This window comes from Desmodus rotundus, chromosome 2, assembly GCF_022682495.2.
Source record: "Desmodus rotundus isolate HL8 chromosome 2, HLdesRot8A.1, whole genome shotgun sequence".
NCBI classification, from domain to species: Eukaryota; Metazoa; Chordata; class Mammalia; order Chiroptera; family Phyllostomidae; genus Desmodus; species Desmodus rotundus.
In genome coordinates this window covers 138192911-139178823 of record NC_071388.1, presented here as the reverse complement: position 1 = coordinate 139178823, position 985913 = coordinate 138192911, and the positions used below count along the sequence as shown (strand labels likewise).

The following is a 985913-nucleotide window of genomic DNA, read 5'->3' as shown; positions in this document are numbered from 1 at the left end:
TGAATTGTGCTCCTGGTTAAGTGAACAGGTGTGGCGGGCTCTACCAGGACAGCGCCCATTCCGCTCTGCTCTTCCTGACCTCACAAAGTCTTCTTCAAACAGAAACTTACGGTCCTCTGAGGGCAGTAGTGAGCTGAGGAAGCTCTCCCCCAGCACAGGGGGAGGGCCTCAAACAGACTCAGAGTTCCTTGGCCACAGTTTCTTCGGACGCTTCAGGGAGCCACACCTAAGTGGCCCCTACGGCACAGCAGAGAGAATAGAGAAAGTGGAGAAGGATCTGGTCCATTCAGGCAACAATGAACAGTCTCACTTTGACTTGCTTGAGCCTGATAGAAATCAAGGCCAAAGCACGTGAATTACCCCATAATCCCATTTTCTCTCCTGAGTGATCAGAATCATTTTCTGAACACTCTGCTTCTCTCTCTTCAGCCCACTCCTGGAGAGAGTTTCTGTCACAGTCTCTACTGCCAGTAAAAAGTGTAAATTGATGCAATTATCTGGATTGTTCAAGGAAAAAAAGCCTTAGAAATTCTTCTGCCTGAGTGATCTAGGTAATTGCTTCAATTTTCACATCAGCTCCTGTCTTCAGCAGTCGCTGGGATAGCCATTTAACTCCAACGCGGGGTCTGCGGGCAGTGTGGGTTTAATCACTCCTGACTGCCCGGGCCCAGCTCCATTTCCACACACACCAAAAATAACTGGCTCTAGTGAAGATTAAAAACCAAATGAACAGATGAAATGTTTTTAAAGATGCTGAAAACTCCCTTTAAAATGCAGAAATAATCTATTGCCATGGAATAGAAAATCTGAATGTTCTTTAAAATGTATCTCCTTAGTTCAATATGTCCAGATAACCCAGCCCAGCAGGGAAAAGGCAGAGACCATCATCCTCCTGTAAGACGACAGCAGCTGAGCTGACGGAGAGGGCCCTTTCTTCTCTGGGAGAGCTCACCCACGCACTGAGATTCATTTTATTAGATTAGACCTTGAGTGGTAATGCAGAAAAATATTCAGACTCTAGGCAAATAAGACCGAGAACCACTGAGTTTGAGGAGGGGGCGTGGAGAAAAGCCAAACTCTTTGTCCTGGGGGTGGGGAGGGGCACCTGTGAATGAGCACTGGCAGTCGTGGGGCAGCACGTGTGTACCAGGCAGCCGGCCTGGGCGGGAGCAGGAGGTGACAGGCACAGAGGCCCCCTGCCCTTCTCAGGGCTGGCTCAGCACAATCCCAGTGTGACCTGGATGCCAGTGATTCCCTCACCTTCCAGCAACTGTGTCTAAGTCCATTCAGGCCCCATTGGGAGATAGAATTCAACATTGGTAAAATATCATCATCATCATCATCATCATCATCATCTACTCCCAGGTAATCATTAAGAAGTAATGGAAACTTTACCAAAAATGTACCAGGAATCACAGTGGCCTACTTAAAAATTATATCTTAAAATACACTTCCTGTCTTCAAAGTCCCATATCCATCATGCAGCCACAGAGGGTCCCTCTGCTTCCTGATACCCCATATACTCCTCTCTCCAGGTCCTGAGTTCCCCTGCACTCTCCCTCCCTGATGTAGATCCAATTGGCAGTGCCCCAGCCTGGTCCCAGGGCCATAGCCCCAGACTCATCCATTTCTGTGCTCAGCAAACACAGAGTCTCCTCTAGCAAGCAGCTCCATCCTCCAGACACTGTGAGAAAGTAGGATAAATAGAAACATATTTTCTATTACCCACACGGAGAAATATAGCTGCATCCTCAGCAAATCAATTTCTTGTAAACACGTTAAATAAAGACACTGAGACTTCCAAGGTTGATGCGGTTTCCTATAGAGATTCCCCTTTACTTTTCAAGGCAGTAAATGAGATGAGGTTTTCTGCAACAGAGGCCGAAGAAAGCACCCAAAGACTGGGAGCCTTTTTTTCAACAATTGTGTTAGTTATCAATTGCTGTGTAACAAATTACCCCAACACCTAGTGGCTTAAAACAACATGTGCTATTTTACCGTGGGTCAGGGATCCAGGCACTGCTTAGCTGGACCCACACAGCACAGGCTCTCTAGTGCAGCCAGTGCTGCCTCCGTCTCAGGGCTCGCCGGGGTGGTGGTGGGGGGGATCCACTTTCAAGCTCGCCCATGTAGCTGTTGTCAGGATTCCCTTTCTCACTGATTGTCGGTGAGAGGCTAGCCTAAGCTCCCTGTCACGTGAGCCTCACAAGAGCCACAGGCATCATTAGAACAAAGGAGACAGAAAACAAAACAGAAATCACAGTCTTGTATAGCTTAATCTCGTCCAATCCATTTTGCTATGCTCCATCAATTAGAGGCAAGTCACTAAGTCTGGCACACATTCAAAAGGACTGGACTGCATTTGGGTATAAATATCAGGAGGCAAGGATCACTGGGGGCCATCTTAGAAAGCTGTTGGTCACAACAACCAGCAAACGAGTAATCGCCATTTACGAATCACTTACGTTGAAATGGGGCAGAGTAAAGGAGTACAACTTTGGAAACAGACCCTTCTCTCAAAGAGCTTCTCTCTCGCTGGGAGATAAGATAAACAGAAATTATAAGACAAATAACAGCCATGCTAAGGGAAAAAATAAGTCAGCAATCATCAAAGGAATGAAAAGTGACATTAAACTTCACAAAAATAATCTATACATTAAACATCATACACAATAAAATGAAACAATCAGCTAAGGAAGGTTTTGGTGTCATATATAGCAGAGTAGATATCTTTAATAGAGAATTCTTACAACTCAGCCCTGGCTGGTGTGGCTCAGTGGATTGGGCACGGGTCTGCAGACCAAGGGGTCACCTGTTCAAATCCCAGTCAGGGCACATGCCTAGGCTGCAGGCCAGGTGCCCAGGAGGGGATGCATGGGAGGCAACCACACATTGATGTTTCCTTCTCTTTCTCCCTTCCTTCCTCTCTCTAAAACTAAATAAATAAAATCTTTTAATAAAAAGAATTCTTATCACTCAACATGACAGCTGTAAATTCACAGTAGAAAAACTAACCAAGAACATAAAAACTCAAACACAAAAGAATTACAAATTACCCTTAAATGCATGAAAAACTCTTCAGCCTCATCCATAACCAAAGAAACACCTCTTCAATTGGCAAAGATTACAATAATAATGTCCAGTACTGTAATGTATACTAAGAAGACAGTCTTCTCTTACCCTGCTGAGAGGAGGGTAGATTTGTATAGTTTTCCTGGGAGGGAACCCTGAAATCGAACCCTGAAAAGGGTACAGGTGCAGACATCCCACTGGAAGTGACAGAGGTACCAGGCATGCAAGTACTTGTATCCTCCGGGGAAAAAAGTGCAAAGTTGTGTATGGAGGCATCTGGGGACTAAAATGTCAAGCCATTGAGAGCCTGGGAAAATGGGTCATAGTGTCTGGGTGACATGGAAATGGCAGTGGGAAGTCACTGGAAATTTTTAAATAGGGGAGTAATCAGTTGAAAGAAGAGTTCTCAGCCCAGTTAGAAACACCTTGAATGAGCTATTGGGTTGGTCAAAATGTTAGTTTGGTTTTTTTCCTAAAATGACTCTAGTAGTACTTAATAATCTTTAACTCCATTCAAAACAATTTTGTTAGATTGTATTGTGACAGCTGTCATATCAGCATGCATTTAAAAAAATACTTGCCAAAATTGGTGAATTTTTGTGTAGCCATTTTAATACTGAAGATGGAAAAACTTTTTGGCATATTATGCTTCATTATTTCAAGAAAAGTAAAAACGCAACTGCAATGCAAAAAAAGATTTGTGCATTGTAGGGAGAAGGTGCTGTGACTGATCGAATGTGTCAAAAGTGATTGGTGAAGTTTCGTGCTAGAGATTTCTCACTGGATGATGCTCCACATGGGGTAGACCAGTTGAAGTTGATAGCGATCAAATTGAGACATTAATTGAGAACAATTAATGTTCTGCCACGCAGAAGATGGCCGACATACTCAAAATAACCAAATCAATAAAATTATTGGTAAAAATGAAAAGTGCGTCTTCTATTTTATGGAAAAAAATACAGAATTTTTGTTTGCTTAAGTATATTTTACTGATTATGTTATTACAGTTGTCCCAATTTTCCCACTTTTGCGCCCTCCACCCGGTACTCCCATTTCCTCCAATAATCTCCCCCTTATTCATGTCCGTGGGTCATACCTGTAAGTTCTTTGACTTCTCCATTTCCTATACTGTTCTTAACATCCCCCTGTCTATCATGTACATACCAGTTATGCTCCTTAATCCCTTATGGACTTTTTGGCCAACCCAATATGAATCCAGGGACAGAACTGGGGGACCCACCAGTCTTTCCATGGGGACTCTGACCCTCCCCCTCTGGCTTCACTCTCCACCAGAGCCAAACAGATGGTCCCCCTTACTGAACGGAGACTTATGCATAAATCAGCCTTCGGGCTCCTTTGATCTTTTACATTTGAGGCCTGTTGGCCTATGAATCTGATATCACCTCCCACAGCACATGGAACTGAACATACTAAGGGGTTGCATAATCCATGGTGTTTTACTTAGGATTCTTTGGGTTGCAAGCAACAGAAACTACTTGAACTAGCTCAAGCAAAAAGCAGAAGGGGAGTTAATTATAATTCTTGAAGAAATAAGTCTGGACTGCAACTGGGCTCAGAACTGAACTGGAATCAGGGACTTGAACGCTGTAAAATTTCTCTGTCTCGTCTTTGCTCCTTTCTGGGCACACGCTTTCTTCTTTTTCTCTCTGCACAATGTGATCCTTGGTTTTTCCAGGCTCTATCACGGAATATTCAACTCTGCCAGCTCAAAATTTGTGTCCAGCAAGGCAGAGAATTATGAAAGCTCTGTCTGTCTCAGCCCTGATCCCAGTTTCTGGGAAGGACCCTGATGGGCTCAGCTCAGCTAAGGCACCTCTGCTGGACCAATCGGCTCTGACCAAGGACAACATCATGATCAACAGTCACGGTCGTCAGATGTAACCCCTTAACTAAGTGGGTTTTGGGGTGGAGGGTGGCTGGCTGCACAGGTCCCAGGAAAGGGAACGCCCTGGAAAAACTACCATGGTGTTGATACCAACGAAGCTTGGGGAGTAAAGGAGGCCACCTCCTTTCCCTGCAGAATTCTTCCCAAATGGATGCTGATGCAGCAATATCAAATCTGTGTGCCCTCTGTAATATCGCTCATCTCAGATGCTACTGGAGTCGAATGCCCCTCCCTGCCACCCTCTCCCCCAGGGGCACCCCGCACCACACACACATAAATTGCCTAACGACAGTCAGGAAAATCCAGGTCTAGCAGAGCCCTTGTATGGCCATTGGCCAGCCTGCCACCAACAGTCTCTGCTCTGGAAAGCCAGCTGATACATGGGTCCAGTGGGCTTGTGCATAGCTGAAGACTCTGAAGGTGGCTTTATTTTTTTCCTTAAATGACCCATTTCCTTTTGAGAGGAGAGAGAGTAATTGAATGCAAGGAATTGACTGGATAAGACTCTCTAAGTACCCAGAAAAGAGATGAATCTGTGGTAGCCCTTAAGGAGCCCAACACTGTCGGCACTAGCGAAGCTTGCAGGCTCTGGTAGTGTGAGCAGGGCCACAGCCAGAACCCTTTTGACAAATGATCCTCCAGCCCTGTTTGGAGGACTTCTTACTCCTACAATACCTATGTGGGCAACATCCAGCCTTTTGATTCTAATTAATAAAACTAACTGTTGACGTGTCTTTGTCTGCTTTTACTGATAGTCATCTGGCTATCTCAGCAGAATACTAGCACCAGTCTCAAAACTTAAAGCCCAGGACCCACTTTTCTCTATTTAGTCCATACTATAAGCACTCAGGGATATATATACGCACACACACATGAACATACACACACACACATGAACACACACACACACACACACATATGGTATGCAAGTGTACATATCACATATCACATATATGTGATACACATGTGATAGATATCTTTGTTCTAGTGTTTTGAAAAATGCATTCATTTATCTCACAGATATATATATAATGCCTACTAAGTGCCAGGCACTGTTCTGGGTGCTGAGGATACAATAGTGACAAGATAGATGTGGTGTCAGCCCTGTGTACAGGAGGAGGTAGACAATAAGTAAGTAAGTATATGACATGGTATGTCACACAGTAATAAGTAAAATGAAGGAAAGTAAAGAAGGGTAAGAGGGATGGTGGCTACTATTCTAGTTCAGGTGACCAGGAATTGAAAGAAGTTTGGAGATATTGGTATGCTTCAATCCTTAAGCTCTAACAGAGAAGCAGTGTGGGAAAACACACACACATACACACATCAAAAGATTAAAGAAAGCCCCGGCCCGTGTGGCTCAGTTGTTTGGAGCGTCATCCCGTAAACTGAAGGGTTGTGGGTTTGATTCCTGGTCACGGCGCACACCTAGGCTGCAGTTCCATCCCCGGTCGGGGCACATGTGAGGGGCAATGGATCAACATTTCTCTCCCTCCCTTCCCCTCTCTCTAAAAAAAAAGAAAAAAAATTGAAGAGAAAGAATGGAAGGAGGAAGAAATGGAGAAAGGATGTTAGGTAGCCACTGCCATTTAACAAACCACTGCAAAATGCAGTGGCCTGAAACAACAGCCATTTACTATTTCTCACCGGGTCTATGGGGCCCTGGGCAGCTCTGCTGAACGAGGCCAGGCTCAGTGGCCCCAGATGGGCTCTCTCCTATTTCAGGGGCTCGACTGATTGTCAGCTGGTTCTAAGATGGTCTTCGCTCTTCTCTGTGGGACTCTTGCGTCACTCCAGGGGGTAGCCCAGGAATGTTCTCAAGGCAAGGTAAAGGTCTAAGAGTGAGCAAGTGCAACTGTGCAAGAGATTAAGCAAAAATGTGTGTGTGATTTTCAAGCCTCCACTTGCAGTCTTTCACTAATGCTGGTCAAATCAAGCCACTCGGCTGAGACCGGAGACAAAGTGAGAATGGACTGCAGTGTTACACAGCGAAGGGTGTAAATAAGGACAGAACTGCATTCCCCTCAAATTCATGTGTTGAAGTTTTTACCCCCCCCCCCCCGCTATGACTTCTATCTGGGGTTGGGTCTTTGGAAGTAATTAAGATCAAATGAGGTAGTAAATGTGAGGCCCTAATCCAACACATTGTGGCCTTATAAGAAGAGGAAGAGAACCCTGGCTGGTCTGGCTCAGTGGATTGAGCGTTGGACTGCAAAGCAAAGGGTTGCCAGTTCAGTTCTCAGTCAGGGCACATGCCTGTGTTGTAGGCCAGGTCCCCAGTAGGGAGCACATGAGAAGAAACCAAACACTGATGTTTCCCTCCCTCTCTTTCTTCCATCCTTCCTCTTTCTCTAAAAATAAATAAATAAATCTTTGAAAGAAAATGAAGAGAGATCCCTGTCTCTTTCCCCACCACGTGAGGACACAGTAAGAAGGCAGGTATCTGCAGCCAAGAAAGGAGCTCTAATCAGAACCTGACCCTGTGGCACCTTGATCTTGGACTTGTCAGCCGTGGAAGTCTGAGAAATACATTTGCATTGTTTGAGCTCCCAATCTGTGGTATTGTGTTAGGGAAGCCCAAGCTAAGGCAGGCATGGAGGCCAGTTTCTACCACAAGAAAGGGCTGGAGAAGCAGGGAATCTAGAAGGAAGGGAAGGAGGAAGGGAGAACGGTTTATCTATTTTAAAAAAATGTATGTAGTAGAAAAAATGAGTAAACTCCACTTTCCTTCACCAAAAGGTGGGTTGTGCTTTGTGACCATCGGCAGCCTCCTGGAGAGCGGAAGGCAGTCAGAAGGTGAAGAGGTTTGGGACCTGGAGATGGAAAGACGCTGGGACCCGCTCACTTTATTCCAAAATCAAATAGAAATGCTTTGGAGATTTTTCATGCTCGGGACAAAACACATTGTTGCGTGAAAGGTTCTGGCTCTGCCTGGAGGACTCTCAGTGTAGCCGACTCCCTACCTGCAAACGTCAGGCGAGCTTGAGGTATCTTCGTAAATGCAGACTTGTGACTCATTTCCTTCCTCTTACCGCCTTTTAGGTGACCAGACATGTTTTCAACAGATACTAACACCTGTCACCAGCAGGCAGAATATTGGATTTCAGGTAGGATGTATTTATTTTATTGCTCACACACATCACTAAGTCCAGTGAATTCTTTGCCTAAAATATCTTTCCTGTGTATCCTTTAAAAAAAAATGTCTTTTAACATCATTCAAGCCCAAGCCTTTATAACATCACACCTAGACTACTGCAGTAGCTTCTTAACTGCTCGCTCTGCCCCTGTGCACTGATCGCAGCTTGTCCTTCCAACGGGCACTGTAAAACTTAATTCTATTTATCATTCCATTAACTATAGCCAATGTGGTAGGCAACAAACAGAAATGGGAGGCATAGCTGTAGAAAAAAAATTGGGAACGAAATTATACGTAATTACAGAAAAGGTGATTAACATCCCCTAACTCATAAGTGTTAGCTAAAAAGCAAATAGAGTCCAATAAAGTGACCTGATGAAAAATAAATAGATGAAGTCGCCCATTTTTCTGTCCATCAGGAGCATTCAGCTTTGTAAGGGAGATGAAATGCCACGAAAGAGAGCTCGGGATGTCACACGGAGGTGGAGAGCAATGGAGCCTTTCCTTGGGCAGACGGTAAGGAGGGGAAGGGCCCAGGTTCTGGAGCTGGACTGCGTGGGTTTTAATCCCAATTCCACTTTTTCATTCTTGAGCAACTGGGCAAGATTCCTAACCTTTCTGAGCCTCAATTCCTCATCTGTAAAATGGGCATGAGAATTGTACCATCTCGAAGGTATATGTGGATTCATGAGATAACACAGTGTTAGAGCAGTGCCTGGCATAGAATAAGCACTATAGAGGGTTTGCTATTATAATCTATATATTTTATCATTATTAACCCTCAGTCACACTTTGTCACCTGCCCTGAAAATTTACCCTAAGCCCCAAGTCTCATAAATTCTTTCATGAAAACAATTCCATTATCTCCTAACCTTCATTCTTTGATTAATATAGGGGTTTGGTGCAAGTCCAAGGCCCAAACACTGTGCTAGCTCCTCCATTACTATTGACCCTTCCTTAGCTGAGGGCATTTTCTCTGAAAGCCATCAAAATCTGCGGCAATACAATATGCAGCAAGGACAACATTTTTACTATCTTAAATTCTAAAACTGTTTAGTTCCTTGGAACTTGTCTCTAGCACCTTCATTTAGAAGAGGATCTTCGCTTTACATTCCTTTTAAAGATTTTATTTATTTGCTTTTTAGAGAGGAGGGAAGGGAGGGAGAAAGAGGGGAAGAGAAACATCGATGGGTGAGAGAAACATCCATTGGTTGCCTCTCACACTCCCCCTAACTGGGGGCCTGGCCCACAACCCAGCATGTGCCCTGACTGGGAATTGAATGGTTGACATTTTGGTTCACGGGACGGCACTCAACCCACTGAGCTACTCTGGCCAGGGATACTTTATTTTTGCATTATTGAAATTTCTACTTGCACGTAATTCTAGGAACAAAAGAAATGCCTCTAAAAACAGCTTATAAATAACAAGAGCTGTTTATTTTTATTCTCTTAATTATCAAAGTTTCAAAAATATTTGGATTCAGGTCTCAGTTTGGGCATGCCGGGTACAATGTCTGTTGTCCCTCCTTATTCCAAAGGTTTTAAAATAATGTAATGGATGTAGTTGGATAGTGTTGCCATTGGAATCTAAAGATGAAGAGTCATTGAAAGTATCTGTTAGCTGGAGGCAGCAAAGCAGGCAGCAGGGACTCCAGGCTAAAGTTGAGTGAGATAGATTACCTAAGGTTATGTTACTCTCTTTATTTATTTCCCCTCAGTTACCCCTAGCTTTCAAGAACTGTTAAAAAAAATCTTCTAGCCTGTTCTTAGCTGTGCCAAATGGAATTAAGGGAAGAGTTTTATGCTGTATGTTCTCATACTTGGGCTGAACCCTCAAAAGTAAAGCAGCGGTTCCTGAGGCCAGCCTAGAGGCAAGAGGAGCAATTAGCAAGAGGTCCCCAGGAGAGCAGTGAATCTCAGAGCCGGAATGAAAGCTTTGAGGTCCATCCAGCACTTGTCACTTGGTGATTCCTCCCTCATCACCAGCCTTGGAGGATCTGGGCTAGATTTTATTAGGCTAGCCATCTGGTTCCTTTCAGTATAAACCCAAGTAGCTTTAATACAAAGGGGGATGTTATATCATTTATCACGGCCACAGGGAGTTCGAGGCAAGTATTATAAGAATTCAAAGGCAAGAGAAGCCATTTCTAGCTTTCAAAAGGTCATGTGAGACTTCCTAAGGGAGGTGACATTTGAGGGAAAAAATGGTGACTTAAACACACAAGGATGTATAGTCTTTATAAGAAGGTAATTCAGGAGTGATACAGCAGCTCCAGGAGGTGACAAAAGACCCAGTATTCAAAGCAAAATGTTTTCTGTTTCTATTCTGCCATTCTCACTGTGTGTCTTCTGTCCTCAGGATTGACTCATTGTCCAAGACCACTGCTAGCGCACCAGCCATCAAGACTGTATTCCAGGCCACGAGAAATGTACAGGATCACAGTCCTGACTAAACATTTCCCTTCATGTCACTAAGATGCAGACAGTACTTCCACTTACAACTCATCAACCAGAACTCATGCACACAACCACACCTCGCTGCAATAGCCTCTGAGCTGGGCAGACTGCTGCCTAAAATAACACTGGGGTTCTGTGCCTGAGGAAGAAGGGGAAATGGATATTAACACTCAACTAAAGTTTTGAAATTTTTGAAAGTTCCTAAACAGGAATTTTGAAAGTTTCTAAACAAAGGAACGACATCAACTAAAATGTCCCAAAGAGAATGACCTGATCAGGGGTGTAAAATGGATTGGACCGGAGTCCACTTCCAAGATGGTGGCATGGGCAGTCTGCAGTCCCTTCACCAGTAAAACAAGCAAAGCTAGTGAACACCACGTTAAAAACAGCCATTTGACGTCTTTGGAAATTCTCCTAAGGGCATACAGCAAATGAAGAAATATTTAATAAAGGAAACCTATGTGATAAGAACAGCAAGCATCTGTGGCATTTGAGCCACGACCTACTCTCTCCCCCTCCCTACCCCATCTCAGCTTGATGGAAGCTCTCCTCCAAGCAGGTGTGATCAAGAAGACACATCTCCCCTCTCCCCTCACCTCCCAAACAATGGTTCCTATATCTCACTAAGAGAGGCAGGCCACCAGCATTTCTCATCCCCTCCATCTCCAAGTTAAAGAGGTGAAATTTCTGGTGAGTGCTCTTCTTTCATCCAGCCTAACCCACAGGACAGAGGTTATATCCACAGCATGACAAACCAAGAACGCTGAAGCCTCAATTACCTTCATCCAGGCTTGTCCACTTGTAAGGTGGAAGCAAGCCAAGAAGGCCAGAGGCTGCCATACCAATCCATGCTCAGAGCGGTAACTTGGAGATTTTGCCCAAGGGAAGAGGCAGCCCATACAAAAGGAAAGCTCCAAGGCATGCACACTCTCTCTCTGTCTGTGTTTTTTTTTTTGAAAGAACTGACTTTATTTGAAACCGTGTAATAGTTCAAGCCTAAGATGTTCTGGGAAAAAAGAGCCCCTTTTAATTAAGAGCAATAAGCTAGCCCATAGGTTAGCTAGTTCGCCAGAGAGGACTGAAGAAAGGGACAGTTAAAAAAGAGCCCTTCTGGAGTCAGACCAAACCTCAAAGACTGGCTGAAAGACTAGCCCTGGAAGGATTCTGCGAAGATGGGAGACTAGGAAGCACCAGAAATCTGTCTCCCAACCAGGACAATAATTGCACTGGCAGAAGCTTTCTGATGCAGCTATTTTGGAACTTTGGAGACTACTGAAGGCCTGTGACTTTCAGGGGAAGGCTTGGATGGTAAATTACAGTTAATTTCAGTCAACTTCATCTCTTAGCACAACGGCAGCTATCCATCACCCCAAAGGCAGGCTGTTGTGCGCATGCTCCTGGAGGAGCTTGCATACAGCTTTCGGCAGCTAGGGTGGACAAAGAGGATGATGTACCTCGAATATCAGGGATCTGTGCTCTGAACACTGATTGCTGCTTCTGATCACAGAGGTGCAGACAGAGAGGCTGTGACCATTGTTGCATCTCTCCCCATTGTTGCAAGCAACCCGCCTCTGGCTGACATGACTTCCAGATGATTTAAAGGACCAGTGCTTTTCCTCTATCTTCATTTTTCTCTTTTTCCCAGTTTTTGAGCCAGACATTGAAGACTAGAATATTTTAAGACAAAGTCATATTCAAGGAACATTAGAAAGTCATGGCACATGCCCAGAGAAAAGCATAGGCTCAGAAAACACATGAAAAGACCGTAAGTTTATGCCTCAGCCTGACCTTGAACACAGAGATAGCCTACAACAATCACAAAAACAAAAAGAAAACTTAGCAAACACTGGGGAAGGGAGAAAATCTGATTTTCAGACTTACCATATATTATTTGATTTAAATGTCCACTTCCAAAAACAGCAACAAAAAAGTCACAATACATACACTGAAGTAAGGCTATACTTTCAGGGATCATTTCTCTAGTCTGTTACAAAGAAGTAAGAAAGTATGGTCCCTGCAAAGGGAAAATATAAACCAATAGAAACTGTCCTTAAAAAGAACCTGATGGCAGATCTACTAGAAAAAGACTTTAAAACAGCTACCTTAGCCCAGTGGAGGTCACAGCTAATCTGAGAGACACAAACTCTTTTTGTAAATATTGTTACATATATCAGGTGCATATGCATTTGTACGTGACTAATATTAAGCTATAACATCAGTCATGACCTTGAACTTTTGTGCCTGATATATGTAACAGTTTTTAAGAAAAGAATTTGTTTGTATCTCTCAGATCAGCCACGACCTCCTCAGGGTTAAAGATGCTCAAATAATCAAAAACAAACGTGGAAGAAGTAAAAAAACCCATGTATGAGCAAAATGGAAGTATCAGCTAAGAGATACAAGCCCTAGCCCTGACAGTGTGACTCAGTTGGTTGGAGCATTGTCCCATACACCAAAAGTCACAGCTTCAATTTCCAGGCAGGGCACATGCCTAGGCTGCTGGTTTTGTCCCCGGGAGGGGCACATGCAAGAGGCAACCAATTGATGTCTCTCTCTCTCTCTCTCTAGCATTGATGGTTCTCTTTCTCTTGTTCACCCTCCCTTCCCCTCTCTCTAAAATCAGTGAGCCTGTCCTCAGATGAAGATAAAAAACAAATAAATAAATGAAATGAAATAAAAGAAATACAAAACCTAAAAAAGAGACCAAAAAGAAATTCTGTAGCTGAAAAGTATAACTGAAGTGAAAAATTAATCAGAGGAATTTAAAGGCAGATTAGAGCAAGCAGAAGAAAAGACAAGAAAACTTTAAGATAGGAGAATAAAAATTACAGAGTTTGAGGGGCAGAAAGAAAAATGATTGAAGATAGTAAACAGAGCCTAGGGGACATGTGGGACACCCTCAAGCTGACCAACATACATTGTGGAAGTTCCAAAATGAGAAAAGAGCGTAAAGAGTAAGGAGAGTATCTAAAGAAATAATGGCTGAAAATCCCCAAATTTGATAAAAGGTGTGAATATAAACATCCAAGAAGCTCAATGAATTCCAAGTAGCATAAAGTGAAAGGGACTCACACTGAGACACATTATAATCAAACTGCCAAAGAGAGTGTTTTGAAAGCAGCAAGAGAGAATGATTTGTCACATACAAGGAATTCTCAATAAGACCACTAACAGATTTCTCAATAGAAACATTGGATGCCAGAAGGCACTGGGTGGATATATCCTAAAAAAAAAAAACTCAATAAAGAATCCTATGCCAGCAAAATTGTCCTTCCGCAAGTAAGGCAGAAATTAGCTATTTCCAGATAAACAAAAGCCGGTGGAGTTCATTGCCAATAGAACTGCCCTGCTAGAAATTCTAAAAGCAGCCCTGTGGGTTTCAGTAAAAGGACATTAGATGGGAACTTGAAGCCATATAAAAAAAATAAGGATCTCGGTAAAAGTAAATACATGGGCAATTATAAAAGTTAGCGTTATTGTAACAATGGTGTATAACTCTATTTTTTGTTTTCCACATGATTTAAGAGACTAATACATTCTATTTTATTTTTTAACATATTTTGTTGATTAAACTATTGACAACTATTACAGTTGTCCCAGTTTTTCCCCCTTTGCCCCCTTCTACCTGGTACTCCCCCCATTCCCTCAGGCAATACCCACTTTAATTCAATCCATGGGTCATGCATATAAGTTCTTTGGCTTCTCCATTTCCTATACTGTTCTTAACAGTATTCTCCTGCTTATTCTGTAACTACCAATTTGTAGTTCTTAATCCCTACAACTTCTCCCCAATTGTCCCCCTTCCCCCCCAACTGATAACGCTCCAAATGATCTCCATGTCTATGATTCTGTTTCTGTTCGAATTGTTTGTTTTGTTAGGTTTTTAGACTCAATTGTTGATAGTTGTGAATGTATTTCCATTTTGATATTCGTAGTTTTGATTTTTTTTTCTTAAATAAGCCCCTTTAACATTTCATATAATAAAGGCTTGGTGATGATGAACTCTTTTAGCTTTACCTTATCTGGGAAGCACTTTATCTACCCTTTCATTCTAAATGATAGCTTTGCTGGCTACAGTAATCTAGGTTTTAGGTCCTTGCTTTTCATCACTTTGAATACTTCTTGCCAGTCCCTTCTAGCCTGCAAAGTTTCTTTTGAGAAATCAGCTGACGGTCTTATGGGAACTTCTTTGTAGATAACTCTCTGCTTTTCTCTTGATGTTTTTAATATTCTCTCTTTATCTTTAAGCTTTAACACTTTAAATATGATGTGTCTTTATGTGATCCTCTTTGCATCCATCCTGTTTGGGACTCTGTGATTCCTGGACTTATATGTCTATTTCTTTCACCAAACTAGGGAAGTTCTCTTTCATTATTTTTTCAAATATGTTTTCAATTTCTTGTTCCTTCTCTTCTCCTTCCAGCACCCCTATGATTCAAATGTTGGTATGTTTGAAGTTGTCTCAGAGGCACCTTACACTATCCTCATTTTTCGGGGGATTTTTTTTATTCTTGCTGTTCTGATTGAGCGTTTTTTTCTTCCTTATGTTCCAAATCATTGATTTGACTCTCGGCTTCATCCATTCTACTGTTGATTCCCTATAAATTTTTCTTTATCTCACTTAGTGTAACCTTCATTTCTGCCTGGGTCTTTTTTATGCTGTTGAAGTACCCGGTTAGTTCCTGGAGCTGTTTCTTAAAAAATTGATGGGATGGGGAGAACCTGAAGGAGGGGAGGCTATTGAAATTGTCCAGATCAAAGACTGAACACCTGAACTGGAGGGCAGAATGAGAATGGGCACCTAGAGGAGGGAACAAATGCTGGTCCTGGGGTAACAGAAGAGGAACTACTGTGTACTAGTGATGACAGAATTTAAAAATCCATCTCTGGCAGTATTTTAAAGGTCAAAAAACTACAAGAATCTCAGAGACTGCTTAAAAAAAATCTTGCTGGAAATACAAGAAAATGTCAAGGATCCACACACACTCACAAACCATACATTTAAAATAATTCACTGCATGGCAAATGGCAACACTGGAAGTATACTGGGGGGGGCATGGGGACAGTGTGCCTTATGAAGAAAAGGAAAAGATGGCTCTGGTGAAGAAAACAGAAAAGATCGCCAGTTGAGGCATGTGCTCATTAAGTCATCCACCAAATACTGATGGAGCATCTGCCATGATCCATGCTTTGTGGATAAAGCATTGCTTAAGACTCTGTCCTCAGGAAACATCATATAGTGATGAGTGCTATGTAGAAAATTAAGCCAGTTAAGAAAATAAATTCAAGTGATGGTGTAAATGAAGCTGATGACTCTGAGGAGGTGGCACTTCAGGAGCTGAGACTTCAATGATACAAAGGCGTGAGCCCTGTGGCAATGGGGAGGGAGAACATCTCAATCACAGAGGCTGTTAGAGGCCAGAACAACTGGGATAGTGTGAGGAAAAGCAAGGCCAGTGGCTGGAGCACAGTAAGCAAGGTAGGGAGCAACAGCAGGCCAAGAGCCATGGGAGCTACAGTTGAAGGGGTCAGAGGGTCCCAGGTAAGTCGCTAGCATCATAGGCCATAGTAACAAATATTCAGGGGGAGTTTTGAGTTTATTTTACATGTAATGGGAAGCCATGGAAGGTTTTAACCATGTGAGTGACATGATTGGATTTGCATTATAACAAGATGTGTGAAAATGAGGGGTATGAGGTATGTGTGGAAGAAGGTTGTTGTGAGTTGAATTGTGTCCCCCCAAAAAGATGTGCAGAAGTCCTAACCCCCAGCAATAGTATCTGTCACTATATTTAAAAAGAGCATCTTTGTAAATATAATGAAGTTATGATGAGGTCACTAGAGTAAGCCTTAATCCAATGTGTCCTTAGAAAAAGAAAGAAAATTTTACATGATACACAGAGAGAATGCCATGTGAAAACACAGGGGCAGTGGGGCGAAGTGGGGCGTGGAGATGGAGGCAGAGATGGCTGTGCTGCCAAGCCGAAGTCCACACCTGGGGTTTTCAGAAGCTGGAATTGGCAAAGAAGGATCTTCCCCTATAGCTTTCAGAAGGACCGTGGCCGACGCTTTGATTTTGGACCTTTTGGCTCCAGAGCTGTGAGAGCATACACTTGTGTTGGTTAAGTCCCTTGTTTGTGGTGCTTTATTACAGCAGTCCTAGCAAATGGATGTTCAGGGAACAATCGGGTGGTTCTTGCAGATGTCTGAATGAGAGAAGCAGGCTCTTGGACAGGGAGGGGTGAGAAAAAATCTGATTCCTGACATCCACGTATTTTGGAAGCAGATCTGACAGGAATTTGCTGATACATCATTGGGTTGCAAAAGAGAGGAATTAGTTGGCCAGAGGAACCCTTTTCAAGGATCTCTAAGACCAGTAAGTGTTTAGAATTCCTCGATGGTGATAGGGTCTGGGGGGTAAACTCAAGACAGAGGCTGCTTTGCCCCTGTCTCTGTGAAACAGCTTTATGAAACTGGCTAGGCTAGACTACAGTTAGACCAAACTGAACCAGCCTCGGGTACATCACTGTGTCTTGAAGACACTCAGGTGTCACACTGGAAACCATTGGGCCAGGGAGTAAGTGAGGGTGTGTGAGAGGGCTCCTGGGTGTGCAGGGGTGCCACATTTTATTCACCTGAAGGCCACCCCTGGCTATGATGGGTGTTTAATTCAAAGGAGCTCCAGGCAGATCCTGCTTCTCTGTAGCAGCCAAACACAATCAAAGCCAACACCCATGCATCAAGACCCCTGGGAGGCCTGCGAAATTGATAGAGTTTTTGTGTGTGTTCAGTGACAGTGGTGGTGGTGTACATGCGGAAAGGTTTCTGGGAAGGAGGACCAGGCAGAGCCTGTCCATTGTCGGGTAGTCTCTACATGCCAGCATTTTGCTACTCATCTTACAAGTATGATCTAATTTATCCCCACCACAGGATGCTGAGGGCCAGAGATTTGCACAAGGACTGAGGCCCCAACAATGAGGGTAAACTATCGCCTGGAAGAAGCATAGTATTGTCCCCATTTAACAGATGAGGAAACTGGAGCTCAGAGAAGTTTAGAAACGTGTCCAAGACTACACAGTAGTAGCCCTGGACTTCAGACTCAGGGCTATTTGGCAGAAAGCCTCGGATCTTCCCATTAGGTTGTGTAATGAGGTCTTTCTTGCTAGTCAAAGTGCAGCCCATGGACCAGCAGCATCAGCCTCACCTGGAAGCTTGTCCAGACTGCAGACTCACAGGTCCCAGCCAGACCTACTGAACCAGAACCTGTATTTTGACATGATCCCCAGGGGAGTCAACTCATGTTAGAGTATGAGAAGCACCACTCTGCTTGGCTTTTAAAAGGCCTTTGATAAGTGTCCCCTCAAGAGTTCAACTGCCCTGCTTTATGCATGAGGAAGCTGAGGGTCAGAGAGGACGAGTGAGTTACCCAATGTTCCTGACTTGATGCTTCTAGCAACAGTGTGAACCATTCCTGAGGACCCTGGCCAACACGGTGCTGAGAAGACAGTCGGATGATGGGAGCTGTCAACCAAGAACAACATTGAAATTAAAGGGAAAACACTGTCTACACAGCACAGCAGAAGGGCAGCTGCAGCTTCCCAGTCCCTCACCTAGACCTGCTCTAGAGTCCCTTGTAAGAGTTATACTGACTCTTCCACATCCCAACTGTGAGCCCCTTGAGAGCAGGGATGTTCTCACTTCTTTCTTTGCATCTTAAATACCTGCATATAGGCTGTGCACACAGTGGGTACTCATATTTGCTGATGTTGCTGATATACCCAAGGAATGAGGCTCCGATGAGAAGTGGTGAAGTGTACACAAAGCCTGCAGAGTTGCCTGCGGGCAGCTCCCCCAGTCTTCACTCTCCCATTCACCTTCCTTCAAGATTTCTTTACAAAGCATTAAACTGCCTCAGCAACTCTTGGGCTTTTCCACATTCTTTAACAGGAGTGCTAGCAAGTGTGCCAGTACTTTACTCTCTTGCATTGAAAACCCATTTTCTCTTCAATACCATTATTACTACTGAAACTGCCAAGGCACTTTGGCTCTCAAGTCTAATGGACATTGGGCAGCTGAGCCCTAGAGGATCAGCAAAAATCCTTTCTGGACACAGCTGGACACCGGTGCCCAGCCTGCTCCATCCCCTAACCCTCAGGCTCTGCTTTCACCTGCTGCTGGCCCCTACCCACTGCCTCCTTGCAAACTCTGCCCACTTCCAGACCACAAACAGCATGACCAGCAGGCAGTGAACTACCCAGGAGGAGCTTCCACCTCCGTGAGGTCTCTGTGGAGTGAAGGCCAGACCAGGATGACCAAGGAGATGACAAAGCCAAGAGTACCAAAAGGCCTGGAGAGCCACAGACCCAGCCGCCCTCTACCCTGCTGGAGTCAAGGATGACCCCAGGCTCTACCTCTGGCTGCAGGCATGTTATGTGCCTGCACCCATACGTGAGCCTGCACACAGGGAGCCATGATGAGGGCTTAAGCCCTCTGCCTGTGTGTCCAGCCCCATTTCTTGTTGCTGCTCTTGTTGGCTGTCTCTAGAGTGTTCTGGATGCTGACTCCCGCTGCTGGCTGGAACCCTGGTTTTTTTTTCTCTTGCCTCCTTTCTGATCTCAGATTCTGGACTCAGCTCCTTGGACTTACAGAACTTCTACATCATTGCCTAAGTTTCCGGGCTTTCCTACAGCAACCTTATTACTCTGGCCAGTTCTCCCCCTTACCAACTAACTTCCCAGGTTCAAGCCCAGTGGGTTGTATAATCCGTCCCCATTCAACTTCTTGGCCAGTGATTGTAACGCAGGAGGCTGCCACGCATCCCCAGAGGCATGTGTACTCACATCACTAACAGTCATACTTTGGGGGACAGAAAAGAAAGAACAGATACATGGTCATTCAACTTGAGGAGCTAATAAAATAGACATGCCTTGAAAAACTTGACAAGGCACAGCCATGTACACAAAACGATAACACAGCCCCTGCTGTTGCGCTTCTGTCCACTCATTTTTGACCCAACCCAGGAAACCTGACTCAGCTGCAGGGGGAGTCAGCAAGCCTCTTTTCACTTTATTCTTAAGATGCACAGAGATGGTCCATGATCTCTAGTGATTTTAGACCTAAAATAGATTAATGAAGGCCAGTTAAATAAAAACCATTAGGCCAAAGATGAGTGGCTAAGATGTCTGACACCACAGACTGGTCAGCAGGTATGTGTGGGGACAATGTGAACCAGTCCCTGGCCATTGACAAGTGAGGCCATGGGAGTGCCACATGCAACCTGACATGGGTGAAGGAAAGCTACAAGCTCCTCTTGACCAGAGATTCAACACGCCACCCAACCCCCCAGTCTAGGCAAACTTCAAATCAGGTGGGAATATCAGCCATGGCTCACTTGCTGGGAGACAGAACTGGCTGAGGAGAAGCGGGTGGAAAGGAGCACTTTAGGACATTGGCCTATCATGACGAGGCTCAGAGGGAAGTGGGAAAGGGAGACAAGTGAACTGGGAGGGCCTGGCCAAGCGAGAAATGATGAGCTGGGGCACAGGGCCAGGACAAAGTGCATCAGGATGAGAGTATTGAATGGAATGCATAAGTCATGAGCAAGATGCAGCCAAAGTAGTGGACAGAGAAGCCTAGTGGTTAAAAGATACGAGATGGAGTAAAGACACTCCCTGAGTGGCAATCTTGGCTATATAATCTTAGCTATGTGATCTTGGCTTTGTTAACTCACTTCTCTGAGCCTCGCTTCCCTCATCTGTAAACTAGGAATGATGCTGACATCTGTCACACATGCTTTCAGTGCCTGTGCTTTCAGCCACAGCTAGTGTGGAAGGTTCTCTGGGGGCTCACTCTCCAGCTAACAGCTTTGCAGGCAAGGAGCAGATCAGGTGCTCCTCAGCCTGTTGGCCTAAGTCTCTGTGCCTCAGGCCCTCCTCTGAAGAAGCAGGATCCTGCTTTAGAAGTGCAGGGAAGTCAACATCCTCATCAGCACCCTCGGTCAAAGGCAGATGGGAGCCCATGGGCCAATGGCCTAGTTGGGGGACAATTAGTCTTCCCTGCTTGGGACAGAAGATATGGGTGGGGGGTGGGGAGTGTTCAGTGGGTTTCTTAGTGATCCTGGGGAATCAAGCCTCTCTTGCCTATAGCAGCAATCTCCATAAATTCTCTGGAGTGACTTCCCCTCCTTCTCTTCCTCACTGTCCCCGCCTTCTCCCTCCTGCTTCCTGGGATGACTTTCCCATAGACAAGCTCCACAACATCCTTGTCTCAGGCTCTACATTTTGGAGATTCCAAACTAAGACAAATACCTTCCTCCTGAGGTGGCCATAAGGGCAAAAGGAGAGTCTATGTAAAGCTCTTGGAAGAGAAAACAAAAGGACCCAAGCAGTGAGAAAGGAAAAAGCAGCACCTGTCTCCTGTGATGTGGTCTGACTCTCAAGGCCAGCCTCAGTGATCTCAGAGCTCTTCCGATGGCCACAGCTGGGGCATGTCATTCTCCTGAGGAACAGGCACCATCTCATGGAGCACCAGCACTGGCACGTAGAGGGTCTCAGGGAGCACCAATGTCAGATGCTGCCACTATGATGCTATTATAAAGTGAGATAAAAACAAGGTCATGGTACAACCCACAAAATACCAAACACTTTCCTCTGTACCTCCCCCTCTCTCCCTCCCTCCACTAGTGCTTCTTTACAATTATGGCTTTCACTTCACTCTGCTCTGCCCTCTCTCTAGATAAGATTGACTTCCTTGTACTTCCAATCATAGAATTGCCCCACTTCCTGACAACATCCAATTCAAAGCAAATCCTTGACCCTCCCCCACATAACCCAAGCAAAGTCTGCATCCTATCCCAGTTCTTTCTCGCCCTCTTCCTGTGACACCCCTGCCAGCAGAGATGTGCCTGAAGCCCAGGAAAGAAAGAAAGGCCAAGAGGAGGTGAGGCCAGAAGACAGGTCCTCCCTCACCCCAGACTGTTTCACGCCTGCTCAGCTATTTAGCAAGCATATATTGGCACCTTTTGTGTGGAGTGTTGAGCAGCTCAGGGCTGGTGCTGAGTGCAGACAAACCAATCCAAAGACACAGTCCTCACCCTGGAGGTTTTTATGACATAATGGAGAAGAGAACGAACACTTGCAGGGAGTAGTGTAGCTCAGTGTGGGTATTTGAGGAACTCAGTTTCCCACCCTTTGCCATTATGCATCTTTATACTAGGCCCAGGGAAGCCACAGAGCCTGTGTGGCATTGTCTTTTTTTTTAAAAAAAGACACAAAACTCTACCAGTAAACATTTTTAAGAATCTCTTTTGGAAACATATTCTGGACATCTCCTAGGATATAGAACTTCTCTGATGATCAAGTTTAACACCCTCAGTGATAAGTCATATTAGTTCATATCCTTGAGGTGCTGTGGTAAGAACGGCAGTTCTCAAGGTGAAGTCATGGGTTGTGCTTCCTCCCACAACCAAAAGAAGGACAACAAATTGAACAACAAAAAACAACCAGAACTAACAGAAATCGAACTGTATGGAAGTCCAACAACCAAGGAGTTAAAGAAAAAACATTCACCCAGACCGGTAGGAGGGGTGGAGATGGACAGCTGGGCAGAGAGGACTTGCGGCAAGGCAGCAGCTGGAGGACCAGGGTGGGCAAGGCGGTGGCATGCAGACTGGCGGTCTCACATTTGTGTGCAGAAAAACAGGGAGGAACAACCAGGGAGCAAGACAGACCATGCAAACCAGGGTTCCAGTGCGGGGAAATAAAGCCTCAAACCTCTGACTGAAAACACCTGTGGGGGTTGAGGAGGCAGCAGGAGAAACTCCCAGCCTCACAGGAGAGTTGCTAGAGAGACCCACAGGGGCCTAGAATGTACGCAAACCCACCTACCCAGGAATCAGCACCAGAAGGGTCCAATTTGCTTGTGGGTAGCTGGGAAGCTACTGAAAACCGTCAGAGAGTGGAGCAAGTGGCATTGTTCCCTCTCGGACCCCTCCCCTCCATGTACGGCGTCACAACACAGTGACGTGGATTGCCCTGCCCTGGTGAACACCTAAGGATCCACCCCTTATATGTAACAGGTGCCGTGAGGATGAAAGAACAGTTCAAAGCTCCAGAAAAAATACAACTAAGTGACAAAGAGATAGCCAACCTATCAGATGCACAGTTCAAAACACTGGTTGTTAGGATGCTCCAGGAACTCACTGGGTACTTCAGCAGCATAAAAAAGACCCAGGCAGCAATGAAGGTTGCATTATGTGAAATAAAGAAAAATCTACAGGGACATGAAGGAAACCAGGGCTCAAATAAATGGTTTGGAGCAGAACGAAGAAACAAACAATCAACCAGAACAGAATGAAGAAACAAGAATTCAGAAAAATGAGGAGAGGCTTAGGAACCTCCAGGACATCTTTAAGCATTCCAACATCTGAATCATAGGGGTGCCAGAAGGAGAAGGGGAAGAGCAAGAAATTGAACATTTATTTGAAAAAATAATGAAGGAGAACTTCCCCAATCTGGCAAAGGAAATAGACTTCTAGGAAGTCCAGGAAGCTCAGAGAGTCCCAAAGAAGTTGGGCCCAATGAGGAACACACCCAGGCACATCATAATTACATTACCCAAGATTAAACAGAAGGAGAGAATCTTAAAAGCAGCGAGAAAAGGAGACAGTTACCTACAGAGGAGTGCCCATTTGACTATCAGCTGATTTCTCAAGAGAAACCTTGCAGGCAAGAAGGGGCTGGAAAGAAGTATTCAAAGTCATGAAAGGCAAGGATCTACATCCAAGATTACTCTATCCAGCAAAGCTATAGTTTATAACAGAAAGGCAGATAAAGTGCTTCCCAGATAAGGTCAAGTTAAAGGAGTTCATCATCACCCAGCCCTTATTAAATGAAATGTTAAAGGGACTTATCTAAGAAAAAGAAGATCAAAAATATGAACAGTAAAATGAGAACAAACAGCTATTAACAACTGAACCTAAAAAAAAAAGAAAAGAAAACAAACTAAGCAAACAACTAGAACAGGAACAGAATCACAGAAATGGAGATCACATGGAGGGTTATCAGTGGGGGAGTAGGAGGGGGATAGAGGGGGAGAAGGTACAGAGAATAAGTAGCATAAATGGTAGGTAGAAAATAGAGAGGGGGAGGTTAAGAATGAATAGTATAGGAAATGTAGAAGCCAAAGAAATTATATGTATGACCCATGGACATGAACTAAACAGGGGGTATGTGGGTGGGAGGGGATGTACAGGGTAGAGGGGAATAAAGGGGGGAATGGGAAAACTGTAATAACATAATCAATAAAATATATTTTTTTTAAAAAAAAACAGCAGTTCACATCCACAGGCTGCCTTTCAAAGAGCCGTAATCCCATCTAATCATGAAAATGGCATCAAACAAGCCCAGATAGAGAGGCATTTTACAAAATATATAATCAATAGTTCTCAAATAGTTCTGTCAAGGTCAACACAAGGAAAGTCAAAGAAACTGTCACAGGTGGGAGGGGTCTAGAGGACTATGATGACTAAGTGTCATGAAGTGTCCTGGGTGGGATCCTGGAACAGAAGAAGAACATTAGTAAACTTTAAGTAAATCTGAATAAAGTACAGACTTTAGCTAATAATAACGTGTCAAATATGGTTCATTAACTGTGACGAGTACACCATAGTGGTGTGTTACCAGCAGGGGACACAGGAACTCTCTGCACTGTCTTTGCAACTTTTCTGTAAACCTAAAACTATTGTAACACTAAAAGTTATTATAATAATGCTGACAAACCAATAAACTTTCAGTGTTGCATGTTCTATGTACAATTTCCCCAAAAGTGCATGCTGTTTGGGTCCGTCCTTCCTGCCATCTAAAACATAGGGGTGTGCGTGTGTGCATATGTTTAAAGGGCGATTCCTACACTCGGACTTTCTGAAAGTCAGCCTAGCCATGGCATGGCCGCACAAGTGTGTACATACATCAGAATGTACCAGGTCGTACACTGTGAACGTGTTCAGTTTACTGTCGTCCATTACATCTTCGTAAAGCTAAAAAATATTAGTCCAATCTAAATTTTGATGCCAAAATAAGTAAACTAAATTACTTATGACCTCAGAGTATTTTTTGAAGAAAAAATCAAACAAACAAACCTTAGCATCTCATGGGTCTTTTCCACAAAAATCGAATTAGCCATGTAAGAGTATGAGCCTCAAATTCCAAATTAGAAGTTTCAGCAAACCTCCATAATGTGAATGTTCCACCATTGGAAGAACAGTCTGGTGTGAGAAGAAGTTTAACTCTCTGTGCCACTGAGAGTCGGGGACTGGCGATAAAGAAGTGCAGGAGGAGGGAGTCAGGTCTCTGTTCTCCCAAAGCGCTGACTCCGTCTCCACAGCCTCACCAGCCTCTGACTTGGCCCAGATGCTCTAAAGGGGGCGTTCTCCCACGGGGACTTCCTGGGGCTGGGTGGTGGGTGGCCTTCTCCCGACTTTGCTCTGAGGCTTTCCAGACCCTCACTGTCTACTGGCTTTATTTAAAATCCCTCATCTTTGAGCTGTTGTCATTCAGCTATGCCACCTCTTCCTGCCTTGACTGTGACCGTCTACAGAGCTCCCACACATTTAACGAGGGCCTGGACACTCAATTCAGCATTGTACTAACAATGAAAATGATGGTATGAATGACACAGTTAATGGGCACCAGCCACATTGCTGAGCAGTACACAAATGACCCTGTATGAAGCATATGTGTTATCCTTACACAACCCGTGATGTGGACACTACCATGGTCTTTGCTTCAGAGATGGTGAATGGAAGCTTCGCACCGTCGTTCTGGCTATTGGGTGTCCTATCGGTGACTTCTACACCATGGTAATCTGTTTCTCTCTAACCCCCTCGCCTCCGCTCCACTTCAGCGGGGCCCACTGTGTCCTTGTCCTTATCCTGGCACTTGTAACCGCTTCCAGTCGCTCCAATTCTCCTTTATTTGTGTGCGTTCAGTGAACATCTGCTGAACACCTACGAAGTTCCAGGCTAGGGCAGGAGATGCAGGGGCCACGCAGGACAGAGGGGTTGGGGACCCTTCTCTCCACCTGTGGCAATAGCCTTTCCTGCAGCCACCTTCGTGGCTCCTTCATTCCCACTAAGCCCTCTCCTCACCCTCACCCTCCAGCCCCGGAGACTCAGTTTCCCCAAGTGTGACCCCTGCTCTATGTGGAATTACCTGGGGTGGCAGTAAAAAGTGACCCATGTCTCCTGCCCCAGGAAACTGAGTTAGAAATTCAAAGCCAACTAGTGCTTACATGTGGCTGAAACTTCTCTTCTCTTTTTAATATTTTAATAAAGTTCCATAAACTAATATTTTATATTAAAAATTCAAATAATATCAAGTATATAAAATAAGATGAATGTCAGCCTTTATTTCCCACTGAAATCCTGCTCAGAGTAAACAGTCTGGGCTTCTCTTGTTCTTTTTCTTTCCTTTTTTTTTTTTTTTCCATGTACAAACACACAGGGTCTTCTTTATACAAATAATCATTAACTAAATTACGGGCACAAGAAAGGAATTAACTAAGCACAAGAAAGCTATTTAACCGAGTTGTTCCTTTATTCCCCTCTGCCTTTTACTGAATTTTCAAGGTACCTCTATCTTTTCCCTCTCTTAATTATTTGAAAATTATACAATTTTATTTCTATTTATGTTACACTTAAATTTTGACAGATATATGTACGCATATTTTTTCCTGTCGATGTTGAGAATTAATCAGCATCCATAACATCTATACTCAAACAAGGTAATACTGTTATTAAAACTTTGTCTCATACCCCTTTTAAAATGTTTATTATGGAGATTTCCTAATACAGACAAGAGTGGGCCAGATGGTAGAATGAATTCCTCTGTACAGCTCATCAGCTTAAACATGAGGAGTATGTACCAGCTCATGGCCAATCTTCTCTCACCTATATTCCCATCTCCTTGCTGCTCCCATATTATGTTGCGGTATATCCCACATATCATATTATCTCCTCTGCAAATTTTTCTATATCTATCTCAAAAAGTATAAGGACTCCTTTTTTATATATAACTGCAATATCAATATCACACCTAAAATAGGTTAATAATATTACCAAATGTCTCATAGATATCCAGAATTCCAATTGTCTTATAAATGTCATTATTTTTTTTCTTCAGCTTGTTTGAATTGGAATTCAAATACAGTCCACAGTTTAAATATTGCAATTGGTTGATGTGTGTTTATAATCTCATTTCTTAAAATATTTTTTAGCATTTTAAGAAAGATTTTATTCATTGATTTTTAGAGAGAGGGGAAGGGAAGGAGAAAGAGAGGGAGAGAAATATTGATGTGAGACAAACATCTATTGGTTGCCTCTTGCACATGCCCCAACCAGGGACTGAACCCACAACCCAGGCATGCGCCCTGACTGGAACTGGTGACCTTTCATTTTGTGGGACAACACCCAAACAATTGAGCCACATTGGTCAGGGCTATAATCTCTTTTAGTCTATAAATTGCCTTCCATTTTTTTCCTTACAATTCATTTGTTAAGAAAAACAGATTTTCCTGTAGCTTTCCAAGTGGATTTTGCTGAAGGCATTCCATGAGTGCTGTGTAACAAGTTCTTCCTTTTTCTGCATGGGTAAGTCGGTCTACAGGCTTGATCAGATTCAGGCTAGGTATTTTGGGCAAGAAGAGATGGCAGTGTGTGCTTCCCTCCAGAGGAACGTAATTGTCTGGTTGTTTTTCTTTTTGTTATGTTAATAACTAACAATGCTCCCAGATCCAAAATTGTGATATTCAAAATCCACTAAGCCACTAGTCTTTCTTTATTTATTAGCCAAAATACTTCTATAAAAGTAAACTTCTCCTCGTCTTTGCGTTACCTGGTGGTAGAATGAGTAAAGAGAAGGCAGAATAAAGGCTTAGTTCTTTTGTTTTACTTACACTTTTCAAAATAATGGCTTGGTTTCCCAGCATCTTCCGATGGTGACCAATTGGGTTTCCTTTTGTTATATTGCTGGGTTAATATTATCATATGCTCATATACTTACACATACCAGTAACTGATGTGCTTCAATCTGCTGTGGTCATCATCCTCAAACTGTCCGATCTTTGACCAGGTGGAACCTCTTCAAGTTTGCTAGACAGTACTGGCTGGGTGAAGACAACATCATGTTTTAATGGTTAGCCTCTGGTAAATATACAAGTTCAAAATCCACATGGAGTTTTTTGCCCTGTCAAAGATTCTATTTGCACAAGCCTTGGAGAATGGAAAGCGTAGAAAGCAGATCACAGTCCCCTGTGGAGGACACACACCCTTGATTACTATTACAAATAAACGTGCTTTACACCTTCTCTCAGGCACAGGCACCTTCTCGGATTCCAGCAGAACAGCTGGTGCTGAGCTTGGTCACACATTCATCCACCTTCCAGTATCCATTCTTTGCGCCCAACCACCCAGGATCCCTGGTGTGAGATTTTATTATTTATTTTTCTCCAACTACTTCTTATCGATGTATATATAATTTACATACATTAAAATGCACAGGTCTAATTGCACAAGCTGATGGGTTTTGACAAATGCACATCTCATGTATCTGTCACCCCAACAAGAAACAGAACATTTCCATCCCAAAGAAAGGTTCTCATACCTCTTTCTAGGCAATCCCACCCACCCACCCAGACATTACCCCTGATTTGTTTTCTATCACCATAGATTGGAGTTGTTTGGTTCAGATTTCACATGAATGGAATCAAACAGAAGAAACCCTTCAGTGTCAGGTTTCTTTTTCACAACACAATGACTTTGAAACTTATCTGAGTTGTATCAGTAGTTCATTCATTTTTAAGGCTGAGTAGCATGCCACGGTTTGTTAATCCTTTCACCAGTTGGTAGACATTTGGGTTGTTTCCCATGTTTGCCTATAAATGAAGCAACTGTAAACAGTCATGTACAAGTCTTTCTGGAGCCATATGTTTTCATTCCTTCTGGGTTTGATTGGAGTTATATTGTAAGTATATGCTTAAGTTTAGGAAAAACTACCAAACAGATGTACAAAGTGATTGTACCATTTTACATGCCTACCCACCATGTTCCAATTGCTCCACAGCCTCAGCAACACTTGGTAATACACTTGGTAATACCACCTACAATTCCTGCTATTGCCATGGTGTGATCTCTCATTGCAATTGTAATCCGCATTTCCCTAATGACTTCATGACATTGAATATTTTCATGTACTTACTGGTTGATCCTATGTCTCCTTTTGTGAAGTGTGTGTTCAAGTCTTTTGATCCTTTGTTATGGGGTTGTTTATCTTTTTATCACTGATCTGTGGAAATTCTTTCTATATTCTGGGCCTCCCCTACTGGATATATGTATTACAAATATTTTCTCCTAGTCACTGGCTTGCCATCTCATTTCCTTAGATTTTGTTTTTAATTGTATTTTTCACTTCATTTCTACGCCCCAGGATCTTTCCTCAATTGCTCACCCAAGGTCAAAATAGGATGTACTCTTTATTGAGCACTTTACTCTGCTGAGCTCTCTGTACCCACTGACTTCCCCTCCTACCCGCCACAATTCTGGGAGGCAAATAACGTCCACGACATTGAATCGCTGGGGAAACTGAAGTTGAATAGCCTTCCAACATCACCAAGCCAGTAAGTAAGTAGCAGGGAGGCCTCAGAGCAATGGCGTTCAATGCCGGCTGCACATTTGAGTCACTGGGTGAAGGCGATGCCAGTGCCCCAGGCCAGACTCGGGGATTTTGAATTATTTGGTGTGGGAAGAAGTTCAGACATGGGTTTTTAAAAATGCTTCCCCAGGGATTCTACTATTCAGAATCTCTGACTCAAAATGTGTTCTGTTTCCTGCTGCTACTGAAGATTGCCCTGCCCGCCAGTGCAGAAAGAGTTAAGTGACAGACTGTCGTGGGGAGCCATCTCTCTTGCTTCATTTACAGGCTGCGTGAAGAGTATGCATGCCCGACTGAGGCAGTTTTTGCTGTGCAGACTGCAGATGATTTGGGTTTTAATTTAAGGAGCTCTTTAAAATCTGTTCTCTCCTCCACCCCCTCCTTCCCAGGAGGCAGCATATTCAGACACCAGTGCACAAAACCAGGTCCAATTTGGAAGGCTGCAGCAGTCTGGGGAACCATCCAATGTGTCCTTGCAGACAGGCAGTCACAACTCGGAAATGACGACTGCATCGGGGTTTCAATGTTGCATGCAAATTGACAATTTTCAACTGGCTGTCATTTAATGAGGCTTCCCCACCTCTCCAAGGAAAGCCGGTACCTAGTGGGGGAGGGGCCCAGCTTTTCTTTTCAGTATTCCACTAGTGTGCTGTGGCTTTCAGAAGCTGAGCTGGGATTCCTGAAAGACAACATCTTTATCAACTGGCAAAGGACAAAGAGCCAGGGAGAAAGAGGTTTCTCTAAAACCAGACCCTTCTTGATTTTTCTCCCTGTGATACAGCTCATAGCAACGAGCCCAGAAAATCCTTATTTGTTCTGGTATCAGAACCCTGGTGTCACTCAGCTGAGGGAAAGAGAGAGGAGAAATTTAATGTAACTGTTCTGTGGAGCTTTGGAAATTACCATCATAGCTTGGTTGTCAAATGCACACAGTGTGTGTGAAACAGTATCGGATACCTGCTCCTGGCCAGGAAGCTTTCACAGAGAGGATATCTCAGACTCGCTGAGGGGAAACAAAGTGGCTCACATCAGGACAGACTCTCGCCCCAGAAAGCTCAGTGCCATGCTTTGCAGAACCAGGATGCCTGAGTTTCAGGAGAGGTGGCTGGGGTCATGGCCACCTCAGGTGGTGGCTGATGCCTGGAGCACGACATCTAGAGCACTGGTTTTCAAAGTGTGGTCCCAGGGCCCATGGCATTGGCATTCATGGGTCCCATCTCAGAACTACTGAGTCAGAACCTCTGGGGTTAGGGCCTAATGACCTGTGTTTAACAAGCCCTCTGGTGATTCTGATGCAACCTTGAAGCCTGAGACCCATTCGCTAGCCCAGACTCTTGACAATCATTCTTGGAAAACTTGAGCCCTCCTCAGTAACAGGCAGGAGGCAGGTGAGGAAGGGCCCTGCTTCAGGCCTTTCCGGTCATTTCCTCCAGAGTAGAATGGATGGGAGTGGGGTTGGAGGGGTGAAGGTGAGAACAGCCAGAAGCAGAAGCGGAGCAGCTGAGGGGGCAGAAAAGCAGCTTCTCCACCTTCACACTGTGGCTCCAGGCAGCTGGGGCCACTTTTCTGCAGGTGTTCCCTGCGGAAGGAGGGTGCCTTCCAGTGCAATCCAAACTAGCTGCATGAGTAGGATCCCGCCCTCTGCTTGAAGGACACCAGGTCTGCAAACATATCTGGAAGGGATCCAGGACAGTGGGAGGGAGGATTTCGGTAACAACAGTCTCTTCAGCCCATAGATACAGGGCCCTGTCTGGCCCACTCAGGGCAGTGTGGATCCACCCCTAACTGGTTGCTGTCTGTAACCTGCACACCTGGCTATGGAAATAGGAGCTTAACCAAACAGGACAAAGAAGAGACATGAAGGAGATTGCCAGCGCTGGGGAAGGGGAGGAAGGTAATGAAAGAAAAGATGAGCCCAGAACAGAGGGGCCGAAGGGAACCTGGGACTATTTTAATTGGGTGTTATAAAATATGCAGACATGGCAATGGCTGTCGTGAAGCCAGAGTTGTATAATAATACACTCACAGTTCCCCAGGAGCAGGAGACCTGCTGCACCAGGCAGGGAGGCCACACGCAGAAGCCCTGGAGCATAGGAGGCAGAGGGAGTAAGGAGAAAATGTGGACAAGAGCCTTTACGATGGTTTCCACGAGAAGGAGAGGAAAGGCAGGCTTCGAATTGACTAGTCTGAATCATTTTGGCAGGCGCTGGGCCACAGGGTTGTTCCTAGTTGGCTGGTTGTCACAAGCACATGTTTCACGACATGTCTTTCCTATAAGTCAGCTGGGAGACTGCTCGGCTTGCTGCCTACAGAACCACCCAGCACCGAGGGATGGTCAGAAGTCACACAAAGTTACTGTGCTGTTCACTCAGCCTTTACTGAATGCAGGTTCACTCAAGATAGAACATCAACACACATACAATGATATCCTATTCACACTCAGACAATGTTGGAGGAATATAACACACACACAGCAATCAATGAGGGGTAACACACCCAAATCCCAGAGCCTCAGCCAAAGGGTCTGGGAGACAACACAGTGAGCAAGAGAGACCATCAGCATCTTGCAAGGAAGAGCCAGTTTCACAGGTTGGAAAGGGTATGGTCTTGATCCAGGGGAGCAGAGCCTTCGGTGGCCGATGCCAAGGGAGATGAGCGTGGCGTGGAGCAGCTCTCTGGCGTGTGGAGCTCGGCTGTCTCAGCGGTGGTCTGGAGCCTGCCTCAGTTATACCCTTGAGGGTGGTGGACTCCACCCTTCTCAGTCTCTTGATAAGTATCTTGGCTCCCCTGAAGGAGTGTGGGGAGTATGCCCAGGAGCCTCTGTGGGGGGTCCCGCTCTGCAGACACTGCTGCTCTGGTCACGTGTGCAAGTATTTTAGGTGTGCTCCTTGCCAGATATGTTGGTGTGACTTAGGTAGTTTCTTTCTTGAACCAAAGTGTCATGACTGACTCGCAACGACCTTGGTTGACATGATCGATGCCATCTTGTTTTATATACTTCATCGTATCTTGACCAGACCAATGCCACTTTCTTTGTCCTGCTCTCCACACTGGTACCTGGCCCTGGGGTGACTAGGGCAGGGAGACAGTGGCCCCGGGTGTGAGAGCCCCGTAGAAAAGATGGGGGGAAGTGGGTTCTGCATTGGTTACCTTGTATATGAAAAGCACGCTCGCAGCAAGTTATTTGCTAGCTCCAGGAATTGGAGGCAGTCCCTCCAGGGTCAGAGCAGCAGAATACAAAAAATAAGACATGGCAAATACACAGGATGATAAAGTAAGATCCAGAAAGTTGGCCTACTTAATCAAACCTACCATTTTCCCTAATCAGCTACACCTGTGCTGTCCAGCCCTGTGGCGCCCAGGTGCCTGCGGCTATTGGGCACTTGAAATGGAGCCAGTGTGACTGAGGAACTGAACTCCATTTGTACTTAATTTTTATCAGTTATACATTAAAAACTGAAGCAGAACAAAATAGTCTCCCATTAAATGAATTTAGTAAGAGTGTAAAATATCTACTTATCTTAACATTGATTACATGTTGAAATTAAAATATTTAGGATTAATATTGGATTAAATAAAACATATTATTAAAATTAATCCCACCTATGCCTTTTTACATTTTTAATTGTGGCTACTAGGAAATTTTAAATTGTAGATGTGGCTTCTATTAGACATTGCTAGCCCATATACTTACCAGTGATGGGTAGCAAAACCCTAAAACAACAAAATAGCAGTTTGCCCTGAGGGGGGCACTAACAAAGCAAACACAGTGTGTGCCTTCCTTCTGTTGGGGTTGGCACGTGCTCTTCAGGATCTAGGAGAAAGGGGTAGGGTGGGAGGGATGTGGGCATGGCTAAAAAAAAAAAATCCCCAAAACTCATGCTTAAGCAATTTCTTGAGAGAGAGAAATCTACCTTAGATCCTGCAGTCCGGCAATGGCCCTAAGGCCCAGAAGCAATCTGCATTTCCTAGCTGCCACAGCCCACAAGGGCTGACAAAGCCTGCCTGACACCCCCAGCTCCCCTTCCTCCCCCCAGACTCACCACTCCCGGGATGGCCGGGACTGGCAGAGACAGGAAACAGCAAAGAACAGCAAGTGAAGAGACCAGGTTGAGGATTTCGAATGGCCTAGTGCCCATCATGCTAAGTGCCTGATACCAAGCAGCCCTTTACCCTGGGTGTTCTTGGCTGGCGGCCAGCACTGGGAGTGTGCATGACTCAACAGATATCCTCAAGGTTAGACTTTGGGGCATTGTGGTTATAAATTAGTACAAGAGGTTTCTTGGCACTGGATCCAAGAGTCCTGGTCCTGTGTCAGCAGTGAGAAAGCATCTCAACTAATTGGGAGGGGTGGGGGGAGTGGAGGAAGGCAGGGTGGAGGGGGCGCTGGTGAAGGGCCAATGCTTCTGGAGCCAAGGACAAAAGCAAAGCTGCTCCCAGGCTCACTGACGGGAATCCTGCTGGTCTGAGCAGGGCAGTGGTGGGGGTCGTGTGTGGAAGGCGGACCTGGCAGAGCTTCGGAGGACCAGGCACCACAGCTAGCAGCACTCTGCACCCACACACTTTTGACAAGGGGGTGAGGAGCGCTGGCCTCCATGCAAATGTCATCTGAAATTTTGGGTCACATCTTCTGGTAAGTTAGGGGTGGGATCCCTAAGTGGAGGGCTCTCTTAAGATGGAAAAGAAAACTTCAGATGTCCAGAAGAGGACTATCTCAAAAAAGTGGACAGCTTTCTCTTTCCCACTGGAAAAAGTAATCCAATTCAATCCAACAAGTTACTGTATGTGCCAGGCACTGGTGTGAGAGTGTGGTGAGCTTAGAGGCGGAGGAGGTCCCCATGCAAGTGTTGTGAAGGAAAGTGAAGAGGAAGTAGCCTCATCGGAGAAGGCTCATCAGAGAAGGCCTCCTCCAAAAACACAACACAAAAATACATGAAAAAGGAATCAAAATGGTACACTGCAAAAAACCAGTTAAACACAAAAGAAGGCAGTAATGGATAAAATGGGGGGAAAGAGGTATGACATACAGAAAACAAAGAGGAAAATGGCAGAAGTTAGATCCCCCTTATTAGTAATTACATTGAATGTAAATGGATTAAGCTCTCCAATCAGAAGGCAGATATTGGGAATTGATTAAAAACCGATAATCCAACTATACGCTATCTATAAGAGACTCACTTTAGATCCAAATACACACATTGGTTGAAAGTGAAAGGAAAAAATAATTTTCAGCAAATGGTCACCAAAAGAATGGTGGCTTGGCTATATCAGAAATATGAGAAAAATGTTAGATAGTATCAGGAAAAAATAGGCTTTAAGTCCAAAACTGTTACAAGAAACAAAGGAGGATATACATGAAGAAGGCCAACTCATTTAAAGAATATAATATTATAAACATAAACACACCAAACAAGAGAGCCCCCAAATATATAAAGCAAATATTGACAGAACTAATGGAGGAAATAGACAGTTTTATGATTATAGTGGGAGATTTCAATACCCCCCTTTCAATAACGACTAGAACACCTGGGGAGAGATTCATAAGGGAAGAGAGGACTGTAACACACTATAAACCAACTGGACTAACAGACATCTGTAGAACGCTCTCCCCTCAAAAGCAGAAATACACATTTTTTCCCCAAGTGCACATGGAACATTCACCAGGATAGACCATATGTTAAGCCATAAAACAAGTTTCAATAAATTTAAAGCCACTGAAATTATACAAAGTGTCTTGCAGATTAGTATAAAATGAAACTACAAATCAATAACACAAAGAAAACGGGAAAATTAACAAATATGTGGAAATTAAACAACATACTTTTGAATAATCAAATGGGTCAAAAAGAAATCACAAGTAATCTAGAAAATACTTTGAGAGTAAGGAAAACAAACATATGATACACCAAAACTTACGGATGTAGCAAAAGCAGTGCTCAGAGGGAAATTTATAACAGTAAATAACTACATTTTAAAAAGAATAAAGATCTCAAATCAATAACCTAACTTTACTTCTTAAGGAAGTACAAAAAGAAGATCAAACTAAACCCAAAGCTAGCAAGAGTAGGAAGTAAAGACATGAATAAAGATAAATGAAACGCAGACTAGAAAAATGATAGAATCAATGAAACCAAAAGTTGATTCTTTAAAAAGATCAACAAAATTGAAAAAACTTTTAGCTAGGCTGACAAAGAATAGAAGAGAGAAGACACACACAAAAATTAGTAAATTGTAAGGGCATTAAAATTCAATATAAAAAGGCAAAAAAAACATTTAAAAGATGAATAGAGAACTTGAGTAGACATTTCAAATATAAAATTGTCAAAAAGCACATGAAAATATGCTCAGTTTCATTAGTCATTAGGGAAATGCAAATCAAAACAATGAGATACCACTTCACAAACACTAGGATGGCTATAATTAAAAAAAGAAAAATAATAAGTGTCAGCAGGCATTTGGAGGAATTGGAACGCATGTATATCGCTGGTGAGGATGGAAAACGGTTCAGCCGCTGTGAAAAGCGGTTTTGTGCTTCCTCCAAAAGTGAAACATAGAGTTACCGTATGACCCAGTAATTTTACTCCTAATTAAATACTCAAAGACATTGAAAATAGGTACTTAAACTCCTACATGTACACACATGTTCACAGCAGCATTATTCATAATGGCCTGAAGTGGGAAAAACCCAAAACAAAGACATCAATGAGTGAATGGGTAAAGAAATTGTGGTATATACAAATAATGCAATATAATGTGGCCATAAAAAATAACAAAGCACTAGTAGTACATATACCACAACATAAATAAACCTTAAAAACATTATGGTAAGTGAAATAAGCCGGACACAAAAGGTCGCATATGTTTTCATTATTATAGAATATCGGGAGTAGGTGAAGCCGTAGAGACAGAGACTGATGCCTGCAGGGAGCAGGCCGCTGTGAGTAACCGCTTAATCCCGTGGGGTTTTCTTTCAGGGTGTTGAAATGGTGTTGAACTAGGTGAGATCTAACTGCACAACACTGAATTGCACAGTAAATATCACTGAACTCTTCACACTAAAATGGTTGATTTGTTGTTATGTGAATATTATCTCAAAGAAATGTGTATCTGTAAAATTCAAGCATTAAGAAAGAAAAGGTTCTGCGTTAATGTCAGGTGAGATGGCATTTAGACCAAAAATCACCAAATATGACAAAGGAAGATATTCTAAATAAGATGATTTAAATTTGATCCTTAAAAATAAAATAGAAAAGAATAAGCAGAATAACTTAAAAAAAGAAAAGCAATGATTGGAGACTATCTCTCTGATATTTAAAATACTTTAGCCCTGGCTGGTGTGGCTCAGTGGGTTTGATGTCATCCCACAAACTGAAAGGTCGCTGATCAGGTCCTGGCCAGGGCACCTGCCTGGGTTGTGGGCCAGGCCCCTGGTTGAGGGAGTGCAAGAGGCAACCACACATTGATGTTTCTCTCCCTCTCCTTCTCCCTTCCCCTCTCTCTCAAAATAAATACATACATACATACATACATACATAAATTAATTAAAATAAAATACTATAAAGCCCAAGAATTAAAATAATAAGTTGATAACACCAATAGAACAGGAAAAAACAGAAATGGACCCAAATATATGTAAGAAAGTAGAATATGACACAGGCAAGACATCATCAATGAAGGAAAAATGGACTTAGTGACAAAAGTTTAATACAACTCTGGATAAAAATAAATTTGAACCTATATCTCATCATTTGCCAGGATAAACTGCAAATAGATCAATGTTTAAATATAAAAAATTGAAATGATACAAGTCTTAGAAGGTAACAAGAGGGTAAACACTTCACAACTTTTGAGTGGGAAAAGCCTTTTTAACCATGACTCAATAACCAAGGCATTAAAAATTGATATACTTGACTACATAAATTTTTTTAAAACTTGTGTGATGAAAACATATTAAGCAAAGTCATAAGACATATACTTGCTATTCCTACCAGAGAAAGTGCTAATTTTTCTGTTTCATAAAGTGTTCCTAGAAATTAAGTAAAGGACCAATAATTCAATTTAAAAAATTGCTGAAGGAACATAAAAGTGCCCCTTAAGTTTATGAAAAGATAGATACTCAATCTCTTTCATTATGATTCTAAATTAACCCCCCACTAAAATGCCATGTTCACCTCTCCGATGGACCACAATGCCGAAGTTTCAAAACACGCTATTGGTGAGGCTGGTGGGAAGGGACATTCAAACATGACTAGTGGGAGCGCAAAACCCCGCAGCCTCCAGAACGCTGTTAAAACCTACTCACATTGCAAACAGCCTCTGACTCATGACTTCCACTTGGGGAATCGACTTCACGGAGAGACCTGGACACACAGGAAGTGACACATGTACCACTTGTTCGCAAAGCCCGTGTTGACAAACAGCGGGCCGCCAGCCACATCTGGCCGGCTACCGGTTCTTTGTACAGTGCGTAAGCGCAGAGTAAGTTTTACATTTTTAAGTGGTTGACAAAAATCCAAATAAAACTAATATTTTTATGGCACATGAATATTATATAACATTTACATTCCAGCATCCATGCAGCTTTAAATTTCAACAATAAAAATTTTGTGGATAATTTTCTCTTGTGTTAAATAAATATCAACATAATAACCTTAACTTCTCCTATTGGCTCAAAGACTAAAGTACATGTTTGCTCTCTGGCCCTTTACAGAAAAACTGCCACCACCTACATTACAGCACTGTTTACAGAAACAAAAGAGGGGAAATAACCCAAATGTTCGGCAATGTGGGCATAGTAATCAATGGTATGTTCACAAAATAGAATTCTATGCAGCTATAAAAAAATTCTCATTGCAATGATAAATATTTCTCAAATATTATTTTAAATAAAAAGGTACAAAATAAAGTATGTAGTTTGCTCCATTATGTGCAAGAAAGAAGGAAAATAAGAGTATGAGCAGATGACCTAACAGACACTTCTCCCAAGAAGACACACAAATGGACAACAGATATATGAAAAGATGCCCAGCTTCACTAGCTATTAAGGCAATGCAAATCATAACTACAGTGAGATACCACCTCACACCTGTTAGAATGGCTTTTATCAAGACAAGTGATGACAAGTGTTGGAGAGGATGTGGGGGAAAAGGAACCTGCATTCCCTGCTGGTGGGAATGTGAACTGGTGCAGACACTATAGAAAACAGTATGGAGAGCTCTCAAAAAATTAAGAATAAAGCTTATGACCCAGCAATCCTTCTTCTGAAGAATCTCAAAACATTTACTTGTAAAGATATATGGGCCCCTATGTTTATGGCAGAGTTATTCATGGTGGCCAAGACATGGAAAAAACCCAAGTGTCTTTCAACAGATGGCTTGTTACATACTAGAAGTGGTACATATATACAATGAAATACTACGCAGCCATAAGAAAAGAGGACATACTGCCATTTGTGACAACATGGATGGACCTTGAGAATATCATTCTAAGCAAAATAACTCAGACAGAAATGAACAACAATCATGATTTCACTCATATGTGGGATATAAAACAGAAGCAACAAATGAGCAAACCAACAACAATCTCATGGACATACAGCACAATGCAATATAGAGATGACGTACAACATTGTACACTTGAAACTTATGTAATATTAATAACCAATGACACCCCAATAAATTTAATAATAATAAAAAAGAATGAGTATTTTGTGGGGTTTTTTTTTTGCTGTATTTGCATTGAGAAACACTATGGAGACAAACCAGAAATTAATAAACATGGAAATATGGCTAGCTGTAGAAGTGACAGGGACAGGCATGGGAGACCCCTTAGTGCAATGTTTTAATTGCTCAATCCCTGCACCTAAAAACAGTGTCGGGTATATGATAGGTTTTCGATGAATATTTATTGAATGAATGGATGAATGAATGAATAAGACATTCTGTATGGACTTAAAGTGTAGAGCTTGGGCCAATGGGTGGGAATTAGATGAAGCCTGCAGCTCAGCATCAGGGAAATCCAATAAATCAGTCAAAGCAGGAATAAACTGCATTGGGATGTGGAAGATCCCGAAGGATCACTTGTTAGTATGTTGATTTCTAAACCTGAATATATTAAATTTTTTTGAGGGGGGTCAGTGAGTCAGGAAAAGCAGGTTCCTAGGACTCACTTTATTTTATTTTTTTATTGTTTATACTATCACAATTGTTCTTGATTTTTCTCCCTTTCCCCACCTCCATGCAACGCCCCCTTCTCCCCTTTCCAAGTCAATCCCCACATGGTTGTCCATGTCCATGGGTTGTGCATAAATGTTCTTTGCTTAGTCCCTTCCCCGTCTTTCATCCCGCCGCCTCCAGCAGCTGTCAGTCTGTTCCATGTATCTATGCTCTGCTTCTATTTTGTTCCATTAGTTTATCATGTTCATTAGATTCCACATATAAGTGAGATCGTGTGTCATTTTTCTTTCACTGACTTATTTAACTTAGGTCCAGCCATGCTGTTGCAAAAGGTAAGAGGTTTTTCTTTTTTACTGCTGCATACTGGCCCATTGTGTAATGCACCACAGCCTTTTTATCCACTCATGTACTGATGGGCACCTAGACTGTTTGCAGATCTTGGCTATTGTAAATAGTGCTGCTATGAACGTAGGGATGCATATATTTTATTGTATTGGTGTTTCAGGATCCTTAGGGTATATTCCCAGAAGCACAATGGCTGGGTCTAAAGGGAGTCCCATTTTTAATTTTTTGAGGATACTCCATATTGTTTTTCATAGTTGCTGCACCAGTCTGCATTCCCACCAACAGTGCACTAGGGTTCCCTTTTCTCCACATCCTTGGCAACACTTGTTGTTCGTTGATTTATTGGTGGTAGCCATTCTGACAGGTGTAAGGTAATATCTCATTGTGGTTTTAATTTTCATTTCTCTAATGATTAGTGCTGTTGAGCAGCTTTTAATATGTCTATGGGCCATCTGTGTGTCCTCTTCGGAGAAGTATCTATTTAGCTCTTTTGCCCATTTCTTAACTGGGCTGTTTGTCTTCCTGGTTTTGAGTTGTATTAGCTCTTTGTATATTTTAGAGATTAAACCCTTGTTAGACACATTACCATTGGCAAATGGGTTCTATTGTACAGTAGGTTCCCTTTTCATTTTGATGATGGTTTCTTTAGCTGTGCAGAAGCTTTTTAATTTGATGTAGTCCCATTTGTTTATTTTCTCCTTTGTTTCCAATGCCCTAGGAGATGTATCAGCAAACACATTGCTACATGAGATATCTGAGATTTTACTGCCTAAGTTTTCTTCTAGGATTTGTTATGGTTTTGAGACTTATTTTTAAGTCTTTTATCCACTTTAAGTTTATTTTTGTGTATGGTGTAAGTTGCTGGTCTAGTTTCATTTTTTTGCATGTATCAATCCAGTTTCCCCAACATCATTTATTGAAGAGACTGTCTTTGCTCTGTTGTAGGCTCTTGCTGTCTTTGTCAAATATCAATTGATCTTAAAGGTGTGGGTTTATTCCTGGGCCCTCTGTTCTGTTCCATTGATCTATATGTCTGTTCTTATGCCACTACCAGGCTGTTTTTATTACAGTGGCCTTGTAGTATAATTTGATATCAGGAGTTGTGATACTTCCAGCTTTGTTCTTCTTTCACAAGATTGCTGAGGCTATTGGGGTATTTTTTGGTTCCACATAAATTTTTGGAATATTTGTCCTAGTTCTGTGAAATGTGCCATTGGTGTTTTTATAAGAATGGCATTGAATGCATAGATTGCCTTGGGTAGAATGGACATTTTAAAGATGTTAATTGTTCCAACCTATGAACGTGGTACATGCCTCCATTTATTTATATCTTCTTCAATTTCTTCCTTCAGTGGCCTATACTTTTCTGAGTACAGATCTTTTACCCCTTTAGTTAAATTTATTCCTAGGTACATTTTTTTGTTGCAATGTTAAATGAAATTGTTTTCTTGGTTTCTCTTTCTAATAGCTCATAATTGGTATATAAAAATGGCATTGAGAGTTCTGGCCAAGATGGAGGCATAGGTAGAAACGCTTCTGATGTATTCAGACGACCCTGTGGAGGTCATGGCTGATTTGAGAGATACAAGCAGACTCTTTTCTTAAATATAGTTACATATATTGGGTGCATAGGTTCGAGGTCATGACTAGCTGCATGTTTGTACATGACTAACAAAAATTGAAGGAAATTCTAATGACCACAGATACGGCTCCCTTGACAAGCAGAAAAAGAAAAAGATGTGTTAGGTGCTATGCTTCCAAAACAAGTCGCTTATCAAAATAAAATTGGAAGTGGTCTGAACAGTATTTATTCCTTGAGCACAGAAACATTGTTTGCAATGACTGTTACAAACATTTTGCAAAGTCAACCATAGATGATTCTGATTAATTAATGTTAAAGACATTTTTTGGTTTTATTTTTTAGCAATATCCATGTTTCTGTTATTTGAAAAGTTTTTATTCTTTATGTTTTCATATTTATTTGCTTAATAATTTCTACATTATAGCTGAAAATCAATTAAAATCGTGTATTTTATTTGCAGTGTTTTTAATTTTTTTCACATTTCAGCACATACTAGTAATGAATTTCTCCCTTGGAGACACATGACCTACACTGCGCTTTTTGATTGTGACCTCCATAGGCTTAAAGTCCACCATGATTTTTAAAATATCTTTAGCTACTTCTGCATTGAGTACATAAATGTTTATAAGAGTTACATCCTCTTGTTGAATTGATCCCTTTAGTATTATGCAGTATTATGGTCTTTGTTTTGAAGTCTATTTTGTCAGATATAAGTGTTGCTACACCAACTTTTTTTCATTTCCATTTATATGGAATATTTTTTTCCATCCCTTTACTCTCACCCTGTGGAAATCTTTTGTTATGAGGTGGGTCTCTTGCAGACAGTGTATATATTGGCCATGTTTTCTTATCCATTTGGCTATTCTATGTCTTTTGATTGGAGCATTTAATCCATTTAAGGTTATCACAGATAGGTAGTTATTTATTTCCATTTTTTATTGTACCTATGATTTTCTCTCTATATATTATTTGTTGTTTTTAAAAAAGATCCTTTAACATTTCTTATAATGCTGGATTTCTGGTAATGATGTTTTTTAACTTTTCTTTTTCTTGGAAGCTCTTTATTTGGCTTTCATTTTTTTAAAAAGATTTTATTTATTTTTAGAAAGAGGAGAGGGAGAAAGTGAGGGAGAGAAACATTGATGTGTGAGAGATACAATCAATTGTCTCTTGCACGCCCCCAACTGGGACCTGGCCTGCAACCCAGGCATGTGCCCTGACTCTATCAAACAAGCAACCTTTTGGTTCACAGGCTGGCGGCACTTAATCCACTGAGCCATACCAGTCAGGGCTATTTGGCCTTCAATTTTAAATGATAGCTTTGTTGGGTAGAGCAATTTAGGCTGCATGTTCTTAGCTTTCATCACTCTGAAAATGTCCTGCAAATCTATTCTGGCTTGTAGTGTTTGTTTTGAAAAATCAGCTGAGATTCTAATGGGCCTCCCTTGTATGTAATTGACTGTGTCTCTCTTGTTGCCTTTAAAATTCTCTTTGTGTTTAAACTTTGCCATTTTAATTATGACATCTCTTGGTGTGAGTCTCTTTGGGATCATCTTGATTGGGACTCTCTGAGCTTCCTTAACTTGTGTGACCTCTTCCTTCACCAGGTTAGGGAAGTTTTCCATCATTGTCTCTTCAAATAGGTTCTCTATGCCTCACTCACACTCATTTCCTCCTGGCACTCCTATGATGTGGATGTTGATAGACTTGATGTTGTCCCAAAGGTCCATTAGACTTTCCTTGTTTCTCTTGAGTCTCTTTTCTTTTTCATTTTCTCTTTAGATGGATACTGTTATATTGCCCTCTAATTTGCTAATTCGATCCTCTGCTTCATCTAACCTACTGTTGATTCCTCCAAGAGAATTCTTCATTTCGGATATCATAATCTTCATTTCTGCCTCGTTCTTATTTATTTATGGTTTATATATCTTTTTAATGCTTACTCTCTCTTTAAGTTCTCACTGAGATCATCCATTCTTCCCTTAAGGTCTTGGAGCGCCCTTCTAATCATTATTTTAGACTCTGTACCTGGTTTTTGTGTTGTTTCCATTTCATCTATATCTTTTAATTCTTTTTCTTGGAATTTCTGTTGTTCTTTTACTTGGGACATTTGATCTCTGTGTGTTAGGTAGGTGTGCTATATTTCCAGAACCTGCTTTGATTGTTTTATGATAAAGGTGTCTTGTTGGGGTTGCACAATCCATCACAATACCTGAACATTGTGGTCCAGGAAGGTTTCTTCTAGGGTTTTGTGTCCCCCTTGATGTAGTTGCATCTTAAATGCTGGTGGCTCTTTTGTGGGTAGAATTATCCCTTCAGGCAACTGTGAGAGTAGCCCTCAATCTCCAAGTGTGGGATGATGTGCAGTGGCTGCCCTGTGATGTGGTGCTGCTCCCAGCAGGGTCTGGAGCCTGTAGGAATCCCCCTTTGGGTGTACTGATTGTGTGGCTAGTTGGTTCGAGCTTTCTTGTGGGCTGAAGCCCACCATTAGTTTTGTTCCTTCTAGGTCCAGTTTGGATGAGGGTCAGATACAGGTCACTGTCAGATGCTGTGTGTAATCGGCCCTAGGCCTCCTCTCTGTAGCTACCATGCTGTTCACTGCTTGTGTCTGTGTCTACTGGACCTGTGTGTGCCTATGAGGAGCCAATCTGTGTGGAAGAGTCAGCTGCTTCCTGATTGGAGCTGGTGGCACCTCTGTATGAGAGCTGAGGCTCCCTCAGGTCCGCCTCCACCTTTCAGCCACTCTTCTTCTCCCTAAGGTTAGCTGGTCTTCCTCCTAGGACTGAATTAGAATCTGTGAAGTTGAGCCCAGAAGTCTGCTTTTTGTTTGTTTGTCTGTTTGTTTGTTTTTTTAAGGTTCTCAGGAAACCGTGATGTAGCCAGGCCTGGCACTGTTCATTTACTTATTTATTCAGGAACTATTTACTGAGCCTCTGTTTACATGCCAGGCTGCTGTAGGAGGTAATGAGGACAGAGCCAGGAATAAGACAGGCGCTGTTCCAGCTCTTAATGAGACTGGAAGTCTAGGAGGAGAAATAGGCCACAAGCAAGTCATGAACAAATAATAGATAGTTTCAGGTAGAAATATATGCTATGATGAAAGTAAAACAAACAGTAAACGAAAGTGAACTGATAGTTTAACTGTGGAATTTAGAAGGTTGGGAAAGGTCCCCTGAGGATGTGTTTCAGCTAGAAACTGCTTAAGAAGGAGCTATAGTCATGTGAAGATACTAATTCCAGAGGGAGCAGAGCACAAAGGCTGTGGTAGGAACAGTTAATGGGTACCAGGTAGACCAAGAAGGCCACTGTGGCTATAAGAGAGGACAGAGGTAAATCAGATCTGAGAGGTGGGCAGGGAGCAGGTCAACAGGGGCTGTGTAGGCCAGGGTAGAAAGCTGGGTTTTTATTTTAAGAGTAATGTGAAGCCCTGGAGTTTGGGAACCATGTTAGGGGGATTCAAACAACCCATCTGGCAGATGCAGGAGTTGGAACCTAGACGCTGGTTGGCTGATCTGTCCCCATCTTCCCCATTGGTACATGTATATGCTTTTTTCCCCACAGGGTCAAGACTTAAAATTTTACATCTCTGACAGTGCCCAAAGGTGTCTTAGACAAAATGAGTGGTCAACAGTTGCATAACATAATAAATTCAGGTATTCTGAAAATTAGTAAATAAAATCAAAAGAAGATATTTTATCCAAATTTCCATCTCTGTGATCTCTGGAGATTTTTTAAGCATTATTACCAGGAGCTCACTACTACAGTAATTTACCTCTTTTCAGTGACATTGATACTTCGCAAGATATATCTAATTTAAATACTTGCAAATAAGTATCTTTAATCCAATGAACTTAGGCTGAATTAGTGAATATATATATGCAAACTTTCTGAAAAGTTGGTTTGCAATAAAAAAAATTTGTTTAAGCAATGTCTACTGACTTGTAATAATCTCAAATACTACCCTAAATGCAAATGGGCATTAAAATATAAGTTTCAAGGCATGCAGTGTTTAGTGGTCTCTAAACCCATGCAATATGTGTAACAAACAAACCCTCTAAGTGTTCATTAGTAGAATGGCCATCAATACTTTCAAACTTAGAACTTAAAACTAAGAGCTAAAAACCACTTAGATAAGCATTTGTTGGACCAAGTTCATGAATGTTAAGAAATTGCACAGGATTGGCAGCCTTCTTGGGTTAATCCCAGGTCAGGCACCATCGAGCTCTGTGTCTGGACAAGCTTCTTCATCTCTCTGGGTCCTAGTTTCTTCCTATGTAAAATGAGAGAGTTAGATGAGATCATCAGTAGGGCTCCTTTTTAGTTATAAAAACTCTATGCGATCTATTCCCAAGACAGAATAGAAAAGGGCAAAGCTTTTGAGAAAAGGGTTGTTCTCATTCACAAACACTGACACAAATTTCACCCTCAGTGATGGAGGCTGGGGACAACAGCACTTTCTAAAGCATCCAGGACAGAGTGATTTACAGATGAATAAATCAATCCCATCTCAAGCCGCATTTGGAAGAGAACTGGTGTGAAATGTCAACAGTGGGTACAAATGCTATTTGCATTTTTGGGCAAGCATCTGCTGTGTAGTGTGAGCAAGCATCCTCTCTCCGAAAGAGCTCGAGCGGAAAGCTTCGCTAACACACTACATTCCTGATAAGTGTGTTGAAATCTGATTTTTTTTTTGACAAAAAGGCCCCCAGAAAGCGTAATGCATGAGGAAGTATTGATTAGTTGCAAATCCCAGATATAAGCCGTGCAGCAATCATTAGAGATATTACTAGCTCACAAACACAATGACAAAACCAGGAGCTAGACAATCTGCTCCCAGATTCTCTTATACTTGAGCACAACTGCTAATTCTGTATAAATATAAGCAGAAAAAAAGCTTTTAGGGATCTTAAAACAAAGCCTATTTTCTGCCACTATCCACCTACAACCATCTGCTAGAGTACGGCTTAAGGAAGATTATGGCGACCTCCTAAAGAAAGCTTCACAAGGAAAACGAGTTTCTGACGCTACAAGTCAATCATTTTAAGCCTAACTGAACTATTTTAGATTTAAGCCTGTTTGGTTAATAAGTCCAAGAGAAATAAAAATGTGTATAGTGATCAACATGTTTTGCTTTAAAGTAACAATAAGAAATATAAAAAGGAAATCTCCTGACTCTCTTTGATAGCACTGTCATTTTGTTTTTGCATATATATTGAACAAATATTTCAGCAACTACCACGTGCCAGGGTCTGTGCTGAGCGCAGGAGATCTAACAGAGAACAAGTCCCTGCCACCGTGAGGCTCATGGACTAGTAAACAAGTAATTAAAATGATTTGCTTCATATCACTGACAGATGAGGGGCTGAGACAGCGAAAAACGGAGGAGGAAGGCCAGAGAACAAACACCTCTCTCAAGAAGGGACACTCAAGGCCTAAAAGATGAGGCATAGGCATAGAGAACTATTCCAGGCAGAACAGATGTTCCCACACAAAGGCACTGAGGTAGGAAATTGTTTGTTAGAGTCAGCACCTAGATCCCCCAATGGGGATCCAGTGTGGTGAGGTGAGGAAGTAATGGGAGGAGTTAGGAGAGGAAGGAGATGATCTTAGTCATGGTAGGAATTGGGATTTTAAATATTTTATTTATTTATTTCCAGAGCAAGGGGAAGGGAGGGAGAAAGAGAGGGAGAGAAACATCAAAGTATGGTTGCCTCCTGCATACCCCCAAGGGGGACCTGGCCCGTAACCCAGGCATGGGCCCTGACTGGGAATTGAACAGCGACCCTCTGGTTTGCAGACGGGCGCTCCACTGAGCCACACCAGCCAGGGTGGAATTGGGGTTTTAAATGTAAATGGGAAGCAAGGGAGAGGTTTTAGGAGACAATTGAGATCATCTGACTTTTAAGGGCTATTTGCTACGCTGTAATTGATTGGAAATGGGCAAGAATGGAAGTGGGAAGGTGTCATGAGGCTGGCGCAGTGCAGGAGATGGCTGTGCCTGGACAAGGTGGTGGTAGCCTGAACAAGGAGAAAAGTGGATGGGCCCAACATATATTTCAGAGCTCATGTCAAAAGATTTGTTGATGGATTTAACAGGGTGGAGGGGATGGTGAGGAAAGGGAGGAGTCGAGATGACTCTTGGGCACGTGGTGGTGCCGTATCTGAGATGGTGAACACAGGGGAGTGGTGGTGGGACGAGGAGGTGGTGGTAACAGATTTGGGAGCGTGTAGGCGACAGACTGTTTGCACGTGGGTAAGTATGCGCACGTCTGTGAGACTTTCAAGTGTTGGTGTCAACAAAGCATTGGTATGGGAGAATGAAACTCAAAGCAGAGTTCTGAGATAGAATATACATTTTGAAAGCACCAGGATAAAGACAAATGTATTTCAATCTACAGCAGGGAAGGTATAGAGAGGCCAAGAGGTCCTTGGAAAGAGAAGGCGCCCTCGCGCTGCGTAAACGGTAGGCAAGTAAAATTTCTCCTAGAACAGCTTAAGGACAGTAATTTTGTTCTTGTGGACAAATGCACAGTAATAAATATACAACTGGACAGGGTGTACTGATAGCCATGGTCTAGAGAACTTGAAAGCCTCTAACACTGGGAATGAATCAACATTTGAAAGTTGGGCGATGAGACCACAGAGGGAACTGTTCCGTCTCTGAGCTCATTGATGCTCTGGGAGTGATTTGGGAACTGACATTGCTTGGAATGGGAAGGTCTGAGGTACGCTTATCAATTGCTGTAGAGAATTTAAGTAACCATAATTTTATTCCATGGGGAACTGCGAGACAATTATTATTTTTTTAAAACATATGATCTCAAAACCTTAGAGGATCAGGGAAAAGCATTTGTTATGAAGAATTCTTCCTAATGAGCACTATTTCTAGTGGCCATGGAGAGGCATTCTCTGTATTCCTTTGGAGCTAATGAGACTCAGGGAAATAATTTAGCCCTCCTTATTGTTCAGCTAAGGAAATAAATTCTGAGCTTTCCAGTAAAGTTACTTGTCCACTGTCACAACCAGTAAACAGAAAAATTAGACTAGTCATTCGTGACCTTAGCTGCAGTAAACAAACACCATCTGGTGAGTCTACAAACAAAAACACAACCAACCAACCAACCATACAGGCAAACAAACGAATGAACAAAAAATACTGGTATCCTGACTCACTTGAAGACTCAGCCAGCCTGGGATGAGACCCACACATCTGTACTTTTACAAGCTCTCCTTCCTAGGTGCTTCTGAGGGCGAGAAGTGCTGGACAGGACTTCAGTTCAGGACTTCTGATCCGTATCTTCACTCCACTTCCTTCCTCACCGCTAAACCCTCATCACCTGTACTCCTTACCAACCAAAACCACTCATTTCTGCCTACTTGCTCTCTGCCTCTGCACAATTCTCCCGAAGGAGGTTAGGAAACTCCCTGGATTATCAGATCTTCCTCCTCAGTTGCTGTCCTGTGTCTTCCTTGGTGCCACCTGCCCCAGTTGGCCCTGGCCACACAGATGCTGATGTTCTCTGTTCAGTTTTCTTTTCAGTCTCCTCTTTCTCGGACTGATCTCACTCACTCATTTCCACGTTTTTGTGCTGACGATGTGCAGGCTTATCTCTGGACTGGACCTCACCTCTTGTCTGACATCACCTGTGTGTGTGGAATTTATGATTCACAAAGCAGCACAAAGTTTGCACTAGAGAGTAGCTCAAATTGTTTCTTTATAGGGGAAGACTGGGGAGTGGTAGTGGGATGGAGTTAATCCATTTATTGAGATGTGGCAGCCACCCCCTGGAGTGGCCTATATTCCCTAGTATCTATACCTCCTGTCCCTTGGTGTGTGGATAAGACCTGTGTCTTGCTTCTAATAAATAGAATAGGGCAAAAGTGAAAGTGTTTTTCAGATGCCATTAAGGTCCTTAATCCATCAGTGGACTGCGTTAATGAAAGCAGATCTGGTTGCATGGGCCTGACCTAATCAGATGAACCCTATAAGAGGCTCAGGACTTCCCTGAAGCAAGAGACTTGCTTCACATGGCATAAACTCTCTTCCCTTGCCAGCTTTGAAGAAGCAAATGCTGGGACTTCTACAGCCACAAGACATGAATTCTCTCTACAACGTGAGGGAATTGAGACGTGACTGCTTCCTTACTGAGCCTTTAGATGAAAACACAGAGCTGCTGCCACCTTGATTTTGGCCTTATGCTAGACTCCTAACCCACATTATGTGTTGTTTGTAACAATTTATTACTCAGCAGCAGATAACTAATGTTTTACGTTAAAGTCTGAAATCCTGCATCTTAGCGTTCCCTAACTTGTGCTGACCAAAATCTACTCACAGCAGTGAGAAGAGCACATGAGAGATAGGCATTAGTAAGACAAGGAGCTGTGTGTGACCATGACCTTCAGCAGCCCTGGTACAGAGCAGTGTTCGTCCATACACTAAAGACAGGTTTTCAACATTGGCAAATAGGAAATGGCATTGCTTTAGACTCTGCCATTGATCAAATCAAGTTTGCATATGGAAGGTGAAATAATTTTCTTTTTGTGACTGGAGTTGGTCTCTTGTTCAGGCAGGGAGAAGTAACTGCAGAATCCTAGGCTTTCCTGAGAACAACAGTGTTTATTATGAGGCGGGGTCAATGTTTTGAGATATTTTATCATCACTTGACCCACAGCGTTGCTCTGATCAGCCAGCCAGTGAAGGAGGGATTTTGTTCAAACACTCAGTAATAGGACAAGGGAGACTTCATGAGAGTAACAAAATGTCCTTAAGTACAGACAGAACCCTTTATCTTGATATGACATACAAGATCCCATTTCAAGATAGCTCGAGCCTAAAATTCTATACCAAATAAATTGTTACTGGAGAAATATGTGGCTTAGTGTCACCTTCCTCTTCCCTATGTTAAAATGTCAAGCTTTGCAGTAAGCCACAGCCAAAAAGGTTAACCCCGTGTTTGAAATAAATAGTTCCCTTTAGACATACGAAGACATGGCAGGAAAGTCTGATTTGTTACTGATCTTCTCGAATGGTGCCGGTAAGTCAACGGCTGGACTTATCAACAGCAGAGGTTGTAATTTTTCTGGGAAGTAAGGGAGCTCACCAGGGAAATGAGAGGGAGAGACTGAGATTTGATTCCTGCAGCACCAGAGCTGGCAGAGATGTTGGAGGTTACTGACTTCTACCCGTTTGTTCCATGATACGAATTCAGTAATATGAAGATGATAAAATCACCGGCCAATTAAGTGGCACAGAAGGTATAAAAACCCGGCTCAACAAATCGATCGTCTACTGCCCGGCGTTGCCAGTCTTGTTTCCCCAGTCACGCCTCCTCTGAAAGATGTAGTTCTCGTGCCCTTCTCGGACTTGTCACTGAAGCTGGTCAGAACTATTAGCTCCACATGAGCTCAGCTGCCCGACAACTCTCCATACTCGTCAGCCTTGATGACATTTGTGACTGGAGAAAAGCTCCAGACTGACTGTGTCTGTCTTAGGTCCCACATCAATTACTCTGGTGAGAGAGCAGTAGCACACGGGCCACACAGAAACCCCACCAAGCTCGTCCATGTGGTCTCCTTTTGTAGATGGGGAAACCAGGTTCAGAAAGGGCAAACCTCAGCCAAGTCCTGGCCCAGATCCAGCTCCCAGGGCCCAGTGCTGGGAGGGTGCACTGATGGGCTTGGGTTTGGCGGGTGGAGGCCTCGAAGCCACAGTTGCATCTAATGCACTCAGTCTGGGAAGTGAAAAACAAACACTAATTGCCTGGTGGTCTAACAGTGGGGGTGGTTGTTTTCTAAATGAAATTTAAAACTCTGCTACAGATGCTCCCAGTAAGTGGACTGAGAAATACAGTAAGTACTTCTTTGAAGAGTACTTCTTCCGCACTAAAGATGAATACAGTGGTTTAAGTGTTGACTACCTAAGTTTAATTGCTGGCTCCACAACTGAATTTATCATCAGTCTAAATTCTAGATTTGCCACATCTCCAGATACTGCACAAGTGAAGAGTATGTGACATAGGGCGAGTTATTTAACTTCTCTAAACTTCATCTTCCTGATGTGTAAAATAAGAAAAATAATAGTACTTCGCACAACTGTTGTCAGGACTAGATGAGAAAGTCCCTGGGAGAGAACTCCGCAGGCTCTGACACCAGCAGCTCTGTTGTGGTTAATGCTGAAGACATCTTCTGTCTTAGGGGGGAAAAAGTCACAATTACTTGAGATATCCTTAAACCTTTGAAATTCAATCTGCCAAGTCAGTTAAGGGACAGCAAAACACTTCAGTCAAAAGTGTATTACTGATCAATAAAATTTGCTCAAATACAGCATTATATAATAGGGAGAAGTTTCTGAATTGTTAGTCCTCCTTACTGCGCACCCCCGAAAAAAACAACTTTGGTAATAAAAAACATAAGCATAGTTCCGAATACTGTAATCCCTATTTTTAAAAAAGAATGTGTGTGTATATATTTTTTACATGTGTCCTCCAGATATTTTTATTCTTCCCTTAGTCTTTTGCAAAAGAAAGATGTGCCGTAACACACTGTGAAACATCCTTGGAGCTCTCATCATAGTAACTGGTCACGATGATCTTCCATTACCAGGAAAGGAAGGGCACTCACTCTTGAGGAAAGCAGATGACTAGTTTGTAAGTATTTTTATCCGTACTGAGTTGCAAGATATCCCAAGCACACGAGAGTTACCCCTTCGTTTGAGGGGTAAAACAAACCAACCTACTATGCACTCCATCAAAAACCATTCTCCAAGGACTCTAGGACCTTAACTGATCTACAAGTACCAACACTAGTTTCTTCAGAGAACCGAGAGAGATAGTGGTATTGTCCAGGGGAGGGCCCGTGCAAAAACAAACTATTCTTCGATTTAACATGGTGAAAATAAGTATCTGTCACGTAAGTTTTTAAAGAACACTGGAAAAATGTGTGTGCAGTAACCGAAATGCCACCTGTGAAACAGTTACAACCACCAAAATAAGGAAGGCTTATTTTTCTATTTTACTTCAAAGGAACACATAAATTGGTCATCAGTCTGATAAATTCTAGATTTGCCACATCTCCAGATACTGTACAAGTGAAGAGTATTTTTGTTTTACTTAAAATTATTTTTAACACGTATATCACATAAGGCAAATTCACTTCATGCTTTGCTTCAGTAAAATGGAAAAAAAAGCTTTCTCCAAAATTGGCACTAAAGTTGTTTTAAGTTCTTAACAGCAGAGTTATATACACCCAACTATGAGCAGAATGAACACAGTCATAATACATGTCAAATCAAAATTATTTGCTTTATATCATCGGCAATGAGTAACTCCAGAGGTAGTATGGCAGAAATGAGCATGGATCCTACCAGGTCACAACCAATGAAGAAATTAAATTTATTTTTTTTCTCTGGTTTGCCCATAAATTGCTTCACACATTTAGGATCTGAATAAAAACCACTCTCAGCAGAAATCTTGGCCCATTAGTTCAACTGACACATCAATTTACAACTTTTAGAACTGCAGATATAAAAAATGTAAAGTATAAAATTATGTAAGTTTGAAATGGTTTTAATCATATTCATTAAAAATATTTACATTTCCCAGTACTTACTTGACAAAACGCCCTTGCAATATAATTCTACTCTAAACTTCTATTTATAAAATGAGGCTCATTTATGAGATTTCAATGAATGTTATACTACAAATTACTTACATTCTGTAAAATATTTCAAGAACTTTTCATATCAAAGGTAGTTTATATTGGATTATCTGAAACCCAATAGTGCCCACAGATGAGCTGCTTATAATTCTTTTCATTAATGCTTGGCAAGCACTGTGAAAATGAAAAGTGCCATTAAGTGCTATCATCTCCCTTAAATTTTTACTTATATTGTGTGCACATTGTGAAATAAACACATATGCAGCATGTCCATGTTTTGATATGTATTTTTTATTTCCCTGCAGTTTTCACTTATCAAGAACAAGTAACAGGGAAAGTTGTCTGAACTAGTGCATAAACAAACATTCTGAAACACCACTACACGTATCTAATTTACAAGAACCGTATAAAAAAAGTCACTAAAACACTACACTATGAAGGTGTCCAACGCTTACAGTCAGACTTTTTCCAACCCGTTACTTGCCTTGTAGCCACAGGAAAACTCTCCAAAATTGAAAAGACAATCTTGTCACAACCCCCACCCCCCCCAACACCTGGGATGGCTCGATATCTAGACTTCCAATAATTATTGCAATGATATAATGCAATACATACCTGGTAAAATATCCTTTATGTGGTGTGTTACAGTTTTAAAGCCAGTTAAAATATGCAGTCTTCAGATAAAATGTAATCCTTGAAAAATTTCCATGTCTGCACAGTGTAAATGTGCTAGATGCATAATTTTTCCTAGTCCATTTGTTCTGTGTAATTATTTTTTATAAACTGGTATTATAAATAGAAATATACATTCAAAATATATGGAAAAGTGAGTTACTACATTAAATTTGCATGTATCGATCCATCCCTTTCCCCTGCACAGTAATAGAAAATACTATTTTGCCTTGAACTTCATATTTGACAGTGAAATGCCACTAAAGTATTTACCAAAAAGTCCATCTAGTCAAATTGTGAAACAAAATGAACCAAGTGAAAACTTTACAGTTCCTTTAGAAAAAAATTACAAGAATTTCATTTCCTAGCTATGAATCTTTAACTTTTTAGACACAAAGTTGGATTTATTTTTACAAGATACAAAATGTAAACATGGCAAAATAAATAGTTAAAACAAGTGATGCAGGATCCCATTTCATGCTCATGATCCCATTAAAGAATTATTTTTTAAAATCCATTCAGTTGCAAATTCAAGTGCAAAAGCATGATGATGAATATCTACTATTCAAGTAACAGAAATAATATTGATGATACAAATAAACTATTTTACAAGGTAGTGATTTCCCCAATTTTACAAAATATACATCATATATCGATTACACATCCGATATACTGCAGTCCGGTTAGGTCCACGGTTAGCCTCTGTGATCCGCAGAGTCTCGCCTGTTGCGTTCAGCCAGAGTATGAATGACTGCACACCATCAGCACAGGTCAAAGCCACATGTTTTAGGTTATGTCACCTCCATAGCTACTGTTGTCTCTGCTATTCCATTTAAACCCAATCTTTCTGGTTCATGGTTCTCTCTGTAATCAGGCAAACAGTAAAATAAACATTAACACTCTCTATTTGCAGATACATTTTTATGTCCTACAAACATGTACTTCCCAAGAACATTTCCCATTTTTACAATTTCTATATAGGAATGAGAAAAAGTTTCCTTCAGCTAAGAAATCCTATTAATTCCTAATTCCTTGATTATAACTATTTACTTAGGAAAGAGTAATTTAACATAGTATTTTCAGTGTAAGCCAGTGATAAATTCCTTACGCAATATATAACAGGATAACCCAAGATTTTTACAATAGACGGACTTTATGATGCTCAAAAACAAGGATCATTAGGGGTACAATATTAATTAAATTAGTTTCAACTACAGTTTAATTTTACAGGTTTAAGGCCATGCAGTTAATAAACCATGCAAATCAATATTTTTCTGATTCACTGTTCTCATGTATTATAGTCTCATAAAAAGAATGTAAAAAATATTCAGAAATACATTATCCTAGGTTTAGTTAATCCCAGAATATTCTAATTTTATACCTAAAATAGAATAATTTACTTTCCCTTGGCACTTAATGTTGAAGAAAACAAAAATTTTGATTTGAAAAGGAAAGCTCTGACCCGGAAGTTAGTAATAACTCTGATCATCCGGGCTGTCTAGACTACAAAAGGACTGAGAGAATAACTGAAGCTTCTAAAATAGACTCTTTGATAAATTTTTTCGGCCTGATGGTTCCCAATCTGATGTAGTATTCTCCTGATGTTTTTACAATTCTGGTTAGCATTTAAACACCCTACTAGTGACCTTAAACAAATAACCCAAGTCACAGCACTTTACATTAAGCAGATACTAAGTAACATCTGTTGAAAAGCGAGGCAATCAACAGACATTATTTGAGCAGTAAATAAAAAAAGCATTTTTCCTCCCACAGAATAGCCAGCAGAAAGAGATAGAATGATGCTTGAAACACACGCACACACACACCTTGCTATGCTGCTGATGGCACTGCTAGGAGTAACCTTTGGCACTCTGTCCATACTGGCAGCAACTGTGGCAAGTTTTAAGGCTGTTGGCGATGGTGCTGAAGTCCGTGTGTTGATATGCACATTGACTGGAGAAACAACACTGACGTTATTGAGGTGCACTGCATTTGTCAGGCAAGAATTGTTCATGGGAAGTGTTGGAGGACTGCTTGTGCACAATGCTGGGATTAAGTGGTTTGTAGTGGTGTGGCCAACTGTCCTTACAAGTTGTACAGCTGAAATCCCTGGGCTGGATGATAAAGCCATATTGGTGGAGTACAATGTTTTAGAGGTTCCTGAAGGAGAAAAAAAAAATCCATTCATGTCATAAGACATTCATTAAACTCTTAAAAAATGCCATATGATCTCACTTACATGTGGAATCTAATGAACAAAATAAAGTGATGAACAGAAGCATAGGCTTAGACACATGGAATAGCCTGACAGCTGTCAGAAAGGAGGGGGAGGGGGGAACTGGACAAAAGGAGGTGAAGGGATCAGCCAAAGAACAGATATGCGTACCCACGGACACAGACAACAGTCAGGTGATGGCCAGAGGGAAGGCGGGGGCAGGGGCTAGGTGGAGGTGGGCAAAGCAGGAAAAAATAGGCACATCTGTAATAGCATAAACAATAAAAATGAAGGGAAAAAAAGCAAGCATCTAAAAATTGCACATGCTGAAATGCTTGCTTAACAGTGTACAGCATTTAGCAAGTACTTCATAAATTTTCATTGTTCAATTAATATAAAAAATAAAGGCAAACATTTGTAATCTAAGTAAATGCCAGAGGAACCCTCCGCATGACAGCCTCTCCAAAGACAGCTTCTGATCAGTAAGTACAACATACGTATCTGTTACAACCCCAAAGACAAACACACTCTCTTTCTACTGGCCTACATAAAAGGACTTTGTAAAGTATTCTACTGCCTCCATATTTGGAAACTCTGTAATAGGACAGAGAGGTCCATGCTGGAGGTTGAGGGAAGGTGAAAATGATAGTTGGATTTCTATTAGAATGTATATATGAAAGAATATCAGTAAGAAAGGGCAATCAGAATTGTGGATGCAAATAAAAGCAAGTGGAACATCCTAAGGTCTGAGCTGTAGTTGAAGGGTGTCAGGAATCGCAAGTCTTTGAGGACTCAGGGTAGTAAGAAGCAGACAGTATTTCACAGCAATGCTGTACTTGAAGAGACGGAGTCAGAGAGAGCAGGCCTATGAGTACATAAAAGAGGGGAGGTGAACCTGATTTCAACCTTATTGACCATCCTGCATTGTATTTCGCCTTATTATCAATGTATGGATAATCCAATGGTGATGGTTAGTGATTAGCTTGACACATTTCCTAAATGTGGCTAAAACTAGGTAGGCTGAAGAGTCACATAGGTAGTATCCAGTGGGTGTGGAAGGAAATAGAAAGCAGGCTCTATATGAATTCTAGAACACATCCACCTATTCCACCATGCATTATCCACAGAAATTCTGAAGACTGACATTTTGTACATTTCCTCTTTGGATATAAAAACCAAAAACTATACTTCAAATCAGTGAGTTACAACTGTGAGCTAGTAACAAACATGTGAAACCACAGGCTTACCTGAAGGCTGGACAACACCGTTTATATTGTTGTGGCCGGTGTTCTGTTCCTTGGCTACCTCACTGCGACTTGGAACAGGTGCACTGACCACTGCAGATGCAGCAAAGTGGGCGCTGGCTGAGTCAAGTGTTTTAGACATACAGTCAGAGGTGCTTGAGCCCTATAAAATGAACAAAATTAAACCCAAGTTTTTAGAGGTGATTCCATGAACATACTAACAAATGGGCAAAGCCAAGATTTCCTATGGAACAGTTACAAGTGTTTATTTAGATGAAGAGATCTAGGACTCCACAGACTATTTTTGGCATATGAAGCAGGGAAGTGACTAAAAACTGGGAAGCAACTATTTCTAAGAAAGAAGTAGGGGATTAAAACCCCAAACCTTTAATGCTGTATAATTTTCCCCAATAAGTGTTAATGAATGCCTTTTAATTTACTTGACAATCTCGATACTATGAGCAAAATAAAAATCACAGATGCCAACAGTCATTTTTGTTTCAATGTAAAAAAACACATCTTGGCCTAATCTTGCAGTAGGCTGAAAATACTTTAGGCTGGTTACCCAAGAAACTCAGAAAAAGCAAATAAAAAGGCAAGTTTAATGGCATTTACTCTTGTTTCTGTATAAAACTGGTAGCTACTACTAACAGCCAACAGCGCTAGAATGTGGGACAGTCCCAGGCCCACCAGGGTGTCATAGGAGTGTTGAGGGGTCGTAGGGTCACTGGGATTTTCATGTTGCTAGACTCGGGATCTCCAAGGTCAGTGTGCCGACCCTGTGGTGATAAACTGAACTCCTCCTATGGCAGACGCTGGCCTGAGATATAACAAAACTGTGTTGATCTCAGTTATTATTTTAGAATTATGAAACAACAAAATTTAAGACTTAAAACACTAGGGTTTATGTTTTTCAGGTGGCTCAAATTTGAAATAAACTCGATTACAGTTTTGTTTTTAGAGGCTTAAACAAGAGAAATTTATTCTCATACAGTTCTGGAGGACAGAAGCCCAAAATGAGTCTTACAGGGCTCATGTGAAGGTGGTGAAAGCTTTCTCTTCCGACAGTTAAGAGTTTTATAAGGTATTTTTATTTTTATCCATAGTGTCCTCATTTAATGGTGCCTATGGAAAATCTCATCTGGTGGCATTTTTTTTTCTTCAGGAAAGTAAGATTCAAGGAGGCAACGGGCTATGCTTAGAGTTACTGAACAATTAAAGAGAGTTACCTTTCAGCTTGGGCACACCCACATGGAAACAGGGTTAGGAAAGTTAAAACCTTGGAAAAAAATTTGAGGGGACAGTAGGTACGAGAGATAATGGTTCTTTTTAAAAAAAATCCTCATCCGAGGGCATGCTCATTGATTTTAGAGCAAAAAGGTAGGGAGGGAGAGAGAGAGAGGGAGAGAAACACTGACGTGAGAGAAAAACATGGATTGGTTGCTTCTGACCGGGGACCGAACCTGCAACCTAGGCACGTGCCCTGACTGGGACTCAAACTGACAACCCTTCAGTCCATGGGACAACAGTCCCACCAACAAGGCCACATTGGCTAGGGAGGGGGTAATGGTTCTAAGAGTATATAATGACTTTTACAAATTCTTAATAACCATTCAAAACATTTTTTCCTAAATTAAAAATATCATATTTGGCTCTAGTGCTCCTCTCATAAAATATTAACTAGTCACTTAAAATTATATAAGTTAACTAAAAGACAGTATTGATTTTCAAAGTCAAGAGTGGCAATATCAAGACTATCTTCTCTGATGTGACTAAAATTGAACAAAACTACATAATTATGAGAGAAAGGAAGAGAAATAAGCATGATTAAAGACAGGTTTACCTGTGCTTTTGGATGTGTCTGTTGTGAGGAATGCTGAGATTGCTGTTTCTGCTGAAGCTGAGCAAGCTGCTGCCTTTGCATTTGAACTAACTGCTGTTGATGTGTCTGAAACTGCTCTTCTGTGATACCCCCTGTTACTGATAAAGGACATTAATTTCAGAAATAAGTATGTTTAAAGTATTTTAACAAGTAAAAATACAACACAAAATTATTCCATAACTAAGATGAAAAGCAATTACAAATTACAATATACATCATTAGCAAAGAACCTAATAAAAATGACAGCTCTTTCAGCAAGTAGCTTAGGCTAGTATCCATGATCTTATGCTAAGAAAAAGTTCCTCTATGTGGCTTTTATTTTATAACACAGTTCTAATACGAGAATTCTACCATTTATTCATATTCTCAGTAGCTTTGCAATCACTCTTAACTCTCTACACTGTAGTAACTGTAGTAATTGTATAATGAGAAAAACTTAGATTAGTGCAAATAAAAATAACACCAAGTTATAGTCTTAGTTAAGAAGATAGGACCATCTGCAAGATGTAAATGATTCTGGCTGCTGGCTTTCATCTATGACACTCCAGTGAAATACCTTTTCTGATTACAAATCAGAGTGCAAGACAAAGATCTTCATCTAATATAACCATAGACCACAGATCAAGCTAACAGATTACATGCCTAAAATGAGTCCTATCTATAAAACCATGGGCTAGAAATCAGTGAGGTGTTAAGAAAATTAAGGATACAATGTATCCCTGGATGTAACTGATTATGCTGTAACCAAGTGTATTAAAAGTTAGTAATTTGAAATAAAAGCAAGACATCTAAAACTTTTGTTGAAAAAGTTATCTAAGAAAAATTTATAATAGGAAATATTTTCCCCAAAGAAATGTATATTAAATCACATCGGAATACATGTACTACTAGGGAAATTTTGCTCTATTTTTCTTTATTGCTTTCCTCTCGCCCAACTACTTCACTCAATCAACAAGTATTTACTATCTACTGTGATGCAGAGTGCTGCATTAGCAGGTAAGAATGACCACAGGGAAAAATAAATTAAGAAGAGGGTCTACCCTGTGAAGTCCCACAGGATAGTTGGGAAGCAAAGATACATATAAAGAAATACCACCTAATATGAGTCAAACTTTAAATGCAATTGAGAAATCTAATCAATATGACCTAAAGGAAGTTCAGCTAAGAGATACACCCTTAACCTAGCTCACTTGACTAACCCCCAAAAGTATTCTGTTTAGTAGGACAACCGATCGGAAATTATAAAAAACTGTTTTTGAAGATTCTATTTATATTTATTTTTAGAGAGGGGGGAAGGGAGGGAGAAAGTGAGGGACAGAAATATCATTCTGCAAGAGAAATGCTGATCAGTTGCCTCTCACCGGCACCTGGCCCGCAACCCAGGCACGTGCCCTGACCAGGAATCATCCAGCCACCTTCCAGTTTATGGGACGACGCCCAACCCACTGAGCCACAGCAGTCAGGGTAAGAAATTTAAAAAAAATTTTTGTGATGGTAAGTTAGATATAACAAGTTATGTGTAATATAGTCTACTTTCTATAAAAAGGGAGTTAGGCATCAGAGATGGATAAAGCTTTAGATATGCCTTCATTTCTGTTCCACAACAATTTAAATTATCATTAGAATTAGGCAATGAGGTGAAAACAGTTCTTACACAGTAGCAATTTTATTTTTAGAGAATTAGAAAACCTGGGGCCATCATCAGGCTCATTTTAAAATTTTAATATTACCTGTATTTTTGAAGTATACATTAATTATTTTACTGAATTACCAACAAAATCAAATCTTTCTTTGCCCATGTTAAATTCACTGCAAGTGTTATATTTTAAGTGAGAAAAATAATTTTAATTCTAAATTTACAATCTTCGAAATCAAATGAAAATGTGAAGTATTTATTCATGAATTTCCAGATGTTTGAAAACCTTGAGAAAGGTGAAAAATAGTTTATTAGATACAAAGGCAGGAAGGAAAAATTAACCGCCCCCCCAAATCTGTTTAAGTCCTACCTGTATAAGGAATATAAAAATTAAAAAAAAAAAAAAAAAAAGACTTGGAATCTGGTGTGAACATGGTCTACTCCCTCAAATCCAGCATTATGTTTTTTTAAGACTTGGGCCCACAGAGGCAAGCATTAGAACACATCAGAAAAAAGGTCATAGTTCCATGAAGATATCTGTTTAGGAATGAGATACAGGACAGGGGCCCAGCTTTGGGTGGGTGGTGGTGGCACAAAGGAGAAATGGGCACATACAAACGAGAAACCTTGTCTGCTTCTGTTGCTTAGGACCAACCCAAGTTCTTTCCACTAGTTGCTCCTAAACTGCTAGCTTAAAAGTGAAGTTCACACTGGTCATAAATCTACCCTACCCTACCCCTCTAAGCCCTATCATTTTAAAAGTAACAACAAATCTGAATGTTTGTGAAGGTGGCAATATTTCACCATTCCAGATGGATGGGGAAGTGCTCCTTTCCCTAAGTAAAAAGTTATGCAAATCTCCCTGGGGAACACGTTCTAATAGACAGATTCACGGTGCGGCAGAACTAAGGGCTGCTTGAGTGTTGTTGGTAGGGTAATAAAATGGGTGTAAAAATTTATAGTTTTAATTTGAACATTTCACTTAAAATGTCATATGGTGTGCTTGAGTGTGATATTGTTATGTTACAGAATAACAGGCTTATGATTTTGTAATAAAAAAGGGGTGTTATTTGTGCCAGACCCTGTGCATATTACAGAATTTTCCCTTATATGTAAATGTCATTCTGTATATTAGTAACATACTAACGTTTCTAAATATTTTGTGTATATAACCAACAGTCTGTTCTCCACTAAAGCCCCTAAACTTTCAGGCTGTATCTTCTTTATACATGGCTCATTACCTATCTTTGATTTATCAGTTTGCTTTAATCCTCAGATGAATCCAGGTACCTCTTCATAGGACTCTAGTCACAATCCTTGGAATGTTGATTGTTTTTGGAGTTTCTAGGCATTCCTTATTTCATCTTTTCAGGCATGTGGTTCCTGTAAGGTGGTCTGCTCGGCTAACCATTTATCACCTTTTCCTCCCAACAGTAATTCATCAGAAACATACTATAGGTATTGTCATGTTGCTAGATTATACACTGATATAATAATTCTAAAACCCTAGATCACTGTTTTTTAAAACTTGGATCCAGAGAGGTATTCTTAAGTATGTGTGAAATCTCTGTAAGTACTTGTTAGCTTTGTATTGTTGTTTCACTGATAAACTAAAAAGAAAAATCTAATAGAAACACATTCTAAATCTACTGTATGACCTCACAATATGATTCTGTGCTTGTGCCTCCCTCTGTAAAATAATCTTAGCTGTTAATGCAGCATTTCTCAAAGTGGGCTAAGATGATGTATTATTGGGAAGCCATGAATTTTAGACCAAGCCACTAGTGGCATTGGGAAGCCACTAGTTTAGACCAAGTTTCCATAGTTTAATGAAGAACATCTAATGTGGTAGTAAAAATTATCTAAAAGTCAACATGAATATATTATCCAGCTTTTCTTCATCAAGCAGGAAGGTCTTAAAAGTTTTAATATATACTTTATTGAAGGAATGCTGACTACATGCAATTTTTGTGAAGACAGATCTGGGGCCTGTACTGGGGGAGGGGAGGTGGGGGTTCCTATTTTAAACCTTCCAGGTTGAAAGTCCACATATACCACGGGAGCTACCCTGAGGATAAATATTCTATTCCTTGAAAGTTGTATAACTTCTCCAGGACTATACGCATCCTATAATGTAATTCTCATAGCTGAAGGCAAACTAACAAACTGCAAAACTATGGGGGTAGGGAGGGTGGCGATGGGAAGAGTTCAGGGTGGGGGGTGGGGAGGATGGAGAATAAAAAACAAGTAAGATGTGATCATAAAGAAAATGAACTAAAGAGTCTTTTAAACTTCTGATATTTAAGCTAAATAGTTACAACAGAAATTTCAGTAGTATTTCCCGTAGCTAACTAAAATCTTTTAATTCCTCAAGTCTGAATCCATCTCAGCTTTGGAAGTCACCTTGACTCAAAAATAAATCATGAGTTCTGTAACTAGTTGTTAAAACATAGTTGTACCTATCCTAAAACTTTTATACTTGCAAACAAACATTTTACAGTAATTTAAGAAAGGAAGACAAATGGAAAAAAATTAAAAACCAGGAATTTCTCTTGTAAAACTGTCCAAAATGTTGATATTTTACAAATTGGTTTGCAAATTTGAAGCCGGTCCAAAAGGCTGCTGGTGTCTACTATTCAGTATACTAAACACAGGAGGAAAAAAAAAGTTGATTGCAACCATGCATTAGGTCAAAATGCAAAACCAAAATTAAGTGTAAATTAATGCAGCCCTTCAAATCTAAACAAGCAAAGCTACTTTTAGATATGAATTACATTTTCTTGAGGTTTGGATTTAAGGACATCTCAAAAGAACACTTAAATAAGACTGCACTTTCAAATGACTACAAACTTTTATCATCTATTTTTATAAAGAATGTAATATTTGCCATGTAGTGTAAATTCCTTGAAGGTAAGGATTGTTGCTCTGTAAAACTCTGCAACTTTTAAACACTTAATATAGTGCTTTGCATATAAGATATTCTAAAATAATTAATGTATGAAATTAACAGTCCTTGGTTATTCACTGGCCATGCTCAGCACAATCTGTCTTTCCTTTCTCTGTCTTGATTCTATTCTTTGAGAATAATTTTTCAACAAAGAAAACATATCCTTGTTTCATTCAATAATAAACAAGACACATCTCTTTGCTTTAAGATGAAGTCTTTAGTTTTAGATCCTCTAATACCTAGGACATACATTTCAATTTGTTTTTTTAAGTCCTTTATGTTTGATATAAAAAATAAGAATTAGAATATGTTTAAGATACAGGAATTGACTTGAAATATTAAGGAATTATTAACATCACAAAAGAAAACCTTTTTCACCACTACCCCTCAAGTTCAACTTTTTAAAAAAATAATTACTGAGGAATCTGTGATACAATATAATTGTCAAGTGCATTATATTTCTATTTATGATTAAATCATTTATTTGCTGGATTTCCCAGTTGTGAAACAGAAAATTCAGTACTTCTAATTTGTCTAGCTCAGTGATACTCTGCCAGGCAAAAGTCAGGGCCTGGGTCAGTCTTGGTCCTCTTAAAGACACTCATGCTCTCAAGACCAAGGCAACTAAGAATAAGCAGAAAGCAAAAGTGTTAAAAGTCACACAGATTTAAAAAAAACAATTATAGGAGGATTCAACCCTTTTGTATATATGTCCATGACATATAAAAATACAACTTTCTAAAAATACCTACATCCTTTGCTTTAAGCAGATGAAAGAAAGAATTTCTACCAATATTTATTGAACTATAAGTGAATCCACTTAAAATGACCTAACCAGAACTAAGAAAACTATGTAATGAATATAACTGGTACAAAAGAATACTTAAAATTGCCACCACTTTTTGATTATTTATAAAAATGCTGTTAAAAGACTTGTTTCCTTATGCCTTTATATACCTGTGCCTAGTATTTTGAAACAAAAGAAATTTGTTAAAAACACCCCCCTCCCCCTTTGTGCTTCAATGACTAGAGTATCACACTTAGCAGAGAAGAAAAACTTCAAACCCAATTCTTTACTCTAGTAACAAATAATTATATACTTGAAAAATTTAATTAAAACATTGATTCTAATGTAGCTTAATTGTTGCTTAAGCCCTGAAATTTTTCAAGGAAAGATAAATGGTACAATGTTGAGAGTAGTAAAAAACATAAGACAGAAAATAATTACATAGACCAAGAAAACTATTTTTTTCCCCCCGAGTAGCGGAAAGGCAAAAAAGAAAAAAATCTTGGTGTCTACGATGTTATGATTTTTTTAACATTTGTGATTCAAGTTCTTTGAGAAATGCATATTTTATTATTGTAATAGTATTTTAAATACTTATTTTATGCTAATGTATGGTAGTATCATTAAATTCTAGGGCTGATGAAGTTATTGAAGTTACATTAAATTTTATTCTGGATCAATACATTTAGAGTATCTATGCTATAATAACATATGCAACAAATGCACATTTTGGGGAAAAGAGTTAAGTCAAATAGATCTAACATTAACTGGGGATGTATAGTAGAAAAGCTGTGTGTTCAAGTTGAGAAGGAACATATTAAAATCATTTTTTTGGCTTGGTATACACTTGTAGAGTAGAAACTCTTTCTATGGTAAAAATCTAATTAGAAATGCCTATACTGGTATGTTTTCAAACTCCCTTTTTGGCAAAAATTATTTTTGAGTAATTTTTGGGACAGGAATTCCTGTTCAGTTTAATAATTTGAACAATGTCTTGAAGTTGGCTGAAAAAATGATCGACCTAATATTTGATGACTTCCTACTATCTTTAGATTTCTTAGAATCTCACCACCTCAAAAATCAAACTAAGTATTTATTCAGTTTAGCTTCAAAAGCTCATTAAACATCAGACTCATGAACTTTATAAAATGGGATGCTATTTTTCTTCCTAAGTTCATTTAGAAGATAATTAACCAACTAATTTAAAGAAATGATACGCCCAACTTCCAATCATTAAAACAAATGCAATTTCCCATTACAACCTTTAAACAGATAATGTCTAGGTCATGATTGAAAATAAGCAGTTCAGTAACTGAAAGACTGAACATTACTGAGACCAAATTTCAAGTCAAAATGACTTAAAATCACTTTAAAGAAGTTTAACATAATTTCGCATACTAAAATGTACCATCCAGGAAATCATTTAGAAATAGATACCTATTACAGAAAGAAAGGATATCAATAGTATAAGTCAAGTCACATCTAGTTTTGTCTCTGGATACCATGCATAATTTGCAATGCATACATTATAAAGGCATTTACTAATTATACATACTTGTGTACATGTGATTAAAGAGAAGCTATTTACAGAAGGAAGCAAATCAAAATTACATTTAAGATTCTCTAGAAATTATACATTATTTATAATGTACATGTCATAAAAATATTAAATTTATTTAAGTACAATGTCTCTTAAAGTAAAAAAATAACTTTCCAAACTCAGAGAGGTAAGTTATCAGATAAAAATTAAAACTACTCGTAGAAAGCCTCTTAAAATATCTTTTTTCAGAAGAAAGCTTTCAGTGGTACTCTCGAATAGCAACGCCTATTTTTAAGCAAAGTTTATGCTTAAAAAATAAAAATTTTCTTTAATCAAGGCAGACAGTATTGTGGTCTGGTTGCAGCTTATAACCACTTTGCCCATAGGGATCCCTCTGCATTCTGCTGACATATTCACCATGGTAGGCACACTCATTCAATATATGTCGGTAGTTTCATAGGTATCAGAACATTTTGGTTAAAGTGCAAACCATGATAATTAGGTTTAGTATCTTAGGCTGGGAAAAAAATGTAGTAGGCTAGGTAAAACTGCTGTTCTCAGTGGGATTATGAAAATAAACCTTCAAAATTTACCCTGTGAGTTTTTGGAGTAGATAATGAAAATTAAGGCGAAAAGAATAGCAGGATATACCTTCAACAAAGTGACAGCTTACCTGATATGCCATTCTTGCTGGTGTTCAATAAAGCTACAGATGCTGCAGAAACTCTTTTATTGTTCACAGTCTGCCCTGGTTTTCTTGAGGTACATTCTTCACTATCACTGTCCTGTACATTTAGTAGCCTTGGCTGGAAACACTGTAGTCGACATGATCTGATATTGCTTAATATTTCAGAAAGGGACAGTCTATTTTCACAATGTTTACTGGAAGGATTGGTCCGTGAGAAATTAGAAGAAAAGTCTATAGTTTGGGAAGAGCTTGACAAACCATTCAGCATTTCAGGGTCTATCTGTTTCAGGACTGGGTCATGTTCTGTGGATATTCGGTCCATTATGACCCTGAAAAGCAATATACAACCAAATATTATCTGGAAGAACTTAACATTTTCCTATACATTTCTTTCCAGCTTGTAAACAAAATCCAGGTCAAAATAAATAATTTACCTTCCACCTCTGCCAATTCGCCTCCTTGCAAATCCTATACATCTTCTTGGGACTGTCAGTGTTGTAAGGCAATGCCTGTATCTCAACTTATCCAAATCTGTCAATTCTGAATTTTCAAATGAATGGTTAACTTGGTCCAAACGAGGCTGCAAAGAAAGAAAAATAATTAAAACTCATGGAGTAAATCAGTAATGAAGAAAAGCTAAATCATAATAAAAAGTAACCAGAGCATTAATAGAACTATTAGAATTTAGCTATGAACTGTAAAATTGGAGTTTAAATAATATCAACCAGGTAAAATTTTATAAAACTGGATAAAGTACTCACTCACCAAACTAACTCAAACTGAATTTAGTTTACAAATATAAATACATTGAGGGTATATTATATTTTTAAAAGAAATATATCTTTAAAGAATGAAAATGGCTTTTAACATTTATGTAAAAAAACAGAGATAGTAAGGTTAGTAATTTATAAGCTTCCTATTGAGATAAAGCAGAGGAAATTTTTTCTGGACCAAAAATTGCACTTTTAGCATGGGTCAAATTGACACTTCCTCGCTTTTAAAAACATACAGTCCATTTCTTTGCCTTCTTATTCCCTTTATTATTCTACTTTTTTGTGCTTTACCACTTTTGCCCTTTTCATAAAACTTTCCCGCTTCTATCATCAGCATAACTTGTAAAAACAACTCCTTACCTTTCCTACATTAAACACAAACACACATCCTGAAAAAGTTGTATGTTTACTGTAGTGCAACAAAACGAACAGTGTCCACAAGCCGTATATCAAAGTCATCCTTATAAACTCTACAGTTATACTTTATCTGAAAACCCAAACATTTGGGAGTGAAGGTCATTCCTTGATATTATGCTGCACCAAAACTTGACTTAACAGCACAAAGTAATTTCTCAGTGTGTCAAAAAGTTATGAACACAATCAACTAGATAAAATAATGCCAAGAGGATAGTTTAAAAATGATTTCTTTATTTTTTGATACTTACCAGATATGTATGTACAAGATGGGTCTCCCTAATAGTAAATTTCAACAAACACTTCAAAGTCATCAAGGGTTCAATGAGAGATTCTGGGCTTACCTAACTCTAGCACTGACACAGTAATTTTTGTGAATGCTGAGCTATAGCTGAAGCCCACAGTAAACTAGATGTTTAAAATATGAGTCATCAAATTCCAAGTGAAGGATTCTGATATCCATTGAAATAACTCAGTACCTTTGAGCATCTTTTATTGGTATCTACATAGGGAATATTAAAGTACAAATGCTGATGGATTTCCCATTTTTAGATCAAGTCTAAGTCACCTTGACAAGAGTTACCTGTTAATTCCAGTTCACAAAAACACCACAAAAAATAAAGTTCTTACAGCATAATACTGGCATCCTGCTCGCCTCCTGAAAGCACAGGGACCATCAGGATCATTATCTTCTTCAGGTTCTGATACTGGGGATGGTACCTGAAAAATGAGAAAGGAGACATTCTATGTTGGAGTTATCAAAAGTCAATAGATAAATCTTTGTAATAGTCTAAAATTAGAATCTGACCATCAACAGTAAATCACGCACGATTATACACAGTAGGGAGTGGACTCCCTAAAACATTTAAAGAATAGCAAAAATTTTCTACGGTTAGAAAATGATTCTTTGTAATAGATTAGTTCTTGCAGGTAAGTTCACATGGCATTGCTTATGTGCTTCTGAACACGTAAGTGCTATAGACTTAAGAATTAATAGTTTTTTATGTCCCACTTATAAACAATGTATGTGGCCATAAATACTTTGTTATGATAATTATGCTTTACCTACAGGTAGGTGTATTTTTTTCCAGTAGCTTCATCTCTTGGTAATAAAGGCAAAAGCTAGGAAATTTTTTTAAAGCTTATAAATAGCCCCTACCCCAAAGCCATAAAGGCCATGTATTTTACTCAAAAGGGCATCCTTTATTTCCCCACTCATTTTTTAAAAATCACTTTTTTAAACTTAGCAAATCAGAAGCAGAACATTAGAAAAGGAAAGACTTGCTAAAAGGTAGGCAGACTGGTTGCAGAGAGAAGTGATAAACCCACAACTTGACAGCAAAAGAATAAATGAAGACCTGCCACATATTAAAACTTTTTGCCTGGGAGCTTGTGATACCAGGTCAAATCTGTATATAGTCTGAGTGGACTCTTGGGGCAGAACCCATACATTACAGCACACTTTATAAATGTCATCCAAAACCAGGTACATGATATAGAAATATACTTGATATGGTAGGGAAATAATGTGGTCCAGAGAGATTTCTACCCACAATGGTTTAAAAAAAGTTCTAGTTGCCTCCCAATTCCACTTTGGAGTGCACATCTCTGTTTCTGACAACACTGGCTCATACACATTTACTTGCAAAGTTTTGAACCTCACAAATCCCTCTCTTCCTATTTTGAGAGGAAAAAATGTTTTCTCCACATTATTTCCAAACTGTGGTAATTACCACTGAGTAGTGGGGTCATCCAGGGAAGAAAAGCATTTGTTTGAGGTTCCAATATACCTCCATCAGCCCTATGGGGGAGACACAGAAACAGTAACCTGGGGCTGGTTCTTCTTCACAGGGAACCAAGCCCCAAACCTAAAACTTGAAAGGAAATCCCAAATGTGAATTTATACCTTGGTTCCTTTGCAAATCATCTACCTCTTCTAAAGTACATGTAGGAAGTATCACAAGGTCTTAGAAATTCTTTGCAAAAGTATACCACCCTTTCCGCCTAACCACCATTCCCTAGGAGTGAATTTCAGGATTTAGTCTGAGATACAGGAAGAGAGAGCCATTTTAGGAAAACCCAAAGCAAGATCAAGAAGAGACAGGTTTTTCAGTTCTGCTCTGCTGCAAATCCATTGGGTAAGTCTGGTTAAAATGTTTGTTCTCAAGCCTTCTTTGCATTTGCTTATTGGACAAAGAAGCAGCATATGATTAGTCTATTGATTTTATATCAATAAAATGTTGATTTTATAAGAGCCACATTCTAAATAGCTGCCTCAATGAATAATGTCCAACTATAGGTAAATACTTACTTTAGCAACATGGGGATACCATTAAAAAATTAATGAGGATTGTCAATGACCTAGTACAAGGACTCAGAGGAACCTAAAAGTTTCAAAATGCAATCTTCATGTGGTGATGAGAGTGGTGGACTATGTGAATAAACATAAGAATTTAGAAAAGAAATGAAGATACCGTAATTCACGAGAAATATATGACTAGTACAGTAGGTTGAGTGTGCCCTACTATCAGGGTGGCTGGACCGATTCTAGCAATAAGAAAAAGGTTTCTACGGGTCACAGTATCCCCATGATATCATTCTTAAATGTACAGTAAAACACTGTAGGGTCTCATTATTACCACCAATATAAAGCTATTATACGTATATTTATCTACCATGTCATATTTTGACTTAAAATTCTTCAGTAATTTCCCAATATGTATAATGCAGATAGAAACCACCTGTTATCTGGGTAGTACTTCAGGCATCATTCCGTTCACTCTTTCTTCCTTTTATTGTTTCATATTCCAGCAATGCCAAATTGCTAGCAGTTCTCTCTAATACACTGTTTTCTCTGCCTAGAGCCCTTCCCTACACCTTTTATCTGAACAACTAGTACTTATTAGGACATTATTTTCCTTATTCTTTCGAAATGTTCATTTAATTAATGTTTCATGACTGTTTCAAGTCCTGCCTACGTCTACTTGGCTGATCCTCTAAGTCCTTTTCAAGAGCATACTCAATCAAACACATCTTTGTGCACCAGTTACAATGTACATGAATGCTAAATTATCATCTGGGGTAAAAAACTAAATCACTGACGAAAGAGTAACAATGTATTATCTAGCCTAAGGACACATTTTATGGAAATTCTAGATTTTACACAGTTACAATACAGGCTTTGTAAGCAGTCTTACTTCTAAACATATCTGTGACGTTGGTTTTTAGAAAACTTTTTTTCTAAAGCAAGTGAAAGTCAGAATGTTAAAATATGATAAACCTGATTTGTTATGGTAGTCTCTTTAGATTGTCTATACAATATAGGAAAAAAAAAAAACCCCGATATTGCCAGAACAGGTGCTAAATAATTAAAAACAAAAACAACTGATCCTTTAAAACATAAAATAAAGGTCTTGTTTTAAAAGCAGAATTTATAAAAGTAAAATGAAGATGTTAATTACTAACAATTTTCTATAAAACTGTTGCAGTATAAACCAAAGAATTATCTTCACAAGTTAAAATTTGAACCAGTTCTTCTGAATCTTGTTTGTAATCAAATAGTTATTGACAAACAAATTAGCAAAATTAGCATTAAATTGTAAAATACAATGCTAGTAGACTATGGTAAATAGGGGATTACTCTTGGTAAATATTTACAATTATGTATTAAATGTCTTAAAACATAAATAATCTTTGGTTCACTGATTCCATGTCTAATAATCTATTTTAAATAGAGGGAAAAGATAGAGATGCTCATTTTTATGAAAAGGAAAACTGAAAACCATCCAAATTCTTCGTAACAGAATAAATTCTATTCTACTGATAGAAAATAACAAGAAATAAATACCATTTCAGCAGTTAGATAAATGTGGAAAATGTTTATGCTATATACCATTAGGTGAAGAAAACAAGAATCAAAACTCGAAGATGTCAATTATGTTTTAAAATATAGCAATATAAAAGACTAGAAGGAAATGTTTTAAAAATAGTTTTAAAACAAGCACCTGTGGAAATTCATCTTCATCTGAGCTGTGAAAGTCATATTGCTTAATGTCACTCTTATTGATCACAGGCAATGTCTCAGGAGTGGGTTGCTGAGATGTTATCAAAGCCTCTGCTTTAGGCTTCTTTGGGTACTTCTTCTTTTGACGAACCACATCAGAAGCCTCTTCTTTCAAAGACAAATGATGAGGGTGCTGTTTACATGACGATTTTTCCCCCAAAGGAAGAAATGAAAATCATTTTAGAAATCATGAAAAACTATACTGCTCTTTGAAAAACAAACATTTTTACCCAGGAGGTAATTTTATTTACTGTTTTTGTTATGTAAAACTTATGTGATGATAAATTTTAAATGTTTGACTTTCTATAAGGTATGATAAAAAATAATTATAGTATTAAATTTGCTTTATATATTGTTATTAATACTTGTTAGAGATTTTTAAAAATTGCTCTATTATTGTGCAATCCAGCATTTAAAACGTATTTCACATTAATTTTAAATCATGTACTAATGATGAAAATTAATGACTTTTTATTTTTAAAATAACTTGAATTAGATTATGAATTCATTAATTCATTTCTACTCTTATTTCAGATTTTTAAAAAATGTCAATTTTTTTGAGGAAAAAAAGCTTATCAGTTAATAAAAAAACTTAACTTTTTAGAGTGTATAATTATTGTCTCAATTGAACAATAATCAAACTGTTCTCAAGTACCCCAGAGCTGTGTCGGTACTTCAGAGACCATCAGGCAAGAAGACTGGCTGATATGGTGGATTTCTACCTCATCCCATATCCCCCAACGCCTCTCCTCAACAGAGTAGCTCTGTTTCTGTTTTAATATATCGATATTCATTTTATAAAAGGGACCTACCACTTTGAAAATGGCTGTTCTAAGCACCAAAGTACATGCAATAAGAAAATTGTAAAAACATTTAGGAAGTTATATATTTTCCCATGTAGCCCAGATTTTTGTTAAAACTACTTTAGGGTCAAAATGGTACACACATGAAAATGTTGCTTAAATGCCAAATTATTTAGTGAGACATAATGGTTTCATACAATGGGTATAGTTACAACACCAAAAAGAAAACCTCAACTTCTTAGAAACTACCTGTACTTTAGCGGAGGATGTGTGTGACAAAGTAAATATAGTTAACTATGTATAATATGGTATAGCAACAATGGATGCAACCGTATTTCTAAAAGTAGGGTTTAAATAGGCTGAGTGTTTATTCCTAGAGATGATCTAAAAAAAGAATCAATATATAATAAAGGCTAATTCTGTCAGTAATTTTGGGTTGAGATTTTCATATTCTATGTCTACCAATCAAATACCTGAAAGTAGATTTTAAAAATGACATTTATTGCATTGTAACGCTGTAGCTGGCGAGGCAAGTGTGACTTAAAGGGAATCAGGTAGGTGGGCTAGATGCCTGTGATTAATAAGAAAGAACTCCGGTGTTTGAACTGATATGAGTTGAGTAAAGGAGTTTCCCTGCTCCCACATTCTTCCTTGATCTTTAAGAAGGAACCCATGAAAAATGAGGATTGTGTACATTTTTAAAAGATGAATTTTCCACAAACACCCTAAGTCACTTTTATATCTTGATATACAATAAAGCTCTATCATCCAATGCTTAGTTAATACCTATTTCTTATTTAAATCTAAGCTCCTAAAATTAAAGGTCTTATTAATTTTTATATCTATTGAATACTTTAATTAATGTGCCAAGTGAATACTGAATAAACATAATTCTTTAGTCTAAAAGACTAAAGTAATCGTTGTATCTGACTCATCACTAGGAAGAAATTGTAATCTAGAAATTAGAAGACTTTTTCAAATCACAAAGGATAGAGAGCAATGGATAACTGCTGGTTTGGCAATGATGAAGACAACAAGAATAACTTAATGGTCTCAATGAAGAAAGCTTTTATTTTAGAGTTTGATGCCTGTCAGTACAATGCAGGACTTGTTAAGGCTAGTGGTAATAATTAAACTCTAACCGTATACTCTACAGAAGCAGTATGCACAGTGGAAAGCACATCATCTTTGATGTTAGACCTGGACTCGCACCTTGAATCTGCCACTTATTAGTTATTTGATCTAGAAGTCACAAAGAGTAAAATCTATCTCAAAGGACTGAGTCATACGTATGTAAAATTCCCAGCAAAGTGTTGGCAAGTAGTAAGAACTAAATACACGACTACTTTTTTCTTTAACTCAACTCTAGTAAGACAACTTCATAAACCAATAATGTGAGATCAATTACTACCATACGTGCTTTTTCCCGGAAGATATTCACCTTAGTTTTACATTCTTGGACTTTATGATGATTTCCGTTATGAAGAGTTGCTGGAGTGGCATATAACTCTTTTTCTGATCGATTGATTTTCACTTCATTAAGGATTTCACCACCATAGTCTCCCAAATGATATCTTGAAAAGGTAACAAAATGTAGCACAGTTCAAAAATAAAGAAAAACCATGGCTAACTGGATTGGAACAATTAATTGGAACACAACTAATCAAAAAGAGCCAACAATTACATGATCCTTAAAAGAGAAGATTTGCAGGAATAAAGAAACTCATAACTGAGATTTAGTAAACAAAACAAACCAAAACAAACAACCCCCCCCCCCCAATCTCTAAGGTACACGGAAGACAAATTTCTCATATATTTTATATTTTGAAGCACTGGGAAATGATGCTTAGAATGCTAATTTCAGGAATCACATAAAATTCTGTTAGGTTTAGTACAATTTAATTATGCAGAAAAATGACTATTACATTAGAAAACACATTTTCAAAATGCATTGAAACAAAAAATATTTTCTACCTAGTCAGAAAATAAAATCAAGCATTCAGTCCCCTCAAATTCTGATTAATAGAAATTTTAATAAAAATTTTGGACAAAATGATCTCTAGGTTCTTTTCTAAATACAATTCAATGATTCTGCAAAAAAGCCCCCACAAAACTTAAGTGTATTAGAGGATCTATATTACATGCAAAAATATTGCCCAAGTGTGTACTCCAAATTATAATAATCTGATTTAAATAAAAACTAGTAACCACAATTCTTCAAAAAAATGTAGATTTTGTTGGAGAATCAATTTCAATTGTTTTAAATTTAACAACAACAACAACAACAAAAATCTCTCTCATCTGGTTATATTTTGCCCATCATTTGGCTAAAGGTGCCACTAGTATGTAATTGTAGCAATGTTACCTTTTTTCCACAACTTCTAAGGTTAAGTGCAATAATTCTCGTTTTGTTTTCTCTCTTCTCTTAATCATTTCCAAAATTGTTATGGCTCTACTAAACTCTCGTCTCAGTTTCAACATCTTTTCATAAGAGGCTTCATCATTCTTGCGATTCTATTGAAAATAATGACAATTTAAGAATAAACAATTATTCCAATTATCCACATTTCCAGCTTCATTCAACAAAATCTTATCAGACTCAAATTCATTGTATAAAAGCAAAATGTTAAAAATGTTAAATGTAAAAATGTTAAAAAATCATCTAAACAACTACATTAAAAAAAAAACTAACCATGAAAATAGTATAAGTAAATATCTCTCACTAAATATTCAGGAAAAAATGTTGCCCACTATTGAAAAGATGGAATGACATAAGAAGAGATAATTCCAACGTAACCAAATTTGTAAAAGTCTGCCTGAAACAAAACCTAGTGAGTAAATCGGAAAACATAGTTCATTCATATTTTAGAGCAAGGTATTTTCCAATAACAGAAACAGTTCTGTCAAATCAAAGTTGCCTAAAAATAGCCAAAATGGGTCTCACACTACTATGTGAACATGCACAAGGACAAGCAAAGCTTCACTTCAGAAACTCAGATATAAAACAATGTGGGACATAAAGCACCACAAGGAATGAGATTACCATGATTTAGTGTAATAACACCTCACTACAGAGTAGAAAAACGAGTTAGTAAAAATTCCGAGTTTCAGAGTATTGTTCAGAAGTTTCTACTCTGAATTGTGTAAGGAATTTGAACAGACTTAAGAGTAACAGTCCTATTTAATAACCAGGAAAGGCTCAGTTGAAATTAGCAGTATCAACCTGCATACAAAAATTACTGTTAATATAAAATATTTCATTCAAACAGCTACAGAATATTTACTTTATATTAGGCAAGGCACTATTTGTTTTAAAATAGACCATTACCACTCCTCATTTTACATGTCCAGACAGACCGAACACTTAAGCAATCTCTCCATCCTTGAGTTAATAATGCAATATGACATTAAAAAGAACTTGAAGAAAGTCAGGTATCATACTGGAGGATTATAAACAAGAAAACTTGAGAAAAAGTTTTACTTTTTTTCTTTTGTGTATAGTTTCTTGTATTTTAAATTAACCAGCACCAACAAAATGTCACCTAAACAAAGTCCCACTAAGGTGCTGCATATCAACTATTAAGAAACTTTATGTTAGTAAGTCATCCTTTTATCAAGAGGAAATTAATTTCCCCCCTTCATTAGTATGCAACGAAAGGCAAAATCTAAACCCTAATTTTAAGCATTGGTGTTTTTTTGGTAAACAGGCAGCAATAATAGCTTCCAATTGAAAAAAATTAACGTTACCAACAGCAAATATTAAAGTGTCAACTCTGTGCAGGATATTGTGCACGTCTCCTATCCTCAGAGAGCTTAAAGTCTTATAAGAATGAGATACATATAGATTTAAAATATAAAACATAATATGAGGCTACAAGTCAGTTGACCAATATTGAAAAGAGCACCAGAGCCTTCAGATTGCCTCCCTCTTCTTCACTAAGGGTTCCTCCTCTTGGACTACAGGCTTCTGCCCTGTTTTACTCCTTTACTTCCTGCTCTCTTTAGGCCCAAACAACCACCTTTTCCTAATTTTTTTCTTTCCCCAGCCCAGTTTTCTTTTTATTTTGAAATAATTTCAGATTTACAAAAAAAACCCCTACACAGGATAAAGAATTTCCATATATCCTCATCCAGGTTGCCCAGATGTTAATATTTTACACTTCTGCCTTATCTCTTTCTCTATGTATACAGGGCAGGGCCAAAGTAGGTTTACAGTTGTGAGTATGCAAAACAGTTTATTCTTTTATTATTACTTATTAATTATTGTATTATTTTTCCCTACAAACACAAACCTACTTTTGCCCCACCCTGTAAATATACATATACATGCGCATACGTTCGGTATTTATGTACATGTGTATTGTTACAGACTGTATACTTGTGTCTCCTGAAACTTCCTATGCTGAAATTCTAACCTCCCAATGTGATGGTTTGTGGAGGTGGGATATTCTGGAAGGTGATTAGGTTATCAGTGTGGATCCTTAGGAATGGATTAGTGCTCTTATAAAGGAGACCCCAGAGAGCCCTCTTGCCCCTTCTACCACGTAAGGGCACAGCAAGATGACCATTCATGAACCAAGAAGCAGGAGGCCCTGACCAGACACCGAATCTGTTGGTACCTGGACCTTGGACTTCCTAGCCTCCAGAATTGTGAGAAATAAATGCCTGTTAAGCCACCCAGCTATCTAGTCTATTACATCTTAATTACAGCATCCCAAATGAACTAAGACACATACACACATATGTATATAAACATGTATGAATTATTAACAGTGGTATTTTAATGATTTTTTGAGAAAAACTTAAGCTATAGTGCCCCTTTATCCCTCGACACATTAAAGTGTATTTTCTAAAAACAAATGTCCTCTTACATAACCACAGTAAATTATCAAAATCAGGAAATTAACATGATATAATCCTATTACCTAACTTACACATTTCATTTATATTTCACCACCCACTAATGTCCCTTACAGCAATAAATATAATATTACATATACTTTTATATACTTATATAACTGTTGCTATAAAGAGTATTAAGTGGGACAACAGTAATTTTTATTATTAAAATTCATTAAAATGGAGTAAATTCTTTTTTCTGTCTAGGATCTGATTTGGGATGAAAACTGCATTTAGTTGTCATGTCTCTTTAATCACGTATAATTTGAAATAGTTCTCTGATTTTGTACGGTGATCATGACCTTGAAATTTCTGAACAGTAGAGGACACTTATTTTTACAGAATATTTCACAATTTGGGTTTCTTTGAGGCTTTTCCACAATTAAATTTGGGTTATATATTTTTAGTAGGACCATACCAGAAGTAATGTTATACCCTTCTCTTACCATATCACAAGTTAAATGATACCCATTTGTCCCATGAGTACTGATGTTAACTTTGATTACTTGATCAAGATGATTGTCTGCCAGGTTTCTCTAGTCAAATTACTGTTTTTCCTTTTTTTCAATTAAAAAGTATGCCATAGAATTTTGTATCTTATTTTTCATCAAATTTCCCCCTACTAGTTTTATATCCATTGATTCTAACATTTGCCTGAAACATTATTACTGTGGTGGTTGCCAAATGCTGATTTTTAAACTGCATCATTTCACTGACATTTATAAGTTGGAAATCTACTATAAGGAAAAGTATTCCCTTCTCTTACCTACTGTCTGTGTATCAATCATCCATTCACCCATCCATTTTTATCAGTATGGACTCATGTCACTTATACTCCATGAGTTATCCATTACTCTCATTTAGACACTCAGACTTTCTCAGATTTGCTCAGTGGAGACCTCCTTCAAGCTGGCTCCTGAAGCCTTCTGTCATGACTCCAACATGCTTCGATCTTCAATCACATTCTTATTTTCTGGTATAGCACAATGTTCCAAGCTTATGTTTATATTTTTCTAGCCTCAGACTAGGAATCAATCATTTTTCTAAGGATCCCCGGTTCCTTTTTATGAAAAATGGTATTTAAAATCACGATCTACATGCAAAGCATGCCCATTGCTACCGAGTCATTGTTTCTAGACCCTATCAGAGAACAAAGTTAGGAAATATGTATGTAATATATGTATGCCCATAAACACGCACAGATGTATATCTATGTCTAACTATATCAATTTATTAAAATCCATGAGTTCATACTGATACCTTTCTTACATGCTTTTAAGATGACCCTACTCCCTGTATTCAAACCCACTCATTCCCTTTGCCCATCCTTATAGCTGTCTCTGCTTCATTCCTATTCCAGGAACATACAGGTCTGACCTACTGCCAAATCTCTAGGGAAAATGGTTCTCAAACTGCTACACTTTAGAATTGACTAGATGCTTTTGTAACCAAGGATAATTCACAGGTGATTGTTATGTGCAGCCAGACTGCGAACCACTACAGTGGTTCCTATTTGAGAGTTTCCTGTTTGTCTTGCTTCTTCTGGGCCGCAGAGGGGGAGGAGAGAAGGCACAGTTGCATCTCTGGGGTTAAACATATAAAACGTATATGCTGATTCAAGGCTTTCCAATCAGTGCATTCAGACTTGCTGATGCCTTCAGATTACCTCATTTAAGAACATCCTAAAGTACTTACACACTTCCAAATTATTAGTTTGGTGAATTAAAATTAAATTCTAGACTACCAAACAAATATTTTAAAAGTCCCTTATTTTGTCTTTGCATAATCTATACAAGTGTTTTTAATTTTGTGGAAATAGAAAAGGAAGCAGAGAATCTTTATTAGCTGCATTCATTTTTGCATATCTCAATGCTTGCCCACTTCCTATTTACCCCGGAGGATGGGAGTCGGGGGTTCATTGTTGACTGCTTTCCCAACTTTCTCATTTTGAAAGACACAAACATTTTTAACCAGCAATATCGTGCAAGAAAGAAGGGGAATAGTTTTTATTACTACAACTAAAAACAGAGAGGAATAACAAGACTAGTGGAAAAGAAAATATACTACCTTGCAGAGGAAGACGAAAATAACAGGTAAGAGAAGGGGTAGGAATCAAGAGCGTCAGGAAAAAGCTGGACTAGTTAGTTATTACACAACAGTGAAGCATCTAAACACAGGGATCCATTACTACCAAGTCTCAATATCCACTGGTTAGAAAACAGTGATTTAATCTACTGAAGAATGAAACACATTTAAACATTTAGAATATTGTTTAAATGCCAATAAATATTTCTAATTTTAAATACTTCATACCTACTCACTAAAAGTCAACCAACAGTACTTTTCCTTCAAGACATTGCTAAAAGCCTGTTTTGCAATATATCTAAATTTTCTTTTAAAAAGCAACTGGCAGTTCAAATTTTTCAATCATTCAGATAACCCTTCCTTCCTCATGTCCAATGGTCTATATTTGTAAAGTTTTACTATATTTACAAACTCACCACACTCTCTTCTTTTCTAAGACACTAAATCTTCATAAAATATCTTAGTTTCCTTAGCTAAGAACTAAAACTCCAAACTGAAAAAACTCAGCCTTGGTTAGGGAATGTCACCTACACTTGGGAAATCCTAGAAAGAGTTATATAAGCTCTGATTGTTAACCAGTAGGGGAGCTTCTCCTAAAATACACTATCCCTGACAGCTGTTATACTTCCCCGCCGTTATACTAACAGCTGACAAGGACAAGCTTTCAATGTTAGAAGAAACAGGATTCCACAGAAAACATCTTGCCTCCAATTATAATTCCTCATGGTTTTTACATTTATATGTTCTTACTATTTTACAATGCTAGAGAATGTGTTAGCATGTGTGTGGTTTACTGTTAATTATGAGAAATGGAAGATAGTGAATAACTACTCTGAAATAATGCTTTCTTCTATACCGTATCATTCCACAGCATGAGACCTTTTTCTCTTAAAATTCTGGCTCACGCTGCTTCTGAAAGCCAGATGGGGACAAGTTTATCAATTTGAAATCTGACACAACTGACAACTCATAAAAAGATTCCTCTGTGTTACTTATGACTATTGGCAGAATAAGGTTGAAAATGAACCTTCCCCTACTTCCCATGACTGTACAGTAGCTAGAAGCTGTAAAGTCCATTTTTATTTACAAGGATCAGAATACGGTTTCAAAGGAACTATAAGCTCTTAAGCTTCCCAAATAAAGGATATATATAGAATGTATATATATTACTGAAGAAATCAAAACTTCCAAAGTACACAAAGACCTGTGATTCCTCATATCACTTCAGCTACATGTCTAAAATGGTTATGATCAGTAGATTTATAAAGGGTATGGGATTAGATAAAAATTGTACATGACTGGTCAGTAGAAACTACTAAAGAGCAAAATTTCTAACATAAAGCTCAACAATATCAGGAGTGCCCCTTTTTGTTCAAAATATTCAAAAATATTCAAGTTATTAGCAGAAAAAAATACTGGTCTTAAATACTATTAAGCTATATTCAATTAAACCTAATTTGCACATTACCTTTCGAGTTTGCATTTTCTCCGTTCTCCTCCGAAAGGCAACATAAGGGTCGTTGTTAGTAGAGCCATCTCTTTTCTCTTGTTTTATCTGAGGAATGAGGGACGGCCCCCTGCAGTTTTTACGTTTCCTCACCCAGTAGTCATATACTGCTTTAATAAGGTAATCATCTTCATTTAGCAGCAGTTTTGCTTCTTGAAGTGTTACAAGCTAAATTAAAAAAAAAGAAACACTAATATCAACTACAATGTTTGAAAAAGAGAAATCAAAAAAGTTAAACTATACCTATGGAAAAAATGTGGTAAGTCTAACAATTATGATCAGATACCATGATAGCAGAAAACACAATTCAATTCAATCAAACGAAAGATTTACTACTAAGGAGCTTTAACTGAAAATTTACATTCCGCCCTGAGAGATAGTGAGTACCACCACTTAAAATATTTAATAATCCTGGATGAATGATAGTTGGGAAGACCACAATTTGTGCCTCAGGTAAATCTTGGACTGGAAGACATCAGAGGTCCTTCAAAATTCTGATATTCTATGTATGATTCTACATATTTGAGGATCTACTAGTTTTTAATAGTCTCTTCTTTTCTGTGTTTATCAACAGAAACTAGAAGATAGAGGTTTCTGTTTATCTCTTCAAAATAAAAGATAAACATAGAGTGGGGCAAAAGTAGTTTAGAGTTGTTTGTATGGAAAATGATACAAGAATGAACTGTTTGGCGTACTCATAACTGTAAGCCTACTTCTGCCTCACCCTGTATGCTCTAATTTATTCCGACTAAATACATAATGCTTGTTTTGAAATTGTAAAAGGACAAACTGTTAGCACGTTTCCAGAAATTTCAATGCAATTTTCAATTTCTGTTACCAATTACACATAAAAGCAATTCCTCTATACAAGCTGGTTATGTACTAAAGTCTTTTTTCTCAACACTCATTCTGCTAATGACATTGTCACATTTGTTATGTGACAGCATCCTAGAAGTATTCCTCTAGGAGCTCTGACATTGGTATCTCAGGGATCTGCTCCTTTATCAATGCAGCCAGTATAATATGAACATATTTCAAACTAACATTTGTAAAAATTTCCTTGGTCACATCTGTTTCCTTGTTCTTTGTTAAAATCGAATAGAACAATCAACTTCAGCAGAATAGATTTGGGGTTACACATATCTATTTACAGCATACTTTAGAAAAAGATCATGGAGGAGTTTTAGGAAAGCCTCAATGAAGTGATATTATCTCAATTTTTTTTAACTTGTATCAATTTAGAGGTTAAGGTTAACTTCAAAACAGGTTGAGATAGATCCTAAAAATGTTTCCCTAAGACTTAGAAACGAAGGGGAAATTTTCTCACTCAAATTATAAGATCAACATTTGAACTGATTTATTGGGTTTTATGAAACCATCTGAAGAAGGCATGACTCACCCAATAAATTTCTCCTATGATCTGATTTATATTGGTATAACTTCATGGAATAAATGCAATGATCATTTGGACTTTCAGTCCTATGACAGTGATTACTAGGGCTAATTAGTTGATATGTAATTTTGTTGCCAAGATAGTCTGACCACAGAAGGAGAATACACTGATAATGAAAACTCAAGTATTCTAGTTTATATAACAGTTACATTTAGTGCATTAAAATTGTAAGTGGTCATTCTTCAGTTTATTCACTGTCTCAGTGGAGTCAGCTTAACAGCATTTGAAAGCTGAGAAATTTGGCCTTTAAAGTGGCTGGTCAGAGCCTAGAATGAGACCAAGCCAAAAGAATAAAAATTTCCAAACATCAACTTTATTACTTTTTTAAAGGAATTTATTTAAGGGGGGGTAGAGGCAAGGGAGGGAGGTGGGTTTGGCTGGGGAGTGGTGGTAGGGTAAATGCAGACAACTTTAATTGAACAACAATAAAATAATTTAAAAAAAAAAAGTATGGGAAATGGAGAAGCCAAAGACCTGGGGGTGGGGGAGAGAATGCTGTTGGGATGGGAGTGCAGGGTGGAGGGGGAGAAAGGGGAGAAAAAAATGAGACAACTATAATAGCATAACCAAAAATATTCTTTAAATAAAAGAATTTATTCTTAGAGAGAGGGGAAGGGAGAAAGAAAGACAGAAATATCTACATGAGAGAGAAGTATCGGTCGGCTCCCTCTCCAACCTATCCCGACTGGGGACCAACCCCACAATCCCAGGCATGTGCCCTAACTACAATTGCACTGGTGGCCTTTCACCTTGCGGGATGAAGCCCAACCAACTGAGCCGCCCGATCAGGGTTCCAAATTCTGCTTTAATGGGACTCTTTCCTACTGTTAGTTGAAGTTCTCTGGAATGGTGACATATACTCCCAAAGGCTACAAGAACAGTAGTACAATAAGAATCAAGCTTTGGCCCTGGGTGGTGTAGCTCAGTGGACTGAGTGAGGGACTGTGAACAAAAGGGTCACCGGTTCGATTCCCAGTCTAGGGCACATGCTTGGGTTGTAGGCCAGGTCCCCGGTAGGAGGTGTGTGAGAGGCAACCACACATTGATGTTTCTCTCCCTCTCTTAAAAATAAATAAAATCTTAAAAAAAACCAAAGAATCAAGCTTTGTAGATCTAACAAAATTCCACCTTGCGCCGATAGCATCATAGCATCACTTGCAGCTCTCACGTGCTGTTCCAGCACCAAGGGAAACAATGCTGTGATTATGCTACATGTGCTTCAGTTGTTTGGTCATTCTGCTTCTGATAAAATTTTACAACCTTTACTGATTAAATAAAAAACTTAATCTAACCTTAGAGTAGGAAGGGTGGGATTCTTCCCATCGACCTGCAGAGCAGTGGTGAGAGTCTTAGAAAACAATACTATGAAAGTAACACTGCTTCCTATCCCCTTGCAGGGGGTGTTAGGGGACTAAAACACTGCCTCAGATTTTCTTCTCTGGTGCTTCTTGCTCCTGCTATAAATATTCTTCTTCCTGGTTGTTAAATATCCTCTCTGTATCTCAGGTTGTAAGAATTCAATACACAATTTACAGCTAAACATCCTGACATTTCTTTCCATTGTTAACTGTATTTTCTTAGTCGACTGCTGTTTTTATGTTGTTACACAGTACAATTTTATTTTATTGAATAATCTTAGTTTTAATCATTCTGTAAAAATTATCTGTAGCTACTCTAAGGCCACTGGTGTCACTGTATCACCACGATCAAGGTGACAGCATCAGTCTGAACAGGCAAGAACTATTTGCAGATAAAGTAGTCCCAAATTATGTCACACGATTGAAAACCTACAAAATTAGAATTCTACTACTTCTAAACCTCAGAAAAAGTTCTGCCATTTAGCATTTTGTCAACTAGAAAGTAGTACGAACCAGTATTTAACTGGCAAAGCATGTGGGGTAAATTTACTATCCCCAAGGCAACTGAGTTATTTGATTTACTTAACTTTGGGGGCTTGGGGGTGGGGAGATTAAAAATTATGCTACCATATGGCCTTTTCTTCTAGACTGCTACTAGAGCCAGGAGGACAAGGATCATTTAGTGTGTTTATAAATAAAACTCATGATTTAGCAATTTCAATAAATACATGTTGACTATACAAATGAATTAATTACATGTAAAAATTAATGCTTTCTATACATAAAATAGCCAATTAAGCAATAAGTAGTTAATAATTAATTACTAGCAGCCCATCATTGTGTTATAGGTTGTGAGGAAGATAAGTTAAAAAAAAATTAAGATAAATCCACTACCTAATGAAACATTATAGCAAAAAAGGTAAAGATAAATACAAATTAAACAATAAGAAACAATGTGAGAACTTTGGAAATGAGTATTAGTGAACTAAGATGCAGGAGAGAGTTACAAGAACACTATCTGGGAGTGCCTGCAGAGGTAGCTTACCACATAAGAATAAATTCACAGGACAGATACCGAAGAAAAGAGCAACAAATGAGATGCAGAGGAGCAATGGAAGAGGATGAAGACAAGAATTAGTGCATGTGGAGGTCAACAGCATCCAATACTACAGGGATATTAACCAGGATACAGGCTTAAAAGAGGCTCTTGGATGACAGTAAGAAGGTCACTTCACTGGTGGACCTTGTATAATTTCTATAAACTGAAATGGATCGTGGTGGCTAATCTTCTGAAAATTGTGACAGAAAAAGGAAAGACATAAGGTGGTAGCTTATTAAGGAAGACAGGGTCAACTACAGGGACACTTGGCACATTTTTGGACAAAGAGAAAAAGATTGCAGAAATGAGAGAAGAGACAACTGAAAACTAAACATTCAAGGAATATGAAGGTACATGAAGAAGAGTTGGAATTAGAAACTTAGGGACTAAAGGTATAAAAAACAGATGATTCTGAGTTTTGCAAGTCACTGAGAGATAAGGAATACACTACAGCATCATCTGGAGTTGAAAGTAAATGAAGTTTTGGGAAGGTTAAAGTTGACAGGTCTATGGAACATCTAAGGTGGAAATGCCAACAGGCAGAATGAAAAGAAAAAAAGAAAAAAAAGAAAATCCTGAAACCTGAAAAGGATGTCAAGAGTAAAGGTGTATGTGTGGTTACACCCACAAAAAAAGCTTGCTGAGGTGTTATCACCCCAAAATGCATAGGTTAAGAATACCAAGAAGAGAATTTCAAGAAACCCTGATGTTTTCAGGAGCTGGAAAAAAAGTTGGCAAAAGAAAATAAGAAGGAATGGTCATAGAAAATAATAAGAAAAACCAGAAGGGAATGATTTGTATTCTAAAGATCAAAGATGCCCTGGCTGGTGTGGCTCAGTGGATTGAGTGCTGGCCTGCAAACCAAAAGGTCGCCGGTTTGATTCCCTGTCAGGGCACATGCCTGGGTTGTGGGCCAGGTCCCCAGCTAAGGCTGTGTGAGAAGCAACCGAGATGTATCTCTCACACATCAATGTTTCTCTCCCTTTCGCCCTCCTTCCCCTTATCTCTAAGAATAAATAAATAAAATTCAAAAATTAAAAAAGAAAAAAAAAGATCAAAGATAATGACAGTCAAGAAATAAGAGATCAAATTAGACAAAAGGAGGGGGACCAAAAATAATCACAGCATTTAGCAAAAGGAGATTTCACTAATGACTTCATTACAGTAACCTCTACAGAATGATGCGGACAAAAGCTTTGCCCCAGTCTATCTTTTGTGTCTTTCTTTACTAACCTAGTCAGGACTGGTTTAATCACAAACCTGATTCCTTGTCCTTGAATCTGGTACTATGCTATCCTCCAGTAAGGAAAAATAAAGAAATCCATGAATCCACACAACAGGGACTGGGTATGAGGACAGCCTTTTGGTATCTTTAATCCTTGGTTATATTAACAGGACCACTACCTTGTTTCTATGACAAAACCTTCACCTTCATTCATCTCCACTGCTGAAAGCAAATGCATGCTCTCATGCTCTGAGTCTAGCCAGTTTATTTAGGGCCTAGAGAAGCTTGTCACTGAGCAAAGAGAACTCAAACAGGATAATGCTGATTATATGTGTATAGTTTATTGCATTGTTTCCATGCTTTTTGTTTATCCTGCCCCTACTAAGAAAATGAGCTCAACAAGGTGAGAACTTCTGTCACTTCTCCGGTTTACCTGAGCACTAAACAAATATTACTGATTGAATGAAAGGAAGTAAATTACAGAACAGAGAGATGAAGGCTTCTGATGATATAATTTCAGAATAATCATAGAAAACATTAGAAATACCAAAAGACTGATCAAGCCTAAGATTGCTAGGAAAATTTGAAACTATCTGATGCCAGAGATCAAAACCCTAGAAAAACTGTGAGCATTAACTATAATGAATATCAATTTGATAAAACAAATCTTGATAAAAGACATTTTCTCAAAAAGCCAATTAAGTTGAATTTTACAAAATTCAGTTTTCAATGTACTTCTTTGGATAGTACACTAAATACTACTTTCTGTCAAAATGGGGGTAAAACATTGGTAGGAAGGCTAAATATGCAACAAAATAACTTTACAAGGCAAAAGTTTTTAGAAATGTTCTGAAAGTTGGTAATGCCTCTGGAATTCAAAGGACTTAGGTTGCGAGGTGAGGACAATTAAAAGATTTGCATGGGTCAAAGAATGAAAAGTTTTAACTATTTTTTTTATAATTTTAATTTTTTATTGTTATTCAATTATAGTTGTGTGCCTTTTCTCCCCATCCCTCCACCCCACCCCAGCTGAACCCCCCTCCCTCCCCCACCTCCACCCTCCCCCTTGATTTTGTCCATGTGTCCTTTATAGTAGTTCCTATAATCCCCTCTCCTCACTGTCCCCTCCCTACTCCCCCCTGACCATTGTTAGATTGTTCTTAACTTCAATGTCTCTGGTTATATTTTGTTTGCTTTTTTCTTCTGTTGATTATGTTCCAGTTAAAGGTGAGATCATATGGTATTTGTCTCTCACCGTCTGGCTTATTTCACTTAGCATAATGCTCTCCAGTTCCATCCATGCTGTTGCAAAGGGTATAAGCTCCTTCTTTCTCTCTGCTGCGTAGAATTCCATTGTGTAAATATACCATAGTTTTTGGATCCACTCGTTTGCTGATGGGCACTTCGGTTGCTTCCAGTACTTGGCTATTGTAAATTGTGCTGCTATGAACATTGGGGTGCACAGGTTCTTTTGGATTGGTGTTTCAGGGTTCTTAGGGTATAATCCCAGCAGCGCAATTGCTGGGTCAAAGGGCAGTTCCATTTTTAGTTTTCTGAGGAAATTCCATACTGTTTTCCACAGTGGCCTCACCAGTCTGCATTCCCACCAACAGTGCACTAGGGTTCCCTTTTCTCCGCATCCTCTCCAACATTTGTTTGTGGATTTGTTTATGTTGGCCACTCTGACTGGTGTGAGATGGTACCTCATTGTGGTTTTCATTAGCATCTCTCTGATGGCTAGTGATGCTGAGCATCTTTTCATATGTCTCTGGGCCCTCTGTATGTCTTCCTTGGAGAAGTGTCTGTTCAAGTCCTTTGCCCTTTTAATTGGGTTGTTTGTCTTCCTTGAGTGGAGTCATGTGAGTTCTTTATATATTGTGGAGATCAGGCCCTTGTCTGAGGTATCATTGGCAAATATGTTTTCCCAACCATGACAGTTGATTCTCATTAACTGTCTATTTTTAAAAGTTTATGTCTATAACTTCTTACTACATTAATCATAGCATATTAACATACCACACAGGTATACCAACAATTATATTTTTTATTGTTGTTCAAGTACTCTTTCTCCATTTGCCCACCTCCACTCTCCCCCACCCTACCCTCAATCCTACCCCTCTTTAGCTTTGTCCATGGGTCCTTTATACGTGTTCCCTAACGATCTGTCCCTTTCTTTCACCGTTATCCCCTTTCCCCCGCCCCTCTGGTTATTGTCAGTTTGTTCTTCATTTCAATGTCCCTGGTTATATTTTGCTTGCTTGTTTGTTTCGTTGATTATGTTCCACTTATAGGTGAGATCATATGGTATTTGTCCCTCACCGCCTGGCTTATTTCACGTAGCATAATGCTCTCCAGATTTATCCATGCTGCCTTGAAGGGTAGCAGCTCCTTCTTTCTTTCTGCTGTGTAGAATTCCATTGTATAAATGTACCATAGTTTTTTGATCCACTCGTTTACGATGGGCATTTAGGTTGCTTCCAGAACTAGGTTATTGTAAATTGTGCTGGTATGAATACTGGGGTGTATAGGTTCTTTTGGACTGGTGTTTCAGGATTCTTAGGGTATAATTCTGGCAGAGGAATTGCGGGGTCAAAAGGCAGTTCCATTTTGAGTTTTCTGAGGAAATTCCATACTGTTTTCCACAGTGGCTGCACCAGTCTGCATTCCCACTGTGCACTGGGGTTCCCTTTTCTTCACAACCTCTCCAGCACTTATTTGTTGCTCTGTGTATGATGGTCATTCTGACCGCTGTGAAGAGGTATCTCACTGCGGTTTTAATTTGTATCTCTCTGATGGCTAGTGATGCTGAGCAGCCTTTCACAAGTCTCTGGGACCTCCATATGTCCGTCTTTGGAGAAGTGTTTGCCTATTTTTTAATTGGGTTGTTTGTCTTCCTGGAGTGGAGTCCTGTGAGTTCTTTATATATTCTGGAGATCAAACCCTTGTCCAAGGTATCAATGGCAAATATATTTTCCTATACAGTTGGTTCCTCAACAATTATTTTTAAATAGTTTATTTTTAAAATCTAATTATCATATCAACACATGTTCATTATAGTAAGTTGGAAACCAGAAAAACAGATAAAAAACACAAAAATCACCAATAATTCTACTACTTAAATATAACTTTTGTTGGCCATTCTGTTGGACTTTCTTGTTCTTTTATTCTATGCACAAATACACACATGTAAAGGCTTTAAATAAACCTCAGAGTTTTCCACTTACACAATTCTATATCCTGTTTTTGAAACCTAACATAAAATGAGCAATTTCCTGTGGCATTAGATGTGATTCAAAATAATGATTTTAAATGGCTTTATGATATTCTACCATAAAGACAACTTATAAGTTATTCTGAACTTCACTACTGAAAAATCTGATATTTTCACTAACTTTTTTCTTGATAAAAATTCCTAGAGGTAGGATTACTAAATCAAAAGGTATAAACCATTTTATACCTGACATTTTCTGCCTAAATGCTTTCCAGAAAGACCACACCATTTTAAACTCTCTATACCATATAAAGGCTGTCTCACTAAGGAAAATTAATTATTACTTTGTGAATAATATTTCCTTCACTTAAAATTTTAATATATGCATAAGTAAAATTAAAATACATTTAAAATAATTAAGAGTACTTTAATATAAATCTGAGCAAGATTTGGTATGAGCTATATGTCTTAGAGAGACCCTATCAAATAAATTTAGCTACTGAAGCACCACAAACACAGCCCAATGAAAAGGAACAAGATATTATAATGTTGTAACTAGTGTATTTTAATATCCAAACAATAAAAAAGTCAGAACACTACTTTTCATACTCTCATTCAAAGAAATTATGCTTAAGTATTCACTTCAAGAAATACTGTAAATAAAAATTCTAGCATGTCAGGAAAAGAAATACAAAAGACAGTAAAATGCAATATATATAAGTCTAAAGAACATGTAAAATAAAGCTACTAATTGGATTAACTGTAAGACAAAAGACATTTTTACAATGTACAGTACCTGATTAGAACTGGCTTTTTCAAGTCTGTCAATCATAATTTCAAATTGCAAAGGCTTAATTTCCATCTTTCTGTTAAGTCTATTTAATAAGGTCTCATCTTCTGAATCCATATCATAATCTGGTTGCTCATTGTCTAGATTGAAGGCTAGAAAAGGAAAGAAAAAGTTTTCAAACTGAAGAGAAAATATAGATATACAGTGTTTATATTTGACCACACAATACTCCTAAACTATAATGCATTTACCAAAGAGGAGCTCATGAGCAGACATCTAAAAATTTGCTTCAGAGTTAAAGGGAACAATGGGAACAATTAAAATTTTAATTCATATGTAGTTTAAAGTTTAATAAAAGCAATAATGAAAATTTATTTTTAAAAAGTTCACAAATATATGCTAAAATATAAAATAGCAATTAAAAAAAGATACATCTTTATCAACACAATAATTTGGTAGCATAATGAGAAGCTATGAAACAAAACTACCAAAATACAAAATATAATGGAAATGGCACTTCAAATCATTAAGGATAAAACAGATTATTTTAAAAAGGAGTGGGCCCTGTGCAGCATGGCTTAGTTGGTTTGAGCATCATCTGTAAACCAAAAAGTTGAGGGTTCGATTCCTGGTCTGGGCACATGCCTACATTGCAGGTTCTGTCCACGGTCAGGGCACGAACAAGAGGCAACCAACTGATTGATGTTTCTTTCTCACATTGATGTTGCTCTCCCTCTTTCTCTCTCTCAAATCAATAAGCATTCCTCAGGTGAGGAAAATAAATAAATAAAGGGAGGAGATCGTATGACAGACTAATGTCAGACTAGTTATCTTAAAAAAAATTAAGTTTGATTCCTCATACTCTTAATACCAATACATGATAAATTAAAAACATTTTGTAGTAAAAAAACATAAAAATACAAGAAGAAAATGCAAGGAAAAAATGTTGTATGGGCAGGTACTAGATCAAAAATCATAAAACATTAAGTAAATGCAAATACAATAACGATAGTATATTTTACTCATCAAAAGACTAAGGTCTAAAACTTGATGATAAACTACTTTGCAATAAATGGGGAAAGAAGCCTTTTTAAACACTGTGAGAAGGTAATTTATAAACTGGTATTCCGTATTTAGTTCCTATGCCTAGAATTTTATCTGATAAACAGGGACAAAGACATTTAATCAAGAGCATTAGATGTGACACTGTAAGAAGTAAAAAATATAAAATGAGCAATGAATTGGAGAAATAAATGATGGTTTGTACATAAACTGAAGCCCTGAGAATGAATGACAATGATGTATGTATACTTATATGAAATGAAACCAATCTTCATAAACATTAAATGAAAAAAGCTAAGGTACAGAAAATAGTATACAGTGCACTAAGTTGTTTTTAAAAGGGTAAGGAGTGTGAGTCTGTGTGTGTGTGTGTGTGTGTGTGTATAAAAATAAATAAATGCACAGAATATTTTAAAAGGATACTGGTATTACTTCTCCAACTTCTGGAAGTGGAACATTAAGTAGGAGTTCAAGGATAATAAAGAGAATTTAAAATTTTTGTTTGTTCCTTTTATACTATCCTCTTTATTTTAAATATAAAGCATTTTAAGATTTAAAAATAGAGGATTTTAAGCATGTATATGCATTAATTTTTAAAATATAAAGGAAGAAAATGAAAGGGCCACAAAGTATGTATTGAAATCACATGTCAAGATTTAGCACCAGGCAATGAACAATTTAGCACCAGGCAATGAAAGAGATACCAATCACCAAGAGGCGGTTTATTTAAAGGCTGCCTCCCTATCAGTGCATAAATGAGTATCTCATATTCATACTGTGTGAAATGTCCAGCTATTCTCAGATGCAACATAACATTCTTAAAGGTAGTTTGTAACACAGTAACAGATGTGTATATCCATATAACTTTAGTAAAATCAGCCCCCAACTACAGATAGTACTGGTGGACATAAAATATTTAAAGGCAAAAATAACTTATTACAAGGCAAATGACTATATCTCAAAAATCTGAACTGTGGCTAATTGTTTAATAAAACTGTACCACTATATAAAAACAAAAATAAATTTTAGCTAACACTTACAACCTTATATAGCATTTAATATGGGCCTAGCAGTGTTTAAAGTGCTTTATACACACTAAATTACCACAACCACCCTAAGTGGTTGGTAGTATTTTATCCCTAATGAGTCTTATATTCTAAAATCTGTAAAAATTTTATTGTATTTAACCTGCATTACACAGCACAAAAAAATGGTTTGTACATAAACGAGGCAATGAGAATGATTAATAAATCAGAGGAGTTATAGTGATTCATGAAATGACGATGCAGATTATTTTGTAACTATAACTGATTCACTTAAAATGGTCCTGAAAATAAAATTTTCTTCCTTCTCTTGATATACAGTTTTTATTACTGAAAATAGCAGTAATTTACAAGTATGCTTTAAAAAAATCCAATCTGCATCAAATTCAATGACATGATGTGGACCCTTAAACCATGTAGATCACTAAAAATTAATGTATATATTTTTATATACATTGAAGCAATTAAAGTATATAAGGTGATGTTGTATTTGTAAATTCACGAAGTGACAGTCAATGATCTGCCTTTAGTCCACAGACCAACAAATAATAAAATCAGGTTATCTAATACAACTAGAAGACATTTTAGAGGAAGATAAGTTTAAAAAATGTTGAGTAGATATACTGAATTTCTAGGTTAAACACAAGTTTTTGAAAGTTCAAGGTCAAGGCTATATACGCAAATTTTGTATGACTATCTTTTACACACCTACCTATCTCACTCACCTCTTGTTCCTCCACCTCCCATCTCTGGTTCTATGTTCTTATTCTATTCTTACAAAAGGCAGTGCCCTAGCTTCTGAGGCAGGGGAAGGGGCAAGAAAAGCTAGGAAATAGTTAGAGAAATTAATAGTGAGAATTCATAGGTGTTACATTATGTTAAATCAGAACCAGGGCAAAGACTTGCACTAGCACTGTAAGTTTTCTGATGTTATCATTTCTCTTTTTATTCAAAAACTATACAAGAATTCAATTACACATTCGGGTATCCTAATGCTTCCGAACACCTATACGGTTTCATCTGTACCTCTCTTTATCAGAGATTACATTGATTACCATCTCTATCAGACAAAAAATATATATACATTTTTTTAAAGCAGTGATTGTATACAAATACCCAGGCCCTGACTGGGAATCGAACTGGCAACCCTTTGGTTTGCAGGCCAGCACTCAATTCACTGAGCCGCGCCAGCCAGGACTCAAAAAATTAAAATTTAAAACTATAGGACTTCTGGTCGAAATGGAGGCATACGTAAACATGGCTTGCCTCTTCACACAACCACATCAAAATTACAACTAAACTATATAACAACTCTCACTGAGCACCATCAGAAATCGAGTTGAATGGATGTCCAACTACAGGCTTAAAAAAACTACATTCATCCAGATTGGTAGGAGGGGAGGAGAAGTGGAAACATGGAATGGGCTGGTCCCACCCCCACCCATGTGTGGTGGATAAAAACTTGGGAGGGATATCTTGGGAGTGAGGGGTCCCATCCCCACACCAGGCGCCCCCCTACTGAGGGTCCCAGTGCCAGGAAAATAAGTCCCCAAAACTTCTGTCTGAAAAAACCAGCAGGGATTGAGCCAATGGAAGAAATTTCTGGAGCTCCAAACAGTTCTTCTTAAAGAACCCACACAGGACCTCACCAACTCAGGTACATCCTCTCTGAGCTCCAGCACAGGGTAGCAGCTTGAAAGGCACCAGTGGCGTACGGAGAGGAACTGAAGTATCTGGCATCAAGGCTAGACTTAGGGGACAGCTTTCTCTCAGACAGAAAGGCAGGCAGAAGCCACTGTTCCTTTTCTGAACCCTCCCCCTACAGAACCACAAAGCTGGCAGGCTGGTGCCATAGCTGAGACTCCATCAACCCGGCTAACACTGTTTGCCTTGCCCTGGAGATCCCCTGTGACTCTGTCCCACCCAACTTACAGGCCCACCCAAGCTGTTAACAGTGGCCTTCCCATATAAATGACTAGTCTTGGCTCATGCTTCACAACTTCCTAAATTCTCTCAAACAAGCAACAGCTGGCCTCAGCAAGTCCCTAGGCCTTGTACCTGTCTTGTTAAGTGGCCCAAGCCCAGGACTAGCAGCAGCCAGCCTACATTCACCATTTAGCTTTGCCTGGGAATCTCCAGGTCCAGCACAAGTAGCAGCTATTTGCAGATTGCTTTGTAGCTTATACAGAGTGGCCACAGGAGGAACACAGGTGGGGGCTGACCTTGGACTGCACCACCTGGGAAACCCCAGAGCCTGCGCACCCAGTAGACAGCTACAGACTATGTTAAAGCACCGCCACCCTGCCCCTGCATAATCGATCCTCCATGGAAGACGGAGATTGGTGGCCAGTGGTCACGGCCAATCTTTATAGCTGACTGGCCTAGGTAAGTCCCATGCATTGACCTGCCAACAGCAATCAAGGCTCAACTATAAGAGGACGGTGTACTCAGCACACATAAAGGGTACATTTCGAGTACCCAGCTTGGATGAAAGGGGAGGCTGTGCCACTGGACTCAACAGAACACCTATTACATTACATTAGGCCATGCTACCAACACAGGGAGTTATAGCTACTCTACCTATTACTTAGAAATACAACAGAGAGGCTGCCAAAATGAGGAGACAAAGAAACATGGCCCAAATGAAAGAACAGAACAAAACTCCAGAAAAAGAATTAAACAAAATGGAGATAAGCAATTTATCAGACGCAGAGTTCAAAACACTGCTTATAAGGATGCTAAAGGAACTTAGTGAGGACCTCAACAGCATAAAAAAGATCCAGTCAGAAATGAAGGATACACGAGCTGAAATAAAGAACAATTTACAGGGAAACACAGTAGAATGGATGAAACCGAGAATCAAATCAATGATTTGGAACATAAGGAAGCCAAAAAAAAAAAAAAAGAAAAGAAAAAAAGAAAAAGAAAAAAAAAGAAAAGAAAAGCAATCAGAATGAGAAGAAGAAAAAAGAATAAAAAAAAAAAATCAAGGACAGTGTAAGCAGCCTCTGGGACAACTTTAAGAGGTCCAAAATTCACCTCGGAGGGGTAACTGAAGAGGAAGAGCAAGAAAATGGAAATCTATTTGAAAAAAACAGTGAAAGAAAACTTCCCTATTTTGTGAAGGAAATAGACATGAAAATCCAGGAAGTACAGAGTCCAAAACAAGATGGATGCAAAGAGGTCCACTCCAAGATACATCATAATTAATATTCCAAAAGTTAAAGATAAAGAGAGAATCTTAAAAGCAGCAAGAGAAAAGCAGTTAGTTACTTACAAGGGGAGTTCCCAGAAGACTCTGAGGTGATTTCTCAAAAGAAACTTTGCAGACTAGAAGGGACTGGCAAGAAATATTCAAAGTCATGAAAAGCAGGGACTTATAGCCAAGATTGTTCTACCCAGCAAAGATATCATTTAGAATAGAAGGGCAGATAAAGAGCTTCCCAGACAAGAAAAATCTAAAGGAGTTCATCACTACCAAACCATTATTATATGAAATGTTAAAGGGACTTATTTAAGAAAAAGATCAAAACTATGAACATTAAACAGCAATATATATATATCAACAATCGAATCTAAAACTAAGCAAACAAAAAGAACAGAGACAGAATCGTGGACACGGAGAGCATTCTGATGGTTGCCAGATGGGAGGGGGATTTGGGGGATTGGGTGAAGAGGTGAGGGGATTAAAAACTGCAAATCAGTAGTTACAGAGGAGTCATGAGGGTGTAAAGTACAGTACAGGAAATGGAGTAACCAAAGAACTTACATGCATGACCCACGGCCAAGAACAAAGGTTTGGGGATTGCCTGAGGGAGCAGGGTGTGCTGGGTAGAGAGGGGCACGGGGGAAAAACCGGGACAAACCTAATAGCATAATCAATAAAATATAATTAAAAAGCTGTAAGAGCAAAAAATAAAGAACAGATTTCTCAACAGCAACACTAAAAGTTAGAACACAACAGCATAACCAATATTCAAAATTGTGAAGGATAAAGGTTTTCAACCTAAAATGTTCCACTCAACTAACCTATCAATCAAGTACCAGGCTAAAATAAAGTTAATTTCACACATACTTGGCCTCAAAAAATTCACCTTCCACACATCCTTTCTTTAAAGCCACCGAAGATTGTGCTCCATTAGAATGGAGTAAATCCAAAAGGAAGAAAGCATGGAACCCAGGAACTGGGGAAATAGACACACGAGAAAAGCAAAGAAATTCCTAAGATAATGGATGATAATCAAGCAGTAAGCCTAAAAGCAACCAGTCCAGAATACAGACGCAAAGTAAATGGTTCCAGGAAAAAAAGGGTCCATAAAGGAAATAAAACTGACATTATCTGTTTAAATACATTAAGAGAGTTATACACTTCTGTGGGAGAATTTGTGGTGACTTAATCAAAGGTACATGGAAGAGGAAGTAGGTATAAAGTTATCTTTGAAAATAAAAACTGAAACAAAAAAAAGGACATATAATCATTGTTAAGCTGTTAATAGTTGTAGAATAATACTGTTTCAGTTGTTAGTATTTGCAGAATGGTAATACTGTATACACTAGATACTGATTTAGTAATTTAACTAGAGCCAAAATATGGGACAAGGAAAGTGTGTTGAGAAGTGAATTTTAAACAGCCAGTAATCAAGAGGTAATATATTTTTAAAGAGTTTTAAAAGATTGTTATATTTAAGCCCACTATTTAGAAATGTGAAGGTAAATACCGAGAGAAAGGATTTGAAGTTAGTTACCTCTCAGAATGGAAAGGAGACTACCCTTCTTAGGAAAAAAAAAAAAGAAAAATTTCAACTAAGCCTATTAATGTATGTATCGCTTTGATTTTTGTTTTACACTTGAAAGAATGTAATTTTTAGCCTTTTGCGGGTGGTGGTGAACGCAGAGAAAATGTTATGAATGCCTTGGGCGCTGCCTGCCCACGCATAAGTGCCACACACTGCCCCTCTACTGAAGGCACATCTCTGCACCTCACCACGTTGTTGCCAAGTCCCACTTCTGGTACTTTGTGTCTCAACTGAGGAGGAAGAAATCTCCAGGAGAAACTGTCCACTTTGGGCAGATGTTCGAGAACTTTGGTTATCTAGCTGTGCTGGACTCTCACAGTGGGACACACAACATGTACCAGGAGTACTGGGACCTGACCACAGCAGGCTCCAGTCACCCAGTACTAACCAGACATGGGGGCCCTGGACACCCACTTAATCCAGATCATAATGGTGGAGGAGATGGCAGACAGCAAGTGCCATGAACCGGCAGTCAGGTAGTTCCATGACTCCAAGATCAAGCTCCTGTTGCCCCACTGGGTCGGTCCTTCATTGCCAGCACAAGCCATGCTTTACCACCAAGAGGCCCAACACTACCTTTTAGATGCATGGCCTCCCTAGCCCCTTTGTGTACCCAAACTCCTTGGGAAACCTGGGGTGCTCAGATAAAAAAGAATGCAATTTTAAAAAATGTAAAAAGGAGAGAGACAATAAAAATGTTTATGATGGGAGCAAAGAGGTGAAAAGATACCATTTACAACATGGCCCATGAAGACCAAAGCTGTGAAGTAATAGAAACTAGAAAGAAATAAGTAAAAGAATTTCAGTTGCAGGTTACAGGCATTAATAGTCATTACACTAATTCTACCTTTTTGCTTTAGTTATATGAATGATCACCAACCTTACAATCAAAAGTGCCTATTTAAAACATTTTACCTCTTGCAAAAAACCATTTCCATGAGGGCTAATACACTTTATTTCAAGATTTTAAGTTTTTAGCAGAACTTTGTTGTTCTTTTGATTTGTTTTTGGCCCTAAACATTTCAGTTAGTTTTAAGTACTTAATAAAACCCTAATTCAGTTGTTGCTTGAATGTGCTGTAAATTACAGTTACTCATAATAATGGTTAAAACACTGATGCAATTCCTACTATATCTAAATGTATGCATTATATACAGTTTTTCTAATCCCCACAAAACACTGAAAGGCATGGTACTTGTATCTTCATTTTGCATTCAGTGAAACTGAGATTTTAGAGGTGTTTTGTTACTTTGTACCAGGTCACATAGATAGAATTTGAACTCAAGTCTGTTGGATTGAGAAGCCCATACTACTTCCCCTTTCCTCCAACTTGCCTAAAAGGAGTGTGTTCACAACTTCTCTTAGTCTGTGATTTTTTTTTTTTTTGTGGCACAGAAATTTAAAATTTTAATATAGTGAAATGTATCAATCTTTCTTGTGATTTACAGTTTTTGCTCTTTGCCTTAAAAATCTTCACCTTTAGGTCATAAAGTTATCCTCACATATTTTTTCTAAAAATAGTTGACATTTTGCTTTTAATACTGTGTTGGCCAAAGTTTGTTTTTTCCCTCCATAAGATGGCTCCAGTAGCATATAGTTAACTTCATTTGAAACAATTTTGTTAGACTGTACTGTGACAGCTGTCATATCAGCATACACTTAAAACATCAAAATCAGTGAATTTTTGTGTAGCCATTTTAATACTGAAGATGCAAGAAAATCCACGACATTTTTGGCATATTATGCTTTATTATTTCAAGGAAGGGAAAAATGCAACTGAAAAGCAAACAAAGATTTGTGCAGTGTATGGAGAAGGTGCTGCAACTGATTAAATGTGTGAACAGTGGTTTGTGAAGTTTTATGCTGGGATTTCTTGCTGGACGATGATCCATGGTGGGGTAGACCAGTTGAAGTTGGTAGTGATCAAATCAAGACATTAATTGAGTACAGTCAATGCTCTCATGTGGGAGATATCCAATATACTCAAAATATCCAAATCAATAAAGTTACTGGTGAAAATGAAACATTTGTCTTTTGTGTTACAGAAAAAACCATATGGACTTTTTGGTCAACCCAATATTTACTCCTTATTTTTATATTTTCCATAGGGATAACCACTGTCCCAACACTATTTATCAAATAGTTCAATTCTTTCCCCACTGATTTGTAGTGGCTCTTTGGTCAGATATCAAATTTCTACCTATGTGTGGGTGGGTGTGTTTTGAGCCTCTCTTTTCCTTCACTGGTATACTTACCAATCTTTGAATAAACGATTAATATCCCAAACCATAAAACTTTTAAGAAATGGTTACTGTAAGAGGAGGGAAGAAACAGAATGTGTGACACAAACACCCAAGGAATGGCAACTGAACACCTTTGATTATGTCTTATTTTACAGATAGGACTTTTAGAACTATATATTTTACATAATTATGAAACAAAATAATATCTTGGAACAAAATCCCTAAAAATAAAAATTAAATGGATCAAATAAACTGAATTTTAATTTGGGTTCTATTGCAAGTACCTTTAAAATACAATAAAGTAACATTTCTGATGAAAGATACCCTAAGGACTAAAGGCAAAAACCAACCAACCAACCAACGAACCAACCAACAAAAACTTCAAATTATTTTCAGTAATTATACAGTTGATGTAAGTGTTGGCATTATTATTCTGAGACTCTTGTGGGGTAAGGTGAGATAAAACATGGGAATATGTGGATGTTCTTGAGAATTAATAGAAGTGGAAGAAAGTTTTTAAATGTATAAGGTCAAAACCCTGCAGTCTTGAATTAGAATAAGAAGTATTAGTATAAACTCATGATACATTTTAGCTTTAAAAAATTTCAAGTATGTACATATTTCCTAGTGAGGTCGGCTAAAAGTCTTAGAGACAATGGCCAACTCGGCAGCAATGAACACCCTCAGTGCCCTGAATGTAGTTTCCAAGTATGATTTCTCACTAAAAGGAACATGAGCTCTCTGGAGAAACAGGTGCTTTCATATCTGAGCCAGGAAATATAGCAGTGGGGCAAAAGTATGTTTGCAGTTTTAAGTATATGAAACAGTTTGTTATTGTATTATTTATTTGTAGTACAACTGTTAATCTCTTAGTTTCCTGGTATGGTAGAGTCATGTCAAAAAGACTCAGAAGTTAACCTGAATAACATTTTGTGAATATGAGTATCAGTGAGAATAGTGAATTGCAGTGAATTGAAACATAGTAAAAATGTATAAATCCGTGATTCATAGTAATTCTAAAACAAAACGAATAAACACCTTCCGTCACCTTAAAGAGCAGTAAGAAACCATCCTCCATCAGGAAGCACATAATTTTTGGTTGTCTCGCCTTTTATGATGTTGGCAACCATTAGTGATCCTTGATCCATTAATTCATTAGGGGTTGCAAAACAGTGACATTCTACCATTCCTTTTTGTTTTATTACTTTACCTGGAATACTTGTATAAAAGAAACACTCCCCTCTTCAAATACTTAAGAGATCCTGAGATACAGTTCATAGAAAAGGTGAGATATATGCTCAATTCCCAATTAAGAGTCTTCAGAAACTGATTAACCAATTGTAATAATATATGGAAGTTTCCTGGATCCCAATTCAAAAATATTTCTAAATTTTTTTGTATAGCCAAACTGCCCTATTTTCTGGGTCCTAATTCGAAATAATCAACTTTTTAAAAAAGGAGATAAAAGAGACAGGGCAATCACATTTAAAGGACAGCTAAGGAATGCGCACACTGACTAAATATTTTATGCTATTTAAAAAAATGCTGTTTTTCTTTTAAGGAGTGGTGTGAGACTGGTACTGTGATTATGTTTAAAATTTCCCAGTTGAAATCATGTTGGATTGCCGTATGATCATGGGGAAGGGGATGTACAGGAACAATACTGGCAATGCTGAGTGATGAGTACATGGAAATTCATTGTATTATTCTTTCTACTTGTGAATGTTGGAAAAATTTACATAACAAATGGTTTTAAAAATATATAAATAACCTCTTTTAAAAAATCTGTAAGAAAATGAAAGAAAAATGAACCCAAAGATAGGAAGAGGTAATTGACATAAAAAGATGTTTAGCCTCATTTTAATTGATGAAAGGCAAATTAAATCAGCAAATACCATTTCGTACCCATCAGATTGGGAAAAATTATAGTTTGACAATAACAAGTCAAAAATGTGAAAAAACAACAACTCTCATACACTAATGGTACATCCACACTGTGGAATTACACTAAGCAATACGTAATATCAAACTAATGATACATACAAGAACTTGGTGCCATTCACTGCTGCATTACTCATAGGAGCTAAAAATTAGATAAAAACTAAACATCTGTCAATAAAACAGATAAACTGACATGTTTACACAGAATTTATTTATGAAATGAAAAATTATGTTCACACAAAAACATGCACATGAATGTCCACAGCAGTTTTACTCATAATAGCCAAACATGGGAAACAGCCCAATGTCCTTCAACCAGTGAAGGGTTAAACAAACTGGTACATCCATACCAAGGAATTATATTAAGCAATACATAATATCAAACTAAGGATATATAGAACAACTTGGATAAATCTCAAGGGAATTATGCTGAGTGAAAAAACCCCAGTCCCAAAGGGTCTCAACCTTTTTGTTTTAGATTCTATTTTTATAACATTCTTAGAATGACAAAATTAGAGGCGGGGAACAGATTAGTGGCTGTAAAACAAAGCCAATAAAAGCATCTATCTAATAAATTTCTTGTCAGGGTTAAATTAAGTAACTAGTGCATATCATAGTGATCAGTATAGAGTAAAAGTGCTCAATAAAGGTAGGCTGCAATTATTACTCGATGCTACTCCCTTAGTAGATCAAGACTATTCTGTAATATAGCGTAAGGGAAAGTAAAGTACAATATAACTTTATAGGAATTTTTTGTATTAAGGTCCTTAATCATCAGGGCATACTGAAATCATGTTTTTTAGTTTCAATACTTTAGAGAAGCCCCAACTATGACTAACTGAAAATAATAGTTTACTGTTAAAAAGGTACTTCTTCCTGTTTCTGTAAGGTTAAAATGTAACATGTAAGAGCTGCAACATCTATTTTTCTGGCTTATTTCTTAAGATTGATTTGTAGCCAATGTGCTTTTCATTTATAAAACTTAAACTCACAAATGCTTTGATAGAATCTGGAGAAACTTAAAATTTACTCCTACATGTATGACAGGAACAGTTTACAAAGTGAATCACAAAATGCCTGGGCTAATACTAATTCAATTTATCAGGTAGAGAGCTGGGCACAGTGGATGAAGCCATGAATCCCTGTCCTAGAGGCTTTGTGGTCCCTCATTTTAAGTATAACAGTATTTATTTTTACTTGGAAACACCCATGGATTGGATAAGAACTTGGTGATTTTTCTTGTGGACACTGGGCTTAGAACATTGTTCATCTTCTAACAAAGTGCTAGCCTACATCCTTTGAATTACCATATCAAGTTTAGGGTTCCCTCCATCCTCTGATTAGAGGAGCAATTTGGCTACATGTCACCCTTCTTTTTGGCTACCTACAATAACAAGCTTAAGTTGGGTACATACTTCTGAATTTTAGTTTTTCTGAAAGGGACTTGCACCACTGCTGGATATTGTATGCTACTGATGAGACTAAATCAGTTTCCCTTCCAAACAAACAAACATTTTAAAACAAATTTGTAAATAACAATCTCTCACGTTCTTTTTTTCCTACCAGGTACCATGCAGTATTGTTTCAGAAAAGAGGAAAAAAGAAAGGCCATTCTGCTATCAGAAAAGAGAGTGACCAGAAAATACACTATCCACATTCACAAACACCCATGGAACATGTACCTCACATACCAAGAGATCTGAAAAATTCACCATGAAGGAGATGGAAACACCGTATGTGTATCCTGCTAACAAGCTCAAGAAAGCTGTCTGATTAAAGGAACAGGAATACAGCTAGGGTATTTAGGTATGTCTGTTCAGAAAACATCATTAATATGAAGATTTGCCAGATAAGCTCTCCACACCCATTTATGTACATACCTGCAATTTCAAAAACTTGCAGAGGGACAGAACAGCAGTTTATAGCAGAGGGGCTTAGCATTTCTTCCTTTTACCCAGCATACTGTAATGGGCATCTTTTAAGACGAGGGTCATGTATGCAGTCTATAATGCATCCAGTAATAAGCTGGTCTGCACCAAGACCGCAATGAGGAACAAGCATGTGTTTATCAACAGCACGCAATACCTTGCAATGGTACAAGTGCCACTAATCACGTGGGGCAAAACTGACTCCTGAGGAAGAAATTTAAACAAAAACAGTCAAAAAATGTAAAGAGAAATATGATTAAGAATAAAAGTTTCTGAAGGAGTTCCTCCCCCAGAGCTGGGAAAGTTTCTTGGGAGCGTCACTTTAAGGTGGCTAAGCCGGCAGCTTTGTGCTGGAGAACAAACTGGAATTCCATCTAAGGAAGATCAAGCCCCAGAGAGGTCGATCTCCTCCCTCCCATCTTAGTTCAGGTAATAAAATAGTCTATGAAAACAACCAACCTCCCCCACCAAAAAACCCCCTCAAGAAACAGTTAATATGATAAAAACTAATTCTTTACAATTATAAAAAATTTTTTATAAAGGACACATGGACAAAATCGGGGGGATGGTGGGGGTGGGGGAGGGAGGTGGGTTCAGCTGGGGTGGGGGGGAGGGAAGGGGAGAAAAGGCATACAACTGTAATTGAATAACAATAAAAATTAAAAAAAAATTTTTAACAAGAAAAGGCTGTCAAATTCAGCTTGAATACCTCCAATAAAGGAGACCACAAACTGTTTGACCCTTCTTAAAAACCCCGACTTAATACCTGTCAGACACATTCTTCTCTCACACTTCTAACAAAGACATTTACTTCGAAATTGAAAGTTTTCACATAAAAATTCATTCTCTCTGATTTGAAAGAGCAACAAACTATAAGCCAAACTCTGAGATTTACAACTGTTTTACAAATGGATAAAGGGATGTAATCAAGAGAACGGCAAGTCCTGATTTTAAATGCTTTTTAAAATCATCAAAATTACTCCATTTTTATTAGGAACATTTTTTTTTTTTTTTTACCTAAAGTTGCTTGTCTTCTAAACAGGAATTAAAGAAAATAAAGAGGCCACAGACACCAAATGCAGTGAGGGTGGAGAAAATATTTACTATACTTTCAGAGTTTTCTCCTTACAAACTGTTTTTTTCTCTTAAGTCCAACATGTATTATAGAGGGTCTACAATGTGCTAGGTACTAACAAGAGAAAGGATGCACGGGGGAATTCCAATCGGCAGGATCTTTGAGCTCCTTGAGTAGATACCATGAGCAAAGCTCTCCAGTTAAAAAAATCTATGGACAAGAAATTACCGTTGAAATTAAATGGTGGCAGACATGTCCAGGGATATTGTGGGGATTTTGTCCCTTTATGAATCTTGTGATAGATGAATGTGTGGAGATGGCCACTAGTGGGCAACAGAACAATACTGGAATGGTGGCAATGCGAGGAAATAGTGTCAACGTGTTAGAAGTCTTGGACCAAGCATAAAGAATGGCTGTCTGTGTTCACTTGAGAAATCAATTGCTTCCAGAGTCCCTTCTCCATACCACCTGTTTTACTACAATATAAAATCAAGCTGTGTATATTTTCACATTGAACTTTTTGTAAAATAAATTTTTGTATTGGTTTAAAAAAAAAAAAACATGCAAGGGGATGCCCAGAATAAGTGCTTCTGAGTTAAAAAAAAAAAAATTTAATCTGTGTGTCAAGAGGAAAGCTAGAATAAACAAAGATATGCTGGGAGATTCAGACTCCAATTAGTTTTACCCAAATTATATAGTAGCTCTCTTTCCTCTAGTAAACAGAGTAAAAAATCTTAAAAATTAATAGTTCCTAAGGGTTGTCCAAATCAGAACCCAGATGTTCAATTAATCACATGATTCCCTTTCCTCATGTTGATGGAAAAACATCAGGTGTGGGGGGAAATTATATAACTAAAGATGGTCATTGAAGCAACATATAAAAAGTAAAAACCTTGCCCTGACTGGTGTGGCTCACTGGGTTGGGTGCTGTCTGGCAAAGTGAAAGGTTGCCGGTTTGATTCCTAATCAGGGCCCACACCTGAGTTGTGGGCCAGGTCTCCGGTTGGGGGCATGAGAGAGGAACTGATCAATGTTTCTCTCCTTGTCTTTCTCCACCCTTACCCTCTTACTAAAAATTAATAAGTAAAAATTAGTAAGTAAAAAAATAAGATTTTTTAAAAAGCAAAAAAAATCTCAGTGTCATAAAATAAAACTTGGATAGTTTTCTTTTTAAGTTTTTTCTTATTCCTGGAATCCATTTTGACTTTTTCCCTTTTTCAAACCTCCCCTCTCCTCCTCCCTGTCAACTTTTTTCTTTCTAGTGTAACACTACTGGATTCATTCTTAAAAAAGAAACCATACAAAACAAAAAAGCAAGTTAAAGTGAAGATCAAATGTATCAGTTAATTTACATGTTAATAAAAATAATAAAAGTTATATAATGCAGAGCTAGAAACACCTTATTTTACAGATCAGAAAACTATGAAAGGTTAAGAACCTGATGAGTTGAACACGAGTTTCAGGGCTTTGACTCAGAGCTCAATATTTTTCCCATTACATCACAGATGTTAAATATTAAATTAAATTCTAATCATTATAGCAGTCATGAAAACTTCTTTGAATATCAAAGGGAGCAAACATATAGATAAATCAAAATATTGTTTTTGTTTGACTTTGGACTTAAATGTTCAAACTTATAGATTACATTTAATAATCAAAGATAATAAAAATTAATCTACAGATAAAAATGATCAGTTCACAGAAATGCAGGTAAAAAAGCTACTGCGAACCTAGTGCATCAGTTACTCTAAGATTTCTTAAAAACATGTTAAATATGAAAACCAACAACTATTATAGTTTCCCACTTAAAATTATTTCAAGTCCAGAAAATTTCTAAGATTTATCTAAGAATTATCAAGGATAATTTTTTAAATTGATTTTTTGAGATGGAGAGGGAGGGAGACAGAAAGAGAGGGGGATGGAGGGAGAGAGAGAGAGAGAGACATAGATTTGTTGTTCCACTTATTCATGCGTTCATTGGTTGATTCTTGTATGTGCCCTGACCGAGGATTGAAGCAGCAACCCTGGAGCATCTGGACAACGCTCCAATCAAATGAGCTACCTGCCAGAGCTCAATGATTCTTTTTTAACACAAAAAGAAGCAAAAATCCATCTTTACACACAGCTGCTACTATTTTCATGTATCTCTGAATTTCCTAAACATTTTACTTCTGCAAACTATTAGCCAATATCCACTCCCTTTAATGGAGGTAACAAAATTAGACAGAGACACAAGTACACCTTGTTTGTGAAGGCTCTTCTTTGAAAGTATTAACAATAGCACCTTCCAAGAGTGCTGTTCACTTAAAAACTCAATGGTCTATCTCATCTTCCAATTCTGCACTTCCTTTCTTATATAACATAATTGTGTTTATTAATTTAATGAACTCACTAACAACCCACACTGACTTTACCTCAAGTACAACGTGTATAACAGACTCCCTTCTAAATTAGAATAGTATCAATACTATAAGGCAGAGAGAGAGTGGATGCCAGGGCATCACAGACAGAGCTGCAGGAGCAAAGACAGGGAACATACTTAACCACAAGAGACACAAATTATCAATAATGAGACTGGATTGGAGGCTATACGACCCAAATCAACCTTCAAAATGAACAAAAATTCAGAACCATATGTCCACAGAAGCTGTATGCACATATATAAGCGGTATGTGTGTGTGTATTTTTTTTTAAAGGAGAGTTGAAGTCTAGGGATTTGACAAAAGTCTCTCCTTGACGTGAGATCATCGAAGCCTTTAACCCAGTGTTTCTCAAACTTTAGCATTCACCACAATCATTTGCATGGCTTACTAAAACAGATTACTGAGCTTGATTACCAATTTCTGACTTAGTAGATGTGGACAGGAGCTTGGGAATTCACATTTCTAACAAGTTCCCAAGTCATGTTGGACAATGTTTTGAGAAATACTGATCTAAACCCAAGTCTTTGCTCTTAAAATATTATAAACTTTACTTATGCCTAATGTGAAATACATTGACTGAACTTTTAAAGTTTGTAAATCTTTTTCTCAGGCTTCAAGTAAGTTTGAAAATAGTTACTGACAAGCAAGTGTATTTCAAAGTTCAGAAGCAACCCAAGCACCATCTCTCCTTTGCCTGGAGCTCTCCAAGGTTCTGATAGACTCCAAGCCTAGCAGTTCTTAATATTAAACCAAGAGAGCATTAATGTTCAAAGTCAAGATCATGAATCTTGACTTTAATTCTCTGAGATTTCCTACAGTTATGAGACTTGGCCAGAGACCTCCCTTAAACTCCCTCCCAATGTACAAATGCAGAGGAGTCCAAGGCTACTTTCCACAAGATCACATAGTGATCCAAGCCTCTTTACTGATTACAAAAAAGCCCCAGGTTTATACTATAATAAGGATTATTCTTAGTGTTTTTGCTGACCAGCAGACATTCCTCTCCCACTTTGAAGAATTAGTATTTTATACAAATAACAAGTACTACCGGCAAAAATTAGTACCAGTGATGACAACTACTGAAACCACAGATCATGAGAATGGATAAGTATGGGTTGGCCAAAAAGTTTGTTTGGTTTTTTCTGTAAGATGGCTCTAGTAGTGCTTAGTTGTCTTTAACTTCTTTTGAAATGATTTTGTTAGACTATATTGTGACAGCTGTCATATCAGCGTGCACTTAAAAAAAAAAACCCTCATCAAAACTGGTCAATTTTTGTGTAGCATAAAAACTGAATTTTAATACTGAAAGTGGAAGAAAATAAATGACATTTTTGGCATATTATGCTTTATTATTTCAAGAAAAGTAAAAATGTAACTGAAAAGCATAAAAAGATTTGTGCAGTGTATGGAGAAGGTGCTGTGACTGACTGAACGTGTCAAAAGCGGTTTGCAAAGTTTCATGCTGGAGATTTCTTGCTGGACGATGCTCCACAGTTGGGTAGACCAGTGGAAATTGACAGAGATCAAATCAAAACACTGAGAATAATGAACATTCTACTATGTGAGAAATACCTGACATACTCTAAATCAATAAAGTTATTGGTGAAAATGAAAATTATATTAGACAGGACCTAAGGAGTGCAATAGTGAATAGTGAATAGTGAATGCAATAGTGAATAGTGAACTTAAAAAAAAATGTGTAAAGATAATGATCCTTTTATTCTCCCTCTAATTATGCTTTTTCTTAAGTCTTCTTTAGATTCTTCCTCCCTCATTTTCTAACAACTCAACAGACAACTGGACAAAAAAACCAGTAACAGTTCAAGGATAAAATTGCTAATAGCTTGTAAACATAGAAAAGACACTCAACCTCATTCATAACAAGAGTCCAAATTAGAACTATACTAAGAAAAATTAAGAGTAAAGTCTGGGTTTTAGTTAAGAATAATGTACTAACACTGATTTCCTATCTTTGACACAGGCACCACAGTAATACATGATGAGAATATTAAAGAAAACTGAATTGGATAAGAGGTATACAGGAACACTATGAACTCCTTTTGCTACTTCTCTAGAAATCTAAAAACAATTTTTTTAAGGATTTAAAAGAAATACTATACCAAAGTATATCATCTTCCACTTATGAGACTGGTAAAAATTAAAAAAATTCAAAACCAATCTTGTGACCCAGCCCGAAACACTCTCACATATTGCCAGTGGAAGTGCAAAATGGTATGACCACTATAGGGCAACTTGGCAATTTCTGTAAGAAATAAGATATACTCACACCTTTATGAAATTGTTTATTCATAGTTATTCACTGAAGCACTATTTGTAACTACAAAAGACTAAAAACAATCCAAGTTTCCTTCTATAGGCAACTAGATAATATAATGGCATATCCAAACAAAGTACACTATTATGGAGCAGTAAAAAAGAGTGAGGACACACACTAAATGCTAAGATGGCAGTTTCCAGATTATACTCTTATTTTTAAAAAAGGTGCCAAAAAGTACATGAAATAGCATGCTAAAAAGGAATATAAAAATATAAAGTCTTATGTGCTTGAATTTGCATAGCAAAACCCTAAAAGAATATATGGACTAATAAAAGTGGTTACTTATATAAGGGGTGGGTGACTGGAGTGAAGAGTGGACAGGAATGAGGTTGTTTTTATATACTTTTTGTTTTGAAATCATCTGAATGCACAATCTATTTAAAAATAAAATAGAAGCATGTTATTCTGTGAGTCTAAAAAGGTTTTGTTTTTAAAATAATATTCAGGGTCAGTGATCCCTAGGTACTATCTGAGATTTTCCTCTACTTTCTGTTCAGACCACTTACTTTCTCATTCATTCTCAACCAATCATTTAACAAATGCAGAATGAGGGTAAAAAGCCTCACTTAGACATCTCGGTGCAGGAAGTAGCTAACCACTACAAGCTAATTCTATAATTATATATGATGTGTGCAAGAATACACATTCTCCTCTTGTATCTAGTATATTTAATAGTATAAAAATAATTAATAAGTCACAGAAAGATAACATACCTCCATAGCCCACTAAATAATCAGGAATTTAAGAGATTAAACAGCAGTATTCTTATAAACAGATTAGTTTTAATATTAGCAGAGTACTGAACGGACAAAGAAGTAAACTCCGTATATAGAACACATCAGATGTTTTGAAATAGAACTCTTAACAGAGCTGCAAAAAACCAAACATACAAAAAATAAAGTGGAGGGCAATGAATAATTAATTTCCTTTACTAAAGAGACTCTTTACTAAACATTTTGCCAAATGCTCTTTTCAAAAACCAACCCTACTGCAGATATAAAGTATCTCACTTAAAAATACATTTAGGATTTCAAAACATATTAGGAAGTTACAATAATCAAATCAGTTTGGTACTGGCATAAAGACAGGCACACAGACCAATAAAACAGAGCCAAGAAATAAATCCTAGCATACATTACCAAATGATCTAAAAGGGTATCAAGACTACACATGGAGAAAGGATAACCTCTTCAAAGAATGGTTTTGGAAAACTGAGAAATTCATATGCAAAAGAATGAAGATGGTCCATTATTTTACATCATACACAAATACTAATAGTAACTCAAAATGAATTAAAGACCTAAACATAAGACCTGCAACGTAAAAGTAGAAGAAAACAAGAGGGGAAAAGCTTCATGACATTAGGTTTGACTATGATTTCTTGGCTGATACCATAGCACAGGTACAGAAGCAAAAATAGGCAAATGGGACCGTGCCAAACTTAAACTTCAGCACAGCAAAGGAAATAAGCAGAAGAGTGAAAAGGAAAATAACAGAATGGGAGAAAATAGTTGTGAAACATATAATAAGGGGTTAACATTCAGAATACATAAAGACTCCTACAACTCGAGAACAACAAAAAAATAAGCAAAGGACTTGAAGAGCAGTTTCTTTGAAGAACTACAGAAATAGTCAACAACATATGGAGATGCTCAACATCACTAAATCATTAGCGTATTACAAATTAAAATTACAATGCAGTATTACCTCATGCTCTTTAGGATGGCCACTATAAAACAACAACAAACCCTGACCAGTGTGGCTCAGATGGATGGGCATCATCCCCGCAAAGCAAAAAATCGCTGGTTCGATTCCTGGTCAGGGCACATGCCTAGGTTGCGGGTTCAGTTCCCAGTTGGGGCATGTAGGAGAGACAACCCTTCAATGTTTTTCTATCACATTGAAGTTTCTCTCCCCCCTCTCTCTCCCCTTCCCCTTCCCTCTAAAAATAAATCAATAAAAAAATTTAAAAACAAACAAAAACAACAAAAATTATATTTTGTGTTAATGTGGAGAAACTGGAACTCCTGTGCACTGTTGGTAGGATGATAAAATGCAGCCTCTGTGGAAACAGTATGGAGTTTCCTCAAAAATTAAAAACAGAACTAACACATGATCTAGCAATCAAATTTCTGGGTATATATCCAAAAGAACTGAAAACAGGACTGCAAAGAGACATGAACACCCATGTTCACTGTAGTATTATTTACAACAGCCAAGACATGGAAGCAATCTAAATGTCCCCAACAGACTAATGGATAAACAAAATGTGGTGTATATATATATAACAGAAAATCATTTACTCTTAAATTTTTTTGTCAAAATCAATGAACCTTGAGGACATATTAAATGAACTAAGCCAGTCACAAAAAGACAAGCACCACATGATTCCACTTACATGAGGTTTTTAACGTTGTCGTATTAATAGAAACAAAAAGTAGAAAGTGGTTAACGGATAAAGATCTGTTGTACAACGATGTGTATAATTAACAGTACTATAACAGACACTTAAAAACTGTTTAGAGAGAAAATGTATTATTTTTTACCACAATAAAACAACAGCAATAACAACAAAACCCCTATTTTAACCTGAAACAGTAATGAGGAAACAGACAAACCTAACTGAGAAACAATCTACAAAATAATTGGCCTGTACTCAAAGTGCCAGTGGCATGAAACACAAAAAGACTTAAGAACAGGCTGAAGAGATGTGGCAACCGAATGCAACATACCATCTGAGTTTTCCTTCACCTATACAGAATATCATTCAGACAACTATTAAATGGGAATAAAGTTAAGATTAGATGATTAAATCAATGCTAATTTACTCATTTTGTTAACTGTGTTGTGGTTATGTAAGAGAATCTGTTCTAAAGAAACATGAACTGAAGTACTCAGAAATAAAGGAGCATGACATCTCTAAGTTAGGGTTCGGAACAAAATATGGGGGAAAAGAGAGAGAATGACTGAAACAAAGGGTATGAGAGTAAAAAGAAAGGGAAAGAGAGAGAAAGTAAATTTTATTCAATGTTAACAGTGAAATCATAAGAGAATGGTACAGAGAATTCTTTATGCTATTCTTGCAACTTTTCCATAAACTGAAAATTAGACCAATTTAAAATATTTAATTAATATGTTAAAACAAAAAGTAAATAAAAATAAATGTGTATGTATTATATATATATTTAAGCAATTTTCTCAGAACTCATCTCTTATGTTCTAATTTAAATACAAGCCAATGCTAAGACACAGATATGTAATACAGCTGTTCTCAAAGACTAAATTCTGTATTCCAGAAAATTAGATAACTCATAAATATTCCAATGTTTCTTTAATATTATCTGTCACTAGAACAGGGCCAGAAAAGTAATTAGAGAGAGAGTAATCAAAAAGATGAAAAATGTTTCTTCCTCCTAGACAACTGTCTAATAATGTAATATTTAATTATAATACAAAGTGATTGACTCAGGAAGAAGGGGTGAATTTGAAGCAAGTATCTAACTCATTAACTATATATAATATTATTCCTCCAGTGCTATCCACGTTCTCTTCCAAACAATCTACCTGACATTATAATTCTACATCCTTCAGCAGTAGGATTCCTGAATTCCCAACATAAATAACATCTTGGCCAACGTTTCCTGCTTCAATATCTTTAATGCCTAAAAATTCACCAGAGATGTTGCCAGTAAAGGTAATCAATAAGTAACAGTTTTCCTATAGAGTGTGAAATTCTTGCCTGAGGCTGGAATAAGATATTGACTTTCTTTATATTATCAAAATTGGGCCCTTAACATAGGTCAATTAACACTAATGAACAAACAAATAAGCTGCAATAAAATATTTTCCAATTCTTAAAACTACTGTCTTAAAAATCTTACATTTCAGAATGCCATATAACACCTACTCAGATCATTTTGCCTTCACCTCAGTGAAGCCCTGGCCAGGTACTCAGTTGGTTAGTGTCATCCAGGTATGTCACAGCTGCCAAGGCTGCAGGTTTAACACCCACTCAGGGCACATACAGGAAGCAACCAATGAATGCATAAATAAGTGGAACAACAAATTGATGTTTTTCTGTTTCTCTCTCTCTGCCCTCTTTCTCTATCAAATCAATCAATAAAAAAGGAAAGTGAGACTTTTTTTTTATCCTCACCCAAGGACATGCTGCTTATTGATTTTAGAGGGGTGGGGGGGGGGGGGAGAGGAAGAGACACACTGGTGTTAGAAAGAAACATGGATCAGTTGCCTCTCGTAGGTGCCCCCACTGGAAAACAAACGTGAAACCTAGGCATGTGCCCTGACTGGAATCAAACCATCAACCCTTCAGTCCAAGGAACAACGCTCCAATCAAGCCACACCAGCCAGGATGAGACCTTTTTTAAAAAACGTTCTAACAATTTATAATCAATAAGCCATGATTTTAATCCTTGAAGAGCATATCCACAAATAAACCATTTGAGAAACTTCTCTGAAGCTGCCCTCAAAACGAAATTATAAATGACATAAGAAAAATCGGCCTAATATTTAACAGTAAATAATGTCCTTTAAACCAGAGTTGTCAAACTCATATTCACTGGGGACCATATCGCCTCACAGTTGCCTTCAACGGGCCAAAATAATTTTAGGACTGAATAAATGTAACTACTCCTTAATTCTTAAGGAGTTGAAATTACCTTTGGCCCTTTGAAAGCAACCACGAGGCTGATGTGGCTCCTGGTGAAAATGAGCCTGACACCCCTGCTCTAAACCAAAAATAATATCTATGCTATTGACCATACCTGGCTCTGAATGATTTCCCAAAATTAAAGTAAGGCCATTTTATCAAAAGGCAAAATATTTATTACTATTGAGGACAGTTAAAAAATAAACCATAAAAGTTCCAAAATAGACTTTGAAGTTTTTATAAATATCCAAGAATGAAAAAGACAAAGCCACAGAGGCAAGCTTTGTTATCAAAAACTCTAAAAAAAATTAACAATCTGTTTCATCAGAAGAAATTTAAGTTATTATATAATATATCAACTTCAAAAAATATACAACCAATGGAAAATTAAAAAGACAGTGAGCTCTGGCCAGTGTGGCTTGGTTGGTTGGAGCTTTTTCTTGTACACTGAAAGGCTGCAGGTTTGAGTCCTGGTCAGGGTACACTGGTTGTGGATTCAATCCCCGGTGGAGGCAGTCAATTAATGTTTCTTTCTTTCTTTCTCTTTCTTTCCTTCCATCTTTCCCTCTCTTACTCTCTCATTGAAAAATGTCCTTGGGTGAGGGTTAAAAAAAAAAAAAAGACAATGGAATGGAAAAAAGTATATATAGGACTTCCAGTTTCCAGAAAGACATGAAGAGCTTAGAAGTTACCACTCTGCCTTAACAAGTAAATAGTTAAACTGAAAAATCAACAACTCTTTTTACATGCATCAGGGAAGTGAGGCCCATAGGGCAAATAACTGCCTCCAAAATTGCAGACAGGTGAAAGACAGAAATCACAACTTACCAGAGCAGATACTCCCTGGGAACCAGTGCCAGAGTAGGAAAATGTGAACTATAATCAACAAATTGTTGGAAGCTCAGTGTGGACAAGTCTGAGAAAAATTCCAGCGGGTCCCAGTCATTGAGGTGAATGGAGTGGGGGTGGGAAGTGGCACACTTCAGTGAGTTTTTTTCTCTAGGAGCTCTATCAGGTCCTCACAGTGAATATTAGAGAAAAACTGCCCTCTTGCTTCAGGCAGGAGGAAAAGAAAAGGATCCATGTGAAATAGCCAAAGCATTTTGTTCTTAACAAAGTGGGCACTCAGGAGAAACTACTTTACCAGAGCCTAACCTTTGGGATTTTTATCAGTACCTAATTGAGTTGAGAAAAGGGGGAATACCCAACTCCAATCCCCTCTAGCCATCCTGTCCCATCTAAGGTGCAGGAAACTGAAAAGCACTGGTCAAGTTCATAGTTCAGGGCCAGGGGATACCCATAAGACTGAGACCTAATAATAAGTGTATAGAATGCTTCCCTTCCACCCATACCTTACCACTATATTATTAAAGTCCTATGTGTCTCAGTTCCTTTTGCCCACGTCATTGTCACTTTTCAACATAAAATTACAAGGCATAATAACAGGCAAAAAACATAGTCTGAAGAGGCTGAACAAGCATCAGAACCAGAGTCAGATATGGCCAGAATGTTGGAGTTATTAGATCAGAAACTTTAAAAAAAACAAACAAATCTATGATTAATGTTAAAGGCTTTAATGGAAAAAGCACAGAGACGGAAATTCTAAAAAAGAATCAAAAAGAAATACAATATGACAACAGAAATTTCCTAAACTGAAAAGACAAAAAGACTTCAAAACAAAAAAAGAAATAAAATACCCAAGAACTGTAGGACTACTATAAAAGGTGTAACATAGATATAATAGGATTACCAAAAGGAAAAGATGGACAGAAAGGAATTAGCTCCATCACCTGAGGCAATAATGACCGAAATATCCCCCAAATTAATGTCAGACACCAAACTGCTAATTCAGGAAGCTCAGACAACACCAAGCATAAAAAATGCCCCCCAAAACTATTTCTAGGCATATCACATTCAAGTTTCAGAAAATCAACTATAAAGAAAAAAATCTTGAAAGAGGTCAGGGGTGAGGGGGGAACATCTCACCCATAGATAGGAACAAAGATAAGATTTAGATCTGAGTCTCCAAAGAAACCATGCAAGCAAGAGGAAAGCACAGTGAAATAATTAAGTGTTGAGAGAAAAAACTCACCATCCTAAATTCTGTACCCTATGAAATTATCCTTCAAAAATGAAAAATAAACAAAGACCTTTTGAGACAAACAAAAATTTAGAAAATTTGTTACCAGTAGACCTCCCTTACAAGAAGTGTTAAAAGTTTTTCTTCAGAGAGAAGGAAGTAATATAGGTCAGGAACTAAGATTTACTTAAAAAAGAGCTCTGAATAATGATTAAGTAAAGGTAAAATAAAACCTTTTATTTTTCTTACTCTTAATTGATCTAACACATAACAATTCTGTGCAAAATAATAATAACGATGTATCTGATTATATATGCTTATACATAAGCCAAACAAATGACAGCAATGATACAAGTAACAAGCAGGAGGCATCAAGTATTTTGTTGTTATAACATGCTTGCACTATCCAAGAAGTGACACAGTGTTATTTGGAAGTGACCTTGGATTATTTGTAAATGTATAGTGGAAACTCTAGGGCAACCATTAAAAAAATTTTGGTTAAATTTTTTAAAGTGTAATTGGTATGCTAAGAAGGACAGAAAAATGAGCAATAAAATACTCAATTAAATTCAAGGCAACAAACAGAAAATAGTAACAAACATGGTAGATAAAAATCCAACTATACCAATAACTGTTTTAAACATCAATGGTCTAAATACAGCAATTAAAAGAAACTGTTAGAATGAATCAAAAAAAGACCCAATTCTTATCTACCAATAAGCCCACTTTAAATATAAAGACATATAGATTAAAAGGACAGAGAAAGATATACCCTGCTAACACTAATTAAAAAATGGGAGTAGCTATATTAATTTCATAGAGAACTGATTTCAGAGCACGGAAAGTTATCAGGGATAAAGAAGAGCATTATACAATGATGAAGGATCAATACTTCAAGGAGATATAACACAACCACCTGCAAAGAAATATTGAGCAGTTTTTTTTCATAATTGCCCCAAACTGGAAGCAATCAAGCAAGATGTCCTTCAACAGGTGAGTGAATAAACAAAATGTGGTATATCCATACAATGGAATATTATTCAGTTATAAAAAGAAATGAAGCCACAAAAAGACATAGAAGAATTTTAAATGCATGCTGCTAAGTGAAAGAAGCCAGTCTGAAAAGCCTAAGTACTGTATAATTCCTACATATGAGACATTTTGGAAAAGGCAAAACTACAGAAACCACAAAAAGATCAAGAAATAACAAATGCTAGTGAGAAAATGGAGACAAAGGAACCCATGTGTGCTGATATTGAGAATGTAAGTTAATATGGCCACTATGGAGACAGTTTGGAGGTTTTCAAAACACTAAAACCAGAACCACAAAATGACCCAGCAATCCCACTCATGGGAATAAAACCAAAGAAAACAAAAATACTACGGTGAAGAGATATCTGCATCCCCCAAGTTCATAGGAGATGTATTTACAACAGCCAAGACCTGGAAATAACCTAAGTGTCCACTGACGGATGAATGGCTAAAGAAGTTCTGGTATATGTATACAAACAATGAATATTATTCAGCCATTACAAAAAAGAAAAAAGAAAAAAGAAAATCCTGCATTTGTGACAACATGGATGAACCTTGACAGCATTATGCTAAGTGAAATAAGTCAGATATAGTATGATCTCACTTAAATGTGGAATCTTAAAAAAAAAGGCAAAAACCAAATTCACAGAAAAGAGATCAGATTTGTGGTTACTGGAAGTGAGGAGATGGCAAACTGGATGAAGACAATCAAAAGATACAACTACTAGGATGTAATGTAAAACATGACTATAGTTAACACTACCATATGATATATATGAAAATTGTTAAGAGGGTAAATCTTGAGAGTTCTCATCATAAGGAAAAAACATTTTTTTTTGGTAACTGTATGAAGTGATGGATGAAACTCACTGTGGTAATCATTTCACAACATTTGTAAATCAAATCATTATACTGTGCACCTTAAACTTATGCAGTGCTTGTGTGTCACCGTATCTCAATAAAATGGGGCAGAGGAAAGCAAGAATTCTGGAATCTGATTGCCTAGTTCAAATTCTGGCTCCTCTATTTAAAAGGCCTTGGGAACATGCTCCTAAACCTCTCTGTATTTACAACAGAGATACAACAGAGACACAACATTCTATATCTGTAAAATGAAATAAATAATTTAACCTATTTCATACAGTTTTCATAGGTATGAAGTAAAACAGACTACTAAAAATATTTAGCAAATCATTAATACTAAATATGTATTAACTATCATCAGATATTATGGAACCATACCTAAACATATTTCATTTCCACATTCCACAGACAGACAATTAGTTATGTTCAATTCTGTTCTCTCATCATCTTATCTAGTCAATTACAAAATACTGCCTAAAATTGTACAAAATGTGGTTCTCTAAATCTAGACCTCATTGGCTCTTGCCTAAAGTTTTGCAGATGTGGTTATGGTTTTGTTGGAGGTTGGTAGAGGGTAGAAACATGTCAAATTAACAGTAGTTGTTCTAATATTATTTCATTTTATTTTTCAAGTAATCATGTAAAATAGGTATGAATTTTTTCCCCCATTCAACAGAAGTATCTAAAACTCTAGATTAGCCAGATACCTTGACTCAAGTTGATCTGGCTCAACTTGTTAATGACTACGTAAGTACCAGCACTGGAATGTCCCATTAATATCAAGTTATACACACTTTGTTTCTTAAGCACTCCAGCAATTAATACCCCTTGGGAAGAAAAAAACCAAAAAACCAAAAAAACCCTCTTGGAGAGCATTTCCTCAGGAAAACTGAAGTTATAAAATGCCCTGAAAGGACATAAATATTGGCATCTTACAAACTTTATGATGTCTCAAAAAGATTATGAAGTTGGATCAGGTGAGATTGTAAATGTCTCTTAGTTAAATTAGATTATATTAAAAACTTCTTTAGACACTAGCTCTTAAAAAAATAAATTACTAACTTCTTAAAAAAGCCTAAAATCTTAATTTTCCTTGAAATGAAAATTTTATTTTATGAAGACAGATTTCTAGTTTACTTATATACAAATTCATATTTTACTAATATCACAAAAATACAAATAACATTGGTCCTAAATTACTTAATTATAGTACTGGCTTGCTTTCCTTATGGATTCCTATTGACTACTGACAAATACAAAACTAATTCCTTATAATATTTTACCGCTGAAATACAACTTTTATCTATGGTTACCTCTGTGAGATAAGATTATTAATTTTTTCTGCAATGAGCATTTTACTTTTCATTATAGAGAATAAATGTAAACTTCTCAAAAAAGAAACCCACCACCACCAAATCCTGAACACCTGATTTTCTTAGTTTTATCAGAAAAACAAAGGATATTCTTGACCCAGTGATGAGAAATAACTACTTTTGAACAAGGTCCAACTGGGAGTTGGGGTGGAGTGGCTTTATTTAACCTCCATGGGGAGAAGGGTCTTATATTCCTACAATTTCGATTAGTTTGACGTTACTAAAAAATGTCAGTGAGAAAACAATTCTTTTAATCAGTCAAATATTACCATCTTGGATTATTAAAAAAAACCCCACACAACTCATTCTAAAGGCTTTTTTATCCTTTCATCTTGTACATTACTTCCATTATCTATTTAGCTTCCTCTGAACAATCATGAGAGGTACTGTTAATTATATTTTTTGAAACAGAGAAAATACAGCCCACTTGACCAAGGTCCTATGCAGTCCAATTCATTCCACCCAAAGCAAACTTAGCAGCCACACTTAGTTGGAGGTTTTAGAAATAAATCAGTACCTACTACACAACCCTTTCCTAACTTGGGCCTCCCTCTATTACGGCTGCAGGATTATCTTCAAAGATAGGTTGGATTTGGAGAAAGCCAGGACACCCAGAGGCACTAGAAGAGATTCTGTAGCTCAGCTCTGTTAGTTACCGGAGCACAAAGGTCTTGCCTGATTCCTTACTTCCTGTGTGTGTGTACACCTGTGCACATGTTGTACATGTATGAAATGAGAATATATTTTTTTAAAGGCTCAGCCCAAATTGTTACCCTAGTGGCTTTCTCCCCCAATATCTTTGATTGGTACAACTTAAAAGGCTTTTTACAAAAAAATTAGATCTTAGGCCTTTCTAAATGCTAAAACTCACTCCCTTTCACTGGAGCTCCACACTATCCTAAGCAGAACTGTAAAATCTATTTTTATTTGTTTTTATAACTCTCATGGCTCCCTTTTCTTCAAGATTTTCCCTCTTTCTAGCACATCCCCTCATCCCCAAGCACAGTACTTTTCACTTATTAAGCAACCCTGCTAGGCCAAAACAGAAAAATGTCATAGCAGGTGTTTGCTCCTGACTTTCACATCTAGGACTCCTTTTTCTATCAGCAGACAACCTATCATCTATCCTGCAATTTATCCATCAAAAAAAAAAAAAAAAAAAAAAAAAAAGGAGGGAGAGGGAGCAATCCTTTACTCCACTGATTCGTTTATCAGCCACACATGAATGGTAATGGGTTTCTGTTTAATGTGCATCGGTATTTGCATCTTATAACAATGAGGTATAACTGAGAAGCAGTAAGAGCCAGAGGGCCTGGGTTTGAATTCCGACTCAGTTGCTACCTTCATTACCTTGGGCTCTTTATGTAATCTTCCATTAAAAAGGAGCTAAAAAGTGCTCGCTTTGGCAGCATATATACTAAAATTGGAATGTTACAGAGAAGATTAGCATGACCCCTGTGCAAGGATTACGAACAAATTCGTGAAGCATTCCATATTATTTGATAAAAAATATGAACAATAAAATGACAACAAACTCTCAACTATCAACAACTGAACCTAAAAAAACAAAAACAAACTAAGCAAACAACTAGAACAGGAACAGAATCATAGAAATGGAGATCACATGGAGGGTTATCGGCAGGGAGGGGGAGGGGCAAGAATGGGGGAAAAGATACAGGGAATAAGAAGCATAAATGGTAGCTACAAAGTAGACAGCAGGAGGTTAAGAATAGTATTGGAAATGAAGAGGCCAAAGAACTTATATGTATGACCCACGGACATGAACTAAGGGGGTGGGTGAATGCTGGTGGGAGGGGTGGTGCAGGGCACAGGGAAATAAAGGGAAGGAAAACAATGAGACAACTGTGATAGCATAATCAAAATATATTTTAAGATGGAGGTAAAAATATTAGCTGCCTCATAAGATTTCTTTGAGAAGTAATTGGCATTAAATGTAAAACACAAATATGATGTGAGCACAATCAGAATATGTTCAATATTTCATTATGCCTTTTTCCCATAACTGTGGAAAGAAAACTTTAGTTTTCTATTAAAATTCAGAAAATAAGCATATGAGGAAATATTTTTATACATAGGCAGCCCTTGAATTCTATTACTGGCATCAGATGGAAAGAAAATTTAGTCTTTTATGGCAGACAGAGAGACAGAGAAGATTCTAAAAAGGTGCCAACTCTCAGGGCAGTGTGGTGTCACTGAAGAGTCTTCCATGGAGATGCTAGATGAATGTGTCGAAGGCCTATTTCTAGTAACTCTTGTTAGCACAATCAGGTGTGCTGCTGGGTTGCACCATAGTATCTTTCTTATTATGCCCCACAGAAGAGTTCTGAATGCTTCAGGGCCAGCAAACATGGATTGAAATATGCACCTTAAAACCAATATCATGCCCTGGTTGGTACAGCTCAGTGGATTGAGTGCAGATCTGCAAACCAAAGGGTCACCGGTTTGATTCCCAGTCAGGGCACATGCCTGAGTTGGAGGCCAGGTTCCCAGAAAGGGACATGTGAGAGTTCCCCTTCTTTCCCTCTCTTTCTCCTTCCCTTCCCCTCTCTCTAAAAATAAATAAATAAAATCTTCAAAAAAAGATAACACCAACATCACTTTTTTTGCTTTGTCTATTAATTATATCATGCCTAAAATATGTACCACTGTACATCAAATTTATCTCTTACTATAGTGTTTTTTTCTCCCTGATTTCTTTACTGTGGTCTTTAATCTACTGCACTGTGTTTATTCACAGTCACCTCAAACAATTTTTTTTTCATAGTGGATATAAATAAATGCATTACAGAACTAAGGAGCACTCTCCTTGTATCAAACTTCTCTTTTGCCTCTCTATCCCAGACTCTCAAATGATTATTTTGCTTTTCCCCAAAATAACCTGGCATTACCTTAATATTTAATATTTTCTGAATTCAGGGGTTCCCCCTCCTTCCTGGGTTAGTAACTACCCAGATAAAAGTCTACCATTTGGCCCACACTCAGCTTTATACAAAGGCAGGAGGGTCAGCCCACTCTTGAGAAGAGAGGAAAATACTTAAAGCTACCTAATCTGAATGCAGATTGCCTTCAGTGCCAGGCCTTGCTCACTGTCCCTCTTGTAGCCCCTCTCTCATCACCATGACCTGGCACCCAGCTTCACCTGGAATGTGTTCTCTACAAATCTGATATAATCTGCTTTTTTACTTGTGATTCTGTTTGTCTAGTATTTATTAAATGTTTGATGTCATTTCATGGGACTTGTGATCAATTTGACTTCTTAATATATATCCAGTGAGTTTTACAAGAAAATGACATCCCTAGAATGCATCCTCTTCACCAAGAAGTTTAATTGTATAAAACAAAACAGTGCTCTTCATTTGGGATGTTTTTCAACTCTTTCCAATCAAAATATGTTTGTCTCACCAGGGACAAGGGTCAATTACCATCATTTTTGTTTAATGAGAATAGCAAAGGACATTCCAAGGATAATGAAATTGAAGTTGGATGTTAGGGCAGCATCTATCTGTCTCACGCTTGCTGAAAGCCCAGTGGACTATTCAGGTCCACTTTACATTGAATAAATGGGATTTTTTTCTTCTTTTTCCAGCATATACTGGTCTGCTTTATCAGAGTGAGAAGGAGCCAGCCTCCAGTGTACTGAGGTATACAGTAGAGTACACACACACACAGGCACTTTCTCAGGGCTTAAGATCTTGGCCACAGATACGAAAGAACAGAATTCAATTTCCTTTGCTAGAGTTGCTTTCACTGTCTAACAGATAAGAGGGTGCTACCCCACCTATCCTTTCAGCCAAGAAGCAGTGAGATGGTCTACTGATTTGTGTTTGTATGTGTAATGCAGTGAGGGGAAGCGAAGCTTCCTACCAAAATAAGAAAAGTAGTACTGTTATCAAGAACCACCTAACTGAGTTAAAAACTAGAAAAAAATTAACTTCAGAATACTTATTAAACAATATCTCAAGTTCCATCATGTTCTAAAATCCTGATACCTAATGTGAACTGTAAAAAATTATTATTAAATGAAAGAGGTCATGGGAGGTCAAAATAAATAACTTAATACAAAGTAAACAAAGTTATTTCCTTAAGAAGAAATGTTTGAATGGACTTCTACGCAGCAGAGAGAAAGAAGGAGCTTAATACCCTTTTCAACAGCATGGATGGAATTGGAGAGCATTATGCTAAGTGAAATAAGCCAGACGGTGAGGGACAAATACAATATGATCTCACCTTTAACTGGAACATAATCAACAGAAGAAAAAAGCAAACAAAATATAACCAGAGACACTGAAGTTAATAACAATTTAACAATAGCCAGGGGGGAGTGGGGAGGAGACAGTGAGGAGAGGGGATTACAGGAACTACTATAAAGGACACATGGACAAAATCAAGGGGGAGGGTGGAGGTGGGGGAGGGAGGTGGGTTCGGCTGGGGTGGGGTGGAAGGATGGGGAGAAAAGGCATACAACTGTAATTGAATAACAAAAAAATTAAAAAAAAAAACAAGAAGAAATGTTTGGATCCTAAACTTTAAGTGAAGTTCTTAAACTCCAAAAGGAATTAAAGAATTATAACATCTGTGTTGAGGTACCCAAAGTAAATCTGCTGTACTGTAGGTATAACTTAACTGTAAGTAAAATGAAGGTAGCATTTTCTACCCACATAACACAAACAATTGATCAGTGTGTAGTTACCCTAAATGAGGAACAGTCTGAGTATCTTGGGTCTTCTGTGTGCTTCCAAGATGCTTCCAACTTGGTAAGAATACCCCAGTGTGTTGTGATTAAGTTCCCCAGAATACAACATGGGTGACTACGAAGAAAAAGAACTAAAAGGGACAGGAAGAAACAAGGTTTCTCTCACATCCCTACAAAACTGCAGTCATTCCACTCCCAACTCCTCCTTGGCAGACACTTTTTGCCCTAAAATGACACTGTTGGTGAATAACAGAACTCACTCTTAATTTCTAACTTGGATCTACACAGTGGGTCTCTCAATTTCACTGTACACACTAATAATTTTATTCTTATATTTGCTTCTGTACACAATTTTGAGTCCTATAAGCCTAGTGTCTGAAAAATGCCATGATGTGTATGCTTTTGTCTTCAACCATCCATTCACTCATTATTTATTCAGCAAATAATTGCTCACATAACCACATGCTAGGTACTATACTAGGAAGTGAAATTAAAAGAAAAAAGCTCTCCTGCTCTCAATGAGCACTGTGTCTATTGAGGCAACAATCACAACTGAAATGGTCATTGCCACACTGAAGGTATGCACATGACACAGGAGGACTTACGGTAAACAAGTGCCAAGGGCTTAAAGGGGTCAGGAAAAGGCTCCTACAGGTAATCCTGGAGATGAGACATGGAGAACAAGTTATGTTTCAACAAGTGGATGAGAAAAGTAGAGGGTTATGTGAAGGCATAAAGGCATGAGAAAATAAGGCATAAGTCAGAGAATTGCAAGTTGCAAGGAGCTCATTATTATAGCTTAAAGTATGAAGAGTTACAGGAAGTGGAAGAAAAAAGTGTATTGAGACTGTAAGGATTATGTAGTGAATGGGGTGGAGTTTCTGTTTCTTAGGAGCTTAAACAGAAGGAAACAGCCCCCAACAGTTCATTTCAATAAGGTTGGTGTCATAGTGGAAGACCACACAGGGAACCGTAGCTGGACAGGCACAAAGAAGGGTCTTAAACATTATATATACAAAGATACTAAAATTTTATCCTATAGGTATCAGAGAGTGTTGAAAAAATTCTAAATGGGTAATAATTACAATAGTGGCAGTGTGGATAACGGACTGGAAGGCATGGAGACTACAGCAGAGAGACCAATAAAGAGGGTTCTGTCAAAGCCCAGGTAAGCAATATGATGGGCCTGAACAAGGCCACCCTACTGTGGCATTTTGTGGTATCTTTCTCTAGCCAGGCAAACGGGGACTCTTTCACATCACTAAAAGAAGAAAAGAAAAAATCCAGAGCAACATTATCTGAATTCCTTGTATTTAAGGGTTTAGAGAAAGTTATATTAAAAAACTTTTTAAAAAGCCTTCCTAGAAAAAAATTTTCAATTATACAAGATTAAGGTTTACTATAGATAACCTTAAAGCCAATAATAGGCACACAGGCAAGAAAGGGAGGAATATCAATTTGGAAAAAAAGTAATACACATTGAAAATGAAAATAAGAGATTATATAATATAAAAACATGAGAAACTTAAAAAATATAAATAGAAAGAATAAAAATTACATGTATTGTATGAAATTGTATAGCATGTAGAATATATATGCTGATAAACAAAGAAAGTTAAATTAATTTTCTATTATTTTTATTTCTTTTTTACAATAGAATAAAATGAAATTTAAAAAAAAAAAACAAATTAAAACAAGATTAAGCAAACTGTAAGTTTACTGTATCCAATGGGTCTGACCCAGGGAAGTTACACCAAATTTCCTGATTCTTGGTTTCTTAAAGTGGTTTTTACAAATAGTCCTGTTGTCTGGATATACTGTTATTTAAAAAAAAAAATGGATACTTTGGTTTGAAAGATTGTTAAAATTCCTACTGTGAACAGCTAAATACTTCCCGATACAAAGATAAGGCAAATTCAACAAGCTAAAAGGATTCAAAATCGAAGAACACAGAGGAAACCTACAACAAATAATTTTTCCATGTGTGTTTCTCTTAAATGCTTCAGAGAAAAAAAGTCTCTGGAAAATGGTTGACACCTAACAGCCTTATGAAAGCCACTTAAAAACAATTTCATCAGTCAACAAACATGCCATTTATTGAGCATCTATACGCCATGCACTTTACTCTAAAGATACAAAGAGAAAATAAAAGAAAGTCTTCTGTTCTCAAGGAACTTACAGTCTAAAAGGAGAGAAAGAATGGCTGCAAATAACTGCAATGATAAATAATGAGTCTTCTAACAGAGGTTATATACAGGATACTCAGATAACCAAAGAAGAGAGACAGAATGAGAAAAGTCAGGGTAAGCTTTATAAGGGAGTCAGGGAGTCTTAAATGAACTTTAGGAAGGGAAACAAGACTTGAATATTGAATAGCAAGAACATGTAAGGAATTGTGAAATGTTAAAGTAGGCAAATATGTATAATTTTTAGTTAGTCCCTATGGTACAGAGTCAGGGAAAGAGCAACAGGAGATGATGTTAACAGAGCAGTCAGGGAATAAATCACAAAGTACCTTGTACTCAACATAGAGAATTGTCCATTACCAAGTTCTGTCAAATCTAAACTGTCATCAATTAATTACAAGATGCACCACGACTTTATGTACAATAAGAAAAAGAAAAATTTGTGGTGGAGTCTATTAAGAAGTTTGCTGAAATGCTCCTGCATAAAGCTGCACTACCAAAGGGCAACAACTTCAGTGTAGGGTAAGAAACAACTGTCTGCGCAGAAAAGAAAAGAAAAGCACTTTGTATTTCTCCACTAGATGGGGTGGGGGGACCCTCCCCAGAGATTTAAACTCCAAGCAGGTGTGTAGTCTGAACTAAAGCTACCAGTGTGGTCCAAAAACAAACAAGCAAAATATTTAAAATAGTCTCAGATTAGTAGAATCCTCAGATGCCCAGCAGAAACAAAGGTAAATTCTCTTTAGATAAATCAGAACTCAATCCAGGAGAATAGCAATTTAAAATGCAATCTCGTTTTAAAGATAACAAATGAAAAAAATGTGCATCTTAGAATCAATTTAAAAATAGATCTCACAGCCACAGTCTTTTATCTGGAGATGTTTCAGAATTACTTGAGAAACTTTAAAAAAAAATTCTTATTACCAAGCTACACACCAGAGATGCTCAGACAGGTAGGCCTAACAGAGCTCTGGAATCTCTACTGTAACAAACTACTCAAGGGGTATGTGTGTTAGACACTATCAGACAAGACACTAGCATGTCTCTGTCAGCTGAAAACTGCTACTGTAGACAATAAAGAACAACAACAGGATTTTAAGCCAGAGCGACAAGTCAGGAAGATCACTCTGGTACTAATGGACTCTGTGTATAGATAGATTAGAAGAGGGTAAGCATACGAGATGGGGTGGAGGGGGTAATTTAATAGTTATGAGATTAAATTTAAGCAAGAGATGGAGATCATTTAAATAGTAACAATGTAAAGAAACCTAAGAAAGTATCAAGGAGGCAGAATTAGAATTTTGTAGTAACTAGATGAAGGTAGGATCGAATTCTAAACAATTTCAGAATTCACACCTAATTGGCATTATAGACATTAGGCTTTTAAAATAAATCTTATTTAGACTTGGTAATCCATCAACTTGTAGCTGTATAATAAAGTATAGGTGCTATACAAAATCCTACACTACATAAACATCAAATGTTCCAAATGCAACTAACACTCAAAATCTCCAAGTTCAGATATAAGCAGAGGGATTTTATTCTTTAAAGTTTTACATACATTTCTATCATCAGTGTATATAAATTGAAAAATTAAAATCTCTTTGGGCAAAAGAGAGAAAGGATTTTAAATTACAAACAGAAAATAATGAATTAGCAAACTTACGCTGAATATGAATGAACTGTTTTGGTTGTTTAAACTCTCCTTTGTACAAGCGATTGTAATAGTTGACGTTGCTCTCTGCCTCAGGAACTGGAATGACCATGCTCTCTTTTTTTTCTCTAAACACTTGCTGTGCTGAAATAGCTCGTTGTAAATGATGTTCCTGGAAAATGTAAAGTAAGCAACATAAGTTATTTTAATAATATTACTTCAATGCAAAATTATATTTAAATTTTACTGTTTAATAATAGCAAAGTGCTTTAAGAATCAATTATAAATACTTCCTTTGCCGCAGACCTACAGAAAACACTGCTACCACTTTTCTTTAATACTTGTGTTCACACTGATGTCACCTTAGATGATTACAATTTTAATAAGTAGCATTTTTTTTAAAAATTAAATATATACATATTCACAAACTTGTATTTAACATCTTAATTACAAGAAAATTGATCCCTTGTTTGCTAAAGTAATTGAAGTAAGTGTCTGTCACCAGTAACAAATTACAAATATGCAAATACAGGAAAATAATTTTTATGACAGATTTTAAGTTCTTCTGCATTTATGTAACTTGAAACTTCAACAGTACAAAATTCTGGATAATTCTAAGAAAGATGAAATGATGTGCAAGAGACAAAAGTTAAACAAAAAGTTCCTATATAATAAACCCAGATTCTAGTAACTTTTCATTACCTCCAACACTTAATGCCTACTTTTCTCCCTTGACCCACTGTGGATCATTCCTAACAAACCAGCTTTACCTTATGGAAGGAAAATTAGGTTAATTACTCTCCAAGAGATCCCCTTCAAATTCAGATTCAAGGTTAAAAATCAGGGTAGCTCAGCTGGTTAGAACGTTCACCCATTATGCCAAGATTGTGGGTTCGATCTCAGGACGGGGTTCATACAAGCAGCAACTAATGAATATATAAACCAAAAAAGGTTTATCTTTGCCTTAAGAAAGCCCTGTGCATTGTTTCTGTGCTTGTAGGTTAACATACTTTTGAAATTCCCCTTTTAGACCCCTCCTAAAGGGTGAATAATCTTAACCATCCTGTAAGCCACTCCTCACCTTGCTTGTGTCCACCTTCATGTAATCTTCCGCACATTCCCTCCTTAATTTCAATGCATAAAAGAAGCTACAAAGCTGTTATTCTCTGGAGCATTTGAGATCTTGCTCCCCTGAAGATGTCAGTTTGGCTCATGTAAACTGATAAAATTCTCTACAGGTTTGGACTTTTCTTACATCGACACATATAGGGTGGGGCAAAAGTAGGTTTCTAATTGGGAGTACGAAAAACAGTTTCTTCTTGTATTATAATTTTAAAGTATTGTATTTTCCATACAAACAACTGTAAACCTACTCTTGCCCCATTCTGTATTCAGGTAATTTTCCTCTATGCTAGTTTGTCAAGTGTTTGTATTTTTTTCATGAAAGAATGTTGAATTTTGTTAATGCATTAATTGAAATGATCATGTGGTTTTTGTCCTTGATTCTTTTATTATGGTGCAATATATTGATAAATTTTTATTCTTGCATTCCAGGAATAAATCCCACTTGTCATGATATATAGTTACCATATTGTACTTTATATTCCCAGAATTTTATTAATCTTGTAACTGTAAGCTTATAACTTTTGACCACCTTTACTCATTTCCTCCCCCCTCCACTCTCCTCCTTCTTGTAGTATTTTTGTCTTATTTTGGTATCAGGATAATACTGGCCTCATAAAATGTTTGGAAATTTTCCCTTTTTCTTAATTTTTTGGGGGAGTTTAAGAAGGACAATTCTTTTTATGTTGGTAGAATTCTCAGTGAAGTCATTTGGTGGTGAGCTTTACTTTGTTGAGAGATATTTGATTACTGATTCAGTATCCTTAGCAGTTATAGGTTTGTTCAGCTTTTTTATTTTCATGATTTTGTCTTGATAAGTTGTATGTTTCTAGATACTTATCTTCTAGATTATCCAGTTCATTGGTGTGTAATTGTTTATAGTAGTCTCTTACTATTCTCTTTATTTCTATGGCATTAGTTTTAATGTCTCTTTTATTTCAAATTTTTAGTATTTGCGTTAATGCCTTAGTTCATGTAGCTGAGGGTCTGTCAATTTTGGGTTTTGTTTGTTCTTTTTCTAGTTCCTTGAAGTACTGTTTTTGCTGCAACCCTTAAGTTTTGTTATGCTGTATTTTGTTTTTTATTTGTCTCAATATTTTCTAAATTCCCTCATGAAGTGTGTTGTTCAATTTTCATATATGGGCAAAAGTAGGCTTACAGTTGTATGTTAAAGTTTACTCTTTTTAAAAAAAATTTTAAAGGTTTTATTTATTAATTTTTAGAGAGGGGAACGGAAGGAGAAAGAAAGGGAGAGAAACATCAATTGGTTGCCTCTCACATGCCCTCAACTGGGGACCTGGCCTACAACCCAGGTATGTGCCCTGATCAGGAATCAAACCAGAGTCTTTTCTGTTTGCAGGCCAATGCTCAACCCATTGAGCTTCACTAGCTAAGGTTAAGTTTATTCTTGTATTATTTATTAATTATTGTATTTTCCATACAGACAAGTGTAAACCCACTTTTGCCCACCCATGTATAATAAAGGCCATATATGAAAAGCCTACAACTAATATACTCAATGTTGAAAAACTAAAAGCTTTCTTTTCAAAATCAGGAACAAGGCAAGAATGCTTGCTTTTACCACTTCCATTCAACACAGTACTCCAAGTACTAGTGAGAACAATTACCAAGAAAAAAAAAGGTATCCAAATTGTAAAGGAAAAAGTAAAATAATCTCTGTCCACATATAACATGATGTTTTATGTAGAAAACCTTAAGATTTCATAAAAACCTATTAGAATATGTATACAAGGTCAACAAAGTTACAGGACAGATCAACACACAAAAAATCATCTCTTTCCATACACTAACAATGAACAATCTATGCAGGGAATTAAGAAAACAATCCCATTTACAGCAGCATTAAAAAGAAAAAAAAATACTCAAATAATTTAACCAAGGAAGTGATAGAGCTGTACATTAAAAACCACAAAATACTGCTGAAATTTAAATAAGACATAAGTAAAAAGGAAAGACACCCAGTTTTCATGGGCTGGAAGACACAATTCCAAAAGCAGAACTACCATATGATCCAGCAATCCCACTTCTGGATATACATTCAAAAAAATTGAAAGCAGGATCTTGGAGAGATATTTGCACACCCATGTTCATTGCAGGTAGTCACAACAGCCAAGTGGTAAAAGCAACTCAAGAGTTTATTGACAGATGAATGGATAAACAAAATGTGGTATACTTATATACATGCAATGGAATATTATTCGGCCCTAAAAGGAAGGAAATTCGGACACATGCTAGAGCATGGATAAACCTTGTGGACATTTTGCTAAGTTAAATAAGTCAGCCACGAAAAGACCAGTACTACAAAATTTCATTTATATGAGGACTAAAATACTCAAATTTTAGAACACAAGGTAAAATGTTGGTTGCCAGGGGCTGGAAGGAGGAGGAAAAGGGGCAGTTGTTCAATGGATAGAGTTTCAGTTTTCTAAGATAAAAAAAGACGTGCTAGACATCTGCTGCATAACACTGCATACATATAGTCAATACTACTGTACTGTACTACACTTAAACATGGTTAAAATAGTAAATTTTAGGATATGTGTTTTTCATAAAAAAAAAAAAAACCACTCACTGATTACCTGGCAAAAGTAACCCAGAGCAACCTACTCTGACATATTTGAATGAAACTATTTCAAAAATAATTTTAAAAATCCTCATAGATTCCAAACAACAATATCAGTAATATTAATTACTATAATAACTTAAAAGGCCAAAATAATCAGATTACAGTAGACTTTAGAAACAACATATAATAAAAACATCAATGAAGCAGCACTTTTAGGAACCTCAGTGAATGAAAAGTGTGAACTAAGGACTTTTCATCCAGGTAAGTTGTCCTTCGAGTATCAAGGATAAAGAAAAAACTCAGAGAATTCTGTAAGAGACTTTTGAGGAATCTATTAGAATAGCATTGTTCAACAGAAACATAAGCCACAAATGTGACTTTTAATAACATTTTATTTAAGCCAATATATGCATTCAAAACATTCTCATTTCAACATGTAATCAATTTTAAATATGTATGGAGATATTTTATGTTTTTATTTTATATTTTTATTCTATACTGAGTCTACAGACTCTAGTATGCTTTTTACATGTATAGAACATCTCAGTTCAGATGAGCCATATTTCAAGTGCTCAATAGCCACAAATGACTAGTGGCTACATACTGGATAGTGCAGTCCATTTTCACATTGGTTTCCTACAATCAAGAACTGGAGCCCTAGCTAATATGGCTCAGTTGGTTGGGTGTCATCCTGCAAAACAAAAGGTTGCCAGTTCGATTCCTGATCAGGGTACACGCCTAGGTTGCGGCTTTGGTCCTGGTTGACGAGCATTCGGCGTGTACAAAAAGGCAACCAATCGATGTTTCTCTTTCACATCAATGTTTCTCTTCTTTCTCCTTCCCTTCCCTTCTCTCTAAAAACGGCCCCCCTCTCCCTTCCTCTCTTCCTCTCTCTCTCTAAAAGCAATGACAAAATGTCTTCAGGTGAGGAAAAGAAAGGGAGGGAGGGAGAGAGGGAGGCAGGCAGGCTGAAAAATTTCAGCAAAACTGTGTAGACAACACACACACACTCACACACATCAAAGACAGTGAAAAGGCTGGAAGACTAATGTTCAAACACCTGCCCACTGAAGTGAAAATAATGCAACTAAAAATGTGAAAATGAAAAGAAAAAAAAAACCCTCTTAAATACCAAATGCAATCTTTTCAGAAAAGAGAGCAAATAAATAAATAAATGAGAAACATAGCCAATATAACAAAATTTTTAAAAATTAAATACTATGAAAGAGCTGAAAATTTCAGTCATATCAATAAATATAAATGGACTTTACTCATCTATGAAAACAAGATTTTTAACTTGTCTCATAACTCAAGAAACACACACAGACAGTAGTTTGGAAGGAATAAAATTAAAGGCACAAATGAAAAGTTTATCATGTAATGAACGACAATAAGAACAAGAACTTAATATCAGACAAGCAGAATTCAAGCCAAAGAGCAATAAGCATGACCTAAATAAAAACCGCAAATTGCAACAAAGATTTTTAGTATCTAGATATCATTTATGAATATCTACACATCAAATAACTCAGCAACCATTTTTTATGAAGCAAAGCTATAGGATACGCAAGGACTAATAGATAAGACACACTAATAATCAGTAACTTTAACATAATACTCAGCATAAGGCAAATCAAGTGGACAAAGAACAGGCAAGGACCTGTGCAACTTAATAAAGATCAACTTTATACCCGATAACCCTTCTTCTCAAGTGCCAGTAAAACTTTCTTAAAACTGATCGTATATTAGTTAAGAATTACAAGGAGAGGATATTATAAATGGAATGGAAGGTATAAGGAAGAACTGAAAATTCTGACCATATATGTACCCTTTGTATGGTTTTGAATTTTAGAACCAAGTTAATGTCTAAAAATAATTAAAATCAATGAGGATGTGAAGAACGCAAAATAGAATACAAAGAGAAACAAATAGAAACCTCAGGTATTAGAAATGAATATTCATACACCTACGATGAAGGGGATGGGAAAGAAAGGAATTTCCTTTGGAAAATAATGATGTGACGGTCATCTGTAAAAACTTCAAAGGATTGCTATGATGATTATATAAGTTAACATGTTCAGAACAGCCCATGGTGCACTATAAAATATAAAAGTTTCTTACTTTTATTAAGCATAAAAACTGTACAACATTCAAAATAGTGGAATTTTAAGATCAAAACCAAAAAAACTTAGAAATTTGATAATTAAAAACCTTTCTCAACACTCATTCATAGCAAAAATTTTCCTGAGAGGAAGAATGAAATGTCCTTAAGCTGATGAAGGGAAAGCAGCTACAAAAAACCTACATCTAACATCATACTTAATTGTCAAAGACTGAATGCTCTCCTCCTAAGATCAATAACAAGCCAATGAAGTCTGTTCTTACCACTACTAGTCCACATTTTAACAGCAATTCTAACCAGTGCAATGAGGAAAAAGAAATAAAAGCATACAGACTGGACACAAAAAAGTAAAACTATCTGCATATATGATCATGTAGGGAGAAAACCCTAAGGAGTATCTCAGCAGAGCTAAGAAAACTAAAAGGTAAATTAAACAAGATTACAAGTCAATATTCAAAATTCAGTTTTAGCCCTGGCTGGTGTGGCTCAGTGGACTGAGTGTTGTCGGCCTACTTATCAAAAGGTCACAGTTTCAATTCCCAATCAAGGCACATGCCTTGGCTGCCAGCCAGGTTCCCAGCTGGGAGAGTGCAAGAGGCAACAGATTGATGTATTTTTCTCACATCAATGCTTCTCTCCCTTTCTCCCTCCCCCCTCTCTAAAAATAAATAAATAAAATGTTTTTAAAAATCAATTTTTACCTATGTGCCAGCAACTGAAAATGGAAAAAAAAAAAAAAAGGCTGTATTATTTACTAGCATCAGAACTACATACTTAGGATTTAACAAAGTATGTGCCAAACTTGTACGGAAACATAAATGGAGAGATTTAACATATTCATAGACTGGAAAGTTGAGTAACATTCATAAAAAGCTTTTCTCAGATAAATTTTCCCCTAAATTGATCTGGATCAGTGATTTCAACCTTTTTGATCTTATGACGCACATGAGCAAATTACTAAAATTTTGCAGCACACCAGAAAATAGATTTTCTGCCGATCTGACAAAAAAAATAGGTATAATTTTGATTCACTCACACTGGACAGCTATTGTGTTGGCTGCTATCATTTTATAATTTTACAATCTAAGGGAAAAGAGGTCACTTGTCCTGACTAAATAGATACTGCATGTTTTAAAAACTCTTGTGACACACCAGTGTGCTACAGTACACTGGTTGAAAATCACTGATCTAGCCCTGGCCACATGGCTCAGTTGGTTGGAGCCTCATTCTGTGTACCAGAAGGTGGCCAGTTCACGTTCCAATTAGGGCACATACCTAGGCTGGAGGTTCCATCCCTGGCTGCAGTACGTACAGGAGACAATCAATCAATGTCTCTCTCTAAAAACTAAACATGTCCTCAGGTGAGGATTAAAAAAGATCACTCATCTAGATAGACACTCATCATAACCCCAATCAAAGCCCCAATAGGCTTAAAAAAACAACCACCCAGAAATGGACAAGCTGATTTTAAGATTCATATGGTAAGGGAAAAGAAATACAATGGCAAAAACAATCTTGAAAAACAATAAATTTCAAGAACATATACAATTTGACTACAAGCTAAATTAATCAACAACAGTGTGTGGTTACTGGCATACAGACAAACATGTAATGCAATACAGACAAAAGGAGACTAGAAACAGACCTACAAACACGGGTAATGAATTTTAGACAAAGGAGCCAATTAAATGGGGGTAAAGGACAGTCTTTTCAACAAATGGTCTGGACTGAGATGATAAAAAAAAAATGAGCCTAATGTTCTTACCTCACACTATACACAAAAGTTAATTCAAAAGAGATCACAGAATTAAACATAAAGCCTAAACTTCTAAAACATCTGTAAGAAAATACAGGAGAAAAATCTTAAGTGACCTTACATTTGGCAAAGATTTTTCAGGGTATAAAAAACACAAATTATAAATGGAAGAATTAATAAACTGAAATTGTTCAAAATTAAAAACATGCTTTTCAAAATAATTTTTTAAAAATATATTTTACTGATTATGCTATTATAGTTGCCCCATTTTTTCCTCCCTTTTATTTCTCTTTGCACTGTATGCCCCCCACCAGCATTCCCCCCACCTTAGTTCATGTCCGTAACATGTCCATGGGTCACACATATAAGTTCTTTGGCTTCTCCATTTCCCATACTATTCTTAACCTCTCCCTGTCTATTTTGTACCTAATATTTATGCTTCATATTCCCTGTACCATTTACCCCACTCTCCCCTTCCCCGCTGATAACCCTCCATGTGATCTCCATTTTTCTGGTTCTGTTCCTGTTCTAATTGTTTGCTTTGTTTTTGTTTTTGTATGTTTAGGTTCGGTTGTTGACAGTTGTTGAATTTGCTGTCATTTTACTGTTTGCATTTTTAATCTTCTTTTTCTCAGACAAATCCCTTTAACATTTCATATAATAAGGGCTTGGTAATGATGAACTCCTTTAACTTCACCTTATCTGGGGAGCACTTTATCTACCCTTCCATTCTAAATGATAGCTTTGCTGGATACAGTAATCTTGTATGTAGGTCCTTGCCTTTCATGACTTCGAATACTTCTTTCCAGCCCCTTCTTGCCTACAACAGTTTCTTTTGAGAAATCAGCTGACAGTTTTATGGGCACTCCTTTGTAGGTAACTGTCTCCTTTCCTCTTGCTGCTTTTAAGATTCTCTCCTTATCTTTAATCTTGGCTAATGTAATTATGATGTACCTTGGTGTATACTTCCTTGGGTTCAGCTTTTTTGGGACTCTCTGAGCTTCCTGGACTTTCTGGAAGTCTATTTCCTTTGCCAGCTTGGGGAAGTTCTCCTTCATTATTTGTTCAAATAAGTTTTCAATTTCTTGCTCTTCCTCTTCTCCTTCTGGCACTCCTATGATTCATATGTTAGAATGTTTAAAGTTGTCCCGGAGGTTCCTAAGCCTCTCCTTTTTTTTCTGAATTCCTGTTTCTCCATTCTGTTCTGGTTGAATATTTATTTATTCCTTCTGCTCCAAACTGTTGATTTGAGTCCTGGTTTTCTTCCCATCAGTGATGGCTCCCTGTACATTTTCCTTTATATCACTTTTCATAGCCTTCACTTTCTCTATTTTGTGACCATACTCAACCATTTCTGTGGGCATCCTGATTATCAGTGTTTTGAACTCTGCATCTGATAGGTTGGCTCTCTCTTCATCATTTAGTTGTTTTTTCTGGAGCTTTGATCTGTTTTTTTCATTTGGGCCATATATATATTTTTTGTCTCTATACGCCTTTTACATAGTAAGGGGCCAGAGCCTTAGGTATTCACCAGGGTGGGGCAACCCACATCCCTGTGTTAGGTCACTGTTTGTATACGGGGGAGGGGTCTGAGAGGGAACAACGCCACTTGCTCAGCTCTCAGCCAGTTTTCAGTCGCTTCTGTCGCTACCCACAAGCAAAAAATTGGGCCCTTCTGGTGCTGATTCCTGGGTGGGTGGTTTGTGTACATTCTAGGACCATGTGGGTCTCCCCAACGAACTGTCCTGTGAGGCTGGGAGTTTCTCCTGCCACTTCAACCCCCAGAGACTTTTATAGCCAGAGGTTTTGAGTCTTTCTTTCCCTGCACTGGAACCCTGGGTTGCATGGCCTGACTTGCTCCCCAGTTGTTCTTTCTGGTTTATCTGCACGTAAATATGGGACCGCCAGCTCCACCACCTGCTGCCTTGCCCGCTCTTCCAGCCATCACCCACGAGTCCTCTCCACCCTGGCTTCCCGTCTCCACCCCTCCTATTGGTCTGGATGAATGTTTCGTCTTTAACTATTTGGTTGTCGAACTTCCATACAATTCGATTTTATGATAGTTCTGGTTATTTTCTGTTCTTAAATTTGTTATTCTCCTTCTTTCGGTTGTACAAGGAAGCAAAGTATGTCTGCCTATGCCTCCATCTAAGCTAGAAGCTCTAAATAAATAAATAAATAAATAAATAAATAAATAAATAAAATACTTTTGAATTTTATTGTTGTCCAAGTCGTTTTCTGTCTTGCCCCCCACCCCTCCCCACTACCCCAGCCACCTCCCACCTCCCTCTCCTTTCCACCCCCCCTTGTTTTTGTCCATGTGTCCTTTATAGTTGTTCCTGTAAACCCTTCCCCCTTCTCCCCCCATTATCCCCTCCCCTCTTCCCTCTGGTTACTGTCAGTTTGTTCTTAATTTCAAAGTCTTTGGTTATATTTTGCTTGCTTGTTGGTTTTGTTGATTATGTTCCACTTACAGGTTAGATCATATAGTATTTGTCTTGTACCGCCTGGCTTATTTCACTTAGCATAATGCTCTCCTTCTTTCTTTCGGCTGTGTAGAATTCCATTTTGTAAATGTATCATAGTTTTTTGATCCATTCATTTACTGATGGGCACTTAGGTTGCTTCAAGCACTTGGCTACTGTAAATTGTGCTATGAACATTGGGGTGCATAGGTTCTTTTGGATTGGTGTTTCAGGGTTCTTAGGATATAATCCTAGCAGTGGAATGGCCAGATCAAAAGGTAGTTCCATTTTTAGCTTTCTGAGGAGATTCCATACTGTTTTCCACAGTGGTTGCACCAGTCTGCAATCCCACCAACAGTGCACTAGGGTTCCCTTTTCTCCACAACCTCTCCAACGCTTGTTTGTTGCTTTGTTTATGATGGCCATTCTCACCGGTGTGGAGTGGTATCTCATTGTGGTTTTAATTTGCATCTCTCTGTTGGCTAGCAATACTGAGTTTCTCCTCATCTGTCTCTGGACTCTCGGTATGTTCTCCTTGGAGAAGTGTCTGTTCAAGTCCTTTGCCCATTTTTTAATTGGGTTGCTTGTCTTCTTAGAGTGGAGTCGTGTGAGTTCTTTATATATTTTGGAGATCAAACCCTTTTCTGAGGTGTCATTGGCAAGTATATATTTCCCATACAGTTGGTTCTCTTCATTATAATGCTGTTTTCTTTAGCCATGCAAAAGCTTTTTATTTTGATGAGATCCCATTTGTTTATTTTTTCCTTTATTTCCCTTGCTTTAGAGGACATTATCAGTGAAAATATTGCTGTATGGAATATCTTACATTTTCCTATGTTCTTCTGAAGGACTTTTATGGTGTCACAACTTATATTTAACTCTTTTATCTGCCTTGAATCTATTTTTGTGTATGGTATAAGTTGGTGATCAAGTTTCATTTTTTTGCATGTATCTGTCCAGATCTCCCCACACCATTTGTTAAAGAGGCTATTTTTGCTCCATTTTATGCTGCTACTCACTTTGTCCAGTATTAATTGAGCATAGAGACTTGGATTTATTTCTGGGCACTCTGTTCTGCTGCATTCATCTATGTGTCTGTTCTTATGCCAGTACCAGACTGTTCTGAATACAGTGGCCTTGTAATACAGTTTGATAACAGGTATTGTGATCCTCCTACTTTGTTCTTCTTCCTCAAAATTACTGTGGGTATTTGGGGTCATTTATGGTTCAATATAAGATTTTGAAGTGTTTGTTCTATTATCTGTGAAATATGCCATTGGTACTTTAATAGGGATTGCATTGAATCTATAAATTGCTTTGGGTAGTATGGACATTTTGATGATGTTAATTCTTCCAATCCATGAACATGGTGTATGCCAATGATAAATTTATACACTGCCACTTAAAACTTCTTGAAAAATAATTTAGTATTTGGAAATACTTATACATTAAGTAGAAAAAGCAGAAAACAAAATTGCACACTGTAGATAATCTATATCAAATAGAGTAAGCCGAACAAATAGATGACAGGTGATGGGATACTAACTGCAGATTTAAAAAAAAAAAAAGGCTGGAGAGAAATGTGCTTAAATATTAGATAGTGAAATTATAAATGGTCTATTTTCTTCTCTACATTTTCTACAATTTATTCAGAATATGCATTACAGAAAGCAACCAGTGCCAATCTTTAAAACCATTTAAATTGATCTGGTATCCCTTTCAGAATAAAAGAAAGGAAAAGATGAAGGAAGACAAATAAAAAAAGATTCTAGGTAAGTCCTTATCCTATCTATTTAAAACCGCTTCTCATTCTCAGCCCTGGCAATATATTAAAATTACCTGGCAGGCCAAATATAGACTGTATGGGAGGTAAAAGCAGCAGCAGAAATCAGTTAAAAGGCTTCAGCATTTCGCTTCCACTCCAACAAAGACAAAATACATACAAAAATATTATTTAGCCATAAAGAAAAATGCAGTACTGGTGTATATTGCAACATGGATGAACTTTAAAAACATCATACTATGTAAAAGAAGGCCATGTATTATATGAGTCTATTAATAGGAAATGCACAAAAATAGACAAACCCATAGACAAAGAATGTATAAGAGGGGGGACCCAAAATAATCCCCTAGGTTTATATTCTGGAGGGTGGACCCCTTGTTGTACAGGCTTCCCCTGCTAAGTGACTGTTTTGGGAACCTATCTGTATTGTGTACTGTATCTCACAATACAGATAGGTTGTGAGAGGCTGCGTTCAGCTTCAGTCAATTTTTTTTTGAAGACAACGCATTTGCCCTTTTCATGATGGGTGATTTAGGAGCACACCTGCCACACTGCTTTGAGTGTTCAGCAACTTTCCACCAAAATCAGCATTACCCTCATGTCCCACCCTCCCTATTCACCCAACCTCACACCCAGCGACTTTTCTTGTGACATTTTTTTGTTTCCCCGGCTGAAAAAAAGTCTTCAAAGGGAAACATTCTGCCCATGTGGAAGAGATGAAACAAAAAATGGCAGAAACACTGAAAGGCATAAAAATTGAGAAGTTCAGAAACTGTTTTGAGCAGTGGAAAAAACATTTTGACAGGTGTATTGCATCAAATGGAGAATACTTTGAAGGTGACTTAAGTTTAAACATGCAAGAACAAATATTCAGTTTTTTACTTAAAAAATTCCAGGTTTTCGGTCCCCCCTCAGTGGCTGTTGTAGCGTGATGCAATGGTGGGGGCAGTAGGAATAAAGACTGACCTATAAGAAACTCCATAATGGGTCTGGGGTTTCTTTTTAGGGTGAAGAAAGTATTCTTAAACAAAATAGTTGTGACCAAAATAGAACACTGTGAATATACAAAAACCCCAGTTATATACTGTAGTATGATGAATTATGTTATGTAAATGTTTTTTATCACAATCAAAAAATTGCCAAAAAATAAAAAAAGAAAAGAAAAAAGGATGATGTGACCAGGAATGAATTCAGCCTTCTACCTGAAGCAAAAACAAAAGTGACAAAAGAGTTGATACATGGTTTTCTAGACACTGGACATCAGGCAATAAAAGACAATGATACTTGAAAGAAGGCAAATAAACCAGGTGAGCCCTATGACAGCCTCAGCTTACGGTACTGAAAGAGTTTCCAGGACATGGAGCAAAAGAATAAACTGAGGCAGAGCCAGAAAGACTTCATGTATTGCAGAGATAGGAATAAGAGTCCACGAAGACTAAGGCACTTCAAAGTTCTTAGGACAGCATACCAAAGAGGAAACAACTACACAGAAAGAGAAAGAGCCTGGGAAATCTGCAGAGTTTTCTGGTGTGTTTAAGAGAGTACGGGTCAGCACGTGCGTATGAAGAAAACTACCTGATATTGGAGAAAACTACCCCAAAAGATTAGAGGGAATAGTGCCTGTCACTCATGGTCACAAAGAGCACCTGCTCCTAACAACCAGACTGGGAAAAAAGAAATGCCACATACAGAGGAACAAAGATACAGATGACAGCATATTTCTCATTAGAAACAATGCAAAAACAAAACAAAACTGGAATACCATTTTTGATGAGTACTAGCAGAAAAAACTGTCAACCTAAAATTCTATATCCAGAATATCCTTCAAAAAAGCAGGGCAAAAATCAGAGATCTGTTGTACAGCAATGTGTATATACTTAACAAAACTGTAATGTGCATTTATAAATGTTAAGAGGACAAATTGCTACGTGCTTTACCACACACGTAAAAAGGTGAAACAAAAACATTTTTAGGCATACAAAAGCTGAAAGTATTCATCACCAGCAGACAGGCATTACAAGAAATGTTAATAGAAGTCCTTCAGTAACAAGGAAAATGATACCAGATGGAAGTCTAGACATAAGACAAATTGATGAAAAGCAGGGATAATAATAACTACAGGGGTAAATATATACACGCTTTTCATATTATTTTCAAGTATTTGAAAAACTGGCTGTTTATGTATTGTAGGGCTTATGATATATGAAAAATGTATGAAAACAAAAGCATAAGGACTGGGCAAGGACAAATGAAAGTGCACTAATATTAAGTTCTTATACTGTACATAAGTGGTGTATCACCTGAAGGTAGACTGTGATGAAATAAAAATATACATTATAATCCCAAATCACAGGTTCTCAACTTTAGCACTACTGACATTCTGGGGAGGAATTCTTTGTTGTGGGAGGCTACCCTGTGCCCTGTAAGATGTTTAGCGGCATCCCTGACCTCTATCCACAAGATGCCAGTAGCATGCCCCAAGTTGCACAAATCAAAAAGGTTTTTAGATATCACTAACTGTCCAACAGGAAATAAATCAGACCCCACTGAGAATCACATTCCTAAAGCAATCACTAAAGTAACAAAACTAAGAACCATTGCTAATGAGCTAAAATGGAATCATAAAAAGTACTCAATCCAAAAGAAGGCATAAGAGGAGGAAAAAATAAAGAACAGAAGAAACAAATGGAAAAAGAGTAAGATGAGAGAAAAAAACCCAACCTTTATCAAAAATCCTGTTAAATCTCAGTAAAACAGTAATAGAAGGGAACTTCTACAACTTAATATAGAATATCTACAAAAAGCTACAACAGCCTAGGTACTGGCGAGAAACTTGAAGCATTCCCATTAAGATCACTTACGAGGCAAGGATGTCCCTTCTTACCACTTTGTTTCAACGTCATACTAGAATTTCTAGCTAATGCAATGAGACAAAAAAGGAAAATAAAAGGTATACAGATTGGGGGAAAAAACATAAAACTGTCTTTGTTTGCAGATGGCATGATCATCTTTGTAGAAAATATGAAAGAACTGACAAAAAAAACCCTCATGGAACTAATCAGTGATTTATAGCAAGGCTAAAGGATTCAAGTTTAATATACAAAAGTAGCCCTGGCTGATGTGGCTCAGTGGATTGAATGCTGGCCTGCGAACCAAAGAGTTGCCAGTTCAATTCCTGGTCAGGGCACATGACTGGGTTGTGGCCAGGTCCTTGGTGGAGGGTGTGCTAGAGGCAACCACACACTGACATCTCTCCTTCTCTTTCTCCTTCCCTTCCCCTACCAAAAATAAATAAAATCTTCAAAAGTAAATCACTTTCCTATATACCAGCAATGAACAAGTGGAATTTGAGATTAAAAGCAGTACCTTATACATTAGCAACACCCAAAGTAAAATATTTAGGGATAAATCTAACAAAATATTGTCATTATCTATGAGATAATATCATAAAATTCTGAAAAACAAAGTCGAAGAACTTAAATAAATGAAGAGATATTCCACATTCACGAAGGGGAAACCCAAAACTATCAAGATGTCAGTTCTTCCCAATTTGATCTACAGGGTGGGGCCAAAGTAGGTTTATAGTTGTTATGTGAAATAGTTTATCCTTGTATTATTATTTATTATTTTATTATTTCCCATATAAACTGTATACTTGCTTTTACCCCACCCTGTATATAGATTCAATGCAATCCTAATCAAAATCCAGCAAGTTTTTTTGTGGATATTGACAAAAAAATGATGCTAATATACATGGAGAGATAAAAGACCTAGATTGGCCAACACAATATTGAGGAAAATGAAAAAAGTTGGAAGACTGATACTACCTACCTTCAGGACTTATAAACTACAGTAATTAAGACAGTGTGGTATTGGGGAAAGAACAAATAGATCAATAGAACACAATAGAAAGCCCAGAAATAGACCCACATGAACAGACCCTCTTCTATACAGGAGCAAAGGCAATGCAATCCTGCAATTCTTTTCAACAAATGGTGGTTGAACTAGACATTCACAAGCAAAAAAAAAAAAAAAAAAAAAGAAAGAAATGTCGACATAGACATTACAGCCTTCACAAAAATTAACACAAAATGGATCACAGACCCACATATAAAATGCAAAGCTATGAAACTATAAGATAACAGGAGAAAAGCTGATGACCTTGAGTATGGCACTGAGTTTTTAGATTCAATAGCTAAGGAACCATCCATGAAAGAAGTACTTTATAAATTTGACTTCATAAAAATTAAAAATTTCTGCTCTGCAAAAGACAATGTCAAAAAAATAAGACAAGCCACAAAATTAGAAAAAATGTCTGGTAAAGGACTGTTATCCAAAATAAACAAAAACTCTTAAAACTCAGTAAGAAAACAAACAACGTGATTTTACAAAATGGGTTAGAGACCTTAACAGACATCTCACCAAAGAAGACAGGCAGATAGAAAATAAGCAGAAGAAAAGATGCTCTATCACCAGAGCAGCTTACTCCAAAGCAGCAAAATATGCATTCTTTACAAGTGCACTTGGAATGTTTTCTAAGAGAGACCACATGTTAGAATACAAAACAAGTCTCAATAAATTTAAGAAAAATGAAATCATATCAAGCATCTTCTCTGACCTTAACGACTACAGAATGAACAGGTTAGCAATGAAATCAAGGAAGAAATCAAAAGGTACTTTGAAACAAATGAATATGAGAACACATCAACTCAAAATCTGTGGAACACAGCAAAAGCAGTCCTATGAGGGATATTCATAGCATTACAGTTCTGTCTCAAGAAACAAGAAAAATCTAGTCTGTCTGTCCTAAAACTCCTTCTATTTTTCTCTTTTAAGGATATAGGAAATTGTATGTAGAGCCCACATAGATAATCTAGAAAAAGCTCCTCTTCTGAAAATCCTTTATCTAATCTCATTTTTTGCCAAAGAAGTTAATGTTTACAGATTACAAGGACTGACCATAGACATATCTTTTTGAGACCATTTTGGGTCTGCCCCAAAGGTTACCCAAACAATAAATGGCAGAACTGCAAATGAGTGGAATCTGGTAACTTGAAACCAAAGCCTGTTGTTCTCTATTTTCTTTTTTAAACCTTCACCCCAGGGTATGCTTTGATTTTTTTAGAGGGAGAGGAAGGGGCAGAGAGGCAGAGAGAAAGAAAAACATTGATGTGAGGAAGAAACATCAATTGGTTGCCTCCTGTACACTCCCAGACCAGGGATTGAGCCTGCAACCTATGTATGTACACTGACCGGGAATCAAACCCACAGCCTTTGGTGCACTGAACCATGTTCCAACCAAGTGAGTCACCAGGCCAGGACAAAGCCTGTGTTCTTTGTAATAACCATTTTAAACTTTATCTATGCTATAGAATAAAATTAGAAAAATTTTTAAAAGAAACAAGAAAAATCTCAAACTAATTTTATACTTAAAGGAACCTGAAAAAAAACAACAAAGCCCAAAGTGAGTAGAAAAAAAAAAAGTATCAGAGCAGAAATAAAGGAAAGAGCCTAAAAACCAAAACAAAACAAAAAAACAAAAGACGAATGAAATCAAGAGCTCGTTCTTTGAAAGATAAATAAGACAGACAAACCTTTAACCAGGCTCATCAAGAAAAAGAGAGAGAGGACCCCAAAAAATAAAATCAGAAATAAAAGAGGGTAAGTAACAAATGACATCAAAGATATATAAAGGATTGTAACAAAATATTATGAACAACTATATGCCAACAAATTGGACAATATGGACAAAATGGATACATCCTAGAAACATACAATTCTCCAAAACTGCTTTAGGAAAACCAATGAATCTGAACAGATTACAAGTAGTAAAATTGAAGCAGTAATCAAAAACCTCCCCCAAAACAAAAGTCCTGGACCAGATGGCTTCACAGGTGAATTTTACCAAACATTCACAGAAGAACTAACACCTACCCTTCTTAAACTATTCTAAAAAATTCAAGAGGGAAGACTCCCAAGCTCATTTTACCAGGCCAGCATTATCCTAATTCCAAAACCAGGTAAAGACACTACAAAGAAAGAAAATTATAAAGCAATATCCCTGGTGAACAAAGATGCTAAAATCTTCAACAAAATATTAGTAAACCAGATCCAGCAACACATTAGGAAGACCGTACACCATGATCAAGTGGGATTTATTCCAGGGATGCAAGGTTGGTACAATATCTGCAAATCAATTAATGTGATACACCACATAAACAAAATGAAGGATAAAAATCACATGGTCATATCAATAGATGCAGAAAAAGCATTTGGCAAAATCCAGCACCCATTTATGATAAAAAACTCTCAGCAAAGTGGGAACAGAGCAAATTCCTCAGCCTAATAAAGGCCATACATGACAAGCCCACAGCCAGTATTACACATACTCAATGGGCAAAAACTACAAGCATTTCCCTTAAGATGGGGAACAAAACAGGGATGTCCACTTTCACCACTCTTTCAGTAATGGAAGTTCTAGCCATCAGACGAGAAGAAGAAATAAAAGGCATCCAAATTGTAAAAGAAGAATTAAAACTGTCATTATTTGCAGATAACATAATAGTGTACACAGAGAACCCTAAAGTTTCCACCAAAAATCTACTAGAACTGATAAATGAATTCAGTAAAATAGCAGTATACAAAATAAATATCCAGTGCATTTTATATACCAATAATGAACTATCAGAAAAAGACTAAGGGACTAAGGAACTAATAAAACAACCTCATTCATAATTGCTTCAAAAAGAATAAAATACCTTCAAACAAATTTAACCAAGAATGTTAAAAACCTGTACTTGGGAAATTATAAAATACTCAAGAAAAAAAATGAAAAAGATACAAGTAAGTGGTACCATATACCGTGTTCAAGGATAGGAAAATTTAACATATTAAAATGTCCATACTACCCAAAGCAATGTATATATTCAGTGCAATTCCTACCAAGATACCAATGGTGTTATTTCACAGAATCAGAACAAATATTCCAAAAATTTATATGGAACCACAAAAGACAGCAAATAGCCACAGCAACCTTGAGAAAGAAGAACAAAGTTGGAGGAATCATGCTACCTGATATCAAACTATAAGGCCATAGTAATCAAAACAGCATGGTAATGGCCTAAAAACAGACAAATAGACAAATGGAACAGAATTGTAAGCCCAGAAATAAACCCATACCTTTCTAGTCAATTAATATTTGACAAATGAGGTAAAAACATATAATGGGGTAAAGATAAGTCTATCCAGTAAATGGTGTTGGGGAAATTGGACAGATGTATGCAAAAAAAAAAAAAAAAAAAGAAAGAAAGAAAAAAAAAGGAACTAGAGAACCTTCTTACACCATATATAGGGATAAAAGCAAAATGAATTAAAAACTTAAATGTTAGACTTGAAACCATAAATATCCTAGAAGAAAAATTTCAGACATTGCTCATAGCAACATTTTTTTCTGATATATCACCAGAGGCAAGGGAAACAAAAGAAAAAGTAAACAAATGGGTCTAGATCAAGCTAAAAAGTTTTTGCAAGGCAAAGGAAACCTTCAACAAAATAAAAAGACAACCCACTAAATGGAAGAACATATTCACCAATAATACATCTGATAAGGGTTAATATCCAAAATTTATAAAGAACTATAAAACTCAACACCAAAATAACAACGACAACAACAACAAAACCCAATCCAATTAAAAAATGGGCAAAGGACCTGAATAGACACCTCTCCACAGAGTATATACAGATGGCTAATAGACATATAAAAAGATACTCAATGTCACTAATCATCAGGTAAATGCAAATTAAAATCACAATGAGACATCACCTCATATCTGTCAGAAGGCTATCATCAATAAATCAACAAACGACAAGTGCTGGTGAAGATGTAGAGGGAATTGGGAATTCCCTAATGCTGATTAAGGCCATGACCTTCAACATTAACACTAATTCAGGGAGGTGACAGTAATATCAATGTAAATTAATCTTAAATATTCATGCAACAAAGGAAATAAGCAGTAGAGAAAATGTGAAACAGGCAAAATAAACTATTGGTATTTGGCTTTAAAAGCATTGATATTCAGGTTGATTAACAAAGTCATTTCTGAATTTATTTTGCATTCCTTGAACAGTAAGAGTAGATAGATAACCCTTACAGAAATATTCAAGATACCCTAATATGAAAATAACCAAAATTAGATAGCTGGTTATAAAAACACCAACAATAACAAAGGCTAGCAAATGGACTCATTCACCATATAAATTACTCAAAAAGAAAGATTATCTCTTACCCACAAAAAAAATTGTGTCAAGCTACATAGCTCTATACTGGAAAATGCTTGGGAAATAATTACTTCTAAAACTACCATATTTGAAATGGGCAACAGGCAAAAATTTATTGCCATTAGTAAATCACTATGAAGCAATCATCTGAAGAAGAGCAGAACACTCAGGATTTATTAATATTATGTCGGAATTTTAAAAGTAATACTGTATCTCTTAGCCCCATTTGAGAATGTCACATAAATAAATGAGTCAAAGCCATAAGGCATGTTAAAGCAAAATAGAAGAACAAACAACAACAAAAGTGCTCTAAAACAGAGCTTCTCAAATCCTAATGTGCATCTGAATGACTCAAGTATCTTTTTAATTTTTTAAAATGCACATTTTGATTCATTTGGTGTATAATGGGACCTGAAATTCAGCAATTTTAAATAGCTCCCAGGTAATGCCAAATCCACAACACACTTTGAGTAGCAAGGCACTAAGCTATGGTATCTTTTATGGTATCATAAAAGGTATCTTTACGGTATAACTGAAAAAGTCTGTTTTTTTTTTTAAGTTAACCTGTTAGATATACATACCATATGATCAAGCCTTTTCACCCCCAGGTATTTAACTTAAACAACTGAATGGAGAGGCACACACACAAATGTTGATAGCAGCTTATCTTTAATAACCAAAAATCAATCACCAGGCAAATGGATACACTGGTACAGCCATAAAAAAGAATACTACTCAGCAATAAAGAGCATGTATTATTGATACATACTCATATTCATTGAATCTCAAAACAATTATGCTGAGTGAAAGAAGCCAGACCAAAAAAAGAATATACACTGTGCCCTGGCCAGGTGGTTCAGTTGGTTGGAGCAGTGTACTGAACACCAAAAGGCTTCAGGTTGGATTCCCAGTCAGGACACATACCTAAGATTGCAGGTTTGACCCCAGGTCAGAACACATACGAGAGACAAGAGATCGATGTTTCTCTCTCACATGGAGGTTTCTCTCTTTCTCTCTCTCTGCCCACCCCACTCCCCACTTCCTCCCTCCCTAAAATCTGTGAACATATCCTTGGGTGAGGAAGAAAAAAAATTTTTTAAGAATATATACTGATTTCACTTATATACAAGTCTAGAAAATACAAACCACTAATCTACACTGACAGAAAGCAAGACAGTATTTGCCTACAGAAGGTGGAGGGTCTTATAACAAAGGATGGAAGTGATATATATGTTCATTATTTTAACTGTGGTAATGATTTCACAGGTGTATACAAATGTTGACATTTACCAAATTGTACATGTTATGTAAGTACGTGTACTTTATATCACTTCATTAAAATCTATTTTAGAAAGATAGCTTTCAAATACAAAATTCTGGCTAAAATAACATCACAACTTATAATAGATAGATTCTAATTCTTTGAAAAATTCCATGTAATACTGTGACACTGTGATATATAACAAGAAATGTATGTTTGGTCTTTGTCCTCGCTCCTGGCCCAGAATTCCTAAAACACTTATAACCTCCTGTAATAAGAGTGATAAAGGTACCTTGATATTCCTAACAAACCCCTTTAATGTACACCAGAGTTTATGTGAATGAAGTGACTTTTTGGAAAGTGCCTAAGGGGCTAGTTTCCAGGAAAACCAATCCTGTGATTAGAAGGATTGGAACTTTCGGTCCCACCCCGTTGACCTCTTGGGAGGGAAGAGGAGCTGCAGGTAGCAAATCAATCACCAATGGCTAATGAGTTCATCAATCATGCCTATGTAATGAAGCCTCCATAAAACAAAACAAAACAAAACAAAAAAGGACCAGGTTCAAAGAGCTTCCAGTTTAGTGAATACAAGGAGGTGCTGGCAGTGTCCATGCTCTCTCCCCCATACACTACTCTATACATTTCTCTCTATCTGACTGTCCCTGAGATATATCCTTTTTTAACAAACCAGTAATCTAGCAAGTAAAACATTTCTGAGTTCTGTGAGCTGCTTTAGCAAATTAATAAAAAATAATGAGGGTGTCACTGAAGCCTCCAATCTATAACCAGTTGGTCAGAAGCACAGGTGACAATCTGGAATTTTGATTGGCATCTGATGCTATTTCCAAGTATATAGTGTCAGAATTGAGTTGAACTGTAGGATAATCTGCTGGTGCCAGAGAATTGCTTGGTATGGGGGGGGAAACATCAGAATAAATGTCAGAATCAGATATCCACAACAGTATGCCTACACAAAGAATAAGAGCCTCCCTCTTTGGGGGGAGGTGACAGTGAAAAGTGATTCAGAAGGCCTTTAGAATCCTTCTCAATTCCACATAACCACTGAAAACATGTGCTGTAGAGTAGGTAAGAAAGCCAGTGGTGATCCAGTAATAGAAATAACAGGAAACAAGTCACAGGATATAAATTAACATAGAAATTGATAGCTTTTAAAATACATGCAATAGCAAGTTATAAGGTATAACTTCTTTATAAGGTATAAGAGAAGATGACATTTATGATAGCAACCAAATAGGTAATTCAAATTCCTAAGAATAAGCTTAACCAAAAATGCACAAACCCAGTAAGAAAACCGCTCCTGAAAGATATGTAAGTACGCTTCAACAAATGAAAAGATAAACCATGTTCTTGGATAGGAGGTCAACACCACAAGGTTATCAATTCTCTATAAGCTAGTTTATGAAGGTATGATGAATCCCAATAAAAGCACCAACTTTTTTTCTGGAGAATAATTACAAAGTTCATATGGAAAAATAAACAAGAAATTATAGTAAGAAAAACTGGAAAAAAAAGAGGAGTAAGAATGGGAAAAGTGACTAACTCTACCAGATATTTTTTAGAATGGTAAAAATAGAAAGATAAAATAGTGAAATGATTAATGATTAAAACAGTAAATTTTTTGCACAATGGAATAAAAGAGAAACTTAAGAAATAAGCACAAACGCCTAAAAAAACTCAAGTAGGATGAAAGTGGCATCTTAAACCAGGGAGGAAAGATATTTTTAAATGGTGTTTGGACATCTGAATATCCTTTTGTATGAAGAAAAAAAGATCTACAGAGCAGTACACACTAGAAGAAACCATACAAGTTCCAGAAGAAAATTTGAGATAATTAAGGACCTGAGAGAAGGGGGAAAACTCCTTAACAATAATTTAAAAACTAGAGCTCTGACTGGTGTGACTCAGTTGGTTGAGTGTTGTCCCACAAAGGGAAAGGTCGCTGGTCTGACTCCTGGTCAGAGCACAAGCCTGGGATGCAGGCCGATCCCCCAGTTGAGACCAGTTTGAGAAACAACCAATAGATGTTTTATCTCACACATCAATGTTTCTCTCTCCCCCTTCCCTCTCCCTCTGAAAATAAATAAAATCTTTTAAAAAAGAACCATTTTCTAAGAAGTGAAAACTTTGTATTTTGTTCTTTTAATGTTCTATTTAGTGCCATGTTTTTTGCATTTTTTAAAATGACTTCATTGTTTATGCCCTCCCTGCCACCAAGTGTAGTGCTGCAGTGCAGTTTAATATTCCTAAGCCTTACAGAGAAAAAATGACATGTTAGATAAGCTTCATTCAGGCATGAGTTACAGTGGCTGTACGTTCAATGTCAGTGAATCAATAATATATATTATATAAAGTATCTTTAAACAAAAACATACATAAAAACAAGGTTATGTTACCCCTTCATTGGTTCATGAAAATACACCGAGACCAGAGGCTCACAGGAATCCAACCCCGTATTTCCTCTGGGATCAATGCTTCAGCCATCTACTGTTCACGGAACTCTACAGAACATAGCTACAGCAAAAAATGAAAATCCACTGTGTATTTGTTGTGTGCTTGCATGCGTGTGTCAATGTGTACTTTGTTTTGGTTACACAGACATACACACAATAGCAAAGTCAAAAAAGTCTGAAAGCCAATAAATAGAGTATGAGAAGAAACTCTGAAAGGAGTGGTAAAATGGTGAGGCAGACAGGAAGGGACCATGGGCACACATGCTACTCATTTTCTTCTACTTAGAGTCAGAATCACCCCTAGATTGTGATTTGGTTGATAAATCTAGAGCAAAGGCTACACTTGTACTTTAGAAAAGTATCACAGATATTCTGATGCATGGTCTAGATGAAAACCACTATTCCTCCTCCTGAACTGGTAGCTCTCAAAGAGGGTTTGCTAGATAAGTAACATCAGGATCACCTGGGAACTTGTTCAGAGTGCAAAATTGTAGGCCCCAACCCAGACCTACTAAATCCTACACTCTGGAAATGGTGACCAGTGACCAGTGTTTTTAACAAGCCTTTCAGGTGATTCGGATGAATGCCACAATTTGAGAATCACCAATCTAAATCTTTTGTGTTTCTTTCAGCGGTATTTTGAAAGCCCTTATGAATTCTAAGATGGCTGAGGCTATTTCAAACGAAGCTGAAGGGTAACTGCTACTGTTATCCTACTAAAGCACCTATAATGTATAGGAAAAACTTCTTCGAAGTAGTTTCTTTACGGAGAGTGACCCCTGTGCTTTAAACCAAAGTAAAATCTACACATTACTTGTATAATAATCAAGCAGCATGGTGTCTTTAGGCCATCCTCCATAACAATTTCTTTTCTTCAGAACTCCTTAAACAGATACTGTTCTTAACACGAGTATGCTAGTCCTAAAAGGTGAATCTCCACTAGACCACATCTTTCAACTTTTCAGCAACTCTCCTGGGCATCACACACTTCCCAATATGAAAAATAATGACATGTGTCTATTAAAAAAAAAACAACTTACGGCATTGTGGCACATGGACATAATTTTAAAACTAATTTGTAAATATTAATCCAATAGTATATTATACTCAATTAGCTATTACATAAATTCATATATACTTTTGTTCAAATCATATCCTTCATGTCACAAATTTCCAAAATATCATTTTTATCTTCCACATAACACATTAAACCTCACATGGAGTTACCTGTGTACATCTCTTTTCTATGGGGCCGAAAGCTGCTTAAACACAGGTATCACATTATCCCTCTTTCTGTGTCTAAAGTACACAGGAGGTATTCATCATTCTTTCAGCAAATACAGGGTCCAGCAGAAGTAACTCCTGCTTGAGTATGGTTGGTAGGGTAATAATATAAGTTTAATAATTGAGTTTTAATTTGAACATTTCACCTAAAATGTCATACGGTGTGCTAGAATGTGATATTGTTATGTTACAGAATTATAGGCTTATGATTTTTTAATAAAAAAGGGCATTATTTGTGCCAGACACTGTATTTAGTGAGCAGCTATGGTATCTCATTCACTGTATCAGATGACAGACACAAAGGTACTACAGACAGTTCCTGTGTTCATAGAGCTATTTACTAAATGAATAAGCCTCACAAACAACTACAGTGAAAGTCAGAGTGTAGTTGAGATGAAGATCCAGTTGACCAATGTTATGCATGCTACTTAAGTTGCTATTTAAGGCCATATATGATTGTTAGGGAAAATACAAAGATAAGTCACTTAATAGTTAATCAGACTTTAATGTTTTATATATAAAAAAGTAAATATAAGTGTGAACAAGCAAGGCTTATGACTGTAGATTAAGAAATTACAAGGTCTCGGGCTTCTGGCCAAGATGGAAGTGTAGATAGATACACTGTGCCTCCTCACACAGCCTCAGAAGGACAACAACAATTTTAAAACAAAAAACAACCAGAACTGACAGAAAATCAAACTGTATGGAAGTCCGACAACCAAGGAGATAAAGAAGAAACGCTCATCCAGACCAGTAGGAGGTGCAGAGACGGCAGCTGGGGCAAAGAGGACTTGCCGCTGGTGGACCCAGCGAGGTGGCAGACTGTGGAATGGGACAGGCCGGGCTGCAGCTAGCAGCACCCACAAAGCGGTGGCTGGCGGACCCTACAGCCCCACATTCACACAGAGATAAACCGGGAGGAACGGTGGGGGAACGCAACCCTGGGCTCCAGCGTACGGAAATAAAGCCTCAAACCTCTGATTGAAAACACCCCTGGGGGCTGAGGCAGCAGCAGAAGAAACTCCCAGCCTCACAGAGAGGTCGTTGGAGAGACCCGCAGGAGCCTACAGAGTGCACATGCCCACCCACTCCGGAATCAGCACCAGAGTGGCCCAATTTGATTGTGGGTAGCGGAGGGAGTGACTGAAATCCGGCAGAGAGTGGAGCAAGTGCCATTGCTCCCTCTCGGCCCCTCCCCCACAGCCCCTCCCCCACGTACAGTGTCACAGCGCTGCGACCAGCGTTACCCCGCCCCAGTGAACACCTAAGGCTCCACCCCTTTACAAAACAGGCATGCCAAGACAAAAAAAAAAATTGCCCAAATGAAAGAACAGATCAAAGCTCCAGAAAAAATACAACTAAGCAACCAAGAGATAGCCAACCTATCAGATGCACAGTTCAAAACACTGGTAATCAGGAAGCTCACAGAATTGGTTGAATTTGGTTGCAAATTAGATGAAAAAATGAAGGCTATGTTAAGAGAAACAAAGGAAAATATTTCCTTTTTCCAGGGAACCAATAGTGATGGGAAGGAAATTGGGACTCAAATCAACGGTGTGGACCACAAAGAAGAAAGAAACATCCAACCAGAAAAGAAAGAAGAAACAGAATTCAAAAAAATGAGGAGAGGCTTAGGAACCTCCAGGACATCTTGAAACGTTCCAACATCCAAATTATAGGGGAGAAGAGGAAGAAGAGCAAGAAATTGAAATCTTATTTAAACAAATAATGAAGGAGAACTTCCCCTATCTGGCAAAGGAAATAGACTTCCAGAAAGTCCAGGAAGCTCAAAGAGTCCCAAAGAAGCTGGACCCAAGGAGGAACACACCAAGGCACATCATAATTACATTAGCCAAGATTAAAGAGAAGGAGAGAATCTTAGAAGCAGCAAGAGAAAAGGACACAATTACCTACAAAGGAGTTCCCACAAGACTGTCAGCTGATTTCTCAAAAGAGACCTTACAGGCAAGAAGGGACTGGAAGGAAGTATTCAAAGTCATGAAAGGCAAGGACCTACATCCAAGATTACTGTATCCAGCAAAGCTATCATTTAGAATGGAAGGGCAGATAAAGTGCTTCCCAGATAAGGTCAAGTTAAAGGAGTTCATCATCACCAAGCCCTTATTATATGAAATGTTAATGGGATTTACCTAAGAAAAAGAAGATAAAAAATAGAACAGTGAAAATGACAGCAAACTCATAGTTATTAACAACCACACCTAAAACAGAAACAAAAACAAAAACAAACTAAGCAAACAACTAGAACAGGAACAGAACCCACAGAAATGGAGATCACATGGAGGGTTATCAACAGGGGAGTGGAGAGAGGGGGGAAAGGTACAGAGAATAAGTAGCATAAAGGTAGAAAATACACAGGGGGAAGGTAAGAATAGTATAGGAAATGTAGAAGCCAAAGAACTTATATGTATGACCCATGGACATGAACTATAGGGGAGGAATGTAGGAGGGAGGGGGTGGGCAGGATAGAGTGAAGGGGGGAAAATGGGACAACTGTAATAGCATAATCAATAAATACATTAAAAATAAATAAAATTTTTAAAAAATTATAAGGACTCACATATCACCCACTTATAAAATGAACACAACAGAAGAAATATTTGCCTGCTTCACCAAGTAAAAAGCTCGTGTTTAGAAATTTTCTAGGATGTGCACACATACATACATACACATGCTAACAGCAGCTGCCTTTGTAGTGTCTGGGGACACAGGGAAGGAAGGACACTTAGTTTTTATGCATATTATTTTGTGTTACTAAATTGTTATCTTCAATCATGTGAGTCTATTATTTTTCGATTTTAAAAAGCTAGAAATGTTGAAGTATCAGGGGGACCAATTTGTAAAGTATATGACTGTCTGATCACTATGCTGTACACTTGAAAGTAATACAAAATATAGAATGTAAACTGTAATTAAATAAGAAAAAAAACTAGAAAATGTCTTAGACATAAAAATAACATTGTATATAGCAGCACCTCTTTTTTATAATAATGGGGATAAAATCTGTAGCCTAACTATATATTTGGGACAAGATAACACAGAATTGGGTTGTCATTTGGGCCACAGAAATTCTCCTGAGGGGTTCTGAACCAGTCACAGACCCCAAAAACATTCATAGAAAAACCTCAGGGATCCATGAACTTGAATGAGAAAATAATCCGTTCTCTAATTTCACTCACTTCTAACATATTTAACATTTCCTTCAATTACTAATGTATGCAGACCACAGTAGTGCTAGTAATACTTAACAAATATGTAAATTAAAATTGTTTAATATTGATAACTACATTTCAATATAATTGGTTTATGTGATTTCATTTTATGCATTCAATTAGTCATTCTGAGGAGTTTCACCAGACAGCCAAAGGAGTCCAAGTCACAAAAAAGGTTAAGAAGCCTTGGATAACAGTTCTCAAATGAAGTGCAATAGCCCCCATCTGGAAATTGAGGGAGGAAACATTTTGAGTTTATTCCAGTTAGAATGCTACCAGAAATTAGTGGGAAGTAGACTGGTAAGAAACTTCCTGATAAGCCAGACCCAAACAACCCACTACAAACTGAATGTCAAAAACATCCCAATTGAGAACCATCTCAAGAATCAAATAAATGGCAACAGTATCCTCTTCTGTACCATGCTTTCCAAAGTTTCCAAACTTAAGTGTTTATCCCAGAGTTCACTGGTATAGTAGAATGTTTCTCTTCACTTGCTTCTCTAGTATATACCACACACTGAACAGATTTTTATCACTAACACCAGTTTTCCCCCAAGACCAACTAATCCATCTCATCTTAAAAAAAAAAAATCACTTCTAAGAAACAAATACAATGTTTAACTATCAATTACTCAAGACACAATTATTACTCTAAAGGTTGGCTAGATTTAGTTCTCCTGGCTGGTAATTTTCAAAGTCTTTAATTTTTTAAATCAATTTGATCGTTAACTTCTTTGCCAGGAAACAGAGATGGAAGGAGGAAAATAAAGTATCAATTTGCTAATGTCTGACAGATGTAAAAAATATATTTAATTTTTAGGAGAAAAAAATGTTAAAGTATACCACAGAATAATGTATGGAGGTACTCTGTATATTTTACTCTTCCGTATTCCTTCATATTTATTATTCCGTATAACTAAAAATTATCACTAATTTAAAAAACATCAACTGCCTGTAGAAAGTCTTAAGTCTTTACAAAAAAGTTAATCTTTAAAGTTATCTTTTGAGATACTCATTAAACAAATGAAGAAATATTATTTAACGAGATGAAGTAATTTATTTTGCCCAGAGGGAAAGTGACAGAGGCCAGGATTGGAACCTAAGTCACAACTTCAAAGTTCCAACAACTTCATCAAATTAGTAGTACCAACTAAGGGTTGCTTGTCAACTGACTCCCCAACCAACATTACCTACCACCTTTGCCCACAAAAAAGGGGTTGGCGCAATAAGAAAGTGGAAGTAAAGATACGAGGACACAAGTTAGAGAGCTAGCTGATAAGACAGGCTCTTTTCCTCTCTGCATAGTAATACTAACTCAGAAGAAAAAAGAAACCTAAAGGCATATGTGTGTGTGTGTATATATGTGTGTGTATATATATACACACACACACACACACACTGCTAAAAAGAACCTGGAAGTGACTGACATCTTCTTCTAGCATAAATCCCACAAGAAACAGTCCTACATGATGAAACAGACAAATCTGAGGTTGTTCCATTTAAGTGTAAACAAGGCAAAAAAAAAAAAAATCAAGGATCCGTTTTAAGGTAAGATCATAATCATGATGGACCTTCTGCTATTTGCATTGGTCTCCTTCATTGGCTTATTACTACCTATTATCCTTTCTTCTTCAGGTGGTTCCCTATGCGTCCATTACTGTTTTCCTACCACAACTCTACTTAAATTGAAATAAAGGTGTAGTGCTGTGTTTTTAACATTTCAATACTTTAAAGGCCACTCAGTCCAATTCTATTTCACAAATGAGAAAACTAAGGGCCAAAAAAAAAGTTAAATAACTTCTTTGAGGTCACACAGAATTCATCCCCTACTACTTTGAAAATTAGTTAAGTGTGAAGGGTTTGCTTTTTTTAAAAAAGGATTCCAATCTCATTAAAAAATGTGATACATACAAAATATTCTAATCTCATTAAAACACCTTACAAATTTAAGGTTTGTAAGAACACACCAAGTAAACAATTCACTTTGGGTCAAACTATGGATTAAAACAATTTAACTCCACAACTTTTGATTATGTTAAATACCCACTAGAAGATCTCTTAGAGCAGCTCCCTGGTTAAAAGCTCCATTCTCAGGAGGGCAACCCTTAATAGCACACGTACACTAACTCCCCCTGTTCCTTGACTGGTAGACTTAGAAGTAGACAGATACCTGATGCAAGCCAAATCAGTAACACCCTCTATCTCAGGAATCTGGAATTTTAAACTGGAAAAAAATATAACAATGATGATAATAGCTAGTATTTATTGAATGCTTACTGCATGCCACAAACTGTCCCAAGCACACTACAATCCATCCTGCAACAACCCCATGAGATTTTATAGATCTCATGGGGTTGCCTAAGGACTCAAACCCATACAGTCTGTCTCCAGAGCAGACGTTCTTAACCACTAACCTGTTCTACTTCTCAAAAGATTAAGAATTGTTAGAATTACATCAATGTCACTTACTGTGGAAGGGCCCATAGCTGCCCTGATTTTTGTCCTTCCCAAACCTTGACAGTTCATGCCTTCCTTGGTGTTTGTGAGACAACCTCCAGGAATGTTAAAGAAGACAGATTTGGCTTTTGTTACTTGAAACCTAATGATCCCACCTGTCAAATATTTTTAGGCTTCATTTTTAGAGAGTAGATACAGATGAAATCTAAACTTACACCACAGACAGATCGTTCCTTTGATTTTTTTTTTTAAAGGAATGTGTTTAAGAAGGCATTCACCACCAAGTTTATTTCCTAATATTCCCTGAAGAAAACTTTTAATGACTCCTGGATGCCTATGGAATAGTAAGTGATAGAACAGTAGAGATGTAATAAACTTTAGATATCATCTAGTTCTCAACACACATTTTACAGATGAAGCAGTACAATGGTGAAATTAAGAGCCCTGGAGTCAATCACCAATAGAGCCTGAGTTCAAATACCACCTCTACCATGTTCTAGACTAGGTAGGAGTGTCCTTGAGCAAGATACTTAATTTCTAAAGCCTTCGTTCTTCTTCTAGAGAACAGATAATAGCACCCACCCATCCTAGAGTATAATGAGCTGTAAACCATCTACTGAGTTTATCAGCCTGGCACATGCTCAGCACACTCACTAACACACACTCAATAAATGGTAGTGAGATGGTAGTGATGACCAACCTGAGGCTTAGTGAAGCTAGGCAACTTTCCCAGATCATATGGCCACTAAACAACAAAACTAAAACTTAGAAAACAGATTTCACACTTGTACTTCCATTCTTTCTTCTATACCATCCTACAAACTGCTGGGCCTAATCAAAATTATCTATAAAATTCTACGTTTTTCAACCTAGTCTGTACTCCAACAATTTTTTTCATTCAGTCTGTTCTAAACATATCTAGTGTTGAAAATATAGCAGGAAACAAAGGAAAGGAAAGAAGTAAAAGCCATCTGCATGGAATTTTTTTGGGGGGGGAAGAGAGAGCGAGCCCTAATGCTAAGAGAATGACATGCTCAGAAATGACAGACTGCTATCCTCCTCAAGTTTGTATCATCAGTAGGGGAAGGATAGACAACAATAGATTAAAAGCATTTAACATGGAAGAATCTTCCTTTAGTCTATGTAACATCCACAGAACTAGATTTAAATATTCCTGTACTAAATATTTGCGTCAACATACACCATACAACCAAAAGCCCAAATTGTTAAATCTCCCTCCAAGGAACTTTCTCTATACATTCCAGTAAGTTTTCTCTTACTCCTCTTAACTACAATGACATTTAACTTTTTCTAGTGTTCTTTTAATGTCAGTCTGACTTAACCCAGTTGTTTTTGCTAACTTTCCAGATACATTTTTGACCTCAATGACTCATTTAGGTGCCCTCAAGTGAAGATCTGTATCATATTCTCCTTTTTATCCTAACAGCACTTCAGCACACAGCTGTGCACATACTGATATACAGACCCCTTTAAAGAGTTTCCCAATACCCTACTTAGGTAACACTTGGAACTTAGATGATACCTGGCTCACGTATGCTTTTGCTGAAATAATAAACACTTAATCTTTTTAAAATATCAGCTTACAAAATTGCATTTTATACCCTCTTTAGAATTGCTCCCGCATTATAAAACATGAAATATATTGCATTAGAGCCAAAAATAACTCATGGTAAAAAGAGTGAATTTCCACTCTATCACTCAAAATATCACTTAAAATATCAAGATAATAACAAAAACTAGACAACTAACATATGAAGGAGAAATGGCAATTTAAATCAGTTATGGTCTTTGTTTTTAAAAATAAACAGAATCATACGGTTCATGTTGATTTTGGTTCACTCTAGTATGAAGAGATCTTACACAAATCTAAACACATCTATGAGAGAGGTAATTAACACAAGATAAAGACTAATATTGCAACCATGCCTGTGTGTAAAAAGTTCTATATTTAAATACGTGTCTGACTCAAAAGGAAAGGAAAATTAGTATTGCAATATACACAGTACACCCAAGAAAGAAACCAAAAAGAGTCCCTGGAAGAATAACTTACTCCAAATTCTGCTAGTGAATTACACACAAACACACTCACGGTGTTTACAAAAAGAGCTCTTGACATAGAAAAAGAAATAGAAGCTCATTCAACACTCAGCAAACCCATGTTACGTGTCAAGCACAGCTCCAGGAGATGAAATATATTAAGGAACAAAACATGTAAAGATCCCTGGCATTACAGAGATTACATTCTATTAGGAGAAAATCAAAATCATAAAATAGTTTCCCGCAAGTTTATTGTATGCTTAGGAGAACAAACACTCAGATAAATATACCGGCGCCAATAGGAAAAACCAAAATTAACAGACTTACAAGAGAGAGAAAAAGACAGAAAGAAAATTTGAAAAGCTAAGCACAAAAGTCAAATTGATGAAAAACTATACTTAATAATTTTTTATTTCAATCAAATCAGTATCATCTTTCACGGTTCCCAAACTGATAAAAAGTACATTATTTACTAAAACTATAATCAACTTAACAGTTTATAAGGTAATTTGGGGTTCTGTAAGAAGTCAATGTGAAGCATAGTGATTGAGAATGGGCTTTTGTGACAATAAAGGCCAAGGGTCTGAGTTCCACCCCTGCCAGTTACTAGTAGTGAGACCCTTCAGTTTCTTCATCTATAAGACAGAAATAATATTTCAAAGGGCTGTTACAAGGATTAAATGAAAACCAAAAACTAGAAACAATTCAAATATCCAACAGATAGATGGATCAATACACAGGGGGTAAGCAAAAGTAAGTGTACAATGTGGGTATGCAAAAGTTTATTCTTGTATTATCATTTATTAATTATTGTGTTATTTATTCATATTACAACTGTACAACTGCTTTTGATCACCCCTGTATTATAGCATATAAATTAATTGATACTATTCAGTAATAAAAAAAAATGTACTGATACAAGCATTAAGGGATGAATCCTTAATGCATTATGCTGAGCAAAAGGAGCCAGACACAATAAAGTATGTATAGTTTCATTTAAATGAAATTCTAGAAAAAGCAAAACTAATCTATAACAAAAAAAAGGAAGTGGTTGCTTAGAACTACTGGTGGAGAGGGACTGACCTGCAAAGGAGCACAAGGGAACTTTTTGGGTATTTAAAATGTTTCTGTATCTTGATTTTGGTATTTTCATCAGTGCACACATTTGCCATAATTCATCAAACTCAATGCATTAAATGAGTACATTTTATTATATGTAAATTATACCTCAAAAAAGTTAATATTAAAAAGGATCCAGTAAGATAATAATGTAAAGTTTTTGGCACAGTATCTGTTGCACAAGAAGTATTCCAAAAATAATATATATATTAAAAACAACTACCACTATATAAACTCATGGAGAAGTGGCAGAACCACTGATCACCTGATCCCTCTGGCTGTTTAGATTCTAAATAAACATAATGTTAACTAACAGTTTTGACCAATACTAAGTGCAATGAGGAGCACTACAGAGACCAAGTTACAGAAAGACGCCAAGTGGCAGATCTTAGGCAAACAGCAATGAAAACAAGAAAAGTAAAAGATGCCTGCATGTCCAAAAGAGAAGAGAAAGCTAAGAGAAATATACAATCTACCAATAGACTGCTACCAAAATAGAATACCAATGTCACAGAACACCTAAGATTTATCACAGCATTATTTACAATACCCAAGATAAGGAAGCAACCTAAGCGTCCACCGATAGACAAAGTAGTGACACACACACACACACACACACACACAAATACTACTCAGCCATAAAAAAATGAAGTTTGCAACAACATGGACAGACCTAGAGGATAGACTAAGTGAAATGAGTTAGACGTAAAAAGATAAATACCACATGATTTCACTTACTGTATAATCTAAAAAAACAAAATAAACAATCAAATGAAACACAAACAGACTCACAGATACAGAGAACAAACTGATGGTTGCCAGAGGGGAGGGCTTTGGGAGGCTGAATGGAAAAGGTGAAGGGTTTAAGATGAACAAATCGGCAGTTACAAAACAGTCATAGGAATGTAAAACTACAGCATAGGGAATACACTTTTTTGGGGGGATCACTTAGTAAGTTACTGTGTCTAACCACTATGCTGTATGTATATAAATCTCTAACCATTGTGCTGAAATTAATATAATACTTAATGTCAATTGTAATTAAAAGATTGTTTAATGAAGATTAAAAATAAAATTACAAAAAAAGAAAAACCTAGATTACCTCATCTAGGTATTATAAAAATGTAACTCAAAACTGACTCACTAACTATACAAAATTTAATGATAGTCTAATAGCTACACAGAGATAGCCCTGAATTTTATTCAAGGAGGGGTAAGTCCATGAAGGCTTTAAGTGAAGTCAAAGGATACTGCCAACCAATCAAAAAGAGGGCCATGTTCATACTGTGGGCTATTTAGAAATGTCAAGCAACAATTATAAATCCATACGCCAAGGTTTTCCTTGGTGTTTTTTGTTTGTTTGTTTTACAAGTCTGTGATTAAGGTAACTAATTAGAAGCACATTGACAACTGCAGTTGAATTGAAATACTACTCAAATGAAACATTTATGAAATTTATACTTTACTGCTGTTTAAAATGCTTATCAAGGCAGAACATTTTTTTAATGAGCAAGTAATTCTGCTAAATAACAAAAATCCTGTACATAAGACCAGCTGAACTAAACTGGCTGTCACTCCTGAAAGCACAAGTCTTCTGACATATATGCTAATTAAAAAAAAAAAAAAACAAAAAACTAGTACCCCATTTAGACATTCTGGGAAGCAAAAGACTTTAGACTACATATTAATCTACACTGTCAGGGTTGGTTTAGTTTTGTTTTAATTTTAAGAAGCTCCACTTGTAACATTAACCAGGCAGAAAGGGCAGGGCAGAGAGTCAAGAAGTCCTGGGTTACAGCTCTAGTTCTATCAGAATTTGGATTTCTTCTTCCTAAAACTGGGTAGATGGAGCAGACTTCTTTAAATAGTTCAACTTTAGTGCTGATGCTCCAGATTGAAAAATCACACATTTTACTGAAAAAGTTAATAGTACAAAACTGTGATAGGGTTAAGCATTTACTTTTACTCTATCATTAAAAATTACTAAACTGAAAGTTTTCTTCCTAAATTCAGATAAAATACCAACACATGGGGCAAACCAAGGACCTAAAGCAATAACTAAATATAACGATCACTGTTTGCAAAAAGCATTGATAACATACATTCCAGGGGCTGTTCATTCCAGAACAGGTTTCTAGATTCAAATTTTCCCCAAACCAAGAAATAGGATCCAAGTAGGTACAAAGAGTACAGGGTGGGGCAAAAGTAGGTTTACAGTTGTGAGCACACAAAACAGTTAATTCTTGTATTATTACTTATTATTGTATCACATTCCATAGAAACTACTGTAAATCCTGTACTGATACTTTAAGACTTATCAGCCATCTTTCTTTTGGGGTCAAAACCCATAAAGTAACATTAACATAAATTTAACTTTATGGAATCCAAAGTTGTGTTGTTTAAAGTTCAATTCAATTAATTCTTGTACATACTACAACTTTCTTATTTTAATTATCTTTCCCATGGAAAACCGAGCCAAGTTAGAAATAAATTTTATTCAAAAAATAATTCTCACATAGGACATAGTTCTAAACTTTCAGCATAAATGTTGGGTTTTTATCTTATTTACTTATGAGGAGTTGAATGTTCATCCTAATAGTGCAGCCATATTTATATTCTACTGAAAGTGCAAAACTTCCAAGTAATCAACCACCAGAGAAATGTGATTAAATCACAGCACAAAACAGTAGTACAGGGTAATATAATGAGGTCAGAACTCGAGCAGCCAATCAAAGGCATAAAAGCATTTCCTGCAATATTAACAGTCAAAAGAGAAAACCAATCACAGGAACCTCAAGCCTTCTGTTGACAGTCACAGAAGCAAGAGAACCAATCCTCGAATACCCAGCGTTGACAATAAGGCGGGACCGTAGGTTCATTGAAGAAAATCTGGAGGGTGCAGTTACTATAAACTTCCCATGCAAGGAACACCATCCAGAGTCATAAACACTGTCAACCCAGATGAAATTCAACCGTATGCAAAATTTAACCCATCACGCAGAAAAAGCAGCATTTTTGCCAAAATGCGCTGTATTATCAAAAATGCAACGGTCAATTTTAGATGTACTAGGTCCTCAACTTCTAAAAGACTCCCCCCCTCTGATAACAATTCTCGGGGCGGCAGCATGGGGACAGCACACCGCCAGCAGCTCCTTGCTGACCAACCCTGGTGCCTTTCCAAGGCTGCGTGCTGAGCGGGCGCCGTCCGACCTCTTCGCAATGCTCTCCTCGGAGCACAGAGCTAGCGGGTTCCCGGCTCTCTAACGCTACAACCTGCTGCGGAGTCGCGCAACCCACCCTCCCTCAACGCGGTGTCGCAGCGCCTCATCCCGCCGCACCACCGAGGGCCGGGGAACGAGAACTACCTTGCTAGCAGGAAGACGTTTGTTGTAAAAAAGCGCTTTAGTTTCCACAAGTTATTTGAAAGATACCCCAATGCAAAATTAAATTTAAAAGTGAAAAACAAATCTTTCCTGGCCAAAAGATCCCTCGCTCACTAGTTAACCCATTGTCGGGGGTTAAAATACGAGGTAAACAGAGGCCCTACGCCAAGTGCGGCCAGAACCTTCCCTGCGCCATTCCTGGCTGCCGCTTACGGCAAGGCCCCCTTACGGCAGCGTAAGCGGAGCTGCGAGCTAATCACAACACTCGGACGCAACAACATGGCGGCCGCGGGCGGGCGCTGCGCCGGCAGAGAGGGTTTACGCTACTCCGCCGGCGTAGGGTCTCATGCGTTGGAGCGGCAGCGGCGCCCTCCAGCGAGCGTAAAGCGCGCTGTGAATGGCAAGGCCCGACTGACAAAGGGGAGGGGGGAGGAGAGAAGGGGGGGTAATAAACACTCGAGTCCCTACCGATTCCTCCTCCTTCTCCATCCCGGTGGGCATCTGGGGCACGGCCCGGTTGATGGAGACGCAGTCGTTGAGATCAGGCATGTCCTTGCCGCGGTAGATAGGCAGCGGTTTGGCGGCGTCCAGCGCCCGCGCTCGGAAGGAGAGTTTACTCATTGTCTCCCCGCCTTACAGGAACAGCCCGGGCGGCGGCGGCGGGGCGGGTGGGGAGGGGGGGAGGACTCCCGCCGCCTCCTCCACCTCCTTCCTCAGTGCAGCGCGGCCGGCCCGCTCCTCCTCCTCCTCACTGCCCCCGGCCACAGCATGGGCGCCCACCCGCCCGAAAACAGCCCCCTGCCGCCCGCGGCCGCTTCCACACACTAGATCCTCCGCTCGCCCGCCCGATCCGCTCCCTGCGCCATGGCCAACATGGCGGACATTACCACAGCGGCGGCGAGCGATCCCGGCAGCCCGCGCGAGAGCGCGCCCCCGCCGCGGGAGCGCGCCTCGCCCTTTCCCTCCCTCCCTCCTTCCTCTCCCTTCCCCTCCCTCGCCTGTCCACCCACTCTCCCCGCGGCGCAGCCGGCCCGCGGGAGCGTGCCCAGCCTCGGGCGCCTTGGGCACCTCGGGGGAGAGGGGGCGGTGGCGGCCCTCCGATCGGCGGCCCGCGCTCTCGCGGAGTGGCAGGTGCCAGGTGCGCAAGTTCACCCGCGCCCCCCAGCGTGCGCCTCTGCCTCCGCGGCCCCGACACCCCGCTCGCTGGGCGCCCGGGAGGAAGACGCCGGGCAAAACAGCCCCGCCGAAATGCGCGAGGGCGCAGAAGTCTGAGAGCGGGAAAGGAAGATGACAGCCGGGGCTATCGCAGCCACCACCGAACCTGTGTTTACAGAGTGCTTATCTCCAAGGCGCCCCGAGCGCCCGCCGGTTTGCATCCTACCACTCGCACACCCCCCGGAGGAGCCAAAGGTCCCTTCTGGCTGCCCGGGGAGGCGCAGACCTGCCGGGTTTCTCCCGCCGCTAACACGCGTACGCAGTCCCTACCATCTTTCCCGCATCCTCACTTTAGTACCTGAACCAAAAGACCTCTCCCAGGTGAGGCGTCCCTGCGCAGCCGCGCCTTCGCCTTCGCGGGGAGGACGCTAAGGGCAGCAGGGAGACTTAAGGTTTGGGGCTGCCAGGCTCAACACGTGCACTTGAACCTGTCACCCAAACTTTAGAGTTACTTAGGTGGTAGATATTCCTCGAATTTCAAAAATACTAGAGTTTGAAAAGTTAAACCTAAAGTTCAACCAAGGCAGCAACATTTCCGAGGTGTCAGATACGTGTAAAGAATTGGGTACTGTGGAAGAAGAAAACAAGCGTGAGATAAAGTTCCTGCCCTCATGGAGCTTTCACGGTAACGGAATGACAGGATGGTTGGAAAAATCAGTAACAGTAAGAGACGTGAACGGTTGAAGAACAGGCAACTGGAAACATAAACAACAGCAGGAAAACAAAAAAACCACAAGGCAGTAGAACGTGATTAATTAGATTCACTACCAAATGCGTTGTAGCGGCAGTAATTGCCAGGAGAGCCCCGGGAAAGGAGACATTACCGTCACGTTAGCCCGCACCGGCTAGAGAAAGTTCCGAAGGGGAGGAAAAATCAATATACCAGCGAGTGTGAACATCAACCTCGTTGCGCCTGGTTTCTTGGTTGTTCTTTAAGCATTACAGCTTTCTTACAAAATCCCTGGAAGAGTGCAACACATTTTACCATTTTCTAATAATTGCTAAATTATTAGCAATTACAAATTTCTAAAAAATGACACTCTCTTCTTCCATTTCCTCCTCCTTCTCATCCACTTCCTCTCCCCTCTTTTCCTCCTCCTGTTCCTCCGTTCTCCCTCCATCTACCCCCTTGAAGGCAAAACAGTGGCTATGGGCTCCTGGCAGTGTCTGAGCAGGCTAATCCGCTCGGTCCAGCGGGACTTGCAGCGTTGTCGAACTGGAGTTGAGTGTTTGCCATCCACTTTGTTTGGGGAAACAATGGAGATGCTGTGACTCACTTTTTGTACGCAGCACCTTCCTCAAGCTTGTGGGCCTGGCCTGCTCTGACTTGCTACCCTCTGGAACAGTTCCAGTTCTCTCCGAGGAAGAGCAGGATGCTGTCGGGAGGGGGTCAGCACTGTTCAAGCCTGGAGATGGTTGAAGAAGTAAGTCATCCAGAGCCTTTATCTGGGTGCCCAGCACTTTTCAGGTTCAGAAAGGATAGCTTTCTTCTATTCCCTATAATTATTGTTACTTTTTCTCAAGAACGGAAATACTGAGTATTTATAACATACCACTCACTAGAGTAGTTTTATATATCTATGTATCTCAATTGAGTTCCACTTAATTCTCATTATAAGCCAATGAAGAAATATTATAATTTTACTAATAAGGGAAATGAGGCTCAGATAATATGCCACTAATAACTCACAAAACTGGGTTCAAAACCAGGTCTAGCTTGACTCCAAAACTCCTCTTTTTCTCAGCAGTGCCACCTTGCTGTCCAATGGCTGATAGAGTGCATAACCCACGGTCTAAAAATGCAGTATCTTCAACAAGGTCAGGAACAACATCTGCTCTGTTAATCACTGTATCCCCAGTTCTATGCCTCACACATAACAGAAACCTAATATACATTTGCTGACTACTGCTATCCCCTGAAGAGACTCTGATACTGGCCCCACTTCACTCCAGCGTGGAGTTCATCACACCTTATTGGCCTGTTGCCAGACCTAGTCATTGCTGCCAATATTTCCTCTTACGGTCCACCCTGCTCTCCAACTTCCTACCTGTGAGCACAGGAATTTTAAAACAAAGCAATTCAAAGAAACTGTTTAAAATCTGAAATTTCATGATACAAATGGGTTTTTGCTATAGTTTATTTTTGTTTTGCTGTTCTTTTCTTTGATCATGTAACAGATTTCTTCTCCAAATCTCTATTTTCCTTTTGCCCTGTGGGCAATGATTCTAGATCCGGGAATAAAACAGTTTGAGGCAGATAACACAATACGCTTTTCAAGTGAGACACAGCCTGTGTTTTTGTGGCTTCCAATTAATTCAGTGCCCAAATCAGAATGCCCCTGTTCACATTTGGAAAGTAGCTTTTATTTGTATACAAATAATCTTTTTTCATAAACTTTATTTCTGATCTATTTGTTGAATACTCATATATTTGTTAGTGCTAAAAACAAAAAATATCTTTTCAACTCTTGAAGTAGATTCTGTTATACAATGTCTGTATCAAAACCTGTTGCAAATGATTGTGCAGCCTAGTAGTTTAATTTCCATGTACAATGCACTGAGTACAGTCATTCTAAAATCATTCCACTTCAAATATGCTCTGGGCCAATTCAAAATGACACGCATTTAGCCAAGCAAATGTCATAAATAAACACCCAAGAATTGAAAGAGTTATAGCCGTATCAAAAACAAAATCACTGTCTAAATGTAGTCTAAATTAGAATAAAGGTCAAGTAACTGTAGGAATTGAGATTATATTCCGATTTCCGTCTCCGCGTACTCTGAGCAGGATAGGCAGCTTCCAAATAATGAACAGATTACTTTTTGAAAGGAAACTTAAAACTAGCAAATACAGTTGCTATTCAACTACTTCAGAGTTTTGTAAATGTTCTTTCTAATTGGCTCCCTATTTCAGCAAACCCAACTGAAAGTTAATTGGGTTGGTATGTGAACTGCGTCCCCACCCCATGCGCTTTGTTCCTAGGAATGATTGCAGTATCAATAAAGCTTTGTTGTTTTCCATATGTATTCTGAATGTGGGGTCTGCATTCATTCCAATCAACAGGAGTCAGCCCCCTAGTTGCAGTGCCCTTTCCTGAGGCAACTCTGAATCTTTGCAACATAGGGACAGAAACTGCCCTCAGAGATGCCATGCCAAACATCCACTTCCACCTTTGTATTTGCCACAGTGAGAAAACCAAATGCTGAGCAAAAATTGTGGCTGTGGCTCAGTCTCTTCACAGCATCGCTCCTCTCAGACCTGGTTGGAATCACAGGGTGCCACCTTGTGTATAAGCTGACGATTTACTTCCCAGTTCCACATAGGATCCAGATAGACTAAAAAATAATCAGACCCAAAGCTCTGTATTTTATTAAGCAAGGAAAAATGAGAGAGATGTAATAGAAGGAAACAGATTTGAAAACACCCAGCTTGAGAGGGTCCACGACACTCCATATTGAATTACGACAGCCTGGCTCATTTATTGCCCCACCCTGGCCAGAAAACACACCCAGTGCCCCACACATGGAATAGATCGATGCCTGTCACTCAAACTTTTGAATTGGGAACACCAGAAATAAGTAAAGCTCTTGTGGCTGAGCTAATAAATCTGAGCAGGACAATTATCTGTGTCCAGACAGCAAGCGAGCTATGTAGATTTAATTTTAGGACTTCAGATTTCTGAGAGGCACTGGGTTCCATCGAGGTAATGAATATGATCCTACTTATTTCAATAAGGTGTGAGTTTGAAACAGAGAAACAAGATTGTTGAAGCAAAGGCCATGGGAGGTAAAATAGGATCCTTTCCAATCCAGCTACCTTGCCCTTGAAAAATTCCACACTTCTCTAAATTCAGCACAGCTGCCATTCAACTGAAGCCTCTGTTACATTCATGAAATTGGATGGACCTTTCATATTATCATCAGTAGGGAAGTGGAGTGGAGAGCCTGGGGCTTTGGGGCTACAGGTGCACTTCTGTTGGCTTAGGTCTCCTGTAACATCTACTCCTGGTTGCCTTCCCTGGCCTCCTCCACCAGGCATCTTTTCTCCTCGAGCACCTCTGAAAGGTAATTTGGAAAGTGGTGTTTCCATCCCTGTGGAGGCAGGTTAGCCTCAGTGATGTGCTAGCACATCTCAGACAACTGAAGCAGGCTCAGAGCACCGAGCTTGGGCTCGCTGGGGTCCCAAGTGTTAGCAGAGAGGAGTTCATTGTTAGGAACCTTGGGTTGCTATTCTAAATGTTGCTCCCCTCTCCGACTTTTAAAAAACCTCTCCCACCACCAAAGGACTAATGTTCATAAACACAGATTTGTGCATTGAATGTGCAATTGGAATCCTGAATTTTAAAAAATTGTTGAACTGATTTAGTAACATCCACACCTTATTGACCTTATCTTTGTTGTTCCCAAGAACAAAACGGTCTGTTTCCTGAGAAAAGGTTCTGGTATTAGCATATTGAGAGCCCTAAACAAAAGCTCCTGACATTAGCATCTTGAGAGGCCCCTAAACTCCAGAGTGACTTGTCAAGAGGCAGAAAGCGAAGTACCTTTATGTCTCCAAATGAAAAGTCAGAACAACTTGTCTTTTGTCAGCCATTAAAGGTAACTGACAGAAGAAGAAACTAAACTATTGAAATAAGATACACTAACTACCTAGATATTTACTGCCTCACCCACACCCCTTACCTTGTTTCAGAAAGACTTTTAGGTGACTTTTTATCTTAAAAAAATTTTTTTTAATCCTCACCCAAGGATTAGGTTTTTTTTATTGATTTTAGAAAGAGCAAAGGTGGGGGTGGGGTGGGGGGAAGAGAGAGAGAGAGAGAGAGGGAGAGAGAGAGAAACATCAGTGTGAGAGAGAAACATTGATTGGTTGCCTCCTTCATGAGCCCAGACCAGGGATTGAATCTGCAACCTAGGTATGTGCCCTGACTGGGAATTGAACCCACAATCTTTTGGTGTATGGGATGATGCTCCAAACAACTAAGCCACCCAGCCAGGGCAGCCAACTTAGGTGACTTTTGAGAGTAGCTAAAATGTGCTAGGATAGCATTTGGGCTCTGTATTTCCTAGTCATGTGAAAATAGGAAACCTTGTCAGCTGCACAATGTCCATTAGATAAAATGACTGCTCAGGAGATTTACAATTGTTCCTGTTTCTAATCAAATATCCAAGAGATCATAAATACAGCAACTAAGGTGGTATGACAGACATCTCAACTATCCTTTCGGTAGACACAAAAGGGGCACCCCAGGGTTGTTTCTTGCAGTGACACTGTATAGACTGGTGGCCTCCTATGCAATCCAGCACAAACAATTCTGCAAGGATGAGATTGGACTGGGCGTCTGAGGCTGTGAGCCCCACACCATGCAGATCCAGGAGGGTGAATGGACTCCATGGCCTCCGAGAAATCCTCCCTGAATAGTGTTTTTCTCTCAACTGTCACTTGCTAATGTGGCTAAGAGCTCAAAATTGTGCTCTATTATAATTGTCTGAAGTGCAGCTCTTCTAAGGGCCCAATTAAGAGCAGATCCATATGCCTGAAATGACTGTGTTGTGGAGGACAGAGTTTAAGTCCTTTTCTGGAAAGGAGCTTAACAAGGACTACTGCCTGAATAGAAAGCTTCCCTCCTGCTCTTGCAGTGGGGCTAAGGGTTTATCTACTGGTGTGGCCACGAGGTAATTTGGCCTTGGCATAAATAAGGTGTGCATTGCTATCTTAGATTAGATAACAAGGTTGGGAGTGAGGGGAGAGACAAATGGTGTTCTTGCATACCGCATATACGCGAAGGTTGCTCCCTAGTTAGTGGCAATAGGTTCCAGTTCTGATCCTGCTTCCAGTGCTTATATTGTGCCTTTACTTAGAGAGCAGCCCCATCTCTAACCACTACTTGCTATAAACAGCTTTATAGCCCTGTGTCTGGGCTGGTTTGGAAGGAAACTGAGCTTCAGAGTATCCTCTTTGAAAGGAAGAAGACATCAGCTCCTCCTACTCAAAGCCAGGTAGGGGAAGCTTTTGTACCAAGCCTCCCATCTTCCACCCTTAGCTGCTCCAGCAGTCCCTCAGAGGCCTGGACATTCTCCTCTCGGGCTGGTACACAGGCCCATGACCACAAATGACCCAGACCTGTCATATTTTGGTAACTTAACACAGGCAAAGGGATTCTACAGTGAATGTTGGTTTGAAGGCTCATTTTCTGTATCACAGGGATGCCCTCTGTAAAGCTTGGAGGCAGCTGTAGCTTGTTTTGGAGCTTGCTGCTTGAAGGTCCTGCTGACTTTTTTAGTCCTTTCTTCTACTATTTCTCTATTTCATGGAAATTAAATGGCCTAAATAGTATATTTCAACCATGTATGCGATAGCTCCAGCTGTTTAAAATGTGCCTGAGTGTCTAACCAAAGAAAACATTTGAAACCTATTTTAGGCATAGAGACAAGTCTGGATGGAACATTCTATCAAAATATTCCCTCTAGTGAGGGAAATGAGATTGCAGGGAAAGGGAGAGAGGTAAAGAGAAACCCTTACTTCTCACTTCACAAATCCCTGTGTAAAGTTTAAATAATAATAACAATAATTCTAGAGAGAGAGTTTGAAAAAACTCATTAAAAATTGAAGTGGGAGAATGGAGCTCCCCTGGGCTTTGAAGAGAGACAAAGCTTGTCTCCATGTATTCTATGACCCTTGCAACATTGTTTAACTCTGTAACTGAGAAAAGGATATAATGTGCCTATCTCAGAGGCTCCGTGTGAGGACTGAGTTAATACGGTACAACTTGGCTAACAGCTCCTGGGAAATAATATAGGCCCAATCACCATTAAAACTACTGTTTCTGTTTCCTTCCCTCTGCCTTTTTTTTTTACATGGCTTGTGGTGATTAGAATTATATAAAATTAGAACCCTAGCACATATAAGATGAAACCTTGAGTTTCTACTCTGGTTTATGGTTTATTTTAAACACTTCAATTTAGAATTAAATGGAACATTCTTCCCTCCCCCCCACCCCCACCCCCAATAACACCTCATTCCTTGGCCCTGTTTGGTTCTCAGGCATGGGGTAGAACTATTATTATTCAAATTATCATGGGCGTAGGGCTCTGCCAAAGAGATGACATTAGATACTTCATGATGAGAAGATCTAATCTTTATTAAGAATGGACACACTTATATCTAAATGCCTAATCAGACTCTTTGAAAATTCCGATTTGTTTTCCATTTTCTAAAAGTCCTCTTCAATGACTATGATAAGATGAATCCCATGACTTTAAGACCCAGATTTGAGGGGAAGGGTCCTGCCTTTCCTTCCTTCCTTCTTTTCTGTCACTCTCCCTCTCTCCCTCCCTCCTTCCCTCCCTCCCTCCCCTCCTTCCTTCCTTCCATTCTCTTCTTATTTTAGGAAATTCTAAAGCTAATTTTTAACAGCTCAAATTTCTGTGTGAACAGCAACATGGTTAGCTCCTATTCAAAATCAGAAAGAGATACGCTACTTACCCATGAAAAATCCCATCAGAATCCATGAGCTAGCTTGTGTCTGAGTTTGTTTGCCTGTAAAATACTGCTACCACATTGACAAATGAGATTGTAAAGGATCTTAGTAGGAGACCTAATATAACATAATGGTAGGCTTTCCAAAGGAATTTACAAAAGATTTTTAAAAATAATGTTAGCCACCCTAAAGAGCCAGACATCTTTAGAGTCAAATCTGGTGACTAAAAGTAAGTGAGCCATTCGAGTAAAATTTTTTCTGGTCAGAGAGGAAGGAGGTAATGACTCTGGTTTGCTCGTACCATTGGTAAATTATCTCTGAAAGCCTTTCCTAAAGAGAGCTCTAAGAGTGCAGTACACTTGCCCAAATCTCCACTTTGAAGGATCACACCGATTTGGATGTGTGAATTACATGTTGGCATGCTTATTAAGCCAGGCCCATCACGTACTGACCTTTTCTCCTCTTTATTATTTGTTGATATCATTTACAGGAAAATATTGGAACATAAGACTTGGTTTACTAACATTTCCTGACTCCTGAAAGACGAGAATTTTCTTCAGACAAGAGTTTAGCCCAAAAAAGAACAATAAACATCGTGCTCAACACTGTGTTCTCTGACATTTATTTTTTAATTATTTGTACAAATTTATGAACAGCTCTGAAGGCAATCTGTTTGGATTAAGATACAGTGCTCAAGCTTGATTTTATTTGGTAATTTCAATATCTTTATGCAGATTTTTGTCACTTTTAGAATCACTTTACCTTATTAGAAATAATTTGGCATGATAGGAAATAGTAAGAAAAGAGGGAATAGCCCCCAAATACTTAGAATTAAGAACGTCAACTTCCTTTCCATCACCAAACCAAGTATTTGTCTCCCACCCTGGAAGCTCATGCTTACTCTCAATAGTACAGCTAACATCCCCGAACAGGCACAATTACTGACTTCTCCTTTGCCCTGTTGCTTGATCTGTAGTAATAAGTTCCCAGGGTGGCTGCACAGTTACATACAATGTGATCACTGTCACAGCAGGCCCAGCTAGACATGGATTCACAACATGATCTCTTACCCAGTAGGCACTGTTCGGTATGGTTAGACGTGATCACTGCACAGCGGGCCCTTTTCAGTATGGACTCTTAACACGGCCGTGACTAATACGCCGGGCAACTTGCAGGCAACCAACTGCAGCCACCGTCCTGTGGGAGCAGCTTGGTGAGGACATGTCACGTGATACCTAACTCCACGGGTGCACTCAGGTGCAGGCACCCTGCACAAGGCCATTCAGCACAGTGGGTTCTGCCATACAGACACTTGACCACAGACACGGTGGAAACAGATTTGGCCCTACAGACAACATGTGATAGAACCTCCCATGGGACTGCTAACACGGCAGGCTATATTGTGACTTTAGCCAAGTCAGTAAACAAAACCTCATGAACACAAGATATGTGATACAGAAAACGTCGTGACAAAGCGCCCCACACGACCAGTGCTTTAGGCGGAAGAGGTCACGTTTGACCTTATCCTGCTGTGTCATTAGAGCACATCCTTTTGATGGACGGTGCTGTGATACGTGTAAAAACACGCTGTGTAAAGTAACATTATCTACAGTTGTGTAGAATAAAAAGGAAAAGCTTTTCAGGCAAATAAATGAAATACTTTTTTTTTGCCAACTTTAAAGAAGCAAATGGATTTGCAAATTCGAAATCAAAATAAAATCTGAAATTAAATTACAAAAAAGTGTAATTATTTCATCAAAAAGATTTTCTTTTAAATGATGCTACTCCCATAGAGTCCAATATGGCTGATCTGGAATGTGGCCCAGAAATATACATTCAATTAATATGCCAGGTGATTCTGCATCAGACTGTTTTATATAGCTTTATCCCATTGGTTCTTTTTCCTGCCTCATCTTTTCTCTTGTCTAATTTCCACCTTCCTAATTCTCGCCTTCCTCTTTGTCTCCTTATGTCTCCCCTTTCATTCTTTTGACTTCTTTCTGTCCTTGCTCATATCTTCTTCCCTTTTTTTCCCCTCTAGGTGTAGGGAGGGATGAGGAATATAGTTGGAGGGTTCTCACGAAAATAGAAGGAAGAAAATCCTGCCAATTTCATCATCCTCAAGCCATGTTCAAAACCAGTGGGAGGTATCACTGTTTTCCCTGTGCCCCTATAATTGCAATAAACAGTTCATGCCACCCGCTTTCTTTTTTCTTTTTAAATTTTTATTGTTGTTAAATTACAGTTGTTCCCATTCCCCCCCCCATTACTCTCCCCTGCCCTGCCCAACACCTCCCACCCCGATTTTCTGCAGCCATGGTTAATAGAGGAAGGTCTTCAGGAGCTAAGCGAAGATAGGCAGAGATCTTGCGCCAAGCCTGCAATGGTCCAAGTTTGGTTTACCAACTAAAAGATGCTACATTTAAAATACTTACAGAAAGCCTGGGAGTGGAGCAAGTATTGTCTTAATTTCCACCAACGGCGTTAGGAAATAATGAAGCTATACTATTCATGACCATCCCTTTTCTCTGCCCTCTTTCCCAATTCTCCATCTGTTTACTGGTAGTTTGGTTTTGTTTACTTCTGCCGTGGAGCGTTGTATTGAGCACGAGTGAAGCAATGTGGTTTGAAGGACCCTAAGAGTCAGGAGGCCTATATCCACCTCTTGCCCTGGCACTAGCTGACCTTGTGATCGTGGACAGGTTGTGCAACCTCTTCAGTCTCATTGTCCTCATTGTGAAGTGAGGGGGTTATCTGCAATGCTCGTTTTATTTCTAAAATTATACAGAATAAAAAGAAGTCGCATTACTCTTCTATAGTGCTTCAAGATAAGTTGTTAACATCCAGAATGATTTTGTTGTCCTTAAAAAAATTAAACTATTTTTCTAAGATAGTTTCATCTAGAGTCAAAATTAAATGGCTGCCAATTTTTTTACTGTTTTTGTTAGATCATAATCAAAGTTAGCCTGAATGGAAAAATGTAAACATATGAAAAAAACATAATATATAAAAGAGGTGAATATTTTAAATTAAACTACTGGCTTCTCAAATTTCCTTATTATTAAGGATACACTTATTCTTATCAAGATTATCTTTTAAAGAAACTGCTAGAAGCTTTTTAAAAATTAAACAATTTCAATGGATCAAAACATTGGCTTTTTTTTTTATCACCACAACCCATATTTAGATGCCCCTTGAATGAGGGAAATTAGTTTTAATTTTTTTCTGAACACTTAGGAAAAAGATGAGAATATGATAAAGAATGAAGGCACATGGAGTTCTTAGGACAGAAAACCTTTCTTCCTGAGCACAAAGCATCAGCCTTTATGGTGATATTTCACAGGGGAGACACGGAGCTGCAGGGAGGGAGAGAATGAGCACTTAGGGAACAGTATCATTTACCAGGCATTACACTAGGCAGTTTTAGCTCATTTAATACATGACTACTGAATGCTTTCTATGCCTAACCTAAGAGCTGAGCATGGAACGGTGAGCAAGAAAGACACGTCCTTTGCCCAGTATAATCCTATAGCAATCTCTGCAAGTCCGTATTATTGACCCATGTTCTTTGCACTGCTCACCTTGCATTCTATTACAATTCACAAAGTTTCAAATGTTTCCTCCCATCCCTCACAGGACATAAACACACCTCTCCTTTTCTATCCTACACCTGGTATTGGTGATGAATTAAGTGGTACTTAGTAGAGAGCTATTCAAATATTACTCAATTAACTAAATTTATAAGAATATTAGCCTCCAACTTTTACTATCTACCTGGACAGAGAAGACAATCAGAAAAATTAACAGCCTGAAGTTTCCTTGGATTTCATAAAGTTCTATATGTTTTTATTTTTATTTTTAATTTTTTACTGTGGTAAAATACATAATACTAAATTATCATCTTAACCATTTTTTAATGTACAGTTCAATACTGTTGAGTATATTCACATTGCAAAACTAATCTCCAGAACTTTTCATCTTTCAAAACTGAAACTCTGTATTCATTAAACAACTCCACAGGTCCCTTCCCCCCCTGCCTGCAGCAACCATTGTTCTACTTTTGCTTCTATGGATTTGACTATTGTAAGTACCTCATATAATTGGGATCATAAACTATTTGTCCTTTTGTGAATGGCTTACTTCACTTAGCAGAATATTGTCAAGGTTCATCCATGTTGTAGCATGTGTCAAGATTTCCTTCCTTTTTAAGGGTGAATAATATTCCATTGTACATATATACCACATTTTATTTATCTATTCATCCGTCAACAAACACTTGGGTTGCTTCCACCTCTAGGCTACGGTGAATAATTTTGCTATGAACATGGGTGTGCAGATATCTTTCTGAGACCCTGCAATTCTTTTTAGTACACACCCAGAAGTAGAATTGCTAGGTCATATGATAATTCTGTTTTTAATTTTTTGCGGGAACTCCGTACTGTTTTCCATTGTGGAAATGTACCATTTTACATTCCTACCAACAATGATCAAGGGCTCCAATTTCTCTATATTCCCACCAGCATTTTTTATTTTCTGGTTTTTAATAGTAGCCATCTTTATGGGTTTGATGTGATACCTCACTGTGGTTTGCGCCTGATTGTTGGTCGTTTGTATAGCTTCTTTGCAGATATGTCTATTCAAGTTCTTTGCCCATTTTTTAATTGGGTTATTTAACTAAAAATAAGTAACCTATTTTATACTAAATTCCATATAAACTATTAATTAAAAAACTATAAATTAAATTCCATATAAACTACAAGTTTATATGGAATTTTCACACAGTTTACTATATTTACTAACCTTGTGGGTTTGGCAGGTAGATATTTTGCCATTTGCTACAACAAAAAACTGAAATGAGAGGAACTGTGTATTTTGGCCGATAGTTGTTGATAGGCAGGACCAGGACGGAAGGCTTTGTTGACTGCAGTCTAGATCTTTGCACACGCCATGGTTCCTCCTTCAGGCTCCTGATCCCAGGATGCATCCTAATCTTTCCCCCTTCATACCTTTGCTCCTGGACTTACTGCCGCGTTTCTACCTCTTCACATATTTTTCAAGGCTCAGATCGGATTTCACCCTAAAGCTTTTTCTGACATACTCCTAGCCCATCAGCCAGATGTCATCTCTCCATGGTTTCTTCCCCCACGGCATTTTTTGGTAGATTTTGCTTAAGATACGGATCACTTTCTATGTTGCAACATAGTTAGCTGTGTACATGTCTTGTCTCCTCTACCAGATAGTGGGCCCCGAGGGCAAATATTTTCTCATCTTTGAATCCTCATAGCACTTAGTAGAAAGCCTTGCTTAGTTAGTAGAAAATAAAAAGCATAGTAGGCATTTCTGAATATTTGAAAGAATGAATGAAGTGCAAAAGGTAAGCGTCAAGAACATGGCCTTTGGAAAAGAATCCGTTTCTAACACTTTCCTTTCTCCCCAGTTTACCCTGTTTATTCTATTGCTGAGAGTAGAAACATACTCTAGAAAAGTTCATAGATTCCTAGCAAGCATACTTCTGTTTAATTTTTATGGAGGGTTCACCTAACTTCTTACACAAAGTCAACCAGGCATAGAGCATGAAACTTGGGTTTAATAACCACAAAAAGCTATACAAGGATAAGAAGTTTTTCCTAGTAGATTGGGGCCTAGTGACGGAAGGTCTTAAGCATCAGGCTAAGAGGTTTGCTTACACCACTTGCACCAGATGCTGAAGATCTTTCATGAGAGTTCCCATTGCTTCCCAAGTAAAGTCCAGTTACTTCTTTTATACAATGGAATATAATCAGGTATACCAGCTATATATACATTTGGTATAGGTTATACACCTGTAAATCACATTATTAAAATAACTTGCTACAGGTTCAAATTTTAAGCATAGGCTTCCAATTTTCTCTGTTTTCCTCTCCTATAGGTCGACAGGTTTATCCTCCGGCCTGAACATTAGAGCCACCTTTTCAAGTTTCTTGTTCTCACAACTCCTCCCTCTCAGGCCCACACTGGAGACATTCTTCTCAGCTCCACTGATTCCTGAAGAATTAAACTCAGTCCTGGTATGGGGCCAAGATTCCACTATTCAGCTCAGATTGAAAGGAATTCCCACTTCACAAGGTAAAAATTATTTAAATTAAGGGCGAATATGTAAGTGGCAGTATCTGAAAGGATCTGGAGTAGCAGTTTAACAATCATTGGCTCTAAATTTCTACTGGTTTTTAACTTTTTGGTTGTCACTAATAATGAATTATTTGCAAAATTAAAACCTTTCAAAATAAAGCTGAAATGAATTCCTTGTAGATGTGGTGGCTGCTTCCCCACCGTCTAACTGCTATCAATTTGGCACCATTTCTCCATGACCAGACTCTCCGTGGTCCCTGAATTCCCGTGGTCTCCTCACCAGACACTCTTCCCCGTCTTGCCTTCTTCCCATCCAGCTTCTACAATGGTACCAGAGTGGTCATTCTGAACATGCAGATCTGTTTGTGCCTTTCCTTTACTTCCTTAGCATGGCTGACACCCCCTCCATGATGTCACCCTCTGCCACTGCTCCCCGATTCTCATTTCCTCCAGCTCTAATGTCCACGTCCTTTACGTCACACCACACACCCACTGCACTCCAAGCCACCACACTCTTTTACAGTTTGCTTTTTCACATGTTATTCTCTGGGGTTTCTACTCAGTATCCTCATATTCTCCCTTCAAGTCTCATATCTATTAATCCCTTCTCTGTGAATACACCCTGATGGGGACACCTTCCTATCCTCCCCCAACCTTGCCATCGTCAGTTCAGGCTTTCTCTCAGCACTTCATGCAAAATTAACTGTTTGGGGCATTATTCATACTGCATCACCACTGTTTGTCTGCTCATCTGTTGCCTCACTAGATCCTGAGCCTTTTATTTTTCCAAGCCTGCGTATCTAGGGCAGTTGAGCCCAATACATAGTTGTTAAATGAATGACTAACAAACCCACAAGCCTTGACTTTAGAAAATACTCTACAAATCCTAGTCCCCATTTTACCCTTTTCTGATCTCCTATTCTATTTAGTTCCCAAAAGCCATTATTTCCATTTCAGCTCAACCTAGGTCACCATATGGGGATCCCAACAATAAATATCCACTTTTAGGTAGTCATATTACCAGCCATGGTGAAGGTATCATTCTGTATTTTCAAGCAATCTAGAGTGAAGAAAAATCCTCACATCCATTAACTGTATTTTACCCTCTCGCCTGAATCAAGCTTTCAGTTACACATACACTTTGGAGGAAAAAAATAATGGTTTTGTCATATTCGTTCCTACACAGAATTTTACCTAACAGAAGTAAAGACAAAGAAGAAAAACAGAGGTGTTATCCCAACCAATTTAAACTAGAAATTCAGTTCAATATTGGATGCCTTCTCTCTCCTTGTCAGGCTCAGTGTGAGCGAGGTGCTGGTCCATGTTCTTTCTGCTGGAATCATTTACCTAGTTCAGGTTTCTCAACATTGGTACAGTTGACATTTTGGGCCAGATACTTTTCTGTTGTAGGGGCTTTTTGGTGTATTTTAGGATGTTTGGCAGCATCCCTTGCTTCTATCCACTAGATACCAGCTGCTACCCGACCCCAACTGTGACAACCAAAAATGCTTCCAGGCATTGCCGAATGTCCCGTGGGGGGTGAAATCATCCTGTTTGAGAATCATGGGTTTAACTGATTTTTAAATGTCCCATTACATGCTCTTATAACATTGTACATCATTCCTTTAGAGTATGTATCAAGGTTTGCAATTATATCTTTATTTCCATGATTATTCACTTACTATTTTTCTCCTAGTTTATAAGGTCCATGGAAGTAGAAACTGGATCTATTTTTCTCACTGTTGTATGCCTTAGCACAGCACCTGGCTCATGTTAGGTAAACAAATGGTGCATAAAAGAGAGGTTGGGGATGCGGAGAAATCCAAGATGTAATCTGTGCCCTCAGTAATGACATTCAAAGAGATTCATAGAAAACATAGATGTGAACCACTGGCCAGAAGTATCTAAGAAGCAATGTAGTTCAAGGGGGATGGGCGATTGTAAATAATATTCCTTATGTGTAATTGAGAGACAGTGGAAAGCAACTATAAAATTAGTGTGGCAAGAGAGTCCCTGATGAGACACTATGGGGGGGTGCAGGGATGGGCACATACAGACGTGGAGTCATCTGCAAGAACTGGGCCATGGAGGCTAATGCCCATGGAGCTAAGGTCATGCAATGGTCTACAGGGAGGACTTCACAATACCACGTTTAGATGGCAGGACTCCACATGCATGACAATAGCAGCAGCAGCAGTTGTGGCCCTTCAGGGAACCAAGGACAGAGAAGCTAGAGGAGCGTGAGTAGCATCGTTAGTTCTCAGCTTCTGATATATTCTGTATTCATGGCTAAATTTGAAATAGAGCAATCATTTTTTTGCTTTAATGAATGAATAATAGATCATTCTCCTTCATGAAGATGTAAACAAAGTAGGAACCAGCTACTTTATTATAGTTATCCGCTGTCATCGCCTAACTGGGAGGCATTTTCAGCACCTCTAGACCTAAAGGGGTGAAGGAGAAGTTACAGTAAGAGAAAAGAGAAGGGAAGGGGGAGGAAGGGAACTGTAAAGAGAGAGAGGGCAACCTGCCATGAGCTGTGGCCTCGGGAGAGGATATAGCCTGCCTGAAATGACCAGGCTGGGAGGGAGCACAGAAAATGAATCAATACCCAACTTTGCTCTCAGCTCCCTCTCTCAAATCTGCTGCTGCTCGTCATTGGTAGCAATCAAGCAGGCAAGGTCACCTGCTGATTCAGTCCACAAAGGTGAGCCTCTTGGAGCCCAGGACAGGGAGGAGAAGGGATCAAAGAGGACATAGAGGGGCAACAGAAAATATCCAGTACCGTGTATTGTTCATTGCATACCATTTCCAGAGGGTAGGCGATAACATTATTTCAGACTGAACATCGATGACTTGTAAAATGGCATTGTGCTACAAAATTTTAACTGGAGATGGAATATACTCTCAAGTGTGTATATACTTTGAAAGTAGCCACAAAATAGAGAAATCCTGCATGACTGTGTTGGAGACTTGATAATTTTCATAGGCATTGTAGTGTCTCACAATTAAAATTAGGCTGCCACCAGCTTCCAAGCGCTCTGCTACACTTTTGAGCATAGCTGCATGAAAGAGACTGAATAAAACTTAACCTACCTCTGCCTCTCCTCTTTAGGGTATGCTAGAATCACACAACAGAGCCTTCTTAACTTTACCTGCAAGGAAGTGGAAGCAGCAGAAATGAGAAGAGCCATCATGGCCATCTGAAAAAGTTTAGAGGAAGGATGGGAGGGGAGGGAAGATGAGAGAGGGAAGAGAGAGACAGAGAGAGACAGAGAGAGAGGGAGTTGTTGGGATGAGAGGGACTTTGGTAATACAATAGGTGGCTAAAAAGGAATGTTGGGATATTTGCCTCGGTATCATGTGAGATTACATCTCTCCCTTTGGAATTTTCTGAGTGACTTAAGTAAAAGATTTAAATTGCTTCCCAATTTTTTACTTGAAAGTGAAACTGTTCAGATATAGATCCCAAGTCATCTCAGCTGTCTGTAGGCCACAGAAACAAAGAACAGATGGCCATCTGGATAGCGGCACTAGAGCCAGAAGGAAAATATGAAGAACGTGGGAACTCAGTGATGCCAGCCTCAACATGATGCCTAGGTGAACTCTCCCCTACTCTCACTGTATTTTCCAGGAAGAGAGAGCACATTCGTCATGGGCAGTATGAAGCATTCATGGATGGAGAAAGTACAGCCTAGCTCAATGTACTAATAGGTACAAACATTTAAGAAATAGGTTGGCACTTCACTTAAGTAGACAGACCCCCTTTTAGGGTAATAAAGCTTACTAGAAATTATCCTAGTTGCTGTCTGAGACCAAGCCTTGGCTTTTGCCTGTCCCAACTCTTGAGTCTTGATCTGGGCCTGTTGCCCAAGCTCCCATCTGTCCTGCTCACTGCTTGGCACCCCTTCCCATTCATAACTTCAGCCTTCACCTATCTGTGCCTTTGATGAGCCCCTTCTATAAACTCTAGCCCTAGAATGCATATGAATTATGAGTTTTGATAGCTGTTTTTCTCAAAAATATATTTCTTCCATCTTATTTGGGATTCATGACACTGTCTTGGCTTGAAATACAAAGTCTGTCCATAAGGTATCCAGTCATGTAATAAGAATAATAAAGACATTTGTTGAAGAAGATACAAGAAACATTGTACATAGGACAATGATGCCTCAGTCCCCTTCAAAGTAGGTACCTTGGGACCTCACACAATTCTCCCAATTGCCATTGGCTGCCCTGTTGTACTTCCCTGAATCTCACTGATGGTCTAAAATCTCTTCCCTTTCAAAGGTGATGTTGATTTTGGGAAAAGGCAGAAGTGGCAGGGTGCCAAATCTGAGTTGTAGGGGGGGCCGAGTCACCTGAGTGATTTGATGTTTTGCCAAAAAACTCTGCACAAGACATGATGCGTGAGTGGGCACATTTTGTGATGAAGCTGCTGATCAACAGTTGCTCATAGCTGTGGCTTTTTGAATCATCTGAATAGTTTCCACAGAGGAATGTTCAAGCTTAATGCAAAATTTGATGCAGATTCATTGCTCTATTTGGTCAGTCATTTTAAATGCAATGGCCACACAGTACACGTGCTCACTCAATGGCACCTACCATCCCCACTGACTAGTACAGTGAAGTCATCATTGTTCATGCATGTACATTCCAGTCCACTTTCCTTGGCTGCCAGGTTACATTGATGTTGCACAAACCATTTTCATTATGTTAACAACGGCTGGACTTTTTTCAGACAGACTTTGTATATACTATTTCTACATCACAATCAAGATGAGCTGGGGTCTGATACTAAACCAAGTTCATGACAACGTCCCTAGGATACTCTAGTCTGGTCCTGGTTAACTACCCCAATCCTTACAAACCAATATTATATCAGTAATATTTGTTGCTTTTTTTCCCTATAAAACTAGCACTTTGCATGAATTGTCCCATGTAATCCACAGGAAATGCCTATATGTTAGAGTATACTACATTTTCTGCTTTATAGATGTAAAATGCCAAAACATAGAAAGGTTGAGTAACTTCTCTAAAGTCAGCTAGCTGGTGGTAAAGCTGGCATTGGAAACCAAGCCAGTCAGACTTCTGAGCCTGTGCTCTAAACCACTGTGCTACGTGTGCCCAGAATGTTTCTAACCTTTCAAAAGGGGGATAATACACAATGTACACATAGCTGTGCCTTACAGTCAGTGACACCTTCCCATACTCATATGTGGTGGGCTCCTCCTCAAGTGTCAACTTATGTATTTCTTCCTCAGTCTGAAGATGGTCTCCCCCACTTATATTTTTTCATGCACACTGTTCTTCTTATTTGTATCATTTATCCCAACAAATATTCTTTTGTTTGTTTGTTTACTTGTTTAATGTGTTATTTTGCTCTGCAAGGGCTAGGACTGGGCCTGTTTAGTTCAGCACCATATTCCCAACACTCATCTCAGCAACTGGCCCATGCTATTCAATATCTTTTGAATAAAGGAGTGAATGAACAGACTTCCTTCTGGCATTATATTCAACCTAGAATCTTCCAAAATTCCATCCATTACCTAAATTGTGTAAAGCTTTTTGCTCTGTGCTTACTGCTGAGAAAGCAAACATTCATCTATTGAAGATGGATTTTTATTTTCCTAGATAGATAAAAGTCTTGGTCAATTTTGCAATGAGCAAGTTTGTCACAACTAACTGTGGTTCAGAAATGCCTTGTGATTATAAAGCAGTAAGACTCTGTATGTCCTATAGCTGCTGCAAAAGATAGGTTCAAATGGCTACCCAGTGGCAGTGGTGCTCATCAGTGTACAGTCTACAGGGAACTACTCAATTAGTTGCATACATTCTAACACATCTGTTCAAGATTAGCTTTATTGCTTTCTAATTAGATTTCCGGTGTGCTCAGTTTAGTCCAGTGTCCTCAAACATTTTGGACATAGGACCCTTTTATATTTTTAAGATATTGAGGATCCCTGGAGGATCCAAGATGGCAGAAGAGTGAGTGGAAGCTACACTAACCTCCTTTCAGGACCAATCTGGAATTACAACTAAATTGTAGAGAAATAATCCTGAGTAACCAATTGAACACTAGCTGGAGAGAAGCTTTATAACCACAGACAGACAGAATAAACTACTTCACCACAACAAGACTAGTAGGGAGTGCAAAGGAGGTACAAGAGTGCTGGCTGGGTTCTGTTGGGTGGCAGGTGAAGTTCCAGAGGGATATTTCAGTGGCCAAGAGGTTTCCCCTGAGAAGTGTGGGGTCTAAACCCCAAGCTGGGCTCCCTAGGCTATAGCACCAGAGCTGGAAGGGAACCCAGATAGCATCCAGCTGTAAAAAGCAGCAGGGTTTCTCTCTGCCAGGAAGAGATGGCTGGAGACACAGAGAGCCTCTTACAAGGTCAACACAAAATTTTGTTTGCAACCACTTATCCTGGAGTCAGGCAGAGGGAAGGAAGAGTGGACTAGAGACACTTGAGGAGAGTCTGAGGTTGGTAGCTCTGAGGAGAACTGAAGAAACAGCCACCAAGATCCCTGTGCTGAGTCATTCCCCATACTGCAGAGGTCATCCTTCTCAGGCATAGCACTCCTCTCTGAATGGCATCAGCCTGAGGGGAAGAGATAGACCTGCCCATAGGAATTACTTTGCCCCATTCTGGGGAGCTTAAGCCAAGCTGCTGATTAGAGCTTGAGGCTATATCATTGATTAGTTCAACAGGTAAGGCAGGTCTCTTGGAGCTCTGTGAGATTTCAGCTGACCATTCCCAGGGCCTGGTGCTGATAATAGCTGGCCTTGGTGCACAACCTGGTTCTTTCTGCACACAGACAGGCCCAGCAGAGGGAACACCATTCTGTGGATCATTGATAGCTCCAAAGAAGTTGACCAGGGCCAGTCATAAGCAGTGTCTGACAAAGGACTGCACCAGAGTCTTTGCAGAGCTAATTAATACATAGAACCCCCCCCAAAAAAAAACTAAGAAGCAGCAAAAATGAGAAGATAAATAAACAGACCCCAAATGAAAGAACAACAGTATTCTCCAGAAGAACTAGATGAAATGGAGGCAAGCAATTTATCAGATAGAGAGTTTAGAGTAATGATTATAAGGATCCTCAGCAGTATGAAAAAATATAAAAACCATTAAAATGACCAGTCAGAAATAAAGAATGTAATATCTGAAATAAATAATACCCTGAAAGGAATAAAGAGTAGGTTAGATGAAGCCGAGGATTGAATCAGTGATTTGGAAGAAAAGGTAGAAAAAACACCCAGGTAGATCAGCAGAAAGAAAAATAATTTTAAAAAATGAGGAGAGCTTAAGAAACATTTTGGACAACATCAAGCATAACAACATCCGCATCATGGGAATACCAGAAGGAGAAGAGAGCGAGCAAAGGATCGAGAACCTATTTTAAGAAATAATGACCTAAAACTTCCCTAATCTGGTGAAGGAAAAGGCACACAACTCCAGGAAGCTCAGAGAGTCCCAAACAACTTGGACCCAAAGAGGCGTACACCGAGACACATACAAATTAAAATGACAAGGCTTAAACACAAGGAGAGACTCCTGAGAGCTGAACAGAAAAGCAGATAGTTACATACAAGCGAGCACTAATTAGACTGTAACCTGATTTCTCAACAGAAACATTTTAGGCCAGAAGGGAATGACATGAAATATTCAAGGTGATGAAAAACAAGGACCTACAACTAGGACTACTTTACTCAGCAAGGCTATCATTTAAAATCAAAAAAATGAGGAGCTTCCAAAACAAGAAAAGCTAAAGGACTTTGTTAACACAAAACCAATACCATGAGAAATGTTAAAGGGTTAGCTTTAAGAAGAGGAGGAGAAGAAGAAAAGGAAAGAAAAAAAAAACAGAGAAAATAGTCTAACGATAAAATGGCACTACATACATATCTATCAATAATCACCTTAAATGTAAATGGCTTAAATACTCCAACCAAAAGACAGAGGGTAGCTGAATGGATAAGAACACAAGACCCATATATATGCTGCCTCCAGACCCATATTAGATTGAAAGATACACACAGACTAAAAGTAAAGGGTTGGAAAAAGATATTTCATGCAAGTGGAAAGGGGAAAAAAAGCTGGGGAGGCAGTGCTTATAGCCAAAAAAATAGACTTTAAAACTAAGACTATAGTAAGAGTCAAAGAGGGACACTACATAATTATAAGGGGAACAATCCAACAACAGGATATCACCCTAGTAAACATTTACGCACCCAACATGGGAGCACCTAAATATGTAAAGCAAATCTTGATGGACATAAAGGGAGATTGACAGGAATACAGTCAAAAGCAGATGCTTTTAACACCCCATTGACTTCAATAGATAGGTCTTCCAGACAGAAAACCAACAAGGAGACAGTGGCCTGAAATGACACACTAGATCAAAAGGATTTAATTGATATCTTTAGAGCATTTCACTCCAAAGCAGCAGAACATACAGACTTTTCAAGTGCACATGGAATATTTTCTAGCATAGACCACATGCTAGGACACAAAACAAGTCTCAATAAATTTACAAAGATTGAAATCATATCAAGCATCTTCTCTGACTATAATGCTATGAAACTAGGAATCATAAGAAGAACACTGAAAAGCACACAAAGACATGGAATCTAAATAACATGTTATTAAACAATGAATGAGTCAACAATGAGATGAAGGAAGAAATCAAAAGATACCTTGAAACAAATGGAAATGAAAATGCAAGAACCACACATCTGTGGGACACAAGGAAACCATTTCTCAGAGGGAAATTCATAGCATTGACCTATCTTAAGAAACAAGAAGAAACTCAAATAAACAATCTAATCTTACACTTAAGGGAACTTAAAAAAGACCAAAAACAATGCCAAAAGTGAGTAGAAGGAAGGAAATAATGAAGGTTAGAGCAGAAATAAATGAAATAGAGCCTTAAAAAACAATACAAAAGATCAATAAATGCAAGATCTGGTTCTTTGAAAAGATAAACAAGATCGACAGTCTTTTAACCAAGCTTATCAAGAAAAAAAGAGAGAGGACCCAAATAAATAAAATGAGAAATGAAAGAGAAGTAATGACTAACAACAAAGAAATACAATGGATTGTAAGAAAATATAATGAAGAACTCTCTGGCCAAGATGGAGGCATAAGTAGACACACTGTGCCTCCTCGCACAACCAAAAGAAGGACAACAACAATTTAAAAACAAAGAACAACCAGAACTGACAGAAAATTGAACTGCATGGAAGTCCGACAACCAGGAAGATAAAGCAGAAACATTCATCCAGACCGGTAGGAGGGGCAGAGATGGGCAGCCGGGCGGAGAGGACTCCCAGCAAGGTGGCGGCTGGCAGACCCAGGAATGTGGCGGATTGTGGAATGGACAGGCCAGGCTGCAGCTAGCATTCCCCACAAGGCGGTGGCTGGCAGACCCTGCAGCCCCACATTCATGGATAGATAAACTGGGAGGAATGGCGGGGGAGTGAAACAGACCACGCAACCCAGGGCTCCAGCGCATGGAAATAAAGCCTCAAACCTCTGATTGAAATCACCCCTGTGGGCTGAGGCGGCAGCGGGAGAATCTCCCAGCCTCACAGGAGAGTTCGTTGGAGACACCCACAGGGGCCTAGAGAGTGCACAAGCCCACCCACTCAGAAATCAGCACCAGAGGGGCCCAATTTGATTGTGGGTAGCGGAGGGAGTGACTGAAATCTGGCAGAGAGTGGAGTAAGCGCTATTGCTCCCTCTCGTCCCCTCTCCCACATACAGCGTCACAACGCAGCCACCAGCATTCCCCTGAAGATTCACCCTGCCCTGGTGAACACTTAAGGCTCCACCCCTTTACAAAACAGGTGCGCCAACACACACACACACACACACACACACACAAATGGCCCAAATGAAAGAACAGATCAAAGCTCCAGAAAAAATACAACTAAGCAACCAAGAGATAGCCAACCTATCAGATGCACAGTTGACAATACTGGTAATCAGGAAGCTCACAGCAAATTAGATGAAAAAATGAAGGCTATGCTAAGAGAAACAAAGGAAAATGTACAGGGAACCAATAGTGAGGCGATGGAAACTGGGACTCAAATCGATGGTGTGGACCACAAAGAAGAAAGAAACATCCAACCATAAAAGAATGAAGAAACAAGAATTCAAAAAAATGAAGAGAGGCTTAGCAACCTCCAGGACATCTTGAAATGTTCCAACATCCAAATTATAGGGGTGCCAGAAGGAGAAGAGGAAGAACAAAAAAATGAAAACTTACTTGAACAAATAACGAAGGAGAACTTCCCTAATCTGGCAAAGGAAGTAGACTTCCAGGAAGTCCAGGAAGCTCAGAGAGTCCCAAAGAAGCTGGATCCAAGGAGGAACACACCAAGGCACATCATAATTACATTACCAAGATTAAACAAAGGAGAGAATCTTAAAAGCAGCAAGAGAAAAGGAGACAGTTACCTACAGAGGAGTTCCCATTAGACTATCAGCTGATTTCTCAAGAGAAACCTTGCAGGCAAGAAGGTGCTGGAAAGAAGTATTCAAAGTCATGAAAGGCAAGGGCCTACATCCAAGATTACTGTATCCAGCAAAGCTATCATTTAGAATGGAAGGGAAGATAGAGTGCTTCTCAGATAAGTTCAAGTTAAAGAAGTTCATCATCACCAAGCCCTTATTATATGAAAGGTTAAAGGGATTTATCTAAGAAAAAGAAGATAAAAAGTAGGAACAGTAAAAATGACAGCAAACTCACACTTATTAACAACCACATCTAAAACAAAAACGAAAACAAACTAAGCAGACACCTAGAACAGGAACAGAACCACAGAAATGGAGATCACATGGAGGGTTATCAACAGGGGAGTGGGAAAGGTACAAAGAATAAGTAGCATAAATGGTAGGTAGAAAATAGATGGGGGGGGGGTAAGAATAGTATAGGAAATGTAGAAGCCAAAGAACTTATATATATGACCCATGGACATGAACTATAGGGGGGGAATGTAGGAGGGAGAAGGTGGGCAGGATGGAGTGGTGAAGGGGGGGAAATGGGACAACTGTAATAGCATAATCAATAAATATATTTTTAAAGAAAATATTATGAAGAACTATGTGTCAATAAACTGGACATCCTGGACAAAGTGGATAACTTCCTAGAAACAAAAAATCTTCCAATCTAAATCAGGAAGAATCAGAGAATCTGAATACACAGATTATACCAGGTGAAGCTGAAGCAGTAATCAAAAAACTGACAGCAAACAAAAGCCCTGGACTTGATGGCTTCACTAGCGAATTTTACGAAACATTCACAGAACAAACACCTATCCTTCTCAAACTGTTTCATAAAATTCAAGAGGAGGGAAGACTCCCAAACTCATTTTACAAGGCCAGCATTACCCTAATTCCAAAACCAGATAAATACACTACAAAGAAAGAAAATGATAGGCCAGTATCCTTGATGAACATAGATGCTAAAATCCTCAACAAAATATAGCAAACCAAATACAGCAATGCATGAAAAAGATCATACACCATGAGCAAGTGGGACTTATTCCAGGAATGCAAGGTTGGTACAACATTCACAAAGTAATAAATGCGATTCACCACATAAACAAAATGAAGGATAAAAACCACATGATCATATAAATACATGCAAAAACAGTATTTGATAAAAACCAGCACCCATTTATGATAAAAACTCTCAGCAATGTGGGATTAGAGAGAACATCCCTAAACATAATAAAAGCCATATATGAAAAACCCACTATCAGCATCACACTCAATGGGGAAAAACTACAAGCATTCCCCTGAAGATTGGGAACAAGACAGTTGTCGTCTTTCACTTTTCTTATTCAATATGATACTGGAAGTCCTAGTCACAGCAATCAGACAAGAAGAAGGAATAAAAGCTATTCAAACTGGAAAAGAAGTAAGTCAGTCATTATGTGCAGATGACATGACACTGTACATAGAGAACCTTAAAGATTCCACCAAGAAACTACTAGAGATGATAAATGAACTCAGCAAAGTAGCAGGATACAAAATTAATATCCAGAAACCAGTTGCCTTTTTGTATGCCAATAACTAACTAAAAGAAAGGGAAATTAAGAAAACAATCCCATTCACAATCGCTACAAAAAGAATAAAATACATAGGAATAAACCTAACCAAGAATGTAAAAGACCTATAATCGGAAAATTGTAAGACACAGAAGAAAGAAATAGAAGGAGATACAAATAAATGGAAGCATATATCATGTTCATGGATAGGAAGAATTAACATCATTAAAATGTCTATACTATCCCAAGCAATCTAAAGATTCAATGAAATTCCTATCAAGATTCCAATAACGTATTTCACAGAACTAGGCCAAATATTTCAAAAATTTATATGGAACCACAAAAGGCCCCAATTAGCAACAGCAATCCTGAGAAAGAAGGACAAAGTTGGAGAAATCACACTACCTAATATAAACTATACTCTAAGGCCATAGTAATCAAAACAGCATGGTACTGGCATTAAAAACAGACACAGATCAGTGGAACAGAATAGACAGCCCCAAAACAAACCCACATCTTTATAGTCAATTAATATTCAACAGAAGAAGCAAGCACATACAATGGACTAAAGATAGTTTATTCAATAAATGCTATTGGGAAAACTGGACAGACATGCGCAGAAAAACAGAACTAGACCACCTTCCTACACTATACACAAGAATAATTTCAAAATGTATCAAAGAATTAAATGTTAGACTTAAAACTATAAATATCCTAGGAGAAAACATAGGCAGCAAGATCTCAAACATTGTTCATAGGAATATTTTATTGAACATATCTCCCCAGGCAAGAGAAACAAAAGAAAAATAAATAAATGGGACTACATCAAACTAAAAAGGTTTTGTACAGCAAAGGAAATCATCAACGAAATAAAAGGAAAATCCACTGAATGGGAGAACATATTCACTGATATGCCTGATAAGGGGTTAATATTCAAAATTTTAAAAAATTTATAAAACTCAACACCAAAAAAGCAAACAATCCAATTAAAAATGGGCAAAGGACATGAAAAGACACTTCTCCAAAGAGGACATACAGATGGCCAATAGGTGTATGAAATAGACATACGAAAAGATGATCAATGCCACTAATCATCAGGGAAATGTAAATTAAAACCACAATGAGATACCATCTCACACCTTTCAGAATGGCTATCATCAATAAATCAAAACAAGTGCTGGTGAGGATGTGGAGAAAGGGGAACCCTTTTGCACTGTTGGTGGGAATGCAGATTGGTGCAGCTACTGTGGAAAGCAGTAGAGAGGTACCTCAAAAATTAAAAATGGATCTGCCCTTTCACCCAGCTATCCTACTTTTGGGAATATACCCAATGGAACCTAAAACACAAATTCAAAAGAATATAAGCCCCACTATGTTCATTGTGGCATTATTTACAATTGCCAACATGTGGAAGCAGCCCCAGTGTCCATCAGTAGATGAGTGGATAAAACAACTATGGGACACAGGGAGGCTGCCAAAATGAGGAGACAAAGAAATATGGCCCAAGTAAAAGAACTGAACAAAACTCCAGAAAAAGAACTAAAGGAAATGGAGATAAGCTACTATCAGAAGTACAGTTAAAAACACTGTTGATCAGGATGCTCAAAGAACTCACTGAGTACTTCAATGCCATGAAAAAGGCCCAGTCAGTAATTAAGGTTGAATTAAGTGAAATAAAGAAAAATCTACAGGAACCAATGGCAGAGGGGAGAAACTAGAGAGTCAACTCAATGATTTGGAACACAAGGAGGGAAAAAACATTTGATCAGAGTAACAGGAGGACAAAAGAGTTCAAAAAAGCAAGGATAGGGTTAGGAACCTCTAGGACATATTTAAATGTACCAACATCCAAAATGTAGGGGTGCTAGAAGGAGAAGAGGAAAAGCAAGAATTTGAAAACTTATTTGAAAAAATGATGAAAGAAAACTTCCCTAATTTGGTGAAGGAAATAGTCATATAAGTCCAGGAAGCACAGAGACTCCCAAACAAGTTGGACTCAAAGAGTACCACACCAAGACACATCATAATTAAAATGCCAAATGTTAAAGATAAAGAGAGAATCTCAAAAGCAGTAAGAGAAAAGCAGAGGGTTACCTACAAAGGAGCTCCCATAAGACTGTCAGCTGATTTCTCAAGAGACTGCAGGCAAGAAGGGACTGGCAAGAAATATTTGAAATGATTCAAAGCAAGGACCTACAAACAAGATTACTCTATCCAGCAAAGCTATCATTCAGAATAGAAGGGCAGATAAAGTGCTTCCCAGATAAGGTAAAGCTAAAGTAGTTCCTCATCACTAAGCATTATTACATGAAACGTTAAAGGGACTTATTTAAGGAAAGGGAGAAGATCAAAACAATGAACATTGAAATGACAACAAACAACTATCAACAACTGAATCTAAAAAACAAAAACAAACTAAGTAAATAACCAGAACAGGAACAGAATCATAGATATGGAGCTCATTTGTAGGGTTTTCAGCTGGGAGGGAGAAGAGTGAGAATGGGGGAAAAGGTGCAGGGATTAAGAAGCATAACTGGTAGGTACAGAATAGCTAGGTACAGAATAATTGTTAAGACTAGTGTAGGAAATGGGGAAGGCAAAGAACTTATATGCACAACTCATGGACATGAACTAAGAGGGGTGGATTTCTAGAGGGAAGGAGGGTAGCAGGTGGAGGGGGGCAACAGGGAAAAATTGGGACAACTGTATTAAGTATATTTTAATCAATAAAATATACTTTAAAATGTGGTAGCCTTAGAGCTATTTTCTAAGTGGAGCAATTGGGCTGTGTTCACAGTGAAGGAGCAGTGAATATGGGAGCCCTTCTTTTTTTTTTTTTTTTTTTTAAATATATTTATTGATTATGCTATTACAGTTGTCCCATTTCCCCCCCCACTCCACTCCATCCTGCCCACCCCCCTCCCTCCCACATTCCCCCCCCATAGTTCATGTCCATGGGTCATACTTATAAGTTCTTTGGCTTCTACATTTCCTACACTATTTTTACCCTCCCCCTGTCTATTTTCCACCTATCATCTATGCTACTTATTCTCTGTACCTTTACCCCCCTCTCCCCCTCCCACTCCCTTATTGACAACCCTCATGTTCTAGTTGTTTGCCTAGTTTGCTCTCGTTTTTGTTTTATGTGTGGTCGTTAATAACTGTGAGTTTGCTGTCATTTTTACTGTTCCTATTTTTGATCTTTTTCTTAGGTAACTCCCTTTAACATTTCATATAATAAGGGCTTGGTGATGATGAGCCTCTTCAACTTGACCTTATCTGAGAAGCACTTTATCCTCCCTTCCATTCTAAATGATAGCTTTGCTGGATACAGTAATCTTGGACGTAGGTCCTTGCGTTTAATCTTGGGTAATGTAATTATGATGTGTCTTGTTGTGTTCCTCCTTGGGTCCAGCTTCTTTAGGACTCTCTGAGCTTCCTGGACTTCCTGGAAGTCTATTTCCTTTGCCAGATCGGGGAAGTTCTCCATTATTTGTTCAAATAAGTTTTCAATTTTTTGTTCTTCCTCTTCTCCTTCTGGCACCCCTATAATTCGGATGTTGGAACGTTTCAAGGTGTCCTGGAGGTTCCTAAGCCTCTCCTCATTTTTCCAAGTTCTTGTTTCTTCATTCTTTTCTGGTTGAATGTTTGTTTCTTCCTTCTGGTCCATACCATTGATTTGAGTCCCAGTTTCCTTCTCATCACTATTGGTTCCCTGTACATTTTCCTTTGTTTCTCTTAGCATAGGCTTCATTTTTTCATCTGTTTTTCGAATAGATTCAACCAAGTCTGTGAGCATATTGATAACCAGTGCTTTGAACTGTGCATCCGATAGGTTGGCTATCTCTTCGTCGCTTAGTTGTATTTTTTCTGGAGCTTTGAAGTGTTCTGTCATTTGGGCCATTTTTTTTGTTTGTCTTGGCGCATCTGTTACTTTAAGGGGCGGAGCCTTAGGTGTTCACCGGGGTGGGGTAATGCTGGTCGCTGCGCAGTGATGCTGTACGTGGGGGCGGGGCCGAGAGGGAGCAATGGCGCCCGCTTCACTCTCCTCCGGATTTCAGTCTTTCACTCCGCTACTCACAATCAAACTGGGCCCCTCTGGTGCTGGTTCCCGAGTAAGTGGGCCTGTGCACACTCTAGGCCCCTGTGGGTCTCTCCAACAACCTCTCCTGTGAGGCTGGGAGTCTCTCCTGCCGCCCCAACCCCCAGGGGTGCTTTCAATCAGAGGTTTGAGGCTTTATTTCCCCGAGCTGGAGCCCTGGGTTGCGCAGCGGTCTGCTTCTCTGCCCGCCGTTCGTCCGGTTTATCTGTGGGCGAATGTGGTGCCGCAATGTGCTATCCGCCACTCTGCCTGCCCCACTCTCCGCCACTCTGAGTCCGGCCCTCTGGGTTTATCTGTGCAAATGTGGGACCGCAGGGTCTGCTAGTGCTCGGACTGCCTGCGCCATTTGTCCCACACTCCGCCAGTCTCAGTCCCGCCACAGCCACGCGAGTCCTCTCCACCCCAGTGCCGTCTCCGCCCCTCCTACCAGTCTGGATGAATGATTATTTTCTGTTTCCTTGGTGTTGGTCCCCCTTGCTGTTCGATTCTCTGTCGGTTCTGGTTGTGCGAGGAGGCGCAGTGTGTCTACCTACGCCGCCATCTTGGTTCTCCTCGCAAGTCGGGAGCCCTTCTTTTAAGTCCCATGTGTAATGTTGACAGCCTGGGATGTTGTGCTTGCATGAATAGGTCTAGGGGATGGGACCTTGGAGAGGGGTGATCCAGGCAGAATCTGGGTGGAAGAGAAAGGAGGAGAACAGACCATATTTGTCACATCAATGCAGTTTGATTATTGTTAGGGAAAACAAAATGTTCTATCCTTTTGGCATCTTCTCTGACTCTGAAAGGTGCAGACAGAGTTCTGGACAGAACCTATTCCACCCCTGGGGTGGAACTTGCACCAAAACCTCATACTAACACCTGGCCGGTGAGCCAGAAACACTGAAAGAAGTTGCTAACCAGAAGGCCTAACCTTGAGACTGTGGCAGTGAAGTACTGGGTGGACATGGCACTGAAATCCCAGAAATGGATCAGCAGATACTTCATGTTCCTCTCCCTCTAGTGGGTGACACAGACCCTGCCAGAGACCTCAACTGATGAATTGGAATTGAGAATTTTCTCAGCCTGCTGTGTCAACAGGCAGGAGGGAAAAGATTATGAAATATGAACCATGCACGTGAAGGGGAAAAGGAGTCAGAAAGTTTTTCTTATCATGAGGAAAGGTTCATTGATTGGAGAAAATTCAACCTGGGCCCAGGCTGCTCATGGTAACAAAAACAATGGTGCCATACATTTTCAAAAGCACTTTGCCATTAGGAGGCATTTTCCCATGTCCCATGACCACAGTTGCACCTCACTACAACCAACTGATGTAGGCAAAGGGAAAAGTGAGCCTCACGACTCACAGAAATGCCGGGGGCTGTTTTTATAATAAGAAAATACACAAGTTGTAAAAACTGCCCATACATTCAAGCCACAAGACTGTTCTTTGGTATAAAGTTAAAGGTAGAAATGAATACCAATATGAGTGCTTTTAGAGAAATTTCTTTTGATGTCATAAGAAATAAGGACCTAACCTTTCTCTCAAACAAGAACATTCACAATGAGAACAGAAGGTATTCTGTTTTGGATGTTTCTGATGAAATCATTTCATTTTTCTTTTCTTTTTTTCTTCTCTTCAAAACAAGAATAAAGGCATCCAGTGACTTTCAGTCTGCCCTAGTTTTTATTACTCCAAGGCCAATAAGAGTTGACAGTGCACATAATTCCAGTAATAAGAATTTGCTGGCGCCCACATAAAAGTGCCAGTATTTGGATCTTTCTTAGCCTTTGGCTCTCGTGGGTCTTCTCTTAGTACCTAGAGTCAGAGGAATTGGGAAAAGACTCAGCTTCTTTGAGCCCAGGCTTCCCGTCTGTAAAATGGTGATGATAATATCTACTTCACAAAGTACTGTAAGTGCTAGATTAAAGGAGCAATCACACAGATAAATGTGTACAACATAATTGCATGGCACATTAGTATAAAGTTATTCAGTGGTGTGCTGGAGTTGATTTGTATGAGCTCACAAAAGCTGGTTATTATATTTTCAGGAACTTTGCTAGACAGTTGCTAAACCACTGGTAGCTTGAAACTAACTGTAGTAAGAGTATTCACGTCACTGGAAATCAGCAACTATAAATCAGTGTTCCTGCCCAGCCAGTGGATAAAGATTTACAAATACATCACTACTACTCATAATAACTATTTTTTTCTCTTGGTTTTTTAATTTTCTATTTGATGTTGTTTTAAAAAATAGTATGAACTAAATACTTGTTGAGTAGAAGTATCTTGAAAATATAATGAACTTTCACCAGGACAGGTTCTCTGTTGAGTTGAAACACCAATGCAACAATCACGGGATTTCAGGCATCAGCGAGCTGCATGGTTATGGCAGACACTGTTGGCTGCCTCCCCAACAACCATTCTCCCGCCCTGCCTGTCTTCCCTCATCCCAGAACTACATTCCTTGATTTCAGGGAAGGTAGTCCCCAATTCTAATTGGTAACCCCAGAGATGGATCACGATCGCTCTAGTTATACCTAGCAATGTATTTCTCCTTCACCAGTGATTAGTCTAGTGTTGGGCATATAACTGAATTCCAGCTTCCCTTCTCAGATTAAAAAAAAAAAGAATCAGACCCTTCTTAGAAGAAAGACCTTGAGTCCTTTTGTCTCCATTCGCTTTGGTATGAGACCAGACCATAAGGCAACAGGCAAGCAGGGAAAAAGACAACTCCCTGAGGATGTCTGAGGGGAAGAGTGGAGAGTGTCTATTTGTGTGTCAGCATTGTTGAGCCACTGACTGAACCCTAAACAGCCTCTTGCCAATAAAAATGGTTTAATCCACAATTATATTTGTCTATTACTTGCAGCGAGAAGCATTCTTATCTAATACAGTTAGGGCAATATATTCAAGGGAAGCTATCTTTTTCAAAGTTCCCTCAGTTATATTTTGTATATCTTGTATAACTGAGGGAACTTTGTAGTTGATATCTCCTTAAAAGTCCATCTGACTCTAATGTCAAAGAGCACAGGGCTTACAGCCAGAGGGGACTGTACTATGGTGAGGAGAACACGGGCAAGGACTGGGGAAAGGAGATATTAATGGGTCTGGGGATGTCCCTTAGAGCTATGTGGATTTGTTCAGCTATTATAATGAATCAAGTATGGATAGACAGCACTCTGAAGTCCTGAAAGAGACTCCTGCATATTGAGGTCTTGCATATTGTGCTTGTGAGGTATTCTTCTGGGCACCATATTATTAGGTTCTTCTTAGGACTATTTTATCCTGAGTTGTGAATGCTCACCAGAAAGGATTTCTGGAAAATTAATTCACAGTTGGCAAATAAATAAAAGAGGAATTAAGGGAGTGGTGAAGATGGTGGTGGGACTGTCTAGATACTGTAACTGTTATCCTTTCAAAAAATTTTGAAAAGAACGGGTCATCATATATGTGAGAAAATAAGAACCTGAAGAAGATGAGGCTTAAAAAGCCTAGATGAGGCTAGAAAGCAGAGGAAGTAGTGAAATAGCACACAGTTGTCAAAATCTGCTTATGATCCCACCCCCCAAAGATTCATAGCCAAGTCAGCGGAGAGCCAGCAGCAAGGGAGCAGGGAGGAGGACATTCAAAGAAGCAGGCAATGTAGGTCTTGTTCCTGGAGGCAGCTTGGAGGCAGAGAAATCTCTGCCTGTCTAGATGGTTTCCCTGTGTGCCCCACCCCCAACCCCACCCTAGCCCGGGTTTTTCGAGACTTGCTACACGAGCATTGGGACAGGAAGTGTGATTCAGGAGGGTATGAAAATAGCCTTATGTATTTCATCTCCCCACCACCACGGTTCCGGCTCATTTCTTACTCTGCACAGTCTGTGATCCTGTCTGGCTTCTTCCCATACTCCAAAACCTATCGGCCTCAGAGAGCTCAGCTGCCAGGCTAGTGCCCAAGCAGGACAATGACGATAGTGAGAAGCCACATTCAGGGTCTTCAGCACTGGGAAATGGCAGAGAATGCTAGGAAGTCTGTGAATGGCCTCATAGGCTGTTCAGAGCTTATAAAGTCCTCCTTTCTCCTTTTACTAAAAACTCCCATGGAAGTAAAAGGAACCTCTGTTTGGTTTATTTCAAAGAGGAGTTTGTAGAAAAAAAATATTCAACGTTATCCAAGTAGCTCCTTAATGGATTATTTTCTGAGCTAAACATCTCGGCTGCTCTAAAGCATTTCTTTTTCTTTTTTAAAGATTTTATGTATTTATTTTCAGAGAGAAGGGAAGGGAAGGAGAAAGGAGAGAAACAGCAATGTGTGGTTGCCTCTTGCACACCCCCTATTGGGGACCTGGCCTGCAACCCAGGCATGTCCCCAGACTGGGAATTGAACTGGCGACCACTCAATCCACTGAGGCACTCAATCCACTGAGCCACACCAGCCAGGGCAAAACATTTCATATTAGTCAAAGAGACTGGTGATGGGGTCTGATGCATTTTCCACTTATGCATTCTGTTTCTTTTTCTTTAGGGAGACAGCTAATGCCTAAGCCTTTTCAGAAACTATTTTTAGGGAACAACTGCTCACTGATCAGAGTTCATCAGAATAAAATCAACTTCAGGAAGCAGGGGAGTACTGCAAAGTGTTCTTATTCTTTGGGATCAATGAACTCCAAATCTCTTCAAGCTGTCACAGCCTGTCCTGTAGAAAAGGAAGCAAGAATGTGCTAGAGGCACTCCAGTGTCATGACCTTTATTTGGGAAGTGTGATGTCTGAATTAGTATATGGCCACTCACTGCCCTCACATCCAGAAACAGACAACAGTCTGTGAGTGTGTGTGTGTGTGTTTAAGCTAAAATCATGCTACAATCCCATCATTCAAAGTAAGACTGACGTAATTTCAGTGACAGAGGCACACTCAAATTAGCATTTAAAAATGTGTCCTTAACAGTGCTTCTGCTGCTACTGCTGATGGCTTTAAAAATCGGAAACCCAGGAAATCCAAATCCCCTGCCAGAGGGAGGTTAGGAATTGGAGTGGAGTTAGGGGAAAGCGAGAGGAAGAATTTGTCCAACTTGACACAGGAGCTGGTTATGCCTATCCGGCTCCTCTGTTGGTCTGTTGCGTTCATCTCATCATTTCTGCTTTCTCAGAGTTTTTGCTTCCTCATCTTACTCATAGTTTCTGTTTCCTCTTAACTTCTCTGGCCCCGTGCAGATCCAACGGAACCGCCCAATTTCTCTCAGCGTACACTTTCAACCCCCGAGCTTACTCTTCCCACCTCATTCACTGAGTGTTTCCTCAGTCCAGGGTCTTGGAGAGAATTCGATGGTCCCGTTTACCTTTCCTATACCGCTGGCTGTCCTAGGGATTGATGGCTCTTGGAACAGGGTCATGGGGTTCAAACCACAACATTCTTGTCAGTCTCTTGCGGAGGGGCAGGGGTTGGGGAAGTTCCTATTAACAGTGGTGGGCACCATGTCTGGACATCTATCTTAAGATGTCTAATATGTACAATGTATGCACCTAAAGCATCTTCTTAATTTACACTTGCATTAAAAGGTTTGAAATTTTCTTTGTCTAACAGGACTAAAGTTCTTATGTGCGCATATGTTTGTGTTTTATCCAGAATGAGAATTCGGAGGGACAAAAATCATAGAACATGCATTTCAATTAAATGTAACCTCTTCATAGAGCCTTTCTTGACCATTTAATCTAAAGAAATGACTGAGTTTCCTACCCCCCAACTTCCCTTCACTTTCTTTATTTCCTCCACAGTTATTATCTGAAATTACATTAAAAAATAATTTATTGCCTCTCCCCATCCCACCCCTGCTACTCCACTATAAGCTCCTGCTGTCAGGGACTTGGTTGGTCTGGTTTATCACTTTATTCTCCAGCACCTGAGATAGTGACTGACAATTAGTATCTGTTAAATAAATGAATTCATAAATAGAGTCAATGATGAATGCATAATAGGAGAAATACTACCTAGACTTTAGATCTCCAGCCTTAGTGTACATAAGAATCACCTGGTTCTGTCTAAAATGTAGAATCTTCGCACATATTCTGACTGAGCATTTCTGAGGTCGAATCCAGAATGTGCCGCTGTACATAACCCATCTGAGTGACTCTGATGTGAGCGGTGCCCAGACCACATTTTGATAAACACTGCTGTGGTCAAGCCTGTAAGACCATTGATTTGAAATCTCCCACCGAATGAACACAGAAACAAACGTGAGGTTACAGGGGGCCAGCACTTGGAAGACCAGAGGTCGCTCCCTTTGTCATCAAGGACTGTCTGTCATCACCTATGTCCCATCCATTAGTTTGTTGCCCCCAATTAGATTGTGGACTGCTTTTACCAGAAGAAAGAGAAATGGATGCTGGGGAAATATCAACAACAGATGTCTACTACAAATACCTTGGCAACATAGCACCGCTCCCAAACTCCTTTGCATAGTGTTGAGGCATTTCATCACCTGACTCCTGATGACTCATCCAGCCACACTTGTCACAACTAACCAATCTCATAGGCAACAGCAGACGCATTGACCTTCTGCTGTTTTTCCTATATGACCATACTTTTTATCACCTCTGGGCAGTAGTGTGTTGCTAATTGAAGGGCCAAAAGCCCTGCTAAGGAGTGTTTGCCCATTTCTGTGGTGTGAATACCTATCAGGCTATCAGGGTGACATCAATGAATGTAAGCCTGGGAGGAGAAGCATACAATCAGCTCTTCCAATAGGTGCTCACAGGCTCCAGCACACCACTGCCTCTGGGTCTTCACACATTCTGTTCTTTCTGCCCAGTACCACCTTCCCCCAAGTTCCTCCACATCTCCCCACACACTTCAAGGCTAATTCCTACAGAGCTTCAGCCTGTGACCCAGCTGAAGCCACCTTGCCCAGGAGCAGTACTCCTCCACCTGCACCCAAGCCCTTGTGTTCCCTAATAGAGACACTCACGCGCGTCTCCATTAGATCACGAGTTCATGGTGCCTGCCACTCATTGCACAGTGCCTAGCATATAGCAAGCACTCAAAAATGGCTGTTGCGTGCAGAATGAATGTACTCCTTGTATGTCATAAAATCTCTTCATGTGAGCAGCTGTCCACTGATACGAGGGCAGGCAGAACGTGTTTATTAGAGATGTAAACAATGCATCTTGGAAATGACATTCCAAGGGTTGGGCTAGTGAGTTCTTTCTCACTTCATTAAGATGCTTGTGCCCAAGAGACCAGAAATTCAATTCTTAGTCTCCAGCCTTGCATTTGCCTTACTGTCCATGAAGCCCGAGGGAGGCATTCATTAGTGAACGAGCACCTCACGCAGGGATGGAAGATGCTTGTGTGAGCTCAGTGCATTGCTTGTTTTTGTTTGTGAGGAAAGCTCACCAGAGGGACATAAAGCCATCAGATGGGATGTGCGAGGCGTGGCAGGCATGCTGGGGCAATGGTGGGAGGGAGATGTGCACCAGGACCACTCAGAAGGAAAATTGGAGGGATACTGATGCATTCTCAACATACTTACTGAACTTGGAGTGAACATTCTACATTCAAAGGGCTCTAATATTGTACCCTTTTTCAGGGAAATTGGGTCCTTCTGACTCTGCAATAAAGAATACAGGCGCACCTCAAAGAAGGGTTGGTGGCTACTTGTATAGGAGGTGGGAAATAAAGCTTTTAAGCCTCTTGGGAGCCCCATGGAAGACACCTTTAATGCCCATGTTGCTGTCTGCACCTTCACCCCTAGTGACAGTTAGGGTTGGAGTGCATGCGTGGCCACATGTTCATCCACACAGCAATGCAGACGGGAAGTGAACAACCTACAGTTACTGCCTGGTGAGTGTACCTTTATAATTATGTGCACTCTGTTGAAAGCAAAGGGATTTATTATTTCTTGAGTCTTATTATATTCATAACATCATTGTTCTTGGAAATGTGTTTTTCCTCCTTCTTCTTTGCTTCACTGACCCCCTTACACTCCCTCCAACAGTTTCTAAAACACCTTCACATAAGTGCAAACATTTCCATATCTCCACCAGGTACCAACCTTTTAGTTAGATGGTGGTAGAAGAATGGAGGCTTCTCTTTCTGTCTTTAAGAACTTTACAGACAAAAGAAGGGGTTCTTTACCTTGGTCCATGATCCCAAGGGAATTTAGGGTTGACCTTTGTGGGTCTTCCACATGCCTTGACACTGAATGCAAACTTCAGTTGTCAGGGGAGAGGGTCCATCGCCTTCCTCGGTGTCTCAAAAAGTTTCCCGAAAGCTACAATAATAAGAGATAGGCATGTGACTTGATAGAATAAGGCTGCCATCAAAGTGTCAGGAAAGCACTGTGGTGTCTCAACAACCCTGTGTGGAGCTCAGAGCTGGGAAGTGATGCTCTGAAGGAGAAAACAGGTGGCCTTGGGCCGTGCGCAGGTAAGCTTTAAATCCTGGCCCTGCCACAGAGCTGCTGGGTCAAGTTGTGCAGCCTCCATGACCTCAGGTCCTCACTGGGTGTGAGAGTTCAAGGGGACAGTATACAGGGTACTGGAGAAGTTGGGCAAAATAGTACAAACTTATCTCTAAACAGCACAGCAGTTGTATTTCCAATACCGTGCTCAGTATGTTTTTAAAATCAATCTTCAGACAGCTTTTCAGATGAACTTCTAAATGTAAAGCTATGAGTCCAATCTTTCATTTGAAAAAGTACAATAAGTGCTTATTTTCTCTGTTTCCAGACTTTTTTGAATGTTGTGTAGCATGCTGACATTTAGAAGAATTTTACCTGCAAAGGTGTCTGGCGGCAGAAGGAAAATAATATTGAATATATTATTTGAAAACACAGTAGCACACTGTGTTTTTAACAACAGATTTATCCTATGTTCCCAGACTTTTCAGACACTCTCTGTGCACAGGTCGCTGGGACACCATTTCAGTCTATCTTTTCCTGTGGAAGGAGCAGAGCTATGTGAATCCCTGGGACCTCAGCTAGCAGCACAGCTAGGGTTCTCGCAATTCGTGGTCTACATTCTGTTGACTTTTTGCCACCAGTGTTGGAGTGTGCAACTGGCCACGTGCCCCTGTCCTTCTGCCCCTCCGTCCCTCTGTCTCTCTCAACTCAGTGGCATGGAGGTGTCTAGCAGTCCTCCTTCATCCCTCACAGATGACTGCCCTGAGGTAGTCTTGCCTAAAGGGAAAAGACTGCTGATGAGAGAAGAGGTCAGTTACATCTAGGTGTACAAACCTGGTCTTTAAAAAGTTATGCTTAGAGAACGAGAAGGCAGAGGAGGCTCTGTCACTCTCTCCCAGAGGGCCCTGCACTCTCCCTCTCTGGCACTGAGGACCAAGGTGATGATTGCCTGAGTCCGCCCGGCCCCCCAGCGCACATCCAGGGCTCACCAGCTCGTGGTGGGGCCTGCTATGGCATGTATTCAAGTATTTTTCAAAGAAGTGCTTCTTAAAGAAACTTAATGTCTTCCTGAAAATACAAAGAGATTGTTACTGGAGATTAGTGAGTTACAGTTGGAGATAAAAGTTCCTTGAATGAGAAATGTCTTGTTAGTAGAGCCAAACATCTGAACTCTGATTCCCCAACTTCCTTTCTCCCTTGAAGCTGTGTCAGTAATGTAAGGTACACAGTAAGCAAGTAAGGACACTGACGTGCTAACAGATTTTATTAATGAGCCAGGGAGTGTCTATGGTGCCACCTCAGAGTCCTACATCCATCTGCTTCGTGGAGGTTTTCTCAGTGTGAGTAGCACCCAAAGACGCTTTCAGGTTCTCAGCCCCAGCAGGTCAGAGGGTCACCTAAACGTTATTTGGGAAATACAGATCCCCAAATTGCATTCCTGAAGATGCTGGTTCAGAAGATGTGAAGTCAGGCCCAGATTCTGTTTTTAACAAATACTCCCTGGGATTCAGTTGGTCAGTTTGGTTTGGGGACTGGCTTCCGAGGGACCTGTAACTGAGCAGTGTTAGCTCATTTGGAAAAAGGAGAGAATCTCCTTTTTTCTGGACCATCAACCATCTCCAGAGAGATCCAGAAGATTCTCTCTGACTCATACCTCTAAAGCAGTGATTGAATATGTGTAAGAATCAGCCACAGAGCTCTTGAAAAATGCAGACTTGACATCCAGTAGAAAGTGGCAAAAACAGCAAAGACAGACAACAGCAAATATTGGTTAAAAAAAAGTGGTGGGGGGAGGACAGCTGGAACTATCATTACATTGTAGAAGGAAATGCAACACTGTGCAGCCTTTTTGAAAAACTGTCTGATATTTTCTCACAAAGTTAAACATATACCTACCCTGTGATCAAGCAATTCTACTCCTAGGTATTTACCCAACAGAAATGAAAGCATATGTTCACCTAAAGACTTGTGTACCAATATTCATAATTACTAAAAACTAGGAACACCTTCTGGTCAACACATGCAAAGGTAGCCCCCGATAACCCACTGCCTGTACAATCCCCTCTCCTGGATCTGGGTGAAATTTGTGACTGGCTTCTATTCGATGTGGCAAAGGTGATGAGATGTCACTCCCATGAGAATATTTTACATAACATCCCGTTTCAGCAGACTGAAGAGGGAGACTGTCCTGCTGGCTTTGAAGGACCAAACAACCAAATTATGAACTGTTTATGGAGTCGGCCACGTGGCAGAAGCTCTAGCAACAGACAGTAAGAAGCCAAGATATTTAGTGCTACACCCGAAAGGATCTGGGTTCTGCCTACAGCCGTGTGAGCTTGGAAGGGGACCCTGGCTCTGAACAGCGGTGCCACCGGACTGACACCGTGGTTGCAGCTTCGTGAGACTGAACGCAGGATCCAGCTAAAGCATGTCCGGATTCCCAACCTACGAAAAGTGTGACACAATAGATGTGTGTTGTTTTAACTGCCACATTTGTCGTGTTTTGTTACACTGTGTAGAAAAGAAATGCACAGATCAGATGTCTATCAACTGGCGAATGTATAAACAAGTCATACATCCACCAGGGCCGGATGTAGGGTTCTTCAGTTTTAACAAGCTTGTCCAGACAATTCTAATATAGAATTCTTTGGATCACACTTAGGAAAATACCCCAGAGACGTAGGTCATTTAAGGAGGAAAGATGGAGGAGTCGGGAACATATGGTTTCTTCTGACTTAATCTAGCTTTCTCCCAAGGGACCTGTATGCTAATTAAAACAACAATGTCTTTCATTCATTCTTCAGCCAGTTAACGGGCAATTTCATTCAGTTCTATTAATTGAGTGTAAGAAATCATAAGACATAGCCATTTTTCCAAAGGAGCTAAAAATTCACTTGAGGAAAAATGTTCATGTCTGCCTGAAACTGGAAACGTTTGACAGCAATACAAAGCAAACAGGACAATCACCCACTCTCCCTAGTTATCAAATCCAGTTTTCCGTGGTCACTCTCCAAAGTACTCCCCACGGCGGCATCTCCCTTGTGTCAGTGTGTCTTTACAGTCTCCTTTGCATGGACTGGTTCATCATTTTAATGATCATTCAGATGTTGTCCCCTTGCTAGGTTTCCTCCATCTTTCCTAACTTCAGGTTTTTCCTTTTCTCTCGTTTTATCCATTTCTGCTCTAATTTGCCATCCATGCTGCTGGGAGATTTCAAGGGCCCTTGGCTGAGGATCACAGCAATACTCAGCCCCACCTGCCCTCCCCCGTGTCTTGGCAAATCTCTTGGTACCGCACCATGTTCCAAGAACCAAGAAAGAAATCGTATTACAACCAGGATAAATGTTACCCCGGGTGGACAGATGAAATACAACATCTTAATTCCCAGATGCTGCTGTTTTTCACTGAGCTTAGTTCTCCTGGGGAAATTTTCATTAACTACCTAAGCACCTAATTTTAATTCTAATTAAGTATCTCAATCTATAATGTTCATGCAGATTCATAGTTTTGGAAACTTCCTGACAATTTTCTACCACATGTTTGATTCCAGGTCATTCTAAAGGATGTTTTTCTATTATGGACCATCACATGGTTGATGGGCCAGAAAATAATGTTTATCTTTGGTGATAATGTTGGAAAATTTCTCTTTTGTAATGGAAGAGTCAGATACTCCAAATCAGCAAGGGCTTTTGAAACATATTATTGTTACACTAATTTTCCATTTCTAGAATGTAAGTTCAGAGACCTAAACAAACCATAATACATTTTGAGAAAATTAACCAGGATGGAGAATGCACAGGTAGTCTCTGGTCCAAAGAATGGAAGGCTCATATGAGCTATCTTCAAATATAGGATGGGCTGTCAACATGGTTTCAAGAAATAAAACCAGCCCTGGCTGGGTGGCTCAGTTGGTTAGAGCGTTGTCCCTGTACACTAAGGTTGAGGGTTCCATCCCGTCAGGGTTGATAAGAATCAACCAATGAATGCATAAACAAGTGGAACAACAAATTAATGTTTCTATCTCTCTTCCTTTTTCTTTCTCTCTCTTAAATCAATCAATAATATTTTTTAAAAGTCAGGTCTATTTTTGGAGGGAATGGAGTGATAGATCTTAGTGTAATAAATAGGGTGACATTTCCTTACGAGGAGTGCTGTTCAAAGACGGGATAAACTTCTTGGGAAAATTTATTCATTTTCTATGACTGCCATAAGAAATCACCACAAATTCGGTAGCTTAAAACAGCACTCATTAATTACCCCATAGTTCTGTAACTTTGGTGTAATATGTTACAGAGCAATAGAGAACTAATACACTTAGCTTTATCCTTAATGACTCTTTTTTTTTTTCTCACTCTTTACATCTAATCCATCAGATAATCTTATTGGATTTATGTGCTTATATCCAGAATCTGACCATCTCTCACCACCCAGGCCCATCATCTCTCTGCTGCTACACCTGCACTACCTCAGTCTCTTCTTAAAGGAGCATCCACGGTCCTTGAAAGACGTTACTTAGATCACTTCACTCCCCTGATCAAACCCTGCAATTCTTCCAATTTCACTCATATAAAAGCTAAATTCTTACAGTGACTCTATATGATTTCCCTTCCCCACATCCATCCACTGGGATCTCAACTACTATTCTACACCCACCGCTATATGTACCCCCCACATTCCACACTCACCTCTTTGTTGCTATTTAAATTTACAATGCCCTCTGCCTTGCTCCCCCCTGCCAGTATCCTCAGCACTTACCATCATCTGGCATACTCTGTAGGGCCAGGCCACTGATGCCTAGCCCGACTCCTCTGACGGGCAGCCTTACCCCGGAGTTGGCAGAGCACTGTTATATCTGCATCACGGTCTGAATGCTTTCCCTGCCCCGTCTTGCCTTTTATCTTTTATGGATAATACACTCAATAATCTTTTGCACTCCCAATTCCCTCTCAGCGTCTGCTTCCCAGAGACCAAAACTCATACCAGTACTGTAGGATCCACTTTACCTATATTAACTCATTTAAATGCTTGGCTATTTTCCACTTTGGCTGCTACTCAAGGAGCTTTCAAAATTTCCTAGGAGCTAAAACTCCCAGAAACATGGGAATTAACTAAGATTCCTAAATCCTTACTCTTAGCAAAAGTTTCCTGTTCATAAACTTAAATCATAGCAAAATTTCCCCATTTTTCTCTCTTTGGAAAGAAAATAAATCTTTATGAGATTCCTTGTCCCCTCTGATTTTCTCCATCTTTTCACTGCCACACATGCTAAAGGAGCTGTCTCTTTCTCCTCCCAGCATCACCGTGCCATGTAGCTGGCAGTCTGAGTGCCTGCAGCCCAGGAAACTGCTCTCCTAAAGTTCTTGCTGCAGCCGTCGGCAATCTCGGCAACTCTCTGCTTGGAACTCTTGCCCCTGTGGGTAACGCCCACAGCATCTCCTGTTCCTTCCTCTCACCCACTTATGTCTCCTGCATATTCTTTTCTTTCTTGTCGTCTTCTTCAACCTCTGGTTTGGATGATCTAAAAGGCACAGTGCCTGGCCTCCTCCCCGCTGTCTCTTTATGCTTTCTTCTAAAGAATTTACTCATTCTCATGCTTCCGTTATCACTTGCAGATATCTCATGATGTCAATCTCTGTCACTTCACTGCCCCGGTACCACTTCAGAGGAGGTGCCATAAAGGAGGGCTTGACATAGAATCAGAAGCCGTAAAGATAGGCACTGTTCAATCTGACGCCTAAAATCTAAAATAACTGCATGGCTAAAAGTCAAACAAAGACATGTGAAAACAACCAGCAAAACAACCTACCGTACGCAAAGTTAACAGATTAATCATAATTGAGAAAGAATATTTATAATCTATATAGCAAAGGATTAATTTTTTTTACTAGACAGATGACTCTTACAAATCCATAGAACCCCCCAAACAACCTGGTAAGAATAAAATGGGAAAGAGATATGAATAGAAAATTTATAGGAATTTTAAAAAAAGGAAGTGGGTGCTGGGACAACTGGGTATTTATATGCAAAAGAATGAATTTGGACCCCCTAACTCATGTTGACTCAAGACAGATTAGAGTCTCAGTGTAAAAGCTAACACTATAAAACTCTTAGAAGAAAACATAAGTATGAATCTTTGACCTTGGATTAGGAAGTTTTCTTATATGTGATGCCAAAAGCATAGCCACCAAAGAAAAAATAAAACTTTTTTAAAGTTAAAACTTTTGTTCATCAAAGGACACTACTAAAAAAGTGAAGAGAAGTCACAGAATGGGAGAAAATATTTGCAGATCATATATTTGATAAGGAGATAGCATCCAGAATATAGAAACAATACTTACAACTCAACAATGAAAAGTTAAACAATTTTAAAATGGGCAAAGCATTTATTTTTGTTTGTTTGTTTTTCTATGTCTATGAGGGTTTTTTTTTCACTTAATCCCATTTTTTTCACCCAGCCCCTGAACTCTCTTCCCTCTGACAGTTGTCAGTCTGTTCTTTGTATTTATGAGTCTGCTTCTATTTTGTTTGGTTATTTACTTTGTTCATTGCATTCTATATATAAGTGAGATCTTGTGGTACTTGTCTTTGACTGGCTTATTTCCTTATTTTTTTAAGGAAACTCCATACTGTTTTCCACAGTGGCTACACCAGTCTGCATTCCCACCAGCAATGCATCAGGGTTCCCTTTTCTCCACATCCTTGCCAGCACTCATTGTTTGTTGATTTATTGATGATGGCCATTCTGACAGGTGTGAAGTGATACCTCATTGTGGTTTAAATTTGCATCTCTCTGATTAGTGACATTGAGCATCTTTTCATATGTCTATTGGCCACCTGTATGTTTTCTTTGGAGAAGTGTCTATTCATGTCCTTTGCTCATTTTTTAATTAGATTGTTTGGTTGTTTTTGGTGTTGAGATCTCTAAGTGCTTTGTAAATTTTGCGTATTAACCCCTTACCAGATGTAGCATTGGTGAATATGCATTTGATTGATATTTCTTCAAAGAAGATGCACAAATGGTCAATAAGCACATGAAAAGCTGCTCAACCACAGTAGTCATTAGGAAAATGCAAATCAAAGCCATAATGAGATAGCACTTCACATAGCCTGGGACTGTTATACTTTTTTAAAACAGGAAAATAATAAGTATTGGTAAAGATTTGTAGAATTTGGACCCTCATACATTGCTAAGGGGAATGCAAATGGTACAGCCACTGTGGAAAACTGTTAGGCAATTCCTGAAAAGTTAACATAGAGTTACGAATGACCCAGCAATTCTTTTCTCAGATATACTCAAGAGAACTGTAAACATGTGTCTATACAAACACTTGAACACTAATGCTCACAGCAACATTATTCATAGTAGGAAAAGGTAGAAACAACCCAAACGTTCATACCTTGATGAATGGGTAAACAAAAGGTGGTCTGTCCATACAATGGAATATGAATCAGCAATAACAAGAAATGAAGTACTGATACATGGTATGACATGGGTGAACCTGGAGAATATTATGCTAAGTGAAAGAAGCCAGTCCAGTAAGGCCACGTATTACTTGATTTTCTGTATAGGACATGTCCAGAATAGGCATTGCCATGGAGACTGAAAGTAGATTAGTGGTTGTCAGGGACTATGGGTGGGAGCTGTGGTATTAAGAGAGTGGGAGGCGGAAAAAGGAGGGGGGATAGAAATGACTGCTAATGGGCTTGGGGTTTCCTTTGGGGTGCTGAAGTGTCTTGCAACTAGATAAAAGTGGTGGTTGTACAGTCTTGTGAATATACTAAAATCCACTGAATTGTATACTTCAAAATGGTGAATTTTATGGTGTGTGAACTATATCTCAATTTTACAAAATGAATAAAAGCAATTGAGCAATAAACACAGGAATAGATGATCAAACTCACTAGTAATCTTTAATATTCCAATTACAACAACAATCAATAATCATTTTCTCATTTTTAAAAAAATCTATAGCATACACAGTGTTTCATGGTTTTAGAGAAACTCATATCCTCCTGGGGAAAGCGTAATCTGGCATATTGTATTCATACCCTTTGAATAAATAACCTCACTTCCAAGAATTTATATTGGCCTTATAGTTGCCTAGACCAAATGTTTAAAGCTGTTAGCTGTAGTGTTGTCATTAAGAGTAAAACACTGGAAATCATTTCATTGTATAGCCGTATAATGCAGAGTTAAGCTACAGATAAAACAATAAGGTAGGTTTATATGGAAAAATGTCTATGATCCAAGGCAACATGTAAAAAATTCATCACAAATATATATAGATAATAGCTATAATCTTATAAAAGGTTTACAATATATATTATGTACCTTATATGAATATATATACATTATATAAAATATGTCCCATTTTTGTCCAAAACTGTATGTATGCACACATGTCAATTTATAAAATAAAGACTAGAGAAACATATACTGAAATGTTAATAATGGTTGTTGGGCATGAGGGAAGATGGGATTTGGGGGAAATTTTACTTTCTGTCTATCATCATTATTTAAAGTCTTAAAAATGAACATGTTTGGCCTTGACCAGTATGGCTCAGTAGGTTGGGCATTGTCTTGAAAAGTAAAGGTCGCTGGTTCAATTCCCAGTCAGGGTACATGCCTAGGTTGCAGGTTCTGTCTCTGGTCAGGGCACGTGAAAAGGGCAATCGATCAATGTTTCTCTCCATCTCTTTCTCCCTCTCTTACTCTCACTCTAATAAATAAATACATATTTAAAAAATAAAATTAAATGTGTTTGAATCTTTTATCATCAGAAAAATTAATCCCTGTTTTGAAAAATTAGTGAGTTTCTTGAAAGTTGAAAACATAATATGTGCACATTATGATATATTTTGAGGTATTTTAAAGAGGCCACTTTGGAGAACAAAATGAAATTTTAAAAAATCTACCATTTAGGATTATTTTTTTGGTGGGGGGAGTTGTATTGCTTTATTTGTGTTTATCATCAGTTAATTTTTTTTTCTCACACAAAGTTACAATATTTTTGTCTTTTTCCACCTAAAGAGAAAAGAGCTGGGACTTGGGCAGTCAGAGGCTTCTGCTCGTGGACCATCACCCTAGTACACAGAGGATGGCTATGCCTGTGAGGAATGATTAATGGCTAACATCACTATGATTATCAATAACTTCACAGCCCACAGAGAACTTCTGCACATCTCCCCTTATTGATCTGAGGGGCCTCAGTTCCATGTTCCTTCAGATCAGGTTTCTATTTCATTAACCACTGTGTTCCCAGGATCTAGCTCCGTCAATGCACTTAATAGCTGTTTTCTAAACTGAACTGAACTGAAAGTGGGGAGAGAAAGAGACAGGAGGATTCCAATTATCCACATGTATTAGGGGGAAAATAAGGGTTGAAGAGGAGAATGTTGAAAATAAGAATAACCCTGAAGCTGTTCAATAGGGTTGCACATTTTCGTCTCCTACCTATCTCATCCCACCTTTAAAACGTAGAAAAGAAAGCAGGACAGGAAGGCCAGAGTAGAGTGACAAGAGGGAAAGGGACGATGGGAAATGATAAAGCCAAGTGTCACATAGTCCCTGTTTTCAGAAGCAAGCCACAAGCTCTGAACTGCAAGGTAAAGTGTACAGAGCTAAGCGTGGTCAGATAAAGGCATCAGGCTCTCTATCTTTTGTCCTCCAATCACAAAGAAATTTTGGTTTTGTTTTTAAGCAAAGCATAGCTTGGTCTATCGCCAATATTTAGCTGAGTTATACCAGGAAGTTGCTATTTGAAATTGTCACACTTTTCAGACACCTCTGCTGGTGACAATCAATCATGGCTATAATGCAAATGGTCCAAAGTCTCCTTCGAATAGTCAAACTCAAGGTTTCAGGCTGTGGTTTGCTGTTGCTTCACATCCTCTCATTTTTCTGAATTCTGCTCAGTTCAAGAGAAATTCACGCATGCCTCCTACATCAAGAAGGACAGAAAGACACCTGAATTTCCTGAAGTACCTGGTGCCAGACAGGTTGAGGCAGGCGATCCTGTCATATTTGCCTTGACAGTTGTGTGATGGCATCTTTCTTTGGTCTTTCCGTTATTTACTGGCAAATTCCAAATAACAGCAGGGCTGACGAATGTAAAACGGCACAGCGACTGCACCTTCGCCACTGCTCAGAGCACAGACTTCAACTGCTCTTGGGCAGCGCTCTTCAAACTGGAGGCCGTCTGGCCCGCGGAGGGGGTCAAACAACAGCTCAGTAGATCATGACTGCACTTTAGAAACAGAACCGAGGAGGATAAAATGGAAACACGCCAGAATCTATGGTTCATGGAAAAGGTGAGGATTGTTTTATGAAACTTGAGTTTGAATTACATACGTGTATGTGTGCTTATGTATGTTGTAGCCTATTATGAATGCCTTTCTTACAGTCACGGTCAAGAGCCTGAAAGCCTTCGATCTAGATCAGAGGTTGGCAAACTATGGTTCGCGGGCCAAATCCAGTCCACTGCCTCTTGTCTCTATGGACCACAAGCTAAGAATGAATGGCTTTTCATTTTTAAATATTTTGCAAAAAATCAAAAGAAGAATATTTCATGAATAATTCAATATTTCACATGTACAAATCATGTGAAATTCAAATTTTAGCATCAATAAAATATCTGGATGCAGCTGCACCCATTTGCTCATGTATGGTTGTGACTGCCCTTGTAAGAATTGAGTAGTTACGACAGATACTCTATGACCCATAAAGCCTAAAATTTTTACTGTCTTTATGGGAAAAGATTACTGTACCTAGAGGACTCATTTTCACAATGCATTTTTTTTCAAGTCTGGGTATCTATTTAATTTGGTTTGTGGAAGAAGTTGGGGGTGTTGTGGACACTGCCACTGATCCCAACATCCCCTGGGGTCCCCCTGCCTGTGCCTTCAGGTGGCCCGCACCTGCAGTTTTTGGCAGAGGCCTGCCCTTGGGCTTCCGGAGAGGCTTTGCCCACCTGCACAGGAGCCACGAGTGCCTTGGGGTTGCTGCTACTGCAGGCAGGGCCTTGGCCAAGATGCAGCGATATGAGAGGCTGGTTCTCTCCTGAAGTCATGAGGACAGAACTCTGAAGGGGAACCTCTATTCCACAGGTACGTGCTTTGATACAATGACAGGACTGGTACCAAAACAGCCAGCAGTGGAGCATAACCATGACAGAAGAGAATAACAGACCAAAGATTTGGTGCCAAGTAGGAGGCCCAGCACAGCAGAACCCAGGCCGGGACTGTGGGGAGGGAACATTCGTGGCTGTAAAGTCTAAAACTACACTTAGGGACTCCACGTCAGGGCAGCAGATCTCGTAGTGGGATCGACCAGACATTCCGGACGTGACCAAATCACACCCTTGCTTGATTTCCCTCTCTCCTCTGTCCTGTTTGCTCTTTCAGGCTTCCCAGAGCACTTTCTTAATGCTTGGGGACACGTGAATCTTAGACTTGGAGGTGTCTTCTGGGGAGCCCAGCCTCTAGGAGAGGGCACTTTTGTGAACTGAAGTTCACAAAATCTGTCTTGCTCTATGTCAACTTGCTTGCTGTTGTTGGTGTTTTTCAGAAAGGGGAACGATGGTTTTCTTACTGAAGATGAGTTTGCAGTATGTTGCAATTTTAAAGAGCTCTGGGATGTGTCGAGAGAATTGGATTTTAATGCTAACCGATCCAGTGGGCAAGCAGTAATCTCTATGAGACTCATTTCCCCCACTTCAGAAAGAGTTAGACGAGCCAATCTTTAAGGTTTCCTCCAACTTTCTGAGTCTCCTTGTAAAGTGGGTAGTTAAAACTATCTTTTAGAAACTGACTAATCCTGATCCAGCTGTGTAACCCACAAACTTGGCTGGGCTCCAAAGTCCAGCCTGGTAGAGACACTGGACCTGTTATCCCAGGTGAGCACCCCCAGTGCGGCAGAGCCCTGCCAGGGGGCCCAGGGCTCCCCTGACTGCAAATTCAGACGTTGGCAGCCAGTCAGCAGCACTAAGAGATTTGCTTCCCCAATGTGGAGTCCCTAAGTGAAGTATTAGGCTTTACAGCTATGAATGCTCCCTCACCCCAGTCCCAGCCTGGGTTCTGCTGTGCTGGGCCTCCTACTTGGCACCAAATCTTTGGTCTGTTATTCTTTTCTGTCGTGGTTATGCTGCATTGCTGGCCGTTTTGGTACCAGTCCTGTCACTGTATCAAAGCACCTACCTGTGACACAGGAGCATCTCTAGTAGGTGTGCAGGAAGAGTAGAAACCCTAAAGAGGAAATGGGGAGAGTAGGGGGGGATGGTGAGAAGTAGGTGACTATAAGGTGGCACCATTTTATTTTTATCTTGCTCATTATAAAAGTTTTAAACCACACGGAAGGATAGAAAGTATTTCTTCAACCAGATCTAAGGACCCCTAGGGATTCTGGACGTATTGTCTGAGGCCTGTGAGTTCCTTACATAAAATTATTTGTAATTGTATCTATTCATATGGAGTGCTATCTCAATGATTAAATAGGAAAAACTCCATCATCCAGATTGTAGAAGATGACCACATTCAACTTAAAGGTCGACCTCAAATTTAACACCTTTGTTTTTGTTTCTGTTTATAACCTTTGGGAGTCAAGTAATCAAGTGATAGCACTTTTAACTTTTCATTTTTTTTACGATAAAATCAGCTTTATCACTTACTTTTTAGTTTATGAAATAATCACAATCATTTAAACATATTCCGATAGCACAGGAAAGGGCAAGGAGGACGCAAAACTTACCCAAAACCCTACCACTCACGCCGCGGCCATTTGCACTACTCTTCCCCGGGTTCCAGCCAGTTAGAGTTGGAAAGCACGTCTAACACTCATTTGGTTGGCAGGTCCCAAATCAAAATGGTAGCTATCACCGTTGTGTTGTATCATTTTCTTTTTAAGACAAACCCTCCCTTTGGCTGTGATAATTTGCACTTGAGTGGCATTTTCATATACCAAAGCTTAAGCTCTTAAAAGTTATTTAATAAATTACAAATTTAAGTTGACGTCCTGAAAATTAACATAATTAAGATGAGTACTGTACTTCTTTAATTAATGAGGAGTGATGGGGGCAGACCAGAAGCAGATGTGACACGGCGATGATGCGTGTGGGTCACAGGAAAGCCACAGGACATCGTGCTGACAGGAGTTTCATTGACACTGCAGTTGCAGGCGATACAGAAACAGGGAAAAGAAAACTTGAATTATGGCTGTTTTCTAAATGATATGAGTGACTCACTTCCCACTTTTACCATTTTCTTTCCAAACTTATTTATGAACTCTCTGTTGAAACTGTATTTTTTTTAACATCTGCAAGAAATAGAGCAGATTTGTATATTATTTTCCTGTTCCACCAAAAGTTTAATACTTAAAAAGTTACAATAGTAATCTTACTTTTAAGGAAATAAAATGAATTTAGAGTTATTAAGTATCATGTCATTAAAATTGGTCCATAGTTTTGGTTGAATGTTGTCTGATTATCTGGATATCAAACACAGACTTGAATTTTTTTTATCTTTTTAGAACATAAAGCAATAAAAAGAGTATCATCTTGTGAAGAGAAAAAATTTTAATATAGACTTGTGCCTGAGATTACATCTTTCCATCATTATAATTTCAACAGATATCTTATTTTAGGACAAAACTCAACAATGTGAGTTTTTATTATATAGATATTTTTTGGCATTTAATTTATAAATTGTCTTTGGATTTATATTTCTTTTAACGCTGTAACTTTCTAGGACTCCCTAACTAATGCATTGATTTCTAATCCTTGTCCCTATTTAAGTAAAAAGTAGGATTAAAAATTTTAAGCCAACGATGAATAGCCAAAGAACTATTTTCCTTTAAAAGATCCATATATCATCTAAATTTGAGAAAGCCAGGTGTAAGTTTGAAAAAATGTTTGTTTTCCTATTGCACGCTTTTAAGAGATAGAGAAAGAGAGAGAGAGAGACTGTTTTTATATCAACAGGACCGTTCCACATGTGCTGTCCTGTAACATGAATTTTTACTTAATAATATGTCACAGATCTCACACTTTTTAATGGCTAGAAAATATTCCATCTCATGACTGGTCAGCCGGCCCTTCATTAGGGTATTTTTGTTCCCAGATTTTGCCTAAGGAACATTGAGATGAGCATCACTGTTCATTTTGTAAACTTGTGTAGGGTAATTTTATAGAAATGGAATTCCTGAATGCAAGAGAACTCACTTTTAAACTTGTGATAAATATTGCTCAACTGCTTTCCAAAAAGGCTCTATCAATTTTCTATTTTAGCCATTGGGTGTGGAAGTGTGTATCATAGAATTCTTAAATGTTTGGAAATCTGCCCATTGAAAAGTTAGGGCTGTGTGTAAACTGAATTGATAATATTTTATGTTTCAAATGTATACAGATGCTACTGTAATCACTGAAATACCAAAATCATTTCAAAGTGTTACTGCATTAATTTATCTATTTACCATTATGCATGTTCTCAAGCAACAGCTACTTACACCACTACCATGTAGAAATTTATGATTTTGTTTCTTTCAGAAAAGGGTGCACATAGTAAAATATGTTTGGAAGCCTGCAATTATTTGACGCAATTGTCTGCAGGAGGATACTGCCCAAAGTAATGCAGAGGAAATGACAGAGTGGGGCCCAGGATTGGGCAGCTCTCCCAGGTGCCCTTCCCCTTGGCACTGACCTGCATACCACTCCAACTGCCCCTGGATTCAAAGGGGTCCCAAGGAAAGATGAGGTCCCTATCTGAGAGGAGGTTTTTTTCTTAAATAGGAATAAAGATATCTTTTATCTTCGTTGTTTCCAAGTTCCAAAGTCTTAAATTGCACTATTGTGGAATCAGCATAAGTAGACAACATCTTTAAAAAAAAAAAAAAAAAAAGCAGCTCAGCCCATGTGTCCAGATGACACTGCACTTGAAGTCCTTCGGTGGCAGGCTACGTGCTCACGCTGTCCTTGCCTCCCCCAGTGCCTGGCAGCACGCCTGGCAGCACACGCATGAATGTGTGCTAACGTGAGCATACGTGTAGCTTTGTTGACCTGTGTGGGGTGACATGCTTTCTAATCTTTCTCATTTTCACTCTTAATTGGTTTTGGCCTTTAGAGAAGTCTTTTTGGGAGCTACTGGTAAGGTGCTTTTGATTTAGACTTTTGCTGGAATTGGTGACAAAATATTTTAAAAGATGAGTACAAACTTTTTCTGAAAACAAAACTATCTGACTTCTTAAAAATGAAGCTTCCGTTACAAGGGCAGACTGTAACCTCCTACCCTGGTTCAGTTGGCGCTATTTCAAAGAGACGTTTTACACCCCTGTTAGTGTTGTGGAGACCGGGCTAACCCTGGTGGTCAATTCTACTAGTTACCTTCATCCAGAGGAGAAAGATTTGCTTACTGACAGCAACTGTTACTAAGTGAATTGATTATATCAAACTCCACATTTCTGACCACCTCGAAACTCCACAAATTAGGGCACAAAAAGAAAAAGCACATCCATCCATAAAAAAGTCTCTCTGAAGTATTATCTGACCTCTCTTGCATTTTGACTTCCTTTAAAATTTTTTTAAAATTGAGATATAATTCACATACCCTAAAAGTCACCCTTTTTGATCTTTTTGCTTTATTGTTGACACTTTTACAGATAACAAAATGCACCCTTTTAAATGTACAATCCAGTCATTTTTAGTATATTTACCCATCACCACTATCTCATTCCAGAATGTTTTCATCACCCCGAAAAGAAAACCCCTACAATGAGCCCCTGGCAACCTCTAATCTATCTCCATTTCCATTTACTTTGAGTGAATAGTGCCTCTAGCCTTGGGGAGCCCGTGGTCATTAGCGTCACAGGCCTTGCGAGAGTTCTGTTTCCCCAGCTGAATTTCTTTCCGCCACCATCCGCCATCCGTAAATGCTGTTGACGAAGCACAGAAATCCCAGGGAATTCTCTGGAGGGCAACGACTTTTCGTCATATGAAAGAAAAAAGCGTGTGCGGTGACTAGGGAAGGGCTAACTGGTGAGCACAGTATAGATTGTCACGGCTGGCTGAAGATCACGTTGTCTTGAAGAGATAAAATAGTAGGGTAATATTTTTAAGAGTTAAGCAAAGACATTTGCCATCCCAGAGTCCAAGATTGAGTTTTAAATTCATTAACATAATACAAAACTCTAAACTTGCTGACAGTTTGTACCTGGCATTCTGTCTGCAAATGCGGCAAGGTGGTTCAGGAAAGCTACAGGGGAAGGCGGGAGAGAGAAAGGCAGCCTGCCGTCCAGGAGCTGATATGGCGCTCACAGCCAGGCCTCGTTCTCTCGTAGAACAGGGGCAGTTTCACAGAATGCTGACATCAGACAAGGACGTTCTATGACCATGGATTCCAAGAAAGACCCAACCATTCCGTGATTATGTCTGAACACGGGCTAAACATGAATGTTGCCCAAACCACAAAAATGAGCAAACATCCTCCTTTTCTGGCTAATAAGAGTGAGTGCTGCCCCCTTACCAACCCCAGCTTTAGTTACCTTCATTTCTCTCACCTTCTAGATAAGATGCCAAATCATACAATTACCTGTTTTCTGATAGCATTCAGTCCAGAGCAAGGCCCCGCTTCCTTAACCCTCCTCAAAAATCATATAACACCAGCCCAGATCCTACCGTCAGTTTCTAACGCCTCTTGCTGAGATGTCCCACAGTTTTCCCTCCCTGAATCGGGTAACAGACCGAACTTGTTCACCCATAGGTGTGCTTTTCTTGGCCTTTAGCTGAAGGACATTGACCAGGGAAATGGGTCATCTTCTTCAAGGGTGATTTCATATCATACAAGGGCTCCTTCCTGAAACTATTTTACCTACCTACCTGCCACAGATAGTACCTGAAATTCCACCATGAGAATGCTATTCCTCTGGGTAAAGACTTTAATGATTATAAAAGTAGACGTGCTCCTAGAGAAGAGGATGGCCTTTGACACTCATTCTGTAAATTTGCCCACATTCTAGCCCTTTGAAATTAGGGCACGTCCTATGGTTCATGGCATCTTAAATTCTCTGAAACAGGGTGCTACGGCTGAGCTTCAGTTTCCTTAAGTGGGAGTTATAGTGGTGGGTGAATACTATTTCACAAAGCCTCGGTTGCTGGCACACAGCTCTCACAATTCTTGCTATATGCATGTGTTACAGTAATGATGTTCGGATAATATCTGTCTTTATAGCAACTCACTTTTAAGTTTAAGTAAATGTACTCTCCTCATAATAATATCCATGAAATCATGGGCAAGATACACTAGTTTATTTTTCCCCAAAATGTATTAAAATATATACACTACTGTAAAAATTATAAAGTGGTTGTTTGTGTTCCATCTAAAATCATCGCACTTATCCCCTGGGGTGGCTGTGTCAAGCTTGGGCACCACTGAACTAACTAGCTGACCCCTAGGCATCTTCCTGGCTCCTGTGTTCAGTGTTTCTATAGTTCAAAGAGGGGCACAATCTGTCCCCCATAGTTTACAATCTAAGGGTCAAGACTAACATGAAGAAATAGAAGAAGATACAATCACATATATTTTTGAACTAAAAAATAGATGCTATTAGTCATTTATATGACTTTTAAGTAAAGATAATTGTGTTGGGGTCACTGGAGCTTGAAGATTAATTATCTGTGTTAGCAAAAAGCATCAGATCTCTTGATACTTGGAAACACATGTGAAGGATTTCAGATATTATCTCATTTCAAATATTTTGAGGAGGTTTTGTTTGGAAAATACTGGGTCCAGCACAAATAACACCCTTATTTTATTACAGAATCTTTTATTACAAAATCATAAGCATGTAATTCTGTAACATAACAATATCACACTCAAGCACAGCATATGACATTTGAGATGAAATGCTCAAATTAAAACTATACATTATTACACCCATATTATTGCCCTACGAACCACACTCAAGCAGGCCTTAGTTCTGCCGGACCCTGTTTGAGTAGTCTGGGAAAGCCTGTTAGAGGAGAAAAGATTTTACAAATTATGCACTCTTCCATTTATTACCACAGTTAGAGTTCCTCTAAGCTATTGCTACTTAAAGTATGTTTGGCGGACATCAGCTTGGCCAGGGAGCTTGTTAGAAATGCAGGTTCTCAGGCCCTAACTGCAGCCCTGCTGAATTGGAATCTGCATTTTTCCTGATCCCAGCTGATTTGTATGCCTATTAAGTTGGAGAAGTATTGCTTTAAGCTGTCCAAGCCTGCTTTAGCCACTGCCTACTTAAAAATGGTCCTGCCAGGCCCTGGCTGGGTGGCTTATTTGGTTTGAGAATTGTCTTGTACACTAAAAGGTTGTGGGTTCGATTCCTGGTTGGAGAGGATATGAAAGGCAACTGATTGATGGTTCTGTCTCACATCAGTGTTTCTCTCCCCACCCCCCTCCTTCCTTTCTCTCTGAAATCAATAAACATCTCCTTGGCGAGGAGTACAACAAATTAATTAATTAATTAATTAAAATGGTCCTGCCAGGCCAAGTAGCAAGGAGACCAGAGGTCCCGGGTAGATTAAATACATTAGATTCATGTGTTTCCCCCCCACCATCTTTGAGGGACACCACATTACACAGAAGACTTAGGAACGGAACATTTACTTTATTTAGGGGATAAAGATACATCAATTTAAACTAAACTAAAACCCCAAGCCGTGACTTGTGGTTCTTCAGCTGACTGAGGCTAAGAATAAGATTAGAGCAGCCCTCACTATCTCCCTTGTTCCACCCACCTCCACCACCTCACTCCCCAGCTGTCCTGGCCCAGAACCACATCTGCCTCCATGGTGAAATTGTAACCACAGTGTGAACACCTGAAGTGGTAAAGATGCACATACAGGAAAATGCTCATGGGTAAGTGTATTCACATGAAAAAGAAAATGTCATGTTTTACTCAGAGAAGGCACAGGCGTTTCTATGAGAACACATTTTCCCTGGAAAGCGTTAGCCAGGAGGACTCCGATGATCTCAGGACCCCCGTTCCTTCCTTCCTGCATTCATTCAGTCAACTCTCAAGAAGTGTTTATTGAATGAATGAATGAATGAAGCCATTTTTCCTCACGGGCAGTAGCCTAGAACCAGTCCTGCCCCACTCAGCCCCTCTGGAACTCTGGATTCTTGAGAGAGGCTGTTTGAGAGCACGTTTTCTGCCACCCCAACAACAGAATAAAATCAAAAGCATTTTTTAAATTCCCAGTGACTAGGCAGAAATTGAAGGGCGCTAATCAGAAAACAAAGAGCCAGTGGCTGCACACAGGCATGGAGATTTCTGACTTCTTCAGTGAGCCACACTCCGATATTTAGATATAAAAGCAAATTGTTTTATTTTTAGCATATTCACATTATTTATTCCCAAGTTTCCATTCACAACTCAAACTATACCAGGCTCCAATATTGCCACTACTTTATTTCTGTGTCATATTTTGTCAGCATATTCAAAAATCTTCCCAACTAGCCTTTCAACAGTTGCTTTTGGGATGACGAAATGTTATATTGTTAGAACATCACCTCATGTGATTGCATGTAACAGTGGACTTTGATATATACATATGAATAAGTGTGAAGTCATTTATTGGAGTTTAAAGGTCCCTCACTGTGCACATTTTGACAGGCATAATGTTAATATGCTTCAGTTTTTTCAGATACTTTCTAGCAAGAAGAAGCGTGGAAAGGAGTGGCCAGTTACTGTGCCCCTGTTCTTTGCTAGGTACTCTGCCGGGAGCTTGGGAAGGAAGAAAGGCGGACAGAATACTAGAAAAAGATATCGTACAGGTGGCCTACCATGTGCCAGATATTGTTTTGGACTCTTAGTGTCTAAGACAGAAATTCTAACATAATGGTTCTCAATCCTGGCTGTACAGCGGAACCACCTGGAGTCTTTAAAATTATATTCTAATGCCTGGATACCATGTGCAGAAATTCTGATTTGATTGGTTGAGGTGGGGCTGGGGACATCAGGGTCTTTAAACAACTCCCTTGGTGATCTGCCCATGGGCCAAGGTTGAGAACACTGCTTTGAAATGCGTATTGCAGCATTGTATTAATATCATCAACACATAAGCCAGAGTGGGAAATTTCTTGATATTTCAGGGTAAACAATGGATAAACATCTTTCTTTATGATTCTTGAGAACATGGGCCAGATTTTGTCTTCCCAGTACCTATCACAGGGCATAATCAATAAACACGTGCTATGGACCTCAATGATGATGACCGCGAAGTTTCTCGAAGTCACACTCACTGCCTGCCCCATTTCAAGTGCTTAACACATTTTTATCAAATGAAAAACAGGCTTCAATCAATGAAGAAATGATGATGAGGTGACATGGTGCTATATTACTTCCTTGAAAGAAGAGCTCATAGGAGCTATGCTAGCTCTACCGTTCCAGGCTCTGTGGAACTTTACCAGTCACCTCCTCAGCAGCAAATAACTAGCATGAGTTCTTCACCATGGATGGACTCGAGAGCCCTGAGCCCATCTCTGGAGCAGCTGTGGAGGTCTGTGGACCCTCCCCTGCCTTATCTGGGGCTCCTCCTTGTCAGGGTCAAATTGTGACCAGGCAGGAAATTAAGTAGGGAGATCAGACACAACATTAGCACCTGGTAGAAGGAAGAGTTCCATGGACTTTGGTAGCCAGTGAATGAACTCTGCTGGGAGACTATCACCTTTATTTTTTTACTTGGAGTCAAACTTTTGCCGTTTTACAAATTCTTCCCTCTTTGTTAAGACTGCCTATGGTGGGACTGAGCTCTCAGGCACTGAAGGAGATGCATAAGATTAAGGGATATTATGCACGTGTACATATGTTTAAATGCCACCTTCTATGGAAGAGTTCCTTTGAACAAGTTGTGATGCCAGAATCCATGTAGCATGTCTTGCCATCTTGGTACATACTATACAAGATGTATCACATTATATTCTTATCATAGGAGCATCCCAGTATGTCATAACATTTTACTACAGAGATATGGTTATTTTGGAAGTCAAATTGTTTCATGAAGCCTATAACACTATAAAAGACATGTTCTGACATTGTCAGCCTCTTCGTTGGGTGTTAGTCTCTTCCCCAAATGCCAGTAGGGTAAGGAACTCTCTGCTGTTTGACATTAACCAATGTATCTGGTGTGTGAGGCTCTGTGGAGGATGTTCTAGGAAAAGGTCACCTGCTACAGTACTAGCCATTGCACAAGTTGTTCCCAAGTGTCTCACCTGGGGAGATACTGGTTCCAATGGAATCATCCACTGTTTCTTAGGCACACAAAGAACAACCACTAGGGATACACACAAGAGCAGCAGGAAGTTACTCAGAATCCTGGGAGCTCTGACTACATACAGTTCTGTCCATGATACCATCTGAAAATGAGGGCATTGGCAGGGAGAGGGTGGCTCACTTCTGTACAATGGCATAATTATAAGAGAAGAATTCTGAGAATAAAATGAACAACCCCTTTTCCAGCTCTTGTCTCCTTGCTTGGTCTATTTCTTACTAATGTTCTTATCCAAATGTTCACTTTCTGTTCTTGATCACATTTACAAATTTCTGATTTCTAGAATGAGGAGGTAGGATAATGTAAACACATATGTATATTAACAACATATAAAAATACATAGATCCAAACATCTCATTCTTTCTTTGAAGGTTACGTCTATTACTATGGTTCATCTCATTTCACCTGCACATTGCCTCTTTATCAACTCATCTTCTACTGTATTTCTTTACTCCTTCCTCTTGGAACTTTGTAATTCTCTTTCTGTTCCAGAATCTCTGAAAGTTTTAACTGCCCATTTATCAAACCACACCCCCACACTGATATTTAACTGCCAGGGAGCAGTTATGATAAAGAAAATCAGACGCAGTGCCAGCCATATTGTTGTCATTCTCCCAACTCTAACATTTCCTGGGATTTTGTTTATAAAAGATTGAGTACAGCCCCGGCTGGTGTGGCTCAGTGGATTGAGTTCCAGCCTGTGAATCAAAGGGTCGCTGGTTTGATTCCCAGTCAGGGCACATGACTGGGCTGCAAGTCAGGTCCCCAGTAGGGGGCTGGCAAGAGGCAACCACACATTGATGTTTCTCTCCTTCTCTTCTCTCTCCCTCCCCCTCTAAAAAAATAAATAAAATCTTAAAAAAAAAAAGGATTGAGTACATTGCTCATAGTTTGATCATCCTCCCCCATTTACATTCCTTCAATTTCTCAGTTTCTTTACTAGAAGGAAATGATCACAATCACCAAGGGAACTATGTCTGGGGATTAGAGTTGGGCCCCGGAGGGGATGTAACAGTTTTCTAGAGCTGCTGTCACCAAGTACCGCAAACTAGGTGACTTCCACTACAGAGATTTAGTGTCTCACTGTCCTGCAGGCTAGAAGTCTGAGATCAAGATTTGCTTCCCTTCTGAGGGCTGTGAGGAAGATCCGTTCCATGCTTGTCTCCTAGTTTCTGGGCTTTGCTGACCATCTTTGGTGTGCCTGGGCTTTAGAAGCATCACCCTAACCTCTCCCCTCATCCTCACGTGGCATTCTCCGGCATTCTCCGTGTGTGCCTGTCTCCAAATTCTCCCTTTTTAGAAGGACACTAGTCTTATTGGATTAGAACCCACCCAAATGACATCACTTTAACTTGATTCCCTCTGTAAAATCCTTGTCACCAAATAAAGTAACCTTCTGAGGTACGGAGAATTAGGATTTTGAATTTGGGAAGGGGACACAATTCCACCCTTAACAGGGGATTACTTTTTTTCCATCCTATGAATGGCTGGATGGGGCTGTGTCATGCTTCCTCAACAGCAGATGTGATGAGAGAAGTGCACTTCCTCCCGGTTTCATTCTGCCTTTTGACTGCACGACATTGGTCTCACTTGGTATCATTGTTCAAAGGAAACAGTCATTACTGGAGAGAGTGAGAATAGTGACTTGCTTTAAAAGAACATGCTCATCATCCCTAAGGGCGAACAAAACCTCGCTCAGACTCTGCACATCCTTGTTCCTGTCCCTCCTCATCCCTCCCCACTCCCCAATACCTCTCCCAAGCTGTAACTACATCTGACATTTTCTTCTGACCCTCCTTAGAAGTCACTCTGCTTCAAGTCACTACATGCTGCTTAGCACAAAGCCAAAGAAGCGGCTTATCTAGGTCTCTTTCTCAAATAGCAGAAATGCTGAGCCTTCCTGCTGTGAACCCTTTGTCCCTCTCAGACATCCGCACAAAGCCAATCACTGACCCGGAGATAAGCAATAGGTTTTGCTGTGAGTAGAGAGGCCAGTGGGATGAGCTGAAAATGGTACACCTGGAAGGAAAATGAGTTCAAATGAGATGGACAATTAATGGCAGAATCCATGTAGCTATCCAGAAAATTCTGCTTGAAGTTTTGGTTCATTTCCCTGACCTGCCCATGGAGTTTCCTGTCGGCCTCCTGGTTAGGAGAAAGCATACACCTTGGCCATCTCTCAGGCCTGGAGGAGCAAAGCTGCAAAGCTGAGTGGTGGCTGACAGGATTCTGTTTATGCTTTTGTTTCCCAATGGGAAAGCAGGCACATTGTGCACAACTAAACCATTTATAATCTTTGTGTTTTCCTGATGCTTTGACATCAACAGAAATGAAAGGTACTTTTGCCTCAGGGAAACTTGGGAGCTGAATTAATACCAAGACTGGGAAAGCTTATTGAAAATCATCTTCCAACACGTCCAGGTATTAGACCTTCTGGAAAGGTGATCACTGGGGCATCAGAGAGACTGAGAGGTGAAAGAGGGGAAGCCCATTCTGAGATTTTTAAACAAACAGCATAACCTGGGTGTGGTAGAAAGGGCAACACCTTTCCTCTTACCAACTCCATGGCTTCACCTCTCTGAACCTCAATGTTGTTCTTTTAAATTTTGCCAAATGGGGAAAATAATTTCTGTCTCAAAGATGAATATTAAGTGAGATTATTCAGAATGACAATGTTTTTACCTTTGTGGGTCATTTGGAGAAAAATTTTCCTGCCTATTTTAATAGAAGTATCTCAACGTTGATTTGATTTAAAGGTAGGAAAGGAAAGGATAGGAAATGAGAGGCAATCCAAGTGAGACAAGGAAAGGAGCTGCTTCACGCTGCAGTGTGCCTCTCTCTGTGCAGAACTTCCCTGCAGGGCGCCTTTTACTTTGATGCACTGGAGTGGCCAAAGCAAGGCCAAGACCACCATGCTCTCTGCCCGAGGCTGTTCTGACTTGACATTCGCAGTCCAGACTCAGACACAGCTACCTGTACACATGTGTTCATGGACTGACAAGGAGGCCTTACTTTTGTTCTGGCACAGAACTGGAGGAACAAAGGAGACTTTCTTTGATTATCGACAGTTCACTCTAGTGCCTCCCTTCTCCCTAATTACGTACTCTCTATGAAGTGTGCTGTAACAACTATTCCATGTCTTGTCTCAGCACAGGAAGGAAGGGCAGGGAACAATCTTGTATTTCTTTTTTATGCACGGAAGTTCTACAATTGCTGAGTCGATAGTAGATGTTCAATAAATGCTTTATTAACTTCATTTCCACTTGGGCTATAAAAGTCAACTTGTGTTAGACCAACTCTCCACTGAACACAATGAGAATAGTTGGATTTTTAGGAAGGCCCATCTGTTTGAAGTCATCAGAGCGTTCCCAAGGCAGATAGGGACAGCATCCTGGAGAGAAAGGAAATGTGTTGAGGTGAGACAAGGTTGGGGCCATGTCTCCTCTCCAGGCATTTGCTGATTCATAAGAGGGATGGTGTTGAGAGGCTGAGGATACAATCAGGAAGTGATAGCTAATCAATTATATCAATAAAGCTGGGGAAAACACACGCACACACAAATGCTCCCAGAACTCAAAGAAAGAAATAAAAAGTGATGGTTAAGAGAGAAACTGAGAAGCTGAGCAGAGTCTCATGGGGCTGAGGAAACAGAAGCTGGAGCTGTGGGCTCACCAAGGAGAGGAGCCCTGGATCGCACCTCAGGCTGCCAGTGGTGGTCCCCGAGAGGTTGCACCTAGGAGTACGGAAGAGCCAGAAACAACTTCGTGGTCAGCAAGTCTTAAACAAAACTTTGCATCAGATCAGCCCATTCTAACTGCCCCCCAGAAGCAAAAGTAAATGTACTCTGGAGGATGACAACATTATCCAGAAATTCTGTAATTCTCTATGTAATTATTCAATGATGTTTACCTTTATACATCTCCCCTCCCCTTACCTTTCAAATCCTCCTGGTCAGATGTGGAAAAGGCAGGAAGAGTCAGAAACTCGGGCCTCTAGGTCTGTCTAGCTTTGATATTCTGTTTCCACTTGTGGAATTAGATTCTGTCTCACCCTAACTGTACTGTCTTTGTGTAAACGACATCTTATTTACCCCATTGGTGAGGGACAGATTCCTGCCCTAGGGTTATGGGGATAGCTGGACAAAGGACAACAACACTGGACATACCGGCACATACAGTCACACGTATTCATGGCCCAGGGAAGGAAGACATGGCATGCCAGGGAGGGCCACATGGGGGCTGACTGTGGGATCGGAGTGAACAGCCAGAGGCTGTAGGAGGCACACTTTATAGTACCAAGAGGGTGTGGTGGTCCTGGTTTTCATGGAGTGATGTGATTGGCTTGTTTGAAATGTTCAGGGACTGGAACCCACCTCTCAGGGATAAGCAGAAACTCTTCCTGGCCCCTTTGATAAGGAATGTCGTTTGCCTATAGGACCTTATTATCTGCAGGAGCAGGGTGGCATGAGGGGACTTCGTAGTCAGGCCATTTGAGGCTCTGCCGATTTTACCAGCTGTCAAGGCAGCACATACTACTGAGCCTTCATTTTAGGAGTTACACCATGGCCCCCAATGGAGAAGGCCACCAGAGCCCATCTGCTACTCTCCTCAGTCGTCTTGACTTTTTACGTATCTTTAAATCTCATACTCTTTTTTTTGATAGTCTTATGGTTCCCACCAAAGTTTTGGCTCTTACACCTCATATCTGTTACAATAACGTCATGCAGTAGGTTTCTGTGCTTCCATTTCTCCCCTGGTTGAATCTATTCTTGTCACAGCTGATACATTAATCATCACAAAATACTACTTTAACCACATTGCTTCCCAGTAGCTCCTCACGGCCCTTCAATAGCTTGCTATTGAACTTGCGATTTGGCTTGCCCGAGTTGTGTGAAGGTGCAGTAACAGCTAGCACAATGACGGGCCAGAGGAGCTAACTGTGATCTGCTGAGCTTCAGGAGCCAACCCACTGATTTCAGGATGAAAAATTAGGTATTTATCTCCATGCTGCTACTTGCTAAACAAGATCTAGTAACAAAACTTAAAAAGTAAAATCATTGCTCCCCTGGCTGAATGTGGCTCAGTTGTTTGGAGCATCATCCCAAACACCAAAAAGGTTGTGGGTTCAATCCCTGGTCAGTGTGTGTTGGGAAGCAACCAATTGATGTTTCTCTCTCACATCTGTGTTTTTCTCTTTCTCTCTGTCTCTCCCTTCCCCTTCCTCTCTCTCTAAAAGCAATGAAAAAGAATGTGCTCTGGTGAGGATAAAGATAGATAAATAAATAAATAAATAAATAAATAAATAAATATGCATATATATATATATATATATGTAAAATCAGTGCCAGTTATCTTATTGACATTTTTTTCAATAAAATAGGTAATCTTGGTTTTAAGAATATGCTTTTTATCTATCTGAGTAAAAAAAAAGCTGTTTTCATCTTGAATGATTAAAAATGGTATGGCTGTAACCATTTTTATTTTTCCTGAATTGATCCTTTGCAAGAAAAGACTGAGAAGCTAGGCCCATCACAAAGGCTTCCATGTTCCCCTGCTCACTCCCCTGATGCTCTGACTATTACAGGGACCACACGGGATCTTCCTCACATAATTCCATCACTCATCTGGCTGACTATTTTTAAAAAGTAAACTTTTTAGAGCAGTTTTAGGTTCACAGCAAAAACGAGAGGCAAGTACAGCAAGTTCACGTACGTGCCCTGCCTCCACACAATAACAACTTTCCCACTGTCCAGATCCCACGCTGCAGGGGTACATCTGTGACAGTTGATGAACCTACGTTGACACGTCATCATCGTCAAAGTCCACCGTTCACATCCGGGTCACTCGTCGTGGTGTGCGTTTCATGGGTTAGACAAATGGACAGCGACATGTGTCCATGACTGTCGTGTTGTACAGAGTAGTTTTGCTGCCCTGAACATCCTCTGTTCTGCTCTATCTGTTCACCCTCCCCCACCCCACACCCAACCCTTGGCAAACACTGATCTTTTTACTGTCTCCATAGGTTTGCTTTTTTCAGAATGTCACATAATTGGAATCAAACAATATGTAGCCTTTTCAGTTTGGCTTCTTTTACTAAGTAATGTGCATTTAAGTTTTATCCATGTCTTTCCATGGCTTAATAGCTCATTTCTTTTTAGCATTGAATAACATTTCATTGTCTGGATGTACTACTATTTATGTATGCATTCACCTCCCGAAGGACATCTGGGTTACTTCAAAGTTTTGGCAATGAACAGTAAAACTGCATCTGGCACACCTGTTGCTTTATAAACAAACCTACCTGCGTTGGCCAGGCCAAATGAGACTGTGGCAGGAATTCCAATTAACAGCAGCATCAGTAAGTAGTGCTGTATGGGGGTTACATTTAAGATATCTGCTAACTATACTTTTGCACATAGCTGAGTTATAAAATTCAGGTCTAGGCACTTTTAAGGGATAGCAGATTTCCCCAATGGAAATTATTCAGTTAGCTTCCACAAGCATTTATTGAGTATATTCAATATTCAGGTGGATGATGAGGTGACTCGGATGACTACCTGCCCTCAGAAAGGCCTGAGAACAGTGTAGAGAGCTCATTACTACTATAATGTCCATAACAATGAACATTTGTTGAGCAAGTATTGATACTAATGCCAAGTGCAGTGTTAGGTATTTCATTTAGTCCACACGTTGACCCAGCAAGGACACTTTACAGAACAGGGGGTTGAGGCTCAGGCAGTTTAAAGGAAAGCCCTCCTGAGCTGAACTGTAGAAATTTGAAATGCATTTAGGACAGCCTGGACCTGCCCCTGTCCGTTTGCTGCTGTCCACAGGAAGCTAGCCCTTGGGCCCTAAGGTCTCAGATTATGTTCTTTATTACTTTCCTTCTAAGCCAAGGGCAGGATCAAGGACACATAGGAAAAGCTCCTCCTTAGATTCCACATACACACACACATACAAATCACAGAATGTGTAACAGACCTCTTGTCTAGCAAGGAACCTTGATGCCTTCCTTACAAACTGTTTGGTCTCGAGTTAGAGTAAGATGAAGACATCCGTCCAGGTATGATTACCCACCTTAGGAGAGGAAGGGAGGAAGGAAAGTTGTCCAGAGCCTTTGGGACAGCAGATGTTGCAGTATTGGGCTGACACCCGACTATGAGTGTCCTATGACAAGCCATTCAAGAGATACACTGATTTAAAAAAAAAAAAGGATGGGCAGGGGAGGTGAGAAAAAGAACAACCACAACAAAACAACAAAAAATAAATATATTAAGCAAAGCAAAAGGAATTAATAAAAATATAAAGAGTGATTAATAAATTTAAAACAGTAAAACTAAGAAATAAACCCAAATGCTAATTGGTTGACAACAATAAAAAATACAACAGGTAATCTATACTCCTGCACACCAGGGCTGGTGTAGCTACAGGCACTGCTGAACGACCAACCCACCAGCTACTAGAACGACACTGAGTTCACAATAAAGCACCATCCCTCATAGAGACAAACCAATCAGTGGATGGTAGGTTGGTTACATGGGACTCCTCCCACCTTACAAAGGCTGGTGATTCCTCTTGACTGGAACGAACACATAGGTTTTGATTTGCCTTTCCAGCAACATTATCCGTGGGCTTCCAGAATGTTTCATCCAACAGAATCCTGCATAGTACCACCAAGGACCAAGGGACTCACTTCATAGTCAGGGAGGTGTGCTGTGGGCACCCGCCCATGGGATCTACTGATCCTATTACACACTACTCCACCTGGAAGTCACCACTGTGACTGGATCATAAAAGGACTCAATGCCAAGGTGTCAACTTAGAAAGGACACTGTCTTCTAGGATGTGGTATGTACCTTAACATAATGACTTTCATGAGGGGCTGTGTCCCCAGTAGGTAGAATTCATGGGTCCAGGAATCAAGGGGCAGGGGGATGGAGAGGGCTGTGATTACCATCACCCCCCATGAATCCTTGGGAAATGTATACTTAGAGCTCCTGTAAAGCTCTGTCTGCAGGCTGAGAGGTCCCGAATCCCAGCAGGAAAAACTCTTCCACCAGGAGTCACAGAAAAAGTCCCATTGAACTTGTAGCTATGACAGCTGCTTGTTCACTTTGGGTTCCTGAGCAAAGAGACCAGCAGACAAGCAGGTTACTCTCCTGGCTGTGGAAACCTGGCTGATTGGCCCTGATCTGCAGGAGTGGGTGGACTGCTTTTACATAATGGGACAGTGTTAGTTATATTTGGCATCTAGGTAATCCATGAGGTTTCCCTTGATACTCCCCTGTCTAACTGTGATGGTAAATCAACAAGGGTGGCAACTCTGGCTGGAGGAGGGTGTGGCAACCAAGCCCAGGGATGGAGATCCCAATTCCCCCCAACAGGATAGACAGCTAGATAGACAGCTAGACTAACAGAGGCTGAGTGAAATCACAGCAGGTTAGTAGACAATCAGTATCAGGTGTGTCAACGTTGGCTGTAGCAGTGGGGGCTGTAGTTTGTGTCAGTAATCTCAGGTCCTAATGGAGGCATCCTGGAGAAGCGGCATTTATCACCCTAAAACGTAAATCTGAGCACACCGAGGTGGCCTGTAGCGGACACTGGGGGGCACTGCCTAGAATCCCTCCTCAGGACCGAGGTGCGCGTCCCCCCAGCTGCCAGAAGAGTGTCTGCTGGTGGCCGGGCTCTCAGATGAGTCTCTCCCTAAGAACTGCCCCTGGCTGCAGGGAGCTGTCTCGCTCCAGGTTATGCCCCTTGCAGGTCAGCCAGGATCTACTTGACATGAGGGTCCACAGGCCTTGGTATCTGGCCTCAGTCTGAGGCATCTCTGGAGAGCCATCCAGCTTCAGCGCTGAGGCCTCTGTTATGACTGCGTCTCAGTTCAGCTTCTCCCTCTGTCCCTCTGGTTTCCCTCACTCCCTTGCAATGTTGTTCCTGAGAGCACGCTCCAACCACCCACCTGTACACAAATCTCCATCCCACAGTCTGTTTCCTAGGAAACCCAACTTACAATACTAGTGATTGGGCATTTTAGAAGCCGACTCCACTTGCTGTTTTTGTGGATACCAGCCACTGCATCCCTGAAAGGCAAAGGGAAGCTGAGTGGGAGAGTGCAGAAAGGTGGCAGAGAAATCTCGGAAATCTGTCCTCATATCCTTGGCCAGTGGCTGGCTCTTAGGGCAGCAGCAGCAGCAGCAGCAGCAGCAGAATGAAGCCAGATGTTCTGCAGGCTCAGGCAGTTTCCTTTCCTCTCAGCGGTTCTTCCAGAGCCCGAAGCCAGAGGACCCTTCTCATTGCTCTTTTGAACAGGTTTTGAATCTGCTTTTGCGGCATCTTTGAGAGGCCTTCGTTAAGCAACCAGCCAAAGAGCTAAGTGCTGCCAGGAGTGGAGACCAAAGCGCTCCTTCCACTCCGCTCTTCACTGTCTCCTCAGAGAGAAACTAAGGGATATTTCCTAAGCAGGACGTGGTTAAACACGTTTCTTTTAAAATATATTTTTAGCAGCCCACAGTTCAAGGTAGCTTTACCTAAAAGGAAGCTTTATCCACCTCAAAACCATTTCTTCACGTTTCAATTCTCTTCAACTCTTTAAATGTGTCCTCATGGTCTGTTAGTTACCAAAAAGACATTTAGAGCAGACCAGAAACACAGAGAGAATGAATGCATCAGCAGATGTCCCCTTGTGGTTTCAGGGCCCAGAGCAAAGTGGGCATTTGGCTGGGTGCATTTTAGCCAGATTTTCCACAGTCTCAAAGGTAGGAGACTCCATGTTTTAAGGTCAGCCTTGGAGTCGGGACAAATGACATGCAGAAAAATGAAAAAATGGTAGATGGAGGGTCGGTGCTGCTTCTTCCCTGCCATTAGACCATCACACCGAGGGAACTGGAGGAACAGGGCCATCAGGCAGGAGGTTCAAGGACTCGGGACTTCCCCCTTCGGGACCACCCCTTCCCCCTTCAGTGCCTTCTCTGATGCCCACTCTCCAGGAGATGCCACTTGGTTCATGTCATAAGCCTCTCCTCTCAGGCAGAATGGAGGCACTGTGAGTACCCATTGGCGCGTGGAAGGAGATAACTGGGGATATTTACCTCAGCCTGTCCCTGGCTGCTGTCACACAGGGAAGGACTGATTTGTGCGTCTGTGCCACCTGAGAATCTTCAGGCCACTCAAGGGCTAGTGTACCACAAGATGCATCAATGCAATGTCCCAGCAGCCTCACAGTCAACTTCCTGATAAAGAGACTCTCCTCTTCTCTGTGACAAAGGCTGACCTATGAAATGTACCTTTCCTCTGGTGGATGAATTTGCCTCTCCAGGCTGGAATGCACAGTCAGAGGAACAAGCAGAGCAGATCCCTGCCCAGTCTGCCATCCCTTACTCTCCCTCTGGGGGGTCCCCAGACCTGACCCTCCTTTCTTCTCTCCCTGGCATCATCCTCTGACTCCTTTCCCGCGAGTAGGGGTAGGGATGTTTTCAGAAGGCCCACAAGGCTTCTTTTATCAGTCTGGCCCTGCTTTGCACCCATCAGCATAAACCGAGCCAGGATGTGGTGATGCCGAGAAGCCCCGCCACATGCTCTCAGGGCATGCGGGATGGCGTAGCCTAGGTGACACATTTAAACACACACCCACACTGCTTTCTTCCGTTCCCTCTCAGGTCTTGACAATGTTGGCCCTACAGGGGACATTTCCTCCTGCAGTCTAGAAAGCTCTTACTTTGTTTTCATTTAGAAATTATTTTCATTCATAGTATGGCCTCAGGCTAGCACCATGCCCACCCTTAGGCTCAGGAAGCTTTCTGGTTCAACAGACGGAGAGTACTGTGGTCCATCAAGGGCACAGACAATTGTCTCCACCATTTGTTGGTATCACTACCTTGTATGCCACTTCTTCCATCAGGAGCTTTTCCACCTTCTGCGGGTCCAGCTATCTTTTTCAGTCCCGTGGCTCGAGTCAGGAGGATCATGGAAGAGATGACACAAGATCACTGCTGCGGTGGAATGTGCTGGTGGTGATTAGACTCTTTCTAGAAAAATCTTTCCACCATTGACAAACTTCAGTGTGCTAGGCTGCTGGAAGATGGCTGAGAAGGTGCGGCTCTGAAGTCCGGCCACTGAGGCGTGCACAGGTAGTGACCAGAACGTGTTCCTCTGAAGGAGAGGTGGTCAGGAAGCCCCAGAGAGTAGACAGCTGAGCAGGACATTAAAACAGAGCCCACAAAACTATTGTGGGACTTACTGAAATGAATACGGATGGTAGTATGGGCCCAGGAGTCAGATGCTCAGGTCAAATTCTGCCTTTGCTTTTGTCTAGGTGTGGGGCCTTGAGTAAGTGATGTAACCCCATGGGTCAGGGTTTCATCATCTGTGAGAGTGGGGGAACAAAGTTCCTGTACTGCAGGCTTGGTATGAGGACTGGGTGAGTTAACACACGTGAAGCTCTTAGCACAGTCCCTGGCGTACATTAAGTGCTCAATTAGCTAGTAGAAAATTTTAGAACATGTGCTTTTACCCTTTTTGTAACAGGAATGTTTTGATCTTGCCAGGCAGATCTTAAAGTGGAGGAAAACCCAGGAGATGGAAGAGGAGAAAAACAAGGCTGAGTCTGGGAGAGGGACAAGCAGGAGGCACCTCCCCAGGGGGATGGCGGAGTCTCCCATCAGCCTCCATGGGCTAAGTGAGAGGCTTCTCCCTGGAGAAGGGAGGAGATACTCCGCGAAAGATGCCTTGCTGAAATGAGAACATTTACAGGATTTCTGAGAAAAGGGAGAAGCCGCAAGGCCACAGCTGTGGAGAAAACACACCCCACCATTTCACATGCCAGGAAACTGCATTGTCAACAGTGAGGGAGACGAGACTGGGCACCCAAGGAACTCAGTCCACACACTTAACGTTTGCTGTTGCGTGTGTTGTAATATGATATACAGAACTTTCTGCTGATTAAATCTTGATGTGAACATGAAGCAAGAGTATCTATCCAGCACTTCAAACAGTCAGGTATGTTGGGGGAAAGGGCAGGGAGCATTATGTCATTTGACTCTATCCCAGGCCATTGATTACCTGGCGAGTATATGTTAAAAAATACCCTGGTGTGGGTACCACTGAAGGATGAAGAGGAGTTTCCAGTTAGACAAGCAGGGAGGGAATGAACATACCAAGTAGGGGGAACAATGCGTCATAAAAGTCCAAATATGAGTCAAGAATAGCTTGTGCAGAATGCACCAGAGATTGGGTGATTATCTGATCACAAAGTGCAAGGAGGGGGAGATGCGGCTGAGGGCTGGGGTAGGTCAGGACATTGTGTGTCTTCCCTGAACGCTTGATCTTTCAGAGCTGTGAGAAATTACTGAGTAGTGTTGAGCTGGGGAATGTCAGCTTAGAAACAGTGGAGAATGGTTTCAAAGCGGCTGAAATTGCATGGTGGGAACAAAGCAAGAATCATTTTCCGTAGGGCAGGTAGGACCAATGAAGGACTGAACCAAAGCAGAAGAAACCCAGGCTATCAGGCAAGTCACCTTCTGGAAGTCAGTAGAACTGGGAGAGCTTATCAGTAAGAGAAGGGATGGTTCTCAGGTTTCTGGTTTGGTGATTGAGGGGATGATGAGGATTCAAGAGACAGAATAAAAACAGGTGGGAAAGATAACTTCCTTTTTGGATGCAAAATAGAGAAGAGGAGCTGAGCAGATAGGGGAAAGTGTGTGTACATGCATAGAAGGAGTGAAGTTAGTAAAGGACACTTTGCAAAGTTAAATTGAAAAGACAGCTCATCTGCTATTTTGTATTATTTTTGCCACCTCTCTTCTTCTTCAGAAAGGGAATATTAAAAGAGATTCCAAAGGCAGAATAAACAACTAACATTTATTAAGTGCGTCCTTTGTGACTTCTTTGGGTGGTTAAGTACTTTACAAAATTACCTCATTTGATCCTCAAAACAGTTTTATGAAATGAATATCATCATTTCTAGTGTCGAGATTAACCAATTAAGATTCAAAGGGATGAAGTAATGCACTAAAAGCCTCATAGTTAGTAAATGGTAGAGCTGATACCTCTCCCTGAGAATAAAGAAAATTTCAGGAAAGATGAATTTTTCATTGTTCATATTTCTGGGTGGGGGAAATAGGCTGATAAGAAATTTGGATGAACAAATGCACTCTGGCAGTTTTATCAACATTCGCACATTTATATGTTTAAGTTTCAAAGTATGTTCACATTCTTTACCTCAGATTTCTCTTAAAATCTGTCCCTACATGGGACAGCCCGGACAGGTGCTGGTCTCCATCAGTCAATGAACAAACATTTGCTGGACCTCATCACTGAGCAAGTCACCACTCACAGGGCACTGGTTCTCAAAGAATAGACTGACTCTGCCCCCCTGGGGGACATATGGCAATGTCTGGAGACAAACTTGATCCTCACAACTTTGGGGCAGGGGTGGGTGCTGCGGATGTGTAGTGGGGAGAGGACAGGGATGCTCTTGACATCTGACAAGGCCCAGGACAGCCCCCCACAACAAAGAATCATCTGGCCCAGAACAGCACCAGTGCTGGTGTTGAGAAAGCTGCTCCAAGGTAATACAATTACTTGATTTAAATTTAATTTCTTCAATTACACTGTATTTTAAAATAGTAATAAAACCACAGGTATGCTGCAAAGTATTACATACTAAAGTTTAACCCATTGTACTCACCAAAGGATTAACCCAAGCGGCCAAATTAAATGCTTTCATGGAGAACTTGAACTAAATCTCCCTGGCATGGTGATTATAAAGGAGAACAATTCTTAACGAGATTACCCACTATGAAGGGTATCCTAATATTTCCAGTTGTCATTATTTTTAATAAGATTAACCACTTTTAACAATTTGTCTGTTTGTATCAGTTTTCCCAATAAACACACAGAAATGAATTTGGAAGCTGAAGCTGACATAAGGCTGCAAACTGTCACGAAGAGCTTCAAGTTCATATTTTTGTATTTATCATGCCTCTTAAAAGTAAGTGTTGTTAAGTTGGAGCTTATAACTTTGAATTAATGAAGTACTGATCTTATTTGGGTTAAAAAAAATGTCTGTGCTGCTAGAAAGAAGTTTGGCAACCACTGGACAGGGCGTAAGATCCTGGGCCTGGTCTCAGAGTGTTTCATTCAGACCAGCAGCATCGGCACCACTGGAGAGCTTGGTACAAATGCAGAGTCTCAGGCCCCACCCCAGCTCTTCTGAGTCAGGATCTGCACTTCAACAAGATGCCAGGTGCACAGGAGAGTTTGAGAAGTGCTGGTCTATAGGGTTTCACAGAGAAGGAATCAAGTAGAGCTTATGATATAAACAGTAAAGACTGCAGGCAACGTGGGATTCAACTTAATTGTTCAGGAATGTGGGGAGGGTATTCTAGGTGGGGGAAGGGGCAAGACAAGGGGGGCAGAATAGACCACCCTGGCCAGACAGCTGGTTCTGGTAGCAGAACACTTAGGAACACTGTGAAGAATTTTGGGGCAGGGGAACTTGGGGCTGAGAGAAGCCAGTAGCTGGCACGCTCCCCCACTCCAGGGCTACTTGAGGCCCCCTTACCTTGTTGACAGAGCAGCCTCAGTGGAATTCCTGGCCAGGATTGCCAACCACTTCACCACCATGAATCAATTAAACCTTCAATAGCCCCAAGAAGTTGGGGCTCATTATCTCCATTTTCTAGATGGAGAGCCAACCACTTCCGAAGCTGTAATTACTGAAGGTCAGAGGGCACCTGAGGCAGGAAGTATGGTCTGTAACTGCACATTCTTGGCCCTCCCTGCTTCTCCTTCCCAAGGGGCACTGAAGAGGAGCTGTTTGCTGCTGCTGGGAGCTCTTCCAGAGCTTAAGAGGCTTCAAGGAGCCCTGAGCAGGAGAAAAGGGGCTGTTAGTGTCCCCACTCACCCTGTGGGGAAGGGGTGGGCTGCTGAGAGGGTTTGCTGGAAAGATGCTGGGAGATAGAAATCATGGGGAATGGAGGGAGTTGCTGGGGAGGGTGGAAGCAGAGGCAGCTACAGAGGAGAGGTTGGCCGAAGGAAGCCTCTAGTGGAGTTATTCCTGAGAGGAGTTGGAACTTGAATAGTCCTCCAATTGAGCAGTGTGGGAACTTCAGCTCAGTCAAGAACCACCTAGTTTTCTTAAGCAAGAAGAAGAAATAAAAGGCATCCAAATTGGAAAGGAAGAAGTAAAACTGTCATTTTGTAGGTGACATGATACTGTACGTAGAGAACCTCAAAGATTCTACCAAGAAACTACTAGAACTGATAAAAGAATTCAGCAAAGTAGCAGACACAAAATTAATATCCAGAAATCAGTTGCATTTTTATATGCCAATAATGAACTAACAGAAAAGGAAATTAAGAAAACAAGCCCATTCACAATTGCTTCGAAAAGAATAAAATACCTAGGAATAAACCTAACCAAGAATGTAAAAGACCTGTACTTGGAAAATTATAAGACACTGAAGAAAGAAATAGAAGAAGATACAAATAAGTGGAAGCACATACTGTGTTCATGGATAAGAGCATTAACATCATTAAAATGTCCATACTACCCAAAGCAACCTGTAGATTCAACATAATTCCTATCAAGATTTCAATGACATATTTCACAGAAGTAGAACAAATACTTCAAAAAATTTATATGGAACCACAAAAGGCTCCATATAGCAACAGCAATCCTGAGGAAGTAGAACAAAGTTGGAGGAATCATGCTACCTAATGTGAAACTATACTGTAAATCCATAGTTATGAAAACAACACGGTACTGGCATAGAAACAGACACATAGATCAAGGGAACAGAGTAGACAGCCCAGAAATAAACTCACATCTTTATAGTCAAATACTATTCAACAAAGGAAGCAAGCATATACATTGGGCTAAAGATAGTTTATTCAATAAAAGTGTTGGAAAAATTGGACAGATATATGCAGAAAAATGAAATGAGACCACCTTCTTACACCACACACAAGAATAAATTCAAATAAATGGATCTAAGACTTAAATGTTAGACTTGAAACCATAAATATCCTAAAAGAAAACATAGGCAGCAAAATCTTGGACATTGCTCGTACTAATTTTTCATTGGATATATCTCCCCAGGCAAGGGAAACAGAAGAAAAAAATAAACAAGTGGGACTACATCAAGTTAAAAAGTTTTTGCACAGCAAAGGAAATCATCAACAAAATAAAAAGACAAACCACTGAATGGGAGAACATACTCATTGATACATCTAATAAGGGGTTAACATGCAAAATTTATAAAGAACTTACAAAACTCAACACCAAAAAAACAAACAACCCAATTAAAAAATGGGCAAAGGACCTGAAAAGACACTTCTCCAAAGAGGACATACAGATGGCCAGTAGATATATGAAATAGACATATGAAAAGATGATCAATGCCACTAATTATCAGAGAAATGCAAATCAAAACCACAATGAGATTATCTTCTCACACCTGTCAGAATTGCCACCATCAATTAATCAACAAAAAACAAGTGCTAGCAAAGGTGTGGAGAAAGGGGAACCCTTTTGCACTGTTGGTGGGAATGCAGATTGGTGCAGCTACTGTGGAAAACAGTATAGAGATACTTCAAAAAATTAAAAATGGATCTGCCTTTTGACTCAGCCATTTTACTTCTGGTAATATCAGAAGAAATCCAAAACACTAATTAGAAAAAAACATAAGCACCCCTGTGTTCATTGCAGCATTATTTACAATCACCAAGATATGGAAGCAGCCCAAGTGTCCATCAGTAGATGAGTGGGTAAAACAACTATGGGGCATTTACATAATGGAATTCTACTTGGCCTTAAAAAAATTTTACCCTTTGTGATAATATGGATGAACCTATAGATCATTATGCTAAGTGAAATAAGCCAGTCAGAGAAAGACAAACATATGATTTTACTCATATGTGGAATCTAATGAACAAACTGAACTAACAAGGAAAATGGGAACAGACTCACAGATGGAGAGCAGATGACAGCTAAGGTGGTGGGGAGTGAGGGAGTGGAGGGACTGAGCAATAAAGGGAAAGGACTCATGGACATGGACAATAGTGTGGTGATTGCTGGGGGGAGGAGAGTAAAAGGGAACTAAATGGTAATGGAAAAAAAAATACAATAAATGGTTTTAAAAATCATCTAGTTTTCTTAAATAGACCTAACTTGAAGTCTAATGTGTTGGCTGAGTTCTTTGTAGTCCACATATAAACCCTGGGAGACAGAATGGGCAGCTTGGCTGGGGGCTGGAAGTGTTGATTCTGACCAGGACCTTCTGACCAACCCTGATTTTGCTAGGGATTTAGCATTGGGTCAGCTTTCTCTTGACTTCTTGAGAAATTTCTAAGCCAAGGAAGGCAATGGACTCTACTCTAGTAGAACAAGTGACCAAGGGACAAGGGGAAGTGCCAGGGCAAGCTGCTCTATCACTTCAGGGCTGTCCTGAAGATGGAGAGGCTGGGATACCCCTCCACCCTGCCCCACACTGCTGAGGGCATTTGTCCACATCCAGCTGGTCCCCCTAGCTCTGCTTTGGGCTAATTCATCCACTACTGGAGGCTAGTATTAAGGCCTGCCTCCCTTTCCTGGATGCTGCCCTTTTGATTCCCAGGTAATGATTCCCAGCTGTGCAGGTCTTGAATTTGTTCAGACTCCCTGGGAAGAAAAAGCTCTGAAACCTGAGCTATATACTAGGTGTCTGTGGACAACTTTGGGGAAAGAGCAAATGCTGTTGGTCCCTCTGCATCTGAGGATGCACTATGGCCTGGGGCACTGAGAGTAGGGAGAGCAGGGAAGTCACCCCCACCTCTTGGCCTCTCAGGCCTCCTGGGCAGGCTCCAGGCATGAGATCTGTCTTTAAATTCAAGGACTGATCTTGGACAAATCTCACCTTAAAGAGCCTAAGACTTCACCAGAGCAGAGGAATGTGGGCTTCTTGCCTCTCCTCCAAATTCCTTAAACTGATCTTTCTGGGAATAAGAAACTGTTCCTCACAGACTCAAACCCAGGGAAGAAGTAATACTAAGCTGAGAACACTTTACCATAGGGGTCCTTCTTCAGGGAACAGCTAACTGAAGGTGGCAAGCATAGGGAGAGGTGTGAAGGTAAATGGGGAGGCCCCACGTTCATTGGTATGCACCCACTAAAGGGTACTTCATGAGGGGGTGCTCCTCAATCAGGAGGTTGTGTGGACATTGGATTTAGGGCCCACCTGAATAATACAGAATAATACAGAATCTTCTCATTTCAGAATCCTAAACGGAATTACATCTACAGAGACCCTTTTTCCAAACAAAATCATATTTACATATCTGGGAATTAAGATGTGGCTATGCCACCATTCCTAAGGGTGAGGAGGTTGAGAATCTCCTGGGGAGGATCCCAGAGGAAAGAGGGCGAGACAGGAAGACAATGCTGGCAGTGCCTGGGCAAGGAAGCGAGCCCTGGGGGCTGTACTGGAGGGGAGCCACCCAGCAAGGCATCTGCGGGGCCAGTGGAGAAGCCAGACACTGCCACTGCCGACAGCCTGATTCTCCAGGGGCCAGGGAGGCAGTGGGGCCAGGTGATTTCAACACCTGAAGACCTAGACAACTACAGGATACATGTATTATATATACACATAGCCATTAAAATCATGCTGTTCTTTAAAAATACTTCAGTACATGGGGAAATTCTCATGATATATCTGTAAGTGAAAAGAAGCTAGTACTACAAACAGTACATACAGGTTCCACTTATTTAGTCGAATACACACACTCACACACCAGAAGTGTGGAACACTGGAAGTATGCCAATGCATTAACACTGTTTATCTTCGAGTAGCAGCACTGGAGGTGACGTTTAGTTTTTGGGGTTTTTTTTAATACATCCAAATTTTCTATGATCAACATGCCTTGCTTTTGTTAACAGAGACGACAATGACTGTTTACTTAAGTGGTACTGGTTCTGCCTAAACTGGTGGTTCTGTTTAAACTGGTGTCAAGTGTCAGAGTTGGAGAGCTGTGGGCTAGGGAAGGGGGCTTGGTGGACACTGTCAGTTCCCTAAGACCACCCATTCCCTTCCTTTCTCAGTCTGCCCGTGCTGTGCTCCATATCTTCCACGTGCCCTTCCAGACCCACTCTCCACTCCTCTCTTCCTCCTCCTGGGCCCCGGGATGCTGGCCTTTGTGGACCATACCAAAAGTTCAAGTTCGGTTCGCCTAATAGGGGACTCTAGCAGGAGAGCGAAAGCCAGGAGCATAAGGCTGGTCTTGACTCTTCCAGCTTCCTCCCAGGGGGCTAGCTGTGCCTCCCTTTGGAAGGCTGTGGCTCCTGAAAAAGGCCCTCTCCACATAGCCCTCTCTGTCTCTGGGTCCCCTCACCCTCGCAGGCCTAAGGGCTGTTTAGTGGCGAATGGCAGCTTGCCAAGACATAGCCACATCCTAATTCCCAGATGTGTAAATATGACTTTGTTTGGGAAAAGGGTGTCTATAGATGTAATTCCGCTCAGGATTTTGAAATGAGAAGATAAAAATTCTGTATTACTCAGGTGGGCCCTAAATCCAATGGCAAGTGTCCTTACAAGAGATTAGTAGAGGGAGATTTGACAAACAGAAGAGAAGGGGGCCATGGGACCATGGGGCCACGGACTCTCCTCCTATGACCTAGTTTTGTGAGCTATCCTTGTGACCTCCCTGGAGTCTGTCTGATATGGTGCCTGCCTCACCCATGTGAAGCCTGTCCCACCCCCTCTACCCAGGGTGGACCCTGCTTCATCCAAGCTGCCGTGCTAATCCCATTCCTCTTGCAAGTGATTGGTCCACGGGCAATGTGTCCTAACTTTGGCCAAATCAGGGAAACCTGGGGGCATTCTGGGATAGTTCCTTGCTCCTATGAGAGAGCCACAGGAGGACACAGTCCTATCCCTCTCCTTCCTCTGGACTTCTGTGTGTCTAGGTGTGATACCTACAACTTCTGCAGCCATTTTGCCACCAATCTGAGCCAACTGGTGGGCCAGTGAATCTACCAGCCCTGAAGGTAGTCCTGGTCTAGCCTTCCTGTCACGTGAAATGACAGGAAGCGATACATAGGAAATATACATTTCACTATCGCTCATTTGTGAGTTGGAGTTATGTTATTAGTGGCTAGAATCCTACTAAATGATGGAGAAATTAGATTGGTTATATGTTGCCTTAAGGAAGAGGGTCAAAAGGTTTTAAATATCTCCTCACCTTTTAAAAAACTTACAAAACTTGAAAAATCTTGATTAAAAAATTTCATGATATACATGTGTGCATATTTGTAGGGCAAATATACAAAAGCAAATGTGTAGATGTTTATAGTTAATCGGGGAGAGGGCCTGAAATCATAGCAATAAGGTAAAACAAAAACACCTGCATATTCAGTTCAGCAAACAGCTGTTAAACGCGCTGTATGCTAGACACTCAGGCCTGGGGCATCGTGTGGGAATGGCCAATTTCCTTGAGAGAAGCTCCTAGTTGGTGGGGGGGTTCTTTAAAGTATTTTTTCTCCATGTTATATTTTATCCAAATCATAGACAAATAAATGAAAAACTCTATCGAGCAATATTTGTACTGTTCACTTCTGTGCTGCTGTTGACAATATTCTTGGCGAGAAATGTCCTGTTAAGGTCAAATGTGTGCAATTTAGAGGCAGTAAAATAGAAAGGAATTTGTTTTAGAAAGATTACATACAGAAAGTATGGGAGCAAGATTGATCTTTACTCCCAAATGCTAAAAACTATGATCTTCTTGTAAAATAGTACTTGTAACAGTAGCAGGTATTTCCCACAGTCCCAGTTTGAGGCGAAGCAGTTGGAGGCTTGGGGGAGCAATGACAGGGTGCCAGATCTACCCCCCAAACTTCACAGAATAAAAAAAAGGAGATAGAGCCCTTTCTTTGCCAGCCAAGACACCTGCCCCTTCTTGCAGGACCAGGGAGCCCACACCCCTCAGGAAGGGTAGACGGGCTCCTCCCTCAAAAACCACTCCCACCAGCCTGATAGGTCACTAGAAATCCATTCTTCCGGGTCAAGTAGGACAACCACATGAATCCTCTTCAAAATATTAGTACCCTTGGGAAGGGCATCAAATTAATTCACAACAGTAGGTGATCCGTTTAGTGTTTTAACGAGAGCTCTGAGGGAATGGGACACGGGGATAAAGAAGAGAGGGATTGAGAGACTGGTGTGGGGAGGATGGTACAGGTGGGACACTCCAAGTGGAAATCCATGGCGACAAAAGGCTGAGCGAGGGGCCTGGAGATAAAGCACCTACTTTTGCCTCTCTCCTCAGTCCTCTTTCTCATGTCTGCTTAGCCTTCCTTTTATGAGAAAGCTTAAAAAGAAGCCCGTGGAGTAAACTTGCCCTAGGTTCACTCCACGGAACACTGGTTCTACAAGACAGCCTTAGAAAACACTGTGTATGGAAAGCTCTGGGAAAGTCACAAGTAAGTTAGTGCACTGATGCCTCTGAGAAGCCCCACAGCAAAGGATCCTAATTCGTGTCTATATAACCCAGCAATGCCTAAACTTTTCTTTGATCGAAGAACTCTTCATGAAGGTAAATGGTCATGTCTTAGCGACATATTCTGAGAAATGCTTATCTGATGCTCACGGTTTTCAGTTGCATTGTTTGTTATCTGAGTTTTCAGATAATAGTCCTATCCTTCTTTCTGCCACTTCCCCAGCTAATTGCTGCCCCATAGCATATAAGCAGGGAAGAGAAGAGGCCAAATATACACTGAACCCTCAGCTATTCTGTGTTGGCTTTCCTAGCAAGTGACTTGGCTGGGAACAGATTTAAATGATCCCTTACCTTATAGTTAGCAAATTTGCCACAGATAACAATGATCTAGACTCTTATTTCTTCATTAATCTGGAAAAAGTAGAAGTTTGCTTCTACTGAGTTTTTCTCAGCAAGACGTGGCTCCTTTAAAAGCAGGAGCCTCTTTAGTAAGATTCTTCTCATTATTCTGTTATCTTTGAAAATACCTCAAATATCTCTCTCCTCCCACAGAAGAGCTGGTTCAGGAAAACTACTGTTCCTGGCCAGAAATATTTCAAATAGAATCATCACAGATGTCATGTCAGGAGGTTGCCTGGAAGCCACCAAGTGATGAAGCATTTGAGACCACAAGAGACAGACCCAAGAGCTCACTCTAAGACTTTACTCCTCAATTGAGTGCTCTGAACCAGCCACTGAGATCAAAAATGTGGAAACTGGGGCGTCCCACCCCAGACCCACTGAAGCAGAATCTGAATTAGAACAGACTCACCTGTACATCCAAGTCTAAGAAATAACAGGATTCAACCCTTCATTTCAGAGTTCATTAATTTATTCAGCAAGTAATTGTGGAATACCTCTCCATACTACAGGATCTGTTTTAGGTACTGAGGATATAGTGGTAAAAAAGCAGAGAAATTCCCAGTTCTCTTGCAATTTATATCCTAGTAGGGGAGAGAGACATAAACAAGTTTAAAACAAACGGTTTCAGGAAGTGGTAAATGCCTGAAGAAATAAGACCATCTAGGGTCAGAAAACGAGTGGAGTTGGGGGTGAGGTGCAATGGTCAGGGAGTGTCTGGGAGCTTGTTCTCCAATTTGCTCCCAGGCCCTAATTCCTATTCCCTCTTAAGAAGCTCCTGCTTGTTAGGGTCCTGCTGCCTGACCCTAAATGGGGACATGGGTTCCCTGGATCCCATGTCCCCATTTACTGAGGGCTGGAACTCCATCTGAACAGATGCCTGCACAGTGAGAGACGGGGGCCACAAGGCCATCAGGGGCAGGAACATTGCAGGCAGATGACACATGTAGAGCAAAGGCCCTGAGAAGAGTATGATCTTGGGAACAGGAAGAAAGGCCAGTGAGGCTAAAGTGTAGTAAATTAGGAAACTCAGAGGTCACAGAGGAAGGGAAGGGCCAATGGTGCTTGAACTTAGGGTGCATCAGAATCACGGCAAGTAGGGCTGCTTACACAGATTCCTGGCCCCCCCCCCCCCCCCCCCCCCCCCGCCAGAGTCTGAATCAGTAGCACTGAGGAGGGACCCAAGAATTTGCATTTCTGACAAGTTCCAGGTGATACTGCTGGTCCGGGATCCACACTTTGAGGAGCACTGATATGAAGCCTTGTGGGGTCTTGTCAGGAGTTCGGTTACGTTCTATGTGTGATGAAATGCCATTGGAGGGTTTTAAGCAGGGGACTTACATGATGTGATTTTCATTTTCCTATGTCATCACCAGAAGAGCAGACTTTTCCAGTCATCCATTTATCACCTGGACGTGCATCTCTTTCCTGCTTTGCTCATCACCTGATTTGACCCAGTTTCCATTTGACCTCCATTTCCTCCCAAACATTCCCATTGTATCTTCTGGAATCTTCCCCCACCCTCACTTTGTCTAATCAAAAATTCTGACACATCCTCAGGCTGTAACAGCCTTTCCTCTTCCTCCTTGCCTTAGAGCCTGGCTAGCCCCGAGAACACTGTGTTCCTGCAGCTTTTTCTGGCACAGCCTGTTTGATCTTTTAAAGTTCATGGACTTCAAGGCCAGGAGGTACTGTTGGTGCCTGCTTGTTCTCCACTTTGCTCCCAGGCCATAATTTCTATTACCTCTTAAGAAGCTCCTGCTTATTGGGGTTCTGCTGCCTGACTCCCCCTGGATCCCATGTCCTCATTCACTGAGGGCTGGAGCTCCATTTTCTGCTCTGCATTACCCCTTTTGTCAATCTCAGTGGAGTTGACCACACTGATGCCCCATTCAGTACCCTGGCTTCTCAGTTGCCTTGACCGTCTCATCTCTAATGCCCATTTCTTCCTCCATTCCTCCTCAAGGTCATCATTTGAACCTTGTCACCACCAGAAATTGTCAGGTCTCTTCAAGCCCAATGCCACTGTCTTCCACATCTTCCTCTCCTTAATGCACTTGCTTAAGTGTCCACTGCAACAATTCTTCAGCTCTGTGCTGATCTCCTTTCTATTGGCTCTATCACTTTTTACTGTCCATCAGTCACTGCCAGTGCTCACTCTTCTTGTGCAGCTTAGGGCACATGGTCCATCACAGTATACACTCCCTTCAAAAATTGTCATTCTTGGAATGCCCTAATCTTCTAGTATAGAACCTACAAAACACTAATTGGATCCAACCATCCATTTCTCCATGCCTTTATTCAACTTAATATGAATATGGAAAAGCCACGTAAGTAGAGAGCTTTCACTCTAAGTTTATGATCACAGACCTCAAGGCAGTACTGAAAACTGCCTAGGCAATATTACTGTGTTTTTCTTGTAAACCAGCGTTCATATTTCTAGAGGCCATTTTTCATATATTTTTAATCTTTAAAATTCCCACAATCCTTCCTTCTTCTTACTCTCAGGTAATGAATTCTCTTCATATTTCATTGAGAAAAGAGAAGCTATCAGATATGAACTCCCTCATTTTTCCACCTTTAATCTACACATTTACACTGTTGTCCTCTTTTCCTCCCCTCTGGTCAGTTGTGTTTGCTCCCCCATCAAAGGCAACCAGTCCACTGGTGTTCAAGTGGACTCTCCCCACTCATTCAATCATTTCCCGTCAGTGTCTGCCTCTCTATTGGATCATTCCCATTGGCACACACATGCATTAGTATCTCTCAGCTGTTTATTCTGTAATTTATATCTGTACCTCTAAATGATACAGCTATTTTTGGCTTCTTCAATGATACACTTTTATTTATTTTTATTTTTTATTTGTTAATACTCACCTGAGGAAATGAGAGAGACAGAGAGCGAGAGAGAGAGAGAGAGAGAGAGAGAGAGAGAGAGAGAGAAACATTGATTGGTTGCCTCCCATACCCATCCCGACCAGGTATCAAACCTGCAATCTAGACATGTGCCCTGACCAGGGATCAAATCCACACCTTTTGGTGTACAGGGTAATGCTCCGACCAGCTGATTCTTTTATGGATCAACTTTGTTTTTCTTGGGGTTACTAATTACTTAATTTTTTGTTGCTTTTTAAAAAGTATCTATTAGTAAGTTTTTACCAAACTTTCCAATCGAATTGCAAAACCCCTCTCATGAGTCACAGGAATCCAACCCAAGATGGTTTTGCACTCTTGAGTCTGACACCTTGGCTTTTGTAGCTAAAGTATGAATTAGTTGGGAGTGTCAAGGCAGATCCAAGATGATAGAGGAGTAAGTGGAAACTACACTAAGCTTCTCCCAGGACCAACCTGGAATTACAACTAAATTGTAGAGATATCGTCCTTAATAATCAACTGAACACTAGCTGGAGAGGAGCCTAGAGCCATGGACAGATGGAAGAAACCACTCTTCACCACAACGAGACTGGTAGGGAGTGCAAAGGAGGTACAAGAGGGCTGGCTGGGCTCCCACTGGTGTCAGGTGAAGTTCCAGAGGGATATTTCAGTGGCCGGGGGGTTTCCTCTGAGAAGTGTGGGGTCTAAACCCCAAGCTAGGCTCCTAGCCTATATAGCACCAGAGCTGGAAAGGAACCCAGGTAGCATCCAGCTGTGAAAAAAGCAGCGGGGGTTTCCCTCTGCCAGGGAGAGATGGCTAGAGACCCAGAGAGCCTCTTAAAGGGCCAACACACCAAATTTCATATGCAGCCACTTACCCTGGGTGCAGGATGAGGGAGGGCAGAGTGGACTAGAGACACATGAAGAGATTCTGGCGTTGGTGACTCTGGGGAGAAAACTGAAGGAACAGCCACCAGGATTCCTGTGCTGAGTCATTCCCCATACTGCAGAGGCCATCTTCCTCAGTCAGAGCACTCCTCACTGAATGATGTCAGCCTGAGGGGAAGCAATAGCCCCACCTGCAAGAATTACTCTGCCCAGTCTGATTACAGCTTGAGGTTATATAATTGATTAGTTTACAACTAAGGCTGATCTCTGTGAGCTCTATGAGATTTCAGCTGACCCTTCCCTAGACTCAGTGCTGATAATAGATGGCCTTGGTGAGCAGCCTGGTTCTTTCTGCACACAGACAGGCCCAGCAGAGAGAGCCACATGCTGTGGATAACTGATAGCTCCAAACAGATTGACAGGGCCAGTCACAAGCAACGTCTGACAAAGGCCTACACCAGAGTCTTTGCAGATCTACCTCTTAATTGAAACAAATACAAAGAAGCAACCAAAATGGGAAGACAAAGAAACAGATCCCAAATGAAATAACAAGAGAATTCTCCAGACTAAGAGATAGATGAAATGGAGGCAACAATTTATCAGATAGTTTATCTGAAATAAATAATACGCTGGAGGGAGCATCAGGCCTATACGCCTGCATGTGGTCTCTCTAGCATGTGGTCATAGAATAGCTGAAATTCTCACATTGCAGCTCAGGATGCCAAGAGTGAGTGTTCCAGCAAAAGTAGAAGCTATGTGGCCTTTTGGACCTTGAATGGGAAGTCAGTCACATTAGTCTCCATACTGTAATGGTTGAAGTAGTCACAAGCTCACCCAAACTCAAGGAGAAGGGACATAAACCTCACCTGTCAATTGGAGGAATGTCAAAGAATATTTGTGGCTATGTTTTAAAACTGCCACAGAGATGCATACACTTATGTTTGCATGTGAATAGAATGCCTTTGGAGGGAATCACAAGAAACTGGTAAGGGGAGAAACAGGGGACAAAAGTAGAAAAGATACTAACTTCGCCCTATAAGCCATTTTGCATCTTTTGAATTTTGCATCATGTGCTTGAATTACCTTTTCAAAAAATTGAATATTTTTACCAAGTCACAGCTTTTCCTGGAGCTACACTTGCCCCTTGAGGCCACAGCAGCTAGCAGGAGACTCCAGACCAGCACCGTTCAATAGAACTTCCTTTGATGATGTAAGTATCCTATGTCTGCACTGTCAAATGTAGTAGCCACTAGCCACATGTCATCTTTAGAAGTAAAACTAAAATAAATTTAAATTGAATTCCTTAATCACACTAGCCACATGTCAAGACCTCACTAACCACATATGGCTAGTGACATCATACCAGTAGCCCAGCTCTGGAACACAAATGGGACCACAGTGTATGGCACGAGATTCCTTGGGTCAATGGTCTCCAAATATTTTTACACATGTACCTCCTAAAACAACTTTAAAGAAATACATACACCCTTGAAAAAAATAAAAGTTGACATCTAAATGCTTCATCTTTAGTTTAAAAGTTTGTTTTTGTAGGAGTTCTAAAAGATTAAACATTTTATAAGATAACTATAATCAGAATAAATATTTCATGAGCTGGTTTGATAAGATAGATTTAATTACTGAATAATGCAGATTGAATCTGAAAGAAATCCTGTAAAAATGCTAGCACCACTAATCTATCCTGCTTTGGTTGTTCTAAATTTAGAGCATATCCACATGGGCCGCCTTCACCCTGAACAGAAATATGTACAAGACAGGGAAAGAGAGGAAGCCCTGAGGGACAGTGATGCCTTGATGAATCATTAAAGAAGCTCTCGGGAAACCAATACATCAATCTCCCCCCACTGCCTTTTTTTTTTTTTTTTGCTCGAGGAGGTTTTTACACCCCAAAGAAAAGCTCCATGTTGAGATTATGATGGGTGAGGGGCACGGGGGAATTTTTACAAGATGATTTTAGAAATCTGTTCTTGGAATTTAAGACTCTGGAAGTGAATTCTCTTTGGATCATTCATGGACATTTATCCCCTGAAAAATCAGTAGACCCTTAGGTGCACTTGAGCCCCAGTTTGAAGACAGATGCCATAGGAAGATGGAAACGGGGCTTGGCACCAGTTAGTTACCTGCTGCTGCTGCTCCTGCTGCTGCTGCTGCTGCGCAAGTTTCCACTGGAACCTGCCAAAGAGTACAAGAGGACAGTTTCCTGTGCTTCTGGAGCGGAGAGGCAGGATGGCCCTGTCAGCATCACTGCCACTGGCCTCTGGCCTGCTCTCCAAGGCTTGTTCATCACTAAGTTGGAATTACTGCCTGGGTTTCTTCCACAGAAGCTCACTTCTCTTGTCTGGAATTTTAAAGTCTGTTCTGAGTGGAAAGGGCCAAACACAGTGTAGCTTTCTTCCAGGATTGGGAACAGTCAGCAAGGCAAGGTTAGTTCCTTTTCCCTAGTTGATTCTGCTCCAATACTTCCCTCCTTTCCATCACCCCCTTCTTCCTCTCCATCTAATTACTTCAGATGGAATATACAACGGAGATGGGCTTGGAGAATCACAGGTCACTAGAATAGGGGGCACAGGGCTGAGAGGAGCTGACTCAGTACATCAGAGTGGACAGTAGTCTAAGTTTACTAAAAGCTGGTCAGAGTGTCCTCCTGTGGAAGGTGCTGTTATGTCTGACCTGGGGGTTGCTCATGAGATAACAATTGCAAGGAGTCAAAATTAGTCTTCAAAGCCTCTGAAATCGGCCTCTGACTACATCTTGCAGGGTGGTGTTTACGGGCCACATTGCAGACCAATACACCACCTCTCAAAATGTCCAACACAGAGTCTATTTTTTCTTCTGGCCAACTCAGGATAAACTAATGCTTTTTTGGTCAAATACTAGATGTGTAGTTGGCTTGTATCTAAGAACTATATTATACAAAAAAGTATATATTTTTTAAATCCAGGAATCATACTTAGTATGTGGGGTCTCAAGTTGTGAGAGGCAGGAACTGGGACCCCACACGAGGGCAGAACAGAAGTGAGGGCAACGTTTCATGTCTCCCTTCCACCCACACAAATGACCACTGATGGGCTCATGGGCAGAAGCACAGAGAGTATTTACACGGCCGTTTAAAAATCTCTCCCTGCCTCCTCTCTGGGCCCAGCAGTTTGTAGTTGAACTTTTTAAGTCTGCACCTGTGTAGGATGCATCTCTGCTGTATTCCCTCGTGCCGTCACTAGTTTTGGTCTTCTCGGGAAGGTGGTAGGTACGAATTGCCGCTTCATGCCAGGCACTGTGCTAAGCACCTACTGTATGCGCATCTTCAGATAGGGGTTAGCACACAGGCCCTTCCACCTCACTCTGCTCCCCATTTAAGAACTCCACCTCTGTTTACTTGCAGAGTCATAGAAGACATGGACGGCCAAGAAGATGGATGACATTTGGCCCACTTCCTGGCACAGGAGAGCCCGAGTCTGCCAGGAAGTGGCAAAAGCGGTGGCAATTAAACACCCAATGATGAAATGAGTGTCTGAGTGGAGCCTGTCCCAAGGGAAAGCAAAAGGGACCCAGCGAGACACAGCCACTGAACAAGTTGAACTGAAGATGAAGATGGATGAGTTAAGTCCAGGAAAATAAAAGGACTTCATTTGCCGAAAGGAATGGTATCTTCACGTTCTTCAGTGAACGAAGCTCAGGCCATCACTGTATTTTCTCTAATTTTCTGCCTTGGGGGGACTGTCAAAACATCAGTGAGTGGCTTTGACAGCATGTGCTCCATTTGCCTGTAACTGTTATCATAAAGAAAAGCCATCACCTATGATCAACACAGTTGGTTTAATAGCTTTTAGGACTTGTCGCCATTTACTTCATCATATTAACCTTGGTGACACATGCTGATCTCTTCTTGGAGATGGGCCATATTAACCCTGTCACAAGATAATTCATATGCTGCTGGTTTTCTTCCCCCATCACACCCCCTTCATTAAACTTATAATGTTCTTTTCCTAAAAGGCCATGTGAGAAGGTGTACTGAGGCACAATTTCAGTGGGGTTCTCCTTAGTCAGCTACCTACATGGCCTATCTCACCCTGAAGGTGCCAGAGACGAAACAAGGACAAACCAGCCAAAACATAAGAGGCTGCTCTGTCAGCAGCCAGGGATGCCAGTTGCTCAAGGGAATCATATTTCTGGTCCAACACTGCCAAAGACTACCTTCTAGTAGTTTAATGATAAGTAGGCTGATGCTATACTACCTCTGTCACTGTATTTTTTTTGAAGTACCCATTACCAAACTAGCAGGGTGCAGTTCAACCAAGTAGAAAAAGGTTGGTGGCTCCCACTTTAACTCGGACCCCAGCCCTCTGCATGTCTTTCGGTCTCAGGACACATTTGTTCCTGTCCACCTCGGCACTGTGTGCCCTGGAATTATTAGTTGCCCCACGCACTCTCTGTTCATATGCCTCAGCATTTGCTGACGCATAGTCAGCAGCTGACTGTCTTTTAAATGTACCCCCATTCCCCAAGCTCTCAATTCTGCTCACATTGAACCCCTGTAAGATGCCCTTCCTCTCCTCCTCTTCCTTCAAGGCCTAGTTCTAGGTCTCTTGACATCTACCAATCATTCTCTCCCTTCACCAATGCTGATATCTTTCTCTGAACTCTAAGCCCTTTCTATAGGCCTCCCAAACTGCCCAGTCCCTTGGCACCTGTTTCTGCATTGGAGCTGTTACTATGTTTCTGTGGATAAGTCTTAGCTTCCCAACCTGATGGGCCTTCACCTACTTCAGAGCACAGACTGGATTATTTATGTTGGCATTTCCCTCACGCACCTTACAACCATGTCTGGTACTGTGCCTTGCAGGAGTAGGGTTCCATCGGCAGCAAAGCCATATTGCACAAGCAGTACTCAAGCCCAGAGCCTGCGAGATAAACCTTGGCCTCCAAACACGCAAGCTGTGGCTTCTCCAGAGCTCTTGCTCAGCCTCCCCATTCCACTCTCGTGCCATCAGATCCTTAGGTTGCACAGGCCAATGTGGCTCTTGGGGGCCCAATGCTGGAGTGCTGCATGGCAACCACCAGAGCAGGTGCTGTCCACCACCTGGGATCACACTGAGAGTCCAGGATTGAGAAGCCTTTAAGTGGCAGAGAACTTGAGATCACAAGATGGAAAAGAACAAAGGTAGGCCCTGCCTTTGCTGTATATCTCACTTGAATTCTTCAGAAATATGAAAAATAACCTTCTTTTCATTCCCTTTCACTTGGCCATGATATTCACAGTTCCTAGCCCTGCCACTGTGCCCCCTGGAACCTGACCCCCCATCCCCTACAGAAGAGTTTCAGCCCCTCCATGTGGGCAGGGGTGGAACAGTTCTGCTCCAGCTGTTTATTCAAGAAAGGACTGTTGCCTACTATGTGCCGGTGAGCAAAACAGACCCCTGACCTAATGGAGCTTACGATCTAGTAGCGGGAAAGCAGGCATTTAACAATATACGTAATCAATAATGGCATTATCTAATGTGCTAGGAGGTGATTGAGTGTGATGGAAAAGCTCCTGGAGTAGGGTGGGGAACATCAATTTGGGCAGTGAGGGTCAACAAATCACCTCAAATTTCACGGGTCACAGAGTTCAGGCCTCTAGAGAGCTCTTTCACATTGGGAAACATCACCCTTATCAGCATGGAGGAGGGGCTTTTCGGGTAGAAACTGGCAACTTGTAAAGATCTGTTGGTGGTAGAAGAGGCTCTTAGACATAGTTCCTAGGATCTGCTTGATGGCATTCATATTAGTTTTCCCAGGGTTACCATAACAAAGTACCACAAATAGGATGGCTCTGAACAACAGAATTTATTGTCTCAGTTCTGGAGGCTGGAAGTCCAAAGTCAAGGTGTCAGCAGGGTCATGTTCCCTCAGCAACCTGTAGCAGAATCTTTCTTTGCCTCTTTCTAACTTCCGGTGCTTGCTGGCCATCTTTGGTGTGACTCAGCTTGTAGCTGCATTTCTTCAACCTCTGCCTGTGTCACCACATGGCATTCTCCTGAGTCTGTTGTCTTCACATGGCCATCATACTATGAGGACACCAGTCATGTTGAATTGGGTCCTTATAAGTAGGGACTCATCCTGCTTTAGTACAATCTCATCTTAATTAATTGTATCTGCAATGACTCTATTTCCAAATAACATCACATTTTGAGGTGCTGAGGATACACATATCTTTTTTAGAGAGATATGATTCAACCCCAACAGCATTGGATTGGGGAAGATGGGGTGATGGCCAAAGATAGGGGTACCCTCAGAGCTGACAGTCCAGCAGGAGAGAGAGCCAGGATGGCCACAAAACTCCTTTGAAATAGGAAATATTTTCATAAAGCAAACAATCATGAACACAAGGGCATGGGTTAGGAATACAAGAAGTCTGACAGAGCAGAGTGAAGGGAAGAGAAAGTATGGCAACAATAAGGAGAGAGTAGGTTGAGAGAAGGAGGGGGCACCTGAACCCAGGAAGACACATGGGCAGTGAGAGGCACAGGAAGGGAGGGAAGAAAGCACATTCTGAAGGACAGGAAACCACAGATTCAGTGTAGGAAGTCTTGGTTTTGCAAGTGATTATTCTGGAGTTCATTAAGCAACTTCCTGCATGAGGCTAGACAGGCCGTGCGTGCTCTTTCTAGCAAGCTGGTGGTCTTGCTTCATCTCCGTATAAAAGGTGAAAGAGCACATGGGAGGAGCCCAGAGCCAAGGCATTTTGAGCCAGGTCCCTTGAGCCATAGACCCAAGACCAGCCTGACAGTCACCCCAGCTAGGGGGAGAGCAGGACGGCCTGGAGGAACAAAGCTGTTTCCTATGGGAGCTGAGCCCAGAACTTGGCCAGACACCACCTACCCCTACCTTATACCAGGGAGTGAGCACAGTACAGGTCCTCCCAGTTCTCTCAGGCTCAGAGAAGAACACCCTCCCCCCTCCCCCAGCCAGCTAGAATCTTCATTACCATCCCACCCATCTCTCTCTGAGGGCGTTCAGCCATAGTTCAAGCCGAGAAGTAATGAGTTGGTGTGGGAGGAGCACGTTTCTCCATCTGGGGTTCTGGGGAACCATGTCTCGCTTCCTTCTGTACACATCTTTGTGAAACATGGACCTGCTCTTCTGTGTCATCCTTCAGCAGATTTGTAAAGGAGGTGGCGGTTCCCTACAGCCTCTAAGGCATCCAGAATCTGCAGCCACCACGCTGGACGGAGGTCCTTGCAGTAGGTTCTGAACCTGTCATGTTCCCTGGCAGTGCCCATCAAAATGTCCCCACCCTGTGCTCTACTATGTTTCCTAACAGATAGCAAATGTTTAATTTGATGTCAATCAGAAAAAATGTTGCAAAAAATGAATGTGTTTATAGATCCTTACAAGGTCTGTCTGGAAAAATTCCAGCCATTGTTAATATAACAAGAACAGTTTACACAACATAGATGTAACCTGGCAGCCAAGGAGAGTGGAATGGAATGTGCGAACAATGACGGCTTCACTGTGCTAGTCAGTGGGGACAGTAGATGCTGCTGAGTGAGCATGTGTGCTGTGTGGCCATCACATTCAAAATGACTGAGTGAGTAGAGCAATGAATCTGCATCAAATTTTGTGTTAAACTTGAACATTCCTCCAAGGAGACTATTTGGATGATTCAGAAGGTGCAGCTATGGACAACCGGTGATTGGCAGCTTCATCACAACAATGCACCTGCTCATGCATCACATCTTGTACAGAGTTTTTTGGCAAAATATCAAATCACCCAGGTGATTCAGCCCCCCTGTAGCCCAGATCTGACACCCTGTGACTTCTGGCTTTTCCCAAAACTAAAATCATCGTTGAAAGGGAAGAGATTTCAGACCATCAGTGAGATTCAGGGAAATACAATGGGGCAGCTAGTGGTGATTGGGAGAATTGTGTGAGGTCTCAAGGTGCCTACTTTGAAGGGGACTGAGGTGTCATTGTCCTATGTACAATGTTTCTTGTACCTTGTACCTTCTTCAGTAAATGTCTATTTTTCATATTACATGGCTGGATACCTTCTGCACAGACCTCATATTCTCAACTGACTCTCTTAATCAGAGAATTTGGTTGCACAGAGCAGGAAGTGACCCGAGGCACTTAGGCAGAAAGCTCACTTAATGAAAGCACAGGCAGTTGCTCACAGTGTGGACAGAGGTGACCCTTGAGAACATCTTCTCTATCACTGCCCCTTGTGACTGGACACTTGGCACTGCTCCCTTGGACGTGACTTGGCCACAGCACCTGTGGGTCATCTCCACAGTGGCCTGGGCCTTTGTGCCACTTCTTCAAGACAGACAGTCCTGGGCGGCAACATTTGGTTGGAGCACGAGGTCCTGGGTTTCTTGCCAGCTTTCTGGAGGTGGGGAAAAGGCCATCCATAAATTTCATTTCTGTAGTGAAATGTGGAAACTTTTTTCCTGTTTTAGGATTCCTCCTAAATAGGAAGAGTTCAGTGTGAGCAGCCTAAAAGAACAGCTGTTTACTGCAGTAATATTGTGAATATTCATAAGGACCTCGCAAGACAAGTTCCTAATCCGAGAGCGCCTCTCCTGAGGATTTCAGGTACCATGAGAGAGGGGTGGGGAGACTTGCCCCATGTCATAGGCAGAAGCCCTAAGAGTCAAAGCTCAGTACTTCTGATTATAGATCCAAGTGCTGTTGGTTGCACTGGCCTCATTGAGTACCTTGCACATCGCTCATGTTCAACCACTATTTGCTAAGTGAATGAGTGAATCATTGGGTCTTTCACTATGCAGTCACTCGCCTCAAATACACAGGAAAAAAGGCAGGATAAAATTATCAACAAAAAACATCTGAGGGTTTGGGGGTAAGTTATTTAATCTCTCTAGATCTCAGTCTCCTTATCTTGTAAGATAAAACATTGGCTAATGTCTAAGAACTTCCATTTGTGTAAACTGCAAAAAGAATGTTGATCACATATAAGACAATAGGAAATGTGAACACTGATTAGATAACTTGATGATGATAAGAATTACTATAACTATTTTTTAGGTGAGATAATAATGATATGGTTTGGTTTTTAAAGTGTCCTTGTTTTTTTGTTTTTGTTTTTTAATCCTCACCTGAGGATAAGTTTTACTGATTTTAGAGAGAGGAGGGAGGGAGAGAGACAGACAGACAGACAGACTGATGTGAGAAAGAAACATCAGTCGATTGCCTCCTGTACACATCCCAACCAGGAATAGAACCCACAACCTAGGTAATGTGCCCTGACTGGGAACCGAACCTGCAACCTTTTGGCGTATGGGACGATATTCCAACCAAATGAGCCACCTGGCCAGGGCTACAGTGTCCAGTGTCCTGGCATTTGCTTTATAATTGGAGTAAGGAAGCAGGCAGAGAAATAGGTGAGAGTCCGAGCAGATCATTGTTAATGTTTGGCAATGTGAACATGGGGGTCTGTTTCCACCTTTTGTCTACATTTTATGTGTTTGAAAATGTCCATAATAAAAAAAATTTTTTTAAATACAACTCTTCCCACAGCCCCTGTAGTACCCATCACAGTCAGAACTTGCGGTGGACCCTGCCTTTTGCCTACCTGACATCTCTTGCTCCCTGCCTCTTTCCTAAAAGAAGCCCCAGTTCCATCCAGCTACCCATTCTTCCACCCACAGACCCAGTGACTCAAGGCAAGGTGACCCCCATCCTCTCATTAGTCTCAGCCGATCTGCGCAAGCCCAGCCTTCTCGCAGTGAATGACTGGTTCTGGAAGGATGTGGAATGCAAGGAGAGGTGTGCCAGGGCTTCTGAGAGGGTCCTCCCTACTCTCCTGGAAGGTCTCTGAAGGCAGCACTTCTCTCCTCAGATGCCGCCATCAGCTGTGCTTCCTCCTGGCCAGCCCCAGGAGGAAGCTGACATGCTGGACAGTGGGGTGGAGAGAGGGAAAAAAATCAACTCTTTGATACAAGTGCTGAGCTGCTGGAGCAAACAACCCCGAAGCCCACCCTCTCTCCAGACTCTGTTACATGATATAATGAATACCTGTTCTTATTGGTGGAACCAATTTGATTTTACAACATAGAGTATCCTAACAGATACAGTGCTCAGCCAACACTCACCCTGACTATGGCGGAATGAGGATGGTCCTGCATTTACCTCCATTGTTTGAGATGTAGGAAGTAACAGTGTAGGGAGAAAAGGGCAGTGGTAGGAGGGGTCTGTCAGAAGGTGGAGACACTGGCATACCCTGGCACCATTTTCAGTCCAGACAGACAATTCTCCCTGAGGTCCGACCACCCTGCTTTGAGTGACACTAACGTGCAGCTCCAGAGCAAGTGTCAGCCACAGGAGAGTTGTGCCCAGCCCTTGCTGCTGTGGATTGCCTTTAGAACACGGTGGCACCGTTCCTTGGCAGAACACTCACCACAAAAACTCTGCAAGTTCATTTTTATTAGTAAGGCATACTGGAGGAAGGCCACTAACGGGAGCAGGCAGCAGGCAAGGGTCTTCAGCCGGAGGAGGGCTCTGGCTCTGCCCACACGTTAGAGATGGACTTGCCGATCCTCTCCTTCATCCAGGTGTCCCGATTCCCCCATCTTCTTAAGGGGACTTGAAATCCAGTGGATGGCACCCTTGAATTGAGCCTGGGGTCACTCACAGAGCAGAGAACTTCTCCGTAGTTTTTCAGTGAAAGCTAATTAATATCTAACTGCAGAGAACCTCAGAGTAGGGGTCCTCCTGGACTCCCCTTTCTCCCACACCCACTGCAGGCAGTCAAGCCCTGAATTTTCCCCCTGTTACTGCCCAGTCTCTTGTTGAGTCATCCGCCCTTCTCACCTTCTCTGCCACTGCCGCAGTGCAAATCGTCACCGTCTCTCCCCCACCCCATGGTTACAATCCGGGGGTGTCATACCCATTTTCACAGGGGGCCACATCATCCTTGTGGTTGCTTTCAAAGGGCCTAATGTAATCTTAGGACTGTATAAATGTAACTACTCCTTAACTAGGGGCAAGGAGCTCAGTGCTGCCGCCGGGTAGAAACAAGGTGCTGGACAGATAAAACAAGGAGAGGGGTCGGGTTTGGCCCGTGGGCCTTGTGTTCGCCACCTGTGCAATAGCCCAATGGTCTCTCTGAATTGATTTGCCTCTTCCAACTCCGTTCTCTCCACAACAGCCAGAGTGATCCCTTAAAAATGCAAATCTCATGGTGTCTTTTCCTTTCCTCAAACCCATCAATTGTTGCCCACTGCCAGTCATGTTCTCCCAGCTGCTGCCTACCTGCCCCCCAGCCCCACACCCTCCCTCCCCTGTTCTGTCTGCCCTGGAATCGGGGATATCAGAGTTCCTGAAGCACACCTGCGCGCTCACCTCAGGGCTTTCCACCTAAGCTGGCCCCTCGTGTGGAGCTTTCTGCTCTCCAGCCCTCCCCCTCATTTCCACATGCCTGGCTCCTTTAGGTCTTCACTTACATACCACTTCCTTGGAGAGAAGGCTTCTTACTCTATGTCCCACGCCCAGCCCAGTTTATGTGAGCCCACAGCATCCTGTTCTTCTCTTTCTTAATAGTCAATATAATTGGAAACTGTTGCTTAATGTCTTTCTTTCCCACTAGATTTGAAGCGTAAAGAGGGTAGAGATTTTGTCCACATAGCTCCACACCATCCCAAACACCTGTCACCATGCCTGGCACCTAATTGATGATTCGTAAGTAAATATTGGTTGGCTGCCTGTTAGGGGTAGCCACTGTTGAGGCCTCCCAGGATTGTGTTCCCAATTACCCCTCAAAACCCTATTTGGCCTCTTAAATGTCCATGGAACTTCACACCTACCACTCTAGAGGACAGCGGATGAAAAGAACCAGGTGCAAACAAATCAGGATCCAACCAGGAACCTGTGAGCAATGTTGTTGCCATACAGGGAAAATGGCTTATTGGAATTCAGAACATTCCCCTCACAGACTTGTTTCTCACTGTTTGTTCTAAAATGTTTTGTATGACTCAAAGATTCAGACTACGGACTTGAAACGGAAAGCAAGTCTGAGAGGAAGAAAGGCTGGCGCCATTTCCTGTTCCCCCACAGCACATGACAGGGGAGGCAGTGTCCTTGTCCTCCTGCTTCCTCGGCAATAGCAGAAGCCTTTAAAGTCCCCAAGTGAGCGCCCTCACCTGGGCTGCAGGGAGAGGTGTGGTGGGAAAAGCCACAGCTACGATGCCCAGGTGTGGGGACCACAGGAAGCACCACAGATGGGAACTGCTGCTCCCTGTCCCTGAGACAGGGCATTGGAGGAGCTCCACGTCCTGAAAGGAGGGGTGACCCTGGGGCAGGAGGGGGTGTGTGTGCACCCTTCCTCTTCTATACAAGGCCGTCAGGGTTATGGGAGACTCATCTCTACTGAGTGCGAGAACACCCATTTCTCTTCAGAGTCAGCCACAACCACTGGAAATTCATTACCATGTCACCCTCTGAAAAAGTCGTGGAGCCACTTTCTCCTGGTGTGAGGTGGGAGCAGCCAGCCCTGGGCCATGTCAGTCCAGTGGCAGCTTCCTGGACCCGGCCAGGTGCCTAAGGCATCATGGCCTCCCAGAGGTGGGCCTGGCCACGGGGACTCTGGGAGCTTGCCATGTTGCATGTGGGGAAGGCACAGGGTGTGAAACACAGAGACAGATTGTCAAAGGGTGGCGAGATTCAGCAGGCCTGAGCTTGAATTCAGGCTGTGTGACCAAGAGCTCCTTACCTCTCTGAGGCTCACTGTCCTGAGGTCACATGGGTCTTGCTGGGGACCTGAGGAGAAATGCACATGGATTCCGTCGCACGCAGGTGGCTCTGGATTCAAGGGGCAACTTGAACAATTATTACACAGAGGCTTGAGAACCTAACCTCACTCCTCCCACCTCACCATGCTGCCTTCAGAGCGGTTTCTCCACCACACATGCCGATCCCCGGCAGGAAGCTTCCTGGACCTCCCCAAGGCCACACGGGAACTTCTCAAACTCATCTGCTGACGCTTCCCTAATGAGAGCAGGACATGTCCCAGAGCAAGAGATGAAATTTCTTTTAAGTCCCTTGTTCCATTTTAAAAATTCATGTGCATTTTTGGATCTTATTCTGTGATATAGTCATGCTTGTTTTAATATAAGTATGTTATTTTCTTCAAATATTCAAATTAAATGTACAATTCTGAGAAGTTCCTGGGAGAAGGGGATGGGTGATGAGGAAGAGGAGGGAGGGCTTGGCCCCTCACATTCTGAAATTTGTTTAATTCTCTCCGTAACCCTACAAGCTAGAGACTTCCCTTTTTGTGAAAGAATTAAAACATTACAGCTTTATAAAACAGCATATGAGCATTAACTTCCTAAAAGAATCCCATGTAAATGATATCTGTGGTCTTTTTCTCGCCACAGACCTTGCTGCGTGTGGTACATCCAGCTCCCTGGGTCTGTGAGGTGTGCCCCAAGTGTACGGTCCCTTGCAGACACTGTCCCTACCCTTTCAACGGACGGCAGTGGCCTCCTGCCTAGATTCCATTCTGTTAATTAAATGTAAGGTTTGGCCTGAAGTCAGTTCTGCCGTAAACCAAGAGAAGTGATAGAAGGGACACTTCTTAAGGCCCTGCCTGATCTTTGTTTTAGAAGCCGCTGAGCCGGGTGGGGATTCACTGTCCAGGGCAGTCACGGGACTGCTACTTGGGGATATGTTTGCGTAAAGAGAGGGGGTGATATGCACTTCAATGCAGAGCCTGGGGAGGAGGGATGGAGCTGGATGTTATGGTGTCTGTTCCCCCTGCCCTGTGGATGAGGGGGTGTGATTAGAAAGAAGCTGCAGGCAGGCCAATGAGTTCCTTGCAATGGGGACTTTGGAGCCCCAGGCCCAGGGGGTGACATACAGCACAGGGCTGGGATGAAGGCCCATCTCCTCATGTCTGCAGGGCAGGTAGGGGCTCAGGAGGAAGGCGGTGCTCCCAGAAATCCTAGCCAAAATGGTCACCAGCAGCTCCACAGGGAGCAGTCAGCAGTGAGGTGGGCTGGGCAGAGGGTCCCAAGAGAGGAGGTACTTCTTTCACACAGAGAAGACTTCAGCAACACCTTGGGGAGACTCCCGGGGGATGCCAGGCCAGGGGCGATGGGCTAGTATAATTTAATGTTAATACTTATGTGGCCTAATGAATATTTGCACACAGGGAGGGCTTGAGGAAATTCATCTTAGAGAAAAATTTCATTGATCAAGCATTAATCACGTAATTTTTTTTTGCCTATACTGTATATGCCCCTAAAATCAAAAACAGAAAATAGACAAATTGGAACTCTAAATGAAATGGACTTGCCCCTTCAAAGTGGTACCGCTGGAGGTTACGCACGCATTCCAAGACGCTCACAGCATTTGCAGACATCATCTTTGGGAACTGACTTCAGAGCCATCCTATGAGTCATGTTTTAGAGTCAGCTGGTTTGACCACCCATCTTATTCTTCAGATTTGCCTTTAAATAACTTTTGTGTGATTCCAGAGATAAAATCTTCCATCCCATGATTATCCTCTGTCACCAAGCCTGTTTCTCTGCAGGCAGGACATTTCTTCAACCCGTAGAACCAGCGGAACCAGTGGTTCATCTTTGCCCACTAGGCCCTTCAGAAATGTGTGATCACTATTTAGTTCTGCAGTTGCTCCCTTTGCTCCACAGGGCTCCTCCCATCACTGTTGTGTCTCATACACATTGTGGACATCAAAACGTTTGCCTTCTCTTTGCCGGTGTTTGTTTTTTTTTTATATATATATATTAAGTAGTTAACATTTGTTCCAGAAAGGGAAGGGTTACTCTAAATCTGCACCCACCAAAACCCACAGAAGAAATGCCTTCTGGAAGGAGCATCAACAATTCAGCTTTTTTGGTTGGTTGACGTCACAGAGAACAGTCTGTCAACATTTTTCCTTACGTTGCTTTTCTTTTCGGGGGCACAGAATGGAGATGAAAAAGCACAGCTCTGGGAGCTGACAGAACTGAGAGCTGGCACTCAAGGGATTGATTATGTATTCACTTATTTATTACGATTTTTTAAAAAATGGCCCAGCTGCTTCAGCTTATGCAAGCTGGGTTGAAGAATTTTACTTGATAGCATTCTCATCTAGTGGCTACAATACTGAGTGATTTAATGCAAAGGTTTTTTTCAAACCTAAAAGAAGAAAATCAACATTAAGTAAAAAATAATGTTGGGGACTGAAACTGGGATTCACACACTCAAGTGTTTTCAAGAAATACCCACCTCTTTGCTTCCCCTTACCTGCGGGTTGATCCATGGCAGCCACACTCTCCAGGAGTGCCTGTAAGAACACCTCACCGGCCAGCATTTCCCAATCTGACATGGGTCCCTCAGGGGACCTCAGAGGTCCAGGCCCAGACCTGTTCACCCGTATCTTGTAAAACATCGCCCCCCCCCCCCCCCCCCCGGTGATTCTGCTGCGGCCATCTGGCGGAGAGTATGAGATCTATGGCCATCCGATCACTGCCGCCCTATGGTGTCTATCTTGGGGTTGTCATTATTCCTGATAAATTATGTTTGGTCAAATGATGACCTAGCCCCATTCTAATGGTCTTCCACAGAAGAAGTCTGTTGGCTCATGGAACTGGAAGTGCAGGGGTAGGTTTGGCACAAGATGTGGCTTGGTTAACCTGCTCAAATAGTGTCAAGTTCAGGCTTCCCTCATCTCTTGGCTCGACCCCCTCATGTTGTTTCTCAGACAAGCTCTGTTGTGACAGCAAGATGGCTGCCAGCTGCTCTGGCTTTATAACCTCCAAGTCCATCAAAAGTGAGTTTCTCTTCCTCAACTGTTTGAATAAAATTCTGTGACTTCACTCTCTCCTTGGTCCAAATGGGTTCCCAAGTAGCCATCTCATTTGTACCAGGCAGGGTTCATTGGTAGAATGCAGAAGCCACTCTAGATACTTAAAGCAGAGAGGGTTTAACTCCAGTATTAGGTGCTTGCAAAATCGTTGGATGGTCTAAAGCAGCAATTTTCAATTGGTGTGCCGCAAGAATGTTTAAAACATGTAATACCTGACTAGTCAGGGGCACTGACCTATTTTCCCTTAGATTTTCAAATAAAAAACTGACACCAGCCAGCACAACAATAGCCATCTGGTGTGGATGCCTGTCTTGAACCATAACTATATAGGTCATAGGGTTGTATCTTATTGGTCACATCGCATAATAAGGTTGTGTCTGATTGGTTGATTTTTGGTACCAGAAATCCTTATATACAAGTATAGGTGCCTGATTTTTTAAAAAGTCACTTTGGAACAAAAAGAATAGGCAATTACTATTATTATTTTTTGTAATACAATCAAAATTTTACCTATTTTTATCAGGTCAGCAAAAAATATATTTTTTTAGTGTGCCACAGAATTTTAGTAATCAGTTTATGTGCGCCATGAGGTGGAAAAGGTTGACGATCACTGGTGTAAAGGAATGAAAGGAAAGGTCAAGTCCACCTGTAGCCCAGGGACTAATAGTGGGATGAGTTTGGTTGTCCAGAGGAAAGTAGGTTGTAGTGCAACCATTATACTGCTGCTAGAAGGAGAGGTAAAGATGCTGGGTGACAAAACCAAAAAATGTCTTCTGTTAGGTATATATGATGCTTTATTGTTTACAAGTACCTCCACCTATGCTACTCCATTTGATTATATGACTCGCAAAAGCACTGTGGGAGGAAGGTCAATATATTATATTCCCATTTTACAAAATGAGAAAGTACAGACTGAGAGGTTAAGAGTGTGCCCAAGTTAATCCCTTACAGCTGGTAAGGGGTAGTACTTAGATTTAGACTCAGTCTTCTGACTCGAATTCTACTCCTTGGGCTGCAGTGGAATGTGGAAGAAACTTTGTTCTGAAACAAAGGTTCCAGGCCCCAGCCCTTGTGTGTAGAGCCCTGCGCCAGGGGCCTGTGTGGGAAGGCATCCCCAGCTTTCTGGCAGCTATGGGCCAGGTGAGTATACAGGGTCATGGAGGACCCTGCATGAGAGGAGTGGAGGGAAACTTGCATAAGCACTTGGCTGCTTTGCCCACCTTCCATTTGGTGTTTATGTGAAGAATGAAACAGGGAGTTTCATGTTTGTTTGTTTAACGTGGGGTGTTTTAAGATACCACAGTATCATTTTAAATATCTGAATTTCTTCCAAACAGCAATATCTTTAGTATTAGCCATTCCATGTAAATGCAAAATCCTTTTTGATAATAGATCAAAGCAGATCCTGCCTCCAAGCCTTCCCTGTGGGCTGCAAAATGACTGGGTTTGCACAAACCCGATTAGAGTTGCACAGAGCTGCTACCAGCCCTGCAAGTGCCTCCGGTGTCAGGACCCAGGAAAACTCCGCTGCCAGACAGCAAGAGCTTCCTCTCCACTGACTCTCAGATACTTGGGCCACCTTAGTGAGAGAGATCCCAAGACCAGACTGCATAGTGGCCTGGTAGCACCACATTGTAAAGAAGGGGGCTTACTACCGGGCCAGTGGGGCAGCGAGGAGACTTTGTTCTTGGGGAAGAAGAGGAAGCATTATGGTCTGTCCTCTTGAGGTCAGACTCTGCAGGGCCCCATGCAGCTGCCATGTGCAGAGAGCTCCACCCCACTGGTAATAGGGCTGAAGATCAAGTTTGTGACCGAGGAAATTCCTCCTTTCCACATGTGTGGCTGGGTCATCACACTCCTAGAATCCTCACCACCTGTCTTGGGCTGCTCTAAGTTACCACCTACTGGGTGATTTAAATAACAAATATGTATTTCTCACAGTTCTGGAAGCTGGGATGTCCAAGATTAATGTGCTAGTGGTTTCGGTTCTGGTGAGCGCCCTCTTCCTGCTTTGCAGATGACCTTCTTCTTGTTTCCTCACGTGCTGAAGAACAGAGAGCAAACTTTTCTCAGAAGACCCTAATCCCATCATGGGAGCTCCACTCTCATGGCCTAATTGCTTCTCAGAGGCTCCACCTCCTAATACCATCATCACATGGAGGGCTGGAATTTCAATACAGGCACAAAGATTCAGTCCATAGCACCACCCTGCTGTAGGGGAGGCTGGGGTAAGAGCTGGTCACTGCTGGAGTCCTGGCCCAAAGTGACCAAGTTGTGCCTTTCTTTTTGTCCTCCACAGCAGGCCCTGATGATGCCTTTATTTCCATTCCACACAGTAAGCTGGTTGGTTCTATTTTCTCCAATTGCTTCATTTTAAACAAAGTTCAGAAAACACTGCTTTTATGGGCTGAATTTTGCCCTCTCCCCAAATTCACTTGTTGATGTCCTATCCCCCAGCACCACAGAATGTGGTGTTGTTGGGAGGGAGGGTGTTTAAAGAGATAATAAAGTTGAGGTAAGGTCATTAGGGTGGACCTAACCTAGTAACAATGGTGTCCTTATAAAGAGGGATTAGATATGCACAGAGGGAAAACTGTGAGGACTTGAGGGGAAGATGCCCATCTACAAGCCAAGGAGAGAGACCTCAGAAGAAAGTAACCCTGCTGACACTTGATCTTGGACTTCTGGCCTCTAGGACTGTGAGACAATAAACTGTGGTTTAAGCCACCCTGTCTGTGGTACTTGGTCAGAGCAGCCCTATAGGCTAATACACCTTCCCTTCAGACCAACTGTCAGTATCATTTCCTGCCTCTGTTCTCTAACCCTTATCTTAATAGCTTAATATCTTATCTTAATCTCCTGACCATTTGCCCTCCAGATTCAGAGATGGCAATGAAGGCACAGACCAGTATGTGTGTGAATGAAGTCATCTCCCAAGTATGACCACAGACTCACGCACACATACCTTCTTTCTCTGGCTCCCTTTAGCGCCAAGAAAAGGCAAAGGCTTACCAGGTGCTTCTGGCTGGGGAGCAGTCCATGGAGGGAAACTGAGAGGAGGCGAGGGCCACACGTATGTGATCGCCCTCCTTGGTCTCCGCCTTTGCCATTCTAGCCAACCAACTCACCAGGTATTTACACCTCCATTTCTTCTCACCGTTGGTGGCTTAATCCAGTGGGCATTGCCTTCCCACATTTATCTCCGACGACATCAACACAACACACAGACACGTGTAATGCCTGGAATGGCCCATGCTTCCTAGACAGGGTTAGTGCCTTGTCTCATGCATGCATGACAGACTCGTCATGGTCACACGTCTGAGCTGGTCAGACCTTATCAATGATGGCAGTTGACGTACCCTCTTGCTCTCAGTCCTTCATGGTATAGCTTGTGTTCTTGTTATAGTATTTTAAAGAAACATTGTGAAATCTTAGGAGAATAAGGATTAACTGCATCACTAGTGGTTGTACACTGCAGATCACCTCTCCGCTTCAGAAGTCTCATAGCACCTGATGTCTTATGACAACCAGTCCTTCCATCTGCAGCTCAAGACGATCACATTTGTACATCTGCTGTCTCTACCCATCTTCCTTTGTGGACAGGTTCTTTCTGGGACCAACTATGTCCTTTCCACTGTACCCAGCACAAATCCTAGGGGCATGCATAGGGGCTTAATTAATATTTATTGAAGGAATAAATTATGCTCATAATTTAGATTGATTTGCAATTAGCATTTTTGGTTTCAAAGTATTTCTTCTTTTTCATCCTCACTGTAACCGTCCTTACACTTAGGGAAACAGAGACACATGAAGAGTAGAAGGGAAGGCTCCCTAGGCTGTCAGGAGGAACCTCTACTCTGGTTTTTCAAGCCCAATTTTCCCCTCATTCTCTTTGGGTTTGACACTCTTGAGTCTCTTCCAAAATAATTAGCATAGCACTTTCTGTGGTGCCTGGACTGAAGTAGGCATTCAGTAAAGATCTTATGAAAGATGTTTGGATGAATGAATGAGTGAATGAATGAGTATATGAATGAACAAACCCCAGAGTAAAGTACAAATGTTCTTATTCAGCCAACCAGTACCTCAAGGTTTCTTAAAACTTGTTCTCATCATTGGGCTTAATTGCCTTCACTTAGAACATGGGTTTGGCAATGTTTGCACCAGGTGTCCCAACCTCAGAAGAAGCCATAGCCTTGGTGATTTGGCCCAGATCCAGAATTTCCCACAGCAGTACAACTTCCTCTGAAGCCTCCTGTTGGGCCTTAAAAATCCATGTGGATTGTGCATTCTACTCTATAACATAGGTGTGTTTATGTCTATATTTTTAATTACTTGTAGCTGAAAGAAACTGATGCTCTATGAGGATGTGCCCTCTATTGTAGCTTCCAGAGCCTCTGGCACATCACTGTATGTTCAGGGGTCTATGTACCATGAGTGATTAGCAAAGGCTTAGGCCAGGGTACATAGAAAATATTAGAACTACTTGCATGTACCTTTCTCATTACCCTGCCACTTGGCAAGAAGAGGGACAGAGAGTCAGGCTGTAAAATCTGCAATTTGTGCATGTCTTCCTCTTCTTTCAGGGCCTGGCAAGGTCATGGGGGAAATGACGGTTTTTGACCTCATAAAAAGATGGGAGAGAATCTTCTCCACTCTTCCATCACCTGCTGGGTTGCTGAGTTAGGGAATCCCCATGGGACTCCCAAGGGTGGCACCGTCCTGCCTTAAGCCCAGCTGGCAGCAGGCAGGACCCCAGCACCCATCCTTGCCAGCCTCCACCCCTGGCGGGCAGAGCCAGGGAGGAAGAGCTTTCTTGGGGCCTGCAGTCTGGAGTCCAGCAACGCTGTTGGCTGGTACTCGGAGGCCCTCAGAGCAGTGCCTACTGTCACCCCTGCAATGAGAGAAACCTGGATTGTTTGTGACATCCAGAGGTCAAAAAAGGAAGAAACTGACTGGCAAGAGTATGTGTGAGGGTGGGAATAGCTTGATCTTAAACTGGGTGCATCGACAGTTACATTTTTAGCTCAATGTCAACAAGTGCCTGGAGGCACAGCCGTCCCTGTGGCCTGCATTCCCAGAGTGCAGCAAAATCCAGCTCGGGCTGCCAGGCAGAGGCCCAGCAGCAAAGAGATCTGATACAGAATGTCAAAGACACACACCCAGAGCAAACACGCACATACTGAGCAGAACCAGGAGTCCAGGCGCCTCCTGCGCTCTCGGATGTCAGTGTGCACAGGAAACACCTGGATTGGGCAGCTTATTACAGACACAGTTTGAAGGCTCATCCTAGGGACTGCGACCTGTAGCTGTAGGGTGGTGGTCCCAGGGAATTTGCGTTTTATATGAGCTCCTTGGGTGGTGCTGATGGGATGACCTGGGAGCTGCTCTTCACTGAGAGGACAAAGGCGGCTGGAGAGAGGTTATGGGGCAGTTGGGTACAGAGCTGAGGGGCTGGTGGGACAGAGGGATAACCTGCAGCATCCAACAACAGGGAGCCTGGTGGTGAGCTTGGTGGGCTCAGTTTCAATGGAGGGCTCATAGTCAGGCCTCAGAGCGGGGGGCTCCTGTATGTACAGCAGAGCACCAAGTTCAAGCCTCTGCACTCATCCTCAGTGATAAGTGATGTGACAGAGAACAGGCCGTGCAAATCAAGAAAAGAGCAAGGAACCAAGAAATGTAAACACAGAAAAGAGTATTTTAAAAATGCATACAAGGTAAAGAATGAAAATGACAGTTATAGGCGCTATTTCAAAATGCTGCGGACATGGTGGAGAACATGGCTAAAAGGCCTTTTTGCTCAAGCTTGTTTTGTTTCAATCTTTTTGTGAGGAGGGCACCCTCCACACATTTGCCTGCTGCCTGGAGATGTGGGTAGAGAAGGAGACGCTGAAGGTGCTGGAGAAGCAACCAGGGGTGTCCCCGAGGGGACAGGCCACAGACGGCAAACTGGTTTTAGACAAAGGAAGCAAATGCTTTTTTGCCTCAAGGAGAGTAAGGAGGAGGGATAATAACATACACAGCCCAGAACAGTTTTGTCTGGGGAGGGGAGTGGAGTCCTCATCTCCGGCTTGAAACTTCTCTGTCATTTTGGGTCCACTCCTCCTGTTTTCCTGTAGAGGAATTTCATCTGGACTGCCTTACCTGGCCTCCCCACACCCAGGCCTTCTTCCCCTGTGGGGTGTTACCAGGAGGAGCGATGCCTTTAGGAGAAGGAGCTGAGAGCGCTTCATTGGGCCCTACCTCCCTCCTCCCTTCTCTTCCATTTATCTGCTCCCTGCTGTGTGCGGAGGAGGGAACTGGCTAGGACCACTTTGGGGTGTGAGAACAGTAGCTCCTCATAGGAGGATCCTAGACCACAGGAGGCTGGAGAAGGATTTAGGAGATGACAGTACCACGGTTTCCACCCCACTTTGCAGAGCCCTGCCTCGGTGGGCAGGAGTCTGGAACTCACCCCTCCCCTTCTACCTAAGACGCTCACTCAGCTCATAAGTACCTCCTTTGTTTTTGCTTCCTTATGAAGAAAGGCTGCTTGTGGGATTTTAAAAATTTTTTATTTATTTATTTTTTAAAAACCACAAATCTAATGCAGCTGCCTCATTTTTTCAGATAAGGAGAGACCCATAGAGTAAACTCTTACCTTCCTAGTTTTCAGTTTTGATTTGGGTGTTGGACATTTTCTTAAATTGGATCATACTTTTTATCCAAGTTCCAAACTGGAGTCAAAAGAATTACAGTGAAACAGATTTTCTTCAAAAGCTGAGTTCAGGTCAGTGACATTGGCAATGGCCAACAAGCAAGCAAACAAGCCCCGGAAACAGGGAGGCGTGTGTGTTTTTTGTCTTAAAACAATAGAAGTTTCTTTCCTTTAATTCCGGGTGCTACGGAATTAAAAGGTTTGAAATCAAGGTGGGAGCAGGGTCGCTGCACCTCCGAAGGCTTTCGGAAAGTACCCTGTGCCGCTGGCTTCCTGGGGTTCCTTGGGGTGTGGCAGCATCACCCCAATCTGTTTCCATCTTCTCGTGGCCTTCTCCGCTGTGTCTGTGTCCTTTCCTCAGAAACACGCCGGCCCTTGAACACGGAGCCCATTGTCAGTGCGTTTGTTTGTTTTGCTTTTTTTGCATCATAAACTTAATGATTACAGAGACCAGGCCTCTTCTTACAAGGACACCAGTACTTCTGGGTTAGCACCCCACCCTTATGGCCTCATTAAAAGTCTTATCCGGGAATAGTCACCTGGGGATTGGGGCTTCAGCGTATGAATTTTGGGGTTTAGTTGATAACAGTCCCTTAACCCCTGAACTGAGGATGCTCTGGGGAGGGGCTTATCCTCTCACACATGTCATCCTGTGCCACTTGACTGGGCCTAGTAAGGTCTTAGCAACTTTGAGCAGCCCAGCTGGGAGCTGGGAGCACACATACTGCAGAGAGCAGTTTCCTGCTGTTTTGCTCCTGGAGATCCTTAAAACCCAGCCAAATGCCAGTAAAAGTGCTCTTGTCCGATGTGCCCCACGAGGGACCTCTCTGTCCTTTGGAGAGTAGGTTAAATTTGGCACAAACTCTAATTCCACGGCCCCCTTACAGTTTCCTTGCTTCATTACCACCAGCTTCTCCAGGACTCCTTTCTAAGTTCCTTGGGCTTCTTGGCCTCAGATGAGACACAGGAGCCCATCCCCTCACTTTTTCCACATGTCCAGACACACGCAGCAGTTTCGCAGATCAAGTGAGGACAACGTGAGATCCTGTTAGCACGAACAACCTTCTGTAACCTCCTCCTGGCCCCTCTCAGCCCTCCCTTACCCATCTTTCCCAAAGCCCAGGCGCTCCTGCTTTACTCGGCCCCTGAGAGGCTGGGTTCCGTTCCAGCGCAGCAGAAGCCGCAGTGGTGAGCTGCCCAGATCCCGGTCAGGGCCCAGGCACTCATCCCCCACCTGAGGGAAGTGATGCCTCCCAAGCTCCCACAGCCGGGTCTCACCTTGCACGGCATCGTAGGCCCAAGGACTTCCGCATGGGGCTCAGGCCCCGTGTTTCAGTTTGAGACAACTCCCAGGTGCATTCCAGCTCGAGTGCCCCTTGGAATCCGCTGCCGCCTTTGCTGTGACTTCCCCCTCTGCTCAGTCTGGCTGTCCTTCCCCGTTGCAGGTGTTACTGTGACAGCCTTCCCTGATAAACTTCCTGCTCTCAAACCTCCACCTCAGAGACTGTCTCTGGAAAATGGGACCCAACACTCAGGGTCTGGCTGTCATAGTGGCTGCCCCGTCTTGGTGCCCTGCACTCCCCCAGGCTCCCCAGAGCCCTGGCAAGTCAAAGTCTCTCCATTCCTGACCATCATCCCCATTTTATTGACAGAGAAACTAAGGCGCAGACAGAAGGAGGCACGCAGGCCCAGCTTCAGCCATTCTATCAGAGGCTGAGACCACTGGAAGGTCATAGCCACTGGATTATGTGTAACTCCTGTTAGTGTGGGGAGTTGACTTACCATGTGGCACTGTGGGCACCTGGTGGTCAAACTAAGCCCGATGGTCCTGGCTATGAGAGAAGAAAAATGTCTCCCTCACCCTTAGCCCATCCCCTGTGCTGCCTTGCAGGCCTGCTCCACCGACAATGCATTCTCTTAGCATCTCCACTCTTTCCCATTTGGAAAGCTCAGATTTTCCTGTTTGATTTGGATCAGGTTTTTTCAGTTGCCAGGAACTGAGCCCACTCAGATAGGCTCAGGTGATCTCAGGAACTCCAACAAGCGAGAGTGCCGGAGCTTAGTAAGGGTCACTCCCAGACTGGCAGACAGCACCTCTCATCTCCTGTTCGGGGGTGCAAGGGGGGTTGTAGAGCATGTGGCTAAAAGTGAGGCCTCAAGAGCCTATTCAGTGTGTGTCATGGCTTAACTGTGAGTCCTCTTGGGCACAACTTCTTTACGTCTTGGGTTCTTCACCTGTAAAATGAGGATAACCCACCGTATAGGATTGCTATGAAATAAATGAGTAAGTTAATGTCAAGGTCTTAGTCCAGCACTTGGCATATGTGAAGCACTATTGGCTGGTTATTCTCTCTCACTTGTGGCTTCTCCTCTTTCCTCCTTCTGTGTGTTGTTCTCTCCTTTCCGGCCACTTCCCAGGGGTCCCCATGACTTAAGTATGCACGTGACCAGATAATAGCTGCTTTATTCTCCTCTACTTGATTTTCAGCTCAAGGATCTGTTCCCAAAGGGCACCTTTCATCTGCGCCCCTTTATTTGGGACTCCTATGAGAAGGGGTGTGATTGCCCCCAGTCATCTTTTTGAGCCTGATTATTCAAGAGGTATGTCCTTGGCAACTCGGGTTGGCCCTCCTCAAATCAGGCGCCCGCTTCAGTCCAATCATCTGCGGCTGGGATCGTGGAGACAGCGGAGTCCCTCTGCACCCAGCAGGCACATGGTGGGGGTGTCGACTCTCTGAGAAGGAAGTGTGGGGAGGGCAGAGACCCCCAAATACCAGTATACCTGCTGCATCATTCTATGAAACAGCCGCAATCCTTTGACTTCCCCTACCACTATGGTTTCTTTCTCTTCCTAACATGTTCAAAGAGTATCTTTTTGATGGCTTTGCTTCCTCTCCACCTCCTTAACCCCTTGCATCTAACTGCCCCTCTACCCATTCACCTGCAAGCATTTTCTTGAAGGCCCTATTTGTCTCCTTGAAACACCCACAGATGTCTGCTCAGTCCTTTTTCTCCTGAACTCTCTGCATCATTGAGCCTCCTGACGATCCCTCCTCTATAAAATCTCCCCCCTTGTTTCCCATCCTTATGGTTCTCCTGCTTCACTCATCAGCTTAGCCACTTCTGCTACTTTAATAGATACTTGGGTGTCTTACAATCTTTGTCTTAGATCATAAGCTTCTAGGAGTTAGACACTGTCTTGCCCAATTCCACAGTCCACATGGACTTTCACACAACAGGTGTACAATTTACACTGTGAGCATTTTAGTCAATCCAGCTTTTGCTAGATTGTGCTTCAGGAACAGCCTCCAAATCCTACTGGCTTAAAACAGCAAAGGTTTCTCTCTCTTGCTCGTGCTTCACGACTCCCGCAAGTCAGTGCAGCTCCGCTGAGCCGCGTCCAGCTCCAGGCAACACGTCTCTTTCCTTGTGGGACTCACACTGAGGGAATAACTCTCATCCAGGATAAAAACTGTGGGGGAAGAAAAGAGCAAGAGACCTGACAAAAATATACAGTGGCTCTTAAAGCTTCTTTTTGGAACAGGCCCTGTCGCTTCTGCTCACAATCCATTGACCAAAACTAGTCCTCAGGGTGGGAACCAGGAAGATACCACACGTCATATGGCAATGACGTCCTTTTATAGGAAGGGGGTTGTGAACAAGTGGGAAAATTACACAGCATCACACAAAGTAATTAAACAGTACTGTTTAGGGACCACTGTCAGGGGCAGACTTGAAGATATTACATGGGAAGTGTGATGGCAGTCATAATTCTATACAACGAGGGGTCAGTTTTAAGTTACAACTCCAACCAGCATATGACAACTCTCCCATGAAATGGGGCCTAAGGCCTCTGTTGCATTTGGTGCTGTGAACAGTTCTCTGTCTCCACACAGAAAGCGCAACAGCTGTCAGAACAGGCAGGGGGTAGAGACAGGAGCTACAAGCCCCACAATCCAGGGCCAGATTTTTCAGAGCTTGGTGGAGGACATCGAAGTACTTTGTAGGAAATAATGGACACTTAGTGTTTAATGGTTAGGTTTTATGCAAGAGCAAGTGCAAAGGCTGAGACAGCACCAAGAGTCTGAGGCTAGAGGCAGCAGATGACACTGGGCGAGAACAACGTGGGAAACCCGGTCGGCCAAGATTCGACTGGAGCGATGCTTTCAGTTAGATGGGTGGTGTTACTGCCCCTTCCCTAGCGGAAGGGAACCAGAGACAACCCTTGAGGTCTTTTGTTGTTAAGCACAAAGAATAAAATGTATCTGGTTCTTACCGCAGAGTGTTGGGTTAGTTTCAATGAGTATTTGGAGTTGGCTTCATAGACATCTTGAGGAACCATTATTATCTGGACTGAGTGGGATCTACCTGCCTAGCACAGTGATGGTATCCAGAATGGGCAAAACAAGTTGAACAGCCCCTCAATCCAGAATTCCGTGTTACTGAGGTTTGTATCCAGGCATGATAAGTGTTCTCAATGGAGGAGGTCCATTTTTCCTGGAACAGATGGAGCCAGGTTCCTGGGAAGGAGGAGGAGGCCCACGGTGGGGCTGAACCTAGTTAATGGATACAATCACTCTGTCAGGAAGGTGGACTAATTGTTAGAGGGCATGATTTGAGAACCCAGAGGTGAGTGTCTCCCGTTAGCAGCTTGGGTTGATTCTGAGCCATCCCTGGTACGAAACTCAGACTCTGAGCTAGCTCTAACTAGGTATCCAATTGCACCAAACTGTTGCGACAGTTTCCAGTCTCACTGGGGAATTTTCAGAGGCACAGGGGCAGTTCACGTTGCATGGTGCACAGTGTATTTCTTGCAAACCTCTTTACAAGACAGAAATCTTTTTTAGACAAGTCTCTTCTCCTAAATCTCCTCCTGCTCCCCCTGCGGGAAATAGGGTGGGCTGAGAGTGGGGGACTGCCTCCGTCTTCACCTTTCCCTCACAACAATGCCTCCCTCTCGGAGAAAGCCCCCTCCTGCCCTGCAGCGTGGCTAGAGAGGCTTCCTTCACCCCACAAAGGGGTGATCACAGCACCTTTCCCTCAAATATAGCTTCTTCCCTCCAGAAACCTTCATATAGCAGCTACCAAGAAGAAGAGATTTTCTCCATATCATTGTGAACTGTACAGATGTTTTTGTATGTGTGATTGTACGCAGTTACACATCGACTTACTAACTTTGAGAAACTTATTTCATGTGCCTGAACCTCATCTTGCATACATAAATGAGAGCCAGAGGAGAGGGGACAGTTTGGCTTAGGGGATGACTGCGTGGACCCTCAGCCTGCCTGGACTGCCACTTCTACCTGAGTAGCAAGGACAAATTACCTCGTCTTTAAGTTTTGGGTTCCAGACCTATAAAGTGGGGAACTACTAGTATCTGTCTCATAGCATGGGGAGTGGTAAGTCATTTAACTCTCACAGCAGGTACAGTGCTGAGCATCGTTCCTGGCACATGGTAAGTGCTCCAGAATTATGGTAATTACCTTTATCTTAGAAATGCTTCTACCGGCAAAGAGAGTATGTTCCAATCACATACTTCGTTAAAAACTTGTGTGGTTGTATAAATGTGTCTGCGCATTTCTGTCACTTCATCAAGAGAGGGAGTCGAGTTCCCCTTTTATGCGCTGGCTTTTGGGCTGTGCTCCTGACAAGATGAACTGGGCAAAAGCGACGCCGTGCACCTGCGGAGGCCAGGCCAGAGAAGGCAATACAGCTCCCACCTGGCTCTTCCTCTGGTGGCTTGGGACCCCTGCCTTCAGAACCCAGATGCACGGCCGTGAGGAGGTCCAGAGCGCATGAGAAGGCCTGTGTGAGGGCGCCTGTCCACCGTGCCCACTGAAGTCTTTCAGACACAGGCGTCTGAATACCTTGACTTCATTTGTATGATGGTCTGCATGATTTTTTTTTGCAAAATACCTTTATTTGTACATTCATGTGAACTTCACGATAACTCTGTGGGGCATGCAGGGTAATATCAGTGCCCTTACAGATATATGAGAAAACTCAAGGTTCAGAAGAGCCCACGGTCACGTAGCCACAGCAGAGCTAAGACTAGAACCCAGTTCTGCTTTTCCCACAGTACCATGACTTTGTGAGTGAGCTGCCTAGAACCACTTTTTGGGTTACCTGTTGAAAAAGTTCCAGAGCTCTTCTGAGGCTGGAAGTGCAGGGAGGCACGTGTGCATGCACAATTAGGGTGCCTGGCCCAGGTCTGTGAGCCATCAGCAAACCCGCTTGCTCCTAAAAGTGTGGCGTGGGCAATGCTGGGCCTGGGGTCAGCCCCGCGCACAGTGGGTTGGCCGCTGTCCGGAACAGATGGCCAGATGGCGGAACCTGGTAGGGACCTCTCTCACGTTTAAAGACATGTATTTGGTAGACAGTTTGAACGTATTGAAAGATCAATGCTTTTCACATAACCTAATATAAAACATACACTCCATAGTAGTTATCAGATTTTCAGGAATGCTTTCCTTCCTTTCTTGTCTCCTTTACAATTTAATTAGAATTGAGCATAGAAAATTGAGTAAGAAAAACCAGGTCTCCCCTTCGGTGGTCTAGTTCCGTCACTGGCTCTGCTCGTGGGAGAAACGTATTATGCCCTCCCAGCATCTCATCACTCCGAGTGATTTCTGAAGTTGCAGGCACACACACTACAGGCACCACGCAAGGTAATCCTCCGGGGTGAGAGAGAGAAATGTCGAAACTTTCATTTCTGTTCCATTAATCTCAGCCTCTCCTAATTTCTGTTTTGTACACACACATACACATGCTTGTATCTGTATATGGTATGTCCTCAATTTAATTATCTTACAGATAAGAATTTCTGTCAGTAAAATTTGGAAAGCATTGCTTGAGAACAAAGCTACTCTTTGAGGCAGGAACTACACCTCTTCTTTGTTTTGTTCTCTGCCCAGAAAGCTACGGGCTCCCTGAGGGGCAGTTGCTATGGCCTGAAGTCTTTGGGCTGACCCAGTTGCCTTCCAGGCACAAGACACACACTTCACCCTCCCTCTTAAGATGCCTCACCTGGTCCATGATTGCCCTGGATGCACGGGGAAGAGCTGGGAAGCCCGGAGAGAGGGGAGGAAACAGTCTCCCTTCGCCTTTCTGACTCTGGCTCAGACAGATGGCTTGTCCAGAGAGAGCCTGTGCATTTCTCCGACCGATTCTTGCATGCTTTCTTTTCCAGTCCTGCGAATTTTTGCTTCCCATTCTTTGCCAAATAAATCAGAACAGTCAGAGTCAGCCTAAAATCACAGGCTCCTGACCCTCCATGCTTGTTTTGAAATTTGAAAGAACCAGTAATTCGAAATAATCCCTATTTGATTGGAAAAGGGAGAAAGAGCCTGTAAAAGGTCACAGAAGATTTCCTAAGGATATCATCCCTGACCGCGAAAGCTTTGAAAGATTAACTTGGCAGGGAGAGCTACGTTCTGGGGATGCAGCCACAGTCCAGGAACCAAAGCCTCGGTGACCAGTCCTCCCAGCCCCACACGCGGTGTGCAGCAGTGGCCCAGCTCGCTGAGCACACGGGAAACCTTGAAGAGGCCCTGAGGCTGGGAAGGTACGTGTTTAGCTAAATCATCTCCCTCCGTCAGTGCTTGACAGATTCCACCCCCTCTTTTAGCAAGATGTGTGTAAGGTTACACAGCCTGAAAATTCGAAGTATTTAGATATCAGCTTCCAATAAATAAATAAATAAATAAATAAATAATAAAAATTCACCCTGGCCGGTGTGGCTCAGTGGATTAAGTGCCAGCCTGCGAACCGAAAGGTTGCCGGTTTGATTCCCAGTCAGGGCACATGTTTGGGTTGTGGGCCAGGTCCCCAGTAGGGGGCATTCCAGAGGCAACAGATCAATGTTTCTCTCACACATCAATGATTCCCTAACTTTCTCCCTCCCTTCCCCTCTCCCTAAAAATACATAAATAAAATCTTAAAAAAAAATCCTTCATAGCACTTAAAAATATTACTAGTTTAGATTATTAGTTCTCTCCTGTCTTTTAAAAGCACGCCTAGTGGTATCATCTCTTTTCACGATCACGCTTGTCCTCCGAGTACAGCTAACCTAGGATAGGATGGACACTTGCCTCCCCCTTGCATATCCTCACACCTTTGGGGAACTGACTCTTGCTTCATTCAAAAATCTCGCTCCTCTCAAGAGGACCTGAGTTTAAAACAGGAAAGAGAAATAAATGGTTAAATGGCCCCTCTTAAATGACCCCCCCACAGAAGCCTGGTTCTTTCTTTAAGATACGTGAAGGCTGCCCTGGCTGGTGTGGCTCAGTGGACTGAGTGCCAGCCTGTGAACTAAAGTGTCACGGGTCAGATTCCCAGTCAGGACACATGCCTGGGTTTCGGGCCAGGTCCCCAGTAGGGGGTGCTTGAGAGGCAACCACACATTGACGTTTCTCTCCCTTTCTTTCTTCTTCCCTTTTCCTCTCTAAAAATAAGTAAAATCTTTTTATTTTTTAAAAAGATATGTGAGGCTACCCCATTCCCATCTATGGATGAAGGAACTGAGTGTGACTCAGCCTGTATTATTAATAGTAATAATAATGATAACAGCTAGACTTGCATAGCACTTAATTCTACGCCTATCACTCACAAAATTTATTTAATCCTTAAGCAATTTTATGAGGTAGGTTCTTTTAGTCTCACTTTCCAGAAGATGAAACAAAGGCTTGGAGTATGTCATTTGCCTGAGGTCACACAGCTAATGAATAACTGGCTTCACACCCCTGGAGGCGGGACCCAGGTTCTTTTCAGTGATCACACCTGTCTGTATGAAGAACTAGGACCCCAAATTTCAGTCTCTTAAGTCAAATACACTTTTCCCTGTTCTAAACTCTGCATTCTCTGATGAGTGATTTTAGGTTGCTTATAATTTTCACATCTTGAGCTACTTCTTTGAAGAGCCCTTTCCAATTTCACTCTGAGGCTGAAGGTTAGAAGTTCTGCTTCTCTTCTGGTTATCACAGCCATGCCCTTAGCTTCCTGGATAAATTATTTTGCAGGCTATTTTATTGGGAAATCATTTTGCTGGTGTATTTCTGCATGTGGCATTATGGACAGTAGAGTTTATCTAAGAAACACCCTGGGAGGTCGATCCAGAAACTATGGGCTGGGCGCGGAGAACCAGAAAAGGTCTCCATGGTGCAGTTTGCTTTGTCAGAACTGCCCCAGATGGGCAAACCACTTTCCTGCCTTTGAAGACTTCCTGGGAAGTCCCGGCAGCTCCTCCTTAGGGCTGTCACTGGTCACTGGCAGGAAGTTCCCTTTTCTAATCTAAACCTTTTCTACTGCAGGTTAACAGTAAACATTCCACTGCCTGCTTTACCGGGCGTTATCTTATTCAACCTTTAATCAGCCCCACAAAGAAAGTGCTATTATCCCCTTTTGTAGGTGAAGCTAAACATAGATAGGTTAAGTAACTTGCCCCAAGTCAACTAGCTAGGGGCAAAGCCTGGATTTCAATGTGGAGAATCCCTCTCCAGGGCCCAATTTGTAAATGTGGTGATGGGCAGTCTCCCTGTGAGGGTCCGTTTCCTGTGTACAGGACCCTGTGCTGGAGGGAAGACCTATTTGTGGCCTCTGCCTCATAGAAATGAATGCCTCTTATTGCATTGCCTCTGCTTTTTTTTTTTAAGCCAATAATTAGCTTTAAAACCCCCTCAAGTTCAATGTTCATTGAATATAGGAGGTGACTAATTGTGGTGGGGGATACTTTGAAGGGCGTGAATATAATCATGGGCTGGAGTGGATGCTGAAAGGCCACTGTGGTCTCCCCGGCTGCAGGGCAGAGGTCCATGCAGCCCGATGGCCTTGTTCTGGGCTTGGACTCCCTGAGGTCCCACTTTCCTGTGCTTTCATCTCCTTGGTGCTCACCTGGTACCTCCCGCACCTTGGGTCCTCCTCTCCAGCTTCCTGTTTTCCTGTGGCTGTATGCAGGGTGAAGTGGTCACTCCAAAGCTCCATACCTGATCCATACTTACCTGTGTACGGGGCAGCAAGTTGGCGGGACTTGCTTTCTAACCGTTTAACCAGAGGCTTTGAGAGATTAAACTTTCCCAACCTCTGATCATCAAGTAGGAACACTATTGCTCTGCCAACAGCTCACTCAGTTGTGTGAAAGAAATAGGGAATGAATATTGTTGGCAAAAATCATAAGTGAAGCATTTCCTTATGACCACTGAAGTGAACTTAAACATATATTTATATACATCTGTCAAGACTGGGATGGAACTTCCTCAACAAATGTAATAAGAAGAATTAGAGTGGCTCCATATTTTATTTTAGTTTCTGGGGAAGTACAGGCTTTTTAAAAATGCTGCACCTGACATGACGGCTATGTTCCTCAGTGTTGTCCCCCTTCAAATGCCTCCTCTCCACACTGCAATCAGAAGAATATTTTTAAACACAAGTCTGACCATATCACCCCCCCCCGAGAACCCTACAATAGCTCCCCATTACTGTGATGCTCAAGTGCAAAGTCTTGACAAGACTCGCCCAGACCCTCACTTTGCCCTTTGCTCCCTTTCTCTTCCTAACTTCCTCTTGCTTTCTATTCTTCCCTCGTACTTCTGCCACCTCCAAGCCTTACACATCTGTTCTCTCTGTCCCCACCTCACTCTCTGTTATGCCCCTCTACGCCACACACCTCTCCTTTGCCTGACTAACCCTATTCATCTTCCTTGATCCTCACCGAAGCCCCATCCCCATTAAGTTAGGCCAGGCACTAGCGATGGGCTTCCCTATCCCAGCCCTATCACCTTTTATTGCACTCACATGTGTCATCGGCCATCTCCGTGGGCAGCTTTGTGAGGGCAGAGAATGGGGTCTGTCTTAGTCACGATTGTATCCCCATTGCCACACACAGGATGTGGCATAGAGTAGAAGTCCATAAATATTTATTGAATGAATAAATTTATCCATGACATCTATAAGATCTATTGAACTGCTTCTATAAAAACTTATAAATAAGAGGATCACACAATAACTACCCGTTACTGAACCAGACTGCTGTAGAGAGCTGTTAAGATATGTATATAACATGGTCCCCTAAACTACTTCCTCATCTCGACCAGGGGAGGGAGCTACCCTGTCATTAGCTCCTCCTTGCATTACCCAAAGCGGGCTATCAGTCTTCTCGAACACTGAGAACCATGGTATTTAGGTTACTCTCCTAAGCCTTACCTGGGAGTTCTCAAAACATGGTTGTCCTGGATCTTATGATCGAAGTGTCAAATGTGTTCAAAATGAAACCAAAGCTAACGCATTCACTTCCTTAACCACGGATTGAGAAGCACTCACTTGGCATGGGTTTTGTTTTGGATTTTGGTCTAGGAATCAGTTTCCCGTTGATTACAGCACGCAAAACATGCCCGTATTTTACACAGACATATGCTCCCTAACTGATTCCGTTCAGCCAGTGGCTTTCAAAGCTCACTTTGTCTCCCACGCCCAGCCCCGACTCCCACTCCAGGAGGCATTTGGCACCGTGTGGACTCATTTTTGATTGTCACCATTTGGAAGGGATGCTACTGGCATCTGGTGGGTAGAGTCCAGGGAAGCTGCCAAACACCCTACAATGCACAGGACGGCCCCCACAACACAGACTGATCTCACCCAGAGTGTTCACAGAGCCAAGGCTGACGGGCCCTGAGTGGAGAGGACATTCTTGGCACACAAGAACTGGGCCCTGTTTGTCTGTGTGGTGCCTTCCCAGATGCATGGAAATAAAGCAGAAAATAAGTTAAAAGCAATAAGGTGGTTGTGGTTATCTCCCTGCCTGTGATTTAGAAATTAAGATGCGTAGCCTGTGTTTAACATAGAATAATTCGGTGTGGAGAGGGTTCCTAGGTAGAGCCCAGACCCGGATTCATGAATTTCCTAAGGAAATCTCACAATATAAGGCATTTAGCAAGGAATTGAAAAGACTTGAGTGTAAAAGGAATTTTGGTGAATTCAACATCATATTTGTTTTCCACATTGAAAATGCTCATGTCATTTTCTTTTCCTAAGATTGTAACCATTTGGACAAAGATATTCACTTGAAATGCAGGTGAAATGTAAACTGCTACTCTTCTACACAGACAATCCAGTGTATTTATACTTAATCCATAAAGGCATGATGTTACAAAACACATTTGTATATTGTGAAGCCATCTGGCATCAAATTTTCCAATTTATAGACAACTTTGTATTTACATAGCAAATTAGTAAATCAATCATTTTTTCCGGTTTATAAAAGGTCACTGAAGGCACACACACAGTGTGTATAAAAGCAGATAAGGCTGATAATACACATTTACAGTAGATACAAATTAATCTTTTATATTTAAGAAAATCCCTTTTTGTATATTTTTTCTATATCAGACTCCCCACTGTTAGCAGGATATCCCATGCTTGTTTATTGCTTTTTGGCTCACTGATTTAATAATCACTTCGGGGTTTTTTTACACATATGAATTACTAATGTTCTTATCTCTTTGGCTAATGCAAATGTGATAGAGTGAATGAAAGAAAAGATAAACTAATTCAATATTACAGTTCTCTACTACAGTTCTGACTGGTTGATATTATTTGTTCGTAGCCCCCAATGGAATAAGTAATGCATAACTCACTTTATACATTACAGTGACTGGTCCTGAGTCTTGCATTACACCATCTGGGCATGAATGGGCAGAGTAAACAAGATATCCCATTTTTGGTGAGGTCTAGAATCCTTGGCTTTCTTTTTAGAAAGAATGATGTCACCAGCATCTTAAGCGTCTTAGATTTTAAAATCTCAACCTGAAATGCCTGTGACTTCCAAGGGAATGTTGCAAACTGCGTGGCAGATTACGAGAGTTAACCACCATGTGTTATCCTGGTCTGGAATGAGGAACAAATCCCGTCAGCGGACAAGTCAGTGGAGAATCTTCATAAAACTTACAGAAAGCAAAAGAACTGCCCTCCACTCCTCCCACAATTCTAGTGCGTTATGTTCGAAAAAGAAGGTTGGGTTTAATTAAAAAACAAACAAACAAACACAGACATAGCAAATAACTCAGGGTCTAAATAAAAGACTAAAAGTGGCCCATGATATCACAAGGGATGACTATTCTTCTTAAAGCATTTATATTCACAGTAGAACTGAAAAGTACAAACCCAATATGTTCCTTTAAATAAATAAAAACGCTGATTGCTTTTAATGCCACAAATAAGACAAATCAAACAAGAGGTGCTCTGTTAATATTCACTCATTTGAAATCATCTTTGAAAACTACTTAAAGGTATAGGCTATTCTCCTTGTGCTTCCTAAGACTGTTAAGGGAACAGAAGAAAATTAGATTTCCTTTTCCAAGGGAGACTATCCTGTTCTTTAAAGGAACAAAAATTCTTCAGTCTGTTGCTGTTCTCAGACATGTTGGGGGAAAAAAACTTATTTTAGGGAATAAAAAAAAGTATTAATGTAGAAGGGCTAGCCTTCATTTAAAAAAAACTAATTGGCTTCAGTACAAAGAGAAAGAAATGGCTCTATGGGCAAAATTCAAGTACGGTGACCAATTTTTTAATCGTAAAGTAGGTGCAACATTTAAAAAAAAATGTTACAGCACTGCATGACCTGTAACGCTAACAATATTTACAACGACTGCTTACACGAAACCACAGAACTGCAAAAGAGGAAGGGGAAAACCCGTGTGGACTGAGACATCGCCTAGTACCCACATCGAAGCCGTGAGCGGCCAGGGAAATCGTGGGCGCAAACATACTTTACATGGTCTACTGATGTAAAGTACACATAGGTGGGGGGAGCACAGACCCAGTTAGTTTAGGATATCAAAAAAGAAGGCTTGGTTGACACAAACTCAGCCTGAAGACAAAAAAGCAAAGGCTATGAAAACCTCTGCATATCGACACACACCCCACCCCAACACACAGACATGGGCACCTCTCTGTGAATAAAAACAGCCGTGTAAACAAAACAGTAGAAAAACAGGTTGGTGCAGAAAAATGGACAACATTAATGGTTTTAACATACCAAACACATCAACTTATAACAAAAATGTGCCAACTAAACCACACACAAGATTACTGGAGGCGCCTACATGAAGGACTGGGCAGGCCATCCCACCGCTGTATGAAGGACAAAACCAACCTACCCCCGAAGGAAGGGTGCCTGCCTGCGGGCCACCAGGCCGTGGTGGCCGCTGCATGCCAGCAGGCTTGGGGGTAGGGCTGAGGGTGGGAGTGGGAAGGACACAGGGACACAGGAGACCTGGGGGAAGAATTAAGAGCTGTGGATATCAACAGTGAGCTCAGGTGCAGTGCTCTGTGGTGTGGCCCCAAGAAACCAAATGGAGGAATGACCTTGGTCCCCTTTTTCCTGAGTTACTGGAACTCTGCCACATCACGGGACTGAGGAGTTTGGGGCAGGATGAGAGAAGGAGTGAAGGAGGTGGCGGGCACTTGGGGGTCAGGGTCAGCTAGGCAGGGCCTCCCAGCAGCCCAATCTTCAAGCTGTTGAGTGAGCCCCAGGCTAGGGGGACGAGGCAGCGCTCCCTAGAAGTATAAGGATTTGGAGGTGGAGGCTAGTAGTAATAGGAATAAAGGGATAATGGACTTCTTTTGACAATTCGCCAACAGAAGTCAGGCTGGAGGCCTGAAAATTTGCTCAACTGCCTGGGAGATAAGATTATTACCACCACTACAAAAATTGTGAAAAAAAGACGGAAAATTATGTTGTGCTACATTTCTTATTAATAACCTTGTACTTTACAATGGCTCACAGTTTTAGGTTTGTATACTTGTAATGTAGTATTTTCTTTCTACATTTGCTTCAATTTTTTTCTTACTTAATATAATATAAATAATTTGGTTAATAGATTTAACCTGCACATTTAGCCACATTAATATATATATATAAGAATCTGTTAATGGTATAAATAATTCTTTAAATAAAATAAATCTGATATGTTACATAATACTGATAAAAAATTACCATTGCTAATAATTTTGTAAGCCACCTTGACTTCTGGTTTAAGTAATATTGATGAATGGGTATATGAAATTTGCTCTGATGATTCATATTTCTTTTTGCTACTAAAGAAAAACTGAATTATAATCACCCTTACTTCTGATAATGATTTCAAAGTGGGGCTTTAGCCTCTGTGTATGGGAACAGAAAGTTTTACCTTGCCAGGTACTGTCTGCAAGAAAACTCAACTCTGGGCATTGATGGTGGTGCAGCATAAACTATGTAGTTCAACAGGTGGCTACTGAATGTTGCCTACAGAAATGACTGAGTAAAATAGTCCTTCTAAGATTTCTTTATAAAACCTATTCTACTTTAAAACTTAGGTAAAAAAAATATGCAACAAATGGTTGCAGTTTCTGAATTCTTAATTTAGACCTGTGAGCCCTCATCCCTTTAGAAATCTGCAAGCTTTCAATTTCCTGGACACCCGAAGTCCAGTCCAGCGCTTCCAGGCCAGGTTCATCGCAAACAGACAATACAAGTGGACACTCAGTGGTGTGCAGTGCATGTCATAATTCAGGGAATACAGCATCATGCCTCTTCTCTGCTGTTAAATACAAAAACAGCATCTTTTACATTATCATAGAAAAGCATTTAGGTTGTATTTTTATTTATCACTTTACACTGGTAGTCTCTGGTAGGTGTACTCCATAGAAACCAAAGAATTTTGTACACTATTTCTTTGTACAATAAAAGATAAAGTGTGCATTAGGTACGCTTGTACATGACAATATTGTACAATATTTACATTTCTGATATCGCCATGAAATTCTGTATTTTCTATATACAACATTGAAAATTCCTCAGAAACATTTGGACTATTTCTTATAATCACAATTTTAGTATTATAGAAAAAAGAGTTTCTTAGTAATCTCTTGACCATTTATCACTCTCAATATTCAGGGATTTTGATTGTTTTTTCCAGCATTCATTACCTTTCCTGACCAAAAAAATACTGTATCACGTTTCTGTTAGCACCCTGTGGTGGTGGGAGCTCTCTGCCATAGTATAAGTATTGATATAACAGTGGCTATATCAATACCTATATATAGACACATCTGTGCACGTCCCTTGAATAAATACTGTGCGTGGCGGAGTAGTCCCTGTTATCTGGAGATCTTCCTCCTTTTGGGTTTGGGGGGTCTCATTTGTCTGTCTCCCTGGGGGATTTGGTGAACCTGGAAATGAAGAGGCGGGACAAAACAACAACAGAGGTTGAAATCGTAAATATCGTATGATTCTGATATAGAAACAGAGTAGAGAAAAAAACTCAGGCTTTCATTTTTCAATCACTGCTATTGCGGGGCATTCAAAATTTTGACCAAGACCCTGGATCTCAGTGTGCCCACAGTCACTACAGAATAGGAGGACCCTAGAAACTTCTAAGCAGAGCACATTCTGTGGGCCCCCAAAACAGTGGAACGTACGGGGGGAACTGGAAATATTCACGTGTGGAAAATGTGATGGGCAGTTGCTCCTGCCACTGTCCATTAAAGATGAAAATGAAACCTTTCCTGTCAGAGAGCCCCGGATATCGAGGTCACTAGAATCTGGAAAGTGGGTAAAGGCACACCAATCATGTTTTTTCTTCACCCCGTCACCCTACTTATTTTACAACTACTAAGAAGGGTCAGTGATAGGAAGGCCCTTGGCCCGAGGCAGTTTGTGTGTGAGGAGAGTCAGGATGGAAAGTAGAGCACCGCTACCATCTGTTGGCAGAGCGAAGCCTGTGTAGTCTGGGAAGAGCAATTGATACAACTCATCTTTATCAACTAACACAGAAACTAGCAGGATTCAGGGCTGTATATCAGACGGAGCAGAGGGGAAGCATTCACAGAGAATGTGGGAGACAGCAGGTGTGGTGCTGAGGGGCAGAGGGCAGGTGCTAGAGGGGTGACTGGGTGCCCCTCGTGGTATGGTGACTACTAATAAGAGAGGGCAAAGTCAAGACCCAGGACAGGCAGGACAGACCCAAGGCAGCAGCGCAGCAAATGCTTAACAACCAGCTCCCTGTGGAGGGACTAAAGTGCACTGTAGCACGAGCCAATTTCCAGGGTGTAACTACTTCTGCCGTGGTCAATTTCAAGCTACCAATGTGATGTCACAGAATTTAGAGTTAGGAAGAGCTACGAACAATCAGCTCTTGAGATCCACTACAAGTTGGCTCTACTGTATGTTTTAAAAATAATGTTTATATAACAGCAAAGGCCAATGCTCTTCAGGGTCAAATGCAGAAAACTTTGTCAAAAATAATATTTAAATGTTTACAGTAACATGTATGAGCTTTTCAAACTGCCTCTTTTTCCTAACCCCTTCATATACATTTTTAAAAGTCATTAGTTTCTGATAAGGAGCTATAACTGAAATCATTTTATAACTGAGGAAAAAAGCCTTTATTCAAGAATGTAAATTAGTAACCCCTGGGCCAAATGTGGCCTGAAAAGGTATTTTGTTTAGCCATATGATGTTTTAATATGTTAAACCCAGTTGTCAACACTTAAAAAAAGAAAGAGGGGGGAGGGAAATTTTATTTCTAGACTTCTGGCATCTCACAAAAAATAGGAAAATCTTGCAACACTGGTGCAATTTCCCATACGGTGCAGACGTGCCGGAGCTTGGAAAGAGGCGCTCCTCTGGACAGGGCCCACCCTCAGGGTCGCCGCAGTCCCTATGGCTCCAACCGCCTGCTGGCCACGAAGGCCCAATGCCCCGAGCAGACACTAGTGAGATGCTCGCCAAACCCATGTTCTCTTCTTCCTGAGCAGGCACATGGTATAATGGTAAGAGGGCCACGTGCTTGGGTCAGGCCAGGAAAGTCAGCAGAAGTGATGAGCATCCAGGCCTTGCCCATAAAACTTATCCTGGTGACTACCTTTGTGTACACTCTTCTCGCAGCGGCTGGGCTGGATGCAAAGGATATAACGGAGCACTCTGAGACTCTAAGGAATAGCGGACACTAGATACAGAAAGAGCCTGAGCCACTGAATAAATGTGCGGAGCAAGACCTGCACCAACTAGAATCAGACCTGCATGAACCTTTACCGTGTTGAGCCTCCGAGACTGAGACTCACAGGTGGTAGGCAGCCTACCCTGACCAGTGCATCTTGGTGGGCACCTCTCAGTCCACTCGCATGGCTGTTTTTCTCATACCTAACACACCTGACCTATTGACATTGTTTGGTCCTAGAAGGTTGAATGTATAATCCCTGTTCCAGACTTTCCCCATAATTCTATCAGGAAATTTCACATCTCAGGGCCTCAACTCACCCATCTGTGAAATGATGGGTTGGATCACAGAATCTTTAAAGCCCATAACAATCCAGACACTCTGTGATTCTCTACTGTGTACCTGTCAGGCAATAGCCACTCGATGGGTTTCAGATAACCTTGTTAACACAAAGCGTCAAGTAAAAGTAAAAGAAATGACCTTTCATAGCTGAATAGCTTTAGATCATTCACATTTTTAGACAGATTCCCCGAATTATATTTTAAGGGTTTACATTAGGGAATTGGAGGATAATGATCACATCGCTCACATTCAACACTATTACACGTACTGTTCAATAAAGAAAAAGTAGACACTCCCTCTTTAAAGCCAGAGGTTATAGTGTTAGTTAATTTAATAACAGAATTTTGTGCTGAATGGTTTTTTTTTTTTTTTAGGTAACAGTAGAAGGGAAATGAGAGGTCTACATACTCTTGATCCTGACCCTGTTGTTCAATTTCACTTTCGTTCTAGGGACAGAGTGAAATTTGTGTCACTGAACATTTAGCCAACACTGATGAATGGTCACTGCTCCTCAGGGTCCAGTGCAGAAAGCTGTGGTTTGAACTTCAATATTTTCCTGCTCACATTTTCAAAGAATGCTATGTGGGGAAAACCCCCCAAAAGTTACTTAACAGTACCTATATCAGAAAAAGATATAGTTAATACTGCTGGGTTATTTTTTCTTAAAATACTTGGAATGTTTTTGATAGCAGTCTTTTTCTGAGCCTAGTAATTTAGCATTGCTATGTGAGTTGCTTGACAATATTTAGAGACTTCAGCAAAAAAGTGTAATACAATTTATTTTCAAAGAAACACAATATAATGGAAAAATAAATTAACTTACAGTCCCAGACATTTTGTCCAGTTCACTCATGGCCTCATGAATAGCAGCTTCTAAATGGTTATTTAGCTTTCCACTTCTAGAATTAATGAAAACAACACATCAGATTAATAGATTAAAGAAACAAATGTGCAATTTAATTCCCTAATCAGAAAACAGAAGTACCAACTCCACGAGAGAAAATCTACTTATATTTGCATTTGGAAAATTCAGATGACAAAGCACTCTGGAATTCTCACTACTGAATACTGATGATAAAGTAGAATTATGGGGAAAAAATGAACGCATGACTGGGGATATGGATTCTTTCCCCTTCCACGTGCTTCTTCCTGATAATTTTGCAAGAAATTTGGGCCACGGGTCTCCTTTCCCATAGATGCAGCTTGTCTTCCCAGATTCCAGCCTACCCTGCATTGCTTCTGTTCTGGCCTGTTTCTTTGCAGGCAGCCAGGCTACGTGGCCAAGAGGAAGGGCGGAGGGGCTGAATTGCAGGCTCTGGCCACTAGGGAGCTCCCTCTGCCCTCTCTGGAGCTCCCGGCTTCTGGAGTCGAGCAAACGAAGGCTGATATCCAGATGGGAAACGGTTAACGCGCCACACCCGAGGCTTCTTCCACGCCTGGGCCCCCCCACGGTTCCCCCAAAACCAGAATGGCATAACTATTTCAACAGATAAAGAATGACGGTCTCAGAGTGTCTGTCTCTTGTGCGACCTTTTCTCCCCACTCAGCTTCCGTTATACGTGTTTGTGTAACACACGCGGTACATTTGCCTGTATTGAAACTTACATCTAGGAGGAAGCTGTTGAACTAAAATCAGGCAAATCCATACTATCCAATTCTGTAGTTATGTGCCCTTTGTCCATTCTGCTAACCTATTTCCCCTTCTTTATACATACAAATTATCACCCAATTATTCTGAATAAGGTTATTCATTTCATTTATCTTGTCCTGACAATGACCAGAAAAGCTGCAAAGGTAAAACTTTTCATAACTGTACCTCAGCATCTGTGTGGAGATTGGATTTACAATTGTGGAAAAATCTGTCTCACAGTCCCATGTGATTTGGTCATGATGTGTTTAAATATGCAAGTGAACTTTAGAGAAATGCCTTTAGATGAGGCCTTCCGGTTTACCACAGTCCTCACCAAGTTTTACCCTCGTATCCCAGGGCTGGGCAAGTCACTCATTCAGTGTCTGTGTACACCTTGGGGAAGTTGGAGTCTTCCATCCCTGGGTAGTACATGGCTAGGCACGTCATGGATGCCTATATTCACTACATAAAAATAGGTGTCCGAAGGTAGCATGACGGCCCTATATTTTGGAAAACATATAGTATGCACTTGTCAATTTAACTGAAAGGAAAGATTAATGTATTGGCTTTAACTATATTATAAGGGCAATACAGTGCCTAAACCCTCCCACTCACCTTCTGCTGACCTGTAAGCTAGCCTCCAGCTTTCGTATTCTTCCCATTTATTTTTAGAAATGTAAACAATGCAGAAAAGTGCATAAAATAAATTAACTACTCCTAACAAACCCATTTCTAAGAACAAACCTGTTAATAAATTACATATTTTCTTTGTTTTTTAAAAATTATTTTATTGTTGTTCTATTATAGTTGTCTGCATTTTCCCCCTCTTTAAGTCTTTTTTATTTGAAAAATTAAAACTAAAGTTCCCATTTATCATCAATTCCTGGTCCCATCCTCTCCCACCCTCCTCCCCAAAGGCAACTGTGTTGTATATCCGTCCAGAATGCTTTCACATTGTACATAATATATCCATGGACAATACCTAGTGTTGTTGCATTGGTTTTTGCAATCTAATGAACAAAATAAACTAGGAAACAAGACAGAAACAGACTGATTAATAGAGAGAACTGACAGACAGCTGTCAGAGGGGAGGGGGTTGCAGGGCTGGGTGAAAAAGGGGAAGGGATTAACCACCCCTCCAAAAAAAACCCACCGCAAACTCATAGATACAGACAACAGCATGGTGATTACTAGAAGGAAAGAGGGGGTAGGAAGAGGTAGGAAAGGGTATCAGGGGGATAAATGGCGATGGAAGGAGACTTGACTTTGGGTGGTGAACACACAATACAATATACAGATAATGTATTATAGAATTGTATACCTGAAACCTATGTAATTTTATTAGTCAATGTCACCCCAATAAATTCAGTAAAAAAAAAATATACACACAGAAAGTTGTCCTGATATACACACTGTTCTGCAACTTAATCTTTTTCCCCGTTATCATTGTTTTTGAGCACTGTCCAAGTTGATATAACCTATTTATATGCTGTCTTTTATTACCTACCCATTCTGGGTTTTAAGAGGCCCTGGGTATCTTGGAGAGTCAGTCTGCCTTGTTTTCCCAATGAGGAGTTTGCTAAGCATGATGCTGGGTGGCTGGGCAGGAACTGGCCCCAGGACACGGCCGGGCTGGGCGAGCTCGGCCGAGGTTTCTGCGGGCTGTTTAGAGATGGACTTGAAAGTGTCCTGCATGCGTAGTTGTTCAACCGTGTCACCCCTTGTGTGATGTGTTAAATAGATTTATTTTTGTATTGAAAAATATGAACATAAGTTTTAAAACATATTTATTTGTTATACATTTGATTATAAGATCTTATGGGTTTAAAATTGAGTACATAAAACCCTAAATGTCTGAACAGAAGGTAAAATGTTTCCATAAAAAACCATCAGAAAATCTTGTTTCTCTCACCTTTACCTTAATAAAAAAATAGCTACTATTTTTTGAAAATTTTCTAAGTGCCAAGAATTGTGTTAAATCTTTTTATACATTATCTTATTAAATCCATACAACAGTCCTAAAAATTAGATATTATGACAACTGTTTGTATACAATACTTCATGACTTTTGAAGTAGAATTGGTAAAACCAATTAGAATTGGTTTCACCAATAAATAATTCAACATTACTTGTCAAATGAAAAGACAGAATTTTAGGAGTTTGTGATCTCATTCTTCAACAAGATACTTAAAGTGTTTGTAAATATCTTTGATTAGTTTAAACTAAATTATTATAATATTATTTTTCTTTGACAAACTTAAGTAGTTAATAGAGGAAGAAATGACTACTTTGCAAAAGAGAATAGACACAGAGGTGTGGGGCATGAAAGTACTTGAATGTCAAATGCAGACCAATTTTTACACTCACTTGTCAGGTCAGGGAAAAATGAACTTAAAAAAAAGGGAGAAAAAACCCCATGAGTGCCAGAAATGAATGATTGGTCAAAATTTGGTCCTCCAGCCAGAGGGCTCCCTGCGGTGTTTCTTCCGCTATTTCCTATACCCTGCTGATATTTAATAAACATTTTTACTAATGGACACTCTAAAACCTACTTGATTAAGCAATAGATGTCCATATAATCACATTTCTAGTTATTAATGGAAATAGTTGTTATGTCTCATCTTCATTACATACATTGTTACACATTATCCTTAACTTCACACACACACACACACACACACAAAAGCCAGGTACACGTCCGTGAGTGGTACAAGAAGTAAGAGGGAAGTGAAAAATTGCATGTTGCTCTACACTGTCAGTGTAAAATTTAGGCAACTTCATGTAGAACTGAACAAATTTGGGGAAGGCAAACGCGAAGAACCTTAGACCCTGAAACTCAATTCATAGAGAAAGTATAAAGATTTAAGACAACTTTGCACACTAAATATCATTTCTTGGTTTTAAAGTGTGGTTTATTTTATTACTTTATCATTTTTCAGCTTCATACAAATCAGGTTACCAAATAATTTATATGTACAAATAAGACAGAAGATTTGATCTTCACTTAAATGAAAACCATAACGTGTCTAAAAGCTATGGAATTTTTTCTTAAAGCAATTGCTTCTCTTAAGCACAAAGTGACCCTTGAGTAGTGTCTTCAATAAATATGTTAATATTTCTTTTGTGATTAGGCTGTAATAAGCATATAAATTTAAAGATATTTTTGTTGTACAATTTATAGGATACTGAGGATTAAAAGGAGTACATAAAGTTTTAAACATTTAAGATGGTGGCAGAATGTTTCAACTGGCAAAAAGATAATTTTGTATCTTGTATCTTTGTAACAAAAATAACTATTTACTAAATATCTGTCATGTTCCAAGTATGGTATTAAGGCTCTAATTACATTATCTGTGTTATAAAAATCCTAAGAGGTAGATACAAATATGACTCTTTTAGAGATGAAGAACTGAGGCTCAGAGAGTTAAGCAACATACCCGAGGGCACAGAAAAATGAAGTGAAAGCAACAGGATTTCGTCTCGGGTCAAAAACCAACAACCTCTTCGCAATCTTGTTCCAAATACCATCTTCCCCTTTCAGTCTCTTCCTCTCGTCTTTTCCCCTTACTCTACAAAAACAGTCAGACCTTTGTAATCTGAAAAATTCTTCCACTGTTATTTTTCAGGAATCTCTCACGTTAATGGTAGAGACCCAGGGCCACTTTGCTTTTCTACCAACTGCTCCAGTGGGAATTGCTTTCACTGAGGTACCACTGGTCTCCAAATTGCCCAGGTCAGTGGAGATCGTTCGGTTCTCGCCTCACTGGGCCTCTGTGGAGCATTTTGTCATCCTGAAATGTTTAGTCTTTGGCTTCTAACACCCTACTCTCCCACCACTGACTCTCCCCCTCCTTCCTGACCATTCTTCTCATCTTCTTCAGTATCTCTTGTAAATGTTCAAATGCCCCACTATTCAGTCCTTAGTGCACCATTCAAATTGGTGAAAGTATCCTTGTGTGATTGCAGCCATTTTTACATTGTCAAATACAAACTCTTCCCAGTTTCAGACCTGTGTGTCCAACCCATCCCACAGGGACCCCACACAGCACTCAGCAGTTCTCCCTGTACGCTCCCGTTCAGTTGGGGGTTCCACCACCCACCAAGTCACCGAACTGAAACCCTGACTGCTTCCTCTCCTTCACATGCTGATCAATCACCAAGACGGTCTGTCAGCTTCACCTCCCAAATATTTCTATACCACACTCCTCCTCCATCCTCATTGTTCTCTTCCATCCTCATCCTCCCTTGTCTTCTTCTGTAGCCCCCTAAACAGTCTCCCTGTCTCCAAAATTGCTCCCCTAAAATTTATCCTCCACATAGCCGTATCTAAAGTGAAAATCCAACCACCTGTCTGTCTCCTTCAGGCACTTCCGATGAGAGAAAGGGTTCTGTGGGCCCTCACTAGGCCCTTGCACTCTGGTTCCTGCTTACACCTGTGGTTGCATCTCTTCCCGTTTCCTGTTTGACACTTTGTAGTCCCCAATTCCAGCTGCTGATCCCATCCAAACACTACCCCACCCCATCCCATCGTGGTCCCTGTTTCTTTTGTCTCGCTAGTACTTACGTAGTGTGTAAGGCTTGGCTCAGGCATCATCATCTTCCCTAGCAAGTCTTTCTGTACCTGAATTAATGCCACCTCTCTATTATGCCAAAATGGACTATACACATCACTGTCATTGCAGCTTCAACGTTTTACTTATTTGTTTCTGGATCTGTCTTCATCACCAGTGAGCTCCAGGTCCTGCAGCACTGGTTTTTTGTTAGTCTCCTTAAATGGGGGAATAAATAAATGACTGGCTTCCACACATTATTTATCACATATGTGCCCTTCTACTAATTATTTAAGTGATTTCGGTCTGAGTGTCCCCATCTATAAATGGACTCAGTAATTCTGGCCCATCCTGTGAATGCATAAACCACATGTGCAAAATATAATCTATCCTTCTGGGCATTTGCAAGGCAAGTCAGTCTACTTAGCCAAGAGCATTGTATAAATAAAGCTGTTTTTACTAATGTGTGCTTCATCCTTTCTTCCTTACCTCTTCAATCTGTACTCTAAGTTTACGATTTCATCAGAGTTCCTTTAGGTGATGCCACTTAGGACCCATATAAATCCACTACAGAGAGTAAACTGGTTTTGGTTTTGAAGAAAAAATTTAAAAAAATAACTGTTTGTTATTCAATACCTTTCAGAAATTGCTTAATAGCAAATTTATAGGGAAAATACAGCTTTTTCAAGGCACTATGCCTAAATATTTGGAGGAGTTATTTCATTTCTGTGTTATCAACCCGTTTTGGGTATTTTGCACACAATCTCGCTAACTTTCATGCTTCACTGGAGAAAACATTGGGGGGATTTAAAAAAAATCAGTTAAACAAGTACTGTTGAACATTCTATAGTAAACAATCCATTGCAAACTTGTGATGTAGGTAATTTTCAATCTCCCTCCTTTCATCCAGATCTTGTATTAATTTTATAGGCCTATGCTAATACTAAGCTCTCCATAGGAAGTATCACTCAGTCAGGGTAGAGGGCACCTGCCTCACTGCGTCCTGATCAGATTTAAAGCGAGTCTGGCCATTCACTCAGCCCTCATCACAGCCAGTGCCAACTTGCTACCTTCCAAAGGAGTCCGAAGTAGGAGCTGGTCCCTTGCAGTTGACATCCTTTAATGAGACTCCAGTGAGATGATGAGAGTCTCCCCAAGATTTGTTGAGTTCTAAAATTTTACCTCTAGCAAGAATTACTGAAGACCTCACTCAAAGAAAGAGAGTGCCCTTTAACAGATATGATTATATATTGTATTTTTCAGACTTTAAGACGCACTGGACCATAAGACACACCTAGGTTTTAGAGAAGGAAAATAGGGAAGAAAACCTGCTCCACCGCTGCTCTACCCTGCACCCCTGCGAGCCAGGTAAGCTACATTTGGACTATAAGACGCACCCCCATGTCCCTCCCAAATTTGGGGGGGAAAAGTGCATCTTATAGTCTGAAAAATACGGTAAACTTTTAATACAAGATACAAGGTCTGTCCGGAAAAAGTCCAGCCATTGTGAATATAACGAGAATGGTTCATGCAACATCAGTGTAAACTGTGAGCCGAGAAGAATGGAGTGGAATGAGCATGGGTGAACAATGACAACTTCACTGTACTAGTCAGTGGGGACAGCAAATGCCATTGAGTGAGCACGTGTACTGCATGGCCATTGCATCTGAAATGAGTAAGTAGAGCAAGAAATCTGCATCAAATTTTGCTTAAAGTTTGAACATTCCTCCGCAGAAACTAATCGGATGGTTCAGAAGGCCGCAGCAGCGGGCAACTGGTGATTGGCAGCTTCATCAGGACAATGTGCCCACTCGTGCCCATCATATTGCCTGCAGTCTTTTTGAGAAACATTAAATCACCGAGGTGACTCAGCCCTTCTACAGTGCAGATTTGGTGGCCTGCAACTTCTGGCTTTTCCCAAAACTAAAATCACCTTTGAAAAGGAAGAGATTTCACATCATCGATGAGATTCAGGAGAATACAATGTGGTAGCTGATAGTGACTGGGAGAGCTGTGTGAGGTCCCAAGGTGCCTGCTTTGAAGGGCACTGAGGCGTCATTGTCCTATGTACAGTGTTTCTTGTATCTTGTATCTTCTTTAGTAAATGTCTCCACTTTTCATATTACGTGGCTGGAAACCTCCTGGACAGACCTCATACATTCCTCATCATTCTGATCTCATAATTTTGGATGTTCGATAATATGAAAACTATAGTAACTGAACAGCTCTGTCAGTTATATGTATTTTAAAATAATTTTCCATATACATATAGAAAAGCAACCTTTGAAGTTCTTTACCTCAAAATGAAATAAGAGTTATGATACATAAAACTATACTGTATTACAGTGGAAACTGTGTTTCAAACATTATTTACCTGTCCACTCTACAGTTATTCAGAATATAAAGATCTGGAAAAGCTTGAATAATAATGTCCCAAAGTTCTTGTTCTAATTCTGAAGAGAACATATTGCACCTGACCCAAGGAAAAAAAAATTATTTACCTTCACTTAGACAAATAACAGTCATTTTGCCAAACTGTAAACTGTAGACTTTTGCTACACTTTCAGACAATTTTATTGCTACATGTTGAGAATATTAATCATATTTTCTTGCCCACTAAATCAGAGGGATGGAGACGCAGGGTGTTAGGAAAGAGCTGATGAAGAGGGAAACCCCCACACACAGTATAAAGAGTTGAGAAAATATTTTCTGTAATAGCTGATTTGGCTTGTCTACAATGGTCCTCTTTGGCTATAACTATTAAACTGTTTGTAGGCAGGCCACGAGATGGACAAAATCAGTGAGATGTCATTGTCCTTTCGAAGGAAAACCAGTAAATTATATTCCTGAAAAACAAGATGGGAAGGAAAAAAAAAAAAGTGCTTACTTTCTGTTTCTTTTCCGGACTCGGCTGTAGGCTTCAAAACCTTCTGTTAGTGTCCTCAACTTCTCGGGCTCCACCTGAGTGAAGGCATGAGACCACACCACATTACCCAGACCTGCCATTGTAACACGGTTTTCTGTCCTGCTGCACACGCACGCTCTGGCTGGGGGAGGGGGGCTAACACTGGCGCTGCCCTGTCAAAAGTCGCAGGTCGGTTCTGGGGCTCCGGGCTGCAGACATCAAGGGAAACGAAAGACTTTGGCTTTTAAACTGTCAGCATTTCAAAAATAGTGTTTTAAGAACAACACTTGGAATTTAAGTAACTTCCAATTTGAAACATCATATAAACCAGAGATCCTGGTTTGCTTTCTTCACTACCTGCTGTTCAGAAACCGCAAATCTGTATTTCATCAGGGAGGACAAGAGCAGGAGTCAAGAGTAAAGTTTCAATCTGACCTCCTGGCATGAGTAAAACACTTAAATTTTCTGAGCCTCCGGTTCCTCCTCTTTAAAATGAGGACGATGGTACCTACCTTGTTGCTAGAATGGCTGTGGGTTTAAACTGTGACAAGTCACGCTGAAGACTGAACCAAGCATAGAGCAGCTAGCATTACCTGGTGTGTGTTAAAGGGGCCACCCACAGTCCCTACCGGTGTGGGAAAAGGGTGTTGCTATACCTTATGGGCGGGGCCCTCTCCCCTGTCCTGCTTTATCCTGACCAGCCTGTGTGAAAGCCTGCTGCCTCGTCACCATCACTGAGCACTGCCACAGGGTAGCTGGGGGATCGGTGGGGTGGGGGGCGCAGCCTTTGCCACTCACCCACAATGATCTCTAGCTTGGTTCTTGAAGCTACCTCCCCTAGGAAAAACAATTAATAAATAGGAACACTTGTATGTAACTTGTGAATAAAAACACCTTTAGAAAAATACTGCTATATGTATTGATCTTTAGAAAAAAGACAAACTGAGTAAAGACAGTGTTACTTGTATCAACACAACTTCACGGCAAATCCCCTGGCCGTTCCTTGCCCCACCTTTCTCCCAACACCTCTGCTACTTTTATGTAAAAATTATAAAAATTCAGAGGTTGACAGAAATGCCTCATGGGTAAGAAAGTGAACACTAATAAGTGAGGATATTATCATCACCTTTTGTCTTTAAATCTTCCTGAGTCATGAATATTATTTATAATTTTTTTTACCCCTTTCAAATTTAGTACACAGTAATGATTAACCAAGTGTTTCAGTCACCAAGTCTGAAAACAAGCATTTCTAATCATTCAATGGGAAAAGCGGTCAAATATTGAAAACATTTTCCTTCTAGTAATTTTTTGTATTTTGTCTTAAAGGATCCAAATATGTCACATACACAAGTTCACTGGGGATAACCAATCCGTAGTGTGCCAGAACGGGAGACGACTCTGTTCCAGTCACACTTCGTAATGTAAGACCATGAAGAAAATGTCTTATCAGGATGATTGGAAAAGCTTAAGTATGATGAATACATCCGTGTGTTGTTTAAAAACAAGAAGGTGCCTGGGATACATTTTCACCTTTCCTGTGAGACATGAGACTCCATCTTGTATCCACTCCCACAAAGAGCTATGGAAGCTATCCCACACATTGCATTATGTCACTTATAGCTAATTCCACTTGGCTTTCTGGACAGCAGGAAGAAAGCTTTCCTGTAACGGAAGCTTCTATTAGACACACACTGGCTGGGTGAGCGATCTCAGAAGGATGGATGCAGGCGACAGGAGGCGGATTCACAGTGAGACAAGGTAGGGTTCCACAGTGGAAACTTTCCTCGTCAAACTCAATTAAAAAAACAGAACGCTAAGTTAGCTCAAACTCTTTTTTTAAATCTTCAACTTTTAATTTTAATGAAATGAGGAATGAGGGGCAGCAAAAATATTTCTTGTGCATTTTTATGTAAAAGGCACTGTTTTATTATTTAATATGGAATACTGAAAACCAGTGTTATTTTTGTTATTTCACAGGTGGGCCTCAGTCTTTAAGTAACATGAACAGCACTGAACTCACGTCTGACTCCAAAGTGCTCAATCTCTCTCTGCCATACCAACTCCAATACACACTGAAATAGTCATTTTATATATATACTACACACATACATGTATATGTGTATACATACAGACATACTCAAAATTAAGTAAGTTGTTTTCAATCAAATTGCATTTTTACAGAAATTTAGATAACACCTGCCCAAATTTGTTTTCAAAATTTTCCTGTGCTTAGATAATTTTCTGGTCATTTTTCTAAACTAAATCTTTACAATGATTTCTTCATTTAATTTTTCCTGTCAGGGTCAAAGTTACTCTCAAAACAAACTACATTGTTTCTAAAGGATTCAGTGAACTGACAGAGAAAGCAAAGATGGTGCTTTCCAAAACTAACTGTAAATGACATGCGGTGTTAAAATTCCCTGAAGGCTTTAATCCTGATAACAGGGTAATCTCTTGGTGATTCCTTTTCAGCTACTTAGCGCTGAGGCAAAGCTGCCACACAAAGGTCAAAGGGTAGAGCACAAGCCACATTACAGATTTCATAACGGAGATAAGGCAGCTGACCTCAAGTTCCCCTTTCATTCTTCACTTCCCGCCCCATTTCTACAGCGCCTGCGGCCCGCCCAGCACTAAACTCCCGAGTCTGGGGAGGAGGACCTCCCTGCCTGTGCTTTGTGTCCTTGGGAATCCCTCTTCTCTGGCTTCTGTTCTCTCCTCGAACAGCAGGGACAATTGTGCACATTTTTATGGGTCGCTGAGAGACTCTAAAGCGACAATGAACATGAAGGTGTTTACAAACACCAAAGCAGTGAAATTATTTTAGGTGCAACATGCACAGGTCTTTAAACATTGTTAATAGTTATATACTCGTATAAACTTCTATTAGAAAAACACAAGAACTACTCTCCCTATGATTTCTATATATTATAACTTAGAAGACTGAAGAAGGTATTTAAAAAATGGCTTGAATAGTGCCTAGTACATAATATGTGTTCAAAAAATATTTGTTGAATGAACAAATGAGTAAATGGGTTTATTTATTTATTTATTTAAATTTATTTATTTATTTTTATTCAGTTACAATTGTGTGCATTTTCTCCCGGTTTAAAGAAAAATTTTAACTAAGTAGTAGTACAGATAACATACCACTTTAGCTGAAGTCTGGGAAATGGCAAATTAGGCAAATATGAGGCATTTCTTAGGTTCATTATTGTCAAACATTTATTAAACAGTCGATTTTTTTTAATCTTGAAAGAATGGGAATTAATGATAAATAAATAATTTGAGAAAGGATGAACCTAATTTTCCAACAAAGTACAACACCAGAACTCATGGAAATAGCACTACATTGACTCCTAATTTTTCCCAGTGAACTAACCAGGTCCACATTATTACTACTTTTGTCCACGACACTGCCTGAGGGTTTTGTGTCTGTGTGTGGGTCCTCTCCGATTCACTCTGGATAACAGTATCCTTGAGTTTTAGAGAACTGCACTGTAAGACCAGAGTACATCTATTCTAAATGTCACAACCAATTTAGTATCAGCCCACAACACACACACAGATGAAATATTTTGGATAAACTCATACATCTCAAGAAACACTGTATAAAAGCTCATGTAACAGAAGCATGTATTTGCCTCTGACCTGAGATTGCATTTGCTACTTTGAGTATCTACATGCAAACTGCATCAACAAGCTCACGAACTCTGTACTGAGTTTCAGTGAATGGAGAGAGGCCTCCTTTCCCTCCGGCTCAGGGGAAAAAATGTTCACAATACTGTATTCCACAGTTCTCTAGAGTTAAGCATATATTCTTACTCAAGCTTTTGACCCACTCAGTTTAGTCTTCTTCCTAATATTCACATGTCTGGTCTTATCTAGTTCTTCATTTTTATGATCTCTCAAATTTTGATCAGGCACTGACTTTCTTAGCCTGGATCTTATCTTGCTTATCACTTTTCAAAAAGCTATTTTGCTTCCTTTTCAAGAAGATTCCGTTGCTACAGAACATTGATTGGCCCTGCCGTCCGGCCAGCCAAAATGTAGCCCAAATACTACAGAGAAAGGATTCATTTCCAACTGAGGTTAAGAAAATATATAAGGTAAAGGGAATACACAAAGGATAATTTCAATAGAGAATTATAGCACCAAACAATGCAAACAGCTCGCACTAATAATCAAGCCCAGAAAGTATGTTCTTGAAAATAAAATGTTTAAACATCACAGGAGGGCAACCTCCCAAAGTCAGTCCCTAGGCTCAGTTTCTTAAGTTACACCCCACGCCCCGAATATGATGGCAGCCTGTCTCTCTGGTCTGGACCCACACCGTCAAAACGTGTGTGCGTGGGATGCAGAGCTGACATACAGGAAGTGAGTGGCCCTCAAATCGATTTTCTTATGAGTTTTGTCTGCTTTGAACAACTATCTAGAGAACTATCTTTATCTCTACCTGCCAAATATGACGGTTTGGGAAAAGGCAACGGGCAAGTCTGGAGAAGGAGCACCCGCCCACTGCCTTGCAGAACCTGTCGTTATTTAATCAGGTGTTGTTGCGCCGACACGCAGAACTCCTCTGGGTGATCAGGAGATGTCTCTATTTGTCAAACAACAAATGTTCCATTGAAAAGAAACATTCTGGTGCCAATCTAGAAATAAATTCCTTCCTAAGTGACGCTCGAGTCAGAACACGTATCCACCGGTAGAGCAATGAAACGTGAAGGCCAAAGGGGCAATGTTCAGAAAGAGTAAAAGTTATTTACTCAGAAGAAAAGAAGGACTTTATTTTTTGTTATTAAAAAAGAAAAAAGAAAATTGCCCTTTTCAGGCTAGTTAAAGTAAGATCAAGGATGAGAATTATAGCATTTGTTTTAGAGAACAAGAGCATTTTTCCTATGTTTAAATAATTAGTGAAATAAGTACATAGAGATAACCATCTCCCCCACCGTTGCACAGCCTTCAAGTGCTTGCACAGTGCGGCGTACAGGTGTAGTGCCAGTGGAAGCCGTTTTCCTTTGCAAGAATTCTCTAATCCGGCGCCAAGATCTGGCCGTGCGTCTCTCCGGCCATGAATGGCCACGCAATTGAGCCCTGCAATCAGGTCTTACTCTTGGCCCCTGAACCTCAAACGATTAAGGGTTCAGGGTTTAGAGAGAAATTTGCATTTGTTTAGAAAAAGTATAAATGTTTTCCAGAAGACACTTCATTACAAACTGATAACCAAAGGAAAAAAATTATTAGTAGGCCATACCACTTCCTGAACAGTGTGAGACGTCACACAATATCCTCAGTGCTGCCACACAGCTTCAGTGCCAGTCCAGGATTATACAGGGGCGATCAGCCCCACTCTTCACAGATGGTTAAAAATCTCTACTAATTAATGTTGCTGGTCGGGGGAAAGGGTATGAAGGGAGGTGGGAGAAGGGTGTGAAGGATGGTAGAGGAAGAAAGTGTGAGTTCACATTTTTTAGAAACTCTGAGGAGAAGGGGACGTTCAAGTTCACTCAACAGACTCAGAGCTTTGAAATGCTTGCAAGTCGAGTTCCTGCATGAAATGAACAGCTAGTATTAATTTATAATCAGATATGCCAATTTGTCTGATGTGCTGAGGGTTATAAAAAGTTATAAATGATTTCATTCACTGGATATATTCCTTATAACCCTCTTATACACAACCTGGTTAGTAAACCCCGTACTTATGGATAATGCATAGATAAGCACTAAGGTAAAATGACCACAATTCCATAATGCTGGGAGCCAAATTAACCAGGTTGTCTTACACAGAGAACTGGGGTGAGGAGGCTCACTTTTACTGAGCCTTTTTGTGTGTTGGATAATCTATTTATGGTACCTTGTTTAATTCATAAAAAATGTCATTCTGAGTAGGAATTAATATTCCCACTGCAGAGGTGCGAAGATTGCAGCTCTGGCAGATGACTCTGCCTACCCAGGACCATTTTGGTAACTGGCAGAGCTGGGATGAAGCTCACGTCAGAACGCCCGAAGCCCATGCCTCTTCCTGGCTACACCTCACTTTCTCTCTGGTTTTCTGCACACTGTGTTCAGGGAGTATTTGATGTTTAGAAATCACACATTTTAGGAAGTAATCTCAGAAACTACAGAATATTTCTCATGGCTTATTCGTAATTCTGCTACATGTCATACCCCACCATAGGCTGAAAGTGCCGTTCTAAAATCACAAAATGAACCATTTACTATCATGACAACAGTTGGCTGAAGCATCGGCTCACGGACAACGTGGGGACGGAGCTCTCAGCCCCTGGCAGGTATCAGTGCCCCGGCCACAGCACCGGCCTCTCAGGCCAGAGGCCCCTCACACAGCCAGACACACGGCAGGTGCCTGGTCTGCTCTGACTCAGTAACCTGCAGTCCCGTCAATTAATTATTCATTTTTCCCTGCTCGGCCTGCTTCCAAAAAGAATTTGGACGGCTTGTTGAGAACAAAGACTGCCACAGAAAATAAATGATAGGTTTGTGGGGTGTAGGGTGGTAGGGAGATAAGATAATACATCTACTCTAAAACTTGAGTTAACAAAGATTTTATCTGGTGGGATCTGACAGGATCTTCGATTAATTTGCTTTGGTAGTCAGAGAAATTGTATGAAAAACTGAGAGGTGAAGAAGTTTTTAAAGGATAATGTGTAAGAAAATTGTCTAGCAAACCGTTTCCTCTGAGATACTACAAAGATAAACACTAGGGAAGATGGTCCGGTCCGCGTTGGTAAGGTGGAATTAATAAGATCGTCCTCTAATAAACAAATTGTTTATAGAGTCAGCCAATATCTTTCTCTTTCAACCTCATTAAAATGTCAGGCATGGCCACAGTACATCGAAGCCCTAATGTATTGCTTACCTTTTTAAAAGCAGAAATCTGGCTATTAATGTGCAAGACTTGATCCAGCACCTCGGAGGACTAGAGGGTGCTATGTGAGTAAAATTCACATCGCACTTTGTGCACTTGAATAAGAGTACAAATTTTTAAAATGTCTCACCGGAGATCTTTTCAAATAGATTCTGCTTTGTCTTACACAGAAATTAGACGTAGGTTAACTTTCTCTGGATAAGCTAGGGTCACCAAGACATCAGGCAAAGGCCAGCTGGCGTGAAGTCAGGACTGCGTTTGAAATTTTGCCTTTTCTGGTGGTATGAACTGGGAACACTGTTTGGCTAGCTGGGCATCTTTAAATAAGGTATGAGGAAGCCCTTCCTTTGTTTTGTGACCTATAGGAGAAAGAAAAATTCTTTGTGAAGTAGCACTTTGTTTTCCCTGTGAAAAAGTGAGGCAGGCCCTGGAAAGACCTGAGGTTTTCAAAAACGGTAAGTGCCCTAGAGCATCTAAGGTTATTATACCTTGCTTTTTAATGATAGATAAATATTTCATGTGTTATTAATATTTCATTACAAATATGTTTTCAGTTTTTCACCTCTAAATGTGTGCTTTGAATTATTTTTTCTGAACTACTAAAAATACTTGTAGTGTATCTTCATAGCAATGTTTTGAGAATGCAAAACTACAATGTCAGCCAGTGGGACGGGGATATTTGAATTTACAGGTACAAATTTATGCTTCCTATTAAGAATCCCTCTATTGCTTACCACAAGGAAGAAGAATCTGGATTTTTGGAAATGAAAACCAGTTGCCTATTTAAATGAAGGAAAATAAATGTTTCTTGGACTCTTAGATAATGACTTTTTTTAAAAAGCACATCTTCCCAAATATTAGTGAAGAACTCAATTTTAGGAGTTTGCCAACACAGACTAATCAGGAGATCAGGACCATTGTTTAATGTGAAATTTGTTAAAGGTACATGCCTTCTCTCCTGGGGACATAAAAAGATGTTTAGACAAGGCATTTAGGTCAGGAAGAAGGTTTCCAGGAAACGGAGAGAGGCCATAATCTTTTCTTCGGTTAAGCTTTTGAAAATGGCGCATAAAAAAAGATGTGGTTTCATTTGCACAGACGTAGTAAAACAGTTCAATGTCTACATCTTGTGTTTGCAGCAGTTCCATTTATATCATAGAAGCCCAATTTTGCTGTTTCTAATTATTTTTTGAATAAACTGTCAAACATATTTAGGTTTATCAACCTAAAGAATGTTTGTCTGGTCTCAGAGAGATTAGAGAATAAAACGTTTTATGAACAGGAGTATGGAGTTCATTTTCTTATCAAAGGTAGAAACATTATGCCCAGAATGTATCCCGACAAGTATATATTAGGCATTATAAGCAACGGGTCGAAAGACCTCCTGGTCATTTGGAGAAAGACAATCCTTTTATTGTGCTGGCAAAAATGCTTTTGGTTTCCTGCCATTAAAACCTAAGTGCCAGTGGAGGTTTGAGCAGAGTTGAAATAGCTTTACACAATATACTCTTTAAGAGAATAATACTATGTACCTGGAAGAATAATTTTTATTTCCTAAGGAGATGAAAAATTATATGTTTCTTTACTCTATGTGGGGAATATTCATTATTATTTCCTCCTGGTCAGATGTAAATTTTTCTATTTTAAACATTCTGCATATTTCTGGCCTAGTGAATCACTTCTACCAACTCTGGGGTGGGGGGAGAAAGACCAGAAGACCCCTACTAATTTCTTCTAAATTGAATGGTAGTTTCATGGAGTTTTCATTTAATTTATATGATCAGATTTTGTTAAGTAGAACCAGACTACGGGGTTAAACATTTCCATGTGTTATAAAGGCCCACACAGACTAAGTGAAAAGTGAAAGGAAAAGTGAAAGGAGACATCGTTCTGATTCCAGACATTACCTGCTGCTTCCAGAAACGGCTGCAGCCCCACCCGACTTTACCCTCTCCCCAGTGCCAAGGGTCACACGGAAGCACACGGAGGGAAAGCTGTCCCCTGGCACTTCCTGTTGCCTCTGGTTCCTGGGTTAGAACCACTCTGAGCCTTATGGAATCTACAGATGTTTCACAACTCACCCCTTGATGATATGACATTTGGTGACTACAAACTTCCCCTCTTCACTTTATGCTCCAGAAGTTTATGAGACCTCAATGAGTCATGGAGAATCCTAATTTCAAATCCAAAGAATCCAAAGTGATGATAACAAAAAATAATAATTGATATTGGAATAAAGGTTAGTATTTGACAATGGATAAAGATTGGTATACCTTCCCTTCCTCGGGGCTTTGTTGACATAAATTGTGAACGTCGTCTTCTCTTACTAATTTTCCAGGCCAGGAAGTCAGTCCTTTGATTTGGCCCCAGACCAAGTCGCCAACGTTGAACGTCCTTGGCCTATAATGTATCAACTCATTTGAAGAGGGGGAGTCTGGATTCCGTAGGTCATCTTCACTACTAATGCTTTTAGCGTCTGAAGGGCTAGGCACACACCCATTAATGCTTTTGGCATTAAAGTCTCCATTGTAATGGATGTAGTCTTTGACCAGAGAACTTTCCAAACTGTTTGAGGAGCTTGGAGACTGCTCCTCCAGGACCAGGTCTTGCTTTGTGGTGCTCAGCAGCTCTCCAAAGCCGCGACTCTGTCGCGGTCTGTTCCCATTAATGTGTGCACATCTCTCCACAGTGCTCTCCAGCCTCTCCTTAAAACTCATCATAGTTCTTTTGTAGTTATTATACCTGAAATTCTCCTCCAGAATTTTATCCCCTTGACAGTTTCTTGGTGGTAACAGTATTGGGTGCTGTTCCCCAGGCAGAAATGGCAGTGTAGAGACATTGTTGGACCTCTCGTGACAAGGACTACTGTGAACATGGCCTGCATGATCTAAAAAGTCCTCACATTTCCACCTGTTTCGCTCCCCTCCAGGGCTTTGCTCCCCATCCCACTGTTTTTTAGATGCGTGGCAACTTGCTGACTTGAAATATTCAAACCCATCTCCTTCGCTGGAGTTTTTCCCCTGGTCCAGGTTCCTGGGCAGCCGAGCCCCTCTGGCATTCCTCAGCCTCCCGTCATGATCGACAGTGCCCACGTTCCGTCCATGAATGACCGCACTGACAGCACTGGGGAGACTTAATGGGTCACCAATCGAAGCAGTGAAGGCACTCATGGCACTCAGGGCTGGAATGGGGCTGATCTGGGTTGTGTTGTTGACTGCGGTGGTGATGACAACCTGCATCCCTTTGCTGGCCGCATCGACAACTGCCTTGTAAATGGCATCTACGGAGGCATCGCCTTGGCCACCCACAACGAGGCCGTCCTTCACCTGCTGACCAAGAGGTGGGTCCATCCTCAGCTGCAGATCACAAGATGTATCTTGGAAAGGTGGGAGGGTAGTGTTCGGGTTCTCGGGAAGTGCTGTGAGCCCCGGCTGAGTGCTTATTCTTTTGTTGAGGAGAGCTGCATCTTCCTGCATTCTCACCTTCAAGAAATAGCCAGGAAGCAGTGAAGGAGAGAGAAAAAAAAATGAAAGACTTTAGAGAGAAAGACATAATTTTAACACCTACCAAAAGACAAACAGGTATAACAAGGAAGGAAATGTAAAGAAAAAACAAGATTCAAAAATGAAATAAAAAGTCACTCTGTATAGAAAAGCTTATGCCTCCATTATATTTAGGTACTGTTTCTTTGGTTAAAACCATTCAACAGATTTTTTAAAAAAAATCATTACTAAACACTCTCTAGATAAATTAAACTTGAGGCGGTCGGACTCAGTGTGTTTTAAGGTGATGACTCCAAGATTCCAGTATCATTACAGGTTTTGCAACTTGGCACTCAGTCACCAACACTGCTCAAATTACAAAGGGACCCAGATTTTGAAAACGATTTCTGCTGAATTAAGTGAAATACATAAAACAAAACAAACATATGCTCCTTTCCTTACAGTAAGATATTTATGATATAACACCAAATTTTGAAAGTCTGTAGGTAGGGTCGGAACACCTACTTTTCAACAGTACCAGGCTGTCAGCTGAGGGCCACCCCCACGTTGTGGCAGTGACAATGGCTGCCTGTGGACGTGATCTCAGTGGGGAAGAGGTGAGGGGAGGGAATGACCACAGGGAAGAATATCGAATCTCAGGATGGGAAGGGTGAGTGCAGTTCAAACACGTCCCCGAGGTTATTCTAATTTCACCAACCCCGTCTAAGAATCGCTGCTCCAGACCTTTGATAGTTGGGGTTTTCCCTTCAGTGGTGACTCCCTTCCTGTTTTTCTAGCCTTCCCCACTTAACCAAGACCTGGGACTGGCCCATCAGCACATCAACCACTCTCTTGCCTTGTCTACACCTACCAGAGAGAATCCCAGTCCTGAATCAATTCAACTGCCTGCTTCATCTACATCTACAGTGAGGATGCTGGGTATCTGGCTTCCAATCCAGCTGAGAGGTTATTGTTTCCATCAGTCCTGGGATCCTCCAGTCAGGCAGCACTCTCCTTCACCACTGGTCAAATCTTCACCCACTTCCACAAGCCAGCTGCTATCCCATCTCCTGCACTGTTCTTAGTAGATGGCCTTACTTAACACAGAAAATGGTGTTCATAGGTTAAGAATTCTCTTAACTCTCATACTCTGCTCCTCCCTGCCTTCTGGCTACACATACTTCTCTGCAACTCTGTGTGTCCCAAACCCTGTCTGGTTTTCCTGTGTAAGAGGGGCCCCTTCTGCTCTCTGAGAGTAAGTTCTCTGTTTATGCTTTGGATCCCAAGCCCCTGCTGAGGGATCTTGCCTTATCTATTATCCCTTCCCTTCTTAATGTTCTACCTCTTCCACTCCTTAAAAATTGAATTTATTGCAGTGACACTGGTTAATAAAATTATATAGGTTTCACGTGTACAATTCTATAATCCATCGCCTATATATTGTATCATATGTTATCACCCGAAGACGTTTATCTTCTCTTTACCCTCTTCCATCCCCCACCCCTTCCCCTCTGGTAATCACCATCTCTTCAACTTTTTTGGCCTCTTTCCTTTAGCAGACAACTATGTGCATGGCGTTCTTATTTTAAAAGTTGGCATTCAACCTACGCCTGCCTTGGGGCACTACCCTCTTTTTCTTATGTTCTTCATAGTTAAGTTTTTGAAAGTTTTTATTTCACTCTTTAATTCCTAATCTTTTCAATCTTTTTATCCATTGCAATCTGGCTCTTGCTCCCACTACTCCATCAGAACTGCATTCCACCAAGTCACTGCTCATACTCTCATTGCTGAATCAAATAGTGTCTCTTCAGGCTTTACCCACTAGTTTTTTCAGTGACGTGGTTAAGCACTTCCTCTTCCTTTCCAAATTATATTTCTATGAATATTTTCTCATTGTCAAAAAAGACAAAAGTTTTCTTCATCATTACAACCCACCTAAACCTGTACTTTCCCATCCCATCCCATTTCCTTGCAGACACTTATTTTTAATACATTAAAATGTGTAGGTGAATATCTGGTTTTCCTTTCCTTTCCTTCCCTCTTTTCTTCTTTGTATCTTTCCCATAAATGGCATTGTATTTCAGTTTTCTTCTGCAATACGACAGTACCTGAGTCTTGCAATCTTGTGGATCTTGTCATATCAGATTATGTAAGTCTAGCTAATTTCTCAAACCATTAGACAGATGAATCTACCATAGTATATTTGACCAGGCCCCTACCGATGGATGCTTAAGTAGTTGTAATGAACATTCTGAATCGTGCCCTTTTGTTCACATATGAAGACTTCTCTAGAATAGATACATAGAAGTTACATTTCTCGGTCAAAGACATGTATATTTAAAAACTCAATAAACTATCAAAAGGACTGAATCAGCATATAATCAGACCAAGAATAAATCTCAAAGAATCCATTACCCCACACCACTGTCAACAAGGTATCATCAAGGTATCATCAATCCAATGACATATCAGTGTTGTAATTTACATAATACTGATTATTCTTTTCATGTTTATTAGTAATTTATCTTTAAAGATAAAGATTTTAAAGGTGTATATATTCAATTATGTAACTTTTTAAAAACTACTTGGTTCTGTGTCTTGCTGAAAGAGCCTTCTCTATCCCAAGATTATTATTTTTTTTAATTTTTAAGATATTTATTTATTTTTACAGGGAGGGGAATGGTGGGAGAAAGAGAGGGAGAGGAACATCAATGTGTGGTTGCCTCTTGCACACCCCCAACTGGGGACCTGGCCGGCCACCCAAGGCATGTGCTCTGATTTGGAATCGAACTCTGACCTTGCAGTTTACGGGACGATGCCCAACCCACTGAGCTACACCAGTCAGGGCCCAAGACTATATTTAAAAATTCTGTATTTTCTTATTATATTTATTTAGTGTTACTCTTGGCATCTAGCTCCTAAATCTATCAGGGATTTATTCAGTTTGTCTAACTAAAAGAAGACCATGTGGCTGAAGCCAGAGAGAGAGCAGTAAGAGCTGGGGCTGGAGAGTGAGGTAGGCATGTTAAGGCTGTGGATTTTAACCATGAGAGCAATTGGATTAAACCCTCAAAAGGGTTTGACAGGGTACCAAGATCAGTTTTTACTAACTGTTCCAAAAGGACCACTGACATGTTTCAGACAAAATAAAATAAGCTTCACACAAAAGACTAGAATGTTGAACATTCATTACTGAGAAAAGACAGAACAGAGGTGGAAGGGCACGTAACTTCCTTCTTTTGTCTCTTCCCCCAAAGCAAGTGTTTAAAAAACTCAGACATTGTTTTCTGCTAAAGTAACCCTGGGAAGGAGAGTACCTGAAAGTTCTGAAACAGACAAGCCATGGGGTTACTGTTAGCTGGGCAAGGGATTGCGGACTGTCCTTGAAATGCCTGGAGGTTCTGGTAGCCCTGAAGAAGCTGCTGCTGCTGACTTGGAGGAAACATCTGATTGTTGTTTAACAGCGACTGTAGATGAGTCAGTTGATGGTTATTCAAAGTATTGTTTATTGAGGACATGTCACCTATAGTTTGAAAAACATAAAATGTAAGTCAATGGGATTCTTCGGCAATCTTATGCCTACCTTTGTGCCTGACGATTCCTGAAACAAAAACTAAAAAGTAGACATACATGATAATTTTCCCTGTTTCTCCTCAAAGTTTTACTAGGTGGCAAGGAAAGAGTATTTCACTATTTAATTTATCTTTCATGATTAGGTTTTTTTTAATTTTATATCATGGAGAAACTAGTCTTTGCTTTATCCACTAAACAGGCCTTAACTCAGCTTCAGTGTTAAAAAATTCTTTGAAACTCTTTTTATTAAAGTGCCTACAGTTAAAGGTAGAAATTAGTCCTACACTGTTTTAGCAATCACAAGCATTTGACCAGATGATCACAATGAGTGGCTCTGATCAGGCCTTATTTACAACATTTAGCTCTCAAATCACAATCATCTGTAATTACCACCAAATAAAGTTGGATTTGGTCTGGAAATATGTATTTTATTTTTAAGTAAAAGGTTGGCTGCCTAAAAATTAAAATTGTAAAGAAAGCTAGCACTACAAAAGAAATCATTGTCACAATCATTAAAAATAAATATTAGATGATCAGGTAGGATTAGTTAATAACTAAATTTATATTCAAAATTGAAAATAGACTTGTTTTGAAATTATGCTGAAGTTATTTTGAGGATAATGTCATAGAAATTGTCCTGTAATTTGAAATATATAAATCTATTATGCTTTTTAGATTATTTACCTCCATTGACTTCAGTGCCAAATAGAACTAATGAAACTATGTTATAAAGGTGTCCATAAGTCTGGAAATATATGTATGTATATATAAACATAAATATATAAAAAATATATATGTTCACACACATCGAACATGAGAGTATCAAGTACATCTGCCAATGCTTCCAGACTACGGAGACCATCTCTGTATATTACAGTTGCCTGCATCAAGCAGTTGAATATATTTGGCATTATTTTCTAACATTTTTGTGATATTATAATCTACAGGAAGGATTCTGTTTGTAAGCCACAAAATTTTAACTACTACTACTGTCTGAGGAAATCTAGCAGTAACTATTGGGGCTGTTTCCTTGAACTTGGGCAAACTTTAATTTTGAATGTTTGTATGCCTCGTTTCTTATTTTGCTGGATAAGTATTTAGTTCTGTTTATTTAGGGATCACCTGGAAAAACGCTTCCTCAAACTGTTTGCATCCACAGTGCAGCTGCTCATACTAACCCTGTGATGCCACACCAACGGAAATTCAAACAAAAGTTACTTTTAAGATGTACCTGTGCTTTATTATTTGAAAAATAAGACTCTACTTGGCTTAAAAGAAGGATGAATAGGTTAGGTTTAGGTGGCATCAGAATTAGAAGATGAGAAAGCAAATGAAAATATTTAGCATTGCTAGAATAGGGGAAAGGAAAAAGTCATTTTCATGTTTGTATAACTATGGTTGTGTGTGGGTGTTATTATATTTAGTTCCTTAAGCAAGCTGTGACATAACAAAAACATTTTTTAAAAATAGTGTGACAAAATGGAGTTTTTAAAAAGGAGAAAATAGAATTAGAAAAACGTTTCTTTTGTAAAAATTTGTGAAAAAATTTAACTTACCAAGCAAACCTGTCCCCAGTAGAGGGTTAAGTAGCTGTGGCACCACAGAGTTACTGTTGAGTTTAGCTGGACCAGGTGTGTTCCCAGCATTATTAGATATATTCAGCAATGTTTCTGCCATTGACACCACTGCTGTCCCACCAAGTGTTGAGACAGTCAGTGCTGCCACTGCTGATGATGTAGTGGTTGTGGTAGTGGTTGCCTGGGAGGAAGTTGCTATGGAAACCTCTGGATGATTAGCGGTGTTGGCCGATGCCGAGTTCAGGACACCTCCCAACAGCTGGGGATTCAAGGCCATTAATCCTGAGGCCCCAGTGACAGCTGGGAGGAACAGGGGGTTAAAAGCAGTGTCACTGCCTGCAAAGCTTGGTAAAGGGTTCCCCAGGGGGCTGGTTAAAAGGGTCTCAGCTTGGCTGTTCTCTGACTGATTGCTTGGCAAATGGTCTGGTGGGGCTGTCATCTGTGTTAATGAGGGGAAAGGGGTATTTTGCTGTTGGAAAAGATCTGAGATGGTCATATTGAAAGATGGCAGGGGAAGCATGGCAGCTGCGTGGGCTTGGTTCTGAAGCAGGGCTGCTAAGAGCTGAAAGTGAACAGGCTGCAATACCTGCCCATCCATGTCACCGGAGAGAAAAGCTAAAGCAGCGTTTACATTCGGGTTGAGAAAACCTAAGGGGTGGAGGTTGATCTCAGACTTGCCTTCTCCTGCTGAAGGCTGGAGGATATTTAATAGATTCTGGTTTAGGAGATGCTGTTGATTCACTGGCAAAGAGATAGGTAGAGAACTGAGGAGGCTGGGGTTCAAGGGGTGTGGAAGATGGTTGTTTGAAGTGCTGTTGGATGGAAAATGAAGTGCGTGCTCCTGGCCAACAAAAGGAAAATCGCTCCCGATGGGCAGCTGGCTCTGCAGTGGGTTTCCAGCTGCAGTGGTGACTATGACGCCGTCTTGAAGAACAGATGTTGTCTTTGTGATGGCAGGGTGGCTGGTGCCGGCTATGGCAATGGAGGATGACGGTCCTGTCCTGCCTGCAACGGGAAGACAGCAAAACAAGGACAGCACTCGTTAATGATGGCCGTCGAGGAACACAACCCCATAACAACACATTGAGAAACTTTTCAATTAATTCATTACACGTCACCTTTACTGGCTTTAATCAGATTAATTGTGATCAAAGATGATATGCCCTCTGATAGTGACACAAGTTTGAAAATAAACTTCCTAATCTTTGAAAATAAATGTATTGGAGAAGTTTAGCATATTGAGAAATAGCTGTTTTGATAGAATAGCTCATTTTCCACAGCTGGGCAAAGTGAAGATGGAGGAAGTTCTGTAGCAGTTCATTCATTTGGGTGAGACAAAAGCAGAAGTCTTCCTTTTTCAAAATATATATTTTTCATTTTTAAAAAGTTTTTGGTCGTTATGTGTAATACTAGTACTTCTAGTGAAAAAAACAAGTAGAATATACATGAGAGTATAGAACAGAAAATAAAAATTATCTTAAGTACTTTAATATTTTAATGTAGTTATCCCACCTCTCTATACATACATATATGCACATATATACATATACACACATACCTATATATACACACAAATATGCAGATATATGTTATATATTTTAACAAAAAGGGAATCATGCTGTTTATCCGTTTTTCATTTATCAATATATTGTAAGTATCTTTCCATGTTAACTGATTTAGCTACAGAATTATTTTACTAGTATCCTGTGTGAATACACCATAATTTAATCATTCCACAGATGTGATATTTTGATTGTTTACAATCTTTCACATTGTAAGCAACACTTTGGAAACATTAACTCATCTTTGTCAGTACGCTGAATTCCTTACCAAGGCTCAATTCTTCAAAGTGGAATTCCAAGGACAAACGCATTTACATATACTTAGAGCTTTGAATGCACACTGTCGAACTGCCCTACAGAGAAGTTGATCAATATACATTTAATTTACATTTCTATAAATAGTGTATGGCTTTGGTCATTCTGACACTGTATTTTATTATTTTTAAATCTGCTACTCTGACAGCATAAAGGTACTTTGCATTCGTGATTCCTTAAATCAGACCAGTCTTCACCCAAAAGGCATTTTTGGTCTTGAAAGTCTTATTTATGTAAGAGATGAAAATTCTGGGAATTTAATATTTAAAAATCTAAGACTTTGGTTATTATAATTGTTTTAATTGCTCTCAATCCAAGCTGCACACTAGGATTATTACCTGGATAACTTGAAAAGAAAAGAAAAAAGCAATGCCGGGGCCCTATGGAGACCAGGCGGAAACTCATCTCAGGCACAACGCCCTGAGCAGCAGAGTTCTTTGAAATCACCCAGGCGACTCAGGTGCACAAGGGGTCGGGTGAGGAAGGTGAGAATCACATGCTGCTGAAAAGCAACCTATAGTCATTTTTTCATAAAAGCTTTCCCCCTAAAGAGATGCACTGTTTCAGTGTAATACATGTATTTGGCAAATGTTTACTGTTACAAGCATATGCATTTAATTTTATATTAAAATATAGACATGTATATGGTATAATGCACAACAGCAGTGTTACCGAAAATCTAAAACAACTCAAACATTTTAGTGCTCTTCTACGCCATCATAAGAAGTTTTCCATTTGACCGAGTTACCATTGAGGCATTGTCCAAATACACAGAAGTGTTTCCACAGTTATAATATGGTACAAATATAATTTTATATTCTTCTTGTTTCCTCACAACAGAATAACACAAGAATTTTTCCTTTTTGATATACAGACTCTATATTAATATATTTAACCATGTAGCATACGGATTGACCATATTAGAAAACATTCTGATAAAGCCTGGCATTTTTATTTTGATTTTTTCATTATTATATTTAACACAGGGATGAACATCTTATTGCATATACTTTCCTACCTTTAAACTTTTCCTAAGGAAAAGTTATTATGAGAATCAAAAATAGGTAAGGGAAGGCTTTAGAAAAGTCTATCCAAATAAAAGGAGTTGTCATCACCATTACCGACGACATTGGCAGATGTCATCAGTAGTGCTGATGTGGCTGGTAATAGTAGTTAGTATAGATCAGCACAACCAACACGCCTTGTAGACTATCTCGGTGGCACAACTTTGTGACTTTGCCCAGCTGTCGTGTCCGCTTTTTAAAAAGCTCTCAGTTTTTCATTTAAAGAATGAGATTTAAAAACACCCTCTGTTTGAAAATATATAAATATTTATAGATTATCATGAAATAATGACTATGTTCACAAAGAGTCGGGTAATAACATATCAAATGCCGAAGCAGGCATATGGCATATAATTCTTTAAATATTAATTCTGACTTGTAATAAAACAATCAACATCTTCAACATTTCATTGCCTCCTAAATCTTGCTATTTCTGCAAATAGGTACTGTGCTTTATTTGCATTTGGAAACGGTATTTTTAAACAAGTGAATAAAAGTTCTTATTTACTGGTAATCATTATCTGAGGCTTCTCCCCTACTTGCTGAATAATGACGACACATTTAAAGGCACAGATCACCGCCCCTCTGCTCTCAGAGCACGTTTTCAAAGTACTCCGGCGTGCCCGTCGCAAGGCTTTGTAGAAGAAGGATTTCCATGGAGGTTACTATTTTTTTAATCTTTGTAAGAGAAGCATCCATATTTAAGATTCAAGAAAGTAGTCATTTGGGGACATTATTCTAAAAGTGCTCTATCTAAATATTCTTGAGGAATGACAATAAAGAGAGTCTAGTTACTCTGGGTGTATTTTTGCATTACAAAGAAGAAGGTGGTGAATAGCACAAGCTTCCTAAGGGTAATATGTAGAACAAGTTCTATTTTTATTTTCTCTAATTTTCAACAAATCAGTTGGACCAACAGGTACACTCTGTTGAATAAAAGGATAGAAATGATTATACAAAAACAAAAACCAAACAAAACAACCACACAACACCCTGCTCTTTCCTACAGGAACTCAGTTTAGGCAAAGTCTGGAACACACAAACCTCCCTGTCTCTCTCTTTCTTCTCTCAAATATACCTTTATTGAGAGCTTAGTGTGAATGAGGAAATAATGCTCTTTTCATATAGCCAGTGCAATTGTAACAGCTAAGAGCTGTAATAGGTGTATAACAGGAAGGCAACTGTAAAACTGAAGGTGTCAGGGAAAGCTAAGCAAGTGGTAAAATTTGATCTGGGATTTGAGAGTGGAAAAGGAGAAAGAAATGGCCTCAAAGTAAAAGCGAAGTATTAAAAAAAAAAGGGAGGTAATAAAATGTATGAAGGATAATAGACTCTTACATACCCTCGAAACAAATAAATATGCCTGAAAATGTCATATGCTGCTTTCCCAGACACCTTTGCCCTCCCGCCCACAGTTAAACGTGCTGTCTTAGACAAAGAGGTGGTGAAATTTGAAATCATCTTTCTAACCCATTCAAGGCAAGGACCACTTCTTATTTCCCTCTGTATTTCCAAGACCTAACACAGTTTCTCACACATGGTTGGCATTCTTGGTTGAACTAATCTATGAAGGAGTTCATAAAACTCGAACACATTTTCTGGAAATCAGATCATCTGCATTTGATGCTGTGTGTGTGGCGTGTGTGTATGTGGAGAGAGGGAGGGAATACCACCCACTGGTGGAGAAAGTAGTAACTGCCTCTCCAGGATTCTGGTCCAAGGCCAGGAGATGAAGGCAGGGAAGGAGATGGCTGGAGATGCCAACTTACTTTACAAGGCTCCAAGGTGCTCTCGGGAGTTAAAATCACCTTACAGAGGAAGAGGTCCATCACAAAGCCCTCAGGTCTTACGGTCACTCGTTAATGCTTCGGGTCATTCAGAGGACCCTGAATTTTTGTAGTTGGAGAGAAATTGAAGGTTGCTTACTTCTGAATCATTTAATCTTGAATAAGCACTTCTTGGTGAACCTACTTCATAGTTCTACATAAAAGCCTTGTGGTCTGTTGAAGCATTTGGGGGAAAATGCTTTTCTTCTTTCCTTTTTTCTTTTTCTCTTCTCTTTTCCCTTCCTGCCTGCCTTCCTTCCTGTCTACCCGTCTGCCTTGACTTTGTTTGGCAGCCAAGAGGTTTCATGCTCAATGTAATGAAAGGAACAGTTAGAGTTTTTGAAAAGGCAAACTATTCATTAACCATTTAGCAGAAAGAATCAAAAGGCAGTTGGGAGCCTGGAAAAGTAAGTTGGATAAGTCCTTTAATTGGAAAAAGTGATTATTTCATACCACCACAAACTGGCACAATTTCTTTTTCTCATTGTCTCTGTTTGCTTTTAAAGAAGTAGAAGGGCGAAAGCCACCCAAAGAAACTATCCCGGTGCGAGACCGTGTGTCTAGACCCCCAGCCAAAGCCTGAGTCTAGCACAGTGAGGAGAGGACCTGCCCACTGGGGGGCGCTTCCAGATACAAACAGTACTCTGCATGCACACAAACAACTTACAATGCGTACTTGTCTGTGTATAAAGAACAGCACCAGTAACATTTTTGAAGAATTTTTAATGCTATCTATTTTTCCTGCTACTACTAACTTTAATTCTTGAGAAGTTTGTTTTCATTAAAAAATGCTTTTCAGAACAAAGGTAATGTTTACCTCTTTAGATTTACTCATCATCTTCGCCACTGACATTGTTGGAGGAACGTCATTGTTCCCATTATGCAAAACTCCTTTAAAGCTGGATCTGAGTGTTAGTGACATCGTTGGACATGCCATTGCGTGTGTGCAAAGGAGGACATGAAAAGCGCGCACCGAATAGACCAGTAAGTTGTTTTTGAACTGTCATTATGCTATTTTAATCTGCACTCCAATTTTGAATAAGTGGTACTTTATGTTAGAAAACATTTTTCTAAACTGATATGCACAAGTACTGATTTGTGTCCATACAACTCAAGAAGTGAGTCATACAACACAGAAGGAACTCCTTCACCGTCTAACTTTTGTCAGTGGCTCTGGCAAGTGTACCCGAACTGCCCATAGTTAACGGCGGTCTCTAATCGAAATGGATGCTTCTAGAGACAAGAGAAAAATGTCATCCTTGATGAGTCTAATACATATAATGCACTTTTCAATCCAATGGAAATTGTAAAGTTTTCTCCTCTATTTTTAAAGGACTGATTTAAAAATTGAAAAATAACTTTTTAGAGAAGTCTTTGTCTTCCAAAAAGACACTATTTTCCTGAGTTTTAGGAATGACATGGTAATATGTATTTACAAAAATATATCAATGTCTATCCTTGTGGTTTGGATTGTGATGTAAATTCCTAGCATCCCTTTAGCAGAAATAGGCAGGAAGCCCTAGGAACTACAAATGTTCCTTAACTTCCAATCGGGTTACATCCCAATAAACCCATTTTAAGTTGAAAATATCATAAATCAAAAATGCATTTAATACAACCTACAGAAACATCACAGCTTAGCTTATCCTACTTACACATGTTCAGAACATTTACATTAGCCCATAGTTGGTCAAAATCATCTCATACAAAGCCTGTTTTACAATACAGAGTTGAATACCTCATGTAATTTATTGAATACAGTATCCAAAAAATGCTGGCAACACAGCACACTGCGGAGTACGGGTTGTTTGCCCTCGTGCTCAGGTCCCTGACTGGGGGCTGTGGCTCCCGGCCCCTCGCTGCCCAGCACCAGGAGACAGCACCATGCTGTGTATCGCTAGTCCGAGAAGAGATCAAAATTCAAAATTCCAAGTACAGTTTCTACTGAATGCATACCGCATTTGCACTAAAGTCAAAAAATCATAAGTCGAACCATCATAAGTTAGGACTGTTGAATTCTCCAAAAGAACAGAGGGACGGACTCAAAATCAAAGCACTTAGGAGAAGAGGGGGAAGGAATGAATCTCTTGCATTCTATTGTATGACTGTGCTGGAGTAACAGTGAAAATTCTTCATCAGTATTCCAGTTGGAAGTCTTATCTCTTTATTTTCATGAGCTGAGCTTTAGTTTGTTAATACAGTTAACTTTGCATCCTTCCATTGTATACTACTTTATCTGCAGTGCTAAAATAGTGTTTAGCACACAGAGGTGCTCAATAAATATTTGCTGAGTTAATTACCACATGAATAGTCTAAGACAGTGTTTAAACCAATCTGGGGCTGCAAATTCAATTTAGTATGCCCAACCAGTATATTTTAATGAATGAAATAGAAAAGAGTGCATCACATAGGTAGGGTATTATTTTGCAGAAACTGCTTCTTGTTAACATGTATGAGTGCTGGGTTATGTTCTGTTAGTGGGTGATAAAAGAATTTCAGTGAGTCATGACTGCTCATAAAAGAAACCCAATAAAATAGGGTAAGACAGAATGGGATGGAAAATATCAGACTGTATCCCATGCAATGTGTTTTTCCAAGAAACTTTTGTGTGTTATACATTAAAAATATATCTCCAGTGGACTGTAGGGCAAATTCATTTTTTACTGTGGGAAGAAGTAAAAGGAAAAGTTTGAGAAACACTGCTTTGGGATCAGGCCTCGGAGTTGCTCCACTCTGTGGGGGATGAGCTATGGAGCTGGGCTCCAGGAAGCCTATTTATCAGACTCCAGTGCGAGAGGAGTCCCCGTGCAGCCGCGGAGCCTGCTGCAGGGTATCTGCAATCAACACTCTTAGACGTGTACCGTGGGTCTTGGATAGATGTTCCGAACTTCCCTGGAATAGCTCTACTGCAGGGAGTACCCCAGAAACTCCTTCAGAATTCTGTCATCTAAGTCCATTTTTAATCTGTAAAAAGTTGAGTTATTTGAATTTGCAAGAAGTTTACTTCTTGGAAAATGACTTTTACTCTTTGCTTGGTTGGCATTAATGTTGTCTGCTGTAAGTTCCTAGAACTTTATGATTTGATTCGTTTAATACCACATGCACATGGAAATGAAATCTGTTTTGATGACATCATAGGAATATTTTTAATTATTATCTTTAGTGAGTTGGTTTTTGTAGAGTTAACACTACTGCCTATAATTTGGGTACTTTTAGAAGCTGCTTCACTGTTTTCAGACCACTTGATTTTAGTAAATAATAGCTTAGGCACCTCCTGGCGAAGTGAAGGATCTCTAGTGGCTTTATGAGTTGAGCTTAGTGTATGGCAATGGAATAAAATCCTCCCAATTTGCACACTGGCACAATTTATTTCTTGAAAGGTACAAAACAGATCATTGAATTAGCAAACACAGCACCCCAGTCTGAGTTCTGTTCTCACCTTTGATTACACAGACTCAGTGTCTAAAGTCAAACATATTTTAGCTTCTTTTTTTCAACACAAGGCAACATTAAACCTGGGATATGTAAACAAAACAAGCAGTGTAACCCTGATAATTAGGAAACCTTCTTAAACAGCAAGACATAGCCTGTTGTAAAAATATCTTACAACAAAGAAGAAATGGCTCATTTTGCAAAAATTAAACCAAAAGAATACATAGGTTATTATCACACAGTCAATAATTTAATACAGTTTTGGTATTTGGTTAAAAAACAAGAGCAGAGGGCAACTTTCAACTTAGAAGCCTTGTGCATGAGGATAAAATGTAGTAGGCATTTAAAAATTTGGGTGGAAATGCTTTCAATAGAAACTACTACATATTCAGTCACGACCTCAAAAATGCCTCTGGCTTTCTTCACTCTACATTAGTCTATACGAGACTAGATTATTTCTACAGCAACTTCCCATATTTCGAGAGGTCTAACTCACATAGTACGGTCCACCCTTGAGCATTTTTATCCCATAAATCTGTCGTACCTGTAACACGTAGGGAGTGACAATTTCCCTTTATTTTCTTTCTGGCATGCTCTAAGAATAAATAAATACATAGAACAAAACAACAACAAAAAGAATCTCATTACTTTGCAGTCTTTTACCCAGAGTGTTCTTTTGTGGTCTCTATTTCATTTTCTTATACCTACCGCCATCAATGGGTGTACGGAGTTTCAATCAAATGTATTTTGTACTGAAATAAAACTTTCTTTTCCAGAGTTTTAAAAAATATATATAAATATCCACAAACATATATTTGTAGGTCTATTTATATTCTTCTCAGTCAATGTGTATCTTTAAGAGTTAAGGCAAATAAATGTTTGAATTATTTTCTCTTCTAGTACAAACTCATACTCTGCCCCTCAGAGGATTTGTTTTCATGTGTTTATAAGAGTTGATCAAATGGTTTTATTAGGAAAAAATAAGAGAGTATAAAAAGCATTTTAAAGTGAAAAAGTTGATATATTTAATGACTTTATCATATTGGAGGAAGGTAAAGTTCAGTTAAGTTGGTTAGCAGAGTAGTCTAAATCTTTTTCTTTAAAAATTGGAAAAAAAATAGAAGGCCATGGAAAGGATGGGCTGAAACGTGGACACTGACAGTGTGAGGTTGGCTGCGGGGCCCTGGGCGCTGATAGAGCTGGGTCCCCCGTGGAGGCCCGGGCTCCTGGCATGTGCGTTTCTGTTGTAGGGTCGGCAGGCGGGCAGCAGTAAGAGGCCCGAGGAGGCACGGCCTGATGATATAAAAAATAAATTACCAATAGAATGAAGCATTTTCAGAGCAAGTGGTTTCTTGCCTTAACTGATGTCTGAATGTAACATTTTTGAGCCGTTGCTCGGAGAGTGGAAAAAGGCACTGCACCGACCAGGAGGCCACCTGAGCTCTGCTCCGGCTCCCTGAGAGCAGAGCCGGCCCGTGCACCACTGCCTCCTTCAAAAGTCTGATGACATGTGATCCACTAGGAAACCCGTTCTCATCTCAGTGAGTGAGATGATACCAATTCATTAAAATAAAGGTCAGCAAATGAGATTCACAAATGAAAGGCAGTTCCCTTGATATTTTGGACATTCCATCTGCATTGACACGTTCTAATCATTGTACACTATGATTTCAGAATCCAAAGAGAGAAGGCAAAAGTAACTGACTTTCGTCGAAAAGTCCATCAAAAGTTTAAAAACATGGCTTCTAACATGTATCAATGTGCTTCAGTTCATCATCTGTTGGATAGTTTTTAAGATGTTGAAAGGGAAGAGTATTTTTGACCACTAAATGTTTTAGTTGAAGACCTTAGGCAGTCGAGAAGAAAATGGATTTTAGAGTTAGATGAACATGAGTTCAAATCCTAATTCAGTTATATATGATTTGAGGCAGTTACGTCTCTGATGCTCAGTTTACTCATCTGGAAAATGGGACATAACACCTTATACTTTGGAAAACTGTGTAAATCAGAAATAATATAGGTAATCACCTGGCACATAATATGTAATCAATAATAGCTATAAGCAACATTTTAAGAATAAAAGTGTTTTTCTTCTCATTTGTACCTGGTGTGCTAGGAATACCTGGCAAAGCTTACGGAGATAACGGTGACCATCGTCTGCTGTGTGACTCTGATCGCCAGCCTGGGGGCTCATTTGATGGATGGGTAAGTGTCAGTGTAAATAAATATTTAGTCTAAGCAGTGACAATGACGGAACATTCTGTAACACAATTCACTACGTATCAAAAAGAAAAATGGCATTAGAGACCTCTTCAATGTTCAGCTCATCAAAAGAATTAATTTGTAAAGCTACTCATTTTCATAACCAGCTGCATATCAGATCTCAACGAGTATTTAATTTTATTGAGTTTAATCTTAAGAATTCTTGCTGACCTAGGTATCCATCAAGCATATGCTTTGTTAGTTTACATATGATCACTCATATCCATATCATTTACTACACATTTATTCTTGTCCCTTTTAGCTATTTATATACCAACACTTTTCTTATATTAATAAATTTTCAACCTGTGTGTTTTGACACTCCCAGCACTGGGAATCCAGACCCAATGTTTTACAGAGATGCGTGGAACAAGAAAATATATGTTTAAGACTATATAAAATAAGTCTAAACTTGACAATCAGAACAAGAATATAAATGTTGTTCTTTTCCATTATAAATTTAAATACATCATTAATAAAATGCATACACTTTTCATTATGAACGGAGACCTGAAACGAAGGAAGTTGAGGTAAGGGGTATCAAAATTTAAAGATATAATATGAGACTAACAATGCCTCATCTAAGAGATTGAAGGTATGCTTAATAAATATTGTGCATTTTTAAACAGTTGTTTATTTCATATAGCTTTAATCTGTTAAATGCCTAAGATTAAATTTTCATTTGTGTGGAATTATCTAAAAAGGAAGATGAATCATTGAAAAAGTGGAAGCCCGTTTGGAAAAAGCATCCTCTTAAACACACAAAATATTTTCATGAGATTCCTTAGATTACGAATATCAAGAAGGCACTAATGATTTCAATTATCTTCCCCCGCTCACATTCTTTTTAACACAAGGTGTCAATGAATAGGTCTTCATTAAACACTGACCACAGGACGTAACACACAACACAAGTCGTGGAGAATGGCAAGTGAAGTTGCGACACCGGGGAAAGAACACTTGATTGTACCCTCAGCAACGAAGAGAGGACGGTTGTAACGCCCTTCCGGCAGGGCGGTACACTGCGGTCTGTCCAGACCTACGCAGGAGCGTACCATGAAAAGCCTCAGCAGTTTTCTCACGTTCAGTAGCACTCTGGTTTTAAAGCCCACTGTTTCCATATCTGAACACTATTGTCTCTACAACCACCTTTTATTTCCTCCCTGTCATTTCTCACAAACCTCCCAAATGGCTACTAGTGCTGTGTTTTGGATATTCTACTGTTTTCATGGTAAAATTTTTGGGTGTCTCAATGAGTTTCCCTCTTTTGTGCCTCGTTACAGTTTTTAATAACAATTTCTGACGACTCTATTGCACAAAATACAGCTCCTTCTAATGTGTCTGCTTTTAAATAGTCTTCATTAGTAGTGGACGAAGAGACACAATAAATTCGGGTTCAAAAACCTTAATGTCAATGCTAAAAATAATGGTTTAGTCCTACAAGGAAACTGTAAAAAACAATTTCAAGATCAAAAATTCTGGAAATCAGGTTTTCAAGCCTTTTTTTATTAGAAAACTTAAATTATTACCCTTTTTAAAAAGGGAGTTGTCAATGTCCATTTTTTAATTTTCTGGAACAAATAATAATAAAGGACAGCAAACTAGGATAAGAAACCACATTAGAAGACAGCTTTCTACTTCATACAACTTCTAGTTACCTTTTCCTATCCATTCACCTACTTCTGGTCAGCAGCAAGAATAGAAAATCCACTTATTTTTGCCTTTTTGGGTCTTCCAAGAGGAGCTTCGTTTACCTGAATACAAACAAAAGCGAGGGGAAGCAACTTTCATGTTGGCACCGACCGAGTGCACGGCTGATGAGCCAGCACGCCCTGCCTTCTATGGCTGCTTCTGCAGTTTCCAGTCCAACAGGTATGTGCCCAACTGAAAGTCGACTGATGCTCACAATGACACAGATGGACAACAAATAACGGAAACACATGGGATCCCCTTGGCTGTTATTTTTTTTCCTAATAGACAAATCCCTAGCATTTTGTAAATAAAATTATAAATACTAAAGAAGTGATGAGAATTTCACAATGGGGAACGATCATTTCTTATAATAAATATTTTGGTACAAATTTTAAAAAACGTAGAAAAGTTTAGTACCTCTGGGTACTTTTTTCTAATAAAACCATACCTGCTTCAGAACTTGTTTGATTATAGCTGCTAACAATGCTGTTTGGTATCACTGGAGTAGAGGACGTTGAAATTCTTGACTGAGGTGGATTGGGATGTAATGAATTTCCTAAAGCCACGCCCGACTGACTGAGCATCCCACAGTTCCCGCTAGCCTGAATCTGGTTTATTAAACCTGCAAGATGGTGGTTTGGGACTGAACTGTTACTGTGAACAAAGTTAGTGTTTGCATTGTGGCAGTGCACGGCTTCCCCTCTTAAAGGTATGTTCTGTGTCAATGAATTCTGAAGAACACTGGAGTTCATATTGGGATCTGTAAAATGCAGCTGGTTAGCAGAGCAAGGCAAAGCAGTATTTGAGGCCCCGCAACCCGGGGTACTATTGCTACTCAAGTGAGAGCTTTGACAACTCATAGACTGTAGTAACTGAGACATTGAACTGATGGGAAAAGAACCCTGACCTTGCTTCCTTAGCAAGTCGGGCCCAGGTTTAGGAACTGAAGAACTATCCATTTGAGACTGTCTGAGCAAACTCAAAACCGTGGTAGGTGGCTGTTTTCTTTTCCGCAATGAGTCTTTTTGCTGAGACATCAGCTTATCTCTTAGTGCTGCGCGACCACTTTGTCCTTCACCTGTTGGGAGAAGCATGTTGGCAGTAGGAGGGAACATGGTGTTTAAAGTGCTATGTCCTTCAGTGTTGCCACTGCCAGCAACAGCTCCAGAATTGCTACTGCTGCTACTGTTGTTACTAGCAAGTTTGTTTTGATTTGCTAGCTGTGCTTTGGCTGCTGCTGAGAGTAAACTACTTGCTGGAAAGGAGGCAGCATTGTGCTGGTTCAAGATCTGATTTAAAGGCATTCCCAGCAAACCAGGCTGACTCTTTACAGAACCACTTCCGGCAGATGCAGTAGGAAAAGCTGCACTGCTTGGGGTATTTAGTACATTACTCATTCCAGCAATTAATGTGTTAGGGATATCCTTGTACTGATGATGTCCATCGGACTTGGTAGAAGGGCTTGATGGCATTGATGGCCTTGGGGACCCTATTGTTGACCTTGGTGACCTGGGTGGAACCTTGATACCACTGCAAGTGGCCTGGGGTCCTAGAGGTGGCATCATGAAATTTCCGTGATCTGATGATGTGGAAGATGAGCGTGATCTTTGGGGCGATGCCTCAATCCTTCCAATTCCAGCCCCCATCATGTGCACTGGGGATGTCACTGGAGAAGGGGACAGGGAGGTTGAAGCTGAATGTTGAACTCTTTGTACATGACTCCCATGATTCATGTGACCAGGTTTTACAGTTGGCAAAGGGAGATTACTTGGCAAAGGAACAACAGCAGGAGGCATGCTTACATTCATCACAGGTACCTGAGAGTGGACATTTGAATGGAAACTAGTTGGATTAATGATAACAGGGTTCTGATTCATCGGTTTACTAGGAATAGGGTCAAGAATGCCAAGTGGATCTTTCTCAGATGTTAATGGCTTTTTCTGAAGAGCACAAGAAGGTGGAGGGGGAGGTGGGCCTTGGGGTGGTTTGTGGTGGAACATTGCTCGTGGTATTTCCATATTAGTTGAAAAATTACACATTGGTTTTTTCATTACTGGACTCTTTGTAGTCAAGGTTGGGGAAAGAGGTATATTAGTCCTTCCAGCCATTGCACAGGATGACTGTACAGGAGAACCATGTAGCATTACTGAAGGTGGAGAAAGAGGAGTCCTATTCAGGTGAATAGGACTAGAATTGGGAGCTCCATGAAAACCAGGATTATTTCTTGTGAAAACATCGGGGCTTCCAAGTGGGTCAGTCCTTGGAGAGATTGAGCCATCTCCATAAATCTGGGATCCTGACGATGCTGGGCTGGGCAGGCCTCCGTGGCTGCCACGGAATGGAGATTTCTGTCCGTGTTCACTGCTGCCCAATCTTTGCCGGGGGTAGACAGGGTGGAGTTCTTGTTGCTGGCTTCCAGGCAGTTCTTGTACGTACAGCCTTCCCATGGCATTTGACGATCCAATCATTAACTTGAAAGGATTCTTGCATTCAGGCATTACAGAATTTGTAATTCCTTCATGAGGCTTATTTCTTATGGATCTTGGAGTTGCTGCCCGTGAAGGTACTACTGGAGTTGCATCTGATGTGAGGGAGAGAAAAAAAAGTCTGTTAAGGAGTGTAAGTTCTTTCGTATTTGTGTGTGTGGGGGGTGTTTTGGGGAGGGAAGGAAAGGAGGAAATGAGGAAGGGAGGGCACCTGGAAATAGAAATCTGCAAACAGAAGCTGTGCCTCTATGCAACTAGAAATTCTGCACTCTACATTAAATTTAGATTTAAAAATGCACATTATTCTCCCTTAGTTGGCTAAAAGTTCTCAATTAACTGCTCATTATACTTGTTTGCCTCTTATCTGTGGAGAAAGGATGGAAATCTGAATCAGTTCACGCTGACATTAGCCATTCCGATAATATTTAGAATATGCAAAATCAAGATTGACAGCCCAGATGGAAATGATGGTGTTACTAATCTTATTGGATTTGAATTTTTTAGGAACACAGTTACAATGGAAAATTATTATCTGTGTGGCATATTTACTTGGGTGATTTAAAATGAATTCCCGTTTTCACCAGAAAATCTGTTACCCTATTAATGTTTCTCTTACTGAAACCTCCTCCGGATGGCTACAAGAAATGCTTCCTTATCCCACCATTTTCACTGTAAGAGTAAAAGAGTCTTAATTTTTGTGAATTAAGTGAATGGGATTCAGAATCTTTTATAATGGGAGCGATAACACCAGTAAATGCAGTGATACTGCAGTCATGTCTAGCTGCCCATCGAGTCCGTAACAGTGCAGTTTCTCTGCCGTTAGTCAGTCGTTACTGCAAAAATGGCTTTAGTCAGTCAGCTCAGGTAAAAGACAGCAATTCTCTTGTTAGGTAGAATTCCCACGCAAACTTCGTCAGAGTGCTAAATCTTCAGTACTGGGTTCTGTTTGAGAACTCTCTTTTTACAGAGTACACTGCTCCCTCACTGGCTGTCTGGAATCCCTTCAGTTCCTTTGGAGATCAGACAGAATACAGGGGACAAAGGCACGCTGGCACGTCGGACTGAACTTTCACTTTATCTTGTCAGAATTCGAGGTTTAAGCGTTTTAGCCCCTAAGTATGTTTAACTATTTTATTACGTTGTTCCTTCTAAAGCAGGGATAGCAAAGACAAGTGATTTCATAGGCCCAGTCCCGTCAGCTGGTGGTGGCTGCTCAGAGGGCTGTGATGAAGAGGATGCTGAGCTTTGCTGGGCTCTGTGAGAGCCCGCTGTGTCTACCACAGGCAAGGGGGTGTGGGTGGTACCACTCACACCACACCTCCTCCTCTCAGACTTACAACATATTGGCAAGTACATTTGAATTCATCTGCAGTCAGAAGTATATTTACTCAAATGAAAACTTGCAAATTTAAGATAACTATATTTCTCCTACATGCTAGGTAGTACACAGATCAAATCATGTAATAACTTCTAAGACACTGGTTCTCAACTTGGGGTGCACAGAGGTCTAGGTAGGGTGCATTGAAGAAGTAAGAGAATGCAGTGTGGAAATATGTGGGCTTTCTGTTTGTAGCATGGTGAAGGTTGTCGATAGAGTGATTTCTGGACATAATACATGAAAAGTTGAGAACCAAATGATATAAGAGAATTGTAGCAGATAAACTCCCCTGAACTTACTTTCTTGTTAAAAAGAGATTTTTTAAGTTTGTAATGAAAATAATACATACATGAAAAATACATATATGGGGTACTATGTGTGGTGTATGGGGAGAACACGGTGTCTGTGTCAGCCCTGTTACAGGGCTGACGTGTCCTCTTCAGTAACTATGCCACAGACTTGTGTCTTTCCTTGGGTATTTACATAACTATTTACAGTTAAATGATTAAAAATGTAGGCATTGGCTTTTTTTTAATATTCAACAGAATTTAGAAAATAGCTGTGGTTTTAAAAGGATTTCTTCCATACCTGGGGAAAAATGGTTGCCGTCTTTATAATAACAGGAACACTAAATACACAACAGGAGTCATGCTGTGGTTGCGTTCGGGTTAGGCACTCACGTGGTACAAGGGTTGGTAAGTATGAGCGCTAGCTACCCATCAAGGGCTTTCATGGAGCCCTTTCAAAAGAACAAGCGGAAACTAAGTACATGTTTATGTATGTTAGAGGCGAAAACTACTATAGGAGTCTTCTTAACATTTAATTATTTAAAGTTCAACCTTATGATAACAGTTTAAAATAAGAAAAGTGAAATAAATGTTATGTCCGAAGCTCATAAAACAGTAGTTATTAATCCAAAAGTACACCATTTTAAAAGGGGATAGAGATATACATCTTATACCTGTGCCGGTTAGATATTTACCTTTATTTTCAATAATGAAACTTTTATGTATAGAGTATGACCAAGGGCCAAATCATGACTCTGTTAAGTTCATTAAAAAGACAACAAGGTAGACTCTGTAGAAAGAGGTAGAACCGTTGATGTAACATGATATGAGAACAGCAGCAGATACGAGTATATGCAAAAATGAAAACAGTTACATCAAGGTGGCAAGATATTTCTGTTAAATAATTTATTACTATTAAATGCCTTTATTGCAGTATCTTTTAATTTAAAAAAAATGTAGCTCATTAAAAGAAAAAGGAAAATCCCTTACAAGATTTTGTTTTCTTACATACCTTAGTGGATCGATTTTTTTCCTGATCTTTCCTGTTAAGGTTTAAAGGTTAGAGGGTTATTGGAAAGGAGGTCTCTCCCAGCTGCTAAGTTTGTCTCTCCCTGCCTTCTGCATGTGAGTTCTGAGTGTAAACCTGCACCTATACAATGTCACAGCTGCTTCTCTTTGTATGCAAGTCCGTATTGGCCCCAATTTATTTACACAGACTTAACTTCCCCTCCAGTCAGATTACTTTCCCCATCATCACTTCTACGCATTCTGGACAAGAATTTTCTTATTTCCCTCGTATGTCTACATGCTACCGTTTCCCAGATTGGTTCAATCGGCTTTCTCTGTCACTACAGGCTACACTCATCATCTCTATTTTTCTCAGAGATTTGTAGAACATCACTTTTCCTTCATAAACAAATGTTTTGGTACTTGGCCATATTTTATTCTGAATTATTATTCAAGTGTTAAGTAGACTGTAATATTTGAGAGAGAGTTAATACTCTAGCCCTTACAAAAAGAAGTTCCTCAGTCTCAAAGTATGATTCCACAGATTACATATTAATTGTAAAGGGAAAGGGTACCTTAACAATGGAGTAGTCAGATGGATATGCCTATAACCAAACAATCAAACTTAATGTCATCAGTCTGGGATAAACTGACATTGTGTGCCTCCTGAGGAGGACATAACGTCACCTATGCAGTATTCCTAGCAAAGACTGTTTAACCTGAATACACACATGATGGCCCAATCAGGCAAATCCAAATTGAAGAACATCCTATAACCCTGACCTGGACTTTTCACAAATGTCAATGCCAGGAAAGAATGCAAGAGACTGGGGAATTGACGTAGGTTGGAGAAATTTCACAACTAATTGTAGTGCACAATCTCTGATTGCATCCTGGATTAAAAAAACTGGATCAAAAATAATTATAAGAAATTATTAGGACAACTGGAGAAATTTGCATATAGACTACATATTAGATAATATTATATTAGTGTTACATTTTCTGAATGTGATAATTAGATTTTGGTTTATGAGGAGAATGTCCTTGTGTATTGAACTATTTAGGGGTCAATTTTTACAACATCTGCAATTTCTGCAACAAAATTGTTAATTAGTGAATCTAGATGAAGGGCACGTTATTCAATGATCTGTTCATGCAAGTTTTCTGCATCTTTGGCTTTTTTAGAAAGTGAAAGCATGCATGCACACATACAAGCATGCTGGGGGAGGCACAAAAAGTTGCCAACAAGGTAAGATCTGTTAGTAGGTGTTCAATAAATAGCTGTTAAATGACAGAAAAATAATACCGCTAGTTCTTGAAAATATTGCTAGCTGCATTTGAGCATTTGATAACAATACACTCCAATAAAGGCTACATTAGTTTCCTAAAAATCTGTGGCATTTTCTTTTTGTTAGCTGAGCTCTATACCTACATAACATTTATATGTGCTAATCAATGGTTAGTCTAATTGTTTAACTAGATGATTTGGACAGGAAATTTTGGGAAACAAATTCATGAGAGTTTTTCAGAAATTCATGCGAATTTGCCCTTTGTAATAAAATGATAAAACATTCCTAACTTTAACAGCCATGTGCATGTTTGAAAAGTGGACTTGGAAAACGCTTGGCAAAGTGATTTCTCATGACTCCTCCAGGAGAGTGGTGGGGAGGCAAGTTCCTAAACGCTTCGCGGTGTTACATACTTGTTCCTCCTCCGGGACTGGTAAGCACCAGAGAAGGATGTGGGGCTTCCATGCTTTTATGAAGTGTGGCCACTGCGATGATTTTTCTTTTGTGTATGCATAGCTTTGTGACATCTTCATCTGCTTTAACGTCTTCTGCAGTTCTTTGTTTCACGGCAGCTCCAGGATCAAAATTAAACACCTGGAAAAGGACAGCCTTTGTTTAGAGTTATGTTGTGAAAGCATTAAATAAAAAGATCCTTTGTTTAAAGAATTTCTTTACATAGATTAAGCCACAAATCTGAATAAAATTTTCTCCAGTTTTTAAATTTAAGAAAAGCAACTTTATATAACTTGGTAAATACTTTTGCTGAACTCATGGTTTTTAGCGGTTACAGTAAGTAATGAAAATTATCCTAATTCTAAGATAGCCAAGATAAATATATGCGAAGATATGCCATCTGATAATGTTGCCATTATAGGTATTTCCCGATGTTATAACAGTATAAAAATAGGCGAAGTTCAATTTAAAATCCACAAGCTGACATTTCCAGGTGCTAACTTTTCCTTTGGCTTAATTTTATTACTATATTAACATTACTTTTTTACCTATTAAAAATCTATTTCTCTATTTTAAAAACATACTATTTATTGTGTACATACTTATGAGATGCTTCAAGTTAACACAAATAAAAAGAAAAAAAGTGTCTATTAACCCTAATTCTAAAACTGGCACTATAATAGATACTCAGAGAACAATGACCTATTTCTATAGTAGTAATATTTTATCATTTAACACAATTTTTACTTTCTACCTTGCAAAGGAGTAAAACAGTTTCACATATTAGCTTTGTGATTTTAGAAACATTGGTGGCAGATTTATCATTGCCGATTGAACAGTCAGAGTAGGGAAAGAAAATACTGCACTGCTAAATGGTAAACATCGGTATAGCTCTAATCAAATGGGCAAAACAGGTTTTAACAAAGTATTTAATACAAAATATTTAAAAATGAGTCCGGGATTTGAACCATTTTCCACAGTCACTAAGTATTCTATAATGCATGCAAAAGATATCTAATTAGACTTTAAAAGGCATATGTGATTGGAGACATAATGTAAAAATGAAATGTCAAATGAGAAAAGCAAATACACAAAACACCTAAAAAATAAAGAAATGCTGAGAGACCTGTTGTGAAACGGTTACCTTGGGAAGAATAAGAGGACACTCCAAGCCACACTTGCATGTTCCGTCAGTGAGCAGGTATGTTTTAACCTGCTCCAAGCAAGATAACAAAGACCCACTGGGACTGTAAAAATAATTTTACAAAACATCAGGAAATAATTCCGACTGCACATATTATGTGAAAAAAGGCATAATTTATAGTCTTACTTCCTTCATGGGATAATATTTTCCTACTAAGGAAAAGCATTTGCTTTGTCAATATTACGTTAGCTACTAAATTACAGCCTTTCAGCACTATCACTCTTTCTTTTGAACCAAAATATGTCTCAGAAAAATACAGATCTTTATAGAAAATTAAATAGAAGTATTCTGAAAACCAAAAATGGACTAGATTGGGGAAAATGCTATTCTTAAGAAAAGACGATAGAAGCAAACAAGAAAGAAACAAGAAAACTACATGAAGGTAATCATTATCATTTTAAACCAGAAGATTACTTTTAAAGCTGTTGGAGGAAAAACGGAAATTTAGGAACACACTGGAGGTCAAACCAGAAAGTCACTAAGTGCACAAAAGTTGGAGCTAGCAAGTTCTCTCCTTTAATCTTGGAGACTAGGACCGAGTTGCCCCTATGTAAAAATAGGTTTCTTTTTTCTTCTCCCTCATCCATGTGCTTCTTTGAAGACAGATCTGTGCGGCTCAACTCCAATTACAGTGAAGAGCCGAACGGCCCTGACAAGGAGAGAGGAGCCAGGCAGAGCTGACGAAGGCTGAGGGGACTCATGAGGAAACAGGGTTTCAGTGGCTGAAAGGCGCCAGCCAGCTCTTTTGGCTGGTAAATGGGTTGTGTTCTGAAGTCATCACTCTTTACTTTTATTCAATTTTTATTCACAATGAGGGGTAGTTTAAAATAGATAATTTGCATTTTAGGATGTTTGTTATTAAAATATTGATTTTACAACCTTGAAAATTATTATATACTTTTCATTCAAGAATATTTTCTATTTATGACTACTTACCAAAACCTTCACTTAAGCCTTCTGATCAAATTTGGACTTGACCAGAAATAATACAAAGCATTACACTACTAGGGGTAGACTATTCTACTACAGGTAGTTTGCATCTATACATGAGCCAGCTTTAAAATACAATTCATATTTTATTTACAGACAATCATGTAAGTGACTTACGCATGTACAAAACCTCAATGAAAATCCTCAACTGTGTCAATTCACTCATTCATTTACTTAGGCTAACAAATTTTTTCAAATGGTCTGTAAAAAGTCATAATTCCCATATTATAGACTTGAGTTCTACTCCAGTGTTAAGGATGCGATAGATGTTTTGGAGCCCTAGTAATTTAAATAAAATAAGATCACCACAGAGTTCCTTGAAAAGTTCATGAGTTTTGTGACATGAAATTGTCTAACATTTTACAGTTAAAGAAAATGTACAGACTGAATCCTAGGGGAATTTAACTGGAAAATTAAAACCGAAGACAAGAGCTCCTAAATTCCATCAGAGCACTCTAGACACTTAAAAACACTTCCTCTCAACCAGTCGGTTTGGTTCTTCTCTTTAGCTGAACCTCTTTAATTAACGTTTGGGAGTAATAATTAACATAACAAATAGTTATAAGTCTTAAGGCATAGATAAAGCTTAGGAGGTTGGAAGCAGGTGGGAAATTGACTGTGGGGCCTCAATGCCTCCCTGAGGCACGAGCCGCTGAAGACAAACCTAAAAATTACCGGCACACTGCACATTGAGAGGGGGCTACAGAAGGGGGCTAGCCTCCTATATGCGTTCAAGTAGTAACGTCACCAGTTATATACAAACAGATTGAACCCATCCTGGCTTAATTTATTTGAAAGTGTTTTAGCTTATCTGGCAGAGTTACTTGTGAAGAGAATTCTTAGCGTAGCCTTGGATTTGGAGAACTTACGCTACCTCACACTAATACACAGCAAAGTCCGCCTATGCCTGGAAAACCTAGAAAAAGATAACTGACAGATTCCTAGACTTAACGTGGTTTAACTTAGTTTTTTTCTTAAGTAAATTTTATTTTATTTTTTAAAAATTATTTTATTGTTGTTCAAGTACAGTTGTCTGCATTTACCCCCACCAATTCCCCCCACCCCAGGGTTTAACTGAGTTTTCAAGAGTCCAGAAAGCTGATCTGCTTTTCACTGGAATGAAGATGAAGTAAAAAAATTAGATTATCAAGAGCTTAGAGTCATTTACTCTAAGATGAACACATACTTGCTCCTTATAGACGCGAACGGTCATAAATATAAACAATCACACACACCTTGCTACATTATATTAATAACCAAGTGTTTCTGGTGGTGTGGTAATAGCATGGGCAATACGAACACTTTGAGAAAGTCACCCCATGTGTCCGTCTTACCCACCGTGGGACAAGCTCTGCACCCCCTGCCTCCTTATTCCTTCCCTCTAATTAACATAGGGCGCATCTTTAACATTCCCAGAAGCAAACCAACAAAACTAATGTGCAAAAGAATTTCAATTGTTAAGAAACACTTAACATAAAACCAACCCAGAGAGAATCTGAACTGAATTTTGAGTTATGACATGAAACCATTTATGTTTATATAATAGCAAATACCTCTTTCATATAAATATATCTTTGCACAAATGGAGAATTCCACTGAAGCAGAGATACACATAACTGCACTACGAGTAACAGCATTAATATAATGATGCAATGTGATATTGTTAAAAAAGTTCTAAGTCTATTTCTAATAATTTGTATTTTGTATCATAAAGAAAGGTTTATGGCATTGTAACTTTTCATATTCTACTGATAAGCTACTATGTAAGGAACTCCGGTATCAGTTATTTGATAATGAGACTGAAACTTCTTGCCAACAGTTTAGTTATTCCATTCAACTTGTTCTGTAAGAGATATCTGCCTTCAAAATTTAAAAGAGTAGGCATTTGCACTTTATTTGTATGATTTGTTGTGTATGAGAGATGAAGAGCCATCTACATCATGATTTTTTTTTTTTACTGTAATCTGCAAAGGCATAGCTCAAAAACTGTGCAGAAAAAAACTGGGAAATTTTTAGGCATTAAGGCGTCTAAATCATTAAAACTGCCTGAAGATGAAAACATTAACCTCACATCAGAAAATCCAGCTGAAGCACCATGAAGGACAGAATCACATTGTCAAGAGACATTAGTTCTGTTTCTAGTATTTACATTTTCTTGTGAATGTGGTAATGACACCTATGTTTCTCTTAGAAATCTTTATATTTTTCTTTATCCTTGTTACAGTGATAAGTAGAATGACACATTATATAAATACAAGTAATGCATAAAAATTCTTTCTTTAACCTAGGGCAATTTACATTTCAAAATAGTACAGATTAAAATCACCTGAATATTTTTAGCACAAAGTTCATTTATTCAAATTTATTTGAGGTGCTGTCAGTCACAATATTTTGCTCACTCAGAGGAACAGACTCTACCTCCTTAATTTGGGGACTGCAAACTTGGAGGCAACACAGGTAATAATAAGGGCTCACCTGACATAAAGAACTCCATTTTGATCCACACGGCGCTGCCAACCCACAGGAACTTGTACAGCTGGAAGACCTCCATCCTTGTCCCCTCCGTCACACTCCTTGCCTCCATTCATTTTCTGTATCTGCTTGGGACTCTCCAAAGATATCAGCAATAAGATGATATCCTTATATTACAGGGCATGATGGCCTTCAAAAATGGCCAATGCAGCATAGTTGTTCCCAGACTACAAAATGCACTGGGATGCTTCGGCTCAGTTTGGAACCAAGTCCTTGAAATCTGCCATTGTGGAAAAAATCAGTTTCCCATTATAATCTACATTAAATAACCAATATTTAATTCCTAAGAATGATCTACATGGGTAAAAAGGAGTGCTTCTGACTAAGGAAAACCATATTTACCAATGCTGGTACCTGTCTGAAGTGGGGGAGGGGAGGAGTGTAGTTTTTAGTTCAACATGTTGTCTTGAACCTTGATGTTGGACTAAAATAATCTCTACTGTTTAGAAATCGGTCTCATTTTTACAATGTGAGTTGGTTAATATTTCCAGGTACTACCCGCCTTTAGAGGCCACATTCTTTAAACTTTCTCTTCATCTTCCAATCTGAATCCAAGATGTTGGAGGTTGGCTCATCTGATGTTTTCATGTCTTCAAAATTCCAATAATATAGCCTGAAACATATATAAATATATAAGATGTATATTGAATGTTGAAAAACTGAGAACCTGCACACTTTTATAAATAAACTGATAAGCGTACCAAACTGTTTTGATGTCTTCTGTCATCAAAATCACAAATTCAACTTGTTTTCTTTATCTAACAATTCACTTAAACCAATTTGCTTGCTTTTCACCACATGCAACTTTTTAAAAAATCATTTTTTACATTTTTTAATTACAGTTGACATATTGTATTGACATATTGTATTAGTTTCAGGTGAACACCCCAGTGATTGGGCATTACAGAACTTACTAAGTGATCATCCGGATAAATCTAATACCCATCTGACACCACACACAGTTATTACAATATTATTGACTGTGTTCCCAATGCTGTACTTTACTACCTGTGACTGTTCTGTAACTACCCTTTTCTACTTCTTAATCCCTTCACCTTTTTGACCCATTTCCCCAACCCTTACTCCCATCTGGCAACCATCCAAATGTTCTTTGTTTTATAAGTCTGTTTCTGTTCTGCTTGTTTATTTTGATTTTTGGATTCAATTATTGATAGATTTGTATTTATTGTCATTTTATTGTCCATATTTTTAATCTTTTTTTCCCCTTCTCCTTAAAGAAGACCCTGTAACATTTCATGTAATACTGGTTTGGTGGTGATGAACTTCTTTAGCCTTTCCTTGTCTGGAAAGCTCTTTATCTGTCCTCTGATTTTAAATGACAGTTTTGCTAGGTAGAGTAAACCCTGTTTGTAAGTCCTCGTTTTTCATCACTTTGAATATTTTTTCCTTTTTATTGAATATATTGGAGTAACATTGGTTAATAAAATTATATAGCTTTCAGGTGTACAGTTCTACAATACATAATTTGTGTATTGCATTTGAATATTTCTTGCTACTCTCTTCCGGCCTGCAAAGTTTCTGTTGAGAAATCAGCTGACAGTCTTACGAGAACTCCCTTGCAAGTAACTAACTGCTTTTTTCTCTTGCTGCTTGTAAGATTCTGTCCTTGTCTTTAAATGTTTGCATTTTAATTGTGATGTGTCTTGGTGTGGGCCTCTTTGGGTTCACCTTGTTTGAAACTCTCTGCACTTTGTAGACTTGTGTGTCTTTTTCCTTCATCAAGTTAGGAAAGTTTTCTGTTAGTATTTTTTCAAATAGGTTTTCAATTTCTTTCTCCTTCCAACACCCCCTTGATGTGAATGTTGGAATGCTTGACATTGTCCCAGAGGCTCCTTATTCCAGCCTTATCTTCTGCATTCTTTTTTTTTTTTTTTTGGTGTTCTGATTGGGTGTTTTTTGCTTCCTCAAATTCTAAATTGTTGATTTGATTCTTAGCTTCATCTACTTTGTTGTTGATTCCCTATAAATTATTCTTCATTTCAGTTAGTGTATCCTTTATTTCCGATTAGTTCTTTTTTAGAGTTTCTATGTCCTTTTTCACGCTGTTGAAGTTCTCACAAAGTTCCTTCAAGTTCTCACTAAGTCCCATGAGCATCCTTATAACCATTGTTTTGAACTCTGTATCTGGTAATTTGCTTGTCTCCATTTAATTTAAGTTCTTTTTTGCAGATTTCTCCTGTTCTTTCATTTGGGACCTTTATTTTTGCCTCTGAATTTTGCCTGCTTTCTTATGTTTGTTTCTATGCATTAGATAGAGCTGCTATATCTCCTGGACTGGTAGAGTGGCCTTGTGTAGTTGGTGCCCTGTAGGGCTCAATGGTGCAGCCCCCTCCAGTTACCCAGGCTTGGTGCTTCAGGTGTGCCCTTGTGTGAACTGTCTGTTGTAGTTCAGCCTTGACTGCTGTTGGTATCCCTGGGAGGGACTAATCCCCTAGGCCAACTGGCTGCGAGGATCAGCTGTGACTATAGTGGAGGAGCTGCTATGCAGGAACCAACCCTATGGAGCAGGACTTGCTCTAGTGGGGCTTTGCTGCTTACCCAGTCTGCCCCTTGAGTGTGCTGCTTGTGGAGGTGGCAAGGTTGTAATCCAGTGTGGTCTGAAGCTGTCCACTGGGCATACTGGCTCTGGGGCCTCCTAGAAGTGCAAGGTCAGACACCACCTGTACCCTGCCTAGAGCCACCTGGAATGGGCTATAGAGTTATTTGCAGATGGCTGCCACTTGAGCTGGGCTCAGAGGTACCCTGGAGAGGCCAAGCTGCGAACTAAGGCCAGCTCCGGCTGGTGCCAGGCCTGGGGCCACTGAGCAGAGGCACAGGGTACACAGCGGCCAGATGCTGCTTGTTTGAGAGATTTCAGGAAAGTCTGAAGCATGTGGCAAGAGAGGTCATTTGTATGGAAAAGCTACTGGGAATGGCATGGGTGGGCTTGTAAACTGGGTGGAGTGTGTCCTCAGGGAATCACCAGGATTGGGGGAACAGTGATAGCCAGGTTGATGGAGACTGAGATACGGCACCTGCCTGCTGGGTTGGTGGGGAGAAGGGCTCACCAAAAAAATAATAGCCTCTGCCAGCATTTCTGTCGGGGAGAAAGCTGACCCCCACCTTTTTCCCTGATGCCAGACAATTCAGTTCCTCCCCATACATCCCTGGTGCCTTTAGAGCAGCTGTCATAGTGCTGAAGCTCAGAGGTAGTACGTCCAAGTATTTCCTTATGTGGACCCTTTAAGAGGAATGCCTGGGACTCTCGAAGCCTTTCATCTCCCTCAGCCTCAATTCCCACTGGGTTTTACAGCCAGAAGCTGTGAGGACTTCTCCTGTCACTGGAACCCTGAGCTTCGGAGCCTGGTGTGGGGCTGGGACCCCTCGATCCTCAGGGGGCACCTCCATAGTCAAGATATCCTTCCTGTTTTTATCTGCCACGTGTGGGACCAGCCTGTTCTGCATCTCCACCCCAACTACCAGTCTCGATGTGGCTTCTTCTTTAGATCAGTAGGACTTCCATTCAGCTAGTTTCAGGAGGCCCCGAATGATGGTTGCTCTGTAGTTTGGTTGTGATTTTGATGTGGCTGTGGAGGATGTGAGCCCTGCATTTACCTGTGCTGTCATCCTGACTGGAAATCCCCCCTTGCAACTTTCTAATTACTAGCGGTTGACCCATAATTATGGCATTACACACACTCACACAACCCTCCTTCTAACTCACAATAAAAACATCTCTTTCAAAACTTCTTATGACCCGACAGCTGGAAAGTTGTGTGTTAATCCAATCACATTTGGTCACTTCTTGATTCCACATACCCCTGTGACTGACTTTTCTTTTCTAATCATCATATTGGCCTAAAGATAAAAAGGTGTTATTTTAAAGCAAAAAATTAAAAGGAAATAAACATAGATTTCCAAATATAAAAGGTTTTCCTCCACGATTCTTGAATGCTAGAGTGGAAGTTGCTTTATAGCTAAGATTTACAAGCTCCTTTCTACTATGGGATGCTCTCTTAATTCCTTTCCTGAGTCATAAGGTATTGTTTTGGGAGCACATACTGGCTTGAACCAGCAGGAATCACTGCTAGTGTAGAATGCTTGTAAGAGGTCATCTTAGTGGATCTGTTCAGTAAAAAAGATGGCAAATAAATTTTTAAAAAGATTTACTATGTAATCCTTGCAGAGAATGTTGTATCACAAATGCTAGCATTATTTGATATGGTAAACAAGACTTGTTTTCTTCTTCTTTTTTTTTTTTTTTTGATTTTCAGAGAGAGGAGAAGGGAGGGAGAAAGAGAGGGAGGGAAACATCAATGTTGAGAGAGAAACACCGATTGGCTGCCTTCTGTATGTGTCCTGACTAGGGACTGAACCTGCAACCCAGGCCCTGACCAGGAATAGAGCTGCTGTAAACAAGACTTTTTATAGTCAGTTTAATATATAGTATATGATTACACTGTGGGACTCATGAAACTACACTAAAAAAATGAATGCAAAAAGTGTTCCAGTGTTATATGAGAGGAACTTGTGGTTTGTGATAAAAATTTCCAGTGATAGCATCATCCCCAGATTCAAAAAAGTATTATATTTCAAATAACTTAATGGAAGCAAGGTGTGTTAAAAGATTTAAGATTCATATGGAAGTACTAAAACTGTTTCAAAAAATTTAAATAAAAAGTTAACATTTTAGATATGTTTAAATATGCATGCATAACAATCAACAAATTAAACAGTGTAAACAGACACATAACTGCTCAATCTATGTTCCTAAAAGTCTACATATGGAAGTTAAAGCCAGACCTTTTTGGACCTCTTCATCGGGAAAGCAGGAGAATGCCCTATAGTAAATGGCATCACATATTAGGCATATGCCTTATATGCAGTTTCAGGTCTGAGACAGATTAAAAATGCCATAATGAAGCATACTCACATTTAGCTGAAATTGGGGAACCATGAGTATCGGTGTAGAAAACACTGGCAAGGCAATGGGAAAAGTAGCAAAAACTTATTGGGAAAAACGTAGCATATAAAGAAAAGTGCCAAGTAGTAACATTCCCAAATGGTGTCTCAAGCCGGCAATTTGTGTTGTTGGGCCGACTCCACTGTGTCTGTGCTTCTCATTTGCAGGTATAGCATCCTATTTCTGTCTCCCATTCACTGCGCCTTTAACCATGACCTCTTCTGATCACATATGTGTTTACTCATATTTCATTCAACAGTTAGTGAGCGGCTATTGTGTACTCAATACTATGCCATGTGCTGTAGTACAAAGATAGTAAGACACCACTTTAACCAAAGCCCAGGGTAATGCTCGGCACTAAAGGTTGCTCAGTGTGGGAGAACAGAAAGGAAAGTGGGGTGAGGGAGGATGAGAAAGGATGGGGAGAGCAAGGAAGGGTCATCCTGGACTCCCAGTGTTGTCAAATAGCAACAGACTCTGATGACCGAACCTGTTTGCATTTTTTTAACAGTGCCTTTTAATGCTCATTTTATTACCTGCCTCTTCCTAAAGAAATCTCTTCAATGGTCTCTGATCATTAGACTGGACCAGCTCTCATTTTCTCTACTTTTGAATTTTCTGACCATTTGATGACTTCTTTTTTTTTAGTCTGCTTGCTCTCTGGATGTGACTCCAACTTCCCCGAGACTGGCTGGCTGGCTCCATTAAGTAATTTGTGGATCTGCCAGATAATAACATCCGAGTGATTACTGCCAAATGTCTCCCTCATGTTTCAGCAATCAAAAATACAAATACCTGATGGCTGGGGTTTTGAGTATACCAGAAGTTCTCAAAGCATGGTCCTGAGACAAGCATCATTATTGTCAATAACAGCTAGAAACTTGTCAGAAATGCAAAATTCAGAGGCCTGATCCCAGAGTTCCTGAATCCAAAACTCTGGAGGGGGTGGGGCTGGGGGCGGGGAGCAATCTGTTTTTTAACAAGCCCTCTAAGTGATTTTGACGCATGCTGACCCTTGAGACCCATGGCTTAGAATAATGCCCATCCTCCCTTCGCAAGACAGGGCCGGTTTTACATCACCACACGATGCAGCCAGCCAGCCCTCCACTTCCTTTTGTCTGTGGGAGGATCATACTTTTTTGCTTACTCTTGAGCCTTCTAGAGGCAGCTCCACTGTAAGTGCCTCAGGAACCCCTTATGGGTCACAGGCCCCGTGACTATATAGCTATTGTTTATTTATCTATGTGGCACTAACTTTCTCAACATTTATTTTGCAAGTTTGGAAATGCAGAGAAGTTTAAAAATGAAAATAAAAATTGAACTGTAATCTTACTTCTGAATAATAACCACTGCGAACACACTTGTACCTTCTTCCAGTCACTGTTTTTAGAAAACCTTAGAAGCACACTTCGCACTTTAGTCTCACCCTCCTCCCGCCCACCCCGAGGGCAGCCACCGTCAGGATTCTGGTCTGCATGCTGCCAGGCTCTGCTTTTGTACGTTTGTTCCTCGTTATAGATGTAAGCAATATGTGGTATTGTTGCATGTGTTTTAAATTTTTACATAAATGTTACTATACATATAGAGCATTCTGCAACTTGCTTTATAAAATTCAACATTATTTTGAGAGCTGCGTTGAGATATATTAATCTATCTCTGTTGCAGATATATTGATCCAATTCATTAATATTTAACATCTGAATAGCATTTTATCGTGTGAGTATATAACTATTTATCTATTGGTATATCAATCATATTAATTTTTGGTTAGGGTCTGCACATTTTCAACTTTACAGGCAATGCCAAATGGCTCTCTGAAGTAGTTATATTGATTCCAATTTTTTTCTAAGTATAAGTATGTCTTTTTCCTTTAAACATTGAATCATTACCACTTTGTATTTTATTTTTGTCCTGAGCATTTTATTATGGCATTAAATATTTTCCAAAAATACAGGTTTTAATTGCTGGATAGAATTTTCTTGGATAATTGCATATAATTTAATTACATAGATTTTTCTCCTAAATTCTCACAATTATAAATAAATCTGAGATAAATATTCCTGTACATAAATCTTTGGCCAGTTGGATAATTTACTTAGAATTATTTGTTAAAATAGAATTAATTGGATGATTTTAGGGCTCTTCATAAACTTCTTAAAAGTGCTACGAGGGTAGTTTTAAGAAAGCACTTCAGGCCATATTTCTCAAACTTTGGACACCCATACACACCCTCTTCTGCTAAATAGTAAAATACACTCTTTGTGCCTCCAAGATTCTGGTAACTTTTCTTCTATATAAACTCATCATTCAAGATTTAGTCAAGCTCTATTTTTATAGTTTGTATTATAAAACGCAGTTTTTCCTCTTTTCCAATTTTTATAAATTTAACATAAAAAGCTACATATCTACAACATCTTCCCTCCACCTGTCCTAAAGATTCCGTTATGGCCCACCTTGTTTACAAGGCTTGGGCTAAGCCCACCAGACAATAGCCCAATATTCTGGATAAAGGATAGATCTTATACTTATAACATAATTTACATTTATTTCACAAACAGTTTTAGTAGTAATAATAATTTAATTCAAAAAGTGGTGTGTGTTCTAAGGAGAATATATGTCATAATTCTACCAATGTTTTATTTTCCTGCTTCTTTTCATTATGCATATTAGAATACGAGAATTGGCTTGTGGTTAATTGAACTTTAGTGACTTGATTTCTTTACACTGGCTTTTTCTGACCATGAGGAGTTCTAATTAGATGTCACCATGTTACAGAGACGATTCTGTAAACCCTCAGTACTTGCTCACACTTTGTTAATTCACTGACTCCTCTTAGTATCTGATTTTTTTCTTCTTAAAAATTTTATTTTATTGATTATGCTATTACAGTTTTCCCAGTTATTCTCCCTTTATCCCCCCTCCCCCCTGCACCCCCAACCCTCCAGCATCCCCCCTGCTTCCTTCATGTCCATGGGTTGTATATATAAGTTCTCTGAGTTCTCTGTTTCCTATATCATTTTTGACCTCTCCCTGTCTATTTAATGCCTACCAATTATGCTTCTTCTTCCCTATACCTTTTCTTCCCTATTCCTCCCCCTCCCCACTAAAAACCCTCCATGTGATCTCCATGTCTCTGATTCTGTTCCTGTTCTAGTTGTTTGCTTTACTGACTATCTCTACCCACAGGAATGTAAAACTCCCTCAGGGCAGGAATCTTGTCTCTCTAGGCCCATTTTATACTCCCAGTTTCGGACTCTGCATATTCTAATGAGTTAACATAATTTTATACTCTGGTTTTTACGATGTATGCATATCAAGTTATAGCAACACATGTCTAAAATGAAACATTTTTAAAATAAGCCAACAGAGGCCAATGAGTATGTATTTAGACAAAATAAACAAAGGATTTTTTGCTTTAGATTTGTCCCTAATGATCTCATAATCTCTGAGTGTAGAAAAAGTATGAGAGTTTCTAAGAAAATTAATATGCTAACTTTATGTATGAGTTTTATTTATTAAGTGGTATATATACACACATACGTTTTAATTGAATTACTAAAGGAAGCACTAAAATAAATAAATGTAACAATATAAAAATTAAACATGATGTTAATTAATGCAATGAACCTTTTTCTCAATCTGCTTTACTGACATTCTTGTCAGCCTCAGAATAAACTCGCTTGAAGTGTTGATATTAATTTTTAAAGTTATGCCCAAAACATCATGAAGATAACTTAAAAAATTTCATGACTAGGACATCATGAAAATAATTAAGCAGATAATTCTTCACACATCTTTCTGAATAACGTCAAACATAATAAATATTCTGAATAATGTCACACAGAATTAACGGTAAAAATAATGAATTGATTTTTGAATCGTGATATGAGTAAATTCTAATAAATGTTTATGATGACATCACACATCGATCTTGTGTTCAGTAGGTTTACTTGAATGCCTAGCAGGAGAGAACGAATACCCAATGAACTACTGATTTATCAAGGTGAGACTATGTAGTTGGGTAATACACCAATATTTAATATGTTATATAAATCTAAATTATCATTATACTTTTTAATACTGTGTTTCATTAGCTCATGAAACATTTCCGGTTAAATATGAAGTCTACTCCATTCCTACATTTGCAAGAGTGAACACCTCATCTTTTCCAGTGGAGAACAAGTAGTACAGAAAACCTACCTCTATACTTAAATTCCAAAACAGTATGTGCCCACAATGACGGATATGATTGGATTAAAGAAATAGCACCAGCATAAGCATTTTGGAGAGTACTGTCTGGGTGGCTACAAAATAATTATCATTTGATTTGGTAATAAATGGATATACTCATAATCTTTCCACCATTATTAGTTAAATGATGCTTGTTACAGTAACCCTAAATATTATTTCCCCTATTCAATTATCTTTCATCTGTATACCAATGATTCAAACAGCTCCTTCATAGTATTGAGCCAGCCCCCTTCTTCCAGCCTTCCCATCTGTTTCACCTTTCACCTATTTATTCAAGCCGTGCATTTTTACTTATGAACACACTTATCTTGCAGTTAGATCTTCCATTAAAAAAACAACCTTCCTATGGATCAGTCAGTCTCATTTTCACTCTGGTTATTATTTCTAATTGGTTCTTATCTTCACTGTGCAGCCACCTCTTCTAAAACACATCTCTCAGATAGATCCTTTGTGAGAGACCTAATCTCTGCCAGGTTTTCCAAACTCCCCCAGCACATGTACATTATATGTTTTATACAGTTGTATCAGGATACCTCAAGCACATCTTTCCTGCTCTGATCACGGAAGCTCTCTAGGTCTCGATGTCCTTGCTCTTTCAGTGCAGAAGAGTGTAAATGTAAACGGACACGACATAATGATAAAGGGGGCAATCCAACAAGAGGATATAACCCTAGTAAACATCTATGAACCAAACACAGGAGCACCTAAATATGGAAAGCAAATATTGATGGACATAGAGGGAGAGACTGACAGTGACACAGTCATACTAGGGGATTTTAACAATCCATTGACATCAGTGGATAGATCTTCCAGACAGAAAATCAACAAAGAAATGGTGGCTGTAAATGACACACTAGATCAAATGGATTTAATTGACATCTTCAGAGCATTTCACCCCAAAGTAGCAGAACATACATACTTTTCAAATGCACATGGAACGTTTTCTAGGATAGACCCATGTTAGGTCACAAAACAAGTCTCAATACATTTAAGAAGACTGAAATCATATCAAGCATCTTCTCTGACTACAATACTGTGAAACTAGAAATCAATCATAAGAAGAAAACTAAAAAAACACACGAAGATGTGGAGGCTAAAAAACATGTTATTAAACCATGAATGGGTTAACAATAAAAGCAAGGTAGAAATCAAAAGATACCTTGAAACAAATGAAAATGAGGACACTATAACCCAAAGTCGGGCATAAGGTAAGCACTCCTAAGATGGAAATTCATAGCATTTCAGGCTTCTCTCAAAAAAACAAGCAAAATCACAAACAATCTATCTTTACACTTAAAGATACTTGAAAAACAACAACAAACAAAGCCCAAAGTGAGTGGAAGGACAGAGATGATAAAAATCAGAGTAGAAACAAACAAAATGCAGTCTAAAAAAAACCATATGAAAGATCAAGAAAACCAAGGGTAGGTTCCTTGAAAAGATAAACAAGATTGACAGACTTTTAACAAGACTCATCAAGAAAAAAACAGGGAGGACCCAAATAAATAAACAAATGAAAGAGAAGTGACAACTGACACCAGAGAAATACAATGGAATGTAAGAAAATATTACAAACAACTATATGCCAACAAATTGGACAACCTGGCTGAAATGAATAAATTCCTAGAAACATGTAATATTCCAAAATTAAATGAGGAAGAATCAGAGAATCTGAACAGAGAGATTACAACTAGTGAAATTGAAGCAGTAATAAAAATTAAGACCCAAAAATGAAAGTCCTGGACCAGACAGCTTCACACGTGAATTTTACCAAACATTCAAAGAAGAACTAACTTATCCTTCTCAAACTATTCCAAAAAACTTAAGAGGAGAGAAGACTCCCAAGCTCATTTAATTTTTTTTTTTATCCAAGGACATTTTTTTCATTTTAGAGAGGGAGTGAGAGAGAAACATCAATATGAGAGAGAAACATCAGTTGGTCACCTTCTTGTATGCACTCTGCCTGGGGATCAAACCTGCAACCAGAGTATGTGCCCTGACCTGGAATTGAACCCATGACCTCTATCGGAAATGCTCCAACCAACTGAACCACATCAGCCAGAACCAGCTGCATTTTTATACACCAGTAATGAACCTTCAGAAAGGGAAACAATCCTATCCATAAATGCTTCAAAAGGAATAAAATATCTACGAATAAATTTAACCAAGGATGTAAAGGACCTGTACTCAGAAGATTCTAAGACACTGAAGAAAGAAACTGAAAAACATGCACATAAGTTGAAGCACATACTGAGTTCATGGATAGTAAGAATTAATATCATTAAAATGTCTATGCTACCCAAATCAGTCTAAAGATTCAATGAAATTCCTATCAAGACACCAATGGAATATTTCATAGAAGTAGAACAAACATTCCAAAAGTTTATATAGAACGACAAGAGATCCTGAATAGCAACAGTAATCTTGAGAAAGAAGAACAAAGTTGGATGAATCATGCTATATGATATCAAAGTATATTACAAGGCCACAGTAATCAAAACAGCATGGTACTTGCATAAAAAGAGACATATAGATTAGTGGAACATAACAGAAAACTCAGAAATGATTCCATGCCAAATTAATATTTGACAGGGGAGGCAAAAACATACAAGGGATAAAGATAGTCTATTCAATAAATGGTCTTGGGAAAATTGGAAAGATAATGTGCAAAGGATGAAACTAGAGCACCTTTTTATACCATACACAGAATAAACTAAAAATGGGTTAAAGATTTAAATGTTAGGCTGAAAACCATAAAACTCTTGGAAGAAAAGGTAGGCAGTAAAATCTTGGACATTTCTCATAGCAATATTTCAGGTATCTCTCCTTGGACAAGGGAAACAAAAGAAAAAATAAACAAATGGGACTACATCAAACTAAAACATTTTTGCACAGCAAAAAACCCCATCAACACAATGAAGACAACCCAATGAATGGGAGAACATATTTGTCAGTAGTACATCTAATAAGGGGTTCATATCCAAAATTTATAAGGAACTTAGAAAACTCAATACCAAAAAACAAACAATTCAATTAAGAGATGGGCAAAGGACCTGAACAGACATTTCTCCAAAGAGGACATACAGATGGCTAATAGACATGAAAGGATGCTCACCATCACTAATTATCAGAGAAATGCAAATTAAAACCACAATGAGATACCACCTCAAATCTGAAGGACTATCTACCATCAATAAATCAACAAACAACAAGTCTTGGCGAGGATGTGGAGAAGTACTGTTGGTAGGAATGCAGACTGGTGCAGCCACTGTGGAAAGTGGTATGGAGTTTCCTTAAAAAATTAAAAAATGGAACTGTCTTATGACCCAGTGATTCCACTTCTGGGAATTTACCTGGAGAAACCCGAAACATTAACTCAAAAGAACATGATGTTCACCCCTATGTTCACTGCAGCATTATTTACAATAGCCAAGATTTGGAAGCAGCCCAAATGTCCATCAGTAGATGGGTGGCTAAAACAACTACGGTACACTTACAAAGTGGAATACTACTTGGCTAAATAGAAGAAAAAAATCTATCCTTTCTGACAGCATGGATGGACCTGGAGAGCATTATGCTAGGTAAGATAAACCAGTCAGCGAAAGACAAATACCATGTGATTTCACTCATATGTGGAACCTAATGAACAAAATGAACAAGCAAAATATGGACAGACTCACAGATGGAGAGAACAGGTTGACAGCTGTTGTGGGGCAAGGGGCCTGGGTGCAAGGGTGGAGGGATTGAGTACAAAAGAAAAAGAAAACGAAGGAAGTCATGGACAGGAAGTCATGGACAGGGATTTCTGGAGGAAGGGGCGAAGGGGGGATGGAGGATGGTACAGGTGGGATAAATGGTTTTGGACGGAGATGTGACTTGGGGTGGTAAATGTAAGATACAGTGTATAAATGATGTGTTGCAGAATTGTGCACCTGACAGCTGTAAAATTTTGTTAACCAGTGTTATCCCAATGAATTCAATAAAAACAAAAACAATAATTCTCAGCCTGTATTGTGGTTAAGTATGGTCATGTGATGAGATTCTGGCCAAAGAGATGTGAGCAGAAGTGACACATTGAACTTCCTGGTCAAATTCTTCAAAAGAAGTTGCTTGTCTCCTACTTCTCTCTTTTGTCCTTTCTGTGAGCTGAAAGAAACAGTGTGAATAACTTTGACATCATGGGCAGGAACACATCCCAGGGATAAAGTAGCAAAATAAAAGAAACCCGTGGCCTTGAACAGAGCTACCAACTTATCCTGGACTGCCCACCTACCTCTGCACTATTAGATGACAGAGAAAGAAACTTTTTTTGATCCACTGTATTTTTTTTTAATGACTTCGTTATAGTAGCTCATCCTTTTGCTATCTACGGACTGGTTTGGTATTAGTAACAAAATGCTTATGTTTGGGTTATTTAATTATAAAAAAGTAGTAGAAAACAGTATGATTCCACTCACATGTAGAATCTAGTGAACAAACTAAACTAATAAGCAAAATAGAGACAGACTCATAGAGAGCAGGATGACAGCTCTGCGGGAGGTGGTTAGGAGGTGGAGGGGGTTGAACAGAAAGGAAAAAGGACTCATGGGCATGGATAACAGTATGGTCATTGCAGTGGGGATGGGTGGAGGTGGAAGAGGGTATAAGTGGGATAAATGGTAGAGGAAAAAAACACAATAAAAATAAATTTAAAGAAAAACAAGTATGTTGCAAAAAAAGTATTGGTTCTGTAATTGGAAAACACATTATTTCTAAAAATTTAAATGTTATATCTATAGAATAGCTAATTAATATTTTCCTGATCCTTAAAATCATTATGGAAGTTTTTTATTAGAGACAGTTACAAGCTTTGTGCCTAGTATTATGCTATTGCTGTTTCTGTTTTAGCCAAGCAGAGAAAAAAGATATGGAGAGCCAGAAAGAATACCCATTAACCTGATCTAAAATACTAGGTGCTCTAAGTACTAGAGAGAAAATTAGGCTAGCCTTTTGACTGGTTCTAAAATTCTTCAGGGTGTCACCCTTAACTTTTCTGGTTAGACTACCTACCATCTCCACCTTGACCTTCTTGTTCTTCACTAAAACCAATAACTATTTTTCTCAGTTTAAATGCCTATTCCTCAGAGAGGCCTTCCAGCTTTCCCTAATCATTATTTACTTTCCAGATGTAAATTGGATTCCCCCATATAATATCTAGTAATTCACATATATTTCTACACATAGCTGAACTTTCTATTTGTTCTCGCCATTTTACATACCTGCAAAGAAAAAATACGATTGAGACACAACTTCAAGTTAAAGTGTTCATTTGTGCCTTTAAAAACCCATAAGGAAGTGCTGCTCTTTAACAGCAGAGCCTCCTCTACCTCTCCAAGCTCCAGCCAAGGAGAAGGGGGTTAAGTAAAGAGGTCTCTAAACGATGGCTCTCACTTACAAAGCAGCAAATCTGCTGGTGGTGAAGCATCTAAGAAGCAACTGGCTACCAAAGCCACTTGCAAGAGTGTGCCCTCTACTGGAGGGGTGCAAAAATCTTATCGTTCCAGGCCCGGTACCATGGCACTTTGTGAAATTAGATGTTATACAACTCCAGTGAACTTATGATTCACAAACTTCCCTTCCAGCGTCTGGTGCAACAAATTGCTCAGGACTTCAAAACAGATCTGCGCTCCCAGAGTGCAGCTGTTGGTTCTTTGCAGGAGGCAAGTGAGGCCTGTCTGGTTGGCCTTTTTCAAGACACCAACCTGTGTGCTATCCATGTCAAACGTGTAACAATTATGCCAAGACATCCAGCTAGCATGCTGCATACATGGGGAACGGGCTCAAGAATGCACTATAATGGGAACATTTCATTCTTTAAAAAAATCTCTTCTTCCTCTTATAGGTAGTTCTGAACATTAGGTATTTTTCCCAATGGGGTCAAAAGGTAACTAAGTATATGATTACAAGTGGAAAATAGTGGACACAAATCAAGTATTGGCAGTTTTTCCATTTTCATTTGTGTGTGAATTTTTAAACTATGAATGCAGAGAACATGAAGCAAGTCAAAATGTTTCAGTGAAGAAGTTTCAGTAGTTCAACTTTGTAATAATATAAGTAAACCTGTTAAATTTTTCTGGACAATACCAGTATTTGGATTTTTTAAAGAACAATTTCTTTTTTAAGTATATTTTATTGACTATGCTATTACAATTGTCCCAGTTTTTTCCCCCTTCGCCTCTCTCCTGCCCACTACCCCCCTTCCCTTCCAGTAATCCACCTCCTTAATTCATGTCCATGGGTCATGCACGTAAGTTCTTTGGCTTCTCCATTTTCTATACTTTTCTTAACATCTCCCTGTCTATTTTATACCTACCATTTATGCTTCTAATCCCTGTACCTTTTCCCCCATACTCCCCTTTCCCTTTCCCCACTGATAGTCCTCCAAATGACCTATCTATGATTCTGTTCCTGTTCTAGTTGTTTGCTTCATTTGTTTTTGTTTTTTAGATTCAGTTGTTGATAATTGTGAGTTTGTTGTTATTATAATGTTGACAGTTTTGATCTTTTTCTTAAATAAGTCCCTTTAACATTCCATCTAGTAAATGCTTGGTGCTGATGGACTCCTTTAGCTTTGCCTTGTCTGGGAAGCACTTTATCTGCCCTTCAATTTTAAATGATAGCTTTGCTGGATAGAGTAATTTGGGTTGTAGGTCATTCGTTTTCATCACTTTGAATACTTCTTGCCAGTCCCTTCAGGACTGCAAAGTTTCTTTTGAGAAATCAGCTGATAGCCTTATGGGAACTCTGCAGGTAACTCCCTGCTTTTCTCCTTTTGCTTTTGAGATTCCCTCTTTATCTTTAACCTTTGGCGTTTATGATGTGTTTTGGTGTGGTCCTCTTTGGGTCCAACTTGTTTGGGACTCTGTGCTTCCTAGACTTGTATATCTATTTCCCTTACCAAGCTAGGGAGTTTTCTTTCAATATTTTTTCAAGTAAGTTTTCAGATTCTTGTTCTTCCTCTTCTTCTGGCATCCCTATGATTCAGATATTGGGACTTTTGGAGATGTTCCAGAATCTTCTTATTCTTGCCTCTTTTTTTAAAGTTGTTTCTTCATTGTGTTCTGGTTGATTGTCTATTTCTTTTTCCATTCCAAATTAGTGATTGAACCCCTTCCCTTCACTGTTAGTTCCCTGTGGATTTTTCTATATTTCACTTAGTGTAACCCTCATTTCTTTCCTTATGTTTTTGCCTTAGTTCAATGAGTTCTCTGAGCATCCTTATCACCAGTGTTTTGAACTCTGTATTTGATAGGTTGGCTATCTCTGTTTCACTTAGTTCTTTTTCTGGGCTTTTTTTCTATTTTTTCATTTGGGCCATATTTCTTTGTCTCCTCGATTTGGCAGCCTCCCTGTATTTTTCTTCTGTGTATTATTAGGTAGAGCCACTTTGACTCCCTGTCTTAGCACATCTGTTAAGTTGTATGGAGTGGAGCCTTAGGTATTGCATGGGGGTGGGGAAACCAGCTTCACTGCTTTGTGGCTCTGAATTCGGGGGTGGGTTCAGAAAGGGGATGATGGTGCTGAGGCTTGCTCATTCTCACCCCATTTCCAGTCACTTCATCCCCTTCTGGTATGCAACTGGCACCCCTCTAGCTGCTGCCCTGGTGATGGTTCCCAGAGTGGGTGGGTTTGCGTCCAGGCCCTATAAATAGCTTCTCCCAAGAGACTGGCAGTTTATGCCACTGCCCCAACCCCTACTAGTTTTTATAGGCAGAAGTTATGAGGTTTTATGTTCCTGGTGCAGGAACCCTGGTCTGTGTGCTGTGGCCTGGGGCTGAGATTGATTGTTCCCAAGGTATCCCTCCTGATTTTATCTACCACATGTGAATATGGGACCACCTGGTCTGCCAGCTGCCTCTCTGCTGCTGCCTTTCCACCACCACACAGCATCCTCTCTGCCTTGGCACCCGGTCTCCACTCCTTCAATCCATCTGGATGAGTAAGACTTCTGTAAATCCTTGGTTGTTGGACTTCCATACAGTTTGACTTTTTGGCAGTTCTGGGTGTTTTTGTTTTGAGGTTAGTTGTGATCCTTCTTATGGTTGTGCAAGGAGGTGAAGCATGTCCACCTATGCCTCCATCTTGACCAGATGTCCAAGTAAATTTCTTTTCTTTTTTAAATTATTTTTTATTGTTGTTCAATTATAGTTGTACCCATCCCCCCCATTACTCTCCCTTGTCCTACCCACCTCCCCCTTCCATATTCAATTCTCCCTCTGTGGTCTTTGTCCATGGGTCTTTTATACTGTTCCTTGACTTGACCCTCCCCTTCTTTCCCTACTTATCCCCTACCTCCCACCCCTCTGGTCACTGTCAGTTTGTAGTAAGTAAATTTCTTCTAGATGGCAACTAAATGGTGTTTGTAGCATTTTAACCATAGAGTAGATTCCATTCATTCACTACACTTTTCTAACTGAGTTGTCGTCCTACATGCAAGCACATGTTTTTAACATTGTCTCTCTTCTGTGCTGTTCCTGTAAGTTTGCTATTAAAATACATTAAACAATAAAAAAATAAGAAAGTGAAAAGTAAGGGTCTGTATGCATATGTAGAAAATGCTCACTATTCATTTTACCTTCTTAAAAGTTAAAAAGTGAACAACCACCAGCTCCTACATACATACCCTTAAAAAAACAGAACAGTTTTAAAATAAAGTAGTAATATAGAACAGCTATATATTAATTGATAAACTCAGTATAATTCTGAGGGAAAATAGTTTATAATTTATTTCTGTATTTTAGTCACCAGCATTTTGTTACTTTTGCTTTTCTACAGTACAGTGAAATTTCTCATAGGGAATATTTAGAAGAAATACTTGTCTTCACTTACATAATCTATTTAAGAGTACCCTGAGCAAGTCTAAGTGGGTAATTTTTACATCTTATTCATGCACTACTGGTGTTTTGGTTACTCAAGGTAGAGCTTAATATATAGGTTAAATCATTGTTGAAAAAAAGATGTACATCAATATTGCTTTTTCCCAAAACTGTACTAAGAATGAAACAGTTATGAATTATGGCCATTTGGGGTTGAGCAATATTATAAAACAATATTTATACACTGTTACTATAAAAATATTTAGCATTTTTTAATTCACCTGACAGTGGATGTCAAGTTCCTTCTTGGCATAATCACTTCTGTATAGAGGTAACAGTACCCTCGTCCCAACCACCACTCATAACCTTGAAACCCAGGCTACTCCTCGGGTGGAAATAGGAAGACTCCTTACCCACTGAAGAACCCACCCAAAGACACTGTCTCTAAATGTGTGTAACTACTTAGGAACATGTACGTCCAATCAATGTCTCTAGCAAACATAATAAAATGTAAAACACAACTGAAGTTTAATAAATTGTCTGATAAGGCCTCTCAAGACAGAAGAGGAGAAAATCATTTCTGTGTGGATTCTAGAAAGGGGGGCCCAAAGCATACAATCTCTAAGCCCCATGAAATAAATGATCTTTTACTGTGTTTATGTAGCTTCCCCATCAGTAACAAATGAGTAAGTAGTATACCTGTAGGTGTTAGTGGTGTCGTATCAAAAGTGTCTCAGGGAGACTCCATTTAATATTAACTGCTCACCGGAATGAGAGTGGCAGAGAAGATGTAGCAGCCAAAGAAAACTTATGTGCAAAGTACTCAGGTTGGAGAGGAAAGGAGTTTTAATATCACAAAACCAGGCACAGTGTATTATAGAGCACATGCTGAAGAAAAGCAAAACCTGTAGCAAATGAAGTCTTCAATTTAACAGAAAAGGAAGCCAAATATAAGACCAAGTTATAAAAGCAGAAATATGAGCCAAATCCCATCTGTAAAAGTGTTTGGCTTGTATACAGTTTGAGAATAATAACTAACAATAGCAAATTAGTTGACAACATTTAAATTAAAAATTTCACATGAAGATTTGCATTTCCTGCTTTACCTGATAAACTGGACAATGTGGTATCACTAGGTCAACATGCCTGCCTTGCGACAATTATCTGGAACTTGGTTCTCCAGTTCACTGCAGTGGCTTCCTGCTTCATTCCCACCAGACTGGCCTCTGTAGGCACTTGGGTTTCCAATCTCTGGAAGAGAAAGGACCTTGAGATGAGGCTTGAGAGACTCATTCAGCCCTTGAGAAGGGGTATGACTGACTTATTTTTTTCAGTAACCACTTAACCTGCACTTCCTAGTTTCTTTACAAGGGTAGAGGATGAACTAGTGGACCATCACGCATTATTAGTAATATACAGGAGCACCAGGAGCACCAGTAAGCCAGCTAAAACCACGAGCACAGAGTGAACTTTAATAAAATTGAGTTGACCCTGAGACTGTGAGGATTCTTGAGTTAGAAGAGGTAGAGGTCTAACTTCAATCCTTTATCTTTCCTTCTTTCTTAGCACCATCATCGGCAATACCACATTATCATTAACTTATGACCTCATGTTGGGATCAAAGAATTATGGGACCAAACTGTATATTACCATTATTAAGAGTTTTAATTAATGGTAATTACTAGAAAATGCCATTGTTTTATTTTCTGACTTTTAAAATAATTATCTTTTAACAAATAAGAAAAAAAATTTATAAGGGCTTTCAAAAGTGTTCTTGATACCTTATTCCCCCCATTCTATGTTCTCCTGGCCACCAAGGAGACACTGACAAGGCTCTGCCCCATCCCGGGCACAATAATCCTCGTGACAGCCCAACTCATTTTGCTCTGTTTCCAAGGTTTGGTGGATTCCTTTTTTTTTTTTTTAAACTTAGTTAGGCTTTTTTTCCCCCCACATTTTTTTTATTGTTGTTCAAGTACAGTTGTCTCCATTTCATCCCCCCACCGCCCATCCCATGATTATTTGGTGGATTTCATAGGTGCTTTGATATCATTAAGGTAGTAACTTGAATATCAGGTGTTGTATTTCACTCAAAGAAAACAATCAATCAAACAAACAAATAGGTCACCTGGCTTACAAATTAATTTCTTATAAAAATAGATTGTGTAGATGGTTTGTATTAGACCCTAGAGGCCAACACCCTTGACAGCAATGGCAAAATCAATTTTTAAATGGAAGAATAAGGACCACATCCTGGACCACAGTTACTCCATGGGGTGCTCCTCCACCTTTGAGGTCTTTCCTGATAGCCAGCCCACTTTTTATTTCTCTTTTTGATTTTAGGCCAAAGCAGGACAGGGAAATGTTAGTATGCAGTACAGCAGCATGCTTGAGCATTGCTATTCCTCAGAGAGCAGCCAGCAGAGACAACTGAGCAATGGAAGGACGTGGGATCAGGCTAAATAACTATGTTTCTATACTCCTGAAATACCATAGGCACTGCAGGCATTACAGTTAATGTTTTAAGTATTTATTAGGAAACTGCATTTGAGACACTGAATGGATGGTAGGGACCCAAATAAAGAGAACACTGTCCCATCTCAAGGAGCTTACTGCCTGGGAGGTGAAGGGTGGGACTTTGGGCAGTCAGGTGAACAGGTAATTACAACATTAGACGATACTGGCTTTGATGGGACTAAGTATGGAGTGCTAAATGAGCACAAAGAAAGAGCCAGTCTAGACTTCAGAGATCAGAGACAGGGGGGCAGCTTAGGGGGTCAGGCTACATTTAAAGATGCACAGAGGTTAGAAAGGCAAAGAAAGGTGAGGGCTTGAAAGTTCACCTAATCCATGTATATACTCTTGATTCCAAAAGGTTAATATTGAAGATACTACATTTTTGTCTGGTAATAACAATTTCAATATTGAACTCTTTTTTAGATGGTAAGCAAGCATAAAGGTCTCATCTTGTCAGAACACATTGAGATGTGATAAGTCATGAAGCATTAATGAATATTTTCCACAGAAAGATTATCTTGATGTCTGCCTAATGCCTGAAGTAGAAAGGTGACCTGACATCTAAATAAACAAGTATTGTTTTCTAGAAGAAATATTATCAAAAAACAATAGTTTACTTCAGTAAGTAATATTATCAGGGAGTACACTGAAAGTAGAGGCTAAAAGGAGCAAGATAGGGATGAGGGAGTCTTAGCCTATAGAGCAGTTCCAAACTTTAAGTATATCCTTTGTTACAGAATAGCCATGGGGATGTGAAGTACAGTACAGGAAATGGAGTAGCCAAGGAACTTATATGCATGACCCATGCACATGAACAATGGTGTGGGGATTGCTGGAGGAAATGGGGGATGCTGGCTGGAGGGGGAAAAAGGGGGAAAGTTGGGACAACTAATAGCATAATCAATAAAATATAATTTAAGAAAGCCCGTAAGTGATGAAAATACGATGGCTATTGTGCTAAAGGTATTTTAGCCAAATTCATAGTAATACTAGCCGACATTTCTCTTACCATCTTCTGGAAACTTAGTTGAGTACTTTATACATGCATTAACTCATTTAATTCCTGTCACAACTGTATAAGAACTATTATTTTTTTCTTTTCTAGAGTTGAGGAAACGGAGGCAAAAGAAATTAAGTAGCTTTACCTCTTTTTCTCTGATAATTTATATCCCCCTTTTCTACTTTATTTTTTTCTCCTTAGTATTTATCACTAACATACCACATACTTTACTGTTTGTCTTATTATTGTCCTCTCTGACAAAAATGTAAGCTCTGTGAGTACCTGGATTTATTCATCATCAAAAAAGACAAAAACCTACTATTTTTTGCTTTGGGTTCAATAGCTCTTTGAAGACTGGCTTTGTACGTCAAATTTTTAATTTCTAATAGCACAAAGTACAGAATCTTACACATGCTGCAGCCAAAAATATCTGCTGAGTGAATGATGAGCACAATTAATAAGGAAGCACACGCCGAGCTCTCGCCACACTCGGCACCGCACACGTCACCGTCAGTCTGGGCGGTGCAAAACACCACCAGGGTTCTGGAAGAACTTAACGTTTAGGAATGAAAACAGGTAGACGCGTGAGGGATACCTACGGTACGAAATAGTAGGTTTGCACATTTCATTACCTCCATTCTTCAGTCATCTAATGACGGGTAAAAATGTTTGTTCACCGCTCTTCCTAAGATACCCTAGGATCTTGCTGCATTAAACTTTCTTGGAAATGCCAGAACTCTCACAACTCTGTGCCTGTGCAGGTTGTTCCTTGGGCTTAGAAAGAACTCCTTCCATTTGCTCAAGGCAGCCTTCCTTCCTTTGACTAAACTCCAGGGTCAGCTCTTCCATGAGGTTCCCTCCATCCTCCTTCTTGGAGTTACTTTTTCATTCCTTTCTCATTCTACGGTGCTGTTTACAGAAAGGTAATGGCACCTACCACACACATTCCTGTTTCATACATCTTTGAGTTTATGGCCGCCAAACACATTGCCAGGTTCATGGGATGCAAGCAGAGAGCTCTGAGGTGAATTATTCATTTTTCTCACCTTTCAAAAATACTAAAGAACTTTTTTTACTCCCCATAAATACAAAAGTTCTTGTTAATAATACAGTAAGTCCACCCAGTGATAAATGGGCTAATTGCAGGAGGCTGAACAGAATCACTTTTCTTATTTTATTTTCAGCACAATTTCTAGATTCAGGGAATGTATCCAGTGCCTGAAAGAGTGCCTGGCATACAGAAAATTACTTGTTGAATAAATAAATAAATAAGTGATATATACAAACCACGTCAGTAATGCTAAATGGCATGGCATAAACTAAACACACTCTAACAAATAATACAGAGAACAGTGAACCGAGGATCTGGAAGTTTGCAACTGCAGTGTCCTAGCTGTATAACTTTCAGCAAGACACTTAAACTCAGCTTTAATCTTTCAATTTGTAAAATTAATTGACTGGACCAGATCAGTGTTTTTCAAATTATTTTAGTTGCAGCCTTCTTTTATCTAATAAGCTCGAAATGAAACCTCTATTATATAAAACAGAACAAGAGATTTGCTAGTAGTAATTCATTTTAAAAGCCCGAAGTATGATACCATTTATCAAAATCCATCAATGAAAATAATAAACTATTCACTAATAATAAGTATGAAATCAAGGGACATGGGTGACAGCTGCAATTTTAATCATCATCAACAAATTCATTTCTGTACTTTGTTTTGGTGTTATAATATTGAGACAATTCTTAACATTAGAAGAGCTATTACAAATGGCAAACTTTTAAAAAATAGCTAATTTGGTTTTGGCAATATTAAGATCTTTGCAATTAAAATAGTCCAGAAGCTTGAAGGACAAATAAAGAAAATCTTGTTTCCAAATTGAATGGAATTTATATCTAATTATTACTCATGTTTCTGGTCATGAACACAAAATATTCATGGGCAACAACTTACCAAAACATAAATTAAGCAATAAAACTTTCTTTAAAATATACGAGGTCTGTAAGGAAAAAGTCCAGCCATTGCTAATATAATGAGATAGTTTGCGTGACATCGATGTGACCTGGCAGCCAAGGAGAGTGGACTGGAATGCACATGAGTGAACAATGATGACTTCACTGTACAAGTCAGTGGGGATAGATGTCATTGAGTGAGCATGTGTACTGTGTGGTCATCATATTCAAAATGACTGAGTAAGTACAGCAATGGATCTGCATCAAATTTTGCATTAAGCTTGAACATTCCTCCATGGAAGTATTCAGATGATTCAGAAGGCTGAAGCTATGGGCAACTGGTGATTGGCAGCTTCATCATGACAATGTACTCACTCATGCATCATCACATATTGTGCAGAGATTTTTTGTGAAACATCAAATCACCCAGGTGACTCAGCCCCTCTACAGCCCAGATTTGGTGGCCTGTGACTTCTGGCTTTTTCCAAAACTGAAATCACCTTTGAAAGGGAAGAGATTTCAGGCTGTCAAAGTGATTCAGGAAAATACAAAGGGGCCGCTGATTGTGACTGGGAGAACTGTGTGAGGTCCCAAGCTGCCTACTTTGAAGGGGACTGAGGCGTCATAGTCCTATGTACACTATTTCTTATATTTTCTTCAATATATGTCTCTATTTTTCATACTACATGGCTGGATACCTTCTGGACAGACCTCAGTGTATATATATGAATAAATCCTCAGCTGCAGAATGCTTATTAACTTTAGAGAAAGAAGAAGGGAGAGGGAGAGAGAAAGAGAGAGAGAGACATCGATGTGAGAAACATCGATTGGTTGCCTCCTGTATATGCCTCGACCAGATTTTATCCCTGCAACCCAGGTATGTGCCCTGACTGGGGATCGAACCCAGAATCTTTTGGTGTATGAGACAATGTTCCAAACAACTGAGCCACCTGGTTAGGACTCTTCAATATAATTTTACCACATTAATTTACCATTGCAAACTGTTAAGGAGTGATAAGGATATATGGCAGGCAGATGCTTCAACATCTTGTTTGTATTTATTCAACAGAGCATACGGATGCTGCAGCAGTGTTCTGGCTTGCATAATTTGATTTGGATATATAATAATGAACTCAAGTTTTATAAAAAACCCCGCTAAAAACATATGTATAAAAATATATATTCATAAGTTTAAATACCTATATAAAAATTGGTAGCAAAGCTTTAGTCATAGTCCATAAAAATATAAACTAGCAGAGAAGTTTATTTTTTGTTTCATGGTATATTCATATATTACAAATTGGTATAAAACATTTGAGTGTGCATTTGATTTTTATTACAGTGTTAAAATACTTAATATATTTTTAAATTTAAATTTATCTCTAACCTTTAGAAAACTCTGAAGAACCTCCTCTGAGATGGATATTCTTCTAATCCTTTTGATTCTATCATTTCTACATAAGCTAGAAAAGCAAGCAAGACTTTATTAAGGACTTCTGGTCAATATGGAGGTGTCCGTAAATATGCTTCACCTCCTCATGCAGCCACCGAAAGAATTACAATTAGACCTCAAAACAGCACCCAGAACTGTCAGAAAATTGGGCTGAATGGAAGACCGACAACCAAGGATTTAAAGAAGCCACATTCATCTTGATGGGTAGGAAGGGTGGAGTCGTAGAGATGAGTGGAGAGGCACGGAGCTGCGGTGTGGCACAGAGAAGTGGCCGTGGTGGAATGGGTGGTCCCATATTCACGTGTGGTGGATAAAAATTGGGAAGAATACCTTGGGAGTGAGTTATCGCAGCCCAAGTGCCAGTTCCAGTGCCAGGAAGATAAATCCTTATAACTTCTGGCTGTAAAAACCAGTAGGGGTTGGGGTGGTGGAAGAAACTGCTGGATTTTCATGAAAACGTACATCCCCCAACTGGGATTCAGCATAAGGGCAACAGCTGGAATGGCCTCAGTCACATGGGGCAAGTGCTGGGCAAACCTCCAGAAGCCAGGCAGCAATACCATCCCCACTCTGAGGCCGCCCGCCACACAGAGCCACAAAGCAGTGAAGCAGGTTGCCTGCCCTGTTGATTACCTAAGGCCCTGATCCAATAATTTACAGGTGCCTTTTCTGCAATAGGCCACACTACTAAGACAGGGAGTCAAAGCAGCTCTACTTAATAAATAGAAACAAAAACAAGGAGGCTGCCAAATTGAGGAGACAAAGAAATATGGCCCACATGAAAGAACAGAACCAAACCCCAAAAAAACAACTAAATGAAATGGAGATAACCAACCTATCATATGCAGAGTTCAAAACACTGGTGATCAGGATGCTCAAAGAACTCAATGTGTGCGGCAACAAAATAAAAAAGACCCAGGAAGAAATGAAGGATACACTAAGTGAAACAAGGAAAAATCTACAGAGAACCAACAGTGGAGGATGAAGATGAAGCCAGGATTCAAATACACGATTTGGAACATAAGGAAGAAATAAGCATTCAACCAGAACAGCAAAAAGAAAAAAAGAATTAAAAGGAAAAAAAACCAAACAAATCAAAGTTGGTATAAGTTGCCTCTGGGACATCTCCAAAAGTATCAACATCCGAATCATACGGATGCCAGAAGGAGAAGAGAAGAGCAAGAAATTGAAAACTTATTTGAAAAAATAATGAAAGAAAACTTCCTAATTTGGTGAAGGTAATAGACATACAATTCCAGGAAGCACAGAATCCCAAACAAATTGGACCCAAAGAGACACATCATAATTAAAATGCCAAAGGTTAAAGATAAAGAAAGAATCTTAAAAGCAGCAAGAGAAAAGCAGAGAGTTACCTACAAAGGAATTCCCACAAGACTGTCAGTTGATTTCTCAAAAGAAACTTTGTAGGCAAGAAGGGGCTGGAAAGAAATATTCAAAGTGATCAAAAGCAACGACCTGTAGGACCAAGATTACTCTATCTAGCAAAGCTATCATTTAAAGTTGAAGGGCAGATGAGTGTTTCCCAGATAAAGCAAAGTTAAAGGAGTTCATTATCATCAAGCCCTTATTACATGAAATGTTAAAGGGATTTATCTAAAAAAAGAAGATCAAAACTATGAACAGTAAAATAACAACAAACTCTCAACTATCCATAACTGAACCTAAAAAACAAAAACAAACTAAACAAACAATTAGACCAGAACAGAATCACAGAAATGGAGATCACATGGAGGGTTATCAGTGGGAATGGGGAGGGGGACGATGGGGGAAAAGCTACAGGGAATAAGAACCATAACTGATAGGTTCAAAATAAATAGGGGGAGGTTAAGAATAGTATAGGAAATGAAGAAGCCAAAGAACTTACATGTATGACTCATGGACACAAACTAAGGGGGAGGGGAGTGCTGGAGGTGGGGGGTGCAGGGCAGTGAGGGATAGAGGAGAGAAAAAATGGGACAACTGTAATAGCATAATCAATAAAATATACTTAAAAAATTATATCCACGAACACCATGTATTTGCAAATTTAAAACAGTCACTCATATATAGGCAGTGTTGAAAGGCAATCTGAAGTCAGTGATCATGAATTTATGGCATAATTTAAAATGTAACTTTATTCTCTACAACAAGACTTATCAGATAAGGAAGTAGTATGGATAGAGTTGAACCTCTGGCTTACTGATTAGAAGGATGGAAAAATTAAAAACAAAATACATCACATGATATTTGCAATTTATTATAAAACTTCTAAAAGATACACAAAAATATGCACACTGAGGGGCCAGAGAGAGAATGATAAAGCAATTATGGCAAAATGTTAACACTTGCTGAATGTGTGTAAAGAGAGCTTATTGCATTATTGTAACTTCTCTGTAAATTGAATTAATTTCAAACTAAAAAGCTTTCAAAATGTAAGAAAAACACAAAAAATAAGACAGAATCAGGGTTTTGGTGATGGGTGGGCAAAAGACAGATGGGCAATGAAGTTTGAGATATGGCAACTGCGTTACTGAAGATACAGAAATGTAAGCCAGAATAAAGGTCTATATAAAGTTCAAAAACATGCAGTACAGGTACAAGGGGAGAAGGATAGGAACTGTGGGTATGTAAGAGGCAGGAGAAATGGTCTGACCTGAAGGAGTTAAAATACTGGGGAGACAAAACATGGAACCATGAACGCTGTAAGGCAAAAGTGATTAAATACTCACATAAACAAAGGAGAAAGAAACATTCTATATCAGGTCAGAAAAAATTAATAAAATGGGCTATTCTACTTTTGAATCTCTTCCCTATTTTGCCTAACTCCCCAGCCTCACACTTGGTTTGAATAACTCAAGCTTAATGTAAATAATTGTTTAAAGATGGAGCAATAGAAATTGAGAAAAATTACTTAAATCCATCTTGCATAAATGAAGGACTGAATTTGGGAGGAGGATGGGTAGAGAAAGATAAAACCTTCTGCAGAAGCTGATAAAAATGAGCTCCTTCACAGGTGTTTATTTGGAAAAGAAATTGTCTTGAATATTTATCAAGGCAACTAACTATTATATAAGGTATAAGAAAGAGTAATAAAGAGATAAAACTGTCAGTACTTCAAGTCAATATGATCTTTTACCTCAAAAAACCAAACTGAAAAATTAGGACCAATGACAAAAGTAGTTAAAAGGTGCCCGGGTATAATACCAACATCCAAAATAAGAGAAAATTGTCCCATCCAATAGTAAACTATGTTAAGAAGTTGCATTATTGGTGCAAGACCAGGCAAGTAGTATATGTAAAAGAAGAGAGTGGCCACAAATAAACTCATAGACATGCAAATTTAATTAATCACAATGTGGCATTTTAAATGGGTAGGAAAAGGAAGGTCAATCCAATAAATGGTGGGAAAATTGGATATCCTTTTAGAAAAAAAAAAGAGTTACTTCCATAACTCATGTAATTCACAAAAATGTATTCCAGATGATTCAAGACTAAAATCAAAAGGAAAAACTAAACCGATGCAATTAAGAAAAACGCATTAAGAAAATGTAAAAGAATGTTTATTTGTGCTGTATTTATGAAGGCCTTCTAAACAGGATACAAAAAGGAAATGCCATAATGAAAAAGACTAGTAAATTTTACTGTAACGAAATTTAAAATTTCTGTTCAGGTAAAGAGCCACCAAAAAACTTAAAACACAATTGGTAGCCTGGGGAAAATACTTACAACATACATAACAAGGCATTAATATGTACAATGTATAAAGAACTAAAAATTAAAAAAAAAGAGCCCAAAAGAAAAATGCACTGTAAAATATGGATAAGCTGAGAAGACAAAATGCAACAGGAGAGTAAGCATAAGAGAAGATGTTCAATCTTGTAGTAATCAGAAAGTGCAAAATAAAACAATAAGGAAGCATCGCTTTTCACTCTTAAGTATATAAGCATTTTTAAAAGATTGCTAATATCAGGTTTTGTGAAAAGTATGTGAAAATATCTAGTGTCATGAACTGCTGGCAGAAGCAAGAACGGTTACCTCCCTTTAGGAGGGTACTATTGATAGTGTCTACATGAATTTAAGATATGCATATTCTTTGAAACAGAAACTCCTCTTCTTCATCATGCCTGGAAAAATAATCAAATATGCGCACAAAGAATTATGTAAAATGATGTTCACAGTGACACTGATCATTAGAATGAAAACAGCAGAACGACACGAGTGCTAATTATTTAGGGGGTGGGCAAGTCGTAAAACCCTCCGAGTACGGAAGATAGCGCACCACTTAAAAGAGGGAGTTCAATGGTTCTATGAAAAGATTTCTGATGTACACTGTCCAGTGAAGAAAAGTATGCTGATGGTCGTGTTCTAAGTGTAAAAACATTGAAGTGACAGTTAAATATCATTCATATGGTGGTTGTACTTAAACAATCTATAGATGGTGAGATTGGGTTCCCTTTTACATAACATGCCGTGAATTTCCAACCTTTCCATCCTGAAGTGGCCTTTAGAAGAGTAATCTTTGTATCTTAATCTTCAGAGACTAACATTACATGCTGGTTTAAACAAACCTGTACTGAGCACCTACTATATTTGACTCATATTTAGATGTTCAAAAAAATAATATATGGAATGTTCCCTCAAAATCTGCACAATAACTTCTGGAAACCGCTTGGGAATTTCACTTACGTGGCATAAAGCAACCAGGTTATTAGAAAGAAAAGTATATTTATTTTTGGCAACCTACACATGCTGAATATTTACCGTAAAGCCCTAAGTCAGGCATGACCTTTAATACATGACATAGAGGTGTCCAATTACTCCAATTTAATACTGCTTTTCTGTGCTCATTAACATAGGCTTTAATATTTTATAACAAAAAAGCTTAGAATACTAAATATAAGCCTTTATATAAGTATTTGAATTTGTGGCTTTATTTTTATTATGCCAATGTCCTTGGAATTCTTTAGCTTCTAATTCCTTTTTCCTTAATGACTTAAATTGCTTAAAAATTTTTTTTTGGATCAAGAATGAAAATATGACAGTGACCTTGATAGTAACAATGATCGTGACAACGGGTTATGTTTGAGTTTCCAGAAAACTCAGCGTGGCTGGATCTCTGGGGAATCCGGAACAACTGGGAGGTTAAAACCTGAAGCTGGCTTAGGAGGCTTCAGGAACATTAGGAATTGAGATGATGCAAACCATTTTATATCTGGGCGAATCAATCTAATGTTAATGGAAAAATTGCCATGGCAACCTTATACAGAAGCAAAGGTGCTGAATGAAAAGATAAAACTTTTTTTGTTCTAATTATAGGTGACATTTGACGACTTTTTATTGCAGTTTTTTTGTTTCTAAATATCAACTGAGATATGCTTTAATATTTTTATTTTTATAGTTTTCAAGATGAATACCGGTGATTCAGATCAATCAGCTCATAAGCTAGTTTCCACTGACCTACAGAGTCAAAGTCTCTGAAATAGGTTATGTAACTGTTAGGAGCAGACATTAATTCTAGCTCATGGTTAGGTAGTATTACCAGCTATCGGTTTATTATTGTTGTCAGAAAGATATCCAAACTAGAATCAGAAAGCAGATGTTGACATAAAAATCATGTATTAAACACAGCAGGCAACTATAAAACATAACCATGAATTCTTACATTGTAAACATGAGAAACAAATAGTAGGAACTTACTGAATTCACAAGAAAATAATCCTGAACCCTCAAATGCATTTCAAATTTAGACTCTGAGGTTATTTCCCGCTAGTCATAAACGGTAGGTGCAAACGTGTGACTGCAATGATAACCCTAATGTTCGGCACGAACACTTCACTAGACAACTGCAGCGACAATCTTGTATTTTTGGCATGGACACTTCAACTAACAATATCATTTCTGAAAAAATAAAAAAGAAGCCAGGATATTAAAATACAAATGCTGTAGTTTAACAGTATTGTGTGATTAATGCTGAATGATAAATAGATAAAATTCCATACTGTTTCATATTTTCAATCCCTGTTTTGTATCAGGCATTACCAAATAGCTCACTACTAAATATATTCTGTTTTTCTAAAAAATTCCCTGGTAGCCTCAATCTACTTCATATATACCTATGAATATAAATACATAAAAATGTATAAATATTTATATTCACATAAATATATTTACATATATAAAATATCAGACAGACACTGGGAAATTTCATATTATCTTACAAAATACAAAATGATGTCATAAACAATTAAAAATTAGAAAATGAAATTATATTTAGAAAAATGTATGCTGTGAGATAAGGCTGACGTTAATCTTTTTCATTTGTTCAGAACACACACAAGAGTAACTGGGTCATTCTGAGTCATTATTTCAGTAATGAGGATTTTAAAATACCTATTTGTCCTTTTTCCCTTACTGAATATCTCATACTTCAGTATTAAATAAAATCTTTCTTGAAAAGTTGATTTTATTCTAAATTTTATAATTTATTTTCTAATACAAGAATACCTTGCTTTATTGTGCTTCAATTTATTACACTTCGCAGACACTGCAGTTTTTAAAAATTGAAGATTTGTGGTGACCCTGTGCTGAGCAAGCCTCCAAAGGCTGTTTTTCCAACAGCATTTCTCACTTAGTGTCTCTGTGCCACATTTTCGTAAATCTTGTAATATTTCAAATTCTTCATGATTATTATATTTGTTACGGTGATCTGTGACGAGTGAGTGAACTGTGATGTTACTGTTGTAATTGTTTTTGGCCTCCATGACCCATACCCGTATAAGTCAGCAAACCTAATAAATGTTAGGTATGTTCTGGCAGTACTGCTGGCCAGCCGTTGTCCCATCTCTCCCCCCTTCCTCAGGCCTCCCTATTCCCTGAGACACAACTATATTGAAATTGGCCAATTAATAACCCTACAATAGCCTTTCAGTGTTCTCGTGAAAGGAAGAGTCAATTGATATGGCAAACTTCATTGTTGTCTTATTTTAAGAAATTGCCACAGCCACCCAACCTTCAATGACCACTACCTTAATCAGTCAGCAGCTATTAAAAAGGCAAGACCCTGCACCCGCAAAAAGATGATGACTCCCTGAAGGCTCAGATGATGGTTAGCATTTTTTAGTAATAAAGTATTTTTAAATTAAAGCAGGTGTGTGCAACCTATGGCGCAGGATGGCTATGAACGTGGCCCAACACAAAATTGTAATTTACTTAACACATTCTGAGATTTTTTTGTGATTACATGTTGCAATGTCATGTAAAATAAATGTACAAGCTGTTTTATTACTTAGATATGTACATTTTCTATATTTGTGATCACAAACTTGGGACCTGCTCAAGGATTTCAAAAGATTATTGAAAGGGCCGCTGCATAATTAGGGTAATTATGTGAGGACTTTTTGGCTTCTCTGTGGTAGCAGATACCACGAAAATTATGCATGGACCTTTTTTTTGTTGTTTATTAGTTTTTGTTAGTGGTTGTGTATTTAATGTGTGACCCAAGACAAACTCTTCTTCCAGTAGGGCCCAGAGGTGCCAAAAGGCTGGACACACTTGAATTAAGGTATATACATTGTTTTTTAGACATAATAATATTGTACGCTTAATAAATATATTATAGTGCAAAAATCACTTTTATTTTTATTATTTTTAAAATTACTTTATTGTTGTTCTATTACAGTTGTCTGCATTTTCTCCCCACCACTCCCCCCAACCCCAGCCAAACCCACCTCCGTCCCTTGCTTCTACCTTCCCCCTTGGTTTTGTCCATGTGTCCTTTATAGTAGTTCCTGAAAGCCCTTCTCCTCACTGTCCCCTCCCCTCTGGCTACTATTAGATTGTTCTTAAGTTCAATATCTCTGGTTATATTTTGTTTGTTTTTTTCTTTTGTTGATTATGTTCCAGTTAGAGGTAAGATCATATGGTATTTGTCTTTCACCACCTGGCTTATTTCACTTAGCATAATGCTCTCCAGTTCCATCCATGCTGTTGCAAAGGGTAGGAGCTCCTTCTTTCTCTCTGCTGTGTAGAATTTTATTGTGTAAATGTACCATAGTTTTTTGATCCACTTATTTGCTGATGGGCACTTAGGTTGCTTCCAGCACTTGGCTATTGTAAATTGTGCTGCTATGAACATTGGGGTGCATAGGTTCTTTTGAATTGGTGTTTCAGGGTTCTTAGGGCGTAATCTGAGCAGTGGAATTTGCTGGGTCAAGAGGCAGTTCCATTTTGAGTTTTCTGAGGAAATTCCATACTGTTTTCCACAGTGGGTTCACCAGGCTGCATTTCCACCAACAGTGCACTAGGGTCCCCTTTTCTCTGCATCCTCTCCAACACTTGTTTGTTGATTTGTTTATGATGGTCATTCTGACTGGTGTGAGGTGGTATCTCATTGTGGTTTTAATTTGCATCTTTCTGTTGGTTAGTGTTGCTGAGCATCTTTTCATATGTCTCTGGGCCCTGTGTATGTCCTCCTTGGAGAAGTGTCTGTTTAAATCTTTTGCCCATTTTTTAATTGTTTTTTTTGTCTTCCTGGAGTGGAGTCATGCGAGTTCTTTATATATTTTGGAGGTCAAACCCTTGTCCAAGGTATCATTGGCAAATATGTTTTCCCATATAGTTGGTTCTCTTTTCATTTTAGTGCTGTTTTCTTTAGCCATGCAGAAGCTTTTTAATTTGATGAAGTCCCATTTGTTTATTCTTTCCCTTATGTCCCTTGCTTTAGGGGACATATCAGTGAAGATGTTGCTGTGTGGAACACCTGATATTTTCCTGCTGATGTTTTCCTCTAGGACTTTTATAGTGTCATGAGTTATATTTAAGTCTTTTATCCATCTTGAATTTATTTTTGTGTATAGTGCAAGTTGCTGATTGAGTTTCACTTTTTTGCATGTAGCTGTCCAGCTCTCTCAACACCACTTGTTGAAGAGGCTATTTTTACTCTATTTTATGCTTCTTCCCCTTTTTAAACATCACTTTTATATGCACTGGGAAACAAAAACATTCATGAGACTCACTTTATTGCAATATTTGCTTTATTGCAGTGGTATGGAACCTAAACCAGAGTATCTCCAAGTTATGCCTGTATGTTTATTCATTTATTCACTCAAAAATATGTGGACTAGATATAAACTGAAGTGAAATCACTGGAATCTTCATTAAGGCCTCCTTTCTATCAGACAGTTCTGGGCACTGCGGATGCTGCAGTTGGGAGGCTCATATTGTAGTGGTGGAGACAGACTAAAAACCAATAAGCAAATACATAAATAAAATAACTTCAGGTTATGTAACTGCTATAAAAGAAATAAACAAATGCTTAAAAGAGAACAAGGGGCAGGGGTAGAGAAGATCTCTTTTACATAGATGGGAGGTCCTCTCTGGGGAGAAAAAATTGGAGTGGGACCTGAAGGATGAGAAAGAACCTATCCATGAGAAAAGAATCAGAGAAAGACTATTCCAAGCAAAGGAAGGAGCATGTGTGAAATTCCAGTGCTGGACAAGAGCTGGGAGTGTTCTGGAAACTGAAGGAAGACTGATGATGTTGGATGGAATGAGGGAAGGGGGAATGGCATGAGATGAGGTTGGAGAAATAGGCAGGGAGGGAATCATGTCACAATTTACTATTCATGATCATGTTTTGAATTTTATTTTAATTGCCCTAGGGAACCATCAAAAGAGTTTAAGGAGAAGAGTGACAAGACCTTAATTGCACTTTAGGAAGGTATCTCTTTTTTGCTGCCTTAAGGATGGATTGGGAGAAGCAAGCTGATAGAAGTGTTTGTGATAAAAGCCAACAGACTGACAAAAATTTGGGTGTCTGCTCACACTGTCTCCTTAGCTACTTCTTTGTGTTTAACTCTGTGTAATAATGATAGGCATAATTAGAATAATTGAAGAGATAGGTCATGTTATTTTGGACATTGTAATAGCCCAAAAAGTGCATGCTGGGAGTGATTACACAGGATAGATTTGAGAAAAGCACATTTCAAAGAATTCAAAGGCAAATAAAAGTGCATTGTTAGCATTGGTTATAAGGAAGGCAAAAAAAGTTTAAATTATTTAAAAAACCCCCACTGGATCATGACCACACAACCAGCATAAGCCCAAAGATGGAGAAACCAGAGAGCTCTGTGGAGGTTCAAGCGGTTGCACAGGGATGTTCCTATATGGCTTCGACAGAAAAAGTATGTTTGAAATGTGAAAGGAAAGGCACAGAAACTCATGAGTCATCTTTCAAGGTGGTATGTCAGCGGTCCCCAACCTTTTTGGCATCTGGGACAGGTTTTGTGGAAGACAATTTTTCCACCATGGGTGTGGGGCAGTGGGGGGTGGTGGTGAGAGTCGGGGAGACAGGAGGCGGGGCTCAGGTGGTAGCATCAGCGAAGCTTGGCTCTGTCGCCCCTCCGTTCACTTCCTGCTCTGGGGCCCATTCCTAACATGCCATGGGGCGGGACAGGTCCATGGCCCAGGGGTTGAGCATATCACTGGCATATCACTGCCATATGTGATCTGACATTCGAATACTGCCATGACCACATTTTGTAGCACTGTCTTCTTGGTAAATGACCTCCAGTCTCATCCTTTTTTTCTATTCCTCGAACATGTCAAACTTATTCTTGATGTTGAACTTTTGCAGTTGTTGTTCCCTCTTTTAATATTTGAACTAAAATGTCACATCAAAATGCCACCTTGTTTATTATCATCAAGCCTTTATTACGTGAAATGTTAAAGAGACTTATCTGAAAAAAAAGATCAAAACTATGAACAGTAAAATGACAACAAACTCTCAACTATCCATAACTGAACCTAAAAAACAAAAACAAAAACAAAAACAGCACATATTTCTACCTAAAATAACATATTATTATTGACTTTCTGCCATCACCAGAATTTTATCACTAGTGCGAGGACTTCATCTATCATTTTCATGACATTGTCTCCAGTGCTTAGCTTAGCATCCAGCAAGTTACAGACCTTCAATAAGTATTTATTGAATAGAAAGTAGAAAAGTTGAAGCAAAAGAAGTGAGGGAAAAATGAAAGGCATGTGAAATAAGGGCAAAAAGTTCATCAAGTCCAAAATGAACTGGGCTTTAGAAAAATACTGAAGACATAAAAGATATTTTTAAAGTTATGATTGGAGCAAAAAAAGATGATTAAGGAAAAGACCTTTATTTGGATAAAACTATAATAATATAATTAAATTAAAATTAAATTAAATTTCAAATTTGTTTCTATCTTTTTGATCAAAGAGAATAAGCCTTGTCAAAATGAAAATGAATTTGATTAAGAATAAATTATAGAGGACTTTGGCTTCAAATTAAGATGTAATAACAGGGATCGGATTTGCTTTCTTACTCAAAACACCAAAAACAAACAAAGAAACAAAACAAAACCCCAAACAGGCAAGATATATGAAACAACAGTTTTGAAGATACTAGACACCAGGTAATAAAGGACAGTGATTACTCAGAAACAGGAAACAAAAGAGATGAGCCCTAGAACTGCTCCAGCTTATTGCCTTGAGGGAGTTTCCCCGTGTGTGTGCAGAGAGGAAGAACTTGGTTGGAGTGCAACAGATTCTCTAAGTTGAGAGACACAGATGAAGAGACAGGGAAGATCAAGGCAGTATGAGCTGCAGGATGAAGTGTTGAAGAAAAGAGAGTTGCAGAGAGAAAAATGCAGGGATCTACAAAGAGTTCATGTGGAGTATCCAGCAGAGTACTGATTGGTGCAAGCATGAGAAGACAATATCCAAAGTTGAGGAAAGAATTCCCTGAGAGGATAGAACAAGTGGTACTTGGTCCTCAGACTGGGCTGGAAAGAACACTTCATAACTCATGAGGTATAGGGTAGAAGACTCAGAAGTGTCTTGCTCAGTATTGGGGAATACATAGACTTAAACACTGTTCTGTTACCAACTAATGAGTTTTAAAAGCAAGACCTGAAAGAATCAAATTGTTTTTCCAAGTCAGTTAACTGCATTCCATAGTAAAAGCATACAAGATACCCAGAACTCAACAAGAAAATATTGACAATATCTAGCATTGAATAAAAGTTATCAGACAAGGAAAGAAGCATAAAATTAAATCACATAGTAAGAAAAATCAATCAGTCTTGGATGAACCTCCAGAGAATTATGCTGAATGAAAAGATTCAATCTCAAAAGGTTACATAATATATGATTCCATTTATTTGATAGTTTTGAAATCACAAAATTTTAGAAATGGAGAACATATTAGATGTCACAGGGGCTAGGGATGGAGTAGAAAGCGGCAATATTGATGGCGTATGGATGTAAAAGAACAATATGAGACATTCTTGTGGTGATGTAATGGTACCTTAACTGTGGTGGTGAATATATAAACTTACACATGAGCACACAGATGAGTACAAATAATATTGAAGAAATCTGAACAAGATCAGTGCTTTATATCAGTATGTTCTAGATATGATATTTCACTAATTTTATAACATGTTACCTTTGGCTATAAGGTATGTGAGATTTCTCTGTATTATTTCTTAAATTGCAGGTGAATCTACAACTAACTCAATAAAAATTTCAATAAAAATTAATTAATTGAAACTGATCCAGATGGATAATTTAGAATTAGCAGATATGAACATTGACACAGTTATTATAAGTGTATTCCATATGTTCAAATACATAGAGTGATCTGCAAGATAGGAAAAAAAAAGAGGCAAAATTGAACTTCCAGAATGAAAACTACAATTTTTGAGATGAAAAAAATATATACTAGATGAGATTAATAACAGACTAGGCATCACAGAAGACCAGACCAGTAAACTTGAAGACACAGCAACAAAAATATCCAAAACAGAACATAAGAAACAAAGATTCTGAAAGGAATCAGTGATCGGTGGGACAATTCAAGCAGCTTACTATAAATGTAATTACAATCTTGAAGGAGAGAAGAGAATGAGGGACAAAATTGTTTTTGAAGAAATAATGGCTGAACATTTTCCATATTTGATAAAAACTACACACCTGGAGATTCAAGAGGCGCAAGAACTCTTGAGCACAAAAGGCATTAAGAAAATTTACCTGAAGGTACATAATAATCAAATTATTCAAAACCAGAGATTTTTTAAAAAGCCTTAAAAGCAGCCAGGAAAAAACAGTGTCATGTACAAAATAACAAAGTTAAGGATGATTACGAGATTCCTCAATGAAAACACCTTATGTAAGAAGATGATGGGCTCTTATTTATAAAGAACTAAAAAATCCCCCAAAGCCTGTCAACCTAGAATTCTGTATACAACAAAAGTACCGTCCAAAAATGAAAATGATATAAAAATGGTATTTTTCAATGCACAAAAGCCAAACAGTTTATCACCAGCAGATCTGCAGTACAAATGATGGTAAAGAAAGTCCTCTAGGGAGAAGCAAAACAATACAAGATTGAAATTTGGGTCAAAGGAAAGGAATAAAGAACACCATAAATAGTAATTATATGGCTAAATAGATAAAATCTTTTTCTTACATCTACATTTCCTTGAAGATAGTTGACAATTTAAATTTTTAAAAATGCAGTGTAGGGTCTATAACACATGAAAAAGTAAAATATATGACAGCAATACCACAAACGGTGGGAAGTAGAAGTACAGTAACTGGGAGGTTCACCGACCGTCAGTGAAATGAAATGGTATCACTTGAAGGTAGATGATGACAAGTTAAAGATATATACTAAAGCCCCCCAGACAACCACTAAAATAACAAAACAAAGAGTTATAGCTAAATAGCCATTAAAGAATATAAAAATAGAATCATCCACAAGAAGATAGGGGAAAAATGTCAAAATACAGAGGGGTCAAACATAAAATGAGAAACATGGTACGAATAGCAAAATAACTTAAACCTAACCACATCAACAACAATATTAAACATAAGTAGTCTAAACACCGCAATGCAAAGGCCAAGGTGTTCACCTTGTATAAAAAAAGCAAAGCCCAACTATAAGCTGTCTATAAAGATTACACTTTAAATATGACACAATAGGTCAAAAATAAAATTATGGGTAAAGATAGATCTTCTTAACACTAATTAAAAGAAAGCTATAAGGGGCATTTATGACAGTCAAAACTGAATGGACAGATAAATTAATTGTGGTAATCCATATAGTGGAATATGACTCAGGAAAAAACTACTGACTTAAGTAGCAGCAAGAATAAATCTCAAAATAATTATCCTGAGTGAAAGAAGCCAAATGAAAAAAGATTTTATACTGTATTATTCCATTTATATAAAATTCTAGAAAATGCAAACTAATCTACAGTGACAGGAAATAGATCAGTGGTTGCTTGGGGGGGGATGGGAAGGATGTGGGGAGAGAAGAAATTTTTGGTGGTTATGGATATGCTCATGTCTTGATGTGATGATGGTTTCTCACATGCTAACTGTATCTCAATAAAACCATTAAAAACAAATTAATTAAAACAGGACAACTCTTCCTCACAGAAGTCCAATCAATAAATGCAAAAAGAATGAAAGAGATAGAAAATCCCTAGTAGAACACAAGGGTAATAATTGTGGCAGGCATGACCCATTAATGAATGCTACAAATAGTAGGGGAAGGTTTAAAAACAAAGAGGATATATGCATAGTATCAAAGTATCTCCTTCCAAATATTAATTACAAAAGGGGAAAACAAGTTTAAGAGGAGAAACCTGACATATATACCCCAAAGCAAGTGATCAAGGTTAACACCCTCAGTAATAAATGTATCAGCATCATGGGCCACCTGTTCTAATGTAATGGAAGGGTACATTTGAAATATTTGTCCCCCAAATGCATAATCCCAATCTAATCAGGACGGAATGTCATATTAACCCACACTGAAAGACACTCAAGGTGACTGACTAGTACTCAAAGTGGCAAAGTCATGGAAGAGAAGAAGAGACTAAGGAACTCAGATTGGTGGAGACTAGGGAGATGTGAAAACTAAATGATATGTGGATCCTGGGTTATATCTTAAAAAGAAAAGGTATATTAATGGGTAAAATGGTTGAAATCAAAATAAAGCCTATAGTTTAGCTAATAGCACTGTATCAATATTAATTTCTCAGTTTTGATCATTGGTTTATGGCTATGCAAGATGCTAACATTAGGAGAGCACAGGTAGAGGCTGTAAAGAAATGCTCTGTACTCTTTATATAACTCTTCTATTAGTCTAAAATTATTTCAAAATAAAAAAGTGTTAGAAAGAATAAATCACAAGCACAGGCAAGTGAAGAAATAGTCACACACCTGTGTGTTGACCGGCATGATCGTCTGAAATGAGAAACCTTGGGGAGAAAGAGACTGGGTGATGATGGTGACCTTGGAAGGGCTACAGAGACCAGAAGAGATGTTGGAAGGCTAGATAATGAAACTGTCTCTAACAGTAACAAAAAGAATGTGGAGGTCTGAAGTTAGAAATCAGTCTGGATTTAAATCATGCTATTTAAGCCTTCATGGTTTCTAGGAGGAACTAATAAACAGCTTTACATTGGTTTAGAAAGAAAGCCAGTGGTAACTATGGGCTAGTTTGGCTTCACCAAGAACAAGTCATGTCAGATTAATCTCAATTATTTTCTGAAAGTATTGCTTGCTTGGCAGATCTGAAAAATGCTCTAGATCTAGTAAATTTGATTTGAAGAAGGTTTTTGGCAAAGTCGTTAGAAATCTTGTGGACCAGATGGTAAAGTAAGAGCTAGATGATATTTCAAAACCAGTACATAGTCACTATTGACTATGTACAGATTTATGACTTAATGTCCAAGGTCAGCCTAGAGAGTACTCTGTTGGTAGATCAAAAGGCTTTTTTCTGCAGTACTATCCAAATAAACATTTTCCATTAAACAGGATGAAGAAACAATGAATTGGAAGAATGGCTGATGGTTACAGAACTGAATTAGAATCCAAATGCCTTTGAAGGGAGTTTTTAAAAATCACATTAAAACTAAGGTTAAATGAAAAATGGAGGAGATATAATTTATAGTATATAACATAAAAAAGCCACTTTTGGGCCAACTCAAGTTCAGTAAGTTTTGCTGTATAATGCAGTTGGTAGAAGGGCTAACAGGATCAGAGAGTGATATTCAGCCTATTTTAGAATGAGGAGTTCTTCTGATGAACTTCATATTTCATTCATTAAATTTCTTTAAATCATAGAAAAAAATGAGAATAAATAAATCTTCACAATGGATGGAATTTCTAAGTGCCTTTCACACATGCATCTTTCTTGAAAGAAATCATCCTGCCCAGACAGAAGGAAAACCAAGTTCTCATTATAACCAGTTTCTGATTCTATGGGTTAATATGGGCAGAACAAACTCACTGTTAGTAAAATGGAGCAGCCTATCTATCAGTGTATGGTAGCTATTAATTAGTATACAGGCTATTTTGGTACAGGGTCAGGATGGCAGTAGAGTTAAAGCTAGAGAAAATGAAAAGGAAAAAGGTAAATATTTATTAAGCACTGGTAATAGATGCTGAGCAGTTATTTACCAATTGTGTCTTAGGTGCTAACCTTACTTTAACTAGAACCAGTTCCACTTTTATTTTATGTATTAGGATTACATCTGAGATTTACTTAGGTAAAAGCTTTCTATAGTTGTAAATAAAACAAAACTAAAAAGAAATCAATGATCTTTTAAAATGTAAGGATTAGAAGACAGAAGTAGAGGGGCCACAGGATACACTACTTATGAGTTAACCAGAGAATTGTAAAGCCAAATATAATCAAGTAGGCCATGCAATCAGTTTGTCAGGGATTGGTAACCTTTGCTAAATAGTTTGCCTCAATATCATTCATTCCCTTTCCATTTCACACATTAAAAAAAAAATCCTTGCCCGAGGATACGTTTTTCTTTTAATTTTTAAAAGTTTACTTATTTTTAGAGAGAGAGGAGGGGAGGGAGAAAGAGAGGAAGAGAAACACTACGTGAGAAACATTGATTGGTTGTCTCCCCTACATGTCCCTACGGGGTCCGAACTCACAACCCCAGCATGCTCCCTGACTGGGAATTAAACCTGCGACCTTTCGCTTTGGGGGATGATGTCCAACCAACTGAGCCATATTAGTCAGGGTGAGGATATGTTTTTCACTGACTTTAGAGAGAGAGGAAGGGAAAGAGAGAGGAAGAGGGAGAGGGAGGGAGGGAGACAGAGAGAGACAGAGACAGAGAGAGAGAGAGAGAGAATGAATATGAAAGAAATGCTGGTTGGCTGCCTCTCCTATATGCCCTGACTGGGGATTGAACCCACAACCTAGGTATGTGCCCTGAATGGGAACTGAACCCACAAACTTTTGGTGTGTGGGACAATGCTCCAACCAACTGAGCTACCTGGCCAGGGGTATTTCACACTTTTTTATTTAATAGAGAAATACTAAGGGCCTGAACTAGGCTTTTGAGAGTGTGAACAGAGAAATGGTACAATTGCATAATATTTGGCACATGAAATAAGCAAGCCCTCATAATTATATTGATGTGTGGGACTTGAGGATGATAGAAAGAGTTTAGAAAAGGATGGCATGTAAATTTTAACTCCCATGCTATACCAGTCATGGTCCTGGCAGAAAACAAGACAATATACTCAAATTGGGTAATTTGTGGGCAAGATTTAGGAGAACTGACAAGGGATAGTATATGACCTCAGGGCTGGCAATACTGGAAATCCATTATCACGCCTAAGTTAGGGAAGAGCAGTTTCTGGAATCGAGGAGGGTGTTAACAAGAGCTGTATCCTTCAGTAAAGGGATGCAGCCAACCTGTGGCAACCCCTGTAATATCCTACCATCACTAGCCTCCTGCTTCCTGGTCTTCTGCAAATGCCTCCCAGAAAACCCAACCAGAAGACAGAGGGCAAGGCGAGAAAGCGCTTCATGTAATCACAGGTGACTGCATAAAGAACAGGCTGGGGAATAAGCAGGGTACCAACCCTGACTGAATGGCAGTGGTTGCCTGAGACACCATGTAGAAAAAGATTCTGTGATGTCATTCAGCCTCGGTAGGAGAGAGAACCGTGAGAGGCACACGCTGATTGTGGGAGGGGGATGAGGCAGTGTCAGCGTGCGTGCTCAGTGAGGCCGATGTCTGTCTGTCACGAGAGGCAGATGCAGCAATGGCGGCGTGTGTGCGGTGTGTTCTCAGACCCGGGGCTCTGCTCGAATGGCAAATGGCTCTACCAGCAAATGAAACAGAAATACATGAGTGACAAATGTGGAAGCATTCAGCTTTGGATATGTTGACTCTGAGATGCCCAAAGAGCATCCATGGATGCATGAATCTGAAATCTGTGGGGAAGTCTACACTGAAAATGGAGGTTTTGGACACAATAGTTTATATGTGAGAGTTGAAACCACAAAAGTGAAGAGAATACAGAGTAAAAAGAGTAGTGGGTAAATATGAAATTGAGGGAATATCAACATTTTAAGTGGAAGCCATAGGAAAAGTCCCAAAGAAGAAAAAGAGCAAGAATAGTCAGAAGGTTATGTAAGGTGCACCACGGAAGTGTGGATTCATAGAACCCAAGGGAGAAGAATGTTTATGGGAGAAAGTGGCCATGAATGTTAAATATTGACTAAAGGGCAGTAAAATAAGGACTAAACATCACCCACTGGATATGACAATTAAAAATTCACTAGTGCCCTTGCTCAGAGAAGTTCGGGAATATAAGAAGAGGGTAAGCCAAATCTCGGTGAGATGAGCAGTTAACGAGAGACAGGATGCGACACAGCAAACACTCCTCCTTTGAGTACAATAAATGAGGTGAAAAGGAGAACTGAATAGATGAAAACAGGATCAGAGAGGATTTTTCTTAAGAGTGACAAAAGAAACTTAAAGTATGAGGAGAAAGAACTAATGAAGTGAAATTGAGTGTGTAGGAATGAGAGGATGATCAGAGACAGCTAGAGCCTGTTCCACCGATATATACATCCCTATGAGAAAATGTCTGTGCACGGCACCGGGCCACCATCGCACAAGGCATTTGGTGCGGTTCCTCAGCCTTCAGTACAGGTGATTGAGTAATGGTAGCCACGTAGATTGGTTACTGACTTGTTGCCTATTAAGACAAGATGAGTTGAGCCAATTGGGTTCTCTTCATTAGGAGTATAAGCTAGGAAATGGAAACAATTGGCTCGCTAGCCGATGAAAGGGTAGTAATACAAAAGGAAAGACTAGTGCAACAGTAATGAGTCATATTGTAGCTGAAGTTAGAGAAAACAAAAACCAGTAGCTACAGAAGCCTCTGTAAGGTAGAGCATGAGGAAGAAGAGAACAGGGATGTGTAGAGAGAGGCAGAGACTCCATGACAGAGACCATGTCCCTCTAAAGGAGGATGGGAAGGACAGAAAAGGGGGGGTGCTGCCTGCCTCAGTATCTAACAGTTCTTTAGTCCATGGCGTCCTTATACTAACTCCTGTTTTCTCTTAACATGAATGTGGTTCTATTCCTCACACCCCAAACCCCAACACTAAGAGAAGGACTAAGGGCAGAGCCATGGAGGAGACAGAAGAGGAAAAGTCAAAGTGGAAAGGGTCGGCCTTGAACAGGAAGGGAAAATCCAATCCTCAGTGATCTTAGCAAAGAAGTAAATGCGAGTTGACGCAGGAGTTGGAAGAACTTCATAGCTCAAAAATATTCATCAAGAAACAAAAGGGTTAAAATTGATTTAAGGGTCCTACTTAAGTTGGGAAAAAGCCGCAGAGCAAGCCCAAAGAAACAAGAAGAAAGAAAATATTAAGTATCAGGGTGGGTGATATATAGACATATCAGCAACAACCCCAATAACAACAAACAAGAAAGAAGAATAGTCAAACTAAAAAAAAACCTGATTATTTGAAATGATTAATAAGTGGACATCAGGCAAAACTAAAAAAAAGACAAAAGAGGGAATACTTAGAAGCACTGATTTATAATGCACAGGAACCAATGAAATTAGCAATTTATTGTTTTGATTTTGGGGGTGCACAATCTATTTCTCAGATGGCTTCAAGATCTACTTATGGACTAATCTGTGAAGATGAGAAAAGGCAAGAGATGTCTTTAGAAAAGGGAGATGTCAATCACAGACCGCGTGGCTTTTGTTTCATTTTTTTAACTAGTTAGGGGAACAGAGAAATCTGGGTGATATACTGTTTCCTTTCCTCAATGTCAGACTTTTGACTCTGGAGGTGATTCATTTCTTTATATTGGTACCATAGGGGTTGAACAGGAGATTCTAAAACCTACAGAAAACAGATTAGGTACACACCAATTTAAAAGATTAGATAGGAATAGTTTCCCACAGGACTGCCATGCTTCTCAGTTCTCTAAAATACGTGGATAGTTTCTTCTTCCTTTAACCAGAAACTCTAATGGGAGTGAGAGCTGGATATTGTGTTAGAAGGCCTGTATCTTCAGCTCCCTTGGTCTGTGTATAACCATGTATACAGGCCTGTGGCTCATAATGTTTCTAGAACTAAGTAACTCTTGGTATGCAGAGCTAAAAGCAATATACTGTAACTCCCAGCAGAGAATTATAGGTTTATACTTAAGAGGTTGAAAGGCAGTGAAGTTTTAAAACTGAGTTTTAAACTGTTCAAATTTGCAAGTATACTGAATGAAAGAGTAAAAGTGAATATTTCATTGTAACCATTATCCCCTAAGTAAACATTGGGCTAAAATATTTCTTTGAATAGATCAAGAGAGAATAATTACTAAACTCAAGTCACAAAGAGTGGGGCAGACTTTACAAATGCTTTCTGTAGTCCAGGCCTGACAAGACAAACACAGGGCAGGCAAAGGCTGTGAAGGACCAAGAGAAGTTCTTCAAGGGAACTAGTGTAGGTAGGACCTTTCAGCACAAAGCCAGAGCTGCGGCTAACTCCCCTTGGTTTAAAGCTGCTGTTTGATAAGGTATAAAAGAACAGTAACACAAGTTACAATACCAGTAAGCAGTAATTTGGAGGATGAACCACATCTAAAAAGGCAGGGGAAAAAGCTCGTTCAGTACTCAGGCTATGGTAGACATCAGGGGTCCCTGACCTGCAGAACGCCTAAGAGTCACCAGTGTTGCCTGTTACAACGCCGATGTCCAGGCCAGACCGACGGTATTCTGACTGAGAAGCCCGAGGGGAGCATTTAGGCACTGGTATTTTTAACATCGCCTCCAGGTAGTTTTGATAGAAGTGAATGGCTAGATAAAACATTGAAAAAACTCTAGTCTATAATATAAAGAAGAAATAAGAAATAGAATGGTTAGAAGTTCCCCCACTGATATGGTTTAAAATGAATGTAACCCTCATAACAAATATTTGGAATTTGGATTCATGCTATGTTACCATTCATTGTCCACATTGCTCTTATCATAAAAATAACTACAGCAATAATGAAATGTAATATCACGTCTTCCAGAAAATTCATTCTAATATGAACTTTATATTATTAGAAACACAGACATTTGCAACAAGTAGTACCACTTATTCAGAGAAGAGTAATGAAGTAATTTCTACAATACTTCATTAAAAGTAAAACAGAGAAAAAGTAAAACAGAAATTTACATAATGTAGTATACCAGACTGAGGGAAGCTATAGCAAAAAATCATTAAATGTTCCATTTGTTTTTCAATAATTCAACACAACTCAGAGAGAACAGAAAAAAATGGATACATATAAAGGTCAACAGAAATATTATTTTACAGAATGCATGTTGTATGTCTATATCCCTTGAGGGACAAATGCAAAACCTAAGAACAATGGATATTAACTTATTTGTTTTCAGAACAATGATTTATAAATATGTATTTGCTTTTATCTGAAAACTTTATCAATATACCTATTAGCTTTCAGGCTATTAATCTTTGACGAGATGCAGAATAATTGAAGAAATATGCCTATTGCAAATACACCTGGAAGCTTCCATTAATTTTTACTTATATCCTTTCTAAAATCAGGCAGATGAACATATTGGACGGGAATGCTGTCTGCTGATAAGAAACCCATTCTTTATTTTAGGTGACCCCCAAAGTATATTACTTGTAAAATATTCAAAGTCAAAAGATAATCTAGAGTCAAACATTACTTTCAGGCAGTAAAAAGAGATTTAAATAGTATAAATTACATCAAATCATCTGGGCATTTGCTAGAATCTTTTTCATATTCGATGCAGAGAAATATTAAGTCATTGAGTCATTCAGTCTGAGCGAAGCAAGAATATGTCAAAAATATAGCTGGGCTGCAGATTAAACTGGTAAATTATTTTTGTTTGCGTGCAAAAATATAAACTTGTGGTAAAACTATTTTTAGATATGGATTTTTCCCTATTAAGTACTGCCCTTTAAATTGTTTTCTGAACAATCTAAAAAACCGTCAACATTTCTTTAAGCTCTTTATGGAAAATAAAAAAAATTTGGAATATATCTTCAGACTATCTAAAGTAAAATACTGAGAAACCTCAGAACATTTTCTCCTCTAGTCTCTTCCATTGTTAGGTTTATTAAAAAGTCCTGGGAGCTTCAATTTACTGGTATGACATATAGTCTTTACAGACTTACGTGGAGTGATCTATGAACATGCCTGTTAAAGCATGTAACCGGTCCTATCCTCTATAGGCCCTTTCAATTGCTTTTCTAGAGAAATATGAAAAAAATTTCAAGAGGTTAATATCAAGAACTTTTGAACATCAACATTGTTAAGTGTGAGGTGCATATTTTCTTTAAAATTTTTTAATGAAAAATTGTTGCTCTGGACTAAATTGAATTTCCCTAAAATTCGTATGTTGAAGCTGTAATCCCCCAGTGTGACTGCATTTAGAGATAGAGCCTTTAAGAATGTAATTAAGGTTAAGTGAGGTCATAAAGGTGGGGTCATAATCCAAGAGACTGGTGTCTTTATTAGAAGAGGAAGAGGCAGCAGGGGTGGGAGGTCACAGAAGAGGTCAGGTGAGGACACAGCCAAGAAGGCAGCTGTCTGTAAGCCAAGGAGAGAAGCATCAGGATAAACCAAACCTGCCAATACCTTGATGTTGAACTTTTAGCCTCCAGAACTGTGAGAAAAGAAATATCTATTGTTTAAGCCATTCAATCTGTGACAGTTTGTTAAGGCAACCCTAAGAACAGCAAAATAATTTTATTAGGTTTACAGTAAGTATATAACCTGTATGGGAGTTATAAAGCATAATAACATAAACCTCACACTACCTCTCTAATCTCAAAGTCCCTGCCCCAGAGGGAATCATTCTCCTAAATTTTATATTCATCATTCCTTTGCTTTAGGAAAAAACAGGTTTATCACATATTTAAATGGTATCTCAAAACAACAGAGTTTGTTCAATTGGTCAGATTGTCTATCCCTCTGCTGATACCCCACTTTCTTAAATTCTACAGCTTTGTGACTGTTAGGATTGGATGCTAACATTCATGAGTGAGAGTGAATTGCACCTTACTCTCTCCCTTGCTGTCTTTGTCTGCTTTGGAGGTCAAGGTTTTAACCTTTGTCTGGTTTGGGTATTGGGGTTTTGACATAGATAAATGCTGCTGAATTTGGGGATATTTCTTCTTTTCCTATTCTTTGAAAGAGTGTGCAAACTAGAAATAATCTTTATTTAAAAGGTCAGATGTCAGTTTTAGCTATGCAGTATTAGTATTTTTGGGGGGGAAGGTTTAACTAAATATTTAATTCTTTAATGGTTACAAAATTATCTTGGCTTTCAATTTTTCTTGAGTCATTTCTGGTAAGGTATAATTCTTAAGAGTTTGTACATTTTGCCTAAGTTTTCATAACTTGTTGGTACAGAGTTGTTCATAATATCTTCGTATCTTTGAAATCTCTACCTGATTTGTAGGTATGTACCCTCCCCCTTTTACTCATATCATTTGTCTGACTTTTCTCTTTAATTTTAACTGATTAAACTTCCAGAGGATTGTCTATTTTATAGGTCTTTAAAAAGAAGCAATTTCAGGCTCTGTTGGTCCCACCTGCTACATGTATGCTTTTCATTTCATTAATTTCTGCTCCTTGTTATTTCATTCTTACTTTTTCTTTTGTCTTTTTTTTAAAGGCTGTTGATCATTTTCTAATTTATTAAATTGGAAGTCTAGGTCATTATAATTTTCATTCTCCCTCCTTTTCTAGTGTAAGCATTTAAGGTTATGTATCTTTTTTTTAATGACATTACTTTATTGTTAGTTACAGTTGTCTGTATTTTCTCCCCACCACTCCCCCTGTCCCAGGTTATGCACCTTATAAATCTGACATATTTAGTTTTTGTCCAGTTAAAAGTGTAGGTATTCCCCACTTTCTGAAGGTTCATGTTATGCCACTTGCTTTTATGAAAGACCTACATTAGTAGAGTAATGGTCTCTTTTCTTTTTTCCCCCCATAAAAGTAAAAATGCTCTTCAGATTTCCTTCAGTTAGCAAATATAGGTACCAAGAGGTCTTTTGTAAAAACAAAGTAGAAAAAATGTGTACTTCTGGAGAGTGGGGGTACTCTTTGCTTTACACTGCTTCAGCACAGGTCATTTTTCACAGGAATGCTCTACTTTCAGAGAGCAGGGGAAATATGTATTTCTTTTTTATGCTTGATTTAGTCAAAGGTCATTTAAAATTTTTTCTAAATTTTAATTATTTAACAATTTATCTTTTTGCAGTTGACTTTAATTTCAAGAAAGGTAAAAATACAATGGAAAAACAAACAAACAAAAGATTTGTGCAGTGTCTGGAGAAGGTGCTGTGACTAATCAAATGTGTCAAAAGGGGTTTGCAAAGTTTCATGCTGGAGATTTCTCGCTGGATGATGCTCCATGGTTAGGTAAACCAGTTGAAGTTGATAGCGATCAAATCGAGACGTTAATTGAGAACAATCAATGTTATACCATGTGGGAGATAGTTGACATGCTCAAAATATCCAAATCAATAAAGTCATTGGTGAAAATGAAAAATGTGTTTTTTATTTTTTGGAAAAATACATATGGATGTTTTGGCCAGCCCGGTATTTCAGAGAATATGGTCTACAAGGCAATTCTGTAAAATTTATTGACACTTTGTGGTAAAACGTGGCCCACTTTGGTAAATGGTAAATCACATGAGAAGAATGCATATTGTCTGTTTGGTGTACAGTTCTATACAGATGAGTGTATGTTAAAATTTATTACAATACTGAATTGATCCATTTCTTTTAATTTTATTATATTTTAATATTTTAGTATATTTTGAGGCTATGGGTATAGAGTCTTAACATTGTTATATCTTCCTAGTGAATTGAATCTTTCATTTTATGTAGTGACTCTTATCTCTAGTCGCTCTTGTTACATTATAATTGATTACCCAGCTTTTTATGGTTCAGTGTTTGCCAAGCATAACTGTTTACTGTCCTTTTATTTTCAACCTTTTCGTGTCTTTATGATTTCAGAGTGTTATTGACTGTAATTGCCAATGTATTTAGACTCGTTTCAAGTAGCATACCTTTTGCTTTCTGTTTGTCCCACATTTTCTATGCTTAAAACATATTTCTTCTTGCCTTAAAATATTAACTGGTATAGTTTTTATTTGTTTGAAACCTATTCCATTTTTCCTTTCTATTGGATTAGACAACATATACTCCATGTATACTTCTTTGGTGGGTTACCTTGGAAATTTTACTATACATACTAATAATCCCTGTTGTATCCCGCCCCCCCGCCCAGACTTTCATGCTATTGTCTATTATTTTCCCATCATTTTTCAAATGCTAAAACTTTAAATAATATCTATAATTATTAGCAGTAATAGTATTTTGTATATATTTTTACTTGGTTTAATTCTGTCTGCCAGTTTTTTTAAGCTTCTAGCATGTCATATTTGCTTTTGGAATTGTTTTCCTTTTACACTCTCATTTTACTGATTTATTTTTCTTAATTATTTTCTTTTAGAAATTCCTTTAGTTTACATCTCTTGGTGGTAAACTCTCTGTTTTTGGTTATCTATCTTTTTTATATCCTTGGCTTGGAGGAAAGTACTGCCAGGCACCCATTTAGGTTGACCAATATTTTCTCTCAACACTTAAAAAAATACTCCATTGATTTCTAGCTTCCATTGTTGTTATTAAGAAGTCTGTTTTCCATTTCGTTGTCTCTTTTCAGGTGATGTGTTCCCTGCCACTTTTAGTAGCTTTCCCTGTTTTTTATGACCGTGACGTTTTACCACACAATCGCCAGTCTGAATTTCTTTTTATTCCTCTTGCATGTTATTTATTGTACTTCTGTTATCTGTATACTCCTGTTTTTCACCATTTTGAAAAAAATATCAGTATTAGTTCTTCAATTATTATCTATCCTTCATTTCTTCTATTTTCTCTGTGGGAGTCTTTGGTTAGTCTCAGAATTTCACATTTAAGCCTACAAATGTCTGCATTTATTTCGTGTTTTTCATGTATTTGTTTTTTTCTGCTGTATTCTGTCATTAAAAAAAATCTCTTTCAATCCATCTACTTTCTCTTTAGCTGTGTCCACACTGGTTAATACCTACCCTGCCAACCGCTTGTCTCTTTACTCATAAAGCCTGCATTCCCACTGTCTCTACTCTGCTTCGTGTTATCAACATATGAGGTGAGGAGTTCGCAAATCCTGGCTCTCCCAACAAGTTTTCTATTAAATTCTTCCAATAAGAGGCGCTGGTGGAAGATTATAGAGAAAGAGCTGCTTTTCGAGCAGTAGCGATAAGGTGATTCTAGAACCCAGATGTCTGGGAGGAGGCAGCCACGTTTTGGTCACCCCGCCGGGGCTGAGGTGCCATTGCCCTAGCGAACCCAGCAGTGACAACAACAGCCCAGTGTGCGTCTGTGGTTAAGCACGGCAACCAGGAATGTTCGCAGCTTTCCGAGCTCCTCACGTTACACCTCTTCCCTTTTCAGTTTGCTCTGCCAGTTGGCCTCTTTGCTCTTCTGCTACTTTCTAATAACCTGTGTAACCGATTCCTTGTATCAAACTGTCTCTGTTTAAAACGATTAGAATAGTTCCTGTTTTTTTGTCCAGATACTAATACATTTATCCATTAAGTATTTTTTCATTTCAGCAATTATATTTTCTACTTTGTTAAGTTCAATTCTGCTACTATTTTTTAAAAATGTTTCATATTTGCTTTTCCATATTTTCTATCAGCTAATTCAATATCTGCAGTCCTTGGGGGTTTAAATCTTAATTTGTCATTTCTACTAACTCTCACGCACAGTGGCTTATTTCTCATGTTTGTTGGGCTTTGATTAAAAAGTTGATGTAATCTGCAAACAAAACAAGAAAAAGAATACATCTGGGAGCCTTAAGTGAATTATTTCTTCCAGCTTTTCCATCTTGCTGTTGGCCTATAGCTCTCTTTCTAAATTAAGTGATATTATTTTCATTTGTCCTTAAGTCAGCTCCACTTGTCTTGTATGTTTATTGCTCACACTTCAGTTTCAGTCCAAGATTATTTTTCTTCCCATCTTTGTTGAGATTTCACTCCTACCTGTGGAACCTAACAATGAAACAACATTAAGTTTTAGGCAGGATTAGCTTTTTTTGTATCAAGACATCCCTCAGGAGTAATCAGTTATGCCCTGGGTGGGCGGCCCAGTCGGCTGGAGCATCATCCTTTACACCAAAAGACTGTGGGCTCGGTCCCCAGGGCACATAGCTGGGTTGCAGTTTGATCCCTGGTCGGTGTATGAATGGGAGGCACCTGACTGAAGTTTCTCTCTCACACAGATATTTCTCTCTTTCTCTCTCCCTTCCTCTTTCTATAAAGTCAGTAAACATATCCTCAGGTGAAAATTTATTTTAAAAGAATAATCTGTTATACTATTGGAAATGGATGTCTTTATACTGGTTTTCTACCTTTTCCAACTCTGTGCTTTTTAAATATTTTCAAAATAGTTTTATTTTTGAAATAAAATCTTAGTTTCTAAAAGAATTTTAATATAGTAATGCAGAATGTATTACTATACATTTAGCAAGAATGTATTATATCACTTTTCTTTCCAATGAAATATTTCCTTTAATTTTAACACTAAGCAATAAAGTATAAATATCAATTTCTTCTTTAATTTTATTATTTTATATAATGCACTTCAATCTCTTGACATTCTTTTCACTTGTTACAATAATAGGTACAATTTAAATCTCACTAATATTAAAAATAGAATGATGGAAGCCACAAAAAATTTGTTACTTTCCAAATAGGTCAAGGGACAGCCAATAACCATAAGTTTGTAATTACCTAATCATGCCTTTATAGATAAATAATTTCCTTATGTATACTGATAAACATAAGCTATACCAAATTTAAGTTAATTTTAATTAGAATAATGGACACTAGGAAGGCACATTAAACTAAAGCCAGCCAAAATTAATAAATAAAAATGAACTGATTAAAATTAGTGAGTTATTTCGAGACAGAGTAAGATAAATATTTCTTTCTTTTTTTTAAATAATAGAAAAATTTAAGTATTTCTGGTAAGGAAAAAATGTTATTTCTAACACAGCTGATGAGCTATTTATGACATAGTATAAAAACTGAAACTACCTTAATAAAAAAGCTGAATTATTTATTCTCCCTAAAAGCCATACAGAAATTTAATCATGTCCTTGTCCTCATATTTGCAAAGCTATAACTCATTAGGCAGTAAAAAAATACTTAAAATAAGAAAATTAGATGTTACTCTTCGATTTTGGAAAGGCATGCTTCTAAACTCTTAAACCAGGTTAGCAATTCTGGAGGTTAATTTTAAAAAGTAGTAATATGATTCAGGTCAAATTTGAAATTAATCAGGACACCAAATGTCATTACACTGACTTTTTTTACTATTTTTATCTTTGCTCAGAATAGGTAAGAATTAATACATAAAATCATTTTACTCACATAAGCTATCATTTTTTTAAGGAGTGAATAAATTAATGAATATTGCAGAATGCGTTTTAAAAAAGGCAATTTATATGGCTTATCTATAGTTCCTTGCATATGCTTTGAATTACTAAAAGAAATATAGAAAAGTTTTTTGAAGAGGCTTTCCAGGCTCAATCCCAAATCTTGACTACAACATAACTAATTTCTGCATTGTAAAAACATCTTTTTAAGTAAATTTAATGTAATGACACAATGATAACCTTAAGAAGTATGTGCTCACCCAATCCACCAAAGTTTTGAAGCACAAAGTTTAAATTCAGTGTGAACTAACTTTCCCCTTCCTCCCTCCTTCCCTCCCTTCCTTCCTTCCTTCCTTTCTTCCTTCCTTCCTTCCTTCCATTCTTCCTATAGGTACCCACTGTCAAGACTATCCTTGAGGAAGGGAGATGATATAGTAGAGTATTTATATTGTACAGAAAGGGCAGAAGACAAAGCAAAAAGAGAAGTGTTGGAGGAAGCAAGTGAATTCCTGGAGGCCTACAAAGAAGAGACAATTTTTCAACCTCCGGTTTAGATTTATATAATTTCTTACATTTTGATGAAAAGAATTTAGGTGAAGCAGCAAGAGACATATAATTATAACATCAATGGTCATATTGTAAGAAACACAGAGGAAGTAGTCAAAGGTGGCATATATTTATTTGCATAAGTTGTCCACTAAGCAAAGACATAGTTTCATCTTAGTGGCTCTCGAGAGGCAAAGATTTTGGAATCCAGGGGACATTTGTCAATGCCTGAAGATAATTTTGATCATTATTATGGGTGTGTCTGTGTATGTCTGTGTGTGCACGACTAACATCTGGTGGGCAGAAGCCAGAGATGCTGCTAAACATCCTGCAGCGCACAGGACAGGTCCCCCAACAAAGCATTTTCCCTCATTCCCAAATGTCAATAGGGCCGAGGGTGAGAAACCCTGCCCTACCAGGACAGATGTGCTCCTCTCTTTCAGTCAAGCATGAGTGGTGGTTAGAGGAGCTAACAGTTGGTAGGAGTCATTCACAGAGAAAATAATCTGCTTACTGAAGGTAAAAATTAGGATAAATTTCCCAGAGAAAGACAATGACCTGTATATGACCTAGAAATTTTAAATGATGCAATGAAGATTTAAGATGAGAGTTAATCTAGTTCACTGTTGTCTGTGGACATTAGTCACCTGTGCCTACCACAAAGTTCTGAACACTTATATCTGTTAATTTTCTACGATATTATCCCAATCTGTCTAGGACAGAAATCAGAAAACTAGCATTTTCAGGCTGTCATACAGCAAGGCAAGTACCATAGGTCCCAGAAATTAAGTTCAGAGTGTGATTTGAAATTGGAAGCAAGCAACCTGAGGATATAACTCTTCTTGGAGAACTTGATTTCTTGGTGGAAAACTCTGGTTCTTTGGGATGATAAAAGCGTTCAGATTGGTGCAATGTAAATGCTGCCTGCCAGTGGAAGTAGTGTTTTGCCAGAGTCTTCTGGAATATGCTTGCACAATGCTATTTTTTTAAATTTAATCTTTATTGCATTTTTTTCCATTACCATTTAGTTCCCTTAGACCCTCTCCCACCACAATCACCACACTGTTGTCCATGTCCATGAGTCCCTTTTCCTTTTTGTTCTACCCCCTCACCTTCCCCCAACCCCTAGCTGTCAGCCTGCTCTCCCATCTATGAGCCTGTCCCCATTTTCCTTGTTAGTTCAGCTTGTTCATTAGGTTCCACATATGAGTGAAATCATGTGGTATTTGTCTTTCTCTGACTGGCTTATTTCACTTAGCATAATATTCTCTAGGTCTATCCATACTGTTGCAAAGGGTGAAACTTTCTTCTTTTTTACAGCTGAGTAGTATTCCACTGTGTAAATGTCCCATAGTTGTTAAATCCACTCATCTACTGATGGACACTTGGGCTGCTTCCATATCTTGGTGACTGTAGCGAACACTGCAATGAACATACTGAAGAGGTACCTTCAGAGCTCCCTGGTCCTGCAGGAGTCTGTTAGCTACCAAATTAGTACTTTTTAACATATCTCTTTTATTGTCAACCTGGCCAGAGAGAATTATGTTCTTTATAATAAAGAATCTTAATGGACATAGAAAATGTATGATTTAAAAATATTTCTTCCCTAAACTTTTTCATTTGGATCTGGTACTTATAGGATTTTCATTAATAACATATGTCATTAATGAAAGGATGCTAAAATAAAAGTCTAAGGCTGCGGTGTTTAGGATCAATATTTAACAAAACATTTGTATACAGCAGGCATTGAATAATGTTAGCTAGGAGGTTAACTTGAATTGAAAATAAAATCATTATATTGGAATAGTGATCAAGTACTTAAAAGTATTGTTTGTTAGTGTTAAGTAAAAAAAAAGCACATGTATGAGTAAAAAACACTCTAAAATACAAGTATAGTCATATGTATGCACAGCAGAAAGGAAGCTAGACACGGCAATTCAAGAGGACAGTATAAATCTATATTATCATTATTTTGCATCTGCTGTACTAGCTCACACATCTGCCTGAGCAATCATCTCCCTCAGTATCCCAGAGTCCCAAGAGGAAGTACTCTGTCTTCACATCTCAGCCCCAGGGAAGGGAGCCAACTGGTCACCTTCAGCTCTCCTACTACCGGCAACACCAATGGAAGGCACTTTAAATTTTAGGTTACACTTAGAAAGTGTTGAATACGCACTCAATGAAGTGAAATGCAATTTATGGGGATTAAAAAAAAAAAAGAAAACAGAGCACCTTATAAGAATTATAAGAAGAAATACAGAACTTGGTCTTATAATGCTTAGTATTGCTCAAAGGTTTTTTACACTGTAAAAAAATACAGCTGAGGATTATTAAATAAATATCAAATATATATTCAGAATAGTTCCACCCTCTACCTGACTTGGTAATTAAAAAATTTTGAGCATATGTACTTTCACACACACAGAAAGGTACTTATTTAGTATGGAACAAGTAAGAGGCCTGTGTGCAATGCGTATACAAAGCTTTGCAGCAACTCTGGGGGTGACAAATTGGGATTAGTTACTATTAAATCTGTAATGTAACCAGGGAGGCCTAGCGTCAGTACATAAAAGGAAAGCACTGAAAGAGAAGAGTGTGGAGGAAAGCCACAAAGTCAATTATTGTGTTATGAATAATTCTAATTAGTAAATATTTCAAAAAGAAAAAGATTTAGTCAGTGATGATTATTTTACTTGGCTTGCATTTTCATTGAGGGTTTTCCAATAATTGTAACTGGTTTTAGAGTCTCCAAAAAAAGTGACCAACATGTAGACAGAAGATTGTCTATTTTAAAATTTAAACCATCATCGACATTTAAGTCAAGTCAACACCATTAGTTTGTAATTTCCAATATCTTAAGGGTTCTGTTATACTGTAGTCCAGAAAGTCTTATAGTTTATCAATTATTGGAAAGATAATGGATATATGTATGATAAATAAAAGCAAAGATGGTATTTGTAAAACCTCTCTGTTCAATAATAAATACAGAAGAACACGTTTGTATTTTTCCCTATAGCAGGTAGAAATCAACAGGAATTATCACTGTGTTATTACCTGGTTATTCAGTATGCACTTCTCACTGTAATAGATGCTATCACTAAACAAGACCTGTTATACACTGAATTAATGGAAATCTACCAAAGTCATGAATAAATGAGTAAACAAAACCTTATCAAATAGGATTTCTCTCTCTGCTCCCTGCAAACTTTGAATAGTTAAGCCAAACAATAAAAAATTAAAAAAAATTAGAGCATGTATTAATATACAGTGGTAATAATGAGAGATGACTATGTTACTGGTTTATGTATTTACTATTATTTTTATTGTTAGTTTACAGTGTAGTCTTTGTACTTATATAAAAAAGTTTTCATAAATAAAAAATCATTTTCTATAAAAAATTAAGGCTGCTTGTTTTCCTATTAGATGTTATAACTAATTTTTCAGTTTTCACTAAAGCATTCTAATGAAAGTTAAAACTTAATTTTGTAGCGAGATCAAGCTGAGTTCCTAGTAGTAAAGAATGGATTTTCAATAATGAACCCATATTGTTTCTCCTGGGTACCTCTGAAAATCAATGGTATTACTTGCATGACATGAATTGTTGTATACCAGTTAACAACAAAGAGCCAACAACCAGAAGAAATAAGACAAATATTTTCTTAGGAAAAAATATCCTCACTATTATTATTATTTTAGATATCTAATGTAGATGAAAAGGTAGTATTTGTTATAATAGTTAGCATATCATAGACACTCAATAAATTGTTAATAAGACATGTTAATAAGTTGAGTTGGATCACAAAACTTACCTATTTTTCTATTCCCATCTTTGCCAATCAAAAATCACTGACTTCTATAACCACCCAGTACGAGTTGAGTTAGGAGTTCCAACTTTGTACCTTGATAGCACATTGTGCTTATTTAGTTTTTTACAATAATTTTATTTATTTATTTTTAGAGAGGGGAAGGGAGGGAGAACGAGAGGGAGAGAAATACCAATGTGTTGTTGCCTCTCACACGCCCCCTACTGGGGAATTGACCTGGCCCACAACCCAGGCATGTGCCCTGACTGGGAATTGAACCAGTGACCCTTTGGTTTGCAGGCCGGCACTCAATCCACTGAGCCACACCAGCCAGGGCACATTGTGTTTATTTTTATACCACTTATTCTATTGCATTGTCATGGTTCAGTTTTCTTGGGGACTGTATTTTCTCTGTCTGCAACTTTAATCCAACCACAGTGTCTGGCACACATGTATATGACTTAGCCTGAATTAGTGATGAACATTAGCCAAACAGTTTTTCCAACAGGGCTTTCAATCACTAGGAGTGAATTTAATTTATTGATTTTTTAAAAAAATAGAAAGGTCACTAGATGTATAAGGGAGTCACAATACTTTTATTATGGGGAAAACTACTAGAAAAAAATCACTTTCCTATTCTTGATTTCTCTGAACCCATGAGAGTTAGGACATTAGAGAATCAAAAATGGCTTTCATAGGAAGTGTAAGAGGATGTAATACCATCAGAAGTAATACAACCTCGACTTGAGATTCTGTGACTTTCTTTCCCATTTTAAATCATGAATTTCTTACTAAAATATCAGTTTAAAGAAGCATTAGCAAAATTTTGAAAATCTTGAAGTTCTGTAATTAACCTAGTACATATAGCCTAGCTTGCTAGACTAGTTTTTCCTGTGTTGGCTGGGTGCTGATACTCTGCAACCTTATCTTATATTCAGATTACAGACACACACCAAGAATGAGTTTCTTTTTTAAAAATGTTACAATAAAATTCTGGCTCCAAATCATGGAGTGAGACTGTTATTCTCTCACACAAAAATATGAATGAGGAAAAAAGTAGGTCAATATTGGTGCTGAATCCATTCTTATATAAGAGATTCAAGATTTAATTCTATAAAATAATTGTACATGGTAACACATGACCATTTTCTCAGAGACAGTATATGGTCATTAGAAGGACAAAAATACTGACATGTTATTCAATACATTTTGAATATAGACTATAAAATTCCTGGTGGGATTAAAAATAAAAATTAAGATTAAAAAATTCATTTGCTAAAATTCTTATACATTTCCCTTTCATTTTCCACAAGAAGACAATACTTCATCTCTCTGCTTTTGGTTTAGACGCTTGGATTAAAAAATATAACCAGAGACACTGAAATTAAGAACAATGTAACAATAGCCAGAGGGGAGAGGGGAGGGGATAGTGGGGATAGGGGTCTATAGAAGCTACTATAAAGGACACAAGGACAAAATCAAGGGGGCGGGTAGAGGTGCGGGAGGGAGGTGGGACTGGCTGGAGTGGGGTGGAGGGATGGGGAGAAAATGAAGACAATTGTAACTGAATAAAAAAAAAAAAAAAATTATACCAGGTAAAACCTGAATCTATGCAGTCTTTGTCTTCGCACTGTGTGTTAAACAGTAAATACCTTTAAAATTAAACTATGGTACTATTTAGTCCTCTGGATTTACTTAGACTTATCAATCTTAATGTCAAAAAACCAAAAAGTAATATTTGACTTCTGAATGGCAAACAAATATTAATTTGCTAATACAGATTATATAGCATATGAACACAAAGAAGGCAGAATTTGTACTTGGAAAAGGTAAAGGAAGTAAGAAATAATTTTACTTACTGTATATAAATAGACATAATATAAATAACATACATAATATACATATATATTGTGCCATATTTTAAAAAATTATGATATACTCAAAATATTTAAAACTTTAGGATATTTTAATAATTATTCCATTAAAAAATAAAACATACTATAGTAATTTATCATACAAAGAAAGTATCAAAAACTAGGCAATTTCTTAGTACAAAGTCTTAAAGTTTCTCAACTTAATACATAATCTATCACATTTATAGGGTGGTGGCAATGATTTATTATAAAATATAGAGTAAAAAGGTTCCTGGACAAAGCTTTTGTTATACTTAAGCCAATAAAGTAAAGTGGAGGATGAAGAGTAAGTGATTTGTGGCAGGTGGGATGGAGGCTGTGGAGAGAATGAATGTATTGTAGTAGTTTTATGTGTCTCTGGAAATAGCTGTCTACTGTATGTCCTCTAAAGGCATTCACTTAAAATATTAATACCATGAATGTGTATGGTAGCTTTACATAAAGAATTTAATATTACTCAAAAATGGACTAGAGTTTACCTTTCCTTCATGGAGGGAGATTATTAATCACCATAGTAATTTGCTTCATAATTGTAGCAGTTTGGATAAAGACCAAGGGATAAATTTCTAAGGTTTAACCTTTTTCTTACATACCTGGAAAATCTGACCCATTCTAGTGAAATAGGTTTTAACTCTTAGTGATATACTCAAGTTTAAAAAAGAACTGCAATTTTTTATTTGAGTATAAATTCAAAATTAGAGAAATGTTGCAAAAATAGGACGAGGAATTCTCTAGAAACTTCATCTAGACTCCTTAGTTGTTTACATTTTGCCCCATTTCCTTTGCCATCTAAATGTCTACCAATCTAAGTTGTTCTCTGACAGTAAATTGGAGCAATGTGTCAATTTACATCCAAGAACTTCAGTATTTCCTTATAACATGGACATTCTCCATGATCATAATACAATTTTTAACAAGAAATTTAGCATATCTAATCCATAGCCCATATTGGATTTTTAAATAATTAACCCAATAATGCCCTCTGTTGTATTTTACACTTTTTTTTTTAAACCTCTGGGCCAGGATTGTTAATGTCTCTTTACGTTCCTTTAAAATGAAATGTTTACTCCCTCTTTCTCTCTCTTTTTTTGGTCTTTCTTGATTTTTGACATTTTTGAAGATACAGGCCAGTTAATTTGGTAAATGTCCCTCATTTTGACTTTGTCTGATGTTTACTCATGAATATATTTGGGTTATACATTTTGGTGGGATTACTATAGAGGCAATACTGTGTCCTTTTTGAGTATATTATATCAGGAAGCACATGAAGTGTGAGTTTAATTCAATATTGGTCGTAACTTTCTTTGATCAGTCTGTTAATGTGCTGTCCATCAGTCTCTTCACTGTCAAATTACAGGGTTTCCTTAATAAGTAATTTGTGAGGAAATATTTTGAAACTATTTTATATAAAATTTTACACATTAATTTTAGCATTCATTGATGATCTTCTAACTACTTATCACTTGATTGGTTGACATTCTAACTGAAAAAAGAGCTTTATATTCTGATTTATTTTTTCATTCCTTTATATTGGTATAGACTGATAAGTCTCCATTTTAAGTGTGTTATAATTTATTATTATCATTATACATTTTGATCCTCAAATTGTCCCAGATTTGGCCAGAGTCACTTCAAGCTGACTTCTACCCCAAATATGTTTTGCAAGTAAATTTTCCTTAAAAAAAAAAACAAACCCCAATGATTCCACATTTCATTCTACCTTGAAAGACATAAAATATTCTTCTATTATTTTTGTTTTTATAGCAGAAAGTTACTATAATGTCAAATTTGAAAGTGTTCTAGCATTCAAATACATGGAGACTGAATAATACATTATTAAACAATGAATGGGTTGATAATGAGATCAATGAAGAAATCAAAAAGTACCTGGGAACAAGTGAATATGAACACACAATCGCCTAAAACCTATGGGACACAGTGAAAGCAGTCATGAGGGGAAGTTCATAGCAATAGAAGCCTGCCTAAGGAAGACAGAAAAACCTCACATAAATGACCTAACCCTACATCTACAAGGACTAGAAGAAAAACAACAAACAAAGCCCAGAGAAAGTAGAAGGAAGGAAATAATCAAGATCAGAGCAGAATTAATGACATATAGACTAAAAAACAATTCAAAGGATCAATAAATCCAGGGGTTTGTCCTTTGAAAAGATAAACAAAACTGACGAACCTTAACCCCATTCATCAAGAAAGAGTTATAACTGAAAACACGGATATACAAAGGATTGTAAGAAATTACTATGAACAACTATATGTCAAGAAATTGGGCAACCTGGGTGAAGCAGACAAATTTCTAGAAATATACAGTCTTCCAAAACTGAATTAAGAAGAAGCAGAAAGCCTGAATAGACCAATAATCACCAGTGAAAATGAAGCAGTAATCAAAAAACTCCCAGCACACAAAAGCCCTGGCCTGGATGGCTTCATAGGTGAATTTTACCAAACATTTAAAGAAGAACTAATTCCTGTCCTTCTCAAACTATTCCCAAAAACCCAAAAAGAGGGAAGACCCCCAAATTCTTTTTTCAAGGCCAATATTATCCTAATCCCAAAACCAAGTAAAGACACAACAAAGAAAGAAAGCTACAGACCAATATCTCTAATGAACATAGATGCTAAGCAATCCAGATTCAACAATACGTTAAAAAAGATCATACACCATAATCAAGTGGGATTCATCCCAGGGATGCAAGAATGGTGCAATACTCACAAATCAATAAATGTAATACACCACATAAACAAAATGAAGGACAAAAAAACCATGATCATATCAATAGATATGAACAAGCATCTGATAAAATCCAGTACCCATTTATGACAAAAACACTGAGCAAAGTGGGAACAGAGGAGCATACCTCAACATAATAAAGGCCATATATGAGAAACATACAGCGAACATTGTTTTCATCATGCAAAAACTACAAGCTTTCCCCTTCAGATCATGAACAAGACAAGGGTATCTGCTCTCATCACTCTTACTCAACATAGTACTGGAAGTTCTAGCCACAGTGATCAGACAAGAAAAAGAAAAAGGCTTTCAAGTTGGAAAGGAGGAAGTAAAACTGTCAACAGTAGCAGATGACATGACAGTGTAGATAGAAGACCCTATAGTCTCCAACAAAAAACCACTCCACCTAATAAGTGAATTTGCAAATAAAAATAAGTGAATAAGCAAAATAGTGGGATACAAAGTCAATATTCAGAAATCAATGTCATTTTTGTACACCAACAAAGAGAAACTGGGAAAAAAATTCCATTTACTGTAGCAACAGGAAAAATAAAGTACCTGGGAATAAATTTAACCAAGGAGGTAAAAGACCTGTACTTGGAAAACTATAGAACACTGAAAAAGAAATTAAGGAAGATACAAATAAAATGGAAGCATATACCATGTTCATGGATCGGAAGAATTAACATCATTAAAACATCCACGCTACCCAAAGCAACCTACAGATTTAACACAATCCCTATGAAAACACCAATGACATGTTCCACAGATCTAGAACAAATATTTCAAAATTTATATGGAACCAAAAAAGACCCTGACTATCCTCAGCAATCTTGAGAAGAACAAAGTAGGAGGGATCACAATATATGATATCAAACCGTACTGCAAGGCCACTGCAATCAAAACAGCCTGGTACTGGCACAAGAGCAGACACATAGAACAATACAACAGAATAGAGAGCCCAGAAATAAATCCATGTCTCTATAGTCAATTAATAATTTGACAAAGGTAGCATGAGCATACAATAGAGTAAAAATAGCCTCTTCAATAAAGGTGTTGTGAGAACTGGATTGGTATATGCACAACAAATGAAACTCGACCACTAACTTAGACCATACACTGCAATAAACTCAAAATGGATAAAAGACTTAAGTATAGGTTGTGACACCATAAAAGTCCTAGAGGAAAACATAGGCAGCAAAATTTTAGATATCCCACCCAGCAATATTTTCACATCCCCTAGGGCAAGGAACATAAAGGGAAAAATAAATAAATGGGACTACATCAAAATAAAAAGCTTGTGCATGGCTAAAGAAAACAACAAAATGGAAAGAGAACCAACAGTATGGGAAAACATATTTGCCAATGAAATCTCAGACATGGGTTTGATCTGCAAAATATATAAAGAACTCACATGACTCCACACCAGGAAGACAAACAACCCAATTAAAAAATGGGCAAAGGACCTGAACAGACACTGCTCCACGGAAGACATACAGAGGGCCCATAGACATGTGAAAAAATGCACAGCATCACTAGCCATCAGAGAGATGCAAATTAAAACCACAATGAGATATCACTTTACCCTGGTCAGAATGGCCATCATTAATAAATCAGTAAACAACAAGTGCTGGTGAGGCTGTGAAGAAAAGGGAACCCTAGTGCACTGTTGGTGGAAATGCAGACTGGTGCAGCCCCTGTGGAAAACAGTATGGAATTTTCTCAGAAAACTAAAGATGGAACTGCCTTTCGATCCAGAGATCCTACTGCTGGGACTCTGCCCTAAGAATCTTGAAATCACCAATTCAAAAGAACCTATGCACCCCAATGTTCATTGCAGTGTTATTTATAATAGCCCAATGCTGGAAGCAACCCAAGTGCCCATCAGTAAATAAGTGGATCAAAAAACGATGGTACATTTACACAATGGAATGGTACGCAGTAGAAAGAGAAGGAATTCCTACCCTTTGTGACAGTATGGATGGAACTGGAAAGCATTATGCTAAGTTAAATAAGCCAGTCAGGGAAAGACAAATAGCATATGATCTCACCTGTAAGTGGAACCTAATCAACAAAACAAACAAGTGAGCAAAACATAACCAGATACTTGGAAATAAAGAACAAACTGACAGCGACCAGTGGGAGAAAACAGGGCAAAGAAGGGGAAGGGACTAATTCAAGAACATGTATGAATGACCTGTAGACATGGACAACAGTGGGGGAATTGACTGTGAGAGTGGAGTGTGGGATGGGCAGAGGATGCCAAAGGGGAAAATATGGGACAAGTGTAATAGAAACAATAAAAAAATAACCCCCCCAAAACAAAAGTGTTCTAGTGGACCACGCCATGATATATGACACTGGTGATTACCAAATTACCCGATGAAAAACAGTACTGTTCCTACTTCACAGAAACGATTTCTTCTTCAGCTATTATTTCCTTAGCTTTGTAAGACACACAGTTTTTGAATTAAAAAATAAATGTGTATGATTTTAGAGAATTTTACCTAAAAACCCTAATAACTAATGCCATATAACACCTTTAAAATCTTTAACATTCTATCTTATGTACTCTAAAATCATGCATATATTATTTTTAATTGAAAAAATCAAATATATGCTAAGTTGTTATAGTGCTGCAACTTAAGACATTTTTTTCAGATAATACTAGTCCCTCACAAAGCACACAGTTAGAGTTCTTTGCTTGTAAAAATGTAGAGTTCTTTTTTTTTCTTTTAAGGAGAAAAATGTAAATCTATAATTTAAATTTAAAATCATTGAATATAACAGTTCAGAACTACAAAAAAGTTTGGAATATACTCAGTCTTGTATTTCCCATACTAGTTGTAAGGACCACTTAATATATGTGTGTGTTAGTTATGGGGTAACAGAAGCCTTTAATACTATATCCATCTTCTGGAAATTCACAGTGCATATTAATATTGGTTATAGTATCTTGCTTAACTTTGTTTAATTCAAAATTTTCCAAAGTTGGGCACAGGGCTTAGATTTTTTGTTTTTAGAAGTTCACTGTTAATATCTAGCAAAAAAGTGGTAATCTCATTTTCAGAAAAGAACTACCTTCTGCAGTGTCTTATAGATAGCCGACGGCAGATCCGTAACCGAAAATGTAAACGCGGCTCCTGGCAGTTCTGTGTGTCTTGTTGCAATGCACTGTTTCCTGTATTAACACAAGGCCACCTCAGGACATTGTTGGTTCGTGTCCTCTTTACCAAGTATAGTAAGAGTAGAATCTAGTTAGAGTGGAACATATTTTGCTCTAAGTAATGTCTAGTGATTGCTGTCCAAAATACAGGTTCAGTGACTCTGTGTCGTGGAGTTTAGCTTCTATGACTTAACACAGTCATGATATTACCTTTAAAACTAAGTAGCTATAATAATTTTTCTATTTGTTTGTGTAAATTATGAGTCCTTTTTAAAAAAAAGACTTTATTTATTTATTTATTAGAGAAGGGAAGGGAGGGAGAAAGAGAGGGAAAGAAACATCAGTGTGTGGTTGCCTATTGCACACCCCCTACTGGGGACCTGGCCAGCAACCCAGGCATATGCCCTAGACTGGGAATCAAACCATTGACCCTTTGATTTGCAGGCTGGCACTCAACCACTGAGCCACACCAGCCGGGACTAATGAGTCCTTACACCAAAGACTGAATCCTGTGCAAAGTTGCAAATCTATATTAGTACATATTGGGAAAACACATTTGTCCATTCAGTATATATCCTACCTTTAAAAAATGGCTTTGCAACAGTTCTCTATATCAAAACAATGAACAGTTTCTTAAACAGTATCCTGAAGAACACAGATCCAAAGGTTGGCATTTGGTGTGATGCAAAGCAGTACTTGAGGTCAATCAAGCTTGGGAAATGTTGAGTTTACAAATTTCTTTTCCCCGCACTACTCAGAAGCTTTGATTCTAGGCACTGGCTTTCTAGCAGACGGCCTTAGACTTCTCAATATTGATTCTGCTCATCTGCCCTAGTACTTTGTAGTTCTCCCTGGCTATATAAATAAATCTATAAATTAGTTTGGCAGCTAATCTTTCTATCACCAAGAGGACAAACAAAAATACAGAGTTGATCATTCACACATCTGTGCTTTAATTTTCTTAGCAGAGAGCTGTGACGTATGATCTATTGTTTCTTCTATTTTTATAATATTTTTGCAATAAAGAAAAAACAAATCAGATTTTTTCAGTAACATATAATTCTCTACTTGAAAGTCAGTCGCCTGTGCAGATGCTTAACTCATTCAGTGCTTTGCTTTCAGGGTTTGATTTTTTACACAGAAGTATTAAAGGGTGAAACAGCTTTAAGGACTGGAAGAATATGGCTTCCTGAGCATGAAAGCTGACTTTTTGGAAGAGCTGCTCTATACCAATCTAACAGATGACAAAATTGCTTTTGATGAACAAAATTTTATAATGTAGACTCTATATGCTATTTTATTTTTAAATAATTTAAAAGAGTTCACTCAAACTTAGAAAATGGCAACAGACTAATTGCACTTTATTGTGATTAAATTTCAAAATTAGTAGCTTACTGTAATTCTAAACACAACGTAAATAATGAGGGAGAGGAATGCACAATAAGGCTTATCTAGCATGCTTTAAAATTTCAAATAGAAAATGACTGTGTGCATTTTTAACTGGACTATAAAAGCATTGCTTTATATTTGAATATCTTGAATATTTAAATCTGTATTTTAATACCAAGTTAAATATGATTGTTCAGACTTTCAGAGAGCTTTTAAAATACCAGTAATATGAAACAGTGTGTACCCTTTAATTTTAGCATGTGTACCCAAAATATTTCTGAGGTTTCACAGTAAATATCAGCAATGCAGCACATTCTACCTCAATTTTCAATATCTAGGTCACATGGACCACCTTGAATACTGTGAATAAGAAAAAAAATACAAGCAGGAAGATTTCTGTAGGGCCACCAAAAAATCATAAAAATATTCAATTATGGAACCACCCCCCCAGCATATTATGGTATTTAAAATAACAATTCCTACATAAAATAGAAGATAGGGTCCTAACAATGAACTTCTCATCTATTATGTAAATCTTTGAGGAGTGTTATATACTTAATAAAATGTCTTTTGTTTTTATTAGTCCCTCAGATGTGTTTCTGTGTGTGCATGTTTGCACACTGTATGCGTGCACATGCACACAGACCCAGATAAAAACTGAAAATAAATGTATTGTTAATCAAAAACCATATGCAACTTAGGAAGAAAATCTTGCAGTAGTTAGCAGTAATCAGAAGGCATAGCTTCCATTTACAATAAGGGCAAATGGATATGATAATAATGATATCTGAAATTAAAATCTTTTAATTTACGTAAAAAAGACATAGAGGGCTGACAATATATCTTAGTTATAAAAAATGCACAGTGGTTTTGCAACTTCTTTTAGGTATAATCATATAGTTTGCAGATATTTGGAGGTTGGAATCACCTTTACCGTAATTTTTTATTGTTTTCCTTGAAATCTACTGAATTTATTAGGTTAGGGTTTTAAAATTGCTCCTTGTCCTTTTCCCAAGTTATTATGTGAAGGACAAGAAGGAAATACATTTCTTAGCAAAAAAGAGAGACCCTAACAATCTATAATAAAACTGCTACCACTTATAATTTGTATATATATATAGTTCTTTTTTAAGGGAGACAGAAATGAAAGCAACTTGTGTAAGTGCATTTTTCTTAATCTATTCAATAACACAAAAGGGAAATCACACATACGTCAGCATAACAATTCAGATGGGAAACACTGAAAGACACATTTAAATGACTAGGATTTACAGAGATAGAACTTTCACAGATTTTTCATAATATAAAGACTTGGTTATAATCAATGTATGTATTTTTAACAGCACTAAATATTACAAATATCTTTTAATCAAGTACATAACAGTGTTGCTTAAGCCTGCAAGAAAGCAGGACAAATGTGTTCCGCACGTAACATTCCATTAGTTGGCAGCAGTGCCTTTTAAAGCACTAAAATTTTCACAGGGATACAGGTTAGGAGATTTAGATTACAGAATTACTATAATTATGGAGACATTCTGGAGGTGGTTTAAAAATGGGTTTATAATACAAAGAAAGGAGAAAAATTAACATATTTTATCTCATTTTAGTCATCATTGCCACCCACAAGAAAATTGTTTTATACTCATTGTGGTCAACCAACTGCAAACAAAAGATCATAAACTTCTAGAAATCAAAGTCTGGTTTAAGGTTAATTTATTGCTATTCTTTGCAAAATAACATTTATATTCAATGATATAGGAGGTGGCTTGGTACCAAGTAATAAATGGAAAGCACTGGCAGAATAGGTAGAGATTAGGTTATTTCTGAAGAAAGTCACTTCTGTTTTGGACTGGAGAGTAATATATTATGTAAATACAATTTATTAATATACTATGATATAATATATTTATATAATATAATAAATACATTTTGCTTTTAGTATAAAAAAGTATTTAATGAATTTCTAGATGATTACATTCCATTAAATACTGATCCATTTATATCTAAGAATATACTATTAATATCATTATTTTAATAAATTGTTTTATTACCTATATTTTGTGCTAAGTGGTATAGGCATCAAAAAATTACATCCAGGAGAGCACAGCTTGTTAGTTTATGTTGGTACAATTCAAACTCCAGCTAGAGTGATCTTTGTTAAATGCCATTTGATATGGTCAATTTTCTGCTTACAAATTTTCAATGACTTCTAGTTAAAGACGGCAGGTAGGCCATACACGTTTTTAATTCTTTTAAGAACTTTTAAAGACAGTAAAAAATTATTTAGATAAAACCACAAGTTTTATTTGTGGTTTATAAAATATAAAATGTTAAAGACAAAGACAGAATCTTAAAAATAGTAAGAGAAAAGTACTTCATTACCTACAACGGAGCTCCATAAAACTGTCAGCTTGTTTCCAAGATGGCTGCAGAGTAGGCGGAAGCTACACTCACCTGCTCCAGTCCCCAAACTGAGTTTACTTCTAAATTATAGAGTAACCAACCTGAGTAGCCAAATGAAGGCTAGCTGAACTGAAATATTATAGCCACAGATTTACAGAAGTCACAAAGAGACTAGTGAAAAGGGTGGAGAGGTGGAAAGGGCTGCCCCACACCCATGTGTGGAGGCTGAGAGAGATATCTCGGGTGTAATACTCCCTCCTCCTAGAGTGTGGGGTCTCAAATCCATGTAGGGAATCCCACACCCAGAGCAACAGAGGAGGGAATAAGAGCCCAAAGAGTATCTGGTGTTAAAAATCAGTTGGGATTCAGTCCACCTGGGAGATAAGGGAGTCCGCTGGAGACCCAGATGCCACCTTCCCAGGTACCAGAACTCCTGTTGATACAGCACCAGCCTGAGGAAGCGCTGCCTGGTCCCAACTCTGGGGAGGCCACTCCACTATGCTGGGGTCCTGAAGTGGGGTCTGTGAGCTTCACCTAGCAGTGACCCTAGGGCTGCTCTTTTTTCTGGGGAGGCTCTTGACAGAGACTCAGACAGTGACTGAACAGCGTGGCTTTGGAAAGGAGACCAGTCACCTCTACCTTGAGCACACAGCTGGCGCACAACCCCCAATCTCTTGATTTACTTGGCCACTCTGTCCTACTGAGTTTAGTCATGCAGGGGGATCACAATGCCATGCAGAGCTGGGACTTTCAGAGCACCATTTGCCAGGGAATCTTTTGTCCAGGAACTAGAAGGGTGGGGCTCATGTTTGTGGCTACATTGTGGAGGGGGGCACTCCTATCTCCTCTGCATGCTCAACCTGTGATATCCCAGGAAGGGGAAGAAGCGCCTACCCCACTCCGACAGGCTTGCAGGCACCACCCGCAATGAGAGACTGTTTGGATCTGCCCTTCCAAGTCTCCAATAAACCACCCTGCTGAGCTCAGTTCTGCAGGGGGAAGAGAGAGCTGCTTGGAGCTGGAATATTAGGGGTGTGTCCCTTGTATGCTATTGTCTGGGACAAGGCTAAAGTGCTTGGTCCCTTCCTGTGGGCTGGGCCAGCATCACCCCCCATGGGAGACTCTTTTGATCTGTCCTTGTGAGCCTGGCGGCTCTGTCCAGCTAAGCTTGCCCCTGCAGAGGGGACGACTCGCTGAAGCCATCTTGAACCTGTACAGAGGGAGCTACAGTTGAAGGCTTTCATAGAGACTGAGTGGTTTGACTCTAGAGTAAGGTCTACTTCTCTCTCATTGAGTGCCTGAGCATGTGACCCCCAAGTAGGGGACCCACTAACTCCATCTTCCTAACCCTGGCCACCTAGTCCTACTGAAACCCGTGAAAGGGTGTGCGGGTTGTGGCCAGCCTGGGCCCACTCTACAGTCTTTCTTCAGAAGGCTCTGGAAGAAGATCAAGAAACCTCAGGGAGATGTAGAGTAGCTGACAAGTGGAGGCGAACCTCAGGGAACCTCAGTCCTTTTACAGACCTTCACCCAGCTCTAAGCTATAGAAAGCCAACCCATGTGAACAGATTGACCACTCACACGCACACCCAGGTCCAGCAGGTGCAGCCACAAACAGTAAATAGCATGGTACCTCCAGACAGGTAGCCCAACGCTGATTACACGTAATATCCTACATCAACCTGTACCTGAACCATGCCTAAGTGGACCCAGAACCAACATAACCTGTAGTGGGCTTCAGATCACACCAGATCTTGTCCCAGCAAGCCACGCAAATGGCACACCCAAAGGAGGATTCTGGCAGGCACCAGACCCTTATTGAAACAACTTGCTTTGGGGGGCAGCCCCTGCACAGCGACTCATATACAGTGACTAAGGTTTCTCCTTATAGTCAGTAGGCTTGAAGGGTTAACTCACTTACAAAAGGGATAACAGCATTCAAGACTCAACTACAACAGGAGGATGCATAATAACCCACAAGAAACATTCCTGGAGCACAGAACTCCAGTGATCTGGAATATTGTGCCACTGAGCCTAACAAGATACCTTCATCATAAAGCCATCATAACAATTTTGGGAGTCATAGCAGATCTACCTAATACATGGAGACAAAATGGGGAGACAAGAAATATACCACAAATGAAAGAACAAGAGAAATGCCCAGAAAAAGAATGAAATGATATGGAAGAAACCAAAATACCAGATTCAGAGTTTAAAACAATGGTTATAAAGATGCTTAAGGACCTTAGGGAAGGAATGAATGATCTAGTAAGAACTTAAACAAAGAGACAGTACGCATTAAAAAGGATATAAAATCCACTAAAAAAGTAGAGAAAGAAAAAGAAAATATCTGAAATGAAGAGTACACCTGAAAGAATCAACAGCACGTTAGATGAAGCAGAAGATTGAATCAGAAATGTAGAGGACAAGATAATATTAAGCACCCAGAGTATCAAAAAGAAAAGAGAATTAAAAAATATGAGGAAAGTCTTGGGACCTGTGGCACAACAAGTGTAACAACATCCGCAACACAGTGGTACCAAAAGCAGAAGAGAGTGAACAAGGGATAGAGACCCTGTTTGAAAAAATAACGTATGAAAATTTCCCTAACACAGCGAACGAAAAAGTCAAACAAGTACGGGAAGCACAGAGAGCCCTAATCAAGATGAACCCAAAGAAGACTACACCAAGACACATCATGATTAAAATGCAAAATGTTAAAGACAAAGACAGAATCTTAAAAATAGTAAGAGAAAAGTAAGTAGTTACTTACAAAAGAGATCCATAAAACTGCCAGCTGATTTCTCAACAGAAACACTTCAGACCAAAGGGGATTGGCATGAAATAGTCAAAGTGATAAAAAGTAAGGGCTTATAACCAAGATTACTCTTTCTAGCAAGGCTATTATTTAAAATTGAAGGCAAAATAAAGAGTTCCCAAACAACAACAAAAAAAGTTAAAGGAGTTTATTACCACTAAACTTGTATTGCAATAAATGTTAAAGGACCTCCTTTAAGAAGAAGAAAGAAAAAGAGAAAGGCAGAGGAACATAGATATAAAGAGTAAAAAGGCAATAAATAAGAACCTATCAATAATAACCTTAAATGTTAATTGATTGAATGCTCCAATAAAAAGACATAGTGTGCTGAATGGATAAGAAAACATGACCCACATATATGATGCCTATAAGAGACCCACTTCAGTACATAAGATACACACAGACTGAAAGTGAAGGGATGGAAAAAATATATTCCATGCAAATGGAAATGAAGAAAAAGATGGAATGGCAATACTTATATCAGATAAAATAGACTTCAAAACAAAGGCCATAACAAGAGATATAGAATGGCACTACATAATAGGAAAGGGATCAATTCAACAAAAGGATATAACCTTTGTAGACATATATGCATACAATAAGGAGCACCGAAATATATAAAGAAAATTTGGTGGACATTGAGAGAGATGGACAGTAATATATTCACAATGGGGATTTTAACACTCCACTGACATCAATGGATAGATCTTCCATATAATCAACACGGCAACAGCAACCATAAATGACACATTGGATCAGATGGATTTAATTGATATTTACAGAACATTTCATCCCAAAGGAACAGAATATACATTCTTTTCAAGTGCACACAGAACATTCTCAAAGATAGATCATGTGTTAGTACACAAAATAAGTCTTAATGAATTCAAGAAGATTAAAATTATATGAAGCATCTTGTCTGACCACAATAGTATGAAACTAGTAATCAACTACAAAAAAAAAAAATCCTGAAAAACATTCAAAAGTCATGGAGGCTAAATGAATGTTACTAAACAATTAAAGGGTTAACAATGAGACCAAGGGAGAAATCAAAAGTCACCCCCAAACAAATGAAAATGAACACAGAAATCCAAAATCTATGGAACACAGTGAAAACAGCCTTGGAAAGATGTTTATAATGTCAGAGGCATATATCAGGAAGCAAGAAAAATCTCAAATTAACAATCTAATCCTATACCTAAAATAACTAGAAAAACAACAATAAACAAACCAAGAGTAAGTAGAAGGAAGGAAATAATAAAGATTCGAGTCAAAATAAGTGACATAGAGATTAAAAAAAAACAATACAAAAGATCAATGAAACCAAGAGCTGGTTCTTTGAAAAGATAAACAAGAGTGACAAACTTTTAACCAGACTCAACAAGAAAAAAACGAGAGAGGACCCCCAAAAATAAAATCAGAAAGGAAAGAGGAGAAGGAACAACTGACACCACAGAAATAAAAAAGATTTTGAGAAAATACTATGAACAACTCTGTGCTAACCAACTGGCCAACCTGGATGAAAGGGATAAATTCCTAGAAACATACAATCTTCCAAAACTGAATCAGGAAGATTCAGAAAACTTGAATAGACCAATTACAACTAGTGAAAATGAAGCAGTAGTCAAAAAACTTCCAGCAAATGGTGACAGGTGCCATGTCTGGCTAAGAAGGTGGCAAGAAGCCCCTGAAGCAGCCCAAGAAGCAGGCCAAGGAGATGAATGAGGAAGACAAAGCATTCAAACAGAAGCTAAAAGAGAAGAAACTCAAGGAGCTAAAAGCAAAGGTCATGAAGAAGGGCCCCTAGACACAGGTGAAATTAATCAATTTGGCAAAAAGCAAGCTGCTCCTGAGCTTGAGGCAATGGTGATCCTTAATTTCATTCCTGTTTAAATAACTGGATTTCCTGCCACAACATCTCTTGCCTCTGATGCCTAGAATAAAGTGTTGTCCTGGAGTTTGTTATACATTTAAGAATAAACTTTTGTTAAAACAACAACAACAACAACTTCCAGCCAACAGAAGACCTAGACTGGAATGCTTCACATGTAAATTTTACCAAAACTCAAAAATGAACTAATACCTACCCTTCTCAAACTATTCCAAAAATTCAAGAGTAGGAAAGACTTCCAAGGTTTTTAATTAGACCAGCATTATCCTAATCCCAAAACCAGATAGAAACACTACAAAGAGAGAAAATTATAGGCCATTATTCCTGATGAACACAGATGCTAAAATCCTCAACAAAATATTAGCAAACCAAAGCCAGCAATACATTAAAAAGGCCATATACCAAGTGAGATTTATTCTGTAAATGAAAAGTTGGTACAATATTTGTAAATCAATAAACATGATATATCATATAAGCAAAATGAAGAATAAAAATCACCTGACCATATCAATAGATGCAGAAAAAACATTTAATAAAATCCAGCACCTATTTATAATAAAAACTCTCAGCAAAGTGGAAATAGAGGGCTCATACCACAACATAATAAAGTCCACATATGACAAACCTATAGCCACTACCACACCCAACTGGCAAAAACTGAAAGCATTTCCCTTAAGATTAGGAACAAGACAGGGATGTTTGCTTTCAGTACTTATTCAATATAGTACTGGAAGTCTTAGCCATAGCAACCAGACAAGAAGAAATAAAGGCATCCAAATTGGAACAGAGGAAGGAAAACTCATTATTCATAAATGACATGATATTGTACACAAAAAACCCTATGACTCCAACAAAAGTACTAAATCTAATAAATAAACTGGCACATTTTAAGAGAATGAAAAAATTAGTATCAGAAATCAGTGGCATTTTTTTATATACCAATAATGATCTATCAGAAAGAGAAGTTAAGAAAACGATCCCATTTACTATTGCAGCAACAACAAAAAAAGGTACCTAAAAATAAATTTAAGCAAGGAGGTAAAAGACTTGTAATCAAAAAATTGTAAGACACTAAATGTGGGTCCACCATCCGCTGCCTCATTCACCTGGTCCTCCAGCTGCTGCCTTGCCTCGTGTGCTCTCTGCCCCAGCTGCCCATCTCTGACCCTCCTACCAATCTGGATGAATGTTTCTTCTTTAACTCCTTGGTTGTCAGACTTCCATACAGTTTGATTTTCTGGCACTCCTGGTAGTTTTTTGTTTTTAAATTTGTTGTTGTCCATCTTTTGGTTGTGGAGACAAAGTATATCTACCTATGCCTCCACCTTGACCAGAAGGGCAGATAAAGTGCTTCCCAAGTAAGGTGAAGTTAAGGTAGTTCATCATCACCAAACCATTATTATATGAAATGTTAAAGAGGCTTATCTAAGAAAAAAAAGATGATCAAAAATATGAACAATAAAATGACAACAAACTCACAACTATCAATAACTGAAGCTAAAAACCAAAACCAAAAACTAAACAAACAAGTAGAACAGGAACAGAATCACAGAAATGGAGATCACATGGAGGGTTATCAGTGGGGAGGGGAAGGAGGGAGGATGGGGGAAAAGGTACAGGGAATAAGAAGCATAAATGGTAGGTACAAAATAGACAGGGGGAGGTTAAGAATACTATAGGAAATGGAGAAGCCAAAGAACTTATATGTATGACCCATGGACATGAACTAAGGTGGCGGTGGGGGAGTGGTGGTGGCAGAATGCTGGTTGGAGGGGGGTTGCCAGGTAGAGGGGAATAAAGGGGGAAAAATGGGACAACTGTAATAGTATAATCAATAAAATACATTTTAAAAATTATAAGACACTGAAGATACAATTAAGTAAAAGGATATACCCTGGCCTTGGCTGGTGTAGCTCAGTGGATTGAGCACCAGCCTGTGAACCACAGGGTCGCTGGTTTGTTTCCCTGTCAGGGCACCTGCCTGGGTTGCGGGCCAGGTCCCCAAGGGGTGAGTGAAAGGCAACCACACACTGATGTTTCCCTCCCTCTCTTCTCCTCTATCTAAAAGTAAATGAAATATTTTTTTAAAAAGGATATACTGTGTTCATGGATTAGAAGGATTAACATCATAAAATGTTTATGCTAGCCAAAGTAATCTATAGATTCAATGCATTCCTGTTAAAACACCAACAGTATATCTCACAGATCTAGAACAAATATCCAAAAATTTATATGGAACCAGAAAAAGACAAAAGCCCAAATAGCCTCAGTAATCTTGAAAGAAGAACAAAGTTGAAGGTATTCAATACTATTGAATCAAACTATACTACAAAGCCACCGTAATCAAAATAGCCTGGTACTGGCATAAGAACAGGCATACGTAGATCAATGGAACAGAACACAGAGCCCAGAAAAAAAAATCCATACTTTTATCATCAATTAATATTCACAAAGAGGGCAAGAACATATAATGTGGGAAAGATACTCTAATTAATAAATGGTGTTGAAAAAAATTGGACAGATACATGCAAACACATGAAATTAGAACACCTTCTTACATCATAGATAAGAATAAATTCAAAATGTGTTAAAGATTTAGGGTAAGCCTCAAAACCATAAAAATCCTAGAAGAAAACATAGGCAGTAAAATCTCAGACATCTCTTGCAGCAATATTTTTTTTGTTGATACGTCTCCTTGAGCAAGGGAAACAAACGAAAAAACAAACAAATGGGACTATATCAAACTGAAAAGTGTTTGCACAGCAAAGGAAACTACCAACAAAATAAAAAGGCAATCCCCTGAATGGCAGAACTTAATCACCAGTGATACATATGATAAAGGGTTAATATTCAAAATTTTGAAAGACCTTGAAATGAGAAGAAAAAAAGGACATACATATGGCCAACAGACATATAAAAGATGCTCAACATTACTAGTCATCAGAGAAATGCAAATTAAAACCATGATGAGAGGAGTTAAGCAAAAAAACCCCAAAAAACAAAAAACAAACAAAAAAAACAACCCTCATGGATACAGACAACAGTATGGTGATTAACAGAAGGAAAAGGGGGTGAAGGGGAGGTAGAAGAGGGTAAAGGGGGATAAGTGGTAACAGTAGGAGGTTAGTCTTTGGGTGCAGACGATGTATCATAAAATTGTACACCTGAAACCTATATAATTTTATTAACCAATGTCACACCAATAAATTCAATAAAAATTAAAAAATATCTACCATATCACAGATATATTTGTCTTCTAAAAAAAAGAACTCTTTCCCCAGCCAGTGTGGCTCAGTTAATTGGACTATCATCCTGTACACCAGAAGGCTGAGGTTTTGATTCCTGGTGGGCACCAGCCTGAGTTGCAGGTTTGAAACTTGGTCAGTGTGTATATATGAGACAACCAATGAATGTTTCTCTCTCCTTCTCCCTTCCTCTCTGAGTAGACATAATATCCACAAAATAATGATAATGATTATAATAGTAACAATTATAGCCAATATAAGACTTACAATATTCCAGATATTGTTCTTAGTGTTTTATATTTATCAACTCACTGAATACTCAAAACTCTGAGTCAGATATACTACTCTTATCACATTTGGATTAGGACAGAGACAAACAATTTAAAATTGCTCAAGGTAACAGAAATACTAAACATGACAGATCAGAATTCAAACTCAGCCCAGTTCCAGAATCTGTGCTCTTAATCAGTACCCTCTTCAGCTTAGAACAAACAAACAAACAAATAAAACAAATATTGACAAACTATAACCCCAGAGTATGAAACTCTTAAAGCATAAAAACAAAAATTTCCATTTCAAGCCTATAAATCTTTTTTTTGTTTTTATTTGAAGACTTGAGAGCATTGCCTGAAAATAGGTTTAAAAAGAAACAAAAAGTATCATTGAAAAGATGAGACATTAGTTGTTCAACTCATGTGGTCCTTTCAAAGAATAATAGAAGTGACAGAGGAAAGAAGAAGAAAAAAAAAGGGAAGAAATTGTAAAGAAATAATACGAGACAATTTTCTAGAAATGGAATTCTTCAGATGAAAGTGCTCACAAAATATAACATGAATAGAAAGTCTGCACCTACATCATTAGGAACTGAAAAAATGCCAAGAAAAATTAGAGTGGACTCCAAAAGTTGTCCGAGGTAAAAAGCACAGGAGCTTCAAAGGACTGAGGGTGGTGTTAATGAATTTTAGAAGTCTGTGGAACATCACCTTCCAAGTTCACAGAGAAAGCGATTTGTACCCTAGATTCCAGGTAAACTAGACGGCGCACAGTTATACTGCGGTCATTGCTTCTCTTCGGCATATTCTTCAAAGGCAGTGCCTTTTCTACAATTTTTAACAAAATTATTTTTATGATTATCATAAAAAGATGTATGCAGAAGTGGTACAAAATATCAGTTTTTACACAGTGTATCAAATGTCAAAATGTAGCATCTTTTAATGCATTTTTCTTGCTCTCCAATAATGATTCACATGCCCCCACTTCCACTCCACCTCTCCCCATCCCCCCCAATCAGGCCCTGCACCCAGGCTTGCACGTTCTGAAATTAGATCCTGGACACACCTCTAGTGAGAAATAAAATAAATATTTCAAATGTGTAGAAGTTAAAAAAATATCATCCATATATTATTTCTTAGGGAGTTGTTAAAGATATGCTTCACTACAGGAGGCTATACAAAGAGACAGGAAACATAGAAATGGAGATAAAGAACATAAAAAAGAACCAGTCAGATATTAAGAATACAATATTAGAAATGAAAACTATATCAGAGGGAATCAACAGTAGATTACCGGAAGCAGCAGATCGGAATCAGCGATTTGGAAGATAAGGTAGCAGAAAACACCCAATCAGATGGGCAAAAAAAAAAAAAGAATATAAAAAAATAGAGGAGAGTATAAGGAGCCTCTGGGACAACTCCAAGTGTACCAACATTCGCATCATGGGGGTGCCAGGAGGAAAAGGGAGAGAGCAAGAAATTGAAAACCTATTTGAAAAAATAATTACCGAAAACTTCCCTAACCTGGTGAAGGAAATAGACATAAAAGCCCAGGAAGCACAGAGAGTCCCAAACAAGATGAACCCAAAGAGGCCCACACCAAGACACATCATAATTAAGATGCAAAAGGTTAAAGACCTTTAAAGAGAGAATCTTAAAAGCAGCAAGAGAAAAGCAGAAGTTACCTACAAGGGAGCTCCCATAATTAAGACTGTCAGCTGATTTCTCAAAAGAAACTTTGCAGGCCAGAAGGCATTGGCAAGAAATAGTCAAAGTGATGAAAAGCAAGATTACTCTACCCAGCAAAGCTATCATTTAGAACCAGTATTATATGAAATGTTAAAGGGTCTCCTTTAAGAAGATAAAAACTATGAACAATAAAATGGTAATAAATACATATCTATCAAAAATTGAATCTGAAAAACAATAAATGAACAAGCAGAACAGAAACAGAATTATAGATACAGAGAATGTTTTGATGGTTGACAGATGGGAAGGGGGTAGGGGGAATAGGTGGAAAAGGTGAGGGGATTAAGAAGCACAAATTGGTTGTTACAGAATAGTCATGGGGATGAGAACAGCATAGGGAATATAGTAGCCAAAGAGTATATATGCAGGACCCATGGGCATGGACAAGAGTGTGGGGATTGCTGAGGGAGTGGGAAGGGTCTGGGTGGAGGAGGGCAAAGGGGGAAAAATTGGGATAACTGTAATAGCATGAACAATAAAATATAATTTAAAAAAAATCGAAAGACACATAAAGAGCTTCCCAGACAAGAAAAAGCTAAAGGAGTTCATTACCACCAAACCAGTATTACAGGAATGTTAAAGGGTCTTGTTGAAGAAGAAATAAAAAGATAAAAATATGAGTAATAAAATAGCAAAAATATGTATCTATCAATAATTACTTTAAATGAAAATGGATTAAATGCTCCAATCAAAAGACATGGGTGGCTGAATGAGTAAGAAAACACTACCATCCTTACATATGCTGTCTACAAGAGACCCACTTCAGATTGAAAGGCAGACATAGACTGAAAATAAAAGGATGGAAAAAGATATTTCATGACATTGGAAACAAAAATAAAACAGCTGGGGTAGCAATGCTTATACCAGACAAAATATACTTTAAAATAAAGGCTATAACAAGAGACAAAGAAGAACCCAGCAATTCCACTTCTGGGAAAACACAAAATTGAAAAGATATATGAATCCATATGTTCACTGCAACATCATCTAAAATAGCCAAGATATGGAGGCGACCTCAGTGTCCATCACGGTGGACATACAATGTGGGGCATACATACAATGGAATATGACTCAGCCACAGAAAAGAATGAAATCTTGCCATCTGCAACAACATGGATGGACCTAGAGGGTATTGTGCTGAGTGAATTCAGTCAGACAGAGAAAGAAAAATGCCATATGAGTTCACTTACGTGTAGGATCTAAAAAACAAAACAAACAAACATGCAGAAGAGAAACAGACTCATAGACACATTTTGACAGATGCCAGATGGGAGGAGGTTGGGGGGATGGGTGAAAAAGGTGAAGGGATTAAGAAGCACCAATTGGTAGTCACAGAACAGTCATGGGCATATAAAATACAGCACAGGGAATATAGTCGATAATATTGTAATAACTATGTACGGTGTCACATGGGTAATAGATTAAGGGGTGGTCACTTCATAAGTTATACAAATGTCTGATCACTGGGCTGTACACCTGAAACTAGTATAATATTGTATGTCAACTGTAATTAAAAAATAAAAAAAAATTCAGAAAAATAAAAAATGAAAAAAGAACAATAATGCAAGACAACATAAGACAATTCAAAATTTTAAGAAAACTAAAGAAATTGTGTAAATAATGAAAGACATATAATCAAAAAAGACTATTGGGACTATAATTAATCATTAATTCAAATATTCTGTTTCTGGCACTGTTTTGAGTACTGATAATATAATGGTGAGGGGAAAATAATGAACAAAAAAAAATCAAATAAACTACTTAAACTAGATAATAATCCTTGTCTTCTTGAGCTATAGTCAAGAATGTAGAGAGTGACAATTTCAAAAATTAAGTGATACAACATGTTATTTTTAGTAATAATAAGTACTATGGAGAAAAATATAAGAAGGAAAGTAGAGCAAGAATGCCAACCAAGTAGGGCCCTGACCAGTGTGGCCCAATTGGTTGGAGCATCATCCCCTAGACAAAAAGGTTGCAGGTTCAATTCCAGGTCACATCCCTGGGTTGTGGGTTTGGTCCCAGGAGTATATGAGATGCAACTGATCAATGTTTCTCTCTCACATCAATGTTTCTCTCCCTCTCTCCCTTCTTTCCCCTCTCTCTAAAATCAATAAGCATAGGTGAGGATGAAAAAAAAAAGAATGCCATGTAGGAGAATTGATTTCCACTAAAATGACCAGGGATAGCCCTTGGAGCAGCTGTCACTTGGGTCAAGAATTTAAGGAAGGGAAGAAGGACCAAGCAATGTGGTAATCTGGGCGGATGGAATTTTCAGATGGAGGGAAGAGCAAATGCAAAGGCACCTTTCACATAATAATATAAATCCTTAATTGCAGTTATAAAACAGATGTGATGGAATAAATTTTAGAAATATAAAAATGAAAGGACTGAGGACAGAACCATGGAGTAGGTGTGTGCACGAATGTCCTCATCTGACACAAGGGACGGCACCTATAGTTAATGGGACAAAAAATAAAGCTATTAGTTTATTATCCACAGTTAACAACAGAGAAACCAAAAGCAGAGATAAAACTAAATGCAGAGTGATAGAAGAAAGGTGGGGTGGGTAGGGTGAGTGAGTGTATAATGCCTTCTTATTTATGTGTATGAGTGTGTGTACTTATGTGTTAATATATGATGACTAAAAGTGATATATAAAAAATGTGATGTAGAGGTGGATTACTTTTACCTGGAAAAATGAAGATAAATATAAGAAAGAAAATGGAAAGAGAAGTGAGGCTTAAGTGGGAAAAGCTGGACCAAAGAACTATTGATTTTAACCATGTGTATTATTAATTTGATTTAAGCAGACACTCACACACATACCCTTTGGAGATTTTCCGTTGCTCTTAGAATAAATATAAACATCCTAAACACAGCCCACACAGGGGCCTGCCTGCCTCCCCAGCCTCACCTTATGCCTGCCTCCCCTGAACTCTCTGCTCTAGCCACACTGGTCTCCTTTAAGTTTCCTGAGCAAGAAGCCCCTAGAAGCTTCTGTCCACACTATTCCTTCCATCTGGAATGTCCGGAGCCCAATACAGCCAGTCCTACCCCTGGGCCTGTCTTACCCATTAGGCACAATATGCACAAATGCCTAGGGCTCATATTTTAGCGGTCCAGGAAGTATTTTAACTTCATTTAAAATAATAGGAAAAAAACTTTTATGTATAAGAAATGTTTAAATGTATAATATTAACATATTTGTCTTCATGTTAGTGTAACAGCAAAATATAATTTTAACATGTTAATATTTTCTGGAGGCAGAGCCATGAAGGCAAAAGTATGTAGGGAAGTGCTTCAGACTCTATGAAGCACTTATATATGATGGGAGAACATATATAAGTGCTTCATAGAGTCTGAATCAGGCTGAGATCTGAGGGATGTGTGGGATTCACGAGGTCACATGGAGTCGGGAAGACAGACAGATTGTGGCCCTTGCCTGTCTGTCTGTCTTCCCGACTCCATGTGACCTCGTGAATCCCGCACATCCCTCAGATCTCAGCCTGATTCAGACTCTATGAAGCACTTATATATGTTCTCCCATCACCTTGTTATATGGAAATTAAATAAATTATTGTGGGATTTTGTCTTTAATGAAATCAGAAACCATGTGTATGTTGTTCTCCACATCCTCTGCACAAAGATTTGTATGAAGTGAGGTGAGACCCCGAAGGACTGAGAATTTTCTACTGTTCCCTCTAAAGTGCTTCTTTGGTTTTCTGATCCTGGATTTGCTACTTACTAATTTAATCTCTTAGTGATTAATTTTCCTCATTAAAAATGGGGATAATAAAGTTAGAATAGTACCTGGTATATAGTAAACCCTATTTAAAGTCTAGTTCTTCATGTTATTAGAGGATTACTACTATTTTTATTACTATCATCATCATTATTCCATAAATTAGGTGAGTTAAGTAAATGTTTTGGCTTGGTAACTCCCTCCCTTTTACTATGTTATATAAATATGTGTAAAAGCCGGGGACCAGCCCTGGCCGGGCAGCTCAGTTGGTTGGAGTGCTGTCCAGATACACTGCAGCTGCAGGTTTGATCTCCGGTCAGGGCACATACAAGAACCAACCAATGAATGCTTAAATAAGTGGAACAACAAACCGATGCTTTTTCTGTCCCACTTTTTCAAATCAATCAATAAAAATAAAAAATAAATAAAAAGGGGGAGTCAGTTTAACAAGTCAGTCACAAAGTTCTTAGGAAAGTTAGAATGAATCGTTGTTAAGACAGAAGGAAGCTGAGGTTTTGGTAACTGAAAATACAAAATTATCCATGAATTCAACACTTTAGGGCTTTCAAAATATTCACACTAACCAGTTTATAATTTTACATGATAAGATCAGGCTAGAAGAATATTTTCATCAAAGAATAGCAAATCAGAATTCTCTCAAAGATAAATTTCCATGAAAATCTAATAGAAATGAGAGGTGGCATTTATTATCTTATTTTTTAAAACAAAAATCTTACCTATTTCCCCTGAATAGATGCTCTACACAGCTGAACACAATTTTCAACAATGATTACAAATTTTATACATAATTCCTGCTGCAGGCAAATAAAAAAACATACCCCAAAGCAGTGAAAATAAAATAAAGCCACAGTACCTGAAAAACATACCAAGGATTTTTGTTTTGGTAAACATTTGTGTTACCATTTAAACTCCAGACTCCTGAGATGACCCTTGGGATAAAGTGACAGCTTCAGGTTTGATTCCCTCTGGTACTTCAAACACCGCTCCACAACCTAAAGACTATTTTTTTGAGGATAAATGGCTGGCTACAAGCACAATGTCCTCAGGCTTTGCCTTGGGCCTATAATCTCACCTAATCATTATTCACAATCTCAGAAAAGCCTCAGCTAAAATTGTGACTGCTATTTAGAACTAAACTTGCAGATTCGTTTTGAAAATCATTCTTTTTCATAATTTCATTTTTTGTCTAATTTATGCATCTTTAGATATCAACTGTAGCAAGTGTTAAAATCTAGATAAACAGATAATCTGTTTGGAGTGTTGTTTTCTTTACCAATTTATTGAAAAGATATTTTTATAACAAAAATGCTTAAGGACTACATGGCATCATACATGTAACTGAATACATAGAGTCCTTAAGAGGAATATGAAAAGCAGTGATAATGGAGAGGAGGCTGGTAAATTTGGAATTTTGCAATACAGTTCTCATAAGCCATCTTTTATTTGAAAATCCAAAATAATTTTTATAAACACAAAAATGAACTGAGGAATGTAATAGTCCCTGAAATACCAGGGAATAAGCTAGAGTCAAATCACGTTACAAATTTCTTTAATTAGACCTTTTACTTTTTTTACTTAGGATGACAAAAATATTACTTCTTGCCATCTCTCCTGCCAAAAGTTTCCACTTTCGCTTTATTTCTAGGATTGATCATTGCAATCCCTTCACTGTTCTTCCCATAACTCTGCTTGAGCTGACAGTGAAATACGTCTTACTGATTGTAACAAGTTAAAAGAGTCTCCTCTCCTGCAAGCAGCAATTAAGAGCAAGGGCTGTATGTCTCAGACTGCCTGGATTAGAGTCAGATTCCTTACCTCTATCAAGGATATAATAATAGTTCTTACTGCAAAGTATATTGTGAAGATTAGATGAGACAATTGATTTAAAGTATTTAGTAGATTGTTTGGTACATAGTAAGCACTCAATAATTGTTAGTCATTGTTGTTAATAATGGTAAATTTTAAGAACCTTTCATTTAGTTGTTGAATGCCTTCTGAGAAAACTGGAAAAACACATTTTTGTGACTTTGGCCTAACTTGATTTAAACTCTCTGTTCTTTTGTTTTCTCATTCATAAAACGGTATGATCTAACAATATGAACCCCAAAGTCTCTATTAACTATTAAAACTTACATGGTTTTACTTAGCTATGACTAAGGTTCACATTTATTTTCCTTCTCTGCTTTTTATATATATTGATAATTCCATTTCTAGTTGAGACCAGGTTTGCTTTTTGTATCCTTCTTTGAATAAGAGCCATATCTGATGATTTTCTGTACTCTTCCTGGCATTAGTAATAATGAGATATTTTCCTAATTTCCTACGATGAACTATTATATTCATTATCAAACCCCACAGGAGACCCTAAGAAAGTACTGCTTTCTTCTAAACTTATACCTTAAAAACCAATGAGATATTAATCACATAAACATGTAAAATTTTGTATTCCATCTAATCCAAGAATTGAAAAAAAATCTGTTACATCTCTGGAGAGGCATATGTAGTTTTACTGTACAGTCTTGGAAAAGTTCCTATTAATATAGTAAAACAACCTACAATGTAGGAGAGTAGCTTCTGAGGACAGAAAAATATTTATATCATGGTATAAACAGTTACAGTTTCTAATAAGGCATTTAGTAAAAATGGAAACTGGTTTTTAGCAGTGTTATTTACAATAGCCAAGTGCTGGAAACAGCCTAAGTGCCCAAGAGTACATGAGTGGACCAAAAAACTATGGTACATTTACACAATGGAATTCTTTGCAGCAGAAAGAAAGAAGGAGCTCCTACCCTTTGCAACAGCATGGATGGAACTGGAGAGCATTATGCTAAGTGAAGTAAGCTAGGTGATGAAAGACAAATACCACATGATCTCACCCGTAAGTGGAAGCTAATCAACAAAACAAACACATCAGCAAAATAGAACCAGAGACAGAAAATAAAAAACAAACTGACAGTGACCAGAGGGGAGGGAGGAGGGGGATAATGGTGAAAAGAAGGGGAAGGGGCAAGTCAAGGAACATGTATAAAGGAGACATGGACAAAGACAATGGTGGGGAGGATTGAATGTGGGAGGTGGTGGATAGAGCAAGGGAGAGTAATGGGAGGAAAATGGGGACAACAGTAATTGAACAACAATAAAAAAAACTAAAAAATACAAAAAAAATCACTCTAGTAACGAAAAATGTGTGGGTCAAAAACAAAACAAAAACAAAGAAAGTAATGCATGAGTAATAAGCAATACATTTTTTTTTTGGTCACAACTAGTTAGTATAATTAAATTCTTGTAGAGGGTACTTTAAAATCCTAAATTAGATTACACAGGTCTTAGCTAATGTTGATGTTTGGTATAACAATACCTATTTTGTACTGCAAGTCAATGATTTCAGCAAGAAAAACTATGGCAGATGTACAATACAGGTTAGGTAAAATGACCTTTAGAGTCACTCTCATACTGCAATATTAAAAGATGAAATAACCTGATGTCTGAATTTACTTCCAATAATACAGGCGGTTAAAAAAAAAACAAGATTAGCCATGAGTTCTTAATTATTGAAGCCAGACTGAGGTACATGGGGATTTATTATACAATTCTGCCAAATCTTCTATGTTTCAAACTATCCAAAAAATGAACACTTTTTAAAGAAAAAGCCAGTGTACATACAGACACCAAAACCAGAATCCATGTAGACGATGACAGACTTAACCTCATAAAAATGTTAACCTTACATGGCAAAAATGAAGCACATAAAATCAAAACAAAATGAAACAGAAAAAATGAAAAAATGGGAAACAATTATAACATGATTTACAGTGTTCATATTCTCAATATGATTACTGATTCTTTGCAATCAAGAAAAACCATTAAAAAGCCCAAGAAAAGTTTGGAATGGAGCATAAGTGAGATGGTCATAAAAGAAATATAAAGGACAAATAAAAATACAAAAAGACATTTATCTCACTAATAATCAGGTAAATGAAAGTTAAAATGCCATATGCTTTTCTCATTTCAGATTTATTTAAAAACAAAAACAGTTATTATCAAATAACAAAACTATAGACCAAGTGGCACTCTTACAAACTATTGGTAAAAATGAAATTTGATAGAGATTTTTAATAATTGCTTTTTGATACACCAATTCCATTTTTAAGAACACATCATAAACTAGTATTTACTACAGTGTTAAATGGATGCTGTCAGATGTTATTTTGTATATGTGTGTGCGAGTCTAAATTTACCTGTAAATTTATACAGTGGCACTTAAATTTTTTTCTCCTTTGCTTTTATAAAAATAGACTTTATTTTTTAGAGAAGTTTTGGACTCAGAAAAATTGAGCAGAAAGTACAAAAAATATTCTTATAACCCCTTCCCATGCACATGTACAATTTCTCTAATGATCGACATCCCACAGACAGGTGTTATTTTAAGAAAGCATTCTATAACCAAGTAAGTTTGATCTCTAAGACCTTAGTATACTATCCATTGGTGTTCTCTGAGATGGAGGGTGATAGTGTTTCCTTACATTCTATGTCACGGAACCATTCCATCAGAGAGCATGCCTAGGAACTAAGGTTCTGCATTACTTACTTTTGGAAATTGTCCTAAAAGAATCATGAGGCATGAATTCAACGACGTAAGTACAAGTACATTCACTGACGGCATGTTAACCACAGGGAGAAGTTGAAAAAGATCCCAAATGCTCAGTGATTGGAAAGTGGTTATGTAACTTGTATTACATCCTTAAATTGGCATACTATCCAGCCACTGACAATGGTAATGTGGATGAAGATTGCCACAACTTGCTGAGTGAAAGAACCGTCTAGCCAAAGAACATATTTATCCTACTGTGTTTAGTCATAATCACAATAATTATACAGACATGTTATACATAAACACATATATCAATAAATTCAGAAAGACATACAATAAAACATAAAGAATAGTTATCTCAAGGTGGTAGGATCACTGTACTTTTCTGTACCATCATATAGATAATTTTTTAAATGAACATTTTAATTTTATAATAGAAATATGTTTTTAGAGGCAATGTATGTCTTAATTCTTTGGCATTTTACTCTATAGATGTCAGAAGATGTTTTCCATATTTAATAAAAAATTCACAGACAAGAAAACCATAATTATATAAAATAATTCCAAGAGAGAGAAAAGCCACAGTTCCTACCTTCTGGAGAGAAACTGATAAAAACATAACAAGCGCTGTGAGAGCCAGCAGAGTAACAGGGGCAGTGGGTCTCTAGATGCTCTATGCCTTTATGAGTCCCTGGATGGGAGCACCTCTTCTCTCTGAAACGGAAGTAACAGAGACACACATTTATTTAAAAGAGCAGCTGAATGGAAACCATTCTTAAGCACAGACGAGCTCTATAGGCGGCCTGTTTTCACGTAGGGTCTCGTAGGTAAACCGTTGGAAATACTATCTCTTGCTTATTGTGTAACTTCGAAAACATTATTTATCTTCTCTGTGCCTCAGTTTCCTCATCTGCAAATGGGGATAATAATAGTACCCAACTAGAAGGGTTGCTACAAAGATTAATATTTGTAAAATATTCACAACATTGCCAGATAGAGTAGTATATGTTATATATGTGGTTTTTAAGAATAAATACTTGGGTAGGGTTGGTTATTACTAGAGACCCTTCATAGAGTGTATTACTGTAAGTGACATTTTACTTCCATTCACATCTCAAGTAATTCTCACCTCAACGCTGTGAGGTAGTATTATTACCACCTGGGCCTTGGCTTTGTAAATTAGAAACTTGATTTTATCAGCTCTCAAAACTGTTACAAACTCACAAGAAACTGATCCATTTAAAAGGAGAGTATTTTTGTTGTTCTAAATGATGTTCAATGGTTTGAATAAAATACTATTTACTGATATCTGCTCTATTTGAGTACCAAACCACTTAGAAATGACCTATCAGTATAAAATTAAAGCAATGCGTATTGAAAACTCAATCTGGGCCTTCTATCAAGTCAGAGTAGTGTGCGTGTCTATTGTTTTACCAGTTTTTCTTAATGCTTATATGGCATAGCATCTCCAATGGAACATTTTTGCCAAGAATATTAATCTAAATCTAATAATAATTTATTTCCAGAAAAATCTAAAGGGATATCTTAAAAACAACTGGCCCAGATTTTTTTTTTTAAGAGGGGGAGAGGGAGAAACATCAATGTGAGAGAGAAACATCGATTGGTTGCCTCTTGCCTGCCGTTTGAACCTGAAACCCAGGTATGTGCCCTGACGGGGAGACCAATGGTGACCTTTTGCTTTGCAGGACGATGCCCAAGCGACTGAGCCACGCTGGTCAGGGCTGGCCCAGACTTAAAAAAAAAATGTCAATGTCATGACCCAAAAAGGCTGGGACATATTTTTTTTTAGATTAAAGGAAATTAAATGGGCTACTGAATACAATATATGATCTTTAATTGGCTTTTGGATCAGGGGAGAAAAAATAGCTGTATTTAATGGACAGTTAGAAAATTTAAGAGACTTTTAAAATCTCTATTGATTAATACATTTAAAATTAACTTAGGTGGTTTATTCTTATAGATGAAATTATTCATGTATTTATATTCATCATAATTCATTAAATACCTATTCAGTGTGGTAAGCCTACAGATAACAAAAATTCTTACAAATAACAGACTCTAAAATACAGCCTTGGCTTGCCCAGAGGGGTTAAGTGAAGGGCAATGAGGACCCCTCTGTCTCAGTCTGGCAAGTTAGCAAAACCGCTAAACTATCATCTCTTATATGTATGTGGGACTCAGGCCATCTTCCTATTAAAACATTTTCCCTCATACGAGAAGGAAAAAATTCAGAATGTTGGAATAGGTTGCTACTTCAGGCAGCCTTCAGTAAAGTTCCACAAGTATGAGCGGAACGCCAGGAAGCAGAGAAGGAGGGAAGGATAGCTTCGCCAAAAGAGGTACTTTGTGGCTAAGAATCAGATGATCTGGAGCCTGGCAGGGTTGCAGAAGCCAAATTATGGATGTTTTATAATGATCTTTTATTTGTTTCTTGAGTAAATTATTTCCATAATACAGAATTGAAAGATATTAAAAGGCAACGAAGAATTTCTTTTCCAGACTTGTTCCCCAGGCACTTGTTTTCCCTCTCCAAAGGCAACCGCTGATACCAGATTCTTGTATCTTTTCAGAAATGCTTAATGCTTTTCCATATCCACACTTGCATTTACAGAAATGGAGCAAGTTATGCATTGTTCTATACCTTGCTTAATTCACATAATGTTTTGGCAATTGATCATTTCATATATAGAGAGCTGCCTTATATATTCTTATTATAAAGCTTATGGCATAAAAACTATAGAATAGACAAGAATGCAAGAGGATATAATAGATGTTTTCCCATGCAGAGGAAATACAATACTGGCCATCAGGCAAGGAAGAGCATCAAGGTGTCTCAGCACAGAGTATGGAAGGCAATGACGGAGGAAGGTACCGGGGAGGGCTGTCTGAAGACATCTTTGGATTTTAAGATGCCAGAGTGTTGTGCGTATTGTGGCAGAGCACCTGAAAAGTTACTGAAGCCTCTGCTATGAGAGGGTTGCAAAAATGGCTAAGACTGATCTGGCAGACATAAGGGAGGCTGGGGTTTAAAGAAATTCGGCAAAGGGTGCACGGTCCTTATAAGTGCAGACTGTGGCAAAAACTGCGGCAGTATGTCCAGTGCATGAGGTCCAGGGGCCCAGCAAGGGGAACTGCATCTCAGTAGGTGCTGGCAGGTGGTGCCAATATGCCAAGGGCCAAGCAGCAACTCAGCAGAGACCAGCAAGCAGAGAGAAGAGTGTGGAATCCCATACTTATCCACAGATGCCAGAATGATATGGGTCTTCCCAGGAACTTGAAAAGAGTAGAAGGGAAGGAGAAAATAAGGGGTAGGGAGGGGTCTTAGTTGAAAGCCTAAAGTGACTCAATTTTATTTCAGAAACAACCAAGCAACTACCAACTAGTAAGACTTAAGTTTTCCTTTATCTGTGGAAATGGTGGTGGTAGTGACAGGGAGCTGAGAGTGGGAGGGGTGACCAGCAAAGGGGTTTGTGAGATAAGTCAGTTTTAGGTATAGGCAAACAATTTTACATACTTGAGAAAAACAACTATAAAATTTAAATTTACACTGTCAGCTCATAGGGCTGTTAGAAGGAAACAATGGGACAGAACAGTCTTATAATTCCAGATTTTATTATGCACACTCGCTTCCAAAGAGTATTTATTAGCTTTGAAGTAAGTGAATCCTCAGTTCATATTCTACCTCTGTCACCCACTAGCTGTACGAGTTTGGGGAAGTAACTTCTCTGAGTCTCTTTATGGTCTTTATTTATAAAACAGAGTATGATAATAAAAAATTATTTCAGGCCATGACTGGGTAGCTCAGTTGGTTAGAGTGTCATCCCAATATGCCAAGGTTGCAGGTTTGCTTCTCAGTCAGGGCACATACAAGAATCACCCAATGAATGCATAAATAAGTGGAACAACAAGTTCTTTTCCCCCTTCTCTCCCCATTCCTCTCTGTCTCTCTAAAGCAGGGGTGTCAAACTCATTTTCACTGGGGGCTGCATCAGCCTCACAGTTGCTTCCAAAGGGCCGAAATAATTTTAGGACTGTATAAATATAACTACTCCTTAACTGTTAAGTAGTTGAAATTACATTTGACCCTTTGAAGGTAACCTTGAGGCTGATGTGGTCCCCCCTGTGAAAATGAGTTTGACACCCCTGGCTCAAAATCAATAAATTGTGGGGTTCTGGTCAACATGGCAGTGTAAGCAGACATGGCTCACCTCTTTGCACAACCACATCAAAATTACAGCTAAAATATAAAACAACCATCACTCAGAACTGTAAGAAATTGAGTTGAGTGGAAGTCTGACAACTATAGAATTAAAGACCACATCTGTCCAGACTGGTAGGAGGGGCGCAGATGTGTAATAGGCTGGTCTGTCACCCACATGTGGGGGATAAAAATTCAGGAGGGATATCTCAGGAGTGAGCAGACTGAGCCCCACACCAGGCCCCCCAACCCAGGATTCCAATGCCAGGAAGATAAGTCCCCACAACTTCTGGCTGCAAAAGCCAGTGGGGATTGAGTCCGTGGGAGAAACAGCTGGAGCCCCAAGCAGTTCCTCTTAAAGAACCCACACACCGACTCACCTACTCAGACTCACTCCCTCTGAGCTCCAATGCCAGGGTGGCAGCTTGAAGGGAACCGGTGGCATACTGGGAAAGGCTGAAGTGTCTGGCATTGGGGTGAGCAGAGGCCACTGTCCCTTTTCTGAGCCTCCTCCCCAAAGAGCCATGGAGCTGGCATGGCGCCAGATCTGAGACTCCATCAACCTGGCTAACACTGTTTGCCTCGCTTTGGAGATCCCCAGAGACTCCGCCCCACCCAACTTACAGGCCCACACAAACTGTTTTTCCATATGAATGGCTGGTCTTGGCTCCCGCTTCCCAGCTTCTTAAATCCTATCAAACAAGCACCAAAAGTGCTCAGTGAGCTCCAGGCCCGGCACCAGCAGCAGCCAGATTGGTTTCACAGCTTGCCTTTGCCTGGGAATCTTCAAGCCCTGCACAAGTTGCAGCCTTCTCAGACTGCTTTATAGCTCAGGCAGGGAGGTCCTGGTGAAAACACAGGTGGGGGCTGACCTTGGCCTGTACCACCCAGGAACCAGGGCCAGTGCACCCAGTGGACAGCCATAGGCCACTTTGGAGCACCACCACCCTGCCCCTGCATAGCTGATCCTTCACAGAGGCTGGAGGTTGGGTTTCAGTGGTTATAGACGACAATCCTTGCAGCTGACTGGCCCGGGTAAATCCCTCCCACTGACCTGCCAACAGCAATCAAGGATCAACTACAGGAGGAGGGCCTACTCAGCCCACACAAAGGGCGGACCTGGAGTACCAGGTCCCAGCTTGGGTGTTAGGGGAGGCTGTGCCACTGGACCCTACAGGACACCCACCACATTGGGCCACTCCACCAAGACATGGAGTCAAAGCAGCTCTACCTAATACATAGAAACAAACACAGGGAGGCTGCCAAGACGAGGAGACAAGGAAACATGGCCCGAATGAAAGAACAGATCAAAACTCCAGAAAAGTGCTAAACGAAATGGAGATAAGCAATCCTTCAGATGCAGAGTTCAAAACACTGCTTATAAGGATGCTAAAGGAACTTAGTGAGAACCTCAGCAGAATAGAAAAGATATAGTCAGAAACGAAGGATACACTAATTGAAATAAATAACAATTTACAGAGAAACAAAAGTAGAGTGGATGAAGTCAAGAATGAAATCAATGATTTGGAACATAAGAAGCAAAAAACAACCAATCAGAAAAACAAGAGGAAAAAAGAATCCACAAAAATGAGTGTAGTATAACAGTCTCTGGGACAACTTCAAGAGGTCCAACATTCATATCATAGGGGTGCCAGAAGGAGAAGAGAAAGAGCAAGACATTGGAAATGCATTTCAAAAAATAATGAAAGAAAACATCCCCATTTTGGCAAAGGAAATAGACATGCAAGTCCAGAAAGCACAGAGTGCCAATCAAGTTGGGCCTAAAGAAGACCACACCAAAATGCATCATAGTTTAAATGCCAAGGGTTAAAGATAAAGAGAGAATCTTATAAGCAGCATGAGAAAACAGAGAGTTACCTACAAAGGAGTTCCCATAAGACTGTCAGCTGATTTCTCAAAAGAAACTTTGCAGGCAAGAAGTATCAAAGTGATGAAAAGAAGGACATGCAACAAAGATTGCTCTACCCAGCAAAGCTATCATTTAGTATTGGAGGGCAGATAAAGTGCTTTTCAGACAAGGTCAAGTTAAGGGAGTTCATCATCACCAAGCCATTGTCACATGAAATATTAACAGGACTTACTTAAGAAAAAGATGATCAAAACTATGAACATTAAAATGACAACAAACTCATAACTATCAATAACTAAATCTAAAAAATAAAAACAAAAACAAAAACAAACTAACAACCAGAACAGGAACAGAATCAGGTATGTGAATCATTTGGAGGGTAATCAGCTGGGAGGGGGAAGGAGGAGGAAGAGGGAAATGGTGCAGGGATCAAGAAGCATAACTGGTAGGAACAAAATAGATGGGGGTGGGGTGTGTGTGGTTAAGATAGTATAGGAAAGGGAGAAGCCAAAGAACTTATATGTATGATGCATGGACGTGAACTGAGGGGGAGATTTCTGGAGGAAATGAGGAGTACTTGGTGGAGGGGGGCAAAGGGAAAAAAATTGGGACAACTTTTTGTCCCAATAATCAGCATAATCAATAAAATATTATACCAGCATAATCAATAAAATGATTACTTAAAAATAAAAATAAAAAACCCTAAAAACAGTATTTCAAACATGCATTAGGTAAGATAATGAAGTATACATAGCATACTGGCCCGAGGCTGATGGGTCCACTGACATTCTTTGAAGTTTAAACTATGTTGTCCAGTTTTTGATTTGGAAAATTTGATCACGTTGTCATATGCCCTGATTATAAGAGATTGGGCTATACAATGTATGGCTCCTAGTTACTGTTCTCAGGCCAGTGGAGTAATAAATGTTCCGCATGCTGTGAAGGAAGCAGGTCTGTGTAATAATAAAACCATTTAAGTGCAAAATATGTAATATATGAACAGCAATCTCCTCAAATCTTATTGTGAGACTCAGTATAGGAACTGAATATGGTAATTTCCCATAATCTCCAGATAGGAATTCTTTTTTTCTTTTTTAAAGAAATGTATTTACCTAAAATCTAACAAATGTTAGATTAACTGTTAAAAAGAAGAAACTATAAATTCAATAAAAAATAAAACAAAAAAGAAGAAACTCTAAAGTAGGTAATAAAATCAACAATATTGATTGCTGGTTAAAAGTGGCAGATTGAACATGCACACATATAACTTCATCACCTTTCAAAACCACAGTAAAATACAATAATAAATATTTTATTACAAAGACTAAATCAAGAAGGAAAAGTAGAATAGAGATTAATGATAGTAACCAAAATTTGGAAGCTAGAAGGCATAAAAACTATAGCTAACTGACCTAGCAGACCCAAGCGAGTTGAATCCTAAAGTAGCATTAGGTAAAGGCCGGAAGCAACTTCACTGTAGTCAGTTTCCAAAAAACTTAGGAACTGGTGTCATTCGGACTTATGAAAGTTGGTTAAAGGTGTAAGTAAGAGCAAGGCTGTTTGGAATTCTACTTGAAAATTAGTCTTTTACATTCCCTTTCTACCCTTCACAACTAGACAAGAACCTCTCCCTCTCTCATCCTAGCAGAAGAGTAAATGTTTATTCTTTGAGGTGGGTAAAACAGAAGGTTCCTTAACTGGGAAATTTTGCAGAATTCTGGAGGGCTGAATACTCTGCTGCAGGGGTTCCCAAACGCCAGGCCTGTTAGGAACTGGGCCACACAGCAGGAGGTGAGCTTGAATGTAATGCGCTTGAGTCATACAGAAACCATCCTCCACGCCCTCACTCACGGTCCATGGAAAACCTGTCTTCTACAAAACTGGTCGCTGGTGCCAAAAAAGGTTGGGGATCGCTGCTCTACTGAAAGCAGAACTGAATGACATTTTACATGCTGAATACTGAGACTCCCAACTCCTCTTCTACTTGGTTTGTAGAATGCCAGTAACCCATCAACTAACCTCTAGGCAGGAGGGTAAAAAATTCTTCTTTCGTGAAGCTAACTGGACTGGAATGGAAGGTGTTCACTAAAATGATGTCGGAGGTTCCTGAACAAACATCATAGTCAGATTTAGGGAATGCATAGTTATTAAGCCCCAATTATGTGTTATCTAGGCATTTCCTTTTCCTACTACCTCGAATGTGAGCTGACCACAGAGAACAACCACTAGATATCTGAGGAAAGCCCCTAACGTGAGAGAGTAAGCCTAAAGCAAATAAACAGGAAATAGAACTACTCAGGGAAATAAAATTCCCAAAACATTTGTCCTGAAAGAGACAAAAGAACTGCATCCATGAAACAAGAACAAGATAACATTAAAAAAAAGAGAAAGAAAGTATTGCTGAAAAAGAAAATTATATTAGAAATGAAAACGTCAATGAAAAGGTTAGAAGATATCCCAGCAAGTAAAGAAACTAAGAAAAAGAATGTAGGAGAGAAAAGATAAAAAATTAGAAAACCAATCTAGAGTTTTAACATCCAGATAACAGAAAGAAAAGAGAAAATGAAGAGAAAGAAATCAACAAAGAAGCAATTCATGAAAATTTTCCTGAATTAAAGAATATTAGCCCTGGCTGGTGTAGCTCAGTGGTTTAAGCATGGTCTGCGAACCAAAGGGTTGCTGTTTCGATTCTCAGTCATGTGCCCTACATGCCTGGGTTGCAGGCCAGGTCCCTGGTGAGGAGTGGGTGAGAGGCAACCACACATTGATGTTTCTCTCCCTCTCTCCCTTCCTTTCCCTCTCTCTGAAAATAAATTTAAAAAACCTTAAAAAAAAGAACATTAATTTCTAGATTAGAAGAGCTCACTGTCAGGCCAAATGAATGAAAATCGAACCCCAACAAGGTACATCATAATAAAGTTTCAGAACTCTGAAACAAATAGAAAACAGTGAAAGTTTCCAGAAATAAAAAAATATATAAAACAGAAATTTGATTGTCTTTCTACTTTTCAACACTAGAAACTAAAGACAATAGAGACCGTAAAAATTATGAGAGATAATGAATTCCAACCAGAAAGTCTGTACTCAGCCACAATATCAATCAAATGTCAGTGAAGCATAAAGACATTTCAGACAGACGAGATCAAAGCTATTGTTAGAATGCTGAATCAAAATGAGGGAGGAAAGGAAGAAGGAAAGACATTAAAAACAGGAGATCCAATTCAAAACAGGTACAAAAAGAAAGCCCAAGGCGGTAATAGACAGAGATCTGTTTCATCTGGGACAGAGGCTACAGCTGAATCAGAAGCAAGTGTATAGGAAACCAAGCAAATGAAAAATAAGGCAATTACTAATTTTAGGGGAAGCAGAGAACTAGATACATAATATGGTTAAGCTTAAGCTACGAAATGAGTTTATGCAGTTCCAAAATGTTGTGACTGAGTGTTAAACATCGAAATCATGACACGGCCATCTCAGGATGACGGTGCGTTTGTGGGGTGCGTTTGTGGGGACAGTGTGTTTGTGGGGATGGTGCAGGGACAAAGGACAGATCTAAGTCTGTATCTCCCAGCGCGACATCCACAGAGTGTATGTGAAGCTGAAAAGAGTCAACAGGTAGAAATATAACCATGTTATTTATAGATATTCTTTTTCATAAATACCAAAGGAAAGAGCAAAAAGAAAACAAAAAGAAGAAAATAAAGTGACTGTTTCTGGGAATTGGAAAAATGACGAAAGGAAGTTCAAAGCAGGGAACTGCTGTTCTTTTCTAAAAACAAGCTTTGTAGGACTACTTGATTTTTAAAACTATGTACATGTGCAACTTCGGTAACTATGAAACAAAAACAGCAAAAAATTATTAACAATGACCTGTGGAAACTTAGTATGTGTTTATAAATTCTTAAATGTGGCTGTATGAATTACATTATAAAACCTTATAGGGAAGTTTCTAGAAAACAGTTGTTGCAACAAACATCTGCTATGGCAGCCAGCACACAGCAGGTGTCTAAATATTGCTACTGATTGATAACAATGAAAATACAAAAACAGGCACTGCAGTGGGTTCTGGACTTCCTGGGTTTAAATCTTTAACTCTAGTTACATAATCTTGGACAAGATATTAAACCTCTTTTTGCTGAAGCTTCCTTTTCTGTAAAAATTTTTATTTCATAAGGATGTTGTGTTTATTGACACATTACGGGAACAATGCTTCTTGGCACAGTGTCTGACATAATGAAGGACTAATAAATGTTAGCTTATTTTAATTGTTCCAAACTACTGACTCTGGAATAAGGTTCATTGTACTTCCTCCCACCTTCTTGCACAGACCTTGGGACATTTTATTTCCCTCAAATTTCTTGCTCAACCACCCTACAGAGATCAAACTTAATTACCACCCTAAAATCAATCATGCCTGTTCACTTCAAAACACACACTAGAAATAAATATCATACCTAGAACCACCTCTCTTTTCTTATCCATTGCCACTTCCCCTTTCCTTTTAAGGCACACTTGAGCAGGATTTCAAACCAGAGATCTACGTTTGGGGAGGTCATTTAGCTTGTCTGAACATCCATTTTCTCATCTGTAAGGTGGAGATGATAACATCTGGCAGAGTGGACATTTGCAGTTTGCACCCACCATGCTTTCCTGCTACTCTTGGCAAGTGTATACTGACTTTCCTTTGGGCAATCACCTATTCCCGGCTCCAGAGGTGGGTCTAACTGCCAAAGCCAGTCGAAGGATCTAGTGATTCCACTGTCCACAGTGATGTATCCAAGGTTGGGCACTAAACCAAATAATAGTGATACTAAGAAGTGGCAGGGTCACCAAAGTGTGAAGCTGACTTTGGAGCCAATCCAGGGGGAAAGAGTTGGAGACCTAAAATTGGCCTTTTTAAAAATGACTCCGTACTATGAACCAAAATATCCCTTTTTAGCTCAGCCTCTGTGTGTGTGTGTGTGTGTGTGTGTGTGTGTTTGTGATTAGCAGGGGAAAAGGAAGAGGAGGGTGGAAGAATGTTCTTTAACTGCAATCAAATGAGTCTTAACTCCTATCTACTTTATAAGTATTTCCAATGTTTCTAGGATCAGTCAACTATTTTGAGATAATATAAAAATATTTGATAAACATAAAGCAGTATGCAAATGTTAATTGTCACAATTTTTAATAACATAAATCAAAGTTATTCAGAAAGCAAACTGTGCCTTGAAAGAATTATCACTTATTTTCACAAAAATCAAAGTACCCTGTTAAGAGTTTGGGCATGGTAGATATTATTTGTGAATATCTATTTTGTATAAAAATATAGAAATGTACAATTGTTGTTCATCTCAGGTCACGCATGTGACAACTGCTCAGATGGCTTCCCATACATCAGACTCAAAAGGTCAGGCCAGTATCCCCCCATCTCTATTTCAGCCTATCTTCCTATTTGAAATTTATGCTTCATAAACCTGTTTAAATCCTTTTGAAATACGTATTCGGTAGCAATTACTTATGAGTGAATTTTATCAGACTTAATTAGTAAAATCTGGGGTAGTTCATTTTATTATTTATAAATAAAACACTAATTAAAGGGAAATTGAAAAAGCACCTAGTCTCTATAAAAGCTGATTTTATAAACCTGTAAAATAAAATACTTTGTAGTGGGAATAAAAACCGGAAGTAAATGGATATTCCAAATGAGCTCAAAGTCTTTAAAAGGCACTTGTTTTTTAAAATAGATCTCTCTCTTCATGTCTATAGGATTAATTTCACTGGAAATTCATTTTTTTCCAGCCAAATGAGAAGTAAACTTTAGCTCCACTGCTGTTTCATTTCTCAGAAACCGAGCAAGTGCAGGTGGAGTGAATGCTGCTGACAGTGTCTGCTCCACCTGACAAGTCCACGGTCGCACCTCTAGATTGGGCTCCTCTGGGTGAAAGATCAGCTACTTAGGCAATGAGGACGATTTTTGGTCTCCTCCTCTATGATCATTACCTGACAGAACAACGAATATAATAATAATAATAAAATCACGAACATGAATGTATACGACTTCTCATTATGAAAAATAACCAGTAAAAACGAAAAAACTAAGCTTTAGTTACATGTTTTTAAAAGAAAGAAAATGATGAAATAAGAACGATATTCTCTAATTAAAAACGAGTTACCACATGGGGTCACTAGTAAAAATTTAATACTAATTCAAAATAGTATTAGACTAATTCTTTGTCAGGAAACATCATAAAATGCTCGAATTCCAGTCCAATAACATGAACTCTTTTTAATAAACCGGAGTTACAAACTGCGACTATGAGGAGTCTGGTGTTAGACAAGTTTTGTCCTTCAAAATGGTTACCCTGGGAGTCTATACCCAAGCCTAGAAATGCTAAAATTGTTCAATATATTTTGGGAATTTCTCTTTTGTAAATGGCTTTACAATGAGCTTTTTTGCACCTCACAAGATCCCTTGTTATTTTTGACCCTAAAAGGCCTAGATAACTTTTGAAACACTAAGCTTAGTTTGATATGACATTTAGTAGGTTTTTGCATTCAGATAAAACTAGTGTGTGTATGCAAAATAGTGTATCAAGGAACAAAAACAATTCTATAAATATTTTGTGCAAAGGCAGTATACATAGAATAAGCCTACAGTTTTCAAAGTGATACTAAGAAAAAGTCAAATAAAATAAATTAAAAAATTTCTGCTTGTCACTTTCCCTACAACATCTTAAATTAGGAATAAAACAGTAGTCTAGAAATTAATTCAATTTAACAAACGTTTATTGAGTGTATTCTATGTATCCAGAGTAGTACTAGGAAATAGGAAAAAATAATACACAGTCCAGGCCGTCAAGGCACGTACAAACTGGTAGACGAGGAAGTTGTATACGATAACCACTACAGCATTCTACTTCAATTCTAGACTTGAATAGCTAAATGAAATCTTAGTTGTATACGTTAATTTACATCCAAACACTTTGGTCTGTATTCTCATGCCTATCCTATTACCACTAGCATTTTGAACCTTTAGAAACATGTATCACTGTTCAAATATGTTATATACCTGCATCCTGGCTGGGCTGTGAACTCCACCGCAGCAAGCAGTGGAGGTCATCAGAGCACAAAGTCTAGTGCAGCGTACATGCCCGACAACTCTATGGATCATAAGGGCTGAAGCATCAGGCAGGAAGTTAAATGTAATATCTTCGAAAGAAATGCAAAGAGGTATGAGAAAACAGAGAGGTAAAGATAGAGGAAAAACCCAGTATCATTACATTTCCGAATGTTCTGACTGACTGCTAGATGTACTAGGGGTATGGGGAAGAATAGGGGGAAAAATACCTAGACAAGTTAGGAGCAATGTGAGCAGGTCTGCTTTCCCAGACCTGTATAACTGGGGCACCAATACGGGTGCTGTGATATTGCCCTTGGGAATCTGTCTACACGACTGAATGAAATTCAAATACCGTTTGAATTTCTATTCCATTTTAGAAAAATGTAAAAGACTGTTTACCAAATGGAATTTCATGGAATAATATACTCAGAGAAATGTAATACATGCTGTCAGATCCCAGTTCAATACAGCATATTTTCCAAATGATCTGACCATGAAACCCTTTATTGATGAAATTCCTATTTGCATGTCAGTTTGGAAAATAATATAATTTCCTTATGTTTAATATGTAAGGTATCACTATATTTTAACTTAAAATTTGAGTCATCAAATGGTTCTATTTCAAATATTAAAATATTATATTATTGGGAACAACTCCTAAATATTCACTATTTGGTAGCAAACAGAGGATATGAAATAAAATCATAATAAATAAGAAATTACCAATATAATACAGGAACTACTATAAAGGACACATGGACAAAATCAAGGGGGAGGGTGAAGGTGGGGGAGGAATGTGGGTTCAGCTCGGGTGGAGTGGAAGGATGGGGAGAAAAGGCATACAACTGTAATTGAATAACAATAAAAATTAAAAATAAATAAAAAAATAAAAATAAATAAATTAGGCAAAAAAAGAGAAATTACCAATATAAGTTTACTTTTTCCTTTTGAATTTATTGAGGTGACATTAGTTAATAAAATTATGTAGGTTTCAGGCGTACTATTCTATAATGCATCATCTATACATTGTATTGTGTGTTCACCACTAAAACTCCTTCCTTCACCATTTAGCCCCATTATACCCTTATATCTCCCTCCACCTCCTTTCCCTCTAATAATCACCATACTGTCATCTGTATCTAAGAGTTGGATTTTTTGTTTTTTGTTTAGGCTTAATCCCTTCACCTTTTTACTCAGGCCCCACAACCCTCTCCCCTCGTACAGATGTCAGTGTGTTCTCTGTCAATGAGTCTGTTTCCATTTTGTTAGTTAGTTTAATTTGTCCATTAGATCCCACATATGAGTGAAACCATATGGTATTTGTCTTTTTCTGACTGGCTTGTTTCACTTAGCACAGTGCTCTCTAGGTCTATCTATGCTGTTGCAAAGAGTAAGAATTCTTTTGAAAAAAAATCCTCATCTGAGGATTATGTCTTTATTGATTTTTGAGAGAGACAGGGAGAGAAAAACATTTATGTGAGAAATAAACATGGATCAGTTGCCTCCCAAATGTGCCCTGACTGGGCAACCTAGGCATGTGCCCCGACCAGGAATTGAACCTGCAATCTTTAGAAGTACAGGATGATGTTTCAACGAAATGAGCCACCTAGTCAGGGCAAGATTTCCTACTTTTTTATGCCTGCCTAGTATTCCATTGTGTAAATGTACCACAGTCTTTTTATCCACTGATGTGTCCTTGGTTGGCTTTTATTTTATATACCCAAAACTACAAGAAATATTTTATTGTTCAAAGTTGAATGATTTAGACTACAGAGGGATTTAGTGAAATAAACATAAAGTTTGGCTTAGATATAATACCTTAAAAACATCAAGAAACAGGAAACAAAATGTTCCCATAAATAGGGGCACAGGTGAATAAATTTTGATACATCCATACCACACGCTATATTGCAGTTATTAAAATAAATCAGAGCTTTCTCTACAAAGTATACCAGAGTGAGAAATGGAAGGTGCAAGTATATATGTGTGTTTGTGCTCACACTTTTTAGGACAATTAACAATTTTCTCTTTCTCTCTCCCTCTACACACACACATGAGGTCTGTCCAGGAGGTGTCCAGCCAAGTAATGTGAAAAATAGAAACATTTATTGAAGAAGACAGAAGAGACAAGAAACACTGTACATATTACAATGATGCCAAAGTCCCCTTCAAAATAGGACCTTGGGACCTCACACAGTTCTCCCAATGGCCATCAGCTGCCCTGTTGTATTTTCCTGAATCTCATCAATGGTCTGAAATCTTTTTCCTTTCAAAGGTGATTTTAGTTTTGGGAAAGCCAGAAGTTGGAAGACGCCAAACCGGGGCTGTAGGGGGGCTGAGTCACCTGGGTGATTTGAAGTTTCGCCAAAAAACTCTGCACAAGATGTGATGCATGAACAGGTCTTGGTGAAGCTGCCAATCACCAGTTGCCTATAGCTGTGGCCTTCTGAATCATCTGAATAGTTTCCACGGAGGAATGTTCACGCTTAACGCAAAATCTGATGCAGATTCATTGCTCTACTTGCTCAATCGTTTTGAATGTGATGGCCACACAGTACACATGCTCACTCAATGGCATCTGCCACCCCCACTGACTACTACAGTGAAGTCATCATTGTTCACGTATGTACAATCCAGTCCACTCTCCTTCGCTGCCCGTTTATGTTGATGTCATGCAAACTGTTCTCATTATATTAACAATGGCTAGACTTTTTCTGGACAGACCTTACAAGTACAGGGGTTGTTGTAGGTACTTGTTTTTCATCACTTTGATATTTCTTGCCAATCCCTTCTGACTTGCAGCCTGCAAAGTTTTTTTTGAGAAATCAGCCAATAGTCTTATAGGAGCTCCCTTATAGATGACTAAGCACTTTTCTCTTGCTGCTTTTAAGATTCTCTCTGTCTTTAACCTTTTACATTTTAATTGTGTCTTGGTGTGGGCCTCTTTGGGTTCATCTTGTTTGGGACTCTCTGCACTTCCTGGACTTTTATGTCTATTTCCTTCACCAGGGTTAGGAAGTTTTCAGTAATTATTTTTTCAAATAGGTTTTCAATTTCTTGCTCTCTTTCTGGCACCCGTATGGTATGAATGTTGGTATGCTTGCAGGTGTCCTAGTAGCCTCATTTTTTTTGGATTCCTTTGTTTCTTTTTGCTCTTCTGATTGGACATTTTTTGCTTCCTTATATCCCAAATTGCTGATTTGATTCTCAGCTTCATCTACACTACTGTTGATTCCCTATAAATTATTCTTCTTTTCAGTTAGGGAACCCTTCATTTCTGACTAGTTCTTTTTTTATGGTTTCCATGTCCGTTTTTATGCTGTTGAAGTTCTTGCTAAATTTATCTACTCTTCCCCTAAGTTCACTGAGCATCCTTATAACCAGAGTTTTGAACTCTGCATCTAGTAGATTGTCTCCATTTTGTTTAGTTCGTTTCCTGGAGTTTTGTTCTATTCTTCTACTTGGCACATGTTTCTTTTGTCTCCTCATTTTGGCTGCCTCCTTGTGCTTGTTTCTGTACATTACTTAGAGCTGCTACATCACCTGGGCATGACAGAGTGGCCTAATGTAGTAGGTATCCTACAGGGTTCAGTGGCACAGCCTCCCTATTGACCTGAGCTGGGCACTCCAGGTACAAGTCCCTTTTCCACCCACCCTGTGAACTGGGTACACCATCCTGTTGTACTTGGGCCATGACTGCTATTCACATGTGAGTCTCCAGGCTGATTAGGTGCAAGGACTGACTGCAACCACCACAGAGGATCAGCTGTGCAGGGGCCCACTGCACAGAGCAGGACTTAATTTGGTGGGGTTCTAGTGCCCACTGGGTCTACCCCTTGAGTGTGTCACTTATAAAGATGGCTGGTTGGTGCTTCACATGGTCTGAATCTGTCTACTGGTTGTGCTGACTCTGGGGTCTTCTGGGAGGTGCTGGCCAAGTTGAGCCACTGCCTGTGTTCTGCCTGAAGACACAAGGCATGAGATACAGTGATCTGCAGATGGCTGCTATTTGCGCTGGGCTTGTGAGTGCCTAGGAGAGGCCAAGGTGCAAATCAAGGCAGGTTGTTACCAGTGCCAGGCCTGGGGCCACTTAGCGAGGGTTATGAGGCACTCACAGGCCAGATGATGCTTTTTTTGAGATTTTAGGAAAGTCTGAAGCATGAGTCAAGACAGGCCATGCAATGGAAAAGCCACTGGAAACAGCTTGGGAGGGCCCAGAGGTTGAGTGGGGTGGAATCTCAGGGAATTACTGGGGCACAGGGAACAGAGTGAGCCAGGTTGATGGAGACTCAGATATGGCATCTGCCTGCCTGATCTGTGCGTTGGGGGAGGGCTCAGAAAAGGAAGAATGGCTTCTGTTGGCACTTCTGTCTAGGCAAAAGCTGCATCTCCAGCTCTCACCCTAATGCCAGACAATTCAGTTACATCCAGTATGCTCCTGGTGCCTTTTGAGCTGCTGTCCTAGTATGAGAACTCAGAGTGAATGAGTCTGTGTAAGTCTGTGGGCAGGCCATTTTATTTTTTAAAATTATACTTTATTGATTATGTTATTACAATTGTGCTGATTTTCCCTCTGTCCTCTTCCACTCAACACGCCCCACTCCCTCAGGCAATCCCCCCACCATTGTCCATGTGCGTGGGACATACGTGTAAGTTCTTTGGCTACTCCATTTCCTATACTGTACTTTACATCCCCACGGCTATTCTGTAACTACCTATTTGTAATTCTTAATCCCCTCACCTCTTCACTTATTCTCCCCCTCCCCCCTCCCATCTGGCAACCTCCTGGTAACTAACTTCTTTTCTCTTGCTTTTAAGAGTCTCTCTTTTATCTTTAACCTTTGACATTTAATAATATATTTTTGGAGTGGGCCTCTCTGCATTCATCATAATTGGGTCCCTCTGTGCTTCCTGGACTTGCATGTCTATTTCCTTCACCAAATCAGGGAAGTATTTTTTTTCAATATTTTTTCAGATAATTTCCAATTTCTTGCTCTCTCTTTTCTCCTTCTGGCACCCCATGAGGCGAATATTGGGCCTATTAAATTTGTCCCAAAGGCTGTTTATAATACGCTCATTTTTTTGGATTCTTTTTTCTTCTTGTTGTTGTGATCAGTTGTTTTATTTTTAATTCCTTATGTTCCAAATTGATTTGATTCTTCGCTTCATCCATTCTACTGTTGCTTCCCTGTAAATTGTTCTTTATTTCAATTAGTGTACCCTCCGTTCCTGAATGGATCTTTTTCATGCTGCTAAGGTCTTCACTGAGTTCCTTGAGCATTCTTATAACCAGTATTTTGAACTCTGCATCTGGTAGATTGCTTATCTCCTTTTCCTTTAGCTGTTTTTCTCGAGGTTTGATCTGTTCTTTCATTGGGCCATGTTTCTTTGTCTCCTCATTTTGGCAGACTCCCTGTTTGTTTCTGTGTACTAAGTAGAGCTGTTTTGACTCTGTGTCTTGGTAGTGGGGTCTAATGGGGTAGGTGTCCTGTAGGGTCCAGTGGCACAGCCTCCCTTATCACCCAAGCTGGGTACATGAGTGCACCCTTTGTGTGGGCTGAATACACCTTCCTCTTGTTGTTGATCCTCGATTGCTGTTGGCAGGTCAATGGGAGGGATTTACCCAGGCCAGTCAGCTGCAAGGACTGGCTGTGACCAGTGACTCCCAACCTCCACCCTCTGTGGAGGATCAGCTGTGCAGGGGCAGGGTGGTGGTGCTCTGAAGTGGTCTGTAGCTGTCCACAGGGCAGGCCAGGCCTGGGGTTTTCTGGGTGGTACAGGCCAAGGTCAGCCCCACCTGTGTTTTGCCTGGGGCACCCTGCCTGAGCTGTAAACAATCTGAGAAGGCTGCAACCTGTGCAGGGCTTGGAGATTCCCAGGCAAAGCCAAGCTGTGACTCTAGTCTGGCTGCTGCTAGGGCTCACTAAAGCCAACTGTTGGCTTGTTTGATAGAATTTAGAAGGTAAGACCAGCCATTCTTATGGAAAAGCTGCTTTAGTGGGCTGTTAATTGGGTGGGTGGAGCCTTTGTGGATCTCCAAGATGGGCAGGCCACTTTAGAGGAATTCCTTGGTACTCTAACAGCACTCCGTCTTACCCAGCCAGAATCCCTGCTGGTTTTTACAGCCATAAATTATGGGGACTTGTCTTCCTGGGACTGGAATCCAGGGCTGGAAGGACTGGTGTGGGGCTGGGACTCCTTTCTCCTCAGGGAAGAACTCCACAGCTGAGATATCCCTCTTGATTTTTACTCCCCACACATGGACATCCCTTTCCAGTCTCCGCCCCTCCTATCAGTCTCAATAGGGCTCCTGTTTTACATCCTTAGTTGTAGGACTTCTGTTCAGCTATATTTCAGGCAGTTCTAAATGATGGTTGTTCTGTAGTTTAGTTCCCTTGCCGTCTTTCTGGAATCAGTGGGCATGTTCTTGGGTGAAGATTAAAATAAGTAAGATAAAATAAAATAAAATAAAATAATAAGATATAAAAGAGTCTTGTTTGAGTTTGATAATTTCTTTTTCAAAGGTCCACAGAAAGTGTTTGTGGTAACTAATAGAACTATATTTATTTGATAAACGTGATTTTTTGTTATAATTAATTTTTGATAACAAAAATGGAGAAAAATATATCCAAATCTATTCAGAATGAGCCAACTCAACGACATGCTGCACATTAGGGTATGTTACACTGCACTAATAAGTTTTAATAGGTTGAACCATATGAAATTACAATGTTTAATCATCTTTTATTTTAAAAAGTGGTATTTTCACATATGATCTCACCTGTAAGTGGAACCTAATCCACAAAACAAACAATCAAGCAAAATATAACCAGAGACATTGAAATTAAGAACAAACTGACAGTAACCAGACAGGGGATGAGAGGGGATAATGGGGGGAAAAGGGGAAGGGCCATCAAGGAACGTGTATAAAGGACACATGGACAAAGCCAAAGCGGGGTAGGATCGAGGGTGGGGGGGGGAGTTGGAGGGGAAATGGAGACAACTGTACTTGAACAACAACAACCAACAGTGGTATTTTCATATGTTCCGCCTCATATTTCCTTAAAGTAGTTTGGACAAAGAATATGCATTTTTATTAATCAAATTCTGTACTTTGTTAGTTAAAATAACCAAGAAATAATGTGGACAAATGAAGTCAAACAAAATCACTCATGAAATAGCAGTCTGGAACCTGGAAGACTTTGTCTCTGCCTATAACCTCGGGTTTCTCTCCTTGCCCCGCTGTGCGCTGCGCTGAGCAGGCTGGCCCGATGGGTGACCTTACAGGCTTCTCCTACCAACTGTCCACATATCAGCCGCCACAGGCCTTGCCTTTCTTTGGAATACTGCTTTTTAAAGTATGCTTTGAAAGATTTTGTGGGAGGGTAAACTTATTCTCCAGAAACTTAAAGGCCTTTGACTATATGAATGAATGAAAAACCAAAGTGTTATATTTAACATATAATGAATGCTGTTTGCAATGATTTGGGGATTTGCTGAAATTTAGAAAGTTGTACATATTAAAATCAGTAGCAGCTCCAATTATTTGGCCGACCACCTGCAATCTGCCTATCTACAATCATTATTTCAATCTCCGAAACAAAATACAAATAGTAGATTCCAAGTTAGTTTTGACTAGCTCTTGAAATAAATACATATAATATGTAGTCATGTATAAAAATAATAAAATAAAAAGACATTATTAGCATGTTTTACTGGGGTATATCCCTTTTTAGTTTTCATTTTTAGTTTTAAACGAGTAAGATGAAAGGTACCCTAACTTGTCAAAGAAAAAACAAACAAACCAGAACTGCTTTAATACCTGAATATCAAAAATTCTGATAAAAATTATATAAAATTAAATGGACTTGATAAATTTAAGTCTCTATATTAGTATTAGTTATTAACAGTAGCAAGAAACATGGGGAAAATATTGCCTTGCCCTGTTCTGCATCTTATTTAGCTTCAAAGGTTAAAGGGATGTCTGGTGGGAGAAGGGAGGTCCTCACTCTGTATTGCCCCAAAAGGAAAAGATGAGGGTTAGTAGGAAGACATGGCCAGGAAACAATGATCACGTTGGAGCTGTGTGGAACCTCTTAATTCTAAAGCAAAGCTCTCAAGTCTGAGTAAAATCACCAGTATATCCTCACCTCCAATTTATCCTTCAGGCTACTGTAATTGTTTAGAATATACTAATCCGATCATCACACAGGCCAGCTGAAAACCTTCATTATTTTCACATCGTTATTAAACTTAAAATAAAAATAAAAATGTCTTCACATGACCTTGCAGCTCTAATATGATCCAGTTACTTCATTCCTTTAACAACTTTCTATCCAGTGACATTTTTCACTAATCTTTCAGCTATATTGTCCCTTCAGTTCCTGGTATTTTCTATGTTCCTTCCAGCCACATGGCTTCCTGCCTAGAATGTTCTTCCTTCCCTCTGGATAGACTTAACCCATATTCTACTGGCAATTAACTATAAGACAGTATGATTTATTGCTATATTAGCCTGTGAATGAAGTGCCATGAGGGGTACTGAGAGGTGATTATTCTATTAGGTATCCCTGTATCTTAGTTACCAGTAACAGAAACCGACTCAGTGTAATTTCAGCAGAAAATAAGTTTATTAAAAGATATGAAACTATAGAATCAGCTTTGGAGGCTACGACCAGGAAAAGAAGCTGCAGTGTGCAGCACTCCTCCTTGGAAGTTGCAAGTTGGATGTGGTCATCATAAAAAGAATAACTTTTCTCTTATATTTGGAACTGGAAGTAGCTGCTGCTACTACTACTCCCTTTTCTAGAGATGGAACCCGTGGTCTCTTTTTCCAAGACTAGCTTTTGCTTCAAAGCCTGCGGTGTGCATGCTTGATTGGCAGTCTTGCTTACTCATGTTCAATGTGTGAGGAAGGCTAGGATATTAAGTGGTTGGCATTCTGAGCCTCTAATGTAGGAACTATATCTAATTCATAAGGCTGGAGACATCCTAAGCACAGAAAGAGGGCCCTATACTTATTAGCCAAGAACAACAACATATATCTACTGGATTAAGAATGGAGAGAGAATTGAGGAAAACTTTTAAGATATGATAATATTTTAGTTTTAAGATCCCTCTATTTCTCTCTGTTTGATTTTGTTGGGCAAGATTTCTGTAAGGCAAAGTGAAAGCAAGAGAGAGAGAGAGGGAGGATATTGCAGGGAGAGAAAAGAGAACAGCAAAGGTTCTTAAACAGCTTTACAGTAATCAATTGACTTTTTAAAAAATAATTGCACATGAAGATTCTGATTCAACAGGAGTGGATTGGGGCCCTGGATTCTTATATTATTAATAGGACCGTATTCCAATCACTTGGTTAGGCATCTCTGATAGCAAAAGCACGGACATGTGAAATAAATTATATGCTTGGAGAGTGTAGCAAGTAGCTGGCCTAGTATAAATGGAGCACAGGCAGAAGATCAGAGATGAGGGAAGACAGGTAAACTGTGGCCAAATAGGAAAGATTATGAATGGCTTCTTGAATAGTTTGAAGTTTATTTTACAGGCCATTAGATGTTTTTTAAAATGAGAATGGTACAACACAAAAAGATACTAACCCTGCAAGTGGGTGAAATATTATTGGGTTGGCCACAAAGTCTGTTTAGTTTTTTTCATAAAATAAGACACATTTTTCATTTTCACCAATAACTTTATTGATTTGGATAGTGTGAGTATGTTGGCTACCTCTCATGTGGTAGAACACTGATTGCTCTCAATGTCTCAATCTGATCGCTATCAACTTCTACTGGTCTACCTAATAGTGGAGCATCATCAGCAAGAAATCTCCAGCATGAAACTTTGCAAACCACTTTTGACATGTTCGATCGGTCACAGCACCTTCTCCATACACTGCACGTATTTTTTTCTTTTTGCATTTCACTTGCGTTTTTACCTTTCTTGAAATAATAAAGCATAATACACCAAAAATGTTGCATATTTTATTCCATCTTCAATATTAAAGTGGCTACACAAAAATTCACCAACTTTGATAAGTTCTTTTAAAAATGCACGCTGATATGATAGTTGTCACAATGTAACAAAATTGTTTTGAATGAAGTTAAAGATAACTAAGCACCTCTAGAGCCATCTTACAGAAAAAACAAAACAAAACAAACTTTTTGGCCAGCCCAATATATAACACTTCAGTGGACAATAGAAAATAACTGGATATCAATTATTAAATAAAACAGAAAAAAGATATCCCCAGGAAAATGGAATAAAATGGAGCCTTTTATGTATCCTGTATGTAGGTGCCTAAAGGCTTAGACAAATGGTAGGTCCAAAGATCTTTTCCTCCCATTTTCTTGGGCAAATTGGAGTGGAGCTTAGTGGTCAATGGAGATTGGGTGGGGTGAAGAGATAACCCTTAAAATTTTTTAACTTCAGAATGAAGCTGAAAATTTAACTTTATAACTTTTAAAATTCTAAAGAACTTTAGAGAAAGCAACTTTAAACAAAGGACAGAGCAAAGGTCTGCCAGTGGAGCTCTGGGAAGGGAATGGCTGTTGGGGAAGGAGGGAGGGCCTGGGTTGGCCTGGGTTAACTAGGGGATCATCTTTTCTCAGAAGAAGGGAGAAGTTTCCCAATCCCTCCTTTGTCACACTGGACATGGATGGAGGCAATAACATCACAAAAGAACGAGAAGGGCTGTGATCCCGGACTGCTTATTCCTTTTCGTTGAGTATGACCTACAAAATGGCATCTATATAAATAGGTGACTGTTAGTGAGGTTGGACCTATTCATATATGTTGGCTTTAATACTATATGTATATTATTGATATTTGGGGCTGCTGTAACTCATGGATTTGTAGTGTAGAAAGTGGTCTGTGGCATGATGATGGTGACTTCTAGAACTACAATCAATGAGTTAATAAATTATAAATCACAAAGTAATAAAGATCTTTCTGAGAACAAGTGAGAGTTTGATAGGATACCATCCGAAAGTTAATGGCCCACATCCACTTCCGGAATGGATTAGCAGTGAAGAGCTCACCAGTGAAACAACTGTTAACTGGCAACATTATAAAAACACAATCACTTAAAATTTCTGAAAATTGTCCTAAAGGCACAAAGCAAATTAAGAAACATTTATGCAAGACAATTTACTCAATCTTGGTAAGATTCAGTGGCACTTGAATCTCGACCCAGTCCTTCCACATCCCTCCCTACCCTCTAGCTCAGCAAGACAAAGGTTTCACTCCCTGTATTAAGGGCACCCAGGTCCCAGTCAATGGCTCTGGTATTTCCCAGAGAAGAGCAAGCCATCAACATTTCTCAGGACCCTAGCTATGTGTTCCAGACACTAAGTTCCAGCAAGTACAGCTGTACCCAGGAGCTCCCTTCCTGTACCCAGTCTTCACTGTAAGTTTTATTCAAGGCAAGGCAGGCTGACAACACTGGGTTCCCACATCCTTGCTCCAGCTGAGTCTTAGAGCACAAGTTCTACTCTAGAAGGGCAAGCCAAGATCAGAGGCTACTGCCCTGTTGATTTCTCTACACATAAAACACAGATGTTATTTCAAGAAAAGTGGGCCCCTGTCTCTTCTCTAGGTTCAGAGTAAAGGCTTAATGATTTTGCTCATGGGGAAGAGAAGGCCATAAAAGCAGAGCTTCCAAGCTTTCCCCCAAAGAACTGACTTTCTGTAAAACTTGTGTGGGAAAGTTCAAGCTCAAGAGAGGTGTTGAATCAATGGAAACCTCGCTGGTAAGCAAGTAAGAAGAAACAAGAAACTCCATGAGACAACTAAGCAAATGGTAGGCCACACTGTGAACAACAGGAAACAACTAGATTTGTCAGTTAGCAAACAAAACAAGAAATGCCCCAATAAAATGGAGGAACAAACAAGAAAAGGTGCAACTAAGAAGAGTCCTTCTGGGGTCAGGACAAGCTTCAACGAGTGGCCTTAAACACTGTTCTAGCAAAGGTGCCATAACTTAATCTGATCAGCCTCTGGAGTAATTTTTGTCCTTGGGCTTATAAAAAAAATAGAGCATTCCACTTGAAATCACTGAAGCTTGACAGACATGTGAGATACCAACAGAAGCAGATAGCACATCCGAGCTCAGGGAAAGAGACAGTCAAAGGTAGCTCTGTTCTAACTACTGTCATTCAAGGACGACCATGTGCATGGGCACATCTGAACACTGAGGAGTATCATCAGAAGCTTGACATAACGGAGGGAATAAACTACATTAAAATACTCTAAAGACAAATAAAATAGTCATTAGACAAATAAACAACAAAAAGTCCTGTGATCAGTATCTAGAATTATTATAATATGCTATACAAAATATACAATTTTACAAAAAAATTATGACACACAAAAAACAAGAATGACCAAAAAAGGGGGGAAAATGAACAAAAATTGCCTGTGAGTCTAGATGTCAGAAAACAAAGACTTCAAAGGGGCCATTATGAACATGTGCAAAGAACTAAAGCAAAATATGATGACAGTGTTTTAAAAGATATAGCTTACTAAAGAGACAGAAATTGTATTAAAAAAACAAATGAAAATTCTGGATCTCAAAAGTCTAATGATTTATATAAAAAATTCATTAGAGGGATTCAATAGTACATTTAAACTGGCAGAAGAAGGAATCAATGAACTGGAAGATAGATTGACAGGGATAATGCATTCTGAAGAACAGAGAAAAAGAGTTAAAAAAATGAATCGGCTTTAGAGAAATGAGGGACACCACTAAACAAACCAACATATCCATAACTGGGAGTAGTAGAAGGACAGGAGAAAAAGGACTAGAGAAATTATTCAAAGAACTAATAGCTAGAAACTTCCTAAATTTGATAAAAAGCAGAACTGATACATCTAAAAAGTTTAAGGAACTCCAAATGGAACACACAGAAATCCACACTGAGACACATCATAGTAGAATGTTTAAGACAGTGACAAAGACAAAGTTTGAAAGCAGTAAGAAAAAAGTAACTCATCACATATCAGAAAAGCCCAATAATGACAGAAGGTGATTCTTAAGAAGTAATGAAGGCCAGAAAGCAGTGGGATTATATAATCAAAGTGCTAACAGAAAAAAAGAAAAAATCCAAACACCTGTCAACCAAAAACTTATTATCTGGCAAAACTAATTTTTGACAATGAAGGTGGAATAAATATGTTCCAAAAATAAACAAAAACTGAGAGAAATCATTGGTAACACATCTACACATCACAAGAACTACTAAAGAAAGTTCTTCAAGCTGAAAGCAAGGGACTGCAGGTGGTGATATGACTCCAAACAAAAGGTTGAGCACCACTAAATGAAATTATGGAACTATAAGAAAGCATAAACGTGAACTTCTCCTCCTACTTGGTTTAAAAAGGAATTGTATAAAAACGATACTGTAGGATTACATATTGTTGGGTTTCTAACATGTACGAATGTAATATACTTGACAATAATAGCACCAAGGAGGTGGGTGGGAGCAAATCTGTATTGGAGAAGGAAATGGCAACAGATTTTTAACTCAAACCAGAACAAATACAGAGAATTAGAAATGGTAAATAAGAAGGCTAAAACAACAAACTCTACACCTCTGTACTTGCTCCTCTTTCTTCTCTTCTTTAAAAGACAAAGTGACTTAAACTAATAATCATATCAATGTATTGTTAGGTTTGTAAATATACAGATGTGAGTGCAAAGCAATAATAGCACAAAAAAAGAGAAAAGAAAATAGAGCTATATAGAAATACTATTTTTAATTTCACTGGAATAAGTTAGTATAAATGTGAAGTAGAATGATGAGATAAGATGGGTAAGGTAATTCCTAGAGCAATCACTAAAAACTAAAAAATAATCATTACTTATTTCAAAACTAGAAGTAAATAGGAATAAAGAAACAAAAAAGATGAGACGTTAAAAACAAATAATGAAATGTCAGGTACAAATCTAAACATCTCAATAACATTAAATGTGAATGAATTAAATCTATCAGAAGGCAGAGATTGTCAAACTGGACTTAAAAATATCCAATATATGCTAAAAATGAGACAGTTTGCATTTTACTTATTTTCAATGTTTAAATATGCTGACATTCAATATTATTTTACATTAGTTTCGGGTATACAGCATACTGATTAGGCATTTGTATACTTAGGAATTCATCACCCTGATAAGCCTTGCACCCACCTGGCACCGTACATAGTTATCCGATTGTTATTGAGTATATTCACTATGCTGTACTTTACATCCCTGAGACCATTTTACCATGCTAATCTGAACTTTTTTAAAAAATATTTTATTTATTTTTAGACAAGAGGGGGAGGGAGGAAGGAAGAGAGGGAAAGAAACATCAATGTTTGGTTGCCTTTCGCACGCCCCACACCTGGGAACCTGGCCCAAAACCCAGGCATGTGCCCCAACTGGGAATTGAACCGCTGACCCTTTGGTTTGTAGGCCAGCGCTCAAACCACTGAGCCATACCAGGCAGGCCCCAATCTGCACTTCTTAATGCTATCACCTATTTCACCAAGTTCCTGAACTGCCCTTCCATTTGTCAACCATCGATGTGTTCTTTGAATCTATGAGTCTGTTTCTATTTTGTTTGTTCATTTATTTTGTTTTTTAGTTTTGACATATAAATTAAATCATAAGATGTTGTCTTTCTCCATCTCACTCATTTCACTTGGCATAATAGTCGTTAGGTTTATCCACAGCATCACAAATAGTAAGATTTCATTCTTTTTTAAAGCCAAGTATTATTCCACTGTATATATGTACCACTTATTCTTTATTTAACTTTCTATTGGTGGACACATAGGTTGTTTCCGTATCTTGGCTATTGTAAATAATGCTGCAATGAATAGAGGGATGCATATGGTGTGTTTTTTTTTTTTTTTTGAGTTAGCATGTTGGATTTTTTTTTGGATAAAAACTCAGAAGTGGAATCACTGGGTCATAAGGGCTTTTTATTTCTCATTTTTTGAAGAATTTCCATACTGTTTTATAGTGGCTGCATCAATTAGCAATTCCACCAACAGTCACCATAGTTCCCTTCTCTTTACATCCTCGCCAAGACTTGCTGTTCGTTGATTCACTGATGATAGCCATTCTTATATGTGTCAGGTGATGCCTAATTGTGTTTTAATTTGCATTTCTTCGATGTTTAGTGGTGGTGAGCAACTGTTCATGTCTAATGGCTATCTGCATGTTCTCCTTAAACACTGTTCAATGTCCTCTGTCCATTTTTTAATTGGGTTGTCTTTTTGGTGTTAAGTTGTATGTACTCCTTACATATTTTGGATATTAATCCCTTGTCAAATGTATCACTGGCAAGTATCTTCTCCCATTTGATAAGCTGTCTTTTCATTTTGTTGATGGTTTCTTTTGCTGTGCAAAACTTTTCAGTTTGATGTAGTACCATGTGCTTATTTTTCTTTTTTTCCTTGCCTAAGGAGATATATTAAAAAAAATTATGAAGAGCAATGACAAAGAGTTTACTGCCTATGTGATCTTCTAGGAATTTTATGGTTTTAGGCCTTCAGTTAAGTCTTTAATCCATTTGAGTTTTTCCTTGTACATGGTATAAGAAAGGGGTTCCATTTTGGGGACACATATCTTTCCTGTTTTCCCAACAGCATTTATTGAAGGGGATGTCTCTACTCCATTGTAAATTCTTGCCTCTTTTGTTATAGATTAACTGATCATACAGGTGTGGCTTTATTTCAGAGCTCTCTATTCTGTTCCTTTGATCTATGTGTCTGTTTTTATGCCAGAACCATGCTGTTTTGATTACCGTAGCCTTGTTGTATAGTTTAATATTAGGTAGTGTGTGATATCTTCTACTTTGTTCTTCTGTCTCAAGATTGCTATGGCTATTTAAGGTCATTTGTGGTTCTATGTAAACTTTAGGATTATTTGTTCTAATTATATGAAAAATGTCATTGGTATTTTGATAGGGATTGTACTGAATCTATAGATTGCTTTGGGGAGTATGGACATTTTAACAATATAATTTCTTCCTATCCATGAACATGATATATGCTTCCATTTATTTATATCTTCTTTCAATACTATGTTGAATAAAAGTAGAAGTGGACATCCTCATTTTGTTGTTGAAACTTATGAATAACACTTTTAAGTTTTCACTGCTGAGTATGATATAAACTGTGGTTTGTTATTTATGCCTTGTTGAGGTATGGGTTTTTTTTTTGAGTTAGTATTTTGGATCTATTTACACTTTGCTGAATTTTTATCATAAGTGGATGCTGGATTTTTTCTGCATGTATTGAAATAATCATATGATTTTCCCTTAAATTAGTTTATGTGGTGTATCACATTAATTGATTTCCAGATATTGATTTGTAGGTAATGAAACAACCTTGCATCCTAAGAATAAATCCCAATTGATCATGGTGTATGATATGTTTAATGCATTGCTGAATTGGATTTGCTAATATTTGTTATGGATTTTTACATCTATGTTCATTAGGAACACGGCCCTATAATTTTCTTTTATTATAATGTCTTTGTCTGGGTTTGAAATCAGAGGAATGCTGGTCTTTAAAATAAGCTTGGGAGCCTTTATTGGTCTTGAATTTTCTGTAATAATTTTAGAATGATAGGTGTTAATTCTTTAAGTGTTTGCTAAAATTCAAGTGTGAAGCAATCTGGTCCAGGACTTTTGTCTGCTGGAATTTTTTTTTTTTTATTACAGATCTATTTCCTTAGTTGTTATTGGTTTGTTTAGATTTTCTGTTTCTTCTTGACTCAGTCTTAAAAGATTGAATGATCTAGAAAAATGTCCTTTATTTAGATTGTCTAATTTGTTGGCATATAATTGTTCAAATATTTTCTATAATCCTTTGTATTTCTGTGGTGTCAATTTCACTTCTCTTTCATTTGTGATTTTAGTTATTTGGGTCCTTTCCCTTTTTCTCTTGAGATTCTGGTTAAAGGTTTATTAATTTTATCTTTTCAAAGAACTACCTCTTGGTTTGATTGATCTTTTGTATTTTTTTAGACTCTTATTTATTTCCACTCTAATCTTTATTATTTCGTTCCTCGTATTCATTTTGGGCTTTTTTATTCCTTCTTTATCTAGTTCCTTAGATATAAGATCACGTTGTTAAGATTTTCCTTGTTTCTTGAGGCGGGCTTTTATTGCTATGAAGTTTCCTCTTAAAACTTCTCTGGCTGCATCCAATAGATTTGGGGTTATTGTGTTCTCATTTCTCATTTTCACTTGTCTCAAGGTGTCCTTTGATTTATTCCCCGATCTTGTTGTTACTCCTTATTTTATTTAGTAGCATGTTATTTAGCCTTCATGTATTTGTATTGTCTTCAATTTTCTTCTGGTAGTTGATTTCTATTTTAGTACCATTGTGGTTAGTGGAGATGCGTGGTATGACTTTGATATTCTTAATTTTATTGAGACTTGTGGCCTAACATTGGGTCCACCGTAGAAATTATTCCATGTGGGCTTGAAAAGAATGTATATTGAGCTGTGGGATGAAATGTTCAAAAAATATCAATTAAATCCATCTGGTCTAATGTATCATTTAAGGCCACTGTTTCCTTTGTGATTTTCTGTATGCATGGTCTACCCATTTATTTCAATGGGGTGTTAAAATTCCCTACAATTACCATATTACTGTTAATCTCACCCTTCATGTCCGTTGATATTTGCTTTATATATTTAGGTGCTCTTACACTGGGCATGTAGATATTTACAAAGGTTATATCCTCTTGTTGGATTGATTTCTTTATCATTATGAAATGTACTTCTTTGTCTCTTGTAATAGCCTTCATTCTGAAACCTATCTTGTCTAATATTAAGTATTGCTACCTAGCATTTTTTCATTTCTATTTACCTGAAATGTCTTTTTCCATCTTTTCACTTTCAGTCTGTGTGTGTCTTTCAATCTGAAGTGTGTCTCTTGTAACCAGCATTATGTATGGTTCTTGTTTTCTTATCCATTCAGCCACCCTATGTGTTTTGATTGGAGCATTTGATGTATTTGCATTTAAAGTGATTACTAATAGGTATGTAACTATTGCCATTTTATTATCTAAATTTTTTATCCTTATTTTCCTTGTTCTTCTTAAAGAAGTCTCTTCAACATTTCTTGTAATACTGGTTTGATGGTGTAAAACTCCTTATCTGGATGGCTCTTCATTTGAGCCTTTGACTTTAAATGATAGCCTTGCTGGGTAGATTAATCTTGGTCATAGGATCTTTGCATCACTTTGAATATTTTGTGCCTTCTTGCCTGCAAAGTTTCTGTTGAAAAATCAGCTGATACTCTTATGCAAGCTCCCTTTCAGGTAACTAACTGCTTTCCCCCTGCTGCTTTTAAGATTCTCTTTGTCTTTAACCCTAGGCATTTTAATTATAATGTGTCTTGGTGTAGGCCTCTTTGGATTCATCTTGTTTGGGACTCCCTCATTTTTTGGACTTGTATGTTTATTTTCTTCACCATGTTATGAATGTTATCAATCATTTCTTCAAATAGTTTTTCAATCCTTGCCCTTTTTTTCTCCTTCTGGTATCCCTGTGATGCAAATGTGGGTACGCTCAATATTGTACCAGAGGTCCCTTAAACTGTCCTCATTTTTGGGTTTTTTTTTTCTTTGTTATTATGATTGGATGTTTTCTGCTACCTTTTATTCCAAATCACTGATTCAGTCCTCTGTTTTACCTAATCAGCTTTTAATTCCTTCCAATGTTGTCTTCATTGTAGATATTGTATTCTTAATTTCTGATGGGTTATTTTTTTTTTTGCCTTTCTATCTCCTTTTGTGTTTTGTATTACTTTGTGAGATCTTCCATACTTCCCCCAAGATCATTTAGCATCCCCATTAATAATGTTTTGAACTTTGTAGCTGGTAGATTGCTTGCCTTCATTCTGTTTAGTCTTTTTCCTATAGTTTTGTCCTATTCTTTCATTTTGGTCACCTCCCTCTGTTTATTTCTATGGATTAAGTAGATCTGTTATGTCTCCCAGTTGTGGAAGAGTATCCTAATATAGCAGGTGTTGTGTGGGGCCCAGGGGCACAGTCTCCCTGTTTTCCTAAGCTGGGTACTCCAAGTCTGTCCCCTGTGTGGTTGTGTGTGCTCTTCCATTGTGGTTGAGCCTTGACTGCTGTTGGCACATCAGTGGTTCGGTTGACTCTTAGGCTGACTGGCTGTGAGAACTGGCCATGACTACAACAAACAAGCTGCTGCACAAGGGCTGACCCGATGAAGTGGGTCAGCTTTAGCAGGGCTGAAGCTGACTTCCATACTTACTGACTGCAGTGCTTACTGAATCCATGCTTTGGGTGTGTTATTTGTGGAGCTAATTGGATGGTGGTGGCCTGATGTGGTCTCAAGGCAGTTTCCATGTGTGTTGGTTCTGGGGCATTTTGGGAGGAGCTCTGGTGCAAAGATTAGCCGCTACCTGTGTCTGGCCTGGGACCTCCTATAGGAGCTACAAAGTGATCTGCAGTTGGTAGCTGACTATACTGGGCTTGGAGGTGCCTGGGAGTGGTTACAATGTAAAGAGAGGATGGCTGCCTCTAATGCCAGGCTCAGGGCTGACTAGCAAGATGTTCAGGGATCAATCAGGTCAGCTGTTGCTTGTTTGGGATTTGTTGACCTTTGAGAGATGTTGGGAGCCTGCAGCATGGCCGCAGATCAGCAGCTTGTGTGTATTAGCCTTTGAAATAGGTTTAGGCTGGGTAGGGAGTTCTCAGGGAATTACCAGGTTGGAGCAAGAGCTATATTAGCCTGCTTAATGGAGACTCAGACTTGTTGTCCACTTGCATTTACAGGCTGGGTGAGGGGAACAGTCAACAAATGAACAATGGCCCCTGCAGGTACTTAAGTATGGAGAGAGCTGCCCCTCCAGCCTTCACTCTGAAGCCAGAACAATTCAGTCCCTCACATCACCTGGGTATGTCCCTGGTACTTTTTGAGCTGCTACTCATTTGCTGGAGCTTAGGGCAAGTGTTCCAGACTGAGTCTGTGCTCAGGCCCTTTTAGAGAGTATCTTGGTCTCCAGACACCCTCCATTTCACCCAAACTGAGTCCCAACTGATTTTCTCAGCTAGCTGTTGTGCAGACTCATCTTTCCAGCACTGGTGCTCTGGGCTTGGTGTGGAGCTGGGAACCCTTGATACTCACTGGGAACTTCTGCAGCTGAGATGTCCCTTTCAATTCTTAAAGGCCACGTGGGGGAGTAGGACCAATCCATCCTGAATCTCAACCTCCTACAAGTCTCAATGTGGCTTCTTTTTTATATCCCTAGATAGAGGAGTACTGTTCAGCTAATCTTAAGGTGGTTCCCAAGAGCGGTTGTTTTACAATTTAGTTGTAATTTTGATGTGGTCATGGGAGGCAGTGAGCACAGCATTCGCCTACTCCACCATCTTGACCAGTACTTTATAATATATAAAGCCATATATGTATATTTGATTTTGATGACTGTGATTATTTTTTTAAATCATAATCTTTATTATATTTTTCCCTTTCCCAAGGCAGATTAATTTTTTGAGGTATCTCCATCTGCTTCCCACAGTGGCTGCACCGAAAGTGCAAATGCATTCCCCTTTCTCCACATCCTCGCCAGCACTTGTTGCTTTTTGATTTATTGAAGATAGCCATTCTGACAGGTGTGAGATGGTATCTCATTGTGGTTTTTATTTGCATTTTTCTGATGATTAGTGCTGTTGAGCATATTTTCATGTCTATTGGCTATCTGTATGTCTCCTTTGGAGAAGTGTCAAATCAGGTCCTTTGCTCATTTTTTAACTGGGTTGTTTTTTGGTTCTGAGTTTTGTAAGTACATTATAAATTTTGGATGTTACCACCTTATCAGACATATTAGTGAATATGTTCTCCCATCTGTGGGTTGTCTTTTTGTGGTTGATGGTTTCCTTCACTGTTGAAAAACTTTTTAGTTTGATGAAGTACCATTTGTTTATTTTTTTTTTCTTTTGTTTCTATTGCCTGGGGAGATATATCCTATAAAATATTGCTACAAGCAATGTTTAAGATTTTGCTGACTATTTTTTCCTCTATGATTTTTATTGTTTCAGGTCTAACATTTAAATCTTGGATCAATTTTGAATTTATTCTTGTGTGTGGTGTAAGAAGGTGGTCTAGTTTCATTCCTTGGCACATATCTGTCCAATTTCCCCATCACCATTTATTCAATAAACTATCTTTAGCTTACTGTATGTGCTTACTTCCTCTGTCAATTAATTTGACTATAAAGGTGTGGGTTTATTTCTAGGCTCTCTACTCAGTTCCATTGATCTGTCTGTTTTTATACCAGTACCAGGCTGTTTTGATTACTATGGCCTTGTAGTATAGTTTGATTATTAGGTAGTATGATTCCTCCAACTTTTTCTTTTTCAGGATTGCTGGTGCTATGTGGGGCCCTTTTGTGGTTTCATATAAATTATTTGAATTATTGGTTCTAGTCTGTGAAATATTATCACTGGAATCTTGATAAGAATTGCATTTAATCTATGGAATGCTTTGGGTAGTATGGGCATTTTAATGATGTTAATTTGTCCTAACCATGAACATGGTATGTGCCTCCACTTACTTGTATCTTCTTCAATTTCTTTCTTCAATGTCTTATAATTTTCTGAGGATAGGTCTTTTACATCATTGGTTAGGTGTATTCCTAGGTATTTTTATTCTTTTTTTGAAGCATTGTGAATGAGATTGTTTTTTTAATTTCCTTTTCCCTTAGTTCATTATTAGCATATAAAAATGCAACTGATTTCTGAATAGTAATTTTGTATCCTGCTGCTTTGATGAATTCATTTATCAGTTCTAGTAGTTTCTTGGTGGAATCTTTGGGGTTCTCTATGTACAGTATCATGTCATCTGCAAATAAAGTCAGTTTTACATCTTCTTTTCCAAGTTGGATGCCTTTTATTCTTCTTCTTGTCTGACTGCTGTGGCTAGGATATCCAGTACTATGTTGAATAAGAGAGGTGAAAGCAGACATCCCTGTCTTGTGTCTGATCTCAAGGGGAAGACTTGTAGCTTTTGCCCATTGAGTATGATGCTGGAAGTGACTTGCTCACATATGGCCTTTATTATGTTTAGGTATATTGCCTCTATTCCCACTGTGCTGAGAGTTTTTATCATAAATGGTGCTGGATTTCATTAAAAGCCTTTTCTGTAACTATTGATGTAATAGTGTGGTTTTTATCCTTCATTTTGTGTAGTGGTGAATCACATTTATTGATCTGAGAATGTTGTACCATCCTTGCATTCCTGGAATAAATCCCACATGATCATGATGTATCATCTTTTTGATGAATTGCTGTATTCAATTTGCTAATACTTTGTTGAGGATTTTAGCATCTACATTCATCAGAGATACTGGCCTACAATTTTCTTTTTTTGTAGTGTGTTCATCTGGTTTTGGAATTAGGATAATGCTGGCCTTGTAAAATGAGTTTGGGAGCCTCCCCTCCTATAAATTTCATGAAATAGTTTGAGAAGGAGAGGTATTAGTTTTTCTCGGAATGTTTGGTAAAGTTCACCTGTGAAGCTATCCAGGGCTTTTGTTTGTTGGGAACTTTTTGATTACTACTTCAATTTCCTTAGGTTAATCTGTCTATTCAGATTCTCTGATACTTCCAGATGTAGTCTGGGAAGATTGTATATTTCTAGGAATTTATCCATTTCTTCCAGGTTGTCCAGTTTGCTGACACATAATTGTTCATAATATTTTCTTACAATCCTTTGTATTTCTTTGGTGTCAGTTATTATTACTCCTCTTGCATTTCTGATTTTATTTATTTGGGTCCTTTCTCTTTTTTTTCCTTGATGAGTGTGGTAAAGGTTTGTAAATCTTGTTTATCTTTTCAAAGAAACAGATCTTGGATTCACTGATATTCTGTATCTTTTTTTAGACTCTATTTCATTTATTTCTGCTCTGATCTTAATTATTTCCTCCCTTCTACTCACACTGGCCTTTATTTGTTGTTCCTTTTCAAGTTCTTTTAAATGTGAAGTTAGTTTATTGAGCTTTTTCTTTTTTTTTTTTTAAGATAGGCCAGTAATGCTATGAATACCCCTTTTAGAATTGCTTTCTCTGTGTCCCATAGATTTCAGATTGATGTGTACTAATTTTCATTTGTTTCAAGGTATTTTCTGATTTCTTCCTTGATCTCGTAGTTGACCCATTCATTGTTTAATAACATGCTATTTAGATTCCATGTCTTTGTGTGCTTTTCAGTGTTCTTGTGATTGATTTCTAGTGTCATAGCATCGTGGTTTGAGAAGATTCTTGATAAGATTTCAATCTTCTTAAATTTATTGAGACTTGTTTTGTGTCCTAGCATGTGGTCTATCCTAGGAAGTGTTCCATGTGCACTTGAAAAGTGTGTATATTCTGCTGCTTTGGGGTGAAATGCTCTGAAGATATCAATTAAATCCATTTGATCTAGAATGCCGTTTAAGGCCATTGTCTCTGTTGATTTTCTGCCTGTGAGATCACTCCACTGGGGCCAGTGGGGTTTTAAAATCCCCAGCTAAGACTGTATTTCTGCTGATGTCTCCTTTTATGTCCATCGAGATTTGCTTCACATATTTAGGTGCTCCTATGTTGGGTGCATAACTGTTTACTAGGGTTATGCACCCAACCGAACTATGCAACCTCTTGTTGGACAGTTCCCTTTATCATCATGTAGTGTCCTTCTTTGTCTCTTACTATATAGCCTTAGTTTTAAAGTCTATTTTGTCAGATGTACGTACTGCTACCCCAGCTGTTTTTTCTTTTCCGTTTGCATGAAATATGTTTTCCAACCCTTCACTTTTAGTCTGTGTGTATCTTTTGATCTGAGATGGGTCTCTTGGAGGCAACATACATATAAGTCTTGTTTTGTTATCCACTCAGCTACCCTCTGTCTTTTGGTTGGAGCATTTAAGCCATTTAAATTTAAGGTGATTTTTGATAGATATGCATATAGTGCCATTTTATGGTTAGACTGTTTTCCTCTATCTTTTTTCCTTTCTTTTCTTCTTATTCTTCTTCTTAAAGCAAGTCTTTTAACATTTGTTGCAGTACTGATCGGGTGTTAACAAACTTCTTTAGCTTTTACTTGTCTGGGAAGTTCCTTATTTCTCCTTTGATTTTAAATGATAGCTTTGCTGGTAAAGTAGCTTTGGTTGTAGGTCCTTGCTTTTCATCATATTGAATATTTCACACCACTCCCTTCTGGCCTGAAATGTTTCTAATGAATAATCAGATGACAGTCTAATTGGTGCTACCTTGTAGGTAACTGCCTGCTTTTCTCTTGCGACTGTTAGGATTCTCTCCTTGTCTTTAAGCCTTGTTATTTTAATTATGATGTGTCTTGGGTCCAACTTCTTTGGGACTCTGTGAGCTTCCTGGACTTGTGCGTATTTTTCCTTCTCTAGATTAGGGAAGCTTTTAGTCATTATTTCTTCAAATAGCTTCTCAATTCCTTGCTACTCTCTTTTCTTTTTGGTATTCCCATGATGCAGATTTTGTTACACTCCATGTTGTCGAAGATGTTTCTTAAGCTCTCCTCATTTTTTAAAATTCATTTTTCTTTTTGCTGCTCTGATTGTATATTTCTACCTTGTCTTCCAAAGACTGATTTAATCCTCCACTTCATCTAACCTACTATTTTTTTCCCAGAATATCTTCCTTTATTATATTAATACATATATAGCAATACAATGTAAAACAATGATATACATTATTTAAAACCATGTATTTGGCTCATAATTAGCATAGACTTATAGCACATTCATTTGTATGGTAGCTACAAACACAAAGAATGATTCTGGTTTCTTTTGTGTATATATAAAAAATACTCTAAAAACCAATATAACTTAAACAGAAATTAATCCAGAGCTATGTGAAAATTATCCAGCAAAAAAAGAATGCTAACATCCATCTTGTTTTAAGTTTTAATTGGGTAATCAATTATGTTTCAAAATCTTTACATAAAAATTCTAATACCACCATCCACAAATCATAAAGTGTAACAACAGATAGTATATACTTTTTACCTAATAATTTTTTAGACTCACAGTAAAAATCTATTGCTTATAGAAAGTAAATTCAACATATTATCCAAACATTGTACATAAGAAGTTTTAAGAAACTGTAAATAATTCTTAATACTCTCATTTTGATTCTCTGACTTTTCAAGACAATGCTGTATTTCTTTCAAACATACTTCCTGATGTTGTGCTTTACTGTTTATTTTACAAACAAGTTGATTTTGTTCTTCAATTTTCTTTCTAAGCTCAGTTTCCAGATCTAGTATTTTAATTTGTAAAGCCCTCTCTCTAGATGACATTTTCTCTTCGGAAACCTTTTGTCTCCCTTCTTCTAAGACAACTTCCAGCTGTCTAGCCAATGCTGTATATTCTTCAGACTTCTCTTTAAACTGAAGATTGCTCTGCTTAAGACATTCTTCTTGGATCTCCAGCTTCTTTTCAAGCTCTTTATTTTCTGCATCCATCTGTTCTAATTTTTGTTTAAGGTTTTCACATTTCAACTGAATAAGATAATTTTCTTCTTCCAGAGAAAGCTTTGTAGAAGATTGTGATTACCATAAACTTCCCTAATTTTTTATTTTTGTTTTTTGTTATTAGGTTATTTTCACTTAGTAAATTTTCACATCTGCTTTTTACCATTTCAGCTGCTTCTTGCAACTTTTGTATCTGAGTTTTGTACATTTTAATAAGTCTTTTCTGTTGTTTTTCTACTTGTGCAATTCTAAGAGTTCCTTTTCAACAGAAACCTCATCCCTCAAAGTAGCAAGTGTCGTCTTTAATTTTGTATTCTCAAGATTCAGAGTTTCACTTTCATATTCAGTTGACTGAAGTTTTCTAAGAATCCCTTCATATGAATTTTTTCCATTGTTCTCCATTTTCTTCAGGTCTCCCAAAAAATTATTGATTTGCTTTTTCATCGTCTCAATCTGAATTTCCAATTCAGTTTTTTCTATTATGATTTTCTCATAATGACTTTTTCAGGCATTGGAAGCTGAAATTGCTTCAGACAACTTGGCTTCCTGATCTTGAATCTGGGAAGTAAGGTTTTCAATGTCTCCTATAAAATGTTCAAGCCTTTGTTTGTAAACTTTAGATGCCTTTTTCAGGGTAATAGTTATTGGCTACTTGATTCTTTCATAGCTACAGTCTCATGCTTATTCTTTTTCAATTGCAAGTTCCATTGGTATATCTTGGTCCCTAAAATCTTTATATATTCTTTTAATTTATCATTCTCCTCTTCCTTTTTATGGATTTGGAGTTGTAGTCATTCATGTACTACTTTAACTGATTGTGCAAAATGGCTGGCTTTCAAAGCATTTACCTTTTCATTCTGAAACAAACAACGAAGTTCCTGGATATAGGCCTCCTTTTCAAGTACCTTCTTAAGATCAGTATTTTCACTTTCATTATCAGTTAGCTTCTCTAACATGCTGGATAAATCTGTGTCATCTATTTGTTGGTATTCTGGCTTTCTAAGATGTTCTAAAGCTTGTTTTATGTGTTTAAATGTATCTAATTCTTTTGTTAATATTTCCTTCTGTTTAAAAATCTTTTTCAAATTGGATGGAGAAAAATCGACATTTTCAAAACTAATTTCTTCTTAAATAATGGTGTCCTTAAATAATGGTAAAAGTAATTCCACAGAAAAGGCTGACAACTCAGCTTCCTTAAATGTTGCTTCCAACTCAGTTTTTTTCACTTAGGATGCCCTGCTTTACACAGCTGAGATGAATTTCACTGGCATGCTGTGGTTCATGTTCTCTCTCTGATCTACTTTTAAAATGGGAAAACAGTTCTTCTGAATGACCTCCATCATTTGCAGGCTCCTCCATAAACATGGTCGATGAATTACAGGTGGCTTCCACAACAACCTCTCCACACAAGCTGTGATCTCCAGCTTGTGTCAGCTAGGTCAGCTAGGAGGGAGCAGGACGCAGAGGGCTGTGCAGTGGATGAAAGCTAGAAAGGAAGGCAAGGGACCTGAGGCGGAAGCAGGCGAATTCGTAGAACTGCATGCGGTGGAAGAGTGCCCGTTTAGGTGAGATGATAACCTACTATTTATTCCTTACAGTATATTATTTTAAGATAATAAAGATATAATATAAAAGATATTACATTATTTCTGACTGATCTTTTTTTATGGTTTCTATGTCTTTTTTGATGCTGTTGAGTATCCTTAAAATTATTACTCTAAACCCTCTATTTGATAAATTGCTTACTTCATTTCATCTATTTCTTCCAGAAAATTCTCTTGTTCTTTCATTTGGAGTCTATTTCTTTGTCTTCCCATTTTGGGTGTTTCTTTGTATTTTCTGCCTTAGATGTTAATCTAAGCCACTAAACCAATTAGTTGTTAATCTAATTGACATAAAATCAACAGTCAGGCTTAAACACCACAGGGAAGGGCAGAGTGATTCCTGTGGGCGGGGCTATTGCTTTCTCTCAGGCTGATTCCATTCAGAAAGGAGTGCTCTCCCTGATAGAGATGGTTCCTACTGTATGGGGAATGACTCAGCACATGAATCCAGGCAGTTATTTCCTCAGTTCTCTCCCCAAGAGCCACCATCCCCAGACTCTCCTCACACATTTCTAGGCCAATCTGCCCTCCCTTTGCCTGCACCCAAGGTTAAATGGCTGCAAACAAAAATTTGTGGTGCTTTGGCCTTTTAAAAGGCTCTGCATCTCCTGCTGTCTCTCCTTGGCTGACTGAATCCCTGCTGCCTTTCACAGCTGCATGTTATCTGAGTTCCTTTCTGGCTCTGGTGCTGAAGGCTGGGGAGCCCAGCTTGGGGTTTGAACCCACACTTCTCAGGGGGATCCTGCAGTCACTGAAATATCCCTCTGGCTCGTCAGCTTCCACCTTTGGGAGCCCAGCCAGCCCTGTCACATGTCCTCCTGCACTCCCTACCAGTCACGTTGTGCTAAAATGTTTTCTTCTGTCTGTCCATGGCTGTAAGGCTTCTCTCCAGCTGGTGTTCAGTGGGTTATTCAAGATGATTTCTCTACAATTTTGTTGTAATTCCAGATTGGTCCTGAGAGGAGGTTACTGTAGCTTTCACTTACTCCTCTGCCAACTGGGGTCTCTAAAGCTGTATATTTATAACAAAAAGTCTATGTTTTGACAAATTGTTTGCAAACATTATGTATAATATCTTCATATTACTGAACTAAAGTTTCCTTATTACAATTATTATTTATCATTTGGTTTTGTCCAAATTTAATTATTATAAATAATGTCACAAAATTTCCTTGGGATAATGCTTTTTTTCTACACTTCTTTAGAACAGATTTTTAGAAACCCAGGTGAAAGAATAACCAATATATTTAGGTTACAGTATACATATATATCTTAATTACTTTCCAAAAATTATATCAGTTCATATCCATAAGCAAAGTAAGAAAATACCTGTTTCTGCATATTTCATCAATATGTCATCATCTTTCCCTCATAAGGGAATAAGAACTCATTGTAAGTTTAGTAATGGGAATAATGGTTACTGTTTGCTATAAAGGCTTTGCTTAGTTTTTTGACAGCAATGTACCAACCATTAAATAGGAGTCAAGTTAAATTTTCTTATTCTGGAAGAGTGAGTTTATCAATCAAATGAAATAAAATTTTGGCCACATCTACTATTAGCAAGCCACTATAGTAGAAAGTGGAGAGTATGATGGATTACAAGAGGCTTACAGTTTGGTTGGAAAAGTTTAAGCATGAAAGGAGTTCAATAACAATATGAGATTTAAATAAACTTCTGAAAATAGGAGACTAAGAGCTGTCCTTGCCACCACCTGCATGGAGACTTTGTACCGAGTCTCACCTTTAGTGTTGGGATGCTCCAACCCAAAGCTGAAGAAGCTGCCCTGAGTGCACGTGCCCTCAGCCATGATGAGGTACACTCTGGTGGTGGAGTCTTAATTTCTTATCACCAGAGTAATAATTTATGATGTTATTGTTGAACCTCCAAGTGTTGGCTATATGACTAATGAACATGGGTATCAGAGACCAGTCTTGGCCTAGAGAGTAAATGGACAGTATATTATGGATGGACTTGCATCCAGCTTCCTGCTTATAATGGGAGGTTTAGGTTTCATAATCCTAGACTGATCTGATGCTCCAAACACTTCAAAACTCAATAGATTTCTTCTCCTGTTCATTGGGTTGGTCTGTGTCCTACTGAGTTTTATCATGCCTAGAGTATTCATGAGAATGAAACTGCCGGGCTATCTTATGGGTTAGAGTCCCTTTTGAGAAGAAATCTGTGGATACTAGATTTGTTCCTGTCACTGAAGTTTTAAAGGCTGAACCAATCCTCTGCTATGATACATGGAAAAGGATGAAGAGCAATAGAAAAAGAAACATCTAGTAGAAAACATGGGAAGCATATTAAAGCTTGGACTAGAATATCTTCTTGGTATCAAAGACAAAAGTTTATCGCACTTTTTTCCTGCTGACCTAAACTGACAAACAAATGATGCTAAGTGGCATTTTTTCCCTCAGTTTTTAATTTCTTAAAGAAAATATACTCCATTTATAAACCTATAATATTGAATAGAGTGATTAGTTTTTACAACCCTCTTAACATTTTTTGGAGATGACATTTCTGACTTTCAGAAATTAATGGAAATTCAGGAAGCAAGTTCTTAGCTTAAAATCCCATAAGCTGAGAACTCTGGACAGCTTCATCTACGGTGCTTTGCCTTTAAACAGAGTGTATGGCAGGATATTATTTCAGATATGTATATAAGACTGTTTCCTGAGCAATAAGGTATATGAAAGGAGCAGAAATAAAGAACTTTTCTAATAAAAAAATAAGTTTCTGAAAATAGCTGAAAAGTTTTTCAAAGTTGGTACAAAATTATTTGTCAAGGAAGCAAGATGGAAAATAAAGCTTCTACAAATTCACAAGGGAAAACAATCACTTCAGGTTAGAATGAGATTTATTTCCAAATTACAGAACTTAATATTTATATATAATATATATATTTTATATATATATTATAAGTTTTTATATTATAAAATATAATATATATATATGAAACCCAGAAGTCTTTTCTTAGCATTATTCAAAACTCTATGAAAAATAAATGTCAGAATTTTAAAAATTCTGACATTTAACCTGTGTTTATATCATTTGACGATTAATGTGATCATTAAACTGTTTTTTCTTTTTATTATTTCTACTTCAAAACTCATTTCTAAAAAATTAACTTGTGATTGATTGTACTAAATACATCCCTGCAGTGAGTGGTTAACTGCACCTATGGTTCATCTGGTCCTGTCATCAGAGCTTCGTTTTCCCAGGTATGGATCTGTGGTTGGGGCTTCTACTGTAATGCAATAATGAGTCAATGCGTACTACATTCTTTTGTCTAATATCTATTACATAGAAAAATATATTTTTTGGCTAGTAGAATAGTATTCATGGTAAATAAATACCACTGTCAATACTGGCAGCCCAGTATGGTCAATACTATGAATGAATTTCCATCTCATTAGTTTATAGCAATCAATTAGGTTTTTTTCAAAGTCTGAAGTTTATACACATAGAAATTTATGACTTTTAATAAAATATTATAGTTGATGAGTTTACAAGAGATGGGGAAGCTATCATGTTAAACTCAAAAAGCCTCAGAATCTGCCACCCAGAAAGCCACAGTTCCATATCCAGAAGACTAAAGATAAAACAGGGAGTTGCCATTATCTAAATATCTGTCACCGACGGAAAAGTTCTCAGAGCAAAAAACACTGATGCGTGCATCACTCACTAATTGTTCCCTACTCATATAATGTATTCTTCCTGGTTCAGTACCAAACCCTGCATTCACACATTGTGACCAAAGTTTCGTTGGTTGGTCTCTCCTTAATCATTGGATTCTGTAAATGTACCTGTTCCTTTGGGAAGCTACTTATGGCTATAAATAATACAATTCAAATTGCCTCAAAGTCAATATTCAAAAAATGTGGAATTTCATGAGGTTAATGAAAGTAGTATTTAAGTACTTCTCAAATCACACAAAAAGCAGTCAGACAAGTTGAAAGTGAAATAGGGAAAAATCTGTGAAGATTATGTTTCAATGCGTGCACCAAAGGACAGCAATTTAAATATCAAATAACTGTAGACACCACTGAAAAAATTTTCTGAATATTTAAAAAATATTTTATTTATTTATTTTTTGGGTGCACCAAGGAAAGTGATTTAAATATCAAATAATTGGAGAGACCACTGGAAAAATTGAAAAAAATTCTTGAATATTTTAAAAAAGATTTTATTTATTTATTTTTAGAGAAAGGGGACGGAAGGAAGAAAGAGAGGGAAAGAAACATCGATGTGCGAGAGAAACATTAATCAGCTGCCTCTCGCACGTGACCTGACCAGAGACTGAACCTGCAACCCAGGCATGTACCCTGACTAGGATTCAAACGGGGGCCTTTTGCTTTGCTGAATGATGCCCAACCAACCCAGCCACAACAGTCAGGGCTCTCTGATATATATATATATATATATATATATATATCCCCCCCAAAAAGGCACCTCTTTAAAAGCATGCTAGAAAATTAAACATGAAGGGTAACATTCATATTGTGCTGTCAACTGTGTTAGAAATTACAAAAAAAAGAAAACAAAAATGTCATTCATTCTTTGTTATTACCACAGTTAAAACTGTAACATTTAAATAGCTTTCAGTTTAATACTTTCCATGATAAAGTCCTATTAAAACTTCCCTTTCCACTCCCATGTCCCCACTATCTATCATATCTTCAGTTCCTATTTCATTTAGACTCCTTGTCCTGGTGGCAATTATTCTCACATAACAACAATAACAATATAGAAAAAATGATAAAAGTCTTTTTATTCTAAAAATGAGTAGAACCAGATTCATCGAATTCTTTTTCAACGCAGATGTAAACCTTAATTAGATGTGCTCATAACAAAGCATTCCATAGTTCTGCATCAGTGTTAACAAGGAAAGTGGTGTCCATCGTCTTCAATATGGAAGAGAGATTTTACACCATGAGAGACTTGAATGCAGAGAATGTATGGTGCTGGGTGAATAAGTGATTAACATTATCTAAACAAACAGTGGTCTACAAAGTATGGAAGATGAAAATCAATGGGAAGTTACACGGTTAGTCAGTCAGCTCAGGGACTGAAGTGCAAAGGAAATATGATCATGACTCTGATTAACCTTGGTGTAACATTTCTCAGCAACTGAAGGTGTTTTTTCCCCCTGTAGCCATTTTTAGGGACCTTAATGACCTCAGTGTCTTTAAGGATAACATGGCTTTACTATTGCCAGCATTCTCTAAATTCCTGCAGATACACATTCAGGTCAGCAGACTTATTAGCTGGCTTTGCAATTAAAATTTTTTTAAAGATATATATTAGAAATCAAATGACATAAATATAGAATAATCAATTACATGAAGAAATCAAGAATCATTTGGAAAGTGATAAAAGTCAATGACAGTTTTCCAAGACAGTAAGAAAATATGTTCATTTATTAAAAGGAGAAAAAAATCTCTATGTTAACTAGTTCAACCATTAAATTAAATGTCCGATTCCACGTTTTTTTTTTCCAGCCAATGGGAGATGCAGTTTATTTACAGCAGCAGCCACGGGGGCAGGGGAAAGACACAGCATTTACAAAGTTAGCTACTTGTACAGGATGGATTATATATGCAAAAATAAGAATCTCAAGACCACAGGATAGTCTGAGCCCCACCTCCCTCCCCCCAATGACCCCAGAATGTGGTAATGCCAGGAGGGTGGCCCCTGGGCATGTGGGGGTCAGGGGGGGAAGTGATACATGGAAGGAAAAGCCACCAGTTAAGATTCCATGTTTTTTAAGAACAAATACTTTTATCATGATAATTGTAAATTTTTTACTGAAATATTATTGCTAAACATTATGCGGAAATCTGAAAACACTGGTAATAAAAACAAGTGTTTGTGCCTGGCCAGGTGGCTTGGCTGGTTGGAGCCTTGTCCTGTACAGCAAAAGGCTGCATGTTGTGTCCATGGTCAGGGTGTGGGGGGAGGCAACAGATCAATGCCTCTCTCTCACATCTCTCTCCCTCTCCCTCTCTCTCATCAATACATGTATCCTTGAGTGAGGACTAAAACAAAAGTTTAAAAAACAAGTGTTTGCTGATGTTAAGGCTTATTAAAACTTTAATTAAATTATATAGTATTCTGAAGTATAAGTACAAACGAAATGAGTGGAGAGGCCATGTATAAGAATGTAGTAAATTACAGTGATACCCCATGAGTAGGATACTATGGGCATTTGTGGACAGATACTCTGATTATTCAAGTGAAGCCAGAAATTTGGATTTTAATGTAAAATATCCTAATTTTGAAAGATTATGTGAGACATATGATACAAGCCTGCTGATTGAATTAGGCTGGCAGGCCAGTGGTTGCCAAACCTAGTAAATGGCAGTGCTATTTTGGTTATGTATGGGCAATTTATATTTACAGTAAAGAAAGAAAATGTTTCAAACACTTCAGTTGAATTTTCTTATGTCAATACTATCTTAACACCATTCCTTCTTTATTAAGTTTACAAATGAAAATACTAAATGGTAAGATCTTCTTAATCATGCTTTCATATCTAAATGCTTTTACATGGGTAGGAGGCAGAAAAGAGAAGTTACATGTATATCTGAACTTGTGAACATTTGGTGAAGAACAGTTAACATCTCAAAGGTATCTAACCACGATATAGACCACTTTTTCTGCTTCCCTTCAGTTATTCCTTAGTTATTCAAAATGACAGAATGCTATAAACTGAGCTGTCTATTTGTTTCAGGAGCAGATGGGGAAAGTAGCTGCTTTAAATTGTGATTAAAACACAAGGCCTTTGTTTAATATTTATTTTTCTTTATAAGCTTCAGATTTTAGGCTTAAGCAACTTTAATCAAGAGAAGAAGGACCGGACAGCTGGGACAGCACTAGTCCACTGCCTATGTCTCTGCACGGGGAATACTATAACAAACAAACAGTCACAGCAAACAAACCACCAACTCCATCTTCTGCCAAGGCTGGGAGGAAAAATCACTCACACACTGTTGCGGGGAGTTCAGTGAGGCTGTGCAATCTTTACGGAGAGTGAACAGCCAATATTTATTAAAATTAAAAGTGCATTTACTATTTGGCATCCAGATTATGGTGGTGGTTACACAAATCTAGGCATGTGTTAAAATTTATAGAAGACTACATTAAAGGAAAGAAAAAGCCAGTTTTACTGAATGGTAATTAAAAAAATAAAAGCAAGTGGGCCTAGCATGTGGGAATCAGGGTTGTGGTCATTATCAGGTTAATAATCACAGTGCCTTAATGGTGAGCAGTGCTGACGATTCCCACCCATTTCTCATCTAACTGGATCATTACCCAATTGAGATGGAGACTATTCTCCTATTTCTTTATGTGTATTTTTATTTTTTAAAGGATTTTATTTACTTACTTTTAGAGAGGGGATGGGAGGGAGAAACAGAGGGAGAGAAACATCAACGTGTGGTTGCCTCTCACGAGTTTGCTACCAGGGACCTGGCCCGCAACCTAGGCACGTGCCCTAGACTGGGAATCGAACCAGCGACCCTCTGGTTTGCAGGCTGGCACTCAATCCACTGAGCCACACCAGTCAGGTGTTCTGCCATTTTTGCAGAGGAGTACACTAGTACAGTCCACAAGAGGGGGACTGACTTGTCCAAAGACACAAGACATGGGAGTGATGACGCCCGGACCAAATGCAGGACTGTGCACAATTCCACCAACAGGCTCCATTCCCATACCCCCACTCTGTTGTTCTGAGGTGGTCAGAATAATAAAGAAATGTTTTTAAAAATGCATTTTCTCTTTGATTGAGTAATCCTACATCTAAAAATATATCCTATAGATATCCCCATATGTACTAAATGACAACATGCAAAGTTTTTCACTGTAGCAGTTTGTATCAGGGAAAGAGTGAAAACAACTCAAGTATTTCTCCTTGAGAGGCTGATTAAATAAACTATGGCGCATACTTTCCATGGAATACCACCCAGCTCTAAACAGAAATAAAGAAGTTCTCTATGTATTGACATTCAAGCAAAAACAAAGGGAAACTCCAACAGAAACTATTCAATAAAATAAGGAGAGTGTAAACAATAAATATATAGTATGCTATATATATTGTATATATATGTACTATACTATATACAGTATATCTTATACTTATACTGTATATATTATATAGCATGCCATATATATACTGTGCTATATATAATGTATATAAATAACAGCATACTATATATATAGCATTATTTATATAGTATGCTATTATTTGGGTAAGAAAGGTGAGAATATATCCGTATCTATATCCACCTACATTTTAAAGTGTGTGTGTATGAAGAAACACCAGAAGGATACACAAGAAACTAGTAATAGCTTTGACTAGAGGGGAGTAGTGGTGGGTGGAGACGGGGACATGGGCAGAAGCAAGATACTCAGTGAATACCTTTTTAATATTGTTTGAACTTTAAACCTTGTGTGGAAAATTAAGAAGACAGTTAAGAAGGAAAGATGTTAAAAAGCAGCTGAGTAGAGCTATAAGATTACATCCTAACTTTTTACTTGGCTTCCAGAAGCAGCAATTTTACTTTATTTTTTAATAGTTTGTTTTTTATTGTATTTTTTCCATTAACATTTATTGCTCTTATTTCCACCTGCACCCACTCCCTTCTTCCCTCCCCCATCCAGCCCCAGGCAATACCCACACTGTTATCTTACCCATGAGTCCCTTTTCTTTTCTGCTTGATCCCTCCACCCTCCAACAACCCCCTCGTCCCCAGAGCTGTCAGCCTGCTCTCTGTCTATGAGTCTGTCTCTGTTTTGCTTGTTAGTTCACTTTGTTCATTAGATTCCACATATGAGTGAAATCATATGGTTTTTGTCTTATTTCACTTAGCATAATATTCTCCAGGTCCATCCATGCTGTTGCAAAGGATAAAATTTTCTTATTTTTATGGCATAGTAGTATTGCACTGTGTAAATGTAACATAGTTGTGTTGTCCACTCATCTACTGATGGAAACTTGGGATGCTTCCAAGTCTTGGCTATTGTAAATAATGCTGCAATAAACATAGGGGTGCTTATATTCTTTCAAATTAGTGTTTTGGCTTTCTTTGGATAAATTCCCAGCAATGGAATCACTGGGTTATGAGGCAGTTCCATTTTTAATTTTTTAAGGAAACTCCATATTGCTTTCCACAGTGGCTGCACCAATCTGAATTCCTACCAACAGTGAAAAAGGGTTCCCCTTTCTCTACATCCTTGCCAGAACTTGTTTATTGATTTATTGATGACAGCCATTCCGACAGGTGTGAGATGAGATCTCATTGTGGTTTTAATTTGTATTTCTCTGATGATTAGTGACATTGAGCAATTTTCATATGTCTATTGGCCATTTGTGTGTCCTTTTTGGAGAAGTGTCTATTCAGGTTCTCTGCCCATTTTTTAATTAGATTGTGGGTTTTTTTGGTATTGAGTTTTATAAGTTCTTTATAAATTTTGGATATTAACCCTTTATCAGATATATTGGCAAATATGTTCTCCCATTTAGTGGGTTGTCTTTTTATTTTGTTGATGGTTTGTTTCCTTTGCTGTGCAAAAACTTTTTAGTTTGATGCAAGGTTGGTACAACATTCACAAATCATTAAATGTGATACTTCACATAAACAGAATGAAGGATAGAAACCATATGATCACATCATTCAACAGATGCAGAAAAAGCATGTGATAAAATCCAGCACCTATTTATGATAAAAACTCTCAGCACAGTGGGAATAGAGGGAATATACCTAAACATAAAAGACCATATATGCTGACTTCCAGCATCATACTCAATGGGCAAACGCTACAAGTGTTCCCCTGAAGACGGAACAGAAGACAGGGGTGTCTGCTTTCACCTTTCTTATTCAACATAGTACTGGAAGTCCTAGCCACAGCAGTCAGACAAGAAGAAGAAATGAAAGGCATTCAAATTGGAAAGGAAGAATAAAACTATCAATATTTGCAGATCATGTGATACCATACATAGAGAACCCCAAAGATTCCATAAGAAACTACTAGCACTGACGAATGAATTCAGTAAAACAGTAGAATACAAAAGCAATTTTGCCTTAAATGTGTTCTGCTCTAGCAAGAATGAAGTAAAACTTATGTTCCACTTACAGGAGTTTCTGCTACATTTGAGTCTGCAGGAGGAAGGGGAAAACTGTATTGGAGATTTAGGTGAGGAACACCTTTCTTGTGACTCAAAAAAGGGGAATCAACTAAGGATAAACAGCTTGACTCTTAGGTTTGTTCAGGAGAGTCCATTAAAGGTAGGTAATAACTATCTGATTGGGAAGAAAATGCCAGCTCAACTGACTTCAGAACTAAAATTAGGATTTCTTATACATCAGCTTGCTAAGAACTAAATATTGTATGCTGTGTTTGAAAAAGCAAAGGAGTCTAAAACTTTGGTCTCAGCAGTTAAACTGTCATACACAAATACTAGATAAAGTGTATTTACTTCACTGCCATTACCTAAGAAACACAGAATCTTCACTGGGAGTTTTTCATTATTACAAGATGTACGGGAGGACTGCAGTTGAAAATATCTTTCCAGGCACAGGACTCCCTGTTTCCATATAAGCTCCCTACAGCCTCTAATGAAGACAAGCAATCACAGCTTACTTCTGTAGAGCTCTCTACAGTTTATAGATTGCATTCTCATACCTTATTTTGTTTAATCTTGAAAAACATCTGGTATGTGGACATTATTATCTGTGTTTTACCAATTAAGAGACTGAGGTTCAGAGGTGATGCAACTGGATAAAAATCCCACCTCCAGAGATTGGCAGAGGTCAGACCTGAATCCAGATCTTCTGATTCTCAGATCAAATGATTTTCTATTATTGCAATGTTATATGTAATTATCAATGCCTGTCATAAATGCACATGAGTAGAGATAACTAATGACCGTTATATCTGATGAGGAGGTTGTCTTAAAGTTGGTCTGTAAGAAAAAAATACATAGTAGTCAAAATTAACTTTGAAGATAATTTATAACACCCATCAGATGTTAATAAATACATAGTGCAGAGGATTTAACAACCTTGGTAATATTTAACTTCAAAGTACAATGAATGTGTCACATATACTAGGTATATACCTAAAATATAATTTTATCCTGCACGTATTTCACAGAAGAGAATGACTACGGGTGAGTTTATACACTTAAATGGGCATATCATGCAACTCCACTATATAAATAACAGCTAACGTTCATTGAGGGCTTATTGTAAGTCACATAGTATGCTAGTGTTTTATATATTTCCATATTTAATCCTTTATAGATGTCTATGAGGTAGACACAAACTCATAAATACAGATGAGGAAACAAAAGGCTTAGAAAAGTTGAGTCACACGAGAAGAAAATACCAATGTCACAAGTTGAATCCATTCAATTGGAGTCTAGAAGTCATGCCTCTGAGATATGAGTTGGTGTTCATATTCTTGTTTTGATAGCAGATCTGTGCATTACCAAGCAGAAGAATGAATCTACATATATATACCAAATATGATGGCTTTGACAAAGATTCATATACTAATTTCCAAATTCTTATGGGAAAACTATATTGCTAGGACTTGTAGGTCAGAGAGCATGGGGAATATATATTTTAGAGTCTTCTCTATTTCAGATATTTAGTGATTATAGATAAGGTAGAGAGGGAAAAATTAGAAGATATACCAGTACTAAAAATAAAAATCCCCGTGTAACTGAACACAAAGTAATAAGTAAGCTGATAGTGTAGATGTGTTTGGTTCCAGGTTTGGTAACACTCAGAAACACCAGGGGTTGTTGATATTGTGTAGCAGTGCAGATTAAAAAGAACCACCTGGCAAAAGACTTCATCTAGTCTTAGTGGGTAAAATCTGCACCAAGGAGTGATTCCTTAAACTATGAAGAGAGACTGAAAAAGCTCTTAAGAGCTAAAGGTTATATAATCCCAGGTCAGAGGATGCAGACAGAGCCTGCCTCTGGAAACACAGGCCGAGCCACCCACTGCCTCCATGATTAGCATACCCAGAAGACAGTAACGAGAAAAAGGGTTTCCCTTCAAGACGAGTCTGCAAAATAATTTCCAAAGCACATGAGGAAAATTAAAGTGAAGAAAGGAAGTAAAATAATCTTAACGATTGGAAGGTTATGTAAAGTTAAAAAAGAAAAAATAAGTATCAGGAACAAATACATACACAGGGCAGTCAGACGTCATCTTAAAAAATAAGTTTATGATTGACAAAATAAACAAAGGAATAAATACCATCCATAAAAAAGAACTAGAAAGTATGAAACAAAATCAAAAGGAAAGACCAGAATAGATGTATATAAAAAACACAACAAAAATTCTTGGAATTGAAAATATACTAATTGAAAAAGAAAAACTGAAATATACTTAAATATATTAACAGAGAAAACCCAAACGATTCAGTGGTATGAAAGTAAAGAAGAATGAAAAATCTATTCTAGGCAAGTACAAGCCAAAAGAAAATAAGATTGTAGATGATTTGAACAACACAATTAATAAGCTTTACTAACAGCTATATATAGAACCCTGTACCAAAAAAAAGAGAATTCCTTTCAAGCACACATTAGACCATTCATGAAAAATGATGACATACTAAACCTCAAAACCTGTCAAAGATTCAGAATCACATAGACCAGACCTCTGATTTATAATGGAATCACTGATTCATGTAACAATACAGATGACTCTCAAATGCATTGGGTTAAGTGAAAGAAAACAAAACCAAAAGGCTACATGTGATATGATTATACCTGTATGACACTCTGGAAAAGCACAGAAAACAAACCATTGGTTGCCAGGACTGGAGCTAAGGAAAGACTTGACTACAAACAGGTACAAGGTAGTTTTTTGTTCAGTAATGGAGGTTCTACACCTTGACCATGATGGTGGTTAAATAACGTGTACATTTGCCAAAGCTGTACACTAAAAAGGTGATTTTAGTTTATGCAAATTCTACAACCAACCTGAATTCAAACACCTTGCTCAATTGGTTAAAACAGTAATAAAGGCATTGCCCAAAATTCTTTTACTGAATTATAAAACAGATTAGAATCAATCATTTCAATTAAAAAATAGTAAATATAATAAAGAAGAGAAATGCTGAAGATAGTAATGTACATTAATTTCTAGCAAGACTGATGAAGAAAACGAAGAAAAGACATTTTGAACGTAAAGGGGGCATAATTACAGATACAGTAGCTATAAAAAATAACAATATTAAAAACAACTTTAGGACAGAATTAACAGCTTGAATAAACTGAACAGTTTATACATATATATGCCTTTTTTTTGGTAGAATTCAAGTAAAGAAATGAGTTTTATAAAATTATTCATAGTGTCATACTATAGTCAAATTTTAATGATGTGTGTCAGCCCTCAAATCTCAGTAAGACTGTTTTTCCTATGTTTGAAATTTATCCATCTTTTCAGTCCCAAGGCTTTGAACTTTAAGTTCTTACCATGTCTCATAACTGCTCTCTAACTGCCTCACTTATATAATTATTGTCCATTCAATCTGACCCTACACTTATTTTGTATTCTCAACTGCGCTTAACATAATGCTCTATAAATACTGGGAATGACAACTGAAAATCATGCTGTAAGAGTGATGCTAAAGAAAGGCAGACACAACTGTTTTCTGAATTACAGGCCAACAGCACCTAAACTGAGCATATTAAAAATAGAGAGAAGACAAACTTTCCCTTTCCTTTCCCTGGGTTTAATTTTTTTTGAAAGGACTAATGCAATCTTTACCAAAAATTTTGAACTCCTGATAATGGATACATATGGAATTGTTCTTGACGATGAGAAAACAAAGAAAAATCATCACATATGAGAAGAAGAGGCTCATATTCAGAAGTCAAATCAAATGTTTCCATATAAAACAGATTTACATCAAGAAAGAGCAAAACACTTCAAAAAATTTCTTACATGGCAGCTAAAAGTCATGTGTAATTCTTGACTGGATTGTAGGCTGGAGAAAAAATTGTTACAAAAATTGAAACAATTGGTAAAACTTGATATAGAGTGCATATGAGATGACAACGTATATCGATGTTGCATTTTCTAAATTCAATACCAGTTTAAAGTCATGTCAAAGAAGGTCCTGCTCTTAGAAAATACCTGCTGAAATATTTAAGTAAAAATCGTAAGGTCTGCAACTTACTTTCAAATAGTTTAGCCAAATAATAACAAGTAATGAGTACATATGTGAGAAATAAACCAAATATGGCAAAAGGTAAAAACTGATCAACCTAGGTGAAAAGTATAATAGTAAACTATTCTTGAAAATTTCTGTAGCTTTGAAATTTTTCAAAATAAACAATTAAAGAAGCAAATAAATATATCAGTGTCTTAGATACATTTTAAATGAAAACATATTTTCAATAAAAGTATGAGAAAATCTTGCAACCAGGAAAATATGAAATCAAAAGTATTCCTTTTAAATGAAAAATGTAATTACCAAATTTATAAAAAGCAATAAATGCTACAAGCATCAAACAGGTGTTTTTAGGATGGCTATTTTGAAAAACTGTCTTAGAACTCAAACTAAAAGGAAGGAACAATAAATGACAAAGAGAAAGTGATTCAGGGAATGTGATTCAGTTTAGCTAGGCTGCAGCACACAGCTGTTTGGTCAAACACCAATCTAGATGTTCCTGTGGAGGCAATTTTAGCTCAACAGACTTTGCGTAAAGCAGAAAACTGGCAGTGTGGATGGGTCCTCATACAATCACTTGAAGGCCTTTAGAGGAAAGACTAAGGTCCCAAGGAGAAAAAAAATTCTGTCTCTAGATTGCCTTGGAATGCAAGATTACAATATCAACTCCTGCTGGAATTTTCAGCCTGCTGGCCTGGCTTACAATTGCAGACATGCCAGCTGCTACAACAGCATGAGCCTGTCCTCCAAATATACATACATGTATACATCCCATTGGTCCTCTGGAAAACCCTGACTAATACAGAGGACATGCCCAGGAGGTCCAACCTAAAAAGAATGTCAGTAGGTGATAAGATGGTAAATGGAAGGGAAACAATAATCAAGGAAATAATACTGGCAATTTTCCTGATATAAAAGGAAATATGAATTTTCAAACTGAAAGGATTTACTCAAACTTAGGCAAAAAAGACACACATAAATCCTTGTGACACTAATGAACTTAAAGAAATTAAAATAAAAGGAAAAACAGAACCCTATATAGGTCTCAGCAGAAAAAAATACCTAAAATGAAAAGAGTCAGGTTCACATCAGACTTCTTTCACACACTGTATGTAGTAGAAGACAATGGAACATACTCGATTAGTTTTTAAAAGTAAAAGATTTTTACTGAGAATTGTTAAACTAGCCTAGTTCTAAAATTCATTTCCAAAGACATTAAAGAATTTCATAATCATGAAAGGATCTAGAAACTTTACCATCCATTGTGAAAAAAATGACTTTGTGAAACGCAAAATATTTTAACTACAAGGAAGCATGAGCAATAAAACCATTAAAACTTTGGGTTATATGCCTAAGTTAAATGGTTCTAAGGCAATGCACATATTAAATAATCATTTAACAGAATTAAGCAATGTAAAAACGAGAGAAAGTAAAACCATGTTATATCTTTCACTATACACAGGGGAAACTACTGTATAATTTTATTCATGACCCTGAGAGAAGAACGAAGCACTTATAGAGTAAAAACAATGTAAAACTCCCAAATGGGAACTAAAATAAAGTAAGATCAGGAAAAACTGGGCAGGTATTGTATATCTAAATATAGGAAGAAAAAAGAAAAGGACAGAGCACAGAAAGTATTGAAAAAAGAGTTCATCTTTCATAAGAACCGATGATGACAGTGAGCCTCCTGTCTCTATAAGAAATACAGGCAAATTCAAGCCTTCTCACTTCCCAGAGCACACGTGAGATGAGACAAAGACACAAAGGGAAATGTTTTCTAAAAAGAAGTGTAAAACATAGAGCACATAAAATAAGAACAGATTTCTTTTCACAATAACAGTGAGATCATTCAATTTTTTTCTCTGGGAAAGTAAGACCTGTGGGCTTTTCAAACAACAAAACAAAACAAAACAAAACAAAACAAAATCCAATTCTTTGTTGCTTTCTATGTTGTAGGAAAGCAATTCTGTGCTTTAAGACTCTCATTTTAAACATTTCTGAGCAAAGGTTAAAATTAAAGGAAAATTTAGGCAAACACAAATAAAAAAAAAGCCAAAGTGGCAACATTAAAGTATCCTTGTAGAAATCAAAGCAAAATGTATTATACAGGCAAAGTGAATTATTTCAAACTGATTTACAAGTACAGATTCACAATAGGGATATATACTTTATGAACTTTTATACATAAAAATAGCATTTGAAACAAAGCTAAGTGAAATTCAAGGAGACCATGAAAAGATGGAAATAATTGTTGGTTTGGGGAAAGTAACTTCTCTCACACAGTCATTTACAAATCAAGAATCCAGAAGTAAATTAAAGAATTAACCTTATAATGAATGTTTATATATCTCTACATAACAGAGAACATGGTTTTCTTTGAATGTCCATGTAATGTTTATCAAATTGATTACATTCCATACTACTCAGAAGACTTCACTGAACTTCTAAAATTAAAAAATTTATAGGCAAGCCACTAATCACAGGGCAATAAAACTAGAAACTATAGACTTAAGATAAAGAGAATAAATAATACTATGCAGGGATGAAAAATCATTCTCCAAAGAGGAAATAAAAACATAAATTACAGGTTGCACATTTAAAAAATAACAATAAAGGCAGTCAAACATAGGCATACATACATAGGCAGTCAACATAGGAGGCAATAAAGGCAGTCAAACATAGGAGAACACAGGCAGGAAAATCTCAGATATTTCATGCATCAGTATTTTCAACAATATGTCCCCTAGAGCAAGGGACATAAAGGAAAGAGTAAACAAATGGGACTTCATCAAAATAAAAAGCTTCTGCATGGCTAAAGAAAACATGAACAAAATGGAAAGGGAACCAACCGTATGGGAAAACATATTTGCCAATGAAACCTCAGACAAGGGTCTGATCTCCAAAATATATAAAGAACTCACACAACTCTACTCCAGGAAGACAAACAACCCAATTAAAAAATGGGCAAAGGACCTTAACAGATACTTCTCAAAGGAGGACATACACAGGGCCCAGAGACATATAAAAGGATGCTCAGCATCACTAGCCATCAGAGAGATGCAAATTAAAACCACAATGAGATACCACCTCACACTGGTCAGAATGGCCATCATAAACAAATCAACAAACAACACAACTGGAGAGGATGTGGAGAAAAGGGAACCCTAGTACACTGTTGGTGGGAATGCAGCCTGGTGCAGTCACTGTAGAAAACAGTATGGAATTTCCACAAAAAACTAAAAATGGAACTGCCTTTTGACCCAGCAATTCCACTGCTGGGATTAAAGCCTAAGAATCCTGAAACACCAATTCAAAAGAACCTGTGCACCCCAATGTTCACAGCAGCACAATTTACAATAGCCAAGTGCTGGAAGCAACCTAAGTGCCCATCAGTAAATGAGTGGATCAGAAAACTGTGGTACATTTACACAATGGAATAGTAGGCAGCAGAAAGAAAGAAGGAGCTCCTACCCTTCGTGACAGCATGATGGAACTGGAAAGCATTAAGCTAAGTGAAATAAGCCAGGTGGTGAAAGACACATACCATATGATCTCACCTTTAATTGGAACTGAATCAACAAAACAAACAAGTGAGCAAAATATAACCAGAGACTGAAGTAAAGAGCGAACTGACAGTAACCAGAGGGGAGAGGGGACAGAGATAATGGGGGAAAATAGGGGAAGCCTCCTCAAGAAATATATATAAAGGACACAGGGACAAAGCCAAAAAGGGTAGGAACGAGAGTAGGAGGTAGGGATGGGTGGGGTGGGGGGAAGGTGAGGGGAGAAAACGGAGACAACTGTACTTGAACAACAATAAAAATAAATAAGGAAGGAAAGAAAGAAAAAAAACCATATGGTTATCACCTTAAATGACTAAAGTTATTTGATAAAGCTCAGTAACTACTTCTATTTCAAGTAAGTAAATGATAAACTTTTCAGGGTAGACTTGTTTAACATTATTCTGTAAGTATTAACTAATGCAACAAGATAAGAAAATTAAATGAGAGAAATATTGGAAATGATTTAGAATTCTCATTATTTGCTAATGATTAAATTATCTACTGAAAAAACCCAAGTGTACCTACTAAACTAGTAAGATAGCTCATGAAGATGGCCTGTTAAAACAAATGTACAATAAAAATAAGAAGAAAAAGTTTAATAAAAGTTAATTTAAATACTGTATAGGCAAAATAGAAAATGGAATAGAGAAAAGAGTTCACAATAGCACAAAAAACATACTCGTTAATGGTGATAATCTCACAGAAGCTGTACTACTAAAATCAGTTAAATAGGATGGGCTCCTCTAGACAATAGGTTATTTCCTGAGAAAAATAAAATTATGTCTCTATCTCAAAACATATGTAATGCAAATTCCACATGGATTAAAAACCTACACATGGACAGCACACTTAAGTATAAAATTTTTAAAAATTAACAGTATATATTATCAATAATACATGTAATTAGTTAAATATAAAGACATTCATGTATATGAACACATTAATTTCAGGATAGTCGTTACTTTTGGAGAGGAAGGGCTGGAGAAGAGACGGAACTGGGCTCTAGCTTGGTGAGTAATTGACATAACAGCAGTTCCTGAATAAATATCTGTTCAGTAAAGTCATTGGTTTTACCACTAAAAAACCCCACATCCAAACATAAAAAACCCTGAAAAGCTAGGAATATATTCTATTTATAGACTAATATAAAGGAGAATCTGCATTTTTATTGAATTTAGTCAAACCAACATATATCTGTTAATGTATTTTTAAATGTCAGCAAAGTTTTATAATTTTCTTCAAATTAATTGTATGTGAAATTTCTTTTAGTTTATCCTTGGTATAATTTTTATTATTGATATCCTTCTTTCCTCTTAAATTTAGTTATTATTAGTAAGTAGGGGATTTATTAATTTTTCCAGTTTATTTTTATGCAGCACTTATATCTACTTTTAATTCTACAAAGATTATAGATACCTGCAAATAATGACATTCTGTTTCTTGCTTTGCAATCTGTGTATTTCTCTTCTTCTTTCTTTTCTTACTGCTTAGAGTATAAGTTCTATTGAAACTGGAGTGGTAATAGGCAAACTTTTCTGTTTTTCAGACTTTTAAATGGCATGCTTGCTGTTTTTAAAATTTAATTTTATCAAATCAAGAAACTGTCCTTCCATTCCTAATTTGCTGTCTTTCTTCAAATTGTTGAATTATATTGAATGCTTTTTACTTACACATGGAGATAATCACACAGTTTTTCTCCCTTAGTTTCTTCAATGTAATAGGATACAGTGACAGATTTAAAACAACAACATTGGACATTCCTGAATTCCTCAGATAAAGCCTTTATGGTCAAGAGATACTGTACTTCATGTACATGAATATTATTCCATTCAATTTGCCAATATTTTATTTAGGATTTTTGTGTCACAGTTTCCATATGAAACTAGTCTATAATTTTTCTTTCTGGTATTGTCTTTGCCTGATTTTTGATATTAAAATCAAATGAGACAAGCTTTCCCACTTTTCCTGAAAAAGTTCTAGCCTTCTCCACTCTAGTCTAAGCCACCATTTGAATTACTCTGTAATCCTCCTCTTTGTTTTCAAACTTATTTAGTATTTATTTTTTTCTCTTCCCTGACCCCATTTATCTCCCCTTCATCCTACCACCTCACACACAATCTAGAATATAAGCTCCACAATAGCAAGGAGTTTGCCTCTCTCCAGAAATTAGGCCTGTGTGGGGGCCTATAGCTGGACTCCAAACTATCTGTTGAATAAATAGAAGAAATTAAATATGACTTTTTATCTATCAGATTAGCGAAGACAAAAATCTTGAAATGCCCATATTGGCACTTTGGGAAAAAATGAACATCCATTTATGTGATTATACTAATATAATTTTTTCAAGAATAACTTGAAGATAATGACCAAAAGCCTCTAAAATGTGATGAATTTTGATCAAGCAAGTGCATTTCTAGTAATTTATTTTTCTGAAGCAATCTAATAATGTGAAAAATGATAAAAACTGTAAACGACATAACTGTTCAATGATGTGATTTTTAAATAAATTATGATATATACATACAGTACAACAGTATGCACTTCTAAAACTGTCACAGAAAGATGTTTAGGGTGATATGTGAAGTTTAAAAAGATAGTAATATAATATGCATTATCACCATATTTTGGTTAAAAACTTTACTTCTATATATTGAACAAAATTTGAAAACATCAGGTCTATCCAGAAAAAGTCCAGCCATTGTTAATATAACAACAACAGTTCGCGCAACGTAGATGTAACCCGGCAGCCAAGGAGAGTGGGCTGGAATGCACATGTGTGAACAATGACAACTTCACTGTGCTAATCAGTGGGGGTGGTAGACACTGTTGAGTGAGCATGTGCACTGTGTGGCTGTCATATTCAAAATGACTGAACGAGCAGAGCTATGAATCTGCATCAAATTTTCCATTAAGTTTGAACATTCCTCTGCCAAAACTATTTGGATGATTCAGAAGGCTTTTGAGGATGATGCAACGAATGCAGTGCAAATGAAAGTGTTGCAGAAATGTTTCAAAGATGGTCGAGAATCTGTTGAAAGTGATCCACATTCTGGAAAGCCTGCAACAATCAGAACGCCTGAGAATGTTTAATGTGTATGGGCTACAATCAACAAAGACCAGCAACTGACAGTGTGAGAACTAGAAGCTGCTGTGGGGATTCCAAAAACTACTGTCCGATATTTTGACGCAGGATCTCGGCATAAAATGTGTCACGGCGAAGTTGTTCCATGGCTTCTGTTCCAGAGCAGATGCAACATTGTGCTGCAGTTGCTAATGATTTGATTCAAACTGCTACCAATGAACCAGATTTCCTCAAGGTCACCATGAGAGATGAATCGTGTCTCTATGGCTGTGATCTGGAAACAAAGGCCCCATTGTCCTAATGGAAGTCGCCTGGTTCTCCACGCCGGAAGAAGGCGTGGCAAAGTTGCAGCAAGATTAAGACCCCATTAACTGTTTTTCTGATTGGGAAGGTGTTGTCCATCACGAGTACGCTGCCTCCAGGCCGAACAATTAATAAGGAGTACTACCGCAATGTTCTTTGTCGGTTAAGAGATGAACTATGACAAAAATGGCTGCAGCTATTGGTAACTGGCGATTAGCAGCTTCATCATGACCTCGCACCTGCTCATGCATCACATCTGGTGCAGAGTTTTTTTGTGAAACATCAAATCACCCAGGTGACTCAGCCCCCCTATAGCCCAGATTTGGTACCCTTCTGTCTTTTCCCAAAACTAAAATTCCCTTTGAAAGGGAAGAGATTTCAGAACATCCAGGAGATTCAGGCAAGTATGATGGGGCAGCTGATGGTGATTCCAACAAAGGATTTTCTAGACTGTTTTGAACAGTGGAAGAGACTCTGGGTGAACTGTGTGAGGTCCCAAGGTGCCTACTTTGAAGAGGACTGAGGCGTCATTGTCCTACGTACAATGCTCTTGTATCTTCCTCAATAAACATCCCTTAGTTTTCATGTTATATGGCTGGATGCTTTCTGGACAGACCTCTCTCATACACAAAAATATTGCTGTTGTCTGTCATCATCAGGTACTAGGATAAAAGTAAGTTAATTTTTTCCCCATTTTCCTGTACTTGTATTTTTCTACCTTTCTCCTGTGAAAATTATGTTTTGAGTAATAAAATATAAATCTAAAAAAGCATTATAAAATTATGCTGTTACCAATTTAATAAACAATCACTGTCTCGTGAAGTAATATCAAATATTCAAGTGTGTGTGTGTGTGTGTGTGTGTATGTGAAAGACACCTATTGATGCCTGACCAGTATCTGAATATACTTCTTACTCTGAGGAATCTCAAAACAAATTGGTGTCTGGGAAAGCCCCCTCCCTAACTTCTTGGGTACTAAATGAGCAGTCATGTGACCTAATTTCAGCCAAACTAACGCTGCCACCCAGGACTTTGAATTCTGTGAGGGCGATACACAGACATAGAAAACCCTTAGTAGATTACTCATCAAATCTGTCGCCACACTGTGAGACACACAAATACTGACATTTTGTGTCTTGATACCCAATCTGTGTATTTCTCCTTTTTTCTTTTCTTACTTCATAGGGTAGAACTTCTAGTATGTTGAAATTGGAAAGATAATGGGCAACCTTTTCTTTCTCCAACGACTGTCCCAGGGCAGCAGCGCCCAGCACAGGATAAAGAATATGCAGCACAAACTACATCAGCAGCACCTTCCAAAGCAGAATTTTCTTACAGTAAGATACTGACTAGGCTTTGCTGCGCTTTAGGATTCTGTTCTTTCTTAAGCCTGGTAACCCAGTATCTGTCATAGAATCTGTGAGCTCTATAATGTTTCCAAAAAAGTCCTTTTCTGCTTTAGACAGTTGGATTCTATTATTTAAAAACAAGAATGCTGATTGGTACAGTTATCGATTGGTATGCCTTCCTCACAAGTATCACTAATAATACTCTTGCATTTCAGAAATTGACATTATTTTTCTAGGTAGTTCAAAAGGTTTACCAGAAAATGCATGTGCTTTGAAGCTAGAGAGAGGTCAGGTTTGAATACCAGAAATCGTTATTTCCTACTTATGTGACCTTGAGCGATAGAACTAATTTCTCTCAGCCTTAATTTCTTCATTTGTATATATTTAATTTTTTTTCATTTCATTAATTTATTTTCAGAGAGAGGAGAAAAGGAGGGAGAAAGAGAGAGAGAGAAACATTGATCGGTTGCGTCTTGCACACAACTGGGGACCTGGCCTGCAACCCAAGCATGTGCCCTGACTGGGAACTGAATTGGCAGCCTTTTGGTTCGCAGGCCAGTGCTCAATCCACTAAGCCACACGAGGCCAGGGCTATTTTTGAGGCTTGAATAAAGTCATGGTAAAATCTCACAAATATATATTTGATACATTCATCTCAAATCCCCAGCTTTCTCCCTATTCCATGGCTTACATTATATCTATACTTTCACTCATGCATACCTCCATTACAGTGAAAACGACTTTATGGTCAACTACTTCTGTCTCTTTAGGCTATGAAATGCCTATCCATAAATCTAAATGTCTGCTTTCTTCACTAGATAGAGGCTGCTGGATCTGGCGGGGAAATTGCAATTAACCCATATAAGGTCAGGCTGCCTTTTGGCCAGTCTCATAATACCATGTTCAGATAAAAATAAACAAACAAAACCATAGCCTATATCCAATAAGCCCTAAAAGTGAAAACAGATTTCAAATCCTTACTGAACTCTCATGAAAAAACACTAATGTAGGATTTCATTTCTAATACATAGTAAATTATCGTAAAATTCTTTTGTCCTGCCCTTAAATGACAGAGTAGAGCAGCTGCCCCAGAATTGCATTTCAAACCCCCCAAATCTTCCTCAAATATCGTCCCCAGCTTCACCCAATATGACATTTTACTTCAATACAGCCTCTCCTCCAGTCTTTCTGGATTGTTGATTATTTTCTTCCTCTAACTTCCTAATGGAAATCAGTCTCACTTCCTTGGCTTCTTTCAGTTATTTTCCCTTCCCAATATATAAAAGAGCAAAAATAAATTGGCTCTGAAACTGAGTAGGCAAACAGGGAAACATTTATTAACTTTTAAAATATTTAAATATTTTATTCTTTCCCATGCCTTCTAAGATTTCTCCTTTGTCTCTTCCTCCCTTTTGACCCACATCTTGCCTCTCCCTTGCACTCCCCTGCAATTGTGTAGATTTTGGCAATGATATATTTTTATCTAAAATCTCAAGTGTATTTGTCTTTCGCCACCTGGCTTATTTCACTTAGTATAATACTCTCCAGTTCCATCCATGCTGTCTTGAGGAGTAGATGTTCCTTTTTTCTGCTGTGTAATTGAACAACAAATTAAAAAGAAAAGGAATTTAGCCCTGGCTGGTGTAGCTCAGTGGATTGAGTGTGGGCCTGCGAAGCAAAGGGTTGCCGGTTAGATTCCCAGCCAGGGCACATGCTTAGGTTGCAGGCCAGGTCCCAGCAAGGGGTCTGGGAGAGGCAACCACATATTGACATTTCTCTCCCTCTTTCTCCTTCCCTTCCCCCCTCTCTAAAAACAAATAAATAAAATCTTAAAAGAAAGAATTTAAAAAGACAATCATGAAGAAGAAAAAGCCAAGAATGGAGATCTGGAATGGTAAAAATCAGTAGTAACCTACCCATTCTAAATTTATTTGTTGCCTTTCTTTTTAATAGTTGTATTTGATCAATCGTACCTAGTGATGACATCTGCTAACACCTTAATTTTTACATGGCTTTTGTTCTACCTTTTTGTATTATGTTCGGATGTAAAAATTATAATTGAACTCTTGGTTGAAAATCAAACAAAAACAAAAACAAAAACTCAACTGTGTTCTTAAAAATGCTTGGCAATCCTACATTTCCCTGCCTGCTCTCTTTCTCCATTTCTCAGTCCAGATCTTTCTCCTGAGCTCTAGATTCACAAATGGTTTTGCCTTCTGAACATGTTCACTTGGTTGCCTTATGAGTATTTCAAACACAAATTTAATGAAATGAGAAACTCAATAACTTTCTCCCTAAATATTCTCCTCCTTTTATTCTCTATCTCAACTATCAGTTTCTCACTTAAACAGAAAGCCCTGGATGATCCCTGACTTTCTCATTTCCTTCACATCCTATGTTAATTAGTCACCAAGTCCTGATATTTGTCATTGCCCAAGACTCTTAAATCTGTATACTACTGTACACATTAGCTGCCGCTACCCGAGATCAGGCCAGCATCCAAACTTTCCTTTTATTGCTCTTTATGTCTCCAGGTCATCTCATTTCAGTTCACCGTTTTTACTATAGTCAAAAGAATCTTCCTAAAAATGCAGATCTCATTCTGTCACTTAACAACATGGGTTCTAGAGTGTGACTGCTGGGTTTTGAATCCTGGTAAAAAAGCAGGTAGGAAGGAGAGAGTTTATGTTACGGCAGTTAAGCGCACAGACATGAGTTTGTCTACCTTGGTTCAAACCCCAAAACTGCCTTATTAATATGTGACCTTAGAACAATTATTTTACCCCAGAGGGCTTAGTTTTCTTAACTATAGAATTGAAACAGCAAAAAGCATCTATATTATAGAGCAGTTGTGAGGATTACATTAATTAATATAAAACTCTAGTAGATTAAAATCCACATAAATGTTTGCAACTATTATTATATAGCCTTACATAAATTATAGTCTTTTTGTACTTCAGTATCCCCATTGATAAATAGGAATAATGTACAACATAGCTTTTGGGTTCTTTTCCCTGATATTTGATGATATGAAAAAGACTCACATTAGGTGTCATATCCAGTTGAGGCATTCCCAGACCTTCTCATTCCCCAAGGCAGGAAAATAAAGCATCTGCACCCACTGCACTGGTGTATACTCCACGCGTACCATTTATCATGTGTAGTTAAAGCTGACTGCTTCTATGCTTTCCTCACCACACTGGAGGGTCTTTGATTGTAGGAGCTACATGTCCTCCAGTGGGTTAACTACTGTATATCATAGCCAAGTTTTATTGTAGAAATGAATGAATATATATATATGTGTGTGTGTGTGTGTGTGTGTGTGTGTATATATATATATATATATATATATATATATAAAGTACCTTTTCTTATGTTTAGCAAATAGTAGGTGATCAGCATATATTGATTCCTTTTATCAATTTCCTCAGTCTATGGTGGGGATGGTGGTATGACAATCTTCTAGGGTTCTCTCTGCTTTTAATCTTGACCTTTACCAGCCAAAATACCAGGGCATTTGGTGAGCCCTTTTACTTATCTAAACCAATTGTCACTGCTGAGTTTCATTATCCCAACCTCGATAATCTCCTCATAACAAGAGATTAAGTGTCATTTACATTTCCATGCCTTTTTCTGAAGGGACAACACTGGAGAAAAACGTCTCTGACAACAGTTCAGGATACATTCTCCAAATACCACCATGCCCTGTGAAACGGGTAAACTTGATTTTTCCAATAAACATCTTTATGAGATGGTGGTTTGTTCAGTTTAAAGATTATGCCTTAGAGATAAGTTAAATCTCAGCTCCCTTAACTTTTCATAAAGATAACTGGTATTTTACACATACTCATAACTAGAATATGCATTAATATTTTTCATTGTTTCTTACTGGAGACACCTCTAATATTTTGGATAGGAAAAATCTGTGTTAGATGGGACTGTTTCATGCTCTGCCCCAAATTTAACATTCATGGACCCTGCCGGGAGCAGCCCTCAATGGCAGTGACTCATTCTCAGTTAGATCATTCATATACCTTCTAAAATGTATTCTTTTCTGTAATATGCTTACTGCTTTGACCCCCAGTTCCTAATGATGAAGGCAAGGTAGGAGCTGTAAAGGTTATCATCACTTATTTCCAGTCTTGAAATGACCTGTACTTTTGTTATATACAAATAAAATGGTGGGGAAAATCAACACTTTCAACAATTGTTGAATACTTACATATTTTTAAAATACTACCTTTGAAATGTTTTTACACATACTCATTTTTAGGCTAAACATGTGGAACTGGGTATTCCCTCTTAAAATATGAAAGAATTCCACTTAAAATGATTGAAACTCTTCAAAAACCATAACCAACAGATATTTTAAATTGAATAAAAATTCTTTAAATTGTAGCTTTAAATAAATTTATATGCACAATTCTACCCTAGCTTCCTAGGAATATTATAAATAGGTATTGAATATTTTCAAATGCCTCCTTGTCATTTTCACCAAGATGGTCATACAAATCAAAAATATGAAAAAGAAGAGCATTTTTTATTTTGATGATAATAAGTATGGTAAGTCACAAGGAAGTCCGCAATGCATGGGAGGTCTTGTCTCTCTTAACTTATCCTGACACTTAACCTCAACGCAACAAATCAGTGAACTGAATAATTCAAATACACCAAGCGGCAAGAGCTCCTGAAGTACAGCTTTTTGAGTCAAAAGGAAATATAAACAAAGTTCTAATTTAAAATTCAAACCTAACCTTTTCTGTTTTGAAATAACTGCTCTAGCAGGCTTCTTACATTGTTCTGAAGAAGTCGGGCATTCCTAACTATTCCTCATTACATCCACCTTTTCCTACTTGTTTTCTTTTTAAAGAATATTTATTAAGAGCTTGTTTTTTTTTTTACTCACAGCACTACATTAGGTACTCTGAACTATGTTGGGTATGGGGATAAATAGGCAGAGCACAGAGGAGTTTTAGGACAGCGAAATACTCTGTGTGGTATAATAATAATGGGTCCTATGATCCACTATACATTTGTTCAAACCCATAGGCTGTACAACATTCCGTACATCTGGGGTGATTATGAGGTGTCAGTGTAGGTTTATCCTCGAAAAGAAATGAACCATTTGGGAAGTGATGTTGATAATGGGGGACGCTATGCACGTGTAGGGTCAGGGAGCATATGGGAAATCTCTGTACCTTCCTCTTGATTTTGTTGTAAAAATAAAACTGCTCTAAAAAAACCCCACCTCTTTTTGAAAAATATAAGCAAGAAAAAAAGGACATTAAAAAGCACAAAATTTTTCAAATACTTTATTTTCTAGACAACATAATAAACACAAAAAAGGACTGGATAAAATAGGCACGCTGCAAGCAATAAAGTATAAAATGGCTGAGTGGCATTGTAGAAAGAACACTAAACTTGAGTTAAAAAACTTGGTTTCAAATCCCAAATTCTGTGTGGAATTGGGCAAGGCACTTATATGCACTTTTTCTAAGTTCTAGTTTTCTCTTCTGTAAAATAATAATATTTCTCTTAGATTTGTTCTGAGAACGAATGCACTAAATCACTGAAAACACCAGCATAGTATAACAGGCACCCATTAAGTGCCCCCCTCCCCCGCAAAGTCTGGGAATGAAAAACAAGGCAGTAGCATAATCTTCTGAGATTTTCCAAAAAATTGTTTCATTAATTTGCCTATTTCATGATTTATGGGGGTAAAAACACGGACACAGAAGAGTAGGAAAGCCCTAGCTGTCTCCATTCAGACCTGTGTTTGCCAATCCTTTATCTACCGTCTGCACTCCTTTGTTAGTGGTAGCGGCAGAATTCAGAACACGCTGTTTATCACATTAGGAAGATGGTCTGTCTACAAGGGCAGGTATGTCCACAAGAGTCAAACACAGAATACAAGCCTAAGAAAGTAGCTAGAAAGGCAGTTGAGGGCTGGGTTGCTCAACTATGGCACTATTTACATTTTGGGTCAGATAATCTTTAGTTGTGGGAAGGCTGTTCTGGACATTGCCGGATGAATAGTAGCATCCCTGGCCTTGTATCACACCCCGCCCATAGTGATATCCCAACACGGTACCATGGTGCCAAATGTTCCTTCCCCTAGACCCACCGATTAGCTGTAACAGTGGCACGAAGAAAAGAATGAAGTAATTAATAACACTATCCAAAAGATTCACAGTTAAAAATAGGCACAATTTTAAAAGATTAGTAACACAAAAATGACAAATGTTTACACGAATCATGTCTGGGGAAAACTAGAATATCTTATCTACTTGATACTACAGAAGAATGAATGCAGTGACTATATCAAAGTTCAGAAGCTGAGAGAAAGTAATAATGAATTGTATGGGGTGGACACAAAGATGTGTGAGTCGATGGACAAAAAGGGACCACATGCTAAACCTGACAAGCTCAGGGGAGGCCTGTGTGGCGGCCTTCACGCCTTCACTCGGAGACCTAAGTAACCACAGGGTGGTCTGAAATGAAAACTTACCAAATAAAAGCATGGCAGGTCCTAGGCTAGAGCCTTCCCTGACAAAAGTCAATCTTTGCCTTAATTAAGCTTATTTGCATCTATAATAATGTACCTTTGGAATGTCAAAGTAATTTCCTTTTTCAAGACTCCTGAAAGCACAGATAGCACACCAGAGCAGAGACAACAAATCCCCTTATTGTTATTGAGTTAATTGTTGACTGTTAACTATTCTGTACCCACCTATGTAAAAGAAGTTATGTGTCTACCTTTTTACTTTGGATCCAGTTCCAGAAGTCTCCCTGCTTTGCTTTCTCCCACGTCCTTGATCTACCAGCAATGGATTTCATGTAACCCACTTACTTTCTCCCTTTGGATTAAAGCAGGGTGCAGAACTACCATTTATCCAGAGAATTTTCTCTATCCATTGAGATTGTGCTTCCCAGCAATTGTTAGCTTGGCTCAAATAAACTCACAAAAATTCACTATAGGTTTCAATGTTTCTTATGCTGCCACGTCAGTTCAAGGGTAACTTTTTCAGTGTGCCAATTTTAATTTGCTTAATTTATTTTCCAAAACAGTAACTGAGAAATACACAGTATTGGATTTTGCCTCTTTAGATGCATATTACGTGGACAGAGATAAAGATCAGAAATAAAGGGTCATTTAAAAGCAAAATAAGATTAAGATATAAAAGGTCTTTTGACCATTTTTCTAGTTTTTGCATTGATTTGTAATAATTCTTTTTCAATTACATGTGTTGAAATGTCTTAATTTGTAATTTGTCTTTTCATTCTCTTGAAGTGACTTGTGAGAGGAGGAAGATCACAATTGTTATGTAGTAAAATTTAACAATCTTTTCCTTAATGATTTTTTCATTTTGTATCTTAGATTTTTTCCTACTTTGAAGATACTCCCTTAAAATTTTATACCTTTGCCTTTCACATTTAGGTCTTTACTTCACCTAGATTTGATCTTTACATATGGTATAAAGTGGGGTCAAATTTCATTTTTTCCACTGTTGAATAATCAATGACCCCAATACCATTTATTGAAAAGACAACCCTATCACAATGCTAGCTCTGTTTAAAGGGTGGAGGAAAAGTAGGTTTACAGTTGTTCATAAGGAAAATACTATAATAATTAATAAATAATAATACAAGAATAAAGTTTTTTTTTTAGCATACTCACAAACCTACTTTTGTCTCTCCCTGTATATTAAGTTTCCATCCACATAAATGTTTCTGGGCTGTTTTGCTCCACTGACCAATCCATATACCTATTAATTACTAAAGTTTTATGCCAAATCTTCGTATCTGGTATTTAAGCCTCCTCTCATTATTCTCCTTCAAGAGTATCATACTGTTACATTAATCTCTTCTTTTATTTATTAAATGGATTGTTTCATAATTTTAATATCTGACATGACTGTAAATCTTATTCTTCTGAATATTGTTTCTGATACTCATTCATGGTACCTGTTTTGTAATTTTTGAGTGTAAACTCATACTTTTTTGAATACCTTGGAAATCTGAATCCTGTATCAAAGTAGATTTGTTTAGGTAGGATTTATATTGCTGCTGCCAGCTCCTTGAGAGATTTTAAATTTAGGACCACGTTAAATTATTAGCTTTGATTTCCTATTTTATATCACCTATGTGGTGTGACTTTCAGTGGCAAACTCACAGGACCAGCTTTTGGTTACAGATGATCAGGGATATATTCTCTTACTATACACTCAGTGCCAAGCTTTGAACCAGTCAGTTTTTCTTGTGGTGCTGTAGAAGGTGCGTAGGCTGATTTTATTCTGCATCCTGACAATGAACGTACAGAGATGTGGAAGTGTATGCTGAGGGGGCCTTGTGTTTAGACACCTAGGAAGAACCCTGGACTTGAACTGTCCGCTATTCATCTTTCAATGAGGAACGAGTCTGTGAAAACTCTAGCGCAGGGTTTGCCACGTTCAACCACGGCCTACCTCTCTGAGTTGCACTTTTGCCTGCGTTTTGTTTTAGCCTCCAGTTCATAGTTGCATGCAAAAACTATTTTTATATATATCACACTATTTTTAGCTGATCATCATGAGATGTTAGGACATTTATCATTATTAACAAGACAAAAATGTAAATTTTATTTTCTCCCTCCACTTTACCCTTTCCCTTATTTCCTTTACAATGTCTCTGTTACTTTTGTTTTTCTGGTTTCAATAACCAGATGCTCATTTTGAAAGAAATTCAAATGAGGGGGAAGTATACAAGTAAAAGTCACAGCCCTCTACCCCACCTCCACATAACCCTCAGAAAAAGGCACTGTTAATAGTTTCCTCTAACATATTATTTTCCTTTTTACAAAAATAGTTTTATATCTACTTATATTCCCCTGTTTTTCTTTAAAATGATATTCAAAAATAAACCATCTATCAGGGGTAACTTAATATGCCATTAATTATAGATCTTATTCATGAATATTTTCCAAAGAAAACAGTGACTTGCAAATCTTGAATTTATTTCTGTTTTCCTCAATTTAGAATCCTACTTTCTGAAAGATATTCAAAAGTATATTTTAATTTGCTTTACTGGATATGCAATGTTTGATTGTAGGCCAAAACATACCAGTTCACTTATAATTATGTTATTTATCAATAAACAAATAAATATGACATATTTTTGAGGTTTAACATTCTAATTTCTCTCTATAAAATTCCATGATCAGAAGTTATTAACCATAGTGAATTTAGAATTTTATGTCACTAGGTAAATGGTTTACAAAATATTTTTAGTATGTTATACAAGTTTTTTTTTTATTTTCAAATGACACTAAGTACATTTAAAATAGTTATACTTTCTAAAAGGACTCAATATTCTGTGTCTGAGCTACCATCTTCTCTGGCTGTCCACCTATGATGGCAAAGCACAGCTCTTTTTGAGTGACCAACTGTACAATTTAATGACATCTGCCATCTTCAATATTTTGGATGTCCCCTAACATAAAGGGTAGTGGTTACACATATTTTTAAGACATGCTGAAACCCATGAGAACTTAGTAAATAAAGTACTCCTACCATAGAGGTTATTTATTATTAGAAAAACATTAGAGATCTTTGTTTTAAATTTTGTTTATTTCATCAAAAGGTATTTTAAATGTGGTTTTTGGAAAACTTTTGGAAACGAAGGCATAGGCTCTTCAAGAACTAGAACAAAATTCTGTTAGGAATAGTTTGTAGAGTCTGCAAAAAACTTGCTGCAAAGTTTAATAAAGAAACTAACTGGATGAAAGTTAACATATATACCAACCATGTTTTCAAAGAATAGTGATAGAGACAGAAAAAGGAATAGGTGGAAAGACAGCTTCTTTCTAATTATAAGAAGCTCAGAACAGAAAATGAGAGAAAAACTAGTCAATAAAAAGCACTGTACAAGAACGGAACTGTAATTATAGAATACTACTTGGTTTTGCAGTGAGCAATATTTACACGATATCAATAAGGTAAACATTTTTAGCTCTATTGCCAGGATGGGGGGACAGAGAGCTACAAGTGAGTTAAGTCACCATCTATGATAATAGATTAATTATTTCTAATTTCTATTTATAAATAGTGTCCAATATTGATTAACCTAGATATAGCAGTAAAAACATACTGGAGACTAAAAAGTTGGAATAGTTAAAAGCAATTAAAACTTAAAGCAGTTAAAATTTAAGAAGTTATCTTCAAGTAGATTCCTAGGGAGAATACTCAATACTATTTGCTTTATTTTAACATGTGCATGTAACACACACATTTTTTTAAAAAGGGAAAAGACTAAATCCATAACAGGGAATCTAAGGCTGCGTGTGCGCTCTCACTCCACCTCTGGGTGTCAGAGTGCAGTGGAGAGGCAATGCGGTACCATGAGTCCGGGATGCAGGTCCAGACGAACGTGGGTTTGATTCTGGCTCTGTAACGGACTACTTCAAATGTCTGTGGGAAAGTCAGTTAATGTTTTGAGGCCATACTCCTTTCTATATAATTAGGCAATAAAGATTCCTATCATGTGGATGTACTGTGAGGACTACCAATAATCTGTGTGAAGCATATGGCACTTAGAAAATGCTTAATATAATAGTAGTTGCTATAATTATTCATTGTCTCTTGCCAATAAAAACAACAGTTAAATATATCAAAGTTCATACTTTCTAAAGCTTCATTCTTATTTTGAAATCTGAATCATATAACAGTCAGGTGAGTTTTATCATCTAAACTTTACAGCTGAACAAAAAGGACAAGCACACTTGCCCAAATCCTCCTACTAGTAAGAAACACTTGAAATAAAACTGCAAATGCTTGATTTGCTTAGTCTCTGTCAAAAATAGTTCTGTCTTATTCAAACAATAAACAGAAAAAGCACAGAAGAGAAGGATCTATGCAGCCTTTCCTGAGATTTAGTGGAATGTTTTGATCAAGAAAGTTTTTTCACAAAAGTTAGCAATATGGTGATTAATGGTGAGGAAAATAGAAGAAAAGTTTCATACAGAAAATAGCTGTAAACCTAGGTACCAGGCCAAGGCCCAAGGTTTTTTAATACTCAAAAGACAGAGTGAGTTTAATTATGTTTACTTAAAGTAGCCCAGATAATACAACTAACTCTAATAGTAGAGTTTGATTCACTTGTGATCATGTACTTTCCTTACCTAACTTTTGTTATTCATTTGTACCCAAGCCCTCATAATTTGGTAAAGCAAGTTGGAAAAATATATCTTTTCTTTAACATGACATCAAACAATTACATGTAACTTTCAGAAATGGAGGCCAATAATGCAACTTTTCAAGCTTGATGCTGTCTGGCATTATTATGATTTATGGAGTCAAAAAAAAAAAAAAAGAAACCCTCATTCACATGATGTCTGCTCCTTAAATCTCAAAGACAGTGTCTCGGACACTGTTCACCCCTGGTGAACCACCTCTGAAAACTGTCCTTTCAAATCCAGATCTAAACAACGAACTAGGATTGCAATTAAATGTCACCTTCTTGAAGGCAGGGAGTTGGTCAGCCTTGTTCACAGCTCTATCACTAGTGGGTGCCACCATGCCTGGAAAATGGTTATGCTCAATTAATATTTGTAATAAATATGAATCAATAATAAATAAATGAAAGAGTAAATAATAATACCCGAGTGATTATTTGTGTTTTCACTATGTAAAGACAAAATAACTAGGTAAAAATTAAATACTAAACTTATTTATAGCTAATGACATTTTCCCTTAACTTAAAAAAAATCAAATAATATAGATTAAATAAAGTACCACCTACCTGGAGTTAAAATTGTGCTACTTATACTCATGCCAAGTCAATGCTATGGTTTAACTACTTCTGTTCCATAACAAGGTAATTTCACCTATTCCTTATCAGTAAAGACAATGAGAACAATATTTGTAACAATGTTTTCTTTTTCCTAACCTAAACTATTATAGCCACTATAATATAGGCCTGACATACATCATCTCATTCACTCTTCACAACTAACCTATGACACAGATATTGTCACATTTGACAAATGAAGAAACTGGAGTTTAAAGAGGTAATTTGCCCAGGGTTACAAAGATGGAAAAATCCAGATAAAACAATGTAATTCTAAAACAACTGGTTTAATCACAGGTAGTTAACAAACACAGAGAGACTCACACAACATCTCGTTTGCTCTCTAGCCTCAAGCATGACAAAATATTCATGTATTTTTTTTAACACTTACTGAACATCTATTATGCTTCAGGCACTATGCTAGTTAGCTCTCTTAAAAATCACCTGTACTTCTGAAACACAATTAGCAGTGGCACATGCCAACACTGCTCTCTGGGGTCTAACTACTGAGGATTGGACTGAAAGTTTCCCCCCTCTGTTCATATCCATATGAGACACGTGTGCTTTTGTTTGTCCTACCAAGCGACACTCATCTTAGAGGCAGAGTGATACCAGATTCAGTTTTTTGTATCCCCTAAAAATACCTAGCATGGTGCTTTGCTCATAAAAAGTTCTTAATAAACACTGTTCAAAACTAACACTGAGTAAACTGAATTAAATTTCCTAAGTGGAGAGAAAACATAAATGAAGATTTTACCTTCAAATCTTCTGTGCAATTACCTTATAATTAAAAAAATAAGTGCCAAAACAAGACAGTTTTATTATTTTAAATATTTTATTTTATTTATGTTTTAACAAAATTTTAAAGCTTTTATGGAAACAAGTATAAAACCTAATCTGATAAATCTCATGTTCTATATTAATAGGTTTTGTTTGCTTTTCACATATTATAATCTTATATAATGCTTGCTTTATAATATGGCCTTCCCTTACAATCCAAATTAGTGCATATAATTATACAAATATAAAATTCCATTTTAAAAAGATAAATAATAATTTTTCTATTTTCTCCCAGAGCCATTATTATGATGACAGAAATAAATGAACACTTGACTCTGCAAGAATCATATATAATAAAAGAAAACCACATCCTCACACTGCATTTTGCTTCTTAGTCTGGATAAAAATAAAACCAATTGGAAAATACAGATTTTAATCTCAGATATTACTGAGCATTTTTTTGGTGGAAAAAAGATATGTGGCAATTCAAGCTCTGCATTAGAGATCAAAATCGGGCCCTAAGTTTACATGATTGATGGGTTTCTATTTGAACAGGCATAAATGTGAATAGTAACTGTAATAATGCTTACTACAGAGAACTGATGCAACCTCAGCCAGTTTCTCTTTTTTAAAAGATTAATTTTAGAGACAGAAGGAAATGGAGGTAGGGAGGAAAGGAGAGAGGGAGGAAGGGAGGAGGGGAGGGGAGGTGGGAGAGAGAGAGAGAAACATCGATTTGTTGTTTCACTTATTTAGGCATTCATTGGGTGATTCTTGTACATTCCCTGCCTGGGGATCAAACCTGCAACACTGGTGTCTTAGGATGACCCTCTAACCAACTAAGCAACCCAACCAGGGCTAACCAGTTTCCCCTTTTATCTGTAGCATTAAGTTATTTCCATGATAGCAAAATGTTTTTGAAAATCACACACAAAATCTTATACATAGTTTCAATATAACACAAAACAATACACACATCCATATCATGCTTCCCGTCGACTGAACAATCACTGATGTTAACTATTCATAGAAAAGCTCATTCAATAACCAGTTTCTGAAATTGCATGTCTGTCTAGGGTAAATATCATTCATTTCTGAGTAACAAGTAAACCTGGAGGAGAGGCTAGTTCATTACATAGTGCTATGTTTTTTATTATAGTCTTTCCTGGCCATATACACAAATACTATTTATTTCACTGGGCCAGAGTATTCTCACTGAATATCCTGTCTGGCTCTAAAATTGGAGGCTTGCTTAGACTCATTCTTCTCTGGTAGGAAAGAAAAAAGCTACAGCAGTATCTTCTGTTACCAGTCAGTTGTCTTGCATTGAAGTGCTGGGGAAAGAGAAAGACATTCCACCCAGAACCCTGACCATGTAGCCTTACGATCAGTAATTATTGTTTAGCTGCTGCCCCTCTGAACCACCATCAGACCACCGGTTTTTCCTCGTATGGGAAAAATACTAAAACCGAAATCTCTGGGAAACATACACTTACCTTGCAGAATTTATGTAATTAAACTGTATTCCTTTTACACAGCAGAAATACCTTGGGTGAGTTGTTCCATACAGTAATATTTTACCTTCCAAGTTATAGAATAACTATGGTAAATAAAGGTAGAACCATTTATGAGTGGCAAAAGTTTTCTAGACCCTGTGCCACATGTTTTACACGAATTATCACATTTAATATTTAAAAGTAATCAACCTATTAAGGTATATATGATCATTTCCACTTTATAAAAGTACACTACAGATCACAAATTTGAAGTAACATTATAATACATGGCAGAGCCAGGCATCAAACCTATGTCTAATTTGACTAAATTGATCATGAAGTGACATAATGTACTTGAATGTGAAATAATAAAGTGAATAGGTAAATATGAAAGTAAAAGAAAACAACCCAGGAGTGAATTCTGGTGATGGCGGAGTAACTTCAGTCAGACTGGCTATCCCACCGACAGCAACTACAAACTGTGGAAAATACTGAAACAAGTAAAAACAACTATTTAAAGGTACAATGGGGAGTGACCAAAAGTAACAGAAACAGAAAAGTGAGGATTTAACCCCTTAAAGAAGGGAACATTGTTCAGTGAGATCTTCATTTATACGGCTTATCCCTTGAGATAAAAAGTTGTGGGAACAGCTTGAACTGAAGCCAAAGATCACACTTATTGGCTTGAGGTATCAGAGGCCACTGTTCAGGGTAGAAAGAATGGTCGATAACAGGGTTGGGAGAGGTGGATTTCAGAAAGTAGGAAAACATAGGGGGAGCTATAAAATTGCATACATACTCGACCTGGGCTGACTCCTGAGCTGTGCATGCATGGGGAAGACTCCAAAGTACCCAGTGGAAAGTAATAAATTGAAAGCCGAAACAGGGATTGCTGCTGCTGCATACTGAATAAGACAGACTGTTTGGAGTTTGAATCACATCAAATTAAAGCAGCTTGGTGAACAACTCAGGCTTTTCACGTAAGTCCCTGAAGGGGCCTGTTTTAGGAGCAAAGATTGTATTTCAGTACTAAGAGAGTCAACCTGGGATTCAGGGCAAAACCAAAGAGATTCTCTCCTATAAAATGTAAACCAAGTCTTCATTAAGGAAAGCAGCCAGTGACTTAACTGTAATAGTAGAATTCAGAGTCTCTAAAAAGATATCATCAACCCAGTATATGATAAAAAAAATTTCAAGATGTTAACACACAGGAAAATGTGACCCAATGTTCACAGAAAAAGCGATCAATATAACTGACTTTGAGAGGACTCAGACAACTACTTTAAGGCAACTATTATAAATATGATCAAGAACACAAAGTAAAACATCATCATAATGAATGCACACAGGGACTCTTAGCAGAAAAATAGAAACAATAAAAAAGAATTCATTTATCAGTTCTAGTAGTTTCTTGGTGGAATCTTTAGGGTTCTTTATGTACAGTATCTTGTCCTTTGCAAATAATGACAGTTCTGCCAATTCCTTTCCCATTTGGATGCCTTACATTTCTTTTTCTTGCCTGACTGCTGTGATTGACTTCCAGTGCTGTGTTGAATAAGAGAGGTGAAAGCGGACATCCCTGTCTCACTCCCAATCTGAAAGGGAACACTTGTAGTTTTTGCCCATTGAGTATGATGTTGACTATGGCTTTTTTATGTGTGGCTATTATTACGTTTAGGTGTGATCCCCTATTCCCACCTTGCTAAGAGTTTTTATCATAAATGGTACTGGATTTTACCAAATTCTTTTTCTGCATCTATTGATATGGTCATGTGGTTTTTATCCTTCATTTTGTTTATGTGGAGTATCACATTCATTGATTTGTGAATGTTGTACCAACCTTATACCCTGGAGTAAATCCCACTTGATCATGGTGTGTGACCTTTTTGATGTATTGCTGCATTTGGTTTGCTAATATTTTGTTGAGGATTTTAGCATCTAAGTTCATCAGAGATAATTGACAAACGAATTCAGTAAAGTAGCAGGATAGAAAATTAATATCCAGAAATCAGTTACATTTTTATATGCCAATCATGAACTATCAGAAAGGCAAATTAGGAAAAACAATCCCATTCACAGCTGCTTCAAAAAGAATAAAATGCCTAGAAATAAATTTAACCAAGGATGTAAAGGACCTATACTCAGAAAATTAAGACACTGAAGAAAGAAAATGAAGAAGATGCAAGTAAGTGGAAGCATATACTGGGTTCATGGATAGGAAGAAGTAACATCATTAAAATGTCCATGCCACCCAAAGCAATCTATAGATTCAAGGCAATACCTATCCAGATACCAATAACATATTTCATAGAACTAGAACGAGTATTCCAATAATTCATATGGAATTGCAAAAGACCCCAAATAGCAACAGCAATCTTGAGAAAGAAGAATGTAGTTGGAGGAATCACACTACCTAATATCAAAATATAATATTACTATAAGGCCATAGTAATCAAAACAGCATGGTACTGGCATAAAAACAGACACACAGATCAGTGAATCAGAACACATATACCAGGAATAAAACCATATCTTTATAGCCAATTAATATTTGACAGAGGAGGCAAGCACATACAATGTACTACAGATAGTTATTCAATAAATGGTGTTGAGAAAATTGGATATGTGCAAAAAAAAAATGAAACTAGACCACCTTCTTATATCACATACAAGAATATATTCATAAAGACTTAAATGTTAGACTCAACACCATAAAAACCCTAGAAGAAAACATAGGCAGTAAAATCTCACACATTGCTTGTAGCAATATTTTTTCTGATGTATCTCCTCAGGCAAAGGAAACAGAAGGAAAAATAAACAAATGGGACTACATCAAACTAAAAAGTTTTTGCACAGTAAAGGAAAACAACAAAATAAAAAGATAACCCACCGAATGGGAAGTCATATTCACCAATACATCTGATAAGAGGTTAATATCCAAAATTTATAAAGACCTTATAAAACTCAACACCAAAAAACCCCAAACAATCCAATTAAAAAATGGGCAAAGAATCTGAATAGACACTTCTCCAAAGAGAACATACAGATGGCCCACAGACATATGAAAAGATGCTCAATGTCACTAATCATCAGAGAAATGCAAATAAAAAGCACAATGATATACATCTCATACCTGTCAGAATGGCTGTCATCAAGAAATCAACAAGTGCTGGAGAGGATGTGGAGAAAGGGGAACCCTTTTACACTGTTGGTGGGAATGCAGATTGGTGCAGCCTGTGGAGAGCAGTTATGAGTTACCTCAAAAAATTAAAAATGGAACTGCCTTATGAACCAGTGATTCCATTTTTGGAAATTTATCTGAAGAAAGCCAAAACACTAATTCAAAAGAATATATGCACCTCTATATGCAGCATAATTTACAATAGCCAAGATTTGGAAGCAGACCAAGGATGCATCAGTAGATGAGTGTATAAAACAACTACAGTACATTTACACAATGGAATTCTACTCAGCTGTAAAAGAGAGAAAATTTTACCCTTTGCAGCAACATGGATGGATCTGGAAAATGTAGGAAATAAGCCATTCATATAAAGACAAGTATCATATGATTTCACTTATATGTAGAATCTAATGTACAAACTGAACCACCAACCAACATAGACATAGACTCATAGATAGAGAGTAGGCTGACAGCTCTGGGACGAGGTGGGGGAGGTGGGAGAGTGGGGGAACTGAGTGCAAAAGAACTCATGGACACAGACAACAGTGTGGTTATTGTGGGGAGGAGGGTGTGGGTGGAGGTGGGAGAAGGTATAAGGATGATAAATAGTAATAAAAAATATATAATAGAAATAAAATATTAAAAAATAATTCAATATGTACACTTTAAATAGTGATAAATTTGTTTATGTATATCCTAGCACATACATAATAATAAAAAACATAAAAGAATTGATCTGAAATCATAGAATTGAAAAGTACAATATCAAAATGAAAAATTCACTGGTTGGGCTTAATAGCATATTGGAAATGACAGGGAAAACCACCAATGAACTTAAAGATATGTAAATATAGATTTCTGAAGAACAGATAGAAAATATTACAAAAATAACTCTGGAACAATATTGAGCATATACATACTTGAAGTTTCAGAAGGAAAAGAAAGAAGAAATGAGGCAGGAAAAACATCTTGGAAAAAGAAATGGGAGAAATTTCCAGTGTTTGGTGAAAAACACCAACCTATAAATTCAAGCTCAGCAAAAGTCTAGAAGAAAATTTACAAAGAAACATAATCTAGGCACATCATGTTAAATTGCTGAGGACGAGGGATAAAAAATAAATTGTGAAGTAGCCACAGGAAAAAAAAATAGACAGAAAATTGGTTCATATCACTCATGTAATTCTGGAAATTTAACTACTCATTCAGTTTTGTTATACTTTTGCCAGTACCTATTTTTCCTTTAATCAGAGCTATGAGAGCTATAATATTATGCATCATATCTATGGTGGTAAAAGTATTTGTGAGCCAAAAATAAAGTTAAAAACAAGTATAATGATTGTTCTGTATATACTAGCTAATTAGATAGAAGGTGTACATATCAGAAAGGAAAAGGCACCAACTGAACAAAGGATAGATGAATCCAGACAGAGACGCAGTAAGGAAACAGTGGATTTGAACAACACTATAGACCAAATGTACAAAACATCCCACAAACAGCAGCAGAATATACATCCTTCTCAAGTGCATGTGGAACATTTTCTATGATAGACAATATATAGGGCCACGAAACAAGTCTCAACAAATTCAACAAGACACAAATTACATGAAGTATATTTTCTGAATATCACAGTATGAAATTAGAAATCATAACAAGAAGAAAGTTGGAAAATACACAAATATGTGGAAATTAAAGTGTACATTCTTAAACACCCATGAATCATAGAAGAAATCAAAAGGAAAATTAAAAGAAAATGTTGAAACAAATTAAAATGGAAACACAACATATGAAAACAGTAAATGCAGTTTAAGTAGGAAGGTTTATAGTCATAAATGCACACATATAGAAAACACAACAATCTCAAATAAACAATCTAATATTACACCTTGAGGAACCAAAAAAAAAAAAAAAGAAGAACAAACTAAGCCCAAAGTTAGAGTGGAAGTGAATGAAACAGAGAATAGGAAAACAACAAAAAAGATATAAGATTGACAAGCCTTTAGCTAGGCTAAGCAAAAAAGAGAAAGAACTAAAAAATAAAATAAAATTGTAAATGAAAATGGGAGACATTACAACAGACACCACAGAAATACAAAGGATAATAAGATACTGCTGTGAATAATAATATGCCAATAAACTAGACAACCTAGGAAAATGGATACATTACTAAAACCATACACCCTACCAAGAATGAATCATGAAGAAATAGAAAATCTGAACAGACCAATAATGATTAAAAGATTGAATTAGTAATCAAAAATCTTCCAACAAACAAAAGCCCTGGAGTACATGATTTCACTAGTAAATTCTACCAATACTTAAAGAAGAATTAATAACAACCCCTCTCAAACTCTTCCAAAAATTGAAGAGGCAGTAAGACTCCTACACTTATTTTACAAGGCCAGCATTACTCAAATACCAAAGCCAGTAAGGACAGTATAAGAAAACTAGAGGCCAATAATCCTTATGATGTGTATTTTTGCAATAATATACATGCAAAAATTCTCAAGAAAATATGTGCAAACTGAATTCAACAGTATATTAAAAGGATCATATGCCATGATTAAGTGGGATTCATCCCTGGGATTCAAGGATGATTCCATGTATTAAATTGATAAATGTAAACATCACATTAATAGAATGAAGATTGAAATAATATGATCATCTCAACAGATGCAAAAAACAAAAAAAGCATTTGAAAAACACCCCAAATTCTTTTAGGGTAAAAACTCTCAACAAACAGCTCAGTATAATACAGACCACGTAAGACAAGCCCACAGCTAACATTATACTTAATGGTAAAGGTTGAAATGTTTTCCTCCAGGATCAGGAACAAGACAAGGGTGCCCACTCTTGCCATTCCTATTCACTGTAGTACTGGAAGTCCTAGCCAGAGCGCTTATGCAAGAAAAAGGAACAAAAGTCATCTAAATTGGAGAAGAACTAAAACTGTCCCTGTTTGCAGATGATATAATCTTGTATGTACAAAAACCTAGATACTTTACCATAAAACTGTTAGAATAAATGAATTCAGTAAAGTTGCAGGAACAAAACCTATATATAAAAATTAGTTAATTTTGACCTACTAACAGTGAACAGTCTGAAGAAGCAAAGAAAACAACAGTATTTACAATAGCATTTAAAAAAATACTTAGAAATAAATTTAAACAAAGAGGTAAAAGATCTGTACACTGAAAACTGTAACACATTGATAAAAGAAATAGAAAATGACACATGTGAAAAGATATTTCATATTCATGAAGTTGAAGAATTAATATTGTTAAAATGTCCATACTCCCTAATGTACTCCCTCTCATAATTCCAATTATTCATAGACAGAAAAACCAATTCTGATAGTCATATACAACCACGAAATACCCCAAATAGCCAAAGAATTCTTGAAAAAGAAGAACAAAACTAGAAGCATCATACTTCCTGATTTCAAACTATACTACAAAGCTCTAAGAATCAAAACAGTATAGTGTTGGCATTCAAACAGACACACAGACCAAAGGAACAGAATTGAGAATGCAGAAATAAACCCACACATATGGTCAACAAGGGACCAACTTGATAAGGGAGTCAAGAAAACTCATTGTGGAAAAGATAGTTAAATGTTGGGGAAAATGGATATCCACCTACAAAACAAAGAAATTGGTTCCTTACCTTATACCAATCACAAAAATTAACTTGAATTTGATTAACCATTAAATGTAGGACATGAAACAATAAAACATAAAAAATGCTCCTTGACATTGGTCTTGGCAATGGGTTTTTTTTGGATGTGACAACAGAAGCAAAAATAAATCAGTTGGACTACATTAAATGAGTTTCCATTTAGCAAAAAATAAAATGATCAATGAAAAGAAAAGGCAACCTATGGAATGGAACAAAATATATGCAAATCATACATCTGACAAGGGGTTAAAAGTCCAAAACATAAGAAAATCATACAGTCCTGACTGGTGTGGCTCAGTGGATTGAGTGCCAGCCCACAAACTAAAGGGTCGCTGCTTTGATTCCCAGTCAGAGCACACGCCTGGGTTGTGGGCCAGGTTCCCAGTAGGGGGCGTGTGAGAGACAACCACACATTGATGTTTCTCTCCCTCTCTTTTTCCTTCCCTTCTTCTCTCTCTAGAAATAAATAAATAAAATATTCAAAAAAAATACAACAAAACAACAGAAAAACAAATAATCTGATTTAAAAAATGAGCAAAGAAATTGAATAAACATTTTTCCAAAGAAAATACAAAAATTGCTAACAGGTAAATGAAAAGGTGTTCAAAATCACTATTTATCAGGGAAACACACATCAAAAACATATCCATGGATCAAGATCAATGTGACTGGATAAAGAAAATATCGTGTGTGTGTATACACACACACATATGTGTGTATGTACATATATACATATACATATGTGTGTGTATATATAATTCAGCCATAAGAAAGAATAAACTTTTGTCATTGTGACAACATTGGTGAAACTCGAGGGCATTATGCTGAAATAAGTCAGACAGAGAAAGACAAATACTGTATAATCTCACTTTGATGTGGAATATAAAAAAACATTGAACTCACGGAAAGAGAGTAGATTGATGTTTGCTGGGGTGGGGGTGGTGAGGTAGGGAAAACGGGTGAAGGTGGTAAAAGAGTACAACTTCCAGTTATAAGAAGGAAGTTTTGCTGATCTCCTGCACAGCATGGTGACCATAGTTAACGGTACCGTGTTGTAGAGCTGGAAGTTGCTAAGAGAGCAGATCTTAAAAGCTCCCATCACACATGGGTGTGCACAAAAGGTGATTACCTGAGGTGACAGATGTGTTAATTAAGCTTACTGTAGTAATCATTTGCAGTAAGTACACATATTAAATCATCACTTGTACACCTTAGACTTACAAAACGTTACATGTCAATTATATCTCATAAACCTGGGGGGGGCGGAGGGAGAGACAATTATATCCTTGCTTACATGATGACATGCATGTATACTTGGGAAGCCCAATAAAACCAATAGAAAAACTAAGAAAAAAATTTAGAAAGGTAGCTAGTTATATAGATAGTATGTGGAAATCAATGTTTCTCCTATATAAAAGCCATGCCCAATTAGAAAATAAAAACTAGAAACAAACCCATTTAATATAAAGATACAACAAAACTAAATAACTTAGAATAAACAAATCTATATATCTGCAAGACATGAAATTTGCTTTCAGGACAGTATAATTATATTCTAAGACTTACTCTGTCTAGATTAATCTATTATTCTAATAAGATTTCAATAAAAATACCAATAGGATTTTTAATTTTGAGAACTCAAAAGATAATTACAAAGTTCATCTGATAAAAAGAATTTCATTATCTAGGAATATTTTGATAAAAAAAGATGTGTAAGAGGCAACTAGTCCTTGCAGATATTAAAAACATTTTAAAGACGTAGTAATTAAAGAGTTTAGTTCTACAAAAGGAGTAGACAGGTAGAAATTTGTATAATGGAGAATCCTGAAATACACTCCAATATACACAATGTTTAAAAATTTTCTCCACTGGGGACCCAGCCAGCAACCCAGGCATGTGCCTTGATCAGGTATCAAACTGGCTACCTTTCAGTTTGTGAGAGGATGCCCAACCCACTGAACCACACCAGTCAGGGCTATACATAAGTTTTTAATACAGTATAAAGGTGGCATTTTAAGAAAAGATTATTCAACAAAAGCTGTTAGGACACTAACAACATTCCAGGTGATTTAAAGCTTTAAACATAAAAAAACTGTAGGAGGGTTGAACAGGCAGAGTATAGAGGATTTTTAAGGTAGTGAAATTATTGTCCATAATACTGTGATAGGGGATATATGTCATTTTACATTTGTCCAAACCCATTAAATGTACAGTAACAATAGTGAACCCTAATGTACAGTGTAGACTCTGTGAAGATGTGTCAGTGTAGCTTCGTCAGTTGTAACAAACATGCCACCGTCGTAAGGACACTGGTAATGGGGGAGGGTATGCATGTTTGGGGCTGGGGGGAGTCTATGGGAAGTCTACCTACCTTTTTAATTTTGCAATGAACCTAAAAGTGCTGTAGTAAAAAAAAAATTTTGTTAAATTTTTTAACAAAAATTAAGCCATAATGGTGGGAAAGAAAAGATGATGCCATATATTTTATCATCTTGGACATAAACTCCAGAGCTGTAACAGATAAGAGTGACTAAGCCAAAATGGGAAATTTCACTATGGAAAAAAGAAACTACCATAAATCATCTTGAAGGGCATATTAAACTACAGAAAAAATGTGAAACATCAAAAAAGGCATATTTTATTAGTATGCAAAGAGCTCTTACAAATCAATAATATAGAGACAAACAGCAGAAAGGCCACGAACAAAGAACACTCAACTATTTAAGCATTAATGTAAAAAAAACACATAATAAAAGTATATGCATGTGTGTCAGTGCGTACATATATGTTACATGTTTGTGCACACATATATTTATATTTGGATAGAAAATTTCTGAAACGATACATTAAAAAAATTAATTGCAGTTACTTGGAAGTAGAAACAGGATGGTTTCAAATTTTACTTTTATACTTTTTCTATGTTTCTTATTTTAAAAATCACGAGTATGTATTGTTTTTATAATTCAAAAGCTAAGCTTACCACAAATACTTCACTTTTGAAGAACCTTACCAGTATGGTAATCATATGCTGATGGTTTGACCCAATATATATTTGTTTCTGTGGTCCCTCTTCACTCATTGACAGTATTACGTGTTTAATTCTATTATGGAGTTAAAACATTTCAAAAAAGGGAGTGGGTTACTAAAACCCAGTAAAAGAAAAAGCAGTAAAACTCGAGAGTAAGGGAATTTAAGTTAAAAAAGGTAGCTCAATTTTACTTTTAAACTTTTTTCTTTTCCTTATACTGCTTTAGAAATATATAGCAGAGCCCTGGCTGGTGTGGCTCAGTGGATTGAGTGTGGGTCTGTGAAATAAAGGGTTGTGGGCCAGGTCCCCAGTTGGGGGCGTGTGAGAGGCAACCACTCACTGATGTTTCTCTCCTTCTCTTTCTCCCTTTCTTTCCCTCTCTCTAAAAATAGATAAATAAATCTTTAAAAAAAGAAATATATAGCTGAAGAAAGAAAATAATTATTGATGTTTTCATTTTACTTCTTTAAAGTCAGAACTAGACAGTTTTCTTTAGAAATTCCTTTCCCCTCATTCTCTCTGGGGCTCCAGAATCAATTGAGCCCTACGCTATAAGACCCATTATACTCAGCCTTTCTCTTATGGATACTGCTTCTCTATCATCAGCAGTTTTTCTTCCTGGAAACTGGCCTCTCTCTCCAAGATTCTGGCTATATTAATAAGCAATAGCAGCATCAAAAGTAACTTCATCAGTTGCATGCTCAGTAAAAGAACATGCAGGCAAGGAACAATGACAATGATTAATGTTAGGGTCTGAGACTTACCCTATAGTAGAGTAATTTTAGATACAATATGTTGCATATTATATAGTGTTTTCAAGAAGTTTATCCTGAAAAATCTTGGATCAAGATAACAGCTTTTCTAATGAAGTTTCTTTCTGAACATTTAAGTATATTGAATTCCTATTTCATACATTTATGTTAGCTCCTAAATGGTAACAGAAATAGCCAACACACATATAAATGAAATACAATTATATTGTTTAATTGCCTCCATGATACTATATTGTAGCTATTATCAAACCTAGTATATTCTATTTTTTCTCCATATCCATAAATTTTATCTTCCAGTATTGTATCTGGTACATAAAAAATTTCAAAATATATAGATGAATACATAAGTTCTAAGAAAGGACTGTAAATTATTTACAAATATAGCATATTAGAGTTGGAAAGGCCCTTAGAGATTTCCCAGTTCATAAGATTACATACGCTGCCCCGACCCTATCCCTGATCACCACCGTAAGTACCACTGCCATACTTTCAGCAAATGGTTATTCAGTCTCACTGGGAATACTCTGTTGCTGTTACATTTCCCATCTAAGAAATTAGTTCACTCCAGTTGCAGACATACCCTGGGCCTTGAAATACAGACATTTGAGGCAAAGCACAATTTCTTAACATTATTCTCAAGTATTTTTACCAGTAATATAGGTATTTACTTTGTTCCTATTGATGTTCTCAATACTATAAAATCTTCATTGTTTAATTTGCATATTTATCTCCTCAAATCCCTTGTTTTTCAGTTCAGTTTTCCTAATAAATCAGCACATCTCTAAATATATATTATGTTTTATTTACAATATCTGTGAGACGCATTCTTATCTAAAGGTCCACTACTTTTGTATCATCTCCACTTCTACAGAACCTCATTCTGTGGACTCAATAATGCTCAAAGTCGCACAGCTAGTAAGTGGGACAACTGAGATTAACTGGCAGAGACAGGGCCCAACTATCTACGTTTTTAAAAAGCTGCTCTGGCTGTGCTAAAGCAAAGTCAGAGTGGAGAACCACTGCTAGAGTGAGCTGATCCATGGTTTAGAAAACCAAGTCTCAATCACCAAATACACAGTCAACTGCTCATTTAACCGTGTACTTTATGATTTTCCTCCCAAGATTGCAACATTCACTTGGAAAATGAGGTAAAAATATAAACCAAGGTCTTAAATTGCTTCAATTTACTGAAAAGTTCCTAGAAATAAGGAACGTATCTCCATTTTCCAGCACTGCATACTCTGTAGCTCCTCCCTCTGTTTCCCTTTCATCTCAAATTTAAGGAAAACATCCACCAGGAAGGAGTGTAACTGAGTTAGCTTCAGAATCGCTTTACCTTCTCCTATCACTCTTTCTGGACGCCATCTGCAAGCCGAGGGACTGATTACAATGGCCTTAATCCACTTCATAAACATTTATTGACTGACTATCATACGTAAAGAATAATTTGAAGCAGGTGTTACTTGCAAGAAAAGTATGTTTTGGGAATTTTATGTGTTTCATGCAAGAATAGAAAAACATAGGGACCCCACAACAGGATTTTATGATGCTTTACTTCCCTTCTCTTTCAGAAGGTCAAAGAGAAGAAAATATTCATAAATTCCTCTTATTGAAGTTTAAGCTTAAACTTACACCATGTAAGTGTTATTACATGAAAAATCTGTGACAGCTGTCTAAATATACGGGGGATGGCCATAAGGAAGATGTGATAACGATGTGCTAACGATCTATACGCCACACACCAAGTTAGATGTTAGAGAGATTTCACTGGAATGGGCTTTACGAGAATAAATAGTAGAATTAATGTTAAAAATACACACTGGCTGTGTTCATTTTGAAAGGTCAACAGTTTTTCTTTATTTTAATTTAAAGTAGATTTCTTACTCAGGAAAATGAAAAGTAGCCCTCTTTTGAATCAGACATAGCAAAGGAAAACTGTCTTGGTTCATTTACTTACAACGTGTAAGTCTCAGTACAATTATAAATGCAAATGTCATACCATTTCTAGTACCTTTAGGGTATCACACTTGTCGATACATGTAATATAGACACAAACCTCTGACCATAAAACTGTAACCCTATTATTATTTGCACTCTGATCTCAAGTAAACAGACAAAATGATAGCTACTGTTCTATAATTTAAAAAAATAGAGCTATTCAGTCTACAGGAAAAAGTATTATAGAGAAACTGTGTTCAAGAAATGGTACTGCCAAATCATTATAAGCAAAACATGTACATCACTGTACATGTACAATGTACATTAGTACATGAGAACATTGATCATGTTTTGTCACAAGTGGAACAACCATTGCTCTAGGAGAATTCTGTTTTTAAAATCCATTTTTCTTTCCTAACTTTGTTCTCAGTTAATATATATATCTAAACATGCATAGATAGATAGATAGACACAGAGAAGAAGCATTATTAGTTGAATTGTGCTTCCCCTCCCAAAAGATATGTTCAAATCCTAATCCTCCATACCAATGAGTGTGACCTTATTTTTAAGTAGGGTCTTTGCAAAAGTAATCAAATTAAGATGAGGCCATGCTAAATTAGGGCAGACCCTAATCCATTACAGCCCTGACCTTGTAAGAAGAGAAGAGACATAGACACATAGGGAGAAAACCATGTTATGAAGAAGGCAGAGATTGCAGTAACAAGTCTATAAGCCAAGGACTGCCAAGGACTGCCAGAAGCTAAGCGAAAGAAAGGTGTGGAACAATTTCTCCCCTTGGGCCTTCAAAAGAGCATCGCCCTGAGGACAACTTGATTTCCGATTTCTAGACTTAAGAACTGTGGGAGAATAAATTTTTAATTTAAACCACCCAGTTTGTGATAATTTATTACAGCAGACCTGGGAAACTAACCCAGAGAACCAAATTGTCTGTTTACTTTCATTTTTCTAGTGGGAAGATCAAATCAGTTTCTCATACTAAAGAAACATCTGATCAATGTATACCTAAAAGACATTTAATCCGAAGAAGAAGTTCTTCAACTCCTCCTGCTTTGCACATGCTATATTTCTCCAAACTATAGTGGTTGATAAAAAGTTAAAATTTTAGAACAGGTAATAAGTCCATGGACACACAAGTAAAATCTTGCAAAATTTGGAATGTCTATAGTTTTCATGAAACTCAAAGGTTAACAACTACTTTAAAAAAAAAAACTGTTTTAACCATGATTTCTGCATAAATTGCATTTTCACATGTTTAAACATAAGCTTTATATTGCACAGAGAACAAAATTTAGTAACAGTCCACAGACACATGTAAAAGAAATCTGGCATGAGTATAATGGACAGATTCATTATTTATTTTTCAAGAGCTGAGCTTCCTATGAGGAAACCTGCTTCAATCGTTTTGCAAAAAGTAAAAAGTACATCACCTGTTTATTGAGTTAGGTGAGTGCTAAATATCTAAGCTTTTTACCAATAATATCATCTATCCCATTTAATCTTTATAATTACATTATTATTAGCATCCAAACATGAAAGATGTACAAATTGGGGTCAAAGAGAATCAACAATTTTCCCGAGGTCACACAGCTGGTGGGTGTGCCACAGGGTTCTCGTCAGTCTTAACTGTTCTATGCATGAGGCATACATGCTATGCTCTCATTATCTTTCTAACCACTAACATTTTTTACAATAATAATTTGCAAATAAACCTTAAATTATGGAAAATAAATGAAATAGCCAGCACTTTGATTAGACATTATTATCTGTGGCATATTAATGACATGGTCATAAATAGAACGCAATTGAAAGAGAACAAAGGGCTAGATCTTACTGTGGAAGAAATACAAATTAGAGCTATCTGACAAGAGATATGTTGCTATGATTAAAGAATAACTTAATATCAAAATGAGATATGATATACGGATGCATTAAAAAAGGGAAAATTAGAGAAAGAAATTTGAGCATAGGTTGCCCAGGGAGTAGCATTGTTTATTGGAACTACTGATATTTCCACTAATTTAGCAATGGTCAATTTCAAGTACTTTTTAAATAGTTAAGTAAATTGCATTAAGCTAAGGAAAGACTTAAATCACGATTAAAGTGTAATTCTGAGAAAACAAGTTTCAGAAACAGTCACTCGATAAATGTGCGCAAAGGGTTACAAGAAAGAACTTGCGACTCCCTGAAGTTGTTATACTAGATTGGTTTGTTTAAGAAAGCAGCAGAATCTATTTTTTTGTTTGTTTTTTGCAGATACTTCCTGACAAACAGAAGGCATACATTATCAGCAGTTCAGAAAGGTTAGGTGTGTTTCTGCCAGAAGACAGCCAGAGGATAACCACTCAGGGTTCTACAAAGCCCGGTGACTGCATAATAATGCTGTTCTTGTAACTACTAGGCAGGGGCAACACAGCTGCTCTTGCTTTTCTTTGGCGATCAGGATTTGCTGTCCAAAAAGTTGCAGAATAATTTGAATGTAATTAGATGAAATTTTCCCCAACAGAAAAGCAAGAATTAATTTTGACTCTAGTTACTGAAAGAAACTCAGAAGCTCTACACTGACTGGGCTTTTTAAACATTTATGGTCTCCTTTACTTAGAAAGCATTTCTCCATGTTCAACTTAAAAAGCAGACTCTTTTGCTGGATGACCTTAGGCTTCTGAGTTGAATTGACATTAAATAAAAAATTCTGAGCAAGGGGGGCACCTGTAGTTTCTCTGTTTGTATAAAATGCTTTGCAAAATGCAATTTTATTGCATTCTACTTAACTTTTTATGAGTTTACTTTATTTCATTTTATATTCATCTACTTAAGTTTTTATTTTTCATGAAGGTGAAAAGGCACATTCCTTATATTTATAATTTTTTCTTTAAAATACAGTCACTTTCTTTCCAGGCAACCTTTCCCTTCCAAGTGTAAGGTAATTAATTTCCATTTCGAAGATGGCCCTGTGGTACACAATCCTCGGCTGACTGTCTTCCAGGAAAAGTAAGAGCAGCTCTGAAAGTAACTAAAGACTCAATGGGATCTTTGGATGTAGATGTCTCACAAAACATAAAGCTGTGAGGGATGTAAAGGAATGACTTCCCAAGAGCTGGGAACACTTCAGAATATTTAAAAATAAGTGAGAAAAATGCAGGAATTAAAACAAAAAATTCAAAATGGTAGGATTTAAAATAGAAAATAATTCTAACTTTCCAAACTATTTAGTATTTGTAATTATATGATGTGTGTGTCCAAAATAGATATGAAGAGTACTGTTTTCAAATATGAGCACTTAATTTGTTATTTAAATTTTTATTTTGGATTTGGGAATGTAATGTATCTCTATATCGTGTAAGGGCAAACGCAGCTTAGCTCAATGTAATTTCTGACATGCAACAATGCTCAGAAAAAAAAAGGGGAAAATAGCTTAGCTATATTTATATAAATTAGTATGTTAAAGAACACTTCTAATATTTTCATTAAAACATAATTCTACTTGTTTCTACATACTTAATAATAGAAAACTCATAGCATCAATATTTCATTGCTTGCCTCCAAAAAATTGTTGACATCCTCTGTGGCCATCTGCCAAGGTGGTCATTCCTTTGTATTTGATGCAATTAGAGAAGTATCACGATTCCATGAATTAATAAAAAAAATTCTGTGCTCTTGGCTTCTGGTATTTTATTTCCTTGGTCCTGTTAAAAAGGGAATAAGGGTGAATTTACCAATTTTGAACAGGGAGCCAGTTATTTTATATTTCTTTCGCTTAATATTTAAGGACATTTTGAGATTTTACGAGGTCTCATTAAGAATCATAGAATTTTAGTTTTACACAGAGCCTTGCTAAATTTATGACTGCAGGCAAGAAAGACCTATATTAATCAGATGATTTGATTCCCATATTTTACAGTATAGGAAACTGAAATTCAGAGAGGTTAAAGAACTCAACCAATGTTACAATCAATTAGTGACAGAGCCAGCATGAGAAACCAGTTCTTATTACTTCAATTTCAGGGTTCCTTCCTCTAGCAGTCTACCTGGGAGGGAAATTGGGAAAGGCATTAGCGTGCCCAAGCTAATTTCGCAGCCCTAATACTTAGAGAAAAGTCTAGAACAAGAAACCATAAACACGATACTTTATTATTTAGATTACTAATTCAAAGCATGGCACTTGTTCAAGGGATATCTGAGAGATTATTTTATTAGAGTATGGTCATCATTTTATTAAAAATGACCAGTTACCATTACATTTCTGAATTGCATCCAGAGTCATAATAATTTTTGACTTCAGACAAGTGTTTTTCTTTTTTTTAAATTGCTGTTCAAGTACAGTTGTCTCCGTTTTCATCCCCCCCCATCCCCACCTCCCACCCTCAATCCTACCCCCCTTAGGCTTTGTCCATGTGTCCTTTATACATCTTCCTTGATGGCCCTTCCCCTGTTATCCCCTATTATCCCTCTCCCCGTCCCCTCTGGTTACTGTCAGTTTGTTCTTCATTTCAATGTTTCTTATTGTATTTTGCTTGCTTGTTTGTTTTGTTGATTAGGTTCCACTTAATGATTTATTTTCCCAATGCTTGTTAGTGCAACATAGCAAAAGAGTGATAGTTTTATTATCTGCAGAGCAATAGACTGAAATTTTAAAAAATTGGGTTTTAGATACACCCTTTGCAAAAACCCTTCAAAGATATCCCCTAACGTCCCAAAGGTCTTATCTTGCCTCAGATGCCTGGGCTCCTGGTTACCTCTGAAAGCCTATCTGATCACTTTCCCTCTTCCTATTCCACATCCCTAGGGGCCTGTTCTTCTTCAAATATGCTAAGCACACTTTCGTTTTGGGTCTTTGACCTTCGTCTTTCCTCAGACTAGGACACTTTTTCCCAGATAGCCACATATCTGTTCCCAATGACTGGAACACTCTTTTCCAGTGAGAGTCCCATGCATGTTTCAGAATCTGCTCGAATGTCACCTCCCAAAGAGGTCTTCTCATACTACTCTAGTTAAACAACTTCACCTTCCAGCACTCACTCCTACTGGCCCTCATTCTCTATATCCATATCTGCTTCATTTCCATTCATAGTATTTGTAATTTATAATTTATAGATGTTATACAGCTCAACACCATCCCTATGGGGGCCAGATGAGTTCTGGAATTCAGTAACATTTGAGTGAAGACGGTATAAGGGGGAATGGAAAAAATACAATAAATGATAAACTATTAAAAAAAGGTAATATGGTAAATGTACTGAAATTATGTAACATGCATCACCTCCCCACTTGAGAGATCTGGGACAGAACCCTAAAATAAAATGGTAGTATCTGTACAGAAAAAATATATGCATTTAAAGTGATATTTAAAAAAATAAATGGTGTCACAGTTTTACAACTGCATGAGTGTAATATTAGGTTTTACCACTATATGAGTGGCAAAAGCTTCCAGCTTCAGAGCCTCTTGATTTTGGAATTAGATACAAGGGACTGTGGGATATATACACACTAAGTTATTTCTTTATTGCCTGTCTTACCATATAATGTATGCTCACAAGGCCAGAGATGTTTTCTTCCGCTGCTGGATGTTCAGTGCCTAACAGATACTAAGTACTCAATAAATATTAGTAGAATGGATAAGCAAAGGCTTCTGTAAGAACATTGTTTTGTTTACATTGTAAGTAAATCCTATGCTATAATAATGCAATTCTTCTCAATTGAAGGAATAGTTGAAAATGTTATTTTAGTAGCTTCTTTTTTTCAAGATTTTATTTATTTATTTGTAGAGCGAGGGGAAGGGAGGGAAAAAGAGAGGGAAAGAAGCATGGACGTACAAGAGAGAAACATTGATAGGTTGCTTCTTGCATGCCCCCCAACTGGGGACCTGGCCTACAACCCAAGGGATGTGCCTTGACTGGGAATCGAACTGGCGACCCTTCGGTTTGCAAGCCTATGCTCAATTCACTGTGTCACACCAGCCAGAGCTATTTTAATAGCTTCTTAAAACTATTTTTTAAGGTTCATTGAAAAAAATACGACAGGCAACATTTAGACAAAACTAAACACCTGGGCTGTGTGAAATAGTGGGAAGAGTTCTCAACTAGAATTCTAGCCATCTTGATTTGCTTCTTTGCATCCCCATTTTTATTTCAACTACTTACATTTATCCATCCATCTAGCTATTTCTCTTTGATTTAGATATCTTACCATTCTTGGCTTAATTTATCATCTATAAATTGAGATAACTCGATGATCTTTGCTAGTTCTACGATTTTATTAACAGTTAAACAATTGAGGCAGTAGTCATTTTATCCTGGAAGCTGGCTGGACATTTTAAAGGCATATATTCTTGTTCATCTTATCTACAATTAAAAAAGAGATTAGTTTTTAATCAAATTTAAGCATGTCTGTTTAGCTCTAAATGAAGTGACACATCTGCCAAATATGTATTTTGATACTTAACTTTTGTGTAAGGTTCTGCATGAGTATGCCTAATAATACTTATTGTGCATTTACTATGTTCTAGGCACTATTCCAATAAGTCTAAGCTCTTTACACATATTAAACTTACAGCACCTCTAGGAGACAGGTATTAGTATTATCCTTGTGGTAGACTGGATCACTCCTCCCTTTCCTCACCACACATCCGAGGAAGGTGTATTTATACCTCTCTGCTCTACCACTGTGGGCTTGCTTGATGAAATGAAGTCACAGCAGATATCACACAAGTAAAGCCTTGAAATATACTTTAGCAGTTGGGTTTCTGCCTTTTACTCTTAGTAAAAAGTGCTTCAGGGAGCTGTGGGTCCAAGGAAGATGAGAGACAAGTGACAGGGATGTAGACCCATCCTCGAGCAGCCCTACTCCCGCTTCCCCACAGACTGCTGACCAAGAACTAAATTCTTGTTGTGGTACGCGAGACGTGCAGTTTGTATTGCAGCAATAGCTCAGTGATAAAGCGCCTTTTTATAGACAAAGTGAAGGTCAGAGATTGAGTAACCCGTGTAAACTTTCACAATTAGGGGCAGGTTAAGGATCTAAAGCTGTGCAGAACTGGCTCAAGGGTCTACACTCTCAACCCCCAGGCTCTACTACCACTACATTATACTGGCCATATTATATGATAATAAGCCGTGTATTAACATGGCAGTGGGTGATCCAGTATATTAAAATTCATAAATGTAAATGCAGTCTAATTGTAAATGGACAAAGTATCTTGCAGCTTCAAGTAAAATGTTTCATCTTGAGACACTAATAAATATAAATGCATTGTTTTCTGGAGTCAGATTACCGTCCCAATTCACCATAAGACTAACCATCGGTTCTCTATGCTGACAGCTCTGCTACATGATTCTATTCTGACTTTGGCTGACCAGTTCAGGCATGTGTGATTCAAGCTGGATCAACCAAATTTCTTTTAATATTTTGAAACTTGGACACGTGACTAGGATCCCCCATTAATGGTTTCACTCTGCAGACATGTGAAATCCCGGAGCAGCCCGTGTTCCTTTCCATCTCACCTGTCAATTCCATGAGATACTCCAGTTTCTTTATAGATAAATGCCTTTTATGAATAAGCTTGCCAAAATCTGTTTTTCTTGTTGCAACCGAAAGAAATTTAACCAGAATAGGCTTTAAAAAAGCATTCTTTTTGTTATAATTTCGAAGTGCAGAGGAAGGATTTCTTAAAGAGACTAAATAACTCTGCTTTCGTTTTTTTATCCTATCAAAGTAATTTTACAGGATGTAGTTATGGATTGTGTGTTCTCTGATACTACTTAAACATTCTTCCAAATTTTCAAAACCAGGGTCCATGGATTCTAAAGAGTGTGTGGATAGAAATGTATTTTAGCAGGGGTGAATGAAGTAGATTTCCTTTATAAGTCTACATGTTTTATGTATTTTAAAACATTCTGTGTAGAATGAGCTTTCTATAGTCCTTTTGATAATGTAAGACAAGTACATGTGCGGGACTAGCTGATTCACTCAGAACTACTTGGGAGACCCAAACATACTCCAGACATTGTTTTGGGTACTGAGGATAGAGAGCAGGGACGAAACAGACACAGTCTGCCCTCGGGGTAGTAATAAGAGAGAATATGGAATATAATTAAAAATTTCTAAATACCGTTAGTAATGAACTTGGTACATCTATATACAGTGAGGAGATAAGGGCGACTTAGAAGTGTGAGAGTATGGAGGCAAAAATCCTGGAAAAGTTTATGTGCAATCCTTAACTTCTATGTAATTTTCAAGAGAGATATATCAGAATATATAGGGATCCCTGCCAGAAATCAGATGGAGAGGAAATAATAAAGTGCAACCATCACCACAAAGGCACTGTTTATGTTACCCATTTTACTTTTCTAGTGGTTTTGTATCTATTATAACATTATAACCTCTTAATACTTCCAGATAAGCAGGAGAGAAAATTGAGCCTGACTTCTAAATTTTACAGTTTTATTTCTATCATACCACACAACATCATTTAACAAAAGACAACTAGTTTCAAAGCAGACAATGTTAAAATTTCTTTTAATATATTTCCGTGAGATACTTATGAAATGGGACAAAGAAGCAATATTATTGGGGTCACAAAGAAGCTGCTGGTAAGAAATTGAACATCTTTTACAGCAGGCAGAAGCTCGGATCAGTAGGAACTTTGGGAGGTTTGACAGAATTGGCTGTGTAGAAGTTTAAGAATGCATTATCAAAGCAGATTCTCCCAACCAATGGGGATGGCACACTCTAGCCAGAAGAACAAATTGAGTTTGCCATCCATTTTTGTATGCCTGCCAGCCCCGGACAAGAGTGGTATTTGCATTTCTCAATGGCTTAAAAGGCATAAAAAAATTGATACCTAAAAATTATATTAAATTCAAGTTTCAGTGTCCACAAAAAAAGCTGAGACACAGCCAGGCTCATTTGTTCATGTATTGCCTATGGCTGCTTTTACACATTAACAGCAGAGACCTGCCGGACTATCTGGGCTTTCACAGAAGAAGTTTGTTGATCCTTGATCTAGCACAGAGATTTTCAACTGCCCCCCACAGGAAGTTTTAAAGCATGCAGTACCTAACTATTTAGTCAGGGGCACTGGCCTCTTTTTTCTTAGATTGTCAAGTAAAATAATGACAACAGCCAACACAGCAATAGACATCCGGTGTAAATGAATCAAAATTATATCAATTTTTTGTCAGAGTGGCAAAAAATATATTTTTTGATTTGATGAAGAATTTTAGTAATTAGTTTTTATGTGTGCTAAGAGATGAAAAAGGTTGAAAATCGCTGATCTAGAAGGTCAGAGTTTTCCAAAGACTTCAAAATGTTAAAGACAGTAATGACATTTGTATAAACTTGTAATTAAACTTAATAACTATATAGTTACTTACATATTTCTTTCCCTTAAAATCAAATGATTTAAGAGCACCCGAGGTATATGAGTCATTGACTACCTTAGGGGTCTGAGAAGCGTGCTTATGTATCTCAGCCATTTGGTCAGCTGACCACTTAAATTACCTCTTTGTGTTTCAATTACCTCACAGGGTTTGTGATTCTTACAGAGGTGTTTTGCTCTCTTAAACTGTTGTTCAAGTACAGTTGCTCCATTTCCACCCTCCCCCTACTCTTCCCTGCCCCACCCATCTCCACTTACCACCCTTGACCCTTCCCCCTTTGGCTTTGTCCATGTGTCCTCTATACATGTTCCTTGATGACCCTTCCCCTCCCCATCTCCATTATTCCCTCCCCCCTCCCCTCTGGTTACTGTCAGTTTATTCTTACAGAGGTTTAAATTTCTTAACTCCCAGTCCTACATTTTGAAATTTACTGTTACATAAATTGTTGGTTCAAGACAGCAGCACAAAGAAACTTTTGGTGACATATAATTAATGAGAAGCACAAAAATCCTAGGAAGATTATCAATTTGCATTCAGATGACCGCCATCAAATCTATTAAATTGCACTAACCTAATCAAGAGGAGCCACTAGAAGTCTCAAATACTACTTTAAAACTCAGTATTAAAGAGAATATGATTAAATCCAAAATTTCTTGAGCAAAATTATCTCTTATTTAGAAGTTAAATCCAGCTGATTTCAAAAGCATAAAGTACAAAGAACCAAAACATGAGATCACAGAAGCAGTTTTGAACCTAGTTTTGATTCTGTAACTTACTTTTCAGTATATATTTAAATACTCATTAGGACTCAAAGTCAAATATTATTTAAAATATTGTTAAAATTTTATAATTACTGTTGTCAAATTAGCACCTCTTACCAACACACATACACACTCTAATTTTAAGTTAAATAGCAGGTCACTTATTAAAAGTAAAAAAAAAAGTTTAAATATCTTTATTATGCACAATAAATGTTGATTTATATTTGAAATAAATTTTATAGTTCATCTTTATCCTTTTGTAACTCAACCATTCTTTCAAGGTGGTTTAAAAATGTGGAAATATCACTTACTGATGTTTGTGAGTTTATAATAGCACAGTTGGCTTGTTCAAATGAGATTACACCTTGTAATTTTTTTGTGTGTATATGTGTATGCTTGTGTGTAATTTGTAATTACATATTGATAAAGTATTTTCATTCATAAAAAAAGTGTGTGTGTGTATATATACACTTTTCTATTTATGCTCTGTAATGGCTGCTCTGAAACAAGCTACTTTGCCATTTGGAAGCCAAAGTCTACCTTTGATCAAAAAAAAAAAAAAAATTAACATTGTCTTTTACTAGTTCTGTTTTGACTTTTTTTCATTTATCCCTTAGGAATATGTCTAAACCTCATATTGGAACTTCGTTGTTTATTCCCACATCTTTCACCTTCTCCTGCATAATTTTAATTGTTTTGAGTTTTCTCTGAATTCTGAGAAAATTTCTAATATTTTTTTCTCTGCATCACTAGGCTGGTTTCCTGGAGGTCAAATCTGTTTTTACTGACAAGATTGAGAATGTTAATTTATTTCTGTAATTTTAATTTTCTCCAGTCATTTTTAACCTCAATTATCTTGTCTCTACATTTATCCTAGTGTTTTTAAATTTTACCAGTTCTCCCCTGTGGACATCTGCTTCTGTTTCAAACAGCCATACCCTCTTGGGAGCACACGCAGTTTTTTAAATATTTATACTTTTGCTAAGTTATTTCTCTGAATGTTCACTACAGAGGGCTAGTTATCTTTAATTTGCAATCTTCTTTCATAAACTTTGCATTGTGAAGCAATTTTTAACAACAGTTTTTGTAACTCATAAACAATGACGTCCTTTTGAAAACTTTGAAGTTTACTTATCTTAAAAATGTTGAAAAATGCTATAACAAGTAAAAAAAATCAGTGATAATATTTATTCATTCTTCTCGTTCTTCATTATTTCTTCAGCGAACATATGAGTACAAACTCTTTGCCACGGCAGAAAAAGCCAAGAGACACCTGATAGCTCTTACTTTCAAGGAGCTTACTACAGGCCAGTGGCTGGAAAAAGGTAAGATTTGGATTGTAAAACACCGTTTGATAGCTTCTCCAATAGATGTAAATTAAGCTGCACAGAGATGCAGAGAAACTGCTGCCTTCACAGAAATGAATTCAGTTCTTGATAGTTAAGAAGGGGGAGAATAAGAATTATTAATAGTAGAATCCACTGGGTGTACCGACCAATTTGATGAGGGAAGTAAGACAAATGTACAAAATTTAGAGATATAAGGAGAAGTTAGGCGGGGTCTAGAGATGTACATAATTGATTTATTTTCAATGTCATTTTTATTTATTAGAGCAATTCATGATCATGGTAAAATTCGAAGAGCATAGAAGAATGAAAGTGAGAAATAAAAGCCCTGTCTTTTCTACCCACAGATAAATACCATCAATAGTTTCTTGCATGTCTCATTCCATAAATTTTATACACCTGTACTGGAAACTCTTGACAAATACGTTTAGTAGTTTGGAGTTCTTCAGATTTAGGAAGTGAATCTGATGCATTTACTGCAGCTTGGCTGGTACCAGCCAATGGTGTGTAGGCAGCCGCTCATTATGGAATACACTGATTTTTCTGTAACGACCAGTCACACTTTGATTTAAACATAGGTTATAAATAACTTCATATATTTATAAATAGCTTTTATTTTTCCCTCAGAGGATGTCCTTTTCCCCCTGCCTTTACTGCAATATATCTGACATATAATATTGGTAAACTTAACGTGTAGGTGATGATTTGATACATGTTTATACAGCAGAGTGACTGTTGTATTAAGGTTAGTTAACACACTTGTCACTTCACCTAATCACAGTTTGTGTTGTGAAAACACACAGCATTGTTAACTGTAGGCACCATGCTGAACATCAGATTCAAAGAACTTACTCATTTTATAACTGGAAGTTTGTACCATTTGACCAAAATCTCCCCATTTCCCCTACTTCCCAGCCTCTGGTAACCATCATTCTAATTCTCTTTCTATGAGTTGGGCTTCTTCTTCTTCTTCTTCTTTTTTTTTAAAGATTCCACATATAAGTGAGACCATGCGGTATTTGTCTTCCTCTGTATGACATTTCACTAAGCTCAATGCCCTCACGAACGACAGGATTACATTTAGGGCTGATTAATATTCATATATGTGTACATGTTTACATATGATTTCTATGTGATGTGTATATAACATTTTGACATACATGTACATCACATTCTTTATCCACTGATCTGATGGACACCGAGATTGTTTCCATATCACCGCTATAGTGAATAATGTTGTGACGAGCATGGAAGTGCAGGTATCTCTTTGAGAGAGTGATTTCCTTCCGATATATACACAGAAATGGGATATATATGCGGATGTGGGACCATATAATAAGTATTTTTAATTTCTTGAGGAACCTACATAATACTGTTTTCAATAGTGGCTGTACCAATTTATATCACATCCCACCGACAGGGCGCAAGTCTTCCCTTTTCTCCACATCCTCGCCAGCACTCATCTCTTTTTTTGACAATATCCAGCCTCCCAGGTAGGCGTTGCTCCCTTGTGGTTTTGAGGTGCATTTTCCTGATGATTAGTGACGCTGGGCACCTTTTCCTGTACTGGTTGGCCACCTGTATTATGTCTTCTTTGGAAAAATGTCTACTCAGGTCCTCTGCCCATGTTTTTATTCAGCCTGTTTTTTTTGGCTATTTAGTTGATTCAGTTCTTTATATATTTTGGATGTCAACCCTTTATCTGATGTGGTCACAAATAGCTTTTAAATTCATGACAAAATTAAGTGGGCCCTTAATGTTTCTACATCAGTTTAGTTTTGCTGCCAAAATGTATTGAACGAAAAAGAACCTTTTGGATTTGAGAGCCATTTGCCGCCTTTCAGAACTGCAATTACTGACCTGTACTAATTCTGCCCATGGAAACATATTACCATATACTTATAGTAAAAAATTGTATTCTTTTATTCATGCATATGCTTCATTATGAATGAAATATAATCTTGTTCTCTTCTGTTCAATGACTAAAATCTTTAGAGAACACTACATATTTACTAAATAAAGGTAGTAATCTAGTACAGTTTCCCATTAGTAAAGTTTCATCATTGAGTTTTTTCTGGATATGCGTGTATTTCTTGGAAGCATTTTTACAGAGCACTCAGATAGTGGGTTGAGTGAAGATGCTCCATCAGAGAGCACACGGTATATCCGTGTAATGTCTCCGACATCAAGCCTTGCATTGCTTGCTGATGTTTCCCATAGTCTCTCTTTGCTTCTGATTATGGGTTATTAATTATTCATATATTTTATATATTTGATTCATCCTTTGATATTTCTTTTGTCACTTGCAACTTTTTCTCTTTTTTTCATGTTTACTTAACAGCTGTGTTCACTAGATGTTCAATCTGGCTTATAATCCAATCTCACTCTTCTGATAGTTCACAAGCATTTGCCTCATGATTTCAGAAAGTTCTTATATACTAAAGCTATTAAGCATCTTAAGTAAACAAATGATCAGAAACACATACAATTCACATAATTTTATATATACTGTATTAAGTTCAAAATAAGCTCCATGTTTATTTTTAAAGCTGCAAAACCTGAATTAAATTTTAAAAACATTAAATAAGCACTGTGAAATGCATGCTGTCTTTAAAATGTTCACTACCTGCCTGTCGCCTCTATTTTATAATTCATATCTTTTTTTTGCCATCTGCTATACAGTATAAATAACAGGTGTGGTTTACTTAGGATCATTTGATGTGCATTTATTGTATAGGATGATCCTATAAAAAACCATGTTCCGCTAAAACTTGGGGAAATATACCTAAGCTTTGTATGAATATAAATAGAAAAAAGATACATGTATCTCCTTTTAAAAAAATCATTCAAATAAGAATATTTTTTCCATGTATAATGTCCTGTTACAAGGCATCTTTTCATAATACTACAGAGATCTATTTCTTTAGATCAAATGAGGCCCACCTACACCATGCAGCTCAATATAGCTGGGGAAAACCCAGAACCATACTGACTGGTCTCACTTTGAAATTTATGAAGAACTCAAGTGGGCTCTTCATGCTCCCAGGAAATCACAGTACATTTCCCTAGTCCACTCATTCTCCTATTTTTCTAGATAATGTTTTCATACTTCCTCTTCCTTATGTTCTTTCCCTCACATTCCACCTCCAGTGTAGTCTCTCAGGCATTCAGTTGATTTAATTTCCAATTACATCACTACTTTCACTGGGAATCCTCTTGTCTAAGGCACCATTATCTCCCAGCTTGTGCCCTTACTCCCTATCAACCTGTTTGTGGTAACATCAGGCAGAGTAAGCTTTTAAAAATTTGTCAGATAATTGCCACTCCTGTGCTAAGATAAGCAAACAAACTCCAATGGATATCATTATCTTTCTGACCCCATCTCCTACAGCTATCCCTCTTGCTCTGCTCAAGCACCACTGGCCTCTAACTCTTGTTTAAAATATCTGACATGTTACACTGGCATTCTCTCTACTGAGGAACATTCTTTTAGCCACAAGACTACATCCCTGAATTCCTTCAAGTCTTTGCTTGAATTTGCTCTTTCCTGATGAGACCTACCCTGCTAATCCTACTTAATATTGCAACACCACCTCCTAATCCCAATGACACTGCCTGTCCAATTTACCGTTTTATGTGTTTTCCTTTACATAAATTTTATCTTCTGATATACTATGGTAAGCATTTATTATGATTAATTTTTGTCTGTCTCCTACCACTGTAATGTAAGCTCCATAAGGGCTGGGATATTCGTCACTGATCCCAATACCTGAAACAGCACCTGGTACAAAGGAGGCTCTCAATAAATACATACTGAAAAATTAACAACAATTTATTCTTTACTTCATTAAGTTAATAGACATACTTATTTTAATATTTTTAAAGCTTAGAATATTTCATAGTAAAATTTCCCTCCCACTCCTGTTTTCCATCTGTCCAGTTTCTAATCCTTCCCACAAGATAATCTTTTTTATTTCCTTGTATTTACTTACAAGTGATTTTTTTGCATAAGCAAGCATATTTAAATGAACATGTTTTTGCTCACTATCCTTGAACCCCAAAGATAGCATCCTGTACAAACTCTCCTGCATTTGTAAACTGTAACTTTAATTTAGTTGTAATTTTAAACAGTACTAGACCTTGAATACTTTTCTTTATTAGAAATAACAAGGCTCTTTCTTGTTTTTAACAGCAGCGTAGTTTCTCATTCTGGATATTGCATAGTTTAATTTGTTCCAAGTAGATGAACATTCATTCAGGTTTCTCCATTTGCTATTAAATATTGTGAATAACTCTGCATATCATCTCATTTCATAAAGCAATATGTAGATAGAATTCTAAAAAGTAATTAAGTCAGTATAAAAGTTTTCTTTTTCCTAATTTTGACAGATATCACCAATCATAGCCTCACTGAGAGTATTATATCCAATTTGGGGATATTTGGAAATTCTGAGAGCGACAAACAGCATTTCATTGTGACTTATATCTGCTTTTCCTTTATTAGAAGTGAGGTTGGAATTTTCATATTCTTAATGGCCATCTGTATCCCTTTTTCTGTAAACAGTCTGTTCATGTCCTTTGTCATTTTCCCAACCTGGTAAGTATTTTAACTTACCACTTCGTAGTTTTTAGTTATATTGTAGGAAGTGTAACCACTCCTCTTTAATAAGAATAGCAGAGATTTTTTCCTTTAATATTTAGTTTGTCTTTTTTGCATGTGTTTTTTTAATAAAGTGGTCAAGTTTATTAAACATTTTTTTATGGCTTCTAGGTTTTATTTTTATTATTATTGTTTTTATTCTCATGTGAGGACATTTTTTTTCATTGCTTTTGAAGAGGAAGAGAGAGACAGAGCGAGATAAACACCAATATGAAAGAGAAACATCAATTGGTTGCCCTCTCATACATGCCTGGAGTGGGGATTGAATCCGCAACCTGGGTATGTGCCCTGATGGGAATCGAACCTGCAACCATTAGGTCCACAGATGACACTCCAACCAACTGAGCCACATCAGCCAGGTGTTTGTTTTTTTAAAATTACTTCTACTGAGGTGACATTGGTTAATTTAATTATATAGGTTTCAAGCGTACAATTCTATGACACATCATTTGTATATTGCATTGCGTGCCGACCACCATTAAATCTTTTTACATCACCATATATTTGGCCCCCTTTATCCTTTACTACCCTTCCACCCGCTTCCTTCTTGTAACAACCATACTGCTGTCTGTGTCTATGAGTTTTTGTTTTTCTTGTTTGTTCGTTTTTTTGCTTTTGGTTTTATATCCCACATATGAGTGAGATCATATGGTTCTTGAGTTTTTCTGACTTATTTCACCTGGCATAATTTCTCAAGGCTCATCCGTGTTGTAGATGCAGCATTTCATCTTTTCTTATGGCTGAGTAGCATTCCACTGTACACATGAACCACGTCTTCTTTGTCCAATTACCCTTCGGTTGTTTCCATGTCTTGGCCTCCATGAAGAATGCTGCAATGAATATAGGGGTGCACGTATCTTTGCAAATAGATGCTTTCAGTTTTGGGGGTGTAGATACCTAGAAGAGAGGTTCCTGGGTCATCTGGTAACTCTATTCTTAATTTTTTGAAGAAACTTCACACTGTTTTCCATAGTGGCTTTACCAGTTTACATTCTCACCAGCAGTGAATGAGGGTCCTTTTTTCCCCACAGCCTCTCCAACACTTGCTATTACTTGCCTTGTTGATAAAAGCTATTCTAACAGGTGTGAGGTGGTATCTCATTGTAGTTTTGATTTTCATTTCTTTAATGGCTAGTGAAATTGAGCATCTTTTCACATATTTGTTGGCCATTTGTATGTCTTCTTGGGAGAAGTGTCCAGGTCCTGTGTCCATTTTTTAAAATGGATTATTTGTTTGGTGTTTAGTTGTATGAGTTCTTATGTATTTTGGATATTAATCCCTTGTCAGAGCTGTTGTTTGCAAATATCTTCTGCCATTATGTTGGTTGCCTTTCTGTTTTGTCGTAGGTTTCTTTTGCTGTGCAGAGCTTTTTAGTTTGATATAGTCCCATTCATTTGTTTTTGCCTTACTTCCTTTGCCTTTGGGGTCAAATTCATAAAAGCCTCTCTAAGACTATGGTCCATAAATTTAGTATCTATGTTTTCTTCTATGTATTGCTACGGCCAAAAAGTTTGGTTTTTTCTCCATAAGATGGCTCTAGTAGACTTAGCTGTCCTTAACTTAATTTGAAACAATTTTGTTAGATTGTATTGTGACAGCTGTTATATCAGCATACATTTAAAAAAAACCTTATTTTCAAAATATGTGAATTTTTGCGTAGCCATTTTAATATTGAAGACAGAAGAAAATATACAACATTTTCAGCACATTATGCTTCATTATTTCAAGAAAGGTAAAAATGCAACTGAAATGCAAAAAATCCTAAAAGATTTGTGTAGTATATGAAGAAGGAGCTGTCAGAATGTGTCGAGTAGTTGTGAAGTTTCGTGCTGGAGATTTCTCAGTGGACAATGCTCCACAATCAGGCAGGCCAGTTGAAGTTGATAGCGACCAAATTGAGACATTAATTGAGAACAATCAATATTATATCATGCAGGATATAGCTAACATACTAAAAATATCTAAATATATAAATTGTTGGTGAAAATGAAAATTTCTTTTGTTTTACAGGAAAAACTGAATGGACTTTTTGGCCAACCCAATACTTTATTGTTTCAGGTCTTACATTCAGGTCTTTGATCCAATTTGAGTTAATTTTTGTTTTGGGGACAAACTGTAGTCTAGTTTCATCTTTAGCATGTGGCTTTCCATTTGTCCTAGCACTTTAATTTATTACAGAGGCTTTCTTTTCTCCATTGTATATTTTGGCTCTTTTGTTGAAAATTATGTACCTATAACTAGATTTTGTTTTGAAGGCTTTTTTCTATTCCAAAGGCATAAGAAAAAAAAATTCTTGTGTTTTCTAATTCCCTCTATGGGCTCATATTTTGCATTCAAATTTCTGGTCCATTCAGAATATCTCTTGGTGTATAATGTGAGGTGTGGATTCAACTTTTCTTTGCAGATGGCTAAGCAGCTGTCCCAACAACATGCACTAAACAGTACACCTCTTCCCACTAATAGGAGATGCCATCCTTATCATTTTCAATGTTCCTGCATTTATGAAGTCTATGGCTGGAGTTTATAATCTTGTTCATTCTGTCATTTCATGCCCCAAGAGGGTCTTTTTCAGTGAGGGTTCTGTGAGAGAATTAAACTCTACAAAAATGGTATGTGACTATTTTCTTAAATATCTCAAGGGTGGTACTTGACTTATACTCTCAGGGATAGTACATAGCCAGTACCATTTTAGATGGATAGGAAGTTAATTCATTACATACATAGAAAATTCAACTCTAAAAAATTTATACGTGACTATTCTTTAAAATTATCCTAAGGATAGTACATAGCCAGTACCATTCTAGAGGTACAGGAAATCAATTCATTACATTCATAAAGAATTAAACTCTACAAAAATAATGTGTATTTTCCTAATTATCCCAAGGGTAGTACTTTCCTGATTCTCCCAAGGATGGTACAGAGCTAGTACCATTCTTGATGTATAGACAGTTAATTCATAACATAATACATTACATTACATGGAATGGCCACCCAAAGATACCATGTCCCAATCCCTGGAACCTGTAAATGTTATCTTGTAAGGAAAATGGGTCTTTTCACATGTGATTAAGGATTTTTAAATGGGGAGATAATCCTCAACTATCTCAGTGAGACTTAAATGCAATTACAAGGGTCCTTATAAGAAAAAGCAGACACACACTAGGGGAGGAGGCAATGTGGCCACGCAGCCATGGAGATTGAATTTCTGTGGTGACATGCCAAGGAGTGCTGGTAGCCACCAGAAGCTGGAAGAGGAGAGGAAAGCACTCTCCTTGAGCCCACAGAGCCTGCAGCGGGAGACTGGCCTTGCCAACACATTGATTTTGGCCCACAGATGCTGATTTTATATTGTGGCATCTGTAAGTGTGAGAGAATAAATATCTGCTGCATTAAGTCACCAAGTCTGTGGTAATTTCATACAGCAACCATAGGAAATTAACACATAAAAAAATACAACTAGGCTTATGGCACACACCCAAACAATATGCCTACGCACAGTATGGCACTAAGGCTTAATTTATAGTTATTTTGGTATATATGAAACTTACCTATATGGATACGTTAATCTTGTGCCACATCTAAGTGAATTCTCTTACTATTGTTGGTGCTCAGTTGATTTTATTTTTGGTGGTGATTCTGGATATAAAATGATGTATTACTCACATGGGCGTTTTAATTTCACCCTTTTGATGTTTTAAGAAACTTCTAGTAATTTTCTCTTGTCTTGTTTCCTTCACCATTTTTAAATGATAGTCATGTCAGTAGGCAGGCACCTCTGCAATATTCCTGACTTTTGAGCAAAAGCTTTCAGGGTTTTCTCATTTTCTGCTAAGCCCCGACCCTGCTTGATATGCTTTGAAATAATAGAAGAATAAACTTTCCAAGTCTGGTGTGTTTTTAACTATTTTCCTTGTACCTGCATTGTTTTAGCTTTATATAAGGGTTGTACCATATTGTTTGGCTTGTTGATATATGAAATTCCTACATCTTCATTGTGATTCACTCTTTGCACTAAAAAATTAACTTTGTGCATCTCATTTGATATTTACGTGGACTGATTGCTCAGGTCTGATATGAATAAGTTTTGCTTGTGTTTATCTGGCTTAATTTTTACCCTTTACTTTTCAACATTTTTAAAGCACTTTAGTTGTTTTTTTGCATGTATCAGAGAATAGAAGTTTGCTCTGTGATTTAATTGGAAATTCATATAAGAAAACAAACAAGACATGAGTTAAGCCTGTTAACATGAACTTTTCAGTTCATTTATTCCCTTCACTACAACGTTAAATGATAGGTTTGATAGTGAGTATCTGACAAATAGAATAGGTCTTCATGCTATTATTATTTTAACCTGTTTTCTAGATTTTTTAAGAAAATATTTTATCAGTAGCTGTTATCTCATGTTTCTCCATGTATAGTTTTGCTATATGAATCTTCGTTCTAGTAGTTGTGTTTATAACTTCATGCAACTTTATACGCACAAATCAAATGATCTAATTTCAATAATTTTATTTCTGTACTCAAGATATATTAGTTTACTTGTATAAGCAATTATTATATTAGCATATTTTCTATTACTCCATCTTGCTCTTTCCTTCATCATATTTCAGTTAATAATTTTCAGTGTTGTTTCTATGCCCTGTTAAATTCTGCTTGTTATTTTTATTATTTGCAGCATTGACTGACATTTTCTGACTTGCAAGTATTAAGAGGAGGAAGTCAACAAACTTAAAAATACACAAACCTGGGGAAAGGACAGAAAATAAGGTCAAGGTAGTGCATCATTTCTATTTTTAGGGAATATTGTACTTATATTTTATTCTTTAACTCAAATTCCCATTTGTTTTCATCTTATTTTACAGTTAAATCCCTTCAATGCTCAGTACTCATCCTTCTGTGATTTTTCTAGTTATTTTCATCTGAATGGCAGTAGTTAATTTCCTAGGATTTTTTTCAAGGACACACATGAAATAATACTCTTTGAGTTCAAAACTCTGTAGTTTTTACACCAGAAGACAGTTTGACTGAATTTAAAATACAAAACACTTTTTTAGAAAATCCTGCAGATGTTACTCCATTGTCAGCTGATGCTTTATGGTGATGTGGATAAATTAGAGACAAACCTGAGTATTTTTTCCTCTTATTAGTGACTTAATCATTCTCTCTTCATGTTTAAAATCTAGTAACTTCATAAGGGTATGTCTCAGTATTGACAGTTCGAGATTAATTTTCCCTGGCCCACAGAGTACCCTTTCAACATGTGGATTAAAACTGTCTCCTACTTTATGAGTTATTAAATTTTATCTTTAAATATTTATTCTTTTCTATTACTTTGTGTTCTTTTAGTGTCTCAATTTATCTATCTTACACATACATACAAAATTTTCTCTCTAATCATTTTATTTTTTCTTTAGTTTTTTTATTCATTCCTCTTGTTTTTATCTTATATTGCTTAAGATCCTCTCCATAATTTTCATTCTCCCTTTTTTCAATTTCATCTTTGAAATAAATACTTTTTTCCTAAGTTTGGTCCAGTTGAGATTTATCTTCTCCATCATTTTATGTCTTCCCCAGAGTTCCTGCTTTCTGGATCATGAATTTTGCTCCTAGAGCTGGTTGCTTCATTCATTTATTCTCTTCTCTTTCGGTCTCTCTGTCCTTCCATCTGTCTGTCTGTCTTTCCCTCCAAAGAAAGAACTGCATACAACATAGTAATATCAGGATTCCAATATAACCTCTAAACTCTAATAAAGATAAAAGCAGTTGAAAACTGGCGGGATCTGCATAAGAAGAAGTAAAGAAGCAGTCTTGGAGAAATGTAGTGGTAAAAGAGCCCACAGTGTGAATCCCAGAAAATGGGGGCAAAAAATATGCCCTAAAGGTATACAGCACACCCTAAGTTGCTACAGGCCTTTTGTAAAATCTCAGGTATGGGAACAGAGGTGAGCTGAGCTGTCAGCAGAGTATACCAGACTCAGATTTAGAGAGGTAGAGAAGGTGGAGGCAACACAAAGAATACACAGACCAGCCATTTCTGTAGGACGTGTTCTGTGTCTGTGGCAGCAGAGAAACAACTCCTTTGAGAAGACTGGCAAACCTGGAACGATATTCTGGACTCTCCCTTGCCTTCACCCTCTCTACCAACACACACACAGATACACACACACCTCTTAAAAACAGCTAGCCAGTTAAGACTATTACATTCGGTCATGAGTAACAAAAAAGAGGAACTAGCACAGCACTGATGACAAAGAGACTCTATGAAAAGATGGCGAAGATAACAGCAAAATACAGTAACAGGCAGCAATTGGTCACTAGAAATACGTTCCCATAGTGCAAAGGAAAGGTAGGGAAATGAAACATTCTCACATATGTATTTGTTAGCCATTAACATTTCTTTTTTGATAAAATGCATTTTCATCTTTTATATCAATGTGTTGTTTTTTCCATATTGAATTGTTAACACTCTGCCTATTTAGAAAATCAGCATCTTCTTTGATATAGCTACTAAATATTAATTCTTAAGTTTTTAAGTGCTTTTTCATTTATGGATTTTTAATTATTTAAAAATTCAAAGTAAAAAATTATCAATCTATTATTATATGGTTTTTAAAAAGTGAAAAATCAATGTGAGAAAAACACTGATTGGTTGCCTCCTGCATGTACCCCGATCGGTGATGGAAATCACAACCCGGGCATGGGCCTTGACCAGAAACTGAACCTGGGGCCTGTGGGTCTACGGGACAATGCTCCAACCAACTGAGCCGCACTGGCCAGGGAAAGAGTTGTTTTTTAAATAAAAGACTACAATTATCATTCAACATGTTTTCTGAAGATGTTTTAAATTTCATAAATCATATCAATCCTACGTTCAAAATCCACCAATGGCTTCTTGTCACAGTTAAAATAAAACCTAAATTTAAATTCCTTAATATGACCTCTAAGGCCCTATATGCCTGGCCCTGCTATCTCCTCAGCCTTATTTCAAACACTCTTTCCCTCACTCTCTCTAAACCCACTCAGTTTCTGGCTGTGCCTCAAACACAGAGTTCTTGCTGATCCAACAGCCTTTTCATTGGCTGTTTCGTTTTGCTGCCTGGGCCACTCTTCCTCCACACACAGCTCCTGCTTACATTATTCAGGAGGTTTCTGCTTAAATATCATTTCCTCAGATAAGTCTTCACTAACCACCTTAACTAAAATAACACTTCCAGCTCTCCATTACCCTCACCTACTTACCACATATTATTTTTCTTTTTAGACAGTATTAATTTTTGAAATTTACTATTTAATTATTTACATGCTTACTGTTTGTCTCCCGCCATAGGTAGTGAGCATCATGAGGGCAGGGACTTTGTCGCCCTCACTCTTTATGACATGTCGCTCCTAGAATGATTCCTAACAAGCGGCTGGAGCACTCACGTGTTTTCTAGATGAATGAATGAATGAATGAACAAATAATATTTCTTATAATTTAAAAATGTTTTAAAGCAGGTTTAAAAATTGCCTCTATTAGTAAAAAGAAAGCATATGAAGTCAAATTATTTAGATCAAAAGGCTTCTTTCAATGTTCGTGCATTTAAAAGTTTCCTTTACGATGTGCTAAGTATTTTCAGAGCTCATCAGTAGATGTAGAACGTGTTATTTCTTCTGCGGTGAAATGATCATATTTCTGTTGGAAAACATTTAAATTTAATTTACACTTGCCTTACATGTTACATTTTCATAAAAACTGAGATTTATATGTAAAAGCCCTTTGAGAAAGCATCAGTATTAATGCAAAATCCCTGCCTTACTGGCCTAGCTTCCAGTGCAGTTACATGATAAATATGTGTGTTACATGATGCATTAGAAAATGTAATGTTATGGAAAATAAACAAAGCAAGGTAAGGTAGAAGAGTGTTGCAATTTAAAATAGAATGGTCGTATAGGCCCTACTGAGGAGGGGACACTTAAGCAAATGTTTAAAGAAAGTGAGAAAATTATCACTGCAGTCATAAGAATGCATCTCAGTCTCAGATGGCAATTCCAGAAGAGGTTCAAAGTATTAAGGAACGTTAGAATCACAGGATAAACATACAATCTCACAAGATGTTGGAGGATTTAAAATTCATTTAGATAGCATGACACATTTGTTTAATAGTCAAATCACCAGTCATACTTTGTATACTGTATATGGTATCTTTTTTTTTAAAAGATTTTTTATTATTTTTAGAGAGAGGGGAAGGGAGGGAGAGAAACATCAATGTGTGGTTGCCTCTCATGTGGCCTCCACTGGGGACCTGGCCTGCAACCCAGGCATGTGCCCTGACTGGGAATTGAACCGGCGACCCTTTGGTTCACAGCCCACACTCAGTCCACTGAGCTACACCAGCCAGGGCTATGGTATCTTTTTTGATATATTAGATACTCATAAGAAATGTTATAGAAGAATGTATCAGGAAGAAATCCACAGAATCCATGCTAATAGCAAACCTTTCCCCTTTTAATGTATCAGTCCATTTATTTTATTTGTTTTTTCTTAAATGTCACAATTAAAGGTATGCATTAATACTGACATGAGGAAATGTATTGATATTAAAATCATCATCGAAAGCCTGCCACATCATTTGTCTTTGTAACAGTCATTTTTCTGCATCACCTTAGACTATATCACAGTGATTCATTCAAATGAGGAGGTGCTGTGATGGTATTTAATAGAATTTTTAACCGCTGTTAACATCTACAATCTGTTGACTTTAAATAAAAGAGATTATCTTCCATATCTGGGTGAGCCTCATCCAACCAGTTGAAAAGCCTCAAGAGCAAGGCTGAGAGTTTCCTGAAGAAGAAATTCTGCTTCAGGACTGAAGCAGCAACTCCCGCCTGAGAGTTTTCAGCCTGCCAGCCTGCTCTACAAATTTCATACTTGAAAGACTATGACCACGAAAGCTAATTCCTCGAAATGAATGTCTTTACATACAAGCATGCATGTATGCACACACATAGACACATTCATATACATATATGTCCTTTACTGGTTTTGTCTGTCTGCAGACCTGTGACTCATACAGTTCTTCTCTGACTAATTAGAGGCTTCTTAAGGATAGGCACCATGTCTTATTGTGATTCCTGCATCTAATACTGTTTATAGCACTGTGCTTTCTTGAAAGAAAAAAATCATAGAAAAGCATTTTAATCCCACAGGTAGTTGGAAGGTAATTTTATTATTAAACAGTAGAAAAAAATTATAAACATTTAAAAACTTTATACAACAAATTCAAAAGATTAAAAAGGAAAATGACCATGAGATAAATATAACGAAGTTCTTATATCAAATATATATGATGAAATTACAAAAATATATAAAATCATTACAACTTCTCTGTATGAGAAAATCTCAACTTACTCAGCATTCTTTGAGTGTTTAAAATAATATAATATAAAAAACCAAGTCAAATGCTTTGTGTGTAGTATTTTATTTACTCCTTACAATGACCTGAGATAGGTAATACTGATACCCTCATTTTATGGGGGAGGAAGTCAAAGCACACAGACACAGAGAAACCAAACTAGGTGTCCAGTGGCGGAGCTGTCCGCAGACCATGAGGACCCAGGGGATTGCAGAGCTGTACCAGGGGGTCACTTAACAAGACTCAGCCTTGTTCAATCTTGGTATAAATGAAAGAAATTCAAACAACTGGGTAGTTCAACTTTACATTTTAGCAATGAAAAAAGAAAAAGGAAAATGTTAAACCTTACCAAGGGGCTTGAAAAAAAGATACAATCTATACTGATTATGGTAATATAAAATATTTTAATTTCTTTGAAGTTAATGTAGGCAGTCATTAGACATTTTAGATGTGAGAGCAAAGTAATTCTACTCCAAAGAATAGAGTCTGTGGAAATAACTAAAAGAGAAAGCAAGTTTTTACCAAAACACATGTAACAGCAAAATGTTATAAATAACCTAACTCTTCAAGCACAGAAGAATGAAGATGAGCATGATGGTTTATCAGTAGAATACAGCCCTTACAATGATGACTATGGAGATGCATTCTCAAATGATACATGAGATGCTCTATGCAAGTACATACTCCATGTCTTCTTGGAGGGCATCGCACATATTAGCACACTAAAGGCTTTGCTGTAGCAAAGAAACTTCCTCTGCTGTTCAATAAGGTTTTCCAAACTTATTTGAAAACAGAACCCTTTTTGCACCAGTTACTTATTGCTGCATAACAAACAGCGCTTACACTGCCTGCAAGTTCAGGCAGAATTCAGCAGAGATAGCTTGTCTCTGCTCTACCAGATGCCAGGTGGGGCCTCTCAGAGGCCGGGGACTGCACTTATCTGACACTTGCTCAACTGTATGCCTGGTGTGGTGGTAGCCTCTCATTTGGCCTAGGCTTTCTCACAACAAGGGGGTTTGGGTTCTAAGGGGGAGCATCCTGAGTGAGAGAGGGAACCAGGCAGAGCCTTAGTATCTTTTATGACTAAGTTTCTGAAGCTACCTAGTGTCCATTGCACTTACTCAACAAGGCAGCCACATTTCAGAGAGGGGGGAAGAGACTCCACCTCTTGTTGACAAAGCAGAAAGGTTCTGAAGAGCATGTGGGATTAGAAATACCTCTGTGGCCAGTTTTGGCAAATATAATCTGCCACATATTTTTTCATGTATTAACCACTAATTTCCAAAGTTTGGTAAATGTTAATGGACGTATACTTCAAAAGCTATGTAATGTATATATAAAATATATACATATATATGTTTCACACACACACCACTTGGCCTAGAAAAAAAATCCCCCTTGTTTGACACCACATAAAAGTCCCAACCACTGCGGATGAATGAGGCAATGTCACTCACATTTGTATGAAATAACAAGAACCAGCGCTGACTCCAGGTCGGATTCCCTCTGAGCACTTGGGCTGACAGACTGTCTACCTCCTTGCATTTCACAAGAAATACCATGCCTTGCTAATATTAGTGATAAAAAAAATCTTAATGTGACTTACAAGTAATCTACACAGATAAATACATCTTTCTTGCTAAACACAATTCTGGGTAATAAAGCTTATCTGAGGGGGTTAATTCTTTTTATAGCAACATCTTCTTGAATTTCCTTTCTTATGAAAGACTGTTTTTCAGAATGTTTCCCTCATGTAGATACAGAGACTAAATAAAGAGAAAGTATTTGTTAATAGTGGTGCAAAAACATATTTAAATAACTATTCCTAATAACCTTTACAAAATAGAACAGGTTAAGGCAACATAAACGAAACCAAAGTAAAAAGATCTAACATCTATAGAAATTTAAAGCTTAGTGAAAGTGAAAAATTATTTCCTGTACATCCTTTTTCATGATACTCCTAGAGGACTGGCTCCACAAAAATGAGAGAGCAAACCTTAAAAAAAGGTTTAAGCTCCCTGACCAGTGTGGCTCAGTGGATTAGGCATCATTTGGAAAACTGAAAGGTCACCAGTTCGATTCTCGGGCAGGGCACACGCCTGGGTTGAGGGCCTGGCCCTGGTGGGGGAACGTGCAACAGGCAACTGATTGATGTTTCTCTCACACATCTATATTTCTCCTCCTTTCTCCCTCCCTTCGCTTCTCTCTAAATATATATATTTTAAAGTTTTAGGCAACAGGAGTTTTAACACAGGAGGGAGTAAAAGGAAATACCATGAAATAGGAAGAGAGATCCCAGAATGATACCTGGGCCACCAGGGAGCAGGGATGAGGAAGAGCAGCCAGGCCATAGCAACAGTGTGACTCAAGAAGAGAAAGGCTGTCATTACCTAGATTTCCCACTGGTGATTTTAATGGTTCGCTCTCTTTCTCTCTCCTTGATCAGCTTACTAAGAGATTTATCAATTTTATCAATATTTTCAAAAAACCACCTTTTGTTTTCACCGGTTTTCTCTATTTTTTTGGTACCTCTTAAATAGTTATTTATGCTTTTATAGTATTTCCTTGTTTCTAATTAGTAATGTATTTAATTTGCTTTTCCTTCTCTTAAAATGATGTATTTCTCTCTAAGAACTGCTTAAGGTACATTCCACAAATTTTGATATGCTGTGTGTTATCATTCAGTTCAAAATATTTTCTAATGTCTCTTATGGTTTCTCCTTGACGCACAGGTTAATTAGGAAGTGTGATACTTAATTGCCAAATATTTGGGAATTTTACATATTTTTTTGTTATTAGTAACTTAATTCTAGTTTTTACAGACAACATATTCTGGATGATTTCAATCTTTTAAAATTTACTGAGACCTGTTTTACGGCCCAGCTCATGGTCTATCATGGAGCATGTTCCACACATAGTGGTAGAGAATGTATGTTCTGCTGTTACTGAGTGTGCTCTGTAAATGTCAGTCAGGTCAGGCTGGATTTTACAGCTGTGCAAGGTCTGTTTAATTCCGGATTTCTGTCTACATTTTCTAACACTTGTTGAGAAAGGAAAGTTGAAATACCTAATTTTAACTGTGGATTTGTCTATTTCTCCTTTCAACTCTATTTGGTTTTGCTTCATATACTTTTAAGATCTTTGTTAGGTGCATACACAATTAGGGCAGTGTGTCCTCTTGATAAACTGTCTTTTTTTATCATTATAAATTTCCTCTTTACTTTTAGTAAAGATGTCTTTCTCCTTGCCAAGAGTTCTCTAATATTTAGCCACTTCAACTTTCTGATGATTTGTGTTTGCATGGTACATTTTACTTTTAACTTATCTGCACCTTTATATTTAAAATGCACTTCCTCTATGTACTGTACCAGGGATTTGCAAACTACAGCCTAAGGGCCAGCTGGTTTTGTTTTTGTAGATAAAGTTTTATTGAAACACAGACATATCCAATTGTCTACATTCTGTCTACGGCTGTTTTTTGAGATATCACAGAAGAAGGAATTAAGTAGTTGGAACAGCAAACAAGCACAAAGTATTTACTATCTGGTCCTTTAATAAGAAGTTTGTCAACCCATTCAGCACAGAATTCTTTACAGTTTTTTAAATCAGTCTAATGAAAAAATCCAATTCACTGGAGTGTTTAGACAACTTACATTTAAGATAATTATCATACAGTTGGATATAAATCTGCCACCCTGGTTTTTTTTTTTTTTTAGCCTATGTCTTCTTTCATCCTCTGTTTCTGCCTTCTTTTGAACAAATTCAGTTTTTTAGTATTCCACTCTCTCCTCTATTGACTTGTTAGCTACATCTATTTTATATCTTTAGTGGTTATTCTGGAGTTTTGAAATGTATCTTTAACTTCCCACAAGCTACCTTTAACTAATAGTATGCCATTTCCTATATAACATAACAACTTAATGACACACTTCCTTCCCCCTCCCATTCTTTGCACTCTTGTCATACATTTTACTCCACATAAACCTCACAATAATCGCTCTTATTTTTAATCAATGTTTTTGATTTAAATAGTCAATGATCTTTTAAAAAATTAAACAGAAAGAAAAGTCTTATATTTGCCCATATATTTGCCATTTCTGGGTCTCTTCATTCTGTTGTGTGAATTGTGTTCTACTTAAGTACCTTCTTCTGCCTTCAGGTTTCTTTTAACATGTCTTATAACATTTTGTTTACTGGCCATGTATTATTTCAGTTGTTTTGTTGCTAACGTTTCGTCTGAAAATCTCATTATTTTAGATATGTTTGCTGGATATAAAATTTTAAGTTTATAGTTTTCTTCTTTCAGACCTTAATTTCATTCTAACACTTTCTGATTTTCATTGCATCTTTTGTGTTTTGTATGTAATGTACCTTTTTTTTTATGGGCTCTTATGATTTCTCTCTTTAATCACTGATTTTCAGATATGTGTCCTGATGTGGTATTTTTCCTGTTTGGAGTTAGTTCCTGTTTTTCTAGGACTTTAAAGTTTATATTTTTCATTAAATGTATGCAGATTGCAGCCATCACTTCTTCAAATATTTCCTCCTCCTGGAACTCTAATTATACATTTTTTTATTACCACATGATACACCAAGACAGTGATGTGCTGTTCAAATTTTTATAGTTGTCTTACTCTATGCTTCAGTTTGGACAATTTCTTTAAGCCCAAGCCTTTTATCTGTAGTGTCTAATGCATTGCTAAACCCATCCAGTGGATACTTCATATCAGATGGGGGAATTTCTAAAGCTAATCAATGTATATTTTATGACTTGTCTCAAAATTTTAATGCTTTTCTTTAAGTCCTTGAATATGTACACAATTTGTTTTAAAGTTTTTGTCAAATTCATTAATGTCATTTCTTGGTCTGTCTGTATTGACTATCATTTCTTGGTTTGGGGGTAACATGTTCCTAATACAGTTTCCTTAAGTGTCTGGATTTAGTTGTCTTCCCATCTGGCTCTGTGTGTCTACTCTAAATCTGGAGAAGGACTCATAGGGAGAACAAGGTGATTAACTTTTTGCCAAACCTCAACAGCAAAATAATCTGCTATTTAATAATCACAAGTCTATTTTAATTTGAGCCCCTTTTCTTCATCACTATATTAGTTTTTCTTTATTCTTCTGATGGCAACTTGATTTGGGGTATGTTCAGAGCCCTGTAAAGTATTTCCTTCATGATACTGCAAGCTACCCTCGTGCAGACAAACTACATGAAAGAATGTGACTGTTTCCATTCAGTTTCCTTTACGTTATTCTCTGTGACTTTATGTACTGTACTTTTACTATTCTACTAAACTGAAACTAAACCAATGATCTAACTGCCAGCCCCAGTCACCCTTTCCCATTCCTAATTTTCCATGTGCCATATGTATGAGGATGCATGAGCAAGCTGGCACAGTATCTTCTTCATAAGGATATTACAGTTGGAGACAAGGACATAATATAATTAGTCTGTAAAGTACTCTAATACAGTTATACAAATAATGCTGAATATCCACATGTAATGAATATTTATGCAAGCCCAGAAAGGTCAAGTAAGCCTTCTAAATAAACAGTACTAAATAAACATAACTGTGATGTCCACTATTCTTTATATCTTTAAGAGAAAAATGTCTGCTCTTTCAGATGAATTAGCTTCTTTATTTTGATAAGGCAATGAAAATTATATAAACCAATACATATTTTTTCCCCTTTGACTTCAAACTTTCAGACAAAACTAAAGTGAACAAATAGAAAAGAAAAACATAAACTAAATGTTTGGTACATCCAACTCCCCACACTTCAGCTGATCATTGATGTTATTAAAATATATATTTGTATATTAATTTGGAGTACAAAAGCAATATATGCTTATTTTAGAAATTTGGGGAAGTAGAAAAAAACCCAGCAAAAATAAATCCCTCCATTATGTTCTACGAAAAGATAATCTCTATTACATTTTGTCCATGTGTGTGTAGATATTCAATAGTGTATTATCTCCGAATAGCTTATTCTATGAATATACATTTATTTAACAAACTCCTATTATAGGACAATTAAGTTGTTTTCAAATATTATGATAAAATCATTCTTGGTAATACACTTAGAAGAAATTTATCAAAACATGGTCTCTGGGTTAAAGGGCACACAAAAATGTAAAGCTTTGGTTAGAGTTTCTTCCAGAAACGTAACACCAAGATGTTGGACTAGAAAACCTGCTGGGTTCCTCTCCAAGGATCAACTCCCACAGAAACTACAGAGAGGGAAAAAAACCAAAAATAAGAAAACTCAAAATCTCTAGGGAAGGCAAGGTGGTGAAGAGGACTATTTTGAACTGGTAAATGTTCTTGGGCCTTGGAACCTGGGGTTCCAGGGCAGGAGGCAGCCTTTAGGCTGTGGGAGGACAATACAGAGAACAAACTATTAGAGTTTTGCTTTTCTGTTTTTAATTCTTTCCTGTTATTGCCTTGAGATACAAACTGACTATTTCCACATCTGTAGGGACTGTACAAATGTCATCAGAAATAAACAGAGTACTTTAAGAAGCTGAGAAAAACATGTGGGGACTAACTCACTCTGTCATATTCCTACCCCTTCCTACCAAGTTCTAGAGCTGGTGAAATGCAATCACTGGCTGCGGATGCTGCTTTTCCATGGTGGGATGAGGGAGAAAAGGGAGATAGTAAAGCACAGACTTGAGGCATCATTATGTTAACTTGACTAATTATCAACGGTCATTTCTCAGGTAGACTTGGGCTTTTCTACCTAGCACCCTTCCTCTGAGCTCACTGAGAATGACATGAACTGGGTGCTAGCCTTTCACCATATATAATGCCAAACAGAGTAGTCAACATACCCCAGGGAAAATGATCTTACAGGTCAAAATATGAAGACATTTTAAAGAGTGTAACTATTTCCTAAGAAAATTAACATACTGGCATTCAGAGTCTAAGAAAAGCAGAAATGTTAGCTCTGATGGCTCAAGAATTTAAAATTAGCATAATAAACATACTAAAAAAAGAAGGGAGCATAGCTATACATAATAAAAACAAGCAAACAAAAAAGCAAGTAGAAATATAGGTATGGATAATCTAATAATTGAAACAGATTAAATAAACAGTAGAATTAAAATGAGGAATAAATTAATCCCTTTAGGACCAGTTTGAGGAAATCTTCAAAAGACTAAGCAAAGGACAAAAACAAAAAAACTAAGCAAAGGACAAAAACATAAAAAACATAGAGAAAGGCTAATGGATGGTCAGTGTTAACATCTAAATAACAAGGACACAGAGAGAAAAATAAAAATATAAGGAATGTATTTTAAAAAAATGACAGCAAGAACAAAACAAAAGGGCCATGGATTTTCAAAGTATTGAAGACTTAAAACCTAGAGTTTTATGTATAGCTGTGCAGTCTTTTAATTATGATATAATATATATTTTCAAGCATCCGATGCCTCAGAAAACTGTTGTTGAAGAAATGATCACATAGAAAGAGAAACAAATCCAGAAAATATTTAAAAGAAGTATAAGGTAAAGCTGATTAAATATCTTCATAAAGTTTCTTGTCTTTAAAAATAGTTAACAGAAAGGGTAGGGGGAGTTCCAAGATGGCCACAGAGTAGCTGAAAGCTCTGTCAGCTTGCTCTCAGCCCTGCACGGGTCTTGTGGGAGCAATCAACTCAAAAATCCAGCTGAGTGTGAGTGAAAGCAGGTGTGAGTAGGCATGTGCAAGTGACTGCCCACCTGAGAGGGCACTCAGGGGTGGGCGGCCCTAGCTTGCCTGGCAGAGCTGCTGCTGCCACTGCAGCCCAGCTTGGCCTGTCTGGCTGTGCAGATTTGGAATGGGAGCCATTCTGAGGAAAATACAATATCCTCCTCAGGAAGAAGCTGCCAAAGCAGCCATGCCTCAGTGCTGGGACTTGTCTCTGTGCCCTCCACCCTACCCAGGGCTGCAGTACTTGGCAGGGAGGGGGCTATGGCCTCCCCAGCACTGGGTGCTGCTGGAACTGTGACCAGGACAGTTTGATTGAGGAGGCTGTGCTTTGCCCAAGGGGCAGGGAGCACCAGGGCTGGAGAGAGGTGGCCAGAACAGCACTGGCTGCAGAGAACACGGCGGGAGCACAGTGGCAAGGGCTGGAGGCTGAGACTCAGTGGAGGCAGCAGCAGGAGCATCCTGCCACCATCCAGTGTTATAGTTTTGCTGCTGGACTCTCCCCTTCCCCCACCTCAGCAGGATGATATGAGACTTGAAAGAAGGCGGTGCATACAGGGTATAATCTATTGATTAGGGAGAGAGGGGGAGAGGCATCAATAGGAGGACTCTTCTGTGTGCCCTGACCTGGGATCCAACCCACACCTAGAAGCCCTCAAAGCAGAGGTGGTTGTGTAGGGGTTGAGCTCCACAGTCAGCTGGATGGGGGAAAATTCCCACCAATGAATAGGCCAGTAAAAATCAGGACCCAAATACAACAGAAGAGTCCACATAACCCACAGAAGGGACATTCCTAGAGCATTTGGATCATGAGTCTGCACCATAGGGATTCTCCACTCTGGGGAGAGAGGAAAACTGCTGGAGACAAACCCACCATCTTTTTTTCTTCCTTAAAGGGGCAAAGCACAGGTATTGTGTTTGCGGCTACCCACCTTGGGCTCCAGGGAAGGGAGGGTGACATGGACTGGAGTCCTGCCAGGAGAGTGTGGAGTGGGAGGCACTGGGGAGAGTATTGGGGAGTGGTTATGGGATTTTCAGGGTCTGGATATACCTAGGCTCCACAGCAGCCATCTTTCTTGAGAAGAGCTAGCCCCTCCAAGAGGAAAATCAATTACCTTACCCTGCGGGACACCACTCCCCTCACCCTGTGGAAATCCCCCTGCCACTACCTCTGAAACCTTGTTTGCTTCACTCAGCAACTTTATTTGTTCCATTTGCAGTATTGCTTTGTCTTGGAGTTCTGTTTTGTTTTTTTTTCTCCTTTCTTTTCTCCCATCTTGCATCTTAACCCTTGCCGAGGAGAGAGCAACATAAATAGACTCAGGTGTCGTCAGAGACTGGCGATAGGGTCAGCCAATCCATACACTATCCTGGGAAACTGGTGCTCCCCCCTCATGGGAGAGCCACAGAAACACCCTCCTGGCATCCAGCACACCCAAAATCTGGGCTCTGAAAGCCTGCTAGGGCCCCTGCTCTGCTGAGTACAGGGAAATAATTCCTGGACAGACCCAGACTAGTGGCTCCGGGGAGGGGGAACACCACCTTTCTTGAAGTCTGACAGGCACCTGCTATGGGAGATACAGGTATCACAGCCTCCTGCTTCTGCCAGAAGTCCTCTTACAAATAGTCAGGTCTGCGACTAGTCTAAGATTGACAGCAGACCAGCAGGCAGAGACAGGCAGAGGCAGACCCTGTGGTGACTTGGGACATTTGCTGACAAACAGGACCCAGGGCTGATGAAAGCCAGCTTTGCGCTGATGAAAGCCAGCTTTGCAGAGCAGCTTGCCCAACCTAGGAGCCACCAAGCCCGGAGGAGTCAGTGACAAACTATGGATCACCTGCAGCTTCGAAAAGGCAGCCAAGGGCCAGACATGTACAGCACCTGACCCTGGCTTACATCAGACTCAGACATCAGAGCAGCATCCAGAGGGAGAAACTGGAAGGCAAGATCAAAACTGTGCTGAGAAAAATCCACTTGGTTTTTTTATTATCTTAAGTATCTTTTCTCTTTCATAGCTTTTTTATTTATCTTTTAATCTATTTTTTAATTTTATTTTTGGTGTTCTAATTTTTCTTATATCTCCTAATCTTATCTTTGTTTATTCTACTGTTCCCTTTCCCTCTTCTTTTATTATTTTTGTTACTTTTTCTGTGTTCCTTTCCCTGTTCTCCTCTATCAATTCATTACAAGTGGTAGTTCTTTTCCTTTTTCTCCTCTCATAATCACTTTTCTCTCCTTTGGTTTTCTCATAGTCTCTTCCCTTTTTCCTCTTCTCTACTGTTACATTTTGCTTTCCTCTGTTATTATTCTTTGCTCTCTTGTAGTTGATACTGCTGTGGTGGTAAGGTGTGGTTGCTTGCTTTGGTGTTGCTCTTGTGTTGTTTTGCTCTGTTCTGACAGCACCTACACAGCTGTAGACCATACATGGTAGGGGTAGAGTCTCTTAGACAGATGGAGGGGAGTTCCCACCAACAAACAGGCCAATAATAATCGGACACAAATATAACAGGAGAGTCCACATAACCCACAGAGAGGTCATACATAGAGCATCCGGATCAGATCAAGGAATCTGCACCACTAGGTCCCCTGGGACTCCTGACACACAAGGCCACTCCACAAGGCAGAGAGTCAAAGCAAGTCAATCTAATACATAGAAATAAACAGAAAGAGACAACTAAAATGGGGAGACAAGGTAACAAGTCATAAAGGAAAGGAAGAATCTCCAGAAAAAAGCTAAGTGAAATGGAGGAAAGCAATTTCTTAGACACAGAGTTCAAAGTAGTGGTTATAAGTATGCTCAAGAAACTTAGGGGAAACTACAAAGAACTTAGTGAGAACTGTATCAACATGAAAAAGGACATAGAAATCTTGAATAAGAACCAGTTGGAAATGAAGAATACAATTTCTGAAATGAGGAACACACTAGAAGGAATTAAAAGCAGACTAGAAGAAACAGATGATCAAATCAGTGAGATGGAAGGCAAGGTTTAAAAAAAAAACAACACCCAGTCAGAGCAACAAAATGAAAAAAGACTCAGACGACAGTTTAAGGGAGCTTTGGGACAACATAAAATGTTACCATATTCGCACCATAGGGATACCAGAGGGGCAGGAAAGGAGAAGGGGATAGAAAACCTGTTTGAAGAAATAATGACAGTAAACTTCCAGAATTTGGTGAGGGAAACAGTCATGCAAGTCCAGGAAGCAGAGAGGGTACCAATCAAGATGAATCCAAAGAAGCACCAAGTCACATTATAATCAAAATGGCAAAATTTAAAGACAAAGAAAGAATCATTAAGGCAGCAAGGGAGAGACAGCTAGTAACATACAAGAAGGTCCCATAAGGCTACCAGCTGATTTCACAACAGAAACACTACAAGCCACAAGGGACTGGCATGAAATACTCCAAGTAATGAAAAGCATAGACTTACGACCAAGACTACTCTATCCAGCAAGGCTCTCGTTTAAAATAAAAGGAATAAAAGGGGTTCCCAGACAAAAGAATGCTAAAAGAGTACATCTCCACCAAGCCCGCACTGTAAGATTTGCTAAAAGATGGGCTTTAGGAAGAAGAAATAGAGAGGTGGGGGGCACAGGTACAAAGGGAAAAAATGGCATTGAAAAAGTACCTATCAATAATAACCTTAATGTAAATGGATTGAATGCTCCAAAAGACATAGAGTAGCTGAAGGGATAAGAAAATATGACCCCCATATGTATTGTCTACAAGAGACTCACCTCAGAGCAAAAGATATACAGAGGATGAAAGAGAAGGGATGGAAAAAAATATGCCATGCAAATGGACATGAAAAAAAAAAAAGCTGGGGTAGCAATACTTACATCAGACAAAAGACTTCAAAGCGAAGTCATAACAAAGTTACTACATAATACTTGAGGGAGTAGTCTAACAGAAGGATATAACTCTGGTAAACATATATGCACCCAATACAGGTGTACCTAAATATACACAGAAAATGCTGAAGGACTTTAAGGGACAGACAGCAATACAGTCATTGTAGGGGATTTTAACAACCCACTGTCAACCATAGATGGATCTCCCAACCAAAAAATCAACAAATATATTGCAGAATTGAATGACACTCTGGATAAAATGGACTTAAATAATATTTATAGAACATTTCATTCCAAGGAAGTAAAATCCACATGCTTCTCAAACTCACATGGATCATTCTCAAAGGTGAACCACATGACAGGACACAAAACAAGCCTTAACAAATTCAAGAAAATTGAAATCATATCAAGCATCTTCTCAGATCACAACGGCTTATAACTAGAAACCAACCTCAAGAAAAATATTCAAAAACATTCAAATACATGGAAGTTGAATAATGAGTGGGTTAACAATGAGACCAAGGAAGAAATCAGAAAGTATCAGAAACAAACGAAAATGAACACAGAACAACCCCAAACCTATGGGACACAGTGAAGGCCATCCTGAGAGGGAAGTTCATAGCAACACAGGCCAACATAAAGAAGACAGAAAAAATCTCAAATAAACAACCTAAACTCCATCTGCAAGAACTAGAGGAACAACAACAAACAAAGCCCAGGGCAAGCAGAAGGAAAGAAATAATCAAGATTAGAGCAGAATTAAATGACATAGAGACTAAAAAAAAATATTCAAGGATCAATGAATCCAGGAGCTGGTTCTTTGAAAAGATAAACAAAATTGACAAACTGTTTACCAGATTCATCAAGGAAAAAAGAGAACTCAAATAAATAAAATCAGAAATGAGAGAGGAGAAGTAACGATTGATACCACAGAAATACAAAGGATTATAAGAAATTACTATGAACAACTATATGCCAAAAAATTGGACAACCTGGATGAAATGGAGAATTTCTAGAAACATACAACCTTCTATAACTTAATCAGAAAGAGACAGAAAACCTGAATAGACCAATAACAACTAGCAAAAATGAAGCAGTGATGAAAAAACTACCCCCACACAAAAGTCCTGGATCAGAGGCTTTTCAGGAGAATTTTATCAAACACTGAAAGAACTAACACCTATCCTTCTCAAACTATTCCCAAAAATTCAAGAAGAGGGAAGACTCCCAAACTCTTTTTACAAGGCCAGTATTATCCTAATCCCCAAACCAGGTAAAGGCACAACAAAGAAAGAAAATCACAAGCCAATATCTCTGATGAACATAGATGCTAAAATCCTCAACAAAATACTAACAAACTGGATCTAACATATATTAAAAAGATATTCACAACTCAATAAATCTGACACATCACATAAACAAAATGAAAGACAAAAATCACATGATCAAATAGATGTAGAAAAAGCATTTGATATAATCTATCACCCATTTATGATAAAAAAAAACTTAGCGAAGTGGGAACAGAGGGAGCATACCTCAACATAGTAAAGGCCGTATACGAAAAACCTATTGCCAACATCATACTCAATGGGCAAACACTAAAAGTGTTTTCCTTGAGATCAGGAACAACACAAGGGTGTCCACTTTCACCACTCTTATTCAACATAGTACTGGAAGTCCAAGCCACAGCAATCACACAAGAAGAAGAAATAAATGGCATCCAAATTGGAAAGAAGGAAGTAAAACTGTCATTATTTGCAGATGACATGATGGTGTACGTAGAGAACCCTATAGGCTCCACATAAAAACTACTCTACTTAGTAAGTGAATTTGCAAAGTAGTGGGATACAAAGTCAATATGCAGAAATCGATTGTATTTTTGTACACCAACAATGAACTATCAGGAAGAGAAACTAATGCAAAATCACATTTACTATAGCAAAAACAAAAAATAAAGTACCTAGAAATAAATTTAACCAAGGAGGTAAAAGACCTGTACTTGGCAAACTATAGAATACTGAAGAAAGAAATTGAGGAAGACAGAAATAAATGGAAGCACATAATCTGTTCATAGATTGGAATAATTTTCATCATTAAAATGTCCATACTACCCAAAGCAATCTATAGATTCCATGCAATTCCTATTAAAATACCAATGGCATATTTCACAGACCTAGAACAAATACTTCAAAAATTATGTGGAACCAAAAACACCCCAAATAGCCACAGCAATCTTGAGACAGAAGAAGAAAGTTGGAGGGATCATGATACCTTGTATTAAACTATACTACAAGGCCAATGTAAGCAAAACAGTCTGGTATGGGCATAAGAATGACACATAGACCAAAGGGAATAGAATAGAGAGCCCAGAAATAAGCCCATCTCAATGTGGTCAGTTAATATTTGACAAAGGGGGCATGAGCATACAGTGGAGTAAAAATAACCTCTTTAATAAATAGTGTTGGGAGAACTGGACTGGTATATGCAAAAAAGTGAAAATAGATCAAGTTACACTATATACCAGAATACAACCAAAATAGATAAAAGATTTAAACATAGTCATGATACCATAAAAATCCTAGTGGAAAACATAGGTAGTGAAATTTCAGACATCCCACGCAGCAATATTTTTGCCAATATATCTCTTAAGGCAAGGGAAATAAGGGAAAAAAATAAACAAATGGGACTACATAAGATTAAAAGCTTCTGCATGGCTAAAGAAACTATCATCAAAATGAAAAGGGAATCTTCTGTATGAGAGAACATATTTGCCAACAATACATCAGACATGGGCTTCATCTCCAAAATATGTAAAGAACTCATGACTCAACACCAGGAAGGCAAACAATCCATTTAAAAAATGGGCAAAAGACCTAAATAGACACTTCTCCAAAGAGGACATACAGATGGCCTATAGACATATGAAAAGATGCTCAGCATCACTAGCCATCAGAAAGATGCAAATTAAAACTGCAATGAGATATCACCTCACACCAGTCAGAATGGCTATCATTAATAAATCAACAAATAACACGTGCTGGAGAGGATATGGGAATCCTTGTGAAAAGGGATCCTAGTGCACTGTTGGTGGGAATGCAGATTAGTGCAGCCACTGTGGAAAACAGTATGGAGTTTCCTCAAAAAATTAAAAGTGGAACTGCCTTATGACCCACCAATTCCACTTCTGGGAATATACCCTAAGAATCCTGAAACATCAATTCAAAACAGCTTATGCACCCCTATGTTCAAAGCAGCTCTATTTACAAGAGCTGACTGTTGGAAACCAACTAAGTGCTTATCAGTAGATGAACAGATTAAAAGCCTATGGTACATTTACAATGGAATACTATGCTGGACAAGGCAACCAGAAGGAATTCCTACCCTTTGCAACAGCATGGATGAAACTAGAGACTCTAAGTGAAATACGTCAGTTGGTGAAAGACAAATAGCCTATGATCTCTCATATATGAGGAATCTAATGAAGAAAATAAACTAATGAGGAAAACAGAACCAGAGACATGGAAACAGGGACACACTGACAGCTGCTAGAGGTAAGGAGCATGAGGGGAATGGTGGGAAGAAGGGGAAGGGATCAAAGAACATGTATGAATGACTCACGGACATGGACAACGGTGTGGGGATGGATGGACTGTGGGAGTGGGGGGTGGGCTGGAGAGAGGATGGCAAAGGGGGGGGGGAAACTGGGAATACTGTAATAGAATAAACAAGAATTAAAAAAATGAAATGTTGTAATAACCTATGAAGAGCTAATAAAAGGATTACATACGCCCTGCCCCCCAAAAAAAGAGAAAGAAAAAAAGTTAACAGCAAAGGAAAAGAAAATTTGATTATCATAGCTTAGAATTTAAAGTAGATAATAGCAACGTGATGGAGACAGAGAAGGTGAGGGAGAAAAGGGATGACAGGGTGTACAAGAATCATTTTAGAGAGGATATAAATATCACATTTTTCAAAAAGACATAAAGATACACTGTCAAAGTGTGTGAGAAAAACTGAATTAAGGTGGTGAAAGCACATTCAAATGTATTAAAATTACATTAAGCATTATATTTTCATTGACAATATATTTTTGTTAGTAGGTCTAAGAACTTCCACTTTTTGTTAGGTGGAGATACCCTTCATTTTTTTTTTTTTGATAATACATGCTTATTATAATGTTTCAAACTCTGGAGGGAAAGTGACAACCTTCCAGAGTTAACTATAATTTGGTTTATACTGTGAAGAATGTTAGAACAGTTGATTGCCTCATTTTCCCCCGACACTTACCTTCCCTGAACATAATACCTTATTTATTCCTTTGTCAAAATATTTTTCAGAAGTATGGCAACAGTTTTAAGAGATATAAAGAAGTCAATTCAGGGCATTATTAACCAAAGTTTTTGGTTATAGGAAAGTCGAAATCTGTTGGAGTACAGGATTAATTTAGGTATGTGGCAGCGGGGGCGCGAGTGAAGCAGGACTGGGCAGATGGGCGCGCCCTGGTCAGGGTTAGGACATTGAGTCCCTGGTCAGTCCTAAAGGGGGTGACCATTACATGGCTAAGTTGGAAAGTGGACATCAGGATTGTATGGGTATTTTCTGACTCAAAGGACACTGGGTTTGGGTAATACTTGCAGATGGGGAGAACTTCAGGTGTCATGGGAAGGGGACTGGGAAGAGGCTGAGGAAAAAAAACCTATTAAATAGACCAAAGAGCATTAAAGGCATAAGCAGAGTAGCTTCTAAAAAATCTCTCAAAAATCCTCAGAACCAGAAAGTTTTACATGAATTTTAACACACATTTAAGAAACAATAAATTCATACATCATAAAATTGTTCCAGATAAAGAAAAAGAGTAAAATCTGCCTATCTCATTTTATGAGGTTCGTGTAATCTTAAATGTGAAACGAGATGAGGAAAATGAAGAAAATTATAGCACATTTCACTTAAGAATGTATATTCTAAAATCCTAAATAAAATATTTGTTAATCAAATACAATAGTGTAGTAAAAATGATATGCCATGATCAAGTAGTTTGTAAATTAGGAAAGCAGGGGTTGTTTAACAGTAAAAATTCTATCCATATAATTCATAACATTAATATACCACAAGATATCATATGATTATTTTAACAGATGCATAAAAAATCATTTTATGGGGCTCAATAGCTATTTATGATAATGCACAGTAAGCTAGAAATAGAAGAAACTTTCTTAACTTGTTAAACGTTATATGTTAAAAAGTTTTAGCAAACATTATACTTAGATTAAGAAATTAGGTGCATCCTCTTTAAGTTGAGCATAAGAGGAAGATGCCCACTGTCACTTCAACTGTTTAACACAGTTCCCAAGGAACTGACCAAAGATATTGGAAAGAAGTAAAAATGTACAGATAAAAAGTACAGAAATAAAACTGTCATTATTTGTAATCGATATAAAATACTCTATCTAGAAAAAAGAACAACCTACTAAGAACACGAGTTCAGAAACATTGCCAGAACCAAGATCAAGTTTTAAAACATGAGTGGCATTTTTGTATACCAACAATACACATCAAAAAAATGTTTTTAACTGAATATTTAAAATATTAATGTCTACTTAAGGAACATCATGCACAAAATCAAAAAGTTGGCAGAAGACAAGCAGAAATGTTTTACTATTTCAAACCAACAAAAATGAGTATCTGAAATATAAAACAAATTCTTAAAAAACATTAGTCGAGAGATAAGAATGAATATGAAAAAAATGTTAACAGCCAATTTCAGAAGTGGGAAGCCAAAAGGGCAACAACAATATAAAGAGATGCTCAAACTCATTAGTGATGAGGGAAATTCAAATTAAAACACTGAGCTATAAAATTATACACATTAGACTGAAAATGTGAGAAAGCTAGATAATGCAGGGATAGGTGGCAATGAAGGGTTACTGCTGGGGAAAGTGTGGACCAAAGTATTTATCTGGTAGAGCATCTAGCAGCACTTGGTTAAATTAAATATAAACATATATCCTATTACCCAGCAATTCTGATCTTTGGTATACATCCTAAAGAAATCCTCACAGAATTCCATAAAAGGACAAGTGTGAGGATGTTCAACAGGCATTTGTTATAATAGGAAATTGGAAGCAACCGGGTAGCTATCAGTGGTAAATATGGATAGTTAAAACATGGTAGCTACAAATCGTGGAATACTACGCAGCAGTTAGAAGCAATGTAGACACATCTACATACATAAATAAAAAAACCTAAGGTTAGGTCATATAAAATAGTAGGAACCAGAATGAGATACAGAGCACAATACTATCTATACATATTAAAATTTCATGAGTACAAATGGGGGAGGGGTCGGGTAGAGATACAGTTATGACAAGCTCAGCCATGAGGTAACTGCTGAAGGTGAGAGATGGGCACATGGAGGTTCAAAATATTATTCTCCCTGTTCTTTTATATTTATTTGAACATTTCCATTTAAAATTTTTTAAAAATACATGTATACAAGTATTTTCCTAATATGGAAAGTATATAATACAAGTATTATACTTGTATACAAGTATTTTCCTAATACGGAAAGCAAGTATAATGCTTGTATTATATACTTTCTGTATTAGGAAAATATTACATACAAACCAAAGAGAACAGTGAGGGAGATGTTATTTTAGACCATCACATGAGAATGGTTGCCTATAGATTGAGGTCAGGAGCATGGGAATGAAAATGAGAATAAATGAAAATACATAAATAAATAAATAAGTGCTTTGCATGGTCCAGTGATGACAATGTGCCATGTGCTGAGGGGTGTGATTTACTGTTCTCTTTACAAAAGGTCCAATAAAAAAAAAAAGATTCCTTTTTCTTTTCCTTAGTCAGAAGGCTCTGTTTTAGACTGTGGAGATGAGGAAACTATAAAAATAACTGTCTAATTATTATAATTCAGGAAACAATTGAATAGCTGTTCCAAGTAACCAACTCACCATATATAACTGTACAAATGAATTAAAAATAAGTAGTATTTATATCATTTATATTTTCAAGAGAAGTCATTTCTGACAATAATAGCCATCACAGAAAACTAGCAAAATCACTATGCTACTAACTACAAATTAAAATGAACAAACAGATTCTTAGTTTTTGCATTCTAAAAGAATAAAGAAACATAGAACAAAGGAAAGAAATTCCCCTACCAGAGGCTATAAACTGTTTTATTTGGCTCACACAGTAGCAAAAGTAGATTTTTTCACTGGCAAAATTTTATGCTGATATTGAAAAATTAGGACTTCTCAAAAAATCTGTATTTCTGATTTCTTCTGAAATAAATCATAAGATATGATTTTTACTGGTCTTTTATTTCCACCTAGAAAAAAGGATTCTAGAGCTGAACAGAAGTGGCCCATTTAGAGGTCACATTTACAGGTTCCATTATACCCACCTGATACTCAACATTATTTATAATTTGTAACCCTCATAATCTCACTTAGAATTTTACCAAAATGTATTTAAAAAATTTGGTTAGTAATGTAAGCACAAAATCACCAGAGGTATGAACAGAACATGCTAAGTGAAAGGATCCATCCAGTAGGTCAAACCCTATTTTGGAGGACTCAAGAAATAATGAGAAGAGGTTTGGTATTCAGAGGTAATACTGTGAGTCTGAAACTGACATGGTTCTTGGAGCTGTTAAAGGCCAAGTTCTTATCATGGTTAAAGAACAGATCAATGAACACATTAAAAAGAAAGTGCAGTGGATGGTAGTTTTTGTTTAATTATTTTTCCAAGTTAAACACTACAGACTGAGTTGTGCTCACAGAGTTGATGGAAGCTACTTCTCCATTCTTCTTAATTGATTTGCTTTCTTCCACAATAATATATCAATTTTATCAACAGCTTGTGGTAAATAAAATCTGACACTTCCTGTCAAGATGGTGGTATGGCATAAAAATTTGTGTCTGAATATGAATGAATGTGGTTGGGAGATCCCTCAGACAGGGCCAGTGATAAAAAGTAAGCAGGTTCAGCAAGTCAAATTACAATCTGGCAACCTTAACCATTTAAATGAGATTATTTATGAGGCTATAGTTATTACTTACCTTGAGTGTCTGTCTTTTAAAGATATTGTCTGTAAACCATATAACCTTCAATATCTACTTCCCATATGTAGAAACTGAAATTCTCAAAAAGCATCTACAAGAGAAACATAAGAAAGTACCATAAATTTAAGGTTATAAATATGGTTTCATTTACTTAAATGTAAAAGCAGATCTTGAAATTCTTTATGACTTTGTTTAATGAGTGTGGGCAAAGGGAGGTGTGTGTCAAAGGATGTGTTTTATGTAACTAAACTGTAATAATGATGAGATTTTTCACATTAGAAGAATCAGAAAATTCTGTGGAACATCTATTTTGATCCATGTCATAAACTTCAGCACTTTCTACAGTACTAATTTTATGGGGTTGCCTAGGTCCTATGAACATTTTTTAAAATACAATTTTATGAACATATTAATGCTGATATCCTACATGCACACAGCCACACTCTAGAGAATATTTTGCTTGTTCAAAATAGATATTTTAAAAGAATTCCTGATTGTATTTGAGTTGCCTATAAATGCCAAAAGCATAAAAATAAACTAGTTAAATATATCTGTTCCCATGAAGAGGTCAAAATTTTATCCCCCTTATCAATCCAACTACCCAATCAGTACTTTATGCCAACCTAGTGAAGCTTAGTAGAGATCTTTGAAGAGAAATTGCCTCTAAAAGAGAACTGAAATTATCCAGAGAAAATATTCTTTGCTGAAAGAATCTGATTCTAATTCTCTTTGATTATTTTTTAAATGAGTCACAGAAAAGTAGTTAGGGAAAACAGGATTTGGATGCTACAGAGTCATACCTTCAGTGTGTGTTTAGACTACTATGGATTCCCAAGCCAAACATCAGTAGTTTTGGATTAGCAACATCATTGTTCTTTTTGGTCATCTGTGTAGTTCCCTCTTCCTCAGCTTCAGCTGCACATTCAAACCACTTGGAACTGTTTAATATAGGTTTATAAAGACTCAGCCTATTCCTCAGATGTTTTGATTTAATTGTTATAATGTGGGGCCTGGGCCCAGGTTTTTAAAAAAGTATTAAGGAAGTACATTTGTTCTTCAGATAAGAAATAATCTCACTGCAACTATTTGCCTTAGATTATATAGATTAATAAGGCACTAACCTAAAAATACTGTCTACAGAGTTCTATGAAAATTATTGAAATAACTGCTAATCTGACTACTAAATATTTAAAATGACTTCAATTCATCCAACGCACTCCCCCCCCCCATTTCCACAACTATGTAGTATCTTACATTACACGGATCCACGCATGGCATAAATGGTAGTAGCAGTGAAGTCCAAACTATACTGCACTTACAGACCAAAAGTTTGGGTTTGAAATGTAAATTCCCAGGTAACATGCCCAGAGCTTATGATTCGGAGAACGAGGCTAAGGTCACGGACTCTCTGTTTTTAAATCATCTCTGATGATTACAATGCAAAGGTCTACACTCTCTGTAAAACAGTGCTCTGAGTGTTTATGAACACTGACTACTGACTGACCTTCAGTACTAACATTTATAGAAATACTTCTTGAGTTTTGTTCTAAGCTTATAGTTCTAATATTAAAAGAAAATCCTGAGACCCACTTGGTAAGAAATAACTTTAAACAGAGTAAATAGAACTTCCGCAATAAATCAATATAGATTAGCTAAAATAATGTTTATGGATTATATGTTTTGTAAGTCTTGGCGTCCTCCGAAGTAAAATGTTCAGGTAACCAATAAAATACTTGTGGCAAAACAAAACAGAAACAACCAATTATATTTCACAATGAAAATTTAACCTAGAACCTCGTATATAACTAGAACCATTCATTCAATGGCTCAGAATTAAAATTTTTTGTCCTTAACTTAGTGGGAGGGAAAAAGCTCTCTAGCATCATTTTCTTTTTAAATACAAAGCCAACATTTTTAAAAAGAGAAAGTGTCAAATCATTTCCCTAAAGAACACACACATATAAACTTACTAAAAATAACACTAAATAGGCTGTTAGCATTTTAGTTTTGAGAATTCTTATGAACAGGTCCAGAAATACTTTGCAGTAAAAGTAATATATTCGGATACACATACTCTTTAGATTCTTTATAAAAAAGAAAATTATAACAAACAGAAGTAAATATCTGAGTCTTTGCTATATGTAATAAGAATGTTGATCCTAATAAATATTAACCTTTAAGACACCTGTACTTACTTTCTTTTACCTACCTAGTTTAACCTAGGTTAAAGTCAACCTTCAGTTCATGACTACAGCTGGTTTTCCCCCCAGGCCGAGTGCTGCTTAGTAGCTGGTAAACAGTCCTGGGCTTCCCAAATGTCTTCCCAAACAGGGAGCTATGCAATCTGAAATCTACAAGATGGGCTGCATATCTGCCTCCAAGGCGTGCAGCTATGAAATGAAGTCCCTATGTCTTTGGGCAAAACTCTAGATCTTCTTCTATCTGACCCCAGCTGCACTGTTTCTCTCTCATCTCTTGGTCAACCAAAATTAGGCTCAAATACTGCTTCCTCCTAAAAGGAAATTTCCATCAATGAGACACTAAAACCTCTTTTCTCTCCTGATTTTCTACACTAATTATTGCAAATTAATTTAGCTAATTAATCAGGCACTCACTTATGGTCCTTTATTTCTATCTTTTGTCATTATTTAAAATTTGGCATGTTTGTTTCATCCCCTATATTAAATATACTATATTATAATTTTCCAGCAATTCCGAGCCTAAAAACATCTAATAAATATGTGATGATTTGACTTGTTGGTCTTTCTAGTGATTGAGTATAGTACTTTACAGTGATTGGGCGAGCGACCCAGCTTTTCTCTTTTAGTATACTCTATTTCTATGAATGATTTAAAAATTGTAATCTCCCTGTGCTGCATGAATATTCCCATCTCTTCTGAGGACTACCACAGCTAACTCTTTTAATGTCTCATAATCCAGGTACATAATTTGGGATAACTGAGAGTAATGGTGTATTAATTACCACTGTTAATGGTAACTAATACTGAATTCAACTTGTTAAGCTGAATTAACAAGAATGTACTTTTTCCCAATAAACTGGGCTCTTTAAATACATTTAACACAAAGTCCCAGAAAACATGGTTTAGGGTTTCCTTAGGAAAACTACATATTTTAATAAGAACCAATAACAGTAAACCACACAATATCCCACATCCCAAAAGAATTCACTCTATGCATGTTATCTTTTTAAAAATATTTTTATTTACTTATTTTTAGAGAGATAGGAAGGGAGGTGGGGAGAGGGGGAGAGAAACATCGATATGCCAGAGAAATATCGATTGGTGGTCTCCCACATTCTCCCAACCAGAGACCTGGACTGCTACCCAGGCACATGCCCTAACTGGGACTCCAACCAATGACCCTTTGGTTTGCCATGCAGTGCCCATCACACTGTGCCACACCAGTCAGGGCTATGTCTATTACTTTTAATGATTAAACATACAAACCTCTAGGTAATAGACATTGCTAAGTCTCCAACATTTGTTATATTAAGTTGCTAAGGCTTCCTCCTTGTTTTTAAATACACAAATAAGAACTACCATTTACTGATTGCTAAATTCTAAGTAGCATTAATTTGATTCTCACAATCCTAAGAAGTGCTATTTTCATCTACATTTTACAGATGAGGAAGTTGAGGAACAGAGTGATTAAGTGGCCCAAGGTTTTACAGACTTGGGTTTCAAATTCATGCAGTCTACAATTAACTACAGTAATTCATGAATGCCCGATCCATTAAAATAAAATCTCCAGTAGCCCTGGAAGCCTTACCTAATGTACCTTCACATGTATTTCTGCCTTACACCCTCCACCCTTTTGGAAGGTTTATCAGGTTTCCCAGTGAAAGGACAATGCCAGGGTGGGCCACTTCCAATTCTCGTCATCACGAAAGGTGATTTGTAAGCCCTCGTTTAGCTCTATGTATTTCAATTATTTATATACACTTCTGTGCACAATAGCGCCTCTGAGAGACTCAAGGTTTACCTTAAAAACCTCAGTCCTGTTTCTGAGTATAATGTTCTATAAGCCTATTCTAATAAAGATCTTTTAAGTATGGTTCAATATTGGGATACAAAATTTATGATTTTACTTTTTCATTTTTTAAAAAATGAAAGACTATGATTTCTTATAAAGACTATGATTTCTTCCTAAAAAAAGTTTTTATAGGAAGAAAACATGCTTTCTACTTTCCTGACCTATAGAGAGTATATTCAAACCTAACTTTTACAGGTGATTGCTTTCATAGCATTAACAGTATGCAATTTCCCTCCTTCCCCCTTCTTCCTTCTTCCCTTCCCCCTCCCTTTCTCCCTCCCTTGCTTTTTGAGTAAAGTAATATAAATCATTACTACTGATGATTACCTCGGGTACCTCAGTTACCTCGGGTTCTGTCAGAAGGCAGGCAAGGGTCCCTGGCTTAGCCACACCCCAGGCCTGCTATGCAAAGAGCTGGGGGGTGGTGAGATGAGAAGAAATTATCTGAACAACCCACGGGTCCCCTAGGAGCAATGACTTCACCTTGTCGAGCAGTATGCAATTTCACAGCCCTCAAGAGCCCATTCATTCTGATCTGATAGGAGACTTTTAAAGAAAACTTTAATTCACAGCTCTGACTGGTGTGGCTCAGTGGGCTGGGCATTGTCCTGCAAATTGAAAAGTCACTGGTTCGATTGCCAGTTAGGGAACATGGCTGGGTTGTGAGCCAGGTCTCCAGGTGGGGGATTGCGAGGGGGCAACTGATCGGTATTTCTCTGGCACACTGATGTTTCTCTCTCTTTCTCTCTCTCTCCCTCCCTTCCCTTCTCTCTAAAAACAAATGAAATCATAAAAAAATTCTAATTTTCAAATTTTATATATGGTTGAAAGCAAACAGATCATAGTTAAGAAAATACAGAATAAAAATAAAACCTCATAAAGTATTTTATTTCAACAGATAACAAATATTCAAAGAGTTAAAAATATTTTCAGCTATGCTTGCTTTTCTATTTTATTTTTTAAAATACAATTCTTTAAAAAATTATTTTTATATATTTTATTTATTTATTTTAGACAGAGGGGAAGGGAGGGAGAGAAACATCAATGTGTGGTTGCCTCTCGTGCGCCCCCAACTGGGAACCTGACCTGGCCCACAACCCAGGCATGTGCCCTGAGTGAGAATTGAACTGGCAACCCTTGGTTTGCAGGCTGGCACTCAATCCACTGAGCCACACCAGCCAGGGCCTATGATTGCTTTTTCAAAGATCCCAAGTTTCTCCTGTATAATAAGAGCTCCAATTATGGAATCCATGGAAGATTGGTTTTCTCAACTGTTTTATCAAAGATATTAATGTTAACCTGAACTTATTTAAGCCATTGCTTAGTACCAGTTAGGACCATTATTAGTTTTATTCAAGATGACTCCTTTAGTGGACCTTGCATAACTTTTCTTTATGGTTTTAGTGCAATTATTCTATTTATTTATTAGTTTCTTTTTTTCTTCTTGAAGCAAGCCTTATTTGTTACAACACTGGTTTAGTGTTAATAAACTTCTTTAGCTTTTTCTTGTCTGGGAAGAGCCTTATTTCTCCTTTGATTTTAAATGATAGCTTTGCTGGGTAAAGTAGTCTTGGTTGTGCATCCTTGCTTTTCATCACCTTGAATATTTCATGTCACTCCCTTCTGGCCTGAAATGTTTCTGTTGAGAAATCAGATGAAAGTCTAATTGGTGCTCCATTGTGTGTAACTACCTGCTTTCTCTTGAAGTGTTTAGGATTCTCTCCTTGTCTCTAAGCCTTGCTGTTTTAATTATGATGTGTCTTGGTGTAGTCCTCTTCGGGTCCAGTTTGTTTGGGACTGTCTGAGCTTCCTGGACTTGTGTGTCTTTTTCCTTCACCAGGTTAGGAAAATTTTCAGTCATTTCTTCAAATAGGTTCTCGACCCCTTGCTCACTATCTTCTCCTTGTGGTATTCCCATGTTGCAGATGTTGTTACGCTTCATTTTTTAAAATTATTTTTTCTTTTTGCTGCTCTGCTTGGGTGTTTTTTCCTACCTTGTCTTCCAAATCACTGATTCGATCCTGTTTTTTCTAACCTACTATTTATTCCTTCCAGTGTATTATTTATTTCAGATACTGCATTCTGTATTTATGACTGGTTATTTTTTATGGTTTCTATGTTTTTTTTCATGCTGTTGAGTATCCTCATAATCATTATGCTGCACTCTGTATCTAATAGATTGCTTGCCTCCACTTCACCTAATTTTTCTGGAGAATTCTTTTGTTCTTTTATTTGGAGCTTGTTTCTTCGTTTTTCCCATTTTTGCTGCCTCTTTGTGTTTGTTTCTATGTATTAGGTTGAGCTGTAAAGACTCTGGTGTAGGCTTATAACAAACCCTACCTGTGACTAGCCCTGGGCAACCTGTTTGGAGCTAACAGCGATCCACAGCATGTGGTCCCTCTGCTGGGCCTGTGTACAGAAAGAACCAGGCTGCACACCAAGGCTGGCTATAAGTGACAGTGTGCCCAGGGAGGGTCAGCTATAGTCTCTGAGATGCCAGAGATCTGCCTCTGCAGCAGGCTTTCTGTTAGGCTAAAGAGCGAAAGTCTTCCAGCTGCACTCCTCAGCAGTAGGGCTTAAGCTCCACAGGGTGGAGCAGAATAATTCCTGTGGGTAGGGCTATTGCTTCCCCTCAAGCTGTTTTGCCTGAGGAAGATGGGCTCTGCAGTATGGGGAATGACTCAGCACAGGGATCCTGGTGGCTGGCAGTTCGGTTTTCTCCCAAGAGCCACCAGCCTCACTCTCCTCAAGCATCTCTAGTCCACTCTGCCCTCCCTCTGTTGGAGCCCAGGGTAAAAGGCTACAAATGGAATTTTGTGTGTGGGCCCTCTGAGAGGCTCTCTGAGTCTCCAGCCGTCTCTCCCTGGCAGATAGAAACCCCACTGCTTTTCACAGATGTGTGTTATTTGGGTTCCTTTCCTGGTTCTGTGCCATAGGCTAGGGAGCCCAGATGGGGGTTTAGACCCTACACTTCTCAGGGGGAACACTCCCCAGTCAATGAAATATCCCTCCAGGACTTCAGCTGCAGCATGGGAGCCCATCCAGCCCTCTCGCACCTCCTCTGCATTTCTAACCAGTTTCATTGAGGTGGGTTCTTTCGTCTGTGGTTATAAGGCTTCTCTCCAGCTAGTGTTCAGTTGGTTATTCAGGATGATTTTTCTACAATTTAGTTGTAATTCCAGATTGGTGCTGGGAGGAGGTTAGTGTAGCTTTACCTACTCCTCTGCCATTTTGGTTATAACTGGCCTATTTATTTAATTTATTCATTTATTTTGGTATGCCTAATTTCAAATACAAAGCACCAGTGGTAATCCTAAATCTGTCAAACACATTAAGCTTTGTGTTTAGACCTCTTGAAACTTGTTCCGATGATCTGGTTCAGTAAAAAACTATTTTTAAAGTCCAAAGCCCCTGAAGTTCTCTCTATGAAAGTTGAAAACTACCAAGCTGTTCAAGGTATTAATAGTAAATGATGTATTTTCATCAGAGAAAGAAAAAGAAGCAATCCTTTCTTTCTTACTTTTTTCTCCACCAGCATTCTCTAAAAATGTTCATCTGACATGGACGGGGAATCTCTTCAACTGGAATAAGTAATCCATTTGGTTCTGACAGACCACCTTAATTATATCTGTTATTTGGAGAATACCAGTGAGTGATTTTGGGTACACTAATTAGCAAACACCTTAAGAGCTGACCTTTTTTGGAAACAAAGAATTAAGTACAATATTTTGCCATACTACAAAAACACTATTAACATTCTGGCAATAATCAATTCTTCCTCACTCTTCTTATCCAATAGGTCCTGTTGATAGACAATTAATGAGCTATTTGGGTTGGAACCCAGTAAATGGACTGGCAGTTAATTTATTATTTTAATTCTACATAATCTCTCCCAACATCAAAAATAAGGTTGTTGAAAACGACTATGGATTGAGAACTCAAGGAAAAATAAATATATTGTAGAGAAAAAAACAGGATTGGACGACTGAAATCAGGCGAATATGAAGGTTTATGTTAATAGGTTTATATTCAATAAAACAATTTTTTAAAATAAATAATTTCCATTTATCCTTCCATGCACTAGAATCGTTCAAGGATTTCCTCTAGGCACTGTGTGGAAATACACTGTAAAACTATTTTATATAGTTTTATTATATTTTATAGAGCTATTTTACCTTTGAAAATAATAAATATATGAACCACCTTGTTCGCTACCTCTCTTCAAATGCTAAAAAAGTATCACTACCATTGACGTCACCTCCAGTTTCTTTTCTAAAACATCATATTCCTCTTTTGCTCATTACTGTCACTAACAGAATTGCCTAAATTTCCAGGATGCTAGAAATAAACTATTTTTCAATGCTAGAAGTTCCAAGGAGGAAACAGAAGGGAAAAGGAGCAAAGCAACAGTGACAAGTAATGTTGATTTTACTGATCAGGATTATGCTAGAAGTATATGGATGGAGTTCCTGGAAAAAAGAGGGGATTCAAAGAAGGAATTGCAACATCAGAGGGTATGCTTAAATTTCCTCGGAAACATGATAACCTTAAAAGTCCCTTCCCAGTCCATGATTCTATGACTTTATAATTAGGAATCAAAAGAAATTTTATGAGCAAGCAAGAGAATGCTTTGAAAAAAAGCACTCACAAGTCAAACACCAAAGTTGTACTGCCCTACTTTGGGGGCAGACAACAGAAATTCACACACATTAAACAGGATATTATTAATTTTTTAAAAATTCTAAACCAATATGGCAAAATATAGACATTAGGTGTACCAGGAATTTATTACACAATACATTTAAATAACCCCCAGGTTAAAACAAACATAACACTATAAATTGATAGTGGGCCAACATAAAGAATAAAACAAAAACTTTGGGATTGATGAAATTCATGCCACCAAATAAAAAATTGCAAAAGAAATGGAATTTAGTCCAACAAAAAATGTTTCTGCTGTTGATGAGCCAGAAAATAGGCTGAGGACCCTGTGTACTCTTGTGTGTGTGTGTGAGACTACTGTTTTGTGCACAAAAATTAGGAGGCTTTAAAGAAGTTTCACATATTTTGAAGTATTTTAATGATGCTATGATATAATTTTTGAGCATTTGATGTGTAAGACACTGATATCCCAAAGAAAAACACTACGATAAAGTCAGACTTCATGAAGCTATTGTGAATCTGCATCAGTGCTTCGAAGAACTCCAGGTCCGGAATATGAACCATAATGCTTTATCTACATGGTAGTAACAAAGAGAATAGGTCTAAAAGCGATTTCATTGTATTAAGCTGAACAAATTACTAGGTGTTGTGGGAGATTAAACAGAAAATACCAAATCAGACCTCAGAAAAGTCATTTTAAAAGATATCCTCAATATAAAAACAAAAGAAAATCACATAGCTTAAAAAATTAATAAGCTATGGGAGACTCATTAATCATTATTAAGACTAATTTTAGGAAAAAACTAATGAAAAATATACTTAAATTAACGTATAGAAAATTAAAAAAAATACAATTGTAAAGGATGTATATACAGATTAAACACAGCTCTTTGGAAGATATTGTTAAAATAAACAGGTTCAAAATGCAGCTATATATTATTAAAATCAACATATAAGCTCCTTATAGGGAAATATCAAATTTATGCTATAAAATTTTAAGGTGTTCTATAATATGTAAACACCTTCCTTCCAATGTTTATGGCATTAATGATGTAAAGCATTATCTTTTTATACAATGTATACTTCAGTCAAAGTGACTTTTCAAATTATCAAACAAAAAAATAAAAAATAAAAATAAAACAAACCCTCCAAAATGAACAGTCCTCCTTAATAAAAATAAATCCTCAAAGTATTATCCTAAGCTAATGGAAGAGATATGATTGACAATAAAGCAACAGGGACTTGCATCTTAGGACAATATGAAAAAGTTCTAAAGGAAAAAAATGGAGACAAAACAGAAAAATGAACATTTCCTACATAACCAAACTAAATTCTACCATAATTTCCAATAAAAACAAAAAGATAGCAGGGAGACGCATTAGAAGTTTGTGCAAGGAGGTGGAGAAATCCCCGTATGTCGACACATTTGAAGAATAAAATGACAAGCAGAGAAAATGCAAATGAGCACACAGAAGAACAGGAACATCCTCTTTAGTGATGTATAAAAAGGATATTAATGTGACCAAAGTATCAAGCTGCCAGCATTAGAGGAAAACACAAGGCTCAGACTTTCTGTTGATTTTTGGTGCAGGCACTCATAACAGTAAAAGAAACTGTATTACATAAGGAAGCCTGTGAGCCAGCAGTAATGCCTGATTTTATGATGTCTGGAAATAGCTATCTTCTACCAAAAGAGAACAGTATTTCAAATCCTACCAAAAACAGCTCAATACTATGCTAACCTGCCAAATAATGTAGTTTTGTAAGAGCAAGTAGCACTTTGAGATAAGACTAAAATTCTTATAATCAGAAAAAGATGTCTGAATTATACGAACTACTTCCAGGAGTAAACCAAGACAGGGTCATCACCAACTTGGTGGAACAGTGGAGGGATGAAAAAGTAAACTCCAAACAGGAGCAAGTGCAACCAAAGAGTTTCTGAGTCATTCTTGTTTGTTAGAGATTTTTCAGGTTTAGAGGACTGCCCTGTCAAATTTCATTTTTGAAAAGTAAATGGGGTATCATTTTAGATCTTTCAAAGGTGACAAATCTAAAGCTGTACATATAAAATGTGCAGTATTTCCAGAAACTTGCTCCATCTTCTGTTTATAATGAACTGAAATGACTATGCAGAAAAATAACTACTGAAATGTTTAAACCAAAACATTATAGGATATTTTGCTCTATATGAGTCATATAAGTCTTAATACCACATATCACATAAAGGTTCAAATGCTACTTAATATTAATAAAATAGTAAATGTTTCCTATATTGCTGCCATTTATAATGTTATGATTTTTCCGTTGGTTCCTCAGCACTGAGAATATAGCAGCACATACCACTGCAGATACATATATAATAAAAAGTACCTTATGTAAATACATATAATGCAAACTTTAACTCAGTACAGTAAACTGCAGATCAATATATGAAAGTAAAACTTAGTGTGGCGGGTTCATGGCCACCAAAAATTAAATATAAAATATTTAAAAAGATATATGGATTGGATGGTTGCAACACAGAGCAACTGAAGCAAAAAAATGAAATATTGTTTATTCATATAGAAAATGATAAAAATGATCTCAAAGCAGTTATTATGTTGGCAATAAATGCCTCTCCATTGAGAATTACATATAGTTTGAACTAAAAGCATTACAGAATTAACATATTTAGTTCATTTAATTCCATGAAATAGTGCAATCCAACACCCCAAAACAATGCATTCAATGCTTAAAATCTGTATTTCAAATGAAATTTCTACCACACAAAAAAGGTAAAGTAAAATGAGTATTATTAGTGATTTCTGTTGCTCCCAGATTATGAAATTAAGAGATTAGGTTTTTAGCAAATTTGAACATATATTATGTAGATCATTAGGTAAAACTCAGCAATGTTTTATTCTTCTATGCATAGAGAAGATGTAACAAATGAATGTTATAAATGATAGCAAATTTACATTTAGAGAAAAGGTAAACCAACAGAGTCCTTTATGGTATTTACAACTTAATTTTTTTGGCCAAAGAAGGTATGGTGTAAGATTCCTCTACCAAATTATTGTAAGATTATATTTAAAAAATAGTTAACTGCAAATAAAGGCAATCTATATTAACTGGAAATTGATGAATTCATCAACCACTCAGTGTAAATGAAAAAGGACAAGATACTTATGTAATAATTGTTTGGCAGAAATCTCAAGGAAGGAAGGGTCAACTATGCCTGACTCTAAAATGCGTCAAAAACCATCCCCCCAAACAAAAATTAACACACTATTTAAAATTCTATATACCTAACTATAACACTGGGTACGTCATAATGACCTGTTTTCACCTATCTAATGTCTGTCTGGTCAGGATGAACACTGGCTATTCCAGCTGTTAAAATAGTAAAGAGTAAAAGTCTTCCGTACTTGTTGGAAAATGGCCACTGCTCCAACCTCTCCACATGACCCCTTCTCTAGGGCCCTTCTCCCCACCGAGAATTCTCCAGGTTCTAACCCCTAATGAGATAACGTCTGGCAGCACAAGGGGCCTCCAAGACCCTGGCATCCACTCTGACTGGTTGGTACCTGTGCCATACCGATTGTTATACATTTTGAACCTCCCCTCTGTGCAAGACGGAGAGTAGCAGAAGCTTTGAGTCACATTATATTACAGTAGCAATACTACCTGGATATTGCTGAAATTTCAACTTTTAAAAAATGGAAGTTTTTTTTTTTACATTTAGCTTTATAACATTTAACATTTACTTATTATAAAGTTAATCAAAGAACACACTTGATAGACACAACATTTGAAACTGGGGTTAACAGGTAACACCTGCGGTCAATAACAATATGAAAGTATAAGAAATTTGAATCTGAGGTTTACGGACTTTCTAAAATACTCATACAGAATTCTGGGGTCCTATGAAACACAATCTGACAAACACTGTTTCAGCACGGAGCTCTTCTCACAAAGCAGGTCTTTCTTAGTGTTAACTATCCAAAGGCTGCTGAAAACATCACATTCTCAGATGTTGTGACATCCCTATGTCTGTTGTATAGATGATACCATGCTTCTTGAGACGGTTTAGATGTCCCTGGGGGGTTTTACATTCACATCTACTTGGTGAAAAATTTTCCCTCTAGGACCATCAAATTCTTCTTTGCCAACTCTTCCTCTTCTCGGGCCTGTTGTCTCACTGCCCAGAGACATTCACTGCTAATATAAATGGAGTTATTAATAGCTACCTAGTAGGGCAGACTGTGGATTACACAAAATGACATAAAGAGTTTATCAGCAGATAGGAACAGTTAATACTACATGGAAAACTAAGTAAAAACTACAGTCCCTTTACTCACAAATGGGGCATGTTTCTAGCATTTCATTTTTGAAGCAGACTGGTAATTAGAATGCATTTCCCCCCAAATAATCATTATACAAAGGCAGTTACGTATGTCAACAGTTTACATTTTCCAATTTTATCCATTGCATGTTTCCATGCATGAAAAAAATATTAAGCATTCATCATGCTGGCACTATTTTAACTATTTTATATTTAAGTTAGTCCTCAAACAACCTTATGGGATAGTATCTCCTATCATGCCCGCTTAACACATGAGGAGATCAGGGTGAAGAGGTGAGGTAACACACTCTAGAGAGGTGGTATTAGCTAGAAAGTGGCATTGCGAACCTTAGACCTAGGCAATTTGGCTCAAGGGCCTATGTTCCTAATTACTATGCTATATTGTCTTTGGAGCTATTTGAAATCATAAAGCATATAAAGGTTTATAGAAATCAAAACACTGAGAAAAAAATACATGGTAGTTCCTCAACTTGTGATATAAACAAAGCTGTTTGAACTGAGGAAAAGTAGAAAGAAGTATACTGAATTTATCTCATATGCAGGTGGCTCAAGGAAATGCAGGCTGATACAGATCAGATATAAAGTGGACAGTCTACTGTCACAAGCTTTATATCCTGTTATCATTGCTTCTTCATCACAACAGTTCCTGCATTACTTTTTGTTTCCTTATTTACATATCATCAGATTTTATAGAAAGTTACTGAAAGAGGGGCAGATGCAGCAGGAAGTCCTGGGTCCTTGACATGGTTTGGTTTCACCCTTTCAGTGTGTCTTTTTTCAAAGACAGTTTGCAACCAGGCCTTAGCCCAACTGGCACTGGCCTGGGCTCCCCCAAAATGTATTCTGACAGTGACCAGGCTCTTACCTTCACTTTTCCTACAGAGGAAGAGAACAGGCATACTTATTCTAAGGGGCTTAAGCTCAGACACGATCCAACCTCCGCCTTATTCAGATTAGACCCAAGTCTTCTTTTACCCTTGGGCTCCTTTGAATGCACTGTGACCATTTGTGGCTTGAAAGATCATTTTAAAATTCAGTTTTTGGTGTGCTAAAATGGTTTCTGTCTAATGCTCTTAGTATTTTTTTTTAATTGATGTTTTGTATCTATTTTTTAAAAAGGTTTTATTTATTTAGTTTGAGAGAGAGGGGAAGGGAAGGAGAAAAAGAGGGAGAGAAACATCAATGTGTTGTTGCCTCTCACACGCAGGCCTGCACTCAATACGCTAAGCCACACCAGCCAGGGCTGTTTTTTATTCTATTTTTTCCTTTCCTATTTATTCCCCTTACACCACCACCCTGCTGTAATCACCACAATGTTGTCCATGTCCATGAGTCCTTTTTCCATTTTTGCTCAATCCTTCTATCCCTAAACCCCCCAGCGCTGTCCACCTCCTCTCCACCTGTGAGTCTACCCCCATTTTCTTTGTTAGTTCAGTTTGTTCATTAGACTCCACATATGAGTGAAATCATATGTCTTTCTCTGACTGGCTTACTTCACTTAGCATAATGTACTCCAGATCCATCCAAGCTGTAATAATGGGTAAAATTTTCTTTTCTTTTTTTTAAAGTATATTTTATTGATTATGCTATATATATAGTTGTCCCATTATTTTTCTCTCCTTTATTCCCCTCCGTTCTGTACCACCCCTCCCACCAGCATTCCACCTACCCCTTAGTTTATGTCCATGGGTCGTACACATAAGTTCTTTGGCTTCTCTATTTCCCACACTATTCTTAACCTCCTCCTGTCTATTTTGTACCTACAATTTATGCTTCTTATTCCCTGTCCCTTTTCCCCCATTCACTCCCCTCCCCATCCCCACTGATAACCCTCCATGTGATCTCCATTTCTCTGGTTCTGTTCCTGTTCTAGTTGTTTGTTTTTTTGGTGGGGGGGATCAGCTGTTGATAGTTGCGAGTTTGTTGTCGTTTTACTGTTCATATTTTTGATTGTCTTCTTTTTCTTAGATAAGTCCCTTTAACATTTCATATAAAAAGGGCTTGGTGATGATAAACTCCTTTAATTGGACCTTATCTGGGAAGCACTTTATCTGTCCTTCCATTCTAAATGATAGTTTTGCTGGATAGAGTAATCTTGGATCCAGGTCCTTGACTTTCATGAATACTTCTTTCCAGCCCCTTCTTGCCTGCACATTTCTTTTAAGAAATCAGCTGATAGTCTTGTGGGAACTCCGTTGTCCGTAACTGTTTCCTTTTCTCTTGCTGCTTTTAAGAATCTCTTATCTTTAACCTTGGGTAATGTAATTATGATGTACCTTGGTGTGCTTCCTTGGATCCAGCTTCTTTGGGACTCTCTGACCTTCCTGGACTTCCTGGAAGTCTATTTGCTTTGCCAGATTAGGGAAGTTCTGCTTCATTATTTGTTCAAATAAGTTTTCCACTTCTTGCTTTTGTTCTTTTCCGTCTGCCACCCCTATGATTCGTATGTTGGAATGTTTAAAGTTGTCCTGGAGGTTCCTAAGCCTGTCCTCATTTTTTTGAGTTGTTTCTTCATTGTGTTCTGGTTGAATGTTTATTTCTTCCTTCTGCTCCAAATCATTGATTTGAGTCCTGGTATCCTTCCCTGACTGTTGGTTCCCTGTACATTTTCCTGTAGTTCACTTTCCATGGCCTTTAATTTTCCTCTATTTTGCAACCATACTCAACCATTTCTATGAGCATCCTGATTACCAGTGTTTTGATCTCTGCATCCTATAGGTTGGCTGTCTCTTCATCACTTAGTTCTACTTTTGGAACTTTAATCTGCTGTTTCACTTGAGCCACATTTCTTTGTCTCTGAGTGCCTGTTATATAGTAAGGGGTGGAGCCTTAGGTATTCACCAGGGCAGAGCAACCCATTTTGCTGCATTGCAGTGCTGTATGTGGGCGAGGGGCCCAAGAGGGAACAATGTCGCTTGCTCAGCAATCAGCTGACTTTCATTCAGTCACTTCCCCCACTACCCACAAGCACATTGGGTCCTTCTGGTCCTTCTGGTGCTGATTCCTGGGTGGGTGGGTTTGTGTACATTCCAGGACCCTGTGGGTCTCTCCAATGAACTCTTCTGTGAAGCTGGGAGTTTTTCCCACCACTGCAACCCCCACAGATTTTTACAAGCAGAGGTTTTGAGGCTTTATTTCCCTGTGCCGGAACCCTGGGTTGTGCAGTCTGTCTCGCTCCCCAGTTGTCCCTCCAGTTTATCCCCAAGCAGATGTGGGACCGCCCAGTGTGCTAGTTGCCACATTGCTGCACGAGTATCCTCTCCACCCCGGCTACCTGTCTCTGCCCCTCCTACCAGTCTGAATGAATGTCTTTTTTTCACTCCTTAGTTGTTGGACTTCCATACAGTTCAATATTCCAGCAGTTCTGGTTATTTTTTGTTTTTAAATTTTTTGTTGTCTTTCTTTTGGTTGTGCAAGGAGGCAAAGTGTATCTACCTACACCTTCAACTTGGCTGGAAGTCAAATTTTCTTCTCTTCTATGTCTGACTGGTATTCCATTGTGTAAAAGTACCATAATTGTTTTATCTGCTCATATACGGATGGACACTTGGGCTGCTTCCAAATCTTGGCAATTGAAAATAACACTGCAATGAACATAGGGGTGATTATATTCTTTCAAATCAGTGTTTTGGGTTTCCTTGGATAAATTCCTAGAAGTGAAATCGCTGGGTCATATGGCAGTTCCATTTTTAATTTTTTGAGTTATCTCCATACTGTTGTTCACAGTGGCTGCGCCCATCTGCAGTCCTACCAACAGTGAACGAGGGTTCCTCTTTCTCTACATCCTTGCCAGCACTTGTTTTTTGTTGATTTATTGATGATAGCCACTCTGCAACGTGTGAGATGGTATCTCACTGTAGTTTTAATTTGCATCTCTCTGATGATTAGTGACACTGAGCATCTTTTCATATGTCTACAGGCCATGTGTATGTCCTCTTTGGAGAAGTGTCTGTCCAGGTCCTTTGCCCATTTTTTAATTGGATTGTTTGTCTTCCTGTTGTGGAGTTGTGTGAGTTCTTTACATATTTTGGAGATCAAAGCCTTGTCTTTAATCCATTTTGAGTTTATTCTTGTGCGTGGCGTAAGTAAGGGTATAGTTTCATTTTTCTGTATGTATCTTCCTAACACCATTTATTGAATAAACTATTTATAGTCCATTGTATTTGCTTGCTTCCCCTGTCAAATATTAATTGACTATAAAAGGCATGCGTTTATTTCTGGGCTCTCTATTCTGTTCCAGTAGGAGGATTTATGCTCCCTAATACCAAGCTATACCTCTTATTTTCAGTGTTATCCTGAATGTTAATGTTATCCTGGCAAGGACAGATGGCTGCTTCCTCAAGCCTGCAGATTCCAACTTTATTTTATTCATTTTAAAATATATTTTATTTATTATGCTACTATGGTTGTCACAATTTTTCCCTCTTTGACCCCCTCCATCCAGTAACCCTCATTCCCTCTGGCAATTCCCACCCTTAGTTTATATTATGTAAGTACTTTGGCTACTCAATTTCCTACACCATTCTTAACATCCCCTTGTATGTTCTGTACCTACCAATTTGTACTTCTTAATCCCTGCACCTTCCCCCCACCATTTTTCCACTTCCCCCTCAATTGACAACCCTCCAAATGATCTCCATATTTATGATTGTTTCTATTCACCTTTTTAATTTCTTTTTTAGATTCAACTGTTGATAGATATGTTTATCTATTGCCATTTAACTGTTCATAGTTTTGATCTTCTTTTTCTTAAATAAGTCCCCTTAATGTTTCATGTAATAATGGGTGGGTGGTGATGAATTCCTTTAGCTTTACATTGTCTGGGAATCAGTTTACCTGCCCTTTCATTCCAAATAGCTTTGCTGGGTAGAGTAATCTAGGTTGTATGTCCTTGCTTTTCATCAGTTTGAATACTTCTTGCCAGTACCTTCTAGCCTGCAGTTTCTTTTGAGAAATCAGCTGACAGTCTTATGGGAACTCCTTTGTAGGTAACTCTCTGCTTTTCTCTCGTTGCTCTTAAGATTCTCGCTTTATCTTTATTTTTTAAACATTTTTCAATTGCTGTTCAGTTACAGTTGTCTGCATTTTCTCCCCACCCCTCCACCCCACTCCAGCCAAACCCACCTCCCTTCCCCGCCTCTGCCCTCCCCCTTGATTTTGTCCATGTGTCCTTTATAGTAGTTCCTGAAAACCTCTCTCCCCACTATTCCCTCCCCACTCCCCTCTGGCTACAGTTAGATTGCTCTTAACCTCAATGTCTCTGGTTATATTTTGTTTGCTTTTTTTCTTCTGTTGATTATGTTCCAGTTAAAGGTGAGATCATATGGTATTTGTTCCTCACTGCCTGGCTTATTTCACTTAGCATAATGCTCTCCAGTTCCATTCATGCTGTTGCAAAGGGTATAAGTTCATTCTCTCTCTCTGCTGCGTAGAACCGCCCCCCCCCCCCCCCCAAAAAAAAACTATGGTACATTTACACAATGGAATTCTACGCAGCAGAGAGATTCTTGCTTTATCTTTAAACGCTGGCATTTTAATTATAATGGGTGTTGGTGTGCTCCTCTTTGGGTCCAACTTGTTTGGGAGTTTCTGTGCTTCCAGGAAGTGTATGTCTATTTTCTTTACCAAGTTAGGGAAGTTTTATTTCAATATTTTTTTCAACAAAGTTTTCAATTACTTACTCTTTCTTTTCTCCTTCTGGCAACCCTATGGTTCGAATGTTCATACATTTGAAATTATCCCAGAGGCTCCTTAGCCTATCCTTGTCTTGGATTTTTTCTTCTTGCTGTTCTGATTGAATGTTTTGTTTTTCTTCCTTATGTTTCAAATCATTGATCTGATTCTTGGCTTCATTCATTCCACTCTTGATTCCCTGTAATTTTTTTATTTTACTTAGTGCAGCCTTCATTTCTGCCTGGGTCTTTTCTACACTGTTAAAGTACCCAATTAGTTCCTTGAGTATACTAATACCAGTGTTTTGAACCTTGCATTTGATAAATTGCTTATCTCCATTTTGTTTAGTTCTTTTTCTGGAGCTTTGTTCTTTTTTTTATTGGACCATGTTTCTTTACTTCTCATTTTGGCAGCCTCCCTGTTTTCTTCTACGTATTATGTAGAACTTCTTTGACTCCCTGTCTTAGTATCGTGGCCTATTAGAAAAGCGCACCAGTAAGTTGGATTGGGTAGAGCTTTAGGTAATTGCCAGGGCAACCTGTGCGAGCCAGGTTGATGAAGTCTCTGATATGGTGGCGCTGCTCTGTGGCTCTATGTGTGGGAGGGAGCAGAAAGGTGACAATGGTGCTGCCTGGCTTCTGAAGTTTTGTCTGGAACTAAGCTGTTCCCTGGCACTTACCCTGATGCCAGACACTTAAATTTCTCCTGGTACCCTTCCAGCTGCAGCCCTGGTGCTGAAGCCCAGATGAAGTGAGTTTGTATAAGTCCGAAGTCTGCTGCAGGCCCTTTAAAAGGAAACTCCTGAGAATCCACAGTTTCTCCTGCCACCCCAACCCCCACTGGATTTTACAGCCAGAAGTTATGGGGACTTATTTACTTGGCAATGTAACTGTGGGCTGCGTGGGCTGGGATCCCTTGCTCCCGAGGTGTCCTTTCCAATTTTTATCTACCACACAGTCAGTGTGGGACCACCCATTCACACCTCTGCCCCTCCTACCCAGGTGGATGGATATGATTTCTTTAATTCCTTGGTTGTTGGACTTCCGTACAGCTCATTTTTTCTGACAATTCTGGGTGATACTAGTTTTGTAGTCTAGTTGTAATTTTTGCTGTGGTTGTGTGAGGTGAAGTCATGTTTACCTCCACCTCGCCAAACTATATTATAAAGCCAAAGTAATCAAAACAGCATGGAACTGGCATAAAAACAGACACATGCTTTCAGTATTCTTAGACTGTTCTTAATATTTTCATTTGAGAATTTTATTACATTTTACTTTTAGTATCAAGGTGGCTGTTAAATATTTTGTTTGTTTACTTGGTATATTGAGTGCTCTGAATACTAGTTTCTAGTATCTTAGGATAACAGTACTTTACTATTTGTTTTCAATTCTTGAGCATTTTTAGGTACCCCTGAACATTTGTTTTTGAGCATTTTAAGGGTATTAAGGTTTGTCTTAGTTTGTACTATAGGTCTCAGTACAGTTTTTGCTAGAAATATATTTAATTTTTGGGTTAAAATGCATTTTCCCTACTTCCATTGTTAGGACTTCACTATTTATATTGATTTTGTTATGAACATTAGGGTTGGAATTTTAATAAAAGTTTGACCATATAAAAGTTAGATCTTTTTAATTACATAACTTTGTTAATTTTTACTAGTACTTTATGGCTAGTAATTTCAAGTTTGGGGGCACAAAAAAAGTAGAGTGATCTATAATACTAAATATTTTCAATCCCCCCAAAACTCATATATGCAATTTTTACATGTGTCAATTTATTCTAAGCAATTTATAACAATATAAAATGGAAATGATTATCATCTTTGGGTTTTTTTTTAGTAGCTCCTGGTGGGGTTTCCAAGGAAGCAGACCCTGAGTGAGATGTACATAATTCATTTAGGAGGTTTAGAGTAACTAGCAGAGCAGTGGAATGGTGATAAGAGAAGGGCAGGCAGCTAATATAGGGTAGATGAGTAAGCTAGAGATCACAGAAGCCAACTGAAATTTAATCCCATGGGGTACACAGGCAAATAGTGTAAGATACATGTCTCAGCACTGTGTAAGTGAAGGCCAAGGAAGCTGAAACCTGTCAGTTATTGATTAAGGTCTTCTCTCAGTGCTTCCAGTAGCTCAAAGGCAGTCCTATGGCATAGATGCAATTGCTGGCCTTTGGAAGGCTAATGTACACAAACGGTAAGGGGCTACGAGAGAAAAGAGATGGAATACCACTTTACCTGTTACAATAGCAAAACCATTAGGCACTCCCCAACCAACATAGTGATCATTCAGGCAAAGTAAATTTAGCCCCGAATGCTGGTGAAATTTTGGCAAACGAGTTTTACCTGGCAGCTGAAAGTATGCTAACAATATCTAAGTATTACTACTAATAAGGTAGTTTCTAACTTCTCAATTCAAAATAGTAATAAAAATAGGAGCCTAGTACCAAGACACTAGGAAATACATATAAATTCAAGAAACGTATCAGACTACATTTAACTCTTTCAAGAAATAATCCTTAGAGATTCCTGTAACGTCCCAAACTATGTAGCAAGGACAAACAGTCACCAGAGCAAGGGATGTGAAGCATCATCCCAAACCATCAGGCTGGCTGTTCACATAGCAAATGGCTACATTCCAACTATAACTTGAAGTCATATGCTATAAAAAACCAAACTATGGATTAAAGTCATTTGGAGAATCCACAAATATTTTCTCCAAGAAGACCATACTTCACTGACCTAAGTAAAATTTCTTATTCAGTGTTGAATTCTTCCTCAGTTTTAAAGTCTTTTTTGGTTCCTCTTAATGTTAGTCTGACGTGAATCTCAGGGCTTCCTTCTTTTGTAGTGTTCCATACAGCATTTTTGTTTCTTGGGGTCAGGTGACAGGTACCAATCAGGGGAGTACACGTCTAGGTACTGGCCTTACCAAAATGCCAGAGCTGCTTTGGTCAATGAGATGCCAAGTGTGGTGAATCATTATTTCTGAATCTTCATTCTGCTCAATGTCTCACTCTGGATTACAACTTCCAGACAACTGGACAGCTGAATCAGGCTGAGTCCTATGGGACAGATGGGGGTATCTTTGGATGCAGATGGAAACAGCACTGCCCTAAATGAACTCTGAGATATTAAACTTCCAGAAAATTTAATTGAAAAAAAAAGTTAGCTTTTTAGAATTTTGGACAAATTCTAATAATTTCAGGGGAAAAAAAGGATGCATGTGGCATATTAAGTTTAACTTTTACGGCCTATTGTTAAATGTTTACTAATACAGAAAGTCTTCACTATTTGGGAGTACTTTGTCCTAATAGTTTAACAACTATATTAATTTCCTATTTGCTGCCCAAACACATTATCACAAACTTATGGCTTACAACACAATTTATGACCTTCTTCTGTAGGTTAGTAATGTTGCATAGGTGTCAACAGACTAAAATCTAAGTGTTGGCAGAGCTGCACTCTAGCGGTTCTGAAGAAGAATGTGCCCTTGCCTTTTCCAGCGTTAGAGGCCGCCCACATTCCTTGACTCATGGTTGCCTTCCTCTGTTTTCAACCCCCACAGCAGCAGGGCTAGTCCTTCTCACATGAAATCACTCTCAGCTCACTCCTGTTCTGCCTTCCTCCTCCATTTTTAAGGGTCTTTATGATAACACAGGACCCACCTGGATAATCCAGGATTAGCTCTCTAGTTTAAGGTGAGCTGGTTAGCAACTTTAACTCCATTTGCAACCTTAGTTCCCCTTTACCAGGTAAGGTAACCTAATTCACAGGTTCTGGAGATTAGAACTTGGACATCTTTGCAGAGCCATTAGTCTGCATACCATGGTAACCCAAATAGCATTATGAACCTACTGCTGAAGAATGGGTATGGAGACATGTGTTTTCCATTTCTTTTTCTTTATTTCTTTTTTACTGATAGGAAAAGGAAAGAGATACTAGGCTAACTGGGAAACACTAAATTGGATTACACAATCTTACAGAAAAATTTAGACTATATTTTTAAAATTTATCTTGCAGATCTTAAAAATAATCTTCAGATACCCTCAGACTCGGCAATCATATTTATCAGTGAACTGCTATGGTCCTAAAAGGCAGTTACTTTCTGTAAAAGTTAATTAATCTTTTAGTTAATTTTTAGTTAATTATTTTGTTAAGTTTTTTTTGTTATTGTTCAATTACAGTTATCCCCATTTCCTCCCATACTCTCCCCTGCCCTATCCACTCCCCACCTTCCACTTTCAGTCCTCACCCCTTTGTGTATCTTTTTGTTTGTCTTTGTCTGTTGCTTCCTTCAGCCTATGCCCTTGGGATTTATAAACACTTTTGCCCAGCCTGGGCATGCCATTTGGCCTTGAAATATACATACGCAATCAAAATTTAAGCTACCTGAATGAAAATCATCAAAATATCAGTAATTCTTCTTAAGTATTGAGTAAGGCTTACACTGTTCAGAAATTTTACTGTATTTTAGAAGAGGTAATTATCTCGACTAATTTAACAGCAGCAGAAATACGTGAGGGAAACATTTTTAAGACATGAGTGTGGTGAAAGCTTTAGTATCATTTACTCTGCTCTTTTCCTCCAATATCTCAGAAGATGACTTCTTCAAACTTCCATTGCAAGAAATTTAACAAGGAGAAATTGCTAACCACAAACTTTTAAAACAATAATTCACAAATTACGAAATAAAGGTGGTCTCTGATATTAAGCAATAATTATAAACTAACCTTTATTATAATAGCAACAAAAAGATAATCTGGATAGGAATAAACTTAAAATACAAGTAGGATCAATATAAAGAAATCTTTGGAATTCTACTGAGAAAATAGGACATAAATGGAATAACATATCTTGTTAGAATAATGTTATTACTGGAAGGGTGGCAATTATCCCCAAATTAATACGTAAATATGCTTGCTGCAGTGGTTCTTCAAGTATGGTGCTCCAGACCAGCAGAAGCAACATCACTCTTGGAATACATTAGAAATAAAAACTGCCAGGCCACAACCTTGACTTAGTGAATGAGAAACTTCGAAGTTGAGGACCAGCATATTATGTATTAAAAAGTTTTTCACTCAATTCTGATTGATGCAAAAATTGAAATCATTATTTTAATGTAATCTCAGCAACATACCAATAGTATTTTCCTTAAAAGGAAAACAGAACTAGACAAGCTTACTCTAAAGGTCATATGGAAAAATAAACCCTAAAAGTTTGGCACTAGAAAGTAATATTTCAATAACTATGTTTCAACCACTATGCTGTATACCCGAAACTAATATAATACTGAAGTCAACTGTAATTGAAAATTTTAAAAAAATTTAAAAAATGGCAAGAGAGAAGGGACAATTTGTCAAAGAAATCAATGGAAAATAATAAAGAGTCCAGAAATGTTCTCTATACATAAAGGAATTCTGTACCTATAAGAGTGGCATTTTAAATCAGCAATGATGCAGAAACAACTGCTTAGCACTCACAAACAACAAACCAGTTAAATAAATACATAAATGGAACAATAAGTTTCTGGAAGAAACTATGGATAAATCTTTATAAATTGAGAAGCAAACGCTTTTCTAAGTAAGTCAAAAAGCCAGAGGAAGACTGGAAAATTTGACTATTTGAAAAAAGTTAACATAGAAAATACTGTCAATTATGACAAATAATCAACTAGAGAAAGATATATTTGTAATATATAGAACAGACCAACCGTCTCAGTCCCTTAACTCACAAAGAGCTATTACAAATGAAAAATTCCATAAAAAATGAGTGAGGAATATTTTAAAAAGTCATTCTAGGAGTGGTGTGTGTGCTGGGAAGAAGATTTACAAATAGATGAAAAGGTATTGTAATAGAAGTATATTAAAACAAAAAAGAGATTTTTTTCATCTTTAAAATGGCAACATATTTGATAATACAATGTGGCAAGGGTGAGGAGAAACAGCATTCTCTACTACACACAGAAGTGGAAACTGATGACACATCACTAGAGAGGCAATTCAGCAATATTCATCAAAATTTAAAAACAAATACATCTCACATTTCATAGGTAGAAATGTACCCTATAGTATGTATCAGCATACATGGTCAAAGAGATGCAAATGAAATAATGTTCTATTGTTTGAAATAACAAAATAGTAGCCAAAATCAAATACTTGTTTCTAGAAAATGCACAAATAATAGGACTATCCATCCATGGAATATCAAACAATGACAAACAGATAGTTACATGTATCAATATAGATCAATATTGGCAATGGATCAATATTTATTCACTTGATAAGGTAAATTACCAAGTGAGTAAAATGGTGAAGAATATACAGTATATTTCTATATGTATAAAAGAAAATATAGATCTTATTTCTATACACATACATGCTTCTCTAGGCATATATTTATGGAGAATGCACACTGTTATTACTAGTTAATATAAGTGGGGACTAGGTTTTAGGGAAATAACTTTGTTTACCATAATCTTTTGTTCTATTTGTACTATCTGAATTTTTATAAAACTATAGCTCAACATTTGGAATGGTAGAATAAAGATCTCTAAAAACAGTTTCTGTATAAAAATAATGATAACACTGGCAAAAACTGCCAAAATCACCTTTTTCAAAACTGAAAATTAAAGGCTCACAACAACCCAAAGATTGCTTATTCAAGGAAAACGGCTAAATCTTGGTCAGAAGATAAAACCTTGCAGCATTTCAATTTGTTCTAACACCATTCCACTCTCAGGTTCTGGAGTAGCAATGAAAACCAAGAGCCTTCCAACTCTGGCAGCTGTAAAAACTAGCAGCTTATCAACCATTTAAAAGACTAGAATAGTCTCTTGAGTTTCCCAAAGTCCACCCACAAAAAACTGTCAATACTGACTTACTGGGCAGCTCACTAAATGGCTCCATTTCATATCATTTCATTTGACTCAGCACTACCTCTGTGCAAACTGTCCTGGTCCCAGGGCATTTGTTGAAAACAACCAGTGGCAATTACTAAACTGTGACACTGTTGAGGCGGCTTTAACAGTTGGGGCTAACAGGAGGCTGATCAAACATAAAAGGGAAAACTGGGGAATGAGATGACCACATGGGGCAGAAAAATTTCCAGCACATTTCTGGGACACTAGAGAGACATTCACATGCATGGGCTTTGTGCATGACCATGAAAGCCCTGAGAAGGCCCTAAGCTCTCACCTATGGCTGACTTTGAGGCTCTATGCAAGAAGAAAGTGAAGGCTGTGGCTACGGCAGAGATGTAAACTGCCTGGTGGACACTGAGGTCATGCCCAACACATACATGAAGCCCCCTGGCAAAGGCTGAGAGACTCATTAGTTCAATCTTTCATCATTAGCTGAAATCATTAGCTGGCTACCAGGGTAACAAAGCAGAGGCTTTAGTTGCTACACATGACAAATTGCACAGACTTTACAAAAAAATCACTTAAAAAACAAAGAGCAACAACAAAAAATTCAAATAGCAACAATAACAAATCCTGAGGAAGAAGACATCTTATTTGTAGAGTTGAAAAATTATCCCCTTCCAATTTCAACAAAAAGTATGAGATATACAAAAAGAAAAGTATGGCCCATAAGCATAAAATATAGCAGTCAGTAGATGCTGTCCCTGAGGAAGGCCAAAAGTTGGAATTATTAGACAAAGATTTTTAAAAAATCACCTGCAATAAATAAGATTTAAAAACTAATAGAAATCGTGTCTAATAATTAAAAAGTACGCAAATGATGTCTCACCAGATAAAAATAACAGTAAACATATAAATTTTTTTTTAAAAAAAACAAATTCTGGCATTGAAAAGTACAACTGAAATGAAAACGTTCACTAGTCTAAACAGCATATTTGAATTGGCAGAAGAAGGAATTAGTTAACTTGAAGACAATGGAATGAAGACAGGTCAACTGAGATTATCCATTATGAAAAGCAAAAAGTATTTAAAAAAAACTAACAGAGCTTCAGAAATCAGTGGGACACCACACAACATCCCATGCATAATAGGAATCCCAGGAAGACAGGATAGCAAGAAAGGAGCAGAAAAACAATCTTAAGGAAATAATGACTGAAAACTCCCCAAATAATAATCACACACACCAAATTCACCTTAAAATCCAAGCTCAACAAACTCAAATAAAATAAACTGAAAGATATCTGCACTCAAACGCATCATAGTTAAAATGGCAATGACGAAAGACAGGAGATAATCTTGAAAATAGCAATGGGGAATATACCATGATGTACAGGGGATCCTCACCGAATTAAAGGCTGACTTCTCACTAGAAACTAGAGATCAAGTGGCTTTGGATGATATCTCCAAAGTTCTGAAAGAAAAAGATGACTATCAAAGAATCTTACAACCACCAAAACTATTATTTGAAAATAAAAGAGAAATAACGGTATTTCCAGAAAAAAATTTGAGAGAATCTATTGTTATTAGCAATTCTGCCCAAGAAATAAAGAAGAGAATCCTTCAGGACAATACTAGACAGTAACTGTAATCTATACAAAGAAACAAAGAGCAGCAGTAAATGTAACTACATAGGTGAACATAAAATTCATTGTAACCCATTTCTTTCTATATTATTTAAAAGACAGTTGCATAATTTTAAAACTGTGTTGATGGATTTATAGTGTATAAAAATGTAATTTATATGATAATAATAGTACAAGGTGAAGAGGAGGGAATGGAACTACATTGGAGCAAATTTTGGTAACAAAATTAAGATGGCATTAATCTAAACTAGATTGTTCTAGGTTAAGATGCTAATTATAATCACCAGGGAAACCATTAAGAAAATAACCCTAAAACATATAGTAAAAGAAACAAAGACATCAAAGTGGTATAGTAAAAAAAAATGGATCAAACACAAAAGAAGGCAATAATGAAGGAATGGAGGGGAAAAAAGACACAGGAAACACAGACAACAAATAGCCAAATGGCAGATATAATTCTCCCCTTATCAGTAGTAACATTATACATAAATGGAATAAATCAAACATTAAACGATGGAAGAATAAATATGAAAACCTGATCCAACTATATAGTGTCTATAAGAGGTATGATTTAGATCCAGACAAAAATAAGTTAAACATAAAAAGATTTAAAAAATATGCCAAACTCTAACCACAAGAGAACTGGAGGGCATATAAAAATATCAGACAAAAGAAACCCTAAGATATTTTTTTTTAATAGGGACAAAGAAAACATTTTATGATAATAAAAAAATAGTCCACCAGAAAGACATAACTACTGTAAACCAAAATAAAAATAGAAATTTAAAGGGAAATATAGACAACTGAACAGTAACAGTTAGAGATGTCATTATTCCATCTTCAATAATATAACAGATGGAATAACCAGGCAGAAGGTCAACATGGAAATAGACGTGAATAATACTAAAAAGGAACTAGGCCTAACAGGTCTACAGAATAGTCCACCCAACAACAGTAGAACATCGTTCTTCTCAAGTGCACATGGAAATTCATAAATATGTAAAAAGGAAATGACACATTTCTAAATAATCAGTGAATCAAACAAAATATCACAAGCAAAATTAGAAAATATTTTAAATAAATAAAAATGTAAAAAGAATACACCAAAACTAATGGGATATAACCAAAATTGGAGTATAAAGGGAAATTTAATGTAAATACCTGTATTAAAAAAAATAAAAAGATCTCAAATCAAATCAGGAATAAAAAAGGGAAGAAATATTATAAATGATTGAATTAGATAACCTACATACAAAATGGGTATTCATTAAAAGACTTTTAGTTGATGTTCTTAAGTTTTCTGTATATAAGTTCTGCAAAATATCAAATCAATATACAACTAACTTTTGCTTTCATAAAAGGTAAGATATTGTATTTTTAAATTGACTTTATTTTTATTAAGGTAATACCTTTATGCAGGTTTTATATAAAGTAAAATATTACAAGGCTTATGGTGAAAAACAACATTCTTTTGTTGCATCCCTCTCTATACCCCTGAGGCAATTATCCTCAACTTCTGTTTTTTCCCTCTGGATGTTTCTAAGTGATATTCTTATACCTCTTATTTCTTCATTTATCAATTTTAAACACTATTGGTAGAGTCCCAATCATATATGACGATTTAACTCTTTGGTATCCTATCTCACATTTCTACCCAACTCTAAATGCTAAAGCAATGTTATAATTTTGGGTTAAATAGCCAATGCTACATTACCATAACTTGCAAATATTGTAGGCAAAGTAGTGAAGTAGGATCTTGTTTATTATTTCTTCTGGAAATAAGAAATAGCTGCCCCATTTTTTCACTTTCCTAGTTTTCCTATGTACTTAATACAATTATTATGTACTTCTCAAACATCACTGCCATATATATGTGGGTGCGCATGTGTGTATATATATATTTTTACATGTGTATATATGCACATAAAATTATTTTTTTCTAAATGCACAAACAGATCAATTTCTTTTGTTCCCTGGGGAGAGTCTTCCTAAAGTCTCTCTTTTTAAGAGAACAATCTGAAACTGGTTGCCCTCTTGGTTTGCTAAACAGAAGCCATGATGACGGAAGGAATGCCGTTTTCAGTTTGTCTTTCTCTTGATTTACTTAATTATCTACATAAATCACATTCTCCAGTAATTTCCTAGGGATCATTCCATGGAAAGTATTTTATGGGGTCAGGCAGAGGGAATATTCTTTTTATTCTACTACCACACTCAATTTGGCTGGATATAAATTCTAAGTAATAAAATTGTTTCCCTTACAATTTTAAAGAAAGTGTTCCACAGTGTAAGTTGTGGAGAAGTCCAATGCCATTCTGCCCCCCCCCCACCCCCGAATGTGAATTATCCCCACCCTTGCTCTTGGGAAGCTCTTAAAATCTTTTCTTTACTGTTGGGATGCTGAAATTTTGTGGTGATTTTCTGTGGTGTGGGGATTTTTCACTTACTGTGTTAGATATGCAGTGGGCTTTTCCAATGTGGAGATTCGTATCTTTCAGTTCTGAGAAACTTAAAAATGTTATTTCTTAGATAATTTCTTGTCCAATCTACTTTTCTCTTCTTCATTTATTGGACTCCTGTTTTCAATATGATGGTCTTCCTGTGTTAAACCTTGAATGTCATGGTTTTTTTTCCTATCTTTTGTTTTTTGTTTATTCATTCCTTCTTGTTCTATTTTCTAGGAGCTCTCTATAACTTTATCTTCCAGCTATTTAAGTTTATAATTAAATTTTGTCTTACTATACTTTAAATTTCAAAGGTCTGCCTTTTTTGATTTTTAAAATTTAAATAGCCCATTATCCTTGTGTAATGGATTCAATATTTTCTCTTAACTTTTGAGGACATAGTTTGTTTTATAGGGTTTTTTTTTCCCCTTAACTAATTTATGTTTCTTTTCATTTTCTTTTTTGCTTTTGTATTTTAATCTGGCTACCTTCACTGTCAGTTTCCTCTGGATTCCACTGTACTGTCTGTTTAAGGTTTATTACAGTTTCCATGTTGGAGGCTTTCCTTAAATTACTGGACAATTGTTGGGGCGAACTGTTGGACCTTCAACCTCAAGAATGAAGCACCAAAAGGAAGTGTGGTATGTCAGCAGATCTTGCCAACTCCTGTGCTTTACTGAGAGTTAATCAGGTTAATCAGTTAAGATGTCCGGTCTGTAGGAGAATATCCAAGTGTCAGGTTCCGAAGATCTCTTGCTCTGGGGATATTCAATACCTCAATAGTAAAGTGCTATTTCCTTACTGTGTTTTACTATACAAGTTGACACTTTTTCTGCAGGATTTCCAAAACCTACAGCAATCTCAAGGATAATTCATAAATACTCACCTCACCTAACATTATAATTAATTCTAATTCTAATTTTAAAAGATTTGTCAATTTAAAGTGCTCTAGCCAAAATAAAGTTCAAACTATTTAAGACATTTTCACTGATTTTCACAATATATGTTGGACATGTTTTCTACATCCCTCTTACCTCTAAATGCATTAAGAAAAGAGTACTTTGGACAACACACAGTATTTTAAAATTCAAGTTCAGATAACTTTGATTAAGATAAATATAGAAATAAAGGATTTAAACTATCATGCAAAATCAACTATCTTATTTTGTAAAATAGGAAACAACTGAATCGTTCCTTCAGATGAACAAAATTAGAGAATTGTAACTATATGGGATGCCAAAATGGAATGAGACTTAAAGCTATGCACGATGCAACATTCTTTCTTGTGCTTTTGCCTAAAACCACCTACATTCTTACAGCATTTAATCAATACTAAAATTACCAGTGGTGCTTGGTGCTTTTGATTTAGTTATGTAGAAAATGAATTCTTTTTCTAAAATTCAAAGCAAAATTTCATTGTTATTACACGTGAACAAATGAAATGCCTTTGGGATAATACTTAAATCACAAGTCCAGTATGATCTGGTAAAAAAAAACACTGAACTGGAAATAAAGGGGTCTGGGTTATCATTTGTTTCTAATATTTTAAACCTGGGCAAACCATTTAAAACATCTTTTGGCTTCAGCTTCCTCCATTATAAAATAAAAGCATCAGATTAGATCATCTCTCAGGGCCTCTCTAGTGGGGAAAGTTGCATTACTTTAATGTAATCATTTTCACAGCAAAAATATTATTTAATAATTGATAATTTGAGAGATGGGCTTAGTTTTACAATGCTAATGCTTAGGTTCTGTCACAATTACTCATTCTGCCATTACAATGGAGTAGCAGTTTCTCCTCACAGGCTACTACTCCATGGCCTATTGGGGCCCACCAAGCCGGGGAAGAGCAGAAGCCGAAGATCAGTGGTGAGTAAGCCCATGCACATCCAGTGAACAAACTGAGAGACAACGGGAAGAGAGGGGTTGTGAGAGTCTAATATTGAAAAGCCATTCTGAGAGGAAGGGAACAAGAATGACTGGGCCTGCACTTCAGGGTGTCTGGGGAGAGGAGACATAAAAAACACACAATTTATGACTATTTTCTCTGCATATAACCAAGGCCTATTCTTTTAATGTTCTTGCATCAGAGACTGAATAACTATCATATCTCTATATTGCCTTTAACAAATTTAGAGAAAACATTTTGGGGTAATGTGCTCAGGAAATCAACTATATCACTTGCATAACTCATCTGCTCAGCTCAGTCTCTACTTTCATGATTTATAGGTAATCTATGGCATGTAAAGATAGTTTTAAAATTTGCTAAAAATCATAATTCAAAAATGCAAAAATTGTTCTAAAGTGACATATTGTTTTCCAAGGGTCCCCAGGGTTGCCTGGCCTCTTACCACTCAAAAGCTGCACAGAACCATTATTAGACAACGGGAAATAATAATGCACCTAAAGGGCCCCCATAATCAGAGAGAGAAAAAAACATAGAGTAATACATTAATGAAGTTACAGTATGAATCAAGCTTTTAAAAAGAAACAAAATATAACACTAAAGATTTCTGAGCTTTGCATCCCTTGAGAAGCAAGGACTGTATTTAAATGGTTGCCCCAAACTGAAACCCCTATTGGTTAAAAATTCTTCCAAAGTAAATTCTGAAATTTCAAAATATGATGTTTTAGCAGTTGTTTCTAAGAGGGTTTATCTTGTGAAGTTAAGCAAACAGAAAATTTGGGGATTTGAATTATGTACTTTCTCTCCCTTGCCCTCCATATCCGTTCAAATGGTAGGTCATATATGTTCACCCTGTATATCTCAAGCATTCAAATTCTCCTTTGCATTCCTACTGCCTCGACTAGTTTAAAGTCATCATTTCTTGATTAGTTTAGTGCAACAGCTTCCTAACCACCCACTTCATACAAATCTCCCCATTATTTTCCTTAGGTGACAGCCTTCTCTATAGGTGTAAGTCACATCATGTAGCTACATGCTACATTCTAAAAAGTTATATGGCCGTGACATTTTAAAGACTAAGATTTATTCCTAGTAAATTAAAGAAAATTACTTGATACAATATTTTTCTATATTGTGATTGAAATTTAAGCCTGAACTCTGTGACAGACTGCCTAGATTTAAATGTGACTGTGCACAAGTGTCTTTCCTTTCAAGTACCTTACTTTTGACACCTGTAAAATTGACAGAGGCTGGAGGCATTGTCGTTGACAGGCCAAAGGGTATCACCAAAATCCCCAGGGTCCAGGGATATCTTGGCCTTTGCTGAAAGTAAGTCCATGCCCATGTATGCAGTCTGGCTGATGTCTGTGGAAGACCTTCCAAACAGGCATAACGATGGTCAAAGTTGCCTTCTATTCCTTAGGAGAACTTCAACCCAGATCTTGTTGCCTTAAGAAATGGTGCGCAGGTTTGCCAGTTGAAATATTTAAAGCTTACCAGAGCACTCGCCTGGCCTCTTACCACTCAAAAGCTGCACAGAATCATTATTAGACAACGGGAAATCATAATGCACCTAAAGGGCCCCAATAATCAGAGAGAGAAAAAAACAAAACAAAACAAAAAACCCCTGAGAACTGGAAAGAACCTAGTGTAATGCAATTGTTGGAGCAAGAGAAAAAAAAAATAATGACAGTAATACAGAATAATGATCAGCTTTAAAACATATTCTGGAATTTTAGGAATCTGATTTTTGAATTTAAAAATAGTAGAAATTAAATTAAGTACCTGTTGAGCTCAGAATTACTGCCTTGTAAGACCGAATGGAAGAAATACCTAAAAATATGAAGCAAATATACAAAGAGAGAAACCTCTGGGAAAACAGACTTGGAAAATAACTCCAAGAGAAATTTCAGGTCAGGAAGATAGTAATTACAAGAAAAATATGGAGGTTAGGAATAAAGAAATAACACAAGTGAAGTTCCTTGTTTTGAAGAAGAATCGAGCTTGTGAATGAAAGGACTCACTGAATTCTAGATAGGTTAATCAAAGTAAGGCATACAATTAGACATAGTTTGGTAATATTCTCATATTATACTGATTAAATAAAATATTACAAACTTCCAGAAAGAAAGAACAAACTACTTAGGAAAAAAAAGAATCAGATGGAGATCTTACTTCTCAACTACCACACTTGAATCTGAAAGATATTGGAAAACTGAAGACAGAGAAAGAGATCGTCAACAATTCTATGCCTAATTAACTTATCACTGATTTTGCAGGTCAGGAGAAAGAATTGTGGCTATTCAAAGATGAGAGACAATGCCACTCCTCTAGACCCTATCTGATGCAAATTCTCAATAAAATACCCGAACCAAACAACATAAGAATCAGAATAGAAATGTCAAGATACATGATGAATGGAAAGTAGTTCAATCAGCCCTGTAATATACATGTTAAAACCAAATGGCTAATAATTGTTTGACTGGGAGTTTGTAATAAAACTGTGAAGTAAGGATTCATAAAATAGAAGAGACACGGCAAGGGAAAAATCTAGTAAAACTGGAACCCATGCTGGAACTATGTCAGCAAAATGAAAGAGCTAGGAGGAGGCTAAAGGAAAGTAAAAGCACCTTAAAGGCCTCATTTAGGAAGATGAGTAGATTGGAAATGATAACATTCTTAACATTTTATTTAGGAAACGAAGATAAAGTGGATTGGTGGACAGTTTATTTGGTTTCTGGTTTTCATATATTGTGGAGAAATAAGTCAGGTAATGAATATCAGAATTTAAAAAGCACATTATTTACAGATTAACAGGCACCAAGGAAAAGAATAAAGCACAAAAAAATGAAATAGTAAATTGAACAAATCAGTAAAAAGGAAAGGGAAAAGAATAACAATATAAAGCAAATAATGAATGTCAAGGAATAGGGAAAAACAATGTAGAATCAGTTGTGACTTTAGTTAGTGGTAAGAGGACTTCTCTTAAAATAGAGGGAGTTTCAAATGGGTTAAAAAGCAAAACCCAACCATATGATACTTTATAAAAACATACTTAAAAATTACTAAGTATCTTTCTTGTTTTACTGCCAAGAGTTTAAATTATAAATATATATACATATGTTTACATCTATCATTAAGATAAATAAGAGCTGGGAATAAGTAAAGTAAAATCAAATTTAGTTCAAAGACTGGATGATGCATGGCCATTTAACAAACTTTTTTTTTCATATTCCAGAATCTTTACAGAAAATATTTCCTTTATGACATCCGTGGCAATCTGGACACCTACCCTGACTACCCTTACTCGGCAAAATATTTTCCTACTGTAATGTGAATTTTGGGACAATTATTTTTCTTTTTAAAATAAGTTAAAATAGTATGTTTAGCTTACTTTTTCTGGAAATAGTATGGTTTTATTTACACATACTATTTTCTATTTTTGACAACCAAAATGACAGGAAAAAGAAGGAAGAAAATTCAGTGAAGGCAGAAATGTCAGGCTAGGAAAGCTCACCCAAACAGAAATACCAACTCGGAAATAAACAAGGGCAAATTCATACCTCAATATTCTACTGAGAGTAATTTATTTGGAATGTTATAATTTGAAAATGTAAGGTTTATAAGGTAAAGTGCAATTCCAAATCTCTTAAAATATGAAAAAAGTGTACTCTACCCTATGTGATATTACATTACTGCAAGAAAAATTTATACAAAGTTTGTTCTAAAAATATAATATGCATGCTCTTTCAAGAGATGAACAAATAGAAATCAAACACTATTGAACCTCAGGAATAGCAGAGGAAAATTTTTTGGTTTCTTTTATAAATGATTGCATAATCCCTCCAAATTATGTATTGTGTTAGAGATACTAACTGCGAGCTTTTTTTTTTTTTTTTTTTAAGTAACATTCTGGTATAGTACTATTGATACCCCCACTTTCCAATAAAAAACTATGTTGTTAATCATGAACCATCCTATTATTTTTTAATCATCATCTGAGGACATGTTCATTGATTTCAGAGAGGAAAAGGGAGGGAGAGAGACTGGGAGAGAAACATCCATGTGAGAGAGAAACATTGATTGGTTACCCCTAGCAAGTGACCAACTGGGGACTGAAGCCATAACTTAGGTATATGCCCTGATCAGGAATCGAACCTGAGACCTTTTACGAGATGATGCTCCAACCTACACACAGAGGCCAGGACCCATCAAATTGCTTTTTAAGTAGCAAAGATAGTATATGAATACATAGATGTAAGTTATACTACTAAATCATCCTTCAGTTAGGGTTTCATCATTTCATGCATTTCATGTAAATGAATGAGTATTCTTATGTAAATACCTGCCTGTGCCTATACAGGATGGAAGTACAGAGTAACTATAGCCTACAAAACCTGGTTCTGGTTAAAAAGAAATCATATTAGATTTTAATATTCCAGCAAAAATCCAAAATGTCTTGAAAAATGATGTATGACTAATTGATGATTTAAAATATTTACTAGTCTACCCTCACTGAACCTGGATGAAGATCCTGATAACAGCTGAAATGCTACTTTCACTACTGCATAACTTTCTCAAAGATTTGTTTGGGAACTGTCTCATGCTTAGTCACCCTCCAAATATGATTTTATGAGCGAAAGCAGTTAGCTATTTTTGTGTTATGCAAGATGGGAAAAGATGTATGAGTATTCATTTTTAGGCAACGTAATTTGATTTTTATGCTTATTCAATATCAAAAAAGCAGTTCATTTTTACATTTTATAACTGCCATATGGACTTCACTGAGGATCCATTCCTGTTGAAAGCCTAGAGAACTTTTGTTTACAATAAGATAAAAGCAAGAATATAATTTATGCATTGCCTGTGTATATTTTATTTTCATTCCAGTTTTTGAACAGTAGATTCTAACAGAAGACTAAGGAGTCTTAGTTTCTAAAAACATGAAGGAGCAGATCCTAAAAAAACTACAACACTGCATTTATTTTTCTGTTTTGTAATCCTCTAATAGTTTTTGACGACTATTTATTGAGCACTTCCAATGTGCTGGGCATTGTGCTCAGTGCATTATCTCCTCTCATCCCCGTAATAGAGCTATGCGCAAGCATACTTCTTCCCATTTTACTACTGAGGAAAGAAAGTTGAAGGCCCATGGATAGAATCTTAGCTCAAGTCTGACATCAAAGCTCTTCCTGTAAAATAATGTGAAGGCCATTTAACAAAAAACATTTAACACTAAGACAATGATGTGTGAAGTATGCAGTACCGAATAGTACCCAAAAAGTACACCCCCCCCAACCCTTTTGCTGAAGAGCTCATCATGCTGAAAAGATACAATAATATCTCACTCATCTGGAACAATCAAGGAATTACAAAGTTTAGGTAAAGATTTTTCCAGATAATTAAAACGTACAGCAATCTATTCACCATTTAAAATATTAAAGGGATTTTTAAAAATACAATAAATTCTAATATAACATGTCAATAGGTTCTTGGACCATAGGCAAATTATGTTAAGTTCCTAATGGCATCTCATTGACATTATCACAAAACAACGTTAAAAGAAATGATGTTATCAGAGGACCTGCTGTACGCATAATGCATCTTCCTCTATTCTTAGTAGTATGAACATTTAAGAATAAAACTTGATATATGCAAGTTTTTATTGATCATGCAAGTTTATTCTTGTAAAAATTAGAACTTTTTCTGGTAAACAAATTCAGTGAACGTGCTACGACAGTGGTGACATCAGCTGCCCATGAGTGTAGAGCTCCTTGCCTTACTGCAATAGGACCTGAGGACCATGCTTTTTGATATTTTTTAATCTTGTCTATTTCCTCTTATTAGTTGCCTACTGTAAGCATGCCACCTCTTCCTGGTATGCCCCTCAATCCATTAAAAGATAATGCCCAAACAACTGCAGATTGGGAAACAAAAAAACCAGCAGATTTTTCAACCCTTCTAACATCCTTCCTCTCTTCTGTCTATTCATTCAAGTACTGTGCGACTACTCTAGGTGCCAGGTACTGTCCTAAATGCTGGATGGAATTAGATTTTGTGTTATACAATCTATGAAAATGACTGATAAACAATTTCTCTAAAATATTAGCTCTTTTGTCATTGGGATTCATAGCTTAGTAACAGAGATTACAGTGAGATAGCAGCTACCATATAGGATGAGCTTACAAAGTCTTCACTTTGGCCTTAAACTTATTGAGTGTAAAATAGATGGTATCTCTTTTCAGGTAGAAGTAATGACATTGTGATAATGTAATCGGTGCACAAGCAGAGGAATCCCAAATAGAGTGTGAATATAGGTGAAGGCATCTATATAAAGAAGAGCAGAGAGAGGGAAACAAGAAACCCTTGAAGCCTCTGATTATGATGATATATTATAATCACACAACCCTAATATAATCTATAGGTTAGTCAGAAGCCACTTGCACTGGGCTACAGAGATCCTTCCCCACAGTTTTCTTTACGTCTTAGATTCTTCTTGGCAATGCTTTATTAAATCACATAGGTGACGATGATGCTGGTGGCCCAGGATCCACATTTCATTAAATACATTCATTCCTCCTGGTCTGCAGTTTTGCTTTCTGCAATTTCAGTTATCACTGGTCAACCATGGTCCAAAAATATTAAATAGAAAACCAGAAACAAACAATTCATAAATTTTGAACTGTGAGTTCTAAGTGGCATGATGTAATCTTTCTTGGATGTTAATCATCCCTTGGACCAGCATATGCACCTCGCTTCATCTCGTCACACCGGCACTGAACCATCTCACAACATCACAAGGGTGAGTACGGTACAGTGAGCCAGTCTAAGAGAAGGAGACCACATTCACATAACTTCTGCTATAGTATATTATTATAGTTGTTCTATTTTGTTTTTAATCTTTACTATGCCTAATTTATAAATTAAACTTTTCCATAGGTATGCATGCATTGGGAAAAAACACAGTATATATAGGATTTAGGATTTTCTTTGGTTTCAGGCATCCACTGGGGTATCTCCCACAGATGAGGGAGATCTACTATACAGTATTATAGGAGACCAGGGTAAAAATAATATCAATGTTACACCTGAAAAAGAAACATAAGGTTTTGTACAAGTTGGGAAAAGAGAACGGTTGTGTCAGTCAGGTATGACCTGAGTATGTGGGTTTGGGTTTTGCAATATGGTTCACTTACTACTTGTAAAATAATCATCCATAGTCCTTATCAGTAAAACATGGATTCCTCAACCTTATTCCAGATCTACTGAACTGGAAAATCTAGGGCTGAAGTCAAAGAATCTCCATTTCTAAAAAACTCACTTTTGGAAGCTTAAAATAGATTTTCTATCTTACTTTCATACCAAGGCCATTTATTCATTCAGGATTTATGGAGCCCTCACTACATGTCACACAGTGCTGGCAGTATAAAGATGACTAAGAGAGAGTTTCTGAACTCAAAAAGCTGAGTCTAATGTTTGTGAAGCCACTAAAATCAACAGTGTTTTCACTTAATAAGCTCCAATTTTTATTTTAGAACACGGACAAGTGATTATTGCAATTAGTTGATAATATAATTTTACCCATAAATCTTCTTTAAAAAACAGCAAAGTAGGTCCTTTTGAATGACCTCTACATTCCATCTTATGACAAAGAACTTCTCATTCATCTCTTATTATGAGGAAATGAGATGTTATGGATGAACACAGTTTTCAGGTAAGTGAAGCTTCAGTTATTAAGTGCCCAACTATTTTGATTCAAATTACCTTTGGCGAGCTTTCTAAAATGTATTACACATTAGCTGGTCTCCCCAACCATGCCCAGGAGAATCATTCATCATTAAGTGAGTAAACCCCTGCTGCTCACCCTGGAGCATGCTACATGAGAAAGAGCCGGATGGCAAATCAAGGTCTGCAACTTGGCAGGTCCATCCTTGGAATTTTTGACTGGCAAGTCATATTTAACACCGCTGTTTTCTCCAGGGGTGTCTTAATACACATCCCTGTCTCTCCTGACCAGGCATCACAAGCCTCTCTTTGGTATGTATGGTAATTTAACTGATCTATGAGATAGGTCCCTTTAGTTCCCAGAGTGAATTTTGTTTATATCACATAGCTTATATTTTAGGTTACACAGTCTAAAGTTTCAAATTTGTTGAAAATTTTCTACATGCTTGCTTTTAGATGTTCGTATGGTAAAAAACAGAAAAATCCCTGTCATAGTAGGCAATATATTGGAAATAATTTTGTATGGTTTCATTGACCTAGTTCATTACTTACTGTACTGTTCTATTAAAGAATGATATCTATAGGTGTTCAGGGTCATTGCTATACTGTGCCAGTCTCTAGAAGTACAGTGCTTCTGATGTACTATGTAGGAAGAATTGAGAGGTGTCAGGAGAAATCAGAAGATGAAGTTTATTTAATCAAATTAATTAAAACATATTAATATTTTCTCCAAATAGTGTATTAACTTTTTTTCAAAATAGTAATAATGGTTATAGTCCTCTCTCTCTTTTTTTAAAATCCTCACCCAAGGATATTTTTCCATTTATATTATCTATATCGATAGATATCTATATCTATATAGATATATAGATCTATATCTATACAGTATAGATATCTATCGATATAGATATATATTAAGTATCTATCTATCTATACTTAATAACTAGATATAGATATCTATATAGATATAGATATCTATAGATATAGATATATATTATCTATCTATCTATACTTAATAAATGAAGCTTCACTTACCTGAAAACTGTGTTCTTCCACAACATCTCATTTCCTCATAATAAGAGATGAATGAGAAGTTCTTTGTCATAAAATGGAATGTAGAGGTCATTCAAAAGGACCTACTTTGATACTGTTTTTTAAAGAGGATTTATGGGTAAAATTATATTATCAACTAATTGCAATAATCAGTTGTCCGTGTTCTAAAATAAAAATTAGAGCTTATTAAGTGAAAATACTGTACATATATCTATGTACATATAAACATATATAAAGAGAAAGAGAGAGAGAGAGAGAGAGAGAGAGAGAAACATAAATGTGAGATAAACTGGTTGCCTTCTGGTAGGAGCGACCAAAGATCAAACTTGCAACCTGGGTATGTGTCCTGACCAGGAATCAAACCCCAAACCTTTTGGTGTATGGGATGATGTTCCAACCAACTGAGCAACACCGGCCAGGGCTACAGTCATCTCTTTCAGGACAAAATTCATGGGCTTTTAAATTATTTCTCTAAATGTTCAGATTTAGTTTCTAGATCAATCGTTCTATAACAGAGTTATTTCAAATCCCACAAAAGCCATCAAAATGTCTACAATGCCACAAGATTACTTCAACTTGATAACTGAATCACAAACATGTTAAACAATGGAAAAATCTTACTAATACAAACATTTTTGACATGTCAATTACGGTGGTAGTCTCAATTTCAGAATGTTATTAAATCTCAATTTCAGAATGTTATTAAATTATGTTTAAGTCTTTTATAGATGTAAATTAGTACAGAACGATAAAAAAAAACTTGAAGTCGCATATAATTTAATAATAAATTTAAAATAAATACCAAATTCTGCATTTGTCTATTCAATTATTCAGTAAAACATTTATAATGTTTGAATTATCAATTTTTATAGTATACAGCCACAAAAAAGGTAAGTAAAAGCAGAACTAATAAATTCTTTCCCCAGATTCCAACATTTTCATCGATTACCATGTTTTTAAAACTTATTACCAACAAAATATTCCTTTTTCTTAATACTTAGTGATATTTTCAATACACCTGCTTTGTACCATGTATCAGTAGTATTTCCACCGAGCCTGCCTTTTTAGACATAGTACTATGATCTAAGTCACTATTTTGGTTAAAAATTTCCTTCAGCCATTAGTTTGTGCTCCACATTCTCATTCAGGACTGCTGACGGTTCTTTGCTGCTTGTATTTCTCCTAGAGTGTGAGATCTTATAATTGCAGCTGGTTTGTTAAGGCATTTTGGAGATCATTTCAAAAACAACAAAAAGTGACTTGAAATTGCTAGCCTAAAATAAATACAGTTAATGTTTTAAACTGTTAGGAGATCAAAACTTTGTGCTATATCTTACTTGTGCTGATAGGAATATTCAGATGCCCGATTTTCCCCTTAAAGAAACAGGAATTGTGCTGGTATATTAAATAAGTGCAAATATTATGCCCATGAAACCTATTAATCTAATTAATGTTGTCCTAAGACAGAGGTAGAAGTGAAGCTTTAGATATTTGCTGCCGGGAGAAGAGTAGTAACTCATTGGCAGTGTGTATAATATATGTGTGTGCGTATAAAAATTTATGCATTATGTTTTTTGTGATGATTGTCATTTTCAGTCCTTTACATGGCAATGTGGTTTAAAGGGAAAAGGACAAGCCCGTAAAGCAAGAAACTTTGGACTTGGTTTCTGTTCTTGCTCTAAGTAATATGTGACCTTGGACAACTCTTTGTCATTGGCCTTCAGGAGCTTCCCTATTAAAAATACAGGGCTATTGTAAAATTCAATAATATATGTATTATATGTATTATATGTATGTAAAGTAATAGGTAGAATTATTTTTAAAGTACAGTTTCTCAATTAAGGTGTGAGAGTAATTTATTACTAATAATTAAGTACCAAAGTTTGCAAAAATATTTTATTTAAATTTCAGGAGTATTCAACATTACCCTTATACTGTAAATTATATTCTCTCACTTTCTTCCAATGAAGGCATTCTGATATGCTTTTTCGATTAAGGACTGTGTTGTACATGGGGCTACTATCCATCACGTAGTCATGCTGGATGAGAGACTGTCAATGCTGTTTATGTAGACAGCTAGGGGGAAGAGACGGTATTTATCACTGTTTCTATTATTAAAATAGCCCAGGTTAGAAGCCACCTCTTAATGTAATAAATACCTCATTTTGAGAAATGTAAGTAGAAGGATTATTTTTTGTTTTGTTTTGTTTTTTCCTTTTGGTGTGTGTGGAATATGGGAAGAAAGCACTTGGCAGAAAGCACTCACTATAAATATGAAAGATAAAGTGAACACTCTGGTTTCACATATGGAAGGTTATATTTAGCCAACTAATGACTACAATTATATTTTTCATCTAAAACCTTCAGTAAGTTTTCCTTTATAAAGGTACCTACTTCTTAACTTAGAATTCTCAATGCCATGGATGGGTAGATGGCAGATCTGTTGAACACATTTTTATTGTAGTTGCTGCTTCCTCTTAAGATGGCTAAAAACAGAAAAAAGCATGTATTTGTAATGCCAACACATTTTTCATGTCCTTCTAAGCTAGTCTAATAGCTTTGTAAAATTCTGTTATTATTTTCTTTTTCAGCATAGCAAAAAACTTTTTTTGTGAATCTTTAAGAAATACTTGGAAATATTTTCAAAACATTTCACAGCATTATTTATTTCAATATTTACCGACTTATTAACTGGCAGCTATTCATGCTGGCTACAAAGCCCCACACATTAAAATGTCTACTGCAAGAGACGGAAAAATAAATAAGGCATCTGCAGTACAGTATGACAAATGTTGAAAAATGTTAAGCAAAGGGGGCTATTGGGCTATGCAGGAGACACCTTTGACATTGAAAATAGTATTCCAAGCTAAGGATCGCAAGAATTTATATACTACTTTACATTTGTCAGGATCACATTTACCCGTGAGAGAGCTGATCACAACTGCAATAAGGAGAATGGATCAGAACAAGGAAAAACAAGATGTCAACCACTACTGTATTTTCATAATGTATGCAAATTAGCAATATAGCTTATAAGCACTTTGTGTAACATGAAATAAATACAACACTTACGTAGAAAAAGAATGATAATTAAGCCATTTTGAGTAATCACAAAAAGCTTAAAAACCCAAAATCATATTGAACAACAACAAAAATCCTTTAACCATAAACAAAATACTATTTTAAAATTTTAGGAAAGACTCATCATACCATGGAATAATATGCAGCCAAGAGCAAAAAAATTAATCACTATATTTTTATCAAGTCTATATGCTAGAAATAGTAAAATATAACCTGGATTCAGAGATGGTAAAATAAAAAAAAAGTACCTCTTAGAATTGATGAAATATGGTAATTTTATACATATAAATTTCTATATTTCAAAAACATCTTAAACTTGAAAACCTATACACACACACATTACTAATCCTACCTTTATATAAAATAGGGACAATATACATTTATATATATTTGATGTACATACATATCACATATTTAATTCTAATATTTTGATAACTATATTTTCTGGATTTTATATATTATAAATATGTATGTAACTTTCATTTTATTAATTTATATATATATTTTTTCTCATTCCTTGTTTTTCATATGGTATTCATTTAATATCAGTCTTTCTGGAGAAAATCCATTCACTTTAACATACACACCAATTGTAAGACACAGACTAATTTCAGAAACATTAAAATGTGAAAAATTTTGTATTTGAAATAGGGGGAATACAGCAATGCTTGTATATGCAAGAAAAATAATTCAAGAGATGCAGAAGAAATTTAACATTTAATATTTCAGAGAAGAACATGGTGGGGAAGAGGCACTTAATTTTCACTTTTTACCTTTTAAATCTATTTCAGTATTTAAGGAAAATAACATATTACTTTTGAAATTAAAGTTTCTGTAAAAAAGATCACTACGGACATTTGTGTTAACTGCCATTACTCAAGTGATTTGTCTTTTGTCTTGCTGGCTTCACGCTTTTGAGTTCCTACTTTCCCAAGTGTTCTGTCCAATCTCCTCCACTGGTTCGTCTTCTACTGCCCAATTTTAAATATTCCCCCCCCACACACACATAAGGTCTCAGAAGTGTTCTTTCTGGACAGATACCTCTCTTGGAGACACTATCTATTTAATGCAGTAAGCTCATTTCTACAGGTTTCTTAGGCCTCACCGCTCATATCTGAAGAGTAGAAAAAGTAAAACTGGAAACATCTATTCCCAGTTGTCTGGTGGACATTTCTAAGTGGGTATCACATAGTCAACACCCAATGAACATAATCAAAACACAACCCATCTTATTCATTCTCAATCCTACTTTGACAATTGTTCGACATCTTGGTTAATGAATCATCAACGTTCCTGCTCAAAACCTCAGAATCACCTTTGAGTTCTATCCAGTTTACAAGGTCCCCAATCTAGGCTGTTGCCAGCCACTAAATAATGTTGAATTTATATCTACATTGTTTTTGACATTATCCCCCTTTCAAAATTCCATAACTTGCATATATCTCTCATTTGAATTACACTAGCTTTCTAAGTTCTGTTTCTAATTTCCCCAAGGCAATTCATATTAAAGTCATTTTCCTAAAACAAAATGATTCTATTCAGTTGATTCTCCTAACTTAAAGAATTTGAAAAGCTTCCCACACTCTAAATTTCCACAAATATTTAATAAGTACTTATTATGTGCCTGTACATTAGATAAACAGGAGAAAGACTTCAAAAAAATCATTAGGATTAAAGGTAAAAGCCAAGGAGAAGAACATCTGATGAGACCACAAAGTTGTATATTCTTAGCTATTACTGCATCACATACAACTGCCCATTGACCACCCCATTTGTCCACCCTTAGTGTTCACTGCCTTTGGCAAAGTCATTTGGCTCATTTATAACCGCTCACATTCGCCTATCTTCTTTAAGAAATGCAGAATAATAAGTAAAACACAGTCTTAAATGGGATGAAAATGACCAAGAATGAACTCCATACAACACTTTACAATTTACAAAGGCTACTTTAACATCCAATCACTGCATTTAACATAATTAGTGACCTTGGCCTCACATTTTGAGTCTAATCTAGTATAGTTGACTGATTATAAGCAAAAGTTTGTCAACCTAAGAAGTAGGTAAGGAAATATGTTATTTTCATCAAGCCATTTTGAGGAAAAATTAAAAACATAAAATACCTCATTTATGCAATTTTTAGGAAACAAAGTGTTTGGTGTAAATCATTTTTCTAAGTAACTGACATTTACCTCTTCAAATATTAAACTTAAGAATAACTTTACCTTTATTTGATAATTTCAGTCCATCCATTATGATACACAATCATAGTATCATTTTGTAGCTCTCATTTTTTAAAGGCCCCTCTTTAAATGGAGGTTGTCTCTTTTTTATCCAAATACTTTCCAAATCTCTATGTTCAGACACTGCTTCAAAGCTTTTTGCACTGGACAACTAGAAACCTATGTTTAGAGGCAATAAAGTCAGTGATGGTCTACAGAGAAAAGGAATTGCTCTAATGTAAGACCTTTGTGATAACTATTTTCCATGCTCTGGTATTCATACTATTTTACCTTGGTATTAGGAGTTGTACTCAAATGCCTCCTTGTGCTGAAAATGTATGTCCTATCAACAGTGAGGAGCTCAGTTAATTCTAGAATTTTTCTAGATACCTAAAGAACAATTTGAAAATGGTATTCAAATTTCATTAGGATGAGAGTAAATCATATGAAATAGCTGTTCACAGGTAAGGAAATTAACATTCTGAAAGATGCTCTCATAGTTGACTCCAAAGAATACAAAGAATTTCATTTTGAAACTTCTTCTCATCTATATGTTTAGCTCATAACAACAGGTAATAAGGAAACATTTTATCTGTCTCCTTTCTTTCAGTTTATGCCCAAAGGAATTCTCAGGATACAAAATAATTGTTTTACTCTGAAATAAAAAGCCTAGAAACTGAGTTCTTTAAACTTTAGGGTGTCCTTAATGAAAATAGTCCCTCATAGCAAGACATGTTGCTTTTCATAGCTACTCATTCATGTTCTCTAAGGACGTAGCCTAGCTAACTAAAGATCAAAACCAGGAAGATGTCTCTCACGCTTTTACACAGATATGATACATGGCTTAACAGAAACATGATCTAAAGAACTGAATTCATCTGTAGGAAAAGACAAGGCATAGATACAAACCAAACGAACTTTAAAACTTCCCCAAAATTGAACAAGGGTTTCTGAGACTTACATTTACCCAATTTTGTAAGTGCAAACTTAGACAAGTTTGCTTGAATATTCTTCTACTAAGAGTAATGTTCATCACTGAAAAAAACCCTAAAAGACTGAAATAAAGTTTTGAATAAAATACATTATTTACTTAAAGAAATATATTCTAAAAAGCCTGTACATGTGAAAAAAATGTATTGGGATTAATTCATGCATAAATTACTCATATTCTTAATAATTAAGATATATTAGTGGTTATGAGGCCAACTGCTATCCTAAATGCTTTATACATCTTTAAAAGACCCCATAAGGTAGGTACTAAAAATCAATCAAACCCAGTTCTGCACAGGAGGAAACTCAGGTATATAGAAGCGAAAGTTGCCCAAGTTCATACATCTAGAAAGTAGAAGCACTGTTTAACAGAAAGTAGAAGAGCTGTTAATATAACTGAAGAATATTTTAGTTACTGTTGTCTCTGTATGATGTGGATTCTGAAATACAAAATGTGGAATCCAGTATAAAAATAGAGCAATGACTTTTTTTTGGCCTCTCCCAGGGACATGCTTATTGACTTTAGAAGAGAGAAGGAGGGAGGGAAGGAAAGATAGAGGGAGAAAAACATTGATGTGAAAAACATTGATCGGTTGCCTCTTGTATTCGTCCTAACCAGGACTGAACTTGCTAGCTAGGCATATGACCTGACTGGGAATCGAATCCCCACACTCCAACCAACTGAGCCACACTGGCCAGGGCATGACTATTTTCAGTTCAATAATTTAAACATCGCACTACACAAACTAGAAATAGAAGGGACTTTCCTCAACTTGATAAAGGGCACTTATGAGAAAACCACAGCTGTTATCATACTTAATGGTGACAGAAAGCATCATTTTCCCCCTAAGATCACGAACAAGACTTTTGTCCCTTGTATTCAGTATTATACTGGAATTTCTAGTCAGGGCATTTAGGAAAGAAAAAGAAAGAAGAGACAGCCAGATTTTAAAGAAAAACTAAAGTTGATTTTTTTTTATTCACAGAGGACATGATCTTATTTATAGGAAATCCTAAGGAATCCAATAAGAAAATATTAGAATTAACAAACTCTGTAAGATAGTAGGGATAAAAGCCCAACATACAAAAGTCAATTGTATGTCAATACACTAGCAACGAACAATCTGAAAGAAGAATTGAGAACGCAACTCCAATTACAATGGCATGAAAAGAAAATACTTAGGAATAAACTGTAAACAATGTAAGACTTAAGCTTTGAAACTGTAAAACACTGTTTTAAGATATTAAAGAAAATCTAAATAAATTGAGAGACATGCCACGTTTCTCAATCAGAAGACTTCATATTGTTAAGACAGTAATATTCCTAAAATTGATTCTCAGAGTCAATGCAAGCTCTATCAAAATTCCTGCTGGCAACTTTGTAGAATTGGCAAGCTGATCAAGATTTCATATGGAAATGTGGGGATAACCAAAACAGTCTTCAAAAAGAAAAAGTTAAGGAACACACGCTTCAAGTAATCAAAATGTAGCACTGGCATGCAGACATGTAGATTAATGGGACAGAACTAAGAGTCAAGAAATAAACCCTTATATTTGGTTGGCTGGGTTTTGACAAGGATGCTAAGGCCATTCAATGGGGAGAGAATAGTCTTTTCAACAAATGGTGCTGCATTCAGTTGGATATCTACATGCAAAAGAATGAAGTGGAACCCTTCCCTTTATCGTACACAAACAATAACTCTAAATGAATCATTTATTTTAATATAAGAGGTAAAACCATGAAGTTCTTAAGAAAAAAAATAGGAATAAATCTTTGTGACCTTGGGTTTGGCAAAGCCTCCCTTAGATATGACACCAAAGCATAAGTAATAAAAATAAATAAGACCTCCAAAATTAGGAACTTTTGTTTTGCAAAGAACACCATCAAGAAAGTGAAAAAATAATCCATAGAATAGAGAAAAAAATATTTGTAAATCCTGTATCTGATAAGGGACAACCCAAATACCCATCAACTGATGGATGGATAAACAATGTGATATATTCATATATTAAAATATTATTCATCAATAAAAAGTAATGAGGTCAGGATATGTACAACATGGGCAAATATTAAAAACATTATACTAAATGAAAGAAGCCGGTCACAAAAGACCACATACTGCATGATTCCACTTGTATAAAATGTCCAGGGTAGGCAAATCTATAAAGACAGTAAATCAGCAATTTCTTAGAGCTAGGTGGGGAGAGGTAGGTGATGGTGGGAGAGAATAGGGAGTATCACTAATGGGTACATGTTTTTGGCGTACATTTTTTTTGAGGGGTAATTAAGTGAATCTAAAACTATGCTGATTGTTATACAACTCTCTGAATATATGAACAATCAATGAATTAATACACTTTAAATGAGTGCATTACATAATATAAATCATATAAGTTATATCTCCATAAAGCTGTTAAAATAATTTAACACCATCTTTTCACCGTATATAAACTACTGTGAATGAAATCAACATTAAGTGACTTGGGAAATGCTACCTTTGTGAAAGAGAACACAAAGTTAAATTCCTTTTTGTCATGTGCTTCCAAGTTTGACCACGACTAAGCAAGAACAGGTCTAACACTAAACTATTATTAGATATAATAGCTTAATTAATCATTGTAAAGCTAAAATAATGAACTTTTAACAGTTTTTCTTGAAAATAAATGGATTTATACCAATAATTTAATATGGCAAATTAATTCATTTTTATAACTTGTGAGCACATTTTGAAACTAATTTGTTTGTTAGAACGACTATATCATGTATTTTTTAAGCCCATGAGACTATTATTACAGAGGTCTGCTCATTCTCTGTGATTATTTACTGCGTACTATGTGATTATTTACAGCTTGGCAGTGTGGTAAGTGCTGGGTATTCAGTGGTGGCCATTCTTTCAGGGCCATAGTGAAATACTGGCAATGCCTAATCTAGTAGTAAGCAGAACAAGATCCTTTGTGGTGTTTTATGCTTTATGGTGAAGATTTCCCAAGATTCAGTCAACAAGTTTTCCTATGTACTGGAGCAGATACAAAACTCTCTCTCTCTCTCTTTTTTTTTTTAATGAAGATGCAGCATGCTATAAGCATGATTTTTAATTCATTCTGCATGAGTTTTTTTGTTTTTTTGGTTTTTCCCCTAGGGATAACAGTATTAGCTAGTTACTTAGATTCTCGGTGCCTTAATTTCTAAATCCACAAAATGGAGGTAAGAGTATCTACCTTATTGGGTTCTTATAAGAATTAAGTGACATGATCCATTCAAAGCACAGAGTATTGCCCATGTGCTTGAGTGAAGACTAAATAAACAACGATGAGGACGGCAACAGTGGCAGTGGAGATGGTTTATGTACAGGTATTCTTTTATGTAAACAGGTGAATTCTTTTTCCACCTAGGTCTGTGGGTTGGTTAGGCTCTTTATTTACAAAAGCATGTAACTTTATAGCCTTTGTCCATCTGGCTTTCAAAAATGTATGGATGTACATCCTGAGCTGGCAAGTACGTACAACTAGTTTCTGTCTAGCTTCTTCTATGTAATGTCTAGCTGTAAGAGTATGTAGAAAATTACTTGAAGGTGATGTGATTTTTCCATTTCAAGTATTTGGTTCTAGGGTTAGATAAAACAAAAGGCTACGAACTTGGACTATGCATCTCCTAGCTGTTTGGAGAAACTCCATCTTTAACTAAAAAAGTAAAGAATAAACAGCCATAAGAAATCTATTTATTCATTTGTTATTGAAATTCTGTAGAAGCTACAGTCATGCACCACATAATCCCGTTTTGGTCAACACTGGATTGCATATATGACAGTTGTCCCGTAAGATTATCATACAGCCGAAAAACTCCTATGATCTAGTGACATCCTCGCGGCCGAAACACTGTAGCACAGTGTATTACTCATGGGTTTGAGGCGATGCCGGTGTAAGCAAACCTAGCACATACACTGTGTACAGCACATGACACTTGGAAATGATAATAAATGACTATGTTACTGGTTTATGTATGTACTATACTGTACTTTCTATCATTATTTTACAGTGGACTCTTTATACTTATAAAAAAAGAATGCTGTAAAACAGTATGCTGTATAATGCTGGCAGCCGCCTCATAAAAATCCTGTTTACTTTGTCTCCTGATTACATCATTTTCTCATGTGCTTGATTTAATCTTGTGTTGTTTTGTGCAGTAGCAAGCTGTATAGGCTTGAAGTGTAGAAGCAAAGGCTATTCCATCTCGCTTTGGTGGGTAGCAGGCTATACCACCTAGCTTTAAGTGCACTCTATGGTGTTTGCACAACCACAAAACCCACTAACAACTCATTTCTCATAACTATTTGGTCATTATTGGCACGTGACTGTATACTTATGTACCTTTTCACCATAATCTCCAAAGAAGCTTTCACATTCTAGAAGTGTCTTTTTTAGGCTTCACTAGTAGATAATTATTTTAAAAAACACTGAGAAATTATATTTATGGAAGATTATTTGTAAGCTATATCTTTCCAACTCTTTTAGGTCCTGTTCTTAAGAAACTTTCACCATAGAAGGCTATAAACTCAAACTATATTATCTTCCATATTTATATAAAATAACAGGGAACAACTTCTCTGACCACTGCTATGTATGGAAAAACGCTGAACTTCTGTTCTACAAGTTTACCATATTCAGTAAGAAAAATTCACTTTTTCCCATCCTGCTCCTGTCAGGGAACCCCTGCAGCCACACCCACCTGTGTGCTGAAGTTGCTGAGGAGTGGCAACAATATTATTTATGGAGACCTATATAAATAAGGATTGCTGGATATAAAAGGAGAATCAGTAGTTCAAAAGAGAAGACAAAGGTGAATAAACTCTGCAAATGGCATCCAATGAAGAGAAATAATGCAAGAAACAGGAGAGGTGATTGAAATTTTCTAATGTTGTTTTCAATTACATTTGAGAGGTATTGTGTCAATAAAATAAGAGTATACTACCATAGAAAAGAAGCAATCAATAACAAAAAAGAACTGTACTAATCTACATATTCCTCCGGGTACATAAAATTTAGAATTTCTCCAAATACTCTGGTGCTATTTTTAAACTCAGTTAATCTGAAAAGCAATGGATTAAATCCACTGTCATTTTTATTTACACCTTTTGATGTGTGGTTTCAGACTGTTGTTGGCAGAAAGCAATGGTAAGATAAAAAGATCTGGTAGGGTGCTTCAAAGTCCAGTAGAACTCAGGAATTCTTTGCTGAGGCAAGGTCTATGTACTGGAAGAGCCTGGCAGACATGCTGGCTCCTGACCACTGAATACCAGTAGTGCTTTCTCAATCTTGGGGATAACCTAAAAAGGGTCCTAGTATTTCCAATTCATCCCTTCAGGAAGTAGAGGAAGAGCAGTACTAGCTACATTTTTAAAAAATGGTTGTAAATATTTAAATGTAGAAAATAAAAATGATGAAATCTCTAAAACAGAATCCAGGAAGGTAATTTTATAATACTGTATCATACTAAGAAAAAATTTTCTTAGTATGGTACAAAGATCATAAAAGAAAGGACTGGTACACTTGACTAAACAAAAGTGTAAAACTTAAATGCAGGAAAAGATATAAAACAAAGTAGAAGAAATAATAATTTTTAAAAATTGTTATAACTTACAAAAGAGAGAAGTAACTATTCTTAAAATAAAAATTCTCCTACAAGTCAATATAAAATAAACTATCCAAGAAAAAAATTGAAAAATGAAACAAGTAAAAATTCACTGAAGAAAATTATTTATAACAATAGAGATATTTTAGTACTTTCTATATGCCAGGTACAATCGGTACATAGAAACTGACATGAATTTCCTCATTAAGAGAGTAGATAGAGTTATCAATGATTCTTTTAGTTTTTTTATTTTTATTTTATTTTTTTTAAATTTTTATTGTTATTCAATTACAGTTGTCTATGAAGTGGCTTCTAGAGTCACACCACTCTTATACTAAGGTCAATTAGCTTGCCAAAGGTACACAGCATGCCAGTGGTGGGGGCTGGGATTCAAGCTCTAATACCAGAGCTCAGTCTTATCATTACTCTCTATCAACAACAAACAATTCCACTGTTGCAGGTCTATTTATTTTATGGAAAAATAATAAAGCACATAGATGTCTGTATAAGATAAGAAGTGCACTCACAATCTGTAATTGGTTAGAAAAAATAATCTAAATAATTATCAATAAAGAATTTATTTACTAAAAATACTATGTCCATTCCAGGTAATATCATGCAGGAATTAAAAAGAGTAAGGCAAATCTATATGCAATAATATGGGAAGAAATTAGTAATATGTTGGTAGATTTTTTAAATATCAATTGCACAACAGAATTAGTGTGATCACGTATAAATTTTAAAAATTAATTATAATTTCATATATTTATATATAATCTTAACAGATATTGCTAACTAATATGATTATAGATAGTAATTTTTACTTTCTATTGTTTTATATTTGTGTGCTATTAGATATTTTTAAGTAACATACATTATTATTTTATAATTTAGAATAGGCAATAAATATATCCACATTTTGGGGGGAAAAAGAGAAAACTACATTAAGCAAATCATTTCCTATAGAAGACCAAAGCTTTTATACATTGCTAAAATGTTCTATGCTGTTACTTAGTAATACTTTTAATTTATATTGGAAATTCCTAATATAAATTAGGAATATTCCCAATGATAACAGGTAGTAACTAACTTACTCTCACTTCCAGATCATTAACCAAATATATCACCGCTTGCTAAGAGGTTATCTAGAGTTCTCAGAAAACATTTTTGGTTTTCTCTAAAAATTATATTAAGCAATCTTTTTGGTATAGAGTACTTTTAAAAATGAGTTGAACAATATGTATCAAAATTTTTAAATTTCAATCCTCTTCGATCTAGCTATAATATTTTTTATTCAAAAGAAATTGTGCCCTAACAGTTATTTCTTACAAGTTATCAGAACATTAGAGTAATGAAAAATTTAAATCAACAAGAGGAAGCTATTTAAATAATACATGGAGCAACTACATAATATTACATGGCCATATGAAATAATAGTGCAGAAGGAAATGAAATAACCTGAAACAATGCCCATGATACATTGTTAATGAAAAGATTTGAAGTAACAAGATGGCATATACAACAGATCTCGTTTAAAAGACTGGCTGAGGTGGGGTGGAGGGAAGGGGAGAAAATGCAGACAATTGTAACTGAAAAAAAAAATAAATAAATAAAAAAGGAAATCCCCAAAGAAAAAGATTGGAGGATATGCACCAAAATGATTATCTCTGTATGGTGTAATTATATGCTATTTTAAATTTCTTCTATATTCACTAAAAGAAGAAGTATTACTTTGTAATGACAAAATTAGTTTAAAAAATAGAAAAGAATCAAAATTGTGTGTTGTGTTATATTTCCCATGTGCTATACAGTCATTTACAGATTACTCATAAGGAGGAAAAATGGGGTAAAAAAGCAAAGAGTTGGGCACATCATTTACTAACCCAGTCCCACCATCCTGCCTTACTTTTTGCGAGCAGCATCCTCTATACCGAAAAGTGGCTTTTCACAACAGAGTAAGGTGAATTGAGGCTACTCACATTCTTCTGAAAGGTTCTTCTATTGCATGTCATTTTAAGTTCCTGTATCCCCTAACAAAAACTGGGGATGTCAACAACTTTTTAAGTAGAGATTAAAAGCTGTTAACAGTAAATGCCAAAAATATCCACAGTACAAGTTTGAGAGTAGGTACTATAAATATGAAAGTTTTCCACAGGTAAGATTCCCAGCAGATGAAATACAATATACCTGCCATTATCTAAGAATTCAACTTAATGTGTAAAAGGGAAGCATCAATCATAAGATCACTGAATGAATTATTATTATAAGAAAGATGAATCTGCAAGTCATACCGCTTATTTCTCAACCCCAACCTCACTTCAAGTGTTAAAAGAGAATTTGTGTGCTAAAACGAGCAAGATTTTTAGCTATAGCTTGAAAGTGAAAAGCTGCAGATGTCACATAATAAAGGGAGCACAGCCAACTCTATGCTAGAGTACACTGTTACATTTAGTGGTTGTTACACACCTATCTGGTCTAATGAAATTTTTACGTTACCAAACAGACCCAGACACTCACATGACCAAACAGATGCCTGAGTTTTAGAGCCAGTCAGTAATAGAACTGGGCCTCCTAGGATTTCTGAATCTGATTGGAAGAGTTTTTTTTCCAAGTTCAGCACTACATTAGACCAAATAAGACTGACAAATTATAAACAGATGGAAATTAGATTCAATAATAAACATTTAAAAATTGTAATTTGTTAAGAGAAGAAATTGTACATTAGACTCTATTTTTATTAGGTATTGGAAAGAGGAACTGCAAAGAGGCTCATGTGATAATTCCTCATGCTTATTTTACAATGTGTGAAAAATTCATAAAGACATTCATTTTGCACCAAGTAGAAAGTAACTTGGTACATAGGTTAGGCCAATTTAGGATAATATTCCAAGAAAAGCTAGTAAGTGGTATAGTTTTTTAAAGAAGAAAAGCACATTTAATTTAGGATATCTATGACAGAGCAGAACTTCCAATAAAAAATACACACACTGAGGAGATTCCTTGGGGAATAGCCTTTCAGTAGAGACACTAAAGGTTTTCAAAAATGCATATGTGTACACATACACACTCACACACAACACACATAAAATTTCTTTTATAGGCTGAAAAACATCATGAACAAAAGGAAATTGTTAGAGAATTACTACAAAGGAGATACAGTTGTAGGCACAGAACAGCTAAATATAAATTTTATGATGTTACAGATCGAAGTTAGATAATGTATTTTACTTTTCCAACTTTTTTGAAAAATTTTAAACTTAAAGGAAGTTCCAATAGTAACACCCCACAGAACACACCATTATTTTTCACCTAGTCTCCTAGGTATGTGCTTGAGTGTATGTACACATATACACACAGTTATATATATGAACATACATATACACACACTTTTTTGTTGAACCATTTAAGAGTTACATGCAATGATATTCTTTACACAACTGTGATAAGTACCACATTCAAGACATTAAAGATTGATATTTAATATGATATAATTTTCAGTCTATATTAGCATTTTACCATTTGTCCCCAAAGCATCCTTAACCTTTTTTTTTTTTAATAAGGATCCAATCAATCCTCATTCTCCTTTCAGCTAGAACAATTCTCTGGTCTTGTTTAGTTTTTCATATCTCTGTTTTGAAAAAGACTAGGTCCGTTGTTTCTCAGACTGCTCCTCAATTCAAATGTATCTGGTGAACTCCTCATGATTAGGTTTAGGCTACACATTATTGGTAGGGATGTAACAAGAGTGGCATCTTTTCCTTCTGATGTGCATCGCATTAGGAGGCACAGGATGCCAGTGTCCTCTATTAGTGTTGTGAAGTTTAATCATTTGGTTAAGATGGTATCTGCCAGATTTCTCCATTTTAAACGTACTTTTTCCCTTCTAATTAATAAGTAATCTGTGAGGTGATACTTTGAGACCATGTGAATATCCTTCTCCCCAACAGTCTTTTTTTACACAGTAACTTTAGCACGAATTGGTGCCTGAGTCATTTATTATGATTGTTGTAAACAAAGATGACTTTCTATTTTTATTCTTTCTACATTTATTAGCTATTATTCTTCTGTAAAGAAGTACTTTCCATTCACCCGTACTTCTAATTTCTTTCATATATCAGTGTGGACTCATGGATTATTATTTTTAATTCATTATGTTAGAATCCATTTCTATTATTATTTATTTTGATAGTCTAATTGTTTCAAATATGTCCAGAGGGACCCTCCTTAAAGCTGGTATCTGTGTCCTTTGGATATGTCTCCTTAGTTTTTGAGCCTTTTCTAAAGTACATGTTAAAAATAATGACCTATTTCATCACAGAAATCAATTATTACATCCAATAACAGAACCCTACTAGAAGTATTCCCTCCAAACTCAGGGATAAAATAAAGATATTAGTTATTATCAATAATATTTAAAGTGATTTAAAATATTTTTTTATAAATGCAGAACAGAAAAAAATTTATGCAACATATGAAGAGTCAAATATTATTGACAAAATGGTTATATGCTATGAAATCTGAAAGAATCAATATAGAAATAATAAAACTAATGAGTTTAATAAATTTTGCATATATGTTAAATATACTAAAGTAACATCACCAACTAATAACTAGCTAGAAAATACAATGAAGGAAGAAATTTTATTTCAAATAACAAGGAAAAACTGCACATTTTGGAAGGTAATTAATGAGAGGTGCATTTAATCTTTATGAAGGCAACCATTAAACTTAATTAGGATATTTAGATTATGACTTAAACAAATGGAGAAAATGTCATATTCTTAAGTGGGTGACCATAATATTATAAAGTGAGTTTTTCAGTTAAGCATAGTGGAAACATGGGTTCATTTCTAATCTTTACTGAAATACCATGTAAATTATATATATGATATATTTTTATATAATTAAAAACTATAACACTACAAGAAAAAAAACAACAGGTAAAGTATATCAATACAATATTTGAAACTGGAAATTGGATTGATGCAAGATAACGTAAGGATAAGAAAGGTAAATTTGGGAGGAAGGGAGGGAAGAGAGCGCAATGAAGGGAGAGAAAAAGCAATTCTATTGCAGAACCTTAGAAAAGCTTAGGAACTTCTGGATACAAGGGTGTATTTGGGCAGGGCTTTAAATGGAAGGATTTATACACAATTTTTTAAAGAAGATGCCAAATTAAACAGATCTCCTCCCCTACTCTGGAGCCAGGTAACAACTCAAATAGATGACTAGAGTTTTATTCTTCAGAATAATGATTTTCAACTTTTTCATCTCATGGCACACATAAACTAATTACTAAAATTCTAGGGCACACCAAAAATATATTTTTTGCCAATTAGACAAAAAAAAATAGGTGTAATTTGATTCATTCATACCTGATGGCTATTGTTGTGTTGGCTGCTGTCACTTTTTTATTTGATGATTTGAGGAAAAAGAGGTCTGTGCCCCTGACTAAATAGGCAGGTATTGTTTGTTTTGAACAATTATTGAGGCACAGCAATTGAAAATCACTGCTCTAAAAGCTTGTGCAAGAGAGGCCTTAGATTATGAGCTACCAAGGAGAGCTAAGAGTGAAATGAGGCACCTTGTTTATTTAACAAGTGTGATTAAATTAAGGTTTATTATACCACGACTCCCATTACTGTGACTGCCTCCCAGAATGCTGGCTGGAATCCAGGTTTTTACTTCAGAGGCAAAAGACTGGAAAATTCCTCTTTGTGTAATCTGAACTGCCTAAGAATAGACACCTTGAGATACTAACATTCAGTGATCTCCCACCGAAGTTACCAGTTCATTGCTCATTTGACTCTCAGTGAAACTCTCCAGTGGACAAGCTCTGTTCACAGTAGACAGAGACAGGATTCAAACCATGGAAACAGAGAAATAGTGAACTTGGTGAAACTGATGCAATTCAGGGAACTGAAGAAACGTCAACAAATATATTCAAAAACTTCACAGAAATAAGAAACTATAATGTATCCAGTAAACAAAGACTCAGAAGTTGCAGAAAAGAAGCTCTCAAAGATCAAGAAAGATCAGAACTGAAAAAAAGGTATACATTTGTGAAAAGAAGGTTCAAAGATAAAGCTGCAGAACTCTTTTACAAGGTAGAACAAAATAAAGACATGAATAGAAAACAAAAAATAAAATGATTAGAGTCTAGGAGGTCCAATATCCAAATAATAGGAGTTCCAAAATGATGCAAAAACAATAACATCATCATCAACAATAGCAGAAGTAGAATACAAGAAACTATCAAAGAAATAGAACATGACAAATTTCCGAATGGAATACGTAAGTTAAATAAAAATAGAACAAACAACAAGTTGAATCATTAAGAAAATTATAAAACACTGAGGTGAAAAAAGGAAGATCCTAAGAGCTTCCAGAGACTGGGCAGGGGCAGCTCCTATGCAGGAGATGGGAATCTGAAAGTTATTAGTTTTTTTTCCTTTATTTTTATTGTTTACACTATGTACTACAGATGTTTCCATACCCCACCTGTCTGCCCACCTCTCCCCCACATCATCCCCCATTCCCTCTGGCCGTCACTGCACTGCTATCTGTATCTATGAGTTATGCATATATGTTCTTTGACTAATCTTTTCATCTTCTTTCATCCAGTCTCCCCCTCCTCCCCCCTCAAAATAATGGTCTTAAACATTCTGTAACAGATATGGGACTTAGGACACAGAATAAATGCAAACTAATTTTTATTCCTGTTAACAGTTATGGAAAACAAATTTCACAAACAAAAAAAGCTCAGATAAATCAGAAAAACAATCAGACAAACCTGTATTGAGTTATATAGCTCAACCTCTTACTAGCTTTATAATCACTGAGTTACTTAACTTCTTTAAACCTGTTTCATCTTCAATAACAAGATAATAATACCCAACTTGTAGAGTTGTTCTAGAATTAAATATAACTTCTATGAAACAACAAAGAGGTATGTAATAAATTATAGCTGTTATAATTACCTTCAGATTATCCTTTTATTATTTAGTTGATGTTAGTCATAATAGATAAATGATAAAAAGTAAGTATTTAAACTGGTAATATATTTTTAATAATTAAATAGAACACAATTATCAAATTGATTATTAAAAAGCCATGTAGAAACTTGAAACAATAATTAGAAAATGCAAAAGAAAAAGGCAGATTACAAAAATATATGTATGGAATAATTTTAACTACATAAAAATACATGTGCCTAAGCATTAAAATACAAAAGTTAATATGCAAAAACATAAATAGTTGTATTAGAATACTGGCATTGTGACTTAAGATTCTTACTTAAAAATTTATTTAATGGCATGTTATCTATTTTTAATAATGTTCAGATCATTTTAGAAAACACAAATAAGAAAGTGTTAAAGATCGAAAACCTCATTCCCAAGAGCTTTACTTTTAGCCTTTTGAGACTGATTATGGTTATATATACACTGTTTTTAAAAAATTAGATTGTGTGTTTCAGCTTGCAATCACTTGTTTCCCCATAACAAATTATCATGAACTTTATTCAATGGCATAAATATACTTCAAAGGCATCTTTTGCAATTGCTATTTAGCATTTTAGTATATGCGTATTTCATATTCAACTCAACCCATTCTCTTACTGTGAGGCAATTAGTTGTTTTCCAATATTTTAATTTTCTATAAAGTGATAAAATGATCACTTTTGTTGCTAAATTTCTGCACATATCTTTAATTCTTTTAATAAAATTTTAGAAGTGTAATTTAAGAGTCACAAATATAAATATTTTAATAACTTGAATAGACACTGCCAAATTGCTCTGCATAGGAGATACAGCAATTATCATTCTTACCAGTAAGAGATATGAAGGTATTTGGATTCTTGAATGCTTATAATTCGGGGGCTGCAAATTTCCTTTCCTTCCTTTCTCCCTTTTCTAATTTGATATAAAAATCTGTATTGCATGGATACTTCCATTAGTACTTTTTGGATTATGAATGATTTTAAATATTTATGTTTCAAATACTTAAATATTATGTCTTTCATGTAGTTAGTTCTTAAAGTACATGCTCAGAGTCAATTTTTTATTTTAGTCTTGGCTTTATTATTTACAGTGATTATAATTATAATGAACCTCTATTTTCTTTATCATGAGTACCACTTGAAAACAACCAAATCGAGTAAAATAAAATAATATATAAAAATATTTCTTAAATGTTCCCATGAGCTAATATAAAAGCAGTGAATTCTGAGGACAAGATTAAATGAGGACTGGTTTTCACAATGGCAAGGCAAGCACGTAAGCTTTCTTTTACCTTGACAATACTTGCTGATCATCTGAACTTCAGTATTAATTTTTGTGGCCCTAAAAGGCGGGACATCCTTTAGCAAAATCTCCATAATACTGGGACCACAAAATACTATTCAACTTGTATAGTAGACAAGAAAAGGATGATCAGATTAGGTAACAATTATAGAATTTACTGTGCTCTAAGTGCTTCAAAGATACTAACTCATTTAATCCTCATAAAACTATAAAAAAAACCCATTATCAAAATTCCAATTACATTTTTTAAAGAAACAGAACAAAAAAAATCAGATCTTGTAGAACCACAAAAGACCCCAAAAAGCCAAAAGCAATCCTGAGAAAAAAGAACAAAGCTGGAGGTACGACATTCTCTGCCTTCAAATTATACTACAAAGTGACAATGATCAAAACAGCACGGCACTGGCAGAAAAATAGACACAGGACCAGAGGAACGAAATTGAGAGCCCAGAAATAAACACACATACATATAAGCAAATAATTTCTGACAAAGGAACTAAAAATGTACAACAGAGAGAAGAAAGCCACCTCAATACATGGTGCAGAAAACATTGGAAAGCCACATGCAAAAGATTTACACTAGACTACAATTTGTACCCATATACAAAAATTTACTCAAAATGGACCAAAGACCTAAATAGAAGACCTGAAACAATAAATTATACAGAGGAAAACATAGGTACTAAATTTATGAACCACTGTAGGAGAAAACGTTTTATAAATTTGACCTCAAAGGCAAGGGAAGTAAACGCAAAAATAAATGAATGGGACTATGTCAAACCAAAAAGCTTCTGCACAGCAAAAAAAACCACCAACGAAAGAAACCAACCAAATGGGAGAAGATATTTGCAAACAACAGCTCTGATGGGGGTTACTATCCAAAAAGAACTCAAAAAGAACAACTTAACACCTAACAAACAAAGAATCCAATTAAAAAATTGGCAGAGGATCTGAATAGATACCTCTCCCAAGACAAGAAAAAGTGGCCAACAGATAATGAAAAAATGCTCAACTTCACTAGTTATCAGGGAAATGAAAATTGAAACTACAATGAGATACCACCTCACATCTGTAAGAATGGCTATTGTTAGCAAGACAAGTAATAACAAGTGTTGGGGAGGTGGTGGAAAAAAGAAACCCTTATTCACTGACAGTGGGAATGTAATCTGGTACAGCCACTATGGAAAACAGTATGGAGGTTCCTCACAAAATTAAGAATAGATTTGTCATATGACAGAGCAAATTCTCTTCTGGGTATCTACTCCAAAAATCTGAAAACGTTTACTTGCAAAGATATATGCAGCCCTGTGTTCACTGCAACATTATTCATCGTGACCAAGACATGGAAACAACTGATGTGTCCTTTCATAGTGATTGAATACAGAAAATGTGGTACAGGTGTACAATGGAATAGTACTCTGCCATAAGAAAAGATGAAATACTGCATTTGTGACAACATGGATGGACCTTGAGAATATCATGCTAAGTAAAATAAGACAAAAAAGTTATGAACCATATGACTTCACTCATATGTGGGAAATAAAATTAAAAGCAACAAATGAATAAACAGGAAAAACAAACAAAAACTCATAACCACAGACAACAGTATGGTGGTTATTAAAGGGAAGGGGGGATGGGGTTTATTTAGTAAAGGGTAGACGAGGTGAAATTAATGATGACAGAGATGATTTGACTTTGGGTGGTAGGCACACAATGCAATATATAGATTGTACCACTGAAATGCATACACCTGAAATCTATTATTATCTTATTAACCAGTATCACCCCAATAAATTTAATTTAAAAGGGCATCATTATAATCTTTACCTCAGAGACCAAGACAGTGAAGCTTGAAATGGTTATGTAGCTCGTTTAAGGTTAATAGTAGAGACAAAATGTAAGTTAGGACAGTCTGAGTCTAGGGACAATGCTCTTAAACACTGTGTCACACTATCCCCACCTTCTTCCTCTAAGGGAAATGCAAGGCAAATTGCCTGATCAGAACTTTGGCACTGGGTGGATGGGAAAAATAAGGGATACAGATCCTCCCTGAGAACCTGTAACCAGAAACTAACCTCACTGAAGTCTGCATTCTAAAACCTCAAAACTCTTTTGCTCCACAAAACCTCAAGCCCAAATGGAAAGTGGTCATATAATAATGGTACCATAATAATAAGTGTTCTCAGGCATCTGAGAGGTACAAATGTAAACCTTAAAAATCCATTTTTATCACAGGTATCAAAATATTTTCACCTGTAAAATTCAAAGAAATGAGTAGCACAAAGTTTTAAAAAGTCATTTGAGTACACATAGAAACAAGGCATATATGAAAAACAAAAATATATGGCAGAATCACTCCTAAGTAGTTGCCAGGGATTAGAGTTATTACCGACACAACACAAATATATTTAATATGTTTTAAAAATTAAAAGTTAAAGTATATAAGAACATGGATTCTAAAAAAGAACACAACAAAATTTTTAAGTGTAAAGTATGATAATCAATGCAAAAATCAATCAATCAATAGGTTAAACAGTAACTTGAATACAGCTGAAATGAGAATTAGAGAAGTAAAACAGAGAAGTGAAAAAAGACACGTGGAAAATATTATGAAAATATCTAGCATACATCTGAATTAGCACTAAAGCAGAGAGAAACAGAAGCTATATAAGAAAAGCAAAACTGCAGAAAATTCAAGGAAAAAAGATCTCAAAAGCAAAAAGAAAAAAGTTAAATTAAATCCAATGGACTGAGGGATTAATACTTACATTTCTGAAATAAACAGTAGAAACCAGAAAACAATAAAATACTATCTTTAATAAGCTAAAAGAAATTCACTAGTAACCTAGAATTTTATAATTAATATAATTCTTCTAACAATGACAGTGGTATAAGGTCATTTAGAGATAAAAATTGGGAAGGTTTATTACATTCATATCCTCACCGAACATACTTTTAGGCAAAAGGAAAAACCAGATGCAAGATGTGAAATGCCAGAGAAATGATAGGGGGAAAAGAGGTAAATATAATATTAACATTATAAAACAAAGATATTTGTCTCTTACAGAATTAAAAATGATAGAAATACAGAAAAGAAAAATAGACAGCCCTGGCCAGTGTGGCTCAGTTGGCTGGGTGTCGTCCCACAGACCAAAGGGTCATGGGTTCAATTCCTAGTCAGGGCACATGCATAGGTTGTGGCTTCAGTTCCCAGTTGGGGCATGTGCAAAAGACAACCCATAGATGTTTCTCTTTCACAGCGATGTTTCTCTCCCTCTCTTGCTCCTTCATTTCCCCTCTAAAAATAAAAAAAAAATTAAATAAAAAAAATATAAATTGGGAAAAGGTGAATGGAGTTAAAATGTTCTTTAAGAAAAAAAGACTTTATTTATTTATTTTTAGAGAGAGGGGAAGGAGAAAGAGGGAGAGAAACATCAATGTGTGGTTGCCTCTCTAGCATCCTCTACAGGGGACCTGTCCCGCAACCCAGGCATGTGCTCTAGAGTGGGTATCAAACTGGCAAACCTCTGGTTTGCAGGCGGGCACTCAGTCCACTGAGTTACACCAGCCACGGTGAGTTCTGTTCTAAGGTCTTTTTTGTTCAGGAGGTTAGTATAGATATGTACATAATTTGAAAAGTAAACATGATAACATACCTATGGTAACAACTAAAAATAGTATATCTTCCAAACTAGTAGAATGACAACCAAAACGAGAAAAAAAAATAATGGAGAATACAAAAAGGCAATAAAGAAAAGAAAAAGAAACAAAAATCGTGAGAAAATAAAAACACAAAATTCAATGGTAGATATAGACCCAAATATATTACTAATTATAATAAAAATAAATGAAAAGTTCCAATTAAAAGATGAAATTGTCAGGTTGGATTCAAAGTGTTTTATTGATAGCTATATTGTTTTCTTTTCAAAACATTTATGTAAAATAAAAGTACAAAATGAAAAATATATTAATAGCAAATATCAAAAATTATATTAATATTAGTCAAAAATACTAAAGGAAAAAGCATTACTAGAAATAAAAAGGATCATTTTTAAATTAAAAAAAGGCTTACTTCTCTAGGAGGACATAATAATATCCAATTTATATGCAATTAATAACATGATCTCAAAATACATAAAGCAAAACTTGACAAGTGGAACTAAACACCACCACAAAATAAGAAATTTTTAATAAAGCTTAGTAATTGAAAGCTCAAGAAGACATTGTCATAAGAACCTAGAAGAATTGAACACACATATAAAATGGCACTAATAGTTGTAGAATACACACTATTTTCAACTACATTTCCAAAAGAGAGTAAAAACCTGATCATGCTCTAGACCACAAATGCAGGTTCAGCATCTTTTAAATAGTGAATTTTATATAAACCACATTTTTAACAATGAGATTAATACAGACTTTAATAATAAAAAGATAACTAGAAATAATTCAATTGCTTTGAAAATAAGAAGCATACTTCTAAAATAAGATGGGAATTGAAACTAAATATTCAGAACTAAACCACCACCAAAATATAACATGAAAAACTTGTGGTATATAGCAAAATCAATAATTGAGTATTTTACATCCTTAAATGCCCACAGGACAAGAAATAAGGACAGGAATTAAGAAATAGAAAAATATAAACAAAATAAAGATGACAGCAAAGATAAAAGTTGACTCTCTGAAAAGCTCAATAAAGCTGCAAGCCTTTGGAGAGATTTAGCAAAATGTAGTTAAAGAAGGAAGAAAGAAAAAAAGGGAGAGAGGAAGGAAAGAGAGAAAGAGAAAGACAGGTATGCAGAAATAGTTAATATCAGAAACTACATAATTATAGATGCTGCATTAAAATAAGAGAATATTAAAATAGCTTCATGTCAATATAGTTGAAAACAGATAAATGGACAAATTCCTAGTAAAAATAGCTTACTGACACAAATTCACAATTAAATAGAAAAGTCTAATACTATTAAAGAAATAGAATCAATAGCAAAAATCTTCCCACAAATTAAATTCCAGGCCTATGTGTACAATCCAGGGTATTATTTAACCTCTATGATGCTTAGTTTATTTATTTATAAAATGGACATTATAATGTCCCATTATGTTATCTTATAAGTATTATATTATCTCACATGCATTTAATATGAGGATTGCATTTTTAAAAAGTACAAGAAGGCAATCTGTGAACTCTAAAGTGTTAAAAAAACTATAAATACTATTCACACAATTTTAGATTTAGATCAGAAAGCCTACAATTTTAAACACACATTCCAAAGAATCCACCAAAGGAGTCACATTTTTACCATAAGGCAAATAAGTCTTATTTCGCTGCGGCCTCCATTGAAGAACTAAGGATACATTCTCTAGAGGAAAATTGGCCACAAAAAAATACAGTGCAAATTAAGAATGGTAAAACATTTTTTTATTATATTAATAAAGTCAAAACCTTACTGACAAAGTTATAAATATAATTCAAATTAACAACTGTATATTGTTTAGGGCAACAGGTTGAAGAAACAAAGGAACAAAAACAACACTGCAGAATGGGACAAAGAAGTGCAACAAAGACACGTGTTTAATGTTTTATGGGTAATGAGTTAATGCTGGTTTCCTCCTGAAACACAATCTTATATGAATGTGTGCTTCATAAAATACCTATAAACCTATCTGCATTCATTTTGTCATGTTGCATTCATTCAACAAAGATATTAGTGCCTACCAAGTATCAGGCACAGGATTAGCTGCTGAAGATACAAAGATGAAAAAACAGAGAAGATTACAATTTCATAGTCCAGCAAGGAAAGATAAATAAAGAGAAGTACCTGAGCGTGCACAGGGTGCTACAGATGTTCACAGAAGAGGTACACCTAATGCAAAATGAATAGATCAGAGAATATTTCCAGAAGGGAGGACTTCTAATCTGTATATTAAAGAAGAAATTAGAGTTAGCTAGGAGAAAGGGAGGAGTTGGATGGCCATTCCAGGATGAGGAAACTCAATCCTTCATACTCCCTACAATTTCATCATGCACACCTATGTTATCCTGTATTGGTCATGCATGGTGCCTGCCATAAACATTATTTCATAAGAAGTACGATTTTAAATTTACTGTTGAATAACGCTAAAGATGAGTTTTAATATGAGTTCATGTATTTAAGTTATTCTCGTAACTGGCAAGACACCTTGAATTTATTTTCAAATCAAGCTTCAGAGATCCGTGTTTGACTAAAATATAATGAAATTTTAAAAATCCCGACCGTCACCATGTTGCTTGTTAGTTTGGTCTGTTCATTAGATTCCATGTGAGTGAGATCATATGGTACTTTTCTTTCTCTGACTGGCTTATTTCATTTAGCATGGTGTTCTCCAGGTCAGTTCATGCTGTCACAAAGGGTAAAATTTTCTTCTTTTATTGGTTGAGGAGTATTCCTCAGTGGCACATTGTGTAAATGTACCACTGGTCTGGGGATGGGGGTTTTGAGGGGGATGGAGTGATCAAGCAAAAAAGAAAGAGAACTCTTGGATACACACATGAGTGTGGTAACTGTGGGAGGGGTAGGGGGCTGGATAGAAGTGGAAGAGGATAATGGGGGATAAATGGTAATGGAGAAAACAATAAAAATAATCTATTAAAAATAAAAAATAAATAAAAATCTTGACTATCCAGTTCCAGTCTTCCATGCACTGGCATAGCTAGAAATTACAAGAAACAAACGGGATGTATAATGGGATGGGCAAGTTGGGCAAATCTCTGGTTCAAACGAACAAAGTGCACTTCACTCTGGATTATTTTCTGAAGTATTTCATGTACTAACTTGCCATCTTTAGCATGTAACATGCATCAGAACATCAATGGGTCGTGTGGCTTCTTGAAAAGGTTCCCTAAACTAAGACCATAATCCTGGCTCTTCTTTCAATAGTGATTAGCTTTTGGGAGTGTTTTTTATAACACTACTTCTACCTTGACTTTTCTATGATTCCAGAAATATTTACCCATGAGCCACTACATTAATATTAAAATATTTCCAGGGTTGCAATGTTTTCAATTACATTAATTTTGATCTCTGTAAAAAAATGCAACCCCACTGTGAAGGAAATATGTTACTCTAAAGGGGAAAAAGTCATCGACGGAAAGCAAAATAATAGAAAGATCAAAGAGTAAGTAGCAACAGGGTTGTACTTGGCTTTGGTGCAATAAAGAAAAATATAATACAAGTAGAAAAATATAATACAAGAAGATATTTTCTTTATGGTGCTCACATGGATATGTGAGGAATTTAATCTAAGGTAACAATTTGATTTCTCACAGAATGTTATGTTTTCATACAGGCGATTTATATTCTGATTGAAATTTTCCATCTATCTTTTCTTGGCGAGTTGGAATGTTCTGGTATTTCACAACATAATAAATTATACTACTCATAGTTTCTTTTGTATACTTTTTTGGTTATATCAAAGACCTTCAAATTTTTTTGACTTGACAGCAAACAGACTGTGAGCTCTTAGTAGGGTTAATGTCCTGCCTTCCTCCTAAGTCTTCTCAACTGCTCCTGCTTATGCCCTATACAAATACATCTAGCTGAAGAGAACAAGCCATTTACTCACATAAATGTTAAATCCAAGTCAAAAATAATATTCAACTTTGAAATATTACAGAAAAAACTACATGTTCTAATACTAAACTGAATAAGAAGTATTCGGAGTGGGGCAGATCTGGCTTAGAATCTTACTCATTGTCACTATTATGTCATAGCTGAGTAACAGACAGGCTCCTCCATCTCTTCCAGGCTTTTGCTTTCTTCTTTGTGAAATAGAGAATACCAGGTACTCTTCTAAGTTGTTGTGAAGATTAAAAAAGGTAACAAATGTACAGCACCTGGTAAAAATGGTTGATGCCTACCATTTTTCAACTCTACTTTTTATCAAAGTAGACTGGGAAGTCTTTTTTAGGTAAGTGACTCTGAGATTTGGCTGAAGCAGGTGCAAGTGATATGCTGCTTAACTTTGTGCCCAGTTCACCCTTGTTCCTACATTTGTAGGCAGGATGGGATGGATTAGAACAGCAAACCTGACAACAAAAATAGATACAGAACTTTATTTATTGATTTCTTGGGGGGGGGGAGGGGGGGAGAGAGGGAGCAGAGAGAGGGGAGAGGAAGAGCGAAGGAGAGGGGGGAGAGAGAGGGAGGGAGTGAGAGAGAGAAACATTGATTTGTTCTTCCACTTATTTATGCGTTCATTGGTTGTTTCTTGTATGTGCCCTGACCAGAGATCGAACCTGCAACCTTGGCTCACTGGGCCAATGCTCTAACTGAGCTGCCCAGCCTAGATATATTACTTTAAAAAACTTTCCTTCCAATTAAATTCAGATCTTCCTGGGCCATTTAAAATCAGAGGACTAAGAGGATGGTGAATATATGCAAATGAAACAAGGGCCTAATTTTGGGTTTATGGCTATGTATGTATATAGAGATGGTTCCAAGTATTTGTGGCTGTATATACACACACATATGTGTATACACATACACATATTGCACAAGCACATATATAAAATGAATTCTATGCATGAGAAAACCAGGGCCAAAGAAAAACAAACAAATAAAATGAGTTGTAGTTCTAACTTTAATATCTATTTTTACTGTGAGAACACACTGTTTTTAAAGTTTAATATTCTGTTTATATTATAGCTGAGGCTAGAACACAGTGTAGTGTGATAAAATGAGGTCAAAACCCCCCAAAACTGTCCTACCTAGCTAGCAGGCTTGTAAAGGGGATAAAGTAGTAATTAAGTTCCTTCACTTAAAATCACATTAGGTTCTCAAAGAATGTTCATTTAATTCTATTTATTTATATGACAAAAGTGACAACATAAAAGCAGTGTAGTTTTATCACTTTTAATTAATAATCTTTTATTGATTTCCAATGGAATCATATAATTTTTCCTAGTACCACTTCTAGGCTTTTCTGCTTTTGCAAATATTGGTTGGGATGGGGCAACTAGCATTTATAAAATACCTCACAAATAATGTTAAAGGCATCATGCATAAGTAACAGGGAAGCTATAAAGGACAATTAGTGACTGCGACTGGTACGGTGGAACATAGACTGTTCTTATATGTGAACATTCTTAAATGAGGAGTATGCAAGATTACTTTTTTCAAATATACTAATCAATCAATCAATCATTTCCCACATTCTCTTCTTAAAATGCCACTAACACTTCTCCGAAAGGTAGGTTCTATGTTTCCTTCCCTTCAATATGGATAAAGGCCATAACTGCTTCAACAAATAGAGTACGGTAAAGATGGCACTATGTGATTTCTGAGGCTAGGTCATAAAATAATAAAACTACACATGGTTTTATTCTTGAGGAACTTAGTCTAGGATCCTGGTTGTCATGCTCTGAGTATGCTCAAACAAGTCCATGAGGAGAGGCCATACAGAGAGGCTTTTTCAGAAAAGAATCACCGAATTTTGCTGTGTATAATGCGCACTTTTTTGCCCACATTTTTGAGGGAAAAATAAGGATGCACATTATACATGGGTAGTACTAATTCCATATCTGTATAAATGATTTTACTCTTTTTTAAAAAAAATATGGAACGCTGCATGAATTTGCGTGTCATCCTTGTGCAGGGGACATGCTAATCTTGTCTGTATCGTTCCAATTTTACATGTGCTGCCAAAGCGAGCACTGTTTTTCATTCTTTTACGTAGGCTTACGCATTAAAAGTATAACTGTAGAAAGCAATTAACAATGTCCATATACAAAATAATACCTTGGAATAAGAGAATCAGTTTTGTTTCTAAATATAAACAAAAAATTGAATTAAAAATTAAAATGAAAGGTTTTTTTCCTGAAAGTTTAGGCCAAAAACTTGGGTGTGCATTATACATGGGAGCGCATTATACACATCAAAATATGGTAAGCCCCCCAGCCAACAGCCAGAATTGACTGCTAGACAGATGAATGAACCATGTTGCAGATGATTTCAGCCCTTCTAGTCCTCAAGTTGACATTCCAGACATCATGGAACTGAGACACATCATCCCTGTTGTGACCAATCTGAAATCCTGACCCACAAGCTGTGGGTATAATAAACGGTTACTCTATTCCATTAATTTTGAGTAATTTGTTATGCAGCATTAAATAACTGGGACCAGCTACTTCTATACATGCAAGTTTGAGACCCAGCATTTGAGAGCCCTATGTAGGGGTTTGTACTTCTAGGAAAATCTGAGCATATCTCTGACAATGGAGTTGAGGAAGACAATAGGAGGTTAAAAAAATCTATCTAATTTTTCACCGTCTATATATGGCTTTTTGCTTTCTCTTGCCTTAAGCACATTCTACTCTATTCCCTCAGCCCTAATATGCATTTTCCCCAGTGACTCAACACTCACCCTAATCTGCACTTGACAAATTCCTACTCTCCTTAAAGGTTTAGGTCTCACACAAAATGTCACATTCTCCCAGAAGACTCTTTTAACTGCTAATGAATGAGTTTGGGTGCCCTATCAGGTTATAGTACGTTTGTCACACTATATTCTAGTTGTTTAATTAACTGTCCACCCCACTGGTCTGTAAGCTATTTGTAGGCACAAATTTTCTTATTTACTAATGCATGCCCAGCATAAGATAGTGCTGATGACCGATAAATATCACTCGATGAAGGAGTGTATTGTATGAGTGCATGTATGCTCTTTTACATCTCTACTCTGCCATAAAGCACATGAGTTAAAAGGAAAGACCTTTAAAAAGTGTAGGAAGTAAATATTCAGAAATTTCAGATTAGACAGGAATGAACTAAGAATACACTGGAATGAACTAAGAATACACTGAACTTAGTCGATTTCCAAATGAGGCTTTCCTAATTCACAACACCCAAAATATAACAAAGTCATCGGGATTGACAAATTTCAGACGTAAATTCTCCATTCTAGTTCTAGATAATTTGGTAAATCAGACACATTACTGCTTCAATTTGTTTTACTTTTATTTCCTGACACTCTTACTTCCTCAAGTTATCCTAGTCTGTAGATCCTCATGAAAACCTCCTGAAATCCCCAATCTCTTTATTTATCTAGATTTGCCATTGCAATGCCTCCCACTTAGGATCATAAACCTTTGACAATGGTGAAAGAGTATATGACAGAGGGGTGACAACAACTGTCTCATTTTCTCTACCTTTCACTTACTACTCAAATTATAGCAACTAGACTCCATGACAATTAATTCAGGTCATAATTCATATTCATATTGACAAATCCAAAGACACTTTTTGACCATCATTTTAATACTTTCAGCAGCTTTTTACTCAGCTCATTTCATGTTTTTTTTTTCTTTCTTTGGCTTGGAGACACCAGATAGTTTCCTTCCTGTGTCACTGATTATTAGCCGCCTTTGTATTCATTTTCTGGGCAACCCTTCAATAATGGCTCTCAACCCCGGCTGTAAATTAGAATCACCAGGGGAGCTTTTGAAACATGGGATATCTTAGGACATACTGAGACCAATTTAAGTGTGGAGCCCAGGTACCATATTTTTAAAAAGTTCAGATGATGACTCAGATGCACTGTGGAAGTTAAGAATCTTTGCCTTAAACGTTGTCTGCAGGGCTCTGACATAGGCTTTCTTTCCTTTCACAGCATACATTTCCCCAGTACAAACTGACTCTCGTGGCTTCAGTTGTGATCTATGTGCTGATAAATTTCTTTCCAAGTTAAGATTTTTCTTCTCATCTCAGACCTATGTTTTCAACTCTTCTGTTTGGCTATACACACTTTGTATGTCTGAAACTTAGCCAATCACATCCCCCATATATCATACCCTCCTACTACTGACCATTCACAGACCACAAATTTCAACAACTATACCTCTTAAATATCTCCCCATTCTATTTTTTTCCATTCCCATTCCTGTAGGTTCCCATCATTGCTTAACTGCACTGATGCTAGTGGTTCTTAACTGGCCTCTTGTCTGCAATCTTGCTTTCCTCCAATCCGCAGTGTTCACGCCAACCAAAATGTTATTTTCTAAAATGCAAATTTTATTACATCACTTGTACTATGCAAAATTTATCATGCTTTAACCTTCCAGTGGCTTCTTACTGACTTCAGAATAATTTCTAAACTCCTATACACAGCTTATAAGATCTTTCAGAACTGTACCCCTACCTGCCTTACACCCACATTCATCCTTCAAGTACTATACTTCCAGTTCTTAGTTCCTTCTCTTTCCTCTAGGCATTGGCACAAGATTATTTTTACCTGAAATAATCTTTCTATATCATTCCTGGTCAATTGAACTACTTCTTATTTTTCAGGTCTCAGTTTAAATGCCACAGCTTCTGGAGCTTTCCCTGAATTGTTCAATCTGTGGTCAAAACTAGTGGTGGAGTTGGTGTTCAATAGTCAAACGTAGCTCCTCTGCATTTTCTAGCTTGCCTTCCAGTTAGGTTAGAGGAATGAGGCTAATTTCTGGACAGTAAAATGTGAGGGGAAAAAAAAAAGATGAAATCAACTTACAGGACTGTTCCTTACATGTTCCTGCAAGATGGGAGAAGGTTGCCTGATACAAACTAGACATTACTTGAGAGAAAAACAAATTGCTTGTTTGATAAATTAAGGAGATTTCTGGGTTAATTTGCTACCAAGCTTAGCCTACTCTACCTTACTAATAACAACACAGGAGTTCAGCTATAAACTCCCACAGGACCCTTTTATTACTTAACACAATTTTTATTGATTATCTTCCCTGATGAGACTATTAACATTTTAAGGAAAAGTTTTGTTTGTCTCTTGCTCACTGTCTTGTCCCTAGAATGTAGCATAGTGCCTGAAACATACAAGGCATTGAGAAAATATCTCCCACATGAATGAATCAATATAATCTACTTTGTTTAGGAGAATACTGTAACACCACTTTGAATTTATAAATACTATAATACTATACACCAGATACTTTATCAGTATGTTTTTAAATTTTTAGTTAAAAGCAGAGGATTAAATTTTTTATCATTTTATTTTTTGGCTTAACATAAAGCTGTACTTTTGTTACTACAAACTCATCATAAACATTATTTATAATGAACACATAATATTCATATTTATATATAAATACTGTAATATACCCAAACATTTCTTGCTCTTGAACACTTAGATGGTTCCCTGCCAACAATTTTGGATGCAAGGTGTTTTTTTTTCAACTTACCTTTTGAATAATTTCTCCCACATTTCATTTTCTTTTATATTGTATTTTCCCAAAATTTTCGCAAAAGCTATACTTTTGTTTAAAAATTCTTATACACCTACAGTATGCCTTGCAAGACACTCTGAACTGAATAAACATTGATAATATGTATTAAGTTTTAAACAAAGAAACAAATTGAAACTACCAATTCTGAAACAAATGGTACTTCTAGATATTCTGTAAATTACACAAATGAATAAACCAAATTTAAACCTAATTATACTACAATTGAGGGGCACATAAAAATAGATATAGCACTGACTTTGATAATTTCTTTGTTCCCCCCTCACCCACTTTTCCAAAGATAACTGACAAATTTTTTTGATTTTGTATTTTTTAATCCTTACCCAAGGACATGTTCACTGATTTTAGAGAGGAGGAGGTAGGAGGTAGGGAGGGAGGAGGGAAGGTGGGGGTGGAGGGAGGGAGGGGGAGAGAGAGAGAGAGAGAGAGAGAGAGAAAGAAAGAAACATCAATATGAGAGAGAAACATTGATCGGTTGCCTCTCGTAGTAGTCCCAAGCAGGTACCAATCTGGCCACCTGGGTATGTGCCCCAACTGGAAACTGAACCTGCAACCTTCCGGTTTATAGGACAATGCTCCAACTAACTGAGCCACACTGGCTAGGGCTGATAACTCAAGTTCTGATTCTAAGAACAATGAGATTCAAGGAAAGCAAATGGCTTGGGGTCAGGAAATCCAAATTCAAGTTATGGCCTCTTCATTTAGTAGCTATAGGGCCTTAAGCAAATGAGAGATGGTGTCTCTCTCCAAGGCAGGGTTTCTCAGTCTAACACTGTTGACAGTCTGGACTGGATAATTATTTGTTGTTGGCAGCTGTCCTATGTTCTGTAGACGTTCAAGCAGCATCCCTGACCACTACGCAACCAAATCTCTCCAAGTAAGGACAATCAGAAGTATCTCCAAACATTGCCAAATGTGCCCAGAGGAGCCAAATCACCCCCAGCTGAGAATCACTGCTCTATGATAAGTATAATATTTTACAACTCTTTAAACTGCTTTGTCTTTTCAGCAACTTATCCCCCCAGTTTTTCCAGAACTTATTCATAGTCTGCAGCATTTCCTTTTCCTTCTCTGTAATTTTCTTTACCTTTTCTGCTCTCTGTACAGGAGTCCCACTCTTATCTCTGGTTTTATTTTCCAAGGTTTCAATTACCCACAATGGACCACAGTCCAAAAATATTAAATAACTTTCAGGAATAAACAATTCATAAGTTTTAAATTGTATAAAAATCTAAGTAGTGTAATAGAATCTTGTGTTGTCCTGCTCTGTCCTGCCCAGGACCTGAATCAGCTCCTTATCCAGCATAACCAGGCTGTGCATGCCACCCACGTTAGGCAGTTAGTAGCCGTCTTGGTTATCAGATCTCCCGTCATGTTACTAACTGTGCTTGTGTTCAAGTAATCCTTATTTTACTTAATAACGGCCTCAAAGCACAAGAATAGTGATACTGGCAATTTGGATATGCCAAAGAGAAGCAGAAAAGTGCTTCCTTTAATTGAAAAGGTGAAAGTACTTATCTTAAAGGAAAGAAAAAGAATTGTATGTTGAGTTTGCTAAGATCCATGGTAAGAACAAATCTTCTGTGATACTGCCTAATTTATAAACTAAAGTTTATCATAGGTATGCATGTGTTGGAAAAAAACAGTACACATAGGGCTGGGTACTATTGATGGTTTCAACCATCTGCTGGGGTCTTAGAATGTTCTGGGCTCAGAACATTCTCTAAGTTCTGCTCTATGGATAAGGCAGAACTAGTGCAATTTCCTTTTAATTAGTCAAGCGCATGTCAAAGAAAAAAGAAAACAGAAAACTGTCAATGTTAAACTGATTATATGATTTGTCCTGGAATAATTTAATATTGGTAATACTGCTATTTTAACTCTCAACAGTGTATCAATTACTTTTTCTATATTCTCTTTTAAGAAGAAAATGGTACCTCAGTTTCCCTTCTCTCACACATAACACCATTTTAAATGGCTTGATAGCTCAGGGATCCCAATTAACATTTAACATTACAAGCATTTAATATCTGAAACTGTTTATTCACTCAGAACATTTTCTTTAAATTCTACTGAAGATATCAAGAAGAGTCCAAAAAGCTATCAAAAAGCCTCCAAAACTCACTGTAATGAAATTAATTTAAAAATGAGTATTATGCATGCAGACATGTACTGCTCCCAGTAAGTAATCTGTATTTATAGGATACCACATACTCTCAAAACACTGTAATTGCTAAATCTATAATTAAATGTTAACACCTTTTAGAAGAAATTAGCTTTAAGCATCTGAAATGAAGTCTTTCAAGAAAAATATCTCCTTAAAATACATCCTATATTACTTTAGCATTTTAACACTAAATTAAGAACACTTTTTACTTAAATGTAGGTTGTATGTATATTAAAAGGATTAAATAATACAACTGATAAAGTATCATAGGTGGTCAAGTATAAGTGATTTCCCAGCAAATAGAATTAATTTTGTATTTTGTTCAAGAGTTAACATAGAAATGACATAAGAAAGTAGTTTCAATCTCTAAAGCAACAGAATAAGGGCAAATCTGTTCATATTCAAATACTTATTAAAAATATTACCTTAATATTTTTTAGGATTTTGAAAATAAACATTTCTATGACATTTTCTCAACCATTAAAAAGAGTTGCTTAATCTGAAGTCATAATTGTGACCCAACATTTTAAAGTAATTCAGTGTATGTTGGGAGTAACGTCAGTCTTTTAACTAGATTTAGTGAGAAAAAAGCAACCCCTTGCCATAATTTTATTTATTCATTTATTATTTGTACCTGCTAGCTCTCACTAATGATTTAAGATGATTCACCTGGTATTTTGTTGCATACACAGGAGTTATGAGGCAGTACTGACTGGCTGAAAAATCACTGGTTTTGGATTCAGACACCCCTAGGTTTGAATCCTGTCTCTGTGGCATAGTACCCACTCATTTCACTCTCTGAATAGCAGCTTCTATACCTATTGGCTCTAATACCTGTATTTATCTGGCTTGTGGCAGGCATTTCATAAGTTAGTTTTCTTCCTCTTCAAAAATGTTTAGAGTTTTAGAAAATTTTCAAAGTATTCTGTTCTAGATCAAGAAAGATAAAGCTTTGGCATTGTGCATAATAGGAAAAACATTAATATCTCAAGATATCAATGTAAATGCCATTCTGGACTTTTTTTTTAAAGTATTTATATTATATACTCATACTACTAAATGTAGTTAATACTACTTAAAGGGTATATAAAGTGACAGTGGAAATATTTCAAGACAAATACAATATAAGTGACATTTTAAAAATATTTTAAAGTCCCCGAATAACCCTTCACTTTAGAACAGTAGGCTTCAAATACAGGGCTCTCCTGAATTTTCCTTCTAAAGGTCTGTAAGAGATACTAGGCTGTTCTAACCCTTAGAATGCTTATATACTGTGATCAAGTTTTGTCTTCAACTTATGAAAACTTACTCTTTGAAGCAGGTTCAAGACAATTCCAAACAAAGAAATTTATTTTGAAATTAGAAAGCAAACAAAATTTTGTCCCCAGTTCACTAAATTAGCTATACTGACTCTCGATCAGAGCTGTATATTTTTGAAATTTCTGATATGTGAAAATTTAAAGAATATTCTGCTAACAGCCCTGGCTGATGTGGCTCAGGGGATTGAGCACTGGACTGAAAACCAAAGGGTCACCGGTTCCACTCCCAGTCAGAGCACATGCCTGGGTTGCAGGCCAGGCCCCCAGTAGGGGGCACGAAAGAGGCAACCGCACATTGATCTTTCTCTCCCTCCCTTCCCCTCTCTCTAAATAAATAAAATCTTAAAAAAAAAAGAATAATCCAGCTAACGAAATCATGCACAGAAAAAATACATTTTAAATTAGTAATCTGGCTTATAAATAAACAAAACTAATACTTCTCACAACTGGTGCAAAGAAATGTCTAGATTAGTGGTTATGTATCAAAATCATGACCTGGGAGACTTATTAAAACAGAGTGCAGGGCCCCACCACCAGAATTTCTGGTTCAATAGGTCCTTGGAATTTGCATTTCCAACAACTCCCAGGTGTTGCTGACGCTGCTGGCCCAGGTTAGTTTAGAAGGCTGTGAGAACCACTGGTCCAAATCCTTATTTCTCCTAGTCTTTTTTAACCAGAATCATGTTATGTTTTCTAGACTCAATTGATACATTTTTTCCTAGAAGTATTTCTTGGACAGTTTGTTTAAAAAGGTTCTGGTGATAAACTGGTGAACATAATAGATAAGAGTCCTACTCTCATGAAGCTTACTTATATTTTATTAACAGAAACAAACAAACACATAAAGAATCAGGAAAATCTGGATGGAAATAGGTATCAGAAGCAATTAAAATGCAATGATGTGACTTGAGTGATTTCTTTAGATTGGTGGTAGTTGAAGACTTCTCTGAGGAGTTAACATTTAAGCTGAGACCTGATTAAGGAGAGCTAGTCATGGAAAGACTGAAAGGAAGAACATTCTAGGTACAAGGAATACTTGCTGTAAATGCCCTACAATAGGAACAAGAGAGGGCCTAATTTGGATTACAAAAGAGGGTGGAGAGATAGTAAGGGGCAAATCGATCATGCATGGTCATTTGTTATGAAGATTAAATAATATGAATGTACCAACAGCCAGTAATTGCCTGATATTTTGTGGGTAGTATAAAATAGTACTTATAAAACCGTCATTTACAGATCAGTCTCTTCTGGTCTTCCAGATGTACACATCAGCTCAGAACAAGGAAAGGAGGATTGAAATATGCTGGGCGTTTAAGAAAACTTTTGTATCTGAGTCCCCAATCTTCACCTTTTGTATCTTCAACTTTCCAATGATCCCACTGCATATATGTCTATATCTAATGTTTAAATATACCTATATAATAATAAACGTAAAAATAATGAGTATGTATTTTAGATCAACATAAAAAAACTTATACACCAAATAAATGTTGCTCTATTCAAAGCATAGGATTACAAGGCTACAATGATTTCAAATAGCTTTGAACCTCTTCTAGAAATACTGTAAGAACCCATTTAAAAGACCCACAAAAATCTACTGCTTAGTAACTTTTACTTGTTTTTAATACAATATTGGGCCAACCTAATACATAATTGATTCAAGGGACATATTACTATCTAGGGACATGATACTATCACAGCATTGCTATGATAAACAGATTCTGAGTGAAAAAGCTAATATGCAAATTGAAAACTGCCTGTATTAGTCTCTTCAGGGTGATAAAGCCTATCACTGTTAACAGTTGTTAAATAGGTTACTCCAAGGACACATGACTAAAACTACTAAAGGCCGAAATACTTCTCTCTCAAAAGCCTTGTGGCCAGTAGCATTTCAGAATTGATACACACGTAATGTCAAACCTATAAATAGCTTCACATAAATTCAGCTCTGGGTTTGCCACCACACCAGTTAAGTTCAAGTCAGATTTTGCTACCTAAACTAAGTATACTTTTACTTAATGTTTTCTTTAAAAAAAAAAAAAAAGTGTGGATTCCCCACCTCCCTATTCTTTGGAGTTCAGAATTATAGATAGTGGATTTTGTACACTTTTATCAGTATTTGTAAATGTCATTTTCTCAACATCCTTGCATGGATGCAAGGTTTCAAAAGGCTTAAGGTAATGGGAGAAGAAAGTTTCTCTAGGACTGGATGTTAGAAAATGCTATTATTTAAAATTAGATTTAAATTAGCTTCTCTGCCACAATCAATAATTACAATAAAAATAATAATAGTGGTGTGTGAAACTTCACTTTACACCTGCTGTCAATAAAGCCTACCATTCCTTGTTTCCTCCTGTTCCAGCAGAATTCCATGAACCCAGTTTGTGCAACCCTGCCCTTGCTTCAGCGGTCACGACCTGCCGTGTTTCTTACACGGACCAAATACATTTATGTGGACAGAGGATGTTATCACTGCGTCAGTCTGCCTAGTATTTCCTCCTTCCTACTGACCACTTTTGTGCCAGCTTCTATCTCAGGAGCTGAAATCTATTTAAGTTTACTTTTAGGGGCTTCTCTGACTTCAAATTAGACTCTACCTTCTATGTTTAAGGAGTAGCTAATTTTCTGCCTGAGGCTCAGTGTTTGATGAGACCCTCATTATCTGTTAGCTCTCACGGGCCTAAATCAACTTTGGTCTCTGGTTTCTCATCCTGCCTCATCCTGTGCCATCAGTAATGACAGATGCACAATTAATCTTCTGAAAGTATCGGTTTACAGTAGTATGTCTTCCTTCTGTATTTTTAATTCTTCACAGATGTCCCCATCAACCTCCTAAGCAATAAAATGGAAGCCATTGGCTAAATATTTCAAAAACAGATAAAAATGTAATATTAGGAAATAGGGTAATGAATTTAAAGATAATAAAAAATACTTCATACAATCCTTTGAAAACCTGCTGTCATTAACAGTTTCAATTTTCAACCAAAAAAATAAAGAAAATGATGGCAATGAGGAAATATTTTTAGTTGGGGATGGGGACTAGGGAAGCAGATTGCTTAAGAATGGGAGAAAAATGCCTCAGGGGGGAAAAAACAGCTGCCATTAAAAGAAATAGCAAAAATATTTTATAAATAGTAACAAGATACCCTGTATTTATAATATGGCTTTATTCCAAGGAATTCACAGTAATGTATTTTTTAAAATGAAGATAATTTTTTTTAAAGAAGATGAACCAATATAGGGTAAGCTCAAATCACTCTTAAAAAAAAACTATATGATATTCTGACACTGAAGATTAATTAGTTGGTCCTAAAAAAGAGAGAGAGAATCTTTGAAGATATTTAAAAACCTCAGATAAAGGTTTTTATCTGAAAAAAAAATCTTACTAGGCCCAAGTTTCTATTGAACGATCAAAGTAATAACAATGATGAAACATTTATACTGAAATAATAACTTGAAACTCAACAAACATTGCACTGCAATATTTAAATATTTTAAAAGCTGTATTTTAAGAGGCAGAAAATAAGAGCAGACACTACTTTAGACCTGACAAACTTGTTTTATTTTTTCAATACCTATTATAATACAATACCTTTTGTTTTTATGTCCTTGTTTTTGAAATATTTTAAATTCTACCCAGTTGGGTAGAATTTGGTAATCCTGATGTAAAGGAGCAGCTTCTAGTTAGGCTTGTCACAGGGAGTTGGTAGTATTCTCGATATGAGCATAGAAGCACAAAAAAAGTTAATTTGCACAATATTAATGATGAAGTAAGATAGAGATCTTATTTGACTTCAAGTCCAATACTTTTAAGTACTATATAAATCTGTGTTCTACCAGATTAAATTGAAAACTATTAAACTGCAAATAAAGAAGAGACTTTATATAGTATTTCTATGCTAGGTTTTTAATTTTTGTGTGCTATATTTAGGGAAAAATTGTCTCCTGGTAGAAAAAATTTTTGAAGGACACAAAAATAGGTCTTATAAACAATATAAACAATGGAAAAAAGGGGAAACTATTTCAATATGGGCAGGGCGGAACATAAGGCCTTGATTGGGATGGTTCTCTTTATTTTTGTATGAAATATGTTACATGAATATTATAAAGTGAAAAAATATATACTTAGGGGGACACTATGTATGGTGTTTTTCATCTTATTTAAAAGAATTCATTTTTAACAAAGTAAAAACACTGACTCCCAATTATAATTTAAAATCATGAATAATACTAACATGTAATCAATCCTTTCATGAAAATATTTTCTATTTGATAGTAAATATTCCCCATTGTCCAAAAATCACACTGTCTTTCATAATCAAAACTAACCAATCAAAAAGAGGCTTTGTAAATATGGTTGTATCTTCATTTTTGAAACTAAGATTCTCTAACATTTTATAGAGCAGAAATATTAGTTTATAAGATCAAAGAGAGAACACAAATTTCACACATTTGACTTCTGAGTACTTTCCCTGGGGATGGAAACTGCCAAACATGAGAGAGAACACAGCTCAGGTTCTGGGACAGAACAGACTTGGATTTGAATCCCTACTCTCTCAAAGTAGCACCTCAATGACTCTGAAATATTAGCTTCTTAACTTCTCTGTGTCTCTTTCCTTGTAAGTTTGTTGTAAGGATCACAGGAAATCATGCCCATATGAGCAAGAAGCACGGGGCCTAATAAATATTGGTTATAATTATTAACAAGAGTTGTACAGAAAATAACCTATTCATTTTGTTGGAAACATGCCAAACGGTCTTGCTACTATGCCACAGCTACCAACAAACAGGAAAGATTATTTTTTTCCTTTTTAGGTGCAAATGTGTAATAGAGTTCTGTAATAAAAACCTCTTTTCCCTGAAGCCAGATGCAATTAAGTAATGGAAGTAGAAGTGTGAGGTTAAGGTTAGTGTTTTATGCTCCAACTGGACAGACAACGTGACAGAAGAGTGGACCATGTTTGTTTCTTTCACCACTTATCCTAACACCTAGCACAGCTCTGGTACATGGTAGTGAACCAAGTATGTGTAGAATGACTGAATGATTAAGTGAATGAATGAGCTAATATGAATCAGAGAAGAAATAAAAGGGCCAAGAGATGAATAATAGGAAATATGACCACTGGAGATAAAAAACAATCCAGAATAAGATGCTGGTGGTCCTGGGCAAATGACCAAGGCCCAAAGAGTTTAGAGAACCTGTCAGAACCAAAAGAAATAAAGTTGAAGGAAGTAAGACAGGGAGATGGATGTGTGCTCTAGGAAAGGGATACCAGAGAAGACAATGAATGAATGAGAAGATTCAGAATTTAGGGCTCAGAGTGAAAGATCCTATTATAAAAACATGCAAGCAGTTCTGGAGAGAGCAGTTTCAGCTTAAAACTATAAACGTTTGGGGCTAAAGAAAGGAAATTAGGCTTTCTCAGAGTCCATAGGATCCATGAGAAATGACACTAGTTTTGCATATGAAGTGTGAAATATTTGCACAAAGTCGAAAGAAGCATAGAGGGAAACAGCAACTAAAGAGAATGAGGCTACAGAATAAATGAAAGCAGCTTTAGATGAGTCTAAAAATGATTTACATAGAATCACGTTTATGTGAATAAAAGGAAATAATGAGCACATTGGCCATGTGCAAGATTAAATGATTTACTTACTAAACTGATTCAATCACTTTCAAAATGAGCAGTTAATGAAGTTTTATTTGGTTTGTTCTAAGATATCTGGAATTCCCCCACAAAAGTATGTTACAGTGGAGTAGGCACTATGTAGAAGACACATGAGGATTAAAACTATGATTCTGGGAGAGACCCAGAGTAGGGTGCACTGGGTCATCAAAGCGTCCACAAAACAATATGGAAAAATTTCTGAGCAGGCGCCACCTTGGGTTCTGCTGCAACCCTGGGTCCATTTACGGTAAGCAGACCAGGACTTACGGGATATTCCTATCGCCTCTGCACCCTACTTACTGTACTTATTCACATTACTCCTTAGAGTCAGGTGTTTTAGTAAGAGTGTTGGGGATGTAACTCCTTATCTAGGTTGCTCTTGCCTGGCTCCAAGTTGCTACATTCTCTGCATATCAAGACATCTTCAACCCTTGTGACAAATTTCACATTCCTCTAGTTTTACTACTTAACCAGGTTAGAAGGTGAGGGTATAGGGAACGTAGTAATTCACACTGGAACTATCTGCACATAATTCACCAGGACTTAATTAGGATTTAGAGAGGACATCTCTCTCACTTATTTGCTCAATCACCATGTACTTATTAAGCTCCTACCATGTCCTGGAAACTATTTTAAAAGCTAGGGACACAACAATTTGAAAAGATAGATAAGAATCCCATCCCCATGGAGCTTTTATTCAAGGCATTTGGCGGAATGAGGAAGTTTAGAGAAGACAATAAAACAAGTTAACATTTACTTAACCCCTTTAATGTAAACATATTTAATAATAATTTTGAAAATTGCCTAGCACTCTGACACTGTGAGCTTTGAGCTGCTTTGTACACTGAAACATACTCTAAAGAAAAAATAGTATTTTTGGTACATGAATTATCCTTACAGTTAATATAAGTGCCTTTAAATTTGCTATAATTAGAAGCAGCAAATGCTTTTCTATATTTAATATTTATTACATTTTGTAAAAACATATTTATTTTATTCTTCCCTTCATAAAAGCTAACAACTAAAGTACAGAAATATTGGAATCTAGAAGAATAAAGGCCTTAATCTTAGCACCTTACTATAACTATTAAGTGTTTTAATACATCACCTTCTAATATCTTTAATGTTTAAATAGTTGTTTTTTACATAGTTTTAATCATAATTAGTAATATTTTTGAACATTTGTTTTATTTTAAACATTTTTCATTACTTCTTAATTCTTATTTACTTTTAAATTCAGTAGATGCACAAATTAGCAAAGGAGTCACATATGTATTTATCTTTCTCACATATCACTTAAAAACTTTAAGAATGAGAGTAGCAACTCTATTTTGAGCCTATCTTTAAACTGAGGATCAATAGTAAATGTTTTAAGCCTGAACAATGCCAAGTTCAATATCTGATGCTAGATAGTTTTTTTAAAAAAACATTATTATATATGGCAAAATGTTATATTTACATTATCACAAATTTCTACTTTAGGTTTGCTGTTGAATAAAATTAATGGGAAAATTAATTAGGTCATTTTTTCAATAATAAACATTTATGTGTAACTAGTAAAATATCAGGTTCTAAACAATAAAAGTTCATCAGACTAAAAAATCACACTTTAAAAAAAATAACATTAATCCAAATTAGATTTCTGCTTCTCTCATGACCCAATATTCCTGAATCATTTCCTGAAGTTATCTTAAACTTGCTTTCTGTGGAAGTTATGTCCAAAACTAAACAGAGGCTACACTGAATTTCCATACAGTGATGTCACCGAAGGTTTACAATTTTAACACCTCTCTCTCATGACAAGATATAACTGCCCCAGCTAACCACAACTTACTCATAAATGTAGTACAGGGATACCCTGTCCGCTATAATTGAGGGAAGATTAATCACCAGCTCCTAGTTTTACGCCTCCAGATTCCAACTTCACCTTGATTCCAAACTTCCTTTACACATTGTTTTTTTCCTGTTTTGACTTTGTTTTAATAATTCCAAAGACTCATTAAAGATAAAGTAGTATTTATTAACATGACAACATGGTTTATTAAATTAACTAGCTTTAGGGATCCGGACGCTCTTGAAAATGGGCAAAGGCAAGTTTTAATAGGGAGGAGAGTGATCACAACTGTAACTGTCATGGGGCTACAGTGAATGGGTGGGACCGTCTCTCAGACTGGAGAATTTCAGGCACATAAAAAAGGGTGTATTTTTGTAATCACCCACTAATCAAGAGGACTCTGAAGCTTCACTTTCTCTAGTTTGTATTATCAAAACTGATTTTGCTTCTCCAACTACAACCATATCCTCAGTGGCTGTTATTGCTGCCCACACTACTCTTACCTCTAAAACATTTGAAAATCACTGATCTAAGATAGGGTGAATGAGGCTAGGCAAAGCCCAGTACTTAAAATAAAAAGGTCGTGGTTTTGAGATTGGAAGATAGAGCTAACCTATTCAGAATTCTGCTAAGATTCCAGGTCAACATTTGATAAATTAGAACTGGTATAGTGGCAATAAATAATTTCAATTACTTGATCATTTAATTTTGTTTAAAGACTTTAATTATGTTGACCTAGACATAATTCAGTGGATTATGGAAAATGACAGAAAAGCTGTATATCAAGAATAGATGAGAGAGACGAGCCAACAATATTGAATATTATGTTCCTATAAACATGTCTTAGAAGGTTAGGTATGGGGGTTAATTGTTCTAGTCTGTGTAGCATTCATCTTCATGCATGAAATATTTTGATGATAAAATATTTTAATAGTTAATAAAATATTTTCATAAAATAATTAATACACTTATTCTTTTATATTAAAATTTCCAACAAAACAAAGGGATTACTGGATAATTCCAGATTATAGTTATGATACCCAGTTTTGTGAAATTACATGTGCAATTAGCAATGACCAAAAGAAGCTCATAATTACTAACAAAAAGGTCAAATTTGTAATGTAGAAATTAGCGATTTGAAAGGGTCCAAGAAGGTGTTTTAAAAAAACTATCAATAAGTAATATATACTTACACTGAACTATTTTAGGTGTCAAAGAAAAGGCAGTCCGTCATGTGACCTTATTATATGATGGTACATTTGCAGTAACTACATAAGAAAAAGGCAATTTTAACTAATACCTCAGAATTAGATAGAGCACTAGTCAATAGACATGAGAATGAATCACACATAATTGATAGTAAACACTGGCACATTCAGTGTATTTAGAGCAATCTGCTAGTCCTCAAACAAACAGAAGGCTGGTGGAATTCGAAGCCAACTGGGTATACACGTAAACAAGCACCCACTGGACACACACACTACTCAGCATACTCGTTCAGAATCCGATCAGTTACTAGAATCACAGACCTGAGCCACCTCTGCATCCAGTCATAATCAGTCATAAAACTAGAAAGAACCTTAGGAATCACCTGGAAAAATATGCTTACACAAAGTTAAGAACGCAAACTCCAGTCACGTATAAAATAGTTGATAGTTATGTTTAAGGGTTTAAGCTCTGAAGCACCTGATGTGAAAATGGATATTCCCCAAATCTATAAAAACATGGTTCCTACAAACAGCTCAACAGGATAGAAGCTGACCTTGAAACAAGACTAAAATTCTACCAACTGTTGTTAAACAGGTATTTTTGGCACTGACATTCTACATTCTACATATCAGAATACCTTAATTAGATCCTAAAACTGGTGTGGAATCTGGCAGAGTTCTATAACCTAACGTGCAAATAAAAGTGGATATATAACTGAATTAAGTTCTGATGGTCAATACAAGACTGTATGAAGCATAAGCTCAAGGCACTTTTTCTCTTCTGATGCTTTAAAGTTACATATTTTGGATGCTTTTCATACAAAGTTGCTTTAGAATAAACCAGATTTATTTTATACAATCCTGCTCCTCTCAACCTGAATCAGAATACCCTCTTCATCTTGAACTTGAGTGCAAGGAGTGATTCTCATTTGTCCTTGCATCTCGAGTGCCTCATTTATACCAGGGACTTGACATACATTCTTTGAACCCCATCTACTTTGAACCACAGCCTCTTCTTACTCAGTTTAAGAAATATCTAGAATTATAACCCTTAACAGCATAGCCCAGTCCATAGTACAGAAAATTAAAAAAAAATTTTTTATGTGTACTCCATTCCCTGACTTTGATTTCTAAAGTCCGCAAAGTTTAGGTCTTATTTCTCAGAGGAAGTAGACATCCTCGTGGTTACTTTACTTGCTTTTCCCAAACAAATAATTACTTAATATCTGCATATACACATTATAGGGGTCTGATCATCTTGTGGCTATCTAAATACGCATCAAATTGAACAGGGACCCATATCTCCAATGCCCAGTAACAAAAGCACTCAAGATGCCAATAAAATCACCATTCCAACAACACAGGAAAAAAATACATACATTTCCATAGAAATATATTATCAGGTAAAACAAAGGCACATTATTAAGTGACATCCAGAGCTTACATGGTAATTGTGTGCCATTTATCTGACAATCCAGGGGTGTCCAACCTTTTGGTGAACCTTGGCGTCTCTGGGCCAAACTAGAAGAAGAGTTGTCTTGGGCCACACATTAAATACACAAACACTAATGGAAACTGGTGAGCAAAAAAAAAAGGTTGTAAGTAATTTACGGTTTTGTGTTGGACTGCGTTCACAGCCGTCCTGGGCTGCATGTGGACTGCAGGCTGGACACACTGTAAGATGGTGACTCATTTGAGGAGCTTCAGACTTAAAGACAGATGTTACAGATCAGGGGTCAGCAAAGATTTTCACTACAAAGGGTCAGACAGTAATATTTTAGGCTGCAGAGGCCACTTTCTGTTATACATATTCCTTGTTCATTTGCCTTTGCAACCCTTTAAAAATATAAAGCATTTTTAGTTTAAGCTCCCTATAAAAACAGGCTGCAAGCCAGATATGACTTATGGGTGATATTTTTGAGCCCTAATATAGAATTACTTGCCTCTTGTCTTTACTAGACTCTGAGAACCTAGAGAAGGAATGGAACATGTTTTATACACTTTAATATTTTTACTCTCTAGTAAAATAACTTGTACATGGCAGCCATTTAATAAGTATTAATTAATAAATGAGTGAGTGAATAAATAAATGAACAGATCTGTTAGCAGTCCAGTAACAGACTTATTACATAAACTCTTATTGTAATTTGTACTGCTATTTGTACTGCTCACCAATCGCTTGTTCCTCCCTCTAAGGCACATAGAAGACTAACTTCGCAGCTCCTTGTGACTGGATGTATGATTTCTGTGCTAGAACATTTAATTGCAGATGCAATACATTCCAGGACTCTTCCCCACCCCCCCCACAGCAAGATCAGCAGTGATTGAAATGGTGGCTGCTCCAGAAGTTCCCTAAGCAACTATTATACGCAGAGGTACCTCTGACCAAGATGGACATGCAAGAAGAACAAGGAATAAACATTTGTTGTTTTAAACCACTGAGGTTTGTGGTTGTTTCTCACTACCTCATAATATCGCCTATCCTGACCGATACCAATCATATTTTCATCTTCAAGGTACTTGTAATCTATTTGAAAATACACACCTGGCTGTAGTACAAAGAAAGACCAGAACATCTTTATTACTCTGGTAAAAAAATTAACATGCTCTGAATTTTCAATTAGTTCCTAAGGGTGATCTATGGTATATTACCAATCATTTCATTTTTGTGACCTGTTTTCCTAACCAGGATAGAATAATCAGGATAATATTTACTTTCTAAGACCACAAGTGCAGGGCAAATTAAGAAAACAACTATACACATGTTATTTACAATTGAATAAGTTGGCTGATTACTAGCAGCTCCTGAGTTCTTGCAAACCAGTTATTTAGATCATTCATTCATTCATTCATGTGGGGGACTAAAAAAAAAACAAAACTAGTTAAGTACTTTCTTATATATTTAATTCTTATATATTGCTATTTTCTGAAATCTCTAGAGTTAAACTGTACATATAAAAGTAAGTCTAATCAATTATTAATCCTAGGAGTGAAAAGCTTGAGATTCAGAAACACTTAAGAGATACATGAACCAATTGCAATGTATGGATTGATTTAGATCCTGATTAAAACAAACAACTGTAAAATAAAAGAAAAATCCCACAAAAAGCTAGGCATGCCCTGGCCAGTGTGGCTCAGTTGGTTGAATGTAGTCTTGCAAAGCAAAGTGTTGCCAGTTTGGTTTCTGGTCAGGATACATGCCAGGGTTGTGAGCCTGGTTCCTGGCTTGGCGTGTGTGTGAGAGGCAACCGACTGATGTTCCTGTCCAACCCCCTTCTTTCCCTACCTTCCCCTCCCTCTAAAATAAATAAATACAATCTTTAAAAATACAAAGCCCCTGGCTAGTGTGGCTCAGTGGATTGAGAGTGGGACTGCGGAGCAAAAGGTCGCTGGTTCAATTCCCAGTCAGGGCACATGCCTGGGTTGTGGGCCAGGTCTCCAACAGGGGGCACACAAGGGGCAACCACACATTGATAATTCTCTCCCTCTCACTAAAAATAAATAAAATCTTTAAAATAAAAAGCCAAACATAATACAATTGGAAAAATCTGAAAACTGCATGGTAATACTTAAGGACTATTTCTAGCTTTTTAAAGTATGATCATAATATTTTTAAATTGAGTTCTTGTTTTTTAGATATCTAGAAATAATTGTAGATGAGAAAAAAGTTCTAATAGATAATGTTACCACCCTTTCAGGACAATTATTTACATTTCTCTTATCCTAGTCATCTGCTTCAGGATAGAAGAGTAATGGGATAGAGGTCAGATTAAAAAAAAAGAAAGAAAGGTATAATGGACAGGTTTCTAGACTGCTCTTCTGATGTCCAATAGAGTAAATCAGTTTTTACCTTTACTTATAATTACAAAGTGTAATAAAATAAAACAAAATTAAATTAAATACACCATCACCATCACTAAAACCAAAAATAAAACAAAGCAGAAAACCAAAGAAAGAAATCTCCCTAAATCCAGTTTATGCCAGTACGCCCTATTCCTCTGACGAGTTTGGCCACTCCTTGACATATAAACCCCTGTGCTACAGCCAGTTAGAGACTACATTCGTTGCCACCTGCCACTCTGGGCTTCTTCCCTGAGCATTTCTCCAATAATCCCTTCCCACAACACTTTTCTACTGCACCTCCATTACTGCTACTATAATTACTAATTAACAATTGACAATCCCCTACGCCACATCATCTTCACAAAATGCTCCCTCTCGAGACCTATTTGCCTTAACAGAAACCCAGAGGACACCATTCTCTGGTCTCCCTCTCCAGAGAAGGAAGTCCTGATTCTTCCAGCATCCTCGTATAATTATAACAGAGTCTGGGGGAAGTAGGAAGTCAGCATTCCTCTAGCCATTTATCATAATTTCCAAGTCATTACTACCATATCCGCATGAAAAAATTCTGTTCCACTGAGGTTTATTATTTACCGGTTATACCCACGACTCTTTTTTAAATGCAAATAGTATACCTATGAAACTGCTTAACTGGAAAGCTCACATTTGACTTTGCTTTTGTCCTCTTCATCAATACTTATTGGAAGTCCAACAAATACCAAGCTAAATACTATAGAGGTTTACAAAGGAAAGAGGAATCATCCAAAAGCAAATAAAAAGATACACATAAATTCCAAATATAAAAAGTCCTAACGCTGAGAGACTTGATGACGGTAAGGAGACTAAGCAATGCTACTGCTGCTTTGTGGAAGTTAAAGCACCAAGATTGATGGTGGAAGGAAGAAACAAACTGAGAAAAGAGGCAAGATTATTCTGGGCAGTGGTTTATTTATTGTTTCCAAAATAGAAAAGCTTTATTTACTTTTTCTGATGAGACAAATCATAAATATTCACTGTAAAATATTCATAGGAGGAAAAAAATTACTTGATATCTTGAACAGCAAAAATAACCAGAGTCAACAAGTTTATGCAGGTAGAATCATACTATATATTGCATGCTATTTTACCTGTTGTTTAATAAATATTACACATTTCCCTATCAGCAACATAGATCTATACAATATAGTAGTTAGTAGAACTGGCTCTAGAATCAAACTTGTGGTACATATCTAGCTGGTCTTCTTTTTATAATTTAAATTTATTTTATTTTAAAAAGCGGAGAAGGGAGGAAGCAAGAGAGGGAGAGAAACACTGATGTGAGAAACACCGATTGGTTGTCTCTCACATGCGCCCTGACCAGGAACCAAACTTGCAATCTAGGCATGTGCCCTATCCTGGAATCAAACTGGTGACCTTTCGCTTTACAGGACAATGCCCAGCCAAACTGAGCCACACAGGTCAGGGCCATAACTAGCTTTTCTTCTTAATAGCTATTTGATCTTGAGCAAATTTCTTTCTTTAAAGTAAATCACCTTTAAAATGGTGATACAACAGTACCTATCTCATGGGGTTGTTAGGAGCATACAGCGAGGGACAAATTCCTTCCTAACTGCTTAGAATAGTACTTAGAACATTAAGTGCAAATGTTCAATAACTGTTAATAAATTATTGTTTCTATAAATTATTATTTGATATATTCATGTTATAAAATGGTTACTATAGTAAGTCTAGTTAACATTAATTATCTTGCATAGTTATTTTTTTCTTAGGAGAACTTCTAAGATTTACTCTCTTAACAATACCCAAATATACAGTGCAGTATTAACTACAGTCACCATGCTGTATTTAAGTCCCCAGAAGTTACTTATCTTATCCCTGAATTTTTTTTACCTTTTGACCACCTTCACCCATTGTACTGCCCCACTCCCACCCTTCGCTGCTTCTGGCAACCACCAATCTGTACTCTGTACCCATGAGTCTGGTTTTAATAGTACACATATAAGTGAGATCATACAGCATTTGTTTTTCTCTGTCTGACTTAGCATATTGTTGCAAATGCCAAGACTTCTCTCTTTTTAATGGCTGAATATTTCATTATATGTAAATGTACACAGGCCACATTCTCTTTTCTATCCATCTGTCAATGGACATTTAGGTTGTCTCAATATCTTCAGTGTCTTGGTTATTGTCATATTGCCTGCATCTGTTATTTTTAATGGCTACACAGTATGCCATTTTAAGAATCTGCCGTAGGTTTTCAATTATCCTATACTAATGGACATTTGTTTACATGAGGTAATGTTTTTAAATTTAAGAGCAAGAAAAGAAGAGGAATAAGAAAATCATTTACACAGGATTTTATGATTCATGAAAAATAATTACAACATTGAATTTTAACATCAGTGTGCCTTTCCACTTACTTGAAGAGTTTTATTTGTAGATCAGAAGAAAAGGTCAACCTAGCTTTCCTATACCCTATTCCTCACCCCCTACAAAAAACCCAGGAAATCTCAAATTAAGGTAAGTGACCTTTTTCTCTTCTCAACTGACTTCATCATCATAGTAGGTGTCTTGATTTGATCTATTTTATTGTCACATAGTAATTATAATCGCCATCGTGAGAATCTCACATTTCTAAGGAGTGCAGGCTCTTTCGATTAATCAAGTACTAAGCGTCTAAATTTTTGTGAGGATTCTTGGATCGTTCCATGGGAAGGGCCTAATGTCTTAGGTTTTCAGAAACCTGGATGGAGTATTCACCCATCTATCACTTCATTTCATTTCTTATGTCATTTTTGTTAAAAAGGTTAACTCTAGAGTTGCATATGTGTAGTCCAGAACACTAACAAAATAAAATAGAAATTTATACTTTTTCAGTCAAATCACTGTGGTTTACAAAGCTTATGGAAAACAAACATAAACATTTACTACTAGTGAAAGGACTCACTACCTCCATTCAGATCAAACTGATTCAACTTTCGTTGGAGATGAGAATTTGGAAGGATAAAACGTCTTAAGTTAATAAATAAATCTGATGCTTTCATAATACCAGAGCCTATCATGAAAAGTAATGATCTATTTCAGGGGCAACTGAGTACCATTTTATTCAGTTTTAATACAACTAAATCGCATGCCCCCTAAAGAGCCAAAGTGATATGTGATCTGTTAAATCTAAAATAATTTAACTTAATCACTCAATCAGTCCCTTGGCTGGTATATAGGTTAAGACCCCAGGAAAAAGTAATGTTCATCCTAAATAAATAACAATAAAAAGAGGTAGTATATTTCTTTATGCTGTATAATATTTAGACTTTGAGAAGTATTTTTGGATACAAAGCAAACCACGTTGATCATTTCTAAAACAGATGTTTTACCTACAAACACTAAAGTCTTCATTTTAGCCCATTTAAAAATGTTTGATTCTTGATAAAATAGGAATCTATTTTGCATCTAAAACTGTATTATCCTGAGGGACGACACTGTGAGATTGTGTAATTTAGTAAACTTATCTTTTAAAAGGATAACTCATTTTCACTATGCAGATTTCAGGTAACTAAGTTCATGTAGTTCCATTACCTAAAGCTCTTTGTTCCTTGAATTATAGCTGGTCTGAAGACAGAAATCTATTACAATAAATACTATTATCATATTAGTCTGAGCAGGGCCGAATCTATCTTTGAGTTAGCATACTGAATTCTGTAGGTGAATGAACATTGGTGTATAATGAATAAAACAAGGAGTACAGATATGTACATTTAGCTATGATGAACTCCAGAAAATAAGAACACCTGATCATATAAGATTGTGTAAAAATGTCCATCCCAATGAACTTTAAAAACAGGATGCATTTTAAAGACAAGGGGAAGCATTAGAGGCCTCAAGGAGAGAGATGGGTAATGCAGAATTTTATCAGAGAGAAAATTATTTCAGATCACCTTTAATGAACAGATCCTCCAGCTCTTAGAAATATCAGGCACATATTTTAGCTACAAGATAGTGACAGACACCAGTTTGAGTAACAAGGTCTATTATTTAATGACTGTGCAACCTTGAACATGTTGCTTCTCCTCTCTCAATGTCAGTCTCCTCATTTAAATAAAAGAAGATAAGAGTAGTACTTATTTCTTTGGATTATTAGGAGTATCAAGTGAGAATATAAAGTAACTTAGCACAATGTCTGCCTCAATAATTGTGGCTCTGATAACTACTCATATGCCTATATACTAAGCTCATATCTATATACATACAGAGAAAATGCATAATGTATAAATATATATGTATATAGGGTTGAGCAAAAATAGGTTTACAGTTGTGAGTACAGGAAATGTTTTATTCTTGTATTATTATTTATTAATTACATTATTTTCCACATGAACTATAAACCTAGTTTTGCCCCACTCATATGTGTTCACATATGTCAGAAAGATGGAGAGAGTATCATAATCTAATGTTAGTGATTTTAACTTTAAATGAAGTGGTTCTTAGTGTTTTAATGTCTTTTGTTAAATTAATACTTTCCTGAAATTATCATCGAGGTATGATAATATTAAAGGTTTTTTTAAATCCTCACCTGATGCATTTACTGATTTATTGATTTTAGAGAGAGGGAAAGGGAGGAAGGGGAGAGAGAGGGAGAGAGGAGGACAGGGGAGAGAGAAAAGGGGGAGGGGAGGAAAGAAACATTGATGTGAAAAACATCAATCGATTGCCTCCCACACCAGGGGTACCCCAACCAGGGGATCAAACATGCAACACAGGTATGCGCCCTGATGGGGGATCAAACGCACAATCTTTTTGGTGTCTGGGACAATGCTCCAACCAACTGAGCCACTCAGCCAGGGCTACAATTAAGTTTTATACTTATATTTTAAAAGAAGTATTTTAAAACAAAATAGTATTAAGATCTTGCTTAATGTTATTTCTGTATTTCCAATTTTTACACTAGTGAAGTTACCAGACTTTTCTATAATTCCACCAATCTAGAACATCCTAGGTAGTATCAGAGAATGGCATGAACTTCTAACAACACAACGAACAAAAAATTTCCAAAATATGCTTGTGGACAAGAAGTGAAATGTAAACTGGATATATAGCAGACAGAGCCCTCAAACTTTCATACCCTGTATTCTACCAATTTCTCCATCAAAGAACCCTGGTCCCACCATGACAAAAACCATGTTTATTTTGACTGAGGTTTTTTGGTGCTTTGTTTTTCTAGGGGTACTCTTATTTAAAGATTTAAGTTTTAACAATTGTGATAATATTTTTGGATAAAGCAGTTGGGAATATATCTCTGTTGTGCCAGTAGCAAATATCCTACCAATATCAAATTACTGAAATGAGTATTACACTTATCATCACAAAAGAAGCACAACTGCTGAACAATCTTAACCATAAGGTAGAGTGCTAAGTTTGTGTACAAAGAAGCCTTTAGAGAAATGTCACATGCTTTTGTCCTCTGATCTTACTCAGTATTTTTATTATTTAATTAAGACATTGAAAAGATAAATTACAAATGGTTTAGCAATACTATGTATACACAGGAACTGCCTGCTGTAGTTTCCTACAAGTTCCTTATTATCCAGCATTGTCACATAGCTGCTAAACACGGTAACATACTATAAGGTGACATTTAAATAAATGTTAATTTTCACCGTTAGTCTTGGGTAAAGAACAGGATGACAGCTAAGGAGTAGGGGGAAGGTTAAGGGGTAGAGAGATTGAGTAAAAAGTAAAAAGGACTCATGGACATGGACAACAGTGTGATGATATAGGGGGAGGGGGATATAGGGAGGCTAAATGGTAATGGAAAAATACAATAAAAAATTCCTACATTAAAAAAATATATATACATGTTAATTCCAGAAAAAAACACTGGTTGGATAATAACTGTTTGTCAGCTATTGAGACCCCTATCACTAAAGAAAAACCATGAATAAAAATAATGGATTGATCAGATGTGGTTCTTCAATTTAGTAGAACTTCCATTCTGTATTTCAAAATTATGCTAATATGTATGCATTGACATAAAAATATATTCATGATGTAATAAATGAAAAAAGGTTGTATAACTATGCACATTTTGATACCATTAAAAAAATAAAATAGAAATAAATACATCTGTTTCACTTCTTCCCTTTCTCCACCTTCTCTTGGTCTATATACACAAGGTAACAAAAGTTCTGGAATAACAAACATTTGATAACAGTGGGTATATCTGAACAAGTAAATTATACATGTCGAATTCTTTCTCTCATTGACTCATACATTACAATTTTTCTAAAGAGACTATACATTATTTCTGTAACATTAAAAAATTAAATGAGAAAAATCCTTCATTAGTTGAAAAATTAAGTTCAAGTCTAAAGTGTTATTCAATTCTCAAAAATGTCTGTAATATTTTTCTTTAACTACTGGTTATAACACATTACTTAAAATTATGACCAGGGACCAAAAAGCTTCCTTATAAAGGACCACACAAAGATCAAATTTTATTTTATTTTTAAAAAGATTTTATTTGTTTTTTAGAGGGAGGTGAAGGGAGGGAGAAAGAAAGGGAGAGAAGCACTAATGTGAAAGAGAAACATCAATATGTTGCTTCTTACACACCCCCAACGGGGGACTTGGCTGACAACCCAGGCATGTGCCCTGATGGGGAAATTGAACCAGTGACCTTTCAGTTCGTGGGACGATGTCCAACCTGTGGCGGCAAACCAATCAGGGTACAAAGATCAAATTTTAAATAAAAAATTTAAATGACTCCGTTAGTAAAATTGGATGAACAAATTATCAACACGGTACACAGAGCAATGATATACTGAAAAGTAAAATAAGGTACATACACCCAAAGCACTAATTAGTTGCAATTATCACCCATCATCTCTTTACTTCTTGAGATGGTCTGTAAAGCATAAAAACAACAAGAAAAAAAGAACCTATCAATGCACTAATAGTGGGAACATTTGACGAATGACCATATATGGAAATGTAAAGCCCCATCATACATTTTCCAATGGAAGTTACTTAGAAGTATTCTTCAACCTCCTTGACAGGTGTGGATCAGTTACTTGGGTGTATTCCTGCAAAGTTAAAGGTCACTGGTTAATTCCCAGCCTTGCTGGATGAAGTAGACTTGGTTGTAGCTCTTTGTGTTATGTCATTTTGAATAAATCATGCCAATGTCTTTTGGCCTGAAATGTTTTTGTGAGAATGAGCTGACAGTCCTATGGGACCTCTCTTGTAGGTAAAATATTTTTTCTCTCGCAGCTTTTAAGATTCTCTTCCTATCTTTAAACACTGATATTTTAATTACTATGACTCTTTGGGTCCATCTTGTTTGGGACTCTCTGCACTCCTTGGATTTTTATGTCTTTTTAGTTCACCAGGTTAGGAAAGTTCTCAGCATTATTTCTTCAAATAAGTTCTTGATTCCTTGCTCACTCTTCTCCTTCTGGCATCCTATGATATGGGTATTGTTATACTACATGTTCTCCTGAAGGTCCCATAAACTACCCTCATTCATTTTAATTCTTTTTCTCTTTTTGCCACTCTGTTTGGGTGTTTTTTCTACCTTATCTTGCAAATTGCTGGTTTGATCCTCTTCCTCAACCAAACTACCTTTTTATTCCTGCCAGTGTATTCTTGATGTCAGATATATTCCTCATTTCCAATTGGTGCTTTTCCATGGTTTCTACATCCCTTTTCTGCTGTTGTAGTTCTAAGTTACTCCAGCATCCTTGTGACCATTATTTTGAACTTTAATATGATAAACTGCATGCCTCCATTTCATTTAGCTTTTTCAGGAGAGTTCTCCTGTTCTTTCATTTGGTGCCTGCCTTTTTGTCTCCCCTTTTTGGCTGCCTCCTTGTGTCTCTTTCTATACACTGGGTTGGCCAAAAATGTTCGGTTTTTTTCCATAAGATGGCTCTAGTAGTGCTTAGTTGTCTTTAACATCATTCAAAACAATTTTGTTAGATTGTATTGTAACAGATGTCACATTGGTATGCCTTAAAAAAAAAAAAACATCAAAATTGGTGAATTTTTGTGTAGCCATTTTAATATTGAAGACAAAAAAAAAGGTGACATTTTTGGCATATTATGTTTTTTTTATTTCAAGAAAGGTAAAAATGCAACAGAAACACAATAAAAGATTTGAGCACTGTATGGAAAAGGTGCTGTGACTGATCAAATGTGTCAAAAGTGGTTTACAAAGTCTCATGCTGGAGATTTCTCACTGGATGATGCTCCATGGTCGGGTAGACCAGTTGAAGTTGATAGTGATCGAATGGAGACATTGAGAGCAATCAACATTATACCATGCAGGACATATCCAACACACTCAAAATATCCAAATCAATAAAGTTACTGGTGAAAAATGTGTCTTTTATTTTATGGAAAAAACCACACCAACTTTTTGGCCAACCCTGTAATTGGAGAGATTTGCTTTGACCCCGTCTTTGTGTGTTGGTCTTATGTGGTAGGGGTGCTGTAGGACCCAGTGGCACAGTCTCCTTGATTGCCTGATGTGGGTGCTCTAGAAATGTCCCTTGTTCAGGTTATGTGGGTCCTCCTGTTATAATTGTCTTTCCTTTTTTAACCTCACCTGAGGACATTTTTTTCATTACTTTTAGACAGAGATAAAGGGCAAGTAGAAGAAAGAGAGAGAAGTACTGAAGTAAGAAACATCAATCAGCTGGCTCCCGTATATACACAGACAGGTGATCCTATGCACCCAGCCTGGGGATCGAACCCTCAACCCAGGCATGTGCCCTGACTGTGAATTGAACCCACAAACTTTTGGTTACAAGACAATGCTCCAACCAAGAGAGCCAAACTGGGCAGTGCTATAATTGAGTCTGGATCGATACTGGCCCATCTGTGCGTGGGATCAATCCTCAGGCTGGCTGCCTGTGAGGCTCTGCAATGACTACTGCATGCAAGCTGCTGTGCAGGAAGTGGCCATACAAAGCAGAATTTGCCTCAGAAGGGTGTGGTGCCTGCTGAGCTCTCCCTTTGGATATGCTGTTTGTGAAGCTTATAGGATCCTGCTCTGATGTTGTCTGAAGCTGGCCACTGTTTGTGTTGGTCCTGAGCCTCTTGGGAGGGACTCTAGTGCAGGCCAAAGACAGATGCTGTCTGCACCTGGCCCTTGGCAACCTATTTGGAGCTACACATGAGCCATGGCATGAGGCTGCCTCCAATGGGGTTCGGTGAGTGCAAGGATCAAGCTGTGTAACAAGACAGGCTTTTACCAGCATGACGCCCAGTGGCAGGTCAGCAAAAAGTACCAAGACACCCTAGATTGGCCTTTGCCTGCCTCCACCTGCTGACTGCCTATTAGGCTTAGTCTCTGAAAGAGCCTTGGTGAAGTTGGGAGGATGGGGCACAGACTAAAAAATAAATGGATGGAAAGAGATATTTGAGTCAAATGAAAAATGAAATAAAAGCTATGATAACAAACATATCTGACAAAACAGACTTTAAAACAAAGGCTATAGTAAGAGAAAAAGAAGGACAGTACATAACGATAAAGGATCAACCCAACAAGAGAGTATAACCCTTGTAAATATCTATGTACCTACAGAAGTACAGGGGTACCTATATATGTAAAGCAAATCTTGACGGACATAAAGGGAGAGAGAGACAATAATACAACCATAGAAGGGGATTTCAGTACCCCATTGACATCAATGGATATATCTTTCAGAAAAAAATTCAACAACAAAAAAACAGTAGCCTTAAATGACACACTATATCAGATGGATCTAATTGATATCTTCAGAGCATTTCACCCCAGCAACAGAATATACATTCTTTTCAAGTGCACATGGAACATTTTCTAGGATAAACCACGTTAGGACACAAAACAAGTCTCAATAATTTAAGAAGACTGAAATGATCAAGCATCTTCTCTGACCAAAATAGTATAAAACTAGAAATCAATCATACACACACAAACTGAGTAACACACAAAGACATGGAGACTAAATAACACATTGCTAAACAATATATTGGTTAACAACGAGATAAAGAAAGAAATCAAAAGACCTTGAAGCAAGTGAAAATGAGAACACAACAAACCCAGATCTATGGAACACAGCAGTCCTAAGAAGGAAATTCATAGCAGTACAGGCCCACCTCAAGAAATAAGAATAATCTCAAATAAACAATCTATCTTTACCCTTAAAGTATCTTGAAAAAGAACAAAAAAGCCTAAAGTGGTAGAAGAAAGACAGTAACGATCAATGAAAAAACAAATGACAGAGTCTAAAAAAACAATACAAAAGATCAATGAAACCAAGAGCTGATTCTTTGAAAAGATAAAGATTGACAAACCTTTAACCAGACTCATTAAAAAAAAAAAAAAAAAAAAAAAAAAAAAAGAGATGACGACCCTGGCTGGTATGGCTCAACTGATTGAGCATCATCCCAAGACTGAAAGGTTGAGAGTTGGATTCTGGCTCAGGGCACTTACCTAGGTTGTGGGTTCAATACCTGGTCCCGGTGCATATAACCCCAGTTCCAGAAGATCCCTGGGATGAGTGCCGATCCCTGGTTGGGGTGTGTACAGGAGGCAGCCAGTGAATGTATCTCTCTCGCATCAGTGTTTCTCTCTCTCCCTACCTCTTTCCCTTCCTCTTTCTCTAAATGCAATGAAAAAAAAAAAAGTGTCCTCGGATAAGGATAAAAATTAAAAAAAGAGAGAAAAAGGAAGAGGACCCAAATAAATAAAAGCAGAAATGGAAAAGGAGAATAATGGACAAAATAGAAATATAAAAGATTGTAAGGAAATGTTGCAAACAACTATATGCCAACAAATTGTATAATTTGGATGAAACGGACAAATTCCTAGAAACATACAATCTTCCAAAACTGATTTAGTAAGAATCAGAGAATCTGAATAGAAAGATCACAATTAGTAAAATTAAAGCAGTAATCGAAAACCTCCCAACAAATAAAGCGCTGGACCAAATGGCTTCACAGGTGGATTTTACCAAATATTCAAAAAGAACTAACACCAATCCTTATCAAACCACTCCAAATAAATCAAGAAAAGGGGAAGACTCCTAAGCTCATTTTACGAGGCCACCATTATTCTAATTCCAAACCAGATAAAGACTCAACAGAGAAAGAAAAGTAAATGTCAGTATTCCTGATACAAGATGCTAAAACCCTCAATAAAATATTGGCAAACCAGATCCAACAAAACATTAAAAAGGTTATACACCAAGATCAAGTGGGATTCATTCTGGGGAGGCAACATTGGTATAATGCCACAAATCCATAAATGTGACACACCACGTAAACAAAATGAAGGATAAAAACACAGTCCTATCAATGGATTCAGAAAAAGCATTTGATAAAATTCAGCACCATTTATGATAAAAACTCTCAGCAAAATGCGCATAGTGGGAATATACCTAATGTAATAAAGGCCATATATAGACAAAACCACAGCCAACATCATACTCAATGGGCAAAACTACAAGTGTTTACCTTAAGATTGGGAAAAAGACAGGAATGTCCACTTTTGCCTCTTTTATTCAACACAGTACTGAAGTCTAGCCACAATAATCAGAGAAGAAGAAATAAAAGCATTCAAATTGTAAAGCAAGAAGTACAATTGTCATTATTTGCAGGTGACATGATACTATATATAGAGAACCTGAAAGATTCCTTCAAAAAACTACTAGAACTCATAAATTCAGTAAGGTAGGAGGATAAAAAATTAATATACAGAAATCAGTTGCATTTATATCAATAATTAACTACCAGAATGGGAAACTAACAAAATAGCCCCATTTACAATTGCAGCAAAAACAATAAAATACCTAGGAACAGCCTTGGCTGGTGTGGCTCAGTGGATTGAGTTGCAGCCTGTGAACCAAAGGGCTGCCGGTTAGATTCCCAGTCAGGGCACATGCCAGGGTTGCAGGCCAGGTCCCCAGGGTTGCAGGCAAGAGGCAACCACACACTGATGTTTCTCTCCTCCTCTTTCCTCCTCCCTTTCCCCCTCCCTCTAAAAATAAATTTTAAAAAGTCTTAAAAAATCATTTTAAAAAAGAATAAAATACCTAGGAATAAATTTAACCAAGAATGTAAAAACCTGTACTCAAAAATGTGTAAGAAACTAAAGAAGGAAACTGAAGAAGATACAAGTAAGTGGAAGCATATACTGTGTTCATATATAGGAAAAATTAACATCTTAAAATGTCCATACTACCCAAAGCAATCTACGGAATCAATACAATTCCTATTGAAATTCCAATGGCATATTTCAAATATCTAGAATATTCCAAAAATTTATGTGGAACCCCCAAAAATCCTGAATAGCAACAGTAATCTTGAGAAAGAAGATAAAAAAAGAACAAAGTTGGAGGAATCATGATGCCTAATATCAGAGTATACTACAAAACCATAGTAATGAAAACAGTATGGTACTGGCATAAATGAAGACATGTAGATCAATGGAACAGAATAAAGAGGCCAGAAATAAACCCATGACTTACTGTCAATTAATACTTGACCAAAGGAGGCAAAAACATACATTGAGGTAAGGACAGTCTAGTCAATGAATGATTTTGGAAATGTTGAACAGATACATGCAAAAAAATTAAAGTGGACTACCTTCTTACACCATAAACAAGAATAAACTCAAATGGATTAAAGATTTAAATGTCAGACTCGAGGACATAAAAATCCTAGAAGAAAATATAGGGAGTAAAATTCTAAGACATTTCTCGTTGCACTATTTTTTTGTGACAGAGCCCCTTGGGCAAGGGAAACAAAAGAAAAAATAAACAAACAGGACTACTTCAAACTAAGAAGTTTTTGCACAGCAAAGGAAACCATCAATAAAATGAAAAGACAATCTAATTATTTGGAGAACACACTTTACCAAGGATACATCTGACAAGGGATTAATATCTCAAATTTATAAAGAACTTACACAACTCAACACCAAAACAACAAACCAATTCAAAACACAGGCAAAGGACCTAAATAGACACTGCTCCAAAGAGGACATTTAGATGGCCAATAGACATATGAAAAGATGCACAATGTCACTAATGATCAGAGGAATGCAAAATAAAACCACAAAGATATCATCTCACACCTGTCAAAATGTCTATCATCCGTAAATCAAAAAAGAGGTATTTGTGAGGTTGTGGAGGAAAGGGAACACTAGTGCACTGTTGGTGGGAATGCAGACTGGTGCAGTCACTGTGGAAAGCAGTAAGTAGTTTCCTCAAAAAATTAAAAATGGAATTTTCTTATGACCCAGCAATTCTAATTCTGGGAATATACCCCAAAAAAACCTGAAACACTAATTCAAAGGAATATATGCACCACTATGTTCACTGTAGTATTACTTACAGTAGCCAAGATTTGGAAGCAGCCCACATGTCCATCAGTAGTAGATGAGTAGACAAAACAACTATGGCACATTTACACAGTGCAATACTACTCAGCCCATTTAAAAAAAAAAAAAAAAGGAAATTTTACCTTTTGTGACAGCAAGAATGTATCTAGAGAATATTATGCTAAGTGAAGTAAGCCAATCTGAGAAAGACAGGTACCATATGATTTTACTTACATGTGGAATGTAATGAACAAAATAAACAAAGCAGAGACAGACTCACAGATATGAAGAACAGACTGACAACTGTCAGAAGGGAGAGGGTTGGGGGCTGGTTGAGAAGGGTGAAGGGATGAAAGAAAGAACAAAAAGAATGCCTCATGGATACGGACAGCAGTATGGTGATTGCCAGAGGAAAGGGAGGGGGGGGCGGTAAAGAGGGAGGTGGAAGAGGGTAAAGGTAGGAATAAATGGTGTTGAAAGGAGACTTGCCTTGGGGTGGTGAACATACAATACAATACACAGATGATGGATTGTAGAATTGTATACCTGAAACCTATATAATTTTATTAACCAATGTCACCCAAATATATTCAATAAAAGAAAAGGGCAGAGGTCATGAAGAGACATTTCTCCAAAGAAGTCATACAGATGGTCAAAACACATACGTTAAAGTTTCTCAACATGAATAATTATCAGGAAAATGCAAGTCAAAATCACACTGAGATGTCACCTCACACCTGTCAGAACGGCTATTATCACGCAGTCAACAACGAACAAGTGCTGGGGAGCATGTGAAGAAAAGGGAACCCTGGAGTACTGTTGGTGTGATTGTAAACTGGTGTAGCCACTATGGAAAACAATAGTGAGATTCTGCAAAGAATGAAAATAAAACTGCCATATGATCCAGCAATTCCACTTCTGTGGTATTGATCCAAAGAAAATGAAAACACTAATTCAAAAAGATATATGCACTTCTACGTTCACTGCACTATTACATATTTATAATAGTCAATATATGGAAGCAATCTAGCTGTTCATCAATAGATGAAAGGATAAAGAAGATATGGTATATATGTACAATGTAATGTTACTCAGCAATAAAAAAGAGTGAACTGTTAAAAAGCAACAACAAAGACAGCATCACTATGAAATAACTAGTCCAAGATTTTTGCTTCTATTGTTTCAAGACATTCTCTCTTTAGTACAATTTGTACAATTCTAGAAATATGTAGCCATATTCTCTATTAACCATTAAGGCATCTTTTTGGGTTGAATTGAATATGCAGATTTACCGGACAACCATAGGCTACCACAGGCACCTGTCTACTCAAAATGATACAGAACAACTACAAATGCTTGCCAGTAGAGCAGTGTTACTAATTCCTCTTCTGCAGAAGACCTTGCAGAAGCCCTTCCAGAAGCCCATGTGGTAGTTCATACAGCCATCTGGGAGTTTTCTTTCCTGGCCTCCTAGATCATAGCTTCCATACAAGATGAGACTGACATCAAGCAGGTGAGGGAGTTACAATGACTTGGAGGCCTCATGCTCCTCCTGAAGTCAACATTCCTTGTGACAACTCTATAGGAGCAGCTTCCAGGATTCCTTAAAGCACAGGTGGCAAACACAAGGTCCTCAGGCTGAATCTGGCCCTCCACCTTGTTTTATCCAGCCTGGCACCTTATTTCTACCCGGCAGTGCCGAGCTCTCGCTTAACTGTTAAGGAGTAGTTACATTTATACAGTCCTAAAATTACATTTGGCCCTTTGAAGGCAACCACGAGGCTAATGTGGCCCCTGGTGAAAATGAGTTTGACACCCCTGCCTTAAAAGGAAATATTCATTTATAAGTCACTGCATTCAGAGAAACCCAAAGATATGGCTTCCTGCCAGGTATTTATAGTGCTGTATCAGTACACATTAAGTTTTTTAGGGGTCATTTTTACCACAAGCAATGTTACCCAGTGACACAGCTGATACACTACCCTTATCAGATCACCAAGAAAACAGACTAGAGAGTTAATAGAAGGTCAAACTCCCTTGTTGAAGGAGAAAAGGTTTTGCTAAACCTTTGCCAATACAAGGCAAGAAGCTTTTCTATAGCACTGGTGAGAAAGAGGAGTAAGAATGATCATTCAGTTACCATGAGATTTTAAAGGCTAGTTCTGGAGGTAAGGGGGGAGTTGGAAGGAGATAGTGTAAAAGAAAGGAATTGAATGAAATTATTTTTTAACCTGAACTGCATCCTCTTTCTTTTTAATTCCAGTTAGCAGCTGAATAAAAATAGAATCTAATTTTAATGTTTGTATTTTGTACTCACGTAGAGAGAGTGACATTTTAAACTATATTTACACAAGTAAGAAGTCATCTGGAATGAATCTATAGAATAGAGACTCATCTCAAGTGTTGGGGGTTTCAGCACTTAAGAAATATTTATGTCTTGGCAAGTGAAATAAGACGTTACTGAATTCTTGAAGTTTTTTTTAAAAATCTTGATCTATGTCTAATGATAATATATGAAGATGATCAAATATAACAAAAATACCTAACAATTACTGAGTGGCTCTTAACTGAAGTTCAAAATACTTCTTGATGAGATACAATTAAAGCTCATGAACATTTCAATGTCTAGCATAGTGTCTGGTTCACTGTGAGTGCTTAATAAAATGTACTGAATGAATGAATATTCATCGTATACCTTTCACAAACTATATTTACATAAGTAACAAGTCATCTGGAATGAATCTATAGAATACAGACTCATATCTTAAGTCTTGGAGGGTTCAGCACTTATAAATATTTACTTATGTCTTGGCAAGTGAAATAAGATGTAACTGAATTCTTGAAGGTTTTTTTTTTTGTTTTTGTTTTGTTTTTATCCTGCTCTATGTCTAATGATAATGTGTAAATATCAAATATAACAAAAATACCTAACAATTACTGAGTGGTTCTTAACTGAAATCCAAAATACTTCTTTGATGAGATACAATTAAAGCTCATGAACATTTCAATGTCTAGCATAGTGTCTGGTTCACAGTGAGTGCTTAATAAATGTACTGAATGAATGAATGAATGTTCTTCATATTCCTTTTACATTTTGTTTTTGCACAGTTCTTGTGAATGGAATCAAAACTTCTATTGACATTAACTACTGTTTCTTACCATTAACCAGAATAGGTACAGCTGTTCTTAAATCTATATGCAGTTACACAGATACTTATTGAGCACCTCTATATGCCATGATCTGTACTAGAACCTAGGAACACCATCTTTGTTCTCTGGGTGTTCCCAGATAATTCTAATGTGAGAAAGAGCACAAAATTAGATGGCACCATAAATGCACTGAAGGACAAAAGAAGTCTGACAGAAGGTCTAAACCAAATGTTAATTGATAAGAATGAAACAAGCACAGATAAGTGAAATGCATTTTTCATTGAAGACATAGCTTAAATAAAGGCCTGAAGGTGAGAAAACACGTATGTTGGTAGAACTAAAGTATTGTTAAAAGCAATACTAAATACTAAAGGTAGTGTGGGATGAGGCTTCATCATGAGATGAGCATAAAATATTTACCTATTAACACATAACGTTTAAAATTAATGAATGTCTATAAATCTACCCAGTAAAAATAATGCCACCAAAGTCTCTTGGCCCCTCCCCACCCCAAAGCTTTAACAACAGCATCTACTTAATTCTGGAACATACAAACTACAGATATGTTGTATTAATCACACACCAGTTATATAGTAAGTTTATCTTTTTAGGTTTGCTTCCTATATATTCCAGGCAATGGGAATTACCAATGTTCCCACTTTTGAGAAAACTCACACGAGGCTCAGAGTTACACTGTTTTCTACTGAAAAGTCTTTAATACACAGAATATTCAAACTTAGCATTTTATTTCATGACATTCCTATTCCCTATTCCCCATATCATCTCTGTCATCTCTGGTTTAACATCTCTGGCAGTTAACTTTAACACATTCAACTCTGAAGAAATTCAGATTTTATTACATTCTACCATGATATTTGTATTATTAATCTTCTTTCTGAGATTGTTTTTTCCTACATGTTTCATTGAATGGTGACTTCAAATACTCATGACACTGCTTCTGAGTTATTACTTTTTAAGAAAACAGTCTGGCTTCAACCATGGGACAGAGGAAGCTCCCAGGCGAGGAAAACACACGATCACTTCACAAACTTACAGGTTTGCTGTTCTCACGGATAGCTAGAACCTCTGGTTCACACATCCTACTGGTCCAGCTCTCTCCAGTCTTGAAACTATTCTCTCTCTACCTTCTCCCTCTCCTACCTTAACAATGCTGGGAAGTACCAGACCATGTGAACACAAACCCTCATCACAAGAGCATATATGGCTGGAAAGAGGCCTGCTAGTAATTCTTTGTGCATGTTCCAGAAAAGAGCAAAGAGGTTTTATCCTTCCCCTATTCCTGATTTGAGCAGGTGGGGCTTATGTGTGTAAAAACTGGGGGTGAAGTTGGGAGCTATGTAACCCCAAACCTTCCTTTTAGAAGGTCAGGATACCTAAATTCATTTTCAGTGATATTGGCTGTGCAACTGCATCTCTGTCAGACTTCAAAGCAGTGACTGCCTTCTGGATTGAGAGGCCTGAAGAAGGTACGACAAGCAGGAACCACAAATTTAGCTATTGAGAAGTGATACCTAGTAAGTAAGCCCTTGTACACACAAGGCCATGTCATCCAAAATAGGCAGTAGCACAGGAGACAGCAAACTAAGCCTATCATCTGTTTCTGTAATAAAAAAAAAACAAAAGGTATAATGGAACACAGGCATGTCCGTTCAATTATGTATTGTCCGTGGCTAGTGTCTTGCTACAAAAGTAAAGTTGAATGTGGCTTGTAAATATAAAAGGCCCTTGTCCCGTTAAAGAAAAGGTGTGCTGACTCCTCCATCAGGGTAACAGTCTACAGAGCATCCTAAGGATCCCTAACTTCCATCCTTGACATTTACTTTACTTCCATTCCTCAAGCAAATTAAAATCTGGATGTTTTTCAAAGGAAAGATTTATACTAAAATGGATTAAAAAAAGTACAGAGGGCCTATAATTTCAAGAAAAACACAAATTCAAAACACTTGAATAACTTAAATTCTGTAGATACCAAAGCAACATTGGTGCTCAATCAATTCATAATCCCTAAAACATTCTAGAAGTAGTATGCACCTCAGATTTCTTTAAAAACACATGTGATTTTTCTCTTTGTAAGTGATCAGAGTAATTATTTTCAAAATTTCCCTTAGTGTACTGAAACAAATAAAAGCTAAGTGAACAGCTTCTCGAACTGGGTCACCGATCCCCAATACGCGAATACATTCCAGAAATTCTTATGTTCTCCCAATTTGTAATTTTTTGATTGCCGTTTATTTTGTTAATGTAGAGCAGTAGTTATAGCTATGTAACAGATATAAGAAACTGAGTTCATACCTGGTTTATATTGATATATATTTAAGAAATTTTCTAGAAAACAGTCTACAATATTTTTTTACAGTTGTACATGTAATAATAAAATTTGGAAAGTTCTTATCAGAGCATATCAGTGGAGGAAAGAAAATATACATCCAAAAATCCTAACAACATAATTAAAAACTCAGGAGTGATTCTGTGATTCAAATACCATTATTTATTTAAAAATCCCTAAGCCAACATTCAAACTAGATACTCATTTGCCTGTAACATTAATCACACATCTTAAAAAAGGAAATATTGTTTACATAAGTTAAACCAAAAAAGTTTAACAAAAGTTTATATATTACTCTGAGCTTACAGAATATACACTGTTAAATATTTAAATTACTAAATACAACATATGAAATATGTTTTGAAAGTATGTTAAAGGATTCATACTTTTTATGAGTTTAAGCTACGAAGAATAGTTTAGAAAGTACACAAATTTTGAAAAAAGACTGCTTTAAGAACAGAAACCATATATATATATTTTACCTTTTACAAATTTAAATTCTAGGCAATAATGTCAAATTTTGCACCTTGCAACCTTCATTTCACCAAAGAAAGTTAAAATGAAACATATATGCGCATATACATATTTATTACATCTATTCATCTCAAGGTTAACATTGCCAACAGAAAGAATTTGTAGAACAATTTTATGAGGATTCTGATTTCAATCTAATATACAAACTGGAAAAATATTTCCATCCAATATGACGAAATGTTAGTATTTGTACTATATAATATTTTACATATTCATAAATGAAAAATTAATCCTTCAACTAATGAAAAAACAAAGTGAATATCAGGAATAAATACTAAAACCAAAGGAAGAAACAATCGCAACAAATACATGAGAAATACTTAATATCATGAGGACACAGAGAAATAAAAGTTAAAAATTGTACAAGAGGAAAATATCCAAAGCTTTCAATAGTACAGTAAGATATTCTGATATTCTGATATTCCGTTGGATGGGAATATGAAAATCAGTTTCAACTTTCTTAAGAAGTAAAATGGCAATATGAATTGATAGCTTTTAAAATCTTCAGACTTTGATTCTGGAATTTTATTTTCAAGAATTCTAGTCCCCTAAAAACTGAGATGTTAAGAAAGTCTTATGCAAAATAATAATCACTACGTGGTATAGCAAAGAAATACCATGTGAGGTATAACATTAAGGAAATGGCTAAGCAAATTGTAGTACATACATACAAAGAATGCTTTGAACCCTATGGAAATATATTTATGATAGCCTAGATTTCCCCTTTCATCTGCGTAAGAAACACCAGATGCACAATATGATCTCAAATATGAAGGGGGAAAGGATGGAGAAATAACAAAGAAACATGCCCAATTCTTAACAGCGGTTCTGTTTAATTTTATGTACTACTGAGATTTACCAGTATAAGCATGATGCAGACTCAAAAACTGAAATGAGAAACAGAAAAGAAAAAAAATTGCCCACAGTGCCAATGATCATTTAAATACCATTACAAGCTACTTAACAACCACACCTAAAACAAAAACAAAAGCAAACTAAGCAAACAAATAGAACAGGAACAGAACCACAGAAATAGATTTCACATGGAGGGTTATCAACAGGGGAGTGGGAGGGGGGGAGAGGGGAGAAAGGTACAGAGAATAAGTAGCATAAATGATAGGTGGAAAATAGACAGGGGGAGGGTAAGAATAGTGTAGGAAATGTAGAAGCCAAAGAACTTACATGTATGACCTATGGACATGAACTATAGGGGGGGAATGTGGGAGGGAGGGGGTGTATAGGATGGAGTGGAATGAAGAGGGGGAAATGGGACAACTGTAATAGCATAATCAATAAAATGTATTTAAAAAAAGAAATAGATGAATAGAGAAAATGACAGTAGTATGAAGAAACTGGGAGGGAAGATAGCTAGAAAAGTGTGAGTTTCTAGAAATTCATTCATTTGTTTATTATTGCTATCTTAAATTATACATAGATCTGAATTCTTCAATCATGATTTTAATGTTTTATTTTTGATCTTTGGTTTTTCTGAGTGATGTTTAAAGTTAAACCATTTGAATTGAATATGGAAAAATACATTTTTTTAAATCTGGAAAAAAAATACCATTACAAGCTACTTATCATTATAATCTTATATAATTACACGAGTCAGCCAGCATCTGTAATAGGAAAGGAGGGTTATTTGTTTTGAGGGTAGGAAGATTTTGTAAAGGACTAATGTTTTAAACAGAAATTCTATGGGATTGTAAATATGTTTGAAATGAATAATCATTTATATTGATATTTGACCTAAAAAAAATTTATCCTCACCCAAGGCCACTTTCTTTTAGAGAGGAAGGGAGAGAGAGAAACATCTATGGGAGGAGAGAGAAACACAGATCAGTTGCCTCCCATAGGCACCCAGGTGGGGGATGGTACATGCCCAGACCCAGGGTAGAACCTGCAACCCAGGCATGTGCCCCGACTGGGAATGGGACCTGCAATGCTTCACCTATGGGATGACACCCCAACCAACTGGGCGACATCAGCCAGGGCACTTACACTTTACGTTTGAATACCTTGACAAAATGAAAATGCAAAATTATTTCAAAAATTGAGTCATCCAGAGATTGGGAAACTTTTTTTTTCAATGGAGAATAAAATGTGTGAAACACAAACAAAAGCTGTAAAACACAAAAAAGGTATAAACACACACACACACAAGAGTATCAGCATCAGAAATTAGTCTTATATACCTTTTTATGATCTTGGTGAAAAAATGTAAAAGCCTCTTTGGTTAGCTCCTGAACATAGATTAAAATGGCAAGGTGACAGGACAAACAGCAGAGCCAGACAGAAGTCTATCAATGGTAGTCAAAAAGGTGCTTCTGATTTGACTGAGATAATATCATCTATTGGAAGTATAGAAAATACACTTACAGAACAAATAATCATGTACTTTCTTCAGTCATTGTAAGAAAAAGATATAGAGGTAATTTTTTTTTTCAAATTCCTCTGTGAAGTCATCTGTTTAACACTCTAACAAAACTCTGGGAATTATTAAGAAAGATACTAACAATAAAATAAGTAGCTTTTCCTTCATAAAATTTCAATTAATTTTGAAAAACTTGAGAGTATGCCATACCTCAGTGAGGTCATAAAATAATCAGTTTACAAATATATGCAACATAAAAGCAGACTTGTACAATTAATTCTCACTACTGAGTAAAGACTACATAAGGTGAAAATGATCAAGTACAGGCACCATAAGACTGAATGACAAAAATTGGTATTGTACAAACCGTATAATAACAGACTTATAAAGTGTGCCTTTTCAGTGGGATATTCCTAAGGCATCCATCCATGCCTTTGAGGCCTCCAAATACCTGAAAGCACCTCACCAGTCAGCAAGAACCAAGATTCCTCCTAACCCTGTGCTAGAGAAATCTTTTAAAGAATTGGATGAATTTCCTTTGGCTATTTATTAATTGAAAAATAACTTTAATTATATTTAAATCCAGACTATTAAAACCCTTTTAATTATACTAGTATATTTCCATAGTTTACAATATTGATTAAATTCCTACCAGCCTATGTATTAAGATAAAACTGCTTTACTGTATACAAACTTAAAAGGATAGAACCCTGGCTGGTGTGGCTCAGTGGATTGAGTGCTGGCCTGAGAACCAAACGGTCACTGGTTGGATTCCCCGTCTAGGGCACATGTCTGGGATGCAGGCCAGGGCCCCAGTAGGGAGCGTGCAAGAAGCAACCACACATTAATGTTTCTCTCTCTCTCCCTCTCTTTCTTCCTCCCTTCCTCTCTCTAAAAATAAATAAAATCTTAAAAAAAAAGTATAGTGACAGATCTAATGTAGAACATGATGACTACAGCTGATAACACTATTTAGTTGATATTTGCTAAGAGAGTAGAACTTAAATGTTGAAAGAAAGAAAGAGAGAAAGAGAAGAAGAAAGAAAAGGTAAATACACGAGGTGAGGAATAAGTTAGCTCAATGGAGGAAACTCACAATGTATAACAAATCATTATGTTGTACACTTTAAATATCTTACAATTTTGTCAACTGCACATCAATAAAGCTGAAAAAATGCAGTGATGCCACTATGGTAGATGAGTGGCTTTCTGGGCACTCCATTACTAAATGTATAAATGCTGCAGCTTACCGTATATATGGAAAGCAAATAGTAAACTATACTTTTCTTCAATTGTCAAAGCCAGTTTTAATGCGTGTACAATTATTTTTATATTAAAAAAGTCACTGACAACTCAAGTTAAATATGTATTTATAAATGGTGCTAAGATGAACACATGCACACTAAGAAACAGATACATAGCTTTTTATACAAGCAAGTAATATCACAATGAAGGACCTATAAGAAGTTCTTGCCAGGGTTCTTCATCCAGAAGTCTTCCTTCTGTAACATTAGCAACATCACAAAGGTACAGATACATGAGACTATATATTGCAAGAACACATATAACAATTTTCTGTTTATTTACTCATCCATCCATTGAAACACTTTTATTGTGTTCCAATGACTTTAAATTTAAAGACTGAAATAGCCAAAAGTTCTGACCAAGCTCATGAGAGGCCACGATGTGCTTCTGGAAATCCATGTTTAATACACACGTACAAAAAAAAATGCATCCTGGCGTAAGTTTGTAAACTAATAACTGAAGCATACTTTTTGCCTAGCACGCATTCTTTGAGTAATTCTTTCACAGTTAAGACAGAAACAGCCCTGGCTGGCATGGCTCAGTGGATTGAGTGCTGGCCTGCAAAACAAAGGGTAGCTGGTTCAATTACCAGTCAGGGCACATGACTGGGTTGTAGGCCAGATCTCCAGTTGGGGGCGCATGAGAGGCAACCACACATTGATGTTTCTCTCCCTCTCTTTCTCCTTTCCCCTCTCTCTAAAAATAAATAAATAAAATCTAAAAAAAATAAAGTCAGACAGAAATAATGAAATATACTTGCATAAAAAACATCAAGAACAATGTCTATCCAATACAGAAGTTAAGAGATAAATGAAAGAGTATATGGGAAGACAGATTCAAACGTTATAATTACACTTGCTCATTTTTAACAAAGCAATTAAACTAAAGAAAATGACAGTGGAGAATATTTAGTAGTAAGTACCTCTGGAAAACTGTTCTTTTTAAGCATTTGTAATGCAAATGAAGTAAAAGCAATATGGAAAATAAAATTCATATACAGGGTCCGGCACAAACAATGTTTTTATTACATAAAAATCTTTTATTACAAAATCATAAGCATGTAATTCTGTAACATAGCAGTATTACACTCAAGCATACCATATGATATTTTAGGTGAAATGTTCAAACTGCTGTCCATCTTGTGCAAGATATTCACATACCCTACCAACTGCACTCAATGGTGTTACTTCTGCCACTCTGTATTAGAACAGATTAAGCCATTCATGGTTTAATGACCTCACAAATACTACTAAAGCTCTACAGAACAAAACTTAGGCAAAGTTAGAAGTAGAGGTTAGATGGGTTTGAACTCGGACTCGTCCCACTTGGTGGCTAAGGCACACTGAACAAGTAAATTTAGCATCTCAGTCTTGGCTTCATTATTGGGAAAAGATAGACACTACCTAGTTTGTAGGGTATCTGTGAGTATACAAGAAATAGTGTCAGGGAAACAGTTCATGGCATTATTAAACGATACATCAGAGTTCAGTGCTACATTAATATAATAATATATATTATACTGAAAAATCTAAAAGAAGTGTTGACCCAAACTCAGAGGTAAAGGGTGGGGAGGTGAATTACTCCTATTTCCTTTGAAACAGCACTCTAAGAACAATATGCATTATGGACTTTAAAATATTTAAAAGTACAGGGTGAAGATCACCTTCATTGATATAACGTCTTTGGGAATAAACTATGAATCATATTGAAGATTTTAATGCCTGTTCTTTATGATTAATGAATCTGATCCAGATTTACAATACTGCTTATTTCATGGCCCAGAAAACAAAACAAATTAAAACAATAAAATAACTTTTGAGTATAAGGCAACAACTCAATAATAGAGATTTTAGAATCTATTTTTTTTTAAGTATGGGAATAATTTTGTGGATATTCTCTTCACATGGCTGCTAATATCTGGGATCTTAGATTCAGGGGGACAAAACTAAGTAATGACAATACTGCAAGTGCATGTGTCTAAAATTACAACCCTAAAGCACCCTGGACATATATTTTTTAGCATACTGTGTTTAAAATTGGAAAAATGCATCCCACTAGTACAGTATGGGATTCCACGTATTAAAATCCTTCTACTAAGTAAGTAATGAGGTCTTCATACTGTTCACATCCATGCCCACAATGCCTTTAAATATAGAAATCAGTAAGAGAAAAAAGGATATTCTTACAGGTTTGTAAGACAAAAATAAACAAAACACTTTTAAAGAACTCATAAGTCACAGAAGAAATCACAACAGAATCAGAAAATATTTATAAGAAAACAGCAAAAACACTACCTGTAAAAACTTCTGGGATATAGCTAAAGCAGTACTTAGTGGATATTTAATGGCCTTAAATGTTTACATTAAAGAGATAAAAAACTAAAAATTAATGAAAAAGCACCTTAATTAATGTTTAAGAAGTCAGAATATATAATTAATGAAGCAATATAAAAAGTGGAAAAAATAATTATAGAAATAAATTAAATAGGAAGTAAACATACAATAGAAGTATCAGTACTTCCAAAATGTAGGACTTCAAAAAGATGAGAAAACTGATAATGCCATTACAGATTAATGAAAAAAACCCAACCATAAATAAAAAGTTGTTATAAAAATTGAATATAACAAATTATATATTAAAGAGATTAGAAAGGTTATACTATTTTTAAATATAAAAATATAGATGATGTAGATGAATCCCTAGAAAAATTCAATGCGTTATATAAAGAACAAATTGAGACCCTAAATATTCTTTAACCCCTAAGAAATTATACCAAAAGTTAAAAACCTCAGAAGAAAACATGGCTTTGATGGGTTACAAGTAAATTTCACTATGTATTAAAGAAACAAAATTCTGATCTTACAAAAACACTTGCAGAGAATCTAAAAAAAAAAAGGCAAACTCATCAGCAATTTTTACAAAAACGGACAATAACAGAAGTTTCTCTTCATAAAAAAAAGATGCAAAATGCCCAAACCAAACATTTAAAAATCTAATCCAGTGGCACACACAAAAAAAGATACCACAATATGATTAAGTTGGTTTAATTTAGAAAATTGCATAAATGAAATTTAACATTTGCATTCACACAGCGATTTTCAATCTTTTCCATCTTACAGCACACAAATATTAATAAAATTCTGTAGCACACCAGGACTTCTAGTCAAGATGGGGGCATAGGTAAACATGGCTCACCTCCTCACCCAACCACATCAAAATTACAACTAAAATATAGAGCACCCATCACTCAGAACTGTCAGAAATCAGAATGAATGGAAGTCCGACAACTATGGAATTAAAGAAACCACATCCATCCAGACTAGTAGCAAGGGTGAAGACAGGGAGACATGGTGATGTGAAACAGGCTGGTCCCACACCCACATGCAGTGGATAAAAATTAGGGAGGGATATCTCAGGGGCGAGGGGTCCCAGACCGACACCAGGGTTCCTGGCATAGGGTTCCAGTGCTAAGATGATAATTCCTTATAACTTCTGGCTGTAAAGGCAAGCAGGGAATGAGGTGGTGGAAGAATATGCTAGATATCCAAGCAGTTCCTCTTAAAGGATTTGCACATGGACTTATTCAGACTCACTCCCTCTAAATTCCAGGACCAACGTAGCAGCTGGAAAGGCCCCAGTGGCATACAGGCAGGAACTGAAGTGCCTGGCATTAAGGCAAGAGCTGGGAGAGAACTTCCTCCCAGACAGAACAGCAGGCAGAGGTCATTGTTTCTTTTCTGAACCCTTCCTCCACAGAACCACAGAGCCAGCAGGTGGGTGCCATCTCTGAGACTCCATCAATCTGGCTAACACTGTTTACCCTACTCTGGTAATTCCCTAAGGCTCCACACCACCCAAATTATTGGCGCACCAAAGCTGTTAACAGTGGCTTTTCTATATGAATGGCTCATCTTGGCTCATGCTTCACAACTTCCTAAATCCTCTCAAACAAGCAAAAGCCTGCCTCAGCAAGCTCCCAGGCTCCGTACATCTTGCTAAGTGGCTCCAGGTCTGGCACTAGCTGTAGCCAGGATAGATCACAGCCTGGTTTTGTCTGGAAACCTCTAAGACCATCACAAGTAGCATCCATATGAAGATCGCTTTGTAGCTCATGCTGGGTAGCCCTGGGCAGAATGCAGGTAGGGACTGAACTTGGCCTGCGCCATGTGGTAAACCCCAGGGTCATTGCACCCTGCAGACAGCTAGAGACCACTTCAGAGTACCACCATCCTGTCCCTGCACAGCTGGTCCTTCACGGAGGGTGAGGTTGGTGATTAGTGGTCACAGCCAGTCTTTGCAGCTGACTGTCCTGGGTAAATCCCTCCCATTGATCTGCCAACAACAATCAAGGCTCAACTACAAGTGGAGGGTGTACTCAGACGACACAGAGGGTGTACCTCAAGTACCCGGTTTCAGTGATAAGGGAGGCTGTGCCACTGGATCCTAAAGGACACCTACTACATTAGGCCATACTACCAACACAGGATGTCATAGCAGCTCTCCCTAATACATAAAAACAAACACAGGGAGGTTGCCAAAATAAGCAAAGAAATGTGACACAAATTAAAGAATAGATAATACAGCAAAAATCCAGAAAAAGAACTAAACAAATGGGAGATAAGCAATTTATCAGAAAAAGAACTAAACAAAAATGGGAGATAAGCAATTTATTGGTTGCAGAGTTCAAAACACTGGTTATAAGGGTGCACTCAAGTAACTTAGTGAAGACCTCAACAGTATAAAAAACATCCAGTCAGAAAATAAGGATACACTAATTGAAATAAAGAACAATGTACATGGAATCAACAGTAGAGTGGATGAAGTCAATAATCAAATCAATGATTTGGAACATAAGGAATCAAAAACCAACCAATCAGAACAACGAGAAGAATTTAAAAAAATGAGAATAGCATAAGGAGCCTCTAGGACAACTTCAAGCGTTCCAACATTCCCATCATAGGGGTTCCAGAAGAAGAAAAGAGAGAGCAAAAATTGGAAATCTATTTGAAAAAATAATGAAAGAAAACTTCCCTAATTTGGTGAAAGAAATAGATAAGCAAGTCCAGGAAGCACAGAGTCCTAAATAAGATGGATGCAATGAGGCCCACATAGGATACATCATAATTAAAATGCCAAAGGTTAAAGATAAGAGAGACTCTTAAAAGCAGCCAGAGAAAAGCAGTTACCTACAGGGGAGTGCCTCTAAGACTCACAGCTGATTTATCAAAAAAAACTTTGCAGTCTGGAAGGAAATGGCAAGAAGTATTCAAAATCATGAAAAGCAGGGACCTATAGACAAGAGTGCTCTAGAACCCAGCAGAGGTATTATTGAGAATGGAAGGGGATAAAGAGCTTCCCAGACAAGAAAAAGCTACAGAAATTCATCATTACCAAACCATTATTATATGAAATGTTAAAGGGACTTATTTAAGAAAAAAAAGATCAAAATTATGAATAATAAAGCGGCAACAAATACATATCTATCAACAACTAAATCTAAATAGCATACTAAGCAAACAAGAACAGAGACGGAATCATGGATAGGGAGTGTTTGATGGTTGCCAGACGGGAGGGGCAGTTTGGTGGAATGGGTGAACAGGTGACGGGATTGAGAATACAAACTGATGGTCAGAGAATAGCCATGGAGATGTAAAGTACAGTACTGGAAATGGAATAGCTAAAGAACTTACATGTATGGCCCATGGTCATGGACAAAAGTGTGTGGGGATTGTCTGAGTGAGGGAAGGTGAGCTGGATAGAAGGGTACAAAAGAGGAAAAATTGAGACAACTGTAACAGCATAATCAATAAAATATAATTTAAAAAACAAAATTCTGCTGCACACCAAAAATATATTTTTTGCCAATCTGATAAAAAAAATAGGTACAATTTTGATTCATTTACCCTGGATGGCTACAGTTTTGTTGGCTGTTGTCATTTTCTTAGCTAACAATCTAAGGGAAAAGCAGTCAGTGCCCCTGACTAAATATTCGGGTATTGCATGTTCTAAAAATTCTTGCATCACACCAATTGAAAACTGCTACATTAACACATTAAAAAAGAAAAATCACAGGATCATCTCAATAAAGGCATTTAATGTAACTCAGTATTTGTGTGTGATGATAAATTTCAATACTTGGAACATAAGAGGATGTTAAAAATCAAATAAAAGGCATCCACAACAAAAAATGTCATCTTATAGGTGACATGTGGAAACTATTTTTTAAGATCTGCAATATTACAAGGATGTCCATTATCATCAGCAATCAAGATTCTAGCTCCCATACAAAGGCAAAGAAAGGAAATAACAGGTATAAGGTTTGAGAAGGAGGAAACAAAAATCTTATAATTTGTTCAGAGTTACTATATTTTAAAAAATCATGAGATTATACAAATAAATTATTATAATGATAGAGTGTTTAGTAAGCTTTTTGTATAAATAACAAGTGTACACAAGATAAATGTGCTTCTGTACAAAAATGTTGGTGATGTATTTTCTTTTTGTAATACACATAAGTACATATTTTTTATTGTTGTTCAATTACAGTTGTCCCAGTTAATACTCATGGGTAATGTATTTTAAAGCACCAAAACTATACAGAAAAAATACATAGGGAAAATTTTAAAACTTTAACAAAAACAAATCTTTATGATATTAAACAGTAAATATAAGAAGTATCCAAGTCTTAGACATGAAGACTCATTATGAATAGGAGGTTAGTTCTAATCAAAATTGACATGAGGTTTCTTACAGATTATGACAAACTGATTGAGATTTCCTTGGAAGCACTAAATGACAAGACTTATGCTACTGGCCATCAGATTTATTTTAAAGGTGTAGCAATTAAAGCAAGGGTTTGGCCAATGGAACTGACCAATGGAAAACAATATTGAGTCCAGAAACTGATCCATACATATAGTAAAATATAATTTAAAACCAATTGGGCATTGAAAGTCAATGATAAAGGAGAACCTACTCTTCAAACAATACTGGGACTTTTAACCACAAGGGAAAAAATATACTTAGATCCTTATCAGAAACTGTACACAGAAATCAAATTCAGATGCAATTGGGTATAAGACCTAAGTGTACAGTACAAAATTTTAAAGTTTATGAAGAAGTTATAAATTTCTATTTACTAAACATGACACAAAAAGAAATAAGAACTTTTATTTATCAGAGCATCCTAAAAACAAATTAAAAACTAGAAGATATTTACAACAAACAAAACCAATAGAGAATCAATACCCAGACTCAAAAATAATTTCTAAGACATCACAATGGAATGTAATGTTTTTTATATGTATACACACATATATGTGTTTAATATATACACACATATATACACACATATATATATTAAAATATACTTAAACTCTTTAGTAATTTGGGAAATGCAAATTAAAATTATAAGATGCCATTTCACACCTACCAGATGGCAAAACTTAAAAAAAAAAAAAAGAAAAGAAAAGAAAAGAAAGGGTTGGTAGGGGCAATACCAAGAGTCAGAGAAACAGCACAGTAATGGAAATTCTTATACTCTTACTGAGGGAGTATACATTAATGCAATGATTTTGGAAAATAGATTGAATTTATCTTGTAAAGATTAATATATGCATGGACTGTGATCATGCAATTTTATACCTTAGAGTAGTGCTTCTCTTACTGTGCACTGTAAACCAGTTGTATTTTTTTCAATTTACAATCTGTCACAAATCTATACTAATATAAATTATAATTAACATGAACTTCCAGCCAAGATGGAGGCATAGGTAGATACACTTTACCTCCTTGCACAATGAAAAGAAGGACAACAAATTTAAAAACAAAAAATACCCGAAACTGCCAGAAAATTGAACTGTATGGAAGGCCAACAACCAAGGAGTTAAAGAAACATTCATCCAGACTGGTAGGAGGGGTAAGGATGGGCAGCAGAGCAGAGAGGACTCGTGGTAAATGGTGGCGCTAGACGACTGGGCATGGCAGGGGCTGGCAGAGCTGCCAGTCCTACATTTGCATGCGGATAAACCAGGAGGAACAGCTGGGAACCAAGACAGACACGCAACCCAGGGCTCCAGTGTGGGGAAATAAAGACTCAAAACTTCTGACTGAAAAAACCTATAGGGGTTGCAATGGCAGGAGAAACTCCCAGCCTCACAGGAGAGTTTGCTGGAGAGACCCACAGGGTCCTAGAACTTACACAAAACTACTCCCTTCCCCCAGTCCCCAGGAATCAGTACCAGAAGGGCTCAATTTGCTTGGGGGTAGTGGAGGAAGTGACTGAAAACTGGCCGAGAGCCTAGCGAGTGGCATTGTTTCTTCTTAGACCACTCCCCAACATATAGCACCACAACGCAGCGAGGTAGGTTCCTCCGCCCCTTACCATGTAACAGGTGCTCAAAGGCAGAAGATATGGCCTAAATGAAGTAACAGATCAAAGCTCCAGAAAAAATACAATTAAGTGATGAAGAGACAGCCAACCTATCAGATGCAAAGTTCAAAATGCTAATAATCAGGATGTTTATAGAAATGGTTAAGTATGGTCACAAAATAGAGGAATAAGTAAAGGCTATGAAAAGTGAAATAAAGGAAAATGTACAGGGAACCAACAGTGACAAGAAGGAAAGTGGGATTCGAATCAACAGTTTGGACCAGAAGGACGAAATAAGCATTCACCAGAACAGAATGAAGAAATAAGAATTCAAAAAAATGAGGAGAGGTTTAGGAATCTCTGGGAGAACTTTAAACATTCCAAAATCTGAATCTTAGGGGTGCCAGAAGAATAGGAATAGCAAGAAATTGAAAACTTATTTGAAAACATAATGAAGGAGGACTTCCCTAATCTGGCAAAGGAAAGGGACTTCCAGGAAGCCCAGAGAGTCTCAAAGAAGTTGGACCTAAGGAAGCACACACCAAAGCATATCACAATTACATTACCCAAGATTAAAGATAAGGAGAGAATCTTAAAAGCAGCAAGAGAAGAGGACACGGTTACCTACAAAGGAGTTCCCATAAGACTGTCAGCTGATTTCTCAAAAGAAACCTTGCAGGCAAGAAAGGGCTGGACAGAAGTATTCAAAGTCATGAAAGGCAAGGACCTCCATCCAAGATGACTCTATCCAGCAAAGCTATCATTTAGAATGGAAGGTCAGATAAAGTGCTTCCCAGATATGGTCATGTTAAAGGAGTTCATCATCATCAAGCCCCTATTATATGAAATGTTAAAGGGAGTTACCATTTAGTCTGTTTGAAGAAGAAAAAAAGATAAAAAATATGAACAGTAAAATGACAACAAACTCACAAATATCAACAACCAAACCTAAATAAACAAAAACAAGAAGAAAAACGAACTAAGCAAACTACTAGAATAGGAACAGATTCACAGAAATAGAAATCACAAGGAGGGTTATCAGTGGGGATGGGGAGGGGGGCGAATAGGAGAAAAGGTACAGGGAACAAGACGCATAAATGGTAGGTACAAAATAGATGGGGGGATGTTAAGAATAGTATGGGTAATGGAGAAGCCAAGAATTCCTATGTATGACCCATGGACATGAACTAAGGTGGGGGAATGATGGTGTTATGGGGGTGCAGGGTGGAAAGGAATAAAGGGGAGGAAAATATGGGACAACTGTAATAGTATAATAAAATATATTTAAAAAAGAGAAAATATGTAATTAACATGAATTACTAGATAATAGTATACGTGCTCAGGTGTTGCAGCTATGAATATTTCTAAATAATTTCAACCTTTATACTTATTTTAGCACAGACCAGGGATAGTGTGAACATCAGTACTAGTCCATGGACAACATTTTAAATAGCACTGTGTTAGAGCAGTCCTATCTAAGAGAATTTTCCATGACAATAGAAATGTTGTATATCTGAGCTTCAAAGATTGAACCCAAGTGTATTTTCTAACCTCAATGGAATGAAATTAGAAACTAATGGAAGAAAATTTGAAAAATTCACAAATACGTGTAAATTAAACAACAGACTTCTAAACATGCCAAAAAAGAAATCACAAGAAAAATTAAAAAATACTTTAAGACAAATGAAAATGAAAATACAAGACACAACGACTTACAGTATGCAGTGAAAACAATGCTAGGAGAGAAACATCTCAAATCAATACCATATCATCCACCTTAATAAAGTAGAAAAAGAACAAACTAAAACCAAAGCAAGAAGATAGAGCACAGATGAAGAGAGAAGAGAAAAAGAACGGCAAAAAATCAACAAAACCAAAAGGTGATTGTATAAAAAAACAAAATTGACAAATCTTTAGTTATTAAAAAAGGGAGAACAGTTACTAAAATCAGAAATAAAAGCAAAAATATTACTACTGATTTTATATAAATAGAAATGATTATAAAGCAATATAATGGATAATTGTATGCCAACATATTAGAAAGCTAAGATGAAATGAATAAATTCCTACAAACATACTCCCAAAACTGACTGAAGAAATAGAAAATCTAAATATACCTATAACAAATAAAAGAATAAAATCAATAATAAAATTGTCTAATATAAAAGTCCAGGATCAGATGGCTTCGCTGGTGAAATCTACCAAATATTTAAAAAAGAACACTAATCTTTCTTAACCTCTTCCAAGAAACAGAATAGGAAAGAACACTCCATAACTCATTTCTGATACCATTATACTCTGATACCAAAATATATAAAAAAATTATAGACCAAAATATCGTATGAATATGAATGCAACAACCATCATCAAAATATTAGAACATCAAATCCAGCATTTAATTGGATTACACATGATAGCCAGTAACATTTAACATAGGAATACACGGTTGGTCCAACATTTAAAATAAATCAGTGAAATAACATCATAGTAAAAGAACAAAGAAAAAACTGTTAGATAATATCAACAGATACAGAAAAGCACATGATAAACCAGTATTACAAGAAATGTTAAAGGGTCTTCTTTAAGAAGAAAAAAAAAGAGTAAAAAGAATAAATGGAAATAAATATGTAGCCATCAATAATCACTTTACATGTAAATGGCAGAAACGCTCCACTGAAAAGATAAAGGGTAGCTGAGCCCTGGCTGGTGTTGCTCAGTGGATTGAGCACCAGCCTGCGAACGAAAGGGTTCCCGGTTTGATTCTTAGTTCAGGCTAGGTCCCCAGTATGGGAATGCGCAAGAGACAACCACACATTGATGTTTCTCTCCCTCTCTTTCTCCCTCCCTTCCCCTCTGTCTCAAAATAAATTAAAAAAAAATCTTAAAAAAAAAGATAAAGGGTAGCTGAATAGATAAGAATACAAGATCCACATATGAACTGTCTACAAAAGACCCACCTCAGAACAAAAGACATAAACAGATTAAAAATAAAAATATGGAAAAAAATTCATGTAAATTGAAATTTAAAAAAAGACTGGTGTAGCAATACTTATATAGGAGAAAAATAGACTTTAAAACAAAGGGTATAATAAGGACAAAAAAACAACACTATATAATGATAAAGGGGGCAATCCAACAAGAGGATATAACCCTTGTAAACATTTATGTACCCAGCGTAGAAGCACCTAAATACTGGTGGACATAAAAGGAGAGACTGACATTATCACATAGATAGTAGGAGATTTTAACCACCACTGACATCGATGATTAGATCTTCCACACAAAAATCAACAAAGAAACAGTGGCCTTACATGACACACTAGATCAGATGGATTTAATTGGTATCTTCAGAGCACTTCACCCCAAAGCAGTACAATATAGCTTCCTTGCAAGTGCCCATGATACATTTTCTAGGATAAACCACATGTTAAGACACAAACCAGTCTCAATAAACTTTTCCTGATTGAAATCATTTCAAGCATCTTCTCTGACCATAATACTATGAAGCTAGAAATCAATCACAAGAAAAAAAACTGCAAAACACACAAATACAGGGAGGCTAAATAATATATTACTAAACAATAAATGGGTTAACAATGATTATCAAGGAAGAAATCAAAAGATACCTCCAAGCAAATGAAAATAAGAACACAATGAATCAAAAACTATGGAACACAGCAGCAGCAGCAGTCCTAAGAGGGAAATTCATACCACTAAAGGCCTACCTCAAGAAACAAGAAAAATCTCAAATAAACAATTTAACTTTACACTTAAAAGAACTGAAAAAAAGGTCAAGCAAAGCCCAAACTGACTAGAAGAATGGAAATGATAGAGATCAGTGCAGAAATAAACAAAATGGAGTCTAAAAAAATGCAAAAGATTAATGAAACCTAGAACTTTCTTTGAAAATATGAACAAGATTGACAAACCTTTAACCGCTCATCAAAAGGGAGAAGGTGGGGGGAGGAGAGACAGAGGACTCAAACAGATAAAATCAGAAATGAAAGACAAGTAATAACTGACACCATGGAAATACAAAGGATTCTAAGAAAATATTATGAACTACTATATGCCAATGGATTGGACAATCTGGACAAAATCATCAGATAAATTCCTAGAAACACAGAACCTTCCAAAACTGAATCATAACATTCAGAATCTCTAAATAGATTACAACTGAAAAAATTGAAGCAGTAATCATAAACTCCCAACAAACAAAGTCCTGGACCAGATGGCTTCACAGGTGAATTTTACCAAGCATTCACAGAACACTATCCTTCTGAAACTACTCCAAAAGAATTCAAGAGAAGACTCTCAAGCTCATTTTATGAGGCCACTGTTATCGTAATTCCAAAACCAGAAAAAGACACTACGAAGAAAGAAAATTATAGGCCAATTTCCCTGATGAAACAGATGCTAAAATCTTCAACAAACTATTAAGAAACTTGATCCAGAAATACTTCAAAAAGATCACACACCATGATCAAGTGGGAATTATTCTGGGCATGCAACGTGATACAAAATCCATAAATCAATAAATGTGGTACACCACATAAACAAAATGAAGGATAAAAAATCACGTGATCATATCAATAGATGCAGAAAAGGCATTTGATAAATACCCAGCACCATTTATGATAAAAACTTTCAGCAAAGTGGGAATAGAGGGAACATACTTCAGTGTGAAAAAGACTATACAGGACAAACCCACATCATATTCAATCAGCAAAAATTACAAGCACTTCCCTTATTATTGGGAACAAGACAGGGATATTTACTTTTACCACTCTTATTCAACATAGTATTAGAAATCCTAGTCATAGAAATCAGACAAGAAGAAGAAATGAAACACACACCAATTGGAAAGGAAGAAGTAAAACTTTTATTTGCATGATACTGTATATAGTAAACCCAAAAGATTCCACCAAAAACCAACTAGAACTGATACATTAATTCAGCAAAGTAGCAGGATACAAATAATCATAAATTAGTAGCATTTTTATACACTAATAATGAACTATCAGAAAAGGAAACTAAGAAACCATGCCTATTTATAATTGCCTCAAAGAAATAAAATAAAATACTTAGGAATAAATTTAATGATGTAAAAGACCAGTACTCAGAAAATTAGAAGACAATGAAGAAAGAAATTGAAGAAATACAAATAAGTGGAAACATATACTGGGTTCATGGATAGGAAGAATTAATATCATTAAAATATCCCAAAGGAAACTACAGAGTCAAAGTAATTCCTATCAAGATACCAATAGTGTATTTCATTGAAATAGAAAAAATAGGACAAATATTTATATGGTACCACAAAAACCCTTTGATAGCAACAGCAATCTTGAGAAAAAAAGAAAAAAATTGGAGAAATCATGCTACCTGATATCAAGCAATACTACAAGGCCACAGTAATCAAAACTGCATGGTACTCACTTAAAAACAGACATAAATCAACAGAACAGAAGAGAGAGCCCAGATATGAACCCATGCTTGTATAGTCAAATAACATTTTCAAAAGGATGAATATACAATTGGGTAGAGACAGTCTACTCAATAAATGATGTTGAGAATATCAGACAGAAAACATGCAAGAAAACCACCTCCTCACATCATACACAAGAATAAATTCAAAATGGATTGTAGACTCTAATGTTAGACTTAAGACCATGAAAACCCTAAAAAAACCCACATGGAGTGAAATCTCAAACATTTATTATACCAATATTGTTTTCTGATATATCATGTTGGGCAAGGGAGACAAAAGAAAAAATAAACAAATGGGACTACATCAAATTAAAAAGTTTTTTTAGAGCAAAGGAAACCATCAACAAAATAAAAAGACCCATGGATTGGAGAACATATTCACCATTTATACATCTGATGAGGGGTTAATATCCAAAATGTATAAAGAACATACAAAAATCAATACCCAAAAAACCGAACAATCCAATTAAAAAGTGGGTAAAGGACCTGAATAGACAGCTTTCCTATGAGGACAAACAGGTGGCCAACAGGCATATGAAAAGATGCTCAATGTCTTCATCACCAGAGAAATGCAAATTATAACCACAGTGAGATATCATCTCACACCTGTCAGAATGGCCACCATCCATACATCAACAAACGAGTGTTTGTGAGGATGTGGAGAAAAGGGAATATCCATGCCCTGTAGGTGGGAATGATGATTGGTACAGACACTGTGGAAATCAGTATGTAGTTTCCTCAATAAATTAAAAACGGATTTGCCTTATGACTTAGCAATTCCATTTCTGGGAATATATCCAAACATATCTGCACTGGCCACATGTCTCTGTTGCTTGGAGTGTCATTCCATACACCAAAATGTTGTGGGATGGATTCCCGGTTGGGGCACATACCTAGGTTTGTGGGTTTGATCCTGTATGGTTTTTTTTTCAGACAGCAAGCAGGGTACATATTGGAGGCAACTGATTGATGTTTCTCTCTCACATCAATGTTTTTCTGACATAGATCGTTCTCTTCCCACCCCCAACCCCCAAACCACTAAACATATCCTTGGCACTGGATTAAAAAAAAGAAAAAGAAACCTGAAACTGGAAAGAACATTCACCCCTATGTTTATTGCAGCCTTACTTACAATAGCCAAGATCTGGAAGCAGCCCAAGTGCCTATGAGTAGATGAGTGGGTAAGAAAGCTGTAGTACACTTACACAGTGAAATACTACTTGGCCATAAAAAAAGAAATCTTAACTTTAGCAAAAGCATGGATAGACTTGGAGAGTATAATTCTAAGTGAAATAAGCCAGTCAGAGAAAAGTGAGTACCATATGATTTCACTTATATGTAGAATCTGATAGACAAAATAAACAGACAAAATAGAAACAGAGTCATAGATACAAAGAGACTGACAGTGCCCCTGGGGGAAGGGGGTTTGGGGGCTGGGTGAAAACTGTGAGGATCTAAGCAAAAAATAAACAAATCAAAAAACCTCATAGACGCAGACAACAGTATGGTGATCACCAAAGGGAAAAAGGTGGTGGGGGAGGTTAGAAGAGGGTATAAGGGAGATGAATGGTGATGGAAGGAGACTTGCCTTGCGGTGGTGGACACACAATACGATATATAGATGATGTGTTATAGAACTGTACACTTGAAAACTATGTCATTTTATTAACCAATGTCATCCCAATAAATTGAATTACGAAAACAAATCTGGAATTCTCCAGAAAAAATGTATTAGAGCTAATGAGTTTAGCAGGATCAATATACAAAAGCAATTGTATTTCTAAATATTAGCAAAAAACAAAGAGGACAGTTTTTAAAAAATTTATCATTTATAGTATCTTCAAAAGGATAAAATACTTAGAAATAAATTTAACTAAGAAGTTCAGGAGGAACTTGAACTTGCACAATAAAAATACAAAACTCTGTTTAAAAAAATTGAAGACCTAAAGAGAAAAATGTCCCTTGTCCGTGGGTTGGAAAGTTAACATTAAGACAGCAATAATCCTCAAATTGATCTTCAGATTCAATGCCATCTCTGTGAAAATTCAAACAGAGTCTTTTTTTTTTTTCAGAAATTGAGAATCTGATTCCAAAAATATGGAAATGTAAAAGATCCTGAATCACCTTAGAAGTAAAAAAGATGGGGACTCATACTGAGATGTCACCTCAGACATGTCAGAGTGGCTATCATCAATAAATCAACAAACAACAAATGCTGGCAAGAATGTGGAGAAAAGGGAAACCTGAAACACTGTTGGTGGGATTATAAATTAGTGTACCTACTATGGAAAACACGGCGATTCCTCAAAAATTAAAATTAGAGCTGCCATATGATCTCACATGCCATATGATTTCTAGCTTCTCAAGAGCTAAGATGCTGTCCAATTTGGGGGTACAAAGCACTGGACTGCTGAGATCCAGTGAATATACCACTGTCCCATGAATCCACATTCTAGTCAGTTAATTTGTCACATTTCTTACCAGAAACATTCAGCAACCACAGGAAAATGCTTTTTTCTCACCCCCTCCCCACAACGTGGTCAATTTTTCTTTTGCTGCTGGTACTACCTCTTGGATCCTAACATCATTAATGAAATCTTGTTCCTGTGATCCTCCTGCCTCACCCCTTGACCCAGAGCTCAATGCTCACTATTGAGAGCACTGGCAGTATTTTCTTAGACTAGGTAAGACTTCATGCCTAATGAGTGTGCCACCCCAGCATCCCAGACTATGTAAGACAGGTCAGTTTTTCAGAGGTTTCCCTCATACTTATCCTGGCTGAGCTATCACTTCTCTCCCAGGGGGATCAAAGTTGTATATTCAGGGTCTCTGGGGGGATGTGTCAACTACAGAGAGCTCCATCTGAAGAGATTCACTCTGCATTTTTTCTGCTTCTATCCTTTTCTCTTTCAAAGGTTTATGTATCCCTTGTCTTTCTCTGAAAAAGTTACGGCACCTTAACCTTACTTTTGAATGTGCTCTTCCTTTTCCCTGGATGACCTCACTCCTCTCCATCCTCCAAGTCTAAACCAGCAAACTGTTCTTCATTCTTCACGTTAGTCTTCCTATACAGACTTTCATATAACGCCCCAAGTAGGTTTGGGTGTTCCTTTTCTCAGTTCCTACTTTCTTAACTACCGCCCCCCCCTCAACGAAAGCATCTGCTAGGTTATAATTGTTGATTCTCAACATGTGGTAGGATATAGTACATATCCTAACTAAATTATAAATTATTCAAGGGCAGAGGTTTTGCCTTACTCATCTTTGTAATTTCAACACCTAATATATAGTAAGCACTTAATAAATCACTACTTAAATAACTGAATAAAAGATGACAAGAAGGCTTATAAGGAGCCACACAACATAGGTAAAATTTATTGAGTCTTATGGAGACCTTTGCGTATGGACCAGGCACTGTGCCAACAGCTTTGAATGCATTTGCTCTCTGAATCTTCCTAAAAACCCCTAGGTCTATAGAGTTAATACCCCCTCTCTTTGAGTGAGTAAAATGATGTGTAGAGAAACTGAGCTTTTCAGGATTTGAACTCAAATTCTGATCTCCAAAATTCATGTTCCTAACCATTTTATACTTCAAAGGGAAAAGATAAATTGGTATGAGGATTGTTTCAAGAGAGCATATTTAAACATTTAAGTTGGGAGTTATCTATAGTGTCTTAGTGGAGGCTGCTTTGTGAGGCTTTCTAAAATAAATAACCACATATATGAGATCTTGTAAGCAATGGTTTCTCTAGTCGTGCTGCTTTGTACCTCAGACCATAGAACCTGTTATTCTCTTAGATTAGGAGTGTCAAACTCATTTTCACGGGGGGCTACAGCAGACTTGCGGTTGCCTTCAAAGGGCAGAATGTAATTTAGGACTGTATAAATGTAACTATTCCTTAACAGTTAAGCTCAGTGCTGCCGCTGGGTAGAAACAAGGTGCTGGGCCGGATAAAACAAGGTGGAGGGCCAGATTCCACCCGTGGGCCTTATGTTTGCCACCTGTGTATTAGATACTAAGCCTTTACCATCTTACCCATCCACAGAATTCTAATCCATACTTTAAAACGTTGCTAGGGCATCACTAAGGACTTGAGGTTTCTCTGCCAAAGAAGGTATTTTTATTATAAGGAGTTTCTGTTTCTCATGATTAGTTTATTAACATACATTTCTAGATGATATTATATTTATTTACTTGCATTTCTATTTTCCCTATTCACTGTGAAGTTTTTCAAAGACAGAGTCCCTTTCTTGTTCATCTTTGCACCCCTAGTACTTGTGTAGCACAAAACCACACAAAGTGTTTATTAAAAATACTGGCTAACTGAAATTGTTTTCCAGTTTGGCCTCTGGCAGGTTTGAAGTACATGCTACCTACCCCTAACTCTAGCCAAGAAGGATATGGAAAACATCCAGATTTGCCATTGTCCACGTTCCTTCCTTTCTAAAACTTCCCTTTTCTCCACACAAAATGTATTCCATTCCTTTTGGCTACACAGCCCTTACTTCAATCCAGGTATGTCTGACTTTTGCAAAGCCCATAGTCTTAATGACTACAATGTATACCTAGGACATACATCTTTTATGGTTTCAGTTAGATTTGACAGTACATATAAAAACAAAGCAAGCACTTCATAATCGTGGAGGTAGACAGACACTAAAAGTAAAGAAGTACCTACCTTATATGATGATAGAAGATAAATGTGTGCTATTAACTAAGAAGCAGGAAACTAATTCTGTTTGAGAAGGGTCAGGATGATCTGATATGAAGTGACATGTGAGTTGGGACTTGTAGTAAAACTGTGTTAGGCCTGGTGGGTGGGGGAGGAGAGCAGGCAAGACAAGAAGCATTGTACAGAAGACAAGACATATGTACAAGCAAGGAGACCTGAAGAAGTACAACATAATCTTGATGAGGAAGCAGTTTGGTGAGCTATAAGAAGATATAAGGGAAAAAGCATAAGAAGAATTGGAGGTCTAAGTTGAGGTAAAATAGTAAAATAAAGGGTGTATATGCCAGAAGTGAAAGTAAGATTTTATATAAGCCAAGGTGCAGGGACACCCCTAAAAGTTTTTAATTGGGGTAGTAACAAACATAAATAAGTTATATTTATGTTTGAGAACTAATTTCAGCAAAAGATGGAATATAAACTAGAGGAGAGAAAGCCAGAGGCAGATAAATTAAGGAGACTACTTACTGTCATGGCCTAGCCAAAGAATGAGCTAAGGAGGCATGGAGAGGCAGAACAGGAAGATAAAACAAGAGACTTAGATGTTACAGGGTTATGAAAGAGACAAATTTTATAGGATTTGATGACTTACTGCCTATGGTGGTAAAGGAAGGTGTGGCAGAGTCTGCAATATTTCTAACTTGGGTAACTAGGGTGAACAGAATTAATACCATCCCTGAGAGTAAATATAAGCAGAAGAAAGGTTTGCGGAAGATGTTAATGAGTTTATTTATATAAATGCTGATTTTGAAGGACCTCTGGGACATACTGTTAACCACTCAGTCTAGGACCTAATCATATGTTGTTGAATTAATTTGATGTGTTTATGTAGACTTCTCAATCAATTAGAAAATCTTTGAAGACTTTTTATTTCCTTCACAACATCACGAGCACAAAGAAATGCTCTCATTAACAGTAACAACACACCTTTGGTGAACTTATCTGATTCATATGGAATTTGACTGTATACATATATCAAGACACAACTTTATTATCCATTCTAGAATTAAGGAGCTAAAGTCTTTAAAATTTCTAGATTGTTATGTACAAAGAATCCTAATATACTTAATAGCATGAGGGCAGCAGAGAAAAAAATAACATTTCTTTACATTTATTAGTAGCTACAGACTATTTTCGCCTCTATCTTAGTTTATTTGCTTTTTATCCTGGAATAATTAGTCTCCAGGCTCCTTGAGAAAGTGACCCAATCCAAGTTCAGTATTTTTATTCAGCAATCAGAGCACTACAGTGTCAGATACTGACTCTGTCACGTAATGTATAACCTTAAACAAGATACAAAAGTAGACCCTAAATCTGTAGAAAAGGAAAACAAGGCCTATCTTACAAATAAGTATTAAATACAATATATACAAGTGCCTATAATTATGCCTGGCATATAATAAACAGGCAAGTTAGTATCTTCATGTATTCTCAATAAGTGGAGAGAGGAATCTACATTGTTTTTTAAAAAATATTTTTTTAATATAGAGACTTTGGATATTATAATTTAAAGTCATCAAAGTTAGTAAAGCATAGTGGTTAAGAAGTCAAATACTGATGTTGAACTTAGCTTAAATTTTACTACTCAGGTGACCTTGGTTGAGTTAGTTCATCTTAATATGTTTTCCCATCTATAAAATGGGGATAAAAATTATACTTACTTTGAAGGTGACTGTGTAGATTAAATGACACAATGCACATAAAGTATGTATTTATTATGTACCAGTTAGTATGCTAATCAAAAAGTTAGCTGCAATTATATCCATTATAATCCATTTAAAAGTTTGTGCATGTGTTTACATATATTTGTATGACCTTGAGGGACACATGAGGAGGAAGTCAAAGAGAACCAAGAAATTAAATTCAATATACTGAAAAATATATCATAAAAAGTGGTATGTTCTAGTAGAAAAAAATAATTTTTAGTCAAAAATAAAACAGTGAGAAAATCACCAACTAAATTTTAATCTCTGTAGAAATAATTATCTAAACTTATTTTATGCAAATGTGGATTACCACAGGATGCATAAAAACATTTCATAGGGTATTTTCCAGAAATAAGGAAAGTACCTTAGGAAAAAACAGATTTTCCATAGTAATATTTACTGTATTTGCTTTTAGGAAAGAAATACAGATGAATGTTAACAGGTCCTTTTATTTTAATAAGTAATATAACAATAGCACAAGTATTTTTCCTCATACAAAAATGGTATTTCTGACTTACCCACTTATCACCTTGTAATTATTTTCTCCTCTTAGCAAAAAAGATTCTTTCCTGAGCAATTTATATTATTTTACCTGGTTTTCCTTAACTCCCAACAACATGTTTGATGAGAAAGTTGACTAAAATATATGGTATAATTCTTGCTGAGGTTAAGTTTTTCTTCTGCGTTTAAACAGAAAGTCCTAAGAGTACTGAACTTATAACCTGTCTTCTAGTGCCACGGTACGAAAGTGTGTATGCACTAATACTAAATAGTTCAGCTACATGGGTGTACTAGCTAGCGATTAATTCAGATTCAATAATTTGAAATGAGATAATGGCAGGACCTTTTAGTCTAAAGTTCAACCCTGAATTTATCTAATGAAGGAAACCAGCAAAAGTAAATTAAGATCATAACTATATTTGGAAGGAACTGTTTGGTCAGATTTTACATACTATTTTCAAGCAGTCTTTAAACTGTTTTAGCAACACTAATTTACATACCACTACTTAATATGTAAATTATAAATAAGGCTGATTAATTTAGATATAGAGACTACTCTTCTTAAAGACAGTGCATATCTCATTTGAAGTAAAGCTGCATATATTTTAAAACAATCCCATAAGTCATGCTTTTCCAAAATTCACACTGAATCCAATTTCAGTTATTTTGAGTTGGCAGTACTTTCAACCAGCTATCATTGGAAATACCAGTATGATATCCATTAAACACTTGAGTAACTGTAGATATATTTTTAGAGCAAATAAATATATTTTACTAAGACTAGAAATATGTTAAATTTGTCCTAATTTGTATGCCATATATACCCACAGACCTAGGATCTAAAGTGTTTATTTTTCATAACATTTTTCAGTAAAATGATGCTCAACACAGTAAAAATAACTACATTTCTTTATGATCCTGGTGCTCATTAATATTAATAGCCCCTAACTGATACTTAGTAGGTAACCAACATATGGTTAAGTATCATTAAAAATCTTGTTTCAAGGCCACGGGTAGAACTGGTACAATACATAATGTCCTAGAGCAGTGATTCTTAAACTTCAGTAGTAAACAGAAGAATCATGTGAAAATGCTTGTTAAAATGCAGATTCCAAAACTCAGGTCACTAGATATTCTAATACGGAGGCTTGAGGTATACAGAGTCCAGTATTCTGCATTTTAACAGGCACCTCAGGTGATTCTGATGCTGGTGGTCTAGGGGTTAATTATTAGCCTTCACATGGTTCATGAATCCCCAGATATGTAAACAAGGGCATATAGAATTTTTCATAGACATACTCCCTCAAGAGTCCAGTGATTTTATCAAGTTCTTAAGGGAAGCCAAGACCCCAAACAGGGTAAATTAAAAGTCACACTGCCTTCAGAAACCCTGATGCCCCAGTAAGAAAATTCCTGACCAAGAACGGGATTCCCATGACTTAATAGGATTTCTTTTAGCACTACTAGTCTGGTCTCCTTTTCTTTTCTTCTTTTTTTAAAGCTTTAGAAGCAGTCACCCTGAAATTTTTATAAAACTATCAAATGCTAGCTTGGAAACTTTATCAACTTCACTGTTTTCTTTCCAAGAGATTTTGAGATCTGCAACTTTTCTTATTTACTGTACTTGTAGCTTTTTTGTTGTTACTCTTTCATCTTCCCAAATTTGTTACAATAAATTTTATTTCACTCTTTATTTAATGTAGATTTTAGGGGAACTGTATAGCCAATTTTTATAAATAATGTAATTGCCCTTGATAATGTAAAATTTTAAAAACTTTCCTTGTATTTGAAAGGCTGGTCTAAATATCTTTAGGCATCCAAGGGCATTAAAAAAAAAAAAAAAAGGCTCTTGGCCTTTTACTTGAAGTTCCCTGTAGCTTACTCATAGGTATGAGAAATGTTTTATCTCTTAAGTCCTAAACCCCTTTCTTCCTCATAGAAGTATATACTTCTCATCAATCATGTAAAGGAAGATGTAACTTTAAAGTGCTACATACACACTGAAAACAAATGGTAGGAAAAAACTGCCAGGAAAGGGTAGAGATGTACAACTACTGAACTTTTAATGCAGCAGTCTTGTTCACCAGTTTATTTAGTCATTCTAATCACTATTATGTAGAAAAGAAAGAAAAGCATGTTTTCTGAACCATAGTAATACCCACCTAATAACATTTATCATAATAGTGTTTACTATTTTTACCCACATAAATTCTTATAAAAAGGAAATTTGACATCTTTTTAAAATAAGAATACTATCTGCTAATCACTTGTCTTCAACTACACTGCTCACCGGAGGTTTAGCAGGCTAACAGTACTTCTGTACACATCTTTACGTCTCTCTTCACAATAAAAGGTAACCAGCAAACCAGGAAGTGAGCTATGGCTCACTTCTATCCTTGTTACTCTCACTCACTGTGAAATAGGGGAAAGGATAAAGACACATTTAACTTGGTAAAAGACTACACTACCCTGTGAGATTTCAAAGTGTACATTTCCGTGTTCTTAAACTCTAAGGAGAAAGTCTAATCTTAAGAAAGTTCACATGCAAGCCAATAGGTATTAAGTTTTTTGTTTATTCTTTTGGGAAGAAGATAGGTAGAAAGAAACAAAAAGAAAAGCAGTGGAGACAAGACAAAGTCTTCTTTTGCCCCAGTAATCAATTTCTGCATCAAAACATGTGTAGCCTTTTAAGAATAACAGGGTGGCAGTGGGTATGAGGTGCACAGGTTGTATGTGCATGCTGGGACAAGGGGGGGAGCTGTTAAACAGGAATTTGTTAATACCCGGTTCTCATCTCTGTCCCTAAGAAAGACTTCCATGATGGCAGAGTAGGGGCTCTTCTGGAGGTCCATTTCAAAGCACTTCAGGATGTGAATGGCTATATAATCTGCTACTTTTAATACTACTTTCCTGAAACTTCTAAACTCACTTCAATTTCCCCTGGTCAGTCAGAATGCCCTTCTTCTAATTCTCCCCTGGGCTGAGGCAGGATGAGCGCTCTCAGCTGCCTGCTCTAGTCTTAGCAACTAGAGCTGAGGATCCAGAAGCCAAACTCACAGGAATTTCTCATCATACTCTAGTGTCACTCCCCAAACAGTCAGAGTCCACATTTTGCAGTGACTTCAGCCCTCTAGCACCCTCAAATTTTTACACAGTAGATCTTAGCCCTAGAACATTAATTCTCAAAACTGACTGAACTTTAGCATCCTCTGAGGAACTTTTTCTTTTTAAAAAGATTTTATTTATTTTTTTTTTAGAGAAGAGGGGAAGGGAGGGTAAAAGAGAGGGAGAATGCCTCTCACACACCCCCATTGGGGACCAGGTCTGCAACCCAGGCAAGTGCCCTGACTGGGATTCGAACCTTCGACCTTCCCTTTTCCAGGACAATGTCCAACCCACTCAGTTGTGCCAATCAGGGCATTTGAGGAACTTTTAAAAATACCAATATAAGAATCCAGGCCTGGTGGCTCAGTTGGTGGGAATGTTGTCCTGTACACCATAAGGCTGCGGGTTCAATCCCGTCAAAGCACATACCTTAGGTTGTGGATTAGATATCAGTCTGGGCATGTACGGGTAGCAACTGAGCAATGCTTCTCTCTCACATCGATGGGTCTCTCTGTCTCTCGCTCTCTCTCCCTCTTCATCTCATTCTAAAAATCAGTAAACATATCCTCAGGTGAAGATTAAAAAAAAACCTTATAAAACATATCAATACAGGGAGCCTTAGACTCAAAGTTTCAGATTAAAATATGCATTCACTAGAACCGTATCTTAGACCTACGAGAAGAAATGTTCTGCAAAAACAAAAAGTAATGCTTTAACATGTAAAATTGTTCAGGATGGGGTAAGCAATTAATAAATTAATGGATATATATGTATATGTTAAAGATAAATTGTTATCAAAACTAATATTGCAGTTTGAACAAATAGAATCAACATTTGTCATTTGTAGCAATTATATTTGTCTAATTATCAGAATTTCAACAATGAGTACCATTAAATATACATCAAATTAACTGTTAGACTTATTTAATTAGATCACAGAAATATAAAAATAGAGGCTCTTACAGCTGGATACTGAACTCTGTCCATATGCTAGATGCTCAGGTTTAATGGACATGAAATTTATTCAAACTGGACAACAGCCAGTACTATAGGCCACTGGATTCCTTTTTACTAAATGAGGAACAATAGCCTCTGCTCAAACCAGTATCAAGTATTTTGAAATGTAACTGACAGGCCAGTATTCTTGTGCCTAATTGATACTCAGATAATGATATCATTTTTACATATAAAATTCCTTACTCTACATATTATTTTCATATAGACTCTATACACTAATTTCAAAGATAGTAAAATTAAAGAATATGCACTAGTAACTCAATAAAATATATTCAGAACTGAGATGCAAATGGAGTTTCTATGTGTAAAATACTTTCTAATTAAGTTTCTGATTAAAATTTCAGAAATGCTTTCTTATAAATTAAAATATGTTCATATCATATTATATCTGGAAAAAGATATAGTATCACTATTTCTAAGAAGACAGATCTAAGGTCATAAAGCAGAATTGGTGTTTTCAACTCCTAGCTATTATTTTTCTTTGTATTCTGTTATACCATCTTTCTCCTTTGCTACATGCATTGTAGGCGGGATGTTTTCTGATGTTACTACATCTAGCTTTACAGACTATACTTTCAAACAGTTTATTTACTTACGTGCTTCATTGTCCCTGAGTAAAACTAAGTCACTAGGATATATATTTAGTTTTACTACTTAAAACCCTTTAAAAAAATAAAATTCAAATTTTCTGTTACCCTAAAGGAATTTAAACAGTAACAGGGAATATCAATTACAAAAATTATAATGGAAACAAACATAAAATCATGTAACTTTCTTATAGATCTGTATGTTTATCAGTTTATTCAAAACTTCGTATGTGATCAGAATACTCTTTAAAATTTATTATGGTCTTTTATCAGCTATATCAAGGATTAATCTACAGCAATAGTATTTCAAATCCATGTTAGATCAAAACAATCCAGGAAAAATTGTCTTTTAATGTTCCATCATCCTGTTTTTCTTTCTTTCCTGCAACAAGTACACTGTAGCTTAGTCAATATAATTAAAGGAAACAACTTTCTTTAACTGAGGAAAAAAAAATAGCACTGATAAGTTATAGTATATAAGAACTTCAGAAACATAGCACCAACATACATGACTTCCAGTGGCATGGAACTTTAAATTTTTTTGTGTGCAAATATGGATTTGGCAAAACCCTGAAAGACTATTTGATAAAGGAGAATCAAAGAAAATTTTAAAGAAATTCAAATAAAACAATCATGAATAAATAAGTTTCAAAAGTACAATTTCTCATATTACATTAACTACTGTAATTCAAATCCAAAGTGGCTAGTCCAACTTTCTAGGCACCTTGCTTACTTTCTTTTCTTTCAGCTTCCTGCTTTAATCAAGTAGCAAATGTATGTAGAGGGGGCAGGGGAACTGGGTCCTAGATATACCACTTGCTATATGACCTTGGATAAACAATTTACCTTTTCTGGGTCTCTAGTCCCTCATCAATAAAATTGAAAGGATGAAAATTACATGACTTTACTATTATCACCTAGAAATATCTGACTTAGAACTGAATTTATATCTCCATTCTCTAAGTCCCAGAAAAAACTGTTTATTCTTTGTAATGTCTACCACTCTTTAAGCTCCATGTTCCCTGACCATCTTAATTATTGCTGAATATCTGGCTCATAGCAAATAGTTACTATTTGTAGAACAAATAAGTGAACTAATAAATACTTATGATACTCTCTACCACCAGGAAAAACCTGAGACTGCTTCTTGAGTCTTAGAGGATTCTTTTTACCTAAATGCATATATAATATGAATACATATACACAATGTATGTTTTTTCTTCTTTGAAAAAAATTCCTGCTTATGAAAATATTAGTATTCCCTTGAGTCAGGATTTGATGTATCTTAGCAGTTGAAGGTAGCTTTAATAATAGCTTAAAATGTCTACAACAATGGACATTAAAGAGGATAATTGTTTTCATAAGCTATAACTTTAAAAAATACTATTTAAATGTAACTTGGTATTTTTTAGGAAAATTTAAAATGGTTTAATCACATCAGGATTTACAAAATAATTTAAGTTTCAAACTGGGTTATTAGGTGATTAGGTTCCCTGAGTCTATGCCTCTCATCAGCACAATGAATATATGAAAATAACGAGAGAGAGAGAGAGAGAGAGAGAGAGAGAGAAGGGGGACTGAAACATTCTGTAGAACTTGTTTACAAAATTTAAACATTATTTCATGTGGAAAATACCAAGAGTATTGTCTTTGAGTCAATAGCTTGCTATTTTAAACACATATAGAATTATCTTTTAGTTTTTTAAAATAAAAATGGCACTTATGGGAAAATCCCCATAAATGTTTACAAATGTTCAGACTGGAATATTAAATTTTAAGCTCTGTTATTTTTGAAACAAAAATTCATAAAAGTTATTTTATATAATAATCCTACTGTCTAAGCAACTATGAACAGTAATTACAAATTAGAAATTAGATACTCTCGTATCAATTATTTAAGAAACCATTTACAATTCTCTTACAGAAATGATTCTCTGAGTCTTTTAGTCATCATCATTTATTTTCCAGATCCCAACCAAATTATTCATCATATTCTTAAACTGATGAATTATAGACAGCATGCAATATCTGTAATAAAAATAAACATCTATTTTAATTCTTTCTCTAATATGTGTTTATAAAAATATAGATACTGTTCTTAGAATCCTATGCTTTTCAAAAGTCCACTGTATAATACTTTATTCTTTGAAACATGGAATCACTTTTCACTGAAACCAAATATTAAGAATGATGGTTAAGCTTCTAGGTTGACTCTGAAAATTACCCATATTCACCTGTTCACCTATTTTATTCACCCACATTTACCTATTATATATAAAATGAACCCATATTCTATATAGTACTGATTACATGAAATATAGGGAAGGAATTTTTGATCTAGTTCATCAAATGTGAAGAGAAGCCAGTTGATAACTAAAAACAACATACTTAACCCTAAAATGTCCTAAGGGATAGTAGGCTAATACTTAACTTTAATTACTCTAATCCTATTTAAAACAATTTTTTCACATACTCTTTCAGTGAATCAACCTGAACTAAGGGGATACATCTAAAGGAAACAGCCAATGAAAGTTAACATTTATTTTGCCAACTAATAAGTTTGTTGTTTGAATACTTAATAAGAATTTGAGATAGCTTGGCTCAACATACTGGCACATGAAATATTTCAAATTCAGTTTTAGTTTTTCCACTGACTTTTCTACTGTCATGCTTTAAAAGGTCCTGAACTTTCTGTATGTCTCAATTTCTTTATGGGAAACAATAGAAATGTTTTTCCCACTATCACTGAACAGTAAGATTAATAAATAAATAAATAAATAAATAAAGACGTTGGCAAATGTAAAATGCTACATAAAAGTCTGACATATTTTTCAAGAAACTATAAATTAAACTAAATTTGTATTATTGTTCCAAAAAAAGTTACCAAGTTAGATACTTACAAAATATATTAATCACTATACTTTCTATATTACAACTAATATACAGATAATACACATAATACTATAACAGTTAACACTTTTATGACATTTGGTACGTTGCAGGTATTTTTAAAAGATACATATATTTAATAACCCAAGGTGAGTGCAATTATTATACCTATTTTACTAATGAGCAAATTAAAGCACAGAATGTCACATAGCTAGTAAGAGTAGGAATTTAAATCGAGTCCATATCATAGAATTTTACACTTAAAACCTATATAATCTTATTAACCACTGTCAGCCCCAATAAAATTAATTTTAAAAAAGATAATCATATTAAAAAATAAATAAATCCCGACAGTCTGGCTCTGGAGTGTGGCCTCTTAACTTTTTTGTAATACTGCCTATTTAATGTTGGGAAACTAAGAAAAAGGAAAAAAACCTATTTACATGTTATTTTTGTAATACTGCCTATTTAATGTTGGGAAACTAAGAAAAAGGAAAAAAACCTATTTACATGTTATTTTACTTAACAGGGATTATCAAAAGCACTAAGTTTTAGGTAGAATATTTACATTAACAAATAAGTATGATAATTTCTTCAAATTTCTCTAATACATGAATTCATAGGTTATAGGTGCCCATTTTATTAGCAATGTGGAGGAAAGCAAAAAGATGAAATAAATCTGGTCCTCATCTGCAGAATTTCAGGAAAGTTTTTAAATAGTTTTAGGAGTAATGGATAATTTAAAAAAAGAGAAAACATTAAAATATTAGTGCATATATAATTTCACAAAGACTCTGAAAGGTTTTTTCCTAATAACAGAAGCAGAGCAATAAAACCAGAGAAAGAAAAGGAAGCAAAGTTTTAGTGAGTGTCCACAACATGCTAGAACTTCCTATGCACTCTATCATTTATCAATTAAAACTATGAGAAATACATCACTATACCAATTTTACAAATAAACTAAAGCTCAGAACCTTAATAGCTCACCAAAGGCTGTATGCTACAGTTTTCAGTACAGTAAATGAAGTCAGTTCTCAAACCCAGAAATGTCTCTAAAGCTCTAAAGATTATTCCCTATTGATGAAAAGGGTATAACACTTATTGTTGATCATCTGTGAATACTGTGGTTAGAAGAGTATAGAAACATACTATTATATGTAATTTTAAGAATACATCTCATAACCTTACCTTCCCAAAGTTGTAGGGTTGGAACAACAAAAACATTATTTGTCTTACTTTTACATTCTTAACAGAAGCTTTTGCATAGGTGCTTATAAGCAGTCTAGTACCAGGAAGAAAAACTTCCTGAAGTATGTGTCCCTCAAAATATTTTTTTCTGGTTCAGAGGATTAAAAATGCTTAGCATGCTGAGTGGCACAAGGTAAGCACGCAATAAACGTTAGTGATTACTACTGTAGTACAAAATCTTTCCAGTATTCTTTAATCACAATCATTTTTTCTAAGCTTTATTTGATAAAGGAAGTTTATAGAGGGAAGTGGAAATCATACCTGTTAACTTAGCACAGTACTAGGGATCTTTGGAATACACTTCCATAGAAAGACAAGTAGTAATCTATAAAACAGAGGGAAAAATTCAATCCCTGAATAATTCCCAAGTGAATCTTCCTTTCTATTCAGAAGGTACCCTGACCCGTTAGTCATTAGATAAATTTAGTAAACTGTCTTTTCAAACACTAATAAGGTTCCAAAACACTTATGGCCTATGAATCATCAGGGTCTACAAGACACTGCATAAAAAATAAATCAATGCTGGTGATACTCACTTAGAATGTTTTATAAATAAATAAAAAAGCAAGTAAGTGAATAAATAATCACTAAACTCATTCCATCATTTTTAATTTTAGATACCAATCTGCTTTAAAAGCACAGTCTGCCATACCTAAATATGCCAGAAAGTTAAGTTCAATATCAGGTGATTTAGATGTAGTGACAGAATTCAACCAACAGTAAAGTGATGCACCCTCTCTAATTAATGCATATATTTTACTTCTTCCTTACAATTTAATGAACCTTTGTGATATTCTGGTCTTAATAAAATTCAATTTATAATACATTTTTTATAATGGTCTTAATATTTGCTGCATTTCTTAAAACTTGTTATTGTTTATTACCTAATGCAAACAGAAATTGGATTCAAAGAGGTTTAAGAGTTAAAGATCACAATGAAATAAAGATATTTTATTGGTAATGTTATGCTGAATTAAAAACTAAGTTTCTTCATTGGTCTTGTGAGATCCATCAATATTTTCAAGGCTAATAATACTTAATATAACTTAGTAATTTATAGTTACTTCTGAGTATATGATTTACTCTAAAAATTGGCATTGTATTGCTATCATTTTGCAATTCTATTCTTCTTAAAAGAATATTAACAAATTTTTTCTAATAACATTGACAATATACCCTAGATTCAGAACATTCAATGTGTGAATGCTAAATTCACTATTTTCCATTCTTATCAGTATTAAAGAGGTGTTATGAGATCTCATCACCGTAACAATGATTCTATGGGAAAAAACTATGAATTTTATTTTATTTGTGCTAGATTTATTAAGTTAGTTATTTTTTCCTTTTTATTGAATTTATTGGGGTGACAATGGTTAACAAAATTATACAGCTATCAAGTGCACAATTCTACAACACATTTGTTGTACACTGTATTGTATGTTTACCACCCCTTATCTGTTTTATGAATTTTAAACTGAAATAAAAATGAACTCCTGAAACTTTTATTAGTAGAAAACATTTGTGCTGAGCATTAAGAACATCAGTCTAAGTTTAAATATTAACCCTAAAGATAAAAAACAATCTTGGCCTATAAACATCCCATAGTTTAGCTCCTACATAACTCCATATCACCTTTCCCATGGATCTATAGTTCTTAACTTCTGCCACTTTGACCTTAATTTAGTGTTAAGTACCATGCTCTCTCTCCACTCACAGCCTTTGTACCCTGTTTCTTCCTTCCCGAATACTGTTTTCTCCCTCTTGATCAAATTAACTCTAATTCATCAAGATTTCAGCTAACCAAACATTGCTTCAAAAAAAAAAAAAAAAGAAAGAAAGAAAGAAAGAAAAGAAACAGAGAAGAGAGGAGGAGAGAAAAGGAAAGGGAAGGGAAGGGAAGGGAAAAAAAGAAAAGAATGAGCTGCCCTTGATCCCAGTGATTGGTCAAATTATCCTTCTAAAATCCCTCATTTTGAATACCATGTACCTCTCTATAGCAATTGTAACAGTTCCAACTTCGCATTTATTTACATGATTATTTGATTAATACCCTTCTTTAGCTCTAGGATATAAGTTCGGAAGATCAAGAAGACCTATGTGTATTTTTGGTCACTATTCTATTGAGGACACAATAGGCATCAACATATATTTGTTGAAAAAAAGACACTGGCAAACCACTAGTTAGAGAAGAGGGGGAAGGGGGACAGAGACAGAACACTGAGTCAATGATCCCTGTATAGTTTTCTTAAAAAAAATCATTATGACTTTTCAGATAAAAACAAAATACAGACCCACTTGATAGAACTCTATAAACTATTTTTCAGGGAAAAACGTTCAATTCATAATGGTAGAGATAGATTGGATAATTTACATGACAAGGCCAGCTGGAAATAAATTAGATGCAATTAAGACATAAATGAAGAAAACATAAGCTGTATCTTTTTGTAATTTCTAGAATTTATTTATAGTTTTAATTATGTACTATTTACTACTAGTCCTAGGGACCAACCTGGGTATGAATTTTAATTATAAAAGGAAAAATAACCTTGGTATCCTTGGATAAAACTTTCCTATTTTAACTATAATATTTTCATCTCATATTCAGAATACCCTTGTTTGAGACTCCAACAGATTTTTCCAGTCATAATTGCAAAGAATTATTCCCTTTCTTATTTTATGCAAGTGTTCTTCCTATTTCTTTTTTGACCTGCTTCCTGGAAAATAAAGTTTTGAAAACATAAGGCTAGGTATATTATTTCTAACCACTTTGACAGGTTACGCTGAATTTTATTCCTAGCTTTTAAACTAGTAAAAATAAATATACTCATCCCATCATTCTATTGGAAGGTTTGGCCTCACTTGAATTAGTCTCATCTGTGCCAACCTAGGCTTTCTCCTCAACCTAAACTCTGATTAATTCATGTCCTCTCAGGAAGCCCACTGAGATTAACTCTACAGAATTCTAATTGTTTCTTTACTGTGCATATTTACATACTCAGTTTGATGTTATTTTACAAAGTGTTTTTCAAGTACATATTCCAGTCACTTTTTTTTAAAGGAACTTAACCTTAAAACCTGTTTTATTTTTGTCCTCTATTCAAACCAATAACCTGGATATAGAAAACATTATAAAAACGGTAAGTGACTGCGCCATCTGTATTTTGAATAAGCACATGATAATTTGGATCAATGATTAAAATAATAGAAGTCCAGCTTAGGCCCATATATTATATCATATCTCAGACTGAAACCGACTTAACACCCACCACTTTGATTGACATTCCACAACACTACTGCACTAGTCTACACTTTCCCAGGATAGTGAAAAATGTATTTTGCAATAAGAAGCAAAATATTTAAAAACCAGGATATCCATTGTTCCTCCTTCAATTGACTAGGCTTTTCACCCTGTTGGTTAAGAAGATTACATCAGTCTAACAGTCTTTATTCTGTATCAAGTTATGATGATTACTAGCCAATACTCAATTCTCTTCAGGGTATTGAAGAGATATATTCACGTAACAATTAGGAGCTAGGACTATAATTTTCCTGGGTCATTCTATTTCTCATTTCTTTATTATGTAAGTATATTTTTCCATTATAATATTACTGCATGAATATAAATTTATAGTTAAAAATAAATCCAAGTAACGCTTCAGTATACAAAACAATAAAAGTTCCTCAGTCTTCAAGCATTCCATATACATACTATCTGTAATCCAAGGACATAATTGGGTACATATTTTCCAGAACTTTTTTTACTATATTTACATAAATATAATGTGTATATATACTTCTTAAAAGATTTTTTATTTACTTATAGACACAGGGGAAGGGAGGAAGAGAGGAAGAGAAACATCAATGTGTGGTTGCCTCTTACACGCCCCCTATTGGGGATGTGGCCCAGAACCAAGACATGTGCAAGGTATACATTTTATACACTTTTTATTTTACAAATAAATGTATATACAGCATAAAATGTTATATACAATATAAACACACATATATATTATCTGTATGTATATTTTTTTACCAAAATGCAATCATACTATACATATTATTTTGTGCCTTGTTTTCAATTTAGCTTGTTTTAGAGGTCTTTCCATGTTTTTAGCCTACAAATCCAAATCTTGCATGGTTGTTGTCAATTTCTATGTTCAGATACTATAGATAGTATGTCTTAATTTTCCGCCTTACAAGATTCCAAAGTAACAGATAATTTCAGTGCCCAACAATATGAGTAAATTTTTCCATTGTAATATTTCTTAATTAAAATTAAAAGGGTTTTAGCAAATATTCAATTTAATGATTGTTGATCTTTCCTAAAATGCTTAAAACTCCTATAAATTTGTATTTCAAATAAAAAATATGTATATAAAGAATGCACACATTTAATAAATCAAAGTATAAAATTAAGAAAAACTAAATTTATTTTTATAAAAAGAAAAAGCAATATAATATAGCAAATTTGCCTACTAATTAGAAAATTTAAACTATTCATATTCTGACTCACTGAGGTAACTTGTACAAGAACAGAGAAGTTGATGAAGAAATCTTTTTAAAGAATTTTTAACAGCTTTAAAAAGAAAGAGCTTTTAAAATTTTACCAAAATGTTTACAATACAGAAACCACAAACAGCAGGAGCAGCAGACTAGAAAAGCAACATAAGATTAAAGTATGGCCCTGGCTGGTGTGGCTCAGGGGATTGAGCACTGGACTGAGAACCAAAGGGTCACAGGTTCCATTCCCAGTCAGGGCACACGCCTGGGTTGCAGGCCAGGTCTCCAGTAGGGGGTGTGTGAGAGGCAACCACATATTGATGTTTCTCTCTCCCTTCCCCTCTCTAAAAATAAATAAATAAAATCTTTAAAAAATATTAAAATCTATTATTATATGGGTCTAGTTTCCTCTCATACATAGAGGAATATTAGAGTAATGTCATGGTTTTGTTTTCTAATATGCACCACATTGCTATGTTCTTCAAACTAGAAATAGAAGTCACATTAATTGGATAGCAAACTAACACCTTCTACAGAATTTACTAATCTTACAAAAACTAATCTGGGACCATTTAAATAAGATATGCAATAATATAAACTATTAGGTTTTTATTACCAAATGAAATTGTTAAAGGAAATGCTTTACTATTTCTAGCAGAAGATAAGCTTATTTTTAGACTGCCATGAAACAATTAAATGTCAATACTTCCTAGATGGGGAAAAAAGTATTCATAAAGAGTGGCGTGATATAGAAAACCTATGGCTACACAAAATCATTGCCATCATTACTGGTGATATTTGCAGCTAGTATGAACTTTCTGAGATATAGTGAACTGAACACTGTAGCTTTAATTTAAGTTTGAATGTTATAAACAGTTAGATGTCTGGCGCTGGCCTGCATTCTAATGCCATCAGCAGAACAGAGATGGGAAGCATAAACAAACCTTTTAACTAGATTACAGTCTCTAAAATGGCCAAGAAATCCTTCAGCACAAACTCCTGTGTGACGAATGTGGATGAAGGGAAATGATTTTGGAATAATGGTAAAAAATAGGCTCTAAATTTCTGTCATTGCTGGAACATGTATTTGACTTTCTAAATATTTTGATATTGCTTAATATTAATTAATGATAAACTTTACATTTAACTTTCCAACTAAATAAAAATCCTTTTCATCTTACATGCGGCTGCTTTTCAGATCAGTATAGCCCAAGGAAGCTATTTAAAAATCAATACTTTCTTCTGTTGAATGCAAAAACTTCTGTCCCCCCGCATCAGTGAGTGTTTGTATATACACCCTAGATTACTGTTTTTAGGTACTAGTAATGTTAAGAGTGTATGGATGAAGTTAATGAATGGTCAACAGATTAAGTCAACTTCTGGATTTAAGTTGTATATAGAAAACAATAGTTTTGAATACAAGATTAAATCTAAAAATAATTTTATACTTGGTCAACCTTATGAAACAATTTAGGCAAACTTTTAACTTCTGAGATACAGACATTAAGTTAGAAAAAAAGAAAAGGCAACACAAGAATGTAAGCTGTAACACTCATACTATACATAAATGTTTCCTTTCGTTGGTGGAATCTTGGTTGGTAGGCAAAGAACTCGGTGAAACATAGATGAACAGACTTTTCTCCACTGCACAGCTGATAACTACTCACTTTAGTCCTTTAAAACAATACATCCTAACAAATTACTCAATGACACAATTTAATTACAAGTTCTCTAAGAAAAGGTTATATAGGTCAGCTAAAATGAGGACTCAAATCAGAGTTAGTCACAACTAACTCTTGAATGAAGTATATGCTTTTCACCAGGAATGATATCATTGATATCATTAGTTATTTTCTTTTCCATTATGTCCAGCTGGATTAGAAGATAAACCTTAATCCATGTTAAGCCTGGTTCTCACTTTGTTTCTTTAAAGAGTTATACTCAGTCATTCTAATTTCTGAAATCTTACATAATATAGAAATACCTCAAAAAGAAAATGCTGATGAGTTACAATCTTTACTTTTAACTGAATTACCTTCAGATTATCTAAGGAAATTATTTGGGACCATAAACATTATATCTCATCAACTATTCAGATTGTTTTTAAAAGCAAGAAACCACATTTGTTATAAACTTTCTTTTATGAAGTCTAGTAGATGACACAGAAAAGTTCTTTACTGTTCAAAAATATTTCCAAACTCTATTAGTCCTAATGTCTTGGCATCACACTTATAGGATAATAGTCATTTTAAGCATATAGGATGATTGTATATCTACTTAGGATGGATATGAAAGTTACTTGATTAATAAAATAGAATTTTTAAAAATTATTCTTTCCTCCTAAAAGCAAAGGATGTAAAAGTCAACTCTGGTTGGCTGGGTCAAAAAAGTATTTCAATTCAGTAGCTGCTTTAAAGAACCATATAATAATAATGGCATCTTAAGAATCCAACAAATTGTACATCCTAATACTAAAAATATTTCAGACTTTAAGTAGTACTAAAGAAAAAAGTACATTAAACTTAATCCTATTATAAAAATATTACAAGAAAGAACATTCAGAAGGAATGTTTATACACACCAAAGCACTAGGCAATGTAAACCCCCCTCTGTTGATAGGTTTTGCACCTATCAACAGAGGTATATAAAAATTTTTACAGTAAATATTCATTGGATCATGAATTGTTGGAACCTCCAAATTTCATATAGTAAAATGCTAAATGTTAACTCCATGCAAGATAAAGGAAGTTTAATATGTAAAAGGCCTAAGTATCATTTTGCCATACAAAGAGAAGACTGACTTTATGGATATTTTATTTCAAGTTGCACACTGGTCTGCATCTATGTTCCTTACAAAGAATTGGTTTTTTTGTCCTTGAAAACTTTTAGAAATTTTCCATTCCTCAATCAATAAGCTACTGGGGCCATGACTTTACTAATGTTTTCCAGAGTACTTACGGACGGTAACTCTTTATTGCGACTTTGTTTTGAATCAGAAAGTGTCAGGGAGCATGGCTGGTGTGGCTCTGTGGACAGAGTGCTGGCCTGAGAACCAAAGGGTGGCCTGTTGGATTGATTCCCAGTCAGGGCATATGCCCAGTGTGGGGTGTGTGAGAGGCAACCACACATTGATGTTTCTCTCCCTCTCTTTCCCCCTTCCTTCCCCTCTCTCTAAAAATAAATAAAATCTTAAACAAAAAAAGTGTCAGGAAGTATTTTGCTGCTATATTAATAGAATGTTGAATGCTGTTCTGTGAGTAATAGGTTTCCTCATTTGTAATATAAGGACAATGTTACCAAGTTCACCAAGGCCATTGTAATGACTGGGGTTGATATATTTATCACAGTGCTAGGCACTAATAATAAATGATAATTATGATCATTACTAAAATAGAAAATTAAAACCAATATGAAAGAGATAAGAATTGATTCTCAAAAGCCTATTTACCTTCACAAGATACAGTGCAAGCAGGGGATCTCCTCTTTCTTTTAAATTGTGAATCAGTATTATTCCAAAAGGTATACTTAAGAGGGCAAAGAAAATTCAGGAAATCTCTTTCTCTCTAATACTTTCAGATTACATAGGAAAGCCATGACAGGAAACAAGGCAGTAGTATTCTTTGTTTTTGAAACAACCATCAACTAAGATACTTCCAACTCATTTTACTGAAGTTACAGAAACTGTATCACAAAACGAAGATTAAAAATTGCAACTAACTTAGAATTAGAACTGGGAAATTTCTTATGAATATCTCGGAGGAATATATCTAGTACCCATTAAAAGTTCCAAAACTTCTAAATAGTGTATACTATAATTACTCCATGATAATTAAATCGTTCTGTCAGCTTAAACTATGATAGATATGATAGAAAATAACTAAGTGCTCAAAATGATAACGTACAATGTTTGCCAATGAATCATGAAAAATAACCTGTTATATGAGATATAAAAAGAAAAAAGTTACTTTTGAGAAAAAAAGTTTAAGTTGGGAAACTCTGGGTTTTTGGGGGGGTAATTATTTAATAAGAGATACTTAAATGAATAGTTCTGGACATCTTCAAGTGAAAGTATATAACAATAAAATACTATAGCAGTGATAGTCACATAGACTATTTTCATGGTCTAAATTAGTGAATGATATACAGAATAGAAATCCCCAGAATACAGTATTAAGTGGAAAATTTTACTTTATATTTTTCTGTTTTAATAAAATACAGCAATATCCTTTTTAAACATGCATTTTTCTACCTAACAGTATCTGTTTAGTTATATAAAATTCATTTAAGTAGAAACATTAAAACAAAGATATGACGAATACACTTCTGGAATACAATTATGCTATCTCTTCACATTAACTGTAGGAACCATCCTTGTCAGGTGCCTAGTACAGTGCCTGACAGACAATAGATATCCAAGCGATGTTTAATGATTAATAGCTAAGTACAATATGTTTTGCATATATACATTCAAAATCCAGACAAGTTTGCAAAGATACATAAGTTGGACATAGGTTTTCTGGCTGACTTCATTGGGTCCCACTGATGACTAGGAGTAAATCTTCATATCCATAGAAAACTGGAAAGTTGATAATTGTCTGGGTAAGGACCAAAAAAACAAAGTCAGGGAAACATGTCACCTAAGTAACAGTTGCCTTATAGAGCTGGTAAAAGCTGCCTAATCATTCTGACAACCTACTGCACCTGTCAATCAGTGAAATGAAATTTAAGTGTATCCTGAACATTTGCTAGTATATTTTTAATTGGAATTTTTTTGATCTTCTCATTTAAAATAAATCACTCTTGTCAAATTGTATCCTGTACCAGAATTAGGAGGATTATATTTTTACTTATTTTGAGTACTATATTGTTCACAGGATTTAATTTGGTTATTAGAAAAAGTGAAAGCCACAGTGAAAATTAAAAAATAAAATTCATGGTAAAAAATAAAATTCATGGCACTGAAGAAATTGTAGCAAGGAGCAGAGGAAAAATGAGGAAACGGAAAGAATCCTACAAATGGGAATAAAGAAATTCAAATATGCCTAATATCAATTATGACAAATAACCAGTAAGGCCTACTGTGCAGGAGACACTGTGTTGTAAGGGATATAAATGCTAACAAGACAAAATTCTTTGGTTCATGCCCTTCCTGGTATGGCTGGCTCAGTGGATTGAGAGTCAGCCTACAAACCAAAAGGCTGCTGGTTAAATTCCAGGTCAGGGCACATGCCTGGGTTGTGGGCCAGGTCCCTACTGGGGACCATGTGAGAGGCAACCACACACTGATGTCTCTTTTCATGTCTGTCTCCTTCCCTTCCCCTCTCTCTAAAAATAAATAAATTAAATCTTAAAAAAAAAATCTTTGGTCCAAAGTAATTCATAAAGCAAGACTCACAAATAAACATTTATAATACAATATGCATTTTCCTTATATATACGGGTCCTTAATACAAGAGTAAGAGTAGTATTTACTGATTAATTGGAAGTGTAAGGGGAAATATAAGCATTAGGGGAAGCTGAAATAATTCCCAAAATAGTTATAATCCACCTCTTTAAAAGAAACTAACAACAAATTATTCTATTATAAATGGATAAAATTATGTCTTTAAAGCTATTTACCTTAATATTCTTTGAAGAATGTGCCTCCATATAAAACCCTTAAGTGCCATACACAGAATTGTGATGATAGTTTCATTTCTGATAAAGGAAAGTGATACAGTGTAGCAGAGTGAATGTCAAGAGACCTGAGTTCTCTGGTCCATGTTCCACCCACATTTAGGCCTTGGAACCCTGGGCAAGTTCCTCAATCTCTTGAACTTCAGCAATATGGAAAATGAAGAGTTGGATAAAGTGACCTGCAAGATATCACCTTGCTGAAAATTACAACCCTAAAATATATCTGTATACTTAAAAAACAAGGCATAATAAAAATTAAAGGTTTTTCTAAATGTAAATAATTACTCAACCTACAGGAAGTCTGGAATCTTCAAACCACATAGGGGAACCCTGGGGGTGGTAGGATAAAGAATGTTTTCAAAGGAAAACAGATACAAAGTAAATGGAGGTACTATGCTCAAAAGTGTACATTTTCACTCAGTTGGGCAACCACCACCCCAAATATTCACACAATTTGCTTTCCTTAAAATTGATTTCTTCACTAAGTTCTACTTTCTATCTCTTAAGGTTGCTGAGGTATTAAGGGAAGAATAAGAAAATGTAGGTAGACCTGAAATAGTATTGATATTGGAAGAAAAACTTGAACTTGGCACAGATTTCTGCTTAAGTGCACCATTTATACCTCAGAGAAATGCAAGGAACTGTTCAAATTTAAAACAGAAAGGAGAGAAATAAGACCATATTGTTTACTGCTACACAGCTTTTTTTCCCTGTGTGCAAATGTCTGCTTTAGCACAGAGTTGATAATTAAAATTTTACAGGACAAATTTCTACATATGCAATGCTTTTCTGCCACTAAAATATAAGTGTATTATGTTTTGGCTTTATTATCAAGATAATAAAAAATTAAAAGTATTATGTCTTTATCATATTTATGTCAAACATCCTTCTAGATTTTTCTTCAATCCTTTCTAGTTGATCAAATTGCTATTTTCATATTGCCAGTCTGATCACAAAATTGCTGCTTTACAGAAAAATATTTTTTGATGATATAAATTATGGGATCACAGATACCAATGCAGTAACAAAAAAGGGTGTGAGATATACACACAGAAAGAGAGAGAGAGAGAGAGAGAGAGAATGTGTGTGTATATGTGTTGCATCCATCTTCAAGGAAAGCATAAAGAAATGTATGTACGAAACAAAATACCACTCTCTCATGCAAGACCTAATAAAAGGCCTACATCAGAAACATACTTTCTAGCTTTTGCGAAATAAAATGCAGCACTGAATTTGAAAGCCATTTCACTAAGAAAATGTCATGTAAAAAGAGAGAATAGTGATTTTTATCAAGATTGTTACTCTATAAGCCTAAATCTGGATTCATCTTTCAATTTATAAATAACTACCATGAATATACCAACTACTTCATTATTTTTTTGAGTCAGGAGAACACATTTTAGAAATATGCCCCCCTGCACATATAGTGAGGAATTTGGTTCAGTACCCCAAGAGATGAGAAACTCCTCTCAATTTACAACAGTAAATAAATAATTCAGTTAAAACTGAAAGTGGTACCAATCCAGCAAACTATTGATGGAGAGGTTTGGCCTTCCATGAAGCCAGAACAACATAAAGTTTTCAATGGGGATTACTTGTTCAGGCAAGTTACAAAGATTAGAAAAATACCCAGATTAATTATGAAATAGCTAACATTCTTATCTTATGGAAAATATTAGGAACGTATGTGGGTAGAGACAATACCAATGGTATTTAAACTTTAAGCATTATAAGCTTTGAACTTTCTGTGGTGATACAGCAATCAAACATTTAACAAAAAAAGCAGTAATACAAGTGAAAACCTAACCAAAGGCCTCTATCAACTAAAAATTTAAATATTTCTATGCAGGTCAGAGAAAACGAAAAAAGAAAAAATTAACCCGGAAAGCAAAACCAAACAAGTCTGTTCCAACACTTAAGTCCATATCCAAATCACATACAGAACCAAAAAGGGGAAAACACTCAGGTCTACAAATGGATAAGCAGTTCCAATACAATCCAGACCCCGACATTTTCCCACTCAGAAACAAATGCAGTGGAGCTTTTCTTGGGGAAATAGGTAAATAGCTCTCCAATTGAAATTTTTTAAGTGACATCTAGAAAGTGTGCCTCTTTCTGTCTCTTTCCCTGGCGCCTTATTGGAGGAAGGAGGGGGTTGTTTTTGTATTCTCTCCCACTGGAGCAAGACACAATCAGATGTTAGCTGAAGAAGAGAAACCACTTTTGACAAGAGCAAATAAAAACAAACGTGCCCTTCCTCCTCTGACAGGATGGGCACACACCTCACACACCCCTCCCCACTGCAACCCCTCCTTCACCCGCCCCCCCCTCCAGTACCACCCCCTCCTCACCCCGGAGCTACACTGCGTATATGGTTTGGTGCTGCTGTTGCCCCGGAGTTAAAGTCAGAGCCAGAGGAAGGCAATAAAGCCCCCACAGACACACTTACCTTTCCTGCCCCCCACTTTGGAGTGCCTTCCCTGGAGCTGTGGAGGATGACACAAAGGGTAATAAAGGGGGGGAGTGGAGGAGGAGGGAAGGAGGAGGAGAGTGGGGAAGTGGCTGCTCCTGGGTGTAGTGAGATGTCTCCAGCCAGGGCCAAGCAGCAGTAGCAGCAGCAGCAGCAACAGCAACAGCAGCAGCAGCAAAGAAGGGTCTGTGTTGCTAAGAGGCTTTAGGTCTCTTTCTCTCCTCTCACGGCCAAAGAGGAGGAGGGTGGAGGGGGCTCGGGAGGGAGGCTACTGGAGGGGTGAAGGGGTAGGAGTCGTGGACGAGGGTTTTCGAAGAAGAAGAAACTCCTTCTCCTTCTCTCTCAGGCTCAATCCCCCTCTCAGGTCTCGGGGCTGGAGGGTGGGGGAAGGAACTCAGCCGCCTTCCCCCCACCCCCCTCAATTCAAGGTTGAAGTGGGGTAAAATTAGTGTCCTGTCCCTTTAAAAATAGAAATAAAAGGTGCCCCCCCTCTGCCACTGCCTCTCTCTTCATCATCAGCTGCTGCTGCTGCTGGGGTCTCTCTGCTTGGGGGGAGGGGGGGTTCGGGTAGAAGAGACGGGAGGTACTCACTGCGCATGTCCCTCTCTGACGGGAGGCTGGTTGGTTGAAAGCAGGAGAAGGGGGAGGGGAGAAAATGAGATGATTTCCCAGAAGGCTTCGAGGCTCTCGCGACCCGGAAGACATTGTAGCAGGGGGTAGAGAGGCGGGGGCGAGGAGTAGGAGGAAGTCGCTACTCTTTACACCCTCAATCCCCTCCTCCCTCCTAAGAGAAAGTGGAGGAACGGAAGTGGGCGTGGACGGAGGCAAAAAGAGGTCACGTGTTGGGGCGGGAGATAGGCGGGGTGGGAGAGAGAGGCTAAGCTTGCGCAGGGCATGCCGGGAGTAGTGGTGTACCATTGGTAGGACCTGGTGAAGCGAGTCGGAATACACGCGAGGCGAGCCTGTGGATCCTTCCCGCGGTCCCTAGATCTTCGCACTGCCCTCGTAAGGGCAGGCTTTTCTGTGAGAGGTAACGTGGGTTAGGCTGGCGTCAGGACAATTACCAGGGGCACCAGCGGCGAAAGGCGAAATAAAAGGGGGAGAATGCAAGGCTTTGGAGACCGGTAACGCGGGAAGAGGGGGGACAGGCTCGTCTAGGCCGGGCAGGCCAGAAAACAGGCGGGATCCTTCTGTCTGGCGGCCTCCCTGCCGTCCCTTGGACGAATCCCGGACGAACTCAGGGAGACCTAATGACACTAGATGTGTAGCGGGGTGGCGATCACCCTCGGTTGTGGTGAGACGCTGGTGCAGAGAGAGAAATGGGATCTGGAGGCTCTGCAGATGACTCACAGCAGGGAACCTATCCAGGGAGACCCAAGCTCCCTGTGTGAATTTTGATAACTTCTAGGAATAGACACAATGCTTATATTGGAAATTAACCCTCCCGGAAATTCTGGAGTGAGTTTGAGGATGCAGCACGTCTTGGTGTAATTTACCTCCTTGTCTTGATGTTGTTCCTGCAACAACGCCTATGCCTGTTGTCAGGGGTGATGGTTACTGTAGTTCTTGATAATTGTGTTACTGCTGATAAAAAAAAGGACATACCAAAGTTTACCCTTTCTGTGGCACAGGTGAGAGATTTTTAAATGGGTATTTTAAGATTTTTTTGGTTACTAGCCTGTAATTTAGAGCCTTTAGTTTCTCAAATGCTACCTGTTTTTGCTGGAAATAATGTTTCTCTCCTAAGATCAGAATTAATTCAAAATAGTTAAGAAAAATGCATGAATTTGCATTAGGAAAGCTTTTTCTTAGTAAAGTAGCACTTTTTTCACATTTTGTTTATACACTTTAAAGTCATTTCAGTATTTCAGCCATCAGCTTTTGCAAAGGTTCTGTGAAAGATTGCCATCCATGTGTGCTATCTATTAAGACCAAGAATCTACAATTTCTCTTATTTACTTGCGTAGGTAGTCAATTAAAGATACTACTTACTGTCTTCGTTTTGTTTTAGCAGTGGACCCTATTTATACACATTGCCTAGCATTTTTTAGTCTGTGTTGGGGGGTAATCTTGTCAAATGAAGTAAAAACTAGAGTCTTGTACCTTAAAATTTTGCATGTAGTGAAACCAAATGTTTATTACTTTATAATAAAAATATATAGTAGAGCAAATAAACTGCCTTAGATAACAATTTAAAAATGTTTTTTGTATAGTAAAATACTATACAAAATGTGATAGGGTGTTTTATGAATAGGCCCTAATTAACTAGTCTAATATCAATGGACATTTGGACTGTGTCCAGTTTTTAGCAGTTATTAACAATGCTACTGTTTTTAAACGTGCATATTTATGTAGATAGCATGCAATTTTGTAGAGTAGATTATGCCTAACTTTTCCAAAGTGATAGATTAATTTATATTCCCATTAGCAGTGTACAATATATCTTTTTTCTATGAACTCACCTACAGTTAGTATTTTTTTTTCTACCAAACTGATGAATGGAGCTATATATTATTGTTTTAATTTTCAGTTTCCTGGTTATTAATGAGGCTGAAAAAATTGTTTAAATTTATTGGTTATTTGGAGTGCCTCTTCTTTGAATAGTCTTTTTTAAGTCTTTTGCACAGTTTTTCCATTAGGTTTGAGCAGCGTGACAAATATCTCTGGTGTACTTGGAGCACTTCTCACTTCCTGGATAACTCTCAATTTGTTCCTTACTGCCTTATATGTATGTTGTTATTGTTGGCATTTGAATTTTATTAGTAATTTTATCTTCAGGAAAGAGCTTCTGTACTTGTGCTGTCTAATACAGCAGCCATGACTGCAGGTGTCTGTTGAATACTGAAAATGTGGATAATGTTGGAGGAACTAAATTTTTGGTTTTATGTTGTGTTAATTTAAATTTCAAAATTGATACTTTATTCAGTTGTTGGAAAACCCTTAAGTATGTTTACAACTACTTAGATGTGTAAATATACTTCTACAACTGTTATAAAAATAAAGATCAAATATTAATGATGACAGTTTACTATCTGAGTTGTCATGTTCGGTAAATGTCAAACACCAGATTTTTAAAACTAAGAAAAAAACAATATAAATTCAACTTCTTTTTCTGATTACATGTTGGAATCCTAAAATTAACTTCACCTTGTTTTTTTTTTTTTAATGTGGCCACTAGTAAATTATACATATAGATGGTATTGTATTACCATTTGGACAGCATGGTCTCTACCAGCATTGTTGAGTTACATATCCCTGTATATTTACACTTTCAGTGTTCTTTATTTCTACCTAGAGATCTGAATTTTCTTAGGGGATCCTTTTCCTTCTGTCTACTACATTATTTAGATGTAGATATGCTAATGGCTAATGCTCTTAATTTTTTGTTTACCGTACAGTGTCTTTGTTTCATCTTCAGTCTTGAAGAATGTGTTGGGGTATTACATTATAGGATTATGGCTGTTTTTTACTACCTTGAAGATATTATTCCACTGTTGTTTGCCTTCCATTATTGATTTTGGAAGTTAGCTGTCAGTCTAAAATCTTGCTACTTTGAAACAAATCTGCTTTTAAAAATTTTCTTTTAGATTTTCTGTGATTTCTTCATGACGTTTTTGTGTGGAATTCTTTTTCCTGTTTTGGGTTCACTGGAATTCATAATTCTGTGGATTAGAATACAAAGGTTATATTCATTCTTACAGTTTTTAACTGCTTGCTAAAAATTACAATTGGGACTTTTATTAGCATAGCATCATAGTTCAGTTTTTTTTGTCTGTGGCTCATAATTGCAGTTTCTGAATTTCCTATGCTAATTATATTTCTGATTTCTGTTTCTGCTGTTTTATTTTTTGTGTGTGTGTGCTTATGTGTTGGTTTTATGTTTGGAAAATTAGAGGAATAGTGTGTACGTCCTAGAGTCATGTTATCTTTCTCAAGAAGGCATGTTTTTCTAGGAAAGATGATTAGAGAATGTTAACAGTCCCAAATCAGTTCTTGTTCAAGATTGTGGATTTCTTCTATTACGCAAGTCATATGAGTTCTCTTTACTTCCAATTCTCCCTATACTGGTGATGTTTCCCTTAAAAATCTCAGCTTAAATGGGGTGATGGTTTATTTGAGTCCCCACATTTGGTGGGTCTAGTGCTTTGATTTTTTACCTCCATACTAGGCAAAGCCACCAGTAGCTCAGTCTTTCTTTTCATTTCTCTGCCTTTTCTTCTGGATAGTTAAAGGCCTCAGGAAAAAGTGATTGTTGTGTGGTGTGTTTCTCTGATTTACCTTCTAGATTTTCGCATGAATTTCTAGCTGCCTTATTTCTTTGATTTTTATTCTGAAAGTTTTTTTGCCGACTTCAGCAGGAAGGTTAATCTGAACTGCCTTTACTATAAATAAAACCCTTTTTCTCTTCCTTTTGTTTTTACATTTTGAAATTGATTTTAAGATCTTTCTGCTTCTAGCCAAAATTCTGTGTTTTAACTTAAGTCATATATTAGTTTAAAAAATTTTTAATTGAATTGGCTTCTATAGCATAAAAAGCCAAGTTAATTAAAATTAAAAAAATGTTCTCAATTTTTTCCTTTTGTTTTTAAGTTAACAGTTTGAAAAGTAAAAGAACATATGCTTGAAGAATCAGCTACTTCTACATGGCTTATTATTAAAAACAACTCACAACTACTTATTACAAGTTTGGTTCTCCAGAATATTGCCCGTCAGAGTTAGTGCTGTGGTGGACCAAAACAGGAGGGCCTTTATCCCCTAACCTTGCTCAGGCCCAGGAAGGGTGTAATGTTGGACAAGGTAGCTATTTCCCCTCTCTAGGGGGAAACACTTAAAAATTTGGGGGCAGATTCTTTTGCTATTTACTTTCATATTTCATAATAACATATTGCTACCTCTTGTGGTTTTTTTTTTCATTTTTAGGCATTATCTATTGATTTCTCACTATGCATTATGTAGATTTAGCTTTTACTCCACAACTACCCCAACCACTCCCCCATCATTATACTGATGCTTTAGTTCTTGGTAGGTAACCATGAGTGTATAAGTGTATAGTTTCTCAATATTTTTCATTAACTCATTTTCAAGCTACCTGCTAGTTGTCAGCATGTCCTCTCCATTGGTTCATAAGTATCAATTATTTTTATCAGTTTAACCCTGTTTGAGAATTCTCCTAGAACATTTTGCTCTCCAGGTTAGACCAGTTGCTTAATAAAGTTGGCTTTCATGCAAGTTCTATCCTATGACTGATGCTCTGCTTTTTGTATCCTGTGTAATTCTTGGTCTTGTATACTCCTTCATTTTGTGTGGTCACAGATTCCAGTAGCTATCTTAAAGGCAAATGTTTTGAGGCATCATGTTCCTGTAAATGACTACACTTTACTCTGATTGTAGTTTGGGAATTTGAAAGAACTCTTAGTATATGATATAAAATGAAACTGTTTTAATTTTCTACACTTTACATTTAACTTTTCTTTCCCCAGGAAAGCTTCTGTAGTCTTTCTGTGTGAAGCTTATAGGATCTTATCTTTGTTGTACCCAGTATTCTGAGTCACAGTGATATGAAATGATTTACTATAAGTCTCTAGGCATCCATTTTGTGCATTCCATGGGATTTTTCATTTTGGTAACTTGTATACCTTAGCTCTGAGAAAGTTTCTGATAACTTTTTGTGTAATTTCCTTGCCTCTGTGTTTTTTGTTCTGTGAGTGCAATTAGATATTGTCCTCCTGGACCTATTTTCTTTCTACTGTTTTTAATGTTTAAACAGTCTTAATGTTTCCAGTCTTAACACTTTAAACTTTCTGGGAAATTTACTTGATTTTAAAAAAATGTTTAAGACTCATTTCTGCTCTCATACTCTTTTTATTTACAACAGCTCTTTTGATCTCTGATTTTTTCCAAAGCATCATGGTATTTTTGTTTTGTTTATGAATTTCTTTGAAGGTTTCATTTGAAATTTATTTTTCTCTGCTTACTCTGTTTTCTTTACAGTATTTTTTCTGTCAATATGTTTTGGTTTCTTTCACTTTAGAGTTTTTCCTTAGCTATCTTAATGTCCTTGATTGTGTGTTTAAATTTACATAAGGGGCAGTGGAAGGTTATTTCAGGTGTTTGTGAACCTGGCTGGGGCTTGCTAGCTGTAGATGATTCTTATTGAAGAAAGATTTTGCTGGGGGTAAAGATTTTGGGGGTAAAAACCCTTATGTGCTTCTCTTTAAGTATTTGGAAGCCTTTTCTACTCTGTTAATAAGAATCCAATGAAAAGGATTTTTCAACCTCCTGCCTCTTAGTCACTGGTTGTAGGATGTGACAATATGACACCCCAGGGGATATTTGGTTGTGTCTAGAAACCTACTTGATTATCAAAAGTGGGTTGCTACTAAAAACCGATAGATAGAAGCTGCAGGTGTTGTTGAAAATTCTACGATGCACAGGACAGCCACCCACAACACAGAATTATCCAGTTCAAAAATATCAGCAGGTACCCTGCTCCAAGGTATAAGTCTGATTGCCAAGTGAAAGCATAGAGCTCAGGAATCTAATTATTCAGTTTTTTTCATCTGTGATACCTCACCTTCTACTGTACCTGGTATCCCCTAGTGTAGAGTTCTTCTCTCTCACCGTTTATAAAACCTTTTGTCTTTGATGGAGTGGAATAAAGGCTTTCATTTAATTTTAATTATTTTAGTACTGCAAGTCTTTTGGAAATGGCTTTGTTAATGAATTCTAGCCCAAATTAAAACACTGGTTATTAAGTGACCATAATATTATGTATTTGTCCATTTTGGACAGTATTTGCTTATGGGACAATAGCTTTGTACATTTTACTAAATGCTTAAATTGAAAGATAAAGTGAGTTAAAATTACAAACCTAGGAGGTAAGTGAAATCCAGAAGTAAAAGGTATTCCCCCGCCTTTTATTTTAGTTCCCCACCCACCTTTTCATTCCAAATTATGCCCTCCTTGCCTGTATTCAAACAAGCATGTGTTGGGGTTGCTAGTTGCTCCTAATTTCTTTTCCCCTTGATCTCATGTTATTCTCCCAATCTCCTTCCTCACCTCCAATGAAAACAACAAAATTCCAGTCTTTTGCTGCTTCCTTAATGGATGTGGGATTTGGGATTAATTAGTATGAAGTTTTAACTAAGAGGTTGAGGACAGCCTTGGTGAGATTAAAGTTCTAAGGTGGTGAGAGCTTTTCTTTTGAAACACACATGCACATTTTTACTTTTTCCCATGTGCTTTAATTGTGCTACCATTTATAAAAACATACATTTAAAAAAGTATTTTATTTATTTATTTTCAGAGAAAGAGGAAGGAAGGGAGAAAGAGAGAAACAATCAATCGGCTGTCCCTCACACGCCCCCTATTGGGGACCTGACCTGCAACTCAGACTTGTGCCCCAGGACCGGGAATCCAACTGGTGACCTTAGGGTTCACAGGCCAGCACTCAATCTGTTGAGCCACACCAGCCCGAGCTACATTTTTAATATAGATGACTCAGGAATGTCAACTTATGTTGCTCTCTTAAAATAATCACTTCTAGGTTTGCATCTCTCAGTCAACTTACATTATAACAAGTAACTACCAAAAATATTTATTCTAATAGCTGGGTCGCAGCCGGTAGCCTTTAGACTTCAATTGTTTGTATTTTGTTTGATGTGTTACAGCACCACTATGATGCAGTATCTTGTGGGTATCATAGTGTTACAGTTAGCACTGACAGCTGTATAGACAAATTATACATCATTTTATTTAAACGTGCAAGATAATTATTTTTTAAAGTCTCAAAAGAAGACAATATACCTTCAGTGTAAAAGTGATAGAAATGGTAATCATATATATATATACACTTATTGCACCTGGAAATAATTCTCTTAAGATGTTGATGTATATAATTTTATACAATTTTAGTCTTTTTTATCTATATTTCCATACATTTATTAAAAGAGCTGGATCATAGAGTTTTGTCATAATAAAATAAACACTTTGTAGCTAACATCTTTCTGTTATATCATATACTCTTATGAAATGATACTATGTTAATTTGCTTTATATTACAGAAATTTCCTGCCAACCTCTGGGAGTTAATGTTCTTGAATAGTGCCATGATCAGTGTTGAAAAAATAAAATATAAATAATTTTCTTTATGCTACGTATAAGAGTTTTAGAAGCATCTGATTTCTTTAAAATCAAAAACAAACAGATGAATTAGTTTTAAAATTTTTTTGAAGTACCTACATTTCTCTTAAAATTACCATCCATTGCTTTGCAAGCATTCCTGTAGGGTCACAATCAGCTGAAGCAGATTTTGCCCATGCATTTTATTTTATAGAGATTTTTACTTCACTTTATAGATTGTCTATCTTACTGATTTAAAACTGACTACATTTGCACTTATATTTCATTTTCACAAATCTTTCATAAGCTTGTGTTCTCACCTGTTTTTTTCCACAAATTATTTTTAAAAGTGAAAAGAGTGTTTGGATCTAGATTTTTGCATGCATGTCAGGATCACCATAGTTGACTACAGGGAAAAGCAAAAATTGTGACTTTGATTCTTCCTTTTTTTTTGTTATTGTTAGCTTTTTATTCATAGACATTTCAGAGTATTTTCAGGTTTATGTAAAAATTGAGTGAAGAGTAAAGAAATACTGTATTTATGCCAGCTCCCTTACCATTACCCCAATTTCCCTTATTATTGACATTTTGCCTTAGTGTGGTACATTTATTACAGTTGGTGAACCCAGTATTCATAAATTGTTATTAATGAAAGTCCATATTTCACATTGCTTCACTTTTTGAGTTGTATATTGTGGGATGTAATGACATGTCCACCATAACACTATCATAACAAAATAGTGTAGCTGTCCTACACGTTCCCTGTGCTCTACTCCTTCCTTCCCTTGAACTCTTGGCAATCACTGATCTTTTCACTATTTCTGTTGTTTTGACTTTTCCAAACTCATAGTTGAAATCACACAGTGTTTACCATTTTCAAATTGGCTTTTTTCCTTATCAGTACACATCTAAGGTTTCTTGTTTTCTCATGGCTTGATAGTTCTTTCTTTTTTCTTTGTAGCACTCAATAATTCATCTTATATAAATATATATACCACAGTTTATCCATTTAGCTATTGAAGGACATATTGGTTGTTTCCAAATTTTGGAAACCCTGAATAAAATTGTTATAACTATTTGGGTGCAGCTCTTTGCATATATGTAAGTATTGAACTCATTTGGGTAAATGCCAAGGTGTGTAATTGTTATGTTGTGTAATAAGAATGTATATAGATTTGTAAGTAACTGCCAAGCTGTCTTCCAAAGTGGGTGTACATCTTGCATGTAATCAGTAGTGAATCAGTTCTTGTTATTCCATGTCCTCACCAGCATTTGTTGTTGTCATTGTTTTGGATTTAGCCATTCTGGTAAGTGTGGAGTGATACATAATTGTTGCTTCAATATGCAATTCCCTAGTGACATATGCTAATGAGAATCTTTTCATATGTTCATTTGTCGTCCATATTTCTCACTTGGCGAGATATCTGTTTAGATCTTTTGCCTATATTTACTGGGTTGCTTATTGTCTTATTCGTTGAGTTTTAAAGAGTTTTTCTGTATATTTTGGGTACTAGTCATTTTTATCAGATATGTGTTCTCCAGATATTTTTTCCTGGACTGTGGTTTGTCTTCATTCTCTTAACAGTATCTTTTGTAGAGCAGAACTGATTAATTTAAATAAAGCCCAATTTATTAATTTTTTTTTTCTTTCATGGATCTTACTTTTGGTGTGTTATTGTAGAACAGCCAGTGAGGTTCTACTGCTTAACACCAACAGGCAAACTCTAGAGTCAGAGATTTGGTGAAAAAGGAAAGGGGTTGTTTGTTTAAAGGCTATTCAGTTTTGGAATAATGGCAGGTGTCTGCCTCAGAGCCCCACTCCCCAAACACCTGAGGAGAAATAATCCTGCCACCCTTTGCTAGGCCAGACCAGTTCAAAGATCTGGAATCCCTTGTCTCCCGTATAAAAAGTACCATCCTTTGGGAAATGCAGATGGCTGTAGCATGCTCATCTAGGCTGCTTGACAGATTCACAGTCGCCAGTTTCCGCTTCAGGAGTCCTTTAGATTCTGTGCAGGCAGGCTGGAGTCCTACCTGTGACATGCTACTTCTTCCCTCCAGCCCTCAACTCACTGGTACGTTGGAGGCAGGCCCACACAGCACTAGTGCTGCTGCTACGTTTCACTCAGGAGGGGCACCAGGGAGCTCCCAAAGCATGGGTCTTCCAGGGCCCACCAGGCCCATTAACCTGGACCCCTGTAGCCAACCCAGCTAACAACGGGAGGGGAAAGAGCATGTTTCCCCTCAGCATTCTGTTTTTAAAGTCTTAGCCAAGAGACCCATGTGTGACAGGTCATCTGGCTTTTCAACCAGTGTGAGCTAACATCTACCATGTTCATCAGCTGCATGCACAGTGTTTTTGTCCCTCTTCTGGCCACCATTTTCCAAAAGGGAGCAGGAGTTTCCCAGGCACGTACAGGGGCACAACTGTCTGACCCCCTGTGGGCCAGCAAGCCCCTATAGTCCCTGCAGGCTCTGTGCAAAGGTTCTGTGTGGCCTGTGTCATCAACTGCTCAGCTGCTGAGGCTGCACAGGTGGGTTTGCTGGCTTTGTTACAGGGATGTGCAGCCCAACACAAAATTGTGAATTTATTGAAAACCTTTTTTTGCTCATCAGTTTTCGTATTTGTGTATTTAATATGTGGCTCAAGACAACTCTTCTTCTAGTGTGTCCCAGAGATGTCAAAAGGTTGGACACCCCTGGCAGTTTTTCTGCAAGCCTATCAAACCCCAGTTCCAGTTTCAATCCCCTGGCTGCTCGTAGGCTTCCTGAACACCTCCTGAAACACCCTCCGTTCTTGGGAGATGCTGCCTCTCCTATGCCTTCTGGGGTTTCCACCCTGTTACAGTATCTAAAAATTCACTACCAAATCCAAATTCACCTGCATTTTTTTTATGTTCCTTTTTAGAACTCTTACAGTATTGCATTTTACATACCTGTCTGTGATCCATTTTTTTTATCCTGTTGATGTTACAAATTATTTCAGTTTCTTTAGAAATCTTGAATGAGCCTTACATCCTGGAATAAATTCCATGTGCTCTTTGTTTGTAATTCTTTTTACATATTATGCAATTCAATTTGCTAACATTGAGAATTTTTATATTCATGGGAAATATTGATATATAGTTTTCTTGTAATGTTTGGTCTGGTTTTTGTAAGGGTAATGTAGTCTCAGGGAATGACTTAGAATGTATTCCTTTAGGTTTTTTTTTCTGGATGAATAGAAACCTATTTGGATTATTTCTTCTTAAAGAAGTTTTGTTAGAGTATATCTTTCAAAGAATTGCTCTGTATCATCTGTGTATCAAATTTATGGGCACAGAGTTAGTCTTGCTTTCATTTCTGATATTAATCATTACTGGTATTAGTTATTTGTGCCTTCTCTATTTTAATGTTTTGTTCTTAGTTAGCCTGGCTTGAGGTTTATCAATTTTAAATTTAGGCTGAACCAGTTTTTCATGATTGATTTTTTATTATTGATTTATTGTTTTCAGTTTCATTGATCTCTAATTTTTTTTTCCTACTTTGGGTTTAATTTGTTTTTTTTCTAGTTACCTAAGGTAGAAACTTAGATTTTTAATTTTATGTCTTTTTTTTCTGTTCTAATATATACACTTAGTTCCATAAATTTCCCTTTAAAGACTGCTTTTGCTGTGTCTCATACATTTGGTAAATTCTATACTCTATTTTATTTACAATTCTTTTTCTTGATTTTTCTTCTTTGATCCATGTGTTATTTAGAAGTGTGTTGTTTAAACTCTGTAGTGTTGAATTTTCTAGCTTTTTTTTTAATTTTTATTTTTTTATTCCTCACCTGAGGACATGCTTATTGATTTTAGAGCCAGGGGAGGGGAGGGAGAGAGACAGTGGGAGAAACATCCATGTGAGAGAGAAACATTGATTGGTTGCCTCTCTCACCAGCCCTGACAGGAGGACGAAGCCCTCAACTTGGGCGGGTACCCTGACCAGGAATCAAATCTGTGACTTTGTGGTATATGGAATTCTGCACCAACTAACTGAGCCATACCAGCCAGGGCTATTTTTCTGTTTATTCCTACTTTAATTCCCTCTTGGTGTTAGAGCATACTTTATATGATTTCTGTGTTTTCCAATTGAAGTTACGTGTTGTGGCCCAGACTGTGATCTCTCTTAGCGAATGTGCCATGTGAGCTTGAGAAGAATGAGTATTTTGCTCTTCTTTGATACGGTATTCTATAAATGTCCGTTAGATTCTATTGACTGGTGGTCCTATCTAATTCAAGTATGTCCTTACTGATTTTCTCTCAATTACTGTTATATAGATATTGATGCCTCCCAAGTATAAAGTGAATTCATCAATTTCTTCTTGTAGTTCTATCAATTTTTCCCTTTTCTGTTTTGATCTTATGTTGTTAGGCACTCATGCATTAAGAATTGTTATGTCTTATTGGAGAATTCACTCCTTTTTCATTATTTAATACCCTCTTTATTCATAATACTTCTTGCTCTGAAATGTGTTCTATCTAAAATTAAATATCATTTGCTCAACTTTCTTTTGATTAGTGTATAACTCACCCCATCCCTGTACTTTTAATCTGTGTTTTTATATTTAAAAAGGGTATCTTGTAGACAACATATAATGGAGTCTTGTTTTTTACCTACTCTGACAGGCTCTGTTTATTAATTGGTATATTTAGACCATTGACATTTAAAGACTGACATACTAGATTAATATCTGCCACATTTATTGCTCTTTTTCTTTTGTTTCCTTTGTTCTTTTTTGTCTTGTTTTCCACTTTCCTGCCCTCTCTGGCTTTAATCAATCATGTAATACTCAGTTTTTTTCCTCCTTCAGTCCATAATTACACTTCTTTAAAAAACACAAAACTTTGTTTAGTGGTTGCTATAGAGTTTGCAGTATACATTTATAAACCAAGTCTACTTTCAAATAGCACTATCCCATTTAACAGGTATTACAAGTATCATGTAACAGAATATTGCCAATTCTAGTAATGTAGAATTATTGTGTGCTCGTTCCATTAACTACAACCTTACCAACCATGACTATTGTCTTCACTAAAACAAAACATTTTACTTTTGTTTGCCATAGTGGTATCTCACTTCATCTTTTTTTTAAATTTAATTTTAATAAGGAAGATCTGCATTTTAAGGAGATTTATTTTGTTACTTTCTAAGTTATTTTGTATTAACACCAGAATATCACTTAATAATTTTGCTACTTATCAGTCGTAGTGAATAAGACAAAGGAACATTAAACAGTAAAACTTTTCAGGTTGCTGTATTCCTGTAGTAGAGCTTCAACTATAAAGGTTTTGTTGCCCTTTTCCAGTTTTATTAATAAAGGTTATATTAGATGCATAAAATAAAGTCAAGTGCCGTACATCTTTTATCTAGACATTGGAACTGTGTAAATCCCTTTAAACATTTTGTTTTTAATGTTTGGTTAAAAATAAATTCCCAACCTACTTGGGGCTATACCTATTTTGGTGTTTTGAGTACCCTTTCTAGTTCTTTTGTGATGACCTCAGTGTTTTCTGACTATCCTCACTATATGACAGTTAGCTTCCTTTAGAACCTTCCTTCAGAAGGTCCAAAAGAAGTCAAGGCCTATTCTCAGAAGTTACACTCCATAATTTCCACAATATCATGTTAGTTACACCAATCAGCTCTATAGTATGATAGAATATTATTCAAAGACATGAATACTAGAAGATGAGAATCATCTAGGGCCATTTTGGAGGCTAGTTAAAATAAAATGGAAATATAAGTTTTCTTAGGTTGTAAGACAAACCTAAAATTGATTGTGATACTCCCTCTTTTATGATAGCCAGAAAGTTATCTGAGGCACCACCTCCTTTTTCCAGACGTCATTGGCTGCTCTGGGTATCTTCTGAAACAGCTCACTTCATGTAGAGAACTATAATTGTAGCCTTCAGGTAGGATAAAAGGAGCTGCTGAGTATTCAGAATTAGGGATTGGTAAACTCCTTTACCATTCATTTTCCTCATTCACTTTTTTAATCACCTTTCTACTACTTTAGATTTCATGGTTATTTTTGAGTTCTGCTGAGAATACTTCTTTTTCATAGAAGTCTTTTATAAATACTGGGTTGTAATCCTTCTATTTCAGTTGATTTTTAGCCCATGTGCAATACTTCTTTTTCATAGAAGTCTTTTATAAATATTGGGTTGTAATCCTTCTATTTTAGTTGATTTTTAGCCCATGTGCTTTATATCTTTCAGAAATTCTTCAGCATTCTGTTCATCTCAGCTTTTTTAGCTTTACTGTTGGCATAGATTTATCCTTATTATTGTTGGTTTTTCTGTGATCATTGATATTGTGAAGGCAATCAAGGTAAACTGGTGTGCTCAGCCTTCTTAAACAGGAAGCCTCCTCTTTGCTTCTGAGCCAACCCTCTGTCTAGTTTGACCCACTGTTATTTAGTCTGTCTTCATCTAAAGGGAGAAAAGACTATTCCCCCATGTGCTTTCATGTGTGTTTACTTAGAAAAGACCATATTTATTAGCAAGTAAATTGCACCATGGATTCTGTGTTGGAGATCCTAAGTTTGTTTACTTGCTGCCTTTCTTTTCAAGAGAATAATCAGTATATTATGAGCTAGCTCCCTCATATTTAAGAATTAGGAAATTGATTGATCAGGCTGTATTTGAATTTTTTTTTTCCAGCTAGCGGACTAAGTTTTTCCTGTAGCCAGTTAACAATACTGGTGCTTTTGTTTATTATTTTGGGGGAGTTTTGTTTCAGTGAGAGTGGATTTTATTGTCATTTTTCTTTCCTTATGGTTAAGGAATAGCCATTCCTTCTCAGGACAGAGAATAGTGTTTATATAAGAAAAGGTGAATAAAGAATGACATCAGTATAGAAAACAGTGTGTTTGAACCTATCTGTTTATAACTGTTCAAAAGTTATCTGTTGACTGCTTTTTAACCTTGTGGAGGAAAAAAGATGAGCCGAAAAGGATGGATATGTGGCACCTGAGTTCTTAACCTGGATCTGCCTGCAATAGTTGCATAAATTTGCATCTCAATTTTTTTCATATGTGAAACTGAGGGAGTTATGTTTGATGATCTTACTGGAAATAAAGTGAATATATAACTTTTATGAAGATACTTTGAATATTTTATTGTCTTAAAATCACCATGATGAAGTTATTTTAACACACAAGGAGTAACTTAAGCTTTTTTAGCATTCTCCCAGTTTGGAGCTGGAAAAGGATAAACTTTTCCTCTGTATTATATAATGTTATGTAAGAAAAAATTGTAAGCTGTCTTTTTAAAGCAAAAACAAGCAAACACTTTCTCCCCTAAAATATATCCAAATATTTTAAGATCTTACTACAGTATAAATGTTTAAACTCAAACTGCTGTCATGGTAGAATTACCTAAGCATGCTGATGGGGAAGAGTGTGTAGATTCAGGAGTCGGCACAATTGGAGAACATAATTTCTTTAGCCTTAGTATTCAAATTGTAGGAATTTGGCCTCTTCATGTTTTTTTTTTTTTAAATTTATTTATTTACCTTTAGAGAGAGGGGAAGAGAGGGAGAAAGAAAGGGAGACAAATATCAATATGTGGTTGCCTCTCGCATGCCCCTTACTGGGGACCTGGCCTGAAACCCGGGCACGTGCCCTAGACTGGGAGTTGAACCTGCCACCCTTTGGTTTGTAGGCCAGCATTCAGTTCACTGAGCAACACCAGCCAGGGCTGACCTCTTATGCGTTCCACACAATTAGAAACAACATACTATTAAAGTTTTTAGGGAAAATTCTAAGATTTTGCATTCACATGGATAATTTCTAGAAATTCTTAAGAAGTTTCTGAGGCAATGCTATTTTCAATTTTTTTCCAAAAATATTTAAATTAACATTTGCTAATTAATTCACTGAAGTTGTAGCATATCGTATTTACATTTACATAAATTCATCTATAAGCATGTCAAACAAAACATTATTTAAATATTGGTAAGGATTCTGTTCATTATTCTGAAATGAACATATGCCCTTGAGTAATTGCTCTCGCAAGAAAGTGCAATACTTTGAGTTTAGGGCTTTTCAAAGAAAATTTGTCTACATGTACGCTCACCTTACTCATTGACTATAGTTCTCAGGTTTTAAATTGTGGGTCCCATTTATGATACCCTTCTTCTTCCACAAAAAAACAGTGTTTTTTGTTGATTCAAGTCTTTGTTGCCTTTATGCTATGCATAAATCCACATAAACACATTAGCTTTGATTCACAAAGTTAATTTCTCCTAATCAGCATGTTTCTGGTCAGATTTTATGTGCTCAGATAAAGTAAACTATTGTTGGCCAGTATAATATTTAAGATGTGGTTATAAAATGAATCAGTGCCAATAAAATGATGTAATGCATTTCCAAAGCAGAAAGGAATTCTAGATTGTTTGCTAATTGTGTTTCTTCTTTCAGTAGCCTATATAATTCATAAGTGAATGTATATTTTTATGTGTTTTAAAGAATCCCTCCCAATATTATTTCTTTTTATTTTTTACTTTACACTAATACAAAATCGATAACTCCTCATTTACATGGGATATTCCATGGTTAATAATTGGAAAATAGCAAAGTTACTTATAAATGTCTTTTCTCATGATGATTTCATGTTATAAACAGGATTTTTCTCACTGAGCATGTTTACTACTTACTTTGTGACTAACCAACCATATTCTTAAAAACAGCTCTGGGTATATTCATTATTCATTAATATCAGGATTCTAATTGGTACAAAGTATAGTCATATGCTGTGTATAATATTTCAGTCAACGTATTACAGAGGTCACATAAGATTATATAGGATCTAGAAAATTCACATCACCTAGTGACATTCTTGCCATCATGATGTCAAAGTGTAATACATTATTCAGGTGTTTGTGGTGGTGTTTACATAAGCAAACCTACTTGCATTGCCACTTATATAAAAGTATAGCACATACAATTAATTATTATAGTACATGCTACTTGATAATGATAATGATTGATTATTGGTTTATTTACTACACTACATTTTTCAGTATTATTTCGGAGTGTAATCTTTCTATTTATTAAAAATAGTTTGCTATAAAATGGTATGTTGCATTACTCCCACAGCAGCCCATACATATATCTCCTGTTTACTGCTTCTCTTGACTGCATCATTTTTCTCTCTTCCTTGATTTAATTCATATTTTGTTCCTCACGGCCCCTCAGCATGCAAAATCCACTGCTAATGCTGGTAGTAGGCCACTTTGAGTGATTGACTTGGAAACAACATTAAAAGTGATAAAGGACTACAAAAGTGGAAAATCAGTTACGGTTAGTACTTGCCATTCAGGTATGTCCCATGCCATCATAGCTACCATCTTGAAGGACAAGAACAAAGTGATGGAAGCTAATAAAGTGTCTGCTTCATTGGAAGCAACAAGACTAACATAAATTCATGAAGGACCTCCATCAGACATGGAGAAACTTTAAGACCAGACTTAGAGAAGTACCCCTCTTAGCCCCATGACAATCAAGGCCAAAGCAAAAAGTTTGTTTCAGTGTTGAAAGAAAAGACTGAACCCTAATTGATGTTGAATTTACTGCTAACTCTGGATGGTTTAAACAACTCAAGAATTGTTATTCATTATATAACATGAAAGTGAGTGGTGAGTGCTGATGTGAAAACAGCTGAAGAATTTTTGTAAACTCTGGATAAGAGATTGTGGAGGAAAATTACTTACCAGAGCAAATATTCAATATGGATGTAACGGCTCTATTCTGGAAACAGATGCCTTAAAGGACTTTTATGTGTAAGGAGGCCAAGTCAATGCCAGGTTTCAAGATTTTTAAGGACAGGGTAACAGTATTGCTGGGTGCCAATGTTACAGGCTACAAATTCAGACCATCCACAGAATTTTTTTATTATTATTTAGCTGAGGTACTTAGTACTTTTTCTCAAACACTTTAAGCCACTAATTCTATTTTTGGTTTTTTGCATTAAAGTAGTAATAGGAAAAATAATAAGATATATGTATAAATATATTTGTGTGGATGTATGTGTAATGATGTATGTACATTTATGTATGTATAAATATGGCTAGATTTTCTTGCTTTTTTTAACTGACAAATACTATGAAGCTGTTTGTAGAGGATCCATTTTGGGAAATTTGTGTGTACGCATTCATACTAATAGTTACATTGCTTGCATCCTGTTTCCTGGAATTTCACCAAATAAAAGTTGGAAGAATTGCTGAACTTTGAATATTAAGATGATTTTTATAAAATACGCTAATCTTCCCTGGTTGTTGTGGCTCAGTGGATTGAGTGCCGACCTGTGAACCAAAGGGTCGCTCATTTGATTCCCAGTCAGGGCACATGCCTGGGTTACCGGCCAAGTCCCCAGTTGGCACAAGAGAGGCAACCACACATTGATGTTTCTCTCCCTCCCTCCCTTTCTCTAAAAATAAATAAAGCAGGAACGTAGGAAGGAAAAAAACAAAAATAAAATTTATGGAAAAAAAAAGATCTTTGTCTCTTCATATGGCTTTGAGTTACTGACTACTGCCTTATTAGTTCACCTGCAGGTTTCCCTTAAGCATTTCTTGTATGGCAGGTCTAGTGGTAATGAACCCGTTCAGATTCTGTAATCTGGAAGTGCTTGTAATATCTGCCTTGCCGTGGAAGTACAGTTTTGCTGGATATACACTCCTTGGTTGACAGTCTTTTGGCACTTGAAAAATATTTGCCCACTTATTTCTTGCTTCAGATTTTTTTGGTGAGGTATCTGATGACAGTCTTATTGAGGATCCTTTGTATGTTTAGAGTTGCGTCTTTTCTGCATCTTCCAAGTTTCCGTCTCTGTCTTTTGAAAGTTTGATTTTAATATATCTCTGTGTAGGTCTCTGAGTTCATCTTGTAGTTCGATAAGCTTCTTGGATGTTTATATTTATGACTTAGACCAAATTTGGGGAGTTTTCAGCTATTATTTCTTCAGATCTGCCCATTTCTTTCTCTTTTTCTGGGACTCCAGCAGTGCATATACATTGATCTATTTTTTGGTGTCACACAGTTTTCTAGGCTCTATTCACTTTTCTTCATTTTTCTTTCTATTCCTCAGACTTGATAATTTCCATTGTTCTATCTTCATGTTGGCTGATTCTTCTGCTTGCTCAAATCTGCCTTTTAATTCTTCTAGTAAATTTTTCACTTCAGTTATTGTGAACTCCAAAATTACTTTTTTGTTTCATAGGGTTTCAATTTCTTTGATGACAGTCATTTTGTTCAAATTTTTACTTTTTGCACATCTTCCTTTAGTTCGTTGAGCATCTATCTTTAAGACAGTTGGTTTAGTCTTTGTCAAGTAGACCTGCCATCAGGTCTTTTTAAAGGACAGCTTCTGTTCATTTATATATTTCCTTTGAGCTCAACATTCCTGTTCTTTGCATGACTTGATACTTTTATTTGAAAACTGGACTTTTGAATCTAATAATTTGATATCTCTGTTCCACAGGGCTTTGCTGTTTCTTTGTTATTCTGCAAGCTTCTAATTTGGTCTAGAATTCCAAAATAATTACATTGGACAGATTCTGCCATTAAAGTTGCTTCTTAGGTATATAGAGAGATTTTTGATGCTATTATTCTGCCATTTTCCCATATTCATATAGGACACTGGTTTTTAAATATTTTTTCTTGTTTTATTAGGTATTGCAAGGACAGAGATTCAGTTAATTTTGCTCCATGATCTTCATTCACATGACTCTTTAATGGCTTTACAAATTTCTGTGATAAGAGAATGAAGAAAAAAGTAGGAGAGATCTCAATACCTGATATCAAACTATACTACAAGGCCACTGTAATCAAAATAGTCTGATACTGGCATAAGAACAGACCACAAAGATTAATGGAACAGAATAGAGAGCCCAGAAATAAACCCATGTTTCTGTGGTTAATACTCAACAAAGTGGGTAGGAGCATAAATGGAATAAAAATAACCTCTTCAATTGTTGGCGTTAGAAGAACTGAACAGGTGCATGCAAAAAATTGAAACTATACCACCAACTTACACCATACACCACAGTAAACTCAAAATGGATAATTAAATATAAGTTGTGACACCATAAAAGTCCTAGAGAAGAACATAAACAGTAAAATTTCAGATATCCCCCACAGCAGTATTTTCACTGATATATCCTCAAGAGCAAGGAAAATAAAGGAAAGAATAAACAACTGTACTACTTCATATTAAAAAGCTTTTGCTCAGCTAAAGAAAACATCGTTAAAATGAAAAGGGAACCAACTGTATGGCAAAACATATTTGCCAACAATATGTAGGACAAGGTTTTGATCCCCAAAATATATAAAGAACTCAAATGACTCAACACCAGGAAGAAAGACAATCCAATTTAAAAATGGGAAAAGGTTATGACCAGACACTTCTCCAAGGAAAACATACGGAGAGCCCAGAGACATATGAAAGGATACTCAACATCACTAACCATCACAGAGATGCAAATTGAAACCACAATGAGATACCACCTTACACCAGTCAGAATGGCCATTATTAACAAATCAACAAACAAGTGCTGGGGAGGATGTGAAAAAAAGGGAACTCTAATGCACTGTTGGTGAGAATGCAGATTGGTACAGTCACCATGGAAAACAGTATAGAATTTCCTCAAAGAACTAAAGATGGAACTGCCTTTTGACCCAGTGATACCATGCTGGGATTATAGCCTGAGAACCCCGAAACACCAATTCAAAAGAACCTGTGCAGCCCTGTGTTCATTAACAGCATTATTTACAATAGTTAAGTGCTAGAAACAGCCTAAGTGCTTATCAATAAATGAATGAATCAAAAACCTGGTATGTTTACACAGTGGAATACTACACAGCAGAAAGAAAGGAGGATTCCTACCTTTAGTGAAGCACGGATGGAACTGGAGAGCATTCTGCTAAGTGGAATAAGCCAGGTGGCGAAAGATAAGTACCATATGATTTCACCTATAAAAGGAACCTAAAGAACAAAACAAACTAATGAGTAAAATAGAACCAGAGGCATGGAAACAAGGAACACAGTGACAGGGCCCAGAGGGGAGGTGTAGGGAGCAAAGGGGGGAAAGAAGGGGAAGAGTGTAGTCAAGGAACTGGTATAAATGCCCCATGGACATGGACAAGGTGGGGATTGACTGAGGGAAGTGGGGGGTGAGTGCAGCAGGGAATAGCAATGTAGGAAAATTGGGGCAACTATAATAGAACCACAATACAAGTAAAGAAAAATTCTGAGAGACGGAGAAACAAGATGGAGGCATAGGTAGACACATTGCATCTCCTCGCACAACCAAAAGAAGGGCAACAACAATTTAAAAACAAAAAAACCAACCAGGATTGACAGAAAATCGAACTGCACGGAAGTCCAAAAACCAAGGAGATAAAGAAGAAACATTCATCCAGACCTTTGGAGGGGCGGAGACGGGCAGCTAGGGTACACAGGACTCGGGCAACGCGGCCGGATTCAGAGATGTAGTGGAGTGTGGAGCGAATGGGGCAAGCAGTGCGACCGCTAGCAGACTGTGTGGCCCCACATTAATGCATAGATAAACGGAGAGGACCGGCGGGGGAGCGAAACAGACCTTGCAACCCAGGCCTCCAGCTCAGGAAAATAAAGCCTCAAACCTCTGATTGAAAACACCCGTGGGGGTTGAGGCGGCAGCAGGAGAAACTCCCAGCCTTACAGGAGAGGTCGTTGGAGAGACCCACAGGCGCTTGGAGCGTGCACAAGCCCACCCACTTGGGAATCAGCGCCAGAGGGGCCCAATTTGATTGTGGGTAGCGGAGGGAGTGACTGAAATCCGGAAGAGAGTGGAGCAAGCACCATTGTTCCCTCTTGGCCCCTCCCCCAGATACAGCATCACAGCACAGCGACCAGCGTTACCCCACCCTGGGGAACACATAAGGCTCTGCCCTTTTACATAACAGACAAACCGAGACAAAAAAAAAAAATGGCCCAAATGAAAGAACAGATCAAAGCTCCAGAAATAAGCAGCAAACAGATAGCCAACCTATCAGACGCACAGTTTAAAACAGTGGTAATTAGGATGCTCACAGTATTGGTTGAATTTGGTCGCAAATTAGATGAAAAAACGAAGGCTATGCTAAGAGAAAGGAAAATGTACAGGGAACCAATAGTGATGGGAAGGAAACTGGGACTCAAATCAACGGTGTGGACCAGAAGGAAGAAATAAACATCCAACCAGAAAAGAATGAAGCAACAAGAATTCAGAAAAATGAGGAGAGGCTTAGGAACCTCCAGGACATCTTGAAACATTCCAACATCTGAATTATAGGGGTGCCAGAAGGAGAAGAGGAAGAACAAGAAATTGAAAACTTACTTGAACAAATAATGAAGGAGAACTTCCCTAATCTGGCAAAGGAAATAGACTTCCAGGAAACTCAGAGAGTCCCAAAGAATCTGGACCCAAGGAGGAACACACCAAGGCACACCATAATTACATTACCTAAGATTAAACAGAAGGTAGGACCTTAGAAGCAGCAAGAAATAAGTATACAGTTACCTACAAAGGAGTTCCCATAAGACTGTCAGCTGATTTCAAAAAGAGACCTTACAGGCAAGAAGGGGCTGGAAAGAAGTATTCCAAGTCATGAAAGGCAAGGGCCTACATCCAAGATTGCTCTATCCAGCAAAGCTTTCATTTAGAATGGAAGGGCAGATAAAAGTGCTTCTCAGATAAGGTCAAGTTAAAGAAGTTCATCATCACTAAGCCCTTATTATATGAAATGTTAAAGGGAGTTACCTCAGAAAAAGAAGATAAAAAATAGGAACAGTAAAAATGACAGCAAACTCAGTTATTAACAACCACGCCTAAAACAAAAACAAAAACAAACTAAGCAAACAACTATAACAGGAACAGAACCACAGAAATGGAGATCAAATGGAGGGTTATCAACAGGGGAGTGGGAAGGGGAGAGAGGGGGGAAAGGTACAGAGAATAAGTAGCATAAATGGTAGGTAGAAAATAGACAGGAGGAGGGTAAGAATAATATAGGAAATGTAGAAGCCAAAGAACTTACAAATATGACCCATGGACATGAACTATAGGGGGGGGATGTGGGAGGGAGGGGGTGTGCAGGATGGAGTGGAGTGAAGGGGGGGAAATGGGACAACTGTAATAGCATAGTCAATAAATATATTTTTTTAAATTCTGTGATAAACATATTTCTGATGAGAAAAAATATTTATGATCTTAAAAATATAGATTTCGATAAAAAGCAGAAATTATACCAATACATATTTGAAAAAAAGTAGATTGTCAGCCTTGAACATCTGGGATACTAATAGTTTTCTTTCAGAAGGCATCCATATGTTCTTTTTATTCCCTAAACAAAAGCCCAGTGATAATTTAGATGGTTTTTATGATGTTTACAGGTGCTTTTCCATGTCATTTGCAACAAACTGAACACTGCATGAGTGGGGTCACTAATAGCTGCTGTTTATAAGTAAGTTAGGTGATCTTGGGCAAGTTATTTAAAATCTTTCCACACAAGAAGTGTCTAAGGTCCCTTTCTTTCCTAAAACCCTGAGTTTATCTTTTGTCTTGTATTCATACAGCCTTTCCTGCTTTTATGTTCAGGTGTCTTATTCCAGATTTTAAGCTTCTTGAGAGACCAACTTTTATATTTCATCTTTTCCATAGTACTTGTCTTAGGATCTCGTAATACATGCTTGCCAAATACTTTTAGATTGGGTTGATTGAGAATCTTTGCCATCAACTTGGAGCTACATGATTTTCTCACTAACTATAATACAGGGAGGCATTTATGCAGAATATTTATTTAGTCCTTTCCATACTGCATTCATTTTTTTGTCAGTTGAAATATCATTTTCAGTAACAATTTGTGTTTTGATGTAGGAAAAATGCTTTCTTTAAGCAGTGTTTGAAACGGAAGCCATAAACTTCTTTATCTGTATGTCTCCCATGTACACATAGAAACTCACACACCTACACACAGATATATATGGAAAAATGTGCCAGGTACGTATTTGTAGCATCTTGTTAATTTATTGCACCAACGGAACTTACTGTGACGTGTTATCCCGACATAACTTACAATGTTACCAAAGAATTTATATAAAACAGTAATATTTAAAATTAGGTTTAGTTTTGTCATAATATAGATGTTGTGTGCTGTTGCTAGTCAGTAAGCTGAGAGCTAAATTTTGTCAGTAGACTAGATTTCAAAAAAAACAAAACAAAACTCTTGACTTGAGGGACTTTCCCAGGAGTCCATCCCCACTGGTTTTCCCTTCGTAGTGTCGTGTTTTGGTACTCTGAAAGACAGTATCAGAACCAGCCTAAGATGTAGGCATTAAGGTGGCTGTGCATACTGAGTAGATTTTTTTATCATCCCTGTGGTGGGAGAATACTTGACTTTTGGCTGGAAATCAAGCTGTATGTGGGATTGAGTTACTAGTGTCACTTCTTTTCTAAAAGTTTTTTAGAAGTTAAGAGACTTCCCTATATAATCATTTCTATTATTATCCAAACAGAGTTAATCTAAAATATACTATGTAGAGGCAGTGAAGTAGAGGAAAAGTCTCTGAGGGAGGGTTTGTAACTGAAGAAGGCACCATGAGAAAGAAGAGCTATGAATGCTCATGAAATCTCAGGATCAGTAAAGGATGTGCTTCACAATTCTCAGGAATTTATCCACATGTAGTTTTGAAAAGCATAGCAGTGGGTAATTATCGTGATAAATAAGCCATCTCAGTTGATAAGTACAAAGTGCAAATATACACAATTGAGTCTTGAACTTATTCATTTAGTCATCCTGTTTTGGTTAACATGTTTTTAAAACTCTTTAACATTCCAAATGCAGTTCATGGTAAGTAGTGAACATATTTTGGTATTTGACCTTTTAACAATTCTTCAATTATAAAGGTGTAAATTCTAGGGATCTTAGTGTTACAGGAAATGAAGACAGGCTATTCTGAGCAGGTGACATATTTATAATTCTGTCATTTCTGTCCTTTATCAGTGCAAGAACAAATTTTATATGGCCAGTACCTTTTTGATTTATAATGTAGATGTACTCTAGAATTGGTGCAATGAGAATCTTTTCCACCATATATATGTATCCACTTTTATGTATGTGTCAGAAGTGAAAAGAATGACCTAAGACAGTAGAAAAGTAAGAGGTACATTGCCACCCACTCATTTGAGCTAATAATGTAGACCACTGGTTCCTAGATCTGGTAGTACAGTAGAGTGAGTTAGGAAGCATTCTCTAGATTCCCAAATTTATGACTGAGACCCAGAAATCATGTTTTAAAAGTTTTATGAAGTTGTTATGATATTGGGAAAACTGATATAAATATTTAATCAATTCTTTGTGTATGTTTTCTAGTTACATTTTAATGTTACCCTTTGTCCAAAATTTCATGAATGCACATATATTTTCCTTTGCCTTTTAAAAATAAAAAGTGATAATTTGTGAGTTTGTACTCTTGTTTTATGGAGAAAAATGCTTTCATTGGACATTCCATATTACAGGTACCTTGCTAGAGGTACATGGAGATATAAGAAATTATAAATAGCGGAATCCCATCATAGATGAATTGGCTATAAACTAACTGCTTACAAGTTGACTCTACTGTAGTAAGTGGGCCCCAAGAATGTTACATTGTAATTAGAGAGATGAGAGGAATTATTAGAATTCAGAGAAATTTTTTAATTGCCTGCCCTGGCCAGGTGGCTCAGTTACTTGGAGTGTTGTCTCATACAACAAGAGTTGTAAGTTCGATCCCCAGTCAGGGTGCATAGCCTAGACTGAGGGTTTGGTCCTGAGTGGGAACATGTGCGTGGGAATTGGGTGTGGGGGGGCACAATTGATGTTGCTCACATCCATGTTTCTCCCCTCCTCTCCCTTTCCTCACCCCCGTTTCCTATTCTCTTTAAAAAGCAACATATCCTTGGGTGAAGATTAAAAAAATAATAAAGTTGCCAGTAGCTTTGACTTTTTCTCAGTTGACAGCTTCTAGATGAAAATAAAATACCTGGGTAGTTTAGCTAGGAAGTTTTGGGTTTAGTGCTTTACGTGTGGACATTTCAGAACATCTAGAGGAAAGACCATTAATGAAAAACAAATCTATTTTTTGTGAATATTTTGTGAATGCTGTATTTTACTTGCCTGTTGTATGAATGAGTATACTGGCTTGGATAGTTTTATGTGAGCATATTTACACATGGGTAAAATTCCATTGTTTATTTTTAGTTATCTGGTTAAGAGTTTTTAGTGTCTTCACATTACAAGTTTTGTTTTTTTTGTTTTTTTTTAAGAAAATAAAACTAGTCACTGCCTTATTTGTATTCTGAACCATTTGGTCTGCTGGTAATATATAGAGAAAAGATCATATAATTCAGTCAACTTTAACTCTTACATAAGTACACTAAATAAATGAAAGTAGGTAATTTAGTTGGTTAAATGTGTATCCACCAAGACCAGCACACAGAAACAACGAATGGTGTGTTTCTTGTGTTATTAATTAATTTATTTATTTTTACTGTTCTTAACAGAATATCTGTGGTGATTTACCTGGATTTTCAGTGCAGTCATCTCATTCTGAGCAGTGTTTGAAGCACCTAGCCTTTGCCAAAGGAAAGTACCATCCTTTTGTGGATCTTAGCAGTAATTTTCTCCATTCTGTTTTGACTGCAGACGTGAGGGTTTCATATGTGACACTGGCTGCTCAAGAGATAAATGTCCAGAGGAAGTGGGCAAATTAATGCCAACCTAAGTTGCTCAGGTTTTGTTTGCTTGCTTGTTTGTTTGTTTATCCTCACCTGAAGACATGCTCTCGCTGATTTTAAGAGAGATGGGAAGAGAGGGAGAGAAACATCAATCAGGCAACCGCACATGCCCTGACCGGGGACCAAACCCACCACCTAAGCATGCTCCCTGAGCAGGGATCAAACTTGCTACCTTTCACTTTATAGGAGGATGCTTTAACCTACTGAGCCACACTGGCCAGGGCTCAGATGCTCAGGTTTTATAAAAAGGATCCCATTGGCATTTACCAAGCACTCTGCAGGCATGCTCTGTGGCATTAATCCAGTTTTCTTCCAGCTCTGAAGTTCATCATAATAATAACTTAAAGTGATTTTTTTTTTTTTTTTAAGGAGAAGGTCTCTAACCTTAACGATTCAGGTATGTTACTTTGGGATTTTTTGTTCTTTAATGAACATTCATACTTTTTACTCTTTTCTTCTGCAGTCCTACTTATAGTATTGCCCACTTACTTGGCATTGCAGTAACTGAAACAGTCTGTCCAACAGTGCCACAGCATTAGTGCTTCGTCAATTCCTCATTCATCTTGTAGTTGAGACTGTGAAACTAATCTTCAGTTAGCTTCATTAATTAGTTGGCTTCATCAGAGCAAATGTCTGTCCTCATCTGAATCAAGCACATCTTTTTGGCCTTCTTATATTAGAATCCTTTTTTGATACCAGTCTTACACTGGTACTCATTTGATAACTTTTTTAAAGTATTTTATTTTTTATTGGTACTAATTCGTACTTTTAATTTTTTTACTCTAAGCATTTTAATTTTTCCCAAGCAATATTGATGAATCAAACACTATTATAAAAACATTGTCTTCTATGTTCAAATATACATATCAAAACAATTTAAAAATTCATTGCATGAAATAAGGGTTTTTTCAAAAAAAAATTTTTTAGTTAGGGGATAACATATAAATATAAAACATCCAGGCATGTATTTGTTTCTGTAATTTTACTCTTTTATTTAAAGAATTTAATGAATATCCAGGTAATCAAAAAACAAACCTTCCAAGCAGATTTGAGAGCTATATATTGTTCAGAATAGCCTCAGAAGGCTCTCTGAATTACGATGATGGGACAAAAACCTTTTATTATGGGTTGGCCAGAAAGTTCATTTAGTTTTTTTTCCATAAGAAGGCTCTAGTAGCACTTCTTGTCTTTAACGTCATTTGAAACAATTTTGTTAGATTGTATTTTGACAGCTGTCATATCAGTGTGCATTTTTTAAAAAACCAAATGGGTGAATTTTTCTGTAACCATTTTCATATTGGAAAATGAAGAAAATAAGCAACTTTTTCAGCATATTTTGCTTTATTATTTCAAGAACAGTAAAAACAAAGAAAGATTTGTCCAGTGTATACAGAAGGTGCTGTGACTAATCAAAAATGTCAAAAGTGGTTTGCAAAGTTTCATGCTAGAGATTTGCTAGATGGTGCTCCATGATCGGGTAGACCAGTTGAAATTGATGGCAATCAAATTGAGACATTAATTGAGAACAATCAGTGATATCCCATGTCAGAGATAGCTGACGTACTCAAAATATCCAAATCAATAAAGTTGGTGAAAATGAAAAGTATGTCTTTTATTTTACAGAAGAAACCATATGGACTTTTTGGCAACCCAGTACTTTTCCCAGTAATGGGGAAAGAGAAGCCCTTCTGACGTATTTTCCCCCTTGTGGTTTATGATCTGTGATTTTCTGTTGATCTATGATTTTCTTATAATCTGTTATTTTTCTGTCTAATAATAGGAAGGCTTCTAGGGCTTCAAAGTGTATTTGCTTATATGCCACAAAGAAAGGGTCTTAGCCTCCTGATCTTCCTCCTGTGCCAAATTCTCCTGTTTTCCCCTCGTGATCCTTAGATACTTTTTACCTTGGTAAAGCTTAGCTCAATTTGAAGAGACATGGTCTATACTCATGGATTTCTTTATTTCCTATGACCTCTTACCAGTTTTATCAGCTTTGATGTGGAATGCACAATAATCAAGTCAGTTTTCTCAGTATCTCACAAAGTGTAATTCTGAGACTGGCATCAGGAGCATCATCTGGGAATTTACCAGAAATGTAAATTCTTAAGCTCTACCCCAGACCTATTAAATCAGAAACTTTGGGCATGGGCCAAGCAGTTAAAATCACTTCCAGGTGTTGAATGTCTTCTTTACATTACTGATTTGAGGTCTTCTGTATCCATGTAACTCTATACAGATTGAGGTACCCATAATTTCTTTTTATTACCTGTATTTAAAAACTATTATTGTTTGTACAAATAATCCAATTAAAAAATGGGCGAAGGACACGAATACAGACTTCTCTGAGGAGGAGATACAGATGGACCATAGATATGAAAAAATGCTCGACATCACTAGCTATCAGAGAGATGTAAATTAAAAGCACAATGAGATACCACCTCACACGTATCAGAATGGCTATCATTAATAAACCAACAAACAATTGCTGGCAAGGATGTAGAGAAAAGGGAATCCTAGTGCACTATTGGTGGGAATGCAGGCTGGTACAACCACTGTGGAAAACAGTATGGAATTTTCTCAAAAACCTAAAAATGGAACTGCTTTTGACCCAGCGATTCCACTGCTGAGAATATGTCCTAAGAATTCTGAAACACCAATTCGAAAGAACTTATGCATAGCCGTGCTATTTACAATAGCCAAGTGTTGAAAACAGCCTAGTGCTCATAAGTAAATAAGTGGATTAAAAAACAGTGGTGCATTTATATAATGGAATACTATGCAGCAGAAAAAAGGAATTCCTACCTTTTGTGGCAGCATAGGTAGAGCTGGAGGCCGTTATGCTAAGCCAGGCAGGGAAGACAAACACTGTGTGATCTCACTTATAACTGGAATCTAGTGAACAAAATAAACTAACAAGCAAAATAGAACCGGAGATGTGGAAACATGGAGCAGACAGACAGCTGTAAGAGAAGGAGGGAAGAGGGTGTAATGGTGGAAGGAAGGGGAAGGGATTAGTCAAAAAACATGTATATGACTGACGGAATAGGGATGGACTAAGGGAGTAAGAAGTGGGCCGAGTGGAGGGGGGCAAAGGGGAAAAAATTGGGACAACTGTAATAGAATAAACAATAAAAACTATTATTTTATATTGAGAGAAACACAGAATGTAATACTATTGAGGTCCACCCTCATAGCTTGGCAGGGAAGTTGAAGTTGCACTTGACACTTCATTGCACTATCAAGGAAGTACTGTCAGATTGTTTGGAACTGAAGTCTGATTCTGTGCTTTGCCCCTCATCCTCAACCTCCCCACCTCGGTCTCAAAATGCTCCTCCTCTTGAGTCTTCCCTCCAGTGTAATATAATTTATAAGCAGTAGTTTGAATCACAGTGCTTGGCATTTGACAGCATGGCATATCAGGTAAACCATTTAATTTAATCCCCACAACAACTCTATGAACTACATAATACTTTTGTCTCTGATTTTAGTGAGGAGAAAACAAGGGTTTAGGAAGGTTAACTTTCAAAGGTCACACCACAGAACCGAGAACTCAAGTCTCGGCCCAGCCGAGGACGAAACTCTTTAGGACACTTGATAATACTACCATCAATCTTACTTTTCTAGTTTTGCTTCTTGGCTTTGTCTGAATTTGTATTTATACTAAATTTGATATACAAGTTGACTTTTTCTGGCATCTCCTTGCTTACAATTTTGATTTGAATACTGTTCTCATAGTTCTCTTTTTCATCACTTGTTACTTTGTAAGAAAAAATTTAAATTTCTAGAAAAATTCAGGTATCTTCATCTTGACTTTCTTTGCCTTTTTCTGGTTTAATTTCAAAAGTGTTCAAAACCTTTGAACCTTACGTTTTCATATATTTAGTCATAAATTTAAAATCTCTGTTGCCAGATTTGTCAGACATGCTAAAACTGGCGTCCAGTAATTGCAACTTGGAAACAAGTAGGGAGAGTAACCCAAAACCTTGCACAAATTATAGGCCAAGAAGTGGCGAATTACTGGAGTATTGCTGTGTAAATAAGTAAAATAGATTTTTCACTAGTAGTTTTAATCTTCATTTGAGATATTTCTCTTAATCATCTCAGTCTTAATTGAAGGCTATATAAATAAAATACAGTATATGCTAGCTTAACTCCAGAAAGGAGTATATTTATTAATCTTTCAAAAATGTTAGTAGTGAGCTGTCAGTCTAGGATTATAAAAAGATAGAAATGATGTTCTTTTTCTAAAAATAATTGTGACTTTACCTTATTTTGAATCACCAGACTTGTAGCTATACAAGGTTTGTAACTTGATTTAAAAGTTATTCATAAAAATCTTTGTGTACTTTATCTTTTGTTAATCTGTGACTTCTCAAATAAATTTCTTAAACAAATTACCTATATTTTAACCATTTTGAAATTCTGTTGCTGTCACACTACCATGATCATATTATGCTACATATAGTTTACTTGAATTATAAAATAAATTACTCTATATTCCTGTAATTTACTGTTCTTCTATACCTGACTTTTTTTTAGGGCGATGGCATGTAATCATTTGAAAATTTAAAATTTAGCTAGGCAGTTGATTTAACCTAGCCTTTCTCTTTTTTTCACAGCTAGTTTACCTCTCTGGACATGCTCCACTGCCTAGCATTTATTCATTTATCAAATAATGCTTTGAAAAGCACCTGTATGCCAACATTCACTAGTTGATTTGAATGCAGTGATAGCATAATTTCTTTTCAGAGTATGTGGTCCAGTGGAGCAGACAGATAAGTTAACACAGAGTTAGTTATGTTACTGTGTGCTAATTAAGTCCTGTGAAAGAAAGGAAGATTGCATATATCCTGAAAGAACGTTAGGGACACATAACCCTCAGGCTTTTGCCAGAGTTGGAGTGTATAGGGGTGTCACGGAACGTATTCCAGAGGAAATAATGTCTCAGCTTAAGGTCTGAGGTTGGAGTAAGACAAGTACAGGGAATGGTTAATTGTTTCGGGGAGAGTATCAAGAGGAGGAGGTAGTACGTTAATCAGGGAAACTAGTCAATTCCTTTTAAATAAATTTGGAATTTAGAATTTGGGGGGTCAGGGAAGGGTTTTATGTGAAAATGGTATCACAAATGGAGTAAGACTTGAAGATCAGTAAAGAAGATGTCATAGATTTCCAGTTGAGAAATGATCTAGAAGTGGAATAGAGGCAGCTAGTGGCAGAAGTAGTTTGAGTAGAAGTTTTTAAGGCATTATGATAGACTTATTGTTACTTGAGATGCTGAGATTGATTATTAGGTTTATTCACTCTAGCAGAACATAATGTAGAGGGAAGGATCTATTGGAAATTGATATTATAGCAAGTGTAGAAGCTAAAGAAGTAATATCAGGGTTAATCATTCCTTGGGATTACCTATTTCACTGCTCCTTGTAATAGTATAAGTAATAGTAGCTTCTACCAAATTTTTTACGATGAAATAATGGTAGTCACTTAGATTTGTATTTGATATCAACATGAGTAATCACTTGGTCATGCATAGACATTCAGCTGGTCTTTCACTTTATCTAGTCCTACCATTAGAGTAGTAAGTAAAATCATAGTATAGGAAGCACAGTAGGAAGGAGTCCCAGGATCCGCTGGTATAACTTGAGGAAAAATTCAACCAAGCTTACTCAAATAACCTGTATGTAGATAATAGAGATTTAGTTGTATCACTAATCACTTTTTTGGTCATTAAGCAGTTTTTTAAAACTATATTAGAATTGTCTTTTTCTTAAACTGTTTATTTTGAAGTCATCATAAACTCACAGAAGTTAAAAAAATAGTATGTGGAGTCCAGGTAACCTTAACCCAGCTTTTCTTAAGGGTGACATCTCATACAACTGTAGTGCTGTATTTAAGGCAGGAAATTTATATTGGTACACCACTGTTAACTAGACCAGGGGTCCCCAACCCCTAGGTCTCTGACTGGAAGGTCCACAGCTGGCAGCCTGTTAGGCCTGTTAGGAACTGGGCCATGAGCAAAGCTCACCTGAACTCCGCCTCCTGTCTCCCCACCTCCCCATCCACTGTGACTAAAGAGCAAAGCTTTCCTGAGCACCCAGTCCTGCATGCCAGTCCCCACCCCCACGTCTACCTGTCCCTGATGCCAAAAAGGTTGGGGACCTTACTCAATTTTTAGCACTTTTTACTTACATTCATTTTTGTTTGTCTTTGTGATTTGATCCTATGTATAGATTTGTATGACTACCACCACAATAAAAATGCAGAATGGTCCCATCATTACAAAGATCTCTCATGCAACCCCTTTAGAGACACACCCACCCCTCAATCCTGTCCCTGTCTCCTGGCTGCCACAGTTCTGTTCTTCATTTCTAAATGTTTTATTGTTTTAAGAATGTGATTTAAATGGAATCATATAAAATTAAGTTTTTGAGATTGGTCCTTTTTTGTCTTACTAAGCATAATGCCCTTGAGTTACTGCATATATCAATAGTTACTGCACTCTTTTTTTTTTTCCCCCCTCAATTATGTTCCCCTGTTGTATGGATGTTTCAGAGTTCCTTTAACCCCACTGGCTTTATTGTTTCCAGTTTCTTGGCTGTTACAAGATAACTTCTTATAAACATTTGTATTACAGGCTTTTGTTTGAACACAAGTTTTCCTTTCTATATTGCGTGTTGACTGTATGTTTGGTTTTTTAAGAAACTCCTAGAAAAAAACTCCCTTTTTGGTGAAAAGTTTATTTATGTCTTAATTTTCTAATTAAATTGTTTCTTTATTGTTGAGTTTTGAAGATTTTTTTATGTCAGTTCTTTGTCAAATAATGTGGTTTGCAAATATTTTCTCTAGGTCTGAAGCTTGTTTTTTCATCTGTAAAATTCGAATTGCCTTTTAAATTATTCTTTGTTATAGAGATTTGACTGTTGTAGAGGCAAGATGTATTAAAATTAACTGTTTGACTAAGACTTAATTTACAGTCAAAATTTATGAAGGTTAGGAACCAAAGCAGTTCATGTATTTCTTTCATGGATGATCCCAAATGAAGAAAAATGCCTGCTTTTAATGTCTTACCTGAGTTACATTGATGCAAGGGGACAGTTAAGTACCTACCCTGTAACCTCAGACATTTTACTTAGCTTTTCTGAGCAATGTTTTCTGAATCCATGAAATGGGGGTAAATGTTTTTTAATTCCAGTAAGACTGTGAAATAACTAAGATAGCTCAATATAAATGAGGCATATTGCAAAAGCTGTCCCCCACTTTCTAAATATTTAGTCCTCCATAACGTTTAGGGGACAGTTGTTCAAGTATTTGAATCCAGTCTTCAGTAATTTCAGATGTCAACTTGTAGAACTTTTTCAAAGTGAAGAGTATTTTAAACCAGAGGATATTATTTCATGTTGCTAAAAGGGTTTTTTCCCACACACAACAATCATTTAAGGTAAAAAAAATTAAAATACATAGAATAAAATAGAAAATGTAAAGATTCTCAAGCAAAGTGCCTTGTGTAGGGCAGCTGAGAAAAATACTTTTCTTTTAAGAGAGAAAATTCTTAAGGTACAAGGTATCAGTTGAGTACTCTCTGGAGTTTCCAGTTTGGGAGCCTGGAGCTAGATGCCCTCTGGGGTTTTAGGCCTTGGCTATATGTGTCATACATTAAGGAGAAGACAAATTTGCTTGCTATCTATCTATCAAGAGCTTGTTCAGCTGCTAGCATTTCCAAAGAAAAAGAAAACTGCATTCCAAGGCTGGCGTCTAGTTGTCAGTATATGAAATTAACAGATATGAATGTAAAATACAGGGTTAGGCACAAATAACACTCCTTTTTATTACATAAACATCTTTTATTACAAAATCATAAGCATATAATTCTGTAACATAACAATATTACACTCAAGTGCACCATTTGACATTTTAGGTGAGAAGTTCAAGTTGCTGTCCATCTCATGTGAGATACTCACATGCCCTACAAACCACACTCGTTGGTGTTACTTCTGCCGGACCCTGTATAATATTGTCACTATGGCTGATCTTCCTTCACATTATTGAAATTTGTACCTTTTAAAACAGTTGTGTAAGTAAGTAACAATTATATATAACCAAGTACATAATTATATATAACCAAGTATAACTGTAGGTTAAAATCCTGGTTGTATGACTCAAATGCTGTTTGATTTCAAATTCTGATCAAGTTTTACTTAACTTTTTTTATGTCTTCTAATGTTAAAGGAGTGTTGTAATAGTACTTATTCCACAGGGTTATTTTGAGGATTAAATGATTTAATAAATGCAAAATACTTGTAACAATTCATGTTGCATAAGTAAACACTGCTTAAGCCATTATTACTTGACTAGTAAAGTACTCCTATAGAAAATCAGCACCAAGAAATTAGATCTTTCAGCCACAGGTGTTTATCAGTGAGTATGTTACCCTGAAGGGGAATTTTCAGTTATCCATATATATATTTCAGTTATCATTGCCAACTTTGTTTTGGACATTATGCTAAAATATTTGGAATCTTTAAATATCTTCAATTTGGTGACTGGTAATTAAATAGACAATTTTGTTTAACATTTTATTATGGATAAAGAGAAATATAGGCAGTTACGGATGTTTACAGAAGAGGCATTTTATTTACCTACTCTCCAATGACTACGATTGATCAAGAAAACGAAGGCTTTTGGGTTGGGCTGATTCTGTGGAATGGATGTGGGGAAAAACATTCTATATTAAGTAAGCACATAGTTTTTGTTTTATTCTGTTTTTTAAAGGTAAGGAAAGGAGGGTGAGTAGTATGTTGAGGAGAAAGATAGTAGGAGTAGTTGTCTGTAAGAGCTTATATAAAGTGCGGCATGGAAGTGTCAAATAAGCCTTCACTTAGACAAAGAGGAGCCACTGAGACTCCCCGCCCCAGGTGTATGGGAAAAAATTGACAAGCATCACTGTATAAATTTAAGGTATACAACATGATGGTTTGATTTACATATATTCTGAAATGATTACCAGAGCAGGTTCAGTTGAGAATTTAAAGTTTGAGAAATTTGAACATTTTTCATGTTTTAAAATGTGTGTTTAATCTGATTCTATAGTGGTGAATTCTTAAATAATTTTCTTTAAGCCAATAGTTTTGTATTCATGCTAAAAGTTTTTTTTTATTTTTGAAGGATTTCAATTTGTGGAAATGAGCAGTCGTAAATCAAAGAGTTACAGTTTAATACATGCAGAGTACATTTCACAGGTTAGTATATATTTTCATTAATCTCAAGGTTCGTTGCCATGCAAAGGCCCTCAGAGAAATAGTCATCTTCTTTTTAAACCCTCGTTAGAGTATATGTTTATTGATTTTAGAGAGAGAGGAAGTGGAAGGGGGAAAGAAAAAATGAGAAATATCGATCAGTTGCCTCCAGTTTACACCGTGACCTGGGGTCAAACCTTCAACCTTTTGGTGTTGGGAATGACGTTTCAACCAGTTGTGCCACTTGGTCAATGCCATCTTCTTCTTCTCTAGCACTTACAAACAATCATTCTTTCCATTTTAAGGGCAGAATGTCTTAATGTTTCTTTTTAATTTCATTCTTTGTAAGTCTTTGGATAGTTGGGATCCTAACTTACTCATGTCTTCTTAAGTGTTCTGATGGTACTTCTTTGGTTATATTTATTCCTGTGTTTTTCAATCCTTTTGATGCTGTTATAAATGAAATTATTTTATTTTATTTGTTCATGTATCTTTATTTGCTAATGTATCTAAATACAATTGCTTTTTGTGTATTAATCTTGTATCGCCGAACTCATTTATTAGTTCTAACAGTTTTTTAGTTTATTCCTTAGGATTTTCTATATATAACATCAGGTAGAAATAGTTTCATTATCTTCCTTTTCAATCCGGATGCTCTGGCTAGAACCTTTAGTATTGTATTGAATAAAGGTGGCAAGAGCAAACATTTTTGTTTTGGTTTTAATACTAGGGAAATCCGTTCATCCTTTAACCGTGGAATATTATATTAGCTGTAGGTTTTTGTAGATGTTCTTTATCACAATGAGGAAATTCCCTGATATTGCTAGAATGTTGAGTGTTTTTATAGCAAACATTTTTAAATTTTTAAAAAATTTATTGATTGATTTCGAGAGAGAGAGATTGATTTTTTTGTTCCACTTATTTATGCATTCATCAGTTGATTCTTATATGTGCCCTGACTGGGGATTGAACTGCAACCTTGGAGTATCAGGACAATGTTCTAACCAACTGAGCTACCTGGCCAGGGCTATCATGAGCATTTAATACAAGTACATACTATATTTCAAGTACTAAGCATATATCTATACATATCTCTGTTAAGGAGTCTAGTAGGTAATGGGCATAGTATTTCTATCCTAGCTTTTCTAATTTTTTGGCTTGATCAGAACTGCATTATGTTTAAATTAAAAGTTAATGGTGTTAGCATCCCTTTTTTAAGACCTTTCTTTATTTTTGATGGAAAATGTTTGACTATTCAAAAAAAAATTTTTAACAAGTGTAATTTTCATATCTTCAAGGTGCACAAATTTATGTACAGCTTCATTAATTTCTATACATGTGTACACTTGTGTAACCTCTCCCTCAGATAGCTGGGATTTTTGCACCTCTGACTGTTCACTACAGCTTCACTTCACTTTATCACTGTTTTATATTTTATACGTAGTTGTTCCCTCTCTAATTGACTTTATTGAAGAAAGAAAAGAATTGAGGTTTCTCTTTTGATTTCTAGCAATCTTACCTAGGTAGAGGAATAAACATTATAGTTTAGTTAAGTTTCCATATATGCTCATTTACGTGTTTTCACAGGTACCAGCTATTATTTATCCAATACCTATATTGTGTTAGAGATAGCTGCCTGCCTTAATCCGAAAAACAGGCCAGTCAGAAAAATGTTAGTGTCTTCATTTTATAGATTTTAATATTTAGAAAAAGCTAACTCTAAAATGCCTTTCTGGCACCAATCCTCTTTTTCTTTTCACTTCCTCTATAATGATAACTATAGATTATTTTATCCCCAGTGAATAATTTGCTTTGCTTTTTTACTCTAGTGCATACAAAGAGAACTCATTTATCTCTTTAGTATGTGAAGAAACAGTCCTGTGCTCTCAGTCTGGGAAAAATAAATAATTTTGAAGCCTTCTTGTTTCTGTTCATGGGGCCTCCTAAGGTTTGTGTCCCTGGAGGACCTCTGCATTAGCAGTAGATGCTGGAAAGAAATGTCTTTGATGGTCCATCTTTTTAAAGAATGTGCTAGATTTTCTGACGTAAATTTTACAACTATGTATAAGCCCTTCATTCTATGATGACTTCAGATTTCAGCCCTTTACAAGACTTTTTTTCATAATTCAGTGATTTTATTTTATAGCCTAGATGAATGTAGTATTTTTCGTATAATTGAGCATTTCTTATATGCTGTTACTACTTTTTTGAAGATTGTTTCTTAAATGCTCATTTCTGTCCAATATATTTGCAATGCTTTCTTTTTTTTTTAAGGCATGGATCATGCTCTTTTAGTAGTATCGGGCTCTGCATCTAATAGGTCCTCAATAACTATGTGGACTTTTAAACGTCTTGTATTTCCTCAGAATTTTGACCTCTATGGCAGGTACAGATTGGTAGGGTTTGAGCTAAACAAGTTCAGATGTGTCACTATGTAGAGATTGAGGTGTGGTGCATAAGCATTATAAGATTAGATTACATTATTAGATTACATCCTGTCTTTGTTCCTTTCCTTGGCTGATATGTCATACAGTGAGGTAGTCAATCATTCACATGCATTAAAAAAGCCCTGAAATTGCTGATGTAGCCAAAGTAAGTAATTCTCTCTCTTGTTGAAACCTTCACAACTAAATTTTCATTTTTCTCTGGAACTTAAGATCAGTAGAAAGAAATAGTTTTATAACTCATGAAAATGGTGCCAGAGCTCTTAAAGAAAAGTTATTTAGGGAGGGTTGAATTGATTAATTAATTCCTAATTCTGACTGCTATAAATGTGTATTCTTGTTCATTTTTTGTTGCATAGATAATATTTTTATTTATATTTATCCTCTTTATTTTCATCAGGTACAAAGAATTTTACGTGAAAGATTTTGTCATCAGAGTCCACATAGCAACCTGTTTGGAGTACAATTACAATATAAGTAAGTTTAGCTATTCCCTGGCTTGTTATGAACATACTTTACAGGTGCACTTTAGGTTTTAGGTTTTGCAGAAATTACACATAAATTTTATCTTAAACAATGCTAATGAACTACAAATTTTGCTTTGGGTATGGAAGCATTGAATATCATGAAGCAAGAGAGATATAAATTATTTTCATAGTGAGAAATCCTTTTTACTTTTAGTATTATGTTGTTTCTATTATCTGGTACTATAGAGATAATTCTAATCTTGCACGTAATACTTGGCAGCCAGCTGTGGAGTGAAAGGTCCTAAGAATTGTCACTGTTGTCTCTTACAGTCTCATAAAGACCGAGATAATTCAAACTTTTTTCCTCTTGAGGTTTCTAGAGAATCAGTATTAGCCAACATTCTCTTCTGTGTTCTACGTAGGACAATTTAGAGCGTAAGGCAGGTGCCCAGAGGGAAAGAAAAAAGGAATGCCTGTCTTTTATGGGTACTCAAATTTAGTTTTTAAAAAAGTAATACCCAGAAATTATTCCAGCTTTTTAAATTTTGGCCTATTTATGTCATTTTAGACACCTAATTGAGCTGCTAAAAAGAACTGCTATCCATGGAGAAAGTAACTCTGTTCTCATTATTGGACCCCGAGGATCAGGAAAGACTATGGTAAAGCTGTTTATTTCTGGTATTTCTTTATTTTGATAGTCTTGTGATGATTCCTGTAGACAACACTAAAAGGTGTTTCATTACTTTTATTATTTTGTTATTAACATTTTGCTTTTTGTCCTTAAATCATTGAAGACATGCAAAGCATTACAAAGTTAGGCTGATACATTTGAATTGAGCATATCTTTTTTACCTTATTTTCCCCCACAGCAACAAATTTTTAATTGTTGCTTGCTTTATCATGGTCTTTTGTCCTTGAAGAATTAGTGATTGCCAGTGGAAAAAGAAAATTAGCATTTATTGAACATGTACCTTGTGCCTTTTATCTGTGTTCTCTGATTCGTTGTTTACTTACCAGTAAGGTAGCCATTGTCCTTGCTTATAGATGAGGTAACTATCACACCATGCATTCTTTTCTCGATGATTTTTATTGTGTGTTATTTACCCCTAACTCAAAGAAACAGTTTTTTCATATGTCCACTCACATCTTCCAGATTTTATCTTCTACTCTCCCTCATTATCATATTTACTCAGTTACCTCAAAAATATACTCTTGTTTTTCCCCCCTCATCTTCTCTTTTCACATACTTTATTCAGTATTATGTAAGACAAATTAGGTCACATTGAAAGTATTACTGTGCTATTCTATTTTAAATAGTTGGACTGTGTAAAATCTGATTTCTGCTATATTCCATACAATAAATTTAGATTTCTCACTAACATACACTTTTACTCTGTAAAAGTAAAACTATGTTATAATTATTTATTAAGTAAAATTATGTAAAACAAGTAAAATTATGTTTTTATATTTTAAGCAATGTATGTTGACTCTGCATTATATAGGATGAGGAAATTAAAACTTTAAGATTTTGCTGTTACCACCCATTTCCAATATAGTTTGAAATACGTAAATTGGGAATATAGACTTATACAAGGAAGTACTTTCTTCTTAGGTGCCTAGAAGGGGAGCTTAATCAAAAGTATTTGGTTAATGTCACTGAAGACCACCGCAGCTAACTTGTTTTGAGTTCATACATGATTTTTCTGGGTCTGGGTGCTTGTAGAGTTTCTTCATCTTAGCAGTGTGAAAATTTCACAGGTTATATAAGTGTTGATCATAAAAAGTGATACTCTGCAAATCTTCATAGTATGGAATTTAGATCTTTTTTTTAGTAAAGGGTAATTTTCTACCTCCCCAACCCCCCTCACACACACCTTACATTGTTATATCTGGAAAACGCATCATCATACTAACAGTTGAAGAACATTTTTAGATAATGCTTTAATTCTTCAAGAAGTTTCACAGTGATATTATTGTATCAATCAGTACAGAACAAAAAGATAAAGGAAATCAGTACATTAGATCTGTTAAACTGTGCATCTTGAAACAAAATGGCATTATAACAGGAAAGTTGAATCTCGGTGATTTGTACCTCAAAGTGTCCAGCCCATGAGTATAACTTGAGTAGCTGACTGAGTTTATTCTGAACTTCACCTTGGAAGTTTGTCACTAAAGATATGGAAAAAGTTCAGAAAAAAACCCAAAATAGAGCCAGTAAAAAACTTATAAAAATGAGTAACTAAATACAAATTATAATCATACTCCATTTCATTAGAAAATTGGCTAAAGTAGATTTTTTTTACCAAAAAAAAAAATAAAGCAGATAGTACAAGAGTTACTATATTAACCCCCTGCCCCCCCCAACCCAGTTTCCCCTGTTGTTGGCACCTTGCCTTAGCATGGTATGTTTGTTACAGTCAATGAATTGCTGTTGATAATTGTCATTACATTAAGGTTCACTCTTTGTGTTGTACAGTTTTATGGGTGTTAAAACCATAACATATATAATGTCATATATCCACCATTTCAGTGTCACACAAAGTTCACCATTCAAAAAAATTCCCTGTGGTTTACCTGTGCTCCCACCCCAACCCCTGGCAACCACTGATTTTTTTTTCTGTCTCCATACTTTTGCCTTTTTCAGAATGTCATATTGTTGGAATCATACAGTATGCAGCCTTTTCATGTTGTCTTCCATTTAGCAATACATGTTTAAAGTTCCTCCGTGTCATTTCATGGTCTGACAGGTCATTTTTTTTAATTGCTGAATAACATGCATTGTATGAGTGTACCACTGTTTATCCATTCACCTATTGAAGGACATCTTGGTTGTTTCTGATTTTGGGAAATTTGAATAAAGCTACTCTAAACACTTGTGTTCAAGATTTTATGTGGATGTAAGTCTTCAACTTAATTGGGTAATTACATAGGAGCGCCAGTTGTTACATCATATAGTAATACTGTGTTTTTAGCTTTGTAAGAACTCGGCCAAACTGTCTTTCAAGGTGGTTACACCATTTTGCTTCTTAGCAGCATTGAATGAGAGTTTCTATTGCTGTGTATCATCACCAACATTTGGTATTGTCATTTTCTAAATTTTAGCCATTCTTGTAGTGGTACCTCATTGCTTTTCCATTAATTAATTAATTTTTATTGTATTTTTTTCCATTACAATTTATCCCCCAAATACCCTCCTCCCCCCTGAAATTACCACTTTGTTGTCCATGGCCATGAGTCCTTTTTCCTTTTTGCTCAAAAACTTTGTCTTCTAAGTCCCCCACCCCCACCAATAGCTGTCATCCTACTCTCCATCTGTCAGACTACCTCTATTTTGCTTGTTACTTCAGGTTCATTAGATTCCACATATTTGGAAATTGTAATAGGTGAGCATAAAAATCACTAGATACTGGGAGATTTAAGCAAACTCTGCTTGTACATTTGTAAAATTAATTTTTAGCTACAAAGAATGTGGAAACTGGGTAGTCAAATTGGTTATGCTAGTGGTGTAACATTAGTAACTAACTTTGTTAGTATATAATATAGTTTAAAATATTTGAAAAGATGACATCATATCCATGAAAAAACTGACTTATATTATTGATTATCTAACTAATTATACAGTAAATTTTAATAGTATTCAAATTGGAACAAAAATTATTTGAAGACAAACTTGCCAATACATTTAAATTTAAATGTATTGTGGTTTCAGACCATACCCTCCGCCCCCATAATAAAGCTGTGAGTTGGTCTGGGCAAATCATAACTTGAAGCTTAGAGTAAATTCAGTGCAAAGAGTGCTCAATAAACCTGTTAAGACTCTCTTTATGCATATGAAAATTAAAGTATTATTATTAACCTCGTTTCTTTCTGCAAAGCATTTGAAATGGTTTTCAATTCATCAAACTTCAAATAATTTAATACATAAAATCAGCCAGGAATATATAAATGTTATATAAAGAAGACATCAAGAGATGGGGACAGTAACATAGCTGATTACTAAGGAAATACTGTAGCGGCCATACTTTGAGGGCCCAAGTTTGTATCATCTGGTGACTAACTCTTATAATAAGGTCTAATTTGACCAACGGCAGAGAAGCTCTACCTTATCTTCGGGCAGTTCTTTATATGGAATGTCACATCTCAGCTGGGCCTCTATACATAGTATGACAGTTGATATTTTGAGCTTGTTCTTTTAAAGAGGATCTGGACTACCTATTCTGTGTTTTAAGGTAGAATTCCATATGCTTAAAAACTGTATAGGTAAACGAATAGCTATTATGTTTGATGTCCTATTGTGAAACCTCATAATTTAAAATGAGGCTTTTTGCGTCTTCCTATTGCGCAAAGACCTTACAGCAACTGATAGAGGATAGACTGTTGAACGTACAAATAGTATTTTGTTTACCAGTTGTCCCAGTTCCTTTCTCACATAATTCCCTTTGTTCTCACTAAATTTTGATGCCATCCTAAAAAAAATTTTTTTTTTCGTTAACGGAGCCTGTTTTCTTGTAACATTTATTTTGTGATAGTGCCCTTCTATTTTAATATTAGAAGGAATAGTTCTTCATTACCCTTCCTTTTAAAAAACCTGTTTTGTCTTTTCTTAATTTTATTCATTTTCAAATTTTCAAAAATGTATGCAGAATTAACATAAAGAGGTGTATATTTTAATGAGTGATAAGATGTCACAGTTCAGAAAATATAAAGAATATAAGTACGTGGAATAGGCACCTTTAATTATAAAAATGTGAAGCTTTATAATTGAACAGTTTAAGGTGATTTAACACTGAGAATATTTTTAGTAGTAATTATTATAAATATGTTTTTAATAGTAACAGTGTTTTCATTGCAAGCACTAAGTTTCTGTAATAAGAACTTTCTCTTTTATACCTAGCAACTTATACCAATGAAAGTAAAGAATATGCAAATTTATTTGTTTATTTAAAATGATAATCTGTTTATATTCTTTTTCCATTAGTTATAGTTTAAACATATGGGCATATCATCTTTACCTATTATTAAATATTTTATAAACTTTTTAATATTATTTAGTTAATAAACCATGCTTTGAAAGAACTAATGGAGGTAGAAGATATGAACGAAAATGTATTACAAGTTCACCTAAATGGTAAGTATGTCATTATTTTGCAATTTGAAATGATATAAATCATGAGCTTTTGGTATTACAAAACTAAATTCACTTGTACGTTTTAAATTTAGATTAATAATTGTATTTTAAAAAGTAGATTTATGTCTAACAATTTTTAATTTAGCACACTTTATTATACAATATTTTTAGAAACTAAAACAAAAATAAAGGAGGCACATAAGGACTTTTGGTTTTTCTCTTTTTTTTTTTTTTTTAATAACACTGACTCCAAAAAAATGATTCTTTGTTCTCTGAATCTACCAAATGTCTTTATTGCTCAGTTGTAAAAGGAAATACAAACTCAACAGTCTTTAATTTTTTTCCTAGTTCAATTCAGGAAGCAGTAGAAGAAATTTTTGACTGGGAAATAATCTGTACTGTGTCAAATACATATTTTATTTTAATTAAATATGTTTAAAATGGGCTTTATTTCAGGACTGCTGCAGACCAATGATAAAATAGCCCTAAAGGAAATCACAAGGCAGTTAAATCTGGAAAATGTAGTTGGAGATAGAGTTTTTGTAAGTATCATTTCTGTTCTTTTATTAAATAGGCATCAAAGTAAAATCTGTAACGTCATATCTTTATACTTTCAGAAAGCTAGGTAGGGTTCAGAGATTCTAAGTTGAAATATGCGAGGTTCTTGTCAAAAATGTATTCTGTGCTAGGATGCATTTATTCATCAAAACCTAGTTCATGTAGATTTTATCTGAATTTGTTCCTTTATTTGTAAGATAAAAAATCTAATTATCTGTCTTTCATTGGAGATAGATTAATGTTTTTAAAAATACCTTAGCGGTCTATTTCTAGTCTTCTGAATCTTGGGTAGCATGGGAATAGAAGATATATTGTATTTGAAGTTACAAAAAGGTGTGTTTAGTTTTTGCTTTATAGCCTGGTGATCATGATTAATGAATACCTCTGCATTTCAGATTCCTCATCTGTTAAATGGGCATTATCTTAAACTTACTTCACAGACAAAAGAAAGCATTAAACATTATTTATGTTTTAAGAAAAGATACTTGATGGTAATAATATACTATACCAATGTCAGTTATCTCTTACTGTTAAACTGTGTTCAGAAACTTACCAGTAACTAACTATGATGATAACTTGGAATCTAGGACAATGAACCTCAGTAACTTAAAAAAAAAAAAACCTGATTACAAATGTTTTTGAACTTTTAAAACCTTTTTACCTATCACTTGGTTTATAGGGCTCAATGGAAGAATATAATTTTTAGCTGCCTTAATTTTTGTGATGAAATGACTTATCTTCATACTGTTAATGCATTTGAAGTGGGCTATATATAAATGGGGACCCCCCGAAATCCAGAATATAGTTTTAAAAAATTGTGTGTTTTACTTCAGTCACCTTCAGAGTCCTCTCCATTTGATGCAACACACCTGTTGAGACATTTTTCCACCTCTCAAAACAGTTTTTGAACTGGTCGATTTTGATGCCTTTTAGTGCTCATACTGTTTTTGTTTCACCTCTTCCACATCTGCAAAGTGTTTCCCTTTGAGGACTTTTTTCATCAGGGAAACAAAAAATAAGTCACTTGGGGTGATACCAGGTTAATGGGGAGGGTGGGGCACAGGGGTCATGGCGGTTTTTGATCAAAAATTGCTGAATACTCAAGCTCACTGTGGGCACGGGTGCTCGAAAATCACGCATCATGAAATGGGCAAACCTGTTGAAAGACTCTTAAGAAAACAATTTACTGAAGCAAATGCTACCTCTCACACCACCAGCTGGTACACTGATACAGATGGGTTCCTAGAACACTCACCTAGTGGGGGAAGACTGTACTACAAGGGGCCCGCCCTCCAAAAGATAGTTCTGGGGTGTTTTCGGGGTTCCCCCTCGTACCTTCCTAGTTCATTTTCTGGTCACTAGTGATCATGCAGTGCTGTCACTCTAATCTCTGAACTGTGTATTCTCTAAGGCAGCGACACAGCCATAATTGTGAAAACCTTACATGCAGTGATTCATTCTTTTGTAATTATCTATGAAACCTGAGCCAATCTTGTATTACTCTTTCATTGTCCGCAGGTTTCTGAAGTGCAAGTTCAAAATGCCCCTTTTATAACTCCAGTGTTCTACCTTCTATTAGATTTTAATGTTGAAAATAGTTGCCTACTTGGTCTAGGAGAGTTACTGTTATAAAAGCTCTGTTTGGCTTTTGGGTTTCCTATTGAAGTAGATTGGTGTTTCTAACTTTCTTAAATGGACCTCTGTGCATTGTGTTCCCAGTTGTTTGTCATCCTGGTCATCAGCATTGTTACCATAGTTGTCACATGTTACGGTAAATACCTGTAGTCCTACCTACCTTGGAAAAAGTATTCACTTGACAGAATGCAATGATCACAAAATATATGGAAGTTCTAAAAAACTTACGCTGTTTAATATTAGTTCACTCAATCAAGAAACAGACAAGTGTGGGGTTTTTTTTTCCTTCACATCTTCTCAGATTTAAAGTTGGCTATTTCTTTAAATTAAAAACTCTGAAGTGTAATGACTTTAATGAAAAAATATTTAACAGGGCCTTTATCCATAAGCCGGAACATCTGGATAATACATCTGCTACTCTATTAATTTCCATCTAGAATATTTAAGTTGTATCCAAAAATGTTTTGACTGTGCTCCAAGTAATCATAGCCAAATTTGATATGACATATACAAATTCTATAGTATGCTCTTGAATAGAGATGCACTATTATAGTTTCTAATATTTGAGGCAAATTTCTTCTCCCTTTTCCTTCTGGATCTCATTTAAATTCATGGTCATTTTTTTAGTGGTGGAGATTAATTTGAGACTTGCAAGAGCCTGATGTGTTTGAAGATACAACGTGCAATGGATTTCTAGTTCTGTAACTATATTTATAATATAGCAACTCTTAAAAAGTACCTTTAAAAACATTAACATTTTTATGGGTTTTACCCAGAAAATATAAAATTTTGAACATGATATAGTAGTGCCATTTTCAGTGCTATGCCATTCTGCTTTTATACTTAAGTTTTAGATTGTAAGCATAGTGATATTCAGCTGAAAATCTGGTCAGTGACTCTAGTTTGCTATAAAAAATAGAGTGTCTATGTAGTGTTTAAGAGTCAGATACGGAGTGTGTCTATGTAATGTCTGAGGGCCAGATAGCCCTACTGTTCTTTATTTCACTGAACTTCTGGTCATGGTATGGGTTTTTCTGTTGTTGTTATTCAGGGAAGCTTTGCTGAAAACCTTTCATTCATTCTGGAAGCTCTAAAAAAAGGTAAATATTAACATACTTTATTTTTCCCTGATTGTAAAGATAACATGTTTTTACAAAAAAATAACTCATTTTTGATATTGTGTAGTCTGCATCTTTTCATTTACTAATAGCATGTTGTGAGCATGTCATATCTTTCCATGTCAGTAAATCTTGAGCTGCACCATCATTTTTATATGTCTCATACATTTCATTTTATAAATATATATTAACTGTAGTTAAAAATATAAATTATATCTTAATAACAACTAGTTATAGGCTTTTATTTCTAATTTTATATAATTAAGGAGCTCATCTTAGATAATTATGTAACCAAAAACAGGTCCACAGAGGCTGCCTGCCTCTTCGAAAGCCAGTACTAGAGAGGCAGGTGCTGTCGTAAAAGAAAGTGGTTTATTTGCAGGTGCCTGCCATCTGGAAGATGGGGACTCATGTCTCCAGGCCCATCTCCAGCTCTCAGTGGAGGCAGGGGTTTTTATAAGGAGGGAGAGGGGAACAGAAAAGTTCCCCTCTGTGCAGATGAGCACAGTCCGTTTTGATAAGGCAAGGGATGGTCCAGTGTGTGCCATCCTGGTTTAGTCATCCTGGCTCCATGTGTAAAGGTCAGCAAATGTCCTGGAGCTGGGATGCCTGGAGGTTGGAGTTTGTATCTTTTGAAGCTGGTTCGTCGGATTCTTATACAAACATGTTCATCTACAAGCCACATGTTAGTCAGAGTCAGCACTTACAGAAACAATGTCAAAAGAATCGTGGGGTGGGTTATAATTTTCCACTGTCACAGTCATGCAGATATTTCCTGGGATAAATTTCAGTTAGTAGAATTCTGGATTAAAAAGTACAACATTTAAAAAGAATAAATATTACCAAATATTACCAAACTGTCCTAGGTCACTTTTTCTAAGCATATTTCAGAGTGCCATTTTCTTTACAATTTCAAAAACAATTACTAATTTTTATGTTTGTATTCAAGAGAAAAATAATTTGCTAAATTTTGGTAATAATTATCATCATTTTCTATTTTTATTGGCCACTTATATTTCCTGCTTCATGTATTTCCTGTTGTGTCTTTGACTTATTTTGGTGTTTAGTTTGCATGTATTTGTGGGAATTCTTTTCATTTTATCTTATTGATTGATTTTAGAGAGAGAGAGGTAGGAGAGGAGGAGGGGAAAGACAGGGAGGAATAACAATTTGTTGTTCCACTTATTTATGCATTCATTGGTTGATTTTTGTATGTGCCCTGACCAACAATCGAACCTGTAACCTTGGTGAATTGGGACAACACTCTAAACAACTGAACTACCTGGTCAGGGGTTCCCTATGGGTATCCTTTCACTTAATATTTCTCTTCTCTTAAATTTGGTTTGGATTTTCTACTGAACAGAATTTTAAAATTTTTCTGTAGTCAAAATTTTCTCTCTCCAGATTTTAAAGATAATTATGTTTTCATTTAATGCATATACTTGTAATTAATAATTTGGCTGGAATTTATTTTGGTAAGGTGTAAAATGGAGCTCTAACCTTGGATAAGCACTTTCCCCATCGATAAGTAATGCCGTATTTTACCAATACTAAATTTCTAATTATGTAGATCTGTTTCTAAACTTTTGAGCAGTTCCTCTGAAATTCATGCCATTTAGGTTTGTGTTAAATGTTTTATTATCTGTTGGAGTGAGTGTCCCCTTATCAGATTTTCTTTCCACTTGTTTATGCAAATAAAAAGCCTTAAACCTAAAGGTAATAGTGATTCTTTTGCTAAGGTAGATTTCATTGTGATGAGAAAAATGAATCCACAGAGTCATGTTGAACTTTTCCCTGTTGTTGCAGTCTTAAAATTGTGCTGAGAAGGCATTGTAGTGGTTTTGATTGAACTTCAGTCTAACCATTATTTATAAAAAGATTATTTCTGTGGGAAGCTATATATTGCATTTCTACTAACCAAACAAGTCTCTTTTGAAGTACTAGTTTTGTGCATAAATTAGTGACTTTTTATATTTAATCTCAAAGTGATTTGGTCTGTTAAGGCATTAAGAGAACTTTGTAAATTTTCTGATAGAAGAACTATGTTTACATAATTTTAAAAACAATAGTCTTCAGTATTTAAATTATTTTCTTAATTTTTCATCAGTAAACTGCTAGAGTCTAGTAATTAGACTGAAATACTTAAGGCTATCTTATCCTGTGAATAATTTATTTTTGTTGAGTAAATGTACTTGCATTAGTAAGTGCCCTATCCGAAGCAGGTTATCAATATTTGTTTGTTAAATTAAGTTTTAAAAAGTGACATGTAATGAATAGTTTGGAAATTTCACAGAGGTTGACATAACTGTTAACATTGAACTCTTATTTTAAACCTTAGGTGACCGGACGAGTAGTTGTCCAGTGATCTTCATATTAGATGAATTTGATCTTTTTGCTCATCATAGAAACCAAACACTCCTCTATAATCTTTTTGACGTTTCTCAGTCTGCACAGACTCCAGTAGCAGTTATTGGTCTTACATGTAGATTGGTAAGTCTTTCTATTGAAAAATTGATTATAGCTATAAAATTAAAGCTTAATTACCAACATAGACACCTATGTGGGTCATCATATTCATATTCGGCATTTTCAAACATGTTTCACTGATGCCTGGTGTATCAGGTTGAGGAAAATAAGAAAACAGTTATCACACATGCTCATAAACTCACACCTCCGTCCCTCCAGTGTAATCACTAAATTAAAAAATGTGAAGCCAGATTATGCTAATAAATATAATTTCTATATTAGCACATAAAGAGAAAATTAAAATAATCTTATCACCATTTGATAAAGTCACTAATAGTTTCTGTTTACATTTATGATTCCGTATTTTGAAAATGTTTGGGATCAACTCAGAATGATACTATTTTAACTTCTTAAGTGCACACCTCTGGAAATAAGTCTCATTTACTTATTATTCTTTTCTATAGTTCAATGTCTTTTTTAGAAAAGTGTAATTTTTTACAAAGTCACCTTTCAACACTGCTTTTTCTAGTGCTCTTTCTTCTGCGGAATGGCTTTCTCTGTCCTCCTCCCCCAGTGCTGCAGAGCTTATGATGTATGACTTTATAATTAGCCCCCCTGTAGATGGTTCTCCACATATCTTACTCCTTCTTGCCAAAAGCAGCGTTCTGTCACAGGGGTTGAGGCACCTTTCTTCTTGCTATAAAAATCTTCCTTTGGTTGGAAGTGGCAGTGGCAAGTGTTACTGACCCAGGGAAGGAGCAAATAAAGGGTCAGTAGCTCCTTAGCAATGTTACCAGAGGGCCTTATTTATTTTGATATATCATTTTCAAACAAGTATGTAAGTGTCTGTGTTTGTAGGGAAAAAGCAAAAGGACAGATGGAGTGGTATCTTTGCCAGGAAATAACCTCTTCCCTGTGGAAGAAATGCCTTTTTTTTTTTTCCCTGACCTCTTTATCCTCACATTACCAATTTGTCATTACTGTCTACCACTAAAATACCTTTGACATTCATCTTTCTTTCCATTCCCAAATCTAGATTCTTAGTTATTGCTTGCATAGTGTGTTCCTTACACAGTCTTTCAGCCACTTAACCTATATGAGTCATGTAGAACTGCTCCTTAATAGAAAGTAAGTGTGTAATATTCCTTTCTCTAAATTTAACTTCCTTTAATTCTCTTTTACTGGCACTGTGTTTTTCTTTAAGCTATAAAATTATTCCAGGTTTTTCATTCACCCTCTTCCCTCCAACCCCAATCTGTTAATCTTTCCTGTCTTTCTTCCCAAACTGACCATGATCCCAGTTTGAGCCCTTGAATTCTTCTGTGTAATTGATTTCTTAACCTAGTTATTATATGAAAATCACCTGAGCAGGTTTAAAAATCCATATTTCTGGGCCTCACCACAGCTGCTTTTTTTTTTTTTTTTAGCTTTTTAATTTTAGAAAATTGACAGTAAACTTGATTTCTAACTTTCTAAGGAAAAATAGCAAAATATAAGTAGTTTCTAAAATATCACTATAAAAAGCCAGAAGACAGTCAGTTACCACTGCCATGCTCTGTTCTGCCAGTTTCCTCTTCTGCAGTTTGTTCCTTTAGTCTAGCGTGGCTTCAGCTGAAATTGTGGGTGTTTCAGTGAGCGGAACTTTTCTCCGTTACACACGCTGCTACTTGAGTCTTTGTTACATAAAACAATAAAGATGATGTTTAAATTTTTAGGAATGTACTAAGTTTGAATACATAGTAAACTATCTTAATTTTTTATCTGAATTCTTTGTAGATGTGCAAAATTCCTTATTGAAACACTTGATGTTACTATGGCATATAACTGTTTAATAATAGTTATGTATTTTTAGCAATTATTGTAGGTCTCAGAATGTTAAAAATTATCTGAGAATAACATGGTAGGTAAATGACATCACCAGGCCTACAACTGCTTACAAGTGGATTAAAGTAGCATGCATGACAGAATTTTTTAGAGGCTTGGTTTATTTCCAAGCCATACTCTCTTACTTTTACTGCCTTGTAACTATAAGGAGATCAAGGGAATAATTTGAGTTTTTAGAGGCTTTCATAAATTTTTTTATGCTTAATTGTGTATTATAGGATACTCATTGCTTATTACAGGTGATAGTTTAAATACTTACAACTAACATTGATTTTTTTTAACACACATCTTACTGGAATTTCTGTTTGTTTTTAAGGATATTTTGGAACTCTTAGAAAAAAGAGTGAAGTCACGATTTTCTCACCGGCAGATACACTTAATGAATTCATTTGGTTTTCCACAGTATCTTAAAATATTTAAAGAACAATTATCTCTGCCTGCAGAATTTCCAGATAAGCTTTTTGCTGACAAGTGGAATGAGAATGTCCAGGTAACTCGGAACAAAAGCAATAATATTTAATGTAATTTTTGTGTCTTGCTATACCATTTGAAAGCAATTAAAACATTAATATTTAAAATTTCTAAACTAACACAAAGCTTCTAATATACTGTGGCATAAAACTGCATAAATACAAATTATACATTTTTGTGTGTGCATATTTTCTTCTTAAAAGACTTGAAATACCATGTCTTCTGAATTTTTTCTCTCGAAAGAACTTCAGTGAGATTTTTGTTTTATTTATATCTGATTTATACTTTAAGTTATTTTCTTAATGCATTTCCTTCATAGAACTTAATTTTTTTATTTAATGAAGTTAGCGGTATATTAGCACAGTGATTTATACCTACTTATCCATTGCATTTCTTTTCCCTCCAGTTCTCGTAAAGAACTTGAGCTTTTATCTGATTGCGTTTATTGAGAGGCAGTCCAGAGTATGGCACTCTGGTTTTATTATGTACATCGGTGAATTCCATGCTGGAGTCCCTGGAGTCCTGAGGTGCTTAGCTACAGAGGCACCTACACGTGTTGTTTTCAAGATTTACTAAACCTGTGGGCTCCATACCTACATTTAAATTGAACAGACTAACCTGTACAGACCATTGTTATATTAACTTAACATATTAGCATCAGTTTATCTCAGGCTGACAAGAAATTTCAGTTAGGAGGGGGAGAGGGAGAGGAGGTTTAATAACATAATTGAACACTGTTGCTAGATAAATCCCACATAGTAGAATCTTTCAAAAATATGAGTCCTGTGAAAGTGAAAAGATTGTTTTATATTAAAGCAGTATTGATCTTATTCTTAAATAACAATACCAAATTAAAAGTGAGAATTTTGTATTTATATTTCTCTTAAATCTAGTTTCTTCTCATTTTTGTTGAAGTGTAATGGGCAAGTTGAAAACAGTGTATGTTTATGGTGTACAACTTGATATTTTGATACACATGTATTGGGTGAAATAGCCCAATCAAGCTATTAAACATGGCCATCACCTTGCATAGGTATAATTTCTTTCAAGTGTGAGAAGAGTTAAAATCTATCCTCTAAGCAAATCCCAGGTGTACAGTACTGTTGTTAACCATAGTTACGTCGCTGTACTTCCTCATCTCTGGAACTCACTCATCTTTCATTACTGAAACTCCATTCTTGTTTTTAATAATAAAATATAGTGTGATCATGTATTATAATTTTGATATGTTTAATTTTTTAATTTAAAAGTTCATTGAACGAATTTAATCAGTGGTGAGAATATAAGATAAAAGGCAGAAGTTTCCTTGAAATGACAGCTTATTCTTCTTTTTGCTACAGAGTAGTTATTTAGTTTATAACCATTTCAGACTTTATATACACACTAAACTTGTTTTTACATAAACCGTTCAAGCTCTTATTTTTTTCTAATATAAGTATATGGAATTATATGTAAAAGTGGCTAATACTATCTTAAAATTTAGATATTATACCATGGTATAAGTAGGTGTGGGTCCTCCCTGCTGCCCTCTTCCTGAAATTAGACTTGCCTGGGACTCAGCTATTTGTTAGCTCAGGCAAGTTTTCTTTGACACTTTAACTATAAGATTCCATTTTTTAGGAACACTTTACAATTGGTGCTCCCACATTGTCCCTTCTTTTACCAAGGTCTGGAGTGGATCAGAGCTCTGGCCTCCTGGTCTTTGAATCCACTTCTGAGCGAATCCCAGACTTTCACCCTCTACAGCTCTTTAACTGATGTCTTGTTACAACAGTGTGTTTTCTGACTGTGTTAGAGATTCAACTGCAGTCTTTCATAGTGTTTAAATTTGTGCTGTCCAGGGGCTTTTATTACTTCTTTCCTCAGATGACTAAATAGCCCGGGTTGTACCATGCCATCATCCATTTTTCTGTGCTTCCCAGACATGTTACATTCTGATCATCTATATCAGAGTGGGTATATAAAGGAAGCAGATGATGGGGGTTATTGGTGAAGCATAACTTGGGATGACTCCGAAAATTGGGAACCATGTGGTAGTAGAGTGGCTAACCCTTAGGTTTGTGGTCCATTTTTTGCTGGTCCTATTATCACTGAATTTAGGGCCAGATGGTAGGAATGAATGTCAGTACTATCCTGTTATTTTTTTTGACAACCTTGTAGTTCTTTTATAAGGTAATACTAGTGACACTGGAGTGTGTGTCTTTTAGTTCTAAAGCTTTTTTAAAAATTCTAAACGTTTTCATCTCCTTTTAGTATTAAAATGAACTTTGCTTGAAAAATATGTCAGCACCATGGCCAGAGGCCCTGTCCTGTGGATGGGAGTGGGTGGGGACTGCATTAAGGGAGCTGTCGTTTTTCTCAGTGCTGACTGTCCAGCAAGCTTTTCTAATTCCAAAGTTAAACCAAAAACAGTGGTTTAGATAACAGATCACCTATGGCATCTCATCCAGGAAATGTCTTTAGGATAGTGTTGAATCTGGAGCTCTGAATGTTTTAACCCTGCTCCAAATGAGTCAAGTAAGCAAGCAGAGTAAACACTATGTCAGCATGTCCGTGTAAGAGAAATCCCTGTATAAAAGAGCATCTGGAAGAACCATAGCTAATTTTCCTCTAAAGAAATTTCCTCAAAGTACTATAGCTAAGGGCAAGGAAGATTTAGAAGATTTATGTATTGTCTTAACCCTTCCCTGTTTAGTTAACAAAAGGTGAGAAGTTTCTGTGGGAAATGACAAGGAGATTTCGTACATACACTGCTGCCAGTAAGTTTTCCCTAGAGCGGCATGAGTCCTGAGATGCAAGTGTAATCCTGTAACATTCTGCTCAGAATCTACCTGAGGAAGGGCAATCAGCACAGTAAGAACTTCCGTGGCAGCTTTTCATGAGTTCATCAATGAAAAGAAATGTATCAGCTTCCCTGAACAACAGGGGAGGTCTGCTTTATTTCCGGGAATTTCTCCCATGTTCCTGTAAGTGGTGATGTTAGTCTCTGTCTTACTCTGTTTACATCATTTCCAAAGCCAAACATAACAAATTCAGTCATGTTTCAAAACCTAAGATGTAATATCTTCAGTAATTATCATAATTAGTTACATAGGCATTCAGTAAGTGGTTATTGATAATAGCCTTATTCTCGGGTAGTTTGTGTTTGAATTAAGGTGCAATTAAAAATGTGATGAGGTTTTATTTTTTAATGTCTCACACATAGATCCTGTAAACTTTTTTTTAATCAAATTAATTATGGAAGCAAGGAAGTGATAGCCTTCAGAAGGAAAGGGAGTTGGATTCAGACCTTGAAAAATAAAGAGCTGAGCAGAAAGGCAGAGTACAGAAGACTAACCCTTTGATACATGTTATTTTTTTTTAAGCAAATACTTTTCTTAAAAAAAAATTGAATTCGTGTAGAAAAAAAATTCTTTCATCAATATTTTTGGCCCAGGGGGTTTTCTTCAGTTAGGAGTTCCTAAGTGCTTTGATTGTAATATGTCAACTTTGTATGTGACTTGATAAGAGTCAAAAATTGCAGAGGCCAAGGCCAGAGTTAATTTCCAAAAGTCTTTGATTTGAATTACTTTGCTTTATTTTACATTCATTCTTTGTATGTCCAAAGGATATTTGACCCTGTTTATAATACAAAAGAAAAGGATATGTATAGTAATAGCAAGCCCTTTAAAATAGAAGAAGACCTAAAACAATAGTAAGGATAATGAGAACTATAACTAGGAAAATATATTTACTGAAAATGTAAAACTTAATATTTTATGAGACTAGAACTTCTTCCTGAATTTGTATCTTCTTAACAGTGGAAAAAGTAGAGAAAGCAGTTTTAGCTGTCGAAAATAGAGAAATACATAGTATTTAGTTTTCTGGCTTTGGGCTTTTTTTAAGAAAAAAATTCTTATTCTTTGCAGATAATTTTTAAAAAATTAATGTCAGTCTTCCACAAGCCTTTCTTGACTCTGCCAACTTTGAACTTACTCTCCCTTCATTAACCTGTCTTCAGTGCCAAGTGTACCTTTCATTAATCCTGAGCCACTGCGGTCAGTTGACTCTTCTCCAAGTTTCCAAAGCCATTAGCTTCTTCTCAAAATATATCTTAATTATACAACATATGTTGTACATTGTTGATCACCAGTGCCTCTTGAAGTTTTCTTCCCTTGGTTTTATTGCTCTTGCTTTATTCTCTCCTAGTCTTCGGTATCTTTCTGAATCTTTTAACTTTGCTTCTCTTTTTCCATCTGCTTCTTAAATATTGATAATCCGAGTTTCACTTCTTGACCACATCTCTATCTTCGCTTCGGGGACATTCTGTGTGCCGTGATACCATCTCAGATTCTTTTCTTTCTCCTCCACTTCTCGTCAGTTGTTTCTCCATCGAACATGTCTTTTATTCTTAATTCTCTCCTGTCTTCACATCACTTTAGTTCAGACCCTCTTTGTCTCTTGTACCAACAGTTAAAATTGCCTCCAATTAGGTGTCCTGCCTTTGTCTTTCTCTACAGATTACATTGCCAGCAACTGAAACTCAGGATTCTATGACTGCTTATCTTCTGTCTCTATGACACAGTCTCCCAACATCACTCACGCTGTTCCTTATGGCTGATACATCCTCTCATCTATTTAACCTATTGACTCATACAGTTTAAGCATTCTGTATAGAGCCTTTTTTTCCCATGTATAGTAGCTCTGATTTGCTGTTGTGTTTATGCTGCATTTTGAACATCCCACTAGTATCATTGTGTAGATTCCCTTTTCAGACTAGAAATTCGTGGGTAGCAAAGACTATGCTTTATCTTTATATCATTTAAATAATGTAAAGGGATGAGAAGAAAATCAGGAGACTGAAAATTTGATTTTGACTTTTGTATTCTGAGTAAGAGAAGTACCTATTTAATGATGAATTAACAAGGTATACCAACTAGTGAGGCACAAGGTTATATTTAGGTTTTAAATTACATTATTCCTTAATTCTCTTTTTCCCCCCCTCTAGTGTCTCTCTGAAGATACAAGTGTGCGAGAAGCACTACAGAAGCATTTCAACGTCAGTAAAAACTTGCGGTCATTACACATGCTATTGGTTTGTATTAGTTTTGTTGTTACCACTTGTTTTATTTCACCAGGTAATTCTGTGGTGATGGGAACTGATTAAACCTATAGGTGGGTTTGAGGAGAATTATAATGTTTACTATGTGGAGTCCACCAATCCCTGACTGTGGTACATCTCTCCTTTCATTAAGTTGTTTGATTTCTTTCATCATTATTTTATAATTTTTACCACTCTGGTCCTGTTTGTCCGTGTTTAAAGTGTATACCTAAATATTTAATTTTTTAGAGCATTTGTAGTTGATATTTGGTTTTTAATTTTGTTTTCAGAGTGCTCACTGTTAATATGCAGAAATGTGATTGCTTTTTTTATGTTGCTGTTGTACTCTACAACCTTGCTGAATGCATTCTAGGAGTTTTTTAGATTTCTTGAGACAGTCATATCATCTGCAAATAGAGAGATTTTTTTTCCTTTTCACTCTGATACATTTTATTTCTTTTTCTTTTCTTACTGCAGTGTTTAGAACCTCTCATACTGTGTTGAGTAAGTGTAGTGAGGATGGACATCCTTGCCTTGTTTTCAGTCTTAGAGGGAAAGAATTCAGTTCTTGACCATAAGTATGATGTAAGCTGTAGGTTTTTTATATATGTTTGTTACCAAGTTACAGTAATTACCATCTATTCCTAACTTCATGATAGTTTATTGTGAACAGATGTTGAATTTGTCAAATGCTTACTATGTGTAAATGGATATGATCTATGATTTTTCTTCTTTAGCTTGTGATATGTTGGATTACATTGCTTGATTTTTTTTAATGTCGAACTACCTTTAATGTTGTATACCTGGAATAAATCCCACCTAGTTATGACCTTTGACAAAATAATTACATCTTACGCTTAAACAGTGTCAATGAACAGGTACTTTATTCTGAAAATTAAAGCTCTCCCTTCATGAAGCGTATTTGATGTTAGCCCAGTGTTTCTAGAAAATTATCTGTGGTGAATACCTTTCAAGGAAAAACACTTTTTGTTTCATGAATTTCTTCTTACTTTCATTTATAATAATAATAGGTATCTTTTATTAAGTAGCACTTGAGCCAGGTAATACAGTTATTTTACCAACATTATGTCTTTCTTTTTTATTTTGGGGTATTTTTGACCTTATTTTTGAAGAATCTGAGGCTTCTTGTGGTTAAATAACTTGCCCCAGGTCACACAGCTAGTAGAAAGTAAACCCGATTCAAATCCAAGGCTCTTTGGCTTCAAGCATATATCTACTTTACTGTATGGTTCTGCTGTGTTTACTTACAGATTCTCCTTCCCATTTCTGTTTTTACCGAGGAAATTTAAGAGGGTTTTTTTTATATATATACTATCTCTCCTTAGCAGTCACCTTCTGTTCATCTAAATCATACTGCCATTTCCACTAACAGCTGTCTTAATTATAAAGTAATTTTGGGATAAAGAATTTTTAGAGTAGGGTTTTTAGTCATTTATATAAGTTAGATGTTATTTACTAACTTTCGGAATATAGAGATTGCACACACACCACACATACATGCACAGGTATATATTCATATGCAGACTCTTCTCATTCTGATTAAGTATCTTCCTCTCAGAACTGTCAACATGAAAAGTCATTGTTCTATGAATTTTCTATTACATTTCTAATTCAAGGTAATGGCTTAAGTTTGTCTTGATTTTTCTTGTTTAAGAAAAGTTCTGGTATTGGTGGAAATTATAAAAAGAGATAAAGTCTTGATGGAGATTAACTATAGTTTGGATAATTTTTCAACAACAACAAAAAAAAGTCAGGAGTTAGCCCTGGCTGGTGTGGCCCAGTGGATTGAGTGCTGGCTTGTGAACTAAAGGGTCGCTGGTTCAATTCCCAGTCAGGGCACATGCCTGGTTGTCAGCCACATCCCAAGTAGGTGGTGTGTGAGAGGCAACCTCACGTTGATGTTCTCTCCCTCTTTCTCCCTCCCTTCCCTTCTCTTTAAAAATAAATAAAATCTTTTTTAAAAATCAGGAGTTATGCATATAGGAAAAAACCACTATCATTTGCGTATCTGAAAATGAATTCCCGTTTACCTAAAATGTATGTACAAAAAAAAAAAAACTTTAAAAATTTTAGGAAAAAATCTAAGCAAATAAAGACATTTATAATCTTGAGGTAGGGAAAGATTTCATAGAGAAAATGCACAAATCCCAAGCCATAAAAAGAAAGATGGATAAAGTTAACTATACTTATTTTTTAAAGGTCTGGACAAAAGATAGCACAGAATAAATGAAGTTGGGAAAGGATGGATGCAGTGCATCTGATCATCGGTACCATTCGTGATATTGGAGAGTTTCTACAATGATCAGTAAAGGAATGAGCTAAGAATATGAGCAGACTAGCAAAGCAGAATCTCACATGACCTACAATATACAAGGATGTTTAACCTCTCCAGTAACAAGGGAAATGGGACAATTTAAACTCTACGTACTTAAACACTACAGTTAAACCTTTTTTTCCTGCTAGTCTGGTGTGTGTCAGTTTATGTCTAATGGAACTGTGTCTGGGACAATTAAAAATTATTGCTGCTGATAGTGTAAAATGTATAGGTATTTTGGAGAGCAATTTGGCAAATTAGGTACCTAGAGTAACTCAGATGCACAAGAACACACATACAAGATTGTTTATTTGCAGCCTTATTTAACAATTCGAAAAAAAGGAAATGGGAGGTGTCCATCAATAAGAAAAGAATAATTAAATTGCAAAGCGATACAACAGGAAAAAATGAACTAGAATTGATACCTTGAGGGTAACTCTGCTTTTTATCTTTTTCATTTTTTAATAATTAAACATAAGGTAGCTAACTTGTCGGTCACTTCCCCTTGCTCTGGACTGCTTGATTAGGTAGTTCGCAAGTTTGTACAAGTCACAGATCTGCCTGTGTGGTTCGGTCTGGGGCTTTAAATAGTATTATTTCTTATTTTTGATCTCTTCTGCTTGCCCTACTCCTTTCTAAATGTATTTCTTTTGAGGAGTTGTAAATAAACCAGATAGGCAAACGGGAGAAGGTAGAGAGAACAGCAAAATTTTTATGCTTTACGTGTATAGTTATATGGCATATGAATCGAAATGCTAAATCTTCATAGAGCTAGATATAAGAGAATACTTTTCCCAAGCATTAATATTTACTCTCATGAGAATAAACTCTCCAAATTTAAAAAGTTTTGGTCAGTAACATTCCCAATTTGCCAAAGTATATATGTAATGGTTTATTGTTTTTTCGCTCTCCATTTCCCCAGATGCTCGCTTTAAGTCACATAACAACCTCCCACCCATTTGTGACTGCAGCAGATCTGATGGAGGCACACCAGCTGTGTAGCATGGACTCTAAAGCAAATATTGTTCATGGTGAGAAACCCACTTGATTCATACAGGGTCCGGCAGAAGTAACGCCTGCGTGAGTGTGGTTGGTCGGGCAATAATATGGGTGTAATAATTCACAGTTTTCAATTTGAACATTGCACCTAAAGTGTCATATGGTGTGCTTGAGTGTGATATTGTTATGTTACATAATTGCATGCTTATGATTTTGTAATAAAAATTTTTATAATTAAAAAGGGGTGTTATTTGTCCTGGACCCTGTAGTGTTTTTATAGGTTTGAATTTGTATAAAGGAGTGCTTTTCAAAATTATAATTAACATTGCATATAGTGCATCATACACAGAATACTTTTATATCTACTCTGCCTTTAACTCAGCCTTTTATAAGGTGGTGTCACTCCCATTTAAAGTCAAAGAAAATAGATACTCTGCTTCCCTTTCCACATTGGACATCCAGCTAAGACTGTATTGCAGGTGTTCTTACTGCACCAAGTGCTACTGAAGACATTGGCTTTTAGCCATTTGGGGGTTTACTTTCCCTTTTGTGAATCTAATGAACCTTTTTTTTTTTTAAGATTTTATTTATTTTATTTTTAGACAAAGGGGAAGGGAGGGAGGGACGGGTTTGGTTCGCAGGCAGGCACTCAATTCACTGAGCCATACCAGCCAGGGCTAATAAACCTTCTTTCTAGGAAAAAAATTTTAGGTATAATTTCCAGGGATTTAGGGATTCTCTGAATAATCAAGAGCCCTGTGAGATTTAAAGTTATATAATGAGTGATTGCTTCAGGTTTTTTTTTCTTTTTTACCGTGGACCATATGGTGCTTGATAATACTGTCTCTTAACGCTTCTAACATCTCTAAGTTTAGAAAGATCCTTCCTTTGCTGATATGAAAACTAAGCTCAGAGGAGTTGAGTAACTTGCTTAGGATTATATAGGTAGTATTAACTGAAACACGTTTCAGCCTCAGTGTTCTTGACCTCTCCCCACCCCTCAAATCCATGATCTTTCACTTTATCATTCTATTTGGAGGTCAGTTATTTCAATCATGTACCAGTAAGTAAACTACAATTCGTAATTTGTGTCCCTTTTGCTGTAGGTCTGTCAGTCTTGGAAATCTGCCTTATAATAGCAATGAAACATTTAAATGACATCTACGAAGAGGAGCCCTTTAATTTTCAAATGGTCTATAATGGTGAGATGAGACTTTGGTAGTTTCTTTCTGACTACCCCACCCGACTGCTTATTTGAAGGTACTGACTTTGTCATTGCTTTCTGTCCAGAGTTTCAGAAGTTTGTTCAAAGGAAGGCCCATTCTGTTTATAATTTTGAGAAACCCGTTGTCATGAAGGTAAGATATGCTGCTGTTTTCCTACACGCAGGTATATATTTTTGTATCCAATTTCATTGTCCAGTTGACCCTTGAACAACACAGGTGTTTGAATTTTAAGGGTCCACTTATACGTGGATTTTTAAAATAAGTACTATACATGTATTTTTCTTCCTTATGATTTCCTTAAAATTTTCTTTATTCTAGCTTACTTTATTGTAATAATATAGTATATAATACATACAATACACAAAATATTTGTCAATCAACTATGAGTAGTAGTAAGTTTTCGCTGAGTCAGAAGTTATATAGGGGCTTTTGACTGGGTATTGAGAGTTATTGGTGCTCCTAACCTCAGCACCGTTCAAGGGTCAATATTATGGTTGCAGTTTTATCAATTTTGAAAAATGTTGAATAATTCGGAAGCAAGCAGCCAAGGTGTTTTAGTTTGTGGGGGTATACTGCCCTCTACTGTCTGTTCCTAATGCTTGCATCCTGTACAGTAACCTGAACAGTCTGAAATACATTGCTGTAAGCCTAGTAGGCCCTTTACAACCCAAGGTTTGACTCTATAAATTTAGCAGTAAAAAGAGACAAAAAATGCTTATATGAACTATTAAGAAACCAACACACAAAATCCCACTAGCTGGTGAAGGTTTTATTAGGGGTTGGGTGAGGCATGAGTTTTAAAAGTTGAGGAATGTTATTGTGGTGTACCATCGTCCATTAGAAATGAAGTGTGAGCCACATCGTGTAACTTCACATTTTCTAGTAGCAACAAAAAAGGGGAAAAGAAGGTGAAATTACCTTTAGTAATAAATTTTATTTAACCTAAATTTTAAATAAAATATAAATAAATTTTAAATACAATTTAAATAAATTTTAAATAAAATTTAAAATATAGTCCCACATTTCAAATACTCAATCCTGGTGGTTACCTTACTGGACAGCACACAGCACTGGAGGGCTTTATGAGAAGAAACTTGTTTTTAAAGCAGTGGACCCACATCTTATCCATTAGCATCCCTTGCAGACTGTAGCAGTCAGAATTTTATTTCTTACAGTAACCAAAAAACGCTGAGGCGTTGCCGTTTCTTCATAATACAGGAAAAGTATTCGGCATCCTGCCGGCTGGTTGTCTTCCCCCTTCCTAATGTCCACCTCTGTCTGCTGGTCACAGTGCGTGGGGTTGTACGAGTGGAAAGGGTTATCTGAGCATTTTAATTCTTAAGAGTTTCTACATTTTTAAATAAAGAAGTAGTTTTTCTGCCTAGAAATATTTTAAATCTCCTTATTTTATTAGGCCCCAGCCTCTTGTATTTTTGTATTTTCTCATTTTCAGAAATGGCATTTGAGCTATTTCTCTTTTCATCAGATGAATTTTTATGATACATAAAGAATATATTCTAATATATATTCTTTATATATTAGATACGAGTTGAGCTTTAATCACAATAAAGCTCAATTTAGCTGTGGGAATAGAAAGCTGTAGGAATAAAGCTGTAGGAATAGAAAGCTCAATTTGTGTCAGTATTTAAAATTATGTCATGATTTAATGGGCTTTTTTCTCATACCCTAATAAAATACCTAAAACACTAACCAAGGTTAGAAACGGCATGATACCTGAGGTAAGAGGAAGTAAACAGAGAAGAACCTGTTAAGATGGGGAAGATGGAAGGATAGCTTTCTGACAGGTTGTGGCAGTCTCCGTCTGACTTCTCAGGGAAACAGGGACCTGTCGTTCTCCTTCATTCTGGTACCAGTCTGCTGAGTCACTTATTTATTACTTATAGGATCAGCTGAACAGACTTGGTGCACTCTTCGGGGTCCTTTCTCCAACCTCATTTTCTGCAGCTGTGTTAAAGTTATATAGCCAAGTCTTAGAAATCTACTAACAAAATATTAGTGCAAATGTGAGTAACCAAGAATAACTCAAAAAGTACTGGTCTTATCAGATTTTAGGTTTTTTATGGAGAACTGGAAACCCTCCCTTAACTTCAGTACAAAGAGGAAATATGATACAGAGTGAGATTAGGAACAAAAAATGAGATTAGGGGGAAAAAACCAGGTGCAGACTGGATTAAAGTTTGTTCCGTTCACATTCCGCAGTGCCCCAGGGTGAGATAACTATATTGAAACTGCTTCACCTGATACGTGGGTTTTTATGAAGCCTATTAAGGCTGTTCTGTTTTGGCATTCTGTTACTCCACAACTGACCAAAACCGTTCTCTCTCCTCTGGGCAGCATCGTTCCTTTATTTCTCCTACTGAACCTCAACTGTTTCTTTCATCTTTCAGGCTTTTGAACACTTACACCAATTAGAATTAATAAGGCCCGTGGAAAGAACATCAGTCAATGCACAGAGAGAGTACCAGCTGATGAAACTGCTTTTGGATAACACTCAGATTATGAATGCTTTGCAGAAATACCCCAACTGTCCCACAGACGTTAGGCAGTGGGCAACGTCCTCGCTCAGCTGGTTGTGAATGAACCAGTGGCCTCAGTTACGGAGTTCCAGGCAAACCTCTCTAAAGAACTAGCAGCTGTTGTCCTATACCGACATATGTCGTGACCTTTTCTTATATTTATAGACAATTATTTTTGTATTTATGGGGGAATGTTACACATGTAGTATATTCTTGGCTGTGCCGTGCCTTTAAATCATGAACAGTTACATGATTTATAATCCCAGTACTTTAGACTATGTTGTAAGCAGTTCAAAAAAATAAACGCGACTGTTTTATAGGAATTGAACCATATACTTATTTAACAGTTGTGAAGTATTTGTGTATTACATTTGAAGTATTCATCTGGCCCAGCAGTTTCTATAAACCTGAAAAAAAACAGTGTAAGGAAACAAGGGTAAGAGTTGAGATGCAGTAAGTAATCTTTTGGCACATGGGAGGTGCTGTATTTTTTTTCCTGTACCCATAGGAGTGTTGGATTCCATGCCAGACCCAGGTCTTCTAGTTCAAAGACTGACCAGTTTGGCTAGAGACAGTTCACATGGAAGAAAAGACCAAAAGTTTGGACATTTTTTCCCAGACTTCTCAAAATGTGGCACTTATACCATATACAGAAGAATCCCTCGAAAGGCTTTTTACAAATGCAGATTCTTGGGCATATTCTATCCAAAAACATCAGAATTTATCCATTTTTTTACTTTAGGAAATTCCTACAAAACCACTCCCACAAATAATGGTAAATGTTTGTCAATGTTAACTTAAACAATTTATATCTAAAAGTAAATCCCTAAGAGGAATGTGGAAACATCAGCTAAAGGATCACCTTATAAATTCACGAATCTGTAAACTAATACAGCTGTATGTATAAAGTGAAACTTAATAAGCATTTGTTAAGTGTCAATGACTTCATTTATTCAAGACTATTTGATCGCCTCTTGTTTTCATGGGAGATTCACAGAAGGCAGTGTCCCTGACGTCATTCAGGGTATTGTACGGTTGTACCTCAATACTCGTGGGCTTCAGAACTCAGCAAGTCTTGTACTCACATTTGGATGAGAGAAAAAATGTTTCAGCAGTCGGCGCTCGCTCAGGACTCATTGCACTTGTTAGAACTTGTATGAGTCACAACGCCGCCCCACAAGAGAAAATGCTTCATCACTCATCACGTGAAAGATCTCGCTCGGTGCTGGTTGGTTTCAGCACTTGTCACAAGTGCTGGAACGATTAACGATGAGTACCGAGGTACTACTTGTACTTGTAACTGTCAAAGGCCATTATGATTTCCATTCTGTTATTTACAGATGAGAAGACTAACATAGTAGGGAAGTGTCCAGAATCATACAGGCAGAAAATGATGACAGAGCATGGTTCAAATCAGGTTTGTGTGACACCAAAGCCCCTGCTACTAAGACTGGAAGTTTAGTAATGGTTCCTTACCATGTATTTCTTAAAGAACGCTCCAAGAAATGATTTGTCTGGTTTTTAAGAAGTCTTGGGTGTGTAATAGAAGTCACTGTGCATAAAAGTAGCTTTTCAGTAGACAACCTATTGTTTTGCATGCATAGCTGCGGCCTGCCCTCTGAGTCCAGATCACTGTAGTTTGCTTTCTGCAGTCTCATTCAATCCAAGGCTTGTGTGCTGGTTCTGCGCAATCCTCAAAAGATTTCTAGCAAGTGTTCTGCCAAAATATTTTAACGTGGTAGTATCACTATTAGTAGAAGCAAGGATTTTACTCTTGAGCTAAAATTGTCCCTTGACTGTAAAAGTACCTAAGGAACTGACTTGAGGATTACAAATTTTTATTAGGTGAAGACGCCACTGAAAGGCTGGGAGCCTTCATCTGCCTCCGTGGTACCTACCAGCTGCGTCAAGATCCATCAGCATCCAGGTATACAGATTAAAAACCTAAGTAGCAAGGTGGGTTTTCACATTCAGTGAAACAGAAGGCAAATTAGAAAAAAAAATAGGTTAGCAAAAATCATACAGTTAAGGGTATGTCTACATTCCAAAGTCATTTTTTGAGAAGACGAGGTATATTGATTTTCCTCTTTGCATACTCCCTAATACAAAGAAGCTGAAGTATACTTAGAAAACGTTTAGACTAACTTCACCTATTAAATTCTTACGAGCTGAAAACTGAACCTGAAAAGCCCTAGTAAAAAACTTGAGAGAATAATGTAAACAAACATTGTTGAAAGACACTCCCTTCGTTTATGAGAGGGGGAATGTAGCCTTTTTGAACAGCTCGATCAGAGCCCAGTGGGAGTGTCTGAGGTACTGCCTTCTGGTGTGTCCTCAGTTTGGGTCAAAAGAGCCAGGTGTGGGAGGAGAGTGTTAAGAGAATTCAGTGCAGTTTTTACTCACGTGATCCCCCCAGGTGCCCTACCAAAAACAGGATTTTATGAAAAACCCAAAAACCTTTCTAATTCATGTGCCCAAGTATGTGTACAGCTCTGAGGAATTAAACCTGTTGTCCACACTGACTGCACCGTAACACTATATATGTTGAGTATATACTGTATGAACTTTCTGAAGAATCTGTTTTGCAGAACAGACTAGAAAAGGATTCCAGTCTTTCTGTGGATTCCATGCAGATTCCATCATGGCTTGTATTTTCATCTGATTGAGAAGACAATGCAGATTTTTTGAAACCACCATAACTTAACTATTGCCCCTTCCTTCACCTTCACTCTAAAAAAAATTAAGAAGCCACTGATGTGAACAGTGACACTGCAGGTGACAATGTGGGGCTTTTCCACTGGTTTCTTCAAAAGCCACCATATAAACAAAACCTTTGTAACGTTAAAAATGTGAGTGGAAGCTAGCTTCCTCTTGTTGTTACCCTACGTGAAAATGCCAGAATTTTTCCATCTAGTTGGTAAATGGGTTGCAGATTGGTAATACAGTTTATATCTTTGACGACTAGTTCCTAAGCCACCTGTTTCCTATTTCCACGTGAAAAGACAAGACAGCTAATCTGTCTAGCCTCTGGCTCCCTAAAACCCGCAGGACAAATGTAAATACTTTAGTGGCAATACAACCTGCTTGGACAACAAAGGAGGGAACTGACAGGCCTCCCTTTTCACCATTATCCCCACTGCAAATCTCAAGGTATAAGCCTCACTACAAATCACAAAGCTACTACTCCCCTCTTAAAGAACAGATAGCTAAAAAAAAACTGCATATGCAAATCGTGCCATATTCATTTTTTTATTTAAGTTGGGGATGGAATGGGGATAGCATACATTTTATTTGTACAATATTTAACAATCACTTATCCAAGGTGGGGTTTTACGGGGCTTATTTTTTTTAGCTTTTTGTTAAATACTTGCAGAAAAAATAGCAAGTACAATTTGACAGTAGTACAACAACCTGTGTCCAAAACACTGACAAAAAATACAGAGTAAAGCTAAAATAATTGCTTTCCAATATTTTGAGAGGTAACAAATAGGATATGGGTTGAGACTGCATAAAAAATGTACTGCTGGTTGAGTATCTGAGGTAAATGATGCTCAATCAAGATGCTACTTGTATCATTTTGCCCATAAATCAGTAAGTAATTTTATGCACATTATACCAAATGTTCCTAAAAAGTAATTTAGAAAAGTAAAAAAGAGAAACTGGAAAGTATCTGTGGTGAAGCAGTTGTTTTAAACAGTAACCAGTTTGTTCTACCAAACTACAATTTCACCTGGCCAGGGTTTCCTCCCCTACCACCTGCATTTTACCTATGTAGGGGTGAGGAAAAGAGGGGAAGAAGAGATTCTTTTTTAATTTAATGATAAATGATTCTATTTTAAATTCCAAACTTGCGTGGTTTCCTGATTGTATTTTCAAAAACATTACCATGAAAAAAAAAGTAGTTCATGGGACCAACAATTGTGAGGCACAGTCTCTGTTCTAGAATTCACAAGGTACCTGTAATAAACATTCAAACAAGAATCACACGTCACATGCTAAAAACTTCCTAGCATCTGAAATACACACAAGAGTTGTCAGGGCATAGACTTCGCGTAAAGCCAAACACTGGTTAATCCGTCACTAGTCCCATGGCAGTGGATCATAGAGCGTTCCTTAGACGCAGACCTGGGCAAGGTAAAGAGTGCGAGTTAGAGCAGCAGTTCCACCAGGTATCGGAAAGGCAAAACACAGGATGAATCATAAGGAGCACCATACACACGAGGAAAAAATTATCGAGGTTTCAGTTCACCCCAAAACAAAGTAATAATTTTTCTCATTCTTTGATCTTTCTTTTTAGTATCCCTAACTCAAACTTTTGTTAGCTTGCCCACTCTGCACCTCCTGTAAACAAACATAAAAATGCCCTGCAAAAGAAAGTTTTAACAAGACCTGGGTATCGGGACAGGTAGTCACTGGAACGTTCTTATTTAACTTCTTTAAAAAAGTGTTTTTCTGTTAATACAGTTCTGAAAAGGATACAAGTTTTAAAATTGGTTACTTAAGTACAATACCCAGATTTCTGAACATTTTTCTCTAACATGGAGAAAAATTTATCATGTGAATAACTGGTCTGATAAAATTTATCTCTAGTGCTCACAACAGCCGAGTAGCCGTAATATTCCTTTTGTTTGGATTGGATTTTTTAACCTTTTACAATGAGGATTACATGTTTAGAATAGGTGTAAATGTCTTCAGATGATAATTTCTATGTGTGAACTATTCTCATTATTTTCCTTTTTTGATTAGTTTCAAAGGAGAAGCAAAATAAAATCAAGAAATTGAGGCAAAGTACTTTTTGAAATAAAGAAGTGAACTCAACATTGAAATGGAAATTCTTAAAAACAACACTACAACTTGGGCTTGTGGTGTGTGACGAGAACATTCTGCATGGTGTGCGGCAGACAACAATGCATTTATTCTCCTTTCCCTCCCTGCTTAGAGTCTGGTGACCAATGTATTACTTATAAATAATATAACTTATTTTTCCCAGACAGTAAGTACATATTATATGTAAAATGTACTGTGTGGTTAAATAGCCATTTGATGAGCTCTTGATAGTGACATGTAAAAAATTATTTTATAAAATTAATGTATGGATTTTAAAATGACCTGACAAAAAGTACATAGCATAATACTGGCTATTTGTTGGCGAGTAATCTAAAATTTCAGGAAATTGATGTTTCACTTTGGCCTGCATAAATTTGAGAAAATCCAATTACACTGTGACATTATGTTGTTTTGAAAAGCACTTTGGTGCCTACCAACAATTCCATTTTCTTATCAAGGATAAGGCATGAACTATCTTAAAATAATATTAGAGTTAGTTGTGAAAGCAATTTGCAGGAGGAGGCTAGGCTATGTTACCTGTATCAGCATTGGTTACCTCTAAATGTCATTGCATATTTTAAGTTATAAGTTTAACTTGTTATCCCTGATTTGTTTTAAAGCAGTAACATCTGAAATCTGTGCTTAACATTTACAGTCTCTATCCTAGGATAATTCTTTACATATCACAGACATCAAATATTACTCTGACAAGATGGCACCAAGCAGAAATACGGTGATAGAGTTACAAGTCTCAAAGCAGAGAGTGAGGGATTCTGGGTAATGACACTTCCTGAGGTGATCCTACAACAGTGATAAAGAATATCCCACACACTGTTTGATGAAAAAACAAAAACACAATTTTACATACATAAATAGGAAAAAATCTATTTTAAAAGAATAAAAATGAAGAGCTTTCCAGTGTCACAGCTCACTTAAAAAATTTTAAATCATGCTTTAAATTTTCAAATTTCCCCAAACACAGCACACCTAAAAAAATACTTAGGTAAGTATGCAATATTTTGGGAACTAGATAAAAGATGAAGCTTTAAAACATGGGAAGAAGTGGAAAATGACATTTTTTCATTTCAAAACAACAGCACTATTTTTTCCCTTAAATTACAAGCTAGCACAAGAAAAGCTAAAACACTGCTTTACAGATGGCCATTTACTGTTGGCACTAAGCATAGCTTACCTTTTTTCCTTAAATAACACAGTGAATTTGTAATACCTTGTTACAAAACATGGATCGGTTTATTCAAATTTCGTTAGTGTTTTCAATTATATAATTTAGCAACCATGGAACTGAGGTATACCTTGTTGAGGGAGGTTAAAGTAATGCTTGGAAGCCTCTTTACTGTACCCCACTTTGATGACTCTGTTTATGTACACAGAACAGCAGCACACTAAACATTCACAAGCTGTGTCATATTGGCATTACAATAGTCATTTATAGAAACACAACAGCAAATGCAGTAAAAACAAGTTACCCTTTTAAAAATCTGAAATGAAAAGTTTTTGATTTAAAAAAAAAATAGCAGTAGTTCATTTAAGGAATTAGTGTCTTCTGATAGACATTAAGAAATCTGAAGTCAGTTTTCAAAACACTTGATTAGCCAGGTCCAAAAGATCCTTGATTTGGAGAGGGCCACATTCTTCATGTACACTTCTTCAAAAGTTTATAGAATTTGCAACGTTTCTTAGTCTCATGTCCTTCACGTCTCTGCTACAGGCAACGTCGTAAGTCTCCCAGAGCCACGGTTTTAAACGAGGGTCTTCTTTTCGACACGTCCAGGAGACCGCCTACTCATTTCACACAAAATAAACTGTAAGCAGTTTCATAGCTTAGCAGCTCCAGTTCAGAGTCCTGTTTCTCAGTGTGTCCACATGGTGCAACCATCATAGACTCGATTCTTTGGGAGGAAAGTCAACATTTGTCACCATTGTGACCACTGTTACAATGTCCTCTGTAGTGATGATATTTGTTAGTCTTTGCATCTGAGTGATTCTTTCTCCTACACATCCCGCTGATAACCTGGCTTCTGCATCGTGATCCCAGCATTCTTCTATCGTTTCACAGAGCATGGCCATTCCCTGAAAATGAGAAACATCTTCAAATGCCACAGCAATTTTTGTTTTCTATTATGAAATAGAACAAAACTTCCATAAAGAAATTGGCTGTTTTTGTGGGTTAAAGAAAAGTATCAAGATTAGCAAAGTTTTATATTTTTTATCAATGTTCACTTTTGAGTATTTTACACAGGAAAATTAGAAAAGCACTAAGAAATTTTTTAGCACTGGAGATTACCACAGTAGGCGATTAACTTTTTTAATTCCAAAAATCCCTATCCATTGTTTATAAACCAAGACATTTCTGTGTGAACCCTTGAAATGGATTCAAAACCAAGGTGGTCTACTAATTTTTTATTGTTTTCTTAGTTACTGATCAACATTTCTCTCTTGCAATTAAATAGAAAAGTTAGCTATCCACAAGAATTCTCTACCTAGTTTTATCCATGTTCCTAGTTATACCTAGACCAAAATAACCAGGGCAATACTGTTCTATACTTTGCCTACCCTAGTCCCTAGTTTTAGAGCATCCTTAAGAACTTGAAAATCTTCCAACCCCAAACCAGAAGGCTGAAACAAATCCTCACGGAGAAGAAAAAACCAGGTGTTTCACTTTAAAGCAGCATCATGTAAGAAGGTGGTGATCAGCAAGATTACCTAACCATGCACAGGCTCCAAGCCAGGAACTCCTTTTCCCGGGAAGCTTTCCCAGCAGGAGACAAAGTCATCACACAGGACCAGAGATGGGAGTCCTGCAGCACTCTGACTTCGCCATCCCATGAGCCTTACGCAAACACAGCGCTGATTGTTTCTAGAACACGATATTCTGTACGAAGATCACCTCCCCAGAAAATCATTCCAGAAGAGAAATGTACAGAGGTATAAATCAGTCCTCTGAAAAGCATTTTATTCCCATTTCAAGTGAAGCAAACTGCGTAACTTACAGCATGTTTCTGCCAATAATCTCTTAAAACAGGCCTCTTTTTTTTATGAACAACAACTTCCTGCATATCTTCAAGAGATGGATGCTGGCCAATTTCCTCCTCAAATGGCAACATGTACTCATCTACAGGTCCTAAAATGTAAAAACAAAACAAAACAAAACAAAAAAACCAATCATGTTAATTCAAATCTTCCTGATTTCCAAAGTGGGACAAACTTTCTAAAACACTATCACCTTTTCCCAACTGTTAGGTGCTGTAATGACAGGACAGCAGCGGAGTCTCAACTGGATTTATACCACAGTGTGACCCAAACTCTAATTTAGGAGAAATCAAAACGTCAGATTAGGCGTGTAACTCTGCTAAGGATTGTGTAAGGAGCTTCCTTGCCTACTGTGAGGAAGGGCTGTCTCTATCTGTATTCTACACATAGGGAACCCCTGATATTTGCAAATGTAGTATCCCTTTAAGGTACACACCCCTCTTCTAATTCAGAGCAGACTGTAAATAGTGGCGCTGCCATCTCTGAAGACTTTGGGTTCAATCTGTTGTAACCATATTTATTCTATGAAAACGCTCAAACTCCCAATGTGCTCCACATGCGAAATTATGTACCTCAGAGTCATACCACTTCTCTGCTCTCAGAACTGACAAAAATACATTTAGATTTTTTAAATCATACTCTCCAGGGTTCTCAACAAGTCAGAACAGGCCTTCACAGACAAGATTTATTCAACAACATTAGTAGTTCCTTTTTTCTAAGACCCACTCAAACAGGAAAATGCAGTTAGGAGTGTGTTCACATCTGATGAGCATTTCTCCTGACCAGAAACTTCACATTTACTTCCATTTTGTCTTCAAAGATTGAAGGTGGTATTACATCTATTTTACAAATAAGAAGGGAGCTCAGAAAAGTCCCATAATTTGCACAAGGGCATACAGCTAAGGGGTAGAGTTGGAATCTGAATCCATCTGAATGACTGAAGTCTGTGCTTTCCATCACTGTGCTATGTCCCCTCGACAGGCACCTGTCACTGACCAGTGACCAGATGTGTCTCAATGTAAACGTAAACCTCGTACAAGCTCTTTAAATGCACGTAATTCTTCTGGGTAGAATGAATATAAGTTACAACAACCCCAAAGGAGGCCCTTTAACTCCATGCTCTCCAAATGTAAGAACCCTGGATCCCTGGAGAGGGCGCTACTGAAGCACTTCCAGTGACAGAGGACTGACTTGCTAGGGCACCTTTCATACCCTGGCTACTTAAAGCCGCTCCGCAGGGCACTGGCGCGGACCCTGTAGAGCTTTAAGAGGTGTCACTGCCAGGCCCCAATCCAGACATGCTAGTCAGAATCTGAATTAACAGGATTTCCAGGGCTTTAGTGCGCATTCCAGTTTCAGAATCACTGAACTGAATCAACAATTAGCTACCAAGAAATTTTAAAGTACTCACTTTAGCAACACTCACACTGTCTCTGCCCCAGCCTCTAAGAGTTAGAAATGCCTGATCTGCAATGAAGTACTTCACAGCACGTGCCAGGCAACTGAGATGTCAGCATCCATCCTTTTCTGTAAGAATTCCCCCAATAAACCTTTCTCCCCAATAACAGAACCATTTCTCACTCCTCTAAACTCCCATAACATTTCCTTATATTTATTTCTCAGGTATTACATTTATACAGAAATGTTTACTGAATACCTATGTACCAAGCACCGGGCTAGAAAATCCACACTTACCTCACTCTAGAGTTAAATAGCGCAAGAAAAAACTGATCACCTTAATGAAACCATACATTACTGAACGGCAGGGCCCTGTGTATCCTCCATAAAACCATACCCAATGGTTTGTTCTGGAGAGTTCACATTAATGAAGTTCTTAGGAAATGTACGTTCCTATGATGCCTGCCGTTTCATCTCCTCCTGCTTCCATAAACGCCCATAATAAATGTCCTTCCTCTTCCATTTACAGTCAAAAATACACTGAATACCTTACTCTTCTTCCTGTAGACTTCAAAGCTTAGAATATATCCAAATTGCTTCAAACTTTCTTAGGTTCTGGATCCACTCCTGTGCCAAACCCCCAATCCTGGAAGAACGAATGGCTGTCCGGAATTCCTGAGCACACTAGTAAGTTCCTTTAAAAGCATAGTGCCCCTAAGCAAATTTCATGTGCCCTACACCAGCAGTGTCACTCATTGTCACCGGGGCCCTGTCAGCCTCGTGGTTGCCTTCAATGGGCCAAAATAATTTTAGGGCTCTATAAATGTAACTACTCCTTAACTGTTAACAAGTTGAAATTACATTCGGCCCTTTGAAGGCAACCACGAGGCTGATGTGGCCTCCGTGAAAATGAGTTTGACCCCCTGCCCCACACTAAGAGACTGTTACCATACTTCAGCAAGTATTCTTATAAACATAGGTTGATTATACCTTTTAAAATCTGAAATTCCAGATCATGTAAATTTACATTTGGGAGTTTAACAGAAAGTTTGCCTTATGTTCTCACATGCAAAAACTATCACATAATTGAAGAGAGAGACTTTAGAAGGAGCAACAAAGACAGTGTATCTAGAACACCATAAATCCAATCTAGAACACCAGGAATATACAGCATGCAATTTTATTATCTATCAATCAATGCAAATATTTATAGGACTTGAACAAGGAGTACAAGAACAAAGAACAAGAATCCTTAGAACCCAGGTGCTATGCCTAGTGAACATTCAAACTAATGTCTAAATCAAATCAGACTTTCAAAGTTTTAAAGAGACAGAATTTAACCTGTGGTAAATCCCAATGTGTGCTCGGTTCTGTGCCATGGAGGACAGACTGTTAGATTCAATCTGGTTCGTTAGGTACATGGGTAGACTCAGCCTGAGTGTCCTGGGAGGCCCCCAACTCTACATTCGTCTCCTCAACCACGAGAACTGGCTGTAGAGCCTTGGGGCAGCACCCCTGGGGGCCAGTCAAAGCAGCAGTCCTCCCTCTAGTCTGGGTCAGAGTTTCAAATCTAGGTTTCACCATCTGCCACTTTGAGGCAAAAACAGGAAAGCTACTTAATTTCTACTTAAAAGTTGAGCCTCAAATTCCTCTTCTGTAAAACTGAGATAATTACTACTTCCAAAGTATTTTAAGAAATAATCTAAAGGTGTGTGAAGTGCCCAGCAAAACATCTGGCAATGGTAGAAGGATCAATGCATCCTGCCCACCCTCCATTCCCTGCCTCCTGAATTCTCTTTAAGCTACCACCTCTTGGAGTCTGTTTTAAAAAAAAATAAAAATTTGTACTTTAAAATAGTACCTTTGAGTGTAATCATCCCTTTTCATACATGTGTAATATGTATATATCTTTTTAAAAAATGTTTTCCCCTTACCATCTGCGGCAGTACAGCGAGAAGCCAGTTCCCACAAGACTAATCCCATGGCGTACATATCTATCCTCAAAAACGCATCCCTTTGGAAGTTTATAGCGCCCTCCAACACCTCTGGAGCCATATACCTCCGGGTACCAACCTGAAAAAGATGTTGAAAGCAAAAAGTATTCATTAACTTTGTGAAATAACAGAATCTTGTAAAAAGAATCAAAACCAAATGTGGTCTAATGTCAGATAATGTAACCAGGTAATGACCACCACACTACAGAGCAGAGTAGAATTTTGTTCCATTTCAAATAATGCAGTAGCCGAGACAGTCCCTGGAAAGAGCAGTGGCATCCACCAGCAGGGACTGACCGAACAAAGAGGCTACCGTGCAGCTCTTAAAAAACATCAGGTAAATCTATGAAGGCTGATAGAGAAAAATTCCCCAAAATACTATAGGATGAAAGCATCAAGACACAAAGCTGCGTGTGTGTATTGTGTGTGTACACACACGTACACATACATACACTAAGGTCCTTTCTGGGTACACTTAATAAATACATTAACGTGCTTAAGAGTTTTTTCCTCCTCTTCTGGAAGTAATCACAAGAAACTGAACAATAATTGTAGGGAGAAGGATGGAATAGAGAAGAAAACTTACATAGTTTTAAGTTGTACTTTTGCATACTGTTTGAAATGTATCTTTTAAAAAAGTACTTTAAGGGTTTCTCTTTCTCTGTATTAAGAAAACTAATAAACAACACAAAATGTGAAAAGAATTAGCCAAAAAAGGATGGACAAACTTGTTAGAACTATTTGTACAAAATCTATATGTTTGTTTATTCATGCATTGTCTTGGAGTTCTCTGTTTGTCCCTGACGATTTGGTTATTTCTTAGTAATGTAACAATGGTTACTAAGCTTGTACAGCTAGCTTTGCTTGGTGTTTGACAACACTCACATATGGATGTTTAAACCCCTGTGTGAGCCAGCAGGTGATCAGAATCTGTCCGAGTAGTGGATCTAGGGAGCAGCCCGATACTGGCATTTCCAAAGAGCTCCACCCTCAGGTGACTGTGATCTCTGGACTAGAATTTTGTGATTATCCGCAAATACATAATAAAAACAGGTTACTAAGACCCTAAAGTTCAAGTTTTTAATTCATTTAATAAGAATACTTTAAAGTAAAAAAGCTTAATTTTTTCCTACTTTAAATAACTTTTAATTGTACAATAGTGTAATATAAAAATGTGTAAGAACATGAATTTTCACATTTTTGTATTTTCTGGTCCATGAAATTTAAAGTCAAAGGAACAACTGATATAAGTAATTAGTTATTTTTACCTCATTATGTAACCCAACCATGAGAGTGTAAAAAGATATGAATGAGTCCCAAAATTTTTTCTTACAAAAACAGGGTTAGAGGGTTACGAGGTACCAAAGGATTAAACTATTCACTGGATTTAGTCTCATGAAATCATATGATAACCACAGAAGTTTATCCCCAGGCTTCCTGCACAACCCCCTTCTCAATAATATTCTCCACGAAACTGCCTTTGTTTCAAAATACATTTGGTGTCAGCCTTTCTAGAACTATGACTGCTGACCATTGCTCCAAACTGAATGCTTAAATCATTAGTCATTACTGCCAAATCTGTTATGCTATGGTTCTCTGATAACTGTGTTCTTGGAAGTTAACAGGATATGCTGGAGAAAAAAGAAAGCTGCGAATTAGATGACCAAATAATCTGCATGATTTGAAAGATGAAGAGAAGATCATGCCACAGCCTAAGTCATTTGGCTTTGTGGAAAAAACGTCACTTTTCAGGTCAAACTGGTTTTCTGATTAAAAGTCATCTTTGTAGGAGTGACAACACCTTTTCTAGCCTCGCAGTGTTTGAGAATAAAGTGTATAGATGACGTTCTTTCCCCTTTGGCCTTCTTAAAGGCTCCCTTTACTGCGATCTCTGTGTGCAGACCTGGACTAGAGTTAGGCTCCTTGCTCAGGCTTTACAAGTGTTCTGAACTCTGGAGAGAATTCAGAAAAAAGCTATAAAGTTATTAAAGAGTAAATGAAGCAATAAAGACCAAGAAACAAGATAATACAATTGCTGTCTGGAAAAATGGGCAGTAGATCTTAATACATTGTAGCATGAACAGTGACTGATTATTCTTCCATTCCTCTTAAGATAGTGAAAGAACTAAAACTGAGTTAATACTAAGAACTCCCTAAGAATGAGGCCTATTAAAATGTCTTGGATTCTTCTGTGATTAGTTTTTAAAATAGAATCCCATGACATCTGTCTAGGTTATTTTACGAACTGTTTGATCTAAACCACCTGAGGTACCAACCAGTCCACCACCATTTTATGAAAATGTCTCCTCGGCAAATTTAACATATTAATCTTACAATGGTCATTTTATGTTAGAATGCCAATCTAATTACCACCATAAATATTTTAAATGAATGTAATCCAGGTATGCCATGCTGAGAAAATATGGGGCAAGACATTTTTTCTTACAGGCTGTAGTTACCATTCTTACCTGTCCATGAGTGTCACCTGCGGACTTGCCAGCCTCGAACTTTAACGCCAGCCCAAAGTCAGCGATACAAGCTGTCAGATTGTTTTTCAACAGCACATTTTTACTTTTGATGTCCCTTGCAAAAAGAAAGAGTATTCAAACTAAGTTTAAACAAGGTACATCTTTTAAAAACTTTCATTAAAAGCAGGAAAGAGGGAGACTGTATATGCTATAAAAAATAGTCACTGGGAAGTATGAAATACAGAAAAAAAGTGGAGAAAAAGCCTAAGCAAAGTCTCCACAGCTTGAAGCACAATAAAGAATACAGTGACAAACCCCTATTTATAACATGGGCAATAAGAAGGAATTCTTTCCATAATACAGTTTTATAAAGAAGTGCCACTCCAAAAATACTATCCAGCCTACATGTTATCTATGCCATTCCTATCTACCAATCATAAAACTGTTGTTTTCTAAGATAAGAATATAGCAGTTTATCATTAGAAACTCCCATTAAAACACAAGTTTAAAAACCAAAATTTAAGCCTTTTTAAAAATAGCTGAATCGGGGCCTTCTCTGGTACAGGCCTACATTTTAGAATGGTCCCTTATTTTAGTGGCTCTTGTACTCCTCAGCCTCACTGCACAAAAGCATCTCTAGGAATATATAACAGAAATTTTGCACCAAGAACATACAACTGCTCCACTTGGATCCTGGTGTTCTGAACAGAGTAACTGTTTTAAGGCAACCAGATGTCCTCTGTACACCAGCCTCAACCGGTCCATCCTAGGATTACTATACCTGAGCTAAACACATTTGTGCCATGAACAATGGTTAAATGTGTGTGTATAGAAACCAAGAGTGGGACAGAGGAGGCACAGGGAAATGCTCACAAGTGCTACAAAAACCAATCAGGTTTAGACTCAAAAATTTTGGGGGGGGAGGTAATCCTAATAACCTTAGGGGTTCAGTTCACTCTAGGATGGAATGAGAAGTGAAAACCCAGGAAGAGGCAGTTAGACTGAATATAGGAAGCTAAGAAGAAAGGGGAGCTATTTCGAAGGTGGAAGTTTCCAAAACCAGAATCTATATGAGAGTTGGCTTTAAAGTAATTAATCCTCCCAGTAACCTAAACCACCACCTGGTGCCACTCAACTAAGTATTTTTTAAGTGAGTAAGTTTATACCTACTTTTAAAGCAACCATCTTTAAACTGAATACTACAAGATGACAAATTGGTCCCATGTTGGAAGAAGTTAAATACACAGTGACAAACTGAATCCCATGTTCAAGGGAACTAATGTTTTCCCTTTTGAGAAAATGACACCTATTTTGTCCAAGTATTATTTCTTTCTTGAAAAAGGCAATTAAGTAAACCCTCTTGTTCAAATGATGCCTCCTGCCACCTCAGTTCAGGTAATGATCATATGGTCACTCAAAACATAAGCAAAAAAGATACTTCTGAATTATATCACCTAATCCCTGTTTATAATCATCTTCAGAGCTAATCATGTTTTGAGGTTAAACACATATACCCTTTGATCTAGAGAAAATACTCTTTTATTCTTAACCATGCATTCAAAATGAGACTAATTAAAACATAAATTGGTAATTAAATTAATGATGACTAATGAGTAAGCTAATGATGTTAATATATACATTATCCAAATTATTTCCTGGCCAATCTCAAAACTAATTTGAAAAACAAATGAAAATCATTCTGCCTCCTATAGCATGATTAGATAACTAGGGGAAAAATCAATTTTGTTCAGGGTTTAAATAATAAACAAATACTGAATTATTTGGGAAAATAATATAAATTTAGCTCTACCTGTGAGATATGGCAGGTTTGTGGCCATCTTTTAGACCAGGTATATCCTCATGTAGATATGCCAACCCTCTAGCCATGGTTTCTGCAATATGACACAATTCGTTCCAAGAGACCACATTAGCCTTAAGAAAGTCTGACAGTGAACCCTAAAGAAAGGGGGGAAGAAAAACAATTTATGCTCTTGACGAAAGCCGTTTGTATATGGAGACTTTCCTCTTTTAAGAGGTTGTGGAAGACAACATACTTTTCCTTTTGGTGAATAGTAATATTCAAAAAACAGTCTGTCATGGCTCAAGTTTCACATTAATAAACATTTGACTAGAAAGAAATATCACGAATCTTCAAAGATTTGCTACAGGCACCAGTTGGTGGGTCAATTTCCCCATGTTTAGAAGGCAAATGTTTTTTTTTTTAAAAAAAGGACAACTAGTCAAAAATCTAAAGCTCCAGAAAATATTTTAAAAGCTAAAATATACTGACTACAGAGATGCTATATCGTAGGTCTAGGAGAGCACAACATTCAGACATATAAGTCACACAAAGAATCCTCTAGGAATTACTGCCATCTTTTTGGTCTAGAATTAAGAGAAGTGAAAGAGGCACTTATATCTGACACTGATGGACCCGACAGGCCAGAAGAACACAGTCTCCTGCCTCATTAATGTTTCTGAAAGCAGGGAAATGGCCAATGTGCTTTGGTAATAATTACCCTACAAATGAGTGACAGATCAAAGATCAGATAAATGTCCTGATTCTAGTTTTATCACTAAGCTATACTGATTAAAGAGTTTTATAAAACAAAATTCAAACTGAAAAAAAATGGTACATTTACTAAGCATTGGTTATATTAAAATAATTATTTGTAAGAGAGGTGACTGCAGCACAAGAAATCAGGGACGAAAGACTGATGTTATAAACAGGGTTAAGGTGAAAAAGCCATCTTTGCTCTTTTATTAAAATAAATTATTTTTAAAATAGATTTTTTAAAATAAATTCTAACCAAGGAGAATAGCACACTGTTCCCAGAAAAATAAGGCTGAGAGATGTATAACTAATATTAGGTAGTCAAACCAACCCTGACTTTACTGAGTCAAAATAGAAAGGACTTTTACCTTTTCATGAAATGCTGTGATTAGCCAAAGATCCACATCAACACTGGTGCCTCGTTTTTCTGCACCAATGAACTGCAGTATGTTCTCATGCTTCATTCCAGGCAAACTGTAGACTTCATATTCATTTTGCCAAGACTGTTTGTCCTATAGTCAAAAAGGAAGAATAGTAAGAATGCAAAGAATAGAGTCAATAAACCATATCTAAAAAATTACTCAAGTTTTAAGGCAAAAACAAAGCTAAGTGTTAAAAGATTCTTTAGTTTTGCTTTTTAATAAAACTCAGATAGTAATACCAAATGCCTGCCCTCCCCCATTCCCTCAAAATAACACTTTTCTGTGTTTCCAGTTTGTAACCACAGCAGCAGGCCAGAGATGCTGCACCTCTGCGTCTAACAATGACAACACGTTCCGCCACAAGTCAGCACCACAGGGTACTTCAGTCATGGTGTGGAGTTACTTGTGTTACTATTCAGAATAATCTCCCTGACAGATGAAATTCAGGCAAAATGACTTCATCTAATTAGAAATTTTTTTTTAAAGACTAACATTATATCAAACATTCTTAATAAAATGCTTAGATATCCTGTAAAGTCAACAAGAGCACAATGGAGTATAAATGCAATATACTAATTTAAAATACTATACACCATTTGTGCCTGCAACTGATCCATGCCTACTACATACCAACTTATAAAAATTTTAGTTTCTTTCCATAATAAGAGAATAAGTAAGGCGTGATTTGCATCAATAGTTAGGGCCCCTCTGGATCCAAAGAACCTTTGGCAAGCTACATAACCATTCAGTTTTTGCCTCATAAAGCTGTTGGATTACATGCATACTGTATGTTGTATTTGGGTAATATATAGACACATATTAATGAGCACTCATATGTAAGCACCTCTACCTGACACAATGGAAGCATCAAATAAAATGTTAGCTGCTACTATTGTCATTAATCTTACATTAATATCAACTAAATATTTGCAGATCTTGACACAACAGAATAGACTCTTCCTCTAAAAACTAAACTATTTTTTATAGTATCTGCACTTATACCAAAAGAAAAAAATAGTAATAACAACTATTTCATAGACTCTATGAAATAGGCTTTAGAAGAGACAAGAAGGCGAAAATCTAGGTATATTAAGCAAAGAAACTGATTTTATGATAATGCTCAAATAAGGAAGATCTACTGTCTAGGTGCGGTGATGAAGCCAGCATCACCCAACCTGGCCAGGACCACAACCTCATGCGTGGTGCGTGGTATTAGCCACAGAGGAGTATTAGACCTGGGTTTTATGAGGTCAGCCCCCTTTAAAAACAAAAACTCAACAGTACACCAATTATTTGCAGCCCTGATTCACAGCATCTGAAAATTCACTAAACAAAATCTGAAATGATTACATAAACACTCAAAGTAGAACAAAAATGAATGGTTTGGTAATATATTTCCAAACAGCAATTCTGAAATAAAGCACACTACTCTTTTACTATTCTGCTTGCTTTTTCTGATTGTGTCAATAGGAGAGTAAAAGTTAACCAGTCAGACAATGATCACATTTTTATTGGAATACTCATCTTCACTTCGTATTTCTTTAGAATTTTCACTGGCAAAAGATCTGTATGTTCATTTATTGTAATTCCACCACTGTTAAGAAAACATACTAACTAGTGTACCATTAAGTCTGTTTCTCAGAGGAGAGGGCAGACACAACAGGGCTAACCACATTCCCTAGTATCACAAGAACCACCTTAAAACACAGGGCCTGTGTTTTAGGCTGCTGCTGAGTTACAATGACCTAGCCAGTTGCATCTTTTTAAAAATATATGCAGATTAGAAAACTAATATCAACATACCTGTATTGGAAATATTTTCACAGCTACATATTCGTTAAGCAACTGGGCTTTCCAGACACAACCAAATCTTCCCCTTGCTTTCACTTCTAATAACTGCAGTGGCTTCAGACCTAGTAATGGAGAAGGTGGGGGTGGTCCTGGGTCCTACAGATAAACAACAATACTAATATCAAAAAGCAGCACTTGATACGTATAACTTTAAATGTGAGAAAAAAGTGAGTATACTGAGGAATCAATTGACAGAAACAGTAAACACATACAAGTGACATTAACTTCAATCTTACCAAAACTGAGTTCTCAAGCTTTACCAATTACCTATATGATCACGAGGCAAGCAATTTGAATTAAGGGTTTTCATAACATTCAGCACTATTGCTATATATGTGCAGCAGGAGAAAAGATCTAAAATCTTTGTGATCTAGTCTCACTAATTTCCCAACTAAGATTTTCTGTGGCCTCTGGGACACCACTAACAGTATTTCAATGGTGTCATCCGGGGATGACACAGAGTGAGGATTTGAAAAGTGCTGGAAACAGCAAATCATGGCTGTGTCTCAAAGAAAACCTCTCCTCAAAATCCCCTACTTTCTCCAATTTCTATTTAAACCTTTTCTTCATAAATGTCAGAAATATCCAGTCATTCTCAAACACATCGTAGATCAGTGTATCAAATACAAAGCACATAACAGGAATGCCAGTTAATGTTGCTACAGTCAAACTTCCATTCACTTTAATTTTTTAACCCATTACCAATTCATCCCTTTGCTTACAATTACTTCCCAAAATTGAATGTGAGGTAAAAGGTATCAGAGTTCTGGGTCTGACTGGCAAAGAAAGTACAAATAATAATCCAGAAAGTGAGTAGTTATCACAGTAGATAAGGTAGAGATAAATAAAGAGAAGTGTACTGCTACAGTTAATTTTTTTTTAATGGAGCAAATACAGCATATAAATAGGAGCATGGCATTTACAAAGGACAAGGGAATCCTTCTTATACAGAGTAAAGTGGCAACTCTCCACTGAAAGCATTGTATCAGTTCAGTATCTGCAAGGAACAAAAGATGTAGGAAACCTTTTGGAAAGTTTCCAGAGGAAAAAGCAATAAAAATGTTTGAACTGCATAACCAGTATTGCAGGAAGCAACTAAAATTTTGTGGCTACAGCAACACTGGTGGAACATAGGACATTTGAAAACAGTATGTCACGCTGCACCTCTCGCTGCTTTTCCTCTCCTCCCGAAAAAAAAATTTCTCCTCTTCTAATGCCTCAAGACTGTTAGTGCTCCCTTTAGGCATTATTCAGCCCACTGGTGCCACTCATGATTTTAAAAAGTTAACGTCAACATTAGAAGGACCTTCAAGAATAGAAATACTGCAAGGTATTAAAGAGAAAAAAAAATGTAATTTCTTCTTCTACACTAAAGTAGACAATCTTTGCAAAATGGTTTCCGAATTCCTATTTTGTTACAGTAAGATAAAGTACGAGACTTTTTGTGACTCATTTCAACTTCAATATTTATTTTTTAATGTCTACAAAAGTTGCTTTTCTATAACACATTCAAAATATGAAAGGCTGGTACAGCCAAAGGGTGTTTTCATTTAACAGTGATGAATCAAGGAGGTCAGATACAAATCCCATAGAAGTATGGCCCCCAAAATTATGGTCTGTAGTGGGAGGGACACAAGAATCTCTGGGAAGGTTTTATTAAAATCAACCCTCCCGACCTCATTCCTTGACTGGTCACTTACACTTGTAATAGGAGATTCTACTGATAGGAGTTTGTTACTTATGTGAATGTGAAGTTAAGGAGGAAAAAGTTGAAAACTACTCTTCTAGAGGCAAAGAAAATATAATGCTTAAAGTCCAAGAATTGCTGGATAACTGCATAAAAGAATAATTACGCTAACTAAAAAAAGTTTAATCTGAAAAACTTTAAATAACTACAAAGTTAAAGTCAACAATCTCCCCTCCTTTAGAGGTAAAATTAGAAAACTTGAGTTTTCAAAGCAGGGATGCCAGAAACTAAAGTATACAGGTAAGAGCGGAAAGCTGAAGGAAAAATAACCAGGTAAGAGTAATATGGCTCTAAATTTAAACATGAAGGTTTTTAAATAACCTTTATATAAATTGACCAATAATGTCTCTCTAGGGAACATATATATTGCCCATTCTCAGTTCTAAGAGAACCATCCACCTGGATATGACTGTCTACATGATGACTTCATTCACATGTCAAATTAAGACTATGTCAGCAGTTCCAAATGTGATTTAATATAATATTAAGCTTACTTTTAGGAAAAATACAATAATTTTCAATGCTCAGGAAAATAAATCATTGAGTGTTTGCTAAATACAGATAATCTTCAAAGTTCCCATAAGTTCCAAGGCTCTGTTCAGCAAGTTTCTAAGTTACCATTATTTCAGTAAATCTTAGATCACTCTCCTAATAATTCTGCCAATGTACCAGAGCCTGAAAACAGTGTTGTCAAAATTACTTGTAAGTAAAAAGTTTAAAATAAGGAGAACAATGGTCAATTTTCAAATGGTGATAAAAAGGTCTACGAAGGTACATTCCTATAGAGTATCAAAACTTTTAGAAATGATATGTTTTTAAATAATATCCTATAATACTTAAAAGTTGAGTTCAAAACCAAGTAACTCTATAACAGATAACTGTGTGAAGAACTATAACACAAATTAACATACCTTTTGCTTTTTTCAATGAAAAATTACTAGAATATTCTATTTCATTCTTTTCAGCTCTTAAGTTTTAACTGCATCTCTAATATCTTTTACTTATTCTATAAGATTAGAAATGATTTTGAGCTTATTAACATCACTATACTATTTTACCCACAAAAAACCTCAATACTTGACTCTAGAAATGAAGATTTATACTTTTAAAGTAAATGAATACTTGGGGAGACTTATTCAGACTTAAACTTCATAATGACAGCAACATTCTAATGTTATTCATAAAACAGGGCTTTGCCCTGCCACATAGAAAAACCACTTTGGGGCAGGGGCAACTATGAAGACTGCATAATTCCTGCAAATTTCCCCTAAGTCTCCAGTTCTTTTGCAGTATCAATACTATTTTTGCACAGTTAAAAAGATACGCATTAGAACGTGGCTCTGATCACGTCCCTCATTTACCCATCTGTATGTAAAAGTTATGACATCGTAAGACATCACGTGATAAAGCAACAAATGACTACAGCTGGAAAAAGTATCTCCCACCCCAACAACACCCAGTAGCATTACTATTAACCAATACTGGAATAAATTATTAGATGTCAAGAGCTGCAAAAGAGTTTGTCATCATTTTACTTATCCTGAATTCTCCATCTGAAGGGTGAACTCTAACCTAAATAAGGTCTTAAATTTCCACACAGCAAAAGATCAAGTTATACTGCCCTAGCTAATCTACCTGCTAAAGATGTCTAAGATGAAACTACCTGAAAATATAGAGTTCACATTAAAAGATGATAGATTCGACCAGAAAGTCAGGCCCTGTCAAAAGTGAACAAAAACTGACATTTAAGCTATGATGTAATGTAAAAATTAACCAATACAAGGTTTTTAAGGCTAAAACTCTTTTGAGACTAAAAATCTAGCCATTAGGTGTTAATTTCTAATCAACTAAAACAGTTTTTTCTACATTCCACCTCAGATAAGTATAAATATGGTTAACATCCTTTAAAGCCAAAAACTATTACTGTAACAAATCAATCATATTTTCAATACTAAAAGTAGAAAAAAACTTCATAACATAAATGTATAAACTATAAAGGATGCACAGTAAAGCAACGACAAAAAAATCTAAGAACAAAATGTTTAGTATGCATCCACAAAAAGTTCCACAACCATAAAACAAACATCAATGCATCTTACCTCTATCATTATATGAAAGGCGTGCTTGTGAAGAAAAAACACAGGCAAAGGAAATTACGATTTATATCCAGAATGAAATGAAAAATGACACATCAGTTACAAAAGTGAAGAAAGGAGAATAATGATTTAGCTTTTTAAAAGTTGGCAATGATCCAACGTGTATTTCTAAAATGAGGATTGGGAACACTTTCCTTATAAAGGAAAGTAACATTTAAAAAACAAATGAACTTGGACATTACCTATCCGATAAGGGGTATTATATAGATGACTCTCGTAGGACCCCGAGTTACCTGATCCAATGGACTTCAAGCCAGCAAATTAACTAGGCCAAGTCTTAAACAACTGTTACTTATTTTTCTAAGATGTTACAGCATCTTAACTATGAGTAAAAAATAGTAATAAATTAATTAAGATATATGTTGGAATTGACTTCTGGACACCAGAGGGCAGTATTGCCTTTAACAAAAATTGTAGAAGCAGCAATGGAAAAATTTGTTTACAGCTAGTTGCTCAGACCACACTATGATAGTTATCTTAAGAACCTCTAGAATCTCCTACTACTTCCTCAACTGCTTCACTCCCCTTTCATGGAAGAAAGTAAAATCATAATAGTGAGAAAGAAAACTGTTTCCAGTACCTACCTATGTGAATGTGTGTAATACACTAGGGTAAAACAAACAAACAAACAAAGGGAAGACTAAGAAGATCAGAATTAAATAGAAAGAGTGACAGACTGGGCCTATTGCTATTCTACTTCCCCAGGCATAGCAACAGTGAAAAAGTCCGGCAGTGGTGGGTCCTGGGAACAAGTATCCATACATACTTTTCAGTCTGAGTACACTCTTAGGGAACAAGATTTTCATTTTCCCACTCATCCGAAAAACAAGTAAGGGCCCAAATTTTAAATTAACAGAAATGCTATCATCAGTATAAAGGAAGGCTATGAATCTCTCCAGTTGCCGATTATATTCCCCAGTTTCCACTATTTTTCTACAGCATCTACAGAGAACAATTAGCAACAACAAAAAAATTGACAAGTCATCCGTGCCAGTTGCTTAACTAGTTTTTCTTCCTTCTTAATTTTCTCCTGTGAATGATTCAGGATTATTTATAATTCATCTAAAAGATTTAGCTAATCCCATTATCAAAACATCTTATCAGTACTCCAGTAAAATTCATCCCTTGAAAGAAATTCATGCCACATGAATAACTAGACTATAGCTTCCCAAAGTTTAAGCATCCCTCAGATTTTGTTTTCATACAGGTGGTTTCAGAGATAAAGGTGTTACTGTAACAACAGTGTGTGCAAGTAAGTGCCATTCATGCATCTTACCAAAAAGTTTATCTTTGTTCAACACACTTCTCAATAAATAAACATAAGAGTAAACTACAGAATGAACCAAACTAAACAAGAGACACCAAGAACAGGCTTCAATGTAAATTATATTAGAAAACAAAAGGTCAAAACAAAATTTAAAAAAAAATAATAAATTCACCAAAATACATAAACAGATAAAAAAAGTAACAAAACAGCCTAGATTCACAACATGAAAAATAGAACTTGAATGTCACTAACTATAAATGGAGACGACACTGAAAACCAAGTCAGCACATCAGTGTCAAGTAATTAGGTTTGCTGAATTAAAAAGGAAAAGAAAAGAAGAAAAGACTTTTTAAGGGGAAAAGAAATGAATTGGCAAACATCAGAAAGGAACAAATAGTACTGCGATTCACTCAACAGACCTTTACTGAGTGCCTAGCTTGTTCCAGGCACTAACTACCCTCGCTCTCATGATGCTCCCTGTAATGCAGGGGAGAAAGACTAGTCCAAGATTACACTAATAAATGCATAATCATAAAATAAGAGCAGGAAAAATATTCACTACCTTAAGCACCTTTACAAAAAATCCTGACTTAAACTGGCAAGTTAATTAAGAGAAGATCCACGTGCAGAGAGAGTCTTTATATAATCCTTTAAATGAGAAATGGAGTAAGTACTAGAGGGGGAACAAAAAAAACAGTATTGGAACCCATCCTAGATTTCTGACTTGTGTAACCAAGTGGTTACTGGTTCCATTTACCGAGAACCAGGTTTGAGAGAGAAGGTCACTACCTTTGAATGTTAAAGTGCTTGGAGACATCTAGGTGGAGACATTTAGTAGCCAGTTAGACACACAAAACTAAAATAGGAAGAAATTCTTTCTACAAATACATATTTTGGTTCATTTATATACTATAAATAAATATATACACAATACATAACATTCATTCTCCCCTATTTAAACTATTCTGACATCACTCAACAGCTCCTTAGAACTATCAAGAAGAATTAAGGACACCCTACCAAAGTATTTAAAAACTGATGAATTCTATATATGTCTTCACTTATTCATCTATTTATCTTACATTCTACGAAATTTCACAATTGCTAATTATAAAAAGATTATTTCCAAGCAGATAGAAACATAATCTATAAAGAAGTAACATAGTGTGTGTATTAGGACAAATGTTTCTGGGTTAGGGAAAGCAAGACATTTCTACATTAACAGATTCAATAGTACTGATATTTTCAAACGCACAACCATGATTCCATCCAATTAGATCTTCCTTTGTGATTTATCAACTCCTACTTCCTACAGTTTCTCTCATCTAATTCCTCCTGACAGCAAAGCAAAGACAGACCAAGGTAGATGAAATCAGGATTCTGAACACATCCCTAAGAAGTTGTTAGTTCCTTAGGGTAGCCAGCCCTGAGGTTAAAGGTCTGAAAGAGATGTAGACATGCCCATTCTCCTTCTGTTGCTGTTTGGCAGCATCAGGTTTATTATTGGTACAGAAAAAAAAATTATTTTCATTTACTTCAGCACTTGTTTTCTGCAAGTAAGGATAAAAAAAGGAAAAGGACCATGCTATGCATTAATAAATTGTGATGTGGTTAAGCGGTTATGTTAGCTATCAGTCTATATACACTCACTATAAAAACTATTTTTAAATGTTATTTATGTGCTCTGATCCTCATCCTTATCCTATTTTAGTTTTTTTATGGACCCCACATGATTATTTACAGAAATAAGCCATTCCACTAAATTTACTTCAATGAACAATAAGCCTTGCATGTAATTGCCCAGGTTTTGCCACTCAGCAGCCTGACTCCAGGCCAAGACACTTCACCTGTGTCTTCACTTTCTTATTCTATAAAATGGACTAAAAACAGAGGATTTAAAACAGAACCTATAACATAGGGTGTTGAAAGATTAAATGAGTTACTATGTGTACAGTGAGTGCTCTGTATAGTACTTGACAGAGTCAAAATGAAATCTTGTATTACACTAAATTAATTTGAAAGTATTGACATATATATATCTACAATGGTTTTAATAACAATGATTCATTTTGAGTACAATTTTGAAGTTGTTACTCAGCAATAATAGCTAACACTTACTGAGCACTGAACATTAACTAAGCACCACCCCACATGGGGCTCTTCTCTTAATCACTACAGAACTAGAATCAGATATTTCTCCTCCTTTCCTCCATCTCTGCCCAAAATTATTGAAGCAACTCCCTTTTTACTCTCTATACCCTTCATCTCCAAGCTGTAAAGTCAACCAACCAACCAACCAACCAACCGACCAACCAACCTACTTTTAGTTCACCTATATGTTAACTGCGGGCTTGAAAAGGGTCCAGCAAGGACTGTACTGGTGCTATTTACCACGAGACATCCAGGTTGGGACCTGGCACACAACAGGCACTCAAGCATTAGGTGAGTGGTCAAGCAAAAATAAAACAAACTTGAATATCTACCTCCCAGCCTATTTGATACAAGCAGCTTTCACTAACAAATGGGCTTTTTTCATTTTTATAATCTTAAATTAATAGAAAAAGATTTGTCAGTGATGAAGTAAAAATGAAGGAACTGATCTAGGATGAGATCCAGGAAATAAAAGAATAGAGAGAAAAGCAAACCTAATACCATCCTACTACTATCTCCTTACCAGGCAAGGAGAAATAATGTACTCTGGTCTATATGCATCAGTCCCACTTGTAAATTGGCAGGCTGGGCTCTCCACAGGCCAAAGCAAAACTAAACTCAAAATTTTAAAATTTAAGAGAAAGTTTTAGAAATTAGGTTCTTTGATTAATTTTAATGTGCAGCTTTAATTTGTTTTAAGCTTTTGATAAAGCTTTTTTCCCCCTTCTTTCCTTCCCTTCCTTTTTGCTGTTGAACACAGGATTTGAGCCAATCTCCAAGTGGGTCTATCTGTGCATTTGGAAGTGAAACAACTTACATTATGCCTAATGAGAGTGATTTTTTGTCAAGCTGCATGTCTATGGGTAATTTATGACACTTCTCCCAGAATTAGTCTATAAGTATATATAAAAGTAATTTGTAATTTAGGTTATCAATACAAAAACACACACACAAAAGTGGAACACAGAAGCAAGAGACATTTGTAATAGCCCTGTATTATTTCTTAGGTATAAAAAAAAAAAAAGATGCTTAAGAGGAAGACAATAACATTGTATCACCATATTTTAAGCGTGCTAAAATAATAAAGTGAAAACATTTGTGGAATGTAGGTTCCAGCTCTCAGCAGAAAAATAAAACAAACTCTAAGTTAATAAAACAACAAATCTTGGTATTTTAAGAGCACACATTAAAGTTCCACTAAATTTCACTTAAAAACATATCACAATCAAAATGAGGTCAATTAGAAGTACTGAGCTGAAAAGCTGTCCTCAGTACAGATTGTGGATTAACATTTTATAGCTGATAAAAGAAACAAAAAGTATATACTCAAATGAGATTAGAGAAAGGAGTCAAAGGATATACCAACCTGTTAAAATTGGTTATTTCAGGAAAGTGATTAAAAATAAGGGAAAGAGCAAATAATTCTCTCCCCTTTTGGGGGGACACACTTCTATCTGTATAATGTGTCTTGTTATAACAAGCAAGCACTTACTTTAAATAGAAGGGAATCTTAAGAAGAGAAAGTGAACGATATACAAAAAGCAAGAGATGTGTTCATAAACTCCAAGCATTTAATAAGAAGTCAGCCTATTTCAAGATGTGTTTCTACAGATGTAATATTTATTTTGCAAGTATAACTTAATATTAGCATATTAAATACTTAATAAAGTTTAGTAAATTTCCCCTATATCCTTCCCCCCAAAAGAACACACTTCCCTAAACCAACTTGGTTGAAGGATGATATGCTACCCTTTCAATATCTTATTAATTTTAAATGGGTACCTGTGTGTAGACTCATGTTCAACAGGAAAATTCTACAAAGCATTTCACAGGTGGCTTGGTTTCTCAGTGAATGGTAATTTGACATAACATGAAATGACAACCTGTGATTACTTTAATATTAAAGTCAACAGGATTATTCTGTATGTCCAACCAGGTATCTAAAACATCTAAAAGCCTTATACCAAAACCTAGACAAAATGTTATGATGTAAGAACTGAAGAGACCAATGTCATTTAAAAAATATTAATGTTGTAATACTATAGTGCTTTCTATATAGCCTTTAAAAATTGAACACACTAACTTCATACCTTGTTAAAGGCAGGTAATTTCTAGCCCCTAAAATGCATTTTCTTATCAAGTGGTATTTTTTATTAGTATAAATACAGATCTCATAAGCAGGAAACTTAAGCTCACATATGGTTATGAAAGTGATACAAATAGTTTTATTGAAACTACATTAATTCTAACCACAATAAGACTTGTTAATAATAGAGTAAATGCATCAATTCCCTCATATTCATGACTCCCTGGCACTAGAAAAACCAGTTTGTGTTCAGTTTACTCACTATAGATTGCAAGAACATCTCCCTACATGTGAAAAGACAGTTTCAACACAGGCTAAAGAAAAGTGACCAAAGTGATACAAATTTAAAGAATGCTTTAACAGGAAAAAATTGAATAATGGCATTCTCTTATAAAATCCTGCAATACTTCAACTTATTTTACCCCCAAGAAATAAGGTCTCAAGATTCATCTTAAAGCAAAGCCCTAAAGCACCTAAATCCTTATTAAATGAATCCCTGGGCATACTGCATGATCACCTTAGTATAACTCTAAATGCAACAAAGTCAATTCAGCAATTCATCACTTACAGAACAGTTATTACATACAAACACTGTAAGATACAGTAGTGATTACAAACACACCTTGTCTTCAAAGAGCGTACAATCAAGTGGCAGAATGAAACATGTACACAAATGACTAGACTTTCTCAACTGGGGTCATTCATTTGAATCACAGAAGACTGAAACTGACTTGAGCACTATTTTCTCAGTTCTTTCAAGGATAGTACATAATGAATACCAATCTAGATGGATATGTGGATGGGTTAGGCTGTAAAAGCAGAAAAGAATGCAAAGGCAAAGTATGGAAGACCTCAAGTCATGCTCCAAACTTTGTATATTTTGCTGTTGATCACCTGAGAACTCTCAAATATTTTTAAGCACAGAAGTAACATAATCAGACAAATAAAATCCTATTCTACAGTACTACTACAAATGAAGAGAGAAAACTGGAAGAAGACCAGTTACGGGATTACAGAAGCAATTTTAGTCTCAGACGTCATGACGTCCTGAGCTACAACAGGATCAGAAAGGATGAACAGGTGAATGAACAGGACTTTGTAAATGACAGGGCCAAGAATAGAAGTGCTTATCTCCAAGGCTTTCATTCAGGGTGACTGGGAAGACAGTGATACCATGAAATAATGTTATAAACCTAGTACATATAGGTTATAAAGAAAAAAGAATGGTTTCAATTTTTTTTTTAAAGAAGGCCTTTCACTATGCTAGCCTATTTTAGAACAAGTATTTTTTATTGGTTAGTAAGAACTATAATTACTGACCATATTTTAAAGAGCATGTATATCTCTGTATCACTTCCTCAGAATAAAATACTCATAAAACCAGAAGAAATGCTAAGCAAGTTTGTATCATATAGAATTCTACCATTTAACTGCCAGAACCAGCTTAGTAAGAGACATCAATATGGGGATGTCTCTTAGTCCTCCATATGCCCCATAGGATTGATCTTTTTTTCCCTCAAGAAGAATAAACACTGAGATCGGAGCAATGAATGAGCACGCTATAAGTAACTTTATCAGCACAGATTCTTGCTCTGCTGAGAATCACTATAAATCTACAAGTATAGTTCTTGTTGTAGGACTGACTCATCAACAAGGGATTCATCATAAGAAGAAATCACCACTAACATCTAACAACAGACCAGTTAATCCACAAACTAGCCTTTAGCCAAAGTTCTAAGGAAAAGTTTCCCTAAGAAAAGGAATGATAAATTTTACATCATTTTCTGAAAGTATTTAAAGAATTTCGAGAAGGAATGTTCCAGAAATCCATAAGAATGTTAAGATATTTTCCTAACTGGTCTTGGAATTAAACTTGGAATAGGGGGACGTGAATATGGGATGAAATAAATAAGTCACCTTACGCCCTGGCTGGTGTGGCTCAGTGGATTGAGCACCGGACTATGAACCAAAGAGTCACCAGTTCGATTCCCAGTCAGGGCACATGCCTAGGGCACAAACATTAATGTGTGGTTGCCTCACAAGTGCCCCCACATGCAGGCCAGGTCCCCAGTGGGGGGCACTTGTGAGGCAACCACACATTGATGTTTCTCTCCCTTTTTCCCTCCCTTCCCCTCTCTATAAAAATAAATAAAATCTTAAAAAAAAAAGAAGTCATCTTACGATTTCACATGTATAGTCAGTTTGTCTCCCCTATCTACTTCTATCCCTCAAGAAGGTCTTGAATAACAACCAGACACTAGCACTATCAACTCAGATACACAGGAATCTTCACCTACAACCCAACTGGAGTTCATAAAACCTATTCTAAAATGTACTTTAAAAATTTTTTAATGGAAAACATAAGTATGGCTTTCTATATATCTATGACTTATTTTCTCTTTTGTCCTATTGGGGATCCATGTGATCACAATATTGCTCATTTTAATAGTCAAATTATCCAACATCCAAAATTAAGAAAATAACTTAGCCTACAGAATGAATTTGAGATGGCAGGGATGTTCACTGAATTACCTGAAAAACGTGAGGCAACTGCTCTGTAGAAAAAGAGAAGCAGAACGGTGTAAGCAATAAGAGCAAAGCTTTATCTGTCAGAGTCCTTGGCTTAGATTCTAGTTCTGATACTTGTGAGGTATGCTGTGTCTCAGTTTCTTTATAAAATGGGGATTATATAATACTACATAAACAGTGAGGTAAAACCAAATCAGTGCTTTCCACACTTGGACAGTCATCTAAATCACCTGGGAAACTTATTAGAAACACAGTATCCCAGGCCTTACTCTATACTTTCAGTGATGTGGTCCAGGAATTTGGATTTTTTAACAAATTCTAAAGACTGATCCTCATATAGCAGTCACAATGTGGAAACCATAGGGAAAAATTATATATACATATATATGTATATATATATGAAAGAATATATATATGTATTTATTTTTAAGAGAAAGGAAGGGAGGGAGAGAAAGAAGGAAAGAAACATTGATGTAAGAGAGAAACGTTAATTGGTGTGCCTCTCATACGCGCCCCAACCAGAGACTAAACCCAACCGGGGACCAAATCCACAACCCAGGCATGTGCTCTGACCGAGAATCAAACTGGTGACCTTTTAGTTTGTGGGGCAACACCCAATCAAATGAGCCACACAGGTCAGGGATATTTAATATATTTTGATATATCTTACTAATTTATAAATTTCTACATACACATAACTTACCAGTATCCTGGTACACTCTAAATGTTCAATAAATGCTTGTTGTAATTTTTCAGTAATTACTTTGAAACAGATAAAACTAAGTATTTTTTAACAAGATGGCCCCTAAGCAGTCTTGCAGAACTAGTTTTCATAACCTCTCACCAAAAATGAGACTGTGAGTAGGACACTATACTTTTTGAGACACTGTGAAAGCTGACATAAAAGAAATTCCACTGATGCCAATGCTCATTTTCCACAACACAGTTTATGACAGAACAAAAGCATAACATCAGGCACGTCTTGTATTTTTAATTACAAAGCTTGACCATTCCAGGTCATTCCATCAAAAAACCTTCAAACTCATTCCTTATTTTTCAATAATTCGTACAATTTATCTGAATTCACCACAGGAACAATGCAAGTACTAAATAAATGTGTACAATAACATTAACCATGGCAACAAATAACTAAAAACCACAGAGATAGTTACTACTGAAGAGCCCTAATTCTTAGTTATTAATAATAGTTGCATCTTTTCTTTTTTAAAAGTCTAAACCCTTGAATTAACTAGCATTTCTAAATGAAGGACCCTCATATATGATATCCAGCCCTTTATAAACATGCCCAACCATACTTTTATATCAATATTACATAACAATCAATGCTATCTATAAGATGACATTAGTGTTCTTAGAGTTCTACTAAGAAACAACAAATTTGTTTTAAAATGTAGGTTTCCAGTTTGTTTCTATCATACTACAAATGTAAGGTACATGCAGACACCACTATAGTACTAAATATAAATGCTCTCTCTTCTAAATGTAGACATTTACTGTTAAAATAGTTACCACCAACAGAAGGTAAAGTACATCATCCTATGGCCTTTTGGAGTAAACCACATATTTATTGGACACTAAAGTTTTTTATCTTAAAATACTTTTTAGAAATGATTTTATAACATATAACTTAGTTACTAATGTTTAAAAGATAAAATATTTCAGCTGCACAAAATAATGTGTTTACCTAATTGAACAAGGTATTCTACTATCGGGTTTATTTCTCCATATACACATCTTACAAAGACTAGGGGGATCAATGATGTAATGCTAACTGACTGCTGCAAGTACTGAAAAAGAAGTACATTATATAAATAAAGCTTAAAGGAAAGAAGTTTGCTTTGGTCATATAATTTGGTCAAATTATATAGGACTATACCATTTTCTTCTATCAAGTTTTAAACATTGGTAATAGAGAAACAAAGTTAAAGAAATCCAGAGGCCAAAGTAATCTGTTCTTAAGAGTGAAAAGAAACATAGTAAAACCTAGTTTAAAAATGTCTCAAGCAAGTATAACCAAAAGTTATACCTTTCCTCAGCCTGTAGAATATCAACTACTCATATTAAAAGTATCACCTTTCCTCAGCCTGTAGAATATCAACTACTCATATTAAAAGTCCTTGTAAAGCACTTGGACCAGAGCCAACTGTCTACATGACAGAGAATGAGAAAAACTTCATGTATTTAATCCGGCTACCCACCACACCTATATTTTCAGGTATACTCGGGCTTGGGGAAGTGACAATCAAGGACATTAAAAACGTTTTTGCTGCAAACAAAAAATATATATAATTATATATATATATATATATATATATATACATACACATACACACACACACACACCAACAACACATGATAAGAAATGCCCCTCTCCTACTCCTTTTCCTCAAAACAACAATTTTATGGATATATCTTCCTGAAGCCCTTGCGAAACCTCTATTTTCCACACTTTCTTGGTTACCTTACAGCGTGGGTCCCTCCCCATGGTTAAAAAAATATTCTGGCACGTAGTCTTGAAACCAGTACAAAAATTTATGAATGGAGAAGAGAACGGGAAGGAAAAAAAGGGTAATGTTTTCCCTTCTCCATCATCAATTATTTCTCAAGAAAGAAAGCAGATCTCACATTGTAAAGTACGGCAATGACAGTAAAACTCTCCCAAGAAGAACAGGAATGGAATACTCTTCAATCTAGTCTACCTCAAAACTTAAGTGAGAAAGTCCAGGACATAGCAAATCAATACGTTTGCAAAACTAGCTATAATTTCCATGACAATAAACATTCAAAAATTAACTGCAAAGTAAAATAAATTTTAACAACCTAGTGGGTTTTACTACAGCAATATTCCTTTTGTGCAATTTAAAACAGAACAAAGTACAAGATAGTAACTTACTTGAGTCGGAACAAGTACTGGAGGGTAGGCCATCTTATGATGCCTATATACCCAATAAGCACAAATGACAATCCCCGCAATTAACATAAGCGGCACCAAGGAATAAAGCAAGATGTTGTAATAGGGTGGCTTAGGTGTAACTGGATTTGAAGTAGCTGTGGAACAAGGAGAAAGAAACAATTCAGATTTGGTCTAAAAGCTCTACAACAAATAGTATAGGATCAAATTTTAGGAGAAAAATAAGCAAGAGGCAGGAGTAAATTATTCCATCAACACGATTATGCTTTGTTTTCAATCTATTAAGCAGGTCTATGCATTTTCCCTGTGAACTTACGCTGTGTGACTTCCATCTCCGGAAAATAAGAAAACCTTTCATTACACATATTGCCCTCACAGCAACAAAAATATACTTCAGGGCTATCTTTTTTTTCTATACAATCAGTCCTGTAAGCAAACAAAGGAGGAATAATTAAAATCAACATTATTATACTGAATCTACAATAGATGTTTTTCGAAAGATCCTCTCAGAGATAAAAGAGCAAATCATTTATAGTCAATGTCAAGACTTTTATTAATATCCAATGACCAATTCTTAAAATCCACAATTGTTTCTGCAATCCTGTTACTAAATCTCATCAGAATAAAATCAACAACTGATTTTATATAACAATCACATTGGCCACTTGAGACTGTTGCTTTAATTTGGTTTTTAATGATCAATCTAAGGCAACCACCTTTTTTGCGTAATTATTAGATAACTTAAAGAGAAACATAAGCCAATGAAGTAATTTGGTCTCGGAGTGTTTTTTCTCACAAGAAATACAGCTTCCCTATTTCAGGAATATAAAAGCTGAACACTACGTGTAAAACTGTATGTCTGTATTTGCAAATACATATACAAGGGGGGACTCCCCCCAAAATGGAATTATCTTCTGGAGGGTGGGCCACTTTGTAGAACAGGCTTTCCCCACTAGGTGAGTGTTCTAGTGAAATTTTTTTTTGATGACTCTTTCAACACATTTGCCCATTCCATGAGGGGTGATTTACAAGCACACCTGCCATACTACGCTAAGTGTTCAGCAGTTTTTGACCAAAAATGGCATGACCCCCATGTCCCACCCTCCTCATTCACCTCATTTCACACCAGGTGACTTGTTTTTGTTTCCCTGGATGAAAAAAGTTCCAAAGGGAAATGCTTTGAGATGTGGAAGGGGTGAAACAAAAAACAGCAGAAGCACTAAAAGGCATGAAAATTGACAAGTTCAAAAACTGTTTTGGTCAGTGGAAAAAAGTTTCTCAATAGGCGTACTGCATCAAATGGAGAGTACTTTGAAGGTGACTGAAGTTTAAACACATAAGAATAAATACACAATTTTTATAAATAAATCCCAGGCTTTGGGGGGTCCCCCTGCATATATACATAGACACATAAACACAAAATGATGCAAGTTCCTATCTCAAAGCAGAAAATATCCCAGTATCAGAGACCCAAACTAGGCTTTGGGAATTAAGTGTCATTTTCAGTAGCAGTAGATTTAAATCCCCTGAACACAATGGACAGGGTTAAGATAAGCAACAGGAACAATATGTAACTACAGATAGAACCTAGTTAACTCAAGAAAGGATTCAAGTTAGGTCTATCTTGGGGAAGGAAGAGGCAGCCTTCTACATAAGACCTAAATTGCTGAAAAAATAGGGATTTAGCCTCTAGAACAAATCCTAATCAGCCACTAAGAAACAGCTATGCAGTAGACCCCCACCCTTATCCCCAGAGGGATAATTTCCAAGACCCCAGTGGGTGCCTGAAACCAAAGGATAGTAGTACCGAACCCTATATATAGTATGTTTTTTCATATATATTCATACCTATGATAAAGTTTAATTTATAAGTTAGGTACTACATGACATTAACAATAACTAATAATAACACAGAACAAGTTATTATACATGTGGACTCTCCCTCTCCCTCTCTCTCTCTCTGATATGTGATCTGATAACCAAGACAACTACTAAATGGCTAATGGGCAGGTGGCACATACAACATGCATAGGCAGGACAAAGGGATGATTCCAGTCCCAGGTAGGACAGCACAAGATTCATCACAACACTCAGAACAATGCACAATTTACAAGTTGTGAATTATTTCTAGAACCCTCCAATATTTTTGCACCAAAAGAATAACACTCTTAATGCCCACTGGTAACTGAAAACCATAGAAAGTAAAACTACAGCTAAGGAGGGACTACTGTACCTATTTTTAATTTTTAAAAAATCAAACATTTAAATATTGCTAATAAACATCAGGTAGAATTAAAGACATATGTTACAAATAAATTGTGAACTTTCAAATAATGGTTGTTAGAATAATAAGATTGAATTTAAAATGAAAAGCTCAAGGTATTTCAAGGAGAATGCAGTTTAAAAAAAAAATCAAACTTTAAAATAAAATTTATACCAGTATCTACTTAGTACAAAGTAAAAGACAAAGCTAAATTTTTAAACAATTTATAAGAAGAAATGTATATATAAATTTACAACTTAACATTTAGAATCATGCCTCAAATTATAGGGGGTTAATTAACCTAGCCTAATTACTTTTTGCAATCTAATTTCATTCTTATCACTCTTTTCCTCCACTCTTTGACATTTCTTGAATTTTCTTTCCTTTCTCCTACTTCTCTTACTATCCTTAATATCTATTTTTTAATCAAATTCAGAGCACAAAAATGAAAATTCACATACTTTTAAATTAGCATTTAATCCCCAGAAACAGAGCTGGTGTAGTAAGTTTTACTGTAAGAACAAGAATTTGCACTGAACAACCCATGCCCCATTACTGAACAAAGTTTAACCTCCAGCAATACTGGTTTTAGGTGAGAAGCACATTATCTTTTTACTACAAAAAGAACAAGAACCCCTGATTTCAACTAATTAATGAAAGACAGTTTTGGATAAAAATGATGCCCAAATTTAATTTCCCCCAAACTTCTTTTTACCAACCTTTAAAAAAAGTTGTTTTAATTTGTTTATAGAGAGAGAGAAGAAAGAGGACAGAGAGAGAAACACTGATTTGTTGTTCCACTTATTTATGCATTCATTGGTTGATTCTTACATGAGTCCAGACCAGGGATCCAACTCACAACCTTGCCACACCAGGACAACATGCTAACCAACTGAGCTACCTGGCCAGGGCCTACCTACTTTTATTTAAAAAATTGAGATAAAATTGACATGTAACATTGTATATTATTCAGATATACACTGTAATAGTATGATATTTGTATATACTATGAAATGATCACCACAATAAGTCTAGCTAACATCCATCACCACACAGCTAAAATTTTTTTCCCTTGTGATGAGAACTTTTAAGGTCTAGTCTTTTAGCAACTTTCAAATATGTAATTCAGTATTAACTATAGTCACCATACTGTACATTACATTCCCAGGACTAATTTGTTTTGTAACTGTAAGCTTACACCTTTTCTTCCCCTTCATCTATTCCACCCCTCTGCCCCCTGACCCTCAGCCTCTGGCAACCACCAATGTTTGGTTCTCTGTATCTATGAGTTGTGTTTTTTTAAACCACATATAAATGACATCATATGGTATTTGTTTTTCTCTGACTTATTTCACTTAGCATAATGCCATCAAGATCTAGCCACATGGTTTCAAAGAGCAAGATGTCTTTCATTTTATGGCTGATTTATATATACACAATAGAATATTATATTTATATATATTGTATATTAAAATGCATATAACATAAATATGTATTTTAACATGAATATTATATGTACACACACACACATTTTCTTTATCCATTCATCCACTGATGGACAGTTAGGCTGCTTCTACATCTTGGCTATTGTAAATAATGCTGCAATAAACATGAAGATGCATAGACAATGTCCAGATAATGCCCCTTTTTTAGTACAAAATCTTTTATTACAAAATCATAAGCATGCAATTCTGTAACATAACAATATCACACTCAAGCACACCATATGACATTTTAGGTAAGTGTTCAAATTAAAGTGATAAATTATTATACCCATATTATTTCCCTACCAACCACACTCAGGCAGGCACTACTTCTGCCCGACACTGTATATCTTTTCAAGTTGGTGTTTTCATTTTCAGATAAATATCCAGAAGTGGAATTGCTGGATCATTTGGTACTTCGATTTTTAATTTTTAAGGAATACTGTTTTCTAAGTGGCCCAACTTACCCTTCATAATAGCAAAAATCACTTAATGATCACCTCTGTTAATAGGCTAATAATTGAAAAGCATAAATGTGTAATTATAAAGGAATAATCCCTGGAAAACTCACAAATTTAGAAGTATACCCTAAATAATAAATATACACCTAAATGATTTCATTTCTCGTAAAAAGTGGAGCTACTTCAATTTGCATGGTCTCATTCAATACATTTTGATATTAATCATATATAGCTAACCAGCCATAGATTCATGGTAATCAAATGAGGCACCTGAAAGCAGATCAGGAAGTATCTAGTGTTTCATGATTACATGAGTTTTTTGGCTCCAAGAAGTCTGGTTACCTAGGACTTTGCAGCCTCTGTCAAGTCATCAGCACCTACCCTCAGTGAAAATCCTGTGGCCCTGGCAATTGAAGTGATCAGGGCAACATCTACGGGACTCCTCACAGAAAGATCACCTGTCCACTGTATTTCATTTCCAGTAGAAAATAAAAGAATTTAAGCAAGATCTTTTAAATCAAATGTAGCTTTCTATGAGGACTGTATTAGTTCTGATGTAATTCTGAACGTCAAGTTAAAATGTCTCTTGGGGTAAAGAACAAAGGCCTACTTTGCAAGGAAAAAAGAGTAAAAAATGTAGTAAGATCAATTTCTTCCAGATATATAAAGAAGAAAACTTCTTTAAAAGGAAATTAAATACTATGATTAAGCTTAGTCTCCTTGAGAGGAGATTTTCAACAGATACACTGTCTTTTAAAGCAATTTTAAAATCCTTTTCCCTTGAAATTGGCATTTTAAAAATGTTTATAATCCTAAGAATATAAAGAAAGAAATATTTCTAGTCTATTGGGTTGCCCAAAACGTCCATATGGTTTTTCCTGTAAAATAAAAGACATGTTTTTCATTTTCACCAATAACTTTATTGATTTGGATATTTTGAGTATGTTGGCCATCTCCAGCTATTGGCTTCTACTGGGTAGAGGCCAGGGGTGCTGCTACACATTTTCCAATGCATGAGACAGCCCCACAGCAAAGAATTATTTGGCAAAAATAATAGTACCAAGAGACTCTGCAAACCTCTTTTGACACATTCAATCAGTCACGGCACCTTCTCCATACACTGCACAAATCTTTTTTTTGCATTTCAGTTACGTTTTTACCTTTCTTGAAATAATATAACATAATATGCCGAAAAGTTTCGTATTTTCTTCCATCTTCCAGCTATTAAAATAGCTACACAAAAAATTCACCGATTTTGATAAGTTTTTTTTAAAAGCACGCTGATATTATAGCTGTTATAATACAATCTAACAAAATTGTTTCAAATGAAGTTAAAAACAACTAAGTGCTACTAGAGACATCTTATGGAAAAAAACATGAACTTTCTGGCCAACCCAATATATTTCTCACTCTTTGGTCAATTGTTCAAAGCATATCAAAGATAAAACATAAACATGTCATGCTTATTTTAGTACTTTAAAATATATATCTTGTCATTAAAGCATGTTATAATGTTCTTCATAATCTCTCATGTTTAAAAAGGAGAGAAAATGAAAATCCACGTATTGATCTTTCCCCTTTAAAAAGGGTGGTGGTGGCAAAATTTATTCAACATTATTATACAAAATGAAATGTTTCCTTACCTGTCATAGCAGTTGATATCATCCAGCCAACAGCCCTGTTTCACTATTTCAATGGAACCAGAAATATTCTTCCAGGTAGCAAAACAATGTCGCCGTTTATCTTTGTCACCGTAACAGGGTTCAACACCAGTTCGATTGGTTTTATCTCTTTCCCAATTAGCATTATAGAAAATACACTCCTGAGTTTCAGATCTACCAAGTATAGCACCTATAATATAATAAAACAAAAACTTAATATAACTTCATTAGCTCTTAAAATAAGAGATTTGTCTCTCAGTATACTAACTTCAGATGTTCCAAAAACATCAACAATTTACTGTCTTCCTAGTGTTATACCATTTGGGTTAGGTTTCCAGGTCAATCACTCACTTTAAGCATAATAAAGATAATAACAGAAAGTGAGTACATATTACCACAAGATGTCTCCAGAAAAGACCAGTTTCACTTTACTAAAGAATGTCCTTGATAAAAAGCATAAAAGTTGTTAATTTTATTAAATCTTATCCTTTGAGTAGACTTCAATATTCTGTATGACAAGGGAGGAACTGAACAACAGCACTTCTGCATACTAAAAACGGCCGCATACTAAAAACGGCTGCCTCAAGAAAAAGCCCTTGCATGATGAAGCTGCAAAATAAACCAACCATGCTTATTCCAACTTGGGTATCTGGCAGACGTGGTCCCAAAAATGAACCAAGTAAACCTGTTACTTCAAGAAAAACAACTGACAGTATGCATCACCAGTGATATTTGAGTTTTCAAACAAAATTAAAAATTTTAGAAAATTTGTATCCCCCACCATTAGCATGACGCCTTCCCAATACTTAAACTTTCTGACAAGATCAGTGACAATATTAACAAATGCTACATATAAATACTGAATAATAAAATGTGCCAATATTCACAAGGTCTATATAATTCAGAGAACCAATACTTTTCAAATGAATTAGGTGTCATGTTACAAAGTCATTCAAGGGGGAAAAAATCTATTCAATGTTCAAGATAGCCCAATACATTTTAATGTTACAGAGAACAAAAAGTTCATTAATGACTTCAGATTCTGCACTGTACCTAACTTTAATTATCTGTTGTCTTATATGGAAAAGCAAGAGAATAGAAATACCCAAAATAATTCTGAAAAAGAGTTACAGAAGAGAAACCACATTATCTGTTTTTAAGACTTTCTATAAAACTTCCGCAATCAGGACAGTGTGGTCTCAGTGAGAAGACAGACACATGCACCAATGGGACAGAACAGAGAATCCAGAAGTCCACACATACATGGTCAATTGATATACAGCAAAGACACCAATAAACCCCACTAGAGAGATCATAGTCTTTTCAACACTGTCACCAAACAATTATACACCTATACATGCAAAGCAAAAAACAAAAAACACTCAACTCACATCTCACGCCATATACAAAAATTAATTCTAAACATATTGTAGACCTAAATAAAACCTGAAACTATGAAACTTCTAGGAAAAAAGAGATGGAAAATCTTTGGGACACTAAATATAAAAGATATCTTAGAAAACAAAACATATGAACTATTAAAAAATAACTGATAAATTGAACTCCATAAAACTTCTCTTCAAAAGTTAAGGAAGAAAATCACAGACTGAGAGAAAATATTTGCAAATTATTATCTAAAAAAGAACTGATATTCAGAATATAGAAAGGCCTCTCATAACTCAGTAAGAAAATGCACTACCTACTTTCTAAAAAATGGTGAAAGGTTCAAATAGATGTTTTGCCAAAGAGATAGGAATGAAAAATACTACATGAAAAGGTACTCAATATCATTAATGATTAAGAAAATGCAAAAACCTAATATTAATCAGAGTAACAAAGAAAAAACCAGAAATCTCAAGTGTTGATAAATATGTAGAGCAACTGGATGGGTCTTTCACACACTGGGTGGGAATGCAAAATGGTCCAGCCATTTTGGAAAAATTTGATATACACCTAACATACTATCTAGCAATCGCATACCTAGGTACTTATTTACTTAAGAAATGAAAACATACGTCCATAAAAAAATATGCTGTCCATTTGAATCCCCTACATGTTTGAATACCCTTTTGTAGGCCCTGGGAATGAGTATCTGAAAAGCTCATTGGGGGGGATATTAATTTATATATATAAATATATCTTGATATGTGTGTATTTTGGGAGGGGGGCAGCAAAGACCCACTGGTAATCTTATGTTCCTTCTTAGTTAAATTAAGTGGTACTGGCTTAGTAGACTGTGACCTGAACTTGGAATTTCGTTCACAAACTGTGACCTTGCACCAGTTACCAAACCTTTCACATCTGATTCAAATTCCATAGTAATTCCATAATTAATATTATAAATAATACCATACTGTCATAATTCACACTCAGAGTAGTTATAACAAATCTTAAGTATAACAAATCCTTCTAAGATCAGAAATAAGCAATGATGCCTACTTCCACTGTTATTATATAACAGTACTAAAAGTTCTAGCTATTGCAATAAGCCAAGAAGAAAATTAAGGGCATGCTGATTGAAAAGGAAGATATAAAATGATTCTATTTGCAGATGGCATGACTGTCTATCTAGAAAGTCCTAAAAATCTTAAAACAAAATAATGCTAGAACTAGTGAGTTCAGTAAGGCCACAGGATATAAGATCAACACATAAAACTCAATTGTATTTCTATCTACTGACAGAATGGACAAGTGGAACTGAGATTAAAAATGAAATACCAGTTACTGTTGCTCATAAGAAAATAAAATAGTTAAATGTAATCTAACAGAACATATATAGGATCTGTATAATGAAGATTATAAAATGTTGATGAAAGAAATCGAAGACAAGTACTTGGAGAGACGTACCGTGTTCATGGATTGAAGATGAAACATAATAAAGATGCCAATTTCTTTAAGTTAATGTATAGGTTCAATTCATATCAAAATCTCAGCAATTTCCTTTTAAACATACATGAGCTTATTCTAAAATTGAGAAAGAACAACAAAGTGGGAGAAATCCCTCTTCCAGCTGTTAAGGCTCACCACATAGCTGCAGTAAGCATGACAAGTTCTGGCAGAAGGACAGACACAAGGTCAATGAAATAGAGACCCCGGAAATAGATCCACACAAATTTGCCCAATTAATTTTTGGCAAATAATCAAAAGCAATTCAATGGAGGAGATACACAGCCTTTTCAATAAATGGTGCTAGAGCAATGAAACATGGTTTAAGAAATATTTCATTGATATCTACCATCATTCTCGTAAGTTCCTAAAAGCCCACCTCCTACACAAAGCCTCCCAGGTTAAATCTCACATATGACAATTTTCATGTTTTCTCAAGGTAACTATAACAAAATCCTGTAAGTCCTTTGATCAGGACTCTTCATTTCCCCAAAACGCATACTACTTGCAATCCAATATACCGGTAAAATGTTTTATTTTATATTTATTCACTGTTTTTTAATCACCTATACATGTCCTTTTACAATGCCACTGGGTCTAAGACTATTCATTTACTTACCCTCCAAACACAAACAGTAGTTAATGAATAAAATGTAAAAACTCAACAGCTGAATAAAGATTTAAAAAACCACCAACTACTACTGCTCCGTGCTCCTTTGAAAATGGCAGATGGAATTAAAGTGTATTTTACAATTATGAATTGCATTGATTTCTTTTCTAATTAAGACAATAATGTTTTTCATAGCCCTGTGACTAGCCTTACCCTCACAATTTTCCTACGTATACAACCAACTTTAAACAGAAAGAACTGTATGTGACAACTTAGGAACCTGAGTCCCACTTCTAAAAAGGTGTTCTAATGCTGTATGAAGCTATCACCAAGATACTGAAAATATAGTATAAAGAGGCAACTTAGTCTTCTAAGAAAGGTTAATGAAGTTTCAAAAATAATAAATCCAACTTGAAAAGATATTCTTATTTCCCTTTCACATGTCATTGCTCTCTTCCAGTTAGGGATAGAACACATGTCCAAAGAGAATTAGCTATGGAAGGAATCAAAGTGAATGATACTTTTAATCCAAAACATTTTATACTACAAATAAAAAATAAAAAAGTATCAAAAACAATACACAAAAGAATGATTTTGGGTAAATTAAATAATTGGGAAATTCTGGTACAATACAATCCTTCATGGCACCAAGAAACCCTAAAATAAGTAAATATAAACAGCATTTTATTAGTCAACATGAAGGATCCTCAATTTTCCCCCAATGAGATTTTCTGAAAATTTTTGACCAACTTGAAATATACAAACATTGTATATTTATGTGAAACAGTCCAGTGTATACTTATTTTAATTCATTAATTTAATTTTATAAATATTTTAAAATCATAAAACACAAAGATTTTACACAATTTTGTTCAAAACTTCACATACGTCTTCTGACAAGTGTCATCTCATTACCTTCCTTTTCAGTCATCTAAAGGTGTCAAAATGTTAGTAATTTTTACCTTTGTTTAAGTTCTTTAAAAAGCAATACCTTTGAAGTCATATAGGCTATTGTCACTGGAAATATTCCTCCAAGCCACATATATCCAACACATAATACTAAGCCAGTGGTTTTTTCCATTGTTCTATAGGTATATAAGAGTAACTACTTAACAATATTTATTTTAAAAGTGAATTTTTAAACTTTTAAAAAACCTTTGTAAATAGTTTACAACAAATTATGATAGTAAGCCCTCACTACCCCCATGAATAGATTCCTATTTGTTAAACTCTTTATCCCTTTCTATCTATTTCCTCCAGAAACCTCCATAAACATTCAAAACTTGCACTGACTGGCATCATTTCAAGGTTGTCTGTCTTCTTCAAATATTGTATTTTTATTCAAAATAAAATTATTGAGAGAGCCTCAAATATGAAAAAACTCTGTATGGATTCAAATATAAAATGACTCTTTTATTCCGAGAAGTAGTCTTTTAGAGAAAACTTTGCTTTATATTGAATATATACACACAAAAAAACTGATTATATGCTTGTACTATAAATTAAAAGACCAAGATAGGGGCTACAGATAAATGCTGTAGAAATTTGAAGATAAAAACCTAGTATCTCCATTAGACTAAGAGCTTCTAGAACAAACTCCGGTATTATCTCTGTATCACCAGTGCCTGGAACATACAAGAACTCAATAAACTTGTACTAAATCAATTCGCAGGGACAAAAAGGGGAGATTTTATAGAGGAAATGGAACTACGGCAGGGTTATTAAAAACAGACAGAATAAGGTAAACATAGGGAAGATCATAACCAAATAAACAGGGTTGTGAATAATCAGTGTTTGAGAAAACTGCTCTCACTAGACATAAGTGGTTCATATTCTTTAGTATTGGGTGTAATATAGACAGGTCTGCAAGACAGCAAAAGTTAGAAGAGATATCTTTAAGATTAATTTGACAACAATGAGTAAACTATGTTGAAACGGAAAGAAAGTCAGTAAGCAATGCTAACTACCCAACAAAAACCAAGGGTGTATAATATTTATGCTGACCAGATGGCCACAGGTTTTAAAAAGGAGTGGCAAATTAGAACACTAATACCAAGTTTTTGCTTTCCATAGTCCTTCATTTCATCTCTCTGAGTATAAGAAAGTAAGAGGTAAAAGTGATTTGGTTTAAAACTCATAAATGAATGGATCAAAAAACTATGGTACATTTACACAATGGAATTCCACACAGCAGAAAGAAAGGAGGAGCTCCTACCCTTTGTGACAGCATGGATGGGACTGTAGAGCATTATGCTAAGTGAAATAAGCCAGGCGGTAAAAGACAAATACCGTATGATCTCACCTTTAACTGAAACCTAATCAACAGAACAAACAAGCAAGGAAAATATAACCAAAGACACTGAAATTAAGAACGAACTGGCAGTAACCAGAGGGGAGAGGGGAGGATTTAGTGGGTGGGGAAAAGGTGAAGGGTTTACAGGAACAACTATAAAGGACACATGGACAAAACCAAGGGGGGGGGATTGAAACAGGGGAGGGAGGTGGGGATGGCTGGGGTAGTGGGGAGGGGTGGGGGGAAAAGGCAGAAAACTGTACTTGAACAATAAAATTCAAAAGTATTTAATTAAAAAAATGAAAAAAAGAGAAGTACAAATAGGTAGTTACAGAATAGCCATGGGGATGTAAAGTACAGTACAGGAAAAGGAATAGCCAAAGAAACTACTCATGATCCATGGACATGAACAATGGTGTGGGGACTGCCTGAGGGAGTGGGGAAGTGGTGCTGGTTGGAGGGGGGCAAAGGGTGAAAAATCAGGACAACTATAATAGCATAATCAATAAAATATAATTTTAAAAAGAAAAAATAAAATTCATAGATACAGGGACAAATTGCTAGTTGCCAGATAGGAGGGGAGTAGGAGGGATGGGTGAAAATGGTGGAGGGGTTAAGAAGTACAAATTGCCAAATATAAAAATAGTCAGAGGTATGTAAAGTACAGCATAGGGAATGCAGTCAATAATATTGTTAATAACTATGTACAGTGTCTAAGAGTACTAGACTTACCGAGGTGACCACTTCATAAGTTACATAATAGCCTATTCATTATGTTGTACATCTGAAACTAATATATTGTACTATTGTGTATTACCTATAATTTTTAAAACTTTACAAATTTTTCAGTGATTTGCTTCGTAAAAGTGATTTAGGTTATGTGATGGGCTGTTTCTACATGTTTAACTTACATCATCTGACAAAACAAAGCTTGCTCCCATACATATTTACTACCCTTTGTTTCTCTTTGTTGCTAACTCTCTTCCTGATATTTAGTCTTACTGTCATGAAAAATATGTATTGCCCAGGATAAATATCTTTAAATATAAGGGGAAAAAGAAAAATGTTTTGCCTATAGCCTCAAAATGTGTGGGATATCTATAAAGTCCCCAGGTGTCAAGATTAAAATAGTTCTATGTAGTTCTCCAGCAATCATTAAAAACACAAATTTCATCAAAACAGGTACAAGTACATACACCTATTACTTGGGCTGTATTAAAGAAGATTTATGATATTGGATGTTCATCTTTTGGGGGGCAGGAGATCATGGTGACTACAGCTAGAGATAAGCACTCCCATCAGAATTAATGGGCTATTTTATAAATTGTACAAAAGCCAAATTGGGCCTAAATTTATAGGAGTAACGGATGCAAATTCTCAAAATCAGAACAGAACTCCTAAAATATATTAGGAAAGCCCATACACACACAGCCTACTAAAAACAATCTACAAGTCTCAATTACATTGAAAAGATACTGTGAACATTAAGGTTTTTTAGTGATTTACTTGGGAATATGCAGGCCTTCTTTATAGCAACTCATCAAACTATGATGTAAAAAAGTAAAAATGGACAACTTCAACTGCTATAATATGAAACATTATCCTTGAAGAACCTTAGAACGTAGTAAGAATGAGAACCTTTAAAAAACAAAACACCTGTTTAAAAAAAACTCATCATAAAAGTTTTCATCAAAATATTATCTGGCAGTTTAAACTAACATTTTAGGAAAAATAGCAGTATTTATTAGAGTACCAATGCACTCTATTAAAAGAACAAAAACTGAAAACTCATTATGACATTAAATAATAACAATATAAAATCACTTAAATCGCTTTATTTTCAAAATCACCAATGGCCTTTTTCATGTTTATAACTGAGATTCCTACTATTAGAAGAGAAAATTTTTAAATTCTTGTTTATTACTTTTGTGTTGTGTAATGTTTCCAAACTGAAATACTCATTTTAATAATTTCTATTGCAACTATAAGCACACCATAGGTCTCCTGGTATTTTTTCTTTTCTATATTAATACACATCATAGAACACAAGTCACCTTCCCTATTTGGCTGCCCTGGGCTGTTTTTAAGCATTAGCAAGATAAGTAAAGTCCACAATGTCCCAAAAGACTTCTGATAAACAGGTCACAAATATGAGGAAGGAAAATAAATTTTCAAATAAAGTTTCTGCATGGCTATGCAACATTCTAGGTCCTGCCAATCCATCTATTTTTTTTTTTTATACTAAGCACCTTCCTACCACCAAACAGGCACTTTTAAAGAAAAACAAACACACAAACACTTTCTGGCATTCTTCCCAGGAATATTTTTTGCCTTGTCTGTTACATTCTGTACTTAGTACTTACTATCAGTATGACAAAATATTGCAAGATTCTGTCCATCTAGCTGAAGTAATACAAAAACACAACTAATATGTAATAAAGCTAAAAAGATAAACCCAGGTTGTGACATTCCACACAGCGTAAGCACGTGTGAGTGTAAGGACAGTAAAAGTACTTAGAAGTCAACATTTAACCACTGGTTATTTAAGGACTCCTAATGTTAATTCCTGACAAATTATTTAAGATAACCACCTAAAATGTATTTCAACATTGTTAACTGAGAAGTGAGTAATTTTCCCCATACAGATAGTTCCAAAAAAGTATGTATCTACTTATATACAGACCAAGATTTGGAAAAAAAAGACCCCAAAACATAAATCGGCTCATTTTTTCAAACCTCTTTCTTAAAAAGCCTAAACATAAATTTAAAGTCCCAAAGAGAGCACCAAATTTGTAATGGTAGAACTTTCTTTTATAAAAGAAGCAATAGCCCCTTTATAGATTTTTATTTATTTACTTATTTTTTAGAGAGAGGGGGAGAGAGGGAGAGAAACATCAATGTGCAAGAGAAACATGGATGGTTGCCTCTCCCGTGCCCCAACCAGAGACCAGCCCATGTCCCAGGCATGTGCCCTCACTGGGACAAAGCCTAACCCACTGAGCCACACCACTCAGGGCAAGAAGCCCCTTTAAATAAATTTCTTACAACTGCCTATTTCTTAATTCACTTAATTATAAATCCAGTTTAATACAAAAAGGTGCATTACTGTATTAGCAAAACTTTTAGAACACTTTATTTCTTAAATTCTTCACTAAGTACAGAAGGTACTCTCCACACAGGGCTTGTTCAATAAATGATTCTAACAAGCCAGCACTCAGTTACTAACTACCAAATAACAAAAGACATCCATTGTAGTATTTCCTTCCAAAAGAAAGAAAGATTTATTTAGAAGTCACAGATACAGACACACTGACATACAGGCAGAGAAAATACAGTATGAAGGCATCAGAATCAGAGAGATTTTATCTTTAAAGGTAACCACTCTCAACTTCTTAAGGAATGACCTGACATCATTTGGGCATGTTTGGGCAGAAATATACTTCAACTTGGTATATATGATTGGTAGTCTAGAACAAAGCATTGATTTTTGTCATCAATTACCAAAGAACTTCACTTTTCTGAATATATAAAGTAGGCCTATGTGTATATATACATGAGCCAGCAAAAAGAGCAGATCACAAACCTCCAAATTTCTGATTCAATTAACTAGCACCTAGGACTACATTTAAGACTCTTTTTCTACGACAGTCCAAGAAAGCCTGGCAGATTTCCAGACCTCAACCTCCCTGGGCCTTTTTAATTATCAAAAAGAGGGGAGAGGTAATGGTTTTAAGAAAAACATGGCTTTCACTCATTTTAATCAATATAAGTAGGCTTCTTATAATATTATGGGGAGAGATTTCCAATTAAACAAAAAACAGGAAAAAGAGCCCAATGTTTTCCCCCTCACAAATGAGAAAATTCTACTCTTCTACCCCTTCCACTCTGGCAAGACACTTTTAATGTCTATTTTGGTGACATGTAACAAGAAAAGGACACAAAGCATCATCTACATTCACAAATATACAGCAGGGTCTATCCAGAAAAAGTCCAGCCATGTTAATATAATGAGAACGGTTTGCACTAACATTGATGTAACCTGGCAGCCAAGGAGAATGGACTAGAATGCACATGTGTGAAGAATGACGACTTCATTGCACTGGTCAGTGGGGATGGTAGATGCCCTTAAGTGAGCATGTGTACTGTGTGGCCATCGCATTCAAAATCAGTGAGCAAGCAGAATAATGAATCTGTATCAGATTTTGCATTAAGCTTGAACATTCCTCTACAGAAACTATTTGGATGATTCAGAAGGCCGGAGCTGGTGATTGGCAGCCTCATGACAACATGCCTGCCCATGCATCACATGTCCTGCAATTTTTTGGCAAAACATCAAATCACCCAGGTGACTCAGCCACAACAGCCCAGATATGGTACCCTGCAGCTTCTGGCTTTTCCCAAAACTAAAATCACCTTTGAAAGGGAAGAGATCGAGATTTAGGAAAATACGATGGGGGCACCTGATGGCGATTGGGAGAAGTGCACGAGATACCAAGGTGCCAACTTTGAAGGGGACTGAGGTGTCATTGTCCTATGTACAGTGTTTCTTATATCTTGTATCTTCTTCAATAAATTCCTCTATTTTTCATACTACATGGCTGGATAACTTCTTAAGAGACCTCATATAGTGCTGGAACACACTGTATCAGGCACTATGACATTCAGGTACTAAGCAGAAATAGTGAAAAAGAAAGTATTTTCAAAATCTGAGAAATCTTTAACCTCAACCTGAAAAGAAGAGAAAAATGAGAGGTTTATTTTCAAAACAAAACACTGAAAGTAGAAAGTAAGAGAGAAACTCACAAATCATTAGATACATCTGAACTTCAATTAAGGTTTATTCTAATTTCTCCTCTAAGGTAAGTGGGAAGGCAGTGATGATAGATAAATAATGAGAAAATCACAAAGACTATGGAATTTTAATCTTTATCAAGTACTTTACATGTACGTTATGTAAAAGAAATAAAAAATGTGTTAATGCCTCTAAAAAAATAGACTTTTGTCTTACACTGAATTTATAAGATAAAAAGGTAAATAAAGAAAAACAAAAATCAAGTGAGAATACTTATAGCATACTAAGTGCTCACTAGTCTGTCTGATATTAAGAGCAACCACATCAACTCATTCGTAGGTAATAAGGACAATTTAGAAAGTAAATAAGCTCTCCATAAAGGTGTACTAGCCATAAAGAAATTCATACTAGTACCCATAATGAGTAAAATAAAATAATGTTAGCTATTTTGTCAAATGAAAATTTATCGATAACTGAAACAAAACAAAAACACCAAAATCAGGTCAGAGATTTAAGTCATAAGTGATAGAATTAGAAAAAATCTAAACCAGTGTTTGAAGGAGGTAAGTGCCACTTGAGTATAAAGGTTATTATTGGGAATCACCAATCTCCCTGAAGAAAAGCAATAGTCTCCCTGATTTCCCAGGTTCCACTTTTATCCCATCCAATCACTTCTCCATCCAGAAGTCAGAGCCTTTATTAAAGCCAACAAAATCAAGTCACTCCCCTAATTTAAAGCCATCGAACGGCTTTCCACTGTCATAGGCCTTAAAATAAAACTCAAACACTTAAATCCTTCCACAGTTTGGCTCCTCTTCAGCTTCAATTCACAGCAGTCAGTGAACTTTCTTTGAACATCAAACTCTTTCAAGCCTTGATATTGTCTTTCTACAACCATCCTCCCTATCTCTAAACCCTTTTAATGGGTGGCATAGCAGAGTGGAGTTAAAACACAGAGAAAATGCTTGAAAAAGTTGGAGAAGTTACCAGATCATAAAATGAACAAAGGCAAAATAACTCTAGTTTGGAAATATTTCCCAAACAACTAAGAACTGTTTGAATAATGAAATCAGATTAACACACACGTTTATTTAATATTACAAAGTGTATCTAATCTAAATCTTTCACATTTATAATTTTAAAATATTTTCTCTAAATCCAGCTTTAATCTTTACCTTCTAAAATGAAAGAAAATAATTTAACACTTTAACAGCCTTGCTATTGGTTTACAGCCTTGATACTGCCCAAAATCCAACAAATTTGTTCTATTATTAATTACCACAATAGAATTATTTTAATAATATCTCAATAGATTTCCCCAGACAACTTAATGATACAAAACATTTATACAAGCAATGACTTTTACTGTAAGCATTCATATTTCTCTGTATAACCAGTCAGCAGTTAATAAAAAGTTTTTGAAAAGTAAAAAAAAAAAAAAACCAAAAAAGTAGCGTGATAAATGTTACACTGTTTTAACCAAGATCAAAGTTATAGCAGAAAATAGTCTAGACTAGCCTCCTTCAGAAAGCTTTCATATAAATATCTGTAAAGCATTCCACATTTAGTTCACAATTTTTATCACCTTCACTAATAAAACTTTCACTTGAAATGTCATGTTTACACTGAAAACAAGCCACATTTATTTCAACAATAATCAATAACTGATATGTTTTACTACGTAGAGAATTATTTTCTAATATGTCACCACCTATATCCAATTAATAAAGCTAGGAAAACTCTTGTTTTTTTAAGCTAATAGTAAAATAATACTTTTTGTGTTCAGCAGTATGACAGACAACCGTGGAAAAGTAGAAAAAAAGAACAGTCAATTAGGTTAAACTATTTACTTGTTTTAATTAAACATTTTATTTTAAGATAATGACAGATTCACATGCAGTTGTATGGAATAATATAGAGAGATTCTATGTACCCCTAACTTGTTTCCTCAAATGGTAAGATCTTACAAAACTACGGGATAACTATGATATTGACAATGATACAATCCACTAATGGGATTCAGATTTCCCCAGTTTTGTACTTACGTGAGTGTGTTAATTCTAAGCAATGTTTTTCAAATGTGTAGGTTCATGTATACATCAACATAATCATAATATGAAACAGTTCCATCACTACATACACCTCCCCTCCCTATTTACTTTTAAATCTGATATTGGAAGGGAGACAACACATTGATACATCCTTACTTATCTTCTAGTAAGTTAAGTATTTTGAAAAGAATGCTGTTAGGCCACCTTGAATGCAATTCACCATTTTTTCAACATCCTCCCACTCAGAAATGTTTATACCAATCATTCTCTTAAAGAACAAAGATCCACAGAACCCTAACAATTATTGAGTTATTCCTACTCCTTTACTTGTGAAACAATTAAACATGAGACTTTTTTTTTTTTTTTTACCAGTGAGCCACTGAAACAGACCAAAATAAGATTTAAAGAAGTTCAAACATAGGGCAGTTTCCTCCAAGTTAAAAGATACTTTCCCCTGGGCCAGAAACTAAGCACACAGCTGGCCAATGTTTAGGTCTATCCTCAGAATGGAAGTCTGAGATCAGAACATGTGTAAGCAGAGAGCAAAGGAATTCAGAGACACATAGATTTCAATAATAATGCTACTATTGTTACCTCTTTTTATACTCAGTGATGTATTTGTACACTGAGGAGACAAAGAAGGAACAGGAGCAACAGGACAGAAGAAAAGGATGGAGACAAAAAGCAGTTGAAAGGACATGGGTAACAACTGCATCCATCAGAGTTGTTCTCAGTTAAGCAGCTGGCTGGCTGGTGACTCAGGGGTCAACAATTCTAATCCCTGGCCTTCCACTAAGTCTGAAGACCAATTCCTAGTGGAATTGACATATTCTCTTCCCATTTAGCACTTATCACCACCTGACTCAATTTTCAGTGAAGCACAATTTTGCTGTTTAGAAACAAATCAAGAATAGTGAACAACTTCAATAGAAGTTTGAGCCTCAATAATATTGTTAATAACTATATGTGGTGACAGGAGGGTACTGGAAATATCAGGGGAATCACTTTGTAAAGTCTATGATTATCTAACCACTATGCTGGACACATGAAACTAATACAAAATTATATTGAATGCATGTTCCTTGACTTGACCCTTCCCCTAAAGGACCCATGGATGGACAAGGACAATGGGGAGGAGGATCGAATGTGGAAGGAGAGCTGGGGAGGGCAGGGGAGAGCAATGGGGGAAAAATGGGGACAACTGTACTTGATCAGCAATAAAAACATTTTTAAAATAATAATATTGAATGCAAACTGTAACTGAATAAAGTACCAGCCCAAAGGGAACTTACATATCTACAGATATTAAAAGCCTCATAAATGTGATGAAGAGAATGATAGTGATAAGCTGATGAAAATTATATCCTAGGATCCACACAATCCAAGATCTGTCTCTAATATTAACATTTTCAAGTATAAATACTGTAAACACATGTCATGTATCTAACACCTAAGGAGAGGCTTTGAGGTAATGCTTAAGAGAAAAGGAAGCAGCACCGGTGTAAGAAAATTGGTTTTACGAAACCAAATTTTAGTTTTTTGCTTACTTTACTACTTCGGAATTTTCAGTTTTTTGTAAGCTATTTCATTCATTTTATAATTATACTATACAGTAAAAAGGAAGAAGTTGGGAAGAGAGAGAACAAGTGAGACATATTAGAAGAAAAACAGAAATAAGAATGAGTGAACAAACTGTTTAAATGAGAAAAGGAAAAAAGACCAAAACATGAGGATCATTGATGGGAATAGAGGCATTTAATCCTTTCAAGAGGTGAATGCTAGTGTTGAAGATGCTTGCAGAAGCATAGTACCAGGCATACAATAAAGCTCAATAGTTTTTCTTCACAGGAGTACCAGACACTGCCTGCTATCCTATTTTCTCCTTCCCTATTTATTTTGCCACAAAATCTTAACAGCTTCCACTAATAGCCTGTAATGTTTTTGGATCCCTGAAGCTAACTTAGAAAGAAAGGCCAAGAAGTAGATCTTATGTCCTATGATTTCTTTAAGATAATTTTTTTAAGATTTTATTTATTTATTTTTAGAGAGGAGAAGGGAAGGGGAAAGAGAGGGAAAGAAACACCAATGTGTGGTTGCCCCTTGTGCGCCTCCTACTGGGGATCTGGTCCACAACCCAGGCACAGACCTGGAATTGAACTAACTGTTTGGTTTTCAGGCCAGCACTCGATCCACCGAGCCACACCAGACAGGGTTGATTTTTTTTTTTTTTAATAAAAATGTGTTCTATAATTCCTGGCCAGGTGGCTCAGTTGGTTGGAGCATAGTCCCATGCACCAAAAGGTTGCAGGTTCAATTCCCAGTTAGGGCTCACACCTATGTTGCAGGTTGGATCCCCAGGAGGGGCAAATACAGGATACAGCCAATCGATGTTTCTCCCTCACACAAATTTGGCCATCTCTCTCTGTCTCACTCTGTTTCTCTGTCTCTCTATTTCTCCCCCAACTCCTCCCTTTCTCTCTAAAAATCAGTAAACATATCCTCAAGTGAGAATTTAAAAAAAATGTTTTCTATGCTACTAAACAGCTTTAACCTGCAGGTGGTCAGTCTGTCACCTTCATCTGACATCTGTGTTAATATCATCTTTAATTCCTGAGGAAAACCACACACCAACACATGTGATGGGCAACATTTTTATGATCATTTTCAACATGGAAGTATACTATACTATTTCTAATTTATGCTATGCAGCCAGTAGCATAAATTATGCCTCTAGAGGCAACAAGAAAGTCAGAGCAATATTTCCGGTGTGGGACCTGCACAACTTCCATCAAAATCACCAAATGCTGATTCTGGGACCCAATCCAGACCCTCTTAATTAAACTCTCTGAAATTATGTTTTTTTGTTTGGATGCTGAATTTTTAATAAGTGTATCTATATATTAAGTTATGTGTAGGGATTAAATATGAAAACAAGAATGTTTAAGCATGAAACACTGTAACTAGCACAAAGGAGATATTCAATAATAGTCTGTCTTCTCTCGAAATGGAGAAAACAGGGGATTATATTTTATTCTCAGAGAAAATACCCTAGTAGTGGGGGAGGCTTCTTATTCTGGGTTGGTGTTTTGGTGTGTTGAGAGCACAGGGGTTAATTGGTGGGAAAAGAGTATTAAAGGTATACTACAGATAATCCCTAAACAGGATTTATATCTTAAACAATTAAAAGTCACAGAAATTATTAAAAAAGAATTATTCCTAATACTAATATTAGGAATTATTATTTCTAATGTTAATATTCCTAATATGAAATGTTAAACCTCTAAATTCAAAAATTAGAACAGTCCTTATTTCAAATGATACAGTCATCTGGTTTAAATGTCTATAATCCTGCTTAGCCTCTATGTGACTAAAAAAAGCAAAAAATTAAATGAGATATGGAAGATAAAAATGAACTCATTTTGTACACACAAAATCCGGTATCAAATACTTGACAAGACCTGTGATCCGCCAAGATTCACCTCATGTATAAATCATACGTAAGAGTCAGTGTTTATATACATGGATATTATAATGTATGTTTGTGTAACATGTATTATAGACATTATAATCTACAGGATTCTAAAATTTGGTTTTTTCACTTAAACTTACTTTTACAAACTTAAAGGTATCTTACTTGAGGCTCACAACAATCCTACAGGGTAAATAGGAATAGATATCATTATTCTGACCCAACTCCTACTGTAGACTTAACATCCAGTGAGTAGATTCATAATTGAATCAAAACAGACCTTGGGCCCTGGCCAGGGTGGCTCAGTTGGTTGGAGTGTCATCCATCCTGTGACCAAAGGATTATGAGCTCCATTCCAGGTCACAGCATATACCTAGGTTGCAGGTTCGATCTCTGGTCTGAGCATGTACAACCCCAGGACAGGGTGTGCATAGGAGGCAACCAATTAATGAGTCTCTCTCACACTGATGTTTCTCTATCTCCCTTCCTCTCTCTCAAAAAGTAATGAAAAAATATCCGTGATTGAGGATAATAAAAGAAAAAAGGAAAAAACAGATCTTGGAATCATCTTTTCTGGTGGTTAGATATGGTGTGAATAAGCTACACTTGAGTGCTAAATAAAACTCTTTTGGCTCTACCCTATTACTTCAGTGGGTCTAAAGCAGGGTTCAAGAATTTTTGTCCAGTACTCAAGGTGATTCTAATGTTGGGAGGTCCTCGAACCACAGCTTGAGAATCACTAATTACTTCAATCTTAACTGAGTCCCAGAGAGATGAACTGATTAGGTCATTATGTGGTAGATCGGGGACTCAATCCCAGACTTCTGTTTTCATTTTCACTACCCACGCCATTCACAAAACAAGACTTAGAAAATCTTTCTGCACTTAATTTTAATTGAGTAAAAAGAAAAATCAATTATCAAGAGGTTTCACCGAACTGAACTCTGAAAATTGCCATAAGGGGTAATAGCTTAGTAGATACGGTATGAGGATGTATTCCAAGAAAACACTATTGTAACTCTTTTTCCTTCCTTTAGATATTCCAAACTAAGAGGAATAACAGGAAGATGTGTCATACTGGTCAAGGTCACTGTATGCATAATCTCAATCTACATTACTCTATGAGGTAGATACTATTTCTGCCAATTTGTGAACAAACTGAGGGTTAGGTGGTTGTAATATGCCAAGGAATATAAAGTTAAGTGGTCAGGCCAAGACTGGACCAAAGATAAAAGCATGAGCTCTTAACCTCTCTTATATACTGTGGCCAATGTCCCTATCACTAGGTCTTATTCTCTGCCTAAGCAATAAATTTTGATATAATATTCTGCATCTTTCATTTGCTCTTAAGTCACTAAGAACTCTATCCAGTTCTTATTTCATAAAAATCAATCATTTACCTCAGAACCTTCCTCTCTACTATATTAGTGTAAATCATCCTCTACTACCTCCCTGCTACCCCTATATTTCTCTGCAATCAATTTTATCTCCTGATTCAATGGTTTCTCTTGGGTGTCATTATGAGAAATTACTACTCTCCTCCAAACTGCAATGACATAGCCTAGGCTACAAAGCCTTTGATCGGGAAAGATGTTTTCCTTGAAATGATAATCAATTACCTTGTTCCTCTTATAGAATATTGGCCATTGTCAATTTCTGCCATTTCCTGTTTTCATCTTCTTTTGAATCTCTGCTATTCCCATCTTCCAGCTGGTTTCCACACCGACCAGAAAAACTCTGTTTCACACCAGTTTCTCAATCTGACTCTCCTGAAATTTCATACCATTTCATACAGAATTCCCTGTGCTAGGTTTACCTTAGAAATTCATGTGTGCTCCTCTTATACCTTCCCTGATTTCCTGGCTTCACCATAATCTCACTGAACACTCTAGACCTAAGTGGTCCAAAACAGTAGCCACTAACTATGTGTGGTTACTGAGCACTAGAAATGTGGCTAATCAAAGTTGAGTTGTGCCAGAAGTGTAAAATATACATTATATTTCAAAGACTTTGCATAAAAAAAACCTAATAGTTTTCATATTGATTACATATTGAAATATTTTTAATATACTGAGTTAAATAAAATAACACATTAAAATTAACTTCATTTTTTCATTTTACTTTTTAAAATGTGACTCCTAGAAAATCTAAAATTATATTTTGTGGCTTACATTACAGCTCTTTTGCAGCTTTGCTTTAGACACTGCAGCATCCTGAGCTTAACTGGCCTCATGCTCTCATTATAACGCATGTCATATAAGGCCTTCTTAGAACATACCCACTCTATTTTCAACGATTGCTTCAAAGTTATATCATCCCATAAAAAATCTATAACAAAATTCCATCATAAATAATATATGTGTGCATTTCAAGGAACACCATCTGGAAATGAAGATACCATGAACATCTCCAAAGTGAGAACTACAAATTAGGTGTCTAGAAAATGCGCTAATTATAACCACTCTGCCTATTCTAAATGTAGTCTTCTCCTATACTTGAAAATCATTCTCTGGAATGTTTCTTATTGTTCTCTCCTGTGTACTTAAACAGTGCTCCCAAGAAGGTAAGGCAATGGTTATCCCTAACAAACAAAAAAGAAAATCCTAGAAACCACAGAAAGACAAATATAACTTCTATTGCTAAAGTATCTATATGTAAAACCACATGTATACATAATTCTGGGAGTTAGAAGATACATTATTAAGAAAGAAAATCATTATAACTTTGAGGGAAAACACATTGAATAGCATCTGCCACAAATCCTGCTCAACCAGATGACCTGGAGGCAGTGGTAGATGACTCAGACTCCTACCATGGTTGTCTCGTAGCACTTCTGTCAATGGAAGAAGTCACACCAATACTTCCTTAATTGTCTGAGCCAAGAGATACAGCAATGATAACTCTCCTGATTTTGCAGAAGTGGCAGTGACAAACCAAAACATCAGTGAAAAAAACTCTGGCAGTCTGTTGATTCAGACTGGAAAAGGAGCAAAAGAGAGGTTTCTGTTGAGAAATACTTTGAAAATATAAAGCACAACAAAATGGAAATTAACATAATTTAGGTCAACTACTAAACAAGCTGAATATCCATGGAATCCAATTATCCATTAAGACACAATAAAAAGCTTTTTACATCAAGGTAAATTTTAGTTTTAATTGGGCTTTACATAATACATTCAACATGGGGGAAAAAAGGTATGACTCCTTTTTTATAGATGCAAAACTGGTGAGACACATTTAACAAGTTAGCTATAAATCATTAAAATTTTACTGTGGGAGACTAAATACATACATATCAAGTCATGGACTCCATGTGTTCAATGCTAATTAAAAGAAGAAAGTGGAAAGTGCATGATTAGGTTTGCCACTATGTGGAATAAAAAAAATGTGCATCAGAGAGCAAGCAATCTTAACCAATAAGAGCCCCAGCACTTAAATACAGTAAGCACTTGACATATTGTTTTTCTCCTACACATGTCAAACGTCACCAAGCAAAATCAAGTCACAAGGAATAGAAACGGAGAAAGTAACAAAAGAAGAGAATGAAGAGAAAAGATGAAAGATGTCAACTTAAGGAAGAGAAAGAAGGCAATGTGAGCAGCAATTTAAGACGATCCCAAAAAGCATGAGGCAAATTTGTCTTTAAAATGAAATCTTAACAGATGGTTAAGCAGTGGACTTAGTCCTCAGAATATTTATAAAATTAGTTTTTGAATACATATCTGCTCAATTCTACTGACACTAAAAAGACAGTACAAGGCTTAAGAGCAGCTGTCCCCTGCTTTTTGATTGTTAGGACTTACCTAGAGCGGGTAGCACGGCTTTTTACTGACTTTTTTTTCCTTCACAAAATATTGTATTACCAGCTGTAAAAATGTATTTATAATAAAATGCATATCAATAAATGCACAGGCACCTAAGCTAGATGTTCTGCCAATTTTCCTGAGGGATAAAATACAAAATTTTTATTTAAATAAAACTCTGATTTAGAAAGTAAAACCAAATTAAATTATTATTTGATGTCCTGTCAGGTCCTTAGAATTTAGGTATTAAAGTCAAAGAAAGTAATTAGAAGAAAGTAAGTATAGGAAAAGCTTACTTAACAATTCATTTAATTAGTAATAATGCATTAACTCACTGGCATTTACTCAACGTTGACCAAAAGGAAAGAAAAAAATGTCTTCTTAACGAATTTTTAGTATCATAAAAATCCACAAATATAGAACTGGAACTTGAGACACAGCAGGAGAAACAACACCTTTCCACATATGAGCTCTCGACACAGGAGCACCAGCTATCAGACAACAACCATGTAAGTGCTCAGAGTAAGCAAATGTTATGGAAATACACCAAAGGAAATGGAATAGGCTTTTTCTGTCCCTGTGGAATCTGCAATCATTCTAAATAGTGAACAAATCAAAATTTTAGAAATTATTTAAAAGTTTGTGTGCTTATTTGCAGGCCAAGTACATGAGGAATGTGAAGACTTAAGGAATAAAAAGGTTTCATAGTAGTTTATGAAAAAGATTCTAGCTATATTTGGAAAGTAAAGATATTTGATTGTCTAAAGAGCATATTCAAGGAAAAGAATGACACGTATGCAGAGAGCAGTCTGTAATAAAAAGTAATGAAAAAGGAAGTTTATTAAAAGGGAGGAAGGAAGAAGTGGGGTCTTCATAAGACAGTGGATTAACTAAACAGAAGAGAAAGAAATGAGGTGTAAAAGACTCGTGATACTTAAGTTCTTGCAACTAAAAGACTTATGATAATTACCTATAATATTCAGAGTCACTAACTAGTGACTTTACAGGTTAGTAGGTGTGAAGGTGTAAAAGGTAAAACTCTGTCCCAGGCAGTTCACACAGTACTAGATAGGCGAATACAAAGTGTGATACCTGCTCTCAAGTTGCAAATGCTCAAACAAGAAAAATGAGAAGTAGCTTGTTAAATTCAGCATTCTGGTGTATTTTACTCAAATACTAAATTTTTTTCAAAGCACAGACAGTTATTTGAGATTAATAGTATATTTCTGATTAAAGAAGTAACAGAGATGGCCAAGTAGACTATTAGAGGAAGGAAGAAATAGGCCAACACTTACACATGCTATGCTACATGAGTACAACAGGGACTAACACGCATAACTGAATGCCAAAAGTTTCCTTACACTTCAGATGTTTTTCACTCCACTAATTTTTTTTTTTGCTTTGAAAAGAGCACACTCACAACCTCCACACACACCCTGCTCTCACTCACATACTCCCTCACATCTCCACATACCTTTCTCTCACAACTCTGCACACATCCTACACGTTCCCACCACATACCCCACACCCCCTCCCTCCTCTCACACATCCCACAATACCCTCACATCCCATCCCATACCTTCCTCTTGCACACCTTCACACACCTTCACACTCCTATATACCTTCACATCCTCTCCTCTCACATATCCTCACAACTTTCACACCCCACGCAACTCACTCATCCTCCACACCCATCCCCTCCTACACTCCTAAAAACATTCACAACCCATTCAATGCAAATAAACCATTCTCATGCCTACCCTCACCCTTCCTCCCCAACCTCTGAACCCACCACACACTACTGCTTTCCCACCTACATGAATTTTAATTCATCTTTCAAGGTTTGCTGATGTCCTATTTTCTTCATGAAGCTTTCCAGACTACTTTGCCTCTTAGTGATTTTTTTTTTGGGGGGGGGGGTCCTGGATTTCTTACTCAGGTGGCGTTTAGCAAGAGCATTTAAATGCAAACTATATTGTAACATTTACTGCATCCAGCCATGTATTATGAAAAATAGAGATGTTTACTGAAGAAGATACAAAATACAAGAAATGCTGCACATAGGTCTATGACACCTCAGTCCCCTTCACAGTAGGCACCTTGGGACCTCACACACAATTCTCCCAGTTACCATTAGCTGCCCTGTCACACTTTCCTGAATCTCATCAACGGTCTGAAATCTCTTCCTCTTTAAAGGTGCTTTTAGTTTTGGGAAAAGCAGAAGTCACAGGGCACCAAATCTGGGCTGTAGTGGGGCTGAGTCACTTGGGTGATACGATGTTTTGCCAAAAAAAACTACAGGACTTGTCATACATGAGCAGGCATGTTGTCATAATAAGGCTGCCAATCACCAGCTGCCCATAGCTGCAGTTTTTTGAATCATCCCAATGTTTCCATGGAGGAATGTTCAAGTTTAACACAAAATCTGATGCAGATTCACTGTTTTACTTGCTCAGTGATTTTGAATGTGACAGCCACACAGTACACATGCTCACTCAATGGCATCTACTGCCTCCACTGACTGACTAGTACAGGGAAGTCATCGTTGTTCATGCATGAGCATTGCACTTCAATCTCCTCGGCTGCCAGGTTACATCGATGCCAGTGCAAACCTTTCTGGTTATATAAACAATGCTTGGACTTTTTCTAGACTGACCTTGTTTATATAGAATTCTCTCTTCAATTAAGGTATAACCATTCACCACAGCTTTCTATTTTCTCTACAGGAACACAGTAAAGTGGCATACCCCTTTTGAGTGGCTGTTTTCCTTACATGGTATTACCTACCTTCTTTCACCTAATTTGTATGATAGTTCCCCAAATACATCTCTGGATTTCCTTCCACAATTTCACAATATCGCATTTAAACATACAACTGAGAGGGTCTTGCAGTCATACACTGGAAATTGGCTTAAGGGAATATGCAAAAGGCAAGAATGAGTAGTCAATCTCCCTTATGAATAATGCAAAATCAATTTTAATACTTTTACAAATAATCTGCAAAAGCATGTATACAGCAAAACCTCCAGACTCACAGATTTCAAAAAGCAATTCTAGAAGCAAGTTACCAAGCCAAAAGAGAGAAACTTTAGAAAGTTCTCTTAAGGGTAGAAAATTGTAATAGCACAATACTTTCTAATATTAAAAGAAGAATAATAAAACTACCCTTACTAAATGATTATTTCTGAGGAAAAAATGCAGAAGTCATCAAGGATATTAAAAGACAATGACAAAAAGTACTGATATATCTACAAAGAATAACATTTTATAATTCATAGGAAAGGAACTAAAAAACAAACACAGAAATTACTAAAACCTTGCTCAAAATAGGTTAACTACATGTGATATTTCAAGAAGATATAGATTCTTTCCTAAAAATTCAGAGTTGGTGTTACCACCCAGTTTAACATTCCAAAAGGGTTGTTACGGGGGGTGGGGGAGGGGGTTCTTAAAGCATAGCATCCAAGGCTCCATTTCACTTGCACCCAACTTATTTTTCTAACCCTCTCTCTCATTATATTTTCTACTGCTTCTGTCCTGTCTATAAGAAATACTGATCACATCTATAACTATTATCATATTTATTTCCTCAATGCTCTTGCGTATGCTGGCCTCTCTGGACAGAATCTTCTTCCCCATCAAAGGTCACCTGGCGAAATCCCACCATTCTGCCCAGGTTCAGTCAAATGCCACCACCAGTACATATATTTCTTTTTGTATCTAATCAATGAACATCAGCTGAGTACCAACTCCACCAGCACAAAGAATTTAGAGATGAATGTAATAAACCTAATGTGAAGAGAGAAAACCAGAGAAAATGTCAATAATGCAGGAAGTATAACAAATATAATAAGCTACGTAAGGTGCTAATGCAACACAGAAAGGAGCACCTAACGACTTGCTAGGGAATAGTGGTCCCCAAGGAATTGCAGGATATACCCAATAAGTGGAATCTGGAGGCAGAATATAAGTATGTGGGGAAGGGAAGAGATTAGATGTTTTTTAGTGTTACAGGATCCAAGTGGGAGGCAGTAAGTGGCAGGAAATAAAGTTAGAAAGTAACAGTCCCAGAGGGTAATGTATGTCATGTTAAAAAGCCTGGCATCTGGCCCTGGCCAGGTGGCTCAGTTGGTTGGAGCATTGTTCCACACTCCAAAAGGTTGTGGGTGTGATTCCCAGCCTGGGCACATACCAAGGGTGTGATCCCCAGTAGGCCCGAGTACAGGAGGCAACGAACTGATATTTCTCTCTCACAGCAGTGTCTCACTGTCACTCCTTTTCTCTCTAAAATCAATAAACATATCCTCGGGTGAGGATTTGAAAAAAAATTTTTTTTAAAAGCTTAACCTCTCTCTTCCCACTCCCCCTCTGTAAAATGAAAAAATAAAATTAAAAAAAACCTTGACCTTCATCCTGTGTAGGTGATGCGAAGTCAGTGCTGAAGTTTTAAGTAGTTGAGCATCAGGGTCAAATCTGTACATTCATAATAGATCTCTTTAGTTTCTGTAATCTCCATGGTTTCTAGCAAGACTGTAGAAGACAAGTTTTCTTTTTCCCAGGTGCTCTTTGGGAGTAGGAAGGGGGAAAGTTCATTTAAGAGCCCAGGCAAGAAATGATAAAGGTAGAAATAGTAGACTGGTGATGGGAATGGGTGAGCAAGAAGAGATTCAAGAAATATGCAGAAGATGAAATTTACAGGATTTAGTAATTTCTTGGATTTGGCACAACACTAAGAAGTAAGCGTTAAAGATGGCGTCCAAGTTTCTGGCTCCAAAAGGTTTAAATTTTAATCTTTCCATCCTGAACCAACTCCCCAAGCACATAAACATCTCAACTTTAGTTTTCTTCCCATCTCTCTACATCCCTTTTCAGCCAACTTTTCTTAAAAAGTAATAGACCACAGCTGAACCAATTTCCTCATCTACATTTCACTCCTCATCTTCCACAACATGGTTTTTGTCTCCACTGTGCCACTGAATGTCTCTTGCTGAAGTTACAAATAATCTCCAAGCTGACAAATCTAGATGTGAATTTTCAGGGTCTATTTTATTTGATCTTTCTGCCACTGCTGAATAGTCTCTTTATAAATTTAAAACAATGGCATTATACTTGTTTCTCTTCAAACTTTCTGGCAATATTTTCATCTCCTCTACAAGCTCTTTCTTGTCCTCTCCCCCCTACCATGAAAATGTTAATGTTCCTCAGTCTGACCTTCGGTTCTCTTTTTATTCTTCCTTCTGCCTTGTTGATTTCGTGCCTACTCCTGCAGTGTCTGAAGACTCAAATCTCTCTCCAGCTCATATCTATATCATCAACTACTTATTTGATGTCCCTATCAGGATGAGCCACAACTACTTTTACCTTTCAATTTATTGAAAACTTATGCCACCTTTTTATGCTAAAGCTCTAGTCTGATAAAGGACACTTCAGCTCAAAATGGCCCTTCCACAGTCTTCAGCATGAAGTTAACACTCCTGAGCAAATGAAGCCCTTCACCATCTGAACCCCTGTGCATCTGTGCAAGCTCATCCCCCATCACTGCTCCTTGGCCCAAAAATGCCTTACAATCTAAGTCTCATGAACTAATTCCAGCTCCTCAAACATGTAATAATTATTCGTGTTCCCACATAAGTTGTTTATTCTACATTTGTCTGGCCACTCTTGGCTCCAATAATCTCTTTCTACTCAAAGTACAGGGAATGACAGCAATAGCATCACTGGGAGCTTGTAAGAAATACAGAACGTCTCAGGTCCCACTCCAGATGTACCAAATCAAAATCTGCATTTTAACATTATCTCCAAGTGATCCATAATGCATACTACAGCCTGAGAAGCACTGCTTTTACGTTATTACGACCACTACTACAATATACGACAGGAATCACAGAAAAGGGCAAATATAGCACATACAATTTCCAGAGCTTTAGTCTAAATGATTCCATTGTACACACTGCTTTTGGCATAGTAGTAATGGTTTTTGATATTAACTCCCCTGTTCTTACAGTCACCTCTCTCGTCTGGATGTAATTCTTGATAATATTTTGCCGACCATGACACTGGATCCACTGAAGATTCTCACTGTCTGTCCCTGAGGCCATATGTCCTCAGACCTCAGAGATGTCCATTATGGGCTGTTTCCAGGGGGAGCACAACCACCGGGCTTAACAGAGACAACACAAAATAGTCCTCCTACTTTATTCACCTGGTGAACTCCTAATCACCCTTCTCAAGCATCACTGAGGGAAAAAACATTACCTGACTCCTTCCAAACTAAATCAGGCCACCTTTTTCTTTAGTCCCAAGGCACTCTAATATAGATATAATGTGCTGCATATTTACTAGCTTACTAATCATTCTGCTCCAACTAAGCTGTCAGTCCTCTGGGATACACTGTGCCTTATTCATCTCCATATTCCCAGTTCTGACATATATTTAGTGTTTACTGGCTGACTAATAAATAAGTCTGGAGCTCAAGAAGGAGATCAAAGCCAGATGTATAACTCTGGACATCTACATTCAGTGAAAAATTAAAAATGAGAGGTGGGATTACTTCAGCAGAGAAGAGCATATGGATTAAGAATAATTGAACTCTGCGAAACACAAAACTAAAAGGATGGGCAGACTGAATATTGAGGTGGTAAGGGCTGTAGTCAGAAAAACCGAGAGTAAAGGCACAAAAGTATTTCAAGTAGGAACAGAGAGACAGTAGTATCAAAGTTACAACAAAGTCAGGCAGTAACTGCATACAGATAACAATAATCTTTAGACAATTAGAAAATCGTTAAGCTTTGAGGTAATTATTTCATTACTTTGGGATAGCAATGGGTTGACAAAGAAACAAAAGGTACAAATGTGAAGCCCACATAGAATAGAAACCTTTCAAGAAAGTGGATAATGAGAGGAAAAAGGGAGACTTTCACATTAATTTATTCAAAACCTATTTATTGATCGCTGGACACTAGAAATGTAGTGATAAATATGAAGGCCATAATCCCTATTCCCATGGTGCTCTTATTTGAGTAGCAATAAATTCAGGAAGAAACAAAGCCAACAAAGACTTAAAAAGACTAGATCAAGGAGAATCTGAAAAGCATTCCCCACAAAGTTCTTCTAAAAGATAACCAAAACCTTAAAAAGAGAGAAATGCCCCTTTTTGCCTGACACCATTAATTTTAGTAATTAATGTGTCAAATGTTTTTTACATTTTCATTTTCAAAATGTGTATTATGTTTAGAGTGTAAGGTTTATCACTCCAAAGTGACTAGGTTCTTAGACAAGCAAATACTATATATTCCTTTTGTAACCTCCATAGTACTAGGCATACTGAGAAGCCCAAAGTAGGTGCCCCTTAGATACTGACTGATTGAATTATAGCTAATATAGACAATATTAGTTTTCTATAAATTCAGTCACTTAAATTCAAACCAAATCCCCATGGATCTATTACTTTCTACTACTCATTTGCCACATTCATTCATTTTTCCTAGTCTAAGAAACACAGAAACATGGGATTTCCTTTTCTTCCTATTCTCTTCAGCATCTTTCAGTTTTCTACAAGCTAACCTAAAATTTAAGTTACAGTAACAGAAAACTGAAGTCCTTGGATTTATAAAACAAAGTGTGTGTTACACCTTTGTATCAATCTCTTTTAATATGAATGTGGGCAAGGGAGCCATAAGTCCAAATGCCAGAACATTCCTATTTATGGAGCATGATCTTCCTCAAAAAACCCAGCATGTGTAATGGGCAAAAAGTGAGCAATAATGACCACTATGATAAAATTATTTTCCAACTATGAGTCAAAATAACCTGGATTTGTCTTCTTCTACATGAGCAAATTTCAATTAATTCAACCTCTTGGAATCAAGGTATAATCACTTGGAAAAGATGCATTTACTTTGATCATTTGATTCACTAATTACTCAAGTGGTGATCAGAGCCAATGAATTCTGACCTAGTTCTGATTCTGGCTTACTGTACAACCAAAAGGAACAACTTCTGTTTCTGTCTTTGAAAGAGCTGTGAACAAACAATTACTTTTATTTAAGGGGTGGAGAAAGTAGGATATCAGCCACAGGAACCACGGTAGGCCATCAATAACTCAATTTGTTAATTCAGCATTTTTTACACATCATGGGTTTTAAGGGATACCAGCAACAGCAGCTGATATCAGAGTGAAGACAGGGGAGGAAACTTTGGTAGAACAGGTTCAAAGAAAGTCACACTGTCCTGGAATTAGTAACACCTATTTTAATATACATGTCAGAATACTTGATTCAACAGAAAGAATAAAGTTAAGCCCTGTAGACCTATGTTATACACCCTGGCTCTGTTACTTATTTAGTTATATAACCTTAGGCAAGTCACTAAGTCTCAGTTTCTTTAGCTATAAAATGGGGATAATATTTATCTTGTAGGGTGAGTCATATACATTATCACTAAAACTTAAAAGCACTTAGCCCAGAGCATGAACTAAGTAGTGGCTGTTAACAATGGCAGTTTTAACTAATAATAATCATTAATAACATTATTATTTTACATATGTTTGGGCTGTGACATAACTTCCCACCTTCAAATTTGGCCAAAGAAATGTAATAATATAAAATTCCGGCATATGTGTAATGAAATTCACCTAATAAAAGCCCATCAAGAAAACAATTTTAATGATTTCATCAAAAGCACAAGTAATTTGAAGATGTAAAGTACAGTGTAAGTAACAGTCATAATATTGGGTACTAGACTTATTGGCATGATCATTTTTTAAGTTATATATATGTCTAATCACTATGTTGTACATCTGAACTAGTATAATAGTGTGTGTCGACAGTAATTGTAAAATAAATTTAAAAAAAAGCAAAAGTGATTGAGAAAAGCACTTCTGCAACAGTCAAAGGTAGGATTTACCTACACATTTCTTTCAGCAATAACTAACATGTATGGATTTTGGGTTGCCATTGAGCTATCCAAACAAGAGCACAACCACCTCTGCGCTGGAATCAGAGCTCACTTTGGTGCTTCCTACTGCAGTATTGCTACTTCGGGCTCTCCCCATCTTCCCGCCAAGCACGAATTTCACAAAGTGTGGTACAAGGATTATCTGCAAAGCAACTAACTCTATATATAAATGACTCAAACATTTCTCCACTAAGAGAGGGAAATGGCAGAAGAGGATAAGAAAAAGTTTGTAAGCATTCTTCACTTTTACAAAAGAACACTGGACTTAAAAATCAGGGTATAAGTTCCAGCCCCACCAATTATGTGGACTTACGTGTAACTTCAAGCAAATTCTATTATCTCAGTCATGAAATAATCATGAAACTCAAAAAAATTATGAAACTCAATTCAAATAGGATCAAATACATATTAAAATGCTGAAACAATAAAACAATATACACTTCTGGAAACTTCAGTTCTTCCCCTAACACTCACTCCCTTTGTCTTTATTTCATTTTGGAAAGGTTTTGAGGTGCTCTTATCTGGGAATATACTACTGAATGATGCACTACTCCACCCTATTTTATAGTTTTCTGAAAAGACTGTCCCCAAAATCTCTAAAAACAATACTACAAAATTACATAATTGAAAATGTTAGTATTCTTCCCTGAAAACCAACTCATGTTCTAGAGTCCAATAAATATTAAAAATAAAACAAACACTATTGTGTCCTAAAAAAAGCAGCAGAGCCATCTGCAAAAGTAGTTTTTCACTAAATACAGGGTGGGGCAAAAGTAGGTATACAGTTGTTCATATGGAAAATAATACAATAATTAATAAATGATAATACAAGAATAAACTCTGTTTTGGGTACTCACAACTGTAAACCTATTTTTGCCCTACCATGTATACTGAAATGCCCTCAACTTGGTTTTTTTCTTTCAATTCTATTTTGTATTGGTTTCAGGTATACAGCTTGGTGGTTAGACAATCAAATAATTTACATAGTGTTCCCCTGGATATTTCCAGACCCCAACTGGCACTATACATAGTTATCACAATATTATGGACTATATTTCCTATGCTTCCCTTACTTCCCCATGACTATGCTGTAACTACCAACTTGTGCTTCTTAGTCCCTTCACCTCTTTCATCCAGTTCCCTAACCATCCTCCCTTCCAGCAACTACCAGCTTGATCTCTGTATCTATGAGTCTGCTTAAATTGTTTGTTTATTTTGTCCATTAGATTCCACATATAAGTGAAATCATACTGTACTTGTTTTCTTCTGACTGGCTTATTTCACTTAGCATAATGCTCTCCAGGTCCACCCATGTCATAGCAAAGGGTAAGATTTCCTTCTTTTTATGGCCAAGTAGTATTCTATTGTGTAAATGTACCACAACTTTTTGAAAAATAGTTTAATGCATTGCAATAGGAAATTAACAGGAACAGCACAGAAGACAGACAACATTAAGAAAATGTACTTGCATGTAAGACAACTCAGAAAAATATAGTGAATGGGTGGAAAATGTTACATACACTATTTAGTTGCCATAAGAAATTTACCCATACCTTTATAGTCAATTAATATTCAACAGAGGGAGGAAGCACATACAATAGGCTAAAGATAGTTTATTCAATAAATGGTGTTGGGAAAATTGGGACAGATACATGCAGAAAAATGAAACTAGACCACCTTCTTACACCACACACAAGAATAAACTCCAAGTGGATTAAAGACTTAAATATTAGACTCAAAACCATAAAAATCCTAGAAGAAAACATAGGCAGTAAAATCCCTGACATTTCTCATAGCAATATTTTTACTAATATATCTCGTAAGCCAAGGGGGAACAAAAAGTAAACAAACAAATGGGACTATATCAAACTAAAAAGTTTTGCACAGCAAAGGAAACCATCAACAAAATAAAAAGACAACAGCCCTGGCTGGTATGGCTCAATGGATTGAGTGCCGAACTCAGAACCAAAGGGTCACCAGTTGGATTCCCAGTCAGGGCACGTGCCTGGGTTGCAGGCCAGGTCCCCAATAAGGGGTGCATGAGAGGCAACCACACATTGATGTTTCTCTCCCTCTCTCCCTCCCTTCCCCTCTCTCTAAAAAATAAATAAATAAAATCTTAAAAAAAAAAAAGACAACACACTAAATGGAAGAACATATTCACCAATACATCTGATAAGGGGTTAATATCCAAAATTTATAAAGAATTTACACAACTCAACACCAAAAAACCCCAAACAATCCAATTAAAAATGGGCAAAGGACCTGAATATATCCTTCTCCAAAGAAGACACACAGATGGGCCAATAGACATATAAGATGCTCAACAGAGAAATGCAAATTAAAACCACAATGGAAACTATCTCACACCTGTCAGAATGGCTGTCATCCATAAATCAACAAACAACAAGTGCTGGCAAGGATGTGAAAAAGGGGAACCCTTTTACACTGTTGGTGGGAATGCAAACTGGTACAGCTATGGTGGAAAGCAGAATGGAGATACCTCAAAAAATTAAAAATAGATCTGCCTCTTGACCCAGCTATCCCACTTCTGGGAATATATCTATGGGAACCCAAAACACTAATTCAAAAGAACGTAAGCACCCTCATGTTCATTGCAGCGTTATCTACAATCACCAAGATGTGGAAGCAGCCCAAGTGTCCATCAATAGATGAGTGAATAAAACAATTATGGGACATTGACACAATGGAATGCTACTCCTCCGTGAAAAAGAAAACTTCTACCCTTTGTGACAACGTGGATGAACCTAGAGAACATTATGCTAAATGAAATAAGCCAGTCAGAGAAAGACAAATACCATGATTTCACTCATATGAGGCATCTAACGAACAAACTGAACTAACAAGCAAAATAGAGACAGACACATAGAGAGTAGGATGACAGTTTGGTGGGAGGAGTTTAGGGGGTAGAGGGATCAAGTAAGAAGGTAAAAGGACTCGTGGACATATACAACAGTGTGGTGACTGCAGGGGAAAAGGGTATAAAGGGGCTAAATGGCAATGGAAAAAATACAATTAAAAAATGCAAAAAATCCAAAGGCTGGCATCATCCAAAAAAATTTAACAGGTTTAACAGGCTTATTTGTATTGCTATAAAGTTAAACTGCTAAAACTCGTTCACTGAAACATTTTGACTTGCATTAATGTTTTATGCCCCATTGACACTAAAAATTTTCACGCAAATGAAAAAGGAAAAACTGCCAATACCTCATTTCTGACCCATTTCCCACTTGCAATCATATACTTAGGTACCTTTTGGCCCAATGGTTTAAAGAAAGTTCAGAACTACCAATAACAAGAAGAAGAGATTTTTTTTAAAGAATGAAATGTTTCCCATCATAAGGGATTCTTAAGCATGTCCTCCATGTACGCGGCATGCTAACTGTGTATCTTTTGGCATAATTGTTACATTGTTGGCATGGATAGAACACAGGTTGGAATCTTTAAAAAGGCCAACCAGACAGGCCTCACTTGTCTCCTGCAACCCACCAACAGCTGCACTCTGGAAGCGCAGATCTGTTTTAAAGTCCTGAGCAATTTCTCGCACCAGTTTTCAAATCAGAAGTTCAGTGGACTTCTGGTACCCTCCAGTAGAGGGCACACTTTCACAAGTGGCTTTGGTAACCAGTTGCTTCCTAGGTGCTTTAACACAGATGGATTTGCAGGCACTCTGCTTTGTTTGAGCCTAGACACTTTTATGCTTACCCTCCTTCTTCAGCTGGAGCAACTCAAGCTAGAAGTGGTGCTGGCATTAGAGAGCAAGGATGCTGGCAAACACTGTGTGCTTTTATATCCACTCATCTACTGATGGGCTTTTGGGCTGCTTCCAAATCTTAATTATTGTAAATGAGATTGCAATGAACACACAGGAGCATTTATTCTTTCAAATTAATGTTTTGGGTTTCTTTGGATATATCCTCAAAGGTAGAATTGCTCTTCATTTTTAAGTTTTCAGGCTACTCCCTACTGTTTTCCATAGTGGCTGCACCAGTCTGCATTCCCACCATCAGTGCACAAGGGTTCCCTTTTCTCCACATCCTCGCCAACACTTGGTATTTGTGGATTTTTTGACGATAGCCGTTCAGACAGGTGTGAGGTGATATCTCATTGTGGTTTTAATTTGCATTTCTCTTAGTGATGCTGAGCATCTTTTCCTGTGTCTTTCAACTTTCTGTATGCCCTCCTTAGCAACCTTCTGTATGTCCTCCTTTCAACATTCTGTACTATTCAGTTCTGACCATTTTTTAATTAGGTTGTTTGTGATTTCTTTATTTAGTTTTTGTATTTTTGGTGTTGAGTAGTAATAGTTCTTCGTAAATTTTGGATATTAACCCCTTATCAGATGTATCATTGGTGAATATGTTCTTCCATTTAGTTGGCTGTCTTTTTGTATTGATGGTTTCCTTTATTGTGTAAAAACTTCCTAGTTTGATATAATCCAATTTGTTTATTTTTCTTTTGTTTCCCTTGCCCGAGGAGATACAGCAGAGGAAAGAGTGCTAAGAGAAATGTCAGGGATTTTACTCCCTATGTTTTCTTCTAAGATTTTTATCAGAAAGGAAAGCTAAGAAAATAACCCCATTTACACCTGCATACACACACACACACACACACACACACACAGGAGGTAAAATACTTGTACTCGAAAAATTAGGCACTGAAGAAAGAATCGAAGAAGATACAAATAAATGGAAGTATATACCATGTTCATGGATAGGAAGAATTAACATCATTAAAATGTCCATTCTACCTAAAGTAATCTATAGATTCAATGCAATCCCTGTCGAAATACCAATGGCATGTTTCACAAAACTAGAACAAATAATTCAAAAATTTATATGGAATTGACAAAAAAAAAAAAAGCCTCAGCAATATTGAGAAAGAAGAAAGTCAGTGGTGTCATGCTACCTGAATACAAACTATACTCCAAGGCTATTGTAATAAAAAATAAAACCATGGTACTGGCATGAAAAAAAAAACCATATAGACCAATGGAACAGAATAGACAGCCCAGAAATAAATCCACATCTGTATGGTCAATTAATATTTGATAAAGGAGGCAAGAACATACAATAGGGTAAAGACAGTATATTCAATAAATGGTGCTGGAAAAATTGGACAGATACTTGAAAAAAATAAAACTAGACCACCTCATAACTCCATATACAAGAAAAAACTCAAAATGGATAAAAGGCTTAAATGGAATGCCCTCAGTTTTAGATTCACTACATTGTCCTCATCCCTATTCAATAAATAGTTCAAAGCTAGCAAAGCTACTAGCTTTGACTCTAGCTAGACTCTGCTAGAGTTGAAGTATTTAAAACAAGCAGCATTGGCAACTTTTTTTTTAAGAGACTTTATTATTTTAGAGCAGCTTTAGGTTCACAACAAAATTAGAGGAACATACAGATATTCCCTACATAATCCCTGACAGCACAAATGCATAGCCTCCCCATGATAACATCACTCATCAGAGTGGTACATTTGTTAGCAAGAGTAAACCTGCACTGACACATCATAACCACCCAAAATCCACAGTTTACCTTAGGGTTTGCTCTTCGTGTTGTATATTCATTCTATGGGTTTAGACAAATGTATAATGACATATATCCATCACTATCATACCACACAGAGTAGTTTCACTGCCCTGAAAGTCCTCTGTGCTTTGCCCATTCATTCCCTACACCCTACTCCACTCCTAGCAACCACTGATCTTTTCATTGTCACAATTTTGCTTTTCCAGATGTCCTATAGTTGGAATCATACTGGATGTTGCCATTTCAGATTGGCTTCTTTCACTTACCAATATGCAGTTAAGGTTCCCTCATGTCTTTTCATGACTTGACAGCTCATTTCTTTTTAGCACTAAGTAATAGTCCATTGTCTGGACTTATGAATAAAGCTGTTATAAACATCTATGTATAGGTTTTTGTGTGGATATGTTTTCAATTCCTTTGGGTAAATACCAATGAGCATGATTGCTGGATCTCATGGTAAGACAGTGTTTAGTTTTGTAAGAAGCAACCCAACTGTCTCCCAAAGTAGCTATACTATTCTGTATGCCCACTATTAATGAATGACAGTTCCTGTTGTTCTATCTCCTTGTCAGCATTTGGTGGTGCCAGTGTTCCAGATTTTGGCCACTGTAATAGGTATGTAGTGGTATCTCATTTTAATTCTCATCTCCCTGATGACATATGAAGTGTCTAAGTTTTGGACTTATTTTGAAATTAGGTTATTTGTTTTCATCTTTGTTCTTTGACTATTTTGAATAACAGTCCTTTATTTAGATATTATTAAATACTGCAAATATTTTCTCCCAGTCTGTGGCTTACCTTTCAACTCATGTTTTTTATTGAGTTAATGTAGAATACTTACAAAAGAAAAGAATGCTTACTACATACCAGACATCTTTCAAAGCACTTTACATATACTAACTTTCCTAGACTTTATAACAATTATATAGAGTGAGTACCACTATTATTTCCATTTTCCAGATGAGACAACTGTGACACAGAGAATTTAAATGACTTGCCCTAGGTCACAGAGGCAGAAACTCATGGTGCCAAGATACAAGATAAGGCACTCTGGCTCCTACGCTCTTAACCTACATCGTATGCTAACTTAGCACTATGCTAAATGAGTCTCAAAGTGCACAGGGTCAGCTGATAGATGGACACATTAACAATTATAATACTAAATATGTAAGCAGTACCATAGGATTAGCGATATTAAGTCCAAGTCTTCAGATATTACTAGTTGAAACTAATTATATTTGAATTAGTAATTCCCACAGCAAAATTAAGAATCCTAACTCAGACTCAGAAAGAGGAATACATTTTCCTAAGGGTCTGTCATTTTTCCACTCAATTAGCCCAGTATGTGTCCACTATGGTTTTGTCACTTTTTTAGTTAAGAACAATAACTTTCCAATCAATCTTTATTTCCAAAGAAAATTCCAGATAAGTTAGAAATTAGAATCAGCATAAATGAGTTTTCACCATACTTGTTAACTCAATACATAACAGAAAGAGGTGCCTTGGATATGTATAAGGGAGGACCCCTCCCCCCCCAAATTATCTTCTGGGGGGCAGACCCCTTGTAGTACAGGCTTCTGCCACTAGGTGAGTATTCTAGAAACCCACGTGCATCAGTGTACTAACTGGCATTGTTGTGAGAGGCTGCATTCGTTGGGCTTCAGTAAGTTTTTTTTGAAGACTCTTTCAACATGTTTGCTGACTTCACGATAGGTGTTTTAGGAGCCCGCCTGTCCACACCATGCTGAGTGTTCAACAGTTTTTGACCAAAACTGGCATGATCCCCATGCTCCATCCTCCCTATTCACCCCATCTCACCCTGAGCAACTTTTTTCTTTCCCCGGATGAAAAAAGTCCTCAAAGGGAAATGTTTTGCCAATCTGGAAGAGGTGAAACAAAACAGCAGAAGCACTAAAAGGCATCAAAATCAATGAGATCAAAAACTATTTTGAGTGGTGGAAAAAACGTCTCGATAGCTGTACTGCATGAAATGGAGAGTAACTGGAAGGTAACTGAAGTTTAAACATGTAAGAATACACAATTTTTTATAAACTAATTCCATTTTGGGGGGGTCCCCCCTCATATTGACTTTTAAGTACTTAAAATGGGTAACTTAAATGGGTAACTAACTGGACTTGTTGTTTAAAAGAGATGTTCCCTTAATAACTAAAAAAGAACTATTTTCAATTAGCATATCAAAGTTAACAGTCTCCAAAGTCAAGACTTCTGCTTGTAACACAATTAATAGCAGGCTCTGTTTTACCTACACTCACTGATAAATTGCCACCTGGGAACAGCCAACCTATCTGGGTGACCAGGTGGCCCTGCTACTTGAGTTTCCCTTCTCATTCTCCTTTCAGCTAAAGACAAGATTATGTTACTCTTCCTCACTAAGCCTCATCTTCAAGCCCTTGCTGTTTCTAGTATGAGTTAAGAACCCATACTGGTGGTAAGGTATGAAGGAGCAGAGGGGGAAGAAGAAAAAATAAAGGCAAAATGACAGGGCCCCTTCCTTTCTTATACATTGTTTCATTCTCCATATGTAGTTTGTAACCATTTTCTTCCAGTGACCCTGTCCCAATACTTAAGCCAACTGCCTTTGTCTCAAGCAATCTGGTGCATTACCACCAACTGGGACTCTTTTTGTCCTTTGAAACACAATGGAAGCCACACAGGACTTATTTCTTACAGGGAAAACATCATCATATAATGGACGAAGCCCATATTCTACAATAAGGTAAGCATCTGTTTGAATCTCAGTTGTGCAGCTTATTGGCCATATGATGCTATTTTCTCATCTGTAAAACTGGTAACTAATGTAGCTCAGTACCAGAAGTACAATGCAGCAAGTAGTCAAGAGGTTTCCTTTATATTTTTCATTTGGCTATGATAAAGGATCTCAGGACCAGTATCTCAAATCCTTACAACACATGCTTTCAAACTCTGACTACATACCATGGTAAGAAACACATTTTTCATTGTGACTCAGCACATATGTAGATATGACATATCTCACAATTGAGATTTTACAAAATGATACTAACCTCTACTATGTGTAATTCATTTTGATACTTTCTATTTTCTTTCTTTCTCCTCTCTCCTGCACCACTTCTCTTCTCATGCCCTCCTCCCTAATCACATATATGAATTTCTTTTTAGTTTGGTCACCATACCACCCTATTGGAGCCCCAGGGAGCAGGGTACTTTCAGAATGTAAATTGCAGTGGGTGAAAGAGAAATCAGAGAAGAAGAAAATTCTAATAGTTCAGGGGATAAATCCATTTTCCCTCAGACACCATGTTATTCCTGGGGTAAAGTTAGTTGTATTGCTGTAATACCAGAAATAAATACCAGAATATTGCTGTAACACCAGAATACCAGAAATAAAACAGGCTCGTAGATTGGTCTGGGAACCTAACCACACATATATCAATGATCGTTATAAGAAAATGCTTCCTAGGTCCCAAACTTTTTGGAACATAATGTATGGTTGGCCAACAAGCTCATTTGATTTTTAAGTACAAATAAGAGAAACATTTTTCATTTTCACCAGAACTTTATTGAACAATATACTCACCATTTTATTCCACTAGCTTCTGCCATCTTTCAGGCAACTTCATAATTCCATCTTCCCAAAACTTTTTATCTTTTTAAGCAAAGATCAGTTCCAAGGGCCTTTTGCAGTCTCCCAGGGAATTGAAATTTTTTCCATTAAGAGAATTTTGTAAAGACCAAAATAAATGGAAATCAGGTGCAATGTCTGGTGAATACAGTGGATGAATCACAACTTCCCAGCTAAGCTGTAAAAGTTTTTGCCTGGTCATCAAAGAAACATGAGGTCTTGAGTTGTCATCCTGATGGAAGATAATACGTTTTCTGTTGACTAATTCTGAAAGCTTCCCATAGAGTGCTGCTTTCAGTTGGTCCAATTGGGAGCCATACTTGTTGGAAGTAATTGTTTGGTTTTCCTGAAGAAGCTCATAATTGAGAACTCCCTACCAATCCCACCATATATACACCACCTTCTTTGAATGAGACCGGCCTTTGGTGCAGTTGGTGGTGGTTCATTTTGTTCGCCTCATGATCTCTTCCATTCTACGTTGTAAAGTATCCACTTTTCATAGCCCATCATGATTTGTTTTAAAAACGTTTTTGTTATGCTTCAGTAAAGAATCACATGTGGCAAATTTGGTCAAGGTTTTTTTCACTTAACTTACATGGAACCCAAACATCAAAGTGATTAACATAATAAAGCTGGTGCAAATGATTTTCAACGCTTGATCTGGATATTTTCAGAATGTTGGCTATCTCTTAGCGTGGTATAACCTTGATTGTTCCCAATTAATGTTTCAATTTGATTGCTATCAACTTCAACTGGTCTACCCAACTGTGGAGCATTGATAGCAAAATATCTCTGGCGTGAAACTTCACAAACCACTTTTGACACGTGTGATCAGTCAGTCACAGCACCTTCTCCAAACACTGCACAAATCTTTGTTTGCATTTCAATTGCTTATTTTCTTCCATCTTCAATTATTAACATAGCTATACAAAAATTCACCAATTTTGATTAGCTTTTTTAAGTGTATGCTGATATGACAGCAGTCAAAATATAATCTAACAAAACTGTTTCAAATGAAGTTAAAGACAACTAAGTGCAGAGCCATTATAGAGGGAAACTGAACAAGCTTTCTGGCCAACCCAATACATTTCTAAGTCAGGGAGGGGGTTCTCCTTATACAATGTTCTCTATCAGGGGGTGGTAAACTATCTCCCACAAATTAAATCCAGTCTGTGGCCTATTTTTGTACAGCCCCTAAACAATGGTTTTTACATTTTAATGGTTGAAAAAAATCAAAAGAGTATTTTGTCACACATGAAAATCAAATTCTCGTGTCTATAAATAAGAATAGTCACACTCATTAATTTATATATTGTTCATGATAAATATTTGTTAAGTACCTATTATGTGTCAGACACCAGGAAAATACATTGGGTAAGTCAGATATAGCCACCCTCATACGTATTAATAAAAGGCAAGTGAAAAAAAGCTCAGAGAAACAAAAAGCACTTGGTTTGTTGTAGAAATCATCAGAGGGCCTATATGGCAAAAAATGAGGTTGGAAAAGGGCCTTATCAAACAGTGCCTTTTAAGGTCACTGTAATAAATAAACATTCTCTAACATTTTGTATTCAGTTGTTCATGGAATAAATTGTTCTCTACTCCTTTAATAAATTATCGTTGCAAATATTTGTAATAATATTTTAAAGCTTCATGTATATATGTATATGCAAGTATGATTATGTTCATGTATGTAACCTTTGATTCTCACTGTAATATTGTGAGGTAGATATTGCTATTACAAACTATTTTATAGATGAAGAAACTAAGATTACTATGTAATTTCCCAAAGTTCACATGGTATACCACCACACCATGGTAAAGAAATGCCCAACACCCACATTCTTGCCCTACAGAATGTTTGCTCTTTCTACTATACCAGCTCAAGACCTGCATAATTAATTACTTTCACTGAATTTGAGATGAAGAATGTTCTTACTGCTGTTTGTTTGTTTTAGAAAACCATTCTTTCTAACCAACAGCTTTGTACCAACAGGCTGATCTTTCATTTCTATTAACTAGTCCCTAATGGCCATGTTCTAATTGTAGAAAATTCTTAATCGGTAACATACTAGGCTTATCTACTCTTCTATTGATTTCTTTCCATATCATGGAAACAAGACTACTTGTTACTTATAAAAATATTGCTTAATTGAGGCTGCTAAATATATGTTGCTAGACAAACAGGAATTACAATTCTTAGTAGGAGCTATTCTCAGGCTCCTGTAGTGAAAGATAAGATCAAAACTACCCTTCACTAATTCAAAAGGAAAAAAAAAACAATTCTCTTACCCTAATCTTTTAACTTTACTCCATCCTTCAGAACTAAGGATCAACTCAAGTATTCTTCATAAAAATCATTCTGATAGAGATAGTTACTGAACAAAATAGTATCTGACAGTTTGGCAGACTCTCTTACCAGTTAAAGCATCCTAATTTAATTGCTTCTATTATTTCTAGCCCTCTCAGATAATAGGCAATCTCTAATACATTTTAACAAACCATATAATTAGCAATCAATTTCCTAATTCAATACCTAAACCGGATTTATGTATCTCAAAAGAACTAAGGAAGAGAGTTTAAAAAGGTTACCAGGTAAGGTTTGTTATATAATATTCATATAGAATAAAAGAATGGTCAGTAGCTACTACCTTGCCCATCTTGTGTAAGTCAATATCTCACAAGTACCCTTACTCATAATTTAGCATTCTCTTTTGACTTTTCACTTCTAACCATATCATTTTAAAGTGTACTCATACAACTAATTTCAAGTCTTAGCTTAAATGAAAATAATCAGCAAATTCTATTCACTAATCCTGCATCATAAAACTCCATACCAGGTAAGACAAAACCTAGCAACCAATTCTTTTTCTATAACTACTTGACTTATGGTAATAAATAAAAGGGCTCATCATATTTATAGAGTAAAACTATATTTCTTTACAGAAGGTAACTTAGTTAGCTTCTGTAAAAAAAAAGTGAAAATGAAAGAAACAAAATGAAAAGAGGCAGCCATCATTATATTTTTAAATTCATAAAGTTTAATGTCTCTTCTGGTTTTATCTCTGTGTAATCATGTAGTTTTCCCTAGTCAAAGATGATGCTACTGAATTTCTGCCAATATAAAGCTGATTTCCCTGCGCCAAGCACCAACTCCCTCTCCTACCAACAGGAGAGGCTTGAAATCCTTCACAGATAAAAATATTCAAGCTGACTACTTAAAGTCCACAGCCCTGAGTAAAAATAAATAGCCCATAGTATTAACTATTTATCCTTTCAGCCTTTATTATAAGATCTTTATAATCTATAAAGATATCAAATTCCTAAGAATTAAGATGCAAAATATGCCAAGTTTCTACTTCTGAATCTTCAGCCATACCAACAATACCTTACATGTTTAAAACAGTAAAAGGTGATCTCATGGGAAAAAAAAAGGGCATCTGGAAACAAGTAAAGCCAAAGTTCCAGAGAGAAATAAGAATGCTTGGTAAGTAAGAATATAAATTAGTAGATATCCAAAACTTGAAGGCAGGAATTTGCCACAAAAATTCAATAGCCTCTGGTCTATTTTATTACCTCCTTTTGAGGTTTGGATTTTTTTTTAAGACATTGTATTCAAAGTTGTCATATGCACAATAAACCCATCCATTTCTTTTTAAATAATAAGTAGGGAAAATCGGGTGACTAAGAGGAAGACTGGTAAGTGTAGCCAAGCTTTAAAACACAGAGAATGGTCAAAGCTAGAAGTGATCTTAGAGAGTCACTCTAGCTTAGGTTGATGTAATAATCACCTCGTAACTGGTCTCACCTCTTCACTCCTATATATACTTTCACTTTATTTTCCAGATAGCTTCCAAAGTGATTTTAACACATAACCCAGATCCAGCTTCTCCTTAAAACTCTTTGCTGCCCCCTGCCCTTTGGATTTCATTCCAATTCCTCCCCATATCAGATCAAAACCCCTGCGTGATCTTGTCCCTGACTCTCTCTCCAATCCCATCCCTGCCATTTCTTCAGGCAGCCAGTCAAATATTTATTGAGCTTCTACTCTGCCAGAAACTGTGCTATCCCTTGGGGGTATTGCAATGAAGGTGAGAGGTATCTCACCCTCTCTTACAGCCTAAATTCCAGTGGTGGAAAGGGCAGACAATAAATAGGTAGATAAATAAACTAAGTAATTAGAGATTGTGACATGTGATATGAGAGAAACAGTCACCCTCTTGGGACCCTGTTTGTTTCTGTCAGAGCACATATGACAATTTATAATTATTTTATTAATTTCATTAATTAACTTATGACTGTCAGCTCCATAAGGATATAATCATGTCTATCTTATCCACTGTTGCACGCCAACCACTTAGCACAGTGCCTAGCATGTAGTTCAAGATTTACTAATTAAATTAATGCTTATTTTATCCTCTTTAATTTAGGGATGAATAAAGTGGGGTCTCAGAGGTTGCTAAGGTCAAAGAAAAGTAGGAAACAAGGAATCTGAATGAGAGACTCCAAAATTTTAGTTCAAAATATTATACCACATTCCAAATATTTACCTCAAAACTGAAAGACCATATTTTTAAAGTTTGTAGCTGATACCCCCAAAAAACTTGAGAATCTTTCAAGACTTTATTTTTACATGAAAAATTTTAAACACTGAAGAAAAATATTTTAAATTCCAACAAATAAATAGATATGGAGATTCACTCCAATGTTTCCTTTTAATGCATGCTAGAACAATGAAACCTTAAAGAACTTCTAAAAGAACCATGATATCTGAATGTTCTAGATATTTCTCAGCACTCTTTATTGCTATTTTCTTTGGCTGAATCACTCAGAATAGTATTTCACATTAACTGATAGTTAATTTACCAACAAATTTAAAAAATACCCCCCAAGAACTAAATCCATATTTTTAAATGTTTTACATACTACACACTACATCTTTAAAAATAAGACTTAAAGATGGGTTAAACACTAACATATACAGGAGTGAGCAAATGTAGGTTTTCAGTTGAAATGTTTTACACACTACATTTTTAATAAGACAAAGATAGGTTAAAAACTAACACATACAGGAGTGGGCAAAAGTAGGCTTACAGTTGTAATACAAATAAATAATACAATAATTAATAAATAATATTACAAGAATAAATTGTTTCATGTACTCACAACTATAAACCCACTTTTGCCCACCCCATATAGGTAAGATTTATGAACCAGCTATGTATCATGTGGCATATTATTTCATTTAATATATACTGATTTAAAAATTTTTTTTAATTCTCAGTTTTAGAAATTTTTCAATATCTCATACTTTGTCCATGCCCATTTCTCTTGAAATAATGCTTTGGAACAAGCTTGATTCATCATGTATAAAGATTTGAACACTAACAGCTTTGTTCCTAATAATCAAGATCTCATTTCTATAAAATATAAATTGTAAACTTAGTAATCCTACCCAGGAAAAAAAATCCTATCTCAAAACTTTAATAAGCTTATTTTTATTAAAATACGTAAGGACAATTCATTGTTAAAATCTTTTAAAAGGCAACCCGTCCATACACGGGTCCTTCTAATAATTACTATATTGCTTTATATTTATTTTCTTCATCAACATTAGAGAATAAAATCATTCCAAATGTGACTATAGCTACTAAGAAAATGGTCAACCAAAGGAAAAAAAAAGAGCTTTTATATAGTCCAAAAGAATGGTATTGAAAAGGTTTAGAATTCAGGCATGAATAAGATATACCAAGTCAGAAAATTTCTAAATCTATTTCTATGGAACAGTGTAAATTACTGTGAGGAAAATGCCTCATGTAGATTTCAAAGAATATTTAAACACAAACAACATATTGAGCCACTGGTGCTCAAATTCTTTAAGTCGACAGCACAATGGCTGCATATCCATCATACAGTTTGTGCCCTATAAAAGAGCATTTATGCTATCATGGGTTTTACGTACTCTTACTTTTCCAAATCTACACTGTGTTTTCATTCATGCTTATAATCTAAATCTATATCTGTGTGTAGAATTTCTTTTGTTATGAGAGTGATTCCTCTTTTCTTCTGGCTTGTTATTTCTTTACCAATTTTATTTAGTGCTACCTCAAACTTCAGGCTGCTTTTGTGTCCTATAATATATCACACATGTATTCAGGACACCAATCACGATCATAGCATCGACTCCTATCTCCTCTAGGTTTTAATGACTTTACATTTGCACTTAACCCCCTAAAGTGAGATGGTGCTGCTTCTTCAAACAATTCTAAACAACTTTTCATAATATAAATCTCTCCTTCAGATTTAGTCAAAATTCCTTCATTCTAACTTGCCTTTCATCCATGATCAAGTTTACTCACAAATGCCCTCTGTGTTCCTGATCCTATTGTACTTTTCTCTTCATATTACGATAAATAACCTTCTCACCCTGACCAGTGTGCCTCAGTTGATTGGGCATCCTCCCACAAAGCAAAAGGTCACCAGTTGGATTCCAGGTCAGGGCACATGCCTGGGTTGTGGGTTTGGTCCACCTCTGCAGTTGGGGTAACCTACAAGAGGTAACCAATTAAGGATTCTCACCTTCTTTCTCCCTCCCTTACCCTCTCTAAAAATAAATGAAGTCTTTTAAAAAAAATGAATAACCTTCTCAACCTCCTGCCAAGCCATTTTTTCCCCTATTATTAGGACCTATATTTTCCAGTATATCTTTCCTAAAAGAAAAAAATGTGAAGTCTTCAAAATTACAATCTAATTTTGTTTTGGCACCTTCCTGTGTGCTTAATTCATCCAGCTAATCCAAAAGAGAAAAGAGTTCAGGCAGGGCAGGTCCATGTTCTCCCTTGATTCTCTACCTAAGACATATTCTCTATTGTAGATTAAATAATGAGTATATTCTTCAGTGCACATTATTTTCTTTTGCAAATATTTACTTAAACATCATCTTCTCTACTCAAGAGTACCAGTTATAGAGAGTAAGAGACTGCTGAAGTGGGTCAGTATTTTTTAGGAGTTCACTAACCATTGATCATTGAATTAATTAATAGATCATAATAAAAAAATTTAAATGAAACAGAATATAAAAATAAATAAAAGTGCCCTGCACACAGTAAGAGTTAGTTCATGAAACTTCTGATACATATATGAGGGAGGACCCAAAGAAAACTGGAATTAGCTTCTGGAGGGCAGGCACCTTGTGGCAAAGGCTTCCTCCTTTAGGTTAGTGTTCTAGGAATCCATCTGTATCAGTGTACCAGCTGGCGTTGTTGTGAGAGGCTGTGTTCAGCTTCAGAGAATTATTTTGAAGAGTCTTTCAACGTGTTTGCCCATTTCATGATGGGTGATTTACAAGCACACATGCCCACACCATGCTGAGTGTTCAACACTTTTTGACCAAAAAAAGGCATAACCCACATGTCCCACCCTCCCTATTCACCTGATCTCTCCCCCAGCAACAATTTTTTTTTAAACAATTTTTGTTTGTTTGTTTCCCCAGATGAAAAAAGTCTTCAAAGGGAAACGTTTTGCCAATCTGGAAGACATGAATCAGAAACAGCAGAAGCACTAAAAGGCATCAAAATTAACAAGTTCAAAAACTGTTTTGAGCAATGGAAAAACCGTCTTGTAGGTATATTGCATCAAATGGAGAGTAATTGGAAGATGACTTAAGTTTAAACATGTAAGAATTTTTTGTTTAAACACGTAAGAATTATTTATAAAAAATTGTAAACAAATTTTTATAAATAAATTCCAGGGATTTTTTGCATCCCCTCATACATATTTATGTGTACAGGAACTGAGTCATGATGCAATGTGTATTTCTTATTATGGATATGGTCAAAAAAGTTGAAAGTCACTGAACTTGAAGACCTCTAAGATCCCTTCTAAGTCTGTATGATTCAAATTATATCAAAAAACTTAGTCTAAGAATCAGAGACATCATTTTAGAAAATGAAAAGAAATAAAAAAATTATTTTTTCTTATTAAAACAGTTATTAAACTCTAACCTTAAAATTAAAGAATCATAAAGTTTTTACAGTAGATAAAGTTCAGAGATCATCTAATATAAGTTTACCGCTTTAATGCATTAAAAAACCTCAGACTCAGAAATAAAAAAAAATAAATTTCACTTCATTCAATAAACATTTGCTGAGCACCTATTGTGTGCCAGGATCTAGGATCGGGTCGGTGAAAAAAGAGATGTCTTCGAAGAGTTCATAGTCTAAAGTGTATATAGGCAAGTATACATTGGCAATAATTACTGGCATCAATGTAATTTATAAAGTATAAGAAAACAGAAAGCAACTAAATCAATCTGGGTTGAGTGGCAGAAAAAAATGTTTTTAAAGAGGTGATACTTCTCAGTCTTAAAAACAATTAAAAACAAGGAGTTAGCCATGTTCTGGAGGAAGAAATAACATGTACAAAAGTACCACATTACTATACAATAAAAGATGGTACATTCAAGAACAGCAAGTCGAGTTTGTATAGCTGGAATATAGGACTCATGCTGAGGAAGAGTCACAACAGAGTACCTAGCACTTATGTGACATTTAATATTCAAACCACTTTCTGAAGTAGGCACTATTAATATCCCCATTCTGTAGACGACAAAACAAGCACACAAAGTGATTTGCCCAAGGTTAAGGTGAGAAGCCAGAATGTAAAACGTGTAAACTGATGAAGTCTAACCCAAGAACCTGTGCTCTTAGCCACTATCCCAAGAGGTTAGAGAAAACAGGCAGGTACCAAATGATAAAGGACTTTGTGTGCCATTCTTAGACTTTAGATTTTAAGCTAAAGGTGACTCACGGTCAGTGAAAGGTTTTAAGCAGGAGTGACATATTCAGATTTATTTTTTAATGAGGTCAAAATAACAGACAGCTATGTACATGGACTGGAAGAGGAAGTAGTAACAAGGAGCTGGCTAGTCTTAGCTAGAAATGTACAATAACTCAGGTAAGAAAAATGATATTGGGCTAGACATTGGCAGCGCTGCCACCAGAACCCAAGGCTAATGACCACCACAACCACATTCCTGTCCAATGTCCATAAGAACCTCCCAGCTATTCCCCTTCAGCCACCATTCTGACGGTATAAGAAATCCAACCTCAGAGACAACACATTCCCTTTAAGTCCCTTTATTAAACAAAACCTGATCATTAGATGCATTAGGTATATGAAAGTGACTAACAGCTGGAGAACGAACGGAAGTCAGTTGCTCTCCATAGTAGTTTTCTTACCTTCTTGACTTCTCCTTCTCCTTCCTTTACACACTATTCCTGGAACTTTCATGTTCAATAGTCAATTTCAAATCAATGTTCTGTCTAGACATGACTATTATAATCCCACAGAATTAAATTTACCACAGAGAAAGTCTAATGTGGTCAGAGCTGTGGCAATAAATATACTCTCTGGTCTGGTCAAATTTTGGTTTAAACAGTCACAATGAATGAACATTAACAAGTGGTAGACTTTTTGAAAGCAGCAAAGAGTTAAAGAAAACCAGAATGCTAAAAAGGGAATAAGAGCAATCTAAAGGTTGACGAAGCCATTTGATTCCAAGACAGTAACACTACTCCAAACTGTGTGTGTGTGGTATTCCAAAAACCAAGAAAATGAAAGAACAGTGGAAAAGATTACCTGCTCAATTCTCAAGCATTCTAAATTCAATCCGTTTCATTTAAACCATGGGTGAGCCCTCTTGAGCCACCCTTAATGCAAGCAATGAGTGGGTTCCATAAGCAAGTAGTCTACAGTACAGGGAAGTACAGAAGGAACAGAGGAGGAAGAGAGTAAACAAAGAAGGGAGGAAAGTAGCAAGGGAAATATTAATATAATGGAAGAAATAATGAGTTATAGAATACAGAATAAAAAGTGAAGGGATACTAATGATCCCAATATCAAGCTCTGCCAACTGTACATAACTTACTGTGTGAGGGGCACCATGACAAATGGCAACATAGGAGAGCATGAAAAGAGAAATTTAAATCACAGATTTACAAGATACCAAAGATGAAAAATAAGCATATTTACAAAAATAAAAAAACAACAAAGCAGTTTTAGAGTCTGTGGGACAATCTAGAGATTATTAAAATCTCATTTGGTTTAATTATACTTTACTTTTCATTAAACAGTGAATCTGTTAGTATCAAATATATATATGGGAGGTGTGCCACAAAGACATTATAAGGCTTATTTGCATACTTTTTGTGGGAGTGACTTCAGAATTTTTCCTCTCACCATTTTAATGCTACTTATTTTAAGAGTTTCACTGTAATTCTTATTGTGGCTGGATGAGTTAACTTCCTTAAAACCAGACTTCAAAACAGAGTAAGCACTTTTAATTATGGTCAAATTTTAACCTTAAAAAGGACAAGGGTCCACAATAGATCATAGAATATTATTTAGTACAGCTTAAATAAGCCTAATGGTAACCAAAACTCTGCTAATGATTCTCAAGAAAATTATGTAATTAAGAAATCATTTTAAGTTTCTTGAATTTAAAGTTAGCTACACACACAAAAAAAAATACTCTTTAAAAAAATGAATTTACACCTTGAATCATTCAGGAAACATGTAATAGTGAACATATTTCTTCAATATGAAACTTACAAAACTTTCAGGCACCATGTTAAACACACACATACACACATTGTCCAGGCGGTAATTTCTGTAAGGATAAAAGAAAATATCCTTAAAGACGATCATTGTGGCAAATAAACTACTGGATCAAAAGCAAATATAAGTAAACTCTATACCTTGACCAATCAATCATTCATCATATCCATAAATGTGTAATCTTCATGAGCATTCCATCATAACAAATGACTGGAGAAAGTGTATTCATAAGAGCAAATTATTTTTAATAAAGTGTAATAGAATGAAATAATGTATATATACCTATAGTCTGTTTCTCTAATTTTAAAAGATAGTGAAAAGATGAAAACTCTTAATACAAGGTCACCTGGGGATCACCAATACTACGTACTTATAAAATTTAGATAACTTGGGAGGGGAAGCAGAGCACCTTTACTAACATACTAATGCTTTTAAAAATTAAAAGTTTAAAGTAGGGCTTCTCAACCTCAACATGACTGACATTTTGAGCCAGATAATTATTTGTTGTGGAAGGCTGTGTAGTACATTATAGGATAATTAGCAGCATCCTTCCTCTATACCCACTAGATGCCAGTAGCACACCCTTCCCACCTCCCCTATAGCTGGAACAACCAAAAAAGTCTCCAAATGTGCCCTGGGGCAGAGGTGCTGGAGAGGTATCCAAAGGTCACCCAAGCTTGAAAACTGATGGCTTCTCATAAACTTTAAATTTTTTTTTTAAATGAATGGGGGAGTGGATTACTTACTTTCTCATCTACTCTTGATGTTCCAATATATTATATATGAATTTGATCACAGACTACATTTAAGAGATTCTGCCTTTCAGAAAACAAAGCATTTAATATCTATCATTTGTTAGCTAAAGTTCTGAAGAGTCCCAGAAGATTCACTGCACTGTCAATTTCCCCTCCAACCACATATACTTATCACAGAACTACACACAGTATTTCCTAGCTGAACTGAAGAAATGTACATATTACTTTATTTCCATTTCTTATTTCATTAAATATATGAATCAGACTGCTCCAGCTCCCACAGAATCCAAAGGAATTCTCAACTTACTCCACAACAGTTGCATCACTTTAGGTTGTATAAAACTAAGAACTAGAATAAGTATTAAACTAATCCTCCTATTTTAACAAATTGTGGAAAAAGGTACTAATTAACCACAATGCTTTAAAAACAAAAAAAGACTAAGAAGGTTTCTGTGTGAAACAAAATCTGAGGAAGAATAAGAAGAATGAAAAAAAAATCAAAATCAAAGCGAATCTGTAGACATTTCTAGATGAGGGTAAAACACAAGAATGTTTCCCCCAGAATGAGAGGAGAAAATTATACACTTGGCCATACCCTACAGGAATAGTCTGTACATTCAGTCTCCAGTATGCATACCACAGAATGGAAACTGAAAAATACAAATCCATGTAATACTAAAGAAAACAGTAAACATCTATCCTAAACACCTGAAATAGAACTGTTCTTTACTACTATTCTCCATCTGATTTAAAATGTTCAAATATCCATAAACAAAAAACTGGAAACATGAAAAAAAATTAATTCTCATAAAAATATCCATCCTTGTGCCAGATTACAAATTACATAGAAAAATCAATTAGGAAAATAAACATAATAATCCTTTTTTAGAGTGCATTTGATTCACAACATGAGCCCTTTAAAAAAGCAGACGTTTTAAGTTCTAAAAACCTTCACATATAAATGTGGATTAAAGTGTTTAAGATTACTTAAGTTATTCTCAATAGAATATTTTAGTTCAATTAGGGATGTTTATTTTAAAAACTATGAAAAAATATTTAATATTAGTTTAATGTAAGTAGAATATCTATATGCTCTATAGCAACAAATTATTTTATTTCAAAATTTTAGCTATTGACCTCTTGGCCCAGCGAAAATAATCCAACAACAAACTAATGCTCAATTCTTTTTTACTCCCAAACCAAGCAGAGAAAGCTGTAAGATTATAAGATCTGTAGTGGCAGCCTGCTTTTCCAGAAGTAATACCTTAAGACTGCTCAAGAATAACCTCCTTCACCAATGAGTGTGACTCAGGTGAGCTTGGGAGGGGAATATTGTCCACAATTCTTTGGTCAGTGGCCATGATGCCCCTCCTCCTCAAGGGCAGGAGATCAGAAAGAGGGATTGGAACAAGAGGAGTTCACCAACCAGAACATATAGGGGCAGAGGAGAAGGAGTACAACCGGAAAAATAAAAACCTCATGATTAAGTCATGTCACAAAAGATGTTTAATGTTATCAAGGTATTCATTCATTTCACAGACACCATTGTTTATCTTCCTTCCCAAACCGTGCACAAAAAGAACTGTCAGCCTGCCTTAAGCATGTACCTTCTTCCATTTAAACAGACATGATTCTTTTAATCTCTGGCAATGATCGCCATTTCACAACACATTCAGCCCACCCAGAACTGATCAATACCACTACAGACATAGGACTAGACTTTATCCATTTATTAACCACAAGGAAACGTGCCATTCAGCAAAATTCTTTACATTACAAAGGATTCTATTAAAAAGGGGGGTGGGGAGGACGGACTGATGGACACACACACACACACACCACAGAGGTACACAAAGAAAAGACTACCACCCTCTAATTTCCCTGTGGCAAATGAGATAAAGACACTGCCATGAAAACTGTCAATTTCTCCCCCCACCCCATTATTCTATCTCACAACCTAGTAACTGAATATTTAATTTTATGATAAATAGATCCACCGCGACTTTAAAATTGTTCATCTTTCGAACTAACTCTCTTGTTATGTACATTTGCACACCTTTGAGCTAGATGCTGTATTCATTTACATAATTTCAAATACAAAAGATTAGATAGTTTTCCAACCACTGGTTGCAACCATAGAACGTATTCACAAAATCAAAATTTCAAATACAAAAGGGCCAGATTATTCTTCCAACCTTGGGCCAAAACCTATTTTATGAATATAGTGTATTTGACAGCATGAACAATTTCAAATGGGCTATTCTAACCCCAAAACAATGCTTCAATACAACGCATTTAAAATAGGTATTCCGTAGGTAAGCAAAATCTATGCCAGAAAAAAAGCACATAAATGGTGGTTGAGAGCCAGTAACATTACAACACACAGCGGCATACCTCGTCTGTACTGGATTATAGTTAATACTCCAACAGCAACAACTACAACTATTTTTAACATTGCTGGACTCTGAAGTTGAAGAAAACGTGAGAGGAGACCCAGATGAAATTGCTGATTATGATCCATTGTTTCTCACGGTCAAAATTAAGTAGCAACTGACTTGATCTCTGACGTTATAGTCAGAGTACTGGTGAAACATTAATTAAAAGACGATTTAAAAAAAACCCTTATTTTGGATGCCACACTAGATGACATGTCGGGATACGCCTTTCAGGTCTCAAACCTTTGCATAAATTGTCACTTGTGGTATTTGCGGCTTAATTGCAACCCAACCGGCGCTGTCATCCAGTGTTATGGCCACAAAACCATGACTTTCTCACTTCCACAACAACAGAGCAGGCACTCTTATCAGTTACCAGCCTAACTCAAAACGAGGAAAATTCATGGAGGTTTCCAGATCACAGTCAGACCCTTGGGGGTGGCAGCCGAGGGGCTCGGGTTGGGGGGGGCGGGGAACTCCCCAGGCTCCACCGGAGCTCGCCGACCCAACAACAACCGCGGCCGCCAGCCGCGGCAGCAAGCAGCCGCTGCAGCCCCGCCGCGCCGCGCTCCAGGCACCTACCTGAAGAACAAGAGATAAGAAAGACGGCAAACGCCAACTTCGCAGCAGCTCCCATTTTCCCGAGGCGCCGGGGAAGCCGTAGGAAGTTCTCGCTAGATATCCAGTTCCCTGGATCTTCCTCGGAGACAAACCTCCTGGTGTAAAATTAACCGTCATAAAACATATTCGGAAGCCCCGACCAAAAAACGTTCACGGGGTTTTAAAAAAAAAGAAAAAGAAAAAAAGAGGAAAAACAAAAAGAGCACAACAATAAAAAGAAATGCACCACGGGGGAAAAACCGCCACACACACGCACAACACACTAAACCAAACAACGAAAAGCCAACAACAACAAAGCAGGCTTAAATCACTGTCAAAATCACTGTCAGCTCCGCTCGCCTCTCGGGTCTCTCAGAACAAAACGCCAGGCTGAGGCGACGAGGAGGCGGCGGCGCCGGCGCCCGCTGCCGCCCGGACAGTCCGGGAACCGAGCTGGGTCCGACGTCCGGACCGACCTTCAGCCCGGACACCCAAAGTCTGCGGACCACTAGTAGCCGAGCTCGCGGCAGCGGCGGCCGAGGAGGCAGCGGCGCGGGGAAGGAGCGACGGGCTGCAGCGACAGCCGCGGTACAAGAGACAGGCAAGTTCTGGTCGAGGCTCTGGCTCCCGCTCCGTCTCCGGACTCCGAGCTCGGCCGCGTTTTCGGTCCCCTGGCCTCCACCGGCCCCGCCCCCTAAACTTCCGGTTCCGGTCCGAGGCTGGAAGGCAGGCACCGTGAAGGAACGCTGCGCGGCGGCGGCGGCGGCGGAGCGGCGGCGGCGGCAGCGGCTGTGGGGCGCAGCGCGGGTGCCGAGCCCGGAGCTCCAAGAGATTGTCGAGCTAGCGAGGCGGGAGCGGTGGAGGGGTAGAGAGGGAGAGAGAGAGAGGGCGGGGCCGGCTGGAGAGCGAGGAGGCGGGGCGGATGGAGGCTTGTCAGCGCGAGGCCTCGGCGTCCGGCCTGCTCGGCCTGCTAGGCTACGGGGTGACAGCGGGCTGGTGGCTGTGGTCCGCGAGCCGGAGCACCTTGTTTTTTAATCGCTCCACTAGCCTCTGGAGCTCACGCCCGAATGGCCAGGGGAACCCAAAAAGAAGAGGACCTTAAGGCGGGGCGGATGGCTGGTGACTCCTCCGGGGGTGTCTGCGGCGCCCTGTATTTCCTCTGGGGGGACGCCTCGTCCGCTCTAAGACTTCGGGCGCCGGGAAGCCGCGGGTGGGAGCTGACCCGCTGCGCCTACCGAGCTGCCGGAGCTCGGTGCGCGCGAGCTGGTGTGTCTGTGCCACCAGTCTTAGCGATGCATCCGCCCCTGTGGTTTCTGCTTGAGTGTTTTGTCTTTCGGCAAGAAAGAAAAGAAAGAGAAGAAAACAAAACCGAGGAGCGTGGCTATCTACCCGGTCAGGGTATCCACGTCAGTCTTTACGATGTGCAGTTTGAATTCATTCCCACCCTTCCTTTTAGTACACGAATCGTTGTGTTGAGAGCTATCCTGAACGTAGTAGGTTCGCAAATACCTGCAGATTTTGATCGACATATTTAATAATCAGAAAATTGTTTACTTTTTCAAATTTTAGGGCCTATTTTTATCCCTTAAGCTAAGTTGATTGCTTAGAAGGTGCTGTTCTAAGTTGGATCCAAAATGTAAAAGTAGTATGCCTACCTCAAGGAGATCACAGTATTTGCTATACCAGATGTGACTACCGAATACAGACTAAAGACAGTATTAAAGATACTGACTTTGTCATTTACCACACTTTAGCAAGCTCCGTGAAAGTAGGGATCTTATCTAATTAGCATATATAATGACTGCCTAGTAAATAATTGTATAAATGGCCAGGGGATAACTGCGTTTTTCTTAAATCCAATATTCTGCCTTGTACCAATTTTTGTTGTTTTATTAATAAAAATAATAAAGCAACTATATTATGTGGCTCATTTATGTTTTACTTGTGGCTTACCAATTCCCACATTTTTCCCACAAAGCCAAGCTTTGTCCCTTGTATTTACAATGTTTTATTTTTCTGTTCCTCCAAATTACTCTATTTCTGTTAAATTCATTGTGTATTTATCTGCCCATTTCTATAACTTACCAGGGTTATTAGCAATCACTGTGGCACTTTAAACTCTCTCCAAGACTTCCATTTCTCAAGTCATGGTACTCAGAATGTGACTGATACTGTGCCACAGTTAAGAAAAATCCAAAGTTGATCTTCAAAGTATTTAAAAGATCTTGTGTGGTTCTCTGGACTTCATGAGCTATTCAAAGGGATAAATATACATCTTCCATTGGCTGGTTGAATTAAGAGATGCCACTAACATTTCTGGAATGAAAGAGTGTGTTTTCTTTAGAACTACCTTTGTTTCATCCAGGAATTTGACGTCGGTTATACCTTGGATCAGGCCTCACTGTTGTCTTATCTCTGCATCACTTCAATATTTTTGAATTGTGAAACTAGAGCAAGTGGAATAACTGGAATAACCAGCAATAGAACTAAAACTTGAAAACATTCCTAACCTTACCACCCAAATTACCTAGTATAAGAATGTAAGGGAAGATGAAAATTATTTTTCTGTAGTATGAAAGAGGGGCAACACGTCAAAGGCTTCACTATAATACTCTTTTCTAATAAAAAGTTAAAATAACCCCATGGGAAATATTACTAGCATCCATTAGCAGTAGTTACCTATCGTGTTCCTAAATTTGTGTTCACCCTGCCCTCGGCATTTTTTTAAATCCTCACCTGAGGACATTTTTTCATTGCTGTTAGAAAGAAGGGAAAGGAGAGAAAGAGACAACGAGGTGAGGTGAAAGAAGAACATCGATCAGCTGCTTCCTGTAGGTGCCCAGACTGGGGATTGAACCTGCAACCTGGGTATGTGCCCTGACCAGGAGTCAAATCTGCAACCTTTAGGTTATGGAGGGAAGCTCCAACCAACTAAGCCACACCTGCCAGGACTGCTCTCTGCATGTTTAAAATATTCAAAATAATTTAACCTATTCAGACATGAGAGTGACCTGACTGGTGTAGCACAGTGGGTTGGGCATCATCCCACAAACTGAAAGATCGCCAGTTCAATTCCCTGTCAGGGCACATGCCTGGGGTACAGGCAAGGTCCTGGGTTGGGGGGCATGCCAGAGGCAGCCAATTGATGTTCTCTCACACATCTCATCCTCCCTTCCCTTCTCTCCAAAAATAAATAAAAATCTTTAAGAATAAAAAAGAAGTGAGTATGTGACTAATTCCCACAGGAATTTTAAAGCTTCAAAAGAAGACAGGTAGCTGCAGCTGACTCTACTGCTCTTTCCTCCCTATTTGGTAGAATCACTTTTTCTTATCTACAGATCCAAAACCTCCCTAACAGTGCAAGCTGTACAAACTGGATTTAGGAAGAACAGTGAGTAAAGAAAAATGAAACATGAAAGGAATTCTGGTCTACCAGAGCATTAGACATTATGTGTTAAACAGCTTTAACTAGCAACGCTTAATCCCAAAACTTGAGCCTTAGCCCTATAGTCAGCCACTACAATGCTAGAATTTCAAGTCAGAGTCCTAGCAAGAAGTTCAATTAAACTTCAAATCATTCCCAGCTGGAAGAATCTTAAGAAGCCTGCTCAACCTAGAAATTCAAGTGTGTGCTGGCTAGATGAGGGAACAGAGGTAAATGAGGGTCACAGATTGCTTCCAGAATAAAGGATGATTTCTCATATGGTTCAAAAAGGTATGGACAAAAAGATGAACCTTAATTCTTCACCTCTGAAGTGGGACAGGAATTGAACTAGCCTTTGAGATTGGGTAGTATGGCATATATGGTGAGGAAATTTACCTGAAGGTGTTTACCAGTCTTCGGACATACCAACAGCTACATATAAACTACACATACCAATTCTTTCTTTATCTTCAGGAAAATGACCAAACCCTGTAGAGTATGAGGAATGAAGGATTTTTAAATATTTCTGCATCTTTCCAGCTGCTATAAAAAATCTCCTGAGCTAAGATAAAATGGGCATTCCAGAAGTGGCTCAACTGATGAATTTCTTATATATATACCAATGCTGTAAAGCATAATACATGGGGAACAAACTTGGTACCTTGGTAGGTCAAAGGAAGGTAGATAATAATCAGCATACCTTTCGTTAATAGCCTCCTCTCACTAAATGTGCGGTGGGAAGAATACTCCCCATATCCTAGTTCTTGCTACTGTTACTCCTCTCTTTCTACTTAGGATTGTACCATGCCAATGGGGTAAAAAAACATACTAAGAATAAGGATGTGGGAGTAGATGGGGGACAAAACATGAAGGCCAAATTGTCTAGGGCAGAAAAGTGGGCTAGAAGAGTTATAAGAAGCTATGGTAGAAATAATGTATCCAATTTGATAAAAAGACTACATTAACCCAGCTAGTAGTATACATCTCAACAAGCATTTGAGTTCTCTATAATCTCCCAAACATTTGACTTTTTCTTCCATATTACCTCCTTCGAAATTCAGTAAATATGTGGAAAACAAAAAGAACAGGATTATTTTGGGCAAGGTTTTTTCCCCCACCATTCAATACATAAATTCATGAACTCAGGGGTTTAGTTTTCTAACGAATTCTAACTATTTAATTTCTAATAGTTTTATAGCTGTCTTATTTCTAAATTTTATAACTATTTTATTTCTAATAGTTTTCAACTACTCTTTCTATAACAAAGAATAGTCAAGGCTTTGACATACACTACCTCCCAAATGAAAAGATGGTGGAGTAAACCTACATTACTCAGAAGTGTGGTTCTCAAGCCAGTGTTGGTCTTAAACTGTCTTCAATGAGATTGGTGCAGACATTAACAACAGTTTAAAAAGTTTTGTAGAAACTTAACAAAATAAGTTTACATGTCATGAAGCTAATAATAATAATAAGTGTTTTCATGGTTTTAGTAATTAAGTTTTATTGTATTTTACAAAAGTGTCATAGATTGTAAATTCCCCACAGAGAATTTGAGAGGTACTGGAGCAGGGAAGAGGCAATATAGCCCAGACTCTTTCTCAAAAATAGTGCCTTCCATCCATTTCAACAAATGCTGAAAATCTTGAATAAAGTTTTGATGCTACAGTCCTGAAATGTTCTATAATGCAAGGCTGCATAAGAATCAGTCATTTTTATCACATTGTTCATCTTTTTCTGTGGTATTCATTTATTCAACAAGTAGTTACTAGCCATAGGATTTGTGCTGGGTATTGTTTGCATAGAGATAAGTGAAATGGATATCGTCTCCGCCCTCATTGAGCTCACAGTGTCATGTGGGAGACCAAAGTAGCAAGTAAAACTGTAATTGTTAAATGGACAGCATTATTTCTAATAGCAGACAGGATGCTGAAGTAAAGAATAAGTGTGGTGGGATTAGATAGAAAGAGGGGACCTGTTTTCAGAGAATGATTCAGGAAGGACTTACGAGGGCATTTAAACTGAAAACTACAGGATGAAAAGGAGATAGGAAAGGAGCTAGTTAAGAAATAATAGTGTGTACAAAGCCTATGATATGTTCAAGAAATTGAAAGGAGGCCCTTATAGCAATGAGGAGAGTAGTATGAATAAGGAGACAGAGTAGTACAGGCCAGACCATGCAAGATCTCATGGGCCAAAGTAAGGTCCTTGGATTTTATTCAAAGTGAAGCATCAAGCCATTGGATGGTTTTAAATAAGGAAGTTATGTGGTCTGGTTTATGTTTTAAAAATTACTTTTGCTCTCATATGGAGAAGAGGTTGCAGGATATTACTAAAGAAAGCACAAAGACTAGATAGGAGGATACTGCAATAAGTCAGGCAAGAGAATATTGATAATATGAGCTCATTTAGAAAGAAATGGTCAGGTGTGTAAGATATATTTTCTAAGTACAATCGACATGATTTCCTGCTGAATTGGGTGACAGACATGGTGTCATCTGTTGAGATGGAAAATGTTTAGGGGAAGATACATGCTATAGAGAAGGGAGTGAAGACATGAATAGTGAAAATTTTTTATTTTGAAAATGTTAAGTTCGACTTGCCTGTGAGACAGCCAAATGGAGATGTAATCAATTGAATATAGGTGACCGAAATTTGGAGGAACGTCCAATGCTACAGGTATGAATTTGGGAACGTTCAGCCCATAAGTGGTATTTAAGGCCATGGAGATGCATGAGAACATCTAAAAAAGAGTAAACATAGAGAAGAAATGTATCAAGTGGAATATTAAAAGCAAGAAAAAGGGATGAAAATGTAGTAGCCAGAGAGATGAGATAAAAAAGCAAGAGAAAGAGATGTCATACATGACTGTTTTTTTACAAAGGGAGATAGGAACAGTACCGACTCTTACAGAGACATCAGTAAACTGAAGAACAAAAAAATAAAGGACCACTAGATGTGGCCATCAAGGAGAATTGATGTACTTGACAGCAATTTCAGAAGAAGCCAGACTGAGATGTTTGAAGGGTCAATGGTAAATAATAACTTGGAGATTACATAAATAACAGCTCTTTAAAGATATTTGGCCATAAAAAAATCAAATAAGGCAATGGCTAGAGGCAAACACAGAATCAAGAGAGGATTTTATTTTGTTTCTACCTTCAGGTGAGAAAGATCGTAAATTATATCTGTAAACTAAGAGGTATGATGCAATAAGGAGGGAGGATTGAAAATGCAGAAGGAAGTGAAGAAAACTAAATAAATGGACAAAATACTTGTCAGGGTAAGAAGGAAGAAGCTTTAGAGCATGAGATGGATGGGTTAGCCTTTAAGAGAATCACAGCTGTTCCTTTTTTCTTTTTCTTTGCTTTTTCCCCCCTCCCTTTCTCTTTTCTTCATCTAATACCTTATCTACCTCTGTCTCTAGTCTTTGTCTCTGTTTCTGTTATCTCTTTCTTTCTTCCTTTGAGGCAGGCAAGAAGAAGGAAAAAGGGCAAATATAAGCAGATGAGTTTGTACAACTGGACACTGGAGGGTGATGGTATTTCCAGCTGAGAGCTCTAATTTCCCTGAAATATAAAGCAAGGTTTTAGCATAAAGTGAAAAGGACACGATGAAATGGTTTGACATAGTCCTAATTGAGACTGGAGAGAAACGCGTTATAGTCGAATTCCCAGGGTTGCGCATCCAGTTGAGAGGTTAGAGATCATGGTTGTCATGACCTCAGTCTGCCCAGCTGTGTGTGTGGTTATTTCCTGCAACACAAGTGTTGGCAGGCACAGAGAAGGCAGATGATTGAGTACTCCCTTGGCTGGATTTGTTAAGAGAAATGGAGGAAGAGAGGAACAAGACAGTTATGGGAATCACATGGGAGTCATTGGGACAATGAGTAACAGAATTTCAGTTGGATAAGAAGAAAGTACAATCTAGAAGAGGCTCTTGCTGGTAGAAAGAAGTGATGGGACCAATGGATAAGAAGGCTGACACCATTAGGAGGATTCTTGCTTCCTGAAAGAAATTTGCACAAGTGAGCTAGAAGGATAGGAACTATAATCTATGAATAAGAATTCAAGATTTTGGAGTGGAGTTGTGTCTGGTGATGACAGTGGCTAGGGAGTTCCCACTAGAGTGATGGAAAAATGGTCACTAACCATGAGAAGATCCAAAAATTGGATGTCAGAGCATCCGGGGAGTTGGATGAGTTATTTGCATGGATGTTGAAACCATCTAGAATGGTGACAGAGATTAGGCTGGTGAATAAAAACATCAACACTTCAATAATAGAGATGTTACTTGGAGGCTGTTAGATGACAGAATTCCTCAATGTTATTTCTAACAAAATAAATGGTTTTCAAATTGTTTTCATATACATTCTTACTTGATTTTTAAAACTTTTAAAATTTATTTTATTTACATCAGTCGAATTTATTGGGATGACATTGCTTAATAAAATTGTATAGGTTACAGCCCTGGCCAGGTGCCTCATTAGGTTGTGGAGTCATTTTCTGCACCAAAAGGTTGTGAGTTTGACTCCCGGTTGGGGCACTCACCTGGCTTGGTGGTTTGATCCCCAGTCAGGGTGCATGCAGGAGGAAACCAATCCATGTTTCTGTCCCACATTGATGTTCCCCTCTCTCTCTCCCCACCCCCATTTCCTCTCTCTCTAAGAAATCATTAAACATATCCTTGGGTGAGGATTCATTTTTTAAAAAATAAAATAAAATTCTATAGGTTTCAGGTGTGTTCACTATCCTAAGTCAAATCGCCTTCTGTGACCATTTATCCCCTCTTCACCCTGTTCTACCTCCCCCCACCCCTTCAGTCCCCCCACCCCTCTGGTGACCCCCATAGTGTCGTCTGTGTCTGTGAGTTCTTTTTAATTTGCTTAATCTCTTCGCCTTTTCCAATCAGACCCCTACACCCCTCAATAGTTGTCAGTCTGTTCTTTGTATCTGTGTATCTGTTTCTATTTGTTTATTTATCTTGGTCACTAGATTCCATACATAAGTGAAATCATATGGTATTTGTCTTTCTCTGACTGGCTTATTTCATGTAGCATAATGTTCACCAGGTCCGTTCATGCTGTCGTGAAGGGTAAAATTTTCTTCTTTTTCACAACTGAGTATTATTCAATTGTATAAATGTACCATGGCTTTTTTTGTCCTCTCATCTACTGATGGGCACTTGGGCTGCTACAACTTTGACAGGTAGCTTTGATATTGTTTTTACTATTTCATAGATAAGAAAAAAAACTGAGTCTTAGAGAAATTACAAATGCACTAGAAGCAGTTATAAAGAGGTGTGGTAAAGAGGGTCAATTTAATGTTTTCTATTTCAAATTAAATTCAAACTTTTGAAATAAATTGGATATGGTTTATTAAATATTTAAAAGCATTCTTTTTAAGGCTTCCTTTCAATGGCAAGTTTCCTAAATCCAAGTCCTATATTTTAAAATTCTCTATATTCAAATTAATTCAATCTTCATATTTTTTCAATATCATGTATTGTGAAAAGGAAGATAAAGTACCAGGCAAAGGAACAATCTGCCCATTCACTCCCTTTTATGACATGGTGAGAGCATTAAAAAAAAAACTGTGCTGAGATAAAATTATTATAAAATTTGAGAATAATCACTATTTAAATTCCACTTCTAAAGAATTATAAGAATAGAAAAAGAATAAATGTGAGTTTATTGTTCTTATTGTATAAAAGTAAATTTTTGTGATTTGTAATAAAGAGTAATATACATGTATAATATATAATACTTTTATAATTTAAAAGAATCTGTGGAGGAAAGAAAGATTATTTTTCTTTCTATTTTTAACCATTTTTTGTTTTCTTTGGCTCAACTACACTGGATTTTCCCACCTGTTTAAGCATGCAAATTAAACAAAACATTTAACTGCACTTTATTGTGCTTCATTTTAACTTAGATCAGAAGAATTTTAATCAAAGCAGTACCAGGGTTTTAGAGGAAACTGAATTTAGGTATGTTTCTAGTAATTTCAACAGGTCAAAATACCTCATATATTATATGCATTTATTTTTAAAAATTTTTTATTTATTGATTTTAGAGAGAGAGAGAAAGAGGGAGAGAGAGAGAGAGATCTTGTTCCAATTATTTATGCATTCATTGGTTGCTTCTTGTATGTGCCCTGACTGGAGATTGAACACGCAATCTTGGAGTATTAGGGATGATGCTCACCCAACCGAGCAACCCGGCCAGGGCCTATATGCATTTCGTTATATTCAAAATCAGTTACTACTAGCTACTCTTGCAAATAAATGATAATTTTATCCCATTTTTTTCAAGTGAAAAAATATAAAAGTTAAATGGCTAGCCCAGGGTCACAAGCTGAATCAGTAGCAGAAGCAGAATTCAACTCCAAACTACTGACTCAAAGCTCAGTCCAATGAGCCATGCTGTTTCTCAAGTACTGAGCATATTAATTATCCCTCCAAGCAGGAAACACAGCTCTAAATGGAGCATATCCCATCCAGAATACCTACACAACATAGTAAAACGACCTACTTCTTTCACTTAAAAAATACAAAACTGTTAAACTCACCTTTTTTAAGAAAGGAAATGTATGTTATAAATTTAAAAAGTAATACAAAATATATGTTATTAAAAGACACTAACATTTATACTTGTAAACCCAAACAATGTTTTGATTTTGTTTTTCAATCCTAATGTTAGACCTGGGATACACAGAATAGTGAATCTGCTGGCTAAACAAGCATCTACGTAAGTCAGACACCATTTTCCCTGTAATATTTATGTTATTCATGGAAAAATAGCAATCAATTGTGTAAATTTTATTTAGTATTTCAATAAATGCTTTCCTGATTCATTTTTCTTATATTAAGTCACCCAGGTACATAATTTTTCTGATTCAATTTTAACTCTGCTGTTTTAAGGAACCACAAGTGAGAAGACTATATTGAAAGTAGAGATTAAGGAAAAGTGTAAATTAAAAGTAAGGGGTTTAAAATGGGGATGTGAAGTACCGCACGGGAAATGGACTAGCCAAAGAACCTACACATGACCCATGACCATGAGCAATGGTGTGGGGACTGCTTGAGGGAGTGGGGGGTACTGGGTGGAGGGGGGCAAAGGGGAAAAATTAGGACAACTATAATAGCCTAATCAATAAAATATATTTTTTAAAAGCAAATGGTTCAACTCCACTTTGGCTATGATAGAATAACTTGTATTACTTTAACTATCCTGTTGAGAATAGCTATTTTAAAATAATATAATCAACTGCTTGAGGTCATTAGAGGGGAACAGAGGAAGCCAGTACTAGAGGGACCAAGATCCCAGAGAGGAGAAAACTGTAATGAATTGAACCCCACATTGACCTTAGCTTTTCACAAGTATGTTTGCAGATTCATGGCATGCGTAATAGAGGCCAAGAAGCAAGTGTCATCCAGGGCTTACAGCAGTCTCACTGGGTTGAGGAGACAGATGTTGGAGTTTGAAGCTACCAAACTGATTACAACTTCAGAGACAAATGCCTAGGAGTTAAAAGGAGTGAACCCAAACTTCTGCATAACTTCTCCTGAAGGCATGTGCTGACTGCTAAACAGTGCAAGGTAAAACTCAGAGAAACTAAGTGTGAAGAAGCAGCTTGGATGTTAAAGATCTGAGCATAGATTTTGGCAGTTCTAGTGACCTAGGGAGACAGCAATGAAAATTTAGACACCACCAAGAAATGAGAGCCCAAGTAAACACCTCAGGATTTCAGAGGAGAACCCAAGAAAGCTATTCTTTAAAAATTAAAGTCTATGTTTTAATAGAAAAAAAAAGGAAATTGATGAGGATAGCATAGTCTAAAATTTAGCATTGACTGGAGTAGGTTTCCTTCCATATATCATATGACTGGAGCATATTATATCCTTTCTGGAGAAAGCTAACTTCATGTAGAATCTTTGCAATTTTACACACAAGATGTTCAACATTCCATTAAAAAATTACCAAGTATGTAATAAGCAGAACCAAATGGAAATGCTAGAACAAAAAGTTACAAGAACTAAGCAAATTAAAAGACAGGATTGTAATAGATTAGCCACATCAGAGAAAAGAATTGTGTACTGAGAGAGAAGGCTATAGAAAATATTCAAATTTAAGTATATAGAGTAAGAAGGATGGAAAACACAGAAGAGAGAATAAGAGCAATGTGAAGCAGAGTTTAAAAGTTGGGTATATCTGTAAGTCAAGTCCAAGAAGGATGGAAAAGCATGAATTAAACAAAAGTGACATTTCAAATAGTATTGGCAACTAATTTTACAAAACTGATGAAAGATAGCAAATCATGAATTCAAGAAGCTTTGCAAATCACATGAAAGATAAATACAAGGAAAATTACAAGAAGTGCATCATATTCAAAAATCTGTAAAACAAGTTAAAAAGAAAATATAAAAGTAGTCAAAGGGAAAAAATCATTACTTTCAAAGGAGCAAAAACAAGATGTAAGGCTGACTTTTCAATAGAAACTATGGAATTCAGAAAACAATAGAAAGACACCTTTAAAGTTCTGAAAGAACATTACTACCAACCAAGAATTCTATACTCACAAAAAATATCCATCAGAAAGGAATGTGAAATAAATACATTTTGGACAAACAAAGGCAGAGAGAATTTGTTGCAAGCAGACTTACACTAAAAGAAAGTCTAAAGGGATTTTTTTAAAGGTTCATAATCTCTGTGTTCTTTAGGGATGTGTTGTTTAATTTCCAAATATTAAATTTCTCAATTTTTTTATTGATTCTTAATTTTATTCCACTTGGGTAAAAAACATATGTGGTATTATTTAAATCCATTTAAATTTATTGCAATTTGTTTTTAGGTCTCACATATTGTATATTGAAGACTAATTCTGTAAAATTTGCACTTTTGTCATATGTGGCTACTGAAGTTGGCTAACAATTGCGGAAAGATTTCCTTAAATGCCTTCAAACAATGTCTGTTCAAGATTTTGCTAAGAGGCTCTACATGTGTTTGCGTTGGGGCATGTCTTTAATGTTTGAAGTATGCCTTCGCCTTCACATCCTGTTTGCAGAAGGCCTCAGGTTGTGCTACAAGCAAGGGAGTAGGGCCTTCCACGGTCATTCTGGAGCATGCACACAGTCTTGCACGTGTGTGTGTCCATCTAGATCCCCAGGAATATGTTGGAGCCTTTCAAAACCCACTATGGGTAGCCCATTTTTCAGATTTTCCTGGTCAGTTTTTTGGCAAGCCTTTTACTTGTTTCTCTACCTTAGATCTCTGTGATTGTAAATAAATCACAGCGATCTAAGATCGCTGCCACTGAATGTTTTTGATAGTGCCTTGGAACTAGAGCTCTCCTCACTGAGTAAATCTGGGTGAGGTAAAATAAATGGAAGTCTTGTGAATGGGGCCTTTCGAGGGTATTTCCAGATAGATCAAATAGCAATAATCGACGGAGGGTCTTTTGAGAGCTCCAAACTCATTCTGTCCCCTTCAGTGTCTACCAGGGTGTCTTCACAGCTTCTGTGTGTGAGGTTGCTGGTTTTCAAGGCTACTATGGATCTGGGGAGAGTGCAGCCAAAATAGGCAAAGTTAAATGTCACAAAGCTCAGTTTTTTAAAATGACCTTCAGATTGCTGCTAGTCTTTGGTTTATTTTCAGAGTTCAGAAAAGTTTCTTTTAACAATTTTTACCAGTGATCTCATTGCTTTTATAAAAGAGGAGATTTTCAGAGTTCCTTACTCTGCCATTCCAGAAGTGCTTCTGTTTTAGTATTTTCTTAAAGTGAAATAGTATACAGCAGTAAAAATAATGAATAATGACACAGGAGAGAAGATGGCGACGAGATAGGAGGGAGCGGAGTCCACTTCCCCTCAATGCCAGTGAAATACCTAGCTGATCTGAGGAGCAGAGCGAACAGGCAACAGTATTCCAGCATATATGAAGATTGGAGACCAAAGACAGAGGACATTGAAAGATCAGATGGTAAGAAGAGTGCTTAAGGACAATAAGGTCCCCAGGACCAGCACAGGGACCAGGGCGGCTAAAGCCCCGGCCCGGGTGCAGGGTCTGCTGCAGGATTCTTGGGAGAGAGCCAGGCTGGGCTGTGTGAGCAGCCAGGTGCTTGTTTGGACCAGGGGGGCTTGAATAGGAAGAATTTCTCAAAAAGGAAAAGAAAATAGAGGCATTCAGCAGCTAGTTACAGAACTCTCTGCAGCAGCCGCGGTCTCTGGCACCCCTCCCCCCTCAGCCCCTGGACTGTGAATGCGGAAAAGCAGCCCCAGCGCTCACCAGAAGCCCAGCTGGTGCGCACCCAGATTAGTGGACTGGGGGCCCATACCTGAAACCCTGGGTGGGCGCTCGCCCTGATAAGCGGCCCGGCTGCCTGGGTGCACAGACAAAAAGCGCCTGGGTGGGCGCGCACACCTAAAACCTCGGGTGGGTGTGCAACCGGATCGTGGCTGGCTGCCACCACGCACAGACCCAAAGAGGGGGATCGGCAGCCAACCCAGGCCCAAAGCCAAAATCGGCCACACAACCCGATCAATGGCCTGGCTGCCTGCAGGCGACCACACCCAAAAGCACCTGTTCTGAAAAACTCCTACCTAGCCCCTGCGCACAGAACCCTGCAGGGCCTACTGGCTCTCTAGGAGGAAGGCAGAACGCCCAGCAGAGGGGAGCTGCAGGACTAGGGGGGACTGCATTCCCCGGAAAGACTTGACCCAGTAGGGAGCTGAACTACCCCATAGCAGCACCTAGAGCCCCTAGCATCTAAGACAGCAAAGAGCAAGAAGGTGGAATGTGAGTTGCCCCTAATTGGTGCAACTCAAGGACAGCACAGCTGGTAAACTAAAGGCCTAGTGGGGAGCAGAAGGACCCAGAGGAACTGGACTGAAGGCTGAACAACAGCGAAGAGTGTGGCTCAGGAAGGGAGAAAAGTGAAACCAATCCTTCCAACCACCCCCTCCTGTTACACAGACAGGAAGACCAGCAGAACTAAACTGACCGGTTTAAAGCCAGCAGAAGACCTTTTTTTTTCTTTCTTTCTTTCCTCCTTTCCCCCTGAATTCCTTCTTCCTTTCTGTCCTTCTTTCTTTTTTTTATTCCTTCATCCTTCCATCCTTTACCTTTTTTATTCCTTCTTCCTGCCTTCTTTTATTTATTCTGTTGTTTTCTGTTGTTTTAATTTTTGTTAAAATTCCTTCTTATCTTGCCTCCGATCTTTCTTTATTCCTTCTCCCTTCCTTCCTTTCCTTTTCTATTCCCTTTTTCCCTCCTTCCGTTCTTCTTCTTCTTTTTTTTTTTTGCCCCCATTCCTCTTTTTCCCACAGGTGAGACAAGAAAACCTAGAGTGCTGAAAAGACCAGAGTTAGACCATGTTACACCCATAAACGTCAGCTCAAGACCAGTGAGCACAGGAGATTAAGGAGACAGCACCACTGAATCCCATTGGCATTCTACCATAGAAGTTCATACCATAAACCCAGGGAGTCAGAATAGATCAATTTAAGAAGCAGAGGCTAACAAGAAGAGTCTCACAAACAATGGGAAGACAAAGAAACAATCCCCAAATGAAGGAAAGGAGGAAGCCTCAGAAAGAATGCTAACTGAAAAAGAGGCAAGTCAACTATCAGATACTGAGTTCAAAGCAATGGTTATCAGGAAGCTCACTGAGCTCTCTGAGCTCTCTGAGCTCACAGAGAACTACCAGAAACTACAGGGAAACTACAATGAACTCACTGCAAACTATATCAACATGAAAAAGGAAATAGAAACTATCAACAAGGGCTGAGAGGAAATGAAGAATACAATTTCTGAATTGAAGAACACAGTAGAAGGAATGAAAAGCAGACTTGATGAAGCAGAGGGTTGGATCAGCGAGCTGGAGGACAAAGTAGAAAAAAACGCCCAGAAAGAGCAAGAAAAGGAAAAGAGGCTCAGAAAGAATGAAGAGGTAATAAGGGAAATGCAGGACAACATGAAACGTAACAATATCCGTATAATAGGAATACCAGAAGGAGAAGAAGAAGAGCAAGGGATAGAAAACCTGTTTGAAAAAGTAATGATGGAAAATTTCCCTAATCTGAGGAGAGAAAAAGTCACCCAAATCCAGGAAACACAGAGAGTCACAAGCAAGAGGAACCCAAAGAGACCCACTGCAAGACACATCATAATTAAAATGGCAAATCTCCAAGACAAAGAGAGGATCTTAAAGGCAGCAAGGGACAAACAGGAAGTAACATACAAGGGAGCCCCAATAAGGTTAGCAACTGACTCCTCAATGGAAATGCTCCAAGCCAGAAGAGAATGGCAAAAAATATTCCAAGTAATGAGAACCAGAGGCCTGCAACCAAGACTACTTTACCCAGCAAGGCTCTCAATCAAGATAGAAGGCCAAATAAAGAGTTTCCCAGACAAAAGAAGTCTAAAAGAATACACTTCCACCAAACCAGCTCTGCAAGAGATGCTAAAGGGACTGCTTTAAGCAAAGGAAGGAAAAGAGAAAGACAGAGGAACACAGGTAGGAAAAAATGGCAATGAATAACTACCTACCGATAATAACCTTAAACGTAAATGGATTAAATGCTCCAATCAAAAGACATAGAATAGCTGAATGGATAAGAAAACATGACCCACACATATGCTGCCTACAAGAGACCCATCTCAGGACAAAAGACTTACACAGACTGAAAGAGAAAGGCTGGAAACAAATTTTCCAAGCAAACGGACAGGAAAAAAAAGCAGGGGTAGCAATACTCATATCAGACAAAATAGACTTCCAAAGAAGGGCCATAAAGAGAGACCCAGAAGGTCACTTCATAATACTCAAAGTAAGAATCCACCAAGAAGACATAAACATTGTAAATATATATGCACCCAACATAGGAGCACCCAAATACATAAAGAAAATCTTGGAGGACTTCAAGAAAGATATTGACAGCAACACAATTATAGTAGGGGACTTTAACACCCCACTGTCAAAAATGGACAAGTCTTCCAAACAAAATATCAAGAAGGATATTGTGTCACTTAACAATACCCTAGAGGAAATGGACTTAAATGATATATATAGAGCTTTTCATCCCAAAGAAGCAAAATACACAATCTTTTCAAGTGTACATGGAACTTTTTCAAAGATAGACCACATGATAGGACACAAAGCAAGCCTCAACAAATTCAAGAAAATTGAAATCATATCAAGCATTTTCTCTGACCACAAGGGACTGAAACTAGAAACCAACCCCAAAAGGAAAAAACCCAAAACACTCAAAATCATGGAGACTGAATAGCATGGTATTAAAAAATGAATGGGGCAAGAACGAGATTAGGGAAGAAATCAAAAACTTCCTGGAAACAAATGAAAATGAACTCACAACAACCCAAAACCTATGGGACACAGCAAAGGCAGTCCTGAGAGGGAAGTTCATAGCAATACAGGCCTACCTTAAAAAGATAGAAACATTTCAAACAAACAACCTAACCCTACGCCTACAAGAACTGGAGGAACAACAACAAAGACAGCCCAGAGCAAGCAGAAGGAAGGAAATAACCAAGATCAGAGCAGAGTTAAATGACATAGAGACTAAAAGCACAATTCTAAGGATCAGTGAATCCAGGAGCTGGTTCTTTGAAAAGATAAACAAAATCGACAAGCCTTTAAGTAGGCTCATCAAGAAAGAAAGAGAGGGGATCCAAATAAACACAATTAGAAATGAAAGAGGAGAGATTACAACTGATACCACAGAAATACAAAGGATTGTAAGAAATTACTACAAAGAACTGTATGCCAAGAAATTTGAAAACCTAGGTGAAATGGACACATTTCTAGAAAAATATAATCTTCCAAAACTGAATGAAGAAGAAGCAGAAAACCTGAACAGACCAATAACAGCAGACGAAATTGAAGCAGTCATCAAAAAACTCCCAACACACAAAAGCCCTGGACCAGATGGTTTCACAGGAGAATTCTACAAAGCATTTAAGGAAGAGCTAACCCCTATCCTTCACAGACTATTCGAAAAAATCCAAACTGATGGAAGACTCCCAAACTCATTTTATGAAGCCAGTATCATCCTAATCCCAAAACCAGATAAAGATACAACAAAGAAAGAAAACTTCAGGCCAATATCGCTGATGAACATAGACGCTAAAATTCTCAACAAAATATTGGCAAACCGCATCCAGCAATACATTAAAAAGATCATACACCATGACCAAGTGGGATTCATCCCAGGGATGCAAGGATGGTACAATATTCGCAAATCAATAAACATAATACATCACATAAACAAAAGCAAAGACAAAAGTCACATGATCATATCAATAGATGCGGAAAAAGCATTTGATAAGATACAGCACCCATTTCTGATAAAAAAAACACTCAGCAAAGTGGGAATAAAGGGAGCATCCTCAACATAATTAAGGCCATATATGAGAGACCTACAGCCAACATCATACTCAATGGACAAAAACTTAGAGCTTTCCCACTAAGATCAGGAACAAGACAAGGATGCTCTCTCTCACCACTCCTATTCAACATAGTATTGGAAGTCCTAGCCACTGCAATCAGACAAGAAAAAGCAATAAAAGGCATCCAAATTGGAAAGGAGGAAATGAAACTGTCACTGTTTGCAGATGACATGATAGTGTACAAGGAAAATCCTATAGACTCCACCAAAAAACTACTCGACCTAATAAATGAATTTGGCAAAACAGCTGGATACAAAGTCAATACTCAGAAAACAAAGACATTCCTGTACACCAACAACGAAACTGCAGAAACAGAAATCAGGAAAAAAATCCCATTTGATATAGCAACAAGAAAAATAAAGTACCTAGGAATAAACCTAACCAAGGAGGTAAAAGACCTGTACTCAGAAAACTACACAACACTGAAGAAAGAAATTAAGGAAGACACAAACAAATGGAAGCATGTACCATGCTCATGGATTGGAAGAATTAACATCATCAAAAATGGCCATACTACCCAAAGCAATCTATAGATTCAATGCAATCCATATTAGAGTACCCATGACATATTTCACAGATATAGAACAAACATTTCAGAAATTTATATGGAACCATAAATGACCCCGAATAGCTGCAGCAATTTTGAGAAAGAAGAACAAAGCAGGAGGGATCACAATACCTGATATCAAACTGTATTACAAGGCCGCTGTAATCGAAGCAGCCTGGTACTGGCATAAAAACAGGCACATAGACGAATGGAAGAGAACAAAGAGCCCAGAAGTAAACTCAAGTCTTTACGGTCAATTAATATTTGACAAAGGAGTCAGAAGCATAAAATGGAGCAAAAACAGCCTCTTCAACAGATGGTGTTGGGAGATCTGGACAGCTACATGCAAAAAAATGAAACTTGATCACCAACTTACGCCATACACAAAAATAAACTCAAGATGGATAAAAGACTTAAATGTAAGTTGTAACACCATAAAAGTCCTTGAGGAAAACATTGGCAGGAAAATCTCAGACATTCCACGCAGCAACATCCTCACAGACATGTCCCCTAAAGCAAGGGACATAAAGGAAAGAATAAACAAATGGGACCTCATCAAAATAAAAAGCTTCTGCGTGGCTAAAGAAAACAGCACCAAATTACAAAGAGAACCAACAGTATGGGAAAACATATTTGGTAATGATACCTCAGACAAGGGCCTGATCTCCAAAATATATAAAGAACTCACATGACTCCACTCCAGCAAGACAAACAACCCAATTAAAAAATGGGCAAAGGACTTGAACAGACACTTCTCCAAGGAAGACATACAGAGGGCCCAGAGACATATGAAAAGATGCTCAGCATCACTAGCCATCAGAGAGATGCAAATTAAAACCACAATGAGGTACCATCTCACACCAGTGAGAGTGGCCAACATAAACAAATCCACAAACAAATGTTGGAGAGGATGTGGAGAAAAGGGAACCCTAGTGCACTGTTGGTGGGAATGCAGACTGGTGAGGCCACTGTGGAAAACAGTATGGAATTTCCTCAGAAAACTAAAAATGAAACTGCCCTTTGACCCAGCAATTCTGCTGCTGGGATTATGCCCTAAGAACCCTGAAACACCAATCCAAAAGAACCTGTGCACCCCAATGTTCATGGCAGCACAATTTACCATAGCCAAGTGCTGGAAGCAACCTAAGTGCCCATCAGTAAATGAGTGGATCCAAAAACTATGGTATATTTACACAATGGAATTCTACGCAGCAGAGAGAAAGAAGGAGCTTATACCCTTTGCAACAGCATGGATGGTACTGGAGAGCATTATGCTAAGTGAAATTAGCCAGACGGTGAGGGACAAATACCATATGATCTCACCTTTAACTGGAACATAATCAATAGAAGAAAAAAGCAAACAAAATATAACCAGAGACATTGAAGTTAAGAACAATCTAACAATAGCCAGGGGGGGGGTGGGGACAGTGGGAAGAGAGGATTACAGGTACTACTATAAAGGACACATGGACAAAATCAAGGGGGAGGGTGGAGGTTGGGGAGGGAAGTGGGTTCAGCTGGGGTGGGGTGGAGGGATGGGGAGAAAAGGCATACAACTGTAATTGAATAACAATAAAAATTTAAAAAATATATAATGAATAATGCAATCACATTGATGAATTTCACAGAAATAATTTTGGTGAAAGTAGCCACACACAGAATACACACTGTATGATTTCAGTTTTGTGAACTTCCAAAATAATTAAAACAAATGTATAGTGATGAAAGTCAGAATAGGAGTTACCTTTGGGAGAGTTAACTGGGATGGGGCATGAGAGAATAGTCCAAAATGTTGGTAATGTTCTATATATCAATCTGGATGACAATTACACAGGTGTATTCATTTACTAAAATTCTTTGAGCAATACCCTTTGTGAACTTTACACTCAAAAAAACCTAACAAATAAAAGTATGTGGTTAACTGCAAGTCCATTCTTTAATTTTTGGATATGGAGTCTCTTGCAGAGTTTTATGCAAAGAGTGAAATTTTTCATATTTGTAGTTAAGAGACTTATATATGTGCCACTGAGACATAAGAATGATTTATTTGTAATATTGTTACTACTAATAACAGAGGATTATATATATTATATATATATATCTGCAATGCTCTATAGGTCTTAAACTGCTTTCACATTTATTATCTTATCATCTCCACAACTCTTGAAGGTGAAGGTTACATGTTATATTTTCCAAATGAAAACAGTCAGATGTAGAGTCAGAATTTGTGAATAGTAGAGTCAGGATTGATACTTTGTGTTTTACTCTTGGATTATTATGTGTCTTTGCCACACTTAACAGTTTCTGTAGAATATTGCTAATCACCAACTTATCAAAATTAAATGGGTACCCAAGGTTTTAGATCTCTATTAAATCACCCTTAAAATATGATGTTAATCCTTGATTCTATAGGTAATCACAGGATTCTAGGAAGAGACAGAATTCTGAAACTCCTCTTTTAAGTCTCTCTGTGAGATACAACTTACACATTTAACATGAGCATCTTTTGATGAGATTTCACAATGCTCACTCATCTCAATATCACATACTTTTTATAATATGAAGTCTTCCCATGATTATACTCTGTCTTTATTTCTGCAGCTTGTTCTTTCCCTGCCTTCTACTCAAATGTAAAATGATTGATCACAATCTATGACTCCTTTCTAAATGTTTGAGGAATATTAAAACCTATCTCACATTAGTGATCTTTTCTCTACTTCATTTAGGCATTTCTTCTGCCATTTACTAAGCATTCTCATAGTGGCTGAACTTCTCCCTATCAGAAAAGATCCTTGTCATTTCATCCCTACTAGGTGGTTTGATCCTAGAAAACAGTACTCTGATTCAGACCTGGTCAGTGATCACTATAAAAGCTTTGTTGTTTATTGCTTCTGATATATCACGATTTCTAGATAATATTCTGCAAAGTTTATGTAAATTCCTAACATCTATCTCTTTTATTTAGATAATTTAATCTACATTTGTCCAAAGTAAAGGTCATTAGATTTGTGAAGATGACTTTTAATTCAATCATGTTTTCTTCAGTAATAGGCATGTCAGCTAACCTTGTATCTTTGGCTAGTTTATAAGTTGATTCGCAACATAAATTCTGAAATCACAAATGAGATAATAACGTAGGACCCACCAGGCTACTATGTATTTGTGGATAGCTACTAGGAAGCCTTAATTTGCTTTTCAGGCAAATAAAGAATAGCACACAAGTGAGAAAGTGTTATTTATAAAGAGAATAAGGGGTTTGGGAAATTTATTTATGCTTTTGCAATTAAGTTGTAAATGGCTGGTAAAACACCATTCCCAGATCCCAAACAGAAAGCAGCTTAGCTGGATTTTCTCTGTTCCTCATCTTGAGGGGGAAAAATGACCTTTTCAACCATGTAAATATTCAAGGTATGTGGGGGAGATTTTTCCTCCAAATATCTCTCTGTAGCCTGGCACCTTTTCCCCTCTCTGGAACATACCTTTCCTATTATATCTACCAAACTACAGTATACACAATCTGTTCAGTCCCCAAACTAATATTAGTATTACCTTGGGTAATACTAGGGAATAAGCCATAGATGGATAAGGTGAGTTATTGGTGTGTATTGCTTCACTGGCTCAGGACAGCCAGAAAACAGTAAACCATTCCTCCTAAGCTATCTCATTTCTTTCATTTACTGCTCTCTCCTTGAGTCCAAACCCTTGAGATCCTGCTCTGTCTTTCTAGTCCAGTCTACCAGGTGAGGACAATTAAACCTCTTTTAGAAAACCATAATCCTGATGGTGCAGGGTCATTTTCTGCCTGGATCAATTTTGGGTTAAAACTGTAATCCTTGTAAGCATGAGTGTTCAGCCTGTCCAGAGTCATTGGGATTGAGCCCACAGAAATCCCATGACCAGCCTTCTTTCCTTTATTCTGGATATGTGATGATATCCAATGAAGAAATTGTCTGAGCTCAGCCTTTCATTATTAATTCTTCCCGATTTGTTCTTTCCCTTCTTTTCTAATATTCTTTACCATCTGGACCTAGAGCTCCTTTGCAACTTTATTTCCTCATAGGATCCTTGTGTAACTTCATACAATGTTCCCCTCTGTCTTACTCTAAACATATGCAAACACCATCAACAACCAATCTGAGTGGCCCCCAGCTTTTGGCATTTGGGGATGACCAGCATATTGGTATTGTCTCTTTACTTTTCTCATCATATTATTAACACAATAAAATGTAGCACATTTTACCTTAATCATTCTTTAATTTCTATCTCTGAACATAGTTATATTGGGGGTGAGGCCAAAGGTAATTGATAAGATATCTAATAAAATACACCACAGGATCCAAGATGGCAAGAGAGTAGGTGGAAGCTACACTCACCTCCTCCCAGTACCAAACTGGAATTACGATTAAATTATACAACAATCATCCTGTATAACCAAGGATGGATGGAAGAAGCCACACTGAGACTCGAAGGAAGGTCGAAGATGAGAAAAGGGTGGGTCCTGCTCCCATGGGCGGTGGCTGAGGATCCAGAGAGATATCTTAGCTGCTGGGGGTTCCCCCTAAGAAGTGTGGGGTCTAAACCCCAAGGTGATCTCCCCAGCCCATAGCATGAGAGATAGGAGGAGGTATGCACATAATATTTGGCTGTGAAAATGTATCTGTCCATCAGGACAGACAGCATTCCATTAGAGAGACAGGCCCACTCTTAAAGAACCAATGAAAAAAATTTCATTTGTAGCCTCTCACCCTGGGCTCCAGAAGGAAGGCAGAGCAAGCCAGAATCTTCTGAGGAGAGTCTGGGGTTGGTTGCTCTGGGGAAAGAGCTGAAGGGATAGCTGCCAGGATCCCGGTGCTGAGTCAGTTTCCCATATGGAAGACACCATCTTTCTAGGGTAGAGCACTTCCCTCTGTGTGGCATCAGCCTGGGGGAAAGCAATAGCTTTACCCTCTAGATTCCCTCTCACCCCACCCTGGAGAGGTTACACCCTGCTGAGAAGTCAGCTGCCTTGGCCATAGGGAAGGCTCAGGGGTTGTCAGTGACTGAGTTGTGTGGCTTTAGGACAGAGGCCATTCCCCCTGCTTTCCCATGAACCTGAATGGTGCTTCACCCTCATGAAAGATCTTTTAGAACCACCTTCTGAGCTTCTGGCAGACCCACCCTTCAGTTGCTGGAGGCCCCACCCACCCTATTCTCAGTGGCTCTGTCTTGCCAAGGTTGGAGCAAAATCTGGGACAGACTGAGTTGTGCATCTCTGTGGTGGGGACCACATCCCCCAACACTCCTTGAAGCCTAAATCAAACCTCCTCCTCATGGGATATCAGTTAGCCCCAACCTCCCAACTACTGGCAGCTCCACCCCACTGAGCTCTGTCTTCTCCTGGCATAAACTGGAACCGACTGAATTCTGTGACTCTAGGACAGGGGACATTTTTCTCTCACATGTCTGACTGGAGCAGAGCCCTTCCTTCACATGGCCAAATCTTGGTCTGTATGGGTTTGATAAACTCTTCTGGACTCACCCTGAAGAGTTTTTGAGACCCTGACCCAACACAAATGTGTGTGAGCACCTGGCACAAGTGTGTATGAGCCCCCAGCTAGCCTTGGTATACCTGGGGAAATTTGCTGAGTATCCTCAGACCCAGCACTGACACCAAGTGTGAACCTGTATCATTCTGGTGAACACCACGAGCCCCTACCTGGTGACTCACTGTGAACCTACCTCATGCAAGTCAGTATTGCTAGAGGCTCTTTCAGTGACTAAACTTAACATCAGGCAGAGGAAGGCAAAGGAAAATCTCAGAGTGCCATGGCACTTCTGTTAATCTGCTCTCAAGCCCAGTGTTGGTAAAAGCTGGCCTTGGTTTGCAGCTTGGTCCTTCCTGCTTGCATCCAAGAGAAGCAGAGGCAGCCACAAACTGTGGATCACAGGTAACTCCAAACAGGTTGCTGAAGGCCAGTCATGGCAGTGTCTTACATTGGTCTGCACCACAGTCCTTCCCAAGAGGCCTAGAACCATCATACTCAGTTGCTAGATTAAGACAACATCAGAACAGGATCCAATAAACTTCACAAGCAGCATATCCAGAGGGAGATCTCACAGGCACCCAACACTATTCTGGCAAAATCTGCTTTGTGTGGTCAGCTTCTGCACAACAGCTTGCATACTGTGGTTGGGGTTGAGCCTATAGTCAGCCAACCTAAGGGTCCATCCCACACATGAATGGGTCAATAGCAATTAAGATTCAATTACAACAGGAGGGCCCACATAACACACGGAAGGGACAATCTTGGGACACCCACTTAAAGTGATGAAGGGGACTGCACCATTGAACTCCACAGGACACTACTACATAAGGCCACTTCACAAAGACTGGGGGCCATATCACATCTAATACATAGAAACAAATACAAAGAAGCAGCCAAATAGGGAGACAAATAAACATGTCCCAAATGAAAAAAAACAGGAGGAATCTCTAGAAAAAAGAGTGAAATGGAATAGAGGCATGTAATTTATCAGAGATAGAGTTCAAAGTAATGGTTATAAAGATGCTCAACAACATTAAAAAGGACATAGAAACCATAAAAATTTCTGAAATAAAGAGTATAGTGGAAGGAATAAATGGTAGGCTGGATGAAGCAGAGGATTGAATCAGCAATTTGAAGACAAGGTAAAAAAACCAAAAAAAACCCCAAACAAACACCCAATCAGAGCAGCAAACAGAAAAAAAGAATTTAAAAAAAAATGAAAAAGCCTGGCTGGTGTGGCTCAGTTGATTGGATGCCAGCCTGCGAACTGAAAAGTCTGTGGTTCAATTCCCAGTCAGGGCATATTCCTGGATTGTGGGCTGGGTCCCCAGTTGTGGGGGGGGGTGTGAAAGACACTAAATTTTTCTCTTTTTCTCCTTCTTCTTCCCTTCCCCTCTCTCTAAGAATAAATAAATAAATAAATAAATAAATAAATAAATAAAATCTTTTTTAAAAAATGAGGATAATTTAAGGGACCTTTGGACAATATGAAGTGTAACAACACCTGTATCATAGGGGGGGTGGTACCAGAAGGAGAAGAAAGAGAACAAGGAATCAATAATCTATTTGAGTAATAATGACCAAAACTCCTCGAACCTGGTGAAGAAAAAGACACACCAATCCAGGATGTGCAGAGAATCCCAAACAAGATGAACCCAAATAGTCTCACACCAAGATACATCATAATTAACATGATAAATTCTAAGGACAAAGAGAAAATCTTAAAAGCAGCAAGAGACAGACAGTAAACTATAAGGGAGCTCCTATAAGACTGTCATCTGATTTCTCAATAAAACCAATTCAGGCCAGAAGGAATCAGCACAAATATTTAAAAAACATTGAAAAACATAGACATACAACCCAGACTAATTTACCTAGCAAGGATATCATTTAAAATTGAAGAAGAAATAAAGAGCTTCCCAGACAAAAAAAAAAAGTTACAACCAAACCGTATTACAAGAAATGTTAAAGGGCCTGCTTTAAAAAGAAGAAGAAAAAACAAAGAAAAATAGGTAAAATAATAAAATGGCAATAAATACACATCCATCAATAATCACTTTAAATGTAAATGGCTTAAATGTTCCAATAAAAAAATGTAGGGTAGCTGAATGGATAAGAAAACAAGACCCATATATATGCTGCCCCCAAAAGACCAACCTCAGAATGAAAGACACATACAGACTAAAAGTAAAAATATGGAAAAAATAGTTCATGTAAATTGAAATGATAAAAAAAGCTGGAGTAGCAATATTTATAACCAACAAAAATAGATCTTAAAGCAAAGGCTAACATAAGATAGAAAGAAGGACACACTGCACAATGATAAAGGGAGCAAAAAAGAAGAGGATATAACCCTTGTTAAAACTTACACACCCAACATAGGAACATCTGAATATGTAAAGCAAATCTTGATGAACATAAAGGAAGAGATAGTAATAGAGTCATAATGTAGGAGATTTTTACACCATCAATGGATAGATCTTTCAGAAAGAAAACAAAGAAATAACAGCCTTAAATGACACACTAGACCTGATGGGTTAATAGATAACTTCAGTGTTCCGTTCCAAAGCAGCAGAATATACATTCTTTCAAAGTGTACAGGGAACATTTTCTAGGATAGACCACATGTTAAGACACAAAACAAAGTCTCAGTAAACTTAAGAAGACTGAAATTGTATCAAGCATGCCCTCTGACCATAACTGTATGAAACTAGAAATCAATCACAAGAAAAAAACTGAAAAAGACAGAGACATGAAGGCTAAATAACATGTTACCAAACAACAAATGTGTTAACAATGAGATCAAGGAAGAAATCAAAAGATACCTAAAAACAAGTGAAAATGAGAAAATAACAACCCAAAATCTATGGGACGCAGTGACAGCAGTGCCAAGAGAGAAATTAATAGCATTACAGGCCTATCTCAAGGAACAAGAAAAATCTCAAATAAAAAAAATCTAACATTACACTTAAAGAACTTGAAAGAACAACAAAGCCCAAAGTGAGAAGAATAAAGGAAATAAAAAATACCAGAGAAAAAATAAACAAGATAGAGCTTAATAAATAATACAAAAAGTCAATGAAACCAAGAGTTGGTTCTTTGAAAAGATAAACAACATTGACAAACATTTAACCAGACTCATCAAGAAAAAAAGAGAGAGGACCCAAATATACAATCAGAAATGAAAAAGAAGTAACAATTGACACCAAAAAAACCCCAAACAAAACCCCACAAAGGATTGTAAGACAATATTACAAGCAACTATTGCTAACAAATGGGACAATTTGGATGAAATGGATAATTTCCTAGAAACATACAATCTTCCAAAACTGAATCAGGAAAAGTAAGAGAATCTGAATAGATAGATTACACCTAGTGAAATTCAAGTGGTAATCAAAAAATTCCCAACAAACAAAAGTCCTGGATTGAATGGCTTTACAGATGAATTTTACCAAACATTCAAAGAATAACTAATACCAATCCTTAAACCATTCCAAAAAATTCAAGAAAAGGAAAGGTTCCCAAGTTCATTTTATGAGGTCAGCATTATCCTAATTCCAAAACCAGATAAAGACACCCCCCACACACAAATAAAATAAAATTACAGGCCAATATCATAGATACTAAAATCCTCAAAAAAATTTTAGTGAACCAAACACAGCAATACATTCAAAAGATCACACACCATGATCAAGTAGGATTTATTCCAGGAATGATATATGTAAAGATAAAATGAAGGATAAAAATCACATGATTATATCAATAAATGCAGAAAAAGCCTTTGATAAAATCCAGCACCATTAATGGTAAAAACTCTCAGCAACATGGAAATAGAGTGGCCATACCTCAACATAATAAAGACCTTGTACGACACCCTCACAGCCAACATCACACTCAAGGGGCAAAATCTATAAGTGTTTCCCTTAAGATTGGGAATAAGACAGGGATGTCCACTTTCATCAGTCTTATTCAACATAGTACTGGAAGCCCTAGCCAAAGTGATCAGACAACAAGAAGAAATAAAAGACATCGAAGTTGGAAAGGAAGAAGTAAAACTGCCATTATTTGCAGATGACATAATTCTGTATATAGAGAACCCCAAAGATTCCACAAAAAACTACTAGAATTGATAAATGAATTCAGTAAAGTAGCAGGATACAAAATAAATAGCCAGATATCAGTTTTATTTTTATACACCAATAATGAACCATCAGAAAAAGAAGCTAAGAACACAACATTCACACTTGCTTCAAAAAATTAAAATACTTAGGGATAAATTTAACCAAAGGTGTGAAAGACCTGTACTAGGAAAATTATAAGATACTGAAGACAGAAATTGAAGAAAGTACAAATAAGTGGAAGCTTATTCTGTGTTCATGGATAGGAAGAATTAACATCATTAAAAGTATGTTCATACTACCCAAAGCAATCCATAGATCCAACACAATTTCTATCAAGATGCCAATGGTGTGTTTCACAGAGTTAGAATAAATACTCCAAAAATTAATATGAAAACAGATATGACCCAAATTAGCCACAGCAATTTTGAGAAAGAAGGACAAAGTTGGAGGAATCATGCTACTCACATCAAACTATAGTACAAGGTCCTCATAATCAAAACAGCATGGTACTGGCGTAAAAACAGACACATAGTTCAATGGAACAGAATAGAGAGCCCAGAAAAAAAGTCGCAGCTTTTTGGTCAATTAATATTTGACAAAAGAGGCAAAAACATAAAATGGGGTAAAGATAGTCTATTTAATAAGTGGTGTTGGAAAAATTGGACATATATGTGCCAAACAAAAGAAACTAGACCACCTTCTTATACTACACACAAAAATAAAATAAAAATTGATTAAAGACTTAAATATTAGACTAAAATTATAAAAATCCTAGAAGAAAACATAGACAGTAAAATCTTGGACATTTCTTGTAGCAATATTTTTCTAATATATTGCCTCAGGCAAGACAAACAAAAGAAAAAAAAATAAATGGGACCACATCAAACTCAAACGTTTTTGTACAGCAAAGGATACCATCAACAAAATAAAAAGGGAAACCCACTGAATGGGAAAAAATATTCATTAATGATATATCTGATAAGAGGTTAATATCCATAATTTGTAAAGAACTTCTAAAACTCAACACCACAAAACCAAAAAATCCAATTAAGAAATGGACGAAGGACCTGAATAGACACTTCTCCAAAGAGGACATACAAATGGCCAATAAACATATGAAAAGATGCTCAATGTCACTTATTATCAGAGAAATGCAAGTTAAACTACAATGAGATATCATCTCACACCTGTCAGAATGGCTGTTAGCAATAAATCAACAGACAACACTTAGTGGTGGCAAGGATGTGGAGAAAAGGGAAACCTTGTGCACTGCTGGTGGGAATGCAGATTGGTGCAGCCACTGTGGAAAGCAGTATGGAGTTATCCCCCAAAAAATAAAAATGGAAGTGCCTTATGACCCAGCAATTCCAATTCTGGGAATATACCCAAAGAAACCTGAAACACTAATTCATAAGGATATGTACACCCCTATGTTCAGTGCAGCATTATTTACTGAAGCTCAAGTGCCCTTTAGTAGATGTGTAGATAAAACAACCATGGTACATTTACCCTATGAAATACTACCCAGCCATAAAAAAAAGAAGAAAACTTTACCCTTTGTGACAGCGTGGATGGACCTGGAGAGCATTATGGTAAGTGAAATAAGCCACTCAGAGAAAACAAGTACCATATGATTTCACTCATATGTAGAATATAATGAACAAAGTAAACTTATAAACAAAACTGAAACAGATTCATAGATAGAGAACAGACTGACAGCTGTCAGAAGGGTTGGAGGTGGTGGACCCGGGTGAAAAAGGTGATGGATATAAGCAAAAAAGAAAAGCCCAAAACCTCATAGACTCATAGACTTAGACAACAGTATGGTGGCTACAGAGGGAAAGCGGGTAGAGGAGGTAGTAAAGACTACGGGGGACATAAATGGTGATGGAAGGAGACTTGACTTGGGGCGGTGAACCCACGATCCAATATACAGATGATGTATTATAGAATTGTACTTCTGACACCTATATAATTTTATGAACCAATGTTATTCTAATAAATTCAATACAAAATATGTACCACAGTAAAAGAGATCGAGAGTGTTTACTTCTTTTAATTTTTTTAATGAAAAATTGTTCAAAATATACAAAAATGGAGGAATATTATATTGAGCTCTCAGATATCCATAACTGAACTTCTACAATTATCACAGTCTGCTTATATTAATTTAAAAAGAAATATGGTTACTATATTGTATTAACATTACTTTCTCAAGTATCATTATTTCCTAGGTTTTTTTCCTAAATTCAATCTTGAGATGAAACTAAAAAACAGGGAGGAAAATTGGGGGGGGGAAACAAACAAACCAAATACAATGTTTTAATTGTAGGAGTATCACTTTCATATTATCATTACCATATAAGGCAAGTTGCAATGCAAAGTGTGTTATAAATTCTCTATTTTAAAAATGGCTGAAGGGAATTCTAGATTATTGGAGTTAAATATATACATATATAACATATATCTGCATATACATACATATATATATGCCTCTTTTTCTATTATGCAGATGGTCAATATATACAGCAAAAGCAGAGTGGACTTTTGGACCTTTGACAATCCAATATGGAGTCACTCTCAGCCATGACAGTTATGTCAAGTGCTATGCCAAGACCAAGGTAATGGGATATTATGGGAACACCTTTAAGAGGGACCCAGAATACCCAAACCACAAGTCTGGACACTTGGATAAGGACTCCATCTGGACATCAATATAAGTGGCACCTCCACCCCTGTGGGCTGTAAGAACTCAGAGCTCTGACCACCCAATGCTGGAGCTTGGCTGTACCATGCACGGTACACACAGAGCCCTGCCTCACTTCTACTCCACCAGTGTGTGCTGCCACTTCAGCTGCTTGGCTTGAGACCAAGGCCCGCCTCTCCACCTGCAGACGCCACCAGTGGCTAGGACTACAAGTCAGATGCTTGCTCTGCTCACTTCTGTTAAGCATGTGACTCTACTGGCATATTGGGGAGATCTCCCCTAATAAATCTGGCATTGTGGAAACACACAAAGATATGGAAGTGTCTCCTTTTGGTGATGTTCCCTTGCTCACAACAGTCTTTCATTGGTTTCTAGTAGCTCTTCATGTTCGGGAGATTAGTATTTGTCTATGGTGTGAGTTTCTCAGTTTATTATTTATCTTTTGACTCTGTTTATAGTTTTATATGTTGTTGAATTTCTTTTCTTTATGAATTCTAGATTTTGAGTCATAATGACCTTCTTCACTGCATTGAAAGGAACTTCCTATGCAATCTTCTATTACTTTTCATATGCTCTCATTATTTTGTATGTACATCTTTGATTTATTTGAAATTTACCCTGGTTTTAATGGAACATGGTATGAGTTACAAATCCAACATCTTTTTCCTTTGCTATTCCATCACTATTTATTGAAGTATTTATCTTTTCCACACTGATTAGAAATGTTATTTTTTTATATATTAAGTTGCAGTATGCATTTTGAATTATTTCTGGACTTTCTATAATATTTATTGGTCAATTTGTCTAATGATGAACCAATACCACACTATTTAAGTGTTCAGGTTTTTATGTTTTAATATCTAATAGTGCAGATTCTCCCTCATGGACCTTTTCTTCCCAAGTCCTTTTAACCTATTCTTGATTAATTTTTTTCCATACAAACTTTTTGACCACTTGGCCTAGTTTCAAAAACCCACTGCCAATATTTTTCTTATTGGGCTCGTCTTGAAATTATAAATTAACTCAGAAAGAATTGACATCTTTTTATGTTAACTCCATCAACTAAGTGCATCTTCTCTTTGTACAAAATTTCTTGTATGTTTTCCAGTGTGTTTTAACATTTCTTACTAAGTTCATTCCTTGTGCCTTTAATCTTCTTTTTCTATTTAAATTAGTACTTTCTTCCATTATATATTCATACTATTTGTTGTTTGTCTTTTGTATAATAATTTTGTGTTCCACTACTTTGCTAAGTAGCTTTTAAGTTGAGTCTCTTGTGCTTTCTAGGTTTATAATTATAATATCTGGCAGGAAGAATCTTAATGGATGCTGTGGAGAAGAAGAAATTGTGCTTTTCAGTTTAGTGGATGAAAGTTCCTTCCGACAAATCTCAGGAAGGACAAATATGGGTGTATGATGGACCCTGTTGTTCTCTAGACCAGATCAAGTAAAAGGCTGTTCAAAGTGTTCAAAGGCTTCTAATCATTTTAGGAGGGATATACTGAAATGAGGATTGTTTTAAAATAGATAATTCATTATTATCTTAATCTCAGCCATCATCATTTCTGTCACATCTTACATTAATGTAGCACTCTGTTTTAAAAAGAAACTGATAGAAAAATTTACTACCTATTTATTATTACCATTATTATTTCTTCAAGTATCTCCAGGATCCATGTAAGGCTCAATGAAGTTTAACTCTAATACAGTGCAGTAAAGAAAAAGTGCAGTTTTATGAAACTACCCATCAGTTTTGAAGTTGGATTTGTGTTTTCGTGTTAAAGTAGCCTAAATGAGTAGCTTTGTGTTGTGACGAGCACAGCAAATCCTGCTTGCTGAAGTTACTAAACCCTCCCCGCCTAACAATGATCTCCTTTGTTGATCTTTAGGGCATGGTGTCTCATCTGTTTAGTTTGGCCTTTTATTTGACTTTCATTGACTTTGCGGCCAAGCCTGTTTACTTTGTTTGATATGTTAGCTCAAATATGTAGGTGAACTCAGCCATTTAGTGATGGGCATGTAACTTTAAAAAATAACACATAGTGGATTCGATGAGAGAAAACAATTTTCCCTAGCAAATGAAGAGGCAAATGTTTGACTTTTGGGTAATACCTTGCTGGCTTTTAGAGGAGTTGTCCAATTGTCTTTTGTTAGGAGACACAGACTTCTGGTTGTTGGATTTCTGCCAGCTTACTTTTCTATACATAGTGCTCAACCTTAGATTAGATAGAGACAACTTTAAATCTTCTTTAAGTGCTTGCATGGATAGTAGCACCATTTAGTGCTAGTTTCTGGAGAACTGCAGCTGTCATTTAGTACTGAGCTAGCCGTTATAACATGAAATTTGATGTATTAAAGAATATTCTCATTTGAGGTAGATCACAAGTTGTACCATATTTCTAACTGTTGGTAAAATATAAATATACATATTGGGTAGTATGCCAATGAATATGAAAGATGTACAATCTAGAGTCAAAGGATTGGGAGTATGTAGATTTATTCAGTACCTACTGGTACTGAAATCCTGAGTTGGTCTAGTAATTTAACTTTATTGCCTTGTTTCTGGTATGGTTAAATCTCAATATTTCACCTTTCTTCTACAAAATTCTGTAAAGAAAGCCAAAATATAAAATGCTTTTAAAATCCTAAAGAAGTTTTATATAAATTTTAGTTTTCTCTGAGACATTATTTCTGAAATAAAATCAATGAAACCTCAGGTCAAATAACATGAAGAATTGAAAACTTAAGGCACTTATTCTGTGTGTTGAGAGACCCTGTTAATTGAAATACTCTCATCAATAGGAGGGTTCTGTTGGCTCCAAATGTGAATTACTTATATAAATGACCCTTTAGAATCTTTTTATGTGATAGATACCTTTAAAAAGGTGTTATCTTGCTTAACGGGCCTCCTGATTTGGTAACATACTTGAAATGTCAATTTTCAAAAGTAATTCATGTAACCTCTTTTATTGATGTGGTTTTCAAAACTCTCAGGTGCCTATTTGCAAATGCTTCCCAAGAATATTTCCTTGTGTTTAGAGGGTACTATGACTTCTACTTTCTTTCTTTTTCCTGGATTATTTTTAAAATAGTGATTTGCTAACATAGTGCATATTTCCAAGAAAAAAGACTTGGAGAATAACAGAGGCAGAGCCAATTTCAGGTTTCTTCACATGGCCAGCAACACAACAAATGAAAGCCCTCTCTACTTCTTTATAATTAACCAAATTCAATCTAGATGACACTTGTTTTTCCTGTAAACTTGGACTAATTTACCAACTTGCTGACCTTTGTAGTGTCCTCATGTAACCTGAACTTTATCATCCCTTTGATTGAACATGGATCAAACACTGTAGTTCTGTCTTAGCTCTTTGGAAAGAGGGAGAAACATAATCTTCCCGTGGATGTGGGAAGGTGCATTGAAATTCCTTTTATGGTTCTTGCTCTGTTCAGAATTCACAAAGGGGTTGGACTTCATTTTAGCAACTGCTGCTTCAGTGACAGACACAAAAGAGAAGATGAGTTTTTCAAAGCAGTTCTTCTAACTCATAATCTCTTGGTCTGTATAAGTGTGTGTTTCTACCTTTCTACTCTCTGCTGAGTCTTTTGCTTGGTCTACTCAGTGTTTTAACTTCTAAAAGCTAGAATTTATTGCTCAGTGAAATAAGTCAGTCAGAGAAAAGATCAATACCATATCATTTCACTTATATGTGGACAGTTGTTAGAGGGGAGGGGTTTGGGGGAGCTGGATGAAAAAGGTGAAGGGATTAAGAAAAAATACTCATTGACAAAGACAACATTATGGTGATTACTAGAGGGAAAGAGGGTTGGTTGGAGAAGAGGATAAGGGGGCAATAAATGGAAATGGAAGGAGACTTGGGGAGGTGAACACAAAAACAATTATATATAGATGATGTTATAGATTGTATACTTGAAACCTGTATAATTTTATTAACAAATATCACCCCCAATAAAGTCAATAAAAACTTAAAAATAAATAATAAAGGTGCAGAGGCTAGAACTTGATAAGGCCTGCAGGTGGCATCACCACATGCACTGGAAGCTGGTGCAAGCTTCTCCAGGCACCCAGCAGAAGCACAACTTCCCCAACTTGCCTATGACTGTGGTGCCCTTGAGTCTCACATCAACATTCACATCAGGCAGCTGTACCACAGCAAATACCACGTGGCCTATGTGTACATTCTGAATGCCCCTGAGGACAAGTACCAGGAGAGGACAAGTACCAGGAGGTGTTGGAGAAGGGTGATGTTAGAACTCAGATAGCTCTTCAAACTGTACTGAAGTTCAACAATGGAGGTCATATCAATCATAGAATTTTCTGGCATTCTATGATTCTATGGTGGAGAGCCCAAAGGGCAATTGATGGAAGTCATCAAATGTGACTTTGGTTCCTTCACCTAATTTAAAGAGATGTTGACTGCTATTTCTGCTGGTGTTCAAGGCTCAGGTTGGGCTTGGATTGGTTTCAGTAATGAAGAAGGATGCCTACAGATTGTTCCTTCTTCTAACCAGGATCCCCTGCAAGGAACTTAATACCTTCAGTATAAAAATGTCACAACTGATTATTTAAAAGCTACTTGAAATGTAATCAACTGGGGGAATGTAACCAAAAGATACATGGCTTGCAAAAAGTAAAACATCAGCATTATACTGAATACATAACACTCTTTATGGCTATTTTTGTAGGCATGCAGAGCATCAGAATACTAGTAAGCTGCTCTACTGTAGTGTTTCTGAATGTAGTTTATTCAAGTATTTGCTAAACATAATTTAGTGTTATGAATATTTCTTTTTTAAAAATTTTATTATTGGGCATCAGTTTGAAAATACTACGAAATACTTTGTATGATTTAGTCTTTTGATTGAGCATTTTCTTCAGGGAAAGGAAATACCTAGGAGGTCATAAATGTTATCACAAAGCAATCAAAAGTATCATATCCAAATACTCCTGGGGCCTCTAGGGAAGCCTTTCTGATCCTGTTCTATTGCATTTATAGAAAATCTAGTTTTTTGTCCAACTTGTTTAACAATAAAATAGAAAATTTTTTTCTCCAAGGAAAAAAATAATGAAATCTAGGATTTATAATTTTTACACATTTAGAATTCTAGTCAGAAATTTAGTTGCCCTTTTAGGTTCTGGCCAAGATGGAGGCATAGGTAGAAATGCTTTGCTTCCTTGCACAACTGAAAGAAGGATAACAACCAATCTAAAAACAAACAACAACCAGAAATGCCAGAAAATCAAATGCATGGAACTCTGACAACCAAGGTGTTAAAGAAACATTCATCCAGATTGGTAGGAGGGACAGAGAGGACATGCAGCAAGGTGGCTGATGACAAGTAAGGCTGGGATGGCTGGCTAGGAAACTGAAGACTCAGAACCTCTGGCTGTAAAATTCTGCGGGAGTTGCAAAGGCAAGAGAAACTCCCATTCTCAAAAGAGAGTCTGTTGGAGAGGCCTGCGGGATCCTAGAATGTACATACACTCACCTACCTGGGAATCAGCACCTGAAAGGGCACAATCTGCTTGTTGGAAGTGAGGGAACTGACACAAAGTAGGGTGAGAGCAAAGTGAGCAGCATTGTTCCCTCTCTGACTCCTCCCCCACAGACAGTGCCACAATGCAGCAGAGGGTTGCCCCACCCTGGCGAATATCTAACACTCTGCCCCTTGTGATGTAACAATTGGGCTGAGAGAAAGAAATATGGCCCAAATGAAAACATATCAAAATTCCAGAAAAAGAAGTAAGTGATGAGGAGATAGACAACCTATCAGATGCAGAGTTCAAAACACTGGTAATCAGGATGCTCACGAAATGACTGAGTTCAGTAGCAAAATGAAGGAAGAAATGAAGGCTATACAAAGTGAAGTAAAGGAAAATATACAGGGAACAAACTGTGAAGGGAAGGAAACTAGGATTCAAATCAATGATTTGGAACAAAAGGAAAAAATAAACATCTAAATGGAACAGAATGGAGAAACAAGAATTCAGAAAAAATGAGGAGAGGCTTAGGAACCTCTGGGACAACTTTAAATGTTCCAGTGCTAACTCATAGGGCTCCCAGAAGGAGAAGAGGAAGAGCAAAAAATTGAAAACTTATTAGAAAAAATAATGAAGGAAAACTTCCCCAATCTGACAGGAGAACTAGACTTCCAGGAAGCCCAGGAAGCCCAGAGAGTCCCAAAGAAATTGGACCCAAGGAGGAACATACCAAGGCACATCATCATTAAGTTAACCAAGATTAAAGATAAGAATAGAATCTTAAAAGCAGCAAGAAGAAAGGAGACAGTTACCTACAAAGGAGTTCCCATAACACTATCAGCTGATTTCTCAAAAGAAACCTTATAAGCAAGAAGGGGCTGGAAAGGAGTATTTGAAGTCATGAAAGGCAAGGACCTATGTCCAAGATTACTCTATCCAGCAAAGCTATCATTTAGAATGGAAGGGCAGATAAAGTGCTTCCCAGATAAGGTCAAGTTAAAGGAATTAATCATCACCAAACTCTTATTATATGAAATGTTAAACAGACTTATCTAAGAAATAGAAGAAGATCAAAAACTATGAACAATAAAATGACAACAAATTCACAACTAAAAACAACTGAACCTAAAAAACAAAAACAAAAACTAAGCAAACAACCAGAACAGGAACAGAATCACAGAAATGTAGAGCACATGGAGGGTTATCAGTGGGGAGGGGAGGAGGAGAATGGGGGAAAAGGTACAGGGACTAAGAAGCATAAATGGTAGGTACAAAATAGAAAGGGTGAGGTTAAGAATAGTACAGGAAATGGAGAAGCCAAAGAACTTATATGTATGATCCATGGACATGAACTAAGGGAGGGAGTGATGGTGGGGGAGGTACAGGGCGGAGGGGGGAACGGGGAGAAAAAACTGGGACGACTTTAATAGTGTGATAAATAAAATATATAAAAAGTAAATTTAGTTGCCCTTTTATTAAAATAAAGACATCATCTTTTTTATTGCTGTTGGTGGTGGTGACTTCTTTTTAATTTTAAAGAGGCATGGAGTCAGAAATATCAGGGTCTGAACCCATATTCCTCATGTACTGACTTTTTTTGCTTCTAAAACTAGTTATATAACACTTCATTTATAAGTTGGTTATAATAAGACCAATCACATAGGCTCCGCTATGAAAATTCACAAAGATTGTACTTGTAAAGTGGTACACAAAGCCTAACACACAGTTAGCACTCCATACATATGAGTTTCTTTTAAATTTATTTGAGGTATTCTAATGCCTATTTATTTTTGTGAAAGGATTTATGTCTACAAAAAGAAGAATATCTACTTTCATTCATTCACCAAATATTTGTTGTCTACTTTTTTTATGCCAGGCACAGGATTAAGAGTTGAGAATATATAGTGAATACAACTGAAGATATTTAACAAATGTTAAATTTATACATGATTTTGCATCCTTATGTGGCAGACAGACAATAAACAAAATAAATATGTGAAATATATAATATGTCAAATAATGACAACTACTATAGAGGGGGGCTTGTTTTCTGAGCAGGTAAACCTAAAGCAGAGACTTAAAGGAGGTAAGGGAGTGAGCCGTGTGGGTGTGGATACCTAGGGGAAGAAAGGGCGGCAGGTACATTGACCTTCAGGTAAGGAGGCCAGTGTCCAGAATGGAGTAGGATACATGGCCAAACAGATAGCAGAGGCCATATCATGTGGGACCTTGAAGGCTATATATAAGGACCTTGGGTGTCACTCAGAGCAAGTGTGCAACCAACAGAAGAATGACATTATCTAAGATTTGAAAAGGAAGTAGTTTGGCTGCTCTGTTGAGATAAGAGAATTAGAAGGACCAGGACAGAGGCAGGGGAGACCAGTCAGTAGGCTGTTGCAATAAATTGCAGTGGCCTGGACTGGAGTGGTCAGTAATAGAGAAAGCAGTGAGAAGTGGTTGGAATCTGTATACAGTTTATATATTGGATTGATATGACTTCTTGAAGGACTTTTGTACTGTGTGTGTGTGTGGTGGGGAGCAGAGCAGGGAGAGGTGAGTAGAGGGTGACTCCAAAGTTTTGGGGCTAAGAAACTGGAATTACTGGCCACTGAGAGAAGAAGACTGGAACATTAACATATTTGGAGTAGATGTGAGGAGGAGATCAGACATTTGGATTTGAATATATTAAGTTTGAGATTAAATGCTTATTAGACTTAGAAGTGGAAATACTCTCTAGGCTTATAAAGTCATGGGACTGGATGAGAACTACCAGGGGAAGAGTGTTTGTGGTCAAGAGGCTCGGTCCTGGGTCCTTCTAGCATTAAGAAGTACTGGAGATAAGCAAGAATTCTGATTTTCCAATATGTTGCTCATAGTGAAAGTGTAGTTTGAGGAATATATTTTGAGGAAATTTATCTATATTCACTTTGCTTCCCAATTCAAACCCTAAGAGAATGAGGTAGTTGCTTCCTGAAAATAACAAACATTGCATATCTATTGCTTAAGAAGCATAGAAATGTCAAAGTGTTTAGGGAATTTGTACAGAAAGTAGACCAAAAAATCATCTCCACACGAGAGATGCTAAAATCCCTTTTAAAAAGTCTGGAGGAAGCATCAATAAACTTATAAATGGCTTGTAAATACATCAAAAGTAGAAAAAAAGTGAGGTGATGAACAGGGTTGGGAAGTTTTTTCGCTGTAGAACCATGTGACTGATTTAGAAATGGTTTATGAAAGAAACGAACCTTGATCCAAGTTTATGAGAAAGAGAACATGGATTTGTAGGAAAGATAGAATTTAAAAATCCAGAATGGCCTATTAGCCATTGGGTTAGTATAACTAGTTGTTTGGTGAATGAGCCATTTCTTCCTCATTGTACCACTCAGGATCCCAGAAACAGATGACTCACTCAAAAGGAGCAATTAAGGAGAATTTAATGAAGGAACTATTTATAACGGTGTAGGCAGGGTTAAACCGCTCAGATGGTCTGGCTAGACCCTCTCTAGCCCCAGGGAGCAGGGGAGGCAGCGGTAGCTGTATCTGTACGAAAGAACCAAATGACAGGAGCTGTGGCCTTCAGTGGAGGAATGCAGGCACGGCCAACCTGCAATGGGGCATGGAGGGAAGCAGGGAAATACACACTTAACTTACTGTTCTTCCAGTGCCCAGTATCCTGTTGGAGCTTCTCATTGGTGGGATTTAGCAAGAAACCAGAAAGCAAGCAAGCCTACTGGCGTGCTCCATACAAGTCAGATCTGGTGTGGAAGGATGGAGAGTGGATCCGAGGGATACACTGGGACCATCCAGTACACTTGTGCCCATAAAATGTTTATAATAACATTCTGCAAGAAGACAGAATTGTGAGAAATTCAGCACCAATAAGAACTTTGAACAATTATATATTGAATAATATACTCCCAACCCTCCAATGTTTATTCTTTTAAAAAAATTGTTTATGGACAATGGAGGGGATTGAATGTGGGACTGGGGAGCAGGGCAGGGGAGAGCAATGGGGAAAAATGTGGGACTACTGTAACTGAACAACAATAAAAAAACTGTTTACCTTTTTTCCTCCTCCTTTTTAAAATTTTGCATTGTTGTTTAATTTGTTTTGCTTTGGCAAAGTTCTGCTCAAATCTTATGTGAGAAATTTTAGGCCAACTATATACATAGACTTAGTAACACGAGGTAGATTTTGAAGAAAACAAATAAAAAATAATAATATTAAATATGTGTAAAGTTAATCTTGAAAATTATAACAACCATCATAATTTATTAGGAATATACAAATCATTTGCATATATCCACTAATTTCTCCCAAGTGCATGTAGATTTTGTCTAGGATGCTAACTCTTCCCTAATACTAATTTTCTCCTTTCTTTAGTAATAGAACCCTCAATATTTAGTACATGGCAGTGCAGATAAAGACTACATTTCCCAGCTGTTCTTGCTGCTATGTTTGGCCATTTAGTTTAGGATCTGGCCAATGGTATGTGAGCAGAATGCAGCCACGCTGATAGAGTGGCAAAAGCCATGTCTTGAGAATGACAAAGCAACAAAATAGAAAGTGCCTCGGTCCTCAAGACCGTGGAGCTGCCATGTGGCCCCTGGACCATTGTGCTCCAGCTCTTACCTGAGAAAGAAATCAGTGTCTATTTGTGTGAGCTATTATTTTTTTTTGGCCCTGTGACAGCAGCCAGAATTGTATCCCAATTTACTCAGTCCTTCTTATAGAGGCCAGTGTGCTAAAGTCCAGCAGTTGTAATTTATAGTCTGTTGGTAAAGAATATACATAAAAACAAAGAGATATCTTAAATGCAGGAAGATTTTAAATGAATTTTTATTTAATTAATCATAGCTACATACATTTTTTAAAAAAGTACTTACGTAGGTGAGAGGTATTGCTTATTTAGTGTATTGATAATACTTGAACTGGTATGTGGATTGAGGGACTCTTTGCCAAACCCTGCCCCCAAACAAGTCAATAGACTTAGACCTTAGAATTAAAATGAGATTGGGCAGTATGGGATCTAGCTCAGAAGATGCAAGTAAAATCTGAAATTCCAGTTCAACTGTAAAGCTGTTGACTCTTACCAGGTAAGTGAAGAGAGCAAAGGGCCAGAGGGTTCCACATCTATAGTGGACATTGTGGGAACCCCCCTAAAATCACTTTGCACTTTCCCATTGCATAGCAGGCATATCACTTGGGGGGGGGCGTTATTCTGGGTTAAGTAGTGTCCCCTCAGATTTATATCCACTCAGAACTTGTGAGTGTGAGCTTATTTGAAAATAAGGTCTTTGCAGATATGGTCAAGTTAAAATAAGGTTAGGCTAAGGTGGGCCCTAATCCTGTGACTTATGTTTTTATAAGAAGAGGGAAATTTAGACACAGACATATGGTAGATCACTGTGCAAAGACAGATACAGAGACTGGAGTTCTCCTACCACACACTAAGGCATACCAAGGAATGCTGGCTAAAGCTAGAAAAGACCAGGAGAGATTATTCCCTGGAGTTTTTGGAAGGAGAATGGCTCGGCCAACAACTAGATTTTGGATTTTCAGCCTCCACAATGATGAGATAGTAAATTTTTGTTGTTTTAAGCCACCCAGTTTGTGGTACTTTGTTATGGGATTGATGCTGCAGGTTAGATGATATTCAAAATATTTATTGACCAGGACATGACCCTTCCTAACAGAAGAGACACCTACTGTATTCCTGGAGCGTGGTCCAAGTGTATCTTTGCTTTACAGATGTTAACTTTGTAGTTGCTGGATAATGGGGAGGTCAAGGGGATTTCAGGTGGGGCTGCTGATCAATGAGGAACACTTGGGGAGACTCAGAGCACTGGCCACTTATGTTTAGAAGTATTTCAATATTTAAGAAACCTATGGAGTTGTATCAGGGTGTGCCAGGCATAAGCCTTGGTTGGTCTAAATTAATACAGTGGTCCACCCTTATCGATGGCTTTGCTTTGCACACTTTCAGTTACCCAGGGTCAACTGTGGTCTGAAAATACTAAATGGACGATTATAGAAATAAACAATTCATAAATTTAAAATTGCATGCTTTATGAGTAGCATGATAAAAAACCTTGTGCCATCCTGCTCTGTTCACTGTGGGATGTGGATCATCCCCTTGTCCAGCCTAACCACTCTTGCATATGTTCCCTTCCCATTAGTCAACTTAGTAGCCATCTTGGTTGTCAGAGTGCCTGCACAATATTGCTGTACTTGTGTTCAAGTAATCCTTAACTTTACTTAATAATGACCACAAAATGTAAGAGTAGTTTAAATTTTATCATAGGTATGCCTGTATGTATAGGAAAAAACAGTGACTATAGGGTTTGGTACTACATAGGGGTGTATATGTAAGGATCTTGGAATGTATTCCCTGCAGAACAGGGTGGGAGACTACTGAATGTCTTTCCTTCTTGCCGCTACAGGTGATTCAAGAGTGGTCACAACCGGGTCAATGAGAATGAAGTTCAGGACTTTTATTTTTCGACTGGGAAAGAACATGCCCTCTCCTGGGAGATGTGAATGAGAAAGAATATGACCCTGGCTGCTTCTAGATGAAATTTTGCAATGTGGAAAGAAGCTAGCCTAAGAGCAGAACCAACAGACAAGAAGGGAAGTATTGAGACAAATGCAGCCAAATTATCTGGAGCTTTGGTCGTTTGCACTCTTCCATCCTCTGGACAGTTAGCTACATGGGCCAATGAAATATATTCATCGCTTATGCAACTTTATGTTGTGTTTTCTGTTGTTTGTAACTAGAAGTATCCCAACTGATACAGCCCCTGTGACTTTCTCAGCAGCTATTTACTAGATCCTTCTCTTTGAAACATTCTATTTTGATGTCTATGAGGTATAATTATTTTGTAATTACCTTTACTTTTGTGTTCTGTTAATAAATGAGACACCATCCAGACTTCAAAGAAATAGGGCTTTGCTGAAAGACTACTATCATCAATTTTATACTGAATCCTTAGGTTCAGAATACAACTCAAAAGCACACAGACACATGCAGCATGAGTACATACACACACATGCACACACACACCTCCAGTCTTCCCCACTGTGTATCTTATTATACATAATGATAACTAAATTGTATTATAGATGCAATTGATGGGCAAAACAGTACAAACAAATGGGAGAGGACTGTAATCTATGAGGATAGTGGAAAACTGCATGAAATTATTAATTCAAAGAAATAAGCCTTTGTGAATAGAATTCTCATCTGTAAGAATAATGCCAAAATAAATCAAATACTAGTGCAAGAGCCAATTTAAATACAAAGGATAGCAAAGGAATGGAATGGAGAGATGAATAGAGGCAGCCAGGGGAAAATCATGAACTTTAAACACCTTTTCCTCGATGTCTGCCCTCAAAATAAATCTTTCTTTTGCAGTTTTGGGGGCCATTTAAAAAACAGGGTTAAGGGGGGGGACAGAAACAAAGTACCAGTGTTCTCTGTGACCCCCCCCCCAAATGAAAAATTTGAGTTTACTCATTTTAGGCACCTTGAATACTGTTCATCTATTTGCATACTGGATTTGAGGCTTCTGCTTTACAGCCCTCATGGCAGTTACTGCCTACACGTTTTTAACAATAAATATTAGAAAATGCAATTCCATACCCAGCTAACATTTCGGTTACCTTTGATTGATTTTAAAATAAGTATATGAACTCCCAATAATAAGGAAAAAGGATTTTAGAAATAAAACTGTAAAAGTGATAACACAGTTTTTTTCAAGTATGCAATTCATGTCAAATCACTGGTGTCTGAATGATGAAGAGCTGAGATTTTGTCAATACATGCAGTGTCACACCCTTCCTGTTTTAGTTGCTAATTAGTATTCAGGTGTGTGGTGGAATACATGGAATTAAATGCAAATGCTGTTTCATTTGTGATTTAACATGTACAAACTCTTACTATAAGCAGTATTTCCCTGTCTATGTACAATTGTTTTTTTTTCTTTGTAATCATATATTTTTGCGTGCTCATTTTGATTCATCCTTCTAATGGCATGATATGAATAAATCTTGGTTTCAAAAAATTCATTACCTTCTATAATTTAGAATAAAAATAAGAGATATCTGAGCTCCAATTCAGGACTTAGTTTAGTTGGCCCGCTAGTATAGAAATTTTAGTTTTTCCTTCATTTTGTTTCACCTAATTTACATAAAATTATAAACACCTGATAAAAATTGTTTTATAATGATTACATGCCATTTTATATTCTCAATCTGTACTTCCTTTATCAAGTATTTTTATGTTTAAAAATTTCAAAGTTAATGTGTGAGAAAGTAACTAGCTACTTCAGTTAGTTAGATTTCTCTTCTTTGAAGAAAATTACTATAATGGTTACTTTTACTAAAATGCAATTACTGTCACTGTAACAATCAATCATGTTTTTATATAAGAAACTTTAACAACTTTTGAACGCATTAAGAAAAGTAAATGAAAAAGACTCAGTGTGAAATAAGACTAGACACTGAAAGCTACCACCCTGACGTCTGATGTAAAAAAAACCTCAACCACTTTTCCTGTAATAATGTTTTAATGCCTTTTCCAAGATCACTATGCACATTTTATAATATAGTAGTAAGCGAGTTTCTTAGAACATCATTGAAAATGCTGTGTATATTCAACAGCTAGTAGCTATTATTGTTTCTGTTGAATAGTTTACTTCTAATCCATCAGAACCTGTAGTCCTAAATTTTGCAAATTAAACCAAAAGACATCATTCGAAAAAGTTGAACCATGTGATACTCCTACACATGAAAATATCTCTACATGAAAAGTGGAAGTTAGGAAATATGAACTGGATCAGTTCTTGGCTTTAATAAAGAGATCAATAGTTGAAGTCAGAAAATTTTTGTCTCAAACTTATGTGCAGTCACATGGAGATGGTGTTTATTTTCTCTCCAAAGCAGCTGTGATATACTCATGAAAGTAGAATACTGAACATAACATAAGAGTACTGCTACTCAACATATTATGCTCCTGTTATAGTATTGGGAATATAGAAATGGGTGACTTGGTCCCTACTGTTATATAACATGTATTTTAACATAGTGAATTCATTTAACAGGGACATTACTCAAATACATCAAAGAATAAGATACTATTAGTAAGACACATTATTTTATATAGCTATTATACTAAAACACAAAATTAATGTCATTTAGCATAGCTGATCACAGCTCTGTTCTCTCTTCTCATCCATCCCTGCCCTGTCTTGTACCACAATGACTGTTTCTTCCATTTTCCCAAATATCTTTGAGGGTATTCCATCAATTAGTCTCCTAAATTGGGTACATGAGGTATTCGGATTCCTTCTTCATCCTTAATTCCCTCATTGAATCCATTACTAACAATTTCCATTTGAACTTTGCATAGTCTCTGTAGACTTCCAGTCTTTGTTTAGGCCACGTGTCAGTCTTTACTATAATGTCCAAGGTCTCAGTGAAATCAGTCTCTCTCCTCTGTCACCCATTCTTTCCCTTACTTCCAAAGTTATCCCAATCCCATTCTGTCTGGTCTCACCTCCTGTCAGCTCCCTGACATTCCTTCCTGCTGTCTGACCCCTACCCTGCCCACAACTTAGGGAATCCACAAAGTCCTATAACAGTGAGCACTGCTCTTTCTTCTTGGCATGTGCTTTCTAGGTCTCTGGTTTAAAAAAATTACTATCTCTCCATCATGGCCTTCATCTAAAAGACTTTCTCTGGCAGACCCCAGGCAAAACTGTTTGCTGCTTTGTGCTGATGTGGTTGTCTGGACATGAGTGGTCTGTAGCTGTCTATGCCTTTGAGCTTTCCTCTGCTATGTGTGAGCTTCTCTAGGAAAAGGTCATGTCCTGTTCCTTTTTGTATCCTTAGTGCTTAGCTCAGTGCATGATAATACTGTAGGCTCTCAGTACAAAGTGAAGGAATGAGGGAATGAATAAATCCTTTAACACCTTTAGTTGTGAACCAATTTCAATGTTATCATTTATGGCTTCACACTCTGTATAGAAAGAAAGCCATTAAGAAAAATAATAATTTTGTCATACTATAAAAATTAGCTTTTACCACTTTCCCTAAAAGTAAAATCCAGTACAATTAGAGGATATTCTTCATTATTAGGAAGCCTCTCCATTCTTCTGGATTCTTTTTAAAAGATCATACACCATGATCAAGCGGGATTCATCCCAAGGATGCAAGGATGGTACAATATTCACAAATCAGTAAACGTAATGCACCACATAAACAAAAGCAAAGACAAAAACCACATGACCATATCAATAGATGCGGAAAAAACATTTGATAATGTATAGCACCCATTGATGATAAAAACACTCAGCAAAGTGGGAATAGAGGGAGCATCCATCAACCTAATAAAGGCCATATCATACTCAATGGACAAAAACTTAGAGCTTTCCCACTAAGATCAGGAACAAGACAAGGATGACTGCTTTCACCACTCCTATTCAACATAGTATTGGAAGTCCTAGCCACAGCAATCAGACAAGAAAAAGAAATGAAAGGCATCCAAATTGGAAAGGAGGAAGTAAAATTGTCATTGTTTGCAGATGACATGATAGTGTACAAGGAAAATCCTATAGACTCCACCAAAACACTACTCAACCTAATAAATGAATTTGGCAAAACAGCTGGACACAAAGTCAATACTCAGAAATCAAAGGAATTTTTGTACATTGACAGTGAAATATCAGAAACAGAAATCAGGAAAAGAAATCCCATTTGATATAGCAACAAGAAAAATAAAGTACCTAGGAATAAACCTAACCAAGGAGGTAAAGGTTCTATACACAGAAAATTATACAACACTGAAGAAAGAAATAAGAAAGACACAAACAAATGGAAGCATGTACCATGCTCATGGATTGGAAGAATTAACATCATCAAAATGGCCATACTACCCAAAGCGATTTATTGATTCAATGCAATCCCTATTTAAGTACCAATAACATATTTCACAGATATACAACAAACATTTCAGAAATTTATGTGGAACCATAAACGACCCAAATGGCTGAAACAATTTTGAGAAAGAAGAACAAAGCAGGAGGGATCACAATACCTGATATCAAATTGTATTACAAGGCCACTGTAATCAAAACAGCCTGGTACTGCCATAAAAACAGGCACATAGACCAATGGAACAAAACAGAGAGCTCAGAAATAAACCCAAGTCTCTATGGTAAATTCATATTTGACAAAGAGGGAAGAAGCATAAAATGGAGTAAAAATAACCTCTTCAACAAATAGTGTTGGGAGATCTGGACAGCTACATGCAAAAAAATGAAACTCGATCACCAACTTACACCATATGCAAAAATAAATGCAATGTGGATAAAAGACTTAAATATAAGTCATGGCACCATAAAAATCCTAGAAGAAAACATTGGCAGGAAAATCTCAGACATTCCACGCAGCAACATCTTCACTGATATGTCCCCTAAAGCAAGGGACATAAAGGAAAGAATAAATAAATGGGATCTCATCAAAATAAGAAGCTTCTGCATGGCTAAAGAAAACAGCACCAAATTACAAAGAGAAACAACAGTATGGGAAAACATATTTGCCAATCATACCTTGGACAAGGGTGTGATCTTCAAAATATATAAAGAACTCACATGACTCCACTCCAGGAAGACAAAAAACCCAATTAAAAATGGGCAAAAGACTTGAACAGACACTTCTCTAAGGAGGACATACAGAGGGCCTAGAGACATATGAAAAGATGCTCAGGATCACTAGCCATCAGAGAGATGCAAATTAAAACCACAACGAGATACCACCTCACACTGGTCAGAATGGCCATCATAAACAAATCAACAAACAACAAGACTGCAGAGGATGCGGAGAAAAAGGAACCCTAGTGCACTGTTGGTGGGAATGCAGACTGGTGCAGCCACTGTGGAAAACAGTACGGAATTTTCTCAGAAAACTCAAAATGGAACTGCCTTTTGACCCAGCAATTCCACTGCTCAGAGTATACCCTAAGAGCCTTGAAACACCTATCCAAAAGAACCTATGCACCCCAATGTTCATAGCAGCACAATTTACAATAGCCAAGTGCTGGAAGCAACCTAGGTGCCCACCAGCAAATGAGTGGATCAAAAAACTATGGTACATTTATGCAATGGAATTCTACGCAGCAGAGAGAAAGAAGGAGCTTATACCCCTTGCAACAACATGGATGGTACTGGAGAGCATTATGCTAAGTGAAATAAGCCAGGCAGTGAGGGACAAATACCATATGATCTCACCTTTAACTGGAACATAATCAACAAAAGAAAAATGCAAACAAAATATAACCAGAGACATTGAAATTAAGAACAATCTAACAATAGCCAGGGGGGAGTGGGGAGGGGACAGAGGGGAGAAGGGTTTTCAGGAACTACTGTAGAGGACACATGGACAAAACCAAGGGGGAGGGTGGAAGCAAGGCAGGTAGGTGGGATTGGCTGGGGTGGGGGGAGTGGTGGGGAGAAAATGCAGACAACTGTAATTGAACAACAATAAAGTAATTAAAAAAATATTAGCTGTGAAGGACCAGTAGGTAACAATCACATACATAATTATTTGTTAATAAAAAATCTCAGGCAAAGACAAACCATTACAGGACATATGTTGAACTTCAGATTTCTTTTATTTACTTCAAACTAAAGCTGACCATAAAGTTCATCTGTTGGCATTTATTTCTTTATTTTTTTAAATTTTACAGATAAATAATTGACATATTCCACTGTAAAAGTTTAAGGAGAACAGCATGATCACTTAATGAACGTATATTATGCCATGATTACCAAAACAGGTTCAGCTGATATCCATCTTCTGATATAGATTCAAGAAAAGAAAAGAAAGAAAAAAAGGAAAAAGGAAAAAGTTTTTCCTTGTGATGAGAACTCTCAGAATGTGCTCTCTTAACACCTTCCCTGTATGTCATAGAGCAGTGTTAGCTACAGGCATCCCTAGTACCTATTCATCTTATAACTAGGAGTTTGTACCTTTGACCATCTTTTTCCAACTCTCCCTTCCCAACCCCCCACCTCTGGTACCCACAAGTCTGATCTCTTTTTCTATGAATTTTTGTTTGGTTTTGTTTTGTTTTTTAGATTTGGTGGCAATTTTTTGAATATATTTTAAATTGAGACAACAGCAGGCCGGTGCTATCTATAGAAAACTGCATTTGGTTCTATTGCCAATATGTGCTGCTTTAAAAAAAAAATTTACACTCCGTCTGTTATCAGAGAATTAATAAAGGTGCTTCTTTATGTCACTGTCATGCTTTCTAGAAAAAGGAAAAGAATAACAGCATAAACTTCAACATTTCTCTTTCAATTAACAGAGACCTTGCAATTTTTTGACTTAAAGTACATTTGCGCCCTGGTTGGTGTAGCGCAGTGGATTGAGCGTCAGCTTGTGTATGGAAAGGTTGACGGTTCCTTTCCTGATCGGGGCACATGCTTGAGTTGTGGGCCAGGTCCACATGGGGGCTTGTGAGAGGCAACCATTTGATTTTTCTCTCCCTCTCTTTTTCCCTCCCTCCCTTCCTCTTGCTCAAAAATAAAATAAAATCTTTGAACATATATGTATATATATAAAAGTACATTTGCATTAAGTACCAGTCATTTTAATCTGATTAGAACCCCTGTGTTATTTGAGGAGTGACTCCTCCTTCATCCAAGTTCTGCCAAACTCCTCCTATCATTTGGCAGAAAAGATAGTCCTTGTGTTCTGTCTGCTTCTGCTGCAAGTGTGGGCAGCGGACTGGGCAGCAGATCCAAGCCTGTTCAATCATGGTATCTCTCCTTCTGTTTTATAGTGTTACATGCAAGTGTGGGCATGTGACCCTGACAGGACCATTTAGAGTCTTTCAATGAGTGTGTGTGTGTGTGTGTGTGTGTGTGTGTGTTGGAAGAGAAAGGGCTTATTTATTTTTTTACATCTTAAGATCTAAAGATGCACACTTGGAAGTACTGGCACTTATGTCTTCTGAAATGTGGAGAGAGTTTGTTTGGAGTAGAAAATATAATTCTTACTCACAAAGAGAAATGGAGACTAGCAGAGTTAAGAGATGCTTCGCAAACCCTAATGACACTATTTGCACCCTGGAACCTAGTCATGAAGTGAGAGCTATCCTTAAGTTTCAGTTTACATGAGCCTCAAATTCCCCTTTCTACCTAAGCTGGTTTGCATTCTTGCGCCAAAATAGTATACGTCAGAGTGGCATTATGCTGAGAAAAAGTAAGTGTTTGGGCTCTTTAAGTGTGAAATGCCAAGGTTAAAAAAAAGTAATAACAACATTTTACCACCCCCAATAGGGGTAACTCCAAAATGTAGCAGTGTAGAGTAGCGTGCGGAGAAGTTCTGGACAGGGGTCCTCTGACATCTCTCAGTGTTCTCCTCTCAGAGCACTTGAAAGTTTTAGCAAATCATTTTATTTCACACTTGCCATTTTTAAATACAACTTTTAGTTAATTCACAGTAAAAGTATTAAACTGTGTGATGGCTTTGTATGATGTCAATTTCCAAATTCTCTTTTTGTATGGTTCCCAGTCAGGGTTGGCCACGAGGGAAACTTGAGGGATTTGACACCCATGGGCAGGTACTTCTCGGTCTGAGGAGTACTGCTGGGCAGGCACTGTTGGAGTTTGTGCACGTTGTCACATGTCTGCCTTTGGCAAGGGGCAGTGGCTGGGCACACAGCCCCTCTGGCTCCCATCAAACCCCTTCAGCTTCTGAAAATCCAGGGCCGGGGTAAGTACAGCTCTGTGGTAAAGGATGCTGACTCATCCCACAAGTGGCCCAAATCACTGAGACTGGACTTGGTGACTGATGAGGTGACCTTTCAGTTTTTCCTTGCAGGCTCTGATTTGTCCTCGGTTGCCACTGCTTCATATCCTTCTTCTCTTCCTGACTGCTGATGTTCAGGTGTAGCCGCCTAGATCAGTGGACATTTATGATTGCATGAGGACTGATGCCAATAGAGTGAATTCCTTATTCTCTGTCACTCATACTGGTTATTTTTGCCTGATCAAACCATAACTGATGGGTGGGTGATCTATATTTCATTATTCATTTCTGAAGCGATATGAGAATTTATTTGTTATTGGGAAACAACACTGATGAGATTAAAAGAATGTAGGTTTTATGCTGAGTCTTTACATTCTACCTTTGCTTCTTGTTATCTGTGTGACTTAGACCATGTTATTTGATCTCTTGGTGCCTTAGTTTCTTGAACTGTCAAATGGAGAGGAGTATATTTACCAATGGGGTTGCTCACAAGGAAATAACATTTGTTTTGTCAGTAGACTATTCAATATTGCGCTCCCAGAATCTAGTTGAAAAATTACTACATTGTATCTAGTTTTCTAAATTGATGGATAAGTATGTGCTTAATACATGTTAACCTTTTCTCCTTGTTCTTTATTTGAGGAGTTGTGGTAGAATTAGTTGTTGCCCAGACAATATTTAGTTTCTCCCCCAAAAACACCTCTAAGGGAGAAATACATTTCCCTATCCCACGATTTTGATCTGGGCCATGTGCCTTGCCTTAGCCAATGGGAAGTTATAAATGTGGGCGAATGTTTGACATATACTCCCATACTAGGATTTGCCCTCTTGCTCTTCTGCCTCCATCAAGGTAAGCATACACCTCAGGTATCTGCTGCTCCTTCAGCCTGGGCCTCTGAATGAGACCAGTGAAGCAGAGCAGTTGTGGTCCAGTCTGCAGCAAAGACACTTTAGCTGATTCAGAGATATGTGACTGGAATCAAAGCTTGTATTTCTATGACTTGAGTATTGGGGTGGTTTGTTGTGGAACAATCACTGGCTGATACAGAGGAGTTTAACTGTAAAGATAGAATCTCTATTTATAGCATTGGTATGTAAAAGAAACTTCAAAATTCAATGTGTTTTTGTGCCTATGATAAATTAGATATAGAGGTTTGAACAATAGTTTAAGACTCTTTGGCCTGATTAACCCATCCACTAACATAGTCCAAGAGTACCAATTCTGGTCATAGTCTTGAGATGGCTATAATTAACATTCAAAGGGCATACGACATTATAGCCATTCTCAAAAGTACAGGAATGTGTCCTCAAGAAACGTGAGAATCTTCTTTTAAAGAATACCACATCTCTGAGCTCCGCAACTGGCTTGGTATCGGGTCAATGTATTGTTTCTCATTTGGACATGTAGAAAGAACTCTGCTCTACTTAGAGGCTGTGACCTTGGAGAAGAAGAAACTCAACTTCATTTCTTCATCTTTAGAATGAGGATAATAATAGCTCCCACCTAATAGACTTATGAAACTTAAGTGAGAGCAAAGCTCTTAGCACTCTGTATGGCACATAATCAGCCATTGGTAGAAGTTAGCCCTTGTTATGGGTGTTGTCCTCCGAGTGACAGGACGATTAGGCATAAGGCCAGGCTAATTCTGCCACTGTAGCCACAGTGAAGTGATGGAGCATTCCAGCTTGGCTCTGTGGTAGGACAGAGAATCTCATAGCAAGAAAATTTCATGAATGGAAAAATCTAGGAGAACCAAACCTTAGTCTCTATGGAAAGGAAAATAATGTAGATTATAAGTTTTTACAACTATTCCTATGGAATCTGTTGCCTCAGATTTCAGATTTCCCTTTGTTTGGCTAAGGAATCCAAATACTTTTATATATCTTTGTTGTTCACTTATAAATCATCTACTGTATTTTCACATTTCTCATTTTATTTTGTGAAGACCAAAGCAGGTTTGATCTGAGCCAACCACAGTGGAACAATAACAGACTGGCATAGAGTACACATTTTACTATTTTATTTTATTTTATTTTATTATTTTGTTTTACTTTTATTTTGATATTCATTTTCCAGCCTATCTTTCTCTATTCTTAGGTAATGGGGTGGTAGGTGGGATTGACCCTGTTCTCATTGCTGGATTGGGCCTTGTTTGGCTTATCAACATCTCATTCCTGTGGTCCTTGTGATTGGTTCCAAGTTAGGCATGTGGTCTAACCTGGACCAAAGAAATCCTGAACCAAACATTTGTATTTGACTGTTGAGGTCTTTTTTTTTTCTTGAATGATGAGATATGAAGATGTAAGCTGTGAAGCCATTGTGGATGTGCCCACTGGGGGCAAACACATAGAGCTGGACCATAAAATCAGCAGCAAGGAAGGTAAAGTGTAGGAGATAGGGAGAAGCTGACTCTCTGGTAAAATCAACAGAGCTGCTAAATTCAGCCTTACTTGAAGTCAGAACTGCCTCTGGATTTGAGCTTCTGAAGCACTATTTGAGGTAGTTTGAGTTGGGTTTTCTGTTATCTGCAACATAAAGAGTATTGTATCTACATGTCATCCCTTATTAATATACCCTGTGAAAGCTCGGGTAATCAATAATACTTTAAAAAAATTTTTTTAATAAATGAAAGTCCTGCTTCAGCACTGGGGCACATTCAACTGGCTGTCCAGTTTTCACTATTCCTTTTTCTTCCTTTTGATTTGGTGTGTGTAGCAGAATAGGATTTCCTTAATTACACTTTTAAAACACTTTCTTAAAAAAAAATAATGTAAGATGTATTGTTAGATTTACAAAAGCAGGAAAAATTCTATATACATACACAACATGTATATAATTCTTGTATAATTCTATATGTTTTACCCAAGTATATAGACACACAAAGGAAGATATTACTTTCATAATAAAAAATTATAAACATTAAAAATACTCCTTCCACCATGGCATTAATGAAGGATGTCATTCTTTTTAGGCATCAAGATGGTCCCCTCACTAGATGGTCCTTGTGACACATTATATTTGTCATACAATTATTTCACTTAACAACTAGATTGTGATCAAACATTATAGCACATTAATTCCCTGGTTACAATATAGTGTGCCCTGCTGTTTTGTCACACTTTCCTCTTTTTATTGTAACTTTCTTTTTTATGTTTTTGAATTTTTTTTATTGAATTTATTGGAGAGTGACATTGCTGGGTAAAATTATATAGGTTTCTGGCATATAATCCTATATCTTCTGTATATTGCATTGTGTGTTCACCACCCAAAGTCAAGTCTCCTTCTGTCATAATTTACCCACTCTTTAATTTACCCTCTTCTACCTCCACTCACCCCCATCCCTCTAGTAATTACCACGTGGCTGTCTGCTTCTGCTTTTATTTATTAATTTTGGCTTAATCTCATATTTTTTACCTAGCCCCCCCCAACATCCCTCCCCTCTGACAGCTATCACCCTGTCCTCTATGAGTCTGTTTCTATTTTGTTTATTTTGTTCATCGGATTCTACATATAAGTGAAATCATATGATACTTTTCTATCTCTGACTGGCTTATTTCACTTAGCATGATACTCTCCAGGTCCATCCATGCTGCTACAAAAGGTAAGATTTCCTTCTTTTTTATAGCCGAGTAGTATTCCACTGTGTAATAGACCATAGCTTTTTCACTCACTCATCTACTGATGGGCACTCGGGCTGTTTCCAGATCTTGACTATTGTGAACAATGCTGCTGCTATGAACACAGAGGTGCTTATGTTCTTTCAAATCAGTGTTTTGGGTTTCTTCAGGCATATTCCTAGAAGTAGAATCTCTGGGTCATAACTTTATTTTAACATCACCAAATCTGGTGCTTTTATCAAAATGATTGACTCCTAAATTGGAAGATTGTTTGATAGTTAGGCTCTATATCCTAAGTTAGAGTTTTGTTTGAGACTTATAAGAGCCTGTGAGTGACATTATCTCTATCAGTCTTACATAACACATATATCGGGTACAAGGTTTCTCATTCCTGAAGTAATAATAGTTCAGAAACAAAGACAAAAGTGGAAGAAAAACTTTCCACTCTTGAAGTTAAGTTTAAAATGTCTTAATGATTTTCTATGCACTCTCTAATCATTACTAACTTTTATTGTTTCTAGTTTGACATACACCTTTAAAATAGTTGTCTTTTTGACAATACAAAGGAAATGAGTTATTCAAAGTAGACGGCTAATAAAGCTAACATTGATTTAATAAGAATTTCAAGACATCATTCTCGTGGTTGATTGGTAAGCTCCACCCCTAATTTTGTTGCTATTCTCATGAGAGTATATTTACACATCCAGGAGTACAGATGAAGTGATGGAATTGTTAACTGGAGGGAAAAAGTAACTAAAGGGTATAATGCATACATCTGCCTAATGAGTGATATAATAATTAGGCTGTTTCTTAAAAATTGAGTTATTTTCTAATGTCTCTGATTATACATGGCTTCCTAGGGCTGTGCCTCCTTATTCTTTCAGGGGATGGGTGGAAGGGGAGGAGGCCTTGTGGTGAGAGAAGGAAGATACAGAAGTGGAAAACAGCCTTGGGGATTTGCTGTTTTGGTTCAACAAGGAGCTGAGAATTCTGTAGCTTTCTTAAAGTTGACTTTTAAAATACTGATGATACAATGGAGCCACTGTTGTATAATATTGGTGATAGAAATAAAATTTACATTCATAATTTAGGTTGTATCTATATTTTCATGGGAGAGATACTCGAAGTCATTATGTGAACTGAAGTATAAATCTAATACACAATAAAATGAAACAAATTATTTCAGGTTGATATTATACTTTGATTCAACCTAGCTGTTAAGTCATGTATTTTGGTATATTCAATCATAGTAAATGAACATTTCCTTTTCTTTCAACATATTTGTACTAATATAATCAATTATAGATAAGAAGATGCTAGACAAATTTTAAAACCTTTTTCTTCTTCTTTGCCAAAGATTCATAGCAGAAACACAATAGATACTGTGTGCATGGGGAATGCTTATGAAATACCCATGGAAATTCCTATGTTTGAAACAATATATTTGGACATAGGTCATGTAGATTTTTGGTTCCTTCCTAATATAAAGATTTTATTCAACTTTTCTTAGCTTATTTTCTCTGTCTCTCTCTTTCTTTCTATCTCATACACACACACACATCCTTAAGTACTTTATGTATCTAAAGAAGAAATTTTACATACGGTACATTTTTCCACTCATCGTTAAGTTTAACAGTTGTTTTAGAACTTATTAACAGACAAGTTGACAAATTAAACATTAAAAATTTAACTGTAGTTAGTGTTAGGGAATATTTTTAATATATGTGCATTTAAAATAATTATCAAACATTACAATCCATCTTAAAAATATGAAATCTATCATTATTTTCTCCAAACCTATAATGGTGACACAATTACGTATATTTAAGACTTCTGTTAATGGAGTTCTGGCCAAGATGGAGGCACAGGTAGATATGCTTTGCTTCCTCACACAACCAAAAGGATAATATCCAATTTGAAAACAAAAACAACCAGAACTGCCAGAAAATCAAACCGCATGGGAGTCCAACAATCAAGGAGTTAAAGAAGAAACATTCATTCAGACAGGTGGGAGGGGCAGAGATGGGCAGTTGGGGCAGAAAGGACTGCAACAAGGCAGTGGCTAGCAGGCTGGGCCAGCGAAGCAGCAGCTAGCAAACTGGGCAGTCCCACATTCACATGTGGATAAGCCAGGAGGGAAGAACAACTGGGGAGCAAGACAAACCACACAACCCAAGGTAACACTGTGGAAAACTAAGGCCTTCAAACCTCTGGCTGTAAAAATCTGTGAGGGCTGTGGAGGTGGGAGAAACTCCCAGCCTCAGAGGAAAGTTTGTTGGAAAGGCTCATGAGATCCTAGAATGTACAAAAGCCCATTCACCTGGGAATAAGCACCTGAAAGGGCACAATACACTTGTGGGAAGTGAGGGAATGATGAAAAGTAGGGCGAGAGCCGAGCAAGCTAGCAAGCGGCATTGTTCCCTCTCTGACCCCTCCCCCACATTCAGGGCCACAACACAGCAATGTGGGTTGCCCCACCCTGGTGAATACCTAAAGCTCTGCCCTTTACAATGTAACAGGTGTGCCAAGACAAAGAAATATGGCCCAAAGGAAAGAACAGATCAAAACTCCAGAAAAAGAATTAAGCAATGAGGAGATAGCCAACCAGTTAGATGCACAGTTCAAAACACTGGTAATCAGGATGCTCACAGAAATGATTGAATTTGGTCACAAAATGAAAGAAGAAATGAAGGCTATACAAAGTGAAATAAAGGAAATGTACAGGGAACCAACAGTGAAGGGAAGGAAACCGGACTCAAATCAACGATTTGGAACAAAAGGAATAAATAAATATCCAAATGGAAGAGAATGAAGAAACAAGAATTCAAAAAAATGAGGAGAGGCTGAGTAACCTCTGGGACAACTTTAAACATTCTTACATCCAAATCATAGGGGTTCCAGAAGGAGAAGAGGAAGAGCAAGAAATTGAAAACTTATTTGAACAAATAATGAAGGAAAATTTCCCCAATCTGATGGGGAACTAGACATGCAAGTCCAGGACACTCAGAAAGTCCCAAAGAAGTCGGATTCCAGAAGAAACACACCAAGGCACATCATAATTACATTACCCAAGATTAAAGATAAGGAGAGAATCTTAAAAGCAGCAAGAGAAGAGGAGACAGTTATCTACAAAGGAGTTCCCATAAGACTGTCAGCTGATTTCTCAAAAGAAACCTCGCAGGCAAGAAGGGGCTGAAAAGAAGTATTCAAAGTCATGAAAGGCAAGGACCAACAGCCAAGATTATTCTGTCCAGCAAAGCTATCACTTAGAATGGAAGGGCAGATAAAGTGCTTCCCAGATGAGGTTAAGTTAAAGGAATTCATCATCACCAAGCTCTTATTATATGAAATGTTAAAGGGACTTGCTATGAAAAGAAGATTATCAAAAACTATGAACAGTAAAATGATAACAAACTTGCAACTATCAACAACTGAACCCAAAAAGCAAAAGCAAAAACTGTGCAAACAACTAGAATAGAACAGAATCATAGATATGGAGATCACACGGAGGGTTATCAGAGGGGATAAGGAGTGGGGAGAATGGGAGAAAAGGTACAGAGAATAAGAAGAATGATTGGTAGGTACAAAATAGATATCAGGAGGTTAAGAATAGCATAGGAAATGGAGAAGCCATGAACTGGGGAGGGGGGCATGCTGGTGGGAGGGGATGTAGGGCAGAGGGGGATAAAGGGGAGAAAAAAATGGGACAACTGTATAGCACAATCAATAAAATATACTTAAAAACATAGGCTTCTAGGGGCCTCGACAGATTGTATCCTAATAATTGTCAGTGGACCTTTAACTTATAATGTTTTATTATTTTTTTTAAATTTACTCTCAGTTGTGAATTTAATGGTATATTATAGAGTTTAAGAGCATGAATTCTGGCTACCTGTCTAAGCTTTCTACTTGCTATCTGTGTTTGCATTACTAACCTCTCTTCAATTAGTTTCCTCATTTGTGAAATGGGGATCATTGTATATTCTTCATTATAGAGCTGTTGCCAGGATTAAATGAGTTGCTAAATGTGAACCATTTAGAACTGTGTCTGACCTAGAGAAGGCTTGATAAATGTGAATAATTTTGATGATTTTTTTAAACCCTCTCCAAAGAGGGTTGATTTAAACCAATTCATTTAATATTATTTTATTATGCTTTCAAATCACAATATGGTACATCAAATATACATTAAGAGCCTCAAGTACTATATTATTGTATTTAAATAAAAATTTCAGAATATTTAATCAATACTTTAAATAATTCTTTTTCACTATGTAAAGAAGACAAATCAATAGTTAAAATGAGATTTTCTTCACCTGTGTTGCAAATATTTTAATGAACTCAGAGTATTTAATATACATGTTACAGGAAGCATATAAATCTAATACAATAACTTTCTTTCTCATTCCCAGGGTGCTTGTGATGTTTAATTGGTTAACATTTGAAAAGCGCTGTGTGGATAAAAGTGTTACATCTTCATTGTTAGTAACAAATGATCAAGTCTGAAAGAACATATTGAGAATATTTTACAAAGGAATTGTATCTTATTGTAATTTTTGCTTTTCAACTTTGTAGAAAATTGCCATTAACTTGTATTCTCCGAATAGATAAAAGCAGAGCACTCTCACTGGAAACAGCTCAGTTAACACAGTGATAAATGGAAGGACTTTGACTAAGCCACCCTGAACCAATGCCTTTCACTTTTGTTATTAATGAAGTGAAGATAATTATACCTAACCCTTGCCTTCTTAATGCAGACATGAAAATAAATACTCCTATAAGGCAATGTTAGCTTTGAGCTCTTTGCAGGACAGTGCAGCTTACAGCTGTTACAATTACCGCCCAGTGACACCACATTCCCCATGTACCTGGTGCAAGGGTGTTGAAGCAGTTAGAATCTTTGCCCACAGCACTGACTGCAGAGCTAGGCTATCTCCTTTCCACACCCCTTCATCCCCTCATACACAGAGCAACCGGGAGAGCACAACAAACTGGAGAATCCCTGACCTGCAAAGGCCCCAAGACACTAACTAGCCCAACACTTCTGTTCCCCAGAAACAAGTAAAGTCCACTTTGAAAACAAAATTGTTATTGTATATGTTAAATGGGTGAACTGTATGGAATATGGATGATATAGCAATAAACTGTTTTTGAAAACCAGCTTCCATGAACAAATGTGTTTGTGGTGTACAGAAATGTCTGCTTCTTCAGCCATTCTCTAACCTGAATGCCAAACTGACTTCATGACCCTGTTCTCATTCCAGTTATGGCCTTTGATGGACTGTGCAATGCAGTGATGCTGGTCAGACAAGGACCCCCTGACCTTTCTTAAGAGCTAATGGCAGACAGCAAAGAATATTTAGGCTTTTCTCTTTTTCAGATGGCATTAACTTCTCAGGGGTTCTGAGAGGGCCTCATTGACCCATCAAACTTCCTTTCCACTATTTCCCAATTCAATTTCTTACTCAGTCCCTACCTGTTGGTTTCTGACATTACACTTAGGAGCTCCATTCTTTTAGCTCAGTGGTTCTCAGCGGAGGGTTCTTTATGGGGCACTTAGAAGTGAGAGACATTTCGTATCACACCAACTATTGGAGCAGGGGCCAGACGTGCTGGTAATTGTCCTGCACGCACAGTCAGTCATGCAGAACAAAGGATTATCCTCCCCCACGGTCCCTAGTGCGTGCGGTGAGCGCTAACTGCCAGAGTCCAGCTTCAGACAGATTTCTTTTAACTCGTAAATACTGGAGTTGTCATTGTCATTCAGGACTCACCGTAAGTTCTATATTCTTTCCTTACACGTAGTGTTGGTATGCAGACTGGTAAGATGGCGGAAAGAGAACCTGTATATGAGTTTCCTGGAAGTAATGCTTTCATGGGGGCAAAGAATACGGAAAGAAAACAATCGGGGGTGGATTGTTTTCTTTCTACTGTTGGTTGGCTGACCCACAGCACATTTTTTAAAAGTTACAGTTCACCTTCAGTACCATTCTGTACTAGCTGCAGATGCACAGCATAGTGGCCAGACAACCATTAACTCCGTAGAGTGGTCCCCCCCAGCACTTTAAGCGCCCACCTCGCCCCACACATTAGCAATTTCTACCTGCCTTCCCTCTTGTCTCCTTTCACTAAAGAGGCAGGAAACGCCAATTTACTTCCCCAGTTTCCTTGCAGGTGAGTGACCATGTGATAATATAACAACCAATGAAATGTAAGGAAAAGCCTACCTGGGGCGGGAGTTGGGGCTTCGGGTAAAGTGTTGCTTTCCTAGTGCAAGGGCTGGTTGGTGTTGTCCCTTCTCGTTTTCCCTCTGAGTATGGGTGTGATGTCCAGAGCCATCTTTCAGAGTAAGATGAAAATCATGTTGAAGAAAAGTACATTGAGCGTGGTGAAGGGAAAGAATAGAAAGAGTCTGAACCTCAGCATATTCTTTTTTTCTTTTTAAAAAATTTTCATCTGAGGATATATTTATTGCCTTGAGAGAGAAACAGACAGACAGAGAAAGAGACAGAGAGAGGGCTGGGTGGGGGGGAGAGAAACATTGATCAGTTGCCTCCTGTACACACCCCGGCTGGGATTGAACCCTCAACCTTGGCATTTGCCCTGACTGGGGATCACTGGGAGGATGCTCCAACCAAGCCTCCCGGCCAGAGCCTCAGCACATGCTTGAATAGCCAAATAATCCTGGCAACTGCTACCTTTGATCTTGTTATGTAGAAGAAACTCTTTACTGATTTGAGCCATTTAGTTAGTCTTTCTATTTCTCATAGCTAAACACATAACTAACAATATAGACTCAAAGGAAAATCGCCTATGTATGCATAATTTTGTGTGTGCCTATCCTGCTTCTTCACAGAATATTTTGTGAAACAGGATCACCCTACCCTGTGCCCCAAAGAGTAGCCAAGCCTGACAAGGCTAATGCAACATTTGTTGAGAGTATACTACTTAAAATGTAACAGAAGAAAAAAAGTAGAAAGATACAATTTTTACCTCAGTGTGCTTAGATTTTGAGACAAATAAGGGAGACAAGTGATTTTACTAAATTATTTTGATTTGGTCTATATCAGAGCCAGTAATAGAATCAATTTGGAAACCATAAAACAGGACTTGGAAAGCATAGAACTAGGTCCACATCAGAACCCTTACTGTAATTGACAAGGAAAGCACAGAACGATGGTCGGGAGAGACTGACAACGGAGGTATGTGGAAAGTTACTGCTCTTACTTGGGCTCGAGCAGCGTCCACATCACAGGCTGGTCTGAAAGACACCACTGCTCAGTGGCTGGACTTAAGATAAAAGGCAGAGCTTCTGAGTTATCAAGGATACTCCCCTTTCTACTTGAAAAATTGGCCTTTCAACTGCTTTCCTACATTTTCATGACCCTGCTTGCTAAAATCCTCTATTCTAATACTAAAATTTGAGTAAGCATCTGTGGTGCGGGAGGAAGTATTGCTCAGTAGTCAGGAGTGCATTCTCTGGCTTCAAATTCTGGCTCTGCTCCTACTTACAAATGTGAATTGTTCTTTGGCAAGTTACTGAACATATCTATGCCTTAGTTCTGTCATCTGTAAAATGGGGACAAAATTCACACTACTTCATAGTACTGTTGAAATGATTAAATGCAATAATTTACATTAAGTGCATAGAACAGTGCTTGGCATATAGTAAGTGCTCAATAAATATTAGCTTTATGTATACAGCATTGAGTCAGACCACTGGGAATGCAAAGAGGGACACAAAGAATGTTAGGACCATAATCTTTCCACATAGGGGTTTAATAGTATTAAGAAAAGGATAGGAATTCAGTTTGTTGAAGTTACCTAGAAGAAGAGGCCTAAATGTAGCACCTCTAACATGCAATACCTGGTCTGTATGTGCCTCAAGCTAGGTTTTATACTGGTGATTTTTAATGCTTACACGCATGCCTGCACTGCCCCCCCCCAACCCTTCCCTGCTGCTAATGTGAAGCTAATAGTACAGTTGTCGTGCAGGCTGAATAATTTTCCCAAGGCAGCTGGGAGGTAAGCTTCAGACACAAACCTCTTGAACAAGGTAGCATCAAATCTTTTAGGGACTGGGGGAAGAGAAGTTTAAAGAAGATTGGCAGTGATTTATAATATGACCAAAATAATAGAGAAAATTTTAGGTGAACTAGAAAAAATAAAAATAGGAAAACAGGATTCAGCCTATGTTAGGAGTGCTTGGAGTATTGGATCATTTTAAATTGGAAGGAAAAAAAAACCCCAGTAATTCAATTTTAACCTAACAGAGAATAATTGAGCAAAATATATGAATAACTGGTCTTTGTCTTTATTATTTTCATAAAAGTGGCAATATTTTTCTTTATCAACAATATATATATAGTTTTATAAAAATGTGTTAATCTCAGTACTCAGGAATGTTTATATCCCAACTCATAAATGTATGAGTTTTCTAAGATTGGATTACATCATTACACCCACGTAAATATGTAAACTTCATGCTTCATTTATTTAACACAAGATCCAGTTACTAAAACATCCTTTGTTCCTTTTGTTTTCCACTACATGATACTGTGTAGAGGAGTGTTTTTGTTCCAAGCACGTAAGACATTTTTTTCAATAAACAGGAATTTATTTTCCTTGTGAGGATGTGGGTTGTCTATTTGAAGCATTAGAAAAGCCACTCTCTGGGGCTTAATGTTTTTGCACCGAGCTCTGCAGGCAGTTGTTGAAGGGGGTGGGCCCAGGGCAACTTTAAGTGTTCCAGTAGCGGGGGGTGGGGAAGTCCCTTCTTCGTATTTCCTCCTTTCTCCTGCCCTCATACACGTGTGGGGCCACAAACAGATGCCTTTGACTCAGTCTTGAGGAGGGTCGGTGGGCCTGTGACAGCCCCCTACCTGTTTCACCACTTCTACTCGTGGGTGAATAGTCCAGGGCAGAGCAGAGAGCTCGAGGAAGGCAAAGCTGACTGACTAGTCAGCTCCCATTCGGAGATGGAGCCACATTCTTCTTCTTGGAAAAGCATAAAGGTGTGCTTCTCTGTGATTTTGCATCTTTCTTTAGCACATTTGAAGCTAGAAAGGAGAGAGACAGGACAGATGAAAGTGCTGATGAGAAATTGTGTAAAAGCGTTGTCATTGGCGTTTCAGAGGTGTTCTATTGTAATGAATTGAAAAAGGATCATTGAACGTAGTTTTTTCTTTTAAAAGTATTTTTTGTCATTTATAATAAGATTTGAGATTGCCTATTTTTGTATACTGCAAAGATGATGAAAAGAATTTTAACAACCAAAAGACTATTAAGCAGACTTTTTTTTAAAAAGCAGACTACAGGGTTTTGCTTGTAAGATTCACAAACATGTTAATGTTAATTCAGTTGGTGGTAAAGTTGTTATTGTAATATGGAAATCAAAGGAAAAAAAGCAAAGAGTAGTTTTCTATATTTTTGTGTGCTAGAGGAAAAGAGAGCTAAGAAACTTTGCAGGTAGTCAGTATGCTACTGTACTTCTGTAATTAACATTTTACATTTGATATACTTTTAAATACCTATAAATGGGTAGGCATGTTCTGTAAATAAATTAATACATACACACATAGATAAATAGGTTAACTCTGCTTTTTTCCATTTTGATGTTTTATAATGAAGGGCTTACATTATTTTTACTTAAAATTAAATAAAAATGTAAGAATCTCGATGTACTGTATATTTGTAGTAAATTAATACAGTATGGGGGAGAGAATGCTGCCAGTTTTCATCTTTTTCTTCTCTCTTTGAATTGACCCCTTTCATAATGGAAGTTGGCGATTATGATGCTCAACCTAAGTACTCTACATAAATGCATTTATATCTCCATTGGTAGTTCAAAGGGAGGAATCCATGATTAATTTTCTTTATTTTCAGGAATAAGGACTTATTAAAGTTAGGAAGGTGTGTGCATCCATGTACGCACATCCATGACCAGTTTTATGACTATTCCCCACGATTCTGCAGTACTTTATTCCATCTCACTACAAAATACGTGAGTGATTAGGTTCCTCATATTTGGCTTAATAAAATGTTTTTTGAGGAAGTGGGGGAAGACTTCGCAGCTTTTGGACGTTAAGTGGTATGGCAACAATGGAGCCTAGGTGAAATTTCCTTTTCTGTTCTTGAGGTTCATGAACAAAGACAGATGGATTTCTGATATCAGGATTAAAGGACATTTGAGTGTCAAACATACATGCGGCACTATGCAAGAGTGTGCTGAGAGAATCAACAAGTTATGGTCTCCAGGTCCCTGAGGCTCATAATCTAAAAATACAACCTGCCCATCTCCAGCTCTCAGAAGCAGTCAGTGCTTGTGTAACTACTTCTAGGGCTTGGACCACTATGTCTGTGGCTCTGCCAGCCGGCAGACTTGCAGAGAAGGCAGATGCCTTTCATGCTTTCAACTATTCATTATTTTTCTACTAGGCTCATTTATTGTTAAACTGAAAATTGTCCTTTAAAGAATGGCTTGTTATTGTCTCCCTTATTAAATGCTAAGTCAGAAAACAGTTCCTTTGTTGGTGGTGTTGTTGTTACTAGAATAAACTTTTGTATTAAATAGCTGGCTGGCTTTATAATTGTGCTTTATAGCCATAAAGTAGTAATGTAGACAAGTACAATGGAGATACAAGACCTCAGTACTAAAATTATTTCCATAAAGACAATTACTATATAATTTCACTTATATGTGGAATTTAAAAAACAAAATAAATGAACAAACAAAACAGAAACAGCCTCATAGATAGAGAACAAATTGATGGTTGGCAGATGGGAAGGGGTTTGGGAAGATGGGCAAAAAAAGGGTGAAAGGGATTAAGAAGCACAAATTGTCAGTTATGAAAATATCATGGGGATATAAAGTACAGCATAATCAATATAGTCAATAATATTGAAATAACTATGTATGGTGTCAGAGTGGGTACTGGACTTATTGGGGTGATTGCCTTATAAATTATATATATAATTATTATGTTGAACACCTGACACTAATATAATAGTGTATGTCAACTGTAAAAGATATTTCTATAGATTTCATGCTTTAAGATGTTTTAGTACTCAAATCAATTTTAAGGAGCATTTTTTCTCCTTCAATTAATATTTTACTGGACTAGAGTTTTGCTCATGTGCATATGGCTTTCTCATTTGAAGGACATCAAAGTTCTCCACACCCTGCCCTCCCACTTCCAGACGTACCTCAATGAGTGCACTTTGCACAGCCAATCCTGGATGTCATGAAATTGCAACCAGAAAGCTGCTGCTGTGATCAGCATCTGTGTCTTATGTAAATTTGTTTATCTGATTAAGTTTGGACACCTGGGAGTGGGAGAGGGCAGGTACATTTTGTTGGAAAGAAATGAGGAAAACTGAGAATGTTTATGGCCACAAGAGTCCTCTTAGGCAGACCTATGAGGCCAAGCAGGCCTTCTACCCTGAGAAGGAGAGGAAGACGCTGTAAGGGTCGTTAATAAAAAGTGCAGAAAAGACTTGAAAGGCTACACAAGGTCATCTATTTTACATTTTTGACCAGAGAAGACCATATCTAGACACCACACTGAAAAAAGATCTGCCAACTTATGACTTTGTAAGAAGTAAATGAGCAGGCAATTCATGCAAATTTATTCTAACCACAAAATGAATTTTGAAAGGCCCAGAAGTTAAGAAATATAAAAATATGCTTAATCTAAGTCTATAGAACATTTAAAAAGTATAGAAGGTAAGCCTAAGGATAGTATGCCAAAATAATATTACAAATAGAGTCCAACTAGGGGAGGCTTGAGATGGGCTGAAATATGCAGGGAAAGTTATGAGGGAGGTCACGTAAAAGACCTGAGGAATTGGTAGGATTTAGACAAGCAAAGAGGAGCCACAAGTAAGTGGCTTCTATCCACTTACACATTTAATGGATTGGGGAATTCTGAAGGGAGAGGCTCAACAAATATTTGTTCATTGGATACTTGAGTGGGCTATTTTGAGGACCAGATGAATTGAGAAATAACTGAGAAAATTATATTTTATGAACAGCAGAGCAATATGTAAATGAAGAAGGAATCTCTTCTCTGTTTTCTTCCTAACTCTCTATTGAAATTGCAGTAGTCCTGATCTGCAGTTGTGCTTTCTGCAGTTTGTTACCTGCACTCAAATGGTTTGAAAACATTAAATGGAAAATTCCAGAAATAAACAATTTATAAATTTTAAAAATATATTTAACTAATTGTGCTATTACAGTTGTCCCATTTTTTCTCCCCTTTATTCCCCTCTGCCCTGTACCACTCCCCACCATCATTCCTCCACCTTAGTTCATATCCATGGGTCATACATATAAGTTCTTTGGCTTCTCTATTTCCAATACTGTTCTTAACCTCCCCCTGTTTATTTTGTACCTACCATTTATGCTTCTTATTCCCTGTACCTACACTACATTCTTCCCCCACCCTTCCCTGTTGATAACCCTCCATGTGATCTCTATTTCTGAGAATCTGTTCTTGTTCTAGTTGTTTGTTTAGTTCATTTTTATTTTTAGGTTCAATTGGTGGTAGTTGTGAGTTTGTTCTCATTTTACTGTTCATATTTTTGATCTTCTTTTTCTTAGATAAGTTCCTTTAACATTTCATATAATAAGGGCTTGGTGATGATGAACTCCTTTAACTTGAACTTATCTGGGAAACACTTTATCTGTCCTTCCATTCTAAATGATAGTTTTCCTGGATAGAGTAATCTTGGCTGTAGGTCCTTGCCTTTCATGACATTCAATACTTCTTTTCAGCCCCTTCTTGACTGCAAGGTTTATTTTGAGAAATCAGCTGATAGTCTTATGGCAACTCCCTTGTAGATAATTGTCTCCTTTCTTCTTGCTGCTTTTAAGATTCTATTCTTATCTTTAATCTTGGGTAATATAATTATGATGTACCTTGATGTGTGCCTCCTTGGGTCCAACTTCTTTGGGACTCTCTGGGCTTCCTGGAAGTCCCTTTCCTTTGCCAGTTTAGGGAAGTCCTCCTTCATTATGTTTTCAAATAAGTTTACCATTTCTTGCTCTTCCTTTTCTCCTTCTGGCACCCCTATGCTTTGGATGTTGTAACACTTAAAGTTGTCCCAGAGATTCCTAAGCCTTTTCTCATTGTTTTGAATTCCTGTTTCTTCATTCTGCTGCGGTTGAATGTTTGTTTCTTCCTTTTGTTCCAAATCACTGATTTGAATCCTAGTTTCCTTCCCTTCACAGTTGGTTCCCTGTACATTTTCCCTTATTTCACTTTTCATCGCCTTCAATTTTCCTCTATTTTGTGACCATACCCAACTATTTCTGTGAGCATCTTGGTTACCAGTGTTTTTAACTGTGATTGCCAGGCTATCTCTTCATTGCATAGGTGTATTTTTTCTGGAGCTTTGATCTGTTCTTTCATTTGGGACATATTTTGGTTGTCTCAGAGCACTTTATTAGGTAGTAAGGGCTGGAGCCTTAGGTATTTGTCAGGGCGGAGCAACCCACTTCACTGTTGTGGCACTGTATGTGGGGGAAGGGTCCGAGAGGAAACAGTGCCGCTTGTTTGGCTCTCCACAGACTTTCAGTCACTTCTTCTGCTGCCCACAATCAAATTGGGCCCCTCTGTTGCTGATTTCCAGGTGGGTGGGTTTGTGTACATTCTAAGATCCTGTGGGTCTCTCCAAAGAACTCTCTTGTGAGGCTGGGAGTTTCTCCTGCCTTACCCCCCACAAACCCCAAAGGTTTTTACAGTCAGAAGTTTTGAGGCTTTATTTCCCTGCACTGGAACCCTGGGTTGTATGGTCTGTCTTGCACCCCAGTTGTTCCGCTTGGTTTATCTGCACACAAATGTGGAATGGCCTGCTCTGCCTGTCACCACCTTGCCTGCCCTGGTCCTCCAGCTGCCGCCTTGTGATGAGTCCTCTCCACCTTGGCTGCCCATCTTCGCCCCTCCTACCGGTCTGGATGAATGGTCCTGCTTTAACTCCTTAGTTGTTGGACTTCCAAACAATTCAATTTTCTGGCAGTTATGGTCATTTTTTGTTTTTAAATTTGTTGTTGTCCTCTTTTGGTTTTGCAAGGAGGCAAAGTATATCTACCTATGCCTCCATCTTGGCTGGAAGTTCAATAATTCATAAGTTTTAAATTTCACACCATTTTTGAGTAGCATGATGAAATCTCATGAGTCTGGTTCTGTCTTGCTTGGGACATTACTTATTCCTATGTCCAACATCTCTACGCTGTATACCTTCCCTGCCTGGTACTCGTTTAGTCACCCTTTTGGTTATTAGATCAACTGTCAGTGTATTGTAGTGCTTGTGTTCAAATAACCCTTATTTTACTGAACAATAATAATTTACAAGAGTATTGATGCTGCCAAGTCAAATATGCCAAAGAAAGGCTGTAAAGTGGGTCCTTTAAGTGAAAAGGTGAGTACAGCATAGTAAGTAAGATACTTTGAGAGACAGAGAGAGACCACATTCATGTAACTTTCATTACAGTATGTTGTCACAATTATTCTATTTTATCATTAGTTATAGTTAGTAATCTCTTACTGTGCCTAATTTGTGAATTAGACTTTGTCATAGGTACATATGTATAGACAAAGCATAGTATATACATTTGTGCACAGCCTAACAACATTTTGGTCAATGACAGACTGCATATACGATGGAGGTCCCCATAAGATTTTAATGAATTATAAGCAAAATGTTTGTTTTTGATGTTGAAAGGAAATGTTGGACCCAACTAAGATGTTGAATTTTCTGCCAGCTCTGGGTGGTTTAAACAGACAAGGTGGTTCACATATGTCCACCTGCCCTGTGCCCACCAGGGCAGGGGCCTGGAGTTAGTGAGAAAGCAAGTGGAGAGGGCTGGGGAGGAGGAGAGCCCAGCAGCCCACCACCCACCCACCCACCCACATACCCATGCCTTGTAAGTGGCACATGCCCGAACACTTGTGAGAACAAGTTAACTTCTCTTCCTTATATTTCTCTTCATCTGTCTTTCCTCCCAGTCTCAGCTTTAGAAGAAGAAGAAGAAGAAGAAGAAGAAGAAGAAAAGAAGCTTGACTATTCAAGCAGTAGGACAACTCTTGGAGTCCCAAGTATCTGTAACCAAAAAGTGGGTAATAGAAACTGTGCAGTCTGCAAGAAAGGAATTTAATTCTCTTAATTAATTCTGTCATTCCAGACATAGCCAAAGAAGATGTTGGACAAGGAAGAAGCTCCCAGATGGAAGAGACAACAACCACTGAGATTTGGAGGCTGTTTGTTACAGCAGTTAGCACAATCTGACTGATAGAGTCATTGATGCTGTTAGATGATCCTTTTACTCCTTCCCGATTTATTCCTTTTCACACTCCCTCTGAGCTCATACATTCAATGGAGTATTTAGTCAACCTACTCTCAAATTTAAGCCTCCTACAAAACCCAACCCCCACATTCTCTGTATATGTAGATTTTCTGAGACGTAGTCTATTGTATTATTTTAAGTAATACATCTATGTGGATGACTCTACTTCTTCAGTTTGATTTCTTTTCTGAATTCCAGACCTAAATTTCTGACTGGTTACTTAGCATCTTTCCAAAATCAAGTTGAGTCTGATTTTCAAGTAAGAAATACATGACTGTAGTCATTATCTTTGTCTCAAAATCTAGACCTTTTTCTCAATTAATAGGATCACAAGTCTTCCTATAATTCAGCATGACACTTGTAAGTCAGTTTTCAACCTCTCCCTCCATCTCCACTCTAATACCTGTTAATTTTTCTTTATTGTCTCAATACATCCATTTCTTCATTAATCACGACCTCCTCAGTGTATTTCTGGCCCATTAATGGTTTTATCTGGCTCTAGCCTCTCCCCCTTAAGTCTATCCTTTTAATACTTTCAGAATTATATTTTTAAAATTGTGGCTGAATAATGACACACCTTTTCTAAGAAGCTCTGGTAGCATTTCATTATTTCCAAAATAAATCCACATTCTTTAATATAGCATGTAGGAGCCCTTATTCATTTGTCACAGCCTAACATTTAGTCCCTACCTCTATGCTCCAGCTACACCAGTCTTCTCTGCACCCCCGTCTCTACTTTACACATCCCCCATTACTGCTTTGGGCTGCTAATAATGGTTCTCTATTACTGTCAATAACTGTCCACCTCAGAATCCCTAGAAAACCTAATAATTATACTTTTAGGCCTTATCTTTGTAGATACTGTGGCCTATTTAATCTAGCTCACATGGACCGTGCAATGAAAACAATCCCTTTTGGGTGTGGATAAGAAAAAAACAACATAGTTTCTTGGGTGTTTCAGGGACTGCTAAATCAGAATCTGCGGGGGTAGAGTTTTCCCTAACATTTCTGATATGCAACAGGTTTGGGAACCACTCATAGGCAAGTTGGGGATAAGAAATATCAAATAAGGCATTAAATATATACTCCAATAATACTGGCAAGGCATAGAGAAGGGAAATATCGTTATGAAATCAGGGAAGATTTCTTTGAGTCAGTATGTTTACAACATACTAGATACACTAGGATCTGGAGTTTGAAAAAGTGAAGTTCCCTTATTCGTGTAGGATCTTCATCCTTGGGAAGAATATGAATAGAAGAAAACTGACTTTCCTAAAGTAAATAAATTGTTAAATATACAATAAACTTAAATAGCACTGTGGTAAATGCCATATCTAGCAACAAGAAGAGCATATGCGTTCAGCAAACCTATCTTCTCAGTGGAAAAGAGACAAAAGCACATTGACAAATGATTAAAGCTGGATGGCACAAGGAGGTGAGATGACAAAGGCATTTGTGTCCAACTGACTATGTAAGCCAACTGGCTATTGTGTTGAGAGGGGGAGTGAGAGAGAAAAGAGCCACTAAGAACTCCATTCTCTTTGGCCTAGACCTTATGTTTCTGCCCTGAATGAAGAAAGGAAAACAGCAACTGAATAGCTCATAATAACAAATGAACAAGTTGATGGTAGAAAGGACTATGATGAGTCAGCCTCTCTATTCTGACCTGATATATGAATGGGTGAATTATATCCATTTTGCTTTCGTTTTTGGCTTCTGTAGTCAGGAAGCTACCCAATGCCATACAGGAATTTAAGGTAAAATGCCACCACTGTGGGAATGTCATTGAGGTACAAGCCAATAGTTGGATACAAAATGATTTTCTGTGACTTTTTCTCTTTAACTTTGAGGATAATCATTTCAAGGAATTCCACATCTTGAAAAGGGTTAAAGACATAGTGTTTTGAAACCAGATCTGATCTGTTTTTCAAGCTGTGCTGTATTTAGAGATATATTTAGTTCTGCAGATGTCTTGAGTTTATCATTGGAATTAGACTTTCCCATCAAAACTAGACACTGCTTCTCAAGGAGCCAGTATAGAGTGCTCAATACTATTTGGTGGACCATTTTCACATTGCCTTCTACTGTGAAGCTGCATGGTGGTAAAAAGAGCAGATAGAATTAGTTCTCTGTTTGGCCTGGAGAAGCTGTCTCCAATTGGCTGTGCAATACAGGTTGTAGACCTTTATTTGGCAATTGCCTTGACTAAGAAAAGTCTTCAGGAGTTATGTAATTTTGTCAGTCTCAAGGGTTTGAAAAAGTGTAGAAATAAGAATGAAAAAAACATGAACAGAAGAATTATTTATGTTCTTTTCAGTGGAGAGGTATTCAAATTGAGGGGGAAATTTGATGAAAAGGAAAAAAAAATGTTTGAGATTCTGGTGGTTCAAAATTCCGTAATGAGTCAAGGGGTGGGGACCCAAGATCCGAGAAACTCAAGATTAAATCTGAAGTTGGAATAAACAAAAACAAGGACTGTTCTTTTTTTAAATTGGGGACTGGATTTTCAAATGCTCTAGGAATCATTGAGCACAGAAAAAGCCTATCACATATCTCATCTGATTGAACAGATGAATAAAATCATTCAGGGTAAAATGGTTTTCTGTAGCTATTGTGTCATTTTGTCCAAGTTTTCCCCCAAAGGTGTGATTTACATAACAAAGTTAGTAAAAAATTTCCAGGCCTAATTATCACTTTCAAAATAGAACCTGGAAATCAGCCATTGGTAACTGAAGATTACAGATTGTTTTTAAAAAAGTAAATCTTGAGTTCAGCTCAAATGTTACTTTTAAAACTAGATTGTATTATTTTGCCACATCAAATCAAATGCCTTTTTGGCATGAAAGAAAGCAACTCCCAAGCTAATTCATAACTCAAAGGCTGTCATTTTTGGTTATACTAAAGCTTTAACTCCTTTAAAGTTAAAAAAAGACAATTGTGCCTGTATTGTTTATGATGACTTTTTGCCCATGTGATAGCCTACACAGTCCTTTCCACTTTGTAAAGACAAAGTTGGAAATCAAAAATATGTTATTTTTCTTCAATCTATACTCTGTTATGGAAACAGTAGAGGAGGCGGTGGTTAAGAGCACAGGCTATGGGTTGGATTGCCTGCCAGTGCCGGCACTCCTCAGCTATGAGTCCTTGGATACTTTTTAAAACTTCTCTATGTCTCAGTTCTTTCATCTGTAAAAGGGAATAATAATAGGACTTCTCTCATGAGGTTTGTTAAGAAGATTAAATGAGTCAATTCATGCAAAGCACTTAGCTTAGTGCCTACAAATAGAAATCATTCAGCACATTCTCTACATTGAATTAAGGAAGATTCAGACCTCTGTGTATATAAGACTACTTACCACTCCTGATCATACACATACTAAGCTAGCTGAGAATTTTTTTTTAAATATAGAAGTGCTAAAAATTAGTACAATTTTTCAATGTGGGTATGATTTAAGCAATATTCCTGCAAAGTTATTTATTTATTTATTTTATTTATTTATTTTTAGAGAGAGGAGAAGGGAGAGGGAAGGAAAGGGAGAGAAACATTGATTGGTTGCCTCTTGTATGCAACTCGACCAGGGACTGAACCCACAACCCAGGCAAGTACTGTGGCCAGGAATCAAATTGCCTACCTTTCACTTTCCGGGATTGTGCTCAAACAACTGAGCCACGTTGGTCAGGGCAAAGTTAAGTAATTTAGATAACACTAGCAAATACTAATGATGTCCAACTTTTCTTTAATAAGAGGGTTTCTCCCTAAAAATAGACTAACTTTATTGTGTAATTTCATTAGTAAATAATAAACATTTTCTGAATTCTTATGGAGGACAATGAATGCACTATGCTAATAACTATGAACAAAGGGGTAGTGGTAATTAAGGACATTACACATATAAATACGTTTATAACACTGATTCTACTTGAGAGGAACTTACCCAGTTTGGGTAACTTTATCTCCATTACGAATCATTGAGAATTCAGCCTGCTTTAGATTGTACCATGAGTAAGCAATAAACTCTTTATATCGAACTACTGAGGTGTTGGAGTTTTTCTTCTATAGCAATTGTAGTTATTTACATTAACTAATAAAGCTGGTTTCTAAAATCTGTATTAGGACTCATAATATGAGATTTGGGACTTCTATTAAGTCGAGTGTTGTTGCTGCGTCCCAAGAAATCCTGCCTCAACAACAGAACAGGTAAAACTTCTTTGTTTACCTTTTGGAATTTTGTTGAGCACCTACTCCATAAGCAGTTTTTATGTGAGATATTGGGGATAAAAACCAAAAATAAGACAAAGTTGCTGTCCTCAAGGAGTTCATGAGCTAACAGCAGAAGCAGTGACAATAATACAACTGACATTTATTGAGTGGCTACTATATGTCTTGCTTTCATAATTTTATTTTTTCTAAAAACTCTTCTAGGTATTTATTCTCATACTCATTTTGAAGATGAGAAAAATGGGGCCTAAAGACATTAAGAAACTTAGGAACATTTACTAGTACTGTTATAGAAAATATGCACAAATAAAACAATGAAATTAAAGCAAATGGAATGCCTGTGATGCCCGTGGCATGCTGGGCATTAAGATATATATATCCCATTATATATGTATACGATATATATAGGATATATAGGGTATATATGAGACATATATATATCTTAATGGGATATATATATATAGGATATACATATCCTATATAAATGGGATATATATAAAAATTAGGATATATATATATGTATATATATAAATTTAATCCAAATAATATTACCCTAAAGATAATGGATTATTATCCCCAAGTTGCAGAAGGAATATGAGTCAGAGAGTTAAGTATATTCCCTTAAATCATTAAGTTTATAGTAGTGGAATAAGAAATTTAAATATGCACCTTTCTGGTTTTAAAACTCAAGTTCTCTCCACCATATCAAGTGGTCTGTGTGAGGAAGGAGAGAGAACTTCAAGAGACAAGGCAGGATCAAGGTGAATCTTGAGGGTGCTGAGCAGCCATCAGAAGATTTTGGCAGAGGAATACCAGATTTGTTTTGATTAAAGAGCAGTTTAGTAGCAATTGAGAAGAATGATTATATCTTGTAAAGTTTTATACATTACAGTTATTACACTACTCCCTTTATTGACTTAACAGCATCACTAAGATGAAGGTTGTGAACAAGATGCTTCTTCATCCCTCTCACATTTTGGGACTTAAGTTTTTCACTTTCCCTTTTCTTCAGACTTAGATGACTCAGGCTCTCATCCTGTCCACCTTGAGTCTAGGTCCCTAGCTTTTATGAGAGTACCCACTACACACCTACACCCTTTTCTGTTGCACTTATTCCATTTTATATTTTCCTTTTGTATTTACTCCTTGACATTGCCATCTCGATTTGACTGTAGATGATATTCTCAAATGAGTGTGGTAATAGTTATTACATTCGTACCATAATAGTGTAATAAACTGGAATGTGTGGTGATTTTATGGAATTATCAATGCCACATTGTTTATCTAACAGTAGATAAACAATGGTTAAGAGCTAGGGCTCTAGACAAGAACTGCCTGGTTAAGAGTCCTGCTACTTAACGTACTAACTGTTAAGCACTTTGGTCAAGGTTATTTAACTAAATAATTGGAAGATGGTAAGCCACTTGCTATAACCCAGGAACACACACAGAGTGTAGAATGGGAGCAAACTCTAGCTGAGTGCTTACAGTGCCAAGGTATGCTCGACATTGTGCTGCGTGCTTCAAGCTATCTCACTGCATTCAGTAAGAACGTGGCAGACCAAGTGTAGCTACATGCTTTGTATGTATCCTCCTGCACTGAATGAGAATATGGGGGACTTGGAAGGTGGCTATTATTTCTCAAAGTCAATCTCTTTGCATATTACTTTTCTTATCTCCATAAGGATAGTGATAGTAAGTATCTCTTAGGGTTATTATGAGGATAAAACGAATCAATCCATTACTATATGCCTGGTGTACACTAAACTCTCAGTCAATGTTAACTATTACCTGATGAATCAAGAAGTAATTCAAAATAAAAGCTCCTGACCTCTGAGACAGAATTATAGGTATGAAAGGGCAATATTCATATGGAGATAAAAATGAAAGAAATCCAACAGAGAGAAAACACAACCGTTTTTCCAGCTGGTTTATTAGATTCAAGTAGAGAAAACTGACTAGCTGCAAAAATTGTGCTGTGTATCTCTGACCAGAAGTACAAAAATAGCACTGTTTTTAGATTTAAACATTCTTGATAATTTATTAAAAAATCTTATAAAATGAATATTTCAAGCAATTATATGTTCACTGATTAAACCACAGAAACTAAACTTTAATGAAAGAAAATCAGCTTAACTCTTAAGTATCATAATCTAATGGAATCCAAGTCAGAAAATGCTAAATTTAAATTCTATGAAAATGAAAAATAAGCAGATGAAATTGCCTGTAAATATCAATTGAATGTCACTTTGATTTCTTAACTTGTTTTATATATGTAAATAACATTCATTTGCATAAGGAGAATATTAGTCAGATCAAAATGCGACCCTATTAGGAAAAATGTACAGGAAAACCACTTGTAGAAAGGGAAAGGGACAGCGCTCACATACCAGACTGAGTTGAAGACGTGAGTGCTCTGAGCTGCCAAACATGGTACTCCTCTAATTAAATATTAGAATAATATTCAGATTTCCCCCTACTACACAGTAAAGTGATCCTTGACAAATCTCAGTGGTCACATTGATCAGTTTCCTCGTGCTGAGTCATGGTCCAGTAAGAGTTCTGTTTCAACTCGCCTTTTTTCTTGATTATACCTTACTGGGTCAAAAATACCAAGTCACTCAGCTTTTACTCTTGAGTATTTCATTCCTGTTTAACTGCTCACATACTGGTAACTTTAATTTCCTTATTCACTGGATGTCCAATTGGAGAAGAAATTCCAAAGATAGATTTCACACTACATTTTCAAAGGTAAATTTCAAACTACAGTGGAAAATTTGGGTTAATTTTCTTCATTCTTCATGTCTAGATTCCTATGCTGATTCTGTGCTTGGAACCATTTCTCAAATGTAGTTAGTCAGTCAAGTTGGGGAAGGATGAACCCCAGGGTTTTAAAAACTAAATGGCTGGTTATAGGTTGGAGACAGTATAAATATGGAGATGGTTCTACCTGTGAATTCTAAAAAATACTAAGAGATTTTTTTGAAAAAAGGATTCAGAAGATCCAGTAATGAGGAACTACTCCCACCCCCCCGCCAGGTAACTCCCTTCCCCAATATATTTCTCCATTATACTTATTACCTTTATCATATATTATATATTTTACTTAGTGATTCATTTCCCAGATGGAAACATAGCTCCATGAGGGCAGGGATTTTTCCTTTCTTTTTCTTTTTCTTTTTTCTGACTACTCTATATCCCAAGTGCCTAGAACAATGTCTGTGTCTTGTGGTCATTCAATAAATATTTGCAGATGACAAACCAAAGTGCCCCGTTCGCTTCTGCCTATGCACGAAGCATCCAAGTGAATCTCAGTCTCACAAGGAGAGCTCCTTCTTGAATGCTGTTTTGAACCATCCAATCCAATTACGACAGTTGTGATTTTCAGAACAGTTTTTGTATACTATAGGCAGGGTACAGTATCCCCGATTGCTTCCTTTAGCAAATACTGCCTTGTGTGCTACTCTGGCTCCCTTGGTCTCTCAGGATCCTCTCTGCTGCTCAAATACCTGCTATTGCTAAAGGCAATGCACTAGTACAACCATTGTTCTGGCTTTCCCTTCATTGGTCTCAGTCAGAGGTGCCACTGCTGGAACTGTAGATAGGTCTCACTTTTTTTTTTTTTAACTTCACTGAGGCTTTATCTCCTGCCTTCACCAATGTTGCCTTCATCATCATTTTGGCCACCTCCCTCCTCAATGTTCTCTTTCCCTTCCTCCAAGAGCCAGTGGATACTTCTCTGTTTTGGGGAAACAAATAAACAAAAACTCCAAACTAAAAACTGTTCCTGGAAGGGCACGTGCCTGGATTCTATAAGCTCCCACTCTTATTCTGATATCCTGGGGAACTGAGAAAACAAGAAGTCCAAATTAGCCAGGTCCATTAATAGTTCCCTGCCTGCTGGTGGATTTTTGTATGGGAGCACATACAGGCTTCCTCCCCAGGCCTGTCATTGCAGCTCTCTCTCCAGCCCCTCTAGCCCTTTGTCTTCCATTGCGAATCTGGCACTTGGAATTATTTCTGGTTGTGGGCTTGATCTTTGGGCTTAATGCTTTGGGCTGTTTGGCCCAGGACTAGGACTTTCAGTCCCCTTTGGCCATAGCCCTGTTACTCTTAGAGCTGAGGAGGTCGAACCCAAAGGATTTCTGTTTTAGCTTTTCATTCCCTGTTGAGGATACCTGGTTTTTCAACCAGGGCAGATGGGGAATGGGCAATGGGAAGCCAAATATCATGACCCTTGAGTCCTGGAACACTGGATTTGCAGAAACACAGCTGAACCCAAGAAGGTTTAAACAAACACTCTACAGAACCATGACACTCACAACCCCCATTGCCTCAGACCAACTTTCAGCAGCTGGGAAACCTTTTCTTCTCCAATGAGGCCTAAAGTATGAGACCATCTCCTTAAGCACCTGCACAATGTCTAAGAAACTCTGCCTTCTCCTGTTCAGGGTAGCATTAGACTCCCCTACAGATTAGCTGGTGGGGAAAGCCAGAAGGATTCCACTGGGATTCTATATGTCCTTGGAATAAGGCACTTCTTACAGCTAAACTCTCCCCATAGGAGCTCTCAACCTGAGAGCACATGGCATATGTTTGGTGTCAAGAGCAGACTTAGGGGTAAGGAGGAATGCTATATCATTCAATCAGACAGCAGCTCCAGGCCAGGTTATGGGAAGGTGTGGGTGGGCGAGGGATAGCTCACATATCACATTCTCCTCTGGAAGTCTTGATGTCATCAAGGCGAGAGTGTCAAAAATTCCTTCTTTCTATATAGAAACAAATGTAGTCTCTTGCACATTCATTAACTTACATTTTAAAATATATGCAGGCAAAGATTTACTGAGCACTTACTATGCACACATTGCTGGGCTGGGAGATGGGAGAGCTGAAACTTATAATAAACAAGACGCTTTTCCTGATTTCCTAAGAGATTGCCGTCTTGTGGGGGAGACAGGTAAGCACAGAAATAATACAAAAGGGTATAAAGGGGCAAGGCAAGTGATGAATGTGGGATTTGAGAATGGAAGTAGCAAGCAAAAATTTCTAATTTTGAGCATTAGTGTTACAGTACATATGGCTTTTATTTCTTTTGCAAAAGGAAGAATAAAAATTCCATGATCTTTTTTTATAAGACTATTAAGCGAAACTACTTCCAACAACTTAGAAAAATTTGGTTATTCATGAGAATAACACCTTTTCTAAAAGAAATAAAGTTAATTTTCTACTCTTCTGCAAAGGAGGTCATTAATTATACATTTTAGATTTCATCAATTTCAGTTAGATGAGACTAACATTCTAACTAGATGTCAAGGAAGAAATAATATTAAATTAAATACACTGGAAGACAATAAATGGTTATTAAAAACATAATTCTGTTACTCTCATAATTTTTTTCACTTGGGCATCTAATTAAAGGCCTGAGTTTCACATTTAGGCAGTCATGTCAATGCATAGCAATCCCATGAGCCTTAAACAAAAGCTTCTAAACCATTGAGTCATTTCCAGATTAAGGACAGATGGATGGCATTTTTTTTTGAGCACTTAAAAAAAACAAAATCAACAAAAACACTGGCATACACAGTAGTACCATCTTTCTGCAAAACAATTAAAATCAACATACCTCTTATTTTGCTTCCACTAGGAATTTACTGTTTTTAAGATAGAAACTTTGTCTTGAGGAAGTTTAATACATGTGGTTTTGTGTTTTGGTGATTCTCACGGACAACAAATGTAGGAAATGAAGGAAGGGAAAGCAAAAGGCTCTTTGGCATTCTGGGTGATTCTCCTGGTTTGCGGTTCTGTATTCATCTTCTACTGGTTTTCGAAATTGCCTCCTGTTTGGACAGCCCCCTATGAGGAGAAACAGAAGCAATACCATGTTCCCCTCGATGCTGCATGGGGCAGCCAGAGTCATCTTCCATTTTTCACATTATCTTCTGCTCACTTGGCCCACATTCACACATGGAGAACTGCTTCTTTTTTAAATTCTGTTTTCTCAAGGAATCCAATAAAAATTTTAACCAATTTTAATTGCTTTTATTAAGCCGGTGCAGGGCGGCGGGGGGAGGCATTCACTTTCCAATGAAGATTAAAATTAATGGTGTTGTAGAATTTAATTTTGGGTTTAAAATAGTTTCTTTAAACTCTTTGGCTTCACACATCTGGAGTGAAATTGGAATAGTTCCTATAACTAACCATATGATGAAAGATTGACACACATGCGTTGTGTCTGTTTGACCCCACTATCCCGTCCTATGGGACTGGCAAAGCAGTGAAGACCCGAAAGCCCAAAAGAAGAGTGGGGTGAACTTGTCAGAAGTTAAGATGGTAAACAACACTTATCTTTGGTTTTGCTCCTTCATGGAATACTCAGGCTGGTCATACACATTTTCACTATATTTTTGCAAGTCATTATTTTCTATTCATTCAGTCTCTGTTTGATTCTTTCTCTCCCTGTTAGACTTTGAGTGTTTTAGGATGTATAGTTACTATCTCCTACTTCCCATTTCCTCGTATAGAATCTATTCCAGTATTCCACAGATAGTAGCTGTTTAAAAGATAATTGTTATGAGACCTGGCTGGTGTAGCTCAGTGGATGGAGTGCCAAAGGGTTGCTGGTTCAATTCCCATTCAGGGCACATGCCTGAGTTGTGGGCCAGGTTCCCAGTAGGGGACATGCAAGAGGCAACCACACATTGATGTTTCTCTCCTTCTCTTTCTCCCTCCCTCCTCCTCTGTCTAAAAATAAGTAAATAGACTTCCAGCCTCCTGGCCAAAATGGAGGCAAAGATGGAGGCATAGATAGATATACTTTGACTTCTCACATAACCAAAACAAAGACAACAACAAATTTAAATCCAAAAAACAACCAGAACTGCCAGAAAATCAAACTGTATGGAAGTCCAACAACCAAGGAGTTAAAAAAGAAACATTCATTCAGACTGGTAGGAGGGGTGGAAATGGGCATCCTGGGTGGAGAGGATGTGTGACAAGGTGGTGGCTGGAGGACCAGGTGGACGAAATGGTGGCTGGTGGTCCCACATTTGTGTGTGGATAAACTGGGAGGAACAACTGGGGAGTGAGACAGACTGCACAAGGGTTCCAGAGTTTCTCAAAACCTTTGGCTGTAAAAACTGTGGAGGTTGTAGTGGTGAGAGAAACTGTCAGCCTCACAGGAGAGTTTATTGGAGAGACCCACAGGGTCCTAGAGCAAACACAAACCACAAACCCATCCACCCCAGAATCAGCACCATAAGGACCAATTTGCTTGTGAGTAGCTGGGGAAGTGACTGAAAGTTGGCCAAGAGCTGAGAAAGTGGCATTGTTCCCTCTCAGACCCCTCCCCCACATACAGGGCCACAACACAGCAATGTGGGTTGCCCGGCCCTGGTGAATACTTAAGGCTCTGCCACTTACAATGTAACAGGTATGCCAAGACAAAGATATGGCCCAAATGAAAGAACAGATGAAAACTCCAAAAATACAACTAAGTAATGAAGAGACTGCCAACCTATCAGATGGAGAGATGAAAACACTGGTAATCAGGATGCTCACAGAAACGGTTGAGTAAGGTCACAAAATAGAGGAAGAAGTGAAGGCTATGCAAAGTGAAATAAAGAAAAACATACAGGTAGCCAACAGTGAAGGGAAGGAAACTGGGGCTCAAATCAATGGTTTGGAGCAGAAGGAAGAAATAAACAGTCAACTGGAACAAAATGAAGAAACAAGAATTCATAAAAATGAGGAGAGGCTTAGGAACCTCCAGGACAACTTTAAACATTCGAACATCCTAATCATAGGGGTGCCAGAAAGAGAAGAGGAAGAGCAAGAAATGGAAAACTTATTTGAACAAATAGTGAAGGAAAACTTCCATAATCTGGCAAAGAAAATAGACTTCCAGGAAGTCCAGGAAGCTCAGAGAGTCCCAAAGAAGCTGGACCAAGGAAGCACTCACCAAGGCACATCATAATTAAGATACCCAAGAGTAAAGATAAGGAGAAAATATTAGAAGCAGCAAGAGAGAAGGAGACAGTTACCTACAAAGGAGTGCCCATAAGCTAATTTCACAAAAGAAACCTTACAAGCAAGAAGGGGCTGGAAAGTATTCAAAGTCATGAAAGGCAAGGGTCTACAGCCAAGATTATTCTGTCCAGCAAAGTCATCATTTAGAATGGAAGGGCAGATAAAGTGCTTCCCAGATAAGGTCAAGTTAAAGGAGTTCATCATCACCAAGCTGTTATTATATAAAATGTTAAAGGGACTTATCTAAGGAAAAGAAGATGATCAAAACTATGAACAGTGAAATGACAACAACCTTGCCACTATCAATAACTGAACCTAACCCCCCCAAAAAACAAAACAAAAACAAACTAAGCAAACAGCTAGAACAGAACCAGAATCACAGAAATAGAGATCACATGGAGAGTTATCAGCGGGGAAAGGGAGGGGGAGAATGGGGGGAAAGATACAGGGAATAAGAAGCATAAATGGTAGGTACAAAATAGACAGGGGGAGGTTAAGAATAGTATGGGAAATGGAGAAGCCAAAAAACTTATGTGTATGACCCATGGACATGAACTAAGGTGGGGGGAAAGCTAGTGTGAGGGGGTGTGCAGGACAGGGGAATAAAGGAGAGAAAAAAATGAGACGACTGTAATAGCATTGTCAATAATATATACTTTAAAGAAGAAAAATATAAAAGTAAATAAATAAAATCTTTAAAAAATAATTGTTATTGGACTGACATTTTTCCTCCCAGTAACTGATTACAATGACTTTTCCCTCATTTTGCTCTATGCAAAAGCAGTGACCTTAGTCTGTACTATGGTACATAAAGAAAAGAGGTGACTAGAGTCGACATGAATTTGAAATAGTGAAGAAATTGGTCGTCCAAACTAAAGTAAACAATGTGGGTACTTTTTGCATAAAAGAAGGCTCTGCTTTGTAAGTGGTCAGTTACTATTAGTACTTATCACTCATTTTTTTGTGTTTCCAACTATTATGAAGTTGATTTTCTTTAGAGTGGCTTTGAAAGAATGCTAAGAGCAAACGCATCATTTTAAAATGCTTATTTACTGTTTTACCCTCTCTTTTCAATGTGATATATTGACATTAAACCATAAGATTCTTATTTTAAAATTTTTTATTTACTGATTTTAGAGAGAGAGAAACATTGATCTGTTGTTGCACTTAGTTATCATTCATTGGTTGATTCTTGTGTGTGCCTGACTGGGTATTGAACCTGCAACTTTGGTATATGGGGGCACGCAACTGAAAAACCTGGCCAGGGCTAAACCATAAGATTCTTGTTAAATATGGTTGAAGCTGTGGAAATAAATTCCCAGTGTATGACAGGGAAAAAAAGCACCCTTAGTATCCTTTAAGAGGAAAAAGCAATGATCATTTTGTAGGTTTTGGAGAGTTTCCCTTCTTTTCCTTTTTCCTTCTGTCATCAGTTTAGCTTTATTAGAAAACAAGTGCCCATCTGTTTTTCATATGAAAAGAAAATGTTTCTTAATTGTATTTATATGCAAGCCAATAATTCCAAGCAACGTGATTAATCTAAGGCAATAAACAAATGACTTCAAGAAAATACTTAAAAAAGGCCACTACCCTTCAAGTTTTCAGTTTTTCTCACATTCTCAAGTTTCTTGGGTAAAATCCTTCTTGATTTCCCAACTGCTATTAATTTTTATGGCAATTATTACTGAAAAAGGAAGGTCAGCAGAAGAAAAATGAATTACTGCATATGAGAAAAAATTTATAGTAGTTACCTAAGCTAAGGCTTATCTTTTAGAAGGGCAATTGAATAAATCTAGAGTCAAAGAAACTAGTATTTATAAACTTATTTTAGCCATGTCCTCCCAGGAAAAGACCATGTCTAGACAGCATGGCCTATTAGTAAGGTCAGAAAAAAATAAAGCCCTGGATGGTGTGGCTCAGTGGATTGACTTTTCAATTTGATAAAGATTTTCTCACATACTTATGTTGTAATGTGAAATATAGAAATACCAGTTTCAATGTACAGAATAGTTAAGATAATCCCACTGATTCTCACTAGCTAACTGTTTCAGCTAAACTCTGTTAGGTGGTCCCTGTTGATTGCTTTACTTGAATGGCTACTTCTAATGCACATAGTTATATACATAAGCAGAGCCATAAAGTTTTCAGAAAAAGTATTCAGGTCAGGCCATTGAGGAATGAATATGAATTTCCTTTTTATTCTCTTTGTTCTAAGGTAGATTATAAAAATGAATTTTAGTAGGAAATAATATGTGCTTATTTAGAACATTATACAATATGAATCATAACTATATTTGAAATTTAGTTATAATGCATTTCACATACACACAAGAAACTGATCAGTGATAACCCAAAATCAAAACATCGTTTAATATATGTTGCCCTGACTGTTGTGGCTCAGTGAGTTGGGTGCTGTCGATTCCTGGTCAGGGCACATTCCCTGTGCCCTGGGTTGCAGGCTGGGTTCCCCGGTCGGGGACGTGGGAGAGGCAAATGATGGATGTTTCTCTTCTCTTTCTCCATCCCTTCCCCTCTCTCTAAAAGTAAATAAATAAAATCTTTAAAAAATTATTTAAAATAGGTGCCAGGAGTCATGCTAAACTCTAGAGACACGACATTCTTTCTTTATGTATGTTATAGGCTGGAGGTTCTGAAACTAGAGAAGTGAAATGGCAGCAGAGAAGTCTGTGAGTATTCTGGGGAATTAATCTTCTGTTAATCGTTGTTCTCCTAATGTCTAACAAATGTCTTGAACACGGTATGAGGTGTGCTTCTGGGAATGAGTAGGGGTTATCTTAGTCTTAGTGAGGACAAATAGAGAAGCAGCCCTCCATATCTTTGAACTTTGACTAAGGAAGAACAAAACAGGTATTTCACTAGTTGAAGACGTGGAAGGGAGACCTGAAAAAAGAAGGGGGTTATCCATGCATATGAAGTGGGAAGAAGAAGATGGAATTAGAAAAAGAAGAGCATGAATGAGCTTCATGTGTCCATTTTTAATACCTAGAAATTTTGATGAGAGCTTTTTTGGGTTTTTTTGCCTTCAGCAGGTAATAAATACTAGCATTGTTTGATTCTGAAACCTTGGTCTCTTGTTACTGTGGCCTTGGAAATCCAGTAAAATGTGTAAAATTATTAGTGGTGAATAGCTGAGACCAGTGTGTGGTTTAGCAATAATATATGCTGATTGTTTTATTGTGGATTAATTGTTGTGTATGAGTACTTATTTTTGTGTTCAAGTACGCCTATACTTAAAAATCCTCCAGACATACTGATGGTCAATATTAACAAGGATTAAAACAAAATAAATTAGCAAATTCACTCATTTTCTTTCTAACACAAGCTTAATTACACAACCGAGGGATCAAAGTCCTGTGCCCTGAAAGTATGTTTGCTTTTCACACCAGGGAGCCAAGTTTAGCTGCACTTGAGGAATTCAAACAGAAACTGTTTATTAGCCAGCAGCATAATAAAGGCTATAATTAGATAAATACCTAGGGAATAGAAAGATAAGCATAAGAACAATCCATCCACTTTTACTTATAGTTACTTTTTCTTACTGCTTATTACATGGGTTTCCATCTTTCATCTATAAATTGGTCAGAGTTTTTAGTTGCAGACCACAGGGTCCACTCTGGCTAGCTTAAACAGAAAGATTTATGCAGGTATCTCAGGTCGCTCACAGAATTTCTGCAAGGTCCATTGCACCAGATTTGAATGCAACGCATTCTCAAATAATACATTTGGGAGCTCTACTTCACCAGCTGCAGGATTGTATTATCAATTGACCACTGCTGCCACCGCCCACTGATTGTGCTTTATGCCATATGTCAGACACCTCCTGAAGCATCAGATAACTCCCCTCCCCCATTTGCCAGAAGTTCAATTTCCCCATGTGCGGCTACTGGTTCGTGTTGTTACCTTACATGCTTTATTTCTGGAGTCTTATAGGGGTATATTTGTTCGATACAACCTAGAGCTGATGCTTGTACTGTAGCTGCAAATGAGACTAGAAGGAATTCTGGGTTTTTGGTTTTTTTTTAATTCTACTTTGGCAAGGCTGATTCATGATATGAGAATCTATCAAAATATTGAGAATGTTTAAAAGATATCAGGCAGCTACAAATGATAAAGTTCCAAAGGCTATGACTAAAGAACCTCAATGTGGACACATTTGTTTCAGGATGAGCTAGAAATTAAAATTAGGTGGCACAGTAACAGGATGTGCTGACGAAAAGTTGGAGGCTAAGATCTTTTTCGAATCTTGATGTGCAGGATGTGGACTAATTATAATTTCTAAGTTGCAAACATCCAAAATACCTAGGGATGATAAACTTAATATGACTATACATGACCTATGAAGAAAGTGGTCCAATGTGCATAATAGAAGGCAAGAAATGGAAAGACACCTTTTCTTGGCTAGATACACTAATGTGAAGATGTCAAGGAACTCAAAGTCAATCCACGCAATATCCTAATCAAAACTGCAAATGGGTTTCTTGAAGGGAACTTGCCTAAATAATTGCAAAGATAATATTGGATCACAAATATAGTCAACAATATTCTGAAAATATATTAGGTAATGAATGTAATAGCCACTAAAATTCTGAAAAAGAAAAGCGATGAGGGGTAACTTTCCCTGGCATCAAAGCATTAGTTAAGTAAGTCAATGTGGTTCTGTTGGCACAGACACAGACAGAAGGACGAGATAAGATGATGAATCTAGGGGACTTGTTAGTAAGTGAATAAAATACATGATAAAGGCGGCAGTGTCAAAAAGCTGGGTTACTTAATGAATAATGTTAAGAAAACTGGTTAGTCACTCAGGAAAAAAGAACTCAATACTGACTTCACTTACTATGTTAACATAAAATCCAAATGGATCAGAGATTTTGTGTAAAATACTAAACTGTGGAATCATAGAAAAAAATCAAGGGCAGCTAGTGTTACACTCCAATGGTAGGGAAAGCCTTTTACCATCACCCCCCCCCCCACTATAACCTAAAGAAAAATATTAAAATATTTAAGTATAAAATTAAAAAATTAGTATAGCAAAATAAACCATGAAAAACAGAAAGAACATAAAACAAATTAGGAAAAATATTTGAAACAAATGTTTACATAGCTGAAAATAAAATCATGTGACAATATAGTCCTGTGTTTAACAGTTCTCAATCTTTACATACACATGTAACATATGGACTCATAATTTGTGTCTTTTCCATAATTTAGTCCCTTTATAGACTTCTCATTGACTGTATGTTTTTTAGCACCTAGTAAAGCTATGTTGAAAATTTTTAAAGATTTGGCTAATTCATCAGGCAAATGTTTTAACTTAAAAGAACATAGTTTTGCTTCTTTTTTTTTTTAAAGAGTTTGTTGTTCACAGTATTACAATGGAGTTTTGTGTATTAAATATGTTTCCTTTGAAAAATATCTTTAGATGAGTTGTATTTCTATAAAGAGTAATGAAAAGTCTGCTGGGATTATGCAGACTCTTTGAGAAATTTTTTTTTTTTTTTTGCTTCTCTGCATTCAAGGAAGACAAGGCAGAATTTTTAAAAGAGGGGTTGTGTTCCTTTTGGATTGTTATTCTAAATCTGACTTGATGGCAGAATCCAAAGTACATCATCTCCCAGATAAAGCTAACAGCTTGCCAGACTGCTCTGTTACAATTGAACTGTAAATGGCTCACATCAGCACATTCTGTCAACTTTATATAAACCCCACTTTATGTAATGTGATTATAGATCTCCTGAACACTGTTTTGTACCTGCAGCTTGCGGGATGGTTCTCTTGGTTTTCCCTATCAGGCATGATGACCATGAAAAGGAGTGTGGGCTAGTGGTGAGGACACAGGCAGAGATGACAGGTGCCTGTTGCTCGTTGTTTCACTTCTCTAGAAATCTGTTACCCCATGTGTAAAAGTGTGACTAATTGTGTACCTTGCCTCCCCACCCCAAGCCTTTACCCCTTGATCTCTGTCTTTATTGTATACAGAGATATTTTTGGCTGACTTACTTTGACCCAAAGACCTGAGAACTCCATAAGAAGAGCAGGAGATTCATGGGGGCTGCACACCCTTCTATGCAATGTGAATTATCCAAGAAAGCTTCACTCTCCTTTTCTCTTTGCTATAATTCCTTCTGGTCCCTGTTTCCATGAGGAGTTCCTAGGAGATTCATTCAAACCAATAGGCATTCACTGAGGCTCTGACTGGGAATACCAAGACATGTAATGCAAGATCCCTACTTTTGCAGGGGTGACAGCCTAATGGGAAGGCAGACAAAGCCAGTTTTTTCAATGTAATATAATTAATGCTAAGATAAGACCCCTGGATGTTGAGTATAGGAAGGGTACTTAGCCTTACCTGGGACCCAGGAAAGTTTCCGGCAAAGATGATGCTTGATCTGAGTCTTGAAGGTTGAGAAAGAATTGTATAGGTGGGAAGAGAAGTCCATGCAAAAAGCACATCCTTAAAAATGTCACAGAGATATGAAATAACATGGGGACATGGGCAGGAAAACTCCCATAATTCAGAATTGCTGGAAGGAAATGTTTCAGGCATGGAATGGAGGAGATGGGGCCTAGGAAGGAAAAAAGTGTCAGATCTGGTAGGACTCGGATGCTGTGCTATCAGCTTGGCCTCTATTCTGTGGGCAATGCTGAGTCCATTTCTTGCTTTCTTTTGTATCCACATTCAATCCTTCAGCAAACACTGTTGACCAGATAACCCAAATCTGGGCACCATCACCAACTTAATCCAAGTTACCATGGATCACAGCAATAGTGTTGCAATAATAGTGGGACTTAGTCTCCTTCTTTTTTTGTGCCTCTAAAATCTATCTTCTTCACAGAAGTGAGAGCGATCCCTCTAAAACATAAAGCAGATAATGACATTCCCCAGTGAGTTCTCAAACCTCCAATGGCTTCGTCACAGCTAGAATAAAATCCACACCCTTACCAAGGCCTAAAAGGCAAGGCCTTATTTGAATTGGCCCTCGCCCTGCTCCCCGCTTCATCTTCAGCCCTCCTACACGCTGCATTCCAACCCCACAGGCCTCCTGTGTGCCGGAGACACTCTGGCATCCCTCTGACTCAGTAATCTCTGTTTCTGTAATGTTCTTCTTTGCTTCCTGCCCATCTCCTTCACGCCTGACTCTCTCCTCTCATTGTGGTCTGCTGAGAAAGGGCCCTCCTGACCATCTTAAAACTTAACCCCCACTTCCACCACTCTCTGTCTAGTTGTCTGCTAATTGCCTGTCTTATCGACACGAATGTAAATTTCAAGAAGGCAAAAACATGTCTGTTTTTGTTTACTGTTGTATTTCCAGTGAAGTACTGGAAATTTTTTTAATCTAAATTTTATTTTTAATCACAGTTTATATCCAATATTATTTTGTATTAGTTTCAGGTGTACAGCATAGTGGTTAGACAGTCATATACTTTACAAAGTGTTCCCCCTGATATTTCCAGTACCCTCCTGGCACCATACGTAGTTACTATAACATTATCGACTATATTCCCCATGCTGTAATTTCTATCTCTGTGACTGTTCTGTAACTACCAATTACTACTTCTTAATCTTTTCACCTTTTTCAACCAGGCCCCCAAGTCCCCTCCCCTCCTACAACCATTAGTCTCTTCTCTGTATCTGTGAAACTGTCTCTATTTTGTTAATTTTGTCCTTTAGATTCTACATTTAAGTGAAATTATATGGCATTTGTCTTTGACTGACTGACTTATTTCACATAGAATAATAATACCTTCTAGGTTCATCAATGGTGTTGCAAATGGTAATATTTCATTCTTTTTTATGGTCAAGTAACATTCCATTGTATATATGTACCATCACTTTTTTTATCCCCTCCGCTGCTGATGGGCACTTGGGTTGCTTCAACATCTTAGCTATTGTAAATAATTCTGCAAGGAAGATAGAGGTGCATATATCCTTTCAAATTAGTATTTTTGATTTCTTTGGATAAATACCCAGAAGTGGAATCATTGGTCATATTGAAGTTTCATTTTTAATATTTTGAGGACTCTCCATACTGTTGTCCACAGTGGCAGCACCAGCACCAACCTTCATTCCCACCAACAGTGCACAAGGTTCTCTTTTCTCCAAATCCTAGTGACACTTGTCATTTGTAGATTTATTGAGGACAGCAATTCTGACAGGTGTGAGGTTGTGTCGTATTGTGGTTTTAATTTGCATTTCTTTGATGATTGATGACGTTGAGAACCTTTTCATATGTCTATTGGTCATCTGTATCCTCTTTGGAGAAGTGTCTATTCAGATCCTCTGCTCATTTTATTTAATTGAGTTTTTTTGGTGTGAGCTGTATGAATTCTTTATAAATTTTGGATATTAAGTCCTTATCAGATGTATCATTGGCAAATATCTTCTCCCATTTAGTAGGTCGTTTTTTAGTTTGGTTGGCACTGAGGATTTTTTGAATAAATGAAATGAATGAATTCAGAATGTTTAAAAATTTGGGAGTGAAAAGATCAGGTGTGTGTTTTCGGCAGGTTACTCTGATAGCAATGTGGAAAATGTATGTAAGGGTAGTTCCAGGATGGGGGAGATAGGTAGCTGGGAGTCAAGAGACTAGTTGGGAAGATCTTGTGTTAATTCAGGTCAACAGTGTAAAGAACTGAACTAAGACAATAGTATCTGGCATGCAGAAAGAGGAGATAGATTTGAGAAGTGTTTTGGAGATAGAATTGGCCAAACATGATCAGATTACATCTGGGCCTCCCTTCAGACTCTTGGCTGCGTAAGGGGATGATAAAGGATGCTGAAGTTGGAAGTGGTCCAGAATCAGAGGAAGCAGAATGATGTTGCCTGAGTCCCTTCTGGGACCAGTGCTTTTCCATTTCAGCATTTCCCTGGGTTGAAATTGCCAAGGCATTCATGTGTCTCTTGTGAAGCACAGAAGCATTGTCTTGCTGCAAATCCAAATGACTACAATGAGTTGGATGTATTTTTGGCATCAGATACATGTTCAATAATAGTTTAATGATAGTTTCTACTGCAATTGCATTTACCCTGGAGGCTGCCCATCTCTCTAATGACTAGGACCAAGCCTGCTTAGTTTATAAGATCTGGCAAAATTATAGTATGAATTGGTAATACTGTGGGCTGTTATACAAATTATACCAGGTCTGTCTCTGAGGAACTTATCCAGGCCCAATGCCACCAGAGACTTCAAGAACCCTGACTTCAAAAGAAGTACTGTGCTATTATGAACATCACAAACCATGTACCTAGTAAAATAAGAAGGGGACCCACAATGCCTCACTTTAGAAGTATTTTATCTGCTTCAAAATTTTGAAAATGTGTTTGAGCTTTTGAAATTGACAGTACAGTGTCACAATTTTGTTTTCAACATGGTTTGGGAAAGTACTTTTCAGCTTGGAAAAAGTTATTATCTAAGCCAAAGAAAGAATTATGTGGCCTCAAATTTATAAACTTTTAATCCAAGAGAGATTATGAAATTATTTTGGATGCTTGAGACAGAGGTCTTTCCAAAGAAGAGGTTTATCACATGGGTGATTTAAAACACTACTAAAATTGCATCTCCAAGCAATGACCTAGAAATCTGACAATGTGCTAATGAATTCTCAAACAAATCAAACAAACAAACACAAAAATCACATTGGAACATTTTACAATTGGCAGGATGAAAACTGGCAACAATGACTTCTGGAAAAGTGAGTTGGATCTTAGAGCATTAAAATGAGTTTGGGGACTATAACATGAAGTCAACACTTTTGTGAGAATTTGGGAATGCTCAATTTCCCACAATCTCATCATCTTTCTGCCTGACAATTGTAAGTGTTCTTTACCAACTTGACAGTCGATTTGCTTCCTGTAGAGATAATATACCTGCTACTATCATGATCAGACCCTATTGGAGAAATAGCTCTGTCTTTGATAGGTTTGTTCATTTTGAAGCCACCTTTCTATATTATTCTAGCCAATCTCTTATATTATTCATTAACTAATCACCATTCATGCTTCTGACAGTAGTTTGCAACTTTGGAGAAAATGTAGAAGTACACAATTATCTCCCTGATTATAAGGAAAAGGCTACTTCACTTATGTCACAAATTAAAACTAATTAATTATTTGGGCAAGTTACGACATACTACTTCAGAAAATATTGAACATTATTGTATATTTCCAAAATATCCAAGGCCATTAAATTATCATGCATTTAATTTATGAGACATTATAGAGGAATCTAATTCTGTACAGGTTGAGAAAATACGCATGGGACACTAAGACCAGGTCAAATATTAAAAAAAAATAATAATAGGGTAAATAGAATAATTAATTATAGAGTAAAAGTGCCTAATATGTATAAAAGATATTATTTTGAAGTCCATCCACTTAGCTATTTGTTCAATAAGTTTTTCCTCACCTTTGGTAAGGTGACATTTGAGAAAGACTTAAAGGAAGTGATGGAGCGAGGCTTGCAGATACCTGAGGAATCAACTTTCAAAACAGAGGTAACTGCTGGTGCAGGCCGCGCCTGCAGTGCTGGAGGAGGAGCCTGGAGGAAAGCAGAGGCATTGGCTGGAGCACAGCAACGCACAGGCACATGAGGTCAGAAGATCGCTGGGGTCTGTAGCCAACGTAGGGATGTTGGTTTTTATTCTGGGTGAAATGGAGAGGACTTGCAGCGCCGTGACAAGACATGACTTAAGTTTTAAAGGGTCAGACACAGAGAGTGCACTGATGATTGCCAGACGGGAGGGAGGTTGGGGGACTGGGTGTGAAAGGTGGAAGGATTAAGAAGTACAAATTGGCAGTTACAAAATAGTCACAGGGATGTAAAGTACAGCATAGGGAATATAGCTAATGATATTTTCATAACTAGGTATGGTGCCACGTGGGTACTAGAAACATCGGGGCCGGGAGCACTTTATAAAATGTATGGCTATCTAACCCCTATGATGTACACCTGAAAATAATACAAAATAATATTCAATGTAAACTGTAATTGAAAAATAAAATAAAAAAGTACGGAAACAGAAAGGTTCAGTGTGTGTGTGGTGTGTTGAGAATAGATTGTAGGGGGCTAGGGCAGACTCAAGGAAACTCTTTAAGGGGCTACTCTAGGACGATGACTCCCTCGAGTGGGAGCAGTGGAGGGAGCGAGAAGTGGTCAGATTCTGGATATATTTTAAAAGTAGTGCTGTTGGACGGATTGGTGGTGTGAGAGAAAGATGAAAGTTAGGGACGATCCCAGGAGTTTTGGTAAGCATCTAGAAGGGAAGAATTGTCATTTGCATTAGAGTTTTAGTGATGCTGTGAAAAAAAATACCACAACTGTGATATTTTTCAAAATAACAGAAATATATTCTCTCAAAGTCTTGAGATCATGAGTCCAAAATCAAGGTGTTAGCAAACCCATGCTCCCTCTGAAGGCTCTTGGGGAACATCCGTTCTTTGTCTTCCAGCTTCGGTGGTGTTGGTTTTTATTGGCATTCCTTTGCTGTATCATTGCAGTCTCTGCCTTTATGGTCACATTGCCTCCCATTCCTGTGTGTCTTCGGGCACTTGTTTTAGGGCCCACATGAGGTAATCCAGGATGACTTCATCACAATATCTTTAATTTAATTATATCTGTGAAGTCCCCTTTACCAAATAAGGTAACATACACATGTTCCAAGGATTTGAACTTGGATGTTTTTTTTGCTGAGCTATCATTCAATCCACCACACCATTCATTGAAAAGGTGGAGATTATGGGTAAAGCAAGTGGATGAAGGGAGGAATGTATGCAATGTTTCTTTTAGCTGGGAGTACACCTGATAAGAATCTGAGTTATTAAATTAAATCAGTTATTATTAGTAAAGATACGCATAGCATTGGTCATAGAATAGGTTAATAGATCTCTATAAAAAGTCAACATTCTGTTTAGATTTAGCCATTGTCTTTATTCTTCATGAGATATTTTCACTCAAACCACTAAAATAAGTGAACTGTTCGTATTTGAACTTTATTCTCTCCCTCTTCCATTGATCAATGGTTTGTTTAAAAAACATTCATTTATTCAATAGATATTTATTTAGTTTTAAGAGTATGCAGTTCATGTGATAGGCAATTCAGAGATACAAAGATTAAGAAATAATTTCTATCATTAAAAACTGACATATAATAATTTAGTTAAAGGTACTATCTTCTCCCCACCCCCAAACACACACACGTTCTGTCTTAATGTGGCTTATTAAGCATATGGCTCACTCACAGTATGTATTTTGTGAGTGAGAACACAGGTAACTAAGTCTCCTTTGCTAGCTAAGATTGATAATGGTTGCAAAATCTTTCTCTTCCTTTTTCCAATGCCTCTCTCCTTTTACATTGAGAAGGTTTGGGCAATCAGACAGTGAGCTGCGGGTTCCAGAAGTGCTTCCAAATGCGGAGAGAAGACACCAGAACAAATACATAGTGGGTGGAATCAGTTTACTCGCAGGAGCTTTTCCTAGAAATAGTCCATCCTACACTCTGATTTGAAGAAGAGAGTTTGCTAAAGAGGCAGATGTGCTGGGAAACAAGCACCATAAAATGTAACCAAGGTAAATGAAACCGTCATCTTGGAAACAGAAGCGTGTTAGTGATAAACGGTCCTCACGGCGCTTAGGAAAGGGCACGCCAGTGAGTGCTTTTCAGTGTTTATTCAGGCCTGCTCAACAGGAGGAAGAGACTGTATTTGATGTCACTAGTACTCTGACCACTTGAAAAGTGACAAATTCTTTGATCTCTCAGAAGGCTTGATTTAAATAGTTCACAGGCCTATCCAACCTCCATTTCAGTGACTCTGGGCTCAGCAGACACCAGACAGTTATTATAAAAACCTTGGGGCTGGGGGAGGCAGTTCCTGACACACAATTTGGACTCCAAGAATATTAGCTATTATTGTAAATTATTATTTTATTTTCCTTGCTACTTTATCATTTCTCCCAGTGTGGTCAAACTGCTGGGGGTGAAACCGATGAAATTGAGTTTGTAAACCTTTTTGGCCCTCCGGACTGTGATGATTCTTGTCAAGACGGGATCAGTTATTTAACTAGCCACTCCTGAGCCAGTCTGCTAGGTCTCCTTTTATACTACAATATGAACAATTTCCTCATTGATACACTACTTGCTAATGTTTGTCAAATAGCATCACCTAATGATTGTCTCTTTGATAAATCCTGCTAAGCATGGTTTGATAAGGCCGTCTTCCTCAAACATCTTAAGTAGCATTCAAGGCTTGATTGTTACCATGTAATTCCAACATGGCTTCAACTTATTTCTTCCACCACTCCACCATATTATTTCTAGGTTACCACTAAAATATATTACTGATCTTTTTTTCCCAAATGTATGCTCTTCTACCTCTGTGCTGTTGCCCACGTGCCTCTGACCTACTAGAACGATTTGGCTTACTATTGTTTCTCATCATATTAGAATCCCTACCGCCACTCAAGGGCTAGCTCAAGGGCCTGCTTTTCCACCAAACATGTGCAGTTAACTCTGGCTGGAAATGACTGCTATAAAAAACTGTAGCTCATAGGTCTGATTTTGTGTTGTTTGCCCTGCCACTGTAATTTGTCTGCCTGTAGGAAATGCAGTGCGGTAACACAGAAAGAAAATAATGCTTCTTGGAGTCAGACAGATATGTCTTACTAGTTTTAGCATCTTAAACAACTTACCTAAACTCTGTAAGCCTAGTTTCCTCATCTGTAAGATAAGAATAACAATACCTACCTAACAGTGTTAATATGAGGATTAAATGAGATCATATATGTGCCTTGGTATAGTCACTGGCAATCATATGACCCAATATATGTTTGAAGTTATTATTTTATTGCTATTAAAGTGTTCTTTCCTACTTAAACATTATAGTCATTTTGAGGTCAAGGACCACACAGTCTCATTCCTCTTTATATTCTGCTTAGCATAGTGTCTATACATAGGCCCTCATTGCTAAATTTGTGAGTGTGTGTATGTCATTTTTGCCTCTCTAACTATATCACAAGTTTCTAGAAATCAGGGACAATGCCATGTTTTCTATAGTATATGTGTTAAGGGTCCAGAGGCTGGTGTAATGTGCATATACCCAGATAGGAATAAGATCTGTTCAGGTACCTACCCTCTGCTAGGAATAACACTTACCTTACCCCTATTATTTCAGGCAAATGAATCTTGACTGCAGTTGTTAGTTGGGGTGCTGGAGATCACCTAATCCAGACGGCATTTATACAAATCCTTACCTGAGGATATGTTTATTGATTTTAGGAAGGGGCGTGTGGAGAGAGAGAGAGAAAGAGAGAGAGGGGAAGAAAGAGAGAGAAGGGTCATTCAGTTGCCTCCCATACATGCCTTTACTGGGGATCAAACAACCAACATTTTGTTGCATGGGATGATGCTCTAACCAAATGAGCTCCCCAGCCAGGGCCAGACAACATTCTTTAATTGTGTACAATTGAAATAACTGAACCCATTATACTAAATTAGTATCATTACACTTAAAATTAAGTTTACTTGAATATATATCTAACAAGCTACAATGAATAATGAACATTATTGTGACAGAGATAGTCACCTCTTCATATGAGGAAATGGGAAGAATCTTAGGTAAATGTGGATTAAAGAAATAGCTCTGCTCTAGTATTGGCCCTTCTGCATGGCTCCTTCTCTGTGTCCTACACTCTGCATGCCCTACACATCCGCATGCTTCAGAATGGGCGTGCATTGCCTCAGACTCGGGATTAGTACTGGAAGAGGACATTTGGTTGCTGCATTTCCAGTTGCATAGCATAGCCTTTAAGTTCAGAGGATGTCTAGATGCTAAAAATAACAAAATTCCTAAATATTTACTATCTAAATTTCACAGTATCTGAAAAGTGTTTTGTGAAAGTCATGTAGGAAATTATGTGTCACTATGAAAGTGGAAAGATTACTAACTAATTGTATTATGTCTGCTCCTAATAACATAATCATAGTATTAAATAGTAAATTCAGAGATGAAGGTGAGATGATAAAAGAAAATTAATAAGAAATTTTAAATCATTTAAACTTTCTCTCCAGAGGCTTTTCTCCCAATGTGTCTGTTAATTTTTTATCAGTCATATGGTATATATTATACGTGGGTTTATATATTAAACTATCTCTTCTATAAGTACTGGAACTTATTTCTAGCAACAAAACTAGATTTTTGTTTGGGAAAGAGAATATTTGAAAGGGAAGATATAATTCAGTCATCTTTTTCACACCAGGACAGAAATGAATTTTAGCTGGTGTTAGAAAATTAAGAGCTATGACATTCCTTTCCCTTTGAATAAATGGAATAATAGCTCTGATAGTGAGTCTCTAGTCCACCTGTTTCATTTTAACAAGTGGAAGGACTGAGAGATATTCAAAGACACACAAAGAATTTTAACACAACTCATGTCTCTTGACGTCTAATCCAGAGCACTCTTCATTTTTCTATAATTCTTTAACTTGAAAATTATCTCAGAAGAACCATTGTTATGTAGTGAATGTTTATGTCTCCCTTAAATTCATATGTGGAAACCCTAACCCCCAATGCAACTGTATTTGGAGATGGGGCCATTATGGGAGTAATTAGGGTCACAGGAAGTTGTAAGAGTAGGCCTTCATTATGGGATGTCTGTGCTTAGAAGAAGGAACACCAGTAAGTTTGCTGACAGCCAGGAAGAGAGCCATCATTAAAAGCCAATCATGCTGATCATTGACTTATCAACCTCCAGAACTGTGAAAGAATAAATTTCTGTTGTTTAAGCCACCCAGTCTATGGTATTTTAGCCCAAGGCGATGAATATAACCAATAAAAGAAAAACACTTTTTAAAATATGGCCAGATTTGGCTATTCTCTCATTGATTTGTTGTTACAAATATTGATGTTGTCTTGATGAACACAGTGAGAAGGTGAGAAGGAAAACAGAAATATCTTCATTCCTGCAGTGTATGTTAACTTTCTGCAAATCACAAATTCACATTTGTAGATAGAGGCGTATTGCATGATTTATGTGCAAATTCTATTCTTGGACCTGCCCTAGAGATGGATCTGCTTAAGCAAACAAAGATTAATTTGATTAAAAAGAAACTTTATTATATCATAAATTTTTCTTTCAAGTGGGAATATGTTATTCACTACTGAGTGTTCAGGGATAAATTAGGTGATTTCTAATTATCTTGGTCAAAGGGGTTAGTAGCAGAGGGAGCTTTGCACTTCTTATTCTGCAGGGCACCCATCCACACTATTTCCCTAGCTTCCAATGAGAAAGGAATTATGTGGGGGGTAAAATTAACTCTACAACTTCTACTCAACCAGGAAACCTAAACACTTAGGAAGGAACTAAAATAAAAATGGTTTCTTTTCTGATATTTGTGTGGACTTTCCTCATTAAAGAAACAAAGTTTTTAATTTTTCCATTGTAAGGGAAATCTGAATCAGTAAAGTATTTTGGCAGGGGCACTGTGGCTCATTCGGTTTTGGATTAAGAAGTTTCAGGAGGAGTCAGGTTGTTGTTGTTTGAATTCGATGTAAATGTGCATGAGAATATTTCTGATTATAACAAATAAATATCTGAAAAGATTTAAAAACATAGTAGTTAATACTGGTCCCTCTGGGAAATGAGACTATTATAATATTTTATTTTTATATTATCAAAAATGTCAAAACAAAGATAATCAATAGGATTTTTACAAGCTTTTTGTTAAAGCTATAACTTTGAAATCAATGCATTTTAAATCAGAAATAAAATATATTTTCATTTTGAAAAATGAAGCTTTTAAGAAAAAGTAATACAAATATACCTAGAATATAATATAGGTTACATTACAGAAATGGACCAGTACAGCAAGCATAATATCTCATATTCTCAGAAATACTTCTTTTAAGATTTCTTCTATAGTGCAAGGGGGGTTGGGTACTAATAGCAATAATGAAATGTCTTATCTAATAAGCTTACCAATTAAAAGACATTCTCTCATTTTTACCCAACATGAATACTTTCTAGTAGGCAAGGCAAATATAGCTTTCTTCATCTTACTCATGAAGTAACTGAGCTCAGAGAAATTAAGTGACTTGTTCAAGTTGAAAGGTTGAGAAATGGCCGGGTCAGAAACAGAAATGAAATTCAGTGTTCTTTCCTGTACAGAACTCTATATTCACTATCACCACTTCTTTACTGCCTGCTGTCACTTGAATGTCTCATTGGGTTTTCACCTCTACCAGGCCAGTAACTCACCCTTATTAAGTTCAACAAGGACTCCATCTACTTATCATTGGTCAGTTTTCAGTCCTTGTTTTACTTATCTTCTTGGCAATACTCTTTCCTCAAAATTTTTAAAATACTTTTGAGTAAACATATGAGGCCTGTCCAGAAGGTATCCAGACATGTACTGTGAAAAATAGAGACATTTATTGAAGAAGATACAAGATACAATATACCAGAAACATTGTATATTGGAAAATGACAATTTTTCCTCAGTCCCCTTCAAAGTAGTCACCTTGGGGCCTTACATAGTTCTCCCAATTGCCATAAGCCCCTCTGTCATATATTCCTGAATGTCATTGATGGTCTGAAATCTTTTCCTTTTCAAAGGTGATTTTAGTTTTCGAAAAAAACAGAAGTCACAGGGCATCAAATCTGGGCTATAGTGGGGCTGAGTCCCCCGGGTGATTTGATGTGTCACCAAAAATCTCTGTACAAGATGTGATGCATGAGTGGGCGTGTTGTGATGAAGCTGCTAATCACCAGTTGCCCATAGCTGCAGCCTTCTGAATCATCTGAATAGTTTCTGCAGAGGAATGTTCAAGCTTAATGCAAAATTTGATGCAGATCTGTTGCTCTACTTGTTCAGTCATTTTGAATGCCATGGCCACACTCTACACACACTCACTCAATGGCATCTACTGCCCCTACTGACTAGCACAGTAAAGTCAGCACTGTTCACACATGTGCATTCCAGTCCACCCTCCTTGGCTGCCAGGTTACATCAATGTCATACAAACCATTCTCATTATATTAACAATGGTTGGGCTTTTGCTGGACAGATCTCGTATGTACATGCTAGTCTTTCTTCCACCTCACATAGTTCTCATGGACAGAGACAACCTTGTGTCCAGATTATTGTGTATCTTTTCAGAGATATTCTAGGCATATACAAAGATATATGTATATATTCTTGTACTTTCTTATATAAGAGATAGGTAACATACTAAAGCACAGGTGGCAAACACAAGGCCTGTGGGCCAAATCCGGCCTCCCACCTTGTTTTATCTAGCCCGGCACCTTGTTTCTACCCGGCAGCAGTACCAAGCTCCTTGCCCCTTGGTAAAGAGTAGTTACATTCATACAGTCCTAAGATTACATTCGGTCCTTTGAAGGCAACCTCGAGGCTGATATGGGCCCTGGTGAAAATGAGTTTGACACCTCTGTACTAAAGATACTAATCTAAATTCTGACTTGTTTTACTTAGTCATATATCTTTACGAGCCTTTTATATGGTACCTCCTTCTTTTTAATAGCTAAACAGTATTTTATTTTCAGGATGAGCCATACTTTATTTAACCATATCCTTGATGATATATATGCAAATTTTTTCCAACATTTGCTATTGAATATAATATTGCAGTGTGTATCCTTGTACATTTATCATTTTGTACATTTCTAAATATACTATGGGATCAATTCCCAGAAGAATTGCTTGGTCAAAGGGTATACTCACACTTAAAATCTTGGTATTGCTAAGATATTTTCCAAAGAGAATATCCCAATGTATTACACAATAGATGAGACTGTCTATTTCCCTATAACCTCATCAACATAGTATGTTATTAAACTCTATGATCTTTTTTAATGTGATGGGTTTTGATCTTTTGAAATCTGAGCAATGATATTGTAATAAAGTTTATATTCTCTTATTATGAGGGAGTCTGCATATCTTTACTTTTCTAAGGATAACATATTTTATTTTCCATGAACTATATTTTCATATCTTTTACTCATTTGTTTTCTTCTGTCTTCTCTATATTCTTGATTTCTCACCTTCCTGGTTTTCCTGCAGTCAGACTAGCTGCTCCTTCTCAATCTTTTATTCTGGGTCTTCCTCCAGTATAGACCTTGCGATGGGAGAATGCCCTGGCACAATGTCTTTACCTAGCTGTCTCATGGGCATCTCAGATTTAACTTGTCTAAAATAGAACTCTTAATTAACCAAACCCCCTTCCTCATCAAGTCTTCCTCATTTCTGTAAAGAGAACTGCCATTTCACCAGCTGGGCAAGCTAAAACATGAGTCATCCTTGATTTGTCCCTTTGTCTCTCTCCCAATGGGCAATTCATCAGTAGGCCTGCCAGCTCTACTTTTAGAATATCAACTTGGAAACCTACCAGATGTGACTACTACTGCACCAACTTAGTCCAACCAACACCATGGCTCACCCAGATGACTGCAATAACCTACAGGTCCCACTCTTGTCTCCTTACAATTTATTTTCTACGCAACATTAAGAAGGATCTTTAAACAAATCAGATTGTGCCATTTCTCTATTTAAAAGCATCCAGTGACTTTCTATCATACTTACAAAAGAATCCAAAACCTTTGGTTTGGCCTGTGTGATCTGGCCTCTATATAGCTCTGTGATTCACATTTTGCCATCTTTCTGTCACTCTCCCATTGTTACCAAACTGGCATTCTTGCTCTTCTTTGAGCATACTCAGCTCATTCTTTTCTCAGAGCCTTTGAATTTGCTGTTTCTTTGGTTAGATTGTTCTTCCCCAGATTATTGCATGCCTTACTTCCTCTTCCACTTTGGTCTCAAGCACCGCCTCAGAGAGACCATTTTATCTGAAGGGTCGTCCTCATCACTCTATTACTTTGCTTAATTTTTTATAACACCAGCTATTTTCTGAATTATATTACAATACACATTTATTTGATTATTGTCCACTTCTCCCAATTTGCTGTGCACTCCCAAAGATCAGGATTTTGTCTTTGCTCACAGCAGAATCTCTAGCATCTAGAATAGTTCCTGGCTCGTGGTAGGCACTCAGTAAATATTTATTGTATGTATGTTGGACAATGACAAACTTCAAAGAATTCAGACCAAGTTCCAAAGTATCAAGAATAATGCAGCTTAACATGAAATGTAACTGTAATTTTCTTATCTCCTTCCTTCTTTCCTTCCTTTCTATCTTTCTCAGTCTTTGACTTTAAGAAAATATAGTATACTTATTTTATTTTAAATTATGGTATATTATTGAGATATACCATACATTTTAAGCTATGGTATATTACTTATTACTGAGATATAGGAAGGATTTTTTTTTTTTTTTGGTAATACTGAAGTAATCTTTCCAACATTTCAGATCTGTGGTGAGGAGAGCCAGGAACATGTGTTGGAATGAATTTGGGTGAGAAGAAGTCTAAGTGTTATTTTCTATGCCACCACTGGTTAAAGTAACCACTGTGGCCCAGTTAATCTCCCCTATCCGAAATTTTAACATCTGTAGTTTGAAATTATTAGCAGCATACATTAAAAAATGATCAAGTCTTCATAAGTGCTTCTTTTGTTTCATACATAATAGTACCTTTGAGTTGGAAACCATCATCATTCCTAATTTAAAGATGAGAAAAGTATAGCACAGGGAATCATATTCTTGCCCAGTATTTCATGGCTAGTAAGTAGAGGAGCCAGTCCATCTGTTCAAGCAAAGACTGAGTGGTTGTAGAATGTCCTGAAAACATATGAAACTATTCCCATTTTCCATGTCTACCTCTTGTGGCTTTATCCACCTGTGGAAGTATGGTATGTGTTCTCTTACAGATCAGAGCAACACTCACCATGTGTCCCAGTTTTACTGTGTAACATTGGCAGGAAGCTGAAACAACCCATTGGGATGAATGCTTCATCTAAAGAGTCTTGGTTGTCAAAAGATTCTTACTATCTGTTAGAGTGGGAGCATTTTGAGGGCCACTCAGCCCTGTGGCATATTCATCTCTGTATCCACAGTACTCAGAATAGGGCCAGTATACAGAGGTGTTCAATTAATTTTGGTAGAATGAAGAATAAATGACCCGACTATGGTGGAAGGTGACAGGCGTCATACTAGAGAGGATAATGGTTCATTAGCCACAAATTGTTCACTTGTGCCTGTGTTTTATTAGGGGCATTTTTTTTAGATGATTGGCCCAGGGGCTCAAAGTCCCTGCTTGCTGGCTCACCTTTTACCTTCTGTGGTAGTGCTAATAGGCTCTTGTTTTCCTGCAATACCCAATTTCAGTAACCAAATTTTTGTCTTCTTAGGCTTATTTTGATAATTTGCCTGATATAGCTGATACTGTCTAGGATGTATCTTACTTGAGACACTTTTCCATGTCTCCAGAGTCCTGCCTTTGGTCTCCCAGTCTCTGTGGCTGAATACTTGATATGAGGTAGCAGCCTTAACAACCTCTTTTCACAGACCTCTGCTTATGGCCTGCTGCCTGATGCCTTAAAATTTGCCCATCATCCCAGGCTTTCTTCCTTCCTGCCATGTCTGCACCTACAAGTCTAGCCTCTTCTGGTTTGGCTTTCTAGTCAGCCTCCCACTGACCCCATATTCAACTCCATGTATTGGACTACAGAAATGAGAAAGTCAGCTCGGACCTTCTCAATAAAAAACCTGAAGGTAATTTTGGAGGGAACTCTTCACGGAGATGAATATTTTTATCTCCATTTCACAAGTGCCATGGGCGTTAAGTGCTTTGAACTCTGTAAGTTGACTTCTGCCTTTGCTGAACCCCTACACCAACTTCTGGATGCCCCAGAGCTCACCCTTTTCATTGAACTACCCATGTCAGTCTCCTCCCAATGAAATGGTAATTTTCTTATGAGTAGATATATTAAGTCTTCTTATTCCAACATCAGTTCCAATATCAGCACCAATTACCATTTTTGAGCACTTTCAGTATTGTACGCACTGTGTTAAGTACTTTATTTATATCAGTTTATTTAGTCTTTACAATAATATTTTAAGAAAAGTGTGAATATTCCCATATCATTGGAGAATAAATTAGAACATGATGGAGTTGCAATATGAATCCAAGTATGTCCAGTTCCAAATATATTCTTTAATAAAAAAAAACAGCACTGAGTTCAACCAATAACTAACCTTTGACCTTGACTTTAGAAATATATGTTTAAAGAACCATTCTTTCTCACATTCATAAGAATGGATACTACTACTAAAAAAATCCAGAAAAATAAGAATGGTTGGTAAAGATATGGACAAACCAGAAACCAGTGTGCGCTGTTGGGGGACATGTAAAATGATGCAGCACTGTGGAAAACACTGTGGCGTTTCCTCAAAACAATTAAAAATAGAAGTGCCATATGATTCAGCAATTCCACTTCTGGGTACACACCCAGAAGAATTGAAAACAGGGTCTCACAGGGATATTTGTCCACCTGTGTTCATGACAGCATCATTCACAGTAGCTAAAATGTAAAAGCAGCACGAGGGTTCTCTGATGGGGGGTAGATAAGCAACATGTGCTAGAAACTTGCAATGGAATATTATTCAGCCATTAAATGGGAGGAAATTCTAACACATGCTACAACACGGATGAACCTTAAGGATATTATTTTAAGTGAAGTAAGCCAGTCCCCCAATTCCGTATGATCCCACTTATATGAGGTATCTAGAGTTGTCAAGTTGATAGAAACAGAAAGAGAATGGTGGTTGCCATGGCTGAAGGGAGGGGAGAAAGGGAAGTTGCTGTTTAATGGGTGTAGAATTTCAGTTTTACATGGTGAAAATTCCGGAGGTCTGTTGCACAACAATGTGAATATACTTAACAATACTGAACTGTATACTTACAATGGTTATAATGGTAAATTTTATGCTATATATTTTTACTACAATTTAAAAAGTAATTCTTATATATGGAGGGTAGACTGAAATACTGTATAGCAGGGGTGTCAAACTCATTTTCACCTGGGGCCACATCAGCCTCGAGGTTGCCTTCAAAGGGCCAAATGTAATTTTAGGACTGTGTAAATGTAACTACTCCTTAGCAGTTAAGTGAGAGCTCAGCGTTGCTGCTGGGTAGCAGCAAGGTGCCGGGCTGGATAAAACAAGGTGGAGGGCTTTGTGTTTGCCACCTGTGCTATATAGTATTGTGCTATGTCCAAAAATACACACACACTGTCATTCTGCTATTAAAGATAATATTTCAAATGATGAGTTGTCAAGTCATTACGTAATGCAATTGTTCTAAATTCTGGATTTAAAAAATTATTATATTACCAATACACATGGGCAATTTTTATAAATATCATCTGGGGTTGAGTAGTTTTTAAGAAAAATTGATGAAAATTCCAAATATTTTATCATGTCTCTAAAGCTTAGTTGGAGGCATTTTTCCTGGGGACACACACACATACATTACGTGCGTGCAGACACAGAGCCGCCCCACATATATGATGACCCTTTAACTTGCTTGGTAAGTGTGTATTATTTAATGATCCAGTGCCTTTCCTGTGTGACAAATGTGCTTGTCTACACTTTCTTAGATCTAAAAAATGACATATCTGATGCTACGTTTCCTGGTCAGACTTACCTGCAATACTTTTTAAAGCATATATTTCACTGGAAAAGAATGTATACTCTAGTTTATATGACATTAAAACAGAAAAAATCTAAAGGTCCCCTTTATTTCATAGCTTTTTTGGTATATTGAATAGATAATCCCATTCTCTGTTACTTTCCATTAATGAAAGTTTATCTTGCTTTGGTTTTTAAAATGCCAAAAAGCTTGAAGTGTTTCGATTTTGGTACTGTAAATAGATGTCTATGGATTTGACAGGAAGCTGGGAGGTTTCCCTGCTCAAAGACACAGTCCTACTATGTGTATTTGAAACAAAACCAGTAATGATTCATTGTTTTCTGTTAAGCTCTTCCCTCCTACAGTGACTCTTCTAAATTTCAAATTTCAGAAAGGAGTGATATACTAACTCACACTGTATTATGAAATAATTGATTATGTTTTTTTCTATGATAGGAGGGACTGGAGGGGAAATACTGACACAGAATCTGTGAAAGAGAACTAGCTAAGGCTAACTCTGATCAGGTAAAGCAGAGGCTGCAGAAGATTTTTCCTTCCACCTGAACAGATTGCTAAATTTCTGGTCCTTTTGCAAAATGAGTTTTAGATGTCATGACACCATAAAAGTCCTACAGGAAAACATTGGCAGGAAAATTACAGATACCCCACGCAGCAATATCTTCATCGATATGTCCCCTAGAGCAAGGGATATAAAGGAAAGAATAAACAAATGGGACCACATCAAACTAAAAAACTTCTGCATGGCTAAAGAAAACATCAGCAAAATGAAAAGGAAACCAACAGTATGGGAAAACATATTTGCCAATAATACCTTGGACAAGGGTTTGATCTCCAAAATATACAGAGCCCACATGACTCCACACCAGGAAGAGAAACAATCCAATTAAAAAATGGGCAAAGGACCTGATCAGACACTTCTCCAAGGAGACATACAGAGGGCCCAGAGACATATGAAAGGATGGTTGGCATCAGTAGCCATCAGAGATGCAAATTAAAACCGCAATGAGATACCATTTCACACTGGTCAGAATGGTTATCATAAACAAATCAACACTGAGCAAATGACAAAGTGAATGCTTCTAGTTTCTTGTTGTTCCATTTCACTCTCAAGCCTGGGAGGGACTGGGCCTCACACATTTAATGATCCTACTATGCATTTGTGTGGGTTTCCACTAGGCATCCTATATGAAATATATTGCTTTCAATAACTGTTTTGCTTTGGGACAATCAATATAGCCAGTTCATTGCTTGAGAAGCGGAGAAAGCAAATTGAGTCAGTGTGTTGCTAGTTAAACTCTTCTGTGTGACTACCATGTACCAGGGATTTGTTATCTTGCATTAACTTAAGCATTATTGGAAGTGGTGCAGTGGCTTCTACCCTCGATGGTTTGGCTCAGTAACCCATGTGCTTAAGCACAGCCCTGGTGCAAAAGGCAGTGGAGAGAATTGGTTAAGAGTGTGGGCTCTCGACTTAGATTACTGACTTACATAACCTTGTGTGCCTCAATTTCCCTTTCTGTAAAATGAGGGTAATAACACTTTCTAACTCACAGGGTTGTTAGCAGGATAGAGAGTTAATACATGTGAAGCTCTTTTTTATAAAATTATATTTTATTGATTATGCTATTACAGTTTTTCCAATATTTCCCCCTTTGTCCCCCTCTAACCAGCACCCCCCCCACTCCCTCAGGCAATCCTCACACCATGTTCATGCCCATGGGTCATGCATATAATTTCTTTGGCTACTCCATTCCCTATACTGTACTTTACATCCCCATGACTATTCTGTAACTGCCTATTTGTACTTCTTAATCCCCTCACCTCTTCAGCCATTCCTTCATATCCCCATCCAATCTGGCAACCATCAAAACTCTCTTTGTATCCATGCTTCTGTCTCTGTTATTCTTGTTTACTTAGTTTGGTTTTTTAGATTCAACTGTTGATAGATATGTATTTATTGCCATTTTAATGTTCATAGTTTTGATTTTCTTCTTTTTCTTAAATAAGTCCCTTTAACATTTCATATAATAATGGTTTGGTGATAATGAACTCCTTTAGTTTTTTCTTGTTTGGAAAGCTCTTTATCTGCCCTTCAATTCTAAATGATATCTTTGCTGGGTAGAGCAATCTTGGCTGTAGGACATATGATGCTCTTAAATGAGTGCTTGGTACATAAAAATCACTTAATAAATATTACCTATTATTATTAATGTCATTATTGCTGAAGTCCCTCTAGTCAGGGTAAGCAATGTTTCTCTATGGGATTGTGTGGAAATTCCTGTATTTTGCCACTGAATTTGCCCCTTCCCCCATCCTTTAGGCCCCAATCTTAACTACGCATTATCATACATTCTTAAAAAGTAAGATTGACTTTGGGACTGTACATTTAGGCAGCTTTAAATCAAGATCAAATGAGATATTTTTGTCTATGTGATAGTCATATGCTTATTTCTTATCTTTTTATTTGAATAATGATCATAAACATCATCACAATGATAAGATTTGTGTAGCACTTCATGGTGTTAGCATATTTTTATATTCATTATCTCATCTGATACAGCAACACTCTCTAAAATATTGTGCAGATTTGACTTTAATCAATAGAAATTGTAATGCAGAGAAGTTTAGTCATTTGCAGAAGGAATCCCCACTAGTGGGTAGAAAATGCTGGGACTCCCCATGGAGCCTGGTACAGTAGAAGTTGAGGAAAGGTGCAAGAGAAGAGCGTAGTATTAGCCAGGGAGTTTTGAGTTATTGGAATTGTCATTGTCAGGTCTAGGGCCAAGGGCAGGGTTTAAGGAACCCAAAAAGAAAAAAATGAAAGTTTAGATGGGAGGCTAGGAAAGCAGAAAAGGGAAAGAAAAAGCAAACGGGGAAAAGAGGTGGATAGCTGGGAAGAATAAGGAGTGTAAACAGCAATTTCCCCCAAGCTGCTGACTATTCGCATCTGAAAATGGAGGTACCACAACGGCAGGGTCTTTATCAAGGTCCTTAATAGCTCCTCATGGCACTTAGCGTAATATTGTTGAGTGCCTAATGAATTGCTCTCTCCTGTGCAAAGGACTTTCACTATAGCAGCACCTGTGAGCTTAAATGATGGGAAATGGTTCATTTGTCCCATTGAGGGGAAAGGAAGACCTCCTATGAAGTTAAAGGATTGGATAAAAATGATGGGTGTTCTCTGGGGTGGTTGAAATTAGAGCTCTGTGGTCCGGAAAATAAACTGTGCTTCAGTACGGATACATTTATGGAAACATCAATAAACACTGTGATTAAACTGCAGATAGGATTCCATCAGAGAGAACAATTCAAATAGTGTAGAAAGTTATTTTAAACCTTTATTCATTTTGCAGGTAAGAATTCCATTTTTATCAACCAGATGGACTTATTCAGATGCTTTTGTTATATTCAAATTATGTTAAAGAAAAAATGTAGTGCTGCAGGGTATGGAAAGGTTACTTTTTTTCTCTTGTTTTGGTGTGCGCTCTTTGCAGATAATAGCTTCTCAACACTGCAAGTTTGAGTGGGGGCATGGGTTCTTTCATTCAAAAAGCGATTATTAACTAGTTATTGTATGGTGAGCATTAAAAGACCATATGACAATGACAAAGGCACCTAGAGAGACAACTCAAAGGCCTGTGGGAGCTCAGGGTAGGGGACAGTCAGGAGAATCAGCTTGATCTGTGCTCTAGCTCTATATCTGGTGGGAAGAGTGGTGGGGGTGTGATCCATGTAGAGAGCTGTGCATGTGTAATGCTGTAGAGCAGGAAATACTCAGGAGTTGAGGATGCTGGCTGGAGTATAGCTAGGGATTAGAAAAAGAGACAGGAGAAAAGATAAAGCTGGAACTCTAGGCAGTCTAATCTTAGAACGTCTTGTCTACTGTTCTAAAAGTTTGAAGTTTATTTGGAATGCTATAGGGGAGTCATTTAAGAAATTTAAGCATCGTGTTGGCATAGGGGGCAGGAAGAGGGGAAGAAAGGTAGGAGTAGAAAAATATGTGCAGATACAATTAGATGATAAATTTTACATTTTAGATAATGCCCTCTGGGCTGCAGAGAGTGAAATGGGTTGAAGGAGGGTGTGACCAACAGTCGGGTGTGAATTGAAGAATCTGCATGAGAGGCTATGGCAGTAATGGAGAGAAGGGGATAGATTTAAGCAACTAAAAGGAAGAGTTGTCAGAACTCAGTGATGGATAATGCTGGCAAGTGAGAGAGCAGTTAATGAAAATTAGGGATTTTAGCTTGATAATCAGGTGTTTTCTTTTCTTTTTTTTTTTTGTTTTTGTTTTTCCTTTTTTCACTGAGAGGGTTTATAGGAGAAGGTGTGAAATGGAAGATGACTTAAAATGGCTTCATTGGGGGAAGAACTGTTGAAATTAGCGTTGCCTGGAATGGTCAGTATCATGATTTTCTGGTTTTTGCTTTCTGGCAACTGCCTCTGAAACTTTGGTTGTGATCGTCCTGCCCAGTCTTTTTCTCTCCCAGACTCCCTCTTGCTTTACCTCACTGATGTTTTCTTTTATCCTCACCTGGCTCTGCTAATAATGCTTCTTTCCTGGTTCTCCCCAGCCCACCCGCTCCAGCCCACCCCCCGCTGAGAATCAGCAAACACACATACTTCTAACAGAGAGAACAAATACTGAACCAACATTTTTGTTAAATAGCTTGACTGCTTTGTGGACAGGGATTTGTCAACACATCTGTTCTAAAAGATTTTCTTTTAATAGATTTTTTTTGGTGGAAACCAGATCAGCAGAGCACTCTTACTATGGCCTGTCCTTGGAGACCTGCGAACTGCTGTTGTAAGCAGAACTGATTAAATGGTATTTTACCTGCTTGAAATAAAACTCACAGTCTGTTCTTGAAAATTGTTGCTATAAACTGGCCAAAGGTAATTGAGGAAAGGAATACGCTATTCCTTATATTCTGGGACTGAGATTCATGATTTCTGTCTGCGGACAGAGGACTCCCTTCTCAATGGGATAAATGCAAACTCATCTCA

General features: G+C 37.4%; 4 protein-coding genes, 3 non-coding genes and 5 pseudogenes across 25 annotated transcripts; 6 read left to right on the top strand and 6 right to left on the bottom strand.

Annotated features, from left to right (window-relative positions):
- Positions 1-52748: 52748 nt before the first annotated feature.
- EPC2 (enhancer of polycomb homolog 2) lies at positions 52749-166023 on the bottom strand. Of its 3 annotated transcripts, none has more exons than XM_053918648.2 (14): positions 165585-166023; positions 127754-127913; positions 90330-90475; positions 81149-81355; positions 75062-75210; positions 74138-74270; positions 71835-72026; positions 68461-68550; positions 67078-67223; positions 66629-66972; positions 59007-59137; positions 57167-57326; positions 55531-55864; positions 52749-54568 (listed from the first exon to the last, which is right to left on the bottom strand). In XM_053918648.2, the coding sequence occupies exons 1-14, from the start codon at positions 165735-165737 to the stop codon at positions 54496-54498; spliced, it is 2418 nt and encodes an 805-aa protein (XP_053774623.1). In that variant the 5' UTR covers positions 165738-166023; the 3' UTR covers positions 52749-54495. The 3 variants fall into 3 exon arrangements, with proteins under 3 accessions (XP_053774623.1, XP_024425364.2, XP_045058967.2); XM_024569596.4 differs by having other exon boundaries at positions 59007-59143; positions 165585-166021; XM_045203032.3 differs by lacking the exon at positions 71835-72026 and having other exon boundaries at positions 59007-59143; positions 165585-166022.
- On the top strand, positions 96658-98037 carry LOC128780267 (large ribosomal subunit protein eL20 pseudogene; annotated as a pseudogene).
- LOC112313004 (small nuclear ribonucleoprotein G pseudogene) lies at positions 104409-104998 on the top strand (annotated as a pseudogene).
- LOC112313196 (U6 spliceosomal RNA) lies at positions 120581-120687 on the top strand. The gene has a single exon (XR_002975661.2). It is a non-coding gene; the product is annotated as a U6 spliceosomal RNA (small nuclear RNA).
- A 123378-nt stretch (positions 166024-289401) lies between the features above and the next one.
- MBD5 (methyl-CpG binding domain protein 5) lies at positions 289402-719317 on the bottom strand. 13 transcript variants are annotated; one of them, XM_071220654.1, is made up of 16 exons: positions 718665-719265; positions 606176-606267; positions 563418-563511; positions 521793-521938; positions 429324-429445; positions 359753-359897; positions 340521-341190; positions 336996-337098; positions 335812-335992; positions 329399-331531; positions 316777-317802; positions 314965-315170; positions 310439-311647; positions 301265-301338; positions 293021-293096; positions 289402-290086 (listed from the first exon to the last, which is right to left on the bottom strand). In XM_071220654.1, exons 7-16 carry the CDS (start codon positions 340631-340633, stop codon positions 290015-290017), a joined length of 5193 nt encoding a protein of 1730 aa, XP_071076755.1. In that variant the 5' UTR covers positions 340634-341190; positions 359753-359897; positions 429324-429445; positions 521793-521938; positions 563418-563511; positions 606176-606267; positions 718665-719265; the 3' UTR covers positions 289402-290014. The 13 variants fall into 13 exon arrangements, with proteins under 13 accessions (XP_071076755.1, XP_071076753.1, XP_071076752.1 ...); XM_071220652.1 differs by lacking the exon at positions 606176-606267 and having other exon boundaries at positions 340521-340797; positions 340932-341190; XM_071220651.1 differs by lacking the exon at positions 606176-606267 and having other exon boundaries at positions 340521-340797; positions 341080-341190.
- LOC112313083 (protein BCAP pseudogene) lies at positions 466924-469493 on the bottom strand (annotated as a pseudogene).
- LOC112313007 (oligosaccharyltransferase complex subunit OSTC-like) lies at positions 470680-471309 on the top strand (annotated as a pseudogene).
- Positions 474191-474317, bottom strand: LOC112313214 (small nucleolar RNA SNORA33). The gene has a single exon (XR_002975676.1). It is a non-coding gene; the product is annotated as a small nucleolar RNA SNORA33 (small nucleolar RNA).
- Positions 633598-633701, bottom strand: LOC112313193 (U6 spliceosomal RNA). Its single transcript, XR_002975659.2, has one exon. It is a non-coding gene; the product is annotated as a U6 spliceosomal RNA (small nuclear RNA).
- Positions 718561-783532, top strand: ORC4 (origin recognition complex subunit 4). Of its 5 annotated transcripts, none has more exons than XM_045203081.2 (15): positions 719568-719715; positions 753544-753699; positions 754791-754864; positions 757706-757782; positions 758341-758431; positions 762825-762900; positions 763357-763442; positions 766145-766193; positions 768550-768701; positions 770878-771051; positions 776020-776106; positions 779370-779478; positions 780553-780648; positions 780737-780804; positions 783081-783532. In XM_045203081.2, exons 3-15 carry the CDS (start codon positions 754808-754810, stop codon positions 783267-783269), a joined length of 1311 nt encoding a protein of 436 aa, XP_045059016.1. In that variant the 5' UTR covers positions 719568-719715; positions 753544-753699; positions 754791-754807; the 3' UTR covers positions 783270-783532. The 5 variants fall into 5 exon arrangements, with proteins under 5 accessions (XP_045059018.1, XP_045059016.1, XP_045059015.1 ...); XM_045203080.2 differs by having other exon boundaries at positions 753544-753703; XM_045203082.3 differs by lacking the exon at positions 719568-719715 and adding an exon at positions 751143-753066 and having other exon boundaries at positions 753544-753703.
- Positions 783533-786439: 2907 nt separating this feature from the next.
- ACVR2A (activin A receptor type 2A) lies at positions 786440-875621 on the bottom strand. Its single transcript, XM_024569677.4, has 11 exons — positions 874940-875621; positions 822494-822701; positions 816959-817068; positions 816625-816779; positions 801727-801870; positions 799870-800013; positions 798758-798903; positions 796948-797062; positions 794420-794558; positions 791048-791178; positions 786440-790127 (listed from the first exon to the last, which is right to left on the bottom strand). Exons 1-11 carry the CDS (start codon positions 874992-874994, stop codon positions 789933-789935), a joined length of 1542 nt encoding a protein of 513 aa, XP_024425445.1. The 5' UTR covers positions 874995-875621; the 3' UTR covers positions 786440-789932.
- A 34172-nt stretch (positions 875622-909793) lies between these two features.
- LOC112313082 (superoxide dismutase [Mn], mitochondrial pseudogene) lies at positions 909794-910398 on the top strand (annotated as a pseudogene).
- The last annotated feature ends 75515 nt before the right edge of the window (positions 910399-985913 follow it).

Coding starts and splice junctions, on each gene's coding strand:
- EPC2 (XM_024569596.4), bottom strand. CDS start 165,737: ATGAGTAAACTCTCCTTCCGAGCGCGGGCGCTGGACGCCGCCAAACCG. Junction 90,476..127,753: donor ACAGTTCATTCATATTCAGC/GTAAGTTTGCTA, acceptor TTCCTTTTCTAG/CCTTCAATCTAGACAATGAG. Junction 72,027..74,137: donor TCCAAGAATGTAAAACTAAG/GTGAATATCTTC, acceptor TCATGTAAACAG/CACCCTCATCATTTGTCTTT.
- MBD5 (XM_071220653.1), bottom strand. CDS start 340,633: ATGAATGGAGGCAAGGAGTGTGACGGAGGGGACAAGGATGGAGGTCTT. Junction 311,648..314,964: donor GTCTGTTTCAGAACTTTCAG/GTACTCTCCTTC, acceptor TATTTCTTGAAG/GTGAGAATGCAGGAAGATGC. Junction 301,339..310,438: donor AAAGCCCCGAGGAAGGGAAG/GTATACCAATCT, acceptor GCCTTCACTCAG/GTGGAGCCCGAGAAGTTGAG.
- ORC4 (XM_045203083.3), top strand. CDS start 754,808: ATGAGCAGTCGTAAATCAAAGAGTTACAGTTTAATACATGCAGAGTAC. Junction 762,901..763,356: donor ATTACAAGTTCACCTAAATG/GTAAGTATGTCA, acceptor GCTTTATTTCAG/GACTGCTGCAGACCAATGAT. Junction 780,805..783,080: donor AGAAACCCGTTGTCATGAAG/GTAAGATATGCT, acceptor TTCATCTTTCAG/GCTTTTGAACACTTACACCA.
- ACVR2A (XM_024569677.4), bottom strand. CDS start 874,994: ATGGGAGCTGCTGCGAAGTTGGCGTTTGCCGTCTTTCTTATCTCTTGT. Junction 817,069..822,493: donor GATATCAACTGCTATGACAG/GTAAGGAAACAT, acceptor GTTTGCTTACAG/GACTGATTGTATAGAAAAAA. Junction 794,559..796,947: donor CAGGTGACACTCATGGACAG/GTAAGAATGGTA, acceptor CATCTTTTTCAG/GTTGGTACCCGGAGGTATAT.